The 1,153,433-nt window shown below is 38.8% G+C and overlaps 3 protein-coding genes, 1 long non-coding RNA gene and 1 pseudogene across 19 annotated transcripts; 4 read left to right on the forward strand and 1 right to left on the reverse strand.

Annotated features, from left to right (window-relative positions):
* The first annotated feature begins 2,675 nt into the window (after positions 1 to 2,675).
* DCLK1 (doublecortin like kinase 1) lies at positions 2,676 to 258,422 on the forward strand. Of its 8 annotated transcripts, XM_075742006.1 has the most exons (18): positions 2,676 to 3,090; positions 6,206 to 6,594; positions 16,604 to 16,950; positions 134,740 to 134,839; positions 178,238 to 178,354; positions 194,598 to 194,692; positions 212,325 to 212,409; positions 213,774 to 213,882; positions 218,771 to 218,828; positions 219,548 to 219,667; positions 225,447 to 225,593; positions 230,557 to 230,690; positions 231,376 to 231,453; positions 232,090 to 232,186; positions 234,125 to 234,205; positions 241,780 to 241,893; positions 247,665 to 247,738; positions 257,223 to 258,422. In XM_075742006.1, the coding sequence occupies exons 2-18, from the start codon at positions 6,219 to 6,221 to the stop codon at positions 257,278 to 257,280; spliced, it is 2,190 nt and encodes a 729-aa protein (XP_075598121.1). In that variant the 5' UTR covers positions 2,676 to 3,090; positions 6,206 to 6,218; the 3' UTR covers positions 257,281 to 258,422. The 8 variants fall into 8 exon arrangements, with proteins under 8 accessions (XP_075598121.1, XP_075598122.1, XP_075598120.1 ...); XM_075742007.1 differs by lacking the exon at positions 247,665 to 247,738 and having other exon boundaries at positions 2,677 to 3,090; positions 257,212 to 258,422; XM_075742005.1 differs by lacking the exon at positions 247,665 to 247,738 and having other exon boundaries at positions 2,678 to 3,090.
* A 77,437-nt stretch (positions 258,423 to 335,859) lies between these two features.
* Positions 335,860 to 859,885, reverse strand: NBEA (neurobeachin). 7 transcript variants are annotated; one of them, XM_075741999.1, is made up of 58 exons: positions 859,118 to 859,885; positions 759,569 to 759,800; positions 753,835 to 753,935; positions 753,489 to 753,584; positions 749,593 to 749,714; positions 739,053 to 739,179; positions 731,808 to 731,927; positions 726,979 to 727,125; positions 719,620 to 719,817; positions 719,057 to 719,190; positions 707,251 to 707,359; positions 704,680 to 704,832; positions 703,749 to 703,917; positions 693,210 to 693,289; positions 692,567 to 692,629; positions 692,361 to 692,458; positions 690,374 to 690,466; positions 686,837 to 686,945; positions 684,739 to 684,820; positions 684,405 to 684,528; positions 683,864 to 684,056; positions 682,570 to 683,589; positions 678,483 to 678,700; positions 676,835 to 676,988; positions 669,901 to 669,924; positions 666,800 to 666,980; positions 665,566 to 665,696; positions 664,177 to 664,284; positions 662,323 to 662,491; positions 660,799 to 660,894; positions 646,794 to 647,232; positions 635,319 to 635,473; positions 631,051 to 631,177; positions 626,764 to 626,891; positions 607,744 to 607,805; positions 593,286 to 593,350; positions 580,006 to 580,114; positions 576,157 to 576,323; positions 535,426 to 535,550; positions 515,946 to 516,089; positions 500,939 to 501,075; positions 447,426 to 447,543; positions 446,445 to 446,547; positions 440,533 to 440,648; positions 429,453 to 429,565; positions 416,105 to 416,245; positions 407,005 to 407,124; positions 395,916 to 396,068; positions 385,758 to 385,925; positions 364,747 to 364,836; positions 362,921 to 363,098; positions 359,109 to 359,180; positions 356,782 to 356,937; positions 355,725 to 355,895; positions 344,199 to 344,300; positions 340,625 to 340,821; positions 339,751 to 339,902; positions 335,860 to 337,654 (listed from the first exon to the last, which is right to left on the reverse strand). In XM_075741999.1, exons 1-58 carry the CDS (start codon positions 859,391 to 859,393, stop codon positions 337,564 to 337,566), a joined length of 8,826 nt encoding a protein of 2,941 aa, XP_075598114.1. In that variant the 5' UTR covers positions 859,394 to 859,885; the 3' UTR covers positions 335,860 to 337,563. The 7 variants fall into 7 exon arrangements, with proteins under 7 accessions (XP_075598114.1, XP_075598115.1, XP_075598113.1 ...); XM_075742000.1 differs by having other exon boundaries at positions 362,921 to 363,113; positions 635,337 to 635,473; positions 859,118 to 859,884; XM_075741998.1 differs by having other exon boundaries at positions 362,921 to 363,113; positions 859,118 to 859,884.
* On the forward strand, positions 494,087 to 500,860 carry MAB21L1 (mab-21 like 1). 3 transcript variants are annotated; one of them, XR_012833357.1, is made up of 2 exons: positions 494,087 to 498,769; positions 500,845 to 500,860. XR_012833357.1 is itself a non-coding variant. In XM_010302252.2 (1 exon), the coding sequence occupies exon 1, from the start codon at positions 497,131 to 497,133 to the stop codon at positions 498,208 to 498,210; it is 1,080 nt and encodes a 359-aa protein (XP_010300554.1). In that variant the 5' UTR covers positions 494,087 to 497,130; the 3' UTR covers positions 498,211 to 499,070. The 3 variants fall into 3 exon arrangements, 1 of the variants encoding a protein (XP_010300554.1); XR_012833356.1 differs by lacking the exon at positions 500,845 to 500,860 and adding an exon at positions 499,939 to 500,069; XM_010302252.2 differs by lacking the exon at positions 500,845 to 500,860 and having other exon boundaries at positions 494,087 to 499,070.
* Positions 589,693 to 589,985, forward strand: LOC104642907 (U6 snRNA-associated Sm-like protein LSm3 pseudogene; annotated as a pseudogene).
* LOC142599905 (uncharacterized) lies at positions 606,304 to 633,673 on the forward strand. The gene is made up of 3 exons (XR_012833358.1): positions 606,304 to 606,617; positions 631,064 to 631,272; positions 632,910 to 633,673. It is a non-coding gene; the product is annotated as an uncharacterized LOC142599905 (long non-coding RNA).
* Positions 859,886 to 1,153,433: the final 293,548 nt, after the last annotated feature.

Consider the following 1,153,433-nt stretch of genomic DNA (forward strand, 5'->3'; position numbering starts at 1 on the left):
AAACCTGATTAACAATAACAGAGATGAGTAACAAGTTAGTTACTTTATCCAAAGTGGGATTAAGAAGTGACTGTATTCTGGTTTATAAGGATGCGTTACAGAGGGCGCAGGAAACACACAATATTCCAAAGACTATCCAAGGAAAAAAGACAATTCTGTCTTAGCAAAACAGTATGCTCTTTCAACAGGGCGACTATAAAACTGTTGAAACAATTTACACAAGCTTTGTTTCTATTTAGAATTGCATTGCTTTAAGTTCTGGACCAACATATGGAAAAGGTGAAGGAAAAGCATCTTTTATAGTACTTTAAAAAGAAAAGCACTGCAAGCGTGCACGACAAAAGCAAATAGACTGTACGGTATTGTGTTGTGTTTTCATGTTAAACACAAAACTGTAAATGAACAAAGTAACACATTTTAAAAGATACTTTCCTATTTTGTATTGATTTCTATTGTATTCCTTTCTTTTGACCTTTATTTTTTTTTTAACATAATCAGAATGAAGATCTTTCTTGAACATCTGTGAAATATTTTGCACACATAGGCTAGACGTAAATAATACATGTCTGAGAGATGTAAACACCAATGGGAGAAATAAATTATGTACGTGAACACAGGGCACTACAGCTCAAGTAATGAGCTGAAACATAAGAAACTTCCATTAACCTGATCGTCAGAAAAAAATTCCTTATAATTGGAGGAATTCAACTTGGAAGAGATGTCTCCTTTGGGAAGTAGAAGCCCCATTACCTGAGACATTTAAAATGAACTGGACAGAATAGCTCTGAAGAATGTTAAAGAACAATGCTTTGTCAGGACCATGATAGTCTTTTCCTTCTCTAATCTTTGCTATCTCCTGGTTTTTCTTATCATTTAAGACTGTAATTAATACTTTATTTGATTGTTTACCTACAAAAGAAGTGGTTTAAAGAATAGAATTTTATTGCAAGATTACCAGAATTCTTTAAAACCTAGTTTCAATTCCGCCATCAAGTATACCAACATTACCAATATCACGTATCTGTCATGTCTAAACACAGACTGGGAGATTGTCAACAATAGACTAAAAACCAATATAGCTGGTGAAATACTCAATGTGGAAGTGCTCAGTTTTAGGAACTTGCCTCTGAAAAATGACAATCTTTGATAAAGTGCCTCAGCACCCCATTGACCATAGGAGAAGAATTAAGTGTCTTAGAACAAGATCTACAAAAATTAAGCTAGGCGGTAAGAGTGCGCTGAGGACAGTGTGGTGCACTGAATTCTGAATCTCTTTGATGTTTAGGTATTTTAATGTTATTACTCCTTTGAGCAGAGGTTTTCCTGAAGGTTTTGGGTGCTCATTTCTCTTTCAAAAAGAAAGGAAACACGCGTAGCCAGAAGACTCCTGTCTCTGCTCTAGTGATTAAAGAACTCCTCCAGGACGATGAAGACACAGTAACAATTTTTTCTCCTTCAGGGAATCTCCCGTCTCCTAAGAGCCTATCTGTGGACTATTCTAGGAGACTAGAAAAGAAGGGAAATGCTCCATCCCCTTCTTTTGAGCCTCTTACAGTTTTTGTAGACTGAAGGCTTCGTTTGCCTTCAGTCAGATTAAGCAGGAGCCTCTATTATGATTAGAGTTCTATCACTGGGAGCAGGGCACCCTGGGCTTAAGTCCCTGCTCCACTGATTGTTGCTGGATTTATGGATATAAAACACATAAATGGTCCATAATACAGACACACAAAGCCATCTTTTGTCCTTCCCAACTGAGTGCCATAACCACGAGGTTACAGACTAATTCCCTCTCTCTGATCTAATGCATTTTTAATTCTTTCAGAGTACAAAGTGGAGCAGCTTCAACAGAAGGGACAGACTGTTTTCTTCCCTTCCATGTCCCCCTGGACTGTGGGCTGTCTACCTGACAAGTAGAGGAGAGCTGAAGTCTTTGTTGCACAAAGGAAAGCAAACCAGGTCCTTCACCTCGAGAATGTTTTAATCACTGAGATTTTTATACTAAAATGAAGAATAACCAAGCCTTTGAGAAGAAAGCATCAGTTATGGCTGAATTTTTGTGTGGAGCAAATGTGCTCCAAGACCTAAGGGGCTTGGGCATAAGAGAAACGAATCGGTCAGACTAAGCCTGAGATGCCTTTAGGCAAATCCATGTTCTGGGAAATTTAAGCACAAAAACTGTAGCATCTATGGAGGTTAGTCACCTCCAAGGTCAGCCGTAACAAAGTGAACGATGTGAGGAAGCCTGGCTCCGGTTTTAGTACCTGAATGCCACGTCAATCCACCTTCAGCACTCCATCCCTGTCACGGGGATTCGGTGACTGGGTGGGCTCTCAGCACTTTGACACCAGGCAAACCTCATGGAAACGCCAAGTAACACATTTGGTAAAAACACTTCTAAAGGCGTTTTTTGGACTCCAGGCTAGAGCCTCGCAGGGCCGGCAGCTGCCCCTCTCCAGGCACGGCCCTGCCCCGTGAGCACGCAGGCCCCCGTCGGGCACCGCTCACCGGCGGGGCGGAGGGAGGCGGCGGGCAGGCAGCGACCGGCGGGGCGGCCAGAAATTACCTCATGGGGAGCCCAGTGAGGGCGTAACCGATCGTCCCCGCGCGGCCTCTCCTCCGCGCCCCCTGGCCTGGGGCTGACGGGCAGGCCGCGCTGCCGGCCCCGGCTCCGGCGGTAGCCCCGCAGCGCCGAGGGAAGAGAGAACCCGCAAAGGGAGAAAGAGAGGGGGAGACAGCGGCGGCGGCGCCGCCCTCTGGAGAGAGCGCCAGGGAGAGGCTGGTGTGAAGAGCCGCATTTCAATGAGGGCCGGGCTAATGCAAATCACTGCAATCGGCAGCAGCAGAAGAAAGGCGAAGCAGCTGCAGCCCGGACTCCCCAGCAGCGCGCTCCAGCCGGGGGAGGCGTAACAAAGGCAGCGGAGCCGCTTTCTGCGGCAACTACTGCGATTAAAGCCGGGTGGTCGCCGGGGGGGGGAGGGGGGGAAGCTGCCGCTCCTTTGGCCGCTTCCCAGTTCGAGCCGCCGATTTCCCTCCGCGCCCCGCCGGCAGCAGGTCTGAGGGAGAAGGTGCTCGCCAGGCAGCGGAGAACAGGTGAGCGCCGGGGCCGTCCCTCTCCTGCGCGGGGGCTGCGGCGTGCGGGGCCTCTGAGGCGCGGCCGCTGGGGCGCGGCCGTTGGGCTCCCGCCGCGGCGCGGTGCACCTGTGCCCATTGTGTGGGGCGGCGGCCGCCGCCGAGCGCCGCGGCGCTTTCCCCGGGCGGCGTGTGGCCGGTGTGTGGGCCGGCTGCGGGAGCGTGGCGCGGGCATCCGCCGCCGCCTGCCCCCGCAGCGGGCTGGCTGTCCCCTGGCAGCCCCGGGGAGCGCGTTAGGTGCTTCCCCCGTGCGCCCGGAGGCGAACGCGCCTCGTTTTTGTCACCGTGCCCGCAGCGGGGCTGAAGTGCTTGATGCCACCTTCCGCGGGCTGGGTGTGTTTCAAACACGTTTTCCCTACCCCAGCAGAATAAATCTCTTTTTTTTTCTTGGAGCCGCTGCCGCATATATCCACGGGCTTTTTCCCCCTCAATGACTTAGGAGTCAGTCTGCTGCTTAGATCTTCAGATCCTCTGAAGGATCTTCGCTGGGTCCCAGGCACATCGCTGCATGATGTGTGGTGTTTTTTTTTTTAATCAGCGTGTATGATTGTTTTATGTAATTGCTCACCCACACCTGCATTATAAATAATTCTTTGACAGATGTATAGGGTGTGAAGTGTTGGGCATGGTGGTTTTCCAGGGGTGTGTCCTTCCGTTTTTCTCTATCTGTATGTATATGAGTATATATTTACACACACACACAACATCTGATCAGACCAAATTGTTTAGGATTTCTTTGTCAGCTCTGACCTTGTGGTTTGAACATGCTTTTCTGTAAATAGCAGGACTGTGGTGTTCCAGGGGAGCTCTATTTCTGTTTTAAAGGGCGTAACTGGGAATCACAGCCATTATTGATTAAAACATAAGTGTGCGGAAGAAAGGGCAGCGACTTGCACTTCTACCCCCATTACAAAATTAGTAAAGCTGACAGTCTCTTAAAAAGTATATCTTCATATAAACTTATTTTTCCTTTTTTTGTGTGTGCGTTTCAGATGGTTTGAGCAAATGAAACAGCAGACCTAAGAAAAATCCATTTTTCTTTGGCACAGGCGTCGCTTTTGAGATACAGTTTCTGAATTGCGAGTTCTGGGATTGTTTAAATCTGAATAACAGGTTCTCATTGGAATTAGAAAGGAAGTAAAACAACTGACATAATTTTTTAACATGGAAACATTGGTGGTATAATCTGGATCTTAAGCTGTGGGCACTGAATGATATTTTGTATTTAATCTATAGAGAAGTGTCACTGAAATGCCACAGCAAATGTTTTTATTCTTTTCACTGAAGTGGGGTGTGTATATACTAAAGAGGAAAAATGTAGATTAGTCTGTTTCTTTTATGTGTGTGTATATATACACACACATATACTGCACCATGTATATATGTTAGGTACCTTTAAAGTATTTACAAATATAAACCTTGCATATATACATAAGCACATGATCCTGGACCAATGTAACAAAATAAGTTGTGAGCTGTAACCAAAGCAGGGTAAGTAATTTCCACCAAGGCCCCGCACTTGCAGTGGTTACCCTTAGGTGCTTGTTTTAGTCAAGCACGTGAACTGCCCGGAGAAGTTGCTGAGCACATCCCCTCAGCTTTGCAGCATCAGGGTCCAGCTGTATAATCATTGGTTTAATATGAACTTCGGTAAGGTAAAGATCATCCATAAGTCTTTCTGTATTTCCTCCCACTTTTTTACAGCTGGTTTGAATATTTTTTTTTTCTTAATGGCCATACAATTATGAGTGGTTGAAACAAAGCTTGTGCTTGCTATTTTTTTTCTTTTTATTGGAAATCAATGAGAGAGACCACTTCTAAATTAGGTCTGTGTATCTGTGCTATAAATAAATTTACTGTACTTTGCTATTCTGCAGACAACTGCAAATCTAGGTGGCTCTTAAATTAAATGTGTTTTGAACCTAATGATCTTTTTGTAATTCTAATTTTTTTTTCATAGTTTTGTTTCTTTTATTTGTGAAGATTAATGTGCAATTTGTAGTATTTCATCTTGTGTTATGTGCAAAAAGGAAGTACCTACCTCCTTGATTTAATTTCAGAACTTGTGAACTTCCATTTATGTGAACTATATTGAACAACTGGAATCATTTTGGTCAGAGCTGATGGGTTTTTGTCACTGTCAAACATGGGAGATGCCAATCGCTAATTTGCCCATTGACACTGAATTTATGACTTCTTCAGTGATAGTTTTGTAGGCAAAAGAAGCTGTCAGCCATAATCAATTTGAGTATTAAGCCTAGAATATTAATAAGACCTCTTACAAATTTTATAAAACACTGAAGTAGCTTGCTCACTGAAAAATACTAGTTCTCCATCTCCCTCTAATCTTTTTTTTTATTTCATGACATTTGAGTGCTTCCGTTGGTTCAGAGTATGCGAAGTATTTGCACAAATGCAACTGAAGTAATTTATTACAAAGCTGAGGCTGTAGAGAGACCAATGGTTGGAATACACAAGGACTTTTGAACAGTGAGCTTGACCCACTAAGTCCACATACTGGCAGTGGTAGTCCTGATTCTCATCACCAACCTGCAACATCTATTCCTCTGAGAAATTCTTAATTGCTTACTTGTTGGCAACTGGTTGCCCTTCTGAAATGACCCCTCTTGAGATCACAGTTGGAACAAACAGTTTAGTGAGGGCGAATGGTCTAGAAGGTAGACTGGACTCAAATAGGACCTGAATATAACATGAGAAAAAGGAGAAAGTTGATGCATTTGTTCTTTTTTTCCAGTAGTTCAACTTTGTCACCACATTTTCAGAGTTCTTACTGAATTTGAACACTTTTTAATGTTTGCATAGTGCTAGCAGTTGGTTTCATGAGTGGCATTTCTACAGTGTATAAAAGCCTAACTTATAAACTAGGTTTTAGGGCATGGCAAGAGTTAGCTCTAAAACGAACAAGTGAATGTAGCATGATTTCATTCAAACATTTTTCTCAACCTGGAAAGTAGTCCTCTGTAAGTGCTGTGTATAGAACGTGAAGTCTCAAAATAAGCTTCTTTAAAATGTGTACGTTTCTTAAACATTCTCTCTTCTCTTGTGCATCCCTTAGGTTGAACTTCAAGATGTCCTTTGGGAGAGATATGGAGCTGGAGCATTTTGATGAGCGTGATAAAGCGCAGCGATATGGTAGAGGGTCCCGGGTAAATGGTTTGCCCAGCCCTACTCACAGTGCCCACTGCAGCTTTTACCGAACCCGTACTCTACAGACCCTGAGTTCTGAGAAAAAAGCCAAGAAAGTTCGTTTCTATCGTAATGGAGACCGGTATTTCAAAGGGATTGTATATGCCATCTCCCCTGATCGGTTTAGATCCTTTGAAGCTCTCCTGGCTGATCTGACCCGAACTCTGTCTGACAATGTGAATCTGCCCCAGGGAGTGAGAACAATCTACACGATTGATGGCTCCAAGAAGATTTCTTCCTTGGACCAGCTAGTAGAAGGTCAGCAGTAAGATTTAGAGGTGTAAAGTTGTATTTGAGTCAGTGTTTGTCTAATCTGTTAAGTCTTCCCCAAACAGGTAATGGTATTCTTGTTCTTATTGATGAAGAAAGAATCTTCAATGGTATAACTAGAATTGTGAATATCTTAAATTGTGCCATGAAATATTGCCTTGCTACTTATTTCCTTCTTGTTGAAAGTGTCTGACCTTTCCCTTTCTGTTAACCTAGTGTTGATAGTCCTAGATCTTGAAGATCACATCTGCTGCTGCTTTTGAACTTGCATATTTAAAAATGCCAGTGAGAGTTTAGTCAGCTAAACTTGACAAGATCCGTGGTGCTGATGAAACCTACACGAAATTCAGTTCTGAATGATTTTTAAAATTTTTTTTTTAAGTCTATCTGTACCTAATGAAGAGCTCCAACTCTTCCCTACAAGTGAATGTGCTTTAAGTAAAATACTTTCCTCCTAAGGAGTGGCATAAACATAGGCAACCTGTTAAAAGAGTAATGTTGTAGCCATGGTTCACCTGGGGCAAATCATAAACTTTTCTCCCCTGTGGCATTTCCCTTTTTGTCTTCCCCAGTCCATTGGCATCTCTAAGTTGTTTTTAAATAAGGCTCGTGTACCTACAGTACAAAGCATTACCAGTGATTTAGTCAGAACTGATGGGTCTTGGTCACTGTTGTTATGTTGGAGATGCCAGTGGCTGATTTGCCTATTAACACTGAATTTATCAGTCCTTCAGCGATAGTTTTGTTGGCAAAAGAAGCTGTCAGCATTAATCAATTTTAATATTAGGCCTAGGATATTAATAATACCTTTTACGAGTTTTACAAATTGCTAAAGTAGTTTTTTCCAACATAAAGTGCTTCTGGCTTGCAATGGATTTCTTTCTGTGTGTGTAGGCAAGAGCTCCTAGTATAAAACATCAGAATGTATAAGCTCTGAAAGCATTAACTGGCACATGGCCATAACTGAGGTTGGCTTTAATTTGTAAAGTTTAAATGCAGGTGCTTGACTGTGCTCAAAGAAAATAAAGGTAGAACAATTTTTTCATTGTTGCTTTGATTCTGCCCCTGGCCTCACTGTGCCATGGGCAAACCTGTTGACCATGGATCTGTAGCCACTGGACAGCCAATTTCGAGTTGTAACAGAGATTATAATTTCTCTATGATTTCCATTTTTAGCACCGGGTGAGAGGACTTGCAGTATCAGGATGTAATGAAAGCAGCAGAAGGCGGCTAATGTGGGGAGAGAAGAAGAGAAGGGTAATGCTGAATAAGATTCCTGAAAGAGGAGCGCATCTTTGCATAGCAGGTGTTCAGCCACCATTGAGTTGTCTCCTTTAGGTGTTGTGGCAGAGAAAAGCTTTTTAAGGAGAAGTTTTCAGAAGAGGATATTCTTGATAATTCTCGTTGCCTAAAAAGGAGAGTAGTAGACAACATGAAGATGCTGAAAAAGCAACCTGAAGTGGTGGGATTGTCTGTGTAAGTAAGGGGTTTGGGGGTTAGGATCATAGGTTTAGTGAAATGGAAAGGAAACTGGTCTTAAGATCAATGTTATGAATTCCAGGGCAGAGTTAGAACTGTATTTGTCAGGACAGTATTTAATTGATGGAGAAAATCAATTTCTGGGAGGAAAGACCGATATTAATCAACATCTGTTTAAAAGCAGTGTTTGTGCATTTTCTTCTCAGAAGTGGTATGAATAATTGTGTTTATTTGATTGGTATGCTCATCAAGAAGCAAGTATCATTGATGTTAATGTTGATTTGCACAGTCTTTTGCTGCCAGTCAGAACCAGCTTTTGAAAAGAAAGAACTGAATACAGAAATAAATTAATCAACCTGTAAGATTGGTTTATTTTGGCATCCTAGAGAAGAATAATACCAGTGATAAATCAGTCAGTCAAAATGAATGACAGTACAAGAGTGTAAGTTTATTTTAAAGAAGGGCTTTGGGATTTCTTTTAGTTCAGTGGGACTTTATTCCTTACCTTTTCAATGAACACATCCTCCCTTCTTCTCTGTAGTTCAAGTTGGACAGTCTTATTTTCTTGTGCCATTAACACTGTGAGATTTACAGAATTCGGTCTTTCTGTGCAAGTAGAGAGCTCCATCCTTGTTCCACCTGAAAGGGGCCTTCTGTCTATTTGTATAAATCTGCAGGGTGGGTTATTTTGTTCTCTTTCCCTTGTAGAGCTTCACAGGTAGCTCAGTGATAGTTTTTATGTAAGTCCCTTCCGCCCTTTACTATACAAATTTATTAGTTTGGCTAGTCTGATACAGCATTAATTAGCTTGAAGCTGTGCTTTGTGTTTAAATAGCTGGAAAATCACTTGATATTTGCCTCTTGCCAAATGACATTTGTGCTCAAACTGTTGAAATATGAAGTATTGCTTTCTTCACGATGAGACTATTCCCTTATTGTATGAATTCATTTAATGAGACTTATGAATTCAGGTGATTTTTTTTTCTTTATTTTCTATTATTTTTAGGCATAGATTTTTAGTGATTGTGTTGTAAGGTAAATGTGTAAGGCCTTGATTTGGTATGGCTTTTTGACTTTATGCCTGTGAGGAAGTTACTGTACTCTTCCCTTCCTGTATGGTACGTGAGGACAGAGAAGCAACTAGCTCCTGGGGGAAACAAGACAGCAGCCGCTGTCTTCCATCCCAGAGCCAAATACATAGAATCTCGTGAAAGATAGTTCCAAAGGAACAAAGATTGTAAAGGAGTTGTTTTGCTTCAGTAATATTTAGTTCTGTCCTGCATACGATTCAGAGCTGGCGTGGATGTATGCTGGTGCTGTAGGTTATTTTGAGGTGCATGGATACATCTTCCCTTTATTTGAAACTAATGACTTCCCTAGGGTGGTGGGTTTGTTTTGGTTTGGTTTTTTTTAAAGACTTGGGGCATATGAGATTTGTTGGAATTTGATAACAAGGGGTATGTACTATTGTAAAAAGATTCACATGCTCTGTAACTTTTCTTTTCCTGTCTCTTTAGATGAAGGAAAGAATGCAATGGATTCAGGTTACCTTCTTGTTGTCAGACCTGATGTTCAGGACCCTCTTATCTTTAAAGAATGGTTTCTAATGTGACATGACTTTATTCCCTAGGTATGACATATAATCAAAGCACATAGAAACAATAAAGATGAAGTTTCTCTTTTGGCTAAGTTGTCCAGCTGTAAACAAAGTCTCAGGAAAGGACTACGTGCCTTTTGCTTTTCCAAAAGTGTACCATCCAGAGGTAGACTGATGGTTCTTACTCAAAAAATTACCATTGAACAGTGTAACAAGAACAGTAGTAGATTGGAATGAGCAGGATAACTCTGAAACAGTGTTTACAGTTTTTACTATTAAGGTCCTGCTGTGTGGAACAAAGACCACAGAATCAATCATAGCCAGAACTGTATCCCATTCTCATTAATTTTTATCATAATATTACCTCAGAGTCTTGGGTATGAACCAGAATCAATTGTTTTAGGTTTCCATGATACCTACCACAAAAGATGAACCCTGCAGCAGAGAACTGGCAGTCAAAAACCCCAAACCACAAGATGAGTGAGAGAGTACTGGGAAACAGTGTTGTCACGTGTTGATTTTGGGTGCACTGCTAAACTATTGTAAAGACTTGTATGTGTGCGTGCACGTTTTGTGTAGACATAATGGCAAAAATAGTTTTGAGGAGTAATCTGAAAAAGAAAAATGAATGTCTCTCAGGGATTGTCTTGGAGCTACAATCCTCATTGAAGGAGCAGTTTGAAAGAGCACAGATAGAGGAGTTTTAAAATCTGGTAATAGCTGTAACTGGGTATTGGTATGGGAGATGCAAACCTCACTGCAGTGACAGAGGAGGCAATGGGTCAGGAGGACCGCAGGAAAGCTCTTGCGAGAGGGGGCAGGCAGTTTGTGTTGGATGCAGCAGAGAAAGCTGCCTGCCAGTAGAAGGTTCAAAGGGGAGTGTCTCCTTGCTAAAGTGGTGGGCTGTGACAGAGTTCCTGACTATTTTTGTGCGTAGGTGTTGTTACTCCCACTGTCACCTCATTGCTCTCATCTCAGCTTTTCCATCTCCTATGTGCTACTACTGCTGCCTCCCTGACTCTGCCACGCGCTCCAGTGGTGCTGGTGAGAAGCCCAGCCAGGCCAGACTGTAGGAATTGATTGACGTGGTCTCTGATGCGCTCTGGAGCTAATGCTCTTTCTTCTAAGTCATGCCTACCTCAGCAGCTGGGAGTTGATGGGCTGGAAAGATTCATATGCATATGTAATATGCTATCAAAATAATAATAGTAAAGTATCTGTTTAAATGTTTGTAGAGCTGAATCTGTGTGGACATTTGTTTATAGGATTGAATTTACACTGGTTATTTACCATGGACTTGATCCAGGGCTATCAAAGTTAGTGAAACTTGGACTGGATCCTGTGGCAGAAATGCCTGCAATCCTTATATTGTTTAATAAACAAACAGCTGAATAATCCTGTTGCACAAAATGGTAGAGGGTTGTTCTGGCACTGTTTATTTGATTACTTTATTTCATGAATTTGAGAAGATTCATCCATTAGTCAGTTGACTCACATCGTGTCTTCCTTAACAACTTCTTGGAAGGTCCCATGGTTTCTTATTCTAGGTGCTTTCCAGGGATTTTTTTGGAGGGGTTGTTTTTTTTTTAAGTGTGTACAATGCCTATCTTGCTTGTAGCATGACTGTGGAAATTTAGGGGGTGCAGAGATGCGAGGAAGTATGCCTATATTTTTTTCACTTGGCTTTTGATGAGGGGAAAAAATAATTTTTACTCTAGGCTATGCAGAAAAAATGATGTGCAACAGAAGTCCTTTGAAAGGTCTGAGGAGATCTGATTTAAAGTTTCTGGTGCATCTGATTGCTAGGTGATACGTGGGTAGGTCAGATTTATTTCTTGTAGATGATCCATCTCTTTTGCATTGTTGCATTTTTTTTTGGGCACCGAAGAAAGACAAGGCTGCAGTAATGTAGTTTAAGTAGGTTATTGTTCTATTAACTAACACATTTGGGAACTATCAGGTAGTAACTTACACCGTTCAGGTCATCTTCCTTTTGCAATCTGCTCTGCGTGGTGATAGTCAGAATTCTTTGTCCTTTGCCCTGAGAGATTGCTCTTCTACCTTTTGCATGTACAAAAGCAAACGGTGGAAGTGAAGAATGGCAGGTGTGCCTGTTGCACGGGGTGCTGGGGGTGCCAATCCCTTCCCTGTTCTCTTAACCTGTTTATTGCCCCATCTGTTGGGGAGATGGACAGCAATGAATTACTGCTGTGCTGAGCATCCTCGCCAGGATGCCTCACCACCACCGTGTGCAATTACTGCAGTTCATCCATCTCTGATGGGCTCGTAAATTAACTTTCCTTTCCTCATATGTCCTCCCCTATGAAGAATCAACAGTATTTTCAATAAATTGGCAGTCCTGTTGCCTCACAAAGAGGGGTTGGTTGTGCCCCCTCTGCTTGCATGATTCAAACAGGTTCTCAATTCCTTCTCCAAGGTTTTCACCTAAGACCAGCTGGCTTCTTTATGAAGCCATTTTAGGCCAAGTCACCTTTTGCACAGAAGAGCAATGCAAATAACCCCTTTTAAGAGATAATACCTTGATCATTCTTGTAGTGAGAATATTAGCAAGCTGAAGAAACAAACTGCTAATACCAATATGCCAAAGGGGGAATCAAACACTTGGATCAGGAAAGCTCCAGTACTTACAGGCAGTGAGTCAATGGCTCCTTAGCAGCCACCCTGTGTGCAGGTGTTATTTTTTAAATTAGGTTTTTAATACATGAAATGTAATAAAATTCTGTTGTGACCTGTAAGAACTATCCTTCAATGTTAGATGGCTCTGGTGGTTCAGCTGCATTGAATTTTGACAGATGTGTAACTGCAAGTAGTAGGCTTTTGTTTGTTGCTGTTTTGGGGGTTTTAGTTTGGGGTTGGTTTTTTTTTCCCAAGCATAAACCATGTTTTGGGACCTGTCCTTCCGCAAGATTAGCTTCTCAATGCTGAGATTTATTTTAATTGTTTTACATGGAATTTCCTGAAGTGTTGAGCACTTGCACAACTTTAATTGTAGGATTACTGGTTCAAAACTGACAGACAAGTATTGTGTATCTTTTTATATATATATTTTATTTTTAAGGGTTAAGGTGGCGTGCCTTTCCTTTGCACTGTGGCTGCAAAGAGGTAGGAGGGCTGTCAGGAAAGGGATACTTTCTAACGTTTAGTAATGACTATTTTCCTAGATGTCAGATATGCCAAAACAGCTGGGTGTCCCCCTTTTCTTTTTCTAATAGCTGTTGATACTGTAATCAAGAGTCAAAATTTCTTTAGTGACAGCTGACTGCATGGTGAAACGTTGTCTCCCCTCTCTGGGAGAGCTGCAGTCTAACAGACATTTTAAGTGGGCCGTCTTTTCTATGCTTTTGTTTAATCCACTATCTCCAAAGATTCCTTCTTCAACACGTGTTCTGTTACAAATCTAGTGTTTCGAGATTGTCACCTTCTTCCTCCAGATGCCAGTTAGTCCAAGCTCATGTTTGTGGGCTTTGTGCTTACGCCTGACTTGGAGTAAGAGCTGATGGTGCTCAGTGGGGTTACCCCTGGAGATGTATTTTCCTGGTGCTTCGGAGCTGGGGAAACCAACTTGCTGCTGGTATTGCCTGTCCACTGATTACAGCTTCTATCTCCCTTCAGGTACAAGTCATGGGAGTGAGGCTGTTGTCTGCAAGGCAGTTGTAGCCAAAAGTTACCAAAAATAAAAAGAAAAAAAAAGAAAATTGCATCATCAAATGATAGTTTTGGTGAAGAAGCAATAGTTAAGGCAGAAGGTGGATTTATTGGACTAGTAAGTCAAGCCCCTTGTGAAATTTATTTGCGGTGTTCTCTCATTACGGTAACTGTGAAAATGAAGAGAGGATGAAAATCTAGGCGAAGGCTTTTTGTCTTTTCCTTTGAGATTTCCTCTGTACAAACACCATGGGTGCCAAAGGCTTAGGCTAGACATTGACATTTCTGGCTGCTGTCAGGGTGGGTCCCACGTTCAGGAAATTTAAGCTTGTATTTGAGTCTTGCTAGTCTTTTGAGTACTTAAAATTTGCTGGATGTCACCATAAAACAGGGTTTACTGATCTCAAGATCAGATATAAGGTACTTTTAGGACATAGGGGTTTTGTTCATTCAGTTTTTGTTCTTGCAGGCCTGGCCCTTGGGACCACTGTGAATGAAAACTGCAGTCCCTGGCTAACATCCCTGAAGGTTTATGAGCCCCAGCACTTCGCTTGAAGTATAGTCTTAAATAGCAGCTTTATGGGAGAGGTGTCTGTATTTCTGTTTTCCTGTGTAAGATAGCTCTTACTAAAGATATTTCATATTAGCAGGCCTTGGATACTCTACCTCCAAGAAAGTCAGTAGCTAAATATGAGCTTCTTCAAGGGGGAAAAAATGTATCTTGGTGCAAATATTTTATTGATGTAATATAGTACTGTTGGAAATGAAGAAAGGGAAAACATTCTGATCATAAAACAATCCCATAGCTTCAGTGATTGTATTGGTCTTTTTTTATGGTCATTTACACAAAATTAGTTTTGTAATGAAAAGCTGACGTGCTGTTAAACGCTGTAAGAAATCCACCTGACCTTTAAATATAGCTGATATTAAAAATCATGTGGAATGCTATCCTTTTAGGAAGGGAAACCAAAGGATTTCTTAATAAACTAAATGTAAATCTGGGTACAATGTGTATGACCATGTGTTTATGCATCTACCCTTTAAGAAGTGTGGTTTAATATGAAGACTTGTTTTTAAAGAAATAATTGTTATTTCATGCAACTAAAATGAACAATTTCTCTGACACCATTGAACAACCTGATTTTTACTTTCCCCTCCCCCCAAAAGAGGTTGCTGGTGGATTTAAAGTCTGACAGCAAACACAAGTGGAGACAAGAATAAATTTTCTTTAAAAATTTCCAAAAGAGATTTCTGCAAAGTATTTTATGGAACAGGTGTTTATTGTATTGAGTGCAGTCCTGTTCATAGTAGAATCTTTTATATTTTTTTCCCTACAAAATGCTATTAATGTTTTTTAAAACGTGTTAATTTTATGGATGTGGTATTGTGCGTGCATTCTGACCTTGCAGTAATTGAGTAGCTAGTGCTAAAAATAGTGCACAGGGACATGGATAAAAGAGAGTATGTACTGTCTGATCACTCTTGGATCATTACTGTGGCTAAGCCTTTCTGTTCTGATGTTACCATATAGATCTCTCATATATATACAATGGATAAAAGGAAAAGCTTACCTTTGTTTCTTGTAAGTTTGGTGTAAGCATTCCATTTTTATGGTTCTTGCTTGATCTTGTGCTGTCATTGCAGTTATCTTTTCTGCTCAGTGGTCCATCTTCACATGTTGCTCTGACTTGTGTGTCTTCTCTTGGAGTCCTTCCACTGCCTTTCTGATAATGGCTGTACAGTGTGTTACTGTCTCACCTTTGGAGCATCATGCCAACAGACTTGAATCTCTGTTGCATCCAGGGCCTCATGTCCCGGTGGATTCCCCCCGCCCCATTTCTAACTGTGGTAACTGTGTATCTGCCAGCGTTCCTTGTGTGCTGTATTGTCTGTGGGGTTGGGTGCCCTGAAACCTTAAAATTTCTGTCCAGAAGTAAAATTTAAATACTTCTTTTGCTTTTAATAATTGAACTATGAGCTCTTTTTCCTTAGGGTAAGGATTATTAGGAAAGTCTTTGGTTCTTATGTGCTTCTTGGCATAGGAGGTACATTACTGAGTTTTGTTCTGTTTTTATTTTAACACCTTGGGCTAAACTGCTAACATGAAGGCTTCTATGCTGTTAGCATACACTGAACTAGTGAACCCAGAACTAAAACATCTCAGATGTTTTTGTGGCATTGTTCAGGATAGGATTTTGCATTACTTGTAATGGAGTTTAACTGCAGGCTTTCAGAAGGTGTGGTCTTGCTGGATCTAGTAATCTTTTCTTCGGGGTATTTTTTTGCAGCCAGAGTGTGAACTGGATCAGCTTAATGTTGCAAAATTAGTTATGTTCAATCAGATCAATGGGCTGATCCAACTCGCCCAGTGCAACTGGCAGTGCAGTCACTCAGTCAGAGGTTGGGAGCACCCAAGCAGGTGCCCCTTTGGCAGCACCCTGCAGCTGGGCTGGATTAAGGTGCTACCGAACCAGAGACATGCTGGTGTTTTCTGGCTAGGTTACAGTTCCCTAGAAATTTTGCAGGTGTGGTAATTGCAAAAATATTTTATTGTAGATAATGTTCCAGTAGAAATATGAGCTATAATACTTTTTTTTTTTCTTCCTTCCTTAAAGCATGGTAAATTTGTTGTGAGGGGGGCTCTGTAATTAATACGCTTTGCCTTCCTTTCCCACTATATTATATATTGAGTCAGTAGAATAATACAGTGAGATTTCTTGCCTGTGCTTACCCTGGGTTTATGCTACTTAAAGCTTGAAATAATCAAATGTTAACAAATCTCCTACAACATTTTCATCCGCCTTTTGTAGAAAGTTATTTGTAACCTATAGTTTTTGATAATGTTTCATATTATTTCCTCTGAAGTGTTTGGGGCCAGCTGTTTTGTTAGGAGCGGGCCATTTAAGCATGAAGGCTGGAGGACTACTGCGATAACGCGCTGGGGCTGGGCAGCTGATTAGATATGAAGACTACTTACTGACAGCAGCGATTTCCACTGCAGATGGTGTTTTCTGAAAACTGCTGCTTTTAAGGATTTTGTAACAGCATTTTCTGAATGGTTAGCTGACAAGTAATCTTTATACGGTATTCTATAGTCTGTAGCATCTAAGGAGGGAAGTGATCAATACTTTATGCACTGTGTAGATCAAGAGTGCTAAGAATAATGTTTAATAATTTGAGAAGGATTTGATTTGGTATTTTTCTGTTCCTCTCTCTCCAATCTGACTTGCTCATCTGGCGTTTTTGTTTCCACAGGGGAAAGCTATGTATGTGGTTCCATAGAACCCTTCAAGAAACTGGAGTACACGAAGAATGTAAACCCAAACTGGTCAGTGAATGTTAAGACAACTTCTACTTCTCGTTCAGTGCCGTCTCTTGCCACTGCTAAAGGAGGTACTCCAGATGCAAAAGAGAATAAGGATTTCATTAGGCCTAAACTAGTCACGATCATCAGGAGTGGAGTGAAACCACGGAAAGCAGTCCGGATTCTGCTCAACAAGAAGACAGCACATTCATTTGAACAGGTTCTTACTGATATAACTGATGCCATCAAGCTGGATTCAGGAGTGGTTAAACGCTTATACACACTAGATGGAAAACAGGTAAGAATTTTCATGATGATCATTCTCAGCATGAAGAAGATGTAACTTTCCAAAAGGAAAAGAATAGTACATTAGAAAAAAATTTACTTTTCTCTAGAACATAGAACCAGGCCTTCCACTGCTTATAGTGTACTTAAGATCTGTGAGCAGTTCAGGAACATATCACGAAGCATTACTTGGCCTCAGTGATAGTCTTGCCATTTATGATAAATAATAGCTCTAAATCTGTCAAGTCAAAAGTGTGATGTGGTTTTGGCTCTGTGTGCCGGAAACATAGGATGAAGGATGTAATTTTGAAGAAGCTCATTCTGTTAACTTGTTTCAGCTTTTTCTTGCAGCAGTTTTATGAGTCATTGTACTTGCCTTTCCATAAACTGTAAGAACAAACAGCAAGCACACACTCCACCGTGTAAGTACAGGCCTACCGCTGTCCAGAGTGACCAAATGATGAGTCTTACTGCAGCTAGAATGGACTATGAAGAAGGTGCAAGCTTAGAAAATGACTGAGCTTTTTCCCTTTTGCAGAAAAACAGGTAGGGTTGTGTGTGGTGCCCACATTTATTGAGGGGTCTCTTGTAGGTTACATGTTATTTCTTCTATGAAATACCTTCAAGCAATGTCTCTTTTTTGCTGACTTATTAAATTGCAGTGGGGTGAGATTTTGAGAATCTCCTTATTTAACCTGGGGATAGAGGGACAAAAAAAAATATTACAGAGTAATCCTACTTCTTTTTTGTCTTTCACTTTATTTGTAATTTATCTATGGACATGTATTAATTATAGAAAAACTGGAGAAGCTGTTAACCTGGTGAAGGGCAAGACTAATTTCAGCATGACCTGAATTGATTTAGAGCAATGGTGACTCTAGAGAAATAAGGCAGATACTTGCATTTACAAATGTAACTTATTAAACCGAAGAAATGATAGAGGTATAAAATCTGGGTAGAAAGATGAGCAAAAGTCTCCCTGAGAAGCTAGAAGCTGCTAGAGACCAAGATATTTCTGCTGTAATATGGCTGTGTTTTACAGATTCTAGGCTCAGTGATTCACAGATATACAGCTAACAGTGTGGCTATCAGGAGATGCTGCAAAATATGCTTGATGCAGGTAAATACTTGGTCAGCTCCATACTCCAGTCGTGATCCTAACATGTCTGCAGTTACTGGGGTTAATATGCAGGCATAGCTCTGGAAACAGCTACAGCTGCAGCCCTCCTCAGAGAGGGCTGGTTAATGGACAAGCTGCGTGTTCGGAGCACTGGTTCAAATCAGGGCCAAGTCTGGATTGTCTCTTCCATCTGCTGTTTCGTATCGGTAACCTCTGACACCAGTTACAGATGGTAGTTCAGTTCCTGATGACTGCATACACGCTTGTAATGATCCCATTACTCTGACTTGGCTGGAAACTTTGACCTGGAGCGAAAAGGTGGATGTGAAGTTCTTTCTACCCCCATCAAAGGTAAAGTGTGTGTCTAGGGAAACTCTCAACTTCTGTCCTTACCTTGCCTCAAGCTCCAGGGAGCGCTAAGGCTAGTAAATTTGAGGAAGGAATTGGGATTTTAAAGCTGCAGAGATCAGTAGTAGTCTCTTCTATGACCTTGACAGAAGATCTTGAGTGACTGCTCCAGTTCCCACAAACCCTCTCAATAAAAAAGGGATGCATATCTGTTTTGTATTGTGTATGTAAATAAACGTGTGGTGTAGCTATGAAGAAGTGCAGCCTGGAAGGATGCCAGTGTGGCCTGTTGTCTCCTGGATAATGTGCTCACTTTTTTTTTTTTTTTCCATCTTCCAAACTCCCCTTTAATGGTTGTGCTTAAAATGAAAAAAAAAAAATGCCTTTCCACCTGTTTTAGATCTCTAATTGCTGGAAGTAAATAGTACTGTCCTACTGCTGAGGGGAAAGGGAAGACCATTTTTTTCTGGCCCCAATGCTGTCAAAGTTCAGCTGAACCCTCTGTCAAGTCACGGGATTTAAGATGAGCTTAAATCAGTGGTGTACTGGGACATTTTTTACCTACTTCACAGCCTGAAACACTGGTGTTTAAAGGCTCTCCCAGGAAACCTGTGTCTCCACACTTACTCACGCATTCCCATTCTGCCTATTCACTTGAAATTGCATAGCTGGCTGCCTATCTCAACTGGTAAGGGCAGGGTTTGGGGGAAGGTGTCTGTGTCCTGCCAGTGTAACGGAGAGTTTGCTCACTGCACGTACAAAGCAGCTTTGCTGGCAGAAAGGGAAATGAATGATCCCGCGCTCAGCAGGAACAGCCTGTTGCTCACCCCTATGTGGGGAAGTCATTGATTTCCTGTGCTGCTAGGCAATTGCTGCTCCATTTTTCTCTGCCAAAAGCCTGATCTCCCAGATGGCGTTGGGGGCACGATGATGGATTTCTTTATTGCTAAACTCAAGCTGTGAATGATTACTGGGAGGAAATCCATGGTAAATTCAAAATTTTTCCAGTAGTGTTTATAGTTGGGAACTTCTACTGCAACTCCTGTTGGAGCTTGGAAGGTTCTGGAAAAGCCTGTGTTCAGTGGTTAAATCTAACAAATCTGTGATTAAATCTTTCATCACTAACTTAAAAAGCAATAAAATCTTAAAGCTCTGAGCCAAGAAAAGTAATTTACTGTAAGGATAAGAGAATAAAGCTCTCCTAGGATTATTCTTTGGGAATGTAACTTGGAGAAAGGCTTTTCTATACAGTCATCTCTTGTGAGTTATTTTATGAGGTCAACACTGGAATTGCCCATCTGTGGCAAAAATTGATGAGTCCCATGTATTGTTAGTGCAGGTGGGCAATGAGGTATGCATACTCTTGTTGAGTGCTATCATTAGATGCCTCATGCTACTCAAAAGAGAGTAGTAGGAGTTGGAGTCTTCACTGGGCATCTGAATCAGGTGGTTGTCCCATACTGACACTATACATTGAAGAACTGAGCTTAAACACTCTCCTTTTAAAAGCCTGCTTAGTTGTGATGTTTTGATTTGTATCTCTAAAAGACATTAATAAATATTACACTCAGTTAAAAGGAATTTAAGTGGTGGCCTGTAAAATTTGATGACAATGTAAAGAGGTATTCTTGATGAGGCAGGTAGTGCTTGGACAGTTAGTACCTGAGGAAAGATACTATTTCCAGTATTGAATAGGTGCTTACTTTGGATTTCATGCATTTAATTTTTTTTTTTTTTAAAAGTATTTCTCCTTGTTACAAACAGTGACTAGTGGTTTATTTGCATTTAGTATAACTCATGTCAGAATCTGTATTTTGACTTCAACGTTTCTGAAACTTTAGAATATAATTTAATTTGTGCAAAAAGGGGCACAACATACAACTGTAATCTGATCATATAGTACATTGGTGGCCTGCATTTAGCATACTCTCACAGTTCAATTATTAATGATTCCTCAGAGCAGGATAGGTTTTGTGCTGTGTCTAGAATAGTATATGTACATTTTTATGAATATACTTTTTTTTTTCCCTACTGGTACAAGGAACTGATGCTGTTTGTACTCTGGAGGAAGAGATAGAATCACTTCCCTGTAAGATACCGTTGGATTTGAAGATGATGGTGGGACTCTCAGAAGTGTTTAACAGTCTTACGAGCTCAGGCCAAAATTAAAACCTATCCAGGAGGAGGTCTTGAAGTCTTCTCCTTGCCAACTTTTGCTGTGTAAGGAAAATAAAAATAGAATGAGTAGGTTTAATGGCTGCCTGTAGGAACTGAGATCATGAAGGCATGCACTTACTGTGAGTAATATTCTTTTTTTTAGATTAAAAGGTTGTTTAAGTGCATGAAAAGACACTGTCAGTATTGACCCTTAGAATCTTAACGTTCTCAGGTACTTGTGCAGAGAAGGAACACTTTCTCATAGCTAAAATATATCTTGCTTTACTGTAGCCGCACCATTTCAGTTTGGTTTTTAACCTTCCCTTAACAGAAGGTGTCATTTTTAGTTTGTGCATTAAAATATGGGTTTGTAAAAGGCAGTGTGTGGACACAATGCAAACAACAAGGGTACAAGCTGCCCATGGAGATAGAGCCTGGTTGCTGTGTTGCAAGCTCAGTTCTCTGGTTTCTGTGTACTGATGCACTTCTAGAACAACACCAAAGACTGAAAGGGGAGAATACTAATGAAGGTCACATATAACAGCAAAGTTGTGAAACCACAATTTTTAGAAGTGTTATGGTCTGTGTATTTGTATAAGGTATTTACAATTTGCATGTTTAGACAAAAACTAAAGTTTGGACAAAAGTGCTTTATCACCTTGTAAGTCTTCCGTTTGCTTTTGGAAGAACAAACATCTGGTTTATACTGAGACCTACTTATTTGAACAGGTGGTTTGTTTAGCTTAACTGGATGCAATCATTTTTCAGTTTATACATTATGCTGTGGATTTGACTCCAGACAGCTGAGTGGTCAGTGGCAGAGATACCAGAATAAAAGTCACTATCTGATTTATTTTTAAAATATGTTATTTCAAATCAAATATGAAATACAGCCACTGTTACATAAGGACATACCTTACAGAGGTGTAGGGTGGAATGGGAGCCAGTCCCTCAGTAACCTTGCTTTAAGCCATTAAAACAGTGGCTGCAAGGAAAGGGAACATCACAGTGCTGGAAACTTGAAGCTTCTTCATTGAGTGTAGTACAGTTTTGGTTTTTATTGGAACCCCACTCAAAGTGGGTATCTTACGATACAAACAAACTCCCTTGCCTGTGAACTCCTCTCTGTGAAGGCACCTAGTATCTTAGTTTTTAAGAAAGAATTAATACTACTGTTCTAAGAAGGTACTCTCTCAAGAAAAAGAAAGCAACTGTTTGCACCTATGCCTAAACTGAGCATGTGCTTTTCTATTGTTTTGTTCTTAACAAGTGGAAAACATTTGGTAATAATGTCAGTATTCTCCAGTAAATTCTTGGCCAAATCTACCATTTTGTAGGATTGATTAAAGGTCTCAAATGTCTTTCTCTAGACGTGGATTGTCCTTGGTACAGAAAAGTCCATATAAAGCAAGGTAGGTATCATTCATGAAAAGACATTCTCTCAGCATTTGTGTAGCGTTATACAACAATCAAGATAAACTGAATGTTAAACAAAATAAAATTTATGTGCAGCAAGTGACTTTTTTTGTGTGTGCTCTGTAATTTTGATTCACATCAGTGTTTGTAATCAGTTCCATTCTTAGTATAGAAAGCACATTTAATTTTAAGGGTGACTGGTTGTGCATGTTCTTGTTATTTGTTCTTCAGTTGTAGTTACAATCCACTCGAGATGCACGCAACTTAAAATTATTCCTAGTTTGAAAAATAAGTGCTATTTTATCTTCTGTATAACCTCTCTCGAGTGCAGTAACTTTAACTTCTCTCTTTTGTTGAACGCTTTGGAGCTCCCTGCCAGCCACAGGGGTGGTGTTGATTGACCAGAGAACCATGGTGAATTCTCTGTGAGATGTAGCTGTGCAGATACTGACTAATTGGGAGCAAACATTAAGTAAGATGGCTTCTGCAGATCACACAAGCATTTTAACAGGGAAACGACAGCTAGGGCATCTTGTGCGTATGTTTTTGAGGTGGTACTTTAATATTGCACTACTGCCTGGAGATCTGAAACGCATTGGGTTTCAACCATACAAGCTGTTCCTTCCTAAAAGGTTTCTAATGTGAATGCTAGACGGCCATACCCCTGAGAAAATACCTGTGCTGCTTAATTTTAGACATGAAGTTTAGGGCCCTGTCTGGGAGATGCTGAGAGACCACCATGTTATGTGGCTGTGAGAGACAGTCTCCAAGAACAGAGTGTGTCTCTCCCGCTTTTAGTGTACCTCACTTTCCCTCCTTCCTGCCTGCAGTATATTTAATAAAATTTTTTTTTCTATCTCTGGAAGATGTATCATTTGTGGTTTTAGTGTTTTGAAACTGATTTTGGAGAAGGACTTAAAAGATGAGGATTTTTTCTCAATACTGGGGAAGAGGCCCCTTCTTCAAGACGTAATAGACTGAAAACCAAAAAAAAAATAGCAGTGACTGAAAATTGCCTATCTTGGCAGGTAGTGATGGGCTCTGGGGGTCTTGGAAGATTCTTACAATTCCTATTGAGAGAAGGAGACTTCCATTACAAATTAGAATGTGCTTTAATAAGAAAAGCATCAAAATCTGTTTCGAAATCATTCAAAGGCATGCTAGGGTAGACTGTTTGCTGGCAATTGGTATTATCCTGGTGTTAGAGGAGAGCTGTGATAGGGCCTTGAACCCTTGTGACTCTGGGTAGGCTCTTTTGATGTCATGTTATGACATTGACTAACAATTTTAATTGTTACTCAAATAAAGTCTTCTATAAAGGAGTGAGCAGAAGCCCATTCCTAACTGAAAGCAGTGTGTGTGTTCATTTGTCTAGGGTCGGTTCCTATTAAGCTGAGACTGACAACTGTGTTTCTCCGTCTCTAAAAGCTCACTCACAATAGGAGTTTCCAGGGTTGCTAGCTGGCATCCCTTAGGAACTGTCGGCTGACTTTGAAAATTACAAGGAGAAGATGCCATCTTCTGCGACCTTTAGATTGGCTTTCATGCTGTGCAAAAGAAAAGCTGTTATTAATTGAATAAGACTGAAAACTTGCTTCTCTGCTTCGGTATTCTTTAAATATCACATATGTTGATCTTACTGTCTTGTAAGGATATCCAGCTACTCCTTAGAGAGTTATGTACAGTCAGAAGCCTTTTTTAAGGAGGAGTAATTTCCAACTCCTCAAAGTGGTGTATCATATTGTGTAAGTGTGAGGAAAGGTGCCTCAGAGGGAAGGAGGTGGTGTGGTCATTCAGAACTATCAGTTATTAGACTAGGCATCCTTTTCCTCTACATCTGGGCTTCGCTTTATCGCTTTACATGTACGATATAACTAAGAAGAGGTTCTCATCCAGTTAAGTCTGATTTGCGTATTGCTGACTAGTCAGGGGTGGGGAGAGGAAAAGCAAATGGAAACATCCCCAACTGTATGGTCTTGGTGGTGGTGGGTTTGGGTGTGGGTTGTTTTGCTTATTTTTTGGTGAAAGAGGAGTTGAAAAAGTATTTACAGATTTCTCTGATGATGCTGTACAACTATTTTGTGGAGACAGGCATGAGATTACCGGTTGTCATTGAAAAGAATTTCCATTGCTCAGTAACACACAGTCCTCAGGACCAGACAGGTTCTCTGTCAACAGCTGAAACCTTTTTGTGATGCTTTCAAACAGTAGTCGTCCTAAACTTTCTGTTCTGCTGCCCCTGTTAAGACACTGTTTTTCATGACTTTCACTGAACAAACTGAGCTCAATAGTTTGAAGACTTTACAGTGTGTATTGTCAAACTTGTGTTCACAGGGATTTTTACTCCCTGAAGCTGCCGTTGTTAGTAATATTTTTTGAATTGACGTAAGCAACTGTGGTGTGTGTATTTCCCTTCTCTGACGTGGTATGATGTAATAAGACTGTACAAAAGGGTAATGAATTGTCGATTTGCTGGGTGGTTTGTGTTCCTTCAAAAACTAGGTGTTACAAGAGGATTAAGAATTTCTGGCCATTTAGCAGAATTCTAAGCATCATCAATAGAAAAATAAATTTTCCTCTCATAGTTTTTTGTAACACATGTGTTTCTTTCCTAAGAAATTAAATTACGCTATTCACAGGAAAAATTGTTAGTACTGCATGGAGCTTATTAGAATTTAAATATTTGCTTTTTAATGTAAGCATTTTAGTATAATTCTATCCTTGGATTGTTAGGCCTTGAATTTTGCACAAACACATGGAAAATCTTTTGAAACAGTTGAGTTAATAAACTAAAGGCTGCTAACTCTTTTTAATCAAACTCAAGTTTGAACAGCTATCTGAGACTTAGTGCATGTATGTCCTTGATTACTTATTTCTTTCCACCTACGTTTCTATTCAACATCTTTTTGCCAAGCTGTTGTGTAGAAGAACATTCTTCTGTGAATGATAAATATTGAGAGGGCAAACTATATAAATATTCTGTCACTATGTTTTTCTATGAAACCTAATCCTTTCATTTTTCTCTATCTGTTTATAGGAACCAAGATCTTTAAAATGCCACAAAATGCAATTGATGTTGGCAAAATAGTCCTAAAATTACTGACAGTGGAGGAAATGGTAGTGACAGCCCGGTTTTGTACCTTGTTTTTCTAATTAAGCATTTATGAACCCAGTTTCTTTTCTGAAACTGCAGTCAGTTATGACGCATCTTAACTTATTTCCAATACTTTCCAGCTTCTTAAGCCATGCACTTTGCTGTCTCTTATAGCGAGTGGCAAGAAACACAAGTATCTTTGGATATTCTACTTTTTTGGTCTGGAATTACCTCTCGTGGTTCTTTTTCATTAGAAAGCGAGTCTAGGGCAATGACATACTTCTCAGGTGCTCATCAAGTTAATCAAGATGAAACCAGGTCTTTACCTCTAGAAGGATTCTTTCTTAAATGAACCCTGCTGTGTATTGGAGATGCAGTTCTGTTTCCTTACTCTGTGTGTCTGAGGATTTCTGCTGTGAATTTTGGTAGAAGTGGGACTGAGACTTAGAGAATGTTCAGGGACAACAATATTAAATACCATTAAATTATTGATGTACAACGTATTCTGCCTCCTTGCCCCTCCATTCCTCTTTAAGCTTGAAACTAATTTGTTCAATCCTGTAGGAAGTATTGACTTAATCTCTTCTGAATCTATGTCCCCACTACTGTGTGCCAGTTCACAGGGGCAGAATGTCTAGACTCAATCAGATTTAGGAACTAATACAATTACCAGTAGGTTAAAATATTTCTATTCTACTGAATGAAGACAGTAGTGCTCTGAAAATGGCTTAGACTTTAAAAAAAAAAAAAAAGAAAAGAAAAATCAAACCCTTTTGAGACTGTTTGCCTGATGTCAGTGGTTAATGGTATGGGACAAAGTGTATATCATGTATAGTTTGTTCTTAAATTCTATTAAGTATGTTATGTTTTTCCAAAAAAACCCTTTTGAAGTAGGTCAGACCACCTGCTTCAAGGAGGTGTTTTTGCTTGAGAAGGCTGCCAAGGAGGGAATCAAGCTTCTTCCATAGGATTGAATTCTTGAAGTCATAGACAGAAGAGCAAAGAAGTATTCAGGGACTTGAGGCATGCAAGACAGGGTATGGTACTTCACACACAGATAAAAATAAGCACAGATGGGTGTGAAATTACCAGAGATAAGTGAGTTTAAGGTCAGAAGACAAGACAAAAGACCATAGTATGCTCCCGCTGGAACCAGCAAAGCATTATAGGGTTTTGAATTCAGAGCTGGATGTTCTGAAAATAAAACTCATGTTAAGTAGTTAAGGCTGATTGCCTCTCCCAAATCAGTTGTTCTGGTGGATTTGGTTTTCCATTAAATGTTGGATCTCAGAAACTTCTTTTAAATAAAACTCCTCTGAGCTTTAATAGCTTAAAACTGTATGAGACATTTACTCATTGAGTGAATGGAGAGTGAAATCTCAGTTTGAACTGTTTTTAATTATTTTTTTGGCTTGGTTTAAGCAATGATTTTCTCAAAGCTGCTAGACTGTAGGGGAAGATTGGGGGCATCTTGTGGAATAGCCAGGGTAGAGTGCCTTTGATTAAAAGCAAGGGAAGACAGACGTTGCCTGAAATGCACATGCTGACTTTTTAAATAGAAGAATATTTGCTGTTTAAAATACCTTCACCTGCCTTCCCTTGCAGCCAGGTTATGTGTCTGTTTTGCATTAATTTGAATTGCAAACTGCAGCTGCTGTTATATAGCATGCATCCAAAACCTAAACCTTTGACACTTTCTTTATTCTCATTGTCCCTGAAATATTCCACTGTCTCATGTTCCTTTTCTTGATTCCTTATCTGCCTCTGAATGATTTGTCTCTTTCTGAACGTTTTCTAGGAGACTCCTTCATTTTCTTCGAGTTTTTAATTATTCTTCTTGTTTATTTCAGTATTATCTCCTTTTTTTCATTTCTGGTCACAACTCCTGTTTGTTTTAAAATGTAGCAAATTCTAACAAATAGCTTTTTCTGTGGAGTTTGTTCTGTGTGTGAAATGGTCTCCTGAGCACAACATCTAGATTCCATAGTCCAGCTCTTTTGTTCTGTTTGTATATCTGGTATGCTTATAATCAAGATTTCTTTAACCTTCTGCTGTTTCTCCATGTATGAAATCTGTGTTTGCATCTTACACCCACACACATTCTGAGTTAAAGCTAATGCAATATATGGAGTGTTTAAAAGTGGCATACTTACATGCTCCTTGGAGAGGAAATAACTTTGAGAAGGAGGTGAGTGTAACACGTGTGTGTTGTGGGAAATGATCCTGGCATACTAGACACTGATAATGAGAAACGCTGTGTTCACATGAGAATAAACTCATGCAAGATATAACTCTGTCTTAGCACTTAAGAATAAAAAGGTTAAGAATGTAGAAGCTCACGATCATGTAAAAGTCCATATATGACATTGCTGATTCTGAGACAGAGTAGTCTGTTTTCTGTGCACTTCTTACATGCTACATGAGCATGAATAGGGTCAGTACTCCTGCGTGGGTATGGTAGTGGTAGCAGAGTTTACACTTAAGCAGTTCGATTTAGGGTGACAGCAGCTGGAATGCAAAAGGCACTCATTTCCTGTTGGCTGAGTAGTTCATATTATCTATCTGAAATACTTCTATTCTTTTATTCTTGCTACTTAAAAAAAAAAAATAAAAAAATCCTCCTGTGCTCCAGCACATTCAGTTTTCTATGTAGAATCAGAATGGTTTGGGTTGGAAGGGACCTCAAAGATCATCTAGTTCTAACCCCCTGCCATGGGCAGGGACACCCTCCACTAGACCAGGTTGCCCAAAGCCTCATCCAACCTGGCCTTGAACACTTCCAGGGAGAGGGAATTCACAACCTCTCTGGGCAACTTGTTCCAGTGCCTCACCACCCTCACAGTGAAGAATTTCTCCCTTATATCAAATCTAAATCTACCCATCACCCCTTGTCCTGTCGCTACACTCCCTCATAAACAGTCCCTCTCCAGCTTTCCTGTAGACCCCCTTCAGGTACTGGAAGGCTGCTATAGGGTCTCCTCGGAGGTTTCTCCTCTTCTCCAGGCTGAACAATCCCAACTCTCTCAGCCTGTCCTCACAGGAGAGGTGCTCCAGCCCTCTGATCATTTTCGTGGCCCTCCTCTGGACTCGCTCCAACAGGTCCATGTCCTTTTTGTATTGGGGACCACAGAGCTGGATAAAGGCTTATAGGCCTTAAAGGAAAAAGAAAAAACCCAACCATATTTGCACGTTTCAGTTTCTAAACCAGAACACATCTGTTCTGGGGCAGATTGAGGAGCACTGTGAATACTCTGGAGGAATCTGTTTAAATAGAGTGTGATCTTGATGAATTGGGAACACGGACTGCAATCAGCATAAAATTCAATAAGGCAAATATGAAGCAGTTAATGTAGGAAAGAATAATCAAAAGGCCTATCAGAAACAGAGGAACAGAAACCTGATGAGAGTGTAGTAAGCATAATGTGAAGGTTTTTAATGCAAGAAGTTGCATTTTTAATTCAGTTGTTGACATCTGCTTTTTTCATCAGGGATAAGCAGACTGAAATTTCTGGACCTTATGTAAAGACAATTGGACTAATATTAGCATTGATTGCTCTCAGTATGGTAAGCAAAGGTTGAGACAGACATAGTATCTAAAGGGATGAAATAGGAAGAACAGGATTATTCTAACTGGCTGAGAACCAGGAACACTGATAATTGAACTTTTCACTTGGTTAAATTTAGCAACAAATAAACCTGAGGTGAACATTCGGTATCCGTAGTATGGACATGCCAGGCAACTAGGTAAAGCCTCTCTGGGGCTCCATTTCTAAAATGCAAGACTGAAGGGAAATAAAACCTTTCATGGTCATGTGTAAGTATTCCAGTATTTGTTAAAATGTCTGCCATTTTCACTGAAAGTATTTGTCAAAATGAATATATTTATCCAATAACTTTTTTTTTTACAAAGAGCTATTCAGTTCAATCAGACAATTTCATGAAAACATGAGCAAGAAATAATGCCATGCAGCTAAAATTAATTTATAAACATTTTAAAACATTTACTAAATTTTAAATGTGGGACTGAAGGAGCAAATGGGTAAAGGTATATGAGTCATTTTAGATGAATAGTATTTGTGGGAATAACACCTTCCTGAAAAATGCTTTCAACTGAAATTATATTGCATCTATCTTTAAATCTTGTTTAAGCAGCAGTATTTAAATGTGGGATCCCGGTATATAGCCTGTTGTCTTTTATACTTGGGTTGTTTGTGGTGGAAGGGAGGTGGTGAGAATGAAAGGATGAGACTTTCCTTTCTCTGGCAAGTCTTCAATGACACTGTAGGAGGAGTAGCTTTCAAATGTGGCATCCCTGTAAAAACCAAACCCTTCTATCTGCAGATGGAGGAGGGCTGTCCTAGAAAAGAAAATTAAGCTCTGGTTTCTCTTGTGCTCAGTCCAAAGGAATGCCAGTCATCTTTCACAGCATAGAGTAGGAACTGCTCTCTTAAATGTTACAGAAGGAGGGGGGAGAGGAACAACTGAATGTCACGTTGTACCGTTGTAGGAAGAGGAAAGCTTTAACAGTGCTTCTTTTATAGGCAAGTAATCAGAAGGATCACTGAAATACGAGGAGAGTGCTCTTCAAAATGACGTATATTGTGGCTATACTGATTGAAGCTCTTCACCACTGCCTCCAGTTCGTCCCCTGGGAAGGGAAGGTTCTCCCTTGCCTTTAGTTTCAAACTGTGGCATCTTGTCCTGCTGCAGCATTGGAACAGGAACGTTACGATGTTATGCAGTCATTAAGCTTACTTTTTTTTTCTCTTTTTTTTTTTTTTTTTTTTTAATTTAAGCAGCTTGTCACAACTTGACATCATTCTGAAATCCTGAAATGACAGGCAGCCTTACAGCTCCACATTTTCTCCTCCTAAAAAAACCTAGGTAGAGTGTGTGGGAAGTTTTTGTATGCAAAACCAATGGTAGTCTGTCTGTACAGTAAGTGTTTCCATTTTTCAGGAACAAAGCTTCACTAAAAAGGTGTACCAACTTTCCTTAGCTTTTATTCTGTATTATTTTAGATTACGCTCTGGAAATAAGTCTTCTAACTTGGTACAGAAAATTCCAAGCAGATTAGAAAAGGTGACAAGTAATTTTCAGCTTGTCAAGTAGAGCCGAAACAGTTTTCCAAAGTGCAGTGGGTATGTGCTGCATTAGAAAGAGCAAAGACGCCACTTCAGCCTGCAGTCCTAATCGAGGTTAGGCAGAAAATGCTGGGTAACAGTTAAATGGGAGGCTTATGCAAAATATGATTGAGACATTTTGCCTTTATTAAGGTGTACATAATTCCTTTGTAAATTAGTACTTAATCACTTAGAAATAGAGATGTAGAGAAGGAGAGGCTGATTATTTAGCAGTGGACATCAAGACGGGCATGAGTCTGGATAATTTTCCCTCTGTGAGGGGACATACAGACAGAAGTTGAGGGGAAAATATAGAATTGTCATGGATGATGCTAGTAGACTGGAACAGTGAGGCTTAACACCGTACAGAAGGAACGACAAGGAGTTTGTAGAAAGCAGCACAGAGCTACTGAAGAGACGCAAAAAGATCACTCACCTTCTTTACACAGGAGCCCGTGTTACCTGTAGGTCAGGAAAAGGAACTGATTTACAGTCCCGTGAAACTCTTGTGGGAGCCCTGGGAGTAGAAGGGTTATTGGTAGGCTCTGCAGAGGGAGAAGCAGCTGTCTCCTGGCAAATTCCAAACAATGCATCCCAAAGAAGGAAGAGTGGGACCTTAGAAGGTTAGATGCTCCTCCATTTCCAAAAACGTAACAAGTAATTTAGAGTCTTCTGCCATCTACATAAGCTGTGATGTATCCAAATATTTATGTTAGGTCTTTACCAAGTCTGAAAAAAATTTATTGCAGACATATCTCAGGACTTAATTTGGTGAAGCTGTAGCTGAAGCTCTAAGTAAGGGATTTTCGAATAAAAATTTTAGCAGACAAAAGACTTAGCCTTAGTAGCCTAACTTTGTTTTGTCTTGTTAGTGAAACCATAATTTGGGGTTTTCTTCCCTTTAGGCAGCTCTTTCTGTATGACTTCAAAATCTTCTGTAGGCTTCATGTTCTCAAACTTCCTCTCTCAGAAGAGATTTAAGTGCTGTGAATAATACCATTCTGAATCAACTGGCTAATGTTAACATGTTTCAAGTATTGTGTGTGACACATCCTGGAATAGAATAATAAATTAAATTAACCTGGGGTTTTTGGTACTGCTGTCATTCATAAAATTTCATACCCTGTGAAAACTCTCTTCAGACATCTTATTTCATTCACTTGCTTCTAAATTGTCATATGGAGGAGAAGGAAGGCCATCAGCTACCTACCAACATTGCAGAACAGCTGGGCAAACTGTACTCCAGGTTTTCTCCCTTCCTGTAGGGAAAATGGTGTGTAGGAAGGGGCAGGGAGGCAAAGGGAATGTTGGTTTGGGGGTGTTTTTTCCTTCTCCCAATAAATGTAAAGTGATTTTCTGAATGAGGATATGATCTACATCAAAAAGAGATTATAATAATTTCTTTCTTTCTTTCTTTCATGACCCTGCATAATTCAAGTTTCATTCCTTCAGAGATGCCTGCATAAATCTTTGTTACTCAGTAATTTGCCCATCTGGGAAGGGCAGGTTGGAGTTCTTCTGTGTGCTTATGTATGCACACACCTGCAATCTAGTGCTCACATCGCTTCTCTTGAAAGCAAATAGGGAGTTAAAAATTTTTGTTTGTTTATTTCTTCCAGTCGGTGTTGTCCATGAACAAAAACTTGGCATTGTGCTATCCCCATTATTTTTTCAGGTGGATTTGCACCCCCCATCTTCTCCCTGCCCCTTGTTAGTGTGGCTCAGATTTCCCTCAGCTTTGTGAAATTTAGTTCTGCTGGGAACTAATACTGAGCAAACCCTGCCTGGACTAGTCCTTAACTATAGCAGCTGGCTTTATAAGGAAGTAGTTTTCATATATGGGCTAGCATATACAGCTGTCCTTGGAGAGGAAAATGTTACTAGAAGGTTTGGGGTGGTTCTTCCCTGATCTTGCTCCATCACATATAAACGCAAACAATCTGCCACTTGCTTCAAAATATTTGTTAAAATCTTTTCAGGCTATGGAAAAAAAATTGTCACCAACAGGGTCATTATTTTAATGCTGCTGCTGATCTTTAGAGCAATTGAAGTGTGTTGCTTTCATATAAAAATGTGAATGTCCTTACTTTCAGAGGTACTGGGGAAATGTTTGCTATTGCTTATGTGTCAGAATGGTGAAGGATCCTTAATCTAATGGATGTTTTATTATGAGGAATGAAAGAACTGTTAAGCAGTAAGCTGCATATTCTTCTCGTTAACATATATCATGATAGCTACTTTGTTCCAATAAGTTAATAGTTTGATGACAAATTGGAGTTCTAATCATTTCTGTGGGTAAGCTGAATTAATGTAGGCAGTGAAGAATGGATTTGTCACTCACCATTTTGAAAGTGTCTTCTAAGTATAATGCTGTCAGACACCCAGGTGGAGTTTTATTGACTGATTTCCTGAGATCAAGGGAAGTTCAAGAAGACTTATGACCAGACTGTGTCTTTAGCAGAAGGGAATTAGGACTGCCTAGTGCAGAGTGTATCTTCACCTGTCTCTTTGAAGAGCAGAAAACGTGCAATGATGTATTTTGGTGAAACAACTTAACAGCTGACATGCTAATAAAAACTTCTTACACTCTCAGACACAGTCTGTAAAGAGACAAGAATGTGTGCCACCCACCTTTTTTGGCTGTTTGCTAAGGTGACAGTGCCTCTGACTCTTCTATGGCATCTGAATAGCCAAATAGTTGAAGTATAAAACCATTTTTTAGATAGCTGGATAAGTTTCTTACATTTCTGTTGAGTGAATTTGGTCTGCATTCGCAGATCTTCTGCTGTTCGGTGTCCAGTTAAAAGAGAAACCCATGAATATAAAGCGAGACATGAGGGATTTGAGTTCTAAGGCCAACTCAAAAGTTACTGTAGCTGTTAGAGCTCCATAGTAGAGAGAACTTCACAGACAATGTTTGGTTCACCAACCCTTGGAGCTATAGAGATTAAATTTTAACCTCTACTTACAGCTTCTCCAGAGAGTTTTAAAAGTATGCAGTAGTACTTGTCAGGTTGTTAGAGTGAGTCTGTGGTGGGAAATAGGCTGTTGGTGCGTAATGTAATACACTGGAGAAACTTGTTACAAGCACCCTGTAGCTCAGAAATTATTTCACTATTGCATTAAAATGAACGGAATCTGTGCAGAATTTGTTTGTTTACATAGCAGGTAAGGTGTTAAACTAAGGGAATTCAGGGACTTGTTCAGTTGGGATGCATATTTTTTCCTTTTATAATTCACCATAATGGATTGATGTGCCGCATTTCTCCAGAGCAGCTGCTTTCCTTGAGCTCTACTGGCTTTTACACACCTGACAATCTTGGTGATAATCACTAGTGAGAATACTGGTTTTCACAGTTCATTGAATAGCTGAGGAGGAGTGCAGTTGTATGACTGATTTCTCTGAGTTGCAGAAAGCCTCAAGAGGAGATCAGGAATTCTGCTCTTGTATTTTCTTTTAAACTTGCTGATGTGTTCAGTTCCAGTCTAGTTTCCCATGGAAATAAAGTGTATGGACTATTTATTTTAGTCCTTTCCTAATACATTTTTGAACTTATTGGTCTGCTTCAGTCAAGCTTGAAAGAGCAATAGCATTTTTGAAGCAGTTCCAATGACTTCATGGAATTTTATGGCTGAGTAAAACAGGCTCAGGTTGATGCCCTTGGTGCTACAAGCGGACCTTTCCCCTTCCAGAAGTGAGGCAGCCAGGACTCTTCTCACTGATGCTGGATTTGGCAGAAGCCAGCTGGTCACCTAGCACAGAAGCACCGACCAGTCAGTCGGTAAACAAATAGTTACTGCTGAACCCAGACTCTGTGGAGGTGTCGTGGTGAATTGGAGAGCACTGAGGTTAACGGGGCAGGAGGAGAATCCAGCCTGTGTCCGTCGGTGGGAACCTGCCATCAGTGTGTCTCTGAGCAAATGTCCTCAGGCTCTCTTCATCTCTCTTTCTCTTAAGTATATCATGCTGAGGAGTCAGGTTGCCTGGCTAGGCAGCTGAACCTACTAGCTTTCTTTTTGAAGAGAGGATTTGTTTTTATATTGGTTTACTTTCCTGGGAAATGCAGCATGTGGTGGGTTTTTTCTCCCTCCTTGTTCGCTGATAAAAATGTATGCCTTGAGCGTGCTCTCCACGCGTGCACATACGCAAAATGTAAATGTGGTTAAAATGCATTCAGGAGGTGATTATCTCTGGCATCTCTCTAATTACTAAAGAAGATTAAAACATTTTCTACTAATAAATATTTATTAATGAATAAGAAACTTAAATATACATTCCTTAACTCAAGTGAGCTATGGTGTACACAACTGTTCTGCTTTTTCACTGTGTGAAAGCTTGCTTTATCCAGCTTGCAAATGTTCGGGTGCACCCCTTGACGGTTGTTTTGTGCCTCTTCCCCTCAGCCCTCTTCTTCCCTGAAAGAGAAAACCCTGGCTGAAATGGGAAGCATTCCTCTTCAACTGTGGTATAAATCTTCAGGTGTATTTGCCAACTTGAACCAAAGGGAGAAAGGGACTACTTGCTGCTGGTGCAATGAAACATTAACTTTCTGTACACCAAATTTTACAGAAATCATGAAAATTACAGTTAGTAATTTAGCATTTTAATTATCTTTTTTTTTTTTTTTTTATGATGGGAATGCTGTAGGATGTAATACTGAACATACCCACCCTATTTAGGGTTGCCTTTACGGTTGCTTTGTTTCAGGATTTTTATAAATTAGTCTTTCCCGTTTCCGTGGCAACTCAGTTGTCTGCATCAGTTGCCAAGGAACAGCTTCTGCCACACAAAGGACAGGGACACTGCTACAGTGATTTCATTCTTGGCGCTAATAGGCAGTGGAAGCGTAAGCTTGATATTCGATGGAGTATGGCCTCCATATTGACTGTTAGCAGGAACTTTTTTTTTTAGTGTAATTATGGTCTTCGCTTCTCTTTGTAATTCAGCCATCACAAACCTCCTGTTACGCGCAGCTACGGGACTTCTGTGAAAAAGTGTAATAGTTGCATAGACGTAAAGCACTGGAAGATGCATGTTTTCAGGACAGCTTAATCAGCTGTACAATAAATTGCATTATAGTGTGCTTAAAAAAAAAAAAAAAATTGGTTTTACAGTGTACAATAAGAACGTCCCAATTCTGTGATGTGCAGAGAGCTATTAGATCTCATTCTACATATCCCAGCAAAGATAGGATTCAAAGTGAGCACTGTTAGGGTCACTGTTGGACACATGGCTCCCTGGGCTCTCTGGAACTCTAGAAGTATTTTCTTATTTGACCTCTGGTAAGACTACAATCTGGATTCCCATCTGATCTTTCTTTTAAGAAGAACAAACTGACACCTGTCATCAGTTCATCAGTTTTCTAAAATGAATGCAGATAGAGGGAGCATATTGTGAGTCATGATTCTGTGGTAGTGTAAAATTTTATTTTTGAGGCTGCCTTGCAGCCGTCAGTTTTACGGCTGTGAATTTCTGCGTGCATGAGGAATTCATTTGGAATTTGTTACAAGATACCATACATATTTTCAAAGGAGAATATTAATTTGCTTTTTGGTTCTGTAAGTGGTAATCAGGACAAAATATTGTACGTTGCACATAGACATACTAATAAATTCAGTTCTGCGAGAAAGAGAGAATTGGACTCTTCCTCAGAGGCTGGTGTAGACATAGAAATAGGGTCTTTTGATCTTAGTATAGAATCTGTAGCTCAGATTTAGTCTACCTCCTCTCACTGATTGTCTAATGAAGTGCCATTACTATACAGTGTTACATGAGTGCTACTCATCAGTGGGTTTTGAATCAATTAGTATTTGGAATAGCTGCTAGGAGGGCGAAGTCAGTGTTGTATAATACAGAGTAGTTCATTATATGCAGAAATGCAGATACTCCTGTGAAAGAGAAAAGCTATTGCATAGTATTGTCTGTCCACAGGTGTGTAAGAAAAGAGGCCAAGAATTCTTTTCTCCTGTAGCTACCAGGAGGAGTTTGCAATTACAATGCAGCTTCCAGACTACGAGGAGAAGCTGAGTGATCAGAAATTCGATAATTTGATAGCATCTCTAGTTCGATGGCTTATGCAAAAAGCTATGTTACCTGCAGTCACTTGGCTTTCATAGGCACTGAGCAGGGCAGAGCCTCTTAGGTTAAGTGTGGCCAAAAAGCACTGTTATTACTTTCTAGTTTTTAAGCACTTTTTAAAGCCCTTTGTCACCCAGTGCTACCCTTGCCTACATGAACCGGCATGCCTGCAGGCCAGCTCACAGGAGTTCTTTTGGATTTGATTTAGCTTAGTTTAGAAATGCTTTGGCCTTGGAAAACTAGAATTCAGTCTCTGAATCGAGTCAGTGCCTCTGCACAGCATTCCCAGCTTGATGGATTACTGAGTGCAGTTTTATCTCTGACTGTTGTTATCACCTTTATTACTGAATTTATTATTTTCTTATTATAAGTGAAGCCCTCAAACCTTTCCTGTGTTATTGTAATAAAAATTACCTTGTTGTTTCATAGTGAGGTTGTTTGTAAGGAAAGCTATAGTGCAGTCAGCACAGGTAAACCTATTGAAAAGCAGAGCGAGCAATAACATGACTTAGATTAATGTTTGAAAAGCTAGATACCAGATTTCAAGTACTGTATTGCACCTTAAGCAAACCAACTACATTTTGCAAGTTGGGAGTAAAGCAGTGAGTATGGTGGTGGTATTTCATAGCTGGAAACAGAGAGCCCTCAACCTCCAAGTTAGCTGTAATCTGAAAGCTTTGAACAGAGAAGACAGAATGCACTGGAAAATAAAGGAGTGAGTTACCTATCTTTTAATGAATGCCATAAATAGTAGCCTGTTCTTTGTACTTGCTCTTTCTTTCAGATACTGTATTGCATGATATAAGCCCTACAATGTTCTTTAAAAACCATTTGGGGATTAATAAATGGGGAACATTGAATTCTCTTTCTGTATAATGCACTTACAATAATTTGCAGTTGCCCAAATAGCTTTACAAGTCACTCGAGGCATGATTTACTTAAAAATTATATGAATCAATTAGATACTAAAACATACTTAATGTGAAAGTTATAGCACAGACTGATAAAAAACAGGCAACTAGATTAAATGTTTGACCTAAAGTTGTCCTTTTGAACCAGATACAGGGCAGCACTTGAGCTGTAGGCTGAGGGTGGATACTCTGAACTGTACCGATGTTCTAATCTCTGACCAGATCGGTTGATTGGAGAGCCTCTGGTCACAGTTTAAATATTTATTAAATAAAAATGTTTATTATTGTCCCAGTTTTTGGCTGGGATGGAGTTAATTTTCACAAGAAGCTGGGAGGGGACCCAGCCAGGACAGCTGACCCAAACTAGCCAAAGGGATATTCCATCCCATATGATGTCATGGTCAGTATATAAAGGGCAGAGCTGGATGGGGAGGAGTCGCTGCTCAGAGACAGGATGGGCATCAGGTTCTGGGCAGTGAGCAAATTGCACTGTGTATCACTTGCTTTGAATAATCTTTTATTAGTCTTCTTGTTATTTTCCTCTTCCTTTGCTGTCCTAGTAAACTGTCCTTATTCCAACCCACCCATGAGTTTTACCTTTTTCTTCTGATTCTCCTCCCCATCCCACCACGGAAGGAGCAGTAAGGAAGCGGCTGCGTGGTACTTAGTTGCCAGCTAGGGCTAAACCATGACAGTTATAAATACCATTTACAGGGGAGAAAAGGACATTGCAATACAATGGAGCATTACTCCCTGAGTTATTATTAGACCTTTATTTAAATGAGATCAGTCATCCAGATTGTATAGAACCTGGCCAAACTGGGGATTTTTTTTCCTCCTCTTATATAACAGACTTCAAAATCCTGATTTGATACAGCAAATCCACACAAATATTTTATGTAAAGTGCATGTCCTATAATCCGTCTCTCTCTATTGCCTACCCTGCCAAAATCAAATGAACTGCGGAATGCGCAGGTCCTTTTTGTTTCTAGCTCCATAGTGGTCAAAAGGAACGTATTCTAGAAGAGGGCTTGCATGGGGAAACTCTTTATTGCCCAGTTTGGTGTGGCTTTGGTAGAGCAACCCCATCTCATAACTTGCTCGCATTGGCAGGGCTCGCTTCCCAGCCTGGCTATGGCTCTGCAGCTGCCAGCACAAAAGCTGCATTAGCCAGCCTTGTCCTGCATGCTCCTCCCAGCTTTTGATATAGCAAAGTAGTCTTTTTTTTTTCTTCTTCCTTTTTTTTTTTTTAAAAAAAAATCTTGGGCTTGAGAGTGTGTGTTTGTGTTTCCTAGCCCAAGTTTCTAATAATTCAGTCTCATAGGAAGGAACTGAATGATGGTTTTCAGGTGTTTGTGCTGCTTAACGTAGCTTATAGTCATCCCAGTCTGAGCTACAAACCAGCCTCTTTTTACACTGCCTCCAAAGTCTCTGGAAAGAGACACTAAATTTAACCATAACTATTTCACAGCACATCTTAAAATTCACAAAACCAAAGCTTAGCTACAGTCTGTGCCATGTGTTAGAGCTGGGCTGTGAGAAAATTCTATAAGCACACTAATATTGCTTTAAGAAAGGAGTTCAGCTGAGCAAGTTAATAACTTCCTAGAAATCTCTTTGGACAGATTTCCTCATAAGGCTAATTCAGAAGAGCATTATCACAGAATTGAGATTTTTCTGAAACATCACTGAAACCCAGGAGGTGTCTGGAATTTCCATTTAGTAAGTTGCCAGTAGTTGCTGTCTAAATAGTGATCTAAATAATATACCAGTGAAAGAAAGTTAATACTATATTGCTGATGATTTAATAAAGACATTGTCACCAGCTGTGTGATGTGGGGGAGTCTGTACATTTAACAGGTTGTTGACCCATTTTAGCTTTGAATGATTAGTCAAATCAAGTCTTGCATTAGAAGTTAAGGATGAAATATTTAGTTTCTATATAAATACACAAAATGGCACCAAAAAAAGAAGTCCTGTTTTGTTCCACTCCTGCAAAGGGACTCTCTGCTTGAGGTTTTACACCCCTTCTTTAGTCATCGCTTGGCTCCAGAGCTGCTCCAGTTTTATGGGAAAATTATTTTGTCTGTTCCTATTTATTTTTTTTTTCCTCAGACTGCCCCTTCAAAAATTGGTATACTTTGGCAGCAAAGTGCATGGCTTCTGCATTTCTGCACACATTGCTGAAAGTCTCATGAACCATCCTTAGATTTTTTTTTTATATTTTTTTTCTTTGTGAGGGTCTGTTCTGTGTGCTACCTTGTTATGTAAAGCTCTGCAAAGGTACCTTGAACTTCCTTAGGTGTTCTGTATAGAAGTACCTTCTATAAGCTCCTTAAAATTAGCCTGTCTAATGAATGCATGTTTTTGTTAGTCTTGCTGGTTTGAAGTGTCACATAGTGACACTGATGTTCCTTTACCTAGTACTCATCTTCCTGCCATTTTTAAACAGCATCAAAAGTTTGGTTGCATTAAGCTAGACCTCTTACTCAGATTAACAGAGACAATTCATAATAAATTGGGATGCCCTTGGCAACATAAGGAACAGGAGGACATACAATTATTTCTTACTATAAACTTGTGCAATTTTTGCCTTTGGGACTTTTTTCTTTATATATATATATAGTGAGGCCTTATTTGCTTTGGCTTATTAGTCACACACCTCTAATATTAGTGACATTTGAAATATAGGAGAATATACTGGTACTGAGGCACTGGAACAGGTTTCCCAGAGAGGTTGTGGATGCCCCCTCCCTGGAAGTGTTCAAGGCCAGGTTGGATGGGGCTTTTGGCAACGTGGTCTAGTGGAGAGTGTCCCTGCCCATGGCAGGGGGGTTGGAACTCAGGTGGTCTTTAAGGTCCCTTCCAACCCAAACCATTCTATGATTCTATACTTCCCGGTGTTCAAAGATGGCTTAGAGGTATTAAGTCTAGTTCAGTTCATCTTCCAGGGTTTATTAATGCATATGCATGGGGAAAAGCTCTAAGGTGGGATATCATACTGCTGTGTTTAATCACCCAAGCTGGAACTTCTAGATTGCCCACAAACCTGCTGCTTTGGCTGATGGAGCAACAGATGGTATTGATAGGGTTTTTTTGCCTTCTTTGAAAGGGAGCAAAGAAGGGTCACAGAAATCACAAGGCTTCAGAGATACTTGCTTTCTTTTGAAGATGCACAGGCTTGGCTGTATTTTCACTGCAGTGGCAAGAGCCCATCCTGTGATTTGAAAGTGAAATTATATTTATTGCTTACAGCTGTTTTCAAGGGGAAATCTTGCAAGTTTCAGGCAAAATGATCCCTTTTCTCATTCACCCTTGTTTTTTAATTTGATGGAATTTTTTTTTTCTTTTAAATGTGGTTTAAAATTTGAGGAGGAAGCCAGCCAGGTACACTGTGGCTGAGGTTGCTGAAGTTCAGTGATGGCAGGATAGTCCTGGTGGGCTATGCCGGGCAGTCTTCCTGGGTGCTGCTGCTGCTTTGCTGCATCTTAATAAGCGCAGCTGAAATAGCTGAAGCCAGCTGCAGGGGGTTCTGGGGAAGGACGAGTTTCTGACTCTGTTCACCATCAACAAACAGCAGCTTTGGAAGGGCGGCGTTGGCTCAGGCCAGGGGGCCCAGTGTCGAAGGACAGTGAATGGCAGGATGCTCTGGGCGAGCTGAATATCCCCTGGCAAGGTGTCCGCCACTGGTGTTCGGGGTAGTTGTCCTTAGAAGGGTTTTTCTGTAGCTTCAGTGAGTTGAATTACTTGGGTTATGTGTTTGTCTTTAGAGTTTGGGTTGGATTTTTTAAATTTAGTTAGTTTACAGTTTGTTGGTTGGTGATATTAGAAAGGGGGATCATTTTAATCTGTTGCTTTGTGTATTGAACGTTAGTCATCGTGTTTCTACATAAAATTGATCAGTTGTTTTACCTAGGGAAGATCTCTTTACAATAATTCAGCCTTGATTTGCCTTTGATCTATGCAGCAAACCATAATGGTTCTCGATTGCTTTCTCGTGATCGCTGTACAGTATTTTGAGGATTCTTCTGCTGTGAATCATTATTTGGCAGGTATGTGGAGAACTGCAGGATCTAGCAGAAAACTGACAACTTTTCCACATCCTGCTGATCTTGGCCATATTGCAGAACAGTGGTGGTCTCTTGTAGTTAGGACTTTCGAGTCTTGTGTCATATCTTAGACAAGCTTTTAATCTTGGTTTTGGGCTAACTGTCAGAAAAAATATTTGGATTGAAGAAAGTGTCTGTGCAATATAGTAACGTATGTCTCTTGTTACAGTGGTCCTCAGATATGATCCCAGGAGAAGAATCTGCTTATATTAGCATGGCTAGTTTCTCAGTGTCCAAACTGGTAACTATATCAATCTCTTACTCCCAAGCACTTGAAAATGAAAGACCAAATGATCACAATCAGCTTACAAACCAGTATACTTATTTTAAAAATAAAAAAAAAAATCAAACTTCCACTTCTTTCTCCTGTCACCCTGCCTTTTTTGGGTTTTTTGGTTTTGGTTTGGTTTGGTTTTTTTCCCACCAGATGCTCTTCCAGACTTTGAGCTGGGGGGTAGTTAACAGTTCTCCGGTACTGCACACTGTATGCTGAAATCTAAATTGAACAAGTATTGCATAATTGCCTGGAACCAGAAGCGGGCGCTTTAGGGAAATTACAAAATATTGCATGATTCCTCATTAAAATTGTGCATTGGCAGTCTCCTTGGGGAAGGAGTTAGGTTTCCCCATTTCCAAGACAGGATAATGATATGGAAAATAAAGCATCCTGCATGTGCGGTGCAAAGATGAAAACCACATGTAATACTGCAGTGCCTTGAAACAATTGTAAGTGAGAACATGTGAGACTGCAGCAGAGTTTAAAATGTGAGTAAACACAGTGTGCTCTTCCATCTCCTGCTGGTAGATTACTCCTTGATGCAGTTTCACTTCACAAAGCAATTTGCAGTGGTTTACAAGGCTTCCTTGTCCCTCAGCCCAAGTATTTTCTTTTGACTTTATTTCTAAGTTTATTCCTGGTTCCAGGACCTCTTTAAAATTTTGCTCTGGAGCAAGAAAGTTAGTGTCCAGTCAGAACCAAACTACTGGAGACTCCAGAGGTATTTGAAATTACAACTTTAGGATATACCAGAAGCAAATGCCGATCAGGCAAAACAGTGTTTGCAAACAGATTTGGTGGCAAATGCAGGAGATACCAAACCTTCTAGTTAGTGGCCTATAAACAATTGGTTAGGCTTTTCTGCTGCGAGGCTGTGTGGAATTTGTGAGACTCCTGTAGCTACTTTTCAGAAACATCTCTAGCTCTTGGCAAGATTTTTGAAGGTGTTTATGTGTACTTAGCTGCCTGCAGCTAGTATTCATCTGAAAGCCTTAGTAGATGCTTAACAGCAGCATTAGCCACCTAAATACCTTTTAAACTGTTCATCTTTGCTAGAAGGATCACAGGCTTTGCTGGGATGGGTCTTTTAAACTTAGCTCAAGTTTCTCAGCCTGTGCTAAGACAAGTAATGTCAGATAGAAAGTATGTATAAGCAAAACTAGACACAGTTTTGGGAACTATATGATGGGATTTTTTTTCGAGGTGTACTTTGCAGAGAAACTCGGACAAGTATGGGAACTGCAAGTCTACAAAGAAATTGTCAAGCAGTTGTTTCCATGAGCCATCTAAAGGCTCCCCATCACTGAAGCAAGTAAGGAAAGCCAGTAGGAAAATGGACTGAGCTTGGAGTTTCAGTTCAGGTTCTGGTTCAAACATTCTGAGCAAATGATAATACATCCACCATTTGGTTTTTTGCTTTGTTTTTGTAATAGAGACAAGGGCTGTCTCTAACCCTCTGCTTACCATTCTGACCATAGTAAGTGATTCCTAATCTTAGCAGCAACCTACTATAATAGGTTTCCAGTATAACAGAAATAGGAGATTTTTCAAAACTCAACCCATAGGGCTGAGCAGCAACCTCCCTACCTAGGGTAGACACTTGACTTCATTGTGGCATCCCACTGGTTTCTACCTACCAATTCCTGGAATCATCCAAAGTCTTCTCTCCTAAATTCATCTTCTCAGCTCTGCTGCTTACCTTCTCAGCCTTCCTCCGCAGCCCCAACTAAAGCACAGCATGAGTACTGCAGACTCTTTCTACTAGACAAACTACCTCTGCATTTAGGAGGAGATGTAGGTTGTCTTTAGCAATGAATCAGTTGGTATTTTTGCCAAAGTACATTAAGATTCATAATCCATCCCTAACTATGACCATTTAATACAGTAAGTTGATCATTTGCAGATGGGTTTGCTGGAGAAAGTTTTTATAATGAGGGACAGGAAGGATAACAAGAAAGGGTCCTACAAGTATGGTAGTTGCAAGAGGAAGTTTAGGGAAAATGGGGTGAAGGCAGCCCTGTGACAGCTAATGCACAAAAGCTGAAGTACCCGTCCACTCCGCCATCAGACTTTCTAGACAAAGCTTCTTTGGTAATGGTTTTAAAGTAAAAGAGGGTCGATTTAGACTAGATATAAGGAATAAGTTTTTTACAATGATGGTGTTGAAACACTGGAACAGGTTGCCCAGAGCGGTGGTAGATACGCCATCCCTGGAAACATTCAAGGCCGGGTTGGACAGGGCTCTGAGCAACCTGATCTAGTTGAAGATGTTCCTGCTCATTGCAGGGAGGGTTGGACTAGATGACCTTTAAACGTCTCTTCCAACCCAAACTATTCTGTGATTCTTTTCTAGCAAAATGGTTTGGGAGGGAGAGGAGCAGCCAGCAGCTGGGGAGCAAGAGTGTAGGGATTACTTCTCTAAGTAGCTGGATGTACCTAAACTCATGAGCCTGCAAGGCTCATCAGAGGCTACAAAAAAATAGTGTGAAGCAGAGTAGGAAGGGGCATGGCTCACCTGAAGTTCAGTTTGGATGTTAGAAGAAACTTTTTCACTAGGGGGGTAGTACAGCACTAGAGCAGTTTGCTCAGAGTTTGTATAATCTTAATTCATAGAAGTTTTTGGAGGTTGGCTAGATGGAAGCTGTGAGGAGGGAATGGGAGTCTGGACTAAAGAACTCCAGATGTTCTTTCCAACCAAATTTCTATGATTCTGTGAATACTTCCTAATTTTGTGTTTTGTTGCATGTATTCTTTAATTTTTATTTGCCTATATGGATAGGACAGCAAGCCCATATTCTGTCATGAACCGGTGAATGGCAGTTGTTCATTCGTAGCCTACAGTCAACGTGACAGACCACGTTCCTCAGCAAAGGGTATGCCTTTGAACATTAGGCACGTGGCAGCTACTCATCTTGAATTCTGCATATTAACCATGCAATAATTTACCCATGTAGAGGTTTGATAGTCTTGAGATTTCATTCTCTTGTAGGCTTTGTAAATGACAGGTGTTGGTACTTCCTCATTTTTGTGCTCGGGACTGATTTTCTTACTGTCATTAGTACTCTTCAGTAGACTTCCGTGATCTGCATTATCAGCCTGTTTGCTGATGGATGGACATGTGCAAAGATTCAAGATTTGGGCAGGTGTGTGTGGTAAAGCTTTATGGAACATGGATCACGTGAAAATAGGAGACAGCACACTTTGTCATTGGCATTCCATGACGAATAGATTCTTAGATTATTTTTTAAAGGTTATAGCAAAACTTCAGTCTTCCATCTTTTTTGAAAACTGTTTATCTTAGAAAGAAACAACAGCCCTCTGCCTCAAAATCCTAAAGATAACTATTTCATATTCAATGCAAGTTTGACTTATGGATAGATGAGTTTCTGTTATTAAAGTCAAATATGTGTAAAGTAGACCTTTTGTTTTTTTTAAATACTACATCTTGGCATAGTACGTTCATTTAAAAATAGAGAATACATAAATATATCTTGTACAGAACAATTTATGTTAAAGCTTGTTTGAATTATATATATAAGCGTGAGCTTCCGTACTGGTACCCATTTTTGGTGTATTGTAGAAATATTGTCCTTTTTATTTCTGTTTAAAAATGTACATTTACACGATTACTAGGAGTGCTACCACATACTGCTTAAAGATGGCAAACACAGACAATGGTATGTTCCCTTTCTTTTTCGAATCTTTCTATGACTTTACCTAGCTACCTTCAGTCCTCTGCCAAAACTGTTTCAAACAAATCTCTTGGTTAATACTGTGTCACTTGCTATATCTGGAGCATAAAATGGTTATTGCATCTCTCCCTTCATACTATCTTTGTGGCCCTTCAGTATATTCTTATTTTTGTGCTTATCTTTAATGAGATACTTTCCTATTTGTCTCTGAGCAACTATGGTAGTCATTACAAATGTTGTAGAGATTTGCCTGGTTTTTCAGCTCAGGATGATTTTTAAGATGCTAATGTTCAGTGTCATAGAGAGATGGAATTTTTTTATTACCAGCTCAAGCGAGTGTGGTATAATTAACATGTTTCATCCAGATCAAATCTCCAGAGCTTTGCTGTCGACACAGAGCAGCATCCTAGAAAGCAGTTTCCTGTTTGGCTGGGAATCTGTTAGCAGTGCTGCCAAAAGAGGCAGTTGCGTTTCCCCTTGCCTCTTCTGTACCAGCACCAGGACTTGGAGATGGCTGACTGGGATCCCAAAAGCGCTAATCCCAGTACAAACTGGGGGATGGGGAGAAAGTGCTACAGCTGGCCAGAGGTGGAAGGGTAGGATGTGACTAGCCACATGACAGCAGCACTAATGTGGGCTGGCTGCAGTTGGTGGTGAAACCACATCCTAGCAGATAGCTGCTGAATATGTTTAAGTTATGTGGATTTCAGAAGTATGTAATTTGGTGAAATTTAAGAGGGTTTTCACAAGAATTTCAAAAGTCATGAACTTGGCTGTAGCTTCCTAACCAAATGGCAAGTCTGTGCTCCAGATTGTGGAATTATAAGAACTTCTCCTTGAAACTAGCGTTCAAAGATTTTTAATATGAAGTAATCTCTTCATATCAGAGCTGTAGTTAATGAGGCTTCCCACATCAGGGTGATGTGAGACTGCTACATGGCATGGAAAGTTTTACTCCAGATACATCATACCTTGCCAAATTTTGGAAAAGAACAGTTCCATTTTTAGAAGTGGGTTAGTATCGTTGTTCCATGTAAAAAGGGGAAACAAAGGGGAAAAAAGGCAGGAGGAAAGACAGGGTTCTGGTTGGAATATTAATTGATCTCTTAGCCGTGATGGTGCACTGCATACCACTACTGAGCTCACCTCTGTGTATGGAGGGTAAGCAGGCCTTGCCTGCTGGGGAAGAGACATGCCTCCAACTCCAGTCCCTTCAACTGCAAGTCCTGAGGGGGGAGTTCCCATGTGACTGGTAATGCTTGACGCATGGTAAAGTCATGTGGGGTTTGCCTTTTTTATAAAAAGCTTCTTGGCTTCCTTTCATCACTTCAAAAATTCTCAGCTTATTTATCACTTTGTGCCTCAGGGGAGAGGACTTCAATTTAGAGATACTGGTTACATGACCAAAACAAATAAAGGTTATTCAGCAAGCTCTGTTTGCTCACTGAGTGCCCTTTTCAGCTTCTGAAATGAAGATGATCTACGTAAAACATTATACTGGAGTAGCAAATAACATTATTTTTAGAAGACGATGTTTTGGCGGCAGGAAAGTTACATGAAGGTGGGCATAGCTGTGATCTTGTCTCTAGTTAAAGCTGTGTTTGATGAACAAGGAGGAAGTGTCTTCTATGGCTTCACAGAAATCTTTTGTGGAAAGTTCTTAACTTGTGTACATTTAATGGTGCTTAAAGCTCAGGGAGTTTGCAGTACATTAGAATAATTTTTTCTGCTTAGACAGGAAAGCAAGTGCCTGCCTTGGGCCACAGAGCTGGCCAATGGCAAGATCAGTGTGATGTGCTTCAAATCCCAAGTAACTATAGGCATACACTGGCTTCACATGAACAGTTGCTTTCATTATTTACTTTTTATCCCACTTGATCACCTCTGTTACTGCAACACATTGGGATTTTAAGGCCATATAAAAATCATTTCGCTGTTGCTAACACAGGAGACTGAAAAATGCATTGGGTAAAACCATCTTGATCCAATATAATAAGAAGAGTTAATTACAAAATGCTTTAAAAGTTGTAGCCTTTTCTCCCCTGAAGAGAAAGGTAGTATCTGCTAGCATCATTTATATTAAGATGGTTTGGTTTTCCCAGGGGTAAAAAAAAGTCTGTTTAGTTTTCTTGTTTTGTTTTTAAACTTAAGATGTTCTACAGAGCTGGTTTTTGTGGCTCTGTGCAGGATGTTTAGCTTTGAAGTTAGGAGTAATGGTTGTTTTTACGATTGTTTTAAACATGCGGAATAATAACATTCATGGAGTCCTTCACTTTTCAGTTTTACAAAAACAGATATTTTAAGTAAATTTTACTTTGTTCTATTTTGCTTTGTCTTTTCTGAGTCTCAGAAGGGAAAGCTTACTTTCTGTGGTTGATACACTTGGAGTGTAACAAAACAACCGCTGAAGGCTTTGCAGTGGTTGTCTAACCCGTCCCGGCAGCGCAGCCTCACTGGACAATGATGGTGAGCCCCTCTGCAGCCTCCCCCTCCCAGGAGTCATTTTTATGTCCTTCTTTCACTATTTATAGGATCATACTATGAGGAAATATGTTAAATAGCTGAGACCTCTGCTTCTCCATCAAATTTGAGTGAAGCCAATGGTTTTAAATATTGTGGAGATAAAAATATGTGGTTTGCAGTACACAATGTGTTTGTATAAGGCCTCTTTCCTTACAAGATTAGATTGTTTAGGATTTTTGGATGCTTTTTTTTTCTTTCCTGTTTTTATCCAATTACTTTAAAACGTCCAGATTCAAGCGCATGTGGCCTTTAGTATAAAGTTGTACTTAAGTCTTTGTATTGGAATATGATCTGTTAGAATCTGTTTTTTGACTATACTGACATGTTATGACTGGATGTATGGTTTGGTGTTCTGGCACTGCTTTCTAAAAATGAAATAGCCATGGACTTGCTGCCATTGCTCTTAAAAAGGAGAGAAAGAATTGCATTCTGCTGAGAAGCATGAGTTTGCCATAGTTTTAGTATTACAAAATCCCCCATTTTCTTTCTGTCTTCAGATATTTATTAATTTTGAAAAGGTTTTGCTGTTTCTAATGTTGCTTGTGGTCCAAAACTTGCTTTACCAGGTATTTTAGTGTCTTTGAAATTCAAACCAGAAAAGTAAACATGTTTTCCTGTGTGAATGAGCAGGACCAGTTACTGCAGAACCAGAGAATGGAATAGCTAGAGTGCTTCTAGGAGTCTCATCGGCCGAGGATAAGGTACAATACAGACGGCTGCATGTGTCTCCAGGTACCGTATATGATAGTCAGAAAAAGCTCTTACAACATAGGAGCTCTAACTACCATTTTTCAGTACGCTCATTTTTCAACACAGGTTTTCTAAGGAGTTCAGAAAAAATATTGTATTAGGGCCCTAACTAGCTGTCATGTTTTCTGCCCTTTACAGATTTGTATCTCTCTCTGGAGTATGTTGATCTGAGAAGTTACATCTTTGGGATGTGCACAGTCTGTTACTCCCTCCAAAATTGGAATGTCAATGGGGACGCGGTCAAGAGAGCGTGATGATGGCATTTGGTTTTTGTTTGCTAGGTTATGATGTTTTCTAGACAAAGATAATTCCCATTTGATTTCAGGTAATAGTACTGTTTGGGTAAAAAAGTGAATCAAATGAGACTCTTCAGTTACTTAGATGTATAGCAGAGTTGAGTAGGTCTTTAGGTACTTGTTGTGAACTTCTACTTTATTAATGCTTTGTGCTGACCTGCTGTTGTGGAAAACCACTTTTCTTTTGAGCAGAAACTCCTGGGATAAAGGGCAGTGGCACAGCTGTGACGGGGGTGGCAGTTCTCGTTCTCAGGGTCTCTGCTCTCCCTCTGTACCAGCTGGCAGAAGGCTGGTGCATCTGCTCATCCCATTAGCAGCTGCCCTGCTGGGTCAGGAGCTTTTTAATACAGAGCTCCAGTGACTGCAGCCTTTCTGGAGAGTTACCTGAGCTAGCAAACCATAGGGGTTTCTGCTTCTTGCTGAAACATAAAGGGTGAAAAAAAAGTTGAAACTAGATCCTATGCTGCTCTTCTAATTCTTAAACAAGACACGCCATTCCTACTAACGCAGAGTGATTCTGCTGCTTCTGCTTACTGGATTTCTGTAGCACTGAGGCATAGCCCTTAGCAAATCGCTAAGGATGTCATCATGTGACCGTGCTGTAATATCACCAATTTGTACTCTGAAACCTCACCAGTACCTAAAGTGTCTGCAAAAAATGTAGAAAATATATATCTTTTGAAGCTGAAGGGAAGTGATCTTTTTACAGCTGTAAAAGTGAAGGCATTGGGGATGGGATACTGTCTGACTTTGGCGTTTAATTGATGTGGGTTTGGCACAGCCTCACACCCAGCTATAGGTGACTAACTCCTGCTGTCCTGGGCAAGAGAGCAAGGACTGTTCAGAGCAGGAATTAACCAAGGTGCTGTTAATCTTTCTGACTTTTAGAATAGAATTTACAGTCTTGTTTTGGGTATTGAAGTTTTCTAAATCAAAAAGGGGAAAATTAAAGTGGCAATGAACGGTATTGTCTACCATATCAGAGGGTGGAGAGAAAGGCTCCTCTGAATTAAAGAGCGCAGAAAAAGCTTATATACAAATCAAGTGCTGCAGTGGAAGAGAGTGTTTATGGTTTTGACAAGCCGATGAGAGAAAAGGTTCAGTTAATGGTGAAACAGTGAAGTTCAGAAATAGTGAAAACAACAGAGGAACTGAGAAAAACTTTCTTGAAGATTGATACCAGTGAACAAGAGGGGGCTGAGAAGTTACAGCTGTGTGTGACGTTTAGCTGAGACAAGAAAGAAGTGAGAAGGAGCAAAAGGTGGGATCTGGGTAGTGTTGTATCTTTTGGGTAGAAGTACAGAGCTGGATCAAGCTCAATATTTGTTGGATGACTGAGACTTTACAAGGATGCTGGAGAAGACAATGTAACTCTGCCTCCTTCTTTAGAACAGGATTACTTTCTTGCTGATGCTTGAAAGCATCCAGCTGGCTGGAAGCACCCACCTTCACCTAGGAAAGGAGTATGTCTGTTTTGATTGAATGTCATTTTCCCCTCTCATGACTAGACTTACCTTTTTTCATTGCAAAGATAACCTAAGTTCAACATACAAGCAGGAACATGCTGTCTCTGGTGAGAACTCTCTCACTGAAGAGGGGCAGTTCCTACACTGTCTTGCCACACACCTTAGCAATGATCATTGGAGCTATTTCATGGGAAAAGCTCCTTCATAAGCATCCTTCATAAGCCAAGGCTGTTGAAAAGTCCTGTTCTGTTTGTATTCCCCTTCTTTCTTAAGTCCCTGGCAAAGTTCTTTGTAATGTCGGATTCGTACCTTGATTTGTAATTTCTAAAGAACTGCAAAGGATGGTGTCTAGATACTGTTGACTTAAAAGCAGCAGAACCCCAGATAAGGTTCCGAATTAATGTTTCTTTGTGGAATTTGACTTGGTTTGCTTGTTAAGCTGAAGTTACTGATTTGGGGGAGAGTATGACAGTGACAGTGGGGGTTAGCAAGTTCATTCACTTAAATTTCTATTTCATGTCCTCTTTCTAAACAGGAAATTTAAGTTTATTTAATTCTGCCATGGATATTCCCATATGTTTTCATACATACATTTTTTTTGCACTTGATTCTTTATAATGGTTAACGATCTGGAATTTTTATGAAGCTGTGTATGTATTTATTCAGCAAGGAGATCATTAAGAATTTAAATTCAGCTCCCAGGATCTGTAGGCTGAGGACTGACATATGTCAGAGGCCTAAGGAGAATGCAAACAGGAGCTAAGGCAGCCCAGCCCTGCATGGGAAGGGAAGGAGGCCACGCACAGCCGTGAGCCCCCGTCTTTGGGAGAGATTAATTTGCCTCACTTCAGATGTTTGCAGCTTAGCCTCTGCTGTTTAAGCTAATTGTCTAAACTATTGTAATAGCCAGTGAAAAGACACAGGCATTTCTAAGGCATGACTCATGTGATCTTTTGTAAGATGAGATGAACTGGACCTGCAAGAGAGGATTGTTTCTTTGTGAAACGGAGCTTGAGGTAACCAGAGTACATGGAGATGTATGCATCATGGAAAGCCGCGGCTCGGGGAGAACATCACCGCAGTGCTGGAGGACGTGTCTGGCACTGGACACTGCTAGAAGCAAAGGGAAGAGAAAGGGGCTGGAACTCTCTCCTACCTGGGAACCCACCCCAAAACCAGCAGTGTAATAGAGCTCTTAGAGGAGCGTAGTTTATCTGAAAAACTCTTGGTTTCCAGTGTTGAGTTTATTTCTTTTTTTTTATTTAATCTGACTTGGGAGCGAGGGAGTTACATAACAACCATGTCAGCACGCCCAGAGCAGCAGTGGTGACACAGTTACGGGGTGAGAAGAGCAAACCAAGGATGCTGTTTGCCCAGAAATTTTAAACAAAATGAGCTGTTCGGAGGTGTTTAATTGCAGTGTTGGCAGCTCTAATTTTTCTGTCCTCAATTTTGTGGTAGTCATTGTTGGTCTTGAGAACGTGGCTTCAGAACTCTTGCAGCTTTGTGTGAGAATCTGTATTGCTTTTTTTTCTTCTAGAAATGTGGTTCACAGCATTTTATCCACATACTGTTTTTCTTAAACACTAAAGATCTTCCATTTGCTTTTTACTTTAGGAAGTCTGGGTCTGCCTTTGTGGATTTTGGGTGCATTGATTTGACAGCGTGTTGGGTTTGTGTGGCAAGGTTTTGGTAGCAGGGGGCTACAGGGGTGGCTCCTGTGAGAAGCTGCTAGAAGCTTCCCCTGTGTCTGATAGAGCCAATGCCAGCTGGCTTCAAGACAGATTCACCGCTGGCCAAGGCTGAGCCCATCAGCGACCATGGTAGTGCCTCTGCGGTAACAGAGTTAAGAAGGGGATAAAAAAAACACCAGGAGCAACAGCACCCAGAGAGAAGAGGAGCGAGAATATGTGAGAGGAACAGCTCTGCAGACACCCAGGTCAGTGCAGATGGAGGGGGAGGAGGTGCTCCAGGCGCCGGAGCAGAGATTCCCCTGCAGCCTGTGCAGAAGACCATGGTGAGGCAGGCTGTCCCCCTGCAGCCCATGGAGGATGATGGTGGAGCAGATATCCACCTGCAGCCCATGGAGGACCCTGTGCCAGAGCAGGTGGAGGCACCCGAAGGAGGCTGTGACCTGTGGGAAGCCCACACTGGAGCAGTTGGTGAAGAATTGCAACCCATGGGAAGGACTCACATTGGAGAAGTTGGTGGAGGACTGTCTCCCGTGGGAGGGACCCCAGGCTGGAGCAGGGGCAGAGTGTGAGGAGTCCTCCCCCTGAGGAGGAAGGAGCGGCAGAGACAACGTGTGATGAACTGACCACAACCCCCATTCCCTGTCCCCCTGTGCCACTGAGGGGGAGGAGGGAGAGAAATGGGGAGTGAAGTTGAGCCTGAGAAGAAGGGAGGGGTGGGGGGAGGTGTTTTAAGATTTGGTTTTATTTCTCATTATCCTACTCTGATTTGATTGGTAATAAATTAAATTAATTTTCCTGAGTTGAGTCTGTTTTGCCCGTGACAGTAACTGGTGAGTGATCTCTCCCTGCCCTTACCTCGACCCACGAGCCTTTTGTTATATTTTCTCTCCCCTGCCCAGCTGAGGAGGGCAGTGACAAAGCAGCTTTGGGGGGCACCTGGCCTCTAGCCAGGGTCAACCCACTACACACAGTGTTGTAAGAACTTTTTGATCTCATTACTTAAGCATAAGTCACCTGAATAGTTTAAATTTTTTTGCCGTGTGTAGAGTACCTTTTTGATCTGCTTTGGAGCAGACCACTCAAACGCAAGTATAACAGAAGAGAATGCAGACTGGGGATGGCTTGCATTATTTTGATACCATAAAAAAAGCTGGAAAAGTTTTATCTTTCAATGGAAAAATAACAGCTAGTAGGGTGGAGGTGTAAGCTATTTCAAAGTTTTAGTTTTTATTCACTGTGACTGTATGTGTCTCAAAAGAGTAATTGACAAAATAGAGAATTAGATTTTCTGGTAATTTTTCTGGCCTATGAACATCTAATTACATTTGTTAACCTGCAGTAAAAAACAATTGTCAGAACACAGGGCATGTTGATGTAATTATTTTCACTGTTTATCTTGTGATAGGAAAATGCATACAGACAGATCGATATAGCAATCCCTATTAAATGTTTCTGTTCTGTAAGACTTGGGAATGATGCTAATGCAAATGCTCTTCTGAAACTATCAGCTGATGTCTAGCTGACAGTTTCAGAAGTTTCACTGGTCATAACGAAAGAGCCAAAGGTAGGGAGGGGAAATCTGCTACGAGCTAAATTATGGCCTGGTTTTGCATGGTGACTATCAGAGAAGGTACTCTGGTAACCCAGCTCTTCTGGAGAAAGTTTCTGAAAGCTTTTCTTCAAACAGTTCTGAGTGTCCGTCAGGTCTCAGATACTCTGGAGAGTAAAGTGTCGTTGAACTGATAATTCTCATCTTGGGCTTTATTAGGGAATGATATCCACAGACAACAAAATCACCTCTTCTTTGTCCTTCTGAAACAGGTGTTTATTGACATTTCTTTCCTAATGATTTCTGACACTTTATTTCCTATTTTAACTGATTGCTGAGCAGGGGGGTGATATTTTCACGCAGCTGTCTGTCAGAACTACTAAGATCTCACTGCTAACAGGTGATGGTTTACTCAAGCTCATAATTTTCTTTCTGAAGTTAGGACTGTTTTTCCTATGTGCATCATTTGTTATTCAACTGCACTGAATGTTACCTGCCATTTTATTGTCTGTTCAGTCATTTTTCATGAAGTCTTTAAGTATTTTTCTGTAGTTTGCCTTTGCATTTATTATCTTGTGTAACTTACTATCTTTGGTGGATGTTATCAGTGCACTGCTCACCTCTTTGTCCAGAGCAGGAAGGCTGTATGTCCTATATGTTTCAGCACAGATATCTCCAGAACTCCACTGGTGATGGCAAGAATTGGAAACATGGGTAGGAGTAAGTGGTCAATCTTTCAATCAATTATTTGCCTGTGCAAGAAGGACCTTTGTTCTTTTGTGTACTCAGTGTCCTTAAAAACCTTAATGAAGGCCTTTGTTGAAAGTCTTTTGGAATTTAAAGGAAAGGAACTGGATTAGCCTTCTCCACTGGCTTGTGGATAGAACTCCAGTAGGCTTGTAAGTCAGGACAACCCATTACAAAAGCCATGCTGACTCTTCCCAGCTGAATCATATTTATCCAATACCTCCTAATTCTGTTGTTCATTGCAGTTTTTATTAGTACAGGACAGATCTCAGGCTATAAGATCTTGCCTGCAGTCTCTTAAAAGTCTGTCACCTTTGCCACCACGCAGTCCTCTACTACCAGGCTACTCTTAATTGAGAGGTGACATACCGTTGTGTGAGTAATTCACCGATTTCATGCTTGAGTTCCTTTAGAATTCCTGGGTTGAGTGCCGTCTGGTCCTGGTGAGTTGATAGCGTTTGTTTTGTTGATTCCTTCTGTATCTGCTCATATGTCATTGCAATTTCAAACACATCCTTGGAATCCCCTGCAAAGAGAGGTCCTGGTAGGGGAATCCTGAGAAATAGCATTGCAGTATTGTAGCAATAATATGGCAGAACTCAGCGTGAGACATTACAGGAGGGAAAAGTGGTCTTATTTTAATGCAAAATTGGTTTCTTTCCACACACTCACACCTGTGTACTTACAAGCACCAAGATACCTGTGTCTATGCAATTTAGCATTCAGGCACCAAGATGTGTGTATCCAGGTCATTGGTCTGGGATTCCTTGCAGTGATGTGGAGGACAAGGGACTCCTCCTGTTGAGTTCTCATCACAATCCTTAGATTGGCAGGCATGTGGTGTCTCCATCTGGTTAGTGGTTAGTCTCTCCATCCCTTCTCACTTCTGCATCATTGCAAATTAGTTGCAGTCCCTTGTTATAGACTTCTTTTCCTGATTTGGATATCCTGAATCACTGCACATAAATGTGCTGCAGTCTTGCTGGCCTGCTAATCTAGGTGCCATCAACAAATGCCATTCTTACATTCTCCCTTCTTCTGGTGTTATTTTGTTTGGTTGGTTGTTTTTGTGTTTTTTTTCCCCTGGTGTTTCTATGCTCAAACATTACCATTTATTCTCCATTCATACCAATGTTAATATGTCTATCACAGTCCTTTGCAGAGGCTTCCCAGCATCTTGTACTGTTACCATCACTGCAGTGAATCTGTTTGGTGTATTCCCTGTAATGCCTTTATCTTCTGAGTGGTCCTTTTCTGCTCTGATCATGAGTTGCCTCTCAGAGTTTCTGGCAGGCTTCCTGTTCCTGATGTGCTTGAAGAAAGATTTATCATTAGTCTCTGCTAGTTGTTCATCAGATTTTTTGTTTGTTTGTTTTGCCTGCCTTGCTGTGCTTTTACACTTAATTTGCCAGAGTTTATGCTCTGTTGAGCTATTTTCTTCTATTTGGGCTTGACTTCAGCTTTTTTGAGAGTAACATCACTCCTACACTGCTGTTCTAACCATTCTCGTTTTCTTTCTTTCTTTCTTTTTTTCTTTCTTTCTTCCTTTCTTTCGGGAACTAGGTACCTGCCTTGTCTTTCTGGTTTTATCACCGTTAGCAATCTCCACAGTGCCTGAAAAGATTTAAATTTTTTATCTGGCCCTTTTGGAGTCTCCTAACAAGCTTCCTTACTTCTCATGTTTGCATTCTCTGAAGCTGGGTACAACTGTAGGTTTATTTTTCGCCTCCACTGCTCCTGCTGGGAAGCTATTGCGTTGAGGATTTTTGAAAATCTTGTAGCTGAAGAGCCACTCTATATTTAGGACCAAATCAAGGGTTGCATTTTCTTTTGTGGGCTTGCTACCCAGCTGTTCTGTGAAACGTTCACTGATTTAATGCAAAAAAAAGTCACATCCTGATGCGATGGGATGTTTGTGATCTACATTGAAAGGAAATGAGCTGAAGTCTCCCATGACGATACTCCACTTTCATCATACCACATTAAGTGTTGCTATTCTGATTAGGTGGTAGTACGGACCAAATACCTTCCTGTTTCAGCCTGGAATCTAGTCCATGAGGACACTGCTTTAATTGTGGAAATGATAGGTTTATATATTTGAAATAAGGGGAAATGAACATAGTTGTAAATCAAAGTTATACTTTATTTAGCATAACGATAGAATAGTTTGGGTCAGAAGGGACCTTTAAAGATCATCTAGTCCAACCCCCCTGCAATGGGCAGGGACATTTTTCACTAGATTAGGTTGTTCAAAGCCCCATCCAACCTGGCCTTGAACACTTCCAGGGAGGGGGCATCCACAACTTCTCTGGGCAACCTCTTCCAGTGTCTCACCATCCTCATTGTAAAAAAATTCTTTCTTGTGTCCAATCTAAACCTATCCACTTTCAGTGTAAAGCTGTTACACCTTGTCCTGTCACTACAGGCCCTGGTAGAAAGATCTCTCTCTGAGTTTCTTATTAGACCTGTCACGGTTTAACCCCAGCTGGTAACTGAGCACCACGTGGCCACTCTTAGACCTCCCTTCCACCAAGGGGATGGGGAGAAGAATGGAGAAAAAAAAACCCTCAGGGGTTGAGATAAAGACAGTTTAATGGGATAACAAAGGAGAATAATAATAATCGTAATAACAATAATGACAATAATACAAGTGATGCACAAATGCAATTGCTCACCACATGCAAAAGTTAAAAAAAAACCCAATCTGATGCCCAGTCTGTTTCCGAGCAGCGATCCCACCTCCCAGCTAGCTTCCCCAGTTCTATCCAGAGCATGATGTTCTATGGTGGGGAATATCCCTTTGGCCAGTCTGGGTCAGCTCTCCTGGCTGTGCTCTCCCAGCTTCTTGTGCACCTGGCAGGGCATGGGAAGCTGAAGAGTCCTTTAGTTAGTGTAGACACTGCAACTACCCAGCAACAACTAAAAACATCAGTGTGTTATCAACATTATTCTCATCCTAAATCCAAAACACAGCACTATACCAGCTACTAGAAAGAAAATTAACTCTATCATCTCAGCCGAAACCAGGACATCCCCCTTTAAGTGCTAAAAGGCCACAATAAGGTCTCCCTGGATCCTTCTCTTGTCCAGGCTGAACAATCCCAACTCTCTCAGCCTGTCCTCACAGGAGAGGTGCTCCATCCCTCTGATCAGCTTCATGGCCTCCTCTGGACTCGCTCCAACAGCTCCATGCCTCTCCTGTACTGGGGCCCCCAGAGCTGGATGCAGTACTCCAGGTGGGATCTCACCAGAGCAGAGGGGCAGAATCACCTCCCTCGACCTGCTGGCCACTCATGTCAAGTAAGTGGAGTAATTTTTATGACTGAAGTGCTGAATAAGTACAGTTTATTTAAAGAAAAAGAAGGACAGATAGGAAATTATTCCTTTTTGTGTTAGATGCCTTTACTTAATCTACTAGGCAGTGTTGAAAGCCTCTAAATGTAAAATAAAAAAAAAAAAAAGCAATACTACTTTTCTTTAGATTCTTCAAGTTTCTCATCCATGTGTGTTCCCAAGTGCAGGGCATAGTATTCAGGGGGACTTTGACCAGTTGGGCAACTTCCAGAAAATGGTATTGTAACACAGTGTAGCAAAATTTCAGCACTGCTTTTGATGAGCAGTGCTGAAAGCAACTCATGGTGAATGTCTTCTGTATTTGCTTCTGACTAAAAGGAAGGAATCAGTGGAGGAGGGTGATGAATTGGATGAAAGTGGCTATTAAGCAATGGCCCGGAAAGCATACTTCAGAAAATCAAAGAATTTGTCGAAGTCTGAGGACAGAAGATTTAGTGGTTTCTTAAAGACATCCTTTAAGGGCACAAATACAAGCTGTTTGTTTGGGAAGAATAGATGGCCATAATTGCTGCTGCCTAATTACAAGTTATTCATTAGTCTAAAACTGAAGGAGCCATGCAAAAAAGGGGTACTAGGTCAGCTTTTGAACATGTCTTATAGAAGAATAGTACTCACATGCAGAGACATTAGAAGGACTCTACAAAACAAGACAGAGCTGGCAAAGCTGCAGCAAGAAAACATTCTGTAAATATATTAGTAGCAAGAGAAATCACTGAAGAAAGAACTTGTCTGTTAGGCAGAAAGGCTAGAAAGTTACCAACAGACATTGCTAAAGAGATTGTAAGCATCATTTTTACTTTACTGATTGGAATTAACTCAGTGGACAAGCAAAAGGGCTAAGATGTCAGAACGCAGCCTAGCATCCCTACGCAGAGGGTAAAGCTTGGGGTCCTTTCCTAAACACTCTTATGGCGAATAGAATGTTTAGGTAAATGACTAAAATGGGTTGATGCTGTTAAGGACCTTATTCGAGAATGAACAGATGATAACTGAAATTCTGGAAAACTGAAAAAGGACCAACTCAGTGCCTGTTCCTAAAGGGAACAGGGGGTGGAAGTACAGAACACAACTACAGGCCAGGCAGATCAATTCCTGGAAAAATACTGAAACAAACAATTTATAAGCATTTGGAAGACAGTGAGGTGGTAAGCAGCAATCAACATAGATTTGTCAAAGACAAGTCATTTCGAATCAGTTTGTCTTCCTTCTGTGACAGAACAACATGCCTGCTGGATATGAGAGAAGTAGATTTGATGTATTTTGACTGTAGGAAGGCTTTCAACACTTTCATAGCACTCCTATGAACAGGATGTAAAAATGCTATCTAGTTGAAGCTTTGTACAAAGTAGACACAACCAAGTTTAGTGTATGATTATGCCTGTTTAATTTCACCTGCAGAGAATTTCCCAGTTTTGCAGTAATCTGTCCCAAGTCTGCTACTAATTAATATTAATGCTGTGAACAACAAGAACTTTTAATTAAGATCTGCTTTGCAAATTGTATATATAGATGGCAACTATGTTAGAGAACAGATTTAAAATTGAGGGTTTCTTTTTCTAACACTGTACAATCTAAGTGTGGAATTGGGGAAAATAATCAAATACCTCATGGGAATTAGTTGCTAGCTAAGCAGGTCTATAATAAAAGAATTTTGAGGTTGTAGTTGATTCCAGCTGAACACTAACTGGGAATGACATCTTGTTGGGAAACATTGCCATTGGCTGTGTAAACAGAGTGGTTATATGCAGCACTGGTCTGGCTCAGAAAATACCAAGTAAGGAGTGAAATGAAGTGTGCCCTGTGTGGGGCTTCAGGCTTCAGAAAAGATGTTTGACTGGTTGGAGACAAGCCAAATGCAAAAGCACCAAGAATGACCAAAGATCTAGAAAACTTCCATGACATGGCCCATGGCTGTGGCAGTCTGTGTCTGCAGTGCTTGTTGTTCATGTTACTGAACTCCCTGCGCTACCGTTGACTGTGAGTTACAGTAAATCTCAAATATAATCATGGTTTTCATTTTTCCTTTTCATGTAAGCTTCATAAAACTGCATTAAAAAAGAGGGCAGAAAAGTCCTTATTCTGAAAAGGTCCTTACTGAGATTGCAAAATCTAGTAGTTAAAGATTGAGAAAGGCCATTTCTCGTGCCCATAAGTATATTCAGCCTCCATGTGTGACTGCAGGCCGTCTTTTTATTTATGCAGTTGCATATCATTTTCCTCATATAGGTTTATCATCTCATTTACTGCATGTCATGAATGGATGCAAAACCAGCAAAGGTGTTTGGTCATCCTAATCATACTTGCTATTGCCAGTGTTTGGTTTGGTGCAGTTTGGTGTTTTTAGGTTTTTTTATTTTTATTTTTTTTTTTTAACTCATGTGGTTGTACTTGTATAGGATGTGTGTATAGCACACCTTGTATAGGATGTATAGCAGTGTACCCTCGTGGCAAAGAAGGCCAATGGTATCCTGGGGTGCATTTAAGAAGAGTGTGGCCAGCAGGTCGAGGGAGGTTATCCTCCTCCTCAACTCTTCCGTGGTGAGGCCACATCTGGAACACTGTGTCCAGTTCTGGGCTCCCCAGTTCAAGAAAGACAGGGAACTACTGGAGGGAGTCCAGCGGAGGGCTACAAAGATGATGAGGGGACTGGAGCATCTCTCGTATGAGGAAAGGCTGAGAGAGCTGGGTCTGTGTAGCCTGGAGAAGAGAAGACTGAGAGGGGAGATTATCAATGCTTATAAATATCTAAAGGGTAGATGTCTAGAGGAAGGGGCCAGACTCTTCTCAATGGTGCCCAGTGACAGGACAAGGGGCAATGGGCACAACCTGGAACACAGGAAGTTCCATCTCAACATGAGGAAAAACTTCTTCCCTGTGAGGGTGACCGAGCACTGGGACAGGCTGCCCAGAGAGGTTGTGGAGTCTCCTTCTCTGGAGATATTCAAACCCCACCTGCACACAGTCCTGTGGAACCTGCTCTGGGTGATCCTGCTTTAGCAGGGGGTTGGACTAGATGATCTCCAGAGGTCCCTTCCAACCCCCTACCATTCTGTGAATCTGTGATTCTGTGATGCAGTATGGATCACTTCTGTCAGCTTACTGCAAGGCAGTAAAATTAATGTTAGTGGTTTAATATCCAATTGTTCACGTTCTCATTGTGTGGTTTTAGTATCAGAAGGTACTTAAGGAACTATTGTCTTAATATAGTCAAGGAGAAGGAGTTATTGGTACTTCATTTTTTGTCATAGTTTTTCACGATATCGGTTAAGCTATCTCAATGGCCATATTAAAACCAGAATATTCACCGCTTGCAGAACATTAATTTAGTGTGGTAGCTTTTGTTCTTCCTATTCACACCATAAATAATATTTCATTACTGTGGTGTAAAGAAATTAATTTAGTTGTAGGCTAGGCTGATAAAAAGACGATTACAGTGATGTATATGACCTTACAGGTGAGCAAGGTCTTATTCTGATCCTTCTTCAGCTGAAGTAACTCCAGTGTAACTAGAGAGAAGCCCTGGTCTGTATTTTGTATATGAAATGGGTATATAACATTTGTAAGAGGCACTTACACTGTGTGCTGAAGGGCAGGGGCCGTACATTTTTGGAAGGTCACTTTCTTGAACTATGTGTTTTGAACTTTCTGTTTCAGTCTCACTCCCTGCAGAAGAGAGATTTTTGTCTTATCTTGCAAAAGTGAATGATTTATACTTGCACTGTGCCATTCAGCCCAAAGAATCTTAACCTACAGAAATTCAAAGAGTATTGGATTTGCAGATCACCATGAAAGCATACTAGTCTGATAAAAAATTGAGAACAACTGTTCTATAGTGCATACCTCTGCTGGATGGCTGTATTTAAAGGGAAAAAAAAAAGGCAAATCTGTTTCCTCTTTACCCCTTATTTGTCAGCCACTTTCAAACAGGAGCTGTGCAGTGAGAGGCTGTAATTGCTTGTCAGGGGGGACAGAGGAGCTGAGGGAATACCTTCCCTCTGAAACCTTTGTTGAGTAACTTAAAGATTTCTGATTGTTAAACTGAAATCCCCAGTTTCAACCATATTCTATATGAAATCCACAGACTGAAAAGCTCAGGAGTCGTGCTGGTCACAGCCGTGCATGCTTTCTCTCCAGTATTTCTCTAAGCTTCTGGAGGGTTGTACTAATGAAAGCTCCTGGCGCGTCTGCAATGCAGTCTGGAGTGTGACTGCAGTTCCCTATGCATACTGAGCTAGCTTTAAGCCATACTGAGCTTGCTTTGAGCTAAGTGGAGGCTGTTCTCTAGCCACAACAGCACAGGTTTTAACCACTCTTTGCAGGAGCCTCTGCTTTTCTTCCTTCCCAGTAAACTGCACCTGGTGCAGGGGACTGGAGGCTGTGAACAGGAGACTGGAGCCCCTACCCCACCAATAGAAATGGAGTGAGCATGCAATGGAGAAACTCCCACACGGTCTCTGTTGGCAAAAAGAATTAGAATTTGTTGTATATTTAACAGTTTCCTTTCATTCCTCCTCTCCCTAAACTTACCTCTCTGCAAACAGGCTTAAATTTTCTAATGGTTAAGTACTGAGCTTCACTTATTCATGCAGATTGTGCATGAAGGCATTTTAATGAGCCTGTCAGCTGAGTGGCCTCTGACAAAAGGAACTGTGGCTGTTCTTGTAGGGTAGCTTCGTAGATTGTCCTGCAATAAACAACAGCCGAACAGAAGAGGATAGCGTTTGAGTCAATTATGTTGCTTGATTTTGTCAGCTGGCATATGGTATTTGCAGTCCTTAAATTGGTTTAAAACATAGATCTCCTGCTGTGCTGATAGCTAAATCTGATTATTCAATGATCTGGCTTTTCCTGTAAGATACCAGAATTAAACAAGGCAGCATATTTATTACAACATGCACCAGGACCGCATCAATGCATCCTTTAATGAGCAATTTGTGAAACCAGCTTTGTGGGATTAGAGTACTGGAGGTGAGGTTTGACTGTTCCAATGTGCCTGGCATTTAAAAGGAAGTAATAAAAGATGTCTTATGTGCTACCCTAGATTTTACTATAGCATCACTCTGAAGCAGTAGCAAATATGAGCTTACCAGCTGCTGCAGAACAACTTAGTAATCCTCACTGCAATATTAGACACAAAAGTATGTGCTGCAATATTTGACTTCCCTGCAGTGTTCTTAAAGAAAGTGATGACTAAGTTAAGTTCTGGTCTCAGAAAAATTCACAGACAGGCATGGAAAACATAGCACATTTGCAATTTAAAACATGCTTCAGACTCTTTTTTTCCTCCACATTTTTTTGTGTTTCTCCAGTTATAAATTCATGTTAGTCTTTTCCGTCTTTTTCTTACGTGTGGTAGATACTTAGATGGTATCCATCATTATCTACACCTTAGAGATGAGGAACATAAAAGAAGTTTAGCTGCCTAGATCACAACTCTACAATGCATGGTCCAGTCTCATGAGTTGCTGAACAGTCTCAACCCATTCAAGACAAAAGTAGTAAATCTCAAATGTGGGAAGTACAAGGATTTAACTAAAGAAAATTCTGTTTTCCAAATCTACTATTGATTATGCCTATTCACAATATTTGGTTGCTAGTTTAAATTCTTTTAGTGTTAGAGGAGAGCTGCATGGTGTTCCTCGCACTTGGTAAACTCAGTGCATATCCACAGTGATTTTGGAGGTGTTGGACTTACAGATATTGGCAGGGCATTATTGCACTTGTACAGAAGAATGGTTAGTTCCAGTTTGCATGGGATTAACTGCTCATTCACAGTACTGATGTTCTGTGCATGTATGACAGCTTCAGTATTCACAGAATCATGGAATAGTTTGGGTTGGAAGAGACCTTAAAAGGTCATCAAGTCCAACCCCCCTGCCATGGGCAGGGACACCCTCCACTAGACCAGGCTGAACAAAGCCCCATCCAACCTGGCCTTGAACACTTCCAGGGATGGGGCATCCACAGCTTCTCTGGGCAACCTGTTCCAGTTCCTCACCACCCTCATAGGGAAGAATTTCTTCTTAATACCAAATCTAAATCTACCCTTCTTCAGCTTAAGGCCATTAACCCTTGTGCTATCACTATACACCCTTGTAAACAGTCCCTCTCCAGCTTTCTTGTAGCTCCCCTTAGGGTACTGGAAGGCTGCTGTAAGATCTTCCTGGAGCCTTCTCTCCTCCAGGCTGAACAACCCCAACTCTCTCAGGCTGTCTTCACAGGAGAGGTGTTCCTGGGCAGCAGTGTAGGTGTAGGTACCTGGTGACATCATAGGCTTGAGGGATTGCAAGAAGGCTCCAGGTTATGCTACTGCAGCAGCTCCCATGGCAGTGAATCCAGCCTTTGCTCTGAAGACCCTTTTCTTATACTTGCAGGTTGCCCTGAGGAAATGAAGCTGTCTGGAGAATAACTAAATGAATTCTCCTCGAGGACAGATCCAACCTCTGTACCGCAGGGTGGGCAGAATAAAATCCATGTGATTCTTCCAGCCTGTTTGGATATAATATCTAAAGCTTGTAGTGCTGTGAGCAGAAAGATTTGCAAATACTAGTTGCACAGAAGTATACAGGACATAGAGGAATCTGATAGTGATGTTGATTTTACTGTAAAATATCTGTGTATGCTCTGTGTGCCAGATAACTTCTGTTTTTGCTGATTCATGAGAATTTTTTTCAATGTTTGCCTTGGTTAACGACCATCAACACTGGAGCTGTGTATCAGAGTTACGTGCTCAGCCTGAAACATTATGGTATTTGTTCTCTGCAGTATTTCTAGTTTGTTTAAAAAGTAATCCAGGAAGCAGTTACCTCTTCTGCAAGGTTTGTACGGTGCTTCTGTGCATGTTAGCACTGAAAAGTTATGACTGTATCTCTTCTCATGTCTGTCTAGTGTCTCATGCCTCTAGTTTGTAGAGACAGACATGAAATTTTATTTCTTCAGTGTGCACGTAATATTGCAAGCTAATTCTTACTTGTGTTAAAGAATGGGATCTGAAAAGTGCACCTGATATTGATTGCAGCTCTCATCAGATACTTCAAAAACTTGATTCCCTGTTCTGTTACGAAGAAAATATTTTCCATAGTTGGCCACACCAGTTAGGAGACTTACCCAATGCTGGACTCAGTGTCAGAGGGGAAGAGGGGGAGGATGTGGCATAGGAAATAACTTTCCTCCTAAATTTAGTTCCCAAACCCCAGAAAATACTCTGCTTGCCATATGGATGAAACCTACCCTTTTAGAGTTTCTGTAGAGAAGGAGAGGAGAAAATCCAATAACGCGGTGGTTGGGACATTTGCTAGAGGTGCAGGTTTCTCGGGGTGAAGTCTCTGCTGTGGCTGACTGACACCAGTAATAGCTGTGCCGCATCCCTGTTAGAGATTCACTCCAGAATACTTGTTTTCTCTGTTGAAACTCTCCCGCTGCGTTGCTCAGATCCTAGCTCCAAGTGCCTCACCTCTGCAAGGAGTGTGTTCACTAGATAAGCAAGCGCTTCACCCAGGAGGTGCAGACGTGTTGTGTCCGAGCCCAGTGGGCAGCCCGAGTTAATAAGCCTTGCTGGATTGCTGCTGACTCTGGCATGAAGCACGGTGCAGAGAGATGAAAAAACCACAAAAGTGAGACTCTGCAAAAATATATTGAGACTCTTGGCAGAGGACTTTATAGTCTAATCTGACATCTATTAACTGAAACTGTTTCATTTTAAGTGAACAGGAAAAATCAATGATCACCAAGGCTCCTTTCCCAGTTGGGAGTTTGTTAACGTGCAGACCTAACATAACCCCTTACTTCCAAGTGTTTGATTGCAATTAAAATATTGGGGGTGAGGGCAGGGGGTTATCAAAGACTGTGTACCTTCAAAACACATCAGCGTGAAGAACTGTGAACTAGATGACTGTTAGAAATATAGCGATAAACTTGTTTCATAACTTTCCCTGGTTGTTTCTGTGTTTGTGTGTATATTTTTCTCCTGAAAACATTATATTGCAGGAAATAGAGATACTATTCCTGAAATTGCTGTTACAGTCTCAATAAATATAAAAACTTTCTGATAATCACACGTAAAAACAAAAGGAGAAATTTAATGACAAAAAATTACTTTCTCGTAGAAGGAAGAGCATATATTCCTGTACTGTGATTACAAAGAAGAAATCAAATTTATGTTGCTTTAAGTCAGCCTAAGAGCCAAACACTGTCCATTTACATTTTTAAAGTCTGTGCATCAGATGCAACGCATCCAAATGTCTGCTTTTCCATTTCCATTGTTTATCATTCTCTAGAAGTAACATCCATTTTTCAAAGGACAAATGTTTGTTCCCTGAAAATCAACAAAAATCTGAGATCTGTTCAAGGTATCTGTACCTATCGACATACTGTTCACTGTAGTTTATAACACACTCGGGTTATTTGTGTTGCAGTGGTGCATTTGCACAAATAACCTTATAGTAAGGACTAGTGGACGTTAACTGGGGCATCACTCTGATAGTGTGGTTCCCAGAGTGCCATGTCATGCTCTACAGGGTTGGCATTTAGCATATAGCGGTGATGTTATGAGCAATCATCCAAACTAAATAAACAAGCTAAATTAGTTTAGTGTTTGTTTCTTCAATTCAGATCTTATTTAGAAGTTCTTATTTCTGTGGCTGATATCAAAACATTACAAACTAATTTTGTTTCTGTGCTGAAGTTTATTTTCAATGGCTTAGACATGGATACATTTTTCCTGGGAACAGCCTATAATTCCTTATCGCTTTCCCACCCTTCCGACTGAAGTATTGGAGTTCCATTTTTCAAATGGACTTTCCAGTTGTGGGCAGGAGAGCATGATGTGCCCAGCCTGCACCCCCTCCCCGCCCTGACTATTGAGCATAAGCAACATCTATGTTGATTTAAAGGAATGAGAACCTCAGAAGAGCAAGGTCCGTGTGTCTGTCTGGGAACACCAGGACTGACACCTGCAACAAGGCTTTTGTGGTCTGGTGAAAACAGCCGTTAAGGAGAAAGAGCAGAAAAGTTAAGGGGATTTGATATGTGATCCTTTCGCAGAAGAGCGTTTGCAGGCTGGGAGGATGTTGGTGGTTGTTGGAGTGGGTTATAGAAGTTCCATTTTCTTTGTGGAAAAAAGACTGATGGTCGACCCACTCGTGCTCCAGAGGTGCTGTTTGTGCTTCTTGGGAACCTTCTGACGGTGCGAGATTTTGCAGGTGTACAAAGCATCTCTGACCAAACCCACCTTCTGTACATTGTTGAAATCGTTCAAGGCTATGTATTGGCCCAAGTTCTACCAGAGTGCCCCGTTCCCTTGTAAAATAGGCCAAAAGGAGGCCCTGGGGGGAGCCAGGCCCCTCGCATGGGTGCCTAGAGTTAGGGCATTTTGCGTGTCTCTCTCCGGTACGGATGATAGGAATACAAGTGTCAGATTTTCTTTCCAGGCACTCTGAGAGAGCCTCTCAGCAACTGGTCATACTAATGTAGTCTTCATTTTCAGACAGATCTTTTACTTTGATTGCTTGTGTCTTTTTGGAAACAAAACCTAAACCATCCAGAATATCTTAACTTACTCTGCAAAATTTTTGCTGTAGTTCATGCTTTCCACACTTATCATCTAAACTACAGTAAAGTCACACTTACAGTTTTGCAGTTGTTGAGAGGGGCGTCCTGCTTTCATTTAATCACATTATGTTGAGTATGTGTTCTTTGTGTTCACTCCTAGGGTTCTTGATGAACTCATTTGCAGGATCGTCTGAGTTGACAGGGCTCCTTTTAATTCCCTAGAGCAGTGTGTTAAATATACAGATTTCCTGATTGCTTTCAATATGTTGGCTTTCGTGATTATACAGAATTATTCTAATATTTCTGATACAAGGAAGTAAAACTGCATAAAAGTAAAGGAAGTGACTGGATGATACAGTAGGAGACAGACATCTCTAGTGTAAATTATCTTATTGTAGCCAACAGTGCCATTAAGCTAACGTGTGCCTCCAGTCTTGTCGGTTCTGTGCCTTCAGATACGGCGAGGCAGCTCTGGCTGCCTGAACATCACTTCATTAAAAGCGAGAGTCCAAAGGCCAAAAGCCAGCCTTCAAAAGGGCATGGATCTGGGATCTACACCCTGCTGAATTCATCAGGAATCAGAGTATTTTAAAAACTGTATTTCCTCTGCTGTAGATAGCTTTGTGCTCCAAGTATTATTAAAAAGAAATATATATTGCTTTCTTGGATTCAAAGTAACTCAGAAGGAAGAAACTAAGAAATATCATTTACTATACAGACATTTTTTGTCCTGCTTTTGATGCCTTCAGTTTCAGGGATGTGTTAACACGGTATGTTTTGTGTACTGTAGTGAATGTTTCCGAACAGAGAGTGATTGCCCTGACTTCGGAGGTAGGACTGCAGCATTTTAGCTGCTTGTCTACACGTCTGCCTTTTGGCCATAGCATTTAGCTTAAAATAGCCTGTCACAGGGGTGAAATGAGTTATCATGTCTGATTATCTGTAAATCCTATCCATCTTTCTCAGTGCCTCTCAAAGAAAAGATGCTCATCCCTTAAGCCCACCTAATTTTCCCCTCAAACACCATGAACAGAAGGGGTCCCTCCCGTTCTCTGTCATTTCCATGTGTGTTGGCATGCCAAACTTGCTGGTTACTGTGAAGTTGTTCTGCATGACTTTATTGTGGTAACTTCAATTTTCTTTTCCTTCTCTCTCATATTCTCAGTGTTTGCTTGCTAAGCCCTGCATTTTAAGCATGAGTCCCATCAACACTAAGACTGAACTGCTCAAGAAAGCAGCAATTCATTGCTTATATGAATTACCCATCTGAAAGGGTTTAATATCTGGAGGACTTGATTTGTAGACTCTTTGTTTGGCTTCAGATCCTAAGTCAAAGAGGGCTCAATGGGATTCAGTCCTTGGTTTCCTCAGTATCTGAGTTAATTCTGAAAATGTGCATTAGAAGACTGTGGTAATGCTTCCTCTGGCCTTTTATTTTATAGCTACTATGTGCTGCACTGCTGAACATGTAAAAAGCAGCATAGTAATGAAAAATTAATGTAGTAGTAGATCTCACTTTTATCAAGAAAAAGTTCATATCATGTCATAGTACAACTATGTGATATGTTAAAGTTTTTACTTGCTACATTTATGTAACTTGCTGTTGACAAACTTTTGCTTATCTACTGACAGGGAGGTAACTCGCCGAGACAATACAGATGTTCAAAAAGAAATCTTTTACTGGATTCATAAGGCTCGAGTTGCTACCCCCATTTCATAAATTTGCCTGTGTGTGTTAGCCAGGAAGGGTGAGTTCTGCCCTCATAATAAAACACAACAGGATTCTGGGTTGTTATCAGATTTTGGCCTCCTAGACAATCTTGATTAGCTTGAGATACAATTGATTAAAAAGCATACAGACATGTTTATACTCTACCCTCCCTGAAACAACTTCATCAGGAGTTATCAGTTTTGCCTTGGAAATCAGTGGCTTTTGTCTAGGAAAACAGAAGCTTAATCTAATCTCAGCTTTAGGAGCAGATTTTAGCTAACCATGCTTGGTTTTTCCAAACTGCAAATCTGCGAGTCCTTCCCACGCCCAGATCTGTACGCCCAGATCTGCACACACACAGATATGCGAAAATCAAAGGGCATAATCTGGTAGAAATTCTGCTGTCATTTCATTATAACATATAGAAGATGATGACAGTTTTGGCTGAAGTACATTTTCTTAACAGGCAGCATCTGGCTTTTAGTATTAAAAGTAAGCCTGTGAATACAATTCAGACTATTCACAATGCGTTATCATAAGTATTTTTCAGCAACATTTGTCTCTTAGGCACTGGCTGGAGTGATTCATTGCTAATGATAAACATTTTGCCTCTTTGCTGAATCCATTGTTTTAATTCTAAAAATGAATCAATGAGAACAGAGGTTTCTATTTACAGCTTGCCCAGCTCAGGTTAATGAGCCAAAACAAAAATATACATGGTATTGGCTGTGAAATAATAGATCATTTTCTTTAAACAGAAAGCACTCTTCTCAGAGGCAAGGGAGTTGTTAGGGCTAATCAGACACTTTTTTGTTTTTTCATAGAAAATCTTTCATATAATTTTAAGTCCCAGAATTAGATAAATACTAATTCAGGAATGAAATGAAAAACAGATGTATGAGCTATGTATTGTGGAGGACACTGTCTGCTCCACATGTTGTCCTTATTTTCCTCATTTAAAAAAAAAAAAAAGAAAGAAAAAGTCGTATGCAACATAAAAGAAGACACAGTTGTCCTTTTGCTTCCCAACGGCTGCTAGTTTTAGGAAGCAAGAGAACAGTAGTATCTTCCTTAGGTTACAGTTCTGAGGGTCTTTACTCTGACCTCCCAAATACATTGTGTAACGTTTGTTGGTTTTTGGTTTTTGTGTGTGTTGTCTGTCTGAAGGTGCAAGATCCTTCACCAGTCAGTTTTGAGACACTGTTTTCAAACTACTCACCACTGGCTTTGGATGCCCCATCCCTGGAAGTGTTCGAGGTCAGGTTGGGGCTTTGAGCAACCTGGTCTAGTTGAAGATGTCCCTCCACATGGTGGGGAGGGGTGGGGTAGACTAGATGATCTTTGAAAGTCCCTTCCAACCCAAACCATTCTATGATTATACTTATTTGAAACATGTAGCTCCCATCCATTCATGCCAGCTTGTGTGAACCTCTCATCTCAGTTTAACATTCAGTACTGCTGTAATACATTTTCAAAGTGATCTAAGGTTGACCTTCTTTCTGAGGGGACATTATAGACTATCACTTCTATTTGCCAGTACTTTCACATTTAGATACAGGTGAAGCATTTTAACAGTAGTTGCTGTCTTCTCATTGATACGTCTGCTCAAAGGGTGATACCCAGAGCTTGGTGCTCTCGTTAAGGCTGCCCTCGTCATGGGGTTAGGCAGTTGAAACTAAAAGTGAGTAAAACAACTGCATGTCAAGTAATTCTGCACATAACAAATAGGTACAATGTCAGCAACTGTATTTCACCTATGTCTTGGTCTAAGAAAGGTAGTTTATGCAGAGAAGTCTTGTTCTTCATTACGGCTATTACCACAGTGAAGAGGTAGTCTCTGCTGGAGGTTGCATTGCAAAATGGGGAGTGGGAAGAGGAAAGGAACAGGAAGAGATGTGTGTGGGTTACTGTTGCATTTCTGGGTCATGTATTTAAGTGTCTACACTTGAAATACCAGTGATTAGCTTACATTAAACTTTGGAGGAAAAAAGTTCATGTCAGTACCTCCAAAAAACTCACTAGGGTCTTGCAGTAAGTTGCATTACCTTGCCATTAGTAAGACTGGAGATAATTATTCACTTTCTTCTCATTCATCTGTTTTAGACTTCCACCAGGAAGTGAACTGCAAACAGGATTTTCACTTTGCCAGCAGTTTTTAAAATAGCTGCCTTTTCCATCCTCTTTTGATTTTAAAAGAAATCAGTCTTTCAGATGTCTTAGATACTTTCTAAAAAAAAAAAAAAAATAAAAAAATTCAGCATTATAAATAGTACTCCAGTATGAGTCAATGCCTTGGTATTTGGTATCGTTACCTTGCTTAGAAAAAAGCAAAACTGAATTTACCATGTTGTGGATGCCAAGTGTTGCAGGCTTCATGCTGAGGGCTGAGCACTTCCAGGTGATTTGTTAGCAGCTCCTTATAATAACAAAACAGTTTTAAACTGAAAGTTAATTTCAAGGACTGCTTAATAGGGTTATAGGAAAATGAAGAGATGAAGATATCCCACGGGGTCCTTACAAGTAAGCTTGTGGTGGGTGTGAGCTGTGTGGTGGATCAGAGGCAGAGGACGGTAAGGGCAGAGGGACTTTTGGGGTGAGTGTACCGTGTAATTACATAACGTAACCTGTGATGCTGCTGCTTTTCTCTTTGTGGTTTTATGGATGAGTCATCAGTTGCAAGTGTGAAAATCAGATACTTGCTTGAAAAGCTAGGGACAATTAAAAAAAAGAAAGAAAAAAAGCACCTGATCTTCAGTTTTTCAACCTAGTTCTTCTCCAGCATACATGATTTGCATTTCTGTGCATGACCAGAGCGCCACAGGCTTACCAAACTATAAATTAATAATGAAAGCATAACATAGTTATAGTAACTGACATTTAGGTTTTCCTTGCTCTTGAGTATGCTAATATCTGGGCTAGAAAATTATGGTCCTTCATGTTAGCTGGCTTTCTAAACTAATAATGATCTCTGTTGTGCTTTGCAAAGTGAAACAGCCTCATTATGGGTTTAAGTGGTGCTGCCCAGAACAGTCTGACCTGGTGGCTGTCATGAGGGAAGGGAAATATTTCCTTTAACCATTAGAATATTGCTTGTCTACTACCTTTAATGAATAAAAAGAAGTACTCTTTTGTTTCTTCTCCCTTATGGAAAGGCTTTGGCTTGTGAATGAATGCTTGGAGTGCAGCATTTGAGATGATTGGCAGAGGTGGTATTTGAGATACATCATTCCCTTCCCCTCCAGTTCTTCATCTCTCCTCTTAATTGCTCAGATACTCCACTGAGTGCATTTAGTCATTTCAGACCCTATTCCTGAGAGATCTGATGAAGTAATGTAGACACATCACATAGAAACTTCAACTCATTCTAGACTGGAAGATAAATGCCTCGTTAGTCTTGCCCAAGGTGTTACTTTTCTTGAGTACACCTGAGTTTATTTCTGTATTCACAGTCTTTGCCTGCCTACCAGGAGCTTTCTTCTTGCATGCAGTTTTCACTCCCCTTGCCACATCAATAATTTTTTGTTTCCTTCGTCCCTGAAGGTGTAATCACCAAAAAAAAAAAAAAAAAAAATGCACTGAAGTCAAGTATGGCTGGTTCTGAGATGTTGGAAGCCCAACACCGGTCTTGGGAATATTGTGAGGATGATATTTCTATGAGGTGTCTATGAAGTGCTTATGTACCCAGCAACGTACAAGTTTACAGTTCCTACCTGCCAGTTCAATATCTGGAAAAAAGAAATTGTTGCAAATAGGCAGTGTACACTAGGGAGCACATTTCTCTTCATAAAAGTTAGAAATATTTTTGCTACATTATAATTATACTATTATATTACAGATCTTGATCTCCATGCAAATTTTCAGCAAAGATTTATACTGGAAGTATTATAGTTGTTATGAACATACCAAAGTTGAGAAATATCTAATATATTGCTCTGGTTTTCCATTTAAGAAAGATGTACCATCATGACAAATGATATGAAATGTTAGGTTTTCACTATTCCTCTGAGTAGTGCCTGACCTTTATTTGGTGCATACTTTCGTAACTGTGCAGCATTGAAATAATGTATTCTCAGTTATGGATTCCATGTTAATAATATCAAATAATCATGGTATTAAAAGAAAAAAGGAAAAAAAAAAAAGAATTTGAGGTCAACTGCCGTTGACATTTGTGACCCTTACAAAAGTCTTAATGCTCCTGCTCCTGCAGTCTGTAGTTGCTTATTTCCTCTTGTGGAAACTCTTGCTGTTTGCTGAAAGTAGGAGCAGGAAACCTGTTCCTAAGCAGTGATTATATCCCGCAAATTCATCCAATACCATTTATCCAGCTCTGATCCAACACCTGCCTACCTATGTCATCCTTTCTTTCCCAGGAAAAAAATTGCTCCCTAGCCTCAGTTCAGTGCTGCCTAATACTTCTGCTGCACTTTGAAGCTCTTTGAAGCTGTGGAGTGGCTCCAGCAAGCTCCATTCTTTCCCTTCCCAGATGTAGTGTGCAGAGGAACAACAGAAGATACTGATCTTCTCATCAGTCCTGCAAAAAAAAGAAAAAAAAAAAACCCCAAAACCAAAAGGGGACACATCCACTCACACTCTTGAAGTTCCTAAATATTTCTTTTTCTCACGTTCTGTAACCAAGAAGTTGTTCTTCCCTCTAGAGGAAGAGGAAGAACTATGCCTACTTCTCAACTCTGGTTTTCTGCTGTAGGGTCAGAAGTGGTGAAGGTGGTCAGTCAGTCAGTGGGAGGTTTTCACTGGCAAGAACTTTAGTCGTGTATTTGGTCTGGAGCTTCTTGCATCACTAAGGGAGGGACTAGCCCCACCAGGACCTGAAATGGCAGCACCCATATGAGACCACAACACTACTTGTTGCTGAGCATTTACATGAACTCTGAAGATGTTGTCTGGACACATACTGCCATGTTATTCTACAGTCATACTGTAAAAGACACATGGCTTATCTACTTCCATCCAGGACTATGCTGTGGAAATGCAGCAGTTCTTGCAATATGGGTCATTTGGAAAGCTCATCAGGAGCAGGGTGGAATTCATTGCTGATTCCCAGCCAGCTGTCGGCTCACTGAGCCTTGAGCAAGGATGAGCAATGTGGGTCGCAGGGTGTAAGCATGCTGCCTGCCCAGACTGCCCCTGCTCATGGAGTTGTATCAAGTAAAATCTTTTGATGTTATTTCTAATTTCCCAGCTCTTCTTCTGGATCTTTCTGCTTTGTATCTCTCTGGAACTTTGAGGGCTAGACTAAATAATTAAATAAAACTAATGTACTCTTACCGTAATTTCTGAGGCTGGTACCTTTGAATACTGGGTGTCTCTAGTATCAGCTTATAAGGTTTTACGTGCTGTCTGGAGTGGTGCAAAGCTAAAATACTCCCCACACAGTTGTTATTCCAGCTGAAGGACTGCCTAGCAACCGTGTCACAACTTGGACCGTATTTATTGCAATCAGTATATTGTATACTGTCTGCTAAAACTGCGTGATCTGCAGTCCCTAAACAAACCCTCTTGCTATTGCCTGTGTGGACGTGTGTGAGGCTGACGAGCAGATTGGATTCTCCTTGTATTTCTACTTCCGAGCTTAAATAGTCCGACAAGCTATTTTCCCTGTCCTGAATTTCTCACCAAGTAAGTATATTTCAAAATGCATCCCCAATCTTGTAACCTTCCTTTCTGTGTCATTGGAAGCATTTCTTTTTCCAAAGCCCGGGTCCATTAGTCAGTTTGCCCAGCGGGCCATGAAGAGCCATTATTACTTTAGAACTTCATTGGCTTTTCACTGAGAAATCGGGTGACGGTGTCAGTTCCATGCTTTACTGGGCCTGTGATTAGACAGGAATGCGAATTCACTGGGACACTTAGCGCAGGGGTAAGAAAAGGTTTCAGTGTGGATAAAAGCAAGAAGTCGAACCTTTAGGAACTTGCTCAATGACACTGTTTTCTCCTAAACTGAAGAGCTGTCACTTTCTATATGTGATTTTTTTTAATATGCCAAAAGCAGATGTGGCTATAAGGAGAGTGGTAAGATATTTTAAGATACTTTGATAAAAATGTAGTGGGCACAGAAGTTAGGGCAACAGAATTCTTTCACAATTGATGTTTGACTTTTAATCTGTGTTTACTGGTAGATACATATTTGTGCATTAATAGAATAATAAAAATTCAGCAAGTAATTTATTAGATAACCAGGCCTGATTGCAGCTATATAAATTTTCTGTATGTTTGCTGAAATTAAATGTTTTGCTAAGGAAAATAATAACATATATTGAAGTTTTGCTTGTCTCGGCTACCTGCTGTGCCTCATTTGAAAAGGCCTGAGGGTAGCCTAGCTTCACTGGTTGACAGTCTTTGAAGAGGTACTTCCATTTGATGTCTCTGGTGGTGTGGTTTTTTTGTTGGTTTTTTTTTTTCCTTTGTGATATTTGGAGGTAGGGGAGAACACCTGTAGACTAATATATGCTATGAACACACGAAAAACTCAGTTACTGGGATTTTCTGGGTTGGGATGATTGTTTTACAAATCCTACTGATTCACTATAGGCTAGAGACTCAGGGATTAATACACAAGAAACTTGAGATGCTAAATAGGATACAACAGTGTCGGCCCTACATGAATTATAAATGGGGAATATTTTCCTTATGTTCCAGCAGGCAAAGGGAAGTACAGAGACAGAAGAGAATAAAGGAAGGGGTGATTCATCTCACCTAACACTAACTCTCTAAAGTTCAGTGTCTAGTCTAAGCTAATTGTTTAGAGATAAGTAGATATTTCCACAGGGCAATTCAGTTCCTCTTGAAATAGGCTGATACGACCAATGCAATGAATTACCCTTTCAGGTTTGCTGTCGTTCATTAACTATGCTCTGTCTTCAAACAACAAGCTGAAACCTTCTTTGACTTGTGTGATAAATTTGTTTTTAAAGTCACAGTCTCTTAACTTCTAATCCTTTCATTCTGTAAAAACAACCCTCACTCTGCCCCCCCTCCCCCAACCCCAAAATACCCTGGACCACCCTCTCCTGTAAAGTCTTACAAGCAGTGAAAATACCAAGCAAATCTTAAAATCTATGGCTGTATTGTTGTTTAAGCTCTGTAGGAACTGGATGCTTAAAATGGCATATTGGTGCTCTAACAGTGAGTAGTCTGAGTCTTATTTCTCTCTATTTGGTGGTAAGATTTTTGTTTTGTTTAGGGGTAGGAGAGCTGGGGAGAGAGAGAGAACAAAGCATCTCCCTAGGCAGAAGTGCAAACGCAATGCTGGCTCACTGCACGCTCTTAAGTCACTCTTTTAGCCACATTCTTTAGCTTCACCCAGAAATCTTAGTCTCACTATTGTTTCTGAAGGACAGAGATGAGTTTCCAGCCTACATCATGACGAGCTGCAAACCTAGCACAAAGACCCAACGACCCTGAGCAGTTTCCCTGTTGTGCCAGTACTCTCCATTTTCCTGATGCTACAGAGAGAAATTTCATAACTATCACCAAACTGAGCTCATGCATTAGTTGTCTACAAAATAGTATTTGACATGAACAAGGGTCTTCAGAGTCCACTAAGCCTGCAGACTATTACCTTACCGTACCATCTCCTTTCCTTTGTAGAGTGCATAACTGCCGTATCAAACTGCTTGAACAATTGATCTGCACCACCTGCATGAAACAATGCAGTTACCTGCTAAGATGCCATCTTATAGCAACATCCCCAACAACGGAACCTTTCTGAAAAGGTCTCATCCATACTGTGCCTGCGGTCAAGATGGCAGATTATGGGTTCCCCAAACAGGTCTCTTGCTGATGCCTTGCTTGTGGCAAAATACTGTCCGGAGGCTAATACAAGGGTACCAGGAAATTGCTTCTTACAGCTTGTCAGCTCAGTGTGAATAATTGCATGGAGAGCATTGGGTTGAAAGGTCTGGAGGTAAATTTGCTCTGATGCTGCTGCATCCCTTGAGGTAAAGCTCGCAGCCATGCTGGAGGCCAGGAAAGATAAAAGGAAGCTCATACAGAATCAATTATCACGATCCAGTCATATACACATACTTGACTCATCATTGTACATCTTCATCACAGATCAAGCTCTTGTCACAGACTGACTGTAGTGATCTGAAAGTATTAAAAAAAAAAAAAAAAGAGGAAAAATGTGCTGGAGAATTGATTATTAATTGTGACAATTATGTGTATTCTTTTGACTGATTATGTGCAGATAAGAGGACTGTTTGGAACATGGTAGGAAATAAATATGAATTAAACTATAAAAAGAATTTCAAGAGAATGTTGCTAAGACAGTGCATAGTAAAGGGGGAGGAATGAAGAGCTGCTTCCAAAGAGCAGTATTGCGGATTAAGGTAAGGGGCTCTGCTGGATGACTGGGACATCCTGGGTCATCTAAGCCCTAAGAAAAGGGATGAGCTGGAAGCAAGCTCCCAGCATTATGTGCTTAACCTTTTTTCCTCTGCTTTTTGAGTGCTTTGAACAATGTTGATTTGGAAGGAAGTTGCCATTTTGAACTGTTTAATCAGTTGCTGATAACAACTAAGAAAGTCTTAGGCTTGTCATAGATTCCCCCTAGAACTGTAGAGGTGCAAGGTGGTACCTACGAAGATATGAAGGCAGAAGAAATTGTCTTCGAGGAGCGTATTGGTAAGACAATTCTTATTAAAAATATGGCATTTAAACTATAAAGTTACACACAGAATCCCCAGCAGCAGTAAGCAAAAGAACATGGACACATATTTCTGTGAAACCTCACGGCATCCACGTTGCCACAGATGGTATGATGGTATATGAGTTAACTTCTCCTAAGGTCAAATCTGGTTCTCCATCTTCCCCTTTGCTCTGCCTGCAAATATATATACGGGATATATTTGAAAGAGGAGCACCAGTGACTCTGCTCCTGAATTTAATGCAAGATCTCCTGAAACAAGGGAGACAAGGCAGTGTTTTCTTTTTTTCTTTTTTCTTTTTTTCATGAAAAAGATGTCTTCTAGCAAAGATGACCTTGAGTGCTTTTGAAAATTCTTCTCTTACATGCTAATGTGGAATTCTGCATCCCTTATTCAAATCTCAGTGTGTTTGATGTAGTACAGATAATTAAAAATATGTAATATTGCAAGGATTTTACATCAGTCAGAGGAGTGGCTCTTCATAAGTTAGTCTTGTATATCAGTGCCTGTATATATCACATTGTCCCCACATTGAAATAAACCACAATTTTATTAAATATTATTTCTTTGTCAGTATAATATATTTTTAACAGTCATCTGGACTCATATTTTGCTTTTTTATTGGAGAAAATTGTGCAGTGTCTGGAGTTGAATGAGAAAGACCATGAACCTGCCAAGTAATCTTTTTTTTTTTCCCTGTGTGCACAAATATGAAAGTTGTTCCCCTCAGCAGCTGTCATTTGGTTCCCTGTGTGTGTGCGTCTTGAATGACAGTCTGCAATATTGAAATGTTTAACTGAAGACTGTGGCTCCATCTTGTGTGAATGGGGAACGTAAAAACCATCATTGTATGGTTTTGTATGGTTTTACTCCCTTCCAGAGATCAGAGTGGTGAATGACTAGCTATAACCAGGGCTGTGGTGATTCTCTCCCAAAATCTAACCCCCCTCTGCCCATAAAACCCCACTCTGAAGCCCTGTAAATGCACAGACGGTAGGAGCTACCTTGTGCAGGGAGGAACCTTCTTGTTTTCCATGAACAAAACTTCTATTGACAGAATAACAGCAGTTCCTCTAATACTGCAGAGATTAACAAATGGTGTAGTTGTTTAATGATGGGAACAATTCTGAAGCTGTTGTCTAACATGTCTTCTGTCCTTATTACATTTTGAGCAGTTTAGTTTCCAAGGCAACTGCTCATGTCAGCATACAGATGTGCTTAAAGCTGTGGGAAGACATTTCCCAACAAATCCTGAATTTAGTGACAAAACATAAAGGACTAACTTCCGTCCTTCTTTCCAACATCTGCAGAGAATTCAAGATTTCCTGTGAGCCAGCAGCATGTCACGTTAATACAGAGATTTACCAGAGGAGTGATTGGAATGAGTATCTAAGTGGGGCATGGTACTTACTGATGGAAAAAATATACTTTTGATTAGATCTCTTTATTGGGAGGACTTAAAGTGAATAATGAAGAGATCGTAGCCATTGTTGTTCAGGCATTGTTGTGGTGAGGTTTTGTGTTGGTCTTGGTTTTGTCTTCCTGTTGGAAAAAGACTGGATTATTGTAGAGCAGCACATTGTGAACACAGTACACAGCGCTGTGGAAGATGCAGTACTTGCTGATGGTGCTTTCGCTGGACCTACACTTCTCAGTCAAGTAGGTCACTTTCTGAACTAACTGGGGCTGCTTTCTTGAGGCAGTAGAATAAGGCAAATAAGCGTCCTAAAACTGTTGAGCTGATGAGCTGTTACTGTAATGGCTTTAGTTCAAAACTGCAACGAAGTTCAAAATAACTATTTTCAGTGCCTTGTGAACCAATAGGAGGACTTTGTCCGTAACAGAGCACAGTGGTTATCTATTAAAGAAAAATGAAGGGAAATTATCCATGGGTGCAGAGTAAAAAATCAGAAAGATCTGTTGTGGTCACCTACCTCAATCTGCCATGTAAAGCAGAACAAAGGGGTTTACTGTTCTCATTTTGGCTCCCAGGCTTGTAACTATATTTGAATAGCATCCACCATAGCATAAACACTGATATTTTAAAAGTTCCCAGTGATTGAAAAATCCACCATAACCCTTGGTAGTTACTATAAATGGCTTAATATTTTTCTTTGTTGAGAAATACGGTGCACATTTTGATCTGAATTTATCCAGCTCCAACATCCAGTAATTTGCCTTGATTAGTTCTTTGTCAGCTAGACAGAAATTCTTAAATAATTAAGTTTCTGTTTCCTGTGTAGCTGCTTAGTCTGTAGTCCTTTTTACCTTCTCTTTGACAAGATGAATGGGTAGATGTCCTTGAATGCTGTAGTAAAGGAGCACATTCTGATCCCTCAGTTGTTCTACTAAACAACAGTTCTGTTCCCTGGCTGTCCTCTAAACTCTCCAACTTACTGCCACTGTCATAAAGCAGACAATATTCCAGGAACATCTATGTTAGCCCGAAACACAGAAATAGCATTGCCTCTACACCACTACTTGAGATCCCACTTTGTACATAGAATCATAGAATCATGGAATGGTTTGGGTTCGAAGGGACCTCAAAGATCATCTAGTTCCAACCCCCCTGGCCATGGGCAGGGACACCCTCCACTAGACCACATTGCCCAAAGCCCCATCCAACCTGGCCTTGAACACTTCCAGGGATGGGGCATCCACAACCTCTCTGGGCAACCTCTTCCAGTGCCTCACTGCCCTCATAGTAAGGAATATCTAAATTGACCCTCCTTCAGCTTAAACCCATTACCCCTTGTCCTGTCACTACACTCCCTGATAAACAGTCCCTCCCCATCTTTCCTGTAGGCCCCTTCAGGTACTCGTAAGCCGCAATTAGATCTCCCCGGAGCTGCCTTTTCTCCAGGCTGAACAACCTCAACTCTCTCAGCCTGTCCTCATAGGAGAGGTGCTCCAGCCCTCTGATCATCTTCGTGGCCCTCCTCTGGACTCACTCCAACAGCTCCATGTCTCTCCTGTACTGGTGCTCCCAGAGCTGGATGCAGTACTCCAGGTGGGGTCTCATGAGAGCGGAGTAGAGGGGCAGGATCACCTCCCTCGACCTGCTGGTCACGGTTCTTGTAATGCAGCCCAGGACACAGTTGGCTTTCTGGGCTGCAAGCGCACACTGCCTGCTCATGTTGAGCTTCTCATCAATCAGTACCCCCAAGTCCTTCTCCTCAGGGCTGCTTTCAATCCATTCCTTGCCCAGCCTATAGTCGTGCTTGGGATTGTGCCAACCCACGTGCAGGACCTTGCACTTGGCCTTGTTGACCTTCATGCGGTTCGCACGGGCCCCCCTCTCCAGCCTGTCAAGGTCCCTCTGGTCCCTCCAGTGTGTTGACCACACCACACAGCTTGGTGTCGTCGGCAAACTTGTTGAGGGAGCACTCGGTCCCATTGTCCATGTCACTGACAAAGATGTTGAACAGTGCTGATCCCAGTACTGACCCCTGAGGAACGCCACTTGTCACTGTTCTCCACTTGGACATTGAGCCGTTGTTGACCACAACTCTTTGCGTGTGACCATCCAGCCAATTCCTTATCCACAGAGTGGTCCATCCATCGAATCCATGTGTCTCCGATTTAGAGACAAGGATGTCGTGTGGGACAGTGTCAAATGCCTTGCACAAGTCCAGGTAGATGACGTCAGTTGCCCTTCCCTTATTCACCAACGCTGTAACCCCATCATAGAAGGCCACCAAATTTGTCAGGCACCATTTGCCCTTAGTGAAGCCGTGTTGGCTGTCACCAATCACCTCCTTATTTTCCAAGTGCTCTATTTGCTCTTTTTGGTCTGAACATCACCGCAGGCGCTAATGTTTACCAGTTCATCCATCAGAGTAGCACACCTCATTTAAAGCAATATTTCCACATTCACAAACTATCAGATTAGTTTAACAAGACCTATTTTCCATGAATCTGTCTCAGTTGTCATTCATTATATTTCCTTCTTTTAATCGCTTGAACCCCACATCAGATACTGTATTATTTTACCAGAACCCAGTGGCTGATCAGTAAGACTTTTTAATTATTGAGATAACCCTGCTCAGGTCCCTTGAACATTGGAATGGACTCTTTTCCCAGTCTTTCTGGACTTTTTATTCCTTCAGAGCACTTCACTCAGCCCCTTTTACAAGTCCTTAAGTGTAAGATATCCCTAAGTTGACTGATTCAAAGCCCATACTGGAGCAGCTGTTGTTTAGCATCTTCCTTTGACAATAATGGCAGGGACATTTATGATGAAGTATTTCATCCTATATCCTATTTTATATCACTTAGCTAGTTAACAGCTCTCTTGAAAAAGTTCGGGTTTTTTTGCTTTCTTTTTGCATTGGCATTGGGAAGGGATCTCAGAGAAATTCACTTTGCCATTCCTTCTTTATGTTATCTTCTACGTTTCCATGCTGCACCAGGCTACTAGATAGCAAACTGACTCACTTCTTAACCCTGCAGTGCTACTAGTTTGTAAACATGCTTGTCAGAAAATTCTTCTGTGGTTCTTGTGGTGTTAGTTCTAATCCTTTCAAATGTTGGTCATCTTCTAGTATGTAGCCACCAGCCACTACTGCTTTTGGTTACAGGTCAGCAGCATACTGAGCATAGAAGAGGCGGGAAAGCCTCCAACTCTGTCTCCAACAAAGGTATTTGCTGCTCCCCAGCTCTGGATACCACTCTGCAGTATTACTTACAAAGCTCAGCTGCTCTCATCCAACCCTCTGCTCAAGCCAAAAGGGATGAACAACTGGTAACTGTTTAGTCTCCGAGCATAGTGACCAGTAGTCAGGAGTACTGAATCTCAGGGAGGGTTTTGGTATGTGTGTGGCATTGTACCAAACGTATATTTGAGGAAAGTAGTTACTAAAGAGGTATTCCTCAAGGAAAATATTTCCCAGTTAACTATAGGTATGGATAAACAAAATGGGGTACTTGCTTTGCTTCTATCCAGTATAGGAGCACCTTCCTCTTCTGAGCAGTTCAAGTTCTACAAGAGTTCCTGTAGATCAGGAATGATCAGACTGTGTTATCTTTGCATCTAAGAACTTCATGAATGTGCGTAGGAAGATGGGTTTTAATTCTTTCTGTATCAGTTACACAAATGTTTGCTAATGGAATGATAATTGTATTTCAGAAGGTTCAGGAATATTTGGAAGCCTGTAATCAGTTGTATCAACTACATCAATTTACAATTTTGAGAGCTAATATTTATGGAATTATTCCTTCTATAGAAGAGTTCAATGAGGAAAAAAAAAGTCTTTGGTTACGGTGGGATGTTTGCTTTCAAGAGGGACAGTTTTAGTTTCTTTCCTCAGAATATATGTGTACCATGCTGGGTGAAGGGAAATTAAAACCTAATTCCTAACCTTGGAAGAATTCTACATCGGTTATTATTAACTCCCACAAGAAGTCCTGAAAGTTTGCATAATTGAAGAAGTAGTGCTCAGAATATTAAAAGCAAGTGGAGTCTCAACATGAAGAGGGGTAAGGGAACTTCGCACCTCACCTCTCTGCTAATGTTACTGATACTGAATACTGTGATAGATTCAGGTTAAAACTTGTAAAGGAAGGTAGAAAAAAGACTTCCTAAAATTATATGTTGAGATTATTTGAAATGTCTAGGAAGTGATGATCTTCAAGAGTATTTCACTATCATGTTTTGCATTTCTGTGAAGATTGCGTGGCTGTGTAAGTTAATGTCTTACCCCTGTTCATCCCCTCTACTGCTGTAAGCTGGTGATGCAGGGTGGCTCAGTAGCGTCACTGGAACAGTCCTGTTTACATATGTACAAAAGAGTACATAAAATGCATGCTTTTGTGGATTTTCTTGAAAGAAATCTTAGTTTTACTGCAAATGGGATGTGGACAATTTTAATTTCAAGGAACAATAAAAATACTGTTGAAGAAACAGAGAGTTTCCATTAAGTTAAGATTTTTCCGGTTCATATTTGTGAAGAATTTTTCAGCTGTAAATACAAGTACCCTTTGAAATGGATTATGACAGCCACTTGCAAAGTCAAGCTTCAAGCCTGTAACTGATCACGGGGAATTTTCATTCTGTGGGAGATTCTACATGTCAGAGTTTTGTGCTTAATTGGGACAAAATATCCATCTCATTTGAGGATGGAGCACTTCAAAAACATCGGCACTGTTTCTGTTTAAAATATTGATGAAATGCCTATGTTCTCACAAAATGGTTTAATTAAACCAAATCCTCATTTCCCAATGAGAAACATTCCAATGTTTTTTTCAGCCTATTTTACGCAAGAGCACAAAACACTGAGTTAAAATCCACTTGTTACAGTAGGAATTAATTTTTCTATGCATGACAGAATTGGATTTTGGTTACTTAATGAGAATCTCTTTATCATGCATAAAATACAAACCATTCTGTTGCAAAGTTGTTGGCTTGCAAAACTAATAAGACCAAGTTAGGGTTTAGCTCTCTGTTGTGCACCTCTACCTGCAGTCCTTTATCAAATCAAATGACATAACTGAGCCCCTTTGGTTAGGAATCGCACACTAACATCCTGAATTTTTCTGAAAACAAGCACCAATCTGTTTTTCAAGTCTTGCGCAAGTGGTGCTGAGGAAGTAGATCAGCAAAGCCCTGTTTGGAGCTGTTAGGTAGGCAGAGGAGTAGGACACTCACCATTAGACTTTTGATGCAGCAGGGATACGGAGAGAGAAATACGCTGCTTTGGGAGTGTGTTTTTGCTGAAAGCACCACTTCAGCAGACATCCTCGGCAGATGTATTCAGAGTTGTGCCTGCTAAGTTTACTGACAAAAAAATACATTCTTTTCTTCTGGTTGTTAAAATTCAGGACTGAACTCAGCTGTCCTGTGTGCTGGGAGAGCTGCGATGGGTAGGGTGCCTCCACGCACCTGTGGCCATGCTGTCCCCTGGAGCACGGGGGTGGTGGGAGCCTCTGCTTCTGTTCACTGAAGCCATCTCTGAAGACAGGAATTTTTCATTATCCTACTCCTTTGTAGCTCCTTAAAGCTGTTCCTGCCTGCATGTGTTTACCACATCTGCTGGAAAACCCTAATACCGCCAAGCATCAAACAGCTGCTTCCTGTGCTCTTCTCCAGGCCACGGAAGGAGCAAAACTATGGAACTGGAGCTGAAAATTGTCAGTGTTTAGGGACAATCTGCAAGAATGTTTTGTCATTAAATGCAGATCAAGTGACTTTACTATAATTGCAAACTGCTATTGAGGACTTCTGACATTGCCTAAACCTCCCTTGCCTGTGTAGTAAGGGGACCATATGGTGACTTGTTTCCTGTGTAGTTGTGAAGACATGATTATTTTTCAAGCTACATCTTAACACTTTAGTTTTGCAAGCTTTGAAAAAAAAAATAGTAAAAAAAATAGACTGCACCACCCAATGGACTAATTTTTAGTTAGACTAGGTTAAACAGATTTGCTTAGAAATAAAAATGTAGCTTTTGATGACAAACCAAGGAATTACTGGTGTACTATTCTAGGGTTTTTTCCGTTGAAAGGTGTTTATTTGCATGTTGATTTTGCTGTGTAATAATAAGATCCAACTCTTTCACCTGCATGTATCAGAGCCTGGGCTATTCCTACACCACCTTTGCATTGTTTTGCTAGAATTTTTTTTCCTTCCCACCATGCTCTTTGATTGGTTAAACCTTCACGTATACACATAGTGGTAGTCTTTTTTTTTTTTTTCTATTTTTTTTTTTTGGATGATGCTGCTCTTACATCTTGGGAAAAAATGTATCAAATTGCAAGGTTTAGATTTTTGGAGTCTTGGAAAGAAGATGACTGTTGGACAATTTTTTAAGGGAAGGCATATGGAGTGATGGTGTAAACTGCTATACAAGATATTCTTCTTTCAGACTTGTATGCCAAGTAGCTGCTACCATTGATTTATTAATGTGTTGCTATGATTCAGTGCTGTGTTTTGGAAAACCAAACTGTGGCTTTGGGGCGCTTCTAGAGATCTGAACAGTTTAGCTTGTCGAAGAGTATGAGGCAGTTTTCTCTCAAAACCAAAACTGTTTGCCACTTTTCTTTGAAGACATGCAGAGGATTTGAAGGGACTGGTATTCAGGGTTTAGACCAGAACCAGAATGTTTCCATATACAGGACTTCTGGAGATGTACGGGACTGGGAATGGCACCCAAATTGGACATGTAGCTGTTCTTCAACCACACAAATGGCAGTGCTTCGGACTGAGTCAAACTGCAAGCCGTATGGCTACAGAATAATCATAATTAGAAGCTCTTGGAACAGAACTGCAGCTCTGTCTTAATTCTTTACGCTTCTTAATATTCTTGTCAGCTACAGTGAACACTGCTGCAGATTAGCGCTGCTGCAGCTTTCTGCACTGGCAGCATCTGCTTTTCAAGCTGGTGTTCAGAGTCTTGCCTTGGTAAAAAGTATAAATCATTTGTGTAGAGACACTCTAAGGAGGGCTACTGTTTGCAAAAGTCTTGCAGACCTCACATTTGACAGACTAGTTTAATAGATAGCCACTCAGCACAGCTCAACAGGTGAGGATTTGGTGTTAGTGATGTTACCTAAGTTGCACAGTAGTCATTACTCGAATATCTTTCATATATAAATTCACTGCATTTCATTTTCTTTAAAAAGAAAAACAACCCCCAAACCTGTCACGTTTTTATTGTTCTTTTGGGAACTCTGTGGATTAAGCTTTTCTAGGGATTATTTCTGGCATATAAAGTTATCTTTTTTTGACTTCAGAACTGCTGCAGTTGCAGCTGTAAAAGCGATGAGTACGGCTGCACCCGGAGTTACTCAGCGGGTTGCAGTAGTTGATCGTAAGCTGCCCTTGTGCGTCCGTGTTGAGGCCGTGCTGTGTTTTAGGGCTCTGAGGTCTTCCATTTCATCTGTAGTCTCTTGTTCTGACTGTGGACAGCAGAAGTAGAAAAGTCCTGGTAGACTGTTAGTTGTTCAAATGTACGAAAAGCATGGGGTCTGCTAAAACACTTTTTTATTTTTACATTGTACATGGTATCTGTGTTAGTGGTCACTGTTGACTCCCGTAGAAAAAAACAGAATTTGAGATCTCCAGAAGTAATAGTATTTTTCAAGTATCCATAAGCTGGAGCTGACTAGTATACTTCGCAGCATTTTTTTCTAAGACTTCTTCCTGGGAGCTAAGCATTTTGAATTGATTTTGAAAGGTGCTATTAGAGGGTAATTACTAGTGGAAGTTCCAAGTAAAATGAAAGTTTCAATTATTCAGGCTTCTTGTAGGAGGTAAAGCTGTGGAGGAGGGATAGTTGTAATGGTAATTAGTATTTTTTTGAAAGAACGTATAAAAATAGATAAAATGCTTTACAAAGTTGCATATGGTGAATTTTGTAGCATTTGAAAGAAATATAGGCTGTATACACCGATACTTTATTTAAACGTAAGCTTCCACTTTAATCTTGAAAATGCAGGAATTCTTACAAAACGATAGTGGTAGATACACAGCATTAATTAGAAATATAAATAGGATATGTAAGTCAGGATGGTTAATTCAAAAAGGAATCTTGCCTCAAAACTTCCCAGAATTGCTGGAAACCAGTGTCTGAGAGGGTCATTTGAGCACCATCCGCAGGACAAGACACATGTGATGAAAGATCAAGAAAAGAAGACAAAGCTTGGGGTGACGCAGAACAGGCAGGATTCTGTGCAGAGATGCTGACAAGTTTTAGATGCAAGTGAGCAGGTAATAAGGGAATAAAGGAACTGGTAGACGGCCTTTAATATGGATTTTGCTTTGAGGTAACACAGTAATCCAAGCCAAAGACCTTCACCTCTGTGATATTTCTGTGTGCAAAGGATTTGTCTCCAAGGTGGAAGGTTCTTAAGGAATGGATGTAGGGCTAATGAAGGCTAAAACAGTTTAGTTTGGATTCCAGAAGTCAGAAGTTCATACAGGGCCAAGATTAAATTAAAGCTAAGCCTGGAGTATGGATGGTTTCAAGATTTTAAAGATTTTTAGATTATATGAATTGGGGTGACTAGGAGGAGGTTCTATACCAACAACTATGCTGAGAAAACATTATTTTCACTACAGGGGTGTTTCATTACCATAACACTGCATTGATTAAAAACTGAAAATTAACCATTCCTGACTCCCTTCTGCCTTTATTTTCTTTATCTTTTCCTTGGTTTATAGTTTTCTTCAACAGAAATGTCATCTTCCACATCTTTTTGTAGTTCCTAGGTTTTTTTGAATGTAGAAGTTTCTTGTAGGTTTTTTGAATGTAGAAGTAAGTTTCCAGGAAGGGATGACCCATGCCTTCTCAGTGCTGTTAGCCAAATAAATATTATTTTTATTAATTTTCTGACATTCCAAAAGTTATATATCAAAGCATAGCTTGTCTGCATTATCTGCCTTCTTTATGAGACAAAGCTTGTTATTAATATTCCTCAGTCTCTGCACGTGCTTGGGTTGGTTTTGAGATAGGTGAAACCTTAGGTGGTTTCATCTGTTCTTTGACATGTTTTGATGTTCATTCTAGAAACACATGAAGTACATTTACCGAGCTATTGATGATTTCCGTTTACTGCTCCAAGCAGGGTTCATTCATGTTCTGTGGAGCATTGATGAAAAGGTAGTCCACGGCAAGGTGAGAACAGCTTCCTGGCTTTAATGAAAAATAGCAGTATGAGTCCAGGTCTTGTTTTGTTTTCAGTTTTCCTCACGCTTTATGAGATCAAGAAACGTTTCCTATACAAAGGGTCTGCCTCCAGAAAGTAGTGCTGTAGATAAAGCACTGGACTGGGCAAAATATGGGAAATTGCTCAGCACATACTTCCTTAACAAATCAGTTCATCTGTCTTTCTGTTTCTTAAGTGACATATTATGTATATAAAAGCTTTACAGACTGGGCGCTGTCCTATATATTTCCATCAGAATTTAAAATACTATCATAGTATAAAAACAATTAATGCATTTCTGGTTCAGTGCAGTTCTAGGTTAGGGGGTTTTTTTTTGCCTTTTCTTCTATACGGGCTTGTTGCCCTGAACTGATGTGTGAAATGGATGTAAATTGTTCTTGGGTAATATTTAGGAATGTTGTTCCCTGACCAGATTCCATTTTTATAAAGCATAATGGAGGTAGATTATTTAGGACTACTTTTTACAGTGCTCAGCTTAGCTCTTTACTGAAGTGCACAACTCCAAGTGCTTTTTTCAGGGCCGTCCAGAGTGGGACAGAACATATTCGGGCTTCTGCCCACCATTTACCTTCTCCCCTGTGCAACCTTCTGTGGAACAAACCTGGCCTGTTGTTTAGCATGGGAGGGATGTCCATCACTGTGCCCCTCTCAGGCTAGGTTGGGGGCTGCAGTGTTGCCCATGGAAATCTTCTGTAACCAGAGGTCTGGGCTAAAAGTGAAGTTAGAAGAAAATAAAAACTTATTGTGATGTGAAATTCCTGACTAAACCCCCTGCTTTTCTTTAGTTAGTTAAATAGGTTCTGTTCTGGTGTGTGGCTTTGAAATATGTTGGGTGTCATAAGGACTTTCCTCATAGTTTGTATTGTAGAGAGTTGATTGCACCATTTCTGCTAAAATATGACATCTGCTACTTATATCTAAGGTTGTGCAAATGTTGTGGTCAGCATTCAAAGTATCAGTTTTACAGGATTTTGTTAAGGCTGCCCATTAAAGCTGCTCTTTCCCATAATCCTAATGAGGTCTACAAACCTGAACTGTGGAAAATTTTTATCTTTGTTCTTTCTGAAACCAAATAAGATCACAATTAAAAGCAGTTAGCTGATAGCTGCTGTTGAATGTTCTAACTTTTCCTAGTATGTAAAAATCCAGAGTGAAACAGGCACTGGGATGGCACCATGACAGCTGGCATGTATCATAGTCTCAGGTCAGTCTCTTCACTCAGGTCACTAGTGCTGTCATCAACGCCTGTGTTGATAGGCTTTTCTCTTGCCTGAAGCTCTAATGAGCTCAGCTGTCACGCTCAAATACATCGAGTATATAAATCTAAATGTTAATGGAAGTGTTCAGAAATTTTGTGAGCCCATCTTTTGACTGCCATGTTCTTCTTCTGAGGTTACTGGATGTCCTGGTTTTGTCTGGGACAGAGTTAATTTTCTTCCTAGCAGCTGGCATAGTGCTGTGTTTTGGATGTAGAATGAGAATAATGTTGATAACACACTGATGTTTCAGTTGTTGCCAAGCAATCAAGGACTTTTCAGCTTCTCATACTGCCCTGCCAGTGAGAAGGCAGGGGATGCCCAAGAAGCTGCGAGGGGACACAGCCAAGGCAGCTGGCCCAAACTGGCCAAAGGGGTATTCCAAACCATATGATGTTATGCTCCGTATATAAATGGGGGGTGGGCCAGGAGGCAGTTTGGCTTGAGAACTAGGTGAGTATTGGCTTTGGGTGGTGAGCAATTGTGCTGTTCATCACTTGTTTTGTATATTATATTATAATATTTTAATTATTATTATTAATATTATTATCAACAATAATTATTATTTTAATATTCCTTTTTCTGACCTATTAAACTGTCTTAATCTCAACCCACAAGTCTTATGGGGTTTTTTTCCTTTTGACTTCTCTTCCCCACTGCACTGCAGTGAGTGAACGGCTGTGTGGTTGTTTTAGCTGCTGGCCGGGTTAAGCCACGACACTGGGGCTGTCTAGCTGAGTTACCTTGCCTTGTTCTGCTCAATGAAGAAAATGTCATTTCTGCTTCCTACGTCTTTCCTTCCCCTGGAACTAAAATAAATGCTGCAGTAATGTGTCTCAATTACATAAACACTGTTCTTCATCTAGTTGATTCTACTTCCTTTCCCAACTTCCTACTGACCTCTTCGCCAGTTTCTGTCTCCAGGTAGAAGTATTTGTACCACCACTTTTTATCTCTAAGGTAGTTAATTATGACCTAGCATCTAAGAAGCAGGAATGCAACTAGAATAATTGTTCATCTGCATTATTGTGGAAAGGTCTTGAAACATATGCCAACCTAATTTAGATGCTTTGCAAATAGATTCTGTGTGCGATGTTGCAGATAGATACACCATTACTTGGCATACAGCAGCAGCTTAGTGATATGATGTTGGAGCTTGGCTTAATTTCAACTACTGCATTATTACCTTGGATCATGCTGATATGCCAATTGTCTTGCATTCCAAGTGACAGCAGCTGACTGCTTTTGAAATACAAGGACGATGCTCTAGTGCAAAAGGATTTTTCTGTGTAATTCTAGCACAAAGATTTTAGTAACTTGTAGATGTCAATGGGATGATGAGGGATGTACATTTAATTTCAGAATTTTTTTAAACCAAATTAAATCTACTTTTCATGTAAATTCCCTTAAAATCATACAGTGCATTTCAGCAGAGGGACTTTTGGTAACTGTCTAGAAATTTAGAATCAGGATTCAATGTTCTTCTCTAAGTTCTCATCAGATACAAAATGTGTGTGGACCAGTCCGCTACTCATAAATATACCATTGCATACCTGGCCAGGTTTGTTAGCTGGGATGCAAGTGTCAAATATATCAATATGTATTTAGGAAAAAGTAATCTACATTCCAAGAAGCAAAGAGATACTACACTGTATGTTGGCTGTGCAAAGTGTGGTGGCTACTTGCTCCATCTGTGCCTTCAGAAGGGTTGATCTGAATTTGGCATAAAGTGTACACTGTGGCATCTTGCAGGATGTCACATTGCTTGTGGTGACTCAGAAACTCTCACTAGCAGTAGAATGCTCTTTATTTTAAGTTTTTAAAAAAATTGTTCGTACTGACTCCCTTTGAATTTTATTCATAATTTCAAAACTTTGGAGGTAAATACAAGTAATGTGCTATTATTATTATTATTTAATTGGTAATGTGCTACATGTTTAAAATCATCATTGGAATAAACTAGCAAGTTAAAAGAATGATAAACAACAAAATAATAAATAGTAATTAAAAAGTTAAAGGAAAAAAGAAGACTTGTTAATCTATTGGATTAATCCAGGTAATGGCAGCAGTTTCAACTAGAGTTAGATCTGTAGTAAAAGAATGTAGAAAAAAATTTCCCATTAATAAGATTCAGGAGGCAAAGCTGAATTGCTCACATACATACTGAAAAGATTACAAGATATCGTAGGTCTCTTTTACAGACAGAAAGGATGATAAATTGGAGAAACTTAAAATTGCCATAGAAGTAAAAAAAAACCAGGAGAATCTCTCGACCCCCTCTATTTAGGAATTCCTGCATTTCTGAAACTATGTATCTGTGGATATGAGGAGGGTTTGAGACATTTAAGGAGATAATTTGGGGTATAGCAAGGAGGACATGGATCATAAACAAGGGAGACAGAAATTGCCAACAAATAGAGACAAACCCAACAGCATCGTATGGAATTTAACTTGGTCAACATAGGAATCCCAGTACAGGACACAGGACACATGCTATTGCTTAAAACAGGAAAAGGACACTGCCGTACCAGTGAGTTTATATCAGAGTGTTTCCCCTCTATGAGCATTGATGGGAAAATATAGTCATTTGATGCTACTGAGTAAGGAAAACAATGAGTTTTAGTAGATACAGAAGAAAATTTGCCTGCGTTAAAGGACTCACCTTCAACATTTTTTTTCCAACAAGATTTTCATGTTAGATTTTACAGACGAATGCAGACTTTTCAGTTGGTAGTTGTTATTTCAGATAGGAAGGAATGGTCCTCCTGGATGTGCCATTTCTGTCACAGAGACAATCAATATACTTCAGAATACACTTGGCAGAACTTCAGAATCAGTACTGACTTAATTTCTTTTCCACTTTTGCATCAGCTCTTGTAATGAGCACAATACGAGTTGATAAACCTGTGTTTCTTTATGCAGCCTGCAGCTTTCAAAGCTGTAGCTGTTGTAAAGTTCATCACAGAACTGACCCAAACGTCTCTGCAAAGGGACTGTGTAGTGAGGGTGGTGGTTTCCCACGAGAGACATGGTTCATCCTGAGAGGCAAAGGTGCATGTGCACGGCGGCTTTTTCAGCAAGGGGTGGCCAACAGAGGACATTGCTGTAGTCAGATCAGGTGGCACTACATTACCCTGCCTCAAAACTGAAATACAAAAATGACTTTGAAGCCTTTTGCTGTAAGAAATACATATTAAGGCCATCACGTATCTGAAGTCTTTCTTGTTAGGGCAGACAGTTACCAGGGAGAGAAGCTCTCAAGTACTTCAAACTGTGGAGGTAATTGGGTAGTGCAGGGACAGGCATGGCATAAGCTGGCATTAAGAGTTGGAAGTGGTGGCTGTGATGCAGCCTGGTGGGAGGCTTCCTTGTCGCTCTGATGGTGATGCCTAGGACACTTAATACAAATCCCTTTTCCTCTTTTTCTGTTTTAAAAACAATAAATGTTTCTTTCATGCTGCTACTATTGTGAATGGCTCATGAGCTTCCTCTTCATCTGAGGACTGAAGCCCTTTCTTTCCAAGCAAAATGACAACAATTCAAGCCCTGTTCCCTGAGAAATCATCTCTACAAAACTCTGGGTAAATGTGAAACGTGAGCTTCCTGTTGGCTGCAGATGCTTTGTTTCTTGCTGGGGCTCGTGCAGTTTCTTTCCAGCCTTGCCTCACAAGACTTGCCCCACAAGACGACTTACTGCCTTCATTTTCACTGGTATATATACCCTTGACTAAGATACAATGCTGTTGTGTTGTTTCCTGATACCAAATCTGTGTACCTGGTATTATTTAAATAATCCTTATAAAATGAATACTACCACAGTGAGTCCTCTTTTTAATGAGCCACTGAAGTACTTTTAAGTTTTTCTGTCTGGTTAAATAAAGTAGATTAAATACCAATCCATTTTTGTCCCTTCTACAGCCTGCTTTACAAACACTTTTAAATGGTGTGTACAAACACTGCACTACTGCTCCTTGATGCAACAAATTGTTAAGAGGATACAGTGACGTGTAGGGGATGGGTGGGTACAAGGAAGAGATCCTTCAAGAGTTTGGTAAGAGTAATTTCAGTGGACATCAAGAGGCAAGACTGAAAGTGGAGCAGGCATGGAGATGGGGATGGGAATTCCAAAACTGAATACAGTGAGCAAATGTTTCCTGCCTGTGAATTTGAAGAAGGGCAGAAAATGAAGCAGTAGTTGCAGAGGCAAAAGAAACCAGAGTATCTGATTTTACCTTCCTTCTCTTTTGCTCTTTCTGGAATGTCCACTTCAGATCTTAAAACCAAAATCTTCTGTTCGCATGAGGTTAGGCTTTGTGTTGCGCTTTGTCTAAACTCCTGCCTTATGGAGACTTCTCTGCGTCAGAGCCGCGGGGCCTTGGAGCAGGCAGGCAGTGGTAGCTGGTCACTTCCCTTTCCCTGTTCCTGCCTTCCCAGTAGACCCTCCCAGCCTCCTCACTCTTTATTTTCTATTAAACAGCTTGAGAACTTTCTCTTTTTAACCTCTACCATGGTTAATTTTTTCCCCTCAGCAAAAGGGTAATTCATATGACTTGTGTACATTGTCCAATTTCTCTGTAAGTATATCCATCCTCGTTGTCCTGATTTACCTTGATATCCCCTATCAATCTTCTGCCTCTTATCCTGTCACTCAGCTTCTCTGTACCTTGTAGTCCTTCAGTGGAGTTCAGGCTCTGCCGCTGCTTTTAACTCGCCTTCCATTGGTTACCCTGTAAGGGCAATGCAGTTAATCTTTTCCCCATTTAAAACTCCTTTTCAGTATTCATTAAAAAGTAATGTAAAACAGGCAGGCCTGCTTTTGGCTTTTAAATTAATTTATCTGGATCTTTGTTATTTAGTAGGTCTGAGCTTTCTTCTCGATCCAAAATGGTGGTAAAGCATAAGACTATCAGGAGATACTGATACAAGTGAAAAGTGAGGGAATGTGCAGAGTTGAAAGCATTAATTGCTACAGCAGCAACAAAAGAGCTTTTCCAAATCTCTTTATAAATAGACTGCAATTCATTTTTTAAAACTTAAAGGTGAGTATGATTTAAGTGTCTGTGTATAGGTAGATAGAGAAAAGTGGTAGCAGCAAGTTGTGGTGTACCAGCTAGATTTGGGAAATTTTATTTTTTTTCATTGGGAAAAAATATTTAGTTTTCTCTTTTTTTTTTTTTCCCTCACATGGGAAGATACAGAAAAATGATAGCTTGAATCAGCATTTCAAAAATTGTATTTATTTTTCTGAACAGTGAATGTAGTCTACCAGAATTGACTGTTTCTGTGACAGTGTTTGAAATATACCATTACTCAGACACATGCCCTGTGCCAGCCATATTACTTGTAAGCAATAAATCAGCTTATCTTCAAACAAATTAAATCCGACAGCTGGCCTTTCATCACTGCCTATCAAATGGACTTGTCAGACTGTTCAACTCATTAACCTCCTGCTTAAGTCAGAATCCCGTCTGGGTTTCATATGAAGTGAGGTCGTGGTAGCCTTTTAGTATCTGTTCTTTAAGGAAGTTCCTAAGGGTTCTCCTTCTAGGAAGAAGGGTTTGAAATCCCCTTCCCATTCAACCCAAAGCCTTTTAACCCTGTGGAGCAATTTGTGAGGCTGTCAGAATACTTTGATGGTAGTGACAACAGGAATATTCAAGCAAATGGCTTTCTAAAGGTGTGTGTGTTTCTTCTTGTTGTCCAAATATGCAACTGTAGCGTTGTTATTTATGCTATGTAAAGAAAAGTTGAAAATAAATTATTTTGGAAGCCAACCTCTAATTGAGGTGTTTTAAGTTGCAGTACCTGTTACCTAGGCATTGAGTAACAACGGGTGGATCAATTACCCCCTTTCTGTGGGCAAATGTGGGTGGATGTTTGGGTACGTGGGTATAACTCCTGCAAACGTGAAGAGAGCACAAACGAAAGCATTTCTAAGGAATGGCCTGGTTATAAAGAGTTTTCAGCTGAACTATGTTGCATGTGGGTCAAGCAGTATTGACTTCATTGTGCTAGGTATTGGACAATACACAGTACAGTCTTTTCCCAAACCACTTATAGACTAAACTGGAATGCAGACCAAAGAGATAAAGAAGTGGAGTATAAACAGATCTGTCAAGTCTTTCACTGTACAAGTAAGACTTGCACTTGAGTCCTACCTCACACTTCCCTGCAATCCTCTGCACCATGTTGTGGCCTTTCTTTGAACCTTTTGCTTTCACTTGACTCAACCTGCATCCCAGGCATGAGATCTAATGTGTGAGAAGATGCCCAAGAGGTCTTATAGGTAAGTCTGGAGAATAAAAACATGTTAAATTTTAGCAGGCGAAGAGTAGACTTGAATGTAATAAAGCACTGCCTTTATTCCTGGCAGAAGCCCTGTGTTAGCACAAGTAAATAAAATGTCATTGGTCCAAGAATAGAGGTAAGCATGAATTAAAAATAAACAAAACCACACAACAACCCTGCAATTATTTGACCTTTGGGAAGCTTGACTCCCTATGCAACATTTAAAAAATCTTAAGAAGTTATTTGAAAATTATAGCTCATAACTAAACAGGCTCAGGTTGTTTTATTTTGGTTGTGACTCTGTCAATTCTTGTACATGAAATATCCAATATGAATTGCCCATAAGTTTTCTGACCTCCTCCATGCTCAGATTTCTTTTCAAGGTTCATTTTTGTGGAGCTCTATATGTCAGCCAAGACATCCGGGTTACGTTCAGATAGTTGGAGTAATAGATGGATAAGTAAGGGAGCATTATGGAAAGGAAAGGTCTGCTTAGCCTGTAACGAATGAAAAGCTGAGAAACAGATGGTGGGAGTAAGATCAGATTTGTAATGAAATCCCAGAAGGTTCTGTGCTAAGACTTGTCCTGTTCATCATGCTCATAAATATCCAGGAAGAGAGATCAGTGTTGGGTTGACAATGTGTTTTGTATCAGAAAAGTCAATACTAAAGCTGGTGGCAAAAACTCACACAGGTATTTCATGATATTAAACAACTGGCCAGAAGGAAAGCACAAATGTAACTTCTTGTCAGCAGATGAAAAGTGATGCACCTAACTAGGCATTAAATAATTTCTAAATAAGCTGTTTCTGTTAAGGAGAAAGATCTTGAAGTTTAATTGGATTGTATTTTGAAAGCCTTGACTTCAATAGTCAGCAGTGGTCAAGGATGGAAATGGGGTTTTCAAAGTGGTTTGGAGACAAAACAGCAGATGCTGCTGATTCACACGACACTGCAGTGGCATGCCCACTTCTCAAGTTGTGCATGCAGTCCTGCCCAACCTTCTTTTAAGAAGGATAGATAAAAATTGAATGATGTACAGAGAAGGGCAGAGGACATGAAACTTCTTCCAAGACTAAAACTTTTTAGCAGGAGTGGAAAGACAATAAAAGGGAAACGGAGTTGAGGTCCATACAGTCATGTATAATGAGGGACAGTTAAATAGGGAATTACTGTTTGCTGTTGCTCATTGCATGAACAATAGGTGATAGATCTCAAATAGAAATAGGAAGCAATTTCTAAATTTAATTCAGAAGTCTGATGTAATTTCTCATAGAAAAATGTTACTTGATTCTAAATGCTGTGTACTATCAATGCAGTGAGTTAAACTAATGGGACAGGTGGGCAGGTAACTTTCATTCTGAGCTAGCACAACTGATCATGGTTTTCATTTCCTTCTTAGTTTCCATTAATTAAAATGCTTATTACTGTAACATACAGGTCGTATGTGATGCCTGTTATTTAAGCTGAAGACATGCCTGAAAAGTCCTGAAAATTACAGTTGTATGTATAAGCAAGTGCGTGCATGATGTGTGTGTTAAAAATCCATTTTCTATTTACAGATAAGGCCAGAAATTTTGTTTGAATGTAAAACTACTTTCTGTCAGAGGTTGGACTCTTGCCCTCGTGTCATCGGTTTCAAAGAGACAGCGTAATCAAATAGGTTTAGACTGAATCTCCAGTGATGATACTCCACCTCTGAGAGAGATTAGTATCTCTGATTAGCTTCACATGGCATTAGAAATACTTTTTTTTTAATTGGAATTGGATATTCTGAGGGAAAAAGAACAGTTCCTGCTCTTCTTACATGGTTGCAGACGTGCTGGCTTAGGGGATGCTGCTGTCAGTTATGTACTCTTTGTGGCACAGACCAATTCAAAGGCCTTGGCTCTATTCTTTCCTGTTCTTTTAAAGATGAGTTGTAGATGGGGAACATGCAGGGGTATTTGACATATCCAGGGAAGAGAGTCCAAATGTAGAAACAGACTCTGGTTTTACAAACTCTGTCAAGTGTATCGTGTTTATAATACTGCTCTTAAGAGATGTGATAAATATTTTCTAAAACTTCTTGTTCTAAATCTGTGTTTTACTAGGAAAAAATAGCTTGTGTACAAAAGGAGAAGTTGCTGCATCCCCTCCTTTTTATATTCAAAAAGTTTGTATTGTCGAGAAGAATAAGAATGTATCACGAATTTGTTTTTGACACCTCGTGTCTGCTCTCCACATGGAAGCTGAAGATCAGCAAACACAAAGATTGTCTTTGTTACAGATAACGTCATCTTTGCAGATGGGGTGATCAAAAAACCCACAACACAGTGATCTGGAGGTAGACTTTTCTCTTGACAACATATCTAGACATCTTGTCTAATGACTCAGAAAAGTGCCTAACTCTTGAAATTATTTTCATCAATACAAGAAGATACTTGGGCAGAACTCACAAGTTTCTGTCTAGGCTTTGGGTTTCTGTGACTTTTCAAACGTTATTATCTGTGCTGGTTAAAAGATATGCCCATAAATACATTAGGTTTTGGCAGCGTAAGAGGGACAAGGATATTTGTTCTCCCAGAAGTGGGGAATTGCATTCATTTTTTGTGCGCGTGCTATAGTATTGTGGGAGAAAAAATATTTGAAAGGGCTCCAAAGGGGTGAGTGGCCTGTTGAGTCAGCCTCCCTCTTCCAAGACAGGACCAACTCTTGGCATATATTTGTCTAAAACTTAAACTGCCAAGAGATTCTGCAACTTCTCCGTGGAACCTTTTCCAGTATTTTACTGTTCTTGCTGTCAAAAAGTTTTTCCTAAAGATTTAGGTTAATCTTCCTTGCTTATAATTACATTTCTTCCTGTCCAAGCAACATATCCTTTTCCCATGCAGTAGTCCCTTCTGTATACAAACGCTTATGACCAAGTCATTTTTTTCCTCCAGACTAAACAACTCTAGTTTGCTCAATTTTTTTTATATGTCATGTTCTATATGTTTTTCTTTGCTCTTCGTCTGTCCTGGACTCTACGGCATCTCCTGTCACTGGAACTCTGTTGTCCCTAACATTAAATTATTTGAAGGCTCACTGGAATGCCTTTTGGTCTGAGCTACCTAGCACACTCCTGCATTAGGGAAATACTCAATTTACTTGTATGGATGTCACCGGAGGGTCCAGAGTAGCACTGCAGAATGATTAGAAATCTATAAAACATGATTTACAAGGCACTTCTTACATATCATGCCTATCCGTGTTGCTCATAAATCTCATCAGCAATAATTTTATTATATTTTTTTGCGGTCACTGACTGAAAAATAATACTGTTAAACATCATGAAGCCCAGTGCCGGTCCCTGTGGATCCCTGCTGGAAATGCTGTCTTTTCAAGGTGATTTCCCAGTTGCAGCTAGTGTTTGAGAACTGTTATTCAGCCACCTTAATCTATTTACTATGATGTGCTTTACTGATACTGTATAGTGCTAATTTTTTAATCAGAATGTCATGCAATAACAACTCAGATGTCTCATCTAAATTTGTCTATTGCATCTATGTAGTTACCTTTATCAACTAAATTGTTGTTTCATCAAAGAATAAAACCAGGTTTATTTGACAAGATAGATTTTCCACAGAATTGCATTGACCAACACTAATTATGTTATCTTCTAATTTTTTATTTCTCAAATGTATTACATTTATCAAGACTGGTGTCAGGCTAACTAGAGTGTTTCTGCCAATGTTATCTGAAATGATCTTTTGTTATTGGTACGCTTGCAGTCTTTAAAAGATTCTGTAGCACCCAAAGATTTTTATATCAACAAGATAGACTATTTTTCAGCTAATCTCTTATAAACTTTTGGATTATACTTACCCAGCTCTTCCAATTTTAAAAGGTTTGGGTTTGTAGTAGATACTTTTTGATATTCTCTTCAGTTATCAAGGGACTGGAACAAATTCTGTCATGACTTCATGCAGTAACTTTTCTGCCACTTCTCAAATGCAGGATAGACAAAACTTTTCTGCATCTTTATTAACAACTTTGCCATCCTGATCCATAGAGAACCTGTACTAGCGCTTTTGTTCTTAATTTGCTTGAACATTTGCAGTATCCTGAGTCCTTGAAGGTGAGAATTTTCCTTTGTCTTTTTTTTCTTACCGGTTTTCTGTCTTTTACAGCTTTTACCATGCTACTATTTATTCTTCTCTTTTCCATTTGTGTGATTTGGTAAAAGATACCTTAAACTGCTTTTGTTTAACCACCAAACCAAGAAAGACGGTTAGCCCATGTTATCTTGCTCAGCCAAGCCATGGGTTCTGAACAACTAAAAAGTAGTTGTAACATTTTTTTCCAATCAGTTATGCCCATAGTTATGGAAGAAATAAATATGTAGTCACTCCAAGCTTGGGAACATCTGGGCAACGTGGGGAGCTGCAAGTGTGTGCTCATGCATTCAGTTCAGACTGATTTCTGTTCTCCAGTAATTTTCAGATTGTGATTATTACTTTGGATGTAACACCCTTACATTAACAGTTTACAGTTCTTTATCAGGAAGACAAATGTAATATTTAGTAAGTTGGGTTTTATTGGAAGATTATTGGGTAGAATGTTTTAAAAACAGCTGCCGTGAAATGTTGCTGTTGGTTTCACAAAAAGTCAGGCATACATTTCCTATCTTGAAGTGTGGCAAAGTGAAAGCTCGGTCACTGTGCAGTGGTGGAAGAGTATTGTTCATTCCAGTGGAAGGGAAGAAGAAGAAAATGGCAATTGAGATAAAGTCTGACTCGGTACTGATCTCTGTGGAATAAGTGTTTGGGTGGCTGGTGAGGCAGACAGGCAAAGGGGCAAATGAGGTTGAGCTGCACTAAAATGTCAGATGTACCTGGAGAGGTCTTGAATCAGAATGGCACTTTTTGGCATTTTAGCTGCTCTTCTAGGGGAAGGGGAAAAAATGAGAATGAAAATGCCTTTCAATAACACTTTCTTGCCTGCAATTATGTTTTTTCACACTGCTCATTTTTTATCTGCCTTTCTGTGTGACAATGGCATTTAAATAAATATTTTCAATAGGATGGATGAGAAGCTGCAATTAGGTATGCAATTGGATTACTTAATAAAACTGAACTTCTAGATTCCCTGTGTTTGGAAATGTTTCTTGGACTGGAAAAGACTGTAGACCTCAGAACTGGGATGTATCACAAAGGCAGTAAAGAAAGAAGAGTGTGAAGAAAATTGGCTAAACCTCTCTTAAGGTACAGATGATTGAGGCCCTCACAACAGACTTCTGCTTCTTAATTTAAAGTAGCACAGATACATAGGAAGTTCTTGTTGCCAGTGCATAACACAGGCTTCTTGTATGTGAAAGCAATCAGTCTGGTAACTTCTATGTGTCTTATCACCAAGCCATTTATTGGCAGGCTAAATGTGTGGAAGATCATCACTCTCTCGCCCTTGAGATGAGATGCTTGCATAAGATGGTTGCCTTGAAAGTGGGAGTTTTACGGCACTGTTTCACAAGTCAACCATTTGAAAACTAGCAAATGAGATCCCTAATCCTCCAAAGGGCTGTGAAGGTGAAGAAGGAAGGAAGAGTCCTTTAGCAGCTGGAAGGGCACAACACAGCCTTCTGCTGTGCAGCGCTATCCCATGGGCCAGTTCTCAGTGCTGCTCCGTGACTCTTTCCACATGAACTGTAATGGGACATGTCTGTCCTCCACAGCCACCAACTTGGCACCTTTTAGGCATTGCGCAAGGGCAGAGAACTGCCAACAGTTCAGTAGTTTTGCATGCCCTCACACAGCAAAGCTGACACATGGTTCACCTGACTGCAGACAGTCATTGTGCCTGGACTGCATTCTGCTGGAACAGTGGCTCACAGACAGCTTCTGAAAATCTGCGTTTCCCAAGTTAGCATTTGCCATGTGCATAATGATGTGTAGGAGAGCTTATCTGACTTTGCCCTCCATATCCTGCTTTATTAACAGTATTGTGGTCATAGCGGGAAAAAAACAGCTGCATGATCAGCAACATCCATCCAAATACAACCGCCTCTACCCTTATCCACAGTTTTACCACTGCACAAAGATTAAAATTGACACAAGGATTCCATTTTGCCCTGTTTCTTCTAAAGGGTGCCTTCTGGAAAATACTATTATACCATGCATGTGAGAGCCTCAGTATTTGCCTGCACTGCTGTCACAACAGCACGCAGTAGAGATTTCCGCACTAGTTTTAAATTAACAAACCAATATTGGAAGCAGTGTCTCTGCAGCAGCACAAGACTTGGTACGGGCTGCTTTACCTTCCCAGGAAGTCCCTGTTTCCACAGGGGAGGCATGTCCCCGCTTGCCACCGCAGACAGCTGTGATGCTGTCTGCCACTGACACCTAGCAATTCCTTTTCATCTTATTGCCGTATCATATTTGGCAGTTAAAGAAATAAGGAAATTCTTTTGAAGCAAAAGAGTGAGCATACAGAAATTAAAACAGCCCTAAGTTCAGGGTCAAGCAGTTAAAATCCAAATCTTATGCTTAACTGTATCAAAATAACATCGGACTTCTCTATCATTGTATGAAGAAGTAGATGGAATCCTTACTGATAATGAAGTTGAAATGCATACGAAATACCTACTGCATGTGCTCTATTTTGTTCTAGATTGTCTCTCTAGCTATTTTAAACCTCATTATAACTTGAAAATTACCTTACATAACAGCATGCACTGCAAGAACCAAAAGGGTTTGTGAATAGAAAATGGCAGTCAAGTTCCATTGCAATCAGCAGAGCTGTTTTTAGGCCAGCTGAGTACTACTTCTCAAAGGTTTTCTATGGTTAAAATGTGATTGCTATCAGTGTGATGGTAGAAGCTCACAGAAGGAAGTGAAATTTCTTCTGGCATTGCTTGAAACAGGCTTAAAATGTTCCTGCTGAACTGTGCTGGGAGTCCAAGCAGAATTTTTGTGTCCGGTGATTAATCTCTGTCCAAATTTAACTTAGTGAAATGATCTCTCCCGTTTATATTACTTTTTAAGAGGAGCAAAGTCTTCACAAGAAACAGAACTATTGCTCCTAATATCCGTCTTTTTGGGAAGTGTTGGAATTTGATAATATTCCTAATGCCCCTCTCTTTAGGAAGCACTTGGATAGAAAGCACTCGGAGTTTGATAAAGAACCTAGAGGCAGTGTTTTCTGAATAGCTACCCCTTCTGTAGGAGATGCGCAGCACTCTGGATGCTTCCCAGGCCTGAAGATCTTCTGAGGCATCTACACAATCTGAGAACTGCAGCCCATTCCTACAAGGCAGAGGAAACTGCAGCATTTGTGCTTCTCTCCTGAAGCCTCCAGCTCCCCACTCAAACAGTAACCATATCTGGAAGGGTAGGTCGGGAGGTTGTTTTGTAATCCAGCAATACTGGGAAAATGGAGACACTGTCAGAAGATCAAGACCCCAGAGAGGGCTAAGTGGCATTCACTGACAGGGCTAGATTTCAACAGAAGATGTTTGGCAATTAATCTTTCTGGTTTCTGATGTGGAGGAGGAGCCAAGGCTGGAGCTGTGTAGAAGTGAGAGCACTTGGTATTAAAGCATTGGTTTTGACATGGATTGCACGGTAAGGAATTACTCCTTGAACATGAACTTCTGACAAATGCAGGCCCTTGATTGTGGTAGGTTCTTTAGCTAGCAGCTGCCCCTCTCATTTCCAGAAACGTGTTGCCTGGTCATCACCACAAAACTCTCTTTTCTTTTCTTTATTATGCAGGGACTTCTTTGTGGGAAGGTAAATCGAACTCAAAATATGATTCTCATGTCTCTCTGTCCTGTCAAGAGACTCCTATATGGGTAAATTTTTGGAGGTTCCTCCATCAGCATGCAAAAAGTGACACATGCGTTTTTCTCTTTAGGGCTGGGGGGGGGGGGGCTTATTGCACTGAGTGTTTCCTGCACAGCTCTTGACAGATACAGTGCTTGGTACATGGCACTGCCTATCAATGTCTCTTCACATGGACTAGGTGGAGGTAGCTCCTGTCTCTCACTGACTAGCCTCTAATCCCATGTCCCCAGGGGTAGGGAAGGAACATTTCAGATGGTGTCTCCTGCTCTCTGCAGTCAGTATTACTTGCATGAGACTCTTGTGCTCTCAGGTAGCAGCTTCCCTCTTCTTACCACGTGTTTCCAAAGCAGCCATCCAGCACTTGTCCAAGAAATAATGTGACAAAGCCTGCGGTCTCCAATTTACTTTTCTGGGAATCGCGTACTATGCTGCAGAAACTGCTTTTGCCCTTGAGGTCATGTGCTCGTTCATTTGGCAGGACTTAAAACATTCACTGGATTGGCCCCACCTAAGCAAAGAACAAGCATTTATAATTTACTTCTTTAGACTCTACTTTTTCATGATGGTTGTACCTATTTTACTACCAGACCAAAAGATTAAGTTCTGCCACCCCATCCTGCTCAGTATTACAGTACTTTGGTTTGGATTACGCTGGTTTTGGTTCCAGCTGTGACTGGTCCTGGTGGCTTGGTTCCTAGTTCCTCTCACTGTCCTGCCTTTGTGATCTTGAAAATTTGAAATTGGTGGGATCTCATAAGAACAAGTGTCCTAGCCATGCTTATGCAGTGAAGGAGCTGATGACTTTTTCTATAGAGCAAAGTGTTCAAATAGGTCAAGTTTTGAAGTCACTGAAAAACCCTAGGCTTGTTTAGGGCTTTATTTGGGCAAAACAAGAAACCCTTTATATGCTACATTTAAGTTTTCAGTAAATTGTGAATTAGTAGAATAATAAATTCTATTGTTATGTATATAATAATGGATTAAAAAAATTCTATTAATCTTTTATTAGTAGAATAATCAATTAGTAGATTGATCAATAACTAAAACTCCACCTGTGATGCATGTAGTTATGGTACTATAGAGGAGACATTAAGATGCAGTTGCTGTTCTCTCTGAAACGCACATGAATACATATTTATATTATTATTTCATCCCCCTGCCTTTGTCTCTGTAAACTGTGACTTACATCAGAAAAGCAGTCTGCAAAACTTAAGAAAGTGGAATAGAACTGTCCTGTGGCTTCAAAACATCTTTTGAAATGTTGATAACATTCAAGATAAAATGATAAACTCTTTCCTTCTTTGGCCAACCACAAGCCCGCAAGCCAGTCCTGACAGTAAGGTCAAGGTGAGTAATCACTAGGAAAAGCTGCCAAACCCAAAGTACCCGTCCAGAAAGATCTTGGCCTTAGCATCCTTTTGTGCTCTTGAGCAGCGGTCCTCCACCCTTTATCCCTTTCTACCTCACTCCTTGACTTTCTTGCTCCTATACTTTTAACCCCTCCCAGTTCTGCACCCCTCAGCGCTGGTCTCCAGGCAGCTCCAGGCATTTGTACAGGCAAAAGCAATTCCTGATGTTTGCTTAGGTTAGTGATGCCATTTTAGCAACATTCCTTTATGAATCTGAGTGCTGTGCAGCACAGAACAGACTGGCAAATACACAGGGAAAAGAAAGGGGGGAACTGTGGCCTGTGTCACAGGCTCCTTTTCCCTCTGACAGAGGAAAAGGGGGAAGATGAGAGGAAAGGGATCTGTGTGCCATACATTTAAATGGCTGCAGGCAAGGCTGAGGCTCTGGCAGTGCCGGATGGTTGCTGGAAGGCAGCAGGCAGTAGGACAGCAGCTCTGCTTTGAGCTTGTGGACTGAATGTGGCTCTAGAAAGGAGCTGAGAATCAGGTGTGTGGGGGGGATAAGGACTTATTTTTGATGAAGGAAAAATGCTGTCTAAAGGAAATGAGATTGTAGAAAGGGACTGTAGATTCTGCGTGTTGAGCTTAAATGTTTGAGCCTGATTGCTTATCAGGACATTGCAATCCTAAGATAATAAAAAAAGGGGGGAAAAAAGCATAATTTCTTTCTTTTGTGGTATGATTACCTTCAATTTGGTGATAAGGTGACTTTGCTTTGAATAAGTTAAGCTACTAATTCTGCCTCTGTGCCTCTCCTCTTTCCTTCTACCCTGCAGTGGCAGAGATCAGCCTCCCAGACAGTAGCTGTTTTCCTGCTGAGCTGCTCTAGCGTGAGCAGGCATGGGCTCCTGTAGAAAGCACAGGTCTGGTCGTGCAAGGAGGAAGAGTTGGAGGTGTTTTAGTTATCCCATCTCTGCATGATTCAAACAGGCATTTAGTTATCCCATCTCTCCATGATTGACAATGCACGGACTTCAGGTTTTTGTTGCAGCAAATAGGGAAGGAGGTAATGCAAATATGGTTGGGCATTTATTAAGGCTGCAACATGACAGGGAATACAACTGCAAATAGCTGAAGGGTTAAATGTTAAATCTAGGCTTCCAGTGCAGGTTGGATGCTTGTTTGAACTATTTACCATGGGCTTCATCACCCATTCCTGTTCTCTGCACCTCATCTTCATTCTTGTCCTCCGGCCATCCATGAGATACCGTGTACCATCATTCTCCTCGTGCCAGGCAACCAGAGCTCAAGTTTTGTTGCAGTAAGGGAGTGGTGGCCGTGGTGTGCTGGCTGTCGTACAGGCACCTTGCTGAGGGCCCTCTCCTTAACCCTGACTTCTGAATTTTCCTTCCAATGTGCCTGGAAGGAGATTGGAGTTTAAATTGTGCTGCTGCATTTAAGAAATGTAATGCTCTTCAAGGTCCTTGTTGGATAGGTATCCTTTTTTTGGTTTTGTACATCTTTAGCTTTTTTTTTAAAACAAAATTACCTGAATGGCTGTGTATTAAATAACCATTTTTTCTTCTCTATACTGTGTGTGATGCTAAGTCTTAATAGTTCATGTATAAATGCCTTAATGCATTAGAGCCACTATTTGTTTAAATACTCACAAAGTCATTTCAGAGACGTTGGCAGGCATTATCCCTGTTTTACAGAGGGAATGGAAACATGGAGAGATGAAATAGTGGCTCAAATATCCTCTGATTCTGGATAGCCAGAACGGCATGTCTGTACCCTGGCTCCCAACTAGGCAGCCCTTTTTAACAGTCTTTAACAGCACAGCTTCATTGTGTTCAGCAGCCTCACCCGCGACACCCTCCCCTTCCCCTGCACTCTCATTCCCTTCAATACATACCTGCTAAGTTTTCTGGCAAATGAGGAAGGGTCCTACAGATAATAGCTTTCTTCATTATCCTCCTCCAAAGGACACCTGCTCAGGGGATGAGGTAGTGTATGATCATGTAATTAAGGACTGTGTACAATGTCCATTCCCCAGCAGGGGACTATGGGGAGTGCGGCAGCCGCAGCCCCTGGCTCCCATTCTAATGCCGCAGTAGCATCTGGTGGTTGGAGCGGCAATTGCACATCCGAAAATGGGGCTGTTCAGTTTCTTGTGCCATGAAGCTGGGAGGGGCACATCCTCCCTAACGTAGCTTTGCACTTTCTGGGGCTAGAAATTGCCCTGTGGAGGCAGTGTTAGAAAACAGTGTTCCAATTCTAATACACTTCTACAGGATGCGTGTTTGAATAATGTGCGCTCACCTTAAAATCTGAGCAAATCGGAGTTTTCACACGAAGAGAAGTGAAGCTTTTCTTTGACCTTGGTGTAGTCCCTGCTCCAAAGGATGGTAGGGCTAAATCTTCTTTATAAAGCATTTGAGTTGTTTGAGTTTTATCCTAGCTGGTAACAGGGAAACAGCTGATCACCTGCTGCTGAAGATGTCCCTGCTGTTTTCTGGGACTGACACTGGTGTGAAAAATGTCAAATGGTTTAAGATCTCAACATGATCATCAAAGACGATGATCTGTAATACCATCTATACATAGTGCAGCCAGCTCTACACATTGCATAAATTCTCCCTTCTGCAGAGAAGAGATCAGGAAGAGCAGGTTTCATGAGACAAAAATAAAATCTCTTTCAGAAGAGAAGTAGTAGTTTAAAACTGAAGCGATTCTTCCTTGCAGTGGTGCCACAGTGGTGCTTTCTCTTTTCTGATTACAGTTCATCATCAAGCAGGTTGGAAACTGCAAACATTATATGTACATTCTGAAAATCACAGAATCACAGATTGGTAGGGGTTGGAAGGGACCAACATCCCTGCTAGAGCAGGATCACCCAGAGCAGGTTGCACAGGATGGCATCCAGGTGGAGTTTTGAATATCTCCAGAGAAGGAGACTCCACAACCTCTCTGGGCAGCCTGTCCCAGTGCTCGGTCATCCTACAGTGAAGTTTTTCCTCATACTGAGATGGAACTTCCTGTGTTCCAGTTTGTGCCCATTGCCCCTTGTCCTGTCTCTGGGCACCATTGAGTCTTGACATCCACCCTTTAGATATTTATAAGGATTGATCAGATCCTTTCTCATGCCCAGTGAGCTGCTTAGCCATGGAGCTTGACTTCAAAGTTGACAAAACGCTGTGGTCAAAAGCTGTGTGCTTAGCCCCATTTATGCCTGGTGAATATGGACTGCATTGAGTGAGGGCTTGTGATTGTACTCATGGGAACATCACAGACTCTGAGCTTCTCTCCCCTGGCTCTCCATGGGGCTTCTCCCACCATGAGATGACAGGAGGGTTTCAAGTCTGGTCCTTCAAGGGGCTTCAGAACTAGCAGAACCATAGATAGCCCCAAGCTTCCCATCCTGTTGCAGCTTCTTCCACAATTTTCAGGTGTGAGAACCTGGAGTCCTTTACTTGCTGGCAGGTTGTGGGGGATCACCCCAAGTACTCAAACTGGGAAGGAAAGCAGAAAAGTAGATAAGCTGCACTAATGTGGTCACTAGATAGAAATATTGCGGAAGAAATGCTGCAGTATGCTTCTGCAAACGAGCAGTTCCTAGTTTCAGTACATTTCTCCTGTTTTTTGTAAATTGGGGAGGATCTTCACAAAGACATAGTTGAGCCTTTCCTGCTTTTTTCTGCCAAGCAGACATTGGTAGAAGGCTTTGGTTGCGGTGGCCCATAGTTTTGATAGTGCTGCACACTGAGTTTGACTTCAAGCTGTGACTTCCCAACGGTGTGATACCAGCTGCTCTGGGCTGTCGTATCTGCCTTGTTGGGCCACATTGTGTAGAGTCTTGCTGCTTTCTGTTAACTGGGTTTGGCTGAAGTGGGGGCAGTAAGCCTATCTCTCCCCGTGCAATGAGACTTCAACTTGAGTTTCTGTGCTTGAAATGCTGTTTTCTGGCCTAGTATCACAATATTGTATAACTTAGCAATAAAAACTGTGTTCTGCGGACTTTAGGTATTTCCTAATAGGAAAAGGGATAATGTTATTGCAAACTTTTTTTGAAGATCATGTGTTCTTACTTTCATATCATGTCATTGAACAAAGTTTTCATTGATAAAATTTTCATCTCTTATTCTAGGTTTAAAGCAGAAGATTTAGGTTTATCTTCAGTGCTCAAGAAAAATTAACTTCCTTCTCTGCATTATGCTTTTCACTGAACGCTCTCCAAACTCAGAACACTTTGTAAATGTATGAAAAAAAAAAAATATCTGTAGTGTAACACATTGATTAAACTGGAACAAATCACATGGTGGCTTCTGGGAGGTCAGACTGAAATTGAGCTTGGAACAGAACCTAGATGATGCATTCCTAGGCCTAGGGGTTAAATCTATATAGCCCAAATGCTAGAGGGATATGAACCTTTATTCTCTGTTAGGACTCAGTACATTAATTAGTCTGTTATGGCTGCTAATTAGCCCTTCCTGCATCTCAATTTCCAGTCCTGGACTTTTAGGGCTGTGATTTTCAAACTTTGCTCTCACCTCAGAAATGGTCAGTTACATAAATATATGGCTCCTTGTTTTCTCATGGACGTTATCTAACCTTGCGGATTTTTAATGCTGTAAGGTATTTGAAACAGTACTAAATAGAGGATTATGTTCATTAAATAAATTGAAAGCTGCAGATTTCAAAGGGTCAAGTGTATTGTGCATGACAGCGTCTAACTGAAAAGAATAACAGAGGAAGCTGTCGGAGAGCAAGGCTTGCTTTTCTGCAAGAGGTGAAGCGGGGTGACTGCAGTGACTTTTCTGCTGAAGGACCTCACTTATTAGTGGATTCTGTCTGTGCTGTCTGCCTACAGAGTTACTTCGCCATATCCAGTTGGAAAAGGCAAAGGCGGTAGCAGGTGGGCACACAGTGACAAGTTTATATCAATGCATGAGAGAGCAAGCAAAGAGGAGTTATAGGTTAAGCAAGGATTTGCAAACATAACACTTAATAACATCAGACTGTCTTTCAAAAGATCCAGCTTGCTCTACAGTGGGGTCACAGCAGTAATTTTAACTCCAGTAAATATCATCACCAAAAGTATAAGTCTTCTGTGTGTTTATCTTAGGAAGTTACAAAAAAGTACGTCATGACATTTTCTCTGGAACACCTTCTTCCATCCTGGGGTTTCTTGTTTTTCTTCTGAAGGGAAAAGAGCATGTGTTTCACTCCTTTGGTCATCTAGCTCGATGCTGGAATCCTGACTGTGCTGCAGCGAAAGGTTTCTGTGGCTTTATCTGTCTGCCTGTTGCTTTTATTTCCTTGGAAAATTACAATTTGTGCTTGTGAGTGAGAACATGCTGTCGTGCTTATTATGGATCTGTGCTCAGAGGCAAATGAAGAGCATGATGAAGAGAGACCATTTCCCATTTCCTGCCAAATAAGAAGAGTTAGGTCTGAGAGACAAATCCATTTTCTGACAGCCTGTGTCCCAAATGTCTCACTTCAAACCTTATGCAGCTCCAGACCTTAACTACTGTGAATTGCGATAATGGACAGATTCAGTTGCAACTTCTATTTTGAGTTCACACTGACAAACTCCCTAAATTAAATGTGGTTGATCAAATCCTCAGAGGTTGCAAGGGCTGGGCAATAGTTTCCTCTTCTCCCTTGCCACCGCATCCCGTTTGCAGCAACAGAAAAAGACCCTGGCAAGTTTGTGTTTCTGCAGAAAAGGTCATTTAGTAGATGTGCTACTCCATGTGAGGCAACCTGCACAGGAAGAGCTCAGCACTTTGTCTAGACTGTCTGCATAGTTTTTGACATGAATAAGAGTTGGCCTTTGTTGCTTGCTTCATCTCATCCCTATGTTATGCTTGGATAAAGCCTCATCTGTGAGATATGGAGAGACTTTATGGAGATGGCTGTTCGTGCAGTGGAGCGTGTGGTCATTCCAGCTTCATGGTAATCTGAGAAAGTCGGTAAGACAGTAGTAGTATGAAAATGGCATGTGGCTTTAGTGGAAAAAATGAGCTATTCCTCATTGTCTCCTTTCCGTATAATAAAGTCATCTCTGTTCATCATTTCTTGTTACCCTTCGACCTCTTGTCACACTGGTATTAAGACTATTACGTGAATGAAATGCATTTTGTAAACTCAGGTCAGTTCTTAATGGACAATAATTCAAACAATGAAACACATAATTGGTTATAACTTACTCTAATTGACATGCTTTTCCCAGGACAACTCCAGTGCAGGAGCACGGATGTTATTAACCAGGGCAAGTGTGAAGGACGTCCCACTTTTATATGTCCTGTTTTGTTTCCCTGGATCAGATGCACGATAACTTTCATCCAGACAAAATGTCTTTCAGGTCATGTACATCTAGACACCTCCAACCTCAAAGTCAGCCAGAAAATTCCTGCCTACCTTTATTATATTAAAATTGAATGCTGTTACAGGCAATGACAGATAATGAGCAGGCACTAAAAATTAGGTGACACTGCAGTGCATGTGTCTGCTCTGTCTTTCAAACATTGGTCACAGACTCCTTCCTTCCAAGGAGGCTAGTCTTAGGCCAGCATTTAAGAAAGAGTATTTTATATTCTTTGAATTACTAGAAATTTGAAGCCCCCGTATGTGAAAGGGCAGAAGATTGTAGCAATCACAATGCATTGACTTTTTTTCTCCTTCTAGCCAGAACTTAAGACTGAAAAAATGTTTTTGGATGATGGACTGCACTGATATTGTCTGTTAATATAATTGGCCATCTTAAAATTGCACTGCCTCTAATTTATTTAAATACAGAAGAATAAATATTTCTCTAAGTAAAGAAGACAAAAGTAGACATTTATTCCTACGGAGTGGAAAGCTCTCATGAGCTTTAAAGTCCTTTTTAAAAAAACAACTGCAGCAACTGTGAAGGTTTTTAGTTATGGAAAGACTGAAAATATTTTCTCCTTCTCTTTCTTAGGCTCCCTCAAAACTGCCAAAGACTATAGTCACCTGTCAGCCAATGATAAAAAAAAGGGCATTTTCTTAATGGGAATCAGATACTATTTTCATACTCGAGAACAGTCAAAAAGCACAAAAATGTACATGTTCTTCTGAAGCTATTAAGTCAAATTTTTGATGATTTATGTTTGTGCCCATTCCTGAGTTTCTGAAAAGCATTTAGTGTCATTCTTACAGTGTAAAATAAGTTAAATGTCACCTACTGTTTTTTCCTCCTGAAAGTCCCCTGCCTGCCTGAATATTTAAAATGTGTCTTAATTCCCATATTTTATGCAGGCATGCTGTTAATTGAGGAGAAAATTTTTGTAGGCTTTTAGGACACCTTCTAGGATCGTTATTTTAATCCCAGGGAGTTTTGTTCATTCTGTATGGTGGCAAATGCATTTTCTTCTAGACTGCACGCACAGATTTTAATCTGCTGTAATGCTCTGGGTTTCAGCCATTTCCTTACTGCAAATGAATAATGAATGAGCTGTGGTTTGAAAGCTAATGGTTCAAGATGAAATCAGAAGCTCATTGCAACATGGATGATATTCATTTGTCATCTCCATGGAAACATCTATTTATCAAGACACTGCAGCTAAGACTGTAACAAGAAAGTAAGCAGTTGTTGGAATGCAGGGCTTTTGCTGAGAAGCACATATAGCAAACAAATGATAGGAATATACAGGAATGAATTAAAAATTCTTTTTTTTTTAAATTACTTTTGAAACAGGATTATTTTTATTTTTTTAAGAATACATAAATCTTTCTCCTCAAAGGATATGGGTTCTGTTGTGTTTTGAAAAATTGAAAAAGATCAGTAGAATGAGGAACAAAAAGCCTAGATATTCTGGGAGTTGTCATTCTCACCTGTTGTGGGCCATGTGCCCAAGAGCACGTGGTAATTTCAGGGCTACAGAGTTTCGCAGCCCCCCTTGCATCCACAGTATGGCTGCGTGGCCCCCTGTGCGTAATACGGCAACTACAAACGTACCTGGACTTAACAGTTAGTGCTGTTTAGCAACAGAAAGAATTTTCTGTTAGCGAGGTAAATTTATGATAGAGCAAACTTATTGAAAAGTTTTCCTTAAGTGAATTTGGGTTAAATCCTTTTATTTCTGTTAGTGGGAAATAGGGGCTTGCGGAAGAGGCACAAAGGTACAGTAGGTATCATTCCTCAGGAGTGGACTCACCATTTCTTGTCTTGTACAGATCATTATTTTCTCATTTAAATATTCTTAATAGTGCAAACCCCAATCCTGAAACACTGTTTAATATGTCATTCCATAACAAGCTTGAGTTTTTAGTTTTATGGATATAATGCAGGGGACTCAATACTTTTTTTTTTAATACTTTCTTAAGACAGCTTTAATTCTGTGCCAGCAGGTAAGCTCAGACCTTAAGAGGCAACAGAAAGAGGGTCAAAGGCTTTTTTTCTAATTTTTAAGGTGCGTTTCAGCTTTTTGAAGCAGCAAAGAGCTTTCCCAACCTGGTGCTACTCCCTCCCAGGAATGGCACGTGCCTTCGCTGGGGCAGGTGATGCAGGAGGGAAAACAGCCTTTTCCCCCCCAGAGTTTGAGTGAAGTTTCCACATTCAGATGGAATAGTTGCCACTCTTCCTCAGGAGCAGAGGAAGCTTCTGGGAGTAAGGTTAATAAAGACAGATAGCTTTGAAATTTGATGTCCAGCTAAAGTTGGTGAGGAATTTGTTCGCACAGGGCATAGGCAAAACTGAGAAGGATTGGTGGTGGTGTGGGTTGTCGCCTGTAAGTTATGGACACCAATCTGTTCTGTGACTTATTTCTGTTCCACTTTTGTTTATGAAAGTGACTTATGCTGAGGTTAGGTTTTTATTCTTTGCTTTCTTAAGGTAATGAGGTATTTTGGAGCATGCTCATAGCCTGTTATCAGGGATTTTTTGCTTCTACACCTACAGAAGGTCTGCTTATTATCCTTTACAATTAATTTAAAAAAAAAAATCAGAAATTTTTACTTGATTTGATAGAATACTTACCATGTATGTGGCAGTTCCACAAATGAAGCATACATTTACTTCCAGGGTCTTAGCAGTCCTCGTGACATAGGGAAGCATTTTTATGTTGACACAAGTAGTGCAATTAACTGGTTATGCAAAGTATATATGATAGTATGTATACCTGAATTGATATCCCCTAGCCATGGTAATGATGTTCTCCTGTAGTGCCTCTTGTCCCGTGTTACTATAGAGATGGAAGATGCTTCAGTAGGACCTGATCGTTACCTCCAGTTGTCAAACATGTAGCCTTTCCTGGCATGTAGCTTTTCCCAAGGACAAAATATTCTTTCACTGTTCAAGAGTGAAAAAACAGATGATGAAAAGTAAGCAGAGAGACAACAGGGTGGGAATAAGGCAATTGAGGCAGCGGATATTAGTGGAAAAAGAGAGTGAGAGAGTGATGGCAGGAGAAAGTGAACTGAAGGGAAATCTGGATGTGACTCTGTGCAACATGCTCTAGGTGATCCTGCTTTAGTGGGGGGCGGCGGGGGTGGGGGGGCCGTTGGACTAGATGATCTCCAGAGGTCCCTTCCAACCCCTGCCATTCTGTGATTTTGTGAATCTGTAAAATATCACAGAATCACAGAATGGTTGAGGCTGGAAGGGACTTGGAGGTCATCTGGTCCAACCCCCCTGCTCAGGCAGGGTGACGTAGAGCATGCTGCTCAGGACCATGTCCAGATGGCTTCTGAGTATCTTTGAGGCTGGAGACTCCACAACCTCCCTGGGCAACCTGTGCCAGTGCTCAGTCACCCTCACATTAAAATCTGTTTCCTGATGTTCAGAAAAAAAATGGGAGAAATTGTGAAAAACAAATTTCACGCTATGAGCACTGGCTCGGGTGATTGCTCATAGGGAAGCATAGCTTTAAGCAAAGCTAAGTTCATGCATCTGAAATGTCAGAAAGGGAGAAAGGCTTCCTCCTTTCTCACCTTTAAAAAAAAAAAAAAATCACTGGTCTTGAAGTTCTGCTGTAACCATTTATTATCCTTTTCCCCCCTTTATTTCTCCATTTCCGTGGGTTCCCCCCCCCCCCCCCCCCCCAAACCTGCCTGGATATAAAGATGCCGACTATGAAGCCGTAAGTCTCTTTGCTAGAGACTGTAAAACAATATTAACCCCCAAAATAAACCAAACCCGGCGGATGCTCGGCTCTCCCCGCAGTGGATGTGGAGAGGAGCGGGCTCTGGCTCTGGCTCTGGCTCTGGCTCTGGCTCTGGCTCTGGCTCTGGCTCTGGCCGCCGCCGGGGAGCGGGGCAGCGCCGGGGCTCCGCGGAGCCGCAGCTCCCCCGTGTGTGCAAACGGGAGGTGGCAGCGGCGCCGGGCCGGGCAGGGCCGGGGGGGGTCCCGGGCTCCGCTCCGCTCCCGGCCGGCCGAGCGGCAGCCTCCCTTCTTCTCCAGCCTTTCTCGTACGATACATCTGTGAGCCAGCATTTTCTAAGCATGGTATCGAAAGGCGTCACTGCTTTCAAATAAATATTCCGATTTAATAACGCGAGCTTTTGACGTTCAATAAACGTACGTAAAATCACGGTAAGCCAAGCAAGTTTGTCGTGTGTTGCTGAGCTCGAGTATGCAGAGCGTTTGAAGGCTGTGCTGGATAATTAAAATTGAATCAAGCCCTCTGGAGCCACTTCGGATGGACAAGGAACTATTTAGCCTCATTTAGAAGCAGTATCCATTTCTCTGAATATTCATGGCTGGTTAGGAGCAAAGGCAAGGCTGCTGCACGCAGTTAGGGTGACAGTTCTTTTTCAAGAGTGAAATCATTCTGAAGTGGCCACTAATGAGCTCAGTAAGGTAGGCAGTTATCTTTGCACAGGAATATTTTAAAAGATGCCCCAGATAGTAACTTACAGGTTTTATGTTCTCCTGAGCCTTCGCATTGGTTGAGTCACTGTGCTATTCCACACATGGGTAGTTTTTCCCCTCTCGAATATTTTTCTATCAACTTTTGGGTCACTTGAAAGAAATTAATACTTTACTTGTGTGATCAAATGTCTATTTGCGGAGGCAAGTTCTAATGTAGTCTGGAGGATCTTTAGATATATCTTATGAATCCCTATTAGCGCTCTTTTCTGTTGCTGTGTCTCTATTTTGTCCCTCTCCTGCATTAATTTGCAGGTTTATGAAGTTTTGAGACAATTAGGGATGCCAAGTAAATGTATTTATGAAGGTTAACTAGTAAGACTGTGTTTTACTGAGACTCTAAGGTATGCCTGTCAGCAGTGAGATCCCTCTTGAATTCAAAGCACTTAAAGTTTTGTTCCTGCTCTGAACCACCTTTTTTAAAAATCTGCCTCTTTCCATTGAAGAACTTTCTGTTCATAAAGTTAACTTTTGTGAATACATTGCTTCTGTGTATAATGGCAGGAGAAAATAAATAGAATTTATTATAAATTGTTTTAAAGGATTATTAGTAGTTACACTATGCCCAAATTCTATATTGCCAAGTAAAAAGATTTATAAAACATCTTTCTGAGCCCTGACACTGGCCTGGGGTGGAAAGAAGTATCTTTGGGGATTGAAATGGTTAACTGGATTTTAAATGATGGGTAAAGCTCAAGTAAGGGTGTATGTTTGAGGTATTTTTGGCTAAGTGAGTCTATTGCCTGTTATAAATTTGCTAGAAAATTGTAATTATGTAGTTAATACAAAACAAATGCACCTCATATACATTGCTGCCTAACCGACATTGAGAAGAGTAACTGCGCCGAGTGCCCTTGAACAGTTACGCACTTGGCAGTGCTCTGCAAGCATGGTTATGAAACTCTGATTTTTCTGTGTTCATATTCCACTTTTTTCAGGTTTTCCTTTAAGCAGCAAAAAGAGTTAAACTTTGGATTCCAATGTCAAGTTGTTACAGCAGTATCTCCTAAAAAAGAAAAACATCTCATATTTTTTCTGAAGCATTACCTGCGCTTGCTGAAAGTCATTAACAACTCTTCCAAAGTAATGAAGCCAGTCTGAGTAATTGGAGCCTTGCCATTAATATAAGTGAGAGTGCTTATCCCCTGTTACGTGCCTAATGTTTGTGAATATCATTCAAGGACTCCTTGAAGAGTTTCAGGACTAAGACTGGCTCATAATTACTTCCATCCCCATCAGAGTGTGTCACCATCTGTGGGCTGTGTAGTCTGTTCCTTCTTGCTGCTTTTGTCTGACTCGATAATATTTTTTTTAATTCTGCACAAATGACACAGCTTCAATAGTTAGCGTAGCAGCTCCATCTTTGCTCTCAGGTGGTTAAGATACTTACCTTTTTCCTCTCTTTGTTTCTGAGCTGGCAACCCAGTTCTTTCAGTTTCTCAGTTGACAAAAAAAAACCCCAAAACCAAAAAACAAACCCAAACCACAATAACAACAAAACCATATACAAGCACAGGAGAGAGATTCAGGTTATGCCATTTCACAGACATACCTAAACTTAGGAGAGAGAACCAGTTTGGTCAACCCTTCATTCTTATAGGCCAGACATTTACTGGTTTATTATGTTGTCAGTTACAAATTGTATCCTGGGATCTTTAGATCTTTAGATCTCTACACATAGAGTATATGTAGAGAAATGTATATGGATTTCGTAGAATCGTAAAATCATCTAATGGGTTGGAAGGGACCTTTAAAAGCCATCCAGTCCAACCCCCCTGCCATGGACAGGGACACCCTTCACTAGACCAGGTTGAACAAAGCCCCATCCAACCTGGCCTTGAACACTTCTAGGCATGGTGCATCCACAACTTCTCTGGGCAACCTGTTCCAGTGCCTCACCACCCTCACACGGAAGAATTTCTTCCTAATATCTAATCTAAATCTACTCTCAGTTTAAACCCATTACCCCTTGTCCTGTCCCTACATGCCCTTGTAAACAGTCCCTCTCCAGCTTTCCTGTAGGCCCCCTTTAAGTACTGGACGGCCGCAATAAGGTCTTCCCGGAGCCTTCTCTTCTCCAGGCTGAACAACCCCAACTCTCTCAGCCTGTCCTCATAGGCGAGATACTCCAGCTCTCTGATCAGCTTCGTGGCCCTCCTCTGGACTTGGTCCAACAGCTCCATGTCTTTCTTGTACTGGGGCCCCCAGAGCTGGATGCAGTACTCCAGGTGGGGTCTCCTGAGAGCCGAGTAGAGGGGCAGGATCACCTTCCTTGACCTGCTGGTCACGCTGCTTTTGATGCAGCCCAGGGCACAGTTGGCTTTCTGGGCTGCAAGCGCACATTGCAGGCTCATGTAGAGCTTCTCATCAACCAACACCCCCAAGTCCTTCTCAGAGCTGCTTTCAATCCATTCTCCACCCAGCCTGTAGTTGTGCTTGGGATTGCCCTGACCCACGTGCAGGACCTTGCACTTGGCCTTGTTGAACTTCACGTGGTTCACACAGGCCCACCTCTCAAGCCTGTCAGGGTCCCTCTGGATGGCATCCCTTCCCTCCAGGACGTCGACCACACCACACAGCTTGGTGTCGTTGGCCAACCTCCTGAGGGTGCACTCGATCCCACTGTCCATGTCGCCGACAAAGATGTTGAACAGTGCCGGTCCCAGTACCGACCCCTGAGGAACGCCACTCGTCACTGTTCTCCACTTGGGCGTTGAGCTGTTGACCACAACTCTTTGCATGTGACCATCCAGCCAATTCCTTATCCACCGCATGGTCCATCCATCAAATCCATGTCTCTCCAATTTAGAGACTTACATCAGATTTAAATCAGTTTCCTGAGTTGCTCTATATGCAAACACTGAACTTGGGTGCAGCATGGAGATCAGCTGTTCTGCTGGGGATCTGGCCCTTTGTGCTGCAGAAAAGCATCAGTAAGTGAAAAGGAAATTCAGGAACACAGCAGGGCATTACCACAGGTGAAGTTGCTTTTGGTGCAAATTTTCCTTCCCAACATGGTGCTGTTTTCTGTTACTGTATCTTTCTCTCTCGAACATACCTGCACCTGGCAGCCTCCTGAATCACAAATGCACTAAAATCTCCTACATTTTATAGCCCTACTTCTTTCACGTTTCTTTATCGCATCATTCCCTAAAAGATGTAGGATCTCAGGAGTAAAGGATTTTGACCTGAAGGCTTGAGTTCATGATAGGTAGTAGAACCAAACATAGGTGATACACGGTGAAAGATTGTAAAGTTGTGTAAGGAACAGCCAAAGTGCAGAATGGTTTTCTGGAATTCTGGGCTTCCAATTTGACAAGTTTTTTGGGGCAGCAGTGCCTGAGCACAGATTGCCTCATCTTTTTGAGTTCGTTTGGTTTTTGAGTCAATTCTTCTTCAAATGTGTGTTAAATCGCATATCATTTGCAAGCGCATCTGGAAAATATTTTGGGTATGACTGTTGCATGTAAGCAGTGCTGCACTGCCTGCAGAGACGTGCATCTGCATCGAGGTGTCAGTTTGATATATCTTATTATGTCACAAAGAATCAAAATACTTCCAAATTCCTTTGGCACTTATTATGTCTCCACATGTTTCCTGTAAGCTAAGCTACAGCTTAAAAATAAGTCACCCTAAAGGTGCACAGATGAGGATGAACTTTCTCGTAATTAAGCATGAATGCAACGCTCTTCGCTTGTGGAATCTATAAATACACAGCTGTCGGGTCAGTGATGAATGTGAGAGGGTTGTATGGCAGCTAAAATTTTTCCTTTACCTTTTCTTAGGCAACAAGTACATTTTAACGATATTGGTATTGGTACCAGTATATATTCTAGTAATTATAATCTTAAAATTAACAACTCTCGATATCTATTCTTAATAAAGGTATCTCCTTTCACAGTTTACAGCTGAGATTACAATTACGGTTTAAATATTAAAAAAAAGTTTTTCTAGCAAAATAGAAGAGATTTTGAAGGAATTGTTTTCTGCGTCATCATGCTGGAACTTTCTTGATGTGCTTTTCACCTCCCATTGCTGCGTTCATTTATTCTGTGTTTTGCTGGCCTGGATTTATTTGAAACTTTAACTGACTCTGCATGGTTTTGTTTAGCTATCTCTCAGCAGATTTCTTTTTAATTCTCAAATCTTTGAGTAGTCAGTTGTCACTCTATCATTGCTTGTAAAATCTTTTTTCTGAGTGTCAATCTGAGTTTTTTGATTGAGTTTGTTCTGTGATGTCAGCTGTAATCCTGATGGATCATGTCATATTAATGGATTTGTGAACTCTGCTCATTTTTACTTGCTGGATTTCTTAATGTCCCAAAACTTGCGGTACTGAAAGACTCACAGAATAAAGCAAAAGACTGCATTCCAGTAAGAAACATTTAAATGACAAAAAGAAATCTCCGCATTCAGCATGCTTCAGAAATCTTAACGCTTGTAACCAGCCTGCCTGCGTAGCGGAGACACTGTTCTGACTGAGGTGTCTCTTCCACAGACCTGGGCTTAACATTCCAGATTTCTGTGGTTATTACTTGTGTCTGCTCTTTCTTCATCTGTAAGCTTTTGAACTCTTTCACGTTGTAAATTTTTGTAAGTCAAATTCTCTCTGCACATTTCCTACCTTTGCTACTCTGTCCTAAAGAAGCAAAACCCAGTGAGAACAGCTTTCCAGTTACACGAATCGCTCCACCAGAGTCCAGCTACGGATTATGCTTGTAGACCCTGTTTATGTTCCGTAGTAATTTTTCTGAAGGACACAGTCTCTGTTAATGGAAATACTTTGAATTTATAGCGTTTAGTAGCAAGACAAATTAATTTCCCAAGAAATGCTCTTGGGGAAGTCTATCATTTGAACAGTAGCTTTGCTAGATAGATACTTATATATTAATATCAGTGTTTATTTAACATGCTCTCTATCCATCTTGTTAACATCTGTTGTAATAATGGAAACTATTGCCAAATAGTTTCAAGAGTGATGGTGATGAGATAGCATGCATCTGAATGTCTGTTTGGATTGGACTTTAGATTTATTGTCCATATTCTGCATTTAGAAGAAAGAGAATCTCTCAATTTTCACTTTTCTTGAGCATAAAGAGCTTTAATAGTTGAATCATTTGATCTGGTTACTGAAAGGATTATTATTATTGTTCAGCCCAACTGACCCCCTGGAATTTGCGGAAGGTGTTTAGCCATTTGTGTTTTTGCATTTTCTGCTATTTTATTACCCTTATCGTTACATGAAATGCTACATTATCAGCATACATGTGTTGTTTTTGTACTGGTTCCAGCTGCAGTGTGCAATGACTTGTTGAAACCTTGACATCTGTTTTCCCTTTTCCTCCTTTTTTTTTTTAGAAGTCAACCATGTCGCTCTTTTTCAGTGTTGCATGCTGAGCCTTAACTTTGCATGTGTATCTCGCCTAAAGGCATCATACATCTCAGTTACGTTACAGACAGTATACGATGGAGTGCTGTCCCGCACGTTTTTTATTAATGGTTATACCTGAAAGAAATGCAGTTTACAGCATTATTGCCAGAGTCCACCATTAGTCAGTAAGCTAACACGAGAACATTGTGTCATGGACATTAAGGTGATGCCTGCATTGTAGCACTGGGATTTTGGAATTAAAATGCTTTCAAAGAAGGAAAACTAAATCTCCCACCTCTAAATGTGTTTGGGTAGCTATATGTTATTGCACAGTCCATCTGCTGCTTGAATCACTGGTAGAAATCTGGTTCTGCTGCAGGTACGAGGCATGATAGGTTTGGGTCACATTAATAGCTCTTATAAATTCCATGTTTCTACCTGCTTCTGCAGTTCACGCTCGCTCTCTCACAAGAACAAGCAAGCCAGAAATATTCCCACATTTGACAAAGACGTACTGTGAGGCAGATTGCTCTGCATCCAAAGTCCAGACCAAACTAAAGGAAATCTTCGGTTCTGGGGGGGGTTGCAGAAACTGCCTCTTTGAATGCCACCAAGGTGGACCTGATGACATGGTAGTCTCTAACTTGGATGCTTTCATAATGGTGTGTACACTATAACTTTGACCTTTTCGTGTATCAGTCAGTGATGTATATAATACAATTTCTATTATAGAGGGATTTGCAGTATCTAAAGCAAAATTACAAATAGAAGATTTCCATCTGGATTTGGATCCAGACAACTAGCAAATTTTATTCAGACCAATTCCCAGATAGGCAGGGTTTCCTGCAGTCTCCAAGGGAAGACCATATGATCTCCCAGTGTCTCAAAAAGTGGTTGCAGCTTGCTGCCACAATTTCCAGGTAGAGAGCAGCATCTGGCCAGCCAAGCAGAGCAGAACCCAGCTCGTAGCTTTGGGCTGAGTAAAACTTTGCAAAAATAAGCAGACCTCTAGAAAAATACCTAGTGGACAGTGGTGAAAAATGAATCAAGTGCTTCTGCTCTAAGAGTTAATTCAAGGACTCATCTTTGCCTTGTAGCATGTGTTTGATAGATCTCTTAATTTAAAATGGAAATAACAGTATTGCACAATTTCAGGTAAAATGGTGAGAGTGCTTTTGGTTGAAAAATTGTGTTGAATTCAAGGAGAAATTGCAATCACAAGGCTTTACGGATCGGCAAGTATTTGGAAAAAGCAGATTTTGAGAAAAATTGATCATGTACATCTTATTTTTGAGATTTATGAATAAAATCCAAGTTTGCAAGATTTGGGGGGAAAATACATTAAAACTACTTCAGAAATAACAGACCCAGTAGTTGCCTTTTGAGGAAATGGGCTAGTACAATGCATTTATTGAGCACAGTGAGCATGACTGAGTACAATGTTTAATTTCGTCTAGCACTAGAAGCTTACCCTGAAAAGTATTTTTATCTGTACTTTAAAAAGACATTTCCTTCTTATCTCCAAACCTGTAATTATAATTCCCAGCAATTGACACCTGACTGCATTTTTCTTTTGAATGAATTCATTTCACCTAGCTGGTCTCTGCCCCCTCCTTTACCTGCTCTAAGCAACTAGAAGGATAGGATTAAATCATCAGCTAAAATTTGTCATGAATTGTGAACAATGGAAAATTGTAATTGATTGCTCTTGCTTGTTTTAGAAACTTTACACACAGGCATGAGAATCTAGTCCAGTCCTCTGCTATTGATTACAAACATAACAAAGCTGTAGATTTTGATTTTTTTTTCTGGCACGGTGTTCTAAAAAGTAATATTATCCCAAACAATGAAAAAAATAACATTTTCACTTGTAACATGATTGAAGATTAAAAAGCCACTTGGGTTTGGTACTATGTGGCCTTCAAATTGTAGGTTTTTCGTTCATAAGAGGTTTTCTCATACAAAGGCCTTCTTCAGCCAAAGAGCTCTCAAGTGTCACTGCTTTTTGCAGAACACACTGACAAGTGCTTAAGATAGTTTAAGAGACTGCCCTGAAACCAGCAGCTTTTGTTCGAGTCCAGTTGCAGGAGGACAATGATTTGAATGGCAAATAAGTAAAAGTAAACACCATCTTGACGCAGAGGATATTAGCCTTACTAGTGTAAGGGGATGAACAAGCTGCCTTAGGATTCCTCACTCATTAGATCATGGACAACATATTCTGTGCTTAATTTTTCTGTTCCTGAGTGTTTAACGGTAGAATTCAGTAATAATCATTAAATAAATAAATCACAAGGGCATTGTTCTGCATTTATCTTTTTCAGCAAAGGACAGCTTGTGTAGCTGCATAAATTGTTTCCCTTGTACATACGCATTTGGAAATTCAGATACATTTCAAAAAAAAGTTCAGAGTTGTCAGAAATAGTATCATGTTTTTCCTGGTAATAACCAGGAAAATTCCAGTTTTATTTACTGAGTCTTTGAAACTATTTTAGGACCTCTGATAAGGCTTTACTCAAGCACCCAAATTAAAATAAATTTTATTTTGCTTAGCAATCACAAATTAGAGTAATAATAACTTTGTAGTTCTTAAGATTATGTGAGTATGCCATTTACTTCTAAAATAGTTGCCATCTGTTTGGACAAAAATGCAGGAGGGCTGCTGGAGTCTGCACTTCATGTGTCTGTCCACTAATCGGTAGTGTTGTATTGCAGCTGAAACAGGAAAATACATCAATACGGCAGAGAAAAAAAAAAAAAATCTAGCTGGACTGGAACTCTGCTGTCAAAATCTCAACTGTTTTTCCATTGGCCCATTAATTATATCTTCTGCTGTTAAATCAGCCGTTCTCTCAATGTTTGATTGTACTGAAAAAACATCCTCCGTTTAATGATAATTTATTTTAAATATGTGAGGAGGTTTTTTCCTCTCTGTCCCTTTACAAGCTTTGTTCTGCTGTTTCAGTTGTCCATCCCAAGCATGCTGATCTGTTGTGCAATTGCCACAGGATTAACAGGAACGTATTTTATGGTGACTAGCAGGATTCAGTTTCCTACGATGAAAATGAAGACTGTAGTTGATGTGGCCAAGTGATTTGTTATTTAGGAGAAATGTTTAGCTGGCATACGTGTTCGACTTTTACGAGCAAGAATGTCTGGGCTCTGGGGCTACAAAGTTATCTCCATTTTAATTGTAGTGTAGGAATATGCACTGTGTATTTGACAGGGAAAAAGAATGCTTGGGGATGCACTTGTGACAGATGGACATCCTGCTTCTTAATCCAGCTGGACTTCTGAACCTGAAGGTTCTCATTTCTGTTTCTTTGCCAAAAACATTGCTTAGAAATTGCCACAGTCCTTGAATTGCTCATAAGTATGTCTTCCTGCTTACTCGCCTGAATGTCTAGTAATTTAGTTTTATCTTTTGTATTATTAATAAAATATTTAAATTTAATTGAAATATTAATTTTAAAATAATGATACATAATATTATGAATAATCATACAATTATTTTTGAGATAACACCTGTGGTGTTGGCTTTCTCTGGATGTAAGAGTAGTTCTGACTTGTGCTGCAAGGTACAGCTACCTGGCCAGCTGCTGCTTCTAGTAGGTGTTACTGAGCAGAGCTGCTGGGGGAAGAGGGCATTCCTCTATCCTTTCTCAGTACCAACACAAGAGGCAATAATACTGTCTGATCCCGCTTTCTGTGTCAGACAGTAGAGGACATAGAGCTGCTTTTGCCTTGCTTTATGCTCTAGCAACCTCTGGTCTGCCAAAAAAATGCAATGGGTCACCTCATGGACCACAAAACAATAGGATACAGCTCTGATTCAGAACTTGGAGCAAATGTCCATCTATTTTTGACTCTGTAGAGGGTTTGGATCAAGCATTATGTGACCTGTTGTACACAAGCCATTGCTTGTTTTTTACCATTTGTGATTTGCTAGAGACTTTACAGCAGTTTAAGGAGTTGCCAATGCCACAAGGTACTTCCAGCCAAAACACAGAATATACCTGGCTAGAAATGCAAATTCTCATTTTGTAGGAAATGCCAAACAATAAAAATTTTGAAGCCCCAACAGAAGCAGAGTTTAAAATTACTATTCAGAATTTTTTAACTAATTTTAGTCCTGGGATGTTGCTTTGGAGTTGAGTAAGTTTTGGGACCTTGAGTATGAGTATCCATACAAAGAAGTACCAGTGTGACATTCTTACTGTGATGCTCTCCTTTGTCGGTTCATCTCATGTAATCGTATTTAGATAGCAAAATCTCTGCAGCACACAAACCTTGGATTCTGGCTAAATAATGGCATCTGTCAATAACTTGAGGAAGCACAAGGTAGAGGAGTCAGTTTGTGGATAACTTAAGACCTTTGCTGAATCCATATTGGCAACCAAATAAACATCAAATATAAAGATAAAATGCATACAACATGATGAAAAATTATTGTTTGCTATGTAAACTGTACAGATCCAGGTTTCCTGATCTAAGTTGTTTGTGATAGTCACTCTCAAAACAGATATAGCAGAAATAAAAGAGGCTCTGAAGAAACACTACTGACAGTTGTGTTTTTCTGTAGATAGCATGAACCTGCAATCCACTCCAGTTTTGCAAAGGCAAAAGCTCATGTTTCCTAGGTCTTTGACCATTAGAGGGTTGGGTGAAGCTAGTAAAGGTGTTTGTTCACCTTACATCTGATAACTGCAAGGTCTGGAATGCCTACTTTTAGTCACTTTGGATGGACTGGAATGTTACAAGGCAGGAGCTGGACAGTTAAAGAGGTGTATTGAGTTAAGGTTTCAATAATAGTATCAAAGTATTTGAGACCTCTTTTATATAGAGAGTTAAGGGCCAAAGTAGTATCCTAAATTTAGGAGGTAAATAAAAAGAGGAACACACTAAAATTATGGACTTTGGAAGCCTGTAGAGTTTTATAACTTATATAGTAGGCTCTGAAGTTGGAAATGTAGAAGGTGTAGAGTTTCCTGATGACTATAATCAAGGACATAGTACAGAATAAGAGGAAGGAGACAAAGACTAAGCCACTCCAGAAATGAGAGAGTGGTTTGAAACTGCAAAGAAATGCATTGATTGCAGTCTTTGCAAGCGAGAGAATAACTAAATATGGTACCATGAAAGCCAGAAGGGAGATTTTCACAGAAATTATGTGGCTCTGATAAATTGGAGTTAAATTGAGAATGAGGAAAAAGCATTTCAGAAAGAGGCTGCTGTTGAATTTGCAAATACTATCCTTAGTGGAGTGATGGAGAGATTGTAAAGAGCCACAATTTAGTGCCTGTGGTGCTCTTTAGAGGGTGCTGAAGAGGAGGATGTGGGAGGAGAATTACATTGTGTTGCCAGAGTATTGCAGCTAGGCTATAGAGGGAATGGAAAGAGTGTGCTCAAAGAATTCACATGTAGGGGAGAAAAGGTAGTCTAGTAGAAGAGGAAATGGGAGTTGCCTTGGGCAAGATGTGTTGTTTGTGGTGTGTGATGTAGAGAGCCGAGTTTAGAAGAGAGAACTGAAGGGAGAGGACAACAGTAGTGTTTTAAGTTAGAGGTGGCTGCAAGAACAGACGTCAGCGCTGGAGACTTTCGGAAGTAAGAGGTGCAGGGGGAAGTGAAATTTTAGTACGCTGTGGGGTTTGAGTAGTGTAGTGAAGGGTCAAAAGAAGCAATGACCTGGCTAGAAAACTGGAGGGCAGCAACTTTATATTCGATGTAAGAGATGAAAAAGTAGGCGAAAGGAGGAGGTGCCCACTCTAGGCTTAATGATGCTGACTCTGCATTTGTCCTCTTTCCCATGTGAATGTGTGTTATCTTGCTCCACACTAGCTAGACAGCATAACTGAACGTTGGTGCAGCTGTCAAAGTAAGGTAACATTCGAGGAAGAGTCATTTTTGGGTGTGGATAGGAGCCACGTTCTCACTGCTCTTACCCTGTCTGCCATGAGGCAATTTTTGACAGGAGTAGTTTGAACTGGCCATGTTAGTGGTTCCCACAGAGAAACCTTTCATGAAACTGAATATTAGTGCTTCTCAGCATTGCATTCATGCATAAGCCCATGGGTTCCCTGTTGGGAAATATCCCCTGCTCTCCTGAAATTCTGTAACAAAGAAGCTTGTTTACTAAATTAGTTTTAATCTAACAAAGAAATTGTTCAGGTCTCACCTAATGTTTCAGGCCAAGGTATAGTAGTTTCAGTTAGAACTACCAAGTTTCTATTATCTTTATCTGAACTTTAGAGGATTAATTAGAAAGTTTTAAAAAGATTTTTCACAAATTAAACATGTTTCTCAAGAAGGTGGTGATGGCACAATTGCAAAACTTGGGATCTTAATTTAGATGATTGATTTTCTTTTAAGTGTGCCATCATTTAGTGCAACACACAAAGACAAAATGGAGGATAGTAAGATTAGTGTATAAAGCATAGCGTGGAAAGGTTTTCTTGTCCTTATGAAAAACCCTTACTGACCAAGACAGAAATACATATTTTAACTGAGGAAAACAGATACTTTGTTCTTAGTGATTTATTTACCAGCTCTTAGCTGGATAAAGATCATAAAGGCCGAGCTGTTTATAGCACAGAATGTATATTGATGAATAGACAAATTGTAGAAGTAGACTGATACTATATCTTCAACAATTAAAAAAGTAGAGCAACCTCTGTATTGGTGACAGAGGGAACAAAACGGGGAGCAGTCGGTCCTGAACCGGTAGCTGAGGAGGAAGGTGTGCGTGGGGCGAAGCATGGCTCCCCTGGGCCCGAGGCTGCTGGCTTGCTTTCCATCCGCTCCTGTGGGGCAGCAGCAGAGCAAGCTATTTCTGCTGAGTTTGAGTACGAAAATTCATATGGTTGTAACTATGATGGTGTCTTGCATTCATCTAATTTGGAGGGGACACGCATGTTGTTTCAGAGGCATTAATCTGCAATGTGGCCTCACAAGCCAGTTGGTAAAGACAGCGTTGCCAGTTTGAACCCCTACGGTAACATCTCCTCTTCATTTACAGAAACCACTACAGTGACATCTCCTCTTCATTTACAGAGGGCACTCTTGTAATGAGAATCTCATGATAAAATGCTGCTCTTCACTGAAAAGCTCTCACAGCTTGATGATGCAGTTGTCACCATGGAGATTTCACTCCAAAAGAAAAGAACGAATTCAGTGCTGTTCAACTCTGGAAATGTGTAGCAGATACCTCCCAATGCCTTCAGCTAAGCCATCACCTGAGGAGAGAACTTGGATCAGAAGCTGAGTGAGGAAGTACATATATGCTGATGATAAATTATATTTTTTGTAGATGACCAGATCTCAAGAAGTGGCGTGTGTGTAACGACAGATAAATGTGAAATGGCATGAATTAAAGTCTCAGAGCTTGAGCCAACAGGAAGGGAAGTAGACTTACCTTAAAAATGAAGGAAATATTCAAATGTAATGCTCTGTGAATTCCTGTTGAGGTCTAATTCCTTTCCCCTCAGAAAGGATATTTTTTGCTGTTATCCCATAGTCCACACAGAATAGGGCCAACTGAGGTTCCTCCAATTAAAAAAAATAAAATTAAATAAAATAAAAAAGGCTTGACATCAAATTTATTTAGAAACAATGAGTATTTTTCTTTCCCCTTCCTGAAAGCCTTATTGGTATGTTTGCATTTCTCATTTCACAGTAATGACCTACAGAGCAATTACACCAATATGGAATGATTAATTTCTTATTTTCCTGAAGCTGTGAAATCCTTCTGAATGAGTAACAGTTGGTTGTTTTACTGGTCTTTCTGCTAAGGGGAGCTCTGCACACTAAGGAATATATTACAAAGCAAAGCATTGGGAAAGCTAGTATGGGAAGCAACCCTATACTGGCTGGGAGATAAATGAAGTAATGTAGAAGGTCTCTTCTGTTCCTGTAATTCTCCAGGTTAAACAAGAGGTTAAACAAGACTATGTTAATACCTATACAAACAACTTGTGTGGATTTGTAAGCTCTCAGGAAAATCCATAGCTGGCACGAGGCTTCTTACTCACTGTCAGTGGTAGATGGCAGTGAAATCACTTCAGGATCTAATCTGAGGTGTTCCTCCATGAAGCAATAGACAAAGAGTGGGGAAATTGATAAAATAAGTACTGCACAGGTGGTAGTTAGTGGAAAATATAGATTGATTAAGGAGGAAAATAGAGGGAGAACATCAGTAAAGATCAATTTATATCTTAAAACAAGGAGGGACTTTGTTTTATTGGAAAAATCAGTCAGAGGAGAAGAAAAAAAAAGAGAAAAAAAGTAGAACAGGGGTATAGTGAGCTCCTTCAACACATGAAAACTAAAGAGACCTGCCTAGGAATTAAACATTGAGGCCAAGTGAACCAAAAGAAGCAGGAAAATGAAAAACAGCACTGTCATAAAACTCTTAAAACTTGACAAAAAATTAATGAGTCAGAGTCCTAAAATCATGAGTCATTTAAACAATGAGGTTTTTCCAAGGATAAAGTTCTTTTTTTAATGTCTTTTTCACCATCATGAAAATGATAATCAAACTCAAATTGAGACTGTTTCAGGTTCAAAAAGACTACTTTAAAATAGCTTTAAAACTTCCCAGCTGGCTGGCTACGGGATGAAGTCTGGAGGGCACTTGTCACTCACTCTCTGCCTGCATCCTTTTGGGTGCTCCTTCCACACCAGCTTCCTGATGCTCCTCTGTCAGCCTCGGTGTGCACTCCTGCCTTGCAGCTCTCTTCCCTCCTCTGCACCTCATGTTTTCCTTTTGCCATCCTTCATTTCTCTTTCTCTTTTCAAAAAACCCCTATAACCCCTTATCACTTGAGTTCTCCTTATATCCTTCTGCATCTTTTTTTGTTTTACCACCTCATTTCTTTGTCCTCACTTTTCTTTCCAGCTCTCCAACAGCTGTGGTGCCTGAGGGCACCCCAGCTTGAGTTTTTCTCATTGTTCATCCAAAATAGCTTTCAGCTTTGAGTCTAATTAAGTTCTTGTTATTAAAAGAACACAAACACACAGAACACCTCCCTCCTTTTCTTTCCAAGAACCCAGCATTATGAAAATTGTAACAAAAATGTGAGAGTTAGTAATGCTGGTGGTGGTGGTGTACTGTGCTGGTGCTGTGAACTATTCCTGAATGCAGAGGAAAATTTGAGTTTCCGATTCTTTTTTATTTAAAAATTTCAAGGTCGGTATTACCTTGATATGTGGTCAACTTTAGAACAATATGAAAGTATTTGATTTGCTGTGGCTGACATAGGTAAAAAATTTTGTTCTGGGGTTTGTGGGGTTTTTTTGTTTGTGATGGTTTTAAAACATGAATTCAAAAAGGTCCCTGACCCCACTATAGCCTGAATACAGCAATTATAAAAGATGATTTAATCTGTAGTTTTCATTTCATGCTTTTAGAGGAAGGATTGATTCAATCTCTCCTTCCCTCTTCTCCCTCTCCCTCTCTTCCCCTCTGCCTGTCCCTCTCTTTTCCTTCCGTTCCCCCTTCCCTCTCTCCCTCCCTCTGCACCTCCTCCACACCACTCCTGACTGCTCTTTCCCACTTACGGTGAAGGAATGAAACCAGGTAAAGGCTCTACAAGCTGCTCTTCTCACTCTCGGGTCATCTGTGCTCCAAAACGTAAAGCATAATTTCTCGCATCTTTTGTAGATATAAGAAAGAGGGTCTCCATAACAAAGTTACCAACTTCAAAGAGGTGAATATTAAGAGCTTAAATGTTTCCCGCCAGTTCGGGAAAACAAAAGGCTCCATGATAGTTCGGTGATTTCTCATTGGTTCCAGGTACTCCCCTGTTTTAAAAAAGAAAGAAAAGTGAAGGTAATTTTTAACGTGCCCATAGTGTCCGTGCTGTGGTGCAAAGCCAGTCCTGAGGCTGAGCTGGAAGCCAAGTTTGCTGCTGCTCCCTGTTCTGCTTCTGGGGCAGTTCCGCTGATGTGGCTCCAGCTCTGCCGGTGGAGCCCCCTGCCCCGCTGGGCTTCTGGCGAAAGGGCCACACCAATGCCTGAGATATGACATGATCTGGAGTTCTTCCTAGGCAGACACCTCTGTCTCCCCCTGGACGAGCATGTGAGATTCTTAAGTTGTTTACTAGGACAAGGATTTGTGGGGAATCCAAGCTTCAGCTTGTACAACTTGCTCAGGTGAGTTTAGGCATGACAAATTCTTCTGCTTCTCCTGTTTTGCATCAAGTGTGTACAGGTCAGCTAGTCTTTTTTATGTGACTTGCATATTGCCCGAAGCCTATATTAGTGATCAATTTTATTTGCAGCTGCTTGTCGTCTTTCTTGCTACCGATGCAAAGGACTGTAATGCCTGAGACCCCCCGGCCTCTGGTGATGGTACTGTTATTTATTCGTTCCCCTAACAGTGTACAACAGACACCATTCACTTTAAATATCACTTCTTCACCAGAAAGTCTTTTGTTTACAAGTATTACAGTATATTTAGGACCAGGTGTGTGGTAGAAAACATTTTTTTTTCAGTTTCTTTTTCCTGAAGGTGTATGTTTGATGGCTCCTGCAGAGACATTGTTGTCCCTGCTGTGAGAAATGTCCTTGTGGAATATGAAAGATAAAAACTTATTTGTGAAAGAGAAGAAGAAGATGGATTCTGTGGCTTGAAAACAACAAAAACATTCAGGAAGGCTTTTGTAATTCACTGTTTTAAAAATTGACTAATTTTAAAGCTGATCATGTGCAACAGAGCACAGAGGCCTCTTTAAGCACTGGCACAGTCCAGTAAGGGTGATACAAATCCTTGATCTTCTAAACTATAACTTTTGAGGAGCTGTGTTCTCCAGAAGTGAAAATGGGTAATAAAAAGCAGGTCCTGTTGCTTAGCTGATGACTGAGTGTGAATAGAAAGTGCTTGCAGATTTTTCTCTGAAAATGCCTGAGAGGGAGTGCTATATATTTGTTAGATGTCTTCTGGAAAGGCACTTTGGTGTAACCTTTGTGGGGTGTGAGCTGGGGAACAGAGCGAGTCAGGGGTGCTGAGACAGAAAGGATGGAAAATGCAGACAGTGAAGGACATCTCAAGGCTTCCAATAAATGATATAAAAAGACACTGGAAGCCTGAAGAGAAGTTATTCCGGAGGGGGATGGGTTTGGAAGGAACTCATGCTGTTGCTATGAGCTTTCTAGGAGGTAGATATATAATTCCCAAATTAATAAAATCTCAGGAGGCAAGAAAAACTGTAAGAAATACATGTAGTTTTACATACAGAGTAGGAGACTGAGAGCATGGAGAAAAGAGGCAAACGTAAGAACACTTTAAATTATAAGCACAAAGTTTAATGAAAAACAAGAATATCTAAGTACAAATTATTTTTCTATTGTGCTAATCATGTTTTCTTTCACATTTGCATATAAATTGCACTGATTGAACCTGAGATGCTTTAAATATTGGCGTAGTTGAGCCTGGTTAGGTGTTGCTACTTCCATTTTAATGTCTTGTTTAGGCTTAAATGAGACCCTGTTAACTGTGCAGAGCCAAGCATTTCTGAGTTTTCTTAAATCCATACAATTTTTTTATTCAAATATGAACTTAATTTTCATTCATGCTTGTAAAAATATCTCAACTTTGTGCCCAGGGTTGCGTATTATTTGTTCAGTTCTAATACTCTGTTTAGTATAAACACAAACGTAAAGGTTATCACTCCCCAGAAGTGTGGCAAACTTGGGAGGCAAACAGGAAATCACAGGATTTTTAATGTCGTTCTGCAAATTAGTAGTTTTGTGCATGCTGTGGGAGAGGTGGCAATTTCAGAGGAACTTGACTGAAGGGAAGAGATGTTTGAAGCTTGGTGGGAGTATGGGGTGGGAAGATAGGCAGGATATGTTTTGTGGACAAAAAAAATAAAAAAAGATGGGAAGTAAATGAGTTTATATAAAGGTTGCTGAGGCTGATACGCTAATAGAACATAAACTGAGTAGGAACATTGTAAAAAGCTCCATCAAATATTTACATTTTTGATGTTGGTGCTCAGGTACTGTGTAGTGTTAAGTTGACAATGTTGACTGGAATAGGGTTGTGCATTTTTTAATGGAGGGGTAATTTTGGGACCACTTTTGTTTCTTTTGGGATATTTATTTCATCTATTTCTTCTTCTCTTGAATTTCTCTTTTCTTCAGCTGCTACTGCTCTACCATTAAAATAGTTTTAATGACAAATCTTACTCTGCAAGCATGTACCATTATTTTTCTTCCTTAACATTTTTCTAGCATAGAGGCTCGTAACTGTTGTAGATGCCAAAGTCTTCAGGCATGTTTCCAAGAAGCATGATATGAATTTTATAACCCCTAGACACCAGTCACTGCAGGTTGAGGGGGATGGGGGCTTGTTTTTATGCCAAAGTCTGGCAAAGTCTGTCTAATCTCATTAGCTAATTCTTTCACTTGTGTTTTTGTAGGCTTTAACTGCTGACTTTTCCCCTTCCCTCCCCCCACTTTTTATGAGGAGGGTGGTCTGGTTCAGCTGGACTGTTCTCAACTATTTTGTCAATTTTTAGAAATTCTTTATGTGTTACTTTCCTGTCTGTACACTGTTGACTTGAAACTCTGTGAAATTATCCTGTTCAAACATTGGTGCACTATTTATTTACAAAACATTATATAAAATAAGCAAACATAGACTTTTAAAATCTTCTTGTAAATGTGAAACAGGAACAGAGCTTATAATATTGTTTTCCAAGTGTCTTTGTTTTTCTAAAGGTAGTCTGATACCTAATTTGTTTTTTAAAATCTGTCAAAACTGGATCAGTAAGTCTAAAGTCAGGTTTTTGGAAAGTTACTGATTTTTCTTTAAGAGCATTAGTAAAAATAGTCATATGACTGGAAACATTAAACTGTTAAGTAGTGCCTTGTGAACTAAAAGCTGTTGTAAGGAAGTCTCACATATAGACATAAAACTACACCAGCGTAATCCTGACTATAAATATTTGGGACTAGAAAGGGATTCTTCTTTTACTCAGTACTAGAAGAATCATTCCCAGCTCACCTGTTTGTTCAGCTTGGTGCCTTCAAAGATGCTTCACAGCGGCTCTGCTGGTGGAGATGAAGTGGGGGTGTGATGGAGACTCAGTTCACCCATATGAGTTTCATTCCTTGTACAGGAGATTTTGCTGAAATAACTACATTTAATTCTGCATACAAAGCTGTAACCTCGTTTCAGGGCAGTCAAAAGGTAGAAATTTGGGCTCAAAAGCAAATTAATTATCCACCAACTGCTGAATGGTGCCTCGTGCGTAAACAAAAGGCATTTACCTCATACCCTATTGATGCATCATGTAATAAATGTGAGTTATGGGGTTTTTGTCTTATCTCTCTCTTCCTGCAGTGTCCATAAAAGTGTTTCTCACTTGTAACAGATGGTCAGAGCACAGCTTTGAAATTTATCTGGATATGAAGCCCTGTTGATTCCATTAAAAGTGAAGAGTTTTCATGCAGAGGGAGACAAGGAGGGATTTATTGTTCTTACAATTCTGATGATGAGGTATTTCATACAATGCCTTCCTTTCCTTTTTGCTTGCAGGTGATGTGCCTTCAGGATTTCTTTGGCGATGATGACATTTTTATTGCATGTGGACCAGAAAAGTTCCGTTACCAGGATGATTTCTTGCTGGATGAAAGTGGTAAGAAGATGTCTTTTTTAAACTGTTTACAACCAAAGTAGAGGGCAGGTTTCCATATCATGCTAATTAAGCCAAAACTGTATCACCTAAATTGATTTCAGAAAGAGGATAAATATATTTATTCTTTAAATTCTGAATATGGAAAATAAAAGGTAACTGAAAGCAACAACAAAGCTGCCAACGGAAACGTATCTGCTTATGCAGCATAAAACTTTATGTCAGTCTGAATTTCATATACCATAGGAAATAGTAATGTGTTTGGTGGAATCCTATTTTGCAAGGTCTTTCTTAGTGTTTTGTCTTTATTTTCTCTTTGAATTTATTCAGCTTTATCACAATCTTTCAACCTCATAGTTCTTACAATTGAGATTTAGATAATGCTTCACAGGTAGTATGATAAAGGAAGATAGGTACAATTCTGTATGGAAGATAAATACAATCAGCAAATGCAGACAAAGTCATCTGAGAAAATTCAGGGAGTTCTGAGACTGACTAATACAATAATGTAATCAATGTATGTAATCCTCTAAGGAAAATGCATGTTTGATTTGCAAATACCTTTATTGTTACAAAGAATAGTCCTAACTTAGAAACCACAGTAGTAAGAAAAATAGCTATAAGCTTTGTGCATCTGAGGAAAAAAAAAAAAAAAAAAGAGCTACCACTAAATTGAGTTTATTTTTGTGTAGAGCAAGACCCAGAAAAAGTTTTATTCACCCTGCACTCTCTCTCAGTCCAGGGTATGTTTATAATCCACTAGTATCAACTCCTTTCTCCTTTTATCTTTTTTGCAAAATATCAAAGGTCTCAAAGAACAGCTGACTGAAAAATCAGTCAAAAAAGAATTTATTACAGTAGCAACTACTTCATAATCACCGTGTGCGTGCTTGTTTAACGTCACCACTTCACCACTGGTTTTGATGCAAATATACATTCAAAATGAAAGATAGTGCAATTGTATTTCCCTGACTGACCTGTGGAACTGGAAGGCTTCGTGGTTTACCTGGATCCAGACAAATGCTCCATTAGCTTGTGCAGGAGCCGAAGAAGCCAGCTTGCACAGACCTTATGTTGTGAGCTGAAGGATGAGTCTGAAAAAGAAGGTATCTTTACTGCTGGGCAAGGGAATGACATTTTATATCAGTCACAGACAGAAGCAAGAACACATTCTGCCTTCCTCTAGAGGACCTTGTAATATGGAAGTAAAAATCAAGTAGTGCATCAGATTTGCTCTTTGCAATAATTAAATTGCTGTAGTTGCCTCTAAGGTAAAATGTACTAAATGTGGAAAAGTAACTTTTGCCACCTTTAGGACAGGAATTAGAAAGGTAAGGGGGACATATTTGGCAGCAGGTGAGTTTCCCAGGTGGCGATGTGGCCAGCATAAGCCGTCCTTGCCTTTAGTGAGAGGAGAGCCAGGTAGATGACTGCACAGTCTGGATTCACTGATATCTCTTACCTGAAAGAAGACACTGGTGGCTGCCCGATGTCTCCTCACAGTGAAACCTGTGGCAGTTTTCCCAGAGCTGACTCAGGGAGAAGCACTGACAGCAGACTTGTCTAAATCCCTTTTTGAAGCACATAGCTCTGTTTTTGGAGGTCTCATGTTAAAGTACAGACATGGCCTGACTCTGCCTAGCTTTTATTTGTCTGACATACAGCATCATCTCTTTGAGTAAGCACTATCTTTCTCTGGAACACTGGTGTTTAAAACCATATTATTCTGAGCTGAAAAAAAACCACCCAAGCTTAAAATCTCAGCTGAAAATACAATTTTAGCAATTTGTTGTGGTGTTTGCTTTTCTACTAGGTGAAGATTCAGTGAACATTGACTGTTTTGACTGTACAAGTGAAGAAAGAGCAAAAAATCAGACTCCGGATTATGTCTCGAATTCCTTTGTGAAGTGTACATCAACTTTATTCTTTGTTTTGGGGGAAGTTTGGTATCAGAAAATTTGTTTAGGTTTCTTGCCATTAATAGCTGATGTACCAACTGATAATAGATTTAGTCAGCCTTCTCAAGGCAGGAGCAAGATTTGGAGAGAGAATTAAAAAACAACTGAGCTTTTAGCTTATTTTGCTTGGCAAATGAAGTTTGTGTGATCACACTGTGTATCTGTGTGTTCCTCATAGTTAATCTAAGAACATTAAAATTATTAGCAAGTGCTGTCCAACTGTGCAAGGCTTGGAAAGCCGGTTGCTTCCCTGAAAAGCAACTTGAAGTAACACTGTGCTAGTCTCTGTCACTACATCCCTCCAGGGTTCCCCATTTTCAGCCAGATGATGAGAATAACACTTAAGATGTTGCAGCTTAAGGAGTAAAAAAAAAAAAGCAAAATTTGAAGGTGGGAAAGAAAAGTAGAGAGAATAAATACTTAAACAATCAGGGTTCTGGGCTTTTGGGAATTACTTACCAGGGAGGAAGAATGCCCTTGTTCTGTGGTCTAGGTTCAGAGCTCCTGATACTAGAGGTGAGCAAGAGACAAAGTTTCTGGGATTGGAAAACCAGTCACCTGTACTGGGATTCATTTTAGCTAACACTAGGTATCAAGAGAGCAGGTACCTGCCACTGAGTCAGTCCCACTAGGTTTCTTACCCAGTAAATAAAACTGAGACCTATTGACAAAGTAGATGGTAGATGTTTGATTGGCTCAGTTGAAGGTCGATGTTTAGAACAGTTCCTGTGAATTATGCTCCAGAAATGCCTGGATGCTTTTGTAAAGGGATCTACACGCCTGATTTAGCTGTTCTTATCTACATAGTTTTTCTCTAAAGTTGTTTAAAAAACTTTTAGAATGCCATTAATTCCACCCCATCAGAAAGGAAAAGTCTAAAGACTCATCAGTCTACACTATTTCTAGTTGTCTTTCGTTGTCTGGCTCCCATGGCTTGCTCCTAGCACAAGGTAACACTTTCTAAAAACCATAGAATCAGAAATTTAGAAAAATCAGTAAATCAGTCTCCCTGTCTAAGTGTGAGATTAACATTCCCTATTTCATTTCTGACATACTTGTCTAACATGCCCCTTTAACGCCTCTGATGAGGAGGAATCTGTAACCTCCTGAGACATTCTATGCCAGTGGTGAACTCTCCTTGCTGTTTTTCAGCTATCTTACCCCAGATTCCCTTGCTATAAATGAAGTCCACTGCTATTTTTCTTATCTGCTATGAACATGGAGCGCAGATGATTCCTTTCTCTTTGAAAAATCTGTGGACTGCCATTGAGCCTCATCAATTTTCTCTTCTTTAGGCTGAACAATTAGTTCATCCTTTTATTGCTTTGACTTCAAGCTCAAACCTGTCCTTGAAAGAGGGAGTGTGCTCCTTCTTTGTATCATCTCCTTTCTCTGTTTTATGTCTTTCAGGAAGAGGCATTGCATGTCCCCTTGGCAATCAGTTAAGAAAAGTCACTTAATTAGGGATCCATCAAAGAGCAAAACAAGCAGTCAGCACTATAAGTTGCAGTTTTTTCTCTCTTCCTTGATGTACAGATGGTTTTCATATTAAGCACACTGTTTATTGCATGAAATACAGAATCAATAGATACCAGCCCCATTGTAATTCCTAGCAATCATCTCCATATCTGACCTAATTGGTCGATATGATAGCCACACATACTTCCATCAAGAGAACTGCAGATGGGACATGAAGATGCATGGGAATGACCATAAAATTGAGAAGTAAAGACTCCTTGTTTGTCAAGCATTAGTGGCGATGCTATTTTCATAGAAACTTTTTGTGGGAAATGTAAACACAAAAACATTGTATTAATGAAACACACATTACATCAGCCAGCTTGTAAGAAGAAAAATTCCTCAGCATAGAATATGGCAGTGGCTGCTTCAGGCATTGTTAGCTTGCAGTTCTGGAAACTTTCCCAGAAATCCCAGGTTTTCTTTAACTGATGGTGGTTCAATTTTCAAAGAGAAGAAGTCAGAGGATGCTTTTCTGTAGCCCTAAGCTGCGTGTTGGCAGAGATTAGGGTTTAAGGGCCACACTCACAAAAATATTTACAATCAGCTATTATTTAGGCACCTAAATAGGATTTGGCAATGTAAATAACTCATAGGATTGGCCCTAAATGAGAACATGTCCTTGGCTTGTACAGGTATTTCTTTCTTAGCACTGTAAAACATGAGAGTTTTGAAGGCTGGTGATATCAGACTTAATTTTTTAAAAATTAAATTATTTTTTATGTTTAGTTAATATTGTTTGAGAGCTTTGGAAACTTAAGAGTCACCCAAACCGAAGTATGACAAACTTCATCACATACTGAGATGCATCATGTAAAAAGGCTGCAATCTCACTGACCAAAGCCAGTGTCTGCCTCCAAGCAGAGTGTAACCAACATAGAATGTCTGGATGTGAAAACAACTGCAGATCGCTTGTCAAGAGCATATATTACTGTTGTGGAAACAATGACGAGAATGACTCTCTTCTAGGGGAAAATTAAGACTGGAATCTTTGAAACCTAATTTCACTTTGACTTTGCTGGCCTGTGTTAGTCCTCAGCTCAGCATCTCTGTGCCAGCAGTGTTACTGCTTCATCTTGCCAGCAACAGACAACTTGCCAGGAAAATCTGAGTCCTGTGGCGTCCGCACACGTGCGTGTGCGCATGGAGGCATGCACACGCATCTGATTCAGTAACTGCCGTTAAGGTCAGGAGTATCATGTTTATGCCTGTTAATAACTGTCAGGTTTCTGTAACCCCGATTACTCTGTCCTTCCTAAAAGAGGGAGGAAGGGGAAATCAGTTATAGTCCTCGTCTACCCTGATTTATAGGACAGAAACTGATGTGTTAAGCAGCTTTTGGCTGGACTTAGGAGTGGAGAGTAGGCTGGCTGACTTACTCTGCTCTCATCAAAAACTCGTGCTTTGGCAATTGGAAAGTAATGGTGGGTTCTGGGGACTTTGAGATATAACTTTGCTTTCAACAGAGGCATAAATATAAAGTGTTCCAGTGCAGTGTGATATTTTCAAATGTCAACAACTGCTGGGCCTTGGAGACAGATATTCTGTGTATGGGGCAGAAACAAACGAAGGCAGGAGGAACCACTCCTCTGGCTATAAGTACCATTTAGACTAATGGTTCAGGAAGGGCGGAAGAAAAGAAGCTGTTTTCCTGTGGATTTGCATCCAATGCCCCCTTTATTTTCCTACTCCAAGACCTCCAGTTTCATCTCCACCCTCTCGTGGTGGTTTAGACACTTGCATGGTACCCTCAGCTCCCTCCCGCTTGGCATGCCGCCGCTTGTCCTCATTCCCTTCCTCACAGTAAGGATGTTAATGAGGGTCTCTCTTTTACCCAGCAGCATGACAGTTTCACAACTTTAACAAAACCAATGGGAATATCCCGTCACTGAGATCACCTGCATCCAGCTCCCTCCCTTGTGCACTGGCCTGCGTGCCAGGCTCGGCTCTGGATGCGTGGAAGTGCTCGGCCGTATGGTAGTGTGACTTACTTGTTTCTGTTGTGTTAAATACTAAGAACAGGCTGCTAGCATGATCATCAGGTGGCTGTTAATATAATATCATGTGGTGTTCATTAAATAAAATCTGTAGTAACGCTTGAGTCGAATGAGCTGTTCACGTGAAAAATGCATTTACAAAACTTCAGTATTTTCTGCACAGGATTTCTTTTAATATTTGGCTTTCTTATAGATATGGTTTTTATTATGTAAGCCCATTTCTTTATCTCTTGTTGGCAAGCTATTTGCTTTGAATATTCTCTACTCTGTCTCACAGGTCTACTTATTTGAGACATTGCTTCTCACCTTTCTGCCTAAGCATCTCTAGCAATGAGTTTGGTCACTTAAATCATAAATCTCTGCTCCCCCCAGCTGGCAGATTTATAGACATGAATAAGGACATTAGAGCTTTCAAGAAGATTACATATGTACTTTCCAGTCCAGATTTGCACTGAAGTGCCTCTCTCTTCTTTCCCTTTCCCCACCTCCTCACCATGCATGCATTCATATTTGCATAGTTATCACTTTTCATCAATGTTGCTATGAAAAAGTTGCCTGTATGTATAACCACGAAAAATCGTGATCGCTTAAAACTTATGAAACAGTCTTTCATTGAAACTAGCCAAACAGTAAGGCTGTGGTTGTTGTTAATTCACTCTGCTCATTGAACCAAATGTTCTTCAATATGTTTTCTGCAGTATTTGCTTTCTTTGATGTCTGTTAAAAATAGCATGAATGAAACACCATCCAATAAATTAGAACTGGTGGAAATTCCCACTTCATTTGCATAAGGAGTTTTGAGTGTGCATATTCCTTCAACATTTTTCCATGGCAAAGCTGATTTTGGATATAAAAATACTAAAACCTTTGGTCCAAAAATATCAAGCATTTCTCAATAATATGTGCATATTAATTAAATTACATTTTTATTGGGAATTTATAATATAAAACTTCAGTTTGTTTTAAATAAAAGAAAAATTGTTATTAAACATCAACAGTATTACTTTCTTAATGTACTGGAGGTTTTACTCATAACAGATAGTGTTAATATGTGGTTAATAGCAGAGTAGACAGAATGTGTTTATGGGTTTTGTATAGCTTGATATTTTTACTCTTTTATTTTATTTGCGTGTCGTAATTTCTTGAACTGAATCTTGCCAGATTTAGATTAATCAGACTGGTTCAGGAGAAAAGATTTTTTTCTTCCAACACATTTTAAGCTAGTTTCCCAAGCTATGAACATCTCACTTGTATATCCAAAGGCAAAGAGTGCAATTCCAATTTTTATAACCAGTTTTATAAACAAACTTTCAGTTCTGGGGAAGTAACACAGAAATTTGGTAGGCATAACAGGGTAGATGTTGGTACTTGAGTTCTTAATTTGACTGTCTCATATCTCTTCTTTCATGGAAGTTGTTTTATTTTACAGCCTGGGAGCCTAGTCCACAATTTGTGTAATACTCCTTTCTAGACCACAGGTTGAGTTTTGAGCTTGTACATTCAGTGTGTGTCCTCAGAAGATGGCAGCTTCCAAAATATCAGCTTCCTTTGAGTCCTTTTTAGGAGAGACTTTATCTTTTACTTTTCCAGTTCCAGTGATGATGGAAGTAGCAGCAGATAGTAGCTGTATATTATGACCCCCTCCACTGAATTTGTTAAGTAGATTGGTGACAAGTGTAGAGGAGTTTAACATCAGAGATGTTTAGAAATCACCTTTCTCACATGTTTATCTTTGTACTTTTCCTCATCTTGTTAATTAGCTTGGTGAAATGGAGTGTACAGTGTTGTCGATCTTGGCAAGTATATTTGTATTTGTATTTTTCACATTTAGCAGATCCTTTCCAATTCTAGAAACTATTAGAATCCAATATATTTCTGAAAAGATGTACCCTGTAGTCTTATTGCAGGAGATCCTTTGGGTGAGCAACATAGTTCAATTTTCTCCAGTTATTACGAGTTTGTATGAGACAGCTTCGAGATGAGTAGTTCTTGTAGCGTCAGTGCTTCATTATTCGGCTTGAGAACCTGAACAAACTGTGCCGTCTGCTAAACTGTATTAGGATGTGCCCTGGAGCCTTGCCTGTTTGTTGGGTAGGTGTGGTGGGTTGACCCTGGCTGGACACCAGGTGGCCACCAAAGCCACTCTGTCACTCCCTTCCTGAGCTGGATACGAGGGAGAAAATAAGATGGAAGAAAACTCGCGGGTCAAGATAAAGGCAGTTTAAAAAAGTAAAAGTTGCGCACGGAAGCAAAGGGAAATGAAAGGTTTGTTCTCTACTTCCCATTAGTAGGCAATGTCCAGCCACTTCCCAGGAAGCTGGGCTTCAGTACACGTAGCAGTTCCTTTGGAAGACAAATGTCATAAATAATGAATGTCCCCCCTTTCTCCTCCTTTCTCTTAGCTTTTATTGCTGAGCAGCCATCATATGGTATGGAATATCCCTTTGGTCAGTTTGGGTCAGCTGTCCTGGCTGCGTCCCCTCCCAAGATCTCACCCACCTCCAGCCTACTGGTGAGGTGGGCTGTTGGAGAGACAGCCTTGGTGCTGTGCCAGCCCTGCTCAGCAGTAGCCACACCACCGGGGTGCTACCAACACCTTGCTGGCCACCAACACACAGCACAGCGCTGTGAGGGCTGCTGTGGGGAAATTAACTCCATCCCAGCCAGACCCAATACAGTAATATGACTGTATAAGAGAGATGTTGTATTGAGATTAGACTCTACTCATCGTCAATAAAATTGGACTTATGTGTTAAATTGACCATTGTAGTTTTCTACTTCTCATATTAGAAACAGACCTTATACCTGGAGTTTTGTCATGTCTTGAGTAAGTGTGTGCACACTTTTTTAATGCCAGAGCTATCCATAGATTCTCTTATACTGGCAAAATCATTTGAGAAGAGAATAATTATTCAAAATCCAGAGTTCTTTAGCTTTTAGAAACAAGAAACTTTCTGAAGGCATATGAGGAAAATGTATTCATTAAAGACCTTTTAAAAAAAAATCTTATCAAACACAAACTGCAGTACAGCAGCTGAGAGAGAATCAAAAACAACCTGGATAATATTTCAAAGTGGTAAAAATAATAAACTGAGTACATCAGTGATAGATATTCATATTTATATACTCATACATATTTAGTGAGATGCTGTGTATACAGACACAAATATATCAAGTATAAAGGGTTTTACCATCCTGCAAATATAGCCAATCAAAGACCTCTGTATAATGGCTATGTTGGCCTGCGCCCCCAAACTGCTCATTCACGATATGTGCTGCAATAGTGGTTCAGTGCTGTTATTTTCAGAATGCGACCTACAGAAATTTCCCATTGAAAAACTTGAAAGTGTTACCTGACGGTCCAGGTTGCTTCTGTGAACAGTCACCTTTGAATAAACTTGTCTTATAGCATAGCTCCCTGCAGGAGGGCTGGATGCTAATATTATGCATAAAGTAATCTAAGGCTGAGTAATCATTAGGGAGTCTCATGTTGCCATGGAATTGAACACCCGTAGGTAGTAGGTCATGGAGCTCTGATTGGGATTCTTTTATTCCTCAGTCAGAGCTTTTTTAAAATTTTGTTCCAGAGGAGTTGTAAAACTTGGTGGTTTTTTTTCATTTGGAAGAAAATCTTCTAGGGACTCAAAATGTATTGAAGCAAGAGGGAAGCTAACTGGAGATCTCCTTCTTTTAACTGACGGACCTGGGTCAAGGAAAGTTTTTGGAAGATTGCTAGTTATTCCTAATAGAGCGGAGGGTAGTTAGAAGCCAGAGAAATTTAAATTGCTTAGGTTTTCCTGATACTCTGGAATAGGAAAGAGGAAATTTTCACAGCTACTTAAAACTGTTAAGATTGTCTAGCAAAAATGGGAAGACAACTTAAAGAGCAAGGCAGTTTCTAATGGAGACACCATGTTTAGGAACAAAAAAAATGCTGCAGGAGAAGAAATTTGATGCTTTATAAAAATTATTTCTTTACATATTCTTTCTGTTTTGCAAGCACATATTAATGTCTACAGAATAGGTGACCTGAGAAAAATGGAATAGACTGATTTTTGCACAGCAGTTGCTGTACTGCAGGGCTAAAAGATAGGATATATTGTTTTCTGCTTAAAAAAATAAATTGGGAAACCATGGGGAATACACACCAGTGAGCCTAACTTTGGGATCAAATAAATTGCTTGAAATTGTCCTTAAAAATAGAATGCTTAAATTCGTACGTAAGCATTTAATAATATAGACAAATCTACATAAATAAAACAGGATTGATTTTTTTAAAATCACTTTGGGGAGGACCGTTCTCCTGAGATTCTGCTGGGAGTCTGCTGGGATCACAGCTCAGACAGGATCCAGACAGACAGCTGTGTAGTTTTTACCAGCGGGAGAAATACTAACACATTATGAGAAGCTTTAAACTTCCTAAATGAAGATTAGAGATGAAATGCTACTAATACTAACTGGGAACATTTATTCCATTTAAATTTAGTGCTGTTAATAATAATGATATTACAGAGAAGCTGTCTTAGAGCATTAGAAGTTGTAATCGTATGTTAATTTCATTTATGTTGAATAGAAGCTTAAAAACCCACAAACCAGTCCAGCAATGAAGGGTTTTTTTATATTAAGAGAGAACACTTTGAAAAATCAAGAGAATTAGTGAGTGAGGTCTGCTGGACTTAAGAGTTTGAGACCTTGAACATTGGAGGAGGTTTGGAATTTCAACCAAAAAACAAGCCAAAAGCTGTCTTAGGTTTGCATCCAAACTCCTTTGTAAGGATCCAAACTCAGCTAACAAAAAATGGAAACCCTAAAACAAATTGGTCAGTAATGAAGTCTGCACCAAACGCGAGACATTAAAATGTTCACATAGTCACATTTGCCAAAATTATACTGATTTTGACCTTGCAAAAGAAATTAAATTAGATAAAGGTTTTACCCAGATGAGGAAAAAAACCAAACCAAACCAAAACACAACAACAAACAAACCACTGTGAACTGAAGTCATGATACAGTGTCATAATGACAGATCTGCAGTTTCAATACTTTGGCCTCTCGCTCACTCTTCCCACATCCCTGGTGGGATGTGGAGGAGAATCAGAAGAAAATGGTAAAACTTGTGGGTGGGTTGGAATAAGGACAGTTTACTAGGACAGCAAAGGAAGAGGAAAATAACAACAAGACTAATAAAAGAGTATACAAAGCGGGCGATACAGAATGCAATTTGCTCACTGCCTGGAACCTGATGCCCAGCCTGTCCCCGAGCAGTGACTGTTTGCTGGCCAGCTCTGCTCTTTATGTACTGAGCATGACGTCATATGGTATGGGATATCCCTTTGGCTAGTTTGGGTCAGCTGTCCTGGCTGGGTCCCCTCCCAGCTTCCTGTGAAAATTAACTCTGTCCCAGCCCAAACCCCGGACATAGGCTCTTTGAGTTTTCAGACAGGATGCCAGCCTTACGAACAAACTCATCTGTAAACTTCAAAACACTCCTCTGAACAATCTCTGAAGTATGCTGTAATATACAGAATGAAAGATGGTTTCATGGGCTATTTCCAGCGTAACATGCATTTTCAATCTGCAGTTATTTAGACTTTCTCAGAAGAAAAAAAAAAATCATTGGGACTTCACACACCTCAGTAAGTGTTGTGGTGTTAGCAGATGTTTTTAGTAAAGCCACGTTTTCCAGATATCCTGCTGTTAGCCTATTGCCAGGATGAATCAGCCTGTTTACTTTAGTTTTATCTAAATAATTATAGCAAAATTTAATTGCCTGAACCAGATAGCATTCAAGGAGAACCCATTAATATTAGAGGCAAAAGCTGCCTAGGGATTTTTAAATTAGAGACAGTCCTGGAGTCCTTGATATTTTTTAACTTAGGAAGCTAATTTCTGGATTTTCTGTTGATAGGTAAAGCAATGTTGCGGTAAGTCCACTGCAGCTGAAGGCAGCCATTCCATTGTGGAGGTAGAAGAGGCCAAAGTGTGGGTGGGCTGGTAATTGTATGTGCCTATAGATGGCAGGCGGGTTTTGTTGCCCACATTGCAGCACAGCTCAATGTGCAAGGCATGTGTGTCCAGGTGTGAATATTGATTTAATGTCAGCATATAAAAGTGTTTTACTTTAGTTAGAGTGGTGTATTTAATTATTTGGTGCATAAGGATTTTGTCCGTAAAAATGTACTGCTAGGGAGCTCCATATTGTAGTAAGTTTGTCTGAATCTCCAGTTTGCCTTTTTTCCTCTGTCCATTTGTAGACTCCTTAGGCTCTGGTTGATTTGATTTCTTTTATGTCGCAGTTCAATATTTTTTGTGTGTGTATGAAAATTTGATAAAACCATCCAAAATCATTAATATGTGACACAGTAGGCATTCTTTTTGTTAGGGGCATACCAAGTAATGTTGTTATTTTAAATAGCTGTTAGAATACCAGGTGGTTTTATTTCTTCAGACAACATCACTTTATGGTTTTCTTCTTTAAAAATTACTGCCTAATAACTTTCAGTACTCTTATTACAGGCAGATTTGAGGCAATACTTAGGAAAAACAATCAGTTTGTAATATTCTGGATTCCTTGAGGTATGTTAAATAACTTTATTTGCTGCAAAAGAGCCAGTGTGTGCCTGTTTAACTTTCTTTAAAACCTACCGCAGTGGACACTTACGTAACAGCTTGTGTTCAAATGGAACAAAAATATAGTTGTTATAATTACTTCTCTATTTTTGTCAACAATGTTTTGAAAGGTTAATCTCCTTTTCCTACCCATTACAAGCAATCTACACCTACTTATATGTTCCTGCCAACCAAAACCAAATTCAGACCAGTTACACAGGTCTGATTTTGGAATAATTGCATTCTATAGGGAAGTGTGTGATTGGTGATTGATGAATTGGAATAGATTTGGATACAGCTTTTCATAATGAAGACAGAGGAATGGGGTGACAAGAGCCTACAGATTTTTCTTTTTCCCCTGTGATATAACACTCTTTTAAATGTACTGATAGATTACGTTTGGTAAAGGACAAGATGAGAGGAAAACCTGCAAGAAATGCGAAATAAACATGCCAGTCGTTTCATAATAAGTATTGTAGGTACATAGCAAGGTAGCACGAATGGCCAACATTCTGGTTCCAAGATACCTGATATTCTTGTCATGGGCAAGTCTATAATTAGGCTAAAATCCTACGCATTGATTGAGCTATAGTGGGTACCAAAGCCAATGACTTCCTGGTAGGCTAAAATGGTCTGCTTCTTACTGGCATTGATCCACATTTTCCACCTCCGAAACAAGTGTCCTGATATTTTGCAGGCAGGAATGCGGGAGTCATGAAACTGAAGAGTTAGGAAGCAAGAAGGAGTATGTGTCTACCGTCTAGTAAGGACATACATGAGGGAGGAAAAGCACTTCCATTCAGCTCCCTCCTTCCTAGGAGAGTTTACAGTGTCTGTATCCACCATAATTTATAAGCAAAAATAGATAGACATTAAACCTTAATTGTCACCTGTTTGTGTCCTAATTGCCAGGTAATGGAACAAGTGGCGGGTGCTCTTGCTCACTCGTGCTGTCCCCACTGACTGGCACAGCTGTGCCCCATGTCACTTTGTTACCCAGGTGAACTCCAGTCTTTGGAACCTGTCTTGGATCTGTGAATCCACTTCAAGAGTGAAGGACCCTTGAAATTTGGAAATGATGACCCAGCTCCAGGAGGCTTCAAGTTTCTAAAGTCACATTCATAAACCAAAATGCAATAGGCAGAGCTGCTTGATCACACCAGTACTTTCGATTTTGTATTTATGAGTATCTTTGTTCGTATTATCAATGAACTTTAACTTAGTCATTTCACATACATTAAGTAAACAGTGATCTTCAGTTTGTACGTTGCCTTTTTTTTTAGTGAAAGCATCTGAGAACAGAACAAACAGAAATTAGGGTTACTTTTACTTTTAAAACTGATTAAACAATTATTTCACTCATGCTATGTAAAATATTTTTCTCTTAAGTTTTTAAAATTGTTTCTAGAGTTTCATGATCTGCCCCTATATTTCTTGTTTTTCTGTGTCAGACAGCTTTGTTAGCAGTCCTTTGTGAGCCTATATCCAATTCTAGGTAATTTCTATGACCAAAAAAAAAAAAAAAGACTAGAAAACTGTAATTTGTAAATGACTTAAAAATGACCATGTTTCACATTACATAATCACATCTTGTCCAACAAGAATGTTACTACAGCAGTTATTTAACTGTTTCTACAACTCACTGGGACATTAACATTGCAAAGTAGGATTTCGTTACGAGCTGGAGTTGTACAGATAGTCCAAAAATCTGATGCAGGTAATTTGAAGAAACTTGTTCCCAAGCATTGAAAAAAGAAAACGGCAAGAGTCAAAACCTAATACAAATAGTGTGCTGTTATTCCTTTTCTACTTTATGGTATTTAAATATATACCTTACTTTTCATCTCCCCATTTATGTCTAGAGTTTCTGGAGTCCAGGTCAGGTTGAAAGATGTAGTTTGCATTCACATTTCAGAACTTTGGAGGCACTGGTAGCATGTGGCCTAACTAAAAGACATATAATTCTTGCTGCATTGCACTTGTGTTCAGTAACTGATCTGAAGAATGAAGTAGGTTTGGAAGGAGCAAAGCCTTTGTCAGTTAATGTCAGGGTTGAAAGTTTCATAAAGTGATTGAAGAGTTGATGTATCAGTAGACTCTTTAGAGTCTGGAACTATGGTTATTCATCAGCTCTGGTGCTGAGAGTCTTATCGGTTAGTGTGTCTCTGGACTTCAAGACTGTGCTAAAAAGTTTTCAGTCATCTCACGTGCCCCAAGAATTTGTGGAAAACATGCTTTTTTGTCATCTTGATCCTTTTCCTGGGTCCTCTGTTAAGCATAGCCTTCTCAGCCCCAGAGTTCGGTTCTAGCTGAGGTCAAAGTGGTTAGCTCCCATTGCAGAAGTGATGCTATAGTTTTCTAGCTAAAATAAGAGATTCCTTGATACAGTGTATTTCTGTGTTGTGTTAGAGGTGAATTTAATGAATAGATTTGTTATGAAATTTTGCATTCCCTGGATTTTTTTTTGCATTGAGCTCTTAATATAATTTGCATTGCATTGCGCTTTAATAGCTTTCATCTTTAGTGAGGTAGGATATTAAGTATTTCCTCTTCTAACTTTTATGATGTCATTATTTCTGGCTCTGATTTTGATCCAGGTGCTTTTTATGTATTTGGAACTCATAGATGACAAGCACTTATTGATGGAGATGCAGCTATATACAACAAGAATTGCTTGTAGTACAGAGGTACAACAGGACTAGAGTTGTTTAAAAGTAACTGGAGTATGTGGGTACAATGCGAAACAGAAATCTTACTGAGCTCAAGTGGGATACTCATAAATATTCTTCAGGATTTAAAGAGAAGGACAAATGCTTCTAGCCTGTGACAGTGCTGGGTTAATTCCTTCAAGATCTCATACATGAAATGACAGGATATGAAAGAGCACAAGAGAGATCTCGCAGATGATTGTGTTTGTCGCAGTCCTTTTCACACTATTCATTAGGAATGAATTCTGAGTGAATTCATGATGCTGGAAAAAGGTATTGTTGAAACTGGAAACCTGAATAAGGAGGTTCTGTGGCTGTTACCAAGAGGAGAGAGGCGTACATATTGTCAGTAATGGCAGCTGCTTCGGGGATATTCATTACCAGCCTGTAAGCAACTCTGTTTCTGAGATGGAAGCTCCATGGATAGTTACTAGTTCAAATGATACTGCTGTAATCGGATGTAAGTGAGGTTTCCTTTTTAAAGCATATAAATAGTCTCCATTAAACTACAGGGATTTTGTTAGCTTTTGGGAGATTTTGCACTTTAGGGAGGGCTTTGCCTCCATAGTGTAGGGCAGCAGCCTTATTTCTTCCAGCAAAATAGTCATCTGGAAGATTTCAAAAAATGCTTGCATTCTCGTAACTCATGTTTCAAATTATTGGTTCTGTATACTGAAGGCAATTTGTGTAGTTCTTGTTGCTGTCCCAGAATATTGACATAACTGTGAGTTTTTTCCTTTATCATTGGAACGTATAAGGGGGGTGCACCTTCTCGAAGTTCTCAAATGGATGGCAAAGGAACAGCTTTATCTGATGTATAGTAAATTTCAATAGCTATATCTGTGTTTTGATATTAGCTTTTCATATAGTCTTTATATATTTGAATGGAACAATGAATCTCACTTTGCAGTAGCACATAAAGTTTTTGAAGAAATAATAGAATAGAATAGTTCAGTTGGAAAGGTATGAACATTTCTGCTTTCACGGGAGGCCAAGATTCTGAAACATGTTTTCTGCTTATGTGGCAAGTTTGAAAAATAAGGCACTTGTGGGCATAATTAAAAAATCTCCATGATGAATAAGGTTATGTTAGTATGTTAGCTATGATAGAGTTTTCCACATGAACAGTTTCTCTCCTCAACAGATCACAGGAACAACTGCTAAACATGCTTACCTTATAATCACAGAATGGATACTTTCTGAATGAAATTAGAACATAATTCACCTTTAAATGCCCCAGAAGTCCTTTAAGAGCACCTGCCTTTCTTCTGAACAGCTCGTAACCTTACCTGCTCTTCCACAAGTATTCCTAGCTTTGGTGGCCAGTTTCCCCCATGTTTTCCAGAACTTTCTTTCCCTCTCCTCCGCCACACATATGAAATAGTCTTCCTGGACTCATCCATAAGACTTCTGTTTCAAATCTTTCTTCAGTGATGTTGCTTACCTTTCTTCTGGTGAATGTCATGATGCAGTTGGGTGGACATGCAACTGAAATTATTTGGTGCTTAACATGGGGACCACGTCTTTTTCCTCCTTTTTAAGTAGCCTACATGAATATTTCTCAAAGCTATTGAAAGCTGCTTCCATGTCTTTATCACCCTTTTAGGAACTATTTCTTGACGCTCCATCAACTTCATCATGTCCTTTTTAATGACAATGATACTTTAAAAAAACGTTATTCCCCACCACTTGCAATGCACAGTGCTGTTCCTGTTTCAGGGCTCCATACAAATTCAGGCAAACACCAGCATTCAAATTACACGCAGGTTTTTTCATGTCTATAACTGCAGAAGGCTGAACTCTGGAGGATGACTTGAGTGGTCTGTTCAAAGATTGTCCATCATTCATCGCATGGGTTAGTCCTTCACTCCAAGTCTGGGGAAAGGATGATTTAGGTAGTATACATGGGACATCTGAATGTTTTTCTGTATGATTCTGCCTAGCCATCTTAATACTTCTTTCCCTTACTCACACGTTCTTCAGGATGAAGATCGCATATTTTTGTGTGTGTGGTTTGCACCTCTTACATATGGGAACAACTTCAGTAAACTAGTAAATGCCTGGACATATATATTTAATGTTGCTCTTGGGTATACTGTGATGAGATCTGACACAGCAATGTGCATGCATTGGGAATGGAAAAAGTGAGGGGAAAAGAGATCCTCATCCCAAAACACGATTTTTAGAAGTTTTAGTGCATTCTTCCTACTACAGCATACACTTGCTCTGCATTTATCATTAGAAGTAGTGTTGCTGTCAGGCCTCCCACTCGGGAAGTGTTTAGACGCCGCATATTGTGTACATTAGAAGTGCCTAACTAGGCAAAATATGTGACTGCCACCATTGCTACTGTAGTTAAGTTGGCCTCATTTTCTTTGAAGTTGCCTGTGATCTGCAAACCTAGTAATGAAGAAGGAAAAAGAAACGAAATGAAACAGTAATCTGTATCTCCTGGGTATTTCAAAGCCACAGAGCGCTAATTAAAATCTCAGGCTTAAATATCCAGTCCTTGGGGGTATAAAACAGTGCATAGGTTAGCTAGAAACCATAGCTTCACAGATAAACAGTTAACTTGGCCAGTTAACTTGGGTGTTAGTAGAATTTTGTTTGACTAGGTTTGCATTTATACATCTGAAAACTGTCATTTATTCTTCCAGCATTTGCATATATTATCTGTGGTGTTAGATGCTTGAGCTGTAAGATGCCAGGAGGTTATCAAATGTGGTGCAACAATTGCTGGTGTGCTTTATGCAGAATGTTCAAGCTGTGCCTTCTTATAATATAACTCCTTACCCAAGGGGAGTGTCCCATCTTTGCTGGCTCACCTCATCATGATAAAGGGGATGATTCATATTGTGTAGAAATGCTAGTGAGAAGCCATTAGAGCTTGATGCTCAAGAAATTTCATGCTAATATTTTTTAGCCTGTCTTCTTTACCTTCACACTATCTCCAAATGAATCAATTAGTGCACTTGTTTTCCTCTACCCTCATGCTGTAACCAGCTGAGTGGTAATGTGTGATCTGTGATAGAGAAGGGCAGAAATAGAAATGATGTGTGGAAATAGCTAAAATTGGACTATAATAAGAGCAGATACACTATAAGAACTAAAAATACCTTCTGGAAAGACGTATGTGTGTGTGCATATACAAATGGGAACACAAATTCAGTGGTCAGTATATGGATTCTGTTCCCTAGGGATTTTATTCCTTTAATAGTCTATTGATTTTCACTTCCTCTTTTCAGAAGTTTTTTTTTGGAGTATGTTTTTGGTTTTGTTTTTTTAAAGATCGGAAGTAATTTATTTATTTACTGTTTGTTATTAGGTAAAATTTTACTATTTACTATTTAGTATTTGCTATTCTATGATTATAAAAAATATAGAATCATAGAACAGTTTGGGTTGGAAGGGACCTCAAAAATCATCTAGTCCAACCCCCCTGCCATGGACAGGGACACCCTCTACTAGACCAGGCTGAACAAAGCCCCATCCAACCTGGCCTTGAACACTTCCAGGGAGGGGACATCCACAGCTTCTCTGGGAAACCTGTTCCAGTGCCTCACCACCCTCACAGTAAAGAATTTTTTTCCTTGTATCTAATCCACATCTATCCTCCTTTAGTTTAAAGCCATTACTCCTTATCCCTCCTATCACTCCATGCCCTTGTAAACAGTCCCTCTCCAGCTTTCCTGTAGACCCCCTTCAGGTACTGGAAGGCTGCAATAAGGTCTCCCTGGAGCCTTCTCTTCTTCTCCAGGATGAACAACCCCAGCTCTCTCAGCCTGTCCTCATAGGAGAGGTGCTCCAGCCCTCTGATCAGCTTTGTGGCCCTCCTCTGGACTCGCTCCAACAGCTCCATGTCTTTCTTGTACTGGGGCCCCCAGAGCTGGACGCAGTACTCCAGGTGGGGTCTCACAAGAGCCAAGTAGAGGGGCAGAATCACCTTCCTTGACCTGCTGGTCACGCTGCTTTTGATGCAGCCCAGGACACGGTTGGCTTTCTGGGCTGCAAGCGCACATTGCAGGCTCATGTAGAGCTTCTCATTAACCAACATCCCCAAGTCCTTCTCCTCAGGGCTGCTCTCAATCCATTTTTAAACATCTCTTTTATATAAGCGCATGTAAAAATCCAAATAAATGCTTCAACTAAAAAAAAAAGAAAAAAGAAAAAAAAGAAAAGAAAAAAGAAAAGAAAAAAAAAGAAAAAAAAACCCCCTCTCCAAATCCAAAGCATTACATAATAATATTGTGCAAATATTAAGAAGATCAGGCTCACAAATGTTAGGGAATTCACAAGTTATGTTTGCCTATCAAACTATGTTTTACTTCATCATTATTTAGCTCCCTTAGTGCTTCAGTGTGGCTTTTTCGTCCTTCGTCTGCCATCCCTCACAGAACAGCACTGGGAGTACAAGAATACAAAATAGTGAGTTTCCAGCTCTCCTTTCTGTGTCTGGAATAGCAGTAGCCTGTGGATATCAGGAAGAGAAATTGGAAAGAAAGTCCTGCTTCTCCCCTGATAGCTCCAGGTGGGAGATGCTCAGTGGTGGTGTACAACTTGGCACATCTAACCGTGTGGTCAGTGGGCAGATGCTGTAGAGCAGAAGGGTCCTCCATGATGCAGGCAGAATCACCAGAAAATCTCTCTGTAAGGTCTGATGACTAAAAAAGTCTTTTAATCACATGAAAACACTTGTAGAGGTTTATGTTTTGTCCTGACCTTTGCTTTTCTGCGTATCTGTGTAAATCACAGAAAAACTAAACTTGATCAGTTGGAAGTTTTATGGAATCAGGTGGTTTTGAGTCTGTTCCAGTCCTGCTTTCTCTGGTTTCTTTAACCTGACAAATAATAAACTTTCCCCTAACCATCTCTAACGTTGGGGAATTAATTGAGGACTTACAAGTTGAGTAAACCTGAGGACAGACAGTAAACACGTAAGATTTCAGTCCATGGTTAAAGTTTTCATGAAGTTTTATAAACAACTGATAAACAGCATTTTATAATAGGAGGTATCAAGCAGCTTCAACTATAACATTGAATTGAATGTTCAGTTGAAGTGAACTGTAATGTTCCACTTAATGTAATCTCAATAATGTGTTTTGCAGTAGAAAGGAGGGCTCATGATGTGGTGTAGGCAACATTATACACGTGAGTTGCGGGGAAACAAAAGTTCTTGGAACCAAATATCTTACCTTTTAAATGTGGCAATGTGCTAAAAATGAGTCACAGAACGGAATAATTTAGTGTTTCTTTGTGCATCTCTTGACATGCATGTCAGCAGAAATACAAAATTTTAAAATTGCTATTTTATTTTAAAAAATTATCTTCAATAGTGCTACTAATTACAACAGCAAGAAAACCATTACATGTTTTACATTGGGATGTCTGTTAAGCATGGGGTCTGGAGAACAATGCAGCTGTGCCATCTAGGACTTCTCATGCAATTATTAGCCTGAGGATTCAAGTCCTCACAAAAGTTAGGTGCTCAGAGATGTCTGAACATATAAATCATCAAAGCAAACCCCCCCCCCCCCCCCAAAAAAAAGTCAATAGAATTTACTGGACATCTTTTATGTCAAAGAATTTTATGCAAATGTTCAAAATTGTTCAATGTGTTATCAAGATCTAGGAGTATGAGCTAGTTTTGGTAAAAGTAAATAAAATAAATACCGTATTATTAAAATATTTTATCTTTTATGACTTTATGGAGGAAAAAAAAATTTTAGGTAGCTTGATACTTGAACTATTCAAGAAAAGGTCATTTTAAAAGGAAGTTACATTGAGCTAAAAGCCTTTGAAAGACATAGAAATGAGAAGATAAGTTAGAGCCATGCAAATCGTGTTATTAAATCCGAGGCTTGAAATAGAAGGCAATCCTGGCATTTGGTTTTAAGCCAACAGACATCTTTGAACTGAAAAAAAAAGTTACATCTGGCTCTCTGCTGTACTTCTGCTTCAGTACCCCCTCTCTTCATAATGCCAAGGTATATATTGCAACACGGCATGCATGTGAAACAACGAAAATTAGCCTTCTGGTGAAAGGAGACTATGTTTTCTGACACAACGTGACTGCTAATGGTAGACTTCAGCGAATGGCAGATTCAAAATAACACCAAAAGCAGTCAAAAAATGCTGTAATAACAAGAACAGCAGTAGAAAACTTGATGCTTGCAGTCGACTTGTCCTCGGAAATGTAAAAGACTGGTATCTCTCTTACACTGCAACTCCTCCTTTGCCAGGACACTACTGTTGTTACAGCTGTCACTGGTGGTCTTCCCCTCATGCGATCTTCTCAAATTCTCTGTTTGTGGTCATTTCTTCATTATCCAGCTGCATCCCCAGTGTGGTTTGTGTTATTTCCTGCCCATCAAATGTGGTTTCTTAGGGGTTCCTAATTGTCCATTCCTGGCTGGATCACAAAGCCTCTGCTGCACCCTTCTTCTCTTTGACCCTTTCAGATTCCACACTGTTGAACACACTTTCCACAGAAACATCTTCACTGTTAACTTCTGTATTTTCCTCTCCCAGTTTCTCTTCCTACTCCCTTGTTGCTTCAGTGTATCATCACAAAACCAAACAAAACCCCCACCTACTGCTAGGAAAGAGGGGAGAGAGGTGATAGACAGAATAAGCCTCAAGATGTGATAAGATGCTGGAATTTTTGTTTCTGGCTGAGCAGTGCAGTTAAGGATGCTCTTCAAAATTCTAACTGAGTCAAAACTTCTGTGTCCTTGAAGTTTCTTGGGAATGCCATTTCTTAGATCCGCTTCATTTTAAGACACTACTGATCTTTGAAACAAAAATATTCCATGCCCTTTCTGTTTGATGAAAACTAATTTGTTGGAAATATGAAAACGGAATTACAGGAATATGTAATTATGTTAATGGAGAAATTTATTATATCAAGGACTTTCAATGTTTTTTCTTCTTGTAACTCTTAAATTAGATTGAGTCTTTGTTATCTTTTGTGCTTTGACTTTGGTGGTCTTATATGTTTGGAGTGACCACCAAGATTTCCTATTTATGTTGGTGGTACCGCTTGTGGTAGCAGCAAACTCACTGTCAAAAAAAGCAGAAACTTCATTACAAATTTAGAATATTTGACGAAGGTGGATATTTAGGCATTTACTTATATCCCTTAAATAAAACTTATTTCCAAATTTCATTTTTCCTGTCCTGTTCAGAGTAAAATAAAATAAATAATCAAACCCACATAATTAAAAACAACCCTAAAATATCATTGCAGAAATTGGTATAATGATTTATTTAAGAAAAGATGGCAAAAATAGGAAGTCTTGTTAGAACATTTGTGTACAGCCAAATAAAATCCAAGAGGAACATCATCAGCTAGTATATATTGTTAGTCCTGTCATTAAAATGAAGGTGTACAAGCTGAGAATGTGCACTGAAGTGTGCATATTAAACATCTGCTGTTTAAAAAAAAAATCTAAAAATATTTGGAGAGTGAAATAAACTATGAAAAGTCTGTTTTCTGTTTTTTTCTAAGACATTTAGCCCTCTAAACCATATCTGTAAATTTGAAAAATATATCAAGGTCATTTAATTATGGAAACCTTAAAACCTAAGATATAAGATATGGTATTAAAAGAAGGCTAACTATCTGCTAGACGAATTCAGTCAGTTTCTTTCAGGTACTCAATATGATGTACTGGTAGAAAGTTATGGAAATTCCAAAGAAATGAGGGCAACAGTTTGGTAAAAATGATGGATAAAAAAACCCAGTAGGACTGGATTGCTTCTTGGTTTGTTTCTATAGCATGCTTTGAGAATAATTTTTCTTTACTGATGGATATACTAAAAGCATCCTTTGCTGCAGCCTCTCAGCATTGCTTCCCAGGATTTGAGAATGAAATACGTAGCTCTGTTTTTCATACAGGCTTATTTTAATAAAGCTGTAAAATTACTAGGTTTTTGATCATGTAAACTTGCAGAAAAATTACCCAGCTTAGGGAAGGTCAAGCTTCACTAGGACAAGTGCAGGGGCTGTCAGTACAACATGACTGTTCTTTCTTCAAGCCATGGAACTGATAGCTTTTGACATGAGTCTCATAATGTGAGTCTAGGTCCTGTATCTGATAACAGCTTAAACCAATTGGTTAGTGTTCTTTCCATGTAAGATGAAATAGGGGAAAACAGACAAGACTGTCCCTTGTCTCCCTTGTTGCTGAGAAGATTGTAGAATAAATCCAGATAAGTGAAGCATAAGGCTTTTGCTTTATGTAGGTGTTCTCCACTTCTATAGTACCAATACAGTAAAATCACCACATATTTTCCCACCCCCTACGTACATAAAGAAAAAATAGCTTGTGCCTGAGATGTAAAATTAATCTTGTGGAGATCAGCAGCTCGGTGCTATGCTGAAATTCTATTGCTTCTATAGAGATTCTTTTTCCATTTCACATTGCTAGGGGAGACATAAAATATTTAGATCCCTACGTATGTAGAAATCTTTTGTTGGATACAATTGTGTCCAGATATAGAAGATCTGCAGTTAACTCTGGAGACTGGATCTATGCAGATTCATTAAAAAAAAGACCACAAACCAATCCTAACATCTAAAATTAATGCTGTGGAACTACCCATATTGTTTAAACTAACCTTTGGATTAAAAGGAAATTAATTGCTCATTTGCCTTAGTAATAAAAAGCATTGTGTTGTATTAAACCAAGGATGGATGTAGAGTTCTGTTGATCTAAAAAGCTTCCTCACCAAGCTGTACTGGAAAAACAGCGCACATCTCTTATATAACTTCTCCAGGTTTTATTAACTCCTTTATTCTCTCCATGGTGGAATTTAGCAAAAGAAAATGTAGCGTACACTCTCTTGAGATACATTAACATGTGGAAAGTTGTGCAGAAATAGACAAAGGTAGTAGATCAGACCAAATTCTTTATAGTGTTCTTTGAACTACAGTCCATCCACAAAAGCCTTGCAGAAATTTTCCCATGGAAAGGGAGAATTTCTTCCCAGACTCGTCCCTAGCTGTTTAGGTGAGATTTTTTTTCTGCCTTTTTCCTCCAGTAGAGGATGCGCACAGGAGCCCCACGTTGCTGTGACATTTGGCTGCTACATACTTCACCAAGACTCTGGTATTGGTGATAGAACTTCACATGTCCGACTGATACGTTTGAATTTCTTTCCCGAAGAATCACAGTTCTCCATTTGACTCCTTGACTTTCTCCCATCCTGGCTCCCATGTACTCACCTCTTCTGTCTTAAGAGAAGTTTAATGCTTCCTGTGAATTTTCTTCAAACAAAGAGTTCATTATTTAATCCAGTGCACCCAGATGTTCCAGTTGGACTCTGGAAGAGAGTGGAGGTGAGGAGGGAGCGAGAATCAGAAACAGTAAATAAATGGCTGTTCTGTTGTTACATCTGAAAATGGAGTATAGGCCCACTGTGTTCCATAAATACATGCTTTGCATTATGTACAAGCCAACGCATTTCATTCAAGCGCATCTAAATATTAGAGGGAAACCAGCAAGGACGTGTGGTTGCAGGGAAAAATTGAGGGGAAGAAGAAAGAGTTCTGCTTAGTTCAGTGAGTAATAACTTGATTGGTAGACATTTATAGGGTAATATTGAAAGAGCAAACAAATGTAAGTAATCTAATTAGGAAATTGAGAAAATAGTATCAAAAATAAAAAAAAACATGAACTGAAGAAGAGGTATAGAGCAACAGCTGTAAAAGTGTCTGTAGAATTGCTCTTCATAGTGAAGAACGGGGAGCACGGTATTTGATTTACACAAGGTTTCTCTCAAGTTACAGAATGCAATAGTTGTGCTAGCGTAAAATTGGGAATTATGTTGGTGTTTGCATTTAGCATGCTTTGCACAAAAGTTCTGAGTGATGTTTGCAATAGTTTGACATTAGTGGATGTATAACCCTTTCTCATAAAATGATTATGTTATCCTCACCCACAATGAATTCAAACAAAATGCCTTGGTCAGTGTACGTGTGTATGATACCATATTAATAATAACGTGCAGGATGACAGAGATTGTTTCAGCTGCCTAATTCAATATGGGAAGTCAGTGAGATCATAAATCATGGAACAAATTATCTTTTAACTTAAAAGAGACTGAAAACACTGCTGTTAGATTTATGTGAATGGGCATATGCTCTTGCACCTAGCTGTTCTGAAAGCAAATTAGTCAAACAGTTTTCCATACAGATGCATTTGAATTTTCAGATCAATATTTACGTTTATACTTTTTAGGGATCTTTCATCATTTTTTGTCATCATGTCACTCATTAAATAAATAGATTATTTTAAAATCCTTTACATTTCTTTTTTTTTTTTTTAAATTCTAAATTATTTGTTTGGCTTGTAGACTTTAAAGTTTATGTGCACAAGCCATTTCAGTAGCTTGAAAAGTAGTCGCACATCAGCTCAGCTGTAGCAATTGTCCATGTGCACATAATTTAATCTTCTTCTATTGTAGGCTCAGCTAAGCCATGTTGCATTAACTCACTTTTACCATGCATATATGCAGATAATTGCAGTGACTTGGCTGACACTCAGTAACTCAGTAAGCAGCAGTAACCTGATCATCTGCTTGATTTTTTTTTTTAAATTACTGTTTTAAAACAGACCTAATGAAGTTTCTCTTTTTTTTTTTTTTTTTTTTTTTTTTTTCTTTCCCCTTTTAAAAATACTGTTTCTTTTTTGACTGGGCATGGGTCCATTTTTGTTGTGGTTGGATCAGCCAGGTTCCGTGCATTAATTTGGGGCCACAGAGTGAGAAGGGTTACAAAGACCTGTGTCCACAGCTGTGGCTCATACTGCTGTGAAAAGAGAAGTCAAAACTCCTTCTCTGTCAGAGGCAGGGGGAGCGAGAGCACTCATCAACGAGCTCAGCGCAGACGAGCACTTTGGAGCCACGAAACAATCTCGTGCCCACATGGGAGTCTGCAGGAAAGGGTGGGAGGTTGACGGCTTTTTGGATCTGGCCCCATTTCATCTTAATCTGCTCTGGCTCCTGATCTTTTCAAAGTCTCCCCATTGTGCGTGTGATTTCTGCTAAGCACGCAGAGAAATTTTTAAGATCAAGACCATATGATATAGCAAGATTAATCTACCCTTTGGCCTTCACCTCTCCCTCCCACTGGGGGAGAGGTTTGGTTCTGCTAATTTGTCATGTTACTTTTTTTTCCCCCTGCCATCATTTTTTTCCCTCCTCATGGTTCACCTAAATTGGGGATTTTGGCCCAAACACTCTCAGCATATAATGAAGATAAATAGAATTCTTCATGTCCACTACATGAATTTTGAAGACATCATTGTTTATTTCACCCAGTTTTAATGTGGAGAATTTGTAACTCATTTGTAGAATATAAGTGTTTTTTCACTTTTATTATGTATTGTGGCTGAGTGAATCCCTGTAGGTCTGTGAAGCAGATGTGTTAGTACAGCCGGTATAACAGCTTCATTCCTTCCCTCATCTTCTGCAATGCAGTCAAGTTTCGAATTGTTATGATATGCAGTAATTAAATATGAATAAATAAAATATCACCAGATAATGAAGCTGCAGTCCCCTCTGTCATGTTAAATCATTGATGAGGTGCCTGTGAGTAGGAACTGTGGCTGATGATGTCTTCTGCCTCAAAGTCTCCGATTAATTTTGGGAGCATTTGTGTAAATTTTTCCATCGTCTTTGCACCAATACCCAGAAAAAAAATCTTTTGCCTCAATAAAATGTATATGGATTGTTATATCCTCCTGCCTCATCAATCTATTCCTTTCATGTCTTCCGACACCTGAATAGTAACTGGAAGTGGACCAATTTTGCAGATAATAACCATGTAATTCAACTGTGTTACCTTGTTAGGTGTCAGTATGTAATTTGCAAGCTTGTTAGAATAAAGAGTAGGTTTTGGGGAATAGATGCAGAGTACCTCTATTTATATATATATATATATCTGTTTTTAAAGTCATATTTACCCCATAAAAATACTCATTTCAGTGGAGGAATGGAAGAAATAATGAAAAAAAATAAAATCTTTGTTTGCATTTGTCTGTTTCAAAGCAGCCCAAATATTAATCCAGGTATTTTAGATCCTCCAAATCCTACTCTGCTGGAAATAAGGTATGAATTCAGTACTCATGCTCATCTGAACATTCCTCCTGTCCCCATAATGGCTTTCAACCCATCTAAAACATTACTTTGATATCTGTATCTATTACTTTTATACCTATAAATATCTCAAGTTTATAAGATTTAATTTCTGACTCTAGAAAGTTAATTTCATACTGTACTGTTTGCACTGTATTCCTCTCAGCCGTGAGAGGGCCACGGAATATCTAGCTTGTAAGTTATGAGAAAGCTGTCATTTGGTTTCATCAGACGTGAATGTTAGGGGAAGGAGCTCCTCTTTGAGCAAGACGACAATTTAAGCATCAGGTTGGCTACTTTAAAAGGTGCTGCTTGTTTGAAACAGTTCAGGGAGCTGGAATGCTACTGCTCTTCAGTTTCAGTTGATTTCAGAAGCTATTTCAGTTGGTCATTAGGATGTATATCTCAGTCCATCAAGCGGTCCTTGCCCCTGGCTTTAGACCATAACTGTTGCAGAAACATCATTGTGCAGTTGCAGTCTATAAGGTGATGGGACTTGAGGGCTTGCTTTACCATGTTCTCTTGTGATTTATCATTGCATTTGCACCGATTTATCTTTTTAATACTCGTATCTTTTTTCCAATGTTTCTTTATTGTTAGAATTACTTTTCCTTAAAGCAGCATCTCTGGTACTCTGCTTTTATGAGATTGATGAATTGTACCTTCTGTCACATAATATAATAATTAGGAAAGAAATTGGACTGGGACTGATTAGTTTTTCTTCAGTACCATCACAGAATTTCTGTTTAATACTAGAGATGCCCAGGTGAGATTTATATAAACCCTCTCACACAGTCAAGCAGTCTGTTGCAGCAGCACAGAAGTTAACATATGCTAATTTACCTTTCCCAGCTCCATTTTCATGTAGCTAGGTTGCTACCAGTACTCAAGTTAAATCTAGGATGGTACTTCCAGATGTCTACATTGTAGTCACAAAGTAAACATACCTCATTAAAAACTCCCATTTGTTCATAGCATTCTTTCAGTGTAGGAAAACAACGCCTGATCTACACAACAGAGTTTTGGCATCCGGAATTACCTTTTATCTCCACAGGTTTGCATGCAGGCACATGTAAATGTGGAGTAAGCAAACAAAGCCCAGCTTGTGGCACCTAAATAGAACCACATGCCGCAAACCTCAGCCAGCAACGCAGCTGCCAGCAAAGCTTCAGCGTGCACGCATCCCAGGAGCAATGTCAGCAGCTGCGAGCCCAACAACATTTCTGGCAGTGATGTTTTCCAGTTTAGGCCTGGCCACACTTTACATCTCTTGCCCATCTGTTTGTTTTGCATTGTGTTACATCATCCCGATTGCAATATTTAAACTATAAAATCATCGGGGGATCATACAGAGGGGGAAACTGCCTTGTGCAGGTCGCCTCAGGGAGAGCTTTCTATTCATAGGAGTTGGTGTCAGAGAAAGTGCAGAGGCTTTTTTGTGGGAGGAACAGACATATGGGAAGCTGGGACTGACACTGACAAAACCACAGGGAGGTTAGAAGCAAATTGGAAAGTTAAGGCAAGGATATTTTGTCTTCGATATTTCTACATTTCAGTTACAAAGTGGACTTATGATGTTCTTGAAGAGCTTCTTGGGTTCCAGATACTGGTAGAATGGAAATTAGGAATTCTAGGGACTGTTTTTTATCATCAGTATTGTTGCCTAATTCAGTATTTTGTGAATTGAACAACATTGCTGTACGTGTGCTTAAGTTTGTGAGAAAGAAGTCACATTTTCTCTTAGAATGTCTAGAAAATAGGTGTATGTCCTGTGAATAAACTTTTAAGTTAACTCTTGAGTTCAGCTGCATGTGGAATTCTTAGTATTTGTTTTTTGAAAATATTCTTGTTAAAAAAAAAGTATATTGGAATGACTTTTCACAGGAAATTAGGTGTTCTTTGGAGAATATTTATAGAAAATACATTAGTAAACTTTGGCTTTGCATCAGGTCTTTACTGATAGTGATTCCTTATCTGTTCAGAAGCAGCTTCTGAGTGTTGCATTCCTTCCAATACTAGGAATAGTCTTACTTTTAAATATTGAATAATCCCAAACTTCTAAATGCATATTTTAGAGAGGTAAGATTTTAAATAAAGAGCATATCTGACAAAATTGTGGGTGACTCACAAAGAATAATATGGTAGAACTTGTTAAATTAATTATTTTTTCATCTTTCATAGTTGCTACATAACTTCAACTCAAAAGCAGCCCGGTGTTTTGTCAACCCATATGACAGCCCTCTTCAAACACTTAGCAGAATTTCATTTTTATTTAAAAAAATTAGCAATGGATATGGTTCCACATTTGAATTTCTTTAAAATTAATAGAGGAGATGCAGGGCTAGAGATGTTTCTTGGACACCACCTTACAGAACAAAAAATTACATCTGTCAAAGAATTTAAAAAATGATACACTCCTACTAAACATTCTTGTCTGCTGCATTGTTAGGCTTGGCATACTTTGTCAATCATAGTAATGGCTTTCATTTCATGGAAGGAGATCAGTTCAAACTGGATTTGTCTAAAATGAGCTGTTTGTGCAACTCAGTAGTGAAAAAAAATTACAAAAAAGACTCTAAAAGCAACAGTCCACTGAAGTGTTAGATACTATCATAAATGATACCTGTAATTTTATAAGGTAGAATGTAAAGCATTGCTTCCAACAATAACCTAACTGAATGCATATAAATATAGTCTTATCGATGCATAGTTGGCACTCCTCCTGTCCCCCTTTGCATACCCACTGCTTGTTGATTATTATTTAAGCATCAGCTGCATATTAAGCTGTGATCCTTGCTTCAAATGTTTACAATCCAGACTGCTTCAGAGTGGTGTGGGCTAACCTGTTTTTGACTGGTTGGCTTTTATTTTTTTTTTTATGACAGTTTTTCTTGAACTGGACTAGCATGTGTGAATTTCTTTTCTTTTCTTTTCTTTCTTTCTTTCTTTCTTTCTTCCTTCCTTCCTTCCTTCCTTCCTTCCTTCCTTCCTTCCTTCCTTCGTTCCTTCCTTTCTTCATCTGGACATGCCTATATATGAGCTTAAGAATGAAAGATGTGTTTCTAGAGCAGATTGAGTTGTGGAAGATGTAGAGCGAGCCATGCCTCCTCAAGCCACTCTAGCATCACAAAATCAGTTTAGATCTGTCCCATGAGAGTAAAAAAGAAGGTAATCCATAAAGTTGGTAAGAAGTGTCTTCTCTCAGTATTAAGTTCCATCATATAGTTGGTTTGGAAAGAATGTACATACATCTTAGTGGTACAAGAGACTATTAGCCAACAAGATTCTGAATTGTCTGTGAAGAAGAAAGTCTGCATTTTTGGGGAGATACCAATTCTGCTAATGCCCTGAATTCTTAAAGCTAATCAGTCTGGCTTTTGAAGACAAATAAAATATTTATATCTCAATGATAACAATTTTAATTCACCCATTAAGCAAGCACTTTTCCTTTGCTAAAATGTTCTTGGACTTTCAGTGAGTTTTACATTAGAGTGCCTCTCTTCCTTATCTTTCGGCTAAATCCAGACAGAAGTGCTGACAGTGAAAAAATATAATACCTTCTCTGAGTCGTACTAGGGAGACTTAATCAAAAGAATCATAGAAGGGATCTGAGAGGGGCCAAGGGAGGACCTGCTATACTGTCATTGACTTTACAGGTTTCTGGCTAATCTGTCTGTGTGAAGTAGTAGTTAGAGAAATTCAACAAGTCCTCCACATGATATGTTCCAGCACTTCCTTATCCTCACAGTTCAAAACACGTCTGAATGTTAAATTAACTCATGTCTGAATTAATCTACCTTTTAGAAACTTAAGATCACTCTTCTTTGTCCTATTTGTGATACAACTAATAGTAGGAATTTATTTTTTCTTCTTTTTGGCAGTCTATTAAGTGTTGAAGGCTGCTATTTTTGTCTCATCACTTCTTTGCTGAACTAAAGATCCCATTTATATCTTCACTGGTCACATTTCCCAGAGCTGTGATCTTTCTTGGTATTCTCTCAACCCTCTGAAGGTGAAAGCCTTGTTTCTAAATGGGAAACACGAAAGTGGACTTGTTGTGTTAGCTAACACTGCAGTCACCCTGAGGAGAACAAAATAATTTGGGTGTCTTCCACAGAGTGCTCCTGTTCATACCAGCAGGACGATGAATCCTTTTGCTGCAGTTGTTTGTTTCAGATGCAGACGCACTGCAAAACTTATGTCCCTCTTTGCAGAATTTCTGTATAGCATTTATGCAACTGATTCTTGTAGTGAATTGGCTTCTACCTTTTTCTGTTGCTTATTCTTTCCTGGTTATAGTACTTTGGATTTGTGGATTTCTATGTTTTTTCTAATAACTCCTCCAGTCTTTAGGATTCTTCCAAATACCATTTATGTTCTTCTACAATGCTCACAGCTTTATCTATGCTAGTGTCATCTCCAGATTTAAAATACATATTTATCTTATTAATAAAAATATTGACTAGTACCAGGCTCAGAAACAAAGCCCTAGCAAGCTCCTCTGCTCATTCTCTCCTAGTTTGACAGTAAACCATTGGTAATTACTCTGGTTTGGTTTTCCAATACCGACCTTAAAAGCAGTTTCTGTAGATGATATTTTCCTAAGTTGCGGCTTGGGTTTCAAAATCCCCATTAGAAGAGTTGATCATGTCTACTGTGCCCACCTGTTATTCTGTTATAGGAAGGCAAGAACAGTTTGTTCTTGACAAAACTAGTAAGACTATTATATATAATTTTGACATTTTCTATGCCTCAAATAGCATGTTTCCTTTATTGTTTTGTATTGTCACAGATTCTCATAATAGTTGAGGCTGGAAGGGACCTCCGGAGGTCATCTGGTCCAACCCGCCTGCTCAAGCAGGGTCACCAGGAGCCAGATGCCCAGGATCATGTCTAGATGGCTTTTGAATATGCCCAAGGCTGGACACTCCACCACCTCCCTGGGCAACCTGTACCAGTGCTGGGTCAGCCTCAGAGGGGAAAAGTGTTTCCTGATGTTCAGGGGGAACCTCCTCTGTTTCACTTTGTGCCCTCTTGTCTTGCCACAACCAAAAGGAAAGGAGCCTGACTGTCTGCTGTATACCCTTCCTCTGGATACTTTTTTCCATAATCTCAAGTTAGGCTGACTATTCTGGAGCTCCCAGTTTTCTAATTTGTCCCAGTTTTAAAGATTGGCACTTGCTTTGACTTTTTCTAGTTTCTTGGAACTTTACTTGTTCTTCACAATTCTCAAAAAATAGTGTCTGAGATTGTCTCAGGTGTGTCCCTAAATATTCTTCACATCTAGCTAATTTGAAAATGCTATCTAAGGACTCTTTCTAACCTGTTCTCTTCTTAGTGCGTCTTGTCTTCTAATCCCACTATTGCTAAAGTTGCAGTTAGTCTTTTTAATGAAAATTGAAACAAACAAAAAAAAATTAAACAGTTGGCTTCTCATATTCATCTGTTTTTAATGGATAGTTTGTATTTGTATATCCTTTTTTGTGCATCACTCCTTGCTAATCTAACTAATTAGCTGTGTAAGTGCCATGGGAATTTGGTTTGTACTTAAACGTTGTGGCTATAATCTTTATCCCAGTATAGTGTATTTTGTTTCTCTGAAGAAAAAAAAGGCTTTTAAAACTTAATACTGCACAATAAAGTTGTTTGTTAGACTGATAAGTGCATTATAAATATGCAGATTTACTTGAGAAAAAGCATCAAAGCAGAAATAAATAGGACATTCAATTTAAATACATATTTTCTTCCTCACCATAAATCAGTTACACGGGAAAATCTGTAGCTTCAGGAGACCTGGTTAAAATGTGTTAAAAGTGAACTGTTTTGAATGGCTGTTTCTCAGTGATACCTTTAGCTGATGTTTTCCATGTGAAGCCAATGTTCTGCAAATGGGGACTTTTTACTTTTCTAACTGTGGAAAGGACTTGAGCTTGTAAACTTCCAAAAGAGTCATTTGAAATGGAAGATGGTTGAAAACAAGTGATACTCTTCAGACAGCAAGTGGTAGTACTAAAACCTCAGAATTTGTTGGACTGCAACATTATCACTTCTCTTAGGCTGGAATTAAAAAAAAAATATGATGGAATGCCTGTGTACTTGATGCTTAGGATGATGTTAATATTTACCATGTGGATTGGATAGGAGGTCTGTTTATTCTCAAAGTAAAGAACAAGATGATTTTTAATAGGCAATATGACAAATATTACCTCTGTACTATTGCTGAACAGGAAAGCAAGCCATTGATCTTGCTGAACAGAAAAGTTAAGAACTAATGAATTTGTACATCCTTTCATTTTATCTCTAATTGCATGAATAAAACAATGCCAAGAAAAATGTTATCCAAATTATGCAGATAAAGTAAGGCACTTCAGTGATGAATTTTCCCCTGACTTCACTAGGGGTATTTAAGGGATATTTGCTGTTAGAGTATATGCACAGTAAACATGCTTTTGTCATAGAAAGAAAAAGAAATCTATATGCAAAGGCAGGACACATTTCTTTGTTTCATAAATAATAATTCTGAGGCCACAAATAAAAATAATACAGTTGATTGCAGTTGTAATCAGTTGTGTCACCTTAAGCATTTCCAGTTACAAGTAACTTTCTGATATTTTGGTCAGTGCAGCTAGTGTGGTAAACTTGCAGAAGTAGGGGGAGGGTTCTGAATATAGGGGCAAACAAATGAACAGTTATATCAGCATTGGAACAGCTTGGGTGAAGTATATTGAGCAAACAGTGATAATTAAAATCTCTGGAAGTGGAGTAAGGCTTATAACATAACATGTTAAAGATTACATGTGTGCGAGCAATGTGTTTTAGCTAATGACAAATAAAATTCCTATTTCAACTTGGTCTTCAAGTTTCTTAAAAATAATTTCTGATAATGCAATTTCAGTTTCAGAAATTAATATTTTACACACAGAAATTCATTCACATGGATTCAGTAGGAAATATTTCATATTCATTTAGGCAAGCAGGTTTTGAAGAAGTCATCTAATTTTAGCTGCCTACAAATGCAGAGTTGGAAAATAATTAGGTATTACACCTTGTCAGAGAAGCTGTTGCAGTGATGAAAAATGTTTTTTAACTCCTTATTATCACTGCTGTTGGGTAGAATTTTTCAGGATAGCAGATTCCTTTTCTATTTAAAAGTAAAATTAGTGTTTGTATAGCCAAAATATTAACATGGAGGTTTGTGTGAGATGACTCTGACAAAAAGGTTAGCACTTGGAGAAGGCAAGAAAATAAAATCTACTCATATACAGTAAGATCATGAAATACAGAAAAACATGTGTTATTGTTTGTATTGAGTAAAAGAGCTCATCCCTATCCAAAGATACTGCTTCCAATTAAAGTATGTTCACCATTACTCAAAAATCTGTAATTTATATCTGGTCATTCATGAGTAAGATTCATCTTCTCTAACTTACAGGTTCCTAAGATAGGTCACGGAAATGAACATGTTCCATTGACTGTAAAAGGACCATGGGGTGAATAGTTCATACATATGCATCACATTTTTAGCTATCTAGTACTAGATGAGTTCAATCCTGCCAACAGTGTCTTTAAGTTATGTAGACAGGAGCATGTTTGAAGATAGATAAAGTAGGAAATACTTGAAGCAACATTTTGATTATGCATAAAATCTATTTACCTTTATTGAAAAACTTTCTGTGTGACTTCATTGAATTTAGGAATAAATAAGGACTTCGAAAGTTGCACATTAGAGCAGAATGAGATATTAGTGATAATACATGAATTCACAAATATCTTCCTTATTTCTAACTTGCAAGGCATTTTTGGGGTAGTACATACATCTGAAAGCATTCTTAGGTTAGGTGAAGCTATTTGGGCTCCTAAGAGATTGCAAGATGCTCTGTTTTATTGATTTGCAATAAGGCATATATGGCTTTAATTGTTTGTATTTTATTGTATGTAGCTTTTGCCTTATCACTGAATACTTATCCTTGTTTCAGAATTGGAGAATGATTTTTCATGTGAAAGAAAAACTAGCTTTTTCTATATTTTATACCCTAGTCAAAGCATGTTTCTTGGCAGAAAAAAAAAAAGAAAAAAAGAAAAAAGAAATTTAGGTCTTTGCTACCACAAATATTCAGCACACAGTTGAAATACACAGTATTCCTTTTTTTTATCATGAGTGGAGGACTGGTTACTGGTAAGAAATTAAATCAGACGATAAGATATCACAAAAAACCATGCATTTACAGTAACAGATAGCTTAGTGCATAGGATAAAACTTTAGGATTTTGTATTCTGCGCATATTTCACTGTCCATCTGCATCAGGAACACATTGAACAGGAAGACACGCAGAATGAAATTGAAGTAGGCACAACCATGACGATAGAAGATTTGAAATTACTTAAACCTCTGTGAAACGCCCTATATCCCTTTCATTTTTGAAAACTGTATGATAGTTCCCTTTTGAACATGTTGTAATTACAAGTCAGAGCTGCCACTGATTCATCAGAAGGGTTGGGTGAATTGCAGTCTATCTCAGTGCCACTAGACAGGATGGTACCATTTCCCTTTTGCTGAAGAGAGTGAAACTTAGTTCTGCAAACAGAAGATTACTGGTTTTAATTGAAGGCATGAATGCAACTGAATAGCAAAATCTTATTAGCTGCATTAAGAATTAGCAACATGGAACAAATTACTCTTAACATTAAAAACTAAAATCAGTACTGCATTTGGGGTAATGATCTACTGATTGGCCTGCGGACATTGCCAGTGAAGCTAATGTCTTTAAGCAGTGGTAAAAGGTACCAGCCTGAGGCTTACAGTAAAGTGGCTTACCAACAACCACAGACATCCTTATCCTCCCTCCTTGCTTATCTGTAGGATACAGCTGTTGCTGAAACCAAGTTAAATGTTTTCATCTTAGAGAAACAGATTGGCAGGGATACAAAAAAAAAAAAAAATCTATCCCCTACACACAGACTTAAAAAAAAAAAAAAAAAAGCACAACATAGCAGAGAGTGATATTTTAGCCCAGAAAGAACTCAGGAAGGCCATACAGTCAACTTCTGAGTAGCTGAGAAGTAAGCCTTTTTGATCTCCCGGTAATTTGGATAACTTTTCACAGTCTTCTCTAGAAACATGTTAAATTTGTTCATTTTATGACACATTTATTGCAGATTAGTTACTCTCTGCTGCTTTCTTGCCATTGTAAAATCTAATGAACATAGAAGCTAATGAAACATTTTGGAAATGGAACATCACAGAGCTGGAGACTGGAGGCGTTATGATTCTGCGTGTTAGCATCCCTTAATTACCTCATGCTTACATTTTATACATTTGATAACAGGAAGAATCAAGTGCTCGCAAGTAAATATGTTGGAGTTCCTCCTTCTTGTACCAGTTCCTACTGCTCATTGACGCTACTGTCCAATCTCAGGAACTTTGCGTTCCTTATCTTGTCCCTACGGTGTCTCAGTGATGTCAAATCATAGCCTTGGGATATTTCCTCTTTTTTCTCACCCTTGTTGTTGTTGTTAATGTCCGTTAAATGCCTCAGACCTCTGTGGTAATATTCCGTGCTATAAAGGGACTGCAGTGTTACATTGTTAGTCTCGCTGCCAATAGTCTGTACTTCTCCTACTTTGTAGTTCTGTCTGTAGTTATACAATAGAACATCTTATTGCAAGATGTTTTGGCTGGAAAAACATTCTTATTTATCTGGTATTCTGAGTTGGAAAGCAATAAAGCCTGTGATCAGACCTTACAGTTGACCTTCTTTTGCTTCACGTTACCATGGCTATCATTATTTTGTTCCTTTAATTTTAGTCAGTCGATGGTGAGAGGAAGGACTGGAGCTTTGTGATACATTTCTTTCCTCACTGAACATACTATAGAAACACCTGGTGTTTCTTCTTGGCTGAGCATGCCCACATGAGTGAGAAAGGCAGGATAACTCTCTTCTGTCAGGAGTTCAGATCTATTTCTGATATAGTTTTGGCATCAAAAGAAAATCAGGGGAAAAAATGCTCTTCTGTTTCATGACTTACCAAGGACCTGTTGTATAGTTATCACAATACTAATGAGGAAAAGGCATGTATTTATTTCCTTACCAGTATAGATTCTGTGTAGAAAATATGGTTTTAAAAAACCAGCACTTTTAGTTTGTTTTCCTTTTCTCTTTATCTACATAGGTTTTTATATACATAGTTTTCCTACAGCAACCGGCAGATTATGATAATGTCTTTGAGGAGACAAGCAGTGGTTGTGTGGTTACTGAGTGGGATCTTTGCCTCCAGTAAAATTTAATTTTCCAAACTAAATGTGACAACAGAATTTCAGACATAAACTGTTCATAGGAGCTGAGACCTATTTGCAACAAGCAGCGTGGTTACATACTGCCTGTGACTGGAAATCATTTTAGACTCTCTAGCTAGTATTTTGCCGCAGTCTTTGAAGGCATGAGTTGCCTGACCCTGATGTGTGCAGCACTGAAGGCTTGCCCATATGCTTCTCTGCAGACCGTGCTGTAGCCCATGTCATTTATGAATAAACTTGTAAAACCATAGCAAACATGACACTTGACAAAATTTACCTTAGGGTTCACAGTGGTATTTGAGCAGAGAGAATATATGTTCATTTGAACTATGACTTTTTAAAAGTTCACAACCTGCAAATTATTCTTGAGAGGAAAAAGAAAATTGTGACAATGAAGTTCATAACTGAGCTTAAAAGTGTTTCTACAAATAGTAAAATAGGGAAAGAGAGAAAATTTCTGTGACACAGACTGAAGAGAAGAGAGTTCCCTGACAGCAAATGTTATCAGCATCCAGGGCTGTATAAACAGGAACAGAGCCAGTGGAGACAGGGAAGTGATTAGACCCCTCTACTCAGCACATGCAAGGACACATCTGGAATACTGTGTCCAGTTTCAAATTCCCCAGTTCAAGGAAGACATCACTAAGTTATGATGAGGAGTTAGAGGAGGACCATTGTGATAGTGGGGGGCTGGAGCACTTGCCCTGTGAGGAGAGGCCTACGGAGCTGGGCTTGTTCAGCCTGGAAAAAGAGATGACCTACCAGCAGCTCCCAGTGCCAGTGGGACAGCATCTCTTCTCCACCAAGAAGATGGAGTCAGGCTCCTCACAGTGATGCATGGTGGGAGAATGAGAGATGATAAGTATCAATTGAAACAAGAGGTTCAGACTGGATATAAAGGAAAACATTTTCACTGTGATGGCAGTCAGGCACTGGAATGACTTTGCCCAGGGAAGCTGTGCAGTTTCCATCTTTGGGGATTTTCCAGAAACAACTGGACAAAGCCCTGAGAATCACAGACTTTCAGAATAGTTGAGGTTGGAAGGGACCTCAGGAGGTCATCTGGTCCAAGTCCCCTGCTCAAGCAGGGCCACCTAGAGCAGATTGCCCAGGACCACGTTCAGATCACTTTTGAATGTCTCCAAGGATGGAGATTTCATAGCCTCTCTGGGCAACCTGTTCTAGTGCTCAGTCACCCTCACAGTAAAAAAGTTCAGACAGAACCTCCTGTGTTTCAGTTTATGCCCATCACCTCTTGTCCTGTCACTGTACACTGCTGAAAAGAGCCTGGCTCTATCTTCTTTGCACCTTCCTTTAAGGTATTCATATACATTGATAAGATTCCCCCTGAGTCTTCTCTTCCTTAGGCTTAACAGTACTGGCTCCCTCAGCTTTTCCTCATATGAGATGCTCCAGTCCCTTAATCATCTTTGTGACTCTTTGTTGGACTCTCCCCAGTATGTCCATGTTTCTCTTTACTGGGGAGCCCAGAATTGAACACAGCACTCCAGATGTGGCCTCACCAGTGCTGAGCAGAGTGAAGGATCACCTCCCTCGACCTGCTGGCAAAACTCCTAAAGCAGTCCAGGATACCATTTGCCTTCTTTGCAGCAAGAGTGTGTTGCTGGCTCATGGTCATCTTGTCCACCAGGACCCTCAGGTCCTTTTCTGCAAAGCTGCTTTCCAGCTGGGTGACCCCCAGCATATACTGGTGCCTGGGGTTGTTTCTCCCCAGGTGCAGGACTTCAAACTGCTTCTTGTTGCACTTGATAAGGTTCCTGTCTGCCCATATCTCCAGTGTGTCAATGTCCCTCTAGATGGCAGCGCCATCCTCTGGTATATCAGCCACTCCTCCCAGTTTTGTGTCATGTACAAACTCGCTGAGGGTACACTGTGCCCCATCATCCAGATCATTAATGAACATACTGAGCAGGACTGGACCCAGTGTTGCCCCCTGGGGTACACTTCTAGTTACTAGCCTCCAGCTAGACTTCATGCCACCTATCACCATCCTCTGAGCCCAGCCATTCAGCCAGTTTTCCATCCACCTTGCTATCTGCTCATCAAACCCATACATCAACAACTTGTCTATGAGGATCTTGTGGGAGATGGCATTGAAAGCCTCACTGAAGTCCAAGTAAACAATATCAACTACTCTCCCCTTTTCTACCAAGCCAGTCATTTCATTGCAGAAAGTTATCAAGTTGGTCAAGCATGACTTCCCTTTGGTGAAGCCATGCTGACTACTGATTATTTTCTTGTCCTTAATGTGCCTTGAAATAATTTTCAAGATTCATTCCCAGGGATTGATGTGAGGCTGACCTGTCTGTAGTTCCCTGGGTACTCCTTTCTGCCCTTTTTGAAGATAGGACTGAGATTTGCTGGGTCTTCAGGCACCTATCCCAACCACCTTGATCATTCGAAGATTATTTATAGTGACTTTGTGATGACATCAGCCAACACCCACTTGGGGGTTGCATCCTATCAGGTTCTGTGGACCTATGTATGTCTACTTTGCTTAAATATTTTCTAATCTGATCCTCTTCCACCAAGACTAGATCTTCCTTTCTCCAGGATTTCCCTCTGCTTCTGGGACCTGGGATTCCTGAAGGTCAGTCTTGCTAGTAAAGACTCAGACAAAGAAGACATTCAGTACTTCAGCCTTTTCCATGTTAAGTGTCACCAGGGCCCCTGCCTCATTCAGCAGTGGATATGCATTTTCCCTAATCTTCTTTTTGTTCCGTATGTATGTAAAGAAGCACTTCTTGTTACCCTTGACATCTCTCACCAGATTCACTTCTAGCTGGGCTTTAGCTTTCCTAACTGTGTCTCTGCATGCTCGAAGTTGCTCTATATTTCTTCCAGGTTACCTGTCCTTGCTTCCACTTTTTGTATACTACCTTTTTATGTTTGAATTTTGCCATGAGCAACTTGTTCATCCATGCAGACCTCCTGGCATTTTTGCCCAACTTCCTGCTTGTTGAGATGGACTGTTCTGGAGCTTGGAGGAGGTGATCCTTGAATGTTAATCGGCTTTTTTGGGACCCTTTTCCCTCCAGGGCTTTATCCAATGAGACTCTTCCGAGCAGATCCCTGAAGAGTCCCATCTACTCTCCTAAAGTCCAGGATTGTGATCTTGCTTTTTGCCTGCTCCATCCTCTCACAGTCCTGAACTCCACTATCATCTCATGGTCTGCCTTCAGTCTTCACATCCCCAATGAGCCTGCCCTTTTTTGTGAGTGTGAGCAGAGCATCTCTCCTCTCTAGTTTCTCTACCACTTGGATCAGGAAGTTGTCGCTGTTGCTTTCCAGGATCCTCCTGGTCTGTTTATGCCCTGCTGTTTTGTTCCTCAGGTTGGTTGAAGTGACCCCCAAGTGGACCAGGACTGTGAATGTGAGGCTACTTCTAGCTTTGAGCAGGAAATTGGACTAGAGATCTTCTCATGTCCAACCTGGATTAACCTATGATCCTGTGATAATTGTTCATTTCTCGAATTATCATTTGAACATATAATCATCTGTGTTTCTGCTCCAGTGGTGAGAGATTTATTGCTCACCTAGCTCTGAGAGGTGGCTTCCTCATAGGATAATATGCCACTAGTACAGGGATACTCAAATAACAGGTCATGGTCTATATGTAGCCCATCAGGAAAATTTGCAGACCACTACTAACATCACCCTTTCTAAGGAGACTGTCAGTAGTGAGGGGTGGTCAAATACCCTGATGGGTGCAGCCAGCTGCCAGCCTCCCTCTTTCCCAGAAATGGTAGTACCCCTCCATAGTACGTGAGCAGGAGCACTTTTTGCTGAGAGAGAAGGAAGATGGTGACAAGATGCAGTTAGCCTTTGCAGTTAAGTTCATGCACACCTTCCTTGCTCACGTGAGACAAACCCCAGATGAAGAAGAATAACCCTTTAATAATTATTTTCTTCTAAATTCTGAACATGTTGGGTGCAAATTATATAAGGACTATCTTGAATATTGTCCTAGACAGCACTGTATCAGAAGGATAGAAAGATAACCTGGATGTGCATTTAGTTGCCTCTTCTTTCCTTTCGTACCACTTTCTGCCTGGTCCTTTCTAATACTACGAGGGGAAATGCACATTCAAATGCAAAATCATATCTTTAACCTCATTCTCACACTGAGTACTTAAAAGGTATTCAGAGAACTTGAATGAGTATTAATACTTGTAATAAGATGAGAATTAAGGTTTAGTGTGTAGCATGAATTGCAAGAGAGGGATGCAGATAATTGTTCTCTTTACATGCTGGAAACAGAGGAAAGCTTTTTACATAGTAAAGTATATTACAGAAAGTACCCAGCTGTTTTCTTCATGGACTTTTACGTTTTTCTGCTAAGCAAATGACTATAGTCTAATTGTTTTAGCTTGACTGGGTCATTCTACTTTAGTCTTTTTGTTTATTGACCAGTAGAATAGTCAGTTCCCTTCCCGACTGATTCCTGTGCATGGGGCCCACACTGGGATTACATCTTAGTTCTATGTTATCAAAGAAGTTTGCTGCTCAGAATTTGGACATTTAAAATCTTTGTTTACAAGAAAGGTGAAGAACCTGTTTACATTTGACATGTATAGACAGTTTCTGGAACAGCAGTTTATGCCAATACAGCAATGTAAGGTTCCTGCTGTAGTTACCTAGTGGAATCTAATTGAAAGCTTTCATCTGATTCCTCCTGTTTTCAGTTGATAATTTCCTCTTACAACAGAGTAAACTCATCGTTCAGTGTAAAATGAGAACAGTCATCAATGAGTCACATAAAATGTCAACAGAAAGAAATTAGCTGATATTGGGCTTTAGGAAGGTGGGAAAATTTGGGAAGAAAAGCTTCTTTGGGAAAACCAGGGTGTTTCTCTGGTCTCCTCTGCTCTCAGCTGTGCTGGATGTTCCCTCAGTAATGCATCAGTTCTTGCTTCCTTCAACAGCTTGACGAAAGACAAACAGGGCAGCCAAGAGAAATACACTTCATGACATCATTCTCTGGTGGATATGTTTAAGTTAATTAGTTGTGCAGAGTTTTATTTCTTTGTTCTCTAATCTGTCTAAACTATGTTACAGGCTCCACTGATCATCTGTGAAGACTAAATAATGTGCAGGCTTGTACATGGTATTTTCTGACTAGGGAGAAAAAATTCTTGTTTATTTCTCTTAACCTATGCTGAGGAACCTTAACTATGAGAAGAAAATGGGGAACAGGTCTGATATATAGAACTAAATGTTTATTGATGTATTTTTAAACAAGTGAAATATACTGACATCGTCAGGTGAAGACAGTATAAACATCACTGCAGACTTCTAATTGTGTATTAGCTAAGAAGTGGAAATCCTTTTTTTCTCCCTGACTGTATAACATGTCTGGTGATTAATTTAGTATCCATTATGAGTACAAGACATCAGTGTTTTGCACACAAAGTTCTTTCATCCTCAGGCCAAGAACCATTTTGCAGGCGTAATGCAAGAATGCCTACAGAGCTGTGTGGGTGTATATAAACTCTAACCTGAACATCTTGCAGTGTTCTCAAGTGGGAGGGTAATTTCGCCTCTTCATTGATTTTACTGATGTCTCTTATGAGCAAGTAGTGCCATTTCCCTCAACCTGTGATGAATTGCGTGTGCTATACAATGTGGGCTGTTGCTCACCAGAGGATTAAGCAGGAGCAACAAACCTGCTTCACTTTCTTCAAACCTCTCATGAGTGACAGACACCTGCGTCATCTTGCACAATCTTAACATTTTGATATATAAAAGCAGCCTTCCGGTTCTTCTAGAGGAGACTGGCTAGGTTGACAAAAATGCTTACTTTGCATTTGGATAGCTTACAAAAAAACCCACTGCATTACTTGTGCTGAAATCTTCAAATGCAAATAAATTTTATGTGTAGTCTCAGCACTGTTAAATTAAGTTGTCCTAAGTACCTGCAGTAACCATGGTATCTAAAACTCTGGATTACTGTAGCAGTTCTTTGTCTGGGATGTGGTACATACTGTACTTGGATTTTAATGGAGCCATTTATACAGATTTTATATTTTCCTATAAAACTCCTCAAGATGAATGAAAACAAGCGTGGGCTAAATGTTTGTGCTTTTCAGTGCTCTTTCTGTTATAGAATCTTGCTGGCTTTCTTAATTGCTAACTTATGCAGTTTCTTTGTCTTTTAGAATGTCGGGTGGTGAAATCCACTTCCTATACCAAAATAGCTTCGACTTCACGTAGGAGCACCACCAAGAGCCCAGGCCCATCCCGACGCAGCAAGTCTCCTGCTTCTACCAGCTCAGGTAAAGCAAGCAAGAAATCTTTCCTAACAACAGCAACCGATCTGTTTCGATACAATTGGCAATGTGCCTAAAATTTCTGTGGAAAAACATTGTATGTATGAAACAGTTGATAGTAAAAATTCACTTGTTTTCTCAGTTACATCTGAGATGAAGTGTCTTCACACTAGAAAATAATAACACTTCAGTGTTTTATAAATCATACTCTGGCATTAGCTCAGTTCATTTTACTTTATTTTCCATGTGTGATTTTGCTGCCAGTACCTAAAGACTGACAAAAAGAGATATTCTATGTACTAGGAACTGAATAAACACAATGTACAAAGTAGTCCTGGTTATGCAGCGTAGGATTTGCATCTGCAAAAGGTTGACTTCAAAGTCTTTTTTTTCTGTTGTGTTTCTGAGGGAGTTAAGAGGCAGCAGTGAGGAAAGGATAGGTTAAATACAATGAGGATACTGAGGAAAGGGGAGCAGGGCAGAGAAAGAATGCAATTACAGATGTGAATGTGAGGTACAAAGATAGCTGAGGAAGAAGTAAGACAAAGTTGACCTAACAAGCCAATAGTATAGGCTGGAGAAGACACAGCGAAAACCTTTAAAAAGTTCTGTCTGAAGGGCCTTGCTTTGGCTGCCTTTGCAGCTGCTCCCACTAAATAGTCTATGACTAGTTCCCCCCTGCAGATTTTTCCCAAGCAAAACAAATAAATAAACAAAAAAAGTGCATTAGATAATTTGCCAGTATTGGTGCCTGAAAGTACAAATAATACTTGGTGTGGGCCAACTGAGTAGACCCAATCCAGCATTTGCAGCATTGCTTCTGAATATGGATTTTGGAAGAGGCAAACTTAAGAGCTGTCTGAAAGCCACCTCAATCTTTTTGCTGTAAGTCTTCCTCCAGCAGTGAAGCAAAGGTCATATCGGGACCTGCACCCAGCACTGTAAGGTCTTTATGGGGAGGTGGTGATCAGAATGGCCCAGGTGCTCCTAGCTGGTTTCAGGGGGGAGGCATGGGCCAGCTGGAACCATATTTTTTACAAGACAAGTAAGCTGAGGAAAAAAGCATACTTATCTCAGGGAAGGAGGAAAGTGGGAGAGACATAATGAGAGACAGAGGTGTAGGTGTGTGTAGCAGGGCTGGGAGGCAACATGCCTCACTAGTTTTTTTATCAGTCCTCCTGATCAAAGGGAAGGGGTTTGAAAGGGCCAGTCGAATCTGGTGAATCAACAAATGGTTAAAGGACTGGTGCCACAGCCATGAGCTCGACTACTTAGACCATGGGACTCACTTTGAGAAACCTGGTCTAATGGGGGCTGATGGGGTCCATCTGTCAGAGAAGGGGCAAAGCATCTTCAATTACAGGCTTGCGAAGCTGGTGAAGAGGGCTTTAAACTAAAATTGCTGCAGAAGGGGAACTTCAACCCATCCCACTCCTATCAGTGTGATGCCAGTGCCAGAGATAGATGCCCAGAGCCAGGAGAAGGATCACAGGTCAGCAGGAGAGCACCTGAAGGGCAGCACAGAGGAACTCCAGCCACTCCAGCCAGTCAGTCAGCTTCATCGGGCACAACTGAAATGCCTCTGCACAAACGCACGTAGCATGGGCAATAAACAAGAGGAGTCAGATATGTGCGCACGCCTGCAGGGCTGTGATCTCATTGGCATCACGAGACGTGGTGGGATGGCTCCTGTGACTGGAGTGTTGGGATGGAGGGATACAGGCTCTGTAGGAAGGACAGGCAGGGGAGATGAGGAGGGGGTGTCACCTTCTATGTCAGTGACCAGCTGGAGTGCATGGAGCTCCACCTGGGGATGGGTGAGGAGCTGATCAAGAGCTTATGGGTCAGGATTAAAGGGAGGGCAGGGACATTATAGTGGGGATGTGCTACAGGCCACCTGACCAGGAAGAGGGAGTGGATGAGGCCCTCTATAGACAGATAGTAACAGCCTCATGTTCACAAGCCCTGATCCTCATGGGGACTTCGACCACCCCGATACCTCTCGGAGAGACAACGCAGCAGGGCATACACAATCCAAGAGGTTCCTGGAATGCGTTGATGATAACTTCCTCCTCCAAGTGATAGAGGGGCTAATGAGGAGAGGTGCCATGGGGACCTTGTTTTCACCAACAAGGAGGGGCTGGTGGAGAATGTGAAGCTCAGGGGCAGCGTTGGCTGCAGTGACCATGAAGCGGAGTTCAAGATCCTCAGGGCAGCGAGGAGGGTGCACAGCAAGGTCACCATCCTCGACTTCAGGAGAGCAGACTTTGCCGTCTTCAGGGATCTGCTTGGTAGAATGCCATGGGGAAGGGAAGGGAGGCCCATGAAAGCTGGTGAGTATTCAAGGTTCACCTCCTCCAAGCTCAGGAGCGATGCATCCCAACAAAGAGGACGTCAGGCAAAAATGCCAGGAGGCCTGCATGGATGAACAAGGAGCTCCTGGGCAAACTCAGACACAAGCAGGAAGCCTACAGAGGGTGGAAGCAAGGGCAGGTAGCCTGGGGGGAATACAGAGAAAATGTCTGAGCACCCAGGGATCAGGTTAGGAAAGCTAAAGCCCTGACAGAATTAAATCTGGCCAGGGACATCAAGGGCAACACAAAAAGCTTCTATAGGTACATCAGTGATAAAAGGAAGACTAGGGAAAATGTCACAGAAGGCAAATGCAGGGACTGGGAGAATGAAGAACCACCCAGTGTAGAAGATCAGATTCGAGACCATCTAAGGAACCCTAACGTGCACAAGTCCATGGCACCTGATGAGATGCAACCACGGGTCCTGAGGGAACTGGTGGATCAACTTGGTAAGCCACTATCCATCATATTTGAGAAGTTGTGGCAGTCTGGTAAAGATCCCACTGACTGGAAAAGGGGAAACATAACCCCGATTTATAAGAAGGGAAAAAAGGAAGACCTGGGGAACTACAGGCTGGTCGGTCTCAACTCTGAGCCTGGCAAGATCATGAAGCAGATCCTCAGGCAGATGAAAAATAAGGACATGACTGGTGACAGCCAACATGGCTTCACTAAGGGCAAATCATGCCTGACAAATTTTGTGGCCTCCTACAACAGGGTTGTAGGTGTGTTGGTGGATAAGGGAAGAGTAACTGACATCATCTACTTGGACTTGTGCAAACCATTTGACACTGTCCCACACGACATCCTTGTCTCTACATTGGAGAGACATGGATTTGATGGATGGACCACTCAGTGGATAAGGAATTGTCTGGATGGTTGCACTCAAAGAGTTGTGGTCAACGGCTTGATGTCCAAGTGGAGACCTGTGATGAGTGGTGTTCCTCAGGGGAACTGGTGCTGTTTAACATGTTTGTTGGCAACATGGACAGTGGGATCGGTTGCACCCTCAGCAGGTTTACTGACAACACCAAGCTGTGTGGTGCGGTCAACACGCTGGAGGGAAGGGATGCCATCCAAAGGGACCTTGACAGGCTGGAGAGGTGGGCCCGTGTGAACCACATGAAGTTCAACAAGGCCAAGTGCAAGGTCCTGCACGTGGGTTGGGGCAATCCCCAGCACAACTACAGGCTGGGTGGAGAATGAATTGAGATCAGCCCTGAGGAGAAAGACTTGGAGGTGTTGGCTGATTAGAAGCTCAACCCGGCAATGTGCACTAGCAGCCCAGAATGCCAAACCTATCCCAGGCTGCGTAAAAAAAAGCATGGCCAGCAGATCAAGGAAGATGATTCCCCCCCCTCGACTCCTGAGTCCCCACCTGGAGTACTGCATCCAGCTCTGGGGTCCCCAGTACAAGAAAGACATTGAGGTGTTGGAGCGAGTCCAGAGGAGCGCCACGAAGTTGATCAGAGGGCTGGAGCACCTCTCCAATGAGGACAGGCTGAGAGAGTTGGGATTGTTCAGCCTGGAGAAAAGAAGGCTCCGAGGAGACCTTAGAGCAGCCTTCCAGTACCTGAAGGGGGTCTGCAAGAAAGCTGGAGAGGGACTGTTTATAAGGGCATGGAGTGATAGGACAAGGGGTAATGGCTTTAAACTGAAAGAGGGTAGATTAAGATTAGATATTAGGAAGAAATTCTTTACTGTGAGTGTGGTGAGGCACTGGAACAGGTTGCCCAGAGAACCTGTGGATGCCCCATCCCTGGAAGTGTTTAAGGCCAGGTTGGACGGGGTTTGTTCAACCTGGTCTAGTGGAAGGTGTCCCTGCCCATGGCAGGGGGGTTGGAACTAGATGATCTTTAAGGTCCCTTCCAACCCAAACCATTCTATGATTTTATGCCTCCTACACAACCTAAGAACAGCTGAAATAGAGAAACCTGAAAAGAGATAATTGGAAGAAGTATCAAACAAGGAACAAGCCCAGAGTAGCACTTTCTTAAACATATATTAAGTAACTTTCTTTGTAGCTTGGTGGAACAGAATTAAATTAAAGTTTAGCAAGGAAGACCCTGGTGTGTGTTACGGACCCTGTTTTTTTTCTAATGAGTATTAATTTGAGAGTACAGGTAATGGACACTGAACTGTATATGTTCATTTCTATGCTATGCATATCAAATGTTTCTGCCATGGGATTAACAACATTTTTGCCATGTCAGCTATGTAATACCTTGTTGGTTTTGGTCCCGAGAGAAATAATAGGTTTTTATTTAAACATGCAGGAGAAGTGTAGGTGAGTAAATCTTAATTTCCTGCAGTTCAGTTTTACAAGGTCTGAGCAGAATACCATTACATGTTCAATCACTGCACAAGATCAGGAGGTTATTTTACAGCTTGTGAAAAAAAAGGAATGTTTTCATTATGCCACAATAAGAACTAAGATATCTTACATTTATAACAAGAAAAGAAACAGTGTAGTGGAAATATTAAAAATGCAAACCATTTTGGATGGTTCTGTGCTAATGACAGATTTACCCATCTTAAAAATATCTTATGTCAAAACAATAAATTTACAGGAAATAGGCACATACTAATTTGTCAAAAGATGGTCCATGTCCTTACATATTTGACACAATAATTTGGACACTCTAATTAAGATTTTGTTAGAGAAAGACATTGGACAAATCCCTACAGGAATGTATAGGATGCTGACAGAACAGGTTGTCAACCAGTAGGAGCCTGGGTGAAGAACTGGCTGAAGGGCAGAGCTCAAAGGGTTGTAGTGAATGGGGCTACATCTGGCTGGCGACCAGTCACCAGTGGTGCTACTCAGGGTTCAATTCTAGGGCCAGTTCTATTCAATATATTTATCAATGATCTGCATGAGTTGAAGGCACCAGTAGCAAGTTTGCTGATGATACCAAACTGGGAGGTGCTGTCAACTGTCGTAACAGACAGGAGGTCTTGCAGAGAGATCTAGATAGATTGGAGCTTTGGGCAATCATCAATGGCATGAAATTTAACAAGTCAAAGTGCTGGATTCTGCACCTGGGATGGAGTAATGCCAGGCACAAGTACAAATTGGGAGAGGCGTGGCTGGAGAGCAGCCCTGCAGAAAGGGATCTGGGGTGCTGGTCGACAGCAGCTCAGCATGAGTCAGCAGTGTGCCCTGGCAGCCAAGAGGGCAAACCCCATCCTGGGGGGGCATCAAACACAGCATTACCAGGTGGTCAAAAGAGGGGATTATCCCGCTGTACTCAGCGTTGGTGTGACCTCACCTTGAGTAGTGTGTGCAGTGTGGGGCCCCACAATTTAAGAAGGACGTTCAGGTACTCGAATGTGTCCAGATGAGGGCAACAGAGCTGGTGACAGGGCTGGAAGGCATGTCCTGTGAGGAGCGGCGAAGGACTTTAGTATGTCTAATCTGGAGTAAAGGAATCTGAGGGGCGACCTCATGGCTCTCTGCAGCTTCCTGAGGAGGGGAAGTGGAGAGGGAGGTGCTGACCTCTTCTCCCTGGGATCCAGCAACGGGACCCATGGGAATGGTTCAAAGCTGCATCAGGGAAGGTTCAAACTGGACATTAGGAAACATTTCTGTATTGAGAGGGTGGTCAAACACTGGAACAGGCTTCCTAGAGAGGTGGTCGATGCCCCAAGGCTGTCAGTGTTTAAGAGGCATTTGGACAAAGATGTCCTTCATAATTTGCTTTAACTTTTGGTCAGCCCTGAATTGGTCAGGCAGTTGGACTAGATCATCATTGTAGGTCCCTTCCAACTGAAATAGTTCAGTTCTGTTCTGTTCTGTTCTGTTCTATTCTATTCTATTCTATTCTATTCTAAACTTGTTACAGTTTAAAAAGGATAAACAATTGAAAATGTTTCTGTAGAAGTTAATTTTAGTGGGGACAATGGATTTGATCTGGCTGGCTGTGGCTCTTGTGTTTCCTTTCTGCAAATAGTGAAGTCAAATTGTGTGAATATTGCAGGAAGCCTATTTCTAACCTTACACACATGAATATTTACATCAACATTACTGTCGTAAAAGGAAGCAATATTGCACTAAGTGGGCACTTTCCCTCAAAAGTTGTTTTTAGATCATGAAAAACTAAAACCAATCAATGAATAGATTTTTAAAATATGCAGTTTGATATTAGACACTGCATTAAAAAAGAACAGGAAAACAACAAAAAAGAAACACTAACTCTTAGATATTGTTAGATAAAACCCAAAGTTCTCCCATGAAATGCAGACAATATGCACAAATTTCACTATTCTGCAATCCAGTAGGCCTAAAAATCCTATCCATTTGTTGGAATTATGTACCAGTGACAACAGCAGAATAGAAAAGCTACCATTTAGTGCATGTATGAGCAGATAATTTTTTCCATGTTGTTTACATTAAACATCTCAGAATTAGAGTTTCCTAAATGACTAGTACATAACTAGAAGTTATGCTTTTGTTGTCATAGTGTTACTGCTAAGTGTATATATATGTATTTTTTATTCTGTGCTTTTAAACTGCTTTCAATTCATCTTTAAATTACTGTTAGGGATTTTTCTTTCATTAAGGATAAACATGAAAATACTCAAGAAAAACAGTAGATTCTTTGTGCAGATCAAAGGCATACATGTTCCAAAAAGAAAGGTGTATCATTTTGTGAAGAGTTTTATCAAAAAGAAAGTTGAGAAAAGTAGGAATAAAGGACAGGCAGAAAGTATTATTGATAGCGTACCCTTGAGAAAAAGCAAAGCAATCTGTATGGAGAAGAGCGTGTTGCTAATTACAAAGAATCCTATTCCTCTTGATTGATTCTTGCTGCATTTTGAAAAGTCTGTGCATTCCTGCTACGCAAAAGAATCAGATGCCTGCCTCGGTCATCAATTAATGCCCGTATCAAGATAATACACATGGATAACTACATGGGCCAAAAAAAGAAAGTTGCATAGACAAAGACTATGTTAAAAGAATGTAAAAATCTCAAAGTTGGATATTAAAACTGGTAAAATTCTAAAATGAAGGGATATCCTTGAGTTATCCTTAATGTATGCATCATTACATTACAAACCCTCTCCTGTATGCATCTATAGTATGGTTTAGTCTTTAATGTAGTTATTCAGCATTATTTTTCTTCTCATCCAGCACAGGATAGCTGATCAGGATTCATCATTTTTAAAGTTAATGAAGGTACAGTCTTTGGGTCATTTCCCCATTGTTAGAGAAATGGATGTGTAAATAAGGCTAGGACATGTAGTCTGCTTTGGTATAAGCACTTAAATACCATCCTCAAGAACTGTTTCCCTTCTTTGACACAGAATTGCAAGTGCTAAATGAATTAAGCCAAACTTTGGCTTGAACTGAATGTTTATAAATGCAATTAAGTCCATGAGTCCTTTCTTCTGAGCAAATAGTGGTATGGAGTGATGAACTTTCCCAAATTCATCCCAATAGCTTCTGAAGTTGCTTACAGAAATCAAAGGGGTTATTTTGGGAGGTTGGTTGGTTTGTTGGTTTTCTTTAATGTCTATGTCTCAGTTTTATGTCTGTAAGTTTGGAACAATACCATTTCACCAAAAGCAATGCTTTGAAGATAAATTCAGTAATGTTAACAAATGATTTTTAGAGAAAATTCTGCTTGAAGGCCTTCACCCCTCATGTGTAGAGCTTTCTGTTTCAGTCTCACCTTGTCCATGGTGGCCCCTGACTGTGTGCAGGGACCAGGCAAAAGACCTTGAGTCCCCTCTCCTTGATGAGCCCCCAGCCACTGCTCTAGAGAACGATTTCCCTCATCGTCTCATCTGGTACTGAGGGCAAAGTACTCTTAGTGACATTCCCAAGGGTCTTAGATAACTTTCCCCCTTGGGAGATGCCTGTCTCCCTCCATTGCCTGTAAAGGCAGTATCCCTGGTGAGCCTGAAAGTCTCATACAGAACCTGCCATAACAGCACTGATGGGCTTTGCAGGTACCCCGCCATGGGAGTAACAGCACGGGAACAACAGGGGGAAAACGCTGTCCCACGGGCCCTTGGACACACTGCCACGACAGCGTGGGGTGAGGGTGGAGCTGCGAGTGGAAAGCAGTCTGCAGGGTTGCAGAGAAAGACCAGAGCCTTAGCGATACCAGAGGCTACGTTAGTGCTCGGTGCCACACAGGTACCAATCTGTACGCTGGTTAACTGAGGGAGCATGTGTCAGGCTGTCAGGGAGTGGGAGACACACACTCCTCACCCTTTCTTGAGCTATACAGTCTACAGTGAGCAAAAAACCTGCATCTGGTTTTACAACATTTCTTGGCATATTTAAGAGGAAAGTATGCCTTTCCATAGGTGGTGGTCACCTTTCTTCGGTCCTTGTTTTTTCCTTTTTTTTTTCTCAACAGAGCATATGCTTAATGTGCTCATATTTTTCTGGTAGCCTCCCTGGCTCCTGATAGCAGATGCATCCTATTTTTACATAAAAACACAGAATACTTTTTTCTTAAAAGAGTACATGCAAGCTAGGAAGATCTCTGGTAAGGGCTGACTTCTCCATTCTTACATGTTTTGTTCAGGTTTTTTATTTACATCTGACAGTGTACATCAAAATAGTACCACAAGACAGAAATCTTGCTGCAGGAAGATTGCTTTCTGTTTTTTTTTTACAAATGCTTTTGAGGTATTGTCTGCTTAAAAATGCTTTCAGTCTAAATAGAGAAGAGAAGCAGCGAACAAGGCAAAGAAGAGAAGCAGAGAAAGGTAGTGTGACCTCCCAGGCAGGCACAGGGCTGGAGCCTGGTTCCAAGTGCAATAGATAATCCTGTCTCTATTTAATTCACCTGATGTCTTCTTACAGCCTGTAAAACACTTTAACATTTTTTTTGTTGGCATCAAATATTATTTGGGAAAGGACATCATAAAAAAGATGCTGAATTTCAGTGAGACCCGTTGCTGGTGACTGAAAATTATGAATGTCTGACGGCTATTCAGTAGCTGTCGGCTTCTGTCCAGCTACCAATTACCACCACTGGTGGCAGCCTCAGCGCAGGTGAAGAGGTAACAGATTCGAAGAAAGCAGCGCTTACTTCTTCAGGATCGTTATTTTTAATCAAATCAAGAGCAGCATGAGACAGCTGGAATTATTCTACCCTCAGTGCATTAAATTAAGCAAAGATACTGTATTTGAGTGAACTGTAGTTTTGCCTCTGAAATCCCAACTAATTTTCAGGACTTGCTCTTAACAAAAGTAATTTTTTTTTTCTTTCCAGTTTGACCACCTCCTTCAAAATTATTTCCCTCTCACTTTTCCTTCCCTGTGAGATTCCTCCTGTTCCCCTCAAACTATCACCCAAAATATTTCAGATGCTAGTAATCTTCTTTGTAACAGCAATTTCTTTGTAACAGCAACAACAGTCTATTTCAAGAGTAACTGGGGTGATACGTATCTGTTCTGAATGACAAAAGGAACATATGTGGAGAATGGATAGAGTAGGTCGTGTTGCCAAGGGCTCTGTGGTTTTTAAAAAAATTGCACCTGGACAAAGAAATTGTGAAGCTACATGTCACACTAAAGCTTGATCAAAAGTGTAGACGTTTCCTAAAGATAAAAGTGTTTTAGGATAATGGAACTTGGATTTTACTGAAGGCTTCTCTAGAGCAGATCCTCGAAGTTTTCTCAGCTAGTTAGAAAAAAAGAAGTAGATGTGTTCCTCCACAAGAAGATATGTTTTCATTTAATTTGATTGTTTATCCCTAGGCCATTATCCAGAAACAACCCCTCTTCAGCCACCTGACCCTGACTCAAGAACGACTTTTGGATCCCAAAGAAAGGAAAATTATGTATTTTATTGTCTTTGGTGGGGTCACATGTTTTTATTCATACTATTATTGGTACTCAGCTGACAGATTTTGTAATAAATAAGCTGAAGCAAAACTTTCCTGAAGGAAGGAATACAAGCCTCTGGGAGTGATGGAGTCATCCACAGACCCAGGGATTTCCAGATGCTTTTTACTTTGATCCTGGCTTCCTTTTAATTTTTTTTTTTTTTTTGTGTGTGTGTGTGTGTGTTTGTGTTTGATACTAATCATTAAAAATTAAGTTTTATCATTTCATAGCCTGTAACAAAAATCAGGAGTTAGTAAGAGAAATAGATTTGGGTAGATTGAATAGTTTAACCGTCTTAAAGGTTTAAAAAGTTAAACAGCTAATGAAGAAACTTCCTTGGAGTTAGTACTCCATTCACACAGACTGATTTGAGAATCCTAGTCTTTCCAATTAGGCAAAACAGTCCAAAAGAGAGATTTTAATTAAATCTTATGTACATGTAGATGCTCTGTCAATTAGGTACTCCATGAAATTAACAGCCAAGATAGATATCATCTGTACTCTGATGAAATGCAGAGAAAAAAACAAGAGGCACTTACCCACTTTCTGAGACTGCAAAAAAAATTATAAAAAACACTTGTGGATTCCAGGAATTTTTATTTTTAAGGAAGGCTCCTGTCTTCTGAGATATCAGGCATGTCTGCAATGTATATGTGCCTGCAGCACTTCTCTGCTTGGTAGTGTGGACATGGCTGACTTCAGGTTGAGGCAGAAGTGCTATCATAGTGACCTCTCCATGGAGATCGGCATGGGCTGAGTGTTGGGGGCGGTTTACAGTCCCTGCTGAGCTCTGTACTGCTTGGGTTACGTTGTGTGGCTACCACGGGTACCAATGACTTACAGGGACTCAGGTATGGGTGACTGCTGGGACAGGAATGTAAACCTGAGCTGAAGGTGATCTTTTGTTGATCTGTTGATGAGGTGAAAGCTCTGTATGGGTCTGTCAAGCCTTGTCTTCAGTGGCAGAGAGATGTTTTTCTTGTATCTGCATAACTTCTTGACATAAACTCTAGAAAAGATTGAATGTGAAAAGGATAGTTTAGCACCAGTTAAAATGAATGCAGTACTGGTTATTTGGGAATTTTCTCAGCCAGTTGCATGCTAAGGTAGAACCTACAAAGCCTTGTCTTTGCCGGGGAGCAATAATGAGGGCACTTGCTTAATGTGGTGCTCTGGACAAACTGTCTTTTGGAATGAAGACAAAAATGACAAGATGTATACAAGTAGAATACAAAAGCAGAAGGAACAAGAAGGCACAGTATGGTTTGTTCCCTAATTTGTAACTACATAATCTTCTTGAGACGAAAGTGTTGTTTTGGAAAGGAGCGACAAACTACAGGAATAATTGAGACAAGGTTGAGTAGCGATCTCACATCTCCATTTTCTAGCTAACAGTTGCTGAATACGACCTACACATGCTGTTGTGTCTTCTGTAAATAATTTTTTTTGTTTTGGCTGTCCTAGTTGTGAATAAGTTGTGGCTGTGAAAAAGCCTGCATCATTCCTTTCCCTTAGTCTTCTCTTTCCTCTTCACACACACTTTTACGTTTGGCAAACCACTTTTGTAAACACAGAGTCATCTCAACATTTTTTACAGAGTACAAGATGCTAACACATCAACAGACAGTTTTATAGAAGAGTATGATTTTAATACAGTGCAGTGGCATTGGCTGTTTCTCAGACCAGCACTTGATACTTTAATTCAGCTTTTCTCACTTTTTATTATTTAATAAAAAGATGCCCTATCAAAACATGTTTATTGGAATGCTATCAAAGTACTTTTTATTTACAGCATTTTCACTGGTTTATAAACATCTTCATATGAAAACCTATTTTCTATTTATCTCAGTAGATGATGGTATCCAGCTTTAGTGTTCTATTTTGTGGGGTTTTCTACATTCATGTGTGTGCCAGGTGCTGGAAAAACAAATACAAAGACAGGTTCTTGATCTGCTATGCATCCTCAGCAAGACAGGAGAGTAAGGAAAGGAGTTCACAGCTAAGCAGTTGTATATGTCTGCTCAGAGCAGCCACAATAATTTTGTTATTGTTTTAGCTTTTTAATACATATTTCACCTGTGAAATTTTGAACGGATAAATCTTTTTCATGAGATGATGGGAGGGTGCTGTGTGTTAAGCTGAAGTCTCTGACCCCTGCCATTTTATGAATAAAAAGTGACAAGAAACCTCTTGTCTCACTCAATAACATGATTAATCACAACAGTGATTTACCAATTTCATATGTCTTTATCTACATCAGGGTTCCCTGCAGGAACATGTGCTCTATCAGTTAGTGAGAAATGCAGTGCAGACACTGGACAGGAATGCAGTTTCCAACCAGTATGCATTCCACCCAGAAATCGATTTTAAGGCAGTTTAAACTATATTCCTGTACTCATCAGGAATGCATTATTATTATTAAATATTATAGATTGTCTTCCTATATTTGTTGGCATGTTATCTGATCATAAACTGCATATGTAAGAATGGTGTTGTGATTGTAAATGGAGTTCAAGAAAGGGGTCAGAATCAGTCCAATCTCTTCCTGCTACACAGCACCTAATATCAACTTGATTTCCAAATTCAGTATAATGACTTTTAAGGAATTAGAGTTGGAAGTGGAATGGCCAGCAAGCCATAAACAAGAAGATAAAAAAAGAGAGCCCCTGGAGTGGACTGGGGAATTATTAGGAATTACCATTTGTTTCCTGTTGTGATGTCTGTCTTAAGCACTGCATTAATAATATCAGTAGTAATTGTGTATCTCCAGGTATGCAGAGCACCCAGAAGACAGACAACATAATTTGCATAGAGAGTTCATTCTGGCAGAACTTAAAGCCTAAGTAGAGAAATGGTAGAGATGACATGACTTGTCTGATGTTTTGCAGAAGCATATAGAGAGCTGGGAGTAGAACCCATGTCACTCAAGTTCCTGTTTAGGTTGACTCTAATGTAGACTCTGTATGACCTTCAGACATCGGAGTTTATTTAATAGAGTTCTGTGCTTGGAACAAAATCCACCAGAATTGGTAGGTGGGGAGAATTTTGATGATTTTACTTCATCTCCAGCATATCCTAAACCTCTAGGTGCGTGGGTTTGGATTTGTCTTGCCTAACTTTAGAAGTCTACACTGCAGTGGATGCTCCTAGTACATTGTTCATCAGGTTTGTTTTAGATGGTTGCTTGGGGATGATACAACTCATGCTACAACAGCAACTTGTTTAAAATGAGGTCTAGAAAACTGCTTCAGATGTAGGAGCCTACATTGTAGGTACGTAAAGATTGGTAAAAGGAATCTCCTCCCCAGTGCTAATTGTCATCTCTAGAGTTTCCTAAACAAGTCTCCATAGGAAGTCCTTGTATCCTCACAAAAATCCTGGTATGTGTTTTAGGTTCTTAGCACCTTTGTATTTCGGATATGGGTGAGAAGATGAGCAAACTCCACTTAAATCTCCTGAAGGCTTTGATCTATTAATTGTGCTCTTGATTTCACATATTACAGATGGCCAACACAAGCACAAATATTGTGCTTTCCTTTTTAAAAATTGCTGTTGGGGAGAGCTTTGGAGCTTAGCTTAAATGCTCTGGATACTCTGGTGGTGGCAAGGGAGTAATTTTTAGGGTTTATAATACTTTGGGGTTTTGTCTCAAATAGATACTCATCCCACATGGTACATGTGGGAAATATATCAAGAGTCAAACACACCATCGCATCTATTTGTCTGATTCCACTTGGTAGCCTCAAGTCTCTGCCTTCAGGACAGAATAATTGCAATAGTAATTCTAAGAAAAACTACTGTTGAAAGTTATGAGAAAGGACTTAGTCTATAAGGAACAGGAACCGGTGTCTAGTGCTATAAGGTTTATTAAAGTGTATCTGTTATCTTAGATTTTCTCATAATAACAAGACCTAAGAAGATCTGCTTAGTTTAAAGAGAAGGCAGAGCACTAGGCTTGTTACTGAGCAGTCTTGAGGACTAGCTTCATGTGAATAGTAGTAGTTTAGTATTAGTTTCTAGATAATATCATGTTTGTTTATAAGAAACCCTTTAGAAGTTTGAGATTCCGAAAAGCTCATTTTTAATGTCCTCCTGTTGCCCTTTTCCTAAATGTTTTCAGAAGTATTGATAATAAGTTTTATTTTAGTCACAAACAATAGTATTGCCCAGACCTATGTGGTGTATTTTCTAAATGCTGTATGAACTTCAGTGAATGAGTCCATATACATGTGCTCTCCCACACACACTTAGTGCAATGTTTTGAATCAGTGTTGATATGTACAAACATTGTCCTCTGTACAAAGAGAATTCGAAGCCTGGATGAGTGGAATAGTTTTCTATAAAAGCAGCCTATTTAAATCCAATTAGTGTATCTTGCTCCTATGGTTATACAAACACGTTGCACCTTTACCTTAAACAATGCCTTGCACAAAGTGATGTTGAGATCTGATCTGACCTAAGCACTATTAAGTGATCATTATTTATCATGCAGTAGAACTTGTTTTATTGATGTGTGTTGTATGGTAGGTATACATGTTCCTTTCTTATAATATGTGGGCCCAGTATTAGCCAGTGAGAACAATGCATTATGTAAAAAGTAAGAAAAATCTATTAAAAATGCCTACTGTATAATCCAAAGTAATTAGCATTTGCTAGATTGCCAGTCAGCCAAGGTTTTACAAGAGTTATTGTCATTTTGATTTTCGGATGAGTCATTTGGTATATTGCCCCCAAAGGCACCTCATTATGATTCAGTGCACAGCATATGAAATTGCTTAGGCTTTCGGGGCTCCATGGAAAGCGAGTGGGGGTTGCGGTGGCTCAGCGTTGTGAAGCAGCAGCATAATGCTTAATTGACACCTTTGATGTAGCCCTAAGACAGCACCTGCACCTCCCACTGCTCCTCTGAAGACGTCAGCCTTACGCAGAAAAGGCTTCTGCTTATGAATCCTGCATCGCATTCAGCTCACTCTGTGAGCAGCCCCAGCTATCCTTAACTAATCCCATTGCTTCTCAGTTTGGCTACAGCTTGGCTTAGTACAGAGCAGGAATTTTGCTGCTTGCTGTTATCAGGTTAAACAGTGAGATTTTGTCCATGTTAGAACTCATAGAAGGTAAGTCAAATGCCTTGTTGATATCCTGGTATGTAAATATTCTGCTAAGATTCAGAATCTGGGAATCTGATTTTCGATTCTGTTTTTCCTGGTGCTGACAAATATGGACTATGGTATAATAACAGTTTCTTGTTTAAGAATATTTACATATATATATGTGATACACGCTTTGTAGTGTTTCTATGAGTGCTTCAGTGTGAACATTATTGATAGCCTCTTGTGTGATTGCTTTGTAGCAGAATTATGTCCTCTGCTGGTATTGTTTTGTTAATTTAATGGATAATGTCACATGCATGCAAAAGATGCTTCTAAAACGATAGGCACTGAACATATCTGAAGGAACTTACTTATTTGAGAAAGTGATGGTGTGCTGTAAGTCAGACTTGAGGTGTTACATTCCATTTATTTGCCTCCAGAAAGTCCTTCTGGGTTAAGTCTGAGGTGATGTTTGGGTCAGATGATAGTATTGCAAAAATCTCTTCAAACGAATGAGTGAGGAACAGCAAGCAGCTGATTTGTTCTTGTAAGCAATAGTGCTTTTTATTTGTGGTGGGTAGCACTTCAAACCATAACTAAATGGAATGAAAAGGTTTACATATAGCAAGTGTCTGTTAAGGTTAACAAAGCACCTTGCTCCCCTTCACTTTCAAGCACAGGAACAATACAGTTTAAGAAAGCATCATCCTGTTCTCTGCCATTGACTAAACAGTCTTTGCAGGTTTGCTGATTATTTGCTTGCACTCTATATAAAAATTGGCTTCATGAGCCAAAACTCTGAGGAAACAGTTCTTTTGTGAATTACCTTATTTAATCTTTAAAACGTTAAGCAAAAGCAAATTGATCTCTTCAACAAAGAATGAAAAGATTTAACTTTTTCTTTGCTTTTAATAATGCCTTGTATTTATTTTTTCAATTTATTATCCTTTTAGTGAATGGAACCCCTGGTAGCCAGCTTTCTACTCCCCGCTCTGGGAAGTCTCCAAGCCCATCTCCCACCAGCCCAGGAAGCCTACGGAAACAGAGGGTAAGGAAATAAGGAAACTGATTTCTGAGCATGGCTTGGGAGAATCCGGCATAGCCATTATCCGATAGCCTTCTCCCCACTGATTCCTTGTGTGTGTAGAGTCGTAGGGTGGAAGAGCCTGGCTATGGTCCTTGTTGTGTTTGTGCAACACTCTGAAGTGGAATGCAACTGTTCTGTGTCTGTCAAAATGCTAAGTATGCTGGGAATTGGTTTATCCTTGAGGGGAAAAACAGGGGTATCTTTCTCCATTTTTTTTCAAAACTTTTTTTGGTTTTAGTTTCTTTTTCCAAACAGTTAACAACTGGAAGGAAATGTTCACGTTGTCAGAGACTTTTTTTTTTCTTTTGTTCTTAATTTGCCATGGGCATTATGTCGCTTGCAAAACCTACAAACAGTTTTGATTTTGAAGCAAGGTGAAAGAATGCGCTGTGGAATTTAGCTGTGGGTTAGCTGTGATATCATAGCCTTGTGCAGTGAAGATACTAACAGTACCAAGGCAGCATGAGACTTGTCAGTCACTTTGCTGAACCAGAGTTGTTAGTAGCGGTAGGTTCCCACTAGTTATCGTGTATAGAGGAATCTACAATGTGCATAAGCATCCAGAATTCAGGGAGTACCTATGTTACTGCTGTAACCCTCTGACAAAAATATTACTTGTTCAACCCAAAAGGCTCCACATGCTGATTTAATTAATTGTATCTGTTCAAAAGCAATGGGACAGATGTCTATGTATCTTCTCTTCTGCTATTTTCTAAACTGTGATCAGTTCTCAATGAAAGCTTCCCTAAGGCAGTACTCTGTATCTCAGACTTGTTTATAAACACAGTTTGAACACATGCTTTTTCTGCCTTTTCAGTTTTTAAATAAAGACATAATTTGTGCCTCCCAATGTAAGGGGATTATGTACAAAATTGGCAGTGTTCGACTTCAGGGGCTGGTGCAGACCTGATTCCAGATATTCAGATCAGGAATAGCTGTAGCATGACACGACTCCCTTCTAACCTGTGTGCCCTTCTTCATGTCTGATAGATACCAGGGAGCTGAGGGATTGTACGTGCTCAAGTCTTACCTCAGGCTGGGATACAGCCATGGGTTTCTGGCGTGACTTGTTTATAGATAGGGAAGCTGACTGTGGTCTTGCAGTATAGAGATAGCCGGTGAGTGGCAGCTTGAAGCCTCAGGGTAGTGTCATGGTTTTCATCATCTGGTACACAGAGAGTAAAGAGGCAAGTTTCAGTTGGGTAAGCTGGTACTGAAAAATCTTCTTGAATGCAATGTCTTCCACACCTGTTTGCTCTTACTCTCAAAGTTTATTAATGAATCATTAGTAAGTCACTGAAGGAGGAAGAAAGAGTCTTCCAACTGAATTATAGATTGGTGATGTAAGGGTGTCTGTTTAGATGGATGATGTCAGTATACAGTGGATTTTTATTTGCTGTAAGGCTGTCTCTTTTCATTGGTACTTTCCTAAACTTTCCTAAACTTCCTTCCCCATCACTGGTGCTTCTGTCCCCACAGTGAAGAAATGTTTATCTGTTAACGTTTGTGGATGGATGGGTGGGAACCATGTGGTCAGCACCATTAGATACAAAGGGTGTTTGCCACACAGTTTCCGATTTTCAAATGTGAAGAGGAGAGTGAATGGGCTGCTTCTTATCCAGGTTCCCTATGTGGAAGCTTAACAGGATCACTGAGTGGCAGTATTATGGATGCGAAGGGCTGCGTAGTGGTAACATAATCACATTGCTAACTGTACAGAAAATAAATATTGAAGTAAACTACAGGAGAGATAAGATATTATTAAAGAGTTGAATTCTCTTCTCAGATATTCATATCCAGCCCCCTTGACCTTGGTATGGGACCTTTCATGCTTGTCTGACTATATTTTAGACAGATTTTTTTTTTTACCTGACAAAACATGGAATACATTCGTGTAAAATAGATTGCAATCATGTAAAAATGCATTGCAATAATATTATTTAGGTTACAAAATCAACTGCTCAGAAGTTCAGGGATGGAAACTTTACACTCGCTCTGAGAATTTATTTCAGCTCCTTTCATGTTTAACTTGTGAAGCAAATGAGCTAGAATTTCAGTAGAAAAACATGATTGTGTCGTTAAAGGTTATAATGTGTATCACAATGACTAAATTAGTTCTATGAACAGCCATTAAACAGTGCTTACTAATCTTAATTTTCTTGTTAGCAGTATAAATGGTGTTCTGTTTTGCCGTAATACCATCTTTTGCATGTTGCCATTTAAATTTTATTTAGAGGACAGGTTATTTTATGTTCCATGTTGCCATAAACCAAATTTGAACTGAAGGCATTTTGCTTTGTCTTCAGTGGCTTCAGCTACAGGGCTGATAAGCCAGCTGCAGGAGAAGGTTTATTGCCTAGGAGGTTGTTGAAGTGTTGGTATCATGTGATAGACCTACAAGAGAGAAGAGGAGGCTGATTTCAGTGCCCCCCTTGTCCCCAGTGTTGAGAGGTGAGGCATCCCATGCTCAAAAAGAAGAGCGTTGGCTGCTGGAGCCACGGTCTGGGGTTGATGGTGATGGGTGGGTTTCTGACTGGTCTGAGTTTCTCTCTTTACCTGGAGTTTGAGGGAGCTACAGCTTCAGAATTGAAATAAGATGCTGGGTCCTGGGAATGCCAGCTCAGCTGTGTAATTCTTTTTTTTCTCCCCCCCTCTCTCTGAGCAGTTAGAGGAGTGCCCGTTCTCTCGTGCCGTCAGGTACATGGGATGCCAGTGGTGCGTACTGGGTCTGGAAGGCGATAGGGAACGTTGACTCTAGCGTAGCCTGGTTCCCCTTGATGTAACTAATCAATCAGCTCTTCAGCCGATGCTGTGAGGTAGGCTTGGTACATCAAAACGCTGAGGGGTCTGGCCAGGCTGCCAGGGTTTTTCCTGGGAAGTACAGGTGAGAGGATGTCATGTTTTTGAACTCAGGCACAACAGCAAGGTACTTCCACAAACTGAGGGATTTCTCCCTATGAACAGTAAAGACCTGTAAAAGTAGTAGAGATGGTAGATTTTTCCAAAGAAAATATTCCTTGTAATTGTGGACTGCATTAGGCAACTTAAAAATAGGGATCAATCATCTTTCTTACTGACATTTCATCACTCACCTTTTTAAAAAAATGAATTCTGTCCTTTGTTGGAAGGCTTTCCATTGATGTAAATAAAGCCCACAATGCTGCTGTGGTACATACTCATGAAAACAGCGCTCTTGTAACCCTACAGATAAAATTTTGTATCCTCAAATGCCAGAACATAAAAAGATAAAGTTTTATCCTTTCTCACTTGCATATGTATGTCACTGAGTTGTTTCCAGAAATTCAGAAATCAGTGAAAGTTATATTTTTATAATCTTGGGCAAAATGCAATCTATATTTGAGGAAAGTAAGATTTGAAAGATTAATTTCATGGGTGTAATACAAGAACTTGAAAGTGAACTAGGAGCCATTTATCAGCTATCATCTGAGCTATTTATCAACCAACTACCAGCTTCTGAGTATTTTAAATTGCAGGCTGTGTACTATATTTATGCTTTCTTGTAGTTTAATTCTTTCTTTATATTTATTCTTAAATAGGAAATTAAGATGCCTGTTTTTAAATTGTTCTGTACTTAATTGTGTATTTCCACAGAGGATTTAAAACATCTGAAATTCAGGTTTATAGCAGTTGAAGTAGAGAGCTACAGTGTTGCACACGCAGATTAGTTCCTACCACAACAGAGTGCAGTTAACAATGCAGACTCAGAAAAGGTGACATGGCAATCATAACAATAAATATACATAAGAGCACCCTGCACATTTTATTTGACTAGCCTTTATAATACTTTAGGAGCTGATTTTCCCACTGTCTTGTAATCAGAGTCATTACTTCAGTTAAGGTGGACACATTCTATACTTTATACTTGATTTTCTGTTGCTTGCCAATATTTTAAATGTTTTTTCTACTTCCCTAGAGACTACAACCTATAGAATAATAAAAGATTAGATTTAAGGTACCTCTCGACTAATCAGACAAAGAAGTTGAATTCTATATATATAAGGACTTTTGAGTTGTATGTTGTCAAGAAGTCTTATTCATTCAGCAAATTTTGCCTTTTTATTAATCTGCACAAAATAATAAATAGATTCTCCTCATATTTTTTCAGAAACACAGCTCTTTGGCAAAGAAAATTCTTGCAGAAAGGAAAACTTTAAAAAAGTTTGAAGTATTTAAAAGTATATGAAAAAGCAGAGAATATGATCCCGAAATTTTGTGCATGATTTTGCTTTAAAACAACCATAGAGTTATTAAAATAAACACAAAGATAGTCTCTATGTATTTAAGTCAGTTGTCACAAGTATCTTCTTTGTAAGTTCTGAATGCAAATTTTGTATATTCAGAGAAGTGAGCAGTCATCTGGAAGACAGTATTCAAATGTTTGGGGTGTTACCCTCCCTAACAAATCCAAAGATTTTTCTGCTGCACTGTGTATTAGAAATTCCCAAACTGTATATGTTCAAAAGACATTTTAATAATTAACTAAGTAGTTAGTATTCAGAATGAGATGGTCTTGTCTGTTTAAAATTCTTCTTTTGTCTAGATTGTTCACAACAAAATAGAAATGTATTTAAGATATGATTTTCACTCTGCCAGTCTAACATGTCTGCTACTGTATGTACACATGCCCATTGGCAGAATACATGCAGAATAAACATTCTAGGGAATGAAAAACCCCTTTAGGAGACTTAAATCCCTTTTATATCATGCCTGCAAGTAAAACATAAACATGCATAGATTATTGAGATCCTTGTAAATTTGAAGTTTGTAAAGCATTCATTTTAGGTAGTCCTTGTTTTATAGTATAGCTTTTAGATTTGTTTATTTTTTGTCTCAGTTATCTTCCTGTGATTAAAAAAAAACCCCAAACCCCCCAAACCAAGGTCAACCCTAAAGCTGGCTCTATCAGCCTTCCCATTCTCATGTGTTCTTGTATTTTGTCTTGTAGGGTTTTTAAATTTCATAAATATGTTTTATAGTTAAAGGATCCCCAGAAACAGTATCAGAGCTTGCCTATGAGGTGTGCTGGGCACGCGCCTACTCAGTGCCTCTCTAGACCATCAGCCATGCTTAATTCACCTTAAAAAGATAGTACTCTGTCCTCTACCGCTTCTCCTCACTGAACTTCCTCTTTGGTTCAGTGCTAGTGTGTATCTTGGCGAGGATTGTTGCGCTGCGTAGGTTGGAGAGGGCAATGTGTCATCCTCTAACACCTCTGGCATTTGAGGATTATCTGATCCGTCAGAGGATGCTCGGAGTGGGTGTTGAAAAACCGAGGTGGATCCGTACACTCAGACTCTCTCCCTGCTGTCATGAGCTGGTTGCTTGGCTACCGTCAGAAAGAGCCGGTGACGGTGGGGGGGGACTTTACTTGCTGGCCTTTACACATTCGCACAGATACAGAAAAACTGTGGAAAAGAGATACCATTGTCAGTACGGTATAGGTAACGGCAATATTCAGTGTCTGAGGGCTTAGATGTTGGTGGATCCATGCTGTATCACCAGCGGGTGGCAAGTTTTGGTTACCTTAGATAAGGTAAGCACTTACTTTCCTACTGCTGTTTGCAAAACAGCAAAAAGGGAAATATATTCCCTTTAAGACTAAATTCAGATTGCCAAGTTTCCAAACAATTAGGAGACTCTCCGGAACAGACAAATATTGTTTTAAAAGTGTTTAACAGGAAAGAATCCAAGAAAAAAAAAAAAGATTGCCTCTTAGAATATGTTGTACATTGAAACTCCAGCTTTCTTTACTAACCATCTGTTTGTTGATTAAAAGATAATTGTATGACATGAAGCCAAAAATCTGATGGTATAGAATATGTGTATTTTGTGTTAAACAATGTCTTCTGGTCCACAGTAACAAAAAGAATATAAGACAGTTGCAGTGCAACAAATCAAACACAATAAACAAATCTATACTGCACTTCATCTTACAGGACCTGTATCGCCCACTCTCTTCGGATGATATGGATTCAGTAGGAGACTCAGTGTAAAAGAGAAAATGGAACAATGTTTATGGTTTGTGATTTGGTGAAGGTTTAACATTTTTAAAGAGAATAGCTGCTAATTTACAGTAATAGTGAATCGCACAAAAGAGTTTTGCATATTTAATATTAAAAACATGGGGCCAAATTAATTCGGGGGGGGGGGGGGGTATTTTTGGCTTTACCACTGCCTTTGAATGCAAGAATTTGTAATGAATGAGCCATTGAATGTGTCCATCAAATACAAAACGGCATTGTGCACACTTTAAGGAACAAAGATTGGATAAGGTGAATATAACGCACAAATCCATAGTGGGCACATTTATGAATAGCTCTCTTTTTTTATCATCTAAGGTACTGATTATATGTTCTGTTTTTAACATAGGTATCTTTATTCATTTTGGTATGAACAGTTAATGAATGCTTTGCTTTTACCAACGAATAGGTAAAATGCAGAAAAGAAAAAAACCTGCCATATTAAACTGCTTGCACTACGCTGTCTGATCCTGACACGCACATTTGGAACACTCTAAGTTTAGTCTTTTTATCTAAATGAAAAGAAAACTAAGAAATCCCATGTGGTCACAGGACAAAAAGTAAATGCTTTCAGATCAGTGTTCAAGTTCTCTTCCCTGCATTACCATCCGATGACTGTAAACAGAAGGGTGTTCACAGGCGACAGGGATGTTTTACCTGGCAAGAGCTGTTCATACTGATCATCCGTGTGTTGCAAGTAAATATGGACAGATTTCTAAGCGAGGAAATATGGGGCCCTGCTGGCTAGCAGCATCATCTGACACACATATGATGACACCTTTTGGAAAAACACATTTTGCCTGAGAAACTAGTGATTATTTTCACTTATGTTAAGGACAGGAACATCATTTTTTATTTGCTATAATAAGACATTTTATGCATTTTAAAATTAAAGGCTACAGAAATGGTGGCACTGTAAATCATCCTCCTGTTGACCTAATTTCTCTGTTTTTGTAATTTCTAGAGGTGGTCATTTTGTACAGCATGAATATGCAAAACTCCTTTAGCGTTAAAGTAGGTCATGCATTATAACCAGTTGCTTAACAAATATCTACTAATTTTATTTGTTTTCTGCTGCTTTATTGTGAGAATCTTAGTCAACTACTTTAATTTACGTAATAACAATATTTCCCATCCTATGTTGCATATTGCTTTAAAATGTATCATCTGTTGTATTTAAGCCCATAGTGTAGTGATCACACATTTTTACTGTCTTATGGCTTTCCTTTCAGTATCTCAAATGCTAATGATTTAAGAATTAGAAATAAGTGTGATTCTGATCCTCGACAAAAATCTATAGAGATTATATTTTTGAGCGACTTAGTGGTGATTTAATATATTTTGAAATCAGGAAAATTTACTTAATAGCAGAAAATGTTGAGCTGTCACATGCCAACTTTTAAATGTAGCGAAATAATTTCTTTACACTGATTTGTCCATAAGAAAATTCAGCAACTTGAAAATGTTGGCATGTGATGTTATGGCTTCACTGTATCAATATTGGGGGGTTTTTTATGGAGAATATTTGCAAAAAGAAGTAAAAGGGCAGCAGAATACAAAACTTACCTTCTCTGTTTTCAATACTTGGTTCCAGTATCACCTGGAGAGAAAGTCATTGCTCTGGCAGGTTTGCTGAAGCAGTTAGGTCATTCCCTTTTGAAATGCACGTTTTGCCATTCCTGCTTCAGACTTCAGATCTAAAACTGTTCCCAGGGATAGGAACAGTCGCCCCCCATATCCCGATCCTAAGGCTGTCCTGTTCTACTGAAAAAGTGCGCAGCTGTGAACTTACTTGCATTTTTGCCTGTTATGAGGGAATGTCTTCGTAAAATGTATTACTTAATCCCAAGAAATGCGTATCATGTAAAGGTGCATTGGGATCAGTTTCCAAAAAATTCAGACAACTCCACCAGCCTGAAAAAAATACTTACTGACATTTTGAAAATTGTTTTTTCCTGTCAAGAAAATAAATCGCAGGAATTTTATTTTTCCTCCCCTCTCCCACATAGGCTACTGCTGCTTAAGGCAGTTTATTAAGAATGTTTCTTCTGCACAGGGAGCACAGATTGCCAGCAAACCTGAATCCCACAGCTTTGCTTAGCTGTGGAAAAGAAAAATGGACCTTATATCAGTAATTGTTATCATAGCGAGTTCTCCATCAAGACTGTTTAAAAGAATATGCTAGTCCATAACATTTAATCATTTCAACATATGACTTGTATTAAGGGGCTATTCAGGGGCAATATGTATCATTAATATTTCATTTAAGGAATGAAAGTCCCTTAGAGATTGAAAAGGTACACTGTTTATAGACTTTGAGATCCCTTTTGTGTGGAATGTAATTCCCATTATACATGAGCAGAAATGAAATGTTTCTTTTGAGCAAGACCAGAAGGTTTCAGTTTATGGTTGAAACTGAAATTGTGTTTCTTGATGCTGTAGTTCTGCTTGCAACAGCACAGGTTTTAGTTTGCTCCTAGATTTCATTGACTTCATTAAATAACGGAATAGCTTAAGCAACTTTATAGTGTTTGAACCTCTTCTAGTTCTCTGTATGCTGCATTATTTGTGCCTACTCTAAGGTGATTATGATGTAGCTAAAGAGTCTTGTATAGATTGTGAATGCTTTGCTTCCCTTTGAGCTTTATGAATACTTATGATTATTTCCCTAATGCTTTCTGCAACTTTCTGGGATTTTTTTAATCTCTTTTCTTCTTCTTTTACGCAACAAAGAGTTCACATGTGAAGCACAGAATGTGTATGTTTATATTTACGCACGCACACATAGATTAATGGCTTTCAAACCCATGCACAGTTATGTCACATTTGTGGCTTTAAACAAATATGTGGGGGAAATGTATTAATGGGAGGATGTTCATCTGGTGGGATTTGCTATAGCTCTGTTAAAGTCCGTGGAGCTGCTCCAGCCTGTACGTGCTGAGCAGCTCCCCCGAGGAAGTCTGTACAATTTTAAGAGACCTCATGTACAAACGAGGGCTAAGTTCTGCTCGGTTTTAAGTCAGTGGCAAAACCACGATTAACTCCAAGGTGGGAAGGGTAGGACCTTAGGCACAAATATATATACACAGACAAAACATTAATCCTAAATTTGAAGTGGTATTATTTTGACATGTTCAGACTTGTGTCTCCTCTTGAACTGCGCTGTTCTGCAGTGTATTAAGTCATGCAATATTAGGATTTTGTTGAAATCAGTAAAATCTTTCACATTCATTATCCAATGTGAAAATCACTTTTCCATTTGTAAAATGATTTGGTGACAGCACCTTATATTCAGTTATTTTTCTCTTTAAGCCATTTTCACAGGGCATATGTGGCTGTAAAATTAAAAGTTCTGGGACATTAAAATTGTGGCTATAAATGTATAAGAAAAGATACATAATGTTAAACAGCCTTGAGGAACACCTGGGTTGAGATTGTGTGGTGTAACAATTAAAATAAATAATAGTGTTTGCTTTTACAGTTTCATACTTCACACTGTGATGTGAACTTTATATAGAGCAGTATGTTACAAAAAATGTCCTCAAACTCTAAATATTGAAATGAATTAACAGAAAAGAACTTCTCTGATCAACCCAAGTTTACTGTTTTGTCAAAACCAGCAGAAAAATGAACAAACAGAAAATCTTTATGGTGCTAAATAACCTCGCCACTTGATAAATACTCAGATTAATGTTGTCTGTGCTTTTTCTTGTATCCAGTTAACGGTATACAACCGAATACAAGACTGTTCTTAATTTCATCTTCGCCTTCAGTTTATCTGTTATTGACGGCATGAGATCTTGTAATTACGAGCGATCAATAGAAAAATAACCTTATGTCACGCAGCCAGCGGTAGCTTTACACGCGGAGCAAAGTGAGCAAGTGGTTGCCACACTCTTTGGACATGGGTGTGCTGCCCCGCAGGAAAGCCCTCCGTTCGGAAAGCAGGGCTTGCCGAGCAGAGCGGAGGCTGCTCCGAGCTGTGCTTGCTGTCGTAACGCCTTTCGGTTTGCCTCTCTCACCTTGCACCTGATCTCAGACCGGCTGAGCGCCCTAACTCCCCGCGGAAGGCCATGGGTATGTAGATACATGTGTTGTGTACTCGCACGTTAGCGAAGGGTTACAAACACACGCGGCGCACACGTACGTATTCGTATGCATTTTAGTGTCTGTATTTGCGCATGTTGACTATATTCAAATTTGCTTAAATTAACCCTCAGCAGTGAAGTATGAAAAAAGCTGTACTGTATTCAGCGTGTACTTGTTGTCTGATGTTATATGAGGTAATTAGTTTGTGGTTTGCCCTGCAATACAGTGTTTTGGAATTTGGACTCTAGTGAAAGAGGAGCTAACAATGTTTGTGCTAAGGCCTCTTCGTTTTGTTAGTTGCACTATGATATTGTAAATATTGGCACATTTACAACATAAGTTTAAGATTTTACAAAGTTATGCATACAATTATTTTTTTTTAAAGAAAAGTGCTTGGATATTTGCTTTTTAAAATATACCATTTTTGTATTAATGTGACACAGGAAACCAAAAAGCAAGCTGTTGATTTATCAACAAAAAAAATGGAAAACTTGCAAAAATAAATGCCGATGAATGTTTTATTTCATTTAATCAGCTGAAGAAAATCACCTTCATTTTTGTGCCATTGTTTCATCATACTGTGTTGTACTTGTGTTTCATATTTGACCATGTCATCCTGGTTGCAATTTGTTGTTTCGCTAGATTTAACATTACTCTAGATTATTGTAAGCTATGTAATAAATATATTTAAAAAATACACGCTGTTCAGTGAGTTTATTTTGGAAATGTGATTAACAGGCTTTAAAAAAATACTTGCAGTTGGTGTGGCTTGTTCATTCTGGATCAGCATTGTCCATCTAACAGTTCACTTAGTATAAGCATATGGGATTCATGCCTCCTAAACGGTTCCTTTAAATAGCAGATGCATTCAGTGCTTTTTTAAATAATAAACTCTAGGCTCTGGTGTGTAGATGTAAAAGATCCTTCAAGGAAGAATTACGTTTCTAACAAGTCTTTTGGAGACAGTAAATATACCTGCCTCGAATTGCTTACGGGTAAGTTTGTGTGGATGCGACGGGATGGATTTGAAGCATGAAGTGGGAAAGAAGTAGAGTGTATCCAAAGCGAGGTACAGCGCTCTGCTGACAGCTCAGCTAGAGCAGCCTCCTCTTAAGACAAGTATTAGGAAAATATGCCTATAAAAAGCTAAGAGTGCTGAAACATACCCACGGTGTTTTAAAAAAAGTAACTTGTTTTCTTGATATATCTTTCCACTCTTTAAAAATATGTATCTATATCCCAGTGTTATTTTTTTTTTGTGTTTGGCGGGGGCAGGGGAAGAGAGATGTTACAATTTCTGACATGTCATCTGCCAGTCTGATGCTTCAACCGATGTTCAGATACTCTCCGAGAGGAAACTGTGGGCCTGATAAAAATTCAAGTTTTGAAACCCTCTTGGTTGCTAGTAAATAGGTCTGCCTAAAAAAAGACATAAAGCCATAGAAAGGAAACAGCACTCTAGAAACGAGGAAAAGAAGATAGAAAATAATTGAGGTTTCTTTCTCTACCAAGTAACAGTTAAGAATACTAGGAGAGCTTTTAAAATACAACTGAAATAGATAAAAAATAAAAGTGGTGATTGTGCTGTGCCCTTAATTAGGTGGAGAAAATAAGAACCCCCTTTGATGGGCTTTCAATTTTTATGCTGTAGTTGAGTGGAAAATTTTACCTGTGTGTAACTTTAGAAAAGGAAGAAGGAAACCTTCACATTGCACTACTGCACATGTAACTTTTTATGTTAACGGCAGTATGGATACAGTAATGACAGGTCAACTTCCGATACCATGAATCTGATACGTAACATTTTTTTTAGATCATCAATCTTTTCTGGAGGATGCCAAAGGCTGAGTGAGCCTACGGTCTGAATTATGGCTCAGCTATGGAAGCAGCTGTTGGGAGCTAGCGGAGGTTAGATTTAAGTTTACCGTTAAATACCGTATAGGAAACTATGTTGGTCTTTCAGAATTGCCTTGTTACACAAATCAAATGAGTGTATAAGCAGTCAGTGCTGCAGCTTAATAAGAATATCCTAATAAAACAAAGTGCTTCAGCTTGAAAATTTAACTGCAGTCTGTCTGTCCCATTTCCTTGCACACTCTCCCATTTGTCCCTCTGTCCCTCAAAGAAAACCAGCACAAGTTCCTGAATGACACACGCCGGATTATTGCTTGTGTCATTTGAACTTAAATCTCTTCTCCAAGCTCTGTAAATCCTGAATTGCATAAATGAACAGAAAAAGATCGTTTCCCTATCTAGGGCCCCTCTTAAGTGAAGTGTGTAACAAGACAGGGCAGGATGTAGAACTGTGGATAAGTAGCAGGTCTGTGTGCATTTTTTATTATTCCTTTCCAGATGAAGCAGTTTCTAAATAAATTTGGATCTGATGTGTCAATTTAGTGCAGTGTCCGAATTTGAAAAGAAAACAATTGCATCATTTCTCTTTCTATACAATGAATTCCATTGGCTTCCATTCTTTCGGCATGAAGATTGTGGATTTGATGTTTCTCCATGAAGTAATTTTTTGCCAGCTCTGTACTGTTTACATGAAAACTTTTTTCCCTGTCTTAGCTGGCTGGGCCAAAAAAAATATAAGCGATTAAACAAAAGAAAATAAAAAACATTTTTTGTTGGATAGAGTTGGGAGAGAATTTCACTATAACCCTTTGCTTCTGTCTAAATAGAATAATAATAATAATAAAAAAAAATCTTCTTAAAAGTTGCATCAAAATATATTACTTTACTGTTTTAATCCAGCGTCCTCTGTTTTATTTTTTGTTCTCCAGAGATGTACCATTTTGTTGTATTGACTCACTTATTTCTTGCTTAACGCTGCTGTTACATATTACAGGAATTTTCTGAGCCCATCAAAGTCCTTCAAGGCTAATACCTGCACTGGACTGTTGTCTTTATTTTACCATTAACTGTGATGATCTTTAGGCTAAGGAATTGGCTATGTCAGGAATTCATGATGGCTACCTTGCACAGGTTATTTATAATGAGACTGAACACTAGTATGGGCTCCAACAGAGGTGAGCGGCGTTGCTTAACGGTTTAGTTTTGGGTTTAATGCTATTTATACTTGCTGTGTTGAACTTCATCTTGCACATATTACTGAGACACATAGCTTTTTGTATGTTTTTTTTTTAAATTCTGTAGAATTTTTTGGAACAGAGAAAATCTTAGGAGGCATCATTTAAAGACTTTAATAATTCCCTTACCCTGAGCCTCCTTCCTGAATTTACACTTTTACTAATTTTAATCTTTGCTTCATTAAGCCCATTTCTAAAAGAGCAGAACTCTGCATGAGATCCAAACTTAACATTACACCTGTGTGCATTTCTGTTACTCACATTTCATCCAGATGCTTCCTTCATGCTAGGAAAACACAAAGGAATCTATTGTTGAGAGACTTTGTAGACTCCATATGCGCTAATAAAGGTTTTGAGAGGTTTGGAAAATATAATGCAGTGTTTGGAGTTTAAGATTCAGGAATCTGAATTGCATTAACAAACTTCCTAGTCATACTTGTTTAAGTTTCTTTTCATAACTGTTGATACTGGTAGTCCACAAGAATAATTCCTGCTGTTTAATTGGAGTGGAATTTTAAGATTAATTTAGGACAAAGGTGAGTATGGGAAATTACAGTAATATTTCTTTTTCTGCCTTTTTTTCATGGATTTAGCACAATTTCCACTGAGATACAAACTATTTACAAAACAGTTGCTAACTAAATCTCCCAGCGAGACATGGATGAAACTCTATAGCGCTAATGTTTCCATTCACATCAATGAGATGTGTGGTGTGCTGGCCATCTGTTATATAAACCTGAATAGGATCTGAAATCCTTACACCAAAGACCTGATTTTTTTATCCCATCGCTTTTATGGAGGTGTGCCATAAAAACGACCATGTGCTGGCAACCTGTGCAACTGGACCCCTTTAAATCTGTGTAAAAGTGATGACATTTCAAGCACCTCAGCATCTCTTAAAATTAAAACAGCTAATTGCATTAAGGTCTGTGTGTTGAAGAGATTATACTCTTGCTTAGAGTTTGTTTTTACCCCCCTTCCCCATCTGCGATATCCCCGATGGGGTCCGCAGCTGTGAGAGCAACAGTGTGCACGACGGACTGCCTCACGATTGCCAAGCCAACTGGAAGGAACACCGAGACCCGCAAGGACTGCTGGACCCACAGGGCTTTCAGCTTGTGAGAACAACGAGCTAATTAAAGTCTAAATAAATGGAATGTCCTTCTAGCTGAAGTAAAGATAAATAAATAAATGCCTGCGTGTTGTTCCAGAGGATTGAATAAAGATGAAAATATTTGTGTCATGTTTACCTAGTAACGTCTCTTTTAATTGTGAACGGGGGTCCGTCAGCAGATTTGGTGAATATATGCAAATGTATAGTTCCTGATTTCTTTTTAATCTGTTGTTTTAATAGGAGGGGTTCAGCAAAGGTAATGAAAAGTATGCATTTTCTTAATATTTTTCAATTCATTTAAAAATTTTCAAGTTTGAAGTTTTAAAAATCTCAGTATGTATTTTTAGCAAGTGTCTTCTTACCTACTGCTTCCTTGTCACCAGCAAGCTCTGCTTCTGCTCGCACGCTGGTGCTTCGCACACAGATCTCACTGAAGGGGCTATATGCTTTGTTTGCAGACCTATGGTACAGTGTATGCTACTAATGCATCACTGTAGTTCTTCAGTTATGCCTATCATCTTAGCCTTCCCATCCTTATGTAGTGTCAATAAGAAAAGAAATAGGGGCACTTAAAATGATCTCATATGGATGTTTTATTTCCTTTAAATTTTCCGTGGGCCTCTTCTTTTTTTTAGTTGCTTTAACAAAACCTAGGCTAAATACATATTTAGGGAGCTATACCTAAGACAGATATTTAGGAGTGAATTTGATTTCAGTCGTGTGTAGGCCATTAAGAATATTTGTATTTAAAGTGAAGCACTTGCTGAAGCGCTTTGCTGAAATGAGCCCTCGAGGGAGTCTAATTTTGGAAGGACTGAGCAGTCGCAGTTCTCAGCTAAACCTCGTCTTGAGACATTAGGTTCCCAAATAGAAATCTGAGTCTCTCTAGGCACGCATTTTGAGATGTGGCCACCGAGTTAAGTCTCCATTTTCACGTCTCCCATTCTTACAAATGAGAAAAATGGGGGTGCGAGACTCCGCAAAGAGACCTGTCAGACTGCTAAAGAAAGCTGCAGAGGTGTGTAGTCGGCAGTCTTGACCCAACATCTGCTGAAAAGTGTAATCTCACTATTTAAAACGCAAAAAACTGCATGAAGTAGTTGCTTGATCATCTATTGAAAACCTAGCACTAACCTTTTTCTGTCGTACCCCTTAAGTGTTGTAAAGATTCATTCCCAATTGTATATGTAACAAATATTAAACATATTTAAATTGTAATTCCTTTAAGAAAATACTGTGGAGTGGGAAAAGAAGTAAGAAATTGGATGCCTGGTCTAGGAAAACAAACAGACACAGCAGAATGAGTAGAGAAAACATGTTTTTCTGCTTATTTTACAAGCAGGAGTGTAAAGGAAACAATTCTCTCATTACACGTGTATAAAAATAGGCTTTGAGAGTGACTTCGCCAGGCATGAGAACTCCTAGCATTTTCCCATTACCTTGATCCTCATCTGCTCATTTGTTCAAAAATGAACCAGAGGTAAGTTTTTACTGAGACGTCCCACAGAGTTTAGCACAGGAATAGCACACACATAAACACGTCCTAATCATGGAACAAGGGCAGCAATGCCTTAGCAAACTGCATGAAATCAGTCAGTGCTCATTTCTGTTGTCAAGAGGCAGCAAAGAATTCCAAAAACTGATGAACGCGATTTTTAATTCTGGTCAAAGCTCAGAAGAAATGCTTGGATGGATGAAAAGAATGAGCTGGGGTTGATTAAAAGAAAGAAAGGGCAAAGAATCTCGTGGTAGACGGGATGTGCAAGCTCTCAGGATTATTTAGTGAAAAATAGGCCAAGTTCAGCCTTTGTCTAAATCATCTGACCTTAATCTATTGTGGGAGAAATTAAAAGTTTGTCTGCTCAAATGAATTCAGCATACTGGCCAGCTTTTAACTCTGCTGTCTGCCTTCTCCCTGGCTCCGTACTCTGCAAAAATCCCAACTGCTGCATCGATCGTTATTCTTGCTCCAGTCATCAGCTGTGCCTTGCGGTGGCAGAGGAGAGACATCATTCCAAAGAAGCTGTATTAAATTTGTGAAGGGGATTGGCACTCTGATGGTGGGCATCCACATACATTGCAAACACAGATAAGGAACTGATAGTTACATGCAGGACAGCCTGCAATGTATGTAATATATAGATTGAAGAAGGTAATTAAATACTGTAGCACTTTGTAACCTTTTAGCATGCAAACTATGTGAACCCAAGAAAATTTTAGTTTTGGAAATCCTCTGAATACTTCTCACTTATGTTGCAACACTAGGACCTGAGGAAATGCCCAGTTTTTCTGTAAGTTTAAAGGGCCACTGTTACATTTGTAGCTTCCTCTGGTTTCCTTTGAAGATGGGAGAATCCTGAAGATATGTTTGTATAGTCATTACGCAGCACAGGATAAAAGTTTTGGGTGAAATCCAGTCCATCTGATATGTCTGCAGTTTCAGCCATCTAGATGTGTGATGAAGCAGTCTTCGTAAAGTACATGCCTGGAGTCCATACATAACTGATAGACATTGATAGGTGCTTTGGAAGGCTTCCCTAGTGAGATCCTGCCTGCTGTACTTTTGGCATCCAAGCTGGGTGGCTACAAGTCTCCTAGAGCTGCCTGTAGAGATACCATCCTCCCCCATTAACTGTATAGGCAAACGCGGACGCTTGCTGTACAAATACTTAAAACCGAGGTGGTGTCTCATGCCGCAAGTGAGCCATAGCCAAGCAAATGCTTTTCCAAACAAGCAAATGTTATTCACCCTGACTTTTTGTTTTCTCCATACATTACCATAATGATTCGTCCCAGAACACAACTGGGGAGGATTCACCAGAGGGAGGTTTGCAAAAGTGAGGAATTCTGCCTATAACAAAGCCAACTTCAGTCAAAACAGACGTTCGTGCTTCTAGTGCCTGCTGGGTTAACGATGTCACTGAGAAAACGGGCTCCTGCCTGCAGAGGGCATACAGCTCCTCAGTTTTCCCTGCCAAAATCTGTGTGGAATAGGGAGAAACTAGCAGCCCATACATAAAAATGTTGCTGCACTTGATGGAGCAGGGATATCTCCATGTATGCGGGGGTACCAAAAGTGTAATTTCAGTGGAAAAATTGGACTCTTCCCAAGCATCCACATATCCTTCCACCAAAATAAATTCATAGTTTACATAGGGAATGCTGAAGTATCTCCAGGACGTGTGTCCAGCAGGAACGTGCTGTGGGTAGTCGTGCTCCTTAAAAATCATCTGTTTTCATTTGTGTCTCTCCATTTCCAGAGCTCCCAACACAGTGGCTCCTCTACCTCATTAGCATCCACCAAAGTTTGCAGCTCTATGGATGAAAATGATGGACCTGCAGAAGGTAACATTTGAAGGCTGACATTTCAAAGCAGTCAATGTAGTGATAACAGCAGCTGTGTAGGAAATGAGTCATTCTTCCTGCTGGAGAAGGTGGGAGCATTGCGGGCTGGATGACTCTTCGTGAGGAGGCTCATCAGTCTTAGCAAACCAGTTAGGTTCACTCTGGATCAGATTTGATGTGGACATCACTATTCAGAGGTGTTTTTGTCGCAGGATGCTCGAGATACTAGTTCTGCAGGTGACGCAGTGCTGACTGGATTATTTCAGTAATTTTTTTGTCTCGTCTGTCATGGTTCTAAAGAACATAGCGCAGTCCTGGGTCTTTACTCAAAAATTATTAGTCTTACCCTATACTAAGGCTTTGAGAAGTTGGCTAAGGGATAGTGTCTGCTCGAAGACTGCCAGTTCACACGCACATATATGTAAGTGCGTGTGTATGTTCCTGTCTGACAGTAACTCTTCATGCTGCCTGTGAATTCAGGCAAACCCCAACCTCCTGGTATCGTAACATTCACTTTTAATACCAAACTGGAACAGAGGACAGATAAAGGTACGGTTAAAAACGCTGTCTTAAAGAGTGTAAATTCAAGTCACATTTCTGAGAGGTATTTTTTTTTTACATTGCGATATTTATATAGTAGTTTGTATCAGCTGCAGTTTACAGTCAGCTTTTAGAGGCATGTTAGGTATTTGTAACACGCTATTTCAAATGCATTTAAAAATAATGGTACATGAATGAGCACTAAAACACATGAAACTACAAACTTTTCTTATGCTTAAACACTGTGTAATGCAATTTTACCTAAACATCTGGTGCCCAGGTTGCATGCGAGGTAGTATTATTGAGAACATTTGTTTAAAAACTAAATATTTAATATTGGGGGAGGGGGAGAACTAGCACTTAGCACATGAGGAGTTTTATGGATGTCTCAGTTTACAGGATGTAATAAAATAAGTGCTTGAGTGTTGGACTTCTTTGGTACATATATTTAATCATGCTGTGTCAAGGAGTTCCAACCCTTTTTGGAGGCTGGTCTGCGCTTGTGCAGTTCACAGAGGCCTTTTCATAATTAAAAAAATACAATTTTGGTTTTGTCCTGGGGGCATATTGCAATGGGAATGGTAACTATGTAACACTCGAATGGTGGTATGTTTGAGCCCCCAGAAGTCTTATTTTTCATTATTTTATCTGTGTGAAACCTGTTGAGTATATACAATGTCAGCAGCATGGTTTCACTGTACAGTAAGTGAGATACTGACTCTGAATGGTTTCCAGGCTCCTAAACCACAGAATTAAAATGCATGTTATGTGCAACATCTGTGTTTCCTTCACTAACAATAAAAATGTACTAATGATTCTTTCAGAAGTGTTGGAGGAAGGTTTCCAGGTTCCAGCATCGATAGCAGAGCGATATAAAGTTGGAAGGACTATAGGAGATGGAAATTTTGCTATTGTGAAGGAGTGTATAGAAAGGTGAGGAGGATAATATGTTTATTACTGCAAAAATAATCATTAATGTCATGCTTTTTCTAGATTATGTTTTTATTTGTCGAATATGGGATGTGGAATAAGGTAATGTCTCAACGCCAGATGCCGAAACTAGACTAATGCCCTCTCATACAAAAAAAGAGTGAGTCCAAGAGACAATCTATGAATTTCATTCTTTGTGGGTTTTATATGTTGGGTTTTTTCTACTGCACTCCACATGATTTTACCAGTTCTTTGCGTTAAATCTTTCTTGTTGCACTGAAATAACATATTTTCTTGCAATATATTCTTGCAACTCTTCCTTTAAATTAGACCGATGAAACATTTCACATGTAGGAGCATTCTGTGAAGACGTCAGGAAGTTTTATCTGTGCGGTGTAGTGGTGGTGGTCAGCACAAAGAGTGGACTTTGGATCCATCTATTCTGCCATCTGACACGGAGGAGTAACCTCTTCCATGCTTATCTTTAATGAAACGGGCATCTATCTCCAGTTTGCCTGCTTTATGCCATTATATGAGCTCCATCCAACTTTAGGAGCCTGCACTGCAGACATCAAAATCTTCAGTGCCCTTTACTGTTAAGAGGTGAGAACAGTCACCCTTAAAGACTGATTTTAGACATCCGCTCCAGGTTAGAGAAGTCACAAGTCACCTCAAATGTCGGTGTTGCTGAAAGTGTCCAGGTTGACTAGCTCAGGTGGTGGTTTCTAAATCTGGTCAGGCAGGTCATGAACCAGATTTGAAGTGGTTCTACCCAGCATTAAGAGGGTAAAAACAGGGAACAAAGACAGAAATGCTGTGAGCAGATCTGCAGGTGCCTTTTGGTGGTATTGTTAAAAATAGGAGAACATGGGGTGAAAAAGACAGAAGGTATGTGAAATGATTGTAAGATTGCTCATGTTAGATAGTAGCAATGCAGAGAAGGTAAAAAACCTGTCAGAGCTAGAGATGTCCAAAAGAAAGAACAATAGAGATGTCAAGATCTGATAAAGAAATTCCACGAATGAAGTTTTATATCCCCTATTACCATATCCTAGAGAGGGAACTCTTACAGAAGACTGTAACCTCACCTTTGGGCTCAAAGAACTTTTGCTCTTAAGCCTGTAAGAATGTGATATTAACCCTAGAGAGTAAGTCAAGATTAGATCTCTTGGCAGATGATGACAAATTAGCTTGGCTGCTTTTAGAGTCTCTTTGGGAAAAGACAGGTCCCGTTCTGCATCTGAAAGAGTCTGGCAAGTTGGAGACCATGAAGACAGCTGTTGGGGAAGGGGGGAAGAGTGGATTTTGTATCAGCTGACAGTGTGCTTGTGGGACTTGGCCAAAGCTCTTGTGAGGCCTTTAGAGCTCTGTCAGAGTGAGTTCATGGTGGAGCTGGTCATCTGGAGAGTGATAGCTGTTCAGATCAAACCCCAGGGTCTGAACACTAAACTGTGGAATACGGAAACCTAAAGAAAGTAAAGCAATGTGAAAACAAGAAAGCGCTGTAAAACCCTATGGAGGGGGCAGGACCAATGAAAAACATGGGTGGAAACATATAACTAAGAAAAGAGAAAAAGGCAAGCTAAAAGTAAAGTGAGTAGTGACTGAGAGAAACAGATTACAAAATTTACAAAATAAAAAATGGTTGAGGTTTTGATACACTGTCATTCAGCTGAAAATGCCAGTTGTTCTGAGAGACAGTTCAAATGTGCTAGTGTGCATTTTACAACTCTTTCTCAAGCTGAGAAAAAAGACATGAAGAAAATTAAATATAGGTCACACCACAGCTAAAAATAATACTGATTACAATATCCTCGAGAGCTTAAATGAGAACTGTTTCCTGTCCTCTTGCCTATCCTTCTGGTCCCAGAAGTATCCGATAACACAATGTATCTAGTGAATATGTGCTCAAATAGCATGATAACTCAGGTATTCCCAGATACATACTCTTTTAGTCTCTGAGCCATACCATTCCATAGATCCCATTCATATCAGAGAGTTACTACTTTGGGAGAGCTTGAAAATTGACGTAGAATTATTTCTGTTAGTTTCCACTTCTAAAGCAGTATACCCTTGCTATCACAAGTGTGGAAGGAGAAATTAAAGGCCTAGAGGGTAAATTAAAGCCAGTACATGTAAAACCCCTTCAAAAACATTCTTCACAGTCTTTCTAAGCAGAAAACACCTCACTTCAAAGTCTGATACGTCCATCATTTGCAGAGCCAGAATTGATGGGGTGATACTTGGGACAGAGGACTTTTCCACTTACTTCTGATGTACAATTCCTGCGTGCATTAGACTTCAAAGAAATAGCACTGTGAGGTGTTAAGCAAGTAGGAATGGGTCTTGTTACACATCTTCACTGATCACACGGATACTTCTCCATAGCTGTGGTGACCAGCCCATGTGCACTGGTTAGCTACTCGGATACTTCACATGGGTGCACAGGCATTTTCCTGTGCCAACGAACAGTCCAAATAGAAACCAAAAACCATCTTCAAAATTTTCTCATGGGGACTTCTAAATCCTGCATCTGTGAACGCGCAGGCACACACACACACACATACAAGTACATTTAAAGCACACACAAAAATAATGAAGATAGATTTTTCTCTCCAGTGCAATAGAAATGTCCATGAACCTTGCAAAAGGTTAAACCAGCCAGGGACCGTGGCACAGAGCCCTCTCGTGAGCTAACTAATAGGTCTAACTCCATGCCCTGCATTAGTGCGGTTGGTCCAGACTTATCCAGCCGTAACGTGTTTTCTACTTTGCGTGGCACCTTTTCATTGTTTGGGTTGAGTGATAGGTGAGAGGTGATATGCCCATTTTGCTGTGCATTTCTGGCATGGCGGTGCATATTTTTTGGCAGGTGTGTAAGTTGCAGCGCTGCTGACAGCCTGCGGTTCTGCAGCTTTTTAGGGGAAAGGATTTGCATTATCTTAGCTTTAATTTTCTTTTTACCAAAACAAAGAGCAGTCAGAGTTGTCATCTGCTCGTTACATATCTGCTCCATCGTATGCGCAATTTGTCCTGTGGTGTTTTTATATGTGTTCATTTTTAACTTTCAGATACTTCCAAATTCTGACATTTCCTCACTAGCTCAGATTTCCCAGTGTTTAGGAGTACATGGAGTCTCCCATGGCCAACAAAAACCATCAATTTCCTTTCTCATGACAGAAAGGAAGCATTCCTAGGGCAACTAAGGAGCTTGAAAGAGACCCCTATTGAAAGAGGGCATATTTTGTCTCAGTTTGAACCCCAAATATCTTAATTTCTAATATCCTCCTTCCATTCCTCCAAAATAGTGTCCATATCTCTGCATGTCCCCTCACTGAGCTGGGTCTGTAGCCACCAAACAGCAGCACATGTGCAGTGCAGCCCCTTTCTGGGGGCTGTAGCATTAAACCCCTTTGTGGGGGACTACAGATATGAGAAATTTTTAATTTTTCTTTGCTTAAGTCTGGAACAGCCATGCTGTACCTTTTTTTTCCAAGTCATAAAACTCATCATCCAGTGTGATTTCTTTGCACAGTCTTTTGATCAATGTTTTAATACAGATTGTCTTTGCTCCCTGCTGATCTAGGAACTGAAACAGAATTAATATTTTGGGTTGTTTTTTCTTTTTCCTGAAGTCCCCATTTTCCCTTAAATTAATACCTAGTGGTACATCATTGCCAGAGGAGATCTCCATGCTTAAATATGGCAATGAAAATGCCCAGTTGTTTTCCTAATGCAGTGCTTTCAATTTATGACTCACTTTGCACATCCTGTTTGACAGACTGCTACACTTTTAGGTACGTTCATTTCTCTGTTTAACTTATTACATATCTATGTAATGTATCAATTTAACTATGTTTTTCTAAATGAAGAATGAAAAAAAAAATCACCCCATATGCTTGAGAGGCTATTTATTTCTTTATTTTTTTAACCAAACATATGCCTAAGGGCAATGGTTTAGACTTTTGTAAACTCTTTAGATTTTTATTACAAAACATAATAAGAGCTTTTTCTTGTATTATCCCTTCTTTATTTAACCTTATAGTGAAACTAGAGCTTGTGAGCAGAGCTTCCTGGTATCCTCCTTACAGCCAGCTTCTGGTTTTGTAACTTGGTTAAGAAATGGAAGCTGATATTGGGAACTTGTCTACAAGCTTAGTTTTCCATGTTAGCATTCCATCTAATAAATATCTATGTTTGTGGTAGTGATAAATATTACATGGTTTAAAAAAAAAAAAAAAAACCAAAACACAAAACCCCACCTAAAAGGAAGTATTTTCTCATCCTGAACTAATTCTTTGTAATTTCTTAACATCTCCAGAACCTTTTGTATTCTGTTCCATAAACATCATATTTAACTCTGCTAGATATCACATACTTACTGAATACATAAAACATTATTCCAGTGACTGACTTTTTAATCATAGCAGTTGTGAATGCTAAGATAAAACAAATGACTCTTCCTTTTAAATAAAAAAATAAATGTATTTTCCATGGCTTGTATTTTTTTGTTTAATAGAAAACAAAACTTTTTGGTTTTGAGAAGGTTTGGATCTGTAAATACTATATAATATTTTTACATAAAACTGCAGAAGAAATAACAAATACCACTACAAAATGAAAAAACAAGTGATTTTGTTTCAAAAAAAAAATTGAAATGCCTTCATTTACAAAAAAAAAAGCTTAATGCTTTTTTCCCAGGCGCAGGTATTCAGTAAATTTGGCTCAAGTCCACAACTCAAGGCAAATCCAAGCTTCATTTCTTGACAAAACAAATACTTGAATAGAATTCTTGCCCAGACCTAATGTGCTCAAATGACAAATGTAAACTCCACTGAGAAAAATATGCAATGTGATTGAACATACAATTTTTTCTTTTCTTTTTCCTCAGATCAACTGGTAGAGAATATGCTCTGAAAATAATCAAAAAAAGTAAATGTAGAGGAAAAGTAAGTACAAAAAATTCAAATGAGACCAAAAGATTTTTTTTCCTAAGAAATATTTTGTAAGAAATCAGTTTGGGAAGCTGTTGGTATTTGTCTTCTTCCTGGCAAGTGTTAGAATCTTTTTGGTTGAAGCAAAGACCCTTGGAGTATCAGTATAAAGGGCTGCAATGTGCCCTTCTAGATGCGTGTGTTGATTCTCCAGTTGGTTGGTTGTGTGGGGGTACACTCACTCCCCTTCCTCTTTCATAATTCCAGATGTTATAGAAAACAGAAAAGTAATAGTAATATTTATAACAGCACCAGTCACTATGTCTAAACATATGCAAGGTTAATCAACTTGATGTCAGTTTTATACTAAATGAATTTCTGTTGGCTTTTGAAATCTGTAACAAAAGATTCTCTGAAAAGATGCTATCATATTTTTAAATTCAAAGATTCTGCACTGGAGAAAAGTTTTAGAAGCTTCCATATGTAACTTTTCTCTACATCAGAAACATGTATTTTCCTCCATTTCTTTTTCTATGTTCTACTCTCTGTTCTATCAGTTATCACACTTATATTGTTTCTAGACATGTTCCTTCCATATTGCTGGAGGCAACATCTGTTAGCTTTTTAAAAAAACCTTGAAGAATCCAAGTAGGTCCCAATTCTCTCTGCTTTTTCCACTGTGAAAGTTTTTTCCCACCAACCTATAGTCATTAAAGATTTCTTCTGTGTGGCAGGAACATATGATCCAGAACGAGGTATCTATTTTAAGACGAGTCAAGCATCCCAATATTGTACTTCTGATTGAAGAAATGGACATGCCAACTGAGTTGTACCTTGTCATGGAACTCGTAAAGGTGAGTATTTTGGAGATGATAAGCTGCTTATTAAGAATTGTTTCAACCATATTGAGAAAATTCATTTGTACTAAAGCTTACTAAAAATCATGGAATCACAGAATAATTTAGAATAGAAGAGGTCTCTGAAGGTAGTCTTGTCCAGCACCCTACTGAAAGATATGTAACACAGTCAGATATTTTTTTATAGCTTTCAAATATTTCCAATATTTGTCTAGCTCTCTGTGAGTCACACTCAGAAGTGCTTTGTGGAAAGTTTTAGTTGCTCCTTCAAAAGACGTTTTATCTTTAAAAACCACATCAGCCTTGAGATGAATTCAAAATACATCCAGTCCAAATAGCTGTAAATACCAGCCTTCAAAAATCAATATTCTTTGATAGAGTTTAATTAAATTTTATTAATTTATGTTAAATTTAAATTATATTACCTGTCTTTTTTCTCTACTGATTTATATTAACACATTGTTAGGCTTGCCTCCTTGATAATAATCTAAATTTAAGCTGGAGGAGGGGGGAAAGTGAAAGAGGAAAAACCTGCTATTTAAAGCATGATTCTATTCTGAAAAGTAAGTTTGCGAATGCAGTAGTTTATATTTGGGACCTTATTTATTTCTTTATAGTAACTTCCAGATCTAATGCATTTATTTCACTCACTGGTAGAAATACTTATTCAAACTGGATTATGAAACTCAGACCAGGTCATCTCTTGCCCCCATACTGTCAACAGTGCAGTGCATGAAATACAAATTTAGCTCTCGGTTCTGGTACTAATACACAAGTATGTCACTGTGCATAAAAGGTGGTAAAAATACATTTGAGTAAATTGTACAAATTAGGACAGAAAACCACTGAGGACATTTTATCCTCCCTACTTTCTTTAACAGAATACACCTGTTTTTCACATTAACTAATGGAATTAGCAATTCTCCTTCCTTCCTCGGCTATTCTGTGGGAAGGAGATCTTTCCAGCAGCCACCTCCATTTCTGTATCTGGATCAGCATGTTCTCCTGGAGCAGCCTATTGTGCCTACGCCTGGGAAAACCACAGTCTCAAGTGTTTAAGGACAAAGTTTATAATAAAGCTGTGCAGCAGGAGCAGTTGTATGTGCATGCTCAATACTTGTGAGCAAATCAGACACTTTGAACCCTGGCAGCCAAATCACTTCCACTTATCTTAATTTAAAAGTGTGGTCACCTTTGGAAGATATCCTCTGTATCTGTGGTTAGAAACAGGCAACACCGGAGGCTGTGAGAGAAAGCAATTTTGGCAAGCAGGATTGTTACCAGCTTTGCACTGGTTGTAGGTGGAGCTTAGGGGATGCTCTTAATGCACCTCATTGAAATGTTAGATAGGGTGATCCCAGGTCCAAGTGTTTCTTAAAGAACTTCTCGGTCTCTGGGCTGTAACAGGAGAGCAAGGAGAATGAAAAGGGGTTTTTTTCATTCCATTATCCCCCACGCTCTGTGGCAGCAGCTGTGACACAAGCCGTGTTCCCAGTGCAAAGCTGGGAGGCTAAGTGTGGCCTGTGGGTGGGTGGCCACAGATTTTCCCTGTCCTTGTGGCAGGCTGAGATAGCCTTGTTATCCCTGAAAAGCTCAGGCCATGCCCCACAGCTTAGGACGTGGCAACATTGTCCTTTTAGGTATGAGCCTGCCAGATGCCCTACTTGGCTTGAGTAGTGCTATAGAGCTTATGGTCCTGCTAACCTTACTGTCCACCACCTCCAAGCTCTGAGGAAGCATACTGGGACGTGCTAGTGGCAAGGAGCTGACAGGGTACCCATCATCCCCATTTTGTCTCTGATGGAGAGGTTAAATCCTAAGAAAAAAGTAAAATAGTGGCCACACCACAAATCCCTCTGGGTAACCAGTCCCAGAAGAATTTCCCCACCTTCTTCATAGTCATAGCCCTCTCTCACACTCACGAATACAACGTGAAATGGCACAGCTTCAGATGAGATGCCATTAGCCATCTAACACTATTTTAATCATAATTGCTGCTCTTTTCTATGATAAATGAGCTCACTTGGAGATCCATGCTACTGTAGGTTTTTCCCAGTGTCCATGAGAGCTTGTTCAAAGGTACCTCAATACTGCGCTGTAATCTAATGTAGCCACAGCTTCAGCCTGCATTGACAAATCCTTCATCCTGGCCCCGTGAGGTGTGCTAAGAAGTAAAAGCTGTGCCTTGTCTAACATGCCAGGACATAAGCACATAGCTGGTTTTATGGGTGCAACCTGCTGTGCTATTCATGCTTGAAAAATGTTCAAACTGTAGTCTCCAGTGGATTTTTAATCAAAGTCCTACTCAGCTAAATAAGAGAGGAGGGGACTGACAACTCTTACAAAATAACTAGCGTAAAAAATGTACATAAAGAAAACCATCCATTATATTCACTTTCTGGAAAAATATGGGGTTTTGCACTCTTTCTCCTTTACTCTTCAGGATTGCTGCACATACTAAGCTATTTATGCTTTTATTTATGCTATAGAAGGGCTTTAGAGAAATGTCTGTAGTTGAGATATCCTAGAGAGCACTGTTTTAATGTTCTTTACTTTTATGTGGAGTAATAGAAGAAATTTAGAAGAAATGTCCTGATCCTGGGAAGTGAACTTTGTTTCTTTGAAACAAATCTCTATTCCTTAATATTTAATTGGGGGAAAAAAGCGCGTTGTTATACTCTACGGGCACCAGGGAAGGTATTTCTGGAAAGACATTAATTGTTAATTCACCAGTTGCTGGCTGTTCCCATTTCATAGCGTGCACTGTTAGAATTGATTAACCATCTGTTATTGACTGACTTTTGAAGACCCGACTTTAAATCAAACTCATAGACAGGAAAGAAATTCAAGGAGAAAAGGCTTGATACTGCAGAGCACGGTTTCAGTTAATACCACCCTGCATTAATTGGCAGTAACATGTTTGACATAAGTGGCTGCTGCAAATACTGCCCTCACCTCATGGCAGATAGGCCATTCATTGCTTTGTAAAGTGTAAGAAAAAGCACTTCATAAATACAAATATAAACACATTGCAAGTGGTGCTTGTAAAAGGAAGCAAGGACCTGGTTTTTGGCACGTTGCCTTTTTACACAGCGAAACAAAATTGTTATTCAAACCTAACAGGGGTTTGGCCAATTTAACAAGCAAGATTTATTGCAGAGTTTCCTTTACTGCTCCAGGATATGATTTCACTTTTGCAGAAGAAAAGAGAGATTATATCATTTACATAACAAGGTAATAAATAAATAATTGGTTACTGTACTTCCAAGTATACTTCCTCATGTGCACAGATGATAAAAACTGCATTCAGATGTTGCTGGTCCCATTTCACTCCAGAATGGGGGATTTAAGAGTGAAATGTCATTCTGAACTCACCCCTTGTGCCTGAATAAATGATAGTGACCTGCTGTGTGAATCGGCTAAGCAGAACCTTGCAGGTTAAAGTGCTCTTTGGGGAAAGGGAAGTCTGAAAACAATTCTGCCTGATATAGCTGTCAGCTCTGTTAACTCTTTCCAGGCCAGTGCCTCTCTTTTAGCTGCAGAGAATCCCACACAGTAAATATATGCTGTCTTTTCTTACTAGGCTACCTGGTAAGAAACTTTACCGAGTAAAGTAGGCTGCTTAACTGGAGAAAATGATGCTGCTTTAGATCGGCTTGACTGTCTGTTAATGTGCTCTGCAGCCTCTTTATTCCTCTGAGTTTGGGTTTCTCTTGCGCATGAACATTTGTTCTTTTTCTTCTGACCTTAGGCCAAAATTTTCCCTTCTCTTTTTAAGTTTCAGCTTCTTTCCTTCTCACCTCTCACATCGCAGCTCAGGCTGTTTTCTTTGTTTGGAGGCAGATCGTTTTCTGATGTTATTGACACTTCTCCTGAGCATCTGGAACATATTAGATAAGACCAAAGATCTGTCTAATCCACTACCTCATGTTAAAAAGCAGCTGGTACAGGGGCTTCACAGGAAGGAATTTAGGGAAGATAGATTATTTATCCCACATATTTTGCCACATGCTGATACCTAATACATAGGGATCAGTTAATGCCATGAAGTACATGGTATTGTACTTCTGCCAAATATTTGGCCTTTCTCTCTAATCCTCTATCTGGTTTAGTTTGGCCTTTTCTTCCTCCTTTTCCTTGACACTGTGTATCTTGATGTATCTTGATCAGTCACCAGCCAGAGCAAGAGGTTTTGATGTGGTCCAGATTTGACAATGGTTGGCTGCAAGCAGTTTCCAAAGCTGAGGTTTTGCATCTACACTGGGAATAAACCTGCCCTGGCAGACTTCAGCTGCACCTCAACAATGCAATATTTTTAATAGCTTGGGGTTTTTTAACAAGTAATGTCTGTTTTCTCAGATTAGAGTCTTTGGTGGTTGCTTTTTCCTACCTCTTTCTCTGTAGCTATGATTTCTGGAAATTTTTTTTTTTTATTTTTTTTTTTTTTAATTCTTCCCTCTCTTCCTTTCTCTTAGTGAAAAGAGTGTTTACTCTGGAGCTGAGCCTTAAAAAAAGCCACCAAATAACTTGAAGCTGTTGATAAAATCATGAGAGTTGGCAAAGCTGGGACTCCTTTGTTGCCTTCAGAAAATACCTACTTTTTCTTTAAAATACAGTCTCTTGTGATACATTTTTTCCTCGATGTTTTGACTGCAGCAGGGAATTTTTGTATTGTTTTTCCCAAATTATCATTTCCCTCCTCTTTTTTTTTTTTTTTCCTGTTGGTCTGTGTTTCCTTTATGATGCTGCTTTGATTTTGGCCGAAGGCCCAATACCTGTGAGTAGTATCTCTCAAAAGATGTTTGGTTTTTTCCTCCACTTGATCAAGCCTACTCCTTAATCTCTTCTGTAAACTTATTTTTTGGTCTTTCTCCAAGTACTTACATGTTCTTCTTCCCACTTGCCAGCGCAGCTCTGGAAAGACAGTCCAAATGTCATGGCTGCTGAGATCCTGGTGAAGATCACTGCAACTTTGAGAACTTCTACTTAATTTTCCTTCTTCTTTCTTTCTCTCTTCTTGTTCTTCTTTTGCTGGCAGTAGCTTTTAGCTGAATTAGCACAATAAGCTGGAAATGAGACAAGCTGCCATCTGTGTTTGTAACTGTGGTGAAATACTAATTCTTAAGTGTCTTCCAGTATGATTGTCTGATATATATGCTGGGAAGTTCTTCGATATTAGCTGCAAGACCAGCATCGCACTACCAAAAACTTCACATCTTGTGTAGAGAAAGTGGTTTCTAAAATCCATGTTTTCAAAGTTTTGAGACGGAAACAGACTTTTAAAATATACTAGCAGTGATGACAGATAGCTGGTTCGAGTTTTACTCAGAATGTCTTCATTTTTCTGGAGTTTAGTCAGACTTTAGGCAAAAATTTGATGTCAGCCTGTTTGTGATTATAATAGAGTAGCAGGGGTTGGTACATGGCATCGTGACCATCGTGTAGGCATGCCAGAAATTTACAATGGGCTCTGGACACACAGGTTGGCGAGTGCTGGCCAAGTTACAAAAGCAGCAGCAGGTGGGAACAGTTTGCAGTAGAGGCTCCAGCCTCTTGGCTGACCAACTAAGCCATGACAAATGGTTCTGAATTACTGATATGTTCAGCTGTCATTATGGAGGATGTCATCACAGTACCCATAGTTTATAGCTGCATGGAAACTGTGCTTCTCCTCCCTTGTCTTCTTCCTCTATAAATGATGCTCCTTGATCTTTCCTAAATTCTTCAGTCATCTCACAAGCAGTGTTGCTCATATGCTATGGTCATTTTACTCCAGGGAGGAGATCTTTTTGATGCTATTACTTCCACCAACAAATATACAGAGCGGGATGCCAGTGGGATGCTTTACAATCTGGCCAGTGCCATCAAATATCTTCACAGCCTGAACATTGTCCACAGGGATATCAAGCCGGAGAATCTACTGGTAAGTGAAAATTCAACTTTCAATATTGTTGATAACTTGGGAGTGTGTGAGAGAAGGTCTGCGCTTCTCCCTCCACCCCCTCACCCAAGTTTATTTCAGTCTTTTAAGTCATTGATCTTTTAATTTTAACTTCAGCATTGTAAAGCCCTCCTAAGAATAACATCTATCAAAAAAAGTACAGCAACATCAGCTGGTATGTCTAGACTGTTCCCCAGGACACAGCGACAAAGTTGTTCCAGTGATCACTAGAAATGACCTTTCAGTGTGCTGCAGTATAATTTCAAGCTTCTCAAAAATATGAGGGTGTTCTGTCCTCAATAGACCATTCTGTACTTCTGCAGCTGTCTCAGTAATTAGCAGCAGTTCAGTTTTACAAACATGGTGGGTATAAATGTTGTGCCCTAATCATGTAGTATGTGAGGGCAGAACCAGGAAGAGCCTTCAGAGTCCTTCCTTTCCCTGCTGCATCTCCCAAATAATCCCATAGCACTTTTTACTACCACACTTTACTAAATAGCCTGAACTCCTTTTCCTGACTGAATCCGTATGAGCCCTGTCCACTGAAGACAACAATTAGTCCTTCTGAGGATTTTGCACTCTTGAATGCAGCAATTGTGTTCTCCAATGGACTTAGTTTTATTTCTTCTGAGAAATTAATTTCTCCTGATTATTTCACTGTTCTCTGAGTTTTCCCGAATTTGCTGACATGTTCCATTATCAAGATGTCCCAATTCTCCACATATTCTGCAACCATAGAACAATGCTTAAGATACCTAGAATATCAGTTGTCTCAGCTCTGTGCTTTCTGCCATGGCTTAGTGCATTTAGTCCTGCTGGACACTGAAGATGTTTTGTGGGAAAGTTGCCTTGAGTAGATCTTACTAAACTTCCAGGGAGTGGGATTTTTACAGTTGAGGTTCCTCTAGTGGCAGGTGCCTTTATAGTTCTGGGTGAGGAAGCAGCCTGCCCTCGTTTTCCAGAAACTGCTGAAAACACGTTGGGTAGAAGTTTCACTAGACACTAACGATCAATACTCCTTTTGCAGCCCTTGTGCTGGTGTTCGTAGGTGCCTGCATGCAGAAGTTATAGCAATCACATGCCAGGATTCATTAATGCTGTGACTCGGAGTGTGCAGGAGGGTCTTGGTCTGGAGAAGGGCTTGCCCTGCTGTTGGTTTGGCATGTCTCTAAATGCCTAAAGTCTGACAATAGTAGAGTTGAATCTTTGAGGGGAAGCAAGAAAGGTAGGCAGGAGGTGGGGACAACAGGGAGAGGATTAAATTTGCCTACCCAGCTGTCTCTGGTAATCACCCACTACCAGGAGTGACCACATTGTTGGCTTTGTAGCTGAATTGTTTCTGAGTGATTTTTCCAGTGTTGTGCATATGTAAAGGTCCTACATTGGCATTGATACTGAGCAGTGAGGATGCAGCACTTCTCCTCTTGCAGCACCCTAACTCTCAAAAGCTAGCATTTGATTCACAAATTATATTAATTCTCTGAGGTTTGTAAGGTCCCTGAAAGAAATGATCGCTGGTTTAGAAAAGTGCTTCTGAACCAGCCTTACCTGAGTTCTGACCCTGTCTCTGACATTGGCTGTCTGTGGCCTTCATGTCTCTTGACCTTTCTACTTTTATCTTCTTATCTGTCAAATGGGATGAGTAGTTCCTTGTATCACAAGATTACAGTTGGGGTTATTTTCCTGGCATTTATGAAACACTTGCAAAATGCCATATGGGCCTTAGCCTTTCTGTTGCTAAAGACCTTCTGCTTGCCTTCTGTAGCTTGCCTTTTGCATGCGGCTCTGTAACCCTTCACCTAAGTGGTCATGGCAGTATTTTTCCCTTGTTGTTCTTGTGCTGTTGCTTTCACGCCATTAGTGTCACTGCCTTTCACCAGCAAACCCCGGTAGCATTGTTACAGCAGGTTCGCCTGGCCACCGGTGTCAGAATCAGCCCTTCACCCCCATGCTTTTCCTACCCGTGGGTTGTAGTTTTAGGTTTAGGGGAGCCTATGCTGGTGTGGAGGGGTGCCCAGAGGAGGATGCTCATCTGGAGCCTTCTCATTGCATCTGTTCCCAGCTGGCCACTGGAAAGAGCTTGCCCTTTCCTCTTTCTCAACTTTGTTTTTTCCTTTTCCCCAAAAGTAACTTTCACTCTTAAGGCTGATGTCTGCCATTAGCTATAGACCCTGCTGATCAACCTTTGTGTGTGTGAACCTGTCTCAACGTCCTGTGTGCAACACCAGTTATTTCTATAAGTGCATAAATATTCTTTATTATCCTCAAGGCATGCAAAGCCCACCTAACAGTCAACTGTCCGAGACTTTAGGGTATGCTGAATACCCTAGCATTTTTTTAGCATTTTTTTTGTTCTCTAGAGAGTGTCTTCCATGTTTTAATTAGAACAATTTTCATAATTGCTGCTATTTAGCACATTTATTTTGTCAAGTCATGGATGTCTTTATAGCCATATAATAAACCCTAGAGAACAACTTCTCTGACTGTTGCCATCTGCACTGATCACAAGAGCAGCTTAGAAAATACTGACAGTCTTTATAGTAATAGGATACATATGGTGGCACACAATTATGTGTGGCTGCATTCAATTAGTGTTGTACAATTACACAGTTTTATTGCTTAGTTAAAACAGTGAAAGCACTACATAGTGGGTAATTTGCACTAATCCCCATTTCTTTAATTGCCCTTCAGTATTTAAATGCAGTGGAACATATATAGCGTTTGTTCTGAATAACATGAGCATTAAATTATCTTTCACATTCCTTGACTGGCAAGTAACATACCACAGCTTCACATTGGGCTCCTTTTTATATGGAGTTATAACAGGGTGAGGAAAAGTTACTTTCTTCAGTTTTACAAGTCAACTGAAGTAGTTTTCCAAGGAAAGTAATTCCTAGAAACAGATGGGGCAAAATACTAGAAAATGCACAGTACCAAACTTTCTGCGTTGGTAAATATTGCCAAACAACCCTTTTCTGTAATTAATTTCTAGGATATATGAGCCATACAAGGTGCTGTCTGTTGAAGGAGGGAACTTATGAATGTTCACTAGGTTAACACAATTTGGAGAGGGCTTTACAAAAGATAACCATATGAAATAGAATATGAGATGCTAATTAGTCTGGCTTCAGCTCTTGTTGTCTAAGTGCACACGTTACATTTTTCAGCAATATTTAATTGAAAATTGAATTAAATAATGAATATTTAAAGCTCTAGTCTCTAGCCTTTAATTAAGACTGTTGTTGAAATTAGATTTATTACTGCCATTTCAGAGAGCACTTTCTTTAGTTTCAGGAACCAGATGTATTTAACAGTCTGTGTTTTTAATAAAACCATAATTGCTTTTTTTCCAGTCCTTTTCTATAAGCTGGCTTAGTAGCAGAGAAATGTGAATCCATATCAAATTGCTGGTCCTCTTAAAGATCCAGTTGTGTTATTAAAAATAACATAAGGAAAGAAGAATTTTGTGTATTCTGAATGTCTGCTTGTGACTGTATCACCTGGTAGCAGGGATGCAGTACAGAGAGGGGTTTTCTCTCTAGACATGATGAACATTAACAAAGGAGAAACTTCAGGGGGCTGTACAACATAGCTAATTATTATGAGCTATAGTATATCTGTAGCAAACAGTGGCGAGAGACTTCAAGATTTCATTTTTGAACCAATTAAACTGTTCGAGGGTCCATTGTAGCATTTATTGCATTTTTGTAAGAAAAATTCTAGCATTTTCCTCTGCACGCAACTGCAGATAAATGTAATTTCTGGTGTAAGACTAGCTGGTCAAGATGGGTATTAGTATTTTGGTTTTGATTGTGAAGTATGATATCTTCTATTTTTGCTAGGTGTAACTGCTAATTGTTGTCAGGATATCACTTTTTGGTGAGCCAGGCTGCATGGAGCTTTGATTTGGGTTGCAAAATGATAATGTGATGTATATATACTTTAAGAAGACTTCCTGCAGACTTTTTTCATTTTTTAAGGTGCTGTTGTGGTAAACAGCATTAAATTCCACCATAAGCAATTTCAAAATGGGAAGCAAGAACCCAAACCAGCAGCTGGATTAAAGAAAGACTTGCAGTCTAGTGTTTAATTTAGATAAATTTTAGTCTTTTTATTTTTAAGCATTTTTTGTATGTTTTCAGTCTTTGCAAGTTTGGGGTTTTTCTTTTGCATTGAGCCATCTCTGAAAATTGTTTATTTTTTAGTAATGTTTCTAGCTTTTTCTTGTGACTATATCTGAATCTCCCATTGCAACTATAAAAACCTGAAAGATCGTGGTGCTGCTGTGAAGACCATGTTTTAAGACAGGATTTTAATGTATACTCATTAACAGCCCTACCTATGTCCGTGGATGATGATGGCAACATACCAAGACACTGACTGGTGTTTAGCAGTCAACCAAGGAGAAGACAGTGTTTCTAAGTAAAACAGTCCAGCCAGGAGGTGAAATAGTCTAGCCAGGTTTTCATCTTGGAACTTTAATGCCCAGAGAAGAATCAATTGCTGCTATCAGTGCAGTCACTGTTGAATTATCTAAGAAGTTGAAATCCCTGTGCAAGTCTTTAAGCTCTGTACAAGTAAAATAAAAAAAACCTAAAACCAAAAACCCTACACTGTGAATTGGCTGTCAGTGGGAAGTTAACCTAGGAACGTCACTGCTGGAAGGTCAGACCTTTGCTTCTGGGCTTTAGCTTCTAGCAAGAAGAAATAACATCCTTTGTTGGCTAGGTAGTGAGGTAAGTCTTTCCCAAACGCCCTGAGTGCATTCAAGGGAAGTTGTCCTAATAGTCTGTGAATTTTCAAAGCATGCAGAGAAGTTTGTTGTAGGTAAGACAGAGAAAAAAAAGACTGTAAATTAGAAGGAACATTTCAGGCAGTTAGTAAATGATATAGTAGTTACCTTGATGGTGCTATGTTAAAACTTTGAATTTTCTTCCTGATTTAGGTTTATGAACACCAAGATGGAAGCAAGTCCCTGAAGCTAGGAGACTTTGGCCTGGCAACAATTGTGGATGGACCTCTATATACTGTTTGTGGGACCCCAACATATGTAGCTCCAGAAATCATTGCTGAAACTGGGTAAATAACTTCTAGTGATGATTCATTGATGCATACACAGTGGAGCATGTTTTCACCAGTGTGACAGACAGGAGTTCTTGCAATTAAGATTTTTATGCTGCCTTTGCTTGGATATGATGCAGAATCATGGTTTATAGAATAATTTAGTTGAAAGGGACCTCTGGAGGGTTTCTTGTCCAAACCAGCTCAGAGCAGGGCCAACTCTGTAGTTATACTAGGTTCCTCTGCCAGTTGGCATCAAACTTCTCAGCTTAACACTGAGTTCCTAACTAGCCATTTGCAGATACAATAGAAGTAATTCTTAAGCTGTCCCCAGAGACTGCTAACTACCGTTCACTTAATTTTATTTTGTTATCACGCACTGTCCTCTTCTGATTTGTTCCACAGAGTTAAAGCCTGCTGGCTTGAGCAGCCTGTGTCATCTTTGCAGGCTTTATGCTGGTAGGCAATACTAACTCAAAAATACAGCATAACATCTTCTGTGCGCTCCTGCATTCTGTCATTCTGTTCTGATGTGGTTTTAAGATGTAAATGTAAAAAAGTGGAATTAGGATAGGTAGGACACAGAGAAAGTTCAGATGAGAATATATAAGAAATTATTAATAATTTTGAAAATGTTTCCTCTGTTCTTGTACTGTAGTTCTTAGGGGTCGGCTGTCTCTAACCATGTCTCTCACACTTCTAGATATGGCTTGAAGGTGGACATCTGGGCAGCGGGTGTGATTACTTACATCCTGCTCTGTGGTTTCCCCCCATTCCGTGGGTATGGCCTGATCTATTCAACCATCTTTGTTCTGTGAATTGGTCCCTGTGCTGTTTTTGCATTAAGCACAGAGATTCCCACTGGAAGAAGTTCTCTGGTCTTGTTTTTTTTCCCATGGTCTGCATAGTAATTTACACAAACCCCATAAATGTCTGTGATTTTACTGTAAAATCTCTGTCTGATGTTTGTTTATTTTAGTTTAACCTTCATTACATTACAAAACAAGAGCCTCCATTACAGGTTCTGGGTGCCTTTGCCTGATGTTTAAAATACATAGTGAAATAAGCATCTTCTTTCATGGACCAAATACAACATATTTTGTGGTTGGTAAAAGGTAATTAAATGTAAGCCACTTAATAAGGACATGTCAGATCTTTTCTCCCCCTCAAAGCAATTGCAAAGTTGTTGACAATCCTAAAGATAAGCAGGTTACCTCAGAAAGAATGTACCAAATGCACTTTGTTTTACGATCTCACCATTCACACCCATGGTTGCATACTTGGGGAGAATCAACAGCTTCCAAAAGCATACTAAGGGATTGCCAATTAAAAGCAATTTCAAGAAGCCTATTGAAACCAGCTCTGGAAGTAATTTCTTCCTGGGTTTTGTTGGTTTTGTTTGTTTTTTTCTTCACAGAAGTGGGGATGACCAAGAAGTGCTTTTTGATCAGATTTTGATGGGACAGGTGGATTTTCCATCTCCATATTGGGACAACGTTTCTGACTCTGCAAAGGTAGGTTTAAATAGTTGATGATACTTTCTTCTCCAGTATTTCCCAGTACTAGTATCTAATGAATGTTGTTCTTTCACAGTGCTGTATTTGACATGTCTCATACATCTCTTGCTACACCTATAAATTCCTCTGGGTCACTGAGTATGTTGTCATTTGATCACTGTCTGACTGTTAGACCCCAGGTGGTTCTAAATGGACCCCGTCTCTATGTGATGTCTCACACAACAGAGACACCAGCAGCCCTTACTGATCAAGAAAAAGTTCAAGTAACTTTGCTTGACCTACACTTCTTATCTTGAAAGCTCCCTGGGACTGTGCTTTGTATGTACTTACGATGGGGACCACGTACCAACGTGGAGCCTTTGGATATTATACAATACTATTATAGGGAGGCTGTTTTCCCCTTATTAATCCCATTAGATGATATGTCTGTTGTTTCTTTCTGTCAAAGAACCAGGTCTTGCATTGCCGGTGACTCCTTATTGTTGTCAGTGTGGTACGAAATACAGACTTCTGTCCACCAGTCCATGGGCCATAGCCTCTGGGCACATGACAGAAAGGAGGTAGAGCTTGAGGTGTGCTGAGGCAGATACAACCCTTTTCAGATACAGAACCTGACAGAGTTCATTATATGTGCAGAACAGATCAAATTTTTTAACTCTCATTAGTGCACTGGAGCAACAGTTTAACTCACAGATTTTCCAGGGATATGGCATTCATGCTAGTCACATGTGTGTGTGTAGATAGATATATATATATAGGGAGAGAGAGAGAGAGAGAATATATATGTGTATGTAAAAAAAACAAAAAAAACCAAACCGTAAACCTGTTCAGTTGGTCATCATGTACTTAAAAGTGCTTAATTTCTGCCAGTTTACTTCTGTAGCCTTAATTTCTGCCAGTTTACTAGCCTGTAACTGAAATCCGGGCAAAATTGTCTTCTTATTTCTTTCAGTGTGACAGTGTTTAATTAAGCACAAAAATAATTTATGAAATTTGGAGGTGGATGCAAGTAATGAAAGTAGCATTCTACATTCTGAATCTCCATTCTTGGGAGCAATACATCCTGCTTTTATAGATATGTGGAGGGTGATCCGTACTAGCGTTTTAGCCTGCTAACTAATGAGGTTAACAAATGAGCTACAGTCATAGAGTTGGAAGAAGTCCTCTAAACCACATCACTATGTTGTACCAGTACTCGTAGCATCATTAATAAGAACTCTGTGCACATCCTTTGCCAATGGTGTTGTCCTGTGATACTCCTTCTTCCAAACAGTTCAGTCTAAAATTTCAGTTTCAAAGCATTAGCCTATTCATTTAACTTCTTGTCACTAAGAATCATTAACTTTTCTCTTTGGTGATACCCCTTTATTTGCTGTCATACTGCCATCCTGTTTTCTGTGCACTCCACTCACTGGTGGAATTAGATACATGTTTATTTACATGCTAGTTGAAAATTAGGTAACTGCAGATGAAATCAGAGGATGAAAAATAATGGTTTTAAGTGGGTTTTTTTAATATCTTCTCTGTCATTTATAGAAGAGGTTAAAGTAAAATTCTGGATTTGCTGGCTTTTTTCCTACAGAGGAATTGGCTTTTTCTTAATGGAAAGCTAACCTAATTTCATGCGACCATCTGTTTTGTGCATTATGTATTAAGTGCTTTTCTTTTAAACAGTGGCTACAGAACTGTAACTCAGAACTGTCTTCTAACTTTTCAAGGTACTGTTAGATATTGATTTAAAAGTTCGGTTTGAAGTTCAGCAGTTCATAGTTGTTCTTTTTTTTTTTTAATAATCTCAATATATTTCTGCAGTCAGTAGTTCACTCTCTCTTTGAGCACTCTTACATAATCGGTTGAAGAGCACTTTAGTGAATTAAATGTGGATTTGTTCTTTAAAAATGTTCTTTAAATTTGACCCAGTATTCCATTTCTCAGGAACTTATCACAATGATGCTTCAAGTAGATGTAGATCTGCGATTCTCAGCCTTGCAAGTTCTTGAGCACCCATGGGTTAATGTAAGTATTTTCAGGCTTGTAGATGCTGCTTGTAATTTGGCACCTTTGAGCTCTTTTCTGTCAAGTCCTTTCTATGCCCTTTTGGAGCCAGCACATTCTAAAAATGCCACAGATTTAACTGGAAATAAGCTGGGTTATAGGCTGGTTTAGTATATCACACATACCTTGGGGTATTCACTATTTTATGCATGCTCAGCTACATTTTCTCTGAAATATTTTGGGCCAGGTTTTCAACAAATCTCAACCACACTTGACAAATTTATACCTCTAACAATCAGCTTGCGAGTTCAGTGACACATTTTGCTCTCCTAAGATCAGATGGACTCAAAAATCTGACAGTCGTGATTAAGAGCTATTGAAATATAGTCCATAGTGTTAAGCCTACTTGATCCTGCATGAAACAGGGAAACCTTTAGAATCATATTTAGCTTCTGACATTGAAATATACATATATTTATGTGCAGCCATATCCATTTAATCTGAGGTACCATGAAATAGCTATTTATGTATCCTGGCTTATCTCAAAGTGACTGGACATTTGCCATAAAAGTGGTAATCGGTGAGGTGGCATACAGATAAATCTGGCAGAGAATAAAGAGATTTCTCTTTAATTAACGTTGAGGCAAGGACACTACTTAATATTTGTTAATTATTTCAGACTATTTAATATGTTTTAAAATATTTGGATGACAAGAAAGAAAAATTGGAGAAAATCCAGATTCAAATTCAGAAGGGAAGATTAAGAAAAGACATACATTTGGGACAAGCAGAGGAAAAGAAAATAAAGGAGAAAGAAATAATGTTTTGCTTTGTTTTGTTTGATGTAAGTTCGAGTGTGCAGTCCTCCCTGGAATACTATTTTGTTCCTTAGCTGCTGTATCCAAAATCTTTTTCTCACTAAAACACTGTTCTAAAAATTCAAATATACAGTAACCTCAAATGTTAATCTTTTTTATGAAAGTGTCCTCCATATAGCCCAGAATAGTGGAGATCAGTTAAGTCTTTACCAAGTGTATGCTTTAGTCTTGGAGGCTCCCTTATTGTCTAAACTATTTTATTTTATTTTATTTTATTTTATTTTATTGTAAATGCTATCATCATGCAGAGCATTCTGCAGTGTACAAAGAGTGCAATGATCCAGGACAATGTCTGATGAAAATCTTTTCATTTTTAAGATGGCATTCAAGCAGCTGAAATATTAATTTTCCTTATTGCCAGGTGCTTGGACATAGTGTTCTGTCACAGTTTATAATGACTTTTGGTGACTGAGGTGTCTCTCTGTCTCCATGGGAGGAGGATGGGTGGGGATTTCTGGAGTGCTGCTGAGAAGAGATGGAAGTGACTGATCAGAAGCTGCAGAGACCAGCTGACCCGCAGTGTCAGCCTGCACACTGCTGCTGAGGTTACTGAAACATCACTTCTTTACACCACATAAGGATGTGGTCACTAATCTTCCTCTTTTTCTGAAAAATACATTGGAACTGTTAATGCTCACCCCCCACCCCCCGACACCTTTCGGGGTTTTTCTGGCTTCAGTTACACCATGATGTATTTTAGGAAGCCATTTGAGTGACATGTATTAAGAAGAGGTGGAGCTCTTTGTCAGGAAGGTGATGGTGTGCAGGTGACATGAGGGTCTGATCCCTGCCCTCGCTACTGCCCGCTGATGGGGAGGGACAGGGAAAGGGGCTGGGGGCTAAAATCTTTTAACACTCCAGAGGTCCACTAACCAAACCTGAGCTCTACTTACTGAAGCACCCTGGCAAATTCCTGGGTTTCTGTGCAATTAGTTAAAATGTGGAGCCCTTTGCCAGAGGATGCTGTAGAGGCCAAGTATAAATGGATTCAAAAGAGAGTTTGATACTTTTTTGGAGGATGAGCCCATTGGTGCCTATTAAATATAGTGGTCTGGATACAACTCTTGGCTCACAAAGTTCTTAAGTACTTGGTTTGCAGAAACTGGAGCATATACCAGGGAAAGGTCATGACCTACTTGTCTTCGTTAAATGTACTATTTCATAAACAGCGACTACGATGCACTGTTGGAAACAAGATAATGCAGATCAAAACCTCTTTTGAATTCTCTCATATATCTTCCTCTCTCTGGAAGGAGAAAGGCCAGCACAGGGACCAGTTCAGGAAAGTGCTTGATTGAGCACATTCCAAACTTTGCTCCTATTTCAAGGCATCACACATGGAAACACTTAATATTAGGCATAAAATTAACTAGATGGCACTAAAAGCCTAGTTCACTTCAGGAGAAATAAGAACATGGCTGAGTTGAAACAGGTGCTTAAATGCTTCGTGAAAAAGGACACTTCCCTGAGGTGGGTCTGAGAAGGATGCAGTAGATAGCCTAGCAGGGACAGCCTGCTTCTGTATGGAGGCAGAATGATACACTGGTGTCAGATCCGACCTTGCATCCCCATGCCGTCACCAGTTTGACCAGCTGGGAGTCTGTCACACAACCTCCCTGTGCCTCATTTTCCCAGCTTCAGGACAGGGAATTGATATACTCATCCTTGTTTGTAAAAGGATCTGCAATCCATGTGTCATAATTACCTGAGCAATTAGCTGCAACTTTCATAAAATACTGTCTGAGAAGAAATGGCACATGGCGTTTTCACCTAAACTCCATTTTTCCAGATAACCTGTTCAAATACTTTTCCGTGGCACCAAATGCTGGAATTTACTTTCCCTTTTCTTATTTTGGTTTTGAACCTATTCGTGGAGTGGTAAACTTGCAGCTAAAATACTGGATAGGACATCTGGCTTGAAAAGCAGGCATGTGTTTTCTTCGACAATTTTAAGAACATTTTATCTCTTTGATCAAACCTTTGATAGAAGTGTTGTAACTGCTTACACTGTATAAAACCATTTTGTAGATTGTAAATAACCATTCTACTTTATAGCTGCTTACTATGTGATTACTTGGTAAATTGCTGAGATTCCTGGAATGTGCTTTGACAGTTTCAGTAGGAGCCAGCCCTCATTTCAGTTTCAGTTTTTGCTATAAAAATAGCTGGAATCCTCTTGGAAACTGCAAAACTTCTTATGGTCAGAGTCAGACCAGTAAAGCAGTTCCTATGTCAATAATATCCCAGCTGTTTTCAATTCAAAAAAACAAAACCTGAAAAGATGTTGGCTACGTGCCACTGCCACAGATGGAGATCTTGAATTGTAAATGCAATTCAGCAGCAGTTCCTTGCCCCCTCCATTTAGTTTATTTGGATTTGTCTCTCCTATGCAGTACACTTAGACCTGGAAACAAATCCATCAGTTTATACTTCCCCTACAGGGACCCCAGCTCTTTCCTTTACCTGCTCAAATTCTCTGCAAAACCCAAGACTTATAAAAGAGGCTAGAAGTCTGGCATTTTAAACATTGATGATACTGATAGCGTGAATTATACTATACGAGTTACAGGACAAACCTACTCTCTTTTTGTTGTTTGAGTAGTAAATATTTCCTAATACAGCATTGAGCAGTGAATGCTGAAAAGGATGGATTGCATTCTGTAAATCCTTCTCTGTTAAAATAATCAATATAAAATGTGGTGTGTTGTTGCTGGAGGAGGAAGATGGCACACACCAGCCTAAAAGGAATTAGGGAAACTGGAGCTTTTAGATATTTCCTTAACCATGTCTGCCTTGGAAATTTGTGTGCAAAAGAACTGAATAACCAAGCAGTAAATAGTAATAAGCTGGACATTTGTAAGGAAGTTAATTTAAAAAGACATTTCTTATTTGGCAGCTATACTACTTCTAGTTACACCCTAGGACACTGCCCAAAGAAAAACTTCCTTGTAATCCTTAAAGGAAACAGAGTCCAAAAGCTTTTCCAGCACTTCTATTTGCTCTAATTTTCTGCTATTATTTATATAATGACCTATTCATCTGATGCTTTTAGACCTGGAAAGTAAAGCTGTTGTGACCAGACTGTAAAATGGATCTGAGTGCTTCAGGGCAGTAGGAGTCTGAGAATCCTGAACTTTGTTCCATCTTTTTAACATTTCTTTTCCCTTTATGTAGCAATGTCTCCTGCCATAGAGAACTATTCAAATATGAAAACAGTCTTTATTAATTACTCAAATGATGGCAAGACCCTCTGCCTCTTTTTTTTTTAAAAATTTTATTTTGATTTCTTGCAAATAGACCATGACAGGTATTTTGTGGATTAAAAAAAAAAATTATGTATCTGTCATGGTTTAACCCCAGCTGGCACCTAAGTACCACACAGCTGCTCATTCATTCACTCCCCAGTTGGATGAGGGAGAGAATTGGAGAAAAAAAAAAGTAAAACACATGGGTTGAGATAAAGAAAATTTGATAGGTAAAGCAAAAGCCACGCACGCAAGCAAAGCAAGACGAGGAATTCATTCACCACTTCCCATGGGCAGGCAGGTGTTCAGCCATCTCCAGGAAAGCAGGGCTCCATCACACATAAGGGTTACTTGGGAAGACAAATGCCATCACTTCAAACTTCCTCCTTCTTCCCCCAGCTTTATAAGCTGAGCATGGCATCACATGGTATGGAATATCCCTTTGGTCAGTTGGGGTCAGCTGTCCCGGCTGTGTCCCCTCCCAACTCGTCCCCAGCCTCCTTGCTGGTGGGGTGGTGTGAGAAGCAGAAAAGGCCTTGGCTCTATGTAAGCACTGCTCAGCAGTAACGAAAACATCCCTGTGTTATCGGCACTGTTTTCAGCACAAATCTAAAGCACAGTCCCACACTAGCTACTATGAAGAAAATTAACTCTATCCCAGCCAAAACCAGCACAGCATCTTAAGATCCCAAGCAGTTTATTTTGTCTAGGTGAAAACTCAAATTCTGGACCAGAATTTTCAAACTGTCAAAGGATCTTGACTGCTCAACTTCTGAGACGTGCTCAGGAGAGCTCTTCTTTCAGACCATCAGCAGTCAACATTTTCTGAAGTTCCCAAAGTTGAACACCAAAAATCACTAGCTATCTTTAAAAGATCTTGTTCTAAGTGCTAAACCTGAGATGAAATTCAGTGCTCCTAACCTGCTGCAATAAGTAGTTCCTATAGAAAAAGGTTAAAATAGAGGAAAGGAAGAGTTAACCTCTGACATCCTTCCCATTACAGCAACCTGATGAAATTCTCATCAGCAATATCTAGTCTGTTCTCCATTTCTACAACTTACCCTGCTGATTTTGGTGAATCTTGTGGTTTTTTTTTTTTTTTTTCACTTCTTGCCTTTTTAAACTGCAGAGCAGCTTGGTTTGTATGTAGTTAAACAGCTGTCATCTCTTACCCTCAATATCTATCTTTTATTGTTGGCTGAAGTGATTCCAGTAGCCAGCTAATATATATTAGCTTGTTTATAAATCACATTGGAATAATAATAAAAAAAGATAACTGCTAAACATCAGGTAGCACCAACAATAGTAAGACAATTTAATAACAATAGAGCAATTCCCATATATCCCTATGCTGCATCTTAAATTGAGCAGGAAGATATTTCATCTAAAAGCTGGAGCCCAAACTATGTGTCTCTGGTGTGATACCACTGGAACTGTAGGTGTGGTGCTTCACCAATAAAATATTACCACAGTCTGGGTAACTATTGTCTTCTCCGTAGTTTAGTCTTTTGACACGAAGACATGAACATTTGGCAGGCTTTCATGTCAAGAAAGCCAAAAGAATGATTTTTTTTTTTTTTTTTTTCTTTTTCCCCTCCAGTGAAGAAGAGTTCACTTTACAGACTAGCTTTCTTCTGGGAAAGGCAAGGTCAGCGGAAAGCAGGTTATTTTTAGGGGTCATATACTACCGAGCCAAGACTCCCCGGTGCTAGACAATAATCAGCTACTGGGTTGTATTGTTTTGTTTTGTGTTTTGCAGCTGTGTGCACTTGACCATATTTTGCCAGCTGAGACATTTTGTTAAGGGGTGAGTGAGGGATCTCTAAACACAAACTCCCCAAGCTAAATAAATAACAAACCCTAACCAACCTCCCTAAAATTCCCATATGCTCACTGACCTCATGATTTACTGCAGCAACTCTGTAACTCTTTAAGTGCACTCAGAATTGCTGCAAAGCCAGAAAAATGTGTCTGTAATCTCTCTGTATTCTGATTGTGCCTTTTGTTTGCATGTATTCTGCTAGGATGTTGCTTAAGTGGATTATTAATAACTTTTTCAACTGTTGATAGCTATATATACCATGCGGTACTACCTTGGGATGACCATTGCAGATAGCCAGTGGCCTGATATCCTGCATATTCTACCTATTCTGCATTTTGTTGCCTGAAATCCTGCATATTCTGGTAGCAGGGAAGTCTCACTGCACGTTGGTTTTTTGGACTTTTTAACTTTTTTTAGGCCTAAGGGCCTTATTTGCAATTTCTAATGCCTTTCTTCTCTTGGTCTTGAATTCAATCCGCTGTCTTGTGCAAAACTGCAAACTCCCTTCTTTCTGCTAGGGTTTTGCTTCAGCGTCGAGGATGCCTGCGTGCCTAGGTGCAGATAGACAGATTTGCCCTGGGAAGCGGGATATCTCCGCCGGGAGGAGGCACCTCCTGGCCCAGCTGCTTGGCTTCTGGGCTGGAGCTTGCACACTGCCAGCTCACCTGGTGCTGGTAGTTGTGTGCGCCTGCTTGGCCTTGTAGTTGCATGCCTGCTTTTACCTCAGGTTAGCTCCAGTTGAGAACACGTGTCTTTCAGCAAGGAAGAAGAATCCACCTGGCTGTCCTTTCCCCACAGCATCCCAGGCCAGTGTGCCTTGGCACTGGGGGAAGAAATTGCAGTCCTTTGTTATCAGTCAGTCGGAGATTCAATGTGCAGAGGTGGCTTTGTTTAATTATGGTTTTTGTATGGTACAGTCACAGCTGGCATGCTGTAAGCCCACACCCAACCTGGCCTGCAGACATATGCAATGATAAATCCTGGTGCTGGTGAGGTCCCACGCTCACCCACCCTGAGGGTCTCAGCAGAGACGTGTCTCAGCTCCCACCTTCCCTGGGTTTCCTCACCATGGGACTCACTGAACCATGGCTGGAACATTCACCCAACCCTATAGCCGCCAAGTCTGTAACCTTTACAATAAGACTGGGACCTTACCGGTGTCTCACGGGGCTTTTGGAGATCCTTTCCTGCATCCTACCAAAACAGGGCTTCTGGTTTCTGTAATCTCTTGGGGTCTTTCTACTTTTGAGGTCATTGCCTTTAAATTTATGTGATCAGTAAACAGAATCATAAACATGTCTGAGTTTATCAAGCTCTGCAATTTTAATGGTCATAAAGATAACTGGGCAGTGGTAGTTAAGACATGGTAGAAAGAATAATAAAATATTTTAAAATTATTATTAATTAACATTACCTAAAGTTTGAGAGGAAAGTTTTGGGCAAAGAAAAAGAGAGAGGCTGGTTCATGACATAATGTGATGTTCATCTTATAAATCATCTTATAAATACCCTACATATATTAATGGAGACAATGAATGACAAACAACTTTGTAAACTTTTCTATATTGACAGGTGCTATCAGAATCACCTTGCAATTCCTTTAGTTTGCCTTTTCTCTCTGAAGTTTTATTTGGATTTATTTCTCTGCAGGATGATGGCCTTCCAGAGAATGAACATCAGCTCTCAGTAGCTGGGAAGATAAAGAAGCATTTCAACACAGGCCCTAAACCGAACAGCACAGCAGCTGGAGTTTCTGTCATAGCAGTAAGCATCTGAAATACACAGCTGAAACACTTAAATACGTGCCCGCAAGACAGTGTGTGGGTAGGACATGCCACCAAAAGAAACCAAAGAGGGTTAATCTTTAAAGAATTTGAGCGTTTAATTCATGTAAACGTAGTTAGCCTGGTATTCTGCACAGTTTCTCCATTGATTCTCCTTGTGAGTCACATTGTTATTTAACAGCCCCAGGAGATCTAACACTACCCACACTTCCACATTTTACCAGAAGATCAGTGGACCTAACTCGAATGTAGACTCAACAGTTTGAACTATGGGATCATGACATTTTACTTGGCAGCAGAATCACCACATGGATTGGGCCCGCACAGAGGTGGTAGCAGAGGGACAGCAGCACTTTACAATGAGTGGAAATTACTTCAAAATCGTAACAGAAAATCTGTATGGCAGCCTGAGCTTCTCTTCTCTGAAAACACCAAAAAGAGCTATGATGCTTCACTGCTACCTCCATAGTTGATACGAGTCTAGCCACTTCAAATTTAGTTCAGCAGCAGCGTTTTATTGTACTGCCACATGCAAGCTGCTTCCCTCTAGGCAGAAGGACTTAATTGGGTAAAGACTTAATGGACCTGCTTGCTGCCTTCTGTCATGTTGCAATTCAGTTTAGGTAGTCCAGCTTAGAATGTGTCAGAGCTTCTGAAACCAAGCTTGACCAAACTTTTGACCAAGCTTTACTGAGGTTTCAATGGCATCCTCAGTGTAGCATACATCACGTACATTTGTATTTTTTTTCCCAAAGATGAACATGTGTATTAGATATACATGCGCACAGAGTATATTCCGTGGTTTATGAGATTATTCATACTAATGCCATTGAATAGCAACATGCACATCCTTTACATTTTTGATACATCTGCCTGTGTTTGTAAGCTTTTCTTTATTACTCATGGTAATGTTAACGCTCCAAATAGTCACTAAAAATAAGTGACACATTAAACATAACCATTCCCATATCAGATTACTCAGTGTTCATTCCCAGCTTCCATAAATTGCAGGTGGTGTGACTGCACATGTACACTTTCTTGTACTGTTTCCACTTTCATGTTTCTCAGCTCAGCCCCTCCAGTGGTGAGTTAAATCAGCATGAAGTAAACTCAGCTCAGCACATGCAATCTGGCTCACAGGTGTGAACTGTTTGTGCAGCAAAATGGATACTCTCTCAAAGTTGCTTGGTACAAGTGCTTAAAATTTCAAGCTGTGCCTCTCTCATAATTCTTTTTTTACTCTTTCCAACCCTGAACGTCCTCAACATGGAAGCAAGTTGTTCCTCATGCTTTTCCTAGATTTTCTCAGTCATCAGCTAACATAGTCAGCATTTATTTATTTTCATTTTTAAGCAATAATACTGCAACAACTCTCCCACAACTAAAACATCACATACCCATTGCTCATCTGAAATGCAGGTATGTTCTGTATAGACTAGCTGAAACCGTGTTCCTTTCTAATGGACTGCCAGCACGCTTGTCCATGAGAATTACTGCTCAGATCCTCCATGCTAATGACTTCAAAGCTTAAAAGTGAGAAATGATGCCTCTGTCCTCATCCACCCCCCCCGCCTCCTTTAGGTTTTTAATTTCCCCACCCTCTTTTTTTTCGTTGCCCTAGTTGCTCTGCCAAAGAATTGCTTACAGCCGTTTGACACTTGAGTAATGAAAAAGGCACTGTAGTGAATCTTTCCACTGCAAAACATTATAAATCAGAAAAAAAAAATGTATATGTTTAATTATATTCTTAATGGCTTTTATTTATTTTTTTAGTGTTTGGAAATTTAACAGATTCTCTTTAGTGATCATCTGTGTGGGTGAACATCATATACTGGCACGATAATTCCTGCAACTTGGCCTATAAAGTAGAAATGTTTAGGATATTTTTACAGACTTCAGAAAGTGGTTTGATTGATTAGCTTGTGTCAACTATTTTCCAAAAACTTGGAAGAGATGGGGAAGTATAGACCTCTTTAGTGTTTGGTAAGGTACCAGAAAGCTAGGTAATTTTGATTTTAACAAGAAATTACCTTTATTTTCTACAAAACTGATTTAATAAGTAAAATAAAGCCAAAAGCAAAACAACAAAGCCTTTAGTTGTTGTTTCTGCATTTAAAAGCATACTTAATATACATTTGACATGCATGTCATCAGGGTTTTACATTCGGGAATCTTCCTTTAACTGTGAAATCTCAAATATCATAGAAGTAAATCTTATTAATGAAGCCTGCTCTACATTTAGAATTTTCAAAGTATGTACAGATGCTGTAACATATTGTTCAGCACTAAAGATGTGCACTAAATATATTTTCTACAAAGATACTGGTTTTTTGTGCCTGCCTGTATGTTTACTGTAACTTTTTGAGAGAGTGCTTGTGTATATAATATATAGAGATTCCTTCTATATCTTATATAACACATCTGTGTCTGTGTGTGCTTGTGAAAATGTGTTAATATGTGCATATATTTATATAGCTTACTTAATAGTATAAAAGATAAATATTAGATAAATATTATTAAATATTAATTATTATTAAATATTATATAAATATTATTATTTTGAGTTTTATAACTCTGTTTATGTACAGAGATAGCTAATCTGTGGTATTTAGTTCTTAATTTGTCCTCACACTGGTATGATATTATATGCCTGTTTTCTTCGGTGGTAAGAAGTAACACACCTCAAAGATCTCAAGCAGTATTTATCATATGCACCAATTAAAACTATAATATGATAACTAAGTTCCTAAAGATGTGTTTATGGTCAGCTTAACTGTGAGGAAGTTTGAAGCCACATGTATTTTACATATGTCTACTGTGGCTGCTGCTTCCTTCGGTGATGTCCAAATACATTGTATTGACTCCTTTGGTTCAGACTTAACGTCTGCTTTGTTGATGTAGTAATCCTCAGTAAAAGTTGTCTCTGACCATTCAGGGCAGAGACATCCTACAAGTTTTCATGCATGTGTCCAGACTTCAGGTTTGTCCACATTTGAAAGGATTTGTCAATTTGGACAAACTACCATAATCAATGTGTTGTGCATGCCTGGCAAAGTAATTCCTTTGCTGATGTAGCAGAAGAGGATTCCTCAAACAAAATTAGCTATACAGGCAAAGAGATTTTTCTGTTGATACATTAATATATTATTAAAAGTTCTGCCAGCATAGCTATATGTCAGTTGGGAAAAAAAAATCCCTTAAACCAACATAGCTTTGCCAGCAAAATTTTAATTGGAGAGCCAGCTTTTAAAACAGCAAGAGAATTAACAAGTCCCTAAAAAAACCTACTTGCTGATAGGAGAGTATGTAGGAGAAAGATCACTTTACTTGCCCTGTTCTTAAACTCTTGTCACAGGCATTGACTACGGGTCTCTGCAGGAGACAGGGGCTCGGCTAGTGCCCCTCTGGTCTGTGCCAGAATGGCCGTGTTACTGTGAAGCATGTGCCAAAATATTTGTAGGATCAGATTTCTCATACAGCTTTCCAATAGGAACAGTATTTTGTAGTTCCGTTATGGTGTTTATAGAAGATATTGCAGTAAAAACATAAATCCAGACTTTTACTAAATAGTCTTTTTAAAATTTGGGGAGAGATTTTTTCCTTCAGTTCTCCAAGGATGTCAACCCTTTTTTTTTGGCCACAAAACATCACTCTGTGGCTGTACCCTCTGGGCTTTAGTGACAGTGGCTAAAGTGACCAAGAGCCGAAATAATTTTTTAAGAATGCTTTTACAATCCAGAGGTGTGCTGTAATTCCATATATGAACTGAGTATCATTTAATTTGTGTTCTTGTCTGAAGTGTTAAAGCTTTGCCTGTATGTTGTCACTTTTGTGCTTGTATTTTTGCCATTGTTAAGACAGAGGAAAAAACTAATGATAATGTTCTCTTAAGGTTGTATGAGGTCCCTGTCTTGGCAATGGGAGTAAACTCCAGCTGGAGGCTCACAGGAATTGGATAGCAAAAGAGAAAAGCTGCTCAGAAAGTTGGTGCAGCTCTCTGCCTCTTGCAGAGTCCTCGCTGGGCTGGGGACACCGGCGCGGGGCCGCTGCCTGCAGTCTGGCAAGGGGAAGGCAGCGGGTGGGTCGTTGCCCTGCGTTCTGCCGATTTTAAAATATAATTACAAATTCCGAGGGGCATTTTTAGCGGTGGGGTTTCTTGGGTGGTGTGGAAGAGAGGCCAAGTTTAGTCTGTGAGTTTTGCTCGACTTAAAGATGAACCTATGCCTTGGATGTCACTCCCCATCTTTTGTCTGTGTTGTCCTGGGATCATTGTCCACAGTCGGGTTTCTCATGGCAGGATTTCCACACCGATGAAATTGTTTCAATTTGTGTTAGGAAGCAACTCTCCCGATTTTCTCTATATTACTTTTTTAGCTATTCGATTTTAGGGCAATATTTTTGATCTGCTTTTTTAAAAAAAAATCTCTTTTGTGTTTTTTATATGCAGCATACAAGGAAGCCAGTAGATGGCAATAGTAGACCAGTGTAGTTAAGCCAACAAAAAATTAACTCTAGGTACAAGGTTCTCATGGGTTTAAACAGGAAACGTCCTTTAACTAATTCTAAATAAGATGAAAGCAGCATTGTTTTAACAAAATAGAATAAATTATTAAATTCTAAACTTGCAGGGGAGTCATCAAGAAAAAAATTAAATTTGCAGTTAGCTCCTAGCTACCCTTGAAGTGGTTGGTAACTAGAAATGTGTTGAACTGCTTTTCTGAATTTAGAATTAGAAACTGTCATCAGTATTGGAAATATATGCCATGCTGTTATTGAAGCACAAAATGGCCTTTTTTCTTCATAGGGCACAATGTGAAAGTCATCATTACTAACAATTTTAAAGCGGGCAGAGTGCCTTCCTCAAGATATTTTCCCCTAAAATTTTATTTAACTCAGCTAAATGATGTCTCCACCGTCTGTTAGTGCAGCTCAGAAGGATTAGAGAAGACAACACATTTTCTTTGTTCCTATGCACATGATTCTGCTAATGATAAACTAAACTTAAAAGATCTATATTCCTTAAGTAATATCACGAGCACAGTTTCCTGGACACAATGTTAAGTTCATTTCCATTTTGACTTTAATTGGTGCAATTTTAAACCAAGTAGTTTTGTACTGTTATCTTTTTTAGCATGAGGTGTAAGCTGAAATGATAAACAATGTTATTCATGGCTCTGAGTAGTCCGACTCTCCAAGGTTAACGCATTTTTAGAAATGAATTACCATGATTGATGGGGTATCAAAACCTGATTCTTTTCATCTTTACACATTCCATGATTATGAAGCAGTCTAATTTAAGCCTTGTGTAGTCTGTCTAGCCTGCTCCTTGTGATGGTTGCACTGCATTTTTTTAAAAATTATTAAACCTCTCAGTTTAATTGCAAAAGATAATTTTCCATTACTGGTATGTGCAACTTAAAAGGGCACTTCTGTCTTTGGAGGTAACAAGATATTTATCAGACTTTTAAATGAATGCATTATGCATTAAGTAATCTATTTTGCAAACTCCATTTTAGTTTGAATAAATTGGCTTCTAATTTAGCAAGACCAAATCTAGAGCTAGTATCTTTTTCTTTTATTTCTTTACTTTTTTTCATTTTTGTCTCCGGTACATAGATTTAGGATGTTAGATAAGTGCCTTCTGAAAGTGAAAACAGTAAATATGCACTAAATAAGGAACAGCTTGCTCTGGAGTCTGAATTCTTTAGCCTAATGTCGATCCACTGAGTTGCCCCGTTTCTCTCTGCTCAGCTGGACCACGGGTTTACCATCAAGAGATCAGGGTCTTTGGACTACTACCAACAACCAGGAATGTATTGGATAAGGTATGAGATGGTGCAGCGCCAACAGTCAGTGTTTCCATGGCAACGTGCTGGCAGTCTCCATTAACCAGTTCCTTCAGTGGATAAACATGCTTTTTGATTTGTTATCCGGTCCATATGCTGCTTTATCAGTTTCGTTTTAATCTTGATTGAGATGCCACACCCCCTCATTCCCTTTCTTCACCCATCCCTCACACCCATATCGCCAGCTTTCTCTTCATCGCACATGCTCAGTATCAATTTCCCCTATAGTTAAAAGGACAGTGTATATAGAAAATCTACTAGATATGCTGAAGTACGCACCCTCCCCCTCCCTATTGCTTGTTAAGGCATCTGCTTCCCCTGCGCTCCTGTTCTGAAACACACGGAGCAGCAACAGGCTCTCAGCATATATTCTCCTCTTTTTCCATGCGAGATGTGGAGCTATATACTGTCATTTTAAACCCACTAAACACAATCCTTACCTTAGATTGAACAATGCATTTACATTACGCGGTCCATAGAAACTCTCCCAAGTTCAAGGGAATACAATGCATTGTATGTGCTGGTAAGCTTGTGTTTCTAACAATGCATTCTTTCTCGTTTCTTTTTAAATCCCTTCTGGTACCTATTTATTTTTATTTGATTTTTTTAAATAATGCATGAGTCTTTTGAATATATTTTTCTTCATTGTGTAACTGTGCCAGGGTTGTCGTTAGCTGGCTTAACCTGTATGATAAAATGGGACTCTGGGCGGGAGGGGGTTATTCTGGAGTGAGGGCAAGGAGGGATCCAGGTCTGATAGCCCACGTGAGGCCCGTGCACCTCCTCAATCAATCCAGAGCCCTGGAATTTCCATCAAGTGGTTATTTGCTGGCTTTTTTCCTTCTTATTACTCACAAGACCTGCGTTTTGATAGCTGGAGAAATTTTTTTCAGTTTCTTGTGAAACCTGCGTTTTCTAACGCTGCAGTGACTGAAGCCTTTAAAAACTCATCTGTGAGGTATTTGGAAAACCCCAGCAAATTAACCGCATTCGTGAAACAGCAGAGATAGTCACTGCAAGTGTTTCCACTAAAGTAAAACTCCCACCCTGGATCATTTCACGGAGTGCATGCATCGGGCTACAGCACAGTTTCCATAAAACCATAAAACCTAGCAGTTCCCCGAGCACGCACTGAGGGTTAAGTAGATTCTGATATGGATGTTCTGGGGAAAGAAAAACTAAAAATAATCCTACTTTTCAGGCAAGGCGTAGAAAAGTAGTTCCCATCCATCAGCTGAATGCTGGCTAGCAAGAATTAAGAAACATTTTCACTCCAAGTGCCCAAATGTATAGCAGTACCTGCAATTCCAGCCTATTGCACTTGTGTTTGTGGCTATAAACCTACCACAACCTGCAAGGGCATAGCAAAATCTGCTTGGTCTATCGTGTCACTTGGCATCATGCTGTGCAGGTTCCAGCCCTGTAACATGGCCGAGAGACAGCAGCACAGCATCTGTGCTTTTTGGTTTTGAAGAAGCGGGGAATAGGGCCTGAGTGCCCAGCTTTAGCTGAGTGTGGGTTTCATTAGAGGAATTTTTCTTTTCTGCTTATGAAGGAAAGATGGCATTTTGTGTCAAGCAGGCCTTTGTCAAATAGGTGCAAATTTAATGCCTCCTCTGTAAAACAGGAGAAAGGTCACATGAGTTTTATTTATCTTACCAGAGTTTAATTGCTCTCCACGATCAGTTTACACTCCTTCTCTGCTTTACTATTTTTATTTTACACCCCCCAAAACCAAAAGAAAGCTGTTTTTCCTTTTGCTATACACAGTGTTTGGATCTTTTAAAACCCCAGCTTCAAGGGGAGCAGACCACCAGAAACAGGAGGCTGTGATAAAAGCGAGCATCTCCTCTCAGATTGGCCTTGACTCAGTTTAACTGCATAGCCCAGATTTTGAAACAAACCATATGCATTTTGGGAAGGTAGAGGGGGAGAAGACTTTAATTCTGCAACTTGGTAAATAAATAAATTATATATATATGTATATATATGATAGATATATGTATATATATAGAGAGATATATATAAAAAAGACCATTTGACTAAAGCACTAGTAATGGTTGCCATCAGCATACAAAATGACACATCCCTGAATAATGGGCTGGAGCAGATGGGCGATAATCTCTCTTATTCATACATAAACTGCTCTGTTTTCCAGCTGGGGGCAGTAACAACAATGTTTATAATTAGTGCTTTCTGAACAGGGCACCTAGTGTGGAAAGGCAAATTGAGAGAGCAGGGCTCCTAGATGCTTAATTAGGAAATGCTATAACAGGGGGTACCTCCGAACAAGCACTGCTCTGTGTTTAGTCCTCTTTCATCTCCAAAAAACAAGCAACTGCTGTAGTGACCAACATTTTAGTCTAAATAAATCCATTTCGATTTAGCAAGTGTTTACGTTTTAGTGGTAACTGTAAGCGCAAATGCAAAGCATATGAAAAGGTTTATCAATTCCCATCTATAAAACAGATAATTTATACCAGACCTATGAAAATTAACCTGAATTCACAAGTACAGTGAAAAATTAAAGCAGGTCCCAAGAAAAATGTAATGCTCCCTTTGTTAGTGTTAAACTATTCATTTCTTTACCACTCCTTTGATGGTTTTTATCCCTAGTTTCTAGCAGTCTTCTAAACCAGCTTTTTAAATGGCACTATTTCCTCCTTCAAGCAACCAGAAAACTTTTTCCTTTCTCTGCCTAAAAGACTTTCCTATTCAAAGTGCCTCAAAGTCCTAATTTTCTGAGGACTCATTCTGCATGCTGTTTTATCCCTTTTCAGTAAGATAGTATGTGTGAAAGCAACGTGACTTTTTTTTAGATACTAAAATAAAACAAATCTTATGCACAGTAATAGTTGTTGTAGCAGGTATGAGATACAATGCCTGGAAAACCTTACAGTGTTCCTTGAATATGAGGAACAGAAAAAACCCAGAGGCCAAATCAATAAAATCATTTGGACCCTGAACTGATAATATGTTTTAAAAGCAGCCCACTTAATGCTGTGGGGACATCAGCCCTGCAATCAGAAGCGCGGCAAAGGCCAAAGCAGCCGTCAGTAGGGATTGAGATCTGGAGGTTCCAGTTAAACCCCCGCAGTCCCAAGGCCGGTGCAACTTATTGTTCTTGGTAAGCAGGAAAGCCAGCCTTGGTGTAGCTGGGTAATGCCCGTCCTACTATCACATCTTCATGCTCCCAAAATAGCCAATGTCAACTCAAGTCAAGGACCGCAGAGATCGCCCACCTCTGAGCAGAGGTATTATGTTTGGGATTTCTTTTTTTCCTCCAAAGTCAGCCCATTCTCTTACAGATCTCTTTGTGAAAGGGTTAAAGCCAATGTATTTATCTTTTATAATTTCCCTTCTACTGGAACTTAGCAACAGTGACCACAAAAAATCCAAATGGCACCTGCATTGTCCTTCAGAAATATTATAACTGATTTACTTTCTTATAAGGAACTTTTCTTTAAGATGTACTTAACTGAGGCTTTTAACAGTTTGTGCGACTCAAGGTTTTTTGCTTTCTTATAACTAAGCCAGAATATTAAGAGTGAAAGTATTTCAAGCCTTTTCTTTAGCCCCAAGCGTTGCAGTGTCTGGTCCATAGCCTTCTTCAGCTGCTTTACCAATTCCTCCTAATGGCAGCACATTTTGAAGGCAATACTTTGAATAACTTCCCAATGTTTTCTTTGACTCTGAATTTCCTTACTGGTTCTGGTTTATGTCTGAATCTTAACATTATTTTAATCTGCTACTGAGAGAATGGCCTGAACTTTCTGCCTTTTCTGGGCTGATTCAGAATATCAAGGGAGCACCAGAGTGGGTGTATCTAACATAAAATATTAGTAGAAAATATTAGTATATGTAGTATTTTATACATATATATGACTAGTATAAAATGTTAGTGTATGTTATTTTTTCTATACCCACAGACACTGTATAAAAGCTGAAGGAGCAAAATAAAGCCCAGGAAATGTATGGGAAAGTCATTAATGATCTTATCTATGTAACAACGATAGCAAGGAGATGAGCTACACTGAATGCTTAACAAAATCGTCAATCCAGTCAATAGTGAATTCATAAAATACTGGATTTTTAAAATACAGTTCTTACTGTCACAGTTAAAAAATTATCTGAATAGCTCATCTGAAAACCCATAGTTCCATCCTGTGTGTTTGTTTCCTAATTCCCATTACTTTGCATCTGTCAAGTTACTTACACCTGTCCCAAGTGGATACAATACACTTTCAAGTCAAAAGTTACAGCCAGACATCTCAACAACAGGCAAAGTAGTTGGGAATCAGGCTTGCTATCTGTAAAGTGCCATTTTTAATACTCTAAACCCCTTTGTAAACTCAATATTGGTAAAAACAGGCAAACTTCTAAACTCATTTAAAATCTCTTCTCCTGCTCTTTGAGTAAGAAAACCACAACTGATTTACAAACTATAAATAAAATTCACCCATGCAAACAACTTGGCACTAAGTCTCTTCCACGTGTAATTTAAACCAGCTGAGGAATCGTGTTTCTAAAAAGGGGGGATGTCAAAGAGTAAACACAAACTTAAATATAGCAATATGAATTCAGCAGTTCTATGTGTAGAATACTTGTCTTTGTATTCACTCACCAATACAGTACAAAGCATACATCAAATAATTGATTTGCTTTTCTTTCTTTTTTACTTTCATTTTAGCTAAATTCCATGCCAGAAGTTACATGGTGCGCTAAAGTACTGGCCTTTTGTATTTGGAGGTCTAGGTTCAAATCCACTCGATTAATTTGTCCCCTCGATGTGGTCATTTGCACGTCTCCAAATCACCGTGTAACTTGACTTAGTTATAGCTTGTGCCTGAGGGGCTAAAATATAACATGTGTCTTTCACTCCTGGACTGAGGTGCATTGCTAAGTTTGAAGTACTCTCTGAAAAGTGTCTTGAATCATGAATCAATCACATATATATATATATATATATGCGTGTGTATATATATATATATATATAACCTGAGAAACCCATGGAAAAAATAAAAAAAGGTCAGACTGAAGGGCTGCCTGGCTCGTGCCACAAGTATTGTTTAATGGTCATTTTTATAGTAGGGAAACCTGCTGTTACATATCTCAACATATCAAGGTCCCCAGCCAGAAGCTTAAGGAAATAGAATAAAATTAGCTAGGTGTGAACATTTAAATACATGCGTACACATACATGTATACAAAAGAATGTACTGCAAGAAAAATACCAGTATTTCATTGCATATGTCCATGTAATTCCACACACTAAACAAAGCATCAGGAAAATTGCAAACAAATTGCAAATATGCTCCTGCAGAATGAAAGCGAGTGAAGGGAAGGGTTTCTTAGATTAATGCATGAACAGCTGCATCCCCAGTTCAGTCTCCTGGCTGGTATGAATAATGGATGGGCTAAGAGGCAAAATGCACAATAATGTTCTTTTATTAATGAAATGAATATATATCTATATTTGGTGGCTAGCAGTAAATTAAGACAAGTGAAAAGAAAAACAGTCACTGCTTGCATTCATAAAATGCAGTTACTTCAATCCAATAATTACTGACCTGACAGAAAATATCACCCTGCAGCTAAAATAAGGTGCTTCCACTGCAAATCCAACATATATATCAGAGCAGTTGTAGTTTTTGAATGTCTGTTCATAAACAGAGAGTTCAATGTTTTCCAAGGAAACAGAATTTGCGTGGCTCAGGAGTCCTGCAACATCAAGATGTAGAAATCAGGAAGACGACACTCCCTGTGGCAAAATCCTGGAAAAATGCAACTTAGTATATAGGTGACAGAAACAATGATTTTAAAATAATGCTCCGTTACTTCAAATTAAATGCATTTCCAAAAACGGCTTGTTAACCATTTGGTACCGGGTGCCAAGATTGCTAAATGTTGATGCCAAAGACATTAGTGCTTAATGAAGTGCTTCAGACCCATCAGCACCAAACTATTAGAGGCAATCTACTTATCTGCTTCTGGATAAGAAACTCTACATTTCCTCATATGGATTGTAAGAGGACAGCCACATATCTTAAATAAAAATGCTATCCTTACATTTTAGTTGCCATTACTATCATATAGTGCTCAAAGTTCTCACTCTCTCGCCTCGAGCTGGGAAAAAAATGTCAAAATGTGATAATGAAAATCTGGGATTTGCAGCCCTGTGAAGCATAAGTGCACTTCAGATCCTCTTATTATTTATTGAAAGAGTAGCTTAAAGTAGAAATGCCCTGGAAATCCATAATGGACTGGTTCATGCACCGGCAAACCACCCAGCTGAATAGTAGATGAAATAATAAATCTATTAAACCAAGGCAATGCGTATAAGAGGTCTTTGTTACAAAAACAGTAATAATAATGAAAAAGCTGATTTTTGGAATATGCTCACATGCATGAGAGGGTACAGTAGGTGAAAATTACACTTACAAAACACATGCAGTCATTACTCAAATGTATCTTACCATCTCCCCGGCATTCCAAAGCATTAATCTATCCTATTTTGAAATTCTTTAGAGGCAAAAAATAACCGTGACCTCATTAAATGAAAAATCGCATTTGTGCAGAATGCAGAGCGGCCATATTACCTGGCAATGTAATAGATACTGGAAGTGCAAAACGTCATCGTGACATTGGGCAGAATAAGCCCGGTCTTGCAAGGGCTTGTGATCGCTCTGTCTGTGGCCAGAACTGACCCATTTTGTGGTTCTGACACGTTAAACACTAAATGTTAGAATATGGTCTGTGTAGTTTTGCTTTCAGTAGATAAATACTCCCTTCTGTGGTTCTCTGTGACTTTATACATTTTTATTCAATAAGCTCTTTGGGTGAGAAAGGCTCTGAATGTCTCTCAGCCCGGGAGAGTAACCACAATAATGCCCCTGAGTCTACAAGCATGCCTTTATAAAGACCAATTAGATCAAATTCAAGGGAGACTTGGGATAAAAATGTAAAGAAAAACAGAGTCTGAAAATATCTCAGGAAGTTTCTGAAGGGTTAGAAAGCCAGAAATATTTGGTTCTACAAACTACAGTGTAAGATGCTGGATTAGGTGGGATGATTAGGGGGTTTTTTGCCGAACATTTTTTGTTAATGAGGCAGGAAGTGCCTTTATGTATATTTAAACAAAAGCCCCCAAAGCTTCCCCCAAAATAGTAGAAAAGTAGTATCTTGGGGTTTATTGTTTAAAGACGTCTTTAAAATGATGTCCTGATATTTAATTATCTAGCTATTTTTGCAATTTCATAATTTTGTCCTTTAAAAAAAGTAATATCCTAGGCTAATTTTCAAAGAGAGTCTTTTATTCAAGAGTATTCACTTCTGTGTAGCTTTTCTAATTTTAAATACTTGCAGTTTTTACATATACATTTACCATTTTCATGTAGCAGGTTTTAAAAATAAATTTTGAATTTAATACAAATATTTTTATTTATTCAACCAGAAATGTTTAACTTTGTCGGAGGAGAGTATCTATTACCACAGGATGATGTGATGTGGTTTAAACTTTAAATAAATGCTTATTTCCTGTAAGCATAAAAAATCTTTTAAATGGAAATCTGTATTTTATAGAATGGTAATATATGCCATTCTTTTCAATTTTCACACAGAATTACATACTGTATGCAGTATATTCGCTGTGTGTAAAAGATCTAGGTATTCTTCTGTTTCACATTAAAAAATAATCAAAAACTGAATTGGTTCAAGGCTAAGAAACATAGAAGGCATTGAAAATACTAATTAGAGCTCTTAACCGAAAGATTAGCAGTAAACAAAGAAATTCTCAGCAGATGAGAAATATTGGGGTTTGCAGCAATTATTATTTAAAATACAGGGATGAACTTATCAAAGTTAATTATTTTACCCCTTTAAAGTAGTGCTATGTAGGTTCTAGACACAAAAATAATAGTTCAGCAATTTAGCCTAACTAAATCCATTTGCTATAGTAGCTCTGTACTCTTGTCCATCTTTCTGTCTCTATTACATCATTATTGAATGCTGATTGCATTATTTTAGAGCAGGGATTGCTATAATGCTATTCTGGACTGGTGTGATGGATTTAGTTTTCATTTCGTTCTCAAAAATATATTGGCTATAAATACATCTCTGCTCTCCTTTGAGGCTCACGCTATAACTGGTAAATTTTCTAGAGAAATCAGTCATGTGTATCTCAAGAGAAAACAATAAATCCTTTGAAGCAGAATAACCTTTTGGCTGCATTCTTTTAAATGGGATTTTCATACTAGGGACAAATTTTACAAGTCTTTTAGCAGTTAAACCTATTCAGTTCTCAAAGTTACCTTTGCCTCCAGTGCCATAATCAGATATTTTTTTGCATTTTCTGTGTCATCTTACTAGCCACCTGCCTTTTCCCATTTTGCTTTTTCCAAAAAAAAAAAAATATCACAGGCCATGTTTTAAGGTGGCAGCCCTGCTTCGGAAGGCAGTTAACTGTGTCAAAGTGCTCTTGCTGAATCAAGGCCATCCTGTTGAACTTGTAATTTTACAGCGATTTCAGGGACTGCAATCTAATACCTTGTAATCAAGAAAACAGCAAAAACCAGTGCCATGCTTGAAATCATTGGCCAGAGTTGGGCTGTCCATACCTGGATTGCAGTTTCCCCTTGTAAATGTGCCAGACAAAGCAGAAGAAAGAATGTGGCTAGAAGTCACAGCCATCTTATTAGGACCTGCATTCTCAACAGTGACAGAAACTGGTCAAAATATAAAGCCCATCAAGTAAACGTTCTTCTTCCCTGTTTCTAGATGCTCTAGATAGACCTACATAAAATTAGCGGAGTATTTAATTCGATAGACCTTGGTTAACAGGGGGAGACAGTAGTGAGGCTAAACAGGTCATTCTGTCAGAGCTCTTCAACGTTCTCCCTAAGAACATCCATTGAGCAGCATGAGGAGGTGTCAAAGAGCTGGGCTGGCTCCCTTCGGTGTTTGTTTTTCTCTCTTGTCTGACAACTTCATCACAATCCATCTTTGTTAGCCGATTGCACTGACTTGAACATGGGTGAGCGTGTATCAGCCTTCATTAGGTCAAATCAAAGACAAGCATACATCTCTGCCTTGCCTGTAGAAACAGATTTATACTTTGAGAAGGGTGGGGGGAAGGTCAGTTGGTATTTGGCTTGAAATTTGAATCTATTAAAGGATGAAATTAATACCATGCAGAAGTAGAACATATGGCATCCATATATATGGCACTGTATCTGCTTGATGATGTCACGCTACCTCTTAAGGTTTGGGAAGTGCACTTCTTAAAGCATTTAGCTATGTTGTGGGCTCAACCTTTCAGACCTGACTGAGACAGAACAGGTTTAATTTGGTCTGAACATTTATTATCCCTGGTATTTGCAGGCCACATAAAAACTCATGGTTTTCATTAGCTTTGCATTTCACACACAGCCTAATTTCATTTATTCTTATTTTATGCCCCTGCCAGACCACCGCTCTTGATAAGGAGAGGCAGGTTTTCCGACGAAGACGCAACCAGGATGTGAGGGGACGTTATAAGGCACAGCAAGCTCCACCTGAACTCAACTCTGAATCGGAAGACTATTCACCAAGTTCATCCGAGACTGTTCGCTCACCTAACTCACCCTTTTAATAAAACACTTTTACTCAAAAGTCTTGGCTTTAACCCTTTGAGACCCTGAAAATCCTTCAGACCTGTGTGAAGTGATTACAGCTATCTATCCAGCAGTAAACGCTGGGATGGTGGAACACAAAAGGGTGCTCACAGAATCTTTGTAAGAATAATTTCCTAATCGATTGAAATACTTGTTCTCTGTTTAGATTGCAACTTGCTGCTAATATGATCCTCAAAGGGTTAAGGCTATTTTGCTTTTTTATTTAAAGATAGAAGCAGTGAATGTTTTCATCAGTGAAGCTAGGAACTGCAGTATGTAATTTTAGCACATGTTAACCCTCTGAGTAAACGATCAACTTAAATCTTGACAACCCACATTAGGGCTTTATTCTGGCTTTTTTGCTTTTATACGCACATATCTTTTATAGTACCCTAAAGTTCCTTGCCTGTTTCTGGCCAAAACAATATCAAACGCACTATTTCTTAGGGGTTACAAATGTAGGCTTTAAAAATGAAAATAAAATTAAACAAACAGTATCTTCTACAGCAGCTCGTTCTGAACCTGCATTGTACTTCCACAGGGAGTGACTGTTGTTGGAGGATATTATGCAAGCTAAATGGGAAATTCAGTTTAGGGCAGCCTCATAGTTTACAGAAGGTGACATGATGATAGCCACAAAAGGTTGCTTCCATATCATTTGCTGCTAATGACAACGTAGTCTTGGGAAATGGCTTGAGGACATGTTCTGTCATGTAATGGTATGTAATGATCTAGTCGAGAAGTTCCTGGTTCCTTTGCCTCACATGCAGTAATGTACGGGCAACCTCTCAGCATGACCTGGTTATTCTGGGAGAGTAATTTTTAATGATTAACATTGATGAGAATTACTCTTAAAATAAATAGAGTACTTCTAAATTGGGGAAAATACAAGTCATTTAATATATATGTAAAGCCTAAACTGAATTAGTGAAAGTTTTGTCTTAGAATGGAGAAACTAAAAATGATTCACCAGTTCTATTTGTAATATTTAATAAAATGAGCATTTACACAGAGTATACATATTTCTGGTTTGTGAAAACCTCAACACAGCATTACAGCATTTTATTTAACTGTTATCGTAAAGCTGGCTTCCACAGAAATATTACGTTTTGTAGACTTTTGTGTTAGATATGATAATTTGAAAGAAAAATTATTATAAAATCAGTCAGAATTTCACATGAATGAAAAAGGCAACTTCCAAAATCTTATTCTAAAGTAAACAACAACATTATGAAATTTATACTTTCTCTTATTACTCATATAAAATTGAATTTTTCCCCTCTAAAGTTAAAATGTTCTCACAGTGTTTTTCAGAAGTCACATAAATGTGATTTCCTCTCTTTCCCCCTTCTCTTTTTCTCTCCTTCTTTCTTCCTTTTGCTTTCATATCATACAGCTAGAAATATCAATATGCTGCCCAAAAAGATATGCAGACTTTTCTGATCTCGCTGGGAAGTATAAATAAGTTTTGGAGTAACAGGGCAAGATGCCCACAGTGCCACTTCCATTCTGAGTTGTGTTTGCTCATGGAACTGTCCCTATGAGCAGTTGTGGCAGTGAATGTGCACCTGCAACTTGTTGGAGCTAGTGTAATGCTCTTTTGCATTTCTAATTGGAAGTATCACTTGAACCATATTTCAAGAAACATTGAAATTGTTTTGTTTCTCCATCCTTTGAAATGCGTCTTTCATTGTCTCAGTCATGAAAATTTATATATTAAAAGCTCTGAAGATTTTAAATACAGGAATTTCATCTTATGAGTCTTCACACAAGTGGTACAAGTATTTCATACAGAATGCAGTTAAATTCACCCAAGGTTAATAATCTGGAAGTGAGACATGTAGTCTGAACTACATGTCCAGATTTCTTTGGTCATGCAGATAGATGAGCATTTCCAAGTTTGATTCATCTCACCTGTCATGGGCATACATTTCAGGCAGGACTCATGCTTTGATTCACCTATTGCTCTCAGTCCATTGACTGTAGAAGGAACTGCTGGTGGAAGATTACATCAAACACCAAACTTCAGATTATGAGTTTAGTAGAATGAATCTCACCCCAAGTCATCAGGAGACTCTGATCTCCGAATGTACATCCATGGGCAGAAGGCCTGTGCATGGCCTCCGTTACTCTGGAACCTGAGTAACAACATCTTAACACAAGTGAAGCAAATAGATGTCTTGTTGCAGAACTCCACAGGGGCAAGAGGTGAAGGGATAAAGGTTTTGGGAAAGGGCTGTGTCTGTGACAGATCCTTGACTGTGCCCATCCAACCCTAGAGTGATTGCAGAGAGAAGACCCTTGGTAGATAAGGCATAGCCATTGCCGTTGTGATGCTAATGGTTGCAGTTCAATAACATTTGGATAGGACAGGGATTATTTTTCCATAGGACCAAACCCTCAGCCAATGTAAATCCCTCCTTGCCACTTACCTACATCAGTTTACAGTAGGTCAGGATCTGGCATGTTTTTCCAGCATTGCCCTTCCCACATTATATCGCAGCCTTCCCTTTAGAAGAGATACAACTCAACCATGTAAATGCAAGACATACATTTGGTGATAAAAAGGTGCCCATTAATACCACATGCTCCTTAACAATTGGGAAAATTTGGCAGTCATAAACCAAAGGCTGACATTCATTCTTCTTAATTAGAGAGGGAAATCAGGAGAAAAAAAATATTAAAATATGTATCACCTTATGCATGAGAAATATTATTCAAAAACCCATCTGGGATTTTCCTATCACCTTTGCTTTGCTTTGGAATACAGAGTTATCATTAAAATAAGATGTTTGGCTCCTTCATCTTACACCATCTTGTACTACTTAAAATGCATGTAAAAATAATCCTAGATCCTGAAATCCCTACTCATCCCCAACATCTTATATGTTTCTGATCTCTGGTTCATGTTTTATGAACATAACTATAAAAATATTTATTTTAGGTTATTTTTAGATCTGTGAGAGATTGGGTTTCAAATTGCTGATAGCCTCTTTTGAGGCTTCAAGGAAAGGTATCTGAATATTTAAACTATTTTAAAAGTGGTTTCCATGATGGTTTTAAATATATCCATATATATTTTTAAATATAACCATATATATGTATATATGTGTATAGTTTCATGGAAATAATAATGGTTCAAGTTTGTTTGGCAGTGACTGCCCCTTTTCTTGTCTAATCTCCGAATTCCTGGGGGTAAGTGAAGACAGAATATGTGGCCCTAAAAATACTTGAAACACCAGTGAAAATAACAGACTATTTCTAATGTGATAATCTGGGAGAGCACATAGCACACTGTGGTCATTTTAGTGTAATACATACCAGTCCTCCTGACTTCCTTCTTTTTTTCCCTTTTGAATCATTGCATCGTATTGGTGCTAAATGTGACAACAATTTTTTTAATGCTTATTACATATAGAAGGCCAACTTCCTCCCACCAAGCCTATGTAGTTAGCTGAGATGGATGGCAGTCATGGTAGGCACCGTCTATCACCAAGGAGATGGAGAGGAGCACTTCCAAAGGGTGATTCAGGTCATCTAATATTTGGTCTCTGGAGATGCCTGTCGGTCTGATCTTGGTACTAACAGGAGAGGAGAACAGGGTCACTTCCAGATTAATTTCTCTCAATTAAATGTAAGTGGGGATAACGTAGAGTCCAACCTAAGTGCAATATTCTAGTGAGTTTACATGCAGTAAGCAAACTTTGATGTGAAAATGTAGTACTGATAGGTGATAGAACAGGATTAGTTAAACAGTACTGAGCTGGGCGTTGTCTCATCTAGATGTATCCAAGAATTAAGCATCTAATCTAGGGCAATCATCTAAACTTCCCTTACAGTTGCTAGAGACTGGCTTCTCTAGTGGATAATTAAAATTCTAGGATGGATGAATCCCTCACTAGATGAGGTGCCTAGCCCAAATATATTTAGAACATGATTTATTACGTCATGACATATAAATTAATATTTCTGTAAGTTAATAATTTTCATAGCATTAATGTACAAAAAATCCAGAATACTATAGTTCTACTCAGAGGGTTAACAGAAAAGCACTAGGCATGCTGATTACATTGGTGTATCCAAACTGCTTTGCTTTTTTAGCCAGTGTTTGCTGATTTTTTTCAGAAAATTCTTGAAAAAATTCAAGTTTGAAATAATTTAAGTGTTGTTGTTTAAGGAATTTCTATAACCAAATTAATCTTATTTTTAGCTTAACTTATAACAGGAATAATATGTATCATTGATGCAGTGTAAGTCTGTAGTTATCAATTTTATTAATTCCACAAGTGATTCCAGAAATCTCTTTTTTTAAGTACTTACTATAGAGCTTACAATGGTGGCATAGGTGAATGAGACTGTCTTTCTTATTGGTAAACAAACAATATTGTAATTTCAAGAAAGTCCTCAGAATCAGCTTTTCAGTTTGGTAGTGTACTAGTTAGGGGAAAGCTATCTCATGACATGCATTGTGTAAATCATCTTTGTAGATGAAGATTGTTCATATTAATGAACACATTCTTTTTCCTTGACATTGTAGCAGAAACTGTTTACTTGTTAATGAACAACCAATACATTAATTTGCTTCAGACTGTTAGAGGGGAAAGTGAGATTCCAGTCATTGACAATGTTATTGCTTTACAGTAGCCCTCATCTAATTTAAATGTGGTGCATACTACAATAAGCAAAGCCAAACCTGTGAATAAACTCCTGAAAAAGCCTGGTGGGTCTTTATTCAGTTGGGTGCTCGCATACAGTAGCGTGTGACAGCAGGAAGGCTTTCAAGAATTGTTGAAATGAAAGCGATATATCCACAAATAAGAGCTAAATTGCAATCCTTTCCCTATGGGGCATATATGTTTAAAAAGAAAAAAAAAAAAAGAAAGAAAAATTGGCTCAGAGGTTTGCAGTGCTACTACATTACCACAGGGCAAGTACATTAAATCATTGTTATTTGCTAGCCTGTGGTATATGTTAGAAAATGGCATCTTTTTTATTTAGTTTAGATTGTGGGCAAGGAGAGCTTTCCTAATATTATTGCAGTGCCTGCTAGTGCTGCCATGGTTAAGGCTGTGTTAGTATTTCCATTATAAACTCTTAGTCTCAAAGGTTTTTAATTTGATCGTAAAAACTTGCTTCAGGCAGAAACTTGGCATACAATTTTTCAGCTCAGAGTGATTCTTTTCCTAAAATATGAGGGAAATCAGCTTGACCTCTTTGACATTTATTTTCTAAGTGTACACAAACATTCACACACAGAGACACAAAGGCGGTTTTTATGCAGCTCATTTCAGATGTGTTCCATTTTCAGGCATATCTCACAGGTCTTAACTACAAAGGTGACAGCTCAGAACTTTTGGGCATTTTGAAAAGCAGGGAGAAAACTCAGTGATCAAGAGTAAAAATGTTCCACATGTGGGAGAGTTTTATTTCGACGTGACAAGCATTTAAAGTTTGCGCAGTAATGGGTATGTATATACACCCTGCTGAGTGCTCGTGTAATTCCTAAACCCATTAGTTTAAGTCATTCTACGCAGCAAACGCTAAATGTGAATATGCTGAATCTCCCTGTAAGACTGGGAGAAGCAGCAGTTTCATCTTGTATTTTACAGTAGCACCATGGACAAAGCTGACGTTACACCAGCCAAAAGGGTCCACAAAGAGAAGAATCAAAGGAACGTGTTTTCTCTTAAGGGGAAAAAAATTGTCTGAATAAGACAGGGTTGAAAGCTCACACTGAATAGGAGAGGTATTAAAAGCACTTTAAAAAGCATAAGTATGGAATCATTTGAAAACTACACAAGTGCAAGGGAGCCACACAGTGTAATGAATCCATGTGTGCAGCCAATCAACTACTAATCTGGAGCAAATTTACAGCTACAAACAGGCATAATTAATATACAAGTCAAACACACCCAGTGGCAGATGGAATTGAAATCCTAGTTCTTTTAGCAAACATAATGCAGACCTCTTCCTCATATATTCACTAAATGAGACCGTGTGTAGCTGTTTGAAGTAGTGTTACATACAGGCTAGTGGGGAAATTAGGTGTTTAAAAAATGACTGTAAATTAATTTTTTTAATAGCAATACTGCAGCATGCTTCTATCTTAATGGGTCCTTTCGGGAAAAGACAGCTTTCAAAAAGTAAAGTCTATGCATTTTATACTTGTCTGCTTACATACTTGGATAGCCCATGCCAGATATAGCTTCAGTAAGAACTGAGTTGCCATACTGAGGTTCCATATTACTTGCAGTTTTTTGCAGCAGGGGCCAGAGGAAGGAACAAAGCATCCATGAAATAAAGAATTCATAGAATGACCCACCTGGAAATGTCTTCCTAATCCTTCTTATTGATTGACTTGAGTCATGAACCATAGCGCTCCATCATTTCCAAAAGTGTTCACCCTACCTAAGTGGGTAGGGAAGGGTCACTGGACAGAGTTGTGCCATTTTCTTGGCATCCGCCTGCAGTGCTGCACATTTGCTCAAGCCATGAGTAAATAACAGGTTGGGAAAATAACTGTTTATGCTAAATGACAGAGCTAGAAAAAAGCATACAGGTAGAAATTAGCCATGACAAATGTAGACTGGCATTTGGAAGATGGTTTCTGACCAACTGATCAAACAGTTTCTTGAGAGTTTTTTCCAATAGGACTACTGGAGTCAAGAAACTCCAATTGATTTTCAGGTGGAGTTTGATCTGTTGATGAGAAACTTTCTTCTTGAGGTGTTTCTGATATGTCCTCATATGCATTTCCTGTTTTAGGAAGACAATGGACTCAGAAATCCAGAAGATACCTTGTATTTCTATTTCTATTCTTAATAGATTTTAAAGCTAGTGATAAGTTATTCACACACATCTAATTTTAAGTGCCTGGAGAAAAAAAGAAGTGATGAAAAGAAGCCTAGCTTACCTGTCTAGAATTACTCTGAAGAGAGATGACATTACTACTGTAATTGTTACTGCTACTGCTACTATTACTAGTACTACCACCACCACCATTGCCATTCAGAGGTAATTACTTTTTTAACCTAGGCATCTCCATTAGGTGCCTGGAATGCTTCAACATCTCCTAATAAGACCACAAGGGTCTTATATGAATAATAGCACCTATAAATTTATTTTCTTTTCAAACAGAATGCCCACAGCTATTGAAGCTGGGGTCCCTGATATGGTGAGAGTTTGAGAACTAGTAAGAGAGAAATTGGTAAATTGAGAAAGAGGATTATTCGCGAGGTATAAATGCAATGGATCGTACATCCAAGGGAGTTCCTGGTGCTGTATCTTGCAAAGGAGACTGATAGATTTTTTTTGTTTTCAGCAAATCCAAGCACAAAGGAAAAGTCAAATAAGCCTTTAAGATATGAACTTCTGACAATTTGGCGTTCATCGTGGATCTTAACTAGGTGTAGTCTTTGTGAAATTACTTCAGTGTAACAGGGAGTTGAAATTTAAGGTGGGTAACATCAGATCTTAACAACTTCTGCCATTGATAGTTAAGAGGTGGGAGGAATCAAATTGACTGACTGATGCTAAAACCAGAAGTAGTTCAGAAGAGGCATTTGCAGAGAGAGTTGATGTGAAAAAAGGGAGGAGGACTCTTGAGTAATTCCCAGAGGCCAATTTATCACTTGCCATTTATGCTGATCTTCGGTGTCTTATCTGAGGGAAAAAAAATTACTCAAACTGGTCCAAGGTTAAAGACATATCCACTATAACTTATTTTTTATTTTATTAAGGAATTAATAATAACCTTTTATATTCTGCCTGAAAGAAAGTTGTTAAAGGATTAGTTGAGTGTGAAATTAAATAGCACTTTTCTCATGCATGCTAAAAAGCTTTCTAAGGTAGTGGAGGCCTTTAAACAAGTTTATAAATGATTTCAATTTAGAAAAAATTTCATTTTTTTTCCTAAGTAAGAAACTTAGGAATTGCTATGTGGTTTGAATGGCATAGATGAATCTTTAATTTTCAAGGTACTAATTAAATAATTTCTAGATGATACATATTGCTGTAAAAATCAGGAGGGAAGCCAAACGGCATATTTCAAATCCTACCATTTATGCTAATAAATGTAAATTAAAAGGAATGAGATCTGATATTATCACCTTAATTTACAAGCTAAGTTTTTAAGTTGTTGCTTAATTTTATGTAAAATATTTGCTTTAAAATGGTAATAAAAGAGTAGAAAAGGACAAATCACTTAATAGGTCAGCTCTAGTCTCAACTTCTAACAAGCTCATGTTTCTTGAGCAGAGAAGCATTACAATATATTTCACTGCAGTCATCACAAGCAAGCCACTAAGGAATTACAGTCAGCTGCATTCCTGAGAAGCTATGCACAGGCTTTAAAAATTAGTCATGCAGCCACATCCTAGTTTTCCCATATAAACCTCTGCAACAAAGTGAGTCTCGATAAGCACAATTATTAAAAAAAAAAAAAAAAAAAGGCAAAAAGACACAACTATTCAAAAATTTCACACCTCGTGTTAATTTCCCAGCCCAGGAGGTGAGTTTGGATAAGTGCATGGAAATCAAATCTAGTTGTGGACTGACAGCTTTTGTATCTGATGCCCTTCAACACTATACATACCAACTCTCATGAGAAATCTGAATACTGTTTTACAGTGGAAGCCCACTAAATCCCACTAATGACTGGAAGATTCATTGTAAATGGATGGATTTGGGGAATTAGCAGGTGAATTAAGAAATACAATAAAAGACCAGAGGATAATGCATTGCATAGTGTACTTTTTCATTTGTTCTGACAATTGATTTAGTTTTAATTTCATACTTTATACATTATCAGCAAGTGTGCTGGAGTGTAAAAGCTACAAATAAGGAGTCTGAGTAATATGAGATCCCACCAGGGCTCTCTGATTATTTTTGCTGAAAGGCAGAAAAAGTGCTATTTTATCTATGTTGATAAAAGCGTGTATTTCATCCTACTCTCATTTACAAGTTAATAGTTGCTATTTAACAGCTGGTTCATGGAATGATTCTTGATGCAGGAGATAGCTGCAAAACTAAAGACTAGTATTCAGTCTGTCTAGAAGATGAATTTTTACGTTCACAGAAATGAACTGACAACAGGGTTACAGGCATGTAGTAGTACTTTCCCTTTTGGACTTTGTCTTTCCAAAGAGCATGTTCTCCATCTTACTGGAAGCACAAGCTTTTGACATTCTGAAATGAAGGCTAGTGATTCGTGAGCACCATAAACTTTCATGAACTTTCACGAACTTTCACCGTCTTCAGAGAAAACAGCCCCCTTCTTCTCTGCCCCCTTTCACACACCTCCAGCCCACTCATTTCTTTCTCCTTCCTACATTCCCCTTTTCTCATGCAGTGCAAATGTTGTACATCCATGTGGTAAAACAGATTAAGGAAATTGCTCCAGGGGAATAAAAAAGTTTTAGCATGCATTTATCACCTGGTTCTGTTCGTTGCTCCGATACACCAGCATGGAAGGAAAAAGGCTACGAAAATGTGACTGCTGCAGTGGGAAGATGGAACTACTTTCAACAGCACTGGTGGCTTAAAGTGTAAATGAAAGTAAGGGGTAAGATCTAAAAAGTGTGTATTATGTCTGTTGGGATCAAGTTTTACACTGTTGTTCTTTATATCTGCATCTTTCAAAGCATTTTTATTTTGAATCAACTGAAAGAGTGGGATGATGTGAAAAAATATTACAATAACAAAAGAAGAAAGACTTGGAGGAGATTGGGACACAATCTTTTATATTTAAACATTACACATGCTCAGTAAAACTGGGACTACATGGAGAGGTGGCATCATGTTTTGCCTTCAGATTGCCTCTATGCTTTAGGTTTTTCCAATGCTCTGTAAAGGACAAAGACGGAAGACACACACAGACTCTATCTTGCAGTCACTTGCCCCAAGGTGATAAATGACATACAGCTTTATTATTTGTTACCAGTTAACCTTCAAGACGGGAAAAGGCAATTGCTGGAAACCTTAAGCCTCATGCTGCCCCGGTTGTAGCTATTCGCTCTGAGCCAGAGCTGTGCTGGCTAGGCAGTGTTTTCCACTTGTTGCAGTGTAGGTGGTAAACCAAACCCTGGCCCACTGTAGACCAGCAGGCAGGCTTTGCACTGCCGGTCTCTGCCAGAAAACACCAGCAGCTATCAGGCTCCTCTGCACTGTATGGTCATCAGCAGCTTCTGACAAGGTAAAAATTGATGGTGCCTTAAATACCATTTAGTATGGCTAAATGAAGGACAGTGAAATCCTCTTTTTGAAAGATGCTTGAACCAATGACAATCATGAAGGACACAATTCTGCAAAGGGACTGAAAAATGCAGCTATTGGGATGCTGGTTTGTTGCCTCTGTGCTGGCTGTGACAATTTCCAGACATCAGGCAGCAAATGGGGACCCTGTAGGCGGCTTGCAAATGAGCAGTAAATGCTCATAAGCAAGTCTTCCCTGGAAAGGAGATGGATTTGGGTTTTGGGGTTTGCTTTCGTTTTTCTAAACAGGAAACTTGTTTGAAGTTCAATCTTGCCTTCAATCAAGGACAACGAGAAAAGTTTCTATAGGTATGACAGTGATAAAAGAAAGACGAGGGAAAATGTGGGCCCCCTCCAGAACAAAACAGGAGATCTGGTTACCCAGGATATGGAGAGGGCTGAGGTACTCAACGACTTCTTTGTCTCAGTCTTCACCAGCAAGGGCTCTAGCCACACTGCCCACGTCACAGAAGGCAAAGGCAGGGACTGGGAAAATGAAAAACCACCCACTGTAGGAGATCAGGTTCGAGAATATCTAAGGAACCTGAAGGTGCATAAGACCATGGGACCTGATGAGATGCATTTGTGGGTCCTGAGGGAACTGGCAGATGAAGTGGCTAAGCCACTATCCATCATATTTGAGAAGTCGTGGCAGTCTGGTGAAGTTCCCACTGACTGGAAAAGGAGGAACATAACCCCCATTTTTAAAAAAGGGAAAAAGGAAGAACCGGGGAATTACGGGCTGGTCAGTCTCACCTCTGTGCCTGGCAAGATCAGGGAGCAGATCCTGCTGGAAACTATGTTCAGGCACACGGAAAATAAGGAGGTGATTGGTGACAGCCAACGTGGCTTCACTAAGGCCAAATAATGGCTGAGAAATTTGGTGGCCTTTTATTATGGGGTTACAGTGTTGGTGGACAAGGGAACAGCAACTGACGTCATCTACCTGGATTTATGCAAAGCATTTGATGCTGCCCCTCATGATATCCTTGTCTCTAAATTGGAGAGACATGGATTTGCTGGATGGACCACTCAGTGGATAAGGAATTGGCTGGATGGTCACACTCAAAGAGTTGTGGTCAACGTCAATGTCCAAGTGGAGATCAGCAATGAGTGGTGTTCCTCAGGGGTCAGTATTGGGATCGGCACTGTTTAACATCTTTGTTGGCAACATGGACAGTGGGATCGAGTGCACCCTCAGCAAGTTTGCTGATGACACCAAGCTGTGTGGTGTGGTCAACGTGCTGGAGGGAAGGGATATCATCCAGAGGGACCTTGACAGGCTGGACAGGTGAGCCCCCGTGAACCTCATGAAGTTCAACAAGGCCAAGTGCAAGGTCCGGCACGTGGGTTGGCACAATCCCAAGCACAACTACAGGCTGGGCAAGGAATGGATTGAAAGCAGCCCTGAGGAGAAGGACTTGGGAATGCTGATTGATGAAAAGCTCAACATGAGCCAGCTGTGTGCACTAGCAGCCCAGAAAGCCAACCATGTCCTGGGCTGCATCAAAAGAGGCGTGACCAGCAGGTTGAGGGAGGTGATTCTACCCTTCTACTCCCCCCTTGTGAGACCCCACCTGGAGTACTGCATCCAGCTCTGGGGTCTTCAGTACAAGAAAGACATGGAGCTGTTGGCACAAGTCCAGAGGAGGGCCATGAAGATGATCAGAGGGCTGGAGCACCTCTCCTGTGAAGACAGGCTGAGAGAGCTGGGGTTGTTCAGCCTGGAGAAGGCTCCAGGGAGACCTTATTGTGACCTTTCAGTACTTAAAGGAAGCCTACAGAAAAGCTGGAGAGGGACTGTTTATGAGGGAGTGTAGTGATAGGACAAGAGGTAATGGCTTTAAACTGTAGGAGGGTAGATTTAGATTAGATATTAGGAAGAAATTCTTCCGTGTGAGGGTGGTGAGGCACTGGAACAGGTTGCCCAGAGAAGCTGTGGCTGCCCCTGGATCCCTGGAAGTGTTCAAGATCAGGTTGGATGGAGCTTTGAGCAACCTGGTCTAGTGGAGGGTGTCCCTGCCTGTGGCAGGGGGGTTGGAACTAGATGATGTTTGAGGTCCCTTCCAACCCAAACCATTCTATGATTCTGTGATTCTGATTCCTGTTATCTGTTTCTGATATGTTCAGGGAAATGGGACTCTGGAAACATTAAAAACAAAAGAAGGGAAAAAAAAAAAAAAGGAAAGATTGACAGCATTACATCAAAAAACTATCCAAATCTTCTCATGATTCTCCTCTATGGGCAACAGGTAGATAAGGAAGATAGAACTACATTATGTCCATCTGCTCATTATAAGACACAGACATTTTGCACTTCAGGCAGAGAAACCTGAATAGAAACCTTGGTAATTCACTATTTCTTTCCTTTCACATAACATGGAGCTTTGTATTGTTATTTTACATGCAAGTGCCACATAGTCAAATCTATGGTACCACAACGTTCCAGGATATCCCCCAAACTGGTATCTTTTTATACCAGCGCTAGGTAAGAGAAACAAAATACACAGGTAACAAAGTTAAGGAATGACATTACAATTAGAAAGTTAAACTTTTAGCACTGAGTTGCCTGTTATCAGAGTTTGCTGGATTTTCGATCAAAAACATGAATTTGCATGTATTTATTTGAGCAGATACTGAACCTTGAAATACAGCAAATTTAATTATGCAATGTAGTAAAAAAAAAAAAAAAAAAAAAAGATATCTCTGGTCCAAGGCTTCTCAAACCACCTGCACAGAGAGAAATCAATTTATTCTTTTCTGTTAGACCCTTGAAAAGATAAATCCACTGACCCTGAAAATAGATCTCTTTTTATTCTTGGCCACATCCATAATCCTCCTTTCTTAACGGCTGAAAAGAAAGTCATAATTAATATGCCACTAGAGAGTTTTCATTATTTCTTCAGAATTACCTCTTAATTTACTAGATTAGCCTGATTAAGTAATGAATTTGTCAGTTCCAGTTGTTCCTTAAGAATATGAAATATCTCATTTTTGACCAGGCGATGCTGAATTAAACTGCAACCAAGGAGGACATTTTGGCCTAGATTTCTTTTGTTAAAAATTCTTTAAAACCATTTTCTTAATGCACACCTAATTACTGAAGGCTGCAGAACCCCACAGGCCTTCTCTACCTGCAGACTTTGCAGCCGCAGAACTGGAAGCAAAGCACAGTGGCCCAGCAAGCTGTTCTCCCTGCGCTGAGAGCCACAACACAAAGGAAGGGTGTTGTAGATCACAATCCTGCCTCTATGGACAGCAATTTGGTCTTTTCCTAAAATGCTGGGTTGAAGTGCCACTAAACATGTGCAATCACTCTCCTGCAAAAACGGTCCCTTCCATTGGCTGGAGGAAGAGAAAATCCTGATTTTTTTTTCCCCAATATAGTTCCAGTTTTCTGTGCATCAGTGAAGAACACCATCCTTTCTTCAACAGTGTGTAGCAGAAAAGTTTCATGTTGTTTCTGTGTTCAGTTTTTGAGAACTATGGACTTTTCCCTTTGGTATTTTTGTTCTTGCTAAGAAAACACCTGTGAGTAATCAATTATAATATTTTCTTCTAATTGTGAGTATGTAACAGATCGGAAAGTGTCATCCTTTTCTCTTTACATGTCAGGAGAAACTGGTTCTCATTCCTTGCAGTCTTTCCCATTTCACCCAAATGGATCAGTTAAGCACCTAAGTCACTGACTGCATGTATTAATGTGCTCAGTAGCCTAATTTGTGTAAAATATGCAGTGGTTGCCATTAAAATGTCAACCTTTGCCCCTTAGAGCAGCAATACTTGAAGGGAGACTTGTAGGTTCCTGCCTGCAACTTGAGGTTGATGGTACCATAATTGCCATAGGCAGAAATTTTCTGAGGCCATTGGAAAGGTTTAATGACTGGCTGGGTGCCTGTATTGGGACACAAACTGGGAGAAAGTGACTTTTTCTGCACTGAGGCTGCTGGTGAAACCCTGAGAGAGACTGAGAACTCAGTCTAGAAGCTGGAGTGGGATGGAGACTGGTATACATACATATATGTGTAAAAAATGATAGATGGAGAAAGCCAAACCACAAATAACCATGTGGTACTGAAATTCCTAGAGACCAGCAGTTCACAAATCACGAGAACATACCCAGTGAAGAGTGATGAGCTGAAAAGGAGCGCACAAAAACCTGACACACCGTGAACCAAGCAAAAGTTTCCAGACTGCAGGATTTCAGTGACTCACGTTCTAAAAGGTTTGGCGATGCAGGAACCAGCAAGAGATGGCCAGCTACTCTGGCTGCAGAGCATTCCACACTGCACGAGGGTGCAAATGATGTAGTGATGGCAAGGTGCAATGCTGTAACAGGAAGAGTGGGCAGCTGGCTCATCCAGACCGTGCCAGCATGGGGGCAGGAGCTGGCTGTCCCAGCTCCTCACTTTGAAGGACTAGACTTCACATTTTCCACTTGATACCCAGTCCTGTGGATTTTTCTTTTAGGCCAAATGAAGAGGTGACAGCTGCTTTTGTTTTAACCTCCTGTCTGCAGCTCTGATGTTGCGTCTGCGCTACAGGGTTACGCTCTGCTCAGGGGAGACTTCACTGCAGCTGGCATGGAGGAAGCCCTGAAACACATCAAACAGATGAAGATTTTTAGAAGTAAAGCTCTAACGGCCTCTGGTGAGCCTGTGCAACTATCGGTGTCCAGAAACTTTTCAACTTGCCCAAATCACAGGAGCAGCACGTGGCCTCTCTCTGACCCCAGCATCAGCTTTGTGGCCAATTTTATGTCCTTGCAGCAGAGCACAGAGGTACTAGGGCTCTTCAAAGAAACAACAGGAAAATGAGTTGTCAGTTTGAACAGCCAAAGCGTATGTGATGGCCAAGATCTGGTTTATTTGCTAATTTTTAGCTTGCATGATGTGTTCTTTAGAAAGGCAGTGGTCTGTGTGGAGGGGCAGCAGCCAGCTCCTCCAGGAGCAAAGCAGCCTGCTCCACTGAGTCCTGCAGCCTGCAGAAATGGGGAGATTGCTGAAAACAGCAAGGAAGAGCCAAGGCCTGAGCTCAAGGGTGATGGAAAGAGCATGTGGAGGAACAAAATGGGCTGGGCGGAGTTTGCTACAACCAAAAAGTCATGGAGTTGGCTGAAGCGGAGGCCGAGAGAGAAAGAATCTGTCTGTAACGACTTGATGGGCAGGGGGAGATGTGTTAATAAATCCTTTTTATTTCTATTCTGTCCCGCATAATTGCTCGGCGCTTAAAATAAGTTGGCTGGCCAAGCTTATGTTTGAATATAGCCTGCCTGGGTGCTTCCAGGGCTCCTTCCGGGGCCACTCCCTGAAAAGAGCAAGTTTTGGTGGGGCCAGCTCAATGCTGCACCTCACTCAAGACAGTGACATTCAGGGAGACCTTGGCCCTCTTTAAAAGTTTGCTCATTTTCAGGCCCTTGTGCCCTATCCTCTCTCTGCCATCTCAGCAACTGGGTGTCACTGGCCAATTCAGGGAGAGGAGCAAAAGAGTGCTCTCCCATTTCTGAAATAAAAATGGAAATGAGACGAAGGCAAAGTTTTCAAGGCCTGTTCAGCCCAAGTGCTTTCAGCTACAGCCAGCCTCCAGGCTGGGCAAAGCCCCAGGGGCAGAGGGGCCATGCACGCAGCCTACCGTGCAGAGGATTAATTCAAGCACTTTTCCAATACTTTATACAGTAGCAAAAGAGTGAGGAAAAAAGTACCAGAGACAGATAATACAGAGAAAAAGTGAAACAAAAACATGAGAATTTGGAGGGAAACTGACTACACATTTCAATGTCGCCTGCGGTGCCACAATCCCTCACCCAGCTGGGACACCAGGGCTTACCCCTCCAGTTACTGAGGTTACACTGTAAATGAGGCAATGGAAAATTGGGCTAGTCAGAAAATTGAATGGGATAGCCAGAAATCAAGTGTCAAACTCTTACTTTACTGCTTACTTGAAGTTTAAAAGTGGAAGAAAAATCTCCCATAGGGATTTCATTCAGTCTCACGTGTGCTGCCTTTCATCTGTGTCTTAAATTACACTCAAATGAGGCTCCTGTGCCCACAGAGCTGTCAACGTACCACCGCTTGCCTGCATCTGTGGAGAAAAATTCATTAGTTTGGGTGCCAGAATATCATTAGTTAAAATCTTACCTCTTTTCCTCTCTGCTTGTCCCACTGTCATCAGTCTGCTCCTCGCCCACTCCTCCTTTCACAGCTTGAGTCTGTTGGCTTGTTTCAACCAATTTGGAGATAAGAGGCAAAATTCTCAAAAATAATTAAGGACATACAAGTATTGTGAAAATCAGCAGCTCAGTAGCTGAGAGAAGCCCAAATTAGCTGTCGGCCTTTGTGCCAGAGAGAGGTGAATGGGAGCTGGCAGTGCTCCTGCCCAAAAGGGCAGCTTGGTGCGTGCATCTGGCTACCTTTCTGCAAGGGGTGCTGGGCTGGGGTGGCTGAAGTAATGGGTGGAGAGCTGGCTTGATGCTGGTTTGAGCAGCAGGCAGTATGATGGACCTTCAGGAGGCAGGTCTTGCAGCTTTGGTGTCACCTTTTCCCATGTGCAGCTGGAGGACTTGATCTCACTGCCCTGCAATATAGCTGAATGGCAGGAAACCCCTGAGAGGAAGCAACAGCTCCCTCATCTTCTTCCCCTCTTCATCCTACCTCTGCTTCATCCCTCATTTTAAAGGGATGCGTTTATGCTTCCTCTTTTTCTGCAAGAGAGAGAAGTACTCTTTGCTTTCCCTTCTTTTTTTGTCTTGATGCACTGAAATTAGAGGTGAAAATGGCTGCTCCCAGGCTTCCTGTCCTAGGTCGAATTGTATCATTTTGATCTTTCCAAAATAAAATGTGTTGTTCTGAAAATTTGTGACCATGAGCGTAGCTGTCATTGAAACAGATCTCTTCAATATTTCAGTCCTGTAAATATTTTTTGGGGAAAAAAAAATAAAATCCCTTATTTCATAATTCTAATTTTCTTCTCAGAAAAAGCATTGATATTCCAGCTAGCTTTCCTTAGAAGCTATTATTCAGCCCTTACCAAGTAAAGAAGAAGCTCATGGGGATGGGGAACTAAACAAAACATCCCCTGAATATTTTACACATATTTAACATTATTCTTTAAAACAAAAATCCACACAAGATGACTATGCAAGTGCCTTGCAAGCCTATGTGAACAGTTCCTTGGCTAATGCTCATCAATCTGAGGAAGGAAACCAGGCAACACACTGTGAAATGCTGACCCTGCTGCTTGTCCCCATGCCATATGGCAGCAGAAGCTGGCATTGTTCTTTGGCACTTTGAACGGAAAGCTCTTTTGCCCCAGCCCACTGCTGTTTACAGAAATAGTGCTTCAACCCTGACCATTAATGATGTGCATGTGTCAGATGACAACGCTGTAACCTGCAGTAACCTTGTAAACCCGGAGCACAGCACAAACACTCCGAGGACAAACACATTGCAGCATTTAAGTAAAAAAGATTAAGTTTGATGGGGTTTAATTTACTGGAAATGAGTAAAAGGAATTCCTCTCTGGTTTTTATAGGACAAATTTGGCTGGAAAGAATCACAGCTCTGTCTAGTCTGGGCCACTGGCTTTATCAGGGTGAATCCACCCCGTATAGAAATGTTGTAAGTCTCTCAATGCTCTTTGGTTCCAGTGTTAAATTCTTTGATAATTATATCTTCAACTACTTCCCTTGGCAGCCTGATCTTTAACCTAATAACCTTTTGAGTTAGATTTTTTTCCTGTCATCCAGTTTCAATTTCTTCTTCCTTAAATTTAAGTTTATGTCTGTTTCTCTTGTCTCTGCTTTTCCTGCTGAGCCCTCAGGTTTATAGGCTGAGTCATTCCTACTTGAGGTTTCTTCACATTCTTTGCTTTGTTTGTTCTGCTAACTTAAGCAGCATGTTTCTGTTTTGTTCATGTACAAGAACTTAAAATTTAAGAAACCCTTCTTATCCTCACCATTCATTTTCCGATGTCATCATCTATCTAACCTGCCAGGTAATTCAATCCTTTTCCAGTGGCCCCAGTTGGGTTTATAAGGAAAAACTGTATATGGGGATGTGAATGATCCAGAGCTTCAAAGGCAAGTTCTTGAATATTAATGACTCTGCTTTTTTATCTCCAGGAAGATAGACTTCCAATACTCATGTCTGAAATCCTTCCTGACAGTAGGTTACCATCCACTTCAGCTTCGCATTAATCATGCTACTTCAATGACTTTTAGTTTAAAAGTTTGTTTGTTTGTTTGTTTGTTTGTTTGCATAGTGGATCTTTTCCATCTCTTCCCCTCCTTCCTTTGTTTTGATTACTCTTTTGACCAGCTGGTGGATTAATTAGAAAACAATTGTTCCCCTGACTTTCAGCAAATCTTCCTTTTTGGAAGCATGATCCAATAGGTACATAACACAGATTTGGGAGCAATTGAGTCTGTTCACAGCTGCATAACTTGGCAGCTCTTGTACCTTTGTGCCCCTTTTTTTCTACCTTCTGTATGGTGTGAATTGGTCTACATGCCTAATGTGAAACAGTGGACAAAAGCTATTTTGGTCCTTAATCCATTCTGAGCTAAGGATTGTTTTCCCTCCTTAATGTTCTTTAACAAAAATAGACCTGTAATCCCTGTCTTGTGATCTCCTGGTGTGCAACGGGTCAGAGCACCCACTTCCATCTCATAATTAAATGACTGTATCAACAAAATATGGCTTTGTTACAAAGCAAAGAAAAATAACTAAGTAGTCAAAGCTTTCTGCTCAAAAGCAAACAAATAACCAATGAAATCAATTCTTCTTTCTTCTAAATCCATAAGCACCTACAAAGCTCAGAATATGGAGATTCATTTCCCCATTCTCATCTTCCTTTCTCAGATCTACGCACAGTATGTGCCTTATCTTTCTCTGTAGAGGTTCAGGACCAGTCACCCAAAACCCCTTGCTGCCTCACTGTGATTGATTGCTGTCTTCTCTGGGCAAACATTAGTAATGAATTATATACAGCCAACATGCTACAGGCATGCAGGTTTCTAAGTACAAAATGATGGAGAACACAGGGTTCAAAGAAAGATGCGTTCCTCACTGAGTCACACCAGCAAGCTGCCAGAATGAGGGGGCAAGAGGTTCAGACCTAGTTTAGCCATAGTCCTTTACTCACCAGTTAAGAAAAGCAGGTGACTCCTAATGTAGTACTCTTTAAAAATTAGTAAATTATTAATATAACTACTATGATCCAATAAATTACTAGCAAAACACAATAGCAAACTGCGGTTACTATAACGTTGCTGTAGTTGGGAAGCAACCTTTATTCTGCTCATGAGGGTGAACAGCCTGTCTCTTAATTCAGGCACAAAAAGAAGCATTTAGGGGTGAAAGGTAAAGCCAGTCTTTACCCTTTAGGAGGTTTCAAAGGGCCCGTTGGCTATAAAAACTGAGCTATCCATTCAAAAAGGAGGCATGGGCAAAGGCAGAAACTACCTGTCATCTCATCAGGAGGTAAACAGCAAATCCACTGAATAATGGAATGAGGGAACTTTCTCATGTTACCTTAGTGTAAGCAGATTAAACATATTTTTGCTTTTATTTTTTCTGCCTACATCTTTTATAAACATTTGTGACTATGTTGTCTGTTTTGAATATCATGAGTAAATACATGTTTGTGGTTTTGCTTAGCCTGAGGTGAGGCAAGTGCAGCTGACTCACACCCATGTTTCAGGTCACCCACCAGCAATGGTGAGGTGTCCCTCTCCCTGGCCTCTGGCAGGGCCAGCCCTGGCCCTCAACAAACCATCCATCTCTCCTGCACCTTGTCCACTGCACCCAAGGGATCCAACAGATCAGGCCCATCTGAACCACACGGGGAGTTAACACAGGGGGCAGGAAAGGCAGAAATACCTCCCAGCTCCCCGTCGGTGAGGCAGAGGCTCTCTGCTGTGCTGGAAGGTGTCAACAACACCCCTCTGGCCCAGGCATCACCATGACAGAGTGTTGCATTGGGAAATGAGAGAATCACATTTTTCTCCACTGTGATAGTGAATTTATTAAATGGCTCAAAGCATAGCCATACCTGGGAGTGTAGGTCACCCACAGGAGGCAAGGCACAAGAAGTAAATGCATGGTCTAGGTGTGCACCGAGCTGTGCTGCCTAGCTGTGGGGACATCAGACTTCGGTACAGGCTGAGGAAGCACTGACCAGTTGCAGTTGCTACAAAATAAATTGATGCTCCGCGGATTTAATGAGGGGCCTCTAGATATGGAGACACGCCGTGGTCTCTGGGGAGGCTCTGCGGCCCAGCAGTGAGGCATGTCTGCCTGGTCCATGAGGCAGGTTCACGGAGAAATACAGATTGGCAGGAAAGGAGGCACACGTGTATGTCTACATCAGAGCCCGTCACTCCAACCTAGATTTGTAGTCGATGCAGAGAAACAGGCATGTACAAGACACAACTCTCTTCATCCTAAGGTCACATGAAATATGTCAAATGAACCATTAGCTGTATGACTTGCTCAGATGTAGACATCTGTAAGGCTAGCATTACCTGGGAATAATCCTTTCCAATTTCTCTGCTTCGGTCCACTATATTGTTTGTCTTCCAAACTCCTCCATGATGTTCCTGTAAGGTTTTTCCAGTGTCAGAATTCCTCCACATTTCTTGATGTCAGGAGTTGTGGGCTTAGTGAACAATGAGATGGAGCTCGTTCAAACCATCAATAGCTGAAAGCTTTATTTCTGGATTAAAATAATTTTGCATCCTCACATGTGATATGTTGTATGTACAAATAACTAACATCGTTCAGTGATTGGTGCTGATTATTTAGATTCCAACAGAATTTCCTAAGCATTCAGTCAGCCGGTATTTTGAAAGCATGATGTGAGAAATTCATATGTCTCAAATAAAGGTCTCCAGAACAAACGACATTTCCCAAAGATGCGGGTTCTCATTTGCTCAGCTACTTTCACCATGCTTCAACTCTCTCTTTCACCTTTGCTAGTGCATTCTAGGAGACCTAAAAAACCCCCAAACCTAAAAACCTAAACAATAAGGTGCCTTAATTCTCAAATTTAATTTGAGAGCTCCAGTGAGGAAGGGAGCATTGCAGGAACAGCTCGGACCTGCTGGCTGCCTCAGCCTGGGAGGTGTGTTGGAATGCAAGGAGGCAGGGAGCTAACTGTGGGCACCTAAGTAGATCTGGTACCTTGAATAAACTGGGTCCTTCTAGGAGAGTAATACAGAAAAAACTGCTGTAGGAACAGACACAGTGCAAAATGTAGAGGGGTGGTATGAAGGGGAATTTGGGAAGAAAACAGGTAGGACTATTCCTTTTTCTGATCTCTGTGAAACAAGGCACACACAAACTCAGGGAGGACACAAGAAGCAGTAGAGATGTTTTGGGATCAGGGACAGTACGATGTCTAGAAGACAAGCAAGACAATGGGAAAGACAATGCCATGTCTCTCCCACTCACATGTGTGACAGGTATGGCCACGCTCTGGTCAAAATGGGCAAAGGAGACACACCACATGTCTTGGATCTTGTCCTGAAAGACTTTTAGCCAGCACTTGTGGCACAAAAATCTTCATGTGCGAACACCTGAAAGGAAACATGTGCTATATAAGATAACACACTAACCTCATGCCAGTGAAGTGCCAAAGAGCACGTTTGTCTTTTTTAAATCATAATGGTTGGTTTGAAAAAGAATATATACTTCCTATAAAATATACAAATAATGCAGTAAATTCTGGCTTTCACAACACTCTTACTAAAATGGGGAGTTATTTCCTATATATTTAAGGCTATTTCAATTATTTTTAAAGCATTTTCCTGTGTAGTCTTCTTTCACTCTTAAAAGGTCATAACACAAGTTATATTCTGGTCCAAAAAATAGAAATAATAGTAAATCATCTTCTGCCAGTCCATTACATGGCACATTCTCTCCCATAAAAACAGAAAAATAAATCAATGAATGAGAGCATTTGAAAGATGCTTAGTGCATTTATCTAAAGGTAATCTTTTGTTTCGACAGTATATTCACAATCCATAACCACAAAACAGAAAGGCTGTTTCTGGAAAAATATTCACACAGTCAAAAAGCCTGCAGATACAGCTCGGACCTGTAACTCTTAGAACCCTGACCCTAATGCTAATAAGAGCTTGGGCCAGAGATTAAGGTTCCTAAAACCATGGGTAGCCCAGATGAGAAATGGGTGCAAGAAGCAATGTTGGTGCAGTGGTATGCTCCACTTGGTGTGTCTCATTAGAATCCTTGGACACGTAGGCTTTCTGGGTCTCTGAACACCAATCCTAAGCCTAACCCTCCTGTAATGGCAGCTTGGGAGTTAGGCTGAGGTCCCCAGCACCATGGGTATCCCAGATTAGAAAGGTGTGTAGGAAGATATATTGGTGCAGTGCCATATTCCACTTCAAATGCTTTTTCCAGCACTAGAGTACCTGAACATATAGGATTTGTGGCTCTCTGAACCCTAACCCTAAAACTAATGACGTTGTGTGGAATCTAGGCTTAGCTTTCTAGCACCATATGTATCCCACATTATATAGGTGTCTAGGAAGCTATGTTGGTGCAGTGCCGTGTTCAGAACCCAGTCTGCCTGAACCAGTAGGCTTTCTGGTTTTCTGGCTCCCTGAATCCTAACCCTAACCGTAACCTTCCATAGTGGCAGCTTTGGATTTAAATTCAGTTCCCCAGTACAATGGGTGTCCCGGATCAGAAAGGCGTGTAGGAAGCTGTGTTGGTGCTGTGCCGGGTTCCCCTTGGCATAACTTTTCTGACCCCAGAGTCCCTGGACCTGTAGTATTTGTGGGTCTCTGAAACCTAACCCTAACCCTAACCCTAACCCTAACATTCCATAATTGCAGCTTTGGAGTAAGGCTGATGTCCCCAGCACCATGGGTATGCCAGGTTAGAAAGGCATGTAGGAGCAGGTGTTGCTGCAGTGCCGTGTTCCCCTTGACATGCCATCTGCAGCCCCAAGGTCCCTGGACCTGTAGGCTTTGTGGCTATCTGAACGCTAACCCTAACCCTAAAGTTCCATAATGGCAGCTTTACAGTCAGGCTGATGACCCCAGCACCATGGGTATACCAGCTTACAAAGGCATGTAGGAAGATGTGTTGGTGCTGTGCCGTGTTCCCCTTGGATGACTTTTCTGACCCTAGAGTCCCTGGATCTGTAGGCTTTGTGGCTCTCAACATGAACCCTAAACCCAATCTTCCATAAGGGCAGCTTTGGATTTAAACTGAGGTCCTCAGCACTATGGGTGTTCCTAGATTAGAAAGGCATCTAGGAAGCTTTCCTGGTGCTGTGCCGTGTTCCCCTTGGCATGCCTTTTCTGACCCCAGAGACCCTGGACCTGTAGGTTTTGTGTCTCTCTGAACCCTAACCCCAGCCCTAACCCTAACTGTATCCCTAACACTAACGTTCTATAATGTCATCTTGGGAGTCAGGCTGATGTCCCCAGCACCATGGGTGTCCCAGATTAGAAAGGTGTGTAGGAAGATGTGTTGGTGCAGTGCCGTGTTCCCCTTGACATGCCTTCTGCAGCCCCAAGGTCCCTGGACCTGTAGGCTTTGTGGCTATCTGAACGCTAACACTAACACAAACACTAACCGTAACCCTGACCTTCCATAATGGCAGCTTTGGAGTCAGGCTAATGTCCCCAGCACCATGGTTATGCCAGATTAGAAAGGCGTGTAGAAAGCTGTGTTGGTGCTGTGCCGTGTTCCCCTTGGCCTGCCTTCTGAAGCTCCAAGGTCCCTGGACCTGTAGGCTTTGTGGGTCTCTGAACGCTAACCCTAACCCCAACCCTAAAAGTAATGTCAGCTTGGGAGTTAGGCTGAGGTCCCCATCAGCATGTGTATCCCAAATTCGAAAGGCGTGTAGGAAGCTTTGTTGGGGTAGTGCTCTTCTCCCGTTGGCAAGCCTTTTCCAGGCTCAGGGCTTCCAGACCTGTAAGATTTCTCGCTCTCTGAATCCTAACCCTAACCCTAGTGGCAGCTTTGGAGTCAGGCTGATGTCCCCAGCACCATGGTTATGCCAGATTAGAAAAGCGTGTAGGAAGCTTTGTTGGTGCAGTGCCGTGTTCCCCTTGGCATGTCTTCTGCTGCCCCAAGGTCGCTGGAACTGTAGGCTTTATGGCTATCTGGACCCTAACCCTAACCCTAACCTTCCATAATGGCACCGTGGGGTTCTGGATGAGGTCTCCAGCACCATGGGTATTCCCATATTTCAATGGCGTATAGGAAGCTGTGTTGGTGCTGTGCCGTGTTCCCCTTGGCATGCCTTTTCTGACCCCAGAGACCCTGGACCTGTAGGCTTTGTGTCTCTCTGAACCCTAACCCTAACCCCAGCCCTACCCTAACTGTATCCCTAACACTAACGTTCTATAATGTCATCTTTGGAGTCAGGATGATGTCCCCAGCACCATGGGTATCCCAGATTAGAAGGGTGTGTAGGAAGCTTTGTTGGTGCAGTGCCGTGTTCCCCTTGGCATGCCTTCTGCAGCCCCAAAGTCCCTGGAACAGTAGGCTTTGTGGCTATCTGGACCATAACCCTAACCTTCCATAATGGCACTGTGGGGTTCTGGATGAGGTTTCCAGCACCATGGGTATTCCAATATTTCGACGGCGTGTAGGAAGGTGTGCTGGTGCTGTGCCGTGGTCCCCTTGGCATGCCTTCTCCAGCCCCAAGGTCCCTGGAACTGTAGGCTTTGTGGGTCTCTGAATGCTAACCCTAACCCTAACCCTGACCTTCCATAATGTCATCTTTGGAGTCAGGCTGATGTCCCCAGCAGCATGGGTATGCCAGATTAGAAAGGTGTGTAGGAAGATGTGGTGGTGCACTGCCGTGTTCCCCTTGGCATGCCTTTTCTGACCCCAGAGTCCCTGGACCTGGAGGCTTTGTGGGTCTCTGAACGCGAACCCTAACCCTAAACCAAAGGGCAGCTTTGGGGTTAGGCTGAGGTCCCCAGCACCATGGATATGCCAGATTAGAAAGGCGTGTAGGAAGCTTTGTTGGTGCTGTGCCGTGTTCCCCTTGGCATGCTTTCTGCTCCCCCAAGGTCACTGGAACTGTAGGCTTTATGGCTATCTGGACCCTAACCCTAACCCTAACCTTCCATAATGGCACCGTGGGGTTCTGGATGAGGTCTCCAGCACCATGGGTATTCCCATATTTCAAGGGCCTGTAGGAAGCTGTGTTGGTGCTGTGCCATGTTCCCCTTGGCCTGCCTTCTGAAGCTCCAAGGTCCCTGGACCTGTAGGCTTTGTGGGTCTCTGAACGCTAACCCTAACCCCAACCCTAAAAGTAACGTCAGCTTGGGAGTTAGGCTGAGGTCCCCATCAGCATGTGTATCCCAGCTTAGAAAGGCGTGTAGGAAGCTTTGTTGGGGTAGTGCTCTTCTCCCGTTGGCAAGCCTTTTCCAGGCTCAGGGCTTCCAGACCTGTAAGATTTCTCGCTCTCTGAATCCTAACCCTAACCCTAGTGGCAGCTTTGGAGTCAAGCTGATGTCCCCAGCACCATGGTTATGCCAGATTAGAAAGGCGTGTAGGAGGCTGTGTTCGTGCTGTGCCGTGTTCCCCTTGGCATGCCTTTTCTGAACCCAGAGTCCCTGGACCTGGAGGATTTGTGGCTCTCTGAACCCTAACCCTAACCCTAACCTTCCATAATGGCAGCTTTGGATTTAAACTGAGGTCCCCCGCACCATCTGTGTCCCAGATTAGAAAGGCGTGTAGGAAGATGTTTTGGTGAAGTGCTGAGTTCCATTCTCAAAGCCTTTTCCAGCCTCAGTGTCTGTGGACCTGTAGGATTTGTGGTTCTTTGAACCCTAACCCTAACCCTAACCCGAATGGCAGCTTTGGAGTCAGGCTGATGTCCCGAGCACCATGAGTATCCCAGATTAGAAAGGTTTGTGGGAAGCTTTGTTGGGGTAGTGCTCTTCTCCCATTGGCAAGCCTTTTCCAGGCTCAGGGCTTCCAGACCTGTAAGATTTCTCGCTCTCTGAATCCTAACCCTAACCCTAGTGGCAGCTTTGGAGTCAGGCTGATGTCCCCAGCACCATGGGTATCCCAGCTTAGAAGGGTGTGTAGGAAGCTTTGTTGGTGCAGTGCCATGTTCCCCTTGGCATGCCTTCTCCAGCCCCAAGGTCCCTGGAACTGTAGGCTTTGTGGCTATCTGGACCCTAACCCTAACCCTAACCTTCCATAATTGCAGGTTTGAATTTAAACTGATGTCCCCAGCACCATGGGTGTCCCAGATTAGAAAGGTGTGTAGGAAGATGTTTTGGTGGAGTGCTGAGTTCCCCTTGGCATGCTTTTTCAGACCTCAGAGTCCCTGTACCTGTATGATTTGTGGTTCTCTGAATCCTAACCCTAACCCTAACCCTAACCCGAATGGCAGCTTTGGAGTCAGGCTGATGTCCCCATCACCATGGGTATGCCAGATTAGAAAGTTGTGTAGGAAGCTTTGTTGGTCCAGTGCTGTGTTCCCCTTGCCACGCTGTTTCCAGCCCCAAGGTCCCTGGAACTGTAGGCTTTGTGGCTATCTGGACCCCAACCCTAACCCTAACCTGAATGGCAGCTTGGGAGTCAGGCTGAGGTCTCCAGCACCATGCGTGTCCCGGATTAGAAAGGCGTGTAGGAAGTTATGTTGGTGCACTGCCGTGTTCCCCTTGGCATGCCTTTTCTGACCCCAGAGTCCCTGGACCTGTAGGCTTTGTGGCTCTCCAAACCCTAACCCTAACTGTTATGGCACCGTTGGATTCTGGCTGAGGTCTCCAGCAGCATGGGTATTCCCATATTGGAATGGCATGTAGGAAGCTGGTTTGGTGCTGTGCCGTGTTCTGCTTGGCATGCCTTTTCAAGCCCCAGAATCTCTGGACCTGTAGGCTTTTTAGCTCTTTGGACCTTAACCCTAAACCTGAACTTTCTGTGAGTCATAAGGAGGTCCTTAGCAGCATGGGATTCCCACATTAAATCATATGCTATGTTGCTGCAGTTCCGTGTTCCCCTTGGCCTTTTCCTTGCAGTTCCCAAGTGCCTGGATCTGTAGGATTTCTGGCTCTCTGAACCCTAACCCAACCGTTTTGGCAGCTTTGGCCTGAATCTGATTCCCAGTACTATGCTTTGGCCAGATCTTAAAGCTCTGGTCCAGAAATTGTGAGTCAATTTTGTACTTTGTTTAACATGCCTTTTCCAGCCCCATTTTTCCTGGAGCTGTAGATTTTGTTGGTCTCTGAGTCTTAACTGGCAGGCAGGATATATGACATCCAGGATTCCCTGATCTCACTCTCCCTAGCTGAACTCAACGTCTTCAGGGATGATGGGCAAGTTCCTGCCCGGCATTGCTAATGCGTTATGATTCAGAGAGTCAAAATGGCTACAGGTGCATGGACACTGAGGCTTTTCTGTGAGTGTGTGTTCAGCTGCTTGATGGCAATGTTTTTTTCTCAGAAATGTTGTGTTTAGCTACCCTTTAAAAAAGTTCTGCTTGAAAACTGTAGTAAAGCAAGTTTTAGGGATAGATGGAGAAATGACTTTCAGTTACTGCCTTAAACAACTTGAGTTGTGTTTTATCCTTTGCTATACTGTATACTAAACTGCTATTGGAGACAATTGCTTGATCCAGAAATTGTAATTAGAGCTACGATTGGCAAAGGTTATTTTAGGAAAGGGGGAACACATGCCTCATCTCTGTAGATGCACCCAAGTCGCTAGTGCTTGTACAGGCACTTTGCAGAAGCAGTCAGATAGACAGGTACTGTAAAGTGCTTTATTTGCCTCACAAGCTGATGACAGTGACACGTTGTGGCCAGTGATCAGTTAGCCAAAGATACTTTGTCAAACCTTTTTATTAGTGAATGCCTCTGAGAGACTGAAAAGCTTGTGAATGTTGAAGAGACAGTGGTTTTTTCGCATCTGGGCTAGGGTAATTAACTCTCTTCCCAAGTAGTAAAACACCCAATGACTGGGTCAGACAAAGAGAAATAAGAAAAATGGGTAGGCAACTCTCCCTTTTCCCCTGGGGTCCTTTCTTCACAACTCATTTTCAGTCATCCCTGGGACTTTCTCCATTGCTGCCAGACCTTCCTAGTGATCTCTGGTCCCTAGGAAAGGTCCTCGTGTCATCTTGGAAGTTGGACTCTGTCCCTCACAGCACTTTATCTCCATGCTTGAAGACAAGCAGACTCATCTCCTGGCTGTGGCTCCTCTCGTGTCAGCTGAAGCTTCAGGATGCTGACCTGTGGTGGCGGCAATTTCTGCTCTCCCTGGGGGTCCTACCTTGCTCAGTCTCCTTACAGGACTACGATTGAGCAAGCAAGCAAAGTTGTGGAAACAAAGGGAAAAACCCCCAATTACTGTCTGTCACACAAGGTAGCAGCACTTTTACAGTATAACTGTAACTCATTTATAGAAAAGTAAAGAAACCTTATTTTGTATTCATCTGTTTCATGCTTATTTTTTATAACATCTACTGGGCATTGAGGGCAGAGACTATAAGTGATCTAAACTTAAGAGGGTTGCCAATAGTTTCAGGGAAAGGAAAGACCTCTGCACCTAAAGAGTATAAATTTAGCAGGGAACATTCATTTTAGCTGATGTATTGTTTTGTGACAAGAATTGGGTTATGGGCTGATCTGATTGCTAAAGCTGAGATATGAAGCTAATTGCTTCAGTTACTGAAATGTAGTTTTAAACTTTGAATGTGTGTGCCTCCTTATGACTGAGAGACAAACTGATGTACATCTGGTTCAGTGTAAGGCTGAGGTTTCCAAAGGAATATTCTTCATGGGAACTTCTCCCCCCCCCCCCCCCCCCCCTTTTTTTTTTTCTTTTTTCTTTCTGTTGAAGTAATTTTTCAGATTGGGTTGCCCCTGTATCTCCAAACATAAAGGGGAAGATTGAATTTTATAGTCCTTCCCAGGATTCTAAGAGATTTGGAAAAGTGTAGATAAATGTTTCTTGGGATTTTTTAATCTTTATTCCTTTAAAAAAGGAAATTCCTACCAAAAAAAATCCCCAAAACCAAACCCAAAACAAACAAACTAAACCCCCCCAAACCCCAAAACAAATCCCAGAGAAGTTTCATAAGAAAAACAAATTTTCAGCAGTTTCTGGTGAACATGGGCTGACTTTTCTGTGTCAGCCATGGCTGATTATTGTTTCATGTTGAAATTGGGCAAAACTCCATTTTTCATGATGTCATACTTCACACCTAGATTAACCACAATGGTTTTAGCTGCATTTAATTTAGTTTCTGTTTTTTTCAGTTTTGAAGCGCTATAAAAATAAAACGCTATAAGGGGCATGACCCTTGTAGAAAAGAAAACACAATAAGGTCTTGTACTAATAGCTGTAAAATACTACTGCTGAGTTCAATGTTGCTTTAACAAATTCCCTAAACTTTTCCAGTCCTTATTTATTAAAAAGTAAATAAGGATAATTCTTCTATTCTTTGCACCTGCTGCTCTTTTGCAAGCATTATATATATATATTTAGACGTGTGTGTGTTTATACACACACATGTGTGTGCCTACACACACATATTATATATATACGTATATATCATATATATGTATAATGTGTTTGTCTTTTTACTTGAGTAGATTGACAAAAATTCTTTGATTAAAACTTAAAGATTGGCTTTAGAAGTTCATGTTAGCTATTGTTGATCCAGCCTACATAGAACAAATGGCTGGTAGAGGTACCTGCAGCACAGATTTGGGGATTGAAAAAGAAAACATTTTGTGTGTTTAATACCTTGTGGTGGTTTAACCCAGCAGGCAGCTAAAACAACCACACAGCCATTCGCTCAGTCTGCACACCTCCAGTGCGATGGGGGAGAGAATCAGAAAAAAAAGGTAAAACTTGTGGGTTGAGATAAAGACAGTGTAATAGGACTGAAAAGGAAGATGATGATGATGGTGATGATATAATAAAAAAATAATAATAGAATAATATACAAAACAAATTATGCAAAGCACAATTGCTCACCGCCTGCAGACCACAGATACTCAGCTAGTTCCCAAGCCATGGTCTTGCCCTCGGCCAGCTTCTCCCAAGTCATATACTGAGTATGATGTCGTATGGTATGGAATATCCCTTTGGTCAGTTGGGGTCACTGTCCTGGCTGTGTCCCCTTCCAACTTCTTGTGTAGCCCCAGCCTACTTGCTGGCGGGACCGTAAGAAAAGTCCTTGACTTGGCGTAAACTTTGACTAGCAACAATCAAAACACCAGTGTGTTATCAACATTATTCTCATCCTGAATCCAAAACACAGCACTATACTAGCTACTAGGAAGAAAATTAACTCTATTCCAGCCGAAACCAGGACATACCTGTACAGTGCCATGACACTGAATTCATACTTGGAACAACTGAGCAGTCAGCTGCTCACCCTTTCCAACCATCACTTGAGCTACTTATGGATCAATGAGACATACAAACCCAGAAAAAAGAAGTGCTGAGTTACATCTTCCAACCTCTTAAGTTTTCTGATGGCTTCCTCTCAAATACACATTGCTTTTTTATGACTCTGGGTTAATGCTAACTTTTCATGAAAACTAGCTCTCTTGAGGCTAACTGAATTCTTTCTTAGAGGAGGTTTTCAGTAGATATGCTGGTAGCCTTACCCAGCATATATATTATACTGTAAATTAAATACTTAATGGTCTGTTCTGCTGATGATACACATGTATACTCCACTAAGCCTACTAGAAGGTAAAATTGAGCTGAAGGGAAGCATGCATGTATCATATAGTAAACTATAATGTTGCTTATGTTGGCTAAAAAATGCTCTGAAAAAAAATATGAAATGGCAAGCTTTTGCTATTGCCATAAAGTAGTGCACAGAAGCACCAACCACAAAGCAGGACCTCATTGCAGTAGATGCAATAAAAGAGAATAAAAAGCTCATGACTAAGTTCTGAAAGTCACAGGTAATGGTAAAATGAACATTTTATTGTGTATTTAGGTAGAAGTCTTGGAGTAGGAGACAGTAGCTAAAAGGAGCTGAAATTTCAGCTTATTGTGCAACAATTTGCTCATTATTCTTTTTCTCACACATAGCTTCTTCCACCCATGCTTTTCCTGCCCTATCCTCCTGTTACATTTGTCAAGACAAGGTTCTAGATTTAGGAGATCTGAACTTGCATCTCTTAATAGTTTTCTTTTTGTCTCATTTTGCTGATGCAGTGCTCTTTAAGGTGCAGTAAGACAAGTCATTTTTACATTAGTCATTGATTTCATATATATGCTTAGAGATGAAGTTGGAAAGGTGAGAAGAGCAGAAAGCTTCACTGCATCAGTGCATAAGGAGTGGAAAATTATAGCAGTTCCTACCTGCATGCAAAGTAGAGGAAAATCACTAGACTGCTGGAAAAAAAGTTCATTTGTAAGTAATGGCTGAGGAAATAATATGCAAAAGGAGAAATTATCAATGCATGTTTATGTGTGTGTATGTCCAGGCTCCATATGTATCCTTTTGGGATGGATAGCTAAACTTTTAATTCTGAAACTTGGTTTTGTTCCCAAATTTTCTGAAGACTTTTTTTTATTATAGTGGAGATGACATCATTTATTGTGTTAGACTGATGCTGTAGTGTAATGGACAAGTATAAGGGGGATTGAGTAAAGGCTGCCTCAATTTTCCTTATTTTTGCTACTTGAGTTTGCAAGCTTACTCAGATTATTTTAATACAGTTTTTGCTTAGTTTTATCTATGTTTGAATATTTTTAAAGGCATGATAAAAATACAGTGTTATGGTGCCCAGCACATCTCTGTTTTCCATTTCAGTCAGTAAGTTAAACAACAGTTCCCGTCTCTTCTAGGTAATATCAGAAAAGGCAGTAATGTTTTAGGAAACTTGGAGATCAGATGAAGAGTTCTTTCTTGCCAAAACACCTGGCTTTGATGGAGTCCCAGCAGGCTTATGTAAAGATTTTTCACAGTTACTTTTCCATCTGATAGGGAATAAGTTCAGTAACTCTAGAGAAAGTGGCTGTTTGCCATGCAAGAATTTAGCATTTCAGCTAAATCTAATAAATGCCCAGAATGTGATGCTTATTTCCTGATTTCACTAAGTAATGTAGATGTAAAGATTTTTATTGAGGATACTGGCCACTAGTCTTCAAGACTATCAGAAAATCAATTCACCAAGATGAGATTGGTTATGGTCACCCCAGACATGTGTTCTGTAATGTCAGACACTTAATTAATATACCCCAGGTCTCCTGTAGATTTAATCTCCTCTCCGTCTGTGTCTCATCTCCACTGATGCTGAAGAAATATTTGACAGTGAATTTCTATTTATAACTTTATACTCCTTTTCAGTTCCAGAGCCATGTTTTGATACCTGCGGGGTTTGTAATCTTCTGAGACTATAAGAATTAAGACCAGTCTGGCTTTAGATAACCATGTTGCATAATCTTTTCCCTGGCCTTTTCTTGTAAAATTTATTTGTTAAAACCACTTACATTAGACTGAGGGTTATGGATTCTTTATTTACTTATTTATTACACTTAAAAAAAATAAAATGTTATCTCTTGCTCATTTTATACACTCAAAAGTCTAAGATAGGAAGTATATAGTTTTAAAAAATTTAATTGCTTATCAGACTGTAGAGGCATGGAGCAGCTGACATACCACACAGATAATTTTTTGTATGTTTAAAAATGTCATAAAGTCATTTATGCACAGCCCTCAAGAGTATCTGGTTCTTAAATGAAGTTTTAATTAGTCATACGCCTTGCTGAATTCTAAATTAACTCAGGAAAGACACCTGGGTACTATTATGGGAACATACTTATGACTTCTACCCAATGTGCTAAACCAGTAAAAAAACCCAAGCTCAGCAATATTTTAGAAAAGGGACAATGTTAATTCTGGAGTTATTATCAAGTCATCTACATAAATCAGTAGTTATTTCAGAACAGAAGTAGTACTGTATAACCTGAATTAAACATATTATCTCATCAGGAAGTGATGTATTCACGACAAGCATTTAGAAAAATGAAAATGGTTAATTCATATCCTGACCTGTTTTCTTTAAGGCAGAAGAGAGAGAAAAGAGTAATAATAAAAAGGTACTAAAAAATAACCGATAAACACAAGGTGAACAAGCACTGTCTTACACCTATTCTCAGAATACAGAAATAAGAGTATGTTCAATGAAATCGGAAGACAGTACATATCAAATGGACAGGAAAAACTACTTCCTCTTGCTGCACAATCTGCAGCTATTTTACAAAGTGAGAAATACCTGGAAAACCTGCAACAACTTTGTAAATAGAGTTTACAAATCATCTCATATAGAGTAGGAAGCTTTTAAAGAAATATCTGAAATTCTCTAGGTAATAATTTTAAGGTTTGAAGGCATACTGTTACTCTATGCTTCAAAACATGAGCCAATTTTCAAATGGTGGTAGGTAGAAATAAATGTCACTAGTAAGTCAGGCCATGACTGGTTCGCAGAAAGCTTCTTAGACTCATAGAATCATAGAATTGTTTTGGTTGGAAAAGACCCTTAAGATCATGAAGTCCAACCATTAACCTAACACTGCCAAGTCCACCACTAAACCATGTGCCTAAGCACCACATCTATGTGTCTTTGTAATACCTCCAGGCATGGTGACTCAACCACTTCCCAGGACAGCCTGTTCCAGTAATTGATAACCCTTTTGGTGAAGAAATTGTTCCTAATATCCAATCTAAACCTCCCCTGGCACAACTTGAGGCCATTTCCTCTCATCCTATTGCTTGTTACTTGGGAGAAGAGACCAACACCCACCTGGCTACAACCTCCTTTCAGGGAGTTGTAGAGAGCGATAAACTCTCCCCTCAGCCTCCTCTTCTCCAGGCTAACTCCAGTTCCCTCAGCTGCTCCTCATAAGACTTGTGCTCCAGACCCTTCACCAGCTTCATTGCTCTTCTTTGGATGCACTCCAGCACCTCAATATCTTCACTGGTATGGCCCTATCATTGATACAATCTGCAGATTAATTTTCTTATAATATTTCTAAGCCCCACCTGTCTTAAGAAAAGCAGTGGAAACTCATTGAGTCAAGGAATTTGGTAAAATCAGAGTCACACAATTGACTCCAGTATTAGAGAATTTACTATGATTCTACAAGAAGTGACTAAGATTAATGTAAATACTATACTTACTGTAGAGGAATTTACTATAAATAATATCTAAAACTGTAGAAGAGGCATCCTATAGGTATTAGGTAGTGTTATCAAGAGTGTGTTCCTTATATATTATCTTTACACAATTGCTTCTTTCCAAACCTCCCAAAAGTACTCTGTGGGTGATTCTTTCCACATTGTCATCAGATGCTGATGACAGTTCAGCATTACCTAGTTCTGAATTATTTTGTTCAGAGGATACCCTCCTACCTTTTGTACACTGTTTATTTAATCCTATTTTAATTTACCTAAAAAGGAAAGACTGCAAACTGATCAAGTGACTTGGCACATCATAATTAGAGAATAGAGTTCACTGCTGTCAGATCTGCTCTAGCTGTAAAACAGGAGTACAGAATACAGCTGCTTATTAATCGGAAATCCTTGCAGGAAGTAGTCTACACCTGTTCTCCTTAGCATTTACTAGTTTCCAAATTGTTTATAGCAGTATTATAAGGAATTGTATTTGATGCTGTAAACCCCTTGGAAGCCAACATCTCTGGTTGTTCTGGGGATTGCTTTTTCTACCTTTCTGATTTCAGTATAGTTGCAACTCATTTTGCATGAGAAGTGACTGTTGGTGCATAAGAGTTTCTGACGAGGATTCTTTGATCTCAGACTTTTATTCCATCTTTTAATCTCATTGTGTCTTAATTTGTTTACTTTGTTGGTTTGACAGCAGAATTTGCATGCCTCTCCATATTTTTCTAAGTCAATGAGATTTAAATAATGTTACTGGTTCTGTTTGAACAGGCAGCACCCATACATGACATTAAAACTCAAACTATTGTCTTGGCCACAGCCATTTCTTTGAAGGACACTTAACTAAGCTGGCAGCTCCAGCAACGCATAATTAGTGCATCACCTCGATGGCCTTTGCAGAATGGCAGATTGGAGCAGTTTACTGAGAGCATAAGTAACTGATTATTTGATAACTCATTTTGGAGACTGCGAAAAAGGAAGAGATTAATCATGTAATTGCAGGAGTTAATTGAGGTGAAGAACGTAGAAGGCTCAACTTGCTTCTAATCAATAGAAATTCTTCCAGGGAGATGTAATGGTTGTGAACATAAAGAAAAACAGCTTAAAATGAGGAAAATATTTATTAGAAATCTTAATCATTCTTTGTCTGCAACATTCTACCCAGATAAATGTTGGGAATAAACACTGTAAAGAAACTTTGAGACTATAAAGAGACTTTGTGCAATATAAGTACATATTGTCTAAAACATAAAAATATTTCCAAGACAAGAAATTCACAGGTACCTGTTAGTGTTCAGAAAACTGCATGAGTGACTGTGCACTGTTAGGCAATGAGGAGTCAGCTGGAAAGGAGACTTAGCTAAGAGTGAAGTCAAACAAATTTCCTGCATCTGTGTTTTCCGTGGAAGGTGCTATTCAGAGGGCATTTCCTATGGGAAATCAGACGTTGGCCTTAAGAGAGATTGCAGTCTCTCAGGAGGAAGTTATGAAGCAACTTGAGAAAGACAAATGCAGTGAATTACCAGGAGCAGATGGTATTAATCTGAGGAGTCTGAAAGAAATAAACTGTGAAATAGCAGAGATGCTGTTGAGGTCCTTCCATGTACAGTGATTGTTACTGGGGGGCTTCAAAGTAATTTGATTCAATTAATTTGATTTTTTTTTGCCTCAGAAGAGGAGGGTTTGTGCCAGGATCTACTGCCTGGTTGGGCTTCCTTGTGGTTTCTGGGCTGGGAGGATCACTAGGGTGCAGGATGTGAGGAAGGCTAATTCAGTTGGCTTAGACCAGTGTGGCTACTGCAGAGGAAAACCTTCACTGCTTAAATTTACAGGCAGACAAAGGAAATGGGGAAAAACTGATTCCCAAGTTAAGTCATGGGAAAAGATTTACACTGAACGGCTGTTTGCTAGTGTCAAGATGTCAGTAGTGAATAGGGAGTTGACTAAATCTGTAGAAGATATGCAATTGTGGGAACTAAAAATTATAAAGAAAAGGGAAATACACTAAGCAGATTTGCATACGTATATGTGGGCTGAGAAACAAGATGTCAGATAAGGTAAAATCAGATAAGTAAGGTTAAGGAGTAGATCCAATATAAATAACATAGCTCCTTATAGAGCAATAGCTGGTGAATTCATAAAAGGCTTTGTGGAGGGAAAATGGAAAATGTCAGAGATGGCTGAAAAATGTATCTGTGGATAAGAAACTTGAATTGCAGCAACTTCTTGTGTGAAACACATTAGGTGAACAATACACAGTGCTATGCAGCAAATGAGAGTGAGAATTGGAAAGGCAAAGGTTTTATTCTGACAGCTATTCACGTAGACATTTCCTGTGAGCAGGAAAGCCATGGGAGTGAAAGGTCTCAGAAATTATTTTCACTGAATCATAACAGTGGCAAGATAGTGATAAGCATTGTATTTATAAATTATATCAATGTGGATGTTTTCTCTAAATGTTCAGCTGTGACATTAAAAGGAATGCTTCTTGTATAATTGTAATTTTGCTGTGCATGACTTCGGATTATATACTTTTAATGAAATACCATACAGAAAATAGGAAATGGTGTTAGGTATCTGAAAGACTCTAAGAAATGATTTGTGGGATTTTCTTTTCTACTTTAAGAGCAGGAATTAAGAAGAGAAAGGGATGTGTCTACTGAAACAATAATGGAGTGGATCTTGGGGGAAAAAAAAAGAAAAAAACAGAATCCAATGGTCTACATTGTTCTGAAGTGGGTTCCTAATACACATTTCCTAGGCAAGAGGCGCTCCAGTAGTAGGTGGAGGAGGTGCTAGGACAGTGGATTTCATGGAGTTAAGAAGACAGTCTGCAGTCAAGCTAAGTCATCTTCCAAACAAGAAGATGTGGAAATCAGACAGCTAGCTAAGGAGAGTTGCATGTGGCAAAGCATGATTACAGGAAGAAGACAGGGTTTGCCTAGTGAAAAGAAATAAAATTGATAGTTTTGCTGTGCAGGGAAAACCAGAAAGAAGATAGGTGACAAAGGAAAAAAGAAAATCAGCCACAGCAGAAAAAGAAGATAGAAGAGCCTATGCAATCTGAGACTAGAGTGTAAAGAAGAACATGAAGATGATCAAAGGGCTGGAGCACCTCTCCTATGAAGACAGGCTGAGAGAGTTGGAATTGTTCAGCCTGGAGAAGAAAAGGCTCCAGGGAGACCTTATTGCAGCCTTCCAGTACCTGAAGGGGCCTACAGGAAAGATGGTGAGGGACTGTTTATGAGGGAGTGTAGGGACAGGACAAGGGGCAATGGCTTTAAACTGAAAGAGAGTAGATTTAGATTAGCTATTAGGAAGAAATTCTTCACTATGAGGGTGATGAGGCACTGGAACAGGTTTCCTAGAGAAGCTGTGGATTCCCCATCCCTGGAAGTGTTCAAGACCAGGTTGGATGGGGCTTTGGGCAATGTGGTCTAGTGGAGGGTGTCCCTGCCCAAAGCAGGGGGGTTGGAACTAGATGATCTTTAAGGTCCCTTCCAACCCAAGCCACTCTGTGATTCTATGATTCTATGATAACACAGATACTATTCAGGTAATTGTGACACCGAGAGAGATGATAAGGTACAATGATTTGAGGACAGACAAAAAGCCATTAGAGAAGAATATGAAATTTTCTTGAACACAAAGAATATTAGTTTTTAAGAACCAAATGACAACTTGTTAGTCTGAGATGCTAGGCCTGCACTAAATAAATGCAGAGAACAAAAGCATGTGCTGTGGGTGCACACGAGACTGGAAAGGATTCTGGAAGAAAATCTATTGGTCAGCCTTCAAAGGAGGGCAGATGGTACTCCCAAATTATCATTGAAATAGATGAAAGCTAATTACCTGGGTTGGCAAAGTTACTCAAAGAAATGGAAACTCTGTCAATCCTCTGAAGAATCCTCCTTTTCCATAGAGAAGCAGGGCCAAAGTTTGACAACGACATGAAGACAGTATCCAGGTTTGAATTTTTAAAGAAGCTATGTGATATTGACTGTGAGAAGAAATTGTAGATGGAAGGTATTTTACATTTCTGTGGACTCCCCTTAAATAACCAGATTCCAGGCTTTTGAGACTCAGGCTAGCACAACTGGTAGGAAAATCTCTAACCTTGGGAACAGAAATGCAAATTCAACAGACACTTTTATAGTCTCCATGTTTAGATTTAATATACACAAATATGAAAATCCAGAAAATGGAAAAAAAAATTAAAGAACTCCTGGTGTCACAGGTGCAAGCAGATTTCAGAGGGATAAGAGAAACATGTTAGAATAACTACATTGCCTAGGTCAGCTGTTGAAGAGTGCACACACTTCAAAAAGACAGATGTAAAAGTGAAGTTAGAAGGGTCGATTGTATATGATGATATGGTAGATAATGACAATATGGACAAAGTTTGAATCAAAATAATGCCAGACAAAAATACCATCAAAAAGGGGTATTTCTTGGAGTACTACTAAGACTCTTCTAGTCATCCTGTAAGTGTTCCCACAGTCTTCTCTGCTTTTGATCAAAGCTGACAAAAATGGCACAAGATCTTTCCGTTTCCCTTGGCTTGCCTTCCCATTCCCCTTTTCTCCTAGAATCTTTTCACTGACTGGCTTTGCTGAGAAGTTCTCTGCTAGTTACTCCTTTGAGGCCATTGGGTGTCCTGATGGCCATAACAGTCTTGCTCTTTGATGGAGTTCCTTGGCTGTGTGCTTGCAAGGTCTGTTTCTTATGTTACACAGTTTGTGAGCTTTTCAAAGCAGTCCTTGTTTGTATGCCATCCAGCACAGCAGGATGTTGCCCTGTAACTTTTAGGTTCTCTGGGTTGTTCAGAAATGCTTGTAACTTTATAAGGTCATACACAAAATCCTAAATTGGGAGTTTCTGGATTCCATTCTTGTGTGCAGTCCAACAGCATACCAAAAACCTGAAAGGGAAAGTCAAATAAAGTGATGAGAGGTACTTCCTTGTGGCTTCAGAGATGATGTGCAACCAACAATGTGAACAGCTTAATTTTGTGAGTTCCTGAAACCTTTATCCCAAAGCTAGAGATGGTGAAACATTTGAAATGCTGCATCCTGTTCCTTTTAATAAGACTTTCTAAATCATTTTGGGTCACGTCCATGCTGTAAAGAGGCTTTGCTTCTTGAAATTCCACAACTGTTCACATACTTGGTCTGACTGATTTATCTGCTTTGTTGTAATATAGCTTAATTTTCCAAATAAAAACCTATAAACCTGCATTTGTATGATGTCATCATCATCTACAAGAGATTAGAAAATGCATCTGATTGGGTTTTGCTAGAAATTTTTGCTTGATTAGTGCATTTAAAGCATCCTTTGACCCAACAGCTGTGAGGTTAGAGAAAGGAGGAAATAGATCCATACTTCTTTTGCTCCAAGGGGACTGCAGAGATAGCTGGCTGAATCAAGCAGCTGGATGCTCACTACTTTAACTAATCCAACTCACGTATAGTCCCACCCTCAAGATGCACTGCTTTTCTCCAGATACATGCTGTATCTGCAGGAAGAGGGAGGCCTAGTTATCACTTGAAGAAATCTCTGCAGGGTATTTATTCCCCTGTGAAAAAAACCACTGCTCTTACTTTCTGTGCTTGCACTCTACTTGCGGGGAGCACCAGCTTGACAGGGTATGAATCGTCCCTTACCCCTTTGTATCACGATGATGCTTGGTTAACTACAAACGATTTCCAGGTTATTCAAGTACATTTGTGAACATGTTTTGTGGCAAGTGGATGATATTTCTTAGGAATGGTATGATTTTAATCTGATCTATAGTATCTGAAACCTGCAGATTTTTAGGTTAATCTGTGTGTCTGGCTACCTTATCTGGACATTTTAATCAACTTCCAACGCAGACGTTAGGCTGGACTGACTTTTGCCTGGTTAACATCAAGAAGTCAACATAAAATGTAGGGGTCTGTTAGGGATGTGAAATGCGTCTCCTTCTGCAATGTATAGGGGTATTTCCAGAAGGGACATTATTTATCTTGAAGTTAAGACTGCCTCTTCTACACCCAGCTCAGACAGAAATAATCAGTTTAATGTGAGTATGTACTGTCATGTGGTCAAGCTTTAGGTGAGAGCAGATTTACACAGAGAAATCAAAAGGAAATGGCAGGAGCCGTCTCTTGCTGGATTCTGTGACAATAAGTGGCCACACAATGGAGAGCTGCCAGCTCTAATCTCTAGTCTATTCTCCTTTCTTCAGAAAGTGCTCTTTCATTTTAGAGAATATTAGTTTCCAAGGTACCCTTCTGCATCTGTTAAATATCAGTTATTTTTTTTTCCTTTATAACAGGGGACGTATGTAAACAAAGAATCCATATTCTAAGGAGCTTAAATGCCTGAGAGAATTATATTTAGTATTAAGATTTAGAAAGCCAAGTCTGATATATTAGTTGTTATAAAACAAGGTATTTGGATGGTTAAGATTGATAGACATCTCAAATCAACAATTATTTTAAGATATATATGTGAGGAAGAATGGGGAGGTGCACTTTAGATACAACAAAAGCAGCACAAAGAGGAAAAGAACAGAGTGGAAAACTGTGGCTGCTGAGAAAATTTTTGACAGGGTATTTGGCTGAGAAGTAATCTCCCCAGGGAAAGGTCCTCTGAACAAACAAAACCAGGCCAGACAAAGGGCTATAAAACGTTCAGAATTATGTGCTGAGATATAATGGCTGTAATTGCACTGGTTTTCTTGTTTGTTTTTCTTTCTCGCAGCTCTCGGAGTGGGTTTTCCTAGGGAGCACGAGTTGATTCTGGTAGGGGCAAGGACCCAACATTGTCATCTGCATGTCACTGGCAGTACTACTCACTCAGCAGCACAAAAGGGAGCATGGGGACGGGAAGTTTGTGGGAGGATGGCAACACTTTCCTCCCGCAGCCGGACGGGGCTCCGTGGTCCTGGCTGCATGCAATGCAGACAGAGAGAAAAACCAGCATTGAGAAGGGAGCTGTGGAAGTGGAGATGATATTCACAGGACCCTATGCTAGCTGCAGAGACACATCCTGGGAGCCTGTAGGCAGCTCAGTGGAAAGCTCCTCGGTCAGTTTTTTTAGTGTCTCTGTCACACAGCATTTGGGAAGCCTCTATCCAGCTCCTGTCGGAGCACTTGGGGTGTCCTGGCCACCCCAGCAAACAGTGGTGGGAAAGGCAGGCTGTTAGGAGCACTGCTTTCCTTGCGGCAGGGCTTGTTTTTCAAACCATATTGGAGACAGCTACAATCCCTGCCAGCAGCCCTGCGCAGCATGGCTAGCAGCCGCTCTCAGCAAGTTCCTCAGTCCTTGCCAGCTGTTTGTTGCAGATGCTGGCAGCTGGCTTCATGCTGGTCCTCCCCACCCTGCCTCCAGCCAGCTGTGTGTGACGAGGACGGGGAGCGGGGAGAAGGTTGCCGGGAGCAGAGCAGTGGTCATGTCTCATTGTGGAACATAAACAGGAGAAAGGTTGGGGGGTGGCAGGGGCAGCCTGAGAAGAGTCTGTACAAAAAGAATAGCAAAAACAATAGGGAAAAAACTGGGTAAGAAGGGAAGTGATAGTATTGCAACAGGCTTTTGGGATTTGGGTTTTTTTTTTAATTGCTGGTAAGAAATTTTTGTGTGTGTAGTGGAAAGAGGTGCAGATCTATAACATGTAGCTCTCTACAGAGGGGTCTGTGCATGGGGCTAATGTGGACAAGGGGTTGTCATCTGCTGCAATGCGTTATGCACAGTAGGAATGGCAATAGGTCGTGTCTTCTGAAATAAATTTAGAGAAGGAGATCTAATTTATGCGCTTGGGTAGTCTTGATACAATGCCGCTCAGTGTGGTATCTGAGCGCATTTCAGATGTCTTCAGCTTCTGGAATGGAGACATTCACGAATAAAGTGAGACAAGTGGAACTTGGGGAGGGTTTGCTAGGAAAGACTTTCCAAAATTAGATTCTTCCCCTGCCTCACATCTCACCCCACCCCCATGCATTTTTGCAGGGTTTTCACTCTGAATCCAAACATGCACTAAAGAAAAGAAGCAATGAGATCTCAAGGTCAAAGGGTGAACTCTGCTTGTTGCAACATCTGTTCTTGCTTACACAGGGAAGTTACATGGGTGTAAGGAAGAGAAATCAAAAGAAGTACTTAAAAAATGATCATGAAATGCTAGAGAAAATAATTTCTTGTTCCTGTCAACTCTCTCCTCCCCCCTGGCCCTGCCCTTTTGGAAATCATAAGTTACATTTTTACTGAAGAGTAAGAAGTGGATTTGAGGAGACTGTAAGTAAATGCAAATTGGCAAAAGAGGGAAAAGGGATTTTAGCAAAAGAAGAAAAGTTCTCGTTTTTAACAGAAAAAGTCAAGCTTCCCCCTTCAGAGGATTTCATTAGTGCATTCAACTAAGGACACGGCATAAGGTTTACATAATGAGTTGCAACTTTATTAATATGGAAAGCAAAATAAATGAGACAGACTTTTTTTTTTGCTGTGTCAGTTAGGCCTGACACAGCACTCTCTGATTTTCATGATCAGCCTGTGCCTTGCCACCCAACCCTATGAACCCTCTGCCCAGGTGCTGGACTGCCATAACAGGGAAACCTTTGATACTAACAGCAACAACTTGTCCACTGACTACTGAATTTCAGAGTCCCTTTTAGCCCAGACCAATGAATTCTAGAACAAAGGCAGAGCTTGTCTGTGAAACTAGTCTAAAAACCTGTGACTTTGTCTTTGGGAAAGCTAAGATTAATGAAGATACCAATTCAGCACAGTAGCCAGTGATTAGATGGATTAGATGCAATGTGATTGCCAGGAGAAAATCCAGAAAATGACCGTCTGACATGATAGTTACTGTCAAATGTCTTGATATCAAATACTTACCTGTTATAGAGCTGGTTAAAGGGCAGGAAAGAGCTTTACAGTCTTTGTTCATGGGAAGGACTTTGGGAGAGCAGACTTTGGCCTTTTCAGGGATGTGCTTGGTAGACTAGCATGGCATAAATCCCTGGAGGGAAGAGGGGCCCAAGAGAGCTGGTTAGTAATCAAGGGTCACCTCCTCCAAGCTCAGGAGCGATGCATCCCAACAAAGAGGACATCAGGCAAAACTGCCAGGAGGACTGCATGGATGAACAAGGAGCTCCTGGGCAAATTCAAACATAAAAGGGAAGCCTACAGGGGGTGGAAGCAAGGGCAAGTAGCCTGGGAGGAATACAGAGAAACTGTCTGAGCAGCCAGGGATCAGGTTAGGAAAGCCAAAGCCCTGACAGAATTAAATCTGGCCAGAGACATCAAGGGCAACAAGAAAAGCTTCTATAGGTGTGTCAGTGATAAAAGGAAGACTAGGGAAAATGTGGGCCCTCTCCATAAGGAAACGGGAGGTGTGGTTACCCAGGATATGGAGAAGGCTGAGGTACTCAATGACTGTTTTGTTTCAGTCTTCTCCAGCAAGTGCTCTAGCCACACCACCCAAGTCACAGAAGGCAAAGGCAGGGACTGAGAGAATGAAGAACCGCCCACTGTAGGAGATCAGATTTGAGACCATCTAAAGAACCCGAAGGTGCACGAGTCCATTGGGCCTGATGAGATGCATCCGTGGGTCCTGAGGCAACTGGCAGACAAAGTTGCTAAGCCACTATCCATCATATTTGAGAAGTCGTGGCAGTCTGGTGAAGTTCCCACTGACTGGAAAAGGGGAAACATAACCCTCATTTTTAAAAAGGGAAAAAAGGAAGACCTGGGGAACTATAGACCAGTCATTCTCACCTCTGTGCCTGGCAAGATCAGGGAGCAGATCCTGCTGGAAACTATGCTCAGGCACATGGAAAACAAGGAGGTGATTGGTGACAGCCAACATGGCTTCACTAATGGCAAATCGTGCCTGTCAAATTTTGTGGCCTTCTATGATGGGGTTACAGTGTTGGTGGACAAGGGAAGAGCAACTGATGTCATCTACCTGGACTTGTGCAAAGCATTTGACGCTGTCCGGCACGACATCCTTGTCTGTTTATTGGAGAGACTTGGATATGACAAATGGACCACTCGGTGCGTAACAAATTGGCTGGAATCGTTTACCTACCTAAATTCATGTTGCATGTTCACTCTTCATCATAGTTTCATGCTTTACCATTGATTTCACTGGGACTAGCTCGACCTGCTTAAAGGCTTGTTTCCACTAACAAACTTTTGCTTTACGTTTCAGTATATGATCTTCCCATGCAGACGTGCAAGAGCCTTATCCCAAATACTTAGTGTTTTAATTCAGACTGACCAGCTTAGCTTAGTCTGTGAGCTATGCCAGAATGAGCAGATTTCTCTTTTGCCAAATCATCCACTGTCTGCATTAATTCTGTGATTGTTATTATCACTTTTTACAAGTGAAGAATTTATTTCATTAAAAAAAATGTCCAGTGAGGCTGACTTAAGTTACCTCCAACACAGTTGTATAGGAAAGAAGGGCTTATCCTAAGTCCCTTGTACCTCATCTGTTAACTGTTTGATGGCGTTAAACTCTGAGCCAGTCTGTCTCATCACTCACCAGTAACAGAGCCAGTCTGCATTGCCTGGGTACTGTATCAGTGAATTTTACCTTGTTTCTCTCTTGATCCTGTAGCAGTGGTGCTGAGCTGTTGTTCTCACTTAGTGCTTGACTTGAGGTTTAATGCCTGTCTTTCAGACTAAAAAGGATTTGCGTGTTCTAAAGGCCATCTGTTTTCTTCAAGGTTTTGAGCTGATCCAGTGCAGGACAAACTTGGTGGCCTCTATGATGGGGTTACAGCGTCTGTCGATAAGGGAAGGGCAAGTGACGTCATCTACCTGGACTTGTGCGAGGCATTTGACACTGTCCTGCAAGACATCCTTGTCTCTAAATTGGAGAGACATGGATTCAATGGATGGACCACGCGGTCAATAAGGAATTGGCTGGATGGTCACATGCAAAGAGTTGTGGTCAACAGCTCAACGCCCAAGTGGAGAACAGTGATGAGTGGTGTTCCTCAGGGGTCGGTACTGGGACCAGCACTGTTCAACATCTTTGTCAGTGACATGGACAGTGGGATCGAGTGCACCCTCACCAAGTTTGCCGATGACACCAAGCTGTGTGGTGTGGTCGACACGCTGGAGGGAAAGGATGCCGTCCAGAGGGACCTTGACAGGCTGGAGAGGTGGGCCCCTGCGAACTGCATGAAGGTCAACAAGGCCAAGTGCAAGGTCCTGCACGTGGGTTGGCGCAATCCCAAGCACAACTACAGGCTGGGTGGAGAATGGATTGAAAGCAGCCCCAAGGAGAAGGACTTGAGGGGTTTGATTGATGAGAAGCTCAACATGAACCGGCAGTGTGCGCTTGCAGCCCAGAAAGCCAACCGTGTCCTGGGCTGCATCAAAAGAAGTGTGAACCAGCAGTTCGAGGGAGGTGATCCTGCCCCTCTACTCTGCTCTTGTGAGACCCCACCTGGAGTACTGTGTCCAGTTCTGGGGGCCCCAGTACAGGAGAGACATTGAGCTGTTGGAGCGAGTCCAGAGGAGGGCCATGAAGCCGATTGGAGGGCTGGAGCACCTCTCCTATGAGGACAGGCTGAGAGAGTTGGGATTGTTCAGCCTGGAGAAAAGGCGGCTCCGGAAAGATCTAATTGCGGCTTACCAGTTTCTGAAGGGGGCCTAAAAGAAAGCTGGAGAGGGACTGTTTATCAGGAAGTGTAGTGACAGGATAAGTGGTAATAGGTTCAAGCTGAAGGAGGGTCGATTTAGATTAGATGTTAGGAAGAAATTCTTTACTGTGAGGGTGCTGAGGCACTGGAACAGGTTGCCCAGAGAAGTTGTGGAGGCCCCATCCCTGGAGGTGTTTAAGACCAGGTTGGATAAGGCTTTGAGCAACCTGGTCTAGTGGAGGGTGTCCCTGCCCATGGCAGGGGGATTGGAACGAGATGGTCTTTGAGGTCCCTTCCAACCCTAACCATTCTATGATTCTATGATTCTATGATTACACATCTCCCCAGTACAATGTGACAACATACAGGTAACTTAGTCATGGTCTTTTAGTTTCCTCTGTGCAGTAGCCCTTCAGAGCACCACACATGATATATGCCTTTTATTTAAGAGCTCCTTTCAGCTTTCCCCAGCCTCTTTAAGAGAAGTAGAGACCTTGTTTCTCAGAAAAACACTGCATTAGGCTGGGAACCACAGGGTTGTAAATTGATGCTGTCTACCAATTGCTACCAATAATTCTGTGCTATTCCTAACATTTATTTTGCTGCAATGCTTCTGGCCCCCAGTTTGCAAGCATTTATTACCCATTTTGCAAGTTACATAATGGACAGGTTGTAAAAAAGTAATTTCTGGCAAGGGTGGGAATAAAATCTAGATTTTAGCATGGCCACATCCACTGTTCACTCAGTTTATTACAGTATTCACCAGCCAACCCTCTGCCTGTCCTGTCTGAATGCTGGGCTGTGCTAGCCTTTGCAATTGTAGGACTTGGCTTTTCTGTATGCAAATATTATGCTAAAAACTTCCGACCAGCAAAGCCAGAAATAGCAACGGGCTGATTTCCTCAGTTCTACCTCACAAAAATCTGCATAGTCCATTAACAAAATACATGCCATGTTTCCATTTAGTATGTTCCAAATAACATCTGCTCCATTAGCCTTTCAGGAAGAGATCAGCAGCATGAGTTTAATTCAAATAACACCAATGATGTGTGGGGAGAAATGAAAACAGCAACAGTTGCGTATATCATCACATAACTGAAAACTGCCCTTGTATAACAGTAACAAATCCCATCTCATATGGCATTTTCAGTGAAGTTTCATGGCTCCATGTCTCTGTTGAGGGGCTGCCTGGAAAGTCATAGTCTGCGAGGTTTGGATGGAGAAGGCCTGAGTCGCTTATGCTGAGTGGCTCCAGTAGTTGTTATAATTGGAGATATTTCCACACAGAGAGTATCAGACTTAGATGGGTTCATAGAATCATAGAATATCTCAAGTTGGAAGGGACCCATAAGGATCATCGAGTCCAACTCCCTGCTCCTTACAGGACTACCTAAAGTTGAACTATATGACTAAAAGCATCGTCCAGATGGTCCTTGAACTCTGACAGACTTGGTGCTGTGACCACTTCCCTGGGGCAGCTGTTCCAGTGACTGACCACCCTCTGAGTGAAGAACCTTTTCCTAATGTCCAGTCTGAAATTCCCCTGACACAGCTTCATTCCATTTCCTCATGTCCTGTTGCTGGTCACCAGAAGAGATCAGCACCTCCCCCTCCGCTGTTCCCCTTGAGCAAGCTGTAGAGTGTGATGAGGTCACCCCTCAGCCTTCTCTTCTCCAAGCTGAACAAACCAAGTGACCTTAGCTGCTCCTCAAAAATCTTGCTCTCGAGACCTTTCACCATCTTGGTTGCCCTCCACACATTTGATGTCCTTATACTGAGGCACCCAAAACTTCACACAGTACTCAAAGTGGGGCTCTACCACAGCACAGTGTAGAGTGGGACAGTCATTTCCCTCGACTGGCTAGCTCTGCTGTGCTTGATACACCCCAGGACACAGTTGGCCCTTTTGGCTGACAAGTTTGACTTGCCGGTTTTGAAACTTGGTTTTGCTACTGTGCTACCATGGACTAAGCAGTTTTCAAACTACAATTGCTTTCTTGTCTATGTGCCCTGGAGTGAAAACAAGGTAGGAAATAAAAAACTCCTCACTGAAGAGTTGTTCCTGTATCCTCAAAAGCCCAGGATAAAACACATAGGTGCAATTTCTCTGGTGAAATCTATTTTTAATAATCGTGAGCCAACAGACATAACTAAGAACTAGCTAAACATACACGCATGTGCAAATGCACACAGACACAGACACACACCACATCCCTAATGGTGCATTCTCACAAGGAGGAGAGGAAGCGGCACTGGGGAAGCCTGTCTTTTTGTAATGCTGTGGGTGAGAAGGTGGGTTGTACCTGCTGCCATCATGCTGCTCTCTGCAAGGCCTCTGTGCCCAGCATGGCAGCACCCATCTCAGCTGCCAACTTGTGGATTTGACTGCTAAAATGCACAGGGCCTGAACACTCAGCTAAGGTGGGGAACTCAATATTTTCAGTCCTCTTCCTTACACCTCCTGGGATGTCCACATCACAGGCATCAGGGAAGGGTGTAGAGCATTTTGCTTGGGGCCATTTTCTCAGTGGCTATATATTTTTTTTTCTTTTATGTTTTTTTTTTCTCCATCTCGAGAAACTGTCTATCTCCAGATCACTGTTCTGGTTTAATCTTCTCATGCCTGTACTGCCAAGGTAAGCTCCATTTCAGAGTAGATCACCATAAATCTTGTATTTTAAACATATCGACAAAAGTAGCAAAGAGTTGGAGTATCTGAAGCATCAGAGAGATCTATCAATCTCTTTTTTCTTTAGGATAAGCATAGGCAATTGCATGATCCCACTGGATATTCTTCTCTTTGCTTAATCTGTTCACCTCTGTGTCTATTGCTCTATTTCAATCTCTTGTGTGAAGAAAGTTTGAGATGTGAAGAGAGATAATAAATAAATCCTATGGTTCACTGCTGCTCTTCAAATGATTTCTATAGCTTGGATTAAGTGGCGCGGCTGTCCCTTCCCCATAACTCTCCCTTTTCAAGTCCCATTACCTGTGTTTGTCCAGGTTGCACAAAGGCTGAAGTATATGCCAAGGAAAAATGTATGATTGTCAGTGTGTTTCTCAATTAATGCAGGGTTAAACAGAATGGAGAGATGGATATTTGGTGTAAAGGGTTGATATTTGCAATCTCTTTCACTTACGATGTTTCTTTAATGTAAAACAGAGACAGCAAACTTGAGTTTTGGTGTAGTAACTTTACTGATCTATCTCTGTTTGCAAAACCAGCCTGTTTATTTCTCAATTCACAAAAACTGGTCTTGGGGTCAGATTTTAAATTGTAAAGACCAATGTTTGAAACTTCAGAGTGCTTTCCTGTAAAAGTGTGCATTCAGTTGTTTAGCATGGCTGTTCAGTACTGAGTAAGTGCGGACACACACCAGTGCAAGCCTGTGAGTTTCTTGGGTCTTGAGGGCTTTGTCCCAAGGAGAGCTACTGAAAAACAGCCCCATTCTGCTGCTAAATAGAAAATCTTGCTGGGTGGGCTTTTTAAAAAGGGCTTTGGGTGCTATAAATAAAAGTCAACTTCCACCAGCTGAACACTGATTTGATTTTAGTAAAGTCTTAGTTCAGCACAGTAATATTTCCTATGCAGAAAACTGATAAAGTTGGAAAGTTTCCTCAGCTATACATTGGCAGGATTTTCAGTATTTTCCACTACTTTTTAAACTAGCGATGTTCCATCTTAGTCACCTTTTGCTGTGACTAACAATCAGAAGTAAACTGATAATGTGAAATGAAAGAAGAAAAAGATAGTTGACAGTTCTTAGAGCCTGAGACACAGTATAGAAGAGGGCGTAATAGGTAAGTATTTAAACAGCGGCTTTTGTGTTGGAGCAGCAGCAGAAGGTGGAATCCATGTATCACACCTTGCAGTGGCCATAAAGAGGAGTAAACGCACACCCTGAGCTCCATGGGCTGCCTGCAAGCCTTGGAGCCAGAGCTGACCCGAGGCTGAAGGCTGGCACTGCTGCAGCGAGGGCCAGGTGAGCTCCAGCTTGACCTCAAGTGACAGTTGTGCAGAGAGCAGCACTGAGAAATGCACCGAGACAACTATTTTAATACCATTCTGTTAGACATGGTCAGGCCTAATGCGTTGATGTCACAAGAAATATCTGCTGGGTGTGCTCCCTGCAGTGGTTGTGGGTGCTGCAGGTAGAAGCCAAAAATGGGTGCAGCTGGAGTGGTGAGCCCCCCTGAGAACCACAGGAGGAAATGCACTGACATGGGACTTGCATGTTGGTTGGTAAGTGTGTACCTGAAGTTCACGTGAAATGTCACTTGCTCAAGCTGTAGTTCTGCCATCATTTCCCTTAGTCCCCTTTGTCACACCCTCTGAGTTCCCCAGTGGGTCTTCTGGGCACAGTTTTTGCTAAAGTACATTTATTTTGCCTCTCCAATGCTGTTGCTATGAGTCAGCATTTTATTTCTATAAAAACAAATTAGTTTCCATTTATTTTTTGTGCAATAATTCAGTTCCCCGTCCCCCCAAAACTGAAGTTGATTCCAGGCATTTTAATTTACTCCAGCTCTCACAAGATGACATACATTGAGGTAGCCTCTCTGTGTCCCCAGTTTTGGGGCTCAGGTAGCACCTGGCTGCTCAAGTATTTGTCCCTTTTCTTGGAGTGGCCACCAGAAAACAAGCAGCACCATTTTCAGTGAGTTTTCTATAGCCAGTGCCATGGGATAGGAACTCTCTTAGCTCAGGACCAAGGGACAGCCACCTGCTGCTAGTCCCTTGCAGTGGCCATTATCAGGTGCTGGTTAAGGTTATCATGTTGGCTGTCCTGCCAGGTATAGTTTACTCTAATTCTGTCAAAGTCTTGCTGATGTTCCTTGATTCCCTGCTAAACAAATATGCAGCTTTTAGTACTTGTCCTCATTAACAAAAATGACAGTGCTGTAGGTTCAGCTGCTGTTTTCCAGCTCACCCTGAGGCTGGGTGTGCCAAAGGCACAGCATCCTTTGGGACTGACAATTGCACATATTGTTCTGATCTTTTCCTGGTATATTTTGGGCCTGGTGTTTTGAACTCTTGGATCTCCGATAATGCTGATTATAACATGTATATGTTGCATCACTGCTGCACCGTTTCATCACTCCTGGTATTGAATGGATCAGTCAAGCAAAAACTGCTGGGATTTGAACCAGACTCATGCCTCCTGGCATTTTAGGGGTAGAGGCTTTATTTATGAGTACAGTTTCTATTCTTAGCAGCTATCCTTGTTTGTGCAGGGTAGCACGTCTCTGGAACCACTTTAGCAATATGTATAATGAACGATTCTGTCCTTTGAATATTAGATCCTTGATGGCTTAAAAGCAAAGGGTAGGGCTTTGTTCTGGAATGATGGTCTTCCCCCAATGCAAGGCATAGCTTCTCCCTTTGCCTTGTCATAGCAAAGATATATGTGAGGTAGGGAAGGGGGAAACATACTCTTTAGCTGCACCAGATTAGAGATGTACCTGAGATACACATGTGGTCCTTCAGGAGGAAGGAAACAAAATCTTTAATCACCTGGTACCTTCCTGATTTCAGATTCAGTGAGTGGAAGGTCTTTGTCCTGCCAAACCATTTACACTACAGCAACGTCCCTAGCCCTTGCCCACTTCAGTCTGTGCAACAGTCCCACCTTCTGAGAAAGCCAACGCACTGGCAGGCGTGTGCACTGATCCTGTCTGGGGAAGTCAGGCTGGATGGAATTCCTCCTGCCTGGCTTCTGGTGTCCACAATGCAGACCTTATTTTTCTCCACTGACTAAATGGATGCTAAAGTAATTAAAGTCAGGTGAAGCCTGACCTGGCCACTCTCATTTGCACAATAGTTGTGCTGGGTTAGGGTCCTTCTGCATGTATATGAGGCATTATAATGTGTGGAGGGATGGATGTTCTATGTTCTGTGCTGCATTCAGACATACCATGATATTTCCTGATTATTAAATATCATCAAGTCCTGAAATATACTTAAAGATTGAAAGCTTATGTACAAACACATTTCTTCAATACTATTTGTGGATAATGATGATTTGGAGATCTGTTGTTCACATGTATAACCCTCTATTTGTGAATAACTACATTTTCTTAAAGTAAAAGCTAGCATCTCAGTGAAAGGCAGACATTTCTAGAAATCTGATTACATGTAGCCCACCTGCTCTAAATATTTCACTTCTTCCACGCTAATAAACACTAAAAGTCAAAGCAGAAATCCAGGTCCAGAATTCATGTTTCCTCTTGCTAGAAATGGAGAAGTGACTTTGCTTTAGGAAACCACCATTCTGGGTTTTGATACCATACTTGAAGGTTTCATTGGAGGTCAGGGAGGTGGCAGAGGGGAAAACGGTGATGAAAGGTCCTACTTTTTAGAAGAAATTCAGAAAATGCCCTAGGCTAAAACTCAGTGCATCAATGTAACTCTTACTATGTTCTGAAAGATAGTGCATGGAGGATCAATAAACCAGTGCCTGTAACTCACTAATTCATCTAGTCTAAAAGAGCTTTCAGAGCTTTTTGTTCACTGGAGAACAAAATATATCTGTATATATTATATACAGAAATATATCATATCTGCAGTGAACAGGGATATTCACAAGGCAACCATTGTTCACTCTGTTTTCTACTTGTCTGGCACCCTTTCTCTTTAGGAGGTAGCAGGCTCACAGAGCAGCTCCCCTGTGGAGTCAGTGAGAATTTTCCATGGCGTCCCTGTTACAAAGTGTGGAGCTGCCACTTCTCACTCCTGGGGAGGCAGAAACTTCACTTTTGCAAATCAGAAGCAGTACAATATTTGCTTTGAGAACTGTGCCGGTCTTCTAACTGGGCATCTCAGTGGCTTGACAGTGTGAAACCCCAAATGATAAAATAGTTAAGTCTGAGAGCATCCTGGACTTCTGCTACATCTAATGAGAAGGATCCCCATTTGCTTATTCAAGAAGTTTCCCTATGCAGAAAAAATATTTTTGGCAGCATTTTAACTGTATGTGTTGGAAATGGTTCACATATATCAATTCTTTCATGTAGTGACTAGATCTGTGGCTGGGTCTATGACCAAATATTGAGATATAATGAACAACATCATATGGAAAATATGTTCGACCCAGCAAATAAAAGTGAGAACTAGATCTCACAGTGTAAGTCTGCTCTCTGTGTTTGCCTAGAGCAAACAAGCAGGAAAGAGAAAGCGTTCATGTGGAATGTGGATGAAAATAATTCAACAAGGGTTACTGTAAATATTGTAGAAAAGCGTTGGTGAAAGCAGATTAAATTCCTATTACGGGCAGGTTCCAAATGCTGTAACACTAGGGCATAATACACAGAGAAGAAAGAAAATAGTTTGGTTTAATAGCCTTGTGTATACACTAAGAAAAGAAGTATATCTTTCTACTGTCATAGTACCTTCAACAGTTTTCAGAGCAGATGCAGAAGCTGTTTCCACAGTCCTCTTTCAGGGATGGCAAAAATTCTTTGCAAATTAGCCTAAGCAGCTTCTTTCCAGCAGAAGAGTACGTAAGCTACTTTTCAAGATGAGGCAGACATCTGCTTGTTTTCAGGTTCCACAAAGCCATTGTACTGGATTTTCAATATTTTCATTTATTTCCTTTTATATTTCATATGTATAAAGATTTAGATATATTTAATATTTCCTATTATCAAGAGGGAGAATCCAATATTAAGTAAATTATGCCTGTTTTATTCTTCACAGTTTAACAGAAGCTGTATAAAATCCCTTTTGACTACACAGAATTGCCTTTAATTTTCATTTTTGTGGAAACCATTTAGTTCATTGCAGTACCTTAATTATTTCATGTACACAAAGGAATTGGCTTACAGTCTAATATGTGCTTTTGGTAGGGAAATAATAGTATTAACTAGAATTACTAGATTCCTTCTTTGAAGACTTACAGATGCTGCTTGCTACATAGGACTGGAGATATTTTTTATTTTTAAGAGAAAGGAAATATTTTTGACCAGAGCACTTTATTATGGAAGCACTGCAGGTGCATTTTGGTAGTGATTTTTGTGTATCATCTACTCCATTTTATGGCCATCACACTGTGAAAATCCATCTAGCTGATGCAACATGAGATACAGAATATTTCCAAAAGACATGCAAATGTTACTTAGTAAGAGGTGTGCTTTGCATCACAGGCCACTGATGTGAGTAAGCCAGCAACGGCTGACCACGGCATCCACTATGTGAGAGCAAAATGTGGCAGGTATCAAATTTTGTTTGTAATTTTATTTTCATACTCTTGAAAACAGTGAACTCCTCTCCTCTGTACACTTTTTCTTCTTTGCTTTCTTTCTCTGTGTTCCTCTACATGTAATTTTAAAGTGAAAACATATGACTTACAGCCTAGCTCTGTCCATTTACTCAGCTGTACCTATTTAATCGATTTAAGTTGGAAGGAGAGTTTACCAACTTTCAGAAATAAATCCAGGACCAGTGCAGAGTATTGTATAAACAAAGGTCTAATTTCATTTTTACTTATTTAAAAAAAAAAAGAAAAGAAAAAAGTGTGTGGGGAGAAAATTTTACAAATGACCTTTCTGCTTGGAGGAAAAAAAAAAAAAAAAAAAGAAAAGAATTGGGTGGTTCTTTACTTGGATTCTTCCTCTTCTAAGGCCACAACAAAATTAACAAGCCCTGAAACAAAACTGAGAGTTTAAATTAATGGCTTCTGGCAAACTGTCAACTGATATTAACTTTATCATTCAACACAATGTCAGTTTGAAAAGCTTCAGGATAGGGCATTTGAATGTTAGAATCCTGATTAACAGATTAAATGAATTCCACTTTATCTTTCAGCCCAGCACTGTGGACCAGGACACCTGACTTACTAATCTTCTCTGACTTTTGGGTAAGTATCACTGACTGCAGCTTGGACTCGGACCATCATAAGACAGATGAAGAGAGCATGGCAGATAGCTTAGCTGCTGTTTTCTAGCAACTATTTTGTTATTTTGGCTGGCCAGTTTAGATCTCATTAATGCTAATACTGGAATATGCTCATGACACACAATCCTAATCTATGTTTCATGTGGCCTGAATTTTCTTGGAAGCAGAGGTTGTTAAATATTTATATTACATTAGCATTTAGTGTCACTAAGCTCCGTGGACCGATCTTGCTATGTTCTGTAAAAATATTTAGTTCACGCAATCCTTCTCCTAAGGTGCTGCTGCACTTTATCGATATCAGAAAGCAGTATGGTCTCTAGCCCAGGCCAATGACTTACTTTTTAGTATATGCTCATTCCCATTTTTAAATCTGCAAATTTTACAGTTTGCCAGCAAATACCAGTGAGTTTTGTTTATGCCATTGTCAAGCATTCATTGTTTCATACCTAACATTGCAATGAGGTTTGCAGTTTTCCTAGGGATTTATTTTTGTTTAAACAATAGCCATTTGCAAATTTAAGATCCTTTAGGATTTCAGATGCACCTGGAATTCAGATGCACAGTTAAATTTGAGGCTTTCATTCAGGCATATGAATAACTCAGTGCAAGAAAAAAAAGCAAAAGATCATTTTAACATTCAGTTTTGATGTGTGCTTGGAACAGGAACATGGAAATAATGACATATGCAAATGATTAAAACCATTCTGAGGTCCAAACACCTTTGTTTGCAAAACACCCTTCTCAAATTTCCTTTCTTTTGGTAGACAGGAATATTCCCAACAGCTTCATTTCTGTAAGGAATTATCATGTCATTGAGACAGGTATCATTGTGGCAGGATGATTGGGAGAGGAAGTTCATCTTGGGATGAATCTTGGGATGGGATTCCTCATACCACCTTAAGTTGTGTCCATTTGAGTTATTCATCCTGAATTATCTTTTTAGACAAAAGAGAGAAACAAGCATTTTAAAACAGCAGACCTCTATTTTTAAGTGTTTGCTTCAGAACGAGAGGAATTGTGCTCTGGAAACTCTTATTTATCTCCTTTGTCAGTAAAAAGAACCAAGGGCAACTAGCTCAGCTGTGGATGTCCACAGGCATATGAGTTGTGCAAACTGAGTCACATCTCAGCCCCTTTCGTTTCTCACCCTGTTATCTGTTCCCAAGGACAGATAGGTCCCGGTATATTCCTCCTCTTCCTTGATTGATCAATTGCTGAAAACAACAGGAGCTTGAAGTTGTTAAATAGATATTTCCCACTATTCAGATTTGTCTCTCGCATGTCTCATAAATGAGATCTGCATTTTCACCAGTGACAAACTTGCTGGGTTTGCTGTTTGCTGTAGAGCTGCTATTTCAGGAATGTGTGCCTGAAATGCTGTTCCTTTTTAAGGTTATTTTTTCCCCTCCCTTTCCAAGGGGTAGTATGTGACTGTGAGGACATGGCAGTTGATTAACTCTGGCTATCAGGATGCTTTCTTTATTCCCGTTAAGTCTCTTGCAAACGTGTGGTTCCAGCTTATCACATCACTTTGAAAGGAGTCGCATTGTGCTCTTTTGACCTTTTGACCATTCTTCATTAAAAATTCATTGTTATGCTTCCCCCAAGAAATGTATATTTCTCCTCAACCATGTTTCAGCCCTGTGACACACTAAAATGTATTTTAAACCCTTTTTGCCCATTCAGAAAAGCATTCAAAACTGTTTCTGCAGCACCTCCTACTTCAGAATGCCAGAGCCCTTCGCAGGCATGAATACATGAAAGAAAAAGAAATATCATACTCAAAAGATGGACAATGCAGGAAAAGGTTTCATGAATTGCCAAAGCTCACACAGCAACACCATGATGGTATACAGTGCCTTCCGCATGATGCTCTTTTTTTGACGTCCACTCCTGTGCCTTAACCACAGCAGCCCATAGGAGAACATTCCTCTCTCTTTTCTGAGAATTGATTTATCACCGTAAGGATGGTTTATTATACAACCTCATGCTGTAAATCTTTCCTGCTCTAATGGCTGATAGAAGTCTGGCACCGCGGTGAGTTCCTGCTCATTTACTCTCTGGATATCAGGTATGCTGCTGATGTGAGAATGAGCTTCCTGGGAAGTCTCTCTTAACGTAGAAATGTGAGAATCAAAGAACTCGATTCTGCTGGGATTCTTCCCATTAATCAGGGTTCTGAATGGTTTCACAACCCTTTGTTTCCTTTATCTTCATTTTTATTGAATCCCAAGTTTTACAGGGAAGCATTTTTTTTAAAATCAAAAAACAGAAAACAAAGAACCAAGCAATAACTGTGAACTACTGCCTCAGTAGGACTGTTTGTTCAACACAGTCACACAGAGCCAGTCTGCTTTAAAAATGTGTGCAGCTTCAGTTCTATTAAACATAATTTGTCTTAATGCAAGCAATAATCAACACTGCATACATCTGTGAGAGAAGGAGGAGGGCTTGGAAGGCAAGGGATTCCACATATCCTTTGAGATGATTTCTGTAGTCTCATGAATTTATTTAGGGCCTTGGAAGAGGTATTTAATTCGCTACAGGAATTGCTTGCCAGGGCAAGCAAGGCTTAACTCATAAGCAGTCTGATGATGTAGAGTGCTTTACAGTCCTTACATTGAAGGTGCCCCTGTAGTGCGAAGTACTGTCGGCGTGGAGAAGTGACATGATAAAGTGAAGGATGACTCTTGGAGGCTATGTCTGAATGGAAGTCATAAACGTAGCTGAAGCTCATGTAACTGTGCCTGAGCTAGATGCAGATAGGCTGTTTTGGGTAAGGCTGGCCCCATGTCCTCCTCAGTCTGAAAGCTGAGTGAGCACAAAGACAAATGGCAATGGCTTTTCCCTCTCTGCTATTTGAAAGGATGCCTGTGTAAGATAAAGCAACTGGTTAAAGTTCAGCTCCAGAAAAACTGAGGTAAAACTGTTAGGTTCTACAATGTATCTCTTCCATAATATCTATATTATGAGATAGCTGTTCTTAGTGGATTTCTTGTAGATCACTCCAATACAACTTGTTACCAGATAGCAACGGTCTTAATGTCTGTGTCTGTGAGTGGCCCACTGCTAACCAAGCACAGACCTAAGCACAGGGACATGTGCATTTTCATACTTAATCATTGCCATTCAGTCTATTCAGAGTGAAAGTCTCACCCTGATGAAATTCCAACAGATCCAGTTACAGCAGGTTGTCCATTGAGTAATGTGTTAATGTGAACATGCCACTCATGGGCTTAGTTTTCTGTTCTCAATCTTTTTCTTTTTTTTTCTTTTTTTTTTTAAAAAAAAAAAAATCTGGTTCTGTTTCAGAATGTTTATCCTGTGTTTGGAGCTGTCTTTGGGAACAGCCTCCATTACCTTTCTCCCACAGCAGCTGCCTTCGCTGGGAACAATGAAACTGGCAATGAGCTCGGGCAGTGCGTGGGAGGCAGCCCCGTTCCCACTGCAGCTGGGAAGGGACTTTTGAAATGTTCCTGCAAGACACATTACAATGAAATTCATCATTCAGAAGGAAAATGTGTGTGTGTCGATGCTGCAAGCAGAGTTGCTGGCTCTGCTAGAGTTCTGCTTAACCAGGTAAGGGCTATGGGAGGGCAGGATTTGCAGTTTGTTGCTATAGTAGAGGTGGCTCCTCTGGCACTCATTCATTTCACAATGGGAGAAGAGGTCTCCCCTTCTACTGAGAGATCTTTTACATGTGCTGGGTCTCCTGTAGGGGACTTTTTTGCTGAACACTGTCATGGTTTTGCCTCAGCTAGCAGCTGAGCACCACACAGCCACTCATTCACTCCCCCCGGTGAGATGACGGAGAGAATCGGAAGGGTAAAAGTGAGAAAACTCATGGGCTGAGATAAAGACAGTTTAATAGGTAAAGCAAAAGCTGTGCACGCAAGCAAAGCAAAACAAGAAATTCATTCCCCACTTCCCATGGGCAGGAAGGTGTTCAGCCATCTCCAGGAAAGCAGGGCCCTGTCATGTGTAATGGTTACTTGGGAAGACAAACACCATCACTCCAAATGCCCCCTCTCTTCCTTCTTCTTCCCCCAGCTTTATATGCTGAGCATGACATCATATGGTATGGAATATTGCTTTGGTCAGTTGGGGTCAGCTGTCCTGTCTGTGTCCCCTCTCAAATCCTTGTGCACCCTCAGCCCACTCATTGGTGGGGTGGGGTGAGAAATAGAAAACTCTTGACTCTGTGTAAGCACTGATCAGCAATAATGAAAACATCCCTGTGTTATCAACACTGTTTTCAGCATAAATCCAAAACACAGCCCCATACCAGCTACTATGAAGATAATTAGTTCTGTCCCAGCCAAAACCAGTACAACACATCTCAAATAACCTTCTTTTCCCGTTTCAGCTGAGGTCAGTGTTCTTTCCACTTTGCCCCTGCCTCAGTCCAGGCGTACTGAGCATCTTGATCACATTAGGTTGCCCTGTAAAATAAGAGAATGGGAAAGTGTTGGGGCATGGCAGCTCTGGATTGAGAAGTGGTTAGGAGGAAGATTTTAGGGAAGCAGGCTCCCAGGTGGAAGGCTGCAGCCTTGGGAATTGTCAAGGTACTTCTAGGGCAGAAAGGTTTGAGACTGATTTTCTCAAAATGAGAGCTGCAAAAGAAATTGGTGAAACACATGTGGAAAGCCAAGGTCTTCATGTGGAGTCTGTTCTTTGCGCCCTGTACATATACATTATTTTTTGTAGATGTTAGTTTGGAAAGCAGGAGTAACTATGTCAAGACACCTCTCTAGGAGCCTTGAATCAAGTATATACGTGGAGTAGGCAGGGTATACACAGACTCAGATGCCTCTTCACCTTCCTTTAAGGCTCCCCTTCCATTTCGTGTCAGACATACAGCAGCTCTTTAGTATGCTTCCCAGCCACAGACCCTGATGTACCTTCCCAAAAGTTGAATTTTAGCCTGTGTTACTCTAGGTTGGAGGAAATCTGTAAGATTTCAGTTAGATTAACCCCTTTCCCTCATAGCTTACCCCCCTTCTGGGTCACGTTGTAGTAGAAGCAAGTAACTGCAGATTTCACTGAGGGAAATCTGAAGCAGCTCTGGGTTTTTCTAGACAGCACAGCAAGTAACGCAGCAGTACGGGGAGCAAGGACTCATCAACATCCGTAGTCCTGAATGTTCATCAAAGTTTCGGTCCCTTTCCATTCAGGTTTACTGGTCCCCTATAGTTACTTCATTTCTCCTGATAAGAGCTCCCTTCAGAGTCTAGTCTTTCAAGTCTCTTTAAGGAGACTTAAGGTTAAGGAACCTCTTTGCTCAAAAGGCCAGTCATGTAGGGCTGAGAAGGGACTTCAGCCTTCTATTTTAAAGGGTTTTACCAGCATCTCCATCTTTTTCTTCCCTCTTTGATTTCCATACACTAAGAAAGCCACCTCCTGGGTCATTTGAGTTGAATCCACTGCCCTGGAAGGTAAATGTATGACAGAGTTTCCACTCTGCGATTGTTAAAAACCTTCTTCTGATTTCCAGTCTAAATTAATTTACATAATGTTTGTACCTTTTGGTTCTTCTGCCAGAACCATCCTTTATTTAAAAATAGTTCCTTTGTGTTTGCCCTCCTGGCTTACTTTACAGCCTATCAGACCTGGTAACTCTTTTCTGTACCTGCCACATTTTGAGTTAGCTTCTCCCAAGAACAGTTGACAAGGAAATTGTACCACACTTCCGATGAAATCTCATCACAGTACATTTTCTGATGGCAGTAACAGTGCCTCACTCTGCTGGAAGCAACTCACACAGGAGATGAATTTGAGATTTTATTTATCTCTTTTACAGGTTGATCACATTGCATGAGAACAGGAAGATGATGGTAGCTGGGATTTGTCAAGGGTGTCCCTGCCCATGGCAGGGGGATTGGAGCTAGATGATCTTTAAGATCCCTTCCATCCCAAACCATTCTGTGATTCTACAAAGGGCAGAAATTCAATGTGCCTTGGCTGTCTTGCCTGAATTTCCCCATCCTGTATGTGTCCTCCAAACTGTGTGGCTAGGCAGGCTAGGCCCTGTGCCAGGCAGGACATGCCTAATCCCCTCAACCAAAGTACCATGGTCTTGTCTGACCACATCTCAAGAGGAAGAGTCATGTTGCTGGTGGGAAAGGGGAATATCTGAATTTGTCCGATCCACTTCTCCCTGGTATCCAGTGATAGGATGTGTGAGAATGGTACGAAGCTGAGCCAGGGGAGGTTAAACTGGACATTAGGAAGCATTTCTTTACCAAATGGTCGTCAAACACTGGAACAGGCTTCCTATAGAGGTGAATGATGCCCCAAGCCTGTCAGCGTTTAAGAGGCATTTGGACAATGCCATTAATAACATGCTTTAACTTTTGGTCAGCCCTGAGTTGGTCAGCCAATTGAACTGGATGATCATTGTAGGTCCCTTCCAACTGAAATAGTCTAGCCTAGTCTAGTCTAGTCTACTCTGTTCTATTCTATTCACTTGTCCTTGCTACTGAGATAGGCTTTTCCTGCCTACTTTGTGCATCAAATAGGAATTAGGATGGAATTAAGTGTTATGAAGCTTAGCATTGCTTGGGCAGAGGCACTGTCTTGTGTGCACACCAGAACTGTAAGCACCAGGAGCACTTCAGCAGCCGAAACCTAGATGCTAAGAGAGCGCTGGTATCTAGAGGTTTGAGAATGATAGTAGTAAGGGTGCACAACTGTAAATACCTATGGTTTGCCTTAAGTATAACAGAAGCATTGAAGAATAGATCCATATTCTAGGCATATTTGCTTTTGTGCATCTTTGAAATATGGCTTACGACATGATAGTTTTCGGCTGACCCCTCTGGCATAAAAGCCCTACTTCTTCCCACTGGCATCAGTGCAGCTTCACTGCCCATGGGGGTAACAACAATGTGCTGGTTTTACCCAGTTGTGAGCAACAGATTTTGTTTTCTGCACAAATTTTCTGCAAAACAGGTTTGGAGATTTTTAAGAAGGCAAAGGATGTTTACACATTTAAGGTTCTCCCTGCATATGAAATAACAGCTTTCAGAAATCTAAATTTTAGAGAACTCATGTTACATATAAAGGGGGGAAAAAGTGAATTGGGTCCATATTTAAATGTAGATTGGTACAGGATTTACTATGGATTACTAATTTCCCTTCATGTTAATCCTTATTTCATGAACCGTCAGGTCAGAACATGAAAGAATGAACAGCCAGAATGCAGATCACTTCCTGAAGAAAGCAATGTCTATTTTTGTGACTGTCATGAATTTATGGATGTTCATTTGCAATATTATACTTTGCAGGAGCATTATTACCTGATGTAGACCATGGAGATGACACTTGCTTTAAAGGCATACCGGTAGTTTACTTCATTTTCAGCATCAGCTTAGACATGCCTGTTGGTCACCACCACTGCTGGAAATGTGCACAGTTCTTAACATTCAGAAAATTATAAATTTAAAGAACAAAAGTCAGCAAAGGCACGTAGAAATGCTTGTTCAACGATGTTTTTGTCCTTTCCCCCCAGTCTCCCTCCCCTTCTATGTTACATGTGTATGTTGTGTGCGCCCTGCCCAATAGCACTGAAAACTGCTAACTCTTGACAATTTGAGCGCAGACAGAGGGGGCATCTGTTATATGTCGTGGGGTTTTTTGGGGGTTTTTTTGATGCCTGGTGACAATGTTGATATAGATACTTTGATCTTTAAGCAGTTGGACTTCATGGAAGAGATTCTGACCGTGGGGATGTCTAAGTAACTTCCATCAGCTCATAAATCTAAATAATTCTCAAACTCTCCTACTGGTTTTATGATCTCCTAAATTATACAGTCTAAAGTATTTTTCAACTGTTCCACATTTCTGGCCAAGTCTTTGGAGATGGTGAAAATTGAGCCTTTAGTGTCCTGTTTCTACGGCAGGAAGGGCACCAGCAGCGTTTGTAGGCCTGGGCAGATGAAGATGGTTTATACCTGCTTTGTTCTTGAGCAGATGTTTGTCATGTTTAGCATGCATTCTCCTTCTATGCTTTTATTAAAAAACTCCCCTCAACACAGCATAAATTTTGCAGCCTACTTGAGCTCTCATTGATGGTGTTGTCTTTCCATGGCAGATTTGAATAGAGGACAGATATTTTAATATTTTTTTGTTAATATCTCCTGTTATTTAGGAGGGGGTTTTGTTGCCACTGGAATGCAATAAAAGCCTCTTTTTGAAAGCTTTGGATGAAGAGTGAACGCTTTCTATGCCTGTATACGTGCAGGGGTATGTGAGCAGTACCCGCCCTGGAGTCAGACCCTGCTCACTCTTCCTCAAACTGGTCTTGACATTTCCAAACTGCTCTGAATTAAGGACTCCCTCACATCCCAGATCAGCACCTTACAGACACAGCTCTGGGCTTCCTTTCTTTGGTAAAATCTCAGTTTGAAAAGATGTTTCTACCAGACTTCTCAGATTTCTGAGAAAGTGTGATTTGTAGAAGAAATTCCACTTTGCCAGCAATGTTCTGATTAAGCAGAAGAGAAGGAAGAGGACAAGGAGGACCTTTCACATTGACCTCTCCTCCTTTCTGAGCTCTGTGTTAGGCACTGACTGCTGAGATCTTCTGGTCTCATTCAGACCAAATACGAGTTTTGGCCAGATCTTCTCTGTAAGGTGGCTCCACGTAGGGCTACTTCATTGTACTGTATATCAGCAGGTTAAAATCGCTGAGGGATCTGTCAGAGCACAGTAACTATCACTGCTTTCCTCTTATCCAAACCCTGCTCCACGTAGGGCTACTTCATTGTACTGTATATCAGCAGGTTAAAATCGCTGAGGGATCTGTCGGAGCACAGTAACTATCACTGCTTTCCTCTTATCCAAACCCTGCGTGGCCAGCAATGGCCCTTTGCAGCCAGAGGGAAACAAAGAGCCATTAATTTCAGTGTGCACTCCTGATCAGGATATATATTGATAGTTTGTGCTAGGAAGAAGGGTTTATGAGTGCCTCTGGCAAGTGGTGGTGTGAGCTGTGCACCTATAAATTCTAAGTTGGCAATATCAAACAAAAAATATTCTCCGGCTATAGCCTGAGGTAAGAGGGAGTGGGAAAGGCCAAGCTGCACTACTAATCCATAACCACAGAAATGACCTCCATTCCAAAACAAACACTACATAAAATTTTAAAAGCTGGCCAGCCCAATTTATGTAATAAAATGTCAGTAGTATAATTCAAACCAACCTTAGATATTATGATATATTGCATTTGGTCTTTTATACACTTCTGTATCAGCGTGAGCTAAGAACAAAGGTCGACAGCCATTCAGGACCTCATTCTGCCCAATGAATGTTGTCACCAAACCATAGTGCTTTGATGGTAATAATTGCTGATTATCAGGCAGCACCTACACAAATATACTAATTTTACAGAATTTGGTTTCATTTAAAATGTCATAAAGAAACATTTGTGAAATTCAATATAGTTATTGTGGATTTCACGTTATAGCTGAGAGAAGACTCTAACCTTAGAGATTTGGCAGCAGTTGCATTTGAGAAGTGATAAACTCATTATATGCTCAGTAGATATCCCCCCATCTGTTGACAAAATAAAATTATAGAAAATGTTGGACTGAAATCAGATGTTTTTAATAACCAGTTTTCTTCCCCCCCCCCAACAATAAAATAAATTCAGTATAACAAATAAAATGTAAAATGCACAGCAGTTTACACAAGACAATTTTTATAGTTTCATGGGAGATTTTGAAATTTTCTCTGTGGAATTTCTCCAGGTATTTCAGGCAGGTGTTTGTGCTATCTGTAAGGCCCTTTTGCTATAATGAATTTCATTTTGTAGGAACCTACTTAACTCACCCTGCTTAGTTAAATTATTTAACAAATGAATTCTGCTTTGTCTCTAACTGTTTGCTGCATCTGTGCTCCATAGCTAAGGAACAGAAAATGGGATAATGTTGGAGCTGTACGCTTCATTAGCCAATCGAATTTAAAAGGCAGCTACAAAATACAGAAAATATATGTTATTTTCTGACTTCTCATTAGGGCATGATGCTGTAGGTTTCATTTTTGTCCTTTGATATGCCTCCTGTTTTTAGATCAGAGACCTGTTGGAGTATGCTGAGGCTTCTCTCCTGTCTGCGTTTCCCTTCCTCTGCACGGACAATGGGTCTGGCTGCAAACTCTTGCTGTGGACATAGTATTCCCCAGTCTGTTAATAAAGACATTCCCTTAGATAAGTGTTTTAAATTGTCAGAAATTCCAGAAGGTAAGGACGTATCTCTGGGTCCAAGCATGCTCTTCAAATACTGCTAGAAGCACTGGGAAATTTTTTGGCTATTACTGGTATCTGGGGGAAACTTCTTCACCTGATCTGCAGATATTTGTCTGGCTTCTGCACCTTTTATGGCAGTGTGCTGAGCTCTTCTTTGATTACCTTCAGGCAGGGCTTTGGTGGATTTGGTACTTATTCACGTAGCCCTGACTTTGTGGTTTAGTTTTGCTGTATCCTGTGTATTCCTGCTGGAATTCTTTGTTGTAAGCAGGTTGTATGAAATAATTCTTAATTCAAATCAGGATACAGTAAAATGCAAATCCATTTATTAATTTAAAACATGCTAACAGAAATCACAGTTACAGACTCTTAGAAAGAAACACAGGAGAAAGATAATCGTGCTGAAACTACTGCCACCAAGATCCAACCAGAAAAGCCCCTTTCCTTGGATTTGGCTGACTTGCAGTAGACACTTCCCTGGTGTATTTCTTTGTACATAACTTGTGCCTCAGGCTGTCCTCCCCAAGGACAACCTGTTCTCTGCAGAGCATGCTAGGCTTTATAGCTTATCCCTCTCCTGGGGTCCTTTGTATTCCTCCTCCCTTCCACCTCCCACTTCTCTACACATTATCTCTTTCCACCTTATTCCAGGGATACCTGTAACATGGCTCCGGGAAGGGGTGGTTGGACAGTGTGGCTAAGCTTTAATCCATCCAAAGAACTGATACAGCCAAGAATGAAGCCAGTGAGGAATAAAAAAGGGGGAGAAGGTATCTTTTTCCAGTCTGATCCACTTCCTGACCCACTTTACCTGGCAGATGGGAGAAGAAGCCATACCCACAGGGCAGGGAGAATCCATTTGACTGGACCAAGAAGGGCCTGGATGGCCAACACCTCTTGAAATGCCTTAACTATGGCCCGAATTGTATAGATGGGAGGTATTTACATCTGAGTCACTCACCCCAGTATGCATTTGTTACCAGTGGAGAGAAATAAGTATGTGTTACTGCAGGAAGAGTTCTCTCATTAGATATCCTAGATGCCTAAGACAGATATCTCAATATTTCAAATTACTCTCTCCACATGTGCATGGTTACGTCTTTGGAATGACAATAAAGGTATCCTAGGGTGACAGGTATGGATTTGGATATCTGTTCTTAGATATCTGAAACACTGAGTGAAACAAATCCTGGGTTTAGCAGGTGCATTTCCATGCTAAGCATGTCCTAACCAACAGTATTGAAACCCATCTGCATATTGGTGAACAGCTAAATGACACAAACACATGTACAGGCTCCTTACTTGGCTTGCCTCAATGGGAATCAGTTCAATTGGGGACACACTAGACTAGAATTGGTAAGCTTTGAGGCTCAATCTTCAGGAGATGTTTTTACAAGATGGTACACTTCAAATGCTAAAGAATCAGATATTTAATTCAGGAAGTCACACTAGCCTTTTGTTAGAAATTCAGGCTTCAGCGTAGTTGTCTTCTCCCTTGGAAGACACAGAGAAAACTATGATAAATTAAGTGTCAAGCGTGGTATACAGATAAATGTTGCCGTGAAGTGTGTTTCTCTGGAGTTTAACCAGGCCTGTAAGCCAGTGTATCACTGTAACTTAGAGTTAGTAGTGGTAAAGTCAATTCAAAATGTCTTCCTTCTGTATCTAAACACCTGTCAGTCTTCTTTTGCATGAGATCTGTGTGATTATAATTTTTTAAAACCTATTAAACAATTTTAAAATTTGAAAAAAATGTTGTAGGCAAAAAAACCCTTGTAGGCAAGTGTGGTTTTCTACTCTAAATAGCACTAAGCTTAAGTGTCTTGTGTAGTAAGCGTCTTGGGTCCCTTTAGCCTCCACATTCTCAATTACACTTTGATTTTTAGTGTAGTGGATAGATAAGGAAAAGTGAACTTGTTAGTGAAATCAAAGAATGCATCTAGTCTTTCCTTAATTCAGATACGGACTTTCTGAGAAGCATTTAGCCTAACATTACCCAGTGTCACTTTCTACTTATCAGCTGGAACTGGCATGAAGGTGGGCTCTCCAGCTCTGCTTTGCGGTTACAGTGACTGGTTTCTGAAGATAGAGTTCACTCAGGTGATTCACTCAGAGTGTTATGACAGCTGTATTCTTATTTTCTTCCCTGATTTCACAGCGGTCTCCCTAGATAAGGCTTTGAAAGACAGAGCTAATAGGGTGCTTGTCAGCAACATGGCTTTACTTGTTAAGAAGCTGGGGGCACTTGTGTTACTCAGACGATGGTGGTGTTGCTCCCAGTTTCTTTCATCTGGATATTCCTACTTCAGGGAACAACATGTTGAACAGCAGTGTTTTGTATGATTTCTGCAAGGCAACTTGATTCCTCTGCTTTGAAAAGAGGACAATATGGTGCTTTTAGCAAAGCTTTGGAAATCCATGCCAGGGTGTGAGTTGTCCCTTCTCATTACCCCATGGGAAAATGGGGTTGTTGAAGCACTTAGTTGTGTGCTTCCAGTTCCCTATGTTTGTTTTCTGCCTGATATGACCTAGTGCTGCTCAGCCCAGGTCCTGTTGGCACATCCAGCCCTTCAGGAAATGTCTTTTGGAAATCAGAGCTATATAAACTGCCTGCCTGCTGCCTGACAAGCCTTGCTGAGTAGTTTGTTGATAAAGTTGCTCCTCTTACTTGTCAGGTCCATCACCATCACTAGAAGAAAATAATTTTAAAAAATTGTACAGAAAAGCTCCATGAAAATTCTGAAGTATTTGATCTCTCCCTGCACTTCCATGATAAACGCAGTAAGATCGCACAGGTTTTTCTCTAGGCAACTGCCAGTCATGAAGGTAGACAGACTTACTGATCTGATAACATTTGATCTTGGCTCAAAAAAGTTGCTTATGATTGTACCATTTAAATGTACCTGTTTCACAACAATTTTTATACTAAGTGCACCCTAGCAGATGTAGGTGCATGGCTATTAAAAATAGAGACCATGATCTGAAGTATTTTCAATAGTATGTGGGGCTTGCCAAATCTAGACTTCTCAAATAGAAAAGTGCTTTTAGTTGGTTTTGTTTCTGAAATTTGGATTACACCTATTAGTACAATTAGATACAGTCTCTCTAGTAATAGCTATTTTACCCAATAATAACGTAAGATGTAGTGTGACTTCCTTGTTTCTGTTTTGCTGCATTATATAATATATATTATAAAATCATAAATGATTGCATAAAACATGTGTAAGTATAAAGAAAGGCAGAATTTAAAATGAGCTTGAGGTTAAAACTTGCTTCACCAAAAACATGGTTTTGAGCTAAAATTGGCTATTGGAGTTGCTTGAACACTGTTGGGAAATACAGAACAGTGAGGATCCTATGTTTGACATACTTTGCACATTTAGACATAATTTGCATATACAGATTCAGGTCTAAGTAAGTAATGCGTAATATACAGATAAATGTTGCCATGACGTGTGTTTCTCTGGAGTTTAACCAGGCCTGTAAGCCAGTGTATCACTGTAACTTAGAGTTAGTAGTGGTGCACGTACAGATTCAGGTCTAAGTAATAGAAGAATTGTAGATAGCACGCAAACGGATAAATGGTAAATGGTAAAAAATAGTTGCTAATGACCTCTGCATTTTTGCTGTTGTCACTTTAATCCTTATTTAGCTATTGTCTGTACATGAACAGTGGATATTTCTATAAAATCCTCCTTATGTTCCATGGAGTCTTTTCCGAAATTACTTTATATGTAAAAATATTCTTTTACATAAAAATTTCTTTTCATGGTTATTGGAGATCTGATCTATTACAGAAAATAACATTTACTACACTAATTACCACATTATGTTGATCTCGTTATTTAACATTGTATTAGATGTATTTCAAAGTCCAGGTTTTATATAAAGTCTCTTCCCTCCAAATGTCAAAAGGCACTGAGATCAATATCAGACTGAAAAACTAAAGATGAAGTATTCTCAAGTTGACTGAGAAGAAAGTGTTAGACAGGAGCAAGCATAGTGCCTCCTGAACCAGTCTTGCAAACAAGCAGTTTTACTTCTGGCTGCAAAGGGGTTGTAGGCATTTGCTTATTAGTGTCTGTTGCCAATCTTGCATTACTCTGGACAATTCCAGAACACATGCAAAAGATCTCCAGCCAGTATGTATCACTGCTGGCACTTAGGACACTCATTGAACTGGAAGATATCTTCTTTTTTGGAGTAACAACGCTTCTGTCTAAAATGTTGGTATATATTCATCTGCAGTGACATTTATAAGATTGCCTTGTATATTTTCATGGTTTTCTCCCCAGTCATTTATTTTCCAGTGAACCACTAAGTATGTTCCTATGAGTCCTTTATTTTTTTATTATAAGAGCTAGCTAGCTGCCTGTAAATCCATGAAAGTCACTTTTTATTATTTATTGTCATACGTGGCTGAAAGGCCAGCCTCTACTGTAGCATGCGTAACTGCTTTTGTCCAACAAGGGAGTGGGCCATCCCCAAAGGAACAATTAGGTGAACTGTAGGTGTTGTCCCATACCTGCCCCCATCTGTCCCAGGAAGTGTCCAACACACAAGGAACACACTTTTTTATATTAAATTTCCCCATCATATGCTCAAAATTACTGTTCTCTTCCTGCCTTGAGTGGGCACGTGGCTTCCTTGGAGGAGAAGTTTGAAGTTTCAGCTGCTTGGCTTGAAACAGATACAGGATTAATAACCAGATGGAAATGAAGGAACACAGAGGATGTCAGTAAAATAATTTGATTTAGCTCGGGTGTTCAGGCTCCAAACCGTATTGCCGCAGTCGTCGTGCGCAAGGACACCGGTGCCGCACCTCAGCAGGGAGCAGCTGGTGCCTCTCACGCGTCATCAACATAATCACGTAATGAGTTCAGGCAGCGACACCCGCCCGGCCCTGCCACCGCGCAGGGATTACACCCCTATCACCACCAGCCTAATCTGCGGCCCGGGGGAGCACAGGTGTAACTGAGCACCTAATTTGACCCTGCGGCACTGTTATTATTGGCGATGCAGAAGGTGGTTCGACCTGATGCTTGAGATGCGGAGTCTGGGAGTGAGTCAGGAACCGGAGGAGTCCTCATTTCATCCTGGAAAGTGAGCGTGTTTGGGACAGGAATGTGAAATGAGTCCTTGTAACATGTTTGTCAATGTTTTCTGGACTTCCAGCCTGTCTGATATAAACTTTCTGTCTCCTTTCATCCAGTATTTGCCTTTTCTTGGCTTTGGTTTAATAAAAGAAGCATTTTGCTCTACAAGTAATCCTTCCCCAGATTTCTAAAAAAACCCTTCTATCACAGTCATGATGAGAGACATCTCAGAGAGATGGGATTTCTTCAGATTTGCTAGCAGAAAGTAACTGGTCTGGATGTCTCTAAACTGTAGATTAACAGTACTCGCTGTAATCAATCTGCTGTCTCTGAAGAGGAGAAAGTGCTTTGATTTGACTTAGCAACTCTTGTTTTCCATGTTGTATGAACAAAGCCCATAGAAACAAAACCTGGGGTGTCAGAAGGCAGAGGAGGCCCTGTGTAGCTGCATTGTCCCCTCAAGATGTGGTGTCATTGGCATTGTCCTGGCTGCCTTCTCTGCCCCTTTTTGTACAAACAGGTTTCTTTCCCACATTGTTTCCCCTCATTTCTTTAGGTCAGGAAATGTAGCAAAAGGGTTATTGGAAACAAAGACATCTCTATGGGAGAAACCCCTGTCTCAGCTCATATGCAGGGGGATCACTTTTTTCCCTTCCAAAAGCCTTGTTTGAAAGTCTCACAATGGATTCATGAATCGGTCAAGGTACGTCCCATCCATTTGCAAATTATCCACACCAGAGAAAGACAGTGCTTCAACTCCAGGACAAAGCGGATCTGTTTTCCCAACGGGCTGGTGGCATTTTGGTCCTCTGGAATAACGAGGGCACCAAGGGCTTCTTGTAGAAATCCCTCTAGCCCAGGGTGCTACAAGGCAAAAAATTACCTACGAGACTGTAAAGGTGGCACTATACCCTTCTAGGTGTTCTTAATGAAAAAATTATGTTGGTTTGAACACTACAAGTCACCTGTCAGTGAAAATAATAAATTAAATGATAGGAACTACTTAATTTCCATGTGCTCGAGATTAAATGTTCTGCTAATGTAAAATGTCTCAAGGTAATGTATTCTGTAACTTACCTGCAAGAGTCTAAAGGGTCTGGATGAAGTGTCTTTTGGATTATTGATTTTTGCTTTGTTTTTTTGGGTTTTAGGGTTTTTTGATGAAAACACAAAAATCCTTGCCAATATATTAAAAGAAAAAATGAAAAAAATTATGACAGGCCTGTCATCCTGACAGGATCCCACAGAAAATAGTAGTTAATAAGGAATTTACAAATGAGTTAAAATAATGAGCTAATTTGCTATTCAAAATAATTTATGAAAAATAGACAGACTTTATATGGTTTTGATTAGATTACAAATGTGTTAAAAGGAATAACAACAGCTTCATGAAAGGCATTTGACTAATATTGCATAATATTTTGATCAAGAACTAACAGTCACATTCATGTCAGTGTCTTAAGAAGTAGTTTCCAATGTCCAAAATGTAGTTGTTTCTGCTGGAATCTTGCGGAAACCCTTTTGCATTAGAAAGCTCCTTCCAAAGGCTAAAACCAGTGGAGGATACAGCAAGAGGACACTTTGGTTGTCCCACATTTGCCCAAGGCAGAATCCCGATTTTTTATTTTATCTGTCAAAACTGGATTTGTTTCCGAGTTCATAAATATCTCGCTGATTTGGGATTTCAAATGTGTTCTTCCGCAAAGGCCTTTCAGTGCTCTGCTTTGGAGATATATTTGCTTGAAATTCCCTGTTCTCTTTGCTTTTATACCTTGAAACTTTCATTGTTTGTATTTCAGAGCTAATTTTTACACAAAGTACAGAAATCTTTTCAGCTAAGTGTTGTGGAAATGAACATTAAGGAGGAGGAGGAGGACTTTTACTGAAAAGATGCTTAAAAGAAATTACTGCAAACACTGAAAAGAAAAACAGTCTTCAAGAAGGACGAGGTTTTATCCACTTATAAGTAGATCCACGTGAAATACCTAGAAATGAACATTTCCAGGAGTTGCAGTCCCCTAATGTAATTAACTACAGGCCAGATATAGAGAGATATTATAATCTTAAAAAGACATTTGAGTGTAATTTAAGTAGCAGCAATATAAATACCAGTCTTTTACCCTTCAAACCCTGGTTTGTTAATGGCTGCATCTGTTAATCTGGAAAGGTTCCTATGCACATCACCAGTCTATTCTAGGATTGTTAGCAATGACTTAGTTCTTTTTAAGTGTTTGCCTTAGATACAAGAAAATGGACTTGGGCTTGGGCTCCTAGCTTCTCCCTGAGCCCAGATCCATGCCCTATTCCCTGTCTGAAATTTCCACTGTTCCCTTTCTCCTCCTTGATGCTATCTAACCTTGTGATTTAATGGTTTCTTTGCTTTGTTCTGGTCTGGTTTTTGCTAGGAAGTTTCCTAAGTAGCAAAAAGAGTGATCCATAATTGATCTGCCTTGCAAACACACATGCATGCATACTTGTGCTGCAAGTGTGTCTGAAAGGCACAGTGGTCCCTTCCCTCCCCATGGCAAACAAATGGTGACAAAGGAGATCCCAGATACCCCAGAAACAGGGAGAGACTTAGGAGAGAGGAATTGACCATTAGGTTGAAAATGTCCCTATAGGCAGCTTATCTTGAAGAAAAGTTGCAGGCAAGCAATGTTTTTTTTCAAGTTTTTATCCTTATATACATTCAAAACCCATCCTTTCAGCCCTCCCTCAATTTTCTGCACTTTGCAGAAAACCATAACCCTTGAGCTCTCTAGTTGTGTATGTTCTGCCTCATCAAATTCATTATGGATCAACATGGAAATCAGAAGGTATTCCTGACTAGTGTACTGGCCAGATCTCCATCAAAGGGGAAGATCAGCACCCCTTGGGACACTAATGCTGTGAGTACACTACCTGTAGCCGGCTCCTGCACAGGATCCATATTCATTCACTACATGTCTGGAGATTTATGTCCCAGAAGAATCCTTCCCACCTGACATTCATAAGTCCTGCAGTAGGTGTCTGGCTAGCAGGTTTATCTCCCACAAGGTAACTTCTTAGCATGGAGAGACTTACCAAGTTAGGGCATAAGCCTCTGCAATGAGGCTCTGACAACAAAGGAAGCTATAGCAGTGATGATGGTAGCTTATTACCTCTTTCCAAGGTATCCATTTTTATGGATCTGAAGCTGGTGTCAATGAGCTTCATGGAGGAATAGCCACGGAGGAGCCCTGACCACATACCTTATGAGGGTTACAGAGCGAGCAGAAGCTCTTTCCAGTCAATAGTGATGTTCCCTCATGTAAAGATATATGTAAGGCAGCATGCAAGGAGAACATGGATCTAAGCACGTGTGCTGGTTTTGGCTGGGGTAGAGTTAATTTTCTTCATAGTAGCTGGTATGGGGCTGTGTTTTGGATTTGTGCTGAAAACAGTGCTGATAACTCAGGGATGTTTTCGTTACTGCTGAGCAGTGCTTACACAGAGCCAAGGCCTTTTCTGCTTCTCACACCACCCCACCAGCGAGCAGGCTGGGGGTGCACAAGGAGTTGGGAGGGGACACAGCCGGGACAGCCAACCCCAACTGGCCAAAGGGATATTCCATGCCGTATGACGTCATGCTCAGCATATAAACTAGGGTCGAGGTTGGCAAGGAGGGCCACTGCTTGAGAACAGGCTGGGCATTGGTCAGTGGGTGGTGACCAATTATTTTAATTTGCATCACTTGTCTTTCTTGGGGTTTATTTCTCACTCTTTTTGTTATTTTGCTTTTCATTACTATTATTATTATTATGTTATTATTTTTTTATTATTTAAATATTTTATTTCAATTATTAAACTAACTGTATCTCAACCCACAAGTTTTCTGTTTTACCCTTCTGATTCTCTTCTCCCCATCCCACTGCAGGGGGAGCAAGCGAGCGGCTGTGTGGTGGTTAGCTGCTGGCTGAGGATAAATCATGACCACATGCCAAAAAGCACCAAAGTCTTAAAGAGCTGAGAGCCTTTCATGTAAGTTATTGCAATAGCTGTAGTCAGTGATCCAAAAGGCGTAATTTTCAAACAGGACAGAGCAGTCTTGTACACAGACTTGTGGCTGGGAGTTATTACTGAGTCCCAAGCCCCATCTGTCATGACTGTGTGATACGGTTGATAGGCTGATGATCATGGAGCCCAAGGGACTCCTTGTAGGTGCCTTGGTTACCTCTGGCAACTTGATCAATGAAAACTGAAGGCTTGGGCACTGTGCTGTGCTCGTCTGCAAGGTGTTGCTGGCACACCCTTAACCTGTCACTCTCTCAACAAGGCCCTGCAGGGTGCATGGGCTGGAATGGGGTAAGGGCTAGTCCCAGGGAGTCTAGTGGCATGGGTAGAGACTGTCATGCCACTTGCTTTTGGGTCAGAGAAGGGCCTTGACCTGTGTTAATTACTAGGAGAATAATATTCCCACATGACTGTTGGTTCTGCTCGAGTAGACGGCTGAAAGATAGGATACCCTTTTCATTTCAGGTTTTTGCCTCCTGCAACTCACACTGGGACAGCAAGGAGCTTGGAGAAGAGATTTGTATGGGCCTTTGGGAACCTCACATGTGTGTGCTTTATGCTGAGTCTGCCAGTTCTCCCTGGCAGTTAGGGGGAATGAGGGCATGTGATGGGCATCAGGAAGGACACGGTTGCAGAAGAGAGAAAACCCAACCTAAAGCCTGCTCTTCATGGCAAACTAAAACAAGGGAGACAGAAGGGTTTAGCACAGGAGAGGGAGAGGAAAGGGACGTTGCAAGAGCAGAGCCGGGACCATCTGTTTGGGCCTGTTTGGAAGAAATGGACTGCTTTGTTCTGCCCCTCTCTGACTTTTCTACCCAGAGTCCTGCTGCCTTCCTACAGAAGCAGTCTCTTATTTATTATTATTATTTGAAAAGATGTGCATGCAGGGACACTGGCTACTAATTTATTTCCTATTTGATAGCTCTTTACAAACTACTGTATCTGAAGAGCCATGGGCACTGGATTTATATGTATAGCTGTACAGTGAGACTGAAAGACTTTCGATTGTTCTGCTGCCTTTACTGGCAGTCACTAGTTCTACTACACAGTGAGGGAGACTATGTGCATCATTCTTAAATTTGCATAGCTGTGATACTAGGATTAGCTTTGCCACAGGGCTTGGTCATTGCAGCATCCTGCCAAGACTGTCTTTTCAAAGTATAAGCAGACATGAAACTTTTAAGTCAAATCCACTGGTGCTGATAGCTTTTTAGCTGTCTGTAATCTTTTGGCACCAGAGAAGATTTTTTTTTTCCTACCTTGTTTTGTACATAAAAGCATAGTCTCCACTTCATATCAGGAACGCTGGGCTGAAGGTAGCTTGGTATTGTGGCACCCTTAAGCACATGGAGCCCTTATGCCAACCCTCTAATGGATAAAAAGCACTCCAGGCTCTGAATTTGGCATGTAGGTACCCATGTTAGTTACCCAGGTGCAAATGGGTTGCAATTGAGAGAGGACTTCTAACTAATGATGCAGAGCTGTAGTGCTGTTTAGGCATGATGCCACCACAGAGGGACCCATAAACCGAGTCAGCTGTTTGACAGATTTTCATCTATGTAAATCCCTTTGTAAATTAATTATATGGCCAGTTTATAACTTTTACAAGAAAGCAATCTCCAGACTCATTTTTCTTCTTGGTTGCAGATCTCGAAACTTAACTGCACGTGTTGCAAAACTAATCACCAGGGTTAGAGAGTCTATAAACTGTACTGTATTGCATAGACATATACATTTCCAATACTTCTTTCCTTCTTTAAATACCAGCTTAAGTTTTAGTCCATTCATTTTTAGTGTTTGCAAGTAACACACACCCACACAAGCCTAAATAAAACTAGTCCACAATTAAACCCTTGGAAAATGTGAACATAAACTCCAGCTAGAAGTCTCCAAATGAAATATTTATATGTACTAGACATCTTCTATCAGGAGGTAGTTCTCTTGCTGTTATCAGAAGTCAGCCCTTCGCTCCCTGTGTCTGCTTCAAACGCTTTTATCCCTGGCAGCACAAGACTTGCTTCAAACATCCTGCTTGCTTGTCAGCAGGGTTGATGCACTATATTATAACAAGCGTTCGCCACAACTGTTGTTCACAGGCAGCATTTTTAGCTCTACAAGCACAAACTGTGAGATTCTCTATCAACATAATTATTATTTATCTGAGGCTCTTCCAGTAAATTGAGCCTAACTAGTCTTTTCTTGGGGTAAAATGCAACAACTTCTCTTTTATTGTTGCTCTTGTAGAGAAAGCAGCATCCTCCTCAACAGTGGTAGGATCTGGACAAGGAATAAGTCTCATAGCTGTTGCATCATCTTCCCGGTATGGCATTGTCTTATAGTCCAATTCTTAAAATAAGACTGACTGGCAGGAACACAGCTAATAACTGTGCATTATTTTAATTGTAGGTATATTTTAGTTGCACAGCTGTATGCTTAATGCTGCATCTCCCTCAGCTGAGAGACTGGTGGCATTTGACTGGTTTGGTCAAAACTGCTTCATCTTCCACAGGCAGGTCTCAGAGACTCCCTGGAATCAGTAACTCTAATTTCTATACAGAACAAAAGGTGGGTCAGCCCAGCTTTACTGTGTGGTGGGAATGGGGCAGCTGAAGCTTTGGAAAAGTCTTGTGACATAAACGGGAGATCTATAAATACTAACTTTCTACATTAAGTGATCCTGCAACAGATAGATGCATATAATGTAATTAACACAAATTAACAAAAAAACAACAAAGGAATTTAAATATCCTGGCACGGTCATAACATTTTGGTTTTTTTCTTAAAATGTAGAAATTAAATTGAGAGTAAAAGGCAAAAGCAATGTTTCACCACAAAACCTAGTATCAAGCTGGTCTGTCTGACTATACCAGCCTGTTTGTTAGTATATTCTCCTTGTCCTGTGCCTTTGGGGAAACTTAAACCATAAAGAAGATGGAGCCTTATTATTATTATTATTATTATTATTATTATTATTATTTACTTGTTTGGAGACCCCTCCTTATGAATGCAATAGAGAAGGATTTTTTTTTCTCTTTGTAACCCATGGCAAATTTCTCATACAAAGATTTGCCTGGGTTTAAAAACTTCTAATTTGTGACTAAATTATACTTTGCATAACGCTGAGAGACTTCATGCAAAGAATAGCATTAAGATAATAGTAATACTCATTTATTGCTTAACTGCAATGGTGATTTTTTTTAATCAATTTTTTGAATAAAATATGAAATTAGGGGTGATACTTGTATACTAATGGAATGGAGGTTGTGGCATATCAATAAAACTGTTTCACACACCATTATTAATATACCAATCCTCTCATTTCCTCCCTCATCTCTCCTCCAGCCCCAAAACAACCAAGTTAGGTTACCCACCTCAAAAACTGATTGCTATGAATAGATATCTGATAAAATGTATACTGTATTCTAATAAGATCCCTAATATTGGCTTTAGTTCATTTTGGTAACTGTTTAAAGAACAGTCCTTCTAAATGGAAAGGCAATGAGCAGGGCAACAAATGGAAGGGTTGGCTGTTATTTTGCTTTTTAGTCAATCAGGAGTTCTCTAATTATGAGGAAATTATTTTGCTTACCTTTGCTACCTTAAATGAGACATCTGACATTTAGAAAACTATCTATTTCCATTTACTTGCTATAATCTTCGTAGGGACTTCGGCATTTCCGAAAGGCAATTTATCCCACTTGTTTCATTCCTCTATGCAGGGAGTGTAGATTTCTAACTTACAATGTCTAAAATAAGATTAAATTAATTCCATCTTTTCAGATGTTGAGAGATATCCAAAATGGCTCCCATTAGATCTTTGTTTTGTGTGAGGTATTATACAAGATTATTGCCCATTCACAGGGATCCAAAATATCCCTTAAAGGCTTGGATTTTTCACTTCTGCTGATCAAAGTATCTTTAGTAGCTTCTCTTTGTGTACTGAGAATCAAAAGAGTTGCAAAACACACTCTGTAACCTCTGGTTTATTTCCTGAAACCCCAGGAAACACAACCACCCAGGCATGCATAATTTTTTGGCATATACATAGTGTATAAGAGAGGATTTCTTAAAATAATAGTTTGCTCCTAATGGTAATGTGAATGTTTCGATGAAAACTTTATTGAAATGAAAAACAATCACTGAATTCTTTGCATATTTTATTTTTCTTTTTGATTTCCAACTCACACACATCTGGCATATTTTACATCTTTGCAATAAAACATGGTTACAATAGCTTAAGGAATTTATATATCCAAAATATTTCACCATGATCTCAAGATGAAATGAACTTGTCTTCCAGATGTTCGATAGTCTCCCAATTCTAAGCTACAAACTCAAGATATTGCTTACAGACGGGTGATGAATAACTTAATCATTACGTTGATCCCCATGATTTCAGAATCTTATAAATACAAACAACAATGAAGAAGGAAATTCAGTGCTAAACTTACTAATACAAGGTGGATAACAAATAAGTAATCACATCAATAAATAATGATATGTTTCTGGTGCAAAGTGCCAATACAAAGAATCCATTATCTTTTTAAATAAATGACTGCAAGTGAGTGTAAATTCTGAGAAAATTACATTCCTGTTACATGCCTCATAGCCCTACCGACACAATATGTACATCTATGACAATACAGTCACCAAATATACAAAGAAGAAACATGAATTAAAGTGTATATACCCCTGGGTGTGTAATTTGATCAGTACGATGTGCAGAAAATTATTCCGATAGTTATCATTACAGGATTGTAAAACATGAAGTGCCTTAGTCTGAGTGGCTTCAGGTAAGATTTTCAGAAGAACTGAAAAGAATAACCTCAGTCACCTTTACAATGAAGCTAAGGCTGTCAAATAAACCAAGCTGCTCAGAGGAAAAATAAGGGAAAAAAAATCACTGGGGGCTCTCTCGCCCACGGTTTGTATGCCAAATGTTAATAATCCAGAAGTATAGCACTTTGTCTGTATTGGGAGTCATTAAGCATTACAAAGCATTCAACTAAACTTCCCTCTTTGCTCCCTTTCTGTCTAGTCTTTGAATTTAAAAGGGAGGAATTTAATTTCTATTGTATAAAGTATAAATATGGCAAATGATGGCTTTTTATCCAAATGCTTCATGAGCAGAACTCCACTTAAGAGGGGTAAAGTTTAGATTCAAAAAGAGAAAAACATGTGTTGGTGGAAATGTCAAAATTACTGTTTGCGCCCAAATTCAACCTTTTAACACAAGCTGTACCCTCAGGCAAATCTCCAGTTTGATTTGTGTGAATGCACCTGTTCCTTCAAGACATCAGGTTTAAAGTACATGCAAGTTGTAACTCCACAATAAAATTAAGAAACAGTTTTGTTCTTTATACAAGGTTTTACTTTTACAAAAGTATCCCTTTAAAGTTAAGATGTGCATCTGATGTACAAAGTATCAAACGTATTTTTTTTTTTAATCTCAGCTTGAAAAGAGGCTGGAGATGGGATGCATGTTAGGTTCAAAGCCTAAACATTGAAACAACTGGACACAAGGTTCCCCAGAATTTTCAAAAGTCTCTTGCGGCGCATCCTACTACCTTTCCTCAATAAACAAAGATATATGAAATAATTACCAAAACATCTCCTAATTCATATAATTTACATGATACAAGCTTGCTTTTCAGCAGCTGGTGTTCAGTTGTGAAAAAACACACAAAGTAAAATGGTTGCTGACTACAATGTACAGCTATTGCTGGGTGTAATGGAATGTACAACGGAGGTCAATGCAGACGTGGTTTTCCACCAGAGACTACACCTTTCACTGCAGCACTTGTGCTCTCAGCTTTACCTGGGCTTTCAGTTCTTCATTCCGCTTCAGTATCTGTTCTGATGTTCATAATGCCATCGGTTAAAATCTATATTAAAAGCTACGATGCTGCCAGAAGCCATGCCTGTAATCAGAGTTCTGAAAAAAGATAGAAAAGATGGTCTTGTTAATCCTCTTTTACCTTCCTAAATGATGGGTTACCATAAACAGTAAAAAAGGTAAAAGAACGAGGCAGTTTTTGCAACACTCTCTGAAGATTAAGCTCATGGGTGGGTTCAGTTTGCGATGCAGATGCTGCATTTAGGTGTCGACATATAAGCCAAATTTCCATGTTCCCATTGTAGTCAAGGGAGATCTAGAGGTCCACGCAATCACCTTCACATAGGTAAAAGCATCATGTCACCTGAGGTGCCCTCACATCTGCCTCTCCAGAAGGGTGTGGGTCTTCATTAGGTCCTTTGTCATATGTGCCACCCCAGGTACGTACCTCAGACCTCTGAGGTCTCTCAAACAGTACTAACTGGCTAAGGGTTGGAAACCCAGTTAGGCCCTAATCAGTACCCTTAGTGCAGCCTGAAACCAGCTCTCTGCGGGTCACTGGGCACGTCCTTTAGAGTGAGCTTAACTGGCTTCTAGACTCCACAAGCTGTAGCAAGTAAATGGCCACAGTTATTATGGGAGCTTATTCCCATAGCTCACATGAAGACACTTATGCTGCAACACCTTCATTTAGATGTTTTAGAACCCAGCTGCCTAATTTTAGGCACCTCGTGCCACTGGAGGTGCCCCAGGATGGCTGACACGTGTATGCTGGCTGGCAGCTGGGACACAGGACCTGTGGAGCACTCTGCACTTGGGGCTGCAGCTGGGAGCAGCTGGGTATCCTGGGGCCTTCCAGACAGAATGAGATGCCTCTGCAAAGACAACTGAACTGATCCCTTTATCATAAGTTGATCACACCTTGGTACTCCTAAAAAGCTTCATATTGAAATGTAGCCCCATATTTACGTTGTTCTGGTGGTACCAGTTGAGGTAATTTTCTAGTTATTACATATCCTCTAATTCTGGTAGCTGAATTTTAAAATTGGATTAGGTATCTGTCACCACTTCTATCAAACCATACAAAAGTCATTCTCTGCTTAATTATGTGACTAAAGCTAAGCAGGTACTTAAAGCACTTTGCATAGGTGGGGCTTCCCAGCCTGGTATTGCAATCAGGGATAGAGAAAACAGGCTAGCTGAAATTTTTTGCAGTGTAAATAAATCTCTTCAAACAGCGCTCAATACTGTATGCATAAACTGGCAAAGCTCCAGAAGCAAATAAGCCTCTTCCACTAAGTTTCAGTTAGACTAGTTTGAGACAAAAAACTTGTTTCAAGTCATCTACTCATACATGAGTAAAGTAGGTACGTCTTTTGTTTATAGGTGTTTTTGTTGCTTTGCAAAATGGGTACATAGCATAGGAATGATGAAAAGTGTAAGAAAAATAAACTGAAATGAATGCTGTATGATTTTCCTAATATCCTGTGAATTCTCTGCATCTCATGAGTTTGTATATTAATAAGAAATACAAGACTGATGCATGATGAAAACAGCAAATCCACTCATAACCCTGCATAAATGCAACATATAGGCTTACATTATAATCACATTACAATAGAAGACTGAAAGACCAGGTTCATATATCTCTTACATTTACAGTGACTGCAAAAATCTAGGCTTGTACACTGCACATCCATTCCTCAAGAAGGTCAAAGGAAAGGACCACACTCACTGCTGGTAGATAAAGCCTCTGATAATATTAAACATTATAATCCAGATGCAACCCCAGAAGGTTCTCGAGCTATACATAGCTGAAAATCAGAAATGTACCACAAACTTTTGTAATTTGTTTTAAGGCACTGGTTAATAGGCACTACTGCACTGTGATCCAGTCTGACTGTTCCTACGTTCTTAAGTTAATGTAATTTTACTCATATTTTGCTAGCTGAGTCTCTGGTTTACTGACTTAAATGATGTAACACCTCACCTTAATGTTAAGCGCTTGGACTATGAGACTCAGGGATCAGAAAAAGTGCTAAGTCAGATAAACCAACAAGGTAACAGCTAGGGTAATGGGTTTGTACCATATCCTGTTAAAGAGTGCATACCATAAATTCATACCTTAAAGTTCATAGAGATGTATACTTTGTGCAATTTTACCGTTTACATACAAATATTAACAACTAACCCACCTCTGATCATGAGACAGATCCATAGCTCTTATGCCAGCATCACAGCCAGGGTAAATATAGAGCTGCTTGAAGTCACAGGCCTGCCATACTTCCACTACACCGTTGTCTCCCCCTGTCACCAGGTTCTGTCCATCACTGCTCAGGAGGATGGCCTTCAGGAGAAAAAGACAAAACCCAAGCACATAGTTAGCTTTTCGGGGAACAGGTCAATATTACAATAATGTCATCAACTTAGAAGCATTTCTTTTGCTCTGCCCACTTTAAATTTGAAGAAAAATGCTCCCACTCCTCTTTCTCCCCAGTCAAAAAAATAAACCAACAAATTTTGGATCTCCAAATTTTAAATAAAAGTTATGTGGTTTTCAACATGATATATAACCAAAAAGCTCTTTAACTGAATCTGCCAAGACTTGAGTTCAGCGCATAACATTTTGATGTTTATCCTACAATACTCAGTGCCATCACTAACACCTAAAGCAGAGCAGCGATCTGCATTCCTAATGTTACTTCAAGTGTTAGTGACAGAGCAGAGCCCTGAAGGCACAAATTCATGTCTTGGCTAATAAATGAAGAATGGACTCTTTTCAGAGCATTTTGATTTAAAGACTTATTTCCCACTGAAATTTAATTCCAAACAAAAATACCAGGAATCATGTGGCATCATAAAAAATTTGTTCTTATTTATTCTGGAAAAGCTCAAGCGCATTTTTGCATTTGGAAATGGAGACAAGAGGATCTGTGTTTGAATATGACTTAACCAGGAGGCAGCAATTTTACATATGTGATTACCTTTAAACCGCACAGCAAATAAATTCATTTTATTTTAATAAATAAAGGCGAGACACAACAAATGTTTGTTTGCATTTAGATTTACCCTGGTTGAATCATTGATCTCCATCTGAGCTAAGAGTTTGCCGTTAATGCTGAAATTGCTAAACCGGCCTCGTTCATAGTAGATGATGCAGTGACCTTCACTAGATACTGAAATTAAGCGAGGATACAAGCAGTTTTCTGTTCCTTCCAGGGCTCTCAGCAAATCTCCAGTAATTGTGTGTACCAGACAAGGACCTTCTGTATATGAAAACAAAATATATCATACATTTGATGCTTATACAAACTATATAGGCTGTGCACAAAGGCAATGCATAATACACATTTATATCACATTAGTCCTGCATAGATATAAGAAGATGCATTGTTTGCTTAAAGAGTTTAAAATATGCAACAGAAAAAGAATGCAAGAGCTAGCATATTAAGAAAATAGATACAACATGCCTAAAAGTGGTAGTTTATTATTTACTTAAACTGGCAGGAGTTTTCATTGATCTATCTTCTAAAATACTCTTTCCTCTTTCCAAGCATTCAGAAGTCGCAGTCTTACTGCCTTTCTCCAACAACATCAACTCTCTGTAGCCTGCCCGCTCACATTAAACAGATGGGGCCCTATCAGTGACTAGTAGGAGCAACTCCCAGAGGGCATATAATCGTATCACTGCATATTTCTCCTATAGACAATGGCAGTTTCTGTAGGTCCTCTCCCCCAATGAATGTGTTACATGCATACATTGCAGTCCTGAATTGTTTTAACAATGGGCATCATCTGCCAGCCAACAGAGTTACTACGATATCTGGACTATAAGCACTTTTAGGAGACCACACTATGATTGCATTTACTCCAGAGAGATTTTAATGTCTTTTTATGGAAGAAAAAAAAACAGCTATGAAATCTACAATGTACATTTTAAGATGCAAAACAAGACTATTTCCATTTCAAGATCTATGAGAAAAGTTCTTTTGAAAGTGAGATCTGTACTCCTACTAAGAAAAAGAGTCTCTTCTGTGGCAAATGTAATGAGTCATGGTAAATACTAAATGTTTTCTTTTATAAATCACAGGATACTCCTGGACAGCACAGTAATCTCTTCCTTATATAACTAGCTCATGACCTTGAAAGTAAATTCATACTGGCAGACTCAGCCACCTCATATTAAGCCCTTCTAACTTTGAAATTCACACAGCAGCTGGGTTTGCCCAGGTAGAATGAATCACAGCATCAGTGCATTCACCTGCGAGCCCTCTGGTACAGGTTTTTATCTGTGTTTGCACAGAGCTTTATGCAGAGAGATCCCAAGCCTGATGGGGTCCATGGGATATGACTGCAGTGGGATTAATTTATTTTCTCAAATAGTTGAGCTTCAGCTTTGGAAATGCTGAAATGCCAGAATGTTGTAAGAAGTGATGCCTCCACCTTTAGAATAATTACCATGTTAGATTTTTCAAAAGAGAAGTGTAATACTTTCATATTTAAGTGCATGACAAACTGCCACTATGTTGGCTCAGCTGATTGGTCACGGACATGAAAAGGCACAGAGAAAATCTGATTTAGGATGCTACTGTAAAGACATACAGACTGACTGTTCTTTTTTTGTGTTTGTTGGATAAGAACGTGCAAACATCAACCTGATGCACAGGATTTTTCTCCGAGGAGTCCTAAATGTGCTGTCTCCCTGCCTCAGCAGGTTCTCTGGCGTGCTGTGTGTGTTATCGCAGTGCCACAGCCAGCTCTGGAGGGACAGCCTCCCCACGAGGGAGCAGAGGCAGCGCTCAGGCAGGACAGCAGAGCAATGCAGTGCTGCCGTGAAACGCAATCTAAGAAACTGCAAAGGGACTGGAAAGGACAGAAACTGAAGAAGAAGGTTTAAAATAGGCATCTGCTGGAAAACAGCAATAAAAAAAAAAAGGATTTTCTCTCTGCATTTATATATGGACTAGAGTTTGAAGAGGAAGAACATGAGAAAAGTAACTTAAGGGATAGACGGGGCCTCCATTTCTCTTGATCAATTACAAACATATTCTGGATTTGATGTAAAGGTCTTTGGTCCTCTAGCAGCCTTTACGCTAAAAATACATAAGTTACCAAAGCATCATATACTTAATGAAGCAGAAGATAACAGAGTACAGATTGCAGCTATTTTAATAAGAGGAAATCTCCAAAAAGATAGTTGGAAAGGGTCACTATTATGGCAGTAAGAGTGTATAAATCTGCCTTAAAAGATAAAAAATAGCAGTGCTACAAGAAAAAACTTTAGGTTCAGCATCACCGTACATTCTTTTCATGAATGCCTTGACTTCATTTATGACTGTTATGTAGTATGGCATTATGAGAATTAATGACCCATTAGGATTTCCTGTTAAAAGTGCCTTTACTCAAAAGTTTCACGCTCAGCTTTGAAAATAAATGTTGAGCTCTGAGGCAGTATAAAAGATGATAACCCAAGAGCTCAGTTGTGAGCAAAGGCGGGCAGAACAAGAATCACATCCTTCTTAGCCTCAGAAGCAGCAAACTTTTTAAAAAGGAGTACAAGGATATCCATGGGGATGAATAAAACAGGCATCGCTGTAGACAGAGAAAGCAAGTAGCTGAATGCGGATGTAGGAGTGGAGTGGAAATGAGATAGGAAGAGATAAAGGAAGAAGAACCTTAAGGGATGACAGGGCTAAAGTAAAGAAAGCAAATAAGAAAGGAGAAGAGAGAATGCAGCACAAAAGAAAGTAAGAGAGGAGGAGGAGGGGGAGGCCAATAGGAAAGGAAAAAAGACATGCAGTTTGCCAAATTAAGAAGCTGAACGAGAGAGGGCAGTGGAGGAAGAAAAGTGGACATGGAATTAAGGAGAAAAGAAGCAGGTGGGCAGAACAAGTGAACCAGAACAAATGAAGGAGAAACAGAATAAGGAAAGATGAAGCAAACACTTATTGAGGCAGTGCTTTATTTATGTTGACCACCAGTTATACAGAAGACTGCTGCAGGTTTGGAAAGGTATTTTGAACATTTGTATTAGCAATTGTTGGATACTCTGGATTCCACAGATAAGTAATAGGGAGAAAGTGTGAACAGATGGCTCAAAAAGTTTAGTAGAAGAGAGGTAACAACAAAACTGCAAAGTCCTCGTTATTTGGAAGCCATTAACAAAAACCCTTCTGGATGAAATGCTGTCCACAGATCCAAAACCAAGCCAATTGACCCTGCTTCCCTTGCTGAGGATACTGAGGTCAGTTCTACAAACTGCCATTCAGTAAAGATCAGAGTGGAGAACTTGGAGATGGCCCTCCCCTAAATACAAGTCTCTCTTCAAAATCAGTAGATGTCTTTCTGAATCATTGTATAAATTTTTATCAACTACTCTTCCGATCTAGAGTGGGGGGACAGTAGCATAGACTGACGTTTGGAAGGAACAATCAACTTAATTTGTGTCTAAACTCTGTAAGTCCAGATAGTAAGTAATAACGTTCAGAGCAAGCTGTTGCAGATTCCCCCAGAATTACAACACGTCTTAGTAGAGGAGACTTTGGGTAATTAAAGTATATATGGTATATATGGCTTGAGAGAAGACTGAGAAATACCACTAAAAAAGGCTCTAGAAATGTTAAGACTTAAAAAGATTTCTGACCTTTAGCACCACTGATAACAAGTCCCAGCTCTGCACAGACCGACACGCAGACAACTTCATGGTCATGACCAGTTAGAACAGCACGAGGAGCTGGATAATCACCTGTTAAAAAAAAACACAAGAAGAAAAACAGAAAAAAGGGAACAACAGAGGAATGCCAAACCAGACATGTTTTATCAACAAAAGAACTTTGCTGCAATTTGCCTTAAATCAGTAAGCATCAGAGAAAGGTGCAATGTGCTTAAATATCTCATATTTAGGTTTCTGAGCAAAATACATTCAGATACCATAAAGTTTCATAAAGTACAGCTTCCCAATGCATTAATTCATAGATTAACAAAAAGCAAACTTCTTTGGTTTAGAAATTATGGACCGTGTGCTGTTTAAAATACACAAATGATAGCAATACATTGCTGGTTTATGACCTAAAAATACTGAAAATGTGTATTTCATATAAAGAACACAAAGTGTGGTGGTATTAAAAGTAGCTGTAATTTAAAGATCTGCTATTGAGCATATATGTCTCTAGACTTCTGCTAGGAACCTAAAGAGCAGCATAAGTTGAGGATGTTCCTATATTCATGATTGTAATTTGTTTCACAAAACGGTGGGGAGCAAAAGAAGAGAGGAGGAACAGCACTGTACTGGGAAGATACTACTTTAGTAGGGCACTATTGATTCAGAGACACATTGAATGCTTATAGATTAAAATTATACCTAAAAATGCTTATGGGTATACATAATTTTTATATATATCACTATGGATACCTATGCCATTTTTATCATATTTAATTTATTAATGAGTAGGATAGATTACTCACTAAATATTTATTTTTTACATTCAGAAATGAAATTTATTTTATTTTGGGTACAAACAAGTGAGCATTTATGCTAGAAGCTTCCCCTGTGTCCGACAGAGCCAATGCCAGCCAGCTCCAAGAGGGACCCGCCGCTGGCCAAGGCCAAGCCAATCAGCGCCTCTGTGATAACATATTTAAGAAAGAGAAAAACAGCTAGAGAGAGCTTTTGCAGCCGGAGAGAGGAGTGAGAAGATGTAAGGAACTCTGCAGACACCAAGGTCAGTGCAGGAGGAAGGGGAGGAGGTGCTCCAGGCACCGGAGCAAGATTCCCCTGCAGCCCGTGGTGAAGACCATGGTGAAGCAGGCTGTCCCCCTGCAGCCCATGGAGGGAGGATGAGGGGGTGTACAGAATCCACCTGCAGCCCGTGGAGGACCCCATGCCAGAGCAGGTGGAGGCACCTGAAGGATGCTGTGACCCCATGGGAAGCCCAGGCTGGAGCAGGCTCCTGGCAGGACCTGTGGATCCGTGGAGAGAGGAGCCCAGGCTGGAGCAGGTTTGCTGGCAGGACTTGTGACCCCATGGGGGACCCACACTGGAGCAGTTTGCTCCTGAAGGTCTGCACCCTGTGGAGGAGACTCACGTTGGAGAAGGTCGTGAAGGACTGTCTGCCATGAGAGGGACTCCATGCTGGAGCGGGGGAACGATGGGAGGAGTCCTTCCCCTGAGGATGAAGAAGCGGCAGAAACACCGCGTGATGAACTGACCGTAACCCCCACTCCCCGTCCCCCTGTGCCACTGAGGGGGGCGGAGGTTGAAGCCAGGAGTGAAGTTGAGCCCGGAAAGATGGGAGGGGTGGGGGGGAGGTGTTTTTAAGATTTGGTTTTATTTCTCATTCCTCTACTCTGTTTTGCTTAGTAATAAATTAGATGAATTCCCTCTCTAAGTTCAGTCTGTTTTGCTCGTGACGATAATTAGTGAGTGATCTCTCCCTGTCCTTATCTCGACCCATAAGCTTTTCGTTGCACTTTTTCTCCCCTGTCTAAGGAAGGAGGGGAGTGATAGAGTGGCTCTGGTGGGCACCTGGCCCTCAGCCAGGGTCAACCCACCACACACAGATTTCATCTGGTTATATTTACTTTGTACAAATGAAGTATAGAAAATTGGGAAATTCCAAAGGACTGGAGTTTGCCAGTGTAGTTCAAATACTGAAAAAGGATAAAAGAAATTACCTAGGGAACTACAGATGAATTACTGTAACAATAATCCTATGCAAAATAACAAAATGGTTAATCCACAGTTCTGTCAACAAAGAATTGGAAGCAAAAATCTCATTAATGCCAGTCACCATGGTGTACTGGAATGGGAGTCTTGTCAAGCTAGCTTTATCTGTTTTTGACAGGATGACAGGTATAGTTGATAAAGATGACTATGTTAAAATGGCCTCCATGTATTTTTTTTTCAAGATATTTGTCTTAGTAATACAATGTTTTGATTTAAACCTGTTTTATATGGAACTGACTGTGGACAACATGGATGGCACAGAAGCTGGTTCAATGACAGATCTTAAAATTGTTTGTCCATAGAAAGGTATCTACTATGAGCTACATATTAGGATATTGGAAATTTGGGTGTCCAGTTAGGAGCTGGGAATTGATTCTTGATCAAATATTAACCAATAATGTTATCTACAGGATAATATAAAATCATTGCTGGTAAGATATAGTTGTATATAAAACTGATACAAAGATTCACTGGCAACTGTATAATGAAGAGAGAAAGTCATTATTATACCATTCTCTGCATTGCCTAGTTAAATAAAAAGGTAGCAAAATGGGGGGGGTGTGTGTGTATGTGGGAGTGTGTGTGTGTTAATTTTATTTATTTTGAATGCAGCTAGGTGCAAGGTTGATGCTCCTGGACAAGCACAAGCTATGCTCACTAGAGAAGAGATTCTGTTCTAGAAGGCAGTGAGACAGAGAAGGATTTATGGAGCCAGAAAGGAAACTTAAACATTAACTTTCAATGCAATACCCTAGAATAGCAAATAGGAGTCGAGAACTATCTTGTCACTGTCAACCAGAAAGATTAAAGTCTTGTACCCACATTTACAGAAATGAGCTTAAAGGAGGGTCACACAGCTGATATAAAGAATAAGACAGGAGGCTGCTGAGTGTTTAAAGTGTTTTCTCTCTTCACTGCACAGGAAGTAAAGCAGTGACTTGACCACCGTAGCTGGGAGTCACAGGAGTAAAAGATGTCCAATAGCCCAGAAATTTATTTTGCAGCTAATGGCACAGCAAGGTCCAATGGGTGAATGGCTCCACACATTTCAACCCTGCAATAAAATGCAGTTTCCTAACTGGAAAAAGTTAAACCCTAAAACAAATTAACAAGGGAACTGCTACTGGAGTAGCTAAACAATATTGCATGGGTTTCTGAAAGATAGGCTTTAGGAATGGAGGCTTGGTTAGACTTTTGTGGGTCAATGAATTTAGTCTTCTTTATTGCAAACACTCACATCATATAAACCTGTTAATAAATTAGTGAAATGGCTATCTGGGTATGTGACTTGGAAGAATGTTCCAGATGTTTCCTACTCTAAAGGAGAGAAGTATTTTGATTTTCAGTCTGAATTTATTCCTGTCTACCTTGTCTCTCTCTATTCTTGTGTCAGCACCGTCCTTTAGCTTCAGGTCTTTTCCATCTCTTGTGTTTTCCCCAGACATGTACTTGCAGAAGAAATCGGCCCTCTCGGCCTTTCCTTTTGACTCTATTAAACAAACCAAACTCCTATAAACTCCTTTGAAGTGATGGGCTTGCCATTTTTTAGTCATTGTAGTAACCCATTTCTGTGCCTGTCTAGTTCCATGTTCTTTCTGAAAATTTGGGTAGCCAGAACTGTATATAACAATAATTCTTGAAATTTTAGGGTGAATCTACAGTATTTATTCCCAAACCCTAATGTCTTCTGTCATTAAAATTTTAATAATAATTTCATGTATTTTTACTATCTTTCTGAACCAGCTGAGAACTACCAACCATGCATTTACTGACTTTAGTTTTGGACCCAATAATAGAGGGTGGGTCAATCTACCTGGTCTTATCATTGCATCAGACACACTTTCCTATCTCTAATGAAAACTGCTATCCCAATAAATCCTAGTTCCCCAATCTTTAATCTAGTCTGCAAGAAAAGAATCTTTCTGGTCTGGAAACTGAAGGTGCGAACTGAAAACTGGGCTTTACTGCTAGGAAAGGATGGATGTTGGAAGAATCAAAGATGCTTTGTGTATCTCTGATGAGATTAGCTACATTTTGAGATTTACATTTTTATTATTTCCCCATCAATGTTGCTGTTGAGAACCCCATCTCCTTTTGAGGTTTTCTTTTCTCCAAGTGCATAATAGAAAAGTGAAAAAAAAAAAAAAAAAAAAAAGGCAAATAAACTAAATACATAATTTTCCACTTTTTTTTTTTTTTCCTTCTGTATGTCCTCTTGGGGGGGGGGGGGGGGAAGAATTATGCTCAAGGGTAATTTTGGCTTAAGCTCTGATTACAGAGGTGTATACAGTAGTGTCATCAGACTGCAAGAGTGAATGATTGAAATTCTTAGATGGTTAGAAATTTTTTAAGGGAACAGAAATAATGCAGTTTTCAAAAGGACATTTTCCTCAGTGTTTCCTTGGAAAACACTATAATATCATGAAACTGTAAAATGTCAGAATATGAAAAAATAATATTTAATTTACATTTAATTTAATTTACATTAATGTAACATATTTAATTGACTTCTTGGTTCATAAAGGAAAATGCTTATAAGGAATAACTGCCCTGAAACATAAATCTTTGAGTCCTGTTTTTCAGTAAATACAAATTGATAATGGAATATTATTATTAGGAGTAACAGTTCAACAGTAATTGAAGATGGGATTTTTCCCCTTAAGACTCAAAGAAAAAAATATTCAGTGATACTTTCTACAGGAAAAGCTTTGGCATGAAGAAGAGAACCTCAGTCATATTACATTTTATTGCTAAGGACAGAAGTTGTGAACTCCAAGAATCGTTCAAAATCTAGCAAAATATTCTGTCACTGTCACATCACCACTGATGGATGCAGCCAGAGGTCAAAGGCTGCAGCTCTGAGGGAATTGCAGGTGAAAATATCCTACCTATGAACTGAGATACCATCACTGTAAACTCCCTGTAATTTCCCCAAAGGAGCACCTTTGAACTGAATTACTAGAGGGCAGAAGGAAAAAAAAGTAATCTGTGTTGTATTTCCAAACAAGTAAGTTTTTCTACAAAGTCTAAAACAAAATATATCTTCCCTTCTCTCTGAAAAATGTAATGCTTAATACTATTGAAAGTTTATTCTGGAACAAATGGTGGTCTCATATGGTAAGGAAAAAATCAGAAGAAAGAGAACAGTCAGTGTTACTATTTCTCTCATATTGTGCTTTTCCAGGAATTATGTACAGATTGCTATAGAGCACACATCTAGGAGTCTTCTGTATAAAGAAACATGAGAGTAAAGGCAAATTCCAGCTTCCATTTCCTCTCTGATTTGACGGGAGCAAGTACAAGGCTATAGCTGAATTATTTTTTGAAAATAATTTATAAGTAGAACTTTTGAGGGGATACTATTCAGAAAAAAAGCCTTTTAAAAAAAAAAAAAAGCTTTCATGGAATAGAAAATGTAATAGCCTTCTTGAATTTTTATTGTCACAAAAAATGTCCTGGAGTTTGATGAAAAGAGAAGGCTACCACCAATAAATAGGAATATTTCAAAATAGGAAATAGCCAATAACAATGTCCACAACATGAGGGAGCAATGGTTGTAAAAGAAAGAATGTTGACAGAAAAATATTCATATATTCAAAATATTCTCACCTCTGGCAGAACTGATTTATTTGTTGAGGACTATGAGCAGCCTTGTATATACCTACAAACAACTCACCAAGGTGAGTGGACTTTTGCAACTATTGCAAACTTGCAACTATTCAGACCCCCAAAACAAAAAATAGAGCGGAGGAGAGTAAGGATTTGCAGCTTCTCTTCCTATTTCTTCCACTAAATTGCTCTGAGAACTTTGGCAAGTTGCTGAGCTGCCCTGTGCTGTACAGCTCCCATTGGGTACGCAACAAAACACGGGCACAGACGTCTGTTGATAAAATGCTAGATATAACTGCTTTAGTTCAGGTGTGTTATTGTCTCATTTACCAGTCTTAGGGGAGAGATGTCTTTGGCTACCAGAGCAGAGACATGCCAGTAAAAATTACACATTGGTTTTCAAAGACCTTCTACTGTGGCAGAATAGTGCCAAGACACTTTATTTTAAAAATTAATACCTAAATTGTAGAAACATATAAGTACTGTAATAGCTCTTTAAACATGCAAAGAAGATTGCATGTGTGCCAATGTGCTTGCACAGGACTTTAAGACAGCCATCCAGTCCACTTGGTACAGAACACACAAGTGGCTATTTTTAAATTGTGCCCTTTCAAGGTTAGACTAGGACATGTTATAGGGTATTAAAATGTGAAGGTATATAAAAGAATAAGTGGATATTCTGAATTCAGAATAACTACTCTTTCAAGATAGAAACTTGCAAAACCTGCAATGTTGACAATTTTAAATTGTTTCAAAAATACGTTATCTAAAAGGAACAAATAAGAGTATACTTTGTGACAGACTTTAAAAAAAGTGCAGGTTAACATGACAAAGATCCTTTATGGTAGCGCTTACCCTCCCATTCAGGAATATACAGAATACACCCACTGGGATAGGGTGGATTGTTAGCAGCTCTGAGGATTACGTTATAATGCTAAACAAACCCAGCTTAGGGCTGATAGACAATATTTTCCAATGGTCAGCACAGTTCCAGTTAGAAAAAGCAGGGTTAACTCTCACACCTCTTGTGACCATCCTCTTGGAAGCTACAATAGGTAATGAGAAATGTCAAGTCCCCAGATCAATGAAATTTCAGGCTCTAGGGACAAAACAGGAATAGCATTGATCCTTTTAAAGAACACCAGTCAGAGGGTGAATGTAATATATTACACGGAGAGGCTCAAGAGGATAAGCGGCCAAGTCCAACATACTTACCTGACAAAAAATTCAATCAGCTTTTAGCACAAGCTGCCTACCCTTCCTTTCTTTCACGCAGGAGTCTGATTCCAATTAAAGTGTGCAAATTAATTTTTATCACTTCCAAATTAGTTTCTGAATTTGTGTCTGTTTCAGATGAAAGCATCTGTCCCTCACTTTTCTACAATTCTATCATCCACTTTGGTATCTGTTCAAAGACTCGGAGATAATTCTCATTTTCAAAGTCACTTGTTTGAAAGAGACATTCAATAAAGCAGTCATAAAATATAAAAATAAAACAACTATAATGATACATGTTGAACTCCAGGGCATATCATGTACTCTCTTTGCTCCTTTTTGTGATGACTAATACAGTTGCTATGTGAGAAGAAATTTGTAAACAAATTAGCACTCAGCTAAAACAAATCCCTCTATATCATAAGAATAAAAAAAAATCAAACCCCAAATTGTCAAACTCCATCACAATAATTTTTCTATTCAATCTCTTAGAACTGCAAAGATTTACATTTGCCTGATCACTTCAAAGAATTAAAATAAGCAAACTATGTCCTTTGCATGTGTCATGTCTTCCTAAGAGAAAACAGATTCTTTTCACTGTTCTCTCAAGTGCAGCAGATTTAAATAATGTGGTCATCAACTTAATAAGGTGCAGACTCAGATTACCTATATTTCAGATGGGAAATTTTGTCTTAGGAAGTAGGTATCTGACCCTGGTAAGATGACTAAGCTTTGTTCAGTTCAGTTTTTTTCCTAAAGGTGGTACTTATCTAAGCAAGATTAAAGAAATAAGGGGAGGCTCACATAAAAACCCAAAAACCTGCATTCAACTCCCCTTCAGCCTAAAGGAATTGATGCCACATCTCCCACTTTCCAGGAGCATCCCCAGGCACCAGCTTCTAGTCTAGGCTGGAAAAGGACATTTTCTGTCACTGACATTGGAACTTAGCCATTGCAGAGCCATGAAAACAATTTTTGCTGGACCAGATAAAGTACAAGTACGGAGATGATATGCCCTACATACTGCTGTTGAAGGTATACAGTTTTGGTTCCTGATTTCTTGATTTATCTCTATTTTTGTCCAATCATCATGTCACATAAGATCCATAAGCAAGAACAGAGAAAAGAATTTTGCTTTCCACCAAAGCTGGAGGTTCACAGGGGGCCCCTCCCACATTAATTTATAGCCTGATAGCCCACATATGCTTGTGAATGTGGGAACATGGGTTTGAATTCCCCCAGTCTCTGGAGGCCAAGAACTTATTCTCCCACTTCCTGGACAAACATTCTAACTAGAAGGGGTTTTGCAAGCTATTTTTGAAAGCTAATCCATGGAAAACATTGTATTTAAAAATCTGGTAAAATTTCAGTCTTCTCACAGCAATTGTGAGAAGTGTAAAGACATTGTGACTAGTGCAAAGTGAACCAGAAACTTCTTTTTGATACTCATTGTAGAATAAAAGTGATAACTTAATGAACACATTGATTGGAAAAATTATTTTTTAAATTATAAAATGAAGCTCACCATGCTCTCATAAGCAAGTGTTCAACTACTGAGCTGGAGCAGCCACTTGGCAAGAGTCATATCCAAGACACAATTTTTCTTCAGTCTGCTCTTTAAACCAGACCTGGTTCTGTATTTACCACAGAGGTCACCCTCTGAGCACATGCCCACAGAAGGCTCTATACAAGTCCGACAGGTTAGGTTATTGACATATGTGTTGTTTAGTAAAGATTTTATCTAAGTCATGGATTCTGGAATATGGAATTTTAGCAGAATTGGTAAGAAGTTTATTCTGACAATCTTTTCTCCCAGAGTATTTCACAATAAATGATTGTGATTACTATGTTTTCTAATGAAATAGTATCTACATTTTTCTATACAAATGTTAAACTAAATAAACTGTTTAGGACAGGGTGCTTGCTTCCCCCCCCCCCCCCCCCCCCCCCCCCCCGCAATGGTTCCTGAAACAATTAAAGTTCCTTTTGGTAATTGGATGCATTGAAGCTGAAATTGATAATTAACTGTCTTTCAGCTTAAAAGATCATAATAAAGTCAAGCATCTAACCCAGATAATTACTATATCTGACATTTTTCTTTGAATTCTTCACCTTCTTACAGTCTGTGATATAAAATACCTTATCTGTGTCTCCAGATGACAGCTTTTAAAAAACTAATCCCCCTTTTTTCCCTGAAAATATCATCTACATCTTTCTGGAAATTCATTCCAAAGATGTTAACTAATTGGATGTGACCTACAGTGAACATCTCTTCAAAAATTTCATTTTTCCTACAAGGTAAAGCCTAATCTTCTATCAGTAAATCTAGGAAATATTTTTTTCCTACTTCGGTGGCTTAAACTACATAAAACTTCAAATGTATTTTCATAAGGATTGTTGAGAATATTTCACTCACGAAAATTAGCACACAGGGAATCAGTCATACAACAAGCTATCATGTCTGTTCACAGCAGGAAACAGAATCTAGTAGTCATTGCTTCAGCAGAAAGATTTAGTAGTTGTAGAAGCAGGTCCTTCAGACATATAATCACTTGTGATCTATCTTTACTGATGTATGTTCATGAAAAGTCAAAGCAGCTGTTAATGACGATGTGTTTACAAGACATGACATCCTGATTATAGTACAGTACTAGTATATAATTAGCATATCCATGTTAAGTTTCATCCAATGAGTAGAGATAGCAATAATAGTGATGACATCACTCTTCCTCAACATGAGTCTTCAACATGAGCAGTAAGAAATCTGATAGATATATTTGGCAGCTATCACAGTGGATTTAGCTATCTAATCTTCCTGGGTGCTGCTATCTGTGCCTGTGAGATTACATTTGCCTGGACATGACTATCTGCAGCACAGTCTCCCATTAATAAGACTGTAAGGCCTGTTCTTCAACAAAATAGTGCCTTATCCATACAGAGGTAGAAACAGAGAGCAAATCATACAATTGGGTTTTGTTTTCATTGACACTTCTGTCAGCTGACTGATATCCTTTCTTTTCATAAAATTAAAGTTCTCCAATGTGGACACCTCCAAAGTTACACAGCTGAGATATTAAATCTGAGATCCCCCAAAAGTACCACCTTCTTGCATTCAGATATGTTCATGACAGCAAAAAGGTATCAGAACTAAAATAAGTTTATCTGCCAAAGAAGTGGAAAGGTTTGTATCAGCCAGTCAGGAGATGCTAATGGCAAGGCTGTGCAAGCCCCTCATAATCAAAGGAAGTAAGTGAAAAGTCTTACATTTTTAATTCTATGAAAGGAGCAAGCTCGTACTTTTTTCTGACTCTTGGCATAGAAATTACTAACACTTACTATGAATCACACAGGCATTCAAAGAAGCAAAATGGCATCAAGCTAAACAGAGCGCCCTGACAAGAAATTGCTTTTCAGACTGAATTTCTCCCTATCTGAGAAATATACATAAAAATTAGAGAAATTTGTTATGGGAACACAATTCCGCCCCCCCTCCAGTCTCTCTCTGTTATAAAAGCAAAAGAAGGTCAGGTGAGAAAGTAAGGTTTTATCTGTCTCCCCTTTGCTCTGCTTACAGACAAATGGAAGAAAATTGAAACACAATAAAAAAATCTGCTGTTGTGAAATTAACAAAATATTTACTTTGTAACAAATAAAACATTTTTCTACCAGGCATTCAGTTGAAGAAATACTTTCACTTAGATGTCTGTAACTGACAGGTCTACAACTGCCTCCAGTCAGTACTTGAAAATTGATAGTGATAGATTCGTCTAGGTTTATCTAAAGAGGTAATATCCTTGTGCTGAAAATAATCATCAGAATTCAGAAACCGCTTTAAATGAAATGGATTTAGTGTTATACAAAACAGCTATAGCATATGGATGAAAATTGTTCTTGTCTTTAGCTGTGGTCACATTTCTGGCTTGGGTGAAGGAACCTTGTAAATCAGTAGTGCATTTTAAGTGCCCTCTTATATAAATTATTATTATTATTATTATTATTATTATTATGTCCCCTTCACTCTTCAAAGCACTGATAGTTAGCCCCCTGCAAATGAGATGTAAACCCTTCCTGACATTTTATCTTTTTCTATTTTTATTCAGTCACATTTCTTCTCCAAAGGTTTGCTTGCTATAGAAAGACCTTTTTCAAAGACAGACACACATTTAATTCCATGGCATGTGAGACATTCCTTTTTTGAAAAGGCAAGCAGCTGATATAGCATGCTGTAGCACAAAAGGAGTAAGTTAAAATGCCAAAAAATATTTCTGGGGAAAGGAAAGTCAAAATATAGTGATATACATCCTGTCACTTAAAAGCCATAACCATCTTGTTCTAGTTTATGATGACATGATGCTATAAGTGATACCGGCAATTATGAATGTAAGAATTACTCCCTTACTATTATCTGTTACCATGCACAGACTGTTTAAACATTTTATTTTTTTTTTTGCTAGTACTCAATGAATTACTTAGCATGTGGTGCTCTTCTTATACCAAGTTGCAACCTGTAAGTGAAATAATACATTTGGTAATACCTTCTGAAGCTGACAGACGGAATGCTAAAAATGAATAGGTGTGACAGAGGACCTCTCAGGAAGGTGTTTTTTACAGGATACTTACTGCTATTTGGATTGTCACCTATAATATGATGTCGGCCACTCCAGTACCAAAGCAGCAGCGTAGCGTCACGAGACCCAGACACGATGTAGCAGTCCCCACCGATATAGGACTCTGATCTGGCAAGGCAAGTCACGACATCCCAGTGGCCAAACACAATCTGAGTTAATTTTCCTGGTGGGAGCGCAAAGTGATAGAAATTCAGGTTTTTTAAGTACTTGCAGCATTTAGAAATCATTAACTAAATCACTAACAAATATTCAGTTCAAATGTAATTTTTGCCTGACGTCCCTTAATTAGAGTTCACTACACGCTACAACTAGATTAAAAGATAAAACTGACATTTTCTCTTTTTATGTTCCTATTGAGGGCTGTGCTCTCTGTCAATCCATAGCCTAACCCTTATCTGTAAAAATCAAGTCAGTGCTGCAGTCACTGAATATTAAGTGGAGTTACTGCTCCATCAGTATTTAAGCAATGGTGTTAGAACATTATTTGTGCATTTCATTAATGATATGCATAAGACAGCACATGAACTTTTCCATAATGGTGCTACATTATTATATTAAAAATGTATATTTGTTCTATGTTAATGTCAAACTAGGGTTTACTATGATCATCACCTCCTTCTTTCTATTATTGCATTCAGTTTTTAGCAAGATACTGAAGGATATTAGGCTAAGCAATCAGACAAAGAAACAAAACATTGGTTCCTTGTAGGAGGCTCTGCAACCTAATTCCTTATTACTTGAAATAAATAGAAATAGAAACAATACAGTCATGAAAATATTGTAACAAAAATTTGGGTTGATCTTTTTGATACGATCAATTCCCTGAATGTAACTACGGTTTTCAAAAGTTACCACTAATCAAATTGTATTGGCTTTCCCTTTCCTTTCGCATCCTTTATCTTTCAAAAAAAAAAAAAAAAAAAGCATCTTAAAGCTATTATGCTTAAACAATAATGAAGGATTTTATGAAGTGCCCTAGATATGGTAGTATTAAGGCAACTGTCCACTTTGTGACCTAAGAAGAAACAGGTAGTTGTATTTAGGGTCACCTGTTTCCGTAGAATAAACTCGAAAGCTCTTGTCCCAAAAACCACAGATAAGAATGTAGCGATTATCTGCTGTGACCACAAAGCAATGTGCATTGATCTGGATGCTCTGATCCACAAGGTCTGTGATCTGCCGTTTGTTCACACCAGAGTTATTGGCTGTAACGAAATGCAAAACACATTTTACAAGCAAGCCATTCCAACACCTTCCTGTCATCCACTTACAGGAGAAAATGAATACATTTAACTTTCAATGAACTGTGAATTTGTTGTTGAGTAAGCATTTTGAATATGAACATTCAGAGCTGTCTATATGGGTGTCAGAAATACAAAATTATTGTGAGATTTCTGCTTTCCCTTTGAATAAGACAAAAGATTTTACAGGAGATAACAATTTCTTATAAACTGCCTGATGCACTGCATAATATGTAGTAATATTTTAAGTGCTCTGCAGAAGTACTCTCCAAAACCAAACTGAACTAGGGGAAAGTGATGGAAGTTCATTTAAAATACCAAGTCAATGCTAACAATACTGCAGAAAGTCAATTCTTACTGGTTAGTACCTCTTCTACAGAAAATATCCCAGCTTGTATTGTGTGACCTTGACATTCCCCATATCTGCAGACGCTTAACTGGATCAAAGACGTAAGGATTCAACCAATGAAGCTTTAAAATCTAATGTGCTTTTTCAAAACTGTCTGATCACCTACCCCTCAAGCAGAGAGTCAGGCCACGGGCAGTAATGTTAAAAGAGGCAATGCCACCTGGAAATTCCCCCAGACAGAGGGAAAAATAATGGTTCATGTAGAATGCCACCACCTCAACTGTCAAATGGAGTTGTTAAGAAGGACTGGGAGTAACCAGCAATTGGGCTCTTTGTTTCCTGTGACACAACAGACAGGATTGGCCAATACAATAGAGGTGTGTTCCCTCTCACCCAATATTAACGTTCTAAAAGTTCAGTAATCTTAAGTTAATTACCTATGCTCCCTCTATACTCACTGGAGAGACAGACATCGCTTTGCATGGCAAGTCATCTCATGCTGTAATAGCTGTCCAAGTGCTAGACAACTCCAGAGGATGGTTTCTCTTTCTACAGTAGCTACAGAGGGAATCTTGACAACTAACTTCAGCTAATTGAAGTTAGGTGAGATAAAACTCACTCTGAGAGACATGTTTCTCATAATGTAGGAACATGACTAATGCAGATAATATTCTGAAATTTCTTTTGTCTTTATTTTTGGTTTTTCTACTTAAATTGCTCACAACTGCACGAAATAAGAGACTTAACCAAAAAAAACCCCAACCCAACCTATTTTAAATTTCCTTGTAAAAGTTAATATGATGTTTACACTCCAAGAACACATATTTAAATTACCAGACCCTCTATGTCCATCCACTGAAAGATAATGAATAACAAATTACTCAGATTTCCAGAACAGGTGGGCACAATAGCTGTGTTCTAGCTTTTGAGAGGAAAATGTGAAGAGAAAACCATTGTCATTATATGAGCAAATGAAGCATACAGAATGAGAAAGCTAACTCTCCTGAGGTACTTGTATATAAATCTTTCAACCACGAATATTGACACAGACGAAAAGGGAACTTTTCATCTGGAGATGTTTAAAAATGCATTTTTTTCTCACCAGTGCTGTAAAATTGTCTCTGAGAATGTTCTCTATCTGCAATTTCTGTCTTAAAAATATGCCTACTGCAAATAAAACTAAACAAACCACAAAGCCAATAGTTGCAATTAAAGAGAAATAATGACTGTTAGGAATACAAGTCCTGCAACTCTAACAGTTTTAGCAGATGCTATTTCTCAAAATACTTCACTTTCTCAAATATTTTTTGATTTAAAAATACAATTGGGCATCAATTTAAAATCCAGTCTGGTCTTTATTAATTTAGTAAAGCTGACTAAAACAATTCAAATAATAAACTGAATAAAAAGAAATGGATCTGCATCTGCACTGATACACACACCGTTGGCTGTAAGAAATGAAAATATGTGAACTCTACCAGACCCTCAAATTTTATTTTACTAATGTGACCTGATAAGAGAACAGAATTATAGATATGGACTGACAATGTAACTGACTTAATTGGTTGTTTCTTAAACACCAATTGCTGGTGATGTTAATAACAAATAGCACTCATGTAATTCATTCAGCATCAATAGTTAATGCTTTTAGTTCTCCAGGACTGACAAGAATAAATATTTTCATATCTTCTGTGTTAAGTGAAGCATAATATACAAATATAGCTTAATCAATAATTCTTGAAAATGCCGTTTTCAAATATATCGCTACATTTTCATCTTGACATACCAATCAATGGATCCATTTCGATTGGAAGATGATGGGCTTGATCCAAAGAATATCCTGGGGCTCCCCGAAGGCCTACACATGAAAGGAAGAATAAAGCATATAGGAACCTTTTTGTCTACATTTGTATATTATTTTTCTACATTTAAAACTGCATTATTGGATTATTATATATAAAAGAAAAAGTAATTTCTTCCTGTTACTTGTTCTATGAATCTTTTAAGTGTCCTTCCTCTGTTCTACACAAATACGCATTTGTTAATTCTTCCGTTATGTAATAGTGTGTTGGTTTTGTGTGGCAAGGTTTTGGTAGCGGGGGGGCTACAGGGGTGGCTTCTGTGAGAAGCTGCTAGAAGCTTCCCCTGTGTCTGATAGAGCCAATGCCAGCCGGCTCCAAGACAGACCCGCTGCTGGCCAAGGCCAAGCCAATCAGCACCTCTGTGATAACATATTTAAGAAAGAGAAAAACAGTTAGAGAGAGCTTTTGCAGCCAGAGAGAGGAGTGAGAAGATGTAAGAACATCTGCAGACACCAAGGTCAGTGCAGAAGGAGGGGGAGGAGGTGCTCCAGGCACCGGAGCAAGATTCCCCTGCAGCCTGTGGTGAAGACCATGGTGAAGCAGGCTGTCCCCCTGCAGCCCATGGAGGAAGGATGAGGGGGTGTAGCGATTCCACCTGCAGCCCGTGGAGGACCCCACGCCGGAGCAGGTGGAGACACCTGAAGGAGGCTGTGACCCCGTGGGAAGCCCACGCTGGAGCAAGCTCCTGGCAGGACCTGTGGATCCGTGGAAAGAGGAGCCCAGGCTGGAGCAGGTTTGCTGGCAGGACTTGTGACCCCGTGGGGGACCCACGCTGGAGCAGTTTGCTCCTGAAGGTCTGCACCCCGTGGAGGAGACTCACGTTGGTGAAGGACTGTCTCCCGTGAGAGGGACCCCACGCTGGAGCGGGGGAACAATGAGTCCTCCCCCTGAGGATGAAGAAGCGGCAGAAACACCGCGTGAGGAACTGACCGTAACCCCCACTCCCCGTCCCCCTGTGCCACTGAGGGGGGCAGAGGTTGAAGCCGGGAGTGAAGCTGAGCCCGGGAAGATGGGAGGGGTGGGGGGGGAGGTGTTTTTAAGATTTGGTTTTATTTCTCATTCCTCTACTCTGTTTTGCTTAGTAATAAATAAGATGAATTCCCTCTCTAAGTTCCATCTGTTTTGCTCGTGATGATAATTAGAGAATGATCTCTCCCTGTCCTTATCTCAACCCATAAGTTTTTTTTTTCATTGTACCTTTTCTCCCCTGTCTAATGAAAGAGGGGAGTGATAGAGTGGCTCTGGTGGGCACCTGGCCCTCAGCCAGGGTCAACCCACCACAAATAGCAACTGTAAATGTATGACTGCTAATTTCATCACAATTTCTGCAGCCACATACATTCATTAAATAACTCCTTTAAAATAGTGTAACAGATGATTTTTTTTTTTTTTTTAAATTTGAGCACTGGGTAAGATCTTATAATAGCACAGACAAGAAAAATAATTGGATTAAATAGTGTTATGAGTTTCTTACATATGGAAAACTGTAAGTGACAGAAACTTGGACTTTTTCATGGATTTATCTAGAATTTTTAGCTGGGAAATTGTGGGCTACAGTAAATTTGCAACAGTTATTCCTATTATTTCTATCCTGAGCAGTCCTTAAGTTGTTCAACTGTGCATCAGGGGCTGGATATTTAGTGTTATCTGCTCTCATGCACAGATAGCATTGCTTTGGCTCTTCTGAGCACCTTCCCTAGCATATAAATCATGATAGTCACGACTGAAAACACAATTTTTGTCAGGAACTGCTATGTTGCATGAGAATATCTTCCATAAAAGGAGATAGAGAGGTCTGGAGAATGAACTCCATTTTCTACTACTGCAATAGACAACCAGAGAAGATAAAAGAAAACAGGGCCTACAGCTGACCCTGCCATCTTCTGAAAAACACTGCTCTGAGAATTTCTCCTTCCCTCCTTTCTCTGTCTTCTTTGAAAACCAAACCAGTTTGGGACAGATCTCTACTGGTGTTAACTTAGATTCACTTGCTTCTATTGTGAGATGGCTATGTAAATGTCTTCTACTGCGTACGAACCCTAAAGTTCTACATACATCCCACAATAGTAAAAGTGGTCTGTGTATACACTTCTGTGGATTAACCTATCCTTTATACTAGAGTTGTAATTTATTAAAATAATAGTATGGTAATAGTAGGAAATTTATACCGTGCCTTGGATTAGCCTCTTGCAAAATAAAAGACATTGCCAGCCAGGATGTAAAAGTTAAGAAAATTATTAGAATGAGTTTTGATTATCCAAGCACTTTTATTTTCCTCTCTCTTCCCGTTATAATATATTCAGAAAGTATTCCTCTCTTTGAAATTTACACCAGAGGCTTTCAAATGGTGTGAAATGTAGTTCATGGTTGGTTCATGACGTGAATTCTGCATGTTTGCAACATGACTTCTGTTTTACAAGAGTATATATGAAAAACTAAAACCTAACAGTCACATGCATTGGAAAGGACAACAGGACTTTTACTAAACTAGATGAATTCAAACAACAGTTGTTCAGGAAACCCTTGAAATCCAGGACACTGCAATATCAGTGACCTTGACTCCACAGTAAAAAATGGGTAGGAATTTTGGCTTCCCCTCACTTGACAGTCTGGATAAGAAAGGGGTACTCGAGTACTAAATGAGCCTCCTCAAATGGAGGAGATGTGAATGATGATGGGTATAGAGTACTTGGGCAGCATCCCTGCAAAATCCTGGGGAACCAATTAGGAATTAGTCAGCCAATGTTAGTCAAAAGAGTATTAAAATACCAGGGGAGAGTTTCTGGACCTCTGAATTATTTCTGACATTGGGGTCTTCCATTGAGGACATAATAACAAAATATCAAAAAAAAAAAAAAAAAAAAGTTTGAGTGGGGTTTTTTTCCCCTCTAAATGTTTCCCTTTTGTTCTGTCCAGGAGTTTCTCCTGTGCATAAAGAGTGGAGGATTTTTCCTTTTTTTTTTTTTCCTAGTCCCTACAAAGTTCCTGAGCCAGGTAGTGAGCCACACATTCTTGTTTTTCCCTGCAGGAAGCTACCTTAGAAAATGAAACCTGTTCATTCCCAAGCAGGGCAGTACCTCACGTACCTCGTGGGCCCACCACCTATTTAACAATGCCTGGGACAACTTCAGCACCTACATGTCCAGGTGAGGAGACAGGACAGTCCAGCGGCAATATGGAGAGGTGAGCAGAGGGGCTAGAAGGGAAATTTGGGATGACTTTGTTGGATGGGTTTCTGGGAGGGAATGAGGAAACTTCTCTTGAGAATAGTTCAGTGTCCAGCTGCTTAGGCTTCCTTAGAGTTATCTAACAGTGACCCCGGGTAAGGCTTATGATGAGCTCCTGGACAGACCTGAAATCTCCCTCAAGCAGCAGACAGCGATGTATACGCTCTAGCATGCCAGTACGTATTCCTGAAACCTGGGACATATTAATATCGGCGGTGTCAAGAACAGCAGCAGTCTCCTGAAAAGCATTATATCAAAGGCTGATCCTGATGTAACCACAAATCGATTGGCTGCCATGGTGATGTGCTGCTGTTAGGGAGAGTGTTTCTAGGAATGACACCAGAGAAAACACAAGCTTTGATTATTTGACACAAACCAGAAAAAACAGTAAATTTTTGTGCACAGGCAGGTGAGTCAGATTAACCCACATCTAGCTAAACTGCATTTGAAATTAAAGCTGCGCTGTTAAGGTCTTCAAATTTGAATGAAACGTGCCCGCGAGAACCTACCTACTGTGTTGTGCCACCGATTGACTGCAAACAGCCTGCTGCAGGTGACGGTCACCACGGCAGGAATGGTCAGGTGGGGCAGTGTGTTGGCTGCCACGTGTGTGACGGGGGAATTTGATGGGAACTTCAGCACCATGATGACATCCTGCTGCATCTGATCTTTAAACATGAGGGGGCTCTGTGGAAGGAAACACTGTTGAGTAGAAAGGAGAAGAGAGCAGAAGAAAACAGAAGGGATAACACAATTAGTGAGCAGGTCTGAGGGAAAACGAGGTTAAAAAAGAGCAGGCAAGCATGTGCACATACAGGGAAAACAATGCTACCTGCGCGTCTACACTAGTGATGGAGGAAAGCAAGATCAGAAGCTATTATCGGATCATTACACGAGGACAAGTGGAGAATAGGTATGGTAAGGGTTATTGTTACAGGGTGTAAAATGACCATTAGTGTTAATTAATATACAGTAAAACGTAAAATTATACAGCAGTTAATATTCAAACAATAGACATACGAGTCAAATAGTTAATCCATTATCCAGCATAAATATAGAATCATAGAATTGTTATGTTGGAAAAGACCTCTAGGATCATCAAGTCCAACCATTAACCTAGCACTGCCAAGTCCACCACTAAACCATGTCCCTAAGCACCACATCTACATGTAAAATGCTATAAACTACAACAGCTGAAAAAAGAAATTTTAAGAGGGACTCAAAAACTCACAGATATTTAATTTTTCTTAATGAAGTCTTCATATGAAATACAGCAGTCCCAAACATAGACAATTTAATTCTATGTAAAGCATATACTTATTAGAGAGTCTGTAAGCAATTATAAACCTGTTTGATGATTCTACAAGTGACATGGCTTTTTGTAAATAGACAATAACACTGTTGTTAAATACTGGGTTTAATGTAATTTTTTTCAACCACTGGTATAACAAATAAAATTATCTCTAGAAGTTCAAATAATCCTTTTGACTTATCACTTTAAATTATTATTAAAAATATATTATCCATATCTTAAGAACATAAAATGAATATTATGTACGTTTGACATCTACACATTACTTAAAATAACACAACTAACACTTCCAGATCAATTTCCACTTTTGCAGTGTACAACTAGAGTGATTTTCTTGTACATAGATGAAATGACTGAAACTACATATTACTGTTGATATACAAAACGTAAAAGAAAATATCTAGCTCTAAGCATTTAATCAAAGGCACTGAGGGGCACAGAGGTATGTCTCATTCACTCTGGCTATTTCACACACTTCTTTGCAAGAAGCAGAGAGAAGAATGTGTTGGGAATGAATTTTGGAGTTCAGATTGAAATTTGAAATATACATTGTATTCTCCCGGGGGAACAAGTGGGAGGATTCCAGTAAGATTTGAACTCCCATACTTCATTTTCGTCAAGCAGGCATTGTGCATAAATCAGCCCCTAACAATGCATCCTTTACAACAAAACAAAACAAAACAAACAAGACATAACAACATGCTCACTTTAAGAAAAGCCTGCAGTCATTCCCACTACTTACAGAAATAAGAATGCAAATATGTATTTATCCAGTGTATATTTATGAAGATAGGCCCTCTTTATATAATATTAGACAGGAAAATCCAGGACTATAGGAAGCTAAAGCTATTCCAGCCTTCACCTTGCTCTGCTAGAGCACTGCGAGCTATTTCTGCCAGGAGAAAGTACGGCTGCATGGGCAGAGGAGGGCATTAAAAGTGTTGCTTAAATGGGTCCTTTATGACCTACAAATGATCCTCAGGTTCAAAGGGAACGCATTCCCAGCCAGGAGTTATGTCTCACCAGGTGCATGGCAGAGCTCCGAGGTGGATGGGGCTCAATAAGCAACTGCGATGGCGTCTGTCCAAAGTTCTGTATCTGCGCCTCCATGGCCTGCGGGCAAGGGAGAGGGACTGTCATGAGCAATATGCATCAAGGAGAGAGGTCAACACACTGTGTGACAATGCAGGCATATCCCAAGTCAGCCATGAAAAAAGTCCAGAAAATTCACCCGGTGCTCTCCTCCCAGGCTGCAGACTCATCCAAGTGTTAGTATTTTGTAGACAAGCTTTGCTTCTCCTTTCAAGCATGCTTCAGTTAACCAACTAACCATTCTCATTTCCAGTAACTGGCATTATATGTGAAAATGTTAACCTGTGAGGACATGCAGTTCAGGTCTGGAGAGAGCTTTTTTTTTTTTTTTTTTTTTTCACTAAAAAGAACATATATACCTTAATAAAGTCCTTTGTAAGGAGGAAAGTATGAGGATCTCTAATAAAATAAGCCTCTGGAATCTTAAACGGGGGGAAAGAAAAGCAAACTGAGAAACAAAATTCATGTATAAAATATAATAAAACCAAAATAATTACTATTTCAACAACAACAACATTAGTAGTTTGAAATAAAAAAAAAATGCCAGAAATAGATCTTGCCAGGCACATTCAGACTAATGTAAAAATCTTTCCAAGTTGCATTCATACACTAGGTATTTATTTCATGCTTAATTTTATTGCGTTTTTTCATGAGCTTTCAGGCTTCACAGGTTTGAAATGAAAACTTAGCAATTTCAATGCATTCTTCAAGACTTAAATCTCCTTTCAGAATAAATCTGAAGTAATTCAATAGGAAGTAGAGTACAGCCTATATACTGAGATGCTTCCTACTACTCAAACACTTCATTCAAACAAAAATATATTTAAGATATATTCTTAAAAACTTTGGCGAAAGGTTGCTGCTTGTAAAAGCAATACTGTTAAAGAACACTCCTTATTTTTCAAATAGACAGGTACTATTTTATTTGACCTTGTAAAATAAAGAATAAAGCATTCATAGAAAACTAAACTGGCAGATTTTGAAATGCACTGTGCATTATGTACCTACATATATACTGTACCCTGCACTACTGACCCTTAATATTTTTCTTGTGAGCTTTATGAATTTTTCATTTGCTACCACACAAGAAACATGAAAAAACACCAAAAACATTACTATCTTGGTAAATTATGTTATTTCTTTCAGACATAAAATGGTAAGAAGCACAATAAATACTTCATGATACAGCGAAATCCTTTTAATCTACATATTTTATCATTCCTACAAGCCAATCTGTGTTTTCCTCCGCTTCACAGCATAGATGCAAGATCAGATGTTAGAGAGAGATTTCCTAACAGGTCACTAACGTCTACCACTCTTGATGCCCTAGATTGACAGGTATATAATGGAATACCACAAACAAACATTCGTCGAAAAAGAAACTTAATGCAAAGTCCAGTCAAGCGGCTGAAGGACTTTCAATGGATTGTAGCCCTGGCACATTTGATGCTGTAATTATCCTGGTACAGGTGATTTCTTGCTTGCTGACTGATTCAGAGTGGACTTGACTCTCCAAGGCACAGAGTGTTTCTTGGGAACTGGTGAGCATCTCTGGTTTTATTAACACCATTTAATGATGAATTAATTTTAAATCATCAAGTGATTTTATACAAACACAAAGCATTTGTGTAGGCACATATGTGTACGTCTGTACACGTCTACACAGCTGCTATCTATATGTACCATACAAATGGCATCTCTTTATGTGCTGTGTAGATACCTTCACTCATGCAGACACCTTTTATACAGGAGTATAAAATTCACTTCAAGTCAAATCAAAGGTAGTATTTTCTATTACATTCAGTACTCTAGAAATAATTTGCCTGGTGGGGAGAAGAGAAGGGAATTATACTTGTTTGTGAATTTAATTTTCAAAATGACAAAGACTAATATCAACAAAATCAGGCACTACGTGATATATGCTTCCATGCAGATCTGTCAATAATATTTTGAGAAAAGTAATTTCCATTTTTATTTTTTTCCAATAATTATCAAGGTTAATTTAATTTTAATTTTTGAAAGAATTCTGTGTTGAAATAAGAGTGTGAATTGTATTTGGCAGCAATACTGAACAAAACCTAGATCTTCCGCTCCCACCCTTTATAGTGATCCCTTAAATGATAATCCTGTTCTCTTGCAGGCACACCATAATGAATTATTAAATTTTTTTTTCAGTGCAGACCAATTCTAATTTGCACATTTACTTTCATGTTGTCCAGTCTTGGCAAATTCTGATTGTTTGGCTGTAAATTCTGCACGCATAAACTTTGCTGGCTTTGCCCTCCAGTTCAGGTAAATTTATGATAGTAACATGGGAAGAGAAAGAGAAGCAGAACACAATAATAAACCACCACGAATTTTCAGATAATGAGGAATGGACACTTAAAACATAACTGTCAAAAGCAGCTGTTACCTGAAGATGTCCTGGTAAATACTCACTTAGATACTTTACATGTCCATAATTTTTAAACATTTAGATTAATGCCAAGTCCTTCTGTAACCAGAACAAATGCAGAATCAAGACCTTGATATTCAGGGAATATTGAATACTTTTGCTGGCTTGCATTTACAAAAGACAACCGCGTCTCCCCCACCTCATGATTACTAATGTTATCCTTTTGTTTCAAAAATACCATTTATAAAACTGACAACTCTCAGAAGTGTTAAAGAAACTGAACAAAGTTTCTTTAAAAATACCGGTAATATTCAACTACCGCACTGAGACTATACCCTGCACAACACTGCAGCTGTGCACAGCTACAACTTGTATTCCTCTCCAGATTTCACAACACTTAAAAAGGACAGAAAAACCTTGTCAAAACTTACACAGAAGATAAACATAAGCATACAGAGATAAAGCGACTGGCCCAAGGGTATTCCTAATGCTGCCTCCTATCAGATCACTTGACACAAAATGAAAAGCAGGTACAGAACAGATCTGTGAATAATAATGTAATACATTGATTTGTTTACAAGAGAACTCTGGCTGTATCTGAAATTAATCTGAAAACTGGTAAGAGCACACTGCAGTTTTTCTTGAACTGTAAATCATCAAACTTTAGATTTATTTAATGGTCTTAAACATTTTGTTTTAATCAATCAATTCCTTTTCTCCCATCACATCTTGAGTATTGTGTGCAAAGTGCCTCACCACTCCCTGAAACACACATTCTAGTCAATTTAATAAGTATTTTAATAAACGAAAGTTTATTCTCATTTCACCTTCAAATGTCCTTCATGCAGAAACAATATAAGCATTGAATTCAGCGGCTGCCAGATTTAACGCTTTTGGAACAGCAAAATGGCAATTATATTAGTTTTCACTTTCTTAATAAAGTGTTGGAGAAAAGCTATTTAGTGAGCTGATTTGAGATTCCCTACTGTTTTTAATACACATAAAATGAGATTTGTACTCCAGACACTTTGGGGAGTATCTGTTAGGGTATGATCATGTATTGCAGAGAGATAAAATGGGTCTTAGCCTATTACTTGATAATCATAGGTCAGAACAAGGAAAGAAAAAACATCTGCAAACTTGCTGGCAATTCAGTTTAAAATGAGTCAATCTGACACATCCTAATTTATGCAATCAAGCAAAACACAACTTCAGAGCACTTAATATTGGCCATTTAACAATAATATAGAGAGATTTATATTACATGTTTACATGCATTTTGGTCAAGAAATCAATACATCAAGTCATCCAATCTTATGAATGATACTAATCATAGATACAATGAGCAATACCCTCAATGTATTTTGCTCAAAGGAAATAAATTATTTAGTTCCAATTTTTATGCTTAAAGGCAGACTGTACATTCACAAGGATATTGGGATGCTCCTTTGCAACCTGAAGGATCAGTCCTTAGTGTCAGCTTCCTGTAGAAAGAAGAGTTCAATACATCTGCTTTGCTCATTATGCAGTCTACAGAAGTATTTAGGCTTTATTTCTCAATTCTGGCTGAAAGAAACACAAATCTGCCATTAAATAATTCAAGCAGTCTGGTTTTTTAGGTGTAGGCAAAGTGGTCAAAGGCAATGTCTCCAACAGCAAGCAGTGTAATTCAATAGGAGCAGTGATGCAGAGCAAAAGAGTTGGTCTTAGAATAGAATAGGATTTTTTTTTTTTTTTTCAGTTGAAAGGAACCTACAATGATCATCTAGTCCCACTGCCTGACTGCTGACCAAAAGTTAAAGCATATTATTAAAAGCATTGTCCGAATGCCTCTTAAACACTGACAACCTTGGGGTATCGATCACCTCTCTAGGAAGCCTGTTCCAGTGTCTGACCACTGTCTCAGCAAAGAAACGCTTCCTAATGTCAAGTCTAAACCTCCCATGAGACAGCTTTGAACCATTCCCATGCATCCTATCATTGGATACCAGGGAGAAAAGATCAGCACTCTGATCAGAAAAGATCAGTTCCTCTTGAGGAACCCATGCTGAAACCATGCCCACTGCAGGGTTTTCCCATCAGGCTGGCTCCAGCTTGGGCTGCAGACTTCCATCAGCTACTGCACCCTTGGAAGACATTGCTTCTGTGGCTTAGAAGCCAGTTCATACACTCCAAAACTGCTCTGCAGTGTGAATGAAAGCATGGCAAATAGGGATGATCACCAGATAAATTTCAGAAGCACAGTCCTAATCTAAATGAAAATACTAGAATTAACTGATCTGAAATATCACAAAAGTAAAGGTTTTGTTTGCTCCTCGTCATATCTTTGCCAAAAAGGTAAGCCATAAAGCAGTTTATTTTTAACATAATTTTTTCTCTAAAAAAGTTCTTTAGAAATGCAGGTAAAATCACCAAGGAAGATATTAATGGTCCATCTCATTTGCAAACTCCCCTTTGCTGAGAGAGATGCTTGGTGACTACGTAACACAAGAAATATAAAAGCATGAGCACTTTTACTTTGAATCATGGAGGGAAGAAAGAAATTCCTAAAACCTGAATTGCAGATAGCAAGACAAAGTTTTTATTCTTATATGAAGTGGCCTAGTTTTATTCATCTTCATTGATTACTACTACGATCAGTTAAACTTTCTAAAATATGTATTATCTGAGTTTCTCTACGTTTTTATTACTTTTTAACAGATTCAGACTTTTTACTGTTAATTCACATAATCCTGGTGTGGTTTGCTCCTCTTGTGTACCACATTCAGGTTTTTTTACAATCCGTTTTCCTCTGTGTACGGGGACTAAGCCCAATGAAGAACAAAACTCTGTAGGCAATTGAGAAACATGCACCACAGCAATAGCCATCCAAATCTGCCTTTCCTGAAAGTTTGTTTCATTTTTGCATCCGAGTGAACAGAGGAATCCTTAATTGTGTTCTCCCGCCATGCAGCCAGCATGCTCAAGAGCCCCCAAGCACCGTCAGAGTAAAGATTATTGACAGCCCTTTGGTGGGTAGCATAAGCAGCTTGAAAATGTTATTGTTTTGTACGAGTGGTGTGAGATACCGCTTTTTTATTTGCATCTACAGCTGTTAAACAACATCAATATCTTCAGGATTTTTGATAAGTTAGGTTAAGAGTATTGATTTCCGTTTTATTATTGTATGTTTGGAGGAAAGAAGTGCTGTAGTTTAAAGACAAGCAATGACTCAACTAGTCTGGAGGCTTCGATACAGTCAGTTATTTAATCAGGATACCCAAGGGACTGAAAGATGAGCACAGAAATGGATTTTCTCTGCAGGTCACTGCGTTATTAATTTAACAATGGAGAAGGGGCAACCTTAAGCTCCTTCCCCTCACAGGAGGAATCTCATTGGATCCAGTGTGCAATTAAATGGCTCCCCAGCAGAAGACCAACAGCTCAGACCTTCAGCCTCCTCCCAGAGTCAGTCCACCCCTGAACTCCTTCCTCATTCCCCTGTGAAAGGAAATAGTACCATGAAAGGAATGAGACTGTGAAAGGTAAGATCTCCCATTGTCTTTGTAGGCATGAGTCACATTGGTGACCTTATTTGTATCAGGGAGCATTGCCTTTTAGCTTTCACATTTACCTCATTAAGCTACTAATTGCAATACCTAGTTCTTCCCTCTTTCACCTTTATAGTTCTCCCATTCTTGCCCCTGGTAGTCCAATATGCCTCTCATGACAAAAAAATATTTTAACACTCTGACAGCTTAAGCAAGCATTTGGGTTAATACACTCCAAATGGGAAATAAACTCAATACATCTCACAAACAGAAACAGAGAAGGTAAAGCAAAAATAGCATAAAGATGGATATCCTGCAGCCAGGGCAGGTTTAGCTGAGAGTGTTCCTTACTCTTTCAGGGATACTCTCATGTGCAAGGTTCCTGTGTGCCTGAGCACAAATACTTCCTTTTCCTCTTTAGCAGTCCATTTGCCTGAAAATCACGGAAAACTTTCTTACACTGAAAAGAGCTGATGTCAAAAAGTGAAATGCTCCCCTACCTTCCTAACTCTACCAGAAGGAAAAAACCTAATTTTCTATAGTTCTTTTCTTTCTTGTATCCTTCCAACTCTCTCTGGAACAAAGGAGTTTACCACTGATATAATGAAATTCTCTCATTAAATTACACTAAAAACTAGGGCAAACTCTATTATGCTCTAAAGCAAATAGCTTTAAATTCCAATTCCTCTGACAAGGTCTATGTTGTTACAGGGGCTCCTCAGGCCACGCTGCTCAGTTCATCACTTTCTTTTTATAGTTGTGATAATTTTTAAAACTGTGGGGTTTGCTCCCAGCCCATGGCAATTTCAGTGGCTTTTCTTCCCTGCTGTTTGCCTATATACAAGGCAGACGTAGGCTGGAACTAAAGAAAGTCACATTTATTTATAGTTTTGTTTACAATCACATTCTTTCCCCCCCCCCCCCCCCCCCTCTTTCGAATAGAATTGAATTGAATTGAATTGAATTGAATTGAATTGAATTGAATTGAATTGAATTGAATAATCAGTTGGAAGGGACCTACAATGATGATCTAGTCCAACTGCCTGACCAATTGAGGGCTGACTAAAAGTTAAAGCATGTTATTAAGGGCATTGTCCAAATGCCTCTTAAACACTGGGACATCCACCACCTCTCTAGGAAGCCTGTTCCAGTGTTTGACCACCCTCTCAGTAAAGAAATGTTTCCTAATGTCCAGTTTGAACCTTCCCTGATGCAGCTTTGAACCATTCCCATGTGTCCCATTGCTGGATCTCAGGGAGAAGAGATTAGCACTTCCCTCTCCTCTTCCCCTCCTCAAGAAGCTGTAGAGATCAATGAGGATGCCCCTCATATAAAGACCATTTTATTATTCTTATTTCATGCCATTATTTTCTTCAGTTGAACTGTTATATTTCTCATGTTCATGTTTGTAGTAATTCCTGTCCCATACAGATTGGTAACATTTACTGAAACTCTTGTGTGTTCATTGATGTCGTGCCAAATGAAATCATTGCTCTGTCATCATTCTCCCAAATCTGTAATAAGTTTATAAAAGAAAACGCTGCTTTCTTTGATCATTAAGTTACTGAGTACAACATATTAGAAAAGATTTTACTGCAAAGTTACTTTTTTTTTTGAGATGTATAAGCATGATACAATAATTCATTAAATATGTAATTTCTTACCATAAATAGTTAAGGTTTTGAAACCTGAGCCATCAGGATTTTTTATTTTTAGATGACTGATAATTGCCCAGAAATAATTTTCTTATTGTTACGTAATGGACAATCTCAGAAACAAGGATTCCTTTTGATCTGACAAACAATTTCATCTTTTCTGAAGACATTCCCTCATTTCTTTTAAAACAAGAATTTTCATTGTTGTTTTTGGATGATAAATATTTAAGGTGACTGACTGAAATAATTTCTCATCATCTAAACTCTACCTATGTAAGGAAACAGTTCCATATTCTCTTTTTGTTATTCAGACACCAACACTTATGGTTACATTCAAAAGCTCCATGTGATTTGTTGGGTGAGAGGCCAGTCTAGATGATCTTTCCCATCTGGTGCTCAGGTCTATGGAACCAGTTTCTCTTTGACATCCTGATTCTGCAATGCAAATTACTAAAATGTACACCTGCAACATAGAATTTCCCTGTTGATATTACTCCTTTGTATTACTCCTTTATGTGATGGTAATCAAAGCATCACAACATGCGGAATTGCAGATGTGTCCTAGCTAGTATTTGCAAACCAAACCAAACCAAGCCAGCTGTGTTTCCTCAATGTGCCTCCTGTTGTATAAATCCTGTTACTAAGGATTTAGTCCTTAGTAAAGTCCTCACTCTTAGGTCTTAGCAAGATCTTGCTCAGGACATCATCTTCTATTCTGGCCAAACTGTTTCTTTCTTTCTTAATTTGTGTTGCCAGTTTCAAGTTCTTGTTATTACCAAAACTCCTCTTGAAGCTATCCTTGCCTGCATCTTTCTGGTTTTGGGGTTTTTGTTTGTTTGGTTTTGGTTTTTTGTTTGGTTGGGTTTTGTTATTTGTTTGTTTTATCATTACAGTCTGAGGTTTGTTATACCTCTCACTTTTTCACACTTCTACTCAGGAGTTACTGCTTTTAAGCCAAGCGTTTCCTTTCCTCTCCCTTATGTCATCCTTTAACTAATTTATTTTTCTCTTTTGCATATGAAATACAAGCCAGGATGTTGAAATCTTAATTTATGGTTTTAGATCTTTGGATAGAATTTTTTTTTTTTTTTTTTAAACAGAGCAAACTTATGACACAAATATTATTTTCTGAAAAGGGTCCTAGGATTCCAAGTGCATTATCCCCAATAATGAAAAGTTATTTCAAGGCTTTTCTAAAGGAGAGATAAATTTGTTATATTTCCTTGAGTAAAAAGTAAAAAATCCTCTGAATTTTTAAATGTAGCTTCTCTTCTGACTGGAATCACTACAGATTTTCAAAGTCTACAAAAGAGGAAGTGAAGGAATAAAAAAAATTATATGAAAACTGTCATTAGCATCCTTTAGTTGGCAGTTACTAAAATTTACAGGCATTTTAAAAAAAACACTGCTGCTGTCTGGGATGCTACAATTGTTTCCACATGTGAAAAACAGTGACTAACAGCCAGAAAGCCTGAAATGCCAGTTGTGCTAGGCTAAAAAATTGCCAGTAGTATTTTTCAAAACATCATCAACTGCTTTTAGAAACCTGCTAAATTTTAAGTCAAAAGTACTTAAAATAAAGTCTTTTTTTGTTTAGAAATGCCTAACAAGATTATATTATATAATATCTCAATGAATTCACTAATGAAAAAAGAGGTCCCAAAGGTCAGGACTAAAAAATCCCATAAAGCTCTGGGAAGGCTGTGAACATCATTTCTCTGCATTAACAGCCATACCAAGAGCGCTCTGTTCCTACGGTAATTCCTTCACTGCTTCTGTAAGGCTTCCAAGGACTGCCTTCCTAACCCTTTCTCTTCCTCCTCCTCTGCGTGAAGAGCTCCGAATGTCCTTTCTGTCCTTTTCCCCTCTTTGCTGTTCCCCTGGCTTCTCATGCTCCCATTGCACCTTGGCCTCTCTACCCCTCCCTCAAGAAGACAAGAGTTGTGTAAATGCCCATCTTCCCATGCAATTCCATTTCCCCTTCTTCATCCTTCATTTTTATTTCTTTTCTTCAGACATGAAGAGAAGCCGCTCACTCTGACTTTTTCAGTTAAACACTACAGCACATACAGGGCTTTATTCCGGGCAAAAAAATGGTACTTTTAGTTTTCCTATTATTTAAAAATAATTTAAAAAAAATTCAGAACCTCACACATCGTTGATCCATCACCATTTATACTAACCAGAATGCTGAGCTGAAAGCAGAAGCTAGTTATTCTGTGGCAATGAAGACCGTGGTATTATTATACCTTTATATTCCTACAATCATAAAGCTCCAGGTATTGTCCAGGAGTAGAAACGCCAGAGAACAGAGAAGGTACTTGTGGAAAATCTCCTGTCACTTCTCTCAATTGAGGCAGAAGAAAGAAACTTCTATTGTTCATGAAGATCACCCAGAAGAAAAGACATGGAACAATGTCTTGTCTGGACAAAACAGCAAAACTGAGCATCTCTGTCCTTATTCCACAGCCTGGTCTGGAGAGCAGAAGCAGTCAACCTGACCTCACTCACAGCTTTCAACAAGTTGATGCATCAATCGAAAAAAGTTGTATTTTTGAGGAAACTGGGGACTGAATATTTCTGAAGGACCTCCAACTTTCAAGCTGGGTGGCCAAATGGCTCATGACTTCTGCTGGCTAAGAAAAGACACAGAAGCAGATAGAGCCTAGCTTTGCTGGTACCCACACAGCTGCCAGAATAATTAAAAAAAAAAATAAATAAAACCACAAAAACAAACCTAACCAGGATGACAATAAAATATAAGTAACTTAGACTTGTTAAGTGCTTTGGGGAGTAATTGGGAGTGGAGCCAAGGAAGTAGCATTGGGCTACCCATGGTTTTCAGGGAGGCTGATGTCATCTGAATAGTGCTCTGCCTCTTACACATAGCAAATTTTTACTCTGTGCTCTTAGAAGGAATTTGCTGGGGACCACATCAGGTTTAATACTATTTATTAGCTCCCTTTGCCTTTGGTTCTGTTTAAGACACCATGTATGTTTTTAATTGTCATTTTTAGGAGCACAGAGGCCTTTAAGCATAGGCATCCTATCCATAAAAATGCAACAGTAATACCAGCAGGAGGTTCCATTGAAACTTTGAAACTTCATCCACTCTTTTCCAATTATTTTTTTTTTCTTCGTGACTAAGAGCTTTAACAGTGCATGCTTACAGCTGGTTTTAACTATGCATTTTATTTTAAAAGCTAAATTGTGAGCTTTAAAAACTCACAGTTCAACTTTTTAAAATCAACACTAAATGTATGTAAAGTTTCCACATGACAATTTTATTTGGAAGGGAATGATTTTTTGAAAAACAAAAATTCTTAAATTCCCCCAACTCTTTCATTATTTTTCTGTCCATCAACTGAATTTATCCCCTTTTGAAGAAAAATGTCTCAGGTTCTTGTCTTACTCTTCTTCAATTTCAATTACATTTCCCTCCTGCATACTGTCTTCTTTCTATCTTAGGAAATGTTCATACATTTGCATTGTATTCTGTAAAACTGCTACACATTTATACATTTTGTGTAGCATTCTGACAAAATTTGCAATATGAGAAATAAAAAAGAAAAAGTGAATATTTAATACAGTATTTAATTTCTGTGACTTGGTGTAAATTATATGCAGTTGGCTTTGGTTGTGGGAAGTGTAGTAAACTATGACTCTGTACAGCAATCTATACATGGTAGGTTCTCAAGACATCTCCTGACAACATTTTTTTCAACCTGTTGACTTTAGTCTGTGTAAGTCAGCAAAGGACCAACCCCTCAGACAGAAGAATTTAAACAATGAAGAAGTCCAAAGAGCTAAACAGACTGTCTTGAAAAATTTCCACCCATAATGTAGCAATTTAAAAAATTAATTGCTACATTAACCATTAATTTGTCAAAAATTAAAAACTTATAAAGATAACCCTGAATTAAACAAAAAAGATGCAATGAGTTATGATGGAAGTTATAATGTAATCATAAGAGGCACAGACTAATGCCATTACTGACAAAGTAGCTGGGTTCCTGTTATGCTCATGGCTATCGCCATAACAGAACATAGCAGAATAAAAGATACGGATAAAAAGGTCTCGATTTTTCTATCTGCCCATAGTGTACATTCTTCCTAAAAATGCATTTTTACAGTGTTTGCCTATGCTAGTGTGAAATGACCCATTTAATGAGGTTTCTACAATGTCTTTTATGAGATTTGTATAGTCAAACTACAGACTGTAGACCTGAGGAAATTTCTGCCATTAAGCCTGAACTTTCCTGTAACTGCTAGGTAATCTGGTATAAGACTGAGTAATACCCCTGTCTCAGCTGGCATGAGCAACTCTCCATATTTCTGCCTTTCTGCTACGCATCCCCTTTCACTCCGTTATTTCCCGTTGAGCTCTTGAAATCTTGTTCATAAATCAGTCTTCTCTGTCCTCTCATCACTAGGATGCTCTTCTCTGAACTCTCTCAAATCTTTCTGGTAAGCCAACATATAGAGTAACACACCACGCTCATGAGGAAGTTCAACCAAAACATGAGAGAAAGAGGGTCTGGTAGTGACTGTTCATACCCCATGGCAATTTGGCCAGTAGCTGACAAGAATTCAGATGATCATAAGCAGGTAGTCTTTTAAACTACTGGGACACTGACATCTTTTGATGTGGAAGTAAATAAATGAAAGTACAGGATCAAGTCTAGAGAATATCATTGTTGTGGAAAATGAACATTATTAATAGCTAAACTAACGAGTAATCTTTACTGCCAGAAGGATAACTTACACATGTTTCAGAAAGCCATTACAAAGAACATACACATCATATTTATTTCTACTTATTTTACAATTAAGAACATCCCCTGTAGGAAAATACAGAAGAAAATGAGGAAAACAGGGAAGCAAACAACAGAACAGGCCTTCTGAAGGCTTGCAGTAATAAAAGAGGAAAGGGGTACTTAATCATTAAAGAATGCATTTTAGCTGTGACTTTTTTTCTTCTGGTTTATTATTGAAATAAAACATGATCACTGAAGACATTTTTAAATGCTTGGAATGCAGAAGAGACTCAGTAAACCAAAGTATCTCCTATGTGTATTTTGTTCATGTTTTATAAATATAAAACTATACAAAATTAAGCATGACTTCATGTTCTACTTCTGCTTTGTCAAAAAAGAAATAGCAAAACTCATGAGTAAAATCTTTCCTTGTTAATGAAGTAAAATGCATTGTTACGAATGTGGTAATATAACATTAGTTTTTAGTTTTCTTTTTTATCTGAATGGAAAGTAAATGCTGGATTATCTCTTTGCTCTCAGCTTCATCTTTCTATCACAAATCCTCTGCCTTGTTACCACCCTAAGAAAGTGTTCTGAGATTTACAAAGCACATACTCTTTACCACAAATTGTGGTTATGACAAGGCTCCAACCATCTGCCAGCCTTCAATATATCCACTGCAGGACACAAGAACTATCTCAGAGAACAGGCAAACCTTCAAAACTAAAAGCTGAAAAGTGACTGACAGGGAAGTAGGTAAAACATATGTACTGAAAGGCATCGCATATAGTATTCATGAAGCTTCAGTGTATATTAAAATTTCAGTTTTGGAAACAGGTTATACTGTTACATTTGAAATAAATGTTCTCTGTTATTTTCAGGGTTTAGCTTATAAAGAAATAATTCTGTTTGGATTATTTCCCAGAACACATTCTTCAAAACTTCACTTTGTTCTTGACATAAATTGAAAACAATAATATAGATATACTGTACACAGGCTTCAAAATGGCATTAAAGAGGCACATTATCAATATGTTTAAAACATTTAGAAAGCTCAGCTTTGCATCTTTCTAAGTGAATGACTAGATACTTAGACTGAGTAATATCTGTTCCAATAAACTGCTGTGTGTGAAATGTTTTGAATAATAGTTAATTTATGCTGAGGTAATGACAGCATAATATAACTGAAATCTGTGCTAATAGGAAAAAAGGAGCCCCTTCCAGCTATTTCTGTAACAATCAGCTGCAGTAATTTTCACCCCATCTCTCTCTCTGTCTCTGTCTCTCTCACATGAAATATTACCTTAAGTGTATGTTAAAATGCTTGTTGCTAATTTTAAAAATCAATAATTGGTACCTGTCATCCATATGGAGAAAAACAAAATAACCAGACAATAAAGAAGAAATTTTCATATACAAGACCTATATTTTATATATTTCTGCAATAAAAGAGAGCAATTGCAGTTAATGCTGTTCTTTTTATATCAGCAAAACATTAAACTCAGTTTGGGTAAGACTGCAGGATGTTCTGACAAAAATGCCTATCAAATTTCTAACGTAGATGAGAACTGGCCAAACAATTTATTCCAAATAATACTCAGAGTAGATTGAGACATTTTCTGGGCTGTGAGTTATTCACAAACTCATCCTAGTATTCCTCTGATGAATGAATTATCTGAAATATTTATCAAATAGGTTGGTTGAAGTCTCATCAGCTAAATAAGTTATTAGCAGTTCTTCAGTTTGAATGTTGGGTGTATGGCTGGTGATGTACGTTGAGTGGCAGTGCTTAGCTCTGTCTGGATGTTGAGCTTTTTGATCACAAGTACAATGAATAACAAACAAATTCCAGACCTTCTAATATGTCATTTTGGACTCAAACCCACCCTGTATGCCACAATTTTTATTTCCAGGAACTGTGTATTTTCTTGCCTATGAAAAGATTCTGAATTCCCATAAGCATCTAACAGCATGATCCAGGAATGGTCATGAACTCAGATCAGCACAGATTCACTGAAATACTGACTACCTGGTCATCTCTAATACGTTCATTAACTGGAGATATCGTGATCAATCATTAATCTAACTGTAGATAATTGTTGTAAGCAATGGTAGAAGGATGTGTTTAATTCGGAATCTTATGGATCAGATTATGATTTCTGACTCCTTGTCATAAATGGCTTGTGTTACTTAGGGTAGGTGCTCCAAAAAGTTATTTCATAGTAAAAATGGATGCGTAGTTAAAATGTTTCAGTTATTCTGCAGTAAACACCTTCTGAAAGCCCTCTCCCCTGAATGAGAAACAAATAAAAGAGCACACATTAATTTCTAAATAAAAGCCTATACATTGGGCAATTACTGTGTGGTAACTGACCTCATGCAATTTACACTGATTCCTTATTGAATATTCTGATTTAAGGTGTGTCCTTCTCTATTCAGTGTCTTCTGCAGGAATCTTTGCCTAGAGAAATAAATATCTTACCCTCAAAAAATCCCTGTGTTTTTCTTCTTGATCTGTGAAGAGCTAACAAAACAGAGTGACAGCAAGTAAAGATTCTTCCTTTCCCATCTACAGAAGAGGATACTGAGCTCTGAAACTCGCTGGAAAGACATAAAAATGATTATACCCAGAGACGCTCCCAGAGTGAAACATAAACATCCGTTTAGCTTTCTGTTGATAATCTCTTCACTCATACAGAACAGACTCACAGGCAAACAAAAATAAAAAATAATCAAGGTGTTTTTCCCAAAAACTGAGTATAATTTTTGGGGAAAAAAAGAATTGGTTTGCATGTGTGGGAAACACTATTTGGGAGTGAAGGAGATGTAGACTTCTCAAGAAAAATCAGCAGAACACAATTTCATATTTCTCAAAGAACAGAGCCCTTAGCATATAAGAGAATAATTTCCACTTTGATGATGTCTTTTACTCAAACAACTGTTCTTGCTATACAGATTCCTTCAATTAGCTTCGAAAAAAGTGGATATTGATACTACTTGCCACTTCCTACTTATTTCACCACAATCCGTATTCATGCCTAAGCAGGACTCCCCCTAGAAAGGAAGCGAAGACCATCCCTTGTATGGAGGCAATTAAGCACAACTGAACATATAAGTGGCCAGTCCTGTGGGTACAATTCAATCAAGCAGATCCATAGGGGTGGTTTTGATATTCTTGTCACATCAAAGAAAAGGCGCCCAGAAGAAAAAAGATCTAACAACTTTAAAATGAAATCAGAATAAATAAGAATAACTCCGAGCGAAAGCAAGAGCAAGCACATAGTTGCAAGGGCTGGCGTTACCTTGAAAGCGTTATACAGTGCTATCAGAATCGCGTGTTAATTTTTTCCTCATAAATTTGCCAGGTTCAGCCACCAGGGAAAGGCTAGCATTCCAGCTCCCTTTGTTAAAGATATATCTATCTTGCTGAGTCTTGACAGCCCTATCATGTCAGCCCTCTGTAGTAGCAAAGAGTGTTTCAGCAAGGAGGGGGGGAAAAAAAAGGAAAGGGGAAAAAAAAAAAAAAAAAGAAGTGAAAACTGATGTGATCTACTCTGCTTCCTGTGGGCATATTTCACTATAGCAGATCCAGAGGGATGCTTTGTTATTCCTGTCAGATCAAAGAAAGAGATAAGAGAAGAAAATATAAGAGGAAAAATAAAATCCAGAAATGAGGGTAACTGAAAAGCACTGCAAGACTACTGCATCATTATGACTTTTCAAATTATTTAAATATGCTAAATATCAAGCCACCACCAAAGAAATAAATATTACATAGGCCATATGCTCTGTTAGCTGCCAGCAAAATTGTCCTACTAGTATTAGTTTACGGGCACAGCAACTGCCTGTCAAACACTAGCAATTTTAATCACTTTTCAATTTGCTCTGTGAGCTGCGAGTGTGCTCAGGTATTTTGACAGGTGGCTGCTTGGTACAAATATCTGAGCCCGGTAGCTTCATACCACCTTGCTTTCCTAGGTACTCGCAATGCCTGTCAGATTGGGGGGATGCATTTGCTGCAGCATCGTGGGATAGGCACCGTACTGCACTGCTAAGCTGTGTCCGCAACTCACGGTGGACACAAGGATGACACAGAGTTAGCTTAAAGTCTAGTGCAAAGCAGTAGCTGTGCAATATGATGTTTAGCTTGATTTTAGGAAACATTTCTAATCACAAACTAGCTGAATGTCTGAAAAAAAAGTAAATAGAGATTTGGCTATGATTTTAAACAAATAAATGGAAAACCTGAAGTAGCATTTTTCTGCACACTAGATGTGCTTTCGGAAAAACATGTGATTAATCCATTATGCACTAGCTGAACATGCCCACTTAATCATTTTGCATTTAACCTACGAGGTAGTACTGAAAATAAGCTCTTCTGTTGCATTTCTAATGATCAGTATAACTGTGCTGTTCCCTTTCAGCCACAACAGTTTGTGTCATGCAGAAACAAGTTCCTAACTTGAAAAAACCAGAACTCTATTGATTTTTGAGTGCCCACATTTCCAGGTGTTTGGGAAAAATGAGGGTCCCAAAATATGTAGACATTTTAGGAGAGACCATTTAGGAGTTCTTAGAGGAAGAACTATATTTTCCTAAAGAAGTGAACCAATAACATTGAAGGACAATGAATAAACTGTATTTCCAATACTGTTCTTTACACATTAGCATTCTCAGCACCAACCCTCTGAAGTCAGCCAAATCTGTCCAGTGGAAAGGATTTGGATTATGATGTAAACTAACAGTAAAGACAATTCCAAATAACGTCTAATGTCCAATATAACTACTGTTTACATATTAAAAAGAGATACAGGCTTTGTACCAGGGATGTTCTGTCATGTTTCTCCACAGGAGAAGACTGTCATGGTAAAGTTCATTATCAATTACTGCTTTACAAGTACAAGATGAGTTAAGCTGTCATAATTTTCTCAGCCAGAGATCCTGTGCTGTCAAAGAATGTCAATTTTTAATCTGACAAAAGGAAGAAAATTATCTGTTATTCTGACCTCTAATTTCTTGACATTTTAATGCTGTAATTGCTGTGGTTAGTGCTGCAACCATGATTTCACCTGTCAAGTAAGAATGAATCAATATCCTTAAGCTGTTCTTCAACTTTTTAGCTCTCACCTCACTGCTTTTACTTTAAAAAAGGAAAAAAAAAAATACAAATAGAATGCAAAAGGTTGCAATAAAAAAAAAATTGAGGGCCTGAAAAATGTTTATTTTGTTACACATTTTTTCTCCTTATTACACTATCAAAACAATTTTGCAATGTGCGGAATAAGAGAGACCATTAAAATCAATAGAACTGGAGAATTTCCCAATATCTAATCATAAAAGATCTGAACAACAAAATGTAGTTTTATATATTCTGTGGAGCATTTAAGTCATAACTTTCATGTTGCCCTCATCACTACTTGAAATAAATTATAGCGATCAAATATTATTTTGTGGTATCAGAAAATTACAAAGTTGTCGAAAAATCAAAATCAGTATGTTTAAATGAAATCAATATATTTTACCCATCCAGTGCAGATCTTTAGTTCCCAAAGAGTTATTACAGGGGCAGACTTATGTGATTTCATATAGACTTTAGTAATCTAAAACTTAGTGCTATCCCAGCATTCCAGTTTCATCCATTGTGAATTTGCAAAATAGAAAACAAAGAAAGCAAGCCAGACGGAGAGTCTTCTACTAAATAGGTCCAAAAGGAACAAAAGCAGAGGATGGCCATTTTTGCAGGGTTAAACAGTAGAGAGTTCTTAGAGGGCTCCCCCATGCATGTGAGAAAGATGTAACGAATGGCAGGGATGAGTTATCCCACCATTGAATAAATTTCTGCTCTAGCCAGATGGCTATTGAAGTGACTCCTTTACCATTCTTCAGAGAAAGCTAAGAACACCATATTCCTCAGTGATTAAGTGAGGTGCTCAAGCAACGGGTGAAAGGGAAAGGGCCAAGGTATAGCATGAACAGCTCACGGGGATCTGCCTTTTTAAATTATGTCTTTCAATCAGCTCAGACCTACATGGCAGGCAGTTTTAGCTGGAGCCTTATTTCACTGGACAGGTTCTGCTGGGACTCAGCTCAATATGAAATTAGTTATGGCCACAGTTTGAGGAGGCTACCACCGTATTTGAGTCCGTTGGTCTGATAACAGCTGCTGCCGATAAGGTTGCATTGATTGGCTTATTTCACAGACATTTGTTGAGAGCATTCACCATCTTCTTTGTGACAGAACAAAAATGTTTCAGTTTATATAGAAAATAAACATCAAGAGCATTTGTATACTGAGATATGTATTTTCCTGGATAACTGCAAAGCTCAATTAATTTTAAACTGCAATGTTTCTAAGTTAAGATGCCTGATACCACCACCTGCCACTGTAAAACATAGTAAACAATTATTATCACTTTTTTTAAAGGTGCTAGTGTTCCTGTCCTTACATTTCTGTATTTATAAGAGGGATTCAGAGGCTTTTAAAAGATCTTTTATCTTCTAATTTATTTTCTGGAATATCTAGTAAAAGCCAGAATAAAGTAAATAAAAATGCCAACAAAACAATTTATATAGAACATATATACTTGTAACAGAAACATGACATCCAAATACCAGATCTAGTAGATCATCAAGATGTTAAATGCTTTATTACTGGCCAGAGAATGTCTGCTAGTTCCATAAACAGAGCTCAGGGGAAAAGAAGGCGGATCTAAATCTGTCTATATTTACATGTGCGTTGTAATTTCTTATTAAAAATAAAAAGTATTTTTTAACCCTTTTATGACAAACCACAAATCACCAATGACTGAGATCTCTTCAAGGAGAAAACATACTATTTTTAAATGCTTGCATACAGCTTTATGTATCTATATATAACAAAAATTAGGAGAATTTATTTTTTCTAGACATGTTGCCTTCTCATTGCTAACAATGAATTTTATTTATTAATCTAACTTGTGACAATGAAGATAGAGTTTTGCTTTAAGAAGTTTACGTGGTGTAAATAGCCTAAGAAGAGATGTATATGCTATTGACTGACAGGGCATGGGTTAGATGTACAAGTGAGTGAACAAAAACATCTCCATGAATTTCTTGAAATTTCTGGTGACAAGTTATGCATGTAAGTAGAGCCACAGGAGAGCTGAAGAGTCTCATCATGTCATAAGTTGTTAAATAAGGTGCACAGACAGACAGATAGACCTCAATCCTACAAGCTGCCCTGTGGGAGTAGACCCTTAAAGTCAAGACGTAGGAGTCTGCCCATGCAAATCAGGACCTTAAGCCATGCAAATCCCTTGTAGTCATGGTGCTTGACACCTGTTTCATACTTTAAAAAGCATTGCTCCTTCGTATCTCCAGTTTTGTACCTTACTGACTCTTCTTGTGCCCAAAGTTTTAAATCCAGAAAACAATTCTGTAGATGCTAACATGAAATATTTGAGGCAGTGGGATCAATGCAATTCTGGCCATTCTTAAAACTAAGCAAATACTGTTTATAAAATACAAGCTTTGCAGTGCATGGTGTGAAAATGCAGCTCTAGGGAAGCTAGGGGTCTGAATGTTTTTAGTTCTGCTCCTAAAAAGCACGAAATGTAACAAGATGCAACACCGCACTACTAAAAAAAAAAATATGCCAAACCCCAATATTTAGCTGAATACGAATGCATTCTAGAATCTATTTCTTTCTGAAATCTGTAGATTTCAGTCTGCAAGATTGGAAAATAAACAAACAAACAAAACCCCATCACCTGGCAATGTATAAATTATTACTATTTTGCATACAGCAGATGGCAGCTATCTGGGGGAATGGAAGATTGTGTGTACAGCTTCATCACAGCGGTACTCATCTAGCAGCTGTTGCTTCTTCACACTTTTCACCAAATTTCAATTGTTTTAGCCAACAAATGGATGATATTAGGAAATAATAATTCAAATTAATAGTCTAACTAAAACCAAATGCAGTCACTGGAAGGAAACATGTAACAGGATAGCTAGTACAATTTTTTTTTTTAAATTTACTGATAAATTTGAACCGCTTACTTGTACATATGCGCACGCATGTATTTTTCACACATACATATATAAAAACAAATGCTTGTATGCACAACAAATAGCAAACATTTTATATTTTGGTAAAAGTTTGATTACCCTTTATGTGATTAGCACAAAAGTAATCTGAATAATTGCTACTGTCCATCTAGAAAATATATTCTTTTTCAGATACATATTCTCAATGTTATCTGACTGAAAAGGTTAGATTTTTTCCCTATGACTATGATGCAGTTTTTTCTTTCAGCTTTTCAGTTCTCCTAAGTGAACTCAATAAAAGTAAATTATAAAAAGAAGCAGAATATATATTACAGAATACACATTACATTATAATTTCCCATACCATAACTGACCATTAAATATATCAAGCAAATAAAATACTTTGGGTCATCTGTTTTATTGCTAGTTTATTAATATTTGCTTCTGAAGTCACCTGGGGCCCAAGTTCTGAAACAAGTCACACACAACAATTTTCTCCAGCAGTGAAAGATGGAAAAAGTACCTTTTCTTGTGAGATGACAGCAGTTTTTAGAATGAAATGGCAGTAAACACCTACCTCCCTGAGGACAGGATCAGTGATACTGTCCAGGTTCACAGAGCCTTCATACGTTAGGTAGTGGAAAACATTGAGTGCACGTACTGCTTCTGGTCCTCGTTGCTTGTAGCCAAATATAAGGTCAATCCACTGATGAAGTTGACATGATACAAACTCACTTTCCAGGGCCTGCAAGTGAAATTCAGAGTTAGGAAGTGAATTCCATCTTGCAATTTCATGCTTAAATTATGCCCTACCTTCTCCTGTTAACTGAGGAAACATAATGGGTATCATTACATTTTCTGTTCAGGCTTATTCGATATATTTGAAATCCTTCAAACATTAAAAAATAGAAATCATTACATTGGGAGAAAAACTAAAAAGGTATTCTTTCCTTCAGCTTTATATCAAGTAATTTTCTTCACAACTACTGGGTTTCTCTTAGCTGCAAGGTGTTCAATTATTAATTTTTGGGCTTGTCAAATAAGTTAGGTAATTTGTCAAGAAAAACTGATGAAAATGGGAAAACAATTTCAAAACCCCAATCTTCCAACTCATTTTCCAACTAGTTCTAATTAGTCTTAAATCTAGAAGGGAAACTTGAGGATTAAAAAGCTGTATTGGTAAAATGAGGTTCTGAACTTGGTGTGTGAGTTGTGACTGATTTCTCAAAGGAGAAAAGCATTTTTCACACTCATTTTTGACATTGGGTCGGTTCACCGATGAAAACGCAGGCCACAACTAGCTAGTTTAAAAATGGGTTCAAGGATTGCTATTCTGTTGCTCAGCATATGGAAAGAGATTCATTCTAGATGGAGGAAATGATGATAGTATTAGTGACCTCTGGAGGTCATCTGGTCCAACCCTTCTGCTCAAGCAGGGCCACCTACAGCAGGCTGCCCAGGATCATATCCAGCTGGCTTTTGAATATCTCCAAGGATGGAGACTCTACAACTTTTATGGTCAACCTGCACCAGTCCTTGGCCACCCTCAGAGTAAAAAAGTGTTTCCTGATGTTCAGAGGGAACTTCCTGTGTTTCAGTTTGTGCCCATTGCCTCTGGGCCTGTCACTGGGCACCACTGAAAAGAGTCTGTCTCACTCACAAGAAAGAAAATACTAGCCTTAATACAATTTATTATGTAAACATCTAAGCAAATATCCCTTTGGCCAGTTTGAGTCTGTTGTCCTGGCTGTGCTCTCTCAGCTTCTTGGAGAGTGTGAAGAGCTGAAAAATCCTTGACTTAGTGTAGACACTGCAACTACCCAGCAACGACTAAAAACATCAGTGTGTTATCAACATTATTCTCATACCAAATCCAAAACACAGCACTATACCAGCTGCTAGAAAGAAAATTAACTCTATCCCAGCCGAAATCGGGACAGCATCCACCCCTTATTCCATACCATCTATGTCATGCCCAGGTCCTGTAGTTCCCAATGCATTCCAACTAATCACCATCACTTCTCCTGTCTTTTGATATATAGACACAGATATCACTCCCTTAGTCTATAGGCCATTCCTCTAAAATATCAAGTTTACCACCACTTACTGCATACAGGCAGAGCTTGCAGCAACACTCTTTATTACTTTATCTAATATATTTAATTCTCATGGATCATGGCTTTTTTTCTCCTGAGAAATCTTAATTTATCCATTGTTTCCATCACAGTGCCACTACTCAGCAGAGACGCTTTCCAGCTAGGACAGGGTTTCACATCTGCCCCGGGAAAGTTCAAATTTTACAGGTGAAGAAACATTGGAAAAAAATATGTTTTCATTTTATTCATTTATATCAAAAGGAGGCTGCTTCAGACATAATTATTGGACATTGCAGCACTGTTTGACGCACTGCCCACCGGCAGTAGCAGCCCCCTGCCAACCACCACACGCAGGAATAGTTGCAGATGGGGCAAGCCACATGGGTCTGGCTCCCCGGGTAATCACACGATCGTTCCTCAGACACTCTCCCTGTAATGCTCCACGTGGAAGAGGAATTCTCTGCGCTGTGGTGGAAAACTGGACCCTTTCCTGTCGAATACAGTGACTGTTATTTCTGAGGAAAATGGATGGGAAGGCTCAGGCTTAATAGCTGACATGTAGCTCAGTTTTCAAGGGCTTAAGTTCAGTGGACCATAAGAAGCTATGAAGAAATGTTGCAGAGAACCATATAAAAATTTGTTGTTTCCTTTTCAAAATCAGAGGCCATCATATGCAAATTGTGAGTAATATTATTTAAATAGCATTAATACTACTTAATGCTAAATACTATTAAACTGATACTATTTGGTTTCAAAGCAAGTCTCCCAATAAATAATTAAGAAATACCAGATCCTTAATTATATGGTATTGTGTGCGTGCAACATGATATAGCCAGCAATTGCGTCATCCCATATAATCTTTTTCATAGGACTTTTACCTCATTTAGCATGCAGGATGTTAGCATGCAAGGATAAAATTAAGTATGCCACGGCAACCATAAATAAAGCATTTGCTAACTTTTAAATGCTCAATTTTTAATGTTCCTTTGTATGTGATGAAATTTGAAATAGAATTTAAAGCTTGTTGTCTTTCCAGCACCCATATCCAACCAACTTACAGCGAGCAGCCTAACTGTTCTCTTCCTCCTCTAAACTCCTCATATTTATAAGTTTCTTTTGCATCTGTATCTATTATTTATTTATTAAAAAGTAATTAACAAAAAAAATTGTTTGGCATTTGCTTTAGTCAAAAATGGCATTGTTATTTCTAGAATACGGAGAACATTTCAGGAAAATGGTAAAACTTTTGATTATTTAGAGATGGGACAGTAAATTTGAAAAAATAAATGCTTGGGTCAAATGAGCATATTTCACCCATTATCTCTTCTAACATCGTCTCCCTGGTGTTGGGAGAGTTGAATGCCTATGTTATGTTTCCCTGAGGCAGTTTCTACTTGCATGACCAACCCTTACTCAGCAGCTTGTCATTCCAGAGAAGGTCTTACTGACCCTGGCAGGTTTGGAGAACTTCTATTTCACATGGGTGAATGGTTCTTTAATAACTTAGTAAATAAATGAGCTACTTTTTAACAGCAGCATGTCAGGTCTTCTGTCTCTGATTCTTTAAGCAGATTTGTTGTACTATGTTTACAGGTCTAATGGTTCTTTAAAGGTCTGTATGCTGAAATGCAACACAAGATTTGGGGAAATTTCTGAGGAGTGAATTTAATTATTTTGAACTATAAATTTAAGAACTCCGTAGAAATTTGGAAGTCGGAAGAATTGCTGTCAGGGACGCGAGGATGTTGGTAGTGGCGAGGGGACTAACAGCGCTGTGCCTGCCAGGCTCTGTGTGGTGGAAGACCAGTGTGCTGGGGGAACGTGGGGCAGAGACCGGACTGGAAGGTGGAGAGAGGAGCCAGAGCTGCAACTGAGAGTTGCTCTGCATGGGCCTCCAGCTGCGGGCTGTGATGGGTGCTGTGCGACACTTTCATCCTCCCCATCAGGGTGTTGTGTAGGGTATGGCTCTGGGCACGAGCAATAGGTAGGGTGCACTCAAGAATGGGCCACCAAAAGGCTACAAAGTCCTACCTGTCCCTCAGTGGGGACAAGGCTCCTGATCTGTGCTTTATAACCTGGATTCGTTTTGGGAGAAAGCTTCTGATCTCAGGTCTGACCTGGTTTGCTGGTGTTTCTCCCAAATACTTCTGCAACGCTACCCATGTGATACTTGCAAAATCCTCTCCCTAATTTGCACTAATGCACAGGCTGCTCCCCCTCCATGTAAGTGCCTCCTGAAAATTTATGAGCTGTTCACTGTCAACACTACATCGTTTGGTTTCTCAAGAATATGCAATGCTCAGTAGGGAATAGGGTGAGGGAATTTTCTGAGTAAAAAATAATTTGTAGGTACAGTAGGAACAACATACAGGAAAAGATAACAATAATGCCTTTAAATTAGGCTGCTGGTGGCCCCAAAGAACAGCATTTTTCAAGAACATTTTGGCTTTAAAACATTTTGGGGGCTTTAATTTTTTTAGCATATTTTCAATATGAAATATAAGGAAACATTTTTATCTTTTTTTAGAAAAGCAATAATAAATATTACTTATATAATGATATAATATTATTTATGGGTTTTAAAGATTCTTACCATTAAACAGAAATGAGCTAATATCCAGCTTGTTTTCTATTATAATTAAAATGTACAGAAAACAGAGGTTTATGCAGGCATTCTCAAACAGAACTTGTTTGAACAACTGTTATTAGTGCTTCATTTTCAAATAGCAGCATTCCCATCAGTATTTATCCATGGCTTTTGTTTTGAGGAAGGAGTCTCTTACATTAATACTTTCAATGGAGTAACTTCTATTGCTAATAGGTAAACCACAAGTATTATTATATATCTAGTGGGAGAAAAAGAAAAATTTTGAAGTAAAAGTACTGTGCGTTTTTGTGTGTTTGCAGGCAAGTGTAGGCACACATGTTCCACAGGCTGAAAATCTGACCTGTAGCTGTTGTAAAATGTAAATATGTATTAGTAAGTTTATTTTTATGTATAAACTAAATAAAGTTAATATAAGCCAAGTTACTGCTTAGTGGGATCAAGCACTATGGCTCTTTTCAGACTTTTGTGCAGTATGAGCGCTGCACACTTTCCTCTCCAATCATCCAAATTTGATGTTAAAATTATTTTTTACAGAGCTTCCAGTAGGAGGCATTGGTTTTTATTTTAAGGCACACTATGTGCTGTGTAAAGTATCAGGAGTTCTGGATTTATAAAATATGCTATTCCAACTTTTCCAACACATGAGCATTTTGTGTTACCTGGGTATTTTTTGTCGCCAGAGAAGAGGAAAGCTCTGATGCTGCCCCGTGTTTGGACCACAGCTGCAGCTGCCCCTCCTGTTTCTGCAATTCTTGCCTTGTTTCCTTCCCCTCCAAAGCTATATGCCATCTGTCTCTCCAAGAACTCCTTCCACCGTATCTTGCTATTAACTTACATTCTGTATGTTTAAAAACATTTCCTTAAAACTACTGTGAGACACTAGTTTTGTAGCTCTGCTCAATAACAGACCATCAGCTGTGAGCTGGGTTTTTCTCCTCTCCTCTTAAATCCATGCTCCTCAGCGGTCAATGAATGTATAGATTCTCTCTGCCTACTATTTCTCTGCCTCGTTTACCATTTCTTGTACTGACTATTTGAGTAAGTTCCTTGACTGTTGCCATAAAATAAAATGGGAAATGCTGATATATGAAATAAGTTATGTTCATTTAAACAAAGTAATATTTTAATAGATGTGAAACACAAGTGCATTCTACAGATTTGCTTTATTCAGGGATGTCTGCACAGGAACTGATCCTTTATGTGAGCATCTTCAAGATGTAAATAAGATTCTTCAGCGATACAGAAAATTAAAAAAAAAAAAAATCACTGCCACTTCCAAATTAGATTGAAACCTCTGTTAGCTGAATGAGTTTTAATTACATTGAGAACAAATTTTGGCAATACACAAAATAAAATCAAAGGTACTACTGAGGAAGTAGTACCAAATCTTATCTACTGCTATCTGGTAAAAAAAAAAGAAATTTCAACTGCTGCTGAATGGTGAGGAGAAAAGATAAATCTTCCAGATCCTCATAGCACAGAGATTTCATAATAGATGCTTCTAATGACTATTCAAGAAGCTTTTTAATTATGAAATACTATTCATGCTTCTGAATAGCCAGGGAACTGTACAAAAATGTAATTGGCAGCAGAAGAGTGCAAATAAATCATTTCAAAGACAGAAAGAAAATTCAATCTTAGTAACAGTTATGTAATAGGAACAAAATATGTATAACAAAAACAGGATACCGTTTAGCCTCTCAGAAATATAATTTATAGTGAATGCATTTTAGTCAACGCCGTAATTTATAATTTAATATATGCCTAAGCCATAATGAAAATATCATTATAATTAACTTTGAATTACACAACCTTGCATCTTTTGTTTCAAAACTAAAGAACGCTTATTATAAAAGCTCTGCTTCAGTGTTTCACAGTGGTGTTCCCTGCCTTGATTTAACATGCTTGACTTACTGACTGAATCTGTTCTATTTCTGGCTCTCAGGACTGCTCTAAGTCTGTGGGGACTGAGAGGCTGAGTAGGACTACAGATGCACATCTGTGAAAGGTTTTATGCGTGGAGGTTTTTTTCCTGGTAAACTGGGAGATTATGATTGATGAGCCCAGCATTAGGGTAATGTTATCAGGGACACTTTCTGCCTCTGTCCTTTGTGCCATCGCCGAGGTCAGACCATAATCATGTTAGCATTGAACATAGTGCTTTATTAATGTTTCATGAGTAACTCTGTAGTAATCAGTCTAGCTTTGTATGGATAAATAAAACTGCTACAACAATCCCTGATGTACACACTGAGTGCTTTAGAAGCTACTGTAATAGGTCTTTAAAAGTAACTTGACTGAATGCTTTTCTTGGTCTTTATGATAAGTCTAATTTTCACAAGTTTAAAGGAATCTCTTTTGATGGAAAACCATTTCCACTTCCATTTCTGTGTTTAGTTAGAAGTGTAAAACACCCAGTTGAACAATTAAATAAAACAACACCAAAAGCCTGCCTGCCTTTTATTAATTTGCACAGAATTTTAGTAAAGCTTGTTAACCAATTGGTTAAATTACGGCGATTTATGTCACTGTGCCTCTGTGATGTTTCCTAGGCTGTTCTCTACTTGCTTTGGTAAGTGTCAGGATGAAATGCTGAAATTCTTGCTGTTATTTAAAGAAAATCTTTACATTTATAAATGTTCAAGTAGACTGTATATAAGGATTTGTATTTACTCCCACATAAAATTACACATTATATATGCCTGCAGCAAGCAAAAAATATGTATGAACAGAAGAAAATATTGTCAGCTAGGGAAAAACAAGGTCCCACTGTGTGTTATGCAGCATCACATAGGATCCATTCCACTGAAATGAAATGACTACTGCTGATTTCATTAGACAAGGGATCAGGATAACACTTACTTGAAATATTCCTCAGTTTTCTGTGGCTTTCCTGTAAACATGTTCTCTACTTGCTTCGCTAAGTTGCTGTAGAAATTCCAGGCTTGCACAAGCTTGCTGTGTTTTACACGTCAGCACCACACCCAGGCTATTTTTTTTTTTTCTCTCAAGATAGATTCTTGTATAACAGCCAAAGCTTGGCCTGGGGATGACCTAACTGAATAATACATCTGCTGGCCGGTGCAAAACATGGAATCAGACATTAGGTAGGGAATGTCAAACTTTCTAATCCCTTTATATTTGTTCCCTACTTTGACCAGTCTAGTTCTAGTGACCAGAAAAATAAAAGGCATACTGGCAGTTTGCTGTATGTGCTAATAAAACCCTACACAAACAAGATTTTCTGAAAAAATATTACACATTTTACCTTTCAAAATGTAATTCCATTACTTCTTGCTACACATACTATCCGCATTTTTGTGAAAGGGATTATCCTTCTTTAGCTACTTGCTACTTTATAATAAGCTTTATAAAAAACTATGCATATATCATGCTCTTTAAACAGCCCAAAGTTATTAGCTTAGTTTCTATCCTCTGAACTCCATCCAAATGTGAATACTTCTGTCAACTAGTTGCCCAGAACTGAATCCGGTATTCCAGGTGCAGTCTCAAAAGGACCGTAGACAGGTACTACTGTTTACATCCTCTGTGATGCAATGATTCTCCATAGATGGCATCAAAATACATTTATTTCTGGTGAATATAGAATTACAGAGTTTTATCTAATCTAATTGCTGCTCACTGTCACCCTTCCCTCTTTAATGCTCTATTTTTGGTACTATTTTTGTTTCCAGACTTCTGCTTCCTATTGAATATCTTCAATTCTTTCCTCCCAAGGTGATTTTCAGTGTATTTTCTGCATCTAATTCAAATAAATCTATCCCTCTTTCTGCTGTTTTCTAGGCAACTCCCAACTTCATTATCATTTGTGAACTTCATCAGACTGCTCACTTGAAGACAGCATGTATCTGTGTAGAACTGAATTTTACTGATCATGCTCTTGCTAAAAGTAGATGCGGGGATGAGTAAAGGCCATGCAGAAACTGCCTCCAGGCAAAACTGTATAATAACGGCATGATGCTCACATCAGGGGTGGAAGACAGTACAGGAAGGATATGATACGTAAGTGAGATCATTTCTGATTTTAAAAATCTGCAAAGTACTCAATTAGTTGAAGCCTGTAATTCTAATACTACTCTAATCTTAACATCTGTTTGTCTGTCTCCTGGCAGTCTGGCCATACTTACACATGTATGGAATCAGGCATTAGGGCTATTACAGTTTAATATTTAAAAGGTATTTCCAGCTTTTTAAGTATCAGCCTGTCTTGAAACTATAGTCCTGAGGGGACATAAATGCTATACTTTAAATTCATGCAAGCAGCTGTTTTCTTCAACAGCACAAAACAACACAAGCTATTTTCTAAAAAGCAGAAATTGCATGACAGAAATCAAATAAACTAAAGCTAAAGTTTTATCCTCCTATTAATCATTCCATCTTTGTGGAAAGGAAAGATGGAGAAAACACAATTTAGGATACAAGAAGGAAGATTCTTTATAAAAATTTCCCAAAGGGAGTCATTAATATGCATCTCATTATATTCCCCAATAGGTGGCAGCTTGTTTATCCTTTTTCACTAAGGCATCACATCTTCTTATAGATGTCAAAACTAAACCTCTTGGTCAACTTTAGTGTGCTTAGTCCTGGGCCCAGTTTGGGTTTAGCCACAACCACAATCCAAAAAAAGGGCTCTGTGCAGCAACATGGCCACTCCAGAGACATGTACCTCTGATTGCACATCCCACACTTGAGAATGCTAATGGGGGGTAGTCATCCTTTCAGTCCACCTCCTTCTTTGCTAGTAAAATTGCACTTGAATTTATTGCCACCAGCTGTGACTATGACTTATTTTTAGAAAGAATGTTACAATATATGCAGCTATAAGAGAAATCAGCCAAGAATAAGAAGGAAAATGTTGTTCAGTTTCTTCCTGCCAATGAAGGACTACTCCCTGGAACACATTTCTCATGCTTTGTGTAGTGCATTTCATATGTCTCAAGTGATGAGGTTGCCATCACTTCCTTAGGAGACAGCTCTACATATGTCAAACCATTTACTCTTCTAAATGGAGGACACTTCTAAATCACATACATCTAGGAATAGGTTTGTTTTTATAATATTCTTCTATTCTTTTGAACTTCATATGGCTATTTTTTCTATTAACTCCTGAAGAATAGTTTTCTTTAAATAGACACTTCTTGAAATTTAAATTCTAAACAAGCAGTTTAGAAGAAGAAAACCACTGCTAGACCTACAATGCTACCAAAAAAGCACTGTAGGTAATAATGTACAAGCTGAACAGTTCTACAATTGCATGGAAACCCATAGATTATTGAAAGTATAGTTCTTACTGTATAAGTAAGGCAAGGAATATCTGTTTTAACAAAGATCCATTTCCAAAAATAGAACCATAAATTGAACTATTGCTGGCTTAAATATCAGAATATACCTTGTTTTTATTAAAAATTACTAGAAGCCTTCCTACGTATTAACTCTATCATTAATAAAATCATTATCTATCAAATTCAAGCAAAAAATATGCAACATAGATAAACGTTTTTCATGCTTAAATTCTGCAGACTTCATGGTGATTTACATCAGAGCAGTTCTTTTGCAAAATTTCTTCAGAGACTGCAGTTGTTGGCTTATGTTCACATTTCTACACTTCCAGTTCATCTCTAATGAATAGGAAGTGCATAGCTTCAGTTGAGTAAGGAATATAATACATCCTACATGATACTAGCATTTATAATAACCTTTTATTTTTTGAAGTAGAAGGTGGTGAGGAGAAACAGACAGAAATTTTTCAAGATATCCTGTATTGTCCAACTCATGCCCATCTGAAGCTTTCTCATGAGAGAGTAAATAACTAAATTCCGTGTTCCTTGATTTGGGCACATGGAAAGAAAATCCATTGTAAAATGAAGGGTTCTGTCAAGCAAGACAGAATGTAAATTTTCCTTCTCTTTTTATTTCTATAAATCTAGTTCTAAAGAAATGAAAAATAGTATTAGGTTAGCTTGTTAAAACACAGAACTCCTTGCTTAGGCTAAACTAAAGTGCAGCTTACCATCCTGTTGATACGGACGAAGTCTTCAGGCTTCTTGGCCCATGGGGGGAGATCTACATCATTCACAGCAATTTCATCTTCTCTGATTCCTAGATTATAGCCATTACTGTTGACAAACATCTCTGGTAGGTAGTAAAACTCTGGAATTAACTCCTAGCAAGGAGAAAACACACAACATAAACCCACATTTAAACAGAAATGCTAAATGGTGCTGCCAGAATCAGGCTCTGTTGTAGTACACATTAAATTGTACATTTAAATTAGTAAATAATTCTTGGTTTTGTTTATATTTCTGTGCACTTGTTTGAGAAATTTTATAATCTGTTTTCTTGTACTTATGGTCAAATATAGTTTTCATAATGAAATATTCAATCTTCATTTTTCCTATATCTGTTTTTATGAAAAGCATAACTTTGGAAAAGCAATGAATATCAATAAAGGAGATCTCTTCAGAATAGCAGGTACAAGAAACTGTATACTAAGCTTTCAATGCTATAAATATGTTTGATTTTTTTAATCACTATTTAAATAAACTACTTAAGGGGTGTGGAAGTTGCTGATACAACATTGTCTTAATTTTACTTTCTCTATATTCTTTAGTGTATAAGAAAAGGTGGCAATTTGATTACCTATATAAGGAAAAATTCAGGGTGAAAGAATTTTTCTACTGTAAGAAGAACTCAAAAACACAGGGAAAGAAAAATGTCAGTTCAACAAATGTCCTCAAAACAGAAATACATGATATTTAAACCGTGAAAAATCATTAACTGAGTAGTAACGATCATCTGCAGTATATTAATACATTATAGATAAGTTAGAGTATGAAATTTTTCCCAATTTCCAGGAGAGATAAATAGAAATGCATTTTGACATAATAAATATCACCATTTGTTGCTATTATTTTAGCAGTAAATATTGAACTGCAATAACAAAAAAGCTTTAATGCCTGCTATCTCTCTTCTAATATCCAGGTATGGATTAAATTCACAAAACTACATTGTTAAAAGCATTATGGCATTCAATTGTGTAATATGATCAAAACTGATGACACAGCACCTGAAACCTGAGCCTCTTTGTGGTTCTTTCAAAGGCTGCAGACATGCGAAGCATAAAAAAAAAGTCACTGCAGACACAAACTTATCTAATTAAATCTCATCTGCAACTCCATAGAGAATAGAGCAGTTAAAGCATAGATGGTCCTTTCAAATTTATTCATTAAAAAAAAGAAAAAGAATATTTATTTTACAATTTTAAGTATGTTTAGGGAGGCAACTTACTTGCTTCTTTACATCATTTTTAATATACTACACACAGCCTGAATTCAGATTAGACTAAAATGCAATGCCACTCGATATCTAACTAGTGCAAAATGCTAACCAAGTGAGACATGCCTGAGCTTGAATAGCTCATTATGAAATGAGCTGTAATTTCAAAAAGTAAAAAAAAAAAAAAAAAAAAAAAAAAAATTACGTGCAGTAAATAATAAAAAAGCAGCTAGATCAAAGCCAAACTAAAAGCAATCCTGAATATCCTATAAGGTTAAAACAAAAAAGATTAATTTACTGACAATCTTAAGTTTGATTATACATCTCTAATCTACTCAGACTATTTCTAAAAGCAAACTTCCCCCCCCCCCCCCCCGCCCTTTCCCTTAAACAGGATTCACTAACTCTGAGGTTCCAGAGGAAGCCTTTTGGTTTTCTCTAATGGACCCCAAAGAAGAATGAACGATCCTCACAGCTGGAGAAAACTAGACACTAATCTTCCTAGAGCTCAACAAACTACTACTAACTCACTACTAAGAGCTGGCCACAACCCAACATGTGCTACCGTACAAATCACTGACAAACTAAGAACATTGCCTTAAAGAAAGAAAAATTCATAAGGAACTCAGAATGATGAAATATTATTAAGTCAAAATTAAATTAAAACTCAATATTCAAATGAAACAGAATTTATTAAAGAAAAAATGTAAGCAAAGTTTATTTCTATTTTGTATTAAAGCCTGGAAACACATACCACTGTTTTTTAATTATTATCATTTTTTATTCAATATGGTGGTGTACTAACCTGTCACGTCAAGTAGCAAGCATGTTTTTTCCTTTATCAAAGATGCATAAATGCTTACATTTCATTTTTCAGTTTTAAATGTCCTAGGGTCTAATTGTGAACTTTTACGTCTAACATATCTGAAAGATTTCTGTTGCGCAGAGACACATGTAGTGTTTAACTGAATTCTACTAACCTTCTGACTTCAAGGGTATCTTGAAACAAAGGGATTTAAGTCACTAAATATTTTTAATGGTATTTCCATATAGTAATTTTATCTTTGTTGCTATTTGCTTTCAGTGTAATTTAGTGTTCTCTTGTCCAGTATAGCAGAAAATGTAAATAGAAATAGAATAAATAGAAAGCATGTGATTAACTAACTTTGTAAGATTTATTGAGTTGTATATGTTTAGTTTGACCTGTCTTATTCCTGTGCTCTGGAAACTAACCAGTGCCAGACTTCTAAATCCTCTTCAAATAACACTCTCTCTAGAACCCTAATCATTTCAGTTACACATCTCCTGGTAATTTTTTTTCAGTCAAAGTAACGAAACTAAACATAGTATTTCAAAAAATGTAATAAACCCACTGTGTTAAAGTCTCAGCATTCTTGTTGGTGTTATTTTTAGTGCTGTCTACAATTTTGTTTGCTTATTTGAGTACTATTTAGCATGAATTGAGCCTTTTCTTGAGATATGAACACCATCACATGTGATCTTTCCCAGATACTTACATATTTCCCATACTTTGCATTAGCCATTCAGTTCTGCTTGGTAGCGTTTGATATTCCTCTTAAAATTTCGTTGTCTCCACTACTGACTACAGTAAGAAACCACAACACTTAAAAATAGCTGAGATGATAGATATAAATCCATTCCCTTCTCATTTCTAGAGAATGAATGGATATATAGTAAAACACAGTGCCATTGCGAAAACTTATGGCACCCCGTAAGTTTGAACTTGCTAACATTTGGAAAAATCTTCAAAATGTGTATTTAGCTACTTAGAAGCATAGAAAATGCAACTAATATGGAGAAGTGTGATAGAAAAGTTTGGGGTTGTGTTCACTGTTTATTCTGCTGTGAAACAAGAAGCTGTCTCTTTCTACCTCATGCCAATGGCAGGCGCCGGGTGAGGATGGAAAGGCAAACACTCCCTTCCAGAGGGCCCCTGAGCATGCTTTGCTAGGAGAAGTACAAGCTGGGAGAAGCAGAGGGAGGAAGGATTAACAAGGACAGAGCAGGCAGCAAGGATGGAGCCTGGGAGGTTGCTGGGAAAAGGAAGGAACAGACATGAGTGAACCTCAGTGGAGGTGGCAAGATGACAACTGGTGACCAGAGACAATTGCTTTAACCAAGAAGTCTCTGAAAGTTGCAAGAATGAACACAAGAATGAAGGAAAAGATAACACTAGCAAGAGCTAGATTTATTTTCAAAACCTATTTACATTTTTCTCAAACAGAGTTTGGGTTTTCTTTGTTTCATAAGTGGGTTTGTGCCAGTTCATATTCTAAGATTATGGCTAGAGAGACACAGCTCTTTTGGTGCTTTTCCTGTTAAGGACAGGGAACAGATATCTCAAATATCTAACTGTTTCAGGGTCACATTTGGAGAGGTTACCTTGCCCATTCCACCGTTCCAGAAGAGGCTCAGCAATACCATCTTTCCTGCCATTTATCTGTCTACCCTATAGTCCCAGAATTTGAATGACAGCAACTCCACAATCCTTCCATCAACTGACTTCAGTATTCTTCATCTGAGGAAATTTTTACCTAACGCCTAGCCTGAATCTTTCGTTACACAATTTAAGCCCATTTTCCCTTGTCCTAGCTATCAATCCATCATGGATACGGAGAACAGATTACTGTTTTCTCTTTGCATAGTTTATTACGTATTTGGGAAGCATTATCCTACTAGCTTTACAGCCTTTCAGCTCCTAAAAGTCCAAATGAAGGACAATGATTTTACCTTCCGTCTTGCCACATTGCTTAAATTGTAGTTACAGATGTGTAAAATATTCTTTTAATCTCCCCAAACTAGTTAGTAGAATTAATCCTAAACAGTGCATAACTTAATTTACTCCTATATATATTTTGGCCTTGTTACATTTTATCACATGTTCATCACACAGAAGCCAAAATAAATGTTTTTATCAACCTCTGTGGTCTGTAGATCAGAGATTAAGATTGCATACTTTTCTGACAGGATCTGCTATTTTTCATTCATTTTTATGTACAGTGTAGTTTGCCATATAACATAGCTTCTTACAAATCGCCAGCTTTGTACTTTAGAAGGACCATTGTTAAATTCACCCTGCAGATAGGGAGAAGGAGACTCAGATATCAGCAGGGGAAAATTGTATCTCAATGATGGTATTTACACCAGAGGATGGGACACAGAGGACCTTCTGTCTCCCAATCTGCTTTTTGCTTGACAGACAAAATAGTCGATAAGTGAAGCCTTAAAACTCCTGTTGCACCTTCAGTGGCACTGGTGGTAAAAGGTCAACGCAAAGCTAGGTCTATGCAAAGGAATGCTTGTTTGAAGCTACCGTGATTTTGAGAAGTTCATGTTTCAAGGTACGAATGTTCATGAAAGACAAATCTCAAAATATTATCTTCCTACACTACAAACATTGAGTCAGCCAGTGTAAATCAAGACATGAAGGAAAACATAAAAAATAACAACATAAAAAATCTTCCTCAGAAGTTACATCAGTTTGCAGGCAGAAAATGAGGAAATGCAAAAAAAAGACACAGAAGACCAATATTTTTTAAAAGTCTGATATTTTAAAAATATTCACAGACCAATTAAGCAATTTAGATGCATATTGTTATTGTATGTCATTCAGCTGATATATAATTTTGCATTAAGTGATACAATTCAGTAAACTTTATTGGTTTCTTCGCTCTTACCAAAACATATCAAAGGTTCTAAATAAATCTTTCTGACTACATAACCTGTCATGGGTAATTTCTTACCACAATAAATATCTAGAGTTCAAAGAGTTAATAAAAATAGGGATTCTAGTGATCTAAATCCATTTGCAGTAATTTCTGTCTAGTTGTCCTTGACATTTCACAAGCTGGTAACCTCCTCTGCTCCCCTTTCATTCACACTTCTAATAAGACAGGTTAGCTTTCTATCATTTAATAGTCAGCTACCTTTCAAACTGCCGAGAAGCTTGGCTCTTCTCAGATGAAGAACGATGCAGTAAAGCTACTGAGGGGTGTAAAAAAAAAAAAAAAAAGTAAAATGAATATTATAACAGACATTTCTTCTCTGTAAATGTGATCTCTAGTTTATTTTAACAGCTATACTAAAACCCCAAGGTATAGTTAACAGTATTATATGCCTTGTGTCTTCATATAAGAAAACATCCCCAAATGCATTTTCTAATTTACAAGCCTGTGACAAATCCAGGCTGCTGAGAAATTAAACTTTAAAAATATGTCTTGGGGTGATAGAGGACCACTATTAACACTATCTTAATTGTACACCACTCGCATCAAATCTGACGTTTCTGTTTAATATGTTTTGCTAAGGGTATACCATTTTATGGCCTCCCAATGAAATCAAATCCAATCCAGACGTTTTCACTTTTCTAATATAATTCACTTCAAGGTTTTAAAGCTGCCATTTCTTTTTCTTTCTTTTCCTCCCAAAAGGTTGATCCCTTGGCATCCATTAATTCCACAAGAGCCTAGTACTGGGTCAATGAGTCAGTCATGAGTACCTCCATTAACTGCGTTAATTCACACTAAGGCACCTTAATGACATTTTGTCAGAGCTACCTTTCTAACTTCTAAACACACTATTCAAAAAGTAATATAACAATTTTGAGAGGCATTAGGAAAGATTAGTGCCTGAACAGGAGGTTCTGGGGAAGTCAATGTTACCAAAAACTGGAGCAGGGGGGGAGGTGGAAAGGAAAAAATGTGAAAGCTGACTGGCCAAGTTATGGTCATTTCCGGGTGACTTGTTTCCTCAAAGGTCACTCCGTGAATGTTCATTCTTCCTCCAGCTTGTACTGATTATCTCGAGAGAAGGTCGATGTTGATAAAGGGAGACACAATAAAATAAACTCGGTTATCCAGGTTCTCCCCTGTGTGTTACCACTCTAATATAGCACATACCATATTAATTCTGTTTCATCCACTGTAGGTGAACAGGTTTCTTTGAAAACACCAAAATAGCCCAAATGTATGGAACAAAATTGTCTAAGTAGATCTGTAATTATCAATTGAGCAATAATCTATCATGTGCTATGTTCTTCAAAGGTGGCGTACGTTTTGCCACAATTCAAGACGTAGCAATTACGGCTTGTTTTTCAGACTGATCAAACTACTGCCACAGCCCTGTTTTCACTAGCTCAATGTGAAACACTTTAGTTCCAGAGTACACATATGTAAAGGGAGAGAGGGAAGGAGGGGAAAGGGAGAGAGGAAGAAAAAGAGAGAGAGAATGCCAGAGAGGACATACGTGTGTGAAAAAAGGAGACTGACTCACAGAATTGCAGCTTCCTAAAGAGATATACATTCCTTTGCAAATCTCAGGCATTTATTTTTTTAAAATTTTAAGGCAGCACTTTTTAAAAGTGATTTGGATGTTTCTTTTAAAATTACATTGAGGGTGCAAAAGAACAGTGTTGTGGTAAGTGCCTGCATTGCTTAAAAATCTCGATTTATTAGTTAAGACTGACTCCCTTCAGAAGTGACGTAAAACACTTAAAAATAAAGCACCTCATAATCCTCTTTCGTAAACAATAACTGATGAAAAAAATCATAATACGGATTTTATTTTCCTGAAAAAAAATAATTTTAAAAGCATTTTTTTAATTAGATCTTGCTAATAAAGAATTAAGGCAATTCATATCATTATTTAATATGGTACTTGAAAGCAAAAATTGTGGCCATTTTACAATACACAGCATTGAAGAATGTCAGATTAATTCATTACACATGCTGTTTTTAAATTCTTTCATAACCTGTGCCACAGTAATTAATGAGATTAGTGAGATCAGAGATTAAGTGTACTTAAAGCAGCTCAGATGAATTTTAAATATATGATAAGGAATACATGAATAATGAACACTTGCTATTTTAAACAGTTTTGAAAGTTTGCTGCTTTGATGGATAGTCCATATTCCACACACCTAATATTTACTATAAAGACTCAAAAAATCTTTAGGGTGGGAAAACAATTTATAGCATGTATATCACATGGGAATCCACACTGCCAAAGACCTCCATTTATAACAATGTGCAGCCAGCAGCAGCTACACAAATATGCAGAACACTTTGACAGAGAACATGCTTTAAGATTTTGTACTCACACACAACCTCTATACATCTTCTCTTTTGCACACTATCTGCTTTCTCACAGGACTGCTAGATAAATATCACAAGTTACCAGACAGCTGAACATGAATTTTTGGATGTTTCACACTCTCAGAGCTGAAGGTCTTCTGTTGTGCAAGACAGTAGTTGCTGCTCTTAGGAAAGTGGGCAAAATGGGTAGATATTTTGAGGGGGTTTCTTGGTAGTTCCCCAAAACTCACTGCTTTTCCAGTCCCTGGAAACTTGATTAAAATGCTTTAAAAAGTCTGTAAGGCATTCCAAGCAGTAGCACAACTAATCAGAAAAAATGGGGTATTTGTAGTATTAATAATAGTTCAGTTTCCCATCCTTTTGCAGAATGAACTCTGAGGCCTCGGGGAAAAGTTGGCCCTGATGTCATGGCATTGAGAAATGCAGTTCATTAAGATCTTAAGCAACAAACAGCAACAATTAGCTGCTATACTCATTCTTGATTTATCGCTAAGAAACACAGACTCTACAAATGGAAAGGGCCTAAAGGGTCAACTAGCGCATCCTCTTGCCAATTCATGATTGCCCCTGATGCTTTCCCAGTGTTTTGCCAGTCTATGTTTCTAAGAAGCTCGAGAAATAAGCAGTTTACTGCTTCCCCTTGTGAGGATATTCAAATTCAGAGAATACTCAATTCCACTTTAACTTTTCATACTCTGTTTGTTAAGTAAGCATTTTTCAACTCTGATCCCTTTCCTCTGAGGTTTACCTCTTTGTTCCCTGACAAACAATTCTTCTCCCTTTCATACGTTTGCATATTTTATAGCATTTATGATACCATGTCTTCACTTTTAAACATTAATTACCCTACACATATACATACATTTTTCTTCCTGGATCCAACTCCTTAAACACATTTTCTGCTGTTATGGCTCCCTACAGTTTGGGTATAGACTCCACCAGCTAGTTCCCAGCAAACAAAACACTAAGAATTTGCTTTATCCAGCATGGATACATACTAAAAATTGAACAAAGAACAAACAAAAACTTGTGTTCTCCAAGAACATAAGAGCACTGAAGCAAATGAATCACTAATCAGACTATTTTAAGTGGAATTTAGATGCCATGAGATAGTCTAGTTTTTATAATGCTAAGGATATAGCTTCAGTCTCACTATGAGCTTTCTGCCATCCTGCTGATCTTCAATTTTCCTTGTTAAACTGAACACAAAACAGCAATGCATTGACATATATTGCTTAGGCTACTGAAGTGTACTTCAGTAGACTTATTCTAGTAGTGGCTTTGTATCAATATATAATAAATTGATTTGATGATGCAATACATTGAATGACAGTATTAAATACACTAAAAAATCTCCTCTCATTGCTATCTTTTTTTTTTATATTTTGTGTATTTAGATAGCTTATGAACTTTTTCTATTTGCTTTGGCATCTTTTAAAGATTTAGCTTGTTTTCAAATCTTCTTTTGTTGATCTATTTTTATCTTAAGCTGAATCAATGCATAATAAATCAATACAAGGTTAATTTCTAAATCTACCTTCCCTGTATCTTCATTAATTAACAAAACCATATTTTAAACAGCATCTTTAATCCCTAAAGTATCCCTGAACAGACAGGTCAGGGATTATCTGGAGAAAACATTTATTGGCTAACATACCTCATCTGTGCCTCCCATATTAGATTTTCTGTAATGACTTAGCTCCAAGTAGTATTTCTCTTTCTAATGGCATAACAGAAATGTATATATATCTAAATCTGACTCTGGGGCTCTATGGCAGACTCCCAAATGTATTCTAGAATACATTATTTTACAATCTTTCTCTCAATGCAGCTCTGACCCTGCACTGTTACTATTTTATCCAAGTTATCCCTAACTCCCTTCTTTAAATTCTGTGACGCTAAAGTACAAAGCTACCCCACATCTTCACCTTTTGCCTTCCTTTTCTGAAGGTGAGTATCTACTTTTGAGCATCTTTTTAATACTCATTTTATTTTAATAACTTGGATTTTTTAAAAATACAAATACGTTTTCTAATGCAACTGTTATCCCTCCATAATTCCCACATCCTTGCAGTAGCTGGCAGCAGCAGTTTAAATTACCCCACTTTGTTCACAAGACTCCCAGTATTTTCATACAAACATTTCAGTTCTTTGTTTTACTGATAACTCATTCGGTTGCTAGTTTAGGAAGAACCCTTTCACTAATGATATACCCTAGTTGAATACCATCCCTCTGTCTGTCCACAGATATTCCTTTATCTTTTTGCAATGCCTTCATGTATTTAACTGCCCTCCTCCAGCGTACTAAAGCCAGACAAGAAGATTACAGTCACTTCCAATTGTCTTCCCTTATTCCTCAGTTTAAGGCTCTTATCTTTTGTTTCAGTCCCACTCCTAGCAGGCCATTTTCCCAGATATTCTCATGAAATACCAGGAAAAGCAGATTTCATTGAAAGGGAAAAATCAAAATGTCAGCACTTTGAATTTGAAGAAAAAGCTGCATTTCAAATATAGCAGATATTGAACCAAATTCCATCCAAGTTCTGAATTTTCCTTTTTTTTTCTTACAAAGGTAACAGTGATAGCACTTAAAATACTATTGACTTCCAGAGCAGCATAAATAAACATGAAATGGGTTGCAAGAGGTTTAGGTTAATTCCTTTTCTTTAAGAAGCATTTTCTCCCATATGTTAAGATGGCCATACAATTTACAATTTGTTATTCTAGTTGTAACTAGTAACTGAATAATAACAACATGGTTTGTTCACATATACTTCTGACACTGCTGGAATATTTATGTAAACAGGAGCTCTGGGATAAAAATAAGTCAACAAATTTACATCGTCTTCTTTTGTCAAGTTAAGTCAAAAATATAATGGTAATGTGACCTTGACTTTATCATTTCCTCATATGAGTGGCAGTATTAAAATACAAGAGAGATATATTCACTTTAAAATAAAGTTTTAAAAAAAAGAGCGATTAATGGTATACTGCAGCCTTTGCCTACCTTATTACTAGAAAATGAGAATCAAGAAAGGAATGTATTATTCAAAATATTATTAGATTTTGGGTTCTTTCTGATAAGGTCCCATGTATATGAACAATAACCCTTTGTATTTAACAATAGGTAAGGAATAACAACAGTAAAATCACCATGCTCTCCGGCTGTTTCTGTATATCGTGTAGAAGTTGTTTTAATCTAATGCGTATTGTTGCATAATATCCCCAGGCACAGTCAAGTAAAAGCTAAAGCTGTACAGAAAAGCCAACATTTTAAATGGGTCTTGTCATTAATGCTTTATTAATTGCCCCAGGCAATGCAAACCCAGAGCTAGGCAAGCTATAACAATATGACACTTTAAGGTCAAATCCAATTCCTGCTGTGTTTTATAGAGTGGGCCAAATATTGAGTTAACAGCAGGAAAGAACAATTTATTGGGCTTTTCTCCATCTCCTGATTATCTGATCTAAATTAGATCAGTTAAGTTGTTTTTCTCTAAAAACAAAACACCTTTTGTCCACTCAACTTCAAAGAATATTTGATTGTTTCTGTTAGAACAATAATCTTTAGTAACATCTACCTTTTATTTAAACTATCCTTCGTGTAGTGAATATAAAGATATGAAATTAACAGCCCTCTTTGTCCCTACATAAACCAAAATACCATAAACGAAAGAGCACATTCATCAATGTATTTAAAGTATATGTTACCTTCACATCTGAGGTATCTCTTTGGCTGTTCCTCCAAGACCTGGCTACCGAAGAGAAGGTTCGATCTGGGTGGTCAAACTTGCCATCATTTGCATTTAGAAAGAACGTTGTAAAGGGCTCCTGTAGTCAATGAAATGAAGACAGATTAAGAAAACAGCAGAACGAATCATGCAGCAGGTTTCTGACAAAATCCAAATTACTTTTGCAGATCAAAATACTTCATAAAGGCAGAATGAAAAAAAATATGGCACCTCATAATTATATGTGTATCTGTACTGAATATATGTATCTGTACTGAATATCTTAACACATTTATTGGCACTAAGACATTTTGCACACACAAATCTTGAGTTCTGGCAGCAAAGGTTATTTTATATATTTACTCTTCCATAAGACTAATTACCCATCAGTGGCAGACCTATGTAGCTTAGTTCCAGTTCACAGTCTGCCTACTTCACTGCAACTATTGTAAACGACCTCTGTGATATTTATATTACCATGCTTTGTTTACCTCTTGTGAGATAGTACGACAAAAAAAAGTCTAAAAAGATGTCCCACATGGATTTTCCTTTTCATTTAATTTAAAAGATATCAGTAGGTTCCATATCACCTCATGGTGGGCAGAATGGCTCTGCGGTCATTATGAGGCAGACTATGGTTACAGGATATCTAGCTTTACCATTACTTTGGGGCAGAGGTACAGAGAAGAAACATTTAGAGTTTTTACTTTTGCTAATTCTATCTGAAAGCACACTCCCAATACTTACTAAATGGAAACAGCTATTAACTTTTGGGTAGGAAGAGCTCAAGTCTCAGACAGTCTGGAGAACTCATTTTTATGTCACCACAATCCACTGCAGGGAAGGGGTTAACAGGGGACCAAGTCCTTAATTTGACAGCAGAATCCCAATACTGAGATCATTGCCAACTCCCTGGTTTTCTAGCACCACTCAATTAGCTCTCTGATTCAATTAATATTTGGCAATATGTCCACATGGATGGAAACTACTTTTTCCTCTTTGCCAAAGTCTGACGAGGAATATTTGAAAAAGTGTCCCTTTCATTAAATTCACACACAAATTTATTTCTTTACATGTCCTCATCATTTGGAAATTTTGTTAATCAAAGAATCACAGAATCACAGAATCATAGAATCATACAATAGTTTGGGTTGGAAGGGACATTTAAAGGTCATCTAGTCCAACCCCCCTGCAATGAACAGGGACATCTTCAACTAGATCAGGTTGCTCAGAGCCCTGTCCAACCTGACCTTGAATGTTTCCAGGGATGGGGCATCTACCACCTCTCTGGGCAACTTCTTCCAGTGTTTCAGCACCCTCACTGTGAAAAAATTCTTCCTTATATCTAGTCTAAATCTACCCTCATTTAGTTTAAAGCCATTATCCCTTGTCCTATCACTACACTCCCTGATAAACAGTCCCTCTCCAGTGTTCCTGTAGGCCCCTTCAGGTACTGGAAGACTGCTATAAGGTGTTCTCAGAGCCTTCTCTTCTCCAGGCTGAACAACCCCAACTCTCTCAGCCTGTCTTCATAGGAGAGGTGCTCCAGCCCTCTGATCAGCTTTGTGGCCCTCCTCTGGACTCGCTCCAACAGGTCCGTGTCCTTCTTATGTTGGGAACCCCAGAGCTGGATGCAGTACTCCAGGTGGGGTCTCACAAGAGCGGAGTAGAGGGGCAGAATCATCTCCCTTGACCTGCTGGTCATACTTCTTTTGATTGGCCCAGGGTATGGTTGGCTTTCTGAGCTGCGAGCACACATTGCTGGCTCATGTCCAACTTTTCATCCACCAGTATCCTCAAGTCCTTCTTTGCAAGGCTACTCTCAATCCCTTCATCCCCCAGCCTGTATTGACACTGGGGTTGCCCGCACCTGGGTGCAGGACCTTATACTTGGCCTTGTTGAACTTCATGAGGTTCACATGGGCCCACCTCTCAAGCCTGTCAAGTTCTCTCTGGATGACATCCTGTCCCTCAGGCATGCCAACTGCATCACTCAGCTTGGTGTCCTCTGCAAACTTGCTGAGGGTGCACTCAATCCCACTGTATATGTCATTGATGAAGATACTAAACAGTGCTGGTCCCAACATGGACCCCTGAGGAACACCACTTGTCACCAGTCTCCACCTGGACATTGAGCTGTTGACCACTACCCTCTGGATGCGACCATCTAACCAATTCCTTATCCACCGAACAGTCCACCCATCAAATCCAATTCTCTCCAATTTAGTGAGAAGGATATTGTGGGAGATCGTGTCAAAGACTTTACAGAAGTCCAGACAGAAAACATTTGTAGCTCTTCACTTGTCCACTGATGTAGTCACTCCATCATAGAAGGCCAACAGGTTGGTCAGGTAGGACTTACCTTTCATGAAGCAATGCTGGCTACCTCAAATCACCTCCCTGTCCTCCATGTGCCCTAGTATATCTTCTAGGAGGATCTTTTCCATGATCTTCCAGGCATAGAGGTATTACCCATCTAGTATTTGATTTTTGTCCTATATATGCTCTATTTCCTTTTCTGAAGCTTTTGAACAAAGCAGGCAACTCCTCCATTAATAAAGAAATTTTGAGGGGAATTATGTCACATAATACACATTGTGTTTAAATTACCCAAGATTAAAGACAATAGAAGTAATTAATTTTCCATAGCATTTAAAAGCTATTAAAATATACATAAGGAAAGCATGTATGCAAAAGTAGTGAAAGAATCCAAGAAGAGGAGGAGAATAAAAGAGGGAATTCAGACTGTCAGAGACCATGGTTTCTCTAATCTTTGCTCCACATGTCTTCCCAATTAATCTTTTCTATCATACAGTCAACACAGGCTACTTTCTGTCAAAGAAGAGAAAAACTAAATTTCTGTCTCCAAAGGAGAAGGAATGGGATATGTCTCTTACTGTCATGATAGTATGCAGGTACCTTTGAAGTAGCTTAAGGGAATTGTTTATATTTGAACAAAGATTTTTTGTTTGTTTGGTTGGTTTTTTTTTTAGCCAGAGACAGTATCTTAACTTTCAGTGTGTGTCAGTGCAAATATGAAATCGTTTTCATTATGCAAGTCATTCTACTGCTAATTGAATAGTGGAATCTTTTCCATGTGTTTTTTTCTCTTAGAATATTAGGGATTTATATTAAAAAGATACATTCAAAACAACAGGTAAGAATCTAAGAAATATACTTTCATCAGAGCATTTATTCCCATCAGAGAATCCTGGTATATGTTAAATAGTCACAATATCATTTCTTGTTGGAGGACCTTAACTCCCATTGCAGAATGAGTTTGTTTGCACTTGTCAATATTGAAAGAGTACATGGTAAGTGAGAAAGAGGTTTATAGTTTGAATAGAATATTAAAATTTAACAGCAGCTCAACTTGATGAGCAGCATAAAATTATCACAATTAATTGTAATATTGAAAGAAAATAAATTATGTTTTTATGTGTCTAGATTTTACAGTGCTTCATATAGTGAACTTCATGTAAAATATAAACGAAAAAGTGTATGATTCAGACCCAGAGCTAGCAGACTGGAAACAATACACACAGGAATCAGATTATATTAATTTAGCCTAAAATGCTATTAATATTATAATTTTAACATTAAATGTACATTACATTCTTTCAACCTTAGAATTATTTTGGTTTTAACTCCAATTCTCTGTATACATTTGCAATAGCAATCTTTGCAAATTATGCTATTTTTCCAGCTTATTTGTACTGAAAAACTTCATATGTTGTTAATATGAACACAAATAATTCTGTCTTCTACCAACCCCAACCTATCACTTTTTTTCTTTATAAAATACATGTAATTTGTTGTGAATATCATTGTGCAGCAGACTGTGGGTCACTTCTGAGGTTCTGAAATTAGAAGAAGTTGATGGAAAAAAAAAAAAAAAAAAACAAAACAAAATGGAGAAACCAGAAAAATGATGTAATTACAATAAATTATGTAAAAATATTAATCCAAAATTCCATGACATTATTTTAAGCATCTGAGACAAATATACAAAAGCAATAAAATTCATAATCAAGGATTAAACTTTTAATAGCTGAGCACTACAGGGTGTCCTATTATGCTATCCTGCTATGACCTGTTGTGCCTATCTTTTTGGATTTTTAATCCTTAACAGAAATTCAGAGCTTTCACTTGCTTTATCTCAGACCTCTCACATAATTTTAATGTAATTTTTATTCTCTGGAAAGTCAAGTGCTTATATTATATAAATATAATTCATATCTGTATTCAATATACTCATTTAAATACTGTTATTCTATGATACTGATTACTGTCATTTCATGTAAAGGTTTTGTTGCTGTGAAAGCTATAAAGCTGCACAATGTTGTCATTATAACCCCATCTCACTCGATCCTAATATTCTGAATAAAATTCATGCCTTGTTCACTGCCAACAAGAAGAGAAATTCGTGGGGTACTTGATTACGATGAACACAAGCTTGAGCTGTGGGAACAAGCAATTTTTCCATTCAACAACACTTCTCTCCCTCCATCTTCCTTTTTAACAGTGCCTAGTCCCATTTGAATCATTTATGGTGGGAGTAGGGGATGGAAGAGGAAGGGATGTGCCATTCTGAGACAGAAGACAAGAATGTCTTTTCATAAGAGGAGAAAAAGAGAGTATGTGGGGTTTTGTCAAAGTCACGTACACCTTTTGTCTGATACATCTGCAACTGTCCTGCTCAGACCTACCAAATAGGAGACTCAGATTCTCTTCTGTTTACAAGACGATTTCAAGTCCTCCCCACCTTTGAATCTCACTAAAAACTAGTTTCGGCTCAATCAGACCTGACTCACAATAAATCCAGAATTTCTGGATACAAGTACTTAGTTATTGTAATAGCAACTGGAAACCAATTATTCTCTACAAACTTCTTGACCAAAACATTAAAGAATCACGCTCTCTAATACTGGTCTTTGTTTCAATGACAATGTAACTGATTCATGCAAACACAACTTGAACAGCAACTACTGAGAGCATCCAATTGCACCATAACTCTAGCCTATTTCACCTTAAAATGTGAAAACAACAATGACATTTACATTCAAGCCAGAATTAATTCTTCTGACTACTTTTCTGTTTTCTTCTATCTACTTTTCAGACTAACATTCAGGTCACTGGAGTATATGGCATTCTGATGTAAGATTCTTCATTTAAAGTATTCTACCTCTGCAACTCAAATATTCATTGGCCCATATGGAAAGCACGTGAAAAAAATTACTCTTGAACCAGGTCACCTATCCATAAACTATCAATATTTAATTTCATTGATAAAAAAATGGAACTGTGTCAACAGAACAGTGCATTCATTTCCAGAATACCTTTTATTCTGTTTGCTGGAGCAAACTTGTGGGTGACGTTGGCTCAGATTTCCTAAGGAATAAGTTGAATTTCTTAGGTTTAGACCTAAAGATGTGTGATGTGCAAAAAATGTTTAATCATGATTTGATTTCAGTAACACCTCAAGGGAGAGGAAGGCAATATTATACAAATAATGGTCTTTTCTGTTCATTTTTATCATCATTATTAACCTGACTCAAAAATATGGTAGACTTCAACATTCATTATCTATCTCTGTAAAGTAGTTACCTAACCTTTAATAATCTACCTCTCAACTTAGAAAGTAGGCCGATCACTTTCAAGAAACAGTTGATTATGGATATAAACCTAACACTTTTAGAGAAAATGCAGGATTCATTTGTAATTATAGCATTAAAAATTTCTAGGCTGTGGCTCAGTTCATTTCTTATGAAGCTAGTTAGAAGATTGTTTCCTGACCTTTCAGAATTCTAGTGTTATGGAGTGCTCTGAAATGCACAATGGACTAGTTTAAATAAACATGTACAGGTTAATTAAGAATTATAATTTCAATTCATACCTGAGTGTGTGCATGCATGCATGTACGTGTGTGTGCAGGGGGTCTGTACAGAAAAAGGGTGTGTGCATTATCTTGCTATGGGAGAGTTTTAGGGTGTCCTGTGTAACCCTCAAAAGTGACCATAACTAATCCGATACATGGGCTGGTGAGGCTGAACCACTGCTTATCCTGAAACTGCCTTCATTTTTCTACGGGCATTCTTGTAGAAGAGAATGGAATATACCTAGACTTGTACAATCAACTCACAGAAAATACAAACAGAAGCTTGGCAGATGCGCTAGTAGCCCATGGCTTCAGTTAAGGATTGCACCCTATTCTATTAAGTATAATGAAAGGCAGAAGAAGAACAAAAATTAATAATAAAATTATTATAGTTGCTGTAATTATCAGTAGCTTCAACATATTATATGCTAAGCCACTGTCATATTTTTAAAAACATAATGAAATAGGTCAATTTTAAAAAAAGATTTTCACTGGACACTCTTGGTACATAAAAGAATTCAAGAGAAAACCGTAGCACCAGTGAAAAGTTTATTAATGATAAAATGAAGGCAGAGATTTATGATATCAAAATCAATTAAATAGGACAGAACTGAGACTAAGGCACAAAATGCCTTTTATAAAAGTAGCCTGATATGTCGGATAAAGGAAAGCAACAGAGGGAAATGTAAGGCAGTAGGGAGCAGATTATCACAGAATTGACTCAGAAATATGATATTACAAGCAATGTTTTGAAGAGAACTGACAGGAACCAGATTGCATCTCTCAAAGCCAAAAAGCAAGATTTAAAAAAATTTTAAGGTTTTATGGCAATTACACAACTCTATATATATACTTCACAGTGGCTGAAACTACTTTTCCTACTGCAACTTCTGTTTCCTCCAATACAAAGGTCTAGGCATATTACTCTGTACCGTTTTGCTCTGCTTCTATGTAGATTATCTCATTCCAAATACACTTTTTGTCATAGCTTTTTGTTTGCCTGCTTGTTCATTTTTTTTCCATTTCTCCCTTTTTTCTTTCCCTTTTTTTTAATTCTTGGGTCTACTCAGTTTTCTCCCATGATTTTACTTTCCACTCCTCTCTTTCACTCTCAGTTTGATGTCACTTTCTACCAAAAGCTCTACTGTAACACATCTCTTCCCATGAATCTTCTCCAATCTCTTAAAATACTGAAGCATTTTTCTATCTGAATCCCTGCGTCTCTTATTGTCACCTTCCTCTTCATGGACTAGACTGTAATTTACCTTTTATAAAATGTTCTTACAGTCTTCTTCACAAATTCATACCAAAACACTAGCTCAAAAAATTCACAAGCAAGAAATCCTGCTTTAACTTCCAGAAATCTGACTTAGCCTTATCTATCAACTTCACTGGCATAATCTGCTCCCTTAGGATTTTTCATCCTTTATTTTGTAGCCAAAAATATCTCTCTAAGGATCAGTCTGACTTTATAATCCTCATAGCTATAATCTTTTACTGTTCCTATAAACACATAATTCCAAGTCTTTATTTTGTGTTTCCATATGCAGCCCTATCTGATATCATCATGTTATTTCTTTTTTCCTTTTTCTGGGCTTTAACCTTTCCCCATGTCTGTCTGCCTCTCACTTCTGTTGTCTCCTCCCACTACTGATTGTTTTTCTTTGCTGGTCACTACTATTTAAATAATCTTCAAAATACCTATCTAGGTGTGCCCCCATATTTAAATTCCCCCTTTGTTGTTTTCACTTTCTTGCCATCAGCAATCGCTTCCCCAGAAAGCATTGCTTTTCCGTTTCTGCTTGCTATTCTGATATATATTGTTTGCTCTAAAACAAACACAATTTGTCAGGTCTATACTGCAAGGCCATCAAGGCAGAGACCTTGTTCTCTTGCTCTTTTAGGGCAGAAAAGAGAGCAAGAACACCTACAATATTACATAAACAACAGCAGTAAAAATGACACGGCATTAGCCTAATACAGGAAATGAATATTCCTTGGTGTGTTGTACATTCAGCCTGTAAGCAGACTTTCAGACCTAAGAATTTGCCGACTAGCAAGAGGGGATCTTTTGTTGAGTAGTGGCCAAAATTAATAGATAAACATGCAAATAAACCCACTGTTTTTAATATACTTTAAGGCAACAAAGAAGCACATGTGAACCATAAAATGTATTCACAGTACATGAATAATTTAGAAACATTTAAAAGGAATACAGTGATCACCCCATATAGGAGTGTAATCAACGTTTAGTTTCCCACGGGTTAAGAACTATCCTGAACTCATAGACACACAAATTCTTCCTTTCTGAGCAGAAAAACAGGACGTGTCTAAGGGAAGCTGAGATGAGTGAAAACTCAGATCTCTAGCTTTGTGCGGCTCTGCTTTGCTTGCTTGTGTGCAAAACATGGTTAGAATACACCTTATGCGATGGATTTTTATTGGCAGGGTGTAGTTTAAGTTCAGTAATCACATAGTGACTCAATTTTTCATTAATTCAGGTTTCTCTGTGAAACCTTAAGTCTCTCATCAACACTCCTTTTTCTGTAATTCATTGTGTTAACACAAAAACTGAATTCAGAATCATTCTATGAAGTTTGGCCCTGAACTGATTTTGAGGATGGGGTTTAAGCATGAGGTTTCCAGAGCTGAAATAGCAGTTTGAAGTTAGAATCTACATCTTTAAATTTCTGAAAACTGTAAGATATTAATTCATTGAGAAGCATAGCTCATTTGCATAACATATTACCCCATACTGCTTTAATATAAAACTGGTTCTATAATTCCCCTCTCAATCTGACATAGTTTAATGTGCTTTTTACAAAAGGTTTTTCTTTAACGTTGTATGTATCTGTCCCTAGCTGAAAATAAAAAATTAATATATGAGCTTTCCATATTGTCTAGAGACATTTTTTTAGGTGGATTTAGTTTTAGATGGATTTTCTTCATCATATGTATCCTTATACCACCACAATTTTGTGTCTAAATAAATTTCAGATTGGTTGGGTAGGAAGGACCCTCTGATCACTACAAATGAGTACACATAGTATACCTAGAGAATTTCTGAGATTTTAAGGTAGTGAAGAACAATGAGATTTTGATAGAAAGATACTTTCATTAAAAAAATCAAAATAGTGGTAAATGACAGAAGAGAGGCTATAGATAAAGATATTAATGAAATCCAGGATCCGGAAATACTTACAATACGAACAAGCCAAGCCAATGTAGAAGTAGATGTAGAGTAGTGGGTGTTGTAATGATAAGGTGGAGTCTGATCATCTTCCCATGTCTCATATCGTTCTGCATAGAAGACTGCTCTCTTTGGGTTCAAAGCACCAATAGGCTGCAAAGGGATAAGAGGTCAAATATATTATCAGCATGTCTGATGTGCCATAAATTAATTCGGCACTAAGATTCACTACATAGGAGACTGCAACCAAACTCATTCCATGCTGTAGTAATCCCTTCAGATGATTGCTGTAGTCTTAGAATTTCTTTTCAAAGGCTTTGTGTACTAAAAGTCTTATGACTTTCCTTATTTTAACTGACAAATATAAGTGATCTACATCTGCAAACTTTCAAGACCTTCTTGAATTATGAATTGTTTCCCAATTAATTCAGTAACATTGTTCTGGAAATAGACTTTTAAAACTGCATTTTAAATGCATTGAGGCCAAACTAATATTTCTGTTGCTGTCATTCACCATAATCACACAGCTAATGAAAACTGACTTTTGCTCACACAGGATACTTTGTAATGCACAGTTCATGATGAAAAGATTTCACGCGGAACTGCTGATGGTGTCTGGTGATCCTAAGCAGAAATACTTAAAAACCATGCGTAGTCCTGCAGGACTGGATCTACTTTCTGACCGAACAAAGCTAGGTTTTACTGAGCAAAACAAACAAGCTTTGTACTTAAAAACAATAGAATTTGGAAATTATTCACAAATTCAGACTCCATTCTGAGTATACTTAACAGACAACCTATACAAATCAGGTAAAAAACAAAAGAAATGTAAAACAGTAGTAGGAGCTGTTGGTTTTGATGTGTCTACTTAGGGGTTACATGCTTTTCTATGATTTTTTTTAACCTATTTTATCTCATAATTTTTTGTAAAATATATTTGTTATTGTGAGATACAAAAGCCACTGGGATAAAGAAAATACAACAGAAAGTAGATAAAATGTTGAAATACATAAGTGATCTTAAATCTGTTTTTCCAGACAAGATAGTAGTAGTGTATTTACCACCAGTCTGCAAATCATCAGATTTTAGCTTTTGTAGTAAAATTAACCAAACACAGAGAGTTTAATATTTAGAGGAGAGCACACTTCCACACCAAATAATTGTATAAACTTATAATTTTAAATGATTACTTGATTTGTATTAATAAAAAAATTAAGAGTTAGAATTTATATTATTAAGGGAATTACACCTGGAAAACAAACATATGCTCAAGGATTTTGACCTTTTTCAAAATGCTAACAGGTATTCTTGCATTTTATTTCACAGCATATTTTTTCTACTGAGTTAAAATCCAAAGTGATTTGGAGTGGAAATACTAGTACAAGGTCAAATCAGTGTGTTTCAGTACACTACATATGTAACTGAACAATTTTATACCTACAAGTATTTTATTCCTTCAGCGCTGCTTTTTGAGATGGCTGTTAAAAATGCTGACATAGAACGTGCTGTTTTCCAATTTTACATATTAGAGCTTGTTTTTAAACAGCAGTGTTTGATGAACACTTACATTTTAAAACATTATTATTTCAGTATTTTTCACGTGAAACACTCTGGATGCTTAATACTTTGCTGTGTCATGGAGATGTTAATAGCTTTCTCATAAGTGTAAAATGTATGAGTAATCCCTAAGGATCAGTGTTATCTGATGAAGATTGCACTGCAAGACCTCACAAAACATTCTTGAAAGAGAAGCATGAGCCATTCCCTAACGCTTTCCAGGCTTGTTTCCCAGCTACTGGAAAAAGAAAAAAATAAATATTTGCATTTTTGTTATGCTCATTTTCGTTACACATCCTGCCACTGTCAGGAAACATGCTGGTATTCTTTATAGCCTATAAGTTACCAATGTATAAAAATGGTTGCTCAACCACTTTCTTGAAAGAGTAACTTATTAAAAGACATTCTTTTCCTATTAGACTGAAAAACTGTGCAGTTATGTGCATTTTGATAAATTATATCAAGGCTCTGGGTTGCTTTGAGGACTGCATGCGACCTACTAATACCACCCTCATCAAGGTACTGTGCATCCACCTCTAACAGAACAAATTCCAATCCCTGATTGCACATTTCAAAAGATAAGGCAGTAATTCCCACCCTACTCTGTTAACTGGAAACATTCACTCCCTCTGAGAAAGAAACACAAAATGGCAGACAAATCAGTGAAATTGCACTGGATTGAGAGCAGCCCTGAGGAGAAGGACTTGGGGGCGTTGGTTGATGAGAAGCTCAACATGAGCCGGCAGTGTGCGCTTGCAGCTCAGAAAGCCAACCGTGTCCTGGGCTGTATCAAAAGAAGTGTGACCAGCAGGTCGAGGGAGGTGATCCTGCCCCTCTACTCCGGTCTTCTGAGACCCCACCTGGAGTACTGCATCCAGCTCTGGGGGCTCCAGGAAAAGACAGACATGGAGCTGTTGGAGTGAGTCCAGAGGAGGGCCACAAATATGATCAAAGGGCTGGAGCACCTCTCCTACGAGGACAGGCTGAGAGAGTTGGGGTTGTTCAGCCAGAAGAGAAGGCTCCAGTGAAGACCTTATAGCAGCCTTCCAGTATCTAAAGGGGGCCTACAGGAACTCTGGAGATGGACTGTTTACAAGGGTATGGAGTGATAGGACAAGAGGTAATGTCTTTAAGCTGAAGGAGAGCAGATTTAGATTAAAGAGAGAAATTCTTTACTATGAGGGCAGTGAGGCACTGGAGCAAGTTGCCCAGAGAAGTTATGGATGCCCCCTCCCTGGAAGTGTTCAAGGCCAGGTTGGATGGGGCTTTGGGCAAGCTGGTCCAGTGGAGGGTGTCCCTGTCCATGGCGGGGCGGGGTGGTGGTGGAAATAGATGATCTTTAAGGTCCTTTCCAACCCAAGCTATTCTATTCATACTATGATTCTATGATTCATATTTTGTAATGGAATACTGAGAATATCTCTTCCCTCCACTGTGAAGGTGCATCTTACCCTATGCTGCAGTGAATTGTGAGGCTATGGTCAACAGAAGCATCATCCATCACAATATTAGTGTACATATATGTTTGAAGGCACAGTAGAGAAGGGATATGGTGATTAATACAAGATTGAAAATCAAAACTCCAGGCCTTTCAAATATATTTGAAGCTGATCAGATGTATTTCATCAAATAAGCTATGTGTTTTCATTCTTCACTGTAAATTGATTACAGCAACAAGAGCTGTGAAGCATAACTGATGCTGAAAAATAATTACAAGTTATTTTATTTTATAGACTAGAAAAAATTTAATGATGATTTAACCCATAGCTTTAAATATTTTTTTGAAAAAAAGTTACATATATATTGTTGGTTTTAATGAAAGAGGTATTTTCTCTCAAGAACTTGCCAATAATTTTCCAAAGTCTCATAAAACACTAATGCAAACGCACCATCATGTTTTCTAGGTTCTTCAGGGAGAAGTGCTATTTCAATTTAAAAGATGAAAGATATAAGGTTGTAAGATGGTGCATTCCCATTTTCATGTAAAAATGCCTGCACAAGTAGCTAAAATAATCTACTTTCAGAAGACACATGTTCAATTTATTAAATGATAAATCTAAAAAGCTGCATTCTGAAGATTACCTTCATCCTCATCAATATTCTTTTCAGAGTCAGAATCCATTTTTCTTTCAATTACTTTAGGATTCATTTGAAGAAAAATGCTGAAATGCACAAAATATCTGCTGAATAAAATGGAATTTTTAAGTGAAATATCATGAGAGTCATCTCTCTTCTTGCATGGTATGGAAATTTTCATGTGAAAATCTCTGGGAATAATCTTTTCTAGGAATTACCCTTCCTTGCCCCAGAGAGAAGGAAAGAAAGAAAAAAGGGGGTGAGATTGAGCTGGTCTTCAGCTAGAAAGTCTCACCTTGACTTTTCTGGACAGATTCTGGATTGGATGAACTATTGATCTGGATGGTAGCCTGGGATTTAGGAGATACAGATTCATTTCCGTCATTCAACAAAGATTTCTACTATCCCCGGGTAAACTGCTTAGGTATGACTATGGTTTGCAATACAAAGGTGTGCCAGAAATCCCTGAGCTAACTGTAGAGGGGCTGGCGTGCAAACACAGCACCATTTCTGCAGAGATGACAACTGGAATCTCAGAAGTAGTACAGCTGTGTCAATGCAGCACTGCGCAGGGAGAAGAGCTGGGAACTGCACCATGCTCATACAACTCTGCAGCTTCTGGTTCAGCGTTACCTCAGATATCTCTGGCTTGTGGCGAAGAAATACAAGGAACATCTGATCCCCTTTTTCTCCTTTTCTGTGCAGTAATGGAGATCCCTATATGTGAACCACTTCTCTGCACATTAATGGAAAGGACTTAAATCTCCCCTGATGTAGGAAACCATCCACACTGAAAAAGCTAACGGAAAGTGCTCAAATCTCTCATTTTTTTGTTGTGTAATTTAAAAACTTGCTGATTAACCACAAATAGATCAGCTTGTGCGTACCAAATTACCAGGCATTTTCTGAAAGTGAAAACTTCCATAAATAAAATAGCATGGAGTAAATTCAAAGAGGTCTGCCCCTGGCTTCCTTAGTGGTTTTTTAATGTCCATGTGGCAATATGCTATTACCCAAAGAAATGGTAACAGTTCATCCTTCAATAAAGACATGCATTTTCCATAAAGACTTTAAATCTCAGTTGTGCAAACTAGCACCTAACACAGTTTTACTCTAATGAGGCATGTGTCATGCTACAGGACAAGTTCTACAGTAGTGGTAGCTTCTCACATTTCTTGTGAAATGTGTAGGATATATGGAGTTTTGGTCACTTTTACGTAGCATTACAGTGCCATTCTCAGTCCAGAAAGACAACCACTATGGTTTTCATCAGATATCATGGCTATAAAATGGAGATAAATTTTATTTATGGATCTATCCCTGTATCTTCACGTAATGCAAGAAAATAATTTTATTTCCATTTATTTCATCTTTACTGCTAAGGCTGGCACTTAGGAATCCCAGACCCTGGAAGTAAAAGACAAGTCTTGCGAAAGGAGGACCTTCCCTTGGTTGAGGAGGATCGGGTTAGAGAACATCTAGGCAAATTCAACATTCACAAATCTATGGGTCCTGATGGGATGCACCCATGAGTGCTCAGGGAACTGGCAGATGTTATTGGTAGGCCACTCTCGGTCATCTTTGAAAGGTCATGGAGAACAGGAGAGGTGCCTGAGGACTGGAGAAAAGCCAATGTCACTCCAGTCTTCAAATAGGGCAGGAAGGAGGACCCAGGAAACTACAATCTAGTCAGCCTCACCTTCATCCCTGGAAAAGTGATGGAGCAGCTCATTCTGGGGGTCATCTCTAAGCATGCAGAGGATAAGAAGGTTATCGGGAGTGGTGGTCAACATGGATTCACCAAGAGGAAATCATGCCTGACCTATATATGATGACATGACTGGCTGGGTGGATGAGGGGAGAGCAGTGGATGTTGTCTACCTCAACTTCAGCAAGGCTTTTGACACTGTCTCCCATAACATTCTCATAGGCAAGCTTAGGAAGTGTGGGTTGGATGAGTGGACAGTGAGCTGGACTGAGAACTGGCTGAATGGCAAAGCTCAGAGGGTTGTGATAAGCGGTGCAGAGTCTAGTTGGAGGCCTGTAGCTAGTGGTGTGCCTCAAGGATCAGTACTGGGTCTGGTCTTATTCAACATATTCATCAATGACCTGGACAAGGGGACAGAGTGTACCCTCAGCAAGTTTACTGACAATACAAAACTGGGAGGAGTGGCTGACAGACCAGAAAGCTGCACTGCCATTCAGCGAGACCTGGACAAACTAGAGAGTTGGGCAGAGAGCAGCATCATGAAATTCAACAAGGGCAAGCGTAGGGTCCTCCACCTAGGGAGGAATAACCCCAAGCACCAGTACAGGTTAGGGGTTGACCTGCTGGGAAGCAGCACTGCAGAGAAGGATCTAGGAGTCCTGGTGGACAAGTTCTCTATCAGCCAGCAATGTGCCCTTGTGGCCAAGAAGGCCAATGGTATCCTGGGGTGCATTAAGAAGAGTATGGCCAGCAGGTCGACGGAGCTAATCCTCCCCCTCACTCTGCTCTGGTGAGGCCACATCTGGAGTACTGTGTCCAGTTCTGGGCTCCCCAGTTCAAGAAAGACAGAGGACTACTGGAGAGAGTCCAGCAAAGGGCTACAAAGATGATGAGGGGACTGGAGCATCTCTCATATGAGGAAAGGCTGAGAGAGCTGGGTCTGTTTAGCCTGGAGGAGAGGAGAGGAGAGGAGAGGAGAGGAGAGGAGAGGAGAGGAGAGGAGAGGAGAGGAGAGGAGAGGAGAGGAGAGGAGAGGAGAGGAGAGGAGAGGAGAGGAGAGGAGAGGAGAGGAGAGGAGAGGAGAGGAGAGGAGAGGAGAGGAGAGGAGAGGAGAGGAGAGGAGAGGAGAGGAGAGGAGAGGAGAGGAGAGAGAAGAGGAGAAGACTGAGAGGGGATCTCATCAATGCTTATAAATATCTAAAAGGTGGATGTCTAGAGGAAGGGGCCAGACTCTTCTCAATGGTGCCCAGTGACAAGACAAGGGGCAATGGGCACCAACTGGAACACAGGAAGTTCCATCTCAACATGAGTAAAAACTTTGTCACTGTGAGGGTGACTGTGTTGGTTTTGCATGGCAAGGTTTTGGTAGCGGGGGGGCTACAGGGGTGGCTTCTGTGAGAATCTGCTAGAAGCTTCCCCTGTGTCTGATAGAGCCAATGCCAGCCGGCTCCAAGACGGACCCGCCGCTGGCCAAGGCCAAGCCAATCAGCACCTCTGTGATAACATATTTAAGAAAGAGAAAAACAGTTAGAGAGCGCTTTTGCAGCCAGAGAGAGGAGTGAGAAGATGTAAGAACATCTGCAGACACCAAGGTCAGTGCAGAAGGAGGGGGAGGAGGTGCTCCAGGCACCGGAGCAAGATTCCCCTGCAGCCCATGGTGAAGACCATGGTGAAGCAGGCTGTCCCCCTGCAGCCCATGGAGGGAGGATGAGGGGGTGTAGCGATTCCACCTGCAGCCCGTGGAGGACCCCACACCGGAGCAGGTGGAGACACCTGAAGGAGGCTGTGACCCCATGGGAAGCCCAGGCTGGAGCAAGCTCCTGGCAGGACCTGTGGATCCATGGAGAGAGGAGCCCACGCCAGAGCAGATTTGCTGCAGGACTTGTGACCCCATGGGGGACCCACGCTGGAGCAGTCTGCTCCTGAAGGTCTGCACCCCGTGGAGGAGACTCACGTTGGAGAAGGTCGTGAAGGACTGTCTCCTGTGAGAGGGACCATACGCTGGAGCGGGGGAACGATGAGTCCTCCCCCTGAGGATGAAGAAGTGGCAGAAACACCGCGTGAGGAACTGACCGTAACCCCCACTCCCCGTCCCCCTGTGCCGCTGGGGGGGGCGGAGGTTGAAGCCGGGAGTGAAGTTGAGCCCGGGAAGATGGGAGGGGTGGGGGGAGGTGTTTTTAAGATTTGGTTTTATTTCTCATTCCTCTACTCTGTTTTGCTTAGTAATAAATAAGATGAATTCCCTCTCTAAGTTCGGTCTGTTTTGCTCGTGATGATAATTAGAGAATGATCTCTCCCTGTCCTTATCTCGACCTGTAAGGTTTTTTTTCATTGTACCTTTTCTCCCCTGTCTAATGAAAGAGGGGAGTGATAGAGCGGCTCTGGTGGGCACCTGGCCCTCAGCCAGGGTCAACCCACCACAGTGACTGAGCACTGGGACAGGCTGCCCAGAGAGGTTGTGGAGTCTTCTTCTCTGGAGATATTCAAACCCCACCTGGACACGATCCTGTGCAACCTGCACTGGGTGATCCTGCTTTAGCTGAATGGTTGGGCTAGGTGATCTCCAGAGGTCCTTTCCAACCCCTACCATTCTGTGAATCTGTGATTTCAATGAAATTCTACTGCTATGCAAACTAATTAAAATGACTTGTACAAACAATACAAAGGCAAAGCACAATCCATGTATTATGTCTCAGTCCAGTACCTTAACCATTACGACTAGTACAGAAACTGAATTTGAGTCAAACAAATTGTTCTGAACATTAAATAAAAATTTCTTTGTATAGTGTTTTATAAAATGCTTTTTCCAAACACACCATTTGTCTTTTTATTTAAAAAAGCCCTCTGTAAGGACTCATATCAAATAGTATTAACTTCTCATAAAATGGTTTTATACAATATTCTTTACCCCAACCTAGCAAAACAACTCATTGTATGACAATGCCTATTCAGCCACTTCACTTCTGATGTACTAAAAGCTGCTGTTTGAGTTTATTTTATGCTTCTTTTTCCATTTAAAAATAAAGTAAGTATTTACTTTAACATTAAAAACACACTGCTATTCATGTCATTCTTTTTTATCTGGCTAATCTCTTTAGACATCTGGCCTTTGAACCAGTGTATTGTCAATACATCTAGTGTTTATATCCACTGGACATGTTATGTTAGCTCATGTAATATTTACTATTTTGCCAGCTATCTTCACAGAACTACATTCTCTCACGAGAGCAGAACTGAACATAGCATCCTATTTATCTGGCCACTGAAATATTCTGCTTATCTTGACTCTAATTCATGCAGCAGCTACCTTATCTGTTTATCTTTTTTTTTTTTTTTTTTTTTTTTTTTTTGTAATGTACTGTGCAAAATTGTAGCTGGGTACAAAAGAAATCTTGAGTGTGGCTTTATTTGGCTCTGGCTGAATACAGACTTAGCTTTCCCTGACTGCTTGCTTTTTTATTATAAAAAATACACTAAACAACAACCTTTAAGTAGGACATCTTAGGATGGTACTTTAAGGTTTTAAATAAATTCTAATTTCATCCAAATTTGTAAACAGCTTTTCTTCAACATATCAATATCAACATTGTCAAATGTAAGAGTTCTGGCACATTGAAAGTACCAGAGTTTCACTCAGTAAATGAACTTTTTATTTAAGAAACAGAAATGTTTAATTCTGTGACTTAAACCAAATGAGAATCAAACTCATTTTTCTTCTACTAGTAGAGTTCTGTGTGGTAAAGAGAGAAGTATAAGTTACAGAAACTAATTTCATTTTTCCAGTGAGAGTGGCTCTTGCTAAGCCCATAAACTCCATTCCACAGCATACACATTTTTGGAAGTATTAAGTGTGGTTTGCCTTGAAATATTCACACTTCGATGCACTCATTTGCATTATTACATTTAGAAGCCTTGGGGCTTTATCACTTCCTTTTCTTGAAATGGCACAGTAATCAGGAAAAGTGGTTATGCTTATCACCACCCGTCAGTCAAACACCTTCTATATTAACAAAATATAATTTTTTCCACTCAATGAATGGGCGTGTGATGTCTCATACACATGTCAATATTAGTATTACTTTGCCTGGTGAAGAAATCATTTTATTTAACAGGATGTATGACTGGAAGTAAATGAGGAGAAATTCCCATTTACACTTTAATGAGCAGGGACAATGCAGCATGTCAAACCCATGCATTCACTATAATTTAGGAGTAAAAGTCAGACAATTTTGCACAAACAAACCATATCACATTTTAAGTATGTTGAAACCCCAAAAACCCTCAGTGTACAGTAAGGACTGCATACACATTTCCCGTACTAATGTTTAATACCATAGGCATTCTTCCAAAGGAAATCTCAATAAAGAAGAAAATAAGCAGATCACCTGGTTGTTTGATAGTGAAAAGATAATCTATGTATCTATGACAGCCTCTTTCATTAGCTTTTCATCCTGTCAAACAATAAATATAACCTTTAACCTTGTATATGTAATGAATAAAACTTGAGCCTACACTGTCTAATCAAATGAGTGGTCCAATATATCCTACTGCTACAGCACCTTCCATGCCCATGGACCCTGGTTTTAAATTTCAAATTATATGTAAAGAGGGAAAAAAAGCCTTGATAAAGGAATTTCCAAACATTTCAAACAAAAAAGGCAGAGGAATTTTCAGACTAATAGTTAAATATGATTGTTCTCCATGAACAAGCAACATTTGGATGTAAAAGCACTACCACAATAAGGAGCACTACATAAAAAGAGAACACAATGGAATGGAAGAAAAGGACAAGTTACATGTTCAAGACAGCTTTGCAGAAATGTAAATATTTAAGTTTGAGCTAAATGCAAAAGGCATATGTTTTACTCTGTCACTGACATCATAAGCAAACTAAAGACATCTAATTTTATTTCCACAAAACATATGAATTACACTTGTAGTGTGTGTTGAATTAGGAGTTGTGATATTGCAAAGGTGGTGTATCATATTTTATACAGAAAGCCTAGGAATCAAAGGTTAAAAATTTTCAAAAGGAGTACAGCCAATTATTATAACTGACAGTGGAGCTTTGTACAAACTTTGTACAATAACACACAAATTAATTATTTTAAAAGAAGTTAGATTTAGTATCTATATTTAGCTACCAAACTTATCTTAAACCAAGAAAATAAATCATGATCGGTGGTTTTACGTTTAATTTCATTGCTTTTGTGGGCTTTTACCACATACATAATACTATTAGAATTCTAAATTGTTTCAAAAGATTGTTTGAGGGGTATTAATTACTAAATATTAAGGATAGAGGCTTTGTGAAACCTAAGAAGGGCAAACTTGCAGGAAGGCAGAAGGTCAGGAACTGACAAAGGAGATTTTATCCATCAACAGCTTAGCTGGAGGTTCTGATTTGCCATCAAATCTGCAGGAACATTTCTCCATTGCAGGGTAAAATCTGACAGAAGGAAGTAGCTCCTCATGGGAAGGATACTGTGTGTGCCTGCCCCAGAGGTCTGGCTGAGGCTTGATGGCACACCCCAGTTCAATAATGTGAACAATAAATCACTAAGTCCTGCTTTTAAATACGAGGCTACTCAGGATTTACCTCCCTAACAAGGAAAGAAGGGGCTTACTTACAGATACAGGATGATACCAAAAATGAAAACAGAATTGCCAAGGAAATACTTCAACTACATCTGATTTTGAAGATTTTTACTGATAATCCACAAATTGAAACAGGATGGAAGTAATGCGTAACAGCCAAAGTGCACAAAGTAAGGCAACTCATACTAACTGGCCGCTGCCTTTTACAAAAAATCATTAATCTATTTTTCCTTTTAAAACCATTGTGAAATGAAACCTATCAGATATTATTATAATAAACACCAGAAAAATTTGACAATTACATCCCTTTTATACTGAGGGATCCCACAACACTTTACAGATTGCCCATGTGTTTTCTCACACATGCATGGGACGAATGCAGCCCAGATCTTGCCAAAAAGGAAAGACCATACTCCTTAACTATTTCTGTGTAGGCTTTTTTTTAGTGGTCAAAACTCTAGCTTTTCCTGAGGAAACCACTGGTAGCTTTTGAATAAGAGAATGCAGTTATCAAATTGGGTAAGAAAAGGTCCTCAGGCAAAATACTGCTGTGCACATTGCATGGATTCTTGAAGAAACATAAATAACCAGGGACTTGATTTTACATTTCCTTTCAAGGGAGAGGTGTGCAGTGATACTTAATAAGCTATACAAGCACTAATTCCATAATGAGTCTTTACTAACTCATGAGGAAAACCTATTTATTCTACTATCACACTACTTCCTGTAGCAATTACATACTTTAATAGGCTGCCATAAAAATTTGGATTCAACCAAAACTAAATACGTAATGAAGGACTCATGAGATGCTGTCTAATCTTGTTGCACTTTACCACACGCTCTGCTATTAATACAGGAAAGAATTGAATCTGAGAGATTTTGAAAAGTATACGGGCCTTAATGAAAGGTTTATCACTATAAACAATTAAAAAACAGAGATGTTTTTATACATGGTAGGGAACAAGTCAGTGCAAGATGATTACTGATCTTTATTTAACTCATGTCTGTAGATTTTCTTTTATTGTTCCTGGTACAGATTACCCTGGTGTTTATGTAAGTGAAAAAGACATTTGTGAAACACACCTATAATAAACATTGTGAAAGGTCAGAAGTTCTACACAACATAAGTAGTGTCTCAACCAATTTCTTTACATCTGAGGCATATTGTGAATGTAGTTGAATTTCTGGCTTTATTTACTTATTTATATATCTAAGAAAAAAGAAGGAGGAAACTTAGGTATGCTATTATGCAATCAAGTCCTACCCAACTTATTTTGGAAGTCTCACAAAAGCAGGCTTCCAGGAACAGTTACAATATACTTGGAGGTACTGCAAGAACACTCTTTCCAAAGGGAATATGAGACTGAGATACCCAGGGTGGGATCTCTGTGTTGCTGCCCAAGATGTATGCTTGCAGGAAGAGGAGGAAGGAAAAGCAGACTTAAAGGCAGAAGCCCCAGAAACCCTCATCCCTGACCAGCAGCAGAAGGGAAAGCAGGGGCTGCAGCACTCCTCTCCAGCCTCATTCCTACAGCCAGCAGGTGACAGCCTCCTGTGGTTTTGAGCCTCGCTCAACTTGTATGAGCAACTTCTCCCTCCTGGCTGAGCAACCGTGGCAAGGATGCAAGGAAGCTGTCATGCCCAGACAACAGAAACCTCACTCTGGGGATGCTGCAAGGCTACCCACCTTCACTGATAAGAAAGTACGTGCACTTTCTTACTTGATAGGAAGCAGGAAAGAGTCCCCACAACTCAGTTTCAAACCCTGTTTCTTGTCTTTATTCCAGATGGCCAAAAGTAGAGCCCCTCCATATGCTTCTGCTATGCTTGGCCAGGACACACCTTCTCTCCAGTCTGTTGACACACTCTGAGTACCAGAGCTGCGTACAGATGGCAGCCTGGTGCTATTAGAAAAACAAACACTAGGAACTGTTTTATTATAAAGCATTAACTGCCCAAGTCCAGTTGGAGGACAAAAAAACACAAATAATGATATGGACCAGATACTCCAGGGTCTAAAATAAAAAAATACTTGTTTATTATTCAGTAATAAGTATTAAACCAAAAGGACAGGCTGCTATTATATTACTCGTCTGGTTGCTGCAAAATAAAGTGAAAAATTAGTCCAAGGTTCGGATCAGCTTTCATAAACTAAGGGAGATAATTAGTGAGATCAAGCAGTCTGATGCACTCATGATCCGTAAGACAGAAGGTATAGAGGACTTACAGGTTTGGAACTGGATCAGTCAGGAACATGGAAATAGGATAGTGCAGAGATTCAGTATAAAATGATTCTAAAATAGAAAAGTCTATTTCAGACTTTTCTGACTTTTATATAAAGACCTAATCAGCCTATAAATATAACCCAAAATCTTTTCCTAAAAAGGCAGGCTAATTGTCCTTAACAGAATTGAAGCATACCTTTGAAAGATCCCTGAAGTTTCCTGGAAGGGTCAGGTCTAACTCTTCAGATTCATAGTTTGTTAAAACCCACGGAAATACGGGGTATTGATTCAGATCATTGTATGTTCGTCCTATTAAGAAAGAAATGTTTTAAAAATTAGGAAATAGTGTCCACTTCTCCAGCTGAAAAACAATCTAGCGGTTACTTTTGTTGCATCATATGGTCCCAGTTCCCACCTCTTGACAGAATCAGGTATAAATCTTCCAGACAAAAGTAGCCATTCAGATGCACTTATCTTGAATCAGAAGTCAACACAGAAATCAGCGTAATATAAAAACCACAGTATCTTTCAAAATCAACTAAAACCCACCATATGCCAATAAACTGTTTTTTATTTCCATGAAGCTATTTTCATAGCATGAATGTTGAAATTTTCCTAGCAACTGTACATAGTACTATTTGCTGGCAAAGATTAAATGAGAGTCCAAGAGCAAGCGACCAAATTTGAGGTTTGCAAATCTAGGCCTATCCTAGACAATAATTAATTCTCCATGGCTCTTCTTCACTGAAGAACCGGTGAGATTTCACTGCAATAGTGGAATCAAAAGTGGAAGAAGGTGTGTTTGCTTTAACACTATTTCCTAACCATTTTGAAAATTAAATAAAAACGTTTTCTCACCCCTAAAAGACAGAGCTGACTGCCCCAGCCCACTCTCTCCAAACATAGTGAAAGAAACATCGCTACCATTCCAGAAGTTCAAATAGGCAAAAAACATCTTTAGATACAGTTTCAAAAGAACAATTTGCAACTAAACTGAACTGAAAATTATGAATCCAGCACCAGGAAAAGTGTGTTTGGGAAAGGCTATTACTTCTGTGTCAACTGATATTTAGTAGTATCTAACATTTCAGTGATTAGACAAATGAAGTTGCTCAGTACAGAACCATCCACCATATTGATTTACTGAGAACCACACAATATGCAACATGAGTCTTAAAAAACAAAATCAGGTCATAAATATATGTGTGTGTGTATTTATATAATATAATTAGCAGACTGAAATAACCCAGGTTAACAATTCCCAGTCCTGCAGCAGATTTACAGCCCTGTCTTACTAACTGCTTCCTTCCAGATTCTAGACAGATTCCTGGGGTACAAAACTCAGCACAGGAAAACACAGGCTTCCTTGTTCTGAGTAGCATTTGCAATTTTCCACAAAAATCAGCTCTGCTTTAATGAAATGTGAAACTTTCACTGCTCTACAAACACCTTGTTTTTTCAATAGAAGTTGACAAACAAGAAGCATGTTTCTATTTTGTACGTAGTTTCATTGAAAACAGGAAAAGCACATATTGTTAACAACTGTGTGTACTTTTTTTTATACTTTGGACACATACATGTTCACAAAAACATTAAAAAAAAAAATTAGGTGCATATACAACTTTGTTAAAAAAAGCAATGCCAGTAATGTGTGATCACACAAAGAAAGATGGGTAGAAACAAAAAAACTTCTTTAATATCAACAATGAATGAATGAAGAACCACTCTTGCACAGAATGTGAATTTATCAAACAATTAAATCAAGAAATGCACCAAAATTTATCCATGTGAGGGAGGAAAAGGAAAGGTACTCTCTAGCAGAATACTAATTGTTTTAGGATTTTTTGGGAGTCTTGAAGTAAGATAACTCTGCTTCATTTTCCATGTCTGTCAAATCAGAATATTATTTTCCTGTCTGGCAAGGGATTAATTACGAATGATCTGTAAAGTTTCTTGAGACTGTAAAATTTAAGGTTCTATAAAATATGGTCTTTATAAAACTAAACCTTCCTACAATAAATGTTTTTCTCACCCTCAGAATCCTCAATTAAGTTAGCAGAAGGGTGTGCAAAAGCTTCCACAAAAGAAAGACATTTGTGGTTATGTAGACAGCACACTAACAGAAAATTGAGAATCAGGAAGAGAATGACTGAGGTGACTGTAGTCTATTACAAAGAATAAGCAAAAATGATGATTCTTCAGAATCCAAAGTTTTATGGAAAAGATTTCACTGTAAAAAAGATCTTCAATCAAAAACACTTTATAGAAACATGTTAAGGTGAGAACATCCTTTCGCAAAATTTTGCAAGAAAATTCAGGGTTATCCAAAATGACTTTTTATTTCAAAATTGAGACTTTCCATATTGAGATTTTATTTAATTTTGATGTTCATTTCATTCATTTGATTTCAATTTCAATTTCTGTGAATGAGGTTTTTAAATTTTGTTCCTATTCCACACGGGAAGATCATAAATATATGAATAGCACAAGAAAAAAGCGATCCTGAGCTTAGCTGCTGCACATGAGTTCTTCTTTGCTGTGTGGTTTTGATAGGTTATTTATGGTATGGACACATGAACAAATTATCCTGTGGAATTAGCTCCATGTTAGGACACTGCAGTAACTCTTGTGTGCATTTTTTTTTACCACATCATGAGAAATAATTTGAAGCATCTTATCTCTCAGCTTATATAGGGTAAGGTACAAACAACGGAGCCTTAGTGATAATATATTTGATAAATATAACCATAGTCTCGTGAAAAAATAAACAAAATATTTACTTCTCTCCTACTTCAAAATTTATAAAACGTTTTATTTATGAAGAGATTAACTACTAACAATAGCTATTAATTTGTTTATTAAAAAAGTTAGTGAATTATTTTTCTCAGTTCAACAATTTTCTTTTTAATATCAGCAAATAAAAATGACACAAGAAGATGAACCACAATTTAAATCGTGAAAGGAGACCAAACCTACATGATGAGATAAGACCACACATCTATGCTTATCTGAGTGAAGGACAGTGATCTAGGCCTATAATGGGATTACAAATCCCTGATTCTAAACATGCATAAATATTAGTGGTTTAACTTTATTAGGAATGCTTTCTTGATCAGTTCTGGCTTCACAACGATTATTTTCAGAGCCAAGTCAGCAGATGAATATATTTAGCCATCTCATCAATTGCCTGGTGCTTCCAGCAAGAATTATTTGGTTCTTTCTTTAGCTAAATAAATATAAAACATAAACCTGTACCACTATTGGTAGTCCTTATACCTTTTCAGAAGCTTCAGATTTTACCCCAAGTAAGCTTACAGAGATTAATATTAAAGGCTGAATATTAAATATTGCAAGGCTATGACACTAATCTACTTGAACAATAAAACTGAGGCATAGTAAATGAGATCTCAGAAATACTGGATATGTTTCTTCATTAAAAAAAACTTTTTAATTAAACCATCCAATTTAATGCTTTTATATGGCACTTTAGTTTTGAAGGTAAAGTGAGCTAGAGACAGCTGACAAAGAAATTATAACTGCAATTCCTTGGTGAAAATGTTAATGACAGCAAAATATTGTTTAATTAGATGATTGCAGCATCTGGATTAACACTCTTTAAGAGCGATGTTCCTGTGCTTGTCTGCTTCTTCACACTTTACAGACATTTTGTCATCTCTAGGTCATTAGGAAAGAATTTTTAATGATTTTTCTAGAAGCAAGTAGTTCGAGTTACATCTAATTAGATGACAATAATAAGCCCAACACATGCAGTAGCTAAATATATACATAATTAACCAGTGAGGGCTTGTACATCACAGAGTAAAAAAGTGGAAAATGCTAAACAGGCAAAAAGAAAGGAGGGGGAAGAAGTTCGTCTGAATTTATTACCTGACTGAAGATGTCATTTTTTTTCCACAAACCTTTAAAAATAATCCCTTTCCACTACAAGAAATTACTTACAAAAAATATGGATATAATTATTCTCCACTTATTTTAAAAGCTGTGGCAGGTCGGATTTAAAAGAATTAAAATTCCAATAAATACAAATGCAAACGCACCTTTATTATACTGCAATTTGAAAAGAAAAAAACAACAGAAATCAGTTAAATACTGAGAAATAGATTGAAAACTAGACTTCTAACGAAAACAGTGGGCACTGCAACCATATTACAAAATGACTTCTTGTTCCCGCTCCTCTTGATTCCTTTTGCTGCAGTGGGATTACTTTTAAGCACGTTTTTCAATAATCTTGTAACTGGGAATAGTAAAAATTACTTGTTCCCTATATCACCCAGCGGGTTCAGTTGACATACATGCTGATCACATGCAATATGGCCTTTTCCTATGCGCCTGAAGAAAGCACAATTAGGATAATCATAGCTGCTTCCAAGACTTCAAAGCGAAAGGATCCCTGAGAAGGGAATAGGTAGGAGGAGGGGGAAGGTGGCCTGGAAGGCTTATGTCTACACAACCAGGACAAAAACCAGGGGCACGGAGAATATAACACTGAGACTGATTGATAAGTAGCAGAGTGCAGTGTTTACCTTTGGGAGAAAAACCCAGAGCTGTAAACATGATGAAATATGCTCGAGTCAGAAAAGAGGGCAAGAAAGAGGTGAAGACCTTGGAAACAGAATAGGGAGGCGAGAAAATAGTTGGCTAGAGGGCCAGAGAAACAGGTTGAAACAAGACTTTAGAGAGTTTTGAAAATGGAGAGGGAGCAATTTTGAATTGAAATTGCAATGAGTCATCAGGCCAGCGCAAATGATGGGAATCATGTATCCTTGGATAGGAAATGATCTAGAAAGAGAGAACTATCATAGCTGAATTAGACAGTTACTAAGTCCTGAGTACAGATCAAAACAGAAACAGTTAAACTAAAAATGAAGCCAGGCAATGTTTCAGAGGTGGTAATAGGGTGATATAAAGATTAAAAAAAAAAAAAAGAGTCACAGAAAGATGGATTTTTTCCAAGGGGACACTTCAGTATTTCAAACATTGATTAAGAACTTACAGAATAGCCAGGGGCCATGCTTGACAGGACAGACATATTGGCAAACCAGGGAGAGTTTTAAGGAGAGATTCATACATTTATTTCAGTTCTGTTCTACAGAGACCAACCGGTCTGTGTAATTAACAGTATTAACAAGCAGGCAAAGGACTTCTTGTGGGAAAGGACCCAGCTGCATGTCACAAATGAAAGAAATGAGTTGGTGTCAGAAGCCTCACTTCTGAACATCTCTCTTCCAAGGCTGCTGCTTCTTGAATAATTTCAGAAAAGAATCACAAGAAAACATGAGTGATTTCTTACTGTTTTATACAGGGCTAGACACTAATTAAGCACTATTATAAGAAGAAAGGAAGCTACAAAGAATTGGCAAAAAGCGTACTGAGTGTTAGTGGACCTCTATTTGGAAGAGAAGAATAAACAACAAAGGGACCTATGTATCACTTACTTAACAGCAGATAATCCACATTTCTTAAGTGCCAAACCTCCACATTTCTTAAGTGACTAAGCTACGGCTCAGATATACAGACTAAACGAGTAAGAGCTAAATGGCAACACGAATAAAAAAAATGATGCATATATTTCTCAATGGCTAAAACCAATGATATTGTTAAAAAAAGACAATGCTGCTTAAACAAACAGTTACAGTCTAAAACTAGGCCATCACTGCCCACACAAACAATTACTGGCAAAGATGTTTTATCTTTTAAGGAAATATTTCCTAAGGGGTCTTATTACAAAAGAATATAATTAAAAAGGTATTTGGAAATTGGATTTCCAAAGAATGAAAGAAAAGAAAATACATGTCTTGTCTTTACTTGGCAAAAGAGGTCATGAATATATTCAATACTCTATATTTGTGTACAAAATAGAAAATTGTGTAATTTCTTCTGACTGCCTAGGGTCCTGTCTACAGTGCATGTCAGAATTTGCTTCTGTTTAACGCAGATGTATCTGGACATCTATCAGTTCAGTACTTTTGATACAAGGGCAACGTGTAGTAGAGATACTTTGCTTCCAATACTCTATTTCTGGTAGAGATAAAAAAATTTTTAGTGCTTCATCAGAAAATGCCTATTTGTTATAAAGGAAATATTTTGGAGAAATACCTTTCAACAGAAGATATATAGAAATATAGGCACAGCTGTAAAAGTGGTGGTGTCATTCAGGCTGCCTCATAGCTCCTGACCCCGGAGATTCCCAGATCTCAGGCCCTGGCAGTACAGTGCAATGTGATGGTGGAGCCAGGAAACAGCCTGGGGGTGTAAGAGCATATCATATGTTTTCTAACATACTGTCGGGGGAAGGGGAACCTCAACCCATCCCACTCCTACCAGTTTGATGCCAGTGCCAGAGATAGATAGATGCCCAGAGCCGGGAGAAGGATCACAGGTCAGCAGGAGAGCACCTGAAGGGCAGCACAGAGGAACTCCAGCCACTCCAGCCAGTCAGTCAGCTTCATCGGGCACAACTGAAATGCCTCTGTGCAAACGCATGGAGCATGGGGAATAAACAAGAGGAACTGGAGACGTGCGCACACCTGCAGGGCTGTGATCTCATTGGCATCACAAGACGTGGTGGGATGGCTCCTATGACTGGAGTGTTGGGATGGAGGGATACAGGCTCTGTAGGAAGGACAGGCAGGGGAGATGAGGAGGGGTGTCACCTTCTATGTCAGTGACCAGCTGGAGTGCATGGAGCTCCACCTGGGGATGGGTGAGGAGCTGATCAAGAGCTTATGGGTCAGGATTAAAGGGAGGGCAGGGACATTATAGTGGGGATGTGCTACAGGCCACCCAACCAGGAAGACCGAGCGGATGAGGCCCTCTATAGACAGATAGTAACAGCCTCACATTGACAAGCCCTGGTTCTCATGGGAGGCTTCAACCACCCTGATATCTGTTGCAGGGACAACACAGCAGGGCATAAGCAATCCAGGAGGTTCCTGGAATGCGTTGATGATAACTTCCTTCTCCAAGTGACAGAGGGGCCAATGAGGAGAGATACCATGCTGGACCTTGTACTCACCAACAAGAAGGGGCTGGTGGGGAATGTGAAGCTCAAGGGCAGCCTTGGCTGCAGTGACCATGAAATGGTGGAGTTCAAGGTCCTCAGGGCAGTGAGGAGGGTGCACAGCAAGCTCACTACCCCGGACTTCAAGTGAGAGGACTTCAGCCTCTTCAGGGAGCTGCTTGGCAGAGTATCATGGGAAAAAGCTCTGAAGGGAAGAGGGGCCCAAGAAAGCTGGTGAGTATTCAAGGGTCACCTCCTCTAAGCTCAGGAGCGATGTATCCCAACAAAGAGGAAGTCAGACAGAAACGCCAGGAGGACTGCATGGATGAACAAGGAGCTCCTGGACAAACTCAGACACAAAAAGGAAGCCTACAGAGGGTGGAAGCAAGGGCAGGTAGCCTGGGAGGAATACAGAGAAATTGTCTGAGCAGCCAGGGATCAGGTTAGGAAAGCCAAAGCCCTGATAGAATTAAATCTGGCCAGGGACATCAAGGGCAACACGAAAAGCTTCTATAGGTACATCAGTGATAAAATGAAGACTAGGGAAAATGTGGGCCCTCTCCAGAAAGAAACGGGAGACCTGGTTACCTGGAATATGGAGAAGGCTGAGGTACTCAACGTTTTTTTTGCCTCAATCTTCACTGGTAAGTGCTCTAGCAATACCGCACAAGTCATAGAAGGCAAAGGCAGGAACTAGGACAATGCAGAACCACCCACTGTAGGAGAAGTCAGGTCAAGGTTCAAGACCATCTAAGGAACCCGAAGTTGCACAAGTCCATGGGACCTGATGAGATGCATCCACAGGTCCTGAGGGAACTGGCAAATGAAGTGGCTAAGACACTATCCATCATATTTGAGAAGTCCTGGCAGTCTGATGAAGTTCCCATGGACTGGAAAAAGGGGAAACATAAACATTTCTAAAAAGGGAAAAAAGAAGACCTGGTGAACTAAAGGCCACTCACTCTCACCTCTGTGCCTGGCAAGATCAGGGAGCAGATCCTCCTGGAAACTATGTTCATGCACATGGAAAATAAGGAGGTGATTGGTGACAGCCAACATGGCTTCAAAAGAGCAAATCATGCCTAACAAATTTGGTGGCCTTCTATGATGGGGTTACAGTATTGATGAATAAGGGAGGAGTGACAGATGTCATCCACCTGGACTTGTGCACAGCATTTGACACTGTCCCGCATGACATCCTTGTCTGTAAATTGGAGAGATGGATGTGAGAGATGGACCACTCATTGGATAAGAAATTGTCTGGATGGTCGCATGGCTTGATGTGTGTGTGAAGACCAATGACAAGTGGCATTCCTCAGGGGTCCGTATTGGGACTGGCGCTGTTTAACATTTTCTCGGCGACATGGACAGTGGGATTGAGAACACTCTCAATAAATTTGCAGACAACACCAAGCTGTGTGGTGTAATTGACATGCTGGAGGGAAGGGATGTTGTCCAGAGGGACCTTCACAGGCTTGAGAGGTGGGCCCATGCAAACGTCCTGAAGTTCAACAAGGCCAAGTGCAAGGTCTTGCACCTGAGTCAGGGTAATCCCAAGCACAACTACAAACTGGTCAGAAAGTGGATTGAGACCTGCCCTGAGAAGGAGTTTGGGTGTTTGTTGATGAGAAGTTCAACATGAGCCGGAAATATGTGCTTGAAGCTCAGAAAGCCAACCATATCTTGGGCTGCATCAAAAGAAACATGATCAAGGGAGATGATTCTGCTCCACTCTCATGAGACCCCACCTGTTGTGCTTCCTCCAGCTCTGGGGTCCTCTGTACAAGAAAGACATGGAGCTGTTGGAGCAAGTCCAGAGGACAGCTACAAAGATGATCAGAGAGCTGAAGCACCTCTCCTATGAAGGCAGGCTGAGACAGTTGTTCAGCCTGGAGAAGAGAAGGCTCCAGTGGAGACCTTATAGCAGCCTTCCAATACATAAAGGGGGCCTGCAAGAAAGCTGGAGAGGGACTGTTTACCAGGGTGTGTAGTGATAGGACAAGGGGTAGTGGGTTTAAACTGACGAAGGGTAGATTTAGATTAGATATAAGGAAGAAATTCTTCACTCTGAGGGTGGTGGGGCATGTGAGATTTACAGTAAGAAACTGATACCAAAAAATTGCCAGAAATTAAGTGCTTTGAGTCAAAGAGAAACACTATTAAGATACTGACCAAGCTGCTCTAAGCTTTCCCAAATACAATACAAGCTCATAGACAGAAAAAAAAATAGTGCTAGTAATCCTCCAAACCTTGGGCATAGCAAGTGGTACCTGGAATGCAAATATCAGGCCATCCCGTTGTAAGGCAGGTGAATGACACTAGATGACATTAAGAGAAACTTGCCTCGTGGAACCACCCAGGTGTTTGGCTATAAAACCTGCCTAGCAGCACTAGTATCAAACAACATGCCAAAAACCATTTTTTTGAGACCTCTGAGATACTCTGAAGGAATCCCTTCAGGCTGAAGCTTGTTTACTGATGGATACTTTAGTGTGTCACTGCAATGCCTAATTGACTTCAGACATAATGATGTCTTCCAGGTTTGGATGCTTTGGTGATGTACCTAAAAATAAATGACCTTGGAGTTTTAAACTGATTAAAAATGAAAAGTAATTTATCAAAAATTGGCTCAGCTCTTGTCTACTCTCATTTAAAGAGTTTACACACACTGCTTACAGAAGAAATTAATAAATAAAAAGGAAATTACAAGCGAAGGACAGTTCTGTCAATAATGTATTGGACAAGGACTGAGGGGACCTAGGCTAACTTCCCAGCACTCCTGTAAACCCTCCAAGTTTGGTGAGGTGGTCAGGAAGCCTGGGAGGCTATGTCTGCATTTCCTCATCAGCAGAAGGGCAGCGGATGTGTGAGAGACGCGCAGTGGCTGGAGGCAGGCCAGTGTCCAGAAGCAGGATAGCGGCATTCTTGTGGCCCTGCACCAGATGTAATAAACGCTCAGCAGGGCTCCTTCCTTCAGCAGAGATCTGCGGGACTACGGCTGTAATGCTCGGGAACCAAGCTGGTGCGCCTGCATGGGACTGCACCATACGGACTTTCCAGCTATGGTCTCCGGTAGCTTCAGGGATTCTGCTTTGTGCTCCACTGCACAAGGTAAACATGCCCTCAGATTTCCAACTGTTCAGTGGTAGCACTTCTGTGTCACACTGGGATAATTTGATGACACATTTATTAACGTCTGTAAGACCGGATGCACAGAAGATGACTACTGTATAAGCACAGAGGCAAAAGCCTAAAGGTTCAAAGTAAGTCAGTTTGACAGTTCCTGAGTTCTGCCACTGCCCTACGGGGAAGAACGCAGTGTCTGTCCTCAGAGTGGTCAGCATAACAGGCACTTACAGGTGCTACCTTCGGGTTTTGCACTTACATTTGTCTTACGTCTGGCCTGAGGATAACCTCAAGCATAGAAGTTAGGACCAAGATGAGAGTTGTAACATTGGAGTACAAAGTGATGCCTGGCAGAATTTAATTTGGGTTCCAAATTAAAGCTCACTGGAGTGAAATATCTCAGCAAGTCTCCACAGGCAGGTTCATAAGCAGCATGCGTGCTACAGGCAGGAATTGTGCTAGCAGACAACCTCCTGGAAATCTTTGTATATGGTACAGAAAACTGCTGGTTTTTACATTTAAAATTACCACAGGATTTAACACTAAAAAGGAAAGGTGAAAGGGAAAATGCCATTGTCTATGTTTAATGACAATTGCCAGAAAAGCTCTTCTTTTGCCAATAACAAATGGATGTCTATGGCAGTTATTTCTCATTTTAAATACCTAATCTGATATTATATTTCAGCTCAAAGACCTAAACGAGAAAAGATGCTGTAATCTAATCATACCACAATCCAGGTGACATCTGTACTAGGCAGAATACTGTTGTTATTCTGCTGTCTAGTTGCTGTTGCTGAGAATGATGAAGTAGCGAAATTACATTTTCCCATTATTATTTCCAGACATTCTCTGGCAATGGTTTGTTGACTCTAATAAAGCTTCAGACAAAGCTGTCAGCAGAGGAAATGGCAGAAGGGGAGCAAGGAACAGCCTCCACAACAATACATGAATCTAAAGTCTCAGTGATAGGTTGTGCATTTTCTGATAAAATTTAATGTATGTGTTTCAGAATCTATCATAAAGCTGCAGCTGAATTCTAGAGGGATAAATGTATTCTATCAAGTCACGGTGCTTAAGACTTTGACAAACATAAACATATTATGAAGGATTAAAGAGTCAGAAGCCTTACCTGCTATAGTGTTGAGGAACATCAAGTATTCAAAGTTAGATATCTCCCGTCTCTGCCAGCGCTGAGTCATGTTGGAGGATTTATAAAGCTGTCGGGGAGTGGCCAGAGAGATTCTCCTAGGAAATACATTTAAAGAATGGGGTTTTTAAGAGCCTCATTAAATGTTAAGATGTAGAGCAATGTTATTAGTGTGATTAATTTCAGATTCTCTCAGAGGCTTTTTTATTTCATTTAATGAAGTCAAGAAGACACTATTACCCTTATTTGAGAAATGACTAAAATTAAGATCTGTATTTTATTTTACCAGTACTACAGCATTGTAATAATTCAGAATAATATATTTTGTGATTTATTTTATTCTGAATTTGGTTAAAAGACTGGAAATAAAAGAAACTGCAGACCTCCTGGTGCCTGACTTGTCCAGCAGGAATAAAAGAGGAATACCATTTCCCTGTTTCAAAAGGATACATTGAGATAAATTCATTAAGGTGAGTGAGTGATAAAGTGCCATATATTTCCAGCACATGGCTTGAAGATATTTATTCCACAATTTATGCACCTCCTCCATGGTCAGCTACCCATGATCCCTTCCTATATCCCAGTAAGATTTGAGATTTCTATTTATAGCCTGGTTTCTGAAAGAAACAAGGTTTATTCAGTTGTCTGCTCACACGTCCAGCTGCCTGTCTCTCCATAATAACTTCTGAATTGCATTTCATTCAAATTTGGAAGAGCAGAAGCTTCTAAGATACTCAATTTCTACACATTTACTAAAACTTACATGGCTGGATAAAGGAGAAAGAACCAAAACTACTGTGCCAAGGAAGAGAAAAGCAGAAAACTTCAACTCTTCTATATTCAATTTGACAACATCACAATAACCAAATACCATGCACCAAGTTCTAAATTACCCAGAGTATATACTGTCCCTGGTTGACAAAATATAGGGGACTAGATTCAGTCTAGACTAATGCATTAAAGAAAAAAATCTGCAACAAGCAGAAATAGTATCACTGCTCACAGATCATTTCTAGAGAAAATAGTTTTTGCTGAAAAAAAAAAAGACAAGGAAAAATCTTTGAAAGGAGAAAAAATTCATCTTCTCAGATACTTTTTTTTACAGAAACTTAAATCTTATAAATGGATGAAAACAGAGAAAATGTTTATACCTCTTAAAATAAAAGAGGATCCCTAATGTGTAGACTATTCATGAATTTAAAGAATATATCTGGTATTTATGTAGCTTGTCAAGAGTAAATAAGGACACATAATGCTTCAGCTTTCAGTTTCACACTAAACACACTATTCTGTTCTACTGTCTGAAGATATATGTACATACTCCTACACATGCACTAAACCCTATTTCTGGAGAAAGGATGAGTATTGGTATGCGATTGGAGTGTACAGTTGTCACAATTATATGTCTAAATTGTCAGTGTGTAGGTTGCCATTGTCTGCCATACTTAGGCTTACAAATTGAGCATACAAAAATGACCATGCAAGTGCAGGTATATTTTCTTCTTTTTTAATAATCTCTGTATCTACTCAAAATAGCAGTACATAAGTTCTTGCCAGCTCGGATAGCCTTATTTTACAGTAGACTTTAGGATGCCAATGGTAGATACACTTTACTAGTACACAGGAGACATTACAAAAAATGTTGCTTCTATTATGCTTCTTCCAAACAATTTATCTAAAGAATTATCTGAATGCAATCATAATCTATATTGCATTTTATAGGATAACAATTACTTTTACAGTGGAACTCTCAAAGACATATTGTTCCCAGTAAACTATGACTAATGCTACACACAAATTAATAAATACAGAAAATAAAAATACTAAAGAGACCATTAAATTTACAAAGCATTTCTGTCACAGACTTTCCGTGACAACATTTATGCATCAGTACAGCTTAGGAGCTGCTTTTAGACTTTACCTACAATCTCCCAGGAAGTCTCAAAAATCTATAAACTGTCATGTGCTGGACTTCACATTTCAATGCCTGTTTTGAGCAAACTCTACAGAAAATCTAAATATACTAAAAAAGCTCCTTATTCACTCTAGATCTAAGGTATTTGAAATATTCACAGTTATTTCAGCAGAGACTGGAAAAAATTATGCACAATAAATTCGTTCCACACCTCCTCATTTCAGTTAACACAGGAAGACCCACTGTTTTGTGTTTTGCTAAATCCACCCAACTTTGATCAAACCATTTCTTTCTTTCAATATGCCATCACTAATATGAAGATGCACAAATGAATGTGCTTCCTTTGCTTCTAGAGAGCTGTGAAATACCTACTCAAAATGGAAACTGCAGAAGACTCTCTGATGTACAAGGGAATGATCCAATATTTCAAGTTTTATATGCTTTAAATATGTTTGCAAAACACTTCATGGTATTTTGTTGAGGGAAGGGATGTTCTATATCCTGTATGTGGAGCTTGACCCATCCCCTTTCACAATTACTTTTAATTTAGTTAGCTACAATCCAATCTCATGCAAAGAATCTTTAAGTATCTTCTCAAAAACATAGCACCTGCGTGATGTTTTGTGCTGTGTTGCTCCTGTTCAATAAAAAAAAAAAAAAAAAAAAACCAAAAAAAATGAACCAAACAAAAAAAACCCCAAACCAACCACTTGGGGAAAGTCACTGGCTTCTGACCAGAGACTCATCAATATTCACTTTTAATCAAAACTCTAAAAGTGGTTTTATTCTTTAATGACATCACATCTTAGTTTTCTTACCCCTCTCCCTTCCCAAAATTCAATCTCTGCAACCAGCTAATACCAAGATCTGGAAATTCGTCACCAAGCTACTGATGTGGAATAAACGGCAGCGCTGAGCTGAGGTTGTATATAGTTACTGTATCAGCCAAAATACATTTTCTTTCAGCAAAAAGTCATAATTTGTATTTCTCAGCTTTAATAACTGTAGCCATCATTTTATCTAATGCATTAATAGTCGACAGAATTTCAGTGGAAGGTGCTAGCACATGTTTAATGGTGAAGTATGATACTGTAACTGTATCTTTTACCAATTCTTTGATCTCTGTACGCTTACAAAACCATCAGGCAGCTCACAGGTGGTTTCTAAGCTGTGATGTTACCCTCAATAAAAATGCACCAGTAAATTACAGCTGAGGTGTTAGAACCCTAAAAAGTGGTCTGCTAATAGTGTTGTAAAAATGTGGATATTACTCTACCTGTGTAGAATCACATGGAGCTGTAGAAATAAGTTAGATAAAAGGCATAGCACTGTCTGCCCAGTTGTATCATATGGCGAGGTCATAAGGAAACCACAATCAAAGCAACATGTTTCAAGAAGAGTGAAAATGCATTCATCAAAGATAGATGAATTTGATTACCAAACCAGACCAAACTTCAACATGTGACTAATTTTAAGGATGTAATTGCTTCTTTGTAGCATTAAGCAAAGACTTGAAGCTTTGTTGAATCAAAGCATTAGATAGGCTGGTGCGAAAGGTCACAGAGAGGCAAACTGGAGACTCGCTCAGAACAGCAGGTCTGTAACAGTCTTTAGAAAAGATACCAGTTTCCCTGCTTCTAATTCTTTGTGCTATTAGAAGATCATAAATACTGCTTTTCCCTTCTATTTCCTTCCATTTTTGTTAATCTCAGGATTTCTCCATGAAAACAGAAATGCACTTTAAGTACGTGTACTGCATTAAAAGCAATTTACTCCTTCACAATGTTTCCATTGTGAATGCAATTCCTTATGATAATCTAATTAACTTTAGATGAAATATTTATCAGAGCAGTATCAGAGAGGAAATATTACTTCCGAAAATAAAACTAAAGAACTTAAGCAAAACAAAAATAGATCTGCTTTTGTTAAAATATTTTAAGGTACAGCTTAATCTGGAAAATTAGTCATAAAAAAGGATAACATTTTACTCAGCATAGCAGCTCCTTTTGGTTACTCAGCATAATTTTCCCTTATGTTAGTTCTACAAATAAGCATTATTTTTAAAATTAGCATTCTTGACCCAACATATTCATAGGAAGGGAAACTGTATTCTAACATCAACAAAATATTAGCTACATAGCAGTTATAGAGCCAGATTTTCCCTCAGTTACCCCACTGAAATCCTACTGAAGACAATAAGGGTATTTAGACAGAAATAAAGGAAAAAACATGATTACAGGGTCTTTATTGTGCATAAATCATACCATGATTACGCAAAACCAAGAAAGAAAAACAACTTCACTACCATATGCCAGATTTATTCTGAAGGCTAACAAGCCCATTTTCGATTCAAATTGAACTTTAATCAAAAAGGTATGGAAATAACTGCATATAATATTGAAGCTGCAACTTTTCTAAATAATTATATATCAACAAACTTTTTCAGACAATTATTCACTGAATAATGCACAAAGGATATGAATTTCAAAAGTAAAAAATGTCACTGTAGATATGAAATGCTGATTGAGAAATTTGCATTTTGTTTGTTCCAGAACATGTGGCCATTTTTATTTCAGAAAAGAATACTATTACTTTCCATTTAGAGACAGCAATTCCTTTAATTTGAGTATTTGGAAGAGCAATGCAAATATTAACAAGATGCACCTTCCAAACAAATGCCCCAACTTCCCCTTGATCTCAGTGAAAACTTGAGAAATTTGGCAGTTTGCCTAAGAACTTCAGCACATTCAGGAGATCAAGCCTTAGGCATCATGAGACCCTTGAGCTCATGACAGGGAATGATGTTCAGGTGGGAATGAAATAGTTCTCCGATCCTACAAATGCTTTGACACTTCAGAGCATTTCCACATTCTGCACTGGGATAAAACAAGGACAATATGAAGTTTTAGTTTGTAGGAAATTACTCAAAGAAAAAGACACATCCCAGACATTACACCGATGATTAAGTCATTGGCTTTTGGCCAAGTCAAGCCAAATGGAGATGTGAACCCAAACCACCATATTTTGTGAATTTCCTGCTGTTTCCTCACTCCCTTATATCTATCTATTCTTCTTTCATTTTGACCACAAATTAATCCTGAACCTAAATATTTTTCACAAAACTTCTGCTGATGCATCCTCAAAAATAATTTTTGGTCTGAACAGACATTTCTAAACCAAAAAAAAAAAAAAAAAAAAAAAAAATTGGAGGCAGAAAATTCCCCCCCCATCATTTAAGTACACATGAAGATCATCTTACCCATCACTGAAATATGAATACTTTTACAGTATAGGATCTGACCACTTTCAGCCTTATTTCTGACCATAAGCTGATCTGATATTGATGTTGATGACATAATAAAAACTGTACTTGTCCATAGTACATGAAAATCTCTGAAATTTTACCTTAGTTGGACTTTTCCAAAATTATATATCCTCCTTAATTTTGGAAACAGAAGAATAATGCATTATACCAATGAATGGAAGAAACTTGGGAATTGTAAAATAGCTACTATACTGTCGAGCAATGAAGTAAAAGACACACACATTCATATAAAAGGCAAGTGAGAAGATACATATAAAAAATAATTTTCATTCAGCAAACACAAAACCTAGTTAAGTTTAGTTCTGTGTCCTGCATAACAATAACAGCAAGGATGAACATTTGTCTGTACATTTATAAAACCTGACTGAAAACCATACTTTGAAGAGATATGGTATAAGTTTTTTTCTGGTCCTTCACTGGAAGGTACTTATTTCCTGTAATGATTAAAAAAAATCTAATTTACAATACTTTTACTTTTATTCCATAATAACAGGTCATATAATAAGTAAAGGGTATTGTTTCTCAAACTAACCTTAAGGAAAAGGAAATCTAGAGTTTTATGATAGGAATGATGTTTTAGTATTGACATGTTTAAAAATAGAATTTGTATAATATAATAAACATAACATATACAAACTATTTTAATTAAATTACCTGGCTTGTGGCAAACCATAGCTGGTTCCTACTCCAACACGTGGTAAGCTGTACACAACTTTTTTCACTGTTGCTTGGTCAGGAAAATTAAACATAACAGAAGCTAAATGAAGAAGAGAAAATATGGAATAGTAAACCATCTGCAGAAGTCTGTTTCTCCACCTGCATATATTTTTAAAATGCTCTTTGGTTTTTATTTGGGAAGAGAAGTCAGTTCCATTTTTATCCTCCCGGAGATCCAAGTTAGAGCAGAAACTCCTGGCATACTTCATACCTCTGTATCATTAACTGGTTAACGTTTTGGGCCTGACTCTCCCATTTTGCAGAAGACCTGAGCAAGGTATACTTCAAAGGAACTGCAGCTTACCATTAACCCATATAACTTCTTATCAGGCTGGGAAGCTGTTTGGTAGTTGGCACGGCATTTGGTCTTCTAATCAGTGAATTAAAACGCACAGGAGCAGAAATTGTTTAATTCCCTCTCCGGTTGGAATCAAAACTTACATCAGAGCTCCTCAGGGGACAAGACTACTGACGCACCTCACCAACCACTCAACTCTGATTCAGAGTAGCACATACAGAAAACTGAGTGGATTCATTTATTGATCTGGTCCTTTTTGCTTTAACTCACTTTATAATTAGTAAAGGAAATTTCCTTTTAGGTATTTCCCTAAAATATGTACAGAAAATAGGGGAGAGGGGTGAGATCATAGAAAAAGCAAAATTCCTATCAAACATTCGCCAATTGCAATGATCTGTTTTTGTAAATAAATCTCACTGCTGCACAGAAAGCAGTGACATTGATTTATGTGATTGATTTTAATATGAAATGCAATGAATACATGCAAGACTAAGCATTATTGAACACAAACATAAGCATGTCATGAAAGGAAGCACGGAGTTTAAATTCTAAGATTAATAAATAACACACAAAATAACTACTAGCACATTTTTACCCAACAAAAAAAACCAAAAACATACTTCTGTTTGCCATAAACACTTCCAAAGCTGTGTTCTGGAGAAGATAACGTCTTGAAAAAACAGCCCGAATCTCACTGAACATCCATTTTCCATGCAGACCTTCTGTATAGGCAAGGACCTTTAAAGAAAGTCAAGGTGACAGTTATTAGCAGGAATTTTTCATTAAGTTATTGCATAAAAACATAGTAAAATTAACCCATCAATGAAGTACAGTTCGGCTAATCATATCTCTTTAACACTTAAAACCCATGAGTTAAAATATGAACTTAAATGTTTTTTTAAAAAATGCATTGAAGTATAGCTGTTAGAAGAATGTCAGTAATAAGCAGATACTCCTAAGATCTATTTTTCATGAGTCGCATCAACTTATTTTCCTCAAAAAAACTCAAACTCTACAAGGAAGCACAGGGTAACAGACACAGTTGCAATTATGCTTAGCTGTATTTTCCTCCAACAGTGTGCATGACACAGTTGTCAGTTATGTATTGGATAACAGATTTACTTCTGAGGCTAACTTGTGCAAAGTACAATCAAAATAATATAACTTACTATTCACATCCATTTCAGGGTCATAAATTAGGAATGGTCTCTCCATTCCACGAATAAATACAGAAATTACCTAGAACAGTATGTCGACACAATGATTTTTCTAAACATAAATACATTCAGTATCCCAAAGCATGAACAAAATTTAACAATCTGGTTCTTTGTATTTTAAAACTAATGTGAAAATATTTTAAAATAAAAGACTTTAAAATTATCATTGCTTTTCCAATTTGTGAATTTCTCCATTGAAAGTATTGGTCTAAGACTAGATATTAGTACCTAAATAATCTTTTTTCACTCCTCTTTCACTGTTCTGGATGTACAGAAAAACAGACAAAAAAGACCCAATTGAATTAAGTATCAGCTTTATTAATTTCTCTCATCTGTGAATCATCATTCCAACAGTATCATGTGGTGTAGAACAACCCTTTCCCAATCCTTTTTACCAGCTGGAAGGCTGCCTTTAGCCCTCCACTTCTGCTCAGGTGGGCTCTGTCCATAGCTGAGACTGTGACACTTCATCCTACGAGGGCTCAGTAGTTTGGGATGGGGAGCATCCCCTCACTACACCCAACTGCATTTCCCAAGCACTGTAGAATGTGCCTTCCCCTAGGCTGCAGTTACTAAGAGAGTCACATCCCTGGTGAAATACAGAAACGCAATGAACACCTTTACTAATGGGAAGTACAGAAAGAACGTCTCAGACTGAAGAGATGGAATTTCTCTGTTCTTCATTAGGTACATCGAAACCATTGGTATACCAGCTTGCAGTGCATTAGTCACTCAGTTAAGGTCTTTACTTTCTGTAAGCATGACCTCCCCCAGCTTCTGAATAGGGAAATGTTAGGGAGACCATATGTTGCTGCTGTCAATGATCCTTCATGCTTGAGGTAATGGAAATTGTATTCCTTCAGTTTTTCACTGATGTAGCTTCAAGTTAGTAACATGCCTTCATATATGAAAAAGCTAATTTAAGTTTGTACACTTGGTGTTAAAAGAGCTCCAAGAGATTTTAGTTAATTAGTTCTCTATAACTTTTTTCTCATAACAATGATGAGTCTATTTCAGAGATGATTCTAAGAGCAACAAAATGGATGTACTTCAGCACACTGAAGAGCATTCAAACATTAGTTCTGTCCTTGATGGAAAGTGCAGAGAGGAACACAGTGAGCCTCCTGTACTGTCTACACGGGAAGAAGTTACAGACAAGACTTAGAGCAGCACTGTAGCTGATGGTACTGTTTCATGATTCACCTCAGCTCTCCACACTAAATAAATATAGCCTTTAAGAAAGGAAGGGGCTTGAGTTCTTTGGAGGTCCCTGGAAGACACACAAGAGACTATATGCTCCCTCCATTCAGCTACAGGCCAGCTGTGGAATTACTACCTCATATGCTTGCAATGGTAAATTAACCTTCATGTTAAAAATCTGCACCTAATTTTTACTTTGAACTCTGTTGACTTCAGCTTCTAGCCACCAGATCTCATGACACCTTTGTCTGTGAGATTAGAGAGTCTTCTAGTATCAGATAACTTTTCCTTGTGCCAGTAATTACAGACTGTGATCCAGTTACTGCTTAACCTTCTCTTTGATAAGCTAAATAAACGAAATTTTCCTTCAGTCTTTCACTGAGATCAGATGCTAGGATACAGCTGGTATCATATATGTGAAATTCAGATGGTTAAGAACAATGACTGTGAAGATTCCAGCACCTCCTTTGCATGTCTTTTGCTGCTATCTGATACAGACTTTTTGTAAATACATAGGTTCTTAAGATACGGAGAGGAAATAGAGAGGAAAATACTCAAGTTTAGAAAGCTAAAAGATGAGAATGATCTCCCAGACAGAGGAGTTTGAAATGTAGGTAGCTGTAACCAAATCTACAGCAGCCAGCAGACTTTCCAAATAATAAGTTCCTTGACAAAACACCATGCTTCAGAAATTCACTTTTTGTTTCAAAAATGTTTCTAGTTGTCTTATTTTTTTCTAAAGAAAAATGCTTAATGCTGACTATCTCCTATGTATTAACATTTTAGATGTTTCACAGTAATACATTTACAATGTCTTGATACATACCACAGCTTAGTTATTACAGATCAACACTAAAAGCACATTGTATACCGACCATACACTGGTTGCCTTTCTCTTCCTCCTCTTCCTCAAGTATAAAGCAATCGTAACTTCATAGAGGTAGATTCAGCCCATTATGAAACGAATGACTTAAGATAGCACTCCAGTAAAGCAGTAGAAAGGATAGGAAATCAGAGGAAAGGAAGGAGTCTATAATTCAATTACTGTCCTCAATTACACTCTTCTTAACTGTCTATTAGTCCTACAAATATCAGATTATCATGTTGATATCAAATCAACTCAATTATTTCAGTATTTCTGTTGTATTGTTTTCCTGTCCAAGATATACTACCCATTTTTGTCATCCTCCATAACATTCATCTAACACTATTTTCAAGCCATGCATTAAACCTTCCATTATTAGATATCTACACTTTATATCAGAAATTACTGACATGGTTGCAGGATTCTTTTTTGTTGTTGTTATATCAGAGCCAAAATAAAGTAATTTAATTTTTCTGAATTTGAATGCTTTAAAAGGTTTACTTTTTTTTTCCCCTTCCAGGATGATTTTTAGCATTTCACTTTCTCATATTCCATGAATGAAGGCCTGGCTATTTTACAGTTTTTACATACTGCATATATTTTATATTTTATATTTCATTATTCATAAAGACATGGAAATCATAGAAGCATAGAATCATAGAATCTTTAAGGTTGGAAAAGACCTCTAGGATCATCAAGTCCAACTGTCAACCCAACACCACCATGTCTACTAGACCATGTCCCAAAGTGCCATGTCTGCAAGCTTTTTGAACACCTCCAGGGACAGTGACTCCACCACCTCTCTGGGGAGCCTGTTCCAATGTCTGACCACCCTTTCAGTGAAGAAATTTTTCCTAATATCCAATCTAAACCTCCCATGGAGCAATTTGAGGCCGTTTCCTCTTGTCCTATCATTTGTTGCTTGGGAGAAGAGACTGACACCCACCTCACCACAACCTCCTTTCAGGTATTTGTAGAGAGCAATAAGGTCTCCCCTCAGCCTCCTCTTCTCCAGGCTAAACAACCCCAGTTCCCTCAGCTGCTCCTCATAAGTCTTGTGCTCCAGACCCTTCAGCGGCTTTGTTGCCCTTCTCTGGACACGCTCCAGCACGTCAATGTCCTTCTTGTAGTGAGGGGCCCAAAACTGAACACAGTATTAGAGGTGCAGTCTCACCAGTGCCAAGTACAGGGGGACGATCACTTCCCTACTCCTGCTGGCCACGCTATTTCTGATACAAGCCAGGATGCTGTTGGCCTTCTTGGCCACCTGGGCACAGTGACAGCTCATATTCAGCCAGCTGTCAACCAGCACCCCCAAGTCCTTTTCCTCCAGGCACCTTTCCAGCCACTCTGCCCCAAGCCTGTAGCATTGCCTGGGGTTGTTGTGATCGAAGTGCAGGACCCGGCACTTGGCCTTGTTAAACCTCATACAGTTGGCCTCAGCCCATCGATCCAGCCTGTCCAGATCCCTCTGCAGAGCCTTCCTACCCTCAAGCAGATCGACATTCCCTCCCAACTTAGTGTCATCTGCAAACTTACTGAAGGCACACTCAATCCCCTCATCCAGATCATTTATAAAGACATTAAAGAGAACTGGCCCCAATACTGAGCCCTGGGGAACACCGCTTGTGACTGGCCACCAACTGGATTTAACTCTGTTCACCACTACTCTCTGGGCTCGGCCTTCCAGCCAGTTTTTTAACCAGTGAAGAGTGCACCCGTCTAAGCCATGAGACTCCCGTCTAAGCCATGACCACTTTATTCATCAAAAGACACTGAAATCATGTTACCCAGTTATGTGAAGCCAAAATTATCATGTATTCCATCCAATGTTTTGTTGTTGTTTATATTTAAAGCCAGTGCTCTTTATTTTGATAACTTTATGAGGTTTTTCTCCTAAAAATTATCTGAAGACTTTTTGTTCTAGGCATGTCTTTATGGTTGAAACATCATGACTAAGCACCAAATTCTAGATAGGTCCCAAATAAGCTGTTTTTAATAAAATAAAAACCAACCAGCCAACCAACCATGTCTACACTTGAACCAAACACACTTTTCATTTTTAGTATCAGCTGCAATTATTTGGTTTAAAGCTAATTTCTCCTTGTAAACCCCTTTCATTTACTCAGAAATATGCATTTGTTTTAAAGATAGCAATGGGTTCACTGGGAGATGATAGACCAAGAATAAAAGTCTGCTAGGATGCATTGCAGTAGGATGAAGCAGTCACCCTAACGCTGGGAATGAGAAGTCTCTAAATCTCAGGGTTCTGTAATATGGAAAAATATCTATTTGTGACACTTACTTAGATTAGATTAGTAAAGCAGCTTGGGATGTTCAGATGCTCTACAGAAGAGAAGCAGAACAATTACTGAAGTACCTTCCTACTTGGCTGAGATATGAAGGCTCCATTATTTTAATTTTATTTCTGATGTAATCAAGATCTCTCCTTTTTTTTCGATTAAGAGTCAAAAAATTTTTAATCATAAGCCTACTTCAGTAATTATTAAATTATTGATAATGAATTAATCCAGCTTAATTAACAGCTGGGATTTTGAAGTATTACATTAACCAGAAGACCCGAAATACCAGTTTCCATTCTGCTAGAATCCCTGATAGATTATCTTCACAGAGAAACAATTTAGAAATTTAGGAGAAACAATTTAGTATTGAGGCTTATTTTATTGCTGCTTTATACCTTTTTTGGTATCTCATAGCACCAGACACAGCACCACAAAAGGATATTCTGGCTCTTTTCTTCTGATTATTGTTTCTGGAATTGAAATAATCACAAAATCAGGTGCCATAAAGAAATGAAGGAAAGCAGCCTGTACAAGTCCTATTGTTGCTTATTGCTCCATATTTCCTCTTTTTAGAATAACTTTTTTTGGTGATTCATTAATGCCTATGTATGTGAATTTAATCTACTGTTTTCAATGGAGATTCATCATTTGTCTTTTGGAACCATATTTCTGGTTCAAGGTATTTTAATTCTCACCCAATTCCTCAATGAAAGTATCAGTTGACACTTGTAACATTTGCCAAGCTTTGCTTATATCTAGTGCAAAATGCATATATCCATTAACATGTAATATAACTTTGTTGTTGGGTTGTTTGGTTTGGGGTGGTTATTTGTTGTTGCTGTTGTTTTTTTAATTTATTTTCAAAGCGCTTATTCCCTGATTTCCTTCATTATTCTTTACTTTTTGTATTAATATGTCTAACAATAAGAACAATAAGGGACATAGTTGCCTTGTACTTATGTATGGTAGAACTGGTTCACTTTTAGCTTTATTTCCATTGATACATTCCAAAATTCCTATCAATTTTTTTTTTCAAAGTCTGAAAATGGTCCTCAGAGTCATGCTTTCTGAATAAAATGGCTTTCTGAAATTAAATGTTTTTTTTTTTCCTTTATCAATGACCAGATGGACTTTAAGAATATAATTTTAGCACTCAAGGTACTTTCCATTTTATAAAGACAGCTTTATCCAGCGCTTAAGTGTAGCTACTACTATCTTTAATCTGGACACTGCTATTTTAGTTGGAACATTCAAGAAAAGATCTCTGGCATGTTCTTAGCTTAGACATCAAAATCCCATCTATGTTAGATGGCTCTATTACCTGGCAAAATGGGGTATTGTCTTTGCCATGTGGTACTTATTTTCTTTTTTCTCTAGAGATGCAAGAAACTTTTATGAATTTATTCTCTTTCCTCCTTCTAAGTTTACCTTTCCTAACTCTTCAACCGCAATCTTTTACACTTCAAAAAATATTCACTCTGCATTTGAACAGATTTTTCTCGACTGAATAAGGTCTAGTGAGATGCTGTTGCACCCTGGTAGCCCAACCCAATGCAACCCTTCATCTTTTTATTTGATTCAAAGGTTTGTAGACACACATTTAAAAGCACTGTATTGTATATTCACAATCTGCCCCTCCAGCAGTCCAATAACCCGAAATATTTTTTCAAGTCTCTCTATTTTCCAGTGTTTTAAGTGTTCTGAATTATGTGTCCAGTGCTTAAATTTTCACCAAACTCTGCATGTCTTCCTCAACACTAGTAATTATAGCTACAAATTATTTTATTTATGCACTGACTATATACTGTACCACATTTGTTTTTTTTTTTTTTAAACTAAGCTTGCAAAGATGTGTTTCTTTCAATACAAAATAAGCCTTTATCATCCCCATATACAGTGGTCCTTTAGTCTGAATAGGATTTTTGTTTGTATTTCATTCTTCATTCACCTTACCAACTTTTGGAAGACAGATTACCTGCAAGAGCCAACTAGAGTCTAACTCACGTGTCCCAGCTTTGAACAAAAGACAGGAAGAAGAAATCTGGGTTCATTTCAGTTACACTGCAGTCCTTCATCAATGTTATCAAAATGAATGAAAGTAAAATAGCCTTGGTTTTCCCAGTTTCCAGGTCAGGAGCTTGCATATAGTTTCTCATAACAGACTTTTCTATGAATCCACTTGTCAAGGAGAGAAGAGAAACTCTCTGAAGCTGCCTTGTCTATCCTTGTCAAATGAATATTTAATATTCCCTAAGGTTGAGAAAGTGTTTTTTACAATCAAATTCTGTTGTAAACTTAAAAAAAAATTAAATATATATTTTTGTTAGTCTGCCAATACCCTCCTGAAAAATCACCAAACACAGTTGTGATGAGCTTGAACTGTCCAAAAGGTTCTGCTTGGAACTTTTGCCTCCCTGTTGTCTGGTGGAAACTGTATCTCTTGCTCTCTGTATAAAGTGAGCTAAAAGGTCTGTTATGAAAAAGCTAAAATCTAAACTTGTGGTCATCTCATTTCTTTTGTGTATGAACAGTTAGGAAAGAAAAAAAAAAGATACCAAGGAAGGGAAGAAAAAAGAAATTATCCTTGCAGGAAAAGCTACTGTCCTTCATAGTTATATTTGAAATAGCAAGCAATACTATGCTTCAGTCACAAGCAGCAGTTGTTTTCATATTAAACACTTCATAACAGCCTGGTAAACAGAATATTCATGGAACTTTTCTGGTAAATTCCCTAGTTCAGTGTCTTATGGGATGCTTCCAATTTTGCAACCCCAGCTCTTAAAGAGAAAATGCCTGCCATGGAGTTCATCAAAAAAAAAAAAAAAATTAAAAAAAAATCACAGTGAATAGGTATTTCATCAGAGAGCTTTCTAGAGCTAGCTATAAAAGTGTGCTTATGCACCTGGCTCAGTTACACAATAGGTATTCATAAAATAGTTTAGCATCGTTGCACACTTTTAGAGGTTACAAACACATGAAAACAATTACTGAAAATCATTCTCTCCTCTCAGGGATTTGGATTTCCCTTTTTCAAGTCTTTGCTAGCATTGCCATTTGCTTTAAGGAAAACATGAAATTCCGAATGCAGATCTTCATAGGTTAAAAAAAAATGGCTCCCATGCACATACAGCAAACTTTCTTCTCCAGAACCATCTAACGCCACAGAGCTCGCTACAAGTACGTGGCAGACTGCATGATTGCTCCATGTATTCTAAATACAGATTGAAATGACAGACATTAATGGCATGGAACCAGACTCTTAGAGTTTATGAAATACCATATTGAGTAAGCAGTATATCATTTCAAAATGTTTGATGAAGTACTGAATGTGATCAACTTTCAGATTTAGCAGGAAAAATATGCATACACTGTAATAAGGGATATATAATTTCAGGATATGTAACTGTATAAAGAAAACATATTTATTAAGAAATTTCAAAATTAGGTAAGTTCAAATAATGAAACACATTTCATTTTGCTTTTCTGAAATGGGAAACTGAGAATGTAAATACACAGGAAGGACAATTAATCTAATATCCTAGTGTTTCATTGACTTCTTATTATTTTCTTTTTTTGTATACATTTAAGCCACTTTAAGAACACCTCTGCCTCAATTCCCATAGTCACATAAGAATAAATACTTCTAAAATCTCACCAAAATGCCATATTATCTTTTTTTTTTTTTTCACATTTTGGGTTAGTAAAACATTCTCAATTTCTCTTTACATTAAGATCTCCTTTCCCCTTCCTTATGACATATTTCTGTGTAAAATGTTTCTTTACTTGTAAGCTTTAAAAGCTTTTCTCCAAGTAGCTCTTGTGATACTATGCTCTGCAGGATGAGCTGAGTATTATGTGCCATTATAATTTCTCCATTCACATCAGTTTTAAAAATCTTTTTTAGAACTTTTTTTTTTTTTTTAAATAAATATTGGCACTCTTGCTTCATTTTTCTCCTCCTCTTCAGGGATCCAAAAAATGCAGATATTATTTTTGTGGTTTTGGGCTTTACTTCCTTGCCAAATTTTCTCAGCTTATACTTCTATTTCCAATGTTTTTTTAAGCTTTCAAGAGGCCCCTTTTCTTGAAACATGAGGTTCTGTTCACCCCAACCTTTTCTAAATTTGATTTCCCTGGTCAGCATACTGCTTCAGTACCCATTAAAACAATGCCCACTCAGCTGACAGTAACTGACGCTCTTTCCCACATTCATTTTCAGTCATCTGAAAAATTATTTGAAGTTGGCCCATTTTCAGGCCATTTTCCTCTTTTCATTGGTAAAATGGTTTTGCACGTTATGATTTTGTGTTTGAGGAAAGTAATGGAAAGGATATGGGAATTTCTTGAGAAGCAGCCGCAGTAAGGTTACTAGAGTAAAAAAACCTTGCTCCTAATATGAAAACACTGCTGCTAAATGTTAACCTCCAGATCAAAATAATCCAAACAGAATATTTTATGTATTCTAAACGCATTATTTCTAACTCTGCTTTGTGAACCAGCAATGCATAGTTTTAAATAAAAGGATAAGTGCTACAGACATGAGAAGATACTACCTTTGTGAAAACAGAATTCTGAATAATAATTATTTTTATCATTCATTTTATGGGCACTACACATCTGTGTGTCTTTTGATGGTTTCCTTTCTAAGCAATATGCAAACAGATTGTCAATTTAAGCAACTCCTGAAATGCTGGTGATGGATGGACTGAAATTCTTGGGAAGGATACCATCAGGAAGAGGTAGCCAATTTAGACATTACCACCTTAGAAAAGGCAGGCAGAGGCCTTTTTTAGGCTCTTCTTACAAACTCAACTCCAATAGTTACTGTTTTAAGCAGAAGTTTCAGCTGATTTAAGGATTCTAAAAGCTGGAATAAAACTGACATGGTGCCAGCTGGGGCAACAGCGCGTGTGGAGAAGCAGAAAACAAATAAATTCTAGTGCCATGGAAGTCATATTAGAGCACAGCCCAACTCAAAACATAGAGGTTGAGGGAATAAATACTGGGGCAAAATCCAAACTAGAGAATCTCAGTTAGTTCTAGTTAGCAACAGGATTGAAGCAGACTGTGCCTATTACCTCACAAGGTTTAAGATGATTTTGTGTTGACTTTGGCAATAACGGGATGTCAAACTCAAATCTTGTGAGAAATCTTAACTGAACTGTTGTTTCCATTCTCACTCTACATCTTGTGCTTAAAGATTAATCCAAACAGGCAAATGGTGATCTCAGTACTTACATTCAAACTGCTCCGAGTAATTCTGCCCCAGCACCACATTCAGTGAAATGCAATCAATTCTTTTTTTTTTTTTTTTTTTTCAATTAGAACTGTGCAAATTACATTTTCAGTTGAGTGGACAAGCCAAAAAAGACATAAAATTGATATGATCTAAGGAAAAACATAGAACTTTTTTTTCAGGATTAAAAATGGAGAGCTTGTTTTTCTGTCAACTGGTTCATTCTGGACCTTCTTAGCAGAAGAAAAGCAATGGAAGGAAAGAACTTGTAATATTGACAAATCCAGGGAGAAGACAGTGTTGATGATAAATGCTTGCAACTTGAAACCAAAACTGGACATTTATTCATTAAATAGTTACTTGACAGAAAAATGCAGGTTTATTAAGCTTGAAATATTGGTGGATTAAACAGAATTTGTGAGAGTTTTAGCTGAAAAAAGAGTTACAGGACCAGGTTCAAACACCAGCATGAAAACAAACAAGTTCTCTGTTGCCTAACAGCGAGAATTTGGGATAGGCACTCAGATTCAGGCCCCTCAAAGGTATGTGAACCCAAATGACACCCTTCCCCAACAGTGCTGGCTGCTCCACCTCATCGCTGTGATCTCAATGAGCAGCTCACAGCTGGATGAGCACACCTCACTGCTCCAGGATGGACAGTGCATGAGTGAGTCACATCAGCAGCCTCAGCTGCATGGTACCTCAAGGAAAGGCAGTGGCAAGTAGCTCCCAGCAAGCTCCTACGCACGTACCAACTGGGTGATAGAAAGAGAAGCTCCCTGACTCCTGCCATGTTTCTGCAGAGATTGCAAAGCTCGCGCTGCTCGCTGGTCATAATTTGCCAACATATAAGGCAACCTGCTCCCTTCAAACACAGGAAAGAAGAGAAACAAAACTCCCTGTTTTCCACGTGAGTGTGCTGACTGTCCAGTTATCAGAAAGAACTAGAAGAAACTCACATTTCTCTACGTTCTAAAATTGTGTCTTCTGGTGCTTACATCATCCTCATGTGTATTAGGTTTTCCCCTGCACTGAGGATAAATTACTTAATCAAGTTTTAGGACTCAGCGAAAGCAAAAAAAAGTAGGAACATTCTGAGGAATAAAGAACGTATGGTATCCACAAGTATGTGATGTGTTCTTTCCTAATAATAAAGACATCATAAAATCCTTAGGGTTTCTTTTTTTTTTTTTTTTTTCCAGAACTTGTATACCGATATATTTATTTAAAAGTGCAATGCAATAAAAAATGTCTAAAGACTCAAATGTACCATGATACAAATCTTTAATATTCTAATAACTGAAGGCACTATAATTGGTCTTAAGAAAAGTGTAAAAGTTGAGTTTTCTTAAACGTTACTCATGTCCTACAAAATGACAGGTAGAAAGATAGTCCCTCTTTTTATAGATGTGATCTCAATGTCATACAGCAGATATGTGCAAGTGTCTTGGATTTTAACAGTTCCACATTTGATTTATTCAGTGCAGAATGCATATGATCTAAGATCTATAAGAGTAATTAGCAAATAACATATTTTCTGCTATGGAGCTTAATTTTTCTGTTCCTAATATCTCTTCCTACATACCATTGATCATAAACCAGTAATACTTTGTTGTTAACCTCATATACAAAAGCTGTTTCATTAATCCCGACATTGGGGGACATAATTGGAGTAATTTATACTTCTGAAATTTTAGCAGTAAATTTAAAATTTATTTTTATAAGCAAAAAGAAATATATGGATTTATAAAGTGATAGATAGTATACATCTATAACATCCCCACCATCCTCAAATTTTCTGTATTACAGTTTTTAACAGAAAAGCATAATCCTCAAGGAATTAAAAATTCTACAGCTGCCACATGCTCAGCTGTGACTGGAAGTGTTGGCTCTGGAGCACTAGTGACTGCTGGAAATAATTTTGTTTGGTGTTGGAATTTAGAGCAGATTCAGGGCTACTCTATGTTATGTCAACTTCTAATGACCCCAAAGAGCAATTATACTGTGTGTGAATTATGGTGAACATACATCAAAATATCTTCATCTTCCTAATATATTGCCATACCAACTGATTCTATATTAACCCATTTCAGATGAGTTTAGGAGGAGTTTCTTTTGCATTGCTAGAGAAGACAAGGAATTATAGCACTGGGAAAAACCTAATACACAGTTCCAATAGCAACCAAAATTCTACTATATTCTTCATTATTATCTATGGAACATTTTCTCGTATTACTAAGTCTGTGCAAGGAGAGCATAGCAATGTTTCTTCTGAGAATTTTACCTTGGAGTGCTTGCAAACTGCCTGCTGTAACTAAATAATCATTAAATTAGTTTGCATTTCATTATACTTATTTTGCTTTAATATTATAGAAAAAGTACCTATGCATTCTATACTTGCTTTAAGGAACACTTTTTTTTATCAGATACAGTAATTAAGTACTGAAAAACAAATCCACACAAAATATAAAAACTGCAGAAATTAGCATGTATCAAATGTAACCTGCATGTAAAAACTCCATAAAATATTATTAATATATATATTTCAATAACTGGAGCCACACTTACACAATATTTGTGGTATGTGCATTCTGTATAATCTATGTGTACTTTCACGTAGTTAACTATCAGCTTGTCTAATTTGAACAATGTCAAGGTCAAAATGATAGGTAAGTACAACTTTTGGGGGGTCTAATCCTATACTGAAAATTCTCAGGAAAACTAGGAGGAATATTAAGAGCCTACTCAGCCGTCTACCAAAAATGGATTCTGGGGCACACAGATAGTCATTAGCTGTCTGCAATAGCGAGGGGAAGACGTGCTACAGCAGATTTAATATACAGTTCCCTCCTCTTTGGATTTCCAGCCAACTGGAATGCAAACCTGCATGTCATAAATTTGGGCGTACTCACAGGCTTTCCTGTGGTGAACTCTACGTTCCCAGTATGAAATTACTGCAACACCTGTCAACATGTAGAGATACTTTGTGTGAATGCGCCTCTGTTTTTGTCCACTACAGGCTGTTCCACCACTGAAGGTATTTAGATTTTATGGACTTCTGGGTACTATGCAACTGTGAAAAACTGTGCCAATCCAAATCTGAGAGGGTTCCCTTATATAGCCTCAACCGATTTACTCTATTTGCTTAATCAAGAAATTATTAATTAAACAGAATTTACCTCAAGCTTTACAATGAGATTTGATATTTCCACTTTTTTTTTTTAATAGATTACAACAGCCAACTATTCCAATTCTCCTACTAATCTAGATTCTTACCTTCCTTTTATGTGGGTAACAGGTTAATTGCTTCAGTAGACAATAAACCCTATTAACTTGTACAGACAGATGACTGCCCGTACTGTGATTGGTTCCATTTCTACTGCCATTAAGTCTGGATTTGATGCATATCACATTCCTTCTAAAGAATACAAGCACCCTATGTAATAGTCTATCTCTGATAGACTCAATTTTGGAAAATGCATGTTTTCTTTTGCAGCTGAGTATCCTAACTCCTACTGTTTGGAGTAGAAGCTGAGAGTACTGAGCATCCAGAAAGAGAGCTCAGCATCTTGCAAATTTGCTTTTCTTTCATTGAAAGCCAAGAAAGTCAGACATAAAGGGAAAAAAAAAAAAAAAAGAGAGAGAGAGAAAAAGAAAGGGAAAATTAAAAGCCAGGAAAATGAATCATGTTAAAATGTGTCTTAGCTGTCTAACATGTAATGCTGTCCAATCCTCAGTTTTGCTTTATTATTATGAAGTTCTTTCATTTTAGAAGTTTTTTACATGTATGCACATTTGTGAGAGAAAAAGAAAATGAGACAAAAGGATCATATAAAGTAATTGAATGAAGCAATAATCAAATATTTTAATTCAACAGTTCAAAAGTTTTCAGCCACCTTCTAATCTCCTCACTCTGCAAAAATGGAGATAAGAATGCTAATTGTTACTGTAATTGTTATATGACTATTTTTTTTACTATTATGCACAAAACCAAACAAACAAACCAACCCAGCCAATAGACACAAAGCTACAGAAAGAACCTAGTTTTGTTAGTAAGAGAGCCTACAATGAAATATTTGCTCTTCGTCATTTACATTAAAGGAAATGAATGATGAAATCAAGTTAAATAAGTCCCCACTCAACTTTTGAGCACAAGGACGGGTTACTTTCAGAGCAGTCTTAGAGAGAAAAATCCAACACATGCCATTTGACTGTTGCAAACTAATCCTCACTCTTCTATTTCTTTCTGTGAACTGCAATGCAAGGTCCAACAGACAGCCTCAGATGCATCTCAGGTCCAGTACATGCTTTTCAAAATTAATCAAGGGAATATAGAAATGTATATAAAAAGATGAAAGTGGTTTTGCCTTTATACATATTGGGAAAAAAAAAAAAAAAAAAAGAAGCAGCAAAAATCTGGGGGAAAAAAATCTGAGATGTTTCATAGGGGAAGGTTAAGTCTGATGCTAATGCTTATTTAAAATGGTGACAGTCTGGAGTAGTGAAGCCTTGCTGGGCTGCTTTAATTTCTCCCTGGAATAGCTCTCTCCCAACCTTCGGCAGCACATCAAAGTCTCTGGAGCTCAATTAAAATTGGATTATATTGAAATGCTCTATCTATGGAACTGTGTGCTCACTAACACTTTTCTTTCAGTAATACTCCAGATGACAGTTGCCCATCCCAATTTAAACAGTTGTCATAGAGACCATGAACTAAAGCAGCGGTAACTAACAATACAAAGGAAAGGTAAGTGGTAGGATTTCTGTGAATGAAGGGCTTGGTTTCCAGCCGCAGTGCTCGCACTGCAAGCAGCTAAATGCAGAAAACATAAAAGGCTCTAATGCTCTCCGCACTCCTAAGCAGAGGAGCAAGGTAAGCCAAATAGCAAACATTTTCCTTTTTTTCCTAGTAGCTAGAGAAGTGTTTTACACACCAGCATGTTGTAGTTACCTAAAATATCCAGAATCAAGTGACAGTCCCTAAGAAAAACAGCAGGTAACCCTGGAGTCAAACTACAGTCACCAGTCCGTAAATTAGAGTTAATAGGTACCTTATAACTGCAATAGAAAAAATAAAGTAATAAGTTGGTTTTTTTCTTTTTAAAAAATATTTATAAGAGATTCTTTAATTATATACAAGGTACAAATCCTTTGTCTTTATGATAAAAATCTAAAGCAAAGATCTGATACATATCTGCAAGAAACTCAGTTTGAACCCATTTAGTTAACATTGTGACATTCACCGTGCCTAATGCTTTCAAATGGCTTTATTACTGGTTTTAACTGTTTTATAATCTATAATCATGTAGATTTTTTATGATGTACTGCACCAAAGCCCGACAATACTACCGGAAAACTCCGGCAGCTTCCAAAAAACCCAAAATAACATAAACAGCTTACGTTCCTGGCAGCACCAGACAGCAATGTATTTAACAGCGTAGATTGCTAGTAATGATACTATTTTCTCATGTAGATGGCATGTTTCTGGCACTATAAAACTCTTAACCTTTCTTGTAATTGGCTTATTGAGAGTCCCAAGGTTGTTTTTTGTGCCATTGGGCTGATCACCATGGAAATGAACACTTATTGCCGTTTCACTGTAGAGCTCTATTTTTCTTCCAAGGCCTCAGCAAGCATCCTCCCTGCTCTCCTGGGAAGGCGGGGGTTAGGATTTTGAAGCAGCAACAAGGCAGAGTGCAAAGAGCGCAGGCCAAAGGGGAAGAAAACAAAAACGTGTCAGAAAATCTAAAAACCGCACAGATCAGAATTTGTCAAAACAAGGCCTTGGTTTAAACCAACAAGAAGGGCCCCTACAGCTTGGGCCTTGACAAAGCGTGGCCTTTTTTTTTTTTATTATTATTATTATTTTTAGCCCAGCTGTAGAAAACACCATCTAATGAACCTGTCTGGGGCTGCTGTCCCCATCCTGTCAGGCATGTCAGGAGATGACAAGCACTGGGGACAGGCCGCCGCCAGTCACAGACAGGCCTGCCAGCTGGAGAGTTCAGCCCCAATCTAATCACACCACCAGAAAATAACTTTCACGCTTGCAGCCTGACAGGATGGGCTCAAGGAAAAGAAAAAGAAAAAAACAAGAAAAAAAAATTAGGACCGAAACAATGCTTTTTGTTTCAATTACATACCTTTTTTTTTCAAGGGAGAGGTGGGGGGAAGAAACGAACATTTTTAAAAGCTACTAGCACTTCATGCTGGTTTCCATTAGTGGAACTGTTTCGGTCTTTCCTTTAACAAAAAGACCAATAAAAACATTAATGTTAGTAGTTACAGAAGTAAAAATGAAACTGTATTTGCAGTACCTGGATATGCTCTTGCTGCCTTTATTGCTATGTATAAACACTCTTCTCCAACATATATATAGATATAAAAATATCTGCAACCATTGGTGGAGCTATACTTACAAAGATGTATGACTAATGGAATGTGGTTTTATTATTTCAAAGAAGATGGGTTCATTGAATATTATATCTCTTCATAACCATCACTCTAGGGTTTGTATTATCATTTGGGCAAAACCTGCCAAAGTACTCATGGTGGGGCTGTTTGTGCTCCTGAAATGGACGTGAATATTCATACCTAAGAATAACAATTAAAAAAAAGTATTAGAGCCCACGGCCTCAACATAGGTGGTTCTTTCCTATTTACACAGACTATGAATAAACAAAAAGGAAAATCTTGAACATGTATCTTCAAAGGGGCTATACTGAAAAGGTGGTAGTATATTGGTAGGCATCCTGTCTTTCTCATTCAAAAATTGCCAACACAGATCTCTGCTCTAGAAATGTAATAATCAAAAATTGCTAATGTAGATCTCTGCTCCACAAATCTAATAATCAGTAAATCCACAGAAAGAGATGCTGAAAATTATTATTTAAGAAACCAAAAAAGTAGTTCCCCCAACAAGCATTAAAAAAAATTATTGGGTCTAGACAGAAACAAAATTACTTAAAAATACACATTTAACTAAAATGAAAGTGTGAAGTGTTAACTAAGTGTATCCTATCTACTCCTAAATGTAAATCAAAGTATATCTATCTTCTAGTGTATGTATCTTAATATGTATGTCTTAGTAAATAATTTACATTATTTGGAAGGTAACTGGGATGGAAAATGACTGGTTCATGTAGTACTTATAATTATTTTAGGAAGAAATTATGAATGAGTGTAGGTCCATCTAATCTCTATAAAATAATGAAAAATGAAGATTTGTTACTGCATCCTGCCATTCATTGACTCTCTGCTGACATAATAGATGTCAGAAAGTCTGTTTAAAAGCTTGCTATCTCTATTCATCTTTGTTTCTGGCATGAAATACAGACTATAATAATCTTGTCAAGCCCACATTTAGACACTAATTCATGACCCTCTGCTACAATTTGGAGAAAATTCATACATAACTCTTTTAAAACAAACTATGACCCCAGACGGAAGGGTAATACCTAGATTCAGCTGCCAAATATACACTGACTAAAGCCATGGCCACCCTGATGTTTCCGTATGGATGAGATGGTCCAAACCAGTAATATGCTGCTTTTTTTTTTTTTAAACTGAAGATTAATCAGATTTTTATTTTTTTTCCATTTAGAGATATTAGGTATTCAGTGAGGCATCATCTTACTTTCCTGGGAAAAGAGAAGAAACCATCTCTTTTTACAATTTAAAGACTACGGCTAGAGCTGTGAAAAAGAAAGAAGTTGATACTGGACGCAGCCCCCACTGCCAATGCCAATGCCAGAAAGAAGTGGTGCCTCTCGACCTTCTAGCAAAGCCTAACATTCCTCATCAGGGACCCAGCCTGCAAAACTCATGCAGGAGGATACATTGCAGAGCTGACCATTACTCCAAACCTATCTGTAGCCTTGAGAGGAAAAACACAAACAGAAGTGGGTTACTGCATGCATACAAATGGAAACATTTTCTGTGAGCAGTCAAGATATACAAATGTTCTTCTGCAAGGAACCTAGACACAAACGTAAATATACTTCAACCTACAATCCCCTAGCCATTTTTGAAATCTGAAAAATGGGACAGTAGAAGCAAGTGCTGTCACAAAACCTGTTAGTATTTTGATACATAAGCTACCTAGATTGCAAAAATCCTGTAGAGAGCAGGAAATAAGAAACTTGTTCAGGTTTTTTTCTTGGGTTTGGTTGGGGTTTTTTTAGGAATTTAATTTTTATTAATTTGATAAAGAGAATGGAGTAAAAGATGCTTATTATTAGAGAAACAAAGGTATTCCCTACCGGCCATGATGACAGTAAACTAGCTGCCAGGCTCTGCCTGTCAAAGGCGTAGATTGACATGATGAAGGGCAATGATACTGATAGATTTCCTATTTCCTATATTTCGTATTTTCATATGACTAGTTACGGATTGATGTAATCTCTTATCTTTATTCACATACACAGGGATTACTACACATCGGCCAAAGAACCACCATCAATTTCTGTTGATTTAAAATGTGTAGTATCACACACCAGTTGGGTCATGAAGTGGTACGGAATAGCACACCCATCTGAAATGCCAGGATTTTCTGCTAGAGAGAATGTAATTATTAGAATTGTAATTTTCTCTGAACATCACCATTACTGGCTTTGTTAATAATTAAAGGTACTGCATAAATTTAAAAGCCTCAAACTTAAAAAAATAAAAAAAGCTGTTCTATTTGAAAACAATGGTAATAATAAATTTAAAAAGACCAAACCTACTGATTTGAAACAGCATTTCTACAGATTTTTTTCGCATAGACAATATCTTTCTCAAAACCACCATGTACTATTTTATCATTAGCTTATACACTGCTGCTTTATGGTGGTATTATTTAATTTATTTCATTCATGTTGAAGCAGAGAGCTCCGACCTCTTGACCCCAATTTTCACTTAAAGAAACAAATTTCTTTTTTGCAAACTAACTCAATTTTTCTCCTGTCAACCTTTAGCCTCACTTTAAAATATTAACCTTTTTCCTATCATGATAAGCATCCAACTTTCTTCTATCCAAATTTAATGTTAATCACCATATCTTATGTTAATGTTATAGTCACTTTCAGCTACCTCTGTCAGGCACATGAAAGTACTTTAAATCTATACATCCTTTTGGAATGTAGTAGCACTTGAGCATTTTTGTACAAGCCAAAACAGCACACTCCACTTTGAAAAGCACTATTTCTTTTGAGTACTTGCATTTTTTCCATTCTGTACTCTAAAACGTTACCATCTTTATGTGCTTCTCCTTTGAAAGCAGAACAGGAAACTGAGACAAGGCTGAAGATACACTTCCAGAGCAGACAGTAATGCAAAATTACCACAATCGCTTACCTGCCTTTTCTGCAAAAATTCATTAGGCAAAATGAAGACATAGAAGAATTGGGAGAGGAAGCCTGAACTGGAGGGGATTTTTTCCTACATTTATTTTGATGCTATCCCACCAAATTAATTGAAGGAGCTGTATCAGTGTTCCTGACAGAAGAATCCATTTTATATGAATTACTATAAAGAATTTAAAACTTTAACATCACAGAAAATAAATAAGAGAAAATTTTACATCATCTCTCTAGAAGCAGCATCCAAATAAGATACATTAGCTATTATAAATATTGATGCTGATTTTCGACTTGATTGCAAAAACGTTGAGTGCTCTAAACAGCTGTTACCTTTGGAAGTTTGAAGTAGAAGTTGGAAGTACTTCAAAGAGTCCAAATTTGTTTGCACACACAGGTGCCCAGTATCAGGAACCTATAAAATGACCTTACTTGCTTTTCCCACGGAAGAGTGTTTCACCCATGTATAAGGAACTGCTGAGAAGAAACACTTATTTCTTTCAGGAGGAGGACTAGATATGTACATTTCTCCTTCATCCTTAAGAATCCATGGTATCATTCGTTTAAAAGATTGCAAAACATAAATCAAACAAGACCATATTAATTTGTGAAATACCCAGTGAATGAAAACAGTGACCCTCTCTATGGCCATTTGAATCTTCTAATGCAACTGTACAATATTGACATGAGTCTCCTGCATCATTACGCTGTAGTCTATTTACCATGGAGAATAAGGTAGTCAAGCTGTATTTCAAAATTCTAGTGAGAGCATTATTCTTGGAAGAGCTTTTTAAAAATCAATTGGTTGTTATTGGAACAGCTTTCTCTACCAGCAGGAAAACTTTGGGTATTTTTAATATTTATGGAAAAACATAAAATTTTTACAATGAAAAATGTCGACTAGTTCTATACAAACCCAAACACTTGAAATACTTTTTGTCATTTTATAGTGGAATGAATCAACAAATATGACTTTTCAAACTTATTATTAAAAACTTAGACTATGGGAAGATTCAGTCTGAAGCTGCTGGGATCTTTCTTTATGTGAGCAAAATACTCCTGAAAGATTATAATTTTTATAAGCTTACACCAAATAACACCAGGAAGTAACATTTTCCTACCAAAGTACAGACAAACTAAATAGAACCCAGTCAAAGAGTAAAAGAACTCCAGACCTATTTTACATGAAAACATCATTTGATGTAAAGAAGAAAACCCACTTGTGGATAAGTTCTGTCCCAGATGTGTCAGGCTCTGACAATAAGGGACTCGTTTGTCCACTAGAGGGCAAGGAAGTGGAAAGTTAAAATATTTAATTGAAACATCATATATTTCAATAAATACTTCAAGTAAAACTCCTGTGAGTATACACAATAACATAATATGAACACAATTAAAGTTAGGTAGAACCTGTATTCATTAAATATCTGTTTTCCTCCGTGATAAATGTTCAGATGAGCATGGCAGTACTTTATGCCTCTGGAATCCACTAATGTCTAAGTATTTTCATGGACATTATATTACAAAAGGTTTAACTAGAATTGCAGATCTGCTTGATTTTAGTAGAACTGGGCCTTATCCAAAACCCACTGAAATCACTCCAGGTTTTCCACTGATTTCAGTAGCTTTGGATTGAAAGGAACTCTGACTGGAGAAACATCATTAGAACTGGGGAGAGCACTAAGCACAATGAAAGGGAGAGAGAAAGAAAGTGAACACATCACTCTATTCAAATAATTAGAAGTTAAAGAAAGAGAGGGTAGACAAAATACAACCATGTTATCTTGATCTTTTACAGCATGGCTGCATTTTGTAAATACAGGCTGAAAGGTGGTGATGCCATACAATGAAGGCATCACCATGTCTTGCCAGAATGTCTCTCTGGCTCCCTGGGCATGAATAACTCTTCAGTTACTCTTGGTATGAACACATCAGTTCAGGTACTTGTCCAAAACTTTCTATAAAGCCAGTTTTGCAGAGCTGGTGTGTTCCACCCTGCCTCATTCAGGCCATGTATGAACAGTTTGGGTGTAACAGAATGAGATTTATTTTATAATGATGAGTCACGCAAATTCAGCTGAGAATCTCATTGTCAGGCTGGATTCTTTCCTGGTTGCACATAATCACCACTAACTGTAAGTCACCTGAGGCATATGCCACATGTTGACATTGTAAAATTGAGGTGTACAGCATTTTCAGCAGACTGGTAGGTCAACCAGTGTGAAAAAAAATTAAACTTTTTGCATTTTACCTGAAAAGTTAAATACATTTCTTGGTGACTTAAATTAAAGACAAACTCATGAAAAATTCCACTGTGCTCTTGAGCATCGCTAGTCACAACAAAATAAAATCTCAGGAGGCAAAATGCTTTCCTCTCTACCTCTTTCCCCTTTCTAATACACAGGCTCAATAAAGTCAAGCATTACATTTAGCAGTGATGAGACAAGGGGAACACAATTAGGTTCTCACTTTTTCCATGATTCTTGGTCAGTTCTGCAGGGGTTTATTGCAAGACATTACAGTGCTGAATACTGGAACAGAATAGGCCAACCTCAGGACAAGAGAGGTGGCTGTTAGGACCAGAATGTTCCTGTCCTCTCATAGAGCCAAAAATTTACCACGCATTCTGAGAAAATATTTTGGTGATGTTAAGCAGTCTAACCACTAGCAAAGTGACCACTATGACAACCACTATGTCAATATGATTTTTTACTTAATTTTAAAATATAAATAAGATACAAGATCAACATGAATCTCTCCAGTTAGACATCTTGTGCATTCTGAATTTGCTTTAACAATAACTGCTTTGAACATAAATAGCAAAATTCACAAGGGTTATCTGATCACTCCCATCATCTATTGAACTACTTATTGATAATGGCAGTGATTTTAGACTTTTAAACCTAACAACTGTACTATATTTTATGAACAAGTAAAATCCACAAAAAGGAACGTGATCTGAACTATCAAGCTCAGAAATATGTTCTGCCTGTAGGATGACCCAGTTTCTAAGTTACATTGTTCAGGTAGGTTATTGTGATAGATATGATGATAAATCTAAGCATGAGATCCTGTAGATTACTAAGAAAACCTTTGTAATGAACCCTCTGGTCCTGTGAAGCTCCTCACAGCATCATTTGATTCCTGAGCAGAACAGCATTTGCTCTGCTGAAACAACCTTCTCATATTCTTGTGCTAATATATCTAAGCATCGTACTGAACAAAATTGCTATCTACTCTTTGCACACACATATTTGCCAATGATCAATAAGCCTACTGCAATAAAGTGCAGTTCCCTTCCCATATAACCCAGCTCCCAACCCCTTTCTGTCGTCCCATACTCCTCTCTCTATCTTGCTAGTACGCATTAGGCAGCAGAAAAAAAAATCCAGTCCTTCACCCCAGGTTCTCAGTTTCAGACTCGGCCAGTGAGTGAGCCTGTGCTGTTGACCTTAGCCATTCTTTGTGAAATTCTGTATATGCCCTTTACCGTATGTGAGCAGTTCAGTTTAAGAAATACACAACTTTATGAAATCAAACCACTTTTCACTACTAGAAACAACAATCAGTTGAGGCATATTCCCCATTATTTTTTTTTCTTATCAAACTGCAGGTTTTCATCTGTCTCCCTTACAGTACTAAAGTTCCTTAAAAAACTCTTCCCCCCCCCCCCCCCCCCCAGACAACAGCTAAGAAATTAATTTCCGTCCCTTTCTTTTGGTGTCAAAATTTTGGAATAATTTTTATCAGTTAAAAAAAAATCCTACCACAATTATTTACTTCACCAAAACCACTCCTCATCTGAAATAAACACAGAAAATAAAATCAAGGAAGCTGAATACTTTGTTAGAAGCTATGAAGGCGTTAAACCCAGAATCCAGTGTCTGAATACAAATGGTCATATGTTCTTAATTATCCAGGCCCCTGACATTCCTTTTGAAATTAAAGTATATACAGAGAAAACATCATTATCAGGAAAAAAACATTTTATATCTATAAAGCTTTAAATAATTTAAAAAAAAAATTCTATACCAAGATTTTTAAAAGCAAGTGGAATATTTAAAAACTTTTGCTCTGCAGTATAATCAGCTGCTACTTGAAGAAAATACAGAATATGAGGATGGTAGTTGAAATTATTGACCCAATGATAGCTCTCTGAGTAAGCAAAACTTGACTTCAACAGGAATTAGACTTGAGCTAACACTGCAGGATTGGTCTGCAAAATTGCCAAATGACTTCCTGTTTCTTCATCTTGTATATTAAAACCCAGTAAAATCTGGATACCTTGACATAATTTTATGTTGTCACTAACGTTACTCTAGTTTGCCTTTGTGTTCAGAAGAAGCCCTTCTGCTGACACCTATTATGTCCAGTCTGCTTACATTTGCAACTGTGCAATGCAAACAATGCGTAGGAAACGACCTGTTCAGTTCCACACCATCAACAGATCAAACTGCCAACTTTGGAAGCACAATTAAAAAACAGTAGCTGCGATTAAAAAAAAAAAAAAAAAAAAAAAAAAAGAACATCCCACCAGTTTACTGTTCTGACCACAGGAAGACTCCAGGAGTAATAGTCATTGTGTGTTTATGGAAACAGGGAGGTGACTAAAAAGTGCCCTGTCAGTTTTCGGCTCTGTCTTGCCAGCTGCATTAAAATGCAGCCCTGAGCAAATTTTTTTTTTTTTTTTTTTTTTTTTTTTGTGTGTGTGTCTGGAATTTCAGGAGCAGAGAGTACAAAAGAGCTGATGAGCAATGAATGCTTCACCCTTCCTCAATTAATCTTGTCTCTCTACCTTTGCTTTTGCTTTCCCTCTACATGAAGGTAATAATGACACCCTCATCCATTATCCTTTTATCCCTGTTATTCTCGTGAAATTGCTTAATAATATGTTACAGATTCGTCTTCACTCACATAATTCTTCCTGTCATTTGCAGTATATCATCCTGCAAACATACAGCCCACTTTCACTGGCCGTTCTTTGAAGATTATTGTCAGTGACATCTTCAGGATGCGTTTGGAATCTGGAGCATCATTTCCGTTGCGATGGGGAATTACACTGACTTATCTGTCATTGCCAAAAGCACAACAAGCAATTCAGTGTTAATGCAAAGGTAACACAGGTTTTTATCATGCCGCCAGAACAAGAGCTCTTGTAAATTTATGCTAATATGGCCCTTTTATAGTTTAATAACCTCCTCCCCTACTGGAAAACGGGGCACATGCACACGCACGAGCACACACATACACACACAGGCACCCACACATGCTGGTAGTTTAATAATCTGTGTCACAGTGTGGTAGGTAATTTGTAGCTGATCCTCTTGTAATTATTTATTTTAAATCTTTTTATGAATGCTAATCTTATATAGTACAGCGGATCTCCAGTTTTGTTAGATACATAGAAATTGTAAGAAGCAACAGAACAGCTTCTATTGCTAACAGTAGGTATCGAAGGTAAATAGTTCCCACGACATGAATACCCTATTCCTCAACAAAATAATAACAGATCAGGTATTTTGGTTGGTTTTTCTTTTTTCTTTTCTGTAAGGCTATGGCTGCTGATTCCATTTGCTTTCCTCATCAAGAAATCCGCAGTACTACAAACGAGCCCTTCTCCCTGATCCAGGGTGGCATTCCAGAGGGACCCTGGCGATCCTGCCTGCATGCCAAATCTGACAACACATGACAAGCCGGTCGGCGTGCAGTAATTTGACTAATTATACCGGATTAGAGCATATTAATGCAAGCTGTTTTCTCCAGAGTTAATGACCTGCTGACTGGGTTCTGTAAGGCCCCACTAGGTCTACAGACAGCTAAAAAACAAAACCCTGCTTTCTAAGCCCTCGTCATTTCACATCAGCAAATGAGTATATCAAACTACTGAGCAGCAAAATTCAAGCGACATTTTGTGTGCTGCAAACCCATGCAGCTTTCCCTAACTTTCCACCTCAAGGGTTTCTTTGATATAAAATTAAAATCTGATTTTTTTTTATTTATTTCCTTCCTGTAATGCAGAGTCCACAAACTGAGGAAATTTTTTTTTATGATTTTCTCCCAGTTTTTTATTAATGAGCACAGGGGAGAGAAAAATAACTTATGGTCACTATAACACTGCCATGTGATTTCATTATTATGTTAAGATTCTACACTTTTTCTCAAATAATTCAGTATTACAAGCAACTTTACGAAGTAATGTTCTCAAATTAAACATGTTTTTCAGGAGGTTATACCCCTTGAGATAATTATTTTGGGATTGGCTTTCTTGTCTGCTTTTTTCTAGCTGAGTAACTTTTCCATAAAGAGATTGGCTGTTGTTTAAAAATATTTTAAGTGAATGAAAAATATTCTCCAAACTTGAACTGGATTGTTTAAAAATAATTTCATTTTAAACTTTGGCTTGTTTTAAATACAGGTTGTTAAGAACACAATCATTTTGACAAAAATGAAACAATTGGGCTGAAATGAAAGTTTTTCCCCCCTCAAGAGCCATGGATAACCTTTAGCAACATGACGAGGGCTTTGCTTGTAGCTTTGTGTATACAGTGTAGGTTCTTATATTCTGAAATATAGAAACATGGTTTTCATTTAATGATTTTAATGTATACATAACTGAATTATCTTACTATTCAAACACTTAAATCATCCATTAAGGATTCTAAAGTAAATTCACATGTGGAGCTCTCCATATGCACAGGCTTGTGTATTCTTATTTAGAGTTTAGAATATTTCAATACCCCACTGAATACTGAAAATATGCCCATTTAGCATAAGACAACAGTTACTTCTTTTTCTAATGTGTCTTTCTTTTTTTTCCTTTTTTTTTTTAACATGTGTGTGTTACTTTCTAGAATAGCTAGAAATATAACATCAAACTCCTGGTACATTTTTCTTGAAATACATAAGAAAATGGGCAACTGAAACACAGCTCAGACACACTGAGCGTGTATTTCCAACATAAATGTATTGTTGATGCAAATTATGATAAATAAATTTATTGCAGGGAAAAAGTTAAAGTTTCTATTAGCACTATACTATTTGATCCAGTATAATTTTGCATATACATTTGTATCTTCTGTCTCATAAAGGACCAATTACACACATCCAGTACCTAAGTTATACACAGGGAACCAAATACTGTGCTTATGCCCACATGTGTATCTAGTGTAACTCAAATGGAATTTAAATTTACTTTACCATAAATGAGATCAGAAACATTCTCAATTAGCCTATAAGGTCTTTAAGTCAAATTAAACTTGGTACAGTCCACTATCAAATTAGTTATGCTTTGCATTTCATAAGCCAGAAGAAAATTGGGCGATTTGCGACTTGTGCTTGCAGAAAGCATTCTTTCCTTTCAGTGAGTAAAAGAGGGTCTGAGGAACGTTGGTAGTGCTGTAAAAAGTCCTGGAGGACTAGCTCATTCAGGAAATTGGTAATGGGCTAGAGAACTTGACTCTAATTTACTAGACTACATACAATAATTGAACCAAATCCTCATCTTGCCTTTAATTACCCTAAGACCTCTGCTTTGCCATTACCCCGAAGAGCCTGCAAGTTATCACCCTCAGACTGCTGTTCAGTAATCTATGGAAAATGAGATGTCCACTGCCACCTGAAAGGCCGTTATCAAACGTTCACAAGAAAAAGGCACCACCACACTGGCATTCTTGTTGGCACTCCCAGCGGAGGACTGGAGGAGGGAATGGGTATGAAGGCTACTAAGCTGTCACCCCTAAGGGGGAACCTTCAGGTCATGGGTGAAGCATATCAGGAGGGCAGTGTGGGAAAGGCAGAACTGGTGCTGCTCATGCATAAATAAAGGACTTTGGTCTTCAGGGCTGTCAATCTAGCATCTTTCAAGAGAACTAAATTCATTATACACAAAAAGTGTAGATAGCCTTTCTAAAAGGAAGAAAGCTGGCATCTGATCCTCCTCTGGATAACTATGTAATCAATTTTATACTGAAGTTGCTTTGACAGTAAAACTAGGTTTAGTAAATGGGTTTGTATGTAGAAAGTAAGAAGGAAAAACAAAACAAAACAAACAATGTCTGTGGTGACTTTGTTACAATAAGAATCCGAATAACTTCATATTTTAATATGGATAGACATTATGTTTTACACCAGTACATAAACAGAAGAAAACATAAATTTTAAAATGAGGAAAACATCTAGATTACACTAAATAGTAGTGAAAATGTACACACCAAAACATGAAATCTCAAAGTTTAGATTAGCAGGCTTTAAAGCTTCATTGCTTTTGAGAATTTATGTAGTATGGACTTACTGTAATTGAGAAGAAATATTTAATTCCTGATGCTATATAAGTTCTGAATCTGTTTATCTAAAATTCCAACTTGACAGAAATTTTTAGGGTTTACTCGAACAGCCTGATTACCATTCACACCTTCAGATCTCTCTGACACTGGTACGAAATGGTGACTGGATGATCTCCCAGAAACTTACATAGATGCATAAATCATGCTCTTGTCTTTCCTCTTACGGCTATATAAATCCTGGTAGAGAGGGCAGAAGGTTTGTGACACTAAAGTCTACTCTGATAACTTCCCAAGAACTCAAAGGTTGTATCTAATTTACATACAAATGTCCATATGTATATTTGTAAAACACCCTACTGGAATACAGAACTTTTTTTTTTTTTTTCTTTCATTGTGTTTTCTGGTAGATAAATAGGAACTAATGACTGGTAATATTCACCGATTGTAAGCACACTTTTCCTTCAACCTGTAAATTCTGGCATTGCAGCTGTGAAATCCATTCTTTTTTCCTGCAGACCAGCTATATTGCAGAGCATATAAAGTGAAAAATACTACAATAAAAAGATCTAGCAGGAAGGCAAAGGGGACTTCTACTCAGCATAGGGAAGTGTTCACTAGTTTCATTTTGGAGAAACAATAAAGCATTTTGCAGCCTATCAATCACAAAATATCAGACTATAAAATATATTTTATGTTACAAGAGTTACTTCATAACCACTATGATTCTTCATTTCAGTTTGTTAAGATTTTGCAAAGGGCATCTCTCCAGGCTGCAAGATGCTGAAATTATAAAATGAAATACCTTCCTTAAGGTAGCCAGGTTAAAAAAATTTATAAACTGTTATGTGTTGAATATATACACACAATGGTCACCCAGGAAGACAGCATACTACAAAAAAGAGATGGAAGCTTTCTTTAATATAAAAAAATCTGTTGATCCCCTATTTTTCCTAGGCATGGCAAACAGTACCTGGAATAAATGCTTCCATAGTCAAGTGGCTGGGTTCTCTTTGAACTGAAGAAAGTGAGTAATAAAGAACTAAAATCTGTGACATTCTGAATCTCATATTATTCTGATCCTCTTGGATATCTAGAGCTCAGAACAGACTGAGCATCTTCAAACAGCCTTATATCATATAATTTACATTAACTTCATTTGTGCTACTAATTTATGCAAAAGCTTTAAAATTGGGGTAACTAAGGAAAAAAACAAAACAAAGTACACCCCCCTCCATAGCATTTGTTACCATTGTAACTCTTGTTCCAGAGTCAGGCAGTGTTTCTAAGGGGAAAAAATCATCACAGAAGACATACATTATGAAAAGAATGGATAGTCAAGATTTTTATTTCACCAGTCACTGTGCGTGCTGGGATCCAAACAGAACATACGTTCCCATTTTGATAAAGAAGTTGACAGAACAAGTTTTAAATTATTTCTTGTTACTTCCATCACACGCATCATATTAATATTTCACTGAAAGCTGAGCATTTTAAAAAATGTAATTATTTATGGATGTCCAAAGCCCTAAAGCCAGCTATTCCTGTCTAAATGTAAACAAAGATCTGATTGACTACAAACACAGACTACATTAAACTCAATCACCATTTATTATGCACAGTTTACTGTTGAAGCTAAATTCTCGTCAAATGAGATTCAAGACACAGGTCAAAACTTTTTTTAAAAATTATGTTTTCAGCGGCATTTCCTAAAATTTAATTTCAATGAACAATAATATATGTAGCATTTCTGATCTGGCTTAAGTATTATCTAATAATGATGGTACTAAATAAAAATCACTAGAAAGCTATAGCATCTGCAAGACAACAAAAAAGGCTTACAGCAGAGACTCCATGAAACATTTAGCTGGTATTTTCCACACACTGATCCAGTGAAAAAGGGTAAGCTGTAAAAATGTGCTTCTGAGAGTTTCAAACCATATTGTACAGAAGTCACATCAAATTAATACTGAGGACCATTTAGAGCTTTTATTCTGAAAAGCTTTTGAAAAGGGATTAAACTATGAAAACTCGCATGATACTAAAGTACCTATTAATGGGTTTAGGGGGGGAGGAACAATGAAAGTGTTATTTTTAGATAAATCGTTACTTTGTATGTGGCAGCACAAAGCATTTGCTAAAGAGACACTACAACAGTTCTCCAGCAATATCCCACATATCTAAACACTGATTAGCAGGAGAATTTTTCTCGTCATTAAGAACAATCTTACATAGAAAAGAGGGTCTTATGGTTTTCTCTTTAATTTTCAACAATTTCTATAAATAATTCATTAGGAAAATGTAGTCATAGTAAAAAATTTCTTAAGTAAAACTGCCATCATTTTTAGAGGATTGCTTATTATTGTCGAAAATACAACTGCATGTTTGGAGTCTTCCGTCCACACATCTGATTATGGAAAGCCTGCTAACAAACTACTTGCAGAAAAAAAGTTTACATTGTACAATACACTTAACACAGAAAAAATTATGTTTTCAAAAAATAACAGGAAACAGCATGAGTAGTGAGAACAAGGAACTGGGGTAGTTGTCATCTCATCAAAAATAATGAATGCTCAAGAGATTTCTAACTTCATCTCTTCCCAGTCATTTGTCCGATAACAATAGGCTACCAGGAGAGAAAAGACTAGGCGCAGAGCGCGCTCTTCTTCCTCGGCTCTAGCTAGCACCTGTAACCTCCAAACAACTATGTACCAGCTGAAATCCACATGACGACAGCCCCAAAAGACAACTGGAAATGTTGTTCCTAGCCTGCTGTGCCTCCATTCAGCGACGGGATGCACCACATGGTGGATGACAGCTTTGTGTCTGCCCCATCTTGCAGCCTCCCCTCCTCCCTCGACACACAGTCGTGCACACACAAAACAGTCTTATGGCTAATGATGCAAACATGAAGTGTAAAGTCTCCTTAATTTGACCCTTGTTAAACTCCTAATTGGATTGAGGCGGTCTCAGAGTGGAAAGCAACCCTGGATTATTCAAGAAAGCTTTTACAAAATGAAGACCAAATTACAAAAGGCTTCCACTCTGGCTGCAGGACACCACAAAGAACAGGCAATGAATTGCAGCTGTCACTTAAGTTAAAAATCTAATCAATTGCCTTTTTTTTAAACAGGTAACTTTTTGAACAGTTTCTTCATTGTGATACTCTTCAGAGTGCGCTTGACCCAAATTTAATAAGCTGCTATTAAAGCAGAAGAGCAGCTGTAGAGCAAACACTGTAGAATGATACCGTGCATTCAGGCTCTTAATGATTTTAAAATGACTACAACCATTGCTTCATTCAAGAGGAACAAAGCTCAGGGCTCTTTGCTCAACAATGTCTTAACACAAACTGTCTGAACAGACAGCATTCATTTGTCCTTCATGAACCCAAAAGGTCAGCTGCATTGCTGAGAACATCTCAACAGTTTAATTGTGTTTCTCCTGTAGGAAGACTGAGAGGAGAAACTTGGGGATTCCTTGTATATGAAAACTAGCCTTTTTTTTTTTTTTTTTTCTTCCAAGGAAATATACAGCTTAAGTACAGAGACAAGGGGTGCATGATATGCAGACAGGTGTAAAACATGAAGTAATTATAGAAGCTCAAATTAGTTCCTAGGCCTGAGGCAAAAAAGAGAACAGTGCCTTGACAAAAGGGAATAGCAAATAAGGATAGCAAACAAAAAATGGCTTGAATGTGTAAATTAGCAAGAAAAATGAGACAGAAAAGCAGCTTTACTCTACTATTATTCACCACATGAGAACAGAGCAGCTGAACATGATCAAGAGGGCTTTGGAGGAGAGAGGCAGGCATCAACACCGAAACGAAGCCAAAGAGTGGCAGCTCCGCACTTTCTAGTCAGTCACTCATTATGTGGTGAAGTGCTCTTGAGAAGTGCCTCTTATACTTGACCTATCATATTACTTCTTCTGTAAACACATAATCCCTGCTTGTTAGGTGGTGTCAACACTAGCATTCATTCACTGTGGTAGTCCTTTTGTGTATAGACACTTTAGAAGTGCTGCCAAAACCAAAGAATTGACACCATAATAAAACAATTTGAATTTCAACCAGGTAAACAGATCCTGTGCGCTTCTGTAAAATGTACTGTGCAGAGCATTACATCCAGTTTCCCTTATTTGAGACAAAGCTGCTTTCTTATCAGAAGACTATTTTCTTTGTGTGTCTTTTTAGCCAGTTTAATGACCGCCTAATGATGAACATTAATTTTAATAACAGGAATTACGGCCACTGCAACTTATTTGCTTCATGTATATAAAGAGTTTGCATATTTTTAGTATCAGTCAGCTAAGCAGAAGACCCCAAACAAAACAAATTGTGGTTGTGCAAAACTGACCGCCTCCCACACGCAACACATCATTACCATGAAGGTCACACAAAAGCCATAAAACTGGTCAGCTTTTACACCAGAATTTCATCCCCTCATAGAGATATTTTATTCATCAATCTTTGTGGGGACTTATGTCTGACTATTATAATTAGATATTTAGACCTTCCACTTGAAGATTATACTTTTTGCTGTTAAAGGCACAAATTCATACTTAAGAAGACTTTTTTTAACTGATCCAGAAGTATACATAATTGATTCTGTGCCTCCATGTTAACAGAGGTATTCTAGACAGGATATCACCCTAACATTTATGAAGTGCTCTGAACACTTTTGCAGCCTATATGACTAAAAGGATGAATCATTCTTTCATTTAACATTTGACAAAATATGAGTAAACTTCCTGATGTATCACCAAGTATCAATGAAACACAACACTAGAACAGTAGTATTTGGGTAAAATGGCATTGTTTACAAATGAGTCTATAAAGATACACGAAAGGAAGACTCAGATACATAGCGTCCCAGCTCTGAAAGCTGAAGAGCCGTGTTAGCACCGGGTACATCAGAAGGAGCAAGAAAGTAACTTTACAGGCCTGATATTGCAATAAGGTGATGTGATGCATTACTGCAGCCAGGTCTAAAAAATAACATATTATCGTGTTACACCAGTGTCATCCTGCCCAGGATTGCCGAGATTTTTTTGTTGGGTTTTCTTGGGCAGGAAATTGAGCCTACGTTCTTATGCACACGTAAATTTTGCAGCTGAATGTTTTGTGTTCGGGCACTGAACTGCACATTTATGGGAAACCTTGACAACACCACTACTGTTTGGCTCAGTTAGCTTACTTAGCAGGCAGCAACAGGCAGCGTACCTACCATTTGGTCTTCAACTCATCCACCTGGGAGCAAGGATGGTGAAATACTCCAACCTGTACTAGCTGCTGCAGCTTGTTCAAACACCTCTGATCAAATTCTCGGCAGCCTCAACTAATCTGAACAAACTCACATCAAATGGAAATTTAATTCTCATACCTTCTACCCTTGCCTTTCAACTGTTGCTTCTCCCAGTCCTAACCCTCAGAACTTCCCTACATCACTGTCCTTTTAGAAATTCCATTTTATACTGGCACTAAAAAAAAACCCAAAACAAAAAACAGATATACAAGCTTCCTACACAATACAGTAGCAAGCATTATTTATTATGACCTTTTTACCTTTTCCACTACCTCTTCTTTCTATTTTTTCACACTTTCTTGCATTTGCCAAAATTAGACTGTAAAATGAGGCCAGAATCACAAAATTTTTATTTCTCTAAGGCAACATGGAAATGTGTATCACTCCATAAATATTAAACAAGACCAATAACAAATAACTTAGGCTTGTGAATGAAGGTCTCGTAAGTCCCATGTTTAGGAATGTTAATTTAAGAACATACAGTACCACGCAATACAAGCAAGTTCAGCAGTTTGTGCATCCAAAAAGGTCTCATTCAGTCCTACTCATTAGGACTGAATTTAGAAAGTAAAGAAACACTGGCTGAGATGTCAACATGATTATCTACACTTCTGAAGATGTGCCATGATCTTCATTATACGCATTTCCTCTCAACTTCTGGAATCTCTCTGTTGTCTCCTTCTTCTCAAACATATCCTGTTTCCCATCCTCATAAAGCTTTCCCTTACTGTATAGATTGTGTAACCCTCTGGACAGGTTAACCTCTAAGTTAGTGAAGGATGCTGAAAAGGCAGCTGTTTTCATGGTCTGGGGCTCTGGAGAGCAGCACTTGGGAGAACTACCTAATTCACTTTCACAAAGCAATGACTTCTGCCCACAAAAGCAGCAACTACATCGAGGCTGGCTCAGCTCAAGCACAGCCAAGAGTAAGCCTGGGAAATGTTGGCACTTTCCAGTGTGATTCACAACATCAGTCACCACACAGGCCAACCATGCTTAGGTGCACTGGCAGAGATTTCTTAAAGTTGGGATTTCTGCTTAGTGTGGTATTTATCTTTATATGAAAAAAAAAAAAATCCTACATATTTCCACTTTAATTCAAACTTCTTTAAGCAAGAACTTTTTCCTTCATGATTTGTCCTCTGATTTCCCCCTTTGGTTCTTTATATTGGCTTTTTAGTCCCTTCCTTTCAATGAAACAAATTTTACCACAGGTTTTCAAATTATTTTTTCCTGAACAGTCTTAGTGTCTTCCATTTAAAATTAATTCTCTTTGATGTTTTTGCCCTGATTTTCAGCCCATACAGTTTTGTTGGGTTTTTTTTCTAACCCAAGTACAGCATAAGAAATTGTACATTAAACTGAAAGAGGGCAGATTTAGATTAGATATGAGGAAGAAATTCTTCCCTATGAGGGTGGTGAGGCACTGGAACAGGTTGCCCAGAGAAGCTGTGGATGTCCCTGGCTCCCTGGAAGAGTTCAAGGCCAGGTTGGATGAGGCTTTGGGCAACCTGGTCTAGTGGAGGGTGTCCCTGCCCATGGCAGGAGGTTGGAATTAGATGATCTTTGAGGTCCCTTCCAACCCAAACCATTCTATGATTCTATGATATCTTTTGATTTTGTGAATTATTTCTCCCATTCCACAAAGCTGTATAAACTTAACTAAATTGATGTAAAAATTGGGGTTTTATTTGAATCACTATCATTTTACCTGCACAATTGATCATCACATACAGTACCACAGGGTCAGCGTGAGGTTGGAGTTCAAATTCCTGATGCATTCGCTAAACTCAAACATGCCAGCATTTGCTTTACAAGCAGTTCAACATGTCCACTGTGTGACTGATGGGCACATATGGAATATGGCAAACACTTTTCCGTCAACACTTCTTCAGAATTTCTAGAAAACAGACGGTCCAACTGGGCAGCCTGGCCTCACAAATCTGGGAGACAACCAGGGAAAATGGAAGGGCATGGCTTACCAGCAGAAAGGAAAGCCTGCTGCTAACACTGGTGAGCTTGACAAATAAGAATTTGCCACCCAAAACGCAACTCAGCTTCTTGGTTCCAGTTTCTGCTAAATGGTTATCATTGCAGATAATAAGTATCGTTTTACTACTCTTTTTCTAGATACGAATAGCAAAAATTATTTTTGCCTCCTCATAGCTGACAAGCAAATCATACACACTAGCCCTAGCGCGACATAGCATAAATAAGTTTCTAGGTTCAAGGTGACTTAAATAGTCATTCCTGTCACAAAATTCATGTGAAGTAGCAAAGGAATGGAAATGAATAAAATGGATGCAGCTTACAGAAGAAAGGAAAGTAGCACAGAGGGTGAAACTACAGCTTGCAGAAGGCTACGCTCTGCTCTGGTGCAAACTCTTGCAGAGGCTGGCTAACATGAGACATGAGTTCATGCAAAGAAAGTTTGGTCAGCGCAAAAGAATGACACGTAAGCTTCACTGACCCAGCTACATCTGATGTAATTAGTGTCACCGTTTCAGCTAGTGCTTGATTTGGACCATTAATCTTAAATATTTTATGAAATGTTTAAAATTATATAGAACAGATGTATTCTGACTAAACACGAGCAGATTACTCAGCAAACAAAACTACACCTGACAACTGCAATATTTTAATAGTACAAAAACATAATTCCAGCTAACTATTCTTTAAACATGTGACAAGCTTTCTCCAAGGAAAACAACTGCTCATTTTTAGGCATTTTCTAATATACCAGTCATTGTATTTTGTCACGGTCCTTTAACACGAAACAAACAACAACTTAGAAAACCTTACAAAATGTGCAAAATTCTGGTTTTCATCTGTGAGATGTATCCTGTCTAGGGATTTCAGTGATAAGTATGTTCTGTCAATTTAGCAAACCTCTTGTAATATCTGGCACGGTAAGGAGGTAATATGTGTGTTATCCCAAAAGTCAAAACCTATCACAATTTTATTGTCAGCGAATCCAAACCCAGGTCAGATTTCATATGGCCATAAATCATTGTGTAAAAACTGTCCTCAGAACATGCTTTTATGTACGGAAGAAATCCAGAACAAAGCATAAAGCTAAACATCCTTACTGCCACAGTCCAAAATCAAATTCTGTTTATTTGAAACAACTTAAGCGTAACTGCTACATTGTGATACAATTGTTCTCAGCAATCAGTCAGTTTTCGAACTGTATGTTTCTCCACACACATTTTATACAGGTATATTCACACCCATTATATACAAAGAGCTTTTCTCCAATGCTCTTACCTTCTGATGGTTCTCTTGGGTATATAACACTGCAAACTCTTCCCAGGAGAACATGCTCCATGCAAATTCAGGAAAAAAAATGAAGTCGCTGGCAGACCTTCTTTCCACTTCTATCTTCATGGTTATGAAGATAAAAATTAGGTTGAAATTTTGGGTTGTTTCCTTTTCTTTCCCAGTGAAGGTACTGGTTTTGAAAAATGCTGTTGATACTATAAACTTCACCACTGGGACAGGTTAGGGCACAGGCAAGCTTCAGGTCTGCCGGTGACCACATGCTCTTGCTTAACATGCTAGCTGAGGAATGTCATCTTATACAATTCACTTCTAAGAACTAGCGATATCTTCTCATCCATCACGCTACTAATGTCCAATTCATTCTCAGTGAAACTATTTTTCTGCTCATGCATCTAGTAGGAAGGATGTGAACTGTATTTTCTAAGCAGTTGTTTTCCAACCTTACAAAATGCTTTTTATGAAATGTATACCACAATAAGTATTTATATCTCTTCTCCCATTCCTTCAAGCAGAACTATAACTTTTAACCTCTCTTTTTTTCTGTGAAGGAAAACTTTAAGTACTGAAAAAAAAGAAGATGCAAGTCTTTCAAATCTGGATACAGAGTGAGAAGGTGAAGATGGGAGAAGCTGATATAAGTGAAGACAGATATAATTGAAGACTGTTATTATCGAACACTGATGTTGAGATACTTGTAAAAACATCCAGCCTGCTTGGATATCTGTGAATCTGGTAGATGAAGTGACAAACCCTGCAGCTTCTGTGCACCCCATTACTTCAGAGGTATGTCAGCATCTTGGAAAAAAGATTTTTAAAACCAGCCTGGCAAACAAATGTATGAGTACTTCTTGTGTAGAGGATGAGTCCCACTAATGTCAGTGCATTTACCTGCCTGAGAGACTCGTAAGTCAAGATAAATTAGGGTGAGAATGGTAAATCTAAGGTTAAATAAAGGTTGACACCCAGGCTTCAGTAATGATTTTTTTGTTGCTTTCTGAAATCTGCAAAGCTATAAGGTATTTCCTTCCCAACTTTTAAAACTATCTTTCCACAAACTGTCATCAGTTATCAGAGCTCAAATTGCATAATAAAATCTGCTTTGCTAAAAGGTATAAAGGGAACCTAAGCTTAACTTATGGGATTGAGAGGAGCTCCAAGCCATTTAACAGCAATGCTTCTAAGTGGGTTACTGCGAGTCTGGGAAAACGACTAAACAAGAGCCATACTGAAGTCAATATCCCTAAAGTTACAGATCCCATTTATAATTTCAGTTCATCCCTATATTTTTAAACAGATGTACCCAGCCAATATCTTAGTAATTAGTCTGTGGAACACTGAATAGCAAATTTTCTCAGATGGACTCAATACCACATGCTCCCATACATGTCCAAAGTGGAAGGCACAATATAACCATTTTACAGAACTCTCAGGAATCAGACAGGAGCAGAATAAATCACTCTGTGAACAAGCTGTGTACCAGGCTTCATTAGTTATAATTACCCCCAAAATATGCTCAGCAGAATGCACACGTGTCATCGGGGAGTGACACACAATAGAGTGGGCAACTTATAAACTCCTCCAAGCACAGAAAGAGTCCATAAAACAACTGGCTTGTGCATTTGGATTCATGTGATAACACCTCCTATTGCATAAGCCACCAGATGACACAGATGGGGCAAATCCAAACAAGGAACATTTCTTTTGTATAGGCATTGGACTTCATTTGATGCCTATTCAACCAACAAGCTGAGAAAGCTGAGTATGAAACACTAGATCTTTGTCTTTTTTATTTCCCAGATTGTGCTACACTTGCTCGAAATAATGAAACATGTATAGTTTTAAATACTTTGAACATAATGACTTAAAGAAAAAGTGAAGCGAAACAGACCAAAACAGGATGTTAAATTTAACATACTTATGCACAGGCAAAACCAAACAGTCTTCCCCCAACTTTAAAAGGAAGCATTTCTAATATAATTTTAACCAGCATCTCCCTTTCATACATCATATTACCAAAAGAGGTAAGTACTGACTGAAGCTCTTTGAGTGCATGTATCAGCAATCAGATCTATTCTCTTCTGCAGAAAAGAATATTAATTAACATTATGTTCATGGATCAGATTACCTTTCCTTTAATGATTACTACAGAACCAACCACGTTATAATTATCGCAACACTGATCTCATCTTAACTTTGCTCTGTAAACTTGCTCATTCTTTTCTTCCTCCTGTACTTTCTGCCAATCATAATAACTATTTTCTATCTGGGACATTTCAATTTCATACCTAATGCACATTTTTTCCCTCCTATTCTTGTTATTTACTTCTTTGAATCCATATACCATAGTGTTCCTGGTCTTCTCATCAAATGCCGTTCCACAACTTTTCTGTAGTTTTCTATTATTGCCCACTGCTATGGAGATTTGATCATGTGAAAATATTGTAGGTAAGTACTCGTTTACTGTAATAAATGTTTTACTCAGAGGGAAAATGATATTCCTATACAGTTCACTGTACAGATGATTTAATGGCAAATATAGTGTGCAGGTTAAGCATGCTCGTATACGTCAGTATTTTGACATAAACATGGAAATGCATATTGTTTGGATGTTACGTGTGTAGGCTAGTGCATGTGTACACATACTGATACGAATGCCCATGTGTCTCTTTACTTCTATATTCAAGCGTATAAACACACACACAGAGACCCACATAAAAATACAGACACACCTAAGTGTACACACTCAAAAAGCACCCTAACCTTTAGGTGGCATATACAGTACTTATCCTGTGTTATGTTTCCGAGGTGCTGTTAAGGAACTATGTAGTATCCTCACATCTGTTGGCTACTTCCATGAAAATCCAGAAAATATCTCCAAAACTGACTGAAGAATATAATTAAATTAGTAACTTAACATCAACCACATGACACCGAGTTCTGTGAAAGAGCTCATAGCCACGAAATAAGTACCCAGTTATGTTGATACAGTGGACCCTAACTGAGGTTCCTAGACTTAGGGTGGTAACATCAACCGTCATGGAAAGAGCTGAGTATATCCACAATATGTAAGATCAATTAAAGGTCTATTATAAATAGAATCGGTTAACCTGTGATCTGTCAGATCTGTGCATCAGTAACACTGTGTGTATGTAAGCAAGGACAGAATTTGGCCTGCTTGGGCCCATTTCCCTGTAGTACAACCGAGAGGTCAGCTTCAGTATTCATGCATTCAATGCCAGCGAACTCCATATAGTGCTCACAGACACAGTGGCAGCAATTTCCTATTTTTAAAACATCAGAGAAGCATGAACAATTTGTGAATATGAGCTGCTCTGGTATTATTTGAAGTCACTGCCGCCTTCTTTTCTTTCTTTTTTTTTTTTTTCCTATTTTAAAGAAACAGATATTGAAACTATCCCAGCTAATAATTTCATTCTGACACTTGAGTTTAAAAGGTTAAGTTACTATCTGAAGAAAGGTAATCTGGCTGCCTTTCATAGCAGCCTGCAAGCTCTGCAATCTGCATAGAGAGGGGCATTTGTCATCATTAGCTGAGCAGTGACAGCTGGCACCTAGGGTGTCCCAGATTCAAGAAGTGGCAAAGGCACTCTTTTACCTTAAGTTGCCATTAAGTATAGCATGCTTCATAAGGAGCAATATTTTCTTTTTGTTATACAGCGTGAAATAACAGCAGTGAATGCATCTGTATTTTCTTCGGCGTGGAGAACAGGCTGATATACAATTAGCAGTTGCCTTTAGACAACAAGACACCAGGTTCATTATATGAGCAAACATCCAATCCATGTCACTTGAAAATAACTACAATTGGCTCAAAATTAGGGCAGTGTATTTTCCTTCAAAGATATTTCAGACTGATTGATTTGTAAATTTTATTTATGGACATGACAAATTGTGAATAAAACATAGTTTTTAACTAGAGATATAGTACTGTCACTTCAAGGTAGGAATGCCTAATTACTTAAAACAGACAGGTTATTAGATATAGGAAGAAAAATAGTCCTATACTAGCATACAAGCTAATGCGGTACATTAATGCTTTGAAAGAATACCTGGTGGAGCACTCTTTTAATAACAGCATTAGAAACTTAAAGTATGCTCTTATAGTGTATTTTACAGCTAAGTTTGGTGCAATTGTTTTTTTCAAAACAGTTCCATGAGATTTTGCAAATGTATTCATATTTAAGCGTGTATTGAATAAAAGGCATGTGTACAAGTCTATGAAAGAAGTCATTTTCATACTACCATCAATTATTCGATCTATGAAAGACTGAAGAAATGGTTTATAAACATTAAAAGACCCTGATTTGGTTATTTTTATAGAAATAAAACACAAAGCTAAAAACTAATATGCCTTGACATTAAAAGAAAAAAAACAAATAAACAAAAAAAAAATCCCCACAACAAACCCAAACAGAATTGTTTAAAAAAATAAGAAAAAACTCTCATTTCTCCACAGTCTCTCAAATTTGGAAACATAGTCCATAATGCTAGATTTTGCATTATTATGTAAACTAGTTTTTCGCAAATAAAACTAATTTTTGTGTTAATGTAAAATCTATGCAAATACATGCAGTCATTTATCAGGGAAGCTGACAAGCATTCCATATTGGAGAGGGAAAATGAAACTGCCTCAAGAATAGAGGCAATTAATTATTTCTGTATTTTCTCTTCCTCTGTCTTGAGGCACAAAAGTTATCCATCCAGTTAAAACAGCAAATGAAATAAAGAGATTTTTTTTTTTATTTAAACACATATGGCTTTTGCCTGCAATACTGATCACCACAAGGTCTACAGATGCCCGTGGCTAAATTGTACACTGGCAGATGCACACAAGGGAAAACTGTGTTAATGCAGCGTGGTGAACAAAACAAATGAAGAACTGAATTTTGGGGGGGGGGGAGGGAGGGAGAGTGGACTTTTACCCCATCGAGATTCGCAGTTTGCCTACCCAAAATGGATTAGGTTAGTTATAAATTTAACCTGAAAAGTTTTTTCTTGTCCTCTATGTCAAAAATCTGAATCGTGCGTGTAGAAGAAAATATCCACGCAGATCCACATAATTTTGTAAGGTACAGATTGTAAATAATGGGCTTGCCAAGATAAATGGTTATATTATTTCATCTTTACAATTAAGGACTAATAATACATAATGAATGTACTCACAGAATATAATGAGAAAACTGTTGTCCAACATACTTGCTGTCATTTTTTACCTATTTAAAGAAGCAATCTCTTGAAGTGCAGCTGAAAATTGCAAGCATTACGGCACAACCTAGCATATGTCATACACTCTTCTGCGCTTCAGAGGGCTAGAAAGAGTTCTGCACTTGTTATTGTTCCTTTTGATAAGGTTATTTTAAAAAATTGAAGCCAAAATTAGCCAGTTCATTCCTGGAAATAATTTGCAGAGGAAAGCAAGAAATAGAGATGGTAAAACATCCACTGAAAGTAAAACAGAATCATGCCGATCACAGAAATCTCTCTCTTAGTAGGCCTGTACACGCCGCATAACTTTAAAATTACCACTGTAATGACCAAATAAAAAGTAGTAAAGAATATATTTAGAGTCCATTTTTGACACGCATTTTGAGTACATCACACAACATAAGTAAATCCACCCCATTAAAACCAGCTTTGACCAAAAAAAAAAAAAAAAATCTATTTTTTTCCTGGAAGTGCACTTTAATTTTACAACATAATTATTCTATATCAACTGAAACTGTAAATAAAGATGATCCAGAAATGTAAAATAATAAAGATATCTCCTTTGCCTCATCTAAAACTAAGAAGACTTAAGGGAAAAAATTGTCACTACCCTAACAGATACACTGCAAATTTTTTTCTTCTTTTCAATGGCACTAATGTATTATAAACGATAACATGCCCAAAAGGCAAGATCTATTTCTACTATTAAGAAAAATCGATAGTAATATTCTGTTAAGATAAACAGATATTTCCATAAGCAGCTAATATTTCTCTTTCAACAACTGTATTGGAGATTTATGAAATTACAAGACTACGTGTTATTTCTGTAGTCTTTCTCATTTCAATGACACACGCACTATGCTGCAAAGGATGCACTTCTGTATATTGTGTCCTAGAGCTGGGCTGAAAAAATGGTAGGGAAAAGTAGGAAGGACAGTAGGTGATCTAGGTTAATTTTTCAAACCCAAATACAAGGACAACTATAGTGATTTGCTGCTCTTAATAAGAGACTCAGTTCTCCCCCAGATAAAATATTATGCTCTACAATGACAATGTTCCACCAATTAAAAAAAAAAAAAAGTTCAGAGCATTGGTGGGAAAATCAATATATTTTAAAGGCCAAAAGATCTAAGTATCAAGTTTTTCCTGAACAGATCTCTCCCCTTCTTCCTTAAATAATAAGTTGGTTGACATGTTTACATTGCAGTTATACTTAGGATATTTTTAGGAACAATGAATGAGTAGGTTGCTCGTATTTAAGACTGTTGAAAGATTCTGTACCTTTTGGGAGTTAGAGAAATAGTCCTGAATATGCAAAAGTACATGAAAAATACAGTTTTAATAGAGATTTTGAAAGCATAATCCTTCACTCAGTTCTCTGAATAACCTCACCCTCCTCATAAAGGCTTTAAAGCAGATTAGGGAAGGCATTTTTGTGGGAGCATCTTTTTTAAATATGGACAAAACAGTGCTGTCCTTTCTCAGGAAGCTAATTCAACATTCTGGCTAAAACACAATGGAATTAATAGGGAAGTTCTGCTTGACAGAAGAGTAGATATTTGGGCCAAAAATGTATTTCCTCACCAACGCATGTATCTGATGCATTAGATATTTTAACGGCACACCACATTTCATCCTATTCAAATGTTAACCTCCAAGCGTTATCCTGCTTTGGCCCTGATCCTGCAAATAACTGCCCGTGCACATAACTGTGAGCCTAAAGAAACCCGTGACCTCACCAGAACCAGCTGACTGTCTCGGTAACCATGTGTGCATTGGCAGGATCAGGGCCTTCATAAGGTTCAATGAAACGTATTAATCACTCGCGACCAACTCACTCAACTCCTCCCTTCACCATTATTTGGAAAGAAAATATCAGAGAGCTATACACTACATTAAAAAATACAAGTCTGCATTGAAATATGTTAGGCATGTCTTTTTATAGCTAAATTGAGATAAAGTGAGTTACACAGGTGATTTACCATACCCATGCTATTGTAACGGGAGAGGACAAGTTGCGTTTTGAGTTAGAGGGACTTAACATGCCCGAAGTACTGGCAGCATGAAAACTCGCAATAAACACATAACATGATAAAATGTATATGAAAAGATGGTGCTTACTTCTAGCTTTATATAGGCTAGTGTTCAGGCATGTTAAGCAACATGTTTCCTGCTGATTTCAACAGCAGCTACCTACAAGATGATGTAGTTTAGTTTTCTAGTCAGTATAAACCAGCTTACACAAAAACACCAGTCACAAAAATAAGTATGTTCAAGACATACTACCCTCCCATTTCGACTGGGCGAATAAGATGTTGGGTTACTCATAAAACATAGCATCAACAAGCTGAGTGATGCCATAACTTATATAATGTTGTCTTTCAAATGCTCCCACATTTCAGTTTCGACTTGCATTTTCTAACGGTCTAGTCCTCTTTCGGACAACGTATTCCAGGGCTAGAAGTTACCAAGGGGAGAGGTAGTTTAGACATGAAGTCTTTGGAAGCTGCTCATCCAACACATACAGCTTTATTTTCAAGGTCAACGTTGAATATTTTCAGTCATTTAATCATATACAGCATGAGAGAGTAATGAGAGTTCTGCAGTGTTGGATGACCCACTGCAGATGTAGTAGATTAAAAGGCGCTAATCCCCACTGATTCCACACTCCTCTCACAGTTCAGCAGAAAAGAGCATTCTCCAAGCTGGAGATCTTTAAAAAAAAAAAAGAAGACACACAGTGTTGGACTGCTTAAATAAAACGCTGTACTTTAAGGAATGTCTGGCTTTGGAGAAGCTGATGGAGAAGGGAACCAAATGAATAATTCAATGCATTTTTTCCCTGCTTGAATGTTTCTGCAGTTCTAGCTAACATTACAGTTGTGCAAGCTCCATGTTTGCTTTTGAGACACAACATTTTAAAGAAAACAAATCAATTACTGGTTTTTTTTCCCTTAACAGATTGCAGATTAGGGGAATTTAAAGCATTAACAGTTCATCCATAAGACCTAGGGTGACCAAGTCCAATGTAATGCAAACTTTTCATGGTTGGTTTTTTCTTTATTATTTTTAATGGGGAGAGAATAGATACACATGTTAATTTTAGCACTAATGAATGCTAATTGTATACTGTAAAAAGGAGCTAGATGACATTTTTTTAAAAAGTGAAAAAAAATATTTGCAGAAAACTATAGATAAGGGAAAAAAGATGTTTGTGTAACTAATTACACAGAAATGTATACCCAAAAATCTAAGTAATAAAGTGTATAAGTTCATTAAAATCACACTTTTGCAAACAGTATAGCACCTTACATTTAAACTTAACTTTTCATTTGTTCCTAAATTTGAAAGTGGAGGCAAAAAGTAAACTACAAAATAAGAATACAGAAAATTGCAGGTACCATCAACTTCTATTACAAAAAAAATTATGCTGCCTATTTTATATAATGTGACACTTAAAGCAAACTCAGCTCAAATATCTGTCTTTAGTTTTCGTACTTGAAAAAAAGTAAATTTATTGTTGCTGGCAGGATGATATGGATGAAATAACCAGGATGAATTGAAGGGGGGAAGGGGAGAAAGAGGAGCCCAAGAAATCAGATACATTCAATGAGCCTTCAAACTCAGTTCAGCAGTAGAGATAAATAATTTAATCAACTCAGCTTCATTTTTTCCTAGGTCCCTAGCGCAATAGGCTGATATTAAAAAATAAAACTTTAAAATTCATGAGCAGTTGTATGTGGGAGAACTATCACTATATAATAAGAAACATAAAGTGATCTCAATGCAAGCACTTTGTGTGTATGTGCATCTGCATGTGCATTTTAACTCACACTTTCCACCATATGAAAAGAAATTATGGGTGAAATTTCTATGTGGCAACCCTTTTTTTATTTGTTTGTTTTAAATTGCATTTTAAGGGCATGGGCAAGTACCTGCAGTCAAAGATTTTCAACTTCATTTTGGCTTTTTGGCTAACGCATGCACTACGTGACAAGGCACTGTAGTTTGAAAGATTTGAAATAACAAGCAGAGTTCAACAAATGCTGTTATAGTACCCCCTAATTACGGGAAAATATCTAGAAAACATTAATTTGGTAAAAGTCACCAATATCATATGGTACCATTATCATGACAAATGATCAATCATCATTTTAATGAGGTGATTTTAATCTTAATTTTCCAGAACAACTCAATACATATAAAAATAAAACTCAGTGATGAAAAGGTGTTCCTTCCTTTTCTGGTTGATGAAGGACACATTACTAACTACGGAGAAAACCTAACTGTAGTAAGTGGTCAGAAGCTTCAGAACTATTCATGTTTTATATCATATATAGTCAGACAGATAATAATTTTCAGAATCTAAACCAAAACACCGACTCCTTGTCATGTTAAACGACTGGGTCACCATAGCAGTAACATTTCAGTGGTTGACTGGTGTCAGCGATGCCCCAATCCACAAATTTTCAAACTATCAAATGTTTATTGTGTATGTGTGAAATGAAACGATGCAGTGAAGTTAGTAGAAACCTTTAGTGCTAAACATCGCCCAGCCAAGGCTAAAGCTAATATTTCCCATACCCGCCAAGACACAATAAATATGGATAACCTACAGTACTTGATATCATAGGTTAATCTTAGCACTATCTATTTAAAGCTCTGATTTAGGATATAAGACGTAATTTTTATTTAATTGTGCCACATTATGAAAATTAAGACTATTGACAGCTTAATGGTCCGACCTATCGCCTTTTGCTTTTAGAAACTGGATTTACTGAGCTAAAACCCACGGGGCAAAAAGAAACAAAACCTCGCCCGAAACATTTCCATCTTTAACGCGTGGCTCTGGTGCAGCTGAAGCGATGCGAAGTTGAACGGGGGCCGGGGTGCCCCCTCCGCAGGAAAGGGCTGTTCCCTTGGCGGAGACGGGAGGAAGGGACAACCTTTTGTCCGCCCGCTTTAACTTTCGTTTTTACACGGCGCTGGTATGTAACCAGCGGGGAAGGAGCTCTTTCTTATTTAAATCGCAAAGAAGCCGCCACCGACGAGGCAAGGCCGGAGGTTTCGCGCCGGCCGGCTCCGGGGCTGAGCGGCCGCCGCCGGGCACGCCGCCGCGCCGGGGCGGGGACCAGGGGCCAGCACCGCCGCGGGCCTTCCCCCGCCCCAGGCCGTCCCCGGGACCCGCCCGCCGGAGTTGGACCCAACTTCGCCGCTTTTCCTTCCTCCGCACAGCCGTGCCTTGCTCCGGCCAACGCCGCGCCAGCGTCTGAGGGCAGGGCGCGACCGGCATCGCCCCCGGCCCCGAGGGGCGGGGGGGGGGGGGGGGCGGAGGGGTCGTCCCGGACCCCATCCGCGGGGGCAGCGGGGTGGGATGTGCCGGGCCGGCGAGGTGCCTCCCCCTCCCCGCCCGCCGACGGGGCCCGCGGCGGTGGCGCGGAGCCGACTGCTCGGCGCGCCTGCAGCCCGCGGAAGGGGGGATTGAGCCGGCCCCCGCCGCGTCCCCCGCCCCTGCCGCGGCAGGTTCCCCACGCACCCGGGGGCAGCCGCCGGTAAGAGCAACGGGGGACGGCGGCGGCGGGGAGGCGCCCGCCTGTCCCCTCGGACCCAGCGCGGACCCCTGTAAGTGCCTGCTCGGGGGAGGCAGGGGGGAACCGGCCCCTGGGAGCCCGCAGCCGAGCGGCCGCGCACGCCGCCGCCCCGCGGGGGAGGGAGGCGGCAGCCCGGGCCGCCGGGCGGGGACGGCGGCAGCAGCCGGCGGCTGCGCTCCTCGGGGGCGACTCGAGAGGCGCCGGGACCGGGCGCGCTGTGCCGCCGCCGGACTCGCCGCGGCCGGGGGAAGCCACGGGTGTCCCGCCCAGCGCCCGCCGCCTGGCCGGGAAACTACCCGGAGGATGGAGAAAAGCCGGGAGGAAACTAGCTCCTCTTGGCCCCAAACAGCCAGAGAGCGGCCGCCCCTCCGCCGTCGGCCAGGCGGCTGCGGCCGAGAAGAGGAAAAGCTTCTTCGGGACGACCTGTCACCTGCAGTTTTTCAACGAGGCGCCCCAAGACAGTCCTAGTCCTGTTTTACGAATCGGCAGAAAATGATTCCCGCATCAGCTTCCTCCTAGGAAGCGGCAAGGGGAGCACCCGTAGAAATGCCAGACCGAGCGAGCCAAGCACAAAGTCACAAATTCTTCGCTATGTGCAATAAAGTTGGTCGCATTGATGCTTTGAATAAATGTCGTGAAATGTTCTTTGCGGTATGACTTCTCCTTAGCGACGGACGTGCCTGTGACAGTTACTTTAAGAATTAGTAATCGGGGAGTAGATTAAAGATTCCAAGCGATTAAAAGCTTTGCGTGGTTTTTTTTTTTTTCCTTAGAAATAAAAATATAATTTAGGATCCTCTTGAGCTGAAGGTTAGTAAAAGCTGCAAAGCAGAAGAGTTTGCCACTCCAGCTCATTTGCAAATAAAGGTCCTGATTGCTAACACTTAAAGTACCGAAGGAGAAATTTGCTAATTACACATCACACACACGGAACCCCAAACTGTCAGATTAGTAGCATGCCAGCATGTTTGCAGTCGCTAGCATCCCTCCCGTGTGCACATTTACTAAACGCAGCTTGCTAGCAGAGCTCGCTATACGATAAACCGTCCAGGTTTGAAATTAATAGGTACTTCTAGTGCGTCTCAAAAAGCAGCCGAACATCCACTTTTCCCAACACATTGGAGCGCTAGACGGAATATAAAAACGAAGCTAAGAATTGGCAGATGAGATTTACCTTTCGTATCTGCTACGTGATTTCTGGAGGGAACGTGAAAAAGACCTGACAGATAGGTTTAGCGATTGATTCTCCCTTCATAAGGTACAAACACAAAAAGCAAGGCAGAGACAATGCCGAAATGCATTAAACCTCAAAATCGATTAGAGCCCGTCAGAAGATCTTTTAAAACAATACAAATCGTGGACTTTTGCGTAATATTTTATTCCAAAGGACACTAAATTTGCCGTGAATTTGCTGCCTTGTTCACTGGCCGGTTCACGAGAGGAAAAAAACCCAACAACTTCTCGCTTGCAGTTACAGACAGCTATCAGGCGGAAAGGACAGCGTGATGTGACGCCAAGTGTGAGTTAATGAATTTACGCCTCTGCTCCTGCAGGAGCGAGCCCGGTCTGTAGCTCCCTAGCTGATGGATGCCCGTTAATACACCTGCATTCCCGTCTCGGCCGTGGGGAGGCACGCAGGGATTCAGTGCGGAGCTGCACAGTTTTGCCAAGTCCTTTCGAAACGTCAATACCCTTCAGGTTACACCCAAAGGAGAGCGATTTCTCTTGATTTCCGAGCGTACAGATGACCGGGGCGGTTTTTCTGCCAGTAACCTTCTACCTTTCTATATGTGCCTGCGTGTGCGTGTGTGTGTATGTGTCTGTGTATACATATCTATCTCCTAGAGAGGGATTAATTAGCCGGGTTTGAGCTGAAAGAGGCTGCAGTGACGAGCCCAGTGGCGATTGGCCGCCCGCCTGCCTGGCCCTGCCTTTATAATTTCCACACGAGTGCATCTGGGCTCTTATACAAACCAACAGCCAGCTTCTTCTGACATATACACACACACACACGGCACTTTTTTCCACCATCTGATTAACCACCCTGCACACACATAGTGATTACTACGGGAAAACATAAATAAATACGAAGAGGTTTTATTATTTTGACTACTGGAAGCCTCGCTGTGTCTCAGTGCAACTTTTGTTTTTCTTGCTGCTGGGGAAGGTGCAGCTCTCGATGCTTTCCTCTCACTCACGGACCCTTTAAAAAAAGGGGGAGGAAAAATATCGCCCCCTCCAGTCCCCCGCCCGCCCCCCCCTTCCCTCCCCCGCCACACACACTTCAAGACGGCTGATCTAAAAAAGCAGGAAGAGAGCATCTGAGGAGCAGCAGCCCCAGCGCATTTTTGAAAAACATTTGTTACATTTCAGAGTGCGGCAGCCTGTTTCTCCTCTGAAGTTGGCTCCAGCCTTAGCAGCCGCATTGGATCCCACAGCCTATTGCGAGACTCCGGTATACAATCCGGATCTCTGCCCCAACATGATCGCGGCCCAGGCCAAGCTGGTGTACCATCTGAATAAATACTACAACGAGAAATGCCAAGCCAGGAAAGCTGCCATCGCCAAAACGATCCGAGAAGTCTGCAAAGTGGTGTCGGACGTGCTGAAAGAGGTGGAGGTGCAGGAGCCTCGCTTCATCAGTTCCTTGAACGAGATGGACAATCGCTACGAGGGGTTGGAAGTCATCTCCCCCACGGAGTTTGAAGTCGTGCTGTATCTGAACCAAATGGGGGTTTTCAACTTCGTGGACGACGGCTCCTTGCCGGGCTGCGCTGTGTTAAAGTTAAGCGACGGGCGCAAGAGGAGTATGTCCCTCTGGGTGGAGTTCATCACGGCGTCTGGCTACCTCTCCGCTCGCAAAATCCGGTCCAGATTTCAGACTCTGGTGGCTCAAGCCGTGGATAAGTGCAGTTACAGAGACGTGGTAAAGATGGTGGCGGACACCAGCGAAGTGAAGCTGAGAATCAGGGATAGGTACGTCGTGCAGATCACTCCGGCGTTCAAATGCACGGGGATCTGGCCGCGGAGTGCTGCCCACTGGCCGCTTCCCCACATCCCCTGGCCGGGACCCAACAGGGTGGCGGAGGTCAAGGCGGAAGGCTTCAACCTCTTATCCAAGGAATGCCACTCTCTGGCCGGCAAGCAGAGCTCGGCCGAGAGCGATGCCTGGGTGCTGCAGTTCGCGGAAGCCGAGAACAGACTGCAGATGGGCGGCTGCAGGAAGAAATGCCTCTCTATCCTCAAAACCTTACGGGACCGTCACCTGGAGCTGCCGGGCCAGCCCCTGAATAATTATCACATGAAGACTCTGGTTTCCTACGAATGCGAAAAGCATCCCCGCGAATCGGACTGGGACGAGTCGTGCCTGGGGGACCGGCTCAACGGGATTTTACTGCAGCTCATCTCCTGCCTCCAGTGCAGGAGGTGCCCGCATTACTTCTTGCCCAACTTAGACCTTTTTCAGGGCAAACCTCACTCGGCCCTGGAAAACGCGGCCAAACAAACGTGGCGACTGGCTAGGGAAATACTTACCAACCCGAAAAGTTTGGAGAAACTTTAGAGGGTAACTATAAAAACCGGCCCGACCGATAAATCCGCTTATTTCCCGATGAAGTTTAAGCTGCCCGTTCGAAAAGTCAAATGTTTCCACTTGACAATGCAAATAATATTCTCCTTTAAAAAGGAATATAGCTTAGGCTCTTCACAAAGAAAATCCAATAAGAACAGCAAGTATCGTTCCTCTTATCTTCGCCACAGTTTTGCAGTTCCCCGTGGGGGAAAAAAAAAAATGAGGGGAAAAAAAAAAAGAAGTATGCTACCCGGAAAGCAAAATTGGCCGTAATTTAACATGATGGTGACCATTCTGCCTAGAAACGGTACCAACGGATTATAACAAAACCCCGGTATTTTTAGGTAAACCCTCTGTGAGTAAAAGCTATTTGGATATGCCACCTGAACAAACCCTAATGTATCTTTTAATTTGTATCAAATATTGTGATCTCACATTGTCTTTGAAATTGTGGATGTTGGTGTTTTGTGATTTGGTGAACAGAAGTTAAATTGCCATTTTGGATACTTCAAGGACATTTTCTGCTAAAGAGAAGATACCATTTGAAAAGGTAGATTTTATCATGGTACTTTTGTTAATTGTCTTTTGAAGTGTCTGAACTTAACAAGTTTACATTTTTCGTTTCATATATATTGCTTGTTCTATTTCTAACATTCCATAAATATACTTGAAATGTTATTTAAATATATTCAAAAGAAATTTGGATTCTGCTTATATAATAACGCTTGAATATTGGAATTATATATTTGAAAATGCACTTGAAATACACTGGATAATTACCTTTTGTGATTTAGATTTTAATTTCTGTTGCTGATTTATTTAATTACAAGCTAATAAATGAAGTAAAATGCATATGGGTAAGCGTTTCAATACCGGATCAAGTTTTCTACTTGAAAAAACAGAGGCAGCAATGTTTTGTGAATTTTGCCTTTCTGTTGATGGTTGCTTAAATCCTGTAAAGCAGAAAACTTAAGGGCAGCCGCCTGATTTTGCATTTTGAACAGTTTTGTAGATCAGGGAAATATCGGTGGTGCAAACACATTAGAATTTAGCTCCAGATGACCATCAGCAACTGTCAGCCACCGATGTAGTTATTAACGCAGTAACACTTTTTCAGCCATCAGAAAAGAAATCTATTTTCGAAAGATTTACTATACGGCGCTGATGTGTTTCTGCTCGGTTTTGAACAAAGCTGAGGAAACACAACATATCCCTGAAGCAGTATGTACTGAGAAGGACTGAACCTGATAAAATTAGCATTTTGGCGCAGGTAGTAATAAAGAAGAAAATAAAATTTATAGGTGAAAAGTTCAAGCCGGTACCAATAAAGTGAACAACAATATTACTTCTGACCTACAAATCCGTTACGAATGTGATAAGATCGCCAATCGCACTCCTAGAAATCAAGCCCCTGCGCTCCCAAGGCACTCAGAGGGAATAACATGTGCGTGCCTACAAAATAGCAAGCGATCCGAAATTGCCTATCCATACTGCAGCCCTGGTCCTCCTCAGTATGCCTTTCTTTAAAGAGGCTTTAAGAGCAAAACGCAAAAATAACAACGTGGATTTTGTTTAGTACCCTAACAGTCAACAAGTGCTGAAAGAGGCCGATCGCCTGTCTAACACCCACTAGCAACTATTTCCAGTGGGTGCACTTTAACGAAACCGCTATACTCAGCGATTCTGACAGAATCTTTTTTTTTTCCCCCCCCCCCCCAGCACTACGAAGAAAGTTCCGAGTTTGAAAAATTATTCGTCAAAGAGAAATCATCTTATTACAAACATATTCAGACGAGGTCGCTAGCATTTTTCTTGGCAATTATTTATGATATTTCTGCAGGAAGAAAAACCCCAAGGTCTTTGTAAAAGTACCTCCTCTAGTATCTCTCTCCTAACATTTTCCAGTGCAATAACAAAGAAATAAAACCAACAGCGATAAGAATAAAAAGAGACGCAGGCGAGAGGAGCGCCCTGTAACACCCGTCCCTTGCGTATGCCCCCTCCTCTCCCCCCCCCCCCCCCCGCGGGAGCCCCCCGCTCCGTTCCCGCGGGGAGGAAGCCACGCAAAGGTTTCTGCTCAACTCACGCACCCCTGTTCTGTTGCGGCTGGGCCGGAGGTTTTCTCGAAGGCGGGGGGGGGGGGGGGGGGGGGGCGGCGCTGAGGAATTGGTAGTAGTAAATAACTTCAGAAAAAAATAGAGCTTTCCCAGGAATCAAGTCTTGGGTACATGCTTATTTCCCCTTTCTTTTTCTTTGTTTCTTTCTTTTTTTTTTTTTTTTTTCCCTCCAGAAAATAAGCATCAACTTGCATTTCAGCAGTGTTTACTCAAACGCGCCGTATTTTCTTACATGTAAACTAACGTTCTTCAAATAACGGGATTCTCTGATACCCTCGGAAGGGGTAAAAGCCTCTGCTGTGTCCCGGGAAGGCTGCGGGCTGGGACTGCTGCTCCCTCCAGGGATTTCAGAGCAATTGGCTTAACTACTAAATCTGACCACGTTCATACAAAGGCATCGAGCGAAAAGGCTGTTGGAGAACACGCACACTGCCGTAATAGAGGATTTAACATCATTAATACATTGCGCGCTTTTTTTTTTTTTTTTTTTTTTTTTGTTAAAACGCAGCGAGAGGCGGCAGACGGGAGCGGAGTTGGGAGGGAGGGGGCGGCTCCGGCGCACGTGGGACAGGACCGGGACCGGGGCCGCCCGCCGCACTCACCTTAGGATCGATCTTCTTGAAGGCAGAGTCATCCTCGTCCACCTCGAAGTAGATTTCCGTGGTGGTGATGGAGAGCGTCCCCTTGGCCACCACCACGGGGGCGATGAGCTGTGCCGGCGTGCTGAGGACCACGGGGCCTGCAAGGCAAGGGCAGCGGCGTCAGGTTGGAGGCGCCCGGCCGGCCCATCCCCGGTAGCCCTTCCCCTTCCCTCCGCCAAGCGAGCGCCCGGCGAGCCCCCTAATAAACTCTGTTTGTAAACCGCCGTTTATTCCCCTCCTGCCCGCGGTCAGCGCTTTGAACTCCGCGGTCAGGACAGAAGCGAGTTTGTGAGCTCCGGGGTTGCGAGATAAATCAGCCAGCAGCGAAACTCAGAGGGGTTAGAGTGAAAAATAGCTGCCTCTTAGAAGTAGGTCCCTTCTCTTTTCCTGCCCTTTTGCTCCTCGTTAACACTATCGCTGTTTATGTGCGATAGCGGCGACTCGTTACACACAGCTTCGACCTGGCAGCGAAGGGTCCCCGCGGCGGCCGGACCCTCGGCGGCCGGGCCGGGCGGGAGGCAGAGCAGCCCGCAGCCCCTGCCCGCCGCACCGACCCTGCGAAGCCTGGGGACCTTCTGTTTAACGCTGGGTCCAGACTTCAACTCCGAAAGTATGGCGAAAGATTATTTTTTTAATTTTTTTTTTTTTTTATACCTACTTCAATACCACACGCACACAAAGGCTAGCATCGTTAAATATATTTACGGCAAGAGCATTTTTATTTTAACTTCCTGTCACTTAATCCTTTTTATATTACCGTATCAATATTTCGCTCAAATATATTCCTTAACGAGACGCTTGCACGGGCACTGAAAAGATGGGACGGGGAAAACCTATTATAAAAGGCAGCCTTCTCCGCACAAATTGTTAGGTTTTAATTCAGGGAAAAAAAAAAAAAAAAACCCAAAACAACAACTTCTGCTCTAATGCAAAAGACGACAGGGGATCACTTTTTCACCATCTTCAATATGAATGCAATCTACTGTTACAGCTGACAGTGTCTGTGTTTAGGAAGCTCACTTGCTCTAATTAAAAGATTAAATATAAAACACTCTTCTAGATTTAGCTACTAAAGCGTGTAGGGTAATTTGTATACACACATATGAACACACGCATCCACATGCATGCACAAACACACACCTGACATGCAAATAATAAAAGCCTCAGCACTGAGAAACCGGGTACAACATCTGACGCACCTTTCAGAAACTGGCAAACTGCTCATTTCAGTGAATGCTAAAAAGGGTTTGGTTGGTTTATGCAGTTAAAAATCTCCTCTGCAATCAGGAAGACCTTGCTCAGACGGCAGAGAGTGCCTGTGTACGCTTCCAGCTGCCTTCCCCAGACACCCGTGTCTCTGGGGACGGAGGCAGCGCCTGTTTGGAGGCCCTGGCGCGGTCGAGGCAAGCCCTGGGCTGCAGTTCGCACCAAGGCGAACAGGCACGGATGCAACCTCTCCTCCTCCTCCCCCAGCGCTGCGTGCGCACTTTACTACCACGTCTTGCAAGCAACACTTCAAATTACTCACTTAGCCCAAATTAGTCCTGTATCGGCGCATCTAACTGTCATGTTGTTAATGTTTTACTTTACTGTAACACCCAATTTGAGACCGTATTGCACAATGTTTTGTCATTTGCGCTGCAAAATAAATAAAGAGGAAGGCGCGGGTTACTGTGTGTACAAGTAGAAGCTCCAACGCACAGTTTCAGTGACAGCTTTCAGCAGCCCAGCGTGGCAGGCTGGATAATATTGATACAAACTCTATTTTCTTTCATTTTATTGTTTTCCATCTCCTAATAAACCGGGGTAGCCTCTTGACCCTAGTCAGCTGATCGGAATCACATGCGCCGGGCTTGCTTTGCTGCTCTCCCCGTCTCGCCTCCATCTTCTCTCCCTCCCGAGCCGTGAGAAAGGAGCCGAGCCGAGGCGAGCCGGGGAAGCCCGGCTGCAGGCTCCAAAGGGCAGGGTGATCGATCCGAAACGCCGCTTTAAAGCCTCATCAATCTTCATCTAGGTTGCTCAAGTAATTACGCCCGATTCTCTTGTACGATTACAAGTGGATTTGGGTTTCTATTCCCCAGGCCCCCTTTCTTTGTGTTTACAGAAGGGGGGTCTGGGCAGACAGCGGCTCCCTGCCCTGCAGAAGCACTTGCCCTCTCAAGCTGAGCGTCCCAGCCCTCCCCTCGCCCTTCCCTGCAGCGCGGCCGGGAGCCGCCGCTTGGCCCGGCGCACGGTGACGGGCTCCCGGGCCTTTGTGAGGAAAGAAAAAGCGCCTTCGGAAGATTCGTCCTGGAAACGACCCGATATTCTATCATTTTAAGGAGGCGTTTGTGGGCTTTGCTGAATCCCAGAAGGAAGACCATCAATTTAATCCAATTACCTCTTTTCCCTGGTGTTGTGTGGCTAAAATAAAAATAAAGCCACCGCTATTTAATGGTCAAAAGGCCAAAACCTATTATCTGACGTCCAGGAGAAGACAATGGGTGCACCCCGGCTAAGCGGGTGTGCTAGCGAAAAGCACTCCCGTACTGGAGGAGGGGGCAGAGCTGCAAAAGCAGGGGGTGGATGTGGAGGGAAAGGGGACGTTAACTTCTGAGCCTGTTAGTGAATGCAGGGGAAATCGGGGATTTCTGGCTTCCTCCTCCCGAGAAAAGGCTCCGAGCTCCCGGACCGGCACCTTGGCATCTGCCCTGTGTTCTGCTCAAATGACACCCTAGATTTGTTGCAATGTAAACATGCCAGAGGTATTAAAATGCGACAAGGAATAAGCATTATTGTACTTTCCAGATGAGAAAACGTTTGCCTGTGTGGTTTGGGGTTGGGGGTTTTTTTTTCGCCTTTTTTTCTTTTCTCTTTTGGTAAAAAAAAGAAGCAGAAAGCATAATAAACAGTGGTCAGATTATGGGATATCGGGGGAGGGGGTGTTCAAACTAAGTTAAATAAATCTTTGCAGGTTTTGGTTTGTTTTGTTTGGGTTTTGGGTTCCCCCCCCGAAAGCACAAAATGAAAAAAAATATTCGGTATTAACAGTGTGTCATTTTTACACTTGTCCTTTGGAAATCTCCAATTACAACTTCCACTTCCATAGCATGTTTAAGGAGCACTGAGTCTTTTTGTTGTAGCCTTCAGGGAGCAAGCCAGCCACTGAGAGAATACGAAATTAATCCACTACAGCTATATAGAGAGAGGATTATGTTTTAATCCCCTTTGGGATAGTCTCTGGATTTTAAGGATCCGCTATTAAAATGTTTACATAGAGCATAATCAAAATACTGCAGATTTTCCATATGGCATCGTGCTATCGGGAAAGCTTTGGGTCCCCTTCCCAAACCCAATTGATAATCTAATGAAACAAAAGCCCGGCACACCTGAGCCAAGAGCCGCGGGACGGGCTCATTCGCATGCGGGGAAGATAACAGGCTCCGGTTACCGGCTTCACCCCAGCTCCTCTGCGGCGAGCTGCGCTTTTCCAGGGGATGTCAATATTCATTCCCAGCGCGGCTGGAGCCCTCGAGAAGCGAAGCGCAGCGGGCTCTGCCCGCACTCGGGGCTGCGCTCCCGGGGGCACCGGCCGGCAGCGGCACACGGGGACGCGCCGGGCGCTCCCCGCCATCGGGAGCCGCCGGCAAACGCCGAGGGCACTTCCCTCCCTTCTCCGGGGGAAAAGCCAACCTGTGGCTGCTCCGCTTCACCAGGCAGCTTGGGGTTTGTGGAGAGGACACGCGTCTAGAGAGCTTCTCAGCTGTTGGGACTCTAAGGAAGAGCATCTCTTTTTAAGGATCGTTTCGTTGCCTCTTCCCAACCTCTCTGGAGCGGTCGGGGCGGCCCATAGCAGAGAGGCAGCGACCGCACAAAGAAGTTCTGGTCTTAAAACCAGACCAGAAATCACTTTAGATCCACAGGTCTCGTAATCAGTTCAAATGGAGAATTTTCCGCTTTGCCTGATCCCTGTGGTCGGCACATGTGATTTACATTTCTAAAATAAACGCTACCGCGCATATACATTTTAAAATATTTTCTTTCCAAAAGCAAATGATCGTGGGATTAGAAGGTCCCAGTGAATAAAAGCAGAATGTAGGCTCTCTCCTCACCTCCATTAAATTTTGTTAAACAGAAACTTCAGTCCTTGTACTTCTGTCTTGGCTGTCGCATTTTTCAAGTTCAAGTAAAGAAAGTCAATGCAAGTGAAAAGTTCTATCAAATGAAAGAGTTTGCTATCTGCTAAAGCAGTACCAGCAAAATTACACCTCTTAAGGAAAGCTCCAAGAGAGTGGTATTTTGAACTTGTTATTTCAAACATTTTCATTTTCATAAACTGTCATTTTTAACTGTAAGAGCTAAACATGTGTTACATTTATGAGCCTGAAAATTACACCGGAGGTATATTTGCTAAGATGATTGGGCATAATTACTCCTTAGTAGGATAAGATATATGCTTTTATATACTGAATTATGAAAACAAGCAATTTACCTGCTGCAGACTTAAAAGACTAACTTTTAAAATAATATTTTGGTGATTACTTATAGATGAAAAAATACTAGCTGGGACAAATACTTTGAAAACACATCCAATCAGCTAGACCAATTTAATTTTACAATCTACTGGTAATTATTATAAAAAAGTGAAGAATATTGTCATGTTTAATTTTTAGCTGACACTTTTAAAAGAAAAAAAACTTATCCCTCTTTTTTCATATACTGTTTAACATGGAAAATATAAAACAGACTAGCTGAAACTAATAAATTTACTATGTAAAAGAGTCTGCATAAACTGCAATTTGTAATTTGATATGATACTTACACAAGAATTTCAAATATTAAGAATAATTATTAAAAATCACTAACAAGGTACCTGAAATAAGACAATTGAAATTCCCTCAGCACTTTAACTCTAAAGCCAAGTGTATCTGACACTGACTTGCATTTAAAATTACTACAAATCCTTATACCTGAAACAATTTATACTTAACACACACTCACGCACGCAAACCCTTCAGTTTCTCATAATATAAATCACACAGCATACAAGCGGAAACAGGTATAGGCACCAGAAGCCTTTGGGAAAAGCTCTGTAGTCAGAAAAATATTTCAACCAATTAACATCATTAATATAACACATGCACTGCCATGTAAACAACAAGTAAACAACGTAAGATTCCTAAAAAACAATTCACAGAATTTAGTCTTTTTCGTTCCTATTGTTGTCGTAAATCTGATCCAAACTACCCTTTAGAATGACTTCTGTAGTAAATATATTGAACTTACATGAGGATGGTTGCCCCCAATTTGTTCTCCACTATAGCAGATACAGGGAGTAACTCCTTCACTCAAGCCAAAGCTTTTATAAGCATGTATATACACAGCTCCCTTTACAGAGCACTTTCAACAGTTTCAATAAGGAGAATAATTTGCACAACTTTTTGATTGCAAAAACCAGAATCTAAGTCTAAACAGGACTATAATCTTGTTTTTCTCTTTCCCCACTGCATAACAACCCCAATTCCTTTCCTTGGTTTTCAGAGATATTCAAGCTTGCTTTGTTGGCTTTTTACTCTTGCACAATCATATGTTTCATATTGTGAGGGAGGGATTGATTTTTATTGTTTGTTTAAATGTCATTGCCAGTGTGGATAGGCCCTGATATCCAAAATTTTCCCCACTTTTTCCCCCCTTTCCTGCTTAAAGCATGTAACACTACTACTGACATCAAAGATCAACTTCAATGGTCTTTTTCAACAACAATAACTAAACAATTACAGCAACTCAATTCTCTTAAGTGGTGCCATAACAGCAAACAAATGTGTTTGATTAGAAAGAAAATGTAAATAGAAATAATCTTATGTTTTACAACTGTGAATAAAATAGTAAGAAATACATACATGTTTTTGGTGAGATTGTGAAAATAGTATTGCTTAATTAAAAAAAAAAGTAGTAATTTTCTCTCAAACATATACACACTTTCCATACATTTGAATTAAGTGACATATGCACCTCCACAAGTAAATTGTTATTTGAATTCCATACTTTCCTAGTCACACTGAAAGAAAAATATAAAATAGTACTTCTTACAGAGGGAAAATGTGTTTCACAATATTCCTAGGTACCTCTTTATATTGTTAAAAGTGTGATAGAAAACAACCACTTAATAGAATGGTTAGAGAATATGCAGAGACAAGCTCAATACCATACCAAAGTCAAGCTTATTAGGTATCTTCTCACTGAAGGTCCCATGGAACAATTAGCTGTGTGTCTAACAGCCTAAAGCTACTCAGAAAATCAACTTTTGCCCCCTTTTGCCGGTAAGTTCTGATTTGCTCTGTGGCATACACAAGAACCTCTGAACTGTGCTCAAGCTCTGAGTGGCTTATGTGGGTTTAGTATTGTTCCAGGACATGTTCGAGTGCCAACCTGCCAGATGATCAAGTATTAATAATAATCAAGACTCCTCTTAATGATTTACAGATGGCCAGAAACTTAAGTGTTTGGGATAGGGACCTCACTACTGCAATGCATACATTTGCCACTTCAAAATTAGATTCATACAGTGTGCCCTGCCTGAAGCTATACATTGGAAGGACTGAGTAATTTAAGCTGGTTTAGAAACTAAGAAGTTGATTGATAAGCAGTGCATCCAGATGTGAATATACTACACTAATGCACTATGACCCACACTAGCTTCCTTCTCTTTTTCAGGTAGAATTCAAGGTACTTAAACCTAGAAAACTTAGGGTGATGTTGAACACACCCACCTAACTGACAGTTTTTCTCTCTGAGAGAGCTACTACAGCTGTCTATTTAATCAAAAGGTAACAGAAAAAACACACCTTAAAGGCATATTTAATGTTGGAAGAAGAAAGGAGAAAGCAGAGATAGCATCCTGCTCTAGCAGTATACCACTGAAACAGGAGCTCATTCTAATGAGTCAGGAACGTGAGGGACCAAATCCCCGTTACAAGTCTGAGTAAACCAGACTTGACAGGTATTTTATACAGTCCAGCTTGTGTACCTTGTCATGGCAATAGAGCTCAATTGATTAGAAATGAAATGAAAGATGTGAGCCCTCAGCTTTCATTTCTTCTAGTCTCCATTCTGGAAAAGTTCTTCAGGATAAACTGTTAGGCCTTATACTTCTTGAGACTGCAGTGAAGGGACGTTTTACGTTCAGATAGCTTGTGATATTTTAAAGTTCACTTATTTGGTTATCTACTCCTATATGTATGTGTGAAGAAAGAAAGAAGTTGTTGAATTAGCATGTGACTTGCTAGGTATATTTGGAAGAATTATCTAAGATTCAGTAGTTGTAACTTCAAAATTTTCTGAAAATACAAGCATCTCTAAACAACGCCGGAATGAATAATGAATGTTTTTGAGTGTAACTGCGTCTACTGGTTGATTGCATGTTTTGCTTTCCCACAGTTAGGGAACTTCTGAAGACTCTCCCACAAAGATTCTCTGGTACCTAATAAAAGGAGAACCGATGTGGCAGGCTCTGTCACGTAGGCTTTCTTCCTTAACTACCTGATTTCACTGCAGGAATTTTATTGCTCCTGAAATCCTTACTCCTGTGTTGAAGTTTGTTCAAAATGGCTTCCAGGTTCAGAAGTTACAAGAAGGCTGACAGAGGATGCTCACATAAACCTTCCTTCTTTAGAAAGCCAAGCTAAAAGCATTGGCGTAACAGGCTACCAGCGAGGACCATCCAAGTGCACTGGATGAAGCTGCCTCTTGTACAATTTCTGGTCAATGAAACCAAGACTAACCAAACTGTCTTCTCGACTGATTTTTTAGCTTGCTTCTATAACACAAATGCCAAAACAAAACAAAAAAGGCAAAAACCCCTGTCCATAGGTCAGTGAAAGTTCTAGACACACTCCTACCACTAATCTACGTACGTCTGTCCCTATAGGGTCTTACAAAGATTTTGCAGAACAGGGGTTTTCATATGGAAATCAATTGCATAGCAAAGATGAAATAAGGTGCAGAACTGTGGAGGCTGGCTCCTTATCTCTAGGCCTTTCCTTCTGCATTCTCCTCCTCCAAGGTAGCTCATCAGCTTGACCTTTGACCAGCTAACGACTTCGATCCTGGGTGTGGTGAAATTACAGACCTAAACACTAGGCAAGTGTGCACTCATAGGCTCTGTTGCAGCCTAATTCTGCAGCCTTAGGAGTTTCAAATAAAAAGAGGTTTGTAAGTTATGGGGATAAAAAAGAAGAAATTTAAGTAGACTGGTACGAATGGACAGTCAGAGCACATGAAGCACTTTCAGAGTCTCCCATAAACACAAACCAACAAAGTTTGATTTGGTACAATTTTAAAGCTCGGAAAGGCGGAAATCCGGCTGCTTTTTAAAAAGTCGAAGATGCTTAGACTGAGAATGGGGTGTAATAAGGTACAAAGAGAAGAGCTCTTCAAAGCTGTGCTTAGGAGCACTATGATATGTGACTGACAACCACCTTATAAAATATTAAGCTATTTTGGATAGTAATGTGGAAAAAATGATTAGAATAAACACTGAAATGTCTAAAAATAGTATATTACAGAAACTGTAGGGGTTTTTTTGTTTTGTTTTCAATGTGAAAGCCAACTACATATCAAAAGTATAACTGTTTTCACTTTATGCCTGAATCTATACTCTAAATTAAACTCATACAAATATGTTTTTCTTTTTTATACTTAGACTTGAGGATCAAAATCTGAATATATAATAAGCAGAAACTATGTAAATCTGGCTGAATTAAATTTCCATGTTGGGAAGTACAAGGCTGTGGTTATGTGGTTATGTGTCTACCACAAAAAGGGAAAAAGAATCGCTTTTCTTCCACGTTCCTGTCCCTTCCCCAAACAAGCAACCCCCCACAATGGCATTCCTATCTTGAGCGCTAATTTGCAAGAAAAATGGCGTTTGAGGCGAGACAACTACTCAGGAGTGCATGCTGAATCCAGTGAACAGTTTCCACTGAGATGCCTGAAAATCTAGGAGAAATATTAGGACTTATTTTTGGTGTTTTCTAATGAAATTTTGATATTTGTTATTTAACTGACATATTTGTCTGTGCACATATACATACATACTTTCTTAAAGAGAAAAAAATAAACCATGGAAAAGCTTAAGGTACCTTAACCACCTCCAGACAGAAAGAAAAAGTGAGAAAGAGTGCAAGAGAGAGGAGAGAGAAAGAAAATGGGGGAAAAAAAAAGAAAAATAACTACTACCTCTGACTCTGGAAGCCTCAGAGGTGCGAGCTGTTGGAGACTGAGAGAGAATTATTAGGAAGCATCACTGCATCCTCGGTACAGCCCTTCCTGGGCTTCCCCTGTGGTTACTCCTTTCTGCTCCCTGGCCCCACCCCAGACCATCAGAGGCACTGGTGTACGGATGGCAACTGGAGCAGTAGGAGAGCACGTGATGGGCGGCAGGGCTCTCCCAGCCTCGCGGGAGAGGACACACCAGGGAAGGAGAAGAAGGGTTGGAGAGGGAAGGTGAGACCACTCTGAGAACCACTGTCACGCTTTGCTGTCCTCCAAAACCTCCTGGGTAGACTGTGGTCGCTGCTGCAGGCAATATAATGTGCTACTTGGTCCTTTCTTTCAACCTCTTACTCTGACAGCAGGTAATGTAGCAAAACTTTCTCTGGATGGCCCAAACAAAAAAAATTATGGGTTTCTTTTGCCTGCAAAATCTAATAATTTGAGAATCTGCCTCCTTAGCAGAGGCCCAAGTTATCTTTTTTTTCTATAATTAAGAACATCTACTGTTTGTCTAACTCCACTGACAAAAACAATGGCAATGATCGTACACACCTTAAAACCATTTTGACATGGCAACAGAAAAAAAAACCAAGAAAATGAGCCCCTCCATTACTTCTTAAGAATACATAAGAAAAAGCTGCAAACAGCTTTGCTTACCAGAGATTGTCTACACTGGTCAACACTTGCAAAGAAAATTCAATGTCAGATTTTGGCCGTAAGAAATGTTATTGTAACTAAATATGTATATGTATAAATATTAAGTGCATATTATATATATAAAGATGAGTAAATCGTATTTAAGCTTTCCATCCCAAATACTTCTTTTGTGAGCTTTTTGTGGCTTTAGATGCAGTTCCTCGGTGTGTTGGTGCTTTTATTACTGCATCTGGCCCTATGCAAGACTTCAAAATAATTTCAGAAATGTAAATGAGTCTTTTGTTAGAACCTGGAATAGAAAATTTCCCTAAGGGCTAAATGATTTACTTTTTTTTTTTTTTAAGTACTGCTATACAATTTTAACTGTAACTCTATGTAGTAGAACTTTTGGCACTATTCCAATTTCCTCTAATGACAGCATCAAATATTTTTTTCAATTGGAAATTGCTTCAAATCGTGATGATTTCTGTTAGTTTGTCTGAAACGAGACAAAAGGCTTATTTTGCATAGGCCACAAAACAGATGTTGATAATGTTTGGTTACCACCAGTCTTGTCTGGACTTCAAACAGATGACCTGGAAGTGAAAGGTCTTATATCTCATTAATAATAATACAAGCTGTCAAATCCTCATGACCCAGTGTGTTCCTTAGCACAGGGCAGTAAGTTAATATACTCAGCACACTACCAAGAAGTCTGGACAAAGGGCTTATCACATTTAGTCCTCAAGCCAATGTGGACTAGCTACCCATGCTGGCTTGGATGGAAGATCAGCTCTTGTTTAGCAGTGGTAATGCTTCTTTCTAGAAATATTTCTACACTAAAGTTCAGAGTTGCTAAAAGTTAGGGCAGTGCTGGGATGCTGTGTCTCACTCAAATTTTCCTGGCATATTCGCATCAAGGGGGGTTTCCTTCCACCTAGAGACAGCTGTCCAAGAAGAAGGGAAGATTCTGTAGATACATAAAGACTAAGATGCATTAAAAGAAGTTAGTGGCTTTCCTTGGGTTTATTTGGAGGAGTTGCTCGATCGCCTCGTATAATGGAGCGAATAATATGTATTTATTCTTGAAAGACTATTGTGAGGCTGTAATTCACCATGGCTTATGCGGAAGTCAGAATCTGAGTTGATTGAGCCCATGCAAGTAACCAGACAGATGCCTGCCAAAGCCTTTTGTCTTCCCAAAATAACCCAAAGCCTCATATCCTCCTATCTTTATTTCCTTTTTTCTTTCTAGAAACTACTCTTTAGAGAGTAGCAAAAGACTCCGCCAGGGAGACACTTTGTTTGGCCGGGGCCTATTTGCTGTTGCCACTAGCCATATGACAAAACAGATGAAATGTGCTGCAGTTACAGAACGTGTATCTTTCACAAATGTCATTAAGGCTAAATTCTGCTCTCAGATGTGCACAAACAATTCTCAGCAAGTCAACTGCAACTTCGCAACAAAGAGAAGAGAACGTATTTCTAAAATGCAAAATGCATAAAACCTGTGTGGTTCTACATTTATTCTGTTTTGTTGGGTTTTGTTTGCTTGTTTTTATGATCTATTTTAGTGCAAGATCAGTGCTTAAAAAAATGTTTGAGGAAAGAATATTATCTATTAAAACATATTTCCCTTTGAGAATGCCAGCTTGTGATATTAGAACACATCCACATATTTTTCATTTTGAAAAAATCACCTATTAAGCAGAAGACAAACTGTTAGGAAATTTGCATTCTCAGGCTTTTAAGAGAAAAGGTAAGTACTTAAGAGCCCTACTGCAGCATTAGAAAATCCAAAAAGAAAAGAAAAGGAGAAGAGTTAGTAATATCAACTCACTACAGTGGATTTGATTGTATCACCCACAGATTCACAATATATTAGAAAACTGTTAAAATTGACTGGGCTATCTCAATCATTAGTTCTAACAGAGATGTGACTTGCCTCGTGAAGTGAACAGTCTGGGAAGAAAAGGAGCTAACACTGAAACAGAAAAATGTAAAATATTTTAATATGTAAATGCTAAAACAAGAACAACATCTGTTGATAACTCATACTGTAAGAAAGACAGTTAAAATACTGCTTTAGTTAAAAATCTTGATGCAAACTTAGAAGTCATAATTCTAAGACCCTAATAACATGGAATTTGATTTTTATATTTTATTAAAATGCTACTTAATATCATGAAATCTGACCAACTGCCACTGCATAATGAATACTTAGATTATATAATAAAGATGTTCAGACTATAATTATTTAAAAATTCTCCATCCCATATGTAATTTATCAAAGTGAACTTTACATTGATTTGTGCCAAATGGTTGATGAAAAACTATAAAGAGTCTCTGGAACAAAAGGAATTTACAGATAACTTTGTACAAACAGTCTCAATCTGTTTCAAACTTCCTTTTTTTTTTTTTTTTTGTTTTAACTTCACAAATGAAAATATTGTAATATTTATATTCTCTTAGTTAAAAGGTTTCTAAAACCTAAGGTCTCATCTTTTAAAAAGGTGCCTTAGTTTCATGGAATAAACAATGTTAAATTGTTTTAGTTAAATGTGGACAATCTTAAATCAATTTAAATCTGGTTTATAATGATTTTGTTTAATTCCTATCCCTTACTGAGACAAACCAAATCGCTGTAAACCAGGTTTAAATTGATTTAAGCTTTAAAGTTAAATTGGAGGCATATCTGAATATAGAAATTCCTATGTGTCATTCCACTGTGAAATGTAACTAGATATAAATGATGCTGTGCTATACCATAACTTGATATATCTCAAAGATTTCCAGATCACATACAGTGAATCTACATAACTCTTTAGAATTAGACAAGAATGGACAACGTGGCTTTATTGGGACCTGCCCTTCAGAGCTGTCAGAGGTTGTTCTAACCTTCTTAGGCATAAACCCCACCTTCTTTGCCTTCTTGATTTCAATTATTGGACTCAAATTTCAGAGTCACATTGTACAAACTGAAAACCATGAAAAGCAGTGGCATCATTATATGCAAAATCATGCATAAGCATGCAGCAAAACAGAGGGTATGGACTGACTCAGGTTTTTTTCACCAATTGGTAAAATTTACAGAAGACACATACAATATTGTGTGTGACCATTAACTCTTGAAATCATTTAAGCTCCAAAAAGGAGCAAGAGTGGAGCAGCAAAGGCTGCAGTTAATCTGACAGTAAAAATGAGGAAGTGGAATGTGGGGTTTTTTTGAGAAGTTCACAGTTTTTGGTACACAGGTAGCACCATTACCACATCACCTCACCATGCTTGGAGGCGCCTTGCCCTGTTAGTGTTGATAGGGAACACAAAGGCTAATTTCTGACACTGTTAGGACAGCTGTCCTGTCAATATTTCAAAAGTTAAAGTTTCTATAATTTCTGTTTTTCTATTACTGACAAGATCTCCTAATTTCTACAAACTGTAAAAGGAAAGGACTAGAATTACTGTGCCATGTCCTGAAGGAGCGGGGTATGTAAAGTATGTAGTGATCTCTACTAAAAGGGTATGTTGCACATATATGCTTAAGGACACACTGAAATACCAAGTTTTTGCAGAGGGATATAGCTATAGGGATTGTATTTCATCGGTGTGTTTGAAAGAAATGATGCGTATTTAAGAACTCCACAGCTAACCGTGAGATTTGCCAAACTGGGCAAGAATTTTTCATGTCCACTTTGCAGTTCTAATTAATATTTCAATGTTATTGCATATTGCGGACTTTAAACTATAGCAACTGTATGCATATTTAGTTGGAAGCACGGTTCTTATATCTAAGAACTTAGCAAAAGCAGTGATGAGTTGTCCTTCTAAAAGAGAAAGGGACATCCATCAAATTATCCCACTAATGATCCTGCTTGTCTTACTATTTTATTTTCTCAAGACAACAGTGTCTCAGCAATGGTTAGCTGCAGACTGAGGAAGCAGGTAGCTTGACATATTAACTGTGATAATCATATACTGAAGATTGCTCCCAAATAAAAGCATTTACTTCTCCCCTCTGCCCTGGTCTAGTTTCAACGTATGAGACTAACTTTCATGTAGGCATTTTTTGCTTTTGTTTGTTTGTTTTCTTTAATTTTGGGTTTTTTAATGATATTATCTTTGCTACAGATTTCCACTTTGTCATCAGAAGAAAGTGCAGGAGCAAAGGTAGCTCTTTTAGAAATTCAGTTATGCAGGAAAAAAACCCCTGAGACATCACAAAAATTTTCCCTTAGTAGAGTAATTTAATAAAGGTGTTTTTAAAATATAAAAATTTCATGCTGCCTTTCACAGTTCTCACATTTTTATCTCGTCTGAGAGAAGAGTACATTTTCAACTTTCAACATGACTTTCTTTCCAGACTACGTACTCAGGAAAGGTAGGATTGCAGACAGAACTGTAACAGAACCTGCTAGAAAACGGATAAAACTAAGACCTTACTGCATACCTTCACACAGGAAGAAAGGACCAGAAGGGATCTCTCATGTAGGTTTTTACAGAGGATTCATTCCCAGCTCATCTGCTAACTAACAAAGTTCGTAGCTTGATTACAGTTTCCTTCCTTCTTAGATCCTGTTTACAACAGGCAACTTTTTCCCTCACTGTGACAGATGGGTTGAGATACTGCAGATCCCCCTTAACTCCATCACTGGGAGAAGTGGGTGCCAGCAGGAAAGCAGGTGTCTCTCCACAAGCTGCGTGGCACTTGGGAACAGGTCATGAATGCGCACAACCGCACTCTGACTCACAAAACCCTGAGTTATGGAATTAGTCCGCATTTCCATTTTAACTATAAAAAAGAGACATTCCCACAGTGGTTTTCAGGCAGTAATAGAAGCACTTGAGGTATTGGTATTTCTCACATCTCTGCTGAAAGACTCTGCAATGGGCATATGCTCTGTAATCAGTTTCCCTAGTTTGTGGAGGTAGGACATGATATTAAATCTAGAACACAAAGAATCTGTACTGGAATTGTATACTTAGCTGTCAATATTAAGACATTAACCACAAAGGTTAAGAGTGAACAAGTTTAAAAGAGCCTTTTGGCCCATATCTTAGTTGTAATGAAAAAGATAATCACCTGCAAGGTTGTCAATCTCCTTCTCTTGGAGCAGGCTAACAGCATCATCGTCTCCTTCCAGCATAAGCTCTGTTTCTGCATTCTGATTTACCACAGCTTGACTTCGAAAAGTTTTCTTTGACTTCACTACGTCCTCTTCAGTGCCTAAAAAAAGGTACAAATGTTGTTAATTCAGCTGAATAATATTTTAAATACAAAATAACCCTAGCCAAGTAGTAGAAAAACACAGTATAAATCTTCTTTATTGAAAAAAGGAAGGAACATTTTCAAAAACTTTATCAAGGTTTACAAAATATGCAGCCTTATGCTATCTTTCAGAATATATCTTGAATAAAATATTAAGTGTTTCACAAAGACTCTCCTGCTTTTAATAATTGCTATTTGCTTTGTGTTCAGTGTTGTTCCATTAGTTTTCCACCTGCAAGAAATTCAGCAGTTTTTCTTGGGTTCCTGGTGTCCTGACTCCGACTCACCTTTGAGAGCTCAAACCATCTACTGTAAATCAAGGAGTTGCTTTTGGGAATTCAAAAACCTGTCACGGTTTTCATCTTAGAGATAGGAGGGATAGGATGGTGAAACAGGAGATGGGTTATCTCAATAAAGAGTACCAACAAGGTAGACTATGCAGACATTCAGAAAATACTAAAAAAGGACAAGTGTGGTGAGGGAACTTCGGTATCCGTGTCTGTGTGTGTTTTTGAGGAGCAAAATAAAAATGTTGGTGTATGGACATGTGCCAATTACATCAAAGGACTTCACAGGAATGTCTTACCCTTCATTCTTGCCTCCTACTGAATCTCCTACTCATATATGAGTCTTTTAATTAGTTTGTGCACAGGAGAGTCACACCATATAAAGAAAAATGCTAGAGGCATATTTTTTTCTTATTGTGTTTACTCTGAAGATCACTGTTAGCATGCCACTTGATATCGGACTCCACCACAGGCTGAGACAACCTAATTTTCAACATTGCCTAATATTCACCTTTTGTATACTATTGCTATTATCCCAATTGCTATTTCTGAAACTACAGAGAAGGTAAAGACAAACAAGTAAGGAAACCCCCATTTTTTTATCAAGCCCAAAATTAAGGATAACACCTCTAGTCTTCCTATCTGTTGCTCTCTCCATTAGGACCATACTCATACTGACAGTGATAAAGACACTACTGATGCTGATACATACTAATACCCTGTGTTTTGCTGTGTTTAGTTATTAGGCTGTGATCACTACCTCGCTTGCACAGGTTACTGCTTAGTACAACTAACTGTAATTATTCACTCAACTGAAAATTGAATCAAGTAACTAATAGTTGGAAAAGTTTTCAATCTTATGTTCAAACTTCTGGTTTTTTTATTTTTGTTCTGTTTGGTTTTAAATTTAGTGTATTTTAAATCCCTTGTGATGATGGTTCCAGTTACCAGATTACAGAAATATTGCCATACACCAATGTAAGAAACGCGGTGGAGTAGAAGGCATTAAATTAATTTGGCAAATTTGGAGCTTAGCAATAAGACAAATGTTTCTAAAATCCATTTGGGTTTATAATATTAAACATACATTTATCTAAAAGAAATATTGTAAATGGCACTTCTTTGTCTTGATGGAAAAAAGCTCTGGTTTGGCTGTTGTTTAAATTTATCACTTTGTTGAGTGCACCTCAGTTTTGCTGTACTGTACCAAACATTTATCTAAATGAAAGTGTACGAGACCCAGAGTTGCCCTTCAATCACTATATCCTTTATGAATTAGAGTTCCATTTATCAAAATTACAGCAAGAAGAGTAAGGTCTCACAGGGCTGTCTCATTACAAGGCTTGTAAACACTGTCCTTACAAAGAAATGGTTTAACACCTAACAAATCAAAAACTGATTGGGAATAGAATTTATTTGAGATCATCTATCTTCAGAAGACGTGCTGTACTGAGTGCACTTCATGGCCTTTCTACCCATTCATCAAGAAATTAACAAGCGAATACCACAGACCACCAGATCTCCTTGGATCCTGAAATGTGAAATATGTTCAAAACAGATCTGTCACAGATGTTCTATTTTTATATTTCAAGACAACTTCAAAAAGGTTTTAAAATAAGAGAACCTCTCCAACTAAGAGTAAAAAGAAAAACAACTTGTCTCTTTAAAACCAGACAACAAACTGAATAAAAAATTATATGACATAAAACTATGTCTAGTATTGTTAACAATGATATAAAAAGGAGACACGAATAAATGAATACTTGATATTTCAGCATGTTTGAAAAAATCAAAACTCAAATTATTTTTCAAAGCTACAGCAAAATTACTATGAAATGAAATTCATTTCCAGACATTTAATTTAGAACTTTTTTTAGGACACAAGGGGTTTGCATTTTAAAGACACAATAAAGAATTGTGTTAATGTCAATTCCTAAGTCGAATTAGAAAAAGTTTCAAATCCATTAAAATAGGAAAAAAAAAACCCAAAGCAACCAACAAAACACCTAGATAAAACTTCAAGAAAGCAACATTTTGACTTTGGAGTGCACAGAACTGGAACTGGCAGATGCTATCAGTTCTTGTCCTTATCAAACTCCTTCCTAAGGGATATTTTTCTAGACTGGGATTTGGAAAGAAGCCTTGAAATAGGCAGTGAAGTATTTCTTAAAAATTTTGCACAGAAGTTAAAGGAAATAAGTCACTCAGCTCACACTGAAGTCCAGCTAAAGTTGGTGCCTTAATTTCTTGAAACTTGAAGGCTCTGTCTTAAAGATATTTCAAGAGAATATAAGTATGACTAGATAAGCGATTAAAAAAATATATCCACTTTTTGTTACACCTGTTATCATCTTGATAATTTTTTTAAATGTACGTATTAAAAACTGGCTTTCTACAGTATGTTCAGGATAACTGAAAAGAGCTCATATTTAAAAGAAATTTAAAGAAACCAACCACCACTCCTCTACAAAACCCCAACCTCCATTAAAAGGTATTTCATATGTCTGAACGTTTATATAAGCTGTACAGTAAACTTGTACAGTATTGCCAAAAATTTACTAATCTCTCCCAGTAGCATTACTTTTCCTTAAACAGAAATTATTAAGCAGACAACCCCCCCCCATACCACCCCCCAAAAATCCCCACTCTAATAATTTCCCAAGAACAAGAGAATCTCATATTACTTTGCAGCTACAGCCTCTAGAAGTATTTCATATAGGCAATATTTAAACAACTTTTTTGGGGTAGTTATTGTACCATCTGATTTTTTGCATCTCTATTTTCAGTTAAATCAATACATTCCTTGTTGTATTCTGTAGGTCACAACAGGTTCTAGGGATGCAATCTAAATTTTAAAGATATTGTAAATGTCCAAACCCACAAAACCGTCCCTGAATAAAATTTAAAAATTAGCAGTACAAACATAACATATTGTTGATTACATTTATGTTTATGTACATTGATTTTATTAGACATTACACTAATTACTATGATTTAGTTGAATACAGGGAGTTTTCAGTTATCTCTTCTATCCATTTATTATATATTCAAATAGAGCATTTTGATTTTTTTCTCTTTGCATTTAGTATAAAATGAGGTAAAAAATATGTCTAGTTTTAAGAAAAGTTTGCTTGGTCATACTGTAACCAACAAAAGGAGACTACTGCTTCTTATAAAGTTGTTTCCATAGTTTACTTCAACGAATTACCGATAAGGCAATTTATGCAGTGAGCGCTCTTTGATCTTTGAAGAGAGATGGCAGAATGGAAAGTTAACCTCATTTTAATGTTACCTAAATATACTGACAGGAAATTCTAATGTTTCCAAACATCTGGAAATCTGCTTCATAGGATGGTGTTCTTCTTTTCTATAAGAAAGCTTTTTCATATATTGTCTTTTACAGTTTTATGTGGCTTCTAAAGGAGCAGTTTGACATAAGTAAAGTCTGTTCTCTTTACAGTAAAATGCTGCATTTAATTAAAAACTCTCTTTTATAGCAGCTAAAGTAGAGTTTTTTGTGAAGCTTAGCTCTCCTCAGAAACTTTTAAGGGTAAAGCTGCTTTTTCCTCTTTACAGATCACTGGTAGGTACTGCTCTGTAGAACGCTGCTTTTGTTGCTGAATTTTAATCACCTAAGGTAGTTTTTAATATTTATTAAATAAAGGAATTCAGAACTAGTTCCTCACAAGAGGCTACGTGATAGGTCATGATGTGAACCATGTAGTTACATCACAGATAAAATATAACTTATGAACAGAGTTTGAAAGAGCTAAGCTTTTCCTTGGAAGATATTTTTTTTTTTGGTTGTTCAAACTGTAACTTTTACAGGAAGAATCAAGCTTATGTGTGCACAGAAATAAAATGCAACAGTTTTCTACCTTTTCTGTTCAGTCAACATTATTAATAGTTGAAAATATTCATTAAAAAGTTTCATGAGATAATCTTCCTGCTTTATATATTTTAACAGTTTAAACCCCTGCTAATCTTGACTAACTTGATTAGGCACCGGGACCCTCGCAGCGGTCACAGTTACGGAGAGCAGCTGCTTGGGAGTCTGTAAAGTGACCTCTACAAAACCCAGTAAGATTAAATCATCGACGTGGTGACCACTCCACCCCAGCCTAATATCTTTCTGCAGGGCTACAGAGCCAGCCCTCCCAGGATTGCGTTCAGTCCATGGGAAACGTGCACCAGGTATCCCTGGGGCTGCTCGAGCGACCGACCTTCTGGCTTTGAGTAGCAGAGTGGAGCTGGCATATCGTGATGAACTGTCCCCACCTGTGTCCGCTAGAGTTGTTATTTAAATTGCAATGTGTTTCTGGAACTGGCAGCTTTGACTGGCATATAATTTAGTTTCCCCAGAGAATCAGAGAAGTGACTGTTATTAAAGGAAGGCTGGTTTTAATAGATTTAATAAAAGCCAGAGGAATCTAAATCATATTTTCATTATTAAGGATCTTTGAAGAAATGAGGGAGAAAAACTATGAAAATTGCATAGAAACTAAAAATTGCATACATTTGTATCAGAAATTACTACTACCAAAAGTAAAAGCAAATCACATTTTTGTTCTCTATAATAGACAAATACCTGAAAATTTAATCATAGACACTCGACATTTTTCTCCAATTTTTATACCTAATAACTGACCAAATGATCTTCTTTATGTGAGTCATTTGTAAATAAATACTTTACTGTTGTATACATTTTCCTCTTAAAAATTTTCAGATGTTTTGCATTGTAAAAATGAGACTGATGCAAACTGTACCAAAGAGGAGACTGAGAATATGGGCAAGGCCAAAATGAACAGGTTTCTTGGATCAGGTTGATGGCTTTATAAACAATAAATATTTGTAGTTAAAGTCAAAGTGTTGTATAATAATATAAAAGGCCCTACACAAAATACAGATGAAGTTACCAAGTTGGACACATTATTTTTGCTGTTTATAGATAGGAAAACTGAGGTTCAGAGTTGTTACAAAAGAAATTTTAGAGGCCATCAATATTATCATTATATTTATTGGAGATTTCAGGTGTTCTGAGCATGTGAGAAAGGATCCTGCACCAATTCAGCACCGATCATAAACAGCCAGAGGGTGACAGAGCTGGATATTCCCAGTCCAGCAAATGTTGCAAGGCATTTCCAGGCTCCTGAAGGGTCGTCTTCATTCTGACTGGAACCAGAAGTCCTTCTAATGGGAACTTAAACCAGTCAAATGTTTGTATTTGGATTAAGATGTAGTTTGCCACTGTACACACAAGAATGGATTCATATTTCATGACTGATGACCTTTACAAATCCCTGTCAGTTTGAAATGCAACCTCTCGATGTATACTGTAGCTTGATAAATCGCAGAGAGAAACTGAATTTTCTGATATGCTGTGGATCACTTAAACAGACAAAGATGATACACAAGAAAAATAATTAAGAGCAAAAAAATTTTCCTAACTGTGTTTCCAGCCATTTTACAGAAGTACAGTAAGAGCTGTGAGGAAAATAACTACATCACACCAACAGTTATTGCTCAGTGGAAAGGACATCAAGGACACTTGCAAGTAAGAGAATTGGATCAATATTAACGCGATTTTCATTTCATGCTTCCCCAACTCCAGTAAGCTGACAATATACTCTGATTATGTGAACTGCCTCTGAGTAACATAGAAAAGGTTATTAGAGCAAGAGGTGGAAATGGAATGCACTTTTTATATTGACAGGTCTGCTAATAGAGTGTACTGATTTTCAAAGCCATGCAATGCATTTTCACAATTTGGTTTTGACAGCAAAAAGGAATTTCATTTATCCTTAATTCAAAATATTCACTTGTAAGCAAAGGTTTCTTAAGACAGGCCACTGAAGAGGATAATCAAACCATTTCAATAGAAAAATGTAATTAATAAGTTAAGAACCAAAAGGTGATTGAATTTAAATATGTATGACATGATAATGAAATAATGAAATAATTCTGCTAAACGAAGCGTTCTAGGCTTTTGAAATAGAATCTTATAAGCTGTTTTTAAGATATATATAAGTGAAAAATACATCACGTCTCAACATTCAGATCTGGATTTTGTCTTCAAAGTTTTAGATTAATTTTCAGTTTGAACTACCTAACCCAAGCACACATTCTGCAGGAAAAGCCATGTTCTGACTCTGTCTGCTTAAAGCCTGAAGACAGGATCAAAGTTATCGGGCTTCTAAAGAGGCACTCCCCACACTGGGGAATTGTACCCACATATGCTAGCCTCAATTTTCCTTCTTGCTCACAAAAAAAAAATCTAATTGAGAAGGTTAATAAGGATAAAGCCTTGGGAAGAAATAAAACACTCTTTAGAAATACAAACACTTGGTGTATGCTAGCATCCCAATGGTAACACAGTGGCACGTGAGAAACGTGATCTTACCTCCCTTACTAGGGTACTCTACACCAACATTTCTAAACCTTACCTAACGTTTAAAAATTAGAGCCTTCAAACCATGAGACTGGTCCAAAAGAAAGATATAGCTGTAGTATTGTGGTCTGCCTTCTAATTTTTGAATTCTCCCTCTCTGTGGCCAAAGCACGGGCGATTATGTCTGCTAGAAAGCAACTCTGTCCCTCAGCATGTAAGCTGTTGCTATCAGATCCAAACACGATCAGCTTTTTGGAAACAGGCACTGTACAGAGACATAATAGGACAGCTAAAAAATTCATTCTCTAGTGCAGATAATGAAGGTATAGGAAGTAAGTTTAAAATTATTTTATAGTAGCTATCATAATTCCAGTAGTTAGGTAACTCTCCTAATTTCCATCAAGACTACTTAGAGAAGAAAGCCTCAAGAGCTCATGATCAGTGCTTTGAGAAACCCATTTGCCAACATGTCTGGAAATGATTTTTGCTTTCTGGAATGGTAATCTTTTCAAATGAAATTCTGCTCTTTTGAGACATACAGCAGGAACATCTTATGCAGTTTTTACACAGGCAAAATCTCCTATACATGACATAATGTCTCCTGTAACTGTTTCTTAAAAGGCTTGTGCCCATTATATATAAATAATAAATTTGTCAATATAATAATGTCATTAGAACATCTAGATTTACTCTCCATTACATTGTCTTTTACTGTGCAATTCCAACTGGTTCAGTGTGCTGCACTGTTTTGTTTTGTTTTGGGTTTTTGGGGTTTTTTTTCTGTGCAAATTTCATTTCATCCTCACATAGATGACCACATTTTTAGAACTGGCATACATCATTTTCACTTCAGCAGCAACTGTAACTGGTGGGAGGAACTGTTTCTATTTTTGTGGAGATCAATGCCTTTAGCAACACCAGACAAAGGGCAGCACCCACAGGATATACACATTTGTGAGACAGCAGTGTGGCCCTAACGCTGGGATATTTAACTTTTAGCTCTACTAGGGGACTACGCTCTAGTAGCAACAGACAGCACTTCTGTTTGGGCCAGGCTGTTAGAAAAACGTGAGCTCCTAGTTCCTCAACCTAAAACATAATTATTTAGCAAATTAAAATCGAAGCTTTGCTATTCGTTTGATTGGGGCCATAATTTTATTCCTTTATTTTTTTTTTTAAACAAAAATAGCTGCAGTTATAAAACACCTTTGTTTCATACAGTCTAGCAGATGAAACGCAAACCAGTAGCATTACACAAGATATGACTGAGATAAGGCAGAGTCCAAGGGTCTATTACTAAAACAGCTCGATGAGATCACCTACAAGATTTTCATTATTTTGTCTCTGAAATAGGTGAATGGTAATCACTGTCCCAGGCAGAAATCCTACGTGTATATTAAAGAGAGCTAACTCACAGAAATCTTAGCAGCAGTTGGCAGTACAGAAGAAAGGAGAGCAGTATTTTATTTCACCTTCCTTCCGGCTGCGCGTGGGGTCTGTGGCATCATTCATTCTGCTTCACAAAGATCGCAAGAGAGCGCAAACCTTCCATGCAGCTGCAGGGATACTTGCAAAATTGCTACATTTACGTTAAATTTGCAAGCACTGGCAATATTATTTTCCATTCAGGTTGGACTTGAGATGCTATTTAGACAACATGATCAGCTTTTTTGAAGGCATGGGATTGAATAACTTGTACTATATGGTAAATGAGACATTGATAAAACACTCTTCAAGCATTATGCATAGTCCTCTCAGCTGGGAAAATATATCTACTGTAGATGATGTTCAGGGCTTTACACAAATACACTGGGAGATGCACTCTTTAGGCAAACAATATGGATAAGAAAAAAGTCATGTCATGATGTAGCATACATGATATGAAACCCAAAATTAAATATATAACTGGAAACATGCATAATATGCTGGTTGATCAAATTCTTAAGAAGGTGTCTTCCTTGTCCTGCTGGTTAGTGGTATATTTGAGAACTTGTCTATGAAAGTTATTTGGCTTAATACAGTGCTTTCATTAGGTGTTTCTGCACCCCGCCTGTACCTTGCACAATGCTGAAACTCATAAAATCTTCCAGTTCGTTTCACTACACTGGTACATTTTGTGTGTGTTTCAAAGCTAACGCTATAAACCGAGTAACATAAAATAAGTGGTATTGAAGAACTCGCTGTACTTTTAGGGATATGGAATAGCCAGTGCACATATAAATGAGTCTCTGTTTCTTGTGTACAAATCTTACTATTTACATGAAACCTCTATGATGATTTTTATGTGATATAATAGAAAGAAATTTTCTGTGATAAACGTAGTGCAATGTAAAAAGATTAGTAAAAATACTTTGGTATATTAAAAGATATATTATCTCTGAAAATTAATTCTTTAATTTTGTAATCTATACATAGCGATTCCGTTTGCTTTGTGAAAGACAAGGAATCACCTATATAGAAGAGATTCCTGCAATCTGCCTCTACCAATTTAACCCATTTTTACCTTGCGAGTAGCCCGGGGCTCTCAGAAACCTGAGCCCATTGCCTGAAAGCCTGCCATGCCTCCTACTGGCTGTCAGAAAGAGTGGGAGAGTAAAAGCTTTTCAAATCTATAATCTAAATCTACGACCTTCTAATTCTAGGCTGCAGTGGTTGCTGCTTAGCAGGCTGTCCTAGCCAGGTCTTCAGAAAACATCGTCTGTTGTACAGGCAGAAGTGGAATTTCATCTTGCATTTTTAGACCCATTTGGTCCAGCTTTGGCTTCTTTATTCAGTTATTGGTATTATTAAATGCCTTTTTCCATTAACAAATGATACATATTTCCACTTATTCATATACAAAGTGGAGAACAGCATCCTGCAGTCAAGAAGATATCAAGAATAGGAAGAGTGGAGAAAATTTAAAAATGGAATATTTTGTGCTTTTAACTATAGCCAAAGAAGATTTAAAGTGCTGATACTCCTTAATATGGAGTCTTAAAGCATAGAAAACAGGAGGTAAAAAAAGCACATGGTAAAACTGAGTCCCAAAAGCTACATTCACCCAGCTGTGAAAACTGTCCTGAAGGACTATTCTTAGACTTTTACTGACAGAATGTTCTTCCAAAACGTTTCTGTGGGATGTACTGAATATACATGGGTCAATAACTTCTATTTCTTTGTCAATTAACATTAGAACTGAATTAATAGAACAAATACACCCTTCACATGGGTTTGAAAACATTTCGCATCATACTAATTTACTGGTGTTGGTAAGCAAATTACTTCCATTTGGCAGAACAGACAGATATCGTGTATTCTTTTCACATGAAAATATAATGGTGGAAGGGAGAAAAATGCAGCTAGAATTCTTAGACTGGCAATGGCTGTGATTTTTAGATCTTAGGAATGGTTTTGCAGGCCAATTTGATTACTTCAAGAACATTCCAGAGTCATACGCTTTCAGATGAACAAGTGAGAAACAGAAGTAGTTATGTTAACTGCTGGTAAAAAGCCAGAAAGTTCTGCAGTAAAATCTATTAGCTCAGACCTATAATAGCAGCTAAAATCCAGTCATGACAGATAACCTGAAAATCTCAGAGGAAAGGCATTTGAAACCCAACATAGAGGTTTTGAGGGCAAAAGAGAAGTTTTTATATCCTACTTGAATCTGTGAAAAGCTTAAATTAGATTCAAGATAGAGATTCTGACGTTCAAGATTTGAGGAAATAATTAGAAGAAATTGACTATTTCACGAATCTGTACTTAAAACTTATTATAAATCTGCTATGAAAATTCTTATGCTAGAAATAGCATATAACAGGGAGCAGATACTTAGAGATTGCGAAGGACCGATAGGGTGCGATTCCAACTCCTTTACGTTACCTAGCCAGAGAGCAGAAGCTCAGACACTGAGTGTTCAATACAATTCAGTGTTCATTCCTCTACCTAAACAAACTCCACTACAGTTTACACCTTGAAGGTGTCTTTCATTACATTACAGTGGGTTATAAGAATGAGGATCACCATAATAGTAGATATATTTAAGGAGAATATATTTATGATTTTTTGGGGGGCTAAGAAGTGCTTGAACATAGACCAAGTTAAATTTAGTATTTTAATTATTCTCCCAATTAGGATTTTGCTTTGCAGATCCTTCTAGTAACACCTAATGTAAGCTCTTATTCCTCGACTTTCTTTAAACAAATTTCATTTTCATCTGTACCTGACGATTACCATGTAAAATATTAAGAGGACACAATTATCATGTCATATTTTCCCTAGAACCCTATGAGGATGAAATATTTGGAATTTTATTTGGAGAAGCAGTGGATGGCACTGTTGGGCTACAATTATAAGGCTGTAGATGCAAATATTAAATTGCTATGCTTAAAAAACCCCCAGATTTTTGTGACTCCTTCAGGCACACAATTTGGATGTAAACTCATGCATAGTACATTGGAGACTTTGCAATCAGATGTGGAAGTTAGTTCATATACTGGAAGGACGTTGTGTAATTGGAGTACTATTTTAGGTGCTCCATGTGAAGCAGAATGGTTTACACGCTTGTCTCACATGGCAGGATGATCACATTCAGACTAAAGAACAAAGAGGACTTACTTGATGACACATGGAAGCATTGTTATGGATTAATTTAATGATCACATACATATTCTTAAAATGCTCACCACTGAGCATCAAGTAACATACATGTGTTTTCTGTCCATAAAGGCGATGCTATTTCTTAAAACTGCTCACAATTGTGAACTTATGTTTACTTACAGACTAAAATTAAATGTGCATGAATGGGGTGAGGAAACAGGGTTTCTTTTTAGTCAAGGGCTTTTGTTCTTTAGTTTCTCTTCTATATTTATACTTAAGACATTACTTAAATAAATATGTTTGGGAAGTTATTTTAGATAAGGGTCATCACCTGCATTTCCCCAGAGCAATGTATTTTAGGATATTGTGTGTGTTACTAATTTTTAGGATGATAGTGCACTAAGTAAACAAACAAACAAACAAACAAACAAACATCTTTGTGGCTTATGTAGCCACACGAAAACTCATTTTCAGTAATAATAAATGTTATACTGTCCATGAGCAAATTTATATTGGAAGTGTTTTATGATGATTCACACCTGTTCAACATCTTCATTAATGATCTGGATGATGGGGCAGAGTGTACCCTCAGCAAGTTTGCACATGACATGAAACTGGGAGGAGTGGCTGACATGCCAGAGGGTCATGCTGCCATCCAGAGGGACCTCAGCAGGCTGGAGACATGGGCTGACAGGAGCCTCATGAAATTCAGCAAGGGGAACTGCAAAATGCTGCACCTGGGGAAGAACAACCCCAGGCGCCAGTATATGCTGGGGGCCACCCAGTGGGAAAGCAGCTCTGCAAAAAAGGACCTGGGAGTCCTGGTGGACACGAAGTTGAACATGAGCCAGCAATGTGCCCCTGCTGCAAAGGTTAATGTTATCTTGGACTGCATTAGGCAAAGAATTGCCAGCAGGTCGAGGGAGGAGATTCTTCCCCCGCGGATGCGGGTACACTTGGAGTGCTGTGTTCAGTTCTGGGCTCCCCAGTACAAGAGAGATGTGGACATACTGGAGAGAGTCTAACGAAGGGCATGAAAACAATTAAGGGACTGAAGCATCTCTCCTGTGAGGAAAGGCTGAGAGAGCTGGGACTATTCAGCCTAGAGAAGAGAAGGCTCAGGGAGGATCTTATCGATGTACATAAGTACCTGAAGGGAGGGTGCAAACAGGATGGAGATAGGCTCCTTTCAGTCACAGGACAAGAGGCAATGGGCAAAAACTGAAACAGAGGAGGTTCCTTCTGAACATTAGGAAACACTTTTTGACTCTGACGGTGACTGATCACTGGCACAGGTTGTCCAGGGAAGCTGTGGAGACTCCATCTTTGGAGACAGTCAAAAGCTGTCTGGAGATGGTCCTGGGCAACTTGCTCTAGGTTGCCTTGCTTGAGCAGGTCCTTTCCAATCTCAACCATTCTGTAACTGTGATATGGAAATCTTCATTTCCTCAAAAAGTTTTGTGAATCTTGTTGTTGAAGATTGCATTTCTAGTGTCAATCAAATGTTTCTGCTGTTTTGGTTTTAAATCCATCAGAAATTACATAAGAAGATCAGTTTTGAACATCGAGATATAAGTAATCTAGCATTTTAAAAATATTACTGAAGACTAAGTTCTGGCAACTGTCTACTTTAAGCTGTGGCTCCATTATAAGAATCACAGAATCCTTCTGGAGATTGTCTAGTCGAACCTGCTGCCCAGGGTCAGTTAAAGCAGGCTGCACTGGACCTTGGCAAGGTGGGTTTTCAGTATTTCCCAGGATGGAGACTACACAACTTCTCTAGACAACATGTTCCATTGTTTGACCACCATTCCAGTAAAAAAAAATAGAAAAAATGTTTTTACTTATGTTTAAATATAGAATGTTCTGCATCTCAGTTTGTGCCTGTTGCCTCTTGTCCTGTCATTGGGCACCACCTTCTTCATTCCCTCCCAACAGGTATTTATATACAACTATAAAGGCTCAAGGAAGGCTCCCACTGGACTAAACCTTAAGAATATCTGGATCAGTTTAGAAGTCAAAGTAAATGCAAAAGAAGCCTACAAAAGATCTACAAACTCAACCCTGACAGCAAAGCTGTTCATATAGTATAGAAAGCAATATTTCATAGACAAAATTGAAAGCATTATTTGGTCTTTAATCTCTTACATGGTACATATAGAATGGTCTCACTGCAGATACACCTAGAAAAGTAATTGGGTTTTATGCATCAGTGGGACTGCTAGCAAAACTCTGGTAAGTGATGATCCACTATCAGTTGTCTTCAATTTGCTTTCAGTTTTGCATTAGTTACTGAAAAAAATACTGCTTTCTTAAAGATAGTTCTGAAATTAGTGTTGTTGAAACTGTATTGGAAATATGGTAGGCATTTTCAATAAGTACAGACAAAAGATAGGCTTAAGATAATGAAGTCAGAGGACTTTATGAAGCTGAGAGAAAGTAAATAAGTGGTTTTAGACATATACAATTTATGGAGTAACTTTGACAGTCTTGAATTTGCTGTAAAAGTGGTGGTATTTTCACCAACAAAAGACAACTCCAGGTTGTTAGCAATGTCATTAACATCAACAACCTAATATATCAAAGTGTAGAACCCAAAATGAAGGATATCTGGAAATGAAGACTAGCTTTTAGGTGGGCATTCAGACTTCCTAGAATAAAGCATTTGATTTTACAGCAAAGCTTATGAACAGAGAAGATGAAATTAAGCATCTCCAGTTCATGGGACATTTTGATTTCTTCATATGTCTTGTCAGCTGAAAACGTCAAGGTAAGTTTGTTTGTAAAACACTGACTTGGCTTTCTGGAACAACATTTGGCACATGCCAAATGAAACCGGCTTCTTACCGGTTTCTCTGGAGTCTTGTCCCTCTGTCTTGTTCTAACACGGACTGCAGAAGGCAGGGAGCCCAGCAGTTCAGGAGATGGAAGTCAGGAGCTGTGGGAATTGACTGCTCTGGACTTCTCAGCACTGAGGGGTTGTTCTAGAGCTGCAGTTAAAGTTCTTCTTCGTACATTTTTCTTTAACATTGTGGACCCTGAAAAACTGAATCTTCCTTTGTCCTTCTTCTGGGACACCCAGATTTTGTCTTCTGAATACAGTCCCTGGTTTGAGTACAAATTGCCATGGATTTCAGACTCCCAGTTTCATAGCAGGGCACCCACACAGCCTTTCTTTTAAAGTTCCACTTGCTTAAAGCTAAATATTCTGGGAATGTAAGTCCTTCAGCAGCCTAAAGGAATCCTGCCTGCAATTCTTTGAAAGTCTATCAAAATCCAGCTGCTTTCATGAAAGTAGATTTCAGATTTGAACATTTCAGATTTGAAAACCTGATGCGTTTTAATTCTGTTTGCATAATGAAATAGTATTTCTGATGATGAGCACACACAGCATTTGCTGAAGCTTAGAGCACTAACAACAAGTCCCAGAAGGAGCCATATACAGTCTGCTTCAGCTAGAACCACTCTTGAAATGAGGTTTCTAATTAGATGTTCAAATACGTAATGGAATGAGTAACTTAAAATATGCAAGTTCAAAAGCAATTGCCATATTGGACTTATAAGACACATCCATAGCTTTGTTTCAAAACCTGAATGTATTACATATTGCATTATGAAGGGGTTTTTTTTCCTTTCTTTTTTCTTTTTTTTTTTTTTTTTTCCCATTCTAAGCATTCAGGATCTGTCATGGTAATCGGCTTAACAGGCCAAATATTCTTGAGCACAGACACTAGAAATATTTGACCAGCTTACATATAAATGTTTAGAACATTGGCACCGAGTTATTTGTGTTCGTTTCCACCAGTGCAGACTAGTAAATGTAGCCTTTTTTGGACCCCCTCTATGTGCAAATGGTTTGTGGACCGCAATCTTTAAAGACTGAAGGACCAAAGCTTAATAAATTAACTATTTTGCTCTTAAGGTGACCTTTGTGGAGCAGTATTCTGTCTCACTGGCAGGGTGGTACAGTCGTGTCTCATCTATACTAATCTCCAATGACTGTAAACTGTTAAGGTGATTAACTGGAAGAGACAGTTCTTTCACCACATGTACAGAATCACTGTGAATTGGGTCATAACTGCATATTTCATGCATTTATTGGTAGTAAAATTTGGGGAAGAGAAGTAGAGTATATAATATTTTATACAATTTTTTTTTTTTTTGGTCTACAATTTAATCAATTACATTGAAACTCCATCTAAACTTAAAATAAGAACTGTTTAAAATCTATCAACACTATAAAATTAAAACTCTACTAAAAGTTTCCAGGTAGTTCAAAATCCCATTATAGCTTGAACTTTGATTCTGCAGTAAGTAGTATCCCTTCAGCTTCACAAAAGCGAGAAATGTATCTGTTTCTATTCAAGTAAGAATTTAGCTGAAAGGGCACAGCAGATACAATGCTGAAATAATTATGCTTGAATTTTAAATCCAGATATGAAAATTGTTTTAACAGATTACAAACAAATCCAGTGCCTAATATGAAAAAACTGAGAAATGGAGACTAATCCAAAGGGGAAAATTCTCCAGTCCATCTCTTGTAAATGCTGCTATGACTCCAACATACCTACAGTCTCAAAGGACAGCTAAGTATATAGCCATAGGATTAAGCTATAGTTTTTCACACAGTTGTATATAGCCATGGAAATATGTTATAATTTCTCATTGCAATATTTTTTACTTGCCAGGTACTTTGAATATATATATATATATGTATGTATATATATATACGCACACGTGCATACATATATGTATGCATATAATATTTTATCAAATGCAGACATCTGAACATGCATACAATGGCTGACTAACAGACTTTAGTTAAATAGAAGCTTCACTCACTTGCCTTGTAGCAGAAATTTTTTGAAATTTTTCTCAGTAGTAGATCATATATAATATTTCCTACAGGAAATTAACACTTTTTTTAGCTCTTAAAGGTAGAATTTAACATTTGTTGTTACATCTCTAAAGCAAACATATCGATCACAGACATAGTTTTCATTTCCAACTCTTCTGTTCCTTGATGACTGCAGGTATTATATAATTACAGTATCCATACATCCAGCATCAACTCTGATTTAATACTAGAGTAGCTGTAGAGCACTTTTTTTATTTTTCAAGGTCATATCTTGATGGCTGCACAAGCTTAGATAAATCAGGTGTTAAGCAGGCACATCTCCAAGGAATCTGGAAATTCTCTCATCTGCAATCCTCAGCATATCTTATTATTTACTGCCAAAGAAATGACTGATTAATTTTGTCATCTTTGCTCTGTGATTTTTGCTCAGCTGAAACTGCCTGCCCTCTTCTGCAATGCTTGATCAGACCTATTTAAGTTGATGCCTTTGATCGTAGACACTGAGGAGCTTGCTGACTTAGGCTTTGACTAAACATTCCTCCACTGCAATATTTATGCACAAAATCCTAAATGATAACTGACAGTCAATGTAGATAACAAAAACTTGTAAGATGTTTCCACTATTTTACTGATGCTCAAAATAGCTTTACTTGTGCTAGACATATCAGTCAATATGAAAAATTGCTATTAATATAACAAAAGCCCAACAAATTTGGCTTTGATGAATAGTTTATTTCTCACAAACAAAGTATCTGAGGTCAGGAAAAAATCTGTTGCTGGAAAACTATGCAGTATGATTTTTTAAAAATGCTTTAAATTCTTTCTGTAGTGTGATATCATGCTTAGTTTTGGAAGCTAGGGGCATTTTACTATCAAACTATTCCAAGCAAAATTATCAAAACAAAGCTAATAAAAAAAATACAATGAAAGTTAAGCCCTATGGAAAAAAAAATCTGCCTCCAGCTCTTTATTAATCACATTCCAACACCAGAGGCTAAAAGTACATCAAACTGCACCAAATCCTTTTCACATGACAACCTCATAAATTATTCAACTCATTAGTAACACCAAGAGGCATAAAAATAACATCAGTGTTAAGGATGTTTTCTTACAGAGAAAGGTCAGCTAAAAGTTTCAGTATTAAAATCCAAAGGCTTAAGCCTCTGAAAAGTAAGTACATCTAGATAGAATCCATGAATTATACGTTTAATGCATGCTGGTTTAAAATTCTATATGTTAATTTTAATATATATGGGAAAAGATAGAATTATTAATTTTAATTCTGCAAACAGGACAACTTCAGTCTATTGTAATTTTGATGCGTACCACCTCTAAACACACTTGAGCTTTAATTTTCCTATACTTTGAATGCACTAACAGGTGAGCAGTGTGAAAGTATATAGAAACAATCCAATGTGAAACTAAAACTACCTCAGTTTTTCTGTTTCTTTTGGTTGCAGCTTTGTCTTGCAGGCTAGCTCTACTACCAGGCAGCTGTCACCTGCACTAAAATACTAGAACACAGAAACTAAATAAATGGAGGCAATCTTTGCAACATGCTGAAACTGTTTAATTGCAACTTGTATTATAGTTCTCATAAAAAACCCCAACAAACCATTTCCAGCATCCTCTGAGTACAATCTTATCCCAGCGATACAACATTCCTGCTATAAAGGCATGAAACAAAGTCCATCTAAGTAAATGGAAAGCTGCTGTTATTTTTAAAATAGGATAATATCAAGGTTTAACACTTTGTAATAGTTTATAATTCAGATTTCTTCTGGTTTTAATGCTAGTTTAATATCTAAAATTAAAAATATTAATCAATAAGAATATTTTTAGGGGTTCTTATGCCTGTATAATGCACAAAGCCTGTGGTTTTGATGACTGTTTGCCTTACAAAAGCAACACAATAATTAGCACAGTTTTGCATCTGACTCTCATAAGATCTCTATTTTGATGTTTTGGAAGAATGTGGAGAAAATAACCCTTTGTCAAACATGCAATACTATATACTGCTGGGGGAAAACTGTTCCTTAACCCAACTTATGAACAGTTTATGACCTTAAGTCCTGCACATGATAGCCTTCACATTTAAATAAGTATTAAATGACACTAGCGAGTATAACCACACACACGGATATTCACTTACATGTCTAACCTTGTTTGAATCCCAGCTATTTTCCTCAACAGCCCGCAAAGTTGGTGCAATGCATAGGTCGCACAGTCAGCTTTATACCTATCGTATTCAGAACTTCTGGCAACACTAGCTTTTGGCTATACATCAGCTGAAAAGTTCAATTTGCTTTGTGTATAATTACCTCAATATTTCACTCCTAAATGCTAAAGAATCCCAGGATTTTTTTTCAGTACTACAGATTAAAAAAAAAAAAAAAGGACAGAAAACCATCTTAATATACTTTAAAAATTTCTTGTCTTTGATATGTTGGAGAGGTACCCCAGCTTAAACCTGAGAAACAAATTTGCTTTAGACTTTTAGAGTACTCAAGTTCGGTCTGCTGTACAGGTCACTAAACATATGAAACTTTTAGATGGTATAAGGGAATTTATAAGTCCGTTCCTCCTTCCTCTTTTATACTCCAGCTACCTCTCCATGAAAATCAAACATCATCTAATCCTTAAGTTCCTAGACTGAAGCTCCTATGTAGTCAGTTCACTATTCAAATCACAAGTATCCTCAAAATAATTATTTTAAACAAGTTCTTATGTATTTCATGATTTGTAGAAAAAAATACTTTTGGCTGAGATTATGCATGCCAGGATAAAACTTCAGATATTTTTTAAAACCAGTTAATTCCTCAGTCATGAAAGGTCTCCAATGGAACTATTACATCACATTAGTTTGATGGCCTAAGAGTTTCATTCTGTCACTCCAAAGAGACAAGTTCAGTTGCTTTTAGCAGTGTCTCAAAATTAGCATCTGGGAATGCTAGAGAGGTATAATGTGAATCCCTTGGGGATCAGAGAATTTAACAATCCACAAGCTCAAGTCTTCTGGTTCATTAAAGTGTAAGAATTGAAAGAATTCCTTTTCTAAGAATATATTGTCCTAGGAATTCTCAGCACTGTCCTTAAAAAAGAAAGGACACTGTTTTTAGCGATTCGTGGACATCAAGAAAACATCATAAGCTATATTTTTAAGCAGGAGTTAGTACTGACCATATTCCACAGCAGCTTTTAGGAGAGCATCAGAATGCGTAGACCCAAAAGCATTGCGAACAAATCGTCTCCGCCGGCGCAAATCGTCTTCCCAGTAATCCAAGCGCCAGAAGTCATGCAGTTGGCTATGAAATAAAGAACACACACATCAGCACCTACCACAGCTTGAACTGTATTTACATACAATATAGTATAATTTCACTGCTGCTTTTCTTTTTCAGGAATACAATCTTGTAAAAACATATATTACTACAACTTACAATATTCTAACGTTTCTTTACATGCATTTATATATTATAAACCTCAGCACTGCCTGTCTCAAAATGTTCTGCCTGCTGCTAAAAACATTAATCACACTGAGCCCATTAACAAATGCAGCATCAAATTACAAGTATTAATGGCACAGCTTGCTTTCTTTTACAGTGTTTTTAACAAGGCTTGTAAATCATAGAATGGACCTCAGTGCAAATAGTTTGCAATTTAATGACTATGGTCCCTTAGCAGACTGAACTTAGAAGTATAAAATATTGCCCACTTGAATTTTGTGGAACTATGATTAAACTAATGTGCTGAAATATTCATTGAAATAATTCCCCACTGCCCCTAGCAACCTGAGAAAATTGCAATTTTATTCATTATTAATAACACTGAATTAGAGCAGCAAAAAAATTCCACCATGTGGTAATTGTCTTGGTAAATTATTATTCCAGCACTAACAGAGTACTAAGATGATTTTATAGCTTCCAGCTAATACAAGCCATTAACAACCATGGCCATCTTTGCGTCACATTGCCTTTTCACATTCAAAAGCAATATTAAAGTTCTGTAGACTGATATAAGCCATTGTTAATCTATATTCAAGTCAAAACATACACATACATAATCATCTGGTATTCAGCTTCGGTTCTAAAGAAATGACCAGCTCCACTTTCAGACAACTTTCTTGACCTTATCAACACAAACATCTCCCATATCAATTGATTCAGGCAAAGGTGTATTTTAAGTCAACATTTTAAAAACTTTTTGGATCACTATCAAATAACCAAAATGGTTGCGGATGCATCCTTATCATCAAACTTGTAATTGAACACGCTACACACTTAAAACGATTCTGCAGATCATGACCTTGCAGACCATAACTAGGGAACCACTGTTTTAAACCAGTCATTTTCAATCTATCATCTGCAGAATCCTCGAGATGCGTGGACAAATGGCAGATGGCGGGGGGTGGGAGGGGGGGAAGTAGTTTTCAACTCCCGAATATGTGGTACCTCTCCTTGGGATTTTTCTAGGTGTTAGTTCAGCCACTGTTTTCTATATTGCCTTCACTTAGAGAAGCTCTGCACTGGTAGCCATTTCCAGAGGAAATGTAGAAATATGCTAATGTAGAACAGACCTTTTCATTTTTTACAGTCCACTTAACTACTTTTTTCATGCTTACATGAGTTCTTGTCCAACTTTACTAACTGCTGTCATGAGACCTGGATCAGTTCTGGAGGGCAGAGCACCAAGGGGTATGGACGTAGCAGCATACTTTCTAGCCACTTAAACATTTTGAGAAGCAGCACACCGTCATTTTTAGTAATTTTTTTTTTTTTCCCATTCTGAATGAAATTTTCACTATGTGCTTGAGTCTACATGAAGGTCCTACTGCTGTCTTACAGAACAGGCATTTTACTTATCTACAAGCCTTGAGAAGGCAACTTAAGAAGTTCAGTGGGAGCTGCTTCCTCACCTACAGCAGTTCAGAGCATCCTGTGTAAAGGTGAGGCAGTGACTCTGATCTTCCATGGTGGGAAGATGCAGCATTAATGGTCTGGCCTGCATGCTGCGAGACAGAAATACCTTGCTATCTTGAGTGCCAATTATCTTCCGCTGAGTAAAATAGCCTACTTTGGTTTTGTACTATGATAGTTTTCGCTCACAGATGTCATGTTAGCTTGAAGCATCAGTCCATCATTGCTCCTCCTACACTGAGCATTGAATAATTTTGTTGTGACTGCTAAATCCCCTTGACCCTTATGTGATACGAATGCAAAACCGGGCAGACAACTGCCCCATGGTTTAAAAGACAAAGCTTAAAGACTCCTTGCACACTCCTACTCTATGTTTTAAATTGATGATATATATAATTCTAAAGACTTTTTATGATAGTGATTTTTTTCAAAGGAGATAAACTTTCCCTTTTTACTTCCATCTAAGAGTAAGTCATGATGAAACAGGAGTAAAGATATTAAACACAAGAGTCCTCTGAAATGGCATTTGACTCCACAATAATAATAAAAAAAAGACTGTTAAGTTGATAAGAATGGTATAATTATGTAAGAATTAAAAACTTTTCATGAAATTAAGAAATATTAAAAGATTAAAAAAATACTTTTTAAATTTGTTCTGTGTTTAATCTGGTAATCCATTAGTTTCATTAGTCAGTCTGAAGAATACCATATATTCTCAGCTGAAAGTAAAACAGATTTTAAAGTAACTATTTTAATGAAGTGCTAAGTAAAGAAGTGATGAAATTATCAGAGGATAAAGTTTATTTTGGGGATCCAAAAAAGGGTTACAAGTTCACCAGCGATCAAAGTCTGAAATACAAAATAATGATGCAAAATAAAAATTTTGAAATAATATAACACAAACCTTATTCCTAATCACAAATTATATGGCTTTTTAAAACACAACTGAAGTTTCTTCCTGGAGTTTTCTACAGGAATCCGTCCCACAACGTTATTATATACTTCCGGATACTGGAAGATGGTATCTGAACCCTAAAGAAAAGGTTTCTGACTCTTAACCAGTTACTCTCAGATTTACCCTTGACTCTTTGAGCAACATGTTTAACAAAAAAGACAAGGAATTTTCTCCTACCCTATTGTTAGCAAGAAAGCAGATGCCTGAAAAGCTGATGACTATACTTACAGAAAGTTTTGAGTGGCTAAGTTTCATCACTTGCGTTATAGACAGATACATTTGTGGGATTTTCCTAAAAATGTATATTATTACAGCTTTGGGTTAGAATAAAAATACTAGTAAGTAGAAGACTGTGGCTACAAGCTCCAGCCTAAAACTAAGAATTTAACCTGCTTTAAAAATCCAGGGCTATGGACTGAATCAGTATTAAGTTGTCTAGCCCCTAGATTACACTACTTTAGAAATACTTATATTCTAATCCTGTGGATATTATTCAGGCTTTAAGATTTTTCAGGAATTTAGGTAGCTGTTAGATAGTCCTAAATGATGGCTGTAAATCAAGCAGAACTGTACTTTCTAACACTGTGCTAGGCACAAGTCAGTCCTAGAAGAGAGCGTTTCTGCAAATCATCCACAACTACAGCCTGTTTTTCCTACAAGTGACTTGACTAAATCAAGTTATTTTAGTAATTTATTTCTGCAACAAGTACAATATTTCAGTAAGCTTTCTTAATAATATATATTATTAATAATCTTTATTTTCACAGCCAATTAGATCACACGTAATTTCTCATTCCCCTGTCTCTTATACCAGTTAAGTGACATTTTGAATCAGGCTTGTTTGAATGAAAAAGTGCATATTAAGCATACTGTAATGATTTTATTATTTTTTTTTTTAAGAACTGAAAGCTCATAGCATGATTTATGAGCTACTTCTATATACTTCAAAAAAGAAATGTATCTGTATCATTTTAACTGGCATTATTTAAAATGCACCCTAAAACACACGACCCAAAGAAGTCCACACCATGAGTTTAACTGTCAAGATACTTTCCTTACAAACTAATATAATCCAATATAAACCTTTATCATCCTTATCATAATGAGGTCTGGTATGAAACTAGTGATATTACAAGGTTACTAGCAAGGCAAAAATTTATTTGGAGTGGTATGCATGTTGCAAACTTAATCCCAAATTTCAGATGTGCAGTATTTCGTATAAGTAATACAGACACAGAACGCACATGTTTTAATGGAACAAGCCCTGTTTTACTACACTTATTGGAGGATTACAAATTCTATTTCACTGTCATCACTGGTGCCTGCTTAGCAGCTCGCTGTGCACATTCTCTTACTTCAAACAGTATTTTATCTTGTTAAAGGCCAGCATGGGATGGAAAGGCAAAGTGGTTTTATGCTACTCCAGATGGAGCAAACAACTTCGAAGTCTGCCAAGGGCAGGTTGCTCTAAAACTCAGAACTGCCCGTAATACTGTACAATACTCTTTGCTATCATACCATACACACCTTCCATATAGTTGGGGACAATGATCATTGAGATGGACTAAAGTATTTCAGGTAGCCCAATCTATTACCCTCTTAGACAAGAAATAGCGTAGCGCTCCTCCACCAAAGCAATTTAGAGGAATATCAAGTCAGCCTGAATAGCAAGGTCCTCCCTGCCTTTTCACAACTTCTCTATAGGTCAGACTTTTTTAAAGACAACTTTTGAAAAGATTTTCTATTAACTCCTTCAGCCACAGCTCCAAAGAAGTTTATGGGAAGGTTGGGTTTTTTTTTTTTCTTTTACTTATGAATATTAGCTGTCCTAAACAGCAAGCCTTTGTCCACCCTGTGGGCAGTCAGTGTTCATGACAGCAGCTCCGTGGTTGTGAAACCCAGTCCCTGGTCACGTAGAAATGCAGTTTGCTGTATGTCACACACAGCTACAGCAACGAGAGGCAAATACAAACAGCGGAGAGTAGCAGCGCACATGTCCATAAAAGATCCTCAGACTGCAGCCCAAAGGATGGGCTGCCAGATGGAAGAGATTAAGTTCGAATATGTTAATGAAGAGGAACAAGCCTGCAGGCATGGGGGAAGGGTAAAAAGTTGTTTGGAAAAAGAGGTGGGTCACAGAACTGGAAGGATGTCAGAGAATTCATAGTCTTTGTAATACTGGGAAACTGCATAGAAACAGCAAGGAATTGATGATCTATAAGTTCAAGAATTAGTCCTGGTTGTTTTTCTGTAACATATTTTAAAAAGGAAAACCATTTCTTCTCACAGTGTGGAGTTATGACTATGTTTTGAGAAATGAGGGGAAAAATTATATTGGAAAAGTATAAAGAATTTTCCTAAGGTAAAATGAAGAACAGAAAATGTGTAACATTAAAAAAAAAGGTAAAAGAAAACTTGAAATACAAATTATTACTTATGCAATATTTATTACAGTTAAAAAATACAAGCCAAAATATAAACCTATTTGCCAGAAGATCTAAGTAAAAGTCTTCTGTAACAATGAAAGAGCAAAAACTGTTCAGAAGTGGTATAGCAACAGATACAATAATTGTATCAGAGTGGAGGTTTTTCTGACTGTGCTTGAAACAGAAACAGTGACTGCTGATTTTATCAAGATGGTGAGACAGGTATTTAAAAAAAATCACATCCCACATGGTAATGGCTAAAAGAAAACAAAGCCTTGTTGAACAGAAACAAATATCAGAAGCCTTAATTAACATAGCTAGTATAGTTCCTCCACACAAAAAAGTTTTAGTTACAAAAATCACAAAGCTCCACTATGTTTTTACAAAAAGCATGCTCAAGAATCCCAGAAATAAAACTAGAAATACTGAAAACTAAGAATAATACTAATCAAATAATACCAATAATACTAAAAACTGGAAATACCAACACAGGCAATAAAGATGTCAGTGAACCTGAGTAACATCTGATGCAATGAAATGGTAAAAATACTATAAATAGGAGTTTAAAAAACCTTTAGGAATTCTTATAAACAGCAACATTTTTATTTTCTCCTAAGTGCACACGCACCAGAATTATTATTAAACATCAGAGTTTCAGTGTAGAAGGGAAAATGTCTCAGAAAAAGAGCGTTCCATTTATATAGAAGGATGCTAAATACTCAGGGAAATACAGGTAATATTTAATTTTTTAAAAGTTTTTTTTTATTAATATGATGTTGAATGACTCAATTCTTGCATGAGAAGTTTCATACTATAATTTTTGAAAGAAGCTGACCAGATGCATCCTAGGGAAGTCATGTGGATGATATACGGATTGCTGGAAGCAGGCTACAAGGGTTAGGATATCAGTACGACACAATGCAGTTATGTTCACAAACAGGTGAGGTGACCTAGCAGCGGGAAGACAGGCCACGACGAAGAACATAAGAAGCTGATGGAGAGGGCACTGGCAATAAATATTGGGGGATGGTGATGAAGGCGAGGTTGTGGCAGTGGGCAAGCAAGGCATGCCTAGGCTGTTGGTTAGGGACAGCATTTCCTGGGGGATGGCTGGATGGTCAGCGACAGCTAGCTTTTTTTACACTTTATCTTGTATTTGTAATCAGTGCAGCAAACTAGCACAGGCAGAAGTGAGAGAGAAAGCAAAGGAGCTCCCTGTGAATTTGGTTAAGCAGTTAGTGCCCTGGTCACTGATAACTGGAGGAGGAGGTGTGGAAAGCACAGCAGTCTAGCTAGATGACTCACGTCCCAGCAGCATGGCTAGAAGACACACCACCACCGCTGTGTGCAGAAGTGTCATGAGAGATGAGAGGTATTTTTGTACATTCTGTGCAGGGCTGCCAAAATGTGAAAAATTAAAATGGGAGTAGACATGAGACAGGAATGATTGGTGAAATTTGAGGAGAAATGTAGACAAAATCAGAGCCCTAAATATGAAGAAGGGCTTGATAGAAGTCTAGAGTTAGGTAATGAGGAATTAAAAAAGAAAAGTAATAGGGTCTAAGCAATAGATAATTTTCATTGGAATAATTTTACTGGAGCAGGAGTGAAACAGGAGGACAGATTAAAAGGTTTCTTCTGGTGATATTTTCCATGATACTGGGAAATGGAAAATCATAAAGACAACAGATTGGGAGGCAAAGAAATTGAAAAGCATAGACGAAAGGTTTGAAATGTAATTACTGATTGGTGAAGAAAAAACAAGACTGAGCTGGAAAACATTGAGAAGTAGTAAGTTTGTAAAGAACAGAGATGTGAGAAGGAAACCAATGACTATGGAAACTAGTGGAAGAGAAGTAACTGTGAAAGTGGATGGGAAGAGAAAGAAATCCATATGAATAATTATGGATGGATAAATGAATAAACATGGGTTATCAAAAATATCTGTTAGATAATCTATAATATTTTGAGACTTGTGAGTTTGAGCTACTTTGTTTAAAGCAGTGAACTCCAGAAATCTGTGAAGATTAGGGCTGATCTGTGGGTTTCTAGGGTTACTTTATGAACAGAAAAAGAGGAAAATGGTTCATTTTAACACAATTGATAATACATGCAGCACAAGTTACCAGCAGAATACATACTAGTTGACCAACAGGTTTCCCTGTGGGGACTGGAGAATGGTAAAGGAAAGAAAAGGGTTCCTTAAAATAGGAAAGAAAAAGGTTTGAAGTTGTTTACACTTGCGAAGGATGAATGCAATTCATAAACCTGCACACTTTTACAGTGATTGGTATTTGTGTGTTGTAGCTTTGCAATGTTTGAGTGGAGGGGAAGAGTTTTCACGTGGACTTTGGAAAAAGGGTGAAGTAGTGCACAGGGAAACTCAAAGTAAGAAAAAATACTACCACAGAACAGGAGCAGAGGAGTCACCTTTGAAAAGCAAAAAGAAAACTGCCAACCCAGTTTCTCTTCTATAATCATGTTACTAATGGTCTTGCATTAATAATGAAGGACAAAGCTGAGAAGAACAGAGAATTGCCTACAAATGAAAAGAGAGCAAAAACTATCAGAAGATGACTAATGGTTAAAGATCCACCAAATTCCTGGAGAAGAATTTTCTAAGAATTGCTTTGAAGTGTAGCATCTTTGTCAGAAAAGAGGCGGGTGATTTATGTTACTTTTATTTTCTTCTTAAGGCACTGGAAAAAGGTATATTTAATACACAGTGTTAAGGAAACCCTCTCCCTCCTGAAACTTTTATAACTTAATTTCAGTGAAAAAATTGAGGACACTGAAGTTCAAAAGATGAAAAATAGAAAGGGGAAGCTGAAAACAGAAATCTCTCCAGATGTATTAATCTTTAGTCAGATGAGACATCAGAAAGGAGAGTAATGCCAGTAGAGGTGAAAGGGAGGCTGTGGCCATAGACATGTTCCTTTTAGCTATGGTAGTAGCCTGAAACACAAATTTCTAAAGCAGTTAATTCCCAGATTATATTGTATGGTCTGATAACATGCATCTGAACATCAGGAAAATTTATATAAAATGCAGGTAATTCGTAAAGGGATTGGGGATTTTAGTATATTACATAATGTCTGAAGGAACAAACCGATAACAAATACACACACAAAGAAGCACTAATAATTATCCTGATTGCCTAGATTTTTTATAAAGCTTAGATCCCAGAATGAGATGTTCATTCTGGAATGTCTGCAATGGTAAACAGTAGTAAACTTATACCAAGCAGCAGTAGTTTTAGGGAAGTAAGAATAACCATGCATAAAGCTATACGGGAAAAAAACATAATAAAAAAGTCACATACTTCTTAAAAAATTAGCAATGGAAATGACAATAACTCAAATGTCTACAAAGTAAAACTAAAGGTAAGTAGAATTTTTTAAATTATCAAATCGATTTGACATAAAACATAAATTTAAAGTAATGCGAGATAACTTCGGCAAATCTATCCAAATACTGATGTACAATAGTAGGACAGTACATGTAGCACAGCTAAATGAAACAATACAATTTCCTGAAGTTTTATACTCAGTTTGGTTTAGTTAATCCAATGACATTGAACGAACAACTGAGGCAACGTAAAAAGTGCATACAAAAGTTGTCAGTGACTCACCAGAATCACAATGGGGTTTTTTAGTAACAAAATATCAACAACAGAATGCAAGTGCACCAAATTATAGGAATAATAAATTGTATCCCTAGAAACACTAAAATGCAATATATTTTAAGGTTACTAAAATTAAGACATATAGAAATACTATCTTTAAAGAAAAGGAAAAGAAATTGGTTAGAACAATACTCTGTGGTTTAACTCAGATATCTAGTTTGGAACCTTTCTTCTATTTCAGAATATGTTGTCATCACTCCAAAGAAAGAAGAAACAAAACTCCCCAAACCCAAAAAACCTTTTTAAAGTTTCAAATAAATGAAAACTTGGGTAAAATTCACTTTTCAAAAATGTCTTGAAAGAATATACAGTATTTTAGGACATTTTTATTTTTAATGCATTTTCTGTTATGTCATGCCATTTAAGCACAGTGGCATATTTAGCAAGATTTCATAAGTAGTACCATGATGCCACAGTATAACAAACTCCAAGATGGAATGAAGGGCATATTGAGGTTGCCTCTCTCTTTCTTAACTGACTGCAAAAAGAGACAGACAAAATGTCTGAGACTATAAGCATAATTATGGATGGCTAAAATTAAGCAAAATGTATTCCATGCTAAGTGTGCAGCTTTTCTTATTCAGCATGTAGAAATAGCTCAAAGTTTCACTGACATCATTTGCTATCTAGCAAATGATCTTCCAATTAAAAAAAAATCTCTTTATTTTACATTTTTACTATTACATTTTTAATAACATCACATCAGAAATAGGTAGCATGACATCAGCTTACACAGTCCTGCTGTGAAGAAATACAACTTGAAAATAAAATAAAATTTCAAAATGAAAAATTTTGAAGGCTTTTATTAATTTAAGAAAGTGAAAGGGAACATATCACGAATTTTCATAGCAACCTATACTGTCATAATTTTTCATCAAAAGATTTAACCAAATTTCTGATTAAAAAAGTTTTAAATAAAAATTTCCATTCAACTCTTCTCTTTGTACAAGTATACCACCTGCTGGTAGCAATATTATTTTGATTCTTAAGCACCTTGTGTATCAAATTAAAAGAAGAATAAAAGTGGGGGCCCTCTGAACACAACAAACAGGAGTCCTCATTAAATAGTACAACTTTTTGGCAAAATTGTCTGGAAAGTATTTTGCCATTTTACAGCTATAATCCATAACTAATCAGATAAACATATCAGCAAATAACTTGTTTATCTTAATTTTAACAAAATAAAATGCTGACTTAATAAACTAAATGGAAAATATTCTAGGACAACTGAATTTTGCAATAAAAATGCTGGGTTTTGAACAAAGTTAACTTTAATAGATAACATTCTTATGATACTACCTAAGATATTTACAGATTTTTAAAAATTTATTTATTTTTTAGTCAAGTATTCAATGTAGTTCATCTCTTGGAGCTTCAAACATTAAATATTCTTCCAGCAACAGATCTGTAGTCAGCATTTGTCTGATAATACAGCTCGCTACTTCTGTTCAGTTTTTCAGCCAAGAACATCAAAGTGCGTTTGAGTCAGAATCATGGTGACTCAGTTCTGCCTTGAGAAGGTGAACAATTGGTTGCAGAAAAAAACCACATAAAGTGGTGTTATGACCAATGGAAAGTAAGAGAACTCTTTCTTGTAGTTATTCTTTGCCTCTAGTATAGCATCTTACTGTCTGACTCTCACAGAAATTAATTAAAAAAAGCCAACCAACAAACAAAATGCAACTCCCCAAAACCCAACCCTTGCCCATCTGACTGGTTTTTTTTAGTGTTGTTTGCTTGGTTCAGGTGTAGAACTGAAAAGGGTTCAACATAACGATTTATTCAAATCCCAGAGACACTCTCCTCCTTTGCCTTCTGCACAAGTGCTATCCTCTACTTCTAAATGATAGGATATTTTGCTCCTGAGTGAAATGAACACCACTAGGTTCTTTAGGTAGATTTTTCTACCTTTTCTGAAAAGAAAAAAACCCAAACCAATCCGTTTTCCCTTTGAATTCTGAATGGCAATAATACCACTGCATTAAGAAACTCAGATAACCAAGGCTGGAGGTTGGGGTCCCTCCTTGGCTTATCATAAATGTCAACCCCATACTGTCCACATCAAGTACCTCATGGAAATTCTGAGATTTTTGCAGATGTTACAATGAAGCAGGCACCTTTTACAAGAAAAGCAATTTACTCTGTATTTCAAGATGGTTATCATATTAAATATATAGCTGGGAACAAAAAGGCCCTAGCTTCTCAAAAAAATTTAGGCTTTTGTGACTTATCTGCAATTTCAGAAGAGTTAAACACTAGCTAAAAGTTGCTTCAGTTAGGGTTACTGTGCTTGAACAACTGAAAAAAACAGTCCCAAGTTTTCAAAGTGGGCATCCAAAGCAAAAGATCTGGTGGAAGCTCTTGAAAACTTTGATGCCTCTTTGGCTTACTTAAAGGTCGAACACTAAAGGCTCAGACTTTAGTGTTCGATAAGGGATAACATCCCCACATATGTTAAGGGATAACATATGTGATGGCTGATGAGGATGGTGCCCCAACTGTCTGCTCCATTCCAGATGCACAGATTAAGGTGTCTGAAATTCTTGTGAAAGAACTACTGGAGAAGCTACTGAGCATACAAACCAGTTTCAAGGCAAACCAGCAATATCTTGTCAAAAAATCTAGAGCTGTACTTAAAAACATAGGAAGGTTGAGGTAGATAGCTAGGACTCATTATCTCATCAGTTACTCCTGTTTGTAAGTTACAGCTCAAAGGTTATGGTATCCAGGAACAGAGATTTTATATCTCAAAATCTTTCATGAGAAGAAAGAAAAAATGTTATATCTAAATATTTTTAAAGTGTTATTCTAAAACTAAATCGCATGGCTTTTTTTTTAATGCTATTTCTTAAAAACCCATAATGAATTGCTGTTTCAAACCTTTATAAATTATTCAAGCTGCAACTGTTTAAAGACAGCTAACTTATAAACCTGGCATTGAGATGAAATAATTAGCTTCCTTGAGGCCTATGAACGAATGGCAACAGTAATCAAAATCTAATAAATAAATAATAAAGTTTTACCTTGGCAATTATTTTAATTTCCATCATACAGAGCTCATTATTAAAATGCAAGTCTAGTAATACACTATTTTGACAGAATAACTCTTTTTGAAAAATACTGTTTCAAGCTTGGTCATTGGAAATCTTTGAATTCAAAATTTATAGAAGTGTTTTTCAGGACAGATTTTTTTTTTTCCCCCCCTAAGTATCATCTGGAAGTACAGCATCAGTTAAGACAAAGCACATATCTAGCTTTAAACCCAATATTGGTCTTAAGAATTTAAACAAAGACATGCTGGCCCAATTAGTGGATACATCTTGACTGGTGTAGAAACAGTTATTCCTATCCACAAATGCAACTTATATTGATGAAATAAACATTTGCCAAGTGGCATAGCCATAAGAGCTATAGAATTTTTAATAGAGAACATGTTTAAAATGCTATCAAATAAATGCTGAAGTGATCTTAACTTTGAATTTTTTTGTTCCTGGGAATTTTAGTAAGAGCTAAGAAACCAGCTTGGCAAGTAAATCAAAACTGTTCTATTTATACTTTATTTCTGACAGTCAAGAGGTTCTTTAGAAGTATAGAAACAGCCTTCTATAAAACATCCCAAAATATATCAGCATGACCTAATGATTTATTTTTGGCTCTGCAAAATTCATGGGAGAAGAAGCAGACATGGCATAAAAAAAAGACAACACAGAATTAAAACTTCCTTGTTCTGTCTTGAAAAAAAATCCCTATTTTTGTGGGGTTTGAAAAACAAGCAGCATAGGCTTTAAAATTTTTTTGCATACAAAGATTTTGACAATCCATTATGCTGGATATAGTTTTTAATGTTTTCCTTCCTTTTAGGTACTTAATCTATTACGCAATTCTGTGTGACAATCATGAGACACAGCTGATTTTTTCCTTGTCAGTAGCACAAATCTGTGACATGACCACATGTATCTTCTGCATTTTCCATGTACTTTCATAGTTCAGTTGATACTGTATAGTATGATTTCCTATAGGGATATCCTGTAGGGATAGGCTTTCCAAATATAATATAGAATGTATATTTGGCTGTATGTTCTTACTTAAATGAATACTACAGTCAAAGAAAAATCAGTACCAGCAGTTTAATAAATTTACACAAAACCTCACTGCTTTTCTGTGTAGAATCACCATGATGAATTACAATTCTCAACCTTGCTAATTAAGCTGATTTCATCCTTTACATGTTCATTGTATTTTTTTAAAGACTTTATTACCATAGTTTGCATGGAAGACGAGAAATGAAAACAGGAATTGAAACCTATCTATTATTTCACCAGAAAGGAAAGCTTACTGACTGGATCAGTACTGAGGTAGACAATTGATGGGCGAAGGAACCATACATCTGGGAACAGAAGGATGTGCTGCTCTCCCTTCAGAGCATGGGTAGCTAAATTTCCTAATCCAAGAAAGCAAATATCAAAAACTTCACATGACTGTGACATACAAGCTATGAGTTGAGAAGAAACAACATTCTAGGAGTAGTTCAAACGTGGGAGAAACTGAGACAAAATGGAGCTGGACTCAGTCTGTACCTGGGTTTGAAGGCAATTTGGTGATGGTATTTTTTTGCTTACTTTCTTCAAGCTGTGAATCAGGATCATCCAGCATATTTGCTGCCAAAGCTCCTTGTGACACAGGCCCTGGGAAAAAGTTGCGCTTGAAGTGCTGAAAGGTCACATGTGGCTTAAAAGCAGTGGAGCAGGTCATGCCGGCCTCTGAGGTTCTCCAATTTCTAATGACCAAATTGGAGGAAAATACAGTTTGCTCTCTCCCTTCTTCACCAATTTCATTCTTTTGGAACCTCTTGCTTCATTTAGCTGCTCCAGATCTGCACCATGTAGCTCAATAGGAATTACGTTTGAAGATGCTGCAAGGTTGACTATCACCTTATTTTTGGAAGCCACTTTTCCTACAGGGACCAAACTGCCTATGACTTGTTAGAATTAGTTTTCCTTTCTTGCACTCTGGGAGGCACAGTTCAATTAATGGGAAGTTAATACTAGCAATTAACAGTTGTAATTTACTGGAAGATTAAAGTTGTTAAATTATGCCAAATGATAGCTGAGTTGAGTTCCTTTTATCTAATTTAAGATGTCAACATTATTGACATTCAAGTAATCAACTGAGGTCCATTTCATAGGTCATGGAGAGAACTAGTTGCACCTTGGGAAAAGTTGGGTGATAGGAATCCTACTGCTCTTGTCTCAAGTAACAAAGGTCTCAACAGTAGAGAAAGTAAAAACCTGGGGTTCTCGCAAAAGAATCTGGCATCTAAGACTTGTGTTGAATTGTCAAGGGAAGGATCAGGTCAGAGAATTCACATGACTGAGTGAAATCCAAGAGGCAGGATAGAGAAAATGAGAATTATAGGCTATATGGATCCCATTAAATGAGAGAATTGGAGAAAGTGGTCGATTGACTTGTCCCAGTCTTATACAAGTACAAATTACACAGAGGTGTCTTTTCATCACCTGATTGACCTGCTAAAGGGAATTCTGAAATATAAAATAGACAAAAATCAGAGAAAACATCTCCTCTGTGTAAATTAAAAAAAAAAATTAAAATTAAAAGTTCCTCTTTTAAAGAACAGGCTTATGATTTTATTGCTATAAAACAGCAATGGAGAATCAGAGGGCCAGGATTCAAAATCCAGACTGTAAATACCTTACTGAAAACAAAATTCTTTTGAACTGATTCAAAATAATGAACATAAAACTATATACGTTCAGGAAAGAAAACCTATATAAGTTCAAGCAATGGAAGAAAACCCCTGACACACTCAAAAATCAGACTATCATTAAAGCAACTGAGAAAGCCTAATAGTTAAATACTTAAACATATAAAATACTCTTTATTATGCATAATATGATGTTAAAAATCAACATTATTTTGGAGAGTCTGAATCTGTGGTTTAGTACATACATATTTTTAAACACAAAATATAATTTAGGCCCAATTCTAAAAAGAAGTATGAGTATGTAATAAATAGCAATTTATTTTTACAAATGACTTTAGTTGAGGTTATTTTGTTAACTTTTTTTTGCTTTCTAAAACAATTCTTTTTTTTTTTTTTTTACAAAGGAAACAACCATACCAAAAAGCCAAACTAATGAAAAGCTTCCAACATGCCTAGTAAGAAATGGATTGAATTGACACCAGTGTGAAAAGCTGCTAAATCACTCTGAAAGTTTATTAATCTTTTATACAGAAAATTAATGTAGATTCTATTCTCATCTCATGCTTTATAGGATTTTTCATTAAATAACTCTGATACAGTTCTAGAATAGCTTTTGTCTAGTATCTCATGCTTTATTTAAGCAACCAAAGCAACATGGGACTAGGTGGGTGAATATACACGTCAGGCTTGTACTCTGTATTGCTCAACAGCTGTGTTTTTTCCTAATGTTTATCTGAATTAGCATAAGGCTCCTTGTCCTATCAGTAGACCAAATAGTTCAGTTCTTTCCTCTATGTTGTTTTACTGCCAGATATTTATAGATTAAGACCTTCCGTGAATCTTTCTTTTCCAAACTATCTAAATTAAGTTGGTTTAGTCATAGTCATTATCATTGAGTTGAAGCATTCTTGTCTTTCTGTAGATGCTCTGTAATCTCTGCAGTTAGTGATGTGGTTCCAGACTCCACATACAAACCAAGGCACAATATATAATGGATCTACTATTGTTTTAATAGCAATATCCTCCCATGGAGTAGTAAAGCTAAATTTATGGACCAAAAAGCCAGCTGCTCTTTCTAGTTAACACTGAATGTGTCAAAAGTGTCTTGTGTGGTTTTGGAAAAAAAAAACGCAACAAAAAACACCCAAAAAACCCCCAACACAGAAAAATATGTTCTTGTTCACAGTAAAAAAGCATTCTTCTTCAATGAAAAAATATATAATACTTCCATTACTTAGCTTCAAAGAGAGGTTAGGAAAATGACAATGTACCGTGATATCTACATACAGTGCTATGAAAATACTCTTCTTTTACCCTCCACCACACTAACAATATTGTGTTAAGAATTCATTCCCGATATCAGCAATATCATCTTCCAAACAAGCGGTATAAGTCAACAGATTAATAATGAAGAAAACCACTGTTAACAACCACTGCAGTAGTGATTTCATGACCAGTGAGAAGGCAGCATGATTCAGAACTTATTCCCTATCAGTAATCGGATCACTTGCCAAAATTTCTTTACTTGACAGAGAGTCTTGTTGATGCTGTCTGACCAGCCCTTGGTCAGCAGCAGGAGCATCAGTGCTTGCACAAGGAAGATCCCTTTGCTGATAACTCATAAATATCTGTGCAGCCTTCAGCACGGCTAATGTGGTAGAAAAGAAACACACCAAACATCTCACACTCAAGGAGACACAAAGTTCAGAACTGCCTCTGAGTAATACATCCTTCTCAGACACGAATTTGCTAGAGTTTTATCAGTCACCAGATAGTAGTCAGAAATGCACAGACTCAGTCGTTTCTTCCCTTAGGGCCTACTCTGCCGTCACAAAAATGGCTGACAGCATGGAACTGTTCAGAGTCTGCCATTAGAGCAGACAGGTTCACAAGAAACACTGAAAACTCAAATAGCGTAGAAGGAAAATACAGGAAACATTATGGAGGGGTTTTGGATGAGCTGGTAATTTATAGCTCATTTATTTATAATACTTAGTGCTTTCACTACAAATGTTTATAAAAACTGTTTAGTGAATATCTCCAAAACCTTCATCTGCCTGCAGCAGGCCTTTGAAATTAAGCAGAAAGAAAGCAATCAGGTTAGAGAATTGCTCTTTCTGATATTAAATGCTTTTCTGTTGTGAGATATAAATTCTTGAAAAAAATCTATGTTCTACTTCTGTTGTGTCAGGCAATGTTGGCAGCATACCAAAATAACAAAATAAAATGAACATAATACAGTCATAATGCTCCAATGAACCTAGAGCAGCAGTAGACCCAGCACTAGGACTATATGGAAACTTTTGGAAAGATAAAAAGGAATGTCTTCCTGCTTTGGAAGATCTCTACTCCCCAGATTAATTTTTTGCCTAAGAGTCACTATATGTCATTCAGTGCTCAAGTTGCATGCACTAGGGGAAGAATCATGGTCACTCTCCCTAGTTTTCAAGTTAAATTTGCAAGCAAAGTGTTTTTAATTTCTACGTTGCACATGAAAAAATAGAGAAACCATTATTCAGCACTGTAAAATATACATGTGCTCTAGCTTCACCAACATCCAAAGGCACCAGAATGCAATTCACTATATAGTATTACGCCTGCAGTCTTCTGGAGATACTCTGAAAGCCTGCAACAGTAAATCAAAACTATTTTTTTCAGGCTTTGACAAGGAAGTGTTTCTCTCTTCTCAGATGCACCAATAATAATTTGTGCCTAGACTGTTATAGCTGATTCACTTATACAAGAAAAGCTATGGTGGACACAGTGTGCTTGCCCCATGAATCACCAAAGTTTTGTGGAATGGAACACTGTCAGCCTTTTCTGATGATGCTATCTCATTTTACACCAGTAAAATGTTAATTGGAATGGGGGAATGAAAGGACTACAGCCATATGGTTCAGGCCCAGGATCATCTCTTACCACATTGCTCCAACTCAGAATCCAAGTCTTTACCATTTTTCCGCTTCTGAAAATGTTGAGTCAGTGTAGATGTGTGGATTTGGTTGAGGAAGCTTTAATCATTCCTGGTTAGCTTCCTAATGGCGATAAAGCTACAACCTGGCACATTGCAGATAGGAGAGGGAGGATGGGGAATAAGAGAGAAGCAAGTACATGTGTATGTCATTCTCTTCTCTCTGGCTATTACACAAAGTAAAATAGCTCCAGCTGGAAAGATTAACAGAGACCTACTCCAGAATAAGCTACAGCCTGCTAGGGGAGCCTCCTGAAAGGTGGACAAGGCCATTTCAGACCTCCCCAGCTAAAAAACAGAGCCATAACTGAGAGGAATATGATAGCGATCTTTAATATTATGAATGGCATCAACATGGTGAACAGGCAGGTGAAAAGACCTGGGGAGAACATACAGTTATTAAGCAACAAGTTCAAAGCAAATGAAAGTGCACTTTGTGTGAATTTCTCACACAACATACTCAAGGTGTGGAACTCAATACTATGCCGTATCGTGGACAGCAGACATTTACATGAGATCTTAAAGGGATTAGACGTTTCCTTTCATAGATGAAAAAAACCACACCAAAAGTTATTAAACTCAACGACATTGCCTCTGGCTCAGGAAGTCCCTGAGCTACAATTTGCTGAAAGCTAGGAGGATATGCTGGAGGGGGGTATAACGATAAAGTCACCTAGGGAAATACCACACTCCTCCCTCAGCCTCCTCTGCTGGCAGCCAACAGATATCGGAGTAGCAGACTTGTAATCTGATTCTTGTAGTTTGCTGTTATACCATTTTCCACTGTTATTTTGGGGCTGATTCCCTAATGCCATCAAAATAGCTCCATGTCAACTAAGTTTCAGCCAATTAACTTTCAGGTTAACAGCAGTACTAGGTAGTTTATGCCATTGCTCAGCTAAGGAGCATGGGACAGTGCGTTCTCAGCGGGGGGACTTAGGCTCTGCAATTCCTCTTTAGAAGAATGCAGATTTGGCCCAAACCTTTGAAGGTGTTTATACAAAGGATAAGACATACTTACACGTACTGTAAAATTCATTAGTCTTGAAATATAAACTAATTTCTAGTATAAAATCCCCTAAGTTTATAAGCTTTTTTTTTTTTTTATCTCATCTAGTACTTACATTCTCTGCCATGTCACAAATAGTATTCTGTAACATTTGAATAAGATGATTGATTTATAATCTTAACATATATTCTTTTGGAGTAAGTGCAGTAAATACAACCATAAAGTAGGGGAAATTAATATAAACATGAAAGAAATACACCAAGCTTCATCAATATTATGGTGTTGTGCTAATACAGAGATCACCCTAGCTGCACTTCAACTGATGAAATATAGAATTTGCAATTTCTTTTATGTATTATTTTTAATCAACAATACTTTTTTGTTGCCATTTTTTTGAAATGGAGATATTAATAAAATCACAAGGCAGCTGTGTAAGACAGTACACATTTTATAATATGTGTAGTTTAAGATCATTTACAGAAGGAATGTCTTTAACAACTAAATTGCATGGGGTTAGACTGCAAGGAAACTGTTACAAAAATCTCTTCAAAATCTGAAAAAAGTGAGTGACTTCCTTAGTTTGTAACTGAAAACTGTGAAACCAAAAGAAACGTGAAGTTAAACAAAAGAAAGAAAAATCAGTATGCTTAGGGCAGCAGTTGATCCATTTTAAAACCACCACTTTATCTGTTCTCTTTTCCTTTGCAAAATCCAATAAACTGCCATTATATTCCTTTTAAATGGTTCCATTACAAGGATTCTATAACAACAGCCTAATCTCTTGATAATTATAATAAATGCCTGTAATCAAAGCAGGAACCATTTAAAATAAGGAGAAAGGCTGTTTTCCATCAAACTCATTGTAGTTCCGTGACCTTTGGAGCATTAAGCTACATCATACGCTGCTACCTCGAACTGCAACATAGTTTTCCTACCAATCTTGCTCAAATAAAAATAAAAAGGATGAGAGATCAATGGCAATGTGGATTGACACATGGTAAGAGTTCTTACTTTCCAGCTCGGAGCCTTGTAGAACATAAAAACCTCAATTCGCAAGATTCCGAAGGCACAAAGCCGGCAGGATTCAGCCAGCAGCTCTTTGATGGGCTTTGATACGTGGTGCTTCCCCTCAGGAGGGAACAGGGAAGGAGCAGACCGGTGTTTCAAAAAGTCTTGCTATGGGCATGTGAGCTGTATATCACTACTAACGGTTAAGAAAGTATTACTTTTCGGAAAGACAGGACATTTTATCACAAAATTCGATATAGTATTCACATGAACAAACAATGATTTCCAGAGATCATTTAAGAAACTGAAGGCTGATAAAATTACGGGAAATGACTGTATATGATCAGAATGGCTTTCATCTGCATTTTGTTAGACCCAGCATTGATTTCACTTTTCAGCTGTGAACAGCAAGAGGCCAGCTGTGGCCAAGGGAGAGAGCAAGCAATGAACCAGGGTCACAATAGAGGCTGAGTTGTCAGAAAATTTAACACTTTTAATGACTAAATCTCAGAAAAAAATCTTCGAGTTACAACCATTTGAAAATTATATCCAGTGGGTCCCACAAACTGTCAGAGAACAGAAGATTTAATTTATGACAAAGTAAAACCTTTGAACTCTAGTTATGTGAATAAACAGCATTATGAGGGGAAAACAAACAAAGCAAGGAAAATATAAAATACATTGCCTTCAAGGCAGAAACAACTACATTTTACTTCGTATTCCCAGATGTGTTAAAGGGAAATTTATGACAGCATACTGAAAAGCAAGATTCCCATTGTGAAACCCTTCACATTTATTTAACTAAGCACAATCATTGAAAATGACCTTTATCCAAACCCTTCACAGCTGTCTTAAAATGATCTAAAACTATTGCCAGATTTTCTTTAACTAACATTACTTAACAAAAAGTCATTACCCCAGGGCCATATTACACTACTGGCAAGTAAACACAAATCCATTTTCAACAACATGCCACAAAGTTTTAATGAAATATTGATAACAAATTGAAAACTCCCCATTAAAAAGGTGCCAAACCATACAAATCATCATAGTTTTCTGTTCTAGCAATAAATACAATTTCCTTGTTTCTGATAACATATTTGTCACCTATTAGACATACATGCAAACAGAAAAATGGCTAATACTTAAAAAAAAGTCTTACATTTAAAACCGTTATTAAATGAGGTGTCAAAAGTATTATAAATGAAGCTGTTGTAGCAGCATATTGTGAAAAGATATCCTCATCTGTTCTCAAAAGACAGCACATCCAGAGTGTACATTAGTCTATAAAATTAAAGGGCTACTGACAATAAATTCATAGGGCAGTTTTCACTGCAGTACGCTAATAATTTACCAGTGCATTAATAACGTTTGATTCCAAGATTCAAAAAGCAGCGTGTCAAAACGGCGAACACCTTAATCTTTCTCCTTTTTTCTACATAAACACTAAACATAAAGATTAAAAGATTGTCGCCAGAGCTGGCCTCCTGCAGGTCTAGGTCGACTGACAGGGGTTAGTGGGGGGGGGGGGGGAGGAAATCATACTTGTGGATTCAGAACAGCTCAGTTTTTAAAATAATAATATAGAGCCACACGTAAAGCGGGTACCTACTCTGGGGAGGGGGGAAAGGACTTTATTAAGGGGCTGGTTAGTTCAGTAAATCATGGCTTTCAGATAAAGATGATTATGGTGGTTCCTTGGTGTGAGAGGGAGAAGGGTACAGGAGGTTCATTTCACCACCAGGTAATTATGCTGACCCAGAGTGTTACCATTTATCATGGCTGAAAGATGACACTCACTGTTAGCCGAGGGAAACTGCTAGTCAAATGCTTCCATCTAGATCAATACACACCACATTTTTCTACAGCCAAAAGTAATTATACAACAGCAAACTTCACAATCAATACCTGCTCGAGCTAACTTATATTCTGCTGTACAGACATGAAGGTACGGCACTGTCAACTGTCACTGAAAACTGCTACATTTGACCCAGATGAAAGGGTTTACCACACCATTATAAAGGATTTTGCTATTTTCTAGGTAAAAGCAAATGTATCCTCTTTTCTCTATTATTAAAAACAACAAGGAACCACACAGGTTTTCAGAACACGTCGCAACCTGCAGCTGAAACCGATGTTTTTGTTACCATTTCATAAAGTCTCACTTAACACAAAATAAAAAAGAAAATCAGTCAATTTAAGAAAAATCAATCTTCCTAACCACTGAAAGCTAAAATAGTTTCTGGAGCATGAGCTTCTAAAAGCTGCAGTTGAAGACCTGACCTTTGTGAACTCCAGAGATCAGAAAAGAGAGAAACATACATACCTGAAGAATTAAATCAATGTCATTTTCAGTATTAAACATATATTCATGTTTGTTTACACAGAGGTGTGTGGATGTGATTACCAGAAAGCCAGCTAGTAGATAAAATTAGGCTTTAAGAGTTTAGGTTTTGTTTCAAAATATATCTAAATGTCAGTTTTGACAACTGCTTTCAAAAAGGCAGAGCTTAGTCTTATAAACCAATCTAACACATCAAGAGAGGTTAAAGGGCATAAAAAAATCACTACTTCAGTAAAAAAAAAAAAATTTGACATCCAATTTTCAAGCTGATTTATCAGTGGAAAGCTAAAATTGATAGTTTGCCATTACTGGGTAGCAGGCTGTCTAAGAAAGCTGTTACAAAGCCTCTCATTTTGATTTAGCCACATGGATCAATACAAACCTATACTGTTTCAATTTTACAAATATTGATTTTCTGATATAACCTCTGTGGGAGAACATTCATCACCTGCCATACTAAAAATATTGAAATTTATTTTGTAAACTTTGATTTTCAACAAAAAGAGTGTGCTACTGAGTAAAGCAAAATCTATTTTTCTAGATAACAGCTAATCACTGTTAAAATGATATTTTTGAGTTACATATTTTTGCCTTTTCATTTCAGAGTCTGACTTACACTGTTAATTCTTTAATTGGATTCATACTGAGGAAGATCATAACACTTCCCTTTGGTTTTTGATCAGGTATCTTGAGATTCTTTTCAGTTTTAATGAATAGGAAGACAAACTAGAACTTCAAGTGAAAATATTCAGTTACAGTGAATATTAAATTCTTACACTGAGGAGGATATTTTTCCAGATATCAAACCTCCCCCAAATTCTTAAAGTAGAAAGACCTGTTTTATAAAACAACAATCTTTATCCTATATTTACACAACAATACTGTTTGCATGGGCACATTGTTTTTTACCAACCTTAGGCTTTTCTCACCTGCTTTTTGTGATATCTAAGAGCTCTGTTGTTCCTCAGCATTCAAAACATACTACCGTTTTCTATGTTACTTTGCTTGTATGTAGTTATTGATTTTTATGACCGCCCATTCAAACTGATAAAAATACTGAATTCATTACAAAAATTCTGCGATTTTGTAAGATAATTTCTAATTGTACAGCTTTTCTTGTTCCAAATTATTTTATCAATCCCTAGTATCTCATTCCATTAAAAAAAGCTTAAAAATCATTTACAGGTTTGAACCAATAACTTTTTTTACCCCCTTCTTTCCCATTCCCAGAAAGCCCTTGTATGAGCTGCCTAAACAGGACCACAAATATCTCCAAGTGCCATATTGCTGTAGACTATCCAGCCAGGGCATCAATACAGAAAAAGACACTGAGCAGGTTTTAGGAGGAAATATACCCTGGATAACAGTGTAAAAGAATTTTCTCAGCAGCATATGAGAAATAAATGAGAGAAATCATAATCCTTTGTTGGAAGGATGCGGTCCAGGGATGAGATTCAAGCAACACCCAAGAGGGTTTAGATTAGTCAGTGCACACTCAGAACATGTGCTGGTAACACAATGCCATTCAGATTAGTGATTACTAAAGAGAACTGTGAAAAATTCCTAAATGATTAAGTTACACATGAAGTAAGTGAAATTCCTGAAATAAAAGCAATATTTTCATAATGGAAAGAATATAATAAATCCTAAACTTTCTTGTAAATGTAATGTCATGAAACCAGGGTAAAATTTCTTTGTTGACTTAGGGCTCAATATAGATAGTCTGTCTACTTATAGAATACAGAATGCTATTTCTAGCATTTGGATATTAAATTAATTTATGTGAACCTGAAATCAAGTAATAGCAACATCAAAATACCTGAATTAAAAAAAATAAAATAATACTATCACAAAAATTTTGTAAGGTAAAGAGGTAGGAGAGATAACCATGGAAAAGAAAAAAAACAATTCGACTGAATGTAGAAGTAAGGACCTGCAAGTCAAACCAGCTGTGCTGTTGCATTCTGTTTCAAAAATGCCAGAAACAGCTCTTAAGTGCACTGGCAATATGCAGCTAGAAAGGACTTTATATGAGCCATCACACAAACTCATCCGGCTATTCAGATGTCAATGCTGAGTCAGATGCTGATGATTTTAACCATCAAAACAGTGAACACAGTGAATCTGAGGCGTAGCAAAAACTCGTTGAAGAACTACACGACTAAAGCATGTTTAAAAATAAATCAAAGCAGCACTAAATATTTAAAACCTTTCTCTTAAGTTATTAGTTAAGCACTATTTTCAGGCTTGGGGTTTTTTTTCCATCAATAGATCTCAAATCACTCTGTTAGCAGAGTACCATAATTCACATATTACAGATGGGGAAAACAAGGCAGATGATAGATAAAGACTGAAATGATTTATTCAGCATTGAGGTGTCACCTCACTGGCACCACAAAGATTATAACTTCATTATTTAGGGCACAAAGTGACTGCTTTCATAGCTGAAGAAAGAATCTTGCTTTCCCATATGAACTGTACTGTGAATTCTGGAGGGGAGAGTGGGTGGTTGACTTGTCTTGGTCAGAAGTGTCATGAATTGCTGCTCTGATTTGTTAATGGCACTTATTAAATCCACTATTCTCATAAATATGTATATTTTCAACAAATATTTAAAAACTGTGAGAAATTTGAATAATCATAATTCCAATCTTCATATATTATTAAATTAAAATAAAATCCGGCATTTTAAAAATATAATTGTTTATTATGTAAGAAAAAAATATCCTAGTGCAAAATAACATTTAATAATTTCTGAAAAATAATTTCCCCCCTCACAGGACTGGTTTGTTTCCTTTTCTTTTAGGGGGAAAAAAATAGGTCTTTTGTGGTTTCTAGTTTGTTTTCTTAGGTTATTTTTGGGTTTGTTTTTTAATTAATGAAGAAAGAAAGAAAAACCGAGAAGCAAAATATCTTGTTGACACTTGGGCTGCCATCACATAATAGTAGCAAATACCTAAAAAGACAGCATTTGCAGTGAATATGTTTAAAGACCCTTTCTTCTATTAAGGCTTTTCTGTATCAACTATATTCAGAACAAGAAGAGAATGACCTTCTAAAAAGTAATGATGGTGATTATCCATATAATGGTTGTAACATGCAAATATACAGCAGCCATGTAAAGGAACAAAAATTAGACAGCAACTTCACAATGCTTAAGGGCTTCATATTTTACAGCGCCAGCATTAATGGAAAAGTTAATGTAGCATTGAATAACAGAGTTGCTCAGCTGCTGCTACTGCTGCAGAACATTTAGATCACGGAAAAAACACATCATTTTTTCACTCCTATTGCTTTCTTGACCCACAGAAAATCAACTCTCACCCACCCCCAAAATCACATGCAAAATATTCCTGCATTAGTCAGTCGTTTAAGAAATATGACCATATAAACTATTTGTAAGACCAAAAATTCAAATAAATAATTAAACCACAAAACTCAAAATAATTAAGCAACATTGCTGAAGAAAATCTCAAAACCTATATTCTGTGACTTGGCCCATACTATGGCACAAATGCATGCATAAGCACAATCGCTTAATGCAGTACACAAAACAAACCAGCACTTCACAGTACTTTTATCTCTTAATTCCTGATCTCAATACATGAAATATCCAGATAAAATATGCATGCTAAATTCACTTGTTTTCCATATACTAGAGAGTAAAAACTATTAAGCACACTCAATACAGTCTTGTTTAAAAAATTTTCATTGCTCCAAGTCTACAGGAAAGTTTCAGAAGGTAGGCAACACCTAGATACTATAAATGGAGGCACATAATTAGCTCTAAATTGAATTGCACTGACAATTGTATTTAGGGAGAAATCTAAGGAAGGGGCCACAGACCCCACAACTACGAATCCTGCAAACCATGTTCCTCCTTCATTATTGCTGGCTGGTTTAGAAAAGAAAAAGAAAGAAGTTGTTATGCAAATATAGAGTAAATGTTGGAATATATCAGCAATCTTTCCCTCCTTCATAAATTCAGGCAATGACACTAAGAGTTTTGCTCCTTCTTGCTACAAACTGTAAAATGTGAAGACATATCAGAGTTTAGAATTTCCATTAAGGAAATTAGTCCTTCCTGGAATTCCTGAAAATTATTCCAGTTCATAAAGGACTTCGAGCTTTAATGTTTCTGCACTGACGTTGGACTAGTAAAACTTTTTTTGATTTTGTTGCTGATTGCCATTTCTTACCATGAGAAAGGGAACAAAAGAGTGGTGAGTACAATTATGGAAAGGGAGAAGATTCACCCCTTTCTTTTCTGCTCTCAAAATAATCAAAAAAGGTGTTACTAATTTGAAATTCAGCCAGCTCAAAAAGTAACACAAATGCTTGACTGATACTTTATAGTTTCACTGTTGATGTCAGACATGAGAATAAAAACTGGGGAGTAAGAACCACTGCTTCCGATCCTTCCAGATTTGGTTGTCTGCCAGGTCTAAACTCAAAGGTTTTACAAAACGACTCTTCAGTTACACCTACAGCTGTTTCTCAGTCAGACAGTATTTGCCAGGTAGTATGAAAATCTCCCTCTCCCTGTTCATCTGCTCTAGGTGTCCAAGTGACTGCAATTTCTGGAACCCATATCATAATTCAGTTATATGTATGCCAATTATATCATTCGCTGACCTTTATGCTTCTCTAATGTCTATGATAATATTAGCTATGAATTTCTAATAGGGTTGAAAAAGTACCAGCAGAAGGTATGTGTCTTGCCTTTACAGCTGGTAATACCAACTGGTATGAGGAGAAAAACAACAATAAAAACTTCTGAGTATTAGAGCCAGTGAAGAACCCAAGAAGACAGCAGCCAGGAAAACAACTATTTACTGAAAGATACCTCAAAACCTGCTTGTGGTTTAACATCTTATAATTGTTTTGGAAACCGTGACTGACAACAGGAATTTGTAGAAGTTCTTTTGTAAGGGAATGTCCATTGTGGCCTTTTCATTTCTACAACAGAGATTTTTCCTAAGGAATGTACGTCTTTTAGAAAATCATTACAGCTTTATTGTGGGGACTGTGAAAAGTTAAATTTAACAAAAGAAAGGCAAAGGTAAATATATTTTCTTAATCCTAATACTAGATAACAAGAATTTAGAAGTGCATTTTTTTTTGTTTTAGTGTACACAAATTGAGAATTCATTGATTATTTTTAAAAAAGTCGAATCCTCTAAATAAATATTGCATTGAAAGGGCTGCCCTTAGTAATTTGTTACTGTGTCAATGAAATAAAGGAGCTATTCTAGTACTTTCAGAACAGGACATTCGTAAAAAAAAGATCTTTGTTTAAAATTTAGTGATGTCCAGTAGAACCTTTTTAAACTTTCCTGCACAGTTGGCAATAACATCTTTTCATAGCTCAAATAAAGATTATCAAATGATCCAGGTATACAGGGAATACCGTAGCCAGAACCCAACATACGACCTGTGGATTTAGCTTCTGCAACACATACATTAGAAGAATTGATGTACTTGACCTCCACTGGGTGTCCATTTGGAAAGAAACAGACATGTTTCTTTCCAGGAAAGAGAATATTTTCATCACCAAACAAGAGCAGCAACATTATCACTATCATTAGTGCAAAAAATAAGTAAAAAACTAAGCCTGAGCATATCTGATACACTAAAGGACCATTTGCACTAATGGAAAAACACAGTTTGTATCTAAAAAATAATTTCCTTGTTTTTAAAGACAACTGATAATATCCTCTAACACTGCCAAATTGTACATAAATTCCAATCTATTTTTTTATACTAATTTTAATACTTCGGGTTTATGCCATCAGGCCTCAAACCTTTATAATACCTTCTTTGTTAAAACTTAATAGACAGTATAGTTTTCATTGAGGCCCTTATCAGAGAAATTGGTGGCTATTCCCACAAGTTTCCAATCACAGTTTTTCTACAGTTTTAATTCCAAAACTGTTAAAAAGGAAAAGCAACGTATATTTGGGGAACGATTAAACAGTTTGTATGTCTGGGTCGTCTAAGAGTATACAAACAGAGACTTTCTTTCACTCTTCACGATAATCTCAAATGGAAAGACTATTACGAAAGAAACTCTTTTTTTTCTTATTCAACCTCACCTGGCATTTAGCCAGATAATGGGGGAGGGGAGGGAAGGAGGTATTTTCTATCATGCTTCTCAGTGGTACTTCACTGAGGTTAGATCAGAAAGGATAGCTGATTCCATTTTGTTCTGGTGGATACATATCACATCCTGCTCCTGCTCCTGGCTGCTCTTCTTTTCTGACAGGTTTCACTCAATTAATTTTCATAGATTTTTAGCTCAACAGTTCAGTATGAAACTCTACCACTGAAAATACTGTCTGAAGTTCACTAAATAAATTTTCTCTACTATTAAGCTGTCATCAACTTTGAAAACATCACTTTTTATTCAGGAAAACACAAGAGCTTGGGGTACTATTCAGTGTAAAAGACTACTATGTGTCTGCCAATAATGCATTGTTAGCTAATAGAAATTGGAAACTTGACGGTCTATATATTTAGAAAAATTAAAAATGAACATTTTTTAATTATACCAAAACAACACTTCCATGCACCATGGGGCAAATACATCATGCTTTACTTTCTTCCATGTTTTCACAGAGCGCAAGATATATTACGCATAAAAATTAAGGCGCTCTTATGGCAAAGAATCCCAAAGGTTTCAACAGTATTTCTAAATTGGGCCTAAGAGACGTCAAATTTAGCTTCCTCTTTTTTATTGCTTCCTACCATTAGCACAAACATAACTTCCAGTAAATCATCAAAAGAAATGTCTTACACATTAATCTTTCCTAGATTCAGATTGTGACTGTAACAAAACCAAAAAGCATTCCCACCCAATAAATATATTTTTCTATCAGGATAGAAGAGAAAAAAACAATGGGAATCTGAAAAATAAGGAAATTTAATTTTTAAGAAATAATTTCATTTTCATTTTAGTCTATTGGCGTTGTGTATACAGAATATTTTTTAAAACAATGGTCAGCATGCTCAAATTGAACAACAGAAGTACATGTGGCTTAGGCATCTTTCTGTGGATTTTCTAATAATCTCCACAATTGGATAGTTTGCTACATTATTGGGTTTTAAAATGGTTCAGCGCTATTGAATGTTTAAGAAATATTTATGGCATAAGGCAGTATATTCCTGAAGCTGAAACAATCATTAGCCTCCGATGTTCATCTGTTTTATTGAACTACCCACAGGGAGCTTTATGGGAATACTATCATGTCAAGGTCACAGGATTAAGTGAGCAGTGATGACAGTAAACAAGCCTTTTCTGTATATTCTAAAGGGTCTTACTGAGTTACTTAAAATGCCATAAACATAAATAGTCTCCTATCTCTACAACACACCCATGACAGATGACTTCAAAATATAACGCTTTTGAGCAATGGAGCTTTACAACCTAACCAACAGCCTATATTATTGACAACAGATATCAATATACTGGGGAGCACAAATATTGGGAGAAGCTTGCAATCTGTCATCATCAGATATTTTATGTCTGTAAGTGTACAAGAAATATATCTACATATACGTCAAACCTCTATTTGAACAGATATTACTGCTGAAAAAACCCAGAGCTTACAGGTTAAGAAAAACCACATTTATATAGAAAAAGTAAATGCTATAACAAAAAATGTACCAAAACTATACAAGCCATGTAAAAACAGATAATAAAACCAAACCTACACAGTACTTTCAATATAATCTTGAATTATTTAATTGCTCTTTAAAAGTATACTGTGCATTACCATATTTATCTTATCAATGAGGAAAGCAGTATAATCAAGTACAGCACCTCCTTCAAGTCGTGTGAAGTCTATGACAGACATGATGTTCCCAAATTAGTCAAAATAAACCTGTGAAAACGTATTTTTTCACTCTTAAAAAAAAAAACCAAACAAGAAACAAGAAAAAACCAGCAGTGATCAACTTAAAGAGAAGTGTCTGCAGGGAATATTTTTCAGATCTCAGAGAAGTGAATTGTGTAAAGATGTTCTTCATAGTTTAATATCTGTGAACATACAGGCTATGCTGACAAAATGCATACAGAAACACCAAAGCCAAGGAATGCTCCTGCTAAGCTCTATTAAGGTAAAAAGGAAGGGACAAGGCTCTGGTTGCTGGCCTCTGTGTCCAACAAACCATGTTCCTCCTGTACACCTGAAAACAGGACCTCTTATGCTGCACTTGGGAGCAGCAGTCACACACTCACTTGCCTATCACTCCTCTGTAATAATGCTGCAAGGTATGACTTCAAGCAGATTAGAAATTACTGCAGGCAGAGCGAGAGGAGATAAAGTGAAATAGGCACAAGCACAGAGCATAACTGGTTGATGGGAAACGTATGGATGTAGGGATGGAACAGACACTGCTGAGAGGAGATCTTTGATTTCTTCAAACATGGGACTATGAACCGAAACAAAAACCTGCTATGCAGAGATAAAATATTTTCTCTTTAGCATCTGATGACCTGCATTATTGACACATTGATTAGGGAAGCTCTAGTTTGAAGGAGGATGATGTTGTGCTACAGGGAAGCAAAAATGAGGGGGGGGGGGGGGGGGGGGGGATCACCTGGAACGTTGCATTTTGGGTTTTTTTTGTTTGCTTTGGGGTTTTGTTTTGTTTTACCATGGGGGAGAAGAAAAAAGCCCCTAACAACTGAGGAGATAAGAAAAATGGATCAGTTTATTACACATGTTTGCTGATTAGAAATTGCAAGGAGGAAAATGGAACTACAGGAACTAAGTAGTAAGAAGTCTTAGCATCCAGAAGAGAAAACTTAGACTGGCATCACAGAAGTGCCAAGACAAATCAGGGTTTGTTCCTGGGAAAATCAAGAAAGAAGTACTTTCTGTTTAGCACATAATAGTTTACTTCCTCTGAAGTTCAGAAAAAGGCATGAAACATACTAATTGAAAGTCTGGGCAATGTTAAAAGGAAAAAAAGTTACTACTGCACTTTGAGATATAACAGAAAAATCTCTACCACCACCTCTGAAAGAGGATGGAGACAAGAGATATTTAAAAAAATAAAATTAAGTAACTAACTGAAAAAAAAGATCAAACTTGGTGGTAAAGGGCTCATTTATTAAAACAATAGATCTTGAAAAATCTTAAAAAGAAAAAGAAGTTATAAAAAGATGTATGTTTTGTATACATGTTTATGCTAGGTTCAAAAGTAGCTAAAGTCCAGTAAGGTATTTTAGATTTAATTCTGACTAGTTCAAGTTTTTTTCATGAGAATATCTAAGAGGAAATATATCTAGAGTGGAAATAATCACTGAAACAAAGTTCATATTTCCAAGGAAAGACTTAAAGTTACAGAATAACAAGTTTAAATCCCCCAGACTTGGAAAATGTCAGGAAATTGATGGATAAATCACCTTTAAAACAAACCTGCCACAATCTCTAAAACCAAAATTACACACACAACACCAAAAAATTCTGATGTGGAAGGAAGATAAAATATATCAAAACACTGATGTGGTTGTAGTCAAGAGCTCCTTAATAAACTCACATAACCATAAAGGAAATGTAGCAAGAAAAAAAAAAAAAAAAAAGGAGGAGGAGAGGACAATCCCTGATCACTCAGCAGTTCTCTGAAAATTTATGGAGGATAGGTGTGACTCCAGATGATTGGAAAAGGACGCTATGTGATCTTAAAAGGGGAAAACCACACTAAATGCATTGTAAACTAATGTTTACCTTTGATACATGCAAAGATACTAGAAGAATTTATCAATCAGCAAATTAATATGAAACCATATAATGTGGGTTTATTATGAAGAAGTAATTTCCTTTACACCTTTTCCATTTGATTTATCTATTTATTCATCTACAGCTTAATCAGAATAGTGAACTTTTGACACAAGAGTACTTACTGTTCCCATAGACTAAGAGAAATATGTAACAATATAATAGGGGAGTACATGAATGGTTAAAACCTGGATTTTTTTACAGTGAGTATCAAAGGTTTGTGACCAGATTTGGCATATTTTCAAGTGGGAGACTGTATGGGTTGTTTCCTGAATTCTGCTGTATTAAACATTTCATTACCAACTTTGAGGAAGAATCAGAGAAAATCCACAATAAAACTTGAGGTGACAAGAAGGTGTGAGAATTGTAAGAATAGCACAGGAGAATAATAATTCAAAATTACTTTAAAAAGGCTAAAATCTGTGAGATGAAAGAGAGACACAACAGTCTTAAAACCCATTACAAGCACAGATATGAAGCAGCAAGTGATTGTCAATTAGTAGAAGGGAGGAAGAGCCTGCAGAGTGGTTCTGGGAAGGACTGACTGAGCCTACAATCTCATTTTAGGGTGCATCAGTAAAGCTATAGTGTGAAACAAAGCAGAGTTGTGCATTGTTGAGGGCTCACCTGCAATCACGTGCTCAGATTGCAGTACCTCTTTGTGAGGAAGATGTAAGTAAACTGCAAGGAATCTAAAGCAAGACACCAACATTACACGAGATATAGATAATTTAATCCGTAAAGGAGGACTGAAAAGAACTGTGTTTTGTGTGGAGGTCAACAGCCTGAAAGGACAGTATCAGCTTCCAAAGACTTTGAGAAGGGCTAGGTTTAGAACCAGTTATTTAATTTGTAGCAAAGAAAAAGATCCTATAATGCACATGCAAATTCAACTATGAAGCTATCAAAGACACAGAACAGGTTTTCTAGCACATTTGTAGGATTCCACTCTCCACCCTCAAAGAAAGGCAGATGCAAAGTGTGTGATAGGGATGTACCAGACTACGCCTGCCTCAGTGCCTGAAGATGAATAAATCTTCAGTTCCTTTCCAGACTCTACTCTGAACGTCTTTATTTGTCAAACATATGGTTGGACATAAATATATTTCAAATAAAAAAGTACAAGACATATTAAGGTTTTTGAGAAGAGGGGAATTAAAATGGTTCCACTGGGTTTTCACTTCTGGTTAAACTTTGCATTTCTGATGTTTCCAACAAAAATGTCTCAGAAGTCTGTCAAAACACTACATGTGTTTCTCTTAGAAAAAAACCACATTTACTACATCTTTGCATTCATCTTTTGTAATCTACTTGAAGCATCACATGGGAAGGAATCCTGGAGTGTAATGGTACTACAACAGCTTACTGTGACTTAAAAATTACGATGTTTCTCAACCATTTTATGTCCAAAATAAAAAAACAAATCAACAAATTTTCATTTCTGAGGAAAAAAAGGCCTTCTTAGAAACATAAAACTTACTTTTTCAGAATTGTCTAATCTATGGGTTTTGTTCCTTCTTTATTCTTTGCTTTCTGTTCTTACTTATGAAGATGGGAAATCCACTTCTATATTGCGCAGACGTTAATAGATAGGCATGGGAGAAAAAGTGAAAATTGTGTGAGAAGTGTTATCTGCCTAATGAGAAATTCTTCCCTCATGGTTTCTACTGAGTTTCTACCTCTACCCAAATTGGAGGCAGGGCTGTTTCCACTGTAGAAACTAGGAGGAAAACATGAAGAGAGGCAGCTGGACTTTGAAGCCCTACTGAGATGAGGAAATTTCAAAATCGAGACTGACTGAGATTCCTCAGGAAATCCTGAGTTGAAAATTCAAGGAGTCTGAGTGAGTACTAGATGGACCTATCATGTCTACTTGTCCTGTCTTTCTGTTTCTTAAGCATTCACTTACAGTTGAAGATAGGTTACAGGGCTAGACGGACCGCTGGTCGGAACCATTACGGCTGTTCCTGTGACTGGTATCCTGGAAGCTGAATGGCTGCATGTATGAGCTAGGTCTATGGCTAGACTTAAGAAGGAGTAGAAGTCCCTCTAGGTTTGTTAAGGTTGGCCTTCCTCTTAATGTATATATTCTTTAAAATTCCCTTCTTACTGCTACAATATATATATTATATAGTAAGTTGACTGTATGCAATTTGGATATATATTCTGTTGCAGTTAAAGACTCTGCTGACATCTATAGACCTGCTGTTTCTAAAACTTACAGAAAAACAGCATTGCCACATTTTCCTCTTTGTGTTTGCTGTGAAGCCAAAAGGGAAACCCAAATTTTAGTCAGAAACAGAGACCATATTGAAGAGAACTGAAAAAAAAAAAAAAAACAGAGTAAAAAAGAAAAACTAATTTTCTTACTGCAGAAGTAATAATATGAAAGAAAATGCAGAAGCCTTCCTTTAATATGAAATATAATGTACTGTACTTCCTAGAGATAAAAAAGTCTTTGTGTAGATGTGAACAAGTCTTCCCTAAGTACAATGCATTTCCCAACATTGGAAAATGCTACCTCTTTCCAAAGAAACAATTTTCTTCAGAGGTTTCTTCCAGCTGTGGGAAAAAATCCATAATGAACAGCACCACAGTTCAAAGCAACTGAATAACCTTGCACAAATAAAGAACTGAATAAATCTCACGTAAGCAAATTGTGCGCTCACTCATACAGCCCATCTCCGGTTATACGATAGTCCTTTCTTGGCAGGTATCTCTATGCTGCAAATAGCATCCTACATCTAACTTCTTATTATTAGAAAATGATACAGAATTCTTCTATCCCCCTTTTTCCAGCACTAGCAAGAGCTCTTTCAAATAATCTCTGCCTTCCACCACAGCAGTAAGCAATCACGGAGGGAGGGAGGGAGGAAGAAAGAGGGTACATATTGGGTAAAGGTTGTAATGTAATGGGTGCAGAGCAGCAGGAGCAGCACAAAGTTGAAAACACAGTAAGAAAAGTAAGAAGGGGATTGAAATAGTAAAATACTTCAAAAGAATGATCAGATTAGAAAAATAGTCTCACTCACATTTATGTTTAAAAACTTCAGAAAGTTTAAAAACTTGTAGTTTAAAACATTGTAGTTTAAAAACTACAGAAGAATGACTAATACTGGACCTAAAAAGTGAATACTGCTGACATATTTGCTGATCTCAAGGTATCTCAAGTAGTACAGTTAAGTAAAAACAACAGAAGACAGAAAAGCATTTCCTTAATGTTTTGTTGCAATGAAATCATCTCAGAACTAAATATTTGGAACTTGTAATCAGGCTAGCTCATGAATGAGCTGAAAAGTGTGCAGGTTCTATCACATCAATCTGGAAGGACCTATTCTACAAAGAAAAATAGATTCCACCAATTCCAGAAACACAGAAAACTCATAGTTCTTACAGAGTATGTGGAAAAACTCAGAACCTTAACAGGCCCTCTTAACAACAGGCATGTCAAGCACACTGCTGGATCCAGTAGGCAGGATCTGGTCCTACATCTTTTCCACTGTTCTAAAGTTGCCTTTGTAATTTATGTCTAGCGGTTAAAATGAGCCAGAAATGAATGAATAGCTAAACCAGATGAAGCTGATTTGCAGTGGGGGACAGGATAGGTTCTGCGTCTCTCTGAACTTCCTAAGACAACAGCTAGTATAGCGATCGAGTCAGAGCATGCCAAAGGCTAGCTGTAAGGGAAACTCCTTCTTGCTAAATTCCTGCATTCTGGTCTCCCTTGCTGCAAACTGGAAACATTTGGTTTAGAAGCAGCATTGTCCCAGAATCAACTTATTTAACTGCCAAGCCCCATAGGCTCAAAAAAAGGGTGGTTATCCTCTTTCCACTTTTCCCCCTGGCCCCCAGCAGAACCCAATCTCTGCAGAAGCACACGCAGTAGTGAGAGGCAGAACTAGCTGTCTGGCAAGAAACTTTTTATTTCCAGCCTGTCTCCCCAGACGAATTTGGTCTTCACCACAGAATGAGTTTGACAGCTCTGCCCTCCACCATGAATGATTAATTTGTTATGGGTGTCTAGTTTAACCAAAGATGGATTTGAACAGAAAAAGCCCTTGTATACTCGGTATTTGGTAAAGCTGCTTTAATGTAGGTAGAACCTCCTTCATCAAATCACAGAAAGCAGGAGAACCAAGGCTCATTTTTAAATGTCATTTTTCTCATTAAAGTAATCCTCCTGTGTATATCAAAACTGATCATGTGAAAATATCTATGACAAGTATTTCATATTTAGATTTAGAACACAAATTGGAATTCAGAACTCTTTGATTGCCCCAGATTGCCTGAAACCTATAGAAACTGTAAGGTAAAGCTATATAAACAGTATTCTTGAATAAAAGTTTTTGAAAAGTTGAGATATCTGGTTAAACCAAGAAGCTGAAATAAGAGAATACTCCAAACAAACACGTTAACAGATTATGGCCCACAACACAGGCATGCATATGGTTGATAAGGAACTTGAACTGTGTGTACAGACAGGTTTCACTAAACTTTTTTTTTTTCTACTTTTTTTTTTTAAAGAAAGACGTGTGTAAGGAGAGAAGCAGATGGGGAGGAAGAGAAGCACCACATGAAGCTGACAGAGAAGACAGAAGGAAGCATATGTTGTGACATGAAGACTATAACCCTGAAAAAAGCTAAGAGTAAGTGCTGGCTTAAAGAAGCTTTGAACGCTAAGCTATGAAACACCCTGTTTGATTCTTCCTGAGTTCAAGGAAATAGGATGTTGCATATTCACTCTGAACAAGTGGCAATGCATCAAAGAAATAACCAACTCATCAATTTATCATCTGAATGGGAAAAACCTGCAGAATTCTAATTTTGGTGTAATGCTGAAATTAAAAAAGGGAAAACCAGTATGTTTAGAGTAAGCTATTATGAAGATACCTGAAAGCGTCAAATTGCCATAATGAGGAAAACAGAATTAGTTTGTTTTAAGGGCACAAACAGGATTTATAACAAACTAATGAGATTTATTTTGAAATCTATTATTCTTTGTCTGAGATATGTAGGAGAATATAAGATGATTCAATAATTTCCTTTTGTTGTAGAGGAGTTGATGCTCACACCTGCAAGAAATCGAGCAAAAGAACTCTGGTTTTCACTTTAAGAGGTGAAGGGAAAATATTTGTGAAGAGGGAAAGAAGTTAACACTGACAAGCAACACAAAATAAATTTTTTTTCAAAACTTATTTACCATTTTTAGACAGAAGGAGGTGAAAGAGTAAACAGGTTCTCAGACCAACTCAGACTGTACTGACTGATGAATGTATGGATGCAGATAGGTTGTGCAATGTCACTGTGTTTGTAGGCATTTATTTAGTGGTGGAGCCCCTGCATATAATTAATTTCTCTTTCAAAAATTAATAGGTAATTTAGAAGGTAATTGAAATGCAAGTCACTTACAATTTTATGTTATTTTTAATTCAATTATCTTTATGTAATTTTAATCTAACTTAGAATTGAAAGTTTCATATGGTATTTTGATGACTCACACCATTCAATTTCATTCTTGTTTCTTCAGACATTTTGAGAAGAGTTTATGATAATATATTTAAAATTCATAACTTATAAATACTATAGAATTTCACTCATCAGACCTTTTGTTTTTCATCCCAGTGCTAAGTTTCTATGTTTCTTAATAGTCTCTTTGTTTCTTAATGAACAACGAGTAAACCTTGCGGCACCTACAGATTAAACACAGTAAATGCTGGTTGCTGCTTTCTGCAAAAACAGTACACACAGACACAAAAGCTGGGGAGGCTTAAAAGCTCATTGTGTTCAACCACAAACACAAAGAAAAATTTTCTCTACAGCTGGGTCATATTTCACAAAATGAGACCTTAATATTTTATAACATGAGCATCTATGTTAAAGAACTTAAAAATTGTTCTTTACCTTGAAGAGAGATAAACAAAACCACCTATGTATTATATGCTATAATTATCAGTAAATCAGTAGCTGCAGATTGTGTTTGTGGTAGAGAACTGAAGCTTTTAAGAATCACACTTATCCCCCCTCAGTTTCTTACCTATCTTATCCATTTTGGCTGTCGAAAGGCATTGCTGTTGCCCGAGCATTTACCATGCAGAGGCAGTTCCCTATTTCTACCCCTGCCCCTCCCGGGCCTGAGAACGATCTCCCCAATTCACTGTTTGAACAAATGGTCTCCAGCACAAGAGATGGCCAGGAGACCAGCTGTGTGCCTTCAGAACTGGGAACACTCTCCCCAGTAGAAATGATGGAGTCACTACAGAGGTCTAGAGGTCTGGAGTGTCAACCTTTTTTTTTTTTTTTTTTTTTTAAGTAACTCTGTATTCCAGTTAGGCTGTATCTCCTGGGGCACAGAGAAGCATCAGTTTATAAAGAGACTGCTAACGCTGTAACTGTGTGTCAGGAATTAAAAACGGAGACTTCAGGCCTGTTGTGTCTCCTGCTGGCCAAGACCAGAGGTATGACAATTTTAGAACCCATCTCAATTTCCATCATATAAAAAGTACCGGAGGAACTAGCTAATTAACAACAGTTTTTGCCTTCTGTGCCTAAGCAGTTTAATGAGACCCCACTCTACTTTCTGCACTTGAAGGATTTTAAATCTGCCCACTGAGAACCAGAGACCTTGGTCCTTAACAAGGCTCAGAGGGTCTCCCACTGGGCATGTCCCCCTACCCACTGCCATCCCAGCCCTTTCCATTTACAGTCCACTAGGTCTCATGACAGAAGGTGCACTTGTGAGGTGGATCACACAGCTGCCACGGCATGCATGGCGAGACCTGCAGTGCAAGGCTGTCTGCTTCTTGATCGCCTCCTGCAAATGGGGAACCCCACTTGGAGTCCTTGTGCTGTGACCACGTTCCCCCTGCTCCAGGTTAAACAGTGGCCTGCAGCTAAAATACAACCAGGCCAACATCTGCACCTAACACAGCGAGTGCCGAAATACGAAAGCAGCGCTGCAAGTAATTGAGAGAAGACACACTGGGGAAGTGGCATGACAGGAATAAAATAAGAGTTTCTTTTACTCCATGTGAGAAATTTGATAGGTTTGTCACAGGCGTCAAGCAGCTTCATGGCCCATCGAAAACTATCATGGACTGAAGAGCAAAAAAAGCTGCAGCAGTGGTCTGTTGCCATTTAGGATGCCATCAACAATCCAGGAGAGGAAAGTTATCTAGCCCAAAGAAGAGGTGGTCTCCTGAAAAAGTTAGTGACCAGGAACTGACTTAAGCCTGCAAAGTGTCTGCAGCCACTCATGAACTTGAGCAACAACATTATTCAAAAATTCAAAGACATTAAAAGGACTGAAAATTGCACTGATTTTCATCAGGTTCAAGTCTCCAGATACACAACTTTAAGCCTCAACTAGAGATAACGTGAGTGTCCATAATGGACTAAGGCTGTTTTGAATTAACCATATCACAATATCTTCTACTATATTAACCATATCACCATATCTTCTACTTGTCATTTTTGTATTTTCCACCAGAACATGTCTGGCGTTGGACTACAGAGTTTCTATAAGACTGAATTTCCATACTTTCTACCACCTTAAAAAATAAATACATCTCCTTTATAGTCCAGGAAATAGTGATTTCTTTGGAAGATATAAGGATGATGAACATGAAAAATTCAATTTTTTTTAAACTCTCTATAACTGCAAGCACCAACTAGACAGAATTACAAAAAGAATTAACGGTATATGTGGTATTCATTAAACATTATTACTGGCATGTCAAATTTATTATTTGGCAGCTTTTCTGATAGGCTTAAGCCCTAGATGTGTATTCAAGTTAAATCCAAATAAATTTTTTTGAAAGAAAATATTTATCTAGATAAAAGTTTTTGTATTAGTCTATCAGTCTCAACTTGATTTTTACTTGAAAGGTTTTTCAGAGCTAAAATGGAACTTTCTGTTCTGCTTTGCTTAACTCAGACTGGGCTGAAACAGGATTTAAGTAGAAAATCAAGCTGTAAAAATTTGGATATTTGGGAGTAGAACTTCTTTGATTTCTCTTGTTTGAGCTGTTCCACTCTGAATAAATAATCAAGTATTTGTGGCTAGAATGCACAAAGAGGGAGACTTGGCAGTCTCTAGTTTTGCAGACAGGGCGCTCACATGGCAGACCCCGGTTCAAGACCTTGCTCTGAATGAAGGAAAGGAGCAATTTCAGCTCAAGTCTTCCATATGAGGGTCAGCACCTTAGCCACTGGCTATTTTTGTGATTCAGAAGAGCAAGGCTCTGTTTTTTGGCATGATATATGAAAATATTTAATTTCACCTCTATTTTGAATAGAATGAACTTTTAAAAACAATACTCTATACAGCTCTGATTAAAACCTCAAATACCATAATATCACTTACATACAGTAGAAATTATATATTTTGCATTTTTTTTTAATTTAATTTATTTTTTAACAGGAGTACCTGCAGAATTGAGGTGCACTTCACTAATGTTCAGCTTTGCACGTGCTACATTTAAGTACAAGTTTTGCTTTAAGCATACAGAGTTTGACTGTGCATGGCTGGCACTGACTACTGCTTTGGTGTAGGATATTTACCTGATGATCTTATCAGTTCATTACTTGCACAGAAAAAACTATAAACAGAACAAAGCATTAGACAGCAACTCAAGTGATCTGGTTCTGCTGGTTATTCTAATACTGACTTACTTTGTAAGGCTAGACAAGTCATTTTGACTCTCTTTATTTCAGTCTTCCTCTGTTGCCATCTGTATGGAAATCTCTACATCTCTCTATCTCATTCAGAACACTTCACTCAGATTCTAATACTGGTAGGAGCCTCAAAACCTACTGATCTACTAACAGTAAAACTGCGTTATAATAAAAAAATACTCATTAAAATTTATTTAAAAGATGGTAAAATATTATGTTTGCAGTCTATAAAGGAGTTTGATTTGCGAATTGTTAGCAAAGAGGACTTCTCAAGAACCAGTTGAAGAAAAAACTACCAGAGAAAATATATTTTAGCAATACTAGCTCCTAATACATTCATATTTTAGTTGTATGACTGCTTCTTTGAAACTTGGAAAGTAACATTAAAAACCCATACATTTTATGTTTTCAGCTTACCTGTGAGAAACAGCTCCCCAGGCACCATGCTTATTTGTCAGTATGTTGAGTATCTTCTGTTTCAGCTGATTGGCTGTAACATGATCTCGATGCTTAGCAGCGCTGATAAGATGATCACACATCTTCTCCTCCTCTCTTCTGTCAGCAGCATACTGAGCACACTGCGACTAGGAATCAAAGTACATCTACTTCATAAAAGATAGGCTATTTCGAATCTCCTTAAAATGATTATTTACTAAAAGCCTTTAAATATGACAAGAATTCATTAAAATACTTTTAGGAGGAATAGGACACACCATTCAAAAGAAATGGTTCTACTACTATACATTATCCGTGCAAAAGCACTCAGAACATGTAAAAATTGAAATATCAAGGGCAAAGACAATGGAATTGCAATTAAAAATATTTAGCTATACATCTCTGTATGTATATGTGTGACAACAGATATGCCTTAAAAGTTGATCTTTATTTGTAAAAGTTTTGTGTGTTCTCAGGTATAAAATACAGGTATAACATCCACAGCACAAAATACAAGAACAAATTATGTACACTGGTTTTGATTTTTAAATTGCAATAAAACCTACAATTAAAAAGCTATTTAATAATTTTATTATTGCAGGTGCTAGAAAGAAAGCCCTTCAACTACAGAATTAAGGAGTATATTTTCTATTTCATAACACAACATGAAAAATTTTCATAACATACTACCATTTCTAAAAAACCTAATGGTTAAACAATTGCTCATCTTTTAAATTGAAAAAGATCTAATGTTTTCATCACTTTTCCTTTAAAAGATAACCACCTCTGAAATAAACTCTGTGGTTATTGACCTTCATGCAAATTTGTTTCTAAAACTATCAAAAGTCTATAGTGTATTTTAGTTTTGATAAATCTTTTCTTTATGTATAATAAGTGCAATATAATTTCTCGATTTCTTTTCTCAAAATCATGTTAAGTTCAAATTAAATTTCTACTCCTAGTAAAGATCCTTTCAAAATGTCTAAATAAAGCAAATGTAGCCATACTAATTAAAATAAAGCCATTATAACTATCATTTTCTAGGTATAAATTACAAAGGCTAAATTATTCTCAAAACAGCTAATTTTAAAATCACCTTTTAAGACACGTTTTTGCATGCACAGTTATTGTGCACCATTTTAGAACATTTATCCAATGCTCAATGCTGTAACACAGTGCTGAATAGAATCCTATTTTCTAGTATTTCAAAAAGCAATTAAAATTAAGTTAACTTCATAGTAAATTGTCGTTTATTCTTCATATTTCTGCACACTACCTTTTTAGTACAGATCACATTAGCATTCAGGAAGACTTTAACAGTGGTCTTTCCACTGTGTTACAGCCATTATTTCAATTAATCTATCTGGAAAAGAACAATCGTTACACTAGTTCATAAAGGGTTAATTCATTTTTCAATTTATCTTCTTGTACAGAAAAGCACCAATTAGTACAATGATCTGCCTTAGTAATGAGGTTAATATTTCACCAGCTCATTGGACAGTAAAATTAAATTTTCATTTTTCTTCCTGAACAATTACAAAGGTTAACAAAATGAAAGTTAACTGTGAAGCACCCATTCTAGGAGGAATTCCCCTGGCCCTGACTTGCAACTGGAGTCACAGGATAAAATTTAGATTCTGGTCCATTGCCTCCCCACCACACAGGCGACACGGTAACTTGGTGCAGCTTGGGCCAAATCGTTGCACCCATGATGATTTGATTAAAGTTTAAAAGGTAAAAATAAAATAGCCACTCACTTCTCTGGCTGAGAGCAATGATTAACATGTACTAAACCCCAGAACATATACCAATACAGCTTATTAAAACAAAATGACAGATTTACAATTATGCAACAGAAAACTACCAGAAATCTCTTTGTCCCTACTACTTTCAAGTAGGACGAATAATAAAATGTTCAGTTATATACCTACCATTATTAAAGACAATATATAAAACATTCTTTCAGACTTTAACCATCGCCTTATTTAAGTACATCTGAGTTTCATATTTAACACAGGCTACATTTCATAATTTTCTTTTATGACTCACAGATTTTATCTTACTCATCCAAAACATCTAGCCGAGGTTTTTCATGTGACAAATATAATGAAAGTTTTCCACATATGAAAAATGTGTTGGTTTCTTTACCAGACAATAAGACTGACTTAAGGCTATTCCTTCAGGGAATTTAGTTAATATTCTAAATCCTATTTGCTAACAGAAGCTGGAAGTTAATTGAATATTCTCATTTTGTCTAGAGTTCTGACAGATCTTATACCTCAATGTATTCTTCAAAGAGCAGATAACTCAATCTTCTATTGTCATGTTAGGTTACTGCATGATGCTCTGATAAATATCAAATGTTATTTATTGTTGGGGCAATATGAAACTTCACTCTGACACACACTTAATTGTAAATGTGATTTTATCTAAGTTAAAAATATCCAGTATATGCTTGGTAATAAAGTTGTTGCAATCCCATATGACAAGTGTCTGCTGTCTGCTCTGACAAAATGAAGTAAAGGTTATGTGTATTCAAAATGACAACAGATATCTCTGTGTCTCACACTTTTCAGCTAGGTCAAGGAGCACAAGAACTAGTACATCAAAGTGCACATTTAAAAGAGCTGTTTCAAGGAGATAAAAACCTCATCAAAACTAAGATTACTGGATCCTATTTCTAGCCACCAGGTGCTTGTTGACATTTTCTGACAGATGAAGGGATTGATATAGCTATTTATTATCATCAATACTAAGTCAGTCTATCTTAATGTTAGGTCATTTGAGAAATAAAACATGTGGAAATGTATGTTTGTGAATATATATAAATTTACATATACACAAATGTATGCAAGCACAGGCAGGTTTGGAAATAATAAAAAACAGTGATGCTGAAATGTTGTATAAATGCCATAAAAATGCAAAAACATATTTGATAAAGTCACGTCAAAAATGAAATTTTGACTTTACTCCATCACTTTTGCATGAATTTTTTTTAATAGGAACAAAACTAATCCTGAAGAAATAATCAAAAACCTGTTAAACCAAACATATATTTTAAAAATAGGGGGTTTTGTGTATTCGTATCATTTTCAAGCAATGTAATTGAAATTGTATACTGAAACACTCATTGATGAAGAAAGTAATTGAATGTTGACTCATTTTAGGAGTAAGAATTATAGACATTAAAGAGTTATGGGAGTCAGCTGCTCTGTTACTTCTTCTGATACTTAAAAAGAATAGACATTTTAAATACAATCTTACTGTCAATAGTTAATGATTACTAATCAGCAAGAAAGAGATGTAATATCATATTTCAATATATAAATTATAGCAAGTAAATGTTCTGAAGTGCTCCAAAATGCAAAATATTCTAACAAAAATATGTTAAAATGCTAATCCTCTTTAACAAAACATTTCTATTTCTTATTTTTTGTGAAGTGCCTTAAGTGTATTAATTGCTTTTCTTTCTTATTGAACTCATATACACTGTTAATAAAATCCAACCAAAAGAATTACTAACATGATTTGCATGACTATTTTCAATAAAAGTTTTTTTGTGAACCTAAGGGTCTGCCATATCAGTTTAGATATTCTGATTAAGAGATTTCTTCATGCTGTATATGTTTTCATGAATTTCAGTGAGGAGATGAGAAATTAAACCCAATCCTTGTGTTTGACATTTACCAAAGCTTTTAAAAACTAGTTTTGAAATGCCTTCAATGTAAATTTCTTTCTTGGAAGAAAAAAATCATTATTGTATGGGGTTACAGTCTAGGTGACAACTGAGTGAAAACAGAGAAGCAGAAATGCACCAACTTTCAAGCTTACCTCAAACTCAGCATGCTTGTGGACATCTTCAGCTCTTTGTCGGTTCAAAATAAATTCTGCTTCATTTGCAACACGCACTATATGGTCTTTCATTGCATGACACAATAATCTAAAATAAGAAAAATAAAAAATCAACCTTTGTATTTGATGTACCAAGCTATTTCAGCAGATTTACTTAAATGGGGAAAAAAAAAATAATAATGAAACTACTGTAATGCAATTGCCAAATTAGTTGACTTGAAAAATTTAAATTTATCCAAAATTTTCTGCATTCGTGAAAGCACAAACGAATCGTGTTATATGGAAAAAGCTTGCTATTTATTATTGAAGGAAAAAGTTCTTTATGGAAGTATTATATTTTGAGCATGTTTTTAACAGCAGTCTCAATATGAATATGAATACTATACTACCATTAAAACAATCTAGACAACTTCTTAAACTCTTATTGATACCATTACATCATTTAATATAAATATTCCAATTTCAAAGTCTTAGAAAATAATGAGATTACCAAAGATATAAAATTCTATTAAAATTGCAAAATAATGTAAATATCTCTTATATGTTTTTCAAACACTGGATCATGTTTCCAAGTTTTCATGGCATCAGAACTAGACAAATCTTACTTAAAAAGAAGGAAAAAATAGATTAAGATTGGACTGAAAATGAGGATGTCAATCAGACACCTTAAATTAAGACTCTTGTAAAGATCACCAAATACCATGAGATGCATAATAAAATTGCAGTATGAACAAAACTGTGTTGTTAGTAATGCTGATATCTTATTGAGAAGGAAGAATGGAAGCAATTGCTTTCTTGTCCCTACAGTCCGTATCTAAGGTTGCCCGTCCTATTAAAAATTGCTTTGCTCTTCTTAAAAGCAAGGGGAAAATATCTTTCAGGATGCAAAGATCTGACAGGTCTGTTTAAGATCAGGAAGAACTGTTTCTCATTGTGTCAAATTGGCACACGGTCTGGGATTTTCCTTCTTGCAGCATCAGGGGAACACTTGATTTCAGAGATTCTTATATTGAGAATGTGAAATTTCTAGCAAATTCTACCCTAAGGTTGGTGTCTGGTGCTTAAAAGCACCACAAATGAAAGTCATGATTATTAGAAATGAAAACTATGATTACTAGACCTTACACCTATAAGATGGAAAGATCTGAACTTTATCCTTGCCTCCTTTGGTGTGTTCTACCATCTGTGAAGGAAGGAAATCGCTTACCCTGAGCTAATGTTTAATATGGGTGTGTGGCATTGGAAGACATAAATGTTGGGGCCTCTGTTTAGAGATAAAGACAAAGAAACTTGGATGAGAGTTTCACAGCAGATATTCATGCTGTTAATAAGCCTTTTTATTATGTCTAACCCTTTGCTATTCTTGAAAGCAAAAAGTTTTTGGCAAACTATAAGCTGAAAGACTAAAGTTCCCTCCATTGTAGTCTTCAAAATTTAACTTTATTTTTTGATCTACCCTGCTGGAAGATATGCCTTAGTATTTTATTACTGTTAAGTGTTCGGTTTTTATTGTTAAGAGGTCAGTGTAGAATTGCCCTCAGCTATGGATTAGGAGTGAGCGTTCATGACTTTAACAAGCTTCTCTAAAATGAGAAAATTCTAAAGTGAGTGTTTAACATCTGCAATCAAATTTTGCATCACAGGTCTTCCTGAACTTTTCCATATGACATTAACAACCTGGAAGCAACTAGCTAGGATTTCAAAACCGAACACACAGATTTCAAGTGTCTATTAGCTCTACATCCCTTCCTGAATGAATAAACTATTGAATAAATGGAGTACAGTGCAAATTCAGTATCTCTGAGTCAGCTGTGGTCCAGGCAGGATTTATACTTCAAAATGGCTTTAGGTGAAATCAATAGGTTTCTTAGACACTCCCTGCCACCAATGATTTGGTGAGAAAAGATTGAGACTAACTTCAGTCCACTGGGTTTATTATTTGGGACATCTGGGCATAGTCTTTATGCCTCAAAAAACAGCCTAAGCTGTCAATGTTCACGAGCAATGATAAATACATGCCATCTTCATCTTAGCTGTATTTATGGGTAGTAAAAAATGTTCACATTCTCTGTGCCCATTTATACACTAAAACACCTACAATGGACTTCAAATGGATTCCCAGAGAATGCTAATTTCCACAAGTTGTAAATAAATCTCTTGCCAATACTCAGGGAAAAGATATTAAGAAAAAAGAGAAAGAACGAAAGAAAGAAAGAAAGAAAAAAAACCCCTATCTGTCAACACTAGTCTCTGGCTGCTTTACAGAAAATGAAAAATTTTATAAACATGCAGAAGATGATTCAAATCAGCTGGTTGAAACTGCTGGTGACCCCAGCTGCACCTCCCATCCCTCTAATGGACCTTTCTGCTCCAGAGACTGAAAGACCTGATGCATTTGGAAACAACTTTGGAGTCGCTGCAGCTTTTGGACAGCACATTAGGTGAAATAAGCCAGATTTCAGGTAACCTTGAAATGCCACAGGACTTCAGAGTCCAAAGTCAAGGAGATGACACATAAGAGGGGACCAGGGACCATGCCTGAGCATTGGGTCCTGACTGCCTACTGCACTCAAATTATTAGTTTGGTTCCCACTCATTTTTTGGCTCACTCTAACTTACATCGAGAAAACGTATAGGCATGGTCCAAGGGACAGTTCACTGAAGACACATCGATGAGACTGAATCAACTTAAACTCTCTCCAATGATACCAAAGAAAGTTCTGCAGGTGTTTTCACACCATATCCCAAGCACACATAGAACACATCATTCTAGCGTGTAGCCCTCATGTTATTCCAAGCAACCTGAACTAAACAGACACAATTGTAATGATATCTTAGGGTGAAACAGGAACTGTATAGGCTTCAGGGAAGAGCTGGACTATGTGCTGTGTAGGATGAGTGAAGATACTCTGCTCTAGCAGGTGCTAACCTTAAGCAGAATGAACATAGCCCAGTCCAGTCCTTCTCTGTTTATTGTCAAAAATCTTTATGGGATATCTCAGTATTATTTCAACTGTGACTAGACAGTTGTTTCATGCACTGTCATATCTCTATTATTGATTGTCATTTCTTCAAGAAAAAGAAGAAAAATTGTTTGTATTGTGGAACATTGGGATTATGACAAAAGTAAGGCCATGGCCTATCAACACTATATAATCATTAAATAATGTTATATCAATGTGTGCTAATAAGGGATATATTGTGATTCACTTACCTTAGATGCTTGTATGCACCTAGGATAGAACTTCAAAGACTAGGTAAACTATGCTTTTGCATCTAAACAACCATTAAGAATTATACTAGTCTTAAAGTCACTTGCCAGAAAGACAGACTTTTGAAAAAGAGAAGGGTTAAAATCTAGGCCATCATTTAGAAATTTTGCATGCCTCCACAAGAAGCCTTGGCCTGGATCTTTTGATTTGTAAGTGCAAGAATGTAGGGCAGAAAACAGAAGCATAAGTTAAAGGTGTTAAACGTGTCACCTTAGCTTTGAAAGGAAAGGCAGTTACTACAAGGTCAGGGAAGCAGTGCCTTACAGAGGTTTTTTTTGCAAAGGAATTTGCTTATGTTCTTGCTGTGCTTGTTCAAGGAAACTTGTTACTTTTTGAAATATAAAACCACTACTGAAAAATATTTTTTGGTACTAATTTTTCCTTCTAACTGGAAGTTATCCTGTGTTCTCAAACTATATTTCTACTAAGGAAAAGATGGCAAAAATATTATTACTGTTATATCTGGATTAAATCATAGCCAGCCAACTCTGATTGAATCTCAAATTCATATAGACACAGCATAACTCAACGTACTGTCCTAACTGGTTACACCTGATCAACATGCGTGGTAATGTCGTCATCTTTTGAATACTTACCAATTTATCTAAATCCTTACTAACTCAATCACATGCATGCCATAAGATTTAAAAAAAGAAAAAAAAAAAAGAAGCCTCAGACTTTTCTGGCATAAGAAAAAGTGCTTACAACTATCTTTTGGATTTCATAGAAAAAACAATAGAAAAATCTCACACTTAGTAGTATCAAAGGCTGCCAGTACATCAAAAAATCTCCCTTCACGCACTGCAAATAAGAGAAACGAACAAGTACCTCTGGGCCAGCAAATTCACTCCTTCACTGTGACATGCAGCTATGTCATATAGACTCTTTCATAAACTACCTTTAGTTTATGAAAGGCATTTTCATGAAATCTAGCTCATGAAATGTGTCTTCAGTTTATGAAAATGTGATCAAGTTGCTTGCCTCCAGCACAGCTTTGGAAGGTCCTCTGAAGGTTAAAACTATTTTACTTTCTAATCCAAGTGTATTCTTCAGCAGTCTTTATGTTTCATTTCATGCAAATGTTGCCCTTAGGTTTACACAATTCTTCTTCCTTCTGTTGACCTTCTGATATTCCATCTACCCCTATTTTACTAGGCTAAGTAAATCAGCTCTCTGACTTTTCTTGTATGACAAAACAGTTAGTAAAAGAGATTGCCTTTTGGGTTTTTACTAATTTCGTACACTGGTTTTAGCTTTTCTGCAAATGCATAGCCAAAACTGCCAGCAGTATTCTAGACAATTTCTAGTCACTGTTTACATGGTAACATTAACGCTGCCTTATTTCATTGGAAATAGCTTTTCTGATGCAATTCTAGAATTATGTTTACCTTTTTTTGTAGCCCTATATTCTATGATTTTGCATAAGAAAATTTCAATGATAGCTTGGTTTTTTATGTCCTCATATATTTCTAAAAGATCAAACAAGAGTCTCTAGCATATATTCTCAAGAACGTGAACTCCATATACTGTTATGTTATAAAATATTTATGTAATGTATTACATTGTATAATGTTTATATTAATGCAGGTTTGAAACCCACCCAATATATTCTGATTGATATTTCAGTCATCTGCCCAACTATGTTTCCCACGCATAGATTTTTACAGAGCACTCCCTTTTGGGGAAAAGTATATTCTCTGGATCTTTCCCAAACCATCATCCTGCACTGGAGTGACCAATCCAATTAAGAAGGAGCTTGAGGCACAAAATGCATATAGAATCATAGAATCATAGAATGGTTTGGTTTGGAAGGGAATTTAAATATCATCTAGTTCCAACCCCCTGCCATGGGCAGGGACACCCTCCACTAGACCAGGTTGCCCAAAGCCCCATCCAACCTGGCCTTGAACACTTCCAGGGATGGGGCATCCACAACTTCTCTGAGCAACCTGTTCCAGTGCCTCACCACCCTCACAGGGAAGAATTTCTTCCTAACATCTAATCTAAATCTGCCCTCCTTCAGGTAAAGGCTATTACCTCTTGTCCTATCACACCATGCCCCTGTAAACAGTCCCTCTCCAGCTTGCTAAACAGAGGGAAGATCTGAAATTTGAGAACAGTGCCATTTTTACTCTCCTTTAGAAAAAAAAAAATCTTCTTTAGTGAGATCTCCTTATCACTGACAACTGAACATTTATTGTGACTGAATTATTCCCATTGTTCTTAGTCACCATTGTAAATCCTCATCCTGCCTTAGCAAGCACCACCCCTAAAAGATCTATTAAATAGATTGATGTTGAGACAGTGATGAATAAGGCCTTCTGGTCATATTTATTAATCTCTACACAAGTAATCCTCCCAAAGGACTAAGGAGTTGTATGAAAAGTATCACCACAGGCTTGCTGTACTTTTTATACTGTTTTCCAGTAATTCATGATTTACCAAAAGAAAGAAGACATTGACCTAAAACAATGGCTTTATCTTGTGTGACCATTTCTTCCGTTGCATCACTGAAACTCCTACCAGAATTGAAGCCAAATGTGCTGCTGTGTCCTTCCCCAGCTGAGCTGATCTCAACCAGGAACTGATGACCAGCAAAAATCTTATCCTCTTTGAGCAGCAATGCTTATGACATAAGGTAGAGATTAAACACTGGCTTGGTAACTTATGGTTTCTCTTTACCAAGACAAACTTGATTTCTACTAATGCCCACAAATTTATGAACTACAGTTAAAACTCCCTTACTAGGAAATGGATTTGATTTGTTTTTAGACTGAATCAAAGGACTTTCAGTAAGGAATCCACCAACAAAGCAGTCTGAAATCACTCGTGACTCAAATCCTGGTACACCTCTAAAGGGAAATGAGCTTTCTTTACAGATAGCTGTGAAGTTTCTAGCTGAACATATGGAAACTGGAAGTAAAAACTAGAATTAAGATATGCTGGCACTTTAAAATAAGCATGACAGGACGTAACCGTAGGAATAAGAGTGAATGGTAGGCTCTCCTTTAGGTAAAAATTGAAGAGTCTCAGACTTACGAGTGAGAGAAGACTGGGCAAGAGCACATCTCAGGATCTGCTGATTCATAAATATGAGTTATGTTGTTTAGCAGTATGTAAGAAGCTATTTTAAATCCATGTGGCTTGCTTTCCTGAATTCTGTCCTCAGCAAGGTTACTTTAGAAGTCCAGAGTGCTTACAGGTTAAAGGAAATTATGAAAAAGTACATGTAATCAATTAGAAGCCCCTATTTTTCAGATACTGGGGTTTAAAAAGGCTGGATTGTGGAGCTCCATGTTCCAAGAAGTCATTCAGGTAAATAGCCAGAACCCAGGAGAGGTTGTTGTTTTTTTTTTTTGTAGAGTTTTGGAAATAGAAAGGGTGATAAGACTGTACCCAAACTCTCTTGGAAACATGTAAAAACCATAAAATGTTTGCAACACATTTAGATGTGTATTTGGAGAGGTTGTGACAAACAGTGCTATTTATATATCTATCAGAACTGAAGGATGAAAATTCGTATCTCAGACTGTTCTAAACTGACTTTGCTATCCTGCAGTCAGTTCTTCCTAGTAATAGTCTTATAGAGAGAGAGAGGGCTCTAGCTGTTATGCTGCTAGATAAAACAATTGTGCTTGTGTTACCCAATCTTTCTTTCATTTGAGATAAACTAAAAAACCAGATCATTCCCAAGCAGCAATTTTCAAAATAGATTACAAAATGAACATTTGTTATAATTTAGCTAAGTTCTTGTTTCCTCTACTCATTCCTGAAGTTCTGCCAACTCACATGTCCAGGGAAACAGATGTTTTTCTGACTTACTTTCATCAGATGCCCATAGCTTAATTTTTCCAAGAAGCAGCCTGGAAATATGCCACTTTTTCACCAAACACTGTTGTTTTGAAAATTATTACTTTTAATGGCATTCATAAGAAATGAAACCCCTTTTTGCACTTGGTATCTATAATAGGATTCATAAATTGGTCTAACTTGAAGAGTTTAAAGTTCTACAAGATACAGTACTGCTATAAATACTTTGAAAGTAAATTCCTATAAACTTTAGAAGGTAATGTGTAACACAGGGGTCTGATTTCTAGCAAAAGGGCAATGATGAAGAATTTACTAGAGAAAAGTTTGAAATTAGAGCATACAAAGACCAGCTATTGGACTACAACATGAGCACATTGGCAAGATAAACTTCATGGAGGATAACTGTTAGTTTCAGAAATGCCACAGAAGCTGTAACAGACTCAGTAAAAGTTGACTACAAAGAATCTGTTCTACTCCTTATACAGGTTTTCCATTTTGCATAAGAATTTTCTAAATCAAGAGGAATCTGCCTCTTTGAAATAGTGACCATCCAGTAAACATCCAAGACCAGCAGTTACAACTGAGACGGCCTGCATCTCAGAATCAGCCTACCTTTTGAGATGTGACTGGATCAGGCAAGGCGAGAAGGTGAGAGGATGCCTCAAAACCTCTAACTTCAGCTGTACTGACTCCACAAGTACATAGATAGTTACCATAACAATGTATGCTTTGTCTAGCACAAGCTATTAGTCTGGAGGTAGGGCAAGGACAGCTGTGGTAAAGAATATGAGATTATAAAAAACCACATCTAATGGAGTTCAAGCTCATGCCTCAGCTGGAGCAGAAATACATTCAGTGCCCAGTTTTACAGAAGTTTCTATGACAGGAATCCTCTACCAATGGAAGATGACATTTAGGATGAATTTCCACAAAATAGCCATTCACAGTTGATAAAGGATTCCTCCAATCAGAAGTTACACTTGGTGAGGGTGACAATACAGCAACAGAATTTGGTTATATCTGTCAAAGACAGAATAATCAAACAGCTTTGTTCTTATTTATATATTGTTTCTGAGTGCTGCTTTCCTCAGTGCTATTTTCTGCCTGGATCTGCATATATTAGATTTTGCTCATTAGACTAGAATCCTTTGCAAGTTGTTCTGGTAGCCCTCAGCTACATAATATCCATGATGTCTGAACACCAAGTATATTGCAGTCCTGGATGATTCAGGTGAGCTCCTCATTCTGACCTCAAGGTTCCTGTGATCAAGATCATTATCAAGACAGAAAAAAGGAACAGCATCCTTTCTCGATCCTTCTTGGACCCAACTACTAAATGAGTTCTTCAAGGGGTATCTAGGGATCCAACTGTAAATGCATGTCATAAATCAAGTATGGCAAATGGCATCACAGATATACCTTTTAACACAGGGCCTGAACATTGAAGTATTGCAGACAGTGAATAATGACTGTGAGCTCATTTACCACAAACCAAACATATCAGAACTGCCAAACTGCAGCAGAGGATGTCCAAAAGAAAATTTGCTGCAGTTACCCAACAATCCTAGTTGAGGTAACATGGAAAGAATGTAAGACTTTATTAGCCTCCTTTCAGGATTTAATCAGCAATTCATCTAAATTTAAACAAACACAAATTTCCAGTCTATTTAAACATTCTGCTACTCTTTCCAGAAAATTAGTGAAACCTCTCAACAAAGCAAGGTTTAAAAGAAAAAGGCCTCCTGTGAATTTTAAGTATGCTTGGAGGTAGGTGGATATGCAAAAGTGTATATTTTCATGGCTAAAGGCAGAAAGCAGACTTAGGTACAGAGATGAAATTACAGAAATAAAGCTTAAAATTTTAAATCTGAGATGAAATATAGTCTCATGTTTCCTCTAATTTATGATATGATAAGACTACTCCTGCTATTTAAAATGAGGAAATTCTGTAAAAAATAAAGGAAATTATTTTAAATGAAAGAAAAAGTCACCTTTTTAAAGAGGTGAGTGTTGTGAAAACATAAAGGGAGAAGAAAATGGAAGATGAGGATAGTAATCCAATTCTGAAAGACTAATGGGCAATGATCTGTAACATCCATCTCTTAGGCAGGATAGACCCCTGAGATACTCCACTTGTCAAAGGCATCAAGGTAGAGTACAACCAATTAACCACAATCCTCGGAGCACCATTATGTAGCCAGTTTTCTACCTATTTAGTTGTCCATCCATTCAGAATGTAGTGTTCTAACTCTGATACTCTCCTCCTGTGTACTCTCTTTTTGCATCAGAGCTCTACTATAATTTCATTGGTTAGCCAAACCAGTCTCTTGACACATCTACTTTTTCTCCTGTTCTGGCACTTGGACAATGCTGTACTTAAAGGCCTGCCACCTTTCCAGAGCTCCCTTGACCTCCACATCTGCCTGCCATGGGATCCTACCTATCAGTTTCCTGAAAAAGCTAAAACCTGCACTCATGAAGTCTGTACTCTGCTACTCTCCATCGACACCTTGAATTCCACTATTTCGTGGTACCTACAGCCAACGTGTCATTAATGACCACATTCAAAGAGGTGTTTTGAAAGATGGCGGATGAGATGGACCAGCAACAAACAACAAATACTGTAGAGGGGCCACTTGATCTCATCAGATTCAGTCTACATGAGTGAATTTATGTCTAAAGAGAGAGCTTAGAGGCAGACTACATGCATATGATCAGCACTTCAGTATGATTCTGGGTGATGTGGAAGAAACTGTAACTGCAGTTGATTAAGAAACCTACAAAGAGATTTATAAATCTACCAAAAGGAATATTCTGATGCTCTTTGTCAGAGGTGACAGCATTGTGCTTGAAGCTCCTCCGTTGAGGGTTGGTTGAAGCACCTTGTTGCACTTCCAGAGGATGTCAGGAAGGTTAAAGATCCCTGTGAGAACTAAGGTTTTGTGATCCAGATACTTCCTCAGATTGTTTAAAGGATGCTTCTTCCTTTCCCTCCCTGGTCTGTAACAAACTCTCACCAGGATGTGACCCTTACTGGACTCTCCTCTCATCCTGTCCTGCAATTTATCAACCAGATTGTCATCCACCCCATTGAAGAGCTCCACACATCTGAGCTGCTCCTTCACAGAGAAGGCAACACTCCTTCCATGCTTTCTCTGCCTGTCTTTCCCAAGGAATTTGTCCATCGCAGCACTTCTGTCATGCAGGGCAGGGCTGTCCCACCAAATCTCATTCATTCCAGTGATGTCATAGTTTCATGATTGCATGTGGAGTAATTTCTACTGCTAGTTTCCCAAGCTGTATGCATATTTACTTGAGGTGAATGCTCCTATCTTATCTCTTGTTCTTGTCACCCTGCACCCTTTTCTTTGACCTCATCCATCACCACCCCGCTTAAATGTGGGTTGTAATCTCTCTCACATCATTCTTAAAGAACTCTTTTCATGTCTCCTTTTACAGCCAACATTGCAGATGCGTCCAGCTCTTAAATTAAGAAGCCTACTTATGTGTATATCCTAATGTAAATCTGAAATCCTAATTAAGCTGCTATCAGTGAATGTCTTGACATGTGTGATGATACCCTCAACATCACATATTCACAGCGTGAGACTGATTAAAAAGAAGAATAAAGTTCAAGATCATAACCAGGATGTCTCTAAATCTTTCAGGTATATTATAGACAGTATTATTCTACACTTCCAAATTAAGTATCTTTGTTCATGTTTTCCTTGAAAGTATTAATTTAAATCTGTAGTCAGGTAGTCTTGTTATACTAAAACCTGCTATAACAGTTCCTGTTTTAGAAAGCCGTATCAGTGTTTGTATGCTGAATTCTACAAATATGTGTCATTCAGACCTTCCTAACAGAACATTATCTAAAACAAGAAAAAACAGAAACAAACACAATAAATCAACTGATTTAAAATGAAAATGCCATTTATTAAAGTGACAGAAATATAGATATTATATTTTTAACTACAACTAAACTGAAATATTTTATTTCAGAACATTTCTAATAAAGTCAAAGATCAGAAAGGCACTCAAATTATTTCAAGCAGAAACAACAAAAGTTAGGTACTCAGAAAATTACCTTATAGCATCCATGTATTAAACCAGATAGACATATAACTGAAGACATTAAAAGCTATGATCCTCTGCATTACATCCAAACCTTTTCGTTCATGCTCAAATGAAAAAGCTTTTTTCAAAACTGTAGATTTATTAACCAGGTCTCTCAAAATCTTACCCAGAAAGTCCTTCAAAATATTCTTAGCCTTCATTTTGCTTTTAATAATTTAAAATTCAATCATTATTGCACAGCGATTATATGCAATTTTACATCCCATTAACCCTGCTTTGTTTTAATTATAAAGATCCTTTGTTAGATTCCTTTAAATGATCCAGTTTATAATTTCAGGTTATCCTAGGGAGCACTTTAATTCAGCTGCACATTCATCAACTGTTTATGTGTTGTTAATTGTTGACAACTGCACAATTGCATTCTCTAGCTATGATTGATGAATTGCATTCACAAGTTTAGCTATTAAGCAGAATAAATATTTATAACAATTTCCAGTTAAAGGATTGTTATCTTTATACCCAAAAGGGCAAATTAAAAACAAATGATCTGATTGCAAAGAAGAGCATTCTAGTAATGTACATGCACTTGTTCTAAAACACCTTTCTGACAAAAGTGTACGGAGGAACATATGTCTATAGGCAGTTTGATTAGACATTCCTTTGACTGGATTTAAGCAGCAGTTCTTTTTTTTGAAACAACTTTTTTTTTGAAAAGTTATTGTTAGAGGGGAGTAGAGGGTCCACTGATAATACCTGATGGGTAAAAATATGCAGATGTAGGTTTTGTTCAGAATGAGCAATTTATCAATATCAAGCATGCAATATCTGAACTCACTAGCCTGGCTGAGAAAATAAAAAATATATAAAATACATAAAATATATTGCTATTCAAGAACATAAGCTTACTATAATTATTCGGACTATTACCATGTAATATTTATTGAACAATGTGCAGTACATGACCCACTCAGGTGAGGCCTATTATGGTGTACACTCATATTGCCACTTCATAGCAAGAAGAATTTCCAATGAAAGGACTACATTTCCAACTGCTATACTGCGGTGTAACTTCAGCGTGCACAGGGAATGTAAGAGAATTTACGCCAACCAAAAATTGGGTAATAAGCTACATGCTCCTGTTTTCCAGATACTCATATTCCTATATTCCTATACTCTGATGTTTTCTAAACATCATTTTAAATGAATGCATGATTTAACCATTGAAATATCAGCTAGACAGAAAATACCCTATAATAAAGACAAGATTTGATATTTTACTTTGAGAATAACGTACCATTGGCGAAAAAAAAGAAACCACGGATAAAATGACAACTCTTCAATACGCATATTGCTAATTTTTTTTTTTTTTTTTTTTTTTTCCCCAGCTGCACATATCAAGACATCTAGATTCAAATAGATTTAATGTACTGGCCAATATGAGTCACATACATTACACAAGTGGCTCCATTTGTCTTTGGCATTCCACTGCCAGGAAGGCCAAAGAGTCCCCCTTTGCAGTCCAGCTTGCTGGCTGGAAGTACTGACAAACATTGCACAGAGTAGAAGATAGATACAGCATTAAAATTACTTGAGGATTGATAATAAAGTATCTTAACAATTTGCAAAAGCAAGGCAGCTCTTAAACATAATGTCCTGTGTGTTTTACAGGACTCAAATTGGACCAGAAATTCTAGATAAAATAATTCCTCATCAAATGATAGTATAGAGAAGTGCCTCTGTACAATGAATGCTGTGCTCCTGAAACAGATGGAGCAGCAGATGGGTTTACAGATTGGGCTCCCTGGACTGTCTGGGTAAAACAACCTTGCTGCTCTGGAAAATGGTGGCTCATTCTCAAATAAACCCAAACTTACACACAGTTCATGGGAGCTCAATTTTCCTTCTGTTAATAAAGAAAATTTTCAGAATTTGCACATTTCCAAATTAAATATTTACTGTATAAAGTATCTATACAATAAATCCCTTCATTAAAGTGGTCTTTTCACAGTCTTTTTGGAACAGATGGTGAGGAAGTATTATCACCCAATGGAATAAATGCAAAATGACTACTTGTTCAAAAGCTTTAAAATCAATTACCTTCCTTCATTGATGAGCTCAATAAATGCAAGTCCTGCATTCTTCTGAATAGAATTTTGCCATTCCTAAGAAGATAAAATATAACATGATCAAAACCCAAGGATTTTAAACCACATTTCTGAAGCTGACCCTGATGACTTCCTAAGGAACTTGAATTTAGGCTGAAATTCTTAATGTAATGCTCTTTTTTCTTTCTTCCCCCGCCCCCCCCCCAAGAAGGATGACCTGATCATTTAAAAACTGTAATTCATTCTGATTTTCAATTAAATTTTAGGTGGTCATGTATTCTGTTTCATATTTCTGAGTATGAAAACACTTCTTATTTCTCCAATTCATACAGTTGCCCAATGAACATATTAAGTGCAACAAAGCGTAGGCAGCAGTAGTTCCTTCATGTTGCTTCACTGTTACACCTTGTACAATTTATCATGTAGGGTAGGCAATAATCTGTGTATCATCCATCCCCCTGAGTTTAATCTTTGTTTCTTCCCCATTATCAGTGAAAACAAAATCAGTCGTCAATAACAAACTGAGTTTTTAAAATTCTTTTCCTATTAACATGGATTTCCAAGGTAAAATTTTGAAACTGACTTAAACCACCTAATAGATATTAAAAGATAACAACTTTTACTTCACATACCACTAATTTAAATAGAAACATCTCAGTGCATCACAAAGAGCTTTTTGCCATACAACCCACTGCCTCTATCACACCAACAGACTTTTGATACTTGAGATGAAAATAGGTCAAGATATCTCTCTAGCAAGTAAAGATTACTTTCTTTTGGGATAATTCCTTCAAACTTTTTTTTAAGAGTAATAAACATTTACTTTTCTTCATACCGAAAGAAATCAAAATACATTAGCTGGATTACAGTTCAAAGAGAAATTTTCTAGTCTGAGACTTCATGTATGAAGTTTGAGAGAGTTACAGTTAGAGAACTATTCTGCTTTACATTTCATTTTTCCAGGACTAAAAAATCAGACAGAAATTCCCAATGCTTGTTCCCTGATATGGGGAAAAAAAAAAAAGATAGCTTTGCATAGATAAGGAAATTTTCTCAAAGAATGGTTGTGAAAACTAGTCACTACTCAGTAAGGTGCTTCTTATTGATCTTATGAAAATTCACAGATTTGACCAAGTCATACATCTTAAAAAAATCCCAACAATAATAATCTTGTACTTGTGATCCGTTTTATAAGAGGCTACTAAAATACCTAAATAATGAACATACTTGTGTTGGTTTTGCGTGGCAAGGTTTTGGTAGCGGGGGGGCTACAGGAGTGGCTTCTGTGAGAAGCTGCTAGAAGCTTCCCCTGTGTCTGATAGAGCCAATGCCAGCCAGCTCCAAGAGGGACCCGCCGCTGGCCAAGGCCAAGCCAATCAGCGCCTCTGTGATAACATATTTAAGAAAGAGAAAAACAGTTAGAGAGAGCTTTTGCAGCCAGAGAGAGGAGTGAGAAGATGTAAGAACATCTGCAGACACCAAGGTCAGTGAAGAAGGAGGGGGAGGAGGTGCTCCAGGCGCCGGAGCAAGATTCCCCTGCAGCCCGTGGTGAAGACCATGGTGAAGCAGGCTGTCCCCCTGCAGCCCATGGAGGGAGGATGAGGGGGGTGTAGAGATTCCACCTGCAGCCCGTGGAGGACCCCACGCCGGAGCAGGTGGAGACACCTGAAGGATGCTGTGACCCCATGGGAAGCCCACACTGGAGCAAGCTCCTGGCAGGACCTGTGGATCCGTGGAGAGAGGAGCCCACGCCAGAGCAGGTTTGCTGGCAGGACTTGTGACCCCGTGGGGGACCCACGCTGGAGCAGTCTGCTCCTGAAGGTCTGCACCCTGTGGAGGAGACTCACGTTGGAGAAGGCCGTGAAGGACTGTCTCCCGTGAGAGGGACCCCACGCTGGAGCGGGGGAACGATGAGAGGAGTCCTCCCCGTGAGGATGAAGAAGTGGCAGAAACAACGTGTGATGAACTGACCGTAACCCCCACTCCCCGTCCCCCTGTGCCGCTGGGGGGGGCGGAGGTTGAAGCTGGGAGTGAAGTTGAGCCCGGGAAGATGGGAGGGGTGGGGGGAGGTGTTTTTAAGATTTGGTTTTATTTCTCATTCCTCTACTCTGTTTTGCTTAGTAATAAATAAGATGAATTCCCTCTCTAAGTTTGGTTTGTTTTGCTCGTGATGATAATTAGAGAATGATCTCTCCCTGTCCTTATCTCGACCCGTAAGTTTTCTTTCATTGTACCTTTTCTCCCCTGTCTAATGAAAGAGGGGAGTGATAGAGCGGCTCTGGTGGGCACCTGGCCCTCAGCCAGGGTCAACCCACCACAATACTCTTAATCCATTATTGAGCAGGCAAGTCCTGATTAGGGAAGATGGAGTATCAGCACTCAAGTCTCTAGCTTGTGAGCTAGAAAATCATTGTAACAGGTCCTTTCTTCAGTGCTGTTGATTTTGTTATTTTCCAAATCCAGTAACTGAAGCAAGCATAGTGATCTAATTCTTGGAAGCAATTAAATCACCTTGGTACAGCACAAAGTCACTCTGAGAAACTAAGAAGCAAAAGTTTCCATTGCCTAAACATAAGCACCCAGTGACATTGTAAGAAACAACAGTCTGCGTTAGAGATATAGTATTTGAGGTGTAGCATTTTTTTCTTGTTTATTTTTTTTTTAATCAGAGCCTTTTACTGTACACTATACAAACCCCTACTAGCATTTTCTTTTGTGATGCTTTTCTGCACCACAGCTGCTATGACTTTGCAGTCAGGAAAGCAGAAGTGGTACGACTACAATTCAGGAAACAAGTTGAAAAGAGAGAAGTGAAGGAAAAAAAAAAAGGCTTCCTAAGACAGCTAGAAGAAAGCATGCTAATTCAGTTTTTAAAGAGAGACAGATGTTCTACCTGTGTCTGCAAAAGACCAAGAGATTTTTGCAAGTCTTTTCTCAGATGTTCCTGCTCAATGCAAATGTCTCAGATACTGCAGGACATCCAAAATTAGCTAACTGGATTTTAGGTGAGATATCTTAAAGTACCTAAAGAACCATTAGATATCTATGTAGAAGCAAACAAATATCTTCTTATGTCTCCATGGGTGCAAAATCTCATCAAATTATCCAAAGTAACTATTTGTGATAAAAATGTGTGAAACCTGCCCAACTATCTACCAAAAACTAGTGGAAAACATAATGATGCAGAACCAGAAAGAAACTAGGATTCAGGCTTCATGCATTGCTCCACTACAAAGTCGCAACTACAAACTTCACTACAAACTCCCAACCGTCCATTAATCCATAAACAAGGGAATAATTATTACTATTACAATTTCCTCTCAGTTTTAGGCATAATTTAATATAGCAGATTCATGATCCTGAGAGGCGAACTATTCTCGTGAAGAGGCATCTTTTTTTCTTTTTTTTTTTTTTTTTTTCCAGTTTCTTTTAAAAAGACCCAAACAATGAAATGAAATGCTTAGAAATGCCAGCATTACCAGTTGCCTTTGCAATGGCTATTCAGATCACTGCATGAACTTTAAGAACTGGATTAAGATGTGGAATTATATGCTCAAACAATGTGCAGCAATTTTGTTTATATTATCTTAGATTCCACAGAAAATCTTTCTCACTGTCAAGATGCACGAAGCAGAAAGATAAATACCAAATGTAATGGATAGAGTAACAGTGGTTGGAAAATTTATGCTATGGGCATATATCATAAACCTATACATCTCAGGTGGGTTTTGTGTAGTTCATATCCTGAAACTTCTGGGCCTTCAAACAAGAGCTGGGGGACTTTTCTGTACCTCAAAAATGTTGATGCCAATTACATGCTGAAGTAATGTAAGACTTTAACAAAATTGTGTAGCAGACAATTTCTTCTATACAAGAGGAATACGTTGATCTTTCTTCCCTTGGGGTTCCTGCTTGATAGGGCAGGCAGGGATGACTATTACTGCCAGCAGTGCACCTCTCAGAACAAGTAGTGTGTAGAAGACTCGGAGATAGAGGCACATTTAGAGACTAACACAGATAGTGTTCAAGAATGATGACACTTACCACTTCTTTGTACTGAAATCAGAATTAAGATATCAAATTTCATTTTTAACTTTATTCATGTTGAATAAACAAATACAACTTTAGACATTCAGTTACATTACTGTCCAGTATGGCTATGTTCTAAATATTTTATATTGTGTAAACTTCTATTGAAGACATAAAAATGTACTAAATTATTAGGATACTGGCAATTGCTGCTCTCCTGCCCCCACCTAACTTGTCCTCCTCCTCTATTCTATCATTACTTGAAAAGTATCACTGCATCCAGAAAGCATCAGTTCCCTGACAGAATGTTCAGATTGAATCCTGTTATGGAACTGTCCATGCAGAGCAGGACAGGAGATTAATAAAACTGGGATGAGAGTAAAAGGCTAAAAACTCTAAATAATGAACCATAACACAGTACAGATATTACTTGAAATCCAGTTGGTTTTTTTTTATATTGAGTCATGATGTACATTAAGAAAAAAATTACTTTTGAGTGCATTTTCCTAGTCTTATTTCTTTAAAATTCTCCAATCCCTATGACACTAAAAAAAAAAAAAAAAAAAAAAAAAAAAAGGAAAGAAAAGAAAAGAAAAGAAAAGAAAAAGGAGGCCAGACAGTATTAACACATTCAGCAACATGCTACATTAATACCAGAAAATTTGCACAGGTAAAAAATAATAGTGAAGGAGCAAAACAGGAACAAGTAGGTGTGGCATGGTAAGAACTTTTTTTGGTTTAGATTATACTTCTTTCCAAATCAACTTTTTTTATTATTTTTTTATTCATGATGATTAGAATTAAAATAAAATAATCTTGTGATAATATTAAAAATAAATAATACTTCTGACATAATATTTTTATTATAGAAAAAGGAATAGTGATTCTCAGAGTTTTCATAATTTACATGAGAGCTCTCTCACCCTTTTGACTTTCTGGAAGGAAGTCTAAAATTGTATCACAAATTAGAAGTTTCTCAACAAACTGCAATTACTGAATGGACAGATACCTGGTATAGTAATCACCCCACAATTCTCCTTCCACTACAGGTGCCACTGTCTCAATCAATTGTATCTTCTTTGGAATGCTCTCTTCTCCATGTCTTAAACTAATCTGAGGGTTTTTTTTTTCCTTTTGTCATTGTGCCGGTTTTGGCTGGGGTAGAATTAATTTTTCTCATAGTAGCTAGTTTGGGGCTGTGTTTTGGATTTGTGCTGATAATTCAGGGATGTTTTTGTTACTGCTGAGCAGTGCTTATGCAGAAGCCAAGGCCTTTTCTGCTCCTTATACCACCCTGCCAGCGAGTAGGCTGGGGGGGTGCACGAAAAATTGTGAGGAGACACAGTTGGGACAGCTGACCCCAACTGACCAAAGGGATATGCTAAAACATATGGTGTCATGCTGAGCACATAAACTAGGGCAAAAGATGGCCGGGGAGCCGCTGCTCGGGGACTTGCTGGGCATCATTTGGTTGGCAGTGAGTGATTGTTTTTCATTTGCATCACTTGTCTTTTTCGGGTTTTATTTTTCTCTCTTTTTTGTTATTTTAATAACAACAACAACAATAACAACAAAAATAATATTTCAATTCTTCTACTGTTTCTATCTCGACCCACAATTTTCTCACTTTTACCCTTCCAAATCTCTTTTCCCCATCCTTCTGAGTGGGGAGTGAGTGAGCAAGTGGCTGTGTGGTGTTTAGTTGCCAGCTGGGGTTAAACCACAACAATCATATTGAATATTTATTGAATGTTCTAGTCTAAGATACTAATAACTCAGTTGATACCTCAATTCTTCAATCATTGTATTTTAATCATAACTTCTTGAGAAATTCTATTATATTGACTCTCCTCTTTTAGACCCTTGCCTGTGTTTGGAGAAAAGTCTTGTACGGTGCTGAACAGATGCTACCTTTTATCAGGAGAAGGAAGAGGAAATTTTATAAAAATGTGTTTGCAATTCACAACATACATGTAATTTAGTTTGGGTTTAAACTGCATGTTGTGAAGTTACCTTCTAAAATCAGCAATAACTTGCTTTACCTCATTTAAGAGGAAAGATTCAAAGGAAATGTTACAAGATTGAAGGAAATGTTTCTTTATGGCAGAAAACCATATCCATTAAAAGTAGGCAAAAACAGAAAAAACAACAGATTTCAAGATACAGCCTCATAAACTTTTTAGCAGATTACTCATAAATTTTTGAGAAGATTATACAGTTTTTAAGATCACAGGACTGTCCCTACCATTCCTAGAAGAATTTATCTAAAGATATTGGAGTCTTAAGACTTTCCATTATTGTTTGGAATGAGAATCAGATCTAGGAATTCCAGTTTTACTGCCTTTACCCTTCTCTCACACTCACATGTATAGTGCTGATAGATGATAAATAAAATGTATTTTTGGTCTACTCTTTCAAGTAAATTTGGGATCAATTTTAGGATTTTATGATAGGTCATCCATTTTAAAAGCGACTATTTCCCACAATAAGGAAGTTGCAGAATGACTGACGACATCCTCCTGGAAGGCAAATCTGCAAGTATTGGAATACACTGGGCTTCTGGCCAAATCACAGAAAGGAAAAAAAAAGTGAAACTTTCACAACACTATTTACGTGAATATGACTTTAACAATGCAGCAAAGGTAACAGGAAGTTTGAGATTTCACTTTCACAAGACTAAAGCCTCATTTTCCCTCTATTTTCTTGACTTGGAGAAATATCTTAATTTTTGGCTTTCTTGGAAACACACAGACCCATTGCCCTTCTGATCACCTGTTGTAATTGCCCAATTTATCTTGGAAATGAAGTAAAATGTTCCCAGAGGCACAATTCATTGGTATCTTAGAAGAAAAGGGGGGGGGAAATCCATCCTTGCAAAAACATTGACATTATCCAAACAAGACTAGGGAAATGGCCAAATTTATTTAGATGATACAGTATTAACTTTCATCACCTTGTAGAAATTCTACATATCTTCTAATACAAACAGAAGATATGTGGTAGAAGATACATGCATGTGCACCACTTCTAGAGCTTATTTTTTGACTGGAAAAATAGTTCTTCATTTAAGAGACACAAAATTTCTTATTAACAACATGTTTTGCTACGTATGGCTATTAATCGTAAAAGCCAGTCCACTTATTACTCAACCAATCTTTGATGTTAGAGGTGGATAACTGATATGAAATCTTCCAAAACACATCATTAAAGAGAAGACTTTTTGATGTACAAAAAACTACTCCTCATATTGTCTCCATTTTATATATATATAGTGAAACCCCTCAAAACTATGGTATATTTATTAATAATGATGATCTCCAATAATGAAATTTTGCACTCTTTCTCAGCCCTTTAAGAAACACTAGCTGACCCTTTCTGACTTTCTAGATGTTTTCCTCTGATCGAAGATCCTTCTCAATTGTAGGCAACTTAACAGAGCAGGGGAAGACACCTTGCCATACTAGGATATGGGGAAAGTAATTCTTACAGTTTTCTGATGCTGCCTGTCTTGCCATGAATTGAGAACAGGTTCAGATCAGCAGCTCACTGATACATAATAAGTGTACTCTTTGACATTTTTTGACATAAATACTCTGACAAGGACAGGCAAGAGAAAGGACCAGAAATTCCATGATGACACTGTTGTAAGAAAGATATTGAAGAAGAGATCTTGCTTATTACTAAAGGCAAAACACAGAAGTAGTTTTCTGATTGTGTGGGGATCTGAAAGGACATCTCACAGAATAATCAAGAAAGTAAAATTGCCAACAAGTGGGAAAAAAATACACTGATGGTTTCCATTTGAAAGATAGATTATCAGAAGCAGATGGCCAAGAGATGAAGACTGAGATTCGGCTGGAAGACATTCCACACATGGACAAGGAATTAATGCAAGAAAAGTTCTCTGACACCCCTTTAGCATAAAAAAAAAAAAAAAAAAAAAGGATAATATTTTGGAAAACATCCAGAAATCCATAAAGCAAGTGAGAAACACTGAGCGGGGGGGGAAGGCAGGGAACGAACACAAAAAACCCCCCCAAAAACCCACAACAAAACTATATACTCCCCAAAACCCACTTAATTTCTAGACCAAAAAAATATAAAGGAAAAAATTTTCTACTTCCCCTGTAGCCTGTACTGGAGTTAATTTCTGGTTTTGGAAATTACACTGAATGCGGTTAACAACTTATTTGTGTATAGGCCATGTTCTGGATTGTGAAGAGCTCCAAATCAACATCAGAACATAAGTACATGTTTAAGCTGTACCATATTTGACAATGGATAAGGACACAATAAAATGTTGTTTCTCTCTTGCTGGACCTTTATATAGTCCAGATAAGATGACAATATCAGAGAAAGCACTTGCTTCAGCTACAACAGCTTTATTTATTGAACTTGAATTTCAGTCTGTGATCAAAAGTGAAGTTATAAAGCCTCAATCCGCAGCTACATGACTGACATTTTCATACACCTTTCTAGCGTCCATCAAATTTTAATTCCAACTTTTGCAGTGATACAATATGCAGCATTGTCTCCTCCTAGTTGTACTGGTACAAATACAGAGACAGTGGATAACCCAATAGGACAAATGGGAAAACATGGCCGAAGGTAAAACATCCAACTTGTTTCATGATTAGGAAAAAGAAAGATTGAAAAAATTACACCTCCATAAGAATTTGCGTAACCAACCTTAATTTCACCATTGAAGTTATATCAGACTTAATTTCCTAAGTAGATTAAGTCCTAGGTTCATTTTTCTTTAGATTTAAGAGAAGCAGTCATTATTTAACTTGTCTTCAGCCTTCCTATTGACAAATAGCAAACACTTCTGTTAGTGTGTTACTATCACAGTTACTCTGAAAGGGCTATCACTTATCAAACAAAAATTAAGGAGTATGAGAACTCTAGGAATACCTTTGGAGGGAATAAATAAGGACCAACAAGTATAATTAAAGTTGAATCCAATACTGGCAACAAGAGTAAACAGATACAAAATTATTACAAATAAATTTATAATGAAAATTAAAAGGTTTCTAATAATGCATAAAATTAAAATATAACTCGACATACAAATAGTGTAGTACAGAAATAAAGCTAACTGTCTTATGATGGAGCCTGGTAAGATACCTGTGAGCATGGTGCTTGTTAAGACGGCACTGTATAGCAGAGCTGGAGAATTCCTACTTAAACTTCTCTAGAAAGCCTTGAATAGAGTATGTTTAGTATCAAGAAGGATGGATTGTGTTTCTTATAAGAATCCCACATTTCAGGGCTTCTTCTGGTCAGCTGTAGTGACCAGAAGAGGATTTCATTTTCTACTTGGTTTCTGTGTTGGGCAGCTGCCAGTTTCTGAAGCCCAAGAGCTATCCCATACTTTGAGGCAGAATGCACATTTAGACGTGCTAGTGTGTACTGAAATCTCTCCAGCGCCTGACTGATGGGTCTTCCTATATTCTCAGAGCTAAATCTATCACCAAATTTCCTCAATGAGAATTTCCTTTGAATTTGCACTGGAAAGGCACATCTTTTTTTTATCTGTTTGTTTTTCCACCTCTCCTTGGAGTGGGATTAATTTCTTGATATTGTTTCAACTTTTTTCTTGCCACTTAGGATGACAGGCAATGCACTCATTTGCCTTCCCCTCTCCCACCTTCTTCCCCTTATAGTTTTGATTGCTGTAGTATATATAGCAGTATACAACTACTATGTTTTACATGCGTCAAGCTGCTGGAAAGTGCTTTGTAGACTGTGCTGCATGGGAGCAGATCCTTCGCAGATCTTTTTTGATTAAGTACGTACTGAAAGGCTGCCTGTGATATGGAGAGACAGACTGGATTCAGCCCAAGCAGCTTCTAAGTTTCCAGGTTAATAGATAAGACAACATGGACAACTCATTTATGAGGCTCACACTGTTAACCAAAATTGAAAGGCATAGCTGAAGCTGAATTTATCCATTAGTTACATACTGGAGTTTGTTAAGTTGTGGATATACTCTTGGCATAGTTTGCTTTATTTAAGGCATTCTAAGTTCTGTATTTTTTCATAAAAGTAAAAAATTTACAGCTTAATTAAGAGGGATGATGAGAATCTCCTAAACAGTTTTAATTGCCAGTTTTAAGTAAAGTATTTCTTGGTTATGTATATCCTTTTCCTCATTCCTCATACAGTTCTTCTAATAAAAACCTATTTATAATGGATAGCATCTAAAAGAAATCTTTTTCCTCAACACAGTGATTCAGAAATGGATTATTTTTATTCTAGTTTTGATATTTCCTTTGGAGGCTCCTGAATTACAGTCTTGATCAAACAACAAACAACAAACCTGGGGGGGGAAGGGAAAATTAACAGAATTAATGATGTATTGAAAACTACAAAATCCTGAAATTTGTCAGATATTCTACACATATTTTAGAATCAGAAATGACATAGCATTTTTTTCCTAAAGTAATCATTTATCCATTATAATAGTTAAACAGGTCAGGTAGCAAAATGTCTTAAACACTAAGACAGTATTTTCTGTTTAAGAAAATAAATTTTCCCTGTTAATAGATAAGATGCAGAAAAATACAAATGGTATGAGATAAAACTCCTATGGGATAACATCATTCAGTTTCTGCAGAAGCTGTATCCCCAAAGAGAAAAATTTGCAAAAGATCTGGAAGTAATTAGAAATTATTGTAGTGTTTTGACTAGGAAAAACAAAACAAAACAAAACAAAACAAAACACAGAATAAGAAAAAAGTAATTGAAATGTAAATCTGATGTAAGAAGGAACTACACTGCAAATATTAATATATTTTTTTAAAAAATTGTATGGTTTATTGAAGAAATCTGCCACTCCAACAGCAACACAGCTGTGACATGCTCAACTAGGCTGAGGGAACAAAGACCAGCTAATCAAGCACAGATCTTGTCAAACATAACACATCTTCATCCGTTTTATGTTAAAATAGACTAAATCCAAATGAAAATGCTTTATGAAAAGTGAAAATCATTATATGTTTATTATCAGTTATCTAGAAAAAATGTATTTCAAGTACTTGGATGTATGCTTTTGGTTTATATAAGAAATAAAGAAAATAAAGCCTTCAAATTAACCTAAATTTTAATCTAGTGAAGTAGGTGATACTAGGAAAAAATGGAATGGGTGCAGGGAAGTTACAGTGCAAGAGAGATTCTGAATACAAAGAGTAGAAATTTTTGTTCTTCCCCAAACCCACAAATGATGCACTACCCCTACAGGAGTTCCTTTAAAACTTAAAATGTATTTTTCACAGAAACTCAAAATTCCTTTGGGGCAAAGGCTTGATTGCATATCCCTCAGAGTCTAAAAGGCTGCCCATATGAACTGAATTATCCATGACATGTACCTTCAGACATTTGTAATGTGATATTTCATGTAAATTTAGACCATACCTTGGACGTGAGCTGCTGGCAATGTTGATTTTACTCAGGAGCTCAGATAAGAAAAAAAATTCTGACATCCTTGCTAATCTGTAGTCGTTAACATGGAATTTCCAACATAAAGAGCATAAAAGCATCTAATTTGCTGTAGCAAATGAAAGGAAAACAAACTTCGCTTTTCCCTTTCCTTTTCAATGTCTACAGTTACTCTGTTCTGTGCAAACAAAATTGTACTTTTCAAAGGTTTTTAATATCATCATCTATCTTTTGAGTGACACATTTCAAACTTCCCCACATAATCTGTAAAATGTCATTCAATTTGAATATGAAGGATTTACCCGTGTTAGGAAGAAAAGCCCTAGTTGCATTAGGATTACTAAAAAACCACAGTGCTTTATATAGTCTTTCCCGTTCAAATTACTCAATTTATCATATGGAAAAGCTTAGGTAGCACTATCTCTTTTTTTATAGAGATGAGTTAACCTCATTTGCTGCGGACAACACCTCCTAAACTCCTAATTCTGAGTTCTGTTAGGTAGAGGCTGGATTATGATATTTGTCCGTCTGCCATTCTCTTCTTCTAGCCACCTTACGTATTAGTATCTTTATAGCATTTACTTTGTGGGTTTTTTGACAAAAGTTTTAAAATGTCAATAGAAAAAAATAACAACATTTCTCCTGCGGATGAATAGAACTACATACCTAATTGTTTAGTACACCTATAGGATAAAATACAATATTCTGTGGAGATGCGATTTACAGAAGCAATACCTTTGGAGTTAGGAAGGTGAGGGGAAGAGAATGCAATTTGCACCACTACAGCCCCCTGTTGACCAATTACTGGAGAAACATTTAACATCACCACCAATAGACATTACAGCATTGGCTTCTGAAGTACTTGGTAATAAATGGACATCAGGATACAAAATCTTCCTTATTTAGGAGATAAGGAAACAACTGCAAAGTATCAGATGGGGTATAAAAAAATAAAAGCTTGCAATTTCACCAAGTAGTGGGTAGATGGAAAATAGCTCTCCCAAGCAAACACTGAAGAAAATGAATCATTATTCCAAAGTTCAGAATTATTAGGCTCTTCACATTATTTCAGGTATAAAATCTTAATATAGAATCTTACTTTTAAAATACACCAATATTTTTAAATAATAAATAACACATATAATACTAACAAAAATAACAAATTGATTTAGCAGCATTTGTAACATAGCTTCACTGGGATGACTAAAGAAAAAGCATTGCAGAAAGAGCTTAAATTTCTCTCTCTTCCTTTCAATCAATATTTGAGGCAAAGTTTCATCTCTAGGGCCCTTAATGGCAGGAATTCCTGGAGCCAGCAAATGAGTAATGTTAAACCTATGATTAGATGATGAGGCCATCAAAGACACTAGACCCTAATGCTACATTCCACTTTATTCCTGAGAACTGCAGTAAAACCAAAGGCTACGGAAGAAAGGACTATAAGTTATTCCTTCCCTCAAGAAAATGTTTCAAAAGCTGCTGAAAGAAAGAAAGAAAGAAAGAAAGAAAGAAAGAAAGAAAGAAAGAAAGAAAGAAAGAAAGAATAAATTTACATGACATGAACATAGAGCTCAAAAGTCTTAATGGATCTTTTGGAATTTTCCTGGAACCCAGGACATCACCATTAGGTAACAAATTTTTCAAGTGCCCTGCTGGAGAAGGTTTGAAGTTCAAATCCCACTGAGGATTCCTGCTAGGGATGTGTTTTTCTTTTACATTTCCCTAACAAATATCCACTCTGGCTAAAAGAGGAAGAAAAAAAAAAAAGAAGAGTAATAAAAAGGAAAACAAGAGTTAATGATTTCCTTATGACACAAGCTTGAAGAAATGCAACCTATGGACTGGCAAACAGCAGGTAAGTTGGAACCCCCTTCCCCAAAATCAGTTGTAAATGTTAATTATTTTCAGATAGATTCCTCAAAAGTAGATCTTCATTTCAATTACCCATAAAAACTCATTTGTTTTCAGTACATTTTTGGTGCATGTTCTCCACGTGCAGCAGTGAATGCTCAAGTAAACCTACAAACAAGTAATTTTCCTTGGCAATAATATAGCAAGTTAGGCTGGGCATTTTATATACTGACTTGGTTTAAGTTTAACTGGCATTATGAATCTGTGGGGAACTTGGTAAATGAAACACTATTAATAAGTCTTTAGAGAAATGTAAAAACTTGTGAAGTTATTTGGATCTATTAGGCCATTGTGTTTTTCTTATATTTTACAAAATGAGCAAAGTTCTAAAATGTTTGCTGATAACTAATTACTGGCAGTTTCAAGTAAAAGGCTATATATATGAAATTAGCCAATAGGACTTCTGTCAAAACAAATAAAATTAAAATTGACATATAAACAATCCAAACAGTATAAGGGATTATTTTAGTTTTGAATGTTTTACTTATGAAAGCAATTCAAAATGTTAATTGATTGAGATTTCTGAGAAACCCATTAGTGCTATGCTAAAACCCCAATAATTAACTGCATTTTTAAAATAGAAAATACTCTGCTTCTGCCAGTTCTTGAGGACTACCTAAGCCATGTTGCTCTGCTTTTTATATATCCAGTAAGTTATGTCATGTATAGTTAAAGTAATAAAGTCACCATGAAGTAAAGTTAAAAAAAAATTACTAATTCAAAGACAGATTTCAAACTAAAATTATGACAACAGTATCCTATTTATGTATTCTAAATAAGAACTGGCTTGAAGTTCATACACAGAAAAAGTGTATAATGTACATCCACACACTTTTACAAAACAAAGGCAAATATATGATGTATACCCTGTGAATACAGAGAAACTACAGAATCCATAAATATATTTATATATAAAAATCTACAAGTTATATGTTATCAGAAGAGATTGATTTTTATTTTCTCACACTGAAATGGAAGAATCAAACAAACAGCAAGATACAATTATTAGGCTGGCAGTAACCAGCACTATGCAAATAAACTAATACAATTAAAATCAGAGAATGCCTTACCTGTGAACAAAGCAGCATAACAAGTTCAACCACTGAAGTACTCGACTTCATACAAACCAGACCTGCAATAAATAGTCAAAAATGAATTTAAAAGATTGGTGATATTTAGTTGTTATAGCCCCATGGTTACAGAAATTCCATAAAATATCTGTAATGTATACATTTTATCACTCAAATTCACTGAAACAAGATTCAAGCACAATTATCTGAGAATTTCAGATTCAAACATACTTAAATGTTCAGAAACCATCAAAGAATCACCTGGAATGTTCTATACCAGGTTCAGGACAGAATGGTTTTTAATTAAGGCTTTTTGGCATTGAGCTTAGTTCACTATTTAGATAAACGAACAAACAAACAAGCAAACAAATAAATAGATAGATAAACACCTATCTATATCATCCAAAGCAATTTGATATATGATGAACATAAGAAAACCACCTTTGAATATTAAACCCTGTAAATTCTTAAGAATAAACTGATCAGATATTAACAGGTAGAGAATAAGGCCTCTGCTTAGAAATTATTTTAATTTTCATCTGGTAATTGATTTTCCTGTAATTGAAAGCTTAAGTATTAATGAAAGAGCATTCATGTGAAATCTTATTTTTATTAAAATTATAACCCACAATTTGTAGGCCATGTTTCTTAAAACAAAACTTGAATTATGCAGTGTAAATGTTACTCATTGTTTTATACTTAATTTAAATAATCAATACCTAATTACATGGCCACTATTGTAAATACCTGTTTGCAGCTTTGGAAATGCAAATTCGCTTTCTGTGAGAAGGATATCATATCTAAATATTTAAAAGATGCATTATAAAGAGACAAGGAAGAAACTACCCTTCTACTGTTAACTTTATAGACGGTAGCTTCTGTTATCTAAAATCATATAGACACTGCTATGATGGCTTAGGGCATGGAAACACTTTGGTTGTGTTATAAAAATGATAAATTCACAAACACAAAGCTTACAACTAAGGACCAAAAAGGAAGCTGAAAAGCAAACTGATGTGCTTTAAGTAGGTTTCTACAAACAGCGATTAGAGACAAAAGCACTCCTACACAATAGCACGTATATTTATTGCGGGGCGTGGATAAATACCCTTTTGTGCCCATTTTGCTAACAACCCCATCCTTATTGTACAGTAACACAGAACAAGCTGTAAGAAGCCACTGGGATTCCATTCTATCAGATATACGGGCAGACAGTTAACTAATGAAATAAGAGGCAGATGTGCAAAGCTCATTTAGGGAGACAATTGCTGTAATTGATCAGCTATTCTCATGTTCAAGTGCTAGAGAATCAGAAAGATTAATGGGATACTTATCACCTGCAGGCTACCTCCACTGTTTGAAAGCTGACAAAGAAAATCCAAACAGGAGACTGAACTCTGCTGTTAAGCCAGTGCAGGTAGCACAGGCTTATCATATATTTTATCAGGTGTATTAAAACATGATCGAGTCAAAATAATGCTCTTAGAAACATATTCCCATGCTACAGACTTCTAAATTTGTACATGTCTTTACCTTCTGATTTTACATCAAAAGAAAAAATGTCTCCGTCATACACAGTTATGAAAAATCAATTAAGTTATTTAGGACATGTTTGTGCATCAGCATTAATTTCTTTGCATCTTCACCTTTCCAAAAAGAATAGAAAACTCAACTCAAAATATACACTTTAAAGAGAAACACATAATGAATATTTCCTGGCTAAATTAATCAAATTAGAAGTTTTCAACTTTCAAAGACAGTTGGTGATACTTATGCCACCTGTGTAGCTTCAAACGATATGAAATAAAGTTTGGCGCATGGATCAAAATAAACATGCCTAAAATGGCACAAGGCTAGGATAAGTACTCACGATTATCATCCATGATCTAGTCTTAATGACACAAATGCTGTATATATAATAAAACTGGGATCTCTGCTTGAAGGAAGTGATAATTATCTTAGTGCAAAATTTTCTGTTTACAATAATAAGCATTTTTATATACTATAATTTTTAAAAGCCTGATGACTCTGTGGGCTTGAGTAAAATGTTCATCTGACCTAAAACTGATGTATTTTTTCTATTTGTATGGACATCATTTGGTAACTTTTTGTATATCACATCTAATCAAATGCAAGCTTGGATGTAGCATTCTAGCATCAGAAAGGAGAATCAAACTGATTTTGGTGAAATTAAGAAAAAGAAAGAGGAGGTACAGAACTGACATCTGGTTAGCACATCAGCACACTCATTAGTTGTAACCAGCTCTGTAATTGCCTGCTGATGAAACACCCATTGACAATAGCCATTAGCACCTCTCATAACCAGTAGTATTCAAAACTTGACTTCTAAGAGGCTGGTTTTCATGTCAAAAAGAAAAAAATAACTATCTCAGAGACTGTAGCACTTTTGACGTGTGAAAATACAGAGGGAAACAGAAAAGCCTCATGACGGAAGCTCATGGTGTCAAAGACTGATGCAAGGAATACCCTTTGCAGAGAGCTCAGTCTACAGCAGAAGTTAAGTGTGCAGCACTCTACTTATAAAGAAACAAAACCAGGAGAGGCCATAACAGAAAATGGGGAATCCCATGCATCTTGATGGGTAGGAAGAAGGAAATAAAACCAGAAATACTTTCTATTCACCTTTAAGTATTCATACCGTACATTCCTTGAAGTAAAAGAGAATACAGAAACATGAAACATTCATAGCAGGGCCACCATGTCACGTTGTAAGTTTCTTGTTTATCAGCCTCCTACTCCCACTTCAGGGACTCCTTCCACTCAAATCATATGAGAGAAAGTGTGTGTCCTCCATTATATGCTCCATTTCCTCCTTCCTAGCGGCCAAGGGCTCTATTTTTGTGTCCCTTGTGCTTCTTCCCATTTTCAGTTATTCCTGATTAAGCAGGAAAGATTTCAAATAAATAAACATTTTTTTTCCTGTTAGGCAAAACACAATTAATCTTCAGAGTTTACTGTCAGAGCTGTTGTGGAGTCAATAGCAGAGGATGATAAAAACAGATCAGACCTAATGGAGGATGGATCCATTTCTGCCTACTAGGAAAAACTGTCAGGATGCAATCTCTGGTTTATGAAGATCCCACATAATCAAAAGCTGTAGGAGAAGTTAAGGAAGAATCATCATCCCTGTCCTGCTAAACTTACCCTACATAGACCAGAAAAAAAGATAATTTTAACAATCTTTTGGTTTTTAAATTTGCGTGATCCTCTGTTCTAGGAAGTGCAGCTTGTGTGAATTGCCTCACTGCTTTTGGCTTGGCAGAGACACTAAATTTCCTTCAGCAGACAGCATATATTCTAAAAGACAAAAAAAAAAAAAAAAAGGAGGAAGAAAATGTTCTGCTCCCATTTTACAGACAGAAGAGAAGGTACAAAGTGGTTGAGGTATCTTCACAAAATCAAAAATAGAATTTGTAGTGTGACTCAGAATAAAGACCAATTCCCTAAGTGCCAAATGAACAACCAATTGCATTTATTCTTCCTTTTTACCATTTTGCAGGATTTTACAGAGATTTTTAGAGTGTGCAAAATTTTATTAGTTTTAACATAAGCAAAACCAAAAATGATAACAAGCTGTGAAAAATAATGGCTTCTCTGATTGAGGAGAGCACAAATATCTATTTTCAGTTCTCTCCCTCCGCCCCCTCCCAACTCCAATGAGAAAAAGTATTTGCAATTCAAACTAAAACTGTTGCCTGCATTCTTCAGCTGCAGATAAATTCTTCCTATAGCATCTGTATCAAATGCCATTAAGGAAGCTAATGTAATTACTAAAATACAAGTGGATATTTCCTGCATACAGCAAGGTTAGAAAGGTCACTCTTTAACTGAATGGAGTACGTGCTCTTTATATTTGCTGTTCTTAGTACTTTTCTTCATGGTCTATTCTCAGTCTATTAAATATAGCCATCAAAATTCAGCAATTTGATGGCAACAATGACCACATATATGGATGCAAAAACTGGGAGCATCAAGTGCATGACCTTAGCTAATCTGGAATAAATGATGTATGCCTGGCTATTATCTTGAAATGCTCTGGTTTACTTGACTTCTTTTTCAGTGTTCTTCTGTTGGCCCAAAGATATGCTAATTATTTCTTTTCACTATGACTTATTAATGTCTAAAAAAAGATTAATTTCAACTATACTATTTTAGTCATGCCTGTGGCATTATGAAGTCATGGGTTCAAAACCTCAAAGTCACCATGCTGAACTAGTCAGTGTGAATTTCTATTTTGAAGAAATATAATGTAGGCTGATAAAATCAATTTTTAAAAAAATCCTTATGAAATAAGATCATGGTTTTGAACTTCTTTTTATTATTATTAATACAATGTGTGTATGAGTCTAACTGAATACCACTACAATTTCATCTGGTCTTTATCAAGGTTTGCCTGCGTTTTGTTTCAATGATTTTACTTTGTGTCAACTTAAACCCTTATTGGAACTGGAATCAATTGTAATATTAGCAAAAACAAAAGTTAAATGTTTTTATATCTTATGTTCAACTTAGAAAAAAATATGCAATTAACTGTACTGTAGAGCCTGAAGAAATCTTTCACTCAATTATAGCTTCTACTTATCCTAAAAGTCTCAGGTATGTCTAAATAAAAAGCTTGAGAAAGTTTAATCCATTTAACTCAGTTCACAAAAAAAACTTGGGCTTTATTACTCCCGTACAGCATGTCATCAAAACTACAAGAGCTTTGTACAGAAAAAAAATGCTTATGACAATATAAAGACATACTATTATATGCATTATTTTATTAACATATGAAAAATGCATAAAATGTACTTAGAAATGAGCATAAGGCCCTAAAACTAGACACAAAAAAAAAAAAAAAAAAAGGAAAATACTAGAATTCCCCTTTTTACTTGTATTTTTGTAAGCTCAGCTATTTTCTATTTCCTACTGATACAGTCTTCCATGTACTTTAAACAAAACTGTATTGTTTCAAATTGTTCACTATAATTACTGGTAACTTGCACCGTGGTATCTTTTCCCATAACCCTCACTGACTTCTGTGCTAAGAGACAGATTAGGAATTTTCCATTGGTAATTACCACTCACAAATTGTGTCCATTTTTGATAGACGATTCCCTTATGCTCTATTCAACATACATCAGGAATGGCACAACAAAGTTTCAAGGACAGTTCATGCTGGTGACAGAAACTAACACATGGTTTGGCCCTGACAGCACTAGGAGAAAAGTGATGGTAATATTTTGATTGGAGTTTTCCTTCAGGTTTATTTGTTCTTGCAAAACATCTTTCTTCTGCCAGTAAAATCTTACGGCAAATGTTTCTTGAAATATTTTGCTAAATCCAGTTTAAAATCAAAGAAATAAACTTAGGATTTCTTTTTTTGACCATTAATTAAAATTACTTGGATAGTTTAAATTTACATCATTCCCTCTCTGTCATATATCATCATTCAGAGAAACCTAGATTCAAATTTATGGGTTTAATCAATTATCAAGCTGCTGGTGAGTTCACTACAGCACTGGAGAGATAGTATGGAGGGAAAATTAAAGATAGGTGAAAAGTTTGAAAGTAAATGCTAAGTATGTAAAACTATTAACTGAAATGACAGATGTTCTTATTCCAAGCAAAACAATTATCAGAAAAAAAAAAAACCAAGATGTGTATTAAACAGAAAGTAGTGTTTTCCAAGATTACACTCAAAATTGGTTTTAGAACCATACATATGTCACAGATTTTGTAGACATTTAAATTACACTAACGGTCTTAATTTATGAAAAGCAAAGACTGGCAAATATTCAGAATTGCAGGAAGTCTGCAGATGGAAATCACAGCCATGTTGCAAAATAATTACAACTCCACTTTTACTAGATGAAAGGAAACGCTATTCCAAAGAACGTATACTCACTAAAATAACAAAGTCAGGGTTATGGATTTAACAATTCCCTTCAGCAGCCTTGACTGGCAGAACACAACATTACCACCAACTCTAGGGACCATGAAGGATGGCTGTATTAGTACTCCAGACCATCCTTTGTATGGGTAGATCTCCTTCACAGAGCAAAAGAGTGACACAGGAAAACATGATGAATGTGAATTTGATTCAGTGCTTTTGTAGTTGATCAAGACAGTTATACTTTTTACAAGATTGTTTTTGTTATTGTGAAAGACACTACACAAGACATGCAATACTCTTTATATCTGGTACACAAAAATCTAGCAAGAGGTATCATCCAGGTTATGAAAAGAAATACCTTTAAAATATTATCAGAAATCTTTAGAACTCATATCTTAAGATAAACACCTCGAACAAACACTGATAGGTCAACATAAAAATAGATTTTAATCTGTTCAAACCCAACTCAAATGGTTCAGCCCTTTTAGTCAAATTTGTAAAACAAAACAGATCTTAATACTAGGATAATATTTAAAAGAATAAAAATGCTATGCAACATTTTCTTGAATTATTTTATTAAAGTAAGAAAACCTACACTTCTTTACCACTGCAGTTACTAAAAAAGAATCTAAATGAGGACTATAAAATATCCAGATGGAATCACAGAATGGCAAAAACCCTTGAGAGCATACCCACAGAGAGGGGATTTATTACAATGTATACATGATTTACTTTTTAAAATTGCAGACTTTTGTACTGTGATCCCATGAGCTATAATGATATTGACAAAAGTGGTGCTGATGCCACATTACTCTGAAGAGTCTAGCCTTACACCAACGTATGGAATTTTTGTCAATTTTCCATTAGTGTTAATGGGATGCACAAATTCTCATTCATCTAAAGGAATCACTTAATCTATAAAATAAAATCCACTACCACTGTTCAGTTTAATATGTCACTGAAGATTTTCAAAACTGATCCAGTTTTTCATTTCGTGCCTGTAGCAAATTTTTCCTCGGCCAACAGTCCATTGGGATTTACTCAATTTAGTCATTTGTGTTTCTCTGTCCTTCTCTTAAAACATTATCTCTTTGGATGGATGTCTTTTCAAATATCTGTTGTGACATAGTGGACTAATATGCTTATCTAATTGCTATACCAGGACAAATCTAAAATTTATATCAATCTATCATGTATCAGTTGAGAAATTCTTCTAATTAGCATTAATAACACAAAATTATTCTGTTCATATAAAAGAATACAACAGAAATGTTAATTATAAGAAAACATTTTTCTGTTAAATTTAAGTGAAACAGATTGTTATTTTTTTTAACAATATGATAGTTATTAGATACTAGAATTTAATTTGGAAACAAAATGTGTTTCCTTCTCTTCTAAAGTACACTTCTAGACAATGGGTCAAAACAGCCAAACCAGGCATCACACTGCACTGCAGCTGATCAGATTAAAACACCTACAAACTTGAAAATGTCTATAAAATGGAGCTATTTATTTTCTGTTGAAGTCTACTTCATTTTCAGGCAGATGTGAGTAACTTAATTTTGGTGGAAGCTGAGAAGAACTAAAAAATAAACGACACTTAGACAGGTTCTGGAAAATCTAAACCTCTTATTTATCTAGAAAGAATCTCAATGAAAACCATTCCAATTTTTTTTCCAAACATCCAACAGTCCACTGTGAAAATTCAAGTATGGTCCTGAAAGTCTTCTGATTTCCCCTTTTATCCTATGATATTACTCAAATAAGTGTCTCAAAGGTGTGGCTAATTTTCTGCCACAGCTGCTGCCCTGGATATTTTATTTCAATGGATGGAGTAAGAAAAAAATTAATGGAAAAAGCTCTTTAAGAATTAATTACAATATGAAAAGTTGAAAGATTTTTTCAAGTTTTGTTATGTCATATTTTCTCAAGATGCCATTCCTTTCCTGACTGAGTTGCTATTTTTATGATTAAATTTGTAGAAAAAATACTACGTGAAAACAACCAATACCAAAGAAATTGCCACGTGTTCAGTACATCTGGGAAAAAATAACTATTCTGAGATTTTATGTTCTACTGATCCCTCACAATTGTCTTATTTAAATGAAGAAACATCTACCCCACCTTTATCTTTTTTCTTAGTCCTTCACCTCCTCCCAAATCTGTATTACGAGAAATACATTTCAGAAGAATTACCTCAACAATGAACTATTTTCAAAGAAGTATACAAGTAGAAATCAGAACATTAATTTCACTCACTAACACAAGCAGATGTTTATACTTTATATCTTCACTACACCTATGATGCTTTCTCTTCATCTCAAGAACCTTTTCCAATTCTTTCTAAAGCTGTCAAAAGTGACATCCTGGGCAAAATAGATCATAAGTATGATCTCAAATGACAGTCTCTAGAATATCATACTTTCCGTGAAAATGTAACAAAGGAATATAATTCAAAGGCATTACTCAAATTTTATTTTTTACTTAGGTATGAGGTTTTATTTTTCTCCTGAAATGTATCGACTTTTCCTTAGGTTCAGTCTGTAACTTTTTTTTTTTTAAACATAGGAATTGCCTTTTGTTTCCTTCTTTATACCACTATCTTCTAGCTCTGTTACATTCTTTCCTATTATTAAGTGGAATATTATCATCACAGCATGGCACAATGAAATGTGTGTACTGTGAATGACAAAAAAGGAAGGAGAGAAAAAGATAGGCTGCACAGCAGTAAAACCACTTACTCTTTACTGGTCCTCCTTATTGCCTTATATTTATTTCTTCTCTTTAGCAATCTTGGGACCATATTGAGTGATCAGTGAGTGAACCAGTGCAGCTACAAATAGGAAGTGTAACAAAACCTCGCAGAACTCATGAAGCTTCCTGAATTTCTAAGACCAAGATGACCATTGTTTTAACCATGTGTGATCTCCTGAGTAGCATAACCCAACTACTTTTTGTATCTATCTAGTTGATCAAACTGTTGGTGAACTAATATTTTGTTTAGATGGTAACTGTTTTCTGAGAATTTGATAACAAGGAAAGAAAATAAATCTTCATTTCCATGCTGAACTTTGCTGACCTTTGTTGGCAGCCATCAGATCTTGCTCCTATCCTGAAGTCATACTGACAAATGGTAATCATTCTAAACCAGTGTCTTTCAAAACACAGAACTGTACCATAGTCAGAGATCTCTTGAAATAACTTGTATTTCTTGTGTTTCAGTTTTCTTTATTTACTTGACAGTAACATTGTTATGGGCTCTCCCTAGACCTGCTTTGACATCACTTTGCCATCTTAATTTGACATATCACAACCGTCTCTGTTGTCTGACAAGTTCTTTCAGCATGAGGGTTTCCCATTGCAAGAAAATCTCCACAGACAACATCACTATTAGTAGAAAAAGGTTGGATCATAAAATTCCACGTACCAACAGACAAAAATAAGACATGATATAAAACAATGTATGTTTAGCAGGTTTGGTTTTTTAGGGGGAGGTAAATTTTAACACAAAGTTAGACTGAACGCAGTAAAGATATATTTCCTTAGTCCTTGCAAAAACAATCCCAGGTCTGTAGGGAGTCTGTTAGCATCTAGATAAATCAGGCTTGATGGTTCACTAATGTTTATGCTATCGTTAACATTTTTTTCTGTCAAAACCAAAGGGGTCTATAAATAGGTGTTTTTTTAAGATTCAGGTGTAGTAGTTTCTCAAGTTAATTGATTCAAGAGTTTTTGTAGAATATTCTTTGTTTATGCCTCAAAGGCATGGAAACAAGCACATCCATATCCAATAGGATGAACTGTAGAAGTGCCTTCAAATCATCAGGACATGTAAGGGGGTTTTGTTAACCTTGGTCACTGATTAAAAGGTTTCAGTCTAGGTCCTAAGAGCAGGTGATAAGTAGACACAGAGTTAAGGAATATAGAAGGAGAAACTGTGACCAGACCCAATGAGGTTAGTTTTATAAAGAACCTGGACATAGAGCTCAGGCTACACAGAAAAGGATTATTAGACTATGCCTCATGAGAAATACATCTTTCAGGGCAAAATCTGATACAGAGATGTTATTTGCACCCTATAGTTTATCAGAGATAGGTAGTTCTTTGGAAAATACTGCTGGGATAATAAAGTAGATTGATACCATTTTTAAGCCTTTAGAGGACAAAGGGTGGGGCAAATACCAGCCTAACTGTTTCAAGTCCAAAATCAGGCAGAGTCCCCTGCTGAGTTCTGAATGATAAATTAAGTGGAATAAGAACCAGAGAACCTCTGCCTGTGGGGAGCTTCAGTCACAGCATGAACATCCTGTAGATACTGAATACCTTTTTGGCATACCACCTCGTTTTTCTTTGGACCTGGACAGTAGAGGAGAAAATAATAAGAGGGAAAAAGGTGGCTGTTCTAAAAAAAAAAATAAAAAAGTACAACTTAGTCCAGTGTTGCCATGCAGCACTGCTGTATACCTGATATGATGAGTCCACCTACAGGCTATGTTACAGTAGTGCCTGTATGTGTTAAAAACTTTCTCAAGAATCTTTAAAAAATTATTTCCTTGAAATAACATTACATAGATCTCTTGCTACTCTTTTTGTAGTAGGCAAACTTCTTAAAAAAAAAAAAAAAAAAGAAAAGAAAAAAAAGAAAATTATTTATTTCCCATGAAAGCTGAAAGTTAGAATAAGAAGGAAGACAGAGGGACATCTGACCTGGATGGTGTTAGGACAAAGAAGGAGTATGAGGTCATCAGGGAGGGTATTCTTCTGGTTTTAAGGTAAAAAGACCAGTCCTTTCTAGGCCTTATGGCTTGCAACTGGAATACAGGCTACTAGCTTGAAAAAGAAATTTGTGAGAAAGTGCGCAAGACTGCTGAAGGTAAGTGGGACCTGAGGACCACAAATAACTCATTTTCTTGCTCTTTAAGGGCTCCAATATTTTGTTCATTTCTTTATGTGCTCTAAAAGAACAGCAATTAGTATTGTTTGGTTTCTAATAATACAATTTTATAGTAGCACTTTCAACAGTAATTTAGTAACTTCAAACATCTAGTGGCTTCTGTATTTTCAATGATAACCTTCAGAGCTTCTTTTAAGCAAACCTGACTACTTTACACTGCTACCAGCTTTTGTTTTCCTGAGGGCGTGTATTTATTTTTTTATTTTTTACTGCTGCACTCTCTTAACCCCTTTTGTTGAAATATATGTATGTAGTTGATTCTAAACTTTACAATTAATCTCACATTTTCAGTCATTTTTTTCTCCATTGGCTAAGCAACAGAACCACCCCAATTTCTACCTAATGGGAACTCCATACATCGTGGACTGTAAAGACATCTTGATTATTAATTAATGTAACAATGATAATATAATCAAGGACGTATAATCTGAGTACCAACAACAATTTCTACCCTTAAGTTACACTGGGACCACACAAGCCAAAGACAAAGGAGAGAGCATGAGCAGTTAACCTCTGTTACATAGTCTAATACATCTTAGCAAGTGTCCAATTCATTAGACAGGGATAGAATGGCTCATACATGTAATTAATTATTGGCAGGTTTATTTTCAAAAAGGTGCCAGATGCTATGCATTACCTAGTTGATATCTGGATATCTGATCTATAAGTTTCCTGCCATGTTAAACATCTGTTCAGGACAGACTTCTGCACACAGGAACTTCAGCAATTCAAGAGTTAAATCTTCAAAATCAAATGAATATGTACCCTCTTCACTGTCTGGTGTGTGTAATGATATCCCTTAGAAGGCACCATAAAGGAATATTATATGAAAGAAAAATGTTCTGTAACTGCTGTGGGGGTCATCATATTTTGAAAATTTCACTGTGGATAAAACAGAGGCTTCTGCTGTGGCACCTGCTCTTCAGTTCCTCCTCTGAATTGCCGGTATTGGGATGAGTCTTGTCACTAGTAGCATACTCTAAAAAACAGCACGGAAGTTGCAAAGCTTTGAACCTTTACTCTGCTGGAGTACGTGTAAATAAATAGGCAGATTTGAATATCCATTTAACCTTTCATCATTTTTTTTTCCTACCATACAGACTTCTGGAAAACTGATGGTTTTTTCTATCTCCATGTGTACCTGACTCATCGATGTTTTTTAGTAAGAAACACTTTCAGTCCTGAAGTGTTTGCAGGAACATGATCATCCTGTGGAGCCCTTCAATAAGACACTAAGAGCTTATCATATATAAAGATTTTCTTGTAACAGATTTCTTACAAGCCTATAAATAGCAGTTTGAAATTTATGAACTTTTTTTTTTCCTGTTTATGAAGGGATTATAACATGTGCAGGCAGGATTTCAATCATCATCATCATTTAAAATTATATCCATTGGAGGATTTCAAGGGTTTTTGTGCTCTGTTTCAAAATTACCTATTGTTTTCTTCATGATAAAAAACAAATCTTGCAAATTACTTGCAGAAATTCATGAAGTAAAAAAGGAAAATAAATAAAAAACATCCTCAAAGTGCAAATCAATACTCAAAGCTTGTAATAATATAAAGTTATTCAATGTATTGTTAGCGATGATGAATGTTTTTAAACTTACTGAAGAAAAGCATTATCTGTAACTCATTATTGTTCCAACCTCATTATCTAAACAGGGCTTGTTTTTGGACAGTAGTTTGATTTCACTGGAATCTTTTTGCAAGCGTTTATAGTGAAAGATAAAAATAAATGTATGAACAGGAACCCTACTACCACAAATGAAGGAAATCTGCCTTGCAGAGGATTGGGTCAGGCAATTCACTGGCTTTAATTGCACTGTGCGAAGCCTGCAGCATCACCTCTTGCTAGACATGGGCACCTAGGGCACATGGAAAGAAAGGAGTGGGAGCTGGCATGGCAGAGAAGGAATATGTTATGAACTCAGCCTTGAAAACCAATTCAGAGTTCCTGCCCCAGTACAAAGCAAAGAATCCATGAGATTCCTGACCCTGACTGACAAGAGTGATCGTGTCCATTGAGACACACAGCAAATGGCACTAGCCTGACTATTGCATAACATATTCCTCCCCACAGAAACATTTTTAACATTCACCTTGATTTCTAACAGGGATTCTCTGATGTCTAATAGGGTTGAGTTCCTACTGCCCTCTCTCTCAGTCCTCTTTTATCAATTGCTTTCCTGTTTCTTACATTGCAATATCCATAGTGTTGTACCAACACAGTATACTACACAGCTGCAAATAAACTAGATATTTGTTTGAGTTAGTTTTAAGTTTTCCATTTATTCACCATATGATGATGGCATACCCCATATTATAGTGCAGAGCAAATACTGAAGCTGATTAAGTAATACGCATTTAACTACTGCCTCAGCCAAGACATTGTAGAGTATCTTTTGTTTAAACAGACACATATATTCATGAATATTGTGTAAAACGAGCATCTTTTAAGCATCCCCTTTTAAGCTGGCTGAAAGTGGCCAACACATTGAAAAGTTGTCAAGGGACTAAAAGTCTGATCCTCCTCACCCAGTGTGATCCCATGTGTCTCATATCAGCAAGAAATCACATTAAAGTGTATGTATGACCATGCATTCATACATTTCCAAGGGCTCTCTGAAATCTGAGGACCAAACTATAGCTGTCATGAACCATATATGAGGCTTGTCTGACTAAACAAACTTCATTATGCAGAGAAAGGAGAAAATGTCTCATAATAAAATGAGCTTCAAGGTAATGATTAAAGAACTTCTTAAGTAAAAAATAAAAATCAGTTTATATATGTATATATATACACACACACAAATGAACACACATAAAAAAAATCAGAAGAAAGGCTTATTTCATATAGTGACTTGAACACTGACCATCTTTGATGCCTCAACGGAAGATGACATGTTCTTGACTACATCTGCAGTTGAGATGCAGTCAACTGCAGAACAAGGAAAAAATACTTTTTTTCACTGATCCCTGCAGGTGGCTAGCTGACACTGAAGTCCATCTGTCCATGACCATGTGAACAAATGCAGTGATGGACATATTAGAGTAAATTAAGGTAAATGCAGGCTGTCATTCCTTGCAGGGTATAGCACAGAGGAAGCAGGGATTCACAGGTTCCAAAGCCATAAAGAAGATCCAAAACCTTTCAGCAAACACATTTTTCCTCCTGAGAAGCTGTATTGAAGACTATATTTAGAAAGAATGTTTAAAACAGTCATAAAGACTACACATAACATCGATCTCAATACTCTATGGTAAGCCCTAGTAAAGTTTTCCAATTATATTCACCCTCATTAGGCATTCTGTTGGCAGAAAGGGTAAGACATCCTGTAGTATCTAACTTTTTATCTCTTCTCTCTGGTACATCGAACAAATCAAGCTCCTTACATTGTACTTCATGGAGTTTATCTCCCATCCATCAATCATTCTTGCGCCCTGCTCTTTTGTTCCCTCTGCAGTGTGTGTGTATCATTCCTGAAGTGCAGATGGTCGGAGTTTTACTGAAGTTGGGCACAGAAATAAATAGCCTTCTCATCTATTCTTCCTAGGCATCCAACAAGGATGGACAAGTCTTTGCTGCCTCAGACTGAGCTAAGAGAGCCCAGAGTATGCTAATTATTATAACAATCCCTACATTCTTTGAGTGGCTTTTTCCCTCATCTCCTACCTTCTAGGTATAGTCTATATTCTTTCTTCCCAGAGATTAGACTCAACATTTGGCTGCGTTGAAGTTTGGCTTTTTCGTGAGTTTTCGTTATTCCACAAAATGATTCAACATATCTCTCCAGTGGAATCCCTTTGCTTCCATTTTGTATATCTTTGTCTAAGCAGTTATTTTTGCCTGAAACAATTCTACACCATAATAAAGACTGCTAATAAAAATATCAAAGTAGGATCAAAAAGTGGCTTATAGACATTTCAGCACTATGAATAGCTTCAGGTTTTACTTATGTCCTGTTAATTCCAGTTAATGCAAATTTTAAAATCATGCTACTATTTTTTTAAATTCCCTTTCTCTCTTACTTACTAACATTTATTCATTTATTTATTTTGTTCAGAATGTTGTCAACATGCTGTGTTACAGACTGGTAAGCAATTAGTTGAAAGAAAACATGCCTGGACACACAAAGAAAAATATTTTGGATGTGGCAGAGTGAGATAAAAGAATGAGAGAACAATATGAACAGGAAAATAAAGTTCTGCAAGAGCACGCAAACTCTCTGCTTTATAGCGTCTGTGCTCCTGAGCACAACAATAATACAAAGGTTCTGAAATGTTTCTAAAAGAAAGCCAAGGGCCATGTTAAACACCAGAAAAATTACTTTATTTCCACACACACACCCCCTCCTGAAAGGATAAGGGATTTCCAGATTACTACAGTATCTTAGGAAAATGATTGTCCTGCTTTTCTTAATACAAAACTCAGTATTGTTCAAGGAAATCAGAAACTAATTGTGCCAGTATTGGTGGATGTCACAATGATGCCACACTTGTGGTCTTTGGGAGCTTTTAAAGTAGTGTCATTTAGCACCCAAGTTCTATCTGTGGTTTCCAAAGGAATGTTTTGGGCATTTTTTCAATAGTTGCAAGAAGCCTCCTGTCAAATACCATGCAAAGCTAGTCCGTCACAATTTCTATTGAATATTTTCATAGGGCCATGTGGTGAGTTAATGAGGAGAAACAGACTCTGCTCCTATCAGCACAAAAACATCTTCTGTTTCATCTGATTTGAATTGTGCATGTATCAGAAACATATCAAAAGTAGGCCAAAGAATTCATAAGAGCTCTTTTGGAGAAGGGCTACCTGGCTGACCTTCTACCCAGCTAATGCTATAGGAAAATGAAAAGCATCGGTAACGTTTGTTTGGTATCTCACTAAAGAGGAGGGAAAGCATTGTATGTCACTATATTTTAATCTTGGACCTATTGTTACAGTTCAGGGCACTCCAAGAATAGCTGTAGTGAAAATATTTTTACCCATCTGTGCTTGACAAAAAGAGGATATAACTTTTCTTTCAGATACAGATCAGATTACACTTGCCTATAACATTTTCACCTAAAAGCTAGAATGTTGCAATGCACTTTACATGGAGGGAATTGGCAGACCATATGGAAACTAAAGTTAGTGAAAACATGTCTGTGCAAGTGTTAAATGGAACTCCACAACAAGCATTACTAAGCTCAAATATGTGACCTACACATATTGCATGTTTGTTTCCAATTAGATTCTATACCGACAGTTTTAACCTTTGCAACTTCTGTTCTCGGAGGCATTGAAAGAACCTCAGTGGATGAACCACAGTAGTGTTGACCTGGTTTTTGTACACTCTGTTTGAAGCTATTTGCATTCAGTTGAAAATTAGTCCTTTTTAACCCATCATTGAGGACAATTTCCACTTATAAAATATTTTGTTAAGTTGATGGAACATTTGAAATTTGGTCGAGTGTAAGATACCTTTGAAGAAACAACTGGTTTTGGAAAAAAGGACCAAAACCAAGTACTATTTCAGTAAGTAAATAGATGAAGAGTTTTACCAATAAATATATTCTGCAATGTCAGATTACTACTTGATAGGGTTCCTCTCCTACCAGTCACATTTGGGAATTTACATGAACAAAGAAGAAAAATTAACAATTTTAAGTATGAGTGGTCCAAGTTTTTGGTCTAGATCATTGCAGCCTGTTTGTTTCAACATCACTCAAAAGTTAAGAAGCCACTGCTTAGACATTAAGTATAATTTCCTCAAACAATAAATCACCCAGTCTTCCATATAACAGAACGATGATACAAGCTAAAGGAAAATGAGGTGGCACAGTATGACTTGAAAAACAGATAGAACCTTCAGACTTGATTAAATAAAGTTTATTTGCTCCTTTTTGATTTACACAGAAAGCAATAAACTATTTCGTGTAAAACTGTCAAGTTAATTACTGCTTGCCAATAAAAAAATCAAACTTAAATTATCAAAGCCCCACAGGAACTCCGTGTACGCACATATCTTGAATAGCACCACTGAAACCCTCTGTTTTGCAGAGTCATTACACAGAGAGTACTTTCAAGCACTTCAGGGACCACCACTGGGTTTCAGTAAACAATGACAGGAAATTTCTCAAAGTAAATCAGGTATCAGACTAGGAGAGAATTTAGAATTCTCTTTTAAAGACAACTTAACTCACAAGAATTCCGTTTACTTGAGATCAATGTTCTCATACAGGCAATGAAGAAAGAAAAGATGAGAAGTACACAATGACTATAAAAGCAGCTCTCTCAATTCTCTGTTAAGAATAAAAAAAGTCCAACTATTTTAGAGTGAGGAAACAGAAATTCAAGTCCTGCAGTGTAAAAATCTAAGGTGTGCTTGGATTTTTTCTTTACAGATTGCTATTTCAATATCTTGGGAAGAAAGGACTGGTTTTCTAGAAATCATAAATGAGAGGGTGATTGAAGAGAAGGTTAGACATAACTTTAAGGAAAAGTGATGGGAAGTACAGTACTTATTTTGCAACTTGGTATTTGGTTCATAAACAAAGATTCCTGAGATTGAATTGGGGGGCTGAGTCATAGATGGGACAAAATTTGGAAATGAAGTCCAAATGGGTATCAGAAGAATTCTACAGCCAACAAAACCATGCCTCTCTCTGGACGGGCAATGAGATGATAAACTCATACTGCCATGCAGGCATGAGGTTCCTGTGGCCTCTACCTTTTCAGTCTTTGTCATATGCTGGGAACTGTTGTACCCTTGCTCATGATATGAATCTGACCAAAAGACAAAGGAAGAACAGCACTGATGAAGAATTTTTTTTAATCTATAAAAGACCTCAGGTGAAACCAAGACAATTTTATTTATATTGTAGAAAAACTATATTGCAATTAATCATCAATGGAAAATGATAACACTGCTACAAATTTTGCAACCAACTTCATGGAAATAAGAGACTTAAGAATGGAATCCACCAAATATCTTACAGTCATCTCAACGTTCTCAATGAGCATCTCAGACCATTAACTTCAGGTGTCATTACATGAGAACTGCAACTTATAGCTACAAAAAGTATAAAATACCTGAAGCTTCTGAGAATTACTAAGCTCCTATAATACCATTCCTCGGCATTATTAAACAGTAATACTATTAAACAATAATTAGACAAAAAAGAAAAAGGCTATTTAGAAGATTTCAGTTACAAGGTGCAAATATTTCTAGCATTAAAAGAGGGTCAACACTGTGGAGAGTAGTAACTGAGATCATAGCAAGACTGTACAGTAATATTTAGATAAACCACATGTATAATAGAAGGAGTTTATGCATCTGAACACAAAGCTGTGCTTTTTCTGTGCAGCTCTTCACAGATTATAAGTTTTGCCTTAATGAGACTTTTTTGTCTCTATAAACAGCAATATTGTCTGTAAAAACCATTCTGGAAGGAAAAAGTTTACTTGGTTGAATATATTCCTCTGGATATACGATGTGGGACCAGTGCATGCTCATGCAAATTCCCCTGTCACTATTTTAAATAGCATTAGCACTGATTCATTACTTTCTGCATGAGCTTGCTGTATTTGCACTTTCTGCATAATTTCTGCATTACTTATCGCCTCACTTATGAGGCAAATTTTGTAACTATGAAGTAGTAAAGACAAGACATAAAACTCCATAAAAATCCTTGAAAGTGTTCAAGGATAGCTTTCTTTAAAAAAATCATCACTTTTTATTCCCCTCTAGGGACAACTATCTGCCTCTGTGAATCCAATCAACCTACCAAATAAAGATGTACATATCAATAATGTTGGAGCACAGTCTTCAATTTACTTTCTTCTATGGGAAATGCTTATACTTTTTAAATTGTATTTTTCACTAGTTTCAAATATCAGGCTGAAACAGTGATATAACTATTTTGAGGAGGAAAAAACAAACTATACAGAGGGTTTTGCATTCCAAGATCTTTAGACAGCATCTCACTTAGAGAAAAAAAGGGGTTCAAAAGCTATCACTTTTAATTTTTTTAAATGAAATTAAATGCAAGGAAGTGAAATCACAACACATTAACAACTGATTCATTTATTTATCAAAAATAATTATAAGAAGTCCAGTGAAAATGAAAAATAGTTCATATCAAATGACTAATAGCTAAAATAATCTTATAATAGAAACAGTACCTTCAATCAACAGCTCTTGTCCATGACTGCCCAACAATGTTCGGGATAGGAAAGGGGCAAAATCAACAAAAATTTCTCGCAGGAGAGGGGCCACCTTTTCTAAGGCTCTTTCAAGCTTTGCAGTGATACTGTGGAAAAACAGAGACAGTGATTGGAAGAGCACTCAGCAATAGAAATTAAATGATGTCAAATCATACCTGTTTTTAAAAATTCCTGTAAGCTACTTTAGAAAAGAGGATGATCATAATTTGATTAAACTTTGCACTGTTTAAATGGCTTTAGGTAAACGTGTATGTCATGTCAGAGTCAGCAGTGCGTAGCCTCATAAATTCTACAGCATTTAGAGTACTCCAGAACAAGTAAAATTTTTATTCTCATTTTCAAACTTGATAAAAATAATGTCAGGTATTCATGAAAGTTTATTTCACCTATCTCAGCTTATACGCATCTCATAATTTTATATACATTTGAAAGCCTGAAAAGAGAAGGTTTTATTCATAGAATCACAGAATGGTAGTGGTTGAAAGGGACCTCTGGAGATCATCTAGTCCAACTCCAATGCAATCACATGTAACTTGGGTTTTTGTTCAAGCTTTCAAATAACATCTGGCATTGCAATGCTAGACAAGGGAGTGTGTGAGGAAGTGTTCTAGCACAGGTATCAAGAAAAACAATGTTCTTTTCTTCAGCTTTGAGGGAACATGATCCCAGGTAAATCACTTTTTGCCTTTGCATTTCTACTTCTCTGCCTGCTGAGACTATACACTCCTTGAAGTACAGAGTGTTCCTTAATTTCTACTTGCACAAAGAGAAAAGGAGTTATGACTTCTGTTTGCTGCTTAGCTACTAGAAATAACATTCCTGTCTGAGGATACAAATCTAGCAACAGCAGGCAAACATCAGAAGTGTGCTAAGGATTGTTCCCCTTAAGAGTCCTTCTTCCCTTTTAAATTTTGACAGGACATAACACTTGTGCCCTCTGAAACTCTTACGCCAAGCTTAAAACATGCGGTGTTATCTCAAAGAAGTGAACTATTACTTAAAAATAGAAATGCAAGTACATACATATTCTGGTCTACCAAGAATTTTTGCTGTTCTTTTTCAGGCTGCTGGTGGCTGAACGGATTTTATTTGTGCTTGAATTACAGCAACAATACACTGGCATTTAAAAGTACAATTATAGGAAAAAAAATCATAGAATCATAGAATGGTTTAGGTTGGAAGGCACCTCAAAGATCATCTAGTTCCAACCCCCCTGCCATGGGCAGGGACACCCTCCACTAGACCAGGTTGCCCAAAGCCCCATCCAACCTGGTCTTAAACACTTCCAGGGATGGGGCATCCACAACCTCTCTGGGCAACCTGTTCCAGGGCCTCACCACCCTCATAGTAAAGAATTTCTTCCTTATATCTAATTAAATCTGCCCTCTTCCAGCTTAAACCCATTACCCCTTGTCCTATCACACCATGCCCTTGTAAACAGTCCCTCTCCAGCTTTCCTGTAGACCGCCTTCAGGTACTGGAAGGCTGCTATAAGGTCTCCCTGGAGCTGCCTTTTATCCAGGCTGAACAGCCCCAGCTGTCTCAGCCTGTCCTCATAGGAGAGGTGCTCCAGCCCTCCAGTCAGCTTCGTGGCCCTCCTCTGGACTCGCTCCAACAGCTCCATGTCTCTCCTGTACTGGGCCCCCCAGAGCTGGACACAGTACTCCAGGTGGGGTCTCACAAGAGCGGAGTAGAGGGGCAGAATCACCTCCCTCGACCTGCTGCTCACACCTCTTTTGATGCAGCCCAGGATAGGGTTGGCTTTCTGGGCTGCAAAATCCTTTTTCCTTCATATAAATCCTTGCTGCATTTACAGGTTGAATACTGACTAGAGTTCCTGTCCTTCGGTTTCAAAAAGAACAAACAGAATTAAGAAGAAAAAGCATAGTTAGAGACACACAAAAAAAATGCTTCAGGGAAGCAGGTAGCCCATCTGCTGCCTTTGCTGTCCACACACATGCACACAGAGCAGCAAAAGAGAGACCGATCTGATTCTACAGCTGTTTCTAACATCCTTTATATCTTATAATGCTTCCTGCCATCATTAAGAAATTCCCTGTGGGGATTAATATAACCAGTTTTCACGAGCAAACTAAGAAGGTTTTTGAGGGTTTTTTGTAAAGGATGAATACTGAGGTTTTTTCCTTTCCATTTGTATCTATTCAAGGCAAATAAACTCTTAACAGCTTTCAAATTCATGATTATTTGTTTTGTATATTAAAGGTAATACATGTCAGAAAATAAATTTTTTATATATATATAAAAAATATATTTATATACAATTACATAATATTTCTATATTCGAAGAAGTGATAAACCAGGACAGGAAAGATTGAAAGAGCACAGTAGCAACATCAGAATAAAATAAATATTTTTAAAACCGTGAGAAAAAAACCCAAATAATCCTGTGGACTGTTCTTACTACCTACTGCTTGGATTGGTCACAAGAAAGTGCAGAGAGGTGGGGGCACACACTGTCCCAGTCCTAAGTATTCTACCTTCCTGACCTCATTCCAGGCCAAACCTCTACCTCCAAATCAAGACTATTAAATGTCGAAAAGTCCAAGATCATTCTCTTGCTCACTGTCCTCTGCTCAGTCTATAGCCATAAGCAGCTCTTTTCCTATGTAGCTGCTCTAAAGGAAGGCTTAGATAAGTTAGCTTTCACTTCATGCTCTCTGACCCCAAAACAACTCTGATTTTTAAGCTCATAGAAGCTGGAGCACAATGAATTCAAAGTGAGAAAATGAAAAATTATCTGTTATCAAAATGAACTTTTAGTTGTTTCTTGGGAGGTGGGTAGAAATAGGAAAAAAAGCCCAAAAGGCTTTTTTGGGGATTGATTAGACTTTAGGTTGTCTATATTTCTGATATTGTCCTCCACATAAGTTTTTTTCAGTCACTTACTTACTTCAGTTACTACTCAGACGATAACTATTTCTGAGTTCAAATTCTGAATTCAAAATTTGAATTCTAGATTTTCAAACTAAAGTTTTTCTTTGACTCCAGAACAAAAACTTTCAAAATGCTTGTAAAAAAACCAACAAAATTGCATTGGTTAAAATAACTGAAAAACAAACTGATTAGTGATTCAGTTTCACCCTCAGCAAAGAAATGTCCTAACACATGAAGAAGACGAGAAGCAAAAGAAGTGGTTTAATTACACCACAATCTTACTAGCTTGCCTTGTAATGCTGTCAAGCAATTAATAATGCCATACAAATGGTCATTCTCTCCTTGATCATTTGCACCTTTCTGGAGCGGAACCAATAACCCTCATGCTTTCAGCCTGGGCCTGCACCCATTGCTGTGATTCCACCTGCACCGCTCACCTGAGACTTCAAAAAAATGCATTTTTTGCACTGTGTGTTAATCACTGAAGCACCAATATTTTTTTTACAAGTTACCTAGGGCCCTTGATTTAAGTTTATTTTCTGTCTAGTTCATTAGGGAATGAAATTCTCTTGCTCATGAGCTTGTAAGCTCGTGAACAGCTTGCTTGGTTGCTCTCTCCACTCCCATTTTCTTAAAGCCATACCTCAAAGTGGCCAGCCAATTCAGGGGCACCTGGCAACCCCTTTGTACACCCTGTGTCAGCTTTTTAGGGCAGACAGGCGTGCACGTTGAAAAGGGCAAAAAATTGTCTCTGAAGTGTGCTGCGGCACAACTGAATACCTTTACAAAATAATAAGCTATTACACAAAGATATTTAACAGGAATTTCAGATGGCATTCTCCTGGCTGCCGGTCAGTGTAAGAGGGCTAGTAGCTATCCCATGGCACGGGTCTCTTGCAACACCAACTCAGATCTGGTGCACTGTTTAGTCAGCTGCCTGAATACACGTCTGGTTTCATCCTTTCCCATTTAAATAGAGCTTTTTTTTGCTCAGAAGAGGTTGTGTCTCTCTTTCACTTGCTAGTGCTCCATTGCAAAGTTGTGCTTGTGTCAAATTCTTGCTATCATTATTGAGCAATGTAAAAAGCCAGTCATCTAAAAGAATTACTTTTAATCAAGTTTTAGTGTCTGCCACAGTTCTTAGACTTTTCAGTGAAGTGTTATTTTAGTATACACATTTTTAGTACCGAAAAACTATATAAATACAGTGTACTACACAAATAACTACAAAAATGCAGATTAAATGAGCTAAAATATATTTATATTTTTTCTTTTTATACCATCATGTATGTATAAAGTTGTTGCAGGAGGAGAAATTATAATTAATATTAAAGGATTGAACTTGTGTACCTCATGTTTTCAGCTGAATCTTCTGGCATTGGAGCGACAGTTTGGACAGCTGGGAGATTTTTGCTGGTAGCACCATTTACAAAGCTGGATGACGAAGAGGAAGAAGAAGATCCTGAGTCTACTGCACCTGTCCCCCAAAAAATACAGATCTCAATTCAGTCTGAAGAAACATAACTTTTAGAGACTTTTAATATAGTCCTTGTCTTATTCATCTATTTTTAAGTAAGGAAATAATGTTATTTCTTCTAAAAAATTTAAAACCATTCCATACAATTATAATATAAATTAATACCTTATTTTTCTAGTATAATAATAAGCTTAAAAAGCTATTGAAAATCAGGCAAAATAAATCCTTACCTCATTTTCATTATTCCCAAATTATATTCCAAAGATGAAAACATTTTTACATCATCCTGTAAAGCAAGATCTTTCTAAAATAAAGGTATATTATAGATGAGCTTGTGTGGAGAATAGAAGTTTAACTATTTTATTTTTTTTAACAAATATATGCACACAATTCTTGGCTGCCCAGTTGCAACTAAAGGCAGAAAATAAAATGCAAATTAAAAAATGACAGAGAAGATAGAAAATGTACATTCCTTCAGAAAGTAACGGGGGAAACTAGTGTCTGAGGCGTATTAAGATGCTAATTTTACTTTTTCTGTTCCCTTCCTCGAGTCAAGGCAAATTTTAAGATCTTAAAAGTAGGGAGGGCAGTGGGGATATCATTTCAGTTGTGAACAGCTGCCCAGAAAAAAGATGCAAACAGAGCATACATTTATACTTTCAGTGGTCTGGGTCAGAGCTAAGGGCTAAACTTAGACTCTAAATGCCAATCTATCATGTTTGCTGAAACGGCACTGTGAGTTCATCCCCTCTGAAGCAAACCAGCAAAGGCTCAGAGTGGCCACAAAGAGCAGTGAGAGCACAGTGATAAATGCTGTCCCTGTTCTGCTGCACAGTCCTTGTGCAACACATCACGGCGAGAGAGGTAGCAACCAACCGTCTTGTGGTGGGAGTTCAGAGCCCAAGGGACTGCAGTGCTACCAGAGATGAGGGCCACAGGCAAAATTTATCCAAGCTAGCAACACAGGGTGGAGAACCCCTGTTTACAGATCAATGGCATTATTCTTCTGATTTTTTAAAATGATAACTGGTAACTCCCTGTTGCTGGTGAGTGTTAGCAGTTGATATATCACTGTCCTTTACATTACACAGGTATATTATTTTTCAGTTCCCTGCAAAGCTCTACAAAGCATTTATGGTTTCTTAACTGCCTAAGCAGCCAGGTGACAGTGAAGTAGAGGTCAAATGCTGGTAATGGTGAAAAATTCTCTGGCAGCAGGAATGATTTTTTTTTTTTTTTTTTAATTTGCCCTTAAATAATTTTTACTGATAAAAAAATTAAGGTAAAGATTAGAGTTTTGACTTAAGAAAGTTTACATTCAAAACAGAATCAAAATGCAGCAGGATTTGCTGGGGCTGCTGACACTGGAGTGGCTGATGAGGTTCAGGGTTTAGACTAGGAGCTGATTTAATCTGCTGTTTTAATAATGTGAGTGGGAGGTGGATTGTGGCTTACACTGGGGGTTCTGACTTGGACCAAATACAAATTGTAAATGTACCCAAACACACTGAGAAGGAAACACAAAAATATACGAATCACAACAACTTAGCTATGAATAGCATAGCTTAAAAAAGATTAAGACTTCATATATATATGTGTCTGTGTGTATATGCATGTATTTATATTATTTATGTATTTATATTATTTATATATGTATATTATTTACATATTTATATTCATATATACATAGGTAACACATATTTTTATTGCTTCTTCCATTTTCCTTCCCAAGTTAAATTTTCTTCCTTAAGGTTGTTTAAAAATGCAGTTGCTAAGTTGTTTAACCAGCTAGGCTCCCAGAAGAGAAGGTTAACAGACCTAGAACTACTGGATTGACACAGAAGTGAGAATCAGGATATGAATTACAGAAATCCATTCTAAAACCTATAAAACCAGTTTCTTACATAAAGAGACGAAAGAAGAAAACCTATCTCCCAAAAGATACATTCAAAGCACCAAAGGACTTGAGTAACATACATCTCCTTACATCGTGACAGTGACATTGACTACGACAATGATGGCAGATGGAATGTAAACACTGACTGCAATCCATGAATAACTGAAAAAAACACCTTTCACACAAGTCCAGCACAGAATATACCTCAAAGATAAAACTGTATTTCTAAAGTATCTGTGACATACTGTAAAAACAACTGTAAATAGGTTTGGGGGGACATCTAGTGTTTCTAAAACATCATATACTGTTTCTTTTTTAAAATAGTAAAAAAAAAAAAAAAAAAGTGCTGTTCAATGAAATTCTATAAACTACTTTAAAATCATTAATAACATAAATAATTTCACAGACTACAAGTATATAAACCAGAGAGTATCTGGATACTTCATGTATATATCTCAAAAACTGACACAAATGATCACTGCTTTAACTACCATAAGCATAGCTTAATTAAAATGGCAAAATGAGCACTTTGATAGATATTTATATGTTTTCAGTGTAATACTACTTTCTTTACTGTCAATAATTTGCTTAGAATTTCTAAAATGTTGATATAAAATTCAAACCTTTAAAAAGGTTGGAGGGGAAGGACTTTTCAAAGTATTTAAGAGAATTCATCAATAAAGCTCATTTAGATGAATTTGAGCATAAAAGGCTTTACCAAATAAGATCGCTAAAGAAGTTCAGTACACATATAGGTCTAATTAAATGTGATACTTGCTGAAATTCCATTGAATCAATACTTTTTCTTTAATCAAGCTAATCCACAGACTAGGAGACAAAAACAGCTGCATTAAAAAAAAAAAAAAAAAAAAAAAGAAGAAGAAGAAGAAAGAAAAAAAGAGAAGCTATTAAATCTACGAAAAAAAAGTAGCCTTTAATCCACAGTGAATGTACCATGGTATTTGCAATACTGTCCTCTACTAAGGACAGTATCGGGGAAAATGACTGATTTTTAAATGTAATTACTTACAAAGAAGAGCTACTACATTCCAGCCAAAACAGTTCAGTTCTTTAATCAGTGAGAAGACTGAAAAGCTTACACTATTCAGTATCATTTGGAAAACAAGGTTTCCAATGTTGGATATTTTTTGCATGACATAAGAGTACCTAAAAGGAAATCCGTTCAAGATTAACAGAAGTAGCTACACAAATGGAACTGTTCATAGAAGTGATAACATTATTCAGAGCATTCATTCCTCCCATCTGCCTCAGGATAATTAGATTTTTAAGATTTTTTTTTTTTTTATCCTTAGAAAAATCAAAGTTCTATTACCAGGTATTAAAGGTAATCTGCAAAAGGAAAGAAAAAAATATGAGTGTGTCTTCATATTATTCCATGAAGCAGAAGGATGCCAAAAGCTTCCCCCTCCATTTTCTGCAACCCCAGGGAGACTTTCATTTTCTCAACCCTTGACTGAAGTTGTGATATCCTTGAAGAGGGCTCTTCTCTCAAGTGCTTTTGCTTAGTTTAGAAAGAAAACAGACCATAGCCAGACATTTCAAAGGAGTTTAAGTAAACATCAGTTGCTCTCAGTAAGGATTAATTTCTGAATGGAAACCAGAGTCTCCATCGTCAACAGGATCCTTCATGATAGACAATTCAATTATTACTATTATAAATAATTAAAAAGAAGTTTTTGTCCTCCTTCTATAGGTCACAAAAAACAACTACTGATAAGACATGACTACAATTAAATTAAGTAAGTTCTTACTGAAAAACCTTCCAAAAATCATAGCATAATTTTCATTGACAAATAGTAATTCCCAAAATATTAACCCTCCACAATCTACCATGTATTTATTAAGTAGCTAGTTGTCTTTACTTTCCTTGATGTATAAGGAGGGATTAATTGGTATATCTCATATAAACATCCTCTACTGCAGAGCACTGGAGAAGTTAGCTCATTTCAATTCTAAACTATGCTTTTAAAACAGTATTAAGGCTATTTATTCACTTGTTTAAGGCTGTTCAAGTCTCATGTGCACTATCAAAGGTTATAAACATACACCAAGAGAAAACACTATCTCTAATAAAGGCCAAGATTTAATCTTCCCAGGTTTTTATTTTAGACGTACAAAAACAGGAACAAAAAAGATGATTAAAAACCAAAACACCACTAAAAGTAACAAAACAAAAAACGAACAAGAAAAAATGAGGGTCACAAAAATATTTAAGGACAATACCTGTTGTATTAATCATACTTTTTGGTGTAGCTCCTGTTGCAGCAAATATATTAGGTGTACTACCCGGTGGCAGTCCACTCCCAGCTGTGGTAGCTCCAACTGTGGTAACGGCCAGACTACCTGGAGGGGGTTTCTTTACCGGTACCACCACGCTCCTGTGGAAAAAGAAACATCAGATTACTAAAACTGCACAAAAGCGTTACCAAGAGTTTTTATGATGGGATTATGCTGTGTTATAATGCCATTGCTGAGGAACACATAATAAGGACAATTTTCTCAACGTTTCTGAAATAGGGTAAGACAACATTAATGGACCCTAAAACTATATTCCTATCCTTTGTCTGCAGCTTCATGTGATTCTGAGAAACTTAAATTAGTCTTTCAGTGCTCACAAAACGGAAAGACCCCACCACTTCATTGATATGTTGTGAACACTTCTACCACCTGTGTTCTAGATTTGCAAAGAAAATGTTCAGTGTTGGAAACGATGCCAGCATACTAGCAGTCTATACTCATGCAGTCTTAACAAGTATGTTAATTTGTTGGTCTTACTTAAGTTATCTAAGATGACAGGTTTTTTGCAGCCATCTGAACATGTGAATACAGTGGTTGATTTTTCAGTACCATGCTCATACTTGTCTTGCAAATACACTTTACTATCAGACATAATTTTGCGCTCAGCCTTATGGAAAACTTTCATACTCATTTAAATCAACAGCACATGATGTAAATTGAACATCTAAAATGCAACACAGTAAATATTTGCTTTCACAATATTGATATCATGTCCACTTAAAAATGGGCATTTAAAAATTTAATACATTCTCACCGAATCTTAAATGACTCTCTTCCCCCCCCCCCCCCCCCCAAATCTCAAAACTAAAAGACTTGCTGTACATGTTAAAAGGGAAGAAGGAGGAAAATATTACAGAGACATTTAATTAATTTTTTTTTTTCAACACTGGACAGCTGTCATAGCGGAGACAACTATATTTACATTTTTCCATTTAATATGTCCATTTATTTATAAAAAACTGCTCCTAAAGTTTATTTCAGTAGAAAATCTGAGTCAAAACCAAATCTAAAGCAAATAATATTTTTAAATGTTAAAAAATGTATTTCATCATCATATACACATTTTCTAGATAAGTAGAAACACTTTTCTTTAAAATTAATCATTGTGATCAAACAAGAGAGCAAGAAAATGCAACTATTTAGGGTAATAAGGTGACATTTTGCTCTAGAAGTTCCTTTGGTTATTATTTTGTTACACGTGTGTGTAAATATGATGGCACATGATGGATCACAAGATGCAGAACAATTTTTTAGTGATGTAGTTTGTCTATATATCCTCAGTCTCCCTGGATTTTAAAGACTGATAAGGCAAATTGTATTGCTGATGCCATTGTGAGAATTACATACAAGTGTTATTTTTTTGTGATCTCCTTTTATATGATGACAGTGTACAAAATGATCCGTAAGCAATCTTTCCACTCTTTTTAGAGGGGTAACAGTGCCAGTTAATGTCTCTGCATTCTGAACAACAGTTTTACCACTACCCTGAAGCGTGTATTATTAGAAAGGTAATTCTAGACATATTGATGGTTTTCTGTTTCCTTCCATTTACATTAGGAGAAGATGAGTTAGCGCAATGCAATAGCTATTGCTTAAGATACGCGACCCTAAAATAATTGCTTTTGTCTGTAGTTAATTTCTTACAACCGTTGCTGGTATGAAGTGTTAAAATAGCAGCAGCTACAGGTGAATAAAGCCAGGTCTACATAGGTAGATTAATCTGCTCCATAACACCATGAAATTTCTTAAAACTAGCTCCTATCCACACACAAAGATCTCTAGCTCAATTAATACTTCAGTCAAATACTTGAGTTCTGGGTGTTCAGGAATACTGAGTAAGTGTACAAGAGCAAAGTCCTTGTAGTGCCACAGAAACACAAGAAGAAATTAGGACTTGTATCTTAAGCAGCAGCATCTCCTGATTATATTAATTTCATAAGGAAACTGCTATCATTACCTGCAGTGTCTTTGTAGAGAACTGCTATAGAAAGCCTAAGACTGGTGTGACTGAAGAATGAATGGGAATATTTGCGTGCTGGGGCACAAGAAGGAAAGTCACAGCAGGAAAAGGCATCTTAGACTGGCCTATGCTAATGACACATAGATTATGAGGTCATCAAGACCACAGGCATGCGCGTAGCTTCATAAGATAACCAGACCTTGGAGACAAAAATAGTGATGACTCAAAGAAGTGGGGAAGGACAGAGACATTGTTGACAGCTCCATAATGGTAAAAAAGGTATATCCAAAACCTAAAAATAGTTGCCAGCCTATGAAGGACCCAGAAGATGTGAGGAAGACTTGACAGCTGGCGTCCCATGCTCTCCATGTCACTGCAGCAGATACTGGACTTAGCATCTGGACATAAGCATGGGGAGTGCCTGACTGCTGGACAGACTCCTTAGAAACACACCCATTCTAGTGTTTGTAAATGTGAAACGCAGTGTGAGTGTTTTGGTTTGGTTTTTATCTTAACTAAAATAATTTTTCCCTCCTATAGTGTCTGGTATTGGCATCTGCTAAATTTCTGATACAATTGTTGCAAAAATATTTCCTACCTTCCTGCTACTTTTCCAAAGAAGATGAAACTAAATTCAAGGTCTTCCTCCTAATCTTCAGACAACTCAGTGGTTTTTCAGAGTATCCAACTGACCACAGAACTTTCTACAGCAAAGACCACATATGTCAACTTCACTCCTCAGACATAATGTACTGGCCTCCTATAAAGGCAAAGTTTACAAGACTCTTTTCTTAACAGTGTAGTTTAAGACTTAAAATCAGCTCCCATAGGAAGAAAAGACAATCCTGCCCAGATCCAACAAATACTAATGCTCTACAAATGGTTGACATTCTTTTGTAAGTCTGAATCAGAACTTCAAGACTGGTCAGGTGTTATTAAATTACAAATTATCAAGAAACATCAAGAGAAACCTCTCTACCACAAGAATAGGCAAAATCAGTGAGACATTATCATCCCAGACTGAAAGAAAATGCAGTTTTCTGACATGTCATACATGGTGACCTTGTCAAAATGTCTCGTTCCTACTGATAAAACAAAATACAGCTAGTGAATACAGAATGACATCCAGATGAAGGAAACTGAAAAACTATACGAACAACACAATAGAGTGGTCAAAAATGTGCAAAACAATCAGAGTAGCAGCAGAACAAGAAAGGTGAAAAAGGATGACTGACCTCTCTCAAGTAAAAAAACCCTTCTTTTAAATAATCAAACCACTCCAAAAGAACATATGGTGAAAACAGGCAAATTAAAACAAAACATTTTTAGCAAAGAAGCATAGTTATTTACCTGAGCATAATATGAATGGAAGAAAGAATTTAATATGATAGATGCCTTACATGGATGTCTGCCAGGCATTCAGATATTTCTTTCATGGAGGAAGAGAAATCTACTAGAAGAAAAGGTTACATACACTTCCATGATTGCATTTTAGGCCTTGTTTTATACAACGTATTTCAGACCTCTAAAATGTTCCAAGCTGGTCCATGTATCTCTGAATCACATCACTATGGTCTCAAATGATCCCAATGATTTAGTCAACAAAAACTTAGTAGTAATTGGCTATAGCAGCTGATTTTATTTCTCTGTTCATCTGGTAGTTTACAATTCTAAAAAGAATTGTGACTACTAATCACTATTTTTTTGCTCTACGAGTGTCCTTTCCAAATTGTAAACCTAAGCCTGAAGTCATCATAATTCACATCATGTTTAAGATGAGTGTTGTTGGTTGAACTTCCAAACCACTTGTGCATTGCTTGTTTATTAAATAACCTCAGCAAATGTCTACAGGATTCATCTGGGTTTTGATAATTCACACAAAATATTTAGACAGAAAATAGTACAATCAACGTGTTGAACTGCAAAAAAGAGAAAATGGATATTTAAAAAGATACCAACTTTCTCAAATTAACTTTCCTTAAAAATGCAGCTACCCAGTGCTGGGGATAGACAAATCAGGTCATGCAGCACTATATTCTCTCTCAGTCTGATCCACATTCTGTACCTCTTCTCCATTTTAAAATCTAAAGGCCTTCCAACCTAATCATACTGGTCAATCAAAAGGTCAGAGATACGCCTCCAATATTGCATGACGTGTGTTATGTATCTGAGAAGTGGCAATTAAATTAGAATCACTTTACACTCTTCTGGGATATGTGAAACCTCTTAAGGCTGAATTAATATTCTTGCTCCTCCCTTCCTCCCCACAGCAGCAGGAAGCATGAGGATTTTCTAGAAGTGCTCTTCAAAAAGTAGTACAGACTTCAGGCAAAGTTTTCACACAAGTATTCTGTGTCAAAGAGCAAATTCTGCTAGATGTTTCAGAAGAAATCACAGTAGAAAATGGGGGACAATTTGTCTGCTATATTACATGTTACATTTTCCTACAGTTAGATTAATTTAATCTCTGAAAAGAAAGCTTCTTCTCTGAAAGTTATTCATATCCTCCATACCTATGCACATGTCCAGTCCGTTATGAAACATGTATATTGTTGATTACTCAATGTTCTTTCTGATTTCCGTCCCAGATTGTGATTTGATTTTGTAACATGCAATCGTTAATATGTATGAACACATTTTGAATCCTACTTTAGACAGCCTTCTATTAGGCTGACTGTATTAAGATAAGATTCATCTGAAATGAAGGAGGAAAGATGTAACTCAGAGTCAACAGCCATGGAGAAGAAAAACTGCGATTTAAAAAAATGTGATGTACACTGAAGATATATGGAAAACTCCAGAAGTTTATAATCTTTGAGACTTATGCAAGTGAAGCCTTAGTGCTTACTGTCCAGTTATTGTAGATTCTTTCAATCATTTGATACTATACATTCAGCAAAATATCCAAATCTTAAAGTACACAAAAAATGATCTTCATCTACTAAACACGAATTGCTTGTTTCTCAGGTGTGGTTTAAGGACAAGGACGTGTAGATCATTGATCTTCGCTCTCAGATAAAGCAGTAGAGTATGTACCCCCAATGAAATTCTCAGTCACTAGTATCTCCTTTGCCTTCAGGATAAATTAGCTGAAGTATCTACAATGATCTAAAACATTGACAAGAAACAGGGAAAAACTGTAAGATATTAAAATGCTAACTATCAAGAAAGATGAATGGTCTTGGCTGAACAGAGAAATTGGAAATACTGGAAGTTTAATGAGTCTGAAGAATGTGAATAGAATATAAGTGAAAATGTCATGTATCAAATGCCAGAAACATAATTGAATAAAGAAAAAAAACCATAAAGAAACAAACAGTATGAGGTATAGACTGGGGATAGGTGAGGAACCTAAAAAAAGAAAAAAAAAAGTATGAGCTAAAAAGCTGTGATCCTGTAAAAGTCAAAACAGCTTTAATAGTGAATTTACAGTGGCCTATTGGGGTAAAAAGGCAAGACAAAAATCTGATATATTTTTCAGCTGTATATCCAGTGAATTATATTAAAGAGTAGAGATATGCTGGTTTCTCCTGATAAAATATACACAAAGCTTCAGTTGAGATATAGCTACAGTTCCATGTGCTGTATATGAAAAGATGCACATCACATATTCTAAGAAGAGATTTGAAAGAGCTACCTGTGTACAGATTGCTAAATGAGACACAAGAGGACTATGATTACAGCTAGACTAAAAAAAATTAGGATTAATATACCCAATTTTGGTTGACTTGAACCTATTAATAAATTTGGGCTGAAATTGTTCTAAATGAACAGCTGAGATGGAGGTGTGCTTCCACCTTGTCCTCCATTTTATTTAGTAAATGAGTGGCTAAGACACTCTCTAGGAATACAGACAAAGCAACTTCAATTCCGTTTTCTGTCTAAAGGGATCTGAAACTGTACCTCCATCCTCTGGAGTGTATTTTAACTGCTGCCTTAGAAAAGCTATTCTAGAGAGAGGAGCTCTTAAGCCTTTCCTTTGGACCACAATCTCCACTGCACAAAGATCAGGAAAATTATTGAGAGTGAACAGGAACCCCAGATGAGTCACTTAATTCCCACATTACTGATTATCTTTTTCATTCACATGTTCACAAACTACTGTGATACTCAAAGTAATGGGGAATGCAACGACTAAGTACACACAGCACCTGTAACTCTCCCTTCTTGATTCATGGGAAAGGTGCTCTGTTTTCTCCAATTATTTTTCATTATGAACTTTAAAAAGTAATCTTTCCTGTTGGAAGAAGTCTAAATCATATTTATTCATAACTCATTTTTATTAAGTTTTCAGGAAAATCAAATCTATTTTTCAACAATCATCTTTTGGAGAATCTAACAACTATAATAGGAATATAATCTCCTAATTTAGCTATTTTATTTAAACGACTGTGTAGACCAGTGCATATCCATGATCTCCCAAAGGTGGGTAATAATACAACATATAGATATTGCACCTCTCTATTTGAACTTTCAGTGCATCTTCTCTCACAGTTCTCGTCTTTTTCCCATTCTGTCAATCAGTAAAAAAAAAAGAAAAAAAAGAAAAAAGTTTATTCTAGTAAAACACGTAGAGACTCTGAGTAGTCCTTTTAAATATAGCCTACATACATAAATGATAAATTTTTATTGAAACATTCTTTTTGAAGACCTTCTTTCTCTGTACTAACTGGCACAACATGTATATCAGGCCTGATTTGATTTCACAACATGTCCACCTTTTCTAGCATATAAATACCTTTAAAACTGGCCCCAAGGGCCTTCTAGGGAGGGTGGAGGGAAAAGAAAAAACAAGACTAAAATACTTCAAACGTGTGTCCTTCAAAATATTTCAAAATATGCTTGTAAAGACTTCATTGAGCATTTAAACTATGCAAATGCATAGTATTCCAATTTATGAAATAATAATGGATTAAGAGGGACTAAGGTATTTAATAGTAGCAAAAACAACTGATCTCATTTCCATGAACTCAAGATTCTCTGCTTATGCAAGCATGCTTCCTATTGAAATAATTCTGTTAAGTACAGAAGCTATATGTAAATTACCTCACTTTGAAAAAATAATAAATGAGATACAAACCTAAGAGCACTCTAAATTTCCATAACAGCACCCTTGTAAAAACTCTCCACTAGAAAAAAAGTATAGTGGAACAAATGTAAGCTTCAGAATGCAGCACTAGGTAGAATCACAAATAAATTCACAAACCCTAATGGTCTGTGTTGCATCTAGTGGGACAAATGCAAATTGACAAAAAAAAAAAAAAAAAAAAAAAAGAAACGAGAAATTCCCAAATCCTAAAAATCAATAACAGGGACTGATTTTTTGTCAGACAAAAGATGAGAAGGCAAAAAAGGAATTATTGGTGAGTTATGCTCCATTAGTTGCAAATCTAGGTGAAATAACCCTTTGTGTTTGCTTCTAAAAATGTCATCCTGGATGCCATTTTCAAGGAATTCAGTCTGACATTAAAAGACATGTCATAACTTGCAGGATCCAGGCTCCAGTGTCCCAGAAATCTGTTTATATAGCTCATAATGTAATTACAGCTACCTTAAGACAGATGAGGCAGAAGGCAGCGATATATTGAAAACTAATTGAAAAATGCAGTTGTCCAGAAGCACTTGTGGGGAAGAGGTCTCTGAAAAGCTGCTCAAAGCTTCAGAGTTTGAAGTGAAATTTTTGATGTTGTCACTCTCAATCTATTGAAGAGCTGACAGACAATCAAACCCGTCTGGCTGGCTGGCAGCTCATTTTGCTGGCAGGTGGCAAACAATTAGACACACCAATTTGTGCCTCCTGATGACATTAAAGCATGAAACTAAGTTGTATGCAGGGCCTAGTGATTTGTGTGAAAGCATTTCAAAAATAATACTCTTTGCCGTGGCAACTCATTTCAGACTGCCACCTCCCATTACGGCTTTGAGCAGTGAAGACGACAGACTTGAGTTACGTATGGTGCAAGGCCGCTTCTGTTCAATCCGTCACCAGCGCCCCCCGAGACCTCAATCCCCTCCTTTCATCAATATCACCTCATCATTTACATTCGATAGTACTTGAACTGCTGCATACATTAACTACACACAAGTCCTATTTGATAAAACATGTTGGACACATTTTCTGCTTTTAGATTTCATTTATAACTGCACAAATTCTAAGGAAGAATGCACTGTGGCCTATTACACAATGACTCTTATGAATATATTAGCAACGTACAATTAAGAGAACATGCAGAGCAAAACACATCATGTTAAATGATAAAATAGATTTCTTAACTTCAGTTCTATTTACCGGAGTTTGCTTTATGTGGCTTTTACCAGCATGTAAGATCAGTGATTATAGTTTAAGAAATATCTTTAAAACAACAAATATATTGTTATTTTTCTACTAATTACTTATTACCGCAACTCTTCTTTTACAAGGCACCAGCCATTCAAATGCAAAAATAAAATAAAAAAACCATATAGCCTCACAAGGACTATCTTTTGATTAAAGTGAAAAATATATTTCTCTAACCATGATTTGCTTATAAATACAGAATCATTCTGTATATTTTATAAAAACAGAAACAAGTAAAACCTGAAAAAACAATACACTTCATTGCCCATGATTCTCCCTGGAGACAACAAACATGACAATAGCCACATTGCGCAGTGAAGTACCAAAAGCTGCATAAAGTACAGCAACAGAAGATTCTACAGAAATATGGTCTACAGGCATAGAGTTAGCTTTCAAAAAATATGCAGTGTATGTTATTTAATTGTTAGTTAATATCAGTAAATACAATTATATTTACATGAGCAAGCATGCAAAAACTATCACTCTGTAATATTTTCAGTTTTTCAGTGATAAGCAGGATACTATAGGCAACAAAATATTCATAAACTATCACAAGGTAAAATCCATGTTGCTTTCTCAATATTTTAATTAATTCTAATTTTTGTTTTTTCAATATACTATTCAAGGTTTTTCCCCCATAACATTTGTTTCACTCTCCGTGAAAACTTATAGGGTCAGGCTCTCAATCTGCTCCCTCTTTGTAATTTAAAAAGGAAAAGAGACAACACCACCCATCTCTTGCCTCCAAAGATTGCCACAGTGGTCAAGTAAGTACTTTGAAAATATAAGCAAAGTGCACAGAGGAGTATCTGCCTAAGCAGCGGTCATCATTCAGTAATGCAGCCATGAGGCACAACCAGCCAGTTGAGGTCCTGTGGGCTGAGAACATTAGGATTTTTATCGAGATGCCCACAGTTCAATAGCACCTGTCCAGTTGGGGATAAGAATTTAACTCTGTTTTCTACCAAGCTGCAAACATAGCTGTACACTTTGTACAGGAAATCATGGAATCACAACTTGGTCAGTGGGGTAACAGGATAGGGAAAAACCAAACCACTAAACCCTTGAGGCTCCTAAGTGAACTTGTTAAGTATGAAATGCCTATCAAAATCCCTAAGCTCTAGACATGAAGCACCTCTTAAATAATTCCATAATTCTGTGTTAGCAACTACTACTAATGGTGTTCAAAATGCACAAATAGTCACGTTGCTGCAAGCAGAATCTAACGGAAGTGCTCACACTAAATACAGTTTGTGGCCAACCTACTGCAGCCCTTTGGAGTTTTTAATGCTTTCTTATAAAGCTATAAATTAGAAATGCAGAATAAAACTCCTATCTTCAATCATCTTGTTGTTAACTTCCCTCTAATGTTGTCAAAGACATCTGATGAGGTGATATGCTCCATTTCAATTCAGGTGTCCAGCATTTTGTGAATCAATAATAAACCTCTGAATTAAGCATTTTTCTTAATTGACCAAGGTAGAAATTTAGCTGAGTAAGTTCAACTAACGCATCCTTTTGGTGGTTACAGTTAGGTGCTATTAATTCTACACACACCATAATTTGTTTTACTGCTTAATGTATAGGAATACATTCTGGAAAATGATGGTTCCTCACAGAGGATTAAGGAAAAATTCCTAACCGTATAGGAAAAAAAAATATTTTCCACTTCACAGTGAAATCATTCTAAAATCAAAATATATAGACTGATGAAGAAAAAAGTATACTCTTAATGAAACAGTTGCTAAATGAGCTTTTCCATGAAATGGCCTTAAGACTTAAAATATTATAGGAAAGGGATATATTCATTGCTTCTAAGGCACATTTCACTTTTCCTATCTCGATCTAGTTGTCTTTGTTACAACAGATGTTATCTGATTATTTGTTGAACTATTTCAGAAAAGCAGCCTCAGTACTAATATACATACAGACAAAAAGGCACTAGCTTTTCTATGGAATTCCTCATGAAAAAGTGCTTCTTCACTTTTATTGTAAAATTCTCATGTATCTTCTTGCACTTTGCTGTTCACATTTCCCTGAAAACATTGATTGTATATTGTTTTTCTTGAGACTTTAATGCAGACATTTGTGATATTTTAGCAGGTTTTCTGTAAATGCAGATGGATTTTTCTCATAAATCACAATATAGCCATTTTCTTGTTTTATTTTTTGTTTCTTCCAGAATTTTAATTCTTGTACCTGCACAATGAACTAATATATATCTACAACTTTGCTTAAAGTTTTGAGACATGTTTTACCACATCTTTGAATTAAGTCTTGATTCCATTTTTAACTTTTTAAAATCATTTCTTATGAAGAAACTGCAGAGATCTTGTCATACTGAAAAATGTAATCACATCAACACTCATAAGAGTTAGCTCTTTGCGCAGGTGAAGAATGAGCCCACAATGGAACAGGTTACCATTCCTCTGGAAAGATGTTGTCAATGGCATATCTTATCACAACTTCTATGTTTAAGATAACTGAGATGGACTCGACATTTAAAGAAAAGTATATTCATTAGAAGCTGGTAAGCTACAGCCTAAAAAGAGAGACAAAGGTCTCCTGTGGAAATGTTCAGCAGTTTATTTTTAAACATCAACTTTTGAGCTTATTTGCTTTTTAAAGAGCTGAAAGGAAACCGGTTTCCACCATGACCATGCAAACAATTTGCCATGGTCAAAGCATTTCAGTACCAGAAAACAGTGCATTGATGGATCCAATTAAGATTTAAGCCTTTGAAAGAATATTTGACTGAATTTCTGCACAGTCAGTCTGTTCTATATCAGCAGATATTACCCCTCCTCCTCACTAAAATGCTGTTTTAAAGGAAAAAATATTTTATTGCAAAAGTATTTCTTTACAATAAGCTTGCTTTCCAAGTATTTCGCAGAGTTTTATTCACTACTGACAGAGAAAAACAAGGTGAATTATTTTTGCCTACACTATACGGTCCGGTTTGGTAACACAAAAAAGGAGAAGTAATGCAGCTGGTTTTTAATATAGTCTAATACAAACCAATAGAAGAATAACCATGTTAAAAAAAAAACCTCTTCAAAGTCCTGAATTACATCAATATAAAATAATGAATCCAGTCATATACCTGTCAAATGAGTGAAACTGCATGGGAAGAATAGCATGAGCTTCTCTCTTCAGTGCAGGATCTGGGTAAGGGATCGGATCCGGACCACATTCTGCAATTTCAACGGGGGCTGCCACAAGACTTTTCAGTATTTCCTTGACATTAATGCCTTTACTTTGGCTGATACTGGATATCGATGATGCAGGTTTCAGGATTTCACTGGGGCTTTCTGTTAAGCTCTCCTGAGATTTCTTCACTTCTGAAGACAAAGTAGACAATAGCTCGCTCATAGCATCAGGGCCTGTGCTGGTCTCCAAGTCTGTCCCATTCAAAATATTGGGCATCTGTTCATCTCCAATTCCAGAATCTGTATGAGGAATAGAGCCTTCCAGCTGAATATCTTCAACTGGTGTTGGTGTTTCTTTATCTTTGATATTTTCTGGAAATACAGTTGGTGTCTCTGTAGCGAAATAGAGATTACGAACAATATTTATAACTTAGTTTGATTTTTTTCCTCCTAAAAATATGACCATGAGGTTTTACAAGACAGATATGTAAGTGTTAGAAATCCCACAAATCTTAGTAGTTTACACCTTAAAAACTCATTCCACATACAAAACATTTTGCTTTCAACAGCTGTTTGGTATATAAAAAGGCTTGGAGGAGGGAGTTCAAAGTTGCATTATTCAAACTCACTGACATTTAGAAATTACAGCCCACTACTCACACAGTAATCAAATAACAAAATACTGCCAGGAAAAAAACAACATTAAAAATTATAACCTATCAACTGCATATTTGTATGATCTGTGAGACTACTGGAAGAGAAAGATGCAATCACTTATGCTTTAGGATTACTATAAAATTTAGTCATTTTATTACTGTCAGCAAATACTAAGTTTGCATTCAAAAGAAAACTGCCAGACCTTTTGTTTGCTTTGCTTTTTGTTTAAAGTGTGCATTATACACATTTTTACACAAATATCATTACATTGAATACAAATTTATTGATACATGAATGAAAAAAGAAGTGTTCTTGTTCATCCTTTAGGTGACTCCCCCTTCCCCACAAACAGTAAAATTCTGTAATTCTTTCTGGCAAATATTAAGAACAAAATAAACACAGCTTTATAGAGACAGGCAAGTGAAATCTGTTGAGTTTGGAACATTTCCAGATTGAAACGGACTCTACAACATCTTGTAACCGAGAAAAGTGTACCTCTATTAACTACTTCAGTGAAAGAGATCCAACAACTTCATTAAATAAGAATAATTTGCTATGCTTAGTGAAAAGTTAGCTAGAGTTGGGAATGACTTCCATATTCATCTTTTTGATTACACTTTTTTAGAGCAATAGACCGTGACTTTTTTTAATGACAAATAGCTTGCACTCAAACAGATTTTTTTAAAATTTATTTTCAAACTACCTTATTTTCATCAAATCACTTGTCTTGATTATAAAATTTAGCTGGCCTATGTATGAATTAGGAACACTTTTTTCTTTTTTTGACGATTCTGATATAGCAGTTTAGAAATTATGAAAATAACTTTACAACATATTTAGATGAATTTCTACCCTTCTGACTAATCCAAACAAAATGTCCTTCAACAACATAATTTTAATAACAATCACATAACTTATTAGCAATTGTTTGACACAGTCAGGTGTAAAATACCTGCATATTTACCACATGGGCATATGTGTGCCTGAAAAAATTCTATATGAGATGATTTATGTGTCTGAACTAATGGCAGTGTAAAACTCTTCATGTGTACAAGTATTAACAAACAGATATAGATAGAACAGAAGAGGCTTTTAAAAATACAAAGCAGAATAATCCATTATAAGGAGTATTGTTTTCTTCTTTAAACAGCCATAAACACTGAAGCCACTTCCTTCTTCTCTTTCTCCTAAGTGCCTTAAACACATCTTATCAAATAGATATGAGCCCTGCTTTGTGAAGAAGGAAGTAGAAACTGGATTTATGAGCTGTATAAAAAGCACTTAGCATCTGCCAGGTCAGGAAGTAAAAAAATCCATATCTACTTAGTACTGCCTATATTTGGCACAGAAGGACATATGATCCACAGAATGATCCTAATGAGTTTTCTGCTTGTTTGTCTCTTTAAACTTCATCCGTACAAAGATGACACTTCTCAGCTGAAGGGAAGAGTGGGACTGGACTGCCAGCCAAGCAGATTGTTGCCCTTGTAATATATGGTAAGTAAAATAGCGTAAGGTTCCATTATTATGTAAATGAAAAGAGGACACTTAAAAAAGAAGTCAGTCCACTACATGGTGAAGTTAGAGTACACCTAACCTCAATTTTTGTTAAGGTCAACAATGCTGAATACAAAAGTAAAGACAGAAAAGCTAATGGAAATGCTGTTGTGGAAATTCAAATACCCTAAACTAAACCAGAAGAAAGATTTTAATGTATTACAATCATGGGAATGAACTGACTCCAAGCCAATTTTGAAAGAAACAGTCTATGAAATTACTGGTCTAACAAGTACTTTTGCCAAACAGGAAAGTGGAGATAGCAACATATGACTGGAAAATTCCTAGCTTTTCTTTTTAAGAAAGGGGGAAAAATGATCTGAAAAACTACAAGTCTTCAAGAGTAAGCAAGATTTCAGGATTTATTGTGGAGTAAAGAACAGTAATGGAATGGAACGAGAGAGACTACAAAATGGCTTTGCTAAAAGAGCTTTTAAAATATTTATTGCTCAAAGAAAAGAAGGGCCAATGTAATAAAATTCAGTAAACCTGGGGTTGTCACAACAGATAGTAATTTAGTCAGGAGAACCTGGAAATTAATAGAAGGTGGGAAAAGAAATTGGCTAAGAAGGAGCCATCAAATAGTTTCAAAAGAAAAAAAACACATCAGACTAAGGAAAACTACCATGAGAGTTATCACATTTAAAACTTTAATAAAGATTTCAGGTGAAAAAGTAAGAACAATCTACTGAAATTTGCTGATGACAAAGCTACATGGTACAATTGATGCACAGAAGGATGATTATAAGAAGAAATTACGACAGAACTGCAAAATTACAGTTAATACTGAAAAGCAATGCATCCAGTGACTGACACAGAGATTCACATTATGATTGGAATTCATCAACTGGAAATGACTAAAGAGAAGGACCTGGATACATCAGTCATTGGGTAACTATTCGGTTACTGCCATGGAAAAGGCAAATGTTATTCCAAACTTTTCTGAAGAAATAGCTCCTGCAACAGCTAAGTATTAGTAGCATTAGAGAAGGCTTTGGTAGGGCTCGTTATGGAATACTATGTACATAGTTATATTTGAGGAAGATGGAAGTGCCACTATAGAGATCCACAGTGATCAACTGTTGCAGAAAAAAAAGAGTTTGGCTGATATAGTCTGCCCAAACTGCTACTGAGAGGGTATACAACAGCTATTATTTATATATTTTCAGGATACAAACTCCAGAAACAGGATTTAAGCTAAATGGAAGAGTTAGCATGAAAAAAAATTGAGTGCAAACTCATCACGAGTACATTTAGATTGAGAAGTGACAGCCATCACTATGGAATTAAGGTTCTGGAATAGCCTTCTAGTTAGAGTAGCAAGTTTAAAAATCAGAACTAATTTCAAGACTCTAAAAATAGGACTGTACTTAATTACTCAGCAGGTGCCTTGTAATCCTTTGTTCCCCAAAGAGAATAAAATGTCAGGAGGAAGAATTGAAGTTAAAAATAGAAAGAAAATTAAATTTGGGGATATAGAATTTAGATATGACATATTATAAAATACATAACACTAATTAAAATGATTTAGGAAAAAATATCAAGCAAAGTTAGTCTATATACAGGTAAGTGTATGGATACTTGATTTCCACAGTAACTAGACTTGTATCTTTCTTGTTGTGTCTCCAGTATCTATATGAATACATTGCATTAAGTCAATTAAGCTTAGTCTGATTTGTCACCATGAATAACAATCTCGAAAAACTACCTAAATCCAGTGCTTTAACTCTCATTTTTAAAATGTCAAGCAAGCTAAATGAATAAGAGTTTAGAAGGTCTAATTTACTTTTGTAAATCAAACCATTCAATAATTGCCTCTCAAATAAGAATACTAGTAAATGAGTATTTGTGAAATTCAGATAAATATGTCTGACAAGATGTATTATAAGACCTTCTGGATCAGCATTATTAGTAATACTATTTTAGGTAAATTGTAAACTCCTGAGCATGGGTCACAAAATCCAACAGATGTTAGTTACAATGCTGCATATCCACAAGTTTTATTCCACATTCATTTATACGATGTCATAGCACTTCTGTAGCTTTCAGAATTCAGGAATAAAGAATCAGTACTGAATACTGATTCATAATGCTGTTTACCAAAAATCTTAAACCGGTAATGCATATGCTTTTATATAAAATCCAAAATACTTAAAACATCTTAGCAAAATGATAAACATGAACAGAAGCAAAAATATAACTGATTGCATCTGTCTATGTTATAACACTGTGACAGTAAGCCTGTAAATTTTCAGCAAACCTCATCAGTTTTCTGCAGCACAAGGCCATGTCAGTAGACAAAGCAGAAACATTACTAGATCTAGCGATCTTAACCCTGTCAGAAACAGGCAGTTGGAAGCCAGATGCCTCCTCCTTACTGTTTTTCATTGTAACTAATGAGTTCATCTACTACATTATGGGAAAAATATGGGCTTAAGTTAACTAAATGACATATTGTATATCTGGTGACCTCATCCGTCACGCTCTTTCCCTAAAATATCTTGTTTGCTTGTGATTTATGAAGTGCATTGTAATTGTTTTAACCTACTGAGTTACCTAAATAGTTCTTGCACTACTTTCAAATGCCTAAAAAATACAAAACCCCTCCATGTTTATTACCTAAATAATGAGACATTTTATGCCTGTGGTAAATATATACTTTTTTGCCTTTATTAAAAGAAAATATTCTGGTTTTAATATTTATTTACTTTAAAAAAATGGAAAAATAGTGTGTATATTCCTGTGGTCTTTTGTCTTTTTCAATTGATTAAACCCCCTACTAGATAAAAATCAGCTGCAAATTTTCAACAGTAAAAGCGTATGAAAATTGTTCTTTTTAGCTGCTTACAAAATGGCTTTGGAATGGAAATGCATTTTCTTCTCATGAAGAAATTAATTTGAAAGTTGCACTGTCCTAATTGTCAAATTTCTGCTGAAAACTACATAGCAACATTTGGTAACGGCAGGTTTGGGGCAATCTTGATCTAGGAATTGCTGCCACTTTCCAGTGTGCTCACGCACTGGAAAATTTATGACTCATTTTCTGTAAAGCTATCTTAAGGCATTGATAATAACCTAATTAGCTGCCTTTTATAGACCTCTTTGTAGCATGCTACAAACTTTCCGGGATAGTACACCACAGGCTGAAAATGCTTTCAAACCAGCCAGGCAGGGATATTACAGCTTCCTCCATAGGTGGCAGAGTCAACTAATCAATTCCTAAGCTCTAGGCTTTAAAGAGAGAGCAAAAAAATTCTTCGTAGCAACTTCAATCTACTAGCTTTCTTATATATGAGAAGCAGCATAATTAAACTGCAATGTCCTAAGTATGAGGACAGAATCAAAAAGTAATAAGGGGCTGATTTAATATTACATTGAAAGGAGTAACCAAAAATGGAGTTACAATGGAAATGTACTTAGAAGCTGAGGCACAACAGTGAGAAGAATCACCCTAAAAGAAACATTAAGACACCAAGCTGCTCTGTATCTAGTCAGGATACTCGGGTATCTACTCTTTTCTCCTATTGCCATATCTATTTCTGTGTGGAAGTTATAAAGAGATCAGAGTAAAGATTCCCCGTATAGTGATGCTGGTCACGGCCCAGCCACATAACGTGTACTCATTTTGGCAGCCTGGCCAGTATTACTCTTCATATAATAACTATGCACTAATAGGCAAATCTGGTCGTGTCCTGCTAATGGGGTTCATGGGGGTCTGCTATTTCTGAGGCAAGGCTATCTGAGTAACGCTAACTTTTATTTTGCAGAATTTAATTTGCTCTTACAAAATTAATTTACTGTTACAAATATTTTTAAAACAAGTTTCCTTATTAATTGAATTACAAAAAAAGTGAGGAAAAAGAGCCTGACTTAAGATTATTATTTGTCATTGTTGCACTATATCAGGCTTTCATCTAGAAGACGTTTGATAAATGCAGCCTGCATTTGTTATTTAGCCAAACCATTTATCCAGGTTTCTGAAATTCCTGCCAGATCTGAAGCTGGCCCTTTGCTTCTGCAAGGGTAGCAATGCAACAGCACAGATTCAGTCGTCTGTCTAACAGAGCACCGGTAATCATGCACATGAAGAAGTGGAAGTAGAGTGCACGCCGCAGCAGCATCTGGCTGGGAAGAGTGAAAGCCACAAGCAGGGATGCATACCCCAGGGCTCCAATATGAATGGCTGAGGGCAGGAGGAGCACAGCTGAAATCTGGGGGACTGGGGAAGGTCAGATATGAAAGACTCTGGGGTGGGTTGGCAACTGGAAGGGCGCAGATCTTGAGACAGGAGATTTAAGACAGAGGGTTGGGAATTTCCTTTTAACCAGAGTGGATTTGTGAGGAGGAAGGATGTAGCTCTGGAGCAGGAAAAAGGGAGAGGCTCTGAAATGGGAGAGAAATGGAGCAGGAGAGACCTAGGGTGGGGAAATCAAGGTTGGGAAGTGATTGAAGAGGACAGAGTTGTCATCAGCCCTTTTTTACAGCTGGACACCTGTAAGTGCATGTCTTCTCTTTTTGGTCTCTGGAAATTGCTTCTATTTGCTCAAATTCCTCAAAAGTCTTATCCTTTGTTTCTTTCCCCGCAATCACTCCTGGACTAAGGCAGGCACACAGGGCAGCTCCTTCTACCTTGACCAAAGAAAGAGTATTCAAAGAGCCACGTATGACAGACATAACTCTTGATCTGTTTAGGCAATATCTTTAATCCGTGTCCTAATTCTTCCTTACTAATCAAACCTCTTTCACTCAGTGCTTGACAGATAAGAACATCTATACATCAGTCTGATTGATTACCTGGTTGCCAAACAAATGCCAGCAGCCCTCAAACAATGTATTACCAAGGCATTAACTCAAAAAGACTTAAGGTAAAATAAATTTAAGAAAATGAAAAATTGTATTAAAGAAATTTTGGCTTTAGAGTATAAACCCAGCTGTTCACATTTGAAACAAAACCCAAATATAAATTAGGAAGAATATGGTAAAATGTATTTTTTCCAGGGGGATTTCCCTAGTTTTTGTCAGTTTCTGTTTTTTATTTATTTTTTATTTTTGTCTTGTGTAAACTCAAAAGCACATAATGAAAAAATAGATTACTTTGCAGTTATCTATGATAATATCTGTATTTCTGATCTGTGCTGAGAAAGCTGCTGTTTTTGTGAATAGACATTTCTTGCAAAAGAAATTAAAAAAAAATCTGTCACCTAGGTTACAGCATCCAGCAACAAAAGTTAACAGTGAAGCAGAGTATGTTCCATACATATGATGAAACTTATACAAAAATGTTTTATATTAAGCACTACTTTGAAAAATCAAATTTTTTTAAAACATCTGTAACGTACGAACAAATGAAAGTAAGTATTGATGTTACTTTAAAAAAAAATCCTTATTACAACTTCTTCATGCGTACATAATGACTGATCAATTAATAATGAAATATATGTTCAAATCTCTCTTCTGATGCCTTAAATAATTGGTGAAGGGCAATAAATATTAGATCCAGATGTATTTATTACTAACTCATGATCCTCAAATGCATATCCTCTCAGAGGCAGTTGGAACAAGCGGCATAAATTTCATCAGGAAAGCAGTATGAAAATTGTAAGTAGCAGGCAGAAATTCAGTATAATTTGAATTTTATGATTCTCATGATTATCATCCATGTCCCATATAACATTTCCCTCAGTTTCTTGAAAACATGTGTACAACTAGATTTTGAGGAAGATGGAGACATGAATTTTGTCAGGACTTTGTGGAGACAAATGATATTTTGACAGGCAGTGTAAATTAGTCTTTTAGTCCACTTTGCATAGACAGACTGCTATCATTATGCAAAATATTCAGTTTAAAAATAGGCTGGAAATCTCTTTGCTACTACATTAGGAATACAAACAGTGTAGCAATGTACAATACCCAGAGTACTGTATACCTATGAGATCAGAAAAACTCGTTCTGCTTGTCTTCAAAGAATAAGCTATTTCTGCAACTTCTTAATATAGTTTGTTCTGTCAAGAAAAAAAAATCAATAACTTCCAGTCCATCCACAGCACATACCTTTAAGAAATCTGTTCATTTACAGTGTTTTGGGAAAACACAGACGGTCATATCAAGGGAGTCGGAAAGCCAATCCATTTGTGATAAAATGTTGTGATAAGCTGTATACTGATTTTCTTCCCACAATATGTTATAAGGTGAATTGCACTGTTGCAATGCTTTCATTTCTGAAACACTTCTGAATAATGCTAAGTGGAAATTGAAAATTTCTTTCCATTATTTGGTTAGCATTAATTGTGTTCTCAATAATTAACAGGCTGCCAGCTGAAGTGTAAAAAAAAAAAAGATTATTTACACTTTTCCACTGCTGGAGATGTGGAAGCACTGTCGCAAGAAACAGTAGTCCAATAAACCTTCAAAGTAGCAAAGATAGCTTCAATAAAGACCAGAATTGAAAAAACACATCTTAAGTGATCCTGACCACCATAGCTAGAACTACTTTAATTTTGTAGCTGTAATTTGAAGAAGTTACTTGGGTTTACATGGCTGATTAGCTGCTATTAACAGAAGAGACTACGATCCTCTATTTCTCCTATGTCTTATTCCAATGACAAGATATTTCTGCTCTCAAAATATGTACTGATTATCCTCTCTCTGGTAAGAGAAAGGGCTACTCTCAATTTTTCAGTATCGATCTCTGCACTTTCCAGACATAACAGAGATATTTTTCTCACCAATTTTGGGAAAACATCCCTATCTTACCAGAGATACCAACCAAGAATTAAACATTATTTTCTAAGCTATTTCAATTGTTGCCATTCCAGAAATACAAATTTCAGCATTTTATGTTCAGTTCATAGAATCACAGAATCATAGAATGGTTTGGGTTGGAAGGGACCTCAAAGATCATCTAGTTCCAATCCCCCTGCTATGGGCAGGGACACCCTCCACTAGACCACGTTGCCGAAAGCCTCATCCAACCTGGTCTTGAACGCTTCCAGGGATGGGGCATCCACAACCTCTCTGGGCAACCTGTTCCAATGTCTCACTGCCCTCACAGTGAAGAATTTCTTTCTAACATCTAATCTAAATCGACCCTCCTTCAGCTTAAAGCCATTACCCCTTGTCCTGTCACTACACTCCCTGATAAACAGTCCCTCACCAGCTTTCCTGTAGGCCCCTTCAGGTACTGGCAAGCTGCAATTAGATCTCCCCGGAGCCGCCTTTTCTCCAGGCTGAACAACCCCAGCTCTCTCAGCCTGTCCTCATAGGAGAGGTGCTCCAGCCCTCTGATCAGCTTCGTGGCCCTCCTCTGGACTCGCTCCAACAGCTCACAAAAGTAGCTCTTGCTGACCAAAGGGACAAAGGTAAAGACCACCAATGATGTCTTGACTGATACAAATTTATCTTAAAATAGGTGTGGGAACTTTCAGAATGTGCCACTAAGTCAGAAGCCTCATAAGAGTCTTGATAAACCTCCTACAAAGGCCTGAACCTGCCCTGATGTTAAGATTAATTTAATGTATTAGATTGCAAAATAAAACAGAAGAAGCTTGTCTGCCTTCCACACAAAGCAGCTTTGCTTACTGGGACTATTTTCATCTTACTGAATTTGAAAGAAAGCTTTTCAAAGGACTTGAAATCATCACCCATCACCACGAGTAGAGACGAAGCTCTAGCACTGCCTCTACTAAATACAACACAGCTAGGATTTCTCACATAAGATCTTTGTGGAAGATGTTGCTAAAGATGAAAGGCAGAGATTTTTATAAAGGAGTTTGCTAGTATTTCAGACAGCAAGGAATAGTCTCCTTCCAGGATCTGTAGTACTCAGTAGGCAAAAAAGGAGACTAGAATACTTATAAAACAAAAAAAGAATAAAACTGAAAATCCCTCCAACCATACAACAAAACAAATCAGTATTCAAAAATACTTTACAATGGAGGAAGGTGCAGATTAGTTGCATTACACACCCGTAGACAGGTAGAGAAGAAATAGGGGTCTATTGGAGCGACAATGATATGCATTGCTCAGACTTATTAGAAGCCATGTACAAAGGGAACATGCCTGCCAATCATTAGGTTGAAGATATTACGTAATTGTTTAGATGGATATATATAGTTCCTACTTCCAAACCATATACATGTAGTACTCAAAGATGAATATATATCTATGAACATATATGTAACAAATTATAGCTATCTATGGGATGGGGATACTGCTAAGGCACATGTCATTAGACTGGATTAAGTGCCTGAGATCAAAGAATTTCATGCCAGCTTTTGTCATAAAGCAAGTTTTGTGTCTAGAGTTCAGTTAAGCCTAGTCAAAGGAGCCCGGATTAACCAGACCAAGGCAGAGGTCTCCAATGACATCTGTAGTGAATGAAAAGAGAGGGATTTCTAGTGCCCAATTTCTCTCTCTTTTAAGTAGATATCTAAAGCAGGCCAGATGAATTGTAGCCTAAATGTGCCCTAACTTCTCTCCACCTGTATTAAGGGAGACTAGAATGACTAGCTCAGACATTGATTCACTACTGGTATTTTCCAGAAATTATAACTCATATATGACTGATGATTTCGAGATAAAACCTGAAAATTTAGTGCAGAGCTTTTGGTTATACTGCAATACCCACAGTCACAGAGATAGTGAGAATGATAAAGAACATTTCTGTCATCTTTGACTGGTCAGGTGAAAACAATTCTCCCCTTCCGGTAAAGACATTTTTAATGCTATTTCCATCTTGACCACACCTCCATATTGTAATTATGTTGAAGAACTTATCTTCTTCACAGTCAGTTGAAGAAATCTGATGAATCAAAAGGTCTGTAGGCCAGGTAACTTTTTAGACCACTTGACAGGCTCTTGCATTTAAATAATTCTTGGTTTTATTCATATATAATATCATCAATAAACTAGACAAAGGTCAACATTGTACATGATAACAACCAAAAAGTTTCATATCAAGTATAATGATGTTTACAATTGCTGTAACCTGCACTTGACACCATCTGTAGTTGCTCATAAGAAGCATACACCGTTTCATATCAAGTATAATGATGTTTAAAATTGCTGTAACCTGCACTTGACACCATCTGTAGTTACTCATAAGAAGCATACACCAATCACACACTGTAATGTGCCTGAGACAAGTAGGGTCTCACAGAGCTTTAAATATATTTAAACTAAAGATATTGCCCCATGTGAAAAAAAAGAAGCATCACTAAGAATAAAATCAGTATCTTACTTAAATACCGATAATACACCTACTCCTGTCTTACCCTTCCCCCCACAAGTTTCCTGGTCCTGCTAAACAGGGTTTGCTTTTAAGCAGCCAGTCACCCTCCCTTAATTTATAGAGATCTGACCAAAAGAAGTCTCATACAGTTTTAACAATAATGATACAATTTTCTGTATTGAATTGGGCTGACAAAGAAGGAATTCTTTTCATCCATGTAGCGTCATATGGAATGAATAAAATGTAGAGGCTTGACTTCCATGTAACAACTGAATTTTTATCCATTTTTTCATAAATAGGATTTTGCTTTTAAAATATATATTTAGTTTTAACTGCTACATTAAACCATTCTATAATATGTTAAAATACCTTAACATTTAAAATAATATTCAAATATTACATGCTTGCTGCCGACATCTGAAAACATGTCTGATCACTAAAAGGAAATCAATTGGCTTAGCCACTGGAACGAAAGATTCTTGAAATGACAAAATAGGTTTTGACTTTTAGCCTTTTCTGACAGTGCTGGCATTTTTTTTTTTTTCATTTAATTTCCTGCTGATGTTTTCCAAAACTGAGGAACTGGGTTCTGAATATAAAAAGCAGAAACATCTTTCTTCTCTAACAGGTGAAGAAGTTAGGTATAAGAGGCTGATACCTCACAGAGTTAAAACCTTGAAGGATGTGATGATATCAACAAATAAAATAACTAGATACAGATAACATTTCCTTTATTGAATAATTTGTTTCTAAAGCCAGAACACTTTTCTTTTGTATCCTGCTCACACTTTTACTATAGCTCTATTGAACTATTTTAAAAACAAAATAAAACTATATTTTACATGAACTCAAGGTAAAACAACTACTATAGACAATAGTATAGAAGATAAAATGCTTTAAAAATGTTTTATCTAAAATATTTTAGTGAGTTTGTACGTTTGCCTCCATTTCTTCTTAAAATTTTTCTCTGCTTTCGTTATGTATATTTTATTTACATACTATATATGCATAAGAAGAAAAACTATTTGCTTTTCCCCTCATTTTGCCACCCATTATGTGAAATGTCAAGCTTTGTACAAATAGCAATATAATCTCATTTGTGTTCCATAATTTATTTTTATCATATTAAATTTAATAAAAATTAAAATGTCTTTAAATAACTGTGTTTTGAGGCAGTCTAACCAATCCCAATTTTCAAGCAAAGGTGGTTAAAAATAAAATACCCTGTCTGATACACAGAAACATACTCTAAATGCAACAAAAAAAAAAAAAAAAAAAGGAAAAAAAGAAAAAAAAAGATGAAAAAGCAGTATTTTATGAAGTTTTAAGGGTTCATTCTGTAGTACCACAAAGTACTGCAGTAGTCTTCTGAACTAAGAGCAAATGATTCCTTTTTAATAATGATGGATTAAATCATACAAATGCAACTATGTCACAACAAAGAATATTACAGCAGCAAGTTGAATGATCAAAAATATTTTTTTTTCTTTGAATGCCAGAGAATAGTCTTATTAATCAAAATCACAAACTCTTGCTTACTAGTTGTTAGAATTTAAAGCAATTTGTAATATACATACATGCATACACCAAAGTTTAAGAAATGCCAGATTAACACAGTGGTAGGAAGTTAATTATTTCTGTTCTTTATAAACAGGATGCAATTTTAAATCTCTCAGGCATTTTATAAATTGATCTTTTTAGTAATTGAGATTTTTCAAAATTATACCAAGAACATTTTAATCAGATTAAATTTTTTAACCTATTTTACATTTCTGTATTTGCAGCACAGTGCATGCAAATAAAAGGGGAAATGTACATGCAAACATGGCTAAAGTTACACTCAGGTAACTCTCTCTTTTTCAAGTAATGACATCTGAAAACATATTCCCTAGATTATATAGTATCTATTCAAACAAACAAACAAACAAAACAAATCTGGCCCAAAACACATAATAGTTGCTCTGGTCACAAAAGCGGTCTCCTTCAAGAAAAGCACAGCACAGCACATTAACTTACAGGCATAAAATAATTCACAGTACATACAATTTCAGAGGTTTACATACCATCAAGAAGGCAAGGAAAAAAGCGAGAAAGGAAGGCAAAAAAACAGGAAAAGATATGGGGAAAGGGAATACTACAAAAGTACTACATACTTTATGTGGTATCCAATATTTTTAAATAGGCCTGATTTTATTTTTATGGACCTAATATTGTAGCAGAATAACCACAAACCAAAAGCATTTAATTTTTCTACATCCATTCCCTCCTCCTGACTGCTTTTTAAATTTATTTTATTTCATAATAAGTAAAGTTAATAAGTGGTAGTAAAAGTGGGAAAGAGATTTCCTAGACAAATGTAGGCAGGAAGTTAAAGTTTTAAAGGTCTCATCAGGTCTGATCTCCATGTAACCTGAGGCGTATACTTATTTATCAACAATTACATCACAGTTAGTTCTTGAATTACATTACATTAAATAAGAACACCCAAACAGGTTAGGAGATGATGTTAATATTACCTTTGTAAAATGAGTGGGCAAAGCTCTGCTCAGGAATTAACTTGGCAAGGAATCCATGGTTCAAACTTGGGTGAGGGATAGATGGTATGACCACAACTGTGGAGAAAATCATGGAATCAAATGTGAGCCAGCTAGTATTCATGTGTGGCCTGGTCCACTGTGGATCCATGACAGATATCCTATCTCATTGAAACATGCAAATATGGTATTATCAACAAAAAATGCATTTCTAAAGGAAGAAAACAACTTCTGTATCAAGAGATAGGAAGCAGCATACCTATTGTTTGGGCACTTCAAGAGCAACATTCATGGGGAAAAAGAGACACAGATAGAGATATATAGAGGTATATATATACACACGCACACAAGCAAGACAGTAATGGGTGAAATAGTTCACTGAAACTAGCAGTTTCTTAGTGCAGAAGCATAACATAGAACCAGGAAGGCACAAAAAAAAAATATTTATCATAATTGACTATGTTCATGTAGTATATTTAAAATGGAAAGCCTACAAGCATATGGACTTTAAAAATTATGAATAAGTAGTAAATTAAACCATCATGATGAATCAGGAAATAATGACTAAATGTAAATATGACACAAACTGGAAGACAAATTCTATGAAGAATGAAAATTACCAACTCCATAAATGCAGAAAGCAATTAAAAATAAATACAAGTAGAAAAACATACGTAAAGAGCTTCATGGACAAATTCAGTTACTTTTTTCAGCTCTTTTAACACAGAAGGTACAGTTATAATCGTTCCAGTCACACTTGAAAAAACCTACTGAACTGACAGCGTAAAATATTTGAAAGAAAGCAGGGTAAAGTTTGGATCCCTAATTTCTGACCCGTTCTGACAGCTAACTGACTTCCTCCCTCTCAGGATGAAGAACACATGCTAGCAAAAACCACTACTACTACTAAAAATCACAAACAGTTCAGTCAATGACGGCAATAGAAATGTTTCCTTTTTATTATACTGTTTCCATAGGCTTTTAAACACAGGCACCAAAACAGCAGGATTCCAAGCAAGTACTCAGTCCTCCCCCACTACCCTTGCACAAACCTCCTCATTCAAACAAAAAGGGGTTCACGTGGGCAAACAGCTGCGTTTGCTGTTCTTACATTTCATGGTACAGAGTTAACGTTATCTGTTCTTTCTAACAAATAACGGATTCAGGAAGTTGCGCTGATCAACTAGCTTGTACTTTACAGCTTTAACTCCATCAGCACCCTGTTTCTTTAAAGTGATTTCCAAATTAAAGAAAAAAGGCATAAAAAAGCATATGCAAATGAAAATTAGTTATACCCTATAAGCAAATACACAGAATAACTGAAATCTGACAATGTACGTTAAAGAATCTAATGATTATAGGAGGAAGAAAGTAGCCAGTAATTTCCTACTAGGATCTTACAGTATTCACTAAAAATACTTTGTAATAAAATAATTACAGTTCTAAAAAAAAATAAAATATCTGCATATCAAAATGAAAAATAACATTTGAAGAAAACAAATGTACCTGTGCTTGTTGGTGAATTTATTTCTTGTCTGATATTTCTACCTGCCTGGCTCCCAGACCTTGCAGTTTCTCGTTGTGGTTCTAGTATATCACGATATTTGGAGACCATCAGAACAGAAATAAAGTAGACTACCGCCAAAGCTAAGAACTGAGCCTGTTTGCTGTCGTCCTGTGTTGGAGAAAAAGGAACACATCCATAATATCGGACACTTCTGCAGAATTTTCACACAAGATTGTATAAATAATACCTTTCTGAAATGTTACATCTGTTAACCTAGGACCAAAGGGATTATGTAGAAGATTTAATGGATTTTCAGTGGCATACTACACACACACAGCATGTATTAACTACTGAATCTTACGGGTGATTTGGCAACTACACAAATCTCTGGGATTGTGGAGTCGATGGGCTTTTCGGACCAAAGGCCTGACTCAGAGTGCTTCCAAGGCATCTCAACAGTGAGGGGAATGGCCTCCCGCTGCCCCGAGGATGACTGGGAGAGCTCCTGCCCCAAGAAGGTAAGGGGCACTGCTGCTGAGAGGGAGAGCTAAGCCTGCTGATGCTCCTCCAGCTAACGCTGGATGCATAAGCAGGTATAACAGCTTCTGGTAACATGTAAAAGAAGGAGGGATATGACCATTGTTTTCTTTCCAGCAATAAATCCCAGATTATACATTCTGACTTGTCCTTCAAGACGACTGTCAGTAGCAATCCTAGTTTTCCAGGGCTCTGATTTAAGTAAATGCCATGACCACCACAACTTTGCTGGCTGTCTTTTCCTCCCACTCCACGCAGTCTATTGTTCTATGGCAACTAGGATCTATTGCTTAGATATGACCCTGATTGAGCTCAAATTGCTGTAGTTCAACTGAAATGTCTTTTATTATTATTATGGTGTAAAACCCAACATGGTAGAATTAAGACTTCAGCCTCTAGCTACTCCTACCATGGTTTCACTCTCCATTCCACAAGTATGCATTTTCTGTTACAAATCCAGTGCTTGCTTTCCATGTTTTCTGTGTGTTATTTAATTTCTCTGTATGTCTTTGCAATCCCTAAAATAACTAGAAATTCTCTTATTAAGCTCTTTCATAGAAATGTCAGAAAGAATATTTTCCCTATTCCCTTCTCCTCTAGTTAAGAAAAGAGTAGGTGACAGAAGATCACCACCCAAATTCAACCTTGCCCTTTCAAGATGATCAGGTAATCCTGACAGATACTTTTTTTTGTGTCAAGTTCTACTTTCATCTTTTTAAAGCTAATTCTAACTTCAGTCTTCACTCAAACTTAGATAGAAGAATTTTAAACATAACATCTATTTGCATATATATAATCCTTATTGTACTACATTTAAAAACAAACGTGACAGTTTTATGCTAAAAACAGTTGCAGACAAATCTGAAAATAATTTTTTATATATATTTATATATAGTATATGGACATATATGTTTAGCAGAAGTAAAAATTGTCTTTGTAAATCAATTTGCTGCAGTTCTGTAATACATATAATAATCCTTCCTCCTACCATGGTTGGACAGATAGCTTACACCTTCAGTAATACAGTTTTCATCAACATAGGTCATAATTGATTTATTCTGGCTGTGATTATTTGGCTAATATGAGATCAAGTGTGACTGTTAAACACAGTTACCTACTAATCTCAAATAGTTTACAAGTGTGATTTTAAAGTGCAGAAAGTGGCTGGCAGTTACAAAGCCATGAGCAGATGGCTGGCGGATAATATACGAAGTGAAACGCATGATGGATATTTTTAATTCCGGTACAATCAAAATCTCTTTCAAAATATAAGTGATGATTTTGCAAAAGAAAGAATTACAGCACATATTACTCACCACATCACGAAAAACAACTGCTCGTAGACGATTAATATCAACATCCTGAAGAAGCCTGTCAGGGTCTTTTATAGGAGAAAGATTGCCAGGGACATTTTCAAGGGGAGTCTAAAAATAAAAAGTAGTGAAATTTTTTACCCCCGCCAAATCTCAAAGCATTTCTATTAGCACCTTAATTTGATACCTTTCTTAGATATTTGCATCAACCTCAGACTTTTTTATTACCAATATACTTCTAATATAATACTCAGACAAGGGTTCTAGAAATAAAGTAATATTTTGAATTATTGTCTCAATACTAACTGTTTAGAGATAAATTGTTACATCTTCCCAGTACCTCAGAACAACTGTATCTCTTCCCAGAGTTAATATAATAATTTGCACACAAAAGGTTATTTCAAATTACAGGTGTTTCATAGCAGTACAATAAATTATTCCTAATACATGTGTTAAATTTAAAAATGATAAGCAGAAATATTTTTAAAAATCAGTTTATGTTCATTTTACTGAGAATTCTTACAGACTACTTACAGAATAACTGCTACTATTACAAAAGCATAGAGTACTATGCTTTCTTTAAAAAATTATAACATATTACAAATGACGCCAAAACACCTGAAAGTCTCCTTATACTAATTTGCCTTGCACTGAATCTGATAACGTGGAGAAATGTAATGTTTTTGTGAGATTTAATGAAACAATATTGTGAAAGGAGCCGAGTTTGTAAATGGTATCTAAAAAGTCTTTAGAGAAGAAAAAACCACTGAATTTAGTAATGAAAATATAGCAGCATGAAAAAAAGAATCCTTTACATCATACAAAGTGTTGTATTTCAGTCATGAGCTGTGCTAAATTCTTTGAGATTTTAGTTTCAGGACTCACAAAGTCTTAAAGCTGTAAATAAGTTAAAAAAAAATGAACAATGAGTAATGAAACTGGAAAAACTAAGCTGTAATTGAATATTAAACAAGTTTCATTCCTAAAATCAGATAGAAAATACTGATGTCTAATATGCATGCAAAGGTCTGCTGAAGTTACTGGGACTCAGACGTTCCACTAACAAAGATGTGATCACAGACTTTCTGCAAGTGCCCTGACAGATTAAAAAAGCTGTGCAGGTATATGTGACAGATGTGAGTAAGGGGACTTGCTCTTTGAAGTAGACCAAGCAAGAATGAAAAAAGCTGTTTGAAATTCCTCCGGTCACAGTACTGCACTAACTTTTTCGTGTTTCAAATAAACCCCTGCACATACTTTTACTTTAAACCAGTTAATAACAAAGACCTAAGCTTTTGCCAAATATTTGAGAAGGCAGTTACAAGTATTTTCTGATCTACGAAGCAGTGGTACAGACTGGTCAGTGCTGCTGGTAACTGAAATCTGGGTTACCTTGGTTGCTGCTGATGCAGTTACACCCTGAAGAGCATCTTGAGTTTTACTGCTGATTAATGACGTCTTGTTCACTCTCTCTCTCTGCCTTTGCCGACATTCTAAGCAGTTTCTCACAGCCACACAACAAACTAAAAAGAAGTTATGAAAATGCTACAAATTAGAAGATTTTCTCATTATTATATACAGAACATCAATTAGCAGTCTGTACATCTAGTTTGATATGCCAATAATCATGTCCAAATAGTAAGTGCAAGATAGTTCTCACATTAGACCGTCTGTCAGTAGTAAGAAAGTACATTAGGGTGACTTATAATTTCATTCTTGAGTTGAACAACTTAATGTTTGATATAATTGCTAAATCACTGTATTAAAATTTGAAAATTATTAGTCCTTGAACTGCAGATCTCATGTATTATGGATTGGTTATCAACACTTAAAATCTGAAAGTACTTATGTACAGCTAGAATAGAAAAAAAAAAAAAAAGAAGGTAGTAATTTAGAATTTCCTGAAAACTGATCATTGAGAATAAACAACAAGTTTTATACTAGGACCAGTATAATTATCAATAATCTAATAAGGGGTATGAATAATAACAGGACAAAATCTGAGTATAGAAATTATTCATCATTTGAGAGATGAAAAAGTATGTGGGACATAGTAAAACAGCATCATGCCAGATGACAGTAAATGTTAATATTCACAAGGATAAAGTGATATAGTTTGCATAGAATAGTTTGAATTATCAATGAATTTTTAAATTTCCTAAATTAATTTTAACAGTATATAGCAAAGAGTAAATAGTGAAGAGAGGTGCTAGACTGTTGCAACATACATTAAGGTCTGCAGTCTGCACATGCATCCCGTGCTTTTAATCTTACATAGCCTTCTAAATCCATGGAGACTTGGATAAGGAAACGTGCATCAGGCAGGTAGCAAAACAGTGTTACGAAAAAAAAATTCTCCATTTACTTACTTATATGTAATATTTTACTTCCCCAAAATATATACTACTTGAAATACATAAGAAAGGACAATTTCAGACATGTCATTTTAACTTATTCTTGTGCCTAAATTGAATCAACCTTAACACCGTACCGAATCAAGAATAAACAGGATTTTTGTTTTATCACATCATAGTCAGTACAAGTCCGTTCCTACACGTGTCACCGTTTGATGCATCTGTAGCTCATTGATCTGTAAGTATTTACTACATACTGCCTGCCGACTTACCGAGCCTTAGGCACTGTCGCATTAGACCTCCAGAAGACATGTTTTTTTCAGCTTCAATCTCACTAAAATTTAGAGAGCTGGCAAATACTAGTACATCAACCATTGCCATCAGACGGCTGAGAAAAGTTACTGCTGTCTCTGCTGACATTCCTTGTGTCACTTCAATATTTTCCAATTCAGTCTTTAAAAGGAGATAATTGAATTAAACAGTTTGAACACAACTGAAATATAAAGACAGCACATACACATACAAATCTAAATTGTTATGCTTAATGACAAATACATTGAAAAGTTACTTTAAAATCTCCTACTATTACCATTAACATAAACTGTGAGTGAAATTCAAAGTAAGACGGCATGAAGTGTGAGAAAATTTTTTACATTTACATGCTTTAACAGAGGAGGAAAAGCCTAATATAAATGAGAAAGTTATTAGCAATTACCTAAAGACAAAGCGCGGCCAGAGAGTAAAACAATGCACGGTATATAAGGGTGCAACGTACTCTTACATTCTTCCATAGGCCAAGCAAACTGACAGGTAACGAATGAAAGCAATTACTGTCTATACAGCTTTTACGTTCCTTTAGATAAACAAGTAAACGTGATGAGTGGAGTGGGAAAAACCAAACAGTTTCGCCCTGTTTCCATGAATTGATTCTCCCTGGGAATACTTGTACCACACAGGAACCTGACAGAGTCCAATTCTCCCAGAGATCAGAGAGAGCACGTTACTGCCTCACTACAGCAACAGCGAGGAAGGAAAAACGTGACAAGTTATATGGCGTGCAGCTCACATTTCCCGGAGAACGACCGTGTCTTTCCTAACGTCGTGTTGGACTCCTTAATGGGAATCCACAGAAAAACGCTGAACGAGCTCAGTATTTATGAAATCTAAAAGGGAGTCATTTTTTTCTCCAAAAAGATACTCAGCTGTCCAGAGTCATGTTTTCAAACGCATTCAGGTGTCAGTGCAAATAAGTGAGCAAACAGTAAGTTTCATTTAAAAAAAAAAAATTAAAAAACAAAATCTGTTTAAACTCTTTTACATCTGGAGCTAGGCAAAATTGAAAACTGGATTTAGAATTTGACTTTGTCCACATTTATATACCTAAATACTACTTTTAAAATATTTACAGATGGCTGATTCTTGTTGACTGTCAACAAGGTTTCAGATTGCAGGGCTTTTTTGAACACAGTTCGGTCCCGTTGAAAAGTATTACCTTCATTGTTTTTGTTTATTTTTATTGATTTGCTTACAAGTATCTATGAAAAAAATTCAAAATACATTTTGTGCTGTTAAGGCCATTTCCTTCCAAAGAGAAAGAAACGCAGGAAAATTTTAAATCCTTTATTTTTATACTTCCATAAAATTAGTATCCTTACTCATTAGTCACTTTTTAGAATATTTTACATCAAAACATATCGGAGTGCAAGCTGTGCCAAACAGTATTAAGGAAACAACTGTTTTGAAAGAGGAAGGATATAATGTGGCATGTGTCACCACAATGATAGATACCACTTCATTTAATTTTCTTAAGGATGTAACATGTTGGTTACATGAGTGATTTGGGAAGGGCTGACATCTGCCTGATCTGCCTGATAATACTGGACAAATGGTGAAGCGACAGCTTTCAGAACTATTTCCAGGTCTCCCCTCCTTAATGTGTGCTGTGTTCCTACTTTTTGGAAAGCAGCTAGTTTTTGATAACAGACTGGAACATAATTTTTGAAAGCACTCATCCAAATAAAACAGATTTGCAAAAATCTATAGCTATAACAGTCTACTAGGAAAATTCATAGATGGTTACAGAAACTTGAACTTTGAACTCATTCTCAAAATAACATCAGATTTGCTAGCAGCCAATTGACTGCCTGCTGTTGATTTTTCTCAACCTTCAACTGTATACACAGATTCACAGAATGGCAGGGGTTGGAAGGGACCTCTGGAGATCATCTAGTCCAACCCCCCCTGCCAGAGCAGGATCACCCAGAGCAGGTTGCACAGGATGACGTCCAGACGGGGTTTGAATATCTCCAGAGAAGGAGACTCCACAACGTCCATGGGCAGCCTGTCCCAGTGCTCGGTCACCCTCAGAGTGAAGACATTTTTCCTCATGTTGAGATGGAACTTCCTGTGTTCCAGTTTGTGCCCGTTGCCCCTTGTCCTGTCACTGGGCACCACTGAGAAGAGTCTGGCCCCATCCTCTTGACATCTACCCTTTAGATATTTATAGGTATTGATAAGATCCCCTCTCAGTCTTCTCTTCTCCAGACTAAACAGCCCCAGCTCTCTCAGCCTTTCCTCATACGAGAGATGCTCCAGTCCCCTCATCATCCTCATAGCCCTCCACTGGACTCTCTCCAGTAGTTCCCTGTGATTGCATCAATCACAGTCTTAAACCTTCTCAGTATATCTATTTTTTTTAAATGTAATAAATTCATTTTATATAACACTTTAGCCTATTTTACCAAGATTTTTGCAAACTTTGAATTGAAAAACAAAAAAAAAAATCTCTTTTTTTACAAACCTCCCTAAAATTCTGCTAGATGGAAGAAAAAAAAAGACTGACAGTTTTTTACAGCAAAACTTACCATCAGTTCTACCTGTTAAATACAGCACAATGGTATTCTAATAATGTTTAAAATAAGCTCCATTGTTGATCAAGCTGCCTTCAGGTATTAGTAATATTTTCGATAGGTGTGGCTCAGAAGCTCTTTAAAAAGTGATCTGATCACCATTTCATGACTACTCAGCATACATTAAGAGCAGTAAGAAGTCTCCCATACAATTAACATGTTCAGGGCCTATAGAGTTTTTCTATTGACGACCATATTTATACGTAAATTAGCTCACAGACCTGCCAACATTCAGTCTGGCAGTTAACAGGAAGCATCATACTTGACAATGCATTAAGTTACTCAAGGGAAACACATTAGGAAAAGTTAATGATTACACCTATGTATATTCCTATTCACATCCTAATATATAATATCAGAAAATAATAATAATAATAATAATAATAATAATAATAATAATAATGCCAAAATATTAAATGATCAAAAATAAGGAATTTTCAAAAATGCAAAAAACTGAAACTTACAGCAGCAATACTAACCTTAGAACCCTGGACATGCAACAGACAAAACAGACAACAGATCACAACAATAAAAGAAAAAGAAAATTATTTAAGTTAACTAAAAATACAATGTAAAATTGAAGCAAATTAGTATCTTGGAATTATACATTTGTTTAATTTATAATTAGAACAGCAAAACATTTCAGCTCAGCATGAACATTTGAAAATAAAGACTTCTGTGAGATAGCTATGCACAAGGAAAAGAAAACCGTAAATCTTGTATTATTATGGAGTTCATGTAAACACTGATTCTTCCAAACCAACGTACATCTTTTATATAGTACATAGAGCAATTTTCTGAAGCAATGTAAACTAAAGTAATGTTTTCACTGATTATATAGAAATAAAATGAGCATTTTATAACAAGCCATTCAACTGAAATGTAATAAAGTAGTTAATCTTTCTGTGAGAAGACAAATACGCTTAAAATGCTTTGACAAAACAAATGTAAATCACAAAAAGCAAACTGGTTGTTCATGCATAATGATCCTTCCCTTGAAGCAACACATAGCTCATTATACATATTACATTTGGGTATGACTTTTTCAACCTAAACCATTATCATACTGGATATTTGAATGCTTTTGAACCACAGAAAAAAATTTTAAAGATTCACTAAGCCTGTGGGACCAAGTTAGTCTTCAAATTTCAATGTTCACAATTAAATGGCTGTGTAAAATCTTTATGGTTTTATTTTAGGCATCACAATGGGCTAGGAACTAATCCTTGTTTTCACTGATTATATTTTAAAAAGAGAAAGAAAGTGAATTTTCCAGAGTACATCAGTATTTTTGTCATTTAAATATTGGAAAAACCTAATCTAACAGGAAAAAAAAAAAAAAACCAAACCAGCAAACCCAAACAAGCTGAAACAAACTGCTTGCTTTTCTTTTGGAATAGAACATACCATGTTTTTAAATGTGTCTTCCTCTTTTGTAGCTGGATACACCTCGAGAATTAACCTACAGATATTTTCTCTCAGTTACTAGCTGACGATTTTTACATCTGTATGCCACTGTTGATTCTCAGAATTGTTATAGATCACACGGCACCTGTGGCATCACGTGAGTCACGAACATGATAATGCTAACACCATACACGGGACATACAGAAAAATATCTCATTTGGGCTTTTAATCCCCAGACCTAATAAGGCTGTCCTTAAATGTTTAATTGAGTTTTGTAGACAGCTGTTCATAGAACACCAGCACAATTTGAGAGCTGCTGTTTTAAATGCTGCAGGCAAGAGTTAGAATTATAGACTTCATAGACTAAGTGGAAAAACAAACTGGTGGCAAGGGCGCTGGAAATTTACTCTCATATATTTCAACTCCTCAAATTTCTTTTGCCTTACTCAGTCTCCTCAAGTCCTTGTCACACCTGCTACCCTTGTAGTAAGCAATGATTATTTCAAGTTTCTAGCTTGTACACAAAGTGTTTTATCTGGCAACCAGCTGCTATTAACAGAAAGCATCTTCTGCAAACCTTTTGCCTTACAGCACCCTAAACATGTCTTTTTCACACTTGTACACCATCTGAAAAAGTCTTCCTTATAGCTGTAATTAAAAAAAAAGCCTTAAAGACCTCCCCTACAGAAAGAAAAAAAATTAAAAAGAAAATCAGTATTTTATATTTTATGAGCTCCTTATAAAATTGACAGAGATATCTAATATCCCCCAATTTAATAAGCGAGACATCAGAATCAACAGTGGATTGTAAACCAACAAAACTGGTTATATTTTTTTGTTCATATTTGCTTCCACTTCAAATTGTTTCACATATACAATTGACAACCCTTTTCAAACACCAGTATTTGAAGAAAGTCCTTATACAGACCCTGAGACAGATGTGGTACAAAATGGAAATCAAGAGAAATACTAAAGCATGTGGGAATAGATTACTGTGAATTACAGTAAATTTCCCCCGGTATTCCATACAAATGTATAATCTTCACTCTACTCTTGAGTCACTCACAGAGTTGTGAGTGGTTTGTTTTCACAGATAGTGCATTTTTTCTTTTCTTCTTCCCATTCATATTTAAAGGCTCCATTTCACAGCACTATTCAGATCATTATAGTTTGGATTAAAAAAAAGCAAGGCAAAAGGCAGATTTCTATTACAAGAATTCAACAGTGAGGGAATTCCATAATTAAGAATGCATGTTCTACACCAGACAAGGGATCATGGAGTAATTTTCCACCCAGCCCAGAAGTACTGCCATTTCACTACAAATCCTAACTATGCAAAGAAAAAAGTCTTTTTGAAATGGGAAATTCCCCAAACGTTCATTTTTTTAAAGAAATCATGACAGTACTGCTTTTTCAGCAAGGGAGGGAACACCATACAAAATCTGTTGTACAAAAGAAAAAAAATATATCTGCAATTCCTCCAAATTCTGAAAATCATTTTGCTATATTCATCTCTTGGTTCTTTTCTACATATAGCCTTAATTAATTCAAGCATTCAATATTCAATATCTATTCTACTGATAGGTGAAATGCTTTAAAAAAAATGAAAGTCAATAGGACACATGTAATAACACCTTACTCTACTGCAGATTGTTGAGAAGAGAGCTTTGGACTGTTCAAAAACCAGCATCCTTGTAAGTATGAGGTCTTGCTTGAACTCAGACTGACACAGTGAATTCAAGGAACTGTGGGTAGGTAGGACCATGAGATCGATAAAGGAACTATGTGCCTCTGTCTGTGATCTTCTTCATTAGAAAACAAGTAAGCTATCTTGTAAAAAGAGGCTAGATTCAGCTCCAGGTTAACAATCATTACAGTTGATGGACCCTACAGGGATCTGGCTGACCAGCCACTAAATGTCTACATCTGAGATAGCTGAACCATTTGCTTCTATTGAGTAGATCTCCATTGGCTAGACATCCAGTCCATATGTAAGTACTTCAAGTGGATACCTAAATTTACCCTGTTCTCTTCCTGAATTCCATCCTCTCTTATCGTCCCAAAGTAAAAGGGTGGAATTACCTTTAATGTCTGTTCTACAGCACTTTTGGTCTCATATTTCATTATTCCAGACCAAAAAGCAAATTAATTTTTAGAAGTAGATGTAAATTACATGTCCTATACCACAAATACACCATACTAGGAGGAAATAAGTAAGAATTACTACTTTAAAATTTCAATATGGGTCCAAAAAGGAATATTCAAGTGGGAATATTTGAGCGTCACCTTTCAGAAAAGTGTAAAAGGAAGAAATGAACTAAAATGAGCTCATACTTTTTTATAAACTGAATATATGTACTCTACAGGATCTACAAGATGTGAGGGTTTTGACACCCCAGCATAAAGATATGGAGGATCAGAGGCTTCCAAAGACAGACAGCTTAAACAAGATGAAGACTCTATGGATTCAAACAGGCAGACCAGGAGATACGGCTCAAGCCTACAAATTCATAAATGATATGGAGATGAATAAAGACAGGATTAACCACTCCTTTCATAGTGTAAACAGTAAGGCACATAGTGACTTTATACATTTAAGCAGGATTTAAAAAACAAAGAAAAGAAGTGCTTCAAAGGTTATATAATTACTTTGTCAGACTCAATGCCATAGGATATTATAGAGGCTAAAAGAGTAAGTAGCTTCACAAAAGATTAGATGAAGTCTAGAAGGATAAATTCCTCAGTAGTTATTAAACATGACAGCCCGGACACCCTCTCTAGCTGTTAAAATCCTAAATGCTGAAATGAAGTGTCATTAGAGCAATCGATATGCTTCCTCAGACTCCTGTATTTTGACATAAGCTGCAAACAGTCACTATTGGAGGCAGAACGCTAAACCAACTGGGCTCTTGGGCTGACCCAGTAAAGTGGCATATGTAACACGTGAACAGCTTGCTTTCGTTAAGAGTAGTGCAGTATGGCTTGACTGGACTTCTAACACCATGGCCAGCTTAAATTACAGAATCACAAAATCACACAGAACACAGAAAGGTTGATGTTGGAATGGATTTCTCAGATCCAACACAAAATTTGTACTGTATATCTTGTGGAAAAAAACATTAATTAATTTAATTAATGAATTGTTGGATGAGACTTTGGGCAACCTGGTCTAGTGGAGGGTGTCCCTGCCCATGGCAGGGGGGTTGGAACTAGATGATTTTTGAGGTCCCTTCCAACCCAAACCATTCTATGATCCTATCATTAATTAACTACAACACAGCAGGTTCCATCTCAAAATCAAGAAACACTTTTTCATTGTGAGGGTGACTGAGCACTGTCACAGGTTGCCCAGGCAGGTAGTCATCCTCAAAGATACTCAAAAGTCATCTGAACACAGTCCTGGGCAACTGGTGCAAGTGTGCCTGCTTGAGCAAGGGAGTTGGACCAGATGACCTCCAGAGGTCTCTTCCAACCTCAACCATTCTGTGACAGATTCTGTGATTCTGTGTTTCTCTGAATCAGTGAGGGAGAAGGCATATTGGCTCCTTCCTCCCTTGAGAGTCACTCTGGCAGAAAGTGTCACTAGAAGGCCTGCTGTAAGTGTTTTTATGCAGTAGACACATCATTTAAATCTTCCAGTTTTAGACCTCTTCTCTCCTCCAGTTAGTAACTGTTGGAAGGAAAAGAGTGAGACAGAGTCTTTTGTAACTGATTGTAAGTACTGGACTACTTTGCCCCTTCAAGATGAAGAATTATATTCCTAACCAGCAGTCCATCCACTTTCTCCACAGTAGTTCAAGGATGCAAAAGTATTAGAAGTCTGAGAATCAGTACAAAACTTCTTTTCATTCATCATATGATGGATATTCACAAGTGGTCTGATGCCCAACAGGTCATCTGGTCCTTTCATAACTGTGATCCAGAACAGTACTGAGGGAGAGTAAGAAGGAGGAAGGATGTGGTGGGCTATTTGTATCTGTCACAATGATGAATAAATTCACCTTCCTGATAAAGTTTATGGACAGGCAATTATGGAACAGGAATGGAGTTGAATGGGAGGGAAGAAGCTCTCTGCTTGCTGGAAGTGATTATGAAATCATCATCTAGATGGTAACAGTTATCTCCAGGTGAAGCTAATTTGTGATTTTATCAATTAGTTCTCCTAACCCTCCCTGTACATGTAGGACACTTTTTTTTTTTTTTTAAAATTTCACAGTGGGATTAATCCAGTTTGAAGCCAGCTACTGATCTTTCAGTGAATTAGTTTATTTCATAATTTATTTGTATTTTATTATCCTAAACAGATTGCAAAATTGAGCATTTAAGTAATACACATAGTCCCCATGCAGTGGAGAAATGCATGCATAATATGCAAATTTGAAAATGTAGTCTTTTGTATCAATGCATGAAAAGCACTGCTATTGTAGCAAGGCAGTATTGATAAACAATATTTTAACAAGTGGATGTATAAAGTTATATCAACTTTATCTATACAGACACACACACATATATATTTATTATCCAGCAGAGAGGGAAATGGTGAACTGCAAAATTATTATTCTATAGAATGGCTCTGCAGCATCATAAATTAGGAGGAGAACTAAAAAATGCCAAGACCATTCAATGGAATTGCAGCCTAATTAATACTGTGCCTGGTTTATCTTTTTATATAAAAGATGTCAAAACATCTTAATTTTCAAATGATATCTAAAAGGTTTGTTTTAAAAAATATCTCCCAATGTATTTTTATCTAAAGACTGATAGTTCAGCCTGCATTTCAAGATGGCTTGTGCACTCTCTCATACTTGTCAATATTTACAATGAAGCACGCACTTACAAAATCTTTTATTCAGCAACCTTGATGTCATTATTGTGATGACAGATAACTAGTCTTCCCTGTGAGTCTTGCACTTTTGCTTACAGCAAATATTTTCCCAGTTAACATAGTGAAAATAGTAAAGACTCAGCATTTAACCATTAATTGCATAGCTGAAAGTCACATTATGCTTAGCCGATTGCTAGACCATACATTCATACCTTTCAAATAAAATTGTGCAAAACTTTTTTTTTTTTTTTTTTTGCAAGCTAACTAGAAGTAATCGTAGAGGCAAAGTAAAGTAACCTCAGTTACTGAATGGTTAGAAGAAGGAATTGAGCTTTTACTGCCAAGTTACATTTGTAGCCTCCAGTGCCTACTAGCCTCATTACTTCAGAGGAGGTTCTTTGTCCCTTCTTGACCTCATTTTCTCCCCTTTCAAAGGCCAATACTAACTGCAGATGCTTAAGGGATGTTCAAGACAAAACATTTCATATGAAAGAAATAGTTACAGATACTACATTCACAGACAAGGTGTCACATTTGAATACTGTAATTACTATTGACAATAATGTAATATTTACAAAATATTTCTCCCTTTTTTATGAAGCATTCTATTAGGCTACTCTGCCTGCCTAAACTGTGATATCCTAAGAAATTACAATGTACTAAGAACATCAGAGTGGATAAAAATATCAGCCTATTTCAAGACAAGATTTAGAAACAAAAGAAGGAAATGAAGGTTGGGACCTACTGAAGGAAGAAATAAACAGGATAGTGAGGGAATGACTTCCGGTAGCGTTTGGCATGCAAACAAATTGCCGCCATGCAAAACAGATTTATGAATATCAATGACTAGCCATCATAAACCATGTAATTTTGTTACAGTAATCCTTTGTAGCCATGATCCTAATGCTCCCTTTCAGACAAAATATTAACTATCTATGAAATATTATTCTTAGTACTACTTCTCTAATAAAATTAGCATTTCAAATGCAAAATATAAACAGTCTGTATATCAATGCTCAACAGTTTCAATTATAAACTTAATATTTTTAAGGAATTAGCAGAGAAAGGACAGGAGTCCCTAAATAAGAAAAGTCAGCTGCAAATAGAGGTTTGCATTAGTAAAAACAATTTCTAATATGACCACTAGGTGGAAATATTGTACTTACAGTTGGGGATGTGGCTGCTGACAGCAATGGTAAAATTCCTCCACAAGCAATAATAATATTGTCTACCATCTGGGAAATGAGGTGTATTGTGTTGTGTACAAAAATAATATTTTCATTGCTATTGACAAAGTCCATCACAGACTTTGTGGAGTGACTGCAAGAACAGAAGAAAGGATGGATTAAAAACAAACAGTTAAAATAAAAGTTTAGATAAATTTATTCTTTGCAACCAGACCATGAATATTTCTTTGCTACAAAGGCACAATCTTGTCTACAAAACTTTGCATGTAAATTTTCTAAAAATAAGAACAGGACTAGTCTAATGAACAAATTGATTGCTATCTATTTTCGCACCAGGGTTAGTTTCAGATACCCAGTTGAGAACAACGGCTCGTAACCTTCTATTCCCATCAACCAGTACTTCATTTCACAGACAGTTCTGCTGAAAGCAGCGGGGCTGTTTCTTCAGCATGGAAGTTATTATTTAATATTAAGAGTTCACCATACTGCACTAGTGCACCCTTGATAACACCTAATGATAACACCTGCTAGTGTTTTAAAGGCGAAACTTGATAATATGGTGGTATCTTGATCTAATATTAACTTTATTAACTATTATTAAATTTAGCATTAGCAATAGCTTTGCAAGCCACAGATGCTAATAAGATTAGCTGAAATCTCAGCCACTCCTAATTGGTGAGAAATTGTGCCATGAAACAGTCACTCCTCAAAAATAAAAAATACTGTGAGGAAATATTAAGGAATACTTGGTCTGTAAGTATGTTCTTTTCCCAAAACAACATTGTTGCCAGCCAGCAAACAAATAGTAAAGGCTTCAATTGAAAATATACAAAGTGAACTTCAATCTCCAAGCTTTACCTAAACACAAAATGTAAATCTCTCCCACATATTTGGCCGAAAAAATCATCAAAATTGTCTACGTCCTAGTGACTACCACAGAACAGTTCACCAAATTGGAAATTAAATACAATATAAATTGGTTCTTGGATACAACTATGCTCAAGTTTTCTGAAAATGAACTATTCTGTCCTGGAAATTAGATTAAATAGTGTCTATTATACCTAAGGGCTCTGATAACACTAGGTTATTGAGTATCTCTGTTAAAGTGTACAAAACCCAACAGAAATCACATTGCTGTCATAAAATATAACACAACCTCCAAGACTACAACCAGAAGCTGGCATGCAAAAGGAAAATTGTCAACTAGAAAGAGTGAGTTCTTAAAAAATGTGATAGGAAAGACTTCTTATTTAGAAGTTGCACAGGTAGAGAAGCTCTCTTTTAATTGAGCAATTGAGAAAAACTGGCCATTAGCAGACACATGAGTCTTCCTCGTGTCTGAAAAAGAAGCAGCAGATTCTAATGTTAAATGGAACCTGAAAGAGCAGCTCAGTTTAGTTAGGTATGTACAAGTTATACAATCTCTCAAGAAAACAGAAAATGTTACCTGTGAAATAGAGCTGTTACAGGCTGGGAAGGGGTGAAAAGAGAAGATACAGAAGGACACTTGAGCTAACATCAACTCTCTACCTTCTCACTACCCTAGTAAAATCCCCTCTACACCACAGTCAATTTTTCCTCAGTGACAGAAACACAAAACAGGAGTTAAAGAAGAAAAACCACCTACCTTCTCCAAACATGTACATCTGTTTCTAGTGCAAAAAGCAAGTCTGTCAGGAGCCGCTGGTGCATGGGAGACCATTTAAACTCTGGGATACGAAACATAGTTGTGCGTGGACCTGGACTAAACTGTCGTCGCTGCTCTTCTGTCATTGGCATTCCTCGAAATCCCAAGTCAACACGTAAATCCCGGTCTTGCTGGGTGACAGATCGACCCTGTACTGCCTACATCAACAACAAGTTCAAAAATCATGTTACCTTTTTGTAGTGTGTTTTTGAATGGATCACAGAATTGGAAAAAGGATGGCCTAACCCAGGACACGAGCACAAACTACAGGAGATATTGGTATTCCAAGGCAGGCAGTATCCTTCAGTAAAGGAGCTGCTCCAATTCAAATCAATCAGCACTAAGGGGCTACGGTTGGCCTTCCTCCCAGCTATTCACCGATGTTTTACACTCAGGTTCTTCACTTGAAGTATTACAGAAAAGACCAAACACAGCATGTACAAGGTCAGCAGTGACAAGACTTTGTGTACAGAAAACAACTATTCTTTTGTGCTGATAACATAGTTTTATTTGAGCATTTGCCTCAAAACATGGACAAACTATACAGTGATGGCTTGAAGGAATCAGTGTGCTTTTAGACAGCTCCTCATTTTCCAAAACCAATTTATTTATCTGGCCTTTTTAGCAAGATCATTACAGAATCAAGTCCAGTCTCCAAATCTCATTTTGCCAATTTTGTTACCCCTTGTTAATTTGTTTTATGGGTCCTCAGGACATTCTTTAGCTTCACCCAACAGGTGGTGGATGTGAATTTCATTCCCTTTCAATACTTGGTGATTAAATACAAAAGTAAAAGATATACTTAGAGGATATGATGGGGAAACACTAGTAAAGAACAAACATTTTGACTGAATTTGAGGCAAATATTCATAACAATGAAATTACTTACAATGTGTAACATCTCTGAAAGGAAGAAATACAAAGTCTGATCACTGACATTATTTTAAAGTGACTTTAGTTTAACTTCAAACTGGCAAAATAGAAAATATACTTGCTTTGCTCACATATTCATTTCCTGATCTCAGCATGCTATTATAAATTTGGACATTTAAAAGAAAAAGACATTTACAAAATATTTGTACTAGCAATGTAAAAATGGACATGGCATTGGAGTTGAGCTGGAAAGCTTCTGAGATCTTTAGTCTTCTAAAGTCTTCTTGTCTTCTGCACAGTGCTTTCAAATCTATTTTCAGTCATTCTTAGTTAGGACCACAGGAAAAAGTTAATTTTATATTTTTCAATATTTGATCTACTATTGATAAAGACATTAACTCTTCTCAGAAGTAAGCGGGAGTTCCCATCTACTTTGTTGTGCAATTTGCTGCTTCCTTTCAGTCTATTTGAACAAGAGACAGCTTACTTCTTACTGATAAAGTGGGCAACTAATTGTAGATCTGTTTTTAGACAATTCAAGGTTAACAGCTCCATTCACATACCACTTGTTCTGTTCTGGGTACAACTACAGGTAGTTGCCATGTCAGCAGCAGTAATCATAACTGTACCATAACAGAAGAGCTTTTATCCAGCCAATAAAACTGCATTTGCAAGAATAGGCTTTGATGTGCATTGCATAAACCACCATGAAACCCAGCTATACACAGTTAGGTGGCCAGTCTTTAAGTAATTTTCAGTGTTTTCAGTGGTCTCAAAGAGATCAAATCTAATGTGGCAGTTCCCACACATGCTGCAATCCAAACTCCAGCCTCTGGCTCCACTGTAGATATGTTAAAATTAACATTGCTCTTTACTCATGGAAACAATAATGCTTAATTTACATTTTATTCAATACATATTTCCATCTTTTTTTATTAAGGTTAATTTCATTTAAACAGAAAAGATTTAACTGTGGACAGCTTACAGTTCACAGGGTATTTTAAAACACTCAAAGAAGAGATTAGAAGATAACAATTCTAGTGGTTACACAGTTGATAATTGTTTTTAAGAAAATTATTTAAAAGAGAGATGGCTACAGACTTAAATCAATTCATTGAGGTTACCATTGATTTTAGTGGGAAATAACTATAATCTAAGTAGTATATGGAGAAGCGAGGGATTTAAAAAACTTGTATAATCAGACTCTTGAAGAGTACACAGTTTGCAGATAATTTGCAGATCCAAAGGATCTGTTGGAACGTTATGAGTAGCGAAGCGTAAAACATTTGGAAAACATTTTGTTTCTCCTATCTTACAATGATCTGATAAAAGTTCATTAAGATTTATGTATCATTTTAATCCTAACAAATAATTATAAGCATGAGGAATTTACATTTTTATAATTCAACTGCTACAGGTGAAATTCATCAAGAAAAGAGGTTAACAAACAGAAAAGTCCCAAAGTCACGCTGACAGGATTTTCAGATTATCTTTTCCATTCAATATTTATCTTACAAATTCACTGTGTTTATGGGTCCGTATATATACCTAGCAAATTAATACTACCATAAAAACTGATTGCTTCTTTTTCTTGCTATCCTCTATTCATTCCCATTTATCAGTTTCCATGGTATTAACAGTCTTAATTTTAAGGTGTTTGGGAACTGATAATAATAGATACATTATTCCTATCAAGAGCTTTCAGTGCTTGTTCTTTATTACACAGAATGCTTTTAAATATAAGAATCCCTACACAATGCTTGATAGCCTGTCACTGATGTTAGGATTTTCATAGTTTTGGAAAAAATATTTACAAGAGAACCCCAAACTTTTCTTGTAATACCTGTCTAGGGAATTCTCTTCAAAAGAGAGGTTCTTATAGAAGAGAGACTTAGAAGAGCCTTTCTGTATGTCAGAACCCATGGTCTGAGAAACCCTTTTTTTTTTCCCCAATTCTTTTTTAAAAGGGAAAGTATCTGTTTTGGAAACTACAGATTGTTTAAATAAATTAAAAAGTCCATAAATGGGAGTTTTTGTGAAAATATTATCTCCCTGAAGAACAAAGCAGGCAGGCTGATCTGTGTTCTTTTATCAGATGACATATACTTTGAGTGCACTTGACTGTATTTCTGAAATTCTTTCTTCTGACAATTTTGTACACACTATACAGAGCAATTTTTGCAATTTTTGTTTGGCTCTTCTTCCATAGTTTCAGGAAGTCTGCTTGACTTTAAAATCCTAGAACGTAAATACTGGTGTACATACTGAACATATAGTCAACTAGTAAAATCTTGAAGGTAGTAAATTCTTTCACCTGATAACATCTTTAAAAGCAATCTTTGATTGTGTGCTACAATCTTTGAACAATGCCAATGAGGAAATTAATTCTGTGCTTTAAAAGTTAAAAGTGATCCTATATTTTGCTGTGTATACAGAGTAGAAATTCTTTCAAACAGTAGACTTCTGCCTTGGCCTTCCCATTTTCAAAATGCTATGGTTCTCACAAAACCACTAATTTTTCAGAGTTTTTCAGAGAGAGACCTAGACAAGAAAGGATCTCCAATAAGAAAGTAGATACTTCTTTTATTAATCATATCTGGTCTGGAAATGAAGTCACAGTTTTTCTTCTATTATCCCTAAACTATTCCTTTTCTTGTGTTAGGATCAAATATGGACATTATGCCAGCCTTCCTGTAAGGGAATAAAGATAGTGTACTAAAGTGCTGTAAGACTACACTTTGAGAAAGTTACTGCAAGAGTAAAGAATACTTCAATGTGTATTTCATAGTAAAATATAGATATTTCTAATCTTAAGACATACTAACAAGAAAGTCTAAAGTAGAATTCTAAGAGCGTCAGATAATGTCTCCACACGAACTAAGGAAAATGGATGAGAGGTTCTCTTAGCTAAGTTTTTTCAAACTAAAGCATCCATAATTGCTATACCTATTTTCTATACAGATATGAAAGACTTCACAATCCTTACACATGTTACAGCATTTTCAAAGTAAACAGGCTTGGAGGATGGAAACCTTTCATATAATTAAACAAATATACTTCAAAAATCTCTCAGATCTCATACTACTAATTTATCCAGCAGCAACGAATAGCAATTACATCAGACACATACATGGCTACAGCACTTGAAACTTACCTGGGTTGTGGTAGTTGTCTGGATCTTCCGTATCTCCTTTCCTGCTTCCTTACCATCATCAGATCTTTCTGTGTCGGATATTATACTTCCTGCATCAACACTAGGTACAGTTTTGCTACCAGAAGACTCTGTCTCAAGAGTTGTGGCAGTCATTTCGGCATATTCTAATCCTTTAGATGATGAAGCCAACTCCCTCTCAGAAATGCTACTCATTCCATCTGAGGTTGTGTGAATTTTGAACTCCTTGTCCTCTATTATACTTGAAGAACATGTTATATCTACACTACCCGTCATATGTGCAAGCAATCCCAAATCATCATTTACACCAAGATGCATCTGCGTCTCTTGTACATTTGGAATAGAAATGTGATTACTTGAAAGTTCGGGTAGAAGTTTCTCCTCTTGACTAGGTATTTTATCAAAGAGAAATGAAGTACTGTTAGTAGAAGGTTCATCTTTCTCATCCGCCAGAGTTATTAATGGACCATTATCTTTTTCCTCATTCTTCTTAATAATACCCACACTTCCATGAACATTGTTTTGCAGCTTCTCAACAGCAGCGCTATATACATTATCTAGAAGAGATTCGACTTCTACAAGTGCACCATTTTCTCCAGTTACCAGTGTCTCTGGTGATAAATCCATATCATCAAGTTTCACTTCAGTAGCTTCTACCTTTTCAGCTTTTATATCAACTAAAAGGTCATGAACTTCCACATGCACTCCTCCTCCTGGTCTCTCAGCACTTCCAAGAACATCATCTGACACTTTTGTAGTCATGAGCAAGTCTCTCGTATCTGTACTGACAGGGTAATCTGTTTCACTTTCTGGACTTTGGCTCTGTGAAAGGTCTTCTATCTCTCGAATTTCCATTCCACCTTTTGCTCCTGTTGTCTGAGAGGAAAGACCTGAGATAGTGCTCACATTCCCCTTCTTCCCCTTTTTTATGTTTTCTTCCTCCTGTCGTTGATACTCTTCATACATTTTTGCCAGATACTCCTTGTGAGCCTCGTATGTGACCTTAAAAATAAAAGAACAGATTATATGGATGAATATATGCTACATGAACTTGGACAAAAACTAACAAGAATTTTAACAACATGTTACATACAGCTTACAAATTGTTTCACAACAAAGGACCTACAACGATGACAAAAAAGTGCCACCTTGACATGTATGGAGACAGCCACCAGATGGCACTAAATCACTTGACATCTTATCTAACTGTATTGCCAGTCCCTTTGGGGGAGTTGCCAGTATTAAAAAAAAAAGACATCCAAGAGCCATTTCTTACCTTGGAATGAGCTATAGAAAGAGTATCCACCCACACTCTCCAGCCTCCCCATTCATATTTTATTGCATGATACAAGAGAATACGGAAAATGTTGTAGACCATCTCTGTGATCTTCTGCTCTTCAGAGTTCTTAGGGTTAATGTATCCCAGAGAAAACATCCAGTCCTGCCACACTGAACACTGAAGTAAACATCTAAAGTGAAATAATTAGGTCAAAATATATCCAAAAAAAAGCTTCTTTATTTTAATATTATGATGGTTAAAATAGGAGGAACATATCCTCTGAACATCAATCCAATAGTAGGAAGAAACTTAAAAATACTTTAGGATGAATAAAAATTTAAAGTGTATTATAAACAGTAGAATTCACTATTAGTTGCTGAACTAAGAAAAGTTACTTTTTCCTATTCCATTACCAGACCTATGCCATTTATCTTTTATATATTCCATCTAATATACAGTATAAAACTCGATATGGAGTATAACAGATTGCTATTACCCACAAGTCAAGGATGAGAAAATACTATTTGTAGTGACATACCTTCTGTTTTCACGGCTATTACTAAAGAGTTTTATCATATCAGATAAGAACAAACGTCGAACTTCCATCAGCTCTGCACTTGGTGTGGAGTTTTTTAGCAGCGTTGCCACCACCTTAAGAATCACTTTGAAAGAATAAATTAGTTACCTAACACACTTTAACAACATTAAAAAAAAAAAAAAAGTTGCTAAAAGCTACTAATTTAAGTAATAACTGAAACCTATCTGTATTTGAGATGCAATAATGAATTGTTCTCACTTCCTGAACCATTTCAAAAAACCCCATAACCTCTAGGCAATACTTTCACCATACAAACTTAATATATTGTCCTTACTTGGATTCTGAATTTTCACTGTAGAATCTGGCTCTGGATGTGGTTTATGAACAACTTGAGTGCATACTTGTTCTGTCAAAATCTAAAACACAGAATATTAATCTCCTTTTAACATTTTTAACTAAATGTTACAGCATTTCTTTGTTCATTTTTAAATTTGTTAAGAAGAACATTTACCATGGCCACATTAAATATTTTGATAAAATATTTTTATTCTTGAAGAATGGAAATGAGCAATTCCTCCTGCAAGGAGCAAGATTTTCAGGATGTACCATCACTGCCTAACTAACTTCTTAGTTAGCTGACTAAATATACAAAAATGGTGTTTTAAATATATTTAATTCATATTCTTTATAGTGTTATACATTCACAGATCAAAAATTCTTTCATGAGCACCATGCATCAGAAGTTATTCTCATATATTTCATCCATAACCAAATCCAGTATTTCTTAAAAGTGGGTTTGGTTTTCCCCTGCTAGGAAAGAGGAACAGCCACAGACAGTGCTCCATAGGAATGATCCTGGAACTTCACTTAATGAGCAAGACAGATCATTCTCCTGTTTCATGAATTGTACCTGGCAAACTAATTAGTCTGTATTGAGGCAACACCACAGACTTTTCACACTGGGATACCTGTCACTGTTTCTGTGTATACAACTTTATTTTTAAGATCAAGCTAAAATTTTAATTATAATAATGCAGGATACTCAATAAGTATATTCAAGTAAATTTATTTCAAAATAGAATCATTTCACTAGTAAAACTTACTTATTTTAAAGCAGAAATTTAGTTCATTCATTAATCAATAATCAAATTACTATCAATTGTAAACTGACTAATCTTTGAATAGGTCATTACATATTGGTATTTAAAACAGAATGCAAATATGCCTTTGCCTTTTACGAGAGAATGTGGAAAATATCTGCATCATTTCTTTGGCAAGTCTTTTGTACTTCTGGCACTTAATTCCTTTTTCTCCTCCTCTGGCTATTTATTCAAATGTAAATGGCTGTGAATGCCGGACTGCACTTACTCAAGTCACTGAGTTACGTATTTTCTGAGCATATCAATCAAAGAAGCTCTCAGAAATCTGAATGCAGGGACATTTAGACTGTGAGACCCAAGTGGTCAAACCACACAAGGTAAGCTTAGACATGTGCAATAAAAAAGAACTTGATGTCTGAGTAAGTCATTGGTGTTCAGGTTTTTATAATCATAGGACAATGTGTTCTTCATCACTCAGACTCAAAACCCTAAATATCAAGCACTTCTTTAGTTTTCCTTGTCTTTTCTGGAACCAATCCTATATATCAAGCCATTACACCTTTTTATGACTAAAAAAATTATAATAAAATAAATTGCAAAAGATTCAATCTAAGTCACCATTCTAAAAATAACTGAATATTGGATGAGATCTTTATGCATTTGCAAGCATGAGGACATGGGTTTCAACCTACTTGATGTTAACAGTATTTTGCTTAAACAAAATTGCTCATCTGAAGTTTCTACAAGAGCTTGCTAGAAAAGTCAAATGCTTTGAGGTCATATTCACTGGCCTCAAGCAGTATCTGTTACATAAAAGTAGCTGTGTTCAGTTACCATTTTGGCATACTATCAGCATTACTAGTAAAAAATAAAACCAGCATATTTCAAAGTTTTGTAAAATTGAAAGGAATGGCACAAAAAAGAAAAAGATAAAAAAAGCCATCTCTTTTGCTCCAGGATTTTCCATTGCAATGGAAACAAACTCCTCCAAACAACGGAAGAGTTAAGAGCAATTGCAGGTCTACAGTAACTTTTTTTTGATGTGGAAAGTGATGAACATCTTAAATAGCAGGATCTTTTCCATCATTTTTTGTAATGCCATAAGTGGAAAGTTTTATAGAGACTATGTAAAAATTATGACATTGTTTAAAAAAGTATCCAACGCATGGTAAAATACATTCTAAACCAAGAAATCCTTTCTTAAAATTTCTATCTAAAATTTTCTCAATAATCTTGAGAATCAGGATATTGTAAAGCACAGAGTCACAACAATATAATTGAGCCATAATTTTTACAATAGAGATAACAATCTCCGTGTGTAATAATTAGTACCTCATAAAGCGTGTTATATGTTGTAATGGTCACTGTATTTGTATGCAGCATCAACCTTTCTCCAAGAAGTGTGAAAAGACTGTGAGTATGCATGATTTCAACCTTTCGCCTGAAAAAGAAAATAAAATAGTAGGAAAATGCCAAGCATGTTGAACATTCTAAGTAAATGCAAAAAAATCCCAAAAGTCAAATATTTTGATGTTGTACTAAAAAGTTCTAAACCTTGCTATTCTATAAATATTATGAGTTGAGCGTCATTTAAGATCTTTCCCAATATGAATGCAATTGTAGTAATACACCAAGGTTCTCAGAAAGCAATGCTGTATTTTGGGATGGGCTCACCCTCCATGATTTTCACTGTGGAAAAAGACAAAAGATTCCCTTTCTATCTTACTTGGGCTGAGAGTTCAAGATGTTCACAGGCTGGCTAAAATGTGATTACTGCAGAATATAACTTTGTCGCTCTCTCAAGGACTCAGAACAATCCAACCTCAGATATTCCAACATAAATACTAAACACATACAGATTTATCAATACTGCCATTCTCTTTATATAGCATTCTCTCATGCAGCCAAAATAATTAAATCCTGGAATAACATATATTACAATGCACAGGAAATAAAACCCTGAAAAGTTATAAAATTCCAAGTGATTGAAGTGAATTTTATAGCTAGGATCCAAAACTACTGAAATCTTAAAAATCGTAGAAGAAAGCAGCTCACATCAGTGAATTCCATCTGTGCCAAAACACTATTCTTTTAAAAATGGATCTAACATCATAAAAAATAAATTGCATCATTAAATTTATCTACTTTGTAATGAATACAAAATAAAAAACATTATTCAAAATAATTAATAATCTATATTAAAGAAGTAGAAAAATATAAAATAAGATAAAAGACAGTAAAGTTTCTGTAAAATTTTATGCATTCAAAAGCTAAGAAACTCCCTTTTCATGATTACTGATGATAACCCAGGTTTAAATTATATAGATTCATTCTAGAACTTTTGAAATTAATACATTATATTATAATTTTCAAATAACTACAAAAGAGAGTGGCAACAACTTGTAACTGTGTACTCTTCTGTGCACAGAAGAGAGTTCATGAGTTACTTATGAGAAAAACTACAGATATTCAACCTTGTGAGCTATGATGTAGCATATGGAAGTGAAAATTCATTGGAAAGTTTAAATGTGCAGATAAAAACCAAAAGTAAAAAACAGACTATGATTTCAGTGGTGGCTTAGAAAGAATCAAAGATGGCAGAGAAGGAAAAAAACTGGATTTTGCCAACGGTTAGACAAAGTAGTCTATCATCACAGATCCCAAAGAAAAATCAATTAAGTTATTCAGCCTCTCATCTAACAAATTACTCGTCACTTCTCCTAAGAATCAATTACCTCCACTCTATAGCTTAATCAGTGATGAATATATATGAACTACAGCAATGGTAACTGGTTTTGTACCTGCACATTTGTTATTAATATTATATTGGTTCAGATTTCATAAATCACATTGTGTCACTACTTTAGTGCATTACAATACAACGCCTGTTTCCTGTACTGTGAAACAGAAATTTAAGTGCTTTATAATTTTATGTAGTTTATGATCACTTGGAATTTTCTGTAGTTGACTACAATTTTATAAAATCATGCGTATGCACACATATGTATGTGCACAAATAGGTACACCTCACAAGCACTAGCTGTAAGATATGAAAATGGGAGGAGGGGCATTTTTACTTGCTGAAATCTACATAAAATGTGAACATTTATAGATGTTTGGAGGTCTGAAAATTTAAAAAGCTTTGAAAGTTACACAGAATATTCAAGTGGATTTCAGTGACTTAACATTAAAAATGAAGTTATTTATTTTTGTGCTAGGTAAATACTTTCACTCAACAATGGAAACTACACTGATACATCCATAATTACAAGTAGATGCTAAGGACTGGGAAATGAAACTTCAGCTTCTGAAAAATCTCACTTTTCTTTTTCTGTAGTGTTCCGCTGACAGTTTGTGACTTGATTTACTGGATAAGAGATAAATAAGTTTAAATTTAAACAAATGCACTTATTTGGGCATGATTAGGCTTCTGCACAAGTCAAACAAGTCTGGTGTATCTTACTTAATCCAACTCCTATCAACGTGAATGATTTTTAGTAAGTTATGTCTGAAAAGCCCTTGGAGATTTTTGAGTGGGCTATCAATTTGCTTTATTAATTCCCAGAACACTATTTGACTTGCTGGATCCCAAAAGAAAAATCCCATTTGGGAGCATATTCTCAGCTAACTGTCTCTCCATTATACAGTCATACTTTATTGATCTTACTGAGAAAAGCATGTCTAGCAATACTGCACTCTGGCTGGACTCCTAGCTCCTTTCCCTTCTAAGGACGTTTTTCATGATGAAGCCTCTTGTGAAGCACACGGTTAATCTTTATACTGTGCAGTCTTCAACTAGAGTATCATTGTGGGTTAACCCTGGCGGATGGCTAAGCACCAAACATAGATGGGGAAAGTGAGCAAAAGTAGATTACACAGCACTGCATGCTTTTTAAGTCTTTCTTAACAACAAAATAGGGAAGACAAGACTAAGTATGTGTATTTCGTGACAGAAATTCTTTTTAAATGTGAATATTTCTTGTTGCCGCGTTTTATATGTGAATATTTCTTGCATAGAGGTATGTCCTTATCTCTTATTTACACTCATTTACTTAGTCTGTTTGCTTTTCATTCCAAAACTTTCCCATGTGAATAACATATTCTTCTATTTCATTTTTCCCATCATTTTAAAGCTATTTTTAAAAGTACTGCCCTGAAACTTTTATTGCAATGGCAGTGAATATTCCAGCAACACATTTTTGATGAAACTCATATGTTTCCTATTATCCTTAACTGAATATACAATTTACATTTATAAAATGTATTTTTGGAAAAACGTTTTTAATTCATTTTAAGACTTGAAGTTCAGTATATCATATATTTGGCAGACAATCACTGTATGTTTTCAAACATCATAGTAGAATCATAAAATCACAGAATCATAGAATGGTTTGGGTTGGAAGGGAATTTAAAGATCATCTAGTTCCAACCCCCTTGCCACGGGCGGGGACACCCTCCACTAGACCAGGTTGCCCAAAGCCCCATCCAACCTGGCCTTGAACACTTCCAGGGATGGGGCCTCCACAACCTCTCTGGGCAACCTGTTCCAGTGCCTCACCACCCTCACAGTAAAGAATTTATTTCTAACATCTAATCTAAATATGCGCCTTTCATCTTAAGGCCATTATCCCTTGTCCTATCACTACATGCCTTTGTAAACAGTCCCTCTTCAGCTTTTTTTACTAATAGTAGTAACAAGTTAACTAGAAATTTTATCTAAATGTATAAAGGGACAAATTATTAATCGGTAAACATAATTTTATTTTAATTATTTCTAAAGACTGTCAAAGAATATACAGTAATCATGACCAAAAGACAAGAATTGTGAACTTAAATACATCACTATAACAATTTTAAAACTACACTTACTTATGACCCAAGTGTTTAAGAAAATATCCAAGGACCTTCAAAGCTTGCACCCATATACTCTCACTTTTGGAAGCCAATAATTTATAAATTACTCTAAAAAAAAGAAAAACAAATTCAACAAGATTTTTTACTTTATTACTAAACATCACTTATATAGATTTTATTTGATTGATCAGAGATATTTCTTAATAAATAAAACCATAAAAATAGCAATTTACACAAAATGGAAGTATATACTGAAAGCACCAAGCACAGCAGAAGAGTTTGATTATGAATTCTTTAGCTTAGAGACATGGTGTCTTTTGGTACAGTTCAATGTTTTATAACAGCAAGCGACAACCTTCTCTCGTACTTCTACCTTGGAGCAAATAAAAGACAGTCTGAGCAGCTGTAGCTTAAGACATGAAAAGCAGATTGGAGCACATAAGGTCACATCCTGGAGTTTCTTGGAATACCTGGATGCTACTGAAAATCTCTTTTCATTCTTAAAAACCCTACTCAATATCTTTTCTACACAGGATAGGGGACCTGCATTTAATTGCAGGTATCAATGTTTACACTGAAATCTCATTTGTCCAGAGTTACACAAAATCCCATATACACCTATGAAGCTGCATCCTCATTGCATCAAAATTTGAGCAAAACCAAATACACTCCATGTTTTCAAATCCTGGATAAAAAAAGGCCTCAAAATTAACCTAATTTAATTTATTACTTTTTAATTAATATGACTGGTTTAAGGAAATCAGTCTTGATTTGAAGACACCAAGAGACAGAAAACATTACCCTTCCCCTGGACTGTTCTTCAACAAATTTTTCAATTTATAGTTTAGTTTCCCATTTGAATTAGCTGAGCTTCAGCTTTTAGTCTTTCTCCATTAAAGAACACTTTAGCAGACAGTATCTTCCTCTTTTGAAAGGACTTATGCCATTATCAAATGATCTCGAAGGTTTGCCCTCTGATAACCTAAGCAGACGAACCCTTAATTCTACGTAAGGCATTTTTTTTTAACACTTTAATGTTGCAATTCCGTGCATTCTCTCCACTTTTTCAACAAAGACTTTTAAATACAGACACTGCACCATCAAACAATTTCAATATTGGTACCACAAAAGTTACGTGAAGATGTCTCAAATCCTCTCGATCAGTCTTACCCTTCTTCGAAATGTATCTGGAATAGAACTCTGTCTGAATACAGACAATTATAGGCAGAAAACAAAATCCTAATCATGAGTACAATGAGTCTTCCCTTCAACTAGCATTGTCATTCAACAGTTTAATATACAAGTATTTGTATGAATATCTTAGTATTTTGGAAAACAAAGCCTGAATTTATCAGGTAGTTGGGGTTTTTTTCCCCCCATTTTACAAGTCTCTTGCATTTTCCAATGTATTTTCAGAACAGCACAAAATAAAATTATATAGTAAATACTAAATTATTAGCATGAAAATTATTAATCTCTGAAAAAAGCCATCACTGAATTAGGCAAAAACCAACAAAAATACCGCTTCTCTCGGAATTAATCAGTTATTAATTTTACTGTCAAACAGATAAACATATGAATTCCACAGATAGCTTTTTTATTCTTTTCAGAGAGAATTTGAGAGGTTAAGGCATGATTTCTCTTGCTTTCCTGTTCTTTCTTCCAGATTATGTTAAACATCTGAAGACAGAACATTCAAAATTATTCTGAGAGAGATATTTGTCTTTTTGATGCATCTTGTTAAATACATATTCTATTTGAGATCGAGAAGCAAGTATAGCAGTACATTTACCTTCAAATATCATAATGATAACCTTAAGCAGAAAATTTCTTCCTCTAAGCTATCAAAAACACTCTGGTTTTGACCAAAAAATATAAACTAAGTTAATAAAATTGTAGTTTGAAAGATCAGCAAGCGTGGTGTTTATGTGAAAAAGAAGCAACCTGGAGAGCGATGATACTGGAACTACTTTTTAGATATTGTCTCACTTCACTGTCTTACCGTATCCCATTTCTCTGATCAAAGGCAGGTATCATGGATGCTGGATGTTCGGACATTAGTGCCACTAGCAGCTGCAGAACATCATGAATATTTTCATCCTGTATGACAAGCATCAATGTTATTCTACAAACTAACCTCAACAGCAGGCTTCCCATAGAGCTGGTTCAATTGGTTAGAGTAAAAGATAGGTAATTACAGAAATGTACCTCATGCATTGTTAATAAGTAATTCAATATGCTCTGCAGTTCATCTTCTTTCACTCCTCGATCCTGAAAAAAAAAAAAAAAGAAAAGGGCATTATTCAGAGAAAACACATTCTTTAAGTTCAGCTCAAGAAAAACTTGGACCAAGTCAAATACTCCTACATTTTTTTCTATTTAAACTCAAAAGACTGTATTCTCTCTATCATTCCATTGCTTTTCCTGATCACATAGAAAATTCAAACCAGCATGAATTCAGCCCTCTATTCCTGCTAGAAAGGATTCTTACAGTGTGGGCCCTCAGTACTATGGCCTCTCCTCCAATCCCTGACACAGAACAGAAGAAACAGGAGGAATAAGCCAGGCCAGAAAATACAGGGTTTTAGTCTAGCCTCAAATGGCAGATTGTGCCTCAAAGACTAGTGTTCAGCTGTGACCGTGAGAGAGTCCTGGACCATTTCAACCAGCAGTGGAACCAAAAAAAAAAAAAAAAAGGATAAAGCAATGACTAACTCAACAACTGCCATTACCTTTTTCATTTGATCAATCAAGCAACTATCTACTATCATATGAAAAAAACCCAAATACCTGAAAGGTACTGTATATAATAATAATCTTAATGTTTTCTATCTGGAATAGATTGGTTTACCTTCAATATAAGTTGTTTCAAAAACAGAAGCATAAATGCCCTTAGTGATACGATTTCCTTCTGTGAGGGCCGAGGACCATCTGGAAGAAGCAAAATATACCACTTTTAAATATAAACTAATTCCTTTTATGATTGCAGCTTCTTAAGGAAATCACAGTTCCTACAACAAATTTAGTATTCTATTCATTATATAAAAGTTCATATTTGCGAATGATATCACTTATAACCTTTCAGAATCACATTTTACAACACCAATATACATAAGTGATGTTTCATTTTGAAAAAAAAGAAATCTATATGTATATACAGATATTTTTTTTAAACAAAGACACAGGAAGATGAAACGTAATCAGATCTACACTCACACACCTAAATTAAGGTTTATGTTCTGAGGGTGTCTTCGTATGAGCCAGGAGTTTCAAATCCCAATATAAGCAACTACTCTCTTTATTGACTAGATCTACTCAACTGACCCAATGTCAGTGCCCAATTCAGGATAAAAATTAGTTCTATCGACTACATTGAGTTGAATTTCACTGAAAGCAATGGCAGTTTTAACACCTAGTACAAGCTATACTATGGACATGTAAAGGGTCTGAATACAAAGTTGAATCTCACCTAAAATATATGATAACAACTTTGAAAAACTAAGCCCCTATGTTAAATACCATCTGAATGAAATCCAATAAAGGGTTAATGAAATATTAGTGGTGGTCATTACCTGTAGCAGAAACCAAAGCTATTAATCAAAGAGAAACTAACATCTGAAGAACTTTAAATTTAAACCAGCAAAAAAAAAAAAAAAAAAAAAAATCTGTAATCCATAATAATTTAAACCATTGTGCTTGAGGAAATCCATCAGGAAAACAGAAGTATCTTAAAAATTTAATAAAAAGCAGAGCTTGAACAACTATATTCACTTGAACCTTGCTCTATTGCATTTTCCATTCTCTCCTTTCATAAATAGTTATGGTCGAACTGGAAATTCCTTTTTTAAGTTCCTACTTTTCAAACAATTTGTGTCATAGACAGTCTTAAATTTTGTATAGTGAGAATAAATGCAGACTAATTTACTTTTTCATCAACCATTTCATCTTATGCTGATAAACACATATCAAAGCTTAATAACACTCTATGTCTCAGTATTATTTCCAATTCAGATAAATGCAACTTGTTAAGGAAGATTTTTTTTTTTATCCTCCAGTGCCAGTCTTTGCAGTGAAGCCACTGCTGTACAGACAGTAATTCAAGTTGGCAACATGGGCAATCCTGAAGGTAAACTATATTTGTTTGACTAGCAAAAGTGTGGTTAATCCCCTCAAGTTTTCTTTCCGGTTTAGGAGTGGAGAGAGGAGAACTGGGTACTTTTCAGAAAGAGGCAAATAAATCTCAACCTTGCCCCACCAGCATATGTAGAAAAACAGTAAGGATATCACAGTAAAAAAATCTATCATATAGGCTTTAAAGATATAGGAACAGTTTTATATCTGTACATGCTTATGGCACCATGAAACATCTATTTCCCATTGTAAAAACAGAAGTAAGTTCAATTTTTGGTACTAGCTGCAACTACATTAAATATTGCATGTGTTTTTATGGCAATGGTGTGTTTACAGCCATTTTTTTTTCCTAGCTATTTTTTCCCTAATTCAAATGCAGATTCAACTCCTCTAATTGCATCATAGAAATCTTTTTCTTCACATACCCTTTTCCCTTCTATACCTTATTGGGATTCAGTATCAGACAGTATCTGAAAATGAGGCCTAAAAACTGAGGCATTTTGTCTTTTCTGGAAGACTGTAATTATGAAAACAGCAAAGAAAACATTAAGGCAATGAGGAAGTTCTGCAAAGCATTTTTCTAACAGAAATTTTAAGGAGGGATTAAAAAGAAGATATCCCAAATTAACTGGGAACTTGCTCAAAGATACCCAAATTTCATACTTACTCGCATACCCACTATTTCTCTGGACATGTGTGAGAACCCTGGAAAGAGTTCTTCAACATGCAAAGCAGTCCTTGCTTGCAGGTTATGTGCCAAGTAGGCAAAAAGGTGCTTTTTCCTTCAGTGCTCCAGTACTATTTATTCCTCATGTTTTGTTTGCATCTTGAAGCTTCACTGCATTAGAATCAGGAAAAGGGGACAGCTTCTACCCAAAAGACTTTATTAGTTTGAAAAATTACAAGAGGACTGGTAGAGAAAAATAAGACAGGCTGGAGAAACTGGAGGCTACGTAACCAGCAGACAGCTAAAAAGAGTGGAAGAAAGGACTGCAGCAATAGTAATGCAACAGTCATCTGATACAGATTGAATGGAATTAACTAATCTGGGAAGTTGTAAAGCTATATAAAATGGATTTGCCCCTATAACTGTTACATCATCACACTTTTTGACTTCATTACTAGTTGAAGGACTTCATTACTAGTTGAAGATTTATTTTAAAAAATGCAAATACCAAACAATGGTATAATTTATGCTATAATTAAAAATATGCATTATACACATATATACTGAGGTAAAGAGAGACAGGTAGATCTTGTTTTTCAACTCAAACATTAAAAAGTAGTTTTCTTTAATGTCTATTAATCTTTGTGCCGATCACTGGATATAGACAATTCAGTGTCACCATCACTCAGAAAGTGATAAACACGACTGTTAAAGACTAAAACCAAATGCAAACCAAATCAAGAACAAAGACTTTTTTTGATCTTTTAAGATCTAGTATAGCAACCGTAAGTCCCTAATACAAATAGTAACATTCTTGCTAATTGGCAAAGAGAAAGGATGCCTCCCTTATCCTAACACCAGGATGAGTCACTAAATCATTTCCTGCTTTTACATTCTTTATGTATGTATTTATTGCAGATAGCACATGATTTGCATCAGATTTCTTTTAATATACACTCATAATGAGAGTTAGCCAGCTTCATCCAGACAAAAATAAATGAAAAAAATGTATCCAATTCATCCTTGCAGCACAGAGCAATTATAGGAGCATAAATCAGAACTAATTAAGAGGGAATAAGTAAACATATTCACAGAGTAAAGTACAATCAGTACTGGTGTAAAAACTGATTGGGAGCTTTGAATAACAAAAATAGTGATTTCTAATCCTGTCTTTGGAAATAAAATGTGTTATCAGTTCTACAAGCAACCAAACACAACATTCTTCCATCTGACTTTTTTATATGTAAAAAGCATGAATTTTCCACTCCTTAAATTAGCAAAACACAATACAGATACCAGAATCTGATCTCCACGCATGCATAAATAACATCACATGTTATGTGGATCACAGAAGGACCTACTTTTTATCTCATTGTTGCAAAGCTAATGAGAACTGAGTTCAATTCTAACCCAGCCCTTGAAATAACTCTTTGCAAATTTTTCTATATTTCATATATTTCAAAATACCCACTTTTCTAGCTCATGTTCAAAAATGCTGGACATTAAAGATGTTGTTGAAAACTCTATTTAACATGAGTTAACTTGGACATTAACAACCATGCATACTCTAGCAGAGGCAAGATACTGTTCATAAAGGTCTGTTCAGAGTAAGATTTGGGAAGCACATGGGAACCACTGCAGCCCAGAAAGCCAACCATGTCCTGGGCTATATCAAAAGAGGTGTGACGAGCAGGTCGAGGGAGATGATCCTGCCCCTCTACTCTGCTCTTGTCAGACCCCACCTGGAGTACTGTATCCAGCGCTGGGGGCCCCAGTACAAGAAAGACATGGAGCTGTTGGAGTGAGTCCAGAGGAGGGCCATGAAGCTGATCAGAGGGCTGGAGCACCTCTCCTATGAGGACAGGCTGAGAGAGTTGGGGTTGTTCAGCCTGGAGAAGAGAAGGCTCCGGGGAGATCTAATTGCGGCTTACCAGTACCTGAAGGGGCCTACAGGAAAGATGGTGAGGGACTGTTTATCAGGGAGTGTAGTGACAGGACAAGGGGTAATGGTTTTAAGCTGAAAGAAGGTAGATTTAGATTAGGTATAAGGAAGAAATTCTTCATTATGAGTGTGGTGAAAGACTGGAACAGGTTGCCCAGAGAAGTTGTGGATGCCCCATCTCTGGAAGTGTTCAAGGACAGGTTGGATGGGGCTTTCGGCAACGTGGTCTAGTGGAGGGTGTCCCTGCCCGCAGCAGGGGGATTGGAACTAGGTGATATTTAAATTCCCTTCCAAACCAAACCAATCTATGATTCTATGATTCTCACTAGTAAAGAAAAAGAAATGCTTGGCCAACAGTTCAAGAATGAAGTACACTACTCAGTAGTCTGGAACTTAAATGCACGTTTCTCTCATAAAACAATGAAGTTACAAATATTTCATAGGGATGCTCCTAAATTACAATTTAGCACAATACATTTCTGACACATGTTGACACTGAGTATCCTAAGTTATTTTTTCTTAGGAAAAAACCTCCAGAATATTTTGTTTACTTTTCTATTATTGCCTTCATTTTATGCTTTTTCATTACTGCACCACTGTTGGTCCATCAGCATTTTCAGAGAATGTCAAGCAGTTGGTAAGTAATTCCAATTAAGATTTTTCAAGGCATAAATATCCTGGTGGGATCTAATAAGTTATCTCTTAAAATTTACAGAAATTTTACATCAAATTAATTCAACAACATGGAAAATTTTTTAAAGTGCATAAATGTTTTATTTTTCTTTAAAAAGGTTAACAAAGAAATTAAACTATCCAACAGTTAGTAGACATCCAAAGATGAAAATAAAAAATTTTATTTAAATTTTTTTCTGTTGCTCTGATGTTAAAAATATGTATGTTTTGCCCCTTCTGAAAGACAATCACAGCTTCATTTTTCTTTAACTATCAGCCTAGTATATATTCTGAAAAGACGAACAATCGAAAAAGAACAAAGACTGGTAACATTACTCTAAGACGTCTCTGGCAGCTTGAAGTATTATCATTGAAATGCACCATCTACCATACCAAGATAAAGAGTTTCATCTCTCCCCACTTATCCTCTTATTCCTTCCTAAAATCCACAAAAGAAAATAATTACGGAAAGAAGTAATATAATTTAAAATAATTTTTGCTCAATTGCCTGCTTCACTATGTCTTTAGATGCTGCAACTGTTGGGCAACCCTATGATCTTCTCCCTCCTTCACTTCTTATTCTGTATGATTTAACAAAATGTTAAAGGCATGCATGTGGCAATACAAGAGAATAGCTATTATCCTAGTTCAAGTGTAAAATGTAAAATATAATGAAAAGTTTAGAGATTCTTTCCTGTGGAAATTGGTTTGACTTTTTCTGCTCTTTCTGACATCAGAACTAGTTCAGAAGTTTACTTTTAATATGGTCTTTTAAAACACAAGCCACTTTTGTCCTTCTACTTATTTTAACTGCTACTTTAATTAAAAAAAAAAAAGAAAAAAGAAAAACACCCCCCACACACAAACACAACACAAAAAAAGAAATTAAACCTCATAATTTTAAACAGAAAACTTGCCTCTACTATGTGGATCTATATCTAAAAAGTAAAACCTGCTGAGAATAATTATCAAGCAAGCTTATAAGTACACATTTTGAAAAACTGTTCACAATATTTCTGAAGGAAACAAAACAATACAAATTCAGTATACTGAATCCAAGAAGAAATACCCACTTGAAACAGGAAAGGAATAATGAAACAGAAGATACAAAACCAAATTTAAAATAAATATTTGAGCATTTTAAATAATTCAAAACATGTACATCTCCTACTTTATAAGCTGAATACCAGGAGAAGCAAGGGGGAAACTAATTTTTTAAGAAAACAGTGTTAGCCAAATGGAAATCTTTAATATTGAGCCACTTTGGCTTTAAACAAGGTATACTAAACTGTCAGTACAGAAAACTCATCCACTTTGTGCTTTATTAAGACATGGGAAGGCAATAAACCTTGAAACAGAGCACCTGTCTGCAAGTAATAGTAAATCAAACTACTAATATTAAAAAGTGTTTCAGTAACTCTGCATAAAAAAAGATAGACCTAGAGGACAAGCAAGCATCATACTACTAAAATGTCTGCATGAATAAGCTGACTTTCTTTTCGACGGCAGCAAATGATTTGAAGGCGTTATAAAATATACAGTCACATTTCAGATATTGGCAAGATTTAAAGTCTTTGGATCTGAAAAGTCTGATGTCAAGTTAGCTTAGAGTTTCAGGTTCCTCTGATAAGGGAATATCATATGCCATTTTCTCGCATTATGACATTTTTCTGTTTCTTACAGTAAAATTGCTGCTTATAGACAATGCCTCCTGTTCTTTCATTTTGAAGTAGCAAATGCTACTTAAAATGCAGCAACTCTAATATTCTCGTAAGTGTATTTTTACAGTGTAAAAGTTTCTTACTTTTACATACTTCTTTTTACATATTATTCTACATTTTAACAAATGATAAACTTTCCACCTACACGTGGCAGTAGTAGCTGTGTGCAGGCTAATAAAAATCAACATAAAAACAAAATCATGGAACAGTTAACTTTTTTGAAATATTAGGATTGGTGAAGTTATGAGTGGTTGAAAACAGAGGTGGAAAGAAAAAAGCATTAAGTGTATTAACTACAGCTACTTTTAGTACTATAGGACTATAATCCTGAATCATCCAGACCTGCATATCACATTGCCAGATTGCACTTTGTATGAAAAGAAAGAGCATCTGGTGAAGAGAAGCAGTTTGCGCTTGCAGCCCAGAAAGCCAACCATGTCCTGGGCTGCATCAAAAGAGGAGTGACCAGCAGGTTGAGGGAGGTGATCCTGCCCCTCTACTCTGCTCTTGTCAGACCCCACCTGGAGTACCGCGTCCAGCTCTGGGGGCCCCAGTACAAGAAAGACATGGAGCTGTTGGAGCGAGTCCAGAGGAGGGCCACAAAGCTGATCAGAGGGCTGGAGCACCTCTCCTATGAGGACAGGCTGAGAGAGTTGGGATTGTTCAGCCTGGAGAAAAGGCGGCTCCGGGGAAATCTAATTGTGGCTTACCAGTACCTGAAGGGGCCTACAGGAAAGATGGTGAGGGACTGTTTATCAGGGAGTGTAGTGACAGGACAAGGGGTAATGGTTTTAAGCTGAAGGAGGGTCGATTTAGATTAGATGTTAGAAAGAAATTCTTTACTATGAGGGTGGTGAGGCACTGGAACAGGTTGCCCAGAGAGCTTGTGGAGGCCCCATCCCTGGAAGTGTTTAAGACCAGGTTGGATGGGGCTTTGGGCAATGTGGTCTAGTGGAGGGTGTCCCTGCCTGCAGCAGGGGGGTTGGAACTAGATGATCTTTGAGGTCCCTTCCAACCCAAACCATTCTATGATTCTATGATTCTATGATTCTATATCCAGGTGATTAAACATTTTGAAAGTTTTCAAGAATTTTATCAACTGGAAGTAATTAATGTGAAATTGATTAAAAACTAATATGAAATTAAGTTGATATGAAAGTAAATTTAGTACCACATCACCTCAGCAATTATTATATTTCCACAGTCATTTGCTTGCAATTCACCACAGTTATTACAGTTGTATTGGTCAGAAGCAGAAGCTACCTGTGAAATAATAGCAAAAAAAGTCGTAGTGCTGATTTGCATGGAGAAAATTCCATCACTACGATGGATTTGCACATCCATTGCTATGTAGCTTATTTTCCTCTCTGACAAGCTGACATTCTTCAACTCAACACAAGGAAAGCCATTTTTACAGACAGGAAAGAGACTACGACAAAATACTTTCTTATAGTTGTATTAATTACATGGGACCTTCTGCAGCCTAAGCAGCAGGGATGAAGCAGTAGGATAAGGAAGAAGGAAGAAAGTTGAGATTAACCTTCTAAAAAGTCAAGTTTATCTATAAATCTAACTAAAGGGGAAAAAAAGTGAATATTCAGATATAGTGGATAATATGTATTTTGAAAATGTGCATGGCCTCACAGTTTATCAAATGCCTTCCCAACTACTGCATGAAGACCTTAGTAATTGTGATTTTTGTTGTCATACTGCTACACCGAACAACCAGGAGTTTGCACTATCTGATTACCTTTCAGGGAGCTACCTGGTTGCTTTCCTGAGAAAAGCACAGTATTGTCTGGAATTGACACAAATGAGAAGAGAATGTACTATCTTACCTTAAAATAGGTAAAATGAAAGAAAAGGTAGGGAAGTAAAACAGCCATATGTATGCTAATTTAGAGTTAACCGATTCATTTCTCATCCCTAATTTTGTGTCCTTGTGCACCCCATGCCTTCTGTTCAGATTTTGATGAATACACTACATATATTTTTGTAGCTATTCAACTGCCATTACACATACAAATACTCCAAAAATACAGCTAACTGCAGAGAGACAGATCTGGGCGAGATAAAAACAAGCTATACCTCCTACAGAAAGAAATGTCACACTGTTTCCAGAAAAGAGCAAGCCTAGCCAGAGGGAAGTTTGTAATATGCACTACATTTTCAAAGTGCTGTTAGGTACTAGTATCATGACACAGAAGTAGTACAGGAATTCTTTAATTAAAAAACAAAACAAAAAACCCAGAAAGAATTACAGCAATAACAAGTAGAGAATATTATCAAACTTACAGTCTCCAACGAGTTGAGCAATTTTCCAGGTCTCTGTCTAGGTGTAAATAGGGTTGACACCTGGAAAATTTACCTCCCAACAGCTGGTCATTCAACAGTCATAAATGCAATGTACATATTATAAGCTGATCAGCTGAGTTTTTAACATCCTAATTCCTCACTGAGCTCAGATACGGTTAACTTGTCAGATGGTAGAACTGCACCTACACAGCACGACAGTGTAACCCTCAGCAGAGTAGAGCTCTGAAAGCAGGAAGCTGGATAAAGTCCATCCCAGGGTAGGATTCAGCTGACCCTAATTTCAGATGTCTACACTGTACTTGCCAACAGGTAAGACCTGCTTCTAACCTTTCCATGAAGTCAATGGAGATCTAATCAATATAGCCAATGGACTCTAGAAAGCAGCTACCTTTCAAACCAAATAGTCCTCTAGGCTCTGTTGACTAGGGGTAGGACACAGCTTCCCAAACATACTTATCAGACATGCCATAGGGTATCCAAAATATCCGCACAGAACGAGCAGGTTTGACACAGGATGGACAGGACACCTGTATCCTTCTGAAAGGCAGATGGGATGCCCCACGAAGAATAAAATGACGCGAGAAACCCGTATGCAACCAACTCCTGCATTCCGCTGTCTATAAGCAGTAGACAACTGGCTCACATGGAGACACCTTCATTGTAGGTACCAATAATGAACTTAATTTCATTTTGGCAGAAGGAATCCAGGATCAGTGTAACTGGAAAATAAATTTTATCACTGACAAAAATTTCAAGCTAATTAAGTAACCACCACAGTTAATTTTCATAATCTGATATTACAAATTTTTCATTCAGTGAACAGAGAACAGTGTGCTTATGTTAGGTATTTCTTAAGCAAATTTAAATAATTTTATGAAAATATCATTCATCTAATATTATACTATGACAGAACTATAAATGAGGTCCCAGCTCCAAGAAATCTCTTTCTTGAGCCTCAACAACATACAACTTCAGTGCCTATTAGGACACCTAATCTAGCATAAGAATTGTTCTTTCCATATTTATTTATTTAAAAAAACCTCAAACAACAAAACAAAACAAAAACTATGCATACAGCTCACAACTGAAGAATTATCCAACAACTTAAATGTCTTCACATTCTTAAATATTTGGATATATGACAGCACTAAAACTTCCCCCAATTATTCAATTTCTCAGCATGACAGTAATAGTTACAGAATAAAGATAATTAATAAGTTTTCCTATATAAATTAATTTTTTAAGGGACTATCAGCCAAATCCTCCCTGCTTTACACAAGTAGTCAGCTAAATGTAATGACATTACAGCTGGAGTGTATAGGATTAGAACGATTTGATGCTCTGGTTAATACACATCTGTTACATGCAACGTTTAGCCTGTGTGAATTACTGTATTTTGCTGTTGCCGTCATACAATGCTTCCTGAGCTAAGCTAAGCACATGACTATAAGCAATGTTAAATAAATCTCTATTTTATACAGGTAGAAAAAAAGGTATTAAACTGGAAATACAGCATCAGAGGTCTCAGCACTGAGAAACAGAAGTTTCCACACTGTTTCCAAGGTCACTTAACACTACGAACCATTCAAACCCCACAAAGCTTTCTTTGGCATTTGAGATAGACTTAATATTTCCTCTCTGGTACAGAAGAAAAATCAATGATTTTAATATGTTTTCAAATGTATGCCCACATAAGTATACGCTATGTGAGTGAAGACCAGATCTGGAATCTTCTGAGAATACATATAAACATAAGGAATTATCATCAGAAATGTATGATACACAAAAGTACTTGTTCTATTCTGTTGTTGACTGCTGGTACCATTTACTGCCATTTATTTACCTATTTGTCTACACATCCAAGGAACTTTCACACATTTGCATCACAAATCTTCCTATACAAGAAATGTTTATAATTTCTTTCTTATGCATTCTACTTACCTAATCCTTTAGGAGTAATGCCACTGCTATCAGCAGGATTAATCACCCAGTAGTAGTATTTCAGTGTGTGCATTAACTGCAGTACTGTTCCTACTCTGCGTATAGTGTTATAGATCGTAGCAGTTCCAATGAATTCGGCTGACAAATAGGTATACAAAGACAGCTGCACCTGAAGAATAAAATAGTTATCCACGTAAATGGAAGTTATATATTAATAAGCTTAATTTGTAGGATTTTTAGGATTTACTTTGGATATGATAGAAAAAATTAAAAAATAATTACAAACACATTTACTGAGGGCAGGGACTGGAATGATCTCTAGAGCTCCCTTCCAATTTAAATTTTCCATATTTCTATGATTTATGTCACAATAAACATACTAGTTTGTTTTCTATTTTGGCTTTCTACACTAAAAGTATATATTATCAGATTTTAGGACCATGTCACATTTCATTTTGGTCCACATTCCTCAACTGTGATTATTTAGGAAAACAACTAATTCATTATCACCAGAGATGAACGGTAACTTTTTTATAATTTTTATCAAAGCAAAATACATAATTTAAATTAAAATTACATTTATGTGAATGGATAAAAAAAGACATTGTAACTTTTGCTTACAATTAAAAATACATACTTTTATGCTTAATCTTTAGGAAAACAATGTAACACAGCCACTGAAAAATGGACTGTGTTTCTAAAAATGGCCTTTTGACAGAATTAGCCAGAATCTTAGGCAAGAATGTAACTGCTTTTAGAAATTTATGAAAGGCATTGGAGAATACAGTTAAGCAGGGCATAGACTTTGTAATCTAAAAAAACTTTGCTATTACTACATTTTAAAATAAAAAAAAACCCAAAAAACCCTAAGTACCATGGTATAAAAGAATACCTGTAGGAGGGTCATACCATCATTCAAGTGTACAATTACCTTTGCAGGGGTATGTATCCAGATAGCAGGATTAAAAAGGATGTGATCACATAATTGCTTCAGTAGAGGTGCTCCATGAGATAATCCATCCAAATATTTTGCAAACGACAAAAATTGTTCCAGAACTGCTCTGGTTATATGAACTCTAGATGACTGGGGAAAAATAATCAGAAAGAATAAAGACAAACTTTCTTCCTTAATATACTTAGAGCAGAAATATGAAGTGATATTTTCACCAGATTCATCTTTACTAAATACATGCAACTTTATATGATTTTATGTCATTGAATATGAAAGGAAAGTAAGAAAAACGTATCAGCAACTTATACTTTCTAATAATATTAATAGTCTTTCTAATGGCTATGTTTAACAGGTTGAAAATATTCATCAGTAACTGGTATTTAATCCTTTTTCTTTTTGTAGGTTGGGGGGGGGTGTGTGTGTGTATTATAATCCAGTCAGGATTCCACATTTTACAGCACAGTGCCTTAAGAACTTCACCAGAAGTCCTTAAACTTTGTTCAGTTAATTATGGGTCTTAGTGAAATTGGATTTCTCAATATGTAAACACACATTACTGATAGACTTGCTTTTGTTTCTTAAACATAAGTAAGTATTTGAAGGATTTGGGTTCAAGCTTTCCTCAAATTTCAAGAGTCCTTCAGTTTCATAGCATACGCTGTAACATCACTGTTGAGAGTTGCTCCTATGCAGTAACGTGGCACATGGACTTTGACAAACTTCTTTGTACACTAAGTTAACAAAAGTAACTAATAGGAAAAACCACTAAACATCCTTCCCCTTGCCTTCCCTAAAAAATGTTCCAGTTACTTTTAATGCTGTAAGTACAGTCTGCGAACATGCAGATTTGTTATTTTTAGAAGTGAAGTCCATTTGTCAGTAATACAAGTTCAGCCTGGATGCTGAGTTTCCTTTGGCTTGTACATCACAATTCACAATAAATAGTCTGCAACTAATAAGTACAAAAATGTTATTTTGAAGTTCAAGTTAGGGAAAAAAAAAAGCTTTCTGTCCTCTCTGAAGTATTTGATCACATGCAAATGAACAACAGATAATTTACAAATAATAACATTGAGGCTGGCTAGGAAACAAAAGGACTTTTTTAAGCCATGTGTGCAAACTGAATATAAGCATATACTGAAAAAATAAAATGCATCCTTTCGAAAAGGAGAATAGAGCATAACCCCCCCCCAGAAAACGGCATATGCTGTAAGAATTATGTTGTGACAGAAATCAGTCAAAATCCTTTAAATATTCACGTACTCCGAGTTTAATGATTGTAACAGATGTTAATTAGAATAGTACATAATTTTTTTTTAATTTTATTTCATGTACAACATTCTGAATTGATGTAATCGATGTGCGTAAACCATAGTGCTCTATTCAAGAGAAAGGGACTCGGTGAGGACTCACTAGCCTGCCGGTATATAGCTTACAGAACTGGAGCTAACAGCTCTGTAAATTCATTCTCATTATGCCATAAGAAAACCTACCACTGGAAAAAAAACACACCTTAGACTAGTTCTTTGACATTCTAAATCACACTTGTTTAGTACAGAAAACATAGAAGAATAGAAAATAATCTGCTTTTAGGTATTACTTCAGTGAAGGTAAAGTCTGTCTACTACAAGAATGTATTTCCCTAGCTGAAAATAACACAGGGAGGAGAATGAGAGAAATTACTTATCATTCTTCTTCAAAATTCAGTACATTTTTAAAGGTGATATTATCATTATTTAATTTCACACAACACAAAGCTCTGGTCATAACTTCTTAAATGATTGTTATAAATCATTGTCAAATGATTGAAAGTATAAACTGACTTCATGCTAATGAAAAATACAGTAGCAGACATTCAAGAATGTTGAAGTCATGAGATTCAACTATAAGAGTTTTCAGATTATTAAATCACAGTAAAGTGAGGGCTTTGGGCCAGGAAGGCAGGCAATGTTCCTCAGACAAGCATCTGAACTGAACCTCAGTTTTGTGACAACTGCTCATCATGTCTGAAAATAAGCAAGTAAATGGAATGCCCCTTGCAACTGTTTCTTTCAGAAATGAAATTATTTCACAGTTTTTCTTCTTCAAAACACAGAGCAACTATTTCAGCAATTTCAGAACTGAGTCACAGAAGATTAACTTAATTTTTATTAACATACGCAAATAAAAGAATTTTAAATCTAAATTATGACATGTCTGTGATACACTTGTACAAACTGGGAACAAGAGAACTTTCCTAAATGAGAGTTTGGGGAACAGAGAGTGGAGAAACACAAATGAAAATATATTAAAGTGATTCACAAACAGATCTAAAGTAAAAGCATAAATTAGACAAAAAAGGATCAACTCCAGAAAACTGATTCTTGGAATATTGGCATATGTAAGGAAGGTGAAAAGCCTCCTGTAGACAACTTACAAGTATTACAAATGAAAAATATGTCATGTCACAAATATATTTTATTCCACCAGTCCTTTGAGCTAAGTGACTGAAAATACCAGAATGGCAGTAGAAATACTAAGAACAAAGATAAAAACCCCTTCCAAACATACCTTTTCAAGGAGGTAGCCAATGACTAGAAAGCCTTTTCCACCAAGCATTTGTTCTTGCATGGCTACTGAACTCTTAAGAAGCTCAACCAAGAAAGCCAATAGGGTAGCACTGCATAGAAAGAACAAGCATTTTTTTCAGATTATAAATGTAGAAAAATCAGTCTATTACATTCTCAATATTGACCAGCTATTTAGTGAACAGAAACAGGCTTAAAGTGGTGAACAATTCCTTGAAAGAATACAAATCTTACTTTTTCTGTTGACAAATTTCTCCAATGATTGCTCACATATTACAACAGTAGGAGTGGGAGTTCATATTCAAACAAGTGCAAACTCATTTTGTCAGCTCTCCTGATTTGACTAGGACTATCCCAGGTTTTAAATATCCATTCCTGCAGCTTGCAGTTCTACCCAAAGGTTTAGCAGTTGGAAGAACTAGGAGATGATGATCCAGCTGACAGTGTTAGAAAGATGCAGGCAAGGGCCGTGTCAATCATTTTACCATCCAGACTTAATTATGCTAGACAACAAAATTTGCAGCCACTAGGTATATCATCATTCCATGCTTTCAGTCCCTAGAGCCACTACTACCACAGAAATGAGGCATAAAATGGCTGAACATGCACGTAGGCAATGATGCCCAGCACAAACCACAATGGAACAACAGCAGGGTGGAGAGCTTCCTTCATACTTTCTCCAGACCAAACATGAGAATACTAGGCCTGACCAAATAAAGGTTGAGAACCACTTTCATCCAGTTAGGAAAGCACAGAGAGACTCTAGAGGCCATAAGGAAATCACTCAGCAGTGCTCAATCCGTATCTGTAAGTGAGGTGTTCAGAAAGCAAAGGGAGATTAAAAAAGTGTTCAGAAAAGTCAACAGTTTAGAAACAGAAGAGATATGAAAGACGTCAGGGGACAGGCTCAGCAAGAAAGTGAAACTTTGTTATAAAAACCAACAGCAGAAACATATGACAGATCAATGCACTGTGGGAGAAAAATCACAATTGACTCTTGGGTGGTGAGAGGGAAACAAAAATACACTCATCTGTTGCTGAAAAACCCAGAGGAAAAGGAGAAAGAAAAAAAAATACATTTATGACAGAAAGGAAATATTTAAAATGATTTTTCAAATATCTCAGGACGATAGATGATGAAATGCATTGTACTGCATATACAATGCATACATAAAGTCATTATTCCTTTTCTAAAAATAAAATCTGTATAACAGTTCCTAGCTGTATAGACAAATATCTGCAATCATGAAGGTTCTCACGCAGGTGGCGGGCACAGGCACAGGTAAAAACTGTGGCTTTTGCAGCTATGGAAAAGTGAATTAAAGGAAAAGTCCAACCTGCATTTTATAAATTTCACCTTTACTTAGAAATATCTTGTCAGCTAAAGGTTCACTTGCTCTCCAAATACAATCTTTTACTTTGAAATAAATGTTGAGATTGGCTAATCCATGCCAGCACCAAAAAATAATCAATGATGTGCTGCAGAAAACAAGATTTATTCTATTTGGTGAGCAAGGCTGCCATGCAAAAAGTACACAGTGTAGGCAAAGTACATGCTGTGAACATGAAATAGTGCCTTGTCTTGCTTCATTGTTCAATGGTCACAATAATCAGTCTAAAATCACATACAGAATGCTCCACAGAGTGTCAGCAGTAAAAGAACACAGATAATATCCATTTACAGTACTCCAAAGCTTTTATCAAAACAGCCTGTCAAGCTGTCACATCAATTTCAAACCAGATTATATGCATCAATTTTTTTCTTACCCTGACTGAAAGTTTCTATCGTATTTGTCGTCTAAAATAAGATACTCATCATTTTTACGACATGACAATTCATAAGCAGCTCATGTAAAGGGCTGAAGATTTATACTTAGAAACTTTTTTTTAAAAAAAAAGAATAGGTCAAAGAAAATTCCATATACATGGTTACAATCATCTTTTATGAGCAAGATTATAACTTAGGAGGATGACATATTATGCATAAAGTTAAGAAACAGCATACATCTTTGCAGGATTAGGAACTAAATTACAATAATAAATACTATTAATATTATATTGTAAAGTCAAAACATTTTCCTAAAATGGATTTAAAAGATTGTTGTACCATGAACATGGCACCAGACGTAAGTTTGAAAGGTTCTACTTCCACTTCTGTAGGTGATTTATCAAAAGTCTTTTTCTTTGTATTGCGGTGTATTTGTCCATTCTATAAACTTAATCATAGAATCATAGAATGGTTTGGGTTGGAAGGCACCTCAAAGATCATCTAGTTCCAACCCCCCCTGCTGCAGGCAGGGACACCCTCCACTAGACCACATTGCCCAAAGCCCCATCCAGCCTGGTCTGAAACACTTCCAGGGATGGGGCCTCCACAAGCTCTCTGGGCAACCTGTTCCAGTGCCTCACCGCCCTCATAGTAAAGAATTTCTTTCTAACATCTAATCTAAATCGACCCTCCTTCAGCTTAAAACCATTACCCCTTGTCCTGTCACTACACTCCCTGATAAACAGTCCCTCACCATCTTTCCTGTAGGCCCCTTCAGGTAAGCCACAATTAGATTTCCCCGGAGCCGCCTTTTCTCCAGGCTGAACAATCCCAACTCTCTCAGCCTGTCCTCATAGGAGAGGTGCTCCAGCCCTCTGATCAGCTTCATGGCCTCCTCTGGACTCGCTCCAACAGCTCCATGTCTTTCTTGTACTGGGGCCCCCAGAGCTGGACGCAGTACTCCAGGTGGGGTCTGACAAGAGCAGAGTAGAGGGGCAGGATCACCTCCCTCGACCTGCTGGTCAAACTTAGATATAAATTCATGGGCTGGAGTTATTTTTATCTCATATTAATACAATCTCTATGCACTGTTAGAAATTCTGATAGGGCTCCAAATACAAGTTGTAAAACACACTGACACCCTAACAATACAGATTTTTCTCTCCTTCTTTTCAAGCACACATAAAACACACCAGTCAACTCAGAAATAATCAGTGGCCAGTTAATATTTAACCATGCCACAGACACAGAAACATACAAGCTGGTTCTATGCAAGAAAGACTGAATCAACAGTCAGATGCAGAGTCCAAATATCACCTTTCAGATATTAACCATCTTTATGTGGGGTATGGATGAACTAATTAATCCTGCCTGCCATATCAGCTCTGCACAGAGCTACCTTAGCTGTCACTGCAAAGTGATGCCAATGATTCTAGTTCCAGGAAAACGTATTAATTCAGCCAATAATTTTGTGCATGAGCTATGCCTTTTCCTGAGTCCAAAATGGCTTTTAACTTCTATTGAATCAGACCCATAAAGACATCACAGCCAGCTCTGCAGAGTCAGCTGAGGTCTGCAAGTAGTAACTCTAGCTTCTAATCCTTCTGCATTATCCAAGATTGCCACTATAAATAATAGAGTTGACTGTAGTATATAGTAAGTCAAATCTTGGGATAGCACATGTGACTGCATCATTACACTTTACACCTTCAAGCACATAAAAAATTCCAAGTACCAGAAAAAGCAGCAGTTAAGGAGAACCACCTGGCAGTCACACAGAGGCACAATGAAGTTTGAGGTAAATACTCTATAGGACCACAGTATTGATGAAAATCAGCATCATAATTAAATGTAACTAGCAGTTTGTCCACAGCATTATGCAGGAAATTAAGCAATTATAAGATCTGTAATATTTTAACTGATAAAAGAACTGTAAAATCAAAATGGAAGTGTTTTTAAATTCTCACGGCATGTGCAGCACTGAAGCTCTTATTACCTGAAGATGATGATGAGAGACAGGCAGAAACCAGATTACATGCTTAGTCTGATTTTTTCCCAGAAATCTTGCTAACATTTGTTTCAGGTGAAATTTCTTTTTTTACAGGAGGAAGGAGGGAATGAAGCTGCACCAAATAACAGCTGTTGCACAAAACACTGTTTTTACATGTTATGTTATCTCTCTTCTATACTTCATGCTAGAGAGCATTCAGCCTGCCTGAAAAGACCCAACAGTTAACAATTCTCAGATAAGCTTTCCCAACCTCTCCAAAACTTCTCTTTCCCCACATGTTCAGACTGACCTCAAGCAAACACTTCAGTGTGTGTGTGCGCGCATATGTGTATATATGTATCTATAAATCCACACTGACATAATGGATCTTTTCTCCTCAATATTGCATTCTAAGAATTTAGTCTGCTAGAGAACTGGCTGCCTAGTTTAGAGGATTGTATGCCAAATTTCTAACATATTTCTAAAGACAGTCATTTTAGGTAGTCACCTTGGCAGCTGAAAATAAATTAAAACTGAAGATTTTAAATACAAAATTTTTTATCAGCAGAACCAGGTTGCCAATATTATGCTTTTAAAAAGGTTGCTGTTGACACAGGGGAAATAATATTGATTAGAAGACTGTCTTCTAAAATGAATAATTTTTCAAACAGAATTTAACAAACTTACCAGTAACTAAAATGCATCGGATTGTTGCAGGGCTCACATTAAACTTGCAAAATTCTGTGCACTGCCATACAAAATTTCTCTCCATTCTTGCCTATTTTCAACTCCCCTAGATATAAAGGCAAATATAAAGGATACTTCAGCCCATTCCTACATCTCCTCTATTCCACATCCTGCCTAGAACACATCAGTTTCTCTGCAGTGCAGCTAAGATATAGATACACAATGAAAGTATATATGTCAACCAACACTAAATCAGAGAGAATTATAATTTCTACTGAAAATATAATTAATTTCAGGACAAAATTTTTCCAGCAATTTTCCATTTACTAAGAAGCAGGGGGGAAAAAAAAAGTTGCAGACCAAAACATGAAGATGTTCTGTCTCCAATGATTGTGATATTACTTGTTGTATAATTTGTGTATTATAGAGACAGTAAGTCTCTGGAATACTGCTATGTAAAAAACCTGAAGATTAATTACATTGTTGCAGCATTGCCTGATTTTCCTCTCAAACATACATGTCCCTTGTGAAGATATTTTTTTAAAAATTATTTTTTAATAAATAATGTTAGTTAGTGTTCACTGCATACTCTGAGTGGAAGATGTTCTTACATGTCTATATATATTTATATATATATAGAAGTCCCTATCTTTGTAATTCAGACAGTTATTCTTATGATGTGCATTGTGAAGTTACAAATAACACCTAGCTTATTTCATTCATCCAAATATATAGACATAAGAGAAATAACTATTACACTTCAGTAGCTCATCATTATGTTTCAACATCACAAGGTTTCAACATCACAATCTTCAGTCAACAGTCATGCAATGTTAGTCATTAAATAAAAAATATACTACAGTAATTCACAAAAACAATGGCTTCTGTAGATAACAGTCTTCAAAATTCCAAAATATGACATTAAAAATACAAATAATTACACACATTAATAAATGTTTCATTTTCACTGCCCATTTATATCTATGGGAATTCTAAAGCACCTTTTCATATTACACATAAAAGAAGCTTGCAGTGGAAATCACAGGGTTACGAAGTCTTTCTGCTATGACAATCATTGAACAAGAAAGAGCTGGCTTTGTCAAATTCTAAATTGACTGGTAGTTCCCACTAAGCAAACAATTATTACTGTTTTGTGGAGCTAAACTACAGGACAATTTAGATAAACTTTTCTTATGAAATTAGTTTCTATGACTTCACTTACAAATGAAGCATTCTATTAGGAACAGCAGTCAGATGTTCAAATAAACTCAGATGAAAAAGGAATAAGGAAAACCTGGAGGATTTTTTTTTGTTGTTGTTTTGGGGTTTTTTTTAAGAAATCACTACATAGATCAGTTTCTTTAATCTGCTCTTTCCCATGGTAATTTTCTCTGGAAATTTATCTTAATTACTTTAAGTTTCATCTTGGATTGTGCATTACAAAGTCATATCTGGATTGTGCTTTACAATTTTACTTTAATTAAAGTAGGCATGTAGCTATAAAGATGTAAGTATGCTGATTAATAACAGATGATTTAACTTGAAGAAGCTATGTAAAAGAGAATGATGCAGGCATGTGTTCTGTCTGATTATCTTTAGGAAGGATCCTTTATAAACTAATTTCATTTGTAATTCCGGCTTCTCCATCACAGGCTGTTAATATGATAACTTTTGTAAAACTAAACTTAGCATAAGCAGATAAAGTGGTATTAAGGAAACTCATACACCAACAATTAATGTTTTGTTTTGAAACAAACAAAATCCTAAGGTACTTGCCCCTAAACTTCAATCCAAAATGGAATACTGGGTGTATTAAGAATAATAACAATCATAATCATCATCCTCCCCCTCCTCCTCTTTGTCTGCTGACTGCCCATTACATCTCATTGTTAGCAAACAGTTTTAAATGAGTTTGGCTGATCCATGACGTAATTTGTTACTTCATCAGAATATTTACTAAATGTTTCATAGCATGGACTTAGAAATCCTCAGGGAGAAGCATTAGCAATATATTTTGATGCATAAAAAAGGTGAGACGATCTCCTCTTCCTTACTTTATTCCTTCAGGAAGAAAACCAAAGCACAAAGGGTAATCACGGATTTCAGAAATTGGTTGGACTGCACTTATAATACAGGTTGGGAATAAAAAAAGGGATTTCCATCAAGGTATATTCACTGCTAAAGCATGAAATCTTTAATGTATGCTTTTATGCAGTCAATTGCTCTGTTGCTACATTACTAATTACTCATAGTCATTCATTCATATTTATGCAGTCATGGCCACTAAAGCCTCTGTGCCGCAAAGTCAAGAAGGGTTCCCCTAAGCAGGCTGGAGGTAAGCCAAACTTAGAGCAGAAGAGACAGGGACAGATGGTGGGGATATAGAGGAAGGTCCCATAAGCTACAGCTATGGCAGCTCTCAAGTGCTTTCTTAGCTTCTGGTTTAACTACCTTTTTCCTTTCTGTAAGCTTGTTGGATAGAAATGGGAAACTACTTCTTTCTTTTCCCTTTTCCACTTCTTTTTCTCATAACACATGATGAGGACAACAAGAGAAGACTACTAAATGTGTTTCATCCAGACTGATGGCACTAAACATGAGTCAGGTGAATAGGTGCTGCATGGGAGAACTACAGAGGCAAGTCATCACACACCTCTGCTTATGGCCATAACATTTTGGGATACAGACTCCAGTCATAAATTAGCCATCCTTAGCGTTCCTGGATCTTCTGGAATACACAAGGGTACCCCAATTTGGGAGTTTACAAAGGTTTTCTACCACATGATACAGTGACTGTATTTTCATTATAAACTACCATCCAGGTAGTCTGATTTGGAAAGTCATGTTCTTGCTGCCACAGTTTGGGAAGATTTCAGTACAACCGATTTCATTTGAGCACAGCCAGCTATACTAGAGATGTGAAATTTCAGGGGCAATATTCACACTTGTTCCCTTAGAAATGCGTGAGGACAGGGTTATCAGCACCCAACTCAACAGTCTCCAAATTGTAGACTGGAGGCAGTCACGGACTGGGACCTTGGCTTGCCATCAGAGGCACAAAGGTAAATGCAAGGACCTTGGAAAGGATGACTCTCAAGTTTAAATACCTGGGCCAGCTGTGGCAAATGAGAAAATTCTTGAAAGACAGTAGGAGAAGACAGGTTAGGTAGGTAGGATACTACCTGGCATTCATCTTATTTGCTACCATGATCTTAAAGACAAATTCAGTTAAACTAATGACATTATTAATAAAGAATTATTGGAAACTCACAGATTTTTCATATTAAACTAATAAAAATATCAAGACATCAAATTTTATTTCCTATCAAGCTGTGCTATTTCCTATCTGTGGAACCTGAAAGGAAAACTGCCTATGTCCTATCAAACTTCATCTATCAGAAAGGAGATGCACCAATACTACTAGTTATAGACAGGAACTTAAAAAGTCATCATTTGAATATAAACAATACTCAAAAAATGAGTACAAGATATTCATTGATCAGAGCAAAACACACAAAACATTTACAGGAAAAGATGAAGAATAGGAGTTGAAATATTCTTGTTGCCTCCTCTCACAGATGTTTCCATTTCACTGACTTACAATAGGTAGGCAATATACTCTACATCAAGACTATCTATATTAACGAGTCAAATTAATGTCAATAATAAAACTGATTGAAGAGATGCCTACATTTATCTTGCTACAAGTTTCAGGGGTGTTTGTATATATCAGCTTTAAGAAAGTTAAGGTGGGCCTAGGCACTGCATTTATTTAATATGATAAACAATAAAAGTATTTTTACTCTTTATGGTATAGTGTATGTGATCCAGCAAAACCAGTTAGTAACTTCTAGAATAAGCATATAAAAGAATTCCTGGAATGACTTAATCTATTTAAGCAAACAGCTACAGCTCCTCCTACTTTCAAATATTTTCCCAATATGGTACAGTCCAAAGCAACAATCTCTTCTGAACTTACATTTGTTCTTTATTCTATGATGGAACTGGGTCAGTACCAAAGACTGTGCACCCAATACCTTGTCAGATTCAGTCTGTATGTCAGTGCTCAGCAAACTCAAATGAATTCAAAACCATGCATGAGAGACCACAAGTGAACAAAGCAAGTCCTTCCTATCATATTACCCATATAGTATAACCACAGGTAACAACAACATTATTATAACAGAGAAAGCGCTCTATATTTCTTTTTATTACAGAAACACCTTATTGACCAAAACTGCTAAATTTTCTATTCTAACTAGAGTACTGAAAAATAGGATGAAAAGTAGCAGTCTTGCCATTCAAGTTGAGCGACCACACTCCTGAATAGCAGGTGCATCACCCAATTTAAGAAAACATACTTAAGATATGAGCTCCATTTCCATTCTTTTCATTTCAGTGTGTGAGAGCATAAGAATCTATACAGTGCTTCAAGAGCAGAATTATAGGTTATTTCAATACTTGGTCTCCCAGAAGATCTAGATAAGGCACATAGGGATATACACATTACAGGAATAAAAAAACATTCACAAAGAATACCATTAAATCACAAAGTTGCTATATTCATATTGCCCTGCTTTACAATTTAAAATTTTATGTACAATGAATCTATTAATTTAGAAAAGATTAAAATTGTAAGTGGCTGAAGACAATTGTGTTCCCTCATAGTCCTGTTAACAAACCCCTTCTAATGTTAAAAAAAAAAAAAATAAGTAAACAAATAATTGAGAACCTTGAACTTATTGGACAGATTTTGAGAGGAGGTGAAAAGGATTCAGAAAAGTAGTCTGGAAACCTAGGACACTTACAGTAGTGTATCAAGCTATTTATACTTCTCACACCTAGAACACATTAAATCAAAAGGCAGCACAGCTATTCAAGGGACAACATAGTAAGCCTTTAAAAACATAACAGTCTACTGTCATCAAGCATCATCTGGACCTTTTTTGGTTTTGGGTTTTTTTTTGGCAAAGTGGCATAAAGATTATCTGCTTATAAAAATACATAGATTGTAATGGCTGAATTCCAACTAATTTTCAGAAAGAAGGGGTGCAGCTCTCTGTTGTTGTAGATAGATTTTCATAGGTAACAAGGGTATAAACAAGCATCAGATACAGTTCAACAACTGCATTTTGGAAAGGAACAAATAAAGACAGAATAGTCTAAAAAACAACGGGAAAGAAGGAAAGGACTCAGTGAGTGTACTTCTTCCCTTATTCCACTCCACAAATGAATCTTAAAGGTAGCCCTGTTTTTCATGTTTAGCCCCATTTCCGCATTATCTCCTTTCTTTGTCCCCCGAAATCATTTATTCCTTTATTTGCCTACTCCCTTGTTCACTTAAACTAGTATTTTTCTCAATATCTACATCCTATTAAATTAAATACAAGAAAATAATGCAGATACACAGAAACCATGATAATTCAACATTTAAGTTACATCTCATGAAGTAGCCGTTTGTTTAAAAGTCTTTTGAATATGTTCTTGAGTTAGAATCACATCTTGTTGTATTACGTATTTTTACAATCATATAACGTAATGAATTACAGATCTCTTTTTAGAATATAATCTAATTGTAGAAGAAATGCATTGATGTATTCAAGAACAACTTTTTTTCCCTACTTACAGTTCAACTAACTCCAGAAATGTTCTGTACATTTTAAATTGAACTTTTTATGAATGTTCTCACTCACTGGAAAGACCACATGCTTGGGAAGAATTAGTCTTTATCTCGACTTATAAAACTTACATTATATTAGCTCTCCATTTTTAAACAGACCCAGTTACTGCTTTATCATTTATTACAGATTCAGCTCATTAATGAATTTAACATCTATTTTACTCATACATAGGGCACATATACACATACTCTTCCTTAAATTGGAATAAAACATTTTTGCCTACTGCAGTGCCAATAAATAAAAACATGCAGGGATTTTTTTTTTCCAAATTTATTTCAAACCAAGCATTGTTTTTTCTATTCCCCTTACTTCACAATACTTCAATGCCAAGTACATACTGGAAAACAGACTACAAAAAACTAACTATCCCGCATGAGCCAATACACAACCAGCTTTTCTATCTTTAACATAGAATGAAACAATTTGCACCGCTACACTGCTTGGAAGTAGAATTTGTTATTTTTAGGATGGTGGTATTACTTCTAACATGGTTCTAAAATATTTTCAAGAAATACATTAACTTTTCACACTACAAAACCAAATAAATACCATCAGCCATCTTAGCTACATATATCTGAATTACCAAAGGGGAAAACAGATGACTGACAAAACTTCGGCAAATTGATGATTAATTTCTTAAATTAGATTTAGACAAGTGATCTTTCATGAGAAATTATACCAATGGATCACAATTAATAGCAGAGTATTCTAAGCAGGAAAATAAGCCATGTACTCTGAATTATGCACCTATTTTGTAAATTTATTCAAACACAAGAGTCAGCTTATGCTGCCCCGAAACACTGTTTTCTAGCAGGGTTTGGTTACATACCATCCTACAGGGAAACACCGTACCAGTTCTTCAGCATTACCTTTTCAGTTTTGTTATGTCCAAAAGGTTTAGGGTTTGGGTCACATGTTTTGTTCTCACAAGTTTAGACATCTTGTGTTGGCACTAGAAGAGTAGCCTGCCCTGACAAGTAGGTGGCAAGAGATCTTTGCCAAAATAACCACAGCTGAACTCCTTTGAACAAGTCAGCGTAGGTACTGACCGACTCCCCAGCAGTCCTTTGCAGGCTGCAGACAAAAGCATTCATCTAACTTCTGTGCAGGCTTTTCAACCTGGGGGTTACTTCCACACTATCAGAGCAGAGACTTCATGTGTCCCTGCTCAAAACTCTTGGTGTGTCCCCGGTCACCGGTGCAACTGTAATATGGCCACAACATAACTGCTCATAGCTCCATGACTTTCTGACCATGTATTAATATGGAAGGAGGCACCTTTCCTTAATTTTGAATGTTATTAAATATTAATTCAAATGGCACAGACTTTGTGAAAGTAAACAACATTGCACTGTTAAGCAAAAGAATATTGGTTTCTTTTCGAAGTTGCAAGAACTGTCACAAACTATCCTTAAAGACTCTAGAGTGATTTGAATTCATTATTTAATCCTATCAATTTTATGCCAATTCCATCTGGAATCTCATCAGATTAATACAATTTACACATCTCTACAGTAAACTACTTTTAAAAAATAATATTATTTTCAAAGAAATAAGGGTAAAATGTAAGTCACAGCAGGTACAAACGAAAACAAATCAAACACTCAAACACAACAAAAATGGAATATTCTTAAATTAAGTTTTTATCTTGAAAGAAGCTTACCAAACTGTTGTTTCCACCTGACTGTCGTGCAGCTGTCGATTGTCTAACTGGGCAAAGAGAGGAAAAAGAACTTGGATCCCTCCAATGGAATGAATTGCACTGTGAATGGAGTGGGTTACGATAGCTTTCACATCCTAAATTAATAAAATAAATAAATAAAAGGAAAAATCTCAGTTAATCTCAATTTTAAAGGACAGTTACAAACATAAATTGGGAACACTTTAAACTAAGTCAGACTTGTTTTAACTTATTTTCATTACTTATTCAACTATAATCACTATACTTAAAGGCAAACTATACTTCAAGGCAAACATTAAACAGAAAAACTTCAGTAATGCGACAAACTATGCCTTATGGTATAATGTATATATTTCTTACTGAAGAAATAACCATTTTTTGCTCTAGAAAGTGAGCAAAGAAAGAACAGTTCAAGTGATAGGTATATTGAGAGCTGAAATAATATAAAATAACAATCTCTTTGTACACTAGCACACAAATCCTCTCATTATCCAAATGATGCTGAACTAACAGCAATCATAGAACATCAATTTAGTAGCACAAACCTGAAGCATAAGAGCATGGGGGGAATGTACAAAAATTGAAGGATTTTCCTTTGGTGAGGATTCGAGGCATAGTTGCGCATCAGTAGCTTTCGCATTATAAGTAAAAGCAATGCTACTTGCAAGTTTCCCATCATATAGCACTTGCTTATGGTGCTCAGCCAGATGAATGTCACTCTCAGATTTAAACTTGAATGTGCTCTGAAGAAAAAAAATTAAAAAAATTGCAACATAAATATTTTAGAAAAAATCGTTGCCACAAAATATGCAAAAATACATTGGACCTGGGATGGAACATAGAGAGTGATAAACTTTGTTTTAATTTTCTAGTAATTTAATGCTGCTGAACAATGAGACAATTTTTTTATTTACTCTACTCCACATCAAAATGTCAATATGATATTTGGTATTTTGACTTATTTCTCCCTCCTTTCAGCATCAGTGTTAACAAGTTTCAGAAGTAACTATCTGGAAGAAATGTGTCACATTAAACAGCTACAAATATGTTAAAATAAAAAATCGAGCATACAATGCATTAAAAATAAAGAACAAATTAAATGCCTTGCATTTTAATTTATATAAACTCACTTAAATTAGAATATAGAATCCTAATTAAAGGAATAGTTATTTTCAAATAGCATGCTTCATTAACAGTCAGGAGTGTATATAAACAAGTTACACAAAAAAAATCATAAAAAAATTATAAATGTCATATTTCAATTTCATGATACTCAAAGTTTTCACAAAGGAAGACTTCTTACAAAGAAAATTTCCATTATTCTTAAACATATCGTGATTCATATCTGATCTAAAACTAGTTTTTCTGGCAACACTGACAAGTCAATCAAGCACAAGAAGATAGATTTCTGCCTTTCTGCAAAGCGTTGTCAGATTGACTTGGCATATGACAACTTTTGCATGTAAAAACTATTTGACAGTAGCAAAAAGACAACTAGTAGTAACAAACAGTGCTGAACTGATCTAATTAACACTATCTATCTATAAAATATGCTATATTTGTAAAATTGAGTGGATGAGGGAAAGACTGTGGATGTTGTCTACCTGGACTTTAGCGTAAAGCCTTTGACATCATTTCCCACAACATTCTCCTGGAGAAACTGGCTGTTCATGGCTTGGATGGCCATACTCTTCACTGGGTAAAAAACTGGCTTCATGGCCAGGCCCAAAGAGTTGTGGTGAATGGAGTTAAATCCAGTTGGTGGTCGGTCACAAGTGGCATTCCCCAGGGCTCACTACTGGGCCCAGTTCTCTTTAGTATCTTTATCAATGATCTGGACAAGGGCATCAAGTGCACCCTCAGGCAGTTTGCAGATGACACCACCTTGGGTGGGAGTGTTGATCTGCTTGAGGGTAAGCAAGGCTCTACAGAGGGATCTGGACATGCTCTGTCAATGGGTCGAGGCCAACTGTATGAGGTTCAACAAGGTTCAGTGCCAGGTCCTGCACTTGGGTCACAACCAACTCATGCAACGCAACAGGCTTGGGGAGGAGTGACTGGAAAGCTGCCGGGTGGAAAAGGACCTGGGGGTATTGCTGAATATGAGCCAGCAGTGTGCCCAGGTGGCCAAGAAGGCCAACAGCATCCTGGCTTGTATCAGAAAGACCATGGCCAGCAGGAGTAGGTAAGTGATTGTGTCCCTGTACTCGGCACTGGTGAGGCCACACCTTGAGTCCTGTGTTCAGTTTTGGGCCCCTCACTACAAGAAAGACATTGAGGTGCTGGAGCATGTCCAAAGAAGGGCAACAAAGCTGCTGAAGGGTCTAGAGCACAAATCTTATGAGGAGTGGCTGAGGGAACTGGGGTTGTTTAGTCTGGAGAAAAGGAGGCTGAGGGGAGACCTGATGGCTCTCTACAACTCCCTGAAAGGAGGTTGTGGTGAGGTGGGTGTCAGTCTCTTCTCCCAAGTAACAAGTGACAGGACAAGAGGAAATGGCCTGAAGTTTTGCGAGGGGAAGTTTAGATTGGATACTAGGAAAAAAGTCTTCACCAAAAAGAGTTATCAATCATTGGAACAGTTTGCCCAGGGAAGTGGTTGAGTCACCACCCCTGGAGGTATTTAAAAGACACATAGATGTGGTGCTTAGGGACATGGTTTAGTGGTTGGACTTGGCAGCTGCTGGAGAACCCTTGGAGCAGATCTGTCAGTCAGCCCTGTCCCATGCTTGGTGAAGTCAAGCAGAAGGGAGGCAGCTATGCCACACTGAAAATGTATGAGATGCAGGTACAATAACAGAGAAATGCAAGTAGGAAGGGCAAAAGTAAGTGAATGGGATGTCAGTGGTTTAATCTACATTTGGCAAAGAAGGATAATGTTATTTTTAGCTGCATTAGGAGGAGCGTTGCCAACAACAGGAGAGAGGTTATCCTTCCCCTCTACGCAGCATTGGTGAGGCCACACCTGGAGTTAAAGGCTCCGCAGTACAAGAGAGCCATGGACTTACTGGAGAGAGTCCAACAATGGGCCACTAAAATTATGAAGCCACTGGAGCATATCTCTTGTGAGGAAAGGCTGAGAGAGCTGGGACTGTTCAGCCTGCAGAAAAAAGCCTCAGAGGGAAACTCAGCAATGTATATAAATATCAGAAGATATTTATATGTGCAAAGAAGATAGAATAAGGGTCTTCTCAGTGGTGCCCAGTAAAAGAACCAGAGGCAATGGGCACAAACTGCAACACAGGAAGTTCCCTCTGAACATCAGGAAACACTTTTTCACTGTGAGGGTGACTGAGCATTAGGACAGGTTGCCCAGCAAGGTAGCAGAGTCTCCATCATCGGAGATCTTCAAAAGCTGTCTGGACTCCCAGTGATCCCCACTTACTGCTCTGTTCATACTGCAAAGCTGTTCAGAACCAAAGAGACTTCCTTTCAGCTGAAACTGAAATGTCCCCCAACTGGTGGTAGTCATTCAGCCCAAAGGATCAGACTACAACCAATCTGAAGTAAAACCCCCAAAATACACAAACTATGGGTATTCAGCCCTCAGTCCCAAATGTTTTAATCTAGAAATGTGTTCCTATTGTGCCACACTACTTACTGAAGTAGAAAAACCCCAACATTGAGTATCATGCTTAGAACTTCAGAGTTAGCTCTCTGTTGATATGGCTGGCTACATCTCACTTATCAGGAAATGACTGCTACAGATTACAGATTTGTCCTGAGGAAGGTAATGATTTATTTCTCCCCAGAAGACATTTTTAACTTTACAGATAAATCTCTGGGTACTTTCTGCAGAGAGAGAAATAATTTAGTGATTTCATTGATTTCCAAAGATTTCTGCTTTCTGCATGTACTATATTTTGATGTTTAACCACATGAAAACACTTCTTACCTAGAAAATTCGTCATGCCTCTAGGCTTTGTCAGATCTCAAAGCTCAAAATGTTTTACCTCTATATAGTTTTTCTTAATTTTGCCATTCTATATATGTCAAAGTTTTTCAACACAAAATTCATATCATTTCATTACCATGAAATTTTGTACTTTTCTAAATTGCATAAGTTAAAATAAATTAAGTTTTGTAACAAATTTTGGCATTATTCTACCTCCTAGTTTTCAGTGTTTATTATGTGTCAAGAATTTATCAGAAACCATTGTTTGAAAGTCAAGCACAAATAAGTTATGAATATAATACTGCTTCACATTTTTGGGAGAAAAAGAAGAATTAAAGGGACTTTCTGTCATCAAAGCATAACAAAAGTGATCATAAATTGGAAATGCTAGTCTCCTACCCAAAAGATTATTATAACAGAATGGAAAGAGAGGCTACAAATTCTGATATATGATACTCCTTTGTTACTACCATTGATCTACAGAAAGAGAAAAGATATTCAGCTCAAATTGCAAATGAGTAGTTACTGGTGACTGAAGGAATGCAACTTTGAGATCTGGTACAACCAGTGTGAGGGCATAAAGACAGCAAAAAAGAGCCTTAGTTTTACCATATTCTATATATGGTAAAAATATATATGGGATCCACTGTCTTCTCCAGTATAAGAAGCTGTGCTTGATCAGGACCACTACTTAAACACCAGCAGCTTTCCCTTTTCTTTAGCAGCAAGAGTGCTGCTTTTTGAATTACCATTCACCTCATTTTATTATTGTAGGTTCAGCAAATTTGAATTGTCAAGAGTATTTTGTGTGTGTTTGTATGTGCATGCATTAATGTATTTTTATTCCAACCTCTGTAGACAAAAAGATTGATACTGCAGCAATGATCAAGAGCAAACTCAGATGCAGCAACATACGGAATAATCTGATAACTTGTTCTGAAATGCATATGGCAGGGTTAAGAGGAGTGGTGCAGACTTGACAGGGCTATTAGGAAAGGCCTTTGTTGAAACATCCCTTTCTAAACAGCACCACACCCTGCTATGAGATGCATCTCTTCCTCCCACGTTATCTTCCTTGCCCCTCTATTCTGTGTTTATCAGCCCCTCACAATCTCAGCTGAGACAGATTCTCTCTCTGCTGCTCGGGAACAAGGATGACTAGCAGAAAAAGCACAGTGAGAGCAAGGATGCTGCTCTCATTTCCTTTTCCTTTCTAGCAACTGAAAGTGTCAACATAGTAGATAAAAGTCCTGTTCAGCAATTGCAAGACTCAAAACGAGCGTGCTTTATTACAGATAAAACCTGTGAATGCAAGTATTGAATTCTACTATGTTTCTATTAAATATAATTTAAAATTTCAAGACACTGTATTGGGGAATTTGGGAAGACTTGCAGGGAAGAGACAAATCGCATAGTTCTACTGCCAGTATATTTTCCTCTCTTTCCCTTGTAAAAGTTTAATTACATGTAATTTCTATGCAATAGTTACTAAGTGCGGCAGCTTTTCCATATTGCTACTCACACAATCAATGTAACATTTTTTGTTCAAAAAAAAAAAAAAAAGACCTTTTGCTACAATTGAAAATCTAGTATTTCAAAGTAAACTCTATTTGCTTAATAAATAAATTTTTATATTGAGACATGCTGGTTACAACTAAATGCATTCAGAAGGACATGTTGAGCAAGACCAGCATGGAAGTATTATGAACTGTTTCTATGTTACAACATTCTGTAATAAGCATGTAATGTGCAATAAATAATATAATATAAATATTATATATATTATATAAAATTAATAAGTCAAGCTTAATATCTTCTCTAGTTAATCCTAAAATCCATTCCTTCCACCTGCATCACAGAACAGGGGTGGGTCAAGGTACTACAGGTTCACTTTGCTTTGTAGATCAAGAACTGCCTTTTCCTGAACTTTGTGGCTTTGGAGTTACTTGGAACATTGCATACTACATATATTCACAGATGTGTGCCTACTGTACTGTCCTGTGCTCTGGTATGCTGGTAGAGTATGCAGATTTCTCTGTAACCCAGAGGTCTTAAGGGCAATCATTGTAGACTACGGACTTTATGAATGATTGTATGGGTAGTTGAATGAGAGGCAAAATCATAGTCTCTTGTCATGAACAAAGCAGGTAGAGCACTAAATAAGGGATGGTCGCTTTCCCTAAAGAATCCTGGGATAGAGTGGGCTAAAGTAAGAATTTTATATCAAAGGAACTACCATAGACAGTCATAGGAAAGAAAAAAACATCTGTATGAAGACATTCTCCAAAAATTCTCAAGTATTTTGAATAATCCTTCTTTGGGAGAAAAGCTTTGGCACAACCGGAATTCAGAATGCATCTAGAATAGTTGCTTTTTTGGAAAAGTCGAACAGTTGATTCTCACAGTTGGATAACAGTATCAACAGTTAGAATGAACAAGATGCATAGTGAACTACTTAAAAGTTTCTGAAAAGCCAGTTTGCATCAGCAAGCCAGGTAAGAGCAAGAACGTGATCTCTAATGTCCAGCAATTAGAGCTAAGTGTCAGTTGAGGCTCCCTTGGACTATGAAATACAATACTGAAGTGTTCGGAACTGATGGACCTTTGCACCCACACAGAATCTGAAAGAATTTACAGAAATAAATTTAATTGAGACATGAAAGAGGCACGCTTTGAGTGAAAGCCACAATTAGTGCCCTGAGATCTCTAAATTACAGGACGTGGTTCCTTTTTTTGGTTGTGGGTAGAGCTTGGGTTGGAAGAAGGTGAGAAAAAAGGGTTCTGTTTTGTCGTATTTATTGGAAATAAGGAAGTTAAAGAAAGAAATTGTGTTATTTCTAGGGTCTTGCTCTAGGAACCTCCTCTTTTTAACTGCTATTAGTAAAATATACTTTCAGATTCTTAGACAAGGAAGGAATGCCTCCTTCAGAGAGGAAGGAGGCATTAACTGTGCTGGGAACATGACTTAAACATAAAAACATGATATATCAAAGAAAAATATCCCCAAAGTATTAAATTTCATCTCACTCCCATTTTACCAAAATCAGTAAGAAGCTACAAGTATGAAGAAATTTAGTTTAAGGGAAGCCTATGAATCAAGCAAGGTAATTTGACAACACTGTAATAAGGTTAGTGCAGTAACTACTGGAAACGTCGTTTAGCGTGAGAATGTGTATGCCTTATGAACCCCTTCAACACTCACAAAATATTACATAATAATTTTCACTTCTTCAAACAAATGAAAGCATTATTCCTATTTGATGTCACTTCAGTACGCTGCTGCAAATCCAGGAACTTAATAAATTCATAAGGATTTACTACATTTATTATTAAGAAGTATAAGGTTACATTACTTTCTTTCGTATGACCAAAAAAACATTTGCAGAAATATTTGTTCAAACAAAATACAGTATTAAGTTTGGAATAAAGTACTCCTTGTTTGCACAGGTGATACACTTCTCTTGACTGACTGAACATTTTTAGTTTCAAGGCAGGTTTTAACTATCGACTGTATGCAATAGACTACTTCTTCTCCAAGTAACCTTTACATATATTTGGCTATTCACACTATATACATAACATAAAAGATATTTTCAACTGTCACTGTCATTCAAGTATTAGCTGTCATCAAATGATTTAGAGCAATCATTTTCAGAACACCAAATTAATATTATTAGAATCTAAATGTTGTCTAAATACAAACAGTAGAAAAGAAGGGTATTGCCCTGGTATCCAGTACATCAAATACAAAATTGCTCTACTCTGATTATGACCCTGAGTCATAAATTTCACATAAAAATATGTTATGCTTTAAAGAAATGACTTGCATCTTTCAAAAAGCTGGTGGAAATTAAGGTTAGTTAGGACACTTGAAGAAATAGCCTGTTGCTGAAAACAATCACATAGTTCTACATAATTCTAAAAGGAATATCTACATGCATACATATCTTCCAACTATATCTATCAATTATTTTCTTTTTCCAGTTTTACATTTTTCAAGTTCCATTATTACCTTATATCCAGATCCTAACTGATGTATTGCAAAAATCTGTGCTGGGTTGAGTGCTTCAGTGAATACATACACTGCTCCAAGCTGGCCACAGAACACTCTATTAGCATCAGCAGTCTCCGAAGAGCCAAGAAAACATTTATCATAGCTCTGTATCAGAAAGAGGCAATGTTAATGAAGTTTAGTCATACAAACTATACAATGAAATAATATTCATGTACAGCTACTGAAGCCAAAAAAAATAAAGGGAGACTCTAATTAAGAAAATAAATCAATCATTTATTACTTCAGTACCTGATTCCCTGTAGTGAACAACTTCATTTTGAATATCATAGCATTATTTTTTTTATGGGTCAGTATTACAATGCTGTTTATAATTGGCTTTTAGGATTTTTTTTTTATTAATTGTTTGACACACAGCAGAGAAAATTAGAACAGTACATTCAAGCACCAAATAACCTTCCCTATTGCCTTCTAGGAAATGTGAAAGCCTTGATGTTCCTTGTAATTATAATCAGAACTCCCACTGCTAACACACAAGAACATGCGCTGAAATGCACCCTTCTTTCCCTGTTGTGATAACAGAACTAAACATCGCTAGCACCAAAAAACAAACATGAATTTTTCTAGTTTGCAGCTGGTGCACAGTCTTCCTCTATGACCACAACCTATAATGGTTTGGTTTGACCTAAAACTCTTCTGTCTTCTTCTACGGTTACAAGAGATGTTATGTTCCATTCGTCCTTCCAGCAACTATCCCTCTGCACAAAGACCTTCTGCAGTTCTCCACCTGTCCATTTCCTATTATTTCAGATTTGAAGTGGGTTTTTGTGGCTTTTTTTTTTTTCCACTTTAATTTTTTTTGCAAGAATTAGGTTAAGTTCTTCAGGTGCTTCCAAGAAAAAATGCTTCCAGATGAAACAAAGTTTAGAACTTAATTGTCTAGACTAAAGATCCAGGGAACTGGAAAACAAGACCCAGCACAAGAAGACAACAACAGAAAGCACAAGGATCTTTGCAAGGCTATTCTCTTGGCTTCCTTGAGTCACATACATTTTATTTAATGGAAACACGGATCAGGCCTCACTTTTTGACCCGAATCAGCAAACCAGTAGAATCTGCATTAATAAGCCTGTTTTTTCATCTTGCTTGGATGCTGAGTTTTAGCCTAAGAAGAACTTTTGTCAGTCTGGAGAATGGAATCAAATATGGTGAACTGCTACAGAAACTGATTTAGGTGGATAAGCTGTTAACAAGGAAAAGGAGACTGTCTAAAGAGTTAGGAAGTCAAAGATTTGGAGCTCAGCTTTGCAATGAGGTGAGGTAAAAAGTATTGAGGATTTTATCTCTGATTTACCCTCTTTTGACCAAATACCTCTTTTATTTTTTTTCCCTTGGAATTTCTAATTTTTTTTTAGAAATTTTTTTTTACAAAACTAAAAAAAAAATCTGAAAAAAACTACATCAAAATTGATTCACAAAGTCTTTTTGCACAGGATGCACAGTGCAAAATACAGGCTATGAAACCACTTTGACTACTGGTAAATCTAATGGTGAAACTTCCTAACAATTTTCAGTAAAGTCTTCTTAGCCTTGAAGGCTTTACAGACACCTGCACCATTACTGTCAGAAAGCGTTAAGTCAATTCATGCTGAGCAATTGCAATTTCAATGCTTATTTGAGGAATTTGTTTCAGCTACTGATGCCACCCTTTTTCCTAGTTTATACTTACAAATTCTGAGACACACATTCCTGCCTATTACAAGGGAGGGTGTTTTCCTGGATTATTCTAGTTATCGTTAATTGTAAAACAGCCATTGTAGCTCTCAATGGATTCCTAGTTTTACATGTAATTACATTCTAGGTCTGTTAACCTGTAGTAATTTCCAGTTGTCTTTTTTCATTCTTACCAGATTACACTTTCCTGATTTCTGGTGCTTCATTCTGGATTAGGTGTTTCCATTATTTTTAATTGGAGGGGATGGCTTACTCCTGATCTTCTAGTAGGTTTTATTCACTTCTGTTTCAGATTGATTCACCCATTCATTTACTTAAAAAATCAGCACCCAGTACTCACAGCTCATTTGGTCTTCCTCCACCCATCTCACATTTCCACAGTTTTAAACCTGACAGACACCAACTGATCCAAGTTTGTTTGTTTATTTCTGTACATCTCTAGTAGTATGTCATTAATGACCCCAAGGTGAGGTGACTGACAGATCTGCTTCATTCAGTGCCTTGGTCCAAATCTTCCTATTTCATTTACATAAAAAATTAAACTCTTGGGACTTATGTACCTTGTTACTTAAAGACATAACTTTATCCTTAATATTTTTGATGCTTATAAGCCTTCTTTCAAATGCAACCCAAGTGCTACTGATGTCATCAACCTGTTGGCTTTTCACCACTTATGTCAACTTTTAAAATCCTTCTCCAGTTTCCTTACCTTATAATGGAAATGCAAAGTTTTGTGAAAGACATCAGGACATCATCAAGTTTATCTTCATCCAGTTATCTGAACAAAAATCATCTACCAAACCTCAATATCTCCATATTCTACATCTTGAAGACAAGTTTTATGCTTCTCTCATGTTATTTCCCATAACTGGGGAAAATTCCTAATCTAACAGCTGTAATTAATAGCCAAACTCTTCCAATTTACACACTGTTACATTCATACATCTTTCCTGCATTTCTCCCTCTTTCCACTCTGTTTCCTAATTCTGATATAACAGATTTTTTTTTTTTATTAAAAATAGAGAGCTGATGATAACTAGTGTCTTTTATAACTTAGTTTATTCTCCAGTGGACAAAGTAAAACCTTAGCAGAAACTTAAAAGACTTACATCAAAACATCTAAAGCTTGGTAAACCAATCTCACCTTAAGAAAAGATTGTACTTCTGTTACATGAGAAAGTAGAAAGGAAACTGTGAAGAAAATATGCATAGAAGGAGCAGCTCTTCCTGTGAAGCATTTATCATTAAGGATTACAGATCCCCACACCATATAAATAACAACTCAGCCCAGATCCTCTCAGACCTCAGCTGGCTTTTCAATCACCACATTCTCACCTATCACAAAAAAACTTTATATTACCAATGAGAAACTATGATCTGCAAAAACTGAAAGGCTTGCCTTTTCTTGAAAGTAGAAATGCTACCAAGAAAATAAAGAATGATGATCGGAAGCTTTGGCAAGCAGAGCCCTCCTTCTTTAATTAAGGTTCTCTCCCTTTCAAATCCAACTTTGCCTCTAGAATTTAGCAGAAGACAGTTAATTTCCTTAAGTACAAAAGAGCTTCCTTATCCTATACAGGCAGTCAGAAACAACTAAGAATTATATTATAAATAAGAAATAACAGAAGTGTAGCAAGCTGATGAATCAAGCAACTCTGAAAGCCTAGCTTTAGCTGAAGGCAAAGCACAAGAGAATCACTTTGCCTCCCTCAATCAGAACTCTGAGCCAGAAAAAGTGTCTATTTTCTGCACCATTAGGTGTAGACTCTCAAACCCCCCAAAGCAGAAGGTACGAAAAGAAAGCACACACAAAAAAATTGCAATCTGTTTAGAATTCATTAAAAGAATTTAAATATAAAAAATATGAAAACAGATGCATTTCCTGTAAGAATATACCATTAATTTGAACTCAGACCAATTAACAGATACAAGTGTATTTACAGGTATACATGCAGTCTTCTCCAGGTAAAAATGACTGCTTTCTGCCTGTGGGACAAGCAGATGCAAGATCACTGTATCTTTGCTCTGAGCTGACTAATGCTATGCAACTGTACATCTCTCAATATCTTTCAACTGGTTTGAATGACCATAAGGGAGGACATATCTCTGTAAAAGTTTACTACCCAAGAAAATTGGTCAGTATTTCAGGGATGTAATTCTGTAGCAGTTAATTTGTACTTGCTAACAATATTAATTAAATATTAATATCTTAATACTTAGCACAGCATTTTTAATATTGGTCAACTGCCTGTTTGCTAATGTCAAGTTAAACAACTAAAGGTAAAATATACTTATTACTGGGAGACAGATGTAAGAACTCTGACTTTGCTAAATACTATAAATCTCTTGACACTTCTCCATGCTTCTGTTTTCTAGCTTTTAGATTTTGTCTATCTATCTATCTTGCTGGTATAAAATTGTAAACTCTGCATAGAAGAAATGACCTCTTACTATACTTATACAGTTCTTAAAGCAATATGACTGATCATAGTTCAGCCTACTCAGTTCTACTGCAATTAAAAAACCTACTTAAAATATAAAGTTCAATAATGCAAAAAGCGTGGGAATCTTTTAACCATTAACAAATATCTCCTCTTGAACCGAACACAGTACTTAATATAATACAAAAATTGAGTACTTTCATAGACATTAGCAATATGCATAGTCATTTGGCAGAATCAATCAGTTTTTCTTAAGGACTTTTCTCAAGTTAAATCTGTAAAATGTGTAACTACCATCTTTTCCTATGGAAAGAGCTAAGTATTAATCCATTGTAATCAGCATCCTCTATAAGATATCATGTATTAAAAATATTATCTGTAACAGTATCTCCAAGCAAAACCTCTGAAAATATCATTAAAGTAGCTATGTAAAATACAGCCCCCCCCAAATCCCCAATATTCTGAAAAATATTAATATATAAAATCAATAATATTACATTTTATTAAGTACATAAATAAGGAAGAGAGATTAAAGGAGAAAGTTAAAAAAAGAAAATTTGCAAAGATCTAGAGAAAACAGACATAGTACCTTTTTTCTTTTTCAATTTACTTTAAAATGAAAATCTGTGAGACGGGAAAAAAATAAAATCTTACATCATTCGTGTTAACATGCCAGGCCATGTCACCATAAGATACCAGCTGACCATTCACGTAACATCGTATTTCACTGTTTCTCCATCGATTATAGATGTGTACAATGCTTATCATGTACCACTGGAAAGACATGGAAAAACAGTATATAGTGGGAGGTTTTATGCTATAAAATATAAAGTTAATGAATGGCATTAAAAATAAGTGACCAGTCTTGTCAAGTTATACAAACAGATGAATCCTTGCAAACTCGTATAATTAAAAGTCAAGTCAGTGGAACTTCAAGTCCAGTCAGCAGAACCGTGCCTAAATGTAATGATGTACCTACCTGCATCCCTTTATGGGATTAGAACCAAAAATGCATACATACAATTAAAAAGTTCAATATACTTCCATTCCTGAAAGTGTAATTTAATTTAAACACCATAAGCTGTAACACAAAACACAACTGAGTTCTGATGGGAAATCCAGTTCTACGTGCGCTTACCTTAACAAATTCATATCACATATCTCTGCTTTTTCTCATAGTTCTCTGTCAGAAATTATTAAATAAAAGGAAAAAATTCACAACAGCAAATTTTACAGCCCAGTTTAAGATATCATTCTGATTGCTTCATATGATTTTCTTCTTCTGTTCTTTATCATTCCACCAATTTCTGGACAACTATCATATTGTTAAAAATGCATTATATAATCAAACAGAGAAAGCATCATAGTAAAATGCTTTCAAGTACAGCTATGGTGATTTTCAAATAATCTGTTCAACAGGAATTGTTATGTCCATGATGGGTAAGTTCAAGAAGAAAACCTTAAGTTTCCATTAAAATTGAACCTTTAAAATCATCTAAGACTAGGAATGGAAATTTAATCTCTAAGATCTGCAAATCAACTCATACTTAACTATAGTGGGTGTCCGAATTATTTCAGTATATACACAAACCAGACGAAAAATGGACATACTGGAGAAAGTCCAGAGAAGGCCACAAAGACAATTAAGTGATTGAAGCCTCTGACACATGAGGAGAGGCTGAGGTATAGGTCTGTTTAGCCAGGAGAAGAGAAGGCTCAGGGGGATCTTGTCCATGTCTATAAATACTTGATGCACAGGGAATAAAGAAGATGGAGACAGAGACTCCTCACTAGTATCCAGTGACAGGACCAGAGGCAACGGGCACAAATTGAAATACAGGAAACTCCATTTAAACATATATAAGAAGGGTGGTAGTAAGCAGTAAGGATGGTCAAACACTAGCACAGGTTGCTCAGAGAAACTGTGGAGTCTCCTTGCTTGGAGATATTCAAAACCCGACTGGATGACATCCAGAACGACCCGATCTAGGTGTCCTTTCTTGGAACGCAGGGTGACACTAGACTGTCTCAGCACATCCCTTTCCAGTCTTATTGATTCTGTGAAACAGTCAGCTCATCTGTCTTGAAAACAGCAGTTCATATTTTAATAATTTGGAATAGTAATTTACACTTTACTTGTCTTCCTTTTCTTGGTATCTGTTTCAATTATCATCTTTTGAATTTCTGTTCAGCTAAGTCTCATTTTTTTCAAAGCAGAGAACTTCTGCGTCCCTCGGGGCATTATTTTAATGTCACTTGGTGACTGTCTCTAAGCTGGAGTAAGTAGATACAGAGCCTACTAATATAAAAATCTGCCTCCCTCTATCAGAGAAAATAAAACCAAAAAGTTGTCACATGTTGATGTTGAAATAAGACAGAGCACAGAATTACAAATTAAAAGCATACAGCAAAATATATTTTGACAATAATCGTTGCCATAGTCCTTGAATTGAGCTGTATTCTGTTATTATTATCTATATATATTAGAATACTTTTTAGAATATTTTTTCACAACTGTTTCCAGGTCTTTAAAAATATATTTTCATTTTTCCTCCCTTAAAACCTACAGTTAACAGAAGGGGGAAAAAAACCTAGTAATCATACAATAGTACATAAAAGTATCTATCTCACTTACTGCATATCCAAGTAAACAGATTTATTGGGCAATACTAGATTAAGGACACACTGCTACAGCTTTGGCTTCTGAAGTCACATGTGGCCAGTGTAATTTCTTTTTTCCAGGCAATGATGGACAAAGTATTTTTTGTAGGCTACTCTCCTCACCCCTCAAAAAATCAAAAAATCAAAAAACAAACCCACAACTCAATAAGCAAATTTTGTTCCTCATTTTGTAGGCAAATTCTATTTCAGAAAAGAACATCCACCATAAATTCAATAAAATATTCATAACTCAAAATCTAGAAGCTTAACTGGTGACTATGCTAATCAGAAACTAAGTGCAAACTGCATGACTAGAGCTCTGCTTTCACCAACACTTCTTTTCCAAAGCTCCCACACGACCTAACATAAATCTCTTCAAAGAAAAATTCCCTTATCTCTTTCATTCAAAGGTTAATTTACCAATAATCTCCACTGAGTGATGATGATTTTAAATACTTTCATCCCAACAGCAGGTGTTCTTTGCAATAGCACTATTTAAAGTTTTACCTTTAATAATTCTTTACTCATATTTCCAGTTCTGATACTTTTGCAGCAGAAATCAGCTGACAGCCATAAGCCCCAAGTTTTATCCATTTATCTATCTCTGATTTTTCTTTTGCAGTGCTGTAAGAGCATTTCTGACAACATACCAGTTTGTAAGACTCTCCCTGGGTGTAGCTTAAGCTTAGTACATGACTCATTCATTTGGAAATAAATAGTTCATTACTTTTGTTTAAACACTGTCCACAGAGCCTATAAGGAACTAAAATGTGCAATGCTATCTTGGGAGGGCTTTGGCATCCATGTAAAATTTTAGGAAAGTTATATAATCTACTTTTTATAATCTTTTCTTTCTCCCCCATGTTAACCCCCATTCATGCACATGCAGCTTATTTTAGTTCAAGTCTCACTTCTTCCACGCAACTTTTTTGAATCTTTAGCATTGCTGCTGTCAGAGCACTACCTATGTCTGTTACTCTGACCCACAAGGCAAGCTCTCAAAAAACACTGAGCTTTTCTTTACTTGAATACACATGCACACACACACATATGCACATAGACTCTATCCTAGCGTATTATCAGAACTAACCCCCTGCACTTGAATTAACTAAATTTACATTTTAAACTATCATTTCTTTTTAGCCAGGGAAGTATTCAAGTATTAAAAAATGGTTTACTCTTTGTGTCATATTTGTAACTAGTATCAATCTAGATAAAACAAGCAACATAGGTTATCAAAGCTAGTTCCTAAAATAGAGGACGACAAACTCCACTGAGTTGAGTCCACAATGCATTTTCATCAACAGGAAAATAAAGATCCTTCTGAGATTCCTGCTTGCTCACTTGCTTCGTATCCTTCCATCCCTGCATTTTAACAAATAAAAATTATCTTATTGCATGATAGTATAATTTCTTTAAGGCTTTCAGAGGAGTATAATGCCTAAAGTTCTTGGGGAATCCACACAGCATGTATCAACTGGCTCACAAACCTGTTCTTATGCACAATAAGAATCCTTCAAATATATCAACAGAAGTGGGGGACAAGACTTCCGGTGCAATATTGCATTGCTTTGTCCCTGATATGTTTATCTATGTATTTCCTAATCCTTCTTTTCCTTCTTTCTAGCTTCTACCCCATTTTGATGCTTAAGAAATCAGGCATGATAATATATAATTCTAAATATCAGCAAAGCCTTTTCCTAAAATTTGTATAATTTTTCACCAGCCTTTTGTTTGACAAAATAGATTATATACCATGATTAAAAGTTTAGCAAATTTCATATTAACATTTCATTGGAACTTTGGGGTGCCTACTGTAAGGTCCTGGCAATTAATTACTATCTTTTATATTGATTTCTATATCTCTTCTACTGACATTTCCATTTGAGACACTTCCTCTGACTCATTCCCATTGACTCGTCTTGCAGTAAACAATGATGCAACTAATTCATTTAACTTTTTTGTTATGATACTATATTCTTCAAGGGCTCCTATTAAGCCTTAGTCATCTAATTGTCCCTATAGACTGGGAAAAAAAATATTGAATTGTCTTATCATCTTACATATAATTCACTCTAAGTTATACTTTTCTAAGTATTCTTCATTTTGATACAACTTCCACTTTCTGAATAACTTCTTTTGACTTCCAAAGGTCTCTACTTTGCTATTTTTCTGTTCTCAGGTACGCTGTGAGGAACTTTTAAACTTCCAATTGGATTTTTTTGACTGATAGTATATTTGCTCTTAGCCTTTTGTATCTTTGGATTTAAGTAATTTCCATACCACTATCAAACACCTCCATCTTTTAACTGCTTCTCTCCTTTTTTTTTTTTTTTTTTTTTTTAAAGAAGTGAGGGCAGTTCTTTGCAGTTCCTTTAAAAAGAAAAATAGAAAATCCTGTATACTCAAGCATATTCTGCATTTCTCAAGACAACGTAAAGCAAGAGTCAACCTCTGAGCTCTCTAAAAGTTTCAAAAAGAAAAAAATCCAAATGCTTCTGGTATTTAAAAGTTTGAACTCTCGTCCCAGTAAGATGCACCCAGTTATAGCAAGGTAATGTAAGCTTCTTTATATTAGTATGCTTTCTGATCTTTGCTAGTTCATCACAGATGCTATAAACATCCTTATCATGTGGCTAATAATTTAATCTGAGTAGTATGGTTTTCCTACTTAGTTACTGATTTTCAGGTCACAGAAACTCTGTTATTTATTGTTAAAATTGACTTATTTACCTGATTAAGTCTTTAACACAGGGCATCACTGCTCTATTGCAAGATCTGCCCCATTGTCACTCGTAACTGTAAGTACAATTTGCCATGAGTGCCCGCTGATGATCAAGCCAACCAAAGTTTATGATTCTGTGATTCTAGGATTTATGATACTTCTTATCATACTCTATCATGTCAGTAACCTCATTTAAAATAGACATTCCAGTTTCTGTTTTATTTTTTAGATACACAGAAGCAGGGATATATGTATGTCTCATAATTTCCTATTACCTATGTCTCATTTATGTGAATGTTCTTTGCTGATGTTGTACAGGTGTTCTGTTGATTTCTCTTCTGTTCTGTATCTGAGGACATGGTTTTCAGGACTTTACTACTACACAATGAACCAAACCAAGTTGTATAATCTTGCACACAATTTTTCTTCAAGTTGAAAAATTCCCATTTTAAAAAAAAATGAAAATTTGAAGCAAGTAAAACAATTTTCTTTTAAGTTCATCTGGCAGTCTCCTTCCCTATATTATTTTCTCAAAAATGCACCAAGACCATGCCTCTCTGCTATAACAAGAGCTTTTTTAGGTAGTACTCAAAGACACTTCTGATAACAGCCTGTCAATTTTTTATACTTCTGAAATCTTTCAAGTTTAATCACCCACTGCTGAGTAAGTCACATTCTTACTCCATAGTACAGTACAGAGAGATGAGGCATCACACACAAAGTACTTCCAAAATGTGGAACTTACTTATTTCAGTCTGTAGTACAATTAACATAGGCGCTCAGAATTAGAAACACCAAATAAAGCTGTTTGCTCTTGACTACTGTGCTTTCCTGTTCATACTTTTACAAGGATTGATGCTGAGGCTGGAACTCAAGGGAATGAAAATTACTGGGGCTTACTAATACACAAAAATTTCACTTTGGCATTGCAAAAAGCAGTATAGACATATTAAATGCCACACTACCAAAGCTAGTTTAGCTCTATTGAGAAGTCAATTTTACTACACCCACATTTTCTATTTGGGGAGATGATGACCAAATTTCTCCAGGTTTGGTTTTTTTTTTAAATAAATAATTGCTTTCATTATGTTGTTAAAATACACTAATTAAAACCTAAAGTATCCACTTAACATGCCTTAAAGTTTTAAACTAATATTACATATTATACATATTTGAATGGTGTCATATGACATCATAGTTAACAGTGGGAAGATCTTTACATGAACATAGTATCTTTCCGATCTGCCTACATAAAGCTTTGATCAGCTGGCTTGAATATATAATTTAACTGTGATTTAAGTAGAGTAGAAAGAGCTAAAATTTTCCAGGGATGGCATGAAGGAAGTTAGTCATTCATAATAATAATTATCAAAAGAATATCTTGATAAAATATAACAAGTAAATAAATGATCAGCTAGATCCCAAAAGCTAGTTATCAATAACAAAATACAAAAGTTATCAATTTCATTTGTTCCTAGGTTGAGTGTTTATCAGTAGCATCAGACATGCTACTTCAAAACTGAACTGTCATAAAAATTCTTTTCTGGCTATAAAAGTAAATAAAATTTGCAAAACAGAATTGATTCATTTCAATACACTCAGCAGATATGTGTTTATAAGGCTTTATACATCCCCGAGTAATATGTTAGAAAAAGACATTACTATGTTTTAAAAAACCACAAATGATCTCAAAGCTACATGACAGAATTAGAATCAGTGATTCTGAATCACAAATACCAAGAAAAATTGTAGAACATAAAGCTGAGGAGTGAACAATGGCAATCCCTCCCAAAGAGATTCGTTTCTCAAAACAAAACAAGTACTGAAATTCAATATACAAATTCTAAGGCCAATATAAAAATGAAATGAGCTTCACAGCAAAATACATATAGGCTGTTATCAGTGACAAACACATAATGTTCACTGGATGGAAAAGTCAATGCTTCAGTCAACTAACTGAAATATTGAAGCCAGCAGAATCATTGTTCTCCTAGGACTACTAGGCATACAGTAGAAATGAACATTAATATGATCTAGAGAAATAAACCAGATTTACTATGAAAAATGAGAAATCCCAAAACACCACTAATATAGAAGAAAGTTCAGAGCCTTATATCTCCCAGCAATAGACAACAAAACTCTAGCATTGCCAGCAAAATTATTACAGACATTGGCACCAAAGATACTAAGTACGGAGTGTTCAGAAATAGAATGGCGGCCTTTTCAACATAAAATACAACCATTTTACAAATACTCAAAATTCTTCTCTATCTGAAGCTAATTAAGTTGTATTTTTAAAAATAGGTTGATTTTATAGAAGTGTTACTTTATAAATTAATACATGTTTCGTGAATTGATTCTTGACTGTAACTGACATAAAACTTTGCATGACCATCGGAGAAATTATAGATTATTAGTAACACTTGGCACTAAAAGGTTTTTAGCACTTCTTCCCAGAAGCACTTTGTCACATTTTCAATGTTAGTATTTATTGTGAATACCACGTTGCTTACCTTGCGTGGCTGAAAATCATACTTCACACAGTGCTGGAAGCCTTTGCCTTTTGATTTCAGTGATGTAACTATTAAGCAGTTGCCAACAAAATGAGCAGAATACCCAACACCTTTGCTAGTGCGGAAACTGAAAAGAAAGAATTATTAATGAAATTGGAAAAAGGAGAAAAACTGTAAAATAAAACAAGGTCCAAACACTACTTTAAATTGCCATGAGAAAGAAAATAAATGAGTATCTGGAATGGTGAACCCAATTTCCTTTCTCTCCCTGCCATTTCTTTGGAGGGAGCTACTAACCTTCATCACTAACTTGATTCCAGGCTACATTCTAAAAGTCAGTACTCTTTTTTTTTTTTTTCTCTTTACAGAAATCCAAGATGGTAAATATTGTATCTGTCAGTTTTTCCCCTCAGTTTCCTAATTAATCATTATTTAAAATAAGACATCTGATTTAAGTTGTATAGAAAAATCCATCACAGAAAAAATGTGAGATGCCTTACAATTTTATGGGTTTGGGAGACTAATGTGGCCAGTATGACATACAAGTTTGGATTCGTCCATGCAGAAGAAATATTTATTTTTCAAGACTTATGATTTAGTTAGGCTAATGATCTATGAAGCTTTAATCATCTGAGTTGTGGATTTAATTTTGGCAAATTGATAAAGGACTACAATTTTAACAAAGTTTAGTGAGGGTTTCCAGCTTTCCTTTGACAAATATCATAAAGACAGATAATGCAGAAAGCTCATACATTTCTCTACTTGTATTTGAAAACAAAAGCATTGTAAAGAGAAAATCTGGACTTCTTAAAAGACATTTTGCAAAAGCAGCTGGTGGAAATTAATGGATGACATTACATAGAGCATTTTTTAAAAGGTAAGTCCATATCTACAGCTATTTCACTTATTCTCTTCTAAAAAGTTAAGTATAATAAAGAGAAGTCTGCTATCACTAACATGGAGCACACTTTATACAGCTCTTAGTCTTTTTTTTTTTTAACTCATTACTAATCAGGTCATAAAAATAACCAATGGCTGAAATACAAGGTCTAAATGATGAACTTCATCCATAAATTCTGAAACGCAGCTTTTCAAGTATATAAAAAAAAAAGACATTATTAATTTTGAACATTTCCATATACTCCTGTCACCCACTAATTAACATGTACTTATTTCCTTAATGTAGGGAACTTATAAAATAATTTCACATTTTTTCAATAATGATGTTTTAAATGTTTTCATTGTTGTAACATATAATCAAACATTTTTACTAGGTTTTTCATTGAAACGTTAAGAGATGAAAGGCACATGCAAATACTCAGTTCAGATTTCATCTTACTTAATAGCTGCTGAAATTCTACAACTTTCATCTACCCCACTATATAAACACAATCTCAATTTCAATATGCATAAAAATTACATAGTTATAGACCTAATTCCATCTTCAGAAATCTACAGTTAAATCTGTATGTGTATATTAATGGAGAGAATAAGATTTTCCTCTTTCCTCACTGTAAAAAATCTAGTTAATAAACCACACCCTTCTGAAAAAAATAAACACCTCACAAGATAGGTGATGTGACTAGACCCTGAGGTGGCCAGAGCTTAGATGTTCTTCTCCTGTGAGGGAATTTTTAAAGCAGGTCAAAAACAAACACTCAAATTCTAGAAAGCTGCTTTTGTTATAATTAATTAGAATACTTCTATGAAATGTGAAAAACAGAGTGATCAGGTCAAACAGAACAGGAGCAATAACATCTATAGACAACTCTTCTCCACCCCAATGGGTCCTTGCGTTGAGGTCCTTACTTCCAGTCTTGATTTCAGTCATCTTATGAGTTGCAGCACACTATGCAGCCTTATGAACTCTGATCATCAAGATGGTTGTATTGGCTTTGAGGCATGGCTTGGTCTGCTCTTTCCCTTTAGCAACCTGTGAAGGCACTTCGGAAGTTTTATTTCCCCAAATTCAGGGTGTGGTTTCCTCATTCTTCTGATTGTTTCTATACGTAGTACAAAGTCCTCTCTCCCCACCAGCTGCTGTGCTGGAAAGGAGCATTATTCCCTGCCACAGCCCTTTGTACACTCTTTTTAATAAACCTAAAAAACCCCTCTCTAACTAAAGATAAGATATAATCTAAGAATGAAGAGAAAAATTACATACTGTCCATCACCACTGACCTCAACAGTGAAGATAATTTCTAATATTGCCATTCTCCTATGTCTTTTGAAGACTGTTTTAAACACGGCTCATTTCAATGATCTGGCTTTCACAATGACCCCATAGGCAGCTATACCCAACAAAAGGAACAGTGAAGAGCCTTGTGGAATAACACTACTCATATACATATATAACCTGTCTATGCATGTACACAAATAACCGGCATGACCACGGTACTAAATTTTGTACAAGAACATGAAGGTTAAAAACCTTAAAATACAGTTTTTACAATAAGAACAACTGAATGTGCTGTGGGCTAGTTTGAGACTCTGATTTACCTCCTTGGGGCTTTATGCCACTCAGAGAACTTTTCACCAGGTAGTTGCATCTCTCACAATGCCAAATTTGTTTCTCAGCAACATACGTCATCTCTACAAGCTAAAATACTTCTGGCTAACAGAATCCCATTCTGAAGGAGACTGACAAAAATACACAGATTCACTATGTTCTGACATAGTGTAGAATTATTTGATTAGAGGTGTCAAATAAAATATATTTTTTTTAAATTACCAACAGCCAATGATTGTAAAATTTATCAGGTGATTTCACCTGATAAAACCATTAAAATTGTGTAAAATGCATCCTACTACTTTGAACAGGAGCTAGTAAGCATTTTGGGCTGATTTTGTTACCATTATGGTCAAACCAAACTGTTCCTGAAATTTTAAACACTGAATTGTCCTTACATGTGCAACTTCCTGGAGTTCAGCATATGAAGAAAAGCAAGCAATGAAATAATAATAAAAAAAAAAAAAGCTAATTTCTTAGCCAAAGTCTTCATTTTGGAATGGAATGAATGATTTTCTAAACATGAAACTTAGCCAAGATTTTACTTTTTCTTGCCCAAATGAATTAACATTCTAATACAACAGTAGTTGAGAAATAGAACTCAAGTATGTTCTCTGTTTACCTCAACATTGTAATATATCGATTATGCTAATCTTCACATTTTATTTCTTGCCAAAGGTAAAGTAGGCTAGGACTGGTCTCTAGGATACCGCACAGAAATTCTCTTACCAATTACCTTCACATGCAGAACTTGCCACATCCAAAGACAAAATGCACAGAGACGAGAACAGTACTGTCAACAACCATATGGTTTTATGAGCCTTTAACTACCTCCCACAGCAGCTGGTGTACGATTTTACTACGGATCGTTCATAAAACCCTTATGTTTGATTTCAGCCAGTTTCTCAAAGCAGCTACTGGATGTTATTACACTTCAATAGCAGGTAAGCATTCTTCCATCCATTGGTGGAACTGTTTAGTGATTCTAGTTTCTTTAGCTTAGGATTTTACGAGCAATTTAACATATGATCATAGAACTGAGATTGAGACTATATTAATTCATTCTTGCCTGCAGAAAAAAAAAAAAGTTTATTTTCTACTAACTTAGGAATTCCATTATGTGCTTTTGTAACTGTTCTGCATTATCTCTATTATTATTAGCTCTAGAGAAGGACTGAAAAGTCTAGACAGTTTTGTTTGTGGGTTTGTTTTTTATTTTTCTTGTCCCTACATCAGTAAAAATAAAATTTAGAATGCTCTTTCAGAAGTTTTAGCTATTCTTCCATTAAAGGGTTATGGAAGCACTTGAATGTTTTAAGGACAGAAAGCAACAATTATGACAATCCAGCCTCAGTTCACCCTCTAATTCCTTTACAGACCCCAATACACAACTTGAAAGCAAGCAGCTCTTAAAAAAAAACAAACAAAAAACCCCCCGAACCCCCCCCCACAAAACAAACAAACAAATAAACCAACCCCCGCCCCCAAAAAACAACACAAAAAACCCCACCAAAAGCAATCTCAATATCTGGATTGATTTTATCTAATTCCAGGCCTTACGTAGAAGTAATGTCACCTCATCTCCTTTTTTAGCAGAAAGAAGTATAGAGATTTAGAGGATGGAAATTTCCAGTTGAGCATCCTTAAGATTAGCCCCAATTTCCTAAATTTGCACTGTCTTTCTGACAAAGAATCTACAGCTCATTTTTGAGGAAGCATTTCCAATGATCTATTAAACTGTGATGATGATGATGATGATGATGATGATAGGGTGTCTTATTATAATTGTGATAAAGTGACCATAGTATTGTGTTTCTAAAAATTTGAATTTTCCTATTTCACTGTCTACCCACTGGATCTCAGATTAAGCAATCCATCAACATCAGATTTTGCATAAATTCTGAAAAGAGAAGCCAAGAGCATCCTTAATTTCATCATGTTGGGTTTTTTTGGGGGGGGGGTGTTTGGTTTTTTTTTTCTTGGAAGGTTTCATTATAAAATGTGTTTTCTAGAGCACAGTTCACTCCAGAGTGTTCTCTGAATACTACCAATTTTTACTATGGTCTCTTAAAAGACATAGCAATTCTTAAATGTAGATGCTATTCCACTAATGCTTTTGCCAAGATTTCAGGAAGTGATCACATCACCTTGTCCTGGTCTCAGCTGAGAGTTAGTTTTCCTCACAGTAGCTAGTATGGGGCTATGTTTTGGATTTGTGCTGGAAATAGTGTTGATAATATAGAGATGTCTTTGTTATATAGACATGGTTTTGTTGTTGTTGAGCAGTGCTTACACAGAGCCAAGGCCTTTTCTGCTTCTCACCCCACCCCACCAGTGAGCAGGCTGGGGGGGCACAGGAAGCTGGGAGGGGACACAGCCGGGACAGCAGATCATAAATGACCAAAGGGATATTCCATACCATATGACGTCACGTTCAGTTTATAAGGGGCTTGGTGAAGAGGAAGGAAAGGGGGTGTCGGCATTCAAAGTGATGCTGTTTGTCTTCCCAAGTAACTGTTACGTGTGATGGAGCCCTGCTTCCCCAGAGATGGCTGAACGCCTGCCTGCCCATGGGAAGTGGGGAATGAATTCCTTGTCTTGCTTGTGTTCATGCCTTTTGCTTTACTTATTAAACTGTCTTTATCTCAACGCATGAGTTTTCTCACTTTAACTCTTCCAATTCTCTCCCCCATCCTGACGAGGGGGAGTGAGTGAGAGGCTGCATGGTGCTCAGCTGCCAGCTGGTGTTAAACTATGACACACCTTTACTCTCTTCTCTGTTCAGACTGTCCTTGAAAAGATCACATTAGCTCTTCCAGCTAAAGCAATGAAAAAGCAGTTAATGGTCAGTTGGTTACCTACAATAACCCTTAACATCCTTCTGTAATTACTGCTTTCTAATATGTAACTACTAATTCTGTAAGCATGGCGTCCATTATTCACTCCTAGGTATATGATGTTGGTTTGCTTACACTAAAATTTGTGCTATGGAATTCTGAGTCTTATCATTTGAACATGACTGCTCTGCAACAAAGCTTTCTCTTTACTGTTATTTGTCATCCAGACAAATGTCAAAGACCCCTAAGTTTCTTCCAGGATTGTCACATTCATTTTGTAATTGGTAAGAAAGCTACAATACTGTTCCAATTCACAACTATTAATAGTCACTTAGCAGCTGCCCAACATCATCCTCAGAGATAATTAAAATTATTAAAAAAAAACCAAACTAGAACAAAATGGCTTACAGTTCTTGAAACAGCAATTAGCATTTCGCTAATTACAGAACAGTAGCAGTTTTCCCTCACATTTGGCAAATGTGAAAGTATTTCTTTGCTGCCCTTCTCCATTTTTAAGCATTAGTTTTCATATCTTGGTCAAGCTGATATAATGGTGCTCCCCTATCAGAAAGGCCTCTGTCCACTTCTTTCTGCACTCACTTAAAGCCTGGATCATACCTAAGAAGGTGATTGGGAATAGTCAGCATGGATTTACAAATTGGAAATCATCCTTGATCAAACTGATAGCCTTCTACCATGAGATGACTGGCTTGGAGGATGGAGAGGAAAGCTGTGGATGTTTATGAGCTACATACGTAAGTGGACGGTGAGGTGGTCTGAAAACCAATTGAACTGCTGGGCTAAAAGCATTGTCATCAGTGGCATGAGTCCAGCTGGAGGTCAGTTACTATTGGACTAAACTATAGGTCAATACTAGGTCCAATCTTGTTCAGCTTCTTCATTAATAACCTGAATAGTGAGACAGAGTGCACCTTCAGCAAGCTTACAAATGATAAGGAGTGGCTGATACACCAGATAAGTGTGCAGTCATTCAGAGGGACCATAACAGGTTGGAGAAACAGGCCAGCAAGGATCTCATGAAGGTCAGTAGAGGGAAGCGTGAAGTCCTGCCTTTGAGGAGGAACTACCCCAAGCACCAGCATATGCTAGGTACTGATCAGCTCAAAATCAGCTTTGGCGAAAGGGCGGTCAGTAAGTTGACCATGAGCCACTAATGTGCCCTCATGGCAAAGGCAGCCAATGGTATCCTGGGCTGCATTAGGAAAAGCATTGCCAGCAGGTTGATCCTTCCTCTGTTCTTAACACCTCAGAGACCACATCTGGAGTATTATGTCAAGTTCTGGACTGCACTGTACAAGGAAGACATGGACATACCAGACAGAGTCCAGCAAATGGCCACAAAGATGACCAAATGATCAAAGACTCTGACACATGAGAAGAGGCTGAGATATGGGACTGCTTAGCCCCGAGAAGAAAAGATATGTGTAAATACCTGATGGGTGGGGAGTAAAGAAGACTGAGCCAGAGACTTCTCAGTGATACTCACTGAAAGGACAAGACATAATGGACGCAAAGTGAAATTGATAAACTTTTTCGTTGTGAGGGTAGACAAAGACTAGTACAGGTTTCACAGTGAGGTTGCAATGTCTCCGTTTGTGAAGATATTCAAAAACATGGCTGGAGAAGGTCCTAAGAAACCTGTTCTAGCTGATGCTGCTTTCAGCACCTCTGCTTCAAAAGAATCCTCTTTGAAGTTGTGCATGTTACTAAGTTATTGCTTTTAAAATAAAGATTGCTTAAAAGACAGATTACTTTTAAGAAGAAACTATAAAGAAAGAGTTAATCTATATGCAACATTTTCACCTAGTTAAACAGAAAAATACATTGCAGTCCCAAAAACCACATTAAAAGAAAAGAAATCTTTGTGTTGGTGTCTTCCTCTTGGTGGTGGTTGTGTGTGACTCAACCTTTCATGTGACAAAGTCTAAAATGTGTATAAAGTTTAGATGGATGAATCAGTTTGGATATTTTTTTCCTTTTAATTATTAATTATGGCTTGGTTTAAGCCACTATATAAAAAATGACAAGTATTTGCATTTTTCCTAATTTCCTTATGACATTGGCATATTCAGTTTCTCTCATGTGTATTACATGCACATTAGATTTACACAGACTCAGTTTTGGCTTTTGATTTCTGTACGACTGACTTCTTTCTGTGGCTCACATGAAGCACTTGCAAAGTTCCACCTTGTTAGTCACGGAAGTTTTATTTCCCACTCTTGCTAAATACTCTCCTTTTACAGATATTCCTTAACAGATAACGTAAGAAAGTGAGACACTGAACTATAATTACACATTTGTGTGTGCAAGCGTGCGTGTGTGAAATAACAAGTCAGTCATTCAGCGTGAATATGCCCAAAGATTACTTGAAAAGTCTGCGCATGCAGCAAAATACCTATGTTTACTAGAGAGGTTACCCTTTATACCCTACAATAAGAGAACTGAAACTCCATATGTTTTGGGGCTATACTTTCTTTCCAAGTTTCCAAGCTGCAACAACAAAATATAGAAGACATAATTTTGGTATGTTCTGGGTTATGAAAATAGAAAAAACCATGAAAACATATAAAGCATGCATCGACCATGGGGACAGATATAGAAAAAAAAAAATGTTCTTAGTCTCCTAGACTCTCTATTCTAACCAATCCAATAAACAGATACTACATTAAGTTACTACAGGTAAATCATACTGCCAGTGGACATTTTTTAAGCAAACATGAAATGTTACAGTTTTAGCTAATAAGAAGTATGTTAATAAAAAATATTCTTTAGAGTATAATGCTAAGGTGAGACCCAGAATTCTTTTAAAGGAAGAAATTCAGGTTTCTTTAATCACTCAAAGGGCAGCTTTGCAAGTTTTATTCATTAATATGTTCAAAAAACAAATACTCTAATCAAGGAAAAATCTGTTTATTAAAGACAGATGTCTGAGTATATGTGGCAATTATTCTAAGCTATATCACTTCTTTGTAGTAAAGTAAGTACAGGATAGAGAAACGGTCTAAATCAATATACATAAAAAAGGAACCAGAAGTAAATTCCCTCTGACACAGATAAATATAAAGTATCCATAAATATTCAGGAAAGCTTAAGACACTGAGGATTTAAAACTATTTCAGGGCAAAAAATATGCTAAAAAGCATGCTCAAAAATCTTAGAAATCAATAAGAATCATAATGACATCATACTAAACATCAGAACTACATTTGATGTAAAAGCTAGAGAGCAACTGTTTACAAGGACATGTAGTGATAGGACAAGGGTAATGGGTTTAACCTGAGGGAAGGTCAGTTTGGATTAAATGCTAGGAAAAAGTTCTTCTGTATGAGGGCAGTGAGGCACTGGAACAGGTTGCCCAGAGATGTTGTGGATGCCCCATCCCTGGAAGTGTTTCAGACCAGGCTGGATGGGGCTTTGGGCAACGTGGTCTAGTGGAGGGTGTCCCTGCCCGCAGCAGGGGGGTTGGAACTAGATGATCACTGAGGTCTCTTCCAACTCAAACCATTCTATGATTCTGTGATCATGGCAAGAAATATGTATTAAAAAAATAATAATCGAACATCTGAAGTTATTCTAACCTAATGCCATTGCTGCTTCTACATTATATTGGAATTGGAAGAGATCATATTCATCACTCAGGTTAAAGGTGATACATTACTAACCATAAGAAAAACAGCATACATCATGAGATGTGCAACTTTGGAGTATGCTTTTCCTGTTCTGAGGCAATAACAAATTCTCCAATCAAATACACCACCTAAAGCTGCCAATTCTGAAACATAAATTCTGGGTGAGAAACAAATGATCATGTTAAATTCCTGTATGCATGTCCAATCCTGTAATTGCATTTGTTATTGTCCTTGACAGACTGAAAAAATAAATAAAATATACATCATACTATTAAGCATAGCTATAACCAACAGCTTGAAAAAATCTCCACGGTAAAATAACTATAGCACTTAGCAGAAAATGGACACATGGAAAAGTATTATGCCAGATAGTAATTTAGAGAAAATGTATTAATTTTTTTCTTCAGAATAAACCTAAATTATTTTTAACTAGATATTTGTTCCATAAAAAAATATGAATTATTTTGGGTTTCCAAGTAAATGCACAGATGATAAGATTTTTATGTATTGATAGTACAAGTACCTTCCTGAGACCACATCTACTGGTCCTCTCCTCAGCTGACTACTCAAAACTTCTGCTCTTTAGACTACATGGAATGACTACAAAGTGAGAAACATTACTTTTCCCTACTTCCCTCCTTGTGCTACTCCTGTTTTCCTGAGCTGATAAAACTTCATAGATCTTGCTTATGTCCAATCCTCATCTGTCTGCACAGCTGATACAGAGTCTTTTGGAATATCACAAAAGTTAAGCGTACTAAATAGCAAATACATAAAGAATGAAGAAGTGCTAAAGGAAATACCAGCATATTCTGGCATAACAGAAGGTTCTTTATTTTCCTCATTCCTTCTTTTCTTCAGCTAGAGAACCATACTTGAGCAGATAGATACATAATTAATTTCTGAAGTGAAAAAACTATTTTTGTGATTGAAGAATAGGACAAACATTTTTACTATTACAGTATAATTTCTAAATATCAGAGGGCTTTTTTAAGGATGTAACTATTATTTCTATTTTCATCACAACAGCAAACCTAAGTAAACTAAAATTGCCTCTCCTGCAATGAATGTATTATGAAATACAGCTTCCATTTTTGGGAACAGGTGATCAATGAGCCATTTTTATATTCACAGACATACTTTCTATTACCTCTAGCTAATGTGCAAACAGTGCGCTCTGAGTACAAAAGATTTGTTTTATAATACTGAAATCCACTGAGAATCTTAAATACCAAACAGAAAATATGAAAATATTCTCAGTTTACAGCTCTAAGAAATCATGTATTTTAAACTTTCTAAAGAAACCACCACACTAGATTTTATGGTTTATCTACAAGGCACAATGTCTTGCATCCATGCATTTATAAACTGCAAAGCAAAAAGGACAGATGACTTAGTAAGAGTTTTTATACAGTAAGCAGCCATTAAAATCTGCAGATGTTTGAGGAGGGGAAAGCATGTCAGAAACTAAAAACAGTGAGAAAAGATTAACTGTTATTAGGAAGCCAAAACAAACCATAACTGCAGCGTTATAAATTACTTACCAATAAAGATAGGGTTTATCCTTATCTACATTGATATTGTTTAGTGGATCCATACGAAACCAGGTGTTCAGAGTAAACCCATTTTGATAAGGCCACTTAGCAATAGGAGGCAATGCAATTGCCTGGAAGAGGAAAGAGGGAAAAAAAGAAAAAAAAAAGGAAATTGCAGGTCAAAAAAATGAATTTTTTAAGAAGTATTGTCAAAGGGACTTCCTAAAATCCTGTCATCCTACATCTGCGGACCTGTTTAACTTTCAAATATTAAATAACAATATTAAAAAAACCCCTTCAAATAGTGCTTTAATTTTTAACTATATAAATTCTACTGAGAGGACGTGAAATTAAGTTTGTGAACAGACAATATTAAAAGAAAAAAAGAAAAATTACTTCTGCAGCAATTAAACTATAAATTCAGCTTTCAGTAAGTATTCAACTCATGAACAGACTTAAACATTAAGATCAAATTAGTCTCAACAGATAGTACAACAGAGATTCACTGTTAAAATTACAGCATGAAAAAAGTTGTTCTCTGAGATTTAAGAGCACTATTAGGTTTTTTTTCCTATGAACACTTAGTAAGGTAAGAGACTGAACATTTTACCTCCTTCTCAGTTAAATACATAGTAAGGCATGGCCTGCGAAGAAATTTGATTTTTCAATATTTTATTATTATGGGCTGACTGATGAAGAGGTTTCAGAGAACTCTTTCTCCCTGGGCAAGGCCCTGAATACCTGAGCTAACTCTGAAGTTAGGAACTCTTTAGGGAGGAAATCAGACAAGATGACTTTCAGAGGTCACTTAGAAAGTCATTTTTTTCTATGATACCACTAAAAGATAAAACATTTTCCCCCTTGGTATGATAACTATACAGAAAATGAAGTAATTTTTAAAATTTAAGAAATTCAGTGTTTGTAATAACTTAGAGATTACTGTAGTTGGCATTCATTACAATAAATTCTTTCTCCCTCCATGAGACAAAATATAGAATATATTACACAAAAGTAGCGTAGCAGTGTTAAAGTAGCCTTTAATAGCTTTCTTGAAATAAGTTATATATGAATGCAAAGCAGAAGAAAATAATTTTATAAATAAGAATATCATGCTATTTCTAAGTGTATTTAATTTATATTTTTCAGTTTCAGTAAGATAATTTAAAGTCTTACTACACTTTAAAATAATGACTAGTTAATTAATCCTTGCACTGAAGGTATTGTGTTCTTATCAAAGCTATCAGTGATATCAACTGAACACTGGCACAGGTTGCCCAGAGAGGTCGTGAAGTCTCCATCCTTGGAGATGCTCAAAAGCCATCTGGACACGGTCCTGGGCAGCCTGCTCTAGGTGGCTCTGCTCCAGCATAGAGGAGGTTGGCTGAGATGACCTCCAGAGATCCCTTCCAACCTCAACCCTTCCGTGATTCTGTGTGATACTTGTGAGTTACCATTGGAAATACTTTTTCAGGAGTGCTCAAATCTTATACTGTCCTGATTCATACCAAAGACTACAAAGTATTGTAGCAAACTCCTGCACTGCTTAAAATGAGAATGGACATGAGTCTTTGGGCAACAGAGTCAGAATAATCACTCTAAGATTCGATGCCAATGCAGTAAAGCATGTTTAAAAAAAAAAAAAGTACAGAGTGGGACTGACTTTTCATTATTTTTATATGCAAGGTAATTGCTGGAAGAGTTTTAAGAGCAGAGAAATAGATAATTAAGAATAATAGGGAACTATCATTCTTAGGGAACAGTAAATTTTATAATTACAGAAATGTGTTCAGATTATGCTAGTATTTGACAAGACAAAAGAAATAATACCAGTTCTGCTACTGGCCTGGTACCAACTGCTCAATACAAAACATTTCAAGGAACTCCTTTGGGATATCACTCCTGCCTCCTGAGAGGGAGTTCCCTGCCTGAAACAGAAAAATTACTACTTGATGACAAACAGAAACAACACCTGGGAATACTACCACCATCACAAGGTGTCCTCCTAACCGAGTGACTAATGTGCTGCTTACACAGGATGGCAGAGATGTAACATGGTACTGGGAAGAGCCTTTCAGTTGGGATAGTGAAGCAGATCTCGGCAGCAGATCAGCAGACTGGTGCAGCAGACTTTTGGCTCTTTCATACTACCACTGAAGTCCTGGTTATACAAGGAGCACGCACCCAACTTTAAAGAGGGTCAATCTGATATTTATCATGCCAGGTAAACATTATGCTGTTTCTCTGTCTGATGTCATCACTGTGCATCACACCTGAAAACCTGAACTCAGCGCTAGTAAACTAGGTCCTATCCATTCCCTTTCTTCGGATGAAGACCTTCGTGTTTGGGCCATTTTATAAGTAATTGCCCTTGATCCACTTCAAAGGATGACTCCTCTCCAGAATTTCATAGTGTAATCCAACATGCACTACTCAAGAAATGTAAATTTGAAAGTCATATTTCTTGATTAACAGGTGCACAGTCAATGATAAGTGGTATGTGAAACAAGATCCTAACCAAGAAAAGAGAAATGCCTATCGTGCATTTCAATCAAGAAACTTTATGCCCCTGTAAAACTGTCAGTACTGAGAACTTAATTTTAAATATGATTTCCAATAATTGATGCATCTCTTTGGACAGGGAGGAATATTTGAAATTCTTCCCCTGCAAAACTTCTTTTGAAGCTCTAATACAAAATTAAATTTAAGAGAGACATTTCACCAGGGTTTGCCTCTGAAGCCCAGAAATGTCAAAGCAGTATGTGTCATTGTAGACATTCATATTCTGCAACAGCTGTCTTGCTGCTGCATGTACTTTTAGGAGAGGTTAACTGTGCTTTTAATTTAGCAGTAGCAAATGAAAGTCTCTCTTTCAAAACTCAGTAATTAATTCCTTACACAATCCGCCCCATACATTTTGCTGACACATCTGTTTGTGCAGCTGAATATCAAACAAGATCAGGGAAGTGATTTAGCCAAAAATAACCCAGGTGAAAAACAGTGATTTTCAGCCAGTTTATTTCCCTGATGCAATCCACCACAGCAACAGCTGTATTCACAGAGATGACGAGGTGGTGGTTTATGCTTGAAGAAAACGATCAGTGCTATTGGGCGAAATACAAGTAGAACAGCCCAAAAGCAGCTCTTTCCACCCTTCCTGCACTGGCATGAAAAGACAGGGATCCTAGGATTACTTCCCCTTAAAAGATTCCAGCATGAGCATATACTATTGCACACCAGAATGGAACTGAACCTCAAATCTGGATTTCTCATTTTTAAGCATTTGTATGTTCTGCCCTAATAATCGTATTTATAAATCTGTATCCAATATTCGAATTTATTTGTAGGTTTTTCTGAGCATACATGCAGTGAACAGAAGAGAGACTATTCATTTGAGGAGGTTTAGAAAGGAATACAATTTCATCGTCGTAAGTTATCTCAAAAAGTAAAACCAAAAGATGACTGCATTTAAATCACTGCCTTGAGGGAAAGGAAACAGCTGATGGAGTTCAGACAAAAAGAAAAATATATAATAAAATTTGTGACTATGCTGTCACTGTAAACTGTGGTGAGACGCACAAGCTCATCCCTATATTTTCCTCAAGCCTCTACTTTATATAATATCAATCACATTATTCAAATAAAATAATATTGTTCTTTGGAATTTTCAGTTTTCACTTTTATGATCATTTCCCCAGACACAAATCTGTTATTTGACATTCCATCCTCACAAGTGCAAGTTCTCAACACTATAACTACCTTGCAAACCTACGGAAGTCAAGGTCTACACTACTCAAACATGTACTCCCCTCTCATTTCCTTTTCAAGAATTTCCAAAACCAAATGAAAGGAAATGTGAATGAGGAGCAATTTGTTTGTTCCTCAAGTTGTAGTATTTTGAAACTTACTGCAGCACTACAGCCTGGAAAGTTGAAAAAGGTATCGGGCCCATGTCTCTGTGGCATCTGATTAAGGACTGATAACAATTTAACCGCGTGTCTTGGCTGTGAAAACAAGAAAATTGCACAAAAGTCAATACAACCATTTTTGTACTCTCTAGGCTACAACAGAAACTGGATGGTTTTCAAACAACACAGCAAATTATCTCTAAAGTAGTTAGCAAAAATATTTCATAAACATTTTCAATCAACATTAAAAAATAAAAAATCAAGTTTATATGTCCCAGGAGACAATTTATGTTAACTTCAGGCTCTAATGGAATGACACTTAATGTTTTATCTGATCACAGCTTACCCAGATTCCATTTTCGCCTCGAAGCATGCTGAACAAAAGCTTCAACTCTTTGACAGTGATGCTGTAGCTGGCAAGAACCCCCAACATATCAACTAGAAGATCTTCAAAGGAAAATAAAGTTATTCTGAACTGGGAATTTAATTGTTTTGACAAAAAAGCTGAAAAAGTTAATACCTTTAAAATTAAGTGTATTCACAAATTCTAAAAATCAAACTTACTTGCCTTAAATATTTTACGAAGGATTTAATATTCTCATGAATTTAGTTATTTTAAAAATAAATGTACATATGCATTTTTAGATTTTGCATCACACTTTTTGAACAAAGTATCTATTAAATTTCTGAAGAATTAATTCTTCCCATTTCACAACATTCATCATACATTATGAACTTCTTGCTTGCCCCTTTCTGCTACATACTTTTGGGATAAGGATTTCTTCATTCCTTTGAAGTTAGTATTTTTAAAAAATTTCTGACCTAGAAGATGCTTGACATTATTCTTTAACTTAAACACAGCACATTATACTTAGAACTTGTATGGTTCCCACAGTTTTGCTACAGTGATAATGCTTCCAATTTTTACCAGAATGAAAGGCCGGGAAAAAACAAACAAACCCCCACCAAAATCATAGTGAGAAAACAATAAAAGACCACGATATAAAGAAGTGATCAAACCAGCTAACGAATATATGTAATACAGCTTTCATTAAAACATCTCAAACCCCATAAACTTTTAAAATAACAGCATTACATAGCCTGCCTTTCAGAGAATGTCAGGTTTAAAATATGCTTGGATCTTTATTTTAAGACACAGAATTTCATTTTAAGAATTTGTTAACTTGTGAGATGCTGGAACTCGCCTTATACTCTACACTTTCTTCTGGAATAATATGCACTACTAAGAATTACTACTACTTCTAGCAAGAGGAAAAACAATTTGCTTATCTTCACAGATGTAGCGTAAGAAATTGAATTCAGAGATCAAGCACTGAAGTACAGAGTTTCTAAAACAAAAAAAGCTCTGACTCAATAGAATCAGCATTAACAAACTTTTTGAATCTGCCCAACAATCAGAAAATTCCCCCTATAAAACTTGTAGAAGACATGAGTATCAAATTTTATCTTATTTGCAGGACTACATGCTCTCCTTGTTCATTAGTGAAAGGATGATTCTTACAGGTGCTGACAAAGAGTAGTCTTAAACAGCATCCATCCTTTCCAAGAACATTTCACATTGATATTTTGTTTTAAACCAATTTTTTTTTTTCTCTGAAAATCCCTATGTACACGTTTTTGAGTAAAACCATCAGTATCTATGTAACTTGTTCCACCATGAAACCAACCTGTGGTCCTCAGTAAGCTAAAGGCATGTGTGAAGAATGAAACATTATTTAATTTACAGGAGATATAGTAAGCTGTTCAGTGAGCGAAACTGCATGTCAGGAAAGGCAAAAGAAAAACACTGTAACTTGCAGACATTTTCGCCATAAGAACCGAACATGTTCCTAATGTTCAAGTATAGACTCTTTTTTTCTCTTTCTTTAAAAGACGAGTTTATTTAATCTTCCCTTTAAAATTAGTGTCACATATTTGTGACAGAATTTCTTAAGGGCAAGCAAAATAAAGCAAAGAAAACTAAACCCTCTTGTCTTTTATGATGGTGAATTCAATGACTCAGCTCCTCCTCTAGTACCTACAAGCATCTATCCCCTTCATTGTATAGACTCCAGTCTGCAATGTAAAGCTGGCAGCGATTGTACCTATTGTACGTGATCAGAAACTGAGAACAGTAACACACTGAAAACTCAGGAAGGAAAATCAGCACAAGTGAACACGAATCTTTGGATGAGAAATTCCCAGTTCTTATTTTGTAGTCTTAGCTTGCTTTTTAGATCAAGCTACTTCAGATTTTGCTTCCTTTACAGAAAAAAAGTGTTGTATAGAAGCAAAGTTACTTGGTAAAAATCAGAACACCAGTAAAAAAAAAATCTTCTAACATAGATAAAAAAGGTGTAAATTAATACAGTCAAACACAGAAATGATTGGCAGTTTTTAAAAATTACTGAGCATGTGTTGCTTTGTTTCATCGTTATACCCCTGTACTACCTTATGGCACAGAAAATTTCTTATTTCTACTGAAGATGCTGATAACCCACAGGCATTAGAAATACATATTTATAAATAATGAATAAAACATTGATGGAGAGAAACAAATGTAAGCTCCCTAACAACATAACTCTGGGTAAAACAAAGACTTGAAAGACTGAAGCCCAGTAGGTAACAAGTAAAGATAAAGCAAAGAACAGGTGTGGAAGTCGAAGCACTTAAAGCTACTTAAAAAAATATTGCTGTAAATACCTCTAAAGAAGGTTTGTTTCTTGTTTCAATATAACAAGACTTAAAGGGAACTGCAGTCTATTACATAACTTTATTCAGACTCGTTAGAAATCTCGTATAAAAAAGTCAGTCCACATCTGGTTTATAAATCCTAATAATCCACTCATCTATAAATTGACAAAGGTCACACAATGGGATTTTTTAATGTTTACTTCATTTTTTTATATTAACTAAGATCACATATATAACTGGTATCTATGATCTCATTTCAGAAACAAGACTGTGTAAATGATATTATTTTACTGTTAAGTTCAGAAGGACGAAACAGGCACCATTTCTCATTTTTAATGCATTTCTAAAATGCACTGAATGCAACAGATTTTATTTCTGTGAGTGGCACCTTCTGACTACTTTCATACTAAGCAGGTTATATATGACTTATAAATTAACCAGAAACCTTGAAGGAATGCTTAATTCAGTCACTTAATATGAAAATACAATGGTAAAAGAGCCTGCCTGTCTTTCTGAGCATATATCAAAACGAATGGTATGGCACTAACTTTAGAAGACATATTAAACAATGAAATGCAACTTCAGGAAAACTACCCTCATGCCTCCTTAACCTTTTAATAACAGACAGCCATGAAATTGTGAATTTTAACTCTGTTGGTGAAGTAAATTAATTTCTACAGGTTGGCAATAGAGAATGTGATAATTTTGTAGTTTTTCTTATGGAACCAGTTCAAAGACAAATGTTTGTTTACAGTCCATTAATGACAGAGCAGTCAAAACCTAACATTTTTGCTTAAAAACTAGGAACTGTTTCAGTGCTTAAGAATTCAGTTTCAGCAATTTTAAAATAATTATCTACAGCATCACAACAGAACTGAAGAAAATAAAGTGGGGCTCAAAGGAGACATATCCACTCTGTACAAGTTCAGGCTGCTTTCTCATCCACCATTTAGACTTCTCTGAAGGTCCTACAGACACACTATCCCAAAAAGTCCCTCAGAGCAGATGATCTGCTTCACTACTCATCATCTGGAAACAGAGAACGGCAAAAAGTTAATCCCTCAAGGAAGACCTTGTGCAGCTGTTAGGAAAAAAAAAAAGTGCCAATCACCTATGCAAATATTTTAGTAATCTTTTCCCCTTCACCATTGATAAAATGGCTGACCATCCCCTGTCTTAGCATAACAGATTATCACAGTACAAAGATGACTTTTGACAGGTGATGCTTCTGCAAAGCAAATTGGAATACAAGTGGCAATGATCCCATTTGGATTGCAATTGAGGCTTTCAAGGTGATCAAGCTTTTATTCTTGACCAGAGAACTTGCAAAAATCTGAAGAAGTGAGATATTTAAAGAGCTGAGAAGCCTCATGAATCTGATAGTCTTCATTTAAACAGACAGACAAGTTCTTCTCACTGCAAAGGATTGGGTGCATGTTTATTTGCTATTGTCTTACTTTCATAAAACCAGAGAAGAGTGGCTTCAGACTTAGACTGGTCCTGAAAGCATGCTGTCAGAACATAAAACAGAGATTACGCTTGTCTTGTCTATTTAAATCTTATCTAGGTCTAATCACAGCATTTCACAAAGAAACAAGTGAGCTGACCTAAAAACAAACAGTCAACTCCCAAACCAAACAAATAAAACCCCAGAAAACCCGTACCCTTTGCAGAAGATAAAAGCCAATTGTCAAACATTGGGCTGACAAAGTATTAGCAACTGTTTTGGGAAGACAGTGGTACTAACTTCCTAGGAGTAAGCACTAACACAACTCTTGTTCAAAACATGCTCATGGAAGCCAGATCCTATACTCTTGATTTCTGACTTCTACAATTACCTAATCATTTTTTAAAATTTCGCACTGATGGGGATATCATCGCAGTTATATATGCCACATACAGAAGTACTCTTTCGGGGAACTGAAATTGGACCAATATTATTGGTATGATTACTAATGTAAGCACGTTAGTTCCATGAGTTAAAACCTGAAAAATTTCATGATATAAATGTTTGGTTTCATCAGCTAATGTCTTATATTTAATGTGGAATAAAACAATATCTTTGCCCTTATACTATTCTGACATATTTACAAGTCCTGCAAAACAAAACATACTTGGTGCAAACCATTGGTTTGTGAATCTATTGATCTGTTATACTTCACTCTGAACCTTGCAGAACAATATTTAGCATAACACTTCTGGTTTTAGCATTTACACTGACATTTCTAATCAAACAGGTGTTCACTAAGACTTGCTTTGTAATGCAAAATGTAGCTTTTCAAATACTTAATATTACAGATTCCTTTACACTGAAAAAAAAAGCCAAGGACAAAAATGTTCCTGAAAAATCCAGTTTTCCTGCTGCTGTTATCTTCCTTTTGTTTCTGGTCTGAAATCCTTGCTGGTTTGCTACTCCACAAAGCCTACATATGTGTCAGGAATCAGATCACCAACTAAAATCTTAGAATTATGGAAGACAAACCTCTTAAATTTTTCAATAATGCCTCGCAATTTAAGTGTCCTACTACCAGTCCCAATCTATATAAAAATTAAAAACTACTTTCACACTGAGTTGAAAGAAACTGCTTGGATTAAGTTTCTCCCCAAGAAAAATAAAGAGTAGAGAAATACTAATCATACGTAGCTCTCAGCTGCCACATTTAAAAGTGACAACGAAAACCACTTCTCTAATCAAGTAATTCGGGATTCCAATTTGTACCCCCTACTGAGAGGACACAGTATGGAATGACATAAACTCCTTCAAAAGTACTCCAAAAACCTTAGCGGTGCAACAACTTCATCACTTATTTTCAGTAAGTGAATAAATGATGCTATTTTTTAACGCTGTAAAAAAGTTATAGGAAATTACAAACCACAAGTATAAAAAACAAAGAGCACAGCTATACATTATGAAATGATTGTTTAATATAATCCAAATGTCCAGCATGCAAAGCTATGATTAATTTCTGATATGCTGTCAGATGTAGGTTATATTTAAAGTAGATCATAATAACAGTTCTAACATCTGAATAATTCAAAATGATCAATGTACTTAAAAACTAGAATATTACCTTGACAGTTAAGAACTCTAACATTTACCGTTCTTAATTATATTCAAAATTGCTTTTTTTGTTATTAAGATAACATTATCTTCTCAGATGAACTACCAGGCAGCTATTTTAAACAATGTATCTACATATATTTTAAACTAAGAATATATTTTTGTCATTTTTCTGAAATTGATAGAAAAGTACTTCTGACTCAATAGCAGTACTAACCAAAATATCACATTAAGCAAAAATCAAGACATCCCAAACCCTTCCATAATCACAAAAAGTTGATAGTTCAAGAATGCAATAATTATTTTATCAGTTGGCAATTTATACCTGCAATCATGTCGTCCACAGTACTCATCTTCAGCAGTACCTGTTCAATTAAGCCAACTTCCGTGCTAGTCTGTAAATTACGGACACTTTTACGCAGAATTGCTGTGAACATACTCCAGATTTCTGCTTGGCACGTTACATCACAGTGCTCCAAAAGCTCCGACATGCATGTAATGCTCTCTGCATCCTGGATTATAAAGTTCATCTCTAGATCAAATTCGCCACCAACCAGCTACAAAAGAAAACAAGAACAGCATTACAATGTGAAATACATAGTTTAGTGTCTTTCATACCTTCATTGTGACCAACATTGAGTATTTGTTGCATGATGAGAGAGGTAATTTTGATAGAGATCTATGATCTACAAGACAGCAAATTAACAATCATGCTATGCAAAACAGCTTGTACAAAATATACACACCAATATCATAAAACATTACCTTCAATTTTGTCATAGTGCTGAATATAACACTTGTATAAAATAAAATCAAAAGGTATTTGAAATATTCCTTCCTATAAAGCAATCGAAATGATAGCCTGGCCCCAAGAGATGTAGTGCAGAAGCTGCAGAACCTGAAAAGCTCAAAAGCAATTGAAGCTCTCCTACAGTTCTCCAAAGAGAAATTTGCCTACTCAAAAATAAAAAGACACTGAAAATAACTTAGCTGTGTTTTCTCCTGATATAAGCCAACATTTGCCCTTAGTCATGTGTTTGCAAGACCTTACTGCCCTTTCCATTGTACCACTCAAACAGTCATGCAGTCATGCTCAGAAGAAGAATCAGTGATCTGGTCTGGACCAAAGCAGACATGGAAAATTTGCTTAATTGTACCACAGATCAGTTCATCATGTGGCCAAGGAAACCTACTGCTGGTGCAAGGGAGAGGTAGCACTGGAGAGGAACAAGCAGGAACAAGATGAAAAGTGATTTAACAGCAGTACTGATGAAATCACAGCCTGACTCCTATCTACCTAGATACATGCAAAATGCTATCCAATGTCCTCAGCTCCAATTAAATAGTACAGCAAGCACGGGTTTTGTTTTGGGTTTTTTTTTTTGGGTGGGGGGAGAAGAAAAAGAATTATCAACAGGTTGCGAAAGATGTGATCAAGACCAAGTATATCTTAAGGAATGGAATTCACCAATTTCAATGAGTTGGGTAATTTAAAAAAGATGAACTCAAAACAACTTACTGAGCTGAGTATGGAACTTCGTTTAAAAATATAATCCCCTTTTAATGGCAGAAATATCTTTCAATTTTGAAGGAAAGAAAGTCTGACTCATGCATCCTACTTTATCCTAGTAACCTTGAAGAATTTTGAAAGCACCAATGTTAAATTTCAATAATTGCTAATATATTACTGTCCTGGTTTCGGCAGGGATAGAGTTAGTTTTCCTCCTAGCAGCTGGCATAGTGCTGTATTTTGGATTTAGGATGAGAATAATGTTGATAACACACTGATGTTGTAGTTGTTGCCAAGCAGTCAAGGACTTTCCAGCTTCTCATACTGGCCTGCCAACAAGGAGGCAGGGGGCACCCAAGAAGCTGGGAGGGGACACAGCCAGGACAGCTGACCCAAACTGGCCAACGGGAGATTCCATACCATATGACGTCAGCTTAGTATATAACTGGGGAGTTAGCCACAAGGTGGGGCAGCTTGGGAACTTGCTGAGCATCAGCTTTCGGTGGTGAGAAATTGTGCCGTGCATCACCTGTTTTGTATATTATTATTATTATTATTATTATTATTATTATTTTCCCTTTCTGCCCTATTAAACTGTCTTTATCTCGACCCATGAGTTTTACTTTTTTTGTTGGGTTTTTTTTTCATTCTCTCCCCGATCCCACTGGGAGTGGGGGTGGGTGTGAACAGCTGTGTGGTTCTTTTAGCTGCCAGCTAGGTTAAACCATGACAATTACCTCATTCAGAAATGCAAAAGAACAGAATAAATTAATTATAAAATAATTTTAAGACATTCTTTTCTATTTGTTTCAGGAAGTTATATAATTAAAATTGCAATAATATGTTTTAAATTAAAGGTATTGAAATAATTCAACTTTTACAGGGGCATAATTTCAACGGTCACTTTTATAGAAGGCTGTTTCATAGCTTATTTAAAAGCAGTTGGTATTGCCTTCAAATTAAACTCCAAACAAGAAGCAAGCTGAAGTACTATGCAAACTTCTTTTGATAGTTAAACCTATCCAATTATTCAAAGTCTTCTTTCAGACTCAGTCTTCAGACAGAATTAATACAGCTAAGCAAGGACTACCTTTGGTTTCTACCCTAATTCATAATTTTCATCCACTTACAAATTACTTTTTCTCTATCAATTAATTGCTAATAACCAATTGATAATTTTCTAACATAAAAGCTTCTAATATACTAAACATATAAACTGACTACCTCCTTAGTTCTCCTGAGACATTTAATTACATTCAAATAAACCTATTATCCTAATTATGATTTTTTAGCTTAGAACTTGTGACTGCATATCGTATATTTGCATATTTGGTAAACACATAATGTGTACCAAGGGCAGGCAATAAACCTGTCAAAATTAGAAGCACAGTATTTCTATGGTCGCTCTTTAGAATCATGGAATAGTTTTACAGAGGAAAACACCACACTTTTCAAGAAACCCAGGTGGAGTTTCTATTTCTGAAAACACCAGTAACTGGTTGTTTTTTCAGATATCTCTCCACCTAGATGAGCCTCTCTGAGATTATGTTAGAAACAGACAGAGGTAAAACAGGCACCTGTAGAAGACATTCAATTAAACTCTCTCAGATGCTTATCCTAAGATGAAATGAAGCATCTTCTGGAAGTGTCTACTTCTTTCTATTTCCTTCCATGCAGGAAATGTAGGATGAGAAATTGTATTTGTGGAGTCTCCATCCTTGGATACATTCAAAAGCCATCTGGACATAGACCTGGACAACTGGCTTTAGTTGACCCCACTTGTGTAGGCGGGCTGGATCAAAGAACCTTCAGAGATCCCTTCCAACCTCAACAACTCTATGATCATACTCTAGATATACAACTTCAGATACCTAATTTAGGTGAGATAAATCCCACCATTTGAATTTGATAACAGATGGACCTAAAAACAAGGAAAAAGCTAGTAATACATCAGTTGGAATGCAGAGATTCAATATAGACTGATCCCCCTTTCCTCAAACACTACTGTAAAATTCTTGCTAATGTGAATTAATAAACTAACACAGAATGGTTAAAACAGACTAAAATAATTCACAACAGACTAAAATAATTCAAACTGTATTTGCTTACTAATGTAAATTAATACTTTAATATGTAACATTTAAACCAGTCTGAAATAGAGCTCACTGTATCAGTCTGAAAAGATGGGACATTTCTCCACCCAATTCTCTATCTGTCCACATCTTGCTGAATGGCAGCGCAGCCTTCTGCTGTGTCGGCCACTCCTCCCAGTTTTCTATCGTGAGCAACCTTGCTGAGGTTACACTCTGTCCCCTCGTCCAGGTCATTGATGAATATGTCAAATTAGACCAGACTACGTACTGACCCTTGGGGCACATACAGGCCTTCAACTCGACTCTGCACCACTTATCACAACCCTCTGAGCTCTGCCATAGGTGAGTGGACCTCACTGTCCACTCATCCAACCCACACTTCCTAAGCTTGCCTGGGAGGATGTTGTGGGATACGGTGTCAAAAGCCTTGATGAAGTCGAGGGAGACAACATCCACTGCTCTCCCCTCATCTACCCAGCCAGTCATGCCATCACAGTACTGTTAAAAACAAGCTGTCTGTATATATAAAACATCCCAGCGAATCTGCATCAAAAAAATACACTGAATGCTAATAGAATTGGTTTTATGGAGAATCTTTTACTGGACTATGGACTATCCAATAGGTAGTACAATTATTTTACTTGTTAGTTTGGCAGCAAGAGATTTATAGTCCATCAGAGTGACTGCTTATTTCACCAAAGAAACCATTAAAATTTACCTGATTTGCCCTTAACTGCACTTTACGCATATTTCAGCCTCTAACAAGGATCATAATTATCATTAAAATCAACTTCCTCAATAAAGGAAACAAATCAATGATCTAATCAATGGTGATGGCAAAAATTTAAGAAGGTGGGAGGAGGGTTACTTTTTTTAAGTAGTCATCCTAAAAATCAACATAAATTAAAAATATTAACAGTCATGATAAAAAGAAGTCTAAGACGACAAGGAAAATCTAAGCAAAAATGAAGTGAGTATACAGAAATAAATGACCAGGGTTAAATTGTGCTCAAGAAGTAATACAAAGGAATTGCATCTGCTTTAAAACATGAAAAATAAAATATAATTCAGCCAAAAAAGAGAAGTAGAACATTTACTATAAAAACAGCATTCTCTAACAACATTTCTACAGCTGCATTTCCCTAGCAAAAGACTTTTGTAGGTAAAGAGGAATAACCAGTCAGTCTTCACAACAGAGGCAGCTTATCAGTAGAGAACCACAGCAATAATAAGCCGGTAACAAGCGCTGTTACTAATGAAAGGACAACATTTGCTGAAGAGCGAAAAACCATTAAATGCAGTTAAAAAACCACAAACTACTGAGAGCTGCAAATATTTTTCTGATATTGAGTGGCCGGGCAAGACCATATAAGAGGAGTTCAAATTTAATAAATGCAAAATAATACCACATTATTATAGTTTTATCCACATGTACAAAATGACAGGCTCTCAAATCTGCTATTATCAGCCAGAAAAGAGATCTTGGAGTCCCTGTGTGTACTACTTTAAATAAGTACGCCACATTAAAAACTGTCAGTAGGCCACTGTAAAAATTCATAATGAACTTGCAACTTTATAACTTGGATACGATTCTGGATGCAAAAAAAAGTTAAATCATACTGCCATAAAGTAACTTATTTTTAAGATAACATGCGAGAGAGTTCTGCAGTAAGACAAATTTCACCTAGAGTACGATATGAACACTAAGATAGAAATCCTTACAGGAGCCACTATACCATGCCATAAATCAGTGCTCTTCTTATATCATAGATCTCAAATACAATCTTTTTTCTTATGTCAAACACTCAGTCTTAATTTGCATTCTTCAAGTGAACATTTAATATTCGGTAAAGACCATGCTTTCATTGTGATTAAGTATCTTGAATTATTGCTTGTACTTTTTCAAGCTCATGTATCACTTTTTAACTGTTCTGCATCTTTCACAGCACAGCTGTAAGAAATGAAGCAGCAAACTAATGTTCAGATCATGGTTCCAAGTCAGATGAATATGGCCAACAAACATTACTCCTCCTGAAGAAGTACTGAACTGGCAGTTATAAGCAAATTAGGCTATCTTCCCTATCCTCAGGTTGTTTACAACAACAGGTTGACGCTCCTTGCAAATTGCTCCAAGAACCTATCTGAACCTACATTGCCATCCTCAAAAGCAGCTGCACTACTCAGAATCTCCATTTTTTTTAATACTGTTGCCATTCCTCAGTAAGTTTCTGCCATTCATTATGCTATGCAATAAAACTGTTTCTTCCTAAACTGCCGAATCTATGCAGAACTTAGGCTGGTCTTTCACACCTTTTTGATCTAAACCAGAGATTAAATACTCGCCCAAAATAGAGAAGTTGTCTACATATGCTTGATAGTATATTCAGATCATTTCCAGAATGGGGTGAAATATGTGCTCCTGAACATCTAAAATTAAATTGTTTACTTGTGAAAATCAGAATTGTTCACAATCCGGTTCTTCAAATTAAGTTCTAAAGAATGGAATGAAATGAAGAGAAAAGAGGAGAAGAGAAGGAGAAGAGTTACAGTTGAAGGGACCTATAATGATCATCTAGTCCAACTACCTGACCAATTCAGGGCTGACCAAAAATTAAAGTATATTATTAAGGCATGGGGCATCAACCGTCTCTCTAGGAAGAGTGTTCCAGTGTTTGACCACCCTCTCGGTAAAGAAATGCTTCCTAATGTCAAGTCTGAACCTCCTCTGATGCAGCTTTGAACCATTTCCACGCATGCTGTCACTGGATACCAGGGAGAAGAGGTCAGCACCTCCCTCTCCACTTCCCCTCCTCAAGAACCAGTAGAGAGCAATGAGGTCACGTCTCAGTCTTCTTGGCTTCTCAAGAGAAGGAAAGGAAAGATCACAGTCAATCTTAGAAGAAATAAACCAATGGAACATCAGGATGGTAATGCTACTGAATGGCAAAAAATTCAAAGAAAGTAGAGGTCATAACTTATTCTAGGAGGATTTTATAAAAAAAAAAACCCTGAAGGCATGAAGATTTTTCAACACAGTTTCATCTGTGATTTAAAAATACCCCAAACTGTCAAGCATAAGGATCTTTAGTAGTGTGTGAGATGCAAAGAGATATTTTAGAGGCATTTGTGGGGTTTTTTGGCTAAATGAAAAACATGAGTGCATTCTGCTAAAGAAAGAATGACACAGTAATACAAAGACAGTAATAACAACAAATTATGAAAATCTGCACTACAGGGAGATCAAAAAAAATATTTTTCTTTGCAGTTACTTTCATGTTAAATAGATAAAGTATCAAAAATTTCTTAGAATAGTCTTTCTTTTTTTTCCATGTTCTGCACTCGTACTTTGGAAGAAGTTTTATGGTACCTAAACTGGACACTTCTGCTTACTTTTAACATTGTACACATATTTCTCTCTACTCCTCCTCTGATTCGCAGTCTTAAGAACTACTAACCTGTACAACTGAAACTTAACACATTTTCCCACAGAGTTTTTGTTTACTCAAATGCCATCTTAATTACAAAGATGCATCTAAGGAGAAAAAGTTATTATCTATAATCTACTACTTCTTGTCTTGTACTTAATCTGCAAACACTTTTGGCCAGGCAATTTTTTTTTTTTTTTCCAGTTACACATTTATCCAGCATAAAGTGAAATTTGATTGTATTTATCCACAAAAAACCACAAAGGTCTTTATTGTAACCCTTTTTTCCCCACCTACAGTAATAGCCTCATATTTTGTATATTTGTCTTGGTCAGAGAAAGTATATTAGAATAAATCAAAGTCTTCAAACATCTAAATCTCTAAATTTGCTGTTCATTAACATCAAAGAAGCACTTCTTTCTAGTTTCCTTCAAGTTTGATTCCTATCTGCATTTATTTAAACAATAATCAAGAATAGAAATTCTAGAATTCTAGACAGACAGCGCCATTGAAAAACTGAATTATGACAAAGGTATAATTGCTACAACTCTAACAACTTCCAGGTCAGATGTGCACTGAGGCACTTCTTCCTTCCCTCTCTTAATTAACTATTGTGACACTTGCTCTTCCTTTTCTAAAGCCAAGAATAAATGAGGGCATATATCAGTCAACATGACAACAATTCTCATCTGTTTTGGACTAGTTTGTGAAAGCCACTTTAGGTTAAAATATATACATAGACAATTTTAATAAACAATCTTGCCTTGTGAGTATAGGAGGTAAGCAGTTTGGAAACAAAATTATTAATTCTCTTCCTCTCCCTGATGTTCATATCTCTTTTTAGGCATTGCAAAACAGCTGATTTGGCACAAATTTCCACAGGAAAAGAGCTGGAAATAATCAGCTGGGATAGGAGTGAGAACCTCTTAAAATCCCAAATCAATTAGTTGTTTTAAAGAGAAAATAAGTAAACTTTTTAGTCTTGATAACAAAGGCCATCACATAACATTCAAGAATAATTCTTGTTCAAACTGGAACATCTTTTCTACAAAATAACATTTAATTGATTTCATAACAACCAGTGAGAGTTCAAAATACATGGAATCAGGCTGCTACTGCTTCTTCTATAAAGATAGGGCTCCAATTCAAGCATTAAAACAGAGTAATCTGACAAAAGTGGTGGCGGACCCAGGCAGAAAGAAAAAAAGTCACTGTTTTCTGGTCATTAACTGAACCATTAAATTCCTAAACAACTAATTCAGGTTTTAAGGAAGATTCATCTTCAGCTGCATGAACAAGGATTTCTTTACATAAAAATGTTTAGAATAATGCTAAATGAAATAAATTCAACTTTTCAGTGACGAATATGTGTGCTGATCACATGCACTTGTTAACCTAAATATATCAATATTACCACAGAGAAAAACACCAGTAACAAAAACATACAGCTAATATTTTCCATAACTGGCACATATTCTTTTTTTTCTTCTTCTTTTTTTCTTCTTTTTTTTTTTCTTTCTTTCTGTTTCTGTTTTTTTGTTTGTTTTCTTTTTTTTTTTAATGCTTAACTGTTGAATGGATTTCTTTAGAGATCCAAATTACCGGTATGTGTATCTGGCGTAATTTTCAAAATTCTCATTACCATCAATGGAAAATAAAAGGTGCTTCTGGGAAGTGATTCATCTCCCTGGTTTTAGATGCAACATCAGGATGAAATAAATCTTTCCCCGAGTATGTAGTACTTTTCACTGACTATAAAAGGACAACTAGTTCAGACAGGCACATCTAAAGTTATGTCAGATTAATCTTACCCAGTGTGCTCACAGTATGGTTTATAACTGAATGACAGCACTAAAAAGACTGATTCTCATGTGAATCACTACAACAGCACGTAATTCTCCACATTACTGTTCCTTTTTTAAAGGAGCCTTCATTCATTTTAGGTTCAAAAGCATTTTTATCCTGAATAATGTATAGTATGCACACAGTAGTGTGCCACTAAGGGAATGCTACCTAAGTTTATTGACAATTTTTCAGTATTCCAAGAAAAGAAAATAATTTAAATATCCTTTATACCTGATGAGAAAATATGAATGAAGTAAGAACATTCAGCTTCACTTTTGGTACTTTTAAGCACGAGCTTGTTGTTATGCAAGTTTAAAAATATTACAGTGAAAGATGTACCTTTAATTTCTTATATTTTCTTTTGGGGGAGGAGGGCATTCCTGTGGATTTGTGTACTGCTTCTGGATGGGATTGAGTTAATTTTCTTCATGGTAGTCCATATGGTGCTGTGTTTTGTTTGTGACCAAAACAATGCTGATAACACACCAATCTTTTTGCTACTGCTGAGCGGGGCTTACACAGTGCCGGGGTCACTTGTTTCTCACCCTGTCCTCCCAGCGAGTAGGCTAGGGGATCACAAGAATTTGGGAGGGGACACAGCCCGGACAGCTGACCCCAGCTGACCAAAGGGATATTCCATACCTTCATTCTCAGCAAGAACAGTGTGGGATGGTCTTTCCAAGCTAGGGGTTGTACAAAGACTGGCTGGGCATTAGTCAGCTTGTGGGAGCTGGTGAGCGATGGCCTTTGCATCACTTGTTCCCCACACACACACTTTATCTTTAACTGCCTTTATCTCAACCCATGAGGTTTTTCTTGCTTTTGCTCTTCTAATTCTCTCCTCCATTGCACTGGGGTGTGGGTATGTGGGAGCAGGTAAGGTAGTGGGTGGTTACTTGCTGACTGGGATCAACCCACCACAGTTTAACCCACCACGGTTTTTTGGTTCTTCCAAAAACATCACACTTCAATGTTTGTCTGAGAACATCAAACCCCAAATTTGCTGAATACGCTATAAAGCATGTTTATTCTCCATTTCAAACAAGCCTGCGTGTTACACCACTATTATATAGGGAAAGCATTTTATCATGCCCCTCCCCATCCTACAGTCATTTTCTGTAAGTCAATAGTTTTGGTAATACCTACAGTTTTACCTCTTTTTTAGATTCTAGACCTTTTTTCCAAGCATGAAGAGAAACATTAAAAATTTATTTGAAATATTTGGAAGATATTGAACGTTGTGAAAGAACAAGGGCTCTATGAGCAATGAAGATTAACTTTGTACTTACCAATGTCCTCCTGTTGTCATTGTTTCCTGCCTCAGGACATTAGCTTCCTTGGGACATAAACCAGGAAGAGACAGTAAAAATTATTATGAGAACTGTCTACTTTCCTTTAATTTCTGGGAGGACAGTTCTAAATAACATGACTGGCACCAGCAGTAAGGTTTTCTACAATGAAAGGACAAAACTAGCAATTGCCAAACTGTATTGGGTCTGGCTGGGATGGAGTTAATTTCCCCACAGCAGCCCTCACAGCGCTGTGCTGTGTGTCGGTGGCCAGCAAGGTGTTGGTAGCACCCCGGTGTTGTGGCTACTGCTGAGCAGGGCTGGCACAGCACCAAGGCTGTCTCTCCAACAGCCCACCTCACCAGTAGGCTGGGGGTGGGTGAGATCTTGGGAGGGGACGCAGCCAGGACAGCTGACCCAAACTGACCAAAGGGATATTCCATACCATATGATGGCTGCTCAGCAATAAAAACTAAGAGAAAGGAGGAGGAATGGGGGATGTTTATTATTTATGACGTTTGTCTTCTAGAGCAACTGCTACACATACTGAAGCCCTGCTTCCTGGGAAGCAGCCGGACATCACCTGCAGTTTTCCTTTGCTTCCACGCAAGGTGTTTGCTTTATTAAACTGCCTTTATCTTGACCCGTGATTTTTTTCCATATTATTTTCTCCCTCCCTGTCGTGCTGAGGAGGGGAGTCATAGAGTGGTTTGGTGGGCATGTGGTGTCCAGCCAAGGTCAACCCACCACACAAACTGAAACAGCTTTTCTTGTAAAAAAATTACACATAGGTTTATTAGGCACTTTTGAAGCTTTATTTAAAAAAAAAAATAAATAAAAAATTATAGTTTTCTAAACAATCATCTTGCAGTTTCACATGGCAAAGCTGGCACAAAGCAGCCCTAATACATTGCTTAAAGAAGGTATGAACTTTCATCTTTGGAGGGTTTTCCAAAGAATGAGTAATTATAGATAGTAACAGACACAAAGTATATGTCTGCCAAGACCCATTCAGTCCAGTCCTATGATTCCAGTTCTCCCCAAGTCTCAGGAGAAATGTTTGCTTATTTGATAAGCCTTGCAAAACAGCAGTTGTCAATACTTATCTAACGATAATGGTAATACTTAAGTAACAGCAATAGTAACATTAAGTCACTTTGGCAAGCTGTTCCAAAGAAAAACCCTTAAAGGAACTGTACCTGAGAAACAAAGGTTTCTGTGTATTTAAACTGAGTTACATGTGTCTTGAGATATTGTTCCAGACTCTCTTCATCGATTCTTAGTATCAAAATTATAAGCTGCTTTGATGCAAGAAAGGGGAAAAAGTAATTTTGTTGTGCTGCTCAGAAAACCTGCTCCCTGTACTGAGTCCTGATTAGTGTCTGATTTTTTATCATGATGAAGTATTGAAATGCTTTGGCTGAAACTTCAAGGTGAAAAAAACCCCAAACCCTGATGGATGGAAATGACAATCTATTATTAGTTTAAAAAAAGCGCAATGTCGAGGCATACCTTGAACCATATTTCTTACAGTAGGAATGCTGTAGTGCTGCATTAGAATTGTGGTAACATATATAACACATAATTATCTAGGTCAGATTAGTTGAGTTTTATTAACTTGCTCCTCTGATAATATAAATATCAACTGGAAATTCAAAAAATAAAATACCAAAGATGTTTCAATGGAAAAAAAGTCATAGGACTGACCTCCTGAATGCAGCACAAATCTAAAAGTCAAATCAAGAGAAAAGCTTAAAATTAGAATTACGGGTACACTGCTATACCATATTCTGCGTACCAATATTAATGCAAGTGTGCATTAAACCAAAGCATTGAAAACAAAGGTACATCAAATGCAGTCAGGTATACATATGATTTACTGAGACAAGTATCAATTACACTCAGATACACCACAAGCCTGTGTAACTTACAGAGTAAAAGTTTGACTTACTAGCTTGCTAAGAGAAAATTTCAACTCCTTTCCTCCCCTGCTTTTTTAAACACATACTTGACAAAGCCAGGCCTTTCTTTAGTATCACTGAGACTTAGAAAACACAAAAAATACAATTTGGGCTATTTGGCACAAAGTTCTCTAGCTGTCCTTTATGTAACTGTAAAGAACGCTTATCTTCAGCGTTGGACAGAAATTAGTCTGATACAGTTCAAATGTCTGCCCTCATAAAAGCTTCAAGTCCTACCTTAGAAGGAATGCAAGAGGCAACAGTTTTAAAGTGTGAGACAGGATAAATTTTACCCACTTCACAGAGCTGGAAGAGCAGTTGTGTTGGGTTTGCGTGGCAAGGTTTTGATAGTGGGGGGGGTCTACAGGGGTGGCTTCTGTGAGGAGCTGCTAGAAGCTTCCCCTGTGCCTGATAGAGCCAATGCCAGCCGGCTCCAAGACGGACCTGCTGCTGGCCAAGGCCAAGCCAATCAGCACCTTTGTGATAACATATTTAAGAAAGAGAAAAAACAGTGAGAGGGAGCTTTTGCAGCAAGAGAGAGAGGAGTGAGAAACTCTGCAGACACCAAGGTCAGTGCAGAAGGAGGGGGAGGAGGTGCTCCAGGCACCGGACCAGAGATTCCCCTGCAGCCCCTGGTGAAGACCATGGTGAGGCAGGCTGTCCCCCTGCAGCCCATGGAGGGAGGATGAGGGGGCGTAGAGCTTCCACCTGCAGCCCGTGGAGGACCCCACGCCGGAGCAGGTGGAGACACCTGAAGGAGGCTGTGACCCCATGGGAAGCTCACGCTGGAGCAAGCTCCTGGCAGGACCTGTGGATCCGTGGAGAGAGGAGCCCACGCCAGAGCAGGTTTGCTGGCAGGACTTGTGACCCCGTGGGGGACCCACGCTGGAGCAGTTTGCTCCTGAAGGTCTGCACCCCATGGGAGAGACTCACATTGGAGAAGTTTGTGAAGAACTGTCTCCCATGAGAGGGACTCCATGCTGGAGCAGGGGAACGATGAGAGGAGTTGTTCCCCTGAGGATGAAGAAGTGGCAGAAACACCGTGTGATGAACTGAACGTATCCCCCATTCCCCGTCCCCCTGTGCCGCTGTGGGGGGAGGAGGTTGAATCCGGGAGTGAAGTTGAGCCCAGGAAGATGGGAGGGGTGGGGGGAGGTGTTTTAAGAGTTGATTTTATTTCTCATTGCTCTACTCTGTTTTGCTTAGTAATAAATTAGATGAATTCCCTCTCTAAGTTCAGTCTGGTTTGCTCATGATGATAATTAGTGAGTGATCTCTCCCTGTCCTTATCTCGACCCACAAGCTTTTCGTTGTACTTTTTCTCCCCTGTCTAATGAAGGAGGGGAGTGATAGAGCGGCTCTGGTGGGCACCTGGCCCCCAGCCTGGGTCAACCCACCACAGCAGTCCAGTCACTTCTGACAGAAATGAAGACCTATAAAGGCATTTTATATAGAAGTATCTAACCCAAAACACAAAACCAGAAGGCATCCTCCTGGTTTAGAGTTCCTGTCTCACCAGAAAGACACTCTTTTCCCATTTATTATACCAACAGACCTTTTTGGGCCACAGCAGAATACGAGCTTTCAGTTCAAGATGTTGAACCTGAATACTGAAAGACTAAGAAACAGAACTTGCAGGGTTATTTTCAGGGAAGTAAAATAAAAACTATTCTCAAGCTTGGAACTAACAGCACCAACTTGTTTTCACTTTGTCTAGTTTAGTTCCCCTTATATATTCCTTCTGACCTAGACTGCATCAGAGATCAGCTGTTAGATAAGTGGATGTCCTTACCTCAAAAAAGGGAACAGTTAATGACCATTTACTTTAAAATGCAAAACCAAGTAGCTTAGGTTTGCCACACCTGTGAAAGCAAAAATTCAAAATTGATTTTTACTTACTATAAAGATGTCGATAAATGAACATAGCTTAAGGAGCATGAAACATGGTATTACTAAACAGATATTCCTTGTTCATTTTGCTTATAATACTTCATAGCCTACTCTTGGCTCTCTTCTCTCACAACCTTCACTTTAAGCTCAAGATACAGATGCAAATACAGTAATAAGGTCATGACAGGTATAATAAGCTTCTAATTTCCAGGCTTCAATAACCAGTTATATTTTAAAATGAGTTCTTTGGTGGTGCTTTGGAGTTTTGCTTTTTTTGTTTGTTTGTTTTTGCTTTAACCCATCTTCTTTTGTTTCCAAACCAAAAGAGAAGCAACAGAAATTGAAATAACTGAGAGTTACCAAAATCACAACTCAAATGTACTCTGAGAAAATAAATGGCTTTTGCAAGTACTTTTGTAGCCTCTTCTACTAACAAGACTATGCACTTGCACCAATGGAGCTTGCACAGGCAAATCCAATATGTCACCAGCATCCCTTACTTATTTTTCAGCCATTTATTGATTTCTTTATAGTAGCTTAAAAAACCCAAAGTTCTTCAAGGGTCAGAATGTATACATACTTTTTTTTTTAAAAAAAAAAAGTAGTTTGAATAATGTATTATCTCTGTAAAGCAAACCTTCCAGAGGTTTAACATAGTTATCAGAGAACACCATCAAAAAAGCCAAAGGACTAAGAAACATTAAAGTCTCAATAATTACACATTGGTTTTAATCTAATTTGTATTGCACAACTAACAGTATCACACAAAATGTTTGTGCAGATAGCAATGTCTGTTTTTTTCTAAAAGAAAACAACTGAAAAATTCTACAACACACACATGCTCCTGCTTCCCCAACTTCACGTACAGAAGTGAATAGAATGTATTTCCTATAAATACCAATAAAGGACTTTAGTCAACAGAAGCCTCCAGTAAATCAAAACATCTGGTTTTTATTTTCACAGATAACAAAATATGTTATTATTCAAATGTACTTGTCAAAGCTTTTTTTTTTTTGTTTTTCTTTTGTTAACTTATAGATGCATTCTGTGACTAGAATAAACTGCAACAATACAGTTAATGGAATTTAGTCTTGGAGAATGGTGGGTTTTATTTCAGAATCATCTGTGGTATGATTCCCAGGAACATCAAGGACACACAAAGATTATAGAAGAAAAATGTGATAAAGGATGTTAACCATGAGTATTGTGGTGTATGTTATATCTAACCAGTTTGGCTAAGATCATAAAAATAGCCATATACCATCAGGACAAAGATCTACCTAGCCCACTATCGTCTTCTCAACAGCCACAATATACCAACCCTTGGCCTGTAAATCCAAAATGAATAGCCCACAGGCTCTCTTACTGTCTCCTCCTTTCCCATGAAGTAATCAGAGAGGCAAAGCGATTGCTGTCTGCTGTCTTTAACTTCTTCTTCCTCCCCAGCAGCAGCTCTTCTGCAAGCTCCTCCCGGACAGAGAACGGGCTGACTTCGCCCAACCCAGGACCTCACTTTTCTGCTCTGCATTTCCTGCAAACTTATCCAGTATAACCAGTCTGTCGCTCAACTGCCGTTAGGAAGCAGGTCTCTATCCAAAACACTCTAACGGGATTGAGACAGTATTATGTTCTATGTCTCCCCTGAGAGGCTGTGGAGAAAAGTATTTCTGTAATTACCTGTTCCATCATATTAAATGAAATTTGGTTATCACTGATATTCAGCAGCTAACCAAGAAGTAATCCACTTTTTATTCTAAAGGATACAACTATTTGAACATAAAGAAAAAGTTTATCCTAAGCAGCTTTCATATTGCAATCAGGTTTCTATGAAAGAATCAACATATGCAGTTCAGTTACCTTGCTAAATACCACTTCATGGTGGTGCAGCCGCCCAGGCCACTCCAAGAGCTCAGGATAAGCCCCATGTGCTGCTGTCTTGGAGACAAGTGCAATGACTTGGGCATCGGGCACTCCGGCCACACCTGGGCCATCTGCAGCCTGAATGGTACATAAGGATGACCCACGCACGCTTTGGGAAAAACTCCCATTCTGCTGTTGTCTTGGTCACAAGTGCGGTAGCCTGGACCTCGGGTGGCCACGAACTGTGGCCAGAATGGGGAATACTGACCAAAGCCCATCATCTCAGATCCTATAAACAGCCATCCAAAAATGACACTCTTTGAGCTCTCTGGACCACCCAGCATCTGCCCCTGAGCTGGGACGACTCTCAGGGCAGATTTCATCAGGATTCAAAGATCATCCGCCAATGATTTCGCGAGGACTCAAAGGCGTGATTTCACGAGGTTCACCGACCATCCGTTGATGAATGCTGGCGCATAAAAGTGAATAATTTGTGAAACTCATGAAAAGGGAAATTTTAATCATAGGTTAACCTCTGTGTGTGTGTGTGTGTGTGCGTGCACACGCGCGCAATTTGGTTTGGAACTATTTGCCTGTCTGTGTGTGTGTAATTTGATTCGGGATTGTTTTTCTGCCTGCCTGTACGTGTGATTTGATCTAACCTCCATCTGTGCGTTCAACCCTGCTACAAGTTTCAGGTGACCCTTGCCATTCTCGAATCTTTAACTAAGTTGCTATTTTGATCATAACAAATTCCGCTGCATCGCTCTGTTAAATTGGCTGATGATTAATAATTATACAACCTAATCTTGTGATCTATCTCAAAAATATTAATAAATCATAAACTGCTGCTAAACTAAAGTCGTGTAACCAAATCTTATTTGCGACATACCATCAATCCAGGTTGCTTTTTTTTTTTCCTACTACTGCACTGGTGTTTGGTAAGAAAAGGAATTACTTCCATTCCTCTCATTAAGCTATTTATTACCTATTTTAAAATTAAGTAATCAATTTTTAAAGTGTCCCATTATCACGTCCACCTTTCTCTTAAATTTTGATTTTCTTTAGAATCTTTAACTGCTTTTATTTTGAATTGAAACATTTCCCTCTTGTCAGAAAACACTCTAAGACTCTGAAAAGCCTCGAAACTATAAATCATGGCTATGCAACATTTAAAACCAGAACGATTCCAATGAACTCAGTTATGACAGTGCCATTTTCCAATTGATACATATAGGTGTCAAAAGTATCCTGTTCACATTAACGATTAATGATACAGTGATAGCCCAGGAGAAGGACAATGCCGGGGACAGATGAACTCAAACAACAGTGAACTGAGAGGTCCACAATAGTGGTTTGTCCTCCACTTCATGTTGCTGAAAAGCAGGAGCTTAATGGGAAGAACAAAGAAATGTCCTTAATTCTCAACATCCTGCTGCTCACTTACATCAATAGTTTTGAGATAACATTTTTGGTATCAGTATTCTGAAACTTTCCAACAGCAACGCTCATCACCAGTTTGTGAAGCTCTACGTCCAGTTTCAACATGCTCATTTTCAACATTCTCCCATTTTTAATTAGATGCCAAAAGCATTAACTACTTACATACAGCCTTCCCGCCCCCCCCCCCCCCCCCCAAATTTAACTTGGGAGAAAACAACCCAGTGTTTAGGCACAGTGAAAAGCCCTGGCTTATTTCTGCAATGACTCTTATTAATTATAAAACAAATGTTGGACATGTGATACAGTTCTATTTAATTCTCTACATGTGACATAACTAGGTAAAAGAGAACCAACAGTAAATGAAGAAGTCTCAGTCACCATTCCTTCTCTTAAAAAGATATGTAGATTCCACCAAATAGTAACAAAAACCCATAATCTGAGTTAAACTTATCAACGGAGCTTGAACAAACACTTCCTGTAGAACCTACCTAATTCTTGTTAATGACTGAAATGCCTGTTGACTGTATTTTATAAATAAGCACAGTCAAAAGTATAAACAGGCATGGTTTTACCTCAAAGCTTATGCTGTTCCCTTGATAAGTGCATTTTGTCATATAAATTTTAATTTATAGCTAACAATACATTTCTAAATCTAATTAGTCCGTACAAAAAGCATTAATAGTTTCTCAGTAAATACATTAATTTGCAATACCATAATGTTGTTTAGCATGTGATAAAATGCAGACGGATACCACCACATTACACAAACCCGTGAATTATAAAGTGTCAGGGCTGGGAAAATTAACAGCAAGATTCCATATGAATGGAATCACAGGAATATAACTCCTGTGGCTTCTCAGTTTTGGTAGCTGAAAGTTTGTGAAATAATCATCTTCATCTAAATTTTCAGGTAAAGCCTGTCCATACTTTTTTTTTTTCTTCCCAAGAAAATCAAGAGAAGTCCTTACAAGAAGCTCCTCTTGGTTATAAAGGCAATTGCTGATACTTAGATTTGTAAGACCAAGATTATTTTTTTAACTAGATTTGTCAATATTTGTCCCCTTTCCTTCTCTAAATAACACTCAGGAATAGTGCAAGATAATTGTTTTGGTTTATGACTGGTCTCCCATAGTGTTTTAGCTGTCATCAATGATTTAAGACTTTTTTTGTGCAAGGATAAAACCTAAAACCTCAACTGCTAAAGGAGGCACCACAGAGACCACAATGACAGTTGTTTTACAAACCCAGAAGTGCATCCTAACAGCCTATTTTTCTTTTCTTTTTAATTTAGCATGCAGTTCTTTATCCAATGAAATACTTTCTTTAGCCTGTAGAAAACCCAGTCAAGAACAAAGGCCAGAATGATACAGAAAATACCGGGGAGGTCAATAATGCAACTCTAATCACAGAAGATAATTTTAAAAGGGGAAACAGAAAGGCAGGTAAATAAGCATAAGAAAGAGTTTATCAGTGGTCAGAGAGTTTCCCTTATGTGAAGAAGCTTGTTGGATCTCTTAATTGTTGAGCCTTCCCAAACTGAACACCATTTTATGTACAAGTGCTCGCACTTTTCACCTTTTTATGTGATCCAGAGGGAAGGCAACATAATTAGGGTAAGGTGCAGTTATGCACCTACAGCCAAGATATGAGTGAAAATGTTGATTTTTTCTAATACTGTATGTGTGTTTCTTTCCTACTTTTGTTACTTAGTATTATGACTTTAGTTTGTTACACAAAGTATCTCAGCATTGAAAAATATACACCCACCTTTCTAAAGATTGTGGTATGAAGAGAGAACAAAGTTATCTCAATATTGCACTCGTTCTCCCATTATGTTTGCCTGGTGTTACTGTTTGAACTACTGTTCAAGAATATAAAAACAGCAAAAAGGTCTATCTAACCTATCCCAGTGGCAAAATGCCAAATACCTCCAAAAAGTCTAAGAACAGGATAAGCATATACTCAATATACTCCATTACAGAGTCCCAGCCCCCCATTACTTCTGACACAGGAATTTCTTGATGCAGAAATAATGTCTTCATTTCAACAAGCTGATGGATTTCCTTTCATTAATTTCTCTGATTAGTTTCTGAACTCTCATCTTTTTTGGATCCTTAACATCCTATAGTACTGAGTCCCACAGTTTCCTCACGATTTGTGTAAAAATGTCTTGTTATACACCTGCTACAGGATTATTTCATTGCAGCCCTCTAGTTCTTGCATTTCGAAAAGCAAAGAACAAGTGTTTTCTATTGGACTTTCCCCTTTATTCAACTCTATCTCAAAAATACTTGGTCATCTCTTTTCGAAGATGAACAGTCCTACTTTGTTAATTCACTGCTCATCTGAAATCCGTATTTAATCATCCTTCTTATCCTTCGTACTTTTTGCTAGTTCTAATATATTCCTTTGAGACTGAAAATTACCAGAACTTCATACAACATTCAAAATATGGACATTTCATTAATTTATACAGTTGCATAAAAATGGTTTCCTTTGCTCATCTTTTCCTTATTAGCAATTCCTAATATTTAATTTGCTTTTATGATTGCTACTAAGCACCAAAATGGTTTTTTTCACAGAACTAATATAACGGTGAGGCCATTTATAAGAGCATTTGTGAGACAGTACAGTTAATACAGGGTAGCAGACATGAAATGAAGGTAGACCTTCTATTACTTTTTATGAGATAAGGAGGAAATAAATAGATTTTTGAAAAACCTTCCAAAAATGTTAATTGCCCCACATAATCATTCTTGTAAATATGTACACAACATAAATGCATTACCATACTTCTCCACCAAACACCTCCTTTCCCATTTACAATTCCATCATAAAATATATTTATACATAATTTCTAAATACAGTTTTAAATGTAAATATAATTTAACTAATAAAGAATTAGGATACTAAACTCTCCTCTTACAAACAACATCAAAAAAAAAAAAAAAGTACCGCTCTGTCTCAGCAACATATTAACCCTTATTTGGTTTACTTAAAAAACACAAGAGAGGTGCTTACAAAAAATATGGTTAACAGGCAACATCAGTTTTCAGCAAAATACTCCATCACATCTTGACATTTCTTCCATGTTTTGATATTATACTTATTCATCGTTTACCCAACTGACTAAGCTTGGAGGGAACACTTAAGGATGTACTCTTATGGTCTCCCCAAGACAGACCCGAATTTTGAAAATAATACTCCTGTGGTCTGAGTTTCAAACACTCCATCTGCAAAAACTAATAACACAGATCCACCTATATTAAGCATTATTTTTAAGGCAGCATTTAACTGGGAAAAACTGAGGTCACGTACCATTTGATTTGATTACAAGATGACTACAACTGAAGTGTCAATATTTACAAGGGCAGATGTTACACAATGGAGGAAAATCAAGTGTTCTTCATTGCATAGAAAGAGAAATTTCTATGCAATGAGAAAGAGAAATACATATGATTATTCCTTTAACATTATGTTTAGTTGATATTTACATAACTTGAACAGAATTTCAAATCACATATAACCTATGGATCATCGTACTCTCATTGGTTAAAAACTTTGTTGAAGTATAAAAATTTTTATGACCTTTTTTTTCTCAATACTTAAATAAAATTTACTTCTACTCAGCAGAAGTAAATTCTTAACTTACTAGTAAAAAGAAAAGTGTCTCTGATTCAAAGAAAAAAAAAGGGGTGGGAGGAGGGGGCGGTAAGAAAACAGGGTTTTAATAGAATTTGAACTCATTTTTAATTACACTCCTTCTATGTAGCCATGTCTTATTAATGAAGATTTGGTTTTAAAATAATCACAGGTTTCATTTAAAATGATTATATTTGGAGATGCCTAACATATTCCTCAATCATGTTTTAGAAAAGAAATTAGAATACAAAGGAGTTTAATACATCTTCTTTATTAAAAAGACAAAAAAACTCCATTCTATTCACCTAATTGAAATGAGAAAGTAAAAAAAAAAAAAAATTAGGAGTAATTCACACAAGACACCAGTCAAACTTGATATTTAACTGGTTTTGCGTCATCTTAAAAGCACTTACACACTCTGCTGGTTTTGGCTGGGGTAGAGTTAATTTTCTTCATAGTAGCTGGTATGGGGCTGTGTTTTGGATTTGTGCTGAAAACAGTGCTGATAACTCAGGGATGTTTTTGTTACTGCTGAGCAGTGCTTACACAGAGCCAAGGCCTTTTCTGCTTCTCACACCACCCCACCAGGCACAGGAAGCTGGGAGGGGACACAGTCGGGACAGCAGATCATAAATGACCAAAGGGATATTCCATACCATATGACGTCACGTTCAGTTTATAAGGGGCTTGGTGAAGAGGAAGGAGAGGGGGTGGCGGCATTCAAAGTGATGCTGTTTGTCTTCCCAAGTAACTGTTATGCGTGATGGAGCCCTGCTTCCCTGGGAGATGGCTGAACACCTGCCTGCCCATGGGAAGTGGGGAATGAATTCCTTGTCTTGCTTTGCTTGTGTGCGCGGCTTTTGCTTTACCTATTAAACTCTCTTTATCTCAGTTCACAAGGTTTCTCACTTTTATCCTTCCGATTCTCTCCCCACTCCTCGCCAGCTTAGCTGCCGGCATGTTAAACTATGACATGCACCTTTTGTTTTTGAGGGAAAAGTATAAAGTACTAAGCAGCAATAAAAGCAAAGGAAACAACTTCTAAAGAAGGCCCCCTCAAATGGCTGGACTGTAACTTTCCCTTTCAACTTCTTACACAATTTAGAAAGCAGAATAAAATATAAAAAGGAACTGTAAGACACAGTTCTCTTTAAAAATACTTATTTAATACCATACAGTTGGCAGAATCTATCAAAAGGACTCTTCAGATCTCATTTTAAACATCCCAAATTGAATCTTGAATATATGAAATGTTAAAGAACAATAAAGATACTTCGAGAAAAGGAATCTGGAAGTACTATTTTTGCTATTCAGTATTTTTACCTTATGAAATGCCTTGTTTAATATTAATACATATTTAATATTAATTTATATTATATATAATTAATTTAGTAGTTTTAATTTATATTAAAATATTCACAAACATTTTCAGACACCTATGTCTTAGTTCATCACAATTAACATTGGGAGTATGTTTTTCCCCTTTTGACCAGTATAAAACAGAATTGGTACTTGATTTAGATGAAAATGTTACTCCAGAGGAAATGGAACAGTTATATAAATGGAAAAAACATAGCTATACGAGTAATCACAATCCATAAAAGCTGTTTCAGAAGTGAGGTCTTCAGAAAGCATTATCAACTAGCAAAATAGAAAATTTATTCAGTTGTTTTTTAATCAAATGGGTAATAATCAGAAGTGAGTATGCCAAGTTAAATAATAATTCACCTCGTGTAAACAGATGAGAACAACTTTGCAAGAACATAGTTATTAAAATGACTGTACAATCTTGATCCAAAGTTCAAACATTTCCCTTTCCAATACTCCTCCCATCTTTTAGTACATGGCAAATGTTATTATATCCTTGATTTGCATGAATACATGCAATAATCATGATTGTATACCACAAATAAACTATTTAACTTTCAGTTGTTTCAGTTAATGAAACAACTAATTATTCAATTAGTTTTTCCTGGGTTATATCAATTTAATACATAGTCAGGGGCTTATCTCCTCAAAAATTTCACATTTAAATCCTATCCATAACAGAAATTACCGAAATACATGGAGGAGAAAAAAACCCCAACTTTTTCCAACCATGTTAATAGCACTACCAGAACTTTGAACATCAGTAGCAGATTAAGTTGTTCTTTTTTTTGTAATTTATAATCAAAGGAGTGCTTGGTTCTGCTTATGAAGGTCTAAGTAACTAACCATTATTCTATGTTTCTGTATTTTCTGTACATTTATCATTTGTCTAGACAGCAGGAAAATCCACAAAAGAAAATATACTTACTCATAACCAGCTAAGCAGAATTCAAGCAGAACAAAAGTTGCAAAACCACACTCTGACTGCTTTTAATGATCGGAAGAAAATAGCTCAATCATAAAGGGGGCACCACTCCCAAAGAAAAAGAGGGCATGTTCTGGAAAACAACTAAATTTTTATAACAGGGCTATTATACCTACTCAGAACCATAATGTTTGCAAATGAAATATGGCAGTGTCAAAAATGTTTATTTATTATTAGCACCTGTTTATTTATTATTAGCACCTGAATCTGTATCAATTTGTCCTCCAAGAATGAAACTTCTGGTGTCAAACTTAAGGTTGACTTAAACTTAAGCAGCATACATCACTCTCTCTTCAGTCCCATGTGAGACTCTAGGGTTTATTTCTGAATGCTTCTCCTGTGGAGTTCTGTGTGGAAAGAAACATCCATCAAGATACTGTCACACAACTTCCAAATGTCTCCTCTGTGTTGAAAAGTAATCTCTAGTACTGTAAATAATACTACTTTTAATACCAGTGACAATACTGATACAAATTTTATCTAGCTTAGACATTCCCCTCCCTCCACTGATGACTCAGATGAGGATTTTACTAAAACAGTCTCAATTTGACTGACATGGAGAACTTCAAATTTGATTTTTCCCTCATTAATAAAGATGCTTTGTGTTACCAACCTCCTTCCTAACCTGAAGTCAGTCAAATTTAAGTAGTTACTGCAAGACAAGAGCACCTTAATGCATGCAAAATTCCCCCCACTGAGGTTCTGGTAGTGCTGGCCATGCTGAAAGATCCTGTGCAAACCAGCAATCCAACTGTAAAAAGGCATGTGTGCCCACATGGGGAGAAGTCAGGAGGTGGGAGAGAGGGATAATCACTCCCTGGTCTTGTTTCATTCTGGTTTAAGGGGCATGTCAACCACCCTACACAGGCACTACAAGAGAAGGTTTAATTAATTTAAAATCACTAATGACTGTAAAGATTTCAAAGGCTGATTTAAGATTATATGCCCTTGGGTGGAGGGATTTAAGATTATATGCCCTTGGGTGGAGGAATTTTTTTTGGGGGGTGGGGTTTTTTTGTTTTGTTTTGGCGAGGGGAGAGTTTAAAAATCTGAGATTGGAGATTCATGGATTGAACACTATTAGATCCCATCTTCCTCACCTAGTAGAAGAGAGCACTTGGGAGGGCCAAGGCTTCCCTAGTTTTTACAGACTTGTACCAGAACAAACCGGCCCACAGTGTGCACAGAATATATTTGACTACAGCTATCCACTTAAGGCATGAGCACATTTAAAGCAGACTCCATATTGACAGATGCTCAAGATCCCTTATTATATGAAACAGTTTTATTAATAACATTTGATCTGATTTTACTTAGAATTTTAACAAACTTACTGTGTTGTCAAGTAGCAAAAATCACAATAATTTCATTAAGAAATTATTTCAGAGTTACTCCAATTAAAAAAAAAGATTACCACCAAAAAACAGCCTTAGTATCGTTGTAATAGTCTAAGTGTATAAGTCTAAGTTTATATACAAAAATGATTCACAGTTTGATGGACATAATAAAAGCGAGACAGCATGCTCTTTCATTAATACTAACAAGTTAGAAAAAAAAAAAGTAGTTAAAAAAAGTAGCTATCCAAACCTTTAACAACATAGGACCACACAGTAAATATACAAAAGCAATCAAAGTTGGTGGAAAGTATGCTATTATCAAAATTCCCATAACCCTTGCTCTCCTACCTCAAGACGTTTTAAGCATCTTTGATGACTAAATAGTAATTTCCACATAGTTCTCTCATCTGATTCATTTCTTGATACTCCACACCAAATCATATTTACAATATAACTTTCAAAAGACATTATATAGGTCCTTTTAGATCATAGAATCATAGAATGGTTTGGTTTGGAAGGGACTTTTAAAGGTCAGCTAGTCCAACCTCCCTGCAATGAGCAGGGACATCTTCAACTAGATCAGGTTGCTCAGACCCCCATCCAACCTGGCCTTGAACATCTTCAGGGATGGGGCATCTACCACCTCTCTGGGCAACCTGTTCCAGTGTTTCACCACCCTAATTGTAAAAAAAAATCTTCCTTATATCTAGTCTAAATCTACCCTCTTTTAGTTTAAAACCATTATTACATGCCCTATTGCAACAGGCCCTGCTAAAAGATTTGTCCCTATCTTTCCTTTAAGTATTGAAAGGCCACAATAAGGTCTGCCCAGAGCCTCCTCTTCTCCAGGCTGAACAATCCCAACTCTCTCAGCCTGCCCTCATAGGAGAGGTGCTCCAGCCCTCTGATCAGCTTCGTGGCCCTCCTCTGGACTCACTCCAACAGCTCCATGTCCTTCTTGTACTGAAGACCCCAGAGCTGGACACAGTACTCCAGGTGGGGTCTCATGAGAGCAGAGTAGAGGGGCAGAATCACCTCCCTTGACCTGCTGGTCACGCCTCTTTTGATGCAGCCCAGGGTATGGTTGGCTTTCTGGACTGTGAGCACACATTGCCAGCTCATGCCCAGCTTTTCATACACCAGTAGCCTCAGGTCCTTCACAGGGCTGCTCTCAATCCCTTCGTCCCCCAGCTGGTATTGATACTGAGGTTGCCCTGACCCATGTGCAGGACCTTGTACTTGGCCTTGATGAACATCCTCTCCTCAGGCATGTCAACCACACCCCTCAACTTGATGTCATCTGCAAACTTGCTGAGGGTGCACTTGATCACACTATATCATTGATGAAGATATTAAACAGTATTGGTCCCAACACGGACCCCTGAGGGACATCACTTGTCACTGATCTCCATCTGGACATTGAGCCACTGACCACTACCCTCTGGATGCGAGTCCAACCAATTCCTTATCCACTGAACAGTCCACCCACCAAATCCCTATCTCTCCAATTTAGAGAGAAGGATGTTGTGGGGGACCATGTCAAATGCCTTACGGAAGTCCAGATATTTACTTCATTGTTAATTATTTTCAAATTATATCAATTTCTAAAAAAAACCCAAAAAAACCAAACCCACCACTCTGAACTTACAGGATTCTTAAAAATGCATCAAAACTTATACAATATAAATATTTAGCATGCTCAGTCTTAATATTTATAGTAGTGAAAAAACACTATAATCTTTTGTCTAAATACTTACAATTTTAACTACATGCATCTGGATGCAGGAATCGAGCATACATTAAATAAGTGTGCCCACGATATTACATTAGGAGGAGCTGTGAACTCCCTCGGGGGTAGAAAGGCCTTACAGAGAGATCTTGAGACTAGAGAGCTGGGCAATCACCAACCATATGAAATTTAACAAGAGCAAGTGCCGGATCCTCCACCTGGAGTGGGGTAGTCCTGGCTGTATGTACAAACTGGGGGACAAGAGGCTGGAGAGCAGCTCTGCAGAAAGAGATTTGAGGGTTTGGGTTGATGGCAAGTTGAATATGAGTCAACAGTGTGCCCTGGCAGCCAAAAGGGCCAACCATGTCCCGGGGTGCATCAAGCACAGCAGAGCTAGCCAGTCAAGGGAAGTGATTGACCGACTCTGTGCTGCACTGGTGCAGCCCCATCTCAAGTACTGTGTGCAGTTTTGGGCGCTTCAATATAAGAAGGACATTAAGCTGTTAGTATGTCCAGAGGAGAGCAAGCAAGATGGCAAAAGGTCTCAAGGGAAAGACTTAAGAGGAGCAGCTGAGGTCACTTGGGTTGTTCAGCTTGGAGAAGAGAAGGCTGAGGGGTGACCTCATCACAGTCTACAACTTCCTGAAGGGGGGAAACAGAGGGAGAGGTGCTGATCTCCTCTCTGGTGACCAGCAATAGGATATGAGGAAAAGGAATGACTTTGCCTCAGAGGAAGTTCAGACTAGATTTTAGGAAAAGGTTCTTCACTGAGAGGGTGGTCAGTCACTGGAACAGGCTCCCCAAGGAAGTGGTCACAGCACCAAGCCTGTCAGAGTTCAGGAGTGTCTCGACAACACTCTTAATCATACAGTTTAGTTTTTGGTAGTCTTGCGAGGAGCAGGGAGTTGGACTTGATGATCCTTATGGGTCCCTTCCAACTTGAGATATTCTATGATTTTATGATAATTTGTATCAAACAAATAACTGAAGAATAACATGAGTTGCAGTCTAAATCTAGTTTACACTTTCCTGAATAAGAAAAAGGGTAAGTACTCATTATGCATCTTTGTGCTTCATTGACTCTCATTAGCATCACAAGACATGGCCAAATTTCATCAGAAAGACATTGCAGAACATTGTTGCATCCCTCCGTTCTCACAAGACACGGACTCACACAGTATACTCATACATGGCAAAATAAGATGTTACTACCTCTATAATCAAAACTCAACTACTACCCTCTCTCTCTCTAGACGACACACCTTCCACTGTTTCTCTAGACAGATCTCTATGCACTTTTTCTTTTTAAAATTTAAAATGAGATTTTCAATACCAAGTGCTTTACTCAACTTCTGGAGACTTCATATTATTACACATTTGCTGGAAGCTTCTCTCTCTCTCACACGTATTTTATATGTAAGTGTCTAAGAGAGCTGTTTTAGTCTTTTGACAGACTGAACACTTAAACATACTACTTATGTCAAAGTAACTTTAAGGAGACCTTAAATTACCACAAGAAAACATTTCTGTAACATACATATTTTACTTGCTGTTTATTCTTTCATGCAACACAGAACTATTTACCTTTAAATCAACAACAGCAACCACAAAACCAAAATCATCAACTCAAAATCATATTTAAAAAAAAAAATTTAGATGTCCCAAGTTAAAAGTTGCATGCTGTGAAAATAATGAAAATACTACAGTCTTTAGAAAGGGCATTTTAAGATGTATGTGGTCGTAGCCAACCTAGACTTAACACTCACAATATCTGAAAACAAGGAATCATGTGAGAGAAGACATAGATGACCAAATGCCTTGTCTATCACATTTTATAATAAAAGTCATCATGGTCAGATGCTTACTGTTTCATACACAAGCCATATCACACTGAAATGTCACAGATTATATTTCCTTCTGTTTTAATTTGAAATTCTCAAATCTGGAAAAAAACTAAAAAAAGGAAAGTAATTTTGATCTTTTCAAAGAGTAAAAATCAGTAACAACATAGGCAGCTTCAAATTACAGAAAACAGAATATTCCACATATCTATTAAGTAAAGCTATTAAGATTTCCTTACAGAAGTACTGTCCAAATATTAGCAGTCTTATCTGAGAAAATTCTGAAAGTACATGTTCAAAACTGAAAATACTGGCAAATCTTTGTACTGTTCTGCCAGAAGGCTAGATGCTAGAAGCATCTTGGCTTGTATCAGAAATAGCGTGGTCAGCAGGAGCAGGGAAGTGATCGTCCCCCTGTACTCAGCTCTGGTGAGGCCGCACCTCGAATACTGTGTCCAGTTTTGGGCCTCTCACTACAAGAAGGACATTGAAGTGCTGGAGTGTGTCCAAAGAAGGGTGATGAAACTGGTGAAGGGTCTGGAGCACAAGTCTTATGAGGAGTAGCTGAGGGAACGGGGTTTGTTTAGCCTGGAGAAGAGGAGGCTGAGGGGAGACCTGATGGCTCTCTACAACTCCCTGAAAGGAGGTTGTAGCCAGGTGGGTGTTGGTCTCTTCTCCCAAGTAATAAGTGACAGGACAAGAGGAAATGGCCTCAAGTTTTGCCAGGGGAGGTTTAGACTGGATATCAGGAAAAAAATTCTTCACCGAAAGGGTTATCAGCATTGGAACAGGCTGCCCAGGGAAGTGGTTGGGTCACCACCCCTGGAGGTATTTAAAAGACATGGGACATGGTTTAGTGGTTGGACTTCGTAGTGCTAGGTTAACGGTTGGACTTGATGATCTTAAAGGTCTTTTCCAACTGAAACGGTTTTATGATTCTAAGTAAAAACTGCATGAAATCTCAGTTCTTTAATAAATAGTGATTTACAACATGCAGAACTGAGCTTAACTGCAGACAGTAAACATGTTTCTCAAGTTCTTTCTTCAAATAGTTATTTTCAGATGTCCAGAATTCATCATATTGAAAAGGGAAATACAGTCAACACTGCGTAACTGAAGATGACATACAGAAGGAACACATACTACCAAGTTCAGGCACAAGAAAAATGCTAGGAAAGTCCCTGATAATCTCACATGCTCACATGCTATCTCCTAGAAGACAGCTGTCTGAAGTGGCCACTCTCCTGTGCTTCCCCAGTTACAGTATGCAAGCTCAACTTCTGTTGTAGTTCTCCTCAGGCTTTTGTAAATATTTGTCCTGCATAAAGTGCATGTATTTAAATGTAGGTAAACTAGAAGTAAAAATCAAATTTCTACCAAAGTTTCAAGACAGTGCCTTGTTTTCAAAGAGAACAAAAATCTGTGATTCATACTGCAGTTAGTCAGGTGAGCCTTCAACCAGATAACAAGATATTTCTGGTTAAGGGCCACAAGAACAGACTGCAGGCAAATCAGCAAGGGACTGACAGAGTGAGCTTCTATCTAGATGATTACAAAAAAATGTAACCACCCATTCTGGAGTATCAGTAAATGTTAGGAATTCAGTTTATGCATGTCTTTATTAAACATTTAGTACTTCATGTAATATTGTGTAATTAGATCTCAAAATATTACAGTTTCACAACTTTATTAAAAAAAATCTACCCAAAAGTCTTCACAATAGGCAAGAAAGGCAAATTTCTGCTCAGTAAACTTCATCTGTGTAAACAAATATTATAAACTTGTCTGTAAGTAAAGACTAATCTTTCCTTGCAGAAGCCTTTTTTAAAGCATAACAGATAGACTAGATAGACATTTCAAAGCCAGTTTTAACTAATTAACAGAACAAAAAAAACCATAGTAACAATGAAAAAAACCCCAGATGTTAGTATTGTACTAATTCAAACCAACTAACACAGGAGATGACGCCAAGATAAAGGACAAGTAGCTATGGAAGTACCCACAGCCTCCTCAAGACATTTCATGGGCAGATAAAACTATTTAACTCATACAGGCTTATTGATCTGATTCTTAAGGATTTTGAGTATTGTAATAAGTAAATATTTGATAAATACATGATGGTTGTAACTATCCTCTTCTCACTATTTGCTGAAGAAAGATGAAGTTCCATCAGCTACAGAAGTTTAGCGTAACAGTCTGAATGAACATTTAAAGCCAGAGGGCCACCAGTTGGACTAACCTGATTCAAACTGCAAGGCAGGAACACAGCCAGGGTTTGAGCTGAACGTCAGGTAGTGGGAAAAGTCAAGGGTTGTACCAAACACAAGTGCAAAGAAAAAGGATGGCTGGATGAAGGTCAGACAACCAGGTACTTTAGCTGCTATTCAGGGCACAGAATAAGGCAGGACTTGCTCTGCCTTGCTTAGCAACAGAACAGGACTCTCAAAAAGGTTCTTCAAGTGCCACAGCTGCTGAAGCCCCAGATACCTCCCAAATCTGTACGAGACAGACTGAAAACAAATGAAAACCAGACTGACCAGATTAAAAAAAAAATAAATAAATCAGCCACTACACAATGATCAGGATACCTACTCTGTAACATTTTTTAACTCCTCTGAAGTAAATGGTTAAACACCTGACATTAAATGTGTATTGCTTTTATTCTGCAAGCTATAAAGGATACATCTGGGAAAGAGGTAATGAATAATTATATTGATCCATCTGTTATTTTCTCAGATTTCCTGAAGTTTCTTTTTCTTTTTTACTGCTACTGTGTTTAATAATCTGATTACATATTCCAACATGGCACATTAAGGCTACCAGTCTAAGATTAAAAGGGAAAAGGGAAAAAAAAGTATAAATTCCATTTTGTTTTCCTCTGAGACCCACTGCTGTGATACAAACTACCCACTTTCCTAAATACAGATCAGAATCTGGTAATAAGGAGTAATGACTGTGTTAAGGCCTTTCTTCTCATTACAGAAGACATACAGCAAATCTAGGGCTGGAGCTGAGAAAGAGTTTTAGGGGGACAGACACAGCAGAAAGAAACTTATTCCCTAAGAAACAAGAGGTCCCATGAAAGAAGTACATACCTTTCCTGTCATTAATCACCACAAAACAACTGATGATATTTCAAACCTTTGAGCTGACTCCCACAGCTGAAAACACATTGCACTTTCAGTCTCAAGTAGTCACCTTCAACTAATCTCCTTCTTATGTTGAAAAACAACTACTAAAAATCCATCCTAAAATCATCACCAGGTTCAGGATTTCAGTTTCAGGTTATACCATCCTGAAAGTTCACAGACTAGGAGATCTAATGCGCTAAACTCTAAGTATTTTTAGAGGAGTACATTTTTTTTTCTTTTTTTTCCTTTTCCTTTTTTAACATCAGTTTGGGAAATAAGCATGCTCTTTGGGGAAGAGTGGCTGGAAAGCTGCCTGCTGAGAAAGGACTTTGGGGTGTTGGTTAACAGCCAGCTGAATACGAGCCAGCAGTGTGCCAGGTGGACAAGAAGGCCAACAGCATCCTGGCTTCTATCAGAAAGACCATGGCCTGTAGGAGTAGGGAAGAGATCGTGCCCCTGTACTTGGCACTGGTGAGGCCGCACCTCGAATACTGTGTCCAGTTTTGGGCCCCTCACTACAAGAAGGACATTGAAGTGCTGGAGCGTGTCCAAGGAAGGGTGATGAAACTGGTGAAGGGTCTGGAGCACAAGTCTTATGAGGAGTGGCTGAGGGAACGGGGTTTGTTTAGCCTGGAGAAGAGGAGGCTGAGGGGAGACCTGATGGCTCTCTACAACTCCCTGAAAGGAGGTTGTAGCCAGGTGGGTGTTGGTCTCTTCTCCCAAGTAATAAGTGACAGGACAAGAGAAAATGACCTCAGGTTTTGCGAGGGGAGGTTTAGATTGGATATTAGGAAAAATTTCTTCACCAGAAGGGTTATCAAGCACTGGAACAGGCTGCCCAGTTTGAGTCACCACCCCAGGAGGTATTTAAAAGCCGTGTAGATGTGGTGCTTACCATGCTGACATGGTTCAGTGGTTGGACTTGGCAGTGCTAAGTTAAGAGTTGGACTTGATCTTAAAGGTCTTTTCCAACCTAAATGATCCTATGATTCTATACTTTGAGACATCCTAAACAGCCATATAGAGAGCTACAAAACAAACAGTTTAATCACCCCAAACTTTAAATAAATAGATAAACCCACCCACCCCTCATACACATACACTCAGATGAAGCCAAAGCTTTCCAAAGAGTCCAGGTATGCTTCTTAATGAACAGAGAAATGTACTCCCCCAGAGTCAAGCATCCTGGGTGTCAGCCCATACCTCCTGTAGGTGAGAGAATGTGGGTGAAGTTACCACTGCAGTATTTAAATAGACAAAGTGAAAAAGTTCCTATCATGGATGGGAAGGCTTGAGGGGAGGAAAAGCACGGGGAGTGTTTGCTAAATAAAGTTTCAACAAAACAAATACTCTCCTACATTTTACTTTTGACCAGCTAACATTTTTCTGACAAATTATTTAATTGAAATTGCTTGACCAGATCAAGCAGAAAGTTCCCCAAAGTTGCCCTAACATTATATTCTTAATACCACCACACTGCTTCTGAGCTATTTGTGTGTTAGCTCCATGGAAACAAAGACATAATTGTTCATTCAAAAGGCTGCTAAAATTTCCATTACAAAATACGCTTATAAAAAGCCTTCGCTTTGTGATTTTATTATGAGAGGCAGAAGAGAAACTAGGTTATTTTCTGTACTTTACTGCAAGCTCCAGAGATTGGTGTACAGATTCAACCAACACCATCACTAAAAAATTAATTCTGATGAAGCTTAGTAAACGTGGTGCAATTAAGAAGTCCAGTTATGGTTCATAACCTCTTTAACTTTCAGGGTTATTCAGGGTTCATAACCTCTTTTAAGTTTCAGAATTATTTGCTGTGTCAATCATCACATTGAGGCAACACTCAGATAAAAACATATCTGACTAATTTACCTTATTTGATCATGAATTTGGTAATTAAATTATTAAAGCATAAGCTAGTTTTACAGAATTGGTAGAAAGTATTATTATTTATGTATTTTTATGCAATGTTTGTAAGAAAAAGATATTAAAGCTTTCTTGCTTCTGAAACTTCATTTAACTTTAACTGACACCCCCACACACATCAAGAGGACCCATAAGAATGCCCTTTATTACTCTTGAGTTCTCCAACTTGCAAGATGAAGCAAAGTTCTTTTACCCCCTTTACTTTGATTTATGCCCCTTTCCTCAAATAAGAGGTTTCTGACTAAAAGGACAGATGATTAGAAAGACTATCCATTGTAAGAATAATTTCCTCTGGTTCCTGCATACAGAAGGAACACCATGCCATTTATCATACAAGATTGCTCGTCATAGTCATGGTTTTATCAGATGGGAGGACACCAAGAAAAAATACCTTATGTCACAATATGGTTCATAAATATCTCCAGTTGAATGAAATATAAGGCCTCAAGTTCTACTACTCTACAACAAAGACATTAAGAACAAAAACAGGGACAGCGAGCAAAAGTTTACATCATCAGATGCACAAACCTAACAAAAATAATCAGTGGAATGCTTTATTTTCACATGGGAACTTGATTACAACCATATTCAGATCACCAGTTACATGATGCTTACATTGTAACACTCAGAAAAATCCCTATTCAAATGGTGTTTTATGTTAAGCACCTGACACTTAAATTAAATACAATTATTTCACCAAGTATCTGCTCTACACTGAATACCTTTGATAGTGTAGTGACAATACAGCAGTGACAAAATTTTTTTCCATCCACTAAATCACATCTTTGAAAAGCTCTTGTTTGCTCTTTACTGGAAAGTATCTTAAAATGCAGCAGTTGTTGTCAGAATGCATTTTTGCTTTTGTATTCAAATTTAAGCAAATTATAAAGTCCTTCCGAAAGAAACATGAGTTTGCCTGTGCTTAGATTTGCTAAAGACCATATAAAGGCATCCAAAATCTTGACTCAAAAATGTCAAGTAAGAACAGATGGATACTCTAATACTACTCCTGGGTAAATTCTTACAGTGGCTTTTCATTCTCCTAAAAATGTACATCTCATTTTTAATTTGCCATGTTTCAGCTTCTGGCCACTTGGTCTTATGATGTTTCTTGTCACTAGATTAACAAGATTTTTACAACAGAAACTCTTATCACAAGGGAGTCCCTACATGCTTCAAATCAAGTCATCTCTCATCTTTTTTGATAAGTTCATTTGACTGAGCTTTATGTCCTTTCTTGCAAGATGTTCTCTCGCAGAGAGAAACCAAATTACTTTTGAAGGCTAGAAGATGGGGGCAGGGGGATGTGGGGGAAGGTGGAGAAGCTCTAGGCATACCAGAGAATGAAAGAATAAAGAAGAAAAAAATAAATATGCATGATATCTGCATTGTTACAGAGGAACTGACATGAGCATACATTTTGAAAGAATTTATGCACAAATATTAGACCACAGAGAGGAGAAAGTGGAAAAAAAAAAAGGAGTTGGGAGAAACCTAATAGCCATTTATTTTTAGAATTTTATAAGTCCTTTAACAGCAAATAACATAAATAAAAGGAAAATTAGAAAACTTGTTCTCCTGAGCAGCACTCGTTATCTTCCAAGAAACAAAAGACATTTTAGTTTTGTTCTTATGAAAAACAATTGAATCCCAGAGTTCCTCACTCATCTTATCCCAGCAAATACAAAGGTTTAATTCCATTTCATTTTGTCAAATTGTTAAATGACTCAAGTATTTTTCTTCCATGTAATCTTAACGAAGATACAAAGGAGATCCTCTCCCCACTCCCTCCTCTCCCTGCTCCTACTTAAAAATACCTCTATCATCTTCCTTCCTAATTTGCTGTTCTTTCTTCTTCATATTATCCTCCCATTTTTCAATAGTTATGCAAGTTCTTTTTGTTCTGTGAATACAGCTAAATAATAGTATTCAAGATTTGTTTATAAAACCAACTTTAATGTTTTAACTTTTAGTTCTATTATGTTCTTAATGAATGCTAAAATAGCTTCCTTTTTCTATTCATTTGTTGAACCAGGAAGAATTTTTCTGAAGATGTACCAGAAGAAGAATCACTGAAATTACTGTAATTACTGAACACATGTAATTTACGTAATAGTAACGTATAAAAATATGCATGAAAATACAAGTAAGAAATAGGGGGTTTTATGGACCATCCTATACGTTAATGCTCAGGTTTACCTGTATATTGCTTTCTTAATGCTACTTCATTAACTATTGCCTGTTCAAAAATTAGGTTTTTATTCCCTATACATAGGGAATTTCTCAGGCTCAACCGAACAATGTTCATGTCTACACATGTACTGGTTTAGCCTCTTTTTGAAAACACTGGAAGAAATTTTCCAAAACACTAAGGAAAATTTAAGAGAATTCCAATATGGCCCTGTAGGGCATTCTTTCAGCACATGATTTTTTTTTCAGGTGTTTCATTTTGTATATTTACCTTTATAAATATATTTTATAAATAAATTTACATTATCCTAAATCTTACTTCTGGTCTATGATGTTTTTTTCAAAATAGTGTCATTTAAGATTTACCACAGAATAAATCTTTAGAATTTTATTGGTCCTGAACGTAAGAGCTATGTCAAATTAAAAGACAATACACGCCCTTCATTCCATCACTTAAACTTATCTAACCCTTCAATTTAGGGCCTAAAGGAAGTATTGCTGTTTTACAGGAATCTACTTTTCTTATACATTCACTACAGATTCTCTAAGTTTTCTCTGTGATGCTAATGCTCCACTGTGCAAATTAATTTTCTGTGTGATCAGGAGTCAAAAATTATGCATTATATGCACTAGATTTGTCACTGAGTTAAAAAATAATTGCAAGACCTTCCCAGTTTTATAGGCAGTTCATGCTCTTCCATTGGAAAAGGAGCTACAAATGTATGAAGTATCTAGCCTTGCAGAGCTCTGATATTATTTGAAACATATAAAGATTGTTATCTTGAACAGTGATGTGAATTTGGAGCAGATTTTTCCCTTTAAAAAGTAAATAGGTAAGCTAAAATTAAGAATGCTTCAAGATTCAGTTCCATTCCCCTGTGGTTAAGGAAAATTTCATTTAGAAAACTGGACTGATTTTTCCCCATACAATTTGCATTTAAACATAATACAGTTGATAAATTGATCATGTTACAGTCTGAGTATTTTAATAAACACCGAATTAGTAAGCTTAAAATGCATAGTGTTTCCAAAGAATTTGTGGAGTAACACACTTATTATCCAAGCAGAAGTCCAATACAGCTGGGTTTTCATTGCTCTGTAGCTTTGAACGCCGCATACTCAGCTTTCAGGATTGGAACCTAAACTGTCACAAAACTGACAACAGACAAAATAGGCACAAACAAAATACAACGAAGTATAATAAACCTATGTTATACACCCAGAACAGAGTCACTCCCAGTCCCATGGATGCTACTATATTAATGAACATTGCTTCTGCTACACTCACTTTCTGGCATTTTACACATTCTGCAATAATGTCTGGTTTTGGGGGTTTTTGTTTAGTTAAAGTACTCCCACAAGTAGAAACATAAATAATTTTACCACCATTGCAATGGTAGAATCAGTACTAAACAACTGTACGTTTTGAAACAAAAATATAGAGAGGTCATATTCAATATGGCAGAAAAAAAATACATGGCAACAAAAATTAAAAAGTAAACAAAACAACCTTCCTGTTCAGACTGAAACCAAAATCTCCACTCCTTCATCAGTTTTTCTTACCAGGCATCAGGTCCAGAGGACTGGACCTCCTCAGTTATGCCCTTTAGGATGACACAAGCTGCAACGGCTGGAGAAGTAAAGTAGGTTAACCTGGAGAAGGGGTGTCTTACTTCAGTAAAAAGTATCCTCTAGGTATTTAACCCATTCCAGAATTAAGAAGGGTTAAGAAGAATTATGGTGGCACTGAACAGTGTTCTATGGAGTGCAGTCGGTACTGGCACTTACATGGGCTTCAGGCACAAAAGCAAAAAGTCATGCAGAGGATGCTGGAGGGAAGCAGCTCTCTAAGAGGTCATGAGCAGAAGACTATCAGTGCAATACCTGATTTCTCACGATGCAAGTACAGAGCTGTTCTGAAGCCCAGCAAAATGAAAGGGTGCGTAAACCCAGATTCAAGGTGACAGACATTCTCCAACTTCTGACAGGCCTTCCAAGTTAAAGCAACATATTTACCTGGTGAGTTGCTGAAGCCACACTTTGAAACTTCAATGGATTCGCGTTCTGTGTTTGTACAAGTACAGAAGCCTCAGGCTTCTCTGTTTATTCCTACGCCTCCTCCTCTTTTCTCATCCTTAGCTTCCAAAATAAATGACACAGAAATCCTACAGACAAACACTGTACGTACAGGACATAGCTGGGAGGGTTTTCAGTATTAGGAGGCTACAGGAGACCTTGTGTGGGACCAGCTGTGAACTGCCCTGGTTGGTCACAGGCATTGCCAGCTGTTTCCAAAACCACTGTCAATACCCTGTCGCACCCCAAAACAGCAACCTCCCCCCGAGCAGCGTGCTGATCCACTGCTCAGGTGTCTGTAAGCCAGAGGCAGCAGCCACGGGGCAGGAGACATCAACATGCTCTTGGGGTGAGGTACAGCTCACTACAGCAGGCATCTGCACCCCTGAGGGACAACAGCCGCGGGCGACCCACACCGGGGCAGTGACACCTTGAGGGACAGCCACTGAGGAAAAGCATGTCAGAGGAAAACCTGAAGAAGCCCTGTGTGGCAGGGTAAAACTATTAATAAGCAAAGAGCCACAGAGAAAATGAGCGAGCAAAGTGCAGCATAGGAGATAACCAAGAAACAGAGAACCAGAGAATGTGACCCAGAGAATCATTTAGGTTGGAAGGGTCCTCCTCAGATCATCTAGTCCAACCCATGTGCTCAAGCAGAGTCAGCTAGTGAAGGCTGCCCAGGATCACATGCAGTCAGGTTTTTGTATCTCCAAGGATGGAGATTCCACAATCCTCTGTGGGCAACCTGTGCCACAACTTGACTACCTGATTCCATACAGATTCTGAACAGCCTCCTCTCCATCACATCCCAGTTGAATAGCATGAATTCATAGTAATTTCCAAATAGTTTTTACTAAACCATGCACATTCCATGCTGATGGAATCAGGTTGAGAGCTCCATGAAGAACACAGTCAAGCTCAGCATGTTTTTCTGCAACAAATGCCACCAATCTCTCAGAGTGGGCTGTTTGCAAGGCAACATCCTCATTGCAGCACTTGCCCAAAGCAAGTTCAGAGCAGGAGTCTGGTCAGATGCCTGCCTGATCTTCTCTGAAGAAATATCTTCTTTCAGTGCTGCAGCAATCAGATCACCCACTGCCTGTGACAGAATAACTGCATTAGGAAACTCAAATTGTTTCTTGATGTCATCCAACATTTTGGCTCTGTCATACGACGCTAACTCTCAGTCTGTTAGACTGTAAATGGTAGCTGTAATTAGGTGCTGGAACACTTGACCAAAAAATCTTCTCTATAAGCTGGAATATGCAGGCACCACAAGCACTCAGGAACCTCACCTTGTGACCCGTCCGGCTGGAAGTGTTCAAGGCCAGGCTGGATGAGGCTTTGAGCAACCTGGTCTAGTGGAAGGTGTCCCTGCCCATGGCAGAGGGGTTGGAACTAGATGATCTTTAAGGTCCCTTCCAACTCAAACCATTCTACGATTCTAAATGGTAACTTTTTGTCTTCATTATCTTATTATAGAGAATTTCATAATCCTGCCTAAACCACTATTTTCAGGTACCATCACATAGCCATTCTAGTTTATTTAGAGAAATATCATATCAAAGTAAATAGCTTGTGCATTGAAAGACATTTTAGATTGCTGATAGAGGAAATTATTGGCAAAGTGACTTAACTATTAAACCTAGTTTCTTGGGTTTATTTAAGCAATTCATTATTTAGTTTTCAGAGATTAAAAAAATTAGTCTGAGCCATTATAATAACAAATGCCTTATTTGTGAGGTGAAGTATTTGCTAGGAATTTGTAAATTACAGGATAGCAAAGTTGTATGCATTCCATATAAAACTGCAAAGCACAACTCAACATTGCATATACAGATCCTAGATACTAAGTGACTTTAGTGGAAGGGCATAAAGATTTGGGTTTTTTTAGCTTTTCCTCTGTTTTTTCCATAATAGACTTAAAAATTCTCATGGTAACACATATAAACTATAATATTCATGTTCTCAATTTATACACTACCTTTTACCACAGCAATTCCCAAATCTGTGCTTGTAATTACTTCCAGCATTTCCACCTGCTTCCACTGTCAGCTGCCCTTACATCACGCTTAGTAAGCATTAACAAAGAGCCCCTAGTATCCCACAGGCCTTTGTGTCTCACTGCTCTGTGCCTGTTCCAAACAACCTTGCTGTAACGCAACCAGAGATACACAATAGTGCCTTTTGCCCAGGCCCAGCTGCTTCCTTTTGACTCCCTTCTCTATGCACACACAATGCTAAAAGAATGAAAATTTTTATGCAAAAACTTGACAAGATTTTCATAGGTCACAAAACTATTTACATAGAAACTGTCATGCATTACTAAACATACAAATATTTCTTATGTAATAGTTTTTAAAAGATCTGGAAAGAGAAACACTTCAAGGATGAAAGAATTTTTAATGTCAAACCATCAATCATTTTGATTCTGCAATGAAAATATATTACTGTAGCTTTATATTAGAAATGTTATTTACTAAATGTTTGCATTAAACAGATTTTGGAGTCAACTATAAGTATTTCATTTAACTTCAGTACATTTTCAATATTGAAAAAGCAATATCGTCTCTTTCAAGATTCCAAATTTTTTGGAAAAAGCTTTTGCTTAGTCTACCCTGTCAGTGAGGAATGACTCCAAACGAACCAAAAAAATTATTTAAAGAAAAAGATTCCCTCAAGGAAGAACACAGTTCTTCATAAGGTACTTGAGATTTTGTCCTTTTCTTCTATAAAAACTATCCATCTGGCAACCACACACATTAAGTTTTTGAACCTATATTCTCATAGTAGTGTCTTAAGAAGTCCCTGCATCAATAAAATGATTATTCCACACAAGCCATGGAATAAGAGTATAACTTTCACCAATCTGGATTTACTAGTCTGAGTCTTTTGACAAGTCTTCACAGCAGCTGATAAACACTTGGCTTGTCAAATACAACAGCTTTGAGAAAAATATATGGAGATTATCTTCCATTTTTATTATTAAAAAAATATTAAAAATAATTTGAAGAGCCAAACTAAATTCTGTACTTTACCAGCAAACTCTACAGGCAACTCAATGAGTGGGTAAGACCATTCAACCAAAGCATGGCAATGGTGAGCAGTCCAGGCACTAGAAGCTAACTCATTTAGTTGTCATGTTCTACCAGCCACAAGCAGCCCCCTTCTCATATTTATGGCATACTGGGCAGTGGCAAAGCAATTTAGGCGTAAAGCTCTTTGGCTTGATTTAGTGACATGTACCTGGAAACTGTGTAAGAGAAAAGAATTAAAAAAAAAAAGTTCCCCTATATTTATTTCTTTTTATGCTGCCTTCCTTTCCCTTTAGTAATACAAGTAAAAGTTTAGTAATATTCAGCTATACCTAATGGAACAAATAAAAACAAAAATAAAGATTTGAAAGATTTGGAAGCAATGAGGTTCACACCATTCTTTAAGGTAAGTGTGAAATCCCTTAGTGTTCTGATGCAATTCCCTTAAGATGTCTGATCTCAGTTAACATTAAAAAAACCGAAACACACAGAGCAAGTGTGACATGTTAAAAAAGACTTGGAAAACAAAACACTAAACTTATCTCCCATCTTCATAAATCAAATACATTCATAATCTGTAAGACTGTGTTCCAGAAACAAGTATCTTTAAAATGAGTAATAAAATTAAGTAATTCACAGAAACTTTACAGTTCTAGTTTATGGATTTTACAAGACAAGTAAATTAAGTTCTAACACCTAGAAATTCACTGGAGAGTAAAAGTAAATAACTTGGAAAACCTACTGTGCTGCAAGCACTTACACCCATTGTAAGACAGTAAAATAGCAAGAGCTACAATCCCAGACTCCCTTAGCAACAAGGAATTATAGCTGAAAATGAAGTGCAGAGAAAGGCAAACCTGAAAATCAGAAGCAGTAATACCAGAGCAACGGGCCATAGTCAACCACAAACTGCAAAGTAAATATCAAACAATTACCATTACTGAAAGCACTACAAAAAGAAGGCCTCCAACTACCCCTCAAACTACTGAAGAGTGTTAGTCTTTTGAGCCTACTTCCCAACACATGTACTGGGGCCACAAGCCAGCACATCTTTGTCTGCAGGAGTCTGAGCTTACTGCTCTCGACAATAAGACAAAAAGTCTGCCCAAAAAAATCATGTTATTAAAATTCCCATTAGACTGCCCTTTCAGATACTGTGTCCAGTTCTGGGGTCCTCAGTCCAAGAAAGATAACTACTGGAGGGAGTCCAGCGGAGGGCTACAAAGATGATGAGGGGACTGGAGCATCTCTCATATGAGGAAAGGCTGAGAGAGCTGGGGCTGTTTAGTCTGGAGAAGAGAAGACTGAGAGGGGATCTCATCAACACTTATAAATATCTAAAGGGTGGGTGTCTAGAGAAAGGGGCCAGACTCTTTTCAGTGGTGCCCAGTGACAGGACAAGGGGCAACGGGCACAAACAGGAACACAGGGAGTTCCATCTCAACATGAGGAAAAACTTCTTTCCTCTGAGGGTGACCGAGCACTGGACCAGGCTGCCCATGGAGGTTGTGGAGTCTCCTTCTCTGGAGATATTCAAACCCCGCCTGGACACGATCCTGTGCAACCTGCTCTGGGTGATCCTGCTTTAGCTGGGGGGTTGGACTAGATGATCTCCAGAGGTCCCTTCCAACCCCTACCAATCTGTGATTTTGTGATTCAGATAGGTACTGGTAAAAATAGGCAAGTTTCTGTATTGTTTCCTATAATGATTATAACAAGCCTTCACCTGGAAGCTAAGGGCATTAACACAAAACCTCCGTGTAAATCAAATACACACTGAGGTGTTGTTTGGTTTTGTTTGTGGTTTTGTTTGTTTGTTTTTTTTTTTAAATCATGTGAGCACAGAAAATTATTTTTTAATCTTAAAATATCATTTAGGCTAAAGGACAGATCACACGTTACCCTATGAGATGTTCTGCAAGCTAGAAATCAGCAGCGTACTTTGAAAAGAAGTCAGTACTACTTATACAAAACTGGGAAGAAAATAACATAGTACACTAAAAAAACCAGAGGGACCAGTAAGAATAAAAGTCTAGTTCTGTTAGTGGCACCCTATCAGTCAGAGAGTCGATGAGTAAGGAGGTTCATCATTGATTGATTTGTTATTAAACTGAGTTTACATTTAAAGAGAAAAATCAAACTAAGCTCACTAAATGGACTTAAAATACTGTAAAATATGGCTAGAATTACTGGAACACATTTGGACTAAACAGCAAAGTTTGAATAATGTACTTTAACGCATCAGAGGTGACGTCACAATGGTGTCTTGGCACTTTGGTTAAGACAGAAAATAGGAAAATATAGTTAATGAAAATCATTTTAACAACGATAGAGAGAAAAAAAGAATTCAAAAGAGATAAAAGGAAATAAATATGCAAGTATGAATTGTCAAACAAGATAGGAGAACAAAGTACAGGGAGACAATTGTTACCCTCTTGACTATGAAAAATATGTACCAAAAGGAAAAAAAAAAGCTATGTGCAGAAGTAGTGAAAAGGAGATCTATGATTCACCATAAATACAAAAGAAGCAACTTGGAAGAGATAAACACAAAACCCTGAACAGAATTTAGGCACACCAAAAAAAGAAGTTGTTTTAAAATGGGACTCTTAAGCAAAGTCAACTGGAAACCTCTAATCCACTGTCTTAGAAACCTGGATGGGCACAGCTTCCAGAACAGAATACTAGAAATAACTTTGAGGTCTTGTAGGAATGCCAGGTGGAACTTCACTACAGTTTAAACATGCTCTTAATTTAAATATCTACATGTCAGCTGTCTATGTAAGCACTCATTCTTGACAGTAAAAATATAGGCAATTCAGTCAGTGAAATACAGAGAACTATTCAGCACATCACCCCGTAGGTCTGCATTTCATGATGACACATACAGATGTCTAAATGATGGCAGGGGCAGCAGAGACACCGGTGAAACTGGTCTTCACTGAAATTTTGCAACTTTTCACTGCCACAAGGATATCGCTGAGGGAGTTTAGGGAGAAAGTAAATTGTTCTTTTTTCAAACCACGTGTTCAGGGTTTGTTGAGAAGGGTGGGTTTGTGGGTGTTTTTTGGGGGTGTTTGGGTTGTTTTCATATTTGTCGTAAAGCTACATTATCCCAGACTCATTGCACTACAAAGTCAAAAGCTTTAAAATAAAACACTACCTCAATGGCTTGGTTATAAAAAATCTAATCAAGAAGCAAGGCAATATAGTATGACTTTTGCAGCTTTTTGAGCTGCTAAAAGTCACATGTTTACAAGTTACCTGTTTCACTAGTTTATTATTAAAAATTCAAAGACATAGCACAGAATCACAAAACGGTTAACATTGGAAGTTGGAGATCATCTCAGCCAGACCCCCTGCTCAAGCAAGGCCACCTAGAACCTGTTGGCCAGAACCATGTCCAGATGGCTTCTGAATATCCCCAAGGTGAGATACTCCACCACCTCTCCAGGTAACCTGTGCCACGGCTCAGAATAAAAAACATGTTTCCTGATGTTCAGAAAGAACTTCCTGTGTTTCAGGGGACCTGTGCCTCTGGGGACCACTGAAAAGAGCCTGGCTCTGTGCTCTTTGTACCCTCCCTTCAGATATTAATATACGTTGAGATCCCCCCCTGAGCCTCCTCTTCTTCAGGCTAAACAGTCCCAGTTCTCTCAGCCTTTCCTCACAGGAGAGATGCTCCTTGATGCTTTCAGTAGCCCTTCCCTGGACCCTGTCCAGTATGTCCATTTCTCTCTTGCACTGGGGAGCCCAGAACTGGACACAGCCCTGAATAAAGGGGAAGGATCACCTCCCTCAAACTGCCGGCGATAATTTGTCTAATGCAACACAGGACACCATGCATCTTCTTTGCCACAAGGGCACACTGCTGGCTCATGTTCAACTTGGTGTCCACCAGAAACCCCAGGTCCTTCTCTGGAAAGCTGCTTTCCAGTTGATTGGCTCCCAGCATATATTGGTGTATGGGGTTGTTCTTCCCAGGTGGAAGACTTTGCACTTCCCCTTGTTGAACATTATGAGGTTCCTGTCAACCCATTTCTCCAGCCTGTCAATGGCAGCATGACCTTTTGGCATATCAGCCACTCCTCCCAGTTTCATGTCATGTGCAAATTTGCTGAGGGTACACTCTGCCCCATCACTCAGATCATTAATAAAGATTTTGAAAAGGACAGGACCCAGTATAGACCCTTGGGATACACCACTAGTCACTGGCCTCCAGCTAGACTTTGTGCCACAGATCACCACCCTCTGGGCCCAGCCACTCAGCCACTTTTCAATCCATCTCACTGTCTGCTCATCCTGTGTATCAACAGCTTTTCTATGAGGATCTTACAGGAGATAGTGACAAAAGCCTCACTGAAGTCAGGTAGACAACATCAACTGCTCTCCCCTCATTTACCAAGCTAGCCATTTCATCATAGAAAGTTATCAGGTTGGTCAAACACGACTTCCCCTTGGTGAAGCCATGCTGACTGCTCCTGATGATCTTTTTGTCCTTCATATGTCTGGAAATGGTTTCTGGGACTAGCTGCTCCATCACCTTCCCAGTTCCCTTCTCACTTCAAGGTGAGACTGTAGGTCCCTGGATCCTTCTTCTCACCGTTCTTGAAGACAGGAGGCAAGGACAGCAAATGTATTTGTTCATGCTTTGTCTTGTTCACATTGAATCTGCGTACAAGACCCCAAGTCTGAAGTACATAAACTAAAAATAAAACTTGAGAAAACTCTCATGGTTGCAATACAAGGAATAGCCATGAAACCAGTAACAAACAAGCAAACAAACAATATTGCTCAAATGCAGTAATTCTTGCTATATTACAGATTCTGGTTTTCTTATGTAAAATGATTTTGTGGAAATTCTTGTCATATACTGGAGTAAATGTGTCCTAAACAATGAACTTTTCAAAGTAATTCTTAAAAATTAAGAAGGTTGGCAGTTACTTTGCTCACTATTTTTAGAGCACCATGTCACTCCACTTTTGTGCCTTTGTTTTACTATGGTGCAATACAAAGGAAGATCAACTCAGGCTAGTACAATTCTCTCTTTAAAGCTCTTCAAATCATGTGAAATACTGCAACTATAACCTTTTATTGATACATGTAAAAAAAAACCCAATGCCAATACAAACATGTTACCTAATACTGACTATTGCCTCTCCTTCCAAACATACACAAACACGCATACAGTAATCGTCTCTACCTAGCCATTTAGTTTTCAGGACTTTGAAACAATCTTCTGAGATCATCTTGAGTTCCAGATGTTGCACTCAATTACTTTAAAGTTTGTATTTTTCTCTCCAGCTTATTCCTCAACTCCACCCAAGTAGTAAGTACCTTTATATATATAACTATCAGTGAGAGCAATCTTTACATGAAGTTCCTCTAAGAACAGGCATAATACAATAAAAAATTCATAGAAAGCTGCTCAGGATCAGAAGTAAAGAAGGACAGAGGCAATATGACAGAAAGAAGTTCACAATGATTCAAATGAAGCCTTTATTAAATAAAGCCTCATGACGAACTTAAGACAGTCCAAGAACACACTGCCGCTCAAACAAGCAGTCTTATCAGACACATCTCTCTAGCCATAAATTCCTATACCCTCAAACAGATGAGTTTTCTAGATGCATCTGTCTCACCACATGACAGGAAAACTGTTAATATGTTGACTGCAAGCACGAAGTCAGAAACATTTTTCAACAGCAGGGAAGCATCAGATTGACCTTAATTTAGTGTGAAATTTCATTATTTGTCAACAAACATGCCAAAAACTTGCTAAGAAAATTCTTAGCAACCCCTTGTGATCAACATTTACGTCCAGTTCTATTTGGGTTTATTTTTCATTCCATTAGTATAAGCTCAAAGTGTATTAACTTCTCTTACTGGAATTGGTTCGTTTCTCAGTTTAGGTCAACTGGCTGGAGTTCCACTGTTCTCTGCAATGACTTCTCCAGTGCCCATGCATCCAACTTAGTTACGTTATGACAGGGGTCAGCAGATGGCACTATTACACATTTTTTAATACTATGCTTTTTATTGGTAAATCTTTATTTAACAGTAACGTTTTCTGATTTGCTCTGTGTGCATGTGCAAGTGCACACACAAAAGAGATTAACTTCAGAAGAACAACTCTAGCATTGTACTGATGTCCATTCAGGCTGTAGTTTATGAAAAAAAATCTGCCTATACAACATCTAATAATTACCTCTGTTTCAAGGTTACTGTGTGTTAAACACAAATTATGCCTGACATACACCTAAACTCATACAACTTTTTCTCTCTAATAAGAAACAGACATGAAAGCCACAATAATTATTACCACAATGAAAAGAGTCATATAAATCACACCCCGCATGGGATTTCCCCCTTCCTTTATGAAGTGGAATATCTAGCAGAGTTTGACGCTTGTATTACAGAACACTAAAAGAAAGACAAGTATTAGTTGCATTCTCTTGCAGTCATCCAATCCACCCCTTCCTTTCTATAAATTAACAGAGTAACTATCATGTCATTGTTTACACTGGGATGATTTCAGTTTTTCCCCTAGGTTAATTTCAGGAAAGCCACTCTGACCGAACCCAATAAATTCACTCTGGGAAAGGTTTCCAATCTCAAAGTAAAGAAGAAAGAGAAAAAACTGAAAAGATGCATGGTGAAAGTTTTGGTTTTTTAAAGTGAGATGCCAAGTACTTATGCTGCCTTTTGCATATGCATCACTTTCTAGAAGTTTACTCAGCTAAAGCTTTACCTATATATGTAATTCAAACTGTGAATTGACAGCATTTTTTCTCTTTAGCTATATATTTCATCCTTTTTTACTATATGCATTCTGAACTCGAAATTTCTGCCTATTCAACTACTCTGAATGAATTCAGCTTTTCCATACTGCTAGCTTACTGTAAAATATCTGTAATCTGAAGAAACCAGACATAATTTCTATTTAAGAAAAAGCCATTAACGGTGTAAACTAATTTAATACTATGTAAACAGAGAATATGAATGCATTTTCTTGCTATTAATGCAGCACTTCTTCCTGCAACAAGAGGTGTTCGCACAAGAGGAGCACTGCAGACCTCACCAGACCAGAACTCTCTTCATCCTTGTTCCCACAGCCCTCCTCTCCTCCAACTAGCTTCATGCCTGTTCAGTCTTCTCTAATCCCCATGATGTTAGCTGGAGCAATCATCTCTCCCCTACATCTAAGTGACACCGATACTCAAAGAGAATTCAGAGTGACAAAAGGGATTAAGTTATTGCTTCAGTACTTGCTTCTTCAATTCCAGAAACAGTCAGAGGCTGAAGGTGGTTGGAATGTCAATGCTTTGGTAGAGGACAACACAGATTTCGGGATGATACTGATGTTGGAGCTGACTGTAATGGCTAGAACGACATTAGGATGACGGGTGATTGCTGATCAGCGGAGACCGCAGCAAATTTCTGGCATGACATGGAGCAACCTACTTCTCTGGGCTGGCTGTGCTGCTCTACTTACCCTATCCTCTCAAGCTTTCACTCCTGTTTCAATCACTGAAGAGGAACTTGCAGAAGCAGAAGCAGTGCAGGAGCTCACTCAGAGAATGCATCTTGCCAGGTTTAGCAATGCAGTCTGTTTTCTTTCTTCCACCTAGGGTTTTGTACCAGAGTGAGGAAGAAGTACCTGGATGTGAACGAACAGAGTCACCAAGTTCATAGAGGTGTTTCTCTGTTCACACTTCACTTAAATGTCATAATGATGTCACTAATTAAACCTGCCTTGTCTGGTAAACAGCGTCATAGCACACAGTTAAATCATCAGCTTACATTTGCGTGCCTGCATTGAAGTGGTGCTTATTTTAACTGAGCAGACTGGAGCTAGAGTACAGTCAGTCAATTCAGTTGAAATTTTGAAGCCCTTCAAATAATCAATACATTCAATAATGCATTATTGTCAAATCTAATTAACATTTAATATAAGTAATGGTTTTCAGTTTTCACTCAAGGTAAAAGCTAATATTCAAAACTATGGCAGTATCAAAATAGTAATCTTGGACTTTTAAACTTACGCACCTCTTTTTGTTCACTACAGTGTACAAACATTTACTTCAAAATCTCAGTAAGATAAAGTCACTTACTAAGGACAATATTTAAATATGTATTTACAAGACTTTATATAGACACCTTGATAAGTATTTCTAGATGCCAGGAACTAAAAGTAAAATGATCAAATGTATTATGTAGTTTTGGAACCAAAACCATATATTTCAGAATGTACTTCAAGTAAATATGTTAATTTATTTTTCAGTATATTATAATAAAATTTTATATAAAAACTAATAGATCCATCTATAATTTGAAAGTTTGCCTTTTAAGTTTACATTTGAAATTCACAGACAATTTCAAACATTTTCCTGAACATTATGTACTTTTCTGACTTCTATATTAGCATAATGTCTAAAAAGTTCCAATAGCTTAAAAGTAGAAAAAGTCTACCTATCTTCATCTAATGAAAATTTTGGATCAGATTTTGACCAGTTAAACATTCATAACTTTTCTCCTCAGTTTTATTTTAGTTCCCAAAAATATAGGGACTGTGTTGGCCAGTTCTTCTTTTAGTTACTGGCTTTTTTTTTTTTTTTTCCCCTAGTAGGATGAGGCCTTCCAAGGGTGATATAAATCTTTCATGAAGTATTTACTTCAACATTGGAATAAACTACTGGCATTCTCCTTTGGCCAAAATTTCTACTTTCAGTTCAAATTCCTAAAAAAAACCCCACACCTATAACAAAGTCTTAATGCATTATTTGAACGAGACTCACCTTTTTTTTTTTTCTTTATTTTGGAACAAAAAAACCAGAGATTAAAACTCAGCTATTACAATATACAAGAGTTTACTGAATTTCAGCAGCAAAATAGAAGTGATAAATTTACTTATTTCACTTAAAGTCTTCAGCAGTTTCTCTTCTTGGACTGATCAATAATTTCACAGACACTTGCTTTTCTTCATCTACCTAAGCTAACTAATCGAAGACTTCAATTTAAGCCTTCAATCAACTATGACAGCCGAACTTCAAAATGAAGCTACAGCAGGGATGGTGTAGTCTACAAAAAGTAGTCAAACAGCCAAGTTTAACTGCCAGGCGTGTCTATTGTGGTCAATGTGAGAAGACACCAGGACTTTCTGGTTCAGTAAGATGCATCTAGAATCAATATTTCACCATAGACCATTTATAAAATTTTGCATGCTCTGGAAGATTTTGTGACTTGATGAAAACTACCATTTCTAACTAATAACTATCATTTCTAGCTAATTAAATAATACATTTGAAATGTGAATTCAAGAAAATTCTCTGAAAGGAGGGGAAAAATACCATCTCAGAGTACAAGGCAGGATGAAAATGTTCTGTTTATTACATCTGCTTTTTTAATTTTTTCATTCCATCATGAAATTGGATTAAAAAATAGATTTCCATAGCCAGATGCAGTATAAATCCTGAAGTGAGATGTTTATTTGGCGCAAAACATGAAAGCTAAGGCCATCTCATGACAATCTAAAGAAACAAAAAGCTCAAAGCATCATCACCAATAGCTGTTTTCAGCTGGTAGATCAAATGATGAAACAATGATTCAATCATTAATCTGAAAGTCAAAGCAAGATTTAAAATTACATTTTTCCATTTTGTCTTCTTTATTTCCAATTTTGTAATATAGAAAAGAATATTTTATCTTTCTAAAAGGAACTTCCTAAGCTTTTATTCTTACTTTCGGTACTGTTTATCATAGTAAGGGAAGTTTGATGGGTATAGCCCATATTGTCCCTCAGAAAGATACAATTTCAAGTGCTGCAGTGTTTACTCTCTAAGCAAAGAGTATTTGCCAACACAGATGCATTTCAGAAAGGGATATGAACGTTTGTTTTCCCACCTGTGGCAATGGTCAGTATTAGCCCTTTTAAATGCAAAGTCACTAGAAAGGTCCTCCCCAAGTTTCCTTCAGTAAGCAGGAGACAATGCAAAGACACAGCACAAACTCATAATTGACAAAGACTGCAGTCAGTGAATTTCCCTTTATTAACAAGTGAGTTAAAAAATCATCTCTGCAATACCAAAGCAAAACTAATTGTTGAGTCATTTCTCTAAAGAAAACACTACAAAAATGCCACCTCTAATGTGCCGTGTATGGAGTTGATTAGCACAATTCACCTACCTCCTCCTCCACAAGATGCAGATCGTGCTTGAATAAACTGAGTGTACTTTATATATAGTTGTCTCTCCTTTTATTTCTGCTAAAAATGAAAAAAATTGTTGGACTACATTAAAGTTTCTGTCCTGCAGGCCTTGTATAGAGCCTCAGCACCTTGCTAGGTCTTCCTCCTTTTTCCTCTCTCCCCAGATACCTACTATTTGTCCTTGCAGGAAGAAAGAGGACAGCAGACAAAGCAGCAGCTTATGCTTCCTTGCGACAACAAGGGTCTGTTTCTGAGAAGACCTACAGATGTTGTGCCCTGAAGGATCATTATCAAGACTTCCAGCAGAGTAAGATTCCGTATATATAAAGCAGTACAGTAATTGCTCAAGTGACAGACAAAAATCCACCAGCAACCGCTAAGAGAATTTTTCGTTATTCTTTCCTAGTACTTGTTGCAACAAAGGGCTCCTTTCTATTGTTGTAAAAATTAAATGCTTGTATTTACGTGCTTAACAAACACTTTGCTTTATCAAAATAGTTACAGAATGCACTAGAAAAATTATTCCTACCTTTAGAGACCTTGGTCTATATTTCAGCAAGAAGACAAAAGAAGAGAATGTCACGTATCTGTAAGTCATTCAAGACTAAACCAAGAAAATATCATGTATCTAAGTCAGTTCAATTCCCTGCATCTAGAACTGCTTAAATATTTAACAAATTTATTCTTTTTTTTTTAAATAGTGAACAATTATTGAATTTAAAATTATATTTGAAATTATTGCGTAAGCTTGAATCTTAAGTTAATACATTGTAGTAATGCTCTAATTAAGTAGTGCATCTGAAGTTTTTGAGATAAATGTAACTAAACAGACAAAAGCCATTGGCTAACTGCCAAAGTCTTCTTGCTGAAAGACTAAGCCACCCCTCAAGACCGAAGCCTCTCTTGCGAAGTAAGAAAAAAATTTTGGAAAATACCTAATTTTAGTCTACTTATTATTAAATTTTATTAATATCTTCATCTATATCATCATTAGTTCATTCAAACTTCTGAAATGGGCTAAGATACAAAACAGTAAACCCCACTTCCCTTTTAAACCTATGAATATAAGTGAACAGGTGGATCTACTAGTTCTACTGTCGTGAAGAACCAGGAACTCAGTCAACTGAGTGTCCAACTTTCTGCACTATTTCTGAGGTTGTTTTAAATGCAAAGGTGATTTTGAGGAACTTTAATCGGAACACCTAAAATTATACATATTTACCAACAAAAGCAGTTCTAAAATACTAGGCTTTGATGCTCACTGACAGAAAGGCAGCATCAAACTCAGCAATGAGACTTTATTTGCGGGCATATTAGAATATCTTAATGGCTACCAAGCATTGAGCTTTCCTTTATGAAACATAATTGAAAAAGCACAAAGTAGGAGATACACTGACTGCCTAAATACAATTAAATTAATATGATGCAGATACTCTGAAAATATACATTTATTTGTCTAATAAATTACTTTGATTTAAACTAAGATATGACCTAATTTTAGAAAAGAAGTACCTATGGGACTCACAAAGGCTTAGATACATCCCCCACACTCCTGCAAAAGTATCCAGAAATTAGCACTTTCCGTGAAGTATTCCAAATCACTACATCATTATCTTCAAATTGGCTCTAATTTATTAAGTCACACAATTAAATAAGGATCTATGTTTTTATTTCAAAGCCATCAACATTTGGGGGGGGGGGGGGGGAAGAGGACAGGACCATTAGAAATCCCTGTGGTTTCTGTTGAGGGTTGCAGTCAGTCTTACCTCTGACAACTCATTGTAAGCACTGATGTGATTTTCAGATGCAAGAAAAACTGCTCTATGCCTTTTCCAAATCTCTTGTAAGAAAAGGAAAGAAAACAAGCTAAAGCTCTAAACACTAGGCCCTGAAAACAACCATGGATTTTGATGCAAGTCTGACAAAAAGGCTTTACCAGTAGCAATACTGGAGAACAGTGAAGTTTGTTACATCTCTGACTTGGTACACAAAAGAAACAGTGATCTTTCCTCCACAGACACTACTAGCCTCTTTTTATTTCTGCACTCAATATTCTAAAAGGCTAAAGACAAACAAGTCATTTAAGGAGGGAAATTACATTTTAAAATATTTAAAACAAAAAATTCTTCTGTTAGATGTAATTTTCCTGTTTTGGAAAACTGCTGTAGTGACTGTTCAAAATTACCACCTCATTTGACCTACAAATATTTGCTGTCTGTATTCTTTAAACGAAAAAGTTCATGTGAACTCCTCTTACCGAAAGCCATTTAAAACATTTAAAATTACTATCCTATTATCTGGAAAGAATGCATAATCATTTCATAGTATGTTTAAATAGGCAGGTTGTTGACCAAAAGGAATAATAAAAAAAAAAAGAGCACAAAAGAGTGCATTCTAACAACTGGGGAAATAAAAAAAAAAAAAAAAGCCACTATGGATACTTGCAACAACCAGTAATTACTCTTACATTTTGTAGTATACAGACATGAAAACTCTGACAAACCAAGACCTTAGCACCATCAATTTTATGTAATAGGACTTGTCTCAAAAAACAAACAAAGAAACAAACGTTATAAAACTAATTTCTTAGCTTAATTTACTTTTTCCTCTGATGAAGCTGACTTTCCTGTCCATGGAAAAGGAGTATGATTGCTTTCAAATAACATGGACATTCTTCACTCTTCTGAAAGAATTCCAGCTGCCTCACAACAAGATTATTCAATATCTGGTTCCACCTGTGTCCACTGTATACCCATCATTGCTCTGGGAAAAGGCTGATCAGAAGCCCCTTCTGCTTTTGAGGTCTTTCTGGCAACATCTTTTCAGTATGAGAGAGTGATTCACAAACTGAAGGGTATCCGCTTTGCCCTACCTAACTCTGTAAGCCGCTGCAGAGATCCTTTATACGGACTGCTTTCTCTGGAGTACATATAGCCTATGGAAAAGAACCTTTGGATACACACACATCTACATTTCCAAAGCAAATTCTAGAACTACTATTAAGTCAGAGCAAAGGAGATGTAAATATTTAAGATAAGGGATCAGAATAGAGCTTCCAAGCATAATTACCTTCCAACTTCCCTTTCTCTTTCTACCATGAGTGAAGGACTTTATTTCTGCAAATAGTTTTATCAGTGAAGCAGACTATTCTTTTTGATACTTCTCAACAGAACATCCATGAGAGAGTGAACAACATTCAAAGCATGTTTTAATATTGTGTTTGTTATGAAGGATTTGATTAAGAAACGATGTATCATAGCACTCAAGAACTCCAGGATTGCAGAGATCTAGATATTATGCAAGATCTTTATAAAAACAGAAATACTAGATCAGCAATGGAACAGAGCTCTACTGTAACCAGACTGAAATTTCCATGGAGAAGAAATCTGCTAAGAAGTATGTACTAGTTCCGTATACAAAATAGGGATTAACCTATTTTGCTCTATGTACCATCTGGATGCTAGGCAAATGAGAAAGTCTCTTTTCACCTGCTACAAAATTTAGGCACTCAATCATATTGTGCTAAGATCTGCATTATATATGCTGAACTTCATATCCCATTGTATTAAAACTCACAGCTATTCCTGCATGTTTCGTATTCCCAGATACTAACCTGAATTCCCTGCTTTGCTGAAGAGGTGAGCATTACAGGAGTTAAAACCTTATAAAATACATTCACTATTTTATTGCAGAAACAAATACAGAGAGAAAAGAAAAAAAACAAGAAATGGACTGTGCTAGCTTACAGCACTGGTTTAGTATGTTCAGGTTTTAGCTAACATGAAACTTCATAGGGTAAATGGCCCAAATCAAGATGCATATTTGAAGAGACTATGAAGTCTTATAACATCTTTAAAAATAATCACCAAAGACTTCTGCTAGTTTCACAGAATAATTTATGTTGATCTGTAAGTGCCAGTAAAGAATTTAAAAGCAGTACTCTATTTTAGCACAAGCACTGCCACACAAAAAAGCTGTTCTTTTGCGACTGTTTGATAGTATTTTTTTTCACCTCTTCTCCACATAAGATGCATCAACCACTAAATTGCCTCTCTTTCAAAGGGAAAAGTTACCATGGATGAGTTTCACTGTCAATGAAGATGACCTGATATCCATAAAAGACATCACACCTACCTCTGCTAAAACCTTTGAGGTGCACTAAAGACCATGTGAGCAATTATAACACCTTTTGCGTTGAATTTGGAATTCAAGAACTTGAATTCAAGCAGGATTTAGGCTTCATTTACTGTCCATTTCATTCAAGAAAAGGAAAAATGCAACTGGTACAGCAAAGCGGAGTCTTTCTGCTGGCCATGATTGGAAAGATACTCTTTAAGAATCCCCTGAACTTTAAATATGTTATTCAGGTGATAACATCTTGTATGATCTTGCCAGTATTTGTATAGAAATAATCTGTGCCAAAAGCCTATCACAGTTGACAAGTTTATGAAGCAAGGAGTTGCTATCAGTTAAAGGTTTTCCACCAGATTAAACTGTTCTAAACCGCTGTGTTTACCAGATTGCTGTTGTGCTTATTGCCTATGTTATGACATAGGTAGAATCATAGAACAGTTTGGGTTGGAAGGGACCTTAAAGACCATCTAGTTCCAACCCCACTGCTATGGGCAGGGACACCCTCCACTAGACCACATTGTTCAAAGCCCCATCCAACCTGGCCTTGAACACTTCCAGGGATGGGGCATCCACAACTTCTCTGGGCAACCTGCTCCAGTGCCTCACCACCTTCACAGTGAATAATTCCTTCCTGATATCTAATCTATATCTGTCCTCCTCCAGCTTAAAATCATTACCCCTTGTCACTCCATGCCTTTGCAAAAAGTCCCTTGCCAGCTTTCCTGTAGGCCCCCTTTAGATACTGGAAGGCTGCTACAGGGTCTCCCCAGAGCATTCTCTTCTGCAGGCTGAACAACCTCAACTCTCTACCTGTCTTCATAGGAGAGATACTCCAGCCCTCTGATCATCTTCATGGCCCTCCTCTGGACTCGCTCCAACAGCTCCATGTCTCTCCTGTACTGGGGCCCCCAGCGCTGGACACAGTACTCCAGGTGGAGTCCCACAAGAGCGGAGGAGTGCCAGAATCACCTCCCTCAACCTACTGGCCATGCTTCTTTTGATGCAGCCCAGGATACAGTTGGCTTCTGGGGCTGCAAGCACACATTGTTGGCTCACATTGAACTTCACATCAACCAACACCCCCAAGTCCTTCTCCTCAGGGCTACTCTCAATCCACTCATTCCCAGCCTGTAGTTGCGCTTGGGATTGCCCTGACCCATATGCAGGACTTGCACTTGGCCTTGTTGAACTTCATGCAGTTCACACAGGCCCACCTCTGAAAGCAGATCCTAGAAGTGTCTCCTGAGCAGTGCTCATTACAAGAAATTACACCTCATCTTCATATCCTCATTAACTGAGGTGGTATACCAATTTAGAAATTATGAAATCCATTAGGAAGCTAGCTACACATCCATTGAGGCACTGATAAATGCCCAGCTATAATGAATCAGGCACGTGATTTGCATGAAAGATATGTAAATACCCTTGCAGCTCCTTTACAGGAAACTGTAGTCCAACAAGACATGAACATCTGTCCAAAAGTGTAATCAAAAGGCTTAAACTGGAAAAAAAAAAAAAACCTTGATTGAATACAACTTATCTGATACCTCTTTTGAGCCTTCTCTGGAAACAAGCAGTAATTGAGCAGCAAGATGACAGAAAATACAGACTTCCATGACCAGAAGCACTCTATGCTGCTGGAGGAAATATCTTCAGACAAGGGAGGCAGAGGCAAAACAATTAATCCATTGAATGCTACAGTGAGGTGTATTAAGCCGTGCTTATTCCCTCCTTCTCCCATAAAGGAAAAATCATAATCAACTAGGAAAAAGATTCACATGGTAACAACTTTATTAATCATAGCATTTCTCAACATTGCCTGGGAGTAGTCTGAAAATAGTTCTGGCAAATTAATGTATGCCTGGAATAAAATCATGGAAATCTGATCCCACATTTTCCCATATTTTCAGTAGGGATCCCAAAAGAGAAGGGAAGTAAGGAAGAAATGAGACATTTAGCTGAGTAACTGCATCTATGAAAAAAAACGAGGAGGTGGTTCTTAAGTGCAAATCGGGATGACTGCGATGATACAGAACTTGTTTATAAAGGAGATATGAACACATCTTTGATTTCACTGCATTGCTACCCTTTTATCCAATAATACTGCATAAACATGCGTAGTGCCCCCTTCACTAGGTATCACTCAGCAATTCTGTATGATGCTCTTGCACTTCATATTGTGGGCTCTACAGCCTGCCTAGTACTGAAAACACAAATTTTAACTGATACTGAAATTGTCCTTAAGTAATGAAAAACAGTACTAATCTCTATCTACCAGTTCATTCTGAAGAAAAGTAAAGGCCAGGGCTTGAAATACTGGAAAAACTATATGCAGCAACAATTAACATGGAAACGGTTGCTGCAGGACTGCATCTCATGTTAAGATGCCAGCAAGAACAGTTAAGCAAGTAGTTTGAACGTATATTTCTATCACAAAAACATTGTACCTAATTTGAATAAAAGTCAGAATAGCTACAAAAATAGCACATACATGCACTGAACACAACCAAGGTACTGAACACACTTTTAAATGTGTATATATACCATCATGGACAGTTAGTCATGTGCTACAAAACATAACAATATGTTGTAAATATAACATACAACTACTTAACACTGAGGTAGTTACATAGTACTATGCTGTGGTACACGATGGAAGCCATGGCTAGCATGCTTTAAATTCCAGCTGCTGAGCAATTAAGATTTACTCTTATTACACCACGAGTTGTGCTACTCCACTGCTTGCCATAATACTCAAATAGCCACTGGAGTGACGGTTCAAGTCTCCATAATTTGAAATGTGAACCCTGGAACAGGATGGGGGTACTTGATAAGAATATTAGGAGTTAATGCAAATTTTTCATCAATGGCATTCTTATCTGAATGCTGTAAATAAAGTGTATTATAAACCTTTTATTGAATGAAGATAATGAGTCTCTTGTAGAAACACCTACAGAAATTAGGATAGCCAGATCTCTCAAGCAGCTATTTAAAAAGCCAGGAAAAATACTATTTATATTATATATTTTAAACACATGTCCACCAATAAATGAATCTTTATGTAATAGAAACTCAGGGGTGTCCCTGCTCTGGTACAAGTTGTCCATGGGCTGCAGCCTCACAGTGGTGTCTCTGCTCCAGTCACCCACAGGCTGCAATTGCCTCAGGCTTGTACATAGTCAAGTACAAATAGTTATGCATATACTAAAGGCAAAGTTTACTTTTGCAATATTTAGCAAAACTCGAATGCTTAAGAGAGACATACATCTCAAAATACATGAGACCCTCTTTAGATCTAGAATTAGTTTCATAAGCAGTAAAATTTCAAAGATGTTTTTGAGATGTATATTATTAATGGGGCACACACATGTACACACATTTTATAAGCTGCACACGTCTCAAAATTTGGTGAAAAAGAGCAGATAAAATATTCAGTCATTTCCTTTACTCAGTTATACAGTGTAATTCTAAATGCTTCAGTCCAACGAACAAGCAGTAAGCTTATAAAATGCTTTTACGTAAACTTTTCTAAACAAATATGGTAATCATAGAATTATAAAATCATTTAGGTTGGAAAAAACCTTTAAGATCATCAAGTCCAACCACTAAACCATGTCCCTAAGCACCACATCTACACGGCCTTTAAATACCTCTGGGGATGGTGACTCAACCACTTCCCTGGGCAGCCTGTTCCAATGCTGATAACCCTTTCGGTGATGATATTTTTCCTAATATCCAATCTAAACCTCCTCTGGCACAACTTGAGGCCATTTGCTCTTGTCCTGTCACTTGTTACTTGGGAGAAGAGACCAACACCCACCTGGCTACAACCTCCTTTCAGGGAGTTGTAGAGACTCATAAGCTCTCCCCTCAGCCTCCTTTTCTCCAGGCTAAACAACCCCCGTTCCCTCAGCCGCTCCTCACAAGACTTGTGCTCCAGATCCTTCACCAGTTTCATCACCCTTCCTTGGACACGCTCCAGCACCTCAATGTCCTTCTTGTAGTGAGGGGCCCAAAACTGGACACAGGACTCAAGGTGCAGCCTCACTAGTGCCAAGTAGAGGGGGACGATCACTTCTGTAGTCCTGCTGGTCACGCTATTCTTGATACAAGCCAGGATGCTGTTGGCCTTCTTGTCCACCTGGGTACACTGCTGGCTCATATTCAGCCAGCTGTTAACCAACAGCCCCAGGTCCTTTTCCGCCAGGCAGCTTTCCAGCCACTCTGCCCCAAGCCAATAACATTGCATGGGGTTATTGTGACCCAAGTGCAGGACCTGGCACATGGCCTTGTTGAACCTCATACAGTTGGCCTTGGCCCATCAATCCAGCCTGTCCAGATCCCTCTGCAGAGCCTTCCTACCCTCCAGCAGATCAACGCTCCCACTGAACTTGGTGTCCTCTGCAAACTGAACGAGGGTGCACTCGATCACCTTGCCCAGACCATTGGTAAAGATACTAAAGAGAACTGGCCCCAGTACTGAGCCCTGGGGAACACCACTTGTGACTGGCCACCAGCTGGATTTAACTCCATTCACCACAACTCTTTGGCCTGGCTGACCAGCCAGTTTTTTACCCAGTGAAGAGTATTCCCGTTCAAGCCACAAGCAGACAGTTTCTCCAGGAGAATGCTGTGGGAAACAGTGTCAAAGACTTTACTAAAGTCCAGGTAGACAACATCCACAGCCTTTCCCTCATCTACTAAGCGCGTCACCTCGTCATAGAAGGAGATTAGATTAGTTCAAGCAGGACCTGCCTTTCATGAACCCACACTGAATGGATCTGATCATCTGGTTGACCTGTACATGCCACATGATGGCACTCAAGATGATCCGCTCCATAACCTCCCCCAGCACCGAGGTCAGACCGACAGGCCTGTAGTTCCCCAGATCCTCCTTCTGGCCCTTCTTGTAGATAGGCATCACATTTGCTAACCTCCAGTCAACTGGGACCTCCCTGGTTAGCCAGGACTGCTGACAAATGATGGAAAGTGGCTTGGTGAGCACTTCTGTCAGCTCCCTTACTCCCCTTGAGTGGATCCCATCGGGCCTTATAGACTAGTGCGTGTCTAAGTGGTGTAGCAGGTTGCTAACCATTTCCCCTTGGATTATGGGGGCTTCATTCTGCTCCCTGTCTTCCAGCTCAGGGGGCTGGCTACCCTGAGATCAACTGGTCTTACTATTAAAGACTGAGGCAAAGAAGACATTAAGTACCTCAGCCTTTTCCTCACCCTTTGTCACTATGTTTCCCCCCACATCCAGTAAAGGGTGGGGATTCTCCTTAGCCTTCCTTTTGTTGTTAATGTATTTACAGAATACATCGTGACAATTAAGTCAAATTAATTCTTCAGAAATAATCAGGAAGTATAGAAAGATATCTTCTGCTTTAAAGTAAAAACTAGAAAGACATACAGACAAATGAATTAGTGGAAACCTTCTTTATATTTTTTAAATACCATGCTGAACTGTTGGGTTGTTTTGGGGTGTTTTTTGTTGGGGGAGGGAGTTAATCTTTACATTGCAAGTTAATAAATTTTTATCCACTTTTTTTTTTTTTTTTTTTACAGCAAAATCTACTGGTTTTGGCTATGATAGAGTTCATTTTTTTCCATAATAGCTGGTATGGGGCTATGTTTTGGGTTTATGACCAAAACAATGCTGATAACACAGGGATGTTTTAGCTATCACCAAGAAGCACTTGCACAGTCTCAAGTCCTTTTCTTCTTCTCACACCACCCCACCAGTGGGCAGGCTGGGGCTGCACAAGAAGTTGGGAGGGGACACAGCCGGGACAGCTGACCCCAACCGACCACAGGGATATTCCATACCATGTGACATCATGATCAGCATATAAAGCTGGGGGAACTGAGAAGGAAGTGGGGCACACAGTTGGAGTTACAGCATTTGTCTTCCCAAGTAATTGTTACGCATTACGAAGCCCTGCTTTCCTTGAAATGGCTAAACATCAGCCTGACAACAGGAAGCAGTCAATTAATTCCTTGTTTTGCTTTGCTTGGGCATGCAGCTTTTGCTTTACCTATGAAGCTCTCTTGAGCTCAACTCACGAGTTTTTCCACTTTTACCCTTCTGATTCTTTGCCCCAGCCCACTAAGGGAGAGTAAATGAGCAGCAATATGGTAAAACCACAACAGATATTCATGTTTTTAAAATCAAATTCCCCAATGCAAACATGGTTTCTTTTCATGGGGAGGTTCTCGCTGCTCACTTTAATATTTTTCAACAAAAGTGTTACTTTTTGTAAATGAAGTTTAGGTAAACCATAGAGCACTTTTCAATCAACTAGTCAAAATCTACAAGTAAATTAATATTTTACAAGTATAAAATTATTTTCCAATAATTGCAGGATTTTCTTGTGTTAAAAAACTTATTTCAGAAACTTAAAATGTTTTACCAATAGCTTTGGTGGGTTGACCCTGGCTGACGGCCAGGTGCCCACCAGAGCTGCTCTATCACTCCCCTCCTTCACTAGACAGGGGAGAAAAGGTATAACGGAAAGCTTGTGGGTCAAGATAAGGACAGGGAGAGATCACTCACTAATTATCATCACGAGCAAAACAGACTGAACTTAGAGAGGGAATTCATCTTATTTATTACTAGGCATAACAAAGTAGAGGAATGAGAAATAAAATCAACTCTTAAAACACCTCCCCCCACCCCTCCCATCTTCCCGGGCTCAGCTTCACTCCCGGATTCAACCTCCGCCCCACCTCAGCAGCACAGGGGGACGGGGAGTGGGGGTTACGGTCAGTTCATCACACGTTGTTTCTGCTGCTTCTTCATCCTCAGGGGGACAACTCCTCTCATCGTTCCCCTGCTCCAGCATGGAGTTCCTCTCATGGGAGACAGTTCTTCACAAACTTCTCCAATGTGAGTCTCTCCCATGGGGTGCAGACCTTCAGGAGCAGACTGCTCCAGCGTGGGGTCCCCCACGGGGTCACAAGTCCTGCCAGTAAACCTGCTCTGGTGTGGGCTCCTCTCTCCATGGGTCCACAGGTCCTGCCAGGATCTTGCTCCAGCGTGAGCTTCCCATGGGGTTACAGCCTCCTTCAGGTGCCTCCACCTGCTCTGGCATGGGGTCCTCCACGGGCTGCAGGTGGAATCTCTACACCCCCTCATCCTCCCTCCATGGGCTGCAGGGGGACAGCCTGCTTCACCATGGTCTTCACCAGGGGCTGCAGGGGAATCTCTGGTCCGGCGCCTGGAGCACCTCCTCCCCCTCCTTCTGCACTGACCTTGGTGTCTGCAGAGTTTATCACTCCTCTCTCTCTGGCTGCAAAAGCTCCCTCTCACTGTTTTTTCTCTTTCTTAAATATGTTATCACAAAGGTGCTGATTGGCTTGGCCTTGGCCAGCAGCAGGTCCATCTTGGAGCCGGCTGGCATTGGCTCTATCAGACACAGGGGAAGCTTCTAGCAGCTTCTCACAGAAGCCACTCCTGTAGCCCCCCCGCTACCAAAACCTTGCCACACAAACCCAACACAATAGCCTACTTGCAAATTTCTTGGATTTGTGTTTTGACAAGACCCAAAGTAAATATAGGAGTTTGTCCTATGGAAGGAAGAAAGGATTGTGAAAGGGGTTTCAGTCTATGGTGAAGTCCATAATGGTTGAAAACAGGAAAATTCAGTCGGTACTGTAGTATTAGTCCCAGCACCTACTTGTGACACTAAACATATATGAGTATCCCGTAGTATCCCAAATCCAGATAATTAATGAAGTCTAATCTAAGGAGATAATAACTTGCCCTTGTCTGGCTAAACAGCAGCAGACGAGCATGTCAGGGCACAGTCTTCACTGCCTAGAAAAGAAATGCTATGAGCACATCACATCTGACCTTCCACTGCCTGTACTGCTTTCTCACAATATTACAATCAAAATAAAAGATTTAGTATTTATCTTAATGATGTTCTATGGTTTCTTTTTTTTTTTTTTTACTTCTAAGAGACCTCCTACATCTTTGTCTTTAAAGTTGCTTTAGAATTTAAATTTTACTTTGAAGCACAGAAATGAGGTGTTTCCCTTATTTTATTGCAGATAGATTTCTAAAGGAGTCAGTTCAAGACCAACTAATGTCATCAGAACCAAAGATCATCAAAAATCTTCCCAATTTTCACACCACAGCATGTTTCTGACTTAATCTTATTTAACAGCCAAACTGTTTCTTAGCAAGCGCCAAACCACCCTAACATCGCACATGTTGTCTCCTTGGAAAGCTAACGAGCCATGGCACAGAACAACTTTCTTCTTCAGGTCAGGGACAGCTACAGTTTAGTTCTTCTAGTTCAGGTTCCCATTCAGGTCAGTAATGTTTTATTAACCAGTTTGGTTATCCTGCTCTAATTTGAAACAGTTCAGAGAGAGAAGGGGGAATAATATTTATAAATAGGCTGGTTTACATAATTAGATAGGCCTTTAAGTAAGTATAGCTAGTATAGCTTCAACCCTATCTCCTGCTCCACAGCAAAGCTGGAAGCAAACCTGTATTTTTAGCAGATTATGGTAGCTTCCTTTCAGTTTCTTAAATGTGATACAAGGAGCTGAGGAAGTAAAGAGGCACTAGGAATGCTGGAAGTGTAGTGCTGCAGTAGAACAGGATTACCATGTTAACAGGAAAGCAAACAGAACCATTTCACATCTACATATAGCTATACGACAAAAGGAATATCGGAAGTAAGGTCAGATCACCAGTGTCAGCAGGACTAGAGGAGAACTGTACATTAATACTACCACCATAAGAAGAGAGGTACCAAAAATACTACTTCTCCCTTCCCTCTCACCTCTCCCTCATGAGAGGAACTTAATTAAGAGTTTTAATTAGAGCCTGGGGCCAGAATAAGAGTTTTCATAATGAAAAAGTTTGTAAGAACTGCCATACTAGGTCAGACCAAAAAAAAACCCCACCAAAAAACACACCACTATCTAGAAAAATATCTATTTATTAACAAGACATTAAAAGATATAATGGAAAAAATATAAGGATAGGGTAAGCATATACATCTCTTGGCCTAATTTTCCCCTCTACAACCTCCAGTATTTTCTTCAGACTTCCTGAGCTAATGAGTATACACTTGTATGTGATAGCTTCTGCCGCAAAAGTCCATAGCAAGTTGTCTCAGAACTTAACTACAAATTATGTTGAAAAGCATCTTCATTTTGAATGTTCTCCACTTGTTAGATTAATATGACAAGTCCTAGTTAGAAGCAACAGAAAATCTGTTCAACTGTCCGTATTATTATTTCAGCAGAACTGTACCCTACTGGTGTGCTGTGCTGATCCCTTCCTTTCAATTGCATTCGTAACAATTCCTAAAACTTCCATTTCTGTGACTGAGGACTGGGCTAACATTTTCACTAATCTATTTTAATTACAAGGTTTCATTCTCTGAGTAGTAACAATCAACTTAAGGACCACAGGTCTACATGTAAAATTAGGATTATTCACTCTCTCCATATACATACTTATTTGCGTTGAACTAAACTGCCATTTTATCAGTTGGAATTTTTTTTTAGTTATCCTGAATTACCCTGTAGTGTCTGCAAACTTTGACACGTAATTATTCATTCCTCTTCTAAACGATTTATGAATATATTAAGAGCACAGGCCTCAGTTCAGGTCCTTATGGGATTTCATTGATGACCTCCCTTCAGTATGAAAACAGGACATTTATTTTTGTCATTTTCACTGTACATTTTAATGAGTTTTTACACATGTAATCATCTTCCACTACATCACAGTAACTCAAATTCTTTTAAGAGCTTTTGGTAAAAAATCTAGCCAAATACTTTGGATGATATCAACTGCTCATTCATAAACATAGTTTCCTTCAGAAAATGCTGATCCTTAAAACATGTTGAAACTTTTTCCAGTATTCACCCAAATGCTCTCTATTCTATTCTGAATTGTGATTTCTACCTACTTACCAGTACTCTCATCAGATATACTGACCTACACCTCCTCTGATCTTCTCAGAACCATTTTCATTATTATAACTATAAATCAATTTCTTCATACTTGAATTCCTTAGAAATGCTGGGTGAGGATTACTTGGGCTCATTAGTTGCTGCTCCACATGACATGTACAGTTCCTGCTAGGGTCAGCACAGTGGGATCAAGCAGCTCAACAGCCAAATACCAAATAAAGAAAGGTTGTGTGCTGCTGAACACACTGCTGACTCACTCAGCAAGGAACAGTTGCTCTGCAAATCCCAGCGGATTCATGCAGTCCCACAGCCGACAGGTCCTCGGTAACACATACTCACCTTTAATGAAATCATCCCGAAATTGTAATAGTACTGCAAATCTCTGATTTGGGAGCAACAAAGACCTCAAGATAGTTCAGGGTCAAGGAATTTCTTTTATTTGTTTTTACGGTAATGGTTCAAATGAGGGGTTCTGCTCTGATTCAGCTAGTCACCCCTGTGAGAAAATGCACACACCTTACACTTGTCACACTCCTGAGGGACTGCTGGAAGGCACATACATGCTATGTGCCAGCACTGCTCCGCAAGAGAGGAGGGTGACATCAGAAACAGCTCTCTCAAAAGTCAGACAACAGCTACAAATCAGATACGAAATCGGGTCCACGATTTTGTTTGCACATTTCCTTCCCAACAAGTACATTTCTTTTATACTGAAACATGTTGTAGGACATGCCCTACTTTATTTAGCAAAATACGAGAACAGATACAAATCTCTCCCAAATGAAACTATACATTCTCTTGATAAAATTTAAATAAAGCATACCACATAAATATACAGGTCAATGTGGGTTGAAAAAAAAAATCTTTACATTCCCTCTTTCACCCTTTTCCCTAAGATACTTATTAGGTAACAGATGTTGCACTCATTTATCAGCAAGTGGAACCAACAAACAGCGACAATTGTCACCGGTTACCATAGAGGAGGACATTACAGGCGCTGTTTGGAGTACTTCCAATCTGATTTTGTGACATCATGCTGCACTGAGCACACTGCAGGCAACACTGAAACACCAGATTGTTGTTGAAGAATTACCAAGTCCTAGTATCACAGTCTATGAACCTATTAGGTTCATAGACTTCCTTTTCAAAGTCTTTATTTAATCAACTTCTCAAGCCATCATTAAACCTTTTTAGAACAAGTATTTTATGTCCATCTCATCCTAGAAGCAGTATTTTTTTTATTATTATTTGAAAATCACTTTACATATTCTAACACTGAAGAAAAAGGTATCAAATAGAATCTGATACTTCTTAGGACCTTGAATATCAATCTCCTTGGACAGCAAGCTTCAGATCATGCACACGCAAACATGGTTACATGGGCGTACTAAAACAAACACTTTGTCTTTAGACACCTTTTAATAGCCACAGTATTTAATGCTTGAACACAGCTGGTTTACTATATATAACTTTATATATAAACTTTAATAGAACTTCCTGAAGTGTAAATTGCAACACTGATGAACATATAAATCGTATGCTTTCCTAACACGAATTCTTTTATGTAATTGTTCTTCACTACTAGTCCAATAAGATGATACCTACCTCTTAATGCCAATATCCAGGGTGATCTTAGGCAAATAATATCATCCTAAGTATGTAAACTAAGTTTCAACAAGTTGTTTCAACTGCAGCTTTATGTAGACATGTCTGACTCTTTCAGCTCCATACCATTACTATAATATTAATAATTACTTTCAGAGAAATGTTTAGATGCAATTGTGATGTTCTGAAGCATCATATTGTAGTAACAAGAGTTTATAAAATAAAAATACTTCACTTTCTCTTCATCTTTTTAAATTCAAGGAGCTATGGATATTCCATCTTTTATGTTCATTAAATTAAAGCTACTACAGCGATGCAAAACTGCTTTGGTACAATTCCTCAGGATTGCTTTCACTTACCTAATTGTTACACCATCCATACCTGTTTTGTCTTCTCACCAAAAATCAAACATTCCTTATTTACTTAGATTTTCATTGTCACTTTTATTACTTAACTATTAGCCAATTGATAAGAAAAAAGTTACTGTAAAATAAAATGAAAATAAGTACAGACAAAATATTGTTCTTTCTCAAGATGCTGAATATGTGTAAATTATCCCCACAGCCTCCAACTACAGGTTGATCACATTTCTAACAGAAAATCTTTAATAATGTTATCAGTAAATTAAAATCCTTATTCAAACACCTTACTCTCAAGCAAATGTAATTTCACATTTCATTTACAGTCACTCACATCCAGTGAAGAAGCCAAACATTTTTGTGGCTACCTTATCCTTAGAATGTAACTTCACAAATTAAGATATATGGGTTTTAAACAATCCTTAGTCTAATAACTGACACAGAGTAAGATTCTAGACATTATGACTATTTTTCCTTGTCTGTCTTAATGATTTAAGCAGTCCTTGGTGCATTCTAGTAATTTTGTTGGTGATACCACTAATTTCCCCCTGCAAAAATAAATTAATATTTTAACTTTGAAGGTGCTCAACATTTTATCTAAGCTACTGATTCATTCAGTCCAACAACTTGTTCAACAGTGGCCAGATCTAGTTCTTCCTCACCTTAATAATTTTTAAATTTATTAAGTATATGCATACAAGATCTAGCAGTAGAGGTTTTTTGTTGGTTTTTTTTTTGAAGTTGAAAAAAGTTTATTCAGCTATCACTATCTAAATAAAGCCCTGGATCTCACCAGGCTGCAGTGGCAGGAGGTGGGCATGTGATGTACTACAATGATATATGGTTGTAGAAAGACGCAGAAAGATGATAGACACAGCAGGACAGAAGGGTGATGCTGTAACAAAAATACAATGTGATCCAGTGTTACAAGCTCTTAATGCTCCACTGCTGTAACTGTGGTTGGACTTTGATCCTGGCTGACTGCTCCTTAAGAGGAGATAAAGGCTTCCATCTTTGCAGACAGAGATAAGGTATTGTCCTGGTTTCAGCTGAGTTAATTTTCTTCATAGTAGCTAGTATGGGGCTACGTTCTGGATTTATGCTGAAAACAGTGCTGATAATTTAGAGATGTTTTTGTTATACAGAGATGTTTTCGTTATTGCTGAGCAGTGCTTACACAGAGCCAAGGCCTTTTCTGCTTCTCACACCGCCCCACCAGCGAGCAGGCTGGGGGTGCACAGGAAGCTGGGAGGGGACATAGACAGGACAGCTGACCCCAACTGACCAAAGGGATACTCCATACCGTATGACGTCATGCTCAGCTTATAAAGGGCTTGGGGAAGAGGAAGTGGGGGGCAGTGGTGTTCAGTGAAATGCTGTCTGTCTTCCCAAGTAACACTGGAGGTGGCACGTAACCTTTTTCTTCCCCTATATTAAAGTATCACAGAAATAGCAAAAGAAAACAATCCCAGCTCTGAAGGTAATGCAAGCTTACTACACCCCAAGAAGTTAGAAAGAATCAAAAACATAGTCTTTCTCCTTCTAAACTCTGTGCATTGACAAGAGTGGTGAATACAGTTCACAAACAAGTTCCAGAAGTTAATGCCACAAGTTTCTTTATTCTTCACAAGTGGAAATGTACAAAAACACCTGAAGAACTAACATCCTAGGTTCATCCTTCTTGAGAGTGGTTCTTAGACTTTGGTCAAAAGCAGAAGTATTCTTTCATAAGAGCCTTGAGAAACTTTTCAGAAATGGTTCAAAAGACATGGACAGGTAGGAAATTTTAAAATTAAATACTAGGTCCACAAACCCGATTTCTTAATTAGCAACTTATTGAACCTGTATAAATTATGTGGGACTGCAGTTCACATAGCTTTTAGCATTTATGTTGAGCATACCTTCCTAAAACACCTGCAACAAAAGATAAGCATTTAGACTACAATGTGAAGTAAAAACACTATTTGGGTTTCCAAATACATACTTTTATGTGATCAAATCCCTAGAGAACAAGGCTTTCTAGTTAAAAGCATTGGATTAGAAAAATTAAAGATAAGTTTGTGACCTTTACAAATTTATCAGTCTTAATTATGTGACCAAGGTTTTGGAATTTCAATTTCACTATGTAAACAAAACGTGTGTCATTTAAATGACTTATCTGTAAAACAACCATTCCGAACCTTATTTTAGTCTTGCTGGATATGCGGAGGTAAGCTCCACCTAATCTCTAAGAGAGGCCACTGTTTGCAGGTGTTAAATCAGGAAAGCTTATTAAAAGAAATAAGAAGATAACCATTAAAAGCATAAGCAGTATTTTTCAAATCTACACAAATCAGCCAAAACATGAAAAACTATTTTTTTCTACCTCAACCAGGTTGTTACATGGGTAATTAAGTGGATAAGAGACTATACATACAATATTTACATAATTAACAGATCAACCTTCAGAGAAAGTTGATATTAAGGCAAATTATGGAATTTCCAACTCACTAAAACCATACTTTCAAATGACAAGATACAGTGAAGCAAATAAATCAACCTAGCATTCTGAGGACCCCTCCAAGTTTTACTTTGCCTTACTAAATCTAGTTACCATAAATCACATGGGCTACATGAAGAATAAAGAAATTTTCAAATAAAGTATTTGGTTATGCCAAGATCCACACATAAAAATGTAATCTGTATGTTAGAGAAATACGTATTTAGATCAAGACGTTAAATCCCTTGCAACTATATACTTACAAATATATTATACTTCGCAAGTCATATTTTAAGCTATTTTACAAGCTGCAAATACCAAGTAGAAGATTAGCACAGACCAGGTTTCAATCACAAGCTATCTACTTCTGTTTACATGCTATATTTCCTGGATTTGGGTCAGTTTCACTTTTTATCACTATGTTACGGCAGCGGGTCTGACGTGGACAGACTGGAGCCAAACAGGCAAATGTTCTCAGACAGACTGCAATGGGTAGCCCATGCAGGGCTCTGGGAAGAAAGGAAAAGGTAACTCCAGAACTGCTGTGAGTATTTGACACAGTGGTGGAAAATACATAGACTAGAACCCAATTAGCAGTGTTGCAAAACCAAGAACTTCCTTGGTTCCTGTTGAAGACTATGTAATTATGGAATAACTCACAGCATGATTCTAGTTTAAATGGCTCACTGATTTAAAGGAAAGACATGCAAGTAGCCTGGAAAATACCTTTGACAAATAACAACATTCAACCCTGATTCTTTTGTCATTTATGAGAATCACATCACATAAAATGAAATTGCAAATTGAGGGTATTAAAATTGAATGTTAAGACCAGATCCTTAGACCAAACAAACTGTTAAAGGTAGTATTTTTTTCAGTCAAAATCAAAGGATAGTGTTTAACTGTTCCCCATTTATGTATATCCTTCCTCTTTCCTCCTCCTCCCACTCCTCAAATCTTAGGATCATCTTTATTTTTATTCTTTGTTGTTCTCATGGTTTATATCACTTCTTGCACATCTTCCATGTTTCCAAGAATATTAATCTTTCCTTTTGATGAGATGATGCCTCTTGAATCTTCTGCATTCCAAATCCTTTCTTTACACTGTCACTCAAATGTCACCTTATTTCTCTTTGCTCTGTTTTATCCCTCTTCCACCCATTTCTACCAATAGCTACATTTTCTTACCCATTAAGAAATTCATTAATTTTCTTACCCATTAAGAATTTCATTAATTCACACTTCTCACAATGCCTTTTTTCCCCAAACTTTCAATATTCCTGTTATTAACATATATTCTTGAACCGAAAGACACATCAGGATCTTTTAAATGTTTATCGTACTAGAAGAATTAGGCACATTATTCCTGACAATCCTTAAATTTGTCCAAGGTGAACCTCAGTACACTGACATCACAAGGCGCTTTCAAAGGGCAAAGTCCAACAAGCACACATCTTATGCTGTCAATAGAGTCTGATGTCAGAAAATTAATCCATCTCAGAACTGGATTACTCACGGCATTCTCCCTTAACCACAGAGACTGAAGCTTTAGGTCAGACGACTGTTTCAGCAGTCACCTGGAGATGAAGACCTTGACATCTATCTTTTGCTAAGACAATTCCTTGACAAACTCAAACACACCTGCTAACATAGCTCAAAAAAATGGAATGCAAAACCCTCACTTTATAGATTCCAATAACTAAAAATAAATTAATATGCTGTAAAATATGAGGTATGTAAACTTTCTTTTAGACCAAGTCTGTGTATAAATACTGAGACATCCCATGTGATTTCAGGTAAAGAAACAAACAAAAATATTCTCTATCTGTAAAAGAGAACTTTGGTTACGCTGAAGCAGGTCCATGAAGAAACAGCTATCCTTAAAGAGTTGTCAGTAACAAAATGCTATTTGCCAGCATCTTTGCAAAAAGATTTTTGCATCAGGAATTAAAAGGCAAGTCCCATGCCAAAGCAAGCAGAGACCGAAGTGTTACAACACAAGATAAGCATTCTGGTTTTAAAGGAGGCCACGTAGATAATGGCTTATCCTATTTAATGAAAAGCAGAATATTTTATCTGAACTAGTTGCAAATAAGAACACAAAAGTAGTGCTCCAAAAAACAGGTTAAGAGATGTACAGATTTTTTAAAAAATAAGATTTAAAAAAAATCTTTAGGAGATGTGGAGTCAGTTTTTCAGAGGTATCTGGGCATCTAATTGATCCTATAGGTAAGTCTAAGTTGTTTTGGAACACTGATCTCAATTTTTCAATTTCCTGATCAATATGGTGACAAATACTAAAATGTCGAGCATATAGCTATTAGATTTTTTAAAACTTCATAAAATAATTAAAATAATTTTAAAAACTTGTTAAAATGCTGTTTCATATACTGGAATGAAACCCAGTTACCATCCAAATTCAGTTTGACACACGTCAATAACGAAATTTGTATTTTTGTATGCATTTTGAAAATACTCATTGAATCAATGTTAAAGAACCACTAGTTTATACAGAATGGAAGATAACTTTTTGATTACCAAGCGGTGGTAAATGTAGTTCATTAAAAGTAGACACTCCTGGACTGTCATTTTAAAGCTTGACTAAAATTGGGTACTCAGATTAAATTACTACACTGCAGGAAACAGCAAAGCAAAGGCCACACTAGCAGTCAGCTGTAACAGTCGCACTCGTAACTTATATGTGAAGAACCTTAAAACAGGGCAAGAAGTAGAAAAGGTAGCAGGCGTAAAGTACTGCATGCGAGCACAGGTTCTCCTACATGCAGAGACCGACTGGTTCCAGCAAACAGTAATGTTGCCCTCCAGTGTTCAACACTATTTCTTTTAGGAATCACTTCTAATTAATATCTTCATCAGTCTCCTTAGACATGCTCAATTACAACATCACTGAAGCAGAGAACAGAATACAAGCCTGAGGCTAGGTATTCAATGCAGAAAAAAATAGAGACAAGGATTTAAAACTTTTTGTTGTTAAAAAAAAAAAAAAAGTGTTTTTTTCCATAAAACTGCCATAAGAATACATTGCTTTTCCTGCTTCTTTTTGGCTTTTGGTACCCAAAAGCTATTTTATAAAGCTTTACAACTTACAGCTCTGACAACACTTACTGTACGAATCCATTACTCAGATTCTCAGAATCCATTACTCAGACTCACCCATAGCAAATGGCAGTTTTCTAAAAGATGCGAGAACAGATTAGTACATACATTTTTTAAAAGTGTTAGTACTTCTAAGGCTAATGTCATAAGTGAAACTGAGTTCCAACTGATAAAGACTTCAGTCTGTAAGGAAGGCTATCACTGTTAGTAACTCTGGGCTTGAAATCTTATGAAAACAAATGGGCAAAACTGCTCTTTCCAAAAACACAATGAAGCTTGCAATAAAAGCTTTATTATTTAAGCAAAGCTAGACTCACAAAAATGGCTGCATCTGGGTCAGAAAATACACTGAGAATAAAACCACTGATTTTAGCTAGGCAACTGTCCTGTAACCAGAAAAAAGTACCCATGAGACAGATGCACAATGCAAAAATATGCACAATGCCTAAAGAGGCAAAATAATGAACTTGACATTTCAGTGATTTTATTCTAAACATGGTTTGAAATCATATATATATTCATAGCTTTTCCATTAGAAATTTAAAGATGCATTTTATATCAAGTATAACAAAATTGCTCAGCAAAAATCTTTATAGATACCAATATAACTTGCATACGCAATAGAAAAATAGACTACAATAGAAAAGTCTGGGTTAAAAAATCCAAACCTGTTATAAAACTCCAAGAAGAAAATACCAAATTCAAAGTTCAAATCCCAGATTTGAATTTGTGAGTACCACTAACTATATCACAAGAAGAAAGATTATATTGACTGTGCAATAATGGATCTCAAATTAACTGAAAATTAATCACTAGGTGATTAGGAAAACATCCGCACCACCAAATTTGAGAGATCTAATTTGGTTCCTAAATAAAGGGCTAATCTCTTGAGACAAGGGGAACAGAAGAGAGAAGCTTTTCTAAGGTCAACTGAAAGAACGATTCTAATTCAGGCATTTTCCCCACCTCTGTAAGAGTCCTCCACCTCTTCCCTTCCTTGAATGGTTATAAAGTACACCTGTAGAGATGACAGCCTCAAACTTAGTACCTATTACACACTCTAATCACCACCAACTCTCCAACTTCATTTTATTCTCCCCTCCCCACACATTCGCAGTCACCAGAGTCTCAGTAAAAGGCCTGTCACACAATCCATGATGCAGTGCTGGATATGCTTCCTACAACACAGTCTCATAATCTTAGAACAGGTCTATGACTCAACTCCAGGAAAAGAAAAGCTACTCCACAGTATCTTTAAGTACTCATTCCGCAGCCCTGCAGCGGAATGCTTTAGTCACAGGACAAAAGACACTACCTTCTCTTTCACAGGATGGTAGCTTTTTTTTTTTTTTACTTTGTTTTGTTTAGGTCTTGCTGACATAGAGCAAATCATGGTATTTTGCCATTCTGTCACATGGTGCCATCTAAATACATCTTCACAATGCCTTTGTTCACACTCTTGTGAGCATTGATCAGTTAATACCAATGTTAACATACTGCTTAGTAGCAGGATTAGTCTCAAAGTTGTGAAATAACACATGGAATTTTGACACCAATTCATAAAAGCAGGTTAGGCTATTACAAACAACTAAACAAAAAAAAAAAAAAGAGACAAAAAATGCCCCAAATTAGGAGAGCTAAACCAGAGAAGAGTTATACAATAATCTGACCAGATCTATATGCAGCTAAAGGCACTGAAATATGGCCACAATTTGTCTACATTCAAGATTGAACCATTAAACCCAGAAAATTTGTTACACCTAGGCAACAAAAGCCACATCCCTGCTTCATCAGTGCAATTTACTTTGCAAAAATCAGAAAGTAAATTAAGGGAGCTGCTGTGAGAAATACTAGAGATTTAACAAAAGCCAAACAACCTCCTTTTGAATTCGCCTGTCAGAAACCAAGGGAATACGGAAAAAAAGCAGCACCTTGAGATGCTGTTTAAAAAGACCAGAAACAGCACAGTAATACCTCTGTGTTCCCAAGTGTCTTTACAACAGAATCATGGAAAAGAATAGGCAATCTGACATTTAAAGTATTTTAATGTTTTAAGAATAAAAAATAACCACATTGTGAAGCACTAATTAGATATACTTACATAGGTTCTCATGCCCTGTAAAAGGCAAGAGAGGAGTTTTATCCTGCTTTCTAATAACGATAGCTATATAGACATCAGGGAAAAAAGTGCCACTTAAATAAAAACTTTTGATAAGTTACCAAAGTTCAGTATGTTATCTGATAAACAATGGCATAGTAACAAATTTACAGGTAGCTAAATCCAGTCAAGATTCAATGTAGCATCACTACTAGATTCCGTGGATGTCACTGTAGCAACAATCTCAGCTACTTCAAAGCAACCAGTTTAATCCCAATCAGGCTTGTGTGAATCTTCCAATTAAATTTTAATAACGGCCTTCACAGATTTCCCCAGTATTCTCTTTCCACTGAAAAAAATGAATGGTCATAAAATTCAGTTCTAGTAAAATACTCATCCCTACATCATTATTGCAATTACTTGTGACAAAAAGATCTAACTAGTATCAGCAGGGATGCAAGGCCTAGTAAGACAGAAGGAGCAAATAAACAAAATAGATAAGGATTTGCTCCATGTATCACATACTTAAGCAGTAGGGGGAGAAAAAACACCCAAACAAACAGTATGTTTTCAAAACTAGGGGATTTAAAACTAAGGGATTATGACTTCAATCTGTTCCAGCAAGCTCATGAACAAGAAACCTAAAAAACAAATAGTAGTAAAGACTGAAAGCTCTAGAAAACACTTTTCACTCCAGTTACAAACTGAAACACTGGGTTTAAAAATAATTTTCAATTCACCATTTATCTCTTTTTCTGTTTAGATATGGAGTAGTTTCCTACAAGCAATAAGTAAACTAGGAGTCCTCAGCTTGAAGAAGGCATCTGAAGAAAAAATGAGACACCTATAAAGTTATGAGTGTGTCCTGGTTCCAGCTCGGATAGAGTTATTTTTCTTCATAGTAGCTAGTATGGGGCTATGTTTTGGATTTGTACTGAAAACAGTGTTGATAAGATAGAGATGTTTTTGTTATATAAAGGTGGTTTTTTTATTGCTGAGCAGTGCTTACACAGAGCCAAGGCCTTTTCTGCTTCTCACCCCACCCCACCAGCGAGCAGGCTGGGGGTGCACAAGGAGTTGAGAGGGGACACAGCCAGGACAGCTGACCCCAACTGACCAAAGGGATATTCTATACCATATGACGTCATGCTCAGCACATAAAGCTGGGGGAAGAAGAAGAAGGGGGGACGTTTGGAGTGATGGTGTTTGTCTTCCCAAGTAACCATTATGCATGATGGAGCCCTGCTTTCCTGGAGATGGCTGAACACCTGCCTGCCCATGGGAAGTGGGGAATGAATCCCTTGTCTTGCTTTGCTTGCATGGATGGCTTTTGCTTTACCTATTAAACTGTCTTTATCTCATTGCATGAGTTTTCTCACTTTGACTCTTCCGATTCTCTCCCCCATCCCGCTGGGGGGCATGGGGTGAGCGAGCAGCTGTGTGGGGCTTAGCTGCCAGCTGGGGTAAAACCATGACAGGGTGGTAAAGTAAAAAAATCAGCAGCTCTTGAAATATAAGAGCTAAGGTGTATCACATTAAAGTGGGAGATGGTAGCTTTAAAAATAAACACTACACTATGAGTTTCGTAATTCCTTCCCACAGGAATATATGCTAAAACACATATGTTCAAAAGCAGTAGAGAATTTCATCGGGGAGCAAAGAAGAAATCCATTGACATCCATGACATCCAGTATAAAGGTGGCACCTAAAAAGTCTGAGAGCCATGCTTTGCCAGTGGCTAGAGGAGCATTAGGAAAAGGCTTCATTACATGCCTTCCCTGCTCTTAAACTCTTCCTGATGCTGTTCTAGATTTTTCTCATTGTGGCCATGAACAAGGTGTTATCACTCCGAAGGTTCTGAAAATTGTATTGCTTGTAAACAATGGAGTGAAGACTGTAATGCATGGTTAACATGACTCTAAACACAACCTTCAGCTTCTTCTTGTAATGCCCATAAGGCTCCTTAAATCACTCCTTTATGTTTCTTTGGTTAACAGCAGGATCCCTGCAGCAGAGGACAGTGTAACAATTTACAGTTTTCCCAGACACAGTTTGAATACATGCAGTAGTCAAATGCAAAATTTCTCATAAATAAATACATAGCTCAGCATTTTGTAGGGAATTAATTTCATAATGGGAAAATGCAGATTAAACAGAAGAAAATTTAGAATAAGAACGAATTAAAGTGATAATCTTTACTTTTGAATAAGAAAAAATATGTTCAAAGTTTTATATCTACCTTAACAAAAGGTTCTTCCTAGCTATCATCTCTGCTTAACCATCAGGAAGGAAATGAGAATTGGTAATTATTGCACCTAAATGGAAAGATGCTATAAAAAGGGATGAGAAAGGAAAACTCTGAGTATGTCTACATTAGTATCATACTTCATGAGATCAGATGTGTGTTTCTGAAGCAAGTCGTCAAGATTTCTCCATTCTGAATGCGGATACTTCAGTTCACATCACAACATGATCTTGTAGTGCCAAAATTATATTTCAGATAACTAAAATGAAAGATGCACTCCAGGAGTACACACAAAAATCAACTCGGGGAAATCCAGATCTTCAAAAATAAAGTGTGTTTCAGTTGCTAACAAACAGGACCAGACTAAAATTAGTCTGAAGTAACTTCCCCTAAAATGCATATCATGTGGACATTGGGTCCTCTGCACCACTTGTGTTGCTGCAGTACTAGTACTTATAGCTAATGTGGGATCTTTTCTCATTCTGATAGAGCTCACCTGAAAAAACAGATGACTATGTTCCAAAGAAGCAATCAAGGTCTACCCATAGCTAAGTATCAACAAAGATTTGTAGGATCCTGACATATCCAGCCCTCTTTCACTAACACTATCGCATCGCTGGGTTACCAATAGCTCATCCGCATTAGCCAAAGGACTCGGTTAATTCCTGGGTGACACTGATCTCAGTAAAACGTCTTGCATCTTGTCATGCTAGAGATTTCATATATGAAGTTCCAAACTTGACACCCATAAGCTAACTGTAGTCACATATACAAAATAGTAACTTTTTCTGATTTTTATGTACTTATTTTTAAGTCTGTAAGGCACAAACACCTTGGGTGGTTCCAAGAGAAATAACAATCCTTGTGCAGTATCTTATGAAATCACAAGCCACTGGAACTGTTTTTCAGAATCCACGCAGAATGTTATTACAGAACTGCTCTGCCAAAAAAAGCATTATTAGATATTTTTTGATTACACACAGCTTGATACAAATGAGAAAGAAGCTCCAGGTAGCAACCTTTTGATGTCCAGTAAGGGGAATTCTCAAATTTTGAGCCTAATCTATTTCCATGGCTTTATATAAAGTCTTGACACGGCAGAATAGAACTTTGATATCTTCTAGACAAAGATGGCTGCATCTTTAAAAACACATGGTAATTTAAACACCTTGGTTTGTCATGGTAAGAAGGTAATTTCCATGGATCCAGGATATATAGAGGAATGTCTCTGCCTGTGAGGCAGAGAACAAAATAGAAATAAATTAAGCTCATCAAAGGAGAAATGCAGTCATGACTCTCATTGAGAATGAGTGATCTGATTTTTTATTCTTACCAGAGAAAAAGCCAGCATAACAGTAACATGCTATTAAAGCTAGGAGTTCTTGCAATGGAGACAGAAGTTTTCTGAAAAGATGGAATAATAAATGGATTGCAAAGGGCAGAACACATACCAACAACCCACTGACTGTCAAGTTCAGATCCCACAGAGGTACAAGCTGCCTGATGACATTAAGCAACTTACTATCCCTACATGGAAGAAGTGTGGACAGAGAGAAAGAACAAAGAGCAGATCAAGGAAGAGCTGATGTTGGACAGCTTCAACACAGCAGACCTTAATGCAGCTCACAGTCTGAGAAGCATCCTAATCTGTTGATGACCATCACCCATGAGGAAGACTCACGCTTGAATCTGGTTTGCTTAGTGGAATCTATGCAGCCCTTACCTGTTTTAAAACTGGTTTAGGAAAGAAGCATACAAAATCCAGTTCACAAGGGATATGAGGTTCAGCTAAGAGATACCCCCTTCATCCTCTGACTAAGCAGGTCTTGCAAGAACACAACAGATTTGCAAATCCTAGCCAATAGGCTTAACTGACTGAAACAACAATGGCACCTAAGCCTCCCCACGCAGTCACAAGCAGGGTCACAAGCACTTCAGCTCACTCCTCTCCTCCCTTCTCCCCCTTCAACTACATTCAAATCTCAGTCACCAAGGAATTAGGAGAAATACAACAGAGAACACAGACTAAGGCCCTTGAGTAGACTGCCTGCACACTCCATTTGAGCCCACAATGAAAAAATGATCCCACAGAAACAGATCCTCAAGAAGGACATGAAGGACAGAGTACAGCTCCTATTTATATCATCTAAGTAAATGAAATGCCCATTTCTCATTTGCCAGGGAGTGCTCATAGAATCATGGAATGCTTTGGGTTGGAAGGGACCTTTAAAGATTATCAAGTTCAACCCCTCAGCCATGAGCAGGGACATCTTTCACTTTCAGGTTGCTCAAAGCCCCATCCAACCTGACCCTGAACAAATCCAATGATGGGGCATCCTCAACTCCTCTGGGTAACCTGTTCCAGTGCCTCACCACCCACATCATAAAAAATTTCTTCTTCCTATCCAATGTAAACCTACCTTATTTCAGTTTAAAACCATCGCCCCTTGTCCTGTCACTATAGGCCTTGATAAAAAGTCTTCCTCCATCTTTCTTATAAGTTCATTATTTCTGTAAAGGAAACTTCTGATAGGCAAACTAATATTTATATGCTACTCACAAAGACCAATTTATTTCATGACACAAACTCAGATTTCTTTTTTATGGAAGTAAAGCACCACAGTCATGTTGTCATCCACCTGTACATCACAATCCTGAACACAAGACAAATGCCTGGCACGTGCTCCTTACCAAAGTTATACTATTATCAGTGTGCAACCTCTTTCTATAGTGTTCATAGGCCCATGTGTCTCTGGCTACATGAATAAGCCTTCCAGATCAGCAGATAAATGACAACCAACTTGGAGGGAAGGGCTTATTGATTCAGATGTTCTGATGGTCCTGTCATTGTTTGTGAAAAAGGAGCCTCAGTAGAACTGTGCCAGCAGCACTCTCAAAGTATGTATGTCCTTGAGAGCACAAACCTGAAGATTATCAGGGTATAGAGGGGCCAGAAATGATGCCTGCTACAAACAGGCTGCAATTTGATCACTCACCCAAGCTGACCTCAGGGTAGCAAGCTAAGATCAGCAGCAGGATAAGTACGTTCACCGGTAAGGATCAGTCCCAAGCAACAAAGGCCCAGATCAAAAGTACTGCAAAGTATATTCACGGTAGCATGTTGCCATTGCATTGCTTGTAGCTGAGATTTCGGGAGCTGATACACTTAATAAATCTCCCAAGACCTGAAGGGTGTGCAAGATTGGCTTCACAGAAATCCCTTTTAGAAGCTGAATTTCCTGTTAAGAGTATAATGAAGCCTGACTATTAACTTTTCTTTAGATGCACATGAGAGTCTTTGGGAAGGGGGGAAGAATCCCATCCTGAGGGACTTAAAAAAAAAAATATCTATCTGTGTTTAGGTGGCTTATAAAAGCATATTAAAAAAGGAGTTTTAGAAACTACACTAATACTGTAATCTGTGAGAAAGGAATGATGCTAAAATAGAGTTGGTAAAAAGAAATTAGGAAGCCATAATTGCACACACATAGAGTAGTGATATCTTGAGAACTTCTACAACAGATGGTTGGTTATATCAAGCACAGGCTTTCTGCCCATGCTTTAGGAAAAATGATAGTGTATTTTGAAAATTAAAATCTGAAAATGATTCTCAAATTGACCAGCTTCCTCCCCACCCCGAGTTGTAGAAAAAGAGATTATAGCAGGGAAAAAAAAATAATTAGCTTCCAGCTACACAATTCTAAAGCTTAGCCTATCTTTCCTTTTAAAAGGATTTCTTGATGTTTCACTAGAAGGGACTGAAGTTTTAGAGCACATCTTTCACAGTGATAGTACAATTTAAATTTGGAATGGCATCACTCAGTTACATTTATCTATCAATAGATCCTCTTTCGTCAAAATCTGATCCAAACAGCTGAGCTTCTAAATGGCCTCTCCTCCTCTGTTAGGAGTCTGACATGCAGTCACAAATTTTCACTTTTAAGGACAGCATTATGTACACCCCATTTCAACATGCATCTTAATACCAATTACTGCAGTTTCATCAGCAGTCAACTACTGAACATACTGTTGCTGTCAAGTTGAAAAAACCTCTGATGTCAGAACCTCACAGAAGCTCAGGAATTAGTGGCTGCCATACTATGTTGTTATTACTAAAATAAATAAGCTATTAAAATTGAAAAAAAAAAAAATCACAATGAAGACAAGAAGGCACTTCTTTTCTGCTTTCACCAACCACAAATCAAGGACCTAAGCAGAAATCTCACAGGCTTATGACTAGTGACACTAGATTCAGGCGTCAAAATACACCAAGAATACCATACCAAACCAGCATTTTAACTTAAATAAATAAAAAACTTCTTTAATCAAACAGGTACACATCCTTACAGCAAGAATGTTTAACTCAGCCAGAAAAGAGGAATAAACCAAGTAATTTTGGAACACAGCTTTATAAATAGTGAAATTAAGAAATTGCTGGATGTTGAGGGGGTTTTTCCCCTTCATCCTTTCCTTCCTGTAAACCATTTATTCAAGTTAAAGGAAGAGCCTTCATGGCTCCCTTTTAGAACTTAAAATAAATATTTCACTTGATGAATGTAAGAGTTCCACAAGATATTTAGTACTATACTTGAACATTTAAGACCAATCTGAAATTCAGTTGGTAATCTAAGTGTGCAAGATAAACGTTAACAGTACAAGAACTTACCCATCAGTACTAGTTCTTTGGCTAAGGAAATACTTAAAAGAGTTTAAAGAATTTCTTTTACATTGATGACCAAGAAATTTGGAAGAGATTTTTCAGAACTGTATAAATCCCACTTTTCAAAGTTACTCTGGTTCTTAAATCTGCCCTCCTCAATAAAACTTAACTGCTGAAGAGCTCAAGTAATATTCAAAAAATGGTTCTTGGATGATCTCCGCCATATAATTATTTCCTCCACCAATTACTTAACAGAAGATGATGGTCTATCTAACATATTAGATTTCATGAAGGGGGAGGGAGAAGTAAAAAAAAAAAATAAAAAAAATTCTTAAACATAGAAAAGGCAACTAAAACTTCTGGAAAAATTCATACACACTTATTTTTTCTTTAAAAATAAAAAGGTTGTAGTTGCATCTATGGTACTGTATTACGATGCATATTTACTTGATTTGTATATCTCTGCAAGTAAAACATTTTCCTCTTGTTATATTAGATGCTATTTACACACAGTTAAAAATGTTCATTGAAAATATCCCTTTAAGCAAAATGTATTAGAGCAATTAAACTTCATGACCACAAAGATTTTTTCATTAGAACTTCTTTGTATAGTTTCTCCTATGCTTTTAAAACTCCTGTTTTTTTCCTTCAACAATATACAGGCATCCAGTGAAGTATGTTTTTGATGTTCAGAAGTCATTAAAAAAACAGCTATGAAGAAAGGTAAAAATACAATCCACCATGACAGGGCATAAATGAATTAACTTTCTACCTTTATTGATGCTGCCTAAAATCCAGCATTCTCTTCCATGTAAAAATTATATTAGTAATCTAATTCTAGTCTTTCATAGATTTATCACAAATCAATATGGAAAGAAAACTTTCACAGACTATACTTAGAACTGAGACTTCCCAATACTCCCTTGGTATCCCAGTGTGCAAATAACCAGCTGTAAGTTTTAGTTCAAAGAAAGTTATTTTAAAACATTGGTATTCTAACAAGTTTGAAAAAGAATTACTTGACTTCCAGTCAAGTGAGATTGTTTCATTATGTGTTCGTTGGGGTTTTTCAGTTCACCATTATTTCTTCCATAAGAATATGTATTTTAAAGAAATGAAAAAAAAACAAAAAACAAACAAACCCAAAACCAAACCAAAACAACACAACAAAATCACCCCACAATTTTGAAACTGATTTTTCATTGTTCTTTATGAAAAGTAGTTTAGTAAAGTTACTGTAAGCACATCAGGAATTTTTATGGAAAGACGTATTTTGCTAAAATACTCCAGCCAGAAGAAATACTTCACACTTACAAATACTGTGAATATTATTTGAAATGTTTTTATTTTAAGGAGTGTAGACCTAGAAACATATGCATATTTTTCATTTGAAATTCATTAAAAATAACCACCCCAAAAAACAATCAGCCCCAAATCCTGTAAGAATAGGCACAGCTTTGATGTTCATGAAAATTTAAGTACATGAAAATGTAATCTGTTTACTCAGAATAAAAGACTATAGTAGCCCTACTTTCATTCAATAAGAAACAATACTCACTTTGAAGAAGGATTTAAAATAAGAATTTTGAAAAAAATTACAATAATTTTAGCTGCCAATAAGCTGTAATAGTGAAGCTATGGAAGCTGAAGGGAGAACATAAGTAAATCTAATCGAATGGGCCTACAAAAGAGGGAAAAAAAACAACAAACAGACTGAAAGCTTACATCAGATACTTGGTTTCTGTTTCCTTTGGTAACAATATCCACCCACTACTCCACAAATACACTGAAATGCATCTTCAACACCTGTTCACCATGACAATTCAATTTTTACTTAATTTGAAAGTAAAGCCATAACCCACCGTTTGACATCACTTATGACAAGGATTACAGTGAACTTTACTATTGCAGATCAAAAGGAGACTTTAAAAATGCAATCGTATTTAAATAGTGAAGATGGTAAAGTATTAAAAAAGTGAATCTTTAAGTACATTAATTTAAATTTCCATTCTGAAGAAAGTAAAGTCCAACCAATTGAATTATGACAAGGAAATCATTGGCCAATAAATGTTTAAAACAACTAACAGTTCCTCACTAAACAGATATGACCCTCTTTTTATCCACTTTTATCTGCTTACTTAAGAGCAGACATGTAGCTTTTTTAATTAGTGTTTTACTGTAAACAGCTCTGTAGAGACCTTTCATCTCAAAGGAGCAAATTTTATTCACCTGCAAGTAAAGTGTCACCAATGCAACCAACCAACCACCCTCTATTGAGGACAAGAGGACTGTACAGGTCCAATAAACCCACATTTTTTTGAACAAGCAACCTTCAACATTTTTGAAAGGAAAGTAAAACCAATCTTTTTATATATTTGAACAACAAAAACATAAAAAAGACACAGTATTTGGAACATATCTGATTTTTAGATCTGCATGTGTTCCATCATGCCCTCCCCCAAAGCCTACACTTGAATACATGCTCTCTCTGTATTGTCTACCACTAATAAGAGGCCTTCCGTTCTAAATTCTTCTGTGACTCATGATTTAACATTCTGTAACTGATCCAAGGATTTTTCTTTTTTCTGGTTTTAACCAACCTTCATAGTTCATCTTTAAGGCTTCAGAATCCTGTGATTCAAAGCTGGACAACATCATCTACATTAACATTTTTTTCATACCACAGAAGTGCCTCCAAATGCTTATATTTACATTTATAATTTACTGATGCTCACTAGGCATTCCATTTTCTTTCATTTTTGCCATGAATTTTTAAACAAGAAAAGATGACCCAGCTGAACAATGTGCGTGCAGTTCAATGGTAGTTTGCAATTAAATGTGCCAGACATCTGTGAAAGTCTTAACTGGCCCTGTGCAAGGAAAAAAGGAATGGTGCTACAATTTAAAAAGCACACAAATTTAAACCAAGTTAATCTCACCTACACAAAGAAAAATAGGAGCTTATGTAAGCATCCATAGTATAACTACCAAATACAGATGAAGACAATCAAATGTTTCCAGGTAGAACACATACACACATGTACTGGTCTCTGGCAGTCAACCAAAACAGAAAATATTATATGATAGTGATATGGAGGAAGGAGTTCAAACATGGCCCCAATCCTTTTTTTCTATCAAAAAAAAAAGAGAAAAACCTTCCAGTTAAAAAAAGAAATCTCACAGTAACTGTGCCATGGCAGTATGATACTTAACTAAAAGCTAGTTGGGTGCATTTTGAACATATCCAGAACAAACATAAACTTATAAAGTTCCTGTTCATTTGTTTGTTACATTTAAATTGTAACTTACCATTCAACCGCCATAACAAATAAATTACAGATTTCTCCTATACAAGAGTTTTAAATAGCAGCAGCTGTCCAATAGACTTGAAAAAGAAAACATTTAATTTCCTCTTTAATACACAATTATAATATTTCAAAAATACATCTAAAACATCTCAACCACTCTGAACTCTCCACAAGACCAACAGTTACAGTCTGCCTTCTCTTCAGCCAGGGACTTAAAAAAGCACAATGCAACTAGGAGATACAAATCCCACAAGACCCAAGCTCTGAGCCTTCTGTGTGAAAGCCGGGCATGCATTTCCAGTGGATGCGTCACACAAGGGGTGCTAGTTAGTAGGAAATAATCCCTAGATGTGTAAGTAAAAGCTATAGAGCATGGAATGTAAGCACTTTCATCCTCATCACATTGAAGTAGGATGCGGGATCAGTGACACAAAAAGTTTAATACAAGTTGTTTACGGGTAACGCTGTCCTCCAAGAAGTCTCTAAAGAGAGACATCAGCAATCTGCATGAGAGAACAAGCCGATTCCTCTCTGTCAAACGAGACTTTACAGAGGCGGCAGTGAGTTACTGAAGAGCTGCGTGCCACTGCCAGCTCTTTTTAGTCGTCAGAATCTATGGGTCTATCAGAAACAGCAACGCATCTAAGACAGTCAGTATGCATAACTAAACCTTGTTCAACACTCGAAAGTATCGATCGTATTTTTTAATTATACCTCATCACTGCAAATGTCCACAGATTTCAAAAGCTGAAAAACAACTGTTTGTGGAAATACAGAGAAATGAATCGTAGTGTACATCGATCAAGCTCTGCATAAAACTGTAATTCTGTTTACAATTATAAACAAAAAAATTTGTAACCCACAGGTTTTCTGTACCTCCTTAAAAATTGTATTTCAAAATGTTTCCATCATTTAAATAAAACCTTTCTCTCTGTGGTGAGCTGACCCTGGCTGGAGGCCAGGTGCCCCCCAAAGCCGCTCTGTCACTGCCCTCCTCAGCTGGGCACGGGAGAGAAAATATAACGAAAGGCTCCTGGGTCGAGATAAGGGCAGGGAGAGATCACTCACCAATTACCGTCACAGGCAAAACAGACTCAACTCAGGAAAATTAAATTTTAAAATTAATTTATTACCAGAGTCAAGTAATAAGAAATAAAACCAAATGTTAAAACACACCTCCCTCCCCACCCCTCCCTTCTTCCCAGGCTGAACTTCACTCCCCATTTCTCTAACTCCTCCCCTTGAGCGGCGCAGGGGGACAGGGAAAGGGGATTGTGGTCAGTTCATCACACGTTGTCTCTGCAGCTCCTTCCTTCCTCAGGGGGAGGACTCCTCACACTCTTCCCCTGCTCCAGCGTGGGTCACCCATGGGTCCACAGGTCCTGCCAGGAGCCTGCTCCAGCTTGGGCTTCCCATGGGGTCACAGCCTCCTTCAAGGTGTCTCCACCTGCTCTGGCATGGGGTCCTCCATGGGCTGCAGGTGGATATCTGCTCCACCATCATCCTCCATGGGCTGCAGGGGGACAGCCTGCCTCACCATGGTCTTCTGCACAGGCTGCAGGGGAATCTGTGCTCCGGCACCTGAAGCACCTCCTCCCCCTCCTTCTGCACTGACCTTGGTGTCTGCAGAGTTACTCCTCTCACATCTTCTCACTCCTCTCTCTGGCTGCAATTGCTCCTGGGGTTGTGCAAGATTTTTTCCCTCTTCTTAACTCTGTTATCCCACAGGCACTACCACCATCGCTGATGGTCTGGGCCTTGGCCAGCAGCAGGTCCATCTTGGAGCCGGCTGGCATTGGCTCTGTCGGACATGGAGGAAGCTTCTAGCAGCTTCTCACCTGTAGCCCCCTGCTACCAAAACCTTGCCACACAAACCCAATATACTCTGAGACCAGGACTATATCACTCCAATCCACCAAACCACAACACCTTCAAAACCCAGACATTGTCCCCACAAAGCATCATAATATATGTTTTTCTATGACATTTTCAGTCACAGTACAAACCTACTGACCAAGAATGGTTACTCAACTTACAAATATATGAGGAAAAAAAAATGTTGAAAAAAATAATTAAAAATATTACTGGGGAAACTGAACATAGATTAAGAAGCTGGAAGCTACTTACCATATAGCAGTACCAAAATGTATTAACAATTACTGCTAAATGCTACTTTCCTCAATAACTCTCTTGGCTGTATGAATTTTTAATAATGCCTCAGTAGCCTTTCATTATAGTGTTTTAAAGATCTCATTTTGCTACACTAAGTATAAACTATTTAGTTGGATTTCAATTTTCTAAATAAATAGAAATGCCGAGGAGTTTTTCTTAAGTCAGGATTTGTTTTTAGACCACAATCAATTCCTGCCTATCTCCTAGGAAATCTTCAGGATTTCTCAAAGGAATTTTAAATCAAAATTCACATTGGCTGCACTGTCAGCTGCAGCTTGTACCACATCCTGCTTGTACTATGAAGTATGTGGTCTCCTCAACAGCTTATACTCTACAAAATGTGTACATAAGGAAACTTTTAAATCTAAGATTCTTCAAAAACTAATGCAGCAAAAACATACAGAGCCAGTTCGGACATACTGCTTAAGCAAAAAAACCTAGTCCTCATTCCCAAAAATGCCACACACCCCCAAAAGCCCTAGCACCTATAAGGGGCTGGGGAGAACCACAACATTTTAAGCGATAGTAATATAGAAAGATATACCATGACCATGGGCTGAGTTCAGAAAAGGAAATCCCTATGTTAGCAGGCTGGCACCAGTTTAGTTCAGGTTGCTTAAACAGCTTCCTTACTGAGGAAGCCCTAAAATCTACTGCAACTCCACAAGGAGCATATGAGAGAGGAATTTTTAAATAATAATTTAAACGAGGCACTCCTAAGATTCCTCTGACCTACAGAAAGGATTTAGATTGTATCAACACTTCAAGCTTCTTAACGGCTTTTTCTGCACATCTGGATAATATCTAGTTTTGGTACAAGACACATTTAGGGGTGATCTCAGCCAGAAGAAAATATACGTGTTGCTCCCTTTTCAGGGTGAAGTAAGTTTTGCCTAAAACAGAGCTCGTCTGAGCTAAAAGGAAGTTGAAAAGCCAATTATGTCATAACTAGTGCGGGAGAAGAGCTCAGTTACAAGTATTTGCGGCCATTCTAACTTCAGAGGACAGGCTAGAACCACAAATCAAAACCGTGACAAATGTTCCAACAGCTTAAATCTGGACTTAAAAAAAAAAGGTATTTTCTATTTACATTCTGAAACCCCTTAACTGCTTTAGTTTTAAAAGAATGATTTCTTACTTTAAAAATTCAACACTTAAAGCATTTTGAAGCCCACATGTGGGCTTAGACTCTGGTATTAACAGATGGCGGCAATTCCCTCAGACACTTCAAAAATTAATAAAACATCATATAAGCAGTGATTTCAAGGTCTCTGTAAATCCAGACAGACACTGCATCACTGAGAGAAGATAACCTGTTGTACTCAGGGTTTTCCACTCACACTGTTAGGAGTTCTTTTTAAATGTTAAGCTTCCTTTCAGTGGTATAATTTCTTAATAGCTATTTACTTCACCTAAAAACTAACTTAAAAGTATCAGCACAAAAGAAGTAGAACAGACTCAACTGGAGAAGTATCAGCTTTGATAGTCTAAAAGGTGTCATCTTAGATGGTTTAGCCTCATTCAGTTGAAACTTCTGCTTCCCTCTCTCCCATCCTTCCATTTGATTGTTGTTCATAGTTACCCCAAAGGCTCTTAATACGTTTTACATGTATTTGCATTAGGTTGAGCTGTTGGGTTTCAGAAAAAAATGATAGCTGGCTTTGTAAACTACAGCTTCAAATGAGAAGAAGGATTACAGACTTGAAAACTATTTTTTAACTGAACCAGGACACACAACAAAGCAAGTAGATCCAAATTTGTTCTTAAATAGAATTTAATCACTTTTTATTTAAATAAAATCATAGAAGCTACTTGGCTACAATTAATTTTCCCTTTTTATAAAAAACATTTATATTAGTAATAAGGGAAATCATCATGACTGAGACCTGGGAATAACCTGCTTCTGGGTTTTAGAAAATACTTGTAACTATCAACTCCTCCATTGAAGAACACTCCATTTTAAAGACAGTACAAACTCTTCTTCAGTGAGCACTACCTTTAAAATGTCAAATACTTTACCGTCAAAGATAGACTCCCTCTCAGTGACTAAGCTTACACATTGTTTCAGTCACAATGTGTTTATTATTGTACATTATAAGTTACTTCAAATGAAATATTTTCTTTGCATGAAACATGAACTATAAAAATTTTGTTACACAATCACCTTTGCTTAATATATTACAGTTTCTATGTTACATGTAGTTATATGCACGTACAGTGTTATCAAACATTTATCTATAAATATTAGACTATAAAGTCATTAATCTATTCTTTTAAACAAACTTAATGCAGAACTTGAACAGCTTTGGCTCTATATTGAATATTTTTTTTTTCCTTCTGTTATCAAGCATCTGTAACTTTGAAGACTGTGCTAATAGCTCTCAGTTTAATTTCAATTCATGCTAATTCATTGAAGATGGTAGTATTTATAGTATATGTTAAGAGTCACAAAGTTTCATTAACTCAGTATTAAGTCATTAATATTAACGTCATACATTTTCAGCAATTATCAAGTGTATCTACATTTTATATTTCTGAAATCCAAGAAATAAAGCTTACCCACAACCACAACTGTGATTTGCAGAACTGACAGACACTCTCGGGTTTGTGTGTTTCATCCAAGGCTATCTATTAACAAGCAGGCACAACAGATGAAAAGCAAACTCTCGCTGCTGTGGCTCACCGAGGTCTGTTTTCTTTCTTGGCTGCATGTGGTGCAAATTGTCCTTTGCTGGGTTAGGCATGGCAATATTGACTGGATTATTTATGGTAAATATTGCAGTTCATACTGTGAGATGAAGGAAAGGGTTGCTATAATTAAAAGGCTTCCCAGACTCCACTTCCCACTTTTTGGAAAGGGAGCACTATTATCTGCACAAGAAGAATACAGATCTAAATGTGTGAATGATTAAGGGATTGGAACATCTGACATACAAAGAAAGCCTGAAGAGAGCTGGGATTGTTTAGCCTTAAGAAGGGAAGGTTTGAAGAGATCTTATAAATGTGTATGTGTATTTGTAGCAGGGGTAGGGCAGGCAGGGAGTAGACAAGGGAGCCAGACCCTTCTCAGTGGCACCCAGTGACAGGACAAAGAGCAACAGGTACAGGAAACCTCACTTACACCTAAGTAAAAACTTGACATGGGAGCCTCCATCCTGAGAAACATCCAAAACCCATCCAGACAAGACCATGAGCAACTTGCTCTAGCTGACCCTGCTTTGAGCATGGATTTTTTGTCTAGAGACCTCCAGAGGTCCCTTCCATTCTCAACTGTTCTACCTTTGAAATTTCTGTGATTCTGCTAATTTATGAAAGTGCTCTGACAACGAAGTTTCAGGAGGATGTTGTAGTGTTAGTGCCAAGGAGAAGAATGGAGAAGCATGATCATTAACATGATTTTGATGAGAGGGAAAAGAAAAAAAAGAGAAAAAGTATGTTGCATATGAGCCCAGGACAGTATGTTGAAGTTTTTTTTTCAGATGGACTCAATTCATTTCAACTTTGGATAGTAGATGCAACTCTAACAGGCTCTTCTTGTAAGTCTATTTCTGCATTCACATAATGCTCTCTAAGATACCAAAAGATGCAATGGAGGCTGCAGCATTTCCATGAGGAACAGAGTAGATGAGAAAGCCTTTCAAATCACCTAAAAGCTGCATTAGAGAAGATTTTTGGAACCCTAGAGACTAAAACATAGGGCAGGGGCTCCACAAATCTCTTTAGGGAAAGAAAGTTAGAAGAATGAAGTAGCTCCCACTTCTTGAGCATCTGGCTAGGAAGACCTTATTCAGACAAACCAAGTCTTACACAAGTGTTTCTGTAAGTTTCAGCTATTCAGCATATGAATATTAACAGCCAAGTAGCCATCAGTCACAGATATGACTCACAAATACCACACAGCTTGCTATTTGCCAAAACAGATAATGTATTTCACTGGAGTAACAGAAGGAAAAGAGGAGATGCTGATATTAATTTTTTGACAACTTTATGTCATCAAACTTCTTGCTCATGGAGGAACATGTTGAGGCAAACAATCCTATTGGACATGTAAACACTGAGTTTACAATGATGGCTTTCGTTGGAGCTCCCAATCTCAAAAAACAGCAAAACCAGCAAAAGTCACCAGCCATGAAAGTATAACACAGCACTTCATAAGGTTCTTTACCTCCTTCCTCTTTCCATAACTTATCATACCCACAATGCAGCTTTCAGAGGCACCCTGATAAGTTTCATTTATTAAAATAAATTTAATAGATTTAAAGAGGGATGAAGCTGCTTTCTTCCTACAACATTGGCTTTTTCTTCTCATTGCAGGCAACAGCTCTTGCCCCATTCTCTCAACATTCCAACTTCCGCAATTAAACAGCTGCAACTAATGCCTTTCTGCAAAGATGGTGAATCCCCAAGTCCACTCTCCAGACCACTGGGAAGCTCATTCTCCCTGCATAACATCCCCAGATATACTAGTTCAAACCCTACATTTTAAGAACTTCTTTTACATTTGTAGTGCTTTATTCTTTCCCAAGCTTTAGGTACATTTGGTCACCTTATGGAGATGCTACACAATTGGAGCTACAAGACTCTGTAGCTACGCTATGATGTACGTGTCCTGTTGGAAGGGGCAAACAAACTTCCCATTCTGCTAGCTATAAAACGTAAATTCAAGTTTAAGCAAGAGTGCTCCTCTGATTTCAAAATAATCTTTTTTTAATATTTTTTCTACTTGTTTTTTTTTTAATTGAAGGTTCTCAACACTAAAAGTGACATACAAAGACTTTTAGCTCACAATTAAATCAAGAAATCTTTTGGATGCAGTGAGCTACACGAAGTATTGCTGAAGAGTAAGAGCAAACTCTGATCGGTGAGGCATGAGCAATCCAAGACAGGGCTTGGCTTCAGTCGCTTCATTACTAGCTTGAATGTGTATTTCATGGTTACTATTCTACATTTAATGAAAGCATATCTTATCGTTTTCTATAATTCTGTAGTAGTAAAGAGTCTTTGTTTCAATAGGTTTGTACAGGTTCCTTTGTGAATGGAATCAAAGGACATGTTGTTTCCAAATTCATATTTGTGTTTTTAAATATTCAAAACATTTTCTTTTTACAAAACAAAAGAGCAAAAAAACGAAAAGAACCTGCTACAGTGGCTCTTAAAACAGGCAATCAAAAGTCAATAAAAGTTACAAAATTTTATGTAATTGCGTATTTGTCATAGAATATGAAGATTTAAAAGGCAAAAAAGTGCGAGATCATGTAAAATTGATTAAAATGCCATATTGCTGCTACTGGAGTTACTTGAGAAGGCTCTGCTCAGAGAATGATTATTTCCATCCTTCTAGCTACACTGTCCCAGCACTACAAAAGCCATCAGGTACCAAAAAGCATGATATCAATAACAATTTCTCTTGTAAGTGAATATCTTGCCCTACCCCACTTTCGGCTAATTCAAAAGCCTAATACCTATTCTGCATAGCTAAGAAAGGCTTCCAACTGTAAACAAAAGGGCAGTGAAAGAAACATCATTTTCCAAATATAGAAGTCAAGCATTTGTAAGCTGTTGAATAGCATAAGCAGTATTCACATTTATGCAAGCTTTCAGTGAATTGTTATGTTGGAACAATTTCACTGATGCAACCCAGCTGTAAATTAAAGCAGGGTAGTCAGATTATAGGATTGCATTAATATAAAGGAAACTGCATCACTGGTATAAATCTCATAACACCAAAACTACTTATACTTATTTACTGACATTTATTATTTTCCAGGTACTTCAAAGGTAGAACAAACTTTAAACCCCAAAAATTAGCAGAATGCAAATTTTAGCAGAGAGTCAGTAGTAGGTTGATCAGAAGTTGAAGTGCTTCTCTACTGGAAATAACAAATAACCTTCCTCTTAGAGATTAATGTCATTAACAATCTTCCTAAATTGGAAGTTATGAAACTATAGTTCATATAGCTGAAATCCATCATAATCCTATAGTTGAAACAGGTATTTCTACCACTAAGGAAGCAATATGTGACTATCCATAAATAATCTCTTTTTTTAAATTATTCATTATTTTTATGCTCAATATCATATATTGAATACTGTATCATTCATAGCACATCCAACCCAGACCTTTGCAAGACAGAAGAGGGAGGCAGATCATCAAATTCAAAACTGATGTTTCAAAAGATCTGCTGCCTCTGATTATAAAAGCAAGTTCTAAATTTGATTCAGACTTAAAGAAAGCTTAAGGGTTCTGTCTATGCAAGAAGTAACAAGACTCCACAATGGGGTATTTCAAAACTATGAATGGTAATTAAGGATCAAATTCCATCAGAAAATAAATGGCACTTCATCAACATAAACACACACTGCTACACTGACCTTTTGGCCACCAGGCACATACGAGATATCAACTAATGAGGTAGCTGCAATAATAGTGGTTTGTGTAAAGTACTACAAAATATTGTAGTAACAGGAGAGCAACACAGGAGAGCAACACAGGTTGATTTGAAATGGCAAATTTACTGAGATGGACTAAGAAATAAAAATTAAAAAGCATAGTTATCAAGTAATGAACAGGTAAGATTAAGAGATTGATTTAAAATAGCTTGGGTAGCATATTCAGTTAACACAGCTGTGGTAATACTGTGCACCGTATTTATCAAGACATAAAAGTCTCAGGTTTGTGCTAACCCAATCATGGACTTCATTCCACTTTGACTAAATTCAATATGGCGTGAAAGGGGAACAAACACTTCAGTAGGAATTCAGAGATGATTATGCAGTTTTGGGATGTGGTTGTTGGGTTTTTTTAGATGATGTAATATAGACAGTGATTCATATATTTGAAAAGTATGAGTGTAGACACTGAAAAGCATTAATGTAAGAAAACTGCACCACAGCCTCCTTGATGTCATCCTCATGAATGTAATGAGCCATGCCCCTTGACTTCTACCCCTTTGAGTACTCATCTGAAAGCCAAGGGACAGGGGGAAGAGTGAAGGGAAAATATGGAGGGGAGAGAAAGATCAGTGTATAACTGAGTAAACAGCTAAATGCTTAGTCTTGTAAAACACATGGTTTAAATAGGGAATCAGGTCACAATTTTGTAAAAATAGCATCCCGATAGAGAAAGGTGCTAACCCTTGCTTGGTGCAAAGGGAGAGAACGTAGGTAGAAACTCAGATGGGAGTAGGGGGAAAGGCCAAAGATTGGATGTATTTTATTAATACCAGTCTCAGAACTTTACTACTTCAGTGTGACAAAAAATAATAAAAAAAACCCTTTAGGTATCCACCTCCCTTATAATCCATTAATTGAATCTTGTAAAGACAAGTAAGATGTAAAGCAAAGAAGAAAACAGGTGTTCAGAGTTAAGCAGCAAGGAATACTCCGCAATATGCTCACCATTACAAGTTTTAAAAAGTTATCATCTATAGAAATGTATCAATCCAGCATACCAGAACCAGAGCAGATTCCAAGACACCTGCTAAGATATGGCTAGTGCTTCATGACTGATACAAGGATTGAAAAAACTTCGCACCCGTAAACACCTACTGTCAAAGATTAGATAAAAAAGCCAAAAGCAAAGTTATACTAAAAGAAATTAAGTGAACATTCAGTCATTCAAAGATTTTCTCTAACCAAAACTAAGTTTTCCATCAATGTATTAGATAATGACAACAGTTGCAGTATTCTTAAGTAACTGCCCATGGAATGCTATTACAAACTCTTGCATTGGATACAGCTCTTTTCATATGGCTCTGGTAACTTCTGCAGTAACTTCCAGACATAGCTAAGTATGCAGATATGAGCAGGATAAAAAGGGACCAGTGGGACAGACAGTAACTAAACCAAAACTCACACGCAAAAACATCCCAACAAAAACAAAAAACCAAACATCCTCAAAATTCCCCCAAAATTCACTTTTTTGAGTAATGCTATCTATCAGCAGAGAATTATACTACAGAAATAGGAAGCCTTCCACCAAGAAAATGGAATAAGATTCTCAAGCCTGCAAAGCTAGCTCCACAAGAACAACAGGAGTCATATGATGGAAGCTAAAGCTCATGAGGCCCACGCTTTCTCAGAGTACATCAGCATCCAACGAACAAAAGTGATTCGTCCTCCCTACACAAGAGTAGAACTGTGCCACAGGATGCTGCAGCAACCAAAACTGTAAATGGATTCAAAGAACTCAAATATCAAAAGCCAACATGAGCTCAAGATGACTCTCAACCAATGTTTGAGGAAAAGGAGTACCAAAGGAAAAGAAAAATAAAATTAATCTTTCTTATGTGTGCCTCCCTTTACATTTTTTCTCATGACAACTACTACGGAAAGCCCGTAGGGCGAGAAGGATCTCTCGCATAATCCAATCCATTTGCTCTGAAGCTGCAAATGCCACTCCTGCAAGTACACAATGTGACAGAGCATTATAAAAAATGGCTTACCTCTTGTGATGGGTGACTAACACTGAAGTAGGATGGAACAGGCAAGAAAACGAGAAGAGCTAGGCAGAAGCGTGGGCTGTAGTCAACAAGAACAGCAAGAGACTTTTTGAACTATGCCTGGTGTTTGACCTACTTCTTATAAGCACTCTCTAACCTGACAAAACATATATAAAAGCTTTCCAGATTGCACAAGGAGAACCCTGGTCAGCTACACCTGCATCAGATTGAAGTCTGTTCCAATCTGCATCACATCATCTGTTCAAGATGCAGAGGCAAAACAAGCAGCATGTGTCAGCACCAGTCACAATTTTTTAGTATCAAGCAGCTTCCTGTTCACCTTTCTTATTTTGCACTGCCATAGAATCAGCACTACAAAACTCAAAATCAAAAGTTCTAGGAAATTCAAACTGGAACAGAGAAAGCCTTCAACAAGCTAAGAAACAATGCAATTCATGTAGTCATGTTTGATGAAAGCTGGCCAGGCAAGAGACAGTTCAAAATATACACTGAAGGAAAAATTCCCAAGACCATTAAAATAGTGGAAAAGCAGAGAATTAAGGAAGCAAGTCAGTAAAAGTAATGAAAGGAAAGGCCATTCGAGATACATTATAGAAAAATTAAAGTCATGTGTGGAAATTTTGCACTAGGAAATAAGTGAAACAAAAATACACTTGAAGTAGAAGAATACAGGCGGACAGACTGACCCACTTCCACCTTAAAATCATATTTGCTGGAGCACATGGTCCAGAACTTTATTTTAAACATCAGTCTAACACATACCATAAGTACAAAAGGGTATCAAGAAACAACGGAACTATGGAGAATAACAACAAGTACATCTATCATAGCAACAACATCCTTGACAGTAACCTAAGAAAACTAACAGAGCTGTTTAAAAGGGAAAGGCCTCCTCATCAATAGAAGCACAGAACTGGTGTCAAAATATCCCCAAAGAGAAATCACTACGAGCAATTAGAGGATTATGTTGTTTGCAAGAAAAGCCTTTTCCAGTTTGGTGCTTTGCCATACACAAGGGTCAGTGAGCACACATCTCAAAAAGAGCATGTTGAATCTGGGAATTCACAATAAACCCATGGACCAAAATCAAAATAAGCACCATCACTGAAGGATGCATGAGGTGCAATCAGGAGTTCCCTCCTGCTTCCAGAAATGTAGAAAGAATACAATATTCCATAAAATCATTCTAGAAAAGCCTTCAGCTCAGATTCTTAACATCTTCTGACCTTCATAGCATTAACACTAGGAAGTTTTTTTGATAACTCTAAGTAGTTCATAGGCATTGGCATGCAAAAGGCTGAACCCTCTCTCCATTATGTCTTTCACTGTAACATTGAACAATGAAAAATAACACAGACAGCACTAAAAACTCTACCAAGTGATACTCCATTAAACAAATTCACCAGTATAACCGAACTTTGAACACACAGTAAGTTCAGAGGAAAAGAAGTGTCACTAAGAAAAAGAAAAGCATCAAGAGAAACAACTAATCCTATAAACAGCGTAGGCATGCCCAAGAACAACATACTGTCTGAGCTGAAAGTCAACTGTTAAAATTTAGCAAAGCTGAAAATCCAATGATGTATTAGACACGGAAAAAGATTTTCAACACTGCATAAAAAGCACTTCATCACCTCACAGGTATAACAAATCAGTATGTCCATCAACATCAGAAGGTACCACATGAAGTAACCTTTGAAATGCACTGTGATAGAGACCACAGTGTAGGGACACCAAAACAAACATTTAAAAGTAAAAACTGCCCAAGAGAAACCCTAAGAGGAAAACTTAACAGAAGAGAAGAGTGACCATCTCCATGACTAGGGCAAGCCAAAGCAAAGTTTTGTCTGAGATATTTGCTGCTGCTTCCAGACAGATGCAGAAAGAATGAATAGACTTATTTAAGCTTTACACAGAAGAGAGCATTAAACTCAGATAAGAAAATGAAAAACATATCTCCATCTTTAACTTCTGATTCTCTCTAATAATAAAACAAGTCTCAGTCATGCAGAATTCCAACACTAAAAATCTATTACCAAAGTGCTTATAGATACCCAATGTGGTATAGTATAGGTTATATTTCTCTCAGAGACTTAACATATCAACTGACATATCAGATTGAGATCAGCTCTTAAACACCGTCCACTCATTATAACTCTTCCATAAAAAGTCATTCAGAAATAGTAAAGGTAAACGCTGAAGGAAAAGAAAAACAAAACAAAAAAACAAAACCAAAAAACCAAAACAAGTTCTCTCCACCCCCAGCCACCCCCCAAAGAATGCTTCTAAAATACAAATCTCAATTTTATTTAAAGTTGCTATTGAAATCCTTAATACAGAATCAGATAATGTTTAGTAGTTTAGGGATATGCCATCAGCCTTACTTTGTATCTGCCATGTTTACTATGTTTGTTTCACACGTGAGTAAATTAAGTTTCAAATATACAAGCAGAAGTTTGAAACATTCACTGCCCAGAGAAGAAAAAAAGATTAGCAGACACAATGTAACCTCTCTCTGCTGTTAGAATACTGACTATTGTATATTAGAGTCCATCTGTTAAGTAATGACTGATCCAGAATGCAACGCTACTGCAGCAGACTCCCAAGCAGTTTCACGTTCATATACATCTCCCGATGCTGAGAGCGCTCTTAAACGGTCTTGCATTTATTTTTAAATATAAGCGTAGTTTTCAGCAATAGGAACTAATTAGTAGGTAGATCTTATAGGCAAGCTCTGTAACAAGCACTGTATGTCCTCCACACAAATACCAAAAACACATTCTAACCTCCCTCTACAAAGACAAACCAATGTTAGTCCAGTTGCTGATGCATTAACAGTCAGGATTAAAATAAGCTTAAATATCAGTAAGAAGAATGAAAGAAGAAAGAAAACCAGAAAAGGATTAAACATCTTTGTATCTGTCATGATCTATGTAAAGCCAGTTAATAAAATGTCATTCCCTTATTTCAAGTGCTACTTTTAAAGGAATGGGTAATAATCCAATAAAGTTATGATGACTTGTACCACACTTGTAAAAAAAATAAAAATAAATTTACAAATCACGTTTCAGTTAAGTGTCAAACATCTTGTAGAGAAGAGTGGGAAATATACCAGATTACTGTTTTGACATATTCACAAAACTATTAGGGCTTTAACCCTGTGTGTTCAGACAAGCCATAAATATTAAAATGATCTGACCAAACCATGTCTTTCACTGCATGCTGCAGCTTTTCCATTCAGTCTGTGCTAGGTCAAATGCAAATAACTGTCAAACAGAAGAATGCAACCTTTTAAAGTGTTTGAAAGAAAATATATTCTTTACATGACTTTGTATAAAATGAGTGGATGTTAGAAGCATTAAACTCATTTGAAACAAAGGCAGTTTCAATTAATTGCCATTCAGTTTTGAGCAGTCATTTTTCTATCCTATTTTATATGCAAAAATTGAGAATATTTCATTGACTGAACTGCTTCAAAAGCTTTGCTGCAGCAAATCTTGCATTCAGGAGCAGCACCAAATTGCACATAATTGAAAGTGATTCATTTTTAGATCCACTCGTTTGGCTTCTGTAGGTTCCTCAGGCTTTGGTGTAGGTAGCGCAAAAACATTAAGTCATACAGTCCTGCAGTAACTCTTTCACTCCATGAAGTGAGCAGATGACTAGGAAGCTACATTTTAGCATCTTCTCCTTGTTTCAAGCTATTTACCAGCATACAATAGTGTTTTGCAATGCACAGACCTTAAACAAAATTAGCAACAGCATTTGCTTTGCAGACAAGAATGTGTTTTGGAAAGCATGGCAGATTATTAAGACATGAGCAAACCCAATACAATACTGCAATACAACTAACTCTTTATTACAGATATTAAAGCTTATTAAATCCTTGCAAAAATCTCCCTCCTCCCCCTTCCTCTACATAAAATACTCAACTAGCTCTGAGCTACCAGGGTTAAACCCTTCACATGCTTCAGCCACTAAGAAAAGATACCAGCTCAGGCTGCTTTTCTTAATGTTTTCCAATTAAAAACAGATACTACATTCGCATCATTCTCCTTTCAGTGAGGAAGCCACCAGGTTACAGGGCAGCATCCAGAACCCAAAATTGTGAATTACTTAATCTCCTTATTTTTTACATGGTGAATTGCACACACTCCACTTCTGCAGGACGCGGCCGGGGGGAGGCACTGGGAAGGGGAAGAGTGGCCTGTCTGTACTAGGCAGGGTCCTGCGTGGAGTTTAGGGAGCGCCGAGGGGGCTTCTGTCACACGCACGACGAGGAGAAGAGCAGGTCGCGGCATTAACGGGGAGAGAGAGGAACAAGAGGAGTTTGGGAAGGAAAGATGGTTGGAGAAGGGCCGTGCGTGTAGGAGGGACACAGGGGCTGGGAAAATGAAGGTCCCTTTCGGGTTGCACAGGGGCGGTGGGGGGGAGGAGGTGGGCTGCGCCGGCCGGTGCCCAGGGGCCCTCTGCCCGCCGGGGCGTCACCGGGGCGGGGTGCCCGGCCGCTTACCAGGTTCAGCACCGTCTCCACGATGTCCCGGTTGCTGACCTCCCCGACCTGGATGAGTCCGATGAGGACGGCGAATTTCATCCGGATATTGCGGATCGGTACCGACGGGTTAATCATCCCCGCGGGGAGCACTACGGACCCGGAGCCCGACGCCCTCAGCTCCCCCATCACCGCGACGCTGCTGCCGCCTCCGCCGACGCCTCCACCGCCGGCCCCGACGGAGATGAGTCCTACGGGCTGTGGGTCCGGCCCCGACACCGGCTTCTCGCTCGCCATTTACCCCCCGCCGTTACCGGCACCTGCCGCCGCCTCCCTGCCCGGCCGGGCCGAGTCGCGCATCCACCGCAGTCGCACCCGGCGGGGCCGCAGGGAGCCGGCCCGAGGCGCAGGCACCGTCCCAGGAGCCGCTCCCCCGCTCCGCTATAATGAGGGATTATTATGGGCGCCGATGCCCCGTTAGCCGAAGGCTGCCCAGCCGGGGCCGCCTCCCCGCCGCGGGGCAGGAGGAGCGGGCGCCGCCGAGCGCGGAGCGGAGCGGCCCGGCGGAGGCGAGCGGCGCGCGGAGCTGACGGCGGCGCGAGCGATCGCCGCTGTCGCTGTTGTTGTGGAGCCGAAACCGCCGCCGCTCACGCCGCCATGTTGCCGCCCCCTGCCTGCGGTAGCCGCTAGGGCGCCTGCGCCGAGCCCGTCGGGGGGAGTGGCCGGGCCGGGCCCCCCCAACCGGCCGGGAGACAGGTGAGCAGGTGCACGGGGGCCGCGCTGCCACCGCGGCGGCGTGAGGGACGGCGCCGAGGCGCGGGGCCGCCGCCTCCAGCTGGGGAGCCGCACGCCGCCGCGGGCCGGCGCCCACCCGCTCCGGGGAGATTACGCAACGCTGCCTGAAGTGACAGGGTGGCGCCCGCCCGCTTCCATGCGGGGCCGTCCCCCGGCCGAGGGCCCGGCCTCGCCCCGCCACCCCAGGGCGCCCCCTGCGGCAAGGGCGGGACACCGCGCCCCTGCTCGGGCTGCCCGCGGGGCTGCGGGCCGGCGGCCGCCGCGGCGGGGTTGGCGGCCGTTGCCAGCCGTCGCGGAGACTTGCCCCCTCCTGGCCTCCTCCAGGACCCTGCTGGGGAGGGGCCCTGGGCTGCCCCCCCGGGCTGGGCTCCTCGGCCGGCTCCCGCGCTTTCCAGCCTCTGTGGTCTCTTCAGTGCCTTTCCCACACTGGTCGCATGCTATTGTGTGAGGAAAAGTGTCTGGCCTTTTGGGGTGTTTTGGTTTTTTTTTTTAGCAACTTCTGTCTTAGCAAGTGTTCAGGTTTGAGGGAGGACGTCAGGGGTTGTGCAGGGGCTCCTGAGCTGTGGATCCCATCAGGCACGGGGAGGGACAGGGGAACCCCTGGGGTCTGCCAGCATGGAGCTTGTGTGCTGCTCGTTCAAGGAGAGGAATGGTTTTCCAGAGTTCTTGTTAATATTTGCACTCCAGGTTCTTGGCGATGGTGTTATATACAGAGATGTCCAGTCGACGGAAGTTTTACCGAGGCCCTTGGTTTCAATGATGCCTCATGGCAATGAGCATTTTTTCAACCATCTCCAGTATTATATCAGAGAAACAGAAGTACCTGTGGTGTTTTGAGGAGGCTCAAATTATTCAGATAGTTGTTTGAATAAAGTTGTATACATTTGCTTTACATGTGCTGGAGATAATCCATCCCTGTTCTGTCTTGGCTTTGTAGTGACACTCATTGCAAAGTTGAGTTTTACAACAAATCTTGTCCCCTTATCTCAGAATACCATTCATCCTGTCTCTTCTGTAACCCCAAATTTGGGAATTTGGCTGGATTGCTGGTCCGCCTTATATCCAGCTTTAGATAATAAACTGCATAAACACAATGAATCAGCAGGACTTGATCACTACATCCTTCCAGTTTACAGCAACTGCTCTAAGTTCGACCAAGAGAAGAAAAAGACCTCAGCTCTGTACTGTGGGATGCATTAGCTCTACATTCTTGTAAATAAAATTACATTTACTTGTTTGCAAGGTCCATAGGTGCTTGACAGTGTGCATAGTCCAGATTCATAGACATGACTAAAACAGTGATTAGCTGGGAATCACAGAGCCAACATTATTTCAGAAAGCTGCAAATGATGAGGAGAAACACCAAAAGATTGGTTATGGGAGATAACAAAGCACAAAGTTTTCTTGGAAGGTAATTCCTTTACAATTTGCCACCATCCACAAGCAACCTTATATGTCTCAGAGTAAAGGTACACTCTTAATTCTGTATACTCATGGAGGGGCCAAAGTTTCCATTCCCACCAGCCCCATAGCAGAACTAGGAAAACTGGATATGCATGTGCTTAACTGCTTTACTACGGAGTCAGCCCATCTTAGTTTAAACCCCGAAAGAGGGGTGTTCCAGTGAGGTAAACAGGCAGGATTCCAACAGTAGTGGAGGAGAAGCTCTTGCATATCACAGAGTGGGTCCTGGGCATAATATCTGCTGGCTAGTGGATAATGATGAGCTGATGGAGTAATTTGTTTCTAACTGCACTTGCTTTTCTATCCTTGGCTGAAGTAAGTCCTGTTCCAGAAGCTTTTAGAAAGATTCTCCAGAAAAACCTAGGCAAAAATCCTTAACTTGGAAAAGTCAGTGAAAGATTCCATTACTTGCCTTACTTTGCCCCATTCCCCATAAAAAAAAAAAAAAAAAAAAAAAAAAGCCAATCCAAAAGGTAAAACTTTTGACTATGTGGGAATGTTAAATTACTGTTCCAGTCTACAAATCAACCAATTATGCAAATGTTCAAGTTAGGCTGCCCAAAATTACTCATCTTGATTTCAGAAAGGAATATTTCATGTTCTTAATGATCCTATCTGGCAACCAGGTAACCTCGTAGAGTTTGGAAGTCCTCAAGTTTGTGTAAACTTATTTCATTTTAAAAAGTAAAAAAAAAAAAAAAGTAAAACAAGAAAAAAAAAGTAGTTATTATACATGTAAGTATTTTTGAAAATTCAAGAATATATGACCTTTTTTTGCAGAACTGAAACCTAGGGCTAGAACTCTTTAACAGTCACTAAAAATTGTAACACCCTTAGGAGCTAACACCCAACAGTTCTCATCTTTATTGTTCCCATATCCACATCTACAAATACATTTTCACAAAATCATGTTCTCTTTATTTTTATAAGCTGGAACACTGTTAAGAAGTAGCTGTCTTCTCTAATCAACCGTGTTTGGTTTTGATAAGCAAACTTTCATTGAGTTGAGCCATTCATCAACTCATGTGAACACTATTGTAGCACTGGCATTCTGAAAGAACAACAAATTTGTAACACTAATCTCAGCCCTTTGGTAATTGCAGCTCTGGTGTTCATTTGCTTCCATTTTAACACCTCATCAGATTGAAAATTAAAATAGAGTACATACACTAGAAATGCTACAGACCATGATTCATTTCTTTCCCTTAAAAATAATGTTTGTCTCATCTCCTTGATATTGCCATATTTAGTACAAAGACTGTGAATTTGTCAGTGACAGTTTCATTCATGAGGTGGCTAGTTGGGTCCCTGTTCAGCAAGGCGCATTAGCAAATCCCAATATTTGCATAATTGTAACCATTTTCAGTTCGACTTGCAGGATCAGTCACTGACACAGGCCCAGACTAGGTGTGGCGGGAGACGGTATGTGTGGAAGGATGCTATGCGCTCCTTTATCCTTCACAAAAGACAAGACTGATGCTAGGATCTGATCTCACCCCTTTCTGTACCGTTCACAACACTTGCTCCCCACTGAAATGAGAGAGTGAGCACAATGCCTTTGCTCCCAGAACATACCTTTGCTTCACCTGTAGTAGATGATGGGAGATTTCTATTCTGATATTCTGCAATTTTTCTCAGCATCCATTCTCCATAAATGCCAGAAGGTAGTCTCAAATCTAATTTCAAAAACCAAAGAAAAAGGCATGTATCCATGTTCTTATCCTTGCAACAAACAGACAGATGGGGGAGAAAATAAACTAACAATTAATTGTTTAAAGTTTTAGCTCAATTTTTATTTCAGTTGTAAAATAAATTGTATTAAGACCACTTTATTTTTTTTGGGGGGGGGGGTAAAAAGATTATGTAGTCATTCAACTGAGAAAGCTTGAAAAAACATGCTTTAGAAGACAGACTCTTGGCTACAAATAATGGAACTACTTAAGTGAATAAGGACTGCTTTGTACAGGCATGTTTACACTAAATCTTAGCAAAAAAAAATGTTTTTAATAGTGAAATGATGTAGATCAGGACTAAACCATGTTTGAAAGAGTTAGAGAATTTATCTGCCACAGTGGCATCAAAATACTGCTTGCTTTACCATGTCCATACGAGGATTCCTGTTGTGTTTAATTAGACTATTCTCATGAGTAAGGATAATGTGATTTGTTCCTGTGCCAGGCTCAGGAAGTGCTATTAGCCCCTTTCTCTTGAAAACCAGGATTTCTTATAAGTTTAAAATAAAAAGCTAGGAAATACAAACTGAAAGGCCATCACAGCATCTAAACTTACCCTGCTGTGCGTATGTATTGCACCAAATAGTTCCATTCACTGTTTTTAAACTTCCACACGACAGGGTGCATTAAACCAGAAGTAAAAAACCTGAAGTTAGAATTTCCTGCTACTCTAACTGTAAATGATTTCTACCTGCTTTTTCTATAATTCCTTTTCTTTAATCTTGAAAGAGAAAAAACATGAAAAAAAATACCTTGCATGTATTTCCAGAGGCAAGTTTTGTTATACCCTGTGTAATTTCAGAAAAACTGTAACAGGCATTCTAAGTGAGATTATACACATTTCAATCACAGTGAAGCAGATGAAGCCAGTATGACTTCACTAAGTTGTTTTGATTTTTATTGCAATAGGTTTATCCAAATAATTCATTTTAATTTAACAAAGATGCAGTTAATATCTATATGAAATTTATATTATTCACAATTAAAATTCTCTCTGCTTTTTACACTCTGAGTAGTAAAAATAAAATAGACATTATGTTTGTTCTCATGGTTGTAAATACAACTGGGAAGAATTCATTAAATGTAAGCTTTTAGAGTAAAAAGAGGTAATAGTCTGAGAAGTAGTTAAACAGTAACCAGATCCACTTCAAATATAACTCTTAAATGAAAATATGTATTCACTTTGTCTTTTTTTTTCTTAATTGCCTTCATTGTGGTACAATCATAGTAAAAGATGCATAGATGTAAATAGCAGGATTCATGATATTTCAGAAAACATAGCACAATTTGTTGTGATGATGCATAGCTTTTATGTTCTTGGCTTTGAAAAGGTTTATTCTGTGCTTGATTCACCAACCTTGCTTTAAAACCATGCATTTGAGCTTCTTAATCAATTCAGCCATTTTATTATCATTTTTATTTTTTTTACCAACTTAACCATAAAAGCCTTTTCAGTACTGAAATGACTGTGGTAATTTTGAATGTTGAAGTTATTATTAGGTCAATTATTATGAAGGCAAATTATTAATATTGACCTCTTTGTTGGTTCTCTCCATAACTGATTTCTCATTTCATTGTCGTTGATATCTCATCTCCTTGATCTGTAGATGCTTCAGTCTATACTGTTGGCTCTTGCACAATGGGAATTTGGTAACACGAGGACCTATAAAGATCTATTTTCTAGACAACAGTGAGGATCTTAAGAAATATCATGTTAGTCTCTCCTCTCCCTATATTCCCTACTCTTTGTTAAGCACTCTATTTGCATACAATGTGCCAAGCTGCCAGCTAACTTTAAGAATTATCCTCTGATGTTCATCGCTGTGTGGCCAATTCACAAAGAAATCAGTCCATACTGCCATTGTTAGTCCAAGACACTTTTTACAGCTAGATTTCCATGTGCTGTTTTTAGCAAAATATATTTTTTTAATAAATTCCTAACTCTTGATTAGGGTTAAAAACATGTAACTCTCACAAAATTAGTTCAGGTGTCTTAAAAATGATACAACAAGCTAGCATTGTTTTAAGTTCCATATGTATGAGCTAAATTATTGTTATTTCTGACAGTTTTCTTTTAATGTGTTTCTAGACAATAACTTATGATGGAAATTAACTTGGTGGAAACATTCTCTGCAATAATACAACAAACTAATCGTTGCTATTATACATGTCTATTTGTTGAAGAAAAAGACCTAATTCAGTGGCAAATGATGTTTATTTTATATGCTTCTCTGTGTTTATACTTCAGCTACTTGGAACCAAATAAATGCTTAGCCAGAAAGGATGCTGGTCACACATTTTGTCTATATACCGCAGTATTACCAACAACAGGAGACAAAAAGGATCACAAGCTCTCCTATCTCATTAGTGGCATTTTCCCAAACAAATACCATTAAATTATAACTTTAAGGACTTAACATTTATAGTACACCAAGGAATAGAGATCAATGGAAGGTTTAAAATTGATAGGCTGGTTTATGTCAACAAAGTATATGTGTTTGATGGCCTAATTTTATTATAAGGTAACACTCAAGAGTTTACCAAAATACCAATATCAGCAGGAACCTACAGTAACTATGAGTATTATTTGACATTACTTCCCACTCTTCTCCTGAAGTAGTGCTTAAAACTGGACTGGCTACTATGGTTGAGACTTTACAGTACTGTGTAGAGTGGAAAGACTATTTCACATGTCTTGCAGGCTACACCTTTTAAAGAAAAAATGCCAGTGTTTGCTTTTATTGCTGCAACATGACATTGTTGACTCTTATTCAGCTTGTGATCCTCTGTTGCCCCTGGATCCTGTTCTGCAGAAGTACAAACAAGCTGGATGAGCCACATCCTGTATTTGTGCAATTTAGTATGCCTTCTAAAAGTAATGCCTCACACTTCTGTCTGTTCAACAACTTCCTGTTTTTCTCAGACCATTCCTACAGTTTGTCAGGATCATTTTAAATTCTAATCTTGTCCTCCAATGTACACACAGTTGCTTCCAGCCTAGCATTGTTTGCGGATTTAATAAGCATGCACCCTATTCCATCATTCAGATCATTAATGGCATTATTATATAGCATCAGACCTTGGTCACCCCTGCAGAAGCACACATGGCACCATTTTCCATGTGGACATGGAGCCATCAATACCTATTCTTCATTATAATGAACAGTATATATAGGTTCATCATAACCTTGTAATAAAAGTTACAGACGGACCGTGTTTCCAAGTCTCACTTTCAAAATATGTTCTAAGACATTCCTAAAAGCTGAGCTGACAATGAGATGCATGACAGAGTAATTTAGGCTGGCAGGGTCCTTGAAGGTGACCTGATCTAATTCTCTCTTCTCTGATCCTCCCAAAACCACTGTGAGGCCTTAAGCAGGGTCAGCTTTGAAGTTAGATCCAACATTGAATTTAGGTTGCTGATGAACCTTGTCCAGGCAAGTTTTGAATATTTCCAGAGTTGAAGACTTTACAACCTCTCTGGTAATCTTCTTCCAATATTTGGCCATACTCATGGTGACTTTTTCTTCACTTGTAATTATCAGGAATTTGCCGTCCTGCAACTTTAGTTCGTTGATTCTCATATTTTCACTGTACATATCCAAGAACTCTGGCTCCATCTTCTCTGTTGCCACCTACTGCTTGGTTGAAGACAGCAGTTATCTGTCCCCTAGCCTTCTTGTATTAAAAATAAACAAGCTCAGTGCTCTCAGCCTCTCAGCCTCTCCTTGCATGGCATGTGCTCTTGTTCTCTGACCATCTTGATGGCCTCCACTGGACTTGCTGCCAGTTTGTCAATGGCTTTCTTTTACTTGGGAGCCCCAAACTTGACACAATTCTTCAAATGTAGTCTCGCAAGTGCCAGCTAGAGGAGAATAAGAATTTCAACTAACCTGCTAGCTATATTCTTACTAATGCAACCCAATTTGTGTTTAAGCTTGCATTGCTGCAGAAGTGCACTCTTTATTCATGCTTATCTTCTTGTTATTTAGGTAACCCTAGGTCCTTTGCTACAGATCTGCTTTTTAGATAGTCAGCCTGTGCCATTACAGTATTCTATTCCAGATGGAGGAGTTTGCATTTGCCTTTGCTGAATTTCATGAGGCACTGTCAGGTTCCTGAGCACATTTCCCCTCATCTAGTAATTTAGTTTGCTGAGTTAAGAAGTGTAGCTGGCTTAGTTCAAGGTCAACTCCTTCACTGGCAAGAGCTGTTGCGAAGCAAGATAGAAGTCAGGAAATGTCCCTCCACTCCCTTGGGAGCTGCTTTTAAGCTGAGGCTGTGCTGCTGGCCCCTGCCTGTGCTACATTACAGTTGTGTAGCATCTACATCTGCACCTGATCTTGTACCTTCTTGATCCTGACCCTGGCTCAGACCCTCTGGTTTGGCTTCGAACCTACCTAACAGAGCATTGTACCTGCCTTGTCACTGCAGACTTTTGAGGTGATCATTGGTGATAAGGTCTCCCCTCAGCCTCCTTTTCGCCAGGCTAAACAATGACAGTTCCCTCTGCCGCTCCTCGTAAGACTTGTGCTCTAGACCCTTCACCAGTTTTCTTGCTCTTCTTTGGACATGAACACCTTATCAACTGTTTCTCTCAGTGGTATCATTCACAAAACTGAGAGTGCTCTCCAAACCATCATTTCCAGTCTTTAATAAAGACATTAAACAGTATCACTGTGAGGGCCCTGACAGCATCTTCCCTCCTGGAGGTCTGGCTCCCTGGGCTCAGGACCAACTTAGAGATAGTGCAGCTGAGGGCCGTTCCCCTGCCTTTGGCATGCTCTGACCTGATCGCTGTACTAGTGTTGTCTTAACAAGTTCAGAGAGCCATAGAACAGTTGTTTGCAGTTCCCCACTGCAAATCAGCTTCATCTGGTTTAGGTATTCATTCATTTCTGGCTCATTTTAACTGCTAGACATAAATTACAAAGGGAACTTTAGAACAGTGGAAAAGATGTAGGACCAGATCCTGTGTACTGGATCCAGCAGTGTGTTTGACATACCTGTTGTTCCTACAGTACTTTTTCTCAACCTTCTTGAAGGTGATTGACATTTGGATTTTTCCAGTCATCAGGAATTTTCCCTAATTACCATGACCTTTCAAAGATGATAGCGAGCAGCCCTGCAGCGACATTGGCCAGCTTCCTCAGCAGTACTGCATGCATGTGTACTTCCAGCTTGCTTGAGTTATCATCAACTCACTCTTCCTCTACCATGGGTAGCACTTGACTCCCCCAGACTCTGCCACTAGGCACAGGGACCTGGGAGGGACCAGGGACTGGGGCAGATCTTGCCAGTAAAGACTGAGGCAAAGAAAACACTAAGTACTTCAGCCTTTTCCACACCCTTTGTCACTAGTCCCTCAACTTATTCAGCAATAGGCCCACATTTTTCTTACTCTTCCTTTTGTTTTGCATATAAAAGCTCTTGTGATCTTTCAGGTCCTTTGCCAATTTGAATCCCAACTGAGTTTTTGCTTTCCCAATCCCTTCCCTGCACATTCAAGCAGTGTCTCTGTAATCCTCCTGGATAGCTTGCCTCTATTTCCACCTTCTGTAGTTTTGCTATTTTGCATTTGAGTTCAGTCAGGAGTTCTGACTCCGCTAAATCAGACTGGCCTTCTGCTATATCTGCTTAAGTTCCAGTACACCAGGATGGAGCCATTCTTGCATTTTGAGGAAGGTGTCCTTGAAGATCAATCAGCTTTCCTGGTCTCCTTTGCTCTTCAGGGCAGCCTCTGATGAGATCCTGCCAAGCAAATCCCCGAACAAGCCAAAATCTGCTTTATTCTGCTACTTGCCTTCATTGATTCTTTCAGAATCTTATATTCCCATCATCATATGGTTACTGCAGCCAAGGCTTCCATTGATATTTGTATCACCAGCCAGTTTTTCCTTACTTGTGAATAGAAGACCCAGCAGATTGCCTTTGTAGTTGATCTCATGTATCACCTGTGTAAAAACACTGTCCTCAATGGACTCCAGAAAACTGCTGGATGTCTTACACACCAACATGCCACCCTTCCAGCAGATATTGGAGTGGTTAAGACCCCACCATGAGAGCTTCAGCCTCCAATCCATGAGGCTTTGTTCTGTTCTTTAAATAAAGCTTTGTCCATCTCCTATTCTTGTTGAGGCAGTGTGTAATAGATACTTATCACTGCCTACCTCTTTTGACTTCCCCTATGATCCTGGAGCTTTGACTTGCCTGTTACCTTTTCCATTGCAGAGCTCTATGCATTCAAGCCTTTTCTCTCTGTAGTAGAGAGCCCGTCCTCCTTGCCTCCCAGCCTGTGGTTCCTAAATAATCTGTATCCATCTATTGCACTGCTCCTGCCATGTGAGGTATCTCACTACAACTCTATGATTCCCTTGACAATGTTGGTGCTCACAAGGATGATAGAGATAATGGTCTGAGGGCTGGGCAAGCCTTGACAATCTCTTTGCAACATCTTAGATCTGAGCCCTTGGAAACAAACCTCCAAATATGGCAAGCCTCGTCAGCTGCTTGGTGCCTCTGTCACCTGCAGAAAGCAATCTCTAATGACTGCAGCCTCCTAGTGCCTCTCAATGTCACCTTTTCAACATATGGATCAGCTGCATCCCCTTATGAAACTTGTTCTTTTTCCCGTGTTGCAAGAGTCCTCCAGTTGCACATATGCAGGAAAAGAAAGAACCTTCTTTCTATTGGTTGAAGTCACAGGTATTTCCAACCTCCACCCACTCAAATGTAGCTTCTGGCTGACCTCTGACAAGTCTCCATGAAGAGCTCATAGATTTCCTCCCATTCACTCCCTCCAACACTATGCATTCTGTTCCTCTTCTTTCTTGGCACCTTCACCTGGTGGCTCAATGATTTGAGCAGAGCATACCTCATACAGATGAGGACACCATCACTTCCAGTTGAATCTTGGAGACAAGCAGCAGACACTCTTTGCAACCTGAGACCTGGATGGTGAAGTCCTCTTTCAGGAGCTCCATCTTGGTTAAGACTTCTGTGCCAGGAGCAGTCAGTCTGGCTCCTACTGGGGAGCATGCATTGTGGTCGTATGCCAACATCATCACTGTGCTGACTCCTGCAGTCCTACACATCTCAGAAAGAGACTGCAAGCTCCTTTGGTTTCCCCCTGGTGTGAACTGCTTCATTGACTGCAGAGTTCCTGTTTTTATACCATTTGTGGCATTCCCAGTCAGTGGCACTCCCTAGGAGTTGGTTAAATAAAAAGCTCAGCACAACCCTGTTTCCTGCACACATTAGATTACCTGCCTGTCAGGCAACTTCTAATATTGTTTTTTGGCTGCTGGCCATGATACCTTCACTACGTGAATGCTAAGTCAGTTTTTTGTAAATTACTCCTACATATAGGTGAAGGGAAATCAACCCACAAGTCTGGGGTGTTTTACATTTGTCCATAAAACAGGTACATTAGAGAAAAAAGTTTTGCAAATACATCCCCAGCTGAAGTTCTTGAAAAGATTTGGTTCATACTCCAGTCTTTAGTCAGTCTTCCTAGGACTGCAATAAAGAGAACAAAGAGAGAAAGGAGATGGGAGGTTGGTAAGGTAGACTGAGCTTCACTGAAACTGTTTGCACACTTCTGTAATGTGACAAATTTGCCTTCACTTTCACAGTTATATATAATTTTCTTGACAAAAATAAACATTTTTCAGCAATCTTTTTATAAATTTACAAGTTTTTTGTATGTGAAAGTCCATGAATAACATTTATTTACCAAGATACCCAGTGAACTAGGAAAAGTCCCTAGGAAAACCATACCTTCCAAAATGTGTCTCATAAGGGCTGTAAAAGTTATTGCAAGATATTCTAATGTATCATTTGAAAATTAGTAGGTGATCAAGCAATTAGGCTGTTATAATATGTAAGCACAAGGGAGCGGTTATAATTGCACAAGAAAACTTAAATTTGGCATTTTGGGGCTACAGAATTGTCCTTTCTACAGCCTTTTTATTATATTTTCTTGAGTAAGTGGAAGGTGGCTTTTAAAAATACATTAATACAATTCATCTACATAGAACTTCATTGACTTCTGTTTTTTAAAATTCTTTTTTTCTTCTTACGTTGAAATAACTTCAACTTATTTCTGTTTATACGACTATGATGCAGTTTAGCATCAAGCTATTTTCCCTACAGATTATACAGACCTGGCAAGTCATAACTAAGTTGCAATGTTTGAACAGTGCTAATGTTATATTTGATCAGCACTGTCAGTCCCACTGTGCCTTGTACACATTGCATCTCAAAGGTGTGCATGTTTAAAAAGAAGGGCTCATCAAGACTCACAGCTTTGACTTATTTTCTTGGTTAGCTATTGTGGTTTTATTAACCTCCACACAGTTCAATTACTTGCAGTTTCCAACTTCAGGTAGACACATCAATGCTATCTTTAATGTCTTTATAGATAGCTTGCAAGGTATTTGGGTTTGATGTAAGTGTGAAGGAAATAAGACAGTATATACTTCAGCTTTTAACTTCAGTGTTGAGTATGGAGAAAGGTTACATAAATAATTTCTCCTTTCCCAGAGTTTTTCTCCACTGTTTAACAGAAGAGCCCAACAGATCTCACTGTAATAACATATTTCCATTTTTATGATTGTACCATAATGGTTCCACCATTCTATGATTCTGTGATTTCCTTTTTAAGCTTTAAAGATTCTTCGTACTCTCCCTATCCATGGCAGCTTGCTTTGCACATAACACTATCTGTGAGAGCTCTTATCACCATAACAGGACTGTCTAACCTGTATCTTTATATTTTTTGCAGAGGTAAGCAAAATTATAAGTAAGATATCTTAAATAATACCTGTTTTTTTTCCCCAGAATTTTGTCATTATTTGTTTTTAAGATGCCTTAAAAGTTTAGATAGTCTCTGTTCACTACTTACTCCAGAGCATTGTGCTTGCTCGTATTCTGGGTAAGCTCATTCTTATCCTCCTGAAACTGATTTTTAGCAAGCTCAGCCTGAGGAGGCTTTATTTTCAGTTAGTTAGTTCAGTTTGTGAATGGTTTGCACTATTGATTGGAATTTCATTCTTGCATTTAAAAGAAAAAATAGAGTCATTACTTTATAAGCTTTCTGGCTAAATGTTTCTTTAGTAAAACTGATAAAATCCAATTTTTGCTTGCTGGTGATCCAAGACACTCTGATAAATATTTTACATTTACTGTCTGTTTGCTCTGCCTTCTGCTCTCAGACCAGTGCCCTCCCAGAATATAATTTTGTTTGAGCATCCATTTTCATTCTCAGCACAAGTACTGTGTGGTGGGACAGGTTCCTTCATCTAGTCTTTTTTCCCTGTATATTCGCAGAAAAAGTCTGACCAGTTCCACTGACAGATTTTGTGTTGTTCCCTGCCTGCTATTAAGTCTAGTGATTACAGCAGTATGGTTTCGATTATCTGTGGGCTCTGTCTCTCTGTAAAGAAAAGAAATCACCTAACAAAGCCTGCCTTGGAAGATCTAAATGAGGTACTTATCTTTCTCTGGTTTTGGGGGGGGGGGGGGTGGGGTGGGGGGTTGGGAGGGGGTTTGGGGGAGGGGGGTTGGTTGTTGGAGATTTTGGGTTTTGGGGGGGTTTTGGGGGGTTTTTGTTTTGGGTTTTTTTGGGGTTGTTTTGGTTTGGTTTGGTTTGGTTTGGTTTTTTGAGGCAACTACCCCTGTATATAATTGCCTCTAGAGGTAGCAAGTGTTCTCATATCCTGTGTGAAGAACAGCCTAGAGCTGATCAATATGAAGCAGTGACTTGAATAAGAACTTAAATCAGGGCTGCACAGTGAGCATCTCTGTTCACCATGAAGTTCTCTTCAGCAGTGCTGGGGCTCTACCTTCCTTGGGAGCTTCCTTCTCTTTGAACTGGAAAGCCAAGCTCTTTTGTTTTCTGCCTTCCCATCAGTTTTGCACTTTTTCTGCATAAAGGTCAGCAGAAAGGATAAACGTCCCACTACCTTATCATTCCAGCATGGTGGCTGGGGCTGTATCCTTGCAACTGGGAACCAAGAGTTCAGACCCATTCAGATTAAGAGATTTACATATAATGTCAAGTAGATTATTAAGAGAAAACAGTAGTGCCAGCATAGGATGCAAAAAGCAGTTTCCACTGCATCCTCTTTGGCCTCTGATGTAAAATGAACTCAATCTTACTTGTTAATCACGAGTGCAATCTTCAGTGTACCACCTCATAGATTGGGCTCGTTCAGGTGTTTAGATGGTGTTAACTTGTGTGTTATATAGATCTATAAGCTTCAATGTGAGGTTTAGATGTGCAGCAGCTGAAGCTGAAACATTGACCTCAGAGCCAGAAAATGATCCCTGGCTCATTTTATGTAACTATGTAAAATAGATACACTTGATATCTAGTATCTTGGACAGAGTACAAATAACCCTTATTCCCTAAGAAGATGGCATCACAGTTGAAAGTATTTGTCAGTTCTGCAGTGTAGGAACTTGACAAATTCAAAAGTCCCAGCAACTGTTAGCTAATCCAAACATTGCAGCTTTTTAAAAAATTGTTCTTCAGAAATAATTTTCAAGATGTGATTTTACAACATGAAATCAGGATTTCCATGTTCTCTTTTAATCCTTTGGACTGATTCTCTGCTCTTCAACTTTCCCATCCTTACACTGTAGCATAAATACAATTTATACAGCCTGTGGCTTGGATACTCTTTACCTAATAGGTGGACCAATACCAGCACCTTCCATTCAGTAGTTGGCCAAGGTCTATTTATCAAGGTTGCTTGAAGGATTGAATTTTCTACTTGTACTTCTCATGCTACATGCTGAGTTCCTGGTTTAGTAGATCCTCAGTACTTGTTTTATTTGTCACTTTTCCTTGAAGATTGCTTTCCTCATGGCTTAGTTACTGGAGAGTAAAGTAATTCCTGAGCTCATACTGGCTCATCCTAGACAGGTTTCCATGAAAGCATTCCGCTTAGGTTCTCCACTGCAGCTGGTTTACCCTCAAATTAATGTATCCCTTCCTCAGTTTCTTTTCCTAGAACTCTTTCTCAAGCCAAACCACAGTTCTGCATCCTGGATATATTTATACTGATTTTCTTCTTCCTGGAGAGGTCTGGATTAGACCCACAATTACTGTACCACCGAAACTGGTTTTGACATTTTCAGAATAGTGGGTACTTTCAAAGAGTTGGAGTGGGTATCAAAAGGCAAATGTACATGCCACATTTTAATGATGAAGAATATATTAAAATGTATGACAATTTATATGGATTGAGTTCACATAATCTCTACTCCAATCTTTCTGAAAACTGACTGAAACTTGTAACTACAATATTGTGCTCAATCTGTATTTTGATACCACATTGTACTACTGTGTAATACTTTACTTAGATACCTAATATTTGATAGATAACTCTTTCTGTTGATGCTATAGTAGGCTGCTTCTTCATCTCCACAAATAAGACACCCCTTGCAACTCACCAAGTTTCTACTGTGTTAGAAAAGGAAGAATCCTATTCATTTTATTGTAGCTAAGCTTCTCAAGCCTGTGTTCTGTCTCGACAAATTTGGAGTCCTGACAATGAGGTGTCTTTATTACTGAGTAAAATGGGAAGCTCATGAAGTTTCCATGCTTCCTATTAGTTTATTAAAAAAAAAATTACATTTCTCATTCCTGGGATACAGATGCAGAAGAGAGTGGAATCTTTGTAAACCCTGCATCCCTTAGAATTGGTTATTGCAAGGTGAGCAATTCCTTGCCTTTTCAAGTATTGTTAGGCATATCCAAATAGATATTATTCTATACCTAGCTATCAGAAATAAATTTAAGGACAGATTTTCAAGTATTGCCTGTGTTTTAGTCACAATTATTCATGATAGTGCTTTAGGTAATTTACTTGTCTAAGCACAGCACAATTGAGAAAAGAACTTAAAGAAAAATGTAAAGATCCCTTAAATGCAAAAATTTCACCACATATTGCACAGAATTCTTCATTGCCATCCAAGTATGGAAAACTCTTCCTGGAATAGAGAGTACTGTATTAATTTTCAACTTCTGTTTTGTGTGTACATATTTATTTCTGTGAAAATTTTTTTCAGATTTATGATTTTAGCTTATCATATAATCCATATGTTAATGTGGTTTGCACAAATGACTACCATTATATGGCTGTTACATACATTGCAACAAAGAAGTTTATATTCTTTGCTGATGTGTGTTTTATTTATGAAGAGAATCATAATATAAATGTGATTGTGAACCACTGAAATTGTGCATGTGGGTATATAACATTTTACTGTCAATGTTACTGTTATTGCTAAATTCACCTTTTGTTTTCTCTTGGTTTTAGTTTTCATAGTGTCTGATTACAGTTTTTGTCTTTGACTAGATTTTAAGATAGCCAGGAAAACTTGATTTTCCCTTGTTTGAATAAAGTAGATGCAATAGGACCCTGACTCAAATTACAGTTTCTTAGTACTACTAAATAACTTGTACTAGTTTTAAAACATGCAATTTTATTCAAATTATAAAACAAATGAGGCACTGCCACAATGAGACAAGTAATCCTATGTGAAAACAGGATTTCTCATCTTATTTCTGAAGCCCGCTGTGGGAATACCACCCTCAATGAATCCATAAGAAAACAGGAGGAAAGACTTGCTTATGTAACTGGGAATTTCTGCTATATCATCATTGTTGTTTTCTTATATTAAAGTTGAAGATATGGAGGAAAATTAAAATAGATTAACCTTTATGTTTAGATTTTATGTTGGCAATTGTGCTATAAAAGCATATGTACAGTCTAGTCCTAATGGAAACTGGGTGGTGGTGCTGTGCAACTTGTCACCTAAATATTCTTATTTATTGCTAATAGCGATACTGTAACTCTTTGCAATATAATAGACTAACACATGTTAGGTTAATACAAACCTTGACAGGTTTTTTTCTTCTTTAATCCATCTCTAAAAAGCAAATAAAGTCTGATAAAATCTCAAAAGGGTGTCCCTGTACTCTTACCCCTCCCCCAACTTTAACCTCCCTTCCATTACTAGAGTTAGATTCTTAATTCATGTAATTCCTCCTTTCAGTGGGATGCCACTGAAATCAATGTCATAACATGTATTGCTGTGGATAAGAATCTGGTCCAAGAGATTTTCTACAGTAATCTGATAATACAACTGTAATTAGGTGTTAAAGAATCTTGAGGTGTCTGCAGTGTAAACATTAAATATTGATCACCTGCCGATTTAATTTATGGTCGTATATTCCAAGACGGTGCCTTGAACTTAGGTAGCACACTGACATAAAAAAGAAAAGTGGGAATGAAAAGCCATTAACATTTCTCTGAGTGACACTAGAGTGGAAATTCTCAGGTCAGATCATTTATAACAACAGGAAGAAAATTCTATCAACACCTGCAGCACCAGGAGCAGCACAACAGCCCCTTTTCACCTCTTCACTTTGCAAACCCCAGTAACATATATTGCTTCCTTTTCAATGTCGATACTATCGTGATAATTTAAACAAAGTGGAAAATCCATGGGTGACACTGGCTGCTTTCTTTTCATCTAGTGCTATACTAAATAAGTAATGAATGCATTTATTTATTGAATTATTAAGCTACTTCAGCATGTCTAGCAGAGTGTAAATGTTTCAGAGATAAAAAAGGTAAGTTAAATTTGGACAGTAAGCTAGGAATTGCTTATACAGAAAACTCAACATACTAAAAATATTTATTTATGAACACAGACTTTTTAAAATGCTGATTTTTATTTCTTCCACTAAGAACAAATATTAATTTCCTCCAAACTAAGCCTCCAAAAGATTATATTTAGAATAAAATTTGCTGAAATGAATGATGAATTTCCCTCAGAGTGAAAACAGAAAAACAAGAAAATAAGTTAAACCAACTTTCACACCCAAAAGATATGGATCTTGAAGTATTAGCCCATAACTATGTATTCAGTGCATACCTAGAAATCCTCATATCTTTGGTTCCAAGTTCCTAAGTCTATATTTCAAAATAACTTACCATTAGCTATGATAAGCCTCTCACAATTTTATTACCTATACATAACATACAAATAACAGAAAACATTGGAGATGTGTTTCTTTTTTTTTTTTAGAGACAGAGCTTCAAATATTTCACACATACAAACTTCCAGAGTTACCTTCTGTACACATAAGCGATGGGATCTGTCTAGTCTGACTTTAGATATCTAAATCCTATTCAGCCAAGGATGCAGTCTGACAAGCATTTATTTGGCTGACAGGGCTGGCTGAAATAGGTCCTAGCTTCACTGTCTGCTTTTCTCTCGATACCGTCCACTGACTTACACAAAGACATCTGTTTGTGGGTCAGTTATGACTGTTGTTAAACCAAAACTACTGTTGAGATCAACATTCATCAAATGAGGATTTGTCTCAAAGGTAGTCACCCCATGCTGCTTCTGTAGTCAACAAGAACACCCAGAAGACTTATTTGTTGGCTCTTGTTTAGAGTAACCTGACTTGTTCATTGCAGGTATCTGTCTCTATGGGTTGCAAAAATGGCCAAGGGTGCTGACATTCAGCTGAGTAGGTGATTCTGTGACAGTTTAGTCTAAGTCAGATGCGAGTGGTTCAGGCTTTTCTTTCCACCCCACCCCCACCCCCCCGCACCTTCCTTCCTTTTTCTTCTGCTTTTCTGATCCCATGATGAAATGGTTTAAACTGTCATGACTACACTTTCATACAGTTAAGCTTTTGATGCCTGAATAATAATTTTATCCCTCTCAGTATAGGTTTTTAAGATAAAACTTATTTAAGAACCCCACTTTTAGTACACAATTAGATAAATTCTTGTGATAATGTATGAGTGATATAAAAAGTTGCCTCACTTCAATTTCCAGTTATTACATGCGCAGCTGGGAAAAAACAATTGCTGGTGTCTTAGCCTACACTTGTGCCTTTGTGTCTAGGGTCAGGTATTAAGGAGGAGAAGAAATAACAGTAGTGGAAAACAACTGAGTTGGGGTTCTCTTGAGAAATCTTGACCCATCAAAGTCCATGGGACAAAATTAGATGCCTCTGAGGATGCAGAGGGTGGTGGCTTTATCACCTCTGAATGGTCATAGAGATTGGGTCAGGGAGGTTCCTGATGGCTGGTGAAAAGCAAATGTCCTGTCCTCAAAAATGGCTAGAAGCGCAATCCAGAGAACTTCAGGCTGGTCCCTGACAAAATTGTGAAGCAAATCTGCTTGAAAGCGACTTCTGGACTCATGGAGAAAAATGAGTTAATTCAGAATGGTCAGCATGGACTTACTGTGGGCAAATATCTGAGCAACTGGCTCTGAATTCAGTGTTGACTCTACTTTGAGCAGAAGGTCGTACTTAAGACCTCCCAGGGTCACTTCCAGCCCAAATGACTCTTTGTCTCAATGACAGTGACTGTATGTCTGCTGAGGAGGGTGATGAATGGGAATAGTAACTTTCAGCTGAGGAATTGCAATTCTTTACACTATCTGATCTTATTTGCATGAACAAAATGAGGAAGCACTTTAAAAATTCAGGAGACTTGCATGTACTGTAACTTTGTCTTAGTTTGATATTTACAAAGCTTTAAGTAATGTCAGTTTACTGGGTGGTTTCCAATAAATACTTTTTTTATATTCATACCTTAGGAAGAGAATCCACTGAAAAATCACACATCATGTTGACCAACATCTGTGTGCTTTTGTTTGACTGTTTTTAAGCTAGTTGAAAGCAGTTTGTAAAATTTCCACTTACAAAATAAATTAGCTTCAGAAATAACATTTACTAAGAATAAGGCAAAGGTCAAAAATTCTGAAAGATTATGTTACAATTTTGTGGTAGTTTTTGTTGACAACTATTATGCAGTATTTGCTGTGCTTACACTATGCAATTTTGTTTTTCTTCCCCTGTGAACTCATTTCCAGAAGATAAAATTTAGCTCAGATCAGATAAGATACCAGAACAACTTTTTATGGAATAGGATGTTTTATAATCTTCGCATTCTAGTTTGGACCTTGTTCACAGTTTACTGAACTGGTGAAAATTAAATTTTAAAAAAAATGCAGAAGTCATCTTAAGGGCTTTCCTATGCCTGTATGTCCAAAAACTGGCTAGTTAAGAAATTAAATCTGTATTTTGGTAAATGTGAGTGAAAATCATCAAAGTCATCTAACCTAACTTCATACGTCTAGAAGCTGAACCTCTAAGACCCGGCTATTCACCTTCTTTTCTCTTCAGAATCAAGTGAGAGAAACAAGTTTTTGTTGAGGGTGTAATATGTAAGCTTCCTTCACAGAAGCATGGAATGGCTGATTTTGGAAGGGATCTCTGGAAATAATCTGGTCCAAACCCCCTGCTCAAGCAGGGCCACCTGGAGCTGGTTCCCCAGGACCCTGTCCAGATGGCTTTTGAATATATCCAAGGATGGAGACTCCACAACTTCTCTGGGCAACCTGTGCCAGTGCTTGGTCACTCTCACAGTGAAAAGGTGTTTCCTCATATTCAGAGGAAACCCGCTGTGTTTCAGTTTTTGCCCATTGCCTCTGGTTCTGTCACTGGGCACCACTGACTAGAACCTGGCTCCATCTTCTTCACACTCTCCCTTCAGGCATTTATATACATTAATAAGATCCCCCCAAGGCTTCTTTTCTCCAGGTAGAACAGTCCCAGCTCTTTCAGCCTTTCCTCATATATCAGTTGCTTCAATCCCTTAGTCATCTTTGCGGCCCTTTGTTGGACTCTCCCCAGTGTGTCCCTATCTCTCTTGTACTGGAGAGCCCAGAACTGGACATGGTACTACAGGTGTGGCCTCACCAGTGCTGAGTAGAGAGGAAGGATCACCTCCTTCAACCTGCTGGCAACACCCATTCACCTTCTCTGCAGCAAGGGCACATTGCTGGGTCACGTCCAACTTGCTGTCCACCAGGATGCCTAGGTCCTTTTCTGCAAAGCTGCTTTCCAGCCAGGTGGCCACTGGCACATACTGGAGCTTGGGGTGCAGGACTTCTCACTTGTCCATGTTGAACATCATGAAGGTCCTGTCAGCCCATGTCTCCAGCCAGTTGATGTCTCTCTGGATGGCAGGATAACCCTCTGGTGTATCAGCCACTCCTCCCAGTTTGGTGTCATCTGGAGATTTGCTGAGGATACACTCTGTCCCATCATCCAGATCATTTATGACATTTTCAAGGATCCTTAAGTGCCTTGGGATGAGTTGTTCTGCTCACTGCAAATGCCTACGTCTGTCCATTAGCTATGGAGAACATCTGTGGTTACTAGCTCTGACTTAGGCATCAAATTAGTTAGCTTAGTTAGCTTGCTTGCTAAAGGTAGAACAGGTTACTCTTACCTGAAGCAAACAATCTGGATTTTAGAAAGGTAGAGCATTCTGACCTCTCAATGGCTGCACGTTCAACATGGCTGCACATAAATAGTCAGGTTAAGAGATCTATGCCTAATGACACGAAACTGTTTCATATAACACTTATACTCCTAGTACCATTTGGAATTACTCATAGTGAAACCTGCATCACCCTTTTAAATGAACTATTCATGATTTTTTTTTTTTTTGTTCTCACTGTTCAGTCATGTTCTTTTAATATGGTTTTCCTGTTTCACCAAGTTGCAATCTTTCAGACCAACTTCAGCTATTCCCTGTATTTACACTTCTCTGTATTTTCTGAATGCTGTTACATTTCCGCTTCTTCACTACTTGCCAAAAAAGTCACCTTTCAACAAAATGTTATCATACCATCTTTTTAATAATTTGTTTCTTACTTCTGAAGTCTTGCAATTTTATTAAAATCTCTGTAGTGTTAAGATTAGAATGAATTTTCTAGATGTCATGGCAGTGCCAAATGAAAAGAAATCTCATCCTTCTTTTCGTACATGATGTCTATATTCAGTGTCAAGAATCATCGCTAATCCCAAATTAAGGTTTTCTGGTCTTACACCCTTTCAGAATGTAGCAAAATCAAAAGTTTAGATAAACAGAAAAAATGTAGAGTTAAGATACAAGCAAATGCAAATTTAATTTTTCCTTCCATTCAATGCCAAAATATCTACAATACTTGAATTTTGGGGCTTTTTGCAGGTCATACAGTGAATTGGGAAAATACCATAATGTATCCGTTTTGCATGGAAATGTTTTGGTAGCAGGGGAGAGGCTACAGGGGTGGCTTCTGTGAGAAGCTGCTAGAAACTTCTCCTGTGTCTGATAGAGCCAATGCCAGCTGGCTCTAAGACAGACCCGCCGCTGGCCAAGGCTGAGCCATCAGCAACAGTGGTAGTGCCTCTGGGATAACAGAGTTACGAAGGGAAAAAGAACTAGCAATGGCTTTTGGAGCCAGAGAGAGAAGTGAGAAGATGTAAGGAACTCTGAAGACACCAAGGTCAGTGAAGAAGGAGGGGGAGGAGGTGCTCCAGGTGCTGGAGCAGAGATTCCCCTGCAGCCCATGGTGAAGACCATGGTGAAGCAGGCTGTCCCCCTGCAGCCTATGGAGGAAGGTTGATGGGGAGCAGAGATTCCACCTGCAGCCCATGGAGGACCCCACGCCGGAGCAGGTGGAGACACCTGAAGGAGGCTGTGGCCCCATGGGAAGCCCAAGCTGGAGCAGTCTCTTCCTGAAGGTCTGCACCCTGTGGAAGGGACTCACATTGGAGCAGTTGGTGAAGAACTGTAGCCTATGGGAAGGACTCACATTGGAGAAGTTCATGACAGACTGTCTCCCATGGGAGGGACCCCAGGCTGGAGCAGCGGAAAAGTGTGAGGAGTCCTCCCCCTGAGGATGAAGAATCGACAGAGACAATGTGTGATGAACTGACTGTAATCCCCATTCCCCATCCCCCTGTGCAGCTGAGGTGGGGGAGGAGGTAGAAATTGGGAGTGAAGTTGAGCTTGGGAAGAAAGGAGGGATGGGGGGAGGTGTGTTTTAAGATTTGATTTTATTTCTCATTCCTCCATTCTGTTTTGCTTGGTATTAGATGAATTTTTTTCTAAGTTTAGTCCATTTTGCCTGTGATGGTAACTGGTGAACTATCTCTCCCTGCCCCTTTTCTTGACCCATGAGCTTTTTGTTATACTTTTTCTCCATTGTCTAGTTAAGGAGGAGGAATGACAGAGGGGGTCTGGTGGGCACCTGGCCTCCAGCCAGGGTCAACCCACCACACATAAGACAAAGCCTATTGATGGGGTAATATGTGAATGCTAAACTATGGTTAGGATTTACTTTCATCTTTTCTGCAGTTATACAAAACATCCCTAGGAAAACAAAACAAAACAAAACAAAACAAAACAAAACAAAACAAAACAAAACAAAACAAAACCAACAACCTATACTTTTGTTAAATTTAGCAGCATCTGCATCTTTTCTCAAAGGAGGACCTCCAGTACCCTGATTTCTCTTGTCTTCTGCTTGCTTTGCTGGCTGATCTCACTAATGCCATTTGGGCCATAAAACTGCCAGGCATGTGTTAAAAAATTACTACAAGGTATAAGACTCAGTCAAGGATTAATTCCAGCTAACTTCGGAGACTTAACTGAGTTATCTAGGCTAGAAGCAGAATGTCCATACATCCCTCTATAATCTGCACAGAGTGAAATGCCTACTGCATTTCTGGGTCACCTTTTGCAGATACCTCTTTTTGTTGACTACAGAGGCATTTTAGGATCATTGCATGCCACCTTGCACTTAGAATTCCAGCTGAAAATTAGAAGACTGGTGAGATGAATTCAGGTCTTAATGCTGAATGCAGATAGACTGGATCATAGAGGAGCAAGAAGGACAACTGTGTTAGCACTTTTGGCATTGGTTTTCCAGGAAGATGAGAGAAAGATTCATTTTTTTAAGAAATAAGATTAATTAAGGGCAACTTGAAGGTATCCCTGCCCATGGCAGGGCATTTGGAACTAGATCATCTTTAAGGTCCATTGCAACTCAAATCATGCTATGATTCTATGATTCTAAAGCTGTTGCACTTATATACATTTTCAGTACTACTGTGGACAGTTAAACATTCTGTAAAATACTTTCATAGGCTACATTTACACAATCTCTCTGATTTCTTATAATGGAATAGAAATAAAAATCATGGTATCAAATATATGGAGGGTGGACTTACTGAGAGGAAATGGAGAGAAATTACAGGTCCTAATTCTCAAAATTGTTAACAGTCAAATGTTATGTTGGTTAAACTAACTTTAAATGCATAACAGATGATCTTCTGTTCATCCCTTCAACTATCTTTTGTAATATGCTGTCTTCCTCCTCTATTACTAAATCCAGCTAGTCTTCTTTCTGCCTGGTCAAACCACTGACAAATATGCAGATGACCACAGCATTCTGTTGCCTTCTGGTACCAGCTACATGTTGGAGGCAGAAGTTTATCAGAATGTTGCATGCATCTTTTTCTATGTGTGCTGAGATGTAATCCAAGCTAAGCCCTGTGTACCCATAACACTTTTCCCCATGCAGCTCCTGCTCTAACACGACTCTTATTAACTTATTTCTATTTTCTCCAGACACATTGCTCCTCACACGAATTGCTAGGTGATATGTGTATTGATCCTGTATTTCCAAGTTTTCAGAATTAAAATTGCTACTTCTCTCACTTTATTTATCCCAGTCAGCTTGGATGCTCTCAGAGGGGAGGGCTGAAAGACATATTCAAAGTGGCAGGGTCTTCCAGGGTCCAATATTCATTTCAGACTTGTATAAAGTCTTGGAAACCACTGTTTTGAAGAAGAAATAGCCCCTTGCAACCATACTAGTACACATATGAGAGACAAAGGGTCTTAGATCCTGTAATCCAAGTTTACTCAGGGCATAAAGACAGGATTGAACTCTTGAGATTTTGACCTAAATCTAGAAGGTCTAAAGGAATTCAATACTTTGTTATTTGAAGGGCAGGGTGCACCTACTTGCTATCAAGTAGCAGCGTATTCACCCATGACAGATAGTGTCTATTCTCTTCACTGATGGTTCTTGGTTAGTCTGTTATTTTATTTTAAGAAGAAATTAACTGGGCCAGGTCGGATGCTTTGGAGGCAAATTACGCCTTTCCTGAAAAGCAACTGAGCACCCTCAGGAAGTAAAGGTTGGAGAGTGTGGCAAGGAGAAGAGGGAAAGAAAGGAGTCATGGGAAGAAGCCGCACACCAGAAGTTCAGTGACAAAGAATGATGTGAAGAGCAGAACGATAGTCACACCTCTTGCCTCACAGCACCAGTAACACAGTTTTAAGGGTGAGTCCTTGAGTCTACACGGTCCTGTGATAAATGATTGTCTGCAGCCTTTCTTATTTGCCTTGCCATGCCTGCAAATTCCCACTTTTTTGATACACATATGCTTCTAGTGAGCTGATATTTTAAGCATATTTTCCTTTTTAATTTTCTGAAGTGTAGTTGAGACATAGTTGAAGATAAATGCAGGTATGTAGAATTTATCTACCTGTCATTTTGGAATTATAGTTTAATGCATCAAAAAAGTTAAACTTGCCCACTGTTTATTTGCACTACACTACTGCCAAAGAGGATGTAGGTGCCCTGAATGACAGATCAGTTAGAGTTAGTCTTTGCTTACTTGTTCCTGATAATCAAGAAAAACTGGTTTCTGTGGGAGCAGAATGATAAAACTGAAAACAATTGGAAAATTAATCTTCTTTCATTTTCTTACCATATATTTTATTGGCATAAATATGACACAGAGGATCTTTTTTTCCTTCAAAATGAAATTTATAAAAACCCACCAACATACCTTGTCTGGACCTTCTTAAGATATCTAGTAGGGTCCACGTGTCACAAATTCTGTCAAATGTGTAACCCTGAAGAACTGAAGCATGCAATGTATAGGGTTGCCTTTTTTGGTGACTCACCAGCAAGGAATATCCTTGAACAGCCTAGCATTCCCTGGGGACTTCAGAGGGACAGACCATCTTCGTTTCCCATTATCCACTAAAGAGCCAGAATTGCTGAAGAGAATACATTTAGCTAAAGCAGGCCTCATCTGCATGCCTGATCTTTTCTTTTTTTTTATTTTCCTCTTAAAAATAAGAACAGTTAGATTTTTTTTTTTTTTTTTTTAAGCTGAGGTGAATACAATAATCTTACCTGAACAAGTGTAGACTGGCAAATTATGTCCATTATGTCCTGTGTAGGGGTGATCTGCATATGGCAAGGTGGCCCTCAAGAGGGCTCAGAAGTTTTGTTTATCTGACAAGAGAAGGACTTTCCAAGATTTCCTCTCCCTGCCGAGAATTCTTTGACCATGTGTATTGTGGGTCCCTCCTGTAAAGAGCAGGATGACAGCAGGAGCTCCTTGTTTATGAGTGTGACAGCAGAGGTGTCAGCACAACAAACATGGCCAAGCCCGACTGTATGAGGTTCAACAAGGCTCAGTGCTTGGTCCTGCACTTGGGTCACAACAACCCCATGCAATGCTACAGGCTTGGGGAAGAGTGGCTGGAAAGTTGCCTGGCGGAAAAGGAGCATCTTGCCTTACCATATTATATTGCAAAATTTGTATCCATAGAAGACAGTGCAAGGCAATGTTTGGATCTGATACTACAAGAGTTTGAGGAATTTAAATCTGGATTTCAGTTTCAGCTATTTAGGTTCAATTTAATTCACATCCTTGATCTCCGTCCACTGTTACTCTATAATTGATATAAAATATGTTAAATGCAATTGATTAGTTTCAATAAATTATAAAATATGGATAAATAGCATTGTTGCTTCATTTTGCATTTATTTGGTATTGAATTGGATAAGCTCAGTATTGTTTTGATTTGGTACTGTGCAGACTAAATGTGTTTGTGTTTTAAATGTTGCCAGAGACACCAATTATCCTGTCATAATAGGCACTGTGCAAATATTACTTCTTAGAATAAATGTTTTTTATTTGCAAGAAAAAAATTCTGGTATCCTTTATAGCTGCACAGTCTTGAACATAAATGAAGAACAAGTTAGGTACATTGGCAGTTTTGTGTGACATCAGAACTGAATTTCGCTCTTGAGACCTGGGAATATAAAATGAAACTTGGAACTATCTGTGCTCCATTTTAAGTACAAAAAATGCTTTTAAAATGTAAAACACCTTTTTAACTATAAAACAACACTGATTTATTTTTTTCTGTAAATGAACAGGTACAAAGGACATGCTTTTTCTTCTTTACTTGCTCCCTTTAAATTTTTCTTGCATGTGAAACTGGTATTTGACCTGTTTACTGACTATTGAGCCAATACAGGCAACTAATTTGCAATTTATACCATGTTGCCTTTAACTCCCAAACACCTTGCACATGTTGATATCACGATGCATTTATATGACTTAATTCTGTGTGTGAAATTTTAGACTACTGAATGTGATATCCCTGCCTTAATTTTGTCCTTGTAGTTTACTATGTATAGGATTATTTTTGTTTATATCCCTCATGAATTCTCTTAAAGTCTCTTGCATTTTATGGAGAAATAACCTGTGAAATTCTGCTTGTGAAAATTCATCCATAGTCTCAGAGACTGAAGTCAGTCACTGGTATCTGTACAAGTAGATTTAGAAGAGAATAGAATAGAGTACAATATGATACGATATGTTGCGCTACATTACGATACGACAGTTCAATTGGAAGGGACCTACAACAATCATCTAGTCCAACTGCCTGACCAATTCAGGGCTGACCAAAAGTTAAAGCAAATTATGAAGGACATCATTGTCCAAATGCCTCTTAAACACTGACAGCCTTGGGGCATCGACCACCTCTCTAGGAAACCTGTTACAGTGTTTGACCATCCTCTCAATAAAGAAATGTTTCCTAATGTTGTTTGAACTTCCCCTGATGCAGCTTTGAACCATTCCCATGGGTTCTGTCACTGGATCCCAGGCAGAAGACATCAACACCTCCCTCTCCACTTCCCCTCCTCAGGAAGCTGCAGAGAGCCATGAGGTCGCCCCTCAGATTCCTTTACTCCAGATTAGACATACTAAAGTCCTTCGCCGCTCCTCACAGGACATGCCTTCCAGCCCTGTCACCAGCTCTGTTGCCCTCATCTGGACACATTCGAGTTCCTGAATGCCCTTCTTAAATTGTGGGGCCCCACACTGCACACACTACTCAAGGTGAGGTCACACCAACGCTGAGTACAGCGGGATAATTCCCTCTTTTGACCGCCTGGTAATGCTGTGTTTGATGCCCCCCAGGATAGGGTTTGCCCTCTTGGCTGCCAGGGCACACTGCTGACTCATGCTGAGCTGCTGTCGACCAGCACCCCAGACCCCTTTCTGCAGGGCTACTCTCCAGCCACGCCTCTCCCAATTTGTACTTGTGCCCAACGTTACTCCATCCCAGGTGCAGAATCCAGCATTTTGACTTGTTACATTTCAAAGTGAGACCTTTTGCTTAATTATCCATGACATTAATATTAAAGTTCACACCCCTTAGTATGATAACAAGCTAAAAGAAGTACATGCTAAAAGTATATGTCTATAGTACCCTACTGTCCATCCAAATCATGTTAAACATCAGCCAAGGGAGGTAAAACAGCTAAGGTTCGGGTATAAAGGATATTGAAGAAAATACATCTGAGGGATGAGAAGCGATTGAAGACCCTGAAGAGACAGTTGACAGGCTGTACTTCTTCTCCTCCATCCAAGATAGGGACACCTTCTTGGTAAGCATTGCGCCTTCGCCTTTTGGTGAAGAATACCCAGGATAGCATTTTGCTAGCACTGTCATCATATATTAGTGCTACTGCAATATGTGCATTTATCAATGGCAATTCTGAACACTTTATATCTGTCATAGAAACATAGAATCATAGAATGTTTTGAGTTGGAAGGGACCTCAAAAATCATCTAGTTCCAAGCCCCCTGCCATGGGCCAGAACACCCTCCACTAGACCAGGTTGCCCTGGTCACCTTAATAAACTACCTATCTTATTCAACTTTGCAAAACTGTCTCAGTGAGAGACAGTTGAGGGGCTCTGACAGGCAAATGTTGACTCTGGTAGGTGGCTACACACATAATCCTTTAGACATAAACCGTTGACCAAGTCTGGGACTAAGACTGGACCTAGCCGCACCAAAGCTCCTCTCTAAGAAGGAGTTTAGAAAGAAAAAGTGTCCTTTCTGAGCCACATGGCTCAATGAGAGGGCCTCCCTCAGTCATGAATCAGACTCATACTCTTTACGCAACACCCAGCGCACCATGAACCTGGACAACTTGTCTCAGAAAGATGCTGTGAGGGACAGTATCAAAAGTCTTACTAAAATACAGAAAAACTACATCCAGCACTTCCCTTCATCCACTAGGCAGGGGACCTTATCATAGAAGAATATCAAATTAGTTAAACAGGACTTTCCCACTGTGAACGCATGTTGATTGTGCCTGACAATTGTGTTGTTCTTTACATGTCTTTCAATAGCACCCATTATGATCTCGTCCATAATTTTTGCAGGTATGGAGGTTAGACTAACAAGTGTGTAGTTTCCTGGGTCTTCCCTAATGCCCTTCTTGTAAATTCAAATAACATTGTCACGCTGCCAGCCAGTGAGGACCTGGAATTCCAGGAAACGGTAAGAATTTCTTTACTTTTATCTGCTAGGTGCCTCAATGTGACCTTGGATTCATATTGGAGTCATCCTTAAAGGTAAAGTGCACTTCTCTAGAATATCCATTTCAGTCTTATCCTGCCCGATGGCAATGTCAATGGAGATAACAAATGATATGAACTACATCAGAAATCGTCTACAGTCCACTAAGAAATTAACTGAAACTACAGAACTACAGAACCATTTTCAGATACATAGCAGCCATTATTTCCCAACTTTAGATAATTGCTCATTTGGTCTTTTAGAAGACAAGCGTCAACCTAACAAACACTAGTTACCAGAAAAAAATGTTTTATTTATTTTAACTCCAGAATCAAATCTGTGATGTGCTCTCATTTCTTTATGACTGTCATGGCTTCGGCTAGGATACAGTTAATTTTCTTCCTGGCAGCTGGCATAGTGCTGTGTTTTGGATATAGGATGAGAACAACATTGATAACACACTGATGTTTTTAGTTGTTGCTAGTCCATGTCTACACCAAGTCAAGGACTTTTCAGCTTCTCATACTGGCCTGCCAGGAGTAGGCTAGGGGTGCACGGGAAGTTGGGAGGGCACACAGCCAGGACAGCTGACCTCAACTGGTCAAAGGGATATTCTATACAATATGACATCATGTTCATTATATAACTTGGGGGAAGTTGGCCAGGGCTTTAGACTGCTGCTTGCGAAATAGCTGGGCATCAGTGGTCTGTGGGTTGTGAGCAATTGTACTGTGTGTCACTTGGTTTTTATATTCTTTGTTGTTGTTATTATTACTATTATAATCTTCCTCTTCTGTCATATTACACTGCCTTTATCTCAACTCACGAGTTTTACTTCCCCCCCCCCCCCCCCCCCGATTCTTTCCCCCATCCCACTGGGTGGGTGGCAGTGAGCGAGCGGCTGTGTGGCTGTTTTAGCTGCCTGCCAGGTTAAACCACAACAGTGACTTTTCAAGAAAAATGTGAGTAAATTAGAAAATTCACTCTAGAATATGTTAGGTTAAATGCTATTTGTAGCTTCTCTAGAAATCCTTAGACAACCCTCGTGCTCCTTGAATAGGTAGTCACAGCACGCTAAGCAGAAAAGAATCTGACCTCTGTCAATACTTTCAGTACAAAGCAATATGCTGGTGAATATAGCCATTATGCATTCCAGAGTGTTCTTACCTCTATTTTATAAACAGCTGTATTTAGAGAAGCTTCATTACTTCCTAATTATACTTACTTCCCTCCTTTTTTCCCCTCATTAAAAACTGAGTAGTCAGCACCTCAGCAATTATATCATCATCACTAATTTTCTTCCTCTTCATTTATTAATTAGACTCTTTTGCTCTAGTTTCTTTTTTTCTCTACATATAAAAGTCATTCTTACTCCTTTTATTTCTTTTGACTAATAATATTTGTGTTAATAATTCTTTGTTTAGCATTAATATCATGGTCAGAAATGATAAGGCTGAATTCTTCTTGATTTGGTACAAACAGAAATCAGGAGTCAAGTTAAAAGTCTGAAGTAGAACAATTTTAATCCAAACTTTCTGCAAAGCAAATCTGCTTTAATCCTGGATACTGCTAGTACCTTGTCCTGCGTGACCTCTTTGGTTTTCAAGAGACGTTCAGGAGACAAAGTGATTCTAGAATACTGGTTGTGAAAGACCCAATATTCAGCTGATTCTGACAGATTTACTAGATGTTGCATCATGGCTGTGAGGGAGGCAAAGGACTTCTGTGCCACTGTTACAGTGACTGGAAAGATACCTGTCAGCAGATTTGCTCTTGGTTGCATACAGCCCTGGTAGCTGGTTGCCCAAAGCACCCCGGGTATGTTTTCTAGATGCAGGTATGTTTTCTAGATCCAAGTGATCCAAGTCTGTGTATGTGTGTCTGAAATGACCTTACATGCACCAACACAAAGAATACACCCAAAGCCGTATTATGTCCATGCTATTTGTTTAATAGAAGTAATAAAATTACTTTCATATAATATTGGTATACTATAGTATATATAGCATAGTAATCTTCAGGGGCCTCGGTCAAGGCAAGGATCTCAGAGTAGCAGATGCTCTACAAAATACAAATCATCATACAATTCCTATTCCTTAAAAACATATGGATTCAGATAAACACGAAGCCCCAAATTTTTTTCACATAAGGCTTTTCTGTAACATTTTATATGAAAATGTACCCTGTGTGTTCCTTGATCATTTTCTTCCTTTTACTTTTGAGGTCCCTGTGGCAATTTTTTTTCCAGACCTTCCCACTGGTCTCCTGTTGCATTCTGTTAAATAGCTTTCCTGCTGATCACAAGGTTATTTCCTACTCTAGTTTTTCTGCTCACATACTTTCAGTGTATTTCTTCATTCTTCTTCCATCTCTCCTGCTGTTGTTTCGACAGACCTTATCACTGTTTCATCAGTTCCTTTTTCTGACAAATACTGCTTTGCATATCTCTCCATATCTCTGAGAGATTCTCCTAACTCCTCCCTCCGATTACAGCATACAGTTATGCAAGGCTCCTCCAAACCGTTCCTGCTCTTTAAAATAAGTGAATCTCCATCGTACTATGCTGCTCCCTTCAAAGAGCCTTTCTTCTGTGGCTACAATCCCAGCAGATCATGTATTTGCTCTGCTCCCATTCACTGTCATTACACTGAACCCTCTTAGTAATGTAATGTTACCTCATCAGTTCGTGGTTTTCCCATGTCTCCCAAGAGCCTTCTAAATAGGAAATGGGTATGCACTCTAAAGTTCATGCAAAGTTCAGGTTTGGTATCAGCAATAGCAAGCCTGCTTTCCCCTCCAAAATCTCCAATGAGCAGTCTTTTCCCCTTTCAGTCTTTTCTTTTCCTTTCCTATTTGGACACTCAAAGTGTTCATCACACCAGCTATTAACTTCTCTTTGCCACTGCATTCAGGACTGAAGCTAAGTGTTTCACTTGCGCTGCTTCTGATGATGATGTATAGCTTCTTTTGTTGAACCCATAGCTGTTTCTTGCATCAACAGCTAATCTTGAAAGCCTTCTAGGTAAAAGGAGAAAGACTGCAACAGGCAACAGCATTTTCTGGGCTTAGATTTATTTTCTAATCTGCCAAGTTGCATGCATTTCACATCTCTAGCAGCCCCGCTGGAATGCTAGACATTCATCAGGGCTGCTGACATTACTCAATAGTTCTTCCTCTCCTCTAGCATCCTCTTTTCATCCAGTCATGTGTTTTTTTCTGCCTTGTCTTTCACCAGTCTTACAGTTAGCAACTATGGGCAAGTGCCACAGAGATGAAGAACAATGACAGAGAAAGAGAGAGAACACTACTGTCTCCAATACCAGGGCTTTGCCTTTTACTCCTACTATACAGGCAACCCAGCTCTTAAAGACAAATAAATACACTACTCAATATCATATACTCGCATATACTCATGCCAACACCCTGCAGCAGCTGCAGATGTCCTATTGCAATTCTTGCCACTCTGTCATTGCTCAGGCCTGCCTGAAGCACCGAGTCCTTCCATAAACGAGTCGCTATTCTTCTGTGCTATACCCCTGTCTAGTGCAACTAACCCAGCTTCCCTCGCACTTCCTTCCCCAATTATTCTTTAAGTCTCCTGCATGATCCAGGCTCATCCTTCTACATTCCTCCTCTTTTCCTCAAAGAAGAGTTGAAAGTGTGAAGGTCATAGTAGCATTTATTTTTCTGGAATGTGAGATTTGGTGAGCTTAAACCTCCACTCTTATCATTTGCCCTGGCTGTGAGAGCAGAGAATTAATAATCTTCATTTCTGAGGAAGAGCAGACATGGAACTTCAAAGCTCAGCAATTCTGTATTTCCTCCCTTTTTACTCATATTTTCTGTTTTTCTTTTATCCCCCCACTGCCTCCCATATTTCACCCCACAGATTCTGGTAATGTCTACTGTGCCAAGACTTACTAAAAGACATTACTGCTTCTCTGCCTTTGTTACTTCTGTGGAAAATGAGTCACTGCACAAACACGGTAAGATTAGCATCCTGTCCTCTCGTGGCCTACACTGTGAAAGTCAATATGGTGGCCATTATCCAGACTGTGTGAGTTGTGCCAGGAAAAAAACAATCAGTTTCCTGCCAGCGCACTATGTGTTGCAGGTTTATTACACTGATCCTTTCTCCTGAATGTCATCAATATGACATGTTGCTTTAATAATTTTTGTAAAGAAAACGCATGAAAATGAATAACATGATGCTATTGTTCTGTACTACTGCATCGGTATTCTTAAGGTTGTTTTATTTAAACAAACATAAATAAATAATAAATAAACAGGAAATATTCATTCTTAATTCAAATTCAAATGGACAACACTGAGAAACTGAACACTACGTGTTTGTACACACATTCCTGTTATTTACCAAAGTGGATCTTCATTGAGCCTACTTCTCATGTCAGCAAAACTGAAAAAATAACCCTTGCCTGGGAATAAGCAATTTTTAGATGCTTTCGTTTTTTCAGAGTTAGAAAGACACCTTATTGTTTATCATAGTAATATGTTTTTCTGATATATTGATGATACAGTTTGCTGTTAAAATCAGTCAGTCTGAATTGCTGGAGGCTTTGATTAATGAAATACTGGAAAACTTTGTTAGCTCCTTCGGTTTTGTAGTAATTTAAAAGCTTCTCATATAGTTGGAGAAAAGAAGATGGTATTTCAAGGAATGACATAAACTTTTATATGATCATTCATTTCTGGAAAACTAAGTCATTTTTTCCATATTATTTTTTCATTAATGCATAGAAGTTTGATCCTCCCTCATTTCCAAGTACATTCATAAAGCTACACTTCTTTTTTTCTTTTTTATTTAGAGAAGAGAAAGAACAATTGCATCCAATTTCAAAATCAAATAAACCTAGATTCTTGTTTCTTATATTTGTGGTACATATATACAACGTTGTTAAGAAACAGCCCCTAAATTTATTTTTGATACAAAGAATTCTTATTGTGTAAGACTGAAATGATTTGCAAGAGGTAATGTCATTAGAAGCTGAAGTGTCTCAGAACTTATGATATTGGATATGGATATTTAAGACTTTGTCCAAACAGACCACTTTCATATCTAATATTTTATCTCCAGAAGATCTGTTTACATGTACACAAATAATTTAGTCTTCCTTTTGATAAGCTGAACACCTTCAGTCTACAACTAAAAGGTATTTTCCTAGCTCTGAATTGTTTGAGTCATATTTCTTGTTCCTATTGTAATGTTTCTACAGCTATTAGGGGCATAAATGCGAGAACTACATGCAATATTCTAGTCTGGTAATGTCATATAATGAGGGAAAAGATCATCTCTTAGCTCTTCCCAAATACTCCCCTGCATTTACATTGAAGAGTGATGCTCTGATATCATTCTGAGCTGCTTGTCCACTGTGACTCTATCTTTTCCGAGTTGTTGGTTTCCAGTACATAGTCCTCATTCCACAGCTTTGTCAAACATGTTTTTTCTTATATGGGTATTCGTTATTGGTTTTCCACCACTACTGACCAATCTTAATTGTACATCATAATTTGAAAATTATATCTCCAATATTATATGATTTATTCTCATTCATTTCTGAAAGCACAGACATGGTACCTTACATTTAGTAATGACTGAACAGGCTGAAGTCTGTTCCGAGTTCAGTGGAAGCTCGGTTTCTCAGTTTAAGGAGTTCAACAGCAATGCTGGCTTAACAAATTTTTGCATCCTGCATATCTAACTATTTGTTCCCATCCCCATGCAGGAGCATGCTGGTCTTTTCATTGTGTCAACCGTATCAGTGAATTAATATGGGGTTAACATTACTCAACCCATTTTTTCAACTCAGAACCATAAGTAAAGTAGGGAGCAAGAACTTCTTAAGCTGACCTTCCTGTCAAACCCACTGTATTGTGGATTTGTGGCCATAGCCAATTCCTACTTCATTTAACATATGAATTATTGATATTTCATACTTTAAAAAAAAAAAAAAAAACCAAACCCAAACCCTAAGATGTATGCATACTTAAATTGCTTTCCAGCAGATGTGGTACCATAACATAAACTATATCTGTGGATATCAAATGGCAACTCTTTTAGTTTCACAGAAGTGCCAGAGAAAGCCTTTGTGCCTAAAAGACTTCTAGGTTGTGAGACATATTAACAAATTAGCTTGTGTAAACTTGGACTGCCAATACATTATCAACTATGTGAATATGTAAAGGATTTTTACCTTAAATACAGTACCTTTAAATGAGTGCTAGAAAATATTTCCTTTCTGCATTATAAAGCACTGGAAAATACCTATTTCGAAGGGTTAATAGGGAAAAGGGAAGGCTAAATAACAAAATTATGCATTACTATGGTATTTCATGTTCCTTATAATGTGTTAATTGTTTCATATTAACAAAGATAAAGTATTACTAGGTATTTTAAATGAGACAGAATACTGTCTACTGTAATTAGCAACTATTCAGCTTCTGAGAAAATTGAGATCATGAATGCCTCCTTCATTTGTCTGCACTTGATTACTGAAGTATATCACATAATTTAGAATTGTCTTTTATTATATTTGCATCTCAAATCTTTAAGATATATTAAAATGACATCAAAAGCAAAGCTGCTACAGATAGCCTCAGTAAATGGAAAGGAAGTAGCCTCTCTTCCTTAAACTATCATAAAATTTTTGGTCTGAGATATTTTAAAATATAATATATAGAGGGTATAATATATACAAAGTATGATATCAGGTTTAAAGTATTTTAACTTAATTAAATGTGAAATGAAATGTGTCATGTAAGTGAATTCTTAAGAGTTTGGTTTCATTTGAAAGCAAGCTAGGGGCTTGTAAGAAACAGAATCTCATTCTAGGCTTTTATATGTCAATTTAATCTATGACTTTGGTAAAGCTACCCCTTATTGAGAGTAGGAATTCTACACTGTTTCCTCTGGTAGAATGATGTGAACATGAACATTGTATGCTTTACAGCATTATAGTACTTAAGTTTCAGAAAGAAAGATTTCTAGATGTGAAACAAGGGCACAAAAATAATTCTGCCTTTGGAGTTTTAAGAGCAATATCCTCTCCTCCCACTGATGAAAGGTCTCATAGACTGTAATCTCATTCCCTGAACAGAGTTTACTATAAAATGCATCTGCATTTTCATCAATTTTTTATTTGTGTCCACAGCAAACAGAGCACAACAATTTCTTCCGACTGTGGATTCTCCCTGATATGTCCTGCCATTCTCACAGGCTCATACTTAAAATGTCACAGACCATTCATTTATCCTTATCGTTAAAACTCTAGTGTCCACATTGTGCACAGCTTTGACACAGTGACTACAGGAAAGGAAATTCCCAGAATTCAAGACAATGTCATATTGTTCTTTACTCCCTTCTGTATGCTTCTAATTTATTTTTTCTACTACTGTTTATACAGATTGTGCGGTGTATTTGTTTGTATTACCAATATATCTGTAAGGAAGAAGTAGAAACTTGTTATTTGGAAGTCCCATAAATTCTCAACACTGGCACTGTATCAAAGGCTAGTCAGTTTGAAAATACATTTTTATTCATGATAAAATAGAGGATCAGGGTAGATGATACAGACACACTAACATATGACTGATGAGGATATTTGAGACAGCAAAAGGCATTGTGAGCTGATGCTTTGCTTTCATGCTTTGTCTAGGCTCAAAGTCCCATGCAGTAGACTCAAATAGACTAATACTGACTGTATCTGAATGATAAAACCCCATGACATTATAATTACATTTTTGTGGTATCCATGAGAGGCATTTGCCAATGATGTGCCATATAAGGAAAGCTTGGAACCAGGTTTTTTAAGCCAACTGTTTCATATTTTGCTATGTGACTGTGTAAAGAATGACAGACTGTATTACCATGATAAACCTTGTGTAAATAGAGGAAAAAAAAGAAGTGAACTATACTTTTAAATGCACCAAGTTTTCAGTGAAATGTGAGTGAAGGGAAAGTAATTATCTGTGGAGGAGTTCAATTCAGTTAATGAAACCAAATGGCTTTTGCCCTCTGCTTATTTGCTATCTTATTGCTCAGAAAGGTAAAATTTTCACATCAAATAATTTGATTACTCTACTGCAGAGGTGGGTGGTTTTTTCCGTAATAAATGCGGTGCTTTTGTTTATATATGCAGCACAGTCTGCTGTTTATACTCATGTGGACTTACTTTTCTGCCTAAAAAGTTCTCTATTAATTTTTCAGTACTATAGCAAAACACTATCCTCCTGTGGTGGACTGTTTTGACATAGTACTGGATGTACTCCATTTTCTTATGGGAACACCATTTTAATTATAAGATTGCAGTGACTGAATGCCTGCATTTTGTCCTCCGTCTTGTTTTGAGTCTCCAAATCAGCATGTATACAACAGTAGGCTAAGAATGTTCTCAAGCATCAAATAATATCAAGAGGTCATTAATTTAAAGGATTCAAATTATTCGAATGCTCACACCCTTTGACAAGATGTGCCTTAAGTGATGTATGGAAGTCATCTGAGAGAAAGGAGGTTGGAACTCCACTTAAGGAGTATCTCAAGTCGTTAGGTTGAATAGCAGGTGAATACTACAATATCATTGCAGTTGGATCCACTGAACATCAGATCAGAGACCTCCCCAGAAAGCACCATAACTACCACATGGCTTTCATGTTCCAGCTACACAATATGCACCTGAGTCATACCATGCTGCAGACTAGACTGCAAAACACCCAACCTGAGCCTGAGACCTTCAGAAATTCCTTAAGTCCTTCCATTCAGATGTTGGTTCTGGTGATTTTAGAGAAGTGAGCAAGAAATCCCACTTTCTACAACATCCCACTTTTCTATTCACAACATCTGTGAATTTCTAGAAGATTGTTGTATCACAATTTAGAAAGTGTAGGACAAGGCTGGATTGGAAAACTTGGCAAGGCACTGCTGGATTCACCTTCACCTCTCCACAAGTGAGAGAGTAACATGATTCTTATAGAGCAGGTAGCAGAATAAACACAAAAAGGTGAACATCCATTGGACTGAGTTTAGCCTTCTAAGAGTTAGCTATCCCCTTGCAGATAATAAAGTATACCTGATAGGGAAAGAGACATGAAAGAGAGAGGACAATTGAGCCCATCTTAAAATAAATGTCAAAGACAGGTAGGAGTTACATCCCAGAGTGTCTGCCCCTCCAGTAAAACAGAGGGAGTCAAGGTGACTATTTTATTTGGCCAAGTAAGGAGAGAATAATCTGTTTATTACTATTCGCATAACAGTTTTGCCTCCTGGTCAAGGAAGGTCTATAGGTATTATGATGTGAACATGATGCATTTGTATCCTTCCTGATGGACCAGAGAAAATAATTTGCTGATTGGAAACATTCAAGTGCATAATACAATATAATGAGGGGTTTATTTTCATACTGAAACAGAAAAATTTCTGAGTTGACCAGAGAATGTAAGCCACTAGACAGACCAGTTACCAGTATATGAAGTTTAAAGGAGAAATCCCCAAATAAATCGCAGTGATTTTTTTTTGTTTGGTTGGGGTTTTTTTGGGGGGGGGGTGTCATGATTGCGTAAGAATACAGTCTCATTGGAATGGGATTTACTTCATTTAATGATAAGAGAGTAATCTGCCATTTGGTCAAAGTGCTGCCACATGTAACAAAAACTCCATATACTGTAATTTCTAAATTAATTTAGCTTTTATTCTTTCATGCTTTTCTCTTCTTTGGTCTAAAGAAAGTTATTCAAGCAAAAATAGAGATTTTATTTTTATGCCTAAATAGCAGAACATGAGTGATGACAATTGAATGTAAACCAGTGCAGCTCAGGAAAGGTGGAGTGAGATCCAGCTAAGAAGCAGAAATAATTCAGAAGTCATTTACAGAGTTAGAAAAGATATTAATTTTATTTGAAGGGTGAAATAATTTTGGAGGAAATCTTCAAGACACTGAGAAGTCTATTTATGTGACCACTATTGGGAAAAAAAGTACCAATACAGAAAACAGGCATTCTGTGTTCTTTGGAAAGTGATATTTTTGCAGTATGTTTTCTATAGATTGAGCAAGAATGAGGATTAGGACCTAATAAAGTTGCAGTATGTAGCAAATGAACTGATATCTGCACAGGGTTTTGCAAATGGAAACACTATAAATTATAATTGATGGGTATTGTTATTTATTTAGATATTTTTAGTGCTTGAGGTTAATAGATATTTGCCTCCATTCCATCAGCTAGTACATGCTTTTAAAGACAAATCATAGTTACAGGGCCAGATAGCTCTTACTCAGTAAGAAATTAGAAGACAGTGAAAGACTTAAATAGCATGCCTATAGATTGATTCCATTATTCAGAATGCTCCCGTGCAGAAACTTCTCTTCCTTTAGGAAATCTCTGATGTGAAAATATGCCTGGATATAGTGCATATCTCCTGAGTGTGTCAGTCCTCTAAAGTACTGAACAGCATCTATTAATTACATGTTTTTGATTGACTACTCTGAATCATCATCTCCTAAGGGTAAGCTTGATATACTGAGATTAAACTTTTCCTAGTCATTATCTGAAGACCAGTAAGGAATATCTTGAAAATATTTATTCTTTCTGCCCAGCTGAATTCTCAGAGTAACCTATTGTCCTGGTTTCAGCTGAGATAGAGGTAATTTTCTTCCTAGTAGCAGGAACAGTGTTGTGTTTTGGATTTAGGATGAGAACAATGTTGATAACACACTGATGTTTTGGTTGTTGCTAGGCAATGTTTACACTAAGTAAAAGATTTTTCATCTTCTTATACTGACCCACCAGCAAGGAGGTGGCGGAGTGTACAAGAAGGTGGGAGGAGACACAGCCAGGACAGCTGACCTCAACTGGCCAAAGGGATATTCCATACCATATGATGTCATGCTTAGTATATAACTTGGGGAAAGCTTGCTGGGGCTTTAGCCCACAGCTCAGGAACTAGCTGGGCATCAGTGGTCTGCGAGTGGTAAACAATTGTACTGTGCATCACTTGTTTTGTATATTCTTATTCTTATTATTCTTTTTATTAATCTTCCTTTTCTGTCCTATTAAACTGTCTTTTTCCCAACCCACAAGTTTTACATGTTTTTTTTCCCAATTCTCTCTCTTATCCCACTGCAGGGGGCAGGGAGTGAGCAAATGGCTGCATGGTTGTTTAGCTCCCTGCCAGGTTAAGCCACGACGGCCTATTGAAGAAACCACACTCAAAAGTCTATTTCAAGCTCTATGTACAGTCTAATGCATGAAAGTACTTGGAAATAGCACAATACTAGTATAGATATTCACACTATATGAAGATGTCCATGTATTGTGAGAACTTGAGTCATTCCACGGGTAGAAAACCATTCTAACAAAGGTAGGTACAAAACATTTCTCATAATCTGAAATGCTGGAAAAATTGTTCTTTTCATCATTCACTAGCTCATCCTATTGTAGAAGTATCATCTCAAGTCAGGCAGATGAGCCTGTAAAGATTTTGAATTATTTTGTTGCAAGAAAAAAATAGAAAGTGTGGAGTGGGGGTTTCACTTTGACATCAACAGTGCATGTTTTTCAATAATCACTCGATGGTCTTTTTTGCATAATGAGAGCAGTTAGTACAAATATCCATTTGTATGTCCAAAAGGACTACTCAGTGTTTGAAAAAGAGTATGCAAGGGCATATATCACAATTTTCTCCTGAAGTCTCCAGATATTAAAAGCTTGTTGTCCTTAATGTGATGAAGGTTTGGCAAAGGAATCCTATGCATCTTCTCACTTGGGGGAGTCCATTTTAAGCATTTTCCAAATCCATGCATTTCACAGACTCACAGAATAGGAGGGTTTGGAAGGGACCTCTGGAGGTCATCTAGTCCAACCTCCCAGCTAAAGCAGGATTACCCAGAGCAGGCTGCACAGGATCACATCCAGGCAGGGTTTGAATATCTCCAGAGAAGGAGACTCCACAACCTCTCTGGGCAGCCTGTCCCAGTGCTTGGTCACCCTCACAGTGACGAAGTTTTTACTCATGTTGAGATGGAACTTCCTGTGTTCCCGTTTGTGCCCGTTGCCCCTTGTCCTGTCACTGGGCACCACTGAAAAGAGTCTGGCCCCATCCTCTTGACATCTACCCTTTAGATATTTATAGGTATTGATGAGATCCCCTCTCTGTCTTCTCTTTTCCAGGCTAAACAGACCCAGCTCTCTCAGCCTTTCCTCATACAAGAGATGCTCCAGTCCCCTCATCATCTTTGTAGCCCTCCGCTGGACTCTCTCCAGTAGTTCCCTGTCTTTCTTGAACTGAGGAGCCCAGAAATGGATACAGTACTCCAGATGTGGCCTCACCAGGGCGGAGTAGAGGGGTAGGATAACCTCCCTTGACCTGCTGGGCACACTCTTCTTAATGCACCCCAGGATACCATTGACCTTCTTGGTTGCAAGGGCGCATTGCTCGCTCATGGAGAACTTCTTGTCCACCAGGACTCCCAGGTCCTTCTCCGCAGCGCTGCTTCCCGGCAGGTCAACCACTAACCCGTACTGGTGCATGAGGTTATTCCTCCCAAGATGGAGGACTCTACACTTGCCCTTGTTGAATTTCATTTGGCTTCTCTCCACCCAGCTCTCCAGCCTGTTCACATCTCACTGAATGGCAGTGCAGCCTTCTGGTGTGTTGGCGACTCCTCCCAGTTTTGTATCATCAGCAAATTTGCTGAGGTGACACTCTGTCCCTTCATCCAGGTCATTGATGAATATATTGAATAAGACCAGACCCAGCACTGACCCTTGTGGCACACCACTAGCTACAGGCCTCCAACTAGACTCTGCACAACTTATCGCAACCCTCTGGGCCCTGCCATCCAGCCAGTTCTCAGCCGTCTTATTACTCTCTCAAGGCAAAGGCGGCTCCTAATTCCCACCTTTTTCCAGGAAGGGAAAGCAAAAAGTGCCACATTCCTCATGGTAGGAGTCAGGTTCCGGGTTTTTTTCCCCTTTCCAGTCAGATTTTATAATTGCTCCTTAAACTAACTAGGCTTCACAGATCTGGTGCCTCTTCTCAGTCAGTGGCCCTTTTATCCCCTTCTAGTCCTGGTGGGGAGCCTATGCAAGCACAGCAGGCGTTACATAAAATTCTACTTCTGAAAGTGGTAGCAATATGGGGAAACTGTATATAAACATGCACACAATATTTTTGATTTCTGAATTAAAAGAATTTTAATTCCTTACAGGAAATTCTAAAGCTTTACGTGATATTAAAATTACTCCTCACTTCTTTATACCTGGAGAGGAGGAGAAAAGATCCCAAAATTGTGAAATTAGGTCTGAATGAGATCTCAGGAGTCTATTTCAACAAGGCCTAGCTATACCAAAATCATAAGTTATCAACATTTCTCAGACTTATGGCTTAAAGAGTAACACTTATGAACATTCATGTTGACTGTTTTTTTTCTCTAAGCAGTTATGTCCAGATTTATAATCAAATTAGTTTATGATATTAATTTAAACTTACCTACATTCAAATTACCTACATTTTGCATTCCTTTCATAAGTGATTCATCAGAATGGATTAATACAGAAAATTATCTTTTCCTGCAATATAATATTGACTGTACTGTTTGTTGGCCAAAGGCACCTCTACACAAACAAAACTGAAATAAAAGTATCACATGGATCCTCTTTGCTGTCTTCAACCTGCTTAGCACTGAAATGGCTGCAGAGGTATAGGTTAGTGTAGCAGCTTCAAAGCAACTGGAGATGAAGTGGAAATAGGAAACAAGAATATTTTTATGGCGCTGATTATGCATCGGATGTCCTCCCATGAAAAAACGTATCATCACCAATGTCAGTGCATACATATGTTTGCACATACCATGTATGTGTATGATAAAACTTGTTCCTCTTGTCAGTGCTGGCTGCAGCTCTGAATTATTTTACCAACAGAAAGGAGAACTGCTAGTGTCAATAATTTTTTTGGCTCTGACAGCCCTTTGGACTAGTAGAGTGACAATTACTGAGTATTCTATATGTAATCACCTCTGTCAGTCAATTGGAAACCTGGTCTATAAAAGAGAGTATTAAAATTTTTTCTTGTGAAACATGTATAGGCTTTCTGGGATCTAAGAAAAACTGACTGTAAATAACATCAGCTGCAGCATGCTGATAGTTATGAACCCATACAATTTTAAGACCAAACTGTATTTGTAGGTGAATATGATTTCTCAAACTGATAGCTTTTTTTTTTTTTTTTTGTAATACATTATTCTACCTTATAGAATGTTCTTAATTTCCCAGAAATAGCTATACCAATATTGTATTCTTCCACATGTAAGAATATCAGGTAAAATACTGTTTTCAGCAAAACAGAAACAAGTGACTGCACTAGAATCCAAGTTGGATTTAATATACCTTTGTTACCAATGCCTTTAAGCTATCTTCAGCACTAGCTGCTGTAAAATAAGTGTGCCTTCACTACTGACACAGTCTAAACAGGTAATCTGTGCAACGATCTGCTTGCTTTCCCTAAGACTATTTATCTCCTTTGTTTGACCTAGTTGATATTCCCATGGTTTTCCTTTCTGTTTCAAAAGGGTCTCTGAGAAGTGAAAGAATATGCATGTGATACGAAGTATAAAAAAAATGTATCTTATACCTTGCCCTGAAGGTGGCCAGCTCGTCCTTGCATGATCATCGCAGTGGTGGGATCTGTCATAGGAAAAGTGCAAGCAGGAGATGCCATCCTCTGAAAATTATCTCATTTTTCCCGTCAGGATAATAGTAGGAAAAAAAGTTTTTGAGTTGTGCTGACATCAAGACTAGATGTTTGACCTCGATCGTGTGCCCGCTAGGACAGATACCCAAGTACACTCTTGTCAGCCAGTGTTTGTTAGGAGACAGGTTTCTGTAGTGCACACCAGTAGCCACCTCTATTTTAGACTTGATGGATGCATTCTCCAATATATTACGTTATGGTTGTAACAGCTGAACCCAGAGGACATAAAGTATATACCTGATACTGCTCACATACTCTTCATGTTAGTATCTATGCTCTGCACAAATATGTTATATATTTATAATTCTGTATGTCACTCTCCCTCTATTACTTCAGCATTCCCCATCCTTCTAAATCCCCATCTTCTTTATTCCTTTTGCAAATTTTTTTTCTACTCCTGTCCCTCAGAAATGGGGAAAATGTCATTGCAGGGAAAGGAGAAAATTTACCAAAAGATTGAATATCGATTCTTAAACAAATTACATCGAGTTAGGACTCAGACTAAATTTCTCTGACAAGGGCTCTACATCCCAAAACTTGAATTCAAGGCAGCTCTGCAGCTAGCATCTAAACTTGGATTTCCCTGTTAACATATGAAAGATATCTGTCATACCAGTTTGTCCCTAGCACAAGCTGACTACTATCTTTAAAATAATGTAACTCATTCAATGTTTAAAAAAGGAAAATTACATTTTGTTTGTCCCTCTTTGCTGTGAGGTAAGAGGTGAATTTCTATTCATGCCTTTATTCAACCGATTTATTCATCAGGTATTTCATACCTGAGCAAAGACTCCAAACTATGTTACTAAAAACTCAGAGTACACAGATGATTGCAATATGAGAAAAGAACATATTGAAACCCAGGCATTTTTGTCTTTAAAATGTACAGAATTTTTTTCATAGTCGTTGCTTACTTGGTTCCATTTCAATTTTTCTTAAATCCTATGTGCTGAATTCATACCACCAAAGAAAGATTATTGCAATGCAGGCTAGAAAGTTTTGCTGGATTTGGCAAAGCTACAGATATATTTGCCATATAGAACCCTTGTATGGTGGATAGTTTTATTAATTATACATCATGTCTTTTAGCAATAACAAGGATTCACATATTTGCCAATAGTTGCAGTTTGCATCTATGGTAATGGTTAACCTAACTGCTTTAACACAACTATTTCCTAGGCACACACTTCTGGCATTACTCCAAACTTTAGCCTGTTGCAGATAATGACAATTTTTTCTGGAGGCCCTGTGGGCATCTAATGACATCATTGTTGGAGAAAATATCAGTTTCTTATAAATTCCTTTATGTTCTAAGTCCTGTAAGTCCTCTAGGGCCTTCCAAAGGGTAGAAAGCTTAATGAGCATTAGTTCCCCTTCGACTACACAGACCAACAATTTCTTATGGATAAATAACTTCTGATGTTCTTTAGCATGGATTCTTCAGGGTTATATCTAAACCAGCTTTTTCTAGTTAGAAGGAAAGTGTATCACAAGTTGCCAAAGGCAGCTGCAGCACCACGAAATGCACGTTACTCTGATTTACCCTGAGTCACTGAAAGGTGATGGAGGGGACGTCATCTCACAGGTGCTGCATGAGAGCGTGGCTGTATGTCTAACTGGTCAATGAAATGGCAAGGCCCACACAAACAGTGCGGTGGGACTACGTTGTGCTCTCAGTTTAGGATGAGAACGGTCTACATAATTTTCTGCTGGAAGATGACACGTTCACGAAATTCTGCCAGACCTGATGCTGATTATGCAGCAGAATGGTTGACCCAATATTTGAACAAAAACGTAGAGGGTGATATGCAGACTGACTATTCACATTGTTACAGGTGGGCTGGGCAGCATTTCAAGGTTGGTAAGTCCTTTGTGTACAGTGGTGGCTAAAGTGTGTAACATCATAATGCTGCGCTTCGGGGTTGTGATGAATGTGTCTGTTTCAGAAAAAAACCCGAAATCTCTTGTCAGCATTGGTGTCATTGACAGACTCTGTCACTCCTCCTGGGAAGCGCAGAGAGGAAAGCATGGTCTTAACGAGTGAGTGTGGCGGTTCATGCACATACAGAGTGGAGGCACACTGTAGCTAGAAACTGAGGCAGGTGGGAACACTAACGGTACAGCACAGTATTGCCTGCCTTGAAAAACCACCAGCTCCAGCCTTCAGGCAGCAGGACAGGATGCTGCGTAGCTGCCGCCACTTTGCATCCTTCCAGTGCTATTCCCCAGCAGGTCTAAGGTAGGTATGTGCTCTTGTGTCCTGCCTCAGACAGCCTGCTGTGTGGGTATTCACTGATAGTTTGCTATGTGCATCATCCTCTCTTTCCAATTTAATAAACCACTACCAGTCTAGTCTCTTTTTTCATGGTTCTTGATATCTTTCACACTTAATTTTCAATAAAATCATTATTTTTGTTTAGAGAGGAAAGAGAGGATAAAACAATATTGGCCTGGCTAAAGGGGATCACTGAGAGTTTTAATTTGAGGGAAAAGACACTCAGGTTATAATATATTTCCAGTTTATGTTCTTTTAAATCAGTCTCCAGTTACTTATTCTGTTTCTGCTGGTGATAGTGATAACATTCCTGAGACAACTTCTTACTGGGAGTGCCAGTAAACAGCAATTTATGGATCAAACCTGAGTTTTACTGCTGACTGGCATGACATAACTGTGAAGGTATCAATTGGGAAAGAAAACCAGCTGGTTTTTAAACACCTCAAATGAACACCTTTGTGTTAGAGGAATTGGCCCATGCTGCAAGTAAGAAGAATTTATCAAAACAGATTATTTTAATGAATTTTATTAAAAGGACAACCTAATTCAGACTTAAACATATATATCACTGATTAAAGCTACTATTACTGTCTGAGATTAATTAACAATGGACTAATGCAAAGATTAAATCAAGGTAATAATTTAAATTCAATCAATAAATCAATGGTATCAAATTATCAACTCACCAAATTAATACAACTACTTAAATTTAATCATGACGTTGGCAGAAGAGAGAGGTGGATTCTTTTTCTGTAGTTCTGCCTTAGTAGCTGAAGGAGAAGTTGTTTCCTTTCATTTGAGTCCTAACTAGTGCTCCAGCTTGAAAATGAACACTGATCAGTTGGTGAACTTTTATGAAGGACAATTAACCAAGACAGGCAGTAAAATTGTTTTTACCAGTTTTACAGAAGCACAGAGACTAAAGCGACTCTTTTACCACTCGCTATTTCTAGTTAGAGCTCATAGCTGATAAAGCAGTCGTTTTACTACTTCTGCTCTATTTCCTCCATACATAAAAATAGAAAATTTAGGAAACTTAAAATTCAGTGGATGCATCTGATTTTTTTTTTTTTTTTTTTTTTTTTTTTTGAGAAGGCAGTAATGACAGATTGCACAGTTTGAGCTTTTAGGATTCTGCAGGTACTCTTTTCTGTCCATACATTTGCACTAGCATGTCAAAGCCTTGTCCACACACACACACAGAGTAAAATGACACCTCCCCCAAAATAAACCAAGTGATTTCTTGATTTTCCTGGTCTTTTTGTTTCATATGATTATTTATTACAACCAATCTTCCATGCAGTGATGGACTAAATATAAAAAATTGCTGAATCTTTCACCCTTTCTTCCTTCAGACTTCTTGCCAAGATAAGAAAGGAGTACTTCTCTGCTACAGCTTTATAAAAATCATGTTCCACATTATCTGAGGTATTTTCTATGAGACTTTGGGACAAAGTAGATGGTTCATGAATTTTAGGTATGGTCTGGCCCAAGCCCCACACAAGGAGCAATCTTTGGGCTTTACGTCAATCTGTTAAGTTCCACTCAAGAATTACCAGTAACGTTCAAAATCCATTATTAGAATATTGTAAGAAGATGTGTGAGACCTGTACTAGAAAAACTGGTATCAATCTTCGATCTGGTCTATGAATCATGGTCCTGTTCTTGGCAGCAGTAGGAATTACTGGTAATTGTCAACTTCTGATTAAATATGATTCAATGACCTTCTTGCTTCCTTGCATCAGGCAATAAAATCATGGAAGCCGTTACGTGTCTTCATTCAAGACAAAAAAATGTATGGATTGCTCCCATCACTTTTAGCCTAACCATGCCCAGCTATGTTTGTATCTCTGTATGGTGGTCTTCCATTTACTGTAGAGCAAACTCTTCGTGAACCGTGTTTAAATATAGGCTTCTCTGCCTCTTGTAGCAATATAACTCTGTTAAGTTACTGCTGGCATGCCAGTCCAAAGGTGAAATGTATAATAATAGAGTTTTCTACTGTAAGGATGTAAATCAGTGGCAGATGTGAAAAGCCTATGAGTAAAACATAACAATACAATGATAAAGCTTTGTAGTAGCATGCAGGTTTCCTCCGTTCTCTACTGTCAGTTCAGGTCTCCATGGCTTAATAGCTGCATAAACTTTGCAAACAGGAGAGAGCCAGTGATTTGAACGAATTCAGGCATGCACTGAGGAGGTAGAACTCTATGTCTGCAGGGTACTCATTCTTTTTTTGTTGTCTCTGAATTGCCGTGATGTGCACAGAATAAGATTGGCCTCTCACAATGCCCACCTCAACTGGCAAAATTTTGCACATTGCACAGTATGAAGTGGTGCGAGGCAGGGCACGCAGATGGGGATGGGCAGCAGGCTGAGGAATGGTGTGCAGTTACTCCTTTTATGTTTCCAGAAACTTGTGTCCTCTCCTGCCTGTACGCACTGGGCATGGCCCACTGCCCAAGACCATTTAATTGCACGGGCTAGGATATGAACTGCCAACTGCCACGTTTGGCACATGAAAACAGCAATTTTGAGCTTACTGCAAAAGAACTGAAACAGTATGTGGTTGCTTTCAGAGATAATATAGAAAGCTTGGGTTAAAATGTAGCTGACATTCCCTGCATACTGTGCAAATATAGAACCAGATTTTCAAACATTTAATACTGACAGCTATGGGAAAAATGTTCTAGACATGTCCTTCAGCACAAAGGGAAAGTGCTGAAGAAGAAAAGATCATATAGACAAGTATTATCATCCTCAGAGGAAACCATTCTCATCATTACAGAGTTAGTGACAGCAGTTTTCCAGCAACTCTTGAAGAAATTTCCACAAAAAACACCGCAAACAATAGTGTTTAATAAATGGATTTACTGTGTTAGGATGCATCTTGTCCCTGAGCTCCCTTGTTGTAGTGGCCCCAATAGTTGTGCTGTGAATGATTCTGGTTAGGGAAATCACCAAGGAATGAAAGGGGTCTACCCAAGAATACAGTGACTTACTCTGATATTTATGGATAAACACACACAGATGGCTAAATACAAATACTCAGACACTTTAAAAAAAAATTATTTTTTTTCATCACATGAAAGCATGTGGAAGTGGCAGTTAGAAAAAAAAATGAAACGCTTAACATTTTTGTGCAAGAGAAGTCAAAGCCAGTTACGTAAATCTAAAATTATCAAACTGTGCACTACTGTCTGGAGTTGCTGATCGTTAATGGAGTACCTTCAGTTTTATTGAATTATCTTTCTCTAAGACACTACTTCAACAACTTTCAAATTTCTGTGGTTTACTCATAGAAAACAGTTGTCAATAAATATTGGCAGGTAGGAATCTTACACTAAGTTGATTCATGCTAATGAGATTGGTGGAATAGGAGGAGGATGACCAAATAAACATCATATATAAGTTTTATTACATGATTCCATCTTAAGTACAGTGTGAGTCCTCCTCCCTTAGTGATCCAGAGCAAGAGACATTTTAAAGGGAACTTCAGGTTCTTCTCTTCCCATTCAATGGGTTTCCTTCGCAGGCTGCAAACACTTCATTTATTTTTCTCTAAAAGGGTGAAGCTGCTGAGTATTTTATCTCTCTACTTCAACATGCTGTATTGACCTTTTATGCTGTCATTTTGAACACTAAATGAAATGCACTGTATTTGCCAAATTTCTAATGATGGCTTTCCTTTCATGAGGAAGGGACGTATGTTTAAATTGTTCTATTGGTGCTTAGAGAGTGTAGTGAGTTTGACTAAAAGTTCAAAACCAAACCACAAACCAGGCTATAATTCAATCTGAAAAAAATCTACCTCTCAGTTTTGAGTCTGGGTAGGAATTGTGGAATTCAGGACTTTTCCCTTCATACCAACAAAGCTGTAATGGTTTGTTTCCACTTAGGATATAATGGTTCACTGCTGACTTGTATTTCCATTTGCTAGAGTCGATTTTTGAAACACTTTATCCTATGGGTATTTATTTCGTTTTTATAAAGTGCTTACAGTGAGGACATACTTTACAAAAAAACAGCTTTTAATGTCCACGATTACTTCAATCAGTGCTCAAATAATTTGTTTTAAAGCAAAATAAACTTGAAATAAAATTAAAAACTAAATTCAAATTTAGAAATTAGGACACAGAAAAAAACAAGAGATTACATTCTAGATTAAGTAGAAAGACACCCAAAAGAAAAGGAATACTGTAAATTACTTTCATCACTAAAGGGCTCAGTGAGGAAGATGTTCATGATTTTGGTTAAATACATATGCCATTTTTCACTGGCCTGGGGTTCTGTTCTGCACGTGTGGGTACGCAGACTGAAAAACCCCGCTGATATATCACAAGAAAGAATGGCTGTGCCTTCACTGCCACAGGGCAGACCCAAGCCCAAATTAATTCATGTTAAGTAAGTAGTTATTAATCATAGTATTGGCTATAGTGTAGTTATTATTAGTGTAACTTAATTATGTTAGTAGGAGGAGGCTATACAGCTGGCATTCTTAGAAAACTTGCAGTGAGGATGTCAGGTGAAATTAATGATTTGGGTCCTTTCTCGAAAGGACGCCAGGACCTTTTCTAGGAGCATTTTCATGTGCCAAGCCACAAGGGCGGGTGGAGTTTGAAGGCAGCCTGAGCTTGGACTGAATTTAAGCTATTTAAAAGAACAGTTTAGACACTTGATCCTGAGTTTTGAAGAGTATGGAAGAAATACAATATGATTGCTGCTGAGGTAAAATTCCTGCCCACATCTCCTCCAGCAATACAGTGGAACAGTCCGGTCAGGCTTTCAGAGGATTTGGGTGCTATGACAAAATCCACTCCTAATATTAAATGGCAGAGATTTCTGAGCTGTATCATAGCTCTGAGCATTTGTGTTTCCTTTGAATTTCTATTTCTGTCAAAAACACATATCTTTTGCTGTTTTGGAGTTGTTGCTTCAGTTTACTTGTGTCTATAAACTAGTCTTGAGTCTAAGGGATAGTCCTTTGGAAAACTACAGTCTAAGTCTAAGGGATAAACCCTTGGAAAAAGATATTCTCCCCCATCTATAACGCAAATCCTTAAAATGCCACAAAGCAACCCTCTGTAGGATGCATAGATGCATGTCCATCTAGGAAATTACTGTTATTTTTATCAATGAATCTCAGCTAATTCCAATAAAGTTCTCAAAATTGTTTGCCTAAGAAAATCACACTGCTACCAATAACAGACTTGTTGAGATTGTTCATCAAATGCTGATTTCCTACAAAATACTTTCCTTACTTTGTATTTTACATTACACTGAAGTGATAGACACAGTTGTAAATTCATTAAATTGCTAAAAATTATTAAAATTATAGAAACTATTTAAGGAAGGATTTTTTTTTAAGTGGTTCTCGTAGACATGGATCTGATTGCAAAGTGAAGGAGTGGGACATCTTTGGCTGTGAACCTCATATAAGGATTACCTTATGTAACAGTGCAACGGTGGTACTTCTGTTTCTTTATCTTGTAGGGGTATTAATCGCCCATGCTTTTGGAAGAACATGAGGGGCACTAGTTGATCCCAAGGCACATATAAAATGAATACAATTATTTTGATAATCCTTTTTGCACAAATTCACGTCTTGGATGCCGTTTCCCCTAGAGTTTCTGGGTCTAAGAATCTAACTAAATTATCTATAATTCTACAGGAAAGAGATTTTTATCTATGTTTTGCATCCAAAGCTCAGCACCAATATATCAATGAAAAGCTATGACCAGGGTAACACACAAAAAAACATTCCCAGAACCTTGCCTGTAATTCAAGATGCAAACAACCATGGGATGCTCAGTCTGTTCTGAGTGTTAATGAAACACAGTGCACTCTTCGTCTTTCATAGAAGTTCTTGTACTTAAATTGGAGAATACATTGAAAAGAAAGTGTATTTTCACAAGAAACAAGGGGCATGAATTGTCCTTAGCTTGAGCATGTAAAAATTAGAAAATCTGTGCAATTTAGGCTACTTTTAATCCTAATTGATAGTGCCTATTTCATCTCTTGATCATAAAAGTATCCTACAGGGGTTTAGGTAAGGCTTGACATCTTACTTTCAGACATCTTAAGTTAGATAATATGGCTCCCACTCAACAGGTCCTCTCCTACGTGCTTTGTAGAATATGGTTGGAGGAAGGAAAACATGATTTTATGCTTTAATTACACTGATAGCTATCTCTTGCATGGGTATTTAATTTTAATTTTTGATGCTTTTCCTTCCTTAATTTTATTTTAAGTTGTATTATAGATTCATATTTTAAACTGATTTAAGACCTTATATATTAGTCATTTACTACTTTACTGCAAAATGAAGTTCACATCCATTCTATATAAACTTTAAACAAATCAATGAAATAGTAAAAGCAGTCCTGTTGTGACTTCACTCTCTGAAAAATCATGAAAAGTACATATTTTATAAAAATTGTATATTATGAACACTTTCTTTGAATTTCCTATTACCACTATTAATGATAACCTGACTGTTGTCTTTAAAGTGTCTATCCTGTTTGTGTGCTAGAGAAATACACTGTAATATTCTTCTGGTCAATTACCAAATCAATAAAAGATAGTAATATTTCCAATATTTTGCTTGCTGTTCTGTATGTCTGTAAGAAACTACGGGAGTATGTCAAGTTCTTAGTCATCTATGTAGCTGTAGAAATAATACAGCATCAATCAGTCCTGGAAATTGAGTTAAAGTTGGCAATTTTATTTTTCTGCGCAGTCATTAAACATTTAATATTTCCTCTTGTCCTTCAGGGAATAAATTTAAGAAAAATTACTTCCTCTCTAAATGGTGTCACTTCTACCAAGTGCCCCAAGTAAGCCTTTCCTATGATAGATTATGTTTGGTTTCCACACAGCTACTACCTGCTCTGTTTGGAGACCGTAATCAGGCTCATCCAGATGTTTTTGCCTCCTTGCCTGCTAGATAAGGGCTCTTCGTGAGACATTTTTAAAAAGCCCATTTGAAGCCAAGGTCTTAGGTATGTGTTGAAACGCTGAGAGTGGTATATTATTAAAGAAATATTTAAATTGAAGTATGTGCAGTTATTTCCTTAAATTGTTTTTAGGTGCAAGGGAAACCAAGGAATTGAAAATGAATGAAAAAATACCTTTAGCATTATGTAGTGTTTTCCACCTATTAGGATACATAAGCAATTTACGTTTCAATACATATTTAATCTAGTGAACAGATAATGACTGTCCTTTAAAATATTCTTACAATGTGCATTTTATAATTCATTTATAGGTCTGGTTTTGAGTGAGATTAATCTATTTTTTATGAAACATTAGTATTCTAAAACAGTGAATAATAAAAAAAATATTCTGCAACTTTTCAAACACTCGTGAATATAATTTATTTTTTTATTATTATTGTCTATTTTCATTAGCTTTTCTGTTACTGGAGAAGAAAATTTGTGCTGTGTTCATATGAAAGCTCACATAAAAAATCTGTTGTCAAGGTAAACTTAATTACAAATCAGAAAGTGTTTTGGGACTGTTCCTTCAGGTAAAAAATATATCATCCAATAACCTGAATGAAATATTACAGAGAAATATAAAGCTAGAATATTAAAACTCAAAGTCTTAGAATTATAGTCCCAGTCTAAAAATATTCCATAAGAGAAGTTTATTTTAATAAAAAATAAAACAATTATAAATGGTAGTGGCAAACCCTTCAGCTTGTGGAAACTTGTAGGTGTCCTTTCAGTGAATGGTGGTGACCTCTGAGTCAGCCATCTGTCCAAAGCATGGTCTGGGGAAGAGGAGATTGGTGCCCGAGAACATATTCTGCCCCTCTACTCTCTTCTGAGACCCCCACCTGGAGTACTGCATCCAGCTCTGGGGTCCTCAGTGCAAGAAAGACATGGAGCCGTTGGAGCAAGTCCAGAGGAGGGCCACGAAGCTGATCAGAGGGCTGGAGCACCTCTGCTATGAGGACAGGCTGAGAGAGTTGGGATTGTTCAGCCTGGAGAAAAGGCGGCTCCGGGGAGATCTAATTGTGGCTTACCAGTACCTGAAGGGGCCTACAGGAAAGATGGAGAAGTACTGTTTACAAGGGCATAGAGTGATAGGACTAGGGGGTAATGACATTAAGCTGAAGGAGGGTCGATTTAGATTAGATGTAAGGAAGAAATTCTTCCCTGTGAGGGTGGGTCAGGCACTGGAACAGGTTGCCCAGAGAAGTTGTGGATGCCCCCTCCCTGGAAGTGTTCAAGGCCAGGTTGGATTGAGCTTTGGGCAACCTGGTCTGGTCGAGGGTTGTCCCTGCCCCGCAGCAGGGGGGTTGGAAACTAGATGATCTTTGAGGTCCCTTCCAACCCAAACCATTCTATGATTCTATGATCTATCAAGATGAAAGTGGTATTGAAAAACTTGTAGAACACCCATCAGAGGGAGGCCTTCTTCTGAATTAGGTATCTATACCAGACTAAAATCAGGAGGGAAACTGCTTCTTTTCACACCTTTTCTTCTCATCCTGCTTGAACACTCTACCAAGAATGAAATATGGAGGGTTCCAGAATGTCTTCTTTCTATCCTGTAAAGGCCTTACTGTCAGGTTAGAGGCTATAAGATGAGACCCAAAGCAATTTAGACACAGGGAATTTAGGGTCCATGGCATTAGAAAGCAACTCAGTGGAGGGTCAGAGAGTTCGGCGGGGGTCCCAGGAGTATCAGTATCCACAGATAATTTGTCCTGTTAGCTTGCAATCTCAAGATAAGTAGAGCTGCTGCCTTGTCAAAATTGCTATGTCCACATATTTATACTATGGAGAGAACAGAGCAGTCTACCCAGATGAACATCAGACAACAGGGAAAGAACCACTAATGCACACAGAAATGAAAAAAAGAAAGAATAAGTAAAGGTTTCATGTGGGGTTTTTTTTCAGAGCACTCACTGCCTTTGAAAATTCCTCACAAAATATGTTCTTTCTAAAGGTGTTTTTTTGTACCAAAATAGAATGCATTATCCAGTCAGTCTCCATGGTAACTTTGTTTCTTATTAAATGGGAGAGGAAAAAAGCCTAATTAACTCATATGACCTTTTATTTGGTAAGTGTTCTGCTATACCTTTAGTGACTCTGTCTGCTGTGTATTGAAAGACACCATTTCCCTTTGGCTTTGTTTTCTTTTTTAAGAATTACAGGTTTTTCACATTAAATTTAGATCATCATGTGCAAACAGGCAAATGGTATATCAAGGGGGAGAATGATGCCCTCTCTGCCTCTTGAAACTTCTGTTAACTTTCAGCGTAAAGCTACTTTACCTTGGCGTTGTAGGAATACTCATTAAGCTCCTCATTCTCTTCATAAAATCGTAAACAATAGGCTTCCAACAATTATGTCTGGTGCTAGTCAAGTGCAATCCCTTAGACAATTAGTTTAAACCCTTTACCCAGGGAACAAACTAAAATAAATAGCTTTATCCAAGCTTTTCAAAAGCATACTAGAGCCAAAACAATGAAAAAGAAAGATAAAATAATATAAGGAAGTTTACGAAGGGAAAAGGGCGAGAAAATCCATGGGCCTGGTTGTAATTCACACTGTGGCCTCTTCAATTCCTGTAACAGTCTTGAGAAAGGTATCCATTGTATTTGTACATTAACACAACACTGGGAAATACTATGCATGCAGAATACTTGAATCAATATTTTAAAAAAATTCAAATATCCTTCAAAGATTTTTCTATTTCTACAGATTTTAGTGTGTATTTGAAAGAAAAAAAAATCATTTGAGATTTGAACCTTGATTTTAGTTTTTTTTAAGTTTCCACAGATAGACTTGAATGTTTATGAGTCTGTGCCCAGATCTTCCTGACACTTGAGGGACAAAGCGCTTAAAAGTCCAGCATTGCGGCAAATAGCATCTGAGGTGGGCAATCCTGACGTAATTAAAAAAATTTACAGAAGGGCTTCAGCAGCAAAGCTGCAATATGGTCTTTGGCAATGCTTAGTGCAGTCTTGACTGGGGAAAGCATCGTTATCAGTGAGGAGGAGGGGAAGGAAGAGGAAGACCTCCAGGCTTTCAAACTAGAGGTACACCAAGGGAGTTACCTCAATCTACAGGCACATAATGTGAATGCCTCCTCTTGCCACAGGCATCCAGGAAACTACTTGCTATTTGCTAGAGACCCATTACTAAACCAGCAAGGACCAACAGCAGGCAGCAGAATGATGATCATAAGGGCATGAATGCTACACCTCACCCTGCTGGGATGCAAACCTGTCAGGTAGTTGCAGAAGAGCACTTGTTGCATCACCTGGAGCAGGGCTCCCACGGTTCCTCACCACAGTCCAAGTCACACCTCCTCTGCGTACCTGGGAGGCATATTACACCAGCGCTGTCCTGTAACTGCTTCTTGGACACCAGAAGAAACCTGTTTTCTCAGAGACTAGGGTGTTCCTGTTCCACGCCTTTCTTTAAATAACCTGCTGCAGCTGGTATTAATCTGTGTATTTAGTCTGAAGGGGCACTGAGGGATTCCTGGTGACTCTAGTAAATAAAGATATTTGAAATGTCATGGCTCTCTGACAGCACTTGGCCTAATTGAAGCTGGCTCAAGTAAACAACAGGTCTAGGAAGAAAGTGTTTTAGAGCCATTGATTCTAAGTAATTCACAGTGTTCTCAATACAAATGTAAGCCTCTCCTTATGTATTACTGGAGGGCTTTTTTTATTGGTATGCTGGCTCCAGAAGGCAGCTATTCTTTTTATATATATATATATGTGCTTTGTACATTCATTTATGCTTCCGAATGGCACAGGACTCTTAGATGTGGACCGGTTTTTAGGGTTTGCCCTTTTCATTGGCCTGTTTATCTACAGCCTTAAAGTTTATTTGCAATGAATAGCAAAAATAATGTGTTGGTTGTGTTGATACAATGCCATCTGGGATCAGGTAGACCATGCCCCAGGTACCGTATCTTAGGCACCATCCTTGGAAAAAGGGGCCAGTCACATAGGGTAAGGCAGACCAGCAGCTTTTCACAGAAGAGAGCACTTGCAAGCCATACATTGGGAAGGAAATAGATTGAGAATATAGGGTATGGCTCTGGGAAGGAGCCAGGGAGGACTAGAAAATGGTTGGAAAACGGCTAGAGTATGTGTGTGGTTCGAGGTAGGCCTTGGTATTTGCATGTGGAAGAAGCTGCCTGCTTTACTTTGCAGTGGGTTCTGGACAGAGTTCAAGGAAGCACGAATACATATATTTTCAAATAACAAATGTTTGACTTCTCAGGGCTGTGAAATTTGCCATGGTTCAGTCAGGCTGTTATGGCAACAGAGAAATGATGGGACATGGAGAAAAAATGTAGGGGAAGATCCTCAGAATCTGGAGAGGAGAGTTAGTAAGGATAGAAGAGGCATCCAGAGGTGGCTAGGCAACAGTTATGGTGGTATGTAAATGCAAATGATGGCTAGGACTACAAAATGAAAGTGTCTGCCATAAGTGTCTGAGAAGATGTAAGAACATCTGCAGACACCAAGGTCAGTGCAGGAGGGGGAGGAAGAGGTGCTCCAGGCACCGGAGCAAGATTCCCCTGCATCCCGTGGTGAAGACCGTGGTGAAGACCATGGTGAAGCAGGCTGTCCCCCTGCAGCCCATGGAGGGAGGCTATGGTGGTATGTAAATGCAAATGATGGGCTAGGACTACAAAACTGAAAGTGTCTGCTCTGGGGTACAAGGTTTAGACCTTCATGTAGGGGGGCTGTATTGTCACAGGGCAAGTCCCCTCTGCATTATACTGACAGCTTCTACTCTGGAAAGGTTTTGCCTTCTTGGCCGTCCTGTCATGCTTTGTCGTCATAAAACAGATAGGTTTTTTTGTTTTGTTTTGTGGAGTTTTGTTTTGTTTTGTTTTGTTTTGTGGGTTTTTTTTGTTGTTTCTTGTTGGGGGTTTTTTTGGTGAATTTTTTAGTTTCAAGTGTCTGTAATAATTTGAAGGCTGCATTTCAGGCTATCGTACAAAGCTGATGATTTATATCATGAAACTGCGGAGATGTGTTGCACAGCCTGGAGCATGGCACGACAACAGAAATACAGGTGTGTGGCAGGTTTTACAGAGGTACTCAGAATTATAGGAGACAAATTTGGCCCATTCTTGTCCATTGCTGCTTTTTGATAGCTATCACTGAACAGAACCATGCCAAGATTTTGCTTTAGAGGAAACTAGTCCCAGGAATAAACCATGTGGTGTGTTGACCCTGGCTGGGGGCCAGGTGCCCACCAGAGCCACTCTATCATTCCCCCTCCTAAACTAGACAGGAGACTAAAGGTATAGCGAAAGGCTCGTGGGTCGAGACAAGGACAGGGAGAGATAGTTCACCAGTTACCATCACAGGCAAAACTGACTAAACTTAGAAAAAATTCATCTAATTTATTACCCAAGCAAAACAGAGTTTCAACCTCCTCCCCCCTCAGTGGCACAGGGGGACAGGGAATGGGCATTACGGTCAGTTCATCACACATTGTTTCTGCTGCTTCTTCATCCTCACACTCTTCCCCTGCTCCAGCGTGGGGTCCCTCCCACGGGAGACAGTTCTTCACAAACTGCTCCAGTGTGGGTCCCCCACGGGGTCACAAGTCCTGCCAGCAAACCTGTTCCAGCCTGGGCTCCTGTCTCCATGGGTCCACAGGTCCTGCCAGAAGCCTGCTCCAGCGTGGGCTTCCCATGGGGTCACAGCCTCCTTCAGGTGCCTCCACCTGCTCCGGCATAGGGTCCTTCACAGGCTGCAGGTGGAATCTCTACACCCCCTCATCCTCCCTCCATGGGCTGCAGGGGGACAGCCTGCTTCACCATGGTCTTCACCACAGGCTGCAGGGGGATCTCTGGTCCGGCGCCTGGAGCACCTCCTGCCCCTCCTTCTGCACTGACCTTGGTTTCTGCAGAGTTTCTTACATCTTCTCACTCCTCTCTCTCTGGCTGCAAAAGCTCTCTCTAACTGTTTTTCTCTTTCTTAAATATGTTATCACAGAGGTGCTGATTGGCTTGGCCTTGGCCAGCAGTGGGTCCGTCTTGAAGCCGGCTGGCATTGGCTCTATCAGACACAGGGGAAGCTTCTAGCAGCTTCTCACAGAAGCCCCCCCTGTAGCCCCCCCGCTACCAAAACCTTGCCACACAAACCCAATACAAACCAACATTTGTGCAATCAGGGGACCAGGACTGGGAGTGGGCTGGTAACTCTCATACTCATGAATCTTCCAGTCCCACAGATGATACATAAAATCCTTTCAAATTCATTAAGAAAGATGAGAAAAAAGAAATACATACAAATTTTGTTGGGATAAAGCACAATATCGAGCACAGCAGTACATGATACCAACTTCAAGCTGATATGCTTTGAGTGTCTGCAAGATGCACCTGACAGACACCCAGGAGGGAATGAGGCCGACTGAGTATTCCCAGTGTGTTCAGAAATATCGCAAACTGCATCATCAAAACCAGGGTAAGCACTGCTTCTAGCAACTTTGGTGGGTACCCTCATGCCATGATTCACGTGTCCAATAAGCAGAGGATATGGATTTATCTCATAAAAGCACACTACTGTTCTGAAAGTGATGCGCCCCTTCTCCTGGACTCAGATGGGTTCCTGGAAGAATTTGTGATGCCCTGCAGAGTATAGCAAAGAGCTATAAAGGTCATTTTTCATCTCCTGAAAGTTATGTGCTTTTAATCATTCCATCCTGAAGAATGGCTTGGTCTCACCTGGGTATAATGTGACGCAGTGGCAATGTGATGTTGCAGCAGATTTGCTGTTTCTGTTACTGTTTCCCAAACTTGTGAGTCACAGCTTGTGTCAGCGTGCTGCAGAGCAGGATCAGTGTGGATGCTGAGGCACCACGGGAGGCAGTTCCTTTATAGAGGAAGGCACGTGGGATTAAAACGTATATGAAATAAAGACAAACCAGGGTGTGACCTGGGGTCTGGAATGGCCTTGCCAACGGTACCACAAGGTCCTGCAGGACCAAAGACTTCCTTTATAATGTGCAGTGTGAGGGTATCTGGGGAGGCTAGAAGGCACTGTATGAGCCTGAAATGAGTGAGGAAGATCAGACTCAGCCTTCCTTACTGGCATGTCCTTTAAGAACAATCTAATAGAAGGTAGCACAGATATAGGATTGGAAAGCACTTCCTCATGAGACTCTACAGTCTAGCATTCATTATCCATGCTGGGGACACACCTGTCCCCAAACTCAACAAGAACAGTTATAGTTGCTGGCCTTTTAGTATGCATGAGATGTTGTAGCCATGTGCAAGACAGCAGTAGCTCAGAGAGAGGTATGGAGAACCATTAGCACACTGCTTGAGGTATGTGACATGGTTACTGGGTATCGAGTGAGCTTAGATCGGCTGCTTGGAGCAAAACAGCAAAGAGCTTTAGCAGTGCAGGATGCAGAACAAGGCACTGAGCATCTAGCTTTTTTCACAACAGTTCTCCTATCCCTTGCAGAGGACCTGGATAGGAAGCCACTCTCCCTAAACAACCATCCTCAGAAAATACATAACTGCAGCTGCCACAGGACCTGATCACTTACTGCTCCATGAGCTCTGCTTAAGCTCCAGCTTTCTGACAGCACTGCGGTTTCCAAGTTCCCTCATTCTAAATGCCATGCAGAGGGGCATGAGGACAAATAAAATGTCACATCAGACAATGAAAAAGTGAGTATAGCATGAGCATTATAAAACTATGATTTTCTGCAGCTCAGTGCAATTTCTGCTACTGGCAATCTAGCAGAGAAGATGACTGAAAGGGCAGCAGATCAGGAAATATTTACAGCCTGCACTGGTGAGAACCACCCTGAGTTTTAGTGGGCCAAAGAAGGAACTGGAAGGTTAGCAAGGAACTGAATTAACATCCCAATTATATGCTATATGAGAGTGCCAAACAGAACTGATTTCTGCCATTGGGAAAAAAGGCTTGTTTTCAGTAAGCTTCACCAATTTGAGAAACACTTTGAGTATTAGAGCATTCACTTCCCTCCACAGTGTCATGTAAAGCTCTTGGAAAAATCCATTTGCCTTTCTGCCCTAATCCATTCTGTATCCATTTTAAATACAGAATACGATTCAGATCAGGCATGGCTCTATGAAAGAGTGATGTTACAATAAATGTTCCTGTAATAGTATTTTATAATGTTACAATAGTTTTTCTCTCTCTTTTTTTTTTTTTTTTTTCAGTAGAAATGCATATATATTGTCTGTGCAAGATGATAGTAAATAATTCCATCAGCAGTAAAAGCTCCCGTATTTCCAAATGATATACTGTAAATATAGATTAGGAAGACAATTTTAGTCTGGTGTCCAACAGTCTCAGGTGTTTCTTTAATCCTTGTTACCTTCTCCATGCCACTCCAGGTACAACAAGACTGGGAAGGAACTTCTGAGTCACCAGCTCCAGCAGGTTCATCTTCTGGTATGCATCAATTAACCTCTTTCTAGAACTGCCAAGCTGAAAAAACTTGATGCTATTCTCCCTCAAGCCTCCAAACAACCTGTTCAGCACTTCGCCATGCTGTTTGGAAATAATATAATCTACAGTAAATGCATTCATGGTCCATTCATACCTAAGCCAAAGCAAATCTTTAGCATAAATAGATTTGTATCTCTCTCATTCTTTTTCTGCTTGAGATATTTATAGACAGCAATGACACCCCCACTCAGCCTTCTTCCTGCTTGTCTAAGCAAGCCATGCTTCTCAGTCTCAGCTAATAGAATGTATTTTCAGCTAATAAAATGTATTTTCCATTCTCTATAACAATCTGGTTAATCTCCCCTGAGTTTAGCTTATATGAACTCATCTCCATGAACACAGGTAACCAGAAGCGTATGATCTGCCAGATGGGACCTCCAGAGGACTATACAATTCATGCTTCTCTCTCTCTTTAGGAAGGGACAGATTCTAGATTTAAAGCTGCATTTTTCACAGTCGTCTCATCATATTGGTGGACATATTTCCTGGACAGATTCTCTGTTACTTTTTCACAATGGGTGTCACTTTACTGTGCAAGTATTCTTACTGATTTCATTTAAATAATTTGCAGAGTAAGATATCACTTACCAAGAATGGATGTGCATTTCACTTGGAACCTATAAAGTACAATGCACATCTAGTTTACAGATTAATTTACCAAGTACCTGCAAGATTGTTCCTTCTGTTATGCGCTTCTGTTTATAAACCACTAGATTCTTCTCTATAAATCTGCAGAAAAAAATCAAGTGTCTGAGACTGTGTTTCTCTGTAAACTGAAGCTTTCAAGAAGCACTGTTGGAACAAGGCACAGCCAATTTTAATTTTTTTGGTAGAAAAAAGACATAGGATTTATGATGTGTGTAACTGTGTTAGAAGCTGATCTGAATTCATTTAACCTAGGGCCTCTAACGATAATGTAGTTGAAATAATTTGAATTATTATCATTCTTATTGGAGACAGTGGAATATTTTTTTCATTAAAATCTGTGGCTTGTTAAATGAACTAAGCCAGGCATCTTAAAACAATACGGCATTAAGAATGAATATGCCATCCATTATAAGGAGACGCAACATAGATCGTATTGACTTTTTTTTGACATTGTGCTATGAATCAGGGTCAAATACTGATATACATAACCTGATCATGTGCTTCATGATTGGGAAAGTTTGCACAGTGACTTTTGGCTTAGTTGAGAGGAAGGCGTGTAGTGCCTTTGGGTACACTTGAAAAGAAAGACTGCAGCACCTATCATTTTCAGTGCAGACACTCCTGTCTTTTGTTTACTTACCAGACTTTGCCATCAGAGCAATCGTTTGTTCTGCCTGTTGTTTTAACTTGTGCTTTGCTGTACGAGGCAGGTGTCTATAAGCTGCTTACATCCCTTGGTGGTGGTTTTGTTGCCTTTTACTGAGCCTTCGGTGCGGGCTGGCTGCTCCTTGGGGGCCAGGAGCGGAGTGGCATCCCGAGGGGCAGCAGGACAGCAGGGCATGGTAACTGGTTCACACAACTGTCCGGCGAATGACAGGCAGATCCCTAGCATGAGGCAGGTCTGGGGTCGAGCCCAGAGGTCAGCCTGTGGGTCAGAGTCGGGGTTTGGATCAGCAGGTATGTGACAAGGTGCAGGCCTGGCCGTAACATGGCTGCGGTATGGCTCCGACAGCGCCTCGGGGTGCAAGCCTCAGCTTAAAACTAGCTCCTGGGCAAGGCAGCAGATCCCTCACTGGGGTGTCTTAGCAGACCTGTTCAGGAGGAGCCTCTGCTGAGGCTTTTTAGCAGAGCTGTCACCGACAGCTCTCATCAAGGCCAGGCACCTGCACCATTATCTAAGTTGGCCCTAAGCCCAGGCAGACAAATCCCCAGGAGCGGGGCAAATGTTCTGACATTCAGTATCACTGAATATATTGGCTATCACAGAGGAAATGATACTGTTCAGTGTGAAAAAGTGTCCCCAGATGGCAAATAAACCAGTGGTATGGTTATGTTATTCACTGAAATTAGTTGAATGTGATTGCTGTCATTGAGGCTAAGTAGATTAATGGGTTCCTGACTAGCAATTCTCCTCTTTGAGATGGGCCGAAAGAAAAAAACATCAATATAAATGTTGCAATTTAGCTACCAGCAAACTTTGGATGTTTAATTACCTCCCATAATTTTATGAGAAATCATTTCCTAGTTTTGCAATAATATAAGCATCTTAATGCTAACTTCGGTCTTGTGGGTCCAAGAATTTCCTAAATGTCAGGTAACAACAAGGGAGGGCAGACTGACGTGATAAATTGAAGAGAATTGCTAAAAAATGCCACAGTTCACCAGAAATAAAACAACAAGGAGACCAAGATACAGAGAAGTACTCCTACCTTTTCTCAATTTTCTGCTATGAAAAGAAGCTATTTATTAAACAGTGGTGAGCTGAGAAGGGGGTTGGAACTGCAAGCGAGGAAACTGCCTCTGGCTTTTTCTTTCCCGCTGTTTTGAGAGAAAAAGGACTTGATCTCCACTGTTTGTAAATAACAAGACAACATCAAAGGTACCTGGATCCACCCATTCCTCCTTCTAACAGAAATAAGTTGCAAGACCTTGAATGCTGGGTAAATGCTGGGGTCAGCAGGGGCAGCAACATTTATGCCTCCTGCCTTGGTATCTGCTTGTACTACTGACAACTTTTTCCATGTACTTTACTTGAAAGAAATGTAAGTAATTGTTTTAAGTCAAAGAAGGTTTGATCATCCAACTTTCTCCACCTCACTGCTACTTATGTTTAGGCTTGGATAACTTTGTACGAGAAAAAAACAATTCTTTTAAAACACTACTCCAGTCTTCTTTAAATATTTGCATTCCCAGGAAGATGGAATGTCTCGGTGAGGACTCCTATCTAAAGTGTGAGCTCAAGTATGTTTCACTTTTACAAATTAAGACTGTTCCCAAACATTGGTGAGGCACTGGAACAGGTTGCCCAGAGAAGCTGTGGATGCCCCATCCCTGGAAGTGTTCAAGACCAGGCTGGATGGGGCTTTGGGCAATGTGGTCTAGTGAAGGGTGTCCCTGCCCATGGCAGGGGGGTTAGAACTAGATAATCTTTAAGGTCCCTTCCAACCCAAGCCATTCTATGATTCTATGATTCAGGAGGAAGAAATATGGCTGTAGAAATATTTAAATAACAGAATCACAAATTAACTTATTAATGTTCAATTAGAACTGGCAAAAAAAAAAAAAAAAAAAAAAAAAACCATAAATGTTTTCCCCACTACCAGCAGATTAAGAGCAAAATATTTTAAAAAGAAATGGAATGACTCTGCTACAAGCATAGAAAGGATTGACAAAAACTCATATGAAAAAATATGGCAATTTCTACAAAAAGTACAGGAAGATCCCTAAAAGAAAGAACCTTTGGATGATTCCTATCAGATCAATATTAATGTTCCTATTGATATTGTTATTGATAGATAATTAACTAAATTAAATACTGCATGGAATACACTTGATTTGTATGAGAAATATATTTTGACCATGCTGTGTTGTCACTATTTTCTTTTGCTTGGCTACATCTCACCTAACTTTATCTGTTTTGAGTCTTCAATAGCTATTCTAAACAAGTAGCTAAATTTCCCTTGTTAATTGTCTGGAGAGGAGGCAGCATTTCTGCTTACCATCTTTCCTTTCTTACTTTGGCTGGCATATGGATTGGCTACCTCGGTGGTAGTGACTCAAATTTTGAATAACTAACTAGACATGAGGTAAGCAAATAAAGTATTAGGAATTATGCTGCTTCTCACTTACTGGTTGGCCAAATTAATGGCTTTGGTGAAATCTATCATATTGTGGGTATTAAGATATATTTTGCTTTCCATGTATTTTTTAAGATCTTTTTCTTCTCCTTCACTAGCATTAATGTGAAGTACATGCATTGAGAGGAAAATACACCCTTGTCTCGCTCAAGCTTCAATTTGGCATAACTGAAAAGTACTTGGTCATTAAATACAAAATTCCTGTTACTGCAACACTGTTATTCTTGTTTAGAGGAAGAAACAGAACGGAAGATGTGCTTGTTTTATAATTGGACTGTTTTTCTACTATTTATTTCTCTGAGAGACTTTTGTTTTCCTTGACTTCTTGTTCTGTTCTCAAATGCGTATGATAATCTCACTTTGCTCTCCTACTGCTACTGTTTTCAAGTGGCTGCAGTTATAAGTAGAAAACCTGCTGAGACACAGTTTATTTGATACCTGAATCTGTCTTAGGCACCAGACATTCGTACAGAATACAAAAAATTGTCAATGGGCAAATGGATCTAGAAGTAATAAGGACCTAGCCAAACCTTCAGCAGATGAGAAAGACTGTTGGGGGTTTTTTATGTACAACAAATAGTAATCATCGAAAGTGTGTCCAGGCTTTGTGTAAACTTGGGAAATTTTTAAAAAGATTCTTCTGATTGCTCAGTGGTTTTGCTGATTAGGTTCCTCATAAAACAGGGGAATATACATAAGCAAATTTTGAACATTTGTATTCTTTATATTCTTCATAATATGAGAAGGAAAAATAAGAAGAGGGAATAAGCATCCTGTACCTGAAATGTCTGACTTCTAAATTTCAGTTGGCTGCCTGGGAATATTTGAAAAGTTTTGTTTCCAGTGTGAGATCACCGTTCTTGCTTGTTTTGAATGCCAGAACCCGCCTTGTCCTCAGGATCCTTCTTGTTCATTAGGTACTCTTTGACAATTGCCTCAAATAAGAAGGGAGGTGGGGAGAGCTCAAATAGTCTGGCTTCCTACCTGGGCCAAATCTTTTTATCTTTTCCAGATAAAGTCAGGGCAGAAATGTCTGTACATGAGCTCACGCAATTAAAGCATGCATTTGCTAATAAGGAATTTTTTGCAGTGTTTGATTACAGTGAACATTTTGCCCCATTGCACTACTGAGATCAGAATTGCCCATTTCAACATTTCAAAACCTGTAAATGAAACTCCAATTATCATCAGATCAATTTAAAAGTAATGATGCTTTAAAGATCTTCCTTCCTTTTTTTTTTTTTTTGTTGCTTGATTGCTAAACTGTCAAGATAAATTTCAACATGTATTCAAAATTTCTCCATCTCTATGAAGCATAGAAGCGTCCCATTTTTGAAATGAAAGCCTGGCTTCCAGAATGTTCAGGTGACTTTGGGAGGCATGACTATAAGACTGACAGAAATACAGAGACACAGGCAGTGGTGATCCTCTTCAATTCCACTTCCGGAGACACTGTCTGCCCTAGAGATGTCACAAACTCAATGAAAGAAAACAAAAGAAAGTGAAAGAGCAGCTTTTCTTTCTCAGTGAGAAACTGAGGCACACAGAGGGGCAAGTTCCCATCCATTAACACATGTAGACATATTTAATTTGAGAATTTCAACTCCATTAAACAAAACGCATACAATCTTGATTTTAATTATGTTCTTAAAACGCACTGACTTCACTAATACTCCTCAGGAACTTGTATTTATGTGCATTGCAGCTTTTCTCTGAAAAGGAATCTATCTTTCAGATTCAGGTCACCTAATTTGAGGCACCTGACTGAAGTCCTGCCATGGATTCTCTTCATTGTTTAGGGGAAAGGGATAACAGATGTTAGATGTGTCCATGAAAAATACTTGCAGTTACATATGATAAATGTAGTCTATGGTCACCTATATATTATGTGATGGTTTGGAGATTTCATTCCAACAGCTTAACCGCAGGACTGTTTTTTTCTGCATTATTTCTAGACATGACTGATTCACCAGACTGAAGAGGCAGTAGCTTGCTACTTTTTTTTTTTTTTTTTGTGGTGCACAATTTGGGAGAGGGACAGCAGTGAAAAGAAAAGTTGATAAAGGGAACACAACGTATAGAGTCTCAAATGGAGCAACTGCAGGACCAAACTCTTTTAAGGACAACCCTAGGAGGTGGTTTAATGGCTTCTTCCAATTTAAAACAGATTCTTCATTCTGATTTGAATTATGTAAATCAATGTGGGGCACTGGCACAGCATGGGAAATAATACAATATGTTTCTGAATATCTAGCCAAGCATTCAAGAACACCACCTTTGTACCACAGAATGATGACATCTTGTCAGACAAAGAAGTCCTTTATTGCTGTAGGTGCATTCAATACCCTGAAAGAGAACCAGTTTAGGAATACACTGAGAATTTTTGGGTGCATCTGAAACTGCTAGTAGGTGCTCATCCTCCAAAATATACCAAGATCCTATTTAGATATCTCAGGTCTGAGTGACTGGTTGTGTCAGAATCTCCAGAAACCCTCCAAAGGTGCTCAGTTATAGTCTGAATTTTACTTTGGGTTATGTTTTTATTATGCACATCATGTGAGCATACACATATACATATATTTAATAACAAATTTTCATTTAATTTTTGCTTTTAATGTCAGTAAGTGTTCAAAGCGAAAATACTACCTGTTGAAGTGTGTGCAAATGGCTCTGTTTGTAAGATTATACATAATGCAGGAAAAAAGTTTTAAAGTGGAATAATCTATAACTTGACATTAACTTTCAAAATAATATATTGAATAATTCATGTCTTTTCAGATTTCTTAAAAAATGGATTTAACAAGCACTTAAGACTGTGATTTTCAAGTTTTAAAAACCTTATGACCTAACATTACTACCAGGGGTTCTTAGACCATACGTCTGTGAGGTAGAAAAATGTGCAAGGTCAAGACACATCATCTTTACACCACTGTGGAATGTGCTAGTTTAAAAAAAAAAAAAAAAAAACCAAAACAAAAAACACAAAAAACCCAACATTCGAAATATCGTAAAGACAAGACAGAAATATGATAGGGATAATGGAATCATGGTAAAATAGCAATCATGACTGGATTGGGTTTGTTAAAAGGTATACATTCTTCAGAGAAAAAAAAAGATAAATATCAAGCTACTGGCTTAGCTCTAGATATTAATGATGTCATAAATGGACAAAACAGAATCTGCTTAAGTAAAAAATTGCTCTAAAAATGTTCTAAGGATCAGCAGTGTTATGTGGTATCCAAGGACTGCATGGGAACCAGAACAGAGATCTCTGAAATATTGCTAGAAAGAAATACTGTAGGGAATTGTGTAATGGTAGAAGATTTTAACTTCCCACATACAAACTGGAGAACAGAGAGAATGAAAGTGAAGCACTGGAACAGGTTGCCCAGAGAAGCTGTGGATGCCCCTGGCTCCCTGGAAGTGTTCAAGGCCAGGTTGGATGGGGCTTTGGGCAACTTGGTCTAGTCGAGGGTGTCCCTGCCCACAGCAGGGGGGTTGGAACTGGATGGTTTTTGAGGTCCCTTCCAACCCAAACCATTCGATGACTCTATGAATGATACGGTCAAGGTATTTCTAGAAATGTTGGCTCAAAGATTTATTCACATAAATACTACATGAGTAAAAATGGTGTTGTTTAAGATTGGGTTTTTAAAGCATATGAGAATGTTATATGAAGACTGATTTTAGAATACAATCTTGGACTCAGTAACAAAATGTTTGCCTTCTTCTTCTATGTAAATTTACATATGAGTAAACCTAGCTTTTTGTCGAAGTTTCTCAGTCTCAAAGAAGCTAGCTTTAAAGATTTGAATGGTACAGTATTTGGTCTCTAACATGCTGTTGGTTTGGAACTTCCTTAAATCAAAGTTGTAAAAGGTCTTCAGAATTTGCATCTCTAGTAAAGAATAAACCTGCATGTGAGGATTCTAGTTCTAACAGGTTCAAGTGCCATCTCTGAAAAGGCATGAAGAATAATCAGGAGTAGAAAAAGAGACAAAATGAGGGAGCAAACATCTTAAAGCTCAGGAAGGAGACAACTGAGACCTTCCTCAGGTTAAACTAGGTTAGGTTTTACATTTGAAATTTGAATAAACAGAAAAATATTTTTTCCCAGATGTTTAAATGAAAAGAACACAGTACCAGGTCCTGAAAGGTTGATAGGAGCATCTAAACTTTCATGTTATTATTTTTACTATGGCAAATGCTTAGGTTATTCTTGGAAGGATGATATTGAGGGAGGTGGACCTCCTGTCTAACCTGGTACATTTTTTGCTATGTTTCTAAGAAGGGAAACGAGGGGGGAAATCCTGTATTGTAAGCATGGTGTTGAAGTTAAATAAGATTTAGTTGTTCCTTCCTGTCATCTTCCCCAGATGCTTCAGTTAAATAAGTACAATGATATTTACTGAGGAAGTGAGGGCAGGACAAATTATGGTCATGTGTTTAAAAAAAAATAAATTACCTGAAGCAGAGTAGAAGCCTCACTCAGGAAATGCAATATGCTCCCATCTAACCATCACCATCCCAGAATCTGGAAATAATTGTCATATGATATCACAGATTTGATACCAAGTTTTAAAAATTACTCTGTCAGTGCTTTGTGAGGCTTCATGACTGGAAAATTTCCTATTTCAAACAGGAAAATATGGAGCAACAGCTGCAACAATAGATTGATTTCAGTAATAAGCAAAGCTTTAGAAAAGGTTGGAAGAAATATTAATTAATAGCATTGAAATAAATGTTACAAGAATGTAACATGTTTTTACCAATGCTAGATAAATCCAGAATAACACACTATCTCTCTTAGAACAAAAAAATTATTCTTCTGTTCAAGGAACTAATGTATCTGACATTCCCTAAAGTATACGCCATGGTGCCATTTGAGGCACTTCACAAACCCAGAGGAGAGAGGTATGAAAATCTAAGGAAGGTAAGAAGGAGAAGACTGGTTGTGTCAAAAGAGGAAGCATGAATCTAGGCAATAATTACCACCAATGTCACTAAAAGATGGTTTGGGGTCTTTTTTGATAATTTCTTAATGATGTAGGCAGAAATTATAAGAGTCTACGCGTTAAATATGAGGATAACACAGTTTGGGCAATAAAAAAATAGGTCATCATACAATCATACGTTTACCATCAATACATTCAGTCAGGAAAGCAGAGAAAAGCTTGTAAATATACTAGTAGTGAGGTTCTTCACAGCTGTTTAGTAGGAACAAGGAAGAAGACTGATTTTTAAGACAGACATAGGTGAGTCTTCAAAGATACATTACATAAAGTGGTTGTCTGGGGTTGCAAACTGCTGTCCTCAATGACTGAGGAGTTCGCTCCCAGCCTCATGTTTCTAGGCTAAAAGCTAAGAATCAATACCAGTCTCAGGAGACCAATGATAGTCAGATTCCCATTCAAAGAATCTCTTTCAAATCAGCAGAAGTTTCAGAATAGGAAAAAACAACAGAAACCCTTTCCAATATTGTGAACTGCCTTACTAATTTGTTGTAATTAATTGCAAGGAGCTGCCATCCCTTGTAGTGAAATCCCCTGAGAGCCCCTGGCTGCAGACAGCTGCCCTGTCTCTCACTCTAACACACAGACCAGAACCTTAGCCAAAATAAATCACCATAAAGTATCTTCAAAGTTCATATATTAAACAATGTGTTGGTGGTGGCTCTATCACAGTAGCCATCATTGTGGAAGTTTATGAAGCCTTGGGTTTATGTCAAATCATTGCAATTTTTTTTTATTTTTTTTTTTCCTTAGCCTAAGCTAGGCATCTGAGCTCCTTCTGTGCTTGGTAAAAGATGTGTGGGATAAATTGCATTCTGCAAATTCTTGTCTGGGCCTGTCAGCTATTTAGAAACTCTTGATGTCCAAGATGCCCAACTTTCAGATTGTTAATGCTAGGTCAAAAGGAAAGCACATCCTGGGGGTCATTTACAAATATTTACTGTAGGGGAAGGAGGCTAAGCTTATATGCTTCCTCCATAGTCAGGGCACCAGTTCCTGTAGAGGATGAGAGAGTGCAGGATCCTAACTTTAGCCCCAGTTAGTTGCTTATTTTTGGTGACATTAATCTGTGGCTACTTGACCATCAGACTGCATCCCACCCCATTTGACATGAATGGAAAGTGTCAGCTAAAGTAGATCCATCAGCCTTTCTTTCTTCTCACAGTGCTTTTGCTCCAACATATTTAATTTGGGGAAAAAAATATTTGTCAGAAGATGAGGAGGGCAGCACGCTTTGTAAGAGAAGGGGAGCTGTGAGCCAGGACTCACAGCAAGGCAGGCAGGGCAGAACCTCAGCAGCTGGGGCCATCCCACTGCCCCCAGCCAGGGAGCAGGGCAGATGGGGGGCAGCCCCGAGCATCGAGTATCTCCCCGGGAATGAGGATGGGCCGAGGCTGGGCCAGGGTGTCAGCTGATGAATTCAGGCCTGGATCCATGGGACCCATGGCCAGGTGCGATGCAGTGCAGCTCCAGTGGTGACATATCAAGAGTCTCCCTGTAAAGCAGCTCCAAGAACTCCAAGGTTGGGGACCATAGGCTGGTGGAAGTGTCTCACAAATTTCTCCTTATCAGTGAGCTGGCTTGCTGGGGACTTAAATATGATCTCCAACTCCCTGCTCACCATGAAGAAAAAGTCTAATTTAAAGTTCCAAAGAATTAAAAAAATGCTTGGCAATTTGGTAAATACTGCAAGCTTCTTTTTTATGTTAGGGGGGCAGGTGGGAGCCCTTGGGTAAAGGTGCACAAAACATACAACGTTGGCCTCTATGTTCTGACTCTCCCCTGCTATACAAGAAAGGGAGCTGTGCTTCTTCATATGTAAATGTGGGATATCATTCATGGTCTGATAACAGTGTTGACATTAGAGCTTTTACAAAATTATGAATGGTTATCATTATTTGCCATGAGGATAGTATTCCTCTACTTTTCCAGTTCTCAAAAATAATTGGATTATTTAACTTTAAACTTTAAAAAAACAAATTACTGTGGAACAGTAAATCTACCTGAAAAACCTAATAGATGATAGCTCCTGAAAGTTGTTAATGACTGAAATTAGGCAGTTTGGATGGAAACGTACACAACAGCAAGAAGGGTTTTCGATCCCACATGTTCTATAATTGCAATATTATTCTCCAGATGATTCAGCAGTGCACTTACACCAATCATTGGCATACACCTGTATTAGCATATTCTTTTTCTACCTAATCAATTCACTGTTTTCCTGCTGTGTGCAATGTTTGTCCCCTATCAGAGGTGTCAGGAGACAGCTCCCTTTGCTGGAACATGCTAAACGTTCTGTAGGATGAAATAAAGATGGAGAAGTTCTGCCTGGAAACTGTCCTACTTTTGAGGAGATCCCAAATAGCTTGGTAAGCTGCTTTCCATATTACAGCTAAATATTTGTCCAAGTAAAATTAACCCCTCTACAAACACCATCCTTTGCATTTTTTATAAAAAGAAACATTACAAGCTTTCTGTATCTGTCATAAAGAAGGAGAAGTAGCACATTACGAACATTTTTCCTTAGCACATCTCCTTGGAGATTGCCACACACTGCCTTAGAGCAGTTTGACTGCACTGAACCCCATAATCCATATTTTCCTATGTTCATTATGGGTTCTTAGATTAACAGTAGATTGGGGTCATAGCACTCAGTGCTGAAGAACTATATTTGGGGTACTCTGTGCCGGGTCAGGCTTTTTGTAATCTTGCGTTAAGGTACTGAGCTGTGGTTTAAATTTTACTCACTCAGAAGGACCTTGGCATGTCAGATCCACAAGAGTACAAAGCTCCAGTGGACACCGGTGCACGGTGCACATTGCACCCTAATGCCACCAAGTGATGAAGGGGCAGAACCCATCTCTATTTCTGGAGTGACAGGGGATCCCAGCAGTTAACTGTACTGGAGGCCAAAGTGAGTCCAACTGGGAATGACTGGGAAAAGCACCCCATTGCGACTGGCCCAGAGGCTCCATGCATCCTTGGCATAGACTACCTCAGGGAGGGCATTTCAAGGACCCAAAAGGCTACTGGTGGGCTTTTGGCATAGCTGCCTTAGAGTCGGAGGAAATTAAACAGCTGTCTACTTTGCCCGGTCTCTCGGAGGACCCTTCTGTTGTGGGGTTGCTGAGGATTGAAGAACAACAGATGTCGATCACTACCACAATGGTGCACCAGCGGCAACATGGCACCAACCGATTCCCTGGTTCCCATCCATAAGCTGATCCGTCAACTGGAGGGTCAGGGAGTGATCAGCAGAACCCACTCACCCTTTAACAGTGCAGAAGTCCAATGGAGAGTGGAGGTTAACAGTAGACTATCATGGCCTGAATGAAGTCACGCCGCCCATGAATGCTGCCATGCCAGACATGCTAGAACTTCAATATGAACTGGAGTCAAAGGCAGCCAAGTGATATGCCACTATTGATATCAGGAACACATTTTTCTTGATCCCTTTGGCAGCAGAGTGCAGGCCACAGCTTGCTTTCACTTGGAGAGGTGTTCAGTACACCTGGAATCAAATGCTCTAGACCTACCATTTGCCATGGACTGATCCAGACTGCACTGGAACAGGGTGAACCTTCGGACCACCTGCAATATGTCAATGACATCATTGTATGCGGCAACACAGCATCAGAAGTTTTTGAGAAAGAGAAGAAAATAATCCAAATTCTTCTGAAAGCTGGTTTTGCTATAAAACAAAGTAAGGTCAAGGGACCTGCACAGGAGATCCAGTCTTTAGGAATAAGATGGCAAGATGGACACTGTCAGATCCCAATGGGTGTGATCAACAAAATAGCACTGTCTCCACCAACTAGCAAAGAGGAAACACAAGCTTTCTTAGGTGTTATGGGTTTCTGGAGGATGCATATTCCAAAGTACAATCTGATTGTAAGCTCCCTCTCTCAGGTCACCTGGAAGAAGAACGATTTCAAATAGGGCCCTGAGCAACAACAAGCCTTTGAAACAAATTAAACAGGAAATAGTTCATGCAGTAGCCCTTGGGCCAGTCCAAGGAGGACCAGAAGTTAAAAATGTGCTGTACACTGCAGCCGGGGAGAATGGCTCTGCCTGGAGTCTCTGGCAGAAAGCACCAGGGGAGACTCGAGGTTGACCCCTGGGGGTTTGACGTCAGGGACACAGACGATCCAAGGCCGCTACTCTCTGACTGAAAAAGAGATATTGATAGCATATGAAGGGGTTCGACCCACTTCAGAAGTGATTGGTACTGAAGCACAGCTCCTCCTGGCACCCTGACTGCCGGTGCTGGGCTGGATGTTCAAAGGGAGGGTCTCCTCTACACATCATGCAACTGATGCTATCTGGAGTCAGTGGGTTGCACTGATCATGCAGTGGGCTCAGATAGGAAACCCCAATCACCCAGGAATCTTGGAAGCGATCACAGACTGGCCAGAAGGCAAAGATTTTGGAATATCACCAGAGGAGTAGGTGACACACGCTGAGGAAACCCCACCATATAATAAACTGCAGGAAAATAAGAAGCAATACACCCTGTTCACTGATGGATCCTGTCACATTGTGGGAAAGCATCAGAAGTGGAAGACTGCTGTATGGAATCCTACACAAGGGGTCGCAGAAGCTGCTGAAGGAGACGGTGAATCAAGTCAGTTTGCAGAGATGAAAGCTATCCAACTGGCTTTAGATACTGCTGAATTAGAAAAATGGCCAGTGGTCTACCTCTATACTAGCTCAAGGATGGTGGCAAATGCCCTGTGGGGGTGGTTACAGCAATGGAAGCAGAGCAACTGGCAGCACAGAGGCAAACACATCTGGGCTGCCCCATTGTGGCAAGATGTCACTGCCCAGCCAGAGAAACTGGTTGTAAAAGTACATCATGTAGATGTTCACATAAGAGGTGGATCAGGCTGCTAAGATTGAAGTAACTCTGGTGGATTTGGACTGGCAACATAAGGGTGAACTATTTATAGCTTGATGGGCCCACATATAGATGGACTTGTGATTCAGGGGTGGACTTGACCATGGACGCTATCTTACAGGTTATCCATGAATGTGAAACATGCACTGCAGTCAAGCAAGCCAAGTGGTTTAAAGCCTCTGTGGTACAGAGGATGATGGCTGAAATATGAATATGAGGAGGCCTGGCAGATTGATTATATCACACTCCCACAAACCCACCAAGGCAAGCGCCATGTACTTACAATGGTGGAAGCAATCAGTGGATGACTGGGAACATATCCTGTGTCTCATGCCACCACCCAGAACACTGTCCTGGGCCTTGAAAAGCAAGTCCTGTGGCAACATGGCACTCCAGAAAGAACTGAGTCAGATAATGGGACTCATGTCCGAAACAACCTCATAGACACCTGGGCCAAAGAGCATGGCACTGAGTGGGTGTATCACACCCCCTACCATGCACCAGCTTCCAGGAAAATTGAATGATACAATGGGCTGTTAAAGACTGTGCTGAAAGCAAGGAGTGCTGGGACCCTTAAACATTGGGATACACATTTAGCAAAGGCTACCTGGTTAGTCAACACTAGGAGATCTGCCAATCAAATTGACCCTGCCCAAACAAAACTTTTACATACTGTAGAAGGGGATAAGGTCCCCATAATGCACATGAAGAATATGTTAGGGAAGACAGTCTGGGTTACTCCTGCTTCAGGCAAAGGCAAACTCATCCATGGGATTGATTTTGCTCAAGGACCTGGGTGCACTTGACGGGTGATGCAGAAGGATGGGACAGTCCAATGTGTACCTCAAGGGGATTATATTTTGGGTGAGAATAGCCAATGATTTAAATTCTATGATGTTCATTGCTACATAATAATGCTATATGCCATAACAATGGTATTACAGTAAGAATCACCCAGATTAATGAAGGATGAACTTTGATGAAACTGAGAAAAATTCAGAGCTGATGAAATGAGAACTGTCTTCAGCAACGAGCGCCCAGCAACTTCCTTGAGACTGACATCTTCAACCCACAGACCATGAGCATGGACTGCACCAGATGATACATCAGCTACAAGCTCCAGATGCAGTAACAATGCAACATCACACACCGTCTCCCCTGCCCTGAGAGATTGTTATGACAGATGGAGCCTGAAGTCATGGACTAAAAGAACGCAATGGAAATTTTGTGGACTTTTATGAACATTTTACAGACATTTCACAGCGGTGGTCCATTGACTAAGGGAATGATATCTGTGTGCATACATCAAAAGACAGAAAAAGTGGTGGTGATTAACTGCAATGTATTGGAAAGTGTGGGACCTGGGCATGACGTAGACAGCGTAGAATAAGAGGTGGATACTGTTCTGGTTTTGGCAGGGATAGAGTTAATTTTCTTCCTAGAAGCTGGCATATTGCTGTGTTTTGGATTTAGGATGATAAGGATGATAATAATGTTGATAACACATTGATGTTTTAGTTGTTGCCAAGCAGTCAAGGACGTTTCAGCTTCTCATACTGGCCTGCCAATGAGAAGGTGGGGGATGCCCAAGAAGCTGGGAGGGGACACAACCAGGAGAGCGGAACCAAACTGGCAAACAGGATCATAGAATCATAGAATCACAGAGTCATAGAATGGTTTGGGTTGGAAGGGACCTCAAAGATCATCTAGTTCCAATCCCCCTGCTGTGGGAAGGGATCACCCTCCACTAGACCACGTTGCTCAAAGCCTCATCCAACCTGGCCTTGAACACTTCCAGGCATGGGGCATCCACAAGCTTTCTGGGCAACCTGTTCCAGTGTCTCACCGCTCTCACAGTAAAGAATTTCTTCCTAACATCTAATCTAAATCGACCCTCCTTCAGCTTAAAGCCATTACCCCTTGTCCTGTCACTACACTCCCTTGTAAACAGTCCCTCACCATCTTTCCTGTAGGCCCCTTCAGGTACCGGTAAGCCACAATTAGATCTCCCCGGAGTCGCCTTTTCTCCAGGCTGAACAAGCCCCACTCTCCCAGCCTGTCCTCATAGGAGAGGTGCTCCAGCCCTCTGATCAGCTTTGTGGCCCTCCTCTGGACTCGCTCCAACAGCTCCATGTCTTTCTTGTACTGGGGACCCCAGAGCTGGACGCAGCACTCCAGGTGGGGTCTCACAAGAGCCGAGCAGAGGGGCAGGATCACCTCCCTCAACCTGCTGGTCACTCCTCTTTTGATGCAGCCCAGGATAGGGTTGGCTTTCTGGGCTGCAAGCGCACACTGCTGGCTCATGTTGAGCTTCTCATCAATCAATACCCCCAAGTCCTTCTCCTCAGGGCTGCTCTCAATCCATTCCTTGCCCAGCCTATAGTCGTGCTTGGGATTGCGCCCACCCACGTGCAGGACCTTGCACTTGGCCTTGTTGAACTTCATGCGGTTCGCACGGGCCCACCACTCAAGCCTGTCAAGGTCCCTCTGGATGGCATCCTTTCCCTCCAGTGTGTTGACCACACCACACAGCTTGGTGTCCTCGGCAAACTTGCTGAGGGTGCACTCAACCCCACTGTCCATGTCGCTGACAAAGATGTTGAACAGTGCCAGTCCCAGTACCGACCCCTGAGGAACGCCACTCGTCACCGATCTCCACTTGGACATTGAGCCGTTGACCACAACTCTTTGAGTGTGACCATCCAGCCAATTCCTTATCCACCGAGTGGTCCATCCATCAAATCCATGTCTCTCCAATTTAGAGACAAGGATGTTGTGCGGGACAGTGTCAAATGCCTTGCACAAGTCCACGTAGATGACGTCAGTTGCCCTTCCCTTATCCACCGATGCCGTAACCCCATCATAGAAGGCCACCAAATTTGTCAGGCACGATTTGCCCTTGGTGAAGCCATGTTGGCTGTCACCAATCACCTCATTTTCCATGTGCATGTGTTGTCTTCTTTTTGACATTAAATAGTATGGTAGTAGATTGGGGTTCAGAGGAGATGCTATGACTGCAAAAATGCTGGATCTAAGTATTTTATAAAAAGCTTTTTAGAAAAAAATTGGGTGCTGCTCAGGAGCAAGCCATAAGATGCATCTATTCCTACACATTCCCTGATTAGTTGCTCTGCAGAGCAACCAGTCATGTTGCTAAAAAATTTAGTCTCAGCGTTATCCCCTGTTGAGACGTGTCCTTTCAACAGTAGTATGGCCAGACCTCTGTTATTCTTCTGTTTCTTGGCCTTTTGTTTGATGATTGCTCTGAGCAGGTCGCAAAATTCATTGTCATCCTTGTTGGATATTACTAGATGTTTCCTATTTAGAATTGAAATTTCAACAGCCAGCAGGGTTTCAATGCTGCCTAAGACACTGAGCTTATTTATTTGATTTGACTGTTTCCGTAAGACATAGTATCAATTACATTACAGTCTGTGGAGTATTTCCCATATAGTTTATGCTTTTCTGTTACTGTGTCCCTGTAATTATCTTCCTCCCTTTGAGTTTTCTGCATATTTATAGATCAATATGCTATTTTAAAACAAAGCATTCCAGTTTTCCTCTTCTTATGTCTTAGCTTTTAATAATTTCTACATGAATTTTTTATTTTTCAGTGCCCTATTTAACTGGGAATTCATTTATGGAGATTGTCCCTCATCATTTATTATTTTAATTTTGCCACTTTATGTCCTCTCCTTTACCCGAGGGTACACAATTCATCACCTTCAACCGTATTGTTCTTCTGCATCTGCTAACTTCCTGTCCCTCTACCAAGTCTATTTGTTTAACTTCTGGGGTTTTTTTTACCTTTACCTTGTCCATTTGAAGACAAAGAAAGAGAGAAAGAGAGAGAAAAGCGTGAAAGAAGGAGAGAGGAAAGGAAAGGGGAAAAGGAAAAGGGAAAGAGAAAGGAAAAAGAAAAGGAAAAGGAAAGGGAAAAGGGAAAGGGAAAGGAAAAGAAATGGAAATGGAAATGGAAAGGGAAAGGGAAAGGGAAAGGCAAGGACCTATCTATGCTGGAAATACTACTTTTGTTCCAGAAGTTTTTCACAATTCCTGAAGAATCTGAAAGCCTCCTCCCTTCTCCAGTGTTTTTCCTGAAAGTCTCAGCAGTGAGGGTCTCCCTTTCCCTTCCTTCCTTCTCAACATTGCGAGGGCTGCTGTAGCCTGAAGTTGGGATTGCTCAACAGTGTCTGTAAAGATACTGTGGAAAAAACTCTGTGCCTCCCTGGAGGACCCAGGTCTGGACCTCACAACTTTCCCAGGGGATTTTCTCAGCAATGGTTTCTGTAATGTAACAGGAAAAAAACAGAAAAAGCTAATATAGCCTTAGACCATGAAAGTTTGATAACACAGAATAATCCTGGGGAAATGAGCAAGTTTCTCAGTCCTTAAGTAATCTTGTACCAAGCATGCAGAGAGACTTTTCTGTGATACATGAAGAGAGTTGAATGTGCTACCAAGACAGATGGCTTCTGCAAAGTGGGTTTCCCCAAAGTGCATACAATTAGAAGGTGGAAGGATAGTTCCCCAGAGCAGTCCCCTAATGTAAGTGAAAAACTGAAGGTTGAGTACTGCACGGTAAACATCAGTGAAATAAGGCATTTTCAAACAGAGGCTCTGGGTGGAATATTAGCTACAAATATTTTTTGCAGTTCTGAAGGGAGAAACACTTTCCAATTTAGCAAAGGATCTGAACGAAGGGAACAACTGTGGCAAAACAGAGTGTGAACACAGTGGATTCTGCCAAAAGAAATCCTTGAGGGAAAAGGAGGATGAAGGTGAACTCTCAGAGTTTTTATTGGATTAGTTCCAGTATAGTGCTGCATGTTGAAATGAACAGCAGCAAGGCTTGAAACAATTTCTGGTCAGGAATCTGGACTTGTTTTCTCAGTTCCACAATGCTGCAGATTACATACAGCTTTTATGTCTTGTTCATTAGCTGCACCTCGCTAACTCACCATTTGGGTTGTATAATAATTGCAAACATAAGTGACTTCATTATTTTTAAACTCTTCTTAAGTCTCTTTGACCAATTATGTAAAAACTCTTCATTATTTTATTCACTCACTGGAGCCTGGTACACTTGACAAGTTAACAAGAGTAAAAACTTTCTCAATTTATGACATTGCAACAACTGATTCAGAACAAAATATCAACAAATGGAAATGAAACAGAAACAGAGACTCAGCTGTGGAGACTGTTAGGAGAAATGCGTTGCTCCTCTTGTTTTCTATCCAACACCTTTTGGAGGGTCTCAAAACTGGCGACAGACTGAGAAACCCAGGTTCTTCTTTGGAATTATCATCATTCTCTCATCCTTGTGATGATGCCAGGTACCTGCAAACCACTACAAAACAGAATTAGCCTCAGTGTAAGCCAGAACTAAAAATCCAATTCAGTGTTTTAAATCAATGAGGAAGCCTTGCCAGATGTCTTTAGCTCCAAAACTCATTTCTTTGTGAAGAGGAAAATCCAAGTCCAAAGTATTGTATGAGGAAAATAAAAAATAGTGCTGATCACTGTGACAGCAGAGGTATATTTCCTTTAATGAAATGAATCTAAAATTTGTATTAGCTCACAGAAATATAAAATAGCAGTTGGTAGAAAAATAATTATAATGAGGGACATGCTAATTGAATAGCTATATTAAGAAAGAAAAAAACATGAGTTTACCTAGTGCATTTCCATTCATCAGCTGCTCAATTTCCTCTGTGTCTCAAAACAGGATATGAAAATATTCTCTTGCTTTTACAGCTTACATCACATCACATAACAAATTGGAATATTTGGAAAATATCTTTTATCTGAAATCTCAGTTTCTTTATCAAAGTTCTAACTGAACTATGATATCTCTTTTTATCATAAAAAGAAAAAAAGAAACTGATGAGTCTCTACCTATTAAAGAGCTACCACAAAGGTTAAAAATATGAAGAAGCTTTGTAGGACTGTTGTGCTTTAACCCAGCAGGCAGCTAAAACAACCACACAGCCATTTGCTCACTCACCCTTCCCTGGCGGGATGGGGGAGAGAATCAAAAGAAAAAAAGAAAAAAAAAGTAAAACTCATGGTTTGAGATAAAAACATTTAAACAGGACAGAATATTACTACAGAATACTACAAAACTTCATGAACAGCACAATTTCTCACCACCCAAAGCTGATGCTCAGCTAGTTCCTGAGCTTCCCCAGCTCCTGGCCAAGCCCCAGTTACATACGGAGCATGATTCATATGGTATGCAATATCCCACTGTATGGAATAGCCCACTGTAGGAGAAGATCACGTTAGAGAATATCTAAGGAACCTGAAGGTGCACAGGTCCATGGGACCTGATGAGTTGCATCTGCGGGTCTTGAGGGAACTGGTGGATGAAGTGACCAGGCCACTCTCCATCATATTTGAGAAGTCCTGGCAGTCCAGCGAAGTTCCCACCGACTGGAAGAGGGGAAACATAACCCCCATTTTTTAGAAGGGAAAAAAGGAAGACCCAGGGAACTACAGGCCGGTCAGTCTCAGCTCCGTGCCTGGCAAGATGATGGAGCAGACCCTCCTGGAGACTATGCTCAGGCACATGGAAGATAAGGAGATAATTGGTGACAGCCAACATGGCTTCACCAAGGGCAAATCGTGCCTGACAAATTTGGTGGCCTTCTATGATGGGGTTACGGCATCGGTGGATAAGGGAAGGGCAACTGACGTCATCTACGTGGACTTGTGCAAGGCATTTGACACTGTCCCGCACAACATCCTTGTCTCTAAATTGGAGAGACATGGATTTGATGGATGGACCACTCGGTGGATAAGGAATTGGCTGGATGGTCACACTCAAAGAGTTGTGGTCAACGGCTCAATGTCCAAGTGGAGATCGGTGACGAGTGGCGTTCCTCAGGGGTCGGTACTGGGACTGGCACTGTTCAACATCTTTGTCAGCGACATGGACAGTGGGGTTGAGTGCACCCTCAACAAGTTTGCCGAGGACACCAAGCTGTGTGGTGTGGTCAACACACTGGAGGGAAGGGATGCCATCCAGAGGGACCTTGACAGGCTTGAGTGGTGGGCCCGTGCGAACCGCATGAAGTTCAACAAGGCCAAGTGCAAGGTCCTGCACGTGGGTGGGCGCAATCCCAAGCACGACTATAGGCTGGGCAAGGAATGGATTGAGAGCAGCCCCGAGGAGAAGGACTTGGGGGTATTGATTGATGAGAAGCTCAACATGAGCCAGCAGTGTGCGCTTGCAGCCCAGAAAGCCAACCCTATCCTGGGCTGCATCAAAAGAGGAGTGACCAGCAGGTTGAGGGAGGTGATCCTGCCCCTCTGCTCGGCTCTTGTGAGACCCCACCTGGAGTGCTGCGTCCAGCTCTGGGGTCCCCAGTACAAGAAAGACATGGAGCTGTTGGAGCGAGTCCAGAGGAGGGCCACAAAGCTGATCAGAGGGCTGGAGCACCTCTCCTATGAGGACAGGCTGAGAGAGTGGGGCTTGTTCAGCCTGGAGAAAAGGCGACTCCGGGGAGATCTAATTGTGGCTTACCGGTACCTGAAGGGGCCTACAGGAAAGATGGTGAGGGACTGTTTACAAGGGAGTGTAGTGACAGGACAAGGGGTAATGGCTTTAAGCTGAAGGAGGGTCGATTTAGATTAGATGTTAGGAAGAAATTCTTTACTGTGAGAGCGGTGAGACACTGGAACAGGTTGCCCAGAAAGCTTGTGGATGCCCCATGCCTGGAAGTGTTCAAGGCCAGGTTGGATGAGGCTTTGAGCAACGTGGTCTAGTGGAGGGTGATCCCTTCCAACCCAAACCATTCTATGACTCTGTGATTCTATAAGCATGACAAAATGTTGTTTCTTGTTAAAAAGATGATACAAGGCAGAACCACAGGATAAAATATTTTTACAAGACATGTAAAATGCATTAAATAGTTAGACAACATAGAGGATGTTCAGAGAAAATGCATATTACTTCTGAAGAGATCTTAGAAAGACCAAGAAAGAACTTAAGCCAGAAATAAGATGACATCCTAAAAGAGTTCTGTTAACAAAAAGATTCACAGGGTACATGAATTTCCTTTGTCAAGTACTCACCAAGCACTGTTACAGAAATAACCCACATGAATTAGGAGGGAAAGTTCTAAAACACAGTTAAATATAGAAAACCAGGGCAGTAATAAATGGTTACTTTTCCCAGTACAGGGAGGTCCTGAGCTACCATTCCTCACTGGATATGGAGGTCCCCAATGCAACTGTTCAATATATTCACAGAGAATCTGGAAAGAAGAGAAAATACTGAGGTGACAGTTTGCTGATATTAGTAAGTTTTAAAGAGACATATGATAAAGATAACTGATTAACAAAAGTTGCAGAAAAGGCTGAAGATAGTCAATCACAGTGTAACAAAATGATGAAAAAAAATCCAATATAAACAAACAAAATGTGATATTCCTAAATTAAGATCTCAGGTTTTGATATCTTGACCAACTACTACTCAGGAAAGATAACTTGCAGTTGTGACAGCTCTATGAAAATGCTAGCTCAATGCTTAGCAACATTCCAAACCAAATAGAATGTTATTAGAAAAATACTGGAAAAAAAAAAAAAAAGAAATTAAAAGCCAAAGCATAGCAATCCTTCACTGAAGTCTTATTGCATTCAGTATTTTCCATTCCATTTGCAGTTCTTCTGCTCACATCTCAGAAAGGATTTGGTAGAATTGGAAAATACACCAGTGATGAATGACCCTTAGGGGTCTGTATTGGGACCAGTATTATTTAACATCTTTGTCAGAGACATGGACAATAGGATTGAGTGCACCCTGAGCAAGTTTCTGGATGACACTGAGTGGTGCTGAGTGGTGTGGTCGACACACTGGAGGGAAGGGATGTCATCCAGAGGGACCTTGACATGCTGGAGAGGTGGGCCCGTGCGAACCGCATGAAGTTCAACAAGGCCAAGTGCAAGGTCCTGCACGTGGGTGGGCGCAATCCCAAGCACGACTATAGGCTGGGCAAGGAATGGATTGAGAGCAGCCCTGAGGAGAAGGACTTGGGGGTATTGATTGATGAGAAGCTCAACATGAGCCAGCAGTGTGCGCTTGCAGCCCAGAAAGCCAACCCTATCCTGGGCTGCATCAAAAGAGGCGTGACCAGCAGGTTGAGGGAGATGATCCTGCCCCTCTGCTCGGCTCTTGTGAGACCCCACCTGGAGTGCTGCATCCAGCTCTGGGGTCCCCAGTACAAGAAAGACATGGAGCTGTTGGAGCGAGTCCAGAGGAGGGCCACAAAGCTGATCAGAGGGCTGGAGCACCTCTCCTATGAGGACAGGCTGGGAGAGTGGGGCTTGTTCAGCCTGGAGAAGAGAGGGCTCTGGGGAGACCCTATAGCAGCCTTCCAGTACCTGAAGGGGCCTACAGGAAAGCTGGAGAGCGACTGTTTACAAGGACATGGAGTGATAGGACAAGGGGTAATGGGTTTAAGCAGGAGGATGGTAGATTTAGATTGAATATTAGGAAGGCATTCTTCCCTATGAGGGTTGTGAGGTGTCGCGTGAAAGGATACAAGTCTGATATGTGGCTGAGGGAGGCCCTCCCATTGAGTCATGAGGTTCAGAAAGGACCCCCTTGCTTTCTAAACTTCTCAGAGAGGAGCCTAGGTGCGGCTAGGTCCAGTCTTAGTCCCAGACTTGGTCAATGGTTTATGTCTAAAGGATTATGTGCGTAGCCACTTATCAGAGTCAACGTTTCCCTGTCAGAGCCCCACCAAGGACTTTCATTGAAACAGTTTCACAAAGTTGAAAAGAAAAATAGGTAATTTATTGAAGCGACAGATATAAAAGTTCGGAATTGCCATTGATAAACGCACTAACTGCAACAATTTTGAGCTCAAGTTAATAGTTCAGCGCTTTTGTTAATGATAGTTTTCCCGGGGTAACATCCGAGATAATCGGAGGCGCAAGTCTTACCAAAGAGGCGTCCCTGCTTGGGGAGGAGAGAGGTCCAGGCCCGTTGACCCGTCCGGATAGTTGGAGTTCTTGTCCTCAGAAAAGAGGATTCTAAATGCCAGATTTATACTTTTGGTGAGGTGGGACTAAGTGGGACTATTGTGTGCCGATTGGCCCTTAACAAGGCTTATTGTGCAGTTGATCAGGGCTGGGGGAGGGGGGGAAGTGGCAGAGAACAAAGGCATTCGGTACAGAGGAGTGGTGGTCTGTTTAGTTTTACCAAAGTAACGTCAAGCTGTGAAGGCTCCCCCTCACCCCAGGCGTCACTTAGTTGATTAAGGAGCAGACCCATCAGGCGCTGCATCTTGTTAAGATGAACAAATTGCTCATCTCCTGCCCCTGTTCAGGTCCAGTGCTTATCAGTGCAAGATAAGCAAGTTGCTCAATCCCTGCTCTCGCCCAAGCTGGGCTCCCCCAGGGCCCCTTCTGCTGGGTCATAATGGCCCTGTATTCGGCACCAACAAGCCTGGATAAGTCCGGCACCCCACATGAGGCACTGGAACAGGTTGTCCAGAGAAGCTGTGTATGTCCCCTCCCTGGAAGTGTTCAAGGCCAGGTTGGATGGGGTTTGAGCAACCTGGTCTAGTGGAGGATGTCCCTGCCCATGGCAGGGGAGTTGGAACTAGATGATCATTAAGGTCGTTCCAACCAAAACCATTCTGTGATTCTACGATTCTATGATTCTATGATACATGCTAACTGAATAGCTACATTAGGAAAGGAAATCCATGAGTCAACCTAATTCATTTCCATTCATCAGCTGCTCAGTTTCCCCTCTCTCACCACAGGGTGTGAAAATATTCTCTTGCTTTTACAGCTTCAATCACACCACTTGATGTCAGATCCAGGGAACTGGCCTTTGTCTGTTAACGTTTACTAGTACAGATGTGGCCTAAATTGGCTCTGGAGGTATTGGGCTGCCTGAACTTGTCTTGGTCAATATAGTCTTGGTACTACTGAAGGCTTAAAAGATCTGATGTAAAAGAACGTTTTTTTTAAATTGAATTTTCATTCTGGAGACATCTGTAAGGCCCTGATAACAAGTGAATGTCGCAAACATCTGTCTTGACTCAAGCATGGATAAACTGATAACAAGGGAATGTCGAGAAAATGTCGAGGGAATGGCGCAGACATCTGTCTCGGCCAAGGACAGAACCTGCGGAGGTAGGATACTGTCTTGTGAGCCCCTTCCTCTGTTCCTGAAACATGTAGACAAAAGACCATCTGTGTCCTGAGCATGCGTGCCTGTGAAAGGCCATTACTCAGTGTACCCTGAAGGGGGGGCACAGTGAGACCCCCAAGACCCCCACAACCCACCAATGCATTTCTGGAACATTCCTGAGCGCTTCCTGTGCCTGTTCAGTGATGACAGACCCCCACCTATGTGGACCATTTTGGGTTATAAAAAGGGGAAACACAAGCTCTTGGGGCGCGCCCACCACCTGAGGACTACAACTACAAGCAGAGAATATCACTGGACCCAAGGGTGGTGATATCTCCTCTCTCTCTCTCTCTCACTCTTTCTTTCTTTCTCTCTTTCTTTTCCTCTCCATCACTCTCTTTGTCTCTAACTTCATTTTCAACACATTAAGATAATATCGTCACAAGTTTTGCTAAGCCATTACCTTTGGCAGTTCTGCTAAGTTTTAGGTAGTGTTATAACTTTTGCCAAGCCACTATCTTTTGTAGTTCTGCTGAATTTTAAGTAAATTTGTGATTTGTTTGAACCACTTGAGTAATTGTTGTTGCTCCTGGTTACCATGCAGAGAATTTAAAAGTTAACCTCACCCTAACCCACCGAGTGGGACGGGACAACATCATAAGAAATACTGGTTTATGTTTACATTATCCTAGAGGTTTTTAGTGGAAAGGGATGGCAGGGAGAAGGAGAGAGGGGACAAATGAATCAAAAATTAATTCCTTCACATAGATGCAGTATTGTCACACAAAAGAGGAAGAAATCAGTTCAGCTGTGAGCAGGTCCTTGTTCTGGCTAAGTTCCAATCCCTGCAGTAGGAATTTGCCTCAGTAAGAAACTTAGGATTTACCTGTAAGTATTGGATATAATTAAATTCAAAAGTCAGTATAGGTTTATCCACTATGTTTAAGTTTTCAAGCTACATGCTCAAAATGTTAAAAGAATTTTCTCCATTTTTTTACTACTGCTAGTTTTTGTGTCACATTTTCCATCTGAGACCAATTATGCTGTCCAGTTTAGACTCTTTGCTTTATCTTTTAAAATGTTAAGAGTAACTCTGGCCTAGCAACTCTTTTTGAGATTTAGGCAAGGTAGATAGTATTTTTCTGGAGCCGTTGTCTAAATTTCCTATGAATTCACATTTTCTTTTTCCCCTTCTACAGCTACACCTTTAAAATTTTGAAGTAACTCTAAGTACATGCAAGCTCATCCATTTTTCAGACTAGGTGTGAAACTGTCATTATGTTCAATGTGATAAATAAAATATCTTTGGTATTTTTGAAAATAAAATTAATACAGTTACTGTTTTTATAAGTTTTTATATTGGTTAAGTCGTAACCATGCAGTAATTGAGCACTTATCCAGAAAATAGAAGCACAACGACTGCTTACACAAAATAATATAGAAGAAATTTACATCAGAGATATTCCTGAAGCCATTTTGGAAATATGTTTTCTTTATGCTGTTTTAAATAATGCTTTCTACAACACTTAAATAAATGAAACAAGATAGAAGAACAATAACACACACTCAACCACAGAAAGATAGATAGCGTAAACACATATGATGAACTACTTGCAAAAAGTGCATAATATATTTCACCTGAGAAGCTATTCTAGACTCTGTAAAAAGTATCAATTACTGAAAAAAAATCCCATAGTTTTCTTGTAAGTACATTAAAAACAGAAGAACTATACTAATGCTTTGAAGGCATTTATCAGTGCTATTTTCCCCTAGTGTCTCATAAACTTATGTTAATCTTTTTCTAAGACCAAGCTAATGTTTCATAGTAAATACACTTGATATAGTTTATTGAGAAAACCTTTCAATAAAGGATGCATTAGCTAAGGTCTTAGATTTGTACCTAGCATCCTTTGCTTTTCTTTATTTGACACGAACACAAGAGGACAGTGATTTGCTCTAAGATGCTAGTGGTAAATTCTTCTTACAGTTGTTGATCCAAAACTATTCCACTGCTGGCCTGCAAAGGCTAAAGTAAATAAAACCACACGATCCCATCCAGAAACCTAAGCTGGCAATACTTCAGTGGAGTCATAGCTGTGTAACTGGCACTAGACACTGGCTTGCAGTGCTCTTGTTCTGTCTGCCCTTTCACTTGAGTGAACATGCACAAATGTCAAAAGAAATAAAAATGGGGTCACTTTTTACAGTGATTATATCATCTCATACCCTTTACATTGCACAGCTCAAAGTATCTCAGTATTTACCTTTCTAGAAAAAAGATTCTTTCCCATTTAAAATTTGCATTTAAAGAGTACTGTCCATTTGAAACATTACTCCATCCCTGGTGTGTCATGTCTGTGACCGAAGTTTGTATATTCCGAACATAATCCTGATCCCAGCAAAAAACCCCATCTGATCAGTAAAAGACAAGGTAAAACCCTATAGCCCTATTCATACCCGTGAGCTATACCAGATAATAGCAGTGATTCATGCTTCCTGTCTCATGCGTCTGTGTCACCCTGATGAGGCAGTCAGGGGACTTAGCAGAGCAAGCTTTTAAATCCTGGCTAAAAATACCAAGCTCTGATATTTGGTTAGATGCTTACATGCCTCTGATGTTTGGCCATCTAACATACCGCAATTCCTTTTATGAAAAGTAAATCAGCTTTTAACGCTGGGGGGAAAGCCTCTTGTCCAGGTAGAGGTTAGTGGCAACAGCCCCCATCTCTGCCTTGGTTGCTGGATCTCCATCTTAGGTTCTCCAGTCCCAAAAGTGTCCAGCACTGTTGAACCCGGATGCCATTGCTCAGTTCAGTTGCAAGAAGTGATATATTTCCCTATGAAAAGATATGACTGAAACACTAGTATATACATGTAGATTAAACCCCAGTGTAATTTAGTCAGACTCTATAGCCTACAAGAACACAAGTGATTATGTGAAGTGCCATGTGATTAATGGGTACCAAGTTTGTGTGTCCATGTTAATTATTTTAAAGTTGCTGCTTATGTGATACAACGCTGATTAGTTTACAACATACTGAGTGCTCTACTGTTAAAAGATGTCATTAAAAGGTGTACATATGATAATGGCCATATCATGGCTATTTTGCAGAGAGCTCTATTAAACTTTGATGCTCTGGATAGTGTAATAAACATACTATTAACTGTCATGGCTATTATTGGGAGGTTCTGAGCATTTTGCCTGGGACTGAGGTCACTGGTTTATATTCTGTTGGCTTTCGGTCATGCCAATAACTCTGTTTTAGTTTGCACATGTACTAAGGGACACGGTTACTGATCCAGTTTTCACTGAAGTAGTTGGAAATCTTTTCGTCAGCTCTAGTAGGAGTTAAATCAGATTGAAATTGAAGACCAGCAATAGACTAGGACAATATTTCGTTCCTGAATTAATATTCTTTAGTCAGATGTGCTGTCACTGTATTTCTTTCCTCTTGCCTGTAGACTGTTAAATTCTATTACAAGATCTCATCTCTGATATATAGTTTAACAGACTTGTTGTTTGAGGAAATTTGAAGATATTTTATGAGAAAATTTTGAGATGTTGTCTGATCTCTTATTTTTCATTATTCATATGCTAATTCCTATAACAAAGCATGATGACATCTTTATAGTTCATATATCTTGCATAACTATAAAAATATTTCAAAAATTAAGAGTACAGCTATATAAATTGACCTATTACCACGTCTGCTATTAAAGAAAAATGGTTTTTAAAAAGTGAAGTTATGTGTTTTTGAAATTTAGCTATCATCTCATTTCTTTAACATGTTTGCTGTAGAATAACATTAGTTTGTTTCTTGTTCTTCAGACATTTGGCAGTACCAAAGTGCTGGCTCAGTTATGCTGTACAAAAGTCAACAAACTATTTCCATGTAAGTGTGTATGTCATCTGTGTTGTTATCAAATATCACAGTTTGATAATGATTGATGTTATTGCAATAAATACATTAACAACCCCTGGATGTTAGTTTTAATCAATTACTGGAATTTTTGTGAATTAGCACTTTCTAATCTTGGTTCTAAAATACAGTTTTCTGACTAGATCAATATCACATCCCTCTGGTAATTAATCATGTGCAGAAAGTATCCCTTAAAGGAGAAATATAATCCTTTTATATCCACCGGAAAATACACTCTCTGGGACAGTATTTGGAGTCTGGCCAAGCTGCACATGGTGCAATGGGAATTGTGTGTTAGGGATGATAAGAGATTCTTCTTAGAGTTTCTTAATACATACATGTAGGACAGAGTTTAGAAAGCCTGGATTTATTAATGCAAATTTCTGTTTATTCAAATGTTCATCTTAAGAAAATAATTACCTTGAATTTAAATGTCTTTTCCTGAGCCATAAAAATATAACTAAAATCTTCTGGTTTATTTGTTTTTACTTTGAATTCATACATACATATTTGCTTAACCTTGACTTTAACCTGCAGCTTTAAAAAGTTTATTTTATTTTTCCACCAGCAACATACTGAGTTTGAAAATGTCCATAGGGTAATAGAAAATGTATAGTGGTGATAAGCAGTAATTTCACAGTTAACTGATCATGATGTTACAAGATGCAGTGCACCCTCCTAATCTTTCCTTACTCTTTCTTTTTCTTTTTTTTTTTTTTAGCAGCCTAATTAGTATTGCCTGGTAGTTTTATACAAACTAATGAACCGAAGAAATAAAAGACGTGGCAGTGAAAGTGCCTGGCCCAGATTTCCAGCTGTGGTCAGATACTCAGTATACTCAGGAGGATAAGAGGATGTACCCTTCCAAACTGAATCTACCATATCTCCAACACTTTACAAGTCAGGTCTTGAGGTGCAGGGCGATCATCTTCCATACTCTCAGGGTAGTTTCAGGTAAAATCTTTTACTTCACTGTTGTAATTGCCTAGGACTATGCAAACTGACAGTTACCACAGCTCAGCTGATGAGAGGTTGTTACACTGCTGTAACGTTACCCTTGGCGTTCATCTGTATATATCTCAAATCTCAGAAAGAGCTGAACTGCATCTTCATATGTCTGGATTCCTTGCCAGGGAATGAGTGTTTTCATTTCTGAGAGCAAATTGGTCAGTGCTTCGTGAAATTCTGAATGCTGGTTTCTTTTTGAACCACAGGCCAGCAAGATGACATCTTGGAAAGTAAGGCTTGGGGAAGGATGCGTCAGGAAAAGCCAGGTAAAGATTGACTCCAATAGACTGAAATGAGTATGGGTTTCTCAAATTAATTTATTAAGATTTAAGTCACGCCCTGATTCAAAAGGGAGATATTACATGACTTTTCTTATAATGAGGGAAAATACAGCCAAGAAGGCATAGAGCAGGTCAAAACCTATTGACCTTCCTTTCTAGTCTATGTGTAGCTGAACTTTCTCCAAAATGTCCATCAGTTCCTGAAGTTTTTAAATTAGCTTTGCACAGACTTTTATATTGAAATGTTCTCAATTCAACACAAAGGTGCAAACCCAAACCCCTATCTGATTAGTTTGATAGCATGAGGGTTTCCTTGATAGAGCTGATTATTGCTACTTTGAATCTAACCAGCAGTATCTTTTCTTCTGTGTGGGTTTTGGTTAGTTTCATTGGTTTTAATTTCAAAAGTATAGAAATCCTTTCAGTATCTGCTTTAGGAACACAAGCCATTTATAAAGATATAATCCCACTGCGACAAGCACCTTGCATTTTATACAAAAACAGCCTGATCTTAACTACACACTCCCATTAATATTTTCTCTGTGCTTATAATACGGTGAATGAAATGGAACTAATTGATTACAGTAAAGTAGATGAGTTTTAAAGCTCAAGAAGAAGTAAGCCAGAGATGCCAGCGCTGTCTCAAATGAGCTTTGCCTGATCTGTGGTGGTCTGAAAGCCCCTTCTCTGACTCAGAGCGCAGCCTGGGCCTGCATTTTCTCCTGATGAGCTCAGCGAGCTGGCTACCAAAATGTTCATACCTTCCACACATTAAACAAAGAAAAGGATCTGTTTTCAGTCCCCAAAGGGCTTTTTGAAACAATTTTATTCTTTAGTAAATTATTGCAAACTGTTTAATTTCATTCCCATTCAGTAAGAAGCCATGAAACAGCTGTACTGTTCTGCAATTAACTCTCTGTATTAGACTGTGCAGGTTGCATTACTCAAGAATGTAAACATTTTTAGAGACTTATTCTGTTCTCACTGATTATGTTTCTACTTGGCCCAGTTCATGTAGGAGCAGAATCTGCCTAGAACCTGCAGGATAAGGTGCATTGTCCAGTTCTGACAGTGAGGCAACCCAGATGTTATTATTTCTGTTGTATGACTCATGAAGAAGGTTTCAACTCAAATATTAATGGGACTGACCTAAGATTTGAGATGGGATTCATTTGTCCTAAGATCTAGAACTTGTACAGAAAGCCTGGTCTGCCTTAGGCTCCCTTTCCAATCAGTGGAGAGCAGCAGGCACCCACAGAGAGAGGCTCATTTTTGCTTAGATAAATGTCTAGGGCAGATCAGATGACTGGCCTGTTGGGGGTGCCTATTTGGCTCTGCTTCTTGTGAAGGGTAACTGTCTCAGACAACTAACTTGGACATTAGCAATTGGCTGCCAACCAGTCACCAATCGTGTTCCTCAGGGTTCAAATTTAGGGCCAGTTCTGTTCAATATATTTATCAATGATCTGGATGCAGGAGTTGAAGGCACATTAGCAAGATTGCTGATGATACCAAACTGGGAGGTGTTGTTGACTGTCTTGATGGACAGGAGGCCTTGCAGAGAGATCTAGGTAGATTGGAGCATTGGTCAATGATTAACGGGTTATGAAATGTAACAAGTCAAAGTGCTGGATTCTGCACCTGGGATGGAGTAATGCCAGGCACAAGTACAAATTGGGAGAGGCGTGGCTGGAGAGCAGCCCTGCAGAAAGGGATCTGGGGTGCTGGTCGACAGCAGCTCAGCATGAGTCAGCAGTGTGCCCTGGCAGCCAAGAGGGCAAACCCCATCCTGGGGGGGCATCAAACACAGCATTACCAGGCGGTCAAAAGAGGGGATTATCCCGCTGTACTCAGCGTTGGTGTGACCTCACCTTGAGTAGTGTGTGCAGTGTGGGGCCCCACAATTTAAGAAGGATGTTCAGGTACTCGAATGTGTCCAGATGAGGGCAACAGAGCTGGTGACAGGGCTGGAAGGCATGTCCTGTGAGGAGCAGCTAAGGACTTTGGGCTTGTCTAGTTTGGGGAAAAGGAATCTGAGGGGCGACCTCATGGCTCTCTGCAGCTTCCTGAGGAGGGGAAGTGGAGAGGGAGGTGTTACCATAGAATCATAGAGTTGTTTGGGTTGGAAGGGACCTTAAAGATCATTTAGTTCCAACCCCCCTGCTGCGGGCAGGGACACCCTCAACTAGACCACATTGATGTCTTCTCCCTGGGATCCAGTGACGGGACCCATGGGAATGGTTCAAAGCTGCATCAGGGGAAGTTCAAACAACATTAGGAAACATTTCTTTATTGAGAGAATGGTCAAACACTGTAACAGGTTTCCTAGAGAGGTGGTTGATGCCCCCAGGCTGTCAGTGTTTAAGAGGCAATGTTTATGAAGGACAATGTCCTTCATAATTTGCTTTAACTTTTGGTCAGCCCTGAATTAGTCAGGCAGTTGGACTGAATGATCACTGTAAGTCCCTTCCAACCCTATCTATTATATCGTATTGTATTATATTGTATTGTAGTCTAGTCTAGTCTACATATCTCATGACATTTTAGATGCCGTAGGATAAGCAAGATGTCCATGGGGATATGACTGATATAACACAGCATTTCTGCATATTGGCCTTTTTAAGTTCCTTTATTTTAAAAAGTATACTTTAATATTTCAGTCAGTTTTGTAGAGGGTCTGAAATGAGGTAAGAGGCCAGACTGATAAACAGGCTTTGGAGGCCCGTTCAAAGTTAATAAGCTGATATGGTAGATATGAGGAATCAGCTTGGCTAAATTTGGCTTGGGGAAGTAAGCAGACATCATGACTGCAGAGTCACCACTCATTGCCTCTTGTCCTCAAGTTGCTGTCTTCTGTGCAAGTACAGAAGAAATTGCTAAATTCATCTTGCTGGCATTTGTAACAGAGGGAGATGGAGAATGTGTCAAGATGAAGAAAGCATCAGTATCCTTGATGCTGGTGAACAAGTAAGAGGGAAAATTACATGTAATAAGATTTCTTTCAAAGTTACGAACTGCTCAAAAACTAAAAATGTAATTTTGGAGGCTGACATAAGGGACTAAGTAATAAGAACTGATTTCCAGTTATTATTCTGACAAATTTTGCTTTTTCTGATCTTGCCATTGTTAGTCATGGCACTCAGCCTGGTCACAGCTTCATGGTAGTATTCCTGGACTTCATGTGGACTAGGAAGTTTTATTTCCTGGGAAACTAATCCTGACTATCACAAATCAATCTAGTTAAGCAAATACTATTATTCAGGGGCAACTAAAAACAGAGTGAGTCTCAATGACCAGTGGCCTAAGCCTTTGTCTTTTGTGTACATCAGACTAAAATCATTGCAAAAGGTCATCAAATCAGAACAATAACATTTTACATTCATACTGCACAGCTATCAATGCAAACACAAGGTAGAGAATATCACTATTTAGCAAACAAGAACAGACAGTTGGAAACAAATCTAGAAGAGGACTTATCTACATACAAGTTACATAGTGCAATGCTTTATATGGTAGGACTTGCTCCTGGAACAGTCAGGTCTGTGGTAGATGCCTATTTGCTGCATGGGGAGACTTTTGTACCTTGGAATGGGAAACCAAAGTAACCTCTCACTGCATATTCTGACATGGAACAATGTCTCTGTATCAAGGATCAGTACAGTGCACGTGTGACATTTAGGAAGTGCTCAGTAAGCTAAATTTTTCCAGGCATCCTCATACTTATTGCACATGCCCAGAATATCATGAGCTGTAAATCTAATGCCTCCAAAAAGCATTGGATCTAATGTGCTATGCAGGGTCCCAGAGTGCGCTCCGACATTTTCAGCTGTTACATTGAGCATGCGTGCTGTCATTGCTGGAGGGCTGTACTGTTCCAGGAGACCAGGAGCAGCACACTGCTGGACATCTGGAACATCAGTTTCTTGAACCACTCATGGATGAGATTTCTGGGTTGCAAAAGAGGCCATGTCTGAGAAAATATTCATATATATTCTAGCCCTTCTCCTAGAGTTCTTTAGGGATTACTGGTCTGCTATGAGTTCATTTCAGAAATTCAAGGCTCAGAAAGATAAGGCAGATGAATACTCTTGATTCCTTATCTAGTAACCAGGGAATTCACCCAAGAAGGAAGTGTATGGGACAGGTACAAACTGTTTCAAGACATTGCAGGTAGGATTATTTTTTTTCTCTGCCAAAATAGGCCCACAGTTCCCAGGCACATAATTGTTCTTTTTCATCTGACTGTATTTATTCTCTCTGTTTCTAATTTTAGAAATCTTGATTTATTTTTCTGCAGACAATGTTGTAACTTCAATGGGAGGGGAAAAGGATTCCTGCACTCAATCTAAGCTGTAAGTGTCTTCTTAGGGCAGCAGGGGTGAGAGACTAAGGTTTAAACTCCTCAAGCTGACAAGGGAGCAGAAATAGTGTCCCACTCCCTGCCAATAAAGAGTTCAGGATATACTGGAAGCAAACGGTGGCCAAGATACTTAGATGGCACTTGAACACACCTCAAAAGAAGGGAGCTATGTTACCTACACAATCAATAGAGAGCATCTCTTAGAGGAATCCAAAAGGCAGGCATGCTGTCCTCATTGTGAAGCCCTCATTGTGAGCACCAGAGGGATGAAGTGCAGGTGGCTGGGCCACCTGCAGGGGTTTGCTTTCCCCTGTGTCCTGTCTCTGGCCTCCTCGACCATTACTCTGTCCAACCACACTCTCTCCTCCTCTCCAACTCATGTCCTTTCCTAGTGGTTAGTTAAAGGTGGCTCCTTACTGAATTTTTTGACACCTCTTCTTAAGCTTCCAGCTCTGACTCCTTGATACCAGGCTGGTGTTCAGATGCTTGAAAGTCAGTCATTGGAGCACCTAATTAGCAAGTGGTCAGACAGCTTCATAGCATCTATTTATAGGTATTTATGGGTAATGAATGATGCACCTGATGTTTCTGATGGGAGTAATTTGCAGATTACTGCCTGCAGAGCAGGCTGTTAGAAATCAAATAGAAAATATGTCTACAATTGGGTGGATGTTTAAAGATTGTAAAGTAAGATTATGTGTGATCAAAATCCTGGTTTAGATGCTTCGACTCCTCTACGGTAATAGCCTACAATGAAGGACTTACCAGTCTTGTGGGATACACCCACCATGGATTAAGTGGTGATAATGTAAATGCTTATGACTGCATGTAAGATGCTTCTAGCACATAACAGCTGGTTTATTTGCTGTATATGGGAATTCAGGTACTTTAAAACACTTAGGTTCATTTGATTAAAATGAGTGCAGCTAGATACAAAAATTATTAGTGTTCTTCTATGAAAAAAACCTTTCAGATCTTTTATACCTTAGAGTTCAATAAAACACCTAAAAGAAATCAACAAATCTGACCAATTTATAATTAGTTTATCTTTAGGATAGTGGTATGCTCTGCTCTGCTCCATAGATGATTTGTTTTCTTTCTAATGAATGCATTTATCTCCCAGATCAAGTTTCCCTAGTATTCCCTAGACTCCCTTTAAACTCAGTGGAGAGACACAGATGCCCTGAAGGGTGATTCATTCCTTCCTAAAATAATTTTCCAAGATTTATGAAATTAATATCTCTGTGGAGGTGTCACTTTCTCTTCATGGCTATGGAGAAAATCTCAGTAATTGACACAGGCTACACATCTACCTTTTAGTTGACGAAAGTTAGGTGAAACTAAACTTGACCTATGCCTTATTCCCTTTTCCCTTTTTTAATCCTTTCCTTTTGTGTTTCATGTCCAATGTTCTTCCTGGATCTATTCTGCCTTCATCTTATATCTCATTAGTTTCCTTTATTCCATATGCTTTAAACCTATTTTAAATCAATAAGAACTGAGGGCACTCATCACCTTGCAAAGTTAGCTTGAAGTCAATGAAATTGACTGTATGAGTCAATCTGAGCACAAGCTTGTCAGAAAAGGTTCCTTACTCATTTGCCCAGCTCAAACAAGTTAGCAACTGCAGATCAGCATCTTTTCAGGATTGACTCTATGCTTCAAACTGGCAATATTTACATGTCTCATTTGTCTCATGAAAATGCCCTCTTGTACAAGAAGATTGTCTTTCACTGTTCCTTGAATGTGGAATAAAAACACACAAACAAAAAGAAGAAAAGAGAAAGTATTAAAAAAACCAAGGTTGCAGAGTTCAGACCAAGTGTGTTATCTAACAGCCACTATAGTTCTTGTTAATCAACCCTTTTCTGCTTCTTCAGCAGAAGGAAAGAAAAAGATAAAGGGTAGAACAATTTCCTGTGTTTAGTCTGCTTGTATCTATAGAAAAGGCCCTTTTCCCCTTGTTGTTCTTGGTGTTAGAAAGATGTTGCTATGATGTTAGACTGTTAGGTCTGTGCATCTTAAAGTGACCTTTACGCTGTTGGTTATGGTTAGCACAGTCACTAGGTTCCCCACCATGGTCAGTTCCGTACAGATAGCAATTACCCAACTCTTTTCTTTACCTCTACTCAGAATATAATATCCAGTCACTAAGGTTGAATATATGTCTTTTCATCTTACAAGGTATCACAACAGGCCATTGCTTGTTGCAGCTGATAAAGATTCTTTTTGTTGTATCATATACACATGGTTTGTCCTTTATTAGTGTGTGGTGTAAGGGGATGCCTGTTGATCTCAGCCTGGACATTAAACACCCTGACAGAAAATTGACAGCAGTACCTGTTGGATGCCCTGGAGTGGCTGGCTATCAAGGGGGTGCTATGATCTTATATGTTAGTTTTACTGAGAAGATGCTGTCATTTTTCATGTTCACCCTAAACACTATGTCAGTCCTCAAGGCCTGGATGATATCAGATGTTGAACAAAGGACAGCTATCTTGGATGTAGTCAGGAAATGCTGAGTAATGCTCAACCTTTGAAGAGGCAATTAATACCTTTCCATTACCGTTAGAGTGCCAGTTATTCTACAGTCACTAAAACTGCTCTGGCTTGTTCCCTAACATGTCTTTAATGGAGAAATATATAGCAAGAAGAAAATTAAAAAAACTTCTTTACCTTTTCCTCAGCCAGAAGAAGTGCCATACTTTCAGACAGTCAAGAAACCCATCCGTTTATGAGTAACATGCCCTTATTGTAATAAAGTTCAAATTGATAATGGATACAGGAGAAACTTCAGGCAGTGTTGAGGGGAATAGACTCTTTACTAACAAAAATGTCATGAGAAAAGCTTTGCTTCAGTATTGGCCCCTAATTGTACACCAAACTAACATTCAATTTTTGCATTTCAAAATCCTTGAGAGGATCAGGCCAGACAATCTCAGATTATATTCTCCCATGGCCTCAATTCCTGAAGAGCAGGGGGAAGTATGTGAAGAACCCATCAACAGATGTTTGTAAAAAAGCCTCCCTGATGACACAAAAAGGCATTTTAAATTCTGTAATAAATCAGCACAGTATAAAAACTTTATAGATGCACAGTTATGCTGAAAAATGTGTTAAACCTGCCATTTTTGCAGCATGCCTTTCAATACAAAGAGTTTTATCAAAAGGAAAAACAAATCTCCTTTTTAGTAGTCATTCATGCTACATTATATAGATCACAATGGAGTTTGGCCTTACTTGTCAAAACAATCAAGGCAGATAGTAAAAAGCTTAATCAACAATTGGGGGAACTCTACAAATGCACAAACAAGAGTCACAGGAAAAGAGAAAAAGAAAGACTGCCATAACAGCTGTCATGGGGAAACAGTGATTGATGTTTTGTGTAATGGAACACAAACCTCATACTAAGTAATAAGTACTCAGTCATCATCCCACTAATTACTCAAACTTCATTATAAAGAACACCAGGGCCACAATTAAATATTGTATATTACCCCTCATTCTAATTACGTAGCCTTTTTAGTTGCATTGTAAAAGCAATATGTTATTTAATTATTTTCATTTAATGTATTTTAAAACAATATTTAAAACCTCATTCAACACCCTAGGGATTTTAACAAATCATTAAAACCACTATTCATGTGTACAGTAGCAGTGCTGTAGCCACATAAAGCTGGCATCCATTTCAGCTTCACTTAGAAAAATCAAACTTGGAAACCCACTGGCTTAGAAGGTCCTGACTCTGGCTGCCAGAGCTTTAATGGGGTTTCACAGATGTAAGCCAGCCTTAGTTATATCCCTAAAGTGTAAAAATATATCAAGAGCAAATCCTGGCCTCTTCTCTCAGGAGTTTTCAGAAAAAAGCAGGTTCCTCAGAGAGCTCCACCGGGACACCTTGCAGATGCTATTCTGGTCACTAAGACTTCCTCTGGGGAAGGCAGAGTGCATGGGTCTGAAAGGCCTCATTGCTACAGATATAGACCTAAAAATGTTTTATTGTCTACTGAATGCGAAGGATGCTGATGAGACAGACAAGGGAGAGGGAGATGCAGCTGATTTTGTTGCTGCTCATTTCTCTAAAGTGCTGGGACACACAGTGGTGTTGGTGGCGCCTGAGAGCACACCAGGGCATTCCCATGCTGCTCATCCCACCAAGATGAGTGGGTTCATAAACAAGATCACAGAATCAGAGACTTGATTGAGGGGTCCAAGTGTCTAAGGCTAGAAGACAAAAAATGCGATTGCCCGTCAGCTTCCTTTTTGTTTCTGATGGAGTTGGAGATTTAGGGAAAGCTGCAATATGAACGTGTCTTATCTGAAAGAAAAGGCTTTAACTTTGGAGAGTTTTTAGCAAATTTCACTGGAGGCGTAACTTGACAGTCAACATTTTTTTCAGCTATCCCAGACCCTGTGATCTTCAGATAATGCGAGAAGACTATCTGTCTTGACATTTAGTGATGGCAAGGATAGTCTAAAAGAAGTAGACTGTGTATTTAATCAAACAAAGGTTATTTAATGGTGTCATCTTTTTTAGACTACTTGCTTTCATTAGCTGTGACCATATGGAGCTCACAGATGGCAAATAAAACAGTGACGTCCTGTTCAAATAAGAAGGAGGTAAGAACACTAAATAAATTGCTGGCAAAATCAAGATGAATGATGCATATGATATATATGATATATGTCAGAGAGGACTCAAAATGCCATGTAACACTTGAGTCTGGAATGGGTTTCAGTTTTAACATCAGGAGCTGTTAGATTGACATGGGAGAATAAGCTTAGAGATTAATTTTAAGGAAGGGAGAATAACCATTTAGATCCTTGAAAATGTGAGAATGAAGGCTTCTTTCCACTTACCAGCTCTCTTTCCACTTCGGACCTTCCATGCTGAGTTTCCTCTATTCTTCCTTCCCTGAGGGTACTGTCAGGGTGACTTTCTCTTTCTCTGGCCCTTTCTCTTTCATCTCTGGTAGGGAAAGATTTTGGTCAGCATTCAGTATTGCATCTAGCTGGACAAGGAGAATTTTCGTGAGCAGCATGATCCATTGTTTCTGTCTAAACCCAGAGGTGCAGTGAAGGATTGGCTGTACACTATCTGTTGCACCAGTTCTCCATGAGTCAACCAGAGGGAGTAGGATTTCAGGACCATGAAGCCAAAGTACAATTCTTGCTGACTAAATCTGGATGGGTATCTACCCTTGTCTCCAGAGTTTTACCAAAACCTGCTTATATTGCCTGGTGCATATGTAGTTGCTGAGTAAAATTGTGGCAATCAAAGACAGCAGGTTAGGATGCTCTGGTGATGGGCTGAAATGCCACAGGCAGTGAACAGTTTCAGCACATGACTTCCACCAGCTGAAAAGTATGAAAAGTATTTCCGCTGTTCGTCATCTCCACATTGAGACCTTTGAACTTCATTTCTTCTAATGCAAAGTCAAGTAGGGGAGCTTAAGGCATAATTATTTATAGGCACACGTGGTTTAAATTCAGCCATTTAATCTGGACAGGAACAGAGTGACAGGTGCCAGTTCCCCTGGGGAGATGGGAGCAAACAGTGCTGGTTCTGCAAGAATCCAGCGCCTACTGCCTTGCACCCAGAATGTGTATCTGAATATCCAAACCAGCTGACAATCAGAAGGCTCACTACACCAGTCACTGAGCTGAACAAGCAATATAAACATCCCCCAAGTCAGGTAAACATCTAACTGCTTAATGGTGATGCTTTATACAGAAGAAGAATTTACACACAGGCCTTATACAAAGAACATGGAATATTGAGGAACTGGTGCTGTCTGAGACCCCTGAGGAGATACCATATATTTTGTGAAGCTAAGAGCAATGAAGTTATTCTTGCTCAGAGAAGGTCAATTGCATCTATTTTCCTTTTTGAACTCAAGCATCTCCAGTTTAGCCTGTCATGAAGCAAACTAGGTGGCTTTAGATGTAAGAGTATGTTGTTTGTTCCTTTAATTTTCACTGATGCTTAGATCAGCTCTTTTTGGTTTATATTCAGAATTTTACAATTTAAAAAAAAAGTTTCAAGAATGATATTCATCTCAATTTGCCAATTGCATGACAACAATACTTGGTCATTGTTTAGATGTTTTTTTCTAAATTTGGAGTAAGAATGGAGGATTGAAAGTCTTCATTGCAGGCAAGTAAGGATACTGAGGCTTTACATTTTAAAGGGTGCACTCAGAAAGACAGGCAAAAGACTAGGGAACAATTCTGGATCTGCAGAAACATGAAAAAAAGTTAGTAGGGTGTTCTGTGCTGACTTGTCTGTATTAATCTATTGTAAGATTTGGGTCTGTTTTACCTAGATAGCAGTCTTTCTGAAACAAGGATTGTATTGTCATTTTCTCTTTTGTGCAGCACTCTAAAAATGCTGGGCTGATATGCCCATAGGCACTCTAATAATATATACAATAACAGGAATAATGCTTTCAACTTTAGAATTCATTCTGATAGGAATGTTGGGTAGACAAAATTAGTAAGACTAAGTATGAAAATTGTAGGAATGCAAATGTGCTGTATTTAACTAAAGGTTACTAGTAATTTCTGTTTATTTTGTCAGGCAAGTGAAAGATTTACGTTGTCTAAGAAATGGTTAAAAGCAAACAGGGCTTAGCCAAGGGGATCAAAACTGTGAGATGCCAAGAATGTTTCTTCTCACCATAGCTCACTAATTCTCTGGAAGCTGGCTTTATGCAAGACTTCCTTGGCATTCTTTAAGATGTTCAGTGTTCAAATTAATTCTCCATTCAAAAGCATGAGCATGCACAATGGTGGGATACATTAACATTATGCCATTTGATACTCACTCAAAAACTGGATATGGTCTGAATTAAGAAAAATCAGCTAGAGAAAGAAAATACGCAAAGATAAGTGGTATTTAGCAAATACAGGCCAAATCCAGAATAGGATTTAGGTGGACTGTAGATCCAAAGTCCAAAATTGCAACCTGAAATCCTCCCACTCATTAACTGCTTACACAGAAGAATGCCAGTAATTCTTCATTTCAATCTGAAAACTGCCTAAGGTGTCCTTTCTTCACTGATGCCCAGATCCATTTGGTCCTAATGGTTCGATTCTTCATTCCTTGTAATCTCTTTTGGGATCTAGGAGCTTGTCAGAGGCACATAGTGTAGGTGTATCAGTGGATGTACTGGCAGCCTGTATAGCATCCTGGCAAAAATATAATAATAGCTCATTTCTTGTAACTTTATGAGTTTTCTAGTACTTAGTGTTACTAGAAGCTTCCCACCACATGTGAAACCTCAGCTCAATTATCTTTTATGGTGACAAATCCAACTCCAAACTTCTCTCTGAAGAATATGCCCGAACAACGAAACAAAAAGCTACATCATGACATCTTCTACTTAACCTCTTAGTGTCGTGTCAAGTGTAGGAAAGAATGTAGCATTCAATGGAAGTAGAGAAATCAAGTGACAAAGAGTATAGCCCAGCGATTAGGATGTTTTGACAGAAGCTGTGAGTTCTAGGAAGACTTCAGCTGACATTATTAAAGGTGATGACTATCACATACTGTCATGGTCACACTGACTACCATCAGCTTCAAGCTCCATGTTGGTAGATTGCAACCTAGCTCACATGTTCAGTGACACAATGATGTTGTAGTAGAAATACAAGCTTCTGGCTTTTGCAGAAGTAATATAAGTAGAAAGGAATCCAGCAGCACGAGTTTAGAGTTCGGACACAGACTTAAGGCATCAAATTGGGTCAAATTTCATACCAGTTAACAGCTCATAACTCAGCTTACTGAGGCTGCTGCTGATCATTTCCCTTTCACATCCCTTTGAGAAACCAAACCAGCTAATCACTTACTTACACTGTCAAACTTAAACATCCATTAATTCCCCCCTCAATGGTCTGAAATCCACCTGCCCTGCTCAGATCAGTGCAGACACAGGAATTCGACCTCCAGTCTATTTGCAATTTAAATGATCTCACATAAGACAGACAGAAGTTTCATTCTTGAGTTCTTAAAGATGGCTTTCATTATGATTTTTCTTCTCTTTCCTGCAAAGCTCATTTACAGGAAAACCTTCAGTTTTCAACCACACCAGGACTCACTTGCTACTCCTCAAGTTGTCAAATGCTGTGAAATCAGGAGCAGGGTGCCTACCAGACCGTGCAAAAGGCAATAAGAACTCACGTTTTAATGATAGCTAAAAAATTTGCTAGCTGCCCTCTCCACTGCTCCCTTTTTGCCATTGTTGGCAGTACACTAACAGTTAAAATGTTCTTGGCTATGGATATGTTGATTGTATGTCCAAATTTTGCTCTTTGAATACAGCTTTTGAATGTCTGAGTTACCTCCCGGACAATGTGGTTCTCCAATAATTTAAGCCAGCTATACTGGGAGCCTCCATCTCCTATCTGCTCTGACCTCTCCGTAAATTCAAATAGATTTTAATTTAGCTAGTTTGGATCGTAAATGCTAAAGTTTGGCTTCTAACTGCTTTAGAATTTAAATACTCCTTTTTTTAAAAAAAATAAAAAAAAAAAAAAAGTAATTTTTAAGCATTGAAAGACTTGCATCTTTTTGAAGGGGATGGATATACAGACCAGATCCTTAAGTCACCAGAAGTTACTTAATTAAACCAACTAAGTAGAAAGACTCAGCTCCATTAAATTATTTGAGTTAAAGTAATTTTGAAAGTTAGACCTAGTCTTTAAACCTACATTACTTACAATCATAGTTGTCAATGTATAGATGGATCTTGTTTCTAGGTGCATGACTCTTACCATGATTAGCATCCTAACTGCTTTTAAATATTTATGGATTTGGTATTTGTTAATTTTTTGAAATGATTCTTTATTTGAATTCTACTTCATCTATTTAACTAAGCAATTTTATAGGGAAATTAATGCAGGAAAACAAAAGTTTTAAAAGGCCACAGTGCTACTTAATTGTGAAAGCAATCCCAGTTCATTGTGACACCTGTAAACGGGTTGCACATGCAGTCTCTGTGACACCAAAGAGCTATTGGTACTTTCTTTCTTTTCTAATAATGCCTCTGTCAATGTAGTTCTGCTCAGATAAATTGTTTGACTGTCTCTTCCAAAACTCTTCAAATGTTTCTTAAAATACACTATCTTTCAATCATTCTTAACAGGAGTTAATGAGACTTTGGGGTAAATTTAGTATGATAGTACTCTAGTGGTACTTCATTTCACCAGCAATTGTGAAAAAAAAAAATCATAATCCCTCAGAGCTCTGTTCTTATATATTAGCCCACTGTATTTATTTATTTAAATGCACTCTCAAACACAAATAAAAGCCAGCTTTCTGTTTTTTCTGTGGACACTTATGTGTACACCTAATATTCACAGCTAAGTACACTGACTTAAATAAATGGGTCTTATGCAGAAATTCTTAGAAATAACTCCTTACGTCTACCTCTTTGCAAATTTCCTACCCCAGAAATCTTGAGAGATGGCCTGAGGGCCATGTCTTATCTCAGGCTCCTCTTTCTCCTATTTGAACTAGTTATTTACCTCAAAAAACCCAGAGTGATCTGGGAACACTTTCATATATGAAAGAGTATCATCTCTGCAGGCTTAATCAACAACCATTGAAGTTGGTGGAGAAAGCTCCCATTGATTTGAATAGGAATTGGTTTGAAACCTTCAAACAGGTATATATCTTAATCAGAACAAAAAGCTGTTCTGTGAGGTCTCTTGATTGAGTAGATATTATTGTACTCAAATGAATAACCCTTGGCCAGTTTACTCCAATACTGCTTCCCTTTTTCTCAATTAAGCACAACACAATGAAATAGAAATCAGTCCTGATAAAGAGAGTTCACTGATATCTGAATTTTAATGAGACTCTTTTTGTGTCAAAAGGCCACTGCACCTTTTCTAGCAAGGCATAAAAAACAGCTTCCAACAGTCCCCAGGAAAGAGTTTTCATCCTGGGACTAGTTTTAGAAAGATTTATGCCTCTTACTTTTTCGTCAGTCTTACATGAGTGCAGCCAATGTAGTAGTCAGAAGTTTGGTTAATACAGATAATAGGTTGAAATTCAACTTCTTGAAAATATTTGAAGTCACCATCAGGTGTGATGACTAGTTAGAAATCAGAGAACTAAATCAAAAGCAGTAATTGAGTAGAAACATTGTAAAAATAACAATAATACCCTTTTAAGTGAATCCATTACTAAAAACAAGAGGGTGGTTGTAAGAGTTAATTTCAGGTTTCTTGAACAAAAATATGTGATTTCAGCTTCTCAATCCTTTCTAGCCTGTAACATGATCTTTGGTGTACAGATTTTACAACATGCCTTGGGAAAAAGTAGAAATAGCTTGTTCTGGAAAGCTAACCATATTTTGTGTTAACTTTGGAAACATTTTCTGCAAGTGTGCTGCAAGATAGCTTGTGTGCCAGTGCAAAGATGAGGGAGGAGGAGATGCTCTCTGTTGGTGGCTGCAGCTTTTTCCCAGCAGGCAGAAGACATGACTCTCAGAGTTCCTGAGTTTGACATCTATCCATCACTGAAGTGAGCGATCTAAAATTAGGGCATTGTATAGCATAGAGGGTGTCAGTGACAGCACCCTTTTTTCATGTATGCTATATTTGTCTTTGCATTATTTTAATGAGCGAGCCACCGGAAGAGGTTTTGGACAGTGAGTACCCCACATCACACATCATGTAAGCGCCTAGTTCCATGTGGCGAGACACACACCAGGCTCCCGCCCTAACATGCCTATCTGTCTCTGAGCTGCAAGAAAATGTTGGGGTCAGTTCCCTCAGGATGGGTGAAAAAAGAAACAGGGAAGGATGGATGCAAAAGAAATATACTCGCAGGGTAGGAGGTCTAATACTTATGTGTGTCCTGATGGATGCCTTGAGGATAAGAGCCTTCCTTTTCACCTCCCAAGGTCTGTGGCCCTAGTTGTAGCAAGGATTTCTGCTCCCCTGAAATTATCTAAGGAAAATGTCATTAAGGGTCTTCTGTTTTTTCTTTCCAATGGTGCATGGGATTCTTCACAAAAGGCCCACCTATTAAAAGAGTCTGAAAACCAGGGAAGCTAAGAAAAGTCGCTTGGAGAAGTGTCCTCAGTCTTGAGGCAGACTTTGCAGGTAGATAGAGCAGGCAGCTGCAGTGAGGAAAAGCCATGCTTCTTGGGAAGACTTCACCAGAAAAGCACCAGAAATCAGTGGAGCAGAAATCTTACCTCCAGAGACTGCTTGGTTTGTCCTTCTCAGGAGCCCTTAGCACCTGCAAACCAAGCCCCTCACCAAGAAAACCCATGAACACTGAGGGACTTCTGCTGTCTTATTTTCTGCCAGGCCTCCATTACCACACTCATCAGAATTCAGTGTTTTAGTGTAAAGCTTCAGATATTCTTAGTTCATAGGCACTGGCAGGTGCACTAGGCATACCCAATCAGTATGTTATTTACTATTAGCTATTTAGAACCAGTGCTTCTCCAACTTTCTTGTCAGTTTTGCTCTATGCTGTAATTGAGGTATTTTACTGATTTCTCAGGTTGTTTGTATGTATGCATTGTATACGTGCAATCCTTTGTGGGTTATTATGTACTTAGATCTACTCTGCGGATTGAAGAATAAATTTAACACCTGCAATCCTACTGCCCAAATGTTTTTCATCTAGTCCTAGTTATATCCCAACAGTTACACACAGGCTATCAGCAGTTGTTGTGCGTTGCACATCCAGTTGCACTTGCACCAAATCTGCAGATGAGACTGCACTGTATTAAAGCCATGTTACTCATCTCCAGAGTTGGTTAGATGAGGTCGAGCATCCATCTGCATACACATGTCCATGTAAACACAGCAGGCAGTTGCCAAGTTTGAAATGGAAAATGGATTAATTACTGTGGGTACATCCTGCATTTCCCCGCAGGGTTTGTTTGGGTAGCATGAGTGAAGGTGATGGGGAATGTGTGGTTGTTTCCTTCAGCTGGAGGCTCCATGGCCCCATCGTGCTGGAGAGCCCTGCAAGACAAGTACATGTTTCTTGCTTAAGGCCAGACCCTGGTTTTGCCCGGGGCTGTTGCTTAGAGGTGGAAGGTATTATAGTATATGAGTTAATAGGGAGGAAAAAAGGCAAATTAATAATGAAGTAGACTGAATTTTAACAGCACTTCTGCTCTGTTCCTCTCTCAGAGGATTAAAAAGATGGTACTGAGACGGTTTGTTAAACAAATCTGTTCAGCTCCTGACCTTCACTGCTGCTGAACAATTTTCTTCTGCCATAACCATCTCTCTCATTTGCAGAGAGATAAATAAAAAATGTGTGCAGTAAGTTATAAAACAGGGTGCATTGTTTGAAGGAGACACGTGCACTTTGTGACACTCACAGCTGACCTTGAAGCTTACGATACAGGACAAATGTAGCTGCAGGGAAGCTTACAGCTAGTCCTGCCTTAGTCACTGTCAGCGTGAGTCGTGTTGGAATGCCTTCCAAGGCACTGTTGGGCTTGAAATAGCTTCACATTTTAGAGTTGCTTTGAATTTTCTTTTTTTTTTTTCATTTTAGACTTTGGTTCATTTTCCAAAGTGTAGCACTATATTAAAAGGATTTTCTGCTTGCCTTCTCCCCTGCTTTTTCCTCCCTCCCCTCCTCACCAGCTATTCTCTTTTCCTCTCCCATTCCCAGCTCTGGGTTGTTGCAGTATTAGTATATATCCTTTAAAACCTAGCAGCTGACTTAGTCAAGCTCTGATCATTTCCACTATTAGAATGTTTAAAGTCACTATCAGCCGTAACAGAATGGTAGGGGAGGAGGTTATCTTATGGCCTTTTTGTGCAGCTTAAGATAATAAATTCATAACCTGTAGATATCAGGTCCCATACAGGATTACACAAATAATAAAAAGGCCTGGGAATTCTAAATGAATAGTCAAACAGGTCAAAATGTGGATGTGAAGGAAAATATCTGATGAAACCCCAGCCTTTGCCACATTTCTTTTCTGTAGAAATAACAAGGTTTTTTTCTGAATTAATTTTAAACCCAATTCACTATAAACCTCAAGACTAAATACACAGATTTTTCAGGAGCCCCAAATCAGAATGTTTTTAATGTAAATTTTGCAATCATTTCCAAATCACAATAACCAGGAATAAATGTTCTATTGAACATGAACAGGGATGTATCAGTCCTTGCACTTCCATTCACACAACCTGGTAGTCTGTGTGTCTCTATTCCCAGCCACAGGAGGCAGAAATACCCCTGAGTCTCCATCTTGGGATGACTGTGTCCTGTTCTCCCAGCTCCTTCTGTTACAATGAATGCATGTCTGTGTTCTAGCCAATGATACTACAACGATATTATAAATGATATTATAAAACCACCTGCATATATTTTTGCTAAATTCACAATATTGAATCTTTATAACTTGCATCTTTTCCATAGCCTGTTTCCCTCACTCTTCATAATGTCCCCATTACTTGCTAGTGCATCGTAGAGGACCCAGTCCTGCAAAATGGTGCTTATATGCTTAATGTCATATCTGGACCTCATGTGGACCTGTCTACAAACGGGTAGTCTCAGATATGGTTACGGTACAGGGACTTTCATGGACATCTGCACAATATTGATGCGCATTGCACAACAGCAAAGAAAAGATGTCCAAGGTATTAGTGTACAAACCAGCCCTCTTCTTTTCTAGCATGAGCTTTATTTGGGATGTCCTCAGTGCTAGCCTTTGCTTTATGCAGGTGTAAAGCAACTGGATTCTTTCCCAACATCTGGACTACATTTCAGGGGTCACCGAGGCTGTGGTTTTTCAACAGTGTAAATTCAATTTTAGGTTTTAAAATACAAGCTCTGAGATGCTGCCTTCACATGGTGCACAGCACTCAATTAGTACAAGTTCACTCTGCCAGTTCCAACTCCTATAAAAATTTTGAAAGGGTAACTTCGTCCCATCATATGTTCTGCTGGATCAGGTATCCATCTTCATGCAGCTGACATAGAGCCAGCTGAAAACTGTAAAGTGGGTTCTGGCTAATCAAAAGGAAATGTAGTTGTGTCTTCACACCTAGCTATCATATTTGTACTGTGAGTTGCTCTAAGCAAGCTGATTTGGTATCAACAGACAAGAAACCAAGGATGTGCAAGGCATTTGACACTGTCCCGCACAACATCCTTGTCTCTAAATTGGAGAGACATGGATTTGATGGATGGACCACTCGGTGGATAAGGAATTGGCTGGATGGTCACACTCAAAGAGTTGTGGTCAACGGCTCAATGTCCAAGTGGAGATCGGTGACGAGTGGCGTTCCTCAGGGGTCGGTACTGGGACCAGCACTGTTCAACATCTTTGTCAGTGACATGGACAGTGGGATTGAGTGCCCCCTCAACAAGTTTGCTGACGACACCAAGCTGTGTGGTGTGGTCAACACACTGGAGGGAAAGGATGCCATCCAGAGGGACCTTGACAGGCTTGAGTGGTGGGCCCGTGCGAACCGCATGAAGTTCAACAAGGCCAAGTGCAAGGTCCTGCACGTGGGTCAGCGCAATCCCAAGCACGACTATAGGCTGGGCGAAGAATGGATTGAGAGCAGCCCTGAGGAGAAGGACTTGGGGGTATGTGTTGGGTTTGTGTGGCAAGGTTTTGGTAGCGGGTGGGGGCATGGGCTATAGGGGTGGCTCCTGTGAGGAGCTTCTAGAAGCTTCCACAGTGTCTGGTAGAGCCAATGCCAGCCAGCTCCAAGATGGGCCTGCTCCTGGCCAAGGCCAAGCCAATCAGCGCCTCTGTGATAACATATTTAAGAAGGGGGGAAGTTTTTTTACAGCCGGGGGGGGGGAAGTGCGGAGATGTAACATCAAGGTCAGTGCAGGAGGAGGTGGGGAGGAGGAGGTGCTCCAGACACCGGAGCAGAGATCCCCCTGCAGCCCGTGGTGAAAACCATGGTGAAGCAGGCTGTTCCCCTGCAGCCCATGGAGGGAGGATGAGGGGGTGTAGAGATTCCACCTGCAGCCCGTGGAGGACCCTACGCTGGAGCAGGTGGAGGTACCCAAGGGAGGCTGTGGCCTGTGGGAAGCCCGGGCTGAAGCAAGTCCCTGGCCGGACCGGTAGACCCGTGGAGAGGGGAGCCCACGCCAGGGCAGGTTTTGGTGGCAGGACGTGTGACCCCGTGGGAGACCCACGCTGCAACAGTTTTCTCCTAAAGGTCTGCACCCCATGGAAGAGACCACGCTGGAGCAGTTTGGGAAGGACTGTAGCCCGTGGGAGAGACTCCATTTTGGAGCAGGGGAGTGATGAGAGGAGTCCTCCCCCCGAGGACAACGAAGCGGCAGAAACAACGTGAGCTGCACTGACTGCAACCCCCATCCCCCTCCCCCCATTCCCCCCCCCCCCCCCCCCCCCCCCCCGCCACTGAGGGTGGGAGGAGGTTTGAAGCCGGGAGTGAAGTTGAGCCCGGGAAGGGGGGAGGGGTGGGGGAGGTGTTTTAAGGCTTGATGTTACTTGGGTTTTTTTCATTGCTCTATTCTGTTTAGTAATAAATTAGATGAATCCCTTTTTCTAAGTTCAGTTTGTTTTGCTCGTGATGATAATTAGCTCTCCCTGTCCTTATCTCGACCCGAGCCTTTTGTTAACTTCTCCTCCCTATCATGCTGGGGAAGGAGTGAGTGAGCGGCCGTGTGGCGCTCAGCTGCCGGCTGGGCCTAAACCACGACAGGGTATTGATTGATGAGAAGCTCAACATGAGCCGGCAGTGTGCGCTTGCAGCCCAGAAAGCCAACCGTGTCCTGGGCTGCATCAAAAGAGGTGTGACCAGCAGGTCGAGGGAAGTGATCTCTGCCCCTCTACTCTGCTCTTGTGAGACCCCACCTGGAGTGCTGCATCCAGCTCTGGGGTCCACAGTACAAGAAAGACGTTGAGCTGTCCAGAGGAGGGCCACAAAGCTGATCAGAGGGCTGGAGCACCTCTCCTGTGAGGACAGGCTGAGAGAGTGGGGCTTGTTTAGCCTGGAGAAAAGGCGACTCCGGGGAGATCTAATTGCGGCTTACCAGTACCTGAAGGGGGCCTACAGGAAAGCTGGAGAGGGACTGTTTATGAGGGAGTGTAGTGACAGGACAAGGGGTAATGGGTTTAAGCTGAAGGAGGGTCGATTTAGATTAGATGTTAGAAATAAATTCTTTACTGTTAGAGTGGTGAGACACTGGAACAGGTTGCCCAGAGAGGTTGTGGATGCCCCCTGACTGGAAGTGTTTCAGACCAGGTTGGATAAGGCTTTGGGCAATGTGGTCTAGTGGAGGGTGTCCCTGCCCGTGGCAGGGGCGTTGGAACTAGATGATCTTTGAGGTCCCTTCCAACCCAATCCATTCTATTATGATTCTATGATGTAGTTAGAAGGGACATTAAAAAATGGGACATTTTCTCAGAAGCCTGGAGATGGGACAAAAAGGTGGATCTGTTTTAGAAGCTGTGGAAGAAGCCTCTTTTCTCACCCTGAGGATTGGGTGCCTTATGCTGATATTTAAGCTCTCCTGGTAGAGTTCCTGGCCACGCCCCCAGGCTGCCACTGAAGTTAGCTCTTGCCACAGCTCTAGGAGTGCTGCAATAGGATGGGGAGCTCAAAAAACTGGGCTACAAAAAGCTTTTCAGTGAATAAAATAAAAGGGCAACAGGATAAAATTAAGAAGATCCTTTCACAATTAAAAACTATAGTAAAAACAGGGATTACAAGGAGAGTGTTAAAATCCAGTTGTAGTATTGGGCTTTAAATATTTTAGTCTAGACATAAATAGCATAATAAAGAAACCTTTTCAAAATGAATTCTTTTACCACTTCAGTAGACATCTTGAAATCAGTTCTTTTGTTATATCTCTAAGCACTTTTCCAGCAAATCCCTCCTACATCAAACTGTTTGTCATCTTCTCCATTATCTAAATAAAATGGACACCTCATCGAATCCTGAGGTGGTATTTTTGATGGCTCTTTCATCAGCTCACAAAGATGTATGTTGCTTGTCCCTGCTGTGGGGACAGTGGGGGAGGATGCCAGTGGGGGAGGATCTTAATATTGACCTAAATTTGAGCAGTTGTGTTGCTAGATAAAGGCTGAATCCAAGCAGTCTCAAAGGTAATCAAATGCACAAGAATAAAGCAATGACATTCTGATGTCTGAGCTACATTTGAAATGGAAGTGAATTGATTCATTGTAGCCTTAGCACATGTTTTAATTTACTGAATGGACACATGATTTATATACGTATATATGGGAGTTGGACCCAATGATCCTTATGGCTCCCTTCCAACTTGAGATATTCTATGATTCTATGATATGTATTTTCCATTATATGCTGCCCAGTATTAGTGACTTCAGTGAAACAAGTTGTTCTTTTGTATTACTGACTGGCACGCGCTTCTAGAGTTTTAGCTGAAATCTCTTTTGTGCTTAAATAACGCCCTGGTTTATTAAGATTTTGCAGTGAGCTTAGTTTATGTTAGTCAATTAATACTGTTGCTAGGGAGCACCAATAACAGTTTTGAAGTATAATTTGCTTAAGTGTGTTTAAATGGTTTTGCAGCAGGCTTGGAACAGTTTGAATTATATTCATGATGTTTCAAGTATGGCAGTTTTAATGGACTTGCACTTTAGTGAATTTTTGAATAAAGTCCAAGAATGCCTTGGATTACTCCCTCTTTCTTTTTCACTAAAAAATCCGTAAAACTTAAAAATGGTGGGAGATGTGACAATGATGGTGACACGTCACCATTTCTTGTTTCCTCACTATTGTCTGACTGTCCTTTCAAAAGTAAAATATCATTTCTTTCTCAGTCTTCCGCCTGTCCCGGACTGAGTTTACTTCCATATTTTAAGTCCTTCTCTTTTTACTCAGGGAAAAGTAATCCCTATAGGAAATCCCTCTTCCTGTCCAAAACATTTATTCACTTACTTTCTACATAGGATTCTTTAAATGGAAATTAGTAAATATGTATATTTAAAAGGGAGAGAAAAGAAGAACAAATATCTAACCTTTGATCAACATAAGAAGTTAAAATACTTAAACTTGTTCCGGTGACATCATGCACTATGGAAAGTGCGAATACAGAGATCATCTTTGACAGAAACAGCTTCATCATCAATGAAGTCACATCAACTTGCTTTGGCTTAGGTACTAGCCTTATAGTCTCAGAGTGATATCCCAGGTTTCTAATTAAAAAGAAATGCTATATATAACTTTGGGGTTTGTCATAAAGGCCTCTGAGGACTGGAAAAATACTTGTTGCTTCCATGGGCTTTGGACTGTCTTAGCGCTAAGCTTTTCTTACTGAATCCTACCAGAGACATCAGTGCAAGTCTGCCACAGATTTGGCAGTGACCTTGATCTGCATAAAAGAGTGTCACGTAAGAGAAACTGAAATTAAAAATTGGAACAAAATAATGCACTAATAGTAAAAAGATAACTGAATTATACTTTCTCCAGACAGCTTCAATACTGCAATATTATTTAAGTTTTACGCAAGACAGCTTCTAGGTGGATATGTATTTTTTTAAAAATGGAACTTAAAATAAAACAAAAATATTAGAGACCTACAGTCTCACAATGAAGCAGTATTCACTAACATTAAATCCTACATAGAAAAACTATTATTTATTTTTAGTAAAGCAAATTTTTTGTTGTCGGAGTTGTACATTAAAAATATTATATGAAAAGAAAAACACCATATTAGTAAGCTATTTCCAAACCGAATTCTGAAGTAAGGTCTCTGAAGTACTTTCTAAGGCCACTAACTTTCTTTTTTAGACAATAGCCTCAGTTTCTCTGGGTTGTGAAAAACAGTGGTTAATTACCTGAGGTCAAGTTAAAGATTACTGGGAAAAACAATATATTTAAGTCCTATGTCCGTGGCGTGATTTAACCCCAGTCGGTAACTGAGCACCATGCAGACACTCACTCATTCCCCCCCACCAGTGGGATGGGGAGGAGAATGGAAAAAAACTCATGGGTTGAGATAAAGACAGTTTAATAGGATAACAAAAGATTAATAGTAATAGTAACAACAATAATAATAATAAACAACCACAATGTATAAACGTAATTGCTCGCCACTGCAGAAAACCCCAACCTGATATCTGGTGTGCTTCCGAGCAGTGATCCCACCTCCTGGCTAGCTTCCCCAGTTCTATCCGGAGCATCATGTTCTATGGTGGGGAATGTCCCTTTGGCCAGTCTGGGTCAGCTCTCCTGGCTGTGCTCTCCCAGCTTCTTGTGCACCTGGCAGGGCATGAGAAGCTGAAAAGTCCTTGACTTTGTGTAGACACAACAACTACCCAGCAACAACTAAAAAGATCAGTGTGTTATCGACATTATTCTCATCCTAAATCCAAAACATATCACTATACCAGCTACTAGAAAGAAAATCAACTCTATCTCAGCTGAAACCAGGACAGTCTGGTATGTAATATTTTATGCTAGCAAAATCTTGATGCTTCTCCATGAGAAATGAAGAATAATCTGAAGTTTTAGAAGTAACAAGCACTCCTTTGCCCACAATACAAGTCTTAGAATTATCTGAGAGTAGTCACGAGGATGTTAGGATCAGACAACTTTTTTCCTGTAAGTCTTTTAGTGTAGGTAAAAAAATCCCAAACAAATCAAACCCCCAAAATCCAAACCCACAGCAAAAAGCAGTCCTCAATTCTCTTTCAAGATCTCTAAAGGATTTGAAGTCATTACAGGTGAAAAAGATGTCTGTGAAAAGATCCATTTCATACTGCATTTATTTTGTTTCTCATAAACAAAGTTCTGCAAGCAACATGTTAAATATTTCATGATAACACATGCAAGATGTGGTATTCAGCTAGTTTTATCCTCTGTAATCTGAGGGGGAAAAGGTCCACTCCCTGTTTTTACCTAGGGCGGAGACAGAACATGCAATAGTTATAATGCTTACAGAGCTTCCATACCTTGCATTACAATCCAACTTAAATGAAAGTGCCCTGTGTTTTGTCTACTAAACTTAAAATTAATTTAGCTGTAGCATCGTGGGTTTAAAAAAAAAAATATCAAGGAACAGGCTGGTTCTCATGCATTTACCTTGGGTAAAATCTGATTTTACTGAAGTCAGTAACTTTATTGATTGTGAAAGAGGGCACACTTTTACTTTTGGTGCCTTCACCTCTGTATAATAAGACTCATCCTACCTGCCAGTGAAGGAGGAAAAATGTATCCAAATCAGCCAAAGTGAAGAAGCTTGGTCTTCTCTTTCCTGCTGACAGTGCCTTACTTCTATCTCCTCTTTTAACTGAATGAGGGCTTTCACTCCATAGCAAGTTCTTTACATTTATTGGCATACACATGATCATTTTTAGCATTTACCACTTCACTTTCCACTTGTTTTTCTCTCAACAAACACTGCCATTGTCATGCTGTAGTTACCTTCATTCCAGATACTGAAGCTGATATCCTATTCTCCATTTCTAAGTAGAGTCTATGCCTTTTCTTTCCATTTAGGATATCTAGAAAAATCTCTGTTGTCTTTATCACTTACTACCCATAGCTCCATCAAAGACTCATTTCTGTAGTTAGTGGAAGGGAGGGGGATTATTTCCCATAGTGACTGTGCTTTACATTGCCCTGCTCTAACCATGGTAATATATATAAGGTAAGATACATACCTCTAATAAGGTATAGTACATGTCTGATAGGTGGCTGATGAGGCTGTTACTCCATCAAGGACTTCTGATAGCAAGATTCAAAGTTCTAGCAGTGTAATGCAATTGGAATATTTCACTTAGCTTGAGCTATTACAGATTTTTCACTGACATCCAGAAGCTTGGCAGCTTTATTTTGAGAGCTATTTACAGTCCCCAAAGTGTAAAAGAGATTATTTTATTGTATACTTTGATAGAATTTCCTTATTATGTACTCCCTGAAATTACTTTTCTGTTATGACATACTGAAGAGTAATAAGAATGTAAGTATCATTTTTTTATTGCATTTTTTCCGATGATTTTGGTATAACCAGTTTGTGCTGACATAAATACCAGATTAATAATAATAAAGATATGACGTTTCACACTGTTACATCGCTCTGTGTGTAAAAAGACCCAATTCAAAATAATTCTGGTTCTCTAGCCTTTGTTGTCAAATGATTCTTCAGAGCTTTATCAGATAACAACCCTTTTTTGCCTTAAATCTCTCCCACTCTCTGCTTTCAGTACCTTTTGCCAGTTGGTAAAGCTTGATCCCTCTGTGACAGAGTGTCCATCCCTCCCATGTCGGCTGGGTGTTCAGCAACCTGAACGGGATGTCCACCATTTGCTGGGAGTGCTAGGAGCAGAATGAAAAACTTCCTTCTCTATTGCATGCGCCTTTACAGCAGGCAGTGCGCAGCTTGTTTCTATGCCAGAGGGTGACTTGTTCAGTTCCTTTTGCAGGTATTATCAATATTATTTAACGAAGTAGTTGTTTGGGGACTAATAACTTAACTAATGTGACTAGCAGCACATGCAGAGAAGAGAATACTGAGTCTCTGAAGATGAAGATACCTTGTACTAAATAATGGTGAAAAATACCTTGCCTGGTTTTCATGCCACATCTTAGAAAAGACAGTAAAGATGCCTCACACCTTCCTTCTTCACGTGATTTTCAGTTGCCCATTCCTGTGACAATTTGTAGCTGTAAAGGCTGATTTTCTTATGCATCATCTCTCACTCAATTTTGAAGTGTCAACAATGGAAGATTAGACATTGTAGTAAAACAAAAGAGCTTAATTTCTCTGTCTTGGTTTAAACCTGTTACCTGACAGTTTCATTTGGTGCTGAGTGGTTCTGTTATTGTGAGAAATTCCTTATTCACCATTTCTGCATCATTTAAAATTTATACATTTAAGACTATTATTTTATATTGATAGTTTCATGTTAAGTTCCTTTAACATTTTTATATTATGTCCTGCCTCAGTGTTTTCTTTTCCACTTTGGACGTTCCTAGTCTATTTTGTTTGACATCCATGTCAGTCATGTGGTCATCCAAGTTTCTTTTATTTGAATTTTTTCTAGTTCTCCAATATTACAGTACAGATTGCCACCTGTAGATTTATACATATCTGTTTCAGACTAGCACCTGTCAGTCTAAAAATGTCTGAATAGAGCTACATTTTCCCTGTGTTTGTTGCTTTGCACTAACGCCATCAAAGTCAGAATACCAGTGTAGCAGGACAGCAGCTGTGAGTTGGGGTAACATCTCCAGACTTTACCAAGTTTGGCTGTTCTAAACAGAGGTAAAGGTTCAGAGACACAGAAGACCACATCTCTTTAGACATCCTGTCTCCTCCTAGCAGACTCCACCATCTGTGTTCTGCAGAGATCCCAGCAGGGATGGAGCAGGATCCTAGGAATACTGCCCTATGAAAAGGTCTGAAGACGCTCAGCTAACCTACATGTTGAAGTGGCTGACACCCACTGTGTGGTTCCAGATTGGGGTTGCTCTCAAAGTAGAAAGATAGAACGGCTGCGTTCTGCATAGAGGACATCCTAAATAAGCAGAAGGTAAGGAGAATAAAAAAAAAAAAAAACCCAAACAAAGAAACCACAATCAAACAAGGTGTCATGGTTTAGCCCCGGCTGGCAACTAAGCGCCACGCAGCCGCTCGCACAGTCCCCCACAGTGGGATAGAGGAGAGAATTGGAAGAGCGAAGGTGAGAGAACTCATGGGTTGAGATAAAGACAGTTTAATAGGACAAACACAAAAAGGAAAATAATAATAATAATAATAATAATAATAATAATAATAATAATAGAAAAAAAGTGATGAACAGCATAATTTCTTATCACCTGAAGTCGATGCTATGCACGACCCCCAGCTGCCCAGCCTCCCAGCCCACACGCGCAAGCAAAGCAAGACAAGGAATTCATTCCCACTTCCCATGGGCAGTCAGGTGTTCAGCCATCTCCAGGAAAGCAGGGTTCCATCGCATGTAACAGTTATTTGGGAAGACAAACACCATAACACCAAAGTCGATGCTTTGCAAGACCTCCCAGCTACCACCAAGACCCCTGGCCGCTGCACAAAGCCGCCAGCTACCACACAAGGCCCCCAGTTTCCATGCCAGATCCCAAGCTGCCGCACCAGGCCCCCAGCTGACACGCCAGGCCCCCAGTTTTCATGCCTCTCAGCCCACCTCCCAGTTATAAATGGACCGTGATGTTGTATGGTATGGAATATCCCTTTGGCCAGTTGGGGTCAGCTGTCCTGGCTGTGTCCCCTCCCAGCTTCTTGGGTGCCACCCGCCTTCTCGTTGGCAGGCCAGTATGAGAAGCTGAAAAGTCCTTGACTGCTTGGCAACAACTGAAACATCAGTGTGTTACCAACATTATTCTCATCCTAAATCAAAAACACAGCACTACACCAGCCACTAGAAAGAAAATTAACTCGATCCCTGCCAAAACTAGGACACAAGTTAAGGCAGGTACTAGGCAGAAGGGTGAGTGGGTTTGGAGATCCTGCGGAGTGAACACAAGAAGCCCATGCCTGTTATCTGCACAGAGAGAAACCCATATAGGTCAGGCACAGTAAGCTCCACTTGTAACATTAGCCCCTGGGGTCTTCTGGCAACATACCTGTAGATCACAACTGACATGGGCTTTGGGGCATGAACTAGCCCTCCATCCTCCAATGCCATGTGCCTGCAGGTTAACTTGCTGAGAGGTCTGTAGAAAGCGTTAAGTGCCCCAGTGTGCCTCAGTAACGGAGGTGCTATTGAGAGTGGTGCTGCTGATTTTGTTGCAGGAACACAAACAGCTCCCTTTCAGCCATCTGAAAAACACAGACATGGAAAACACAGCAATAATGAATTGTTGAAATTATTTTATCTCCCTCGAGCACCACCTCACAGGTAACAGCTGTATCCACTCCCCATCTCATGTAGGCTGTACTGTTTTATATAAACTTTAGACTATGTGGCTATCATAGACTTGGCTGCTAAGTCTAATGTTTCTGTGGGAACACTGTGATTCACTGGAAAGATGGTGATAATCTTTCTAATTTGAATAGTCTTGTGAGCCCATAGGCACAACAAGCTGCACAGCTTGTCTGCGAAGTCCCCTCTCATTTTGGGAAGGCATGTCTACAGTCAGCAATGACGTATGTCCTACTGCATCCTGTGTTGAGTATAGATGATACTGGGTAAGGTTATCTTCATCACAGTGCTGGTAATGGATAGTCTTGCTCTACCAAAGTGATTATCCAATATTCTCATTTTGTTTGTTTCTACAGTGTCTCGCCACCCATTTCTTGACCAGGCAATCCACTGTCCTCCTTCCACCCTGCCTCTCCCTGTGACAGCAACCTCCATTGCCAGGAAGAACCACGCTGTTGAATTAGAAACAAAATCAGCTCTTCGCAGGTCATGACAGTGGCCTTGTGCACAGAAAGGTTTTTTCAGTCCATTGCAGTTAGTGTCATGTTTCCAGCCTGATACGGTCCCATCACAGTGTGCTTATAACCTAGAGGTGTTGCAGGGTGGATGCATCCTGCCAGCATCCCTGCAAAGAAATGGTGTTCCAGCTGGATTGTGTCCCATGTACCAAAAAACTCCAAGATAAGGATATTGTGGGCTGCTGGTCAGGTAGAAGGCTGAGAACTGTTGCAATCTGCAAAATACTGAGTTGCAAGAAGGAGGGGCTAAAGTTCTCACTCAGGTGCCATACTTACTCTTCTTTACCCACCATGCTTTCCACTCTTCCACTGCATTTCATGGTTAGAAAAAAGAGCCATACAAATCCCAAGTCCCGCACTGCTGACAGAGGGCAACATACTTCACACGGGCAGTGGGGAAGAGAGTAACTAAGCTGGAGAATAGATGTGACAGGGCTGGTATGAAGGTCCTATTAGGGCTGCAGCATGAACGCAGCTGGGTGTGCTGACCAGTCCAACTGGTAAAATCTCAGTACTCGCCTACAAGAGCAGTGGTAATGCAGATATAGCGACTTTCGTGGGAGCTGGATCAGACTTGCGCTTTGTGCAAGCGTAAACTGAAGCTTTTAAAAATAGTAACAGAAATGTTTTAAGAACATAAATAAGTAATGGAGTGGATGAGTTAACAGAAATAATATCAGTATAAATGGTAGGAGAACAAATTAAGGCACTTTTAGTTTTGCTCCAAATTAAACCATGGCTTTGCTTATGTGCATAAAATTAAATGTGTACAAGCTTTTGCTGAAAGACTGGACACTGACACTTAAATCTATCCACATATTGTGTTTTCAGGTGCAATTCAGTACAACTGAACCACTGAGCAGGATGTCATGGACTCCATTAGCCTGTCAGCAAGGGATCAGAGAGTCATCTGTGTAAATTGCCATAAGTCAGTGGCAGTGGCGGTCAGGCCTCAAGAATGTAACTGAGATTTAAATACTATCTGTGATAATAGTGTCCATGGTTTTGTGTAGGCTGTCTGCAGGGGAAGAGAAGTCTGGGCTAACGAGATTTCTTTTTATCTTTGCCTGAACAACGTAATCATTCTTCAAGCCTCATGATTACTGAAATGCAGGTCAAATTGAAGCAAATAGTTAAATGCACAAAATATGACTCACTAGGTTTAGAAGGCGATAGAGGCTTACTTTTGTTAAAAATGCCTGAAAAATAAAAGCAAGTCTAAGAACAACTCAGAGCATCATTAGGCAATGACTGAGATGATAACGCTATACAGCATCCTCTCAGCTCTTGCTTTTCGTGCAAGTCTGCTGTGTGCTTCAGCCTGAAGGCAGAAGCAGCAGCTTTCATTCACCCCTCCTACACTGTGTGGGACTGTCAAACGACAGTACCTTGAAAGTAATCATTATTATGACATAACAAAAGGGTTATTTTTTTTTTTTAAAAAAGGAAAGCAGCCATTAACAACTTATTCAAGTTGATATTTCTGCTGGTTTCATTAAAGTGTTGCCTCCTCTGTGGCAAATATAAAAATACTTGAATTAAAAAAGGGTTTAATGTGCAAGTTTTACACCAAACAATGGTTTTTTTGATTGAACTCTTTCCCCACTTACTGGAAAACTGAAATCAGTTGGTGTAAATGTCTAGGATGAAAAAGCACAGCTTGTACCCATTCTAGAATTCTGATTATCTAACACCCACATTTAATAAATATACCCTTTATTTAATGGCAGGCTTGATTTTATTTTTTTTTTTTAAGTGTCTAAGTTTAGTTTGAATTCAGGCAATGGGAACTGCCTTGTTTTATTAGAATAAAAGTGAGGGGGTTTTGCTTAGAAGAAATTTTGCAATGAAGTTTCTCTAAAAATGTAAAAGCTTTCTGTATTTTTCATGCAACTAAGGAATGACAACTGTAGATCTCACATCTCTTCTAACGTATTTATTATCTTCATATATCCAAAATTTGCTTTAAACCTTAAGATTTTGGGTCTTACAAAATGTTTCCTGGAAAATCCTGGTTTGGAGACAGGTATGTTAGGCCATTTGGACCAATTTTTCGCACCCATTTGAATTAGTCAGTGGGTAGAATAAATTTCTATTATTTGACATGAGAAAGAGGGTATGATTTTATCCCCCACTGGAGATTTGTCCACACATATTCCAATTCACAGTTGGGCTTTCCAAGGTTTTCACTGTAACTAAAGCCTCAGTTTCACAATTCATATTCAGTAAAGCTCTTGACCATGCATTAGGTTTTAAATGCTTGCTTCACAGCTGCTAACACCAATGCAACCTAAATGTACGTATAAGTGCTTTCCTGGATAGGGTTGTACCTAATCACTTGTTTTGAAACTTTGCAGAACAAATACTCAAATCATGGTAACTGGCATGAATTTTGCTTATACTGTTCTCGGCAGCTTCATTTGATTTTAGTTATTTTATCTCACTTTAAGCATACATACATTTATGTTAATAATAAAATTTTAGAGTACATCCAATAAGGAGAATGATGTCTCAAAGTCCCATGACCCCAACAACATGTTCCTGATTTAGATCACTTTAAATCACCTGACTGGTGGGCAAAGTTTCTTTATTCCTGCCAAGTCCTTCTGAGCCAGGTGTAGGACTCTGTAGGTGCCTTTTATCACACTCAACTCTGTCTAACACAGTTCTGCAGGTCCATTTTTCTTGAAGACTGTTTGAGGGTGATGCTGACCGTGCCTCCAGAAGGAGGTCAGTGCATGACATATGCTGTGTCCTCTCCATCTGCCTAACAACTTGCAGCGGCTGCACCAACCCCCTTGGGAGATGCCCTGCTGAGCACCAGAAGGGGCTACTCAGAGTCCTTCATCCCTGGTGTCTTTGATTTAGCTCAACAATTGCAAAAGTAGCTCAGGCGACTTTGTAAAATTCAGAGTTCCTCTAAGTTGAACCTTTCTCTGTACCTCCTTACTATGCATGTGAGGTTTGGGCTCATATATATGGCTGTACTGGACCACTACAGGCAAGCTGGAACTCTGCACAGCTTCTAAAATTCATAATTATCTGGATGCTTTTCTGAGGAAAAATCACATTCCATAGGAAATCTAACAAAAGTTGTGATCCTGGTATACTAGTATGATTTCCTAACCTAACGTTCTTGTATTTACATTTCACTGCTTCAGAAAATTTATCATAAGGGACAGATTTTTGATTTCTGTGTAGAAGATCTCACGCTTAAAAAGAAAAACTTTTCTCTTTAGCAAAAGATTCACTTTCCTCTTTACCTACACTAGAAGCACTGGATTAATTTCTCAACACACTTATGTGCCTCTTATTTTGCCATAAAGATATTTCCATTCGCCTATAGTTCTTTCTTCTTATTAACTTCAGCTTTGCTGAAAAAGATTCCCTTTATAAAAAGGGAAAATTTTTAGCAAAATTTGCATTCTGCACCTGTTGTGGAGGTGGATGGAGATTTAATTCTAGATGGGTGAAGAAGGAGTTTTGTTAATTTAATATTATGTTTAATTCACAAGACAATGCTGTAGAACCTCAGATTACTAGGTGCTTGACAAACCAGACCCAAAAGAGTGTCTTCTGCTTCAAAGACTTTATAATTTAAGCTAAGAGTGTCAGCAGTCAGCTCCTGTCCTGCCCAACAGATGACTGGAGACTGGGGCAGTTCTTTAATTTCTTGTCCTGGGGGAAGAGTATTAGCAGTAAACAGTTTTAAGTTCGCCAAAGATTAAAAACAAGGCAAGGACATTGGACAGTAAATTCAACCCTCCTGACATTTAAATTTTCCTACCTGAGGTTATTCTTAAATTTGTATTTACAGAATATAACGGAACTTCACACAGATGAGGCATCTGTGAAACAACAGCTACGTTCCTGAGAAACCCTTAGGTGTCATAGAATCATAGAATGGTTAGGGTTGGAAGGGACCTTAAAGATCATCTAGTTAAACTCCCCCTGCTGCGGGAAGGGACACCCTCCACTAGACCACATTGCCCAAAGCCCCATCCAACCTGGTCTGAAACACTTTCCAGGGATGGGGCATCCACAACCTCTCTGGGCAACCTCTTCCAGTGCCTCACCACTCTCACAGGGAAGAATTTCTTCCTAACTAATCTAAATCGACCCTCCTTCAGCTTAAACCCATTACCCCTTGTCCTGTCACTACACTCCCTCATAAACAGTCCCTCTCCATCTTTCCTGTAGGCCCCTTCAGGTACCGGTAAGCCACAATTAGATCTCCCCGGAGCCGCCTTTTCTCCAGGCTGAACAACCCCAACTCTCTCAGCCTGTCCTCATAGGAGAGGTGCTCCAGCCCTCTGATCAGCTTCGTGGCCCTCCTCTGGACTCGCTCCAACAGCTCGAGTCCTGCTATATATTACAAGAACTATATCTGTGTGTTAACTTTGACAAATACTTCCACTGATTTATTTATTCATTAATTCATTCTTTCCTCTGTTTTCTTTTAAGAGATAATCCCCTGTACAAGTAGTCATAGACTGTGAGGCAGAAAGACTGGAGTCTTCCCTTTGCTCCTGTAAGAGGCATGATGTGATGATTAGATGAGTCTCCACCGTTGAGCCTTTGTGCCTCATGTCAGATCTATGAAGATAAGTACTTGAGGTCAGAGGGTCTGTTTCCACATAGGCAGATGTAATTTCATTGATTTCATATCATCAGCCACGCTTGCATTTTGGTTCTGAGAATACAAGATGAGATGTCAATTGAGATGTGGACAGCCATCTTCAGGAAATTGACTCGATATTATTCATTTTATGAAGGCAAATGGACTCAAATAGGGACTTCCAGGCATTTTGAGGTAAGCTGCAGTTGAACTAGTGAGTAGCAAATCAAAGACAGTCTGAAAATCTCTGCCAGGGACATTGTCTGCCAGGGAGAGGCAAGGACCAACCACTTTGTAGGGAAAGGGGAGCTGAGATTCACAGCAAGGTGGGCAGAGGCAGTACCGTCACGGTCCAGGACTCTTCCACTGCACCCAAGCCAGAAGTGCAGAGCAGGCCTGTGATAGCAACCAGCATCAGACACAGAGCAGCATTCACCCAGCAAATCCACAGCGATGAGGCAAGTCCGAGGTGAAGCCAGAAAGTCAATGCAGAGGTTCAGGATCAGAGTCAAGATCAGGGAGGCATAAGATGGGGTACAATCACGGCTCCAAAGCAGCTGAAGTGCAGCTCAGGCGGGTACCAAGCACAAGACCTTCAGCTCCAAAGCAGCTCCCAAGAGAAGGAGACAGAGATACCTCTGAGGCTTTTCCAGCTCCTGCTGCACAACAGCTCTCATCGATGATCTGGCCTTGAGTATCACCATCTAAACTCCTAGAAGGGGGAGATTATGCTCCAGAGCCTGAACACTCCCATCGTCTTGTGGCCCAGTGCTGCAGAATACCAAATGAATGGACTGGGAGAGATCATGAGCTTCTGGATACAAATGAACATCCTATCTCTGTACTGACTCCACGCTGGGGCAAGACCTGGATGTGCTTCAGCCCCTTTCCTTCATGCCTGGGCTCTTGCCAAATGGTCATCAGCACACTTGCTGCAGGTCAACCATGATGCACTGCTAATGAGATGCCTAGATGTCAGCTAGATTTTCTTTTTTTTTTTTTTCAGTGAATCTTATATTTGACAAAAAAAAAAAGCAAAAAAAAAAAAAAAAAGCAGTGTTGGAACAGCTGCAATCATGTGATAAATTCACCCTGGATTTGCTAAGTTTTGGTCTCGGTGAAAATGGCAATAATGGTAGAAATGTCAAAACAGTTCACTTACATTTTCTGAAATATCTTTACATGCACTTCCAAAATCCCTTCATTTCAGACACTAAATAGAAGCAAAGACACAGTGGGCTGGCTTGGCAATGTTGCCAAGGTAAAAGTGATCCCTTTCTATTCACTGACAAGAAAATTCACACAGGCTGATGAGGGTGGATGAAAGTCCCTTCTTTCTTTCACATTTACAATATCCTAGTGACTGTGTTTTAAGGTATTCTGAGTTACTCTCAGACATTTAAATGTGTGCTGGACCAATGACAACATGCAGCCTTGTGATGGAGACATTGACAGAATGAGAAATGTGGACTAAGTCAACATCTGGCCAGGGTGTGAGCCTAGACACTTGTGCCCTGCTCGTCTGCTCGCTCCCTGGCTCTGTTTTGGAGTGCTTCAATCAGCTCTCCAGCATAATTTGCTATAGTGGGAAATACCATAGGCAACATGGATGTGGGCTGGCTAGTGTCACCTGGCCTTGTAGCTACACAGGGGTCCTGTGGTCCATATCGTCTTCTGTTTCTGCGTATGGATGTTGTCAGAGCTTACTGTCTCAGGAGAGACAGTGAGATGTTCTGACATCTCATTCTTCCTGTGTTCCCAGACTCATTCTGGCTGTTGTGGTTTCCTGCTCACCTCACAAGGGTGGACTTCTGCCTTTAAAAGTGTTGCACTGCTTAGCCATATGCGCCCGTTTGGCTGTCCCTCAAAAGAGCGCCTATGGAGGCAGATACTGCCTCTTTCATTCATTTTACAGCTCTTCCAGGGAATGTACTTTCTCTCATTGTCTCACTAAGGCTGAATGAGTATCTAAGCATTCCTAGCTAAGGACAGCTTAGGCAGGATGGCTTTCAGACTCCTGCACACATTGGGCAGTCCAGTGGGAGCAGTGAGAGACATGAGGAATGAGCTAGCCAGATACCTTCCCTTTCTCCCTGCACCCACTTTGTTTTACTCTAGTCCCTCTGCCTCTTTCTTCTCTGTCAAAGACCTGAGAATTATGCTACTCTAAACTTAATACATTTGGGTTTCTTGTTTTTATTTTGGTAAGGGGATTTTTTTCAATCTTGTAGTTTGGCAGTCAAATGGAAAATGTAATTATTCTTACACCTTTAATCCTTATGGCTTTGTTGCACATACAGGATTGTGAATGAGCAAGGTAGTCAGGAGACAAAAAATTAATAAAGTATCCAGTACATTTTACATGTACTGTTCTTTTGGAAGCAAAATTTGCCAAGCCAGTGGATGAAATTTAGTTCAATTTACTAAACTTGTTTTTCTCTTGGATAATGAAATTCCCAGTTCAGAGAGAAGAAGGAAAAAACCTCAGAACACTGGGTCTGAAATAGGAGATTGTAGAGGTAAAACATTTTGTAGAATATACACTCAAAGACTAGAAGGCCAGAAGGAGCCATTAAGATCTCATATTCTCATCTTTCATGTAGCTTGGGCAAAATTGTCCTTTCTTGTATTATTGTGCATTTGAGTGAAAAACACAAAAATATCTCTTTTAGCAAAAAAAAAGCCAGTTTAAGCTTAAACACTTCCAGCTGTTTGGAATTCAGCACAGGCTTTAACGGTTAAAAATTTGTTGCTTGTCTGTGAGTCAGTGTCTTTTGTTCTTGTTTTCTTCCCCACATAGGTTCTCATAAACTGATTTATCCATCCTTGAACCTCCTCTTTGATAAGCAAAATTGAGTGAATTCTAAAGCAGAGCTTCTAGTCCTTCAATCTTTGTCATGGCTCCTCCCTGAACTCTAATTTTTCAACAATCTTCTGGACACCTAAAGGAGGAAGCATATTCCCACCACATATGAAAACATAATTTTCTATCCTCACAACTGGAAATCTCCTTTGTTTATGTATCCTGGGATTGTTTTAGCCCTTTGAACGGTGTCAACCTATGTTTTTATATTCAGATTGTCCAGTGTGATCCTCAAACTCTTTTCAGACTGCTATGTAGGTTCCACACACGCCCCCCCCCCATATGTATAATCTGCATTTTGTATTCTTGGATATCAGTTTATATTTATCCCTCTTGCTTTGAATTTTGCCTGTCTGAGCATGACTTAACACCATTCTCTTTATCAGTGACAGAGCGTGTTGACTCTTCCCCATCCTTAACACTGTGATCTGCAAATCTTATCTGCAATGATGTGATGTTTCCTTCCAGGTCACTGAGAATAGTGTTACACACCTCAGAATGAAACCCTGCTCCCTGGAGGGATCCTGAGAAGTACACACACTCGAAGATTATTCATTTACAGTTATCTTTTGAGATCTATCAGCTCACTAGATTTTAACCCATTTACCATGCGAAATTTTTCTCTTGTTCTAGTTTCTTAATCAAAATGTATAACATCAAATCAAATATTTTCATCTCTACTGATGTTAGATCAATGCTGTTATCTTTATTGACTGACCTACCCTATTATAATGAGATACTAATTTAGCTGAACAAGCTCTAGTTTTCATGAAGTCAGTAGACAGGCATTAATAAAATTAACTTCCCTTAATGGTGCAGTGAGGACACTCCGTAGCAGAGGGAACATCTTAATCTCTCCATCCATTTTCAGCCATCTGAAGAAGAAGCTGGTGCACCTGAACTTCCCTTATGAGGGAGGGAGGGTGTGAAAGATCCTTACCTCTCCAGCTGGAAGAGGGCCGAGGGGCTGCCCTGTGTTGATGGGAGCAGACACCCACATCCCTGAATCCCTGCTTTCCAACTGGCAACAGACCTCGTGATAGATAGTAAGTCTACCAGCCCCGTCACAAATTTTCTGACTTATTCCTGCCTTTGCTGCCTTTAAAGCATCCAGCACAGTGGGAGTCTCTGAGATGTGAGTGATAAGATAGAGATAGAAGCCCCATGCCCGAGCACTTCAGGTTCCTCCTGTCCTCCCTTACTCACCCAAAGCACATGGACACTGCTACATCTGACGATGGCAGCAAAACCCCTCCTTTGCCAGTGATACACATCATCAACCTAAAGACTTGAGGTACAGAGGATGGCTAACAAGTGAAGGAAGAGGATTAAGCTATTATCAAGAGCCCAGAATCTGATCTGTAGAATTAGCACATCTGCTTCAATAGATAGACCAAAGGACGTTTTGCCTGTGTAGAGACTGTGAGATAATCATAGTTTAAATATGCAACCCAGGTGCCTTAAGCAGCATGAGTCACAGACTGTGAATTAGCAGAACTTTTTTTGACCTTGAGAACTGCAGAATTCGGTTCTGGACTGTTAATCAATCTTTATTAAAGGCTCATTCTAGTATCTTACTGTGTATCCTGTTTCAAAACCTGAAGTGCTTAAGAACCAGTTTAAATGTAAGCACATGCGTAGCGCCAGTGCTGTCTGTGGGACTTTATCTGTCATCCATGCATGAGTGGTCTGCTGGAGCAGAGGGAAAATGTTCAGCTTGTCGTAAGATCAAGTGCTACGACAGTGTGTGGCTCCCAGTGAGTTGTAAGTTTAATCGCTCTGCAAAATATTTCTCTTCTGGTACCAATTTCAGGACAGCTATCGATTTCACATCTTTCAAAAGCTTTTCCTGCTGCAATTATGACTGTACCGTCTTGTTCATCTGAACATAACATGAAATAGATATCTGCCAGAACAAGCATAAGTAGATATAAGAGATCCTCATTACTTTGTCAATTAATTCCCATGTATTATTATCTGGAAAGTGTATTCTGTTTTAAATATCTTATAATGCAATGACTTGATAATGTTTGATTAGCCACATAATATTTTTTTTTTTTAATTAAAAAATTCATTGTACAGGCGGGCACACTGCACGCTGTTTGTTACTTGCCTATAAGTGATTGTTCCTCAGGAAGTGAACACACTGTGCTCATTTTTTTTCCTTGATAATCTCTTCCTTTTGAGATCTCCAGCACTGTAATCCCTTCCTTTCTGCATTCTATGGATTAAGTCTTCTTTTCCAGCATGACAGACTTTAAACAACTTGATGACTAGGTGTCTGCAAAATCCCTTGCCTATATTATAAATAACAATACATAGTCCTCAGTGAACACTGAGAATGTAAATCAGCATTACTCTTGCTGTTTATAATATCAGAAAAAAACCACAATTGAATTACAGCCTTATGTTCAGCCATGGACCATGAAATTAGTGGGTGATAGCAATGTACTGAAACTCATACCCTTTAAAAAGGATCGGGACTAGAAATGATCAAAACGTGTTTTTATTAAACTGCCCTTCACATGCAGCCTGAGTCATTGCTGCATCACATAGAAGAGAAACAGGTGAAAAGTCAAATCTACGTTTGATGTCAGCTGGTTATTAACTAGTGTAAAGACTCTACATTTGGTCTTTAAACAGTAAATAACAACACAAAAAAATCTTACCGGGTAATCTCCTATTAAACTTTTTCATTTTTTTATGGTGACTTTTATGTGTATGTTATTGACTGTTACTGCTATGTCATTTTGATAGAAAGCACCTGCAGAGAGGGGTGAGGACTAAATCAGATTCGTTCAGAGGGTGTAAATCTCAGATAACGGGTGACCTCCAGGGCAGTGCTCCAGACTTACACAAGGACAACCCTGGACAGGAACGTCCTCCTCGCTGTGTCTTCCACTGCCCCGAGCCCTCGCAGGGTCAGCCACGGCACCGCTTCGCTGCACAGACGCTCGACTGCCGGTAGGGAGCTGTGAGGTGCCCACCCATGCAGATCCATAAGTCCAAAGGAAGGCTGGCCGGCAGTCAGGTGTAAGCCATATGCAGCCTGAAGGCCAGCACTCACTCATGAAACACTGCGTGCATTTTATATTTCACTCCCATGTATTAAAGCAGAAAATGATGAGATCTTGGTCTGAGGGTAGCCGGACTTTGGTCGCTCCCCTCCACTCTGTGATTTCAACAGCGTGGCACTCTAGTAATGGAGGGAACCTTTCACTGACAGTGATGAAGAGTCCAGGTGGCTCCTTGCTTGGGCTAAGCACCTGCCTGATAGACACCAGGTTGAGTGTCCAAGCTGAGACCACTCTAACTTCAGCTCCAGCCTTGCTTTACTCCTGGAAGTATTTCACAGTAATGCCCTATTAGTCATATGGATAAGACACTGACTGGGATCCATATGCAGCTTGCTTGTCTTTGATTAGCACATCTCACTACAATCCAGCATGGTTTTTATTATTCTCCCTCATTCTTTTGAACTTGGTTCATTTTCTTAATTTTGCACTGGCCTAATTTACAGTACCTGAGGCCATTGTCATCCTTTCTGTACACATAGTAGGCAGTATCTAATGAGTTGCTCTGAAATCCCTTCCTCTTTTTATCTCTGGAACCTCTGTTATGAACTTTAAACAAGCACTGTTCATCCCTAGAGCAGGTCTGATCTCTCTCTGTTGTTCTGGGTTTTTTGTAGGTCACTGTTACTCTAAATCTTAATTTTGTAGCTATTATTTTTCATACAAACTCATACCTAAAAAAGTGTACTCAGGGCTTTACTTTAACCTGCTAACATGAAGAAATCAAACAACATCAGTCCTACACATTAATGGGAATAAAATATTTAATTGCTTTTAAAATATGTCTGAAGTCTGCTGGGTTTCACCAAACCTGAGGCACACAGAAAATGTAAAATGAAAAGACTAGTGAAGGAGGGCTAAATCTAATGAAACCACAAAATTCAATGTACATAAATCTAAGAGAAATTCCTGAACACATCTGGAGAGGACAGAATTCAAAGGTTAAAAATAATACTATTGACACTTCTATTGCTCTTTTTATCTATGGCTCCAAAAGCACTTCCTGAATAGCGCTTCTTGATGTCTTGAAGGAGAATTTTTCCTCCTATGTTAAGCCCACATAAACTGAATATCTGAGAATTGATTCGTCCAAGTTCAAACACTGAGTAAGAAGTAACTACAAGATGAAACCCTCCACTGAGTCTATCTGGGATGGAGTTAATTTGCTTTACAGGAGCCCATATGACGCTTTGGTTTAGATTTTGATTAAAAGTGTTAACACACCAGTGTTTTGGCTATTGCTGAGCAGTGCCTGCATAACATCAAGGCTTTCTCTTTTTCCCACTCCGTCTCTGTGAGTAGGCAGGGGGTGGGATAGAAACTGGGAGGGGACACAGCCAGGACAGCTGACCTGGCCTGACCAAAGGGATATTCCATACCATATGAGGTTCTGCTCAGCAATAGAAGCTCAGGGAAAGGAGAAGGAAGAGTGTTCGTGGTGATGGCGTTTCTCTTCCCAAGGAACTGCTACATGTGATAAAGCCCTGCTTTTGTGGAAGTGACTGGACATCTGCCTGTCAATGGGAAATAAAGAATAAACTCTTTCTTTGCAGCTTTTGCTTTCCCTACTAGACTTTTATCATCTTAACCAACAAGTCTTCTTGCCCTCCTTCTATTTTCTCTGCGTGCCATAGGCGAGGGGAGTGAGTGAGCGGCTGTGTGGGTGTTCGGCTGTTGGCCAGGGACAACCCACCACAAATTCTGAGGACTGGTGTGTGTATTCAGTGCTTGAACAAAGTCTTCTACTCCCAGAGACAGACCAAACCAACCTCCAGTCAGCACCTAGGACTTTGAAAAAAACACATTTTCAGAGAATTTCAGATTAAGAGAAAGCCAATGTTTTGCTAAATAAACCATGACACACAGTCTAAAACTTAGGTAAAATAAGTTTATTGACGTCAACTAGCTAAGTGGAATAGTCAACCATCAAACCCCAGCATGCTCTAATCAACGGTCTCATGACTTTCTGGTAAAAGATTTCAGTAGAGGAGAGTTAGCATAACAAAGTGTTCCCTGGACTACCGATCAGACAGTATCATACAGGTATGATTCATGCACTTGGAATAAAGTCATATTTTCTCTGTTCTTTCAAAGTACAGACAAATAACAAGAAAAAAATTGATAATGAAGCAGTGTTACAGATCTAGTTTTTACCCATTAACTCACAATAACACTGAAGTAAAAAACAAAGCAACCTGTCAGCCTTACTACTTTTTCAATACAAAAGCAGAAAAAGTGTGTTTGACATTAACTGCATCCTTAAAATTCATCTCGTTCTTCCAGGACATGAGAGAATGTGCATAATTCAGTTTTAGATTAGAATGTCAAAGGGACATTTCCAGCCTAATAAAAGCAAACAAGCCAAAACAGTCCTCTTCTTTGAAAGTGTTTCAATTTTATCATTATGATTTGCTGTAGCTGAAGGAGACTCAAAATATTATGTTTGGCTTATTTTCTTCCTGTTAATAAGAGCATTTTTGGTTTAAATCCTTCCTCTGTCTGAATATATCTTTCAAAACCCAGTGTAGAGTTAACAGGTGGAACAAAGAAAATCAATCAATTCCCAACTCCCCCTCAAATTTTATTGCAATAAAATCTATAAACATGGCAGGAGGACTGTCAGGTAGAGGTAAAATTTCATTTTCACTATTTTTGATTCACTATGTTTTAGGCTGACAGTGTGTGTACCTGGTTATTGTCAGACAGAAATAGTTCTCGTTTTAAGACAACTTATGTGAAAACAATTTTTATTTAAAATACTGCAGCACCTTTTAAACAAATGAACTCATTATAAAGCATTACATCACATATTACGTTAAGGTTCAATGTACAAAATGGCTAATAAATTATAAAGGTAATAAAAGGTAACTATAAAGGTAATCATAAAGGTAACCTATGCCATTTATGAACAGAACATCAGAATGATCAAGTGATATTTGGGGATCAGTTAGGAGTTTGTTTCTGTATTAATATCTGCATACCTCTATACGTGTACGCACAATTAAAGGAAATTTTACACGGAAAAAAGGTAGACCAAGCTAAATAAGTGTTCCTTTCCTCTGTATCCCCTTTGATGTCATGAAACAGTTGGTGTTTCCTCACATTTTAAGAAGCACTTTGATACTCTCTTCTCTTGCCGTTCCATTGTGTCCTATATGCACATTGTCACACTGACCTGAAAATGGCTTGGACAGAGTTTTCTGGTGCCATTTTTATCCCATGATTTTTGTCCTCATCAAAGCAAAATACTCTTCCTAATTCCTAGCACCACTGTTGGGGATTGAGAAGACTTTCCAAATCCCAATAACCACCGTGGCTGCATCCACAAACGGCAGCAAGGTGGCAAGTCCTCCACGTAGTGCATGGGGAAGAGTATATGCTAAAGAGGAAGAGCCATAAGCATTAGGATAAGGATTTAGACATAGGAGCACTTGTAAATTAATATGAAAGAAATGCAGAAACGAGGGCTGCAGGCTAAGCCCTTCTTGACACAGTTGGTCAGGTGCCTTATGGTGCACCTCTGGGAAGACTTTTCCTCTGCTTGGGATTTATAGCCACGTAGTCTCAGCCTTGTTCGACACATGGGTCAGTCTAATAGTCCTGGGAAGAGGATTTTAAGCATGGGTTTTTAAAAAAATCTGAATTTTGAACTTGAGACCTAAGTCCTTTTGTAGTTGTAAGATAGGGAGGAGGCCAACGTCTTTGTAATGAGAAATACCTTTGCCAAAATTATAACTGACCATAGTAAAGCAATATGTCGTACTGCAATTGCAGCTTAGGAAGTGGAAGCAACCTTAGCAGAGCTAAGGAAGCACTTCTCTCTTCTGGTGCATTAATAGCAAGGGACAGCATTTTTTGTAGTCATGCAATAATGAAAGAAATGACAGTGGGGGAGGTGGAGCAACCCATGTAGTATGCAGTGAACTTTCTCATCTGACTGCATCACACATAATTTGGATTTCTTTGCGGACATATAGTAAGACACGCCTGATTCTTCACCCACTTTTGCAAGTTTAGTGTTAGTGAAACTCCAATGACTTTGACTGAAGAAAATGAGAGGATAATTGAGTTCAGGGTCCCTGCTTTGAAGACTTAACAATCTAATTTTGGACTGGGGCAAAAAAACCAAAACAAAACCCAATTAGGGAGGAAAGGAAGACAAAGTCCCTCAGGTTATGCTCATGCCTTTACTGGATCTGCTACGTGTCTTTAAATAGAAGCTCTAAATCACCAGTTTATGAACATCATGAAAGACAGCAAGAAAGAGATTTGCTTTTATTACATGCCACTAGAGCACAAATACCTAATTTTTGCATCAGTACCATAGCTAATTTTCTATTTATGTGTGATAAAATTGCAAAGCTGACATTATTGGAGACATCTGCAAAAACATCTGTGATCGACACTTTTTCATTTTTACCAAACTGAAGAGCTTATTTTTGCGGTTAGGTGACTGTGCACCACCTTCTCTCAGAGCGCAGATCACTCCTCCAGACCTCACAGCAAGGTGCATATGAGATCTCATGTACCTCACGTTTTAGCAGCTGCCACTCTGATGGTTATGTCTCTAATTGCACTGTGGCTTACTACTATTTGTACTGCTCTACTGAGCTGTGCTTGGAAATGGATATTAAGGTAAAACCTCTTCATTAATATGTATCTTCCCTTTAATCTCACTTTATGTACTGGCTAAGGTAAAACCTCATGCATTGCACAGGCAGTATAGAAATTGCAAGGAGAAAATTAATTCAGTTTCTGCCTTTTAGAGCTTGCTCGCTTGCTTGTAATCACAGATGAATTTTTTCCCTTTTAAGATTCAATTCTCCCACTTTAGCTCAAAGCCTTTACTATTTCCTTCTTGGGTGTGATATTAAAGTTTAATCTCTGAGGTTGTTGAAATGTATTTCCTGCAAAATGTTATGGGCATAATGCAGGAAACAGATCCTGAAACAACAGACAGCTGCTGGAGTTCTGTGATTTTGATTGTGTTTGCCTTTAGTGTCAACAGGTTAAGCTTGCTTTGCTTTGCTTTGTTTTGTTTTCTTCTGTTCTTCAATAGCAACATTCCAGCACTTCAAAGTCAATAGATTTCTTGCTGTAAACCTTGCCATGTATCAGGTTCATCTCCTGGAAGACAAGCAAGTGAGGCCAAGGGTAATAATTATTGTAGCAAATGACCTTTCCCTTCATCCTGTGTATCATGCTCATGAATGGGTTTAATTCAGCTGAAGCTGTTAGTGTACTTTATCCAGAGTTTTTGCACGCTCTACAATATTTCTTACACTAATGGAAAAGGAATCTGCTGAACCAAAGAAAAAATTAAATCCTATCAAAAGGTTGGTATTTCACTAGCAGTTTTCTCAGCCAACTGACTGCTATTGCTTTAGTATATACACATGGAAACTAATTTCTATTTGCACCTGACATTTTTTCCCACAGAATACATTTCACAGGATTCATTCTTTCTTTGTTTCTCTCTCTCTCCAAAACCAGAGGCTTCAAATTGCTGGCAGAGCTTGGGCGAGGGGGGGGAGTGCAGGGAAGGAAATAGGGCTAACATTGATTTGAATGTTTGTGTTTAAACCTAGATTTTAGTATTTAAATATACTTAAAGCCAAAATATTCCAATGTTCAATTATTTATCTGTGAGATTAGGACAGCTCTGAATGTGTTCTATGTACTTTTTATAGTATGATGCTGTCAACTTCCAGAGATAGGAATTTATTTATCCCAGGCCACAGAGGCTTCAGAATGATCACTGTCTTTCCATTAATATTGAATAAGTCCTAGATTCTTTCCTAGCTCAAATGGGCCACTTTTTTCTTTTTTTTTTTTTTTTTTTTTTTTTATTGTCAGCTCTGTAAAATGCAGACAGAAAGAAGTACCTGCAAAAAGCAGTTATACTAGTTTTGATCTGAATTGCCCTTTTGAGGTGCCTCTCTATCACCACAGACTGCTGAGAGTGCTGGAGCGTAGCTACCCCCTATTTTATGCACCTCAGTTAAGTCCTGAGCCCCAGAATTTTTTTTCTGTATAGTATATACATTCAGGAGAACTATAGTATCAGTCCAACATATAGGCGCATTGAACTGTTTCACACAATAAGTCTTTTAGATTTACTCAGAAGACCAAACAAGTCGTAGATATTCCTATAGAGACATTCGACACTCAGTAGTAGCTATGGAAGTCTAAGAAGATGACTAAACCTGGATGATCGCTTGTGAAGATATGCCAGGCATGTATGGCAGTGACAATGAATGCTTAACAGCCCTGACCCCTAAAAGGCTGCGAATGACATGTGCAGTTAAGTGCTCCAGGGGAAACATTACAGATTTGGGAATGGACATGAACTGATTAGATAAGCTAAGGTTTTTAAGAGGCTTAAGGTACATTTCTACCTATGGGATCAGCTGTGATTTGACCATTGTTCTAAACACATAGACATAGTGCTGTGGAATAGACTAGGAACCAGACCATTTCCAAAGGTTTTGCTTGTAATATCCCTCTCCTGTGGCTGTACAACCAAATAAAGTGAGAGGACAAGATCCAAGTAATCCTTAGATGCCTGAAAACTACATGAATACAAGGCACTTAATTCTGGAGAGCGATCCAAAAATACCTGCCTAGCCCCATTAGGCACCTAATATGCCATTAGTACTGAAGCTTTCCATCAAAAAAGGTGGTATTTATAAGACCAAATGTTGATCTATGCCTATGTCATTAATGCTATAAATGAGCACTTTTGCAAAATGTTTCTTTACATTCTTATCTACATCTCTAAGACAGGTCAGATGAATCACCTATCACAGTAAGGCTTATGTCATTGATTAAAAAGACAGCGTAGGCTGACCCGCCCAGACATATTGATTTACATTGGAGACATCCAAAATGTAAGCTGAGATAAACCTAAGGTGTCTAGAAACCAGTCTACCACATCTAACACAGTCACTATCTTTCTAGAGTGATTGAGCCAAGTTTGCATTTCCCAATCACACCAACTAAATGCTGGATTCTGCACCTGGGACGGAGTAGTGCCAGGCAAAAGTACAAATTGGGAGAGGCTGGAGAGCATCCCTGCAGAAAGGGATCTGGGGTGCTGGTCGACAGCAGCTCAGCATGAGTCAGCAGTGTGCCCTGGCAGCCAAGAGGGCAAACCCCATCCTGGGGGGCATCAAACACAGCATTACCAGGCGGTCAAAAGAGGGGATTATCCCGCTGTACTCAGCGTTGGTGTGACCTCACCTTGAGTAGTGTGTGCAGTGTGGGGCCCCACAATTTAAGAAGGACGTTCAGGTACTCGAATGTGTCCAGATGAGGGCAACAGAGCTGGTGACAGGGCTGGAAGGCATGTCCTGTGAGGAGCAGCTAAGGACTCTGGGTTTGTCTAGTTTGGAGAAAAGAAGTCTGAGGGGCAACCTCATGGCCTCTGCAGCTTCCTGAGGAGGGGAAGTGGAGAGGGAGGTGCTGACCTCTTCTCCCTGGGATCCAGCAACAGGACCAATGGGAAGGTTCAGACTGGGCATCAGGAAAGGTTCAGACTGGACATCAGGAAGCATTTCTTTATGGAGAGGATGGTCAAACACTGGAACAGGCTTCCTAGAGAGGTGGTCGATGTCCCAAGGCTGTCAGTGTTTAAGAGGCATTTGGACAATGATGTCCTTCATAATTTGCTTTAATTTTTGGTCAGCCCTGAATTGGTCAGGCAGTTGGACTAGATCATCATTGTAGGTCCTTTCCATTTGTAACTATTCTGTTCTGTTCTGTTCTATTCTATTCTATTCTATTCTATTCTTACTGTGTGGGATCCACGAATTGGGCACGCTTGCATGAAAGTCTTCCAAGGAGGCCAGTTTCACAGGCTTGCTGTCAGCCCAGAGTTTCAATCAAGAAAGCCCCATTAATGATGCTGCCACTTCTTTGCACATTTAGTGCCCAGCAGCTTCAAACCTGTTAAAGGTTTCAAGCACATAGCACATGCAATGAAAAAGGTTACTGTTGTTTAGTTAAATAAGATACTGCATATAACTGGATGAAGAATTATTCAAAAGACATTTAAAATGTAACTGAAGCACTATAGCAGAAGACTTAATTTCAATGTATTCAAATCCTCAAAGAAAAAAAAAGACCCAAGTGAAAACCAGGAATGACAGCTGTTATTCTGATTTACACCATTCAAGGATTTGAACTAATTAAAATCAACCTATCAGAGTTTTGGATGAACTGATGAGGTTTGAAATACTTGTGAGTTTCTGAAGTGAAGTATCATCAGAAAATCGCAATAATGATATATAAGTGTTTCTCCATATCTGGAAACTCTGAATGAAAGTACTTTATTGATGATAATCTGAAAGAGACTGAATCCCTCTTCCTCTGCTTTGGATTTTTAAAGCTGGATACTAATTAATAAAATTTAACACTGGATAAAAAAAGTGTTTCAAACAGAAGACTAACAGCACTTTTCAAATTTCCTTTGAAGAACATTGCTGTAATGGCTTCTATACCTGTTTTTAAAAGAGGCCTGTATATTTTTTAGGGTTCCAGAAGCTCACGGTGATCTGAAATAGGCAATGACAATTGCTCAGAAGCATCCATTTCTGAAATCCTTCTAAAGTGGCACATGGATCATCTAGATTTTGCTTACACCTACAAATTTCATAAAAGTTCAATTACTTCCCTAGCACAAGATTGAACTGTATCATGTATGAAAGCAGACAAAAAAAACCAAACCCAACAACAAAAAACAAACAAACAAACAAAAAAACAACCCAGCAAAGGCTGATGACTCAGAAATATATGAAAGTAGACATCAGCATCTTCACACTTTGGCTACCTTTTGCTCCACAGTCAGTAAGATTGTGCCCTCAGTTACCTGCAGGTCCAAGCCCGACAGCAACTTCAGACTTACCTACAACACACTTGATGTGGTACCTGGCACGCGCCAGCAGCTGCCAAATACAGCTGGCACCTTGTCACAGGCCAAGGTCTCGTTTATATGGGGGGGCTGTATGCAATCACAGGCTGTGCTGAATTCACTATGGTCCAGCAGTCTGGAAGACACCCACAGCTTTGCTTTTTTGGACTGCATTTGTTCATTCTGTACCAGACACTTCCTTGGAGAGGTTGGAAGCTGAGGCTGTCAGAAGCCCAGCGCTATGTATCCGTAGTGTCTTTTACAGTAGCCTGAATTCAGCCTGGTTCGAATTCTGTCTACAACCCCCCACCGCTCTGCAGGCAGCTGTGCCAGGGCCCTTCCAGGAGACAACACGAGTCTTTCTTGTCTGCCTGATATTGTCATTGCAGATGGACAGAAGGGCTTGATGGAGATTACAGAAGGTTGGATGCAGTAAATTGGCTCAGTATTAAACTTTAACCACAGAGCTCACATGAAATTGTCCCCAGAAATGCCAGTCAGACAATGCCACAACCCGAGCTAAGAACCCTCTGAGAGGTAGGTGAGTGATGTTGGTACACATCTAATGGCTTTGAGCCCACACTCAATGGGCTATGGAGCTGAAAAACGTGTGGCAGGGTGTGCTTAATCCTACTCCAGGCCAGTTATGCTGCAAGAACAATGTAGTCTGCTTCAGGGTCACTTCAAAAAAAGGATATTGGCATTTGTGAGGGCCTGAAAACTGTTTCTAATCTCAGAGATTTTATGTATCACCAGGTGAATCCTGCCTCCACTGAAATTCACAAAAACCTTCCTAGTTTCAATGAAGCTAAAGTTAACTCTTTGCTGGCTGTAAAACTAATGTGCTGTTCAGAATGATTTCTGAATGTTTCAGTGCCTGAAGTTCTGGAGTATAATAATGAAGTATGAGCTGCTCTGCAGCGGTTAGCGCTTGGCGGTTAAGTAAGATCAGGCTTTGCAGGAGGCCCAACTCCTTCTCTTCCAAATTGTCCCAAACTGTGACTGCTGTGTCACATCCAGGGAGACCTGAACTCACTTTGCCTGTGATAGTTCCAGAATTGGAAGTACTGGGGAGTGGGGAACAACACCCTGATTTTCTAGTTGTGAGGCAGATAGGGTCAGGGTCTGGTGTTTGCCTGGGCTGATCAGTATTCCCAAGAGTCAAAGATTGTCTCGGGCACAATTCTGGGCTAATAATGCACTGTGTGGACTTACTGAAAACATCTCCAGTAGCTCAGGGAGCTCAGTGCTGTCCTTCATTAGGTAGTAAAGGCATGCTTCAATACAATGGCAATTTGTAACAAATCCACTGCCTTCTGGCACATGATCAAAGCCTCCAGTCCACTATTCTGAGACCTAGTTACATCTTCTTTAGAGCTCAGAACTGAAAACCTGTCCTGCAGTGGATGGTTGTAATCTTTTTGTTCAACTTGTTTTCTCAACACTTGAGGCTCCTCTGTTGTTATCCCTGTGCTACTGTCCATCTTCAGTGCAGAATTTTAATCAAGATGGAGGTCAGAAGACAGCAGGGGAGCAAAAACCAGCTCTGCAAGCAAAATGGATTTATTTCAGCTGGAGGTAGACATGTTGAGAGTGTCCTTTGTTTCAAACATCATTTGCAGGGTGTAGGTGGACATCCCCCACTTCCTTCCTGGTGAGATGCTGCAGCTCATCACACCAAAGCGATCACTTGGGACAGCAAGGATCTTCTGGCCCAAGATGCAATGTGCCACTGGACAGTGGCCAGCAGTTGGGAGAATGTATTACCCTTTAAAATCTGTGCTGAAATCTAACACACTGATTTAACCAGCTTTAGCTGTTTATTTCAATCTGTGATAGCACCCTATAAGCAGCTGAACAGATCTCTGTGCATCTGTGTTTCTCTTACAAGCATCTCTTCTGTTGGTTGGTTTACTTGTCCTAATAACAGAGATTCATCACAGTGGTAACTTCCTACTCTGTCTTCTCATTAACCACTCCTGCAAAACACCACAGCACCTAAGAGTTCCCTGCTGAACTGCAAATTACTGCCACTCCTGTCTTTCAGCAATTATAGGCTCTTTTTTTAAAAGCATGAAAACTGGTCACAGCTGCTGTGGAGGATTCCTACGTTGTTTGTAAAGGGCCATTACACCTTTCCACCTCTAACCATCTCCAGCTCCTGGGACAGGCAGCTCATGCCTCTGCGTTTACATGCCTCAAGTTCTTGTTCCCTCTGTGTGTCAAAAACACTTCATAGGCTCTGAACTGCTTTTTTAGAGCATGCTTTGTGTCAAATTCACATACAGTTTACATTGACAAAAGTACTTGTACTAGGTTTATTATGAAGTCAGGGGAAAAAAATTGTCACTATGTCTTGCACGTTAGACATGGCAATGTGAACACACACAGACAGAGACACAGACACAGAGACACACACACTCAGGAGTACCCTCACCTACAGTGTGAACAGGCAAGGTCTGACCCGGTGGTCTCCATGCCTCCTGTCTGCCTTTGCATTGATGCCATCTGGCTGACAGTGGACCACGTGTTATTTCACAGTAAGGCCCTAAAGCATGTGTTGCAATGGGAGATGGGACTGATAGGCATCACATATTTGTAGTTTATGTTACTTACAAGAGTAGCATTGCTGCAGAGGCAGATCTTGGGAAAAGGCAAAGGGATTCAGGCCACTCCTAGCTGAGCAGTCTGATTAGCATCAACCAATAAATTTTAACATAGATGTAACCAAGGCCTCAGAAAGGAGCAACGGGAGGAGAGAAGAGCTCTGTGCTGGGGCATCAGCTGGGAGCAAATAAACACACACTCCTCCTGCTGCTGCCCCAGGGACCAGCTGCAAAGACCATAATTGCATTTTTCCCTTCCTTGCCACATCTTCACATGGAGCAGGCAGTGGAGTCCATGAGGGAAGGGACGGACGGATGGATGGATGGATGGATGGATGGATGGATGGATGGATGGATGGATGGATGGATGCCAGAGAGCGGTGATGAGGGGTGTCAGGGATGGAGGTTTCCAAGTGCACGCATTACAGCTCTGGCCTCAGCTGTTCTCCCCACTTGTACGTAACCAACGTCTCTTGCATGTAACTAGTACTTCCATCACTTCTGAAATCCTTATACTTTATTGGTAATCAGAAATTTTTTTTTATATCCGTATTTACTTTCATATTTTCTCCTAGTTCTGTACCTATTTCTTCAGACAGGTTCCTGCTGGCAGCTGTTGCTGCAGTATTATCTGTATTGGAAACAGGTGGATTTAACCCTAGGGTCCTTTGCATCAGCAACTGAAACGCTGCTATCTTTGCTTCATTAGTAGAACTGAACTGGGCTCCAAAGTCTTTTCTTTCAAAGAATTTTGCATTTGTCTGTTTGTTCAGTTGTGAAATAGGCTGCCTGCCAGCAGAGGAGAGAGCAGTGGAGCTTCAGAAAGCTCCTGGAGAAGTTTGTGTTTAAAACTGAATTTTTGAAGGGTAATTTCAAAACTACCGCCAAGAGAGGAAAGATCCTTTTCTTTCTTGTAAAAATTTGTAAATCAGAACAAATCATAAATAGACTGCCTAGGTGGAGTCCAATAACCAGATTCTTCTGGAAACTATTTCAAATCCCTATTTATTGCTTACAAAAGGTGTATGTTGTTTCTGTGATTCTTTCTACAACAAATAAAACTTGATAAGCAGAAAAGTTGCAAATTAGATTAAAGATAATTCCAGTGACATTAGAAATATTATAAACCCCTTGAATCTTCCTACATGGGAATGTCTAGTTTGAATGACACTTTCACATGTATGAGATACACAGATTTAACAGGATCAGTCAACAGTGTTTGTGACAATAAAATCAGCACACAGCTGTCTCAGCAGTGAGGACCTCTGGCAACATCATGCGCAAAGAATGTAAATTCAGACCTGGCAATGAAGCTCCTGGCTACAGAAGAGAGAGAAATGTGAAAGGTGCCGTGGGTAGGTAGCAATGAGTGGATCTGAGGGGCTCAAACTGTTAATGCAGTTCAACTCTTCACGTTTCTTTTCTGTGTTTTCAGATTGACTGGAATTTTATTAACTACCAGTCCAAAGCTCTCCAAGCCAGCTGCCCACATCAGCCTGAGTTTTGCAGAGAATTTCAGTTAAAGCTCTGAAATAAAATTCTGGCAACCCCATGCTTTGGAGCCACAACTTGAAACATGGCCTCAGAAGGAGCAATGCCTTTCCCACCCTGAAGAAAATCTGCATCCAGTTTATAATCGTTGTCATGTCTGTACTGGGAGAAAGGAGCACATTCTCTCCTCTGCTCCCAGTTTCCCATGCTAGACCAGGGAATTGTGGAGAAGGAAAACGCCTGTTTCACATGCGGAGGGGCCAAGCATCAGGTTTGTAGCTGGGGAGGAGGCACCTGGGCAGACACTGAAACTTGAGACTTGCTGTCCCTAGGAGAAGACCATTGAATGAGACTACCTGACTAGTATGGAGACTGGGTTTGGTACTTTCAGGAGAAAACTCAGGCTGTCTGTTCAAGTTAACAGAGATTAAAAAAAAACCTGAGTAATTGAGGACTGATTTGGTGAGGTGACTTTGTAGGTGAAGAAAAATCCTTAAAAAATCCAAAGACTAGAAGTGGTCATGACTAAGAAGTGGGATATAAAGTGTGTGCCCATGTGTGCTCAATGGCTCTGAGCTCTGAAGAGTAAGTAACCCCAAAGTCCTTAAGAAATGTAAGACTATAAGAAGTTGGAATTTTCCCCCTCCCATTTTCTTTTGAGCATAGAATTTCAGAAACAAACTCACCATTGCAGATGAGTAGAGGCCTGGTTCTTAACTCTTCCATTACCTTCTCTGTCATAAGCAAACATAACATCTTTCGCTCAAGAAAACTGTCAGCTACAGGCTTCAGAGTATTTGATCAGTATCACAACATGCTTGCCCTGTTCATGTACATCATCATCTGCTATTGCTTATTGGTGGAGACTGGATGCTAGGCTAGATCCTAGGCTGAGCTTGTTCAGCCCTCCCAACACCATTAAACTTTATTTACTTTTTTATATTCAAATCTGTCATTCATTCATTTTTAGTTATTAAAGAAGATAATTAAAATGGATGAAGGAAGCACAAAATAAGACTGTACTAACTACACAGGGACAGAGGAAAATCACATTGGCCAAGGCAGTACAGCAGTTTTATTTTTCTACCTGCAGTGCTAGTTAAAAGGCAAGGGAACTATCATACATTTTGCATTATAATTGGAACTATAGCTCTTGAAAGCACTGATTGTGCCATGTTTCTATAGAGCCAAATATTTGGCTAGCTGGAATGCTAGCAGCATCATTCCCTGCAGCACTACTTTCTTTGTGGTATTATCTTTTAAGAAATAGAGTTTCTTTCTTAATTTTACCTGTGTTAATAGATATGGATTAATTTTTGAGAAAAGAAGACTAAGGTAATGAATTAGAAAAACAAAACATCACTTCACTTTTGAGATAGTCATGAACTTGACACAAATCATTGCGTTAGCATAATCAGCTTTTTTTCTAATCAGCGGTTTTACCCAGCTGAGTACTTGAAGACCAAGACTGGACTCAAGGTCTCCACTTTATTTTTTCTCCTCACAGACCTACATGATCTTCTACTCTTGGCTGTATGCCCAACTTAAACAGGATGGAGGAGAGTTCCCAAAGTATTAATTACGTTTTTCTCCAAGGAGAAAACAACTCCTGATTTAGTGTTGCCTCCTCCAAGTGAAACAGGTCTAGAAGTCATATGTCTCATTTCTTGAGAAAGTTTATTACTCACTAAGCTCTGTTGTAGGGGAAATATGAATAAGGTAGGAATGAGACAGGGTTTATGTAGCCCAAACTGCATCAGGTGGCACGGGATCATGCTTACAGTGTTGAAAGACAGTGAGAAGGTGAAAGCCCTGGGACCCTTCTGCCAAATGTGTTCCTGCTTGTCCATCAAATGACCACAATGTATTCCCATGCTGATTCATGAAAAAGAAAACTTGAGGACAGGAGGGAGTTCGAAACTGTAAATGTCAGGGTGGAATTCATCTGGCAAAACACAGATACCTACACCTGAGTTTCTCTATTTAGCTAGTTTTTAAAGTGATGAAGGAAACAGGCACTAAGACATGACTTTTCTTAAAGATAGATGTCTGAAGAAAAGCAAGTGAATAGTGCCTGAAATGTACATGTTTTCTCTGCTTGTTTTAAAAACCATGAGGATGACAAACTCAGGTGTAGGCTAAGATGGGATGAAGCCAACCTGGTGTCACAGAGGCATGGGTTTTGCTCTCCCGAGACAGGTGTCACAGGCAACGGAGGAGAAAGAGCTACCAATATACATTTTCCCTGGAGTTTTCTAATGACTGCTTGAGGTATGCTAATCCTTATGTATCCATAGTCCATTTTTTTCCCACTTTAAAAAAATAAAATAATTTTATCTATTGGGTATGGATCATGAGAATAACCAACCTCATGAAAATGGTCACAGTGATCTCCTTTTTAGTGCCTTCAGAGAACGTACAGCGTAAATCCTAGCACTCCCTGGGGTCTGACATCAGTTCTATGTGTGGTGCAATTGCTTCCAGATAACCTAGTTCATCACCTGGGAGTGTAGCGTAATTTACATGATGTACATCTTTTACTGTCACGATGAGTTAGCCATATGGATCTTCCCAAAGGGGATACTTCAGCAGGTATGTATCATGAGTTGTGATGTAACTGATAACATTTCTAATTGTGCAGCCTGAAATAGGTTGATAAAATACTAGATTTATAGATATCGTTGCTTTGTGCCCAGCTCTCACATCTATAATTCCCATCTGGTGTGCAGAAAGGAAATTTGTTTTCCTCTGGATGTCAGGGTGTTAAATGTATGTTGCTTATGATCTTGATCATAAAAGGAACATTTAACATCAGTAAAATGAACCATATACCACCAATTCTCTTGTGTGAGAGCAATCTAACCAAAAGCTTTTGTTCTACTGAAATCTATCTGGGTTCTTTTGGGCGAGAGACTTTTGCATTTAGCTTAGCTAGTTTGCCGTGGTTTGCCTAGTACATTTGCAGTGTCACACTGAGCATGGCTGTCACCACATGAAAAGTGCCAGGTTTAAGTGCTGCAGGATGCTAATTATGAGAACTACCATGGTTTATGTATTAGAAATGAGTCCAGGGTGCAGGAGTGGAATTCAGATCTTAGTGGAGATTTTTCATCTCGACTCTCTTGAGGTCACTGGTGAAACTGGCTGGCTTCTGCAGGGCCAGAACTGTAGGCAGGGGCTTGTGCTTTGTCCTTTATTGAGATAACACAACTGGGAGCAGAAGCAGGATTATAAAGCACTGCTCTGGGGTCCTGGGATGGTTCAAACACAGGGACTGGAAGGGGACTTCCTCTAGGAGTCTTGCCTTCAAATGGAGGAACGATGCTTTGAAGACTGTTCTGACCATGCAAATCTCATTTTCCCTAGCAGTCAGCAAACAGTAATGCCAAATAGTCCCAAAAAAACCAACAAAATAATCTCATTCATGCCATGCAGTTATTTTTTTTTTTTTTTCATTTACATCTTGGAACTACAGAAAAGAGCAGTCCTTAATGCTTAATATTGTATTTCATATTCATTGGGTTACAGTAGAGCATCTCTGATACAGGAAAAAACTATTAAGGGCATATTAGCTGCAATTAGGTACCAGCAATTCACAAAAGAATAGGTAGAAAACATATCTGGACCACACAGAAAGAAAGGAGAAGTAGGCAACACTCAGCTGTATTTTTCCTTATCAGGGTAGTTCAAAAGTCCTGGGGCTATAGTAAGGGTGTCGCCTTTATTCCTCACTCTGGGGAGCTGGGATGAAAGAAGGGAGGGCAATGATCTGTTCTTACTCCTTAAGGATAGACTTGTATCAGACACACATCCCAGCCTGCCTGAACCGGAACCAAAGAGGGTGTTTCACAGCACTTAATTTGCTCTTCAGCAGCTCTGTTTTGTAAAACTGACTCCTGGGTCAGAGCTGCTCTTTGCTCAGAGGGTACCTGAGGTTTTGCTGTATCAAACGCTACATAGAGTAGCTGGGGATTAAGGGAAAATACCAGAAGACTGCCACCAGATATTATCAGTGCCAAAAAAATGGCACCTCTAGCTTCCTTTCCTACCTCAAATAGGTTGCTAAAGCTACAGGTTGACTCCAGCAAGAGATGAGCTAAAACTCTATGTCTGTAGTTGGGAATATAAGGAAATCAAGACTGTGAGCATATTCCTGGGCCACTGATCCAGCCCTCTGTTGTCACAAGTAATTCAGATGCACTGGATGACTCCATCCTTTGGGTGGTTGGTAGCCATTTGGAGTTATATGCTTCCCATTCTTCCCCATTAGCCTTGCTGGAAAGCTCTTCCAGGGCTTCACTGGAACAGCAAATAGAAATTTTTTTGCAATATCCAATTTTAATTTATTCCTTGGGCAGTCTCTGCCTTTTTGTGATTGTAAGAGCATTTCCTTCAGATTAAATAACTCTACTTTCTCTCTGGTGTATTTATAAAAATCAATTGCGTCACCTCTCTGTCACCTTTGCTTTGTTAAGCTATCTGAGCATTAAATTTCCACTCAAAATATGCTCTCTACTCCTCTGATCACCGTAATAGCTCTTCTCTGCACCTGCTTCAGGCTGAATTCATCTTTCTTGAATCTGTCTATGAGGATTTCAAGGGTTAGATCTACAAAGGGAATTGGGGGCTTTCAGGTACTTTATTCCAGAAACAGAATTCACTGTGCTGAATTTGGCATCAAAACTCTTTTTGTGCTGGATGGGAAAGGTTGAATGCCTAAGGATGAGCACAAGGAATAGTGGGACATATAAGCGTACCAAGAGGAAGTGTCAAACAGGGAAAAATATGATATTTTATCTATAGTATAAGATTTAGATGCATACTTGTACTGTGAATAAGCATATTTTTTGCTGCCTCCTTCCTGATTTCATAAGCATTTGTGTTAACCTTGCTCTGAAAGAATTTGAGGAACAAGTTTTCTTTCATTTTAACAGCCCAGACCACTGATTGAAGGCTTGGAAGCAATGGCCTGTTGCTGAAGAACATTGCTGACTGTGGGTGTCATATAACTTTACACCTCTGCCAGTCATCTGGATTTTCTTGATTGGCACAAGAGAAAAAAGGAAATGTTTGTGGCATGCTTCATCTGCAATAAATGACAAAAGTCTCTAGTTATCTTTGTTAACTGCAGGAGACTAACAAAGACATCTTCATTTCAGCAGTCAGAAGCTGCGTGAGGTGAACCCCACCCAGCATAAGTCTTTGGCCATAAGGCCCCTACCAAGGAAGACACCCGGCACTGGTGGGGATGTCTCCTGGTTTATCAGAAGGAACTTTGCTGTCTGACACTTGCAGAAGTGTTGCTTTAACAGTCCTGCTGTATATCTCACTGCTGTTGCATGCTATCGACAACTCTGTTTAATTCCACCAACATTTATCATAAATTGAAAACAGACATGATGCTAAATTATAGACAGTAAAAAAAAAATAGTCCTTAAAAAAAAAAAAATCAGAACAGTCTAGTGACTGATTTAATGAAGGGTTAATGCTTACTTTCAGGAAGCTCTTAAAGGCACTTTCCCCATATGTGCATTATAAAAAAAAAACACATGCAAGATGACTGCGAGACTAAACTAAATGTTTGATCTTCTCCAGTTCTGTTTCTTTGGAAGTTTGACCCACATGGTTGGTTGGTGTCCCCAGGAACTAGAAATCATCATCTCTTTGGGATTTCTTTTTGCCAGACTGCAGAGAAGTCAGTGTCTCCCCCCACTTTTTTCTCCAGATGTCCTAGAAACAAAAAGCAGTGGCATTTAACTTCAGATGTTGCTGAGGGTTTGATGGAAAAGAGAAAGCTCCCAAACTGCTTTTCTTCTGTATTGTCTTCCCTATTACTTGACACCTTTGCCCTGCTCTCTCTCTCAGGGATCATCTTCATGTCTTCAGACCAGGTAGATGAGTGTGGGCTGCGGTGGAAAGCTCTCTAGTCTGATGAGTCATGATCCTGCAAAACTAGCTTGGCTCAGCCTAGGCTCCGATGCCAGTTCTCCAGCTGAGGCAATGGAGGAGAGTACAGACATCATCTTGATAGGACATGGGGTAATGGCTTTGAACTGAAAGACAGTAGATTTAGATTGGGCATAAGGAAGAAATTCTTTACGATGAGGGTGGTGAGGCACTGGAACAGGTTGCCCAGAGAAGCTGTGGATGCCCCATCCCTGGAATGTTCAAGGCCAGGTTGGATGGGGCTTTGGGCAATGTGGTCTAGTGGAGGGTGTCCCTGTCCATGGCAGGGGTGTTGGAACTAGATGATCTTTAAAGATTCCTTCCCACACTCTATGATTATATTTCATTTTAAAATTCCCATCCTCCAGTCAAATTGAGTCATTGCATGCATTCACTCCTTTCACAATGGCACCAAACTTTCACAATGTATTTGAAATTTTTCCTAAAAAAGACTTAGGAAAACAGTAGGAACTCATAATTCACTTTTATCAATTCTTATCCAAAATGGTTGCTATATTATAGTTCCATTTATAATTTAATTTTTTCCAGGCTCAACACAAATGCGGCTCCATGTTCCTCTTGTGGACAAATATTTCTATACACTCTACACCAGGTGACACCTCACGAGAGCTTTTGCAATGATGTCAGTGCATCCCTGTGGATTGATTTGTAGGCCTGTTTGAAATTCAACTGAATTTACAGATTTCATTTAAGTGTAAAGGGCTACCCACAAAAAGCATCTTAGAGAACCCACCAAAGTTCAACTGCCTCTCTCAAATACACAAAATGCTCAGTGTTCTAAATACAGAAAGTATAAGAAACTGATAAATGTTTTCTCTCTCCTTTTTCTGACATACCAAGCCAAGTCACTACCTGCAGCATCACAACAGGTGCCGCTATCAGCCAGGACTGTTGCGTTGTAACCGACATTTCATTTTACTCATCTTTGAGCAGCAAGAGCACAGGTCCACTGCAAGGAAGAGAAAACAAAATCTCCCACCTTTCCCCTCCAGCATAGGCTGCTCAGTTTAGAGTTCCACGTCCAGCATAGACCAAAACTCAAAGTTTATTTCTCCTCCCCAGGAACAAATGTGTGTATGTGGACTACCCCTTCCAAGGCTTTCTCACACATCCAGGGCAAGGGAGGAACTGTTTTGCTATGAGATCCAGGGATTTCTCGGTAATCCTCCTGTAGCAGTGTAAGAAGCACAGTTTAACTAAAATCATTATAACTATTCATCTGAGTTATTTTTTAAGGAGTGTGCCTGGGGACTAATATTTTCTATTGAGAACCAAACTCTCAGTTCATATGTAAGTAAGTTTCTGCCATAAAATCAGTTGGGTTTTTGTTTGTTTGTAATTGCTAACTGCAGCATGACTTAGATGTTCTGTTTCTCTTTCAGAGTGAGACTGGCTGCATTTAACCATAACTTTTGCAAGCAGAGGACAGCCAGCAAGCATACTGCCACTGGAAATGGTTAGCAGAAATGCAGACTCAGAGTGTGATTTATTTTAGGAAACAGAAAGGCCTATTATTCTACAAGTGGCAATTTTTCTCTTTTACATCAAGTTATTCCTTTTAGGAATAACTTTAGGAGCCTACAGTTCACGAAAATCCTGGAGGAAGGAAAAAAAAGTTAATAAAAAACCGCAGTACCATCGCTATGAAGCAGTGTTAAAAATTGCCTAACAACAGAGTGTTTTAAAGTATATTCATAGAACACATGAAGCAAGAATATTCAGCGCAAAAGCACACTCTTTGTTCTTAACAAGTACATCTCTATGGCTTTTCTGCTGCACAGTATCACTTCTGTTAGTGGTACAGCTATATAAAGTTCCAGCTGCGCATGGGGTTGTTCATAACAGTTTCAGGCATTCTGAAGTTTAGCAGCATTTTAGGAAAGGAAAGTAGCCTCAGAACAGTATGTCTGACAGAGTCATAAATTACTTTATTTCCATATGTTGAGAATAATTCTTTAATATTTCCGCCAACTAACTCCTGCAGAGCAAATTGCTTAACACCTTTTGCAGTGATGGCATTCTGCAATGACAGAATGGAACTAAAGCAAGAAAGTTTGTAGGGAAAGGAAACAGCTGATATAAGACCAATAGACATCACTGGGGGGAAAAAAATACACACAGGGTTTTGGCCACACAACCTTTTATTAATTTATATAAATGCCTGAAGGGAGAGAATTAAGAAGATGCAGCCAGAAACTCCCCAGTGGTGCCAGTAAAGGGAGAAGAGGCGATGGACACAAATTGAAATACAGGAAATTCAGTTTTAATATAAGGAAAAACAAATCACTCTGGGAGTGACTGAACACTGAAAGAGATTGCCCAGACAGGTTGTGGAGTCTCCATCCATGGAGACATTCAAAAGTCAACTGGCCATGGTCCTGGTCAACCTGCTGGAGCTGACTCTGCTCTGAGCAGTAGGGTTGGACTAGGTGATGTCCAGAGGTCTCTGCCAACCTCTGTGATTCTGTGAAATAAAAGAATATATAGCTGTGGTCAATAGTTAAACATTTACACCTTTGGTAGCTCAAAATAAATCTTTTTAAAGATAAAAACTTTTCAGGGGACTTTGACAGCCCTTTCATCATAATAATCTTTCCATTTATTCTACTCTTAGTAGAGAGCAAAATAATAAGTGCACAGAGTCAACCTTCCACAAAAGCAGTTTAAATATTTTACATTTATAGTTCATGCTTAGCTTGCAGAGAACCTAAGATATGTTTTAGCTGCACTAATTGTTCCTAACTGTAAGGAAAAGAGATTAGAAAAGAGTATAGACATTCCCTGCTTCTTCCTTCCCACTGCTGGGTGAAGGGAACATTTCATTTTAGGTATAATGTCTTTTTTCAAGTTTCAGTTAATATGTCCAGCTATAAGTGGGGATTTTTTTTTTTCCCCTGCATATGTCACCTTGTGTCCAGGTTGCAGTCGATATCCTACAGAAAAGAAACATCCAAATGAAGTATGTAATACTAGTTGTTCATGGCATGAAATGCTATGTAGTCCTTGTTGAATCAAGACAGTTTAGGCTTTGTATCTGAAACTTGAGGACACATATTCTTTTTCAACTTCTGGAAATATCACTGTCATGGGCCATGATATAGAAATTCATAAAATCATCTGGCTTCTTGTTGAAGAAGTGCACCTTCAGTGCTCAGGAGAGGCATATGTTTGCATACACACTGAATCAAGTCTTCTGGTGGTGACAGACTGGATGGAATAGCTTTTTGAACCCATCGGCTACAACCCTACAGATGGGAATATTAACTATGCAAAATGTCTCCATCTTCCTTCCAACCTCATCTAGAGTCACACCATATAGTCTACCCAAGGCTTCTGTCCCTTCCCTGTTCTTCCTTTGCTTCATGTTGTAATTATTTGTCTGCTATCATTCTCTAGTACCATTAACATTATGCAGTATAATGCAGTTGCAGAATATTGATGGCGCTCTGAGTCGATCCAGCAATTACAGTGGAAAGGCCCAGAAAGGCTACTGTACATTATAAAAGCATTAAAGTGTGAGCACTGTGCGATAATGATGGAATTATCCTTATTCACTTCCTGCCGCTTTCTGAATGTCACACACAAATTGAATACTAGATAATCATATTCCTACCTGGTCATTTTCCACCTTTAGTCTCTATATCATGTCAGAAACAACTGTATCCTTTTATTGTAGCAGTTGCGTGGGCTTGACTAACAAAAGCTTGCATAAAGAATTAAACATGTTAATATAGCACAATACTATTCCTGTTTTCTTCTTTTCTTCACATTTTGATGAACTACATTTTTATTCTAGCTCTAGTTCATGAATTGGAAGAGAATTCAGATTCTCAGCGTGATCATTGTTAGACAAGACTTTTTTTTTTTTTTAATCATTTGTAATGAAGTAGTTGAAGTCAACAGAATATGAATTGCTCAGCACATACCTGTATTCATGGCAGAGTGAAGATAAGAACATAAGAACAGAATAAATGCATGTCTGGGTTGGAGCAGGGGTCCATCCAGCTCACTCTTCTGTCCCTCCATTGACAACAGGAGATGCTGTTTCAGCAGGGCACACAAGCCCCACCATTTTCTGCTGTCCCTTCTCCTTGTACTCCCGACAACCCCAGCTGGCATGTCAGGGATGTTAGAAAGTACATGTCTTTCTTCTCCCCCTAGTATCTGTTTATGGACCTATTGTGCTTGCATTGTCTAATACTTTTTTGAACCTGCTGATATAATCCGCATCTACAAACTGTTATGGCTGTAAATTGCGGAAGTTCACTACCCATTGGAGAGAGGTACTCTCTTTTACATGTTTTAAATCAAGCTCCTACTGATTTAAAAACCTATCTGTAACTCAAAGATTGCACAGTTTGGTGAATAACAGTTCTATATTATCTTATCCACTGTTTTCATGGCTTTACAAATTTTAGTCATATCCCATCCAGCTTTCTCTTCTCTAATGACTGAGAAGAGATCAAGAATCTCTTCCTGAACTTTTTAGTCTCCTCTTGTAAGTCCTGGACTTCTTGGTCTCTCCTCATAACAGAGCTGCTTTATGTTCTTGATCTTTTAGTTGCTTCTACTGTATTTTTCTTAAGTTGAACACTACAAATATACATACTTCCACATCTCAAGAGGTGGCTGTACCAGTTTTTTCATAGCAGTGAGATGTTTGTGAAGGGATGATGAGGCGATGATGAGGGGAAGATGAGGGGAACCTCAATCCATCCCACTCCTACCAGTTTGATGACAGTGCCAGAGATAGATGCCCAGAGCCAGGAGAAGGATCACAGGTCAGCAGGAGAGCACCTGAAGGGCAGCACAGAGGAACTCCAGCCACTCCAGCCAGTCAGTCAGCTTCATCGGGGCCCAGCTGAAATGCCTCTGTGCAAATGCAAGTAGCATGGGGAATAAACAAGAGGAGTCAGAGATGTGCACACACCTGCAGGGCTGTGATCTCATTGGCATCACGAGACATGGTGGGATGGCTCCTGTGACCGGAGTGTTGGGATGGAAGGATACAGGCTCTGTAGGAAGGACAGGCAGGGGAGATGAGGAAGGGGTGTCACCTTCTATGTCAGTGACCAGGTGGAGCATGTGGAGCTCCACCTGGGGATGGGTGAGGAGCTGATCAAGAGCTTATGGGTCAGGACTAAAGGGAGGGCAGGGACAGGGGACATTAAAGTGGGAGGGTCTGCTACAGGCCACCTGACCAGGAAGACTAAGCGGATGAGGCCCTCTGTAGACAGATAGGAGCAGCCTCGCATTGACAAGCCCTGGTCCTCATGGGAGGCTTCAACCACCCCAATATCTGTTGGAAGGACAACACAGCAGGGCATAAGCTATCCAGGAGGTTCCTGGAATGTGTGGATGATGACATCCTTCTCCAAGTGACAGACGAGCCAATGAGGAGAGGTGCCATGCTGGACCTTGTTCTTACCAACAAGAAGGGGCTGGTGGGGAATGTGAAGCTCAAGGGCAGCCTTGGCTGCAGTGACCATGAAATGGTGGAGTTCAAGATTCTCAGAGCAGCAAGAAGGGCGCACAGCAAGGTCACTACCCTGGACTTCAGGAGAGCAGACTTTGGCCTCTTCAGGGATCTGCTTGGTAGAGTGCCATGGCATAAATCCCTGGAGGGAAGAGGGGCCCGTGAAAGCTGGTTAGTAATCAAGGGTCACCTCCTCCAAGCGCAGGAGCAATGCATCCCAACAAAGAGGACATCAGGCAAAAATGCCAGGAGTCCTGCATGGATGAACAGGAACTTCCTGGACAAACTCATACACAAAAAGGAAGCCTACAGAGGGTGGAAGCAAGGGCAGGGAGCCTGGGAGGAATACAGAGAAACTGTCCGAGCAGCCAGGGATCAGGTTAGGAAAGCTAAAGCCCTGATAGAATTAAATCTGGCCAGGGATGTCAAGGGCAACAAGAAAAGCTTCTATAGGTATGTCAGTGATAAAAGGAAGACTAGGGAAAATCTGGGCCCCTTCGGGAATGAAACAGGAAACCTGGTTACCTGGGACATGGAGAAGATCAAGGTACTCAACAACTTTTTTGCCTCAGTCTTCACTGGTAAGTGCTGTAGCCCTAAAGGGGGCTTACAAGAAAGCTGGAGAGGGACTTTTTACAAGAGCATGTAGTGATAGGACAAGGGGTAATGACTTTAAGCTGGAGGAGGACAGATATAGATTAGTTATTAGGAAGAAATTCTTCACTGTGAGGATGGTGAGGCACTGGAACAGGTTGCCCAGACAAGCTGTGGATGCCCCCTCCCTGGAAGTGTTCAAGGCCAGGTTGGATGGGGCTTTAGGCAATGTGGTCTAGTGGACGGTGTCCCTGCCCATGGCGGGGGGGTTGGAACTGGATGATCTTTATGGTCCCTTCCAACCCAAACCATTCTATGATGTTGTCTTCTGTTTTGTTCTCAATACTCTTCTTGATGAAGCCTAGCATTTTGCTGGCCTTCTGGCTGCTGCTGCATACTGAGCTACTATTTGAATGCAAGCCTGTTCTTAGACCATGCTATAGGCATTTCAACTGATACCCATTCCCAGGAGAAAGATTTAGTCCTCTATTATCCTTCAGTGTCATACCACCTACCTCCAGTGCAGATGGACCAAACAATGTCCTGCATATCCACCACATGGTCCCATCCACACTTGTAGTGCCATCACATGGCTGATATTGGATATATGTCATTCATAGGAGCTTTCTTAGATGGGCTCCACCACAGGTTGCTGCAAAGGCAACCCAGATTTGTAAATTTTTTGTGCCCAAGCTGGCCTTGCACGTGATGGATATGTGCATGCAAAGCTAAATGTGTCATCCAGGGCATGACGACAGCTCAGGGAGTGCACTGAGGTTTAGCTCAAAACTCATTCCACGGTTCAACTTCTTAAGTTACAGACCAGTAGTCCTTCTTGCAGTGGAGGGTACTTTCAAATTGAAGTGCAGGTACAGAGCTATTAAGAAGAAAAAAGTGACTGAGAGCCATTCTCTTGTTTGGTAGGTTGACCCTGGCTGGAGGCCATCTCTCTCTGGATGCAATTGCCCCTGTTGTTGTGCAGGGTTTTTTTCCCCTTCTTAACTCTGTTATCCCAGAGACGACACTACCACTGTCACTGATGGGCTCAGCCTTGGCCAGTGGCAGATCCGTCTTGGAGCCAGCTGGCATTGGCTCTGTCCGACACGGGGGAAGCTTCTAGCAGCTTCTCACAGAAGCCACCCCTGTAGACCCTGTCCAGTACCAAAACCTTGCCACACAAACCCAATACATCTTGAAAGCAGTGTATTTGTTGCACTCTCCTCTCAGATTAAAGCTGAATGCAGCCCAGTGGAGTAGGTTGACTGACCTCAAGGATGTAGCACAAATAAGAGAGGTACTGAGTGGAGAACTGTAAATCCTGAATTCCTGGAATTAGAAAATATGTTGACCACCTTTTTATTTTGTGCAAGTGTCACTGCAAGAACTTTTGAAACCAGAGTAATCCCCTTGCCAATCTCTACCCTTCAGAAAGAAGAACAGTTGGGTGTATATGTGCATAGGCTGTTATTACCTTGTACCACAAGAGTTGAGCATCAATTGCTTCATTTGGTGTGTTTATCAACTGCTAGTATTTACCTCCTTTGCTTGTGTTTGAATAGGCTGTCTGAGTATTTTGGCAGTGATTTATCTTTTCAGGCAGCTGCTTCTTTTGTGTTGAGGTTTTTAGGGATGTTTTTCTCCCTGGCTATGGTATTGTGGGTTGGATGCAGACCTGCCAACCTTGTACTATTCCCACTAAGAGAAAAATAACTGATGGCTTGAGGGAGAAATGGAGGTAATTTCAACAGACCTCAAGCACATTATTATTTCTGCAATTTATGGCTGCTACAGTTTCCTTTAGTCTACTTGTTATTCCAGCTGCTGATGTTTGTTCTGCCTCTTTATTTTTATTTGTAAAGCTCTGTCAACTTTCAAGGATAATAGCAACATAGTTCTTTATAATTTTTCACTCTTTAATTATTAATTAATTAGTTCTCTACGATTTCTTTACAATGTTCTTTACAGATGTACCTGATCTGTAAATAGGATAATATGACTTGTTCTTTGAACAGCTTAGTGGGATATATGTTTTCTGATATGCATTGTTGAAAATTGGTACATATAGCTATTTTTACATCTCATTCCACTGGAATAGGCGTGATCGGATGGCTGAAGAGGTCATGACATGCTGAATGCTACCATAATTAGCTGGTTTGTAGTTCACATTAGTTTTATAATCTGGGTTGCTGTTGCCTTCCAGTTACTGCTGGTGTGAACCCTGCTAAAGCACAGTAAACTGAGGACTAATGAGAAAATACTTGGCCTTAGCATTGCTGTTTATATATGGGTTGGCAAATTCTGACCTTCTTGTCTGGTAGAAATCTTTTGATTATAATTAGTGCCAAGAACTAAGTAGAGAGAGGGATGTAGTTAAAAAAAAAAAAAAAAAAAAAAAGATTTGCTTCTTATTTTTAACAGACATTTACAGCTAAAGTATCTGTTGTGACCTTGCATCAACTAGAAAGTGAAGAGCAGATCTAAGTGACAGTTAGATGTAGAAAGTGGTTGGTTTTGTAGTAAAGGAGAAAGAAAAAACAAGCTAAATATATGTTAGCCAGGAAGTTCTACTAAGAGAATCCCTTCATATCTAAAAAACAAAAATCACTGCACAGGTGGCTGTTGGTTCAGTATTGTATATCCAGCATCGGCAGGTTGAGGCGCCTGATGATTTTCTGAGATCACTTCCTACCTTATTTGCTACGATTTGCAAACCAAAATCTTTCACTTGAAGGTTTAGAGAACACAACTAAACTGCAGTTCTGTAAAACCTTCCTGCCTCAAATCAAAAGATCCCAGTTTTCCAACAGAACCTAGCCTTTCCCTCTCAAAAGCTTAAAGATTTGAACAGCTAAACATATGGATGGGATCTACTCTTTGGAAGAATAAATTATTATTAGAGCTTTTTCACACAGAATTGTAAAAAAGCTTGAGATTGTCTAATTCAGTCTGAATTCTGAAGGTGCAGGAAATGTTTGTTTTATTATCCAGAGATGACAGTAACGTTCAGGTGATGGTGCAGTGGGTTCTTATAACACAAATCTAATCATGAGCCTGAAGGGACTGGTTCATTTGCAAACGCTGTAAAACAAACTGCAGCATTCAGTCTGCATACAAAGCCCCCTGGAATTTATATGTTTTCTAAAGCCATTGTTTTGAGAAAGTGAAACAAAAACTGAGTGTACAGACTGGATAAAGTCCGTGGGAACACAGTTATCTATACAATGTGTAATCTATATGCTGAGATGTGCAACATTTCCATATGCCCCTGTCCCAGTTCTGCAATTCCACATAACCAGGGTTCAGGGCAATGGTAGTTAGATTAGATGTGTCCCCAGTACTAATAAATCCCACTCTCTTAAACTCATATTTGCTCTTGCATCACATAACATCAGGCCCTTTTAAAAATGAGCCCAGAAGTGATTCGTCCACCAGAGAGCAGCTATGTGATGGGGCCGCAAGGGCAGATGTTTGTCTACAGTTGGGTCGGACCTGCTGTGTCCAGCCATTAAAAGGAACACATGAATTGATGGTCATCACATGGTAATACAGATTTCCTCCATATTCTGTAAGTGTAACATAATTTAGGGTTCAAGAGTATGCTTGCAGCCTGGGCTTTTCATAGAGTATACATGTATCAAGTATCATATCATCTTTATTAGACAGTACTAGGTGATGAATGGAAGGACCTATTTTGTGCTATCAAATTGTTAGTGGTTTCTAGGTCTATTATCATCAACTGTAACTGTCAAATCAGTTGTTCAAACTCTCATGGTGTCACAAGCATAATAAATATTAAGCAGTTTTTCAGAGCAATTTTAATATGTTGGACTCTTCAGCAAAAGAACCTTTCTTGATATAGACAGTAATGCACAGGCATTACAGACAGAAATGTTGTGGTACTTGATAAGGATTAATGTGTTTGTTTATTATGTTGGAAATTATCTCCTGAGCACCTTTTACACTCTTGTCCTGAAAAATCACTTTTCAAGGCTCATCTGTATTAATGTAAAAGTTAGATCTCTGAATTTGAGCATGTCACCCTAGAGTCCCCTTATACAAAGAAACAGGCACTCAAGAGGGTGATCATACCTTTTAGGACAGCTTTGCACCACACCTGTCACCACATTGCAGAGAGAACCCCAAACCAGGCATTGCTGACTATCTGATGTCCACTTCCTTGTCGTCCTTCCATGAAAACTGCCTGCATCCAGGTTTGGCCAGATCTTCTCTAGGCCTTTAGTGGTGTCCCATAAAATAACGTTATGAGGGATGGGATTCAGTTCAAAGTGGTCAAAATAATTATGAGGCTTGTTTCATCATGTGAAACTTGCTGAATGTGCTGTGTGCAAAGCAGTATGGTGTAGGACAACTGGGCCACATAAGGGTGCAAGGCATGCTAGCGTGTTGGTATGAGACTACCTTGGGTGCAGTGTGCCAGCCTGCCTGTCTCGGCAGGATCGCCCTGCCAAAAGCACCCCATGCTCACCTCTGAAGGTGCTGGCTGGCCCTCCAAGGAAGGCATGTAGTCTGGAAAGTCTGGATTTCAGGATCTGGGAGTGAAACAGGAGCTGTCGGTGTGGATACCAATCCCCGGGTGAGTTGTGTCACCCCGAGAGGTATCTATTTCTCCACTGACTGTGAAGACAGCCTAGGAAAAGTACACAGACTTTGACTTGTGGTTTCCTAAGCTAAAGCAGATTAATTTCTTCACAGACACCAGAGACACCGTTTGGCTTGTGTCCCCTTAGGCTCATTGTGTAATGTAAAATAGAAGGGGGCCAGGCAGAGAGGCATGTGGTGTGGACTTGCTCATGTCCATGCTGCTGAGGAGGATCTTCATTTTACAGGAGACGTCTCATGGAGAGAGCTAGCTGAAGTAGTTTAAATCAGAGACAGGAATTTAAGCAGGGTGGATGGTCAGTGTTTGAGATGACTGTTTCATATAACCTTCTTTTATGCAGCAGTGTAGTATAATGACTTCATCCAAGCAGCATGTTGGAGCATGCATGATTGTGATCCTTACAAGACACAGTGGTGGAAATGGCTTTCTTTGGAAATCCTTGGGGAGGAGGAGGTGATGCTTTCCTCCCAGAAGAGCCAGCTGGTTAGAGGACTCTCACATATAGTAGAGGATACTTCTACATCTGAGAGGGATCCAAATTCATATCTGCTGGGAGTGCACCCTAACCACCCATCTCTAGACTTGTAGGGGAAACTTGCAGGGGAAACTTGTACAGAGGACTTTTCAACCTACTCTAGCCCCTTTCCGGTGGCAAAATAGGCACATAGACTCAGACTCTCACATACTGTCAAGCTATTTTGTAAAAGTGTTCTCTCTGGCTGTTGTTGTCTGCTGTTAGTAGATGCGCAGTGTTGGCATTGTAATCTTGGTGGCAGTTTGCCAGCTGTCTGAAAACTCCAGTCCTAATCTTGTCTCATAAAATATATCTGTAGGTTCAGGTTGGTAGCAAAGTCATAGCCTGGTTTTCTGTTGCCAAGGTATAGTGAAAACAAAAATACTTTGTCCACCAAGGTATAAGCACACCTATGCCCATGACAAAGCTTCACCATGTCTCCATGTCCAAAACCTAAGTTACATTTTTTCTGACTCCCCTGGATACATTGGTCAGAGCAACTTTTCAGACTTCTCCTACCTCCCAATGTGGATGTTCGTGTTTCACCTTGATTCACCTTCTGTTCAGTGAATACACTTTTTTTGCAGGACCATGCATATTGTTCCACCCTTCTAACTGAGTTAGCACAATCCTGAATAGACAACTTGTCTATCAATCACAGCTGTCTCTGAGGACTGCTTTGAGTGGTGTTTCAGTGAAGCTGTTAGATGAGTATGCATACTGATCAGTTCTCCAGCAAGGCCTGCCCATTATCGTCTCTCCCTGAACAGTGATCTATATTTCATTTCAGAAGAAAGAAAAAGCAGGGGTATGTGTTTGCAAGAGAGACTCCTGGGTTGTTAAATCCTGGTGAAATAAATCACATTCTCAGGGTGCTGAGTGAGATCCACCCTTTTCTCACTGCCCCCCTCCCCATGATCTTAAGCAATTCAGTGTGATTGATTTTGGGAGTCCCAGTCTGAGTCACTAATTCCTTTCTGTCGTTATAAAAAGAATCCATTTACCTAAAGCAGGGTTTTAGTCTTCACAGTGGAAACCAGATGCTTAAAGGTTAGGTCTTACAGTGCCCCATACTGCAACACTAAAATCCTTTCCTTTAGCTCAGGGCTTGAGTCATACTTTTCCCTAGCAATTTCATTCATATTGTGACCAATTTTGAATCCACCAGTGTCAAACAATAGAAACTGTCTGTATAAACCATGTGTGATATAACCAGTTATGAAATACCATTGCTGGCTGTTACCTTATTACACTTGATACCTTGGAGTCCTGATATCAGTACCTGGAGACAGAAATGCCACCAAAGAATAATTTGGGAAATAGTAAACCCAGTCCACAGTAGCAACTCCTTTTTAAGCACAATTTTCAAATGATAAAACAGACAACTAATTAAGGATCAGAACATCTCTGTACGGATGGATATGTTCAAACAGCATATATCAAATTGTTCTTACATATATCTAACTGTATCAAATCCCTTTTAAAAAATGTCATGTTATACTCTTTGTACAGATTTGGATTCCATAAACAAGATTCAGATTTATCCCAGTGTTACCTTCTCTTGCTGAGGCGAGTGAATTTTATGGAGCCACACAGAGGCAATTCACCTGAAGGCAGCAATGCATGTATTGTTGCCCTGGCCAACTTCACTTATCTCTTTTGTCAGCTTCAGGAGTGCTAATGGTTTAAACAAAGATGGTTTGGCACAAATGATGAAAGATATCCTTTGCTTCACATACATATTATTACCAGTGAATAGTGTGAGTGGTGTCAAGTCCACCATTTAGCACTTCCCTCTGCCACGTTACAGGAGTCAAGTAACAACACAGGACCTGGCCGGTCTTTAAATACGGCATCAATGCATCCTGCCCTCAGCTACCTGAGTTAAACCAGATCCGAATCTCAGTTACACTGATGCACCTTTGGAATTTCTCCACTGACAGCATTGTGCTCCAGGTGAACAGCAATGATTCTGTAAGGGCTGAATCTGGTCACTCACAGGGTTTTTTTTTTTAAAAGTAATAGCTCACCTGCTTAACCATGCAATTAATTCTCTGAAGACTTCATATTTGTAATCAAGGATACACTATATTACAGTCCAAGAAAGAGGTATGTAAGGATTCCAAAGGTCAATTATTGGCTGATACACGTTTCCAGGATAGCTCTATTATCTCTCAGATGAAGAGAATTAACCTAGTAACCTCTAGATGGCTGACTTTTTTTAAACAAACCTCACTGTTCTGTCACAAAACTACTTATGTGAAAGACTGGAGTATTTTCTGCACAGAAGGTCCTGACAAAAATTGATTGCTCACTTTTCCCTTCACAGAAAATGAATGCTCAGTGTCTCTGGGATTTCTAAATAGTTTAATAAATCTGTGAATTTGTAGTTGCAGGTATTGGTAATGTATGAATCTCATAATTTTCCCTCTATTTACTTCAAAAGGTGCTCTATACTTGGGAAGGGAAGGGAAGGGAAGGGAAGGGAAGGGAAGGGAAGGGAAGGGAAGGGAAGGGAAGGGAAGGGAAGGGAAGGGAAGGGAAGGGAAGGGAAGGGAAGGGAAGGGAAGGGAAGACCCTGGATAGACCAGCCTTGAGTGGATAAACTCTGGTGAAGAGGATGCATCTATAGAAGATAAAAAACAACTAAACAAACAAACAAACAATTCAGAAAAAGAGAAAAAAATTTTAAAAAACCCTTCATGTTTTTGCACATCCTGGACAAAAAGAATCCTGTAGGACCATCTCTAAGTTACCATAAATCAAAACAGCTTTTAAGTTTATCTCTAATTTGCTGGGACAATGGGAGCTTTTAAGGCTCTGCCAGTACTATGCTGCATAAAGACACAGAACAATCACAATCGTTTCCTGTGCTGGTCAGAGCCAAGCTCTGCTCTAACACACATAAAGCTCAAATCCTTCACACATCTTTTCTGGGGCTGCACTCCCAATGAAGCTGTATCTGGTGCAATTTTTCCCTATAAAAAATAACTTACCTTTCTTCCAAGTTGGATGTTATTTTGCTATTTTCATCCTTATTTTCGAATCTTAAGTCTCTCTGTCTTACATCACTATCCTCACTGGTATTAAGATACAATTGAAATAACTTCTTTGAGCATGGGATCGATGGTATAAAGAAATGCTGGATATCCTTATGGTTTCCTGTGATGTATAGGAATCATATAACGTGAGAGAAAAAGGAAAAAAACTCAAGGAAGATCTTTAGAAGATGATATTTCCTCATCTCCTACATAATGTTCTTCTTTTCTAACCTGTGGAGATTGTGATTCAGGAATAATTTTTAAGGTAGCTTCCTGTCACAAAAAGTGCTTTATTCTACTGTCTTACCAAAGCTTTCAGATGGGGAACCAGAAATAGCATCCCCAAATGGGAATCTGCTAGGTGCTGTGATTAAGGGCTGCCTGAGGCAATGGGATCAATATGTCTGTATATGGGAGGTCTAAGCACCATCAAGTGGAGAAGGGTGTTTCCATGGGGAACTTCAATCCTCTGTGTGTGTATGTGAGCGTAAGTACACGTCACACGTGAACTTCAAGCCAGACCAGCAGCAAGAAGAATAAGAGGTCTGGGGGGAAGCTACCAGACAGACACAGGCCTGGGGCTTGGATATTGGAGATCCCAGGGATCCGAAGGCTGACCACTGGGGAGACATTTGGTCTGGACCAGCCTGTGTGTGGTAGTAAGAGGAGGTCTGAGTACCAACAAAGGGAGCAAGGCAGCAAACCTCGGTGTTTGGCATGGCCAGGGCGGGCCAGCACTTAGGGAGGAACCCAGGGATCTGGGGTCTACTAGCAGACTTCCCTCCTGATCAGCAGAAGAAGAGGAACGGGATGAGGCTGTCTATGTGGGTGCTGCATGTTTCCCATCTATGCTGATCGGTGTGGCCAGCCATGCATAAATGTATTTGTGTATGTGTGCATGTGTGCCTAGCGGGATACATGTCCTGCTTCACTACTCGGTGAACCTGAGGACATGAGTAGCTCACAACTACAGGTGTACTGGACTTGACAATCCTAACAAAATGTTGTCAGTATCTTCAGATGAATGTGACCTTGACCATCTACACTAACACAGTAATAAAACTTTCCATACAAACCAGATCCTGGCAACTCCACTGTGTTCTGCTTCCGTTCCTACGGACTTACTAAAACCATAGGCTTTGACCACATTAAAACTGGACAGATCTCTGGGCTACTAAAGTATGATTATCCATGTGGGTGTGATTGTCCCCTTGCAAAATGCCATTCAGTACCATCACAAACACTACTGTAAATAGCCTTTGGATTTAGAGAGGAACAAAGTTGGTTTAATTTTTTATACAACGCTATAGCTGCATTTTCAGTTAAATCCACATTTTAAAACATACTGTTAAGACCCAAAACCAGGTAGGGTGGCAGATGCCAATGCTCTTTCCATCACAGCAAGACATGATATAATATCCTTTCTGGATTTACCTGCCCTTCCATTTGTCATTCAACACTCCTGTCTCCATAGAAGTCAAGGGAAGTTTTGCCATCTAATTCATCTGCAACATTTGGAAACTGTCAAACAATGAACTGTCTAGAAAGCTTTTTCTTACTAGGAAGGCATCATTTGTTCTTTGCTCCTTGTCTGAGAACTGTTTCTCTTGCTCTTCTCTCAGAATGGATGGGACAGGGTTTCAGGATCTGTGAGGGAGGAAATTATGCCTTTCTTTGAATAGCTCCTTCTAAGAGGTGTTTTATCTCGAGCAGGAGGAGGATGACATCTAATCTGAACTGTTTCAGTGTCGTCCTACAATTAACAGTTGAAATGCTATTTCCTGTCTTAAGCTTCAATTCTTTCAGTTTATTCAGTGTAGTCCCTGCTTTCTCACTGTCTCCCAACAGGTCTGTCCTCAAGATGAGCATAACAAGAAGTGCTCCCTGAGTTCGGTGTTGGGATCTGCTGTAATTAGTGAATAGGAGGTGATCCCATAACTGAGGAACCACAGCCATGTTAATGGTTTGTTCAGAAAGGAAAGGTGAAAAGAGTAAGGCAGATAATGGCTGGAGTTTTGTCTTATGTAATTCAGAAGCATGGAGAGAAAACTTTCTCTGTACTGGGAAGTGAAAGAGGGTCAGAAAATGAGCTTGAGTTGTCATTATGCAACATCCACATCATTGCTTAATTATTGCCATGGTCTTGCTGTCTTTTGGACTATTCAGATGAGCTCTCCCCAGTTCCAATGCCACCAAAACAATAAGGCTTATTTTTCTTTCACCTGTACTGCTATAAATGAAAACTCATTTCATCATTGTAAAAGTACAGCAAATCCAATTACACTTTTTTTTTTTTTTTTTCAGCTGTCCAGATTCAGAAGGTCTTGGTTCTCCTGCATCGGAGTTAGCTGAAATGAGACAAATAACTGAGAATTCTTGAGTTTTGGTAACAAGGTCTTGATTTCTCGTGAACTGATCTCATCTTCAATTTAAGAAAGATATGCCTTCAATCTTTTTTTTGTTGTTGGCATATGATGAGGCAGTTGTATGCATGTATTGATTTGATCCACATTCTATGCATTATAGATTGTTGTGTAGCAGGAGACTCTCCTGCTTTCTGGTTATAATTGCATGACAATTAGTCCTTAGAATACATTGTTCTCCTTAAAAATTTCCCTCATATTTATAAATTATATTCTTTGTAATCTTCTATACTTGTCTACATCTGGAAAGATTAAACACAGAATGTTCTTTTAAAATCCTGGTGGGAATTTTATTTGCCAAAATGTCCATCAGGAATACTTTCTACAGTTCTGATGAAAAAATACCATTGTCTGTAAGAAAGAGATGGCTTTGAAGTATTTCTTGTACATTCTACAGTATTTTGATGGCTTTGTACATCTGAAATGTCCTAATTATGTATTTACTACAAGTTTTCAGATCTCATTTAAGTTGATTAATATAAATCAGCAGTACAGAATCATAGAGCCTTGCCTCTACAAATATAGCAGCATTAATAATACTTCTTCCCTCTTATCTTTGTTCAGTTGGTTAGTATTGATTAGAATTGCCTGTAGTAATGTGGAGTTCTTCACATTCACTCAAGTGCTGAAACCCTTTCTGATATGTAAGGCAACCTAAGCTGGTGCATCTTACTTACTGTACTAAGTCTGTAAGAACTGTCCGTCATGTGGGATGGACACATGAACATAGACTGCCTTCGAGCAAGCATGGGTTGGCTTAAGGTAATAAAAGTGAATTAAAGTGTTAGAGAAAGAGGAGGATCTATATTGATGTAAAGAGGAAAAAGTTTTTGCTCTTCCCTACTAAATATGGTTCCTCATATTTAATATAATCACCAGGCCCGACATTCACATGGCTCTCTAAGCTACATAGGCAGTCAATGGGGAGAATGGGAACTTTTAAGGCATCATTCATTTGACCTTTTTCAGACATTCACACTGAGTTTGAAATGGCTTTCGCCCTATGTGTCAAAAGGCTTATGTCCCTGAACACAAAGGAATGCACAGGAACAGTGTCAGGCAGAGGACCCCCAATAACCTAACCAAAGAAAATGAAGCACTCTGACCTGGCTCACGCCAGGGCTGTCACGGGGGAGCCATCAGCCCGATGGTCCAGAGACGACACCAATCACTGAGTCAACAGAAGATGCTCTCTTGATCACCTTACAGACTGAGAGGCGTTACTGCCTACAGGGGTCTGGGATGCACTATGGAGTGTAAGGGAAAAACATCTTGGAATTGTAGAAGACTTGATATGCGATGTTTAGGAAAAGGACAAAAGGTGGGGAAAGGGAGGGATCAAAGTGATTTGGGGAGCTACCAAAGTGGGGAAATAGAAGAAATTAAAAAAAAGGTGTAGGTCATGTGTAAACAGGTTGCTGACCAGCCCACCAGTACACTTGTCCAGCCACGTATACCAATCTTGTCTGATCACCACTCTGTCCTGTTTTCTCATTTAACTCAATTTCTAACTACTTTTCTGGGCAAGGGGGCTCTGTGTGCGTGGAGGTCTGAGCGCCAGCCACTGGAGGGGGCACAACAAGCACATGTGGGGGTCGGCACGCCTGTGGTGTCAGCAACGGGAGAGAACAGGGTGCATGCATGTTGTGCGGGTGTGTCAGTGTGTGTAGGCACTAGTGAACATCAAGATAGACTTGCTTGAGAGTAGAAGAGGCTTCAAAGCCAGATACTGATGTAATCATAAGTATACAGGAGAGTCCAAGGGGACTGGAGGAACCAGAGGAGGTCGAGACACTAGGGTCTGGGCATTGGCTGAGATGAAGATCAGGACGTTGGTGCTGCTTGTGTTGTGTGGGTTCTCTAGTTTCTGTCTCTGCTCATTTATGTGGCTTCCCATGAATGTAGGCATACATACTGTGTGTTTGTGTGCACATGTGCATATTGGGAACACACTGTTCAGCCTCACTATTGGTTGGACCTGGGGACACGGAGCTGCAGCAGGCTCGCCTCTGTTGGGCTGCTGGGTTCAGCAACTCTTTACATGCTGGAAGTGCTGGTTCCGTTCACTGACCAGAGTTCACTACCTAGTTCACATTAGGCCATACACATAATAAATGTCCACATGTGGTCAGAGAAGTCCCTTTCTGGGAAGCTGGATGAATGAACAGCCAGTGCACAGTGCTGCCTATATATCAGAGACAGTGCCCTTTGCTACCTCTCACACAGCCTAAAGGACCTGAACAGTCTAAAAGCATCCCCCAGTTCGCAAGCCCACCTCCTCCAAAATCAGCAGCCCACCTGCATCGGCAGAGAGCGGCTGGGGAGAGATCGCTGCATCGGTAATCCACAGGCTGGCCACAGAGGTTGTGTAACGTGCTGTTCTCAACTCCAATGAATAGTACTTTTGAATTTAAAGAAAAGTGAAGGCTTACAAAGGCTTCCAGGCTGAAGTGCCATTTCTATGTGCACAAGCAGTTCTCACCCAGTGAGATGTATGTGTACTTTTGTATGCAAAATGCCGTGAAAAATTAACAAGGGCAGAGTATGTGCAGTCCAGGGATCCCTTCCAGCATGTGTGCTCTATTATTTCCATAAGCCAAAACACATTACCTTTCTGATCTATGTCTTACTGATTTTGCTCTAGGCTGTTAACTCTTAAGTCACCTGAATATCAGAAAATTCTGGTCATTATATCACACAAATGGAACCCATTTATTTCTAAAAGCTCAGGATTGGATGCTGAGCTACATCAGAGTGAATTTGTAATAGTCCTCTGAAGTTAGAGGACTGAGTCTGGTTTAAATTAATGTAAATGGAATTAGAAACTATTGCATAGGTTCCTGTTTACAGAATGTGTTATCTTCACATCAGTTTTCTATTAATTCCTTTTTTTCCAGGCATATGATGAACCATTAATTAGAGTACAGAACAATCATGTAAAGATTACTGATTGCCAGATGATCACCCAGAAATATTCCTGTTACAGTCAGCAAGAAAAAATATTCTACTCTGTAACTCATAAACAATACTCTTGCTTCCAGGGGAATGGAAAGTATTTTGAAATGGAAATTCTTTGGGAGTTCTTGGACAAATGCTCTATATTGCAAGTAAACAATTTACAACATATATTTTCCTTCTTGAACACTAAGTATCTGTCATATAGTGGAAAACCTTGTGGGAAAATTAACTTGTAACCTGACCTTTTGCTTTTACTTTTTTCTCTTCAGCTTGACCTACTCACAGCCTCAGGATCACTGCATGAATATACACAATTCTTAAAATCCCTTGACATTACCGGCCTGTTCTTTAAATAATATTTTTTGCATGAATAACTCATGGATATATAGGTCTGTATCAACCTTTGCCTTGCAAACAAAAAAAAACCAATTAAAAACATACACTGTAAGAAAAAAAAGTCTGTGGCATTTAAAATCTTTTCTAGTTAAAGAATAGTTAACGAAAAAGAAATAAAGTTTGGCTGATGAGAATTTTGGCAACACTGAGCAGAAGAAGGCAGATGACTAGAAAGGGCATATTATTATAGCACTCTTGTATGAATTTGAAACTGTGGATATGCAGCAAGTACGTATACTTAAAAACTGGCTCTGCCTTGGACCTTTGTATTGTTCTGTCTGATCCTCTTCTGCTTTAGCCAAGGCACAGCCATCTCTTTGTCTTACTCGGAAAAATACCTCCTCTGTATTAGGCGTAGGATATTCTTCAAGGCATCAGGAAATGTAACATACATGAAGAATAGCCTATGCTCAAATGCTTTATATGTTCCTGGAAATTATCAGCTAGCATACCATATTTGCTTACTTAGAAACTTATCCTTCCCTCTAGCTTAATTCCTTCCCTCTGCCCTGTTCTTTTACTTTCAAACACAACGGTTATGCCCAAAAGATATTCTTAAATTGTCAATAATTTGGGTTTTGTTACTGGTAGACGACATGGCCATTTTTTGCATACATCAATATGTGGTCCACATACTACATGTGGCCCTCTGTGTTCCTTCTGCAGTTTCTTCAAGGCAGTAGGAAATGAAGCCCATTTTCTGGCTTTTCTGACATCCTCTGAGTGAGACTGCATGACCGTTAATGCAGGAAAGCAAAGAAACAGAAAGCAGTCCTATAAAGTGAATATGCAGACAGCTAATGATGCTGCAAATCATATATTGTCCAGATATTTTGACACCTCAGAAGTCTGCTACCTAACTTTTTTTGGACATAAGCAGGCAGTTTCTGAAATCTAATTGGTATACACATACACGTTGTCCATATGATTTCATTAAGCTTGTCACAAGTAAATTGAGATAGAAAATATCTGTTTAGGCAAATACATTTCAATTTAAACCTTATTTGCTGATGCCTATGGGAATTATGAATGTGAAGGGCAACAAAGACATAATAAAATGCAGGAGTAATTGGTGGCATCAAAGAAAAACCTTCTGGAACCTTCAAATTGGTTTCAGATGCATGTCCAGCTCTGCAAGTGTTTTATAACTCATTCTCAAGAAAGAATGTCAAGCTTGTGGACTCACAGATAAATGACATGACAGCATATAACCTCTGCTTCTGAAATATTCTGCCCCTTCATTAAAAGAAAACTGCTGAAGGTGGAGCAGAGTACAGGAAGAGAGATAAATGGGAGGCGAAGGAAGATGTAGTATGAAGAAAAAGAAGAATCAAGTTTCTTTATTTGAGTTTAGGATGTATAACACTCCATATTTCAGATCAGTCACTGTTCAAACAGCTTACTGCTATTTTGTACTGATGGAAACATTTTTCTTTTAATAACAAAACTAAAAGCGGAAGAAAGCAAAAGAGTATATATGATCTGTTGGGTAGATGACCTTATTTTCCTGACTCCTCTTTTTTCTTACTCTTTTTTGCTAGTTCATTAAAGTTCAAGGACTGCAGGAAAAAGAAGTTGGTCAGTAACTGTGGTTCATTTATTTTCTTTCTTGAGCAAGGTGGGATTGGGAGTTAAATTACAGAGCTTTCCGTTCCTATCTGCTCTGCAGTTGGAGTCTCACCCAAGAAGAAACAGAAGGGAGACAAGTGTTGTGCCAGGAATAGTTCAGATGGATATCAACAGGATGTTTGTACCCTAATGTTGTTTCTCCTTATTTAATACACTGAATTAAATGTCTATCTACAACAGACCTCCCAAGATATGAGTGTTTCCTTTTCTAAATGTGCAGTATATCTCAATTCTTGTGAGATATCTGCATGTCTGGAAGTCCAGGGAGACATGTGAATGTGTTTGAACACCCTGGACAGTAAGATATAATCAGTAGTCAGGAAAAACAAAAGGAAATTAGGAAGGTTGTAGATGAAGTCTACATTTAGCTGTGAATCTCTTAAGGCTCCTTCTGTAACTAAGGGAGAGGTTTCTCCCAGGGACATTTCATAGTGGAAACCCAATTCAAGATGCTCTGAACATCCTCCTGGAGCAGCCCCAGGCAGTCACTAAGGGGCAAGTCAGAGAAGAGCTGCCTCCTGTGGCTGATTTCCTTGTGGAACTCAGCTCATTCGTGTGTGGGCAGGTTCCCATCCCTCTGCTGCATTAAAAGGGACTATCAAAGAGCAAAAGTGCTGCATGTTATAATTTTCTCTGTCGGTAGAACTGTAATCTATTTATCACTTCTTCAAATATAACTTAATTTGTTAACTTAAAACACAGCCTTTGAACATGATTAAATGTTAATTTTACTATATAATCCACGAAGTTTGGATAATTAAATGTACTTTTAAACCTTCCTCTATGCCCTGTTTTGAATGATGACTATGATTTAATTCTAATTCCTTTTCTAGGACTAATCCCCTCATGTTTTGAATTATCTGTACGCACAAACCTTGTTTCTACTTGCATGAAGACTAAGTTCAAATTAATACAGTTGTCTTTCCTTTTCCATCTGAAACATGAAATTCTCAAATTTCCTTTATTCATTTTCAAACTGTTCAGGTTTCTTTTTTTTTTCCCTTGTATTATAATAAATTAGAAAGAAGGCTGCATTCAACCAGCATACGGACTGCTGTGATGGCAACAGTGACAGTGACAAATTATGAGTTGCATTTTGGCCGCATGTCTTAACTTGCCAAAGGTACGTCTATTGAACTGTGCTCCTGACAGCTGCCTTGGCCTGGAGAGGTGAGAAACCACCAACTCGGTAACGGGGCATTTCAGATTTGATTAGTTCTGCAGTGTTAGTGCTTGATTGTGCCCATTTCTGGCTGGCTGAGCTAAAGAAATCACCATTTCCCTTCACGTGCACTGCCTCAGCTGTTTGTTGGTGTCCCCTGCTGTCAGCTACTGTTTCCTCAGAGCCGTTCGTTAAATCAGTCCTATTAAAATGAGGACACTTAGCAAAGATGAACTCTTTGAACTGCCCACCTCATTTGGACAGAAACTAGTCAGAGAAGCCTCATGTGCGCAACGTCCCACCAGATCTGAGTGAACAGCAGTCTCCAGGGGAGAGGTGGCACTGAGGGCTGCTGGTAATTTCTTCAGCCGGTAAAGAGAAAATGTGATTCTTGTCTGATTCTACAGCAATGTACAAGCAAGTCCATGCAGGTATCTGCAAAAGCCCTAGGAGAAGATTGCACTTAAGAAAGAAACGGTGTTTCAATTTCTAGGTTGACTGTGTTCTACCTATCTCCAGAGGATGGGCAAAGGGTTGGAGCTTCACAGTGTGCTCTCAGGTACAGATCTAAAAAAAAGTATTCAGACTCAAACAGCTTGGAAAGATGGGATCCATCAGCTGTGTCCGCTCAGAGCAGCCTGGGCAGTAGTAAGGCATAAGGTGCATGCTTTCTTGTAAGCTGGCTAGAACATCTGGCACATCTAATAGTGCTATTATTTAGATTGTGTTGGGGTTTTTTTTAAGTTTTCCTATAAAAGGATAAACCAAATAGCTCTCTTGGCCTGTAGCAATGGGGCCATCATTTCTAAGTTTTAAGCAAGCTGCACTCCCATACCTTCTTGTTACTAGAGTCACCTTAATTTATGGGGTGTGACTTAGAGCATATTTAGGCTTGTGGGTCAATTCATGTCAGACATGAAAAAACATGTAGAAAGTGCTTTTAAAGAGACTCAATTTTCTGATTAGCCACACTCCCTGACTAAAGAAAATCCAAACAAACAACCTCCCCAAACCCCTACCTCCACAAAACTGTATTTGAGTAACAGTCTGGAATTGCTTTCATCATTTCAATTTCATGGAATAAACCTGCAGTGTGTTTTCATGGTTATTACTACTGAGGATGAGCAAGCAAATGTGCATTGAAAAAAAGGACATTTCTCATCTAAGACTTAGTGTAAAATTATGCTTAATGCTTATCTTTCAGTACAATTTTGCCCAGCAAATTAAAAGACAGAGTAAGTTAAGGACAACTGATATTGAACCAATTAGTGAAAGTTCCACATTTTAAATCATCATGTTCATAAAAATTATTGCAGTACTGGCAATCAAACTGAAAAATGAATCTGTAGCAGTGACAGATACATTTATTATTAGCATTATCTTGTGGGGAAAAAAAAGGTGAAGAACCAGTTTCTGTTCATTCTATCCATAGTAAATGTTCTAGGTAGCACAACAAGGCAATGGCCTAAAGGCCAGATCTTCTGATAATCTCTGCATAGAGATCTAGCACTTTGTGAGATGCTAAAATACTGCTGGGCAATCCACAGAGAAGCTGCCTAATTCTGAAGGTTTTCTTCATTTATTTAAAGTGGTTTTTGTGTAAATACTCTATCAGGAGCTCCTAGGTGTTGTGGGGATAAGCATTACAATGCCAGGGACCCTTGTGGATACTGCATATACCTGAGGCAAGAGGTTGGCTAGCTATGTTTGAATTACTTGCTCAGTCTCTGCCGTACCTCTGCAGACAGCTGAAGTAATGGATTGGTCCCTGCAAGGCCCAGGGTGCCTCCTGCTCTGCTTCTGGCTGTGAGCATTTGCATGTGGGCATGAGTGGGCAGACATGTAATGTTGACCAAAGCCCCAGCAGGATCCGGAAACGCAGGTGGGTTCTGCCTTGTTCCATTAGAAACCGGGTGCTGTGGGTGCTCTGGGCAGGCCAGGCACACAGCAGAAAGTGCAGCCTCTACTTCTAGGATCACTGCTGGCTTTTATCAGATACAAAATGCAAAAACAGCCCTGGGAGCAAAGAAACTGATCTGGCATTTACATGTCCTAAGTGAGTGCCACAACAAGCTGGTTGCAGAGTCACAGCTAGCCTCTCCTGTCCCTTTCTGGTTCATAAACACCACGGGTTTGGCTGTACAATCAGCTGTAACAGGAGGACCAAGTGTATCTCTACAGAGCTTGCCTTCAGCTGGAGATGACAGTAATCTAAGAAGAGAAGTATGGTCAGATTGCAAATTTGCATCCAGATCTTGCACTTCCTAGGAAAGTGTACTAACCAGAAGGGTTAGTCACAGCTCTGAAAAAACTCACCCATGACTCGTTTAAATCAGGCATGACTACGCGAGCTGGTTGAAAGCAAGAAGAATAACTCTGTCAGATTTGAACTTCCCCATTCATCTCAGCAAGGCTTTACTCAGCTGCCTCTTGACCATTTAAATTTTGGTGTGAACAACTATTCGATCCTCAGGCTAAAAAACAATAAAAAGCAGAGGGCAGTAGATACTTGCGGGGGGGAAGATTCTACTCCTTACAGCCAACACCAAGAGCTCACCGGAAAGATACTTGTCATGGATGAGAGAAGTGACATTTAAGCACAGTAGGTCCAAAGAGTATATACACCCGTAACTTTAACAGCTACCCAACATATACTATGCCCCATACCCAACCTGATTCTCCTTCCTCTCCCAGAGGAATTTGATTTCCATGTTTCTAATTTGAAACACCCACTTGCAAAAAGACAGCATTAAGTTCAAAATCTGTATGCTGGTCTGCAACATCATTGCCTTAGTAATTTCACATCATTCACTCAAATGCTAATGGTCACATTTTCCTGGACTTGTTGCATGCTCTGATCTCACACAGCAGAAAGTTCAGGATTGATCCTTGACCCTGCAATGGCCAGATTGGACAAACCACTTATTTTCTCTGTGGTTCAATTCCCTTTATGAAAAATTGTCCTTATGAAAAATGAAGATAATATTATTTCCATGATTTGCAAGCCATGTTGAGGCTAAATGAAAGAATGGTAACACATACAGTAATAAAATATGAAGGAAACTGCGTAGTTTAAGGATACAAGGAATAATATCAATTTCTGATTAAGGGAGAACTTACAGGAAAAATACATAATGCAATTTTACCTCTAAGAATTTATGAATTTCTTGCTTCAAACAAGACTTGTCTGGTTTTTTGTGAGATAAAACATCACTAATCCCAATTAAATCTTCGCAATTGCTACTGATTCTAGGCAAGCACTGTAAAACCTTAGTTGTATAAAATACATTTCTCTCAAAAGCCATTATTTTGTGAGAAATATTTCAAAACTGTGTTTTGTTTCTAGCAGAAAAATATACTACTAAAATCTCATTTTGAGTGAACTGCATGCTTAGGTTATTAGAAGAGCAGTAATGCCAGCATGTGAAGTGCTTTGTGACAAAGAAAGCCTACAGTACATCTCAACTGTAACCACTTTGCCCATTTTGAATCTCTCATTTAAATTTGGGGGGGTGGGGGGTGTATAATAAATACACATGATACAAGCATATATAATGAATGCCTAAATGCACATTTAGCCCAGAAATGTAGTGGTCATGGGTTTTTTGTTAGGTCATTCTAAAAATTGATTCAAGTGACTATTAGCCAGTCACCATCCACGAATTAGGTAAACTCAAGAGACAGATTGTCCAGAATGATCAGGTTCGGGCACTAACAGACACACAGAAATGGAATACCAGATCGTATCAGCTTTGCTTCTCATATTTGGTCTCTAGCAATGATCAGGGATTTTATATTAAAATTTAACAAACAATACCATAGTCTGCTCCCCAAAAAGTTTGTCAAATCTCCACTAGCTAACATTAGCTGGATCTCTTGCTGTCTCTCAAATATATAGTATGCATTTTTATATCTGTATATGTAGCAAGAGTGCTTTGTTTCAACTGTCACTACTCGGCAATAGATTGGCTAAATTTAGAATAACCTGGGGCCCTGGGCTGACACAAATGAGACCAAACATTCTTCCTGTATCCAGGGCTAAAAAAATTAAGTCTAAAGAAGCTTCCTATGACCTAACTGTCTCCTGACAGTTCCTAGATTTCTCTCAGCCCAAAACCTAGGGAGAAAAGTGTTGCTGAATGTGTATAGTTGTGGGGTTTTTGTTTAGTTTTTCCTTACAGTAATTTACAGCAACTGAATTCAGTCACACTCCCTCCTGTCTGGTTTCTTTTGCAATCCCAGCATGTGAGCACCTGTGCTGGGTATTTTGTTCAAGGAGACCATTAACTGTTTTGCTTCCAGCTATCATGTGGACTGGGTGGATGGATATCCTGGTGTGTTCATCCAGAGCAGCAGCTTGGGGCGTGCCGGAGTGAGGGTGCTTCCCCCTGCACACAGGAGTGCACACCAAAGCATGGCACTGCTTGCTGTCAGACACCTTTGTTTAACCCTCTCCTAATTCAGGAAGTACCACAATTCCTCCAGTGCTTTATTTTCAGTTTGTAGCTCCACTAACAGCAGTGCTGTTGTCTGCCTGTGTTGCCTGAGGGGTGAATCAGGTGAGGAGGGTTCAAATCTCCCCTGCTTGCACCGACAAGAGTGCTTTTGGAAGCCATCCCTGCAGACAAGACCTGCGTTGCTCAGCACCTCTTATACAGCATTTCAGTTCCTCTTCAGATTGTTGATACACCAATTTGGATGCTTAAAGCATGTCACCTTGCTCTTATTATAGTCAAGAGAAATTTAGGGCTCTATTCAGTTGCCTAAACATGAACATCTAGTGTCATTTGAGATGTTCCTCTAGCTGCCACTCTGCAAGTGTGGGGATATCCTCTGTGAGTTCACATTTAATTTTTTGAGAGCTAACCAGGAAAGAACAGGAAATGGGATTCAGTCCTTTTTTCCACGCCATGGGCTTCAGCCTGGCCTTTCCCAGCTCCCTGGGAGCAACCTGCCCAGCCCACTGGCTGCTGCACGTGCTGAGAGCAAATCCTGCTCCCACCCAGGTTGTGTCTGAGCCTCTGGCAGTGAAGCAGCCAAGACGAGGTGTCCATGTTTGCACCACAGACCTGCTGGCTCAGACATTTTAGTTCTCCACATGCTCAAACTAGGCTAGTCTGGATTTCATGTACCATCATCTGAGGAAAGCATAAACAATTTCTTCTCCTTTGGCTCAGTATTGACATTCACATTATTATTTTTATATTTTATCAATGAATAGTGTCCTTAGTATCAGGGCTCTATTGTATAAAACATGGCACAAATATAATCAGAAAGTACATAGGTCTCTCTACTAAGTTATTTCAGGATAACTATGTAAGAAAGGGAGTTCTGCTGCTTTCACTTTACGTATGGAGAGTGAAGAAAAGAATGGAAGTATTCAGACACCTATTGATAGTCATCTTGTGGGACTATCAAAAGTGACTCACAAGAAGTTTGGGAATATCTGTTTTCTGAATCTGACCTACTTGTCTCCCAAAAGAGTGATCTCATCATACCTCTTGTATATCTCTTGCTCCACCTCCCTTGAGGTCAAGAAATTATTTGCTTTCCCTCTAGTCTCTGCCTACAGAAACTATCTACACTGCTAGCATAACCAGCTGTAAATATTAATGGATATATAAATACATCCTCTGGAATGCTAACATTACTCTAATTCAGATGACTTCTATTCTTCTGTGTCAACATGGAACAAGAAGATACCGTTTGTAGGGACTGTCAGCACAGGAAAGCAATAGCATGACTTTAATAGTATTACAGTTCCTCCATCCAAAACTCTTAAGTTTTGTCAGAAATCCAAATGATAGCATTGTCATCCTTTGTGGACCTAAATCCAGAACTGTGACATAATTAACTTGCTCGCCAGAAAACCAAACCCAAATATGTCCTCAACCTTTGCAAAGGGTAGCTATGAGCCAGCTAGCCTGAACTTGCTACCTGAAAAGCTAACTGGAACAAATGCCTAAACCTCTCAGACTGTAAGCACTTGAAGGATAATATAGTGATAAAAACAGGTCAATATGCATTTGTCAAGAACAGTCACATCACTCTAGTTCCCTCTTTCAGTGGGGTAGCAAGGCCTAGTGGATAAGATAGAAATAGCAGATACGGTACATCTTGACTTTAGTAAAGTTTGTGGCATAGTCCCTGCAACATTTTCATAAGTAAATTTGGAAAATATTGTTGAAGTGGTTTTATCAAGAATTTGCTTTCAAAATGGAAAGCCCTGACAAACTGGGAGGCCCTAAAAAATTCTCTCCCCATTAATATTGAATATAAAGCTTGAATATTGTGATGATGAAATAGGGAATAATCCCATAAAATTTGCAGATGACAAAGTTGAGAAGTACAACATGCACTTTAATGGTCAGAAGCAGAATTAAGAGTGAACTTGATAAATTAGAGGACTAGTCTGAAATCAATATAATGAAATTTAATAAGGCCAAGTGAAAAGTTCTCCAGGAAGGAAACAAAAATTAAATTCATAAATGCAAAATGAGAAAAAAAACAGAGTAACTGGCTAGCTAGGAACACTGCAAGCAAGGCTCAGGAGGGTTCACATGAAATGAGTCAGTGTTTGAGATGCTGTCATGAAAGAGAGAAATGTCATTCTGAAATCTCATTACATACAAAACTTATTGCTAGTTAAATATTAACATGCAAATAATTATTAATATGCTACACAGTTATTACACTCCTTGAAAAAAATGATAGAGACTCAATGACAACATTATGTCCCATTTTGAAAACCATAATTAAAAAAGGTTATGGATAAACAATAGGGAAATGCCAAATGATGAACAGAAGTGATAAGTAATATCTAAAAAATTTACAGAAAAAGCTGAAGAAAATGTTCAGTCCAGAAAAGAGAAGACTGAGACAGGACAGTATAATCATGTTAAGAGATTTGAGACTATTAGAACGGTAATCAACTGTTCTGAATGGCAGTGATCAACAAGACAAGAGGAAATTGGCCTAATTTATAGCAAGAGTCATTTAAATTAGATATTACAAAAACTTCTTAACTGTCAAGTTATTTGAACACTGCATTTGGTTATCTCTGAAGGTTATGGAATTTCTGGCACTGGGGATTTTGAAGCACAGATCCAGTTAGAGAAGGATCTGTCAGGATTAGCCCCAAAACTGTGTTTAACCTTGTTTTGGAGTTAGGGGCTGAAGTCAATGACCTTCTGAGGTCCCCTAGCTTTTTGTATCAATGGAGTCCATGATTTCTTTCAGGGTTTAAACAAACCTGCAAATACTACCAAATATGTAGCTGTCATTTCATCAGTCAACCAAAACTTTAAAAAAGATCAGATACAGCCAGGAGAAACATGCAGCACCCACTTGCCAGTATCTATGATCTATGTCACTAATGTGACTGGTTTTTATTTTGGATCAGTTTGCAGCATTTTCCAACCGTACATCTTGCTTCCAAGTCCTTGATGCATAGTCATCTGCATCTTTTAAGGACTACTGGTTCATTGATTTAAGCCTACTCCCATCTATTCATGTTTAACTGGTCACTGCCTTGAACTGTTTGCCCACTCACAGTAGTACAATTTATTCAGATATAATTTAAAATGGATATAGGAGCCATAACATTTATTTTTAAATCCAATACCCTAGTATAAACATTTATCACTTATTCTCTCTCTCTCTAGTGAAATGTGAACTTAATAACATTTGAACTCATGTTGAACTTCTGAACTCTCACTTTTCAGGTGAGCTTGTACTTAGCTAACTACTGAGGACTGAACAATACTTTTTCATTCACCCCTGACATTTTTTTTTTTGTGTAGGTCGGAACCATGTTTCTGGATATTTTGAGTAATAATGATGGTGAAAATATTTCCCAAAGCTACTCACTTAAGTAGTGGCACAGCTATGGCAGAAATTAAAATGGCTATTCAAAGTCTCTCATTTGAGAAAAAAAAAAAAAAAAAGGAAAAGAAAAATCTTGAAGAGGAAACAATGGCAGAGGATCAGTGATGGAAGAACGTTGATTGCTCTCATTTGTAGAAGCACTTTTTAAGTTGACGCAGAGTGAGCACTGAAGATGTGTACTTTGGGAGTGGAGCATTAAAGAGACCTCAACTTTGAATAACTAGAAAAATCAGGGTACAGTCTGTTGATATGAATAAATGCCTTGATAATTGTGAAAATTTTAATAAATATACCGTATCATAGATAAAAGTTAATAATAATTTGTTTGACAGATCATTCCAGAGGGTTAGGATTCATGGGCTATTGAAATCTTCCTTCACATTTCCTTAAAAATACATTGTTTTAGAGAAATACACTGTGCCCCTAAACTCTTATCTCAGAACCCCTTAGATGATCACTGAGAGCAATGACTGTATGAAATTTTGTTGGTATATCAGGAAGGTTATCCCCTAACCAATTTTACTCAACATTTTTATTCTATGATTCACTTCAGTCAATAAGTAACACTCCCAATGCACTACAGGGCCCTGCTCTTCACCCCAGGATGAAGCTCCTACAAAATGTAGTTCTGCTCCTCTCATTTGCTTTATAGCTACAGGGATGAGATATGCAGCCTCAGGCAAAATAGGACTATTATTGCGTACTGCATATTGCAGAGGTATCTTTCTGCTACACCTTTTTGTTTGTTCTCTGCAAGACATCATTTGTATTGTCTTACATCCTGCAGTTAATGACTTGTTTGTTAAAAGTTTGAGAATTCCTGCTTTAGAGAGGATTTATCTTCATCTGACTTGGCTAGCCAGAAGCTAGGCCAGCTCTGGGTTGCTAGGCATCATATCGGATGGGGGCACAAATCTATAACGATGTGCAATGCAGTGTGTGATTTAGATTTCCGTGCATGTATCCACAGTTGCTTAAGTCCTAGTTTGTACAAACTATGAAAAATATAAAGGAATCACTGAGCAAGAATGTTGGCCAGATAATTTTGCTATTGTGCAATTACATGTTAGCAGACCTAGGCATCTCCTTTGTATTTTAAGGAATCAAAACAGAAAGCAAACACGTATTTTTAACAAGCAAGTAATCATTGCCTAATTCAACACAATATTTAAGCACAGGGTCAACTTCTATTGAAAAGTGGATTATTTTCATTTGGAAAAGGGGAGAGAAATCCACTTACCTAAAGACCCAATACAGGAAGTACATAAATATCCAGCAAAAGACTGTTTCTCATCACAGGTGTTTATGTATAGACAAATGCCTTTAATTTTCACCAACCAAGTTTCAAAATTTGGTGTGATTGAATGTGAAACTGATTGTGAAATGTGAGTGTGAATGTCAAAATCTTAATACTATAAAAAGACCATATTCACTGCAATAAAAATGTAAAAAAAATCTGTTATGTTTTATCAGTAACTGAGGGCTAAGATCTTTTAAACTTCTCTCTAAACTTCCCAGTGAGATAGTACAGTTCAACATCTGGCTGCTTTACAAACACTGGAAAAGTAGACAAACCTTCCAAGCCTCTTCCCCAAGTCACCAAGAGAAAAAATATTTAAAACACCAAAGAAAATAACAAGAAGTCAGATGTGTCAGACTTTTCTGGATGAATAGTAGGACTAGTTATTCAAGGTGGAGAAGCAAACTGAGGTAAGCAACACTGAAGACAGCAAGAAATGTTGAGACTGAACTAGAAGTCTTGTTCTGCTTAAATATCAGTGCCTGCTCAATTTCACTGACAATAAGATACTCATTATTCCAGTCATGTTTGCTGGATAATGATTGGAAAGAAATTGCATCAGGGATAATAGTAATTGATAACCTCCAGATTCCAACTGTGACTGCAGTTTAACAAAAATACTTCAAATCTTTTATATCTGAAGAGAAAACTGAGACCTTTGCTTTTACTTATTGCCTATCTATAGCCTTCTTGCTGCAAGCTCTTCCTTTGGGGTTTCAGGACACCAGGTTTTGGTAAAAACAGAACAAAACCCCACAAAAAACCATTTACTACAGCTATAGAAGAAAAAAAAAGATATTGTGGGGGTAATTCTGAGACCTACAAACCATGACCCTGTTTACACATCACATGTCTTTCCATCTACCCGTATTTGTCTGCGATATCTACTCAAATACATACTCTCCCTAGCAAAGGCTGCTCATCTCCTTGCGTGCTCATTGCTGTTTGTGCAGTGTCTTGATAACAAGATATCATCTGATATCATCTGGAGGTACCAAGTGAAGAAAGGACACCCACTGCAGCTAAAACAACCATTTAAGTCAAGATTTGGGGGACTCTATCTTGAGATTTGAGGTTACCCTTGCATAGATATATAGCTATAGATCTTACCAGGCTTCTTTCAGGGCCAACATCTCAAAAGTGAAATAGATAAAGGAGCTTGGTTTTTTGAGACCCTAACAACTGTTAAATTATCTCCTTACTTTTCTGACATTCTTTTCTGTGCAGAGAAGACATGAAACATGCTCTGAAGGTGAAAGTAGCTACATGCAATTACCTACAGGCTAAAAGCAAAACCCTCAGCTACTGCTCCAGGAAAAGCTGTAGTGGTGGTTGCCCTGGTGAGGGTGGACATCCTTGTCTCTGACACAGCCCCCAAGGATACTCTGGTGACTGCAGCACTGTGTGAAAGGATCCCTACCATCGTGTCCTCCTTCACCTTTTCCCAAAGAAATGGACTCCAGGAGTGTTTTGTAGGCAGCATGATCATGTCCAGGCATACCTCCTGTGATCCGAGAGCCCCAGTCACTCTGGGTCCCCAGGATGCTTCCCTGCTGGAAAGCAGTGCTGCAGAGAAGGACCTGGGAGTCCTGGTGGACAACAAGCTCTCCATGAGCCAGCAATGTGCCCTCACGGCCAAGAAGGCCAATGGTATCCTGGGGTGCATTAAGAAGCGCATGGCCAGCAGGTCAAGGTAGGTTATCCTCCCCCTCTACTCTTCCCTGGTGAGGCCACATCTGGAGCACTGTATCCAGTTCTGGGCTCCCCAGTTCAAGAAAGACAGGGAACTACTGGAGAGAGTCCAGTGGAGGGCTATGAGGATGATGAGGGGACTGGAGCATCTCTCGTATGAGGAAAGGCTGAGAGAGCTGGGGCTGTTTAGTCTGGAGAAGACTGAGAGGGGATCTCATCAACGCTTATAAATATCTAAAGGGTGGGTGTTTAGAGAAAGGGGCCAGACTCTTCTCAGTGGTGCCCAGTGACAGGACTAGGGGCAACGGGCACAAACAGGAACACAGGAAGTTCCATCTCAACATGAGGAAAAACGTCTTCACTCTGAGGGTGACTGAGCACTGGGACAGGCTGCCCAGAGAGGTTGTGGAGTCTCCTTCTCTGGAGATATTCAAACCCCGCCTGCACACAATCCTGTGCAACCTGCTCTGGGTGATCCTGCTTTAGCTGGGGGGTTGGACTAGATGATCTCCCGAGATCCCTTCCAACCCCTGCCATTCTGTGATTCTGTGATTCAGTGATGTGGGATGAGACAAGACCAACTGGTTTCTGGATCCTGGTTGGGGGCCATAATCTCTGCTGGGATAAAGCTGTGACTATATGTACCAGCTGCTGGCTGGGGCAAAACCACAATAACCTGGCATCCAGCTGTGGAACCACTGCACTGCCCAGGCAGGGGGTCCTGAATCTTCATCATGGATTTTAGTGCATCAAATGGAGAGCTATAGTATTTTGGCATCGAGGGCAATATCCTGTCTGGCAGCTGACTGTTGAGCTTCTGCCTTCAGCTGGTATCCTTAAATATTCCTAATCCAAGTCAGTTGGCCTTTGTTCATAGTGTTAAACAACAGAACTCAAAACTGAGATTCTTGGTTTGGCAACTGAAAACAAAAAATCCCTCATTCACATACAATGGATAAAGAACAAAGGCCTGACTTCAAAAAGCATTAAGAATACCAAATGCCCAATGTGATTGGCATGTAAATTGCACAGAAATCAGGCACAGAGAACTTTCCTCAGTATTCAGTAGGCATTTGATAAAATAAATCACAGCATACCAGATTTCCTTATTCTGTTTAACTGTAGTCATCACCTCAGCTAACTGGATTTTCTCTACTTTCCAAGCCTGACTGTGGAAAAAAAATGTGTGAAAATTGATTAGGTTAGAAAAACTTGCATGAAATAAATAATTGACAGAAAGAAACTGAGCTAGAAAGGTAACGGCTTAGAAACTTTCTCTGTTGGGTGGAAAATGGGAAATATTGAGTATCATTTCATAAAATTATACAAAAAAATAAAATGATTATTTTCTGAAGAGCAAATGACACAATGGACACATTACAAACTGGTATAAGAAACTATGAAATCCATAACTAAAGCAGATGTTGTTTTAGGAAAATCAGAGATTCTTTTAAAATGTAATTAATAGCTGGCACTAAGTACTTGCTCCTTTGTAATTTTAAATAATTTATTAAGATGCATTTAAAAATTTATTAATGATAATTAGTGATGATGTTTATTTCTATCCAAACGTAATGTGTTTTTTTCTTGCTGAAGTGGAAAGACCAATTCACTCTTTTAGAATTTTATCTAAGATAGTATCTTATTAAAATAAAATAATCTGATTGACTAAATGGGAATTAGAGCAGATATGTAGGAAGTATATATCTGAGTCCCAGATATACAAAGCTGTTGAGGAATCAAGCTGCTGTTGAAATCAGACTAAGTGAAGACTGCCACTCTCGTGAGACACCACCTGGAGTACTGCATCCAGTTCTGGGGGCCCCAGTACAAAAAAAGACATGGAGCTGTTGGAGTGAGTCCAGAGGAGGGCCACGAAGATGATCAGAGGGCTGGAGCACCTCTCCTATGAGGACAGGCTGAGAGAGTTGGGGTTGTTCAGCCTGGAGACAAGAAGACTCTAGGGACACCTTAGAGCAGCCTTCCAGTACCTGAAGGGGTCTACAAGAATGCTGGAGAGGGACTGTTTATAAGGGCATGGAGTGATAGGACAAGGGGTAATGGGTTTAAGCTGAAGGAGGGTTGATTTAGATTAGATGTTAGGAAGAAATTCTTCACTGTGAGGGTGGTGAGGCACTGGAACAGGTTGCCCAGAGAAGCTGTGGATGCCCCATCCCTGGAAGTGTTCAAGGCCAGGTTGGATGAGGCTTTGAGCAATGTGGTCTAGTTGAGGGTGTCCCTGCCCATGGCAGGGGGATTAGATGATCTTTAAGGTCCCTTCCAACCCAAACCATTCTATGATTTTATGATTCTATGATATCAAGTTGGAACCGTATAGGTCACTTTGGGGAAGTTAACAAAAAGTCTAAGTTATGCCAACAACCCAGCTGAAGTGCTAAAAAAATCAAGCAGTCAAAATTTAAAAAGACATAAAAACAGACAATAACTCATTTAAGTCCTGTCAACTCCAACTCATATAATTGGAAAGCCTCCCTGACACTAACAGAAATTGTATCCATCCCTAACATAGGTGCTACAGCAAAAAGATATTTCGGAGCTGCCAAACAAGAAAATTGCTACCCTTGCCACTGAAAAATACATAAGATTTGTCTATGCAACTGCCACTACTTAACTAATGAGTTACTATTAGCAATCTTGTTTTGCAAAGAAAATAATTATGAAGGACTATAACCTTCAATATAAATTGCATTAAGCTAGCTGTTTGACCAGTATGTGTATAAAAAGACCAGTGTCTTCTAACGAGATTCTAACTCAAACTCTGCAGATTTTTATCTGTTAGACAGTAAGAATACATTGCATGTCTTTACTTGTTTTCCTAAACCTTTTTCAGATAAATTTACTTTTTTGTTACTGTTTATTTAGAAAAGTAAAACATTCGTTTTCTTCACTCTTTTATGGAAGCATCTCAACAGGGTATTCAGATCACCAGCTTTAGGTACATACTTCAGGTGTAATATTTATATTTTCATAGTAATACAAGATCTAGCAGCCATGCAGAGCAGGCAGTTTCAATCATAATGACCGTAGCTGCTCCTGGGGCAGACAGCTGTAGAAGGTTGCCTTTTAGAAACCTCATTGTCTGCCTTGTAGGAAAAGCAAGAAGAGGTGGATTAACATCTGCTAAAGGCAATGTGAGTTCTGTCTTCACCTTCATGAGAGCAGCAGAGAGACCAGTGTTCTCCATAAGAAGACTTCTGCTTTGAAACCAATAAAAATTCCCATTAAGGACTTGCTCTAGTGAATTCATAATTACTGTCAAGAATTTGTTAATACCACGATGATAAGCCATGTCATATGGACAGTATAATTTACTACTGAAATATCACCTCTTTGCAACTTTATTACCCTCTCCTAATAATTAATCACTGGAACAGGTTACAAAGTGGCAGACTTTAATATTAATGTAATATTTAGATGCTTATCATCCACACTTATACACTGTGATAAGGTTATAGCACAACTTGCTAATATTAATTTCCATAAAATATGAGTTATCTCCTGATTGCACTTTAGCCATGATTTGCTTTATGCCTTTGATTATGTAGTAGTTAAAGTTATTGTCATATCATGCGAAATTTATCAAGCTGGGGAAATTTTCTGACCAGTCACATGTAAAAGCATCTCACTTCTTGACAGTTGGATATGCAAATGCTAGTTTAACTTTTTTAAACTAAAAAGGAAAACCCACAAATGTAATGGGGACTTAATTTGGCTAACAAAAAGAGCATAGCTGTGATAGGTCTGATGGACTTTGTGGGAAAGATTGGTAAAGTTTAGTGGGGAACAGGCTTATTGCAAAAATTCTTGTAGAGCTTTTCTGAGGACCATCTCAGTGAGAGCAGTCCAAGTTGGACTTTTCCACCCGTCCCAAATTCTCTAAGTCTCATGGGCTGCTCCTTCACTGCAGACCCTTGGACTCAGATGAACCACTTGGCAAATTCCTCCTCCTCATCCCCAGTTAACTGCACACCCTGGGTGCCTAAACATGGGAGTCTAGTGGTGTTTGTAGACCCCTTAAGTCTCTCAACCCTGAATGATCTGGACCTCTATGGGCACAGATTTCCCTCTGCTGTGTATCATATGTGCCATTTCTCCAGGTGTCTTGTGTACTCCAAGCAGCACTAGATACATATGTGTACGTAACTGAGTCATGCCCATGGCCCAGCAAGCATCCTTTCAGATGCTGTCTCACTCTGGTCATCATGCACCAAACCCCTTTGGAAGGAGGATGGGGAAAGGCATGGAACCCTACACAATATAGGTGTCTACATACCAGACCTGACTGAGCAAATAGGCAACCTGCTCTCCAAGGGGAAAATCCAGAAAGAAATCAGTCATCCTTGCAGTCTTGAGGGCCTGTAGACCTTGGCCAGTGGATGTTTGCAGCATCACCCTGGGGTCTCAAGCCTGGGGCTTTTCTGATGCCAAATTTGGAGAGATTCCAGGACAGTGTAGGAATTTGTGTAGGAAATGATCATCTCGGACACCCCCAGGTGCTGAGCAAAGCTGGTGGTTGGCAAGTTGGATTCAGGACTGGCTGATAAATACTTCTTGTGGCCTTGTCACTGAGCCCTCACCAGAAATATTAACTCTTTTTCCAGCAAAGCAGCCCAAGAAGTGATGAATACACTGGTTTCAAGGCACTTCTGGGTTGCCTGCAAACTCCAGTGTTGATATTTAGCCAGCAGGATCAGAAGAGGAACTCACTACAGGTGAAAGCCAAATCGCTGGTGTAAGTGCTGCAACCATACACCCACCAGTACATCCCACACCAGCCTGGTATGGGCACGTACCACAGCTCTGGGCTGACCGGTGTCCTTAGAGCTGGAGAAAGGCTGACGTGAGCTACAGCTCCCAACTGGTCCATGTCAATGGAAACCAGCCTCTGTGCATGCATGGAGCAACCAATGCATCACCCTTGCAAAGGGCAGGAGAAAGTCTGCAGGATCCATCACCACCCAGAAACAGGATATTCCTCCTGGAAATTCCAATTTCCAGACATTGGAACCGCTCTCAGAAACCCCAGGACAGACACAGCCTGGTTGTACTGAGATGTGAGAGCTCTGTCAGGGCACCAGTGCTGTCTACATGTGTAATGCTTCTCCAAAAAAAAGAAAAAAAGAAAAAAAGCCCTGCAGCACTGCTGCATGGGTATAGCTCATTCCTGCTGATGCAGGCATATACCCATCATTGGATCACAAACATTGCTGAAAGGGTTTCTCGGAAGATATTCCCAGGGCTGGGTGCTACCCAAGTTTTGTATCGACTGCTGCACTCTCATGGCTCCCAATTCCCTCAGGAATTAGGCCTTCTGAGTGTTGCACCAGGCACTTTATCCTGCAACTTCTTTATCCTGCTCATTGTTGTATTCACTTACAAAAATTGCTAGAAATGCTGGAGATGTATAACTAGGCATTGCACCACCAGACTGAGCCATTCAGAGATTTGTGAGACTTTCTTAGGGTCACAGGAAAAACTGAGGTAAAGGGCAGGACTATTATTGCCACTTAGATGGTTTAGCCCATGTGTTTGCTGCAAAATAGGAGACTTACCATCTCATGTAAAAGTCCAATACAAGCTCTGTGACCATACAGAAAAAGTACTAAGTACATTGGGCAAGGTATATAGAGAAAACAGTCTTGTTTGATAGCATTCTGACTGAAGCATTTCTACAAGATGGAAAAAAAGGATCCCTGAGTCTCAAGAAGTCTTTCTGTATTTTATTTTCATGACTTTTAATGTCAAATGCAGGTACATTGTTTGCAGCAAAGATGAGAATCAAGCCTCAGCCCAGTGCTTCAACTAGTAGGTTAGACAGCCCAGGTTTTGTGTCACATTCCTACCCAGTGAAATCATATTTTGAATTGCACTGCTGAAGTGATAAAACTTGCATATCTGGGTGCTTCGATCTGAAAATGGAGTTGAGTTTCATCCCTAGCTGAGACGTCTATACACCAGGCTATTATATAAAATTTGAGGAAGGAGGAAGGGCAATACCTCTTTCTCATGCTAGCTTTTAGAAGAAAATGGTATGGAAGCTGGTAGGGGAGTTTGATCTTTGTGGAGTAGTAGGCAGCCTTTGAAAACCTGTCACAAGCTGTAGGAGAACTGGTGATGTCAGAAACTGCTGCAGTAGTCACAGCAGAGAGATAAGGACAAGGAATCTGTGGGGAATGGATGACTAGAAGGCAAAGTGGGGAAAAGAGGCTGACAAAAATAAAGATAGGGAAGGGTCATGGGGCTGTGGATAAGTAAACTGAAGGAAAGAAATTAGAGGGCTGAAAATAGCCATGCAGGAAAACTACTTTTAGGGTGTGAAGCCCAGGCAAGTAGACTTAGATTAGATGAACGCAGAGACTGAGACTGGAGCAGGGTATGCAGAAGGCAGGACTGAGATGTGTGTGAACAGAAATGATCACGTAGGTGTGAGAAAGGCAGATACGGTAATGCACACTCCTCTCCAGAGCTGGGAGTGGAGCCCAAGGCTCTTGGCATTGGCCACTCCTCCAGTGCTAGCTGGACACTCAGTGGGAAACTATGCCTTCCTCTATTCTGCTTGTCCTTGTAAAAGTCTTCCCCTGCTACTGCTATCAGCTGCTCCCTGGGCTTGAGTGGTGGAGCTCTCTGCAATGACTCCTCAAGCTTTACCCTGCAGGATGCTTGTTCTCTGGAAAACATGATTCTGGGCTTCAGAAGTAAAATACAAGCAGCGCTCATGATGGTGTTTGTGTGTTGAATACTCGACCATGGGATTTTAATTTTATTTTTTTTTCTTTTGATGTGCAATAAATATTATATGGATGTAATTACTGTCTATGGAGTTAATAATTGCCTTTCATATCCAAGCAAGTCAATTTGCTCAAGAAAAGGTCAGCAAACAGGCTGTAGTGTTACTTCTTCTGCCTTCTGCCTCTGAACAGAAAACTCTGTAAGATTTCTGTAGATCTCATTAAGGTTCCAAATCCAAATCTACATTTTTAAAAAGGTGGATTTTCACAGGCAAGGTTATGAACTTTCTAATTAACCTGTACACACATACTCATAGACATGAGGATGGCAATGTTTACCAAAATCAATGTGATTACCGTCCAATTTGTATTCCTGTTATAAAATTGTTTCCCTAATCCAGCCACAAATAAACCTCTGCTGACCAATTTTATCATCTAAATTCCACACAAGGAAAAAAATTTTTTTTTTTTCCTAACAATAAATAAGAACACTTTTAAGACGGCTCCAACATGTCAAGTGGCAAGTGAAGACAATCCCTATTTATTCGTACTGGGTGCTTTCATTCTGGCAATAAGTAATAATAATGGGAAAAAAGATGAAGTCATATTTTAATAACTTTACAGGATGAAAGCTGTGTGGAGAGAATTATCTGGGACTCGAGGACAGTCAGTATTTCACAGGACTACCAGACTTAACAAAGAAGATCACTCATATTTTGACTCGGGGAAACTGCTTTGTTTCTACATGGGGATACTGCTTTGCATAATTTGCTTAACAAGTAATACAGATCACTGTTATTTCGACATGGGGATACTGCTTTATTTCTACCTCCTGCCCAATTCCTGCTTCTGGCTTGCACTTCCCAAGCTCTCAGTGCTCAGAGCCATGAGCAGAGCTGTCAGGTTCCCCATCCACTTTTAAGTGCTGCAGTGAGCCACCTGGCCAGCAGCAAAATGCCAAGGAGACGGGAAGAGGAAGGGGCAGCCTAGGTGAGGAGAATGATGGAGCCAGCTGATTGATAGGGGCCCTCTGCTCACAGTCCTCAACCAAAACCCTTTAACTTCAGTCACACATAAAATCATCTGCTTAGACAGCTCAAGTCCTGGCAGCCAAACCACATGTGACACTTCTCCGATGGTCAGTGTGGTGATATTGCTCTGTTCCTTCTCTGCCAGTTAGGTCTGTCAACCTCATACAAAAGCTCAGCTAAGCTTGGAGGGTACCAGGCTTGGTAGGCAGGCAAAAAAAGCAAGAACAAGGTGATATAGCCTGGCATGAAGTTGTGGGATGACATCCTGCCCCTTGGTGAGGGATTGTTTATCAGGGAGTGTAGTGACAGGACAAGGGGTAATGGCTTTAAGCTGAAGGAGGGTCGATTTATATTAGATGTTAGAAATAAATTCTTGACTGTTAGAGTGGTGAGGCACTGGAAGAAGTTGCCCAGAGAGGTTGTGGATGCCCCATCCCTGGAAAGTGTTTAAGACCAGGTTGGATGGGGCTTTGGGCAATGTGGTCTAGTGGAGGGTGTCCCTTCCCGCAGCAGGGGGGTTGGAACTAGATGATCTTTAAGGCCCCTTCCAACCCAAACCATTCTATGAGTCTATGATGATTCCTCAAACCCCAGGGGTGTCACTAGAGAGTAGGACGTGACCAGCCTAGTGGCAGCAGGATGGCCCCAGCTGTGGGACTGCTACCAGCACAGACTTAGCCTCACTGATATGCACTGTTTGACATATGCAGCTCTGTCCCTCCCACCACATCCCCCATGGAAAACATCACCTTCCCTGTCAGCCACAGCCACAGGGAGAGCTTCACCACCTTCCCTGCCCCTGGACAGGTACAACCCATGTTCCTAGCACATGCCATGGGAAATGCGACTAAAAAGGGACAAGAGAGGAAGACTGCAAAACCGTAGGTATTTTCTTCTCTGTAGCAAATTTACATTTTCTTGATAACTTCACTTCTGGGAATCTTCTGGGTCTCAGCTTGACCTTGGTCTCTGAGCAATTAGTCAGCACTGAAACAGCTTTGCCGCTTTAGTCAGCTTTACGGACACTGAAGGGGGGGGGAACTTAGTCACCTTTGGGAAGAAATTCAGCTGCAGATTTGAAAATGCCAGCATTAGCCTTAGGCACCTAAATAGCTATGGGGATCTGATCATCAATTGCAGTTCTTTCCTCATAATAATAAATACTGCTGCAGCTTCACCCTGCAGTCACATGGAATGGCTGTCACTGCAATGAACACACTCACAAGCTCTAAGGGAGTTGTGGATTACCAGTGACTTTAAAAAGGCATTTCTAATAACCACATCCTAGTTTTCAAGATCCAAAGTTAGAGGGAAGAAAACATCCGTTTCATAGTAGCCTATGGTCGTGCATGAAGACGTAGCTCTTCTGTTTGCTTTGAGATCTTTGTCATGGAAGTCATAACAGGCACTTTCCTTGCAGAAATGGCATACCACGAAATTCAGTCTAGTTTCTTGTGGAGGATCGGGTTAAAGGCCTAGTATCTGTGGGATTTAAGTTATATTATGATGATGATGTTGAATTTGATAACAAAGTAGATACAAAATCAGGGTTTGCAATAGAAAACAAATCAGGCTTAATTACATTGCAATTCCTTAGTGTCAGTACAGCAAAGTAATAATGCATTTACATTTTAACCAAGGGAATTCACATTTCATGTTAAAACAGCAGCTTTATCTCCTCTGTTATGTTTTGGCTCTTCAGAGTTCAAATCACATGGCTAGTGAACTTGAATCTAGCTTTGGAGCCTCAATACATATTTTAAGTAAATAAGCTATGTGTCAGTGAAGAAATAACTGTGGAATATTGTACAGTACAATCAAAAGGCTTTATTTCTTCCTGGAAAAGTAAAATGGCATTGAAATGGTAACACACTTCAAAACAGGTTTCAAGTATCTTAGAAAATCATACCATGTGTGTTGATTTTTACATATCAACTGAATATTACTGTATTTAAATGTCCACTCTGATTCCTCTTTGATTGTTTCCAGCACTATATACTCGTCATCAAGACCTAGTTGTAAAATCATCTGTGTATTTATAATTTATCAGAGTACTGAGTGAACTAGATTTCCTCATCCCAGGAAACGCAGAGTGCCTTCACTCCGTTGTCTCAGTGGGAGTTGTGGAAGTTCAGTACATCGCTGTATCTTGTTCTTAATGCAATCTATTTGAGTTTTTGTTGTTGTTTGCTTCACAAGAATAAGATAAGGTTCTAAACTCTTGTTCAAACACAGGAGAATGATAATTTTTTGCTAATATCCTTGCTAATAGGGGTGCTGAAATAGCAAAGCTAATGTGAAGTCAGACAGTCGCACATTCATAAATCATTCATGTAGTAAGCAGCTGGTGGTGCAAAAGTAATAGCACCCTCACTGCTAGGCAGCTGATAAAACCCTTTTGTCTTCAAGGCTGAATTTCACTCAGCTCTTCATATAGTCAGATAAGATGCCTACTACCCACAGTGAAAAAGGCAAAGAGAAATAGAAAAACCCTGAAATATATAGTTAAAAAGTCAATAATTAATTTATTCTTATTCCCTGCTATCTTTCATTGCAGTACAAAGCCTGAGATGCTGCAGTAGGTCAAAACACATGGTAGGAGATGGGGTGGGGGTGGAATGAGCCATGAGAATTTCTTACAATTCAAGTTGTTCATGCAAGCACGACGACTCTCAGGTGGCAGGTGCTCATTGACTCCTCTGCAGCCCTGGAGAACCTGCACCAGCCAGGCTTTATGAGCATCACATGGCCAATGCATATACATTTTCAGGATGAACATATGACCCAGTGGACTTTAGAAACAGCAGCAAGAATTTTAGCATAAATTTCTGTGCCCTGTGCTGCTATGGAGCATGAAGGATGTGTTCAGCATCTGTGCAGGAAGGTGTGGTTAGGAGTGAATGGTCCTCACCTTTCATTTCCTTGCTTTCTTCCTGACAGCAGAGCCTTGGCAAAGCCGTGTGTTTGCAAACACAGGGGAGACAGAATGAGCCAGGGGATACAACAGCCAGAAAAAAGCAATAGATATGTATATATAAGTACCAGAAATACAGAAACAGCAAATTATTTGTTAAATGGAACAAGATATCAGCAAATCTTTGGTCTTCTACTTTGTTGCGCATCTCCAAAAAGCACTGACAAAACACCATGACAATCCTTTTTGCTTTGTTTGTTTGAAATGGTCCTTAATTTCAGTTAAACATAAATGTTTGTCTGGAAGAATATGCTACTCTCAGGATATGAGAGCCCCAGATACAAGGATTGGCACTCAGGAATGGTATAAGGAAACTTCTGGGAGTTACTGAAGCAAATATTGCTGATGCAGATGTCCTTTACACTTCCTTGGGGACCTGACCCTTTTATGAAAATTAAAAAATTCTTGTCTGTGTGGAAAACACTGACATGTAGAGAGGGAGTGAATAGATGACCCGACACTGCAGTCACCTTCCCCCCCAATTGTGGCAGTGTATCAAATGCAAGGAAAATGCACACAAACTCATAGTGCTGTGGTTAACAAAAAATCACTGTAAACCAGCAGGCAACAATAATAACCACCCCTTTTCCCCTTCCCAGGCTGTGCTTTCTTTCCTCCTGCAGTTTCACTTTCAGAAACCGCTGATTAAGAAAGCCCCCAAAAAAATCATGACCCAAATGAAGAGGGGGAGGACAGGGAGGGAAAAGAACAGATGATATTTATGATTAAGAATCTCAATCATTCTAGCATAAATGATGAACTTAAGATCATTGGCAATAGAAATAGTTGACTTAACAGATGGCAGGCAGCTCCTGTCAGAGGAAACCATTTTGAGCATGAGCTTAATTGAATGGTTCAGATCTGTATAAATTAACATGTTTTAAAACTGTGCATATTCTCAGGTGGATTTTCAAAATAATTTTTTAGAGGTTTTCAGGTCCTTTCAATGAAATGCTTGTGGTCAGAGGTCGATTCTCAATTTTTAGATGGTTATATGTAAGAAAACTGAATGTACTCTCATCTGTCTTCTGAAAGCAAATGCTTGCTAATACAAGCAGTACTCTGCTTCTGATGCTCATGATCTTAAGTGTGCTTCTTACAGAAATTCTCTTGTTTGAGTAGTTCCTAGGGGCAAACATCTGTCTATATGAAATTTTATTAGGTAAATGATTTGGATATTCAGTAATTGCTCCGCTTGAAGATAATGCAGTAAAAAAATAATAAAAAAAAAATTAAGCAATGAAGTTTCTCTACACTAACTCTTTTCTTGAAATTTTCAGTCTATCGTGGATTGCTCTGTGTGTGTGACAGGACATCAGTTGAGTCAAAGAAACTGTTACGAACACCCAAATAATTCTTAACACCAGACTAAGGCTGTGCCTCAGCATAATTGATCATGAGAGCTGTAAACAGATGCTGCACATTACACTGACATTTGCAACAGAAGTGTGAGCAGTGAGTTTCCATATATTATGGTGCAAATGGTATGCTATTCCTGTGAGATAAAGTGAAGGGAAGGCAATACAGGTAGAAGAGCATGGATGGGATTTATTATGTCGAAAATCTAAAGTAGAGAAAGGTGTGAGTCTACTTAATTCATCAAGTTTATAAGAACTCAAGAGGGTAGAGTGGTACAATGGTGAGTCCTATTCTCCACTGCTTTACACTCTGCACAAACTATCCCCAGGTCGAAAAATTCCACTGAAATGAATATATAATGCACAAGCAGAGTCAAAGTCTGTCAAAATCCCCAAACTTCAAAGACTGGTCTCATTTCAGCACACCAGTATCTCATTTCAGACCAAGTAGATCTGCAAAATACGTCTCTCTCAAGTTTGCACCCTGGCCTGGCCTTCTGCGTATCTATGAACCTTTTCATGAACTACATTTCCAGCTGCACTGATGTCTATTTCTGCCACTACTACATCCCAAATACTCAGTTTTCTATTATTTTTGCCAAGGTAAAAATGGCTTGAGCTAGGTATGACAGAGCAGGAAAACTGGCCTTCTGCCTATAATTTGACATCAAGCAAAGAACCTTTTTGATTACGAAAATACCATCTTATTTCAAGGTAATTCGTATTAATTGCAGGTGATGGGCCAAATTCTCTACCGTCCTAAGGCATTCCCATTCCATCAGCTTCAGGCACTTTTGTGTACATCTATCAGTCATACATTTCTGAAGAAGTTATTGTGAGTTAAGTGAGAGTATTGATTTACAGCAAATGCTTTACTCTGCGGTAGCTGCCTCTGTAGCTTATTCAGCTCTGTACCTCTTTATTTTAATAGCACTTTGTTTCCTTTCAAACGTAACTTTATATTTGTAAAATCAAATTGTAAACAAATCTGTCAAACAAACTGTAAATTCACGTAAAGACTCCAGGCCCAATACCCCCCGCAAAGGACTAAATACTGATTTTACGTGGGTCTTCACTAAAATTGAATCAGATATTGTACCCAGTTGTAGTAGGGATCCACACACGCCACTGTGAATAGCGTGAGAGGAAAGTAGATGGTTGTGACATGACTCCATGTGAGCCAGAGGTGAAATTACCTCGCTTTTTCTTTAGAGCATGCACACTGAAAGACATCTAAAGATGGCAATGGTTCAAAAGCAAGATTTATCACAGTGCCAAAACAATAAGAACAAAATATCTCTTTTAATGGCATACGCTCAGCATTGCTGGGTGAGACAGATCAAATTGGTTGGAAGGTAATTCTCCCTCCCCATCATGCCCTTCCAAGGGACATCTTCCAGTTTTGCTTTCTAGTCCAGTAATTTTCAGCATCTTTCTGGGCTACTGTAACAGTCACACAGTGTCCTCTGACTCCCCAGGAAAGCCCAGGCATTGCTTTTGGTCTGTATCCTGCTCTACAAACCAGTCCTCTGCTCCTCTTGGGAGCCCATGGGTTGTCCCACTGCAGCCTTCCCTTGTTGACAGTATCTCCAGCTCCTCTGTTGTCCCATGCAGCCTTCTGAGAGCCGCTCCTAGCCAAGCTGACACAGCTGCTCATGGGTGTCTCCTTGTGGGACCAGCTACTGGACCCTCTGTGCTGTAAAGACAGTGTAAGCAGTTGTCCTACCTCCCTGCTGCCTAGTTACACCTCCTAGCAAAACATAGTATATGGAATATTTACAGTAAACTGTGCCATCTGTCACAATTGTGAATAATGAGTTCTTCATACTTCCACAGAGTTGTACATTCAAAGATATCCCCATGATTTCAGATAATAATAAACATGGACACCTGGCATTCCACTGATGGCTTTATTAGTCCCAGTTAACAGATGGGGAAAACAGGGTGTGAAGATATTAAAGGTAGATTTTACCTCGCCCAATGACAGCTATCTAAATATAAGACACCTTGTCTACTCTACTTAGATAGATTCTGTCTTTAGCCTATAGAAAGAGACATAGGTACCTCCAGAGGGCTACTTATCACACATTTTCTGGTCTCCCACCTTTGGGATGAACTGTCCTCTGGAAATGCCTGTCTGTATTCATTGACTGCACAAGGAGACTTGATACCAAACCTTCAACCAAACAGCTCCCTTCTAGATGTCTAAAATTAGGTAAGATGATTTTATACATGAGTTACCACTGGGGAGTCAATTGGTGAGCTGAACAGGGGAGCCCACTCCACAACTCCGGGCTCAAAGAACAAGCGGGATGGCTAGAGCACCTCAGCTGGAGAGCACATGGGAACGGGGCAGGTCCCAGCCACCAACACCCTGAGCAATGCACAAGGATGAAGCAATGTGCATTGTGAGGAGTTTGCACTTTTAGCATAGCTGCTGACAGCTGATCATGAAATGTAGGCTTTGGAAACTCGTATCTTCTTAGCAGGGGGTGGCAATAAAACTGAAGGGAATAAATTAAAGAAATAGAATTAAAAAGAAGTAGAGAGGACCAATAGAAGCACAGCATAGGTTTCTGAGAGCACAAAATGGACAATCATCATTGAAAGTCACTGAAACTTTTCTATCTATCTCCATATCAGATTGATTTTGTAGAGAGGACAGGTGGTGAGTAGAGCTGTTCAGGTCAGTCCTTACACCTGCCTACTTGGAGAGAGCACGATCCAGCTGAGCTGGTGCCAGGCTAAAACTCAGAAGATTTGGTTTCCAGCTCTGTCAGTGACCTGAAACACCATTGCCACAGCCAGATCCTTTCCCCTTTATATGCTTCACTTTCCTGATTTATCAAGTGAGGGTAGTTATTCTGTAAGATTCCTTTATAAAATATTTCCAGTTGACTAAAAGGAAAATCTCACCTCCTGAGCAAAAGGTTATTAATTACATCTCTAATACTGTCTGTTGTACTCACTTGAAAAAAAAAAAAAAGTTTATTTTGAATTTTATATTTTTAGAAATGGTAGAAACCTATAAACATAGAGAACATGAATGACTAAATACATAAATCTATGTAAATACATATGCACAGGTAGATCTTACTGCCACAGCGAAACATCGTTACATGCTAAAGCAGAGTTCAGGCACTATCCAGGTGAACTGCAAATTCCCACTAGTCTATCTAGTGCCAGAATTGAGCCAGTTGTGAGCTGTGTGGTTTGCTTTCAGGGGTGACCACTGCCAAAGACAGCAATATTTTGCATTGTGATTTTCAGCAGAATTAGAGGAATTTGATGGCTAGGTGGCTAGGTAGCAAGAAAATGGACTGCATTTGGCCCTGACTTCTCCCACGTTCTGCCTCCAACAATGTGCAAATGTCCCTTGGCTGTTCTGTGCACAGATTTATCAAGCAGAGGTTGAATGATGGCAGCATACCACTGAGGCGGTTTCATTCATGTAGTGGGTGTGTTTAGGCAGTTGCTACGGCTCTTAACTTGCTATATTTCTCAACTTTCCAAGGAGACTGTTTCAATAGGAAATTACCAGCAACAGCTTCACTTAGGTACTTTAGTGTCTGTCTAAGAACATGTGACTCCTTGGAACAAAATCCTTTCCACACTCAGATCAGTGGGATGTTTGCTGTCAAGGGAGACCCTTTGTCTTCGATCCTGATTTCATCTAGTTGTGTATCTGCCCACAGTATTTTCAGACCCCTTTGTCAACCTGAGGACAACGGAAACATTTTTTGCAGAGGCCTGTGACAAGTCTTGAAATTGTACTATGATATGATTTATCAGTTGCCACAAGGCAGAGCAAAATACATGAGTGACTGATTTGCACTTCCCAGTTTTCAGGTTATTTTCCAGAAGACTGTACTGCTAGTTTTGTCTTTTCCTGTCTATGATGCCCTGAATTAACAAGGAAATAAATAGGAGTTCTGTATGGTCAGTTAGATACAAAGTTATAAACACTATACAAAGTATCAGAAAGTTAAAAGTGTATTTACATATATTAAGGGCTGTAAAGAGCAGGAAGCCACATGTTCCAGCAAGAGTCTGGTTAGAAACCACCAGACCATCCTTAATGAGGAGTACCACTATTTTTGCTATAACCCGTTACACCGTCAGTAGGTAAGGCATATATGAGGCTGAAAAATAGTTATCAACATACTTTAATTGAGAATAAACCATAGAACCTTATAGCTTGTCACATACTGAATCAAAAGACATTCTTGGAAGCACCTTTTGTCAGCTCCCAGATGTGCACCCACGTCAATGTGTTTGCTCCCTGTGAATGCTCCAAAGCTGTGGGATGTGTAGCCATTCATATGCACAAGAGTTACGGGCTTAAGGCAGACAGAACTCAATTTTTTTAGGCATGCATGGCAATTTTATTCATTAGTATCTCTGTCGATACTAATTGTTTTTGTCAGGATAATCTGCAAAATTACAGTTACATTTAAAAGAAATTATTTGGGTTAAGATTCAGTGGAATCTGAAAAGCTCCCTCCCTGGAAGTGTTCAAGGCCAGGTTGGATGGGGCTTTGGGCAACCTGGTCTAGTGGAGGGTGTCCCTGCCCGCAGCAGGGGGGTTGGAACTAGATGATCTTTTAGGTCCCTTCCAACCCAAACCATTCTATGATTCTATGGTTCTATGATTCTAGGATTCTATTATTCTATTCAGCTGACCAAATGAAGGTGTCTGCCTTACAGTGAGATCAATACTTCTCTAGGCTACAACAGGAGCTTATACACATAGCTCATTGTATCTTTTGCGATATGAAACAGCCTAGTGCATTGAAGATTCATACAGCACTGCAGGCTATGGCAGAGAACCTGGGGAAGACATGTGCCCTCTGGAACTGCAGATGGAGGCCAGCTGCTACATCTCAGAGCATCCCAAATGGCTATAGAAGTCTGCGAATGGTCATTGAACCAGACCTTAAGATTAAGAGTTTGGACCTGAATCCTGTTCTTAGTGGGTGGCATTTTTATGGGGCAATATCACAGCATCACAACCTGACCACCATAAAATTATCAGAGCCAAGATTTCTCCTTGGAGTGTCAGGAAGAATGCCAATACTTCCCTTATAAACTGAAACAAAAGTACAAATTGCACAGACAATCAATGGAGTTTTTAAAATTTCTGAAAATCTTCCAAGAACCCACCAGGAGATAGAGAAAGTTGGATCAATTTTCTGTTAGAAGCATATTTAATTCTAAATTTATCTAAAAATTGTAAAATTGCCCTCATGCTTCAAAAACTGTTTAAGCAAAGTTTTCTTATGGCATTATATATCATGTGTATCCATCGTTGTTATGGGGTGGGTAGTGATCTTGTTTGCTTGAATGAAGCAAAAGGCTGACATTGGCACTAAGTAATATATAACTGTTTAATAAGGACTCTGTGGTTTTTTAACTTTAGGCAAATGAGACCATCAGTATAGAATATAAGATTAAGCGTCAGTTACTGTTAATGTATTTGGAATCTTCAAAAACATGCTGAAATTGCCTTTGAAGTCATGGCATTTAGAGGTTTAAAGGTGGCTGTGGTAAGAATTTAGCATCCTCTAAGATATTTAATATTAAATTGAAACTAAAACTTGGTCTGAAATAGAATTAATTTGGTCAGAGCTGCCATCAGGACAATTATCATCCACTGACTCCCATGCAGAAGACCCAGGAAAACATGGTGGGATCCACTACAGCACTAACCTCCCTCAGTCCCTCTGCACCTGGCAGACAGTGCTCTGGAGATGGTGAGGAAATGAATGTAAGGAAAAAAAATGTGCAAGATGGTTTACCTTGAGTGTTTGAGTTTTAATTGAGATATCCAAAACTTGAGATTTTAGCCATTTACCCCTGCTTTCCAAAGGGTGGCCCACACAACCCACTTGAGATGTCTAGATCATTTAGAGGTTTGTAGAGAGAGCTGCTGCCCCTGAAAGCTGACACTGAACAGGATACCACACAGGGGTAGCCAGAAAATCTGCAAAGAGACCTTCCCACTCTTTCTGGAACTTCAGTTTCTCATCCAGGTTGAAAATATTTTGCTTTTCGGCACAGCTGCCCTGGTGGGCTGAATTCCTGCCTTTTGAAGGCTGCCAGCTGGCTGTACTCATGTCATTTTTTATGATAGACCAATGGTATTAGGGCACTGGTCCAAGAAGAGGATGGTCTGGGTTTGAAACCTCCTTCAGATGGAGAGGGTTTAGGCCTACATTCCTGGAGGCTGCCCTGTAGAGCACATTACAGACCTTTCCTGGAGCATGCAGTGGGAGGGAAGGAAGAAGGAGACTATTTGTCCGGCCATACCCCAGTCAGGCATGCAAGATCCACATGGTTAAAAGAAAAGCAGGTAAAAAAGAGTGTAACTGCAAGATTTCTGTTCAAACGACACACCCTGCATTTCTGGTCCCTTGTCTCTGGATGATTGCTCCAAATGCGAGACTGTTGTGCATAAGTTGTGCACTGACACCAGCTTCCCTGAGGTTTCAAGTTAGCGTGTAGAGTGCCTAACTTCAGTGCCTGGGAAGCTTTTAGATTAGCTGCAAGGTGCCTGTTGATTTTGAGCAGGCAAGCGTTATACAATGCTGCGCTGCTGTCAAGGTAGAGATGCGTAAGTTGCATTTAAATGCAATTATAAGCAGAATTTTAAAGGTGTGGATCTAATTCTTTGTAATCAAAACCTTGTGTCACAGAAATTTTTTAAACACCATTGTTTACTTTAAAAAAAAAAAAAAGAGCTATTGCAAAACAGGTCTTGCTAGCTCTAGCACAGGTAAATCAACAGAAACGAGAGGCTGTACAGCTCGTTGCCTGGCAGGAAGAGAACACACTGCAAACACTGCTTGCATATATGGAATGAAATGGAGTACAAAGGAGCATATTAACGAAGTCAAAGCAACATCACTGAACACTGTATTAATTAGTCACTCCCAGTATTAATTACTCCTCTTGAAAAAAAGATCAAACTTTTAAAGACCTCTTCGAGGAAACAACCATCATGGCATCGCAAACACCACACTGTCACAGAGGCATTATTTAAGGTGATGCAGATACTATGAGTCTCACACAGGTGCCACAGTCACGCTGCTCTACTGTTGAGTACAGTATGAGGAAAAACTGACTAAGTAGGGTCCAATTTCAGACATTATCTTTCACCTGAGCCAGTTATAATGCAAATCTGCCACAAAGTCTGTTTAATATACATGGTAAGAATGCTACCAGTCTGTTTGTTAGAAATGTGGCAACAGGAGACTTCAGGTTTTTTAACACAGCATCAGCGAAGCCTGCAATGTACAGAAGGCATGTATTAGATCCTTTAGGGAAAAAACTGCTGTTCTGCAGTGCATAGCAGCTGCCTTGCTCCAATGTGGGAAAGCGTTATTATGTTCACCACTGGCTCCATTTCTTTCCTTGTTGTTGGCAGCAACTACATCTGTCTTCAACAACTCAGGATATTATTAGGTAAACTATAAACACCTCAGAGGCTGTAGGCTCTCAGGGCATCAATATATCTGTCACATTTCAAAATCATCAATTACATGTACTGAACTGACTCTTCTCAGCTTCAGAGCAGAGACCCTGACAGTGCTGCTCAGTGCTGGCAGTACAGTCCCCACTGCACAAGTCACACCAGGTCACCTTCCCAGCATGGCAGGGCAGCTTGCCACCTTTCCCAGCCACCAGCGCTGCTTCTGCAAGGGCTCTCCCTAACTCCAGCTCCCTTGTAACCCCAGTGAGAGTGAGAAGTTGCCCAGGGTCTCATATTTGCTCTGAGGGTCAAAATATAATAGAGCATCTGGGGTCTTGGGCAGGATTGGGGCATTCTGTGGGCAGGATTGGGGCCCACCACGGCTCAGAAGCTTCTGAGTGTGGGGACAGGTACCCTCAGCACCAAGCTCCTTACCACTCACTCACAAGCAGCAGATTCCCAACAACAGCCCCATACCTCAGACATGTTGTAAATGCCTAAGGACGTTTGCCATAGTGCCTTCAGCACCAAAAGAAGCTAAAGGGGCAGTTTGCAGCCCATCCCTGGGACCCTGCTCAGGGCAGTGCCCTGCATGCAGCAAGGGTCCTCCTCATCCTGTCCTGTTTCGTTGCTGTGGCTGCTGCGGGGTCCCTGCAGCTCCTGCAGCTTCACAGCCTGCCAGCTCCATACCCAGGCCCCAGCTCCTGGGGAAGGCAACACTCGGCCTCCTGGGCCTTGGGACAGAGAGGTATGCAGGTCAGAGCTCTTGGTGACCCAAGACCCGCACTCATGGTGATGACTGCACTGAACAAACCACTGCTGCGGCCCAACCATGATGGCAGGGCTCCCTTTCCTTGGAGAATTTGCCATTGCAGAAAGTGTTTTGGAAGAAGTATGCTGGCTGCAGAGGCTGGCTTATCTGCTTGCTGTCAGAAGACTGTTGGGGTCTCTCTGGAGGCAGATACACATTGACAGTGGCAAACAGCACATATATTCCCTCTTTAGGCATTTTGCTTACTAGTGAATATCATTACAGCATTTACCACTCTTAATAAGCCCAGAAAATTACATCAATTAAAAAGCTTAGATTTTCAGAAAAGTATTAGGAACCTAAGTGATTGATGAAGGAAAGGAGGTGCAGCGTTTTCCAAACCTGGAAGAGGCTCTGAGTACTCATACACTTAATAAGAAAATCTTTGTCTTCTTGTCAGTCAAACTGACTCCATAATGCTTATTGGATACTGCAGCAAGAACATTACAGGAGAATAAGATACAACTTTAATGACTCAATTGGTTTTTGCATATATGCATAACAACATTCTCTCAAAACCTATTCCAACTCCTCACATGCAACTAGTAGGAGCAGTGTTGCTGTAGACATTATGACATTTATTGTTGAATATGATAATACTAAATAAGCAATAAAGACAAAAAATGCATGTAGCAAAGCAAATGGAGGCCTGGGATTACCTCACTGATTCCTTCACATTCGTAGTAAAACATGAATTTGCACTTGCATGCAAACACTGGTAATGAGGTGAAAGCTTCAATGATTCTCTGCTGTAGAGTAAAGAGGCTATCGTGGGCAAGATGAGATGCTCTAAATGGCTGGACTGTCTATTATGATGGCTGAAGAACTGAAATTTAGTTCTATATGTTTTCTTTTCTTGTCACTGGACCTCATTCTGTTCTCAGCCACACTGGTAAAAAACAGCATTATTGAAGCTATTTCAGCATAGAACTAGCATAAATTGAAAGAATGAGGGCCCTTGCTTGCAAAAAGTACATATTCTCAATATGTACTGAGTTAAGGAGAAAAATATACATAAAAAGATAAATTTGAAAGTCGGTTACCTTTTTGAAAATTATAGACTACATTCAGAATAAAACATTGAAAATATTGTTCTGTTTCCTGAACTAGTCTAAGCTCATGAGATATTTCATCTTTCTATGATAATTAGGACACAGAGTCCACTTATAAAAATTACCTTGCTATCTGACACCTTTTGTGTAGCAAGACATTTATATTGTTGAAATACACACGGCAGGAACACATTAATTAGTCTGTTGATAGTTATTAATACTGATAGACTGGTTGCTGAGCTAGATTAAGACACATTCTTATCAGCAGGAACTACTCTAAAAAATCATAAGCATAAAATATAAAATGTAAACTAGCATCTGATTTAATCCTGGAAGGGATGCTTGAAATTAGAGACATCACTGAATTCTCTGTTTATCAGGAGTTCACTTTTTGAAATTGATTTACAGAAGATTGATTGAGTTTTATAGTGTCCTCATTTACCTTCCATTGTTAGGCATGTTCTTCCCTAGTTTTGTCCCATAAAGTAGTTGATGGGCTTTGTATAATCCTCTTCCAACAGTTGCATTGGTACAGATGAAGTAAAATTTTTTTTAGACCAGGGTTGTCATGAAATTGTGATCTGTGTCAGCAAAATATTCTCCTTGGATGGACATGTTGTCTTAACTGCGTTCCCTCATGGCATTGTGGGGTTTATAATTTCATTTAGGTGGTAATAAGAAGTGCAGAGATTTCACAGGAATAATAGCATATTCTGTCTTGGTTCCTAGAGCCAGGGATATAGAATATGCTGAAGCCAAGAAACCAAACTTCACTGAATTATTTCATATGAGCATATTTTGAAATCCAGAACCTGATGGAAACTGACTGCTCAAAATCTCCTCAGATTTGGCCTTTTGGACTTACATGGTTAAGTATGCCCCAGCCTGAAATGTATGATTGAGCACACTGCAGATTACATTCACTAGAAAATAAATCTACGTAACATGGTCCTGAAATTCTCTGACCTGGGTAGAACTGTGGTCATAACTTTCGGAGGTCAATATTTGTACAAAATCTACCAAGTGAATAGTGGTATGTAAATACAAACTTTCTCAATCTCTTGGATTAAAGTCAACTTTAAATGTTGCAATGTCTTTAGACAAAGGAATGTTCTAACCACATTTACATTCCTTATTAACTTCCTTGAGATAGTACCCCACCAGGGAGTGTGTTATCACTCAAAACATCCCTGTTTTCAATGTCTGCTTACAAACACCACAAAGGAGTGCTGGTATGATCATGCATTCAGGAAGGTGCACGATTGTAATACAAAGAGATAAAAAACTCTTCCTCATCTCAGCAGATTTTACAAATGTCCAAAGATGTTACTGTATTGAATTGCTTTATGTTTGACAATAAGATCACTTTTGCTAGATGGTTTGCTTAATTTGGTTAATGATGATTTGGAGTGTTCTCTGCTCTGCTGCAAAAGCATCGTAGAGTACATTACTCTTTTGCACTTACTGTAATGACTTCCTTGCTGACATCAGCTTTTCTTTATATGCTACCTAGACTCACTCACAATGTCTACACAGCTAAATAAAAGAGGTCTGGGAGCTGACTGAGCTCTCACCCTGTCAGCATGTGGGACTAACCATCTTGTATTGGAGATGCTTAGTATAAGACTCTCCTACAGTAAATATGTATTGGACGCAGAACGTTGGTGTGAGCAAAACCTGAGCTGGGGAGTGAGCTAACAAATAGAGTTGTCAGGGTAGCCCTCTTTCATTTGTCAGTCTAGGCTTACAAACCGATGACATTCATAGTCCTGTATAGGGTAGTATGCTACTTTGCTATGGATCTCAATATATTATAGTGTGCAGTCTACCTAAGAAGGTTGTAATGGTGCCTAATCTGTGCGCTACATATGTCTTAATTTTCAGGATCTCTTATGCTGGGTGTGAGAATTGCACACAAGAGGTTAAAAACACTGGTGTCCACTTATGTCTTATGCAAACTTTATGTATGGAGATCCGCAAGGTTGGTATGAGAAGCAGTCGAAGGAGGGAGTCTTAGAGCAGCAAGACAGCCCTCTTTTGGCTAGAGAATGTGGAATAAACAGATAGGCGGTTTCTACACAGAATCTTGAAGGCCATGGTGCCTGGAGTGAGACCTTTTGCTTAATTATCCATGAAATTAACATTAAAGTTGACACTCCTAAGTATGATAATGAGCTAAAAGAAGTACATGCTAAACATATATGACTGTAGTACTCGAGTGGGTGCATACTTTTTTAGGAAAGACAGGCCAGCAAGGCGAGGTGGTGGAGTTGCCTTTATGTGAGAGAACAACTGGAATGTATGGAGCTCCACATAGGGGTCAATGAAGAACAAGTCAAGGGATAATGGGTAAGGAGGCAGGGAATATGGGTGACATTGTTGTGGATGTTTGATCACGATGAGGAAGTCGATGAGGCCTTCTTAGCTGGAAGTAGCCTCACGATTACAGGCCTTGGTCCTTATAGGGGACTTCAACCACCCTGATCTTTGCTGGAAAGGCCACATAACCAGGCACGCACAGTCCAGGAACTTGATGATAACTTTTTGACACAGGTGGTGGAGGAGCCCATGAGGAGAGGGGTGCTGCTGGACCTTGTACTAACAAACAAAGAAGGACTAGTTGAGGATGTGAAGGTTGGGGGCAGTCTTGGCTGCAGTGACCATGAGATGGTGGAATTCAGGATCCTGTGTGGAAGGAGCAGAGCAATAAGTAGGATTACAACCCTGGACTTCAGGAAAGCTAACTTTGGCCTTTTCAAAGATCTGCTTGGCAGAATCCCATGGATTAGGGCTCTAGAAGGTAAGGGAGCCCAAGAGAGCTGGTCAATATTCAAGCTTCACTTCCTCCAAGCTCAAGATCAATGCATCTTGAAGAATAGGAAATCAAGCAAAGGAGGAAGGAGACTTGCATAGATGAGCAAGGAGCTCCTGGAAAATCTTTTACCAAATGTCAAAAAAGGGACTGACCACTTGGGAGGAATATTGGGATGTAGTCACAGAATGTAGGGATGCAACAAGGAAGGCTAAGGCCCACTTGCAATTAAATCTGGCAAGAGATGTCAAGGACAACAAGAAGGGCTTTTTCAAATACATCAGCAGCAAAAGGAAAACTAGGGAAAGTATGTGCCTGCTGCTGAATGAGGTGCATGCCTTGGTAACAGAAGACATGGAGAAGGTGTGAGAGTGGTCAACATGTATTCACCAAGGGGAAATCATGCCTGACCAATCTGATGGTCTTCTATGATGGCATGACCATCTGGGTGGATGAAGGGAGAGCAGTAGATTTGTCTACCTTGACATAAGCAAGGCTTTTGACACCATCTCTGATAACATCCTCGTAAGCAAGCTTAGGAAGTGTGGGTTGGATTAGTGGACAGTTAGGTGGGTTGAGAACTGGCTGAATGGCAGAGACCAGAGGGTTGTAATAAGAGTCTAGTTGGAGGCCTGTAGCTAGTGGTGTACCCCAAGGGTCAGTGTTTGGTCCAGTCTTATTCAATATATTCATCAATGACCTGGAGGAGGGGACAGAGTGTCACCTCAGAAAATTTGCTGATGATACAAAACTGGGAGGAGTGGCTGATATACTGGAAGGCTGCGCTGCTATTCAGCGAGACCTAGACAGACTGGAGAATTGGGTGAAGAAGAACTAAATGAAATTCAAGAAGTGCAAGCGAAGAACAACCCCAGGCACTAGTACAGGTTAGGGGTTTACCTGTTGGGAAGCAGCACTGTGGAGAAGGACCTGGGAGTCCTGGTGGACGACAAGCTCTCCATGAGCCAGCAATGTGCCCTCACGGCCAAGAAGGCCAATGGTATCCTGGGGTGCATTAAGAAGCAGATGGCCAGTAGGTCAAGGGAGGTTATCCTCCCTCTCGACTCTGCCCTGGTGAGGCCACATCTGGAGCACTGTATCCAGTTCTGGGCTCCCCAGTTCAAGAAAGACAGGGAACTACTGGAAAGAGTCCAGTGGAGGGCTACAAAGATGATGAGGGGACTGGAGCATCTCTCATATGAGGAAAGGCTGAGAGAGCTGGGGCTGTTTAGTCTGGAGAAGAGAAGACTGAGAGGGGATCTCATCAATGCTTATAAGCATCTAAAAGGTAGATATCTAGAGGAAGGGGCTAAACTCTTCTCAGTGGTGCCCAGTGACAGGACAAGGGGCAACGGGCACAAACAGGAACACAGGGAGTTCCATCTCAACATGAGGAAAAACGTCTTCACTCTGAGGGTGACTGAGCACTGGGACAGGCTGCCCAGAGAGGTTGTGGAGTCTCCTTCTCCGGAGATACTCAAAACCTGCCTGGACACGATCCTGTGCAACCTGCTCTGGGTAATTCTGCTTTAGCTGGGGGGTTGGACTAGATGATCTCCAGAGGTCCCTTCCAACCCCTACCATTCTGTGATTCTGTGAATCTGTGACTCTCCACCCAAATTATGGTAAATGTCACCCCAGGGAGGGGAACAGCTAAGGTTAGGGTATAAAGGGTATTGAGGAAGTTACCTCCAGGAGGGAGAGAAGAAATTTAAGACCCCGAAGAGGCAATCGATGGGCTGTGCTCCTTCTCCTCCACCGAAGATAAGGATGCCCTCTTGGTAAGCATTGCAACTTCACCTTTCAGTGAAGAATACCCAGGATATAATTTTGCTGGCATTATAATCATATATTAGTGCTACTGCAGTAAGTACATTTATCAATGGCAATTCTGAACTCTTTATATCTGTTGCTTTGATAAATTTTCTGTCTGTTCCAGCTTTGCAAAACTGTCTCAGTGAAAGCCCTTTAAGGCCAGGCAAACATTGACTCTGATATGTGGCTATACATAATCCTTTAGACATAAAGCATTGACCAAGTCTGGGTCTAAGACTGGACTTAGCCACACCTAGGCTCCTCTCTGAGAAGGAGTTTAGAAAGCAAGGAGGTCCTTTCTGAGCCTTGTGACTCAATGGGAGGGCCTCCCTCAGCCACACATCAGACTCACACCCTTTACACAACACTGGGGACGGGTGAATTTTAGAATGACTCATGTAGACATACTAAAGCATGTCAGGTCTGTATCAAAACACAGTCAGGTAGTGTTACAGAGAATGAGGGAGACATCTGTATTATTTTTCAATGGCTGTTTTACCTGTATCAGTTTATGTGCTTGATGCGTTTTCGTTTGAGTGCGTGAATTTAAATCTGGAGCATCTGTTAGGAGAAGCATTCGCTTTAGCGAAACAGAAGTTACTGAACTCACTACAAGGATAAATGGGTGAAATTAAAGGGCCTCTGATACATATAAGATCAGAATAGCTCTTCTAGTGGTCCCTTCTGGGCTTACGCTTTATGAATCTATGTTTAATTTCCTGCTTGCTCAGTGATAGAGATAAGATATCTCCAGGGGAGATACCAAGAGTCCTTCAGAGAACAACGGGTAGGCTATTAATCTGAAAGTGCCTACCTGTCTGGTTCAGGTTAAGGTTAACAAGCTTATTGTCCCACTTCTATGGCTTGAGATCAAAGGACATCTCTCTGTTTAAAAATCTTCCTAGAGAGGAGAAGTGGAGAGCAAAGACACCTGGGGGAAGGCAATGTGGGGAAACAACGAGGTAGCAACTGTAGGAGATCCTGTCCAGCTCAGTCAAAACATCATAGGTGCCTAAACTAAACAAAATGTAATAAAATCTAGAAAATAAGCTGAGGTATGAGTAAACCTGAGTGCTAGTTTAACTGCATTCCCCACTTAGTTAAACTTGCAGAAAAAAAAGTACTAAGCTGTGCTTTAGAAGGTTGTTTTGGATCACTGTTAGCAGCTGCTGCTGGCAGCTCCGAAAGGATAATCGCCTCCAGAGACCAAGCCCACTTGGATCAGCCAGAGACTAGAAGCCAGCGCTAGTAAAAAGAAAGTCTGAAACACAGTCAGTACAAGAGCAGTTGAACTGCAGGGTTTCATTGAGATCCAGTGTGACCCAAGGCTTGTTAACCTGTAGTTGGGACCCTCAAAGGCTGCAAAGAGTATACAGACACGTGTTTTTGCAATGCCTTCCTAAGTCACAGTGAATGGCTGACCAATGTATTCAGAGCCTTCCTAACCTGTTCCCTGTCATCATAATTCACAATACTTCGCAACCCACTTGGTTCTAGTGCTGAGCAACATATCTTTTTCTTGTTATGATAGTTGCATCCATTAAAATTACTAAGATATTCGCTACCAGAGCTAAGACATAAACCTGGAAATCAGGAGTAAGATACAGTCTGTATCTTTGCTGGAAGAGCATCCATGGCATGGTATATTGTTAGCTACTAGACCCTGACTCCTCATAAAGAGAAAAATATTTGTAATACTCAACTATTCAAGATATATAGGTTATCCAAGATGTGTAGGCTAAGTATCTTGCTAGTATACATATTGACAATACTTAACTGCAGTAACACAGCATTCAGCACAGATTATAAATTTTGCCCTGGACTCTGCATTGTTGTAATTGCTGATCAAGTCCGCTGTTCTCAGGACATGGGTTAGTTAATTTGCAGCTAACTCATGTATGCCTAGATTAGCTACCATCAGCTTTTCGTTATAGCACCGACATACTCTAACAGAAACCATCCCTTACCCCTCCTTTGATTTCACATGTGGACCTCATAGCCACCTGGGTGATTTTTCCAGGCAATATCCTCTCTTCCTGATATGTCTTTCCTTCTTATGTGTTGGTGCCTCTTCCCGAGGAAGAACTGCACAGGGCCCGTGCTATCTTCTTGAACATCATCAGTGACCACTCCTGCTCTTAGTTTGGTTAAGTGTCTCACCATTTCTCTATCCGTTATTTTACCTGGAGTCATTCCACATACCCTCCTCCTTCTGTTGTTCCTTAGGACAAAGCAATGAGATGTAGCCTCAAAAGTACAGCCTCAGCAGCCTCCACATGCTCACAGCAGTTCCCTTCCTCATGGTATACATGAGCCCTGCTCCCTTAAAAGAGTGCAAGGTAGGGAATAGCTGCACTTTTTAAGCCATAAAACTTTTTATAGTATTTGCAGGGATGCCTGCCAAGCTGGGTTATACTGATATGTCAGCAGCTCTGTTATGATAGCAGGCTGTGGATATTTCAGTTCAAAGGTCACAATATCCTGCCAAAAAATGAGAGATAAACTTACATTATGTGTTGAGTGTATTTGAACTATCTGTACGAGAGAATGGAGGCAGAAAAGACACTAGGTAAGTACTGCCAAATTACATGAACTTTGATTTAACCCCTGGCAGCACAGTGCAAGACACAGGGACTGCCTAGAGGAGGTAACGAGGCCAAGTGGGGCAGCTCCTTGCTTCTGGCCAGCTTTGTGCCATTGCTTCACAGCCCCATCCTTGGAGTTCCAGTTATGCCCCTACATAAGGCTGACGCTAATCAACCACATAAATCACAACCCTAAAAAAAGCATTGCAGACACTTATTCTGTGTCATACCCTAGATTAAGCGCTCCCCTGCTGTTGCCTAGGACATACTGATGGCCTCGAGTGTTGCAGTGGGAAGTTTAGAAACGCCATCACCAGGGCCAATATTAGATCTGCCGAACCTTCCAGACCCAAAGAAGAAATAGCAAGTTTTCATAATTTTTGCCAGTGTGCCGAGCATTTCTACAGATGATTCATTTGTATGAGTAGTGTGAGCCAAAATTAAGTTCAAATTCTGCACTTATACCAATAAAGAGTGTAGGAGGTTGTGGATTTTTTAGGATCCTGCCTAACTGATGTCTTATGTAGTTCAAAAAGGATGAATTTATAAGAGTTTCAAGTAGCTCTTATCTCTCTTAGCTACAATCTATCCCTAAAACACCAATTTCCCCTAGGGTGTTCAGCCCTGCACTGGCTTCTTCAAGTCCAAATCTCAACAGTTACACTCAGCCAGTGAGGGAAAATAACAGAACTATGTTACTTGTATAATCAGTTGTCACTTAATGACATTGAACATTATGCTATATGCCTCTCAGTAAACCCGTAATTCCACACATGTATACACTGATAAAATGGGATTTGTTTTGGATACTTAACAGTATGGAAGGAAATTTTCATGAGATTGCAAATAAATAATTAGAAAAAGGTTGATTTAAGCCATTAAACTATTTGCTTCCAATTGTCAGCTCAGTTCTAAATGTGGGTATCTTCCAAGCCACCAAGTGACTAAGAAAACAGCACTGCTGGTGCAGGATTAGTCACTATGTTGGGATGTGTTTCTGTACATGCCTTATGGATAGATTTCTGTGGGCTGAGATAAACTGCATGTTGCTGACACACTCTTCAGCATGAATATGTGTGAAGTGAGTGAATATATTTGGGTCTTCTTGTGTCTTTACCCAAAGGGCTTGGGACTAATCTCTGAAACTGGTTTTGTCATGTTGTAATGCCATTATCTACATTAGAATTTCTTAATGTGTGAGCCTTAATTTACTCATGCCTGTTATGGCCCATAGCCAATGGCTTTCAGATAATAGGACACCTGGATGTGGAAGGCTGTCTTTGTGGATGTAGCTCTGGAGTTCACAATCTCAACCATGCCTTTGCTTTTACCTGGGGAACCTGATCTCCTTGCATTACCTGATGACTCCCAAGAATTAATGCAAGAACTGTCTTTCTGCATGAAAGGAGCATGACACAAGATTGGCAGGTTATCCTTTTTCACTGTAAAATCTGTCATGGTTATTTTGTCAGCTTTCCTGTGACTCGTTCTTTCAGGGCAAAGAATGTCCCTATTTTAATGGTGAAGGGGGTCCACTCTACCTCCAAGATCTCCAGCCCCTATACCCCAGCAAGAGCTCTCCCTACCTTGACTCATGTGCAGGAATTATGTAGTGTGGCAATCTCCCAGACAAGACGTTTTGCTGCCAAACATGCCCACTCTCCTCTTGAACGCAGCTCTGTTTCTACATCGCAGCTTTTGTGCAATGCTCAGTACATCTTTCCAAAAGGACCTAGAGCTCAGCAACAGTATCACTCAACTAGAGGTAAATTTGAATGTCTGTTGCACCTTTCTTCTTTGGGCATGAAAGCATTTAGTAGTCCCTGCAGAGCTCAGCTCACCCACAATTGCAATGCAGCTTACTCTGAACTCTAAGCCCGTAACAATAGTTCCATATTTTCTCAATGATTCCCAGCGCAAATGTGATAGATGAGAGTATCAGCTTTGTCTTCTCCAAATGCCACCCTTGCAAATTCAGTCTGGGGTCCCACAGTGAATTTGACTCTTTCTGTTTTGTGCAGCAGAAAGAGTAGCACAAATCCTTTAGGACAGTGCTAGAACCTGCCTGATTTACTGGCTTCACCCTGGAGTGTTAGGGACTCTTGTTTTTGCAGCACTGATGGATCCCTAGAAATGCAGCACTTCAAAAGTGCCAGTCCAGTCACTTCACTGGACTCCAGCTTACATTCATGTATCTGCGTGGCCTCAGAGGAGTTAACACCAGAAACATGTTTTTCCCTCTAACACAAGCAGATGTAATTAATACATCTAAGAAACTGATATGTTCAGTAAGACTGGGCTGGTATTATTTTTCAGGGCTGAGTAATCCACTAAGTGATTTACTCAGTCACATATAACCTGTGAAAGAGAATCCCCAATTTCCAGAATCTCAGTATGGTATTTTTATCATGTGATACCTCCACTAGGTTAACAAGAGATTATGGCTGCTGTTCTTGTGTTGTTATTGGTTATCAACAAAGCTGTCTTGACATCTCAGTTACATTTGAAATGCAAGAGTAATACTGAGATGAAAAAATCAGTTTGATCAGATTAATATGGGCTTGAAGACTGATGTGATCAGCCTATTATTTTGGAAAAGGAAGGATAATTTGAAAAAAAATATTTTCTACTAAATTATCATATTCTTTAATTTATATCTACAAACCATAATCTTTACTTTTTTCTACTCCTGAAACAAAATGTAGGTATGATTTTTTCTTATAATCTTCACTGTTTCAATGCATTAAGAGAAAATATTTTTTTTAGGAAATCTTATGTCTAATGTTTATTGATTAAATGGATTTAATATGAAAACCCTGGCATATGGTTCCTCAAGTGCTTTCCGAAATTATCTTGATGGAAATCCTCTATTGTTATATCCATCACAAAGCAGTTAAATATGGAGTGAGAATTGGAGGCATTGATCTCCCAGACTAAGCCACATAATTGAGCTGAAGGGATTTTATGTTATTTGTGCTGCGGCTGATAATTTAGCCTAAAGTTCTGAGTGAAACTGATGATCTTTATACAGTCCTGTAGGACTTCACTCTATCATTATGTCATTACAAAGTGCCACGTTCTGTCTCTGTGGAGTCCAAAATGCCTGTTCTTCAGATAAGAGTTAGATCATAGTACATCAGAATACAATGCAATGTTGTCACAAGTGTTATTTCAAAGTCCTGAGGGTGTTGTAACTCGGATTTCTTTTTCACTGGACCTGCTAATGCTTTTCAGGCACAAAATAACTATTCTTTCTGCACTCCTTTAGTTTGGATACCATCAGTCTACCTCCAAGCTATTGGCAGTGAACTCTAGCATTCCTGATGGGAGGAAAAATAGAGGCTACTGATATCAAAGGCAGTGCACAGCATTGACTCAGGCCCTGGGTATTTTATAACGTAGGCTTGCAAGCTTGCAAATGGAAGTCTGGAGGTTTAGGAATGGAGAACAACGCAAAATAAAATACATGTACATGCACATATAGTTTTGGTTCTAAGAAAGGCACTTAAAGTTGTGTACATGCTGGTAGTATATCTTTGAGGCTGATCAATGTGAGTAAATATGGGGCTACTGCACTCACAGATTAAAGATTTCTCTTTTATTTTTGCTATTGCTGTTGCAAATTAAGATCAAAGCAGTACAACTACCTCAAGGGCAACTAATGAGATAAAAGTTAGTTGTTTGCTAGTGTGCTTATTATTTGTCCTGTGCAACGTGCCTTGATCTACCCACCATTCCTCCAGTCCTGCCCTGGGTGCTGTTCTCAAACACATTTCTGTTACTGTCAGATTATTCTGAATCTTCACTTGGTATGAAAATCCATTCTTTAGTACATCCAGTCTACCTTTTCAGGTAGATCACAATTGGCCCAGACACTGAAGAAACAAGCAGGAAAGAAGAGACAGACAGGCTGAAAATGCTGAAGGGGAAGAGAGAAGTCCTGAGAGAATGTGTTTAAAACAGTCTGTTAACCCAGATATTGCTTCCCTCAGACTCTCTAGTGGCTGCTCACATAGAAATTTCATTTTCTATCATAGAAGATCAACTGAAAAGAACTTCTTAATAGAAAATGAAAGTTTTACATTTGCAAGCTGCTGGAGAATTGCACAATTAAAAATAACCTGATGCAGTCTAGATGAGAAAATACCAAAAAATACCACTGAACGGGCTGAGAATTTTTATGAAAAAGATGACAACCTCAACCTATCAAAAATTGCTGATATCTACTGCCCTAAATCCTTGAGTGTTTGGCACATGTTTTTCTCTATCAGTTTTCCTGCTTTTCTGCAGGTTTTTGTAGCATATTTTCCTCCTTCCACATCAGTAAATTAGGTTCAAAATGACAATCTTATCATCCCCAAAAACAAAACAGAGTTTCACTGAAGAACCCAACTGTAATACAGGAAAGATTAATTGCATGGGTGAGGGGTTTAGAGGTGATGTGAGCACATCGTTCATGTCAGTAGTAAGGCAGATTTAGAGCTCCAAACAGGAGTATGAGCTGCTCGCTTTAGGTAAAGAGTTGCTCTCAATCTCCCTTATTAAATCAATAGCAATAGAGGAGGACATCGAAAGACGGCCTGAGTCCCTGCTTGCAACCCTCTCAAGGGCCACATCTGTTCTATTAAATGCATCCACTCCAGCGAATGGTCGTCACTCTATGGTCAAGTGGTGGAGTGAGTAGAGGGGGCCTTTACACCATTCAGGGCTAGCATGGCCTAGAGCAGGCTGGCCACTTTGATGTTGCATAGCAGTAGATCTTCATATAAGAGTTATATCATAGTACATCAGAATGCAATGTTGTCATGAGTGTCATAGCAACTGGTCCGGGATCTAGGATATAATTATTACTGTGTGTGTTTTTTTCTCAGCTCTAAGTTCAGAAATAAGTGCCATGTTGCAGCCCGTCAATAGGAAACTGAGGCTTTTGTTGCCTGCACTGAAATGCGAACAGTGTGTTTGTGAGAATGAAGAGCCTTCTGGGATCCCTAGGACTGTGCAGCATGGAAGGAGCCAGATCTCGTACAGGCTCATCAATATTGGCTTTTGGAGTTGAACCCTGCACTGAAGTACTTGCTTACTTGTACTTGAGCATTGTTTTTGAGAGACCTGGTTGGAGTGATTCAAAACAAAAACAGGAAGCAAAATAGCAATTTTCAGGTGTGGACAATTTGCCTGGTCCCCTCATTATTTCTCAGAGTAGCTGTATCAATATGACCCCTTTGTAAAACTGTACTAGGATGCCTCACTACATTGGCTTCCATCTCCCAAGAGGCAAAACAATTCAAAACAGTGATAGGCACCAGGCTTTGGCCTACTCCCTCTGTCATTTTGATGTAAAAGTGTGAAATAATTTACTCCTTTCCAACACTGGAATAGATGGCACCCTTGTGCAAAGTGGCTGTCCCTCCAGAGGCAAGGCAGATCTGCACCATCTCAGGCTGACATGAACAGAGGGGAAGGCAGCAATAAGTTTATTGGGAAATCTTCTGTAGAACCGGACTTACCGTGAATAAAAATAGAGCACAGTGTTTTTCTGTTTCTTCATCCAAAAAGCTCTTGAATGCCAGCTAACTGATGAGATTAAAATAGCCAGTGATGATACAGGTCTAAGACATCTTATTCTTCAAAAGGTAGATGAGACAAACAAGTGCCTATAGATACAGGTAATGAAGAAGGAATATGCAGCAACTGAGGAAGCAGAAGGAAAGGCAAGATTAGGTTAACACAATGTTTTCAGCTAATTGCACAGATCATGGCCTGTTGTGTTGATAAGGGGAGACTTTCAGGTCCAAGTGAGGATGAGAATTATGACACGTAAAGCATCCACTGTGGTCCACAGCTATGCACATGTGACAACACCTTATTTCTATTGTAGCAACCATTGGTTTTAATCACTTAATTTTAAAAAAAAAAGGAAAAAAGAGTTACGAGAATTACACTTAAAGCTTTTCTTAACTTCCATCGATTTTATACTTCTTTTTGGCAGTGGAGAGTTTCATGGTAGGGAAACATCAGCCTTTCTTGAGCAGTCCTCTTAACTATTTTAAGACAGATATCATTAAATTTGTTTACATGGTCTCTGCTCAGAGGATCATGGAAATTAGTTCCTAATCTTTCATAGAACACAGGAAAAGATAATTCTTGTCTCTGTAGTGGACTTCCAGAACTGTATAACTTGATATTATTGGTTACTCCAGAAATCCTTTACCAAAGTCATGCCATCCTTAAAGCAACAGTTCACAACATCTCTTGGTATCTACACGTAGTCACCAAGGACTTTATGAGCAGCTGCCACAAGAAAACTTACTCTTATTATTACACAGTTGTATTTTGACTGTGACTGTCAAAACTGTCGCCACTGGGAATTTGGCAACCATAGCAGAAATGTGTTTGAGAACTGTGAGGATATGTCTAAATGAGTACATGCAGAGAGATTTGAGTTCACTTTGCGTGTGCTCAGATCTGGTCCCGAAGTGCCGTGCCTGAGCTAACACACCCTGCTGAAAAGGCAAGTTATGGTTTTGTAAGCTGGACCTGGGACCATGCAAACATGCTTTCCAAGTATCCAGGCTGGTCCATCCCTGTACAAACTGTGCTAGGACTGTGTTCTCGCCCATGCAAATGTGCCTGTGGATGCTGAATCTGGAATTCCACCACGCTGGTGAACTGAGGTGACGGCTTCTGCACATGGGGAATCCCCTGTTTAGTTCTCAGGTGGGTTTTAGTATCATACTGTGGATGAATTTCCAGAATTTCAAAACCTTCCCTTTATTTTCCCCCTTTTTTTAGTACATTTCAGGTATTTGTCTCCAAGACAACTTGTAACTATTTTTAGGTTCATTACAACAGTAACTGTCCAGTCAACCATAATTATATCTATATGCTTCAGTCCTAGGCATGCAAGGATTTGTTACTGGCAACTTAATATCCCTACTGGACAGCAATATGGTCATAATTAGCCCTTTATGAAATATACTTAATACACTTACTATATATACATTGACATGAAAGGAAATAAAGACACTTCATCCTGTAACCTCTTATGAAGTCATCCAAGCTGTTTTCATTTTCTGTTTTCACAGTGCACTTATTTAAAACCTTGGACATCTGCTGCCACACAAACTAAAAGACTTATAAAAAGGCAATGAGATTTGTTCTACTATGTGTTATGTTACAGACTGCATAGCACATGGGTTCAACTGGAATTGTCTTTAACGGACACCCAGTGGGGTGAGAGGTAATTATCCATGACCTCATACATCCTTCTGCCACTGCCAAAGGAGCGTACTCAGCAAAGCTGTTGTTCATAGCAAGAGTGATCATCGCAGTGTGTGTGCAAGCACATTGTTTGCCATACAGAATAATCCCTCTGAATGTACGTTACCTGAAGAACATTTTTGAAGCCACTTATCCTTGCAAGAGATGACTGTTATTGTTATTCTCCCACGTATTCTTCTTCCTGCTAAGTGGTACTGCCAGCAAAGAAACAGTCATGAAGCCTATGCTAAAGTACATGACAAAAAGGATTTGACATTGTCATTAACATTATCTCTTCTGACAACAGCCAAATTATGCTATTGTGTATATAGATATATCAGAGTCTTTGGTACAATCACTAAATCATGAGAAAAAGAGAAAAACAAGACTGTAGGCCCAGACCAAAAGTACAGTTGGCAGCTAGAGCAGCTTTCCACCTGAACAATAAGTTTTTCACATGTGCCAACTAATGATGCCATGCCATCAGCCCAAACAGCAGCATCCTGTACTTCTGGTTCTGGAGGGAGGGTTTCCCACCCAAGGGCAAACTGTGTTGGGAAGAAAAGCTGCTAATAATGGCCTCATAGCCAATGTACTTCTGACATGGAGTCCCTGGACTAAGAAATGAAAACACTTCCATTGTATCCTACTCCTCCTATCACAATGCCACATTTCCACAGTTCTGTTTCCCACTGTGAATTAGTCAACCTGTGGCAGAAAACTGAAGTTGGCAATGGATTTCAGTAAGGGTGGAAAATGAAAACTTTCTGAAACCTTGAAATCTGGTTTTTTTTCTGATGTTGAATGAAACTGAGCCCAAAAAATCACACCCCCCCCCCCAAAAAAAATTATGGAAAGGCAAAAACAGTTATTCAAGAATAGCCAATAGTCTGTGGTCACAGGACTCACCTGAGAAGGGAAAAATCCCTTTCTAATCTCACCTTTTAGAGGAATACAAGAGTTAGTGATGTTGTTGATTAGGGGCTCTTGGCTGTGCTGGGAGTAGATGCTTCTGTAGACTTTGATGCAATTGTCTGCATGAATCACACTGTAGTCCCTAAGGAGGAAATGAACAGCACGATCAAGGTCATTTTATTGCATTCGTGCTCCATAGTTCCTCTTTTTCTTAATTTAATTTTCATTGCCCTCCATTACCAAACCATTCTGCACTGAGCAATACTCCCTCAGCCTTACGGGACACAAGAAGGTATTTCTGCAGAGCTATCTCCTGAAAATCTTGTTGTAGGACAAAGGCTCTTTTTCCATTGTTAAGCCGCCCCAAGCCATTGTACTTCAAACACTTTTGTTCCTTGAAGTCCCATTTATACTCTCACTTTTTTTTTGTTAACCCACCTAGATTTACACTTTTGTGGGTGCAGATCCCACCCACAGACCTTCTTTGGCTTGTGATCTAATTCTTCACTTGCCAATTACGTACCAACTCCAATATAGTCACTGTTACACTCAAAATCTTGCTATGGACAGAAAGATACATAACTTTTAAACAACGTCAAGGATTTATTGTTACTGTAATTGAAATCTTAACTATCTAATCAGAGAGTTATTATTAATCTTGATCTAATTATTACATAAAAAATAGATAATATACTATACTATACTACTGGATTTCAGTAATGGCATGGTTTAAATTGTTTTACACCCCATTCCTAATGACTGCCCCCTTTTCCACTGCTATGCTCCCCCTTCCACTCGCTCCCTGCATGCAAATGTTCTGTGCTTCAGTGTTGCAGGTCCTCAGCACCCCAGGTCCTTTGCCAAGAGAAGTATGATGCAGATGATAGGAGATTCTTTCTCCTTGCTCACCACGTAGGACTATTGTTATATACCTTCTGTTGCACTGTTTTACTTGCTCATTTTTCCATTGGAAATGTGAGATTTCATATACATGAGATTTTATATATGCTGGATACTTCTCCCTTGTGCTCTCTGTTAACCCTAAAACCAGGTTACTCAGTTCTCAGGACTGCATTTCTTTAACTACCAGTCGTTGACCACTGATTATCTGTTTACAGCAATTTACTTCTATCATCGTCCCATGCCTGTACTCCTCCACACTGCATTCTCCGTCATCCTCAGGAAAGTCTTCTGCTATGATACCATTCCTTTACGCCACATCATTTTGCTGGGGTCAAAAACATTTAGCTCTACACAAAATAACAGCTTCTTAACTGCTATCCATACAAAAATTATGGTTAATCCAGATGATTATGCAAAGCTAAGCAAAAGTAAAACAAATTAAGCAACAGCTACCTGGTTGTTAGGAAACTGCTGTCCACAGCTAAAACAAGCTAAAGCAAAGCTGTGGGGCAGCCCAGGACAAACCCAGCTAAAGCCTGACAAGTCTGGAGGCCTCATGGAGCTAGTGTGAAGCTTCTGGTATGTTACTAGCAGTGACAGTTTGTATCTATCGGGTTACCGGGCTACTCTTAACTGCTCAGGACTCTGACTTGCGGTCATCTGTCTGGAAACTCTTACAAACTTCACCTGGGTAAGACAGATTTGAAACTTCCAGTGGTGTTTAAGATCAGGAGTGACTTGTGATTAGTGACTCAGCAGTCCAGGCTCCCATCATCTCTTCAACAGAGAGAGGTGGGTACCGCACTCAGTCTGCCATGGCCGAGCTCCACCGCAGGAAAACCCCACTCTCTCCCTGCCACGGCACAGTGATGAACTAGACACCACCAGTTTCATGGTTTGCTTCTATCCAAGTACTCAGTTTCTGCTTGACACTTACTTAACTTTCGCAGTTCTTCTCATTGGGACCCTTTGCGGCTGCTCAGCAGCACCTTAGAGGGCTTTCTAGCAAGCCGCCTAACTTGGGATATTGCTCTCTGCTTGATTAGAGTCAGCTGGTATCTGAGGATTTTATCCCAGAGAATTACTTGACAAATGATCACCCTGTCTCACTTCTGCAGCAACACCTTCAAAAGCCCACAGGATCTGGATGCAAATTTCTAATGAGGACACTTTGTAGAGTAATCTCAGTGATACTGTTCAATGTTAGCACCAATTTGTGGCTGCCTCTTCCAGCAACTGTGGATGGAAGAAGAGTTAAATAGATTTTACCTTCAAATAGTATTATGGTTTGCTAGCATATATACAAAAAAACATATTTCTTTTTTGTTCTATATGTACACTTTTATCTTTTTTTGCAGGAGTACCTGCAACTAGCATAAACTTTTTGCTATAGAAGTGAGATAGATAGCTTTTATTTGTCTTATCTCCTTCAATGAGAAAATAGAAAATCAAATTGAAACAGCAGGCAAAATAGTATATATATGCACAAAGCAACATGCAGTCGTGCCTCCTCCAGGCTGGAGCTGTCGTCAGTTACAATAAAGCCAACAGACAGCCTGTGCAAAATATGCCAATAACCCATCTCTCTCTTCAGTTCACACAGAGCTTCGCATGAGGTGTGATCCAAGGGAAGTACTGTTTTTGGGAGAGAGCCAATATCTGGGAATATTTTCCTCTCCATCTGATGTGAAAGAGCCTCAGTATGGTGCTGCAAACACTAAAGGTTCTGGCTGACAGCTAGTCCAGATGTCTGAGGTCACATGTACCACCACACCACCAACTGTATCTCAAAGAGACACGTGGAATCTGAAAGCCAGTGCTTCATACACATCAGAAGCCCGTAGGGCTGAAAAAATATTCTCTGGGTGGCACGAGGTGATTTGGTGCCAAGTAGTTTAAAAGCCTTCCCAAACATATGTGTTTACTTTGCTCTGAGGCACCAAGTCCACTTCGATCACCACAGAAATCAGAGCTATAAAGGCAATTGGTTCAGGGGGATGGAAACAATTTTCTTTTTTTCATATGTCTTTGAAATGGCTAGTTGTCATCTGGCAGACTATTTTGGCATCATGGAAGCTTGGGGGGCTGCTGAGAAAGACAATGGAGCAGAAGCACTTTAGAGCGGGAAGCTGCTAGTAGTGGAGAAATTGGACAGTAACAGAGATGCTGCTGTGGCCATTTCTTCCCAATATGTCCCACTTACATATATTGGTTGGTGCTGTTTCATGCAATTAGAGCTGTGGAAAAGCAAGTTCTTAATCTAAAACAGTTTTCTGCAAACAGAACATGTTTGTCAAAATGTATTTTCAGCATTTATATGGAAAAAAAAGATAACATAGAAGGCATCGCTCTTGAGCTATATCACCAGTTGCAGATAAGGTGAATGCCTGCTAGCAGATTCCTGTTTACCTTGGTGAGATGTTGTTTTTATTGATACCAAATCAGACTTCTGTCTGTCAAAAGCATCACTCTTTGTAGTACCAGTTCGATGTCTCAAGCCCTTGTGGAATTTAGCACTGATGCTTTGTTGCCCTATCAGAGTGATTTTGGAGGCACAGGGACACAGGAAAATCAATCATGTTCTTGGGAGGTAGGACAAGGAGAGGCAGACACTGTGGAGGCTGCTCCAGGGGCAGGAGCATGGTGTCATCAGGGCCTTTCCTCCCGCTGCAAGTGAGGATTTATGAGCCTGGGCTGGAGGAGGAATTGCGAAGAGGTAGAGGAGTTATCCGCTATGCCATGTAGCACAATGCAGCTCCTCAAACATCCCCAGGGAGCAGAAGGGGCTGGGGACTGCCTTACAGGCTGGTTGGGAAATGCACACGGTTTCAGCACCAGGCTTTACCGCATGGGTCAGAGCCCTCTTCAGCACCCCATGACTATCCTTCAGAAGCATCACGCCCTCGTGTCACTGTGCACTATGCGTCAGGCAACGCTCCCCCGCGGCCCTGCCATCACTCCCACCTCTGGCTCTCCGCAGCTCCCCAGGCATCACTCAGCTCATATCAGTGCTGGGAACCAGCAGGGAATGGTGCCCTGGAGCTCCTGGCTGAGAGTCCCAGGGAGCAGGACTGCACCTTTCGGCATGGAGGTCCTCCTCTGGTTACCTATTTTGATTCTGTAGAAAAGCTCTTTAATTCTTGAGGTATCTCAGTGACTAAACCTGCTCCTCGTCCCTCACCCGCTCATTATACATTTGGCATCGTTAGTTACACTGGTGCTAACCATACTGAGGAACTGGAGGAGCTGGACAGCCGTGAGCGCTTGCATAATGTATGATATGCCTCCAGCAACGCCTTTCTCCTTTGCTCTCTCTCACAGCAATAGAAAGGATGTCTGGGTTTAATTTCCCCCCCCGCCCCTTTCCCTCTCTTCTCTTGGTCTTATTAGCCTCTCTGGGGGTCACCATTACTAGGTATGACTCCCTTAAAGCACAGACACCCAGACACCTCACCCAGTGCTATTTGTCTGTACTGACAGTGCCCGAGGCTATCCTGAGGACTATTTCTCTGACAGAGTGTCTAATGCAATTCTATGTATTTCATTCTCATTTAAAAAAAGAAACCCTGCCATCTACTTCCTTTTTCCAGGTGTACCATGACCTCTTTCTGCTAGTTTCATGTTAAACTGACCGTTTTAAGAGTCTGGCTTTTAAGCAAGAACTTTAATAAAGAAAGGTTTGATATTTTTTTTTTTTTTTAGCACCAGCGGTACTACCGCTGCCTGTGGCCACCTCTGGGGCTGCCCTCTTTCCAAGCTTGGGACCTGAGGCAGCTTGCTGCCATGGTCAGTGCAGCTAACTTTAGCTTTCAAAAAGACTGCCGTTGCTGCTCTGTGGCACCAGCAGTGACAGTTTTCTCCATTGTTACAACTGTTCAGCCTTTCAAAGGTTATTTTTAGGATGATAACCTTTGAGATGAACTTTCCCACTTCATCTCACCAGGCCTCCCAGGTACATAAATGACTGTTGGGAATAATGAGCTCTATGAAAGTTTAAAGAGAACCACCTTCATCTCTCTTGCACATATGCATATATACAGATGAATGCGTGTCTGTGCATACACTTATATAGATGGGAAGGTGTTGATGGGGCAAGAAATATATCCTTGAACATCTGATAGTCTATTACTTTATTGTATTAAAGCAACCACATACAAGCAGTTGCCTTACATCCTGTCAAGCCAAGGAAAATTACTGAAAGCAAATAAATGAAATGAGGAAATAAGGGTTAAAATGGGTTAATGACAAAAGTCAAGCTGGTTTCACACTGGGATAGCTCTGCTGGCTTCAGACACTTTCAAATTTATATTATTATGAATTCAAAACAGATGAAAAACAGAATTAAAATATTAATCAGAATTTATTCCATCTTGTGCCATTGGGAGATATTTTAAAATTTCCTTTGTTGTTTAAAGAGGAAGGGTCTGGTTCTCATTGGTACAGCAGAGCACTTTATCATGCTATCTGACACCATATTTACATTTAAGAAGAGCATAGATTTCCAAACCAGGTACCTCACAATACTTTTCTGCAGCACAAATGGCTCTTTGAATGCCATTGAAAGTCTGAAGCACTCAACAATATTGTGCAAGTTCTGCAAGGTGACCTTATGCATCCAGTTTTGAAAGAACAAATCCAAATGTCAATAATAAAGTAATCTATTGTTATTTACTACATTTTTATTGTCATAAGTATCCATTTCTTGATGTAGTACTCCCATGTAAATCCCTGTGATACCCAGCATTAAGCACACTTTTGACCTTCTACCTCAGCAGAGTTGTACAATGCTAGCTGAGGTATCCTTAAAATTTACAATGTCCATAGCATATGGAGAGGCATGCACTACAAAAGCGATCAAAAGGGACTTCAGGCTGTTAGGGCAGTCACTGAAGGATTCGGGAGCACAGGTAATATTCTCCTCCCTCCTTCCAGTTGAGGGCAGCAATGGTGGGTGCAACAGGCGGACGCAGTCCATAAACGCATGCCTCTGTGGCTGGTGTCAGCGCCACAACTTTGGGTTCTTTGACAATGGGGCAGCCTACACGGCACTGGGCCTGATGAACCCTGATGGGATTCATCTCTCTCAAAGGGGGAAGAGGATCTGTGCCCAGGAACTAGCGGGGCTCATTGATAGAGCTTTAAACTAGGCTCAAAGGGGGAGGGGGAAAACATCAGGCTTGCCAGCGACATGTTGTGGGACGATGTGCCCAGGTTGGAGGGACGGGGAGCTGGCGAGGGCCCTCGGCCTACTGCTCAGAGATGTGCTGGATGCACTACAGCACGCTCGAAGCCTAGAGGAGATGAGCCAGGTGCTCTGGATGCAACAGGAACCAACAGGGTAACACTGGGAAGATACATCAAAAGAGTTCCAGCCACCCCAGCCTCATCGGGGGCACAACTGAAATGCCTCTACGCGAATGCACGGAGCATGGGGAACAAACAAGAGGAGCTGGAGACGTGTGTGTGCCTGCAAGGCTATAACCTTATTGGTATTACAGAGACATGGTGGGATAGCTCCTATGACTGGAGTGTTGGGATGGAAGGGTACAGGCTCTTTAGGAAGGACAGGCAGGGCAGGTGAGGAAGGGGTGTTGCCCTCTATGTCAACGACCAGCTGGAGTGCATAGAGCTCCACCTGGGGATGGATGAGGAGCCCACCAAGAGCCTATGGGTCAGGATTAAAGGGAGGGCTGGGGCAGGGGACATCATAGTGGGGGTCTGCTACAGGCCACCTGACCAGGGAGACCGAGCAGATGAAGCCCTCTATAGGCAGACAGGAGCAGCCTCACGCTCACAAGCCCTGGTCCTTATGGGAGACTTCAACCACCCTGACATCTGCTGGAGGGACAATGCAGCTGAGCGTAAGCAGTCCAGGAAGGTCCTGGAATGTGTTGATGATAACTTTCTCCTCCAAGTGACAGAGGAGCCCATGAGGAGAGGTGCCATGCTGGACCTTATTCTCACCAATAAGGAGGGCCTGGTACGGGACATGAAGCTCAAGGATAGCCTTGGCTTCAGTGACCACAAAATGGTGGAATTCAGGATCCTTAGGGCAGCGAGGAGAGCACTCAGCAAGCTCACTACCCTGGACTTCAGAAGAGCAGACTTTGGCCTCTTCAGGGATCTGCTTGGTAGAATATCATGGGACAAAGCCCTGGAAGGAAGAGGGGCCCAAGACAGCTGGCTAATATTCAAGGGTCACCTCCTCCAAGCTCAGGAGTGATGCATCCCAACAAAGAGGAAGTCAGGCAAATCCACCAAGAGGCCCCCATGGATGAACAAGGAGCTCCTGGGCAAAGTCAAACAGAAAAAGGAAGCCTACAGAGGGTGGAAGCAAGGGCAGGTAGCCTGGGAAGAATACAGAAAAACTGTCCGAGCAGCCAGGGATCAGGTTAGGAAAGCCAAAGCCCTGATAGAAATTAGTCTGGCCAGGGATGTCAAGGACAACAAGAAAAGCTTCTATAGGTATGTTAGTGATAAAAGGAGAATGAGGGAAAATGTGGGTCCCCTCCGGAATGAAATGGGTGACCTGGTTACCCAGGATATGGAGAAGGCTGAGGTACTCAACGACTTCTTTGCCTCAGTCTTCACTGGCAAATCCTTGAGCCACACTGCCCAGGTCACAGAAGGCAGGGACTGGGAGAATGCAGAACCGCCCACTGTAGGAGAAGATCAGGTTCAAGATTAGCTAAGGAAACTGAAGGTGCATGAGTCCATGGGACCTGATGAGTTGCATCCACGGGTCTTGAGGGAACTGGTGGATGAAGTGGCCAGGCCACTCTCCATCATATTTGAGAAGTCCTGGCAGTCTGGCAAAGATCCCGCCGACTGGAAGACGGGGAACATAACCCCCATTTTTAAGAAGGGTAAAAAGGAAGACTCAGGGAACTACAGGTCGGTCAGTCTCACCTCCATGCCTGGCAAGATTATGGAGCAGACCCTCCTGGAGACTATGCTCAGGCACATGGAAAACAAGGAGGTGATTGGTGACAGCCAACATGGCTTCACTAGGGGCAAGTCGTGCCTGACAAACTTGGTGGCCCTCTATGATGGGGTTACAGCATCAGTGGATAAGGGAAGGGCAACTGACGTCATCTACCTGGACTTGTGCAAGGCATTAGACACTGTCTCGCATGACATCCTTGTCTCTAAATTGGAGAGACATGGATTCAATGGATGGACCACTCGGTGGATAAGGAATTGGCTGGATGGTCGCACTCAAAAAGTTGTGATCGACGGCTCAATGTCCAAGTGGAGAACGGTGACGAGTGACGATCCTCAGGGGTCAGCACTGGGACCGGCACTGTTTAACATCTTTGTCGGCGTCATGAACAGTGGGACTGAGTGCGCCCTCAGCAAGTTTGCCGACACCAAGCTGTGTGGTGTGGTCAACACACTGGAGGGAAGGGATGCCATCCAGAGGGACCTTGACAGGCTGGAGAGGTGGGCCTGTGCGAACCACATGAAGTTCAACAAGGCCAAGTGCAAGGTCCTGCATGTGGGTCAGCGCAATCCCAAGCACAACTACAGGCTGGGCGAGGAATGGATTGAAAGCAGCCCCGAGGAGAAGGACTTGGGGGTATTGATTGATGAGAAGCTCAACATGAGCCGGCAGTGTGCACTAGCAGCCCAGAAAGCCAACCGTGTCCAGGGCTGCATCAAAAGAGGCATGACCAGCAGGTTGAGGGAGGTGATCCTGCCCCTCTACTCTGCTCTTGTCAGACCCCACCTGGAGTACTGTGTTCAGCTCTGGGGGCCCCAGTACAAAAAAAAGACATGGAGCTGTTGGAGCAAGTCCAGAGGAGGGCCATGAAGCTGATCAGAGGGCTGGAGCACCTCTCCTATGAGGACAGGCTGAGAGAGTTGGGATTGTTCAGCCTGGAGAAAAGGCAGCTCCGGGGAGATCTAATTGTGGCTTACCAGTACCTGAAGGGGCCTACAGGAAAGCTGGTGAGGGACTGTTTATGAGGGAGTGTAGTGACAGGACAAGGGGTAATGGCTTTAAGCTGAAGGAGGGTCGACTTAGATTAGATGTTAGAAAGAAATTCTTTACTGTGAGAGTGGTGAGGCACTGGAACAGGTTGCCCAGAGAAGTTGTGGAGGCCCCATCCCTGGAAATGTTCAAGGCCAGGTTGGATGAGGCTTTGGGCAATGTGGTCTAATGGAGGGTGTAGGTGCCCGCAGCAAGGGGGTTGGAACTAGATGATCTTTGAGGTCAATGCAACCCTAAGCATTCTATGATTCTATATTCTTTTTTATGTTTAATTTTGTTTTAGAATTGTGTTCCCATGCTTATTTTTATTTGTTCATGTAGCCTCCAGCTGAGGTAAAACCATCCCTGGTATTGCCACTAACTACTTATTTTACTTATTTCACATTTCTGCAATGCATGCTTGTGTAACATAAACAATAAGGACAATGTGAAAAAATAAGGAGAATGGAGAAATAAATTAACACAAATAAATAAAATGACATTCATTCTGCTCTGTCATAATACTGTTAACTCACAAAAATTTAGGCACTCACCTTTTTTCATGAAAATGTTTGTAAAACCTAAAAAATTAAGAAATCTAGTATAAAACTCTTTTGTCAATATTGTATATTAGTTACCCTCCTCTTTGAAAGTTTTTTTGTTCAATCTGAAAACAGAAATAGTATTCAGTAACTCCCCTAGCCAATGAGTTCTCAACTAGGGTAAAAGAAAAACAATCAAATCCAGCATAACGTTAAGAATCCAAATGTGGAAATGTCTATGTGTTGCTGCAGCCTATAACTGTTGATGATAAATTATTTCTGAAATAAAGTGTAGTTTCACAGTTTGAGACCATATTCCCACTCAAGGGGTTGTGCATTCCCACATTCTCCCTTTTATCCACGCGCTATCACAGAGCTGCTCAGTGTATCAGATGTGATGGTAGATCCGCGAGACAATGGGTCATTATTTCTGTAGGACTGGTTGTGAGCAGGACCAAGGAACTGAGCGGAACTGATTGACACCTGACAGCATGATGTGGTGCAGGAAAGCAGGATCCGTGTTTCAGTAGCAGCATAAGCTTCAGTACTTTTGCATAAGCTAATCATAAAACATCACCCTGAATTAAAAGCAGTCAGGCCCATATTACATTCTGAACATTACTCTAATTAATTTCTAAGCAATCATTTGGACATTGAGTGAGGTTGTGGTGTTGATTGCACTGTCTTGTCTTTTTTTACCAAGTCAGAAGTCTACCCACATCTCTTCTAACAGAGTTTACCACTATCCCCACTACACAGAGTTTACAAGGCTGGCTGTGTCACCCAGCTTTGCCCCTGCTCTTTTACATGACAGCAGAACTGGACATGTGTCCATTTAGTATCACTGATTCTTTACAAATTCCTTTCATCTTTCCTTTAAAACCTTTTGTCTCGTTTAGATATTCCAGTTCAAGGATCATGCAGCTATTTTATCAAAATGCATTATTTGTCTGGGGTGTTTTGTTGACAGGAAGTTTAAGCTTCACCATCTCCTCTTACAAACATTTTGCTAAGCTTTGAAATTGTTATTCAGTGAAGTGAAGTGGTAAATCTGTCCTCATCCATGGTGTTCAGACTACTGACTGGAACATTTTTGACTGACATTATTAAAAAGAAATATAACCCCAATCTCTTATTTTCAGTTTTCTTTGTCTTCAGTGATGTATGAAATTTCTTTTAGGTTATTATAAATCTTCATCAATTTTTTTTTCACTTGTCATAGTAATGCAGACCTCTGTTGTATTGCTGTTTTCACTAGTGAAAGAGCATGACTTGAAGTTCAAATGGGCAGAAATCTTTGCCAGGATTTGGAAGCAACATATATTATGTGCAGTGGGACTTTACCTACTCGGTGACACCGAAGTTGATGGGGTGGGTTACAGTGGGGATTTAGATTTGGAGGTCTTTGAGATGACATGCCAGCTACTGTAGTCTGATTTCTATGGAACTAATTTTGCCAGAAGTTTTTCCATTTTCTGAACACACGGTCCCTATTTTTGATTAGGATGGCCAGGTAGCACGCTAGCCTGAGAAAAATCCTAAAGCTGATGTTCTCGGCTGGGCAAGCGGAACGACTTCCTTGCTCTAACTCAAGGAGAGGTCTTCCGACAAATGGGAAAAAAGGCATAGGGACTGTTCAAATAATTTGCAGGAAGGAAATGGAGGGTTGGTATAAACAGTGTTGAGAAGCAGTACTTTAAGCACATAGTCCTCTTTTTCTTGTTACTCAGACACTTCTACCAGGCCCCACATGACTGACATTGGCCCATGGTCTGCATGCTTTTGAAAGTCTAGGGAAGGTTCTTCTAAGTTCAGAAACTGCACATGGCATGGCAGTTAACTAGTGGTCCAGAAAATTACCAAATCCAGTGATTACCAAATGATTATGCTGGTGTGAAAGGCAAACGTGGTTCATTGCCTGAACCTAAGAAAAATGAGGATGTAGTCAAAGGGTGCTTTTCTTTCTCAGAAGACAATGTACAAATGAATGCTATTATCCATGATTGAATTATTTGAATACTCTTTGGTGGAGTATTTAACTAGTCATTTTTCTTTCCTTTTTATTTTCAGTAGATAAATGCACATTTAATCGTGTACTGCTGAAGGTCACTTTACAATACACTTTTCCTCCTCTATTCACTCCATTATTTCATGCCTGTCAAGATTTTTATAAACTTCCTGATTTTTCCTAAGTATCACTCTACATGTTAACTTAAAGATTAAATGAAGACAAAATATGTATGACCAAGTTACAATTTGCAAACAGAACTTTGCACACTAGGTTCAGCAGATGCTATGAAAATAGACCCTAATACCTGCAAGGGGATGTAGAGCACTTAACATGAGGGGAATAAAAAGATACATCTCCCAGGAGGAACAGTAACAATGAATGCAGCTGCACTTTGAACTGCACACACACGCACACACACACAAAACCCAAAACAAACAAAAAAACCCAACCCCACACAACTCCCTCCCCCAAAAAAACCCCAAACCCAAACCAAAAAACTGCAAAAAACTGTATACAGTTCAATAGACTGAAAGTGTTTAAAGGAACTTTGTGATCATTTTTATGAATATATTTTTTACATTCTGTATTATTTTATATGATCTTTTTCATAAAGATGCTTATGTTCTAGTTCAGAGCAAGAAAAGATGTTAAAACATCAGTATTTCCCAGACATAGATGTTGCAGATGTCGCTCAGCTTTGCCCTCCATGATTCTGGTCTTGTGAGTGTAGCTAAGACCATTCTGCCATTTTAAGCATGGCTTATGGCACTAGCTTGTAAGACATCCTTTGAGATATGGGAACTTTGTGGCTTCTCCCAGAGCTACTGGAGAAGAAAGTTTGATTCAGTTGCTTACACTTAAGTATCCACTGCCATTTGAGATGCCCTAGGGTACCTGGAAGACATCCACCACAACACAGGACTCATGAGAGACTGATGATCATCTGGAACAGTTGATAGAGACAAGTGGGGATACCTGGCGGCATGATGTATGACACTGACATAAAGTTACCTCTGGGCAACAGAACTGAGTCCATGGGATTTGTACCACTTGGCTTTAAACACCCGAGATGCCTATGGCAAGAGACTAGTCTCATTAAACTCCCTAGGGCATCATTAGATTGCCTAAACATAAGTTTCTAATGACTCTTCAGATATCTTGTAGAAATGGAGACATCTTCCTGGCATTTGCAGACTTGACAAAGGCTCTGCGGGACACCCACGTTCCTCCATGGGAACTAAAGGCTAGGCATGATTCTTCAGGGCAGATAAAATGGTAAAAGTAGCTACATCAGGAAGCTGAATCCCACCTCTTGTGCAGTAGATGAAAGAAGACATGGCTTGATTCTAGACATGGAAGTTCAGAAACTTTGAGATGTCTTCTGGGAGTTCAGGCCTCCTGAAGGCGTATTTTTTAAGTTTAGTGTCAGATCTACTTGTACTTTCTAGATATCCTGGCTGTACTATGGCATTGGAAATTCCTCATTTGTGTAAGGACAACCAAGCTAAGCCCCCAGGCTCTGAGGACGGTATTAATTTGCCTTAATATAGGTGATTAGCATCACATTAAGTCAACTACATCCCACTCTGAATAATTCTCTGGTGAAGCCCAATTGGTTTTCTTGTGAGATTATGCAAAAGCAATAAGGAATGTAAAGTGGGGGGAGAGGTAAATTAATTGGGTCCTCTTCTGATTTTCCCTGTTTTTTTTAACTTCTTTCCTCTTTTGATATGTGACAGAGAAGGAAAAAATGTCTGGCTTGTCCTTCAATTTGTATTCAGGAGTTTCTCTGATGATGATAGGTTATGGATCAGACACTTAAATAAAATGAAGGCAAAATAAATCATAAGAAGTAATGAATAAAATAAAGGAGCGAGGAGGTGGGGCATAATTAAGGCTTAAACTCCAGTATTTATGGAACAAGCTGTATAATAAAATTTAAGGCTTTTACATTGTGAATCTATTTCTTCCCTAACTGGATGTTTCTGATGGTCACTGAAAACTTAAAGCTGTTTAAATTGGATGCAAAATGTCTCCAAGTGAGAATTCATAATGTACTTAGCCTTGGTGACATGCGTGACACTCAGTTTGTACAGATTCAAATATGACTGCCAAATTGGAAGTCTAGAAGTTCTGAAGCCTATTCATCTTGCAACACATGCCTGGAAAACTTCAACATGTACCTTTGATGTTTGGAGAAGTGTCGTTATGACATACAGCCCATATGACATATCAGCCCATTTTGACGGCTGCTTAAATACTATACAATGTGTAAAATAGTGTAAGATCAAGTCTTCCATGTCTATAGACCTGGCACATTCAAATTAACCTAGGGACATTGCAGAAAAATTAAAAATTGCGTAGAATCTCATATTTCATTATCCTAACTGCCAGGAGTGTGCCCTGAAACATTCTATCTCTTGACTAATAAATGCCCTCAGGAAATATTATTTATTTATGTGGTTTTGCAAAGAAAAACATTCTGAAAGTTTATGTGGGATAATTCTGAATATAAGGAAATGCATCAATAAACTTCTAATTAGGGCATTGACATTTTCCCCTTGGGGTAATAGAAATCTATCCACCAGTATTTCAAAACTCATACTTGTGTCATTAGGATCCAGTATGAAATGTGAAAATGGGTAATTAAATGGATGAGAAAACAGAAGTTAGAAAAACTTTTGTTGTTGTTGTTGTTGTTGGGTTTTGTTTGGTTTTGTTTTTTTTTTTTGGGGGGGGGGGGTGTTCCTAGTGGTAAAATGCCCTTTTGCATTGCAGCATGGTGCTCTAGAAAAAAAAAAATTGGTAGAGAGGCAAATCCAGGAAATTCTTCCTTTGATTGACATATCAGCACACAAGAAATCATGATGATAAATTTCTACCATTATATCTTGCCTTGAAAGTAAACAGTCTACACTATATGGAGCATGATAATCATGTAAAGTACAATGGACAATACAAGAATATCATGAGCAAAAAGTCTTTGGAGGATATCCTTAGGTAACAAATGAGTATTTGGGCAGAAAGCATTTGGAGATTACCTATGAGCATAGTCAAGGGAGGTTTTAAAAAGGTTGCTAAGGAAGTCCCAAATCATAAAAGTTTCTTGGATTTGATAAGCTACCACCCTGAAGTGGGAAGATGCATATGGTAGGAGACACTTCCATGAGCTTTTCAAAAGTGGAGTATGTGAAAATGATCGTGAATGGGCTAAATAAGTACAAAGGGGAAAACAATGGGTTTGAATAGTGCAACCTTCAGCCTAAAGTAGATTGAACTGAAATAATTTCTGTGTCAGAAATTATCTCCACCCACCATCCACACTCAATGTATTACAAGGATCAGAAACTAAGACAAAATGCTGCCAAATGTTTTCCTGTTATTTAAAAAATATTCATTTTAACATTAGGGTGAAGACTTTGAAAGGATATTACTGCACTTCATGCTCATGATGTAGGTAGTAACCTTGCCATTTTTTTCAGTACAGTGCTGCTTCGTTCTCAGAATTCTCATAAGACAAAAGAGAAAGTTGATTCCAGGAGTACAGTGCAAGCTTTAGAAAGTCTCCTCTTTCTTTTGTCCACTTGGCTTCCTCCAAGTATCAGAGGGGGCATTCTTCCAGCTTACCATTTTTTTAAATAGACCTGTAGCTATAATTCATTACTTGAACTTTATTTTTCCATTCATTTTCAAGCCAATAAGCCTGAAGGTCCACATCAAACCGTCCTTCGTACGCACGACATGTTTCTCAAGAATTAAAGATAAGCATGAATATTCATGACAGTTTAACAGTTTCTCTCGCATCTTTCTCAGCGTGGAGAGGCAGACGTAATTACTGTTCTCTGCTTTCTTTTTCAGCCAATACCTTTGTTGTTGACAGACAGTTTCTTCTGGAGTGACTTATGAGTTGGTTGTTCTTGTGACTTCTTCAGGATAAAGACCTTTTGAGTCCTGACCATATTGTGTCTCACTCAAGCAGCCTTTTGAAGCAAATGCTTTATCTCAGGCACTGAGCCGAGTCAGAATCTTTCCCCTGTCACTGAGTTCCATTACCCTCCAATACTTCCTTGACAGTTTTTGCAGCCTTCACTGCACTGCTTTGAACATGCCCGTGGTTCCCAAAGCTCAAAGTAGTGCTTGTACCAATCATTTCCTACCTTCATGAGTCAGTGGGGCCTCGAGAGTTATTCAGCTGTCCAAATGCAGGTTTCTAGTCAACAGTGTCAAGACTCTATTGAATGTAGTGGCTAGATCTTCACTCACTATAATGGGAGCTTAAATAAATGACTTACACGTAGACACCTACATTTCACTGAATCTGGAGCTAAACACCATTCATTGTGCAATGCCTCTGAATTCATAAGCCAAAATCACACCTGCAATTGCTGCCATATTGCACAGTAAGCAAATATCTCATTTGCTCTGTGAATAAGGGATGGGAAAGACCTCAGCTGGATGGGATTCAGTCATCTATACACAGGCAAGAAGCATGTCTTTCAGTACTGCAGTGTATCTTCCCTGTCCTCTGGCTGCCAGGCCAGCTTGGTGTGTCTTTTGTGTAAGAAAGACCACTGTCAAGTGGACATCTTGGACATTTAGAGCACGTTGCATGGCAGTAGGTACCTATTCATGTCAACTGTCTTTCTGAACACTCTATTGTTCTTATCTTTCCAAAGGTCCTGAGGAAGAATAATATTCACCTTACCTTGCTTCAGTGGTGTAATTAGCACTCAGGGCTTGATTCAGATCTAACAGAAAAAGTAGAGGTGACCAGTGCCATTTGAGACTTTATAGGGTAAACCTGAGATATGACTATAATACTTGAAGATACAATCTAACATCTACATGTTTTCTTCTCTGCAGCATCTGGAAACCAAGAGGGATTCTCTGAAGCACCTCAAATAGCCCTAAGCAACTATGTCTCATCTTTCACCTCAGCTGGCTACTAGTGCTCCCATGAAGTAAAACAGAAACCACCGGGAGATTCAGAATCACAGAATCACAGAATGGTTGAGGTTGGAAGGCATCTCTGGAGGTCACCTGTCCAATGCCCTGGGTCAAGCAGGGCCACATAGGGCTGGTTGCCCAGGACCCTATCCAGATGGCTTTTGAATACTTTCAAGGATGGAGACTCCACAACCTCATTGGAAATCCTGTGCTAGTGCTCAGTCACCCTCACAGTGAAAAAGCGTTTCCTGATGTTCAGAGGGAACCTCCTGTGTTTCAGTTTGTGCCCATTGCCTCTGGTCCTGTCACTGGGCACCACTGAAGAAAGCCTGGCTCTGCCCTCTTTGCACCCTCCCTTCAGCTATTTATACACGTTAGTAAGATCCCTCCTGAGCCTTCTCTTCTCCAGGCTGAACAGTCCCAGCTATCTCAGCCTTTTCTCATGTAGAATAGAATAGAATAGAATAGAATAGGTTACAGCTGGAAGTGACCTACAACAATCATCTAGTCCAATTCAGGGCTGGCCAAAAGTTAAAGCAAATTATGAAGGACGTTGTCCAAATGCCTCTTAAATACTGACAGGCTAAACATTGACCACCTCTCTAGGAAGCCTATTCCAGTGTTTGACCATCCTCTTGGTAAAGAAATGTTTCCTAATGTCAAGTCTAAACCTTCCTGGTGCAGCTTTGAACCATTCCCATCCATCCTGTCACTGGATCCCAGGGAGAAGAGCTCAGCACCTCCCTCTCTACTTCCCCTTCTCAGGAAACTGTAGAGAGCAATGAGGTTGCCCCTCAGACTGTTTTTCTCCAAAGTAGACAAACCCAGTGTCTATAGCCGCTCCTCATAGGACATGCCTTCCAGACCCTTCACCAGCTTTGTTACCCTCTTCTGGATAACGTGATGTCCTCCAATCCCTTAAGAATCTTCATGACCTTTCCAGTATGTCCATGTCCTCCTAGTACAGGGGAACTTAGCACTGGACACAGCATTCCAGGTGTGGCCTCAACAGTGCTGAGTAGAGGGGAAGGATCAACACCCTTGATCTGCTGGCATTACTTTGCCTAATACTGCCCAGGATAACATTCGCCTTCTGTACTGCAAGGGCGCATTGCTGAATCATGTTCAACTTGGTGTCCACCAGGACCCCCAGACCTTTGCTGAAAATCTCCTTTCCAGTCATGTGGCCCCCAGTGTATATTGGTGCCTTGGATTGTTCACCCTCAGGTGCTGAACTTTACACTTCTCTTTGTTGAAGTTCATGATGTTGCTGTCAACCCATTTATTTCTCCAGCTTGTTGAGGCCCCTCTGCATGGCAGCGTGACCCTCTGGAGTATCTGTCAGTCCTCCTGGTTTAGTGTCATCAGCAAACTTGCTGAAAGTACACTCTGCCCTGTCCTCCAGGTCATTAATGAAGATGTTAAATAGGACTAGGCCCAGTATTGAACCCTGGGGTACACCGTAGTTATTGGCCTCCAACTAAACTTTGTGCCACTGATCATCCTACTTAGATAAGCATTTTAGGATGAGATGAAATGTCCCCTGAGGTGGCTAATCTATCTCCACAGCCCATGGAAGGAGGGTAGAGTGACAGAAAAAAACCCAGTGTAAATAGCTACAACACGGCTCAGGACAGATGAGCAACTTCCATGTCTTTGTGTCCACTAGTAAGTTGTCATGTGGGTGTACGTGTCTTCAAGACCATCAGTGACTGACTGAACACACTGATTTAGTACAATGAAGAACACATTGTTGGAGGCCAGCTAATAAATAGATGATAGGTCATTCCTAACCTTGTTTTACCACTATTATTTTCCAGATTTCTTCTCTCAGTCTGAAATCTCTGAGGCATTTTTTCCCCATTTTTCTGAAGCTGATCCTGTGTTACTACATTCTACATTTGTTCTGAACTCTTCCAGAAATGATTTTTCCATTCACCCAAGTGTGCTGAAGTTCTTATAAAGTATCATCTGTTAGTTCCATTAGTGCTGTTTATTTTCTCTTCCAGCTCTTACCTCACCAAATAATTAGCCCTCAAGATACTGTGCTACTTAACATTCCTTTTTCAAATAGTGTTTAGTTAGCTTTCTTTCTACATGATAGCACAATCACATGCATTGTGAGTCCTGAGAGTGAGAATACGTTTTAAAGAATAAAGTTTAATGAAATGCAGTAGGAAGTGTGCATGACTCAGATCCAACATATCTACTGCTTTTCCCTACTTAGATTTTTCAGTTTGTCCAAAAAAACAAGTCTGCCTGGTAAATGTGCTTATAAACTCATGCTCTGCACTGTAACATGCTTCAAGGGCCTCATTCACCTTTGTGTTAGTGCACATTGGCCAACTGAAGCAACATAATGAGAAATCAGGCCCGCTAGTCCTCATTTAGTTTGAGTAATTTGTTAGGTATTGTTTCCATTTCAAAATATCAATTTGGCATTTGGGAGAATGAGAATCCGGCGCTCCAGTGGCAGGCAATAGTTCTGAAGACTGCAAATATCCTGCAATATCCTTGACTGGTGTAAATTGGTCTTGCCCCAGGAGAGCCTATGAAGCTAAAGTGATTTGTTTCAGATGAAGTTTGGCCTATGAAATACATTTCTGATCTGATAATGAACAGTCACGGTACCCAAGAGCACACGACATTAGGCCTCTTTTTCTCCTTCAGATATATCAGGCATGCAATAAGCAGTTTCTAAGAAAAACACATTGCTTGCTGTATGCTGATTTACAGTGCCTATCAACAGAATTATTGTCACGAAGACAGCAAACTGGATTTTTCCCTATGGGTATCTACTGGTAATTCTGTCTTGAACATCCTTAGTTACATTTATGACTGCCACACATAAACTCTGCTCAGCTTTTCTGCTCCTGATTTTCTGCAGATGTTGCATGTGAGATGCTAAAATCAATTTTATTCTTAGTTCTATTCAACTTGTCTGGATATTTTTGAGGTGGGACAGGAGATGTAATCAGTTCCTTCAAGGGGAGAGACATTTTAGTGGGTGAAAACATTTGACTTCTTCGTCCACCTTCTACAAAATGCAATTTAAAGTATTCACGTGATTTCAAAGCATTATTTAAATGACTTTTATTGTGACCTTCAATTCTTTACTCCGTTTGTGTGCTAAGTGGGGACATATGTAAATTCTCCTGTGGGAAAACAATTTCAACAGATGGGATGTCTGTTTGAAAATTAGGAGGCTGGAGGGCTGGATTCAGCAGCAATATGTGGCATAGGAGGGGGGATATCTCTCTTCAACATTTCCTTGACTGTACCTTAGGCTCAGGATGAAGCAAGGCAACGGGCACTAATTAGGAGAGCAGAGGGGTACAGTTCAACCCCAGACATCCACACAGGGATATGCATTTACAGCATAACACACATTCACTATAAATTCACGGCACTAAGCTCGCTCCCTTCTGCCCCATGGAAAAAAATGCCATCCATCAATCACATGCAAACCATTATTCCTTAATACGTCTGGGTATTACAGTTTCTCTGGATGGTACAGTCCTGCCCTGATAAAGAGAAGGGAAAATGTCACTGCCAGGGATGTTTTTAGTGAGAGCTGCTGGCCACCTCACACCAACACAAGGAAGGACTCCTAAAGGCCATCAGCTCAGTGACACTGGTGGGCTCCCCTCATCCTCTTTGCACTGTGATTGTGGCCCCGTCTTCTCCTTGGGAGGAATGCGTTCCTCATCAACACAAGCAACCTTCACTTTTAACATCATGTTTTACAGTGCAGCTCTATTCTGAAAAGTAACTATGTAAAAATGTCATCTTCTAATTCATCGGATTTGTCACTTTAATGTGTTCAGAAGCAGATCTGTTCACTTTAATGACAAAAGTAAGTTTTTACTACTTTTTGCCTGTGTTAACTCTATGGAGCCAATACAGCTAAAACATTGGACTAGATTTCATTTCTTCTCAGCTGTGCAAGAACTATTTATTAACATTCAGTCATGAAGCCAATTGCCAATTCTAATTTGCAATTTCTAATTACAATCTCAGATCCACAAAGCCACCGGAGGCAGTAGATGAAAAAATTTCAGGCTAAGTTCTGTTTTCAATGAAGTCATGATTTGAACAGTGTATAAGTTATAATAAAGTGGTAAAAAGGAGACTAGCTTTCCAGAATTAGATTGGATCTACAAGGCTAATAACTGTCATAAATTTTTATCAGTAGAACATTGGGAAGACCTTAAGATATAGGATGAAGCATTATCATAGCACTTCACACTTTTAGTGATTTTCTTTTCAGAAGAATTGAAACAGCCTTGTATTTTAAGTAAAAGTGACACACTGCAAAGTCCATGCGAACAGGGAATGTGAACTGGTACTTTCCTCCGGGGACTAGAGCTGGGATGAAGTTTCAAAATCAGGTTGAGTCTTCCCTTCTCTGTGCAACATAATGTCTTTTTTCTGGAGATCTTTCCAAACCTTTTTCTTATCTGCTCCTTTTGGTGAGGTCACAAAGATATACACACAGTCGTGGAGTAGCTGGAAATCAGTGACATCTCTGGCACTGGTTTTGCTGCTCTGCCCATTGACCGAGTACCTTTGCTTCGATTAATGCATTGGGAAAATCTGAGGGCCTCTGGGTAGGTGAATGCTGACACAAGTTTGTAAGACATAAATACAGGGAAGAATTCCTGTGTGGCAGGAAGATTGAAAACTAACAGGGGATTGCAAGGAATAACACGTGAGAAAGGGCTGGCTGAACACAATAAACCACAGACCCATACAGCCTAATCTCCCTTAAACCTCTATGCCTTTTGGCTTGTACTCACTGGCCAGTTTTGGGCTTTAAGAGGCCTTTGGATTCTGAAACAAAACCCCAGAAATACCATGTTTGTACCATTTCCTTTTAATGCCTGTGGATATTCATAATAAAAGGTACTATAAACATTTCACAGTATTGAGATGCTTCTGTCCTTTCCATAAAGATATAAAAAAACTCTCCTTGGGAAGATCAGGATTGTGAGTAGTAAACAAATACTTTAATTGACAACTTTGGGTGCGCTAATACTCTCCTAATGCTGGCATGCTTGTATTTTGTTGTAGAACAGAAGTCTGGGCAAAACTGTATTTACACTGGGTAGAAATCTTTCTTCTTACATGCAATATGGCTTTCCTTTCTCCTTTCAACATTTTTCCTGGCACTAAGCTGTGATCACCCTTTGAATCATATCAGCAGATAAAGATATGAACATTGTGAAGTAACTCAATGTTATTAAAAAAATCCTAGGGTCCAAAAGTCCCATTTATTTTCATCTTACATTTTTATATCCAATACTATTTTAATGCCACTTTTATTAAAGTGTCAACCAAGTGATGCTGTAATCAATTGATTGTCATGTCCTTTTTTATAATGCTTTCTGTTTGTCATTTTAACAGTAAGAAAGCTGTTCTCTACAGAAAGTCAGCATATGAGAAGGTCTTCATTTTGCAGAGGGAGTTATTTTCCCTCGCTTAGAAAAAAGACTCTGTTCTGAGGTTTTGGAGCTCTAAGCAAACCCAAAGGTGTCACAATTACAATGATCTTCTGTACCTGTAGAATATAAAAGTGATTTGATTCATAATCCCTTTCACTTTGATGAAACCACTGGGAAGTGCTGTTCAGTGTGAATCGTAACTCAGGTGGTTAAATGAAGGTGGTTAAATGAGGTGGTTAAATGAATCGTAACTCAGGTGGTTCAGAGAATGTAGGAGACTGGACTAACACAAAGAAAAGAAGACACGGCATAAAAGTCTCATACTAAATGAGAAAGGGCCCTTTGCTGAGTTTGATTCTCGCTGTGACTTGGGGTTAAGTATCTGCTTAGTCTTGTGGTGGGATGGCTTGAAGCAGAGCCCAGTAGACCATGGGTATCTTTGCATTTAATTCTATGGGTGATGGATTACATTCCTATCAAGCACAGGGTATGATTTATTAGGGGCTACGGAAGTTTTACAACCCCAAGTTTGTACATTCATTGCTTGAACTACATGAACAAGGAAAATAACGCTGCTCTGTTTACAGCTATTACAAAGCAGAAACAGGCAAACCTTGAAAAATTGTCCCGTATCTCCCTCCTTGTCAACATAAAGCAAGTTTCTTCTAGGTTTCTAGACAGAACTCTCTTTTCCATGTATTATAGATGACAGGGCACACTTTCCAGGACATACAAATGAAAACCTTCATTCCTAAACCATTTTTTGCTAATTACATGATTTTGGTGTTAATGGTTTCTCTCAGCTAAAATGTAGCAGTAATTTTAAAACAATGTGAGAAACATTTTTATTTAAAAAAAGAAAAGACAAATATCATGCAATTGTTCACAAATGTTGAGAATGGAACAATTCTCAACATTCCATTCACAAATGTTGAGAATGGAACAATTGGAAGTCGAGGTCTTCCCTTTTGCTCTCTGGGCACACTCATGACCGGGCTATAAAATGAATTTTCACTTGTCTTTTCTCTTGGCCCAGAGCACTTGCACTTGTGACTGAAAATGGCCCAGCTTTACCAGTGAAGAGGGCTGGTGCCTCACTCTATGCTGTCCTGGTGATACTGGATTTCTCTGGGGTGCCTAACTTCAACAAATTTTGACGGCTATGTATGAGCTGTCTTGATTACTTTTCTAGAACTCTCCCAAGTCCATGACTTTGCAACACGGACATTCAGAACCACCAAAAGGGACAGTGAGCAAGAGCAGTAAAAAAGAAGTGTTCAAACTCTTGCATTATTTCTAATCCTTGTCCCCTTGGCAGCACAGTCATTTCATGCAGGATTTTTGACACTGGTATCAGGACTGTGAGAGTGTTTATAAAGACACAAGGGAGCCAGTCTTCAAAACTACTCAACAAAAGTCCAATTAAATTTCTTGACAGCTGTTAAACCAGCTCAGAACAATTTTGAATACACTTCCCATTCATTTGGGAATCAACTGATATAATGATGAAGAAAATGTAACAATGCATTTGTTTTCCAAGCCATGTTTTTAACTGCAAATGACAAAGTCAGGCAACAGTGTTCCTGTTGCATGAATTGATGAGAGTTAGGTGTTTATGGCAGGTGACAAAACAGAAAGAGTACAAGCTTCATTTCCCACAGTCTTGGCTGTGCCTGCAAGGCTAAATATCAAATTGTTTTCATTCATTCAACATCCAGCAGCAGTAAGAAATTGAATTCTACAAAAGATTTCTTTGGGGTACGTAAGCTTTACGCACCCTCAAGTGCCACATTTAGAAGGTAACCACAGGAAGAAAGTCTGCCAAAAAAAAGAGAAGGATAAGGCAAGTCATCTCCTTAGGCTGAAGATATTTATATTTATTGGCTTAATTGCATACATTCTTATTATGGTAATTAATGTGACATCATTAAGAAATTCTATCAATTCTAATGGAAGCCTTGCACCTTCAGAAAAGAAAAACAAAACCACTTTTACATACATAATGCTACATATCCGCCTTTGGCTACATGTCTCCAGACTTTGGCTAAGTACTTCTCTACTCCTCTGCTAACTGTCTCTTTACTAGCATGAGATCATATAAACAATTTTTCTGGTCACAACCAAAAGGCCATAGGATGACAACTGGATTGAGTAGGTGAGTGTATCACTTTCATGGAGATGAGAAAACCAAAGGAAACATTTATATTTCTGGCATGGACCACATCATGAAATGTTTGGCTGCATCATTCATTCTAATGCCCCAACAACTGCTCTACTTCTTCATTTAGAAGAAGAGGAAGAAATCTATCTTTACAACTCTCTCATCCTTCTCATAACCCCCGCCGTCAGTTGCTCTACCTGAGGCTGGGAGGCCAGCTGGGACTTCATCTGCAGATGGGGTGTACAGAGATCTGACTTCCCTTTCTACTGCTAATCCAGGAGACAGGTCTGTCCCTGCAGTTTCAGATACAGTAAGGCTGCCAAAGCCTGAAATTAATCCAATAACCAGGCCCGTACTCAATGACCTTCTTCCTAAACATCCTCCTTATGCAAAGCAGCAGCCAGCTGATGGGGGAAGCTGTGAGCATTAGTGGGACCTTCTGTGACTGCAGGGAGGTGAATTAAGGAGTGGGGATGCAGTTCTCCACTCTGATTTTGCTTTGGAAAAGCTCTTGTGCAAGAAAATAGTTTGAGAATAACACTAGATAAAGCAGAAGTTGAGATTAAATGAACTCTAGAAAGCCAGTTTGATTGGAAGGTAAACTTTATGTGGGCTTTTCTTCAATGTGAATTTTTGGAGAACAGTAAATTTTAAAGGGTAGGAAACTATTTCTCCTGATAGATTATAAGTAGAGTGTGTGTATATATATACACACACACACATTATATATACACACACACACATTATACATACACACACACATATACATATGCCATAAGTATTTTCTAGTGATGCCTCCCTCTTGTTCTAGTACCCCATTTCTGTCTGTGAAAGCTCTTCAGGAGTCATGCACAGCTGAATATTTGCCTCTCTACTGTGATTTTCAATAAAGATACAAATTAGTGTCAATGGTGATTATGTTTTTCCATAGTATAGACACCTGTCCACTAGAAACTGGACTGAAACCAGTAGATAGTAGTGATGATTTCCAGCCACTTCAGTGCTGGGCAGTATTCAAGTCAGTGACACAAAATAAAAAGCTCAGTCACCCATTACCAATCACCCAAAACGTACAGTCTCCCTGAATATATTTAATTCTTCAACACTGATTAAAATAGCTTCATTAAAAAATGTATTCAAGAGCCCTGGAGTTTTAGCCTCTGATGCTTTTTATGTAGGCCAAAGAGTACTTGTTCTACAGGATTGAAGGAGGATTAATCAGCAAATTGGCTGCCACTTCCTTCAGAAACAGAATACTGATTTTTAACTACTGTATTTTAATGGTATCTCCAAGCCTGAGACCTGATTTTGTGGCATTCAGCATGTGACTCATGTTCTCTTATAACTTTGAATTATGCATTTTATCTTTCCTTCTGATTTTAGTTTTTACCCACAAAGAACTCAGTCACTTCCAAACAAAACCAACCGGCATGTTTCTAAGGCTCCCTTGGATTAATTTCATTTCTTACTATTTATCAGGACCCACGGTCCATCCCTGGACTGACTACTTGTGCCTGCCTGACCACCTCTCACAGCCTTGCCAAGTGCCCTGCCAAGTCAACTGTTTCAGAGTCTCTCCCTCTCTCTCTCCATTTTTTTGCTTCACTTCAGAAACCTTGCTTTCCTCATGGGATGGAATGGCAGTATTTTTTGAATGCTTATCCACCAGGAAATCTATCTGCTGATCTACTATGCTGCCTCTTTGTGCTGCCACATGAGTGCATAAAAAGCAACTGTGATCCAAATTAGGAAAGACCTTTCTGCATCAGAATCTCTGGCAGACAAATTGTTCCAATATTTTAGTTGCCTGACTTACTCCCCTTTCTTACTATTTATAGGACCACAGGATAGTACACTTTGCAAGGGACTTCATATTTCTAGTGTAACCTCCTGCCCCTAGCAGGATCAGCTACGAGTTCAGTGTAGGTGCTGGGGAGCTGCTGTTGGATGCCCCCAAAGCTGTCTTCAGACTGAACAAGTCCAGGTCCCTCAGCTTCTCCTCCTGAGACAAGTGTTCTTCCCTTTCCAATTGTAGTGGCCTCTACTGAACTCCCTCCAGTTTATCAATGTCTTTCTTGAACTGGGGAGCCCAAAACTGGATCCCGTAACCTAGATGTGGTCTAGCAAGTGCTGAGCAGAGGGAGTAATCTCTTCCCTTGCTCTGCTGGCTCTGCTTCTATTCATACAACCTGAGATAGTGTGGCCTCTCATTGCTGCCAGGCCCACTGCTGGCTCATGCCCAGCTCGCTGTCTACCCAACCCAAACAGCACCTACAGCAGAGCTGCCCCACAGGAAAGCCAGTCCATCCACAGCCTGCGTTGCTGCCATTGGTTTCCCCTGCCTAGGCGCAAGACTTTGCATCTTTCCTTATCAAATTTCATGCGTTTGCGGTTGGCTGTTCCTCCGGGCTGCCCAGGTCCCTCTGAATGCAGCCCTGCCCTTAAGCACATTGACTGCACCCACACTTGGGTGTCAGCTGCAAAACTTCCTCCAGTTTCTCTAGGCAGTCTCTTCTTCTCTCTTTTCACTACCTCCTTTTTCCTAGATCCCATTTGTTTTTATCTTAACTGCTTACTAACCACAAGGTAAATCGTACTCTGCTCTGCTGTTAGAGCTGGCAGGCAGAAGTCTTCCTGTTTTAATCCAAATCACACTCCTCTGACACAACCCTTCCTCATCCACAGCATCCGACCACACGGACCTGGAGGATGTAAATTTTCTCATTGCTGCAACAAGGTGGTTTCCTAACAGCAGTGTAAAACTTTAATCAAAGCTCACAAGAGCAGGAAATGCAACAGTGTACTTTTGTAATGCATCAATAAGACCAAATGCCAGCTCTTTCAGTGCCAGCTGATTAGTCTAATTTCAGGGAAACCAGCTAGTAGAGTGTGCTATGGGAGTATTTCCAAACTGGGTTCCTTTCTTCAATTTGCAAATAGTTCTTAAAAACTTCCAAAATGCTATTTTTATTTTAATGAGTAGATTCTTTGTCATAAGCAGGCTTTTGTAATCCTCATTAATATGTATTTTAAACATTGATAGTTCTCAGATCAGCACGGTTCACAGGTTCTGACAATTTTAAAGGGAGAGTTGGTCACCCTATATTTGCTTTAGTTTTCTGGTTTATCGTACTAATTAAAGGATCATTAATTTTAAACACATTAATATATGCAAAGCTCCCCATAAATACAAAACTCAAAGCTCAATTACTGTTCCACATTTTGCTGTTCCCCTGTGGAAAAAATAGGGTAGGGGTCACTTTGTTCTAAAAATACACATAGAGTATATTTTGCAGCTCAAATATGTGTCAGGAAGTATTTATGAATCAAAATAGGATAACACCAAATAGATGATACTAAAAATGTCAATGAAAACATTAGAATGGAAATACAGCTCCTATTTGTTTGTCAGCCAACTACTAAACCTGGACTAATGCTTTTCCTTTGCCAACCCTGTCTGGGTTGTTGGGTTTTTTTTTCAAGCTTGTGATTAGCATTAAAGAGGAAATAATGTGTTCAATGTGCCTGTAAATATTCACATATCCCATTTCCCTCAGCTGCTCTTTTGTCCCCTGACTGAGATATATGGATGTTCACCTGAAAAGCAAATGCCTGACTGTCATTACTCATGTCCAAATGCCAGCTCCAGAGCAAGGAGAAGCCAAGGCTCTTGAAATAAGCAACAGTCAGGGAAAGTTTCGACAAGCATCCAAGAATTGTACCTCTGACAGTGGCCTCTTGATAACAAGGCTGTTCCCTTCCAGAAGGCACCAAGTGAAGAGGGAGATCAGTATCAGGCCCAGGATCTGTCTGTGTCCTTTCTCTAGGCACCACTTATTAGTTGTATTGGCAATGTCCAAAATAAAACTAAACAGATAATAATACCAACCAAAGGATACTAAGGACAGCAGTGAAAGCATTATATAGAAATACAATCCCCATTTATTTGTCAGGCACATCCAGAACCAGGTCTACTGCCTTCTTTTCCCATGCATCACTCAACATCATACATGTTTGGAGATCACTGGGGCAATGAAATTGTTGGATGCTCTCTCCCTGTGTTCTCTGAGGATAAGGAACTGCAGGCTGACAATTTTTTAGCTGACTATAACTTATTTGAGCATATTTAGCTTCCTAACTCTTCATTTACTACCTCAAATTGCAATAATTTAGGATTATTGGCCCTAGGCGCCTATAGGTCTCCCAGGCATTTCCACCGGCTAGAGACAGGCTAGGAAATAGGATGGCAGCAGCTATCACCTTTCTCTTTGAACTTTGCCTTCACCACAATTAAGCAGTGCTGCAAGTTGGCCGTGCCACTTACCCAGCAGATGCCTTCGATGGTAATAACCCTCCATGCTTTTCTTTTTTTTCAGAACAAATGTTGAAATCCATCAAACAGCTTTATTTCAATATGCAAGGGTCTGTCTCATTTGTGCATTGCTAAAGCACATATCTAGAGTGGTAAAAACACAGTGAACACATCTAAATTAAGGTAAAGATCCTCAGATGCTATCCTGACTGATATTACAGCAGTACATGTACAGGTGAATAGATGTAAATATTTAAGCTAGGTTTTGTGTAGAAACAACTCTATAGAAAGAAAGGAGAGACCTCAAGCTCCTAGCAGCTCGGAACAGAACTAGTTCATATGCTGACTAGATGTGCTCTTGCTGCAAGTAGGTAGTTCATTATAGAGCAGAACAGTGTGATTAGCATGAGAAAACTTACTTTGGATGGCATAAAAACTACCTGTAAGATCTGAGACAGTCCCATACAAGCACAGATATAATGCACCCAGGAACCATATTTTTCAGCTCCTGGGGTTTTTCAAATAAAAAATGCACCACACTTATCAGATCATTTTCCATTTGTAGCATGAATTTCTCCCCTCAGCTTATAGTCTTCTGCAGATCTTTTTTTTTTTTCAAAAGCAATTCACTGCAAACTCTCTTTCTGTTTTAAGAGAAAAACAGAGAGAAGACAGAAAGAAAAGGACAGACTGAGGATGCCACAGTGCTCTTTGCACTAGGACATTCTCTCACCACGCTGGTTGGAACAAGCAATCTAACCAGTAATGGCTTTTGTAATCAGGATGCCCCATGTTGCATTCCAGTCTTGTCTTTCTCTATCAAAGTCATTTAATGCCCTGTGAGTTAGTTAACTCTTGTGTAAAATCAGCCCAAAGATATAGATTTTTCAGGACCTCACAGAAAAGCTGTTAGGTGTAATTTATGTTTGCCAGACTTTTTAAGACATTTACAAGAACATACTTGAGCAATGATTGTCACTGAATTATCAAAAGCATGTTTTCAGTGTGGGTTCATATGAGATGTGAAAACACTTTCAATTATGTAATTCATAATGACAATTTTAGGATCTTTTAGGATCTTCTGTCTCCGATACCAAAGAACCTGATCACCAACAGTATTTATTGAAGTTAACTGCAAAAATGGTTCTGTGAGGTAGAAAAGATATTTTATCTTGGTTTTATAAATGGGAGTCTGTCTTGCAGACCAACGGACATAAATCTTGCTGTGGCACACTGGGAAGGAGAAGGCAGAACAGGGAACAGAAATTTAGGGTGGAAGTCATCTCAGCACTTCAAACATTAACTATCCAGTCTAAAATCATCTCTGAGAGAGCGAGAGAGACATCTCCTGAGCACAGTACATCACACGCTAAGATAGATGGCTGGGGCATGCTGCCCTTTGAAGATGTCTCTCACCGCTGGTCCTGACAGGAGCCCAGCCACCCGATCAGGCAGCCTTCTGACAGCTGAAGCCTTACCTTTGTACTGCTGCTTCCAAGGTGACCATGGGGATATCTACCTGTTGGGCTGCCCTTGTTTGTGCAACCTAGGTCATTTCTCCATGCAGCTTATTTCCAAAAAAAGAAGCAGTAACAACATCACAACTGATCATTGTGTTCCATTTTTAAACCAAAACTATTTTTCTAATCAGGATACAATATACCCTTTCACAGAAGAAGCAAATGTTCTTGAACGTAACCAAAATAAAATGGCTAGCCCTGGCAGGAAAGCTAGCAGGTTAGACCACTCTGCTCTACAGTCTCCTCTGGAGAAACCTGCAGCGTTCACTGTGCATTTATTTTTAGGGGACAGTCTGTGCTAGCTGCAAGAGAAGAACAGCACTGAAATTGCAAGCCACATAGATCACAGATCTCTGTTCCCACACAGAGGGGACTCTTCAGTAAAGTCAAAATATTGTTGGTTCAGTTGCATCATCCTTGAGTCCTGAAGGGAGACAAGGAGTCATGGTGTTCTGCTTACTCATGCAAAGGAAAGTAAAATCTGTTATGAAAGAATAAATGCAGTATGAAAGACCTAATGCCAGTCTAATCACTCCACAAATCTTGATCTTAAGTGGCAAAAATGCCTGTGCTGCTCAGTGACAAAATCCAAGACTGAAGCCAAGTGGGGATGAGAAATAGAAATGCTTTAATACACCTTAGTTTTCCCTTCCATTCCAAAGTCTTGGTTCCAAAGACTGGTTCACATCTGCATTATTAAGCAGTGACGTGCAACAAAAGTGAATCTGCTGAGGATCTGCAGGTCACACTATCCCAGTTCCAAGGAGCAGTACTTCAGCTAGCTCTAGTCTTGCCTCATGAACTGAATGCCCACGACTGGCTGGAACACACTAAAGGCTCTCCTGAAGCCCATCATTTTGTTTAGTGCAACAAAGAGCAGCCCAGCTTGCGTGCTCAGAGACTGCTCCATGGCCCAGCGCAAGGTACACAGGAACAAACAGGAGATTTTCTTCAAAATGTCCTCAGTCTGCACTAAAGCACTGATGTAGATTCACTAGGCATTGTTTTCAAGGACTTGCTGCCAAACAAAAACTGTATGACTGGGCAGTTGACTTTCTGCGGCTTCGTCTATACTATTGAAATTAGATTGTCAAAGTCACCTAACAAACATGCTGCTTGTACCCAAAAAGGTAACTATTTTATAGGCAGCATTACACCTTATTTCTCAACATCAGCCTTTATATTGGCACCTTTTACCAGAATAAACTGCCTACAAGATTGCATTTTCCACACTCCTTGCTAATGTGGCTACTTCAGCAGGAATTTTTCATTTAGACATTTCATAAACTCTGTGAGGTCTACACCATTCTGAACGAAGAAAAAATCCCAGGAAGGAATCAAAGTACCTCAGCCTTCCCCTGGCAAACCAGAACGCTTTTCATAACATATTTGATTCCAGCAAAACAAATATGACCTCACACACTGAACGCCTGCTCCATGCCAATCTTAGCTGCACTAATCGGATATTTGTGTGAGCTAGAATCTGCTTCGAGTAGTGCTTAAATAATCATGGAAAGAATGTGGCTCAATGGTGAGAAACCTTTAATCCCCTTTCCCTCTCAAATGCAGGTGCACACAATAACACTGTGTAAAATTTTAAACACATCTTTCCTTTGACCTTTTGTGCTCTTCAGACCCTTTTGGTATATAACTGATTCCCTGTGTCACATTATACATGAATTAACTTTATGTTCTGCATAGTTCCAGGTTACCAGAGAAGCAGACAACAAGTCTGTTTTGTTATCATCTGAGGTCTGGATCCAATAAAAGACACAGGTACTTGAAAATAAAGCTCTGCAAGGCCTCTGCCAGGGCTCCTGGCTTTTGAAACCCAGAGCTGAGATTTGGCTTCAAAAGGGCAGTTATAAAAGAGACGTGATACCTTCAGTAGTAGCTGTCTAGGTCCTGTCATTAGGAAACACTAAGCACAATGGAAGGTCTTAAACCCTGCCCATCAACTGAGGCAAGACTGTAGGAATATACCTTCATATATATTTTCATACACATACATGTATACACACACAGAGAGACAGATAGATAGATAGATGGATAGATAGATAGATAGATATGTATGCATAGAGTCTGGATCCACAGCACAGTGTCCTGCTCACTGCACAAAAAGCTACAGTTGGTCTTTGCAAGGATGGAGACAGTTTCTTCCTTGCAGTAAGCAGAGTTGGAGGTGCCAAGGCGGCGATGTATAAAGCAGGAAACCTTCTTCAGCTTGTGTGGTTGCAAACACCTACTAGTAGAATCTTCTAAGTCTACAAGCAAGAAGCCTAATCTGGATGTGGTCGGCGTCCATGCCTCTTCTTAAGTTGATAACACTGCCTAGCAAAGCTCTTCAGACTCTCGGCAAAACCAGAGAGCAGGTGCATTTCAGAAAGTGTGGTAGTCAGGGCATTTACCAGCAAAACAGAAGACTCAGGCTCTGATATTAATATGTACAGGATCCTTTCAGAGGTTTTTTACAAATGAATAAACACCTGGATAACTGGTACCACATCTGCCCTGCCCTCCAGAAGGTACCATCATCACAGAGGAAGACTAATCCCAGTTTCCATCCTGACTCGTGAAGCTTACATTCGTGTCCCTACAGGTGCCAGCACATCCTTGCCCACCACCTGCGGAGCCACACAGTGCTGAGAGACTGTGCCAGGTGCCACTGTGCAGAGGGGCACCTCCTTCGTCAGCTGTATGTTTGAAAGTGAATTGTCATATTTTCTGGGAGAAATAAACAGCTGGATGCTCAGTTCAGACTAAGTGGTAACATTTCTAGTCTTGCACTGGAGCATAACTTTGGGCACTTGGGAATATTTTGTCACTGAAACTCAAGTCTTTCAGCTGCTTGAGCAAGTTAGGCACCATGGGGAAGTAAAGGAGAAGTGCTCTCTTGTACCAAATTACATCTAACCTGCTTCCAAAGGTCTTAAATACTGTTTTGTTCCCAAAGTCCTTGAAAGTGCAACTGGGCAGAAAGCAGCAGCATGACTTTTGCAATTACTGTTCAGAAGTTTCTCAGCTGTGGCTTGATCCTGTTTTACATGACAACATCCTGTTCCAGATCCAGACTAAATTCTGATGAGACAAATCCCTAACAGGAAGGCCAGAAAAAAAATGATCCCAGGCTGTGATCATCAGCCATCAGTTGCTGGAATATATGGATGCAGCTCATACAGGTTCCAGGTATTTCCGATCTAGTGACACATGAGCACATCTGGATGTGGAGACAACAGCTCCCTCGTTACTGCATGGCTGGTTACTCACACAGAATAAAAGTGTGATATTGGTAATGCAATAAAATGCTTTAAATCTGGAGCTGAGTATAGAGCTACAGAGGTGATTCTTTGCTCACTGTCCTACCTTCACCACACTTATTTTCTCCAGGTGGTTCTAATTTTGTCCCTGAGTCCAGCCCCTTTTCTGGCTGTCACTGCAACAGTTGAACTACACTCAGGAAGTCAGGGTAGGCTGCCAGACTGTCTGGCAGGGATGCTCCTTGGAGAACTGTATCTGGCACCTTTCTTCTTTGGAGGGACTAGGATGCTCTTCAAAATGCTGTAGTACTGCATTTTCAGATAGGGAATCCCCGCATGGCATCTGAACAGTTCCAGTTAATGATGCACCACAGGGCAACTGGATGACAACGTTAATAATTTGCTCCAGGGCTGAACGTCCAGTGGTACTGAGCACATACAGAAGTTTATTTGAAATCTTGCATCTTTGTACAATGCAGATGGCGAACACATGGACAGTTACTCAAATTTGTCACCCCGTTGATCTCAGAGCTGTCCTTGGGTCTGGCAGAGATATAAGCCTAAATGGGTTTCTGCAGTATCCTGTTACTGATTGAGCAGCTTGGAGAACTGGGTTTCATATTTGGAAGAGTCAAGGCCTGAACCAGCAGCGCACACTCGACTTCAGCTCGAGGCACTGCTTGGAGCTAATCAAATTCCTACCTGCTTTATGGGAGAAGAGTGCACCTTGCATTTTGTTCCAGTTCTTTTAAAAGGGGAGAAGAAAAAATGAGGTGCTTCAGACCATGGCACTATCCTGTTTTTTTTCTCTTAAAACCAAGGGCTGGTTGAAGCACGGTGGAATCATTCAGCAGGAGTGCATGCATCATGTCTGGGGCATCCGTGATAATCAGGCAGCAGAGGCCTCTCAAACATTGGAGTTTTCATAGTCCTCCACAAGCAAGGAGCAAGACCATTAAAGCTGTCTTCTGCAATGTCCACTGCAAAAATTTTGGAAGAGAGACAGATTGATATGAAGATATCCTTAAGCAACCCTCTGATATGGCCAGTGGGAGACAGCTTGGTCTGCGTACCTCACGTAGACACACTTAAAAAAGGTGAGTGAAAAGCTGATAGTTCGAATAAACTAGTTTTAAAATACCTGGTATTGTTCATTCTACTAATTTTATATGCAAAGTAAAATTATTTTAAATGAGTTTCTGATGAAAGAATAAAGTGGTTATAAATAAAGCTTAGAACAAAATGGTGAATTATAATGATCTACTGAATGAAGAAATCTGCTCAGTACATTTTATTAATCAAGCAGCTGGAGAAAAAAACATTTACCTTGGGTCTGTGAAAGTAAAATAGTCTTCACCAGAATATTAACATTCCTGAGGCAGTTTTTACTAAGAGAGCAAACAGACAGAAGAGGCACAAATAAAATCTTTCTCTCTCTGCATCTTCCCTTTTCCTGGAGAGGATAGCAAGTTACCCAGGTTTCCCTAAATGTTACATTGGTCATTAACATACCTAGAAACTTTTAACTGAAAACAACAGCACCATATTTTGAATGACTTTTATCAGAAAAACAGCTGTCCATCTTGAACAGAGAAAGCATGTGCATTACCAGAGGTCAGAAACTGCACTTCTGAGTCTCTGGGAAGACAAACTGATCTCTCCTAACTTTAGATATCCAAGCAATAGACATCAGCATCTGACCTAGCTGAGAGCTCCTTTGGTAAGGAGGGAAACAGATACTTTTAGAGCATGACTTGGTAGCTATTTCAGGATGAGATGATCAGCACCTTACAAGCTCTTTTTTCTTTCCATTGACCATAAAGAAGCTCTAGATGGTAAACAGATATAGAATCATAGAATCATAAAATGATTTGGGTTGAAAGAGACCTTAAAGATCATCTAGTTCCAACCCCCTTGCTGCGGGCAGGGACACCCTCCACTAGACCATGTTGCCCAAAGCCTCATCCAACCTGGCCTTGGAACACTTCCAGGGATGGGGCCTCCACAACCTCTCTGGGCAACCTGTTCCAGTGCCTCACCACCCTCACGGTGAAGAATTTTTTCCTTATAGCTGATCTAAATCGACCCTCCTTCAGTTTAAACCCATTACCCCTTGTCCTGTCACTGCACTCCCTGATAAACAGTCCCTCTCCATCTTTCCTGTAGGCCCCTTCAGGTATTGGAAAGCCGCAATTACATGTCCACCCCATAGATGTCTACAGCTGGTCACTGAAATCCACAATAGGGGAACTGTGGCATGCATCCCTGGGTGAAGGTGAGAAAAAATTGTTGCACTGTACACCCTTACGAGCTCAGAAGTAGATAAGCAACAGAGTTATTAGGCCTCTCCTTCAGCCATTTGTACTTCAAGGCCAATATCTTGTGAACATTAGCACAGCTGTTTGGCTGTTAGATTTTTGGTAATCCACTGATTTCAAAGATAAAAGTGCATATGTGCACGTTCTAGCATGATTAAGGCCTACACTGCAAGTTATTTCAATATTCCCTTGACAGTTTAATTACAGAAAATGGACAATGAATCAGCAGTTTCTGTTGAAAGGCTGAAATAAGGATTGGGAAACAAGAAAGAATTTACATACTCTAAAGGGTTTTTCTCTAGTCTCTACCTTCCCCCATGTAATTTCTATCATCTTTCTCAGTAAAGTTAATCTAAATAGCTATAAAACCAAACTAAACCTCTTATATGAACATTGTTATTCAGAAAGAAACAAGGCTAAATTCAATTTCATTTACATCACTTCTAAAGTCCAAAGGGAAGTAAATTATAGTGACTGAAAGTAAGTTTCACTTTGCATAATACTTTCCACTGGCATAGAGGATTAATGTAACTTCAATAATCAATTTCAAAAATCACTATGTTTAATTCAGATCATTTTCCCTCAGCATCAAAATGTAGACAGTCTCTAAACAGGAGTTATTTGCTATAGTGCATAAGCCCTTAAGAATGGATTAAGAATACTCTTTAAAAAATAAAAGAGTCCACTTCAATTGCTGGAGAACCAAGAGATGAAATGTAGCAGTTCTCAATCAGCCATTAATGATGGTCAGTATCATTAGGCACACCATGCTTCACCAGCGGTCTGCTGACACAACGCAGGGATAATGGAGTGGTGGAAAACATAATTTTTAAAGCAGCATGATCACACTGAATTTGGATGAGCTGATTCTGTACGGCCTGAAAAGGCCAGTTTGCTGAGCTCTCCTCTAAACACATCCTATCTCGTAGGTCACAGATTAGACTTTAATACAAGCTTAGGTTTTAGAACAGCTCTCGCGTTCCAAAAATATTGTCACAGACATGGGATTGAACTGTTAATTTGGCAGGATATCGTTCTTTTCACTAGCACTGTGACATATGGGGGTGGAGGAGGAGGAGAGATGGGAGGGAAGGGTGGTCGCTTTGCATCCCTTCTCAGCTCTTTTTTTTTTTTTTTTAATGCAGTCATCCACTGCAATCACTCATTGAATAAACTTGGCAGTCACAGGGGCCAGATGTCAAAGCCTGGCTTTGACTGTAACTCTCCAACGCTGGCATTTGGCTGTGCCATTGGCTTATTCATGGGCAGTCCATTACTTATGTTAAAATGGTAAAGCTGTTGAGTTAGGTTCATTGTCTCCCTGCATTCAATTCAATTATTTGCAAAATAGCCATTTTCTAGCCATGGAAAATTCCAAGAACTGGCCAAGAATATGTAACTCCATCCTTATTTTTTCATACTAGGAGGGATCAAATAATATATGGTTAATTAGCTACTATATTAGTAATCTAAAATCATTAATCCTGTTATTGAATCCAAAAACTTCAATCTGTAAGGAATTCAGAGACCTTACCCTAGTCTCCTTTTGTCTGTAAATCTATTGTGGATGCCTGTAAACAGTACAGAAATGTCACAGTAACTTATGCATTAATAGGATCAGGCTCAGAGATGGCTATATATCAAAGATAATTAGAAAAAAATGATCTTGGGAGATATGAAAGCATTTCTCTGAAGTGCTGCTCTATTCAACAGCTGCAGACGTGTACCAGAGCTTGCCACCTTCTGCGGGGAGTCTCAGCTTTCTTATACAAACTCTTCAGCATGAACAGGGACAGCTGAGCTGGGCCCATAATAAAAGGGTTTGAAGTCAGATTCCTTTTGTGGAAAGAGCAATCTGCTACCCAACACATCTGAGATGTATCTATGGAGCTATATATTGCTGCCCAGTGATGGGGGAGGGATGTGGGAGATGTGTCATCATTTCAGCTCTTATAAAAGAAAAATGAAAGGTATTAGTTGGAGAAAAAATGTCATTATTACCAAGAAGAATGAAGATTGCAAGGAAAAAAAAAGAAAAAAGAAATCAAAAGCAAATGCATTACAGTATTGTTTTTAAATATTCATCTCTATGAACTAAAGCTACTGTTCATTTTTATTGACTAAAGGTGCTTCACATTAATATTGGAAACCTCTATATGGAATCTACTACATTTTAATTATTTCTTACCCTGTCTAGGATATTAATGGTGTGATTACCCTTGAAAGAGTATTACCATTGGTGATTTATGCAAAACTCAGCCAGTTCTATGACTCTATCAGTTTGAATTAAAACAAGCAATGGAGGAAGTATGCTGCTATCATGTAAGCTATAGATCATCATCATTTTCAGTAGCTGGTCTGGTCAGTGTACTTAAAGCATTACCTTCGGTCAGTGTTCTGGAACCCTTCCTTTCCTCGAGCAGCAAATCACTAAGGGAGAAGAAACTTAGAGATTTGGCTCCACGATCTTAGATTTAGGACTATAATAATCCCATAAAGTAATGTGTTTCATCTGCTGCTCTTTGTTTAGATTCAACATTTCAGGCCAATGCTTTTATAGTTTAACTGTTAATGTCTGAGCTGGCCAGAAAGTGTGTTTAATAGATACAATTTTCTGATTGTGTTAAGCTCTATATGATCCATCTCCTGGCACTCTGTGCTGCTGGATTTCATCATAAAGTATTTGTACCTACTGAAACTGAGTTACTGCAAATGCTCAATAGGCTCATTTATCTCAATGACTTAAGATATCTGGAGGTCAGAGGTTGCCGTGGTGAATCCCAAGGATCTTGTTTCTCTAATTACTAATTTGGCTATGGTTGTTTTAAATCTCATCTAGAGTTGGCAGCTCCTTCCTAAACTTATTCCAGAGCCTGTCAGAGCTTGCTTTCCTGGTCGAAAAGGGACCATTCTGCTTTCCTGGACAACAAGAGGCCAGACCATGATGTCTGATCTAAAGCAGCTGTGCTTCAGTCTATCCAAAATATCAGCTACTTCAGTGTCTTAAACTGGCATCACTGAATCTGTGCTCTGATCTAACTTGTCAGGGAGCCTATGGCTACCACACAGTATTTGCCGTTTGATCACCAGAAGTGGAACATTTTGGGGAGGCAGAGGCTGTGGAGGCAGCAGCTGGTAAAAAGTGAAGCTTTCACATGGCGGAGCTGTTGACAGCATTAAGCAGATGTTTGTCGATTGTAAAAAGAACGTTTCTCTGTTCTCTTCCTGACTGTGGTCAGTCCCACTGGAAGCTGCATGAAAGCTGTAGTATAAAGACAACATCAGAGCAGTGATGCCAAGGGACAAAGTGAGGAAGTTTATTTTATTCTGTTTTTCTTACTGTCCCAGTGTAAATAAATAAGAGAGATATCGAGATACCCCACAGCAAATCTCACTCTAGATTTCCTCCACAGAAAATGCAGCAATCAAAGGATAATATGAGGCCACATTTGTCATCAGTGACAGCCCACCCCCCCAGGAGATGTCCCTTCCCTTCAGTCTTGTTTTTACTCCCCACTATAGCTACTAAGGCATCCAGGTGTGAAAATGCTAATCACAAATCTGAGTTAAAAAAACAGATTTCTGCATGAGATCTAGGAGAACTACTCAATTTAAAGAGGAAGTCACAGAAGCCACCACACTGCGTGAAGGACACCTTGTCAAACCAGAAGGAAACATAGAAACAGATTGTCTGAAATCTTGTCCTCTTGTCTTTAAGGTACATACAGCACAAGTCTCATGAGGAGCGGCTGAGGGAACTGGGGTTGTTTAGCCTGGAGAAGAGGAGGCTGAGGGGAGACCTTATCACTCTCTACAACTACCTGAAAGGAGGTTGTAGCCAGGTGGGTGTTGGTCTATTCTCCTGAGAGGACGAGAGGAAATGGCCTCAAGTTGTGCCAGGGGAGGTTTAGATTGGATATTAGGAAAAATTTCTTCACCAAAAGGGTTTCAAGTGTTGGAACAGGATGCTTCAACAGGGAAGTGGCTCAGTCACCATCCCTGGAGGTATTTAAAAGCCATGTAGATGTGGTGCTTAGGGACATGGTTTAGTGGTGGACTTGGCAGTGCTAGGTTAAGGGTTGGATTCGATGATCTTAAAGGTCTTTTCCAACCTACATGATTCTGATTCTATACTTGCATTTTTAACTTACTGACTTGGTTGAGAATTGGTTTTACAGTCTAAAATCATTGTGAAAACTGTGCTTTCTCTTAAAAGATGACTGATGAGTCATATAAGCCATATGACTGTCTTATCATATAAGACAAGGCAGCATTGTTCATTTCTTGTACAGAAATAAATGAAATAGAGACTCTGTTCGCCAAGGGAATGGCCTAGGTTCCTCTCAGCATGGGAGGGTTCAAACTCAGCATCCCAGGAAAGAACCCAAACCCTGGGATAGGATCACTTTCTGCACCACCTTCTGAAAGCAGGGAAATAACAAGGAGGAATAAGACATTTATTCATCCAACTTTCTGCAGCTTTGGGCAGAGTGAAGACCCTCTGTTGTGAGATGGGATATCACGGAGTTCCCTCAAGGCAAAGAATGACTTGGGCCCAGCTCTCTGGCTCCATGGGTAGGTACCAGCATTTAGACTGTTGTATAAAAGGCGTCGTGCTGCACTTCTATTATCCACTTGAATGAGTTTTGGTTCTTCAGAAGAATACTTGCAGTAACATATGTTCAGGAATATGTTTTGCAGCCGGAGTGAATAAAGTGCTTCCCTGCAACCCTCACTTCAGTTTCTGGCATCTGGAGATGGACAAGAGTTTCGACTCAGCCCTTCTTAGTGTTTCTTGTTGGCTAGCTCTAGACAGTGTCCTGCTCAGTGTAAGGTTTTGAGTCCCCAGACACAACTGAGGGTACACACAGTGTGTGCCACATGTGCCTTTCAGCTGGAAACAAAGCATCCACTCCATACCTCTTCTCTCCTACACATTCTCTTTTCACTACAGAAAAAGTCAAATGCTGTCTTATATTACATGTGGTTTACAAAAGCACTTCTTCATTTCCTGTACTGACAGGGAAATTTGATGAGGTAACCTAGAAAAGATTGTCTGAAGACACAGTACAAAAAAGATAGGGCATGAGGAAAATATGTAAAGAGAACACATGGAAAGCTACTAGTTTAACCACTATTATCATTGCTCAATGTGGTGTTGGTGTAACACTGAAGAGGGCATCACAATTATCTGGAGTTAAAATTACAGGATCTTTCATGAAAACTCACACATGTGTATACGCCAGTATGTAAACTCATGAACGTATCTGCTGATGGCTACTGAAGAGAAGTTTTAGTTGTCTTTGTAAGCACCTGGATGTGTGCTTGCTATGCTCAATTCAAACAAATATGTGAAGTCATCTAAAACTTTCTGTTTCTCCGCTTGATCATCATTACAGTTTTTTATGATAGTTTCCTTGACAGAGTCATAAGTTATCATCCTCCTTTGTGTACAACAGTTACTGTGGGCAGGAAACACAAGGAACAACTTGTCACCTCGTCATTAGGCAGATTATTGCTATCCAGAGATCACTCCATAGGCACTGTGACCAGATCACTTGGGAGTAGTGTACTCATACCACTTGGGAGTGTGTAGGTTGGCACCCTCTCCTCATCACTGGAAACAAACACCAAAGATCCTTTTCCATCTGCACTGTAGGTGATACTACCTACCTCCTGGCTGAGATCACACAGTATTTGCCATAACAAGTTGAATAATGGCTTCAGCACTGACTATTTAATGAAGGAACATATGTACTTTTGAGTAGCTGTCATCAAGATAGGTATCCTCAGTGTTGACACTGAGAGAACTCCAAGTGCTGTCAGAATAGCGGCGCTTTGAATCACAGCTTCTGGAAACTTTTTCTTGGCACAGCAATAGAGGAGCCTCTGGATCATTCTCCTCCAGCCTAACACCACTGTGGGCAATAGGCACACTTACATTGTGCCACATTGTTCTCAATGCAGCATGTGGTTTACCACACAAAGGCAAGCTGCAATATGCTCTGAAAGGCAAGTGGCCAGTCTTTGAATCTTTGCCATTGTACTGGCTCGGGCTGGACTAATGACCTCTACCAGCCTGGCCCAGTGGGGTGACGACGCCAGGCTGCTGCTGTGGGCCATGAGTACAGCTGACCTCTTCTGGCCCCCAGGAAAAAAGGGGAAGGAGGGAGACCATGTACAAGAGTTGTACAGCTTCCACAGTTTACTAGAACACATTTTATTTCTGTGAAGCTTTTTATTTGTAATGAAAAATGCCTTTATAAAACATAATATTATGTTTGAGGTTTCAATCACATCCCCTCCAAAACAGCCACCCAGAGCACTTGCTGACTCCTCTCTTACCACAACTCGTACCATGAGTTTTATGCTAGATGCAGACCAGTAGATAATGGTGCCCCCTGGACCTGGGGCAGAAGTTGAGGTTATGGCTGCTAAAGCCACTTTGTGTACACTACGTGTTCTCTAGGGCTCTCTGGAATTTAGCCTGGCCACTTACTGCTTTTAGGTCCAGGACTGGGGGAAGTCTGAAAGCAGAGGCCATTGATGACTCTCCACCAGAAACAGCTTTTAACAGTGTACAGTTAAGGGTACAACATGTATGTGAAAGGGGAAGAGCGTGTGTGGTGTAAGGTTTGGAATGGAATATGAGATTGCTAGGATACCTTTGGAGATGTCTGTGTGGGCAGGGAGAACTGGGTCAAAACCACACACACACACACTTCAGATCATCTCATGCTAGTGAGCAGTAAGTGTGTTCCAGATGACATGCATGACGTCCAAACATGCAACAGCTTGCAAGCAGATGAGGATTGGGAATGAAATGCAGTTATGCCCCAATGGGACAATATATATGTACCTTCAGAAACCTGTGCTTTAAATTTTAAGTTTTAAAAAGAAGACATAATTTTTAAGTAGTTTTCCAGTTAAGAGCCGGGGGTGGGGAGTGGTGTGTAGAATTAAAGTTCCTGCCAAAGGAAGGGGAGTAACAAAAGTCTTCTGGGGCCATATGAACTTAAAAATTCCTCAAAGAAGGTTCAATATGAATGAATACTCATCAGTACACAAACTATTATTTAACCAGTTGTCAAACCGATTCTTGAAATATGTCTTTGAAGTAAAATCACGTATAAAGTACATCATTGTGCATTTGTGTGTGCGTATGTTTATATATACGTGCAAATAAAATATTTAAAACTTTATATATGTTCATGTATAATATATGAATTAAGAATAATTTATTTTCCCATTACATTTCCCATTTTCCATTACTTTAAGTTCCAGATTATCATATTATTACTTAAAATCACGTAAGACCACCTTTCAAATATAGAACAAGACATTTTTTCTTCATTTGAATGATGTGCCAATCAAAAACCATAAATCAAATTTTAATTTGATATCCCTATTGCATGGGGTAAAACAGACATTCTTAGGGATTAAACACATCTTCTAACTTCCAGCATTTTTGTATTACAGACGTGTGGTGGGCAATCTGGTTCCTCTGCAAAATGCACATTAAAAATGTGAAGGGGGATATCAGTAAAAATCAGTAAAAAAATACAGCAGTTCCTTTGCACATAGCAGAGGAAAATTCAGTTGATTCTAACGAGTTCAGAATAAGGATCACCAGTCAAGAAAACTGAAAATGTGTTTCAAACTACCTTTTCTCTTTTAAACTTGAACAGTAAAGAGAAGAGTACTGTTCTTATTTTGAGGCTGTGCTTTCAGCAATAAGCATTTTAAAACATTTTGCACTTCATCTTTTTTGAAGAAAAAAACCAAAGGCTTTTGATGGAATAAGTAACAATGGGACTCATTAACATTCCTAGGAGATTCTTGAAGAATCACAAGACATCCAATGCTTTCAATCTGTGTGCAGCACCTCTTTACATATTAGCTTACTACAATTATGTCAACATGTCAATGAGAAACATGAAGCTATTGCAGAAGGTGTGATTGAAGAATAATCCAAAAAGATGGAAATTATTCCAGGAAGAAAAGGCCCCCTGAGGAGCTTGCTAAAACCCTGAATGAGCATGCTCTTCACTGAGGATATGTTTTCCAAATGGCAGTACAGAAGGAAGCTGTTAGGTCTAATCAGCTTCACCATAAGACACGCAGACTCGAGCAGCACCAGAGCCTCTTTTTACAACCTGTCAGTGGAGGCACAGCACCCATTTCTTTAGTATAATGCCCTAAGGAATGTAATGCATTTACACACCACCTCAAGACTGGTGTCATACAAATACTATTGTCCTTCTTGTACTTGAGCCTCTGAGTTACTCAGAAACTCTTGCTTACGCAGCCACTAGGCTTCTGAGGCAACAGCGCTTTACTGTACCACACTACTGTTTTAACACTTTCCCTTCAGTCAGGTCTGATCTTAGTTCAGCTCAATTTGGGAAACAGAAAGGGTCTTTACCCAAAAATGTCATGTGTCCCAAGAGCCACTTACAAGAAAAGTCATGCAAATATGAAATAAGTAAGGAAGCAGGGATATTATCACAGTCCATAGTTATTTAAGTGGCAGAGCTGAACAAGTCTAAGGCTGACACTAATTATGTTTGCCATCTATGGACCTTGATGACTAAGAACAAAATAGCCAGAATAAAGTGAATGGAACCCCTTGGCTGACAGTAAAGTCTTTTTTCCTGTTGTTCAGCACATCCCACTGGTCTCTTCCTCAGTCACATATCCCTTTTCTAGTATGTACGCATCTTAGTGTCCTTATTCACATCTCCTGGGGACCCTTCACATTTCAGAGAGTTAACACTCCAATCAAATTGCTGAGACAAACCTTTGCTGGCAGGCGCATTCATAAGCAAGAAATCAAACAGAATATGTTCTGATCCATCACTTGATCAGAGAATGCTTTCCGAGGGTCACCTCATGCTAGAATCCCTGTTCAGCTACAACCTTAAAAAACTAATTTTTCTATTTGCCTAATTGGACTTCCTAGACTGGACCCCTTGAGAAGTACAGTAACCTTCCACAGAAATGTCTAAAACCACAAAAAATCCAGGAGTACATGCCTAGCTCTTCAGCTGAATGCGAGGAGGGAAGCTCAAACATTCCCCCTCACAGATATTTCCCCATTTTCCCTACATTTTTGCTAGCTCAATATCTTCTAAAGGAGCAATCCTGTCAGTCCCGTTCCCTAGGCTCTGCCTTTTATAAAGATACTCCCCCCCCAGCAACCACTGCCAGGTCACCTAAACCAAATGGAAGTCTAAACCCATTTGCCAACTTGGATATAAGTAACCAAGGACACCACGCAGATAATAGCTAAAAGGCAATCCACTCCATGCCAGAGCAAGGGAGGGAATCTTGAAGAGATTCTAGGAATGCGTTTCCAACAACTGAAATATAAAATGCCCCAAAGCCTCTTGCCAGGTCATTTCTTCATTCTTCAAATGTGGCTGCACTTTGACAGCTTTGACGAACCTGTAACTCAAAGATCATTAACCTACTTCCTATACCTTTCTGCACAAAATTAATAGAAAGGTGTCTTCCAATATCTTATACGTGTATGGCTTTTCAATGTCTTAAAAGGATTTCCTCTGCAGCACCTAGTAAAATAAGGTTTCACCCCTCAGCTGAGAGTCTTCTTGCCAGATGATAGCTCAGAATGACTTTTTTTTTTTTTTTATGGTTCAATATGTAGGCATCTCTGAAAACTATGAGTTTAGTGCCAACACTAGATTGACTTTTAATGAGAATAGCATTTACCAACGTCCCAGTAATTCACTTATCACATACTATCATTAATGTACCAGTAATTGTAAATTGCTGCTGCCTACAGAAGCTCTGCTCACAGGCTCCTGTGAAGTCAGCATCTTTGCCTTTATGTAGACTGTAGCATCTTGCTTGGCTAGTGAATCTAATGTGTCATTTATTTTTACTGCCTCATTTGTACATTGTTCCCATTTCTTTCAGAAGCTATATTCTGCTTTCCATGACCAAAGTATCCATCTCTATAAAGGGATAAGAATCCTTTTAAAGAGGATGAGTGCCAAATGCCGTACTTTATTGAGGTTGAAATACAGGCTGCCACACTGTATTCTGAAAAGCAAACAAAAAAACAAATTGAAGAGCCGTAAGATTTCAAAAGAGCTGTTCAGCAGATAGAACATCTCTGTATCAGAACTACTGCGATTATTAAAGGTAAGTGCATATGGCTTCATTCCCCCATGCACAATTAGGAACTCCTTTTCTGAACTGTATACGGAGTACAACATGCACGAGCTCCCCAACGAGCTCCCCACGAGCTCCCAGGACAGTACTTAGGTGCTATAATAATTAATCAAAAACAGAAAGAGGAAAAATTATTACAGTTCATGACAAAGACTGTGCAAATACGATTTCATTGTTTAAAGTATGTCAGGCAAAAGAAGAATGTAAAGTCTTCTGAACAGCCACAGATAAATGTGCTTGCCATGTCTTTGTCTTTCATTAATCAGGAAAGAAGCCAGATTTTTTCACAAATGAGGCTCAAAGACAAAGCTCTGGGAAGAAGAGGAAAATACAATACTCTGCAGTTTCCACGGATCTTTCTATGGCCATTACTGATTCTTTCCAGAGATTCTTTTCAAAAGTAATTTTTCAAAAGTAATTTTATTAACTAATTAGCCACAATAGTAATACAGAGATGACCAAACACAAGATGAAAATTCCTTAAATGTTCCAGTGATAACTGCACAAAACTCGCAGCAAACAACAATTACCTCTGTTCTTTGTCCTTAACCAGGAATAATACAAAATTTAAATAATCACAGTGTGTTTTCAATATCATATTTGCTCATAGAAGAGTTGCATCCACCATTTGGATGCAAGAAGTAGGTAGAGTTAAATTACCATTTATTTTAGAATAGCCTTACTTGGCCTCAGTCTAGGTTTGGAGGGCAAAAACTGGAGGGGAAAACACAACCATTACAGAGGAATTACAGTAATTTGCAAACAGAAAAGTGGGTCAAATCTGCTGCATAAATTATTCATAATGAATTGTTCGTTCAGATTTATATTGGATAGATTTGAAAACACACTGAAATTGTGATCAGAATTGCTGTAAAGGTAAAATTACTTTAGCGTATAACCGTGAACAGCTATAGTATTTTACTTTATGAAATATCGAGTTGACATTTATTTATTCATTAGGGTTACCTGCATTACAGAACAATCCATCCAACCAGGAAACTCTAAGCACAAAATGCCACAAAGAGAATGTGCATTGCATTAATGGGTAGCATTTAAGGAGAGTGAACCTGAGAGAAAACTTGACTAAAAATATCCACTAGTACTAGAAAACCACACTACAGGCTCTAGTCTCCCCAGTAATAGGGTGCAGGGCAGTTTGGCAGGCGCAGAAACTGAATGCAAGATGCATCTGTCTTTAGGACTGATTCATTCTTTCTGCTGGCACAGTCTGTTTTCCCCAGCATGTAAACATTTAATCCAGCCCCCCTAGGGATGTTTATGCTGATAAATAAAACGGGCTCTGTTTCAACTTCACTAACTAGCCATCTCCCATTCACATCCACTCTAAGCGGTACTAGCCATAGGCATGGTGGGCAGAAGCCTGCTTGGATTATCAGGCCGATGTGTGCTCCTGCTTTATTTAGAGGTTTAGCTGTGGAACAGGTAAAGGGGTCTCCATCGGTTCCCCCCTGCACTTGCCTGTCCCCACCCCACGATGAGACCCAGGCCAAGCCTTTTGGGTACCTGATCAGAGCAGTGTCTGCCGCCCAGCCCCGCAGGAACTTGCCCTCCAACAATGTCTTTCTGGATCACAGCAGGGAAACACAGATTTGGATAAGATTTGCTTTTTCTGGGACAGCTGCTTTATTTTTCCTAATTTATTTTTGGCAACTGCTTTGATTTAACAGGCACGTCATGGGGAATTCTCCTTCTCTCGAGACAAATTTGTCCTTGACAGAACTTTCTTGATTGGAACAGTTACATCAGGGATGAACCTGGCCAATTATCTTCTCAATTTGGGTAAACATCTCTTAGCTGCTTTAGCATCATTTGCTCAGATAATCAATACACACAGCAGACATACAGAAATTAAGGCAAATCCATTGCATAGCTCCACTGGACACAGCTGAGGATATATGCTATAACACTTGGGCAAGATCGCAGAAGTGCTACAACTTGAAGATGTATAGTATGTCTCTCTCAGCAAAGGACCATTCCTGGCTTGGATCACATATGTGCCCAACAGAATACTTTCTAAATGCTCATGACTTCCAGTCTTGTTTTTTTCAGTACAATTGGTACAAAAGAGAAGTACCTTTGGTACTTAACAGTGTGCAGGATTACACAGCATTAGAAAGATGACCTTTTTATTCTTCCCCGCAAGTTACATAAAGTGCTTGTAAAACATGCTGAGCATTGCTCTCTGGGCTGCTGAGTGGCAGAGAAATTATAGCAGCTGAAAGGAAAAGGTACAGGTTAGATAACTATTTTAAGAGAACTTTTTTCAGCCTTTTTCTAGCAGCAGCTGGCATTTTACTTATTGCACGTTTGAATAAAGTGATACATCGAATCTTCCTCACTTCATGCATCAGTTGAAGGGAGAGAGAGGTTCTGCTTGAGAAACATGCTCTGTTTTGTAAATGTTAAAAACTTGCATAAGATTTTTGCATATCCTCACTTGTTTCTACAGCTACCATTCAGGCTGAACTCTCCTTTAGAAATGCTACCTGCCCTTATATCCCCTGGCCACACATGGCTCGAGTCAGAGTGGTCGCTCTCCCTGGACTCAGATGATATCTGGACCTCTCCTAAAGGACAGCAGCCCCACGCCCAGCTGTCCTGAGATCAGTAATGAACACCTTCCTCTCTCCCCTCTCCCTTTTGCTGCAGTAACCAAGGTCATCTTTTTTAAAACAAACAAACAAACAAACAAACAAAAACCCAAAACCCTGCTCTGTTAGAGCTGATATCTGCAGAAACACATGAGGGTAGATGCAAATTTTTCACTTGTATCTGGAAGGTCAAAACCCATGTAACGCATAGCTGGATCACAAGAAACAGGCAAACCTGTGGCTAAAAGAATTGAAATCAGCACAGAGAAGCCCTACCTATGATCCCTGTCAAAAAGAGATCTTGCTGTCTAGCAGCTGCTTGGATGTACCCATGAAGGCCCAGGATGCAGTGGTTCTCAAGGTGTCCATCTGGAGATGAATGACACTGTTATTTCTCCCTTACCACTTCAATTGGAATTCAACCCATAGAAAAGCAGTTTCTTGGCTGATTTGGTGACACCATTTCTCACGTTATCACCAAGAACAAGGCAGTGGTTGCTAACAGGTCTTCTTTGCTTAGCCATATGCTTCTCCTTTGAAACTTTGGCTGAGAGTGGAGGTTAAAAAAAAAAGCAGAGAAGTCACAGGGCAGACTTACAAACAAGCAAATGGTCTTTCACTCATGGGAACATCCAGGGAAACAGCGTGTTGTTTGATGTGGACAACATGCACTGAGTACTCACAACTAGGTTACCCTCTCAGCAGAAGGAAAATAGCACTATCAGCGTCTTACCTTCCTCAGGACCTTGTCCTGCAAAATACTCCTGGCATCTCACTTCTGCCTGCTAAAGCTGCTCTGGCCATGCAAGCCTCCCAGCCATTTGGATAGAAGTCCAGCATTACGTCCCCAAAGAGGATGCAAGTGTTGCATTGAACCTGGGTCTCCTCTCGCTTCACAGAGTGTAGCCATCCTTGTGGATAACGAATAGGTGAGAGGGAAGGTAGCAATACTAAGGTAGACTAAGTAAAATCATATGTTTGGGTTAATGCTTGGGTTATAATAACACTGTTTAATTTAGGGTTAAATATACTGCATTGGTCTTCTAAGGAGGACCATTGATCAATAGCTTTATTGTGTAAGCCCAATTACTTTGTATAAACAATGCATGCCTTGCAAATGACTATCCTTGAAAAGGGACTAAAAGATTGATAAAATGGGAAAAACCTGCCCCAGAAGGCTCCTAAAGCTGGATGATTGTCAAGGAAGCATGAAGTCAACAAAAATCTGCAGTAACTGGGGGAAAGGTAAATGTGGCAGGGGGACATCACAACCACTGCTAAATTAAGGACTATGCAAATTACCCCCCACTCCCTCCAGAAGCATGCATGCTAATTTAAATATGTTTAACCAATAGCAGATGATATAGTAATTACTAACCAATGAGCATAAATTTAGGCAGGTTTTTCTAATCATGTAACAAGATAAATATGTTGTAGTTTCTGTGCATAGTGTGCTAGTTTTGTGGAATTACCATCTAGGACTGTGTTTGTTGGACAATACTTTCTCCTGAGAGTTCTCCCTCCACATCACCTCCCTTCCTGCTTAAAATCTCACGTGAAATATCCCAAGATAACTGCATTTCTCAAGGAATATACTCCTTTAAAAAATCAGATCCTCTTGTTAGAGTCAGCCTGGATTGAAATAACAAGCGGCCTTATTGTCAGAAAACAAAGATCCTCGCACTCTGACCCTAGACCAACCTTCAGGAACTCCCTCTTCTCCCTGTCTTCTCAATCCTTTTCATTATTTTTTCTCCTTTATTAATTTCTCCTTGTAGAGAGCTGCTTCTCTAGCACCTCAGAGAAGCCAATATAACAGCAATTTTGACAGGAAAGGTGAAAGGGAAAGGGGATCAGTGACAGGGTTTAATGGAGAGCCAGGGGTGACCGATTGCTGTAGCAAGGTGGTCCATGCTATAATCTGAGTACTGCATCACCTTGTGGAGTGCATCCCTTGAGCACACATAAGTGGAGCAGTAGGTCATGGGACCGGTGATGGATACAGCTGTCCACAATTTCTCCTACTCCAGTGCTAGCACTATAATCGCACAGGATGTGATCCTACATACTGTGGTTCATATTCTTACTTACATTTGGAAGGTTGTTCCAATTGTCAGCACTCTTATGACCCAGTGTCCCAATTACCATGGCTTTCAAAGTGTGTACTTCAGGGACCGACAGTCTTAATTTAGTGCACGGTTCACAGCCTTCCCTGTTACCACAAGAAAATGTTAGAAACCACAAACGGATACATACTCTTTGTTCAGCTGCTGCAAGTTTGCTGCAGTACACTTGCATCACCACAGCACAGAAATAGTAGCCAGAAGAGCAGAGCAGGGGACACTGCTGCCTGCACCAGCCCTATCCACTCCAGGACCTGGTAAGGGAATGGCTTTTTATTCCATCACTAAATAGTATGAGTAAAATGGGGAAAAAAATCCCTGTTGGCCTTTCACAGGCATCACAAAATTGACTAAGGATGCTATTTTATTCTTGTCAAATTTAGTTGGCACCAAAATTTTATTGCATTTGATTCACAGACACAATAAAGGGGAAGATATAACACCAGACAGAGGCAAATGTTATGCGACAGGAGTATTAATCTCACAAAACAATCACCTGCATCAAGTGATTGGGGTAAGAAATAACAGTCTCTTAGTAGCACTTTTGTGTGTCACACACTTACTACAAATTGCATCACATCATTCCATAAAGAGCATTTGAACTATATTTTTTTCAAGATAATTGCAATCTAAGTTGATGTGGAAGTTATTTCCTAATATTTCTCTTTCTGTATCGGATCTGGTATTCTTAACATTACCAATCTCAGTCAGATACAGTATCTCATGTGTTAATTATTTATGAGCTGTATTTGAAACTCAGATGTTGTTCTTATCCAAACTACAATCTGCTCATCACAAAAATGTGTGCAAATGTTGCTTGATTTGATTTATTAACCAAGGAAGAACCCACAATTTCATTAAGAAATAGCTGAGGAAGGGAAGCTTCTTCATTAATAAAAACAATTAACAAGTTGCCCAGCTGTGTTACAAAGCAGCCTGCTACTTCTAGGCTGGCACTCGGCAGACTAATAATCCAATGCTAATTGGAATATACTAGGCAGGACATTCAGCTTTTGGTTCTTATTTATACTGATCTCCATTCACAAGCAGATTTATTTCAAATTTTGACTTAAAAAATGAAATAAAATCTTGATTTATTCTGAAGGATCAGCCAGTCAAACCCTTGTGATACGAATGTTTCTGAGAACTCTGAGGAAGGTTTGCCAAAGAAGAGGGCAGCCTCGTGCTGTCACAAAAAGCACGTACCAGCAGGGGAAGGGGGCTGTAATTCCTGCTCCTCCATCTTCGCTCTCCAAACAAACATGGTGAGAAAATAAAAGCACGGCTTTTATTTATCCTTGCTCAGAGGAAGGACCAGTAAGTGGGGCTCAGGGATGTGATCCTGCAGCAGCTGTGGTGCCAGACTGCTTGCAGGATCTTCAGGGAAGCATTAGGGCTTGATAATCACCTGTGATGCTTTTCTCCCACCTTGATGGTGCACTACCTACAAACAAGAAAATTATTGATGCTGAATGCTTCCCCACAGGGTAAAAACTCCTCTCAGTAGCTGTTTTTTGTATTCTCTGAATGAGCTTCTCAGCTTAAAAAAAAAAAACAACAATAAAAAAAAAAAAAAACCAACCAAAGAGCAAATCAAAAGCAAAACAGAACAAGAAGTGAACCACACACACACACAAAATCCAAAGTCCCAGGCTATACGCTTAGTCCTACTTATTAAGAGTTACAGTGGCTCCCTAGCCACGTATGTAGCACAGCTGCTTCTTTTCACACACAGAAAGCTCCTCCACACAGACCATTTGGATTTGAGTCAGCTGCTACTGAGAGGCAACCAGATTCCCTCGTACCTTATCTGCAAGCACACTGCCCAAACTGGTTTGGTACCCTCTGCCTAACTCCAGCTCCTTGCTCCAGTCCACATCCTCAGAGCATGCCTGACAGACACCAGCAAAACCTGGGTCATTCCAAAATGCCATCACTTAGCTTGAAACTATTGCATTACCTATCTTGCAGTCATCTTGTTTGTTTGTTTGACTGTAGCTTTCAATCCTAGCTGATTAACTAAGACTTTCATTCATCTTTGGAAAATTAAATTATGGCACTTTAAAATCCTGGAAATTTTTAAGTGGTTGATAGAACAGTTGATTTCTAATGAGAGGTTCAGAAATACCTCCTTTCCTGACTAACCTACTACCTATAGATGCGTCTGTATTCTTCTCTGATGCTCTGTCTCAACAAACAAGATCACAAAGCAAGTCAAGAAAAGTGCTACAGGTCAGGGCATCCCCTTGCAGTGGTCCAGACATAGTACAACTTACTCTAAGTGAATTAACTCAAACAAGAAAGTTGGACCTGTTGGACCAAGTCCAGAGAAGGGCCACGAAGCTGATCAGAGGGCTGGAGCATCTCTCCTATGAGGACAGGCTGAGAGAGTTGGGATTGTTCAGCCTGGAGAAGAGAAGGCTCTGGGGAGACCTTAGAGCAGCCTTCCAGTACCTGAAGGGGCCTACAGGAAAGATGGAGAGGGACTGTTTACGAGGGCATGGAGTGATAGGAGGGACAAGGGGTAATGGCCTTAAGCTGAAGAAGGGTGGAGTTAGATTAACTATTAGGAAGGAATTCTTTCCTGTGAGGGTGGTGAGGCGCTGGAACAGGTTGCCCAGAGAAGCTGTGGATGCCCCCTCCCTGGAAGTGTTCAAGGCCAGGTTGGATGGGGCTTTGGGCAACCTGGTCTAGTGGAGGGTGTCCCTGCCCGCAGCAGGGGGTTTGGAACTGGGTGATCTTTGAGGTCCCTTCCAACCCAAATCATTCTATGATTTTATGAAATTGGATGTAAGAGAGTAAAAAGAAGCCATTATGTCAACTGTGGCGTAATTTTCCACTTCTGACTCGTAAATTATTGGTCGTACCCGGTCAGACAGCACCCGTCCTTTCGTGTGAGGCATTCTTTCAATTGGCAAATGAACCAGCCTGGGGCAAACAAACAAAATTACTCCTTGCTCAGTGAAATCATATTTGCCAAGCCACACAACTGAGTAAACATCCTGAAGGAAAATCATTTGTCACAACCAAACGTATCAAAATGTAAATATTATATAAAGAATGTAAATATTCCTTTAAGGTGTCCCATAAATAAAATGATAGCAAAATTAGTTTATTTGCTCAGGTACTACATGTATAGTATGGTAGTCATCAATCTGTACAGGTAAAATTCAAGCAAAAAACTACATAATAGATCAAATCTGAAGCTTTGCTGCAAATGGAGGGAAAATTGCCTTTTAGATGATATACAGTACAGCATGACTGAATGACCATTGACTTTTAATCAGCTGGGACACAAGCAAATCCCACCAATCACAAAGAATTTCCCTGTTACTTGTGGGAATTTTTTAAAGATTTATTATTTTGCATATGCCTGACCACAGTTTTTCAGTGCACAGTTTCTTTTTTGAGATATTTTTTGCTTAATGGCTATAGTTTTACACAACCTGCCCATGCAGCTGTGTGACTGTGCTCAACATTCGTGAATTACTTCCAAGGTCATTCTTAACTAGCAAAAATATTTCATTCATTGTCTTTTTTTATAGAATAAAGCATGTTATACCACAGCTCGTGAAATATATGTATTAAAATGGAAACTCTAAAGGGCTCTGACCTTCATGGATTTAGGTCAAACCTAGCTATCAAAGATAGCACCTTCATCTCCAAGAAAAAAAATTTAGATCTATCAAAGACTGAGCTGAAGGTATCAAGATTTCATATTTCGCATCCCTCATGGCAAATTGGATTACAATCACAGAAATACACCTTCAAACAGCAAAGATGGTGTGGAAAAACTAATGTGACCTGGCACAGTGAAGCAGCCCTTATGATATAGTTCCAGTATAATATAGTTTCCTCAACATAATTACTCAGGCACAACCTCTGCATATAATGCAAGACAGTACTTTTCCTATTTGTCTTGTAACAGATGCCACAAACCATTACTGATCTGCCCAAACAGCCCTGCTGGGTGCATGACCAATTGGTTTGTATTGGAAGGCAAAGTGACTTGGTTCTGAGGCTATGTTTGAGAAAGCCTAATTCCTTCTACCACTCAAAGGTATGAAGGAGGCACCTAGGACAATGTCCCCTCTGCTTTTTGACCTCAGTTCCCAGGTCCAGGGATGCAACTCCTTTGCTCCCCACGAATTCCTGGCCTTTGTCATTACTTGTTTCACAGGCCAAACAGGCCCATTTGATGGCCCCTTTTGTCTCCACTCTGTTGTGCCAGGGCCACAGAAAACGTGCCTGGCTGTGCCAGGCAAAGCCTCTCTGAAGGGCTGTTCTGGCACAGGGATGTGAAACCCTCCTTAGTGCCTAACAGAGCCTTTGAGGAAGCCTTATTCCATGCTGACAGCAGCAAGTGAGCTTCCCCCCATTGATCCTGGCACACCATGCCATCTCCTGGTGCCTAGGGCTATTGTAAAAGAGGCCCAGTCTCATTTGGGGTGATTTGCTGTTAGAACCACAGCCAAACCTCAAGCTGTCTGTAAATCTCACCTGCCTGAAATTCATCAGGTGCAGCAGTGCAGCTCCGGAAGCATCCCCTACCCTCTACACCATGTCCTTCTTCTCTGTGACAGCTAGGTGGGCTCAGCACAGGGAAGGAGGATGCAGCCTCCCTGTGCTCCCACAGTGATGGGATGCTGGAAGCTGGGCGACGGAGCAGCTCACCATCAGCCTGGAAGTGCCTGCTACGAGCTGCCGGTGACTCCTCCCAGAGCCAGCCAATAGTGGAGGTATAGTACCCCTGAAATGCTGTATTTTCTGCCCACTCTGCCCAATCGCTGGTAAAGACTGTCTTACAGCATGGCTATACATTGCCTAGATTGATAGAGTCTTGATCTCAGCTAGGGGCTCCAAACTCAACCACAGTTCAAATATAATAAATGACTCAATAACAGGCTTTGTGGGCTTCTGACAGCTTCTTCTTTGGAAAACAAGCCTGGGAAATGTGTATGCAACTCAGAGAGTGACTGGGAGGTTATATTTCTCTTACTAAGTAGAAGAAAGGCAAACCCTGTTACACTATTTCATGGTCTCTGGAATGTATAAAGAGCTAGCACACAGGATAGCATAATAACATGCCAGTAAAATTAAAGCACATATCACAGCTGGAAAAAGCAGGCATTTGTTCACATTCTGGAGGCACTTTCTATAGTGCCAGAAAGATGACAGTTTTATGGTCTTTAAGTAATAGGTTAACTAATGTACTTTACCTTGTATTTCAAATAAATTTAATAGTAAAAGAGGAGAATCATGAGTGTCTACCTATTCTGTAGCTGAAGGGCATCAATCATATATAATTTTGAAACAGGGGTGGGTTTTTTTCAAATGAATTGGAGCTTAAACCACTGCAATAAGAAGTTGGCATCTTTTCACTGAGGCACTGTTATAATTTTGTTATATAGCAATGTGAGTTACAAAATGAAACGTTAAAATTACACAGACCAGTAGATAAAGCATTTACCGAAAATCTGTCTGGCAAAGAGGGCATGATTTGTTTAAAACACCACCTGAACAGATGTAACAAACACAAAATGATGTATCTTCAGCCCACCTTCAATGCTCTACTTCAGTTTAATTAATTTTCTTCACCTCCTAATGTAAAACTTAGTGTCTGTGAAAATATTGGCAGCCTTAGAGAATGAGATTGTCTGCCTGCTGCGGTACAGTGGATGGAAGCGAGCAGGTCTTCGTCTTCTCTGTGTTGCCCTACCCCTGTGATTCAGAAAGCAGCAGACCCTCATTCACAGTACCTTAGCTGGGGTGGGGGGGTGTCCCGAGAATAAACTGCACAGCATAGATAGCCTAGTCTAGCATAGATACATAGCATAGAACAGGACAAGTCAAGAAGCGGAAGGCAAAAGTGACATTCATTTTTCTGCCACACTGTTTTAAGCCAAGGCAACCACAGACTTGTCCTTTCTATAAACACCAGCTATCACTTTTACTAGTAGAGCTGATACCAGCCCAGGCTTGCAGGCATCCGCACTCAATATTGAGTTATACTGCCAAAACTGAAGACACGCAGTCTTGGGTTAAGTTCCCTAGCAGTCTCAGCCCTGGTACGACTATATTTCCCTGGGCTGATGTCTAGGTGGACACCCCACTATCAGGGCAAGCCCACTCCCACATATGACTTTTATAAAAAAAAAGGTGGGGGTTCAGCACTTTGCTCCCCCATTTGCATAATTTTAATAACCTGGAGCTTGACAGGCATAAGCAGCAATGCCTGGTGAAGAAGCTGCTGTATGCCGGCTGCTGATTTCCCTTTATTTTCTTTGTCCTGGCATAGCAGTGCCAGGTCCAACACCACACAGCCCTCCTTTCTGTGGAGGGTTTGGGACAAAATGAGACCTGTGCTACTCAGAGCTGCCTTAAGCCTTCTCTGGACAGTTGGCATCCTTACAAGAGGCAGATCAAGCCAGGTTCACCACCACTGGTAACAATAATGTCTATTAGCAGTGCTCTTACCGCTTTTGCAATAGACACTACATGATCTACTATCTCATTTCCCCAAACTCACAAGTTTTACAAATAAGCCTTATACAGCAGATGGGAAAATACAGCAGCTCTCCAAAAGAAGAGGCCCAGATCACAGCCTGAGTGACTTCATATTTTCATGAAGATCTTCACTGGAAAAGAGCACAGCATTTATCTTACTTATCTTTGAGGTCTGCCAACCACTTCACTGCCACATGCTGCTGGATTTATCAGGGCTGTGGCAGGATGCAGTTGAGATGCACTGCCCCCACACATGCTAACAGCCTGACTTTCACGGGGAAGAAGAAGAAAGAGATAAGGAAGGACACTTCATCTTCTCGAGACTTCAAATCCAGATCTGTAAAAGCAAGGGGTCCGAGAACATGTGCTTGATAACAAGCAGAAGGTCTAACAGGTGCACAGCTTCTGAGATGGCAAACATAAGCAGTACAAACCTTATGGACCAAAATATCAATTTATTTAGGAAATTGCACCAGCTCACATGAAAGGTACATGGAAAACATATGCTTTTAAAAATCCCCCCAGCCAAAGAACACCTCAGGCTGCCCGTAGAGTCACGCTTTGCTCAGCACAGACACACTTTTCATTCTTTCTCTCCCCACACACTATATTTTCCTTCTTTGCTTTACAGCTGTTGTGTGGAGCAATATCAACCCCTGGTTTAAACAAGCTCCTGTGTGACACATCTCGGAAGAAGTACCCTGCGTGGTTGGCACTCACATAAAAAGCCCAAGTGTCCCTTCTCTCACGCACATTTAGGAAAGAGTTTCTCAGAGGACAGGAGAACGTTTTCCTCTAAATCTCCGTCTTCATAAACATTTTCGTCCCTCTGTTGATAGTTGTTTGTAAAATATTGTTTTCGATGTTTCTATTAGCAATGAACATCTAGCAAATGTATAAAGCTATACTATATAAGAACTTGTAATTCTTTCTGGTTTTTTCTTAAAAATATGAAGCAAATACAGTTTCAAATGTTGTCCAGAAATTACAGGAACATAAATATGTCGGATACGTTTGTCTCATGGATAAGGTCTCATATGTACTGGGTGAGGTTCTGGTTCAAGGTGCAATATATCGGGAGTATTAAACAGGCTACAAATAAACACATATTTTTGATCATATGCTTTACACAACATTTGGGATTCAGCTTACATTTTCTGTAGCTGTTAATTAAGAATGAGCCACAGATGTGTTTTCAGATATGAATTTCTCTGAGGTAGGAATGCTGAAATCTAATATGCAAGGTATGGTCTTCTGTCTAACAAAAACATGCTCAGCCAAAAATAGTCTTGTTAAAAAAAAATCTAAGACTCTAGATCTAAATCTAGCTTTATTGTTATTCATTATTTTGCAGTTTCATTCTGCTAATTGTTAGGCCTGTACTTAGCAACACAATTGTGCAATGGCATGCAGATTTTGTCCATGCACTTTTGCCTTTTTATTCTGTAAATATATCACTTGCAGGACTTCTACCACCTAGAAAGAGAAGGGACCTGCATTCGTATGGGCTACCTAGTGCTTGTTGGGTCCATAGCCCAAACCACAAATTTCTGAACCCTTGCTTGTCTTCAGAGGTGCACAAGCCACTGGGCTACAGGTTGCCTAAACTATGACTGATACTGTTTATGTTTCCAGAATCGGATTTTTTGTAAATGGCAGAAATGGATACATACATGTGTCCAACCTGCAGTTAGGTGGGGTTTTTGAGGGGTACAACTTAAACCACTGTTCAGTCCTTATTATTTCCAGCTCATTTAGTGGCGTAGCTGGCAGTGAAATCTGCATCACCAGTGAAACCCAGCCAGGCGCATTTCTGAACAGCAGTACGCGTTCCAAGCACATCTTGACACTCCTTTGAGGAGCAAGTGGGAAAACACCAATCTGAAAAACTGGAGGGAGCTTTCCATTGACATTAAACTGTCAAGGACTTGAGAAGACATATTTTTCCTCGAGTTCCTGGGCAGTCCTGTCCCACAGAGCTCTCCTGGAAGCACTTGCTGGAATTAAGGATTTACAATCCTGTCTCGTCTGGACTGGAGTGGCATAAAATGCCATGAGAGTAAAACCAAAAATAAAAACAAAAAAAGTATAAGATTAAAGGGAAAAAAGTTTCTATGGTAGGTATGTGGTGGGTTGACCCTGGCTGAGAGCCAGGTGCCCACCAGAGCAGCTCTATCACTCCCCTCTTTCATTAGACAGGGGAGAAAAGGTATAACGGAAAGCTTGTGGGTCGAGATAAGGACAGGGAGAGATCATTCTCTAATTATCATCACGAGCAAAACAGACCGAACTTAGAGAAGGAAATTCATCTTATTTATTACTAAGCAAAACAGAGTAGAGCAATGAGAAATAAAATCAAATCTTAAAACACCTCCCCCCACCCCTCCCACCTTCCCGGGCTCAACTTCACTCCCGGATTCAACCTCCGCCCCCCTCAGTGGCACAGGGGGACGGGGAGTGGGGGTTACGGTCAGTTCATCACACGTTGTTTCTGCCGCTTCTTCATCCTCACGGGGAGGACTCCTCTCATCGTTCCCCTGCTCCAGCATGGAGTCCCTCTCACGGGAGACAGTCCTTCACGGCCTTCTCCAACGTGAGTCTCCTCCACGGGGTGCAGACCTTCAGGAACAGACTGCTCCAGCGTGGGTCCCCCACGGGGTCACAAGTCCTGCCAGCAAACCTGCTCTGGCGTGGGCTCCTCTCTCCACGGATCCACAGGTCCTGCCAGGAGCTTGCTCCAGCGCAGGCTTCCCATGGGGTCACAGCCTCCTTCAGGTGTCTCCACCTGCTCCGGCGTGGGGTCCTCCACGGGCTGCAGGTGGAGTCTCTACCCCCCCTCATCCTCCCTCCATGGGCTGCAGGGGGACAGCCTGCTTCACCATGGTCTTCACCACGGGCTGCAGGGGAATCTTGCTCCGCCACCTGGAGCACCTCCTCCCCCTCCTTCTGCACTGACCTTGGTGTCTGCAGATGTTCTTACATCTTCTCACTCCTCTCTCTCTGGCTGCAAAAGCTCTCTCTAACTGTTTTTCTCTTTCTTAAATATGTTATCACAGAGGCGCTGATTGGCTTGGCCTTGGCCAGCGGCGGGTCTGTCTTGGAGCCGGCTGGCATTGGCTCTATCAGACACAGGGGAAGCTTCTAGCAGCTTCTCACAGAAGCCACCCCTGTAGCCCCCCCGCTACCAAAACCTTGCCACGCAAAACCAACACAAGGTAGAAAAAAAAATAACACTAATTTATTTATAATGGACATGCTACACAAAGCACAGCTGTATTATCAGTATGCAGAGAATACTATTTTCCTAAAAGAATGTGAAAAAACCCTTAAAGACCACATGGCAGCAAACTGGAAACACAAGACTTGCCTGTATAACAGGAGCCAAATATCTCACAATCAAAGAGAGGCCTACATCAGTACAGAAGCATTGAAAAGTGAAGAGTTTCCATCGACTTTGGTGGGTTTTGCCTCAAATCCTGTTATTTTGAGTCAGTTCATCCTCAGGGGAAAAAAAAAAAAAAAATCTCTATTGTTCAGAAGTAACTGAAGGAACTGCTGTTGGTATGCTCCACTGAGGCAATCATCAGGAGAAAAATGTGCCATCTTTTCCTTCCCTCCGGCAATCCCTGGAGAAAACGATGGCTGTTTCCAAGCACTAGTCCCAATGTATTTACCATTTGCTTTCCTTATATATACATGAATTAGACCTCTGTGTCAATACCTCGTATTTTTAGTTTACCTAACATTATTACTGTACCTATTTATGTCCGAAAGAATCCCTAATTAATCAAATTATCCATCTAGTCTGATTACTAGTGATAACATACCCTAGAGGTTGATTAATACATTCTCAAATTATTCAGGAAGGCTCTTGAAAGAGCCTACAAAATTTACCCTTTTTTGCAACCACAAAGTGCCTTATGAGGCCCACAGCTGCCTGAGGGTTGAATATAATCAATAATCCATAAAGATAATTGTTCCCACATGATTGGTGAACAACCTCAAGCTGAGTGCATAAGGGCTAACACAGTAATTGATGTTTTTGTTGGGTTTCTACACTTAATGTAATTTGCCTTGAACAAGCCAACTCATCCCTTCTGTTGGACAGTAAATATAGATTTAAGCTTTCCTCCAGGGTATTTCATATAAAGGGAAAACGTACTTTATGCTCTGTTGTTGGTTAAAAGCCTGAGTTTAGCAAAATTTATATTTTAATTGCCCAAGATATTGTAACTAATAACACTAATACTTTACAGGCATATAGTAACTTGCATCTCATATGTTCTTCCAAGTGATTAACTTTCCAGCATTGCTTTGAGGCAGTTAATTATATTTATCCCAATTTTACAGATGAGGAAATCATTACAGCCAATGCCATGTGTTCAAAAGCATTGACTCAGGATTAAAAATGAGGCAATTGTCTTAGAAATGCTAAGACACTAATTTTTAAAATGTTGAATTTTTTTTTTTTTTTTTTTTTTTTTTTTTTTTTTTTTTTTTTTTGGTAAGCTTTTTGTGTTTTCAGCTTTTGGTGGGCTCAGAAGTCTTAACATCAGGGCTTTCTCCAAAACTCTAAAAGGTAAAAATTCCAAGGAAACTTGAACATCTTCCGATATCACACAATTTGAAACTTTAAAGGAAAGGAAAATATGATGGGGTTCACTGTGAAATGGTGAGAGGAAAATCAAAGTTTGCTAGAGTAAACCACAACTCAGATCTCTCAGTGACTGTGTCTTTTTTTCATTCTCAACATCATCAAACCTATGCCACGAGAGTACAGCTTATCCTCTCTTTTAGTCCCTTGGACTTTCCCATGCTCTAGAGGAATTTTAGCAACAATACCTCTGGGTTACATTTAACTTTGCAAGAGCAGCACGTATGAAAGACAAGCAGCACCGTCACTGAGTGACTCAAACCCAGGTGTGCTCTCCACGTTCATGCACTGACTGGCTCCAGACCTCACGTGAGCTTCACGGGGTGGCCTCTCTGCATCCCCAGGGCTGCCCTGGGCACCAAGGACACCATTGCAAAGTTTCTTGGCTTGCCAAGCCACCAAGCACCACTGGCAGGTAGGTACATCAGCAAGGGAAATAAGCATAATTATTTAGAACAGTGAATATATGGCCATTCAAGCTCTCATTAATCTTATTAGAGTGCAATACTTACAAGTACCTTAGTTATAATGGTGCTTCCTTATATCACTGCTGACTGCACTACATGGAGATAATTCCTAAAGCTATTTTTCTTCAGAGAGATCCTCAGAGACTCAAGAGAGATGGAGAGGGACAGTGAAACTAAGCTGTGGATGTTTTCTCTTTCTGGAAGGAATGAGGTTCATAGGCAAGCACAGAAAAAGCTATTAACCCAAGATTTAATTATTACCAATAAACAGGAAGCATTACCAAACTATTACAAATGTACCAAACCCTTTAATTACATATATATGTATATTTAAAATCTAAAAAGAAGAAAGTAATTTCACAAGAAGCCAGTAAATTACTGGTTTGGTTGTGTCTTTTGGAAGAATATATTCTGATGCTTCCTCTTGTTCCTCTAGCATCTTTCTCATCCTACACTTTTGTCTCTTCATTTCCCTTCTTGAGATCTGCAGACATTAATGTTTTGCCCAGACAGTGTCTCATCATGGTTGGTAGAGGAAAAAAAGGTTTCTGCTTCACTTTACAAATATTAGGTGATATCACAATCCCAGAGCTTTTCAAGAATTTTTTTTCTTTTGTTTTGTTTTGCTTCCCTCTTTACTTTTTCTTGCAGGTTTGTAAGACTTTCCTCTCAAGAGTACTTTGTTGCTGTACCTTCTGCACTTTGCAATGCTAATGTCAGATTTGTAAAAACAGCAGCACCAAGATGGTTCCCTTCTTGCTCCAGGTCTTTGCAGATCTCCATACTGGCTTATCAGAAGAAAGATGAAATATATATGAACCTATTAGTCAGTTCAATAATACTTCATGACAAAAAATGCTCTGTATTGGCTAGTAGTGAAGGTACCTGCCAGGGAAACAGCATTGTCCTTCAGGCCCTTGAAATACTCAAGTGTCCTTAAAGACCAAAGGTGAAGGATTACATCAGCCTCCATCAGCAACGGTAGAGCTGTGCCCATCTTTGAACTGCAAATCACTGATGTAACATGGTGGGGGGAAAATCTATTTGTCCCCTCCTGCAGTTACAAATCAACCACCAGGAGAAGACTGTAGCCCCTTTTGGCTAAGGTGGTACCTCACTGGGGTCACACAGTGCTTTCCTACGGTCACAAACTCTGAACTCACATACTCCTGTTACCTTCTCAACTTCCCCCTTTATTATTAGTCTTTAAGTTGTCCTGAAGAAGTCTGTGTCTTTTTATGTATTCCACAGTATGCAGAGCAAACGTTTGATGATGTAAATGAATAAACAACACAGGATGTTGTGTTAATTTGCAGGTGCTTTTTATGGCAAGAAGAAAAAAGAAATGTTTGCTGAGACATTTTACCAATGGTGGCACAATTTTGCTAGGTTTGGGATCCTTGCTGCCACCTATCTTTATGTTGCCTTCTAGACACGGCAGAGATTTTTAGCCTCTGTAATTAAAAGGGAGGGGGGAATCCACAGAAGCAGATATAAGGTTCGAACTAATTAAGGCCAAAAATATGACTTGCAATATTCCCCAGCGCTGTCACCTTTCTGCTTTTCAGCATATAAGCCCATTTAATTGCATGTCAAATAATAGGGAAGCCTCCTGACTATTGTATTCAAATACCTACTGTAACTTCTCTGATAATTTAATCACAGATTCTTTTTTCACATAAGTGGAAATGTTTCTTACCCACCATAAAAAATCCAGCACCGTCTTTAGGGAAAACTATAATAACATAAAGTTCATGGAAGTGAAATGTATACATCTTAAGTAAACATGAATGATAAAAAGAAAAGATTTTACTTGTTTGGGAAATTAGTGCTTTTAAAGTAGATTGAGTATGTTAAGGTAGACTAGTAATTCTCTATCACTTTATAAACCAAATTTTACTTACTTCATCAACATAGGTAGACCTACTGAAGTCCTTAGATCTCTAGATTTCATTTTAATTTGGTATGGTGGAAGAGAAGTATTTAGTTTTGCCACATATACCAGTGTAAAATGTTGAGCTATTTCCTTTTCCAAAGTAAAAAATATTTGGAAGAATATAGAAGTGATGATTTTGGAAATTCTGTTCCTTGTTTCTGACCTAGCTATGTGTATTTTAGGCAAAACAGACATGCCCAGGTTGATCTTTATTGGTGTACCTTAGCAAAAATAGAATAACATGAATAAAAGGTCTCTCTATTTCAGTGAAGGAAAGGCAAATGAAAAACTTCCTAGAACATGAAGACAGGAAAATTCAGAGAGAGCTATGGGATATCATTACACTGCTTAAAAGTAGCTTGAAAAACAGGAGTCTTCACATCAGTCCTGTATTTAACAGTCCTCTGTAAATCACAAATCAGTCCTGTCTGCCCCTGCACTCCAACAGATCTAATGCTTTTTGTCCCACACCCCCACAACTCAACTTTTAAATAATTTATTTCCCCCCTATAACCTTTTTTTTTTTTTTTTTCCCCCTCTGTTTCTTGCTCTCTCCCAGTGCTCCCTCCAAAGACCTGTATTGCTCTATTTCCTGCACCGCTGTGCTGGCACACCCTTGGCACGGTACCACCTCTGCTGGGACATAGACATTTTTCCACTCCCTGGATATACTCTGATCAAGACTAGACAGAAGATATGTCTTTATGGAAGACATGTTTTAACTGATGGAAGTGTACTAAACAGTGGTAACAGGGTCTTTGTCATAAAGTGATGCCTTTATCTAATACAATCCCAGCCTCCACTTATTTTCACCTCAGGAACTCTCTGAGCTGGATGTGGTAGGTCTTTAGGAACTGCCAATGTATTTCTCTCCCATGGACTGGTCCAGTCTCCCTGTGTGGCTGTAGCATCCACAACAGCCACAGGTACTTTGTTCACAGGCTGACTACCCACTGGGTGAAATACATCTCTTTGTTTGTTTGTTTTTAACCTGCCTTGTACAATCTCTGTTAAATGCCTCTATGACTTGTATTGGAAGAAGTGGTGAATGTATCAGCCCCTATCCTCCTCTTCACATGGCTCATGGTGTTACGTGCCTCTGCTTTATCCCCTCCTGTACCGGTTTCTTTCCCAGTACTGAAGAGTCCTGGTTTACTTAGTTGGTGTTCACATGGAAGTTACTCAATACCCATAATCACTTTTTGTTGCCCTTCATAGAACCTTTTTCATCTCTAACATCTCCTTTTGAAAATGAAGGGACCTGTGCTTTATGCAATACTTATGATGTGGGCAAAACATGAATTCATACAATGGCATTATGACATTTTCTGGTTTGTTCTCTGTTTTCTTCTAATGATCCTTAACATTTGCATTTTCTTGTTTGAACACTGCTGAGCACTGAGACTGACATTTTCATGGAAATATTTATTATAACCCCAAGGTCTTACTCTTGAGAGGTAATGGTCAGCTAAAAGGCCATCATTTTGTATGCAAATTTAGGGGGTTTTCCTCTGTACCTTGCTTTCATTTATCTACACTGAATTTCACCTGCCATTTTACTCTCCAGTCTCATAACAGCTTTCTGCCAGTCTTCACATTCAGCCCTTGCCTTTGTTCTTAGTCCTTCTATGAATAATTTTGCAATGTCAGCAACCTTTGTCATGCCATCGCTCATCCCTTCATGTTTACAAATATGTTGAACAGCCCAAGCGCCAACTCAGACCTGAACAGGAATCCACCGGTGACCTCCCTCCCCCACCCTCACTGCCTTCAACAATTTACTCAAACTTTCAGTTTCAAACAATTAATCAGCAACACAAGGACTGTCTTTTTTATTTCATGACTTAAAAGTTTCCTTAAAAGTTTTTTGTGAAAGAAAAACTGTTGAAAACCTTTCTGGACTCCAAAGGGAGTCTATCAACCAGACTACAACATCCACATTCCTGTTGTCTCCCCTGAGGAACTTCAGCAAAACCTCTCCTTAACAAGGCCACATCAATGCTTCTGACATAGATGACTTACTTATACAAAATACCTGCTAATTCTGTTAATTGTGTGTTTTGCGTTAATTTCCCCTGTGCAGAGGTTGGGCATCAGCCCCATTGCTCCCTGGTTCTCTTTTTAAAAACTGGGGTCAGTGAGATCCTGGTAGCTAAGTTAGGTATAAATTAGGTATAACTCCATTCCTCCTTTCTAATGTTTTATGAATCTGTACGTCAAACACCAGATTTTGACAAAAGGAAACCACCTGCTCTGTTCTTTTCTACTATGTGATTTCTATATTGGAAATTACCAGTCCTTAGATCATTTGCTTTTGGACTGTTGTTTGGAAGTACACATATATCCTAAGTATCCCCACTGCTGAATCCAAGGACAAGTTGGGGGGGTTTTGTCTTGTAAAAAGTTGAACATTGATACATCACTGTTAGCCAAGCTCAAAGACCTCATCTATAAAAAAAAAATAATCACTGTGAAATTTGGATATTTTTAACAAAACTTCTCATTATTCTGCATACAACTGCTCTATCACATACTCAATATTTACTAGCAGATGTGACAAAAAACTCCTTGAGCAGGTTTCACATCTTGTTAAAAACAGTAGCTAAGGGAGACCTGTTAGTGTACCAAGCAGCTGTGTTCTGAAATTGGTCTTAATTTAAGTAATCAACAAGGCATTTACTGTTATAGCATGCACCTGTGTTTGTATAGTTCTGCTCACCTATGCATACGTTATCCTTAAAGACAAAACTGCTAGTTAGTAGGAAACAGGCATACAGATACATGGACTACAGCTCACTAGGAGCACCGGCTAGAACCACCAATTGAGAAGGGGAAAGTTAAATAATGTAAAGTGTTAGGAATGATTGACAACAAGGACTTATTATTCACACACAATTCTGTCAACCAGACCTTTTAAAATTCTTCCTCAAAACTAAAGGATCATTAGAATCTCACAGAAAATGCAAGCTTCTGGGGGAAAAAAAAAATTGATGTGGGACCTGCAAAAAGCTCTGAGATGATACTCAAAATGCTGTATTTGAATTGTGCTGTTCAGATTCTTTTATTTTGCCTCAATATTTGAATCAGAGTGAAATAAGCATATATGAAATTATGTATAGATATACAAAATGTAATATAAGCATATTATTGCCACAAAAAGAAACAAACAAACACAAAAATCTTTCAAGCTGAATATCTGATTTTTCCCATTAAAAGTTTGCAAAAAATCAGCACTTTCCTAGAAAACATTCTTATATTAGCAGAATGGTGCTTTTTTCTCCGAGGAAAACCATTCTGTTAAAAAACAAACAAACAAACAAAAAACCCACAAAAAACCTGATCCCTTAACTTGACTATACTTACCCCAGTATCTGAGCAAACATTTCTTTTCTGTGTCCTTTCTCCTACCCACGACAAGCACTTTCCTTCCTGGACTTTAATTACTGGCATTTTCCATGGGGAAGGATATCTGTATGGGGAATACTTGATCTCCCAAAAAAGGCAGACCATAAACTTCCTGCAGGAGTCTAGCTGCAGAAAAAATTGGCTAGAAAGACAAAGAGGCAGGAGCAGTCTAATCCAAGTTAGTCGTTTAGAGTCATTCTTTGGTGAATAAAGACAGACATTTAGGAGCCAGTTTACATCCCATACAACAATGCACGCTGGATCCTACCCATCTCTCTTGCTTAGAGAAGTCTCCACGTTTATCCCAGGTGGTGTGCCCTGATGTTAAATACTGAAGGGCTGTAACAAGAGAGAATGAATTCCAGATGTACTGGCAAGTACCAATAACCCCATTAATTTACAGAAAAGATGTAACTTATAGCACAACTGAATACAGAGCCCAGTGCTGTCCCTCCATTCCAATAAAGTGCCTGCATATCACTGGTGAAGAAGGGCTCAGTATTGATATTGCTCTTGAATTACAAGGCAGCTAATTCCTGGAGAGTGCTGAATCAAACCTAGACTCGCAAATTAACCTTTAGGAAAAAAGCAACCTCTGTTGCACAGAAGAGAAGCCCTCTGCAAAATGGGGAGGAAACTGAATTGTGAAACTCTAAATCTCCAACTAACATGGTGACCTTTGGGTTCTAATAATGTGAGGAGATTTTAATATGACATGTGGCATTTTTTAACCTTTGAGGTTTTATACTAATCAAATTATTGCAGTATGTTAAAGATGCAGGATTTTACAGGTTAAATGACTTTGTTAGAAAATAACATATTCCAGATTTAGTGTTCTTTGAGCACCACGGCACAGAATACAGAATTACTTTATAATGGTTCAACCACATAAATTTCTAGTTTATATAATTTGTTTTTAAGGCTGGAGTTTATGATTACCATGGCATTCTTCACACCTTTATAGTCAAAGCTCTATCAGTGGTTTTATTTTAAACTGTGTTCTTCAGGGCTATATTATTTTATTTGGTGGTACTTTTACATTTCAATGCGCAATCAGGAAGATCAGTGACTCAAGACTTGTAGCGTGCATGTAAACTTCAAAGACTGGATGAGGAATCTCTCTGGGCTTCCCTCTGTGATTAGTAAGTCACAGGAGCCATCCCAGGAGGTGGCTGGTCCTGCTGGCCACCTAACTGGCCCCAAATGTCACTTTCATGAGCCAGTTCTCGTACTGTTGTTGAGTGAATCTTTAATTCTTTGGAATTAAAAGAGCAATATTTATACCCAAATCAGGAGGAGCAACTATCCCACTGATGCATTCTGGAGCCATGAAGGTATGGAGACAGGGACAGCTTCAGGCTCTGCAGAACATGCTGCTCTGCAGGATGTCAGAGCCTTGGCTTTTCAAAATGTCATGGCTCTTTAAGGAAGCTATTAATTTTTTCAACACCGCAACTGAAAGAGTTTCTACCTCCCTGCCAATAACATATTCACTGGAAACCTGGGGGGAGGGACTGTTCCTGGAAAGGCTTCCAAATTATGTAGCTTAATACATTTTCTTACAGCTGTCACTTAATAGCTTTCTTAATGGAAAGGTATTTTTTTCCTGTACAGTCCTGCGAGGTATTCCTGAGAGAGCACAGGACTGATCTTCAGGAGACTTGAAATGACGTTGTTAATAAATCCAACCATAAGACAGGCACACCGTGTGTTTTAGTAATCCGCTAACGATGGCTCTCCTGGGAGTGGGAGGCGCTGGGCCCGCTGTGCTAGAGAGGTCCCCCAGCAAGTCGACTGAGAAAAACAGGAGCAGATGCCTTGGTCTGTTTGCTGCCTGTCCTCTCTCTATTCCTCTGCCCTCCCCGGGGAAACCAGCATAATTGGGAAAGCGCAGAGCCTTGCTCAGCTCGCTCCTGTCTCTTCCCTGTCCTGGGGCAGGCCTGAGAGCACCTGGCAAAGATGCTAAATGATGCTGACTCCACTGGTGCTGCCAGGGAAGGCAGCCTGAAGCACACGCAGTAAAGCAGCCTCCAGAGCACCTTGTCAGTGGGGGAACGGTGGGAGCCGAGTTGTGACTCCCCCAAAATAAAATGTCATTTGAAGCAAATGTTCTAACATGTAGTCACCCGTGTTTAATTAGGGAAATAATCAAATAGGTACCATACCTAAGATTAGCTCTAGGATATTCCTACACAGGCAGAAGTCTAGAAGCAAAATGGTTGCATGCAATTAGTACAATTTGTTCTGAACTAGCTGTCTGAACCAGTCAGTCACAATGCATCTGAGCTGCCAAGGACCAGTGGAAATAGAAACACCAATTGATCAACAGATGGATTTAATAAGCATTGAGATTGAGATTTTCCCAGCAAAAATATATTTTGGATTTAGCTCATCAGCCGGGCATCAAGTTTAATTTCATTGCCTGTGGCTTTGCGTCTGGCGGAAGGATGGACTTCCAGATTGTTACGTCCCCTGCAGCAGGTCACTGTTGAGAAAGGTGGTGATGGCAGAAGCGTTGAGCATGCCTCACAGGCTCCAGCCGCTGCACAGGCATCAAGAGCCATCCAGCGAGGGACAACGTCAAGGGGAAGGAGGCAGGCTGGCAGCTTTCACAGCCCTTGGCAAACACTCTTGAGCCCTGGTAATAGGGACAGAGCTTTTGCTCTTGTTTTGCCAGTTCCATGTCCCCATGTAGAGAAATGCCTGCACACCCAGCAAATGCAGAATCTGGTACCATAAATGTTGCTGTTACAGAAACATACAAAGCTGAGGGTGAGCATGCTGTTAAGTCTTGTGTAGAGTTATATAAATACCACTATAAAAGCATTATAGATGCAACTAGTAAATGTGGACTTTAACTTTAACAGCCATTCTGAGACCTCCTCAAACTCAGTTATTTTAGGCAGTAAAAACATTCTGCCTCCCTTAAAGCTGAAGACAAATTTCCCATTCTTTTAAACTTCTTGAGTAAGAAGCCCTGCCCCTTCCCTTCCCTCTCCTCCCTGGTGGAGTCCCGCCACCTTTCATGCAAACAGCAGATTGCCTTTGTGTGTATAAGAGTTATAATGGCTCAATGTATTAAGTCACTGCATTCAGTTTCTGATTTCTCCTTTGCGATGCGCCCGGGTGCCCTATGTCATGCACATCCCATGGGCCACCTAGGACTCCTGCTTCCTGAACACCACTGATGAAAAGCATCTGCAGCTGTCTCCCTAGGATCCTGTTTTCTGAAGTTATTCTGCCCTTTGCCTGCTATAGCCACATACCCTCAGCAACAGCACTTTACAATAAATAAAGTGGTAATAATGTGGGAGAATGAAATTCCTTACAGCTGAATGCCAATATAATTTATGTATGAAAAAAATGCATATGTACCCTGATGATTAAGTCTGATGATTTGTATATTATGTTTATATTTAACAGATATCTGATTACAATATATGATGCACACTTCACTTGTGTGTTCAAAATCTCTTCTCATTTTTGTTTGTATGCATGTTTCCTCTTGATTGAAGGAAATCTTAAACAATATTGAATAGAAAAACTAAGAACATTCAGTTGATTTGCAGAATAGCATGCCATTCAGTAACTGTATAGAGCCTGCACCATAGCATCCAAAACTAAATAGTTGGGTGGATTCATATTTGCATAAAATACTTTTATTCACTATATAATGCTGAAACATGGATGGCAGACAGGAATATGAAAAGCAAGGATTGAAGGTTCAGGAAGAATAAAGGGAAGATTAAACATCAAAGTGGGCTCCACTAAAAAGGAAAAAAAAAAAAAATCAGAGGATAAAAAAGGAGAAAAACTGTTAAGAACGGTGTCTGCTCCTGTGACTAACTGTTGCTCCTTCTTGACGACCAGGAAGCTAAGGTGGAAGGAAGAATCACCGCCATGTGAAAAGGAGAAGATTTGGGATAGCTAAAGAACATCATAAGGTGCAAGTATCCTACTCTACTTGAAAAAAAAAGAAAATGTACCATTTTTTATACAGCTAATGATGACATATGGTATGGAAATAAAGTGACAATAATGATTGGCATCTGCATTCAGCCATCCGTGCACACAGAGTGCTGGTGCTATAGCTGTCACCCGTGTAACTCCAGGAGGGTCCCAGGACACCCAGGATGCTCTGCTCTGTCCAACCCGCCCACTGTTATTGCAAGATTTTGCACTGGTGAACAGAGGAGACCAAGACTCTGTGGAGACATTTGTAAGTTAGAAAAAATTGTGGAATCAACTAGAAATAAAAAGCTGAAAGTTCAGGCAGTATAGCAAGCAACCTTCTGGCAGTTTGCTGCATCCTCACCAAGTTTGCCGATGACACCAAACTGGGCAATGAGGTGAACACGTCAGAAGGGAGACCCATCTTGCAGAGACACCTGCACAGCTGGAAGAGTGGGCTAGCAAGAACTGTATGAAGTTTAACAAAGACAAGTGCAAAGTCCTGCACCTGGGACAAAATAACCAAAGAGCCCAGTATAGGCTAAGATCTGTGTGGCTGGGGAGCAGCCTTGTGGTCCCCACTTTGGTTTTGGTCCCCACAATTCAAGAAAGATGCAGACAGACTGGAGAAGGTCCAAAGGAGGGCTGCGAAAATCATCAAGGGGCTGGAGAACCTGCCCTATGAGGAAAGACTGAAGGAGTTAGGTCTTTTCTCCATGACGAAGGCTCAAGGGGGACCTCATTGCAGTATTCCAGTACTTAAAGGACAGCTACAAGGGGGACAGAGGCTGTCTCTTCACAAGGAGGTAGATGGAAAAGACAAGAGACAATGGGTACAAGTTGCAATGGGAGAGCTTTCATCTCAACATAATAAATTTTTTACAGTGAGAACAATCAGTCAGTGGAACAACTTCCACAGGGCATGGTAGAGTCCCCATTGCTGGGGGTCTCCAAGATGCAATTGGACAGGGTGCTAGGTAATCTCATCTAGGCTCCCTTTTCCATGAAAGGTTGAACCAAATGATCTTTGGATCCTTCCAACCTGGGCTGTTCTATGATTCTATTCTATTCTGTAGTGCTGGAAATAGCAAAGCGAGGATCCCAGGCCCAAACAGTGCTGCATTACCAGGTGCTCTAGGATGAGGGCAGTGGGGGAAGAAGAGTTTCCAGACTTTTCAAACTTCAGTAAACAACAATAAACCAGGAAAAGTGAGTAAAGGCTTCACAGCAGAATCCTCCAGCAGGGGAAGAGAAAAGAAGAAAAGCAGGGGAAGTTAGAGGGACTGTGAGGTTCTTTCTCCAACAATACCTACAGACACTCCCTCATGTAAATTTACTGTTCTGGGGCCACCCCGTTTTATAAATGTGATTTATACCAATAAAAAGTATACAGGTATGAATATTCTGCAACTGGCATTGCTGTATATAAAACACCTGTAATAAATTATGAAAGCCAATTGGCCTGAGGGATCAAGCTTGTATTTTGAATTCAGTTATCTGAGCAGCCAACTGGATCTATAAGTTATTTCAAATACTAGGAGTCTTTCCTAAAACAAAGGCTGTTCGTTGTCTAACTGTTTATGTTTGGTATCCCCCCAGAAACATGATATTTTAAAATCCACGTTGTAAAGCTGATGAAAACCTTGAAGAATCAGTAATGAAAGAACAGAAAGCAGCAAAGTAATTTTGTTTTATTACAGTCATTTATAGGCCTCATCTGAAATCAGATGACACTATACTAGTTACTACTCCAGTGGGTAGGAAGCACTATTTCCCTTATGAAGAATTTACCGAGATAACAAAATAAACAACGGATGGTATTGACCACTTGTAACTTTAGCCATGTAAAAATGAGGATTGAGATCTAAGATAGTTGTCCGGGATCCTCCAAAGCTCAGTGGAAAGGAAGAAACTCTTCCAGAGACAAATAATTTATTTTAGCCACCTCAGACATCTCTTCAGATAAGCATGCTATCCTGTGCCAGTTTCCCATTCGTTCCTTCTCTTCCCATCTCTCTCCACTGGCTACAGAGAGATCTCTCGCTCTCAGATTAGATCCCAACTCATGGATCACCAAGTTACGTGAGATCCAGAATAACTTGCTCCATGGTTATGAAGTGTGCTAGCGGCAGCAGGGCGATG

Source organism: Balearica regulorum, chromosome 1 (genome assembly GCF_011004875.1).
Source record: "Balearica regulorum gibbericeps isolate bBalReg1 chromosome 1, bBalReg1.pri, whole genome shotgun sequence".
Lineage (NCBI taxonomy): Eukaryota > Metazoa > Chordata > Aves > Gruiformes > Gruidae > Balearica > Balearica regulorum.

Coding starts and splice junctions, on each gene's coding strand:
- DCLK1 (XM_075742005.1), top strand. CDS start 6,219: ATGTCCTTTGGGAGAGATATGGAGCTGGAGCATTTTGATGAGCGTGAT. Junction 134,840..178,237: donor TTTCTTGCTGGATGAAAGTG/GTAAGAAGATGT, acceptor TTTGTCTTTTAG/AATGTCGGGTGGTGAAATCC. Junction 218,829..219,547: donor AAAGTAAATGTAGAGGAAAA/GTAAGTACAAAA, acceptor TCTGTGTGGCAG/GAACATATGATCCAGAACGA.
- MAB21L1 (XM_010302252.2), top strand. CDS start 497,131: ATGATCGCGGCCCAGGCCAAGCTGGTGTACCATCTGAATAAATACTAC.
- NBEA (XM_075742004.1), bottom strand. CDS start 859,393: ATGGCGAGCGAGAAGCCGGTGTCGGGGCCGGACCCACAGCCCGTAGGA. Junction 626,892..631,050: donor GATTCAGCTGAAAACATGAG/GTACACAAGTTC, acceptor GTTTTTCCACAG/TATCACTGCAAAGCTTGAAA. Junction 580,115..593,285: donor GAGCTCATCAATGAAGGAAG/GTAATTGATTTT, acceptor TTCTTATTTTAG/ATTATTGTGTCATGCAATGA.